Source organism: Schistocerca serialis, chromosome 5 (genome assembly GCF_023864345.2).
Source record: "Schistocerca serialis cubense isolate TAMUIC-IGC-003099 chromosome 5, iqSchSeri2.2, whole genome shotgun sequence".
Taxonomy (NCBI): Eukaryota; Metazoa; Arthropoda; class Insecta; order Orthoptera; family Acrididae; genus Schistocerca; species Schistocerca serialis.
The window spans coordinates 407,212,526-408,365,958 of NC_064642.1; the positions used below are offsets into that span (position 1 = coordinate 407,212,526).

General features: G+C 42.7%; 5 protein-coding genes and 1 pseudogene across 5 annotated transcripts; 2 read left to right on the forward strand and 4 right to left on the reverse strand.

The window, feature by feature from the left end:
• The first annotated feature begins 205,816 nt into the window (after nucleotides 1-205,816).
• Nucleotides 205,817-775,330, forward strand: LOC126481138 (bestrophin-4). The gene is made up of 12 exons (XM_050104689.1): nucleotides 205,817-205,952; nucleotides 446,771-446,881; nucleotides 496,766-496,937; nucleotides 560,998-561,127; nucleotides 642,568-642,806; nucleotides 709,322-709,441; nucleotides 711,361-711,468; nucleotides 737,069-737,296; nucleotides 740,523-740,805; nucleotides 767,976-768,181; nucleotides 772,293-772,541; nucleotides 773,634-775,330. The coding sequence occupies exons 1-12, from the start codon at nucleotides 205,882-205,884 to the stop codon at nucleotides 773,826-773,828; spliced, it is 2,112 nt and encodes a 703-aa protein (XP_049960646.1). The 5' UTR covers nucleotides 205,817-205,881; the 3' UTR covers nucleotides 773,829-775,330.
• Nucleotides 775,331-797,101: 21,771 nt separating this feature from the next.
• LOC126482437 (5S ribosomal RNA) lies at nucleotides 797,102-797,219 on the reverse strand (annotated as a pseudogene).
• A 72,290-nt stretch (nucleotides 797,220-869,509) lies between these two features.
• On the reverse strand, nucleotides 869,510-870,201 carry LOC126481970 (uncharacterized). The gene is made up of 2 exons (XM_050105935.1): nucleotides 870,140-870,201; nucleotides 869,510-870,098 (listed from the first exon to the last, which is right to left on the reverse strand). Exons 1-2 carry the CDS (start codon nucleotides 870,199-870,201, stop codon nucleotides 869,510-869,512), a joined length of 651 nt encoding a protein of 216 aa, XP_049961892.1.
• Nucleotides 870,202-921,020: 50,819 nt separating this feature from the next.
• LOC126480679 (dnaJ homolog subfamily C member 7) lies at nucleotides 921,021-1,015,768 on the reverse strand. Its single transcript, XM_050103903.1, has 11 exons — nucleotides 1,015,631-1,015,768; nucleotides 998,400-998,488; nucleotides 975,027-975,151; nucleotides 966,651-966,839; nucleotides 966,239-966,354; nucleotides 965,433-965,586; nucleotides 957,259-957,423; nucleotides 950,523-950,688; nucleotides 950,293-950,439; nucleotides 939,491-939,640; nucleotides 921,021-924,224 (listed from the first exon to the last, which is right to left on the reverse strand). Exons 1-11 carry the CDS (start codon nucleotides 1,015,705-1,015,707, stop codon nucleotides 924,136-924,138), a joined length of 1,467 nt encoding a protein of 488 aa, XP_049959860.1. The 5' UTR covers nucleotides 1,015,708-1,015,768; the 3' UTR covers nucleotides 921,021-924,135.
• An 80-nt stretch (nucleotides 1,015,769-1,015,848) lies between these two features.
• On the forward strand, nucleotides 1,015,849-1,086,325 carry LOC126480680 (cyclin-Y). Its single transcript, XM_050103904.1, has 7 exons — nucleotides 1,015,849-1,016,194; nucleotides 1,054,266-1,054,546; nucleotides 1,054,927-1,054,958; nucleotides 1,055,182-1,055,370; nucleotides 1,055,514-1,055,647; nucleotides 1,084,477-1,084,629; nucleotides 1,084,741-1,086,325. The coding sequence occupies exons 2-7, from the start codon at nucleotides 1,054,333-1,054,335 to the stop codon at nucleotides 1,085,027-1,085,029; spliced, it is 1,011 nt and encodes a 336-aa protein (XP_049959861.1). The 5' UTR covers nucleotides 1,015,849-1,016,194; nucleotides 1,054,266-1,054,332; the 3' UTR covers nucleotides 1,085,030-1,086,325.
• Nucleotides 1,086,326-1,091,743: 5,418 nt separating this feature from the next.
• On the reverse strand, nucleotides 1,091,744-1,093,483 carry LOC126481971 (uncharacterized PE-PGRS family protein PE_PGRS54-like). The gene has a single exon (XM_050105936.1). It carries the CDS (start codon nucleotides 1,093,481-1,093,483, stop codon nucleotides 1,091,744-1,091,746), a length of 1,740 nt encoding a protein of 579 aa, XP_049961893.1.
• Nucleotides 1,093,484-1,153,433: the final 59,950 nt, after the last annotated feature.

The window sequence follows — 1,153,433 nt, forward strand, 5'->3', positions numbered from 1 at the left end:
TCAGATCCTTGAAGGAAGATGTCCTTAACAACATAACCTTTCCTTTTTCCTAGTAAAATTTGATTATCAACACAATCACGTGGTTCCAGACTGAAGCGCCTAGAACCGCACGGCCACACAGGCCGGCTCGCGCTCGTGAATGCACCTCTAGTTGTTAAAGGTGTAATATGGTTGAAATAAATTGTGGTTGAGCGCCGCGCAGTTCTTCGATCGCTTCATGACTGTACTTCACCATGTATCTCACACTCCACGTTTGACAAAACGCTCTGCGTGCGCTGTTCGTCTAAGGCACACAATTCAATAACTTTTTACACAAAACTCTGCTTTGATGCTGGATTTATTCCTTACATTCCTGATTGGTTTCGTTAATGTCTTCATTTTGGCATGTAAATCCTCCGCCTGTCGTTTTTTACAGATCGTCAAACCAACTGCTCCCGCACTATCTCGAACTCCATTTTCTACAGAGCATTTCATTTATGTTCCACCATAATTCGACTGCTTGAATTTTTATGATTCTCCGTCACACAACTTAATCCGCATATTCAGCGCCCGCAACCGCATTACTATTTCAATTCGAAAATACCTCTCTGCTACAAACATTTCATGTTTTCTAAAGACAGTTCATGTTTTCGACTATCTACTTGGTATTTAGCAACGGTCTTTTCTGCTTGTTGGGCAGTTTATTATCGCGATTTTTTGCTCTGTTTCGTATGTTATTGTTTATATCTTTCTAGTGTCCTTTCCACTGCTTCGGCTGAATTCTCGCGTGACGCGATCAAAGCGCAGAACTGATACTAATTCAGTCCCGCATTCTTCGAAGCTGTTCGCATTTGCCTTGTGAGACTGGCTGTTGGGCTTCCTGATCACGCCATTTCCCAAGAAACCGGAATCTCTAGTATGCTGCCGCGTTCTCGGCCTTAACCTGCATTCCCACTCATTTAACAGCTACTGTGTTCAGACCAGTGTCAGCATTACTTGAACGAGGCTTCTAACTACACTGCTGCAGATTCGCTTCAGCTCTGCCGGATGGCATGAGGAGACTCGAACTCAGGAACTTCTGATGACCATAATAACGGTACTGTCAAAGGATCAGTTAATCCCAAATTCGAGTTCGGCAACCCTGTACGCCGGTAGCAGGACAACCCGGCTCTAGGTATAAGCGCACCTGGTGGTGTTCTTGTCCCTAACCGAACTCGTCAGTTGTATGAACGACAGCAGCTTGCCAACATCTATCCATAATCACACAGTGTTTGTTGAATAATTCATGTTGGTCATCGAAGCGAGAGATATGGCAAAAAGTCACGTTTTTAACCTGTTTTTAGTGATCGTGGTAATATACATTCAATATGCGATAGTTATAAATTGAAACCTTACAAGAAAGTTGTGGCACTAGAGAACGTGGATAGCGATGCTGCGGAAAAATTTCACTGTGTTCTGTTAAATTATTTGCAGTAGGCAGCGAAAACGTATTTTCGCATTCGGAAGGCACTCGTGAACACAACAGTTCCAGATTACTTGTTAAAAGAAGAATGTTAGCGAATTATGTTGAAATAAATGGTGAAGCTATGTGCCAAAGGCTACCAAAGTTTAACGCATATAAGTACAAAGCAATTTGTCAGCCGAATAATTTAACAAGAAAGAATGCAAGGTTCATTCGCAACAATATTACCCACACTCGTTCGAAGAGTATGCCGAAACTGACAAAATCCGATATGCAAATTCAGGTTGCCTTATTGTAGACGGAGGTAACAACTACAAAAATCGAAGCCTTGGTCGTTAATAATGGCACTGAAAATGGTCATGTTCTTTTCAAACGGTTTCCAAACAACAGTAACTATGTCAGCAGGAAACTACTCGTATACTGGTGGATGGTACTTTTCAAGATGCAGTTAAACACTTTCTCCGGTTACTTACGATCCGCAATTGATCTGGAGGTTCTTACATACCGTCAGGCTTCAGCCTTATAAAAGATAAGAAGAAGCAAAAATATTTGAAAGTTATACAGCGCGTTCGAGATGAGTGTTGGATGAAGCAACTGTGCTTTAATCCAAAACCGGTGGTATGTGACTTCGAATGGTTCATACATGAGAGTATCAAGGTTGTCTTCCTGTCAGTCAAGATTATTGATTGTCGGATTCACCTGGCTCAATCTTGGTAAGTACAATTGTAATTGCTATTCTAAGGTAACCATAATATTGTTGAGAGATAAACGGCCATAATTAGAATAGAATATTATTTCCCCTTTTTTAAACACTGTAGAAGATAGTTATTCCTAAAACTACGTATATTTGAAAGTTATACAGCGCGTTCGAGATGAGTGTTGGATGAAGCAACTGTGCTTTAATCCAAAACCGGTGGTATGTGACTTCGAATGGTTCATACATGAGAGTATCAAGGTTGTCTTCCTGTCAGTCAAGATTATTGATTGTCGGATTCACCTGGCTCAATCTTGGTAAGTACAATTGTAATTGCTATTCTAAGGTAACCATAATATTGTTGAGAGATAAACGGCCATAATTAGAATAGAATATTATTTCCCCTTTTTTAAACACTGTAGAAGATAGTTATTCCTAAAACTACGTTATTCCTAAAATTAGCTATACATTATTCATGCCACCAAGGGAGTTGTACATTGCTTAGGTCAAGGACCATACAAAACTTTTGCCTCTTAAACTACCGCACGCATTTCTGTTGTCTAAATATTTGAGGTAACGAAGAATGAAAACACTTCGTTTGGCTTAGATACACAAAGACCAGAACAGTCAAAAAGGCCAGTGGCTGCATTACATGGGATTAGTTACTTAAACCTTCAAGATGTTTTTGATGTCTTTTCTCACCTAGTCAGCATACAGCTACAAGACCAAAAACTCACCAAATTTGCCTATTATGTAACTGAAAGTTACATAGTTGACGAAGATGTGCTATTTCCTCCTCACGTTTGGCAGCAAACTGTGTTTCCTTAAAGAGAACAGCTAACGCTTGTGAAAGTTGTCATTCCTGTTTCAGTGCTTCGTGTGAATCTCCTCACTCAAACATCTTTAAGTTTGTGAAATGTCCGCAGCATGAACAAACTGATATCTACATGAGAATTAACACTGCAAGAAATGGTCACATCATCTAAAAGCACTCAAAAACCAGAAAGAGGAAAGATTTCCTACAACAAAAATTAGATTCGCAATTTTGTCATAGATAGACGTGGCCGGAGACCGTGTATATAAAATAAAATAAATTGTTGGTAGTGAACAGACTCGCTCAGAATGGGTGAAATTGGCAAATAACAAGTCTTAATGTGAGAGCAGAACATAAGCTAAAGGAAAAATAACTGTTTTCAGAAAATATTTTTGTATGAAAAATTTGTAACAAAATCTTTGTGTTTATGCATAATTTTTTCTTTCACGTCTTATTCATTGTTTCAGAGTTTACGATATTCTTTAAGAACGTTGTAAACAATGGCGGAGGGAGTGCGCTTGCTCCGTTCAGGTTTGGAAGAGTTCGCCAAGTCTGTATGTTTGGACTGCCACGGGTCGGTGGAATCGCCCAGTTCGGGCGAGCCGGGTGGTCCGCATCGACTGCGATTGTTGACGATCAGTTATAAGCCTCGTTATCCTCTAGACAGGTCCCATACTAGGTAGTTCCTTACCATCGGCCAGAAGTAATTATGTTAGGAAACTAAGATGTTGATAGAAGGAAGTCATGATTAAATTTTATCATCACAATGTATTCTGCTAATGGGGTAATCTACTGATAGAAGTGTAACATTCCCCATTGCTGCCTCTTCCAGTCACAGTTTTAGTTTAGATTTGTGTCAAATTTACCCTGGTAACAAGTATCTACTTTGTTCATAGACCAGCAGCTCACTTACAGACTTTATTTTGCTATCCAGTATATTTTTACTGAATGTACTAAAAATTTTGTACTGACGCCACTATTTTTTAGGCGTTACCATAGAATCTAGCACTCAGTTTATAGCACCTGAAATCAACCAAAAGCACTAAAGCGTCAGCAGGCCAGCTTTTTATATAGAACGAGGTAGGCTATAGTCCGGCCCGCCAGGTTACCGAGCGCGCTAATGCGCTGCTAGGTGGACTCGGGTAGGCGCGCCGGCCCCGGATCGAATCCGCCGGGCAGATTAACGACGAGGGCCGGTGTGCCGGCCAGCCTGGATGTGGTTTTTAGACGGTTTTCCACGTCCCCCTAGGTGAATACCGGGATGGTCCCCACGTTCCGCCTCAGTTACACGGCTCGCAGACATCTGAACACTTTCGCACTATTCCACGGATTACACTAGTCGCAGACAGTTGGGGTACGCTAATACCTTCCCGGGGAGTACAGGGTGGCTGCAGGAAGGTGCATCCTGCCACCCCTTCAACTAACATTGCAACATCCGATTAACCATGCTGACCCTGAGTATCCTCGAGAAAAAAGGCACAAGCAAAAGAAGAAGAAAAAAAAAAGAGGTAGGCTATAGTCCATGAGACAAATGAATGGCGTTGACACCACAGGCTGTCAGAGAGAAATGTAATCTGATACAGGGTACAGTAACTCACACCCAGTCGCTACTACTCTAGTGGCAAAAACAAAAGCCAGCAGATCATGTTTGTACATGTGGACTTATCCAGAATTTCTATGTATCATGCATGAACTGGAAAAATTGATGAGACCTATTTAATATCTAATATGCTACAATATCATAAAGTGATTTATTATACTTTGCAATATAAATAAAAACTATTTGTGCAGATCTTCAAACATTTTCATTTCTTGTTTTCATTCTCAAATATTTGCATTATCAATTAGTTATACAATAAGCAACAGAATAATGTATTAATAGCTGTAACACAATGATGTGACAAAAGTTGTTGGATAACGATATGCACATATACAGATGGCGGTAGTCTCGCATACACAAGGCATAATAGCGCAATCCAATGGCGGCGCTCTCATTTATAATGAGGTGCTCCAGGCGAAAAGATTTCCGACGTGATTATGGTCGCATGCTAGAAATTGACAGACTTTGAACGTGGAATGGTAGTTGGAGCTAGATGCATGGGACATTCCACTTCGGAAATCGTTATGGAATTCAAGATTCCGAGACCAACAGTGTCAAGATTGTGCAGAGAATAACAAATTTTAGGCATCACTTCTCACCATGGACAACACAGTGGGCGGCGGCCTTCACTTAACGACCGAAAGCAGCGAAGTTTGCGGAGAGTTGTCAGTGGTAACAGACAAGCAATACTGCATGAAATAACCGCAGAAATCAATGTGGGACATACTACGAACGTGTCCGTTAGAACAGAGCGGCAAAATTTGGCGTTAATGAGCTGTGGCAGCAGACGACCGACGCGAGTGCCTTTGCTAACAGCACGACATCGCCTGCAGCGCCTCTCCTGGGCTCGCGACCACATCGGTTGAACCACAGACGACTGGAAAAGAGTGGCCTGGTCAGACATGTCTAGATTTCAGTTGGTAAGAGCTGATGGTAAAGTTAGAGTGTGACACATACCCCACACGAAGCCATGGACCCAAGTTTTCAACAAGGCATTGTGCAAGCTGTTGATGGCTCCGTAATGGTGTGGGCTGTGGTTACACGGAATAGACTGGATCCTCTGGACAAGCTGAACAGATCACTGACTGGAAAATGTTCGGCTACTTGAAGACCATATGCAGCCATTCGTGGACTTAATGTTCCCAAACAGCGGTGGAATTTTTATGGTTAAGAATGCGCCATGCCACCGGGCCATAATCGTTTGCAAATGGTTATAAGAATATTCTGGATACCTTGAGCGAATGATTTGGCCCTCCAGATCGCCCCACGTGAATGCCATCGAACATTCATGGGACATAATCGATAGGTTAAGTCGTGGATAGAATTCTGCACTGGCAACACTTTTGTCATTATAGACAGCTATAGAGGTAACATGGCCCAATATTCTGCAGGAGACCTCCAACGACTTTTGAGTCCCTGTCACGTCAAGTTACTGCACTTCACAGGGACAGTCGTCACTATATTAGGAGTCATCCTGTGACTTTTGTAAGATCAGTGTAATCTGAACAAAGTATTCACAATGTCGTGAGAAGTCGATGGAATGTTCCCGTCTTACATTTCTGATTGTGTTGTAATTATGCTAATGACAAAACAGAACTTAAATTGCTGGCAGAAACTAATTTAAAATACGCCTGTGTTATTCCGAATTACTATACAATGTTCCTTCGGCCATGAGCATGATAGCTACCAAAGATACTCTCCCAGACAATAGGCCAAGCTCCGCAACAACGGTACTAAGAGGTAAAACGGAGATCTTGCAGGACGAGCCAAGCCGTTTCCACGCCATCTGGCCCCAAATTTGTTGCTCCGAGCACAACTGGAAACTGCGCGTCGACACTGACGGGCCGCGAATCGGTATAAATCCAGCAGCGCCTATGGGGACGAGAGAGCCACGCCCGATGACAGGGCGATATGGGATAGCATGCAACCACAAGAAATTCGGACCTCCACCAGTGCACCTTCTTCTAGTGCTCAATCGTCTTTCTTGGAGTTGGCCTTCTCCATCGGCGGGCCACCTCTTGGTCCACTCCTACAGCAGCCAGCCTCGTACCCCGCAGGACAGCGGGATGGACCAATGCGACAAAGGCTCCCGCCCTTCCGCGCTGGTGCGGGCACCTACGCGCCACATGCTGTCACTCGCATTGGTGAAATCCACCACTGGTTGGCTGCCTTCCCCTAAAAGCAATCCAGCAGTCAGTGTCGCTGGCTCAATCCGCAAGTGGCCGTGCCCCGCTAGTTGCGGCCCAAGCCACTGCGTAGGCCTCTGGAGTCAGCATTCCCGGGCGCCAGCGTTACAGCTCGGTAACCACCAGTTCGCCGCCATCACGTGCTGTCCTTGCTACGTTCGGTGAAGGGTCGTGGCCACCACCTCCACCGAGTTGCTACGTGGGTAGTCACGTAAGTTCAAAGGGTTCAAATGGCTCTGAGCACTATGGGACTTAATATGTATGGTCATCAGTCCCCTAGAACTTAGAACTACTTAAATCTAACTAACCTAAGGACATCACACAACACCCAGTCATCACGAGGCAGAGAAAATCCCTGACCCCGCGGGGAATCGAACCCGGGAACCCTGGCGCGGGAAGCGAGAACGCTACTGCACGACCACGAGCTGCGGACAGTCACGTAAGTGTTAATGAAATGTTTCGAATTTTGATACTGTTTGTCTAAGCTACCAACGGCCTGCTCTCACGCCCCACCACTCCACAGCGACCCTACCTTGCACAGAAGTGGCCCTACGCTTGCGGACCGCTTCAGTTGTCAAAAATGCTAAAGTCGAATTTAGCTGGACTTCAATGCACTTCAGAAAGTCCGACCACCCCTCATCACAACATTACAGCCGTAAGTTTCAGTCGATGTACAACGGGGTGAGTGGGTGAACTGTCGATTCTACTTGTGTGTATGGAAGAGATGGGGTCCAGACGAGAGGTATACGGGAACTTGAATGTTACGTTACTCAAATTAGCAGAACTGGCAGACGTGTTGAAGTTTCGTGGGAACCATATAGAGCACTATTTGCAACCTAGCAGGTATTATCAATTTAATCTACTAGACGATAGAAACCTTGCGCAGAATCACTGCCAGTATAATGTTTTACGTGACACTGTCATGTCCATAGTACCAGGTGGCGTACTGCACCTGGCTGGTTGATAGTAAGGCACAGGGTACTATTTGATTTTGATTCTGAGTACGTGCGAATTATTGTGCATTGATATTGTGTTGTACTTGTTGTGAATGGAAGTTAAATGTTTTGCAATGGCAGAGTCAGGGACGCAGGATTTTTCCAAGTGCTAGACTTCCAGGTGTTACTAGATAAAGTAGCACTGTAAACCACATATAAGTTACTAGGCCAAATGGCAATTAAGAACGAATAGTTAACGACAGTCCCATCGTCAGAGTAGATCCTGCAGTAGATCCAGCAGCCGTCAGTTTGGTTACTCCTTTTTCTGGTACGTCAGTTGAGAATGTACCGTCTTTCCCGAAGAAATTGTAAACGTCGACAGGGATCGGAGGTTGGTTAGACAGTCAGCAGTTGCAAATGAAGAAGTTACGGTTGGTACAAGAGATAAAAACTTTTGTTAAATGTTTGGAGGTGTTGAAAAGTTCGAAGACATTTGGGCAATTGGAACAGGGCCTCCTGAAACAGTGTAGGAATCAAAACAGTGTGAAGTTTTTTCAGGAATGATTAAGCGAAATTATGAAAAGGTACGGTGTGCGACTGGAGGATTTCGCAGATGTGATAGGTAAAATTAATGTACAAACACGTTATAATGCTGAGACGAATACGTTTCTATTTCAGGAAGCCAAGCAAAGAGTGGTTGACGCCTTCCTGAGGAGGCTTTCAACTTATTTATCGAGATAGCTTCGGACTGATGCCTTCAAAAGATCTGTGTTCTGCTGCCATACTGGCTACAGAATTTGGGGGGGATTGATATGGAACAGGAGTGTGGGGTAAACGCGACGTGTTCTCCACTAATGTGTAGATATAGGTGTGACAAATGGGGTGTATCCAGAGACAGTGTTCACAGCGTTAGTGCAGTGGAAAGGGTGGTTATCAGCAATAGAATGGTGGAAGCAATAACAGAGTTGGCTCTGAGCACTATGGGACTTAACTTCTGTGGTCATCAGTCCCCTAGAACTTAGAACTATTTAAACCTAACTAACCTAAGGACATCACACACATCCATGCCCGAAGCAGGATTCGAACCTGCGACCGTAGCGGTCACGCGGTTCCAGACTGAAGCGCCTTTAACCGCACGGCCACACCGGCCGGCTAACAGAGTTGGGCATGGGGGAAATGGACAAGCGTTAAATGCGTGAAGGAACCCCAAGTCCGCTGAGTGCCGTTCCCAGTAAAGTTTGATGCAGCGAATACATATTCAGAGGCAGAATGTGCCATAAAAGGAATTGTGAAGGTTTTGTTGCATACAGGATGCATGTTTCGGTAGCGAGTAGGGACCTCGTGGGTCGAAAGCGATTGAACTCACCACTGTGTAAGTTGTGTGGGGTGAGAGACAATGATGTGAGGCCATCAGGTTCAGTGGCGTTAAGTTTTCGTGTTGGGGCGGTTCAGTTTGAGCAGTTCGTGGAAGTAGTGACTCATGTAAGTGAAGAATACTGTATGATCCTAGGGTTGGAAACTTCCGAAAAGCCGTTGGCAGGTACGGCTCTGCGGGCTGTCGACGAATGTCTGAGCATAGGAATTAGGTTCCCTAATATGTGAGTAGCTCAAAGACTTTTTAAGTAATGGAACCCAGTGTGTTGTCCTCCACAGTAAGTTTTTATCACAGACAAGGGTATCGTCAGAATTGCCCCAGGGATGTGAGATAGGACAGTACTTATTCTCTGTATACATAAATGATCTGATGAATGCAGTACACAGTAATTTACAGCTGTTTGCTGATGACACTGTGGTGTACGGGAAGGTGTCATCGTTGAGTGACTGTAGGTGAATACAGGGTGACTTAGACAGAATTTCTAGTTGTTGTGATGAATGATAGTTTACTCTGAATGTAGATCAATGTAATTTAATGCGGATTAGCAGGAAAAACAATCCTATAACATCCGAATACCGCATTAGTAGTGTGATAATTGACTCAGTCTGTCTCGTAAACTGACATACGGCCGGGAGAGCGGTGTGCTGACCACATGCCCCTCCATATCCGCATCCAGTGATGCCTGTGGGCTGAGGTTGACACGGTGGACGGTCGGTACCGTTGGGATTTCATGGCCTGTTCAGTCGGAATATAGTTTTTTTAGTTTAGTAAGTGACTCAGTCACATTGATTAAATATCTAAGTGTAATGTTGCAAAGTAGTATGAAATGGGCTGCGCGGGATTAGCCGAGTGGTCAAGGCCTTGCAGTCATGGACTGTGCGGCTGGTCCCGGCCGAGGTTCGAGTCCTCCCTCGGGCATGGGTGTGTGTTTGTCCTTAGGATTATTTAGGTTAAGTACTGTGTAAGCTTAGGGACTGATGATCTTAGCAGTTAAGTCCCATAAGATTTCACACACACACACAGTATGAAATGGAATGAGCAAATCAGGTTGGTAGTAGGTAAGGCAAACGCTCGACTTTCCTTTTTTTGGGAGAATTTTGAGAAAGTGTAGCTCATCTATAAAGAAGACAGCAGACAGAGAGCTAGTCCGACCCACTTTTGAGTACTTCTTGAGTGTTTCGCGTCCCCATCATGCCGGATCAAAGGAAGACATCGAAGACATTCAGGGGCATGCTGGTAGATTTATTACCCGTAAGTTTGATCAACATGCATGTATTACAGATGTGCTTCATGAACTGAAATGGGAATTCATAGAGAGAAGACAACGCTCTTCTTGCGGGGTATTATTGCGTAAGTGTAGGGAACTGGCATTTGACACCGACTGCAGGTCGATTCTACTGCCGCCAGTGTACATTTACGTAAGCGCCATGAAGATACCAAGGGAGAAATTGGGGGCTTTATGGAGGCTTACAGACAGTCGTCTTTCCCTGGCTCTGTTTCGAGTGGAACAGGAGAGAAAATAACTAGTAACTATATATAGTATGCTCTGCCATGCACCATATGGTAGCTTGCGGAGTATGTATGTAGATGGAGATGTATAACCATCACGCCAAAGTTGCGCAAGCTTATATGGAACCAGCTGGAGGAAGCTGTCCTGTCTCAGGGTGCGTCTATCTAAAGGTACAAACCAGCTGAATTGCATAGAAAGACACTAAGGCTTGATTCACATGATATTGTGCGAGAGGACACCGGAAAGTTGCTTTGTGTGAGTGTAGAATCAGGGTTGCCTGTTGATATGTTGTTTCTAACAGAGCTACTAAAAGTTAACGTTTTATTGGGGGCATCAAGTTGTTTTGTAAAGAGGGGAATTGTACACATACAGGAGGAAGGTTGCCGGAAATTTGTACCTGTGAACCTGGATAACTTTGGCGCCGGTGGAGTGAGGCTAAAAAAGGGCCTTTAAGTAGTGAATTTCGACATCCTGAAGGGGAATGTTTGGGACACACCAGCTATGAACTATAGTCAGCCACAGGTCGATACTAAAACTGCATTACGTAAAAAGCTTGAGCATGTGGAATGAAAGAAAGACAGAAATGGAGAAGTTACTACTGGAGTTCAAGGGCTTGTCTTATTCTCTGGGTCCATTGCAAGTTATACCTGTGACACAACACCAAAGTCCAATCTGGAATGAAGCACCAGCACGTCATAAACAATATACCTCAGCATTTAGAGTCAATTACGGAGGATTTCATAAAGCAGTAGTTACCTGAAGAGATAATAAATGAGAGCACTATTAAATGGGGGCTCGCATTGTGGTCATGCAAAAAGATCAAAAGACGGTTCCAGGAAGTACAGGTTTTTCTGTGACTATTGCCATCTTAATAGTAAAACAGTAATCGACACATATTCCATACCCTGGACCAAGTAGGTCATTGGTAACTTGGAACAATGCCTGTAATTGTTACTACTGATTTATGGAGTGGGTAATATCAGTTATAGGTGGCTCCAGAAGACTAACCAAAAACAATGGTTTTGTTTCTTTGTAGTTATTACCGCTACCAAAGGCTGCCATTCGCATTGAAGAACGTGCTAGCAAAGTTTCAGCAGTCGCTGGACAGGACACTAAAGCTGTTAAAACCTCATTAGTTGTTTGTATACCTTGATGATATAATGATATAATTGTGCAACGATTGTGAAATGAACTTAAAAGTTTGTGGGCTGCACATCTGGTGTTGAGCATGGAAAAATGTCATTCTGCCTTGCAGAAAATGGGTTACTTGGGGCATGTAATTAGCAAAGGAGTGGTATTGAAAGACCCAAGATTGATGCGAATGGTACAGGATTTTCCAGTTCCTAGAGGGCTCTAGGCACTATGGGACTTAACATCTGAGGTCATCAGTCCCCTAGACTTAGAATTACGTAAGCCTTACTAACCTAAGGACATCACACATCCATGCCCGAGGCAGAATTCGAACCAGAGACCGCAGCAACAGCGCGGTTCCGGACTGAAGCGCCTAGAACCGCTCTGCCACAGCGGTCGACTCCAGTTCCTAAGTCAGTTAAAGAACTACAGCCATTTTTCGGGCTTTCAAGTTGTTATAGGAAATATGTGAAAGGGTTCACAGATGTGGTATCACTTCTCATGCACCTGTTAAAAGACTGCGTAAAATTTGAGTGGATATAGGAGTGTCAAGTGGCATTAGATAGATTGACGAAAGCTTTGATGTCAAACCCAGTTTTGATTTTCCTGGACTATCAGAAGGAATTTGTGCTGTAATGTGACACATCTAGTCAGATGTTAATGTATTTTGAGTCAGGTGACTAATGGTGAGGAACATACTGTGGTTTATGCTTTGTGGCAGTTGAATAAAGTGGAGAAGAACAGTTCCATCAAAGAGAAAGAAATACTCAGATTGATGTATGGAGTTAGGTATTTTTGGTGCTTATTGCATGGGAAAAGTGCTACTTACATGGAAAAAAATGTAAGGCAGTAACCGATCAAGCAGCTCCAAAATGGTTACTAGGGCTGAAGGACCTTTCTAGCAGACTGGCAAGATGGACATTAAGACTCAGTGAGCTTGATTATGAAGTGGTGTTCAGGCTAGTAAAGCAGCACAGGAACACATGGGTTGGGCAGAAAGTTAGTGGTAATACAGGCAATGGAATGTGGCCTTGTAAACCACTGACACTCACTGGAAACTATGCATAACAAAGGTACAGTTCAGTGTAGATGATGGTCTGATGTGTAAGTCAACAAGGTTATTCCCATATGTGGTATTACTCGCTAAATTCCATGGGAAAGTATTGAAGGAAGAGCATGATCACAAGTTTTCCAGACATGGGGGTTGTAGGGTAATGAGGCGGATGGTTGCAGAAAAATATTGGTGAAATTGGAGAAAGAGAGACGTGGACTAATATGTGAGAAGTTTTTTACAGTGTGCGCAACATGCAGACATGAAGCGTAAGCATGCACCACTACAAAAGTTACTAGAAGCGACAGAAGCGTTAGAAATGACCGGGGCAATTGTGTTAGATCCATACATCCAGACTCCAGTGGGAAAGCATTTTGACTTAACGATTACGGACCACTTCTCTCGTAATGTGGGAATGGCCACCTTTCCAAAGTAGTAAGCCACTGTGATGGTGCAAGCAATAGTTAACAACTGGTTGCTCATGTTTGCAGTCTCAAATCATGATCACGGTTCAAGATGCAAATGTCATGTTGGATTGATGAAACAACTGTTTCATTTGCTACAGGTCTGACAATTAAGAACTAGTCCGCTGGAGCCACTGGCCAGTGGCAGAACAAAGTGGGTACACCACACTATTGGTGGGATATTGAGTTACTATGTGAACTCTCACCACAATAACTGAGGTATGTATCTGTTATTTGATGTGAGCTTACAATTCGAAAGCCTACACTAGGAAAAGGCTATCCCCCAGTGTGGATTCAGGGCTGGAAAGAAAGCCAATGTGCCGGGGGCCCTCATCCGACATGCGGAGGCGGCACACAGTCGTGCGAAATACTTTTGAACACGTTTTCTGAGAACTGTCTTGAATAGCCCACACGCAATGGAAATATCTCAGACCTTGTCGCTACAAATAAGCCGGACCTTATCGACAATGTCAATGCAGAAACTGGGATTAACAAATGATGTCATTATAGCAATTATGATTAAGAAAGTTAATAAATCAGTCAAGAAGTCTAGGAGAGTGTTTCTGCTAGATAGAGCAGATAAGCAGTTACACTCCTGGAAATTGAAATAAGAACACCGTGAATTCATTGTCCCTGGAAGGGGAAACTTTATTGACACATTCCTGGGGTCAGATACATCACATGATCACACTGACAGAACCACAGGCACATAGACACAGGCAACAGAGCATGCACAATGTCGGCACTAGTACAGTGTATATCCACCTTTCGCAGCAATGCAGGCTGCTATTCTCCCATGGAGACGAACGTAGAGATGCTGGATGTAGTCCTGTGGAACGGCTTGCCATGCCATTTCCACCTGGCGCCTCAGTTGGACCAGCGTTCGTGCTGGACGTGCAGACCGCGTGAGACGACGCTTCATCCAGTCCCAAACATGCTCAATGGGGGACAGATCCGGAGATCTTGCTGGCCAGGGTAGTTGACTTACACCTTCTAGAGCACGTTGGGTGGCACGGGATACATGCGGACGTGCATTGTCCTGTTGGAACAGCAAGTTCCCTTGCCGGTCTAGGAATGGTAGAACGATGGGTTCGATGACGGTTTGGATGTACCGTGCACTATTCAGTGTCCCCTCGACGATCACCAGTGGTGTACGTCCAGTGTAGGAGATCGCTCCCCACACCATGATGCCGGGTGTTGGCCCTGTGTGCCTCGGTCGTATGCAGTCCTGATTGTGGCGCTCACCTGCACGGCGCCAAACACGCATACGACCATCATTGGCACCAAGGCAGAAGCGACTCTCATCGCTGAAGACGACACGTCTCCATTCGTCCCTCCATTCACGCCTGTCGCGACACCACTGGAGGCGGGCTGCACGATGTTGGGGCGTGAGCGGAAGACGGCCTAACGGTGTGCGGGACCGTAGCCCAGCTTCATGGAGACGGTTGCGAATGGTCCTCGCCGATACCCCAGGAGCAACAGTGTCCCTAATTTGCTGGGAAGTGGCGGTGCGGTCCCCTACGGCACTGCGTAGGATCCTACGGTCTTGGCGTGCATCCGTGCGTCACTGCGGTCCGGTCCCAGGTCGACGGGCACGTGCACCTTCCGCCGACCACTGGCGACAACATCGATGTACTGTGGAGACCTCACGCCCCACGTGTTGAGCAATTCGGCGGTACGTCCACCCGGCCTCCCGCATACCCACTATACGCCCTCGCTCAAAGTCCGTCAACTGCACATACGGTTCACGTCCACGCTGTCGCGGCATGCTACCAGTGTTAAAGACTGCGATGGAGCTCCGTACGCCACGGCAAACTGGCTGACACTGACGGCGGCGGTGCACAAATGCTGCGCAGCTAGCGCCATTCGACGGCCAACACCGCGGTTCCTGGTGTGTCCGCTGTGCCGTGCGTGTGATCATTGCTTGTACAGCCCTCTCGCAGTGTCCGGAGCAAGTATGGTGGGTCTGACACACCGGTGTCAATGTGTTCTTTTTTCCATTTCCAGGAGTGTATTAACATCTCATTTAGACAGTGAATCGGCATCATTTAGCTCCAGTAAGATGGATGTAGAGGAATTATGGGCAAAGCTTAATCAGATTGTAAATCACGGTCTACAGAGTTACAAGTGGATAAAGGATGGAAAAGGTCCACTATGGTTTAAGAACGAAATTCGGCGGATGCTGAGGAAGCAGAGGCTGTTGCACTCTAGGTTCAAAAAGGGACACACAAATGACGGCAAACGAAGGTTAGTAGAAATCCGTGCGTCTGTGAAAATATCTATGCGCAAAGCATACAACAACTACCGTCGTCAAACCTGAATAAAAGACCTGGCAAAGAAGCCAAGAAAATTCTGGTCGTATGTAAAATCGCTAAGCGGGTCTAAGGCTTCCATTGAGTCCCTTGTTGACCAGTCTCGTGTGTCAGTTCAAGATAGCAAAACGAAAGCCGATGTTTTAAATCACACGTTCAAGAACTCGTTCACATAGGAGAACCGTATAAACATACCGCCATTTGACAATCGGGCAGACTAACGTATGAACAAAATAGAAATAAGCGTATCTGGCGTAGAGAAACACCTAAAAGATTTGAAAACAAATAAGTCCCAATTCGATTTTACAAAGAGTATTCTACGGCATTGATCCCTTACCTAGCTTGCAATTATCGTGAATCTCTAGCCCAGCTTAAAGTCCCAAGCGACTGGAAAAAAGTGCAGGTGACTCCAGTATATAAGGAAGGTAGAAGAATGGACCCGCAAAATTACAGACCAATATCCCTAACTTACGTTTACTAGTGAACATATTCTCAGTTCGAATATAATTAACTTTCTTGAGACTTAGAAGCTTATGTTCACGAATCAGCGTGGTTTTAGAAAGCCTCGCTCGGACTAAGCTCAGATTGCCTTTTTCTCACATGATATATTGAGAACTATGGATGAAGGGCAACAGGCAGATTCTATATTTCTAGATTTCCGGAAATCATTTGACACGATGCCCCTTTGGAGGCTGTTTACGAAGGTGCGAGCGTATGGAATAAGTTCACAGATATGTGAGTGGCTCGAAGACTTCTTAATTAATACAACGCAGTATGTTGTCCTCGGCGGCGAGTGTTCATCAGAGACAAGGGTATCGTCAGGAGTGCCCCAGGGAAGTGTGATAGGACCGTTGTTGTTCTCTGTATTCATAAATGATTTGGCAGACAGGGTGGGCAGCACTATGCGGTTGTTTGCTGATGATACTGATGGTGTATGGTAAGGTATCGAAGTTGAGTGACTGTGGGAAGATACAAGACGACGTAGATAAAATTTCCAGTTGGTGTAATAAACAGCAGGTAGCCCTAAATGTGGAAAAATATATGTTAATATGGACGAGTAAGAAGAACAAACCTGTAATTTTCGGATACAGTATTACTTGTGTCCTGCTTGACGCATCAAGTCTATTAAATATCTAGACCTAACGCTTCAGAGCGATATGAGGTGGAACGAGCATGTGAAAACAGTGGTGGAGAAATCTAATGTCGACTTCTGTTTATTGGGAGAATTTTAGAAAAGAGTGTTTCACTCGTAAACGAGACCGCATATAGGACGCTGGTGCGAGCTTTTCTTGAGTACTGCTCGAGTGTTTGGGATCCATACCAAATCGGATTGAAAGAAGACATAGAAGCAATTCAGCGGGGGGCGGCTAGATTTGTTACCGGTAGGTTCGAACAACCCATAAATGTCACGGAGATGCTTCGGGAACTCAAATGGGAATCCCAGGAGGGAGGGCGACGTTCTTTTTGAGCAACACTATTGAGAAAATTTAGAAAATCGGCCATCTGTGCCTGACTGCCGAACAATTATACGGCTGCCAACATAGATCGCGCATAAGGACCACGATGATAAGATACGAGAAATTAGTGCTCATACGGGGGCGTACATACAGTCGTTTTTGCTCGCTCTATTTGCGATTGGAACAGGAGGGGAAATGACAAGCAGTAGTACAGGGTACCCACCACCACGCACCGTACGCTGGCTTGCGGAGTATCTATGTAAATCTATATGTACACCACTTGCCATGATAAACGGGTATTCATTGGACAAATATATTATACTAGCACTGACATGTGATTACATTTTCACGCAATTTTGGTGCATAGATCCTGAGAAATCAGTACCCAGAACAACCACCTTTGGCCGTAATAACGGCCTTGATACGCCTTGCCATTGAGTCAGACAGAGCTTGGATGGCGTGTACAGGTACAGCTGCCCATGCAGCTTTAACACGATACCACAGTTCATCAAGAGTAGTGGCTGGCGTATTGTGACGAGCCAGTTGCTGGGCCACCATTGACCAGACGTTTTCAGTTGGTGAGAGATCTGGAGAATGTGCTGGCCAGGGCAGCAGTCGAACATTTTCTCTATCCAGAAAGGCCCGTACAGGACCTGCAACATGCGGTCGTGCATTATCCTGTTGAAATGTAGGGTTTCGCAGGGATCGAATGAAGGGTAGAGCCACGGGTCGTAACACATCTGAAATGTAACGTCCACTGTTCAAAGTGCCGTCAATGCGAACAAGAGGTGACCGAGACGTGTAACCAATGGAACCCCACACCATCACGCCAGGTGATAGGCCAGTATGGTGATGACGAATACATGCTTCCAATGTGCGTTCACCGCGATGTCGCCAATCACGGATGCGACCATCATGATGCTGTAAAGAGAACCTGGATTCATCCGAAACAATGACGTTTTGCCATTCGTGCGCCCAGGTTCGTCGTTGAGTACACCATCGCAGGCGCTCCTGTCTGTGATGCAGCGCCAGTCTTTGCTGCTGCAAACGTCGTCGAACTGTTCGTGCAGATGGTTGTTGTCTTGCAAACGTCCCCATCTGTTGACTCAGGGATCGAGACGTGGCTCCACGAGTCGTTACAGCCATGCGGATAAGACGCCTGTCATTTCGACTGCTAGTGATGCGAGGCCGTTGGGATCCTGCACGGCGTTCCGTATTACCCTCCTGAACCCACCGATTCCATATTCTGTTAACAGTCATTGGATCTCGAGCAACGCCAGCAGCAATGTCGCGATACGATAAACCGCAATCGCGATGGGCTACAATCCGACCTTTATGAAAGTCGGAAACGTGATGGTACGCATTCTCCTCCTTACACGAGGCATCACAACAACGTTTCACCAGGCAACGCCAGTCAACTGCTGTTTGTGTATGAGATATCGGTTGGAAATTTCCTCATGTCAGCACGTTGTAGGTGTCGCCACCGGTGCCAACCTTGTGTGAATGCTCTGAAAAGGTAATCATTTGCATATCACAGCATCTTCTTCCTGTCGGTTAAATTTCGCGTCTGTAGCACGTCATCTTCGTGGTGTAGCAATTTTAATGGCCAGTAGCGTGTAATTTCTTACAAAACTTACTCTTAATGTTAGCTCGTTGTAGGAACAGGACATAATTTATTTCGTCGTAGGTTTTTTAAAAACTTCGTAGTTAAAGTACGTGAAGGCTTTACATCGTTTAATTAAAACACAGATGGCGTGACATTCTGCCAACTTTACACATAAGTGTTCTGAGCGCGACTGGAAGCAATATGTTGGCACAAAAAGTGATCCGTGAACCACTATAAGTGACCATTAATTTTAGCAGAGGAGAGAGCAGTCCAGCAGCACCTGTGGGGGATTTGGAAGAGGGTCACACTGGGCGGCCTGACGATACGGGACTGCATGCAGCCACTACAGGTCTGGGCCTCCACTGCTACACATTCAACTAGAGTCAAGTCCTGCTTCTTGGAACTGGCACTTCACCACCGGCGTGCTGCCTCCTGGACCACTCTTGCAGCAGCCAGACTCCTGCTCTGGATGGCAGTGAAAAGAGACCAGGACGACACCCTTCTGTGCTGGTGCAGGCACCTAGGAGCAATACTCTGTCGCGAACAGGGCGAGATCTACCACCAAGAGCTGGCTTCGCTGCAAGCAACCTGGCAGTCTTCAGCGCCAATGGCTCCATCCACGAGTGGACCTTTCCTACTAACTGTGGCACTCGCCAATGTGTAAACGTCTGGAGTTATTCCTGGGCGCCAACATCATGCCTCGATATCTGTCAGCCCGACATTGCCGTACACCATCCTTACCATGTCCTGTGACAAGATGTGTCCACTGCCTCCACAGATCTGCTACAAATGTAGAAGATTGATGTTCATAAAATGTTTTGACAACTGATGCAGCTTGTCTAAGCTACCAATGGTCAGCTCCCACACTCCGGCAGACTGCCATGACTGTACCGTGTACGGAACTGGTCCTACATTCTCAGGCCATTTCAGTTTGTTTTCCTGCGCTTGATCGTCGTTGGAGACTACATTACCTCACTCCCCCTTTTAACAGCACATCCATGCTACGTCTGTCTTTCCAGTGTACTCCTATCTTCACCCATACCGATATTTAGATGGCTTCTAAACGGTGTTATAAGTGTCTTCACTGTGTCCATATTCTAACATTACATAGAAGTTGTAACAAATGCTTTTCCATTAAAAACGTTGCAAGAAGGAATTCAACAAATCTTTCCACAGCAGACTCTGGATAAACTGTCCTCTCAATCATATATCCACGTGTGGGACGTTGTGGAAAGGAATTTTAGGGGAAACGCGTATATTTGAGAGATAAGACACCCATTAAACTAGTTTCATTCTTTTGTGTGATTTGGCAAAGAGCAACTACGTTAGTATTACTTTCAGTAACAGATAGTTGCAGACCTGGTGCTCATGCACTTAAGTCAGCTAGCGCTCTTTCAGCGAATGCCTACAGGTGACCCACATTATATAATATTGTTAACGAGTAAAGTCACATTGGTGGGTCAGGAGTTATTGCATCCTGATAGTCATCTTCATGATACAGTTTTAATTAATTTCATAAGCGCCAATGTCCGCATCTCGTGGTCGTGCGGTAGCGTTCTCGCTTCCCACGCCCGGGTTCCCGGGTTCGATTCCCGGCGGGGTCAGGGATTTTCTCTGCCTCGTGATGACTGGGTGTTGTGTGTTGTCTTTAGGTTAGTTAGGTTTAAGTAGTTCTAAGTTCTAGGGGACTGATGACCTCAGATGTTAAGTCCAATAGTGCTCAGAGCCATTTGAACCATAAGCGCCAATAGCCACCTTTTGCAGAGCGAGACGTGCAGGAAGAGAGTCAGTGAGGTTCTGGAAGGTACTGACAGGAATTTGGAGCCATGGTAACTGAAATGCCGTGGCCAGCTGTGCTCGGTTTCTCAGCTGGAGATCCACGACACGAGCAGCCCGATCAAGGTGGTCCCACAGATTCTCGATTAGGTTTAAATCCTGGGACTTTGGTGGCTGGGTGAGTACGATTAACTCATCCCAATGCTCTTTAAATCACTCACGCACATTGCGAGCAGCGTGACATATTATACTGTCCTGCTGGTACACACCATCACACCGGCGAAAAACAAACTGGTCCCCATGGATAGATGCATACCTATGTTCATCCATTGTTCCTTCCAGAATAATAAGATTACCCAAATAACACGAAAACATTTCCCAGACCATAACACTGCAGGCTGTTTGCTTTAAGACATTTCTGCCATACATGCCAACAGTCATCTCTCTGATGGAGCATAAGAAGTCATTCATCTGAAAAGGACAGTTGTCGCAGTAGATGTCCAGTTGCGGTATTGGCGAGCAAATTCCAGACTTCGTCGGCAATGAACAGCAGTCAGCATGGGTGTATGAACCATGCACCTGCTGTGGGGGCACATACGTAGCAACGTTCGTTGGAGGGTCGTTGACGAGGCACTGTTGGTAGCCCCTTTGTTCATCTGGTCAGCTGCTCAAGAGTTGTATCTTTATTCGCCCATACGCATCTCCACAGCCGTCGTTCACCCCTATCACCACTGTTGTCTCGGCGCCAGTTTTGAATAGCGTCATTTTGCATGTGAGGCATAGTTTAATCACAGTGGCACACCAACATTTTACGAACTTAGCCGTTTCGGATATGCTTCCACCATTTTCCTGGAAACCAATGATCGTCTGCTTCCACCCACTGTCTGTGAGTGGTTGTTGCTGCACATTGATGTCGAACACAGGCAATTGCCACATCAGTGTGGCTGGACTACATAGCTAGAACAAGCTCGATTAGTGTAAAGTACTGCTACTTTACAAGATCCTTGAAGGACGTAGGGCCTACTTGTGCTGCAGACTACTATCCACTTATGTTTTGATGACGTTATCGACTGTTTTGAAAGATCGTAAGGGGAAGATCATTCGGATAAATCAGTTGAAACTTTGGATGATTATATTAGAAATGGATTTGACCATAAAGAGTTTTAAAGAAATTACGAACGTGAACAATGACCTAATATTCACCATGCCAAGAACGACTACAAAATAGATTGCAGGAAATAACCTTAGACTCCATTATCTAAAAGACCTCGAAATTCACAGTAATGTAAATAAAGTGCAAATGTGCAAAGTCAGCATCGATCTGACCATAGTCCACAAGTCAGCTGCCCATTTCACTATCACAGCACAAAGTAATATCTCCAAAATCCGCCTCAGTTGCGAAATGTTGCTGGTCTATACCCAGGTTTCAGCTAGAGTAACCTAGTCTTCAGAAGCATAAAATAAACTAATACATGCCAGAATAAGGCATGGTCAAACATAACAACCTAAAGTACCGTGGTTCCATGTCAAGCTACGTTACTTAGCTGAGGAACAGCCCCGGCCCCACTTCATGGAAAGCGGTCGGTTAGCCACGGACGCTACGTTGGAATTGACTGTGGCACGCGGATATGTACCGAGCAAGACGGCGGATCACGCGCATGCGAGCATAGAAAGTCAAGGGTGCCTGCCATTGGCTGTCTTTATGTTATGTACTGGAAAATTACCTACAATGTTAAACAGTAATTTGTGAGAGAACAAGGCACTAAGTAGATAGAATCCCGATGAGCATAAATTGTAAACCGGGACCTTATTAACTGATAAGAAATTTACTTAGACGTTAAGTTCAGTTTGTTAGATTAAAAAAAACCACATATGATCATCGCTATGTTGTATGGTTCCGCACGATCTCGTGAGGGGGTGAACAAGGTTATATGTCCGTAACGCGAGAATTTCTCAGGGTTAGGAGAAGGTGGAAATAAAATAATTTCCATTATACATGAAGTAATGCGTCAATTTCTTAACGCGAAATTTGACTAACGTTGTTATGTTACGGCACTATATTGCTACGCATTTATGATTGATTGGGTGTGTAAAGCTTAGGGCATCATTTATGACTTTATGCACAGATGGTCAACGTTGTGTTTAGGAAACCTGAAACAACTTAACCTAACATACACCAAATATAAACATTACGTAAGACCGTCCACTATATGTAGACACAAGGGTGACATGGAACAAACTCTTAAGGCAAAAGATTAATTATTAGTTAGTAGTGGGTTCAAGACCCCTATGCACTTAAATAGGTTATGCCACCCTAACTGTCGAAATACACACTCTAGTGCATCAGATATTTCCTATCTACACTAATGTAGCTTGACATGGAACCACGGTACTTTAGCTTCTTATGTTTAACCGTGCCTTATTCTGGCATGTATTAGTTTATTTTATGCTTCTGAAGAAGACTAGATTACTCTAGCTGAAACATGGGTAAAGATCAGTAACATTTCGCAACTGAGGCGGATTTTTTACATATTAATTTATCACAGTTGCTGACAGGGCTGCAACATGTCAAAAATTCTTACAACACAAAGTGTCAATACTGCACGGCAAATGGACACTTTTAGTCGTCACAGCAGCAGGACCAGCAGCTGAGTATCCCTTTGTGTTGTGACCACGAGACTTCGATACCGAAATAAACCACCCAGCATTTTGACTGGTCGAAGCCTGACACAACTCACTCGTGCCATCGAGATATGCCTTGCAGTTCCTACTCAGAAATGTACCACGCTAGCAGACAGATAGGTAACTGCAGATCTTTGAGGCTGAGAAGTGACTGTCGTAGCACACGAGAACACGCTGAAGAAAGTAGTTTTCACCGAAGCAGACGCCTTTCTGATTCAGTACCGTATCGTTCTATCCCAAGAAGGTATTTAAGGCGCCCTACTCTTCGTCAGCGGCCCTCCTGAGATCATCCGAGAGGGTTCCTGAAAGGCCACAACCACATTTTCATATATCTAACCATGGTGAATAGGGTTCATGTCTGCAGGTACCGCAGGCCATTCCATCCGATTGAGTTCTGTCTCGGGTACTCGCTGTGCTCGTGCTTCATCGTCTTGAGAGATGAACCATCCATGAAATGTTGGATGTAGGGGTGGACAATAGGTGGAGGATCTTCCCCAGATACTGCACAGCTTCCACTTGTGTAGCGATGAGAGGTGTCCAGCGTTTGTGCATCATACTGACCCGAAACATGACGACCCACATGCCTGTAGTACGACTGGGGCTGTAATCTGAGACGTGATTTAGATCATGGCTACATCCACACTCTTTTGTGATGGCCATCAGGCATCAGATAATTATGCACACGTAGATGAATAGAAGCTAACACCCTGATCCAGGTTCCCATTCGCGATTTTTCCCTGCCCCTCGTCTTCGAGGGGCACGGTACGACGAGTGGTTCACATCGTTTGTAATAGACACGTACAAGCAAAACTGATCACGTGGAGACGGTTTTGTAGTGTCGGGTTCAGCATATGCTTCCCACTTAGCACCTAAAAGATTCTGTTGAAATATCTTCGGTGACCCACATGCCATAATTTGAAGGCAGCTGTCATCAGCTGGAGTTGTTGATCTCTGACTGTCATCGATGTGTTGTATGCCAATTCTGTGGACAATTATCTGTGCTGACTTCGTACAATAAATTGACAACGCCTGCACGGTCAATGGTTATGCTTTTGAGGCATTACGACAGACTGCACAGTGTTCATAAGCCTCTTTGTCCTATGCACAACTGGAGATAAAGCACATTCTACTAAACTTCACTGGGAACGTAAGTTTATTTTTATCTCTGACACACAGATAGCTTGTATGTTTCCTGTCAGACTTAGGAGTAGGATTCCTTGTGAAAGTAAATCCGAATATGCCCTCTCGTATACAAAAGTTTTAACCAATGAATCAAGATTAGTAACACCATCTGAGTCGAAAGAAATAGAAATTTACTCTGAGAGTGACCAAGTACATTAGGAGGGGAATTGTTTATAGTGCGCAAAACAGAAACTGAACTGAAGACGAACAATGTTATCAGTTATCTCAACTAGATGACAAAAGTCATGGGATAGCGAATGCAGGTATAAAGATGGCGGTAGTATCGTGTACACGAGGTATAAAACGACAGTTGCACTTGTGGAGCTGTGATTTGTACTCAAGTGATTCAGGCGAAAAGGTTGCCGACGTGATTGGAGCAGCACCGTGGGAATTAACAGACTTTGAACACGGAATGGTGGCTGGACCTAGACGCATGCGACATTTCATTTCGGAAATCGTTGGGGAATTGAATATTCCGAGGTCAACAGTGTCAAGAGTGTGCATTATCTCTCACCACGGACAGTGCAGTGGCCGAGGCCTTCATTTAGCGAGCGAAAGCTGCGGCTTTTGCGTAGATTTGTCAGTGTTCCTAGACTAGCGACAATGCGTGAAATAACAGCAGAAATCAATGTGGGACATATCACGAACGAATCCGTTAGCATTGTTGTTGTTGTGGTCTTCAGTCCTGAGACTGGTTTGATGCAGCTCTCCATGCTACCCTATCCTGTGCAAGCTTCTTCATCTCCCAGTACTTACTGCAACCCACATCCTTCTGAATCTGCTTAGTGTATTCATCTCTTGGTCTCCCTCTACGATTTTTAACCTCCACACTGCCCTCCAATGCTAAAGTTGTGATCCCCTGATGCCTCAGAACATGTCCTACCAACCGGTCCCTTCTTCTTGTCAAGTTGTGCCACATACTCCTCTTCTCCCCAATTCTATTCAATACTTCATCATTAGTTATGTGATCTACCCATCTAATCTTCAGCATTCTTCTGTAGCACCACATTTCGAAAGCTTCTATTCTCTTCTTGTCCAAACTATTTATCGTCCATGTTTCACTTCCATACATGGCTACATTCCATACAAACTCTTTCAGAAACGACTTCCTGACACTTAAATCTATACTCGATGTTAACAAATTTCTCTTCTTCAGAAACGCTTTTCTTGCCATTGCAGTCTACATTTTATATCTTCTCTACTTCGACCATCATCAGTTATTTTGCTCCCCAAATAGCAAAACTCCTTTACTACTTTAAGTGTCTCATTTCCTAATGTAATTCCCTCAGCATCACCCGACTTAATTCGACCACATTCCATTATCCTCGTTTTGCTTTTGTTGATGTTCATCTTATTCCTCCTTTCAAGACACTGTCCATTCCGTTCAAATGCTCTTCCAAGTCCTTTGCTGTCTCTGATAGAATTGCAATGTCATCAGCAAACCTCAAAGTTTTTATTTCTTCTCCATGGATTTTAATACCTCTTCCGAATTTTTCTTTTGTTTCCCTTACTGCTTGCTCAATATACAGATTGAATAACATCGGGGAGAGGCTACAACCCTGTCTCACTCCCTTCCAAACCACTGCCTCCCTTTCATGCCCCTCGACTCTTATAACTGCCATCTGGTTTCCGTAAAAATTGTAAATAGCCTTTCGCTCCCTGTATTTTACCCCTGCCACCTTTAGAATTTGAAAGAGAGTATTCGAGTCAACATTTTCAAAAGCTTTCTCTAAGTCTACAAATGCTAGAAACGTAGGTTTGCCTTTCCTTAAACTTTCTTCTAAGATAAGTCTTAAGGTCAGTATTGCCTCACGTGTTCCAACATTTCTACGGAATCCAAACTGATCTTTCCCGAGGTCAGCTTCCACCAGTTTTTCCATTCGTCTGTTAAGAATTCGCGTTAGTATTTTTCAGCTGTGACTTATTAAACTGATAGTTAGGTAATTTTCACATCTGTCAACACCTGCTTTCTTTGGGATTGGAATTATTATATTCTTCTTGAAGCCTGAGGATATTTCGCCTGTCTCATACATCTTGCTCACCAGATGGTAGAGTTTTGTCAGGACTGGCACTCCCAAGGCCGTCAGTAGTTCTAATGGAATGTTGTCTACTCCTGGTGCCTTGTTTCGACTCAGGTCTTTCAGTGCTCTGTCAAACTCTTCACGCAGTATCGTATCTCCCATTTCATCTTCATCTACATCCTCTTCCATTTCCATAATATTGTCCTCAAGTACATCGCCCTTGTATAGACCCTCTATATACTCTTTCCACCTTTCTGCTTTCCCTTCTTTGCTTAGAACTGGGTTTCCATCTGAGCTCTTGATATTCATAGAAGTGGTTCTCTTTTCTCCAAAGGTCTCTCTAATTTCCCTGTAGGCAGTATCTATCTTACCCCTAGTGAGATAAGCCTCTACATCCTTACATTTGTCCTCTAGCCATCCCTGCTTAGCCATTTTGCACTTCCTGTCGATCTCATTTTTGATACATCTGTATTCCTTTTTGCCTGCTTCATTTACTGCATTTTTATATTTTCTCCTTTCATCAATTAAATTCCCAAGGAGTTCTACTAGCCCTCGTCTTTTTACCTACTTCATCCTCTGCTGCCTTCACTACTTCATCCCTCAAAGCTACCCATTCTTCTTCTACTGTACTTCATTCCCTCATTCCTGTCAATTGTTCCCTTATGCTCTCCCTGAAACTCTGTACAACCTCTGGTTCTTTCAGTTTATCCAGGTCCCATCTCCTTAAATTCCCACCTTTTTGCAGTTTCTTCAGTTTCAATCTACAGTTCATAACCAATAGATTGTGGTCAGAGTCCACATCTGCTCCTGGAAATGTCTTACAATTTAAAACCTGGTTCCTAAATCTAATTATATGATCTATCTGATACCTTCTAGTATCTCCAGGATTCTTCCATGTATATAACCTTCTTTCATGATTCTTGAACCAAGTGTTAGCTATGATTGAGTTATGCTCTGTGCAAAACTCTACCAGGCGACTTCCTCTTTCATTTCTTAGCCACAATCCATATTCACCTACTATGTTTCCGTTAGCATAGTGCGGTGAAATCTGGCGTTAGTGGGTATGGCAGCATACGACTGAGGCAAGTGTCTTTGCTAACAGCACGACATCGCCTATAGCGTCTGGGCTTGTGACCATATGGGTTGGACGCTGCACGACTGGAAGACAGTAGCCTCGTCAGATGAGTCTCCATTTCAGTTGGTAAGAGCTGATGGTTGAGTTCGAGTACGGCGCAGACGACATCAAGCCATGGACGCAAGTTGTCAACAAGGCACTGTGGAAGCTGTGTTGGCGCTATAATGGTGGGGGCTGTGTTTACATGGATCTGAACCGATCATTGACTGGAAACGATTGTGTTCGGCTACTTGGAGACCATTTGCAGTCTTTCATGTATTTCATGTTGCGAGAAAAAATGGAATTTTTGTAGATGACAATGCGCCATGTCGCTGTGCCACGTTTGTTCTGGACAGTTCGACCGAATGATTTGGAGACCCCGATCGCCCGACATGAATCCCATCGATCAATTATGGGACATATCCGAGAGGTCAGTTCGTGCACAAAATCTTGCAGCGGAAACATTTTCGCAGTTATGACGGCTGTAGAGGCAGTAAGGCTCAATATTTCTTCCAGACACTTGTTTAGTCCATGCCATGTCGAGCTGCTGCACTACACCGGGTAAAAGGGGGTCCTATACGATATTGCGATGCATCCTGTGTATTTTGCCACCTCAATGTATAGCACAAAGTTTTCAAACAACGTGGCTTACAGCCTGCTGTGGTGCAATAGGAATGTGAGCACCAACCTGCTATAATAACACTCAAACACACAGCATCGAACATATACGCCTATTTGGAGAACAAAGCATAGCGTTTCTGGAGCTTGCACGAGGGTCGATATGTAAATTATCTGCTGAAAATCATGCAAACAGCGGGATGTACAATATTCAAGGATATTCATCATTTTCATTTGCAGCTCCTTGTGTTGGCCGTGTTTGCAGTTACAACTGCTGGATGTGAGGTCCGCCAGTTACACAAAACACCGTTTTTCCTCAACACCCAAACATGTTTCGGCACCACGCACAAGTGATCCAGAAAATTCATACACACCAAATGTAAAGATTAAATAAAAACGAAATTCCACTGATGAGGGCACAGTGGTGCCGAAAAATGTTTGGTTGCTGAGAAAAAACGGTGTTTTGCGTAACTGGCGGACCTCACATCCAACAATATTCCATGAGACTGAATCAGCTTTGATGTAAATCGTATTAATAAACTAGTACTATTATTACCAACTGCTGAAGGTACATGGTTCGTTTCGCATAGTGCGATTGTCTAGGGACTGGAGAGTGCAAGTTGCACCAATTATTTCAAACAGAAAAACAAGATGGAAGAAAACTTGAATGGCAAGTGAATGGTAAGGAGCGAGTAGCTAGGAGCAGAAGTTGCCAGGCCAAGAAAAACCATCATTCCCCCGGTGGAAACCAAAATTTTATTCACTCGGGACAGCACTGCAGTAATCAGATAAGAAACACTAACAGTTGCTGAAAGGCTTATAAAAAAAGAAAAAGAAATAAACACACCCACACATACACTAACGACAAGGAGACAGCAGGTACGTTTACAGCAAGATGGATACTCTATACAGCCGGAAGACGGCCCCAGCCACCAGCACTGCACTTTACGTGAACCCTGCTCGGATCCCTGATTAAGTTCCCTTAGTAACTGGCTGTACTATAACATTCAAGAAAACAGCTCATTAAAACTTAGCCATAACAACTTTACACAAATAAGCGTGGCGAAGGTTTTCATGAACTCTTAAGCCCCAGAAGAATCTAAATATTATTAAATATCAATAAACATTAATGAAACTGCCTTCTCTCTAACTAATACAATCACTAGAATGATTAATACACGGGAAACACCCAGCGGCCGGCCAGAGTGGACGAGCGGTTCTAAGCGCTTCAGTCTGGAACCGCGCGACCGCTACGGTCGCAGGTTCGAATCCTGCCTCGGCATGGATGTGTGTGATGTCCTTAGGTTAGTTAGGTTTAAGTTGTTCTAAGTTCAAGGGGAATGATGACCTCAGAAGTTAAGTCCCATAGTGCTCAGAGCCATTTGAACCAAACACCCAGAAAAATAACGAGATTACAATTCTGACTTTAGAAAAAACACAAAGTAAAATCAGTCAGTTTGCTAAGCTCGTAAACACGCAGCAAAATTAATGAGATAACAATACTAACTTCAGGAAAACACAAGATAAAGGTGAATCAGTTTGTTAAGCTCCAAAACAGTATAAAATTAACGAAATAACAGTTTTGAACCTTAGGAGCACCAAAGGCGCTCTAAAATATAGAATAGTCCTCAATTAATCCCAGTTCACAGCCCTCTACAGTGCGCGGCACCTAGTACAATACCAGAAAGAATCGTTGCAGCAATTGAAAAAGCTTGACAGCCTAAACAAAAATGGCCAGGATAAGGTACTGTCTGCGGAACGTAGAAACGTCGCAATCTAATATTCAGAAACGTGATCAACAGTTTTATGTGCCCTGGCGATGGCAGCCGGCGCTTGAGATGGAGGCAGCAGCTTAAGTCCCTCAGACTGTTCAGCCTCTGTCTGCCACTAGCCAGTGTTCTCGGAGTACCACGTATCGTTTATTTGCTGCAACGACGTCATAACTGGAAAACCATCGCTTTTCATATAGGTACGGAATGAAAATTTCCAACTACCTGCTTTCAACTACTTTTCAAGGTCACCGATTTACACACCTCTCATAGGAGTTCAGTGACCTTTAAAAGTAGTTGAAACTGGGTAGTTCAAGGCGAGGCAACCATCGCTTCGTACTTATACGAAAAATTAAGATTTCCGGGTTATGACGTCGCAACTAATGAATGATATTTTCCGAGTATATACTGATGCCATCACTTCCGCTCCCTCTTGCAAGTGTGCACAGCTCAGGCGCTCAGCAGGCACTGCCGTGTCCATCCGCTACAGTCCATACGCCGAAACAGAATAAATCGAGCCTGCACGGCGAGACCTGTAAAAACCTCGCAGGCGGACAGGTCACGCCCTCTCATGGCATGTGGCCAAGCCCATTACTGGGTAACTACCACGGATAAAAGAGTGGACGACCTCTATCGATACAAGCCGTCACGGCTCAGCAAGAACATTTGAATACTCGTATAAACTCATATAATCGACTTCAGAAAAGGAAGTAAAAAACAATAGTACGTGTACTGTTAGCGCACAAGGAGCACGTTACATGCAGAGCTCCAGTATGGGAAAAAATCAATCAAAAAAGGTTCAATATAATTCCTAAGGCATTTACAATGATTCACTGACAGAGAGAGCAATTACTTTGACTGCACTACGGTCAGGGTGAATTGACACCAAGCAGGTTCCGTGCCAAGCGCAGAAATGAACTCGCTTTAATCAAGTTTTCTCAGGCTTCCAGTCGCGACAGGTGGTTAAAATCCCACGAGCTTTCGACCGAGCTCTCCCCAGTTCCGTGAGGCGTTGCTCCACTGTGCGTGCTGTTTGGCCGACGTAGTAACAGTCGCACTGACGTGTATCTTACACACTCCAGGCGTTCTAAGCCCTAGGTCGTCCTTTACAGGCCTGATGAGCTGTCCTATTTTTGCTGGGGGCCTGAACACCGATGAGATGTTATATCTCTTCAGGAGCCGGCTAATCTTTCCCGACACTGTCCCAAAGAAAGGCAAAAACACAAGTTTCTTGCTTTCTTCTTCGGTGGTGTTCTCTTCTCTGTCTTCTCTGAGGTGCTTACGCCTATGCTATCTAGAAAAATCAGCCGTGGCAGAACACGCATTAGAAAATGGACACCGAATTCTGTTCGACAAAACATCTGAGGACGAAGGGATTTGGGGATAGCGTCATAAAAGAAGCTACTGAAATAAAAACCTCTGAAAACACCATCAGCAAGGACGGCGGTTTGCACCTCAGCACAGCCTGGGACCTGGCTATCGCGAGGTTAAAACGGGCGCGACGGACGCGGGATAAAAACATTACCATATATGGCAAGGAAGAGAGCACCAGTGACGCCACAGCCAGCAGTGCGGCTACATAACGACGCGGCCACGGCGACACAGCAGTCAGTCTTACCACTTGACAATGACGGAGGAGAGTTCGGTCGAAAGCTCGTGGGATTTTAACCACCTGACGCGGCTGGAAGCCCAAGAAAACTTTATTAATTCATATCGCCGCGAAACCATGCATTCATACATGAACTCGCTTGACAAAGGAACCGATGTCCACATGTAGCGTGCGTGTCCACCACACGAAAGCTGTAGCAACTTCGTGATGCGAACTAAAAAATTATTTAAGCAACAACCAGACATTTCTCGTTGTAACAAAATCTTGTAGCGAGTACGCTTTCCATACCCACAGCTTAACAATATCTCACCACATCACTGACTAGCGATCAACGCCCTGCGCGCTCTGTCACTAACACGTCCTTCCTCTATGCGGCAGCAGACAATATTGTTCTTATTCAAACTCGAGCCCCAGCGTTCCTAGTTCGGCGGAGAGCGAATTGATTGGCTCCCTCCCCTGGAAACAAAAAGCCTACTTCCTGTATGCTTCACAGACATCCCAAAACTAATCAAGCTAGTTAGCTATCGATACTAGTTTCAGAGCAGCGCCTTTGCACTGAGTCTGCAACGACTAGTGCACAAATAAATCAAGTGTAGTAATGGCAAACTGAAAAATGAAAGTTACAAGATAACGAGCAACTTTCAAGCTGTACGAAGCTTGTTCTTGTGGTCAAAAGAGTAGTGAGAAAGAATTCCCGAAGAAACTCAAACTAAGCGTATCATGAGATTGGTGGAAAACATTATTTGAGAAGTTTGTGAAGACATATTTTTTACTGAAAATCACAGACTTCGAAATTCTCCGTAAACACACACAGTGACACCAATGGTGGTGCAACCAAGCCAACTCAGGCGACCCGGTATTGATTACATTAGACATCATAAAAGCAGTCTCGCCACCTTGTTTATTGTGTAGTAAATCTTCGAAATTACACACAGTTTAGTACCCAAACGAGTGTTTGTCGTCCCGGTGTGCAGCGTCAAGGTCGCTGCAGATAACGCAATGTGTTGTAAGAACTCATGCTGTGAATCACCTTTTCACCCTTCCCATGGCCATGTACAGTATCCTTCCCGGTTAAACCCATGTTCGTTATGTGCATCTTGCTTGGCCTACCCCAGCGCCGACCTCAGACATTTTGAAGCCCTTGCGCGAAGAACGTATTTCGCGGATCATAATAAGTTTTTTATTCGATAAGTTGACGCATCACAAGTTAATTTAATCGGGCACAATATCGCAGAAAGTGGCGACAGAGAGCCAAAGCAGAGGACTCCGCCAGTACGTGGGACAGACTCTGACAGAAGCAGACCCACTCATCGTGTGGATTATTTAATTATAAAAAAACACAGCAAGTCAGTAATAATAACAAACATCATCATCGCAATTTTCGCATTTCAGCAACGTAGGTGAGGTTGTAGATAAGCCTCCTCCAACTTTTCCTTCTACAGCTGTTTCCGGTGCCAGTTGGCACTTCCAATTTTGTCCTTGAGAATCTGATTACCTCAGCTTTCACGAGGTCTTCCACTTGTTCTCTTCACTGAGACACTTGGTGAAAGTAAGTCCGAAGGTTCCTGCGGGATGCCATCCTTCTGCAAACGGCCGTACAATTGCAGTCCCTTCAGTTCAAAATGGTTCAAATGGCTCTGAGCACTATGGGACTCAACTTCTAAGGTCATCAGTCCCCTAGAACTTAGAACTACTTAAACCTAACTAACCTAAGGACATCACATACATCCATGCCCGAGGCAGGATTCGAACCTGCGACCGTAGCGGTTGCGCGGTTCCAAACTGTAGCGCCTAGAACCGCTCGGCCACCCCGGCCGGCAGTCCCTTCAGTTCACGGATCTCCAACCAGCTTCTTCCTAATTCTTGATATTAACACGCCCATTCCGTATTTTATCTACAGGGTGATTATAATAAAGTTTAACATTCAAAACACTGTAGAAATAACACCACTGGTCAGAATGACGTCAAACTACAACGGAATATTATCGGAGAAGGAGGAAAACGTATGGCAGAAGAAAAAAAAAGTGTGGAAATTGATCAATAGATGACGCTGTATGTGTCAGAATACGTAAATGAAAACACCTGTCATGGGCACGACCCCCTGAAGTTGATATAAACACGCCGGGTACACGACTTTTCCTCCTTTTCCGTCTGCAACGTTCGCCATGACTGTCTCAATGCAGGATCGCGCTCTGCTTGTAAAGGTGTATTACAACAATGATGACTGTGCATACGTCACTCTGCAGAAGTTCCGGAGACTGAACGGTTTGAAAAAAAAGGCGATGGTCAGCTGACTACCGTGGGTTGGCAGAAAACTATTCGGAAATTCGAAAAGTCGGGTTCTTTTGGTGTGCAACCAGGTAGATGGAGGAAACGAATTGATTCGACGTCAGTGGAAGCAGTGGCCACAGCAACACAGGAGGAGACGAATTGTGGTGTGTAGACGTGTACTGCACGGAGAATTGCCCGAACATTGGACATACCCGTGAGCACGGTGCGTAAAATCCTACGAAACATCCTTTTTTTGTATCCATTCAAAACTACCCATGTGCACGAGTTGCTTTCTGTTGACCTGCCAGCAAGAGAGACCTTTGCTTTAGATTTCTTGGTCGCATGGAAGTGGACAATGATTGGCCGTGGAATATTTTGTAAACAGACGAAGCCCATTTCCATCTGACAGGATATGTAAATACATGGCGTTGTCGAAAATGGCCAACGGAAAAGCCACACTAAATCAACCAGTACCACTTCATCCTGAAAAGGTCACTGAGTGGTGCAGGTTTATGGCATCATTTGTCATAGGTCCACAGGTGCTTCCGGTCCTGTTATCTGTACCTTCACTGGTAAGTACTTTGAGTGTATTTTGCACAAGCACGTCATTCCAACTCTCCAACAGCGTGGATCTGAGGATGGAATCATTTTTATGCAAGATGGCGCAACCCTGCACAGTGCAAATCCAGTTAAGCAGCTGCTGAAGCTCCATTTCGGAAATGCTAGAATTATCAGCCGCCATTTCCCAACAGCCTGGCCGTCCCGATCACCTAATTTTAATCCGTGTGACTTCTGGCTGAGGGGCTATCTGAAAGACGGTGTGTTCAGTGTTCCGATTACAAACTCGGCTGCACTGAAGGCACGCATTGCACAACACATTCTGATCATGACCCCGGAATCTTGTGGAACACGCTGTTTCTCTATTTCAACTTGTTGCAGGAAACGGTGGACAGCAAATTGAACATGTTTTGCGTCAGTCACACAGAAATTAATAACCCGATTTGATTTTGATTTATGCTTTCTATGCGGTTCTTGGAGTCAGGACAGTTAAAAACCGATGTGATTGGTGCTTTTTATGCGGTTTTTGGCCTCTCAGGACAATTAAAAACCGATTTTTCCCATTCGAGATGATGTGGCCTTGCCGTGGTGGACGGGCTTACGTAACTAACAGTATCAGTCTGTACACCCATGCGCACTCAGTAGTACAGTTTTTTTAACGTCAAACGTACGCCTTAGGCATTGTTGTCTGATTCATTCGCCATTTCACAATATATTTAAATGATCTAATAGAAAGCGTCGGATGCTCTTTAAGGCTATTAGATGATGATGCAGCTGTTTATACCAAAGTAGCAACGCCAGAAGATAGTAAGAATTTGCGGAACGGCCTGCAGAGAATTAATGAATGGTGCAGACTCTGGCAGTTGACCCTTAACGTAAATAAATGTAACATATTGCGCGTTCATAGGAAAAGAAATCCACTACTATACTGCTTCACTACTGATGACAAACAGTTGGAGACAGCGTCTGCCGTAAAATATCTCGGTGTAACCATCCAGAGCGACCTTAAGTGGAATGACCATATAAAATCAGACACAAGACTCAGATTCATCGGAAGAATCTCAAGGAAATGTAACTCATCCATGAAAGAAGTGGCTTATAAGGCCCTTGTTGGCACGATTCTTGAGAATTGTTCATCTATCTTGGTTCCCTATCAGGTAGGACTGATAGAGGAGATAGAGGAAATCCAACGAAGAGCGGCGCGTTTGTCACGGCATCGTTTAGCTGGCGAGAGAGCGTGACGGAGGTGCTAAGGAAACTCCACTGGCAGACGTTACAAGAGAGACGTTGTGCATCACGGAGAGATTTACTATTGAAATTTCGGAGGAGTCAAACAACATATTCCATCCCCCCACATACATCTCGCGTATTGACCACGAGAAGAAAGCTGTGCACTTTAACTGAATGTACAAACACATCGTACAAACAAAGTAGACCAATAAAAAAAATGTTTTGTCCCTTTGTAGTTACGTACAGTACAATACTGTTTAGAATTTAGCCTCTTTAAATATTCACCCCCGGCCCTCAGAATAGCTGTACAAACTCTTGGCACTCTGGAGGTATTGCAGAGAAGAGAACGTTTCTTGAACATACCTCTTGGATGTCGTTATCAGGAATTTCCTTGGACCTCGGACATCCCCATACATGCCTGCGTGGTACATGGTCACATGCTTTCTTGAGCTGTACTCTAGAAGAAATAGTTACAATACGTTAACAAAATATTAGAGTTATGGTAAACAAGAAGCAATCATAATGATGCTGATTGGCTCTCAGACACCGTGTGATCCTACAGTGGTCAGCTTCTAGTCAATGTTATTTTCAATTCGTAGCACTACTAAAAATTTATGTTCGAAATCAGAGGTTAAAATTTTGCCACGACTGCCTAAAGATAACCCAAGGTTCTTTTAGATTCCGTATTTTTGTTCGACAGGGCTTGCGAGTGTGGCAAAAATCTACATTCCTCCAACCGAGAGGACGACACGATAAGCGCAATCCACCAGCAATAATAATAAAAATAACCATATAACTCCTAATTAAGCTTCCATGAAATTAGGATTAATTATGGGAACTAAGATATACGTTAACGAAGTAGAAACAGTTTTCGGTACCTGTTTTTGGTCTACAGCACTTTTGATATGTACCTGATTTTTTTTACGTTGCATAGGAAGGACTCTTCTAGACCAGCAGGTCGGGCGCTCACTTGTCAGGCGCTCTCGTGGCCAGAAAAGGGGGTCCTTTCGTGCCGTTAGGTGAAACTGATAATAACGTAAGCTGACAGACCTAGTTCGTGGAAGTTTTCTGGACATTTCCCAACATTCGGTTCACCCCCAAGTTTGGCGACCTTCAGGATTGTTAATGTCCACAAATCATTGCCTCACATACGCTGCTTCATGACAGGGTGCATTGTCATGTTTATAGGGTCATCATCCCTCAGCTGTTGTTTACAGTACGCAATGCACAATTTTTGTCACACTGAAGAGCCAAAGAAACTGGCACACCTGCCCAATATCGAGTAGGGCTTCGCGAGCACGCAGAAGTGCCGCAGTACGACATGCCGTGGACTCGACTAATGACTAAAGTAGTGCTGGAGGGAATTGACACCATGAATCCTGCAGGGCTGTTCATAAATCCGTAAGACTACGATGGGATGGAGATATCTTCTGAATAGCACGTTACAAGGCATCCCACATATGTTCAATAATGTTCATTATCTGGGGAATTTGGTGGCCAGCAGAAGTGTTTAAACTCAAAAGAGTGTTCATAGAGCCACTCTGTAGAAATACTTGACGTGTGGGGTGTCGCATCGTCCTGCTGGAATCGTCCAAGTCCGTCGGAATGCACACTGGACATGAATGGATGCAGGTGATCAGACACGTTTCTTATGTGTGTGTCACCTGTCAGTGTCGTATGTAAACGTATCAGGGGTCCAATTATCACTCCACCTGCACACGCCCCACACCATTACAGATCCTCCACCAGCTTGAACAGTCTCCTGCTGACATACAGAGTCCATGCATTCATGAGGTTGTCTCCATACCCGTACACGTCCATCCGCTCGATACAATTGGAAACGAGACTCGTCCGACCAGGCAACGTGTTTCCAGTCATCAACAGTCAAGTGTCGGTGTTGACGGGCCCCGGAATCGTAAAGCTTTGTGTCGTGCAGTCATCAAGGGTACGCTCCGAAAGCCCATATCGATGATGTTTCGCTGAATGGTTCGCTCCCTGACATTTGTTGATGGTTTTGCATTGAAATCTGCAGTAATTTGCGGAAGGGTTGCACTTCTGTCACGTTGAACGATTATCTTCAGTCGTCGTTGGTAACGTTCTTACAGGATCTTTTTCTGGCCCTGGTGATGTAGAACGTTCGATGTTTTACCGGATTCCTGATATTCACGATTCACTCTTGAAATGGCCGTACGGGAGAGTCCTCACTTGATCGCTACCTCGGAGATGCTGTGTCGCACCGCTCGTGCGCCGACTATAATACCATATTCAGACTCGCTTACATCTCGATGAGCTACCATTGTAGCAGCAGTAACCGATCTAACAACTGCGCCAGACACGTGTTGTTTTATATAGGTAGCGCCGTATTGTGCCTGTTTACACATTTCTGTATTTGAATATGTATGCCTATACCAGTTTCTTTGGTGCTTTAGTGTATCTTACCCACAGTTACACATAATTTTTCACAGCATAGTCCACGGAGGGCAGCGACCTGATTCTATTGTTAAAAACGAACAGTTCAGATCGCAATAACCGGTTTCGGCTTATCTACAAGCAATCCTTCTCTCTATTGTATTTTTATATTTTATTTCATCCGTTAAATTAAATACCTAGTGTGTGATCCAAGTATTGGTACTGTGCGTTGTCATTTTGCCTACTCGGTTGTCTACTGCCTTCACTATTTCACCTCGCTAAGCTACGGATTCGTCTTCTATTGCATTCGTTTCCCATGTTTACTTAACGCTCCCTTTGAAACCTTTGCCAAACTCTCGTTATTTCCGTTTCCTACATTTATATAACTTTTTCAGTTTTAACCTGAAGTTCGAAAGTAATGCTGTAATTCAGTGTCAACATATGCCCATGGAAATATCTTGCAGTCCTAAAGAAATCTGTTTCTTGCCATTACACAATGCATCTAAAATCCCTCGGCGACTTCAAGTCTCTTCCATGTATACAGTCCACTCTCGAAACAAGTGTTAGAAACGGTTAAATTGCATTCATTGTAAGTTTTACAAGGTGGCTTTCCCTTCCGTTCATTTCCCTAGTGCAGTCCCTTACTACAGTTAAACTTTCGTCCACCTCCTCTGCATACTTCACTGTTGGCACTACGCAAAGTGGAAGGCAATGTTCTCCATGCATTTGCCAAACCCAACTCGTTCTATCGGACTGCCACATGACAGCGCGTGATTCGTCACTCCAAATCACTTGTTTCCAGCCATGCACTGTCCAGTGGCGTCGCTGTTTACACCACTTAGCACAGAGTACAGAAACGTGTGGCTTATGAGAAGCTGCTTGTCCGCTGTAACCCATCCCTTTTAGCTCCTAATGCACTGTCATTGGGCTAGGTGGACTGTTGGTAGTACTTTGGAACTCACGAGTGATTCCCTCCACTGATTTCATGCGGTTTTGTACAACCATCCACTCTGCTGAGTCAGTATTTATGAGCCAATGTTTGCAACTACCAAGTTCATTCGGGATGTTGGATATAATAATGCCTGTCAGAATGTGTATATATTGCTAAAATGAATGTTTATTAGTGCATATGCTTATTAGACTGTTTGGGTTGCATTCATGATATTTGTTATGAATTGCAAGTGTTATGCCAACTGTAGTTCTGTTTGAAACTTTCTGGCAGATTAAAACTGTGTACCCGACCGAGACTCGAACTCGGGACCTTTGCCTTTCGCGGGCAAGTGCTCTACCGTCTGAGCTACCCAAGCACGACTCACGCCACGTCCTCACAGCTTCACTTATGCCAGGACCTAGCCTCCTACCTTCCAAACTTTGGTAGAGCACTTGCCCGCGAAAGGCAAAAGTCACGAATTCGAGTCTCGGTCCGGCACACAGTTTTAATGTGCCAGGAAGTTTCATATCAGCGCACACTCCGCTGCAGGGTCAAAATCTCATTCTGGAAACATCCCCCAGCCTGTGGCTAAGCCATGTCTCCGCAATATCCTTTCTTTCACGAGTGCTAGTTCTGCAAGGTTCACAGGGGAGCTTCTGTAAAGTTTGGAAGGTAGGAGGCGAGGTCCTGGCAGAAGTAAAGCTGTGAGGACCGGGCGTGAGTCGTACATGGGTAGCTCAGATGGTAGAGCACTTGCCCGCGAAAGCCAAATGTCCCCAGTTCAAGTCTCGGTCCGGCACACGGTTTTAATTTACCAGGAAGTTTCATATCAGTGCACACTCCGCTGCAGAGTGAAAAATCTCATTCTGTAGTTCTGTTTCTTCCTTTAAAATGTTTTCATTTGTGTGTGACTCAATAATGTTCATTGGCATGGACGGGAAGGCAACAACACTGTTCCTCTTTGAAATAAAAAGATTATTGACGATGTGTGTTACCTTCCGAAGCTGTCTCACCGCCACGCTAATGCGTGATAAGCCGAGTATTTGTATGGATAATCTCTGATGAACCCTAAATAGAACGTGTACATTCCTAAACGCTATGAACGCGAGCAGTGGGGCTCGAAGACTTCACAATTGTCAGCAGTGTGCACATAACTCCAACGTGACGTATTCTAAAGAAGTGCCCTAGTTCTTATCAATCACACATTCCAACAGACATCACTGGAATTCAGAAATGAGTTGTTCGGCTCGTAACAGGTCGGTATAGTTCATATGAAGTGGTAACGAAGATGCTCACTATATTAAACGTAAATCTTTGGACTAAAGACGACTTTGCTCTCTCGAAAACCTGTTTGGTAAACATGAAGAACCGGCGTTTGTATAGGAATGAGCAACAATTCTGCTGCTCCCTTACATAGAGTGATTGAGAGTAACAGACGTAAGATTTGAAGGATATGCCGAGACATACAGTAGTTTTTCGCTCGCTCTAAGTTATACCTAAAAACAAAATTACTAATATTAGTGCGAAGAGTGGTTTAATGCGCATGTACATTAAGGTCGAAAACATGATTCCATAAAGCGAAGAATCTACAAGGAACGTTATCTTGTCTGAAGAGGTGCAATTAAACTGGACTGTAGTATCGAACACCACAATTGTGTGTACCGGCTCCTGAAAACCACACATTTCTATGGATGATGAAATTAATCTACTTATATTTAATACGTGACGTGGCCTGTCATCGCTCGCTTCTTTACAATTATCACAACAAGGTGTATCTTGGCACGCTCCAAACAGCGTTTTTCCTCGCCATCCGAGAGTTTTTGGAAGTTACAACCAGGTGGTCTCTGTCACAGTACCATCTATTTATGGTCTTGGATGTCATTACCTCACGATGACGGATCGAAGTGATGTTCTTCCATACACGTCGTTATTTCCAGAACAAAACCTCTCGATATGTGTGTATCTCTAAGGACGAAGTTCTTAGACCAATACTAGCTACACAAAAGAGGCTACGACAAAACATAAATTCCTCGTGTATAGCCGTCATATCTAATACTTCGACAAGCGCAGTTTATTCAGATTTCGGTGGCATTAATACAGTCCTGTGACTGGTGGTGGCCGTTTCTGGAGCCTAAAATGGCCCGACAATGAAGTAACTTCATTTTTTCACAAAACATTAAGAGAGACTACCTGTTTTCTTTATTTTGTTTTTCCTCTTTTATTTTCCCTTAAATGCTTAAGAGGGAAGGAACTATAATCCCTTACGTTTGCCCATCTCAAGAAGCTATAATGTGTTTCGGTAAATAAAATTTAACTGCTGCAAACAGGTTTTTATAGAGTCGTAAACGTTTATTTACAGTTGTTTCATATAAGCGTCTGTATTGCAATACCTGTGATTATTTGATGACTTGTTTGTCGTTATTTTGTGCTTTCAGATTGGTTATTGCCGTTAAAGACTTAGGTAATTGCACGTGATGTTACCAGAATTGTTTGACACTAAATCTATTTTAAATGATCCGCATCTCAACGTTGAGTGCTGGCTGTCGTCTGTAATCCCCTATAAGGTATAATTTTTTTTGTTCCTGACGGATATGTACACACACACACCCGGTGCCAACAACATATTTGGGCTCTGCGACGTGCGTCATAGCGGGAGGGTCACGTGATACTACAAGTCTTACGAGTTCCAGCTACCGTCTCCGACTGTGAGCAAGTTACGCCAATATTGCATACCAGTTTAATAACTCGTAAATATAACACATGACAAATTTTAGGCCATTAATGGGTTCATTACTATTCATTCATATCTCGATTTTACCAGCGTCATAAAACTTCTAATAATGTAAATTGTATTGCAGCACCTCCTCCTGCAGTTTTTCTGCAAGTGATAAAAACGAGCGAAAGCATATACTTCTGTTTCAAATTGCTTTCAGGTAGAAAACATTCCTGCATGTCATTGTACGCCGTTTGCAGCTCACTGTATATGAAATAGTTCCTGTCTGAAGCGAAGGTTACGGACAACAAACATAAAAATTAATATAAATACAGTACATGAATAAATGAGGTTACAAATGCCTCTGGTTTTCGTTTCTAACCACCGGAGTATCAGTAGAACTGGAAGCAAAGTAAAAAATTAAAGAGAAGAAGTTGAAAGAAAAAACTGTAGCCTCCAAAATCTACTAAACTCTAAGATCAATCAGTGACAAATTTTCTACGAGACATTCACTAATCACCGAAGTGAGCAAATAATAAATTCTCCACTCACAGACTGAGATAGCTTTGTGGGGATCAACAAAATTTTGTCAAACATATGCGGTCTCCTCCTTACCAAACCAACACAGAACACAAAAATCACACACACACACACACACACACACACACACACACACAGAGAGAGAGAGAGCATATTAATTTATTTGCAGTAAGAAAACAAAATAAAATCATGATCATAAACATTTCAGCAATTACATACTCATTCTTCAATCTATAGGCGAGTCCAATTTTTAAGTGCTTTTGAAGTGCTCTGATCGTCTATTCTTGCATCATTCATTATCTTCTCAAAGTTGTTGATCAGTGTCTTGCACGTAGAAAGAGAGACATCTTTCATTTTGTCCAACAGCCTGTTGCAGAGCAAACAATGGCACTTAGTATAACTAAACTTACTTTTCGTTAATCTTGTAGTGGCTAAATTGAGAAAAATAGGTAGCTGTTTGGCATATGTAATAAACAGCTGATGAGAAACGTTTAAAAGTACAGATATTGTATGCCACAAAAACCCAACAGTGAACACTACTTCCTCAGAGGCCAGAGTTAGTGTACCTCTGATCAGGTCCATAACAAAGTTATATGACAGGTCTCCTTCACTTCTTCATTTGTCTGCAGCCATAAAGTACACGTATCACACTTTCATTTTTACAGAAGTTATAGGTAGTAATCAGCGATGAAAGTATGACTAACGATTTCCATCTTACGCCACTTCCTACAAAAGTCTGCGGAACACTTGAAGACATTTCCACTGTCTCCAGACCTTGATCAAACGTACGATGAGAGTCCTTAGAATAGAAAAGCCTTGTGAAAGCATTTTGTACTGAAAAGGAAGAAATCTGTTTTGGACTTCACCGCCGATATACCTGTTTCAGTGTAACAAAACAGAGAACACTGCCTAGAGAGTACTAAATAAGCTTTCAAAAGTGGGTAATATAAAAACAATGTTAAGTAGTTTTTCGTGTAAAAATACAGCAGTATCAAACTTAGTTACATATTAGTTGAAAGAAACCTAGGACTAACGAATAAGTGGATATCCTGGCAAGGTGAGTTAAGTGAAAGTAATTTATTGTTAATGAATATGTGAATAACATCCTGAAAGGTTGAGCTAATTGAAAGAAGTTCGTAATATGTCGTGAGTAACCAAGTAAGCTGTTGCTGTTTGTTTCTACTATTGGGTCGACACAAGGCTCGCTAGATGCCTGAGCGTCAATGATTAATACAAAAAAAGGAAAAGATCCTATGGCCTGTAGACTGACCGAGAACTATCTGATATTTTAAACAAGATTTGCACCATAGAATTGTCAGTCCGTCACCCACGAGAAGTATGGCTGGTGGCCTTGGTTAACCTATATTCAAAATGGCATGGATCAATTAACTACCTAAATGCTATCAAGCAGAACTCAATTGTTACACATTTATTTTACAGTATCTACACAAATAAAGAAACTGAACATGATGAACATCTTCGTTCACAAAAATTAAGAAACACATGAAGTATTAAACGTCTCAGTTACAACTAACGCATGTATGGTCGGTCCATAAGGTACTGTGAAACACAGTGTAAAAGAGGCATTACTTCCAGAGATCGAGACTGAATTTACTTTAAATGATGTGGCAGAAGTGACTGCTTTTCTCATGATAGTAAGGAGATGTTAGACATGTGGCAGAATTAATGTTTATAATGGGTGAGTTACCTAGGAAGTCAATGGTAACTCAAGATTCACTATAACAAACACTGAGTCCCGCATCGCAAAAGAATTGAAATCAAAAGTTAAAAGTCATGCCTACTGTTCTGAAACGACTCTAACTTAATCGCAGGGTTTCTAAATTTCACACGATTCCGATCTCAGTTAAAGACTAATATTACTGCAGGGACAATACTCACCTTTCTACCTGCCATCTCATATCTAGAGCGAAAAAAACTCCTCTACACTGATCTCCAACACTGACCGTTCTCTTTCCTGTTTCTCTAACTCTGCCGTCTCAACAAATATACGAGTAATTCTGCGTCAGCGGACCAAGTCTCATGGTTACTCGTTTGACCTACCAGAATGGAGAAAATTTTACCCTTCTCTCGTTTTACCAACTTCGGATAGATCTACGTCACATAAAGCGGTACAGTGAGAGGTCCAGCCTTGGCGTTAGCCTATGTGAAATTACAAAATGCTCGTTTCTCTCCCTACCATCCTGAACATTTTTTGAAAACGTCTTACCTCTTCCCACCATATTCGTGAACACCTTTGGCGTCGGTATGTCTGCTGGGAGATAACTTCCTACTTAATCAGCTGCCTGTCAACTTTTTACTGGCGCCAGTATGTCGCCTGGGGTCATACACGATCGTCAGTTTCTGAGCCGCCTTTTCGGGGATGGGTCCATCGCCTCTGCGAGAGGCATGTGTCCACTGTTAACGATGAAGTATCCTCGCCCGTGGATACCACCTAAAACGTTCTATGACAAACCCCTAAGAGACTTGTAAAGCATATCTAATATCTAACTTGCTTGTTCCTTAACGTGTTTTGAGGAGTATCAAACTGTCTGCATAGGTTCTATTATAAGGAGCTAATTACGATAGTGACAAATTATTTCTGCTATATCCACACTGAAATGAATTGTGGAAACCGATATTAACTGACTTCTAATCAGAGCAGGCTGATGTCTCGGTCAAAATGCAAATAGTGACACACACGCTAGCATCTTCCGGTGTTCGTTTGATTAATCTACCTCTTTGTTATGTGTTGTCAGACTAGATTTTCATATTAGTTGGATTAGGAAGGAAATGAGGAGTGCGGACCCAGATTATCTTTATCACATATGCAAACATAAATAAAACAATGGCATTCTTCTTTCCGAGAGGTCGGCTATTTTCGCAAGCATTGGGAAGTGGCAAGAGCCAATGAACAGTTTATGAAGACAAAAACGTAAGAGGGATCTGATAGATCTCTCATAGCAAAGTTCTTTATTAGCCTTAAGATTTAAATTTTACAATGCAGGTAAGAGTAACATAAAAGGGGGGGGGGGGGGGGGGGGGAATGCGCTATGTGACTCCTCTGATGACATTGTAACCCTCTGTGAAAGTGAGGAAAAATTCCAGGACCTGTTGCATGGATTGAACAGCCTACTGACGACTGAACGACGATGAAAATAAACGAAAGAAAGGTTTAATTATTGAGGAGCAGCACATAAAAGGTTAAAGTAAAAACAGAAGTGGGGCCACATAGTCCAAGGATGCATTAAGCATTACCAAAGCAGTAAGGAGAAGATAAGACCGACACAGCGAGATTCCTGACAAATGAAGTCAACGGCTGTCAAACGTAGCTCTTATTTCAGGAAGAAATTTGCTACGATGTGCTTCTGGGGCACAGTATTGTACGCTCGTGAATATTCGACTGTGTAAAATCCGAAAAAGTAGGGGAACCGAACATTTGAGATCTGGCATTACAGAATGAGGCTGAAAATTAAGTGGACTGATAAGGAAACAAATAAGGAGGTTCCTGATAGACTCGATGAGAAAAGAAATTGTGCAAAAACACTAGAATGAATCATAGGATGATAGGACATGTTAAGGCATGTTAAGACATCAAGATAAAATTTCCTTGGTACTAGAGAAAACTGCAAGGAGGAAAAATTTGTAGGGAATAAAGGGATTGCAATATACTGACCAATTGATGGAATATGTTGGCTGCAAAAGTGTCACTCTAAGGGAAAGAAATTTTCACAGTAGAGGGAATCTTGCCAGAGTACGTGACATGAGTCAGGTTAGTGACTTCCTAGAAAAACTTACACGTAGGATTACGAAGGTTAAATCTTCGAAACAACCATCTGATTTTACAAGGAAAGCCTTTTTACATGCATGCAAATACGACCTTGAGATACATTTTCACAAATTCGTTTAGGATCGAAGTTTGCATTTCCCTTTCACAAACGTTCAGTGTTTCGTTCATGAAACGCACGACAAACATCTAGCAACAACCAAACTCCTTGCATATTTCTGCGAGCGTATCTGGTGTTACTGCGTTCGTTATTGTTGCTTTGCGACGTCACAGTGCACACGAAGTTATAGTGGGTGGAGTTAAGCACAAGAGACATTCCGAAGCTCGCACAGATCAGGCGAACTTCGAAACCAATGGTGTGATTTGGTGCTATCGTCGTGTGCTTCGAGTTGTAGGAGGGTCAGCGCTCTACTTAAAAAGAGAGTCGTGAGGTACAGCTGCAACCGAATTACACGCATAAACGTTTCAAGTAAGTCAGCTCTTACTGCTATCAAATATTAAAGAAAAGACGTTTGAACATCAAAGCTTCTGTTTATTTATCGGCTGACTAATTTCGGACTGTGCCCACTTTCAAGAGCCACGTATTTGTAATCAGCATATGATTAGTGTCGACACTTCCACTTACTCTCTTAAGACAAAACGAAGCGCCATGAATGGGATGAACATCGCGCATGTCATGTACATGTACACACAAACAAATGATTGCAATTTCAAAACAATTGGATGATTTATTCAAGACAAAAAGATTCACAAATTGAGCAAGTCATCTCCGGCCCTTATGCAAGTAGTTGCTTGGTTTAGCATTGGTTGATTGATTTATTTGTTGGATGTCCTCCTGAAGGACATCCTGCCAAATTATGTCCAACTGGCGCGTTATTTCGTCAAACTCCCGGTATGGTTGGAAGCTTCTGCCCATAGTGCTCCACGCGTTCTCACCTGGAGAGATATCTACAGACTTGCTGATCGTGGTAGGTTTTGGCAAGCGCGAAGACAAGCAGCAGAAACTCTGCCGTGCGCGAGTGAGCATTATCTTGCTGAAATGTAACCATAGGCTTGCCATGTAGGGCAACAAAACGGGGCGCTGAACATCGCCGGCGTACCACTGTGCTGAGAGGGGGCCGCAGATGACAGCCAAAAGGGTCCTGCTGCGAAATGAAATGGAACCCCCGATCATCAAGGCTGGTTGTATGGGCCGTTTGGTGGGCGACAGTGAGGTTGGTATCCCGCCGCAGTCCGGCCCGTCTCCAAACACGTCTTCGGCCTGGAATCTCATTGACTGGAATAGAATTGTCTTCCGTGTTAAGTACCACTTTTTATTGAGTCCCAACGACGAGCGGTACGTGGACGATATTCTTCGTTCCGTTTTGTTGCCCTTCATGCCAAGCCATCCTGTGCTTACATCTCAGCAAGCTAATGCCCGCCCGCACGCGGATAGACTTATTTACTGCTTGCTAAAGCCTGCCTTGGCCAGCAACGTCGCCGGATCTCTCTCTAATCCAGAATTTATGGAGCATTATGGGCGGGGCCCTCATACCATTTCGAGAATCTGACTATCTAATGCGCCAGTTGAACAGAATTTGGCACGATATTCCTCAGGAAGACATCCATCAACCTTATCAATCAATGTGTAGCCGAATCACTGCTTGCATAAGGGCCAGAGGTGGACCAACGCATTATTAACTTGCTCAATTTATGAAGCTTATTTTCTTGACTAAATTATCCAGTTTTTCAGAAACTATAATAATTTGTTTGTATGTACATGTACATCACATCTACCAATTTCCTTCCCACTCGTATAGTTCCTTCGATTTGCGTCTTTTTTTTCTTAGAGTGTATGTCATTACACACAACATATACAATAAATAAGCCAGCATGGCACACAGTATAGAAAATAAGAAAAATATTCTCCACTGTGTATACAATAGTGTTATCAGTGGATCACATCATGCAGGATAATGAAGATATGAGATACATTGAAGTGTGAGGACATAAACTCAACTGTCTGCATCAGCCCTAACCGAAATACAAATACGTGGCTTGCGAAAATTGGAAAAGCTTGAAACTAGTCAGCCAGTAAATAAACAGCAGCTTAGTTAGTTCATTGTGTGTTCCATTGATCAATTGCACGCAGAAGCCGTTATGACGTGGAACGTGTCAACTGCTCAAGAAATACACATATGATACAAGATTTTTAATATATATATATATATTACAGTACAGTCTTAAACATTAATATTTCTATTATTTACCCCATTCCCTTAAATGGCACAACATGCATATACTATATTAATAGATTTATTTATTCCTATTCAAGAATTCACCTATGGTATAGAAGGAAAGGTCAAGGAGATATGATTTCAATTTATTTTTGAAGCTATTACTGCTGTATGTCAGACATTTCATTTCATCTGGTAATTTGGTAAAAAATTTTATAGCTGCATATTTTACCCCTTTCTGTGACAAAGATAGATTGAGTAAAGGATAGTGTAAGTCGTTCTTTTTTCTGATATTATAATCATGAATGTCACTTGTTTTTAAACTGATCCATGTGGTTGAGAACAAATTTCATTAATGAGTAAATGTACTGTGAGGCTGTTGTAAGAACTCCTAATCTCTTAAAAAGATACCTACAAGATGTGCGACTATGAACCCCACACATTATTCTAACCACTTTCTCTTTTCCAGTGCATACTTTTTGTCTAAGTATTGAGTTACCCCAAAATATTATTCCGTATGACATCAGAGAGTGAAAATATGCAAAGTATGTTAGCTTACTTATTACAATATCCTCAAAACTGGCAATTATTCTGATTGCAAAAGTTACTAAACCTAGTGGCCTTAGAAGATCCAAAATATAAATTTTCCAATTAAGATTCTCATCTATATGTACACCCAAAAACTTAATATGCTCTACCCTGTCTACAGTTTTCTGTTGATGTGTTATATTTCTTGAAGAAACTATGCTTTCTGCAGCAGAAAATTGGATGCACAGTGTTTTTTCAAAGTTTAGAGCAAGTCCATTTGCAGAAAACCAATTAATGACTTTTCCAAAGACCTTATATGTATCATTTTCAATTGGAGTTTCTTTTAGTGGATTAATAATGATTCTTGTATCATCAGAAAACAGTGTCGGTTCAGCTTCTTGTTTCAGATAAGAAGGGAGGTCGTTCACATATATCAAGAACAGAATGGGGCCCATGATTGAACCCTGTGGCACAGCTATTGCAATTTCACCCCAGTTAGACGAAATGGCAAACTTATTTCAATCATTTGATCCAAATGAAGAAACTTTTGTTTCCTGTCCTGTAGGTATGATTTAAACCACTCATATGCTATTCCATTTATACCGTAGAACTTTAATTTCTGTAACATAATGTCATGGATCACACAGTCAAATGCTTTGGGCACGTCACGGAAAATTCCTATTGGTAACGTTTTACTATTATGTGGACAGTGAAACTGTATATTGCTGTCTCAGTGGAACAGCATTTTTGAAATCCAAACTGTGATTTACTAAGTATCCCATTACTGTTGAGATTGCTAACCACTCTTGAGTGCATTATTTTGGTGTTAAAATGGCTTTTCTTGATTTACACGTGTCGAAAGAGATGAAACAAATGCCCTTTGTTGCATTATTATTACCATACCAACTCGTATCTTGCACGAGTGAGCGAGCAAGCTGCATCCGAGAGTTTCTGTCTTCCTTTGCATTGTGAAGTCGGATGAATATTTTTGAAACATTGTGCTAATCTAGAGACCTGCAGAGTACTTGTATATATAAAAAATAAATGCTTGTAGAGCTAACTAAGCGATAAAAATGATGAAGTGATGAAAATTATAGAGAAGCAAGTTCTACTTATTAAGGAATTTAAGTGTTGATACAGAGAATTCAAAAATAATCAGAATGCTTTATGGTAACAACAGAAGTAGACAACAGTCTATTGCTGGTGCGAACAACATTCCCATTGAGTTAAAAACCTGAAAGGTCTAATGATAACGAAAGACGTTGTTGTCAGTGGGGAAAATAATTTATCGCAATGAGGTGAGTATTAGACTGCGGTGACAAAATTCATGGGATAGCGATATGAATGTATAAAGATGGCAGAAGTATCGCTTACACAACGTATAAAAGGCCAGTGCATTGGCAGGACTGTCATTTGTACCCAGGTGATTCATGTGAAAAGATTTCCAACGCGATTATGGACGCACGACGGGAACTAACAGGCTTTGAATGAGGAATGGTAGATAGTGCTAGACGCATGGGACATTCCATTTCGGAAATCGTTAGGGAATTCGAAAGTCTCAGATCCAGAGTTTCAAGATTATGCACAGATTACAAAACTTCAGGCGTTACCTGTCGCCACGGACAACGCAGTGGCCAACACCCTTCACTTAATGACCGAGAGCAGCGACGTTTGAGTAGCGGTATCAGTGCTGATAAACAGCAACACTATGTGAAATAACCGCAGAAATCAATGCCAAACCCCGTGTGACGAACGTACCAGTTACGGCAGTGTGACGACATTTGGCGTGAATGGTCTATGGCAGCATACGACAGACGCGAGTGACTCTGATAACAGTACGACATTGCCTGCAGCGCCGCTCCTGGGTTCGTGATCATATCGGTTGGACCCTAGGCGAATGGAAAACCGTGACCTGGTTAGATAAGTCCCAATTTCAGTTGGTAAGAGCTGATGATAAAGGTTTGAGTGTGGCGCAGACCCCACGAAGCCATAGACACAAATTGCAGCAAGGCACTGTGCAAGCTGGCGGTGTCTCTGTAATGGTGTGAGCAGTGTTTACATGGAATAGACTTGGTCCTCTGTTCCAACTGAACCTATCATTGACTGGAAATGGTTATGTTCGGCTACTTGAAGGCCGTTATCAGACATTCATGGACTTCATTTTTATGGATGACAGCGTGCCATATCATGGGGTCACAGTTGTTCGCAGTTAGTTTGAAGAATAGTTTGGACAATTCGAGACAATAAAATGGCCACACGGATTGCGCAACATGTATCCCATCGAACACTTATGGGACATAATCGAGAGGTCAGTTCATGCACAAACTCCTACATCGGCAACAATTTCGCAGTTATGGACAGCTATAAAGGCAGCATGGCTCAATACTTCTGCAGAGGACTGCCAGCGCCTTTTTGAGTCCATGCCACGTCGAGTTGCTGCATACGCTAGGCAAAAGGAAGTCCGACACGATATTAGCAGGTATCCCATGATTTTTCTCATCTATTCTATTCTATTCTATTCTATCGCTTGTGCCTTGTCCAGTGGTGACGCAGGGCCGGCCATGGTTACTGGATTTGGCATGTTAATTTTAAGGGGTGGCCGGATCCCCTTCCTGCCGCCACCCTGTACCCCCCAGGACCGTGTACCCCAGCTGTCTGTGTCGATTGTAAATCGTGAAATAGTGTGAATGTGTTTCAAATGTCTGTGAATCGTGTAACTGAGGCGGGACGTGGGGACCAGCCCGGTATTCACTTAGTAGGATGTGGAAAACCGCCTAAAGACCACATCCAGGCTGACCGGCACACCGGCCGTCGTCGTTAATCCGCTGGGCAGATTCGATCTGGGGCCGGTGCGCCTACCCGAGTCCAAGAAGCAGCGCCTTAGCGCTCTCGGCTATCCTGGAGGGTCCCATGATTTTCTCATCTCCCTGTATTAAATATATTCTTCACAGGTGTAGACAAGGAAGGTGTTCAAAAGAAGTTTCCCATTATCGAAAATATTCAGATGGATCACCATGGATGATAACGTACTCATCATTTCAATACTAGGCTTAAGAACGTATGAAAAATTTCTTTTTTTTTTCTTCTCGTACCCTTCCTTTTTCACAATTTCTAAGGCTCTTATTTCATTAGAGCATAGGAAGCAGCAAAAAAAGCGGGGGAACTGTATGGCAATCTTACACTGTCTTGTCTCCAAAGAAAAGGAAGAGGATCATGTAGGTAAAGGAGAAAAAAATTTGGAATGATCTAAATCATACTCGAACATGCAGCTGTTGGCTAGCAGCATCTTGTCTTAACAAGCGCAGTTAAACGGATCGGTAGCTGTTGACCCATCACAGCAAAACAAATGGTATGCGAGTCAGTGACTTAACCAGTAAACCAACTCGGTCGCAGGTACAGGTGGCGAAATGCCAAACGATGCTTAAGAACCTCATCTTTAGCAAACAGACACAGCACAGCTGGAAGCGTGCAAATCACTAGCTGACCCACACTTCTTTTCCTGTTCGGGTATTCTTCCGAAGCAGCTTCACGTGGTGGCGGATTCGCAGGACATCTCGGAGGAGCGCAGAATGAACGCGGCGCTTTAATTTCCCCCACTCGTCCTTGTACCTAATTGAAACAAAAGTGAGACTGCTGGTTTCCCAGCGTCTTGCCTTCGTGACGAGCCGCGGACGCTTTCTCGTTTTTCAGCGAGACGAGGCGACGATGAGGAAACAGCTGGCAGCAGCCGGGCAGGCTCTCTCCAAGGCCACCTCGCCGCCGCGCTGGGCGACCCTTCCTCTGGTTGTGGATACACTAAGCAGTGCCACACGCCTCTGTATCAGGCGTGTTAAGTAGCAAACCTCCCTGTAGCGTTCCATAGGGGTACTTACCATCGTAAACCTTCCATCATGTGTGAACACTACGTGGAAACATTTCAGGCATTCCGTTTCACTCTCGACATATTTTTAACGTCCCAAGCATACGCAATAACGAAACACTATACACTGAAGCGCCAAAGAAACTGGTATAGGCATGAGTATTCAAATACAGAGATACGTAAACATGCAGAATACGGCGCTGCGGTCAGCAATGCCTATATAAGGCAACAAGTTTCTGGCGCAGTTGTTAAATCGGTTACTGCTGCTACAATGGAAGGTTCTCAAGAGTTACGTGAGTCGAACGTGATGTTATAGTCGGCGCACGAGCGATGGAACACAGCATCTCCGAGATAGCGATGAAGTGAGGATTTCCCCATACGACCATTTCACGAGTGCACCGTGAATATCAGTAATCCGGTAAAACATCAAATCTCCGACATCGCTGCGGCCGGGAAAAGATCCTGAAAGAACGGAACCAACGGTGTCTGAAATCCGCAAAATCATGCAGTGCTCGGCGATCAACAAGCGTCAGCGTGTGAACCATTCAACGAAACATCGTCGGTATGGACTTTCGGAGCCGAAGGCCCACTCGTGTACCCTTGACGACTGCACGACACAAAGCTTTACGTCTCTCTTGGGCCCGTCGACACCGACATTGCACAGTTGATGACTGGAAACTTGTTGCCTGGTCGAACGAGCCTCGTTTCAAATTGTATCGAGCGGAAGGATGTGTACGGGTGTGGAGACAGCCTCATGAATCCATGGACCCTACATGTCAGCAGGAGACTGTTCAAGCTAGTGGAGGCTCTGTAATGGTGTGGGGCGTGTGCAGTTGGAGTGATGTGAGACAAATGATACATCTAGATACAACTCTGACAGGTGAAACGTACGTAAACATCCTGTCTTATTATTTTCATCCATTCATGTCCATTGTGCATTCCGACGGACTTGAGCAATTCCAGCAGGACGATACCACACCCCAGAATTGCTATAGAGTAGCTCCAAGAATACTTTTCTGAGTTTAAACACTGGCCAAACAATCTCCCCAGACATTAACATTATTAAGCATATCTGGGATGCAACGTGCTGTTCAGAAGACATCTCCAACACTTCGTACTCTTACGGACTTATGGACAGCTCTGCAGGCTTCATGGTGTCAGTTCCCTCCAGCACTACTTCAGACATTAGTTGAGTTCATGCCACGTCGTGTTGCGGCACTTCTGCTTGCTCGCGTGGTCCCTTCAAGCTATTAGGCAGTTGTACCTGTTTCTTTGGTTCTTAAGTGTGTTTCACAAGGACACATGAGGTTCACTCACGCAATACACGCTCGACACTCTTCACTGAGAAAGGGATGAGGGGACACAGTTGCGAACAGGCAGTTAGTTATTGTCCCAATTATTTGGCTACAAAATGATATCTGTTTCATTCAGATTTCATGATTAGAAACGATTAATTTTTGTATGCTGTGTGGTAACTTAGTGCCACACCCACGTTTGCTCTGTCTTGCTGAGCAGTTACTACAGTACAGGAAATATTTATGTTCCAGAGCAGCAAAAGAAGCTTAATCATTCAGAATCCAACCCAACGCATATTGTTGCTGGTTCCGATCGCGGATGGCAGAAACGTGGACAAGTATCTCTCAATGACACTGTGTCAGCAACCACTATTGATGCTGGAAAGTTTCTGGTTGTTTAAATAATTACTTAACTCTGTAACATCTGTAGCAAAAATCCCATTATGCAAAATTTGTGCAAAAAGGACTATAGTGTTTCTAGTCGAGGCATGGACGTGGCTGGTGTTTTTAACATTTTCAGAAGGTTTAAGTAGTCAAGAGGGGTCCTGTATATATACAGACTAGCTTGGAGATGGGAACAGTATCGCTTATCAGAAAATGGTAGAAAAGAAGCCATATGGATCCACAGTAAAAATTAATAAACTGGAATGTATAGGGCGTGCACAGAAAAGAATGAGATCACGAGCCGGCCGGTGTGACCGAGCGGTTCTAGGCGCCTCAGTCTGGAACCGCGCGACCGCTACGGTCGCAGGTTCGAATCCTGCCTCGGGCATGGATGTGAGTGATGTCCTTAGGTTCGTTAGGTTTAAGTAGTTCTAAGTTCTAGGGGACTGATGACCTTAGATGTTAAGTCCCATAGTGCCCAGAGCCTTTTGAACCACTTTTGAGGTCACGAATTCTGTAGATAAGTAAGGAAAAAAACTACGTGCTGTAAATGGCCTGACAGAGGATGAAACAGTAGAGGCCAGAAGCAATGAGAAGAGCTATCTGGGCTATATTCTTTCATAAGATTTCAACTTACGATAAACCACAACACCACCTTCACCCACAGGCACCCGACAGTTGGTGCAAATTCAACAACCCAACTACAGTTTCAAATTATAAGAATAAACATACAGTTGCTGTCAAACCTGTTTTCAGAACCTTACCCAGCAAGCGCTCTTAAAAATGTGTCTCCATGGTAAAACTCAGAATCAAAATGAAAGTCAAATTCAGTTATTTGGACAAGGCTACCAAAAACTAGATACGAAGGACTAAAGTTTGGTGTTCATGATGAAGTCAGTAGTAGGGAGATGGGGCTATGGGTGCAATTTTGTTATCAAATTGCTATGCAAATTAATTAACTTGATCAATTAATCACCTCCTACCCTCGACCACACCCGCATCTGACCACACCCACCCACCCCTCCCCCAAATGATAACACGTGTTTTTCTCATCCTGCATGTGGGGCCCAGCACCCTCCCCCCTTCACATACTCCCCCTCCTCCAACCTACCCTATTGGTGGGAATTTGAAATTTTGACGGGAATTTCTTTGTCCCATGGCTGTGTTGATGTCCAACCCCCACCCCCCCCACCCCTAGGAATTGGCGGCAAATTAAAATTGGCAGTATCGTTTCTGTGATTCGAATCCTGGTCCTCCTGGACAGAAAGCGCAAGTGCACCCTCCTAACACAATTAAACTACCAGAGGCACTCGGAACGGATGGGAAATTAAAAATGGTGGTGCCCTTTCTGGGACTCGAACCCTAACTCTATTGGCTGGAAAGCCCAAGTGCATCCCCCAACACATGGAAACTGTCCAGATGCAGAAGAGGAAGGTTAGGTTAATGTACTTTATTTATTTTGGTGAGGAAACTAAAGTAAAGATAGGTCCCAATTATGTATTTGATCATAAATATTGGGCCTAATTACACACCTATATGCACAGTGCTACCAAGAACGGCGTAAAATCGCAATATAGCTCAAAAACTGACGATACCATACAACTGGTGTTATCCTGCTGGGAAAAATTTCGCAATACCACTCGAAACTAAGGACAGACACACACAACTCTACCCTTCACCGGTGGTGGGAAGAAGGCAGTGGAGTAAGGTACTATCTTTATTCTTTTTGGTGGGAATTATGTTCAACTGATGAGATGCCGGTGGGACAGAGAGCAGTTTAAAAAGTGTATTACCAGTATTACAGTATCTATCGTTGTATGACGTCAGAGTTCACTGCAGATGCCTATTCAAAAACCACCCTGCAGCCCAGCAAACTGAAGCCAATACATGATACCACAACTGATGGAAACATATGCATCACAGTTCTAATTACACTTCGAAATTGTGAAAAAAAACAGCACTCGTAATGAATGAGTGATAATGCAGCACATGTACATGGGAAAATCGTCGTCCTAAAAGACTGCAATGCAGCGTAGTTGAACGTCTGTTCTCCTCAGTGTACAATCACAAACTGCCGAAAATCTAGACCCGCTCCCCTCTCCCTCCCTGCACCTCTCCAGCCACGTACAGGGAGGACACATGCCTCTTCAAGCGGCCAGCTGCTCTGCCGACCGCCTCGCGGCAAGTGTAGGCCGCTGTCTGCCCTTTGCTGTTTTTTCTGTAGCTCAACTGCCACCCCTCTATGGCTGCTAGCCTCACCAGGCACTCCACCGTCACTTGCAATACGCATGATGCCTTGAGGTGAGGTTCCTAGACAACCCAAAATGGAAATTTTGAATCACAACCCTGTCCATTCGGAGAATGCTCCAGATGGCATTTTCAAAAGTCATCAGCTTGCAAAACAGGAATCTCCTTCTGCCTAAAGCGACCGCAGCCTCACAGCACAGTGTCTTCAGTACAATGCTGTGTGGTCACGTTACAACAGAGTGCTAAGCCAACATCCCTGAGAACAAAGCCGTGATAAACGGGGATATCCCAAACATGGGTTGTTTCTCGTAAGTGACAGCTGCTGCCTGTTACGGAATTCGCATGCAGCAGCCCACCATTCAGCTCTGGAGAACAGTTGTATTTGGCATCAACGCATCTATAATCAAACATCTATTAAATAAATGAAAACACAATTGCGATGATAATGAATGTCTTCTTTCCATGAAAATAGGCACAGTCCATTTATTTTTAGTTTTATGAGCAAAATCGGTATCGCTTTTACATTCAACTGCAGGATAGAATACGCATCTCATTATTTTGCGTCATCCAGCGAAGTGTGTCGCCGCCGTTTACATATGAACAGTAGAGACGTGCCCACACTTCGTAAAGTCAAGAAAAAAACTTCGACTAATTTGCTGCGAAAACTACTGATCACCGCGGAAGATCCTCGTTATTTCGAAACCATAATCAAGATAAAGAAAAAGCAATAGTTTAAACTCTTAAGAAAAACATCTATATTAAGCAATTTCTTTCAGGTTGATCGACAAATAACACAACCTGACAATGTCTCTTGCGTTCAGTGTCTGTAAATAAACTGTCATGCACGTGTGTATTAAAAACACTTCAGACATGTGAAATAACATTAGACAATACAATCTTTCACACCAATGGCTCACATGTCGGAAAAAACACAATCATTTTACATTCGGCAACAACTATCTATAATTCAAGAGAACATAACTGTTTTGTTCACTATGACAGGTACACTTTCACCAGCCCACACAGTTAGCCATGCGGTCTAATGCACAGCTTTCCAGATTGGGAAGGAGCGCCTGGTCCCCGGCACGAATCCGCCCAGTGGACTTGTGTCGAAGTCCGGTGAGCTGGCCAGTCTGTGGATGGTTTTCAGGCGGTTTTCCATCTGCCTCAGTGAATGCGGGCTGGTTCCCCTTATTCCACCTCAGCTGTACTATGTCGTCGATAGCTGTGCAAACAAGTTCTACACGCACGGGTACACCACCATTACTCTACCACGCAGACGTAGGTGTTACACTCGTCTAGTGTGAGACGTTCCCTGGGGGGGGGGGGGGGGGGTCAACCGGGGGCCGAACCGCACAATAACCCTGAAATAGTGGTTCCGTGTGGAGCAGCAGAGGGGTGAAGTGGACTGCGGTAGTCTTCGTGGAGTTGTAGACCACTGCAGCTGCAGAGGGGACGGAGCTTCTCTGTCGTTTCTAGGCCCCTGGTTAACATACAATACAATACCCGTTCACCAACGCAATGCTGTATCATACTACAGTTTAAGAAACAAATCGTGAGGGCCGGTCTCGCCCTGTGTCGGTGGAAGGTTGAAATTTCGTTAAAATAAACCGCTGCAATGAAAAAAAAAAAAAAAAAAAAGAAATGCCTATCAAGAACCATTCCTCTTAAACCCAACAAGTGACAAGTCATTATTGCCAAACTGATAGGCTAATTAATTAAATTGATCATGAGAGTCACTTTTCGTTGCGAGTAATTCTTTTTTCAGTAGTCACATTACACTCACTAGGTAGATCAAATGGGAAAATGGGAATCCATGGAGTGAAGACAATGTTATTTCGAGGAACACTATTGAGAACTGACATTCGAAGCTGACTGCAAATGGGATTCTACTGCCCACAACATACATTTCGCCAAAAGACTGTGCTATTAAATACACGATCTTAAGGAATATGTTACCATCACCCTGCATAAAAAGCAGTCTTGAGTTTACAGACACACACGGGTCGCTGGTAGTGTTACGCTTTCTGGTAGAAATGCTGTCCATTATTCGGAATCAAGTATATCTATTCAACCACATATTTGCATTGGATCCTGTAGAGACGTCTTTTAATAATTACAACCACTCTGGAATCATATTTATGCCACTCTCATATCTTTAAACGAGTCACCTTTTGCGAACATGTCTGTTTAGGACCCCATAGAGTAAAAACTGTTTTTTAGACAGTCCCTCTGCAACTTGTAACTGCTTCTCAGTCTCTGCCCCCACTATCCCTGCAGCTTCGTCCATGTGAGCGCGGTTTCACCACTCGGTGTAAATGGGAACATGTCGTAGCTCCACCAAACATGTACAGTGTGTAACGCCAGCACCAAATGAAGCTTTCCCCCGCAAAACGAGGTAGTAGAAAAGATAATACAAGCAGCGACGGTGGTGTTTCTTGTTGGGAAAATTAGGAAGACTCTACATCATACACAGTATGAAGGAAGAACGAGGATTTTGTACTGCATTGCAACCCATCTCCAAACTACATACAGATACTGCAGTCCTAAGGAGATCTGTGTCTCTAGGGGGCATTCATGTCTGTTGTTGTGGTCTTCAGTCCTCAGACTGGTTTGATGCAGCTCTCCATGCTACTCTATCCTGTGCAAGCTTCTTCATCTCCCAGTACCTACAGCAACCTACATCCTTCTGAATCAGCTTGGTGTATTCATCTCTTGGTCTCCATCTACGATTTTTACCCACCGCGCTGCCCTCCAATACTAAATTGCTGATTCCTTGATGCCTCAGAATATGTCCTACCAACCGATCCCTTCTTCTAGTCATGTTGTGCCACAAACTCTTCTTCTCCCCAATTCTATTCAACACCTTCTCATTAGTTATGTGATCTACCTATTTGACCTCCAGCATTCTTCTGTAGCACCACATTTCGAAAGCCTCTATTCTCTTCTTGTCTAAACTATTTATCATCCATGTTTCACTTCCATACACGGCTACACTCCATACAAATTCTTTCAGAAACGACTTCCTGACACTTAAATCTATACTGGATGTTAACAAATTTCTCTTCTTTAGAAACGCTTTCCTTCCCATTGCCAGTCTACATTTTATATCCTCTCTACTTCGACCATCATCAGTTATTTTGCTTCCCAAATAGCAAAACACCTTTACTACTTTAAGTGTATCATTTCCTAATCTAATCCCCTGAGCATCACCCGACTTAATTCGACTACATTCCATTATCCTCGTTTGCTTTTGTTGATGTTCATCTTATATCCTCCTTTCAAGACACTATCCATTCCGTTCAACTGCTCTTCCAAGTCCTTTGCTGTCTCTGACAGAATTACAATGTCATCGGTGAACCTCAAAGTTTTTGTTTCTTCTCCATGAATTTTAATACCTACTCCGAATTTTTCTTTTGTTTCCTTCACTGCTTGCTCAATATACAGATTGAATAACATCGGGGAGAGGCAACAACCCTGTCTCACTCCCTTCGCAACCACTGCTTACCTTTCATGCCCCTCAACTCTTATAACTGCCATCCGGTTTCTATATAAATTGTAAATAGTCTTTCGCTCCCTATATTTTACCCCTGCCACCTTCATAATTTGAAAGAGAGTATTCCAGTCAACATTGTTAAAAGCTTTCTCTAAGTCTACAAACACTAGAAACGTAGGTTTGCCTTTCCTTAATCTAGCTTCTAAGATAAGTCGTAGGTTCAGTATTGCCTCACGTGTTCCAATATTTCTATGGAATCCAAACTGATCTTCCCCAAGGTCGGCTTCTACTAGTTTTTCCATTCGTCTGTAAAGAATTCACGTCAGTATTTTGCATCCGTGACTTATTAAACTGATAGTTCGGTAATTTTCACATCTGTCAACACCTGCTTTCTTTGGGATTGGAATTATTATATTCTTCTTGAAGTCTGAGGGTATTTCGCCTGTCTCATACATCTTGCTCACCAGATGGTAGAGGTTTGTCAGGACTGGCTCTCCCAAGGCCGTCAGTAGTTCTAATGGAATTTTGTCTACTCCCGGCGCCTTGTTTTGACTCAGGTCTTTCAGTGCTCTGTCAAACTCTCCAAGCAGTATCATATCTCCTATTTCATCTTCATCTACATCCTCTTCCATTTCTGTAACATTGTCCTCAAGTACATCGCCCTTGTATAGACGCTCTATACACTCCTTCCACCTTTCTTCTTTCCCTTCTTAGCTTAGAACTGGGTTTCCATCTGAGCTCTTGATAATCATACAAGTGGTTCTCCTTTCTCCAAAGGTCTCTTTAATTTTCCTGTAGGCAGTATCTATCTTACCCCTAGTGAGATAAGCCTCTACATCCTTACATTTGTCCTCTAGCCATCCCTGCTTAGCCATTTTGTACTTCCTGTCGAACTCATTTTTGAGACGTTGGTATTCCTTTATGCCTGCTTCATTTACTGCATTTTTATATTTTCTCCTTTCATCAATTAAATTCAATATTTCTTCTGTTACCCAAGGATTTCTACTAGCCCTCGTCTTTTTACCTACTTGATCCTCTGCTGCCTTCTTCATCCCTCAAAGCTACCCATTCTTCTTCTATTGTATTTCTTTCCTCCATTACTGCCATTTGTTCCCTTACGCTCTCCCTGAAACTCTGTACAACCTCTGGTTTAGTCAGGTTATCCAGGTCCCATCTCCTTAAATTCCCACCTTTTTGCAGTTTCTTCAGTTTTAATCTACAGTTCATAACCAATAGATTGTGGTCAGAGTCCACATCTGCCCCTGGAAATGTCTTACAATTTAAAACCTGGTTCCTAAATCTATTTGATACCTTTTAGTATCTCCAGGGTTCTTCCATGTATACAACCTTCTTTCATGATTCTTGAACCAAGTGTTAGCTGTGATTAAGTCATGCTCTGCACAAAATTCTACCAGGCGGCTTCCACTTTCATTTCTCCCCCCCAATCCATATTCACCTACTACGTTTCCTTCTCTCCCGTTTCCTACTACCGAATTCCAGTCACCCATGACTATTAAATTTTCGTCTCCCTTCACTATCTGAATAATTTCTTTTATTTCGTCATACATTTCTTCAATTTCTTCGTCATCTGCAGAGCTAGTTGGCATATAAACTTGTACTACTGTAGTAGGCGTGGGCTTCGTATCTATCTTGGCCACAATAATGCGTTCACTACGCTGTTTGTAGTAGCTTACCCGCACTCCTATTTTTTTATTCATTATTAAACCTACTCCTGCATTACCCCTATTTGACTTTGTATTTATAACCCTGTATTCGCCTGACCAAAAGTCTTGTTCCTCCTGCCACCGAACTTCACTAATTCCCACTATAACTAACTTTAACCTATCCATTTCCCTTTTTAAATTTTCTAACCTACCTGCCCGATTAAGGGATCTGACATTCCACGCTCCGTTCCGTAGAACGCCAGTTTTCTTTCTCCTGATAACGACGTCCTCTTGAGTAGTCCCCGCCCGGAGATCCAAATGGGGGACTATTTTACCTCCGGAATATTTTACTCAAGAGTACGCCATCATCATTTAATCATACAGTAAAGCTGCATGTCCTCGGGAAAAATTACAGCTGTTTTTTCTCCTTGCTTTCAACCAGATATTCTCTTCCACCTCGGTATTTTATACCATCCAACATAGAAAACCTATGAACTACAAAAACTCCAGTAACGGCATCTATTAGAGAACTCGATGAGATATTACCACATCCCTGTGTTCTGATATATCTGAAACAAATACTGCCTGCTTTCCAGCATTGGCCATATGTGGCGATCCTATTAAATATACGGGTACTGGTTCATGGGAGCAGGTGGATTGTGATCGAAGTCGCTTCCACAGAGCAGTGTAAAATTTCAATATCTGTACTGTGGGATGATCATATCCAATAGACTTTCAATCACACGAAAGGTTTCCTCTATTGTTCCTTCATAAGCAATTTAATACATTGTTTTTTCAGTTGCAACACACCCAATCATTGTACACCACCATACACTTTGTTTTTTCTACCATGACTTAGAGATCCTTGTCAGCTGATGCTAAACTGACATTAACACATTTAGATCCTCTGGCTCTCACAGAAAGCTGAACATTGCATGGCATAAACTTTACAGCTACCACAACACAGGCTGGTAGAAATAAAACACAGAGGCGATGTTTCTCATTGACAAAAATCTGGAAGACATCGCAACATATGGAAACTGGAAGAGTTTGCGGTACTGTAGAGCGTTTCCAACAGCTATTTGAAGGTGATGAACTGTACAGTAAATCTCATCTTCCCCATCAACAGGGTAGCAGATGTCTCAATGTTCCATTTCGAAAAGCATTGCTGCTTCGCTTTCCAGTCATATACATGATTACTGTTCCGGTGTTGACCATCGCCAGAAGGTGCTATTCACAACAAGCGTAGGGTAGTACACATAAAAAGATGTACTGTCAACCTCCTCCCATGAACCATGGACTTCGCTGCTGGTAGGTAGGCATGCGTGACTCAGCGATACAGATAGCCATACCATAGGTGCAACCACAATGGAGGGGTATCTTTTGAGAGGACAGACAAACATGTGGTTCCTGAAGAGGGGCAGCAGTCTTTTCAGTAGTTGCAGAGGCAACAGTCTGCATGATTGACTGCTCTGGCCTTGTAACATTAACCAAAATGGCCTTGCTGTGCTGTTACTGTGAGTGGCTGAAAGCAAGGGGAAACAACAGCCATAATTTTTCCCGAGGGCATGCATATTTACTGTATGGCATCCAATTGGGTAAAATATTACCGAGGTAAAATAGTCTCCCATTCGGATCTCCGGGCGGGAATTATTCAGAAGGATGTCGTTATCAGGAGAAAGAAAGCTGGTGATCTATAGATTGGAGTGTGGAATGTCAGATCCCTTATCCAGGCAGGTAGGTTAGAAAATTTAAAAAGGGAAATGGATAGGTTAAATCTAGATATAGTGGGAATTAGTGAAGTTCAGTGGCAGGAGGAACAAGACTTCTGATCAAGTGAATACAGGGTTATAAATACAAAATCAAATCGGGGTAATGCAGGACTAGGATTAATCATGAATAAAAAAATAGGAGCGTGGGTAAGCTACTACGAACATCATAGTGAATGCATTATTGTAGCAAAGATAGACACGAAGCCCATACCTACCACAGCAATACAAGTTTATATGCCAACTACCTCATCAGATGGTAAAGAGATTGAAGAAATGTATAACATAAAATAAATTATTCAGATAGTGAAGGGAGGCGAAAATTTAATAGACATGGGGGAGTGGAATTTGATAGTAGGAAAAGGAAGGGAAGCAAAAGTAGTAGGTGAATATGGAATGGGGGTAAAGAGTAAGAGAGATATTCTTCATAGAGCATAACTTAACCACTTCTTGGTTTGAGAATCATGAAAGAAGGTTATATACATGGAAGAGACCTCGAGACACTGGAAAGTTTCAGATAGATTATATGAGGGCTGGAACTTAAATAGTGGCATCTATTTATTCACAACCGATACAAAAGAGTTACATCTTTGCACCCGTTACTCTCCTTCAAAGTAGTCACCAGCGTTGTGTAGAACCCGTTGCCAACGATATGAAAGGCGTAGTATATCGTTAGCAGAGCCTGTTTTGTTGATGGTGCGAATGGGGCGGTCTATTGCCAGTCAAATCTCTGGAACAGTTCTGAAGCGAATGCCAGAAGTGGTTCCTTCACCTTCTAAATCAACTCAAATTCACAAGGACTTAAGTCTGGTGAGTATGGTGGAAGGTGCAGTACTTCCCAGTCCCATCGACCGAACAGAGCAGCCACAGCTTGCGCTGTATGCGCCCGTGCATTGCCGTGCAAAATGATGGGTGGGTTGCGCAGAAAGTGTCGCCGCTTCTTTCGCAAGGCTGGTCGCATGTGATGCTCCAAAAAGGATCAGTAATACTATGCTTTGACGGTCTGCCGTGGAGGAACGTAATGCGTTAGGATAACACTATCACAGTCGTACACGAGAATCACCATAACTTTCACCATACTGGGGCTCTGACGCACTTTCGACTTTCGCGGCGACGCATAGTGACGTTGGATTGGCGTTTCCGTTTTGGCTCGTTCGATGTGGCCCATGTCTCCTCCAGTGTTACGCTGTGGCTTAAGAAAGCCTCTCCTTCGCGTTCATAGCGCTCCAAGTGCGTCTGAGCAGCGTCATAACGCATACATTTCAGAATTTCGGTCAAGTCATGCGGAACCCATCGTGATGCAATTTTTCGCATGCCCAGGCGTTCCTTGAGGATGCGAAGGACAGACGTATGTGCTAATCGTGAGTGAGCTCACGAATCGTATGACGTCGATCACTGTCCACTAACGCGGTAAGAGCGTGTACTTCATCTTCAGAGACGCTAGGACGACCTGCTCGATGCATGTCATAAGTGACTGTGTTTTCCTCGATTGTGTGCACGCTGGTGACGTGGGACGGGCGAGTCCATTTGCTCGGAGGTAAGGTTGGTATGTTAACAGAGTGTGCTATCAGCGACAATAGTAGATTCCATTGCATAGTGTCTCCTCAGCAGTATTACCACTATTTAAGTTTCAGTCTACGTACAATGGCCAGACGGAGATTTAGGAACCAGGTTTTAAATTGTAAGACATTTCCAGGCGCAGATGTGGCCTCTGACCACAATGTATTGGTTATGAACTGTAGATTAAAACTGAAGAAACTGCAAAAAGGTGGGAATTTAAGGAGATTAGACCTGGATAAACTGAAAGAAGCAGACGTTTTAGAGCATTAGGGAACGATCGGCAAGAACGGGGGAAAGAAAAACAATAGAAGAAGATGGTTAACTTTGAGAGATGAAATAGTGAAGCCAGCGGAGGATCAAGTAGGTAAAAAGACGAGGGATAGTAGAAATCCTTGGGTAACAGGAGAGATATTGAATTTAATTGGTGAAAGAAAAAAATACAAAAATGCAATAAATGAAGTAGGCAAAAAGGAATACAAATCTCTCAAAACTAAAATCGACAGGAAGTGCAAAATGGCTAAGCACGGATGGCTAGAGGACAAATTTAAGGATGTAGAAGCTTATCTCACTAGGGGTAAGAAAGATACTGCCTACAGAAAAATTATAGAGAACTTTGGAGAAAAGAGAACCACTTATATATTATATAAATATCAAGAACTCAGATGGAAACCCAGTACTAAGCAAAGAATGGAAAGCAGAAAGGTGGAAGGAGAATATAGAGGGTCTATACAAGGGCGATGTACTTGAGGGCAATATTATTGAAATGGAAGCGGACGTAGATGAAGATGAGATGGGAGATACGATACTGCGTGAAGAATCTGACAGAGCACTGAAAGACCTGAGTCGAAACAAGGCCGCGGGAGTAGACAACATTCCATTAGAACTACTGACGGCCTTGGGAGAGCCAGTCCTGACAAACCTCTACCATCTGGTGAGCAAGATGTATGAGACAGGCGAAATACCCTCAGACTTCAAGAAGAATATAATAATTCCAATCCCAAAGAAAGCAGGTGCTGACAGATGTGAAAGTTACTGAACTATCAGTTTAATAAGTCACAGCTGCAAAATACTAACGCGAATTCTTTACAGACGAATGGAAAAACTGGTAGAAGCCGACCTCGGGGAAGATCAGTTTGGATACCGTAGAAATGCTGCAACACATGAGGCAATACTGAACCTACGACTTATCTTAGAAGATAGATTAAGGAAAGACAAACCTACGTTTCTAGCATCTGTAGACTTGGAGAAACATTTTGATAATGTTGACTGGAATACTGTCCCTGAAGGTGGCAGTGGTAAATTACAGCGAGCGAAAGGCTATTAACAATTTGTACAGAAACCAGATGGCAGTTATAAGAGTCGAGGGGTATGAAAGGAAAGCAGTGATTGGGAAGGGCGTAAGACAGTGTTGTAGCCTATCCCTGATGCTATTCAATCCGTATATTGAGCAAGCAGTAAAGAAAACAAAAGAAAAATTCGGAGTAGGTATTAAAATCCATGCAGAAGAAATAAAAACTTTGAAGTTCGCCGATGACATCGTAATTCTGTCAGAGACAGCAAAGGACCTGTAAGAGCAGTTGGACAGAATGGACAGTGTCTTGAAAGGAGGATATAAGATGAACATCAACAAAAGCAAAACGAGGATAACGGAATGTAGTGGAATTAAATCAGGTGATGCTGAAGGAATTAGATTAGGAAATGAGACATTTAATGTAATAGATGAGTTTTGCTGTTTGGGGGGCAAAATAACCGATGATGGTCGAAGTAGAGAGGATATACAATCTAGACGAGCAATGGCAAGGAAAGCGTTTCTGAAGAAGAGAAATTTGTTAACATCGAGTATAGATTTAAGCGTCAGGAAGTCTTTTCTGAAAGTATTTGTATGGAGTGTAGCCATGTATGGAAGTGAAACATGGACGATAAACAGTTTAGACAAGAAGACAATAAAAGCTTTCGAAATGTGGTGCTGCAGAAGAATGCTGAAGATTAGATGGGTAGATCACGTAATAATGAGGAGGCACTGAATAGAATTGGGGAGAAGAGGAATTTGTGGCACAACTTGACTAGAAGAAGGGATCTGTTGGCAGGACACGTTCTGAGGCACAAGGGATCATCAGTTTCGAATTGAAGGGAAGCACAGTGGGTAAAAATCGGCGAGGGGGTCCAAGGGATGAATACATTAAACAGATTCAGAAGGATCTAGCTTGCAGTACTTACTCGGAGATGAAGAAACTTAAACAGGATAGAGTAGCATGGAGAGCTGCATGAAACCAGTCTCTGGGCTGAAAACTACAACAACCACAACAACAACTGTCACCTTACTGGTGAAAAAAGTTTAAAAAATTAAAATAAAGACATGTGGAAAGCATTGCAGCATCTGGAAATAGGAGCAGTCTGTAGCACTGAGGAACGCTACCAAACAACTGCATGGAGGTGATGTCCTCTTCATTTAATCCCATGCTCCACAGTGGCAAGTAGCAGATATCCAGTGTTGTGCCAAGACTCCCTATCTCAAATGAGTGGTGTCAGTCAATCATTATGTGGTAATCATCAGCGTATGCAGTGGATACTTGGAATGGGAAAGACATCATTGATATGGGACGATGTACTGCAGTACACACCACAGTTGATAGGGAGATCAATTTTACCCAGCAGTTGGAGAGAGCTACATGTACCACATTCTGCAACCCGTGTAGAACAGAGTGAGCTGAGTTAATGCTATAGGGCCGAGTTTTTTGTCTACTCAGTGGAAATGGGAACATGTTTTCATAGCTCCGTCAACTGTGCATGATATGTAAGGTCAGGACCAGACGAAGCATGCTCCTGCAAAAGGAGGTAGTATAAAACACACTACAAATAGTTAAAGTGGTGTTTCTTATCGAGAAAATTAGGAAGACTGAACATAATACTGCAGTCTGAAGCAGATCCGCGTCCCTCAGAGTCCATTCACGTCTATCACCCCAATATTCTATCATCGTTATTCTGTACTATCCAATAGAGAAGAGTTACGAAGCTCTGCTAACTTCATCCAATAGATTTTTACCGTATCTCTCGCTTCTGATATATGGAAAACAAATACCGTCTGTTTGCCGGTATCCAGCATATGCGGCGATCCTATTAAATATACCGCTATTGATCCATTGGAACAGGTAGCCAGTGATCGTCATCGCTTGCACAGACTGGAGTAAAGCGTCATCGCCTGTACTCTATGAAGACCATCTCCGACAGACTATCAGTCGCAGGAGAAGGTCACTGTTCTGTTGTTTGATACACCACTTTTTCTGCTGTAACACACTTTGTACACTGCCCTACTTTTCGTTTTTTCTGCCACAACTTCGAGGTCTGTGTCAGCGTCTCAGCTTATATTAGCATCTTCTGGTCCATTGGCTCTTTCAGAAAACTAGACATTGCACAGTGTAAATCATGTTGGTGCTGCTGATCCCACAACAGCCCCACACACTGGTTGATTGAAATAAAAGACGGTCACAACATAAAGAAATTGGAAGAGTTTTGAGGCATTGTGGAGCGTTTCCAAACTTTTGTCCAAAGGTGATTGACGACCTCTACATTTAAATTCATCGTTCACAGGGATGGGATAGCTGGTGGCGCTGTGATCCGTTTGAGTGATTCGTCATATGGCTACCATGTATGCTATCACTGTTTCGAAGTTAGCCATCCCCGGAAGGTGTTGCCCCTTCCATGAAGACTCCTTCACCAAGACAAACAAGCGATGTCAGTCACTCATTACGTGGTAATCAACAGCACACCAGTGGACAGAGGGGATGGAAAAGACACCATCGAAGTACTGTAATAATAAGCATCACAGCTGATAGTGCGATCAGTTTTAACAATTTTACCATAGAACTTCATTGCAATGAAGTTTAAGACGACCGGCTGCAATCCTGAAATTTTTTTGAACAGCTGATTCGCCGGGAAAATTTCCAATTTTACAATTTTACCGTAATTTCAACACCGAACAATGACACGGAGCATGCTAGCCAATTTCTGTATCATCGCTAAACAGACCCTCCACTGCTTTGGAAGTACCTTTGCGAATGTAAATAGATGACTGTGCAGTATGTTCATTCATTGTTAATTCTCGAACATATACGCCAAAGTTTACCAGACGGGGACCTACATATCTATAGCACCTCGATCATAGTGCATAATTTACGATCTCTCTCTATGTGGATGGGGGTTATAGGGCATTCTCACATTCTTAGGATAAAATAAGAGACCGAAAGATCTCCTCGCATTGTCTTTGCCCAACGCTCCCTGCAGCACCGGCACCGATTTAATCTGCAGCTGACCGGAAGTAGACCACTACATTCCACGTTTCGTGTCGGAACAGTGCAAACCGAGACTGTAACTACTGTCGTGCACCCATCCATGTGCACAAGTTCTCCGGATCTGTGAATGTCGAGGAGGTTAGCGCCCCTTATCGGTGTATAGTAGATATGAATCTGTTGTGACGATATAACAGATGGTTAAGAAAAAGAAATGGGTGGTTTTTATGCATGATGGAGCTCCAGGTGGAAGGAGTTTGCTGCATTTTACGTAAATCTACTGCACTATCAATTATTGTTCAAAGTGTCTGGTGTCATTGACAAGAAGGTATTGGTAAGAGAGAAATAAACACATGCATTCCTAAGGCCACACGGTTCTGCACCTAAAACACGTATAATGTTAGATCGTTGCTTTTTCCGACCTATTAGTCGTATGGAATACAACGCTTTCACTATCCCAATGTAGAAATATATTTCCAATGCATGACACACATTCTCCTTGCGGGTTTCTCTATGCTGCACTAGGGTGATAAACTGAAAAATGAAAAACTACTTCCTTAAAACATCGATTCCTTGTGGTACATGTACAATATAACTTCCCAGACGTGTATAGCCCCCACAATTCGCATCCGATCACGGTTCAGAAATTATACTATGCTCGCATATGTAACATGATTGTTAGTAATGGAGAATGCCTCTTGCAAAGAAAGACACAAACGCATAGCAGCAGTGTTTGACATGCGAAATTGCACATCATGCCGCAACTACCTCCAGAAACAGGACATCTGTCAAGCAGATGTATACACGGGGATTGTAGTACCTCACAAACACCTGTCGCTAACTAAGAATCACCGTAGTTATGAAACTGAAGACTCGGTTTTATGCCCAAGATACAGCAAGGGAATGGAGTATGTCGCATAAATCTTCGTTCGCCTAGGAGAATGTGTCGAAACAAGATGGAATTCCTCTGATGACAGAGAGGTTTTAGCACACTGGACTCGCATTCGGGAGGACGACGGTTCAATCCCGTCTCCGGCCATCCTGATTTAGATTTTGCGTGATTTCCCTAAATCGTTTCAGGCAAATGCCGGGATGGTTCCTTTGAAAGGGCACGGCCGATTTCCTTCCCAATCCTTCCCTAACCCGAGCTTGCGCTCCGTCTCTAATGACCTCGTTGTCGACGGGACGTTAAACACTAACCACCACCACCACAGAGAGGTTTGCTGTTAACGATAGCAAGTAGGCAGTGCTCTAAGTCACACGCATAACACGTAGTTTTATGAGAGTCGAACGTAGGTTATGTCACATAACTGATGGATCCTGACAGAACGCTGGAAAAAAATGGTCAAATGACCTGTAGCAACATGTCCTTCTCTCTAGAACGCATTATCAGTCTACCATTAAATCCCACCTCATTACAACTCCATCTCAACCTTTCACTCCATCCACTTTCTGTCACCCTTTAATGCATCCAGGAAAGCATCAAAGAGAACAGCAGTCAACTCGCCTTTGTCTCTATTACCTCAATAACATACAGTAGAATGCTGCCACGACGAAAAATAGAAGACTGTTTCCCCGGTTCGTGGTGCTTCCATCTCAACATTTTCCCCTATTCCTCTTGATGCCGTACGTCAGGTCCCATGCACAAGAATCGTTCTGTACCATTTAAAATACGTGCAAGTACTTCCTTAATTTCCCTGCATTTCAGCGTATTTTCCCTCATTTTATACATATTTTCCATCATTTTATCGATGTTATGTCACTTCTATCCATGCGATCATGACATCACTTTTCGTTCCGTGTTCTAAAATTGCTTGTAAATGTAGTACAGCTGCCAACATCTAGTGCAAATGCACTATTTTTCTGGTCGGGCGGCGTAGTATAGCACTGCAGTTGCAGCATGTTCGCTCTGTTTTCTGTATGTCTGTATCTGTGCACTTACTTATCAAATTAATATCAGTGGCGTGCCACCTTGTGGGTAAAGGAGATGGCTAGGGCACCACAGAATGATTCTTGACAGGTGTTTCTTTTTTCTTTTTTTTTTTTTTGGGGGGGGGGGGGGCGATATCTTTTACCGAAATTTCAATCTCCCACCTACGAAGGGCGAGACAGGCTTTCACGATTTGTTTCGCAAATGTTAATATGATATAGCATCTCAATGGTAAAACGGGACCTGTCACAGTGTACAAAACAACTACGTCCCCTTGAATTATAGCTTGTTGTTGTCGAACGTAAAATGAACGTGTTTTTTCCGACATAAGAGCCAATGGCGTGAAATGTTGTCTGAAATGTTTGTAATGCACATGTGCATGACATTTATTTACAGACACTGAATGCGAGAGACGCTCTCAGGTCCTGTAATTTGTTCAACAAGCTGAAAGAAATTCCTTAATGTAGATTATTATTTTTTCCTTTGGAGTTTGAATTCTCGCTTTTTTTTTTTTTTTTTTTACTCCACTGACGATTTCGAGATAATGAGGACATTCTGAGGTGATCGGTAATTTTCGCAGCAAATGTTCCTGATTTTGCACAGCGTGGACGTATCTCTGCTGATCATTTGTGATCGGCGGCAGTGCATTGAGCTGGATGTCGCAAAATAATGAGAAGAATTGTATCCTACACTTGAACGTAAACCCATTATGCTCATAAACCTAAGACAAAATGTGTCTATTTTCATGGAAAGAGGACATTTATTATTTTCGCAATTGTGTTTGCCTTTTTAAATATTTGTTTTATTATAGGAGTCGCGTTGATGTTAGAAAGTCCAATGCTTGGAAAGTCATGGTGGCTGAGTCCCCTAAGAGGTTGCAGCTAGCCCTTTAGACAACAAACTCACTGTCCAGATAGGCCTTATTTGTCATGGTTTTGTTCTGAAGGATGCCTGCTTAACGCTCTGTTGTAACGCTGACTGTGCCTCAGCGCATTGCACTGGAGACACTGTGGACCATCTACACCGTTCTCCAGAATTTCATTGTTGGGGAGGCGTCTGGTCTCTCCGAGAAATACTTTTAACAGAGTGGAAGAAAGAGTTGTTGACATGAAATAAAACTGTTTTCCATCACAGGCCTATTGGAAGCATTGAGGGCCTGCCTAATCTGTGTCAGGTCGCCGACGCAGGTGCTCTCCTTAACCGTTAGGGGCAGCTGTGTCACTATACTTTAGATGAACAGTTGCGCTTGGGACAGCCGTTCTTTTATCTCTGATTGTTTAGTTACCTATTACCTTCTTTTGTGTCAGTGAAGGACCATCGGCTCAAGGCAGATAGTGGCCAGCATATGCTGTGACGCAGTCGGTGGAGTAGCTGGCCGTTTGAAGAAGACTATGTCTCCCTGTAGGTGGATGGAGGGAGGGGGGAGGGAGGGAATGAGGGGAGAGGGCCTCGATTTTCGGCAGTTTGTGATTGTATATCTAGGTGAACGCATATTCAACTACTGTCCCCTTTGCAGTCTTTTAGGACGACGATTTTCCCCAGTACATGTGCTGCATTATGACCCATTCATTTTGAGTTCTGGTTTTTTCACAATTTCAAAGTGTAATTACAATTGTGAAACGTATGTTTCCATCAGTTGTGGCATCATGTATTGGCTTTGGTTAGCTGGGCTGTAAGGTGGTCTTTTGAGCAGCTGTCTGTAGGAAACTCTGACATCAAACAACGATAGAAACTGTATGCTTACAGATAATATACTTCTTAAACTCCACTATGTCTAACACTAGCATCTCATCAGTTGAACCTATTTCCCATCAAAAAAAAAAAAAAAAAAATAAAGATAGTAATGAGAGCTGGTTTCTCAGGATGGGGCAGGATAAGGTTATGATTGTGGAAGCGGCCATAATCATTTACTCTTGGTTACACAACAGATACATAAACTTTATTTAAATAAATTAAAATTTTAAAACAACCTCTTAAAAAAGCACAATTGACTATATGACGGCTGAAGACGTTAAGACAGAAAAAATTCCACAATTTCAGGGCTGAAGGCCACCAACAATAACCTCAAACAACAAATGGCTGAAGGCCTGAATTAGAAGTCAGGAAAACAATTCCAAATAGCACACATCTCAACAAATACCTTGCTTTAAAAGAAGTTTGCATCAAACAAACTTACTATAACATGGCTGAAGGCCTTATTATGCAAGAAGTGAAATTATTGCTCAGCTGAAGGCCACACACAACTTCAAATAACAAACAGCTAAAGGCCTGAATTAGAAGTCAGAAGAATAATTTCAAAAAGCACATATTAAGATAAATACTTCGTTTTAAAACAAACTGTAACACAGCTGAAGACCTTATTATAAAAGAAGTGAAATTATTACTTGGCTGAAGGCCACAACAACAATAATTAGAAAATTACAAAATCCTTAAAACAAACATCACAATCTAAGGAATCAGGACAAACGGTTCTCAGCAAGTGTTCCAAGGGTCGGCCTGAGAAGGTAACTCAAACATAAGGTAAGGTGAGACAGGCAGCCAAGAATTGTACTCATGTAACAAGATGACAAGTCAAACTAGGGGCAGCTTAAGCACCGACCGACCAACTAACCAATCCGCCTAACGTCCGATCACTGGTACAATGATGGAATATTTTCAGGCAAGGGCAAAGATACAGACAGCACTACATCTTCAGAAAACACCTAACGCCGAAGGAAACACTAGAACCAAGGTAAACCTCCCAAAAAATATGCACAGTACAATACAAGAGGCTGTCGAACTACACGCCGTTTCGGACAGCATCAACATGACAAGGAAAGGTACACTGCCGGAAAAGAATGCTAAACTCCAGGACAGGTAACTGGGGAATTAGCGGCCACAGGTTAGAAAATACCGCTGGTTGCGTTTTGCTAATAAGAATAATACTAAATTCTATGATGAATAACAAATAGAGAAAGACGGCTGCAATATTTCACCACCTCAAAACACTTCATTCATTGCCGCCAAGCTCAGCGACCCTGGGAGCAACAACCCGCCAGCCAAAGGCGAGATCTCAGAATAGTCGAGGTTGCATTAGCAGTTAACTCTTCACCCAAATTAAACGTCCAGGGTTTGGTGTGCAACGAAGTCGCAACTACCCCTCCTTGATCCGGCAGTGGCAGCACGCCGCCAGTGGCCCCAGCTTGCCCTCGCGCTGCATGGACCTGCTCGCTGCTGCGCCCCAACCAAACTGATCTCCATTCGCAACCCCACTCTCTCCAGATCCAGTGCGCAGACAGCATTAAAATAACTGCTCATTCAGAACCACAAGTTACACACGGATCCGGTAAAACAATTCCACCAACAACTCACAATACTAAAACCAGTCACTATGAAACAACACGGACGAATTTTAAGTTGACACAAACACAGAGAAGCCAGAAGCGATCGGAAGACCAAATGCACGTCGTCCGCTACGACGACTGACGGAACGATCTACCAACAGTCATACCCACTCAAGTCAGGCATGGGAAAGATCCCAGTATAAATCGTCGACTGACAACTTATTGCCATGAGGTCACTTCAACGAGCTGACACACACAAATTGAAGGTTGCACTACTCGAATATCACGGTCCATTCAACTAAAACTCGCTGAACCCAATCCTTGACGTGGTCGTGCACTCTCGCGCCCACATCCTTCCCTCGGACAGTGCATGTGTGTTGCCAGTGGTCGGGCAAGTACTCACCATCTGGACCTCACTACTGCTCCGTCCCAGCTCATCTCACTCGACACACGACGACCTGGAAATACTAGACGCCGCTTCAAAGATGGTACCACAGAACACGCTATCGATAAGCGCTGCTGCTGCCATTCACGGACAGACAAGGCGAGCAAATGTAGTGGCGCCAGTGAACACACTAAGAAAACGAGACGCCACTATCGCTACTACAAGATGCCAAGGTATGAACGGCATCAACACGAGCCGCGCACGGCTCAAGTAACTTACACCACTGCCTGTTTCGCCGCGCGGGATTATCCGAGCGGTCTCAGGCGCTCCAGTCATGGACTGTGTGGCTGGTCCCGGCGGAAGTTCGAGTCCTCCCTCGGGCATGGGTGTGTGTGTTTGTCCTTAGGATAATTTAGGTTAAGTAGTGTGTAAGCTTAGGGACTGATGACCTTAGCAGTTCAGTCCCATACGATTTCACACACATTTGAACTGCCTTTTTCCCGACAGCTTATAGGCGAAGGGTAAAGTTGGAGTGTGTCTGTCATTGATTTCGAGTGGTATTGCAAAATTTTTTCCCACCGGGATAAGACCAGTTGTATAGCATCGTCAATTTTTGAGCTGTATTGCAATTTTATGCTGTCCTTACGCAGCGCTATGTGTATGGCTTTATAATTAGGCCCAATCTATATAATTAATTACATAATTAGGATAGATCTTTGAGTCAGTTTCCCAACCAAAATAAATAAAGTACACTAAACTAACCTGCCTGTCCTGCATCTGGACAGTTTCCATTTGTTGGGGGGGGGGGGGGGGGTGCACTTGGGCTTTCCATCTAGTAGAATCAGGGTTCGAGTCCCAGAAACGGCACCGCCATTTTTAATTTCCCGTCAGTTGTGTTAGGGGACTGACTTGGGCTTTTCATCCAGAATGACCAGGGCTCGGGTCCCAAAAAGGGTACTGTCAAATCTAAATTCTGGGTGGACGGGAGGGGTGCGAAGTCAGCACAGCCCTGGGACAAAGGAATTGCCCCCAAAATTAGAAATTCCCTCCAAAATTAGAAATTCCCGCCAATAGGGAAGGTTGGGGGAGGGGGAGCGAGAAGAGGGGGTAGGGGCCTGGGGCCCACAGTCAATCTGATAAAAGCAGGGATGGGCATTACCTGGGAATTAACTTGAAACGCCGCCTAAGAAAAATTTATGAATGACTGTGCTGATAAACCTCTTACGTTATTTGATTTTCAAACAGTGGAGCAAAACTGAACGTACTCAGACATTTCTCTCTTTACTTATTCTGGTCAACACTAAACTGACACACAATATTTTTAGCGCAACGCAATCTGACTTTCAATAATCCCTACAAAAGAATGGCCCTGACTAACAATAACCTATACCTTTCATAAATCACTTACCTCACAAAAATCTTCGTTACTCGAACTACTGCAATACAGCGAGCGCCAATACTGCCAGCTAAGTAACAGATTCTAACTTCTGAAGGCACTAACTACTGATAGGCATAGTTCGCAAATGAAAGATTTTAATAGAGAACAGACAATATATTTACCTTAATAGTGTTCAAAAATCACAATATATATATATATCAGTTCATGATATCCAGTCTTACAAATTTACTCTCTCTGATGGACACACGTCAATATCATCCGCTCTCAAAACTCCGCCATCTCACTCCCCACATCCACCACTGCTGGCGGCTCACCTCCAACTGCGCAACGCTACGCGCTGTTCACATCCAACTGCCCAACACTAGAATATTCCAACAATGCAAACCAGCCACAGACTGCACACAGCACAGCCAGTGATTTTCATATAGAGCGCTACGTGGCGTTACCAACATAAAAACCTAAACAGCCTACTTACAAATTGATCAATTTAATTAATTTGCATATCAATTTGATATCAAAATTACACCTGTAACCCCATCTCTTTACTATTGAACTACTACTCAAGTGACGTGCCTAAAGTTGGTGTGTCAAAGAAGACTATTGTGTTAAGGCTCTAGGGAACAAAGGATGGTATCTATACTGAAACAGGACTGAAAAGCATCGACATGGACCATATCTGCTATTTTGAAATTTCAACAGAAAATGCTACCCAGATGGCCAGGATAGCCACAACCGCAAAGAAAAGAAAATAAAGTGGATAAGGGTGAGCCAGAGTACAGTCCTGGAATGTCTTTCGATTGCGCCTGTGTGGTAAGGTACATTAGTTTCTTATTTGGAAGACTTTTCTATAGCTCTTCTCAAAACTACTTTTTTTTATGGCCAATAGCCTTGCTGCATTGTTAATACTGGTTACAGTCAGACCACCAAAGTTAAGGGCTGTTGGGCATGACTAGCACTTGGATGGGCAATCGTCCGTTCTGCCGAGCGCCATTGGCAAGCGGGGTGCAGTCAGCCATTGTGAGCCAATTGAGGAGCTACTTGATTAGGAAGTAACAATTCTGAACACGTTAAACTGACAACAGCCAGGAGTATGGTGTGCTGACCACATGCCCCTCTACCTCCACTGACGCTATGGCTTCAGGATGACACGGCGGTCGGTCAGTACTTTTGGGCCTTCAAGGCCTCTTCGAACAGAGTCCATACAATTTTTATTATTCTGATATAGTTTCCTCAAAAATTAACACAAATAAAACATGAAACTTTTGGTATTTTTTGTTAATAAAACAATGATTAATCAGATAGAAAAGAGACCTATAATGGCACCAAGAAAAAATTTACAAGCTCCAAGGCGTTTAAAAAAGTTAGATTTCTTTTCAGTTAGACCAAAAAAGGCATTACTCATATAAAATACAGTAACCTATTTTTACTTGATTTGGAAATGGTGTTATATCTATATTCTGTAAAGTTTCGGGTTTTTATCTCTACAAGTTTCTTCAGAAAGCGTACCTGAAGTTTGGTCATTTTAACACCGATTGCTTATGACAGTTCCTTCGCTACTGTGTCCCCTTATTAAAGGTGGGTCTCGGAAGCACATTAAAATAAAAATTTATGTTCTGTATATTGAGGTCATACACTATGTGATCGAAAGTATCCGGACACTTGGCTAAAAATAACTTACAAGTTCTTGGCGCCCTCCATCGGTAATGTTGGAATTCAACATGGTGTTGGCCCACCCTTGGCTAGATGAAAGCTTCCACTCTAGCAGACATATGTTCAATCAGGTGCTGGAAGGTTTATCGGGGAATGGCAGCCCATTCTTCACGGAGTGCTACACTGAGGAGAGGTATAGATATCGGTCGGTGAGGCGTCGCACGAAGTCAGCGTTCCAAAACATCCCAAAGGTGTTCTATAGGATTCAGGTCAGGACTCTGTGCAGGCCAGTCCATTACAGGGATGTTACTGGCGTGTTACCACTCTGCCACAGGCCGTGCATTGTGAACAGGTGTTCGATCGTGTTGAAAGATGCAACCACCATCCCTGAATTGCTCTTTAACAGTGGGAAGCAAGAAGGGGCTTTAAAACATCAACACGCAGAACAACAAGGGGCGCAAGCCCCCTCCATGAAATACACCACCACATCATAATGCCACCACCTCCGAATTTTACTGTTGGCACAACACATGCTGGCAGATGACATTCGCCCACTCGTCATACCCACAACTTGTCATCGGATCGCCACATTGTGTACCGTGATTCGTCTCTCCACACAACGTTTTTCCACTGTTCAATCGTCCAATGTTTATGCTCCTTGCACCAAGCGAGGCGTTGTCTGACATTTACAGGTGTGATGTTGGCTTACGAGCAGCCACTCGACCACGAAATCCAAGTTTTCTCACCTCTCGCCTAATTGTCATAGCACTTGCAGTGGATCCTGAAGGAGTCTGAAATTCCTGTGTGATGGTCTGGATAGATGTCTACCTATTACACATTACGACCCTCTTCAACTGTCGGCGGTCTCTGTCAGTCAACAGACGAGGTCGGCCTGTATGCTTTTGTCCTGTACGTGTCCCTTCACGTTTCCACTTCACTATCACATCGGAAACAGTGGACCCAGAAATGTTTAGGAGTGTGGAAATCTCGCGTACAGACATATGACAGAAGTGACACCCTATCACCTGACCACGTTCAAGGTCCGTGAGTTCCGCGGAGCGCCCCATTCTGCTCTCTCACGATGTCTAATGACTTCTGAGGTCACTGATATGGAGTGCCTGGCAGTAGGTGGCAGCACAATGCACCTAATGTGAAAAACGTATGCCTTTGGAATTGTCCGGATACTTTTGATCACATAGTGTACTTTGCCAAAACATAAAAAAAATAAAAAGATGCTATTAAATCTTCAGACACAGCAATGTATTTGGAAACCTGAAAGTTACAGTAAAAAGAAGGAAGGGTGTAACAGTTCAACATAACTTTAATTAATCTTAAGGAAAGCCACAAAGGAAATTCATCAAAACAATCTCATAAACAAATCAGGTAACATTGCTACTAAAAACATATGGCAAGCATTCACAATAAACTTGGATGAAGGAAAAATATAGCTGAAAATTGTGTTTGTGACAAGATACTTCCACTTTTTTGTCTTTCAGACATGTAATAAATACATGATTAGGCATATTCGAAGGGGATGATCAATTTACATATTTAATATCATGTAAAATCTTCTAAAATATTAATCATGGATTTAAAGCTTGGACCCGATGTAGAAGGAATGATTAGTTAAATAAGTTAAATATCTAGTATCCTACAAGAGCTAAAGTTTCCATGGATGATAAATCACCTGAATATATCTTCAGGTAGCCGAGAGGTCTAAGGCACTGCAGTCATGGACTGTGCGGCTGGTCCCGGCGGAGGTTCGAGTCCTCCCTCGGGCATGGGTGTGTGTGTTTGTCCTTAGGATGATTTAGGTTAAGTAGTGTGTAAGCTTAGGGACAGATGACCTTAGCAGTCAAGGTCAAAAGCTTCTGTTGTTCCTTTTCCTAACCTGTTTATTGTCCACATTTCGCTCCTGTAAAAGGTTCCTCCAAACAAACCTCTTATGAAAAAAAAAACTTTCTAACATTTAAATTTATATTCGATGTCAAAGAAGTTCTCTTTTCCAAAAGCAGTTTTCTTCCTATTCCTAGTCTGAATTTTATATCGCCTGTCTACCTTACCGATTGAGGAATCTAACATTCCAATAGGCAGAATGTCAGTATTCTTTTTCCTGATAGCAATATCCTACTGAGTAGTCCCGCTCGAAGATCGAATGACGCACCACTTTATTTACGGAATATTTTACGCAAGAGGATGCCATCATCGGTAAGCCGTACAATAGAGCGGTATGTTCTCGACAAATGTAATAGCTATAGTTTCTCCTTGCTTTCAAGCATTTGCAATACCAACACAGCAAGACCATGTTGGCTAATGTTACAAGAGCGGATCAGTCAATCATTCAGACTGTTTTCCATAGAACTACTGAAGGAACTTCTGGCCCTGTTCGAGAACCATATTTTACTCTGACCTTTCCACAGATACCCCTCAGTTTTCGTCGCACCTACAGTACGGCTATGTGTATCATTGAGGCATGCAAGCTACCCCACTGCTACAATGTCCATGGATCGATGCTAACTGACTGCGTAACAGTGCATGCTATCGAAGTAGTGGCTACGACAAAAATTGTCCTTTGCAACGCTTTGGACCGTGTGCTTGTAATACGACGACCCATCTATCAAGTAGACTCTGCATGGGTAATTTATTTCCATGTACTAAATAGCACAATAGGATCAACCGAAAAAATCAACATTATTTCTTTTCATATTAATAGAGATAAAAATTCAGTATTTGTGTAATATGTTTCATCAGTCTTCAATCGAAGTGTCGGCTCTACGCTTCCAACAACAGAAAATAAGCTGCGAAGAAGAAGCTCTTCTCGAACCGTTTTTTTTTTTTTCACTCTTTTCCTCCAGTTCTGCGTCAGTGACTAGTTTGATGCAGTCCGCCACGAATTCCTTTCATCTCAGAGTTGCACTTGCCACCCACATCCTCAATTATTTGTTGGGGGCATTGGAATCGATGTCTTCCTCTACAGTTTTCTACCCTCTTCAGCTCCCTTTAGTACCATAGAAGTTAGTCCCTGGTGTCTTAAGAGATGTCCCGTCTTCCTGTCCTCTCTCCTTGTAAGCATTTTCGATACATTTCTTTCCTCGCCGTTTCTGCGGTGAACCTCCTCATTCCTTACCTTATCAGTCCACATAATTTTCAACATTCGTCTGTAACACCACATCTCAAATGCTTCGATTCTCTTCAGTTCCGGTTTTCTTCAGTTAAAAATTCCAGGATGAGAGGCCATGGTCGATGTATAAAACAGTTTCATCATGTTTTGTCTCCAACTTTTATCTAGCTTCAAACCTTCTTTTCTATTAAAATTATTGTGGTATTTATGAATCTCTACTGCTTCTGTATACATGCGTGCATAATAATGCGATGTCCTTGCTAAAACGCTCCTATCTGGAGAAACATGTTCGGCTATGTCGGATTTTCCTGTATATCCCAGACGCAGTTCTTTTTGTGTTCGGCTATGCGGGTGTTGACACCTCTTCTCGTGGTTCAGATTTACACTTGCTGCAACTGCAGGGTATTTTATATGCCCCAGGCGTTGCTAGGTGGTGCCTTGCATCTTTACCCGTTCTTGAACATTCATTAATCTTCTTGGTGGTCTAAAGATTGTTACGCTCCCGTACTTGGCCAAAACTTTCCAGATGCGATCCGTAATTTTATTAGTGAACGGGAGAAAAACTTTTCCAGGTGACAGCCATTGTTGTTCACTACTTCTGGCTTCTTCTTTTATTTAATGGAGTGCTCAGTCAATCTCCTTACTAGCATATCCACTTTTCTTAAAGGCCGACCGTAAGCGATTTAATTAATCTTGGAAATAAACCGGCTCACAGATCTTTTTGGCTCTGTCCATCAACGTTTTAATAACACCTCTGTTTTGTCTAGGATGATGGTTTCATTCCTTGTGGTGGTATCGATCAATGTGTGTCCTCTTTGTATGCCTTATCACCCAGAGTCCCATTCACCCGCCTGATTAGATACATCTGGAAATTGAAATTGACCATTGCTCTCTTTGTCCATTGTAAATTGTGTCATTGGGTTAATACCATTGAGATGCAACAAGAAAAATTCCAGCCCCTCTTCACCGTGAGTCCATACTACAAAGGTATCGTCCACATAGTGGTGCCACTTAGCTGGCCTTTTACTGGCCGTGTGCAAACTGCAAGGCCCCTGTTCCAAGAACTCCAGAAATAAATTGGCAACAGCTGGACTAAGAGGGCCGCCCGTAGCTAACCCGTCGATTTGTTCGTAAAATTTATCGTTCTATTGGAAATAAGTTGTGATAAGATAGTGTCTAAATAAAGACTTTATATCAGTCGGAAAAATATCTGCTATCTATGAAATAGAGCTAACGTTAATCTCCTTCAGTTTTTCAATAAAATTTAATCTGTCAGCTCTGCAGCAAGGAGGCGAGATATCGGGACACCTCATCGGTGGGAGATCCTATGGCACTCACAGTCGGTCTCAGAGGAACATTTGGTTTACACACCGTTGATATGCCATACAGTGTCTGGTTGGATAAGATTCTGTGCTACAGAGTTGCTTTTTATCTGCCAAAGAGAAAGAAGACTGTTTTACCAGTTGATTGGCGGTTCTCGAAAGTTTCATTGTAGGATCGCTCTAAAACTTTTTATAAGTAGTGTGATCCAAAAGTTTACTAGTCTTCTTGTGGTAATCTTCGCTCTTCATCAAAACTGTAGCATTACCTTTGTCAGCTGTAAGTATAATGATGCTCTTACCCGCACAGACCTCCCTCAGCGCCTTCCTTTCCTCTTGAGACAGATTACTGTTAGGTGGATTCGCTTTGCGTGATATTCTGGCCTTTTCTGTCCTAGTTTCATCAGCGGATTGTGGTGATAACAGACGGATTCCTGCCTCCACATAATTAGGAACGGCAAAACATGCACGGCACCTCCCAGCAACAACTGTGGTAGGGTAAGTCCGCGAGAGTTGGACCACTTTCTTCATTCAGCATAAAATTTGTGTTTTTTTTTACTTTTTTTAATTATGGCAACACGTTCGTGTGGAGTGTTATATAATGTTAAGTACAATATGTTATTGTGGTATTGCCACAGAAGATACAAGAGATATGATAAAATGAAAATATACATGGGTGGTCCATCTCACCCAAAGGTGTATTGGTGAGGTGGACCAGTGTACTGAGAGAAACAGACCATATAAAAATGGCTATTCATGAACAAAAATATGTTGTAATGAGTATAGAATTACACTATTAAATATTTTGCCGAAAATAATTTTTTCAGTTTATTATAAAGCTTGAGTAAAAACTGACTTTTCTAGTGAATGGTTGGTTTTGTTCATGTAATAGCCCTGTCTTCCTCCCAGCAATGACACTTATTACCAAACGTTGAACATCACTCATGGGACCATCATGAAAAGGAAACACACCGATTCCAGCAGTCTTTTTATTAGTTTCGTAATAGGTTTAAGCACACCAACACATTCACCCGATTCATCAATGCTATTTTCGTGATCTCCTACAGTGTCTTCAATCTTATGTGACTTATGAACACAGTGAGTTATTTGCAGTATTTGTCTTTTTTATCTGCTTCAGCCTCTTTTTCTCTTCCGCAGTAATTTACGTTGATCTTTTTTGTTGCCCTTCTTTCATCACCCCTCTTTTTCTTTACGGTTTCAATCTTTGCAGCAGAGTATAGCACTTTGGATACAGTTGTTACCTTCCTTTTGATGGCCGTGCGGTTCTGGGCGCTACAGTCTGGAGCCGAGCGACTGCTAAGGTCGCAGGTTTGAATCCTGCCTCGGGCATGGATGTGTGTGATGTCCTTAGGTTGGTTAGGTTTAATTAGTTCTACGTTCTAGGCGACTGATGACCTCAGAAGTTAAGTCGCATAGTGCTCAGAGCCATTTGAACCAACTTCCTTTTAAAATTACTGCTTGTGTCAATAGACGGAAGAGGTAATAATTTCCTCCAAACGTCTTGTATGTGTTGACTTAGGCGTAGTCATTTTCAAAGCGGTAATCTCGAAAGTTTTAGGTTTAGTGGGAGTGGTGCCCGAAGTTGTGTTTGCTTTTTTGATGCTCCTGAATTCACTAGGTCTTTTCACGAAATGGTTGGTTGGCCTATGTGTGAGAGTCAGCTCCTCCATTCATTAGCACTTAAGCATCTTTCGACAAATATGCATCGCCTGCTGACATACAGTGGTATTATTCCACTTTCCCTGCAGCCATTTTCAACTTTGGCTGAGGTAACCCGCGTTGATTTGAGCAGTTTTCGGAACTAATAATGGTTAATTTTCCTGGCTCAATTATTCGTCATGAAACTTGATGTGTTGGCAAATGTGCCAACACCTTGTAGATAGAGGAGGCCGAAATGCACGCTATCTAACGCAGACGGGCGTGAATTCTGGAACAGGATAAGTAGTAAATTCTAATAAGAAAAGTATGCAGCTCCTCGAATACTTAACTTTATATAGTTCATGTGAATACAGCATTCTTGATGAGACATTTCATACGATAACTATCAAACTATGTAAGGCTAATGGCGCCTTGCTAGGTCGTAGCCATTGACTCAGCTGAAGGCTATTCTAATTGTCTCTCGGCAAATGAGAGCAAAGGCGTCGTCCGTATAGTCGCTAGCAATGTCGTCCGTACAACTGGGGCGAGTGCTCGTCCGTATCTCGAGACCTGCCTTGTGGTGGCGCTCGGTCTGCGATCACACAGTGGCGACACGCGGATCCGACATGTACTAAATGGACCGCGGCCGATTTAAGCTACCACCTAGCAAGTGTGGTGTCTGGCGGTGACACCACAAAACTGTTGCAGACGTGGTAAAAATAGCTTTTCAATTGAAAACTGAGAGTTCCAGGTTGAGCAGCTAGTGGGATGTATGTGGTGGTAGACCCATTAAAATAATACATCGTTCCTCTGTAAACTCTGTTTCCAAACAGCTTGTTTGAGACCTGTGTCCATCAACTAAAAGCAATTCTTTTCCAGATGATTTCCTGGGCGTGACTTGAGTTTCTAAGCAATACCAATACCAACTATGAAATACACATGTTACTCAGTTCTTTTACAAAATATGAATTAAACTTCCATTACCACCTACGTTAAATTTAATTGTTTTCCACCCGTCCCATATTCACATGATACATCTCTCAAATAACACTGACCCATCTCTCCCGATTGTCTAGGAGAGATGGATGACCCTGATTTCTGTCTGCAGATAGCGAACTCGATGGCCTTTTACGTTACTTTCTAGCCTACACATCTGTCAAGCTCTCAGTAAAAAATGCATGATATTGTGCAAACTAACCATTGAAATTAAAATTATACAACTACGCAATAAAACTTCCGGCTTACGAGAAAATAAAATGTAATTTTTCTCCAGAACTGACACGAAAAAAAAAAACAGCAACACTTCTGCACCATGTTCCTTCACAAAGCACTTGTAGCGGAGACTACTCACTAACGGGCGTTTGTGAAATACACCACTTGTCCCACCTCACTCAGTGATCCAGCTCTCCCGAACTTAACCTACATAAAATTACGTGCAGTTGCGGATTAGTGTGTATTGGAATCATGAAAAGAAGTGTCAACTCCCGCATCGCTGAACATAAATGGAACTTTCGTCTGAAAAGTCGGCCGTAGCAGAACACGTTTTTCGACATGGGAACCACGAAATAAAATTCAGTCACACAAGCGCTTTATCTAGGGCATCGCATTATTATCCACACATGTACAGGGAAGCAACAGAGGTATCATGAACACCTTAATAATTGTGATAGAAAGAAGGTTTGAAGTTAGAGAAAATATAGATGGCGATAGCCATACAATCGGCATCACGTGACGTAAGCTCCTCAAGCCCTAGTAGCAATAGCCGTTTTACCTCTGAAGATGTCCCCGCAGATGGAGACGATACGCCAGGAGGCAGTTATAATAATCGACCACGACCTCTCAGCCCGGAAGTTTTAATTGAAGACTAAAAATTCACTTCGAAAACTATTTCAGCAACGATTTTGATGGATTTAAATGGATTAAAAATCAATTCAGAAATGCTCCTGAACCATCACAACTAAATATGAAAGAGAAAGAACATCTTATTGGTCTGACTTGTGATACTTCACTGAAAAGTAACTTTAACGAAGTGTCTTCGTTAAAGTTTTGGATACATGTTAATAAGGAATGCTGAGCCAAAATGCAATGAAGATCCTGATTTGTTCTGCAACAGCACACTTGTGCGAGACTGGCTTTTAGGCTTTGGCAGCTAAGAAGTCTAACTACTGTTCAAAGCTAAGTGCAAGCGAAGAAATTCGAGTGGCTGTTTCTGCTGTTATGTAACACGTCTTGGGAAACTTAAAAGCAAGCTCATTCAACTCAATGAACTTTGTAAATTAAATTTTTAACGCTCTTGTAATCCATGTTTGATGAACTGTAAACATTGTTCATTTCACAGTTTATACATAAATTAAAAAGTGATAAAAGTAAAATATTTATTCCGTATCTCTGTTCCAATAATTCATGTTGTTTTGGTTTCTGGTGCGTAAAATTCTTCTAAACTGAATAGAGAATAACGCAAAGAAAATATAAAAAATGAATATTTTTGTTAATAAAATAGCCTAGAGGGGCTGATATTTTTCCTTGTGAAGGGGGCCAGAGGAAAAGAAGTTTGAGAGCCACTGTTATATACACCACAACCACTAGTAAATCACAAATGCAACAATTGTTGCCCCTAATCTCAATATTCAAAACTACAGCCATAATTTGTAAAAATCCGGAAATAATTCGACTGGTGGCCAGCATGACGTTATTCATAGTACGTAAGCTGTATGGAACGAAAGAGGCGAAAGACTAATTGAGTTCTGTAACAAGTTTCAGCTAGTAATAGCGAATACCCTGTTCAAGAATCACAAGAGGAGGAGGTATACTTGGAAAAGGCCGGGAGATACGGGAAGATTTCAATTAGATTACATCATGGTCAGACAGAGATTCCGAAATCAGATACTGGATTGTAAGGCGTACCCAGGAGCAGATATAGACTCAGATCACAATATAGTAGTCATGAAGAGTAGGCTGAAGTTCAAGACATTAGTCAGGAAGAATCAATACGCAAAGAAGTGCGATACGGAAGTACTAAGGAATGACCAGATACGTTTGAAGTTCTCTAACTCTATAGATGCAGCAATAAGGAATAGCGCAGTAGGCAGTACAGTTGAAGAGGAATGGACATCTCTAAAAAGAGCCATCACAGAAGTTGGGAAGGAAAACACAGGTTCAAAGAAGGTAGCTGCGAAGAAGCCATGGGTAACAGAAGAAATACTTTAGTTGATTGATGAAAGGAGGAAGTACAAACATGTTCCGGGAAAATCAGGAATACAGAAATACAAGTCGCTGAGGAATGAAATAAATAGGAAGTGCAGGGAAGCTAAGACGAAATGGCTGCAGGAAAAATGTGAAGACATCGAGAAAGATATGATTGTCGGAAGGATAGACTCAGCATACAGGAAAGTCAAAACAACCTTTGGTGACATTAAAAGCAACGGTGGTAACATTAAGAGTGCAACGGGAATTCCACTGTTAAATGCAGAGGAGAGAGCAGATAGGTGGAAAGAATACATTGAAAGTCTCTATGAGGGTGAAGATTTGTCTGATGTGATAGAAGAAGAAACAGGAGTCGATTTAGAAGAGATAGGGGATCCAGTATTAGAATCGGAATTTAAAAGAGCTTTGGAGGACTTACGGTCAAATAAGGCAGAAGGGATAGATAACATTCCATCAGAATTTCTAAAATCATTGGGGGAAGTGGCAACAAAACGTCTATTCACGTTGGTGTGTAGAATATATGAGTCTGGCGATATACCATCTAAGTTTCGGAAAAGCATCATCCACACAATTCCGAAGACAGCAAGAGCTGACAAGTGCGAGAATTATCGCACAATCAGCTTAACAGCTCATGCATCGAAGCTGCTTACAAGAATAATATACAGAAGAATGGAAAAGAAAATTGAGAATGCGTTAGGTGACGATCAGTTTGGCTTTAGGAAAAGTAAAGGGACGAGAGAGGCAATTCTGACTTTACGGCTAATAATGTAAGCAAGGCTAAAGAAAAATCAAGACACTTTCATAGGATTTGTCGACCTGGAAAAAGCGTTCGACAATATAAAATGGTGCAAGCTGTTCGAGATTCCGGAAAAAGTGGGGGTAAGCTATAGGGAGAGACGGGCCATATACAATATGTACAACAACCAAGAGGGAATAATAAGAGTGGACGATCAAGAACGAAGTGCTCGTATTAAGAAGGGTGTAAGACAAGGCTGTAGCCTTTCGCCCCTACTCTTCAATCTGTACATCGAGGAAGCAATGACGGAAATAAAAGAAAGGTTCAGGAGTGGAATTAAAATACAAGGTGAAAGGATATCAATGATACGATTCGCTGATGACATTGCTATCCTGAGTGAAAGTGAAGAAGAATTAAATGATCTGCTGAACGGAATGAACAGTCTAATGATTACACAGTATGGTTTGAGAGTAAATCGGAGAAAGACGAAGGTAATGAGAAGTAGTAGAAATGAGAACAGCGAGAAACTTAACATCAGGATTGATGGTCACGAAGTCAATGAAGTTAGGGAATTCTGCTACCTAGGCAGTAAAATAACCAATGACGGACGGAGCAAGGAGGACATCAAAAGCAGACTCGCTATAGCAAAGAAGGCATTTCTGGCCAAGAGAAGTCTACCAATATCAAATACCGGCCTTAATTTGAGGAAGAAATTTCTGAGGATGTACGTCTGGAGTAGAGCATTGTATGGTAGTGAAACATGGACTGTGGGAAAACCGGAACAGAAGAGAATCGAAGCATTTGAGATGTGGTGCTATAGACGAATGTTGAAAATTAGGTGGACTGATAAGGTAAGGAATGAGGAGGTTCTACGCAGAATCGGAGAGGAAAGGAATATGTGGAAAACAGTGATAAGGAGAAGTGACAGGATGATAGGACATCTGCTAATGACTTGCATGGTACTAGAGGGAGCCGTAGAGGGCAAAAACTGTAGAGGAAGACAGAGATTGGAATACGTCAAGCAAATAATTGAGGACGTAGGTTGCAAGTGCTACTCTGAGATGAAGAGGTTAGCACAGGAAAGGAATTCGTGGCGGGCCGCATCAAACCAGTCAGTAGACTGATGACCAAAAAAGAAAAAAAGCTGTATGTTTGTCTTCGTTATAATAATCATTTTTTCCTGTAATTTTTGAGATGTATTTATTAATATCAATGTCATGCAGATTTATAATATTGCTGAGTCACCCGGAAACCATTCAATTTCCAGATATGAAGTAGACCTTGAATACTTATAATACTGTAGCTTTGTTTCTATAACTGTTACACAGTTAGTGTGTGAAATTGATATTAGGATGTTCTTGATTAACACGAAACCATTTTCCGTTTCTCTTTACACTTTAAATGTTGCGAGAACATGTGAATTCAATCGCTGTTCACCAATTTTTTTTAGTTTTCCGACAATTTTGTATCTTCTAACATTTTGCACACTAATTCGTACGGCGTTAACTGCATTCACGTTTCTCTTGCTAACTGTCCGCAGAACAATTTGTATGTCACGGTTTAAAGCCTTTATACCTTTTTACATTATAAGTGGAATTCCTGGTATTCAGAATACTGAATTAACTGTGTACATGCTTTACTGTTTCAGTGCATTTCTTTACGTTTTGATAAGCATTATTATTGCGTTGCTGATTGTTGTGATAGGAGTCTACTGAAAGATTCAGAAATTTCAATATTCCTTGATTATGTCCTGTGGCGAAGATGCTCGACAGAGGAAAATCACGCACGTAAGATCCGGTATGTTACTTGGCTCGCGAAGACAGCCGTGTAATTTTGTATTGCGGTCGGTATCTTGTCCGGAACTCTTTCGGAGTAAAAAGTTAACTAGTCTCTGACTTAACTAGCTACTGCCGCATTGCCCACGTGTTGTGGTTTCCCTGGCTAATATCTGATTCAGTGAAACTTCGAGAAACTACTTACGTTTGCACAATCTCTTTATTAGTGCCAGCAAGACTGCAGTTGACGTTTTTATCATCTTGTGTACCTTTTTTTCGTTTGGAGTGTGGTTAGCGGTATTGTCGTTAGGGATGATCAACGGGTATGGTGAATCATCATTAGCAAGAATTTAGCTCGGTCCTGGCCCAAAGAAGGGGGTATACAGTCACTCATGATCACATGCTGTATGAGCAGAATTCGCATGTAAGTTTACAGCGGTTTTGTGTTGTCGTGCATCAATTTGGTTGTCATATGGTGCTATAAGAAAATCTACCCCATTCTTCACTAGTAAGTTAATTATGACCAGTTGTTAATCGTTAATCATATGTTTACTAATACAGCTCAGTTTTAAGAGTTATCTGTGTACAACGATACACGCCTACTAATAATAATTTTACAACAATTGCTTAGAAAAAAAAAATTAAATTCCTTTACAACGTAAGTTAATAAATTTACAGTAAAATTTGCTGTATTAACGCCCTAAGATGAGTGTGTCTCTAATGGTTTGTAGAGTTTGTGTTTAGCTGTATGATCTTATGTACAGGAACGACGCAAAAGCAGTAGGGTGTGGCAATTTTCAGAGGACTGACGATTGGAGCTGAATGTAAATAAAACTAATTATTGTATCTGAATAGGTGAAGAGGGTCGGTACTGTTCTATTATACTTTTGACCACATATCGCTAGAAACAGTATCAATAGTTAATTACCGGGAAGTAAGCATCTCAGGCGATCTATAGTGTAATGACTACATATAGCAAATAGCAGGAAAAGCGGCTGACAAAACACTTGTTCGACTGATTTTTATGTATTACTCATCAATCTGGAACCCTTACCAGGCTGCGTTAATGGAACGTCCAAAGGAATGGCTCTGTTGAATAACCACTTAAAACGGAAGAGACGCCGACGCTTTCCGCCGCAATAAAAACGCGATGAATAGTAGTAGTTTGTTCTGACTGCATCTAGAAATTACAAACACCTGAGAAAATACGCCTGACGACTATTACAAGGAATATGTTGCGTCTCCGATCGCTAAGGTATTGGTAGCGTTATTAGTAGATGTCCAAATTATTTTGAAGAGGTAGCTTATGAGGATTTTACATTGCGAAGAGTGTGGAAAATTTGTGCGAATGAATTTGTACTTCTTCTGCTGTCATGCCGCTGCAGCTGGCTTCCTGGGACTTGTCTTATATGAGAGCTGATCAGAAAAGACTGAGAATGACTTTTTTCCTGTAGATTCCATGATAGTTTCCTATCTGTAGCGTGTACATTTGAAAACAACGGGTATTTATGTATAATGTCAATAGGCGGCAACACACTCATATCGGTGGGTTGCTAGTAACGCACTACTTTGTAGACGCTCTTCGCATTTCGCATACCAGGCAATGGTTATGACGTGAGAGGAGGAGTATGGCGGGTAGGATTCTGTACATGAAATGTATAACGCGAACAACCATCAGATGTATAAGGGAATGACGACAATGAAAATTTGTGCCGGGCCTGGACTCGAACCAGGATGTCCCGCATTACGCGAGCGGCCGCTCTAACAGCTTTGGCTACCGATGCACGACTCACGCCCAGAGAAAAACTTCCCTATGTCGTCGTTTATGCGTCACACCCTACACTCGTATGCATTATGCAATTTCCGTAAAGGGGAAGGAGATTTGTAATTGAAATTCGCTGCCTGGTTTCGGCGGATAAATACGATATTCGCAACTGCTCGTATTCGCAACAGCGAATACATTTCGTATATTTCATAATGGCTTTAGTCTCCGCAGTGCCTGTTCTTTTGGACACGCGTGCATGTCTTCGTTTAAAATATACACCCACTGAAACTTATGAAAAGTTGCAGCAAGCGTACGGTGAATCACTGCCTCGTGCAGTAGTGTTTAGGTGGTGCAGGGACTTCAAAGAAGATCGATTTGTTTGTGTTAAGTAAAGTGGGACTGATGTTTTGGCTTGTGTTGCGACTGAAGTCAACATCAAAAGAGCTCTTGTGATTATCCGTGACGATCGACGGACCTCAGTGGAGTGTCTTTGCGATTATGCGTGATCATCTTCATATGAGCCGTGTTTGTGGCGTTGAGTGCCATTCTGTCGAATGCTGAATAAAAATAATGGTATGAATGGAGACAAGCCGTGATGTGTTGCGTCTCTTTGCTGATAGAGGGGATGCGTTTCTGGAATCTATTATAACCAGTGATGAGCCATGGCTGCGTCATTATGATCCTGAAGGAAAGCGAGCCAGCACAGTTGGGAAATCGCCAGGTTCTCCAACACCAAAAGAGGCGAAAGTTGTTCCACTTGCAGGAAAAGTGATGGTGGTGACATTTTTTAACTGTCATGGAATGATTTCCCAGCATGCAGTTCCCGCTCACACCAATGTTACAGCAGCATACTACAAGTCAGGATTGGCTAAACTGCGGAAGCACATTGCAAGGAAACGACCGGAACTTTCTCACTGTGGATGGCGACTTCATCATGACAATGCATGGCCGCACGTCACAAATCAAGTCGTGCAGTTTCTGGCTCATTTAAACATTACCTGTGTATCGCATCCGTCTTATGGGCCTGATCTTGCGCGCTGTGATTTTTTTATTCCCGTTACTAAAGGGAAAGCTTTGAGGCTTTCGATTTGCGACCTCTGAACCAGTGGTCAAGGAAAGTGAGTCAAACCTCATGAACCTGGTCTGCACTGTGTGTTCGACGCCTGGCAGAGACGCTATCAAAAGTGCATTCAATTAGCGGGGGAGTGCTTTTAAGACAATCATGTAAACATCGAAACGAAGTAATAAATATCTGTGAAAAACAATAAATCTCAGCCTTTGTATCAGACCTCGTATGGCGTGGTGTGGGGGAGGGGGAGCGGGGGCTAGGGTTTGCAGAAAGCGTAACCTCTCGTGGTAGCGCGGGCTGTGCAGAAGGCGGTGGCCTGCCTCCACCTCGAAGCACCTGTGATCAGTTTGTTTCTAACATCTGCTCCGGCGCGTTGTTGTCGGTAGCTGCGGTGCTTGTGTTCACTGTTTTTGGTAATGAAAATCATCGTAACTGATATGTTCAGTTATTATCTTACTTCTACCACTACTATTACACTTGGCGATACAGTGCAACTGAATGGAACAGAAAAAAAGAAAAAAAAATCAGTAATGATAGCTAATAACGCTGGAGTGAACTGCTTCATTTGGTGGCACTGTTCGATGTGCATGCAAGGGTACTCCATTGAGTCGTCTTTGCTTACATAAAGACGTTGCAATAACTCCTATCCTGTCCCAAAGGTTGTGGCAGTTGTTTAGACATTAAATATACGTATCACGTGCTTATAATGTTGCCTGATGTGAGCTGAAGTTTTTTAAAAAGTTCCTGCTCCGTCACTAGAAAGTGGGTAGTTGGATGACTTTGAAAAGTAGGTGAGGCTAGATATGTGAAAGCCATAGCAAACCTCGTTCCTTACCTACTTGATGTCATAATCTGAGGGTATTACGGAAAATCAGAAAAATTGTAACAAATAGCATCAAAACTATACATGAAAATGGAATAAGGCAGTCATACATATGACCACCTGTGGAAATGACATTGACAACTGTGGTACTGTCCAAAGATCGCGGTGCCACACCAAAGTGGGCAACGTGCATCAATGCTACATATATTACCAATGTCTCACTGCTATCTCCAAAGATGGATAGGAGGCGCTCCTGAAGACACGCCCTGTCTCTCAGCATCGCGGCGCCATTGCACAGAGGTCGGTTACTCGTAGTGCCGAGTATGCACCTGCTCAGCCAAGTTCGTGATCTCTGACTAAAGTCATTATCATCTTGTTGGGACATTAATGCTATTCAACTCTGAGATGGAACTGTACTTTTGTAAGTGTTGAACTTGTGCTTCAAGTGCAGAGTCTGTAATTGTGTGGATCCAGTGATGCTTTAAACTTCAAAGGCAATTGTAAATACTCGACACGCTCCTGTGGCAATGGGTTGTATAAAATGAACTAATGTTTATATGTTGCACACATCAACACCAACCATCTAGTTGTCTTTACCTCTAGTTTTCGTTTGTTGCTACTCTTGTTGTGCATAGACTGGTAGTGACCACTTCCCTTTGCTTTACGTCCATGTTTGCTCATATACGTGGTTTCTTTGTATCGTCGAGACTGTCATATGCGTGTGTGTATCATCTCCTTGTGTGTCATCCTTTTCTTGTCACCGTCGCCGTCGCCGTCGTGTCTGGCCGCCTTCCCATCGTTGCCATCGCCACTGCCACCGCCGCAGTCCACTCGCCGCCGCCGTCTCCGTCTTCAGCGCCGCCACCATCTTCATCTGCTGACATCGCATCACACGGGACTTTAGTATCGTCATACCCCACCATCCTGCCGACGCTCTGCCACTCGTAATTATCATCGACTTCTCTCATCTGCTCCCTTTGACCCACAGTGGATACTCCAACCACCAACGTCATTTGCACCACCTGCCACCAATACATGGAGAATTTCCTCTGGCCCACCAAATACACACACCCAGCCCCCAACAGTTTATTCATCACCCACAGTTACATCAGCCGCCTTACTTCTCCTACCCACAACTCCCTCACTGCCCTGCACTTCTCTTTTGCCTATTCTCCACTCCAGACCTTCCCCACATTCACCACTGCCCCTGCAACACCTGCACAAGTTACATCTCGCCACGTCACCATCGCTACACCAGGTGCCGCACCATCGACCACACCAGCAACCACACTGACTCCAGTGTCAGGGGCTGCCCAGTGCCATATCCCACTCTCTCCAATTTCTCAACCCCCACCCCATCTCATAGTCACCAAAAGACCCCAGAAGCGACCCAATGTAGCCACCACAGCCAGCATTATCACCAAAGAACCTCAAATCAACACAAACACCAACAAACACTTAGACACTACTCCTTCCTCTGCATCGTCCCTCCGGCTGTCCACGGCTTCATCCTATCTCACCCTGACCCTTAATTTATAAATGACATATCCCTTACCCTCAAATCGAAATGTATGTCCCCCACATTCCTATCACCCAAATCAACCTTTGCAAAAACTGAGTCCTCCTCAAATCAACAAATCCCAGTTTCCACACAGACCATCTCCTGAAAATCCCATGTGCTATATTTAGCACTCATACCACTCTCACTCCCTTCACCACCACCACCCCATCCAAATAACCCCAGCCTCCTCACTATCCCCCCACCCTCACTGCCATGATCACGAAGGTTGACCTCAAGATCACAGCAGAGGAGTTGTTTGCAAAACTTAATTCCAATCCTTCCATAGAAGTCCGCACCATTTGCCGTATCTACAGAGACTCTGACCCCACCTTCCCCATGCGAGTATTCACAGAGTATGCTCCCACCATCGATTGCCCCCTGAAAGACTGAGCCCTCATCTACAACTGCCATCAGAAAATCGAACCCTCCAGATCCATCTCTCCTAAGTCCACAGATGCCAGAATTGACTCCATTATAATGACTGCCTTTACTGATGATCGTAAGAATCGTCCCACCTGCTTCCACTGTAAGAACTCCCACTTCTTTAAGCAATGTTCCTTCCTAGGTTCTCCTCCCCTCCAACACCTGCAATGATGCTGACCTACTTGCTCCACTGAGTGCAAGGCTAAACCCCAACATATCAAACCTGAATTAACTATACCTGCCCATCCTCTTGAGTATCCCATCCATCTCAACAACTCCCTCCACTCACCTTCCACTGACATCATCAGTCTCCTCATCATCATCCTCCAAAATAACCACCCCTTCCAACGATCCCACACCTTCAGTAAATCTCCCTTGCTGTCTGCTCAGGATTCCACCTGTAAACCCAACCCAAATACTCTCCAAATCAGGTCCATCCACTTCATTTCACACATCATGAGATACTCGTATAAAGCACTCCACCCCTAAGCCCTGCAACCCACTTCCTAGCCTCTCATCAAGACATAATAGCACTATAACATCCTAGATAGCAAAATCCTCTCCCTACCAAGAAGCCCCCTTTAATGCATTTCTTGTTGCAACACAAAGCCGATACATTCATCCTCAATTAATCATTCCTTCAACTAACCCATACCATCTGTACCTCTCCCATGTATCCTCTACCATACTGATGACCCTCTCCACCTGGCCAGAGGTTGAGTAGCAATTGCTATCACAAGAATATCCCCACTCAGCTACAAATCTGACTCAACAATCCACCAAACACGTTATTCTCAGCCTCTTCTTCAAAACCCTCACTGTTACCTGCGCTACCACCTACATCCGACTTAACAGACCTATCCCCTACGATTTTCTCACCCATATCAACTGTACCTTTTCGACCTATAATACTGCCACTGATCTCAACATCCATAGTAGATTCCCTGCAGATTTCCGCCAGTGGCGTCATTTTACCAAATCCCTCCAAGGTGAAACTGTACTCATCCCACACCACAGCCATTCCAAAAGTAGCACCATCCCTGATGTCGTCCTAACATTTCTCAAGCTCCTTGGATGCCTCACTGCAATAGTCCTTGGTCCAATTGGAAGTGACCACCTACCTTTTCTCCTCAACATATCCTACACATGGTGCTACCCTGTCCTCAAGCACCCCATCCCAATTTCCATCTAAAAGTTGTTCACCACTACTCCCATACCACCTGGAATGCCTTCTGCCAATCCGTAGATACTCATATTTGAAGCCACCCCATTAACCTTCCAGCAACCGGATGATAACCCCAATGCCGTAGCCTTCCTACCTCGTCAGATGGTATCTCTGCCCATATCCCTTATAAAACTATGTATTCTCATTGCTTCAGTCTCCCACCACAAGCTGTACTCCTTTTCCATGAATCCCATTGCTAATATCGCTCTTTCCTCCAGACTCATGCCAGGATACACTCACATGCCACCAGCAAATACAGCGACACATTAGAAATTTACTCAGTGCCACAAAACGCCAAGACTGGGGCCAGACATGCACCTGTCTCGATGCTACACTACCACTTAATTCTTCCAAAAACTGAAAGCTACTGACTTACTGGAACCTATCCCATCTCTCACTGCCTGATCCTTCACAACAACTTTCCCTTACCTGACTACCTGAGCAAAGCCAATTATTTTTAATCCTTTCTCTCTGACATACTCTATATCGCTGATGACCCTCCGTTTTACTACTCCTAATTCTCTACTATCCATGAACACACAGAGGCCACAGTCCCACCCCTGAGTCCCAGGTTCCAGAACTTGAACAACATACCAGAAACAGAATTAAACACCCCAATCACAGCACAGCACATAAAACAAGTACACACATCAAAAAACTTTTGCATCACCTCGGTTCCGAGTGTTCTGGAACCTGTACAGAAAATTAGAATAGAGATCAACATAAACATTATTTCCGCCCTTTTTATTGCTCATGAAAACCACATATTGCATTTTGGACCACCGTACAGTGAGACCTTCAGAGGTGGTGGTCCAGATTGCTGTACACACCAGTATCTCTAATATCCAGTAGCACGTCCTCTTGCATTGATGCATGCCTGTATTCGTCTTGGTATACTACCCACAAGTTCATCAAGACATTGTTGGTCCAGTTTGCCCTACTCCTCAACAGCGATTCGCCTTAGATCCCTCAGAGTGGTTGTAGGGTCACATCGTCTATAAACAGCCCTTTTCAATCTATCCCAGGCATTTCGATAGGGTTCATGTCTGGAGAGCATGCTGGCCAATCTAGTCAAGCGATGTCGTTATCCTGAAGGAAGACATTCACAAGATGTGCACGATGGGGAGCGAATTGCAGTCCATGAGTACGAATGCCTCGCTAATATGCTGCCGATATGGTTGCACTATCGATCGGAGGATGGCATTCACGTATCAGACAGCTGTCACGACGTCTGTCATGACCACCAGCGGTGTACATCGGCCCCACATAATTCCACCCCAAAACGTCAGGGAACCTCCACCTTGCTGCACTCGCTTGACAGTGTGTCTAAGGCCTTCAGCCTGACTGGGTTGCCTCCAAACACGTCTTCGACGATTGTCTGGTTGAAGGCATATGTGACCCTCGTCAGTGAAGAGACCATAATGCCAATCCTGAGCGGTCCATTCAGCATGTTGTTGGGCCCATCTGTACTGTATTGCATGGTGTCACAGTTGCAAAGATGGACCTCACCATGGACATCAGGAGTGAAGTTGCGCATCATGCACCCTATTGCACACAGTTTGAGTCGTAACACGACGTCCTGTGGCTGCATTAAAAGCATTATTCAACATGGTGGCGTTGCTGTCAGGGTTCCTCCTAGCCATGATCTGTAGGTAGTAGTCATCCACTAGGCCTTGGCCAGCCTGAGCGATGCATGTCATCGACAGTTTCTGCCTCTCTGTATCTCCTCCATGTCTGAACAACATCGCTTTGGTACACTCCAAGATGCCTGGACACTTTCCTTTTGGGGAGCCCTTCGTAGCACAAAGCAACTGTGCGGATGTCATTGAACCATGTTATTGACCATCTAGGCATGACTGAACTATAGACAACAGGAGCTGTGCACCTCCTTCCTGGTGGAATGACGAACTGATCGGCTATCGGACCCCCTCCGTCTGATAGATGCTGCTCATGCATGGTTGTTTACCTCTTTGGTCGGGTTTAGTGACATGTCTGAACTGTCAAAGGGACTGTGTCTGTGATACAATATCCACAGTCAATGTCTACCTTTAGGAGTTGTGGGAACTGGGGTGATGCAAAACTTTTTTTGATATTTGTAGTTCACAGGAAATGCAACAAATCCTCTGGTCATGACTGTATTACCTGTCGCCATTTCAAAGAATGCTCTATTTCCTTGCAACCCTGTATACTACTATCCTCTGCACCAGCTGCTATACCAACCTGTGGAAAACTTCCAAAATCCTACTTTTCCTCAAACTACACAAGGTTCCTACCGATACCTCCTCTTACTGCCCCATCTTCCTTGCGCCAAGATTTAGCAAGGTCTTGGAATCCATTCTCTCCCGACACAACCACGCTATCTGCACCAACATGATCTGTTTCCTGTTACCCAATGTCGCTTCTGTCCCTCCTTTTCTGCTGATGATCTACTTCTGAAGCTCACCCATCTCTTATCACAACAGCACAACAACTGGAAATCCGCCACCTTCGTCTCCCTTGACCTAGAGAAAGCATACAAATGCTTATAGCATTCTGATCTTCTTATGCACTTCCAATCAACTATATTTACCTTATTGCATCCTTCCTCTTCAATCCTCCATTCTATATCAGTGTTAACAACACAAATTCCTGTACCTTCCATCCCACTGCAGGAGTGTCTCAAGGTTTCGTTCTCTCCCCTCTCCTTTCTCTCTTATACACTGCCAATATGTTCAAAGCACCTCCTGCTATCTGCCTTCTTCAGTATGTTGATCACACCAGTCCCTCGCCCTCTATCCTGCACTCCAGAAACTGCAAAAATCTCTCCAAATCCACCTCAGTCAGTTTACCTAGTGGTGTAACCAATGGCTCCTTTAGATTAACCTAATAATTATAAGGCACACCAACCACACCTTCTGCCTCTGTGACTTCTACCTCACCATTTATGACTTCCCATCCAGCTAACAAACACGCTAAAATACCTCAGACTAACCTTTGACTGGCAACTAATATTGAAACCTCACCTACTAACCCCCAACAGAAAGCCCACAATAACTAAAATTACTAACCAGTCGAACATAGGGCTACACCCCTCCACAGTCCTTCATATGTACAAATCCCTGATCCACCCCATCCTTTGCTAACGAAAAGTTGCTTGGATATCCATCCCTCCTAGATTCTATAAGTCTCTCCAGATACTCAAACACAATGGTCTGCATCTAGTTCTCTGCGTCTGCTTACCTTCACCCACAAGGATCCTTTAACAACTCATAAAATTCCCACCCCTCCTGACTCACATTGGACACCTCTGAATAACCCACAACATCTATAAACTCGCTTCTGACAATCGTACTGTGTCTCTTACGTCATCAGTCCTCATCACCACCACTCTATCTCCCTCCACATCCACCCTTCTTTTCATCCACAATCTTCTGTCCCAGGCCAGGTCCTTCTCCAAATTTGGTGAAAGTGCATGGTGCTCTGTTTACAATTGTCAGTGTATCTTCTGTTGTGTTCAGTGTTTTTCAAGTGTTTTTTAAAGTGTTTAGTGTTCTTCAAGTGTTTTAACGCTGTTGTCTGTCCACATTGTTATCACTGTTTTCAAACAATTCATGAAGCCCACATTCTGTTATTTATATTTCTCCCATTCATGTCATTTTTCAAACAATTTTAAATTCGCAGTTCATATTTCTCCCTTTTTTTGTTTTAGCATCTAAGTTAGCATTAAGTTCGACAGACTGAAGAGCGGGTTATTTGTACTGCTGCCAGCTCTCCCGCACTCTCTGTCCACATGGAGTGAAGGGGATGAAATGACAATAAAGAAAAACATAAGCCGTAGTTCCAATCAGCCATCTTCCAGAGCAATCAAAGAACAATACTCTGATGCAGATTTAAAAAAGAAAAGAAATTTCAGAAAAGGGCGAGGCACATGTCAGGTGATCATATAAGGAGAACATGAGTGAGAAGTCTATCTGATGCTTAGTCATGAACCTTCCATTCTGGTCAATAGGTTGCATGTAAAGAGACTCACACAATTGGCCTGGTATCCCTTGTGTACATAAATTGAAGGTAAATTATTATAGTTAGGTAATAAATAATGCAGATAAAAGCATTACAACATTAACTACAGTAATTGGGTGATAAATTACATAAATTACACTAACTGGAAAATAAATCGTGCTAGGTCATAAATAAAAGTGATTATGAGGCTGTGCCAAGTGGGATTATAGAGAACAATTGACCCCTTGTCTTAGGTACATGAAGGCAGGGGCGAGGGCGAGACATTAACTCCTGATCGTAGCGATAGAAACTGACCTTTGATCTTATATAATCTTGATTGTGCTCGTATACCCGTTGATTCACTAGTTCCATGACGTGATGCAGGTTTTGAGCAGGCACTCTTCTGGAAGAAAACATATCAGGACACAATTATCGACCTGGTGTAAAAAAAAAAAAAAGATCACCATCAATCCCAGTTTACAGAGTGGACAAGCTAAGTATCTCTACATTACATGACGATTCGTGGACGTCCAACACCATGTCACCTATTCGAGATTCCACCGTCTTTCAGCCACCTCCCGTAGATGCTCACGACAATAGCACGTGAATATTCATCCACGTTCACCATTTCCGAGATGCCTGTTGCCAAAAGCTGGATTATAGCAGTCTGCATTCTATTAAAACCACTTATGTCAATGGATTTCCCCATTTGCGGTTTGTATCGCCACTAAAATGATTCAAATGAATCCCTATTTCGTCTCTGCTTTTGCTGATATACACTTGCGTGCAAAACGTAAGGGTGAAAGTAACTTTCGCATGATGTGTCACTTCCAAGTAACATAGCCCAATGAAACTTGGACCACACATAGAAAGAACTGCTACAGTAGTACAGAAGGTATCTGAAAGAAACACGATATGAGACGAAATGAAATGGCACTTTCATGTGAAGACAATTATTACACTGCAATAACCGCGATTTGTAATGGTTCCCTGGGCATAACACAGGGCAGGGCATGGTTCCTAATGGTTTGTGTGATCACCACGGATGCCAATGCATGTTTTGCAGTGCGCTCCCATCCTTACCATAAGCTTGGTAAGGAATTTTTGTGGTAGGATGTTCCATCCTCCCGCCACGAGACCTCCCTGGCTGTATAGTCATTGGTGCATGTGAACTTTCTGCAATGCATCTCCCCACTGTATACCACGCATCCTCGATGGGATTTGAGCTGAGTAAGGGGGAGGCCACTGGATTCGCCAAATATCCTCTCTTTCCAAGCACTACTGCCCCTGCGCTTTTCAATCTGGTCACGCATTGTCATTCACATAAATGAAGTCACAGCCGAGTGCACTCCTGAAAAACGCTCGTGGGGAAGGAGCACAGTGACAAAATAATGGTGACCAGTGAGTGTCCCACGTTCAAAGAATTGCAGCTCAGTACGCACATGAAACATAATGCATCCTCATACAATAACACCTGGATCACCAAAATGATCATTTTCGACAGTGCTCCTGCATGCATTACATTTTCTCACCTTTCGCTGTGTGAGAGTACTCAGACTGTATGAGCTTTTATCTAACAAAAGCACCTGACCCCGCTGTCCCCACTCCTCCAATCAAGTTTCCCAATAATTATTCCATGTGTGAAGTCACCCAAGCGTTCTCTGTGTGACCCAATATTTCTTTACTGAATTGCAGAGCATGGATCTGCCACCTGATCTCTGACCTGACAAAACCTATTTGAAGTGTATAGTCTTATAAGATCCCAAAAAGATTGTATGGATGGAAAAATTCTCCATCACACAGAAACTACAACATGATACTGCATTATCCAACATGTACTCGTACTATAACTGGATAGCAACCTGTGACAGTGTACACAATTAAGCTCTTCCAATTCCCACATGTTACAACTCTCATATATTCCCAGTGGTATGATAGGGTAACAGAAACCATCCCCACTAAAGAGAAAAGAAATCTGGCACCAGTTCCATTTTGCGATCACTGATAAATCAGAGGTTTTTGTGCTAGTAGGAAGTTTTCATTTGGGACTGAACAAGAAGAAAATGAGAACTCATGAACTGAATAGCACCACACAATTGGAAAGACGAAGATTCTGAAGACAAGTTGATGATTATTCCCAAAAGCCAAGCATAACAGCTATTTCTGTCTAGCAGAGCAGAAGTAAGGTAAAGCCAGCATCAGCATATTTTGTTAGAGTGGGTCGCCTACATCAGCAGCATACATACATTCAGGGACAAACCTATTGTTCTCTTTTCATTGGCAGGTCCTTAACCTGTTGTTCTTCTAAGTGTATTATGACTATTTATTTTGTTCTTTTTAAGCTTTTCCTCATTACAGAGGCTTATCTCCAACATAATAATTTACTTGGAAATTACAATACAAACAATAAACGTTCTTAAACTATACTCTCAAAATATTTCTCCAGGTGTTTCGATCTTGCGTGTCCTCTTCCTCTGCGCCCATTCTCCTCATTGTGTGCTGTACATTTTGGAGCCAGGTGGTCACAGATCGTCCTCTTTTTCTTCTCCCCTCCGGTTCCCACTCCAGTATCAATTTTGGTATTCTGGCTTCCTCCATTCGTCGTACATGCCCGTACCACTGTAATTTCTTCCTATCCATTACGTCATATATTCTTTCTTTTATTTCCATTCTCCTTATTACTTCGGTGTTCCTTATCTTTTCTTTCCTGGATATTCTTGCCGATCTTCTCCAAAAGTCCATCTCTAGAGCTTGTAATTTTTTAATGTGCTTCATGTTAATTGTCCAGGTCTCCATTCCATACAGAACGACACTCTCTAATATGGATTTGTATATTAATTTTTTAGTTCTGCTCAGTGGTCGTGCGGTAGCGTTCTTGCTTCCCACGCCCGGGTTCCCGGGTTCGATTCCCGGCGGGGTCAGGGATTTTCTCTGCCTCGTGATGGCTGGGTGTTGTGTGCTGTCCTTAGGTTAGTTAGGTTTAAGTAGTTCTAAGTTCTAGGGGACTGATGACCATAGATGTTAAGTCCCATAGTGCTCAGAGCCATTTTTAGTTCTGCTCATTACATTCCTGCTCCATAAGACTGAGTTAAGCATCCCAATGACCCTCCGTCCGCTACTAATTCTTTTATTGATTTCTGACTCTGATTTTCCCTCGATTTCTAAAATGGATCCCAAATAACAGAAAGTGTTTAGCTTTTTGATTTTCTTTTCTTCAATGTATAGCTCATCTGAATCATTAGTCAAGTATTCTGTTTTTTGGTAATTAATCTTCAAACCCCAAGTTTTGTATGCTACTGCTAGTTGATTGTACATATAGTTAGCATCCTCCCCATCTTGTGCTACGACTACTTGATCATCAGCAAATAATAAATGATGTAGGTACACTCCATCTCTTATTTCTAATCCCATACTATTACATTTATGAGACCATGTTCTGAGGCTAATATCTATATAGATTTTAAATAATGATGGTGACATGGGACATCCCTGTAAAAGGCCTTTGCTTGTTCTAAATTTCTGTGAAAGTTTATTACCAACTTTAACTTGGCAAATGTTATCTTTATACATCTGTTGTATTATTTTAATCAAGGAAGGGTTTATGTTTGCCATATGTAGTGCTCTCCAAAGTAATTTTCTTGGAACAGTATCATACGCTTTTTCTAGATCTATGAAAATTAATCCTATATTTTTTCGATTTTTCCCTATGTTTCTCCAAAATCTGTCATAATGTGAAAATATGGTCTACACATAATCTCCCAGCCGTGAATCCACATTGTTCTTCTTGTGTTCTAAAATTTTTTTTCGGTTTGTTTTTAATTACTTTCGCAAAAATTCTCATTAATGTGTTTGTAACACAAATTCCTCGATAGTTTGAACAAATTTTGCGATCCCCTTTCTTAAATATTGTATTAATGTAACGCAGCTTCATCTCATTGGGTATTGAATCTCCATGTATCATTTTGTTGAAGAGCTGTGTTATCAGTTTCACAATTTTGTCACCACCATATTTCAGACACTCCAGACTGATATTGCCTGGTCCCGGTGATTTACCATTCTTTCCTGTTCTCAACGCCTGAAGTACTTCACTATCTAAAATCTGGATCTCATCATCTTCATGTCCTTTATCTTCCCCTGTTCCTTCTTCTAGATATTCTTCTCTGTCCTCATTTAATAATTTTTGGAAATACTCTTCCCATTCCTTTTGTGTTATCAGCTGGAGATTAGTTTTGCTTTTTGTATCCTGCCGAAGTCCTTTCAATACTGACCATGCTTCTTTTGCTCTCCCAAATCCTAATTTGCTATTCACTTTGGCACATGTTCTTTCCCATGCTTCATTTTTTGCCATCCTTATTTTTTTCATCACTTCATTCTTCTTTTCCTTGTATATTGACCTTGTTTCTTCTGATTTATCATTCAACCACTGAAGGAATGCATTTCGTTTTTCTCTATCGAGGACCTCTAGATCCTCTGACCACCACTCTGCTGCACGGTTGTGGTTGCTAACTTTTTTACCCAACACCTCTGTTGCTATGATTTTCGCGTTAGCTTTTATATAGTCATATATTTCCTCTGTACTTCCTTCAAATGATTCAACCAGTTTCCTCTCCATCCTGGCAGCAAAGAGTGTTCTGATACTTTCGTCTTGTAGGCTGTCAATATTAAAAGGTAAATTTTCATCTTTCTCAGTCTGGCTCGTTTTATTTATGTTACTTGTATCACTCCTTGCATTCTCCCATGGCCAGAAAGACTTCATTTTAACTAGATAGTGGTCTGATCCACACTGGGCTCCTCTATAAGATCTGACGTCTACTGCCTTGAAACTGCTTGTTTGCCTAATGATAATATAATCTACTATAGAACGAAGTTCTATGGTGTTCTGTTGCCAAGTATATTTATGAATGTCCTTATGTTTGAAAAATGTGTTCGTAATTTTTAGATCAAATTGTTCACAAATTGCAATCAATCGTTCCCCATTGTCATTATATTCGTCCTCTCCATATTTTCCTACTATTCTACAAGATTCTCTAATTCCTACCCTTCCATTCAGATCTCCCATGATAATCAGTTCCTTTCTTCTTGGGATTTTTTCAATAGCCTCCCTGAGGGTGTCCCAAAATGTATCTTTCTCCTTATCTTTTGTGTCGTTCATGGGTGCATATACGCCAATAATCACCACTTCCCTAGCAAATAATGTCATTTCAACAGTTTTAATACGTTGATTGATGAATGTCCAATTTGTGATTCTTTCTTTCCATGATTTCTTTATCATAATGGAGACTCCTGCTTTGGCTCTTACTGCTTTTGATACCCCACTCCAGATATGTACATAATTATCCAGTTCTTCTTCTCCTTGGCCTTTCTTCTTTGTTTCAGAGAGTACGACAACATCCATGTTGAACACGTCAAGTTCTGCAGGGAGTAAATTTATTTTAGTGGAAATACCTTGCACATTCCAGCATCCAAACATAATTTTCCGTTTCTCATTGCCAGTTCGTCGTCCAAAGTTCCAATTTTTCCGAGGCATATTATTAGGTTTTTTAGCATTTTTATGTTTTTATGTGAGTGAGGAGCTGGCCCACTTCACAACCCCCAACCCGGAGGACCAGGTAATTTTTACTCAAGGTTTTCTTCCTTTAGCCTTTGATAAGCCAATATCATACTACAAGGCAGCAGTTGCTAGTTTTGGTCCACCCCGGGTATTTTATTTCCCCGGTACCCACCATATCTGGTGAGCATTCCCCTATCCGCCACCGGTGGAGGCGCCCAATGGGAGACCAGCAAACTCCACACGGGGTATTATGACTATCTGGGAATAATCGGCTCTTCTGAGAAACCTCCCCCAACTCTCACCATCCCCTTCCTGCCCCCTCTCCCTCTAGAAACCAACAACCCTTCCGCCCCTCACCAATTCAAGCGCACTTTTGATATCACATAAACTGACTAGTTAATTAAATTCTCCTCTTCGATTCCCCCCCCCCAGCCCCTCACTGCCCCTCCCTAACCTGAAAATTGGCGAGAAAAGATTCAATTAACTATTTTGAAGGGAATCGATTGCAGTGTATAGAATATTGTTTTACATAATTTCTGGTAGACTATGCAATATATGAAATATTGTTTATTTAAACAACTTACGAGTTACCTAGCAGGGGGTGTATTGTTTATTTATAAAAATTCAGTTTGCAGGGATTGGATCTTTCTTGATTATCATTCTCTGCTGTTTGGGAAGATGCAAGCCTTGTAAAATAAATCGAAAAGAAGCAATTAGAACGATCGCCTTTTGTTTTATTCCAGTTGCACAAGGAATACCATCGACATAACTCACTACATGTAATAACATTCTTAAAAATCTTTGCACCAATCGTAGGGCACTGCAGACCCACCCCCTGCCTGCTTAACCAGGCTGCCAGCTTCATGTATCTCCATGGCTGCTGTCAACTGCCACACAGCCAACCGCCCAATACAGTGCACAGAGTGGCCTGTGCACTAATCTCCCAAACAAAAGCTTCAGATGGCGGCAAACCTTTGATATTGATACCTGAGAAATTCCTGTTAAAACACATGTTCTCTCTTTCTCTCTCTCAAGTGGCTGCATCCTATCATGCGTACATGCCATCAGTCATGGTCAGATCAAACTGCAAACAAAGCAGCGTTTACCTGGCAGACCCCAGCTGTGGATGTTAAGGAAATATTCACTCTATCAGATTGATTGATTAATTAATTAAATCAACATCCTTTGTGTGGGACAGTTTTTCCTTGCTTCCTATAGGTGGATACTAAGATTGGAATACTTGGCAGGATTCGATCCTGCAACCAACAGATTTCCAAACTCTATTGGATTTTTCCCTTGCCTCCTGTCGGTGGATACTGGCACATTTATGTCATTTGGTTTGGAGTCCATTACATCGCAGGTAGCTGAAAATTTCAAGTTTCAACTCAGTTGCATGCTATGTCCTTAAACAACCTACTAGCACACTGGACTCGCATTCAGGAGGACAATGCTTCGGCCGGCTGGTGTGGCCGTGTGGTTAAAGGCGCTTCAGTCTGGAACCGCGTTGCCGCTACGGTCGCAGGTTCGAATCCTGCCTCGGGCATGGATGTGTGTGATGTCCTTAGGTTAGTTAGGTTTAATTAGTTCTAAGTTCTAGGGGACTGATGACCACAGATGTTAAGTCTCATAGTGCTCAGAGCCATTTTGAACAATGCTTCAAACCCACATCTGGCAATCTTCATTTAGGGTTCCATGATTTCCCTAAATTGCTTCAGGCAAATGCCAGAATAGTTCCTTTGAAAGGGCACAGCCTAAATCATTCTCCACCCTTCCCTAATCTGATGGGAACAATGACCTCACTGTTTGGTCCCCTCCCCCAGGTCAACTAACGAACCAAGCAACATGCAGAGGGCTTGAACTCATGCGAGTGCTCGCAGTACCATTATCACAAATAATAAATTGATCTATCGGGAATTTGATGTTGTGATTAGATTTTTAAAGCACTATATAACCTCTAAGCTGGTTCTCTCAGCTAAACCAGGACGAAGAATGAGCAGGAGGAGTGGGAGTAAGAGGAGGAAGGCTCTACCACATGATAGAACAGTAACAACAACACATGCTACTGCAAGACAGAGAACACTGTGGTGCACTAGAAGCTCTAAACGATGATTCTAGTAGTTGCCATGGCTAGATGGCTGAGATCGCTGAAAACACTCGTATATACAGCCAACTCACCTCCCAGATGTCCACATGCAGCGCATCTGTCCGCTTGTACACCGCCAGTGCCAACACTCAGAGGCCAGTGGAAACTGCCACACTCATGGCTGCACATGAGTGCAGGAGGGCACCATCCAGCCCATGGAGGGCGCTCAAGGATGATTGGAGTGGTAGGAATTTGGATGTTATCAATATGTCCAGCGCTAACACTTGGCAGTGATCGATGTTGAATTGCTCAATTTTTCGTGGAGAATACATGCAACACACGCAATCACAGAGACACCCTTGTAGCTCCCAACAAAAACCAACTAGCCGGACAGCCAGAACTTTTCTTTTTACCCACTGTCCACGAGAGCCTTAATCCAGAAATGCCCATTTATTCTGGCCACGGGTTACATCCACAATGCACCCTGAATACCAACTGGTGTTGTCCTAAGAAAGCAGCGACAAATTTGTCACTGCAACTACAATTAAATGTTACGATTGCAACCCCAATTTGATGACATTCGGAAATGAGTGTAGTATAAGAAATACCTCCTCTTGATGGCTGTGGTTCTGGAAATACCAACATCCCTCTTATGACTGGATATAATTTTCCATGTTAAATCTTTCATCCCCCTCATGGCTATCAGTGCTCTGAAATCCCAATCTCTCATGTCGAATCTATACCTCCCTTATGACTGGACATAGTCAGTTTCTTTATACATGTCGGAACAACAACCACAGTAACTTTACACCCCAACACATACTTTATAAGTCTGCCAATCACAACGAATCTACCATACATCATCTGTTGTTGTTATTGTCTTCACTCCTGAGACTGGTTTGATGCAGCTCTCCATGCTACTCTATCCTGTGCAAGCTTCTTCATCTCACAGTACCTACTGCAACCTACATCCTTCTGAATCTGCGTAGTGTATTCATCTCTTGGTCTCCCTCTACGATTTTTACCCTCCACGCTGCCGTCCAACGCTAAATTTGTGATCCCTTGATGCCTCAGAACATGTCTTACCAACCGGTCCCTTCTTCTTGTCAAGTTGGCCACAAACTTATCTTCTCCACAATTCTATTCAATACCCCCTAATTAGTTATGTGATCTACCCACCTAATCTTCATCATTCTTCTGTAGCACCACATTTCAAAAGCTTCTATTCTCTTCTTGTCCAAACTATTTATCGTCCATATTTGACTTCCATACATGGCTACACTCCATACAAAAACTTTCAGAAACGACTTCCTGACACTTAAATCTATACTCGATCTTAACAAATTTCCCTTCTTCAGAAACGCTTTCTTTGCCATTGCCAGTCTACATTTTATATCCTCTCTACTTCGACCATCATCAGTTATTTTGCTCCCCAAATAGCAAAACTCCTTTACTACTTTAAGTGTCTCATTTCCTAATCTAATTCCCTCAGCATCACCTGATTTAATTAGACTACATTCCATTATCCTCGTTTTGCTTTTGTTGATGTTCATCTTATATCCTCCTTTCAAGACACTGTCCATTCCGTTCAACTGCTATTCTAAGTCCTTTGCTGTCCCTGACAGAATTACAATGCCATCGGCAAACCTCAATGTTTTTATTTCTTCTCCATGGACTTTAATACCTACTCCGAATTTTTCTTTTGATTCCTTTACTGCTTGCTCAATATACAGATTGAATAACATCAGGGATAGGCTACAACCCTGTGTCACTCCCTTCCCAACCGCTGCTTCCCTTTCATGCCCCTCGACTCTTATAACTGCCACCTGGTTTCTGTACAAACTGTAAATAGCCTTTCGCTCCCTGTATTTTACCCCCGCCACCTTCATAATTTGAAAGAGAGTGTTCCAGTTAACATTGTCAAAAGCTTTCTCTAAGTCTACAAATGCTAGAAATGTAGGTTTGCCATTCCTTAATCTATTTTCTAAGATAAGTCGTAGGGTCAGTATTGCCTCACGTGTTCCAACACTTCTGCGGAATCCAAACTGATCTTCGCCGAGGTCGGCTTCTACCAGTTTTTCCATTCGTCTGTAAAGAATTCGCGTTAGTATTTTGCAGCCGTGACTTATTAAACTGATAGTTCGGTAATTTTCACATCTGTGAACATCTGCTTTCTTTGGGATTGTAATTATTATATTCTTCTTGAAGTCTGAGGGTATTTCGCCTGTCTCATACATCTTGCTCACCAAATGGTAAAGTTTTGTCAGGACTGGCTCTACCAAGGCTGTCAGTAGTTCTAATGGAATGTTGTCTACTCCTGGGGCCTTGTTTCGACTCATGTCTTTCAGTGCTCTGTCAAACTCTCCACGCAGTATCATATCTCCCATTTCATCTTCATCTGCATCCTCTTCCATTTCCATAATATTGTCCTCAAGTACATCGCCCTTGTATAGACCCTTCATATACTCATTTCACCTTTCTTCTTTCTCTTCTTTGCTTAGAACTGGGTTTCCATCTGAGCTCTTGATATTCATACAAGTGGTTCTCTTTTCTCCAAAGGTCTCTTTAATTTTCCTGTAGGCAGTATCTATCTTACCCCATTAAGTATAATAATTCGACAGTACCTGAATGAGGGTGGTACCAAACAATATTGAACGAAAATCCGCATTGGATGGACATGCCTCATTTGTTTTTCTTATGAGTGCCACCAGTGCATCTTAGAAGTAGGGACGTAATCGTCTTATAAACGACCAAATGTTGAATACACGATCGCAGCGAGCATGTTACTGTCACGCCGCATAAAAGGCGGTCTTGGTTCTACAGGTACCCACAAGTATCGCTAACGCATCCCATGTTAAAAGCTATACATGCTTTATAAATCGAAGTATGTTATTGTTTACAAATGGTGTGGTCTTCCACACAAATACCACAACACTGAATATGATAGAGGGTTGTGTATTAACAGACAAAGTGCAGCTGCATGTCACCAGCGGAGTAAGCTTCTAATAAAATCACACTTATCACCAAATTTAGAAACATTGGCTTTTCAAATCTATAGTGTTACGCTTTCTGGTAGAAATGCTGTCTCTGATTTGGAATCAAGTCTCTCGATTCAACCACATACTTCCTTTGGATCCTATGGAGATGGCTTTTTATTACCACAACCACTGATGAATCATATTTGTGGCACTTTCATATCTCGAAACGAGACACCTTTTTCAAACTAATGACCCCATACAGCACAACTCCAGCGTTTCTTTTCGACAGTCCCTATGCATCTTGTAACTCTTCCTTGGTCTCTGTCCTGCCCTCCCAGCAACTTTGTCCATGTGATCAGTTCAATTTAATTCAGAACTGAGTGGAAGTAGGAGAGTGCTATATCTAAGACCTGCATCCAGCGGAGAAACATAGTGCCGGTGTTTTGAACACTCAGTGGAAACGGGAAAATGTTGTCATAGCTCTGCCAACCATCTACAATTTGTAAGGTCAGCGTCAAAAGAAGCTTTTTTCCTGAAACACGGGATCGTAGAAAAGACAATACAAGCAGTTACACTGGTGTTTCTGTCTGTAAAATTAGGAGGGCTCGACAGCATACAGGAAGTGGAAGAAAGATGAGTATTTTGCTACTGCACTGTGGTGTTTCCAAACTATATACAGGTGGTGCACTCTGAAGGAGATCTGCATCCCTCAGGGTGCATTCATATCTGACACACAAACTTTGTTTCTGTCCTCGTTATTTTTTACCATCCAACTGAGAAAAACTATGAAATATAAAAACTCCACTAACATCACCTGGTAGAGAACTGGATAAGACATTACCATGTCCCTCTCTACCAATCTGTCTAAAACAAATACCATCTTTATGCTGACATCAGGCATATGTGTCAATCCGATCAATTGTTGATCAGTTGTTGATCCATTGGAGCAAGTGGCCAGTGATCAAAGTTGCTTGTACAGACAAGCGTAAAGTTTCATGACCTTTACTGCAGGAGGACCATAGCCCACAGACTATCAATCGCAAGAGAGGGTCTCTGTGTTGCTCTTTCATAAGCAGTTTGATACATTTTTTTTTCTTTCTGCTGTAACAGATCAAGTAGTGTATCACTACAGGTTTGTACACTGCCCTACATTTTGTTTTTCCACCATGACTTCGAGGTATGTGTCAGATGCTAAACCAACATTAACATGTTTCGATCCATTGGCTGCCACAGAAAGTTGGACACTGCATGCAGTTAACTATTATGCTCCCACAACACACAGGATGAATGAAATGAAAGGCAGGGGCGGTGCTTCTTATTGACAAAAATGTGGGAAGACATTGCAATATTCTGGAAGAGTTGGCGGCATTGAGAAGCACATTCAAACAGCTGCCCAAAGGTGATAACTTTTACATTTAATCTTGGCTTTCAGAGTGATGGAGTAGCAGATTCCATTTTGAAGCGACCAAGAGTGTTGATTACTTACTTTGCATCCATGTACACGATCACTTTTTCGGTGCTGGGGATCCCTGTAAGGTGTTGTTCACACTAAGGTTCTCAAGCAAGTGGTGTCAGTCAATCATTATGTGGTAATCAACAGTGAACCAGTCGATGCATGGGCTGGAAAACACACCATCGATGTAGTGTAATAAGCATCACAGTTGATATAGCGAAACATTTTAGCAATTTTACCAGTTTTTCAGTAATTTCAGTGCTTCCCAATTTCTTTGTAATTGTTAGACCACCCCTCAACTGCTTTGTGCGTACCATATACTAGATTGCAAATGAAGATAGATGACTGTGCAGTACGTCCATTCATGGTTAATTCTCAAACATTCACACCAAAGTATACCAGACACATTGCTAGCACTTCGATCATAGTGCATAATTAACAATTATGCTTGCCTATCTTTCCCTATGTGGATGGGAGTCATAGAGTATTCTCGCATTCTTAGGATAAAGTTGGAGGTTGAAAGATCTCCCAGCACTGTCTCCGACCAACCCTCCCTACAGCATTGTCAGCGATTTAATTTGTAGCTGACCAGAAATAGGAAGGTACTATACCCAAAACTTTCCAAGTCTCGAGAAGGAACAGAGTGAGATGAATCCATAACTGCTGTTCAGTGACGACTGTTCTGCATCAGTCTTATTTACGGCACCCATCCAAATGCATAATGTATTTGGTCTTTGAGCCGCTACTTCTTATTCAAGTAGCTCCTCAGTTAACGTCATGAGGCTGAATGGAGCCCTGTACAGTCCTCCTACCAAGGCAAAAGCCCCACCAGTGTCAAGAGATGTACCTGGGTCATCCAAATAGCAGTCATCTATGCTCCCACTCATGTATACACGCGGACATGGCGTTAGTATAGAGTTCCTAAAAAGATGTGCACTTGTCGAGGAGGTTACCACTCCTTATTGATGTCTAGCAGATATGAGAGGACTGTGATGACATAACAGATGGTTAAGAAGAAACAAGTGATTTATGCATGATGGAGCTTCAGATTCATGTAGTTTCAAACATTTTACGTAAATCAGCTGCGCTATCATTTCTGAAGTATTGTTCCAGTGTTTGGTGTCCATACCAAAAAGATATTGGAAAGAGATAAATGATCGTGGAACATTAACACATTCCAAGGGCTACACAGCTCTGCAATCAAACATGCTAGAGCAATGGGGTTTCTGACCTATTAGCCATGTGGAATGTAACGCTATTAATATTCCAGTGGAACAATTATATTTCCAGCGTATGACATACATTCTCCCTGCAAGTTTCTTTATGTTAAACTATAGTGACAAACTGTAAGGTGATAAAACAAGTACCTTGCACACCAAAGAAAACATCAATTCTTTGTAACACAAACACCACATAGGTTTCTGGAGGTATATGACACCTGCTGTTTATAAAGTTCAAGCCAAATTACGGTTCATAAATCATGATATGTTCAGAATAGTCCCACAAATGATCATCGGCAGCCGAAAGTGCATACGAAAGAACAGTGACATTTTACAAGGAAATAAACACCATGATCAGTAGCCACAGGAGATATAGCAGTCTCATTGCAGTAGTTTACCACTGCCCTTGGTAACCTTCTTCTTGCACATAGAAGTCATGGCCTGATGTTAGGTTGCGTTGTTCAAGTGTGGAATAATATTGCTGTTTCGCCATGTCTCTAGAATGCCTCTTCTTTCCAGTGTTAAGGTGCGTATATGTAGCATCAGTCTACTCTCCTCCTCCAGAACATGCAATTTTATTCATTTCGTTCACAGTTCATTTCAAGGCATATTTGTCTTATGTATTCTCAGTCAATTTCTACAATTTTGCTAGGTTTTCCCTCAATTTTGATGTATTTTCTGTCATTTTTCGTGATTTTATCGACTTTATGTCACTTCTGCCCATGCAATCACAACATCACTTTTTGCAATGTATTCTAAAATTGTTGTAATTGTAGTACAGTTGTCAACACCTAGTGCAAATACAATAGTTTTCTGGTCGGATGGCATAGTAGAGCACTGTACTCGAATACATCCAAATCACCGCAAACCACATATTCTACACTTCCAGTGCATTTGCTGTTTTCTGTATGTCTGTGTCTGTGCCTGTGTCACAGATGGGTCCTATGATCCAGTCCCCCTGCTGGTGTATCCATCTTCGGACATAGAACAAACCTCCAAATGCAACACATGTCGTATCCAACTTCGAACAGCACGACATGGCCATTTGAGAGAGAGACAGACAGACAGACAGACAGACAGAGGTAGAGAGAGTGGAGGGAGAGAAGACATGTATAATTTCTCAGGTATCATTATCAAAGGGTGGCGACGACCTGCAACTTTTGTTTGGGGGATTAGTGCAACCTCTGCTGTGCATGGGGCACAAGGCAGCTGGCTGTGTGTCACTCGACAGCAGTCATGGGAATATGTGAAGCAGCCAACGTTGTGTAGCATGCAGGGCATGGGATGCAATGCCACATGATCAGTGTGAAAGATTTTTAACAGCGTAATTTTGTCTGGTGAGTTATATTGATGGTACTGGCTGAAACAAGAAAAAGTGATCAGTTTAATTATTTCTTTTCAATGTATTTTACAAGAACTGCATCTTCCCAAACAACAGATAATGAAGAGCAAGAGAGATCTAGCCCCTAAAAATTGATTCTTTTTATAAATAAACAATATCCTCTCTGCTATGTAACACATTAATTGCTTAAATAAACAATATTCCACACAAGGACCCTGTCTACCAGAAACTGTTTATACAATATTCCATAAAATTCAATCGATTCCCCACCAAATAACCAGTCAACTGAGTCTTCTCCCCCCCCCCCCAGTTTTCAGATGAGGGAGGGGACGGGGAGGGCTGGGTGGTTTCCCAGAGGGGAATTTAGTAAACTATCCCGTTGATGTGATATCATAAGTGTGCTTGTATCAGCGAGCGGCTAGGGTTGGAGGTTTCCAGAGGGGGAGGGGGATAGGGATGGGGAGGGGGTAAGGGGGAGGGGGGTTTGAGGTTTCTCAGGAGGACACATTATTCCCAGGTGGTCATAATCCACTGAGGAGAACAATAGGTTAAGGACCTGTCAGTCAAAAGAGAACAATAGGATGCCCTAAATGGATGCTTGATCTCGATGTAGGCAACCTGCATTAACCAAATGTGCTGATGCTGGCCTTACCCTACAACTCAGGGCATTTACGAGATTGTTCAATAAGTAAAGCAACACATTTTTTCTCGGCCAATTTCGATTGAAAAAGTGGAATTTGCTGTGGGACATCGTGGAATATCCCTGCTTTAGCCCCTTTAGTTTCATGACGTTTCGCAAGAGACTCTCCCGCAAGCCTCTGGGACAACATACTCTGTTTCAAAATTCACGTCGACAACCACACCAAGTGGTTTTTCACGAGCTCGGAGAAACAGCATTTTGACTGGGAAGTTGATGATGACGTCAGAAGACGCACTGGAGGGCATCTGTTCTCTTGTCTCGAAAACCGATAGGATTGGAGGAATGGTACTGTATGTCTCCGAAGGGAGGCTGTGCTGAGGGAGGATAATTATACGATTGGCGTAAAGAAGCGCTGCCGCATTTCCACTGGTACTTCTAGTTTTTCCAAGAGTACTCCACGTGGGGTGTTTTTGGAAGTGACAGTGAAGAGGCTGAGTAACATACAAATATTCGGGATTTGCCTGTGAAGCGAGTCTGATCAAAGAGTCATGCGAGAGCCTTGATTTGTGTTAGGCTGTAGATTTGGGTTTGATATGGAGACGCAGTCGCGGCTCCTGGAATGACAGAAAGAGACCGAGTCGCCCGCTAAGAGCACTTCTCTGCACGTGGTGGACTGGGGAACACCCTCTGCATAAAAGTTGTGATCCAGTCTTCATAGGCCCTGACGATATATTTTTCTCTTTCCCATGACGGAAACTATTCAAGCGGTCTCTTTGCTATTTGCAGCCAGTGGGGACTGTCCACAAACTCAGTCCCACCACTGCAAATTATTCCGTGCAATTAAATCGGCCATTGGGGGAAGGTAATGAGTCAACTTTCTTACAAAAATGAGTTATATATTGGAATAAAGTTATGAAGAGTAGCTAGATTGCCAAGTACAGGAAGGGAAGTTGTCATTCTTTAAATAGGATCGCTGTCAGAGTCTAAAAGCCTCATTCCATGTAAAAAAATCATGAGTCATTGACTCATGCCCTTTTTGTAGTGGCTATATGGAAGTGTGTTGAATTGGAAGCAAAAGAGATTGGGGGTCTGTTGTTGCTTTCACGTGTGTTTTTTTGTTTTGTTTAGTCTGATAAACTGTAAAAATCAGATTAATTGTTCACCACAAAAGGTACAAAAAATGTTACAGAAAAGTTAATGAAATTTCTGAACGTAGTGACAAGGAAATTACTCGTAATGTCTGTGGGCTGAATTTTGGTTATATGCAAGATTTACCGTTAACAAATATTCCTGTTCACGATACATTTTATTTGAAAAAGATATAGAGCAATCTTTTTGACATACGGAATGTGAAAAGTATCCACTCGTATCTTTACAGCTGCCGCGAAGGCGATGCCAAGGAAGGTGGAAATGAAATTTGCTCATTTATATACCACTACGCACAGAAACATATCCAATAAAATGTGAAGAAACTTCGCCTGTGCACTAACGTGTATGCTGGTTAGAATAAGAATAACACAATGATGCACTTGTGTCAAGTGGGACAGATAAGATGATGAGACATTACTTCGCTATAAATGGGCATAATTTCCTCCCAAATAATAGAGGTAGACCTGTAAAGAAATTGGTGAGCCATCGCAACAGAACCCCTATACTTGATCAAAATGGCAATGAGTAAATTCTCATCGGAATTGTTGACGATGCTGCTATTTTAGCATTTAAATATTGGTAGCCCATGTTTTTTTAAAAGTCTTGCCTCTCTGAATCAACCATAGTAAAATCTCCTGAGGAACATAAAATTTCTTTTTCCCCTTTTAAGTGGATGAATTTTTACTATAACGCACGTTATCTTAGGCAAGCGAAAACAAAACAGAGCAGTTCATCGATGCTGCTGTCACAGAGGTATTTCAGCTCCTTTACAGCTTCACTAAGGCTCCTGTACTTTCCAATTACTTACCATATTATGAAATGATGGTGTGCTTCAATGCGAAAAATATAAAAGATGTACTGAAAATGAAGAGATACATTGCAGTTGAGTATATAGATTTTTATGAGCAATTGTAAGAATGGCCAATTCGTAGAATAACACACGATGATGATGATCAAGAAGTTTAACTTGTTTTATTATGTTTTGCTTCGGCATTGTTATAAGAAGTGAAGCTACAGCTCAAAATGTGAATAAAATAGTGATGGTCTCGTTTGAGTTTGCATTTCATCATATTTCCTGATTCTGTAATAAAATCAACATGATATCCGGGTATAGAACTGATTTATTGTGACGAATAGTTATTCATTGCTAATTGGTGATTAGTCAGAAATTTTTAAACTTGCTTTTACGCTAAACTATAAATTACGAACACGAATGCACCAATCATTGAAGACTCAGCAACCACCGACATCGAAATAAACAATCAATTCACGCATGGTTTTTGCTGGAGAAAGTTTTTGCCTTCTCCTGTAAAATTTTACTTTTGTGACTCATGACCTTTTTGAAAATACCGATTCAATTAGATTTTGCTAAAAGCAGTCTTGATGGCATAAATATTTTATTTAAACGTGACCGATTTCAATCTATTGTAGTTAGATATCGGCCACAGTGCATTCCTAACTAGATACAAGTGCCCTAACTGCAAACGTCGGTATAATCTGAATAATTAAAGTGAGGGAAAAGTGAGCCCAAAGAACTGGCTATCTTTCAGGCCAACTACAGCAGTGATGGGATACGATGCCTCGCCTTGCTCAACGGCAATGCGCTGTAACTGTTCTGCTCGATAGTATACTTAATTTTCTCATATACTTTCCTTACTTAATAAAAACTGCTAAGGGACACGTAGATGATGTGTTCGAGTCTTTGATTGAGTTGAGTTTTTCTGGTGTGAGCTCGGATTATTAGTTTTTATCGAAGAGAAAGGTACCGAAATAGATTATTTTAGATTATGCCAGGTTTCCCACTCTGTCGCAATATTTTGAAATCCTTCGTTTTCTCCATCAACACTATGAAATTCCAGTCCCCATTACCTGTCATCAACACTTTGTAAACTTCCATACATATACACCACTGATAACTCAAAAAGAAAATTATGTCTTTAAATGTTACATTTACGATTTCGGCTGCTACGTCAGCGTTCCGTTATTGAAAAAGACTGTAATAGGACCGACAGGCGGAATGACGGATGTACGGAAGTCTATCTCTCTGAATGTTTGGTTACGTGTAGTGCAACATCCGTTGTCCGCTAACGATTCTCTGAACGACAAAGCCCAATCACATCTCAGTTGCCGAGCGATTCTAGGCGCTACAGTCTGGAACCGCGCGACCGTTGCGGTCGCAGGTTCGAATCCTGACTCGGGCATGGATGTGTGTGATGTCCTTACGTTAGTTAGGTTTAAGTATTTCTAAGTTCTAGGGGACTGATGACCTCAGAAGTTAAGTCCCATAGTGCTCAGAGCCATTTGAATCATTTTGAACATCTCAGTTGAAAGTGTGTGCTTTACAATACTCTTAAAGGAAGACATGTTTTCGGTATTGAGCTCCAGTACGGTAATCTGTTCGGTGTTCTGCTAATCATTAGCATCGTGACAGAACGTCTTTCCAGCTGGCTGAATGTTGTATTTCCTTCTTCCATTGAATTTCGGCAATACATGCATTCAACTTGGCGGAAAGTTCCATCAGAATGTAAACGATTCCTCTAAGGGAACAGTTTCAAAGCAATGTCGCAGAATTGTTGCTCACTTGATACTTGAAGCAAACGTAGAGATTGAAGGTAAGAAACCACATGACAGAAACCGCACCTGAGGCCGATGTCTTACCTCCTGACACATTGTACTGAATATAAAATACACGTTTCTCAGTAAACTTACAGCACGGCGTTGTGTCGCAAAAGAGGAGTGACTGTTAAGGTTTGCTTGTCGTTACAACTAAAATGAGGAAGAATGTTTTATGGAAGGTTTTGAAGTGATTACGTTTGTTTGGATCGAGGTGTATTAAAAACATTTTACACAATGTGCGCTATTATTCCGCCACTCGTGTTAAGTCTCTATTAAACGCGCCCTGTCTCGCTCTGAGCACTCACAACCACACTGGTTATCGATGAACGTGCCTTGAAACGCGAATCTGAACGACCCGTCCGTTCATCCAGTTTTACATCTATTTAATGACAGACGGGATTTCAATTTCTTTCTTCATCTGAGGTCGATATCGCTCAATTCGAAACTGATGGCAGCAGCACAAGTCATCTGACACACTTCTTTCTTTATGATAAGTTTCTATCGCTTCTGCAGTGTTTGTACATCCAGAATCAGGACTGCCAGCATTTTTTCTGACTGTGTGCAGAATGAATGGCTGACGGTGTAATACATACAGCACAGCTTTTATTGTGCTAACTTATAAACCGTACTGGTTCCATGACGAACAGATCGGAGAGATAGTTCCCGGATAAAAGCTTATACAATGACGTGATAAAAGTAATGGTTTACCTCGTAATATCGTGTCGGACCTCCTTTTGCCCTGCGTAGTCCAGCAACTCGGCATGGCAAGATCTCGACAACTCGTTGGAAGTCTCCTGCAGAATTATCGAGCCACGCTGCCTTTTTAGCCGTCCATAATTCCGAACGCGTTGCCGCTGCATGCTTTTGTGTACGAACTGACCTCTTCATTATGTCCCGTAAATGATCGATGGGACTCATGTCGGACGATCTGCGTGGCCAAATCATTCGCTCGAATTGTCCAGAATATTCTTCAGGCGCGAATAACTGTCGCCCAGTGACATGGCGCACTGTCACCCATAAAAATTCCCTACCATTAGCTCTTAGCAACTGAAATCGTCACTCATCTGACGAGGCCAGGGTGTTCCAGTCGTCTAGGGTCCAACCGATAGCACAGGCATTCGCGTCGGTCGTCTGCTGCCATAGCCCATGAACGCCAAATTTCGCCATGACCTCCTTCCTAATGGTTACGCTCGTCCTATGTCCCACACTGATTTCTGCGGTTGTTTCACGCAGTGTTGCTTATCTACTAGCACAGACAAATGTCTCTGAGCACTATGCGACTTAACTTCTGAGTTCATCAGTCCCCTAGAACTTAGAACTAATTAAACCTAACTAACCTAACGACATCACACGCATCCATGCCCGAGGAAGGATTCGAACCTGCGACCGTAGCGGTCGCTCGGCTCCAGACTGTAGCGCCTAGAACCGCACGGCCACTCCGGCCGGCTGGGGTTCTGTAATCTTGTTCTTAACAAGGTGGAGGATAACAATTTTCTTCCACGCTTAGTGTTTACTGACGAGGCAACATCCATTTAAATGGAAAGGTGAATCAACAACAATGAAAGAACTGAGACATTGCGTAACAGCAGCTGCGGAAACTGTAACTTAAAGACATGCTCGCTGCAGTGTGGGAACAGTTTGAAAACCGCATTGACATATCCCGTGCATCTCAAGAGGGGCATATTTGAACACCTATGAAAAGGTATGAAAAAACTTTTTTAGTTTCCTGTTCATCAAAAAACAAAATTCATTGTATATGTTTATTGGTTTGAGGAATATAGAAGTTCCAAATCGGATGATTGTATTTTAAACACCCTGTATAATCCTGGGAACCTTTCTTGTAGTTCTGGCCAATATTACCTACTGTAGGAAGATGTCACACTTTTTTTGAGCATTGTATATTTCTTAGCAGGTGGCTACACCAAATCATGCTATGAGTAACATTTCCTTGACACTCCTACTAGAAGATACCGTAGTAAGAGTATACTTACAGGCGGTCCTTGACACTCCTACTAGAAGATACCGTAGTAAGAGTATACTTACAGGCGGGAGGGTAAGCCATGAGATGGGGAGATGACATCCATTTTCTCTCCGCATGAAATTTGGCTTTCGGTGATATTACAAGATACGACTTGGACTAACAAAGGACTGGTTTAACAGTTCTTTTTTTCCTGTTTACTTGTAATGCCGAATCTGCATGAGATTACGTTTCCTGTTTGTAGCAGTGCTGCATGTAGTCTTGTCGTGTGACTAGAGCCGATGCGCTTGAAAGCGCCGAGTAATTCACGATAAACGTTTAACCTTAAAGTGTTTACAAAGCAGCCGCCCGCGTGCTTTAATTAACCTCTGCGCGCGCCAATGTCGGCTCTGTTGCTGGCGCCGGATGCCCGGCCAACACACAATGGGTTGCGACCGGACGCGCCGCGGCCATCTGCCGTGACGATCCGCGAGCCAGCCCCGCAGATCCATGGCGCCCCCGACACGAGCAACTCACAGGATCCCGGGTTCTGGTAGTCACATTACTAAGTCTCTTAACGAGAAAGATCTACAAATAGCCGAACTGCGGATGGTTTTGTAAATGTGAACACACCTGAACTGCAATATCCCCACATTCGCGAAACTACACTGTTGGCCATTAAAATTACTACACCACGAAGATGATGTGCTACAGACTAGAAATTTAACCGACAGGAAGAAGATGCTGTGATATGCAAATGATTAGCTTTTCAGAGCATTCACACAAGGTTGACGGCGGTGGCGACACCTACAGCGTGCTGACATGAGGAAAGTTTCCAACCGATTTCTCATACACAAACAGCAGTTGACCGGCGTTGCCTGCTGAAACGTTGTTGTGATGCCTCGTGTAAGGAGGAGAAATGCGTACCATCTCATTTCCGGCTTAGATAAAGGTCGGATTGTAGCCTATTGCGATTGCGGTTTATCGTATCGCGACATTGCTGCTCGCGTTGGTCGAGATCCAATGACTATTAGCAGAATGGGATCGGTGGGTTCAGGTGGGTAATACGGAACGCCGTGCTGGATCCCAACGGTCTCGTATCACTAGCAGTCGAGATGACAGGCATCTTATCCCCATGGCTGTAACGGATCGTGCAGCCACGTCTCGATCCCTGAGTCATCAGATGGGGACGTTTGCAAGACAACAACCATCTGCACGAACAGTTCGATGACGTTTGCAGCAGCATGGACTATCAGCTCGGAGACCATGGCTGCCGCTATCCTTGACGCTGCATCACAGACAGGAGCGTCTGCGATGGTGTACTCAACGATGAACCTGGGTGCACGAATGGCAAAACGTCATTTTTTCGGATGAATGCAGGTTCTGTTTACAGCATCATAATAGTCGCATCTGTGTTTGGCGACATCACGGTGAACGCACATTGGAAGCGTGTATTCGTCATCGCCATACTGCGTATCACTCGGCGTGATGGTATGGGGTACCATTGGTTACACGTCTCGGTCACCCCCTGTTCGCATTGACGGCACTTTGAACAGTGGACGTTACATTTCAGATGTGTTACGACCCGTGGCTCTACCCTTCATTCGATCCCTGCGAAACCCTACATTTAGCAGGATAATGCACGACCGCATGTTGCAGGTCTTGTACGGGCTTTTCTGGACACAGAAAATGTTCGACTGCTGTCCTGACCAGCACATTCTCCAGATCTCTCACCAACTGAAAACGTCTGGTCAATGGTGTCCGAACAACTGGCTCGTCACAATACGCCAGTTACTACTCTTGATGAACTGTGGTATCGTGCTGAAGCTGCATGGGCAGCTGTACCTGTACACTCCATCCAAACTCTGTTTGACTCAATGCTCAGGCGTATCAAGGCCGTTATTCTGGGTACTGATTTCCCGGGATCTATGCACCCAAACTGCGTGAAAATGTAATCACAGGTCAGTTCTAGTATACTATATTTGCCAATTAAATACCCGTTTATCATCTGCATTTCTTCTTGATGTAGCAGTTTTAATGGGCAGTAGTGTATTTGAGTTTCAAACGCGTGACTCATAAAATAAAACGTTACTGAGTTCACCACACAAAATATTAGTTACTCCATTAAAGAAACACACTGGTCGCTTTTGACCACTGTAGATCGCGTACAAATGGTGCCACATGGTCATACAACACTCCGCTGCTATCGCACGTCACGGCAGTGAAATGACGTTTATGTGCGAGACGGTTGTGTGTAACCAGTCCACTAGGATTGAGCGTCATTGAGACGTGGCAGAATGGCAGGAAGGATCACACATATTTGGTCATCCCCTTCACCACACTGTAAACGAAGTTGCCCGATTTGTTGGTGTGTTCATCTCTATGCCGCCGCTCTAATTACAGACGGGCCAATTGGGACCGACCGGCCACCGTGTCATCCTCGGCAAGTGGCATCATTTGCATGGGGTATGGAGGGGCATGGCGTCAGCACACATTGCTGTCCCGGCCGTTGTCGGCGAAGTAGATCTTTGAGCCGCTACTTCTCATTCAAGTAGCTCATCAGTTAACGTCATGAGGCTAAATGGAGCCCTGTACAGTCCTCCTACCAAGGCAAAAGCCCCACCAGTGTCAAGAGGTGTACCTGGGTCATCCAAATAGCAGTCATCTACGCTGCCACTCATGTATAGACGCGGACATGGCGTAAGTATAGAGTTCCTAAAAAGATCGTAACCGACAGGGCCAAAGACGATTGTCATGCCTTGTCACTTACATTCAACTGCGAAACCGACAGAAATCACTGCTGTCAGATAATGCAAGTCCATCTTCAACAGTTTAAGAGGGAACATTGCGAATGGAATTGCATGCAGTGGACATTTAGAGGGGGTAACTGATAAAAGGAAACTGTTCACAGCGACCACAGATGCAAGATGACTCTGAAACTTGACAGCAGTTGACGGCTGGCGTGAAGCGTGCACTGACGAGTAAAAATTTTGCCTCTTTAAATGATACAAGGCGTCCAGCAGGCCGGCGTCACAATGAAAAAGTTAAGCAGTAGTGTGTGGAGAGTGTGGTTTACGTGGGAGGTGGTTCTGTGATGCTTTTGGTGCATTTTTCATATTGTGGCTTGAGGCCAGTCATTCAGATCACAGCAACGTGAACCATTACGTTCATAATACCATTGGTTGGTTGGTTTGGGGAAGGAGACCAGACAGCGTGGTCATCGGTCTCATCGGATTAGGGAAGGATGGGGAAGGAAGTCGGCCGTGCCCTTTTAGAGGAACCATCCCGGCATTTGCCTGGAGTGATTTAGGGAAATCACGGAAAACCTAAATCAGGATGGCCGGACGCGGGATTGAACCGTCGTCCTCCCGAATGCGAGTCCAGTGTCTAACCACTGCGCCACCTCGCTCGGTCATAATACCATTGTCGGTGATCAAGTGTTGTCCATTGGCATCTTTTACCGCACCTAGCTCGAATGCTTTTTTCTAAAATGTTATATGGTACTTTTTGTTTTCTCATGCATACTATTGGGTGTAAAAATTATTATTAACTTCGGTCTCTTGCTTATTTTCAGTAACATACCTTATGTTGATCATGTAAAAGCCCGAAATCTGAGCACTGAAAAATAAAAAACCTTACAACCCAATCGTTATTTTCAGTCTCTACTATAATGCTCAGTTGAGGATGTTCCTGAGGCAGGATTGTTTGTAAAAATGTGTGTAACTAACAGCTGGTGAAAAGTTGTAATCAACATACACTATGTGATCAAATGAAACAGAAGTGCACTCGCCCCTGGTATAAAAAAAGGTAGGTGTTGTGTTCCGCGGGCAAACATGTCGAAGTTATGACGACCAAAGGGATGAGAAGGAAACGCCAGAATCAACTGCTGCTAAATCCAGCATCAGCACTCCCATACGACGTTGTTGTTGTTTTTTAAAAGACGCGACTGCGCCATGTCTCTATATATTAACTTCATGGAAGTTGGAAAACTGGAGGAAGTGAAGTACACTTTTTCAAAAAACGAAAGTAAAATCCATTGAAAAACGTTGTTTATTAATCATCAAACATATCAACGCAACATTTTTAAAATATTCGTAGGTAGTGTCTAAACACTACCTGCAATGTACTTAACTAAGGCAGAATTGTTTGTAAGGGGTTTGTAGGCAAGACCTGTCCCTTCCCCCCCTCCCCCTCCCTCCCCCATGAACCATGGACCTGGTCATTGCTGGGGTGGCTTGTGTGCGCCAGCGGTACAGATTGCTATACAGTAGGTGCAACCACGACAGAGGGTATCTGTTAAGAGGCCAGATAACCATGTGATTTCTCAAGAGGGGCAGCAGCCTTTTCAGTACTCTTAGTTGCAGAGTCAACAGACTAGATGATTGATTGATGTGGCCTTGTAACATCAGCCAAAACGCCTTTGCTGTGCTGGTACTACGAACAGCTGAAAGCAGGGAGAAATTACAGCCATAATTCTTCCCGGAGGGATACAGCTCTACTGTGTGGTTAAATGATGGTGGCATCGTCTGGGATACAATATTCCGAAGGTAAAATAGTCGCCCATTCAGATCTCCGATCGGGGATAACTCAGAAGGATGTCGTTATCAGGAGAAACGTAACTGGCGTTTTACGGATCGAAGCGTGGAATGTTCTCTTAATCGGGCGGGTAGGTTAGAAGATTTAAAAAGGGAAATGGAGAGCTTGAAGTTAGATATAGAGGGAATTAGTGAAGTTTGGTGGCAGGTTCAAATGGCTCTAAGCACTATGCGATTTAACTTCTGAGGTCATCAGTCTCCTAGAACTTAGAACTAATTAAACCTAACTAACCTAAGGACATCACACACATCCATGCCCGAGCCAGGATTCGAACCTGCAACCGTAGCGGTCCCTCGGTTCCAGACTGTAGCGCCTAGAATCGCACGGCCACTCCGACCGGCTTCGGTGGCAGGAAAAACAGGATGAATACAGGGCTATAAAAACAAAATAAAATAGGGGTAATGCATGGGTGTGTTTAATAAACAATAAAAAAAATACGAATGCGGGTAAGCTATTATGAAGAGCACAGTGAACGCACTATCGTAGCCAAGATAGACACGAAGCCCAAAATCACCACAGTAGTACAAGTCGATATGCCATCTAGTCCCGCAGATGATCAAGAGATTGAAGAAATGTATGATGAGATAAAACAAATGGTTCAGTTAGTTAGGTAAGACGAAAATTTGATAGTGATGGGGGACCGGAATTCGATTGCAGAAAAGCAAGATAAGGAAAAATAGTAGGTGAATATAGAATGGGGGAAAGGAATGAAAGTGGTATCCGCCTGCTAGAATTTTGCTCAGAGCATAATTTAATCATCAGAAACACTTGGTTTAAGAATAATGAAAGAACGTTGTATACATGGAAGAGACCTGGAGACATCGGAAGGTTTCAGATTGATTGTGAAACGTTAAGACGGAGGTTTTGGTAGCAGATTTTCAATTGTAACACATTTCCAATGGCAGATGTGGACTCCGACAACAATTTATTGGTTATGGACTGTGGTGTAAAACTGAAGAAATAGCAAAAAGGTACGAAATTAAGGTGAGACCTGGATAACCTGAAAGAACCAGATGTTGTTTAGAGTTTCAGAGGGAGCAGTGGGCAAAGATGGACTAGAACAGGGTTAAGGAATACAGTCGAAGATGAATGGGTAGCCTTAAGAGCTGAAATAGTGAAGACAGCAGAGAATCAAATAAGTGAAAAGACAAGGCCTAGTAGAAATCCGTGGATAACGTAAGAGATATTGAATATAATTGATGAAAGGAGATAATTTAAAAATGCGGCAAATGAAGCAGGCGCTAGAAAATACAAACGTCTAAAAATGAGATTGATAGGAAGTGAAAAATGGCTGAGCAGTGTAACGATTCATGTTGAATGTTACTTAAGTTTCTTCTGCCTGGTCCATTGATGAACGAATGCGAAATTTTCATGCTTGACAAAAGTTATTCACATTATTTGACATCCGAACTGCCCACTCGTCAGGTAAACAAAAACACGGACAGCGTTCACTGATCTCTTTGACTTCCAAAAGCAACTTATAAAAGTGACTGACCCCTCGCAGCATCGCTGCATCGCTTTATACAGAATTTTAACAATAACTTCCAAAATAAAGCATTATTAATTTTGTACAATTTTGATGTTACAATTAAAATTTACAAAACGTAAATAAACTGATGTTACAGCCGAATAAGGTATAAAATACAATATTCAATGACAATCTTTTATATTAATATCTTTAGTTTCCCATAAGAAAATTATTCTGAACTTTAATTACAATAATGTCTCTCGTATTATTTTAGTTACATAATTAATTACAGTTTGTATTTGGTGACTAATATTCAGTGGTAGTACAGAGCTCGTGCTTTATTCGATTACATATATAAAATGCACATATAAGGACTCAAATTCTGGAAATTGGAAAACTGTGAGATATAAACAACTGTAGAGTTAATTACAAATGTAATTACAAAGAATATTAATTACAGAGGGAGACATAAAAATAAATAACAAATGAAAATACATTGCTGGGTAATAACTTTTAAGTTGTTTTTCAAGATAGTGAGGTCTTCTGTTACTGGATTTTTAGATTACCGTTTTGTTAATTAGAAGCATAGATTTTTCATCATAACATCTCTGCAGTCTCTACTTATTTATTTCTAAGGACTTGTTACTTCAATTTCTTCATTAGTTATTTAATTTAGTACATGAACATAATTTTATCAATGAGAACAATCCACCGATAATTATGACAATGCACGTCCTTCCAGAACATTCCATGTGCTTTCGCAATGAATACAAAGTTTTTTATCAAATAGGACAGAACGATATACATAAAGACACACATACAAGGCCTTAGGAAGCACTGAATTGTCCGATAGATATCCGGACGCATATAAAAAAAAGGTGGTTCTGGACATTTCACATGAGTCCTGGGGGAGGCTCGTTATAGCAGTAATGGCCAGAGGACAAATGTAAGGATTTAGAAGGATACTTCACTAGGGGAAAGATACATATCCTACAGGAAAATTAGAGGCCTTTGGAGAAAAGAGAAGCAGCTGAATGAATATCAAGAGCTCAAATGGAGCTCCTAAGCAAAGCAGTGTAAGCTAAAAGTTGGAATGAGTATAGAGAACAGGGCCGGGCGCGGCATGCCAAACTTCTGGCATACAGGGTGTGCGGGCCGTGGACGGGCCGAAACCCGGCCTGCCTCGGCTTTGCTAGGTCCTTCTCGGAAGTAGCACAATTCTTTTAAGTTCGACAGAATCGTGGTGTCGGCGCTGCCTAGCCTTCTCTATTTGTTCGTGGTACGGAGGACGTTCGTAAGTCCAGTGGATGTTTGCACAAAGCGGCAGTCCAGCGATCTATCGACACAAGCCTTAAAAATTAATAGGAATAATGGAACAGAGAGATGAGAATTCTCAATATATATTATGCAGTCGTGTAAACGACAGGTACTGCAAATCTGCTATGAAACGACACTACTATACCAGGCAGAAACAATTTAAACATTTAGTTGTCAATGAGAGAACCAAAAATTATAACGATCGACAGAAGGGATGAATTACTTTCTATATCAAGAAGGACTCTGTACTAAATTTGCTGGCATGGAGCATTTAAAACTCACTATTGTTGAATTAATGAAGGAGGAAGGACCGCAGGAACGAAAATTAGAAAATCCGTAATGGACTACAGAACTACATTTTAAGTGGACTTGACTGCACACTGTCCACAGTATGACATTGCAAGCAGAGGAACAACTTGTTTCATATTTTTTGGGGATGCATTTAAACCGAAAATCGCGTTATAGGAGGGACACATTCTGATAAACACAGCCGAGTTCCCTAAGTTCATTAGCGTTAAAGAAAACGCGACATTCGAAGAACTCATTGTGGCCTTCAATGAATTACAATTTTAGTTTCCTACATGTTTTAGACCACTACCAATATTACATCTGTTTTCGAGTTGTCTTCTAGACAGTGTGCCGTTTCAGTTGAAAGCACCCCTGTGCATGTGCAGATATAACTGACTGACCTGCAATGTAATTCCCACTTTAAAGACAAATCCCGTTCACATTAACACACTGTAAGGCGCCTATATTGCATTCCTGAAGTAGAAAACCCACGTCTCCATAACGAAGCTGCAAAACTGCTAGAATATTTCGATCAACATGTATGTGTGAATGACGCTTTTTCGGTTATGAAATTAAATAAGTCATGATTACATGGTAAATTAAGAGCGAAAATCTGTGAAACTGTCTGCATGCCGCCCGTTTGATTCAGATAAAAATTATGTGACCTCAGAGCGGCAAAAATAATTAAATAACACAGAAGACAGTACTGGAACAAAGTCAACTCTGCCCCAATCTGCACTGTTGCCAGATGTATCCAAGACGGCGGCAATGACGCCATCCAAGATGGCAGCATGTAGACATGGCAACAGCACATGGCATTATCCAATATGGCGGCCATGGCGTCATTCAAGATGCCGGATTTATACGAGAAGTTTGAATTCTGGTGGGAAACTGCCACGCCCCCAACCCCTCCCCCAGAAAAACAGCGCGAAGATCAATTTCCAACAGGATAATGCATCATGCCACATTTATCTACACTAACCCAACAGAATTTTGGGAAGATAGAACAATTGAGCTACCTCCACTAACCTAAGTCACCCGACCACCACCTCTTCCTAGGAACTGGAACCTGGTTTGAATTTTGGCAGTAAAGACAGGTCACTTGGGGTCTCGCTACCAACCTAAGAAAATTGATGCAAAGAAAAGACACTTGGACTAACCTCAGTCACATGATCGCCAACTCTTCCTAGGGATTCATGGGGAATGGAATCAGCCTTCACTGGGCTGCTGGAGAGAGGAAGGAGTGTACTTTATTTATTTTAGAACAATTTATTTAGGGATGGGGTATATTTATCACAGTGATACAGAACACACACTCTGACATGCCACACAGCATACAGACCTGCAAACTACTCCTAACTAACTCATGTATAATGCTCTACACACGTGCCTGCTAATTGTAAACTGTCAAAATAACGCATTAAACAGCCTACAGGCATGCAAACCACTCGTAAATAATGCAATACATTTACATACAGAGAGCCACACAACTCCTAAATTGTCAAAATAATAACCCATCTAAAAGACTCTGCAAACATGTTTGCTGATCGTCAACTATCGAAATCATGCACCAGTCTTTATTTAAACAATTATAGACTGCACCACCATTCATTGTGTTCGCCAGGAGGTCTGGACTCCAACTGACTTAGTACACACTACCACCAGCAGAGGACTGTGTCGTCTGCGACGACATCTGACGATACGGCTGCCATTATGCAAGATGGCGGCATACATTGTGTTCACCACAAGGCCTAGTACGTACTGACACCACCAGAGAGTGCTACCATGGACTTGGAATGAATTTGCGAGAATGCCACTCATACCTGAACTTGGAAGGAAAAAGTTAAAGTCTCCACCATGATCGTCAATCATCTGCCACGTCCCATTACCAACCCATACTTTTGGGCTAATGAGTACTAACGTGTACTAAAGTGTACTAACGTGCACTAACGTGTACTAACATGCACTAATGTGTACAGTGCATGACATCATCCAATATGGTGGGTGAAATGGTGGGAAAAGACTCTGCCTATTATAGATATAAGTTTGTATATTGCAACCACCACGAGATCTAGACTAAAACTGACCTAGTACACATTACTGCCACCAGAGGGTACTGTCATCCCTCCTAGTCTGTAGGGGGAAAATGGCGCGAGAATGACTCAGGCTGCGCTGGGCTGCTGGGAAGAGGAAGGAAGGAGTGCACTCTATTTATTTTGGAACATTTTATTTAGGGATGGAATATATTTATCCCACTGACACAAAACACTCTCCCTGATGTGCTAGGGGTCACAATACATGGTCTGCAGACATGCAAACAACTCCTACTTTACCGAAATAATGTCAGTACAGACCCGCACACTGCTCCTAAATAATGCAGTACACAGATGTGAAGATACGATATCATATACTGTCCACATAACGCATAGCACAGCCTACAGACCCGCTCCCAAAATAACGCAATCAACATGCACAAGAACTGTCCGCCACCCGCTGGCCACTAGAGGACACAGGAGGCACCTGTAGCCCACCGCCAAGTGATATGGTCTTCAGCCGTCAAACCGAACACAGATGCCCGTTAAGGTCCCGCACACATGAGGCAGTGGCGCACCTTTCATACTTGGCACCTGAGGAATACCTGTCTAAATATGTGTTCACCTAGACACAGCTGCTGGCGCGATCGGCCAGGGAAGCGCGCGCAGTCACAGTCCCGAGACTCCGCAGGTGCTTGTGAAAGTTGCATCTATTTTCAGGTATACAGCCACTTTTATTCAGATGGAATAGAACTCCAACGCACAGCCCCCATATGCGAGACACCTCCAGGCAGCACGTGTCTTTACCGTTAATGACAGAGTAGCTAGAATCCTTCGCAAACGCATCTGATAATGTTCTCAATCTTATACTCATGTCCCCATGACTACATAAGAAACAAGAACTGAGTCGACCTCACGGAAATTGTATAGTGTCCCAGAAATAGTTAACGCTCGCTTTCTTGATGTCTCAGTTTGTATGCACGAAAATTCTTGCCCTAACAGAACCTGTTTACGAAAATAACGCAGTATAACATTGAATGCAGTCTTCCTCACGGACCCACTCCATCATACACGCAAATGTTCTCACCGCTATATAGAGGCTCCCATATCCCAGCAAAAAGGATGTGAATGAATCGAGCATTATGAATGGCTCTTATCGAATTTACCCGCCGAATTACTGTTGTCATCAGTTTCGAAGCACCACCCACCTGTTCTTTCTTTCTGCAGACGGCACTTTCAGAAGTAAAACTATTTGAACACATCGCCAAATTGCAATGACACTCAAACTCATTACGTTGTCTATAGATCATCAAATACATACCAGACTCACAAGGATATTGGAAGCCAGGAACATATCTATCAGTGTAACTACAATTAAATATAACGATTGCTGCCATACATTTTGTCCAATACAGAAAGACTCTCACTCAATTACACTGCTCTCCCTCTGATGACAGGAGCTTGAATACAAGAACACAAGTATTTTAGCATGGCTTAAAATAATATTATACCATTTTCGCGGTACTTCTCGATATCAATCATACAGCAGTAGCCACCCGATTGCTCACGCAGCGTAATTCAGAAGATATAGGCTGGAAATAATTTCTCTACAAACCCGAAACTTTAGCCAGGTGGAGGGCGCTCTAGACCAGTGAGTAACTAGAAACAAACAGATGAAAAATGATATTACCACTCGCGAATACCGATCTCACTGATGTAACAGGTTCCAAATCATCTCTATAACTGACAAGTCAACTAACATCTTTCCGACGTCTAGAGAAAACACACAGTCGATCTTCTCTCAACTAAATAGAAGCGCAAAATGTGCAGAAGCAGTCAACCGAATAATTTACATGAGAGAGAATAACGGTCCTCCGCGAATGCACCTCCATACACGACCTTATCAAATTTCCATTTGATCACGAAAGCCGCCCATATTACGATCGTGGTCTCAACTGAACGTCATTCGACAATGAGCGAAGTATCGGAAATGCACCCCGCTGTAGACAGTGGCTCTTCAAATATAAATATCACGACCTCTCTTATGACTCGATATACTCTTTACTTTGCTATCACAGTACGCCAAGTCAAATCCATAGCCTCCTTAAGACTGGACATAATCATTTCTTTTGCACAAACACATACTTTTATAAACCTGTTGCTCAAACGTGGACCTGTCAAGCATCCCCCACTGTTAATTAAAATACTTCTTCAATAGCTGATTGCTTTCGATATGAAATAATACTGAGACAAACTTAGGCATGGGTGGACATGTCTCGAAGTTTTTTCTTGCAAGTCCTACCACCCTGTTCTACAAAGAGAGATGTAATCGACCAGGTGTTTAAAAAACTCGATCGCAAGAAGTACTGTATGTTACTGTCCCAAGCAGTCTTCGTTCTACATGTGCACACAAGTTTCCATGTTACAAGCTATACTCTCTTTACAAATCAAGCTACAATATTACCATTGAATGAGGTGGTTTTTTCTGGACAAATACCATGACGGTGATCATAGGAATGTCTATTATGAGACCAACATGTAGCCCACGACGCAACCCCGTGATAAATTTACGGCATTTGAATGTGATTCGGCTAAGGATCGTGGTATATAACCGGTATTTGCGACTCCCTTACACTGCCTCAGCTGGATAATTCTATAGTATTTGTAGCGCGTTCTGTCTCGAGACCATATCAGAGGTGCCGGGATATACCCAGTGAGTTATAGGCGATGACTGACTGAGAAGGAACACAAACAGTAGTAGTAGATATTGTACTGATTGAGGTCGGGAGAAAATGTGTACTAGCTTCTCAGTTCTCTAGTGTTATGCTACCCACTAGTAATGATGTCTGGGATTTGGAAACAGCTTTTCTCTTCCAGCACATACCTGCGTTTGATCCTATTGACAATTCCTTTAATGATTACAGCCACTACTCAATCATATTTCTGGCACTCTCATATCTCACAATGAATTATCTTCCTTGAACCTGTGTACTACAGCAAAATAACAACCTGGTTTTAGCCAGTCCCTACACATCCTGGAGCTGCGCCCATTACTAAAGCTTCGCGCATGTGATCGTTCCAGAACTGAGCAGAAGTCAGAGAAAATGATACCCACCACCTTCTGCAACCCGCGTAGGAACAGAACGACTTGAGTTAATGTGACAGGAGCATTTTTTGACCATTCGATGGAAATGCGCGCATTGTGGTGCATTCACAAACCAGATACAAGTACTACAGATCCGCGTCCATTCAAATCTATCACCCCCAACGTGCTATCATCCTTATTGCCAACCCCCAAACAGAGAAAATTAAGAACTACAGAAGTTCTACTAACTTCATCTGATATAGAAGTCACCTACGCACCATTGCTCACACGATAACTCATAGCCGTGGTGCTGTCCACTGCGGAGAAAGAGATTTCGCAATGCTTCCCCAGAGTAGCAAAGCGTGCAGCCCTCCAAGCATTCCTAACGGAATACCCAGTCCCTCACCGAATTCACACCTCAAACTGCTGCTGCTACTACCGCCTGTGTGACACAGTCCTATTAAATATACAGGCACTACAGAGGCCACTTTGAAGTTTGATCACCTATACTGTAGGTGAATGATCGTATCCCCCAGACTATACTAAATCGCATGAGACGCTCCCTCTGGTCCTGTTTAGTTGTTTGAAACACTGTTTTCTAACACGCTTTTGTAGAATGCCAAACATTTCGTTTTTCTGCCACGACTTCGAGGCCTGTGCCAAGTTCTAAACTGACATCAAGAAGTTCTGATCCACGGCCTCTGACAGGAAACCACACGTTGCATAGTGTAAATCATGTTCTTATATTGGATAGCATAAGAAGCCATACATTGGCTAATTTTGAAGGAAAGACAATTATAACATAAGTAAACTGGAAGAGTTTTACGGCGTAGGCGTAGGTTTCCAAACTATAGTCCGAAAGTGATTCACGAGCTCTACATTTAGACTCATCTCTCACACTGATGGAATAGCTGATGGCTTTGCGTTCCCTTTCGACTGATTCCTCATATTGCACTCATGTACGCAAGCACTAATTCAGTGCTATCCACCACAGAAGGTGCTCTCCATCCACCAAAACTCTTTCCCCAACTGAAACAAGCGATATCAGGCAATCATTATGTGGTAACCAACAGCGGGCTAGTGCATAGACGGGATGTAAAAGACATCATCGATGTGCCCTAATGACTATCACAGTTGATAGTGTGAACAATTTTACCAATTTTACAGTAACTTTAACACCGGCCCATGATGAGAGAGTGTGTTTCCCCAATTTGAGTATCATAGCTAAACCACCCTTTCTCCACTTTGCGAGTATCATTGCAAACATTGATAGACGACTGTGCAGTACGTCCATTCAGTGTTAATTCTAGAACACATAAATCAGCAAAATATACCAGACAGCGTTCCACATATTTCTATCACATCGAGCATAATGTTTTAATTTACGATCTATCTCTTTGCGTATGGGATTTACTGAGCATTCTCGCTCTCTTAACGTAAAATTAGAGAGTGGAAGACCCTCCTCACACTGTCACTGAACAACCCGCCCTGTGGAACCGTTAGCGAATTAATCTGCAACTGATCAGAAATATATTGCTACACTCCATGTCTGGTAAATGAATAGAGCTTTCCAAGTCCTCACCCATCCAAGTACTCAAGATTTCTCGAGATGCGCCCATATCGAGAAGGTTAGCAATTATTATCGATGTATAATAACAAATTTCAAAGAGTCGTGATGTAATAGTGGACGGTTAAGAAGAACAAGAAACGGATGTTTTCTATATGCGATGGATCTCCAGACAGATGGAGTTCGACGCATTTTTAAATAAATCAACCAAGCTATCAACTCTAAAGTATTGTTCCAGAGTCTAGGATCGGTATCTGGAAGGTATTGGTACGAGAGCACATAAACACATGCATCCCTAAAGCTATAACGTTCTGCTCTTAAAACGGGCTATAAATTTAGATGGCTTGCATCATAAATGTGTACTAACGTAACAAACATGACAATTTTTCTAGAGAAAGAAAAACACAATCAAAAATTTAAAATTGTAAATATATATATTTATTCGGCGTTAATAGGTGTAAATTGACCGAATATACACCGATATGTGGGGCAATTGAGGAAGTACTTCCGTATCTTCTCGTTCGCGCCGAACAATTTGTACATGGGAACAAGAGGAATCGGAGGAAACGTCAGCATCGAAATGAAGGGAATGAGTGAGGCAGTCATTTTTTTTCTGTCAAGGCAGCATTATACTGTATGTCTATTGAGGTACCAGTGATACATGCGAGTTGACTACTGTATTTGATGCTTTTCAGGAGGACAGAGAACCATTCACCTCTAAACTGGCCGGCCGAAGTGGCCGTGCGGTTCTAGCCGCTGCAGTCTGGAACCGAGGGCCGCTACGGTCGCAGGTTCGAATCCTGCCTCGGGCATGGATGTGTGTGATGTCCTTAGGTTAGTTAGGTTTAACTAGTTCTAAGTTCTAGGGGACTAATGACCTCAGAAGTTGAGTCCCATAGTGCTCAGAGCCATTTGAACCAACCTCTAAACTTACTTGCATCTGCGTTAAAGGATAACAGAGAGTGGACGGGGTGATCGATTGAGATAGAGCTGTAACGAGGTACGATTTAATTATTGACTGTTGCATGCTAGAGAAGGAGAAGTTGCTGCTGGTCAATTTTTTTTCCAGTGCTCTGTGTGAATGCATCAGTCGCGTGACATAGCCTGCATTCTACTCGTATACAGCCACGTGTTCTGTATGGGGTTTAAAGCACTGTCTAACTGCGATCGTTAATGGTAAACCTGCCAGTCATCAGAGGACTTCCATCTCATGTGTGATCAAACTTGGCACATTCCTCTAAACGAACTTTGATTTATGCGATCCCCCCCCCCCCCCCCCCCCCTATCGCATCTTGGGTGTAAAATTGAGACTTCAGCGACATAACTAAGTTAACAATAGGTGCTTGTGAGGCGCTGCAATCCCAGTGTACACATTTGCCCTACATATGTGCAGTTTACAGAGTTAGTGACAGAATGACTTGTAATTTTCACATGTTGGACACTGCTGCTATGCTTTATCTGTTTTCTGGTAGAGAAACCGGGAAGAAGGACGTATGTCCTGCGCTTTAAATCTATTTCATACGTTGGAATATTAACAGAGCTACATTCCATACGACTGATAGATTGGAAATTCAAGCCATCTAACATTATAGCCCGTTTTAAGAGCAGAACATTGTAACCTTAGGTGTGGGTGTGTTTATGTTCTCTCTTACCAGTACCTTCCAGGTACCGATCTAGACTCTAGAAAATACTTTAGAGTAGATAGCTTGATTTACGTAAAAATGCGTTGAACTCCTTCTGTCTGGAGATCCATCACATATAAAAATCGTCTGTTTCTTGTTTTTCTTACCCGTCCACTATTACATCACGACACTTTGAAATCTGTTATTATACATCGATAAGGAGTGCTAGACTTATCGACAAAGGTGCATCTCAAGAAACATTGTGCACTTAGATTAGTGAGGACTTGGAAAGCTCTATTCATTCGCGAGATGTGGAGTGTAGCAATATACTTCTGATCGGTTGCAGATTAATTCGCTAACAGTGCTGCAGGGTAGGTTGTTCAGTGACAGTGTGAGGAGGGTCTTCCACTCTCTAATTTTACGTTAAGAGAGCGAGAATGCTCAGTAAATCCCATACGCAGAGAGATAGATCGTAAATTAAAACATTATGCTCGATGTGATGGAAATATGTGGAGGTAGGCAAAGTGACCCATCTTCACGTGATTTTCTTAGGATTTTTTTTAGCGAAACCAGGTAGGCCAAGTGACCTATCTGCCCGCGATTTTCTTAGCTTTGTAGCGGAACCTCAAGTGACCTTTCTTTACTGCCGAAATTCAAACTTGGTGCCAGTTACTAGGAAGAGGTGTCGGTCGGGTGACTTAGGTTAGTGGAGGTATCCCAAGTGTCCTATCTTCCTACGATTTTCTTAAGTTAATATAGATAACTGTGGTGTGATGCATTATCCTGTTGGAATTTGAGCTTTATGTCATTTTTCTGTGGGTGGGGAGGGGAGGGGGCATGGCACTTTCCCATCAAAATTCAAACTTGCCACCAAAATCCACCATCTTGAATTATGTCATTGCCGCCATATGGGATGATGTCATGCACTGTTGGCAATTCTACACGCCGCCATCTTGGATGACGCCATCGCCACCGTTTTGGATGCATCTGGTAACAATGCAGAGTGGGGTAGAATGGGCTTTGTTGTAAAACTGGAGATTTGTTTTGGTTTTTTATCTACGTTGTTGAAAGAGTAAAATATACAGACAAGTCTTACACAGAGCGACTGCATTGCTATTTAAATACGGCTCGTTTGAAGCTTCCCCCTCCTCACGCTGAGATAACGTGGTGTGGCGGTGGGAGAAAGGTGCCAGCTAGGCTGAGTTCCATGGCACTCGTGTCAGGGTACGACCCACAGACCGAATTCATAGCCACCCTCGATACAGAATGTCTATACGAAGCAGATAAACTTAAAGACAATATTATATAACTGTAAGAGAACGTAGATGATGATGAGATGGGAGATATGATACTGCGAGAGGAATTTGATAGAACACTGAAAGATCTAAGTCGAAACAAAGCCCTGGGAGTAGACGACATTCCGTCAGATCTGCTTATAGCCTTTGAGGAGCCAGCCATGACAAAACACTTCCATCTGGTGTGCAACCTACGAGACTGGCGAAATACTCTCACTGTTAAATGATAATATAATCATTCCAGTTCCAAAGAAAGCAGTTGCTGACAGGTGTAAAATTACCGAACAATCAATTTTATAAATCATAGTTGCAAAATAATAATACGAATTCTTTACAGACGAATGGAATAACTGGTAGAAGCCAACCTCGGGGAAGCTCAGTTTGGATTTGGGAGAAATATAGGAACACGCGAGACAATACTGACCCTCCGACTCATCTTAGAAGGTAGGTTAAGGCAAGGTTAAACTACGTTTCCAGCATTTGTAGCCTCAGAGAAAGATTTTAACACTGTTGACTGCAATACTCTCTGTGAAATTCTGAAGTCAGCAGGTGTAAAATACAGGAAGTGAAAGGCTATTTGCAACTTCTACAGAAACCAGACTGCAGCTATGAGAGTCGAGGCGTATGAAAGGGAAGCAGTTGTTCAAAAGGGAGAGAGACAGTGTTGTAGACTTTCCCCGATATTATTCATCTGTATATTGGGCAAGCGGTAAAGGAACCCAAAGGAGACTTCAGAATAGGAACTTAAGTTCAGGGAGAAGAGATAAAAACTTTAAGGTTTTGCCGATGACATTATAATTCTGTCAGAGGCAGCAAAGGACTTGGAAGAGCAGTTAAACGGAATAGACAATGTCTTCAAAAGAGGATGTAAGACGAACATCAACAAAAGCAAGACAAGGATAATGGAATGTAGTTGAAGTCAATTAGGTGATGCTGAGGGAATTAGACAATGAAACGAAACACTCAAAGCAGTAGATAAGTTTTGTTATTTGGGAAGCAAAATAAGTGATAAAGGCCGAAATATAGAGGATATAAAATGTAGATTGCCTATAGCAAGAAAAGCGTTTCAGAAGAAGAGAAACGTGTTAACATCTGATATAGATTTAAGTGTTAAGACGTCTCTTCCAAATGTGTTTGTATGGAGTGTAGCAGTATATGGAAGTGAAACATGAACGATAGACAAGTTAGACAAGAAGAGAACAGAAGCTTTTGAAATATGGTGTTGCAAAAGAATGCTGAGGATCATATGGGTATATCTTGTAGCTAATGAGGAGCTACTGAGTAGAACTGGGAAGGAAAGAAAAATGTGGCGCAACCTAACTAGAAGAACGAATCGGTTTATGAAACACATTCTGAGACATCACCGGTTCACCAGTTTAGTTTTGGAGGGAAATGGGGAGGGGGGGTGAGGGAGTAAAACTCGTAGATGAAGACCTAGAGATGAATGCAATAAGCAGATTTGGAAGGACATGTGTAGCAGATGAAGATAAAGAGGCTTGCACAGGATAGAGTCGTATGGAGAGCTCCATCATACCAGTCTCCGGACTGAAGACTACAACAACAACACACCTGCCAAGCTGCCAGGCAGGTAAAGCAAAGACACACGTAAATTCTTCTTACACAGCTGACTATTAAAACTGCAACACAATGAAGGCGGCATGCAACTGCTGTCAAGCTCGCATCAAACATACTACATGTTTTGATATGTGAATGATTAGCGGTTCACTGTAGCCCACAAAGTACACAGAAACAACGAAATCTCCATTCTACATCTAAAGGCTGCACAGAGGGTTTCACTTTCAGAAACCACATTTGAATGTTCGTTGTTTGTGAGAAGTACGTGTTATGTGTTCTCTGAGAAGGAGAACTGTCTGCCAAAAAGTGTCGGAAGCATTGTGACCTATCGAGACTGTGGTTTACCGTGTTTTGATACTGCTACTCGTGTCGATTTCACCACTTTAAGGTGAATATGGAATCGATGCGTTCAGGAGGGATACACTCAACGCAATACTGGATTTCAGTGGCCTCACGTAAAGAGCCCCCGAGAGGATACACATATTGACTTGACTGTGCAGCAAGATGAGTATCCATACGAACAGTGCGATGCCGTCAGGAGCACTACGGACCGTTACTACAGCGACTGTTGTTGCTTCCCTTGATCCAGCAGCGGAGAGAGGTGGTCCGACACTGGCGCGCCCAGTGGACTCAGTGGACGCAGGAGTGGCATCACGTAATCTTCTCACACAAGTAAGCGCCTTGTTGGACGTTTCGGTGTGTGGAGACTCTGGGGACAATGAATGTTGCCACATTACATTCGCCATCGCATATGGACGCAGCACCTGGTGTGATGAAATCAGTTGCCACTGGTTATATAGTACGATCTCCTGCGATTCACGTAACAGGTAATTTGGACGGCAGCTGCTACATCTCTAACGTGTTTAAGCCTATCGTATTAGTCTCTATGGTGTTATTTCAACGAAATAACGCAAGGCCGCTTGACGCCTGTGCTGTCCCGACCTACTTCCACTGAAAATATCTGATCATGGATCTTTGAGATACTGTCGTGCCAATACTCTCCGACCGCAACGATTGATCAACGCTGGCACTTAGCTGAATCAGGGTGGAATGACGTACCCGTATCTGTCAACTAAGCTCAGTTAGACTCGATAGCCACCCGACTAGAGCCACTGTTGCTGTCAACATTGGCAGCTCTGTGTACCAAACTTCTCTCCCTATACACCATAACATCACCTACAAATATTCTTCCCACGAAATTCCGTTATTTGCAGTTTTAATGTCCAGCAGTGTAATTACAACGCCATTGCTATTCAGTTGTTGACGGTAGCCTGAATTCATGTAGAAACAGGTTTGAATAACTATACTACCGATAAAGATCTGCAGTGTTGACCCGAGCTTGTTTTCTTTCAGTCATATTAGAATTCTACGGGGCCGACTTGGGTGCGGAAATACATGGTGCTTATAGCGATACAGCATTCATCGTATAGTAGACCTGAGCCATTAACAAATTTACTTGCGATGTAATGTATTTTTTTCCTATACAGAGAGTAGAAAACATAATTACAGTGCTTGGATATTGTGATTGCGGCCGGGGCTTGAGATTTTAAATTCAATCATGAGATGTAATGTAAGAATGAAATCAAACTTCTTTTGAATAATAAAATCTTAACATCAACCTTGAAACATTTATGACACGAAATTTTATTCATCTCGTTTGCTTCTATGAGAAAACAGAAAAATTACCCAAATTTCCTCTATTGCGTTGTTTAGCCAATCCTCGGCTGTATTTTAAGTTTAAGAGAGTACCATACGTTATAGCACTTGAGGGTCTACAGCACTGCCTACTTGACGTGGTGTGCATTGTTCAGGGATACGTATAGCCATGCTGAACGTCCGTCTGTATGCTTTTCGAGCTCCTCGTACAGGCAATGAAGGCCCAAAGGATGTCCACCGGTTGCCGCGTCATCCTCTGCGTTGCGGCGTCATGCGGATGCGGTATGAAGGCGCATGTGTTCGGCACACCGCTCTCCCGGCCGTTTTGCAGACTTTCCCAAGCGTGAACCCGCTACTACTCGGTCAAGCAGCACCTCCATTGGCATCACGCGGCTGAGGGCACCTTTGGCAGTACTGGGAATGGATCCTGGGTCCTCCGCATGACAGCTATCTACGCTGATCACTCAGAAATTTATCAGAACTGCGCGAAGAGGGGATCATCATCGGCTGATGGGACTAATACTTCCTGGAACGACATGTTTTGTTAACTGTTCGCTTGGGTCTGTCATGAACGTGGATTGTTTGTAGAAACTGCGTACTCCGTATGCCATTAACATACGAAGCGAGTGCCGACTACAACAGTGTAGGGAGGTTCACCGACATACTACAGTGGAGCAGTTCGTGATCCAAAACACCACACGGCAACCACTTCTGCTTACCCCAACAGTCGAGCTTTCTTCTGCGCAAAGACCTCACATTCAGTCTTCGTTAGCACAGCAAATGAATTGGGCAAGCTATTTTCCGATTTACACAGACTAATCGAATATGAAAGATGAAATCAATGCAGAGTGTGCACTGACTTCAATGGGGAAACTGTTCCACATTCCTCGAGAATCTTCTGTATTTACAGCCAAAAGAGTTGTGTTAATAGAGGCACTGGAGCTTGTCAGAACAATCCCAGTAATGAAAGTGCTCCTAATAACATACAGGATGCCTGTTGTGTAACTACTGGAAGATAGTAAGTGGTCCAGGCCAGAGAATCACTTCACAATGAAAACAGTAAAGGAGCTTATAGAATGCAGAAGCTGCAAACAATCAATAGAAGTAGTGTGGGTTTGCAGACAAGCGTATATTGGAACCACGAAAAGAAGCGTCAACAGCCACATAGCCGAACACAAAAGGAACTGTCGTCTGGGACATATCGGATACTCTGTCGCACCAAAATGTTCTTAGAAACAGGACCCACGAACTAAAATTCAGTGGCACGAGCGTTTTAGCAAGGACATCGCATTATCATTCACTCATGTGTAGAGCAGCAATCGAGATTCATAAACACCATAATACTTTTAATAGAAAATAAGAAATTGTGAAGTTAGACAAAGTATGAATGTAGACTTTGCACCAACAGAATGAGAGTCGATTATTTTTAATCGAGATCGATGACGCCATCCAGAGATAATCACACAGGTCGGCATCATGTGACGTATGGTAGCACCTTCTATGCGCTCTATAATTACGAGAGCCGCTCAAGCCTTAGCAGTCCCCATCAAAGTACACTACTGGCCATTAAAATTGCTACACCAAGAAGAAATGCAGATGATAAACGGGTATTCACTGGAAAAATATGTTATACTAGAACTGACATGTGATTTAATTTTCACGCCATTTGGGTGCATAGATCCTGAGAAATCAGTACCCGGAACAACCACCTCTGGCCGTAATAACGGCCTTGATACGCCTGGGCATTGAGTCAAACAGAGCTTGGATGGCGTGTACAGGTACAGCTGCCCATGCAGCTTCAACACGATACCACAGTTCATCAAGAGTAGTGACTGGCGTATTGTGACGAGCCAGTTGCTGGGCCACCATTGACTAGACGTTTTCAATTGGTGAGAGATCTGGAGAATTTGCTGGCCAGGGCAGCAGTCGAACATTTTCTGTATCCAGAAAGGCCCGTACAGGACCTGCAACATGAGGTCGTGCATTATCCTGCTGAAATGTAGGGTTTCGCAGGGATCGAATGAAGGGTAGAGCCACGGGTCGTAACACATCGGAAATGTAACGTCAATGTTCAAAGTACCATCAATGCGAACAAGAGGTGACCGAGACGAGTAACCAATGGCACCCCATACCATCACGCCAGGTGATACGCCAGTATGGCAATGACGAATACACGCTTCCAATGTGCGTTCACCGAGATGTCACCAAACACTGATGCGACCATTATGATGCTGTAAACAGAACCTGCATTCATCCGAAAAAATGACGTTATGCCATTCGTGCACCCATGTTCGTCGTTGGGTACACCATCGCAGGCGCTCCTGTCTGTGATGCAGCGTCAAGGGTAACCGCAGCCATGGTCTCCGAGTTGATAGTCCATACTGCTGCAAACGTCGTCGAACTGTTCGTGCAGATGGTTCTTGTCTTGCAAACGTCCCCATCTGTTGACTCGGGGATCGAGACGTGAGTGCACGATCCGTTACAGCCATGCAGATAAGATGCCTGTCAGCTCGACTGCTAGTGATACGAGGCCGTTGGGATCCAGCACGGCGTTCCGTATTACCCTCCTGAACCCACCGATTCCATATTCTGCTAACAGTCATTGGATCTCGACCAACGCGAGCAGCAATGTCGCGATACAATAAACCGCAATCGCAACAGGCTACAATCCGACCTTTATCAGAGTCGGAAACGTGATGGTACGCATTTCTTCTCCTTACACGAGGTATCACAACAATGTTTCACCAGGCCACGCCGGTCAACTTTTAACTCTGTTAAACACTGCATTCAGTCGGGAGAATCAATCGTGTGGACAATTTGTTCCTTTTACGAAAGATTGCGAATTCCAGATGTGTACGAAGCCTTTTTGGATGGTTTAACACAGACTCAGTGATTGCAGGCTCTCTTCGACACAGCTGAAACTTCCCCACTAATTACAGGGCCAACGTGATCATCAAATGATTCAGAAAAAACTCATTCGTTCATTCACTCCAGAACAAAAAGTCACAAACCTTATTTATGAAGTAAATTGTGTATTAAATCCATCTCCATTACATGTCCAGATCTCCGGTGATTCCACGTCTTAATTATTTTCCTGTTACAGTCTCTTTCTCTTCAAACAAACCGCTAGCGGCACAAATGTTAATTGGCTCGCTTTAGCGAGAAGAAATGCAGAATATGTATCTCTCAGAAACACGTCAATCCCTCAACAGATACTCCAGAAGCTGTCCTAGTTACCACTCTAACAACCATGGAGAATGCATGTATGCATCTCTGTTATTTCAAAGAATAAACGCACTAGAAAATACTTTGGCGTCGTCGAGCTGTCGCCGCATATGTTACGAGAAAATCAGATCAGATACATTTCCAAAGTGAATGAATGTGGATGGTTTGATTGACAATGATTAATTGGTGCGTGGTAGAGGGTATTTTCTGTGGGGACATTACAAACTGCTGTTTGTGTATGAGAAATCGGTTGGTAACTTTCCTCGTGTCAGCACGTTGTAGGTGTCGCCACCGGCGCCAACCTTGTGTGAATGCCCTGAAAAGCTAATCATTTGCATATCACAGCATCTTCTTCCTGTCGGCTAAATTTCGCGTCTGTACCACGTCATCTTCGTGGTGTAGCAATTTTAATGGCCAGTAGTGTAATAGAAAACTGGAAACCCACCATCCCGGAAGCAGCACTAGACCTAACACGACTCAAGAAGCGACTCCAGCGGCAGATGAGGCGGGCTGACAACCCAGACCTAAAGAGACAATGGATTATATCAAATGCTAGAATCAAAAGACTAATATCTCAACACAGACAAAAACAATGAGACGACACATGCAGCAAATTGGACTACAGGAATGGGGGCAAGTTCAAATGGCTCTGAGAACTATGGGACTTAACATCTGTGGTCATCAGTCCCATAGAACGTAGAACTACTTAAATCTAACTAACCTAAGGACATCACACACATCCATGCCCGAGGCAGGATTCGAACCTGCGACCGTAGCGGTCATGCGGCTGCAGACTGAAGCGCCTAGAACCGCACGGCCACGCCGGCCTGCTGGGGCAAGTTCTGGAACAGATTCAAAACAGTCACAGGGCAACGTCAGTCACACACTAACACCTTGATACTAAACAATGAACCTACAATAGACCCCCGTGAGCAAGCAACGGCCTTCAAAGAAACATTACAGTTAGTATACTCATTTCCAAATGACAACATATTCGACGACACATTCAGACAACACGTAGACACGCAACTAGAAACCCTGCTAAGCTCCCCAGCAATTGAAAAAGAAGAACAGCAGGCCCTCACCAAAGGCATCATGGACGCAGATATCGAAGATGCGATCTTCTCAGGACGCAACTCCACTACAGCAGCGAATGACATCAGACGCATTCACCAACAGAAGCCTCCTTCCACACCATAATCCCCATCCTATCCCTCATTTTTAACTACTGCCTACACAATGAGACAATACCAGCAAACTGGAAGACAAGCAAGACTATCATGATCCCCAAACCTGACAAACCTATGACAGACCCAAAATCATACAGATCCATATCCCTACCGGACGTGATTGGAAAGACCTATGAAAGAATAATAAGTGACCGCCAAAGAACTTACGTTGAGACGAAAGAGCTATTTCCCCTCACACAAGCAGGATTCAGACACAGCCAATCGACTAACGACCCACTCCTCAAACTGACAGGCAGTATTACCAAAGGGTTCAACCAGGGAAATTGCATACTCGCAGTGTTCCTGGACATAGAACGAGCTTTCGACAAACTATAGCACCAGGGCCTGCTGTTCAAACTAATCAGCACGGGCATCCCAAGCAAAGTAGTAAGGCTAATCAAAACATATATCTTTAACCGGACCTGCAGGGTGCATGTCGCCAACAAGGTGTCGGAAGCCTTTATTCCACAAGCTGGCGTCCCCCAAGGTGGCATCTTGTCCTCACTTCTGCACACCCTCTACACCGCCGACGTACGTACCGTAGCAGCTCCCAACGAAGCAACTGGACTAAATGCAGACGACACGGCCTACTGGTGTACATAATTACGTAAACGACACTGCAACGCAAAACGACTACATACCTCCACCGATTAGAAACTTGGATGGGAAAATGGAGAATACGATATAAACCAACAAAGACACAGACAATCCTCTTCAGACACAGACGCCTAACAAAGAAGATACAACAGAACGAACACGACGTACACTCTGGAATAGCCCCCTACAACTAAACGACACGGCCAGATACATAGGAGTATACTTACACAAACATCTCAACTGGAAGATCCACCTGACGCACCTCCTCAACAAAACCCTACTCAGACAAAACCTAATACGGCATGTGCAGGGACGCTTCCACGGCAGCAATACACAAACCGCACTGCACACACACAAAACCTTCATTCGTCCAGTTTTAGCGTACGCAGCAGCCCCGCTGGAAGGCATACACGCACCAATTGCGAAAAGACTGTTTAGCGCGGAACGCAGACTCCTACGCAGTATCGCGAGGCTACCTTATATAACACCCAGAAACGAAGTCTACGAAGCAACCAGATTGAAGTCATTACAAACCAGACTATCCAGGCTGACATCCAGATACGGAATCATATCCTAAACAAAAGACCAGATATGGAAGACACTATCATAGTTAACCACAAATAAACAGGACACCTAAATTCAAATACACGACACCCTCCCACACAATCGCACGCAACACAGCAAAGATGTACCCTGATCTGGCTCCCGCCTTGTCACCACTCACAACAAATACCACCATCCTCCCGCACCTAGACGAAAGAACATACGAATAAAACACAAACATTACGATTCACACAAGAACAAGGCCCATTAAAAGAACCGCCAACGACATACCAAATAAAATCCCGACTCCCTTCCACTTCCCGCTCCCTCGCTCTGCACCCTAATCAACAAAAATGGGGATAAAGCTGAGTGTAAACACAAACATAATGTACAACTAAATGTAACAAACAAGAAGGGAAAATGCTACTATATACGGATACCTTCCTACCAACCACCTATCACGAGTATAAAATCCTCTCACTACTATTATTGTTCCTACTATTGCGCTTATTAATTTCAATTTCCTATGTATGTTTCTACCTAGTTTCCTCTGTAAAAATTGAAATTGTAAAATACATGTATTGTAATATTAATAAATTGCTTGTATTGTAAACTAGCTACAAATATGAATTATGAATGTTAAAGAACAAACTGCATTGTAAAATTAGTTAAAAGAACAAACTGCATTGTAAAATAAGTTAAAATATCATTGCTAAAGGTTAAAGAAGCAAAGAAACTTGCACTGTATAGCAAGAAAAATGTAATAAATGAATAAAAATTGTTAAAACCGTGGCTGTAAAGGGCAAACAGCAAGCCCTCAAACAGCCAGCTCTGCCCCCTCAGGGCAGAGAATGAAAAGTGAAAAAAAAACCTTAGCTGCAGTAACCGTTTTACCTCGGAAGATGTCTCTCGCATTTGGAGACACTGAGACGCAACGTCAGGAAGCAGTTTTATACATCGACCTGTCTCTCAGCCCCAAAGTTTTAACTAAGGAAAAGCCAAAACTAAAACTTTATAACGGTTAATGAAAACGCTCGTCAGACGACGAAGGAGGTAATTTATAATGGGATATTTCTTGATAGTAAGATTTCATATACAGAATTTTGTATCTGCCTTGCATCGAGAACCAGAAACGACTGGCGAGAACAATGGAACACCTCAAAACTTGTTCGGACGAAGGCGCTACACTGAAGTAGAATATATTATCCAGATCAAGATCTGTTTTAAAAAACGTATTTTTTCACTGCGTTTAGACGCCACAATATGCAGAATGAGATTTGGACAAAAATCTTTCGTTTTTCTTGATGCAATAATTTACCAACAGCCGTATGTATTGTAGAAATTTATTTTATGAACTTCTTATGTGCTACCAGGTTCGGCATTACACTGATGCCATCTTCAGGCCCCACACGTCATAGTCATAAAATCGTTGTACACGGAAGGATCCATATAACTGGATCCATGAATCAAATCGCTATGAAACAGCTCTTGGTGGCCAGGCGATTTGATTCACGGATTCAGTTATATGACTCCTTCCGTGTATAGCGATTTTACGATTATGACGTGTGGGGCCTGAAGATGGCATCAATGTAATGCCGAAACTGGCAGCACATAAGAAGTTTATAAAATAAATTTCTACAATACATACGGCTGTTGGTAAATTATTGCATCAAGAAATACATGCCAGCCGTTGTCCCACAGTCCATAATGGATCAACAAAGATTAAAAATCTTTCGGTCCCACTTGTATAGAAACAAGTTCAAGGGAGCGCAATTTTTTGACTGTAACAATAAAACGGACAGAGATCTAAATTGCATGTTGTTCTCTTACAGCATGTATGAAGTTGCGTGGTAAAAACATATGCAGCAGTTCATCACATGTCCAGTTCCCAAAGAACATTATTTTACTTTTCAGTGAGAACACTGTGCAAATTTTTACAAAACTCGTTGAATTCATTGTGGAAAGCAATTTTACGCTTTCTACTTGAATTTCAAAGTAATTTGATTGCTATCATCATGACACTGGAAGACGTACTGTTTTAATGTGTGTTTCATATGATATGTGTTTTGACATGTACGAGTATTGAGCAGTAAGTAGTGAGTTGAGTGTTGAGCTATCTAGCAGGTTCACTGAAAGGTATTGGTTCTGCAGACTTGAGCTTAAAATACAATGGAACTCGTTTAAAATACAATAACAATAATTAATTGTGCATATGACAACGACAAAACAGCATGAATGTAAGGTCTTAGGGCGCGATGTCAATAAAATAAAATAATAAAGCCCTCCGAAGCAGACATATAGTGAGTGCAGCCGTGCCAAAGGCAGCGCATCAATGAAAAAGAGCCGAGTGCGCCCACAGTATCGAAACCCTGCTACTTGTGACTGTCGATGGGAAGCCTTCTACTGTGAGTACTGTTCCTGCTCCTGGTATCGAGGAATATCGGTGCATTCGGCGAGAAACGTCGGAAAACAAACAATAAATCAACATAGGACCTATGTAGGGAGGAGTTTCCAACATCTACATCTACATGATTCCTCTGCAGTTCACACTTTTGTGTTGGCAGAGGGTTCGTAGAACAACTTCGAGATTATTTATGCATCGTTTTAATGCCAAACAGCACTTGGAAAAATGAACACCCAAAGTTTTACAAGCAAGCTCTGATTTTTCTTATCCTATTATGATGGTCACTTCTCCCCACACAAGTGGGAGTCAACAAACTACTTTCGGATTCGGAGGAGAATTGTTAATGATTGAAATTTCGTGCCGGCCGCGGTGGTCTCGCGGTTCTAGGCGCGCAGTCCGGAACCGCGCGACTGCTCCGGTCGCAGGTTCGAATCCTGCCTCGGGCATGGATGTGTGTGATGTCCTTAGGTTAGTTAGGTTTAAGTAGTTCTAAGTTCTAGGGGACTGATGACCACAGTAGTTAAGTCCCATAGTGCTCAGAGCCATTTGAACCATTTTTTTTTTTTTTTAATTTCGTGAAAATATCTTGCCACAACGATAAACGCCTTTGTTTTAATGTTTGCCACCCCAACTCGCTTGTCATATCCGTGAGTCTCTCTTCCCCATTTTGCGATGGTACAAAAAAGGTGCCCTTATTTCTCTATTTTCAAAGTCTACCGTCAGTCCTGTATGGTAACGACTCCACAACGGGCAACAGTATCACAGAAGACGACATATAAACGTAGTATTGACTGTCATCTCAGTAGATTTGTTGCACCTTCTAAGTGTTTTGCCATGAAAACTCAGTCTTCCGTTCACCTTCCCCACAATGTTTTCTACGGGATGGCTTCACATAAAGTTGTTCGTAATTATAAAATCCATCCACTTACTTGAATCTACGACGTTAAACTTATGTTACATACCGTGTAATCGCAATTTAATGTGGTGGACCTCCACTTTTTATACTTTAATGTCTTCTGCCACTTTTCGCACCACGTGAATATCTTGTCTAATTTATTTTGCAATCCGTTTCGAGCTTCTGATGAGCTTACTCGTCAGTAAAAGTCTGCAAAAAATCTGCTCAGCTTTCTCCTAAATCGTTTACAGAGTATAAAAATAACAGAGGCTACAACACTTCGTTAACGAATCCCACATATAACTGTGGTTTCACCAGATTACTTCCCGTCAGATATTACGAACTACAAATTTTCTGACGGGAAATCACGAATCCACTCGCACAACTGAGACGATACTTCTTAGTACGTTTTGAGGAATGTTGTCAAAAGCCTTCCGGAAATGTGATATATAACATCAACGTGCGGCAGTCAGGAAGATGTTAACTACATTTCCTACCGCTCTGACAGAAAATGTCATGAAACTGCGAATCTGATGTAGCATGTGACATCTTTTGGCAGTGCTTTACCAATAAAAATGTAAAAGACATAAAAGTGTTTTAACACCTATATGATTTTATAAAAGGGGGACAAATAATAATATCGGAACAACTTTTTTTGCATTACACTTTAGTAAATGAATAGGTATGATTTCTGTTGTCAACCATTCTTCACATTAATGAATGTTGGATCATTGACTTTATTAATGTACTGGATAGTTGTATTTTTAACAGTTCAGGTTCATGCATTTAAATGTTAAAAAAATCATTCTGATGCTCGCTGTATGGGTGATTCCAAAAAGCCATTAACAAATGAGATCAGCTGTCGATAGCTCTCATTACTTTGTGTGAATAAAGATCCGCTTGCGTTTCACAAGAAGGATATAGTCTGAGTTCGTACTGATTACGTGCTGATATGTCGTTTCCCTCGAAGGTTTCTTAATACTAGAACACAGCAGTGGCGGATTTACATGTAGGCCCACTCGGCACGAGCATAGGGGCGGCACATTAATGGGGGCGGCATTTTTTGCTCTGTACTCATTTTAACCTTTTATCTTTTAAAATAACTGCGCTTTCGAACGACAAACATTTTTAATATTGTTAAACAACTCGCTAATTTAACTAAGCCTTAAGAACGAGATTCGACAGTACAAGCTTGGAAATATACAAAGTTTACCTGGTGACTGAATGGAAATTTATCATTGCGTTTCTGTCAAGTACCATCCCTATGATTGTTCAAAATACTTTGAAGTAAGCTGTCAGGACGGCAATCTACAATACAATGTTTCAAACGTTACTATTCCTAGAATGTTGTCGGCTTCTACTTAACCCCACCACATTTTCCCCGTGAAAATATCGGGACCCCTGGAAAGCTGTGATAAGCTAATCAGCAGTTTCTTAAATACTGTAACATGTGTGGACCTCAGTATGTAAAACCCGACTCTACTTAAATTTCTTGTAGAAATTATGGGGAAGTATCAAGTCAGCCCTCCATTACAGTAATTAATGTGAAAGCTCTGTGGTCTTCGATATCTGGCTTCGTTTTAATGACACCCGTTTAACAAAACATGTTTATACTGGGAATGTTTTACATTTTTAAGCACATGTTTATACGAAAAGAACATAAGCAGAATATCTAATAATGTGCGGAGTACACTTCACAACAGTTTAAAAATCTTATTTATGTATTACTTAGTTACTTTCTTTGGCAAAAAAAAGAAGAAACCAACTTTCGTTTGTCTCATTTACTATGCTGCAGCCTGCACAATATCAAAGTTCCCACTCTGTGCAATTGTATAGTACATTGCATTGCAAATTTTATATTAAACTTCTTAACTAAATTTTTTTTCTTCGAGGAAAGGTTATTTTTATTTTATGTTGGAACAAAAGGTGCATTTGCGTGTAGCCATAACAGCAGTGTTCACACAAATGACAACACACACCACATCAGCTGCCAAAAAGACTACTTTAACTTTGAAGTCTGTCTTCTCCGCCCACAGAAACCGCTAAAATGTTATAAGAATAAGTGGGATAAGAGTCGATCCAGCACACCTCACTGCAAGAAATTGCAAAAATTATTTGCTTTTCAAATTAGGAAGACAGTGTCAAGAATATTCAGAACATATTTGCCTCCCAGCCAAAATTCCAGCGACGCGGGAAACAGAAGCTAAGAAAGGGAATGTCCCGTTTTCTTTACGAGACAAATTCCAGCCGGCAGGTGAGCGTCTAGTGATCACTGACAACAGAGAAACAGGCGACAATTAAATTAAATTATTCTGCATTGTCGTTCCTTCATAGCACAGTTACGTCGAGTAATCCGAGTTGGTCAGCTCATCGCTCCGTGTTTAAATGAAAAATCTGTGTGCTGGTGTGCATGATTGAAGTAAAAAGCTTTGTGCTCGTGTACGGTGTAACATGATTGGAACTGGATGCAGTCTTTCGTTCTTTCCTTGTACTATTTTTTTTCTTTTGTTTTGACTCTTGGTTGACAATTTTGTGAGTACCTTAACATGAATGTCAATGAAAAAAGCAAACGCGCAAAATTAAGTGAGCCGGCATTTCGGAAATTATCGAAGGAAAGGCGAGAACGAGAAGCCAATGTTCTAAAAACGCTTGGCTGAGTAGATAAATTTTTCGCAAAAAAATGTTGCTGGTTCGGCTTCGAGTTCAAGTAGTACAGATGATATTTCTGGCAATGCAGCTGTCGTAAAAGAAGTAAATACAGACGAAACAAAAGTTAAAAATGAAGAAAAGTAAATTGTTCCTGATTTCGAGTTTCACGAAAAACTAAGTGTCGAGTCAGACATTACAAAAAGAATTAACTTCGTTAGTGATGATCCTGCAGAATGGTGTGCCAATGAATCAACAGTCGACATGCTCTTACAACCCGGCATTAATAAAATTGTAACGGTGATTTTTCTAATTCAAGAAGATCAATAGGCGATAAAACCACATATTTGAACAAAAATATATTTTACCGTAAACTTTTAAATGGTGAATCAACTTTGAGTGATTTTCTAGTATACTCCCATAGCACTGGTACTGTTTTTGTGCAAAAAGTCACTTGGAACAATAGATAACCATTTCGAGTCATATGCTGAGACAGAAAAAATTTACTAGCGCAGTGTTGAAAAGGATGTTTGCAGTGGTGAAGAAGCTAACAAGTCTTGGATTTACCCTACGTGAACACGTTGAAAGATTCCATTCATTACATATTGGTCAATTTATGATGTCTCTTGAACTTAATGGCGAGTTTGATCCTTTTCTCACAAAGCACATTGAACGATATGGAAATCCAGGGCAGGGACATACAAGTTATCTTTCTTCAACAATCTTCTTTCTGAACGAATAAAAAGAATTATCATAAGTGAAATAAAACAGGCCAAATAATTCACTATAATAGTACATTCTACTGCGGACATTTTATATATTGATCAGCTATCTTTCGTATTAAGATATGTGAACGAGAATGGTGAACTTGTTGAACGTTTCCTTCTGTTTTTACCAAACCCGGGACACAAGTCCGAAAACTTAGCTGAGGCCATACTAAAAGTCCTGTCTACAAATTCAGTTGATATTATTGACTGTAGAGCCCAGTCACATGACAACGCAAGCAATATTTCGGGAACTTACACTGGTTTGCAGGCACGCATTAAAGAATGAAACCCGAAAGCTCTTTATGTGCCTTGTGCAGCACATTCCTTGAATCTAGCCGGCACTAGTGCTGCAAGCTATTGTCGGGAAGCATGTTCATTTTTTAATGCAGTGCAAATCCTTTATAACTTTTTCTCTGCTTCTACACAGCTCCTTTCTTTCATGAAACCAGGAAGCAATACGGTAAAAAGTTTATCAAAAACACGTTGGTCAGCAAGAGAGGAAGTATATGTAAGTCTATATGAAAACTGGGAGGGCGCTATCAATGCCCTCACACATATTGCCAATAATACGTCTGAAAACCATTTGAGCGAAATGAGGCTTCAATTTTATTGAATCAACTCAGCACACTAGAAACAGTATTCATGACAGTTTGAAAGGACATACTCCAGAGATTTAATAGTGTAAATCTGAAATTGCAAAGTGTAAATATTGATACTAAAATAGTGCATGAATTATATGAATCACTTGTGGGATTTATTGCATCTATATGTGGCATGTTCGACTATTATGAAAATAAATCCATGGATATTGTGGCTGATGTAGATTATGAATGCACATATAAAAGATCACGAAAACACAAACTTCATGATGACGAAGAAGTGAGTTCTGAAGAAGTTTTTCTGACTGGAAGGGAAAAATTTAAAGTAGAAACATTTCTCCCAGTACTCAACAACTTGTACGCCGAATTAGTGAGGAGGAAGGAAAGCTATAGTACACTGTTGGACTCCTTCACAGATTTCAGTAACCTTGAGAACAGTTCTCCTGATGATATTGCTGAACGTGCAGCAAAACTCCAAGCGTCATATGATACAGATATAGATCCTTCCTTCCCTAGTGAATGTGTACCTTTCGCGGAACTTTTGAAATCTTCTGAGATTAGTGATACACCAGTCGAAATGAGTAAATTTTTACTAAAAGAGAGTTTACAGTCCGTGTTTCCGAATGTTGACATGACTCTCAGAATATTTCTATGTATGGCATTTACAAATAGTTCAGCAGAACGCTCGTTTTCGACTCTTGAAAGAGTGAAATCATACCTACGTTCTACGTTGTCTGAGGAGATACTGAACGCCTTGTCCATTCCTCATATCGAAGCCGACCTCCTAACTGATAAACGTCTGAACTATGAAGATACGATCAACGAGTTTTCTGCCGTCAAATCCAGACGCAAACTTTGCTGACTGGTGAGCTTGTTGATTTATTCATATTAGTTTCAAGCATTTAAGGTTATAATGTGATTTTTATGATAACTTAGAGCACATTCATTGGGTTTACAAACTACATACTATCTGTTTATTTTACAATTGCCGATGGTAGAACGCGGAAGTAAACCTCGTTTCGGTTCTAGGCGCTTCAGTCTGGAACCGCGCGACCGCTACGGTCGCAGATTCGAATCCTGCCTCGGGCGTGGATGTGTGTGATGTCCTTAGGTTAGTTAGGTTTAAGTAGTTCTAAGTTCTAGGGTACTGATGACCATAGATGTTAAGTCTCATAGTGCTCAGAGCCATTTTTGAACCAAACCTCGTTTACGTGCAGACGTGACCGAAAGTTCTCGACACTACTAAACCATATCCGAATGACCCAGGCCGCTCAGCGCTGTACAGTCCTGTCATACTGATACTGTACTATATTACAAGTGATGCGTATTCTTGGTACTGCTGAAATGTATAGTTATGGCGGAAATATACGTTACCGGAGAGTACGCTTGGATGAAAAAATTTTAGTAAATAACGTAGACCGAGCGAGGTGGCGCAGTGGCTAGCACACTGGACTCGCATTCGGGAGGACGACGGTTCAATCTCGTGTCCGGCCATCTTGATTTAGGTTTTTCGTGATTTCCCTAAATCGCTCCACTAGTCTGTAAAATTATGTAATAGCAAATCCAGTTCTGTGTTTGTTCGTCTGTATTTAGTTATTAGTTCGTGCACCAAAGTCTCTATTTCATTTTCATTTCTTACGCTTTCCTATAATTCACGTACTGACCGCGCGAGGTGGCGCAGTGGTTAGACACTGGACTCGCATTCGGAAGGACGACGGTTCAATCCCGCGTCCGGCCATCCTGATTTAGGTTTTACGTGATTTCCCTAAATCGCTCCAGGCGAATGCCGGGGTGGTTCCTTTCAAAGGGCACGGCCGACTTCCTTCCCCATCCTTCCCTAATCCGATGAGACCGATGACCTCACTGTCTGGTCTCCTTCCCCAAAACAACCCAATGCACGTATTAATACCGAACGTGTTTTTTTATCTGCTACACTTTCAAGTTATTAAATCGTGAAACGACAGTTTAATTTTAATTTTGACCGCATCTCTGTAGACGTACGTATTAATTTCTAATGTATGACGCGTTCGCTTCAATTTCTAGATCGTAACACAACTTTTTTATCTGCATTTTCAACGATTTCGTGTAAAGGAACATATTTAAAGTAAATGTATATCTAAAATACGTTGTTTCGTACACGCTCCGCTGTATTATTAGGCCATAAAAGAAAAGTTATTTTCCTTGTGTTCGTTTGTGTTGTCTATTAAAATCGTCTTGCCTTGAAGTCCGCCCTGACTTTCGAGCATCTGAAAACCATTTCCAATATTGGAAATTTTGCGCTTTTCTGTGTACCATGGGATATCTGTTGCGCCTCTTGTTAATTTACTTGGTATAAAACTCTCTGTTGCCCTCAACACTATTTCTTTGAACTTAACTTACATTTAGTCGCCTCTTACATACTAAGGAAGAAATGGGGAAGTCATGAAGTGAATTTTTACTTGACTTTTTAAATAAACACATTGAATTTTGGTGGATCTGGTTGTTACAACCTTCGACAACACTGCTACGACCTTGAGGTCATGATTACGCTCTATATTTGCTCAGGATTGTTTGTAAAGATATCTAGTAAGTTATCAAAACCATTTACAGTTCAAGTGGGCTCCTGAAATAGCTGCTCATAATAATTTTCAGAGAAAACATTAGTACAATTCCGGACGATGTTTTTTGGCAACCACTGACTTTTAACAAAGACTTTCTGCAACACATCCAGGGTAGATGGAAGTCACCACCGACTACAGTTTTATGAACTGGACTTATTCGAAATGAAACTTAGATCTCTGCTGAGTTTTACAGAAGCTTTCAGTACTGTACCAGCAGAGATCTCCTCATTATTCTGGAAATATGTCCTGTTGACGTCAGAATGAGGTATCTAGCCGCAACATATTAGTGATAGTGAGAGAACTTAGATAAAATGCGTAAAGAGATTACAAGTTTCACAGTAAACTGCGGTGCGGTCTACTGCTGAGAAGAATTTTATGCAAAATACAGCTCGTCTTCGAAACTACACACTTCACGTCGTTGCGAGCCGTGTTCACAGACCCCCATTCTGAGCATCAAAACTTCTAATGGATCATGCTAAACCCAGTAGATGCATGGTTCATTTATGACAAGAAACAGCCTTCCCCATCGTGGTGAAATGCAGTTTTTAATGAGGAATACCAAGACCTTTACGTTACTGAGTGTTGTAATAAACAACATGTATGGGATTGAACTAAACAACTGTAAGAATAGATGTTAACAACACTAACAGAAAAACAAGCCTACAACATGTCATAGAATGAGGAAGCAGCAGTGAGCAGTAGTCTGTGGGTGATAGTCTAAGCAATGATTGATAACGTAGATATCAGTGATGGATGAGATGCGAGACAGAATACATTCTTGTAGCAGTAAATTATAACCATGTTCTTAATGGCTTGTTGGTCCTTCTTATGAAAGCATAATAGTAATGATACTGCATGGCATGGATTCAAAAAGTCCTTGGTATGTTTCTGGAAGAATGTGGCAACACATTGCCTACGTGCAGATCGTTATTTATGGGCTGGTGGTTTGTGATAGTGGATTCAGCTCAGACGAGTTAGTGGCTGACACATCAACGCAGTTTTCTATCATGTTCCTCAAACCATTGTAGCGTGTTTCTGCTCTCTGATACCGATAGTTGACCTGTTGGAAGATGCTGTCACCATCCGGGTAGATATCAAGCTTGAAAGCATGCAAGTGGACCACAGTAATGTTTATATAATCTACAGGTGTCATGGTATCTTCGATTACTGTCACAAGTCTCATGGATGCCAGAATGAAAGTCCCCAACAGCGTAGTACTGCCCTACTGGTTTATGTCTTTTGCAGGGTACCTGTTTCGAGCAGCCATTCTCCAGGATGATGGTATATATGAACATGAGCATCGATCTGGTGTAACAAGAAACGAGAATCACTCGAATGCGCGACACGATTCCATTAATCCATGGTTGAATCATGATGATACCATGCCCACTGAAATCATTATTATCAATGTCACTGGGTCGACATGGGAACATGGAGGGATTTTCTGTAGTGGAGCTCCATGTTTAACAAAGTGTGCTGAAAGTGTCCTCTGAAATTGGAAATTTGTGGGAAGTGTCTATGGGACCAAACTGCTGAGGTTATCGATCCCTAGGGTTAATAACAACTTAATCTAACTTAAACTAACTTACGCTAGGGACAACACACACACACACACACACACACACACACACACACACACATGCCCGAGGGAGGACTCGAACCTGGGACAGTGGGAGCCTCTCAAACTGTGGCAAGGTGCCCTAGACCGCATGGCTACCCAGCGTGGCTGTCCTGCTAAACACTTGTGCCTCCACCAGCATTATAATCAGTCATCAGGCCTGCCACAAATCGTCATCTATCCTGCTTTACAGAGTGGTCAACCCTCTGACCACCATGTCTGTAGTCAGGTGTGGACATCCATCCAGTACACTATCATCTACTTCCACCTCCACCTTTACCAAGATGCTCATTCCCATTTTCCAGTCTGTAACAATCTGCTCTTTGTCAAAGTGATTTATATCAGTAGATTTCCCCATTTGCAGCCCATATCGTCACTAAAGAAATCCCCATTCGTTTTTCTCCTCTTATATGAAAGGGGCAATCAAAAAGTTTCCATCTGAGGGCATTGCTGCTGTATATATGCAATACAGCGTGACTTCAATGCGAGTATATAAGGACCAATGTGTAGGAAAAGGGTTAGTGTGGTCTTCAAACAGAAGCTTTCTGATCGTCCCTTATTCTTTCCTTACCATGTCATGTGCCAGCAATGCAGTGGGCAGTAACCATACTCTTTTGGCACTTCTGTATCTACTACAGACTAGTATTAGGACAATATGTTTTATCTTGATAAAATTTGCCTTGTCTCATATGAGCTGGAGAGTCAGTAATCTACATATTGGGGTGTATACAACTGCATGTTATAAGAGCATGTACTGTATTCGTGTATGCATGGAATCTCCTCGCAGATCCCTTGATTGATTTCAATCTAACATGTACACAAACAAGGAACTTCAGTAGCTTCAGGGCTGTGGGGTTTGTAGCTTAGTAGCTCCAATAGAAGTGGAGATACGGTTAAAACACATTTTTTAACCTCTGCTACATGGGCTACCCTTCAGGACAGGCTTGTAGAGTGTGAATAGTCCCGGCCTGAATTCTCAACCTGTTTTGTACGGCAACCTGTGTGTCAGGGGCAAGTAAAGGTTTTCCAGGCCCTGGCATAAAGGCTGCCCAGGATGACAGGAGTGTTGTGTTGGAGTAGTACCAGCCTGCCTTATCTCCCTGATTTACATAAAATCCTATACATCAGGGTTACAAAACGACTTTCAGCCCCCTGACATGTAGGCCGCTTTTGACAACAGGGATATTGTGGGTGTAGTATCGATCCACTTTATCAATCTGCATTGTGGGGGTTCATGTGCAGATGGGCACAGCTTGAGGTGAATACAGCATGCGATAGACAAAGATAGGGAGCTGGAGTGGATGTAAAGAGAGTAAAGGGGCAGGGGGGAGGACAAACAAAGGGAGAAGGAGGGGAGGGGCAGGAACAGCAAGAGGGGGAGGAATAGATCGATAGGGAAGGGGGTGGGCGACATGGGTGGGGTGAGTGTGTGAAGATATGGAAAGAGAATGGGGGTTAATAGTATGGACAGAGTGTGCATGGAGGAGGGGAGAAAGATGAGGAGGAGCAAATGCACAGAGATGGGGAGAGGAAGAGATGGACAGAGAAGAGAGGGTGGAAGGGTAAGAACAGAGAGAGAGCAGGGCAGAGTGGTGGAGAGAGGGGAAATGAGGAGATGGACAGAGAGATAGGGGGGATGAGATGGAGAGAGAGAGTGCTGAACAGGAGATGGACAGAGAGAGTGAGGTGGAGAGTATTGGGGAAAAAGGGAATGAGCACACTCTGCATTGTTGCCAGATGTTTCCAAGATGGCGGGGATGACATCATCCAAGATGTGTCGTGTTACTTGGCAACAGTGCATGACATCATCCAAGATGGTGGCGATGACGTCATTCAAGATGGCGGACTTTGGTGGGAAGTTTGAATTTTGGTAGCAAGATCGGTCAATTGGCCTACCTCCAGTAACCTAACCCCCTCCCCCAGAAAATGGCGCGAAGTTAAAATTCTATGAGGTAAATGCAGCCTCTACTAACCTAAAAAATGATGGGAAGATAGGTCACTTGGACTACCTCCTCTAACCTAAGTCACCAGACAGCCACCTCCTCCTATGAACTGGTGGGAAGTTTGAATATTCGCCAGAAGGTAGGTCAATTCGTCTATCTCAACTAACCTAAGAAAACAGCACGAAAGAAAGGGCACATGGACTACTTCCACTAACCTAAGTCACCTTGATCGCCACCTCGTCCTAGAAAATGGCGGGAAGAGAACTCAACCTGTGCTGGACATAAGTTTTTATTATTTTGCATGCTCCAGTCTTTATTTAAACAATTATAGGCACTACCACCATTCAGTGTAGCCGTCATGGGGTCCGGACTCCAACTGACCTAGTACACAGTACCACAGCCAAAGTGCTCTCTCATCTGTGATGTAATCCAAGATGGCAACCATGACGTCACCTGATGACACAAGTACCGTTAGCCAAGATGGCGGGAAACAGTGTGATCGCCATGAGGTCTGGAACTAGTAGACAGTACCACCACCAGAGGGCACTGGTGTCCATTCCATGTGTTATCCAAGATGATGGGGGATAATGGCGGAGCCGGCCAGAGTGGCCATGCGTTTCTAGGCACTACAGTCTGGAACTGAGCGAATGCTACAACCGCAGGTTCAAATCCTGCCTCGGGCATGGATGTGTGTGATGTCCTTAGGTTAGTTAGGTTTAATTAGTTCTAAGTTCTAGGTGACTGATGACCTCAGAAGCTAAGTCGCATAGTGCTCAGAGCCATTTGAACCATTTGATAAAGTCCAACTTACTAGCACTCAGTACTGCCACCAGAGGGTGTTGTTATCCCTCCTGTGATGTAATCCAAGATGGTGGTCTGAAGGAGGAAATGGCGTGAAAATGACTCAGCCTGCACTGGCTGCTGGAAGGAGAGAGGAAGGAATGTATTTATTTTGGAACAGTTGCCATCAGGTCTAGTGCCCAACTGACCTAGTACACAGTACTGCCACCAGAGGGTGCTGTCGTCCATTACATGATGTAACCCAAGATGGCAGTTGGTGTGGGGCAAATGGCGGGAAAAGGACTCTGCCTGTGCTGGACATAAGTCTTTATTTTGCAGGCAGTGTCTCCACGACGAGATCTCGAGTCCAACTGACCTAGTACACACAACTGCCATTAGAGAGCACTCTCAAAAAAATGGCTCTGAGCACTATTGGACTTAACATCTGAGGTCATCAGTCACCTAGAACTTAGAACTACTTAAACCTAACCAACCTAAGGACATCACACACATCCATGCCCGAGGCAGGATTCGAACCTGCGACCATAGCAGTCGCGTGGTTCCGGACTACAGCGTCTAGAACCGCATGGCCACTGCGGCCGGCTAGAGCACTCTCATCTGTGACATAACACAAGATGACTGTCTAGGGGCGGGGGGGGGGGGGGGCGGGGAACTGACTGAGCATGGGCTGGGTTGCTGGAGAGAGTAAGAAAGGAGTGTACTTTATTTATTTTGGAACAATTTATTGAGGGATGGATTTTCAAAGATAGTATATTTATCACACTGACACAAAACACTCGCCCTGATGTGCTTGGGGTCACAATACACAGTCTACACACCTGAAAACTACTTGTAAATAATGCAGCAGACATGACTGCTAATTGTAAACTGTCGAAATAATACAATTCACAGCCTACACACATGTTAACTATTACTCCGAAGTAATTTCAGTACACAGCACAAAGACCTGCAAACTGCTCCTAAATAATGCAGCACACTGATGTGTAAACAGGCTCAGTACTTGTGAACTGTCCACATAACGCATATCACAGTCTACAGACCTGTAAACTACTCGTAAATAACGTTCTGCAGATACGCAAACAACTCCCAAATTACCGAAATAGTTTCAGTACAGACCTTCAAATTGCTCCTAATTAATGCAGTACACTGATATGCAGACATGAAATCAACTCGTAAACTGTCCAAATAACACATAGCACACCCTACAGACCTGCTAGCAAAATAATGCAACCGACCTGCAATCAATGTATGCAAGACAGCTCCCACCACCCCCCGTCCAATGGACCACGCAGGAGGCTACCGGCACCCCTGCGAAGTGATGCGGCCATTAGCCGTCAAACCACGCACAAGTCCCACAAGCATGAGGCGGCGACATCCCTTTCATACTTTACAGCTGAAAAATTCCTCTCGAAATACGTTTTCACCTAGGCACTGCTACTGACACGACTGGAGACCAGTGAAGATCTAGTTGCAGAGCGTGCAGACGCCGCTGCGAGTCACCAGCAGACCCAAGCCAACTCGAGCCACTACTCTCACGTCGCTGCTACCTCCAGCGAGTAGGTGAAAGTTGCTTCTATTTTTGGGTGTACAGATAGAGTTCTCCGAGTCTTATACTGATGTCACAGTACTCCAACGCGCACTCATGCCAGCCCCATATGGGAGACACCTCCGGGCAGCACGTGCACTGCTGATGTGATTCCTGGGGATACTGGTGTCACCAAATAGCATAGGGTGCATTGTTCCTAGCGCGACATGTGAGATTGTAAGGTGTCAGGCAAACCCAACACCTTCCATGAAAAGCCTGACATGATAAGCAAATCAAGTAGTATGTCACATAGCTCCGAATAAATCGTGACATTAAATTAACCAAAGTAATACGAGTAACTAGTGAGCAAACGGAATACCACAGACTAATACAAGAATGCCTAAATGCATGTCATACCTTCCCACCGTGAGACAGACGCAGTTCCGAGGGGAGAAACGAGAACAGAAGCCGAGAGCACAACCGTGTTAAGCTAGAAAGCCCTACGATAAGGGACGGACGGACACCCACGTCGCCAGCTAACCGCTAGGACCACACCACCTGCAAGTTTTAGCGTGAGACTTTTTCGTGTCTCTGTTACGTCAGTACCACCCCCCAGCCAATGTTAAAAGCTAGAGCCCTCCAGAAGAACAGTATAGATCTTACGATAACACAAAAAGGGCTACACCACCCGCAAGTTTTAGCGTGAGACTTTTTCGCGTCTCTGTTACGTTAGGACCACCCCCCAGTCCATGTTAAAAGCTAGAGCCCTCCAGAAGAACAGTATAGATCTTACGATAACGCTAAAAGGACCACACCAGCTGCAAGTTTTAGCGTCAGACTTCTTCGCGTCTCTGTTACGTTGCAAACTTTAAAAGCATTGCCCCACCACGAAAAGTATAACGTTTCTCATTGGATAGACAGAATTTTTGTAGGCGGAGCTTAAGGTTAACATTGAGACCCTGATTGGTCAGATGAAAACGCAGCCAGATAGTATTTTTAAACCAACTTCGGTAAATTGTAGTAAGGAGAAGTTAGGAGAGAGTTGCTTCCGAGACGGTGAGGTGAGCGGAGCTGTGCTGCCCGCTGCCCCCTGACGAACACCGACAAGGTAATGAACCCACGCGATGCCGCATTCTTGAGCGCATAAGGCTTCACTCAGAACTGCAGAAGTCTCATCTGTTACATCCCCTTTTTGCGTAATACTAGTGTCGATCGTCAATTAAAGCTCATGGTGTTCACATTTGCCACTTGAAGTAAAAATCTGAAACGCGATGACTTTTCTGTTATATAGTTATTGAGAAGCCACATCAGCCACTGTAATTTACGACAAGTTAGATAAGTAATTAAAAATAATTGAAGGTCACTGTAGACCATCTTGACAGTTTTCTCTTTTGTGAAACTTAATTTAAACCTAGATTATAGATGTGATACGGCATAGGTCATCCTTCGATCCATTGTAGAACTTGGAAACCCATCCAGGGAATATTCGTTCACATTTTTGTTGAACGCAGTTGGTTTTTACCATCCTGTATTAAAACATTTTCTTTTATCAGTAGTGCAATTTATAAACAATGTTTTGTGAGTAGAATAAAATTTCCAATGGTAAACTTAACTGCTTTTTCGACGTTATTTTACCAGCTAACTAAAAATAGGAAACCCTTGAACCCCTTCCACTAAATTTGGTTAGTATTAAGATTCTTTTACAGGGAGTGCAGTGGAGCTGACGCTGAAATCATTTAGTATTTCATTATATCATCGCTAGTCTCACTGAACTCTCCTGAATTCTACATGTCATGTGTGGTCTGACGTCTCCTTACCAGCAACAGGTCCCAGGTTCAAACTAGTCAATTCCCTAAAAAACACGCTCAGAGCGTCGTTGCGCGAAAGTGGTAGGGAGACACGATATAGAACAAACAGACACCACGCAGAATGTTAGAAGATGCATCTAACCGTGCTTAACTTCCCACTGTGACTGACGCAAAGCCACAAAGTCGGAAATTGATTAGTGTCCCAGAAAATGTTAATGCTCGCTTTCTTGATTTCTCTGTTTGTATGCATGGAAATTCTTGCCCTAACTGAACCTGTTTACGAAAATAGCGCAGAATAATCTCAAATTCATTCTCTCTCGTGGTCCTAATGTAGCACCCCATCCATCACATGCTACCCTTCCTGCTTTTAACATACGAAAACGTTCTCATCCCTATTTAGAGACTCCTATATCCCAGCACAAAGGATGTCGTGTGAATGAATCGAGTATGTTTGGCTCTTATCGAAATTACCCTCCGAATTTTTGATGCCACCAGTGTGGAAGCACCGTCCGCCTTTTCTTTTTTTCTGCAGACAAGACTTGTAGTGGGAAGAAAACTATTTTACAGAGATCGCCATATTGCACCGACAATTAAACCTTGCAAAGTGACCCTACATATAGGATGATCATATCCCACGGACTACACTGTAAATTGCAGGAGATGCCCCCTGTGGCCCTGTCTCGTTGTTTGAAGCATTATATGTTTCTGCTGTAGCACACTTTGTACATCGCCATACATCTTGTTTTTCTGCCACGACTTCAAAGTCTGTGTCAGGTTCTGGACTGACATTAAGATGTTCTGATCCATGGCCTCTTGCAGAAAACTATACGTCGCACTATGTAAATCATGTTACTGCTGAGGCTGCCATAACACGCCACACACACACAAACACTGGTTGATTTTAGATAAAAGAGAATTACAACATAAGGAAATTAGGGGAGTTTTTGCAGCGTTGTTGATGGTTTCCAAACTACAGTCCGAAAGTGATTCACGAACTCTACATTTAAACTCATCTGTCTTAGTCATGGAATAGCTGATGACTCTACTTTCAATTTCGACTGATTCATCATATTGTAGTAATGTATGCGATCACTGTTTCGGTGCTATCCACCCCAGAAGGTGCTGCCATGCACCAAAACTCTTTCTCCAACTCAAACAAGCGATATCAGTCAATCTTTATGTGGTAACTAACAGTGTGCCAGTGCACAGATGGGATGGAAAAGACATCATCGATGTACTCTAATAATAAGCGTCACAATTGACAGTGGAAACAATTTTACAGTAATTTCAACACCGACCAATGATGTGACAGCATGTTTCTCAGTTTCAGTATCATAGCTGAACCACCCCTTCTCCACTTTACGACAATCATTGCGAACGTAGATAGATGACTATGCAGTAAGTCCATTCATTGTTAATTCTCGAACACGTACACCATCAAAGTATATCAGTCAGTGCTCTATATATTTCTAACACCTCGAGCATAGTGCTTAATTTACGATCTATCTCTCTTCATATGGGAGTCACAGAGCATTCTCACTGTCTTAGGGTAAAATTAGAGAGTGAAAAACCCTCCTCACACTGTCATTGACCAGCCCACCCTACAGCACCGTTACAGATTTCATCTGCAACCGACCAGAAGAAGACCGCTAGATTCCACGTCTCGTGAATGAATGGAGCTTGCCGAGTCCTCACCCATCCAAATGCACAAGATTTCTCAAGATGCGACCACGTCGAGGAGATTAGCACTCCTTGTCGATGTATAGTAATAGATTTGAAAGTGTCGTCATGAAATAGCAGACGGTTAAGAAGAACAAGAAACGTATGACTTTTATGCTTGATGGAGCTCCAGACGGACAGAGTTTGAAGCATTTTTACGTAAATCAACCAAGCTATCAATTTTAAAGTATTATTCCAGAGTCCTGGATCAGGACCTGGAAGGTATTAGTAAGAGAGAAAATAAACGCATGCAGTCCCAGGGCTACAACATTCTGCAGTTAAAACGGGCTATAATGTTAAATCGCTTGCGTTTCCGAACTATCAGCCGTATGGAATGTAGCGCTGTTAATATTCCAATGTAATTAATATATTCCAAGCGGATTACATACATCCTTCTTCCCGGTTTCTTTACGATAAACTGTGTTATTGAACAGTAAAACGAAAAAACTACTTCCGTAAAACATTTGCTCTGCGTGATACGAGCACAATATAGCTTTCTGGAGATGTATAGCGTCCATTGTTCACATCCGATCAAGGTCCATAAATTATACAATACCTGCATCATCCTATATGAAATGATTGTTACTAATTGGGGATACCTCTTACAAGGAAACGGATAAAACACATAGCAGCAGCGTCCGACATGTGAAAATTACAAGTCATTCAGCCACTAACTCTGTAAACACATCTGTCAGGCAAATGTACGCACAGGGATTGCAGTACCTCACAAGCACCTATCGTTAAATTAGTTATGAAGCTGTAGTCTCGATTTTACACCCAAGATGCGACAAGGGGACGGAGTACATCGAATAAATCAAAGTTTGTTTAGAGGAAAGTGTCACATTTCATCACACATGAGATGGAAGTCCTCTGATGACCGACAGGTTGACTGTTAACGAACGCAAGTAGAGGGTGCTTTAAATCACATACAGAAGACGTGGCTGTATACGAATCGAATGCAGGTTATGTCACGTGGCTGATGCATCCTGACAGAACAGTGAAAAATCTTACCTGTAGCATCATCAGTCTACCATTAAATAGTACCTCATTACAGCTCCATCTCAATCGATCACCCATTCCACTCTCTGTTATCCTTTAACGCAGATGCAAGTAAGTTTATAGGTGAATAGTCCTCCGTCTTCCTGAAAAGCGTCAAATACAGTAGTCAAGTCACGTGTATCACTGGCACCTCAATACACATACAGTATAATACTACCTTGAAGGAGAAAAAGTTGACTGCTTCCTGATTCGCTTCGCTTCCATGTCGACCTTTTCTTGGATTTCCATTGCTGCCGCATACTCGTCCCCATGTACAAATTGTTCTGCACGAACCAGAACATACGCAATTACTTCCTCAGTTTCTCCGTATTTCGGTGTATATTCGGTCAATTTATCCATATTCCCCTAAATTTATCGCAATTCTGTCGATTTCTTTACGTCACTGGCACACTGTTGCTTACCACATAAAGACTGACTAATATCGCTTGTTTAAGATGGAGAAACAATATGATGAATCAGTCGAAAAGGAACGTAGCTATTCCATGACTACGACAGATGAGTTTAAATGCAGAGATCGTGAATCACTTTCGGACTGTAGTTTGGAAACCAACCACAACGCTGCAAAAACTCCCCTAATTTGCTTATGTTGTAATTCTCTTTTATCTAAAATCAACCAGTGTTTGTGTGTGTGTAGCGTGTTATGGCAACCTCAGTAATAACATGATTTACATTGTGCGACGTCTAGTTTTCTGCGAGAGGCCGTGGATCAGAACGTCTTAATGATAGTTTAGAACCTGACACAGACCTCGAAGTCTAGGCAGAAAACAAAACGTATGGCGATGTACAAATTGTGCTACAGCAGAAACAAATAAAGCTTCAAACAACGAGACAGGGCCACAGAGAGCGTCTCTTGCGATTTTCAGTATAGTCCACAGTATACAATCATCCTCCTACAGTACAGGTGATAAAACCTTAAACTGGCCTCTGCAGTGGATCGAAAGCTGTATATTTAATAGGATTGTCTCACACCAAGGGCAGCAGTAGTTTGATGGGTAAATTTAGTGACAGACAGGCTGTTCCGTTAGGAATGCTAGGAGGAATGCTATTCCGGGAAGCATTGCAACATCTCTCTATCCGCACTGGACCCCCACTGCAGCTATGGTAATCGTGCCAGCATTGGTGCCTAGGTGAGTTCTATATCAGAAGAAGATATTGGAGCTTTTATTGTTCATAATTTTTCTCTGTTGGATGGTACAGAATGATGATGATAACACGTTGAGCTAATACATGTGGATAGATGCGGATCTGCTTCGGGCTGTAGTATCTGTATCTGGTTTAGAGACACACCACAGTGCATGCATTTCCACCGAATGCTCAAAACACGATTCTGTTGCACTAACTCATATCGTTCTGTTTCTACAAGTGTTGCAGGAGGTGGTCGATATGGCTATCTCCGACGTCTGCTCAGTTCTAACTTAAATTGGAACGATCACATGCGCTACGCTGTAAAAATGGGATCAATTGCAAGATGCGTGGGGTCTGACTAAAACCATGATGGAATTATACTGTAGCAGACAGGTTCGAGAAAGGTGACTCGTTTTGAGATATGAGAGTGCCAGAAATATGGATCAATAGTAGTTGTAATCATTAAAAGACTTGTCAATAGGATCCAATGCAGGCATGTGCATGGATGGAAAGACCTGATTCCAAATCATAGACTTCATTTCTAACGAATAGCGTAACACTAGAGATCTGAAAAGCTAGTGTACATTTCTTACGACCTCGATCAGCACACCATGTACTACTGTTTGTGATCCTTCTCAATCAGTCATCGCCTATAACTCAGTGGATATATCGCAGAACCTCTGACATGGTATCGAGACAGAATACATTACAAATACTATAGAAATATGTAGCAGTGTGAGGGAGCTACAGATAGTGGTTTCATACCACGTTCCTTAGCCGGATCACTTTCAAAATTCAGCGATTTTATCATGAGGTTGCATCGTGGGCTACGTATAAACAGGCCGGTGGTATGATAATATACACTCCAGCGATCACCGTCTCAGTACTTGTCTGGACAAAAAACCACCTCATTCAGAGGTAATGTCGTACCTCGATTTATGAAGCAAGTATAGCTTTTAATATGGATACTTGTGTGCACCTGTAGAACCAAGACCGCTTGTGACAGTAACATAGAGTAGTTGCTGCGATCGGGTTTTTTAACATACGAGACGATTACGGCTCCCTTTCTAAGACACAGTGGCCTCACTCATAAGAAAAACTTATGAGACATGTCCACCCATAGCTGATTTTCTCTCAGTATTATTTTGTATCGTAAACAACCACTTATTGACGAAGTATTATACTTAATAGAAGTAGGGGATGCATGATAGGTTCACCTTGAGCATCAGACTTATAAAGTATGTGTTTGTGTTCCGACAAGTGCAAAGGAGATGACTGTGGAATACTGTGAAAGCAGAGGGAAGAGTATGTCAAGTCATAAGAATGGTAGAGATATTTCTATTTCCAGCGCCACGGCATCCAGCAGGATGTATTTCTGATACCTCGCTCATTGTCAAATGTCATACAACTGAAACTGCAATCGTAACATTTAATTGTAAGTACAATGATAAAACGTTTATGTGACCGGTTTTCTAGGATGATTATGTCTATGTGTGGCCTTGACTGTAGATGAGTTAACTGTGCCATTCTCTAGACGGAAGAATAGAGAGCTAATACTTAGTGTTGGGCAGCTTTTGTGATCGCATGGAAATTTGAGAAGATTGAAAATGGAGGCGTGTTTGCGCTAAACGTTATTCCCTCCCATGTAGGTTGTTAGGTTGACTGCTTCTGTACATTTCGCGCCTTTATTTAGTTGAGGGAACATCGATTGTGGTGTGTGCATCTAGCAGGTGAAAAACACGTTTTCTGGTTCTCTAGACATGAGAAACACATTAGTTGCCTTTGTAAATTATAGGGATGATTTGAAATCTGTTACATCACAGACATCGGTATTTGTGAGAGGATATATCAGTTCCCTCTATTTGTTTCGAGTTCTCACGTAAAGGTCTTCACAGGCAGGCCAAGTTTCTAGTCACTCAGTGGTCTAGAGCACGCTCCATCTCGCTAAAGTTTTGGGTTTGTAAGGAAATAATTTCCAGTCTATATCTTCGGGATTATGTTGCTCGAGCAATCGGTAGGATGACGCCGTGTGTTTGATATCGAGAAGTACCGCGAAAAGTGTATAATAATATGGCAAACCACTCGAAAATACATGTGTTCTTGTAATACCCGAGTCTGGAGATGGGTGTAGATAAGTGAGCAAGCAAGCAGGTCCGGACCAGAAACAGTAACGCGTTTGTGCCAAGGGGAAGCGAGCCCAAATTTGTAGAACAGTTCTGAGAATGACTTTGATCCACTAAGGGTGCTCTGGTCACCTGTCAGCAGTGCATGACCGCCAATGTCACAGGAAATATGTAATGTTACGAGGGGTATATTTGATGCTGCCTGTCTTCGCGGTTTATATACGAATGATTTAAAAGAAATGATTCTGTGTGGTACAGGATAGGAATTGTATCTTTACTGCATCAACACAAAACACGGTGATATGTTGCTGGGTTGGAGATCAGTTTCATGCTCTAATATTTAAGCTCCTGTCCTCAGTGGGAGAGCGATGTAATTGAGTAAGAGTCTTTCCGAATTTGATGATACGTAGGGTCACTTTGCAGGGTTTAATTGTCAGAGCAATATGGCGATCTGAGTAAAATTGTTTTCTTCCCACTGAAAGTCTTGTCTGCAGAAAGAAAGGAAAGGCAGTCGGTGCTTCCACACTGGCGGCATCATAATTCGAAGGGTAATTTCGATAAGTGCCAATCATAATGCTCGATTCATTCACACGACATCGGTCACCCTGGGATATAGGAGTCTCTACATAGCACTGAGAATGTTTGCGTATGTTAAAAGTAGGAAGGGTAAAACGAGATGGATGGGGTGCTACGTTAGGACCATGAGGAAGAATGCATTTGAGGTTATTCTGCGCTATTTTCGTAAACAGATTCTATTAAGCAAGAATTTCCATGCATACAAGCTGAGACGTCAACAAAGCAAATGTTTGCTATTTCTGGGACACTATACAATTTCCGACTTCGTGGCATTGCGTCAGCCATGCTGGGCAGTTAAGCACAGTTAGATATGTCTCACATGTCGCACTAGGAACAATGCACCCTATGCTATTTGGTGACATCAGTATCCCTAAGTATCGATCTGCAATGGTAAAACACATGTGTTGCCTAGAAGTGTCTCGCATCTGGGGCCGGCATAAGCACGTGTTGGATTTTTGTGATGCCAGTATAACACTTGGAGAACACTATCTGTATACCCTAAAACAGAAGTAACTTTCACCTACTCGCTGCAGGTAGCAGCGGCGTGAGAGTAGTGGCTCGAACTGGCTTGTGTGTGGTGGTGGCTCATGGTGGCGTCGGCACACTCTGCAAACAGGCCTTTGCTGCTGTCCGGTCGCATCAGCAGCAGTGCCTAGATGAACACGTATTTCGAGAGGAATTTCTTATTTGTCAAGTATGAAAGGGATGTCGCTGCCTCTTGCTTGTGGGACCTGTGGGTGGTTTTACAGCTGGCAGGCATGTCATCATGCGGAAGCTACCAGTGGCCTCCAGTGTGGTCCATTGCACAGGTGATGGAGGGCGGTGTCTGCGTACTTTGATTGCGTGACTGTTGCATTATTTTGCTAGCAGGTATGTAAGGCTATGCTATGTGTTATTTGGACAGTTTACGAGTTGCTTTCAAGCCTGCACATCAGTGTACGGCATTAATTAGGAGCAGTTAGCAGTCGGTACTGAAACTATTTCGGTAATTTAGGAGTTGTTTGCATGCCTGCAGAACGTTATTTAGAAGTAGTTTACAGATCTGTAGGCTGTGATATGCGTTATGTGGACAGTTCACAAGTACTGAGCCTGTCTCCACATCAGTGTGCTGCATTATTTAGGAGCAGTTTGCAGGTCTGTGTGCTGTGTACTGAAATTGTTTCGGTATAATAGTTTGCATGTGTGTAGGCTGTAAAATGCATTACTTTGACCGCTTATAATTAGTAAGTGTGTCTGTTGCATTATTTACGTGTAGTATGCAGATGTGCAGACTATGTATTGTGACCCCAAGCACATCAGGGTGAGTGTTTCATATCAGTGTGATAAATATACTACCTCTCAAAATCTGTCCCTAAATAAATTATTCCAAAATAAATAATGTACACTCCTTCCTTACTCTCTCCAGCAGCCCAGTGAAGGCTGACTCATTTTCCCCCTAGACACTACTAGGTCAGTTGGACTCTGGACCCCATGGCAACTGTTCCAAAATAAATACACTCCGTCTTTGCTCTCTCCAGCAACCCAGAGCAGTCTGAGTCATTTTCGTGCCATTTCCTCCTCCAGGCCACCATCTTGGATTACTTCACAAGAGGGATGACAACACCCTCTGATGGCAGTATTGTGTATTAGGTCAGTTGGACTCTAGGTCTCTTGGTAGAGACACTGTCTGTGGCCATTATCCCCCATCATCTTGCATTACACCACAGATCAGACATCAGTGCTCTCTGGTGGTGGTACTGTGTACTCCGTCCAGACCTTGTGGCGAACACACCGTTTCCTGCCATCTTGGCTAATGGTACTTGCATCATCAGCTGACATCAAGGCTACCATCTTGGATTACGTAATGGATGAGAGTGCCCTCTGGCTGTGGTACTGTGTACTAGGTCAGTTGGAGCCCGGACCCCATGACAGCTACACTGAATGGTGGTAGTGCCTATAATTGTTTAAATAAAGACTGGTGCATGCAAAATAATAAAGACTTATGTCCAGCATAGGCCGAGTCCTCTTCCTGCCATTTCCTAGGACAAGGTGACGATCAGGTGACTTAGGTTAATGAAAGTTGTCCAAGTGCCCTTTCTTTCATGCCATTTTCTTAGGTTAGTAGAGATATGCTAATTGACCTATCTTCCGTCCAAAATTCAAACCTCCCACCAGTTCATAGGAGTAGGTGGCAGTCGGGTGACTTATTTTAGTGGATGTTGTCCAAGTGACCTATCGTCTCCCCATTTTCTTAGGTTAGTAGAGATACATGAATTGACCTATCTTCTGGCCAAAATTCGAATGTCTCACCAGGTCATAGGTGGAGGTGGCGGCCGAGTGATTTAGGTTAGTGGAGGTAGTCCAAGTGACCTATCTTCCCACCATTTTCTTAGGTTAGTAGAGGCTGCATTATCCTGATGGAATTTGAACTTCCCACCATTTTCTGGGGCAGGTTAGGTTAGTGGAGGTAGCCCAATTGATCGATCTTCCCACCAAAATTAAAATTTACCGCCAAAACCCGGCATCTTGAATGACGTCATCGCAGCCATCGTGGATGACATCATGTGCTGTTGCCAAGTCTAAAGGCTGCCATCATGGATGACGTTATCGCCGCCATCTTTGATACATCTGGCAACAATGCAAAGTGTACTCATACCTCCTTGCCCCAATACTGTGGAGGAGATGGACAGAACGAGGGGTAGGAGGAGATGGGAGGTGGAGAAAATGGGCAAAGAGAGGAAAAGATATGTACATTATGTGTAACATACACATATGCAAGAGTAGCTGTGAGGGTAAGGATGATAATATAACAGAAAATTTAACATTGATAACTAGTATGCGAATAGGATTATGTATAAAACATGCTTGCAGCTTTGATGGCTCGAGAGATTCGGAGACGCACACTATACGCAAGGCTATTTATACTAGAATAGTGTAAGTAGTGTAATTAGTGATAATATCCATAGAAAATGCAAATGTAGCTGTAGGTCTAGAAAATTTTCTCACTGTGCAGGCAGTGCTCGAGATGTACCGAGATACCCACAAGACCAAAGAGCATCAATAGAATTCCATATGATTTGAAAATTATTATAAGCAACTGTTAACGCACACTTTGTTTTGTTTTTCATTAATTATTTTGTTTCGTTTCAATTTACTCTTTACAAACTGTGATATCCCTTTCTACACCTTTTGTTAAGTTATAATGATAAACTAATGATTTGAGCATTACGTTATAGTCTTTTGTGGCATTCCGTAGTTCTGTTAATCTGATTTGAAGTCACCCTTGTCCCATCTTGCTGCTGACTGTCCGCGAAGATCATGTTCACCACATGTACGTGATGAACGACTTCGCTGGGTCAATAGGATTTTCCACGTAGGTAATGCACCTTGACGTCCGGCTAGGAGTAATCAAAAAGGGCTGGAAGAGTGTGATCTTGACTCGCAAGTACTTTCCTGGTCTTCAATGTATTTAATTTTAACTCTTTTGTACATCTGCAGAGCGTGCCCCTCTTCATGTCGTCTGTCCGAATCCTCCCGCATAATCCTGTAGTAGGTGTGGGATGCATTATAGAAAGCATGTCTCCTTATGTTTATCAGCTCCTGTCCGAGCTACCTCAGAATCATTTAACTGAGGCTAGTGCAGTGAATGGCGGCAGCTGTAGATACTACCTGGTAGCCATAATCAAGTAGTGTAACAGTATTTTCATGTTCAGCGATGAAAATAAACCTGACCGTATTAGAGTTTACTAACTGGAGAAGCCTTTCTTCAAGTTGCACTTCACGTTACTCCTGAAAATCTGTATCCTTGAACAGCAGATGGGTGGCAAACTTGCCAGAATTCTCAGGTACGTTACTGAAAAGGACGTTCTAGGAACTAAGCTGTAACACGGAAGTGACATTTGTAGGTAACGCTGTCTATTCATGATAAGGATCACGTAAGCCCGTCTTATGTTTGTGTAATTCGACAGAGATTTTCCTGCACATTTCACTAATAACAGACTAACACAGATGACGTTAGTAAAGTTTTTTATTCGTCTTCCAGATAACACCGTTCTTAGAAGCGACAGTTCCTGCTGACGGCATATAATATTTCAGCGTATTGTTCCTAGAGGTGTGACGTTACTCAATATCTATTTCTGTCCTTCCGTGGATGACACATCTAATCTGTTTTAGCCACATTGTATCTCCAAGGTTGTGGTGGCATTGATAGAATCACCGGTGTATCATTTGAATGAAATGCAAAGCACGCAGACATATAAGATTCCAGAACATTCTGGAAACTGATTTCTCGTACCAACGTTGTGACAGTCAAGTGCCATCGATAATGAGTTCGTGGTTCTGCGCTGGGGCTCGTTTGAAGAGCAATGGGGGTCGCATGGGAGAGCATGGTCGGGCGAACACGTAGCGCCGTCGAGGGCACCTGATAAACACATTACGTTTCGAAACGCTTTTATTATATTTTTAAAATAGTATCGGAACAGCTATGTTGACGACTAATCAAGGATGTAACTTCGTTTCGTTAAACGTTACAAACATGTACTATTTTCATCAAACAAACGTGTAGTGATACATCCTCAGATGCCATTGTTATAATAATAAGCAACCTCTCTTCATTAGACGACAGTATATTTTATGAGGGCGAGGGGAAACTAAATATTATTAGGTGAAAACGCGAAACGTGAAAACCAGCAGAGATAGACTTCCAGACAGTAAAAACAGATATGTGTGGCTAAGATACGAATGATTATTAGACTCGGTGTGAATGATTACGGATGTGATGAAATATGCAACAAAACTGGTCGAAACTGGAGGTCATTCCTTATAATTTCCTGAAATTGACGGCAATATCAAGATCTTCAGTAAGCATACATAACGCAGGTTAGTTAGCCATACACATGGAAATATTTGCTGTCATATGTGATTCGGATGTATCATCCCGCTCTTACGTCCACCTGCCCCATTTTCCAGGGCGGTCTCTCTTTTGTATTCTTACTTACTCATATTGTTGAATGAGTGTGCTTCCAAAAACTAAGACTTCGTTCACTCAGTCTATCAACCTAATCACGTATTCACCTTTGGAACCAGTCCAACAGAAGTCGTGAAACCTCAAGTCCTTCAAGTTGTAGACAGAGATTACGGCCGGCCGGAGTGACCGAGCGGTTCTAGGCGCTTCAGTCTGGAACTGCGCGACCCGTACGCTCAAAGGTTCGAATCCTGCCTCGGGCATGGATGTGTGTCATGTCCTTAGGTTAGTTAGGTTTAAGTAGTTCTACGTTATAGGGGACTGATGACCTCAGCTGTTAAGTCCCATAGTGCTCAGAGATATTTGAAGCAGAGATTACGACCATTTCTCTATAAAATTCTTCTTGCACGTTATTTAGAAGTCAGAAAACTGAAAACGAGAGTTCTAAAATGCAAATGCGATTAAAAAAACATCGAAGCTAATAAAAAGTTTACAAAGAAGTAGAAAAACTAAACTCACAAGACGGGAAACACCTACACCTGAAAAAAGTACATCATCGCAATCCAGAACACGAAAATATTCCTGGTGGACAGAAAAATGTGATCATCTTATAGAGCATGGAGAACAATTATGGCGTAATTGGTTATGTAACAAAAACCGAAACATCGTACAAGATCTCAGTGACGGTGTGAAAGTACTTATAACATCTCTAAGAGAATCCCCAAACAAAGAGAACACGAAAAATTATGCGAAATGTAAGAAGAAATAAAGAAAAGCAGTTCAATAAATTTCTACAAGACATTCTAACTGAACAAATGGTCCTCGCTGTCGCCCTAATCCGGAGACAAAGAAGGGGAAACAGGGCACTCTAGTGGCAGAAACCGTTAAATCCTTACAGAGGACTTTTTTATGTTACCGTACGGAGAAATATAACAAATGTCTCTTTCATGCCTCTTTCCATCAGAAGCGAGATTCAGAACCATCGAACATACGGAAACAAAACAAAAAAAGACCGACTCAAACAACTATCGTAAAATTAGTGAAATAGAAAGCCCTATTCAACCGACCAGAACCAAAAATAGAGTCTAACACTGGTGAATACCAGACCCAACATAAAGAGAGGTTCACCAACAAGCAGATTTAGCCATTCTTATTCCAGGTAGTTACCGCGTTAATAAAAAAATCTAGAGCAATTAAAATGTCACTAGAGCACAACACAGCCTTCTCCAGATTGCACATTATGCTAAGCTAATAGATAACGTCCTTTCTACTTCACTATCTCGTCAACCCCACGCCTCCTTCCGAACGCTCACTACCACACACGCTTCACCTAGAAGACTAATTAAGGCCTATAATGGGCACGATACCGCATGTCATTCGTATACAGGCAAAACTTTAGGTCCGGTTAGGTAAGAGCTCTCAGTGCTCCAAGGATCACAGCACCACAAGAGAACGACTTTAAGAGCACTAGTCGAGTAAAAGTTTCTCGCGTAACTTCGTTCCAAATGTTCACGCGATGCAATTCTGTTCCGAGTGAGGGTTCGGAAACGAGACAGTAAGGACCAGCATTGATCTCCTGCATCTATTACTCCCTCACAGCAAAGCGAGTTTCAACCACCAGTCGGGCCATACACTAGCGGGATGATAATTAAATCAAGACCCTAAGCTGTCGACAGGCGTAGAAATACATCAACAGGGACAGTTGAATCTTTCCGAGTCCCGTAAGAGTTTGGGCAATGCGTGTGCATCCAGCGCAGAAGAATGAGGTCAAGGGCCGGTTAGCCTTAACTATATGAAGATGGTATCTGTTCTTTCGGACACTGTCTGCCGTGAGGAATGAATGTAATGGGCAGGGGCACTACGAATGTAGTGTGTGGACATTAAGTTGGGAATGTGGGTCTCACGAGGAGCGTGCAAGGGGTAAATCCCTGCAGTCGCACTATCCTGTGTGCCCTCGGTGGCTCATATGGATGTAGCGTCTGCCATATAAGCAGGAGATCCCGGGTTCGAGTCCTGGTCGGGGCACATATTTTCAACTATCCCCGTTGAGGTATATCAACGACTGTCGACAGCTTAGGGTCTTGATTTGATTATCATTTCATTCTAAGACAGCTGCATGGACACCGATGGTATCTGTTCCTTCGGACGTGTCCGAAAGAAAAGAGACCATCTTCATATACACCAGCGGTTCTTACACCAGTATGAGCGTCTGTCAGTTGCAATAGTTGCGTGGATTCATTGCAGAACAGAAAGTTTACCACAGCCAGTAAACCGGCATAGCTCCACAGGATGGCAAAATAATTTCATGTGACTCAGTGGTCGGGTGCAAGTCCCTATTGTACGGCAATTCGGTGACCTGCGTGCCCGAAACTTACCACCGTTAACCAGTCGGGCAAAGGGGACCTATAGTTTAACGTGGAATTGGAGCCACGTGTCGTTCCTGCCGACTCCTCACTAAGATTGTTCATATTTTAAAAATATCTGGAGTCTGATATACCGATACTTAAAAAAGAACCATTATCGGCTCTCAATATATCGAAACATGTATTGACATACCGATAATCGACAGAAAAAATATCGACCTACATATCTATAAAAATATCGGCTGCCAATTGTAAATATACTGCCTGTATTAGAGGTGTCATTTTAAGTACTGGTTTATTATTAGATATTCTGCCTCTATGAACCAAGGATCTAGCCGTTGGTGGGGAGGCTTGCGTGCCTCAACGATACAGATAGCCGTACTGTAGGTGCAACCACAACGGAGGGGTATTTGTTGAGAGGCCAGACAAACGTGTGGTTCCTGAAGAAGGGCAGCAGCCTTTTCAGTAGTTACAGAGGTAAGTCTGGATGATTGACTGATCTGGCCTTCTAACACTAACCAAACCGGCCTTGCTGTGGTGGTACTGTGAACGGCTGAAAGCAAGGGGAAACTACAGCGGTAATTTTTCCCGAGGGCATGCAGCTTTACTGTATAATTAAATGACAATGGCGTCCTCTTGGGTAAAATATTCCGGAGGTAAAATAGTCCCCCATCCGGATCTCCGGGCGGGGTCTACTCAGGAGGACGTCGTTATCAGGAGAAAGAAAACTGGCGTTCTACTGATCGGAGCGTGGAATGTCAGATCCCTTAATCGGGCAGGTAGAAAATTTAAAAAGGGAAAAGGATTGGTATAAGTTAGATATAGTAGGAATTAGTGAAGTTTGGTGGCAGGAGGACTAAGACTTCTGGTCAGGTGAATACAGGGTTATAAATACAAAATCAAATAGGGGTAATGCTGGAGTAGCTTTAATAATGAATAAAAAATAGGAATGGGAGTAGGCTACTACAAACGGCATAGTGAACGCATTATTGTGGCCAAGATAGACACGAAGCCCACGCCTACCGCAGTAGTACAAGTTTATATGCCAACTAGCTCTGCAGATGACGAAAAGATAGATGAATTGTATGATAAGATAAAAGAAATAATTCAGGTAGTAAAAGAAGACTAAAATTTAATAGTCATGGGGGACTGGAATTCGATAGTAGGAAAAGGAAGAGAAGGAAAAGTAGTAGGTGAATATGGAATGGGGGTAAAAAATGAAAGAGAAAGCCGCTTGGTAGAATTCTGCACAGTAGAAATACTGGAACACGTGAGGCAATACTGATCCTACGACTTATCTTAGAACATAGATTAAGGAAAGGCAAACCCACGTTTCTAGCATTTTTAGACTTAGAGAAAGTTTTTGACAATGTTGACTGGAATACTCTCTTTCAAATTCTGAAGGTGGCAGTGGTAAAATACGGCGAGCGACAGGCTATTTACAATTTGTACAAAAACCAGATAGCAGTTATAAGAGTCGAGGGGTATGAAAAGAAAGCAGTGATTGGGAAGGGAGTGAGACAGGGTTGTAGCCTATCCCTGATGTTATTCAATCTGTAAATTGAGCAAGCAGTAAAGGAAACAAAAGAAAAATTCGGAGTAGAAATTAAAATCCATGGAGAAGAAATAAAAACTTTGAGGTTCGCCGATGACATCTTAATTCTGTCAGAGACAGCAAAGGACCTGTAAGAGCAGTTGGACAGAATGGACAGTGTCTTGAAAGGAGAATATAAGATGAACATCAACAAAAGCAAAACGAGGATAATGGAATGTAGTCGAATTAAGTCGGGTGATGCTGAAGGAATTAGATTAGGAAATGAGACACTTACAGTAGTAAAGGAGTTTTGCTATTTGAGGAGCAAAATAACTGTTGATGGTCGAAGTAGAGAGAATATAAATTGTAGACTGGCAGTGGCAAGGAAATCGTTTCTGAAGACGAGAAATTTGTTAACATCGAGTATAAATTTAAGTGTTAGGAAGTCGTTTCTGAAAGTATTTGTATGGAAGTGAAACATGGACGATAAATAGTTTAGACAAGAAGAGAATAGAAGCTTTCGAAATGTGGTGCTACAGAAGAATGCTGAAGATTAGATGGGTAGATCATATAACTAATGAGGAGGTATTGAATAGAATTGGGGAGAAGAGGAGTTTGTGGCACAACTTGAGTAGAAGAAGGGATCGGTTGGTAGGACATGTTCTGAGGCATCAAGGGATCACCAATTTAGTATTGGAGGTTAGCGTGGAGGCTAAAAATCGTAGAGGAAGACCTAGAGATGAATATACTAAGCAGATTCAGAAGGATGTAGGTTGCAGTAAGTACTGGGAGATGAAGCAGCTTGCACAGGATAGAGTAGCATAGAAAGCTGCATCAAACCAGTCTCTGGACTGAAGACCGCAACAACAACATTCTGTATAACAACAAGCTAGTAGCCTGGCTACCCCTATTAGAGCAAGAATTGAAAGGAAAGCGATGCACGTTAATACTTGATGATAACCACTTTGCCAACAATGGCAACTGCATATAAGTGGCACAAAAAAAGGTGCCCAGTGGTTCTGTCGTTCTGTTTCGTCATATATTGGATTTGTCTGGCACACTTCACGTAGACTTCATTTCTGCCAACGTCAGCGTCCTAGCAACTGTAGCGTCAAAATTGCGTGGTGAAGCTAAACATTGCAGTTTCTGTAGGTAGCACCGAGCGCAAATTACGTAACCATTTCCCCTCACACGTCTCCGCCCATTGCGTAGACCAATCCTGTCATTTAGATTTTTGTTCATCATTTTCAGCAACTGTTTTTGAAGAATTGGTTCAAATGGCTCTGAGCACTATGGAACTTCTGAGGTCATCAGTCCCCTAGATCTTAGAAATACTTAAACCTAACTAACCTAAGGACATCACACACATCCATGCCCGAGGCAGGATTCGAACCTGCGACCGTAGCGGTCGCGCGGTTCCAGACTGTAGCGCCTAGAACCGCTCGGTCACTCCGGCCGGCTTTTGAAGAAATCCGATGTTTTTTAACATAACTGGTGCGCTGTTTCTTCACATTGGAAATTATGTTATTCCATTCACACCCCCATCCCCCAATGCAATCGGACTTCTTTTTTTGCGTCACATATGCTTGCTTTACATAGTCAAAGAAAAAGTTTGGGCGTGATGAAAGCTCAAAAAGTAGCAAGACTCATTTACACAGTGAAAGTCAAATTATGCTCTACTACAATTTCAAAAGAACAACTTCAAATATTTACCGAAAATTGTGAAAAAATATAATATAAAATAAAAATATCGGCATTCGATATTGCCATTTTGATATCGATATGGCAGTGGATAAGTAATCGCCGGTACGTATCCATATTCTTTTTAAAAATATCCATATTTTATCAACAGCCCTACTCCTCACGTCTAGATCAAAGTCAGATTGAAAAATTGTGTGATCCGATGGGGGTTCCCCGGGGACTGGATGTTTGTATTGTCCTCATCATTTCATCATCATCATCATTCGTGGCAGTGGCTAGATTGGACCGTGAAAAAAATTGGACTGAGTAAAAATTTGGACTTTGTACGGGCGCTGATGACCGCGCAGTTGAGCGCCCCACAAAGCATACATCATCGTCATCATCGAACTGGGTTCAATCAGACGACCTTACGGTTTCCAGGCAGGCGCTCCACCATTAGACCACAATATCCGACCACAGGTGGTGAATGATCTTTGTTAAGAAGCACTTTCGATCGCCCCGTGACATTGGCGTTGAGACGAAGTAACAAACATTCAACGAAAAAGGCACTGCGCTACACCATCTCCGCAAAGTCCTAAGATTACCTCTTCCGTACAGCCGTGTTCCGTCCTAGCTCTTTCCGCGGCTTACGCAGCCACCGGAGTTAGCATTGGGTTGCAAAGGACAGGTGGTGATTTGGTGTCCGATGAGCGCAGATAGCGGCCTGCCAGCTGCGGCGTTAGGTGACGGCAGCGGTTCCGCTCGTGGGGCGCCCGCATGCGTGCGCACGCGCGATAAGATAGGCTCACAGCCGCCGCCGCAGCAGCAGCTCGCACGGCGTGGAGCGGCGGCTGGGATGGGCTAAACGCTCTGTTAAAGCGGAGTCACACGTGACGGAACATTACCGTCACGTCAAAAAGATTCTCCTCTGTAGTTCAAATGGTGACATTCACACATGCCGTCAACTGAACATCTTCGACACTTCACGTCACGTCAGCATCACGTCAAGATTTCTCGGGAGGAATGTTTAGACGGGCCACAGTGTAGCCTACTTGGCGAGCAACTGTTACATTAAGTACACAGTGTGAACTAATAGGAAAGAATTTGCCATTGACTGCTATTACCACAAAGGTCTTCATATGTACTGGAAGACAATACTAAGCTAAAATATTTTATTTTGTACACTGAAGGAATACATTGCGAAATAAACGATACGTACCTTGTTCAATGTGCCTTACTCGCGCTTTTTCCAGTGGAATAAGCGATAGAAAGACCGGGAGCAAAGCTGATGCGGCACACAGAATTTTAAAACAGGATTCGTAATAAATTAACTACGAATAACAGGTAGCAGAAACAGATGTAAACGTAGCTCAAGTACGCTAAAACGGCCAATCTGTACGTACCGTAGCCGAACCATCAGTTTCTTTCGACGTGGTATTTGATTCCTAAATCTTTTATTTCTCTTCGTAATTTTTATTTGCATTTTATGTAACATGTATAAAAATGTTATTTAGAAATTTTGAAATATTTATAGAATGATGACTCCTCTTCCAGCTCCTTCTAAAGAGTGTGAAACTATCCTTCACAGTCTCGATTTTTTAAACATTTTTCTAACCGAGATTCTTTTTGCTCTCTGTCCCTCATCATCATATGCAATCATTGCAAACTGCTTTAAATTAATAACAATTTGTCCATTTTATTTGGAGTGTTGAGCTCCGTGGCCGTGGATAATGATACTATACTATAAAAATACAGCGACCAGCCACATTTTAATGCGTTTTTATTTATGCCAATATGCATTTCGGGTTTGCAACCATCTTCAGCTGGTAAATTACATGTATCTTCAGTTTCTACAGTGGTAAAATATCGACAGCAGTTTGGATGCTGCAGCTGGCCTGTGCGAAAGCAACGATTCCAATCATTTACTTCAACAAGAACATCAAGTAACAGACATATCCCATAACCTATAAGTTCTCCACCTAGCCAACAAAGGAAAATGAATGAACCTCCTTGAAGAAATCGAAATTTATTCACATAAACATGCATCCCCTTCTGACATACTTAACGGCCAAACACAGTTGCCAAACCGAATATTTCTGAAAAGCTTCCACACTCTACTTATCAAACCACTTACTAAGCACAATCAAGAAATAACATAGTCTAATATAAATCCAACAAATGCATGTACTAATATACAACATAAAAATCTTAATTCTATCTTTGTTATGTTGTAAATGTATGAATTACTGCTTTGTATAAATGTGTTATGTTAGTTTATTTACCTTCAATACTGCCTAAGCACCAAAAAAAAAAATTAAATTGTATGTATCGTACTTAGAATACTTCTATCACCCAAGTCAATGTTTAGTAAACATTAGCTTAGCTAGAACCTCAAAACTTTCCTAAAATATAACTCTGTCCATAGATAAACTGCTTGTATGTGAACAAAAACTGTCAGTCTACAACATGGCGGACAACGCAGTGCGCCTGTGTAAAATACGTGACAAAAAGTGTTTGTGCTGTTGCAAAAAAGAAGAAAAGCCAAGAAAAAACAAGGAGACGAGAATGTAAGTAAAATGAACAACTGATAGTGCGTATCTTTAAACTCGCGAAATTGAAATAAATGATTGGAATCGTTGCTTTTGCACAGGCCAGCTGCAGCATCAAAACTGCTGTCGATATTGTACCACTGTAGAAATTGAAGATGCATGTAATTTGCCAACTGAAGATGGGTGCAAATCCGAAATGTATATTGGCATAAATAAACGCAATAAAAAAAGTGGCTGGTCGCTGTATTTTTATAGTAAAGTATGCTTTAAATTAAATTTCGGCGTTTTATGACGATCTACTATTAACTACGAAATAGCGCCTCTGGTGAGTATTTTATGAACCAACTGTAACGTCACGACGTTCTTTCGACTTTGACGTGACGTGTAGTGTGAATGCTCAGGAATTCCTCTGACCGTCGACGTTCAAAAACGTGACTCTTACGTGACGTTGATACTCCGGAAAGTGTGAATCCACCTTTACGGACACCAGTCACTCATCACTCATTCGTGAAAGGTGTCTACACTGCCCCTCTGGATCTATGTACTAGCGTTCAGGAGTTGATAATAATCTGACTAAGACGGAAAATGAAAGCGAAATGGTCAGCTACGGCTGTAAACGACTGCCAGGCCAACTTCTCTGCAGTTCACATTCAAGTTCCTGGCAAAAGCGTCACCGGACCACTTTCAAACCCTCTGCTCCACTCTTGAATAGCACATGAAATAAACCAACAGGTAGCTCCTCCACAGTGGCCGGCCGGTGCGGCCGAGCGGTTCTAGGCGCTTCAGTCTGGAACCGCGCGACCGGTATGGTTGCAGATTCGAATCCTGCCTCGGGCATGGATGTGTGAGATGTCCTTAGGTTAGTTAGGTTTAAGTAGTTCTAAGTTCTAGGGGACTCATGACCTCAGATGTTGAGTCCCATAGTGCTCAGAGCCATTTGAACCTCCACTGTGAGTTCCGATTTCTCTTATTTTACTCCTATAGCAGTTTCTCCTCTATTTATTTATTTTACTTTAAGTCCCCAGCATTAAAAGCAGCCTTAAATGTAACAAAAAACAAAAAAACTGCCGGCCTAATTGGCATTAATGCTGAATTAATCGAGTATAGAGGAACTACTTAATAATTTTATTCTCCATTTTTTAAATATTTGTTGGAAGAACTGTTCTGTACCTGATAAATGGAACACGGATAAATTAATTTCTATACTTAAAAAGGCGATAGGAAATTATAGAGGCATAAATTTACTAAATGCAGGATATAAAATTTAGGGGAAAATTCTTAATTAAAAGCTACAAACCATCGATTATGCAAAAATCTCAGACGAGCAATGAGGCTTCTGAAAGGACCGTTCGTATAATGATTATTTATTTAACTAAGACATATTAGCGAAAAACGTCGGGAATTTGCTTAGAAACGCATTTAGCATTTATTGATTTTGAAAAAGCCTTTGATATCGTGACCCCTTTTGTGGAAAATACTGGAAGTAAAAATGTTTTCCTAAACATCGTATTAATATCATAAAGATTCTCTATGTAAATACAAAGATAGTTATAACTTCATGTTCTAAAATGTCACACGAAATTTTAATAAATCAAGGTCTCAACAAGGATGCAGTCCATGACCCATTTTCTTTCATATATATATATATATATATATATATATATATATATATATATATATATATATATATATATATATATCGATGGCCTAGTTATGAAGTAGAAAGATGAAATATGAAATACACTGAGAAATCAGAGTAGGACGTAGCGTACCATTAAATTGTTTTTTGTATGCTGATAACCAAATAATTATACAGGAAACAAAAGATAATTTACAGTGAGCAGTATATAGACTGCACCAAAACGCAATAAATTACAGCTTAACTATATGTGAAAATAAGTCAAAGATAACAGCTTTCAAAGGAAAGAATCCACTCAGATCGAAAATAATAATAAATGAGAAAATCTTAGAACAAGTATTCCACTTCATTTGTATTGTATGTGATATTAGTTTTAACTATGACAAAGACATTGAGAAGAAAGTTAGTAAATATAAAAATATCTGCGAACAATTGGAAAAACTTTTAGAAGAAAACAGAAAAAGCAACACAAACTCTATAAAGGTATCGCTGTACCAACTCTTGTAATGGTTGCGAATCATGTATAGTAACAAACAAAGAAAAATCACGAATAGAAGCAGCAGATGAAGTTCATCAGATATGTAATAAAATGGGTAAAATAAGGAATGAAACATTAAGATCAGATTTAAAAATCCTCTCAGTTAATGACAAGATAGGAGAGAACTGAATTAAATGGAAGGATCATGTTGATAAAATGACAGTTAATAGATTGCGAAAAAAGATTATGAATTAGCGGTAGACTGGAAAGAGAGAACCAGGTAGTCATCGTAAGAGAAGGCTGAATGTCCACGACTTAGATCATCCAGGATAATAAAAATAATAGCATAATTCTACAAGGTACTGCTGATTTTCTGTTCGGTGGATCGTATTCTCCAGGATTCCGCTCTCTTGATGGTCCCATCACTTGCTTCTGTGGTGCAAAGATCGGGCAGGTTTCTGCAGAATAGAAGATGTTGTGGATCCTACGGGCCACCACATTCACAGACCATGAGGCCCCACTTCTTGAGATTCACCTTGCATCGTGATACTCCTGTCCTCAATCGGTTTAGTACTTTCCCCGCCACATACATTAGATGACAGCCCACAGCAAATTCCTTGAGGTCTGCCCAACCCCTTCGATTAATGAATTCCACCACCACTCTATTTCGTGAGTTCCGTGTGCTGATGGAATTGCTGGTGCTCTGTGCATGAAGCTCCTCCTTAACCTCGGCTTAGGTTTTTGTTGTTCACATCCAGACATTTCTTCCTTTGTAGGTGGCTGTCAACAAAATATTTTTGCGTTTGGTCAAGAATGCTGGTGATGAAAATTTCGAGAAAAGATATCGCCGCGACAAAAAACACTTTCTTTTTTCAATGTGTGTCACGCCAACTCACTTATCGTATTCCTGATCCTCTCTTTCCTTTTTCGCGATAATACGGAACGACTTGCCCTTCTATGAGCTTTTTCGATATCTTTCGTCGGTCCTGTTTAGTAAGGATTCAACAACGAGTGGTAATACAGCAGAAGAGGACGGACAAGCTTAACGTAGACAGTCTCTTTACAATATCTGTTGAATCTTCCAAGTGTTCTGCCACTCATGTGGATGACCTCACGCTTTTTATTGTTTAAATCCAATTGCCGCTTTTCTCACCATACAGATAAATCGTCTAAATCGTTTTGCAATTGGTTTTGATCTTCTGGTGGCTTTACTAGACGGTAAACGGCAACGACGTCTGCAAACAATCTAAGACGTCAGCTGAGATTGTCTCCTAAATCGTTTACATAGATCAGCAACAGCAGAGGGCATGTAACACATCCGTGAGGAACACCAGAAAGCACTTCCGTTTTACTCGATGCCTTTCCATAAATTTACACTTAGAAGGAGAGACAGCATTGGTCGTATACTTTTGTTTTATTAACCGTAAAATCGATTTTCGGTCACTTAGTGACCATCCTCAGTGCTAGAAGTTAAAAATTTTCACATAACGATTACATAAAACAGAAAATCACAGCAACATCTGCATATGAACATAACAGTTGGTAGGAACATACCTGTAACATACAATTTAAATTGGTAAGCACTGGTGTCAACAAGCTTAGAGCGATCACATAAACTGAGGCCGCTGTTTACATGCACTTGTTCAGCAGACCTCGGTGTGACAGGGCTTGGAACGCCCTCTATGTGACATGTGTAACGTGAAGACTTAATATTACTGGTTTTGCGAGATATTAACACTACATAACTCTTGTGCACTTGTGAATCATGAAGTAATTCAAATTTAAAATGTACGTAAAACACATAGCAGACGACGGGGGAAGGAAACATCTAAAATACATTGGCGTATTGTTTTTAAAAAACAAACTTATAAAACATAAAACAGATCGATAATAAGTTGTCAGAGTGCAGGACAGGCAAAAGAGAAAAAGACAATAAAAAAGAATAATATATGAATAACATGAAATGAGGTATAACACAGGTTTTTAAAAAACATAATACCCACCATCTGGCGTGGGAAGTTAGAAGTACAACGTTCGTGATTTACGTAAAATGTTACGTTAAGACTAAGGAGTCAAATATATAAAAAATAGTAATAGTGCGAAACTGCCATTACGTAATAATTAAAATGCCGTGAAACACAATGTTCATTACAAAAAAGTTTGTAGGTGTGGATAAACAATTTTGTTATCATATTTAACAGACATGCTGATGTACGTCTCGTTTGTCCCTTTGGACAAGCTAGCATTGTTATAACAGTGGTTATAGGCTTCCGCATAAGCACTGGATCAGAACCCATACATACATGACATCAAATATACACGGTTGCTTACTGTAAAATATAGCACCCACCATTTGGGGTGGGAAGTTAGAAGTATATCGTTCTTGATTTACGTAAATATTACGTTAAAACTGAGAAGTCAAATATATAAAAAATATAAAAAATAGTAATAGTACGAAAATGCCATTAAGTAACCATTCAAATGTCATTAAACAATATTCATTACAACAACAAAAAATGTTGGAGGGTGTAGAGAAACAATTTTGTTATCATATTTAACGACGTGATAATGTACATAGCATTCGTCCCATCACTGGTTGTACGCTTCCGCATAAACACTGGGTCAGAACCCATACGTACATTCACAGGTTGATAAAACAGTAATAAAATTGCCAAGCAACTGGTTTTAAATATTAATAAAATAATTTGATTTTACGTAGCTTATAGTAGCAGTGGGACCTATGTGAAATAAAAGCAGACTTAAGAAGTACCTATAATTCTAATTGTGTTATTGAAATAAATTTAAAAATATAAGGTGCGAACAAGTAGTATGCATCAAACATCGAGAAACCATCATGAGGAAGAACCGGTTATCACTTTACGTAATTATTTTTAATGTATGTTAATAATTCCTCTTCCGTTTGAACAGGTGCTGGATATCGTGCATAGCCGTTGTTTAATTTCTCTAAAGTACGATGTATATTTCTGATATAAGTTGCACTATTACTTGTCCTTGTTCGCACCTTATATTCTTAAATTTATTTCAATAACACAATTAGAATTATAGGTACTTCTTAAGTCTGCTTTCATTTCATATAGGTCCCACTGCTACTATAAGCTATGTAAAATCAAATTATTTTATTAATATTTAAAACCAGTTGCTTGGCAATTTTGTTACTGTTTTATCAACCTGTGAAAGTACGTATGGATTCTGACCCAGTGCTTATGCGGAAGCGTACAACCAGTGATGGGACGAATGCTATGTACATTATCACGTCGTTAAATATGATAACAAAATTGTTTCTCTACACCCTCAAACCTTTTTTGTTGTTGTAATGAATATTGTTTAATTGCATTTGAATGGTTACTTAATGGCATTTTCATACTATTACTATTTTTTATATATTTGACTTCTCAGTTTTAACGTAATATTTACGTAAATCAAGAACGATATACTTCTAACTTCCCACCCCAAATGGTGGGTGCTATATTTTACAGTAAGCAACCGTGTATATTTGATGTCATGTATGTATGGGTTCTGATCCAGTGCTTATGCGGAAGCCTATAACCACTGTTATAACAATGCTAGCTTGTCCAAAGGGACAAACGAGACGTACATCAGCATGTCTGTTAAATATGATAACAAAATTGTTTATCCACACCTACAAACTTTTTTGTAATGAACATTGTGTTTCACGGCATTTTAATTATTACGTAATGGCAGTTTCGCACTATTACTATTTTTTATATATTTGACTCCTTAGCCTTAACGTAACATTTTACGTAAATCACGAACGTTGTACTTCTAACTTCCCACGCCAGATGGTGGGTATTATGTTTTTTAAAAACCTGTGTTATACCTCATTTCATGTTATTCATATATTATTCTTTTTTATTGTCTTTTTCTCTTTTGCCTGTCCTGCACTCTGACAACTTATTGTCGATCTGTTTTATGTTTTATAAGTTTGTTTTTTAAAAACAATACGCCAATGTATTTTAGATGTTTCCTTCCCCCTTCGTCTGCTATGTGTTTTACATACATTTTAAATTTGAATTACTTCATGATTCACAAGTGCACAAGAGTTATGTAGTGTTAATATCTCGCAAAACCAGTAATATTAAGTCTTCACGTTACACATGTCAAATAGAGGGCGTTCCAAGCCCTGTCACACCGAGGTCTGCTGAACAAGTGCATGTAAACAGCGGCCTCAGTTTATGTGATCGCTCTAAGCTTGTTGACACCAGTGCTTACCAATTTAAATTGTATATTACAGGTATGTTCCTACCAATTGTTATGTTCATATGCAGATGTTGCTGTGATTTTCTGTTTTATACTCTCTAATCGTTATGTGAAAATTCTTAACTTCTAGCACTGAGGATGGTCACTAAGTGACCGAAAATCGATTTTGCGGTTAATAAAACAAAAATATACGACCAATGCTGTCTCTCCTTTTAAATATATCCATTATCTGGTCGTGGTGCACAGGACACTCCACGGAGTCGCCAATCAATTTCCATAAATTATTACGGACTGTGATTTTTCTGACTGTGGCTATACTTTATAGGCAAAGAATTTTATAAGAAGCCAATTGTGAGGAACAATATCAAAAGCCTTCTCGAAATCTAAAAATACAAAATCAATCTGAGACCCCTTGTCTGTAAAACTCCTTATTTCGTGTGAATAAAAAGCCACTTGCGTTTCAGAAGAACAATATTTTCAAATTCCATGCTATGTGTCAATAGATCATTTTCTTCCAAGCACTAAGCATAAAACAACACAACAACGGAAGATATTAGGATACATTGGCGTAAATTTTGCATGACTGAAAATCTGAAATCTGATCATCATCATCATCATCATCATGTCTAAACGCTTTTCCTTATCTTTTCGATCACTCTTCTCTATATTGTGCTGTGCTTTTCACGATAATTTTGACACTTTGTTATTCCCCACAAGATTCTGTTTCTTTCATTCTTGATCTCCCCTTGGTATTCTTTCCCTAAATTTTTCCTTCAAATAAGTCTGTTAAAGACATCATTTCTAAATAAGTGTCCATGAAATTTCGTTTTCCTTTGGTTTATAGCTGTTATGAGATTTCTCTGCTCATTTATCTCTATCAGATCATTTTCATTGGTTTTTCTTTCTGTCCGTCTGGTTTTCATCAGCCGTCTATAAAACCGCATTTCCATTGCTCCTGAGTGCTTTTTGTCTGTCTACGATTATTCAGCTTTCACAACCAGACACAAGTACAGTCCAAATGAATGGTCTGACGAATTTCCTTTCTTTCTTTCTTTTTTTTTGGAATGTTGCCTTCATTAAAAAGTATTTACCCATTGAAAATTTTGTTCTGATTTCCATGTTCCCAGTAGCAAAGGTTCCAAAATAACAGAAATACGTAAACTTCTTCCATCACTGCTTTCAATTTTGATGTTAAACGAGCCTCTCATTTTTTTTATTTGCATATTATCATAATTTAGGTATTTTTACACTTGTTTTAAGTTTAAATCCTTTCGTAACTGCTGCATATTTAAAAAATAAAGTCTGCATATGTTTCTTACTATCATCCGTCTGAAAATCTTGTGTAGTGAATGGTAATTCCCTTCGCTTAAACTTCAGATGTCTTTTATAGCTCTTTCGATGAAGAGGTTAAGCAGATAAGGCCATAATCAAGGTCTTTGTCTTCCGCTTTTTCTAATTTTTCCTTCAATTGTTCTCCATTGATCTCTATCCTTATACTTTAGATTTCGTATCTGTTTAATACTATTTTTCTATCTTCCTACTTTTAGTGTATTTATTTCAAAAGAGTGAAGAATTTTTTCAGTTACTCCTTTCAAATATATTTTCTAGTTCAAGATAGGCGACGTTAATATTCCATAATTGGAACCTTCTTTCAAGCAAACTCTTCAGCGCTTTTATGTCTCTCTAGTCCGTGTATTTAGCCTAAAACCAAACTGATGGTCCCCAAGTTCTAGTTATACTTCGCTTTTTACGTAATTTTTATTCACGGAAATCAGTATTGTTTCTTCATTTTAAAGTTTGTTTCATCGTTCTGTATTTGTAGCAATCTGTTGTACCACATTTTTTAATGAGGGTGTATTGTTCTACTTTCTACAAAATCATCTGCAAGAGACCCCTAGTCATAGCAACAGTTTATAATTTTGGAAGGTTCATCTTATAGTTTTCTTCTCAATTTCTCCAGCGCACACAAGGCCGTAAATCTGGACCTGTACTTAGTTTGGACTTACCTCTTTCAGCGCTGTATCAGATTCGATTTCAATTTGCTAGTATTCTTTTCTCTCGTCGATGCACCCTTCTTCGATGGTGATATATATTCGTTTGTAAGGATATTCAATACATTTCTTATGCCTGTTGGCAATTGTGTTTGCATTTAGTAATATGTTTTCATATTCAGGTCTGGAACAATAATTTTTTAATGTTTCTTGATGCTCCTCACTCGTTCCACTTTTTATGTATCTTTCCATGCCACTGCGAACATCATTCATCCACTTTTCTTTGTTGTTGTTGTGATCCATCTAGCCGTTTCCTACGCCTGGGGGCCATGATGAATGATGTTCCTCGATGGACTCATGGTCTTTGCTCTCGTCTTCAGCTCTTCCTGGGTCACTTCTACGCCTTCTTTGATATTCACTATCCACTTTTATCTTTGTTTCCCTCTACATCTTCGACCTTCTGTCCTTCCGACGATTACATCTATTTCTAGTGAGTCTTCCTAGTAAGTCTTGCTCTCATGATATGCCCAAAGTACCTTAGCCTCTGAATTTTTGTAGATACTATTCTTTGCGATTCTGCATCTTTCTTGACCTTCTATAATGTCTCTTTTTCTGTATTTATTTTATTTCTTGAATTAAGTTTGTTATATTATCTATCATCCACGGATTACGATGTTCTGTTTGTTTTTCCCCAGTATTTCGTCTACAGGTCTGTCACAATTTACTACATTTTATTCCATTACGTTAGGATACAACTACTATTAGGGTGTTTGTACTTTTGCGTGTTCTCTGCTTACAGATAGTTCCTTTAATTTTTTCAGTATTGTACCCGGAAATCGATAATGTTTGGTTTTTTGTGGTTGGTTTTTGGCATTTTTATTTCGTTCAGCTTTCCATATTTCGGTTCCGTTTTCATCCATACTTGGAAAGGGTGGTTTTGTTTCATCAACAAAATCACTTCATCGTGGTTTGTTCATTACTTTATTCTATTTGTTATTCAAAACATTTTGAGAAGAATACATCTCAAAAATCTGTGTAGTACGTCTGTTACGTGTTGTCAGTTTGCAATAATGACTTAGCTGTAGTAGTTCTGACTCTTTTGATGTACGGTATCGAAATGAACAACGCATGTGTCACGTTTATTCAGATAATAACCCTGTATTTTATAGTTTTGCCAAGGTCAAAGACATAATGTTACATTATTTAACTCACATAAATTAACATGTTAAGACACACATTTGTGAGTATATAAGCAAAAAGAATAACGTGTTGTAAGCAAAACCTGTGAAACCATTACCGTAGTACTGCGAAAAAAAAAAAACGGAAGATAAGTGTTTGATTTTCTTGTGTGGGCTGACGAATTTCCTTTCAATATTTCTCTATGATTTCTTTCACAGCTTGCTCAATGTCCAGTTTGAAATAATAGGGGTAGGCAAAAACCCTGTGTCAATCCTTTCTCAGCTACTGCTTCCCTTTCATATCCTACGGCTCTTATAACTGCAATCTGATTCCTGCAAAAATTGTTGATAACCTTCTGCTCTCTGCGTTTATCAATGCTACCTTCAGAACTTCAAACAAGATATCTCAGTCAATGTTTTCAAAAGCGCCCTCTATATCCAAAAATGGGTAGGTTTGTCTTTTTACATTCTATTCTGTTCTATAAGTCGTATGGTCAGTATTGCCTAGCGTGTTCCAACATTTATTCGGAAGTTAAACTAATCTTCCCCGGTGTCGGCTTCTACCATTTCTTCCATTTCTCTGTAAATAATCTATGTCGGTATTCCTTAACCACAATCGTTCGGCAATATTCGCACCTGTCAACATAGCGGGCGTAATCTCTCCGCCCTCCCACTCTCCTCCTCCTCAACAGACGTTTGCTGACAATCATAAGGAATTATCGCACTCACTCTTTTTGTTTTTTCAAAGAAATACAGAGGTCTGATAACCTCATCCCATCGGAGGAGGTTCAAAATGCATCAAACGGCTCTGAGCACTACGGGACTTAACTTCTAGGGTCATCAGTCCCCTAGAACTTAGAACTACTTAAACCTAACCAACCTAAGGACATCACACACATCCATTCCCGAGGCAGGATTCGAACCTGCGACCGTAGCAGTCGCGCAGTTCCTGACTGTAGCGCCTAGAACCGCTCGGCCACCGCGGCCGGCTCATCGGAGGAGGGGGAGGGAAGAGAGGGAAGCAACGAAATTCGAACAACTGATTAACAGACCCCACCTGCGTGAAGAAAGTGGTATTCGGAATACCGATATTTGATCGGGATAAGAAAATAAATTCAGGGTTGTCATTTAAACATGACAGTGAAAAACGGTTTTCAAAATTCGATTTTCATCTTCCGCAGATTCTGTCACATGTGAACATTGTTACTGAAGATGTTACTACATCGAATTTAAATTCAGAAATCGATTGCAACCAAATTAATTTTGAAAGTCTGATTAGATTAGATTAGTACTTGTTCCATAGATCATGAATACCACAATTCGTAATGATGTGGAACGTGTCAGGTTAATAAAAGGTGTCTATACATTACACAAAATATTACATGACACTAAATAATTTTGATCTTTTTTTTTTTTTTTGTGGTGCTGTGGGGAAATTTGCCAAGATCAAAGACATAATGTTACATTATTTAACTCACATAAATTAACATGTTGAGACACACATTTCTGAGTATATAAGCAAAAAGAATAACGTGTTGTAAGCAAAACCTGTGAAACCGGTTTTTTAGGTTAGATGGCCTTGGGCAAGCACTGAAAGGGCAATAGCCTCAACGGGTGCGGGGCAAAGTCAGGACATGCGGGGACCAAGCAGCAATCGGTATTGTAATTGTCAACTGTCGAAGCTGCGTTGGTAAAGTACCGGAACTTCAAGCGCTGATAGAAAGCACCGAAGCTGAAATCGTTATAGGTACAGAAAGCTGGCTTAAGCCAGAGATAAATTCTGCCGAAATTTTTACAAAGGCACAGACGGTGTTTAGAAAGGATAGATTGCATGCAACCGGTGGTGGAGTGTTCGTCGCTGTTAGTAGTAGTTTATCCTGTAGTGAAGTAGAAGTGGATAGTTCCTGTGAATTATTATGGGTGGAGATTACACTCAACAACCGAGCTAGGTTAATAATTGGCTCCTTTTACCGACCTCCCGACTCAGCAGCATTAGTGGCAGAACAACTGAGAGAAAATTTGGAATACATTTCACATAAATTTTCTCAGCATGTTATAGTCTTAGGTGGAGATTTCAATTTACCAGATATAGACTGGGACACTCAGATGTTTAGGACGGGTGGTAGGGACAGAGCATCGAGTGACATTATACTGAGTGCACTATCCGAAAATTACCTCGAGCAATTAAACAGAGAACCGACTCGTGGAGATAACATCTTGGACCTACTGATAACAAACAGACCCGAATTTTTCGACTCTGTAAGTGCAGAACAGGGAATCAGTGATCATAAGGCCGTTGCAGCATCCCTGAATATGGAAGTTAATAGGAATATAAAAAAAGGGAGGAAGGTTTATCTGTTTAGCAAGAGTAATGGGAGGCGGATTTCAGACTACCTAACAGATCAAAACGAAAATTTCTGTTCCGACACTGACAATGTTGAGTGTTTATGGAAAAAGTTCAAGGCAATCGTAAAATGCGTTTTAGACAGGTACATGCCGAGTAAAACTGTGAGGGACGGGAAAAACCCACCGTGGTACAACAACAAAGTTAGGAAACTACTGCGAAAGCAAAGAGAGCTCCACTCCAAGTTTAAACGCAGCCAAAACCTCTCAGACAAACAGAAGCTAAACGATGTCAAAGTTAGCGTAAGGAGGGCTATGCGTGAAGCGTTCAGTGAATTCGAAAGTAAAATTCTATGTACCGACTTGACAGAAAATCCTAGGAAGTTCTAGTCTTACGTTAAATCAGTAAGTGGCTCGAAACAGCATATCCAGACACTACGGGATGATGATGGCATTGAAACAGAGGATGACACGCGTAATGCTGAAATACTAAACACCTTTTTCCAAAGCTGTTTCACAGAGGAAGACCGCACTGCAGTTCCTTCTCTAAATCCTCGCAAAAACGAAAAAATGGCTGACATCGAAATAAGTGTCCAAGGAATAGAAAAGCAACTGGAATCACTCAATAGAGGAAAGTCCACTGGACCTGACGGGATACCAATTCGATTGTACACAGAGTACGCGAAAGAACTTGCCCCCCTTCTAACAGCCGTGTACCGCACGTCTCTAGAGGAACGGAGGGTTCCAAATGATTGGAAAAGAGCACAGATAGTCCCAGTCTTCAAGAAGGGTCGTCGAGCAGATGCGCAAAACTATAGACCTATATCTCTGACGTCGATCTGTTGTAGAATTTTAGAACATGTTTTTTGCTCGAGTATCATGTCGTTTTTGGAAACCCAGAATCTACTATGTAGGAATCAACATGGATTCCGAAAACAGCGATCGTGTGAGACCCAACTCGCTTTATTTGTTCATGAGACCCAGAAAATATTAGATACAGGCTCCCAGGTAGATGCTATTTTTCTTGACTTCCGGAAGGCGTTCGATACAGTTCCGCACTGTCGCCTGGTAAACAAAGTAAGAGCCTACGGAATATCAGACCAGCTGTGTGGCTGGATTGAAGAGTTTTTAGCAAACAGAACACAGCATGTTGTTATCAATGGAGAGACGTCTACAGACGTTAAAGTAACCTCTGGCGTGCCACAGGGGAGTGTTATGGGACCATTGCTTTTCACAATATATATAAATGACCTAGTAGATAGTGTCGGAAGTTCCATGCGGCTTTTCGCGGATGATGCTGTAGTATACAGAGAAGTTGCAGCATTAGAAAATTGTTGCGAAATGCAGGAAGATCTGCAGAGGATAGGCACTTGGTGCAGGGAGTGGCAACTGTCCCTTAACATAGACAAATGTAATGTATTGCGAATACATAGAAAGAAGGATCCTTTATTGTATGATTATATGATAGCGGAACAAACACTGGTAGCAGTTACTTCTGTAAAATATCTGGGAGTATGCGTGCGGAACGATTTGAAGTGGAATGATCATATAAAATTAATTGTTGGTAAGGCGGGTACCAGGTTGAGATTCATTGGGAGAGTGCTTAGAAAATGTAGTCCATCAACAAAGGAGGTGGCTTACAAAACACTCGTTCGACCTATACTTGAGTATTGCTCATCAGTGTGGGATCCGTACCAGATCGGGTTGACGGAGGAGATAGAGAAGATCCAAAGAAGAGCGGCGCGTTTCGTCACAGGGCTATTTGGTAACCGTGATAGCGTTACGGAGATGTTTAATAAACTCAAGTGGCAGACTCTGCAAGAGAGGCGCTCTGCATCGCGGTGTAGATTGCTCGCCAGGTTTCGAGAGGGTGCGTTTCTGGATGAGGTATCGAATATATTGCTTCCCCCTACTTATACCTCCCGAGGAGATCACGAATGTAAAGTTAGAGAGATTAGAGCGCGCACGGAGGCTTTCAGACAGTCGTTCTTCCCGCGAACCATACGCGACTGGAACAGGAAAGGGAGGTAATGACAGTGGCACGTAAAGTGCCCTCCGCCACACACCGTTGGGTGGCTTGTGGAGTATAAATGTAGATGTAGATGTAAATTACCCACTTACTATATCCAAAAATTCGTATAATGAGTAGAAGGAGTTGTCATTCAGAAACTCTTTTTAATTTCCTTTTAAATGCTATATGGCTATCTGTCAGACTTTTGATGTTATTAAGTAAGTGACCAAAAACTTTTGTGGCAGCATAATTGACCCCTTTCTGAGCTTTACATTTAACCTTGAGTAGTGAAGAGCATCCTTTCTTCTAGTGTTGTAGCCATGTACACTGCTAATACTCTTGACTTTGTTCGGATTGTTAATAACAAATTTCGTAAGTGAATATATAGCCGGCCGCGGTGGCCGAGCGGTTCTAGGCGCTTCAGTCCGGAACCGCGCTGCTGCTACGGTCGCAGGTTCGAATCCTGCCTCGAGCATGGATGTATGTGATGTCCTTAGGTTAGTTAGGTTTATGTAGTTCTGAGTCTAGGGGACTGATGACCTCCGATCTTAAGTCCCATAGTGCTTACAGCCATTTGAAGCATTTGAAGAATTTGAATATATATATTGTGAGGCTATAGTGAAGATCTCTATCTCTTTAAATAAGTGTCTGCAGGATGATCTTGGATGAGCTCCAGCAATTATTCTGATTACACACTTTTGTGCACTGAACACTCTTTTACTCAATGATGAGTTACCCCAGAATATGATGCTATACGAAAGCAGAGAATGAAAATAGGTGTGGTAATTTACTGAGATGTATATCGCCAAAATTTGCAATGACCCTAATAGCACAAGTAGCTAAACTCATACGTTTCATGAGATCTTCAGTGTGTTTTTTTCAGTTCAACCCCTCATCAATACATACACCTAGAAATTTGGGATATTCTATCTTAGCTACCGATTTCTGATCGAAGTCTATTAATGGTGTCATTCCATTTACTGTGTGGAACTGTATGTACTGTGTTTCGTCAAAGTTTAATGAGAGCCCATTTGCAGAGAACCACTTAATGATTTTCTGAAAAACATCATTTACAATTTCATCAGTTAATTCTTGTCTGTTTGATGTGATAGCTATACTTGTATCATCGGCAAAAAGTACCAGCTTTGCATGTACGTGAATATAGAATGGCAAGTCATTAGTACATATTAAGAACAGCAGAGGACCCAAGACCAAACCTTGCGGCACCCCATTCTTGATTGTTCCCCAGTTTGAGAAATTACCAGTTTTTTGCATATCATGTGAAATGCTTATTTCAACTTTCTGCACTCTTCCAATTAGGTATGATTTAAACCATTTGAGCGATCTCCCATTCGTACCACAGTACTCGAGTTTATCTGGAAGTTTTCCATGATTTACACAATCACAAAAAATCACAACGGGTGACTTGCAGTTACTAAGAGCATTTAATATTTCATTAGTGAAAGTATATATGGCGTTTTCCGTTGAAAAATCTTTCTGCAAACCAAACTGACATTTTGTTAAAATTTTATTTTTACAAAGGTGTCAAGCTACTGTACAATACATTACTCTGTGAAGAATTTTGGTTAAGGCAGTCAGAAGGGAGATTGGGCGGTAGTTGTTGACATCAGATGTATCCCCTTTTTTATGCAGTGGTTTAACAATGGCATACTTCAGTCTATCTGGGAAAATATCCTGCTTCAGAGAACTATTACGCATGTGGCTAAGAGTCACACTTATCTCTTGGGAACAAGCTTTTAATGTCCTGCTGGAAATTCCATCAATTCCATGTGAGCTTTTATTCTTGAGAGAGTTTATTATCTTCCTAATTTCAGAAGGAGAGGTGGGTGGAATTTAAATTGTATCAAATTGCGTGGGTAAGGCCTTTTCCATTAACTGCCTTGCTTCTTCTAATGAACATTTAGATCCTATTTTCAAAAATGGTTATTCAAAATGTTTTCGACTTCCGGCTTGTTGTTTGTCAAGTTTCCATTCGCTTTGATGGGAATGCCGTCATCCTCTACTCTTGGTTGCCCTGTCTCCCTTGCAATAATATTCCAAATTGTTTTGATTTTGTTATCAGAGGTATTAATCGCAGACATGATGCACATGCTTCTGGACTTTTTATTAACCTTTCTTAATGTAGCACAGTATTTTTATAATATTTGGCTGTTTCTGGGTCTTTACTGCTCGTTTACTGCCTCCATTACTGAAGGTATTTGTAAGTTACAGAAAGAATGAGAAGGAACGTTTTGTTGCAGTCATTTGTTTTATTTGCCAAGATGCTCGTACGCAACATTAATACAGTCTCATAAATACAGTCACAACCCTGCTGCGAAAGTTAGTTACCGTTTGACAGCTGGAGCGACACTAGCGCTCCAAGCGGTGAGAAAGAAGACAGCTACGTGCGTCGTAAGGATAACGTTTGTTTTTAATTATTTTCTACATAATTAAGTGAATAATTTACATATTTTTGTGTTCCATGTGCTAGTAAGTTACCAAGAGTCATGAATTATCGTGAAATACATATAAAGACAGACGAATCACACTGATTCAGTGACATTATTACAACTCATTCGTGAAGAAATACTTTCTAATATGTCTATATTTCCAGCTTATTCTGTTGAAAGCAAGGGAATACAGCCACATCTCATGCATGTGAAGCATATATTTCTGTTGTTATTATCATAGGCGCTTTCCTTGATATTTAAATATTTTATGGAGTCCAATGATTTGCCCATTCTTCCAGTTCACTGAATTTTCTAATGCAGGAATAATTTTGTAAATGTAAACTTTTGCTTCAAAAGAGGATGTGTTGAGTATTCTTGCCGTTTGTCGCTCAGACTTAGGAAAAATTGTGGAATTTGACTCTCTTGTGTTGGGAAATAGTTTTATTGCTTTTGGTTATTTATTATCACGTTTGTATAATTTTCTCTTAAGCTATAGTTGAGGTGGCTTATTTGATACGTTAATAATGTGGGTGTCACGTCCCATATGGCTTTCCTGCGTTCCACACTCACTGATGTGGCTGAAAGCGTAGCAGACGAAACTCTGCTTTGTTGAATAGATAAACGACATATTTTCGTAAATGTTGAGGTCTTCTGGTGTTTACTAGAAATTTTTGTATTAAATGTTTGTATGTTACAAGAGAACCTTAAATAAACTGTGCTGTAGTGCACGGTTTCGTATCTCCTATGGTCCTTAGTACACTAAGGAATCACAAATGTGGTGTAATTTTTTACTTATTGTCGTTTTTTGTGGCACTACATACACTCACTATTGTAAGACATACTTTACAAATCAATATGTACGTTAGTATTCGCACTCGTCCGATATCGTATTCAGAAGTGTCGCTTGTTGGCCGCTTGGCGCGTTGCTATCGCTGGAACTAACAAAACCGAGACGAGATGTTGCGAGAGTTGACTGTGACAGTACGCTGGCAGTGTCTTTGCATACATAATTAACATCTCTGAACCAATGATACTGAACGTACATCAGTAGCAAAAATATCAGTATTAATATTCTCTACGTTGAATAGTGAATCTCGAATTACGATGGAAACAGAATTTAATAGCATTATGGAATTTTCTGTGCTTTTAATACAGTCAGGTAAGTTTTCACCGGCACAAGAAATTCGGTTCATTCAGGTGAGCTATTACAGTCCTTATGAAGCAACGAGAAACGAGGCTTTCAGTGACAACTGAGTATTCGTAGACGAATGCAGTGTACGGCAGCAAGTCATATTGCGCTTAAATTGTAGTAGTATTAGGCGTAGTGTTAGAAGTAGCAGCTTTAGTTTCATTCCTCTGTGCATCAGTTTTTAAGGATAATAGACATACAGGCATTTAAATACTTACAGGTTTAGCTGGACAAGACTGGGATACGTAGTCCACCGTGACCTTAATGTAGGAACGATTCTAGCATTTGCCTGAAGAAATTTAAAGCAATCACGGAAAACTTAAATGAGGATTCCCAGGTAGAGAATGGAACCTTCATCCCTCCGAATACAAGGTCTGCCTGTATTAAGCTTCACAACCACATTTCTATTTACCTCTACTGTACAATACTGTTTTGCAAAGACGTTATTTAATAATATAAAAACAAGTGTTACGCTGTTCATTCGTTTCTCAGCACCTATCACCGCACACAGTACACACTACTTTCAGACATAACTTCGTAATGTAACACTAGAAGTACTATCAGCTTACCATGACGACGATATTTAGTTTACGTTTTATGTACAGCAACTTTCGATTGCTTGCCTGGAACAATGGATCAGCATCCACACACATAATGAGCGAGATTTTGAGGTCAAAAAGGGGATAAGATGTTAGTGTTACCTACTGCAGAATTCTGTATAAAAAATACGCTCAAGTGCGAATGGGACTAGCATTCTGAGGGTTCCGCGCAAGCTTAATTATGTATATAAACAGTTCATCAGTCCCGGGAACAGAGAATATGTACCTGTTGTGGACAGCGATACTGACAAGATTTCGTCTCGGGAATTCGAAGACTTTCGAGAACGTTTTAAGTTTTCAGCTTAAAGTTTTTGTGCAGTCTCGCATTTGCTATTATAGTTTTCTGAGAAAAAGGGACCGTAACAGATATACACACACAGACTCGCACAACAACTGACCTACAAATCAGTTTTAGTGTGATAACACAAAATAACAACTTCCGGATTGTTTTCTTTGCTTTTACTGTGCAGCCTTGCTGCTTGTTAAAATTCGAGACTGTACATCAACGGGAAGGGTTTGACGAGTGAATTTGCGAGTATCAAAACATGTGACATAAATGGCCGTATCTTACGACTGCAATGACTTGCAAACTAAATTTTTTGCACCACAAAAGGACAGTAGATCTTAGTATGTGACACAATTTCATCTTGATACGCCCACTCTCTCCTGAGAAAAATGGATCTTAACAGACGGAATGACAGACAATTGGATAAAAAAATGTCAAAATGTGTTTTTTACGTGTGAAATAATTACAAGCTAATGATTTTCCGATTTATTCCTTTACTTGTACTGTGGACTCATGCTTCATGATTCTAGGTAAATGTGAAGTGCCGTATAGGTTTTGATGAGTGAGTTAGCGAGAATCAAAATATCTGACATGCCATCAACCTTGCCACAGTGGTAACACCGGTTCCCATCAGATCACCGAAGTTAGGCGGTGTCGGGCTTGGCTAGCACTTGGATGGATCAACGTTCGGGTGTCCACCCCCGGTAGCTGAGTGGTCAGCCGGCACGGTAGCTCAGCGTGTTCGGTCAGAGGGTTATCTGCCCTCTGTAATAAAAAAACTGAGTTAATCGAACAACAACGAACTTAAACGGATGTCTTACGACGTCCGCCCCGAGCAGATGCAAAAAAAAAAAAAAAAAAAGTGGTCAGCGCGACAGAATGTCAATCCTAAGTGCACGGGTTCGATTCCCGGCCGGGTCGGAGATTTTCTCCGCTCAGGGACTTGGTGTTGTGTTGTCCTAATCATCATTATTTCATCCCCATCGACGCACAAGTCGCCGAAGTGGCGTCAAATCGAAAGACTTGCACCCGACGAACGGTCTACCTGACGGGAGGCCCTAATCACACGACCGTTCGGGTCTGACGAGTGCTATTGGCAAGTGGCACTTGCGAGGCCAATTGAGGGGATATCTGCAGAGAAATAGCGGCACCGGTCACGGAAACTGACAATGACCGGGAGAGCGGTGTGCTGACCACGTGCCCCTCTGTCCCCACATCCGATGACACCTCAGGGCTGAGGATGACACGGCGGCCAGTCGGTATCGTTGGGCCAAGGCCTGTTCGCACAGTGTTTGTTTTAAACTATATGACATGAATAACCGCATCTCTCGAGTGCATTGACGTAGAAGCTTAATTTTTTTACATCGCCACGGAACTATAGACGCTGGTATGTGACGTAAATACGTTTACCCCGTACTGAGAAAAAAATATTCCTAACAGTCGGATAGACAGACAGACGGACTACAAAACGATTCTCTAAGACTTCCGTTTTAGCCGACTGAGTGAAGAATCCTAGAAACCGTCTAGAACGACAGAGTGGTGCGAAATTAGAAAGAGTTTACAAAAATGGCTCTGAGCACTATGGGACTTGACATCTGTGGTCATCAGTCCCCTAGAACTTAGAACTACTTAAACCTAACTAACCTAAGGACATCACACACATCCATGCCCGAGGCAGGATTCGAACCTGCGACCGTAGCGGTCACGCGGTTCCAGACTGAAGCGCCTAGAACCGCACGGCCACACCGGCCGGCTGTTCATTATTAACATAATTAGTATCTTCTTCTTTCGCCCGACTGCATGGTTTTTTCCATGCTTCACTAGTAACAGTTTCACGCTCTTCAGCAGAATCGATATTCTTTCCACTGTTTCGTTTTTCATGAACAGATCAAATTGAAAATTATCTCACGCTTCTGACTTAGAATCATTACCCACTCTCCACTTTCGAAGACATTGTCGCAAGCAGCAAAAACAGTGCGGTTGTGAGCGAGTTCACCTGATCCGAGTTACGTACACCCCCGACTAAGGCCACTTACAGGTTTCATTCGAGCTGTACGTGCGCAATCACACGTAGTATTTTGTGGAAGAGCCACACTCAAGGGACGAAAGAACCACACGTGGCTCGCGAGCAGCTATTTGCCGACCACCAGTGTAGATTATCACAGGAGGTTTCTTTTTTTCCTTTTCTTTCACTGCTTGCTAAGGCGTTTTCATTTCTCTCTACTCTATAACGCTGCCCTATGCCCTACAGAAGCTCCTGTCTAACTTTTCCCTCAGAGAACCATGTTAATGAGTGATCGCATCTAGGTATATATGTGGACAACAATGTAGAACCATTCCATGTGAACCCATAATAGCAAACTAACCCTCTAGCAGAAGTAACAGTAGAACTCTCTGAGGTGTTCACCATATAACTGCGGACGCGTATAACTCAATCGCCCCCTAAATTTGAAGGTGCGTATGGCCGAGCATTTGCGCACGCTGTAGCAGTGACGTCTTCGCTCTGCCCGCGCCACCACCACCGCCTGCACTGTGCGTTCCCCTAGTCCCGGCGCAGGCGCACGCAAGGTCGCCGATTCGCGGTTCGGCCGCTAGATAGTGCTGGCGGCGCAGCCCCTCGCCCCACTTGGCGGGCCGGCGGAGTTGCGGCCAGTCTTACTGTGATCTGTGTTCTGTGTGCCTGCCATGACGATCTCCTACTCCGCCGAAGTCGCCAACAGTTCCAAATTCGGCTGCTTCTGGAGGATACTTTGCAAGTAAGTGCTGCCGCCGCCACTGCCAGCGCGGCGGCCCGCCGCGCTGACCCCGATACTGCGCTCTGCCCGAGCGCTTTTCTTTTTTTTTAACAATTGCCTTTAGCTGGAGACGCGTCTCTGGGGGATGCTTCCTGGCTTCGCTTCAGCACCGGACAGTGACAGCGGCGCCCAATACCGAACACAGTGCCCCGACTAAGAAGAAGAGAAAAAAGTGCATTTTGTGACTACGTTTCGACAACGGCGTGCTCGTAGCATATGCTTGTGTAACGTGCCGTATAATTAAATCACCCATTGCCAGTTACTGTACTAGCGTTAATCCAGCGTGGTATTAGTACACGAACGAAATAGTTTCACTCTCCCCTTACACTTTCTTTTTCTTTTGCCGCTGCTGAGCGAGTCTGTTATTAATATCTTTGCTGGTAGCTCGACGCGCTGCAAGGCGACTACCAGTTGCAAAAATGCCTCGTGACGTCACACAGTTCGCCTTTCACTCGAGTCGGGGCGCAACCGGCGCAGTGTTGTCTTGCTCTTTTCGCTTTCGGCATCATAACAGTCGCGCGACTTCGACAGTGAAATCATTTCAGGACCTCGGCCGAAGGAATATTAGCGCTGTGCTCTCTCGAATTGGCTCGCGCCAAACGAACTAAAAAGGTTCTTTTAAGGTGCAGCAGCAAACCTTGTTATAATATGCTGTTGCACGAGTGATGTCAGAACTTCAGACCAGACACAATCTGTGGCATTATGTGACCTTGTACGTCCTTCACGAAATTCCTAGCGCATATTATCTGTATCTAAGGGAAACGGAGATGTAAAGGCAGTGGCGGGTTCCTACGGAGGCTACAAGGAAGTCTGGGTGTACAGAACTCGCAAGGCAAGCGCTGTTGGCAGGTTTGCGGCTGGAGTCCTTGTCAGCTGAGTCGCTTTACTTTCGAGGTTGACGGCACCGGCCTACAGCTGTTACGCCGTCTTGGCTCTGCAACGATTTTGTCGTGGACCACATTTTAGTCGTTAGCTTCACGGTGGACGTGCTTTCACACTATTTTTTCTATCACTCGAAGTTTCAAAATCGTTCCAAAAGGTTCAGCATGAGCCAGTAAACACCGAAATTTTGAGATAAATCCTCGGCCGCCTTTCGTGGTGATCGCTGTGTTCACATTTTTTTATCGGAGGATAAAAAGTGGGCAATAATAGCTCCCACGGTGTATCAAATAATTTAGCAGTGAGCAACAGGTTAAAGTAACAGGCGGTTACAATTGTTTCTTTGTTTATTTTTAGTTCTTTGTTGCGAACTTTATTCACTATAGTGTCGAATACTATTCATACCGCAAAAATAATTCACCATAAACGTTTTTGCCCTTTTTTAATTATTTATTGTTCTTTATCACAGTTTGTTTACATACATCCATATTGACAAGCTGATGGAATGTATTTTGAACTTTGAAGGACTTCCCTCCTTTAATAAGAATTTAATCGAGCTCCTATTTTATTGTTGGCTTTTGTTTTGTCTACATTCTCCAAGATAAACAATCTTAACTTAGGTTCTTGTGGGTGTTTCTAGCTCTCTGCAAAAAAAGAGCGAGAAGCATTCATTATTCATATCATAATTTCGGAACCACATCAATCAGAACGTTTTACTATGAATTTATGTGGAGTATGTGCGTAGATAACTACATATAAAAATACTGTCGTGTTATTATGTTAGACTGCAAGTATTCAGACATCGAGATCACACATTAATTCACACAACTGTAGAAATTTGGAAATATGTGACGCGAAAGCGTAAACTTTCAGTAGCAAGTCTGGGAAATAAAACAACTTTTGGGAGGATATGATATAATCACCCAGCAATCGATGACTAATTTATGCACCACAATAGACAAATACGTATATTTTAGCACATGTAAATATTCGAACAATGGACAGCTACGAATGCACGTTGTTTTATTAGCTTATGCGTGTCTATGAAATGTTCGCCTGTCAACAAAGTAAACGCGTGGCACAATGAATTCTTCTATATAAAAATAAAACATAATTTTCACACACTCGTGAAGCACTTCAGTAATATTTAAATCCTGCATTCTCCGCACTTTGGTAACGAAGTAATGTTGGAATAATTTCTAAATGATTTTATGTCGCGATGTAAATTTTTAACAACAAAAATTGTTGTTTTTGATGACAATATTTCCACGAAAAAATCGGAGACACTGAAGGCGGAGTGACTCAGCCGACAATAAGTCCTGTGCATCGTAAACTATAACTGTAGATTTTCGTGGTTTGGTAACATGACAACTATGAAACAGTGATTCGCTCTGTTTCGGTTTTTCGTATTTTAGTGGTCTGTTTTCCATCTGCTTCTTATACATAATCTGCACGAGTAAGAGAGTCCACACTCAAATGCAGAACAGGTCTAGCAAAGACATTTTTCCAGAGTAAATCATTTGCTCCCGTGTAATGAAAAAGTTATGCCACGCATAAGTTTTCTTGTCTCACAGTGCTCATCAATAACTGAAGGTGACAATTTCATGTGCGCACCGAACTGCAAATTATCAATACGTATTTCCACATCTTAGTGGAGCCTTGTCCCAATGTCACCATCTTACCTTAAGTCTTTTTTTCAGTTCTAGTATGCTTTCAAGAAGAGAACAAATTCATGATGATGTGGAACTTTGCCACACATGCTATGATCAATTAATACAAATTGCATTACAGACCGTAAGTATTGTAAGTATCCAGCCAGTTTCCTCTGCGTTGGCAACAGGGTTTCATAATTTTCCGACATACGTTTGTACCCTATTTTTTCCAACGACAGACGAGCGCATTTATGTTGTGCAGCAATCAGGTATTTGTATTGTTAGATTGTTTCTGACATTTCGAAGGTGTGGAATGTAAGAGGGTTTATTATCATGTCACAGCACTGACCATCAGAGACTTACCTTACACACTTCACCACAACGCTCATCGTGGTATTGCAGTTGCATGTTAATTAAACCAGTCTCTGAAATATCAACTCGTGCAGATCGGAGGATGCGCGTCACCATAGAGTACGACGCACTACAGCTAGTTAGTTATTTGTTAATCACCATCGTAACTGATGTGAGGAACTGTTAAAAATTGCGTTGTGTAGTGGGTTTTTAATGTCATTGAAATACACATGTCAGTTTTGCTGGCGCGTAACATTCTCAGTACTGAGTTAAGTATATATGTGATCACTTGGCAGATGCATTCTCGCGATTCCACTTTCACTTATGCTACATGAAGCAATGCAAAAAGACGACTGATTTCTTCTTTCTGTGACAATCCTGTTTCTTGACATTAGTATCGGTAACCGATATGAGCCGCCAGGAACTCAAAAAGTTCGCGAAGCTCCGATTAATCTGTCGAGGTAAACAGGTCGTCGCTTACGAAATTTTCTCCGCGTGACGTCACATGGTCCTTGACCATTGACTGAAGTATTCTACGCGGAGGTCCGGGTGTCGATCTCCGGAGCCTGACGTCACTACCAAAGTCCGTGATCCTGCAATTCGCGTCATTCCTCCACATAGTGGTTACGAGCCTTAATGAGACACCTGATACTTTTGTACCGAGACGGCAAATAATGTAAATCCGCCTGCATTGACGGCAAGCTGATGGATATCACTACGCAAAGACTGTAAGGGAAAACTTGTTCGCTGTGTATCAATCTCGGGAAACAATTTCTGTTCAGCCCTTTCTTTCCTCGACGAATTTTAGTAACACGAATCTCAAAGCGAGCAGAAATGACTTTGTAAGAAAATGTAAGTGCTTTCGCTTCCTCCATGAATACGCCGAACTGAAGCAGATGATAATGTGGTCAAGATTTTGTACTTGTAATGAAGAACAGCGGGTTATAAACCCCTTTTAGTCACTTGACGTTAGTTTCTTAGTTGTTTCCATAAACCACATCAGGTAAAGCCTTCGAGAGTTCCTTTTAGAATGCACTGGTCGATTTTTCCGCTCTTCGTTGTCCAACTGAGCTAGTACTCCGTCGCTAATGACCTTGTCGTCGATATAACATTGTTCGATATTATTCCTTCCTCGTTGGTCATTGTTTTTTTAGTGTCCTTGTAAAACAGGGAAAGTTTCTGTAATTCGAGCGCTTATAATTTCGTAGGACTAATGCCAGACTTCCCTATGGTTACCTTGATATACAAGATGTTAACTGACTCAGAAATATTACCAGGAAGACAGACACCTCATCTCTGATTAGAATTAAGAATAAGTTAATATAGCAATTGTATTCGACCACATGAATGTGTAGTCCAAACTTAAGACACTTTCAGTATGATTAGAAACATGAAAAATGTATGTTTACAGATTCCAGTCAGTCAGGATTTCCCGTCATTAGAGCACATCCTGTACCATTATAAAATGGTAAAAAGAAGAAAATAGGCTACAAATTCCTTTTTTTTCTTTATTTCGTTCTTTCTTTACTTCTCTTCAGTATTTGAAATGTCCCACTTACGACGTTAACATAGTGGCGTATTAACTCAAGGTAGACGGTTAAATTTTATAAAAGATGGTTCAAATGGCTCTGAGCACTATGGGACTTAACTACTGAGGTCATCAGTACCCTAGAACTTAAAACTACTTAAACCTAACTAACCTAAGGATATCACACACATCCATGCCCGAGGCAGGATTCGAACCTGCGACCGTAGCGGTCACGCGGTTCCAAACTGACGCGCTTAGAACCGCACGGCCACATCGGCCGGCTAAATTTTATATTTAAAGTATCATTTTCAAATAGTGAACAGAACGTTTGATTGCCTCAAAAGAATTATTTAAAGTTATTCTATTAATAAAATTTGTCAATACCTATTGCTTTAAACTACGATTTAGATGGAGATTATTTAATGTGGTTAACAATAGGTGGACAGTTTCTAACTGTATCCTGCATCGGGTGGTGAATGATACGTTACCGGTGTAGCTATTGCCTCTCCACTATTTTCCCTTTATGTAATTTCAGACGCGCACAGTGAGAAGTCATAAGTGAATATCGTTCTGTGTATGCTGTACTTTTTCTTGGTTGTGATTGTATACTGCTCAGCTTCATTATACAGGCTGTTTCGCAGTTCCTATTACAAGGTTATAGAGGTTGTAGAGGGGACTTGGTAGATAAAGTTTTCATGAGGAATCCATGTCTGCGTATGTATTGTTTACGTGTAAAGTAAGCTTGAAGATCGGATGTCTGCGAAACATACCACGTCACGGAACGCACACATCGGAGACATTGAGCTCTAACCCGTGTACTCTACAGGAGCACATGACATGGTCAGTGCTTAGAATCCTCGTCATCTGGTTATCTTTTACGTGACGAAAGCTGCCCTCTCCAGAGTAGACAGTGCGACGCGTCCGTTGAGCACAACCGTCAACACGTCTATTTGCGGAAGTACCAGTTTCTGGCAGCCATTGTTGTAGTCGGACGAAAACTGTGTACGATGCCATAATTACAGAAGAAACCAAAGGCGTTGCCTCTCTTCTCAGTTTGTGTGCGTACCATGAAGCGGGAGATTTAAAGTGGTCCTATCCTCGAACTCATTTTACATCCAAACGGTACATTGGTTTCTTGATAAAAATACCTAGAAGCCTGTAATAATAAATTGTGTGAAACGCCCTCTGTATAGCCATGCTGAACCTTCATCTACATCTACATCCATACTCCGCAAGCCACCTGACGGTGTGTGGCGGAGGGTACCTTGAGTACCTCTATCGGTTCTCCCTTCTATTCCATTCTCGTATTGTTCGTGGAAAGAAGGATTGTCGGTATGCCTCTGTGTGGGCTCTAATCTCTCTGATTTTATCCTCATGGTCTCTTCGCGAGATATACGTAGGAGGGAGCAATATACTGCTTGACTCTTCGGTGAAGGTATGTTCTCGAAACTTTGACAAAAGCCCGTACCGAGCTACTGAGCGTCTCTCCTGCAGAGTCTTCCACTGGAGTTTATCTATCATCTCCGTAACGCTTTCGCGATTACTAAATGATCCTGTAACGAAGCGCGCTGCTCTCCGTTGGATCTTCTCTATATCTTCTATCAACCCTATCTGGTACGGATCCCACACTGCTGAGCAGTATTCAAGCAGTGGGCGAACAAGCGTACTGTAACCTACTTCCTTTGTTTTCGGATTGCATTTCCTTAGGATTCTTCCAATGAATCTCAATCTGGCATCTGCTTTACCGACGATCAACATTATATGATCATTCCATTTTAAATCACTCCTAATGCCTACTCCCAGATAATTTATGGTATTAACTGCTTCCAGTTGCTGACCTGCTATTTTGTAGCCAAATGATAAGGGATCTATCTTTCTATGTATTCGCAGCACATTACACTTGTCTACATTGAGATTCAATTGCCATTCCCTGCACCATGCGTCAATTCGCTGCAGATCCTCCTGCATTTCAGTACAATTTTCCGTTGTTACAACCTCTCGATACACCACAGCATCATCCGCAAAAAGCCTCAGTGAACTTCCGATGTCATCCACAAGGTCGTTTATGTATATTGTGAATAGCAACGGTCCTATGACACTCCCCTGCGGCACACCTGAAATCACTCTTACTTCGGAAGACTTCTCTCCATTGAGAATGACATGCTGCGTCCTGTTATCTAGGAACTCCTCAATCCAATCACACAATTGGTCTGATAGTCCATATGCTCTTACTTTGTTCATTAAACGACTGTGGGGAACTGTATCGAACGCCTTGCGGAAGTCAAGAAACACGGCATCTACCTGTGAACCCGCATCTATGGCCCTCTGAGTCTCGTGGACGAATAGCGCGAGCTGGGTTTCACATGACCGTCTTTTTCGAAACCCATGCTGATTCCTACAGAGTAGATTTCTAGTCTCCAGAAAAGTCATTATACTCGAACACAATACGTGTTCCAAAATTCTACAACTGATCGACGTTAGAGATATAGGTCTATAGTTCTGCACATCTGCTCGACGTCCCTTCTTGAAAACGGGGATGACCTGTGCCCTTTTCCAATCCTTTGGAACGCTACGCTCTTCTAGAGACCTACGGTACACCTTCCAGCTGCTCCGCTTAGGAAATGCTCTCCGTGTGACGTCTCATGGTCCTTGACCATTGCCTGAAGTATTCCTCATGTCCGCATCACACACAGCCGGTTAAAGATCAGATTACGTCGTTTCGTGATATACAAATTTCAATCTGTTGTGGATACTGACTCCATCGCGAATCGCTTATGTCATTAAAAGAAGTCGAGGAGCATTAGTAACGAGTGGGCTATAATCAGGCGACTGCATGATTCGCAGGCCTTCGTCAGGTTTACAGGATGGATAAGAAAGCGATAGTTAATAGTATAGTCATTTTCAGCGGAATAATTATACTTATTAGATAAGATTTATGGAAGAAGAAAATTAAATCAACTTCAGCTTGCACACTCTTCTAGACGTTTAGATCAAGTGACTACAAATAAAAGTCTAGACCACCTCTTCAGGAGTAAATATCCGAGCTGCAAACTCGTTTTAGCGTTTACTGTTTTATTATCGTCATTTTGTCGTTAATTTTGAGCATAGGATAAACATCTTGTAGTGAGGTTTCACTTTATAAGTGCAGTTGTTGCATTTCTAGACTTACTCACCGTACCTAGAAGTACTTACGAACAACGCGTCTGTGTTCAAAGTTTCCATTCTGTATTGATACTGCGCTTGGATAGGATGATAATTTATTTACTTCTATGCGAGCTGTGGTTAAGTCTCATTTTATTATTTTCTGTTCCTGGGATACTGAAACGTCTCAAAACTAATCTGTGTAGATTGTTCCCTAAAAAGTTAGGCTGTAAGAGCGTCTACTATTTAAAACATCTCAACGTTTATATGACAAACTCCCTCGACTCAAAGAAATTTGTGGACATTCCCAATGTCTATTCTTATATGCTTAATGACCCATATTCCACTATACTTCTGTACTTTTTAAAGTATAAGAGGAACAAGGGGTTTATAAGAAGTAGTTTTGATAGCTAAACTGTGGTTTCCCAACACCATGCCAGTGAATCAAAGTCCATTTCATACTACAACGCTTTGTTACCGTTTCAGACTGTTGTGTGATATTACAGACTGCGGTTGTCTTTCATGTGTAATCATAGGCTGTAAGGTCATTTAAATTTCTGTTCTCGTAGGTGAATTCATCATAAGGCGCATTAACACAAGCAAAAATGAAGTCACCTACGGTCTCTTTAAAGAAACTTTCTCAGCGTAAGGAATATACAGGTATGGTAAACGTAGGTAAGGGTAAACAGACCGGGAAATGTACAGCTTTTCTTCCTGAGACCAGTCGAGAGTCGAAGCCACCTCATGAATTCACTTGACTTTTCTGTGAGGTCGTGGTGTTCTCGTGGGCAGAGCGTTAGAATGCGGCCGTTGAGGTCCCAGGTTCAGTCCCCAGTAGGAGCGGGAAAGTTTCCTCTTTCCAGTCCCTCCAAGACGACTCCAGGTTCACCCAACCTGCTGTCAGACTACCAGGGATCTTTCCTGGGGGTAAAAAGCGGCGAGGCGATTAGCTTGCCAATGTCTCCCTCACTCTACTTGCACTCAGGCCAGAGGCCCGTTCACGGATTGAGCGCTGCGGACTTCACTTTTTCTTACTATGTACATAAAGCTGAATCCTGTCACTGCTTGCACCTCTGGCAATGTTAATATGAAAAATGCTCAGTTGCGGTGTGATGAATGTCTTGGGTTGGTCAGTTGGGAGAAAGATATGGGCACACAATCTTGAATTATACCATATCTAGTAAAGTAATGTGGTGTTCAGACGAATCTGCGCGTTGACACAGCTTTATCTTATGAAGCTCAGAAACACACAGTACAGTATTGGTACATACTGTGCCCTCACTCGTCCAGCGACTGATCAAGACGTGGTTTTTATTGTTCGGAGAAGTTATTAAGTTTCCTAGCTTGCCACCCTGATTCAGCTTTTCCGTTGCTCTAGATAAATCAACTGGGGCAAATGCTATGATAGCATCTGGAAAACATGTACTGTCGATTATTTCGCCCCGCACTTGCTCAGTGCCAGCTTATGCTGCGCCCCTTTAATGTTCTCGAGGCCGACTGTTCGCTGAACGGCCCCACACACGAGCGACGGATTGCAGCGATCCGTCGCATGCGATATAGCCTGCAATCGGTCGGTCACCTCCACACCCCCACATACCAGCAATTTGCCAAGCAACTTCAATCAGTATTACGAACTTTATTGTTTTGCTATGGAAAATGAGCTGCTGTTGTAGTTGATATCCGCATCCCCACGAATACTCACAAAACATAATTTAAAGTAAACGAAACTTATAATTTGTTAAACTTGCTTTTTAAACGCTTTTCTTGGGAACTACAGGTTACTTTACAGAATATATTACTCTTTCACTGACGCCAAATGAGTTGTGCACATCTTTCCAGTGTGCCAGTATAATTCGTTTTACATTTATTAGTCCTCAGTTACTTTTTGTTCATTAGTCTTCCAGTTTAACTGCAAGTAGTTACACAATTTACTCGATGTTTCTATATAGAGATTTTCAAGAGTAGCTCTACTGATTTTTTTAATGTAACCTTTGTCATAAACTGTATGAAAAAGACTAAGATTATATGGAATGGCAAGGGACTTGAGTATAACTGTATAATAGATTTCACTGAAAATTTAAATTAAAGTGTCCCCCTAACATCACAGTACAGCAGGTACATATGTCATTCTGTTTAGAAATTAAAGTCTTTAATAATGCGCTTAATTGTTTCATAAATAACCCAAAATCAGCAGGTGTCGCGACTATTACTGTGAATTTCCCATCAATTCTATTTCTATAGCACAAGATTAAAAATGCTAATCACTGTAAAATTAGATAGTGTATTTTGTATTACTTATTAATACTTCGCCATTTATTTCCGAATATGTGGCGATTTCCGAGTGTGTGTTTAGGTCGGAACTTAAGAGGACAGCTTAAATTGCTTCCAGTGAAAAGATGAGCAATAACATTCATATTTTTACTTTTCACAAATATTTCGCACGTTGAGCATCCACAAACATATTTCTGTGAAGAGTTCTCGTTAAAACTACGAGATTCTCCTTTCACCAACACTTCCATAAACATCAACTCGGAGCTGTAGCGATGGACAAATCGATAGCCTCGTTTCTGGTCGCCGTCACAGAGCCACTGCGTCACGATTACGTCAGTTCCTGAAAAAGAAAAAGTGTGAAACGTACTCGACCCGTGCTAACTAGCCAGGCAGGCCTATTGCGTGCATTAATCGCACGCGATCCATCAGTTTGCCTGGGATTTCCATGCGATCAGCAATCAGTAGTCGATCTCTGCGGTGCGTTCTACGAAGCGATCGCTCGAACGTGTGTGGGGCCCTTAAGCTCTGACATTCCTTCCCTTTCTAGCCGTCGTTTGGTAAATACCCCTTGACCCGAAGGATGAACCTTAGGAGCTGTTAGGGGTAGCTCTGACGGCACAAAGGAAGTTCATTAGCGACCTCCTGGCCAAACGAGCGCATCTGTCAGGGCAACCGGTACCTGGGGTTTCGCAGACACCGGTCTGGGCTGTCCACATGGACGTGGGCGGCTCACGGCCAACAGCTCCCGGTGAGGTCTGCGAACCAGCTGTTGCTACCGCTGCTGCTGCCACTGCCGCTGCTAGCGAGAGTGGTCCAGCGCCGGCGTTAACACCCAGATCCTGTGCACTATGTCATTTCACGAGTGGTACCGCCTTCCCCAATGACTTCAGTGTTCAGTTCTGGTCTGCTTTTTCCTGTAATACCCGAAAATATTCAGGCTAATTTTTTTCGTCGGTGCATTTATAGGACCCGAGCTGACAAACCTGACACTGCGTGGCTATTCATTTTCAGAATTTTCTATTAGAAACAGAAACAAAAAATTAACTGTGTTCGTAGTGTAATATCGAAAAAATTTCATTTCTATATATTTCTGAAAACACCTTCGAAATTATGAAACAGACGCACAAAGAAATATGCATGATGCACAAATGTAAAAGCACGGCTGCCTCGCGTGTCTACAATGCGATTTTGTAAACGTGTCTATGGCAACTACCGGGTGATCAAAAAGTTAGTATAAATTTAAAAACTTAATAAACCACGGAATAATGTAGATAGAGAGGTAAAAATTGACCCACATGCTTGGAATGACATGGGGTTTTATTAGAAGATTATATATATTGCTAGACGCGTGAAAGAACTCTTGCGCGCGTCGTTTGGTGATAATCGTGTGCTCAGCCCGTTATGCTTGGCCTCCCAGGTCCCCAGACCTTAGTCCGTGCGATTATTGGCTTTGGGGTTACCCGAAGTCGCAAGTGTATCGTCATCGACCGACATCTCTAGGGATGCTGAAAGACAACATCCGACGCCAGTGCCTCACCATAACTCCGGACGTGCTTTACAGTGCTGTTCACAACATTATTCCTCGACTACAGCTATTGTTGAGGAATGATGGTGGAAATATTGAGCATTTCCTGTAAAGAACATCACCTTTGCTTTGTCTTACTTTGTTATGCTAATTATTGCTATTCTGTCGGACACTTTTTGAACTTTTGTATTTTTTTGGTTCTAATAAAACCCCATGTCATTCCAAGCATGTGTGTCAATGTTTACCTCTCTATCTACATTATTCCGTGATTTATTCAGTTTTCAAATTTATACTGACTTTTTGATCACCCGGAACTTTACATAGCTATATAGAGGCTGTTGTCTTCGCGTTCAGCCGTCTGCGCTTCGCAGTTGAAAGCTGTCAAAAGTTGACTCGACTGCAGGAGTGTCTCAGTAGCAAAGAATAAATGTATTAAAACTACTGCATGATGCGGCGTTTTTTCCGCGCATCTCAGCGTTTATGACGTCATATCTCTTGGACTATGTAGAACGATGTATTTGTGTAAGTAAATTCAGCGGCATATGTGGATACTGTCTGCGAAATATGTTGCGAATAGAGTTATTAGCAAGAAGTAATAAAAGTAAACGTCATGCATGATGCAGCAGTAAATATGATTACGGTACTGATCGGTTTCGACTGCTGAGCAATCTCAGAACTCCATCATGCCTGCTGGAAGGCAACGTGTCACAACCACAGCATAACATCTACTTGACATAATCCGATTACGTGACAAAGACAATTTTAATAAAAATGCTACAAATTGGAAATTTCTTATACTTTTATGTAGCGAGCAACAATTAAAAGGGACACAAGTCTGAATGAATGTGCTACGCTGCTAATTTCTCCCGCTGTCAGTCTAACACATTCTTTGTGAAATATGGCGGTTCATATTCCAGTCTGACCACAGGTTTTCCATGTTCCTTACATCGCAACGCGTAAGGAAAATGCTGCGATGGTACCTTTGAAAGGGTGCAGCAGGTAACTTTCCCCATCCTTCACAAATACGAGCTCGTGTTCTGTCTCAAACGACTACGTCCGTTAATGTGACTCGACAACCTAACTTATCTTCCTTTCGAACATGTTCACTTTAAATCAGCGTCTTCCCCATTACCCGTAGCAGTCGGTTGGTTATAAATTTCATCTGCAAATGGCATCGTCTTCCCCGTAATCAGTGAGGAATAACCGAAAAGTAAAATTTAATTTACTGCCGAGTGGACGGCATCTCGTCATGTGATTTTTACGCCTAACATGATTGTAAACCTGCTCTAGCTCATTTTTATCCTGCAAATATTATAGCTGCATCTTAGAGCGTTTTTAAACATCACAGCACTTAAGATATTACATGTTCGCATTTTCTATCTTGAACTAACAAGCTTGAGGGAACACAAAGGGCCCCTTCATGACAATAAGAAGCAGCCACAGAGAGTGAGGTGGCGTGTTTGTACAGACACTGGACGCGTTTTAGGGACAAGCAGGACTCTAATCGACGACATTACATTAGGAATAAGAATTCCCTGGGCTCCCTAAATTACTGGGGATATTAGGTTTCGATTAATTTAAGTATTTTTTCTATTACCTAATGTCTCTTCGCAGTTATCATCCTTGCACCTGTATTTGTCAGTCCAGCTTCTGTGATTGTCCTCTTTCGAAATATTCATTCCTCTTCAACTGAACTGCATACTCTGTGGTATTCCTTATTGCAATATCTATATCCCCAGAGAACTTCAAACGTATCTTATCATTTCGCAGTACCTCAGTGTCCGTCTACTTTGCCCATCGATTCTTTCGCGAGAGTCTATTACACATCAGCTTACTCTTGACCATCACTACTTTGTGGCCTGAGTCTATACCTGCTCCTTGGTACGCCTTACAATCCAACACCTGATTTCGGAATCTGTCTGACCATGATGCAATCCATCTGGAATCTTTCAGTACGTTCAGCCAGTTTTCAAGTACACACCCTTCCTCTTGTGAATTTTGAAGAGTATTTGTTATTACTAGTTGAAATTAATTTCAGAATGTAATTAATCATTCTCCTCTACCATTCCTATTACCGAGCCCATACTCTCCCGAAACTCTTTCTTCTATTCCTTCCCAAAACACCATCTTTCCAGTGGTCCATAGTCATTAAATTATTAGCTTATTTCATATACTGAATTATCCGTTCGTTACTCTCACATAATTTCTCTAGTTTCCGGCCGCGGTGGCCGTGCGGTTCTGTCGCTGCAGTCCGGAACCGCGGGACTGCTACGATCGCAGGTTCGAATCCTGCCTCGGGCATGGGTGTGTGTGATGTCCTTAGGTTAGATAGGTTTAAGTAGTTCTAAGTTCTAGGGGACTTATGACCTAAGATGTTGAGTCCCATAGTGTTCAGAGCCATTTGAACCATTTTTTGAATTTCTCTAGTTCTTTATCGTCTTCTTGATAGTGTTGGTTTGTATCGATCTGGTGAGAAAAGCATCATCACTGAACTCTTCGCAGTAACTCACTCTGCTGACCTACTTTCCCGTTTATAACGGATCCTAATCCCGTTATTATATTTTCTGTCGCTGTTGATATTATCTTACATTCGTTTGACTAGAAATCCTTATCTTCTTTCTATTTCATTGAACTGCCCTCCACCATGTCTTAACCGAGCTTTTACATTTCACTTTCAGGATTTTTTTAGCTGCTCTACCATGTCCAAACTTCTAACATACAACTCTCTCGCTTGCAAACAAGGGATTAAGCCGGAATCTTTTGCAGCCCCCCCCCCCCTCCCGCCACACACACACACACACACACACACACACACACACACACACACACACACACACACACACGCACACGCACGCGCGCGCGCTTCGTGCCTTTAAAGTAGCGATTTCCATTGTCATCTGCATCCTCCTGCCGCGATGATCATTGCTCGTCCCTCAGAGTCGTGCGGGAAGATCTGCTCTGAAATGTCTCTTCTCCACCCCTCCCCCCCCCCCCCCCCGCCCTCTTTTACAAGGCCGTTGGCAGAATGAGGATGATCCCCTTACACTTGAGATTCAGTGCTGAGTACGTATCCGGAACGTAAGACGTTTTTATCACCAGTCAAAAAAAAATGGTTTAAATGGCTCTGAGCACTATGGGACTCAACTTCTGAGGTCATTAGTCCCCTAGAACTCAGAACTAGTTAAACCTACCTAACCTAAGGACATCACAAACATCCATGCCCGAGGCAGGATTCGAACCTGCGACCGTAGGGGTCTTGCGGTTCCAGACTGCAGCGCCTTTAACCGCACGGCCACTTCAGCCGGGATTACCAGTCAGAGGCTACGCCTAGATGACAGGCCCACCATGGATACAGACTGAATACAAACCATAGCGCACTCTTTTTTTAATCTGCCGTTACAACTGGATTTTCTGCTTTCAAACGAGAATAGCGTTAAGCCGTCCAGCTTCACCAAAACAGCAGAAACTTACGTGGTATCAGTTGCGCGATAATGTAATGGGACGTCCATTGCAGTTATAGCATTACAGTAAAATGTTAAAAATTGGAATACTGGAGAAGCTTTCAGCCACCCTGCCTATGCAGCGGCGAACAGACCGTTGCAGCTACCACTGCGGGTGTGCATGCAGTGGCGCAGAGTGGCGATGTCGCAACTTCGGGGCTGTGGAATGCGCGGACTGCGGTAGGCTCGGTCTGTGCCAGCCGTCGGCGACCGTACGGGCAAGGCAGAATGGCACTTGCCTGACAATGGCGGGGCCCTCAAACTCGTTACCACCACTTTGTGGCAGCTTCCCATTTTCACCGTCACACAATGAATCTCTTCCAACTAAAGATCTATTCACAAGGGAAGATTAGGGTTTGGCGTCGACAGCGAGGACATTAGTGACTGAGCAAAGCTTGAAATAAACAAGGAGAGTGAATGAAACCGGCCGCGTCCTTTCCAAGTGACCAATCCCGGCGTCTGCTTCGAGCCGTCTGTGGAAAGCGCGGGGAATCTTAAGCTGGCCGGATGGGAATTTTGAGACCGCTCCTCGTGAATGGCAGTCCATTACCATTGCGCTACCTCGTTCCGTAGATTTTTACCTGTAAATCGATGCACGTTATTTCAAATCAGACTTCAGAAACACATCAGAATTGAAAAGTTTTTGCAGATTTTCAGTGCGCGTGTAACCGCCTCTGTGGCGGATGCCATGCAGTGGCACTCGACTTGGAAGTAATAGATTCGGATCCTGGTGCCGGAAGACGTTTTCGTCGCAAGTATCTGACCAGTAGTGGGAGGAGATATGATGGTGTAGAGTGCGATATCACTTGAATTCGCGTCAGTGTCCTCGGTTACATTTAAGGAAATTCGAAACACACAATTGCAACAGTATTCATCACGACCGGTTTCGGTCATCGTCACGGTATCTGTGCGAACAAACAGGTGCGGGTTCGAGTCCCAGTCCGGCCCACAGTTTTCATTTTCCGGGAAGTTTCGGATCGGTGCACGCTCCGCTGCAGAGTGAAAATTCATTCTGGAAACAATCCCTCAGGCAGGGACTAAGCCATATACCGCAATGTCCTTTTTTTTCCCAGGATGCTACTCCTACAGCTTGCACCTATTCAGGCTGTTTTAGTTTTATTTCTAGACCATGCCCTCTTAGACAAATTATAGATTTAGGTATATCTTCTGAAGAAGGCTCAATTATTTGGGCTGAAATCTGGGTAAAGGTTGGTTTCATTACCGCAATCAAAGCTGATAGTTTCTTATATATTACGCAGGAGAACTTAGGCGAAATTTGAAAGGTAGGAGATGAGGTACTGGCGGAAGTAAAGCTGTGAGGCTGGGTCATGAGTCGCAGTTGAATAGCTCAGCCATAGACTACTTGCACGCGAAAGCCAAGGTCCCAGGCTCGAGTCCTGGTCAGGCACACATCGTTAATCTGCCAGGAAGTTTCAAACAAAGCACAACTTAAAAACCTATACCATAAAGTTTTTAATTTATACAAAATATTTTGTAAGTTTTAGAACAATTTTCATCGCGCTAAAAACAAAAGGAATAGAAGTGACATTACTGAAAACATGTTAAAAAAATGAAGTTATAAGACCTTCTGATAAATTAAAAGCACGATAAACCAACGTCACGTAGCTAAAAGTTGATAGCCAGAAGTGGTGTGGCCTATAATGAAATGAGTACACGCTCAGACTAGTTAAACTTGAATACGAGGCACAAACATCCGTTCTTAGTGTGTCCGTGTAAAGCAATGTTGAAGTGCCTTTTTGTAATGTTATGTTTGTTTATGCTGATTCCGTGATGGTGGTAAATGACTGAAAACGGTCATAATATAGTAAATACTCATGTAGAAGCGTGCCATGAATTTCCTTAAATAATAATCGAACAGTTGTTGGTATTCGCCTCGTCAAAATAATCTTAAACCATAGATCATATTCCAGATTTCCGATTTGGGGTGTCAGTTCACGAGTAAACCTACACTCAGAGCGACAGCAGACGCTACTGCCACCAGCAAAACGAACAAAAGACGATCGCTCCCCGAAATAGCGAAACAAAACACACGAAATGGCGAGATGACAGTGATGCTTTTCAACACGGAAACGTGAATGTATTTAGTGCAGTGAAAGTGGCGTGTGCAAAAACCCATCATATACACGTGGAAGATGAAGAAATGTGAAGTAAACGACAAAAAATCGTGAGTAATGAAAAGAATAAAAACTTTTTATATTAGTAAGGAAAGTGTGCGAACTGTACGCTTCCACAGAAAACAAAATGGTTAGAAAACCATATTATTAGAGTGACCACAGAAGATGCTTTAGAATAAAGCGGAACGCGTCTGGTCTTAATAAGCCTTATATTACAGATGCAAAGACGGTAATTAACGTACACAAGTTGTATATATGCAACTGCGGCAAGAGAGGCCGGAAAACAAAAGACAACATGCATAGTAACCATACTCGTTGATGATACGCACGTAGGTGGACGGATGAATGGATGGATGGATGAGCTGCTTCATGCACATATGATGTACGTTCAGATGTACTGTACATTGTTTCCTCATTATGTGCCTGATGATGAAGCTTTGTGGCTTAGAAGTCAATTACAGTGAAAGTGGAAAATAATGAGTTCAGATGTTCGGACGTAAGAATCTAAAAGGGAAAAGTAGTACGTATTTTCCAAAGTGAAAAAGTGTAACAACTGGCGTAACCACCTCATCCACAACACTGTAACGTTAAAGGTCTTATTTAATTCTGGGTAGAAAATTTATTCAATTAGTCAGTTGTCCTCCAAATTTACTATTTTTTGTGTGTAATGCAGCTTTTTTTAAACTAACATCACAGAGATAAAAAGAAAAAAAATAATAGCCCCACGTATTGCTGTGGTGTTGTCCACGGGATTGTGCGCTTCGTAAGTGGATAACCAGCCACAAATTAAGTTATTTCAATCGTACTTTGCGGTATAATGAGGCAAACTATGTTCTTCACCCTGTTAAGCCTGTTTAGCGAGTGGGGAAATTCAGTATTAAAATAAACTGCAGAAGTACATGCACAATCTGCAGCTCGCTGTAAATAACGGACGAACGAGCAACTAAATTCGTTGCAGCTTACTAGTCGTGGCATTTAATGGGCCCAGTAAGAACATAGGAGTCTAAGGATGATAGATGTGTTTACAGGCTACACACAGCAGCTATAGCAGTCTGCTAATGGTGTATACGTATCTCACTGCTAGATCTGTCTCGCCCATAACTGGCTGACTTCTCCCGGATGGCCGGATGGGCACCGCAGCATTAAGAGATTTTTTTTAAAAAAAGATTCGGTAGACTGCTTGTTGGAAATAAGTGCAACATCAAAATGAGATACTGTCGAGTAGTATTAAATATAGTATTTATTTAAACCAAGTAGCCTCATGGAAATGAATTCTTTCTTTGAATCTTCGACAGCATTTGGACCGTTGGTGCCAAGTGTGGTCAGTTCTTCTTCCTTCCCTTCCGCCATGTCAGCACAGTCTCCGCCTACGACTCCCTGTGCCCTGGCAACCTCATTCCAGGACCTGATAAGGACAGTGTGGGAGCCACTTAGCGCAGCCGATTACATCTCTCCAAAGCGAGGTTTTGCTTGTTTGCTCTTCGCCCTTCGCGGGATATAATAGCATTGTGCCATTCGCGTAATAGCCCTTTCGTCACCGAACACAGCGCCGTGCATTATCGAGCGAATTACGAGAAAATGGAAAACTCTGGTATACTGCGACCAAAACGTGCAAAATATCTTTCTTCGGCAAAATTCCTGCAGCAAGAGTGTAGCCGCATAGCTCGTTTGGACGTTGGTAATTTGTAACTACACGTTTTGTACAAAGGAGCAGCACCAAAATTGGAGAAAAAGAAAATAACATTAAAGAGACCGTTGGTATAGTGGTTGCCGAGCGTTTCTTTCACTGGTAGAGAAACATCTACATCCATGCGCTGTAGGTCTCCCATTGTGTAAGTTTAGGACAACATAATACACCCCACCCTTTCTATATATTGATTCCGCCGCTAGAAGAGCGACTGTTGTTAAGTCTTTGTAACTTCGAATTTCTCTGAATTAACAGATGTGCTCATTTTTGTGAAACATATATGCAAGGCGATAATCTTACTCGATTCTTTGGTAATTTATTAATTAAATTGTCTGTCATGCGTAACATTGATTTTGTGGCATCGCCTGCTTAGCTGAGTGGTAACATGCTTGCCTCCCATACAGCGGGCCCGGGTTTGATTCCCGGCCGTGTTGCAGATTTTCTCCACTCGTGGACTTGGTGTTGTGTTGTCCTCGTCATCATTTCATCCTCATTACCGGCGCACAAGTCACCCAATGTGGCGTCGACTGAAATAAGACTTGCATTTGGCGGCCGAACCCGAATGGGGCCTCCCGGCCAACAATGCCAAACGATCATTTCATTTCATTTCATTTGCAACTGGGTTTCGATACACAGATACTTCAGCAGAGTAATTCTCCAATTCTAATATACTATAAACAAGTGCATAGTTCACTGCCACTACAGAAAGCGGGGCCGTACTCTGAATAAATAGGGAGGCTGGAGCAATCGTAAAAGATGATACCGATTGATATGAGAGCATATTTTAAAACAACAAACTATTACTGTAAATATTTTAACCATAACTTTTACAGCGAAAAAACTGTTCTCACCTTTTCCTTTCAAATGTGACTTCATTCTGGTTAAAGACATAAGCCACAAATAAGCACAAGAATGTCACGCCATTCAGACCACACGCAAAAGTCCTCTGTTTTCTCTTGGAGCCTCATGGAGGTTATATTATGGCAAAGTCATTGTTTCTGCAACTGCTGGTTGTGAAGTAGGTAATTAACAGGTAATAAAGGTTTCAGAAGAAGGCCGTTCGTGGTGGAGTTTGAGCAACATGAATTACTGTAAGGTCTGACCTTTATTGCGTGATGTCGGGGCACCATTCGTTCCAGGACTGTGTTTAATTAGTGAGTTCAAGTGCAGCGATAATTGCTTATTAAAGACACACATGTATAGCTTGTGTATTCACTGCTACATTCGATACATATAATTTATTTCACTAATACCACATGACAACCTTTCCAACTCACGAGAGCACTTACGACAAAATCTCCAGTTTCCCTGCCTCGACATAGTTTACTGTGGAAGTTTCTGAGGAAGAACCTATAGCTTCCTGCAAATCTCTGAAATACGAGAATGATTTAGCGTCCAGTTAAGTGTTCATAAATATCACACGTAGCAAAATAGTTGTTGGTCTCTTAGAATATCGCGTTGAGATTATGAAATAGTGATATTATCGAATCTTCCAACCCTCCCTCCCCTTTTCTTTTGCAGGAAATGACTGAAGCCGGGTGAAGGGTGAGGGAGACATGAACATTTTTGTAGTCGACAGTTTTGTAGTGAATTTTTTACTTGAATTATGTGGTCTTCTGCATGACCTTTTCTTACTCTACTGATTTGTCAGAGAAATGAACAGGTTGTGTTGAGGAGTTGGCGCAGTCAAAACACTAGACTATTTTTCGGACGGTGACGATTAGTTTGCAGTGACAAGTTTCTATTACTCTTCGTTCTTATTGTGCTTTTCCTTATCCGTTTATTTGTCCATCACTAACAGTATGTCCTATTTTTGTTTTACACATTTGTGTCCATTGTTCCGCCGTATTCATTTAACTCATCTTTATTGTAATGTAGTGAATAACCTGTTTTTCTGTCAATATATTATTCAAGATGCAATGTTATACATCACTTATGACGAAATATTAGGACATAGGGAGAGAGTAAGGTAAAAAAATTGTCAAGCCACAGATACTTTGTAGGGGTATGTAAAATTACTCTGCGTCTTCACTTGAAATAAATTATATAGAACACAAAATGGTATTTCTCGTTCTTGAGTCACGTTGTCGTTGTAGGAGAGCAATGAAGTCGCCACTCTTGTCACTTTATTCTCTTAAGAATCTTACTGTGAAGAGAGAGTCATAATTTGAAAATAACACGAGGAAGAAAAATGGCCTCCAATATTAATAAGTATATCTTCGTCTTTCAGATAGAGATGGAAAGTCTGTGGCCACAGAAATATCTTAACAAAAACATCTGATTTTCCTCCCACACCCTGTTGTTTAGATGAATGTGCTGGCAGAAGTGGAATAGTTTCAGAAATGAATTGAAAACATTTCTATTAGACAACCCCTCCTATTTTATAAACGAATTTTTGAATAGATAATAGCTGCGTGCTGTTGGGCTACGTTTGTTATATTTTTGTGATTGGGCGTAAAGTATAAATCAAATTATATAAAAATACACTTGTCATTTATATTTTCGCACTGAAAATGTAGGTTGTTTGTTAACTTCCTGATACGTTCCACACCATAGCAATTTCACGCAAGTATGATACATGGAACACGCATGTAAGTAATGAACTAACTGATCACAGGAAAATGTTCAATCCTTTTTTTTTTTCACATCTAGGTAATTATCATACCGCTGCTTTTTCGGTGGTGTTAGTTGCAATCGTAAACATTAGCTTAAATAATTCTTACTCTTTTCATGAGTCAGTGTATACACATAACCAACAGTTTCTAGTAATATAAAGGATCCAGAAGCATTTTACTGTACGCAGTTTTGTTGTTTACCTCGGATGCTATCTAACCGACATGCAGGCGTTTGTACATGGGACCCAAACTGTCACATCAGTCGACGACTTTGGAATCTTATCCGAACGAGGAGGCGCTGTAATTAAGGTGGTGGACTCGCATTCGGGAGGGCCGAGGTTCAAATCCCAATTCGGCTACCCGTATTTGAATCTAGCGTGAGATTCCTAAATCACTGTAGGCAAATGCTGAGATTGATTCCTTGAGCAGACTTTGACCAGTTTCCTTCCCGATTTTTTTCAACTGAGTTATTGGAAATGCTGAAATGTCTATTATAATTGTATGCGGTACATGACTATAAACGCCGTTTGTAAAGAAAAATTATGGATTTCTTCACGTAGCTATGTAATCTAGAAGACAGGGGTGAAGTTCCGTGAAGGAGAAGAACGAATGCGTGCATAGGCCACGAGTGCTGGCTGCTTTCGTCGTTCGTGGCGCGGCCCACGAGAAATACGGGTCCAGCAATGAACTCGTGACGTCACACTAGTTATCTTGTACCGCCATACTCCCCGAAAGCTCGGCTCTGTGCAGGACCCACGGGAAATCAATACGTCAATGAGAAGGTACCCGCTAAAGATCTTAACTTTGTCGTGGGCTATCGAGAGCTTGCTTGCATTCAAAAGCGCATTTAAGAATTATTAAACTCGCCTGTTTAGTTACTCCCTGCCCGCCGAATACTTAGCACTCGTAAGACCTGCCTTGTCACGTGCTGTGACGTACGCGCCGCGGCCTGTCTCTCGTGGGCCTCGGTTTGCGGCTGCTGACTCCAGTGAAAGGCGAGTAGCTGTGCGAATCGTGAGCAGCAGAGCAAACCGACGGGTAGGCCTTCCCTCGGCGAAAGACAACGAGCAGAGGGAGACAGTACGCCGTGCTGCGTGGCCATCCGGAACTAACATAGCTACATTTAAGCGGGATTTCTCACAGGCCTATCTCCCTCTGCGTCCACAGTACTCTAGACACTTTATGGAGTGTTGCGGTGGGTACATATTACCCTGTTTTATTCATAGCGCAGGAAGCAGGACCGCCGGTAAAACTGTACATGGATTCGAATTTCCGATTTTAATGTCTTCGTCATTGCTCGATATATCTGTGGCAGGAAGCAATACGTTTGCCTCCTCTTGGAACGAACGCTATCGGAACTTTAGCCTTAAATTTGTCCGTAAGGATCTCTGCAGTTTACACCACCTCTCTTGTAACGTCTGCCATTTCCTTGACGCTATGGCTCTAAACAAAGTCGTGATGAATCGCGTTACTCCTCTTCTCAATCTCGTCTTAGTCCATGAGCCCGTGACAGTTTATACTGCTTGATGTTCTAATATGCTGTTATTGAAGGGTTAGCAAACAAAAGTCTGTTATCAAAAGGTCTGGATTCTGGGACAAGCGACGCCCAAGCACTTTCAAACGTGTCGTAAAATATAGTGTCCGTAAACTACCTTACATTAGCTCAAACTTTTTTATGCTTTATTAGAAATATAAATTGTTGATAGAAGTCAACAAGCTGTATACTCTTCAAATAATAGGCACTGTAACGAATGCTGTTAATAATAGCAGTATTGCATTGTAAATATTGAAAAATAAACTTAAGTTAATAATAGACGTTTATTTATTATCATAAATACTTAAAACAATAAAGCTTGAAAAAAGTACTACATAAATAAAGAAATTATAATAAAAGCAGCGAAACTTCAGCGCGTCGCGCATCACGCGCGTCCTCACTTTCAGCGATAGAAAAGTTGCAAAGACTGTAAAAAGTTAGCACTGTACATTTTTTGACACTTTGGTACTTTGCTTACAACGTTTGTGCTATTTAGGTTCTTGCTGATTTTTCTGTCAAAAACTGATGTTGCGAATAATGCATAAAAACGTTTTCGGAAATTGCATTTTACGGCACGTTTGAGAGCGCGTGAGTATCGTATGTCTCAGACTCCAAAGTTTCTGACAATAGGCTTTAGTTCGTTAAGTTGTCAGTAACAAGATATTAAAACATCACGCACTATAAAATAGTTTCACTTTCACCACGGGCTCTTAGACTACGAATCCTACCTGGTAAGGGTCCCACATTGTCGAGTAATTGGTCAAGAGAGGACCTTGTGAACTACTACATTTCGTGTTAGCTGAATACGGTCACACTTGCTTCAGATACTATCTCATCGAGTAAGGCTTAGGTTTCGAGTTTGTGAAAAAGAGCATCTACACTGTGGTTAAGATTCCACGTTGATCCGTCTTTTCTCACTTGTATTATGGTCGGCTAACTGTCACGTTGATGATAGCTTCACTTAAGCACAAAATTAAGTGTATCAACTTTTCTCACATAGAATAATAGTTTACTTTCGGCTACAATACACTAGCATGCACGTGGTGTCTACTTATCAAATACCGTTACAAACTGCATCTCTGAAAAGTATCCTTATTGGTAACATATTTTGTCACTTGTAGGTGTTGTTTTGGTGAAGAAAGCTATTCCTTTGTTTAAAGTATGTGCTAACGAAAGATGCTGGTACAAGAATTGATAACAGAGCACTGTTGCCATAAACTTTCATTATTAAACAAATAGCACTGAAAATCATTAATGTTGCCTAACATCAACCTTATATTTTTTGCCATGAACCTTTTGTAGATTTCTTTTCCGACTACTATTTTGTTCGCACACACTTATTATTGTTGTCTTTTATATTTTCCATCGTTTCTTAGTTATTTCTGTATTCTTGGATATGTGGTCCAAAGGCATTTTCTTTTGGGCCATACGCTTTTCGCTTCTTTTTATTTATGAAACACCACCAGCTGTTTGCAATACGTGTTTGTTCATGTACCTAATTGCGCCACACAATGTTTCCGGATACGTTGCTGTATTACAAGTTATTGTTATTTTTTTGTCAGATAAAAAACAACTTTTTGGAATTAAGTTTCACGAGGTTAATTTTCTGTTTAGTTCTACTCACGATTTCGTGATCTTATTAGCACATAAGTGTCGTCCTTGAGTTGTACTTAGCCTGCGTACATCAGGGTGTCCAAATTTCGGTACAAGCGTAACAAAAAACACTTGGACAAACAAAAACCACACAGCGATAAATGACAATGTTGTGTACAGTAAACACAAATAATAAACACACAGTGAAAGAGTGAAAGTGACGTGTTCAGCTGAAATGTGTTGGGATACGCTGAAAATCGGACTTCCTCGAGTACATATGCCTATTAAATTGAACTACAGGACAACACATCGAATAAAAAGATCACATAATCGTAAGTAGAACGAAAAGATAATTTAACCTTACGAGATTTGTGCTAGAAAATACTGTTTTTTTTATCTAACAAGAAAATAAGAAAATACTGTGATACAGCAACTTACCTGGAATCATTATAGAACGTAGTTATTATGTACACAAGCAAACAGGTATTATAGGCCACCGAAGATGCTTCATAAATGAAAAAAAGCGAAAGGCGTATGGTGCAAAACAGTCTTTGATTTAATTTCAGAGACGGATCCCATGTCCAAGAACATTTACTATTATTTTTGTAAGCAACATATTTTCTTCAAAGAAATTAAATGTATGTGCTTTAGATGTGAAGCGTTCCTTTCGTTCGTACCCCGGAGCTACCGTGGCATCGCGCAGTCACATCGTGCGGTCGCGGCCACAGTCTTCGCACGAGTGGCCATGTGCGGCACGCGAAACAATGTACACGACGTACTGCTCCTCAGATTTAATTGGAAACGTTTACTGGCGTACCTGTATTAAGTCTTTGCTCTGCTAAACATGTAAAATCAACGTAACTGAAGGTCGCCAGCCTCGCTTTCACTCGCGAGACGGAGTTAAGCTCCTCCCAACTCCGAAGTCGATAAAAGAAGCCCAGTAGCTACTAAGCTGCTTTCAGGATTCTGATAACCGATCTGTAGGCTGTAATATGTTCAGCGTTAACAGTTCATACTCCGCCTCCATCTGGCCACTAGCAATTCTCGCTGATAGTCACCGCAAGGACAAAACCGGAATACAGTTTCAAGTCAACAAGAATCACTGAAAATCATAATTCCCAAATTGGTATGGAAACAGATGTAATTTGATGATATGAATTAACTGTGGTCAAGTCCATCACTTCGATCCAAAGTCACCTAAAGCTTTCTGATGACTCCGTGCTCTTCTCCGAGGTCTGTCGTTCTACAAAAACAAGTCCACGCACAATAATCCGAAATACTAGCCGAAGAAAACACGTTAACGCGTACGTAGAATCCTCGACCGCACCTGGGAACGCACTTCCGATTCTCTAAGACTTCCGTACTGCGCTAAATTACTCAGTTGATAAATCCGGATCATATAATCCCTTCTGAAACACACTCCGAAACACCACCTCCGCCCCGGTGACACACCAGCTCTCTACCTACGACGCCGCCGGCCAACTCCTCGATTTCACGAGCTCCAATCCACTCCACGAAATTATGTAACATTTAGGCCGTTTAGCCAGTCCGAATCAGAAGCAGAATGTAGGTGTTTTCATTGGACATTTTCTTCTCCAGATAACAACGCTCCTGTAAGGCGATGCTTCCTGCGACGACTTTTAGAATTTTCCCTGTGTGTATTTGAAAAGACAAACCATCACAAGAATTGCTCGCCCTTGAAGTAACCCTAGTTGCCTCCGGCCACCACCCATTTAGGAGAATGGGAAAAACCGGCCCATCAACTCCAGGCTGAAGAAATACATCTTCCCCAGAAGCCGACCCTGTCGTACACAACAGCATCGGAAATTCATAAAAGTGCAGCTATGAAATGGGATGCTACAGGTGTGTTATGTCAGGATTGTCACACGCTGAGTATCAAATTTGCTTATTAGGACTGAGACTCTGTTCTCTGCAGTTATTTTTAATCATACCTTCTGTGGTGTCACCGTCAGACACCACACTTGCTAGGTGGTAGCTTAAATCGGCCGCGGTCCATTTAGTACATGTCGGACCCGCGTGTCGCCACTGTGTGATCGCAGACCTAGCGCCACCACAAGGCAGGTCTCGAGATACGATAGAGCACTCGCCCCAATTGTACGGACGACATTGCCAGCGACAATACGGACGAAGCCTTCCTCTCATTTGCCGAGAGACAGTTAGAATAGCCTTCTGCTAAGTCCATGGCTACGACCTAGCAAGGCGCCATTAGCCTTACCTAGTTTGAGAGTTATCGTATAAATGTCTCAAGAAGAACGTTGTAAACCAACAAAGAATAAAGTTAAGTATATTCCAAAGCTACGTATTTTCTTGATAGCAGTCATAACGTATCCTGTTCAAGACTTGACGCAAGTCGGCGTGTGTGTACGCGTGCCTTTCGGCTCCATTCTCAATGTGGCGTAGCTAGCTTGTTACGCCACAACACCTTCAACCATACTTTACTCTCGACTCTATTAAATAGCATATAAGATGAACATCAACAAAAGCAAAACGAGGATAATGGAATGTAGTCGAATTAAGTCGGGTGATGCTGCGGGAATTAGATTAGGAAATGAGACACTTAAAGTAGTAAAGGAATTTTGCTATTTGGGGAGCGAAATAACTGATGATGGTCGAAGTAGAGAGGATATAAAATGTAGACTGGCAATGGCAAGGAAAGCGTTTCTGAAGAAGAGAAATTTTTTAACATCGAGTATTGATTTAAGTGTCAGGAAGTCGTTTCTGAAAGTATTTGTATGGAGTGTAGCCATGTATGGAAGTGAAACATGGACGATAAATAGTTTAGACAAGAAGAGAATAGAAGCTTTCGAAATGTGGTGCTACAGAAGAATGCTGAAGATTAGATGGGTAGATCACATAACTAATGAGGAGGTGTTGAATAGAACTGGGGAGAAGAGGAGTTTGGGGCACATCTTGACTAGAAGAAGGGATCGGTTGGTAGGACATGTTCTGAGGCATCAAGGGATCACCAATTTAGTATTGGAGGGCAGCGTGGAGAGTAAAAATCGTAGAGCGAGACCAAGAGATGAATACACTAAGCAGATTCAGAAGGACGTAGGCTGCAGTAGGTACTGGGAGATGAAGGGGCTTGCGCAGGATAGAGTAGCATGGAGAGCTGCATCAAACCAGTCTCATGACTGAAGACTACAACAACAACAACAACAACAACAACATACGTAACTGACATTTATTAGGATTTCGAATAAGCTCATTTAATGTACAGATATGATCATTGCGGATTGTCAGAGGGCCAGGTTTGAGCTCAAACCACTAAAAGTTGTTCGCTTATACGGAGTTTCCTCTGTGTGCACTCAGCACGACGCTGCGAAATGCGTCATTCTGCTCAAGCTGTTATTTCCCATAGTTTGTCTAAGAAAGTCGCGGCAGAACTTTGTGCGGGACGGCTTTTGCTTTATGTAAATGAACGAGCTAACAGCCTTCACTTTAAGGTGCAGTGCGCTTACTTCTGGATGAAAAAGAAAATTTCAGTGTACTTCCAGGAATTCATCGCCCTTGGTTAGGATACTGCGCACTGAAACTACTTCTCTTTGAATGCTTTTTTTGCAAGGTCTATGGGAGCCGCAGACACGTGGAAGTAATGAAAACCTTAACCTTGAGCAGAAGCCTCTCAACCGCGAAACAGCAGTTTCACGTCTCTCATCACTGTCTGCGATTCGTGGACATAAAGTGGAAAGGACTGCCCACAGAGTACCTGTTACTGCAGTCTCCAAGGCGACGAAAGTAAACATGTCACTTCTTAACAAGTGGTTCTCTTCACGATTCCAAAGGAATGAAAGAATCAAATTCTATCTTAATACCGACACCGAGTAATTCATTTTATCAAAGAAAATTGGGTTCCAAAACAAGGCTAGTGCTTGGCGCGTACGTTTGAATGTGAAACTGCATGAGAAAGACAAAACGTTATTCACAAAATGAAGATGTGCCCAACTGTAATGCTGTAATTTACCGTCTAGTAAGGTCACCCGAAGACCAGTATCAGTTGCAAAGCGATTTAGAAAAGATTGCTGTATGGTGTGGCAGGTGGCAGTTGACGCTAAATAACGAAAAGTTTGAGGTGATCCACAGGAGTTCCAAAAGAAATCCGTTGGAATTCGATTACTCGATAAATAGTACAATTCTCAAGGCTGTCAATTCAACTAAGTACCTGGGCGTAAAAATTACGAACAGCTTCAGTTGGAAAGACCACATAGATAATATTGTGGGGAAGGCGAGCCAAAGGTTGCGTTTCATTGGCAGGACACTTAGAAGATGCAACAAGTCCACTAAAGAGACAGCTTACACTACACTCGTTCGTCCTCTGTTAGAATATTGCTGCACGGTGTGGGATCCTTACCAGGTGGGATTGACGGAGGACATCGAAAGGGTGCAAAAAAGGGCAGATCGTTTTGTATTATCACGTAATAGGGGAGAGAGTGTGCCAGATATGATACGCGAGTTGGGATGGAAGTCATTAAAGCAAAGACGTTTTTCGTCGCGGCGAGATCTATTTACGAAATTTCAGTCACCAACTTTCTCTTCCGAATGCGAAAATATTTTGTTGAGCCCAACCTACATAGGTAGGAATGATCATCAAAATAAAATAAGAGAAATCAGAGCTCGAACAGAAAGGTTTAGGTGATTGTTTTTCCCGCGCGCTGTTCGGGAGTGGAATGGTAGGGAGATAGTATGATTGTGGTTCGATGAACCCTCTGCCAAGCACTTAAATGTGAATTGCAGGGTAATCATGTAGATGTAGATGTAGATGCATGTATGTAGTGTCCACACCCCCCAACACTTCACTGTGGAAATCGCACAAGCAGAAGGGGTCCACACCCTTACATACCTACAAAAGAAGTTCTAAAGTTAGTAACAGAATATTCGACACAAAAAAGCCGTGCTGTTGTTCTCTGCAATATGAATACTGCATCGTCTAATGACACTGCTTTTGTTACTTGTCTTTCTCGCTGTTCCGTGAAACATTTCAGCCGAAGCTTCTTGGTCACGAAAGACAACACTAAATGCATAATTTACAGAATTTTTATTAAAGAAGAATCACAAAAATAGGAAATGTTCGTTAGTACGCATGTCTGAGAAATATGGTACTTTGAAGTGCTCAAATTACAACTAGCAGCTCCCGTATGTGATAAAAACATTGTGCTGCAAGGAAGCCTTTCATTTCAGATATAAAAACCAGGGTACTATCATTAACATTTTTCGGTTCTGATGGCAGTTTACCAATAAAACGACAGAATAGTGCACACCTTGCTGTAAAATGGTTAAGGAAATTTTAGTAAATGGCCATTGTTTCTATGACTAGTGTTCACGGAGGAAATACTTCATTTCTTTCGAATGCTTACATATCACTATCAACAAATGCTGTTATGGAATACACGAATAAAGTGTGACATTGTTAAGAATTTATGAACCTCTAACAACGGCGCCGCAGATCACTCTGACCGCGGTTTTTGGGCTCTGAACAAGTTTCTTCAATGCACAGACTCACTGGAATATGAACAGTAGGAAATGACCCAAGTAAGCGCGTTATCTTGTTCATGTCACTGACTGTGGCGTTTGTTTGGTCAAGCGAGTACCACTCATTTCCTACACATGATCTAGAAAATTACATTTCCAAGACAGGTTTTTATGCAGAGACTGATTTTATTGGTGGCGTATAAGAGCTGTCAGCGCATAATTGCGATGGGAGCTCGAGCTAACAACTGTAAACAACAAATGTCCATGGTTTAGTCAGTTATGAGCAGGCAATGTTAAGTAGTGGAAGTCGGATCGTAGTGTGTCAACGTTTTATCACAAATCTCATTGGAGCAACATCTCTAAATCACGTGGTCGACATTCTCCACAATGTTTTGAAGAAGACAAAAGTGTGTGCAAAGTTTGCCCCGAATACCTTGACGCCTGCCGCCAACGGCCCTGCCGCAGTGGTAACTCCGGTTCCCGTCAGACCACTGAAGTTCAGAGCTGTCGGGCTGGGTTAGCACTTGGATGGGTGACCCCCGGTCTGCCGAGCGCTGCTGGCAAGTGGGGTGCACCCAGCCCTTGTGAGGCAAATTGAGGAGCTACTTGATCGAGAAGTAGTGGCTCCTGTCTCGGAAACTGACATACGGCCGGGAGACCGGTATGCTGACCAAATGCCCCTACATACCCGCATCCGGTGACGCCGATGCAACTGAGGATGACACGGCGGCCGGTCGGTACCGTTGGGCCTTCATGGCCTCTTCGGGAGTAGTTTAATTTAGTTTAGTTTATGGACGCCTTCCGCGACTTGATTGAAATACAAAACGTAGACAATTCTACCCTGGAAAAAGTCATCACGGGTGACGAGTCTTGGCCTTATCAATATGAACCTGTGACAAATCGCAGAAATTCGCGTGAAGGTTGAAGACGTTTACAACGTAACCGATGTTTAAGCCAACGAGACGCGCAAGTTAAACAAAATCCCACAACAGGACTTTTCTAACAGTTCATCGTAGTTGTATGAACGTTCTGTGCGTTGTACTTAGTGGGGGAAGACTATTCAGAACACCTGAAACGTTAGAACCACCAATTGGAATTTTCTCTATTTTTTTTAATTAATCCAGTCTTGAAATTTTGGACGGACGGGTATATATCCAGTTCTACGAATTAAAAAAATGTTCGGTCACGGTGGTTATTTGATGGTATTCTGCGGCTCTCCGCTGTCACTTCCTCTCGATTGCCGCGCGGGATTGGCCGAGCGGTCTAGGCGCTCCAGTCATGGACTGTGTGGCTCGTCCCGGCGGAGGTTCGAGTCCTCCCTCGGGCATGGGTGTGTGTGTTTGTCCTTAGGATGATTTAGGTTAAATAGTGTGTAAACTTAGGGACTGATGACCTTAGCAGTTAAGTCCCATAAGATTTCTTGAAGTGTTTTGGGGCTCTGAAGTGGTTCACACCGACTGGTGATGGTAATGTTGGCTTCGTCTTCATCCACAGAGGACATATTGAACAGCATTCCTTGCCCGATGGGTGCAGTGTATTCATTCCAGAGCTGGTGGCCATCTCTCGTGCACTTCAGTATATCCGTTCATGTCCCGAGGAATCGTTCTTTCTGTGTATTGACTCCTTGAGCAGCCTACAAGCTATCGACCAGTGCTACCCTCGCCGTCCTTCGGTGGCGTCCATCCAGGAGAACATCCATACCCTGAATCTGTCTCGTCGTTCAGTGGTGTTTGTGTGGACCTCAGGACACGTCGGCAGCCCAGGCAACGAACTTGCCGGCAGCCTGGCCAAACAGGCTACGCGGAAACCGCTTCTGGAGATGGGCATCTCAGAATCTGACCTGCGTTCTGACTTACGCCGCAGTGTTTTCCGGCTTTGGGAGACGGAATGGCATAACAGTACGCACAACAAACTGCGTGTCATTAAGGAGACTACGAATATGTGGAACACTTCCATGCGAGGCTCTTCCAGGGAATCAGTTGTCCCCTGCCGGCTCCCCATTGGCCACACTTGGACGACCCACGGTTATCTCTTGCGCCGTGAAGACCCGCCTCAGTGTCGGTGCGGCGCCCGGTTGACAGTAGCCCATATACTGGTGCACTGTCCCACTTTGACTGCCCAGCGGCGAAATCTTGGGCTACCGGACTCGGTACCGCTCATTTTATTTGACAACGCCTCATTGGCTGATTTAGTTTTGCTTTTTTTCGTGAGCGTAGGTTTTATCATTTGATCTAAGTTTTAGCGCATTTCCTTTGTCCCTCTGTGTCCTCCATCCTAGTGCTTTTAGGGTGGAGGTTTTAATGTGTAGCAGAGTGGCTGGCTTTTCCTTTTTACTGTCGTGGTCGGCCAGCCACTGTAATCTGCTTTCTTGTTTCACTCTCTCCTGTTTTTAGCCTCTCTGTTGTTTTCTTGTTCTCTTTTTGTTCCTTTTAGTGTTCGTTGCCTTTCCTTCGTTCTTGTGGTTTTTTTCCTTTCTTTCAGTTTTGTGTTAAATGTCTCGTCTGTTTTATTCTAACACTTGTGACATTGTTTTATTAGCAACAAGGGACCGATGACCTCGTAGTTTGGTCCCTTCCCCCCTCTTTAAAACCAACCAACCAACCTCCCTTGGCCTGACTGGTGTGCGAGAAACAGGGGTTGGACAAAAATGTGGAAATACAGCTGCTATCAGATGCTAGCCACGCCTGCAGTTTGCACTGCTGTTTTTGACTACGAAGGGTACATGTACGGTGCCCTCAATACGTCGCAAGTATCAGTCGTGATCAGCACAGTGATCTGTGCAGTTGTGAGTGGACAGAGGTTAATGAGTTCGAACATGGACAAACTGTTGCCGGCCGCGGTGGCCGAGCGGTTCTAGGCGCTTCGGTCAGGAACCGCGTGACTGGTACGGTCGCAGGTTCGAATCCTGCCTCGGGCATGGATGTGTGTGATGTCTTTAGGTTAGTTAGGTTTAAGTAGTTCTAAGTTCTAGGGGACTGATGACCTCTGATGTTAAGTCCCATAGTGCTCAGAGCCATTTGAACCACTTTCGGAAACCGTACTGTGGTATTCCGTGGAATGCCTAGCAGGTTCGCGTTACTAAAAAGGACTTTGCGACCATTCTTCATGATCAGGACCACCTCTTCGTATAATATTTTATTCTTTGTGGTAATGCTGTGGTTCCAAGTCACAGGGAGCCTGTTCACACAGTTCGTACCATCCAGGACTGGTTTTGTGAGCACGAGAATGAATTTTCGCATCCCCTCTTGCCACAACAGTCACTAGATCGCAGTACAATTGAGCCTTCATGCTGTATTTTGAAGAGAAGTGTACATGATCGCTATCCACCTCCATCGTTGTCACCAGAACTTGTTAAGATTTTGCAGGAAGAATAGTGTAACGTTCCCATAAAAAACTGTAGAGGATCTGTATTCAGCCACTTGGTCTGAGGCGTTTTTCGACGGTTCACGCGGCTCCCCCAGTCGGAGGTTCGAGTCCTCCCTCGAGCATGTGTGTGTGTGTGTGTGTGTGTGTGTGTGTGTGTGTGTGTGTGTGTGTGTGTGTTGTCCTTAGCGTAGGTTAGTTTACATTAGATTAAGTAGTGTGTAAACCTCGGGACCAATGACCTCAGCAGTTTGCTCCCGTAGGAACTCACCACCACCACCACCACCACCACCTGTATTCATTCTTTCCGAGACGACTGGAAACTGTATGGAATGTCGCCGGATTTCCTACACCGTATTTAGCATGTTTATGTGTTGTGTCTTCGGTGTTTGCATTTTTTTTCCCACTTCCTCTATAAGGAAGTATTATATTGATTGACTCTTTTATGTTCGTATGCTTTCGAAATTTTTGGCAATACTGTACACAACGCGTCTCTTGTAACTGCTGCCACTTGAATTGATGACTTATAAGAACCTAGCCTCCTCTTCCCCTGCTTCCTTTCTTCGTTTTCCCCCTTAAAAAGCGCTATTAAACTTGATGTTTGGTTTTATGGTCTTTGTCCTGTAATATTTCTTAACACTTCATAAATTCACACTGTTACTTTTCCGTTTATCTGAACATTTGTTCGGCTCAGTGAATGTGTGCATCGTAATAGCATTCTAAAAGCCAGATTTGTTAGGATAGCCGTCTGTCGCTCAGGTTTACTAATTTCTTCTGACTGGTTGATTTTGGCTTTCACTGAATTCTGAGCAATCGAAGTAGGTCTTTGGGAGAGGGGGAGGGGAGGGGATGTTAGTGCTCCTTCCTGTTAAGGATGTGAATGTCAGATGATCTATCTTTCGCTCAAATCCCATTTTCGTGTGCGGGCCCATATAGTTTTCCTAAGAATTTTCTCATGTTACAGCTATGATTTCTGCCACACACAGTGTATCTAGTAAAACAACCACCTTGCGAGTACGTCGTTTCGCATTCTGTGGTTCCAAGTGAGCTCTTACACTGTTTGAAATATGGTGGCTCATAAGTGGCGCCTCTGTAGAATCCTGATGTCAGTATGACGGCTGCAATGTATATGAAGGAAGTATAGTGTCTGATCAAAAGTATCTGGGCATCAACAAAAGCAAAACGAGGTTAATGGAATGTAGTCAAATTAAGTCGGGTGATGCTGAGGGAATTACATTAGGAAATGAGACACTTAAATTAGTAAAGGAGTTTTGCTATTTGGGGAGCAAAATAACTGATGATGGTCGAAGTAGAGAGGATATAAAATGTAGACTGACAATGGCAAGGAAAGCATTTCTGAAGAAGAAAAATTTGTTAACATCCAGTATAGATGTAAATGTCAGGAAGTCATTTCTGAAAGTATTTGTATGTAGCCATGCATGGAAGTGAAACGTGGACGATAAATAGTTTGGACAAGAAGAGAATAGAAGCTTTCGAAATGTGGTGCTACAGAAGAATCCTGAAGATTAGATGGGTAGATCACATAACTAATGAGGAGGTATTGAATAGAATTGGGGAGAAGAGGAGCTTAAGGCACAACTTGACTAGAAGAAGGGATCGGTTGGTAGGACATGTTCTGAGACATCGAGGGATCACCAGTTTAGTATTGGAGGGCAGCGTGGAGGGTAAAAATCGTAAAGGGAGACCGAGAGATGAATACACTAAGCAGATTCAGAAGGATGTAGGCTGCAGTAGGTACTGGGAGATGAAGGAGCTTGCACAGGATAGAGTAGCATGGAGAGTTGCATCAAACCAGTCTCAGGACTGAAGACCACAACAACAACAACAACAACAATGGAAATTTTTTAATAACGGCTCCATGAAGTTAGTAGGCACGCACCAAGGTTGGGAAGCTGATGGTCAGCAACAAGGAGGCGAATAAGAAGGAAAACGAGAGGTAGGATACAGCGGACGTCACGCGGCGAAACTTAATTTCGTGTGCCTCAAAGGCGTGGCGCAAGTCTTTTCGTGGGACACGACTTGTGGGCCGGCTGATGTGACAGAGCGGTTCTAGGCACTTCAGTCCGGAACCGCGTTACTGCTACGGTCTCAGGTTCGAATCCTGCCTCGGGAATGGATGTGTGTGATGTCCTTAGGTTGGTTAGGTTTAAGTAGTTCTAAGTCTAGGGGACTTATGACGTTAGATGTTACGTCCCATAGTGCTTAGAGCCATTTGAACCATTTGAACGACTTGTGTGTTCTTAACCTGTCACGGTTATTCAGTCGGGGAAAGATAACCCACAGTTTAAGGTGCATTCCGAACGCATGTTGTTTCTTGCGACTCCTCACATAGTTGAGAGCTTAAAAATATGTTAAAACGACGACTGCAAAATTCGTGATCCAACCGAAATTGGATTCTGCGACGTCTCAATTGCCAGGCACGCACTTTCCCGTTTTATGGTTGTACGTATATTTACTTACTACTCATAAATTAATAAAGTTTTAAATGTTTCTGCTATATGGAATGTGCAATACTAAAACGTCTATGTAGCCTCTTGGATGCCTAATTATCCTTCATCAGGCCAGAGTTTATCTAGCAAGTTTTGAAAGTATTTCTAAATTACTTGAATTTTCACAGTCGCCGTAATCTGAAAGAGAATTGTGCCGGAACGTCGCAGCTCTCTTCTGCTCAGCGCCGCTGATGTTGCTAGACTCCGTCATTCTCTGAAACGTTCTATATTTACACATCTTCGCTGAAGAAATACGTGACTACGGGGTAGGTGCAGCAGCACATTCCGATGATCCTCGAATACAGGCGTCAGACTGGTGGAAAATTACTGATAAAATTAAAACAGTTCCGATGGGAGGAGACCTATTCCGACGGAACTGGACTGTGCACGGGCTCGAACCAGCACCCATTCATCAAGAGCGACGACTGTCTATGCACGTGCATGTTAACACTTACACATTTCAGTGAAGTTCGTGCTTTTCACCAACGATTATTTATTTAATCTTCTTGTGGCCTTTACTAACATTTAAGCTGACTTTCATAAGTCTTCGCGCTTAAATAAACTTATATCTTCAACAGATATCGCAATGGCTGCTTGTCAAGGACAGCAAAATTCCCGCATACTCCTCGACGTCTATTCTCGCCATCCGGTGAAGACAGAAAGTTGGAATCTCTGTTGCATCTCTTCTCATCCCCATAACCCCTCAGAATACTCCGCAATGCAGTTGTCAATGACACACTGACAGTTACGCTAATATTGTGATCTTGATCCATGCTCTCACCGCTTAATAGATAAATGTAAATTAATGCAGATGAATAGGAAAAAGAATCCTGTAATGTTTGAATACTCCATTAGTAGTGTAGCGCTTGCCATAGTCACGTCGATTAAATATTTGGGCGTAACATTGCAGAGCGATATGAAGTAGGACAAGCATGTAATGCAGTTGTGGGGAAGGCGGATAGTCGTCTTCGGTTCGTTGGTAGAATTTTGGGAAGATGTGGTTCATCTGTGAAGGAGACCGCTTATAAAACACTAATACGACCTATTCTTGAGTACTGCTCGAGCGTTTGGGATCCCTATCAGGTCGGATTGAGGGAGGACATAGAAGCAATTCAGAGGCGGGCTGCTAGATTTGTTACTGGTAAGTTTGATCATCACGCGAGTGTTACGGAAATGCTTCAGGAACTCGGGTGGGAGTCTCTAGAGGAAAGATTCTTTTCGTGAATCGCTACTGAGGAAATGTAGAGAACCAGCATTTGAGGCTGACTGCAGTACAATTTTCCTGCCGCCAACTTACATTCCCCAGAAAGACCACAAAGATAAGATAAGAGAGATTAGGGCTCGTACAGAGGCATATAGGTAGTCGTTTTTCCCTCATTCGGTTTGGGAGTGGAACAGGGAGAGAAGATGCTAGGCGTGGTACGAGGTACACTCCTCCACGCACCGTATGGTGGATTGCAGAGTATGTATGTAGATGAAGATGTAATTCGTTTATATACAGTTCTTACAAGAAATATTTAATGCCATTGACACAATATTTCACGACAGTTGCATTTCTAATTGTCAACATGCAGATGTGTCATTCATTACAACCGTTAGACTTCCAGGCCCGGCTTAATGCTTCACCTGAACGGATTCGATTTACAACATCGTTAGCAACGTGCGAAAATAGCGACTAGTTACATAAAGTCAGCAGGGTTATATAGTTCATGCAGCGGCAGACCACGCCGCTGCGTAATGGGGACGAGAAAATGTCGTCACTGAGGAAGCACGTGTCGCAGAGCCCTGCTCCTGCAGACTCCAGGCGGGAGACAGGCGGTGATCTCATTACGTAAGCCGGGTTGCGAAACGGAGCGGTCGTTCCGCGGCCGTCGCGCCGATGCTATCTGTCCGGTAATTGCAGCCGCCGTCCGGCGACGGGCTACGAGCCACGACCACGGGCCCCAAGTCCGATCCGATCCACACGTGGCGTCTGGGGCCACACGGCGACCGCCTGCGGCCGTTGAGATGCGACCACGGTCGTCCCTCTGTCTCTGGACGATGCCTGGTCTCGCGTCCTGCTATCACTACTGTCGGCGTCCACTATTTCTTCCGCTCTGACTTCAGCGTGCAAGTTGCCCGGTCTTTTGGTTCATTGTATGGACCGTTTATTTGAGGAGCGTAGTACAAAAGACGCTAAAGTCCATTTCTTTCGATTTTCTTATATCGGTGTTTTCGTATAGTATTTTCCGCGCTGAATTGAAAGGTACCTCACTGTCAGAAACAGGCGAAAATGCTATAAAAAAACGTTTAAAATTGTCTTTGCTTCAGAAACGGCCTAGTCCTAGGAGGTGTTTCAAAAGTGACCACTCCATCAATATCCAATCATAACGCAGGACTCGGTAGGCGGCGCCCATCTTGTTCTGTTTATTTACGTGATATATATATTACAATCTATCACAAAGCGAAAAAAGTGGTCCAACTAAAACATTCATATTTCTTTACGTACTACTCGAATATGTAATAAAAACGGGGTTTCCTATTTAAAAAAACGCAGTTGATATCCGTTTGACCTATGGCAGCGCCATCTAGCGGGCCAACTATAGCGCCATCTGTTTTTCCCCTTCAAGCTAGACAAGTTTCGACTTTGTGTCTTTTTTTTTTTTTTTTTTTTTTTTTTTTTTTTTTTTTTTTTTTTTTTTTTTTTGACGCTTATTTCATGAGATATTTGGCCCGGTCACGATCAATGGACCACCCTGTATATATATATGTGTGTGTGTATTTGCGCTGTTTATTGTTGTGTTTGTGTTTAATTTCGAGTCGTCTTTTTTTTTTTATTATGAAAATGAATGGTCCAGAAATGCCTCCAATGAGGCACGCAAAACAAAATGTAAATATGTATATGTGGTGTCTGTTGTTTCGGACATGTCCGAAAGAGTGGCTCTGAGCACCATGGGACTTAACATCTGAGGTCATCAGTCCCTTAGAACTACTTAAACCTAACTATCCTAAGGACATCACACACATCCATGCCCGAGGCAGCATTCGAACCTGCGACCGTAGCGGTCGCGCAGTTCCATACTGAAGCTCCTAGAACTGCTCGGCCACACCGTCCGGCATGTCCGAAAGAACAGACACCACATATAAATAATTATGACCAGGACAACCAATGATATCCTTAGTGCGGACGCACACCAGGCTCTAACTCTTACTGTAGTCGGCGAAATGCCGTGAGTAATGAGGCTAGTGGTCAAGGGACGCTGCATTCGTAGTGCATGGATAGTCTGAGATTCTTGGTATGACGGGAGGCGTGCTAGGGTAGTCTGTGGAGTTGATATGACCACGGTGTCCGGATGGAGCAGTGGCCAGCGCGTCTGCTTTGTAAGCAGGAGCCCCGGGTTTGAATCCCGGTCTAGCACTAATTTTCAACCTTTCCCATTGATTTAAATCAATGCTCGCTCGCAAACAACGTCTGTAATTCTTTTGCGCTGAAAACTTAAATATTTGACACCTTTCTGTTTCAAGAGCAACCAGTGGTAAAATTTATGTTAACGTAACTTATTCTTTATTTGTAGACGATTCAGTTAATAAAGATTGATCGTTCAGTGATTTTTTTTAATTCAAATATTTCCACCCTTTCTTTGTTGTATGTTTATTCTACATTAACTTCCAATAGGGTCATCCGTAAACTAACTGGATGAAGCATGGGTAGTTAAATTTAAAAAAAGCAGAAACTAATTTAAGAAGTACGAGGATTCAATATGTTTTAGTCTTAAAAGGAGACAGATCCAGACGTTAGTAGCAAAGCCGGCTAAGTCCATCTTTTGACTCATTTTTACGACTTAACTGTTGATTTTTGCCACGTCACTGAAAGTCAACTGTTTGACATGAAAGGGAGCAGACAAGAATTTCACAAGCGTGGGTATTATGGTAATACGTTTTCCAGCTGTCGAAATTATTCTTGGCTGGTTTTGATATTAGGCTCCTCATTTTCTTCACCTATTGCCTGCTGTCGTACTTATTCGACGACGCACTACTTGCACATAGCATTACCGCACAAACTTTCTCCTGAGTTACATGTATCATAGTAACGACTTCCATGTAGATACGTGTTCTTTTAGTCAGTTATTCGTATTGTTCAGCATAAGTCTCTCTAAGTATACTACGCGGAAGAAGTCATAATGAAATTAAAGTTTATTATTAACTCTGTGTTTATTACGTCTCTCGTTCGCGAAGGTCCCTACATCGATTTCACTCAGTTTACACGAACGCTAGCACTATTTTAGCCATTACTCTTCAAGATTCATTTCGATCGCCGTAACGAATAAATATACTGATTCATGCTGCACAATATTAATCATGAAAGAAATATTTCGCCCTGCTTTTGGGATCAGTGGTACCACACCCCGTCTCGTACTACTTCACTTCTTGCACCTACGCTTCCTCTCTGCAGACCCACTACGTACAAGGGAAGACCACGGCGCTGAAATCACAGATTTACTTCAAACTTTGTACGCCTTCAGTAGGCCATTGAAACAACATAACCTGCAAGTAGTAAGGTGCACTACTTTGGCAGTTCCGAGAAAATCGCAAGAAAAATTTTACATGTGACGATAGATCGCTAGACTCGGTTTTCTACGCAAAAAGCCACTGGGCTTGTAGACATGCTTCATACCACGAACAGATAGCGAAAGCTAAACAGCACTAAAACCACGATTCTTCCAAAATAAAGAGAGTTGTACCGACCGAAAAAAATTCCACAGCGCAATACACAATGAAATGTTGCGCTGTTCCGGGTATTTCTGAGAAGCACCGAGCAGACCGGGCGTTGGTCCGCACGCGGACTGCGCACCATGCAGATGTGAAGTTTGCCACACCGTGACTGGCCTTGTTTTATATCGTCTCTACTTAGGTCATTACCACTTACTTTGACGCTCAAATAGCAAAACTGAACCACTACTACTATTACTTTTGTCTCATTTCCTAATACAGTTCCCTCAGCGTTGTCTCATCAAATTCGACTATATTCCATGCACCTTGTTTTGCTTTTTTTGAAGCTCATCTTGTAAGTTCTTTTCAAGACACTATCTATTTCGTTCAACTGATATTCCACGTCCCTTGCCCTCTCTGGGAGAATTACACTACTGGCCATTAAAATTGCTACACCAAGAAGAAATGCAGATGACAAACGGGTATTCATTGGACGAATATATTATTTTAGAACTGACATGTAATTACATTTTCACGTAATTTGGATGCATAGATGCTGAGAAATCAGTACCCAGAACAACCACCTCTGGGCGTAATAACGGCCTTGATACGCCTGGGCATAAACAGAGCTTGGATGGCATGTACAGGTACAGCTGCCCGTGCAGCTTTAACACGATACCACAATTCATCAAGAGTAGTGACTGGCGTATTGTGACGAGCCAGTTGCACGGCCACCATTGACCAGGCGTGTTCAATTGCTGAGAGATCTGGAGAATGTGCTGGCCAGGGCAGCAGTCGAACATTCTCTGTATCCAAAAGGCCCGTACAGGACCTGCAACATGCGGTCGTGCATTATCCTGCTGAAATGTAGAGTTTCGCAGGGATCGAATGAAGGGTAGACCCACGGGTCGTAACACACCTGAAATGTAACGTCCATTGTTCAAAGTGCCGTCAGTGCGAACAAGAGGTGACCGAGACGTGTAACCAATGGCACCCCATACCATCACGCCGGGTGATACGCCAGTATGGCGATGACGAATACACGCTTCCAATGTGCGTTCACCGTGATGTCGCCAAACACGGAGGCGACCATCATGATGTTGTAAACAGAACCTGGATTCATCCAAAGAAATGACGTTATGCCATTCGTGCACCAGATTCGTCGTTGAGTACACTATAGCAGGCGCTCCTGTCTGTGATGCAGCGTCAAGGGTAACCGCAGCCATGGTGTCCGAGCGGTTAGTCCGTGCTGCTGCAAACGTCGTCTAACTGTTCGTCCAGATGATTGTTGTCTTGCAAACGTCCCCATCTGTTGACTCAGGGGTCGATACGTGGTTGCACGATCCATTACAGCCATGCGGATAAGATGCCTGTCATCTCGACCGCTAGTGACACGAGGCCGTTGGCATCTAGCACGACGTTCCATATTACCCTCCTGAACCCCATCGATTCCATATTCTGCTAACAGTCATTTGATCTCGACCAACGCGAGCAGCAATGTCGCGATACGATAAACCGCAATCGCGATAGGCTACAATCCGACCTATATCAAGTCGGAAACGTGATGGTACGCATTTCTCCTCCTTACACGAGGCATCAGAACAACGTTTCACCAGGCAAAGCCGGTCAACTGCTGTTTGTGTATGAGAAATCGGTTGGAATCTTTCCTCATGTCAGCACGTTGGAGGTGTCGCCACCGGCGCCAACGTTGTGTGAATGCTCTGAAAAGTTAATCATTTGCATATCAAAGTTATCTTCTTCCTGTCGGTTAAATTTCGCGTCTGTAGCACGTCATCTTCGTGGTGCAGCAATTTTAATGGCCAGTAGTGTAGAATGCAGTTGGCAAACGTTAAGGTTTTAAATTTTCATAGTGACGACGGTATAGCAAAATAATTACAAGCGCTGCACTTCCGGTCTTTGCGGTATCATTTTTACGCGCTGAAAAGGGGTTCTTACGATTTCTGGAAGCCCTATGAGCCCACAGCGTGCCCTGAGATTAGCTGCTGCAACATCTGGGAAGTGGCACCCGCGACCTTGAGCAGGCCGGCGTGTTGCTGTCCTACAAATGTCAAGGCATGCCGGCTGGCGCGGCGATCCATCCGCGCTGGTGGCCGCCCATAACTCACCTCCCGGCGCTGCCGGCAGCGGGGAAACGGAGCAGCGTACCTCTGCGACAGGTCTGATTCCACCATCGCTCAGGGCCCGCCAACTGAAACAAAATAACAGTATGCAGAATACCGTGTATCTGTGGACAGGTTTGTGTGGGTACTGCTAAGAGAGAGGCGGAAAATGAATAGATGAGCCTTAAAATAACTGTTGAAGGAGGAAAATGGTTAAATGAGCTGTAACGTATCACGATGTCCGGACGTGATTTCACAGACTCCAGCTTATAAGATTCACGTGCTGCCAGGCAACAGTAGTTAGTACGAAGCGGGTTCAATAAATAATGCAACACTTTTATTTTCTCTGCCAATTTCATTTGAGAAATGTGGAATTTCTTGTGGGACGTCGCGGAATATTCACACTTCAGGCCCTATAATTTCGTGAAGTTACCGTAGGTGGCGGCGCTGTACGTAGCCTTCAAAATGGCGTCTCCAACGGAGGTGCGTTCCGATTAGAGACTCTCGTTGAGTTTCTTTTGGTGGAAAATCAGAGCGGCGCAGATGTTCATAGACGCTTGCTGAATGTGTACGGAGACCAGGCAGTGAACAAAAGCACGGCGAGTTGTTGGGTGAGGCGTCTGTCTTCATCGCAACAAGGTCACGCTAACCTGCCCGATCTCCGATGTGCAGTCGGCGGCCACAGCTGTGAGTCCTACAATGTTAGAACGTGCGGACACTCTCACTCGAGATGATCGACGAATGCAAACGAACTTCTCCGTGAGAACGAAACGCCTCACACAAGTCTGCGCACCCGAGAGGAGCTCACAATTCATAGGGTTGTTCTTCCTCATCAGTCCTACAGACCGGATCCCGCACCTGCCGACTGTCATCTGTTTGGCCCAATGAAGGATATAGTCCACGGGAAGCAGTAATTGCACGGTGGTGAGTTTATTGATGCAGGAAGACGTTGGTTCCGACGTCGATCAGTAGAGTGGTATCATGCTGACCTAACGTGCCCTTCTAGTGAGGTGTGGTAAAGTCGTCGCATTGAGCGATGTTGAAAAACAGGGTTTTGTAGCCAAAATAGTGGGCATTATTGTGGTGTATTGGAATCCTGAATAACACTACATGCTTTCAGAGGAGGAGGAGGAGGATATTAGTGTTTAACGTCCCGTCGACAACGAGGTCATTAGAGACGGAGCGCAAGCTCTGGTGAGGGAAGGATGGGGAAGGAAATCGGCCATGCCCTTTCAAAGGAACCATCCCGGCATTTGCCTGAAGCGATTTAGGGAAATCACGGAAAACCTAAATCAGGATGGCCGGAGACGGGATTGAACCGTCGTCCTCCCGAATGCGAGTCCAGTGTGCTAACCACTGCGCCACCTCGCTCGGTATGCTTTCAGAAAAAAATGTGCTGCATTACTTATTAAGACTGTGCAATGAGGCAGTAGTGATTTCCAAACATATCATTTTCGGTAGGGAACAGGATTGCGACAAGAAGAGGAAGACTGGCACCACGCTTCCATCGTGGGACGACAAAAATTGATAAGGGTGTTCGAATTTCAAAAACATGCAGGCCTACCCCCTGGACGCTGATGTATCTCGCTACGAAATGTTGCTTCAATCAGAACTGAGCCACTGTGTGCAGCAAATGAAACTCATGATCCTGCCCTGAAGATATCATGCTTAGATGGTGACAGAACACTGGATTTATGGTGAAAATATAGGGCTTACTAGATCTGTAAACTTTTAACGATTGTAGCTCGGGAACAAGTCATAATAAAGTGAAAAATAACAATCAGCCGCAATCTTAAGAACTGGCGTTTTAATAGTTTCGACGAAAAAGTCAGAAACATTAAGCCTTTTAGAGTGTAGACTGTTGTACAGGTGTGGTAGTCTAATCGTTATTTTCAATTTTTCTTTAAAACGCTATATTTTGCAGTTAGAATTCATTGTCGCTTATGTGTGGAGTAAGATCTCCGCCATTTCCTCTCCCGAACTGTTAAAAATGAATCTGTCCCGTCTGGAGTCGTTGTCAGCCAATAGGGAAGTTGGGGAAGGAATCACGTTCGTCTAGTGACCGCCACCTAAGAACCTCATCCCAAGTCGTGAACAGTACCTTACATCGGCCTCTTGCTAGCAAGGAAGTGTCCGTTCCTAACTCCTGCGTGAACACAGGTCCTAAATGGGCAAGTTTTCATTTCTAAAGTGATCACCTCTCGGCCCTGCCAAAACTGTCTGGCGAGTATATAGTCTTTCCGGGTCGAACAGATTGTGCTCGATACAGAAACAGGCTTTTGGTGTTCTGATTAGTAATTTGTCGTCTCCTTTAACGCTTTCTGTGTATGTCCGTACCTAGTATATTAAAGCCACGCACATTCTGCACATGCAAAATTTTCTATTCACAGTACTATGCGCTTGGTGATACCCGAATGAAGTTATTGTACCTATCAGTGCACAAATATGTTGTCCGATTGAGAAGACCGCAATTTAAAAATTTTGTGCATTTGCACATTTCTGCGTATAGATTCGTCATCTGCATCTGTACAACCGCCTAGGACTATGCGGCGAAGGGCATTTCTTGTACCACTGTCACCTTCCCCTTTCCTTCTCCAGAAACGAATGTTCCAGGGAATAACGATTGTTGGTAAGCCTTTGTGTGAGCTCTAATTTTACCTTCATGGATTTTCCTCTAGATATACGTAGGAGTAAGCAATACATGGGTTGACTCTTCTAGGAACGCACTCTCACAGAAATTTAGCAGTAAACTACACCGTGATGCAGCACGCTTCTCACGCTACGTCTGCCACTGGAGAGGCAGAACATATCGGTTATGCTATCGCACTTACTAAATAAACCTGTAATGAAACGCGCTCCTCTTCTTCAGATCTTCTCTAGTTCCTCTATCAATTCCATCTCGTACAGATCGCAGACTGGCGAAGAAGATTCAGGTATACGTCAGACAAGGGTTTCGTAGACTAACTCCTTTGTGGGTGCGCTAGACTTAGTGAGGATACTCCCAGGGAATGTTTTATCTGCCTTACCTGCTATTAGTTCTATGAGGTAGTTCCACCATAAATCGATCCGTACGCATACTACTACATATTTTATGTAAGTGACGGCTTCGAGTGATGGTTCTGCAATCGTGTAATCATACTTTCAAGTGCTCCCGCCTCAGTCGATAAGTACGGAACCATTATATAATCGCTTGGTTGGCAGTCTGTCTGTCTGTCTGTCTGTCTGTCCGACTATTAGAAACCCTTTTTCTCAGAAACGGGGAGATTTCTGTAGTTGAAGTTTATCTCACATACTGCGATTTACGGTTCCTTGTCAGTGTTAAAATTTGGAGCTTCAAAGTCAATGCAATCAAAAGGTACGGGAATTTGTCACATATGTTGACACTCACTAACTCACTAATCAAAAACTATCATGTACTTCCCATTGCTCTACAATAAAAGTGAAGGAAAAAATTCGAAAATTGTTAATTTGTTATTAAATCACACGAAAAAATGCGCTTCATTTGTTATCAGACGCCAAAGTTGAAATTAAAACAATCAGCAGTTCTACATTCAGGCTGACTGGATTGCAAAGGTAGAAGTCAAACTTCAGGTTTCGGAATTTACCCAGTCATCAAATACCCAGTAACGGTTGCTGCACGTAGCTATGGCGTTTCAAGTTGTATGTGAAACATACACAGACGAGTCTCCGAATGTTTGTTTCAGGTACAACTAGACACGCCATATCTATGTGGTGTAATCGCTACTGGATAGCTAATGATTGAATAAATTCCGAAACGCTTCATATGAGCAATAAAGTCATTCCTTGCCTGACGTCTGACTTTTAGCGCTGCGATCGAGCCAGCCTGGATGGCAACCTACCGATGTTTATAATAATGGTCGCCTGCCTCCTACGTCACTTCGTAACATTTATGTTATTGGAATCAAAACATTCTCGAAAATCTGGGAATCCCTGGGATCGATACCTTGCCAATACCAATGTCAAGCCGGCCGTGGTGGCCGAGCGGTTCTAGGCGCTTCAGTCCAGAACCGCGCGACTGCTACGGTCGCAGGTTCGAATCCTGCCTCGGGCAGGGATGTGTGTGATGTCCTTAGATTAGTTAGGTTTAAGTAGTTCTAAGTTCTAGGGCACTGATGACCTCAGATGTTAAGTCTCATAGTGCTCAGAGCTATTTGAACCAATGTCGACAACAGGGAAAAATGATAGAGATTATCGATTCCTGAAATGGAAGAATTATGTTTGCACGTTACCTTCAATGCGCGAGTCCTTCTCGCACCTGACCAGTTCTTTCTTCTGGTGATTTCTCCTCAGTGTTGAGAATGACATGCTGTGTTATTTTCGCTAAAAACGTTTCCATCACACCGCTAGTCTGATATTATGTACGCTCGTATTTTGTTCATTAGGCAGCACTTCTTCCGGAAATCAAAGTACATGCCACTCACCAACCTGGTTGGCGGTATCTACTGCTTTCTGGTTCTCGTGGACGAATAGAGCGAGCTGGGTTTCACACGACCGCTGTTTTCGAAACCCACGTTGATTCCGACAGACGTAATTTTTAGTCTCCAGAAATTTCGTAATACTCAAGCATGAAACACGTTCCAAAATCTACAACAGACCGACGACAGAGACATAGGCCCGTAGTTTTGTGCTTCTGTTCGATGACTCTTCTTGATACGGAAATAACCTGCGCTTTCTTCCAAACACCAAGGAACGCTTCGCTTTCTAGCGACCTACTGCCACTGCTGCCAGAAGGTGAATCAATTCTTTCGCGAACCCTGTGTAGTATTGTATTCGTATCCCGTCAGGTCTACTGGTGCTTCCTCTGTTGAGCAGTTTTCTCTGTTGAGTCTCCCAGTAAATAGCTGGCAAGTCGCCATCTCCACGTAATAGTGTAACATGATCATTAAGTTCATAGGAAATATTCCCCTCAATTGCTCCGCCACTACTCTTGCAGAGTCAGAGGGTCTATAAAAGCATTTGAAGACCATTTTTGATCCATGTCTAACACTTATGTTCACCCAAATTATGTCTAGTTCGGAACATCTATTAACCTCACTAGATATTATATTTCCTACTGCTATAAACATGCCTCCACAACTGGCGTCCACCTATTTTAGCGATAAACATTCTAGTTAGGATCTCTCTTGTTATTAACAACGGGCTTGTCAGCTTTCCGTGCCTAGTATTGTTTGGGCAATGGTGCCACTTATTATAATTTTATTTTTCCGATCTGCCGTGATAGATGGTACACTCTTTAGTTAATTTCACTGAATGTTGGTAAGGTACGATAGTGCTTTAGTCTAAGGGATCTTGGGATCGGATACTTGCAGCAGTACTAGAGTTATAAAACTACCATAGGGTACCGTAGATTATCGTGAAAACTACAGTAGTTTTCCTAGTAGCTTTGGTCAGTTAAAGTCTTATCCACGTTGCCTTTGTGTTAGGTGTGTTGTACACCTGTCGGACGTTACCTCACAACGATCGTTTTCTGTACTTATGCGGTCAATGTAAGATTACCCCACAAACCGGAAGTGGCGTACCATCTAGAAACTGAGTGACCCGGTAACTTACGGAACGCTTTCGTTCGACGCAGTTATCCCCCTGTCTGTTAATTAAAAATACAGTATTTATTGCAAAACTGAAATCGTCGATGTTTGATTTAGGCTTTATTCGAATATTGTTGATTTGTACCGTGAAACAGAGAGATGTTGTAGTAAAAGTAAAGAAAACAATACAGATCTACGATATAGCGCTACAATACATCAATTTCCTCAAGAAAACGACAAAATTAAAAAACTCAGAACAATAATATATCCAACATCGCTTCAGTACCCGCCAGGGTAGACGAGAGCCCTAATACGCTGCTTCCTGGACTCGGGTAGGCGCGCCGGCCCCGGATCGAATCCGCCCGGCGGATTAACGACGAGGCCCGGTATGCTGGCCAGCCTGGGTGTGGTGTTTATGCGGTTTTCCACATCCCGCTAGGTGAATACCGGGCTGATCCCCACGTTCCGCCTCAGTTACACGACTTGCAGACATTTGAAAACGTTCTTACTATTCCATGGCTTACACTAGATGCAGACAGCTGAGGTACACTCTTTCCGTCCCAGGGGGTTCGTGGTGGCGACAGGAAGGACATCGGCCACCTTCTGATCCTAAAACTGCCAAATCTATACAAACAAGGCCGACCCCGCGTTGAAGCGGGACAAAGGCCCAAAGAAAATGATGATGATCCAACATTGCTTCAGTGCTTTGTCGAACTTGAGTAAAACATGTTTTCGTTATTCATAAACAACTTTTGCATTTATCAATAACAGCAAGAAAATATTACCCTTGATCATAATGAAGACCGTTCTGTTGAATACAAAATAATGACAATAATTACCAATATTTTTTTATGTTTGTGGTTGTAAACAGTACTTGCATCAGAAGTAATTGCTTTGGTTGCATAAAAGCGCAGCACTTACGCTACCATCTACTTTTCATTATGTAAAAATGCAATTTACATTCTGTAAGGATATAAAATACGCAGTGGACTGACAATGAACGACGTGCGTTTCTAATTATGTAGAAAATAAACAAACAAGTAAACAAACAAAAAAGTAAAGAGAAGTCGTCGGCTCCCAGCTTCTCTGTTACGCATTCATTTGTGTGTCTTTCCCTACCAACACTATCGGTAATCGTATTATTTACTACGTAATTTATGTTGTATAGAAGAACTATCGAACCGTAATTTAGGTAGAGACCAACTCTTAGCAAGTACACATACATGAAAGGGGCAAGTATGCTTGCTGTTAATGGCATTCTGAATTGCACTTGACAAGTCAGCCGGAACACCTAAACAGAGATTTCGAGTGACAAAGCTGCCTTTCCATTATCTACGTGACTATCCGCCTAAGTACTTATTCGTGATCACGACAGGCACGCATGACTCATTATTGTGTCACTCCGAAATCGGCGAGGGAATGACGTAAGTCTGCAGCTGCAGGTCTTTGATCGCACGCCGGTGTGCAGCGGAGGAGAGAGAAGCAAATCTCGGGACGAAGCTGGGTACGGGCCTGGCAGCATGAGCTGGCTCTCCAGTGCGTTTGCCCCTGAAGAGTGTGCAGAAGCGGAGAGCAGGTATCCGCCGTGGAAACTGCCGCCGGCTGCCCTCTGTGATCTGCTTCCGGCGGGCAATCACACGCGTGGGCGTGCCGCGCCAGGCTGTTACGCCTCGCCTATACGGCGCTCTTCCGGCGCGCGCGCTGCCTGCCGATCGCTGACGGCTCCTCTGCCCGCGTGTGTGTGTCCGCCGCCCGCTGCTACAGCAGCACGTCCCGTGTCGCAGCCAGCGAGCTGCTTGCATTACACGAGAGGACGCCACACCCTGCACCTCGCAGATTCCTATGAGCTTCAACGCAATGCTGTGGGAATACTGCGAAGTAGCGCAAGGAGATGGGTATTTCGCGAACGAACTGGTGCAAAGGACGGTTCACAAGATGAACGAAAGGACCGAGGAACGAATTCCAAGGAACGATCGGTTCATAGTTCACTTCGGCTCGGCGGTCTACTTATACACTCCTGGAAATTGAAATAAGAACACCGTGAATTCATTGTCCCAGGAAGGGGAAACTTTATTGACACATTCCTGGGGTCAGATACATCACATGATCACACTGACAGAACCACAGGCACATAGACACAGGCAACAGAGCATGCACAATGTCGGCACGAGTACAGTGTATATCCACCTTTCGCAGCAATGCAGGCTGCTATTCTCCCATGGAGACGATCGTAGAGATGCTGGAACGTCTTGCCATGCCATTTCCACCTGGCGCCTCAGTTGGACCAGCGTTCGTGCTGGACGTGCAGACCGCGTGAGACGACGCTTCACCCAGTCCCAAACATGCTCAATGGGGGACAGATCCGGAGATCTTGCTGGCCAGGGTAGTTGACTTACACCTTCTAGAGCACGTTGGGTGGCACGGGATACATGCGGACGTGCATTGTCCTGTTGGAACAGCAAGTTCCCTTGCCGGTCTAGGAATGGTAGAACGATGGGTTCGATGACGGTTTGGATGTACCGTGCACTATTCAGTGTCCCCTCGACGATCACCAGTGGTGTACGGCCAGTGTAGGAGATCGCTCCCCACACCATGATGCCGGGTGTTGGCCCTGTGTGCCTCGGTCGTATGCAGTCCTGATTGTGGCGCTCACCTGCACGGCGCCAAACACGCATACGACCATCATTGGCACCAAGGCAGAAGCGACTCTCATCGCTGAAGACGACACGTCTCCATTCGTCCCTCCATTCACGCCTGTCGCGACACCACTGGAGGCGGGCTGCACGATGTTGGGGCGTGAGCGGAAGACGGCCTAACGGTGTGCGGGACCGTAGCCCAGCTTCATGGAGACGGTCCTCGCCGATACGCCAGGAGCAACAGTGTCCCTAATTTGCTGGGAAGTGGCGGTGCGGTCCCCTACGGCACTGCGTAGGATCCTACGGTCTTGGCGTGCATCCGTGCGTCGCTGCGGTCAGGTCCCAGGTCGACGGGCACGTGCACCTTCCGCCGACCACTGGCGACAACATCGATGTACTGTGGAGACCTCACGCCCCACGTGTTGAGCAATTCGGCGGTACGTCCACCCGGCCTCCCGCATGCCCACTATACGCCCTCGCTCAAAGTCCGTCAACTGCACATACGGTTCACGTCCACGCTGTCGCGGCATGCTACCAGTGTTAAAGACTGCGATGGAGCTCCGTATGCCACGGCAAACTGGCTGACGCTGACGGCGGCGGTGCACAAATGCTGCGCAGCTAGCGCCATTCGACGGCCAACACCGCGGTTCCTGGTGTGTCCGCTGTGCCGTGCGTGTGATCATTGCTTGTACAGCCCTCTCGCAGTGTCCGGAGCAAGTATGGTGGGTCTGACACACCGGTGTCAATGTGTTCTTTTTTCCATTTCCTGGAGTGTAGTTCGCGGGAACGAGGAGAGATCGGTTCATAGTTCACTAGTTTACTTCGGTCGCGGCGCTCACTTCGGCAGTTCTCGTTCCAGCCTCGGTCGCGTGCTCGTCTCAGTCTCAGTCTCGGTCTCCCTCGGCCGCATTCGTCGTTCTTCGCATGACCACCTGTCTCAGTTCCACTGCTGACCTCTATTAGTTAGTTCAGTATCCAGTTGTTCGTTTAGTTCACTGCGCTCGCCCATTTTACATGTGTTCCAAACTTTTCTTGCAGTTGGGCCTGGCTATTCAGCGTCAACGACCGGTAATCAAAAAGTATTTTATAGTTACGTAAATTACATAAAAATTACGTTGTGTGTAATAGGTACGTCTTTTCAGGTAACAAAAGGGCATATCGGCCCACTTCATTATATCGATGTACAGCAGAAGACATACTTATAACAAGGCAAGTTCTTTTTTTTTTTTTTTTTTTTTTTTTTTTTTTTTTTTTTTTTTTTTTTTGTTATTCATGTATTTTTTGGTTTCATCGACTTTATTTAGCAAATAACTTCCAATAACTTGCTTAATTTTTAGTGTAAGAAAATTCATATAAAACGATTTTCGTGCGTCTTTCATATACAAAACATTACATTTAGGAAGGCTCTAATTATTTTTAAGTTTGGTTGTTTCCAATTTGCATGACCTGCTAGTTTGGTTTCTTTGAAAAAAAAAAAAAGTGGGTTGTGGGTCATTTGGCTCAGTAGGAAAAGCGGTGCCTCTCCATTTGAAAAGACATAGATTGACATAAAATCGTATTTACTTCTCTCAAAAACATTTGGTAAGAAGGAGCCTTCAAACCAAAAACTTTATTACTGCGAACTTCATTATTATTATTATTATTATTATTATTATTATTATTGATGCATTAACTTTAATAATGCAACATAAAAACCTAATTTTTACTGAGCGTGTGTCGCAAGTATGATGAGAAAGCCACATTTTATTTCATGCTCCCATAAAGTCTACTTCGCCTACGACCTCAGAGACAACGTGAAGTATATATAGGGTGTAAACGATTATTGTTTACAACGTAGCATAGTTATGTAGTGGAAGTCGAAACGAAGAATATTTTACAAGACACTTGTGGTCTATTAAGTTGGGAAACAGCCACCAACAGGTTTACAAGACTACATGTGCTATAGCCCATGCGCGTCGCGTGAGATTTTAATGTCCTCTTCTCCAGCTCTCTACACATCGTCATCGATTGTTTCGCCATTGTTGCTTGCATTACATGTTTCTGTTTGTTGTATCTGCTCGTAACGGGCAACACATCGTCCGTAATTGGCGAGCAGTCTGTACTCTGCGCCAGCCTATTTTATTTCCCTGCGATCAGCCACACAACGCTACAGTTGGCTAAACGAGACGTTCTGCAGAATCACAGAAATTACTTCTAAAAGTGTGTAAGAATTCTGTAATGAATAAAAACTCTATACCCCAGGGGGGAGACAAGTGCCTCCTCTTGGTGCCCCCCATACTTCAGTCACCTGCAGTACTAGTTTCCAGTTTTTCATAAGAACCATATACCAAGCACAAATGAACAGTGAACGTGTTAAAATGAACGGTTCTCAAAAAAGAACGATCAGAAGTGAACTAGTTCCCAAGTATGAACGAGTTTGCTCATCTCTACAAGGAACGCTTATGTTTCCGGAGAAAAAAAAAGTCAAAGGTCACGAGCGAAAAATTATTTTAAGTCTCTGAAGATTTTTGTTTAATTTTAGACGCCTTTGAACAGTTATCTAGACAAAAGCGTGAGCATTTCAGAAAAGACGACAAAAGTTTAATTTAAAGTTATTTCTTATGCATAAACACTGTGCAGTCACATTAATGTGACCACCATCGATATTCGACATCAACTTACAATAACCACTTGCAGACGGTAGAGCGTGGTGGCCGAGTGGCTCTAGGCGCTTCAATCTGGAACAGCACTGCTGCTACGGTCACAGGTACGAATCCTGCCTCGGGCATGGATGTGTGTGGTGTCCTTAGGTTAGTTAGGTTTAAGTAGTTCTAAGTTCTAGGGGACTGATGACCGCAGATGTTAAGTCCCATAGCGCTCAGAGCCATTTGAACCATTTTTTTGGCAGACGGCAGGTGGCCACACAAGCTGTGGAGGGTATATAAAGCGTGTCGGAGGGACACGGAAATCAGTCTTTTTTTTAGTAGAGATGGGGCCCCTCCACGCCCACACCAACGTGGTGACCAAACCAAAAGTTCTACTGTCACCTACTTGAACATGTTAGTTATCTAATAGGTGGATCACAGGATGCTGGGCTGTGATGTTATCCGTGCGTCTGGGTAAGACCACGCATTAACACGGTCCATCAGGTGATAGATAGTGGGCGAAACGCGAATGAAGGTAGCAATTTGAAGAGCAGAGGGGAAAAAAGTGCCAAGGCTCGTGCCGTGGGGGAAAAAAAACCTGCGACGGTGGGATGAGTAGTAAGAGCAGTAGTGGCTTACTAGCTCCGATAAGTCATGCAAGGTTGGGTTTGTCAGTTTGGGTATCATGCATCATTACCGTGGCAGGCGATGCCGATGTATCCGAGTTTGCTGCAGCCGCTGCATTCCTGGAACAATCAGGATCGTTATATAGTAGTGGGAGATCGGCCATAGATCATCTCACTGTGTGGGGGACGTGTGGAGCTTGTCTGCATGTAGTGTACGCTACGGCTTCCCTGCGTGGTGCCAGTTATTCGGCATTACTGGATATCCAGTAATGGTGGCTGATTAGCAGGGGCTCACCTGTACCGTTGTGTTTGCGTGAGCTTGGCCATAGATGTTAGGTCCTTACAAGCATGTCTTTTGGTCTTTTATGTTTCCATCTATGGTTGTGGTCGTAGTTCCCCAGATTCAGAATAAACGGGTTCTGCGAATGTCTGGAGTTTCTGTATAGTCTTGCGGTGAGTTTGTGGATTACCTCCGTGAGAGTCCCAAGTCGGTATTCCCGGTGAAGGTCTGCGATTCGTGTGTATCGTGGAGCATTCCTTATGATTTTGAGTACTTTGTTTTGTATGAGCTGCAGACGGCGCAGGCGTGTGGGCGCAGCGTATCCCCAGACGGGGGCTGCGTACGTCATCAGGGGTCGAATAAGTGTCATGTACATGGACCTCGACACCCTTCTGTTCAGTGTGCTACGCCTGTTGAGCATAAGGTAGAGCTACTTGAGCCGTGGAAACAGAGTGATTTATCTGAAGTTCTAAAGGGCATGATCGTTGGCTTTCGAACCGCAATTTTCACTTCACTTTTGAACTTCCTTTTAAAAATGCTTGTATTGGTTGATGCGTTCTACGTAATATGACTCATCGTATCAGAACAATGCTTCTCAATTCTCAACGTATTTAATTCATACTTCCACACTAATACTCCGCCCGAACAGGCCATGAAGGCCCAACAGTTACCGACCGACCGCCGTGTCATCCTCAGGCCACAGGCGTCACCGGATGCGGATATGGAGGGCCATGTGGTCAGCACACCACTCTTCCGGCCGTATGTCAGTTTCCGAGACCGGAATCGCTACTTCTCAGTCAAGTAGCTCCTCAGTTTGCCTCACAAGGGCAGATTGCACCACGCTTGCCAGCAGCGCTCGACAGACCGGGTCCATCCAAGTGCTACCCCAACCCGACAGCGCTTAACTTCGGTGACCTGACGGGAACCGATTCCATACTAATACCAGTATGATTAATTGCGAAAGTAACTATCTCTGTTACGTTTTCACGACTCCTACTGCTGAACCGATTCCGATGGTATTTGCTATGGAGATCACTTGAACGTTGATTAAGACCGTAGGCAACTTCAGAAAATTGTATCTTTTTGAGTATTATTAACATTTTTAACTGTGATATACGTAAGTGGCATGCAGATGATGCTGGCGTGATGGTCGGCGACACTTAGTATCTACAGATTATCCCGTGACAGAGCAAATCCAATGTGTTGTGCTTGTAATTTATGGTACTGAGTTCCTACGCAACCTGGCATAGTTGGAGCGTTTTGGAGGACATACAAAAATAAAACTGGACGGTAAGCTCGAGAACCATATTGAAAACCATCGCTATAAGCCTCGCAAGCGTAAGTCTGATCTAACGCGTTCTTCTAAGAGAGCTCAAGCTACGAAGGTTGCTCGAATCCAACAAACCACAGAGCAATCTCATGTCCGCCGGAACTTGGATGTAGAACGTCACAGAGACTTTAGAACAGTCAGAAGCCTGTCCCAGTTTAGAGGCCGATCGTCACGCGTCTCTTACTGCTTCGAAGACGCGTGAAGACTCAGAGCGACGGCGTCTTTTAAAGGCTGCACGATAAACATGTGGAACGTGGGAGGCTTTTCGTGAGGTTAACCCTTTGAACGGAACATCGGTCTGAGATACCGCCATAGTTGACATTAACAATGCTAACGGCGCTGCATTGTTCGTGAGGGTGGGGAGAAGCCCAGTAATCTTCAGTCGGGTCCCGAACCGCAGCTGGCCAACAACGTATTGTCGGCGCATGCATTGTTTTCAAGTAAGTAGAATTTTTGTTACGTATTGTCGGTCTGTGAGACCGTGTTCCGAAAAAATGCATTCCCCTCCCGGTCTGACAGACCGGGTGTTCCTAAAAGTGTCAAATTTTTGCCGGTCTCCCAGACCGGTGTTCCTAAAAGTATCACGCATTTGTCGGTCTGTATGACCGATGTTCCACTCTTTGAACTCTTCTGTTTTCTGTGTAGCAACATTTCATCTATTTGATTGAAATTTTTGCCACCACACGATGCTTAATACTTTTGTGTTCATAGAAGAACGAGAAAAAAGTGTAACAACTCGTATTTAACGTTTTAATTTTTCCTCTTTCCGTTTTTCACACACATTCTCCAATTTACCGCGCAAACTTATTACAGCGATAGAATTATCCCCATTAAATTTCGTTAAAACTCATTTTTCCCTTTTTCCTTGCAGGTTTACAATGGAAGGTCCGAAATATGTTTCAAATCGGTCGAAAAGAATTGTAGCCCTTGCACGCTCTCAAAATTACCTTGAAGAATCAGACTCGGAAGTGGATTCAGATGAATCATGCATTCCAGATGAGGACCTTACTATCCAAGATCCTCGCAATGAAACAGATAATGACGATGACTCTCCCAATGATGATGATCGCGATGATGAAACTATTCGAGAAATATTTGAAGTCGAAAATACCGCAGTTCGCGAAGAAACTGGAGAGCAACCACAGTCTGACATAACTTCTGGTGGAAGCAGACTAATCACTCCACAGAAGCCTGCTGATGTTGCTAGCTCATCTACGCGTTCTGATGACACTCTAGATGAGAGTCGTCTTCCAGTTTCTTACTACGGAAGAAACAAGTGTTTCACATGGTCATCAACTCCTGTTCGCTCTAAGACGCGAACAGCAGCATCCAATATAATAAAGGTACGGCTATCAAAGATACAAGGGCCTGCTCTTACCGTGGGGAAAAACCCACTCCCAGGTGAAGTGTGGCGCCTTTTGTTTACTGACGACATGATTGAGACGATTGTAAAGCATACTAATGAAAAGTTGGCCAAAATTCGTTCTGTTATTGAACTAAAAGAAAGTGTAGCTTACAGAGACACTACTGTGCAGGAAGTGAACGCTGTGATTGGAGTCACAGTTCTTTGCAGCATATTCAAATCTGCGAGGGAGCCTATGACCTCGCTGTTTTCCACTTCGGTCTTGGGGAGGCCAATTTTTCGATCAATAATAACAGAAAAGCGATTAGGAATATTGCTTAGGGCATTTAGATTCGATGACTCGAGCACGAGGGAACAGAGGGAAAAATATGACCCAGCTGCTGCCATTACAGACATATTTAATAAGTTTATTTGGAACTGCCAACAAATTTATAGCCCTGGAGCGCATTTGACAGTTGATGAAACTTTGGTGCCTTTCAGAGGGAGGGTTAAATTTCGTATATATATGCCGAATAAACCGGCTAAATATGGCATTAAGGTCATGGGTCTGGCAGATGCACACAATGCATATATTTACAATGCCTACATCTACTCCGGCAAAGGCTGTGATGGAGCCACACTTTCTACAGCAGAAAAGAAAAAGAGCATTCCCACGCAGTCTGTAATCCGCCTATCTAAAGGGCTGTATGGCACAAACAGAAATATTAGTTGCGACAATTGGTTTTGTTCTGTGGAACTTGCCCAGGAGCTACTAGCTCACAATTTGACATTAGTTGGGACACTAAAAAGAAACAGACCCCAGATACCAGCAGAATTTCAAGCAAGAAGCGATCGTGAAATTGGGTCCAGCCTTTATGGCTTTACGAAAGAAATGACTCTGCTTTCTTATGTCCCAAAAAGGAATAAGGCAGTCCTACTTCTTTCGTCAATGCATCATTCCAATTACACTGACGTTTCAAATGATAAACCTGAAATCATATCTTTTTATAACGCCACAAAAAGTGGAATAGACACGCTAGATATGAAGTGCAGTGTTTATTCTACTAATCGCAAAACAAGAAGGTGGCCGTTGGCTATTTTTTACCACATGGTGGCCATGGCTGGATCAAACGCAAGTATACTTTATGGACTTTTTGGAGAGAAGAAAACCGTATCACGTTTTGATTTCCTGAAAAGAGTTTCTCTATATTTGGTCTACGATTTCGTAAAATCCCGACTGGCAATCTCCAATCTGCCTCAAGAGCTACAAAGTATTATTTCATCTTTAGAAGAAGAGGCAGCAAAAGAAAAGCAAATCGTTAGCCAACGGAATAAATTTGTTGTTCGAGTTGATGAGTGTCCGACGGACACACTTGGTAAAAGAAAAACCTGTCGATTTTGTCCATATCAAAAAAAGAGGAAAACTGCCTACAAGTGTATTTCTTGCGAAGAACCAACGTGCTTGGAGTGTTCACGAAAAGTGTGCAAGACTTGTGCAATTAAAAATAAAAGTTAAATTTTTTCTTTGCATTACATTTTAGTATTCATTTTCTTTGTGTTGTAACTATAATAATGTAAAAAAAAAGTATTTCTAAAGGAGTAATGTGTAAACAACAAAACACTGCAAATTAAAGTTTTTCCTAGTAATAAACTTGAATTTACTGGTATTTTAACAAATATTATGGTTCAAAAACCTATTATTATGTTTAATTACACCTTAAAGAGAGAGAGAAGCAACGTAGAAGTGCGGAAAAGTCATAAAAATAGAGAAAAATACACTTTAAATGTCCTAGCGGTCTAGCAGACCGATGTTCCATCTTACCGCCGAGTAAAAGATGTTCCGGTTAGAGGGTTAAATTTGACTATGATAGACTAGCTGACTATGTTAATCATAAATTAGTCATAATAGTGGGATGGATCAAAAATGTAGACACCATAACGCGTTAAAATGGAAGGGAGAAACGGTTGGTATGTGTTGTTCTGGTGGCAAAGTCTCGCATCCAGTTCCAGGTAAGCCAGAGAAACCCTTTAAAACTCTACTTCCGCACGAATGTAATGAATCGAGGCATTTTTAAATATAATTAGAAACTGTATTGCATGCTTTCAGATTCGACATACGGCAAAATAATAGAAACACATTCACTAGTAACTTCATACCAGCACTGCACCATACATTTTTTTATGCTACACCACTATGTACAGACACATCTCGTTTTCAGAATAAGTCAGCTGTTTTTGTGTGCTGGTTCCTCGCTGAGATGCGACACGGACGTAGCCCTTCAGCCAAGCCAAAATAACGATCAAAGCGAAAAGAAGCAGAGAGACGTGCACCAAAAAATGCGAAGTCAGTTTCGTCAACCGACGGGATATTGTGTCCTGTGGGACGCAAAGGGGTTGTTCTTATTGATTACCTTGTAGAGAGTCAATGAGCAACTCACTAAACAAGACTAAATGGATGAAAGAAAGCAGAGCCGAAAGGTTTAGGCTGGCAAAAAAGTCATATTTCGTCGTGATAATGCATCTACCCACAAAAGTTCTTTGTCAATGGAAAAAAAACTCAAGGCTATAATGTCCGAGAAATTGGAAAATCTATTCTAAATGGCGTATTTGGAACCCTATAACATGTATCTATCCCCACGTTTAAAGACATTTGTAGCTGGAAAATCTTTTAGACTTATGAAGTGGTTATGTAGGCGCAGATGGATATTTTGCAGTCCTTTGGGAATCGCACATCAGAGGTGAAATATAGTCACTGAAAAAAGATTAAACTAAGTACATTGACATGAAATGAGGCTATGTTGGAAACTATGTGCATGTTTTACCCAGCAGGCACTGCTTCACTGCTGAGCAGAGGATATTTCTCGTTGCTTTGGTATTAATGTTTGCTCAGATTGAATAAGTTGAGTAGAGTAAAAGTGTCGCTATAAATAGTGTAGGAAAAAATTTCTGTGTTCACGTTCCTGAGAACAGTATATTGCTCATTATTTTATACACAGTCAGTTTGCTCTGTCTTCCGTAGAGCTACATTTATATTCTCTAATGGAATTATAATACGCATTTACGATAGGTAATTACATGTGTCAATCTTAATATTTACGGTAAATGTTTTGAACAATATGCTTCCCATTAGAGATGTAGCATAAAAGAAAGCAAAATATACGTTCTCAGTAGTATTAACAGTCACATTTAATCCTGAAGAAATTGTCGCCGCCAGTGTGACATTTCGCAGATAACTGTCATAAAAACGACGAACAGCAGTTAATGCACCTTACAACAATCAGAGGTAACAAGGCTACCTTAGGTACATGTTGTACGTCCGTTGTAGTAACTACAGTCCAAAACGATTGCACATTTCTTAAGTAAAATAAATAAGGGTGTCAAAATATCTAGAAATTTGAGACAGCAGTGCCAAAGCGAAGAAAATTCATCACAATTAGGCTGTTATATTTCGTGAATGCTAGCACAAAAATGTGTGCGAGAGCTCTAAATCGCCAACTTAAGAGAGGAATAGATACAACTCTTAAGTTTCTTTGTGGCAGAAGTCACATAACTTTTATTACAAGCCACAACCGTTTGCAAAAATGTGATTCGGGTGCTCGGGGGGGGGGGGGGGGGGGGGTCAAATTCCCGTTTGACTGTCCAGATTCAGATTTTTCCATAACATCCCTAAATTGTTCAAGACAAATGACGGAACGGATCCTTTGAGAGGGTACGTCCGATTTCTCTCCCCAGTCCGACATATGTTCCATTCATAATGATTTCGTCATCGACAGGACGTCAATTTCTGATCTTCCTATATTTCCACTGAAATACTCTATGCTAATGATTTTTACTCTCGAGTACTAGGAGACTGTCATGATGATGTCTGCAGTTCAGAAAAGGTTCAGGAAGCGCTTTTTTTAAGTAATTACTTTACTAATGATTGTACAAATTAATATTACAAAACGGTTTACCTTTAGATGTATCTCTTCAGTAGAAGAGATGTGTTTCACAGTAGCGAAGATGAACATGTGCTCATAGGTCTTAAGATACCCAATTTAGCGCCCATGTTTACCGGACTTTTTTTCTTATTTTGACGTAAGTCTGTCTCGCAATTTTTAAAACGTCATTCAGAAATACCCTGCGTAAAGAATAAATTATAACTGAAGAGCACAGTATCACAAAGTAACGAAAGATTTAGTTAACATGATGAAGTAAGAATGTGCTAATTTACTGCTTTCTAAATATTGGTTGATGTGTTTGTAAGTATATATTTCCTCGAGCAAATAAATGTAGATTTTAGAAAAGTTTTAACAATGCTCTTTCTGTTCTTTGGGTTCTCAGGTGTGTGAATAATCTGTCATTCAACATTTTGCTTTAGTCATCAGCAAGCTCTATTATCCTTGCTCGATCCTATATCCTGTTAATATCTCTATTTTTTCGTAAAAAAGAGTGCCTCTCATAACCAGCAATCAGTTATCACCCTGCATAGCATACAGCTTTCTTAACGCACGCAGTTTTGGCACTGCCGTTTAAGACGAAAATGACCTCACGTGACAGATGACTGACGAGGAGAACACGGAAAGTTCCCAGGAACTTCGTTCAGTGGAAGAGGAGTCAAAAAATACGAATACATTTATCAGCTTATACGTAGATACTTGACTGTTTGTGAAAAAACGACTGTAAAAGGCACATAAAGTTTCTGGAAAATACGTTTAAACCTTTGACCGTCCTTTTTTTCAGAAACAGTCGAATATATACGAGTAAGTTGAGATACACGTTTGCTCTTCTCTTGACCCCTCTTCCACTGAGCGAAGTTTGTGGGAAATCAGGTTATGGCGCTTGCCGTGTTCTCCTCCTCAGTGCAGAAATAAATCGCCAGGGTCGATGCAGAGGACTCACTTTCCGCAAGTAGTCGACTGAGACAAGAAGGTCGCTCGTGTAAAAACGGCTGTTTTGGGCAAGATGCGGAGTTCGAGTGACGAGCATGGAAAAGTTGCGGAATTCGTGTGAGCCGCCGCCTTCAACAGGGATTGGACGACAGCTCCGCTGAATACACAGAATCCCGTAGGCAGCGTCCGCCCCTGCCTCGGTTCTCGCGTCTGGCCAGGTAGCAGCAACAGTGAGTGAGTGCCCCAGGGAGGCTGAGGCCCAGGTGAAAGTGTGTGGTGGCCGCCTGGGTGGCTGGCCCGCTCCGTACCGGCCGCATTGTCTCCGACGGAGCGCATCGCTCAGCACAGCACAGCACAGCAAGCACGTCGCGTCCTCTCCCACAGCTCAGAGCAGCAGAGTCCTAGCCGCGGCGCCTAGTCCCTCCTACCTGCGTACCGTTAGCGCCAAGGCGGCGGCGGCGGCGGCTGCTCCACTTCGGGAGTTTGCTGTCGGGCGCGCCAGACTGTGGCGGCTGGCCAAGCCCTTACAGAAGTAAACACTGCCTGTACAGCCCGCAACGCCGTTTGCAGGGAAAGGTACTGAGAGCCGTTTACATGGTTTGGACAAAAATACGAAAAAACAAATACAAAATCGCTTTCCAACATACACTGAGGTGTCAAAAGTCATCAGATACCGCCTAATACCGTGTCGGAACTTCTTTTGCTCGGCGTAGTGCAGCAACTCGACGTTGCATGGACTCAACAAGTTGTTGGAAGTCCTCTGCGGAAATATTGAGCCATGCGGCCAGTATGTTGTTGTTGTGGTCTTCAGTACTGAGACTGGTTTGATGCAGCTCTCCATGCTACTCTATCCTGTGCAAGCTTCTTAATCTCCCAGTACGTACTGCAGCCTACATACTTCTGAATCTGCTTAGTGTATTCATCTCTTGGTCTACGATTTTTACCCTCCACGCTGCCCTCCAATACTAAATTGGTGATCCTTTGATGCCTCAGAATATGTCCTACCATCTGATCCCTTCTTCTAGTCAAGTTGTGCCGCAGACTCCTCTTCTCCCCAATTCTATTCAATACCTCCTCATTAGATATGTGATCTACCCATCTAATCTTCAGCATTCTTCTGTAGCTTCTATTCTCTTCTTGTCCAAACTATTTATCGTTCGTGTTTCACTTCGGTGGCTACACTTCATACATTTACTTTCAGAAACGACATCCTGACACTTAAATTTATACTCGATGTTAACAAATTTCTGCCGGCCGCGGTGGTCTAGCGGTTCAGGCGCTCAGTCCGGAACCGCCGGACTGCTACGGTCGCAGGTTCGAATCCTGCCTCGGGCATGGATGTGTGTGATGTCCTTAGGTTAGTTAGGTTTAAGTAGTTCTAAGTTATAGGGGACTGATGACCACAGATGTTAAGTCCCATAGTGCTCAGAGCCATTTCAACCATTTTGAACAAATTTCTCTTCTTCAGAAACGCTTTCCTTGCCATTGCCAGTCTACATTTTATATCCTCTCTACTTCGACCATCATCAGTTATTTTGCTCCGCAAATAACAAAACTCATTTACTATTTTAACCTTCTCATTTCTTAATCTAATTCCCTCAGCATCACCAGACTTAATTCGACTACATTCCATTATCCTCGTTTTGCTTTTGTTGATGTTCATCTTATATCCGCCTTTCAAGACACTGTCCATTCCGTTCAACTACTCTTCCAAGTCCTTTGCTGTCTCTCTGACAGAATTACAATGTCATCGGCGAACCACAAAGTTTTTATTTCTTCTCCATGGATTTTAATACCTACTCCGAATTTTTCTTTTGTTTCCTTTACTGCTTGCTCAATATACAGATTGAATAACATCGGGGAGAGGCTACAACCCTGTCTCACTCCCTTCACAACCATTGCTTCCCTTTCATACCCCTCGACTCTTATAACTGCCATCTGCTTTCTGTACAAATTGTAAATAGCCTTTCGCTCTCTGTATTTGACCCCTGCCACCTTCAGAGTTTGAATGAGAGTATTCCAGTCAACATTGTCAAAAGCTTTCTCTAAGTCTATAAATGCTGGAAACGTAGGTTTGCCTTTTCTTAATGTAGCTTCTAAGATAAGTCGTAGGGTCAGTATTGCCCCACGTGTTCCAATATTTCTTCGTAATCCAAACAGATCTTGCCCGAGGCCGGCTTCTACCAGTTTTTCCATTCGTCTGTAAAGAATTCGCGTTAGTATTTTGCAGCCGTGACTTATTAAACGCCGGCCGAGGTGGCCGTGCGGTTCTAGGCGCTACAGTCTGGAACCGCGTGACCGCTACCGTCGCAGGTTCGAATCCTGTCTCGGGCATGGATGTGTGTGATGTCCTTAGCTTAGTTATGTTTACGTAGTTCTAAGTTCTAGGGGACTGATGACCTTAGAAGTTAAGTCCCATAGTGCTCAGAGCCATTTGAACTTATTAAACTGATAGTTCGGTAATTTTCACATCTGTCAACACCTGCTTTCTTTGGAATTTGAATTATTATATTCTTCTTGAAGTCTGATGGTATTTCTCCTGTCTCATAGATTTTGCTCACCAGATGGTAGAGTTTTGTCAGTACTGGCTCTTCCAAGGTAATCAGTAGTTCTAATGGAATGTTGTTACTCTCGGGGCTTTGTTTCGACTTAGGTCTTTCAGTGTTCTCTCAAATGCTTCACGCAGTATCATGTCTCCCATTTCATCTTCATCTACATCCTCTTCCATTTCAATAATATTGCCCTCAAGTACATCGCCCTTGTATAGACCCTCTATATACTCCTTCCACCTTTCTACGTCTGTAGCCATCCATAATTGCGAAAGTGTTGCCGATGAAGGATTTTATGTATGAACTGACCTTTCGATTATGTCCCACAAATGTTCGATGGCGTTCATATCTAGCGGTCCGAGTGGCCAAATCATTCGCTCGAAATATCCAGAATGTTCTTCAAACCAATGGCGAAGAATGCTGGCAGGGTGACGTGACACATTGTCATCCATAAAAATTCCATCGTTGAGTGGTCTCAAACTAATCTAACGTAACCACATCCAGTCATAGATCGGTCCAGTTGGACCAGAAGACCCAGGTCCGTTCCGTGTAAACGCAGCCCACACCATTATGGAGCAACCACCAGCTAGGACAGTATCTTGTTGACAACTTTGCTCCATGGCTCCGTAGGGTTTGCACCACACTCGAACCCTACCATCAGCTGTTACCAAATGAAATCGAGGCTCATCTGACCGGGCCACGGTTTTCCAGTCGTATACGGTTCAACAGATATAGTCACGACCCCAGGAGAGGCGCTGCAGGCGATGTCGTGCTGTTAGCAAAGGCACTCGCGTCGTTCGTCTGCTGCCATAGCCCATTAACGCCAGATTTCGCCGGACTGTTCTAAGAGATACGTTCATCGTACGTCCCACATTGATTCCTGCGGTTATTTCAATCAGTGTCGCTTGTCTGTTACCACTGGGAACTTTACGCAAACGGTGCTGCCCTCGGTCGTTAAATGAAGGTTGTCGGTCACTGCGTTGTCCGTGGTGGGAGGCAGTGCCTGATATTTGGTATGTTCGGCACACTATTGACACTATGGAACTCGGAATACTGCATTCCCTAACTATTTCGAAATGGAATGTCCCATGCCTCCGTCTCAAACTACGATTCGGCGTTCAAAGTCTGTTAACCCTGTTAATCACGTTTTCACGTGAATAATCTGTGTACAAATGACAGCTTCGTCAATGCACTGCCCTTTTATACCTTGTGTACGCCGGACTATCGCCATCTATTTATGTCCATATCTCTATTCCATGACTTTTGTCACCTCACTGTAAACTCAGATGCTAGCCAATCCTCTCAGGCGCGCTGTTGTCTTTGACCACGAACGTCATCTGTGCAATTTCCTCAGTGCGTTGTAAGTCTGTTGCAGTCAGACTAGTGTCCTGTGTAGTTGTGTTCGCATTGTTTTGAAGCTAAGTGAATTCGAACATGAGAAAAGTGTTGGGTTTCGTGTCGTGGGTGCTTCCGTGACAAAGGTAGCGGAAGCGTTTGATGTTTCAAGAGGCACCATAACGAAGAATTTTACCGCATACAAGGAAAGCGGAAAAACGTCATCCGCTAAGTCACAACGTGGACGAAAATACGTGTTGATTGATTGAGACGGAGGGTCATTGAAGATAACTGTGACGAAAAATAGGGACGACGTCAGCTACAGTAGTCACTGCATGACTGAATGTTCCATTCGCCAACTCTGTCAGCACAAAACAGTACGAAGGCAGCTCCTTAAGCAAGAGATTTTAGGGCGAGCTGGAATTGCAAAACTACCCATTAGTGATACAAATGCCCGTAACGTGAAAACATGGTGCTGTGGCCATAAAACCTGGATTATGGAGCAATGGAAAAAGTTACTCGGTCGAATGAGTCTTTCTGCACTGTGTTTCCAACTTGTGGCCGCGTTTACGTTCCAGGTGTATTATATCACAGGTGTTCGGTGGCTATTTGTGTTTCCACATCGTTTTATTCCATGAGCCCCGTTGTTACCCCACAAGACCGCGTTGATGTCAAGTATTATATGGCCATTACGGCTGATCCGATCCCTCACATAGTACAATCATCATTCCCCAGTGGTGAAGCTGTGTTTCAAGACGACGGGGCAACGTTGTCCAGGACTGATTTTAAGAGTGCATGGATGAATTGTCTCATGTCCCTCGGCCACCGTAATCACCAGATCTCAATATTATTGAGCCTCGGGGCCCACTTTGCAGAGAGGGTGCTTGATCGCTATCCATTTCCGTCATCGTTATGTGACCTTTGCATTATTTTACAGTGTGAACGGTATAACATGCCTTGAAAACCATGCAAGACTTGTGTTTGCCCACTTAGAGACGATTGGAAACGGTTTCGAATGCCAGCGGTTTTCTTACACCATATTAGACATGTTTGTATATTTCGTTTGTGATGTTTCCATATTTTGCCCACCCCTTCTGTTTCGTAGTTTAGTTTGCAAAACCGAGCCCCCTTCAACGTATTCTCATAAAATAGAAATCGTGATTTTATTTCAGTACACGATGCATTTCGGTTCCCGGGGGCTCATGTTCAGGCCCTTGATTAGTCTACATGATCTTTCGAATTTAGATTGCTACTGGCCCTGTTAGGAGCACTTAGGTATATTACAAGGTGGCACATTTTGACTACAATTTTTACACAACTAAAAAACCAAAAAAGTTACTTATGGTTTTCAGTAGCAATTCCTTAGTTTTTAAGCACGTTGCGAGTAGACATATTCATATAAGTATACACTCTTTTTGTCTCGTAGCAGATTTGTGAACAAAATTCGAACAAATCAAAGAATATCCAAGAATAAAGATGTTAAATTTCTACATACACACAGGTGTTGTTATTTCTAAGATGAAACAGTTATGTTAAAAATTAACAACCACCACAATTCCTGCCATATTTCGTACAATCAGGTGGGACTTCATAAAAGCATCTGTGCGGTTTAGGTTACCAGCGTTTCCCAAGAGAACCTTGAGCGGTAGAAGAAAAATGGGTATTGCACTCGTTAGTGGTGTAAATTGTTATCTCTTGTTTTCTCTGAAGAGTCTCGTTGCCCGACCGCTGAAATGTAGAGTGGACGCTTAGCATTGATATTACGAGATAAAAAACCGCGAGCGTTCCAACATTTCCACATTCAGTGACAAAGTTTTTGGAGTGACAACAATTATCACAGTCCAATGTCAAAGTACGGACTTTAAACGCGTAGTGATAAACAAACACAATTTGTTAAAACAGTGTACAATTATTTCCGCCATGAAGTATATAATGTGTTCAGTACTCTGAATGGGTAATATACGTAGTAGTTCACCACAGAAAGTAGTGCCTCAATCGAGGGCATATGGCTTGCCCAGTTTGCTGTAATCCTCTCTTTACTACCAAACGATAGCATGAAATCTCTTGTAGGGTAAAGGATGGAAAGGCAGTAATTGTGAAGAAGTAGATGCTAAATAGATCTGAGGTGAAACTGCACACATCATATTCATTAAACGTGCGTCCATACACCGTTACAGTTTCCCAAGTTACAATTAATTCGCTTACGGTACTTATGTCCAGACGACAGTGAAAGCAGGCCAAATAACCCTGAACCAACACCAATCGACAGCATAGCTTAAAATATTCTATCTAGTCACGGTAATAATAACAATAATAATAATAATAACACCGTTCGTTAGCTGATACGAAGAGAAAACAGCTCCGAAGCTGACAAAGTTACCAAAAAATGCAAAAGTTCAACGATTTGTAGTTGATAAACTCGTGCACATTCGATCTTTGATTTTTTTCTAAGCTCTGTTAGCACATTAATTGCTCCCACTTGTCAGTAATTTTAGGAATGCAGACCTACTTCGGAACTTACGTGCACTTAATACGTTTTTACACGAAACAAGTATTGTCACATCGAATCAAACATCTAATACTCTTTCATTGGCAGTCTTAAATCTAGCGCAGGCTTCCATAAGGACAATTAAACAATTACCGAATCACTTTATTGTAGATGCAGGTTTTATTGGACCTGCTGTCGTATGGTTCAAAACGCTAGTCTGAGCGAGTAGGTGAGGGAGACTGTCATGGAATCCAAGTTGACTGTTTGCCTGATACGCCGGCCAGCCCTAATGTCCTTTTCAGTTAGTTTTGCACGTTTGTTTAGACAGTGCTCTGTTGATCTCAAGCCTTCACCTAAAAAATTCACGATCAGTTAAAACACGTTAACACATACAGAACAGAGATTACACGGTTCTTTCCCTTTGGTTAACTGATCAGTGTCGCGACTATAAGGGCATCCAGCCACAAAGTTAAAAAAAAAATCCAAATCATGAAAAACAGCTTACCTCGTACAGCAGAAAGAAAGAGAGAGATACAGATCTTATTGAATCATGCGCGCTGCTGTTTTCAATAATTTAATCTTACTCCGTTTAGATATTATTGCTTTCGTCACTGGATAGTGCACCATAGTTCGAAATTTCTATCGTTTCGGTAGTGCCATCCAGAGGGATAGTGCAGTAAGACAACATTCGGGAGGGATGAAGTTCAAATCCCTGTCTGTTCCTCCAGATCTAGAGTTCTTCAGTTTTCTTAAACTCATTAAAGTTAAGTTCGAGATGATTGCTTTTAACAGGACTCGACTAATTTACTTTTGATGAAAGCTTGTCCTCTTTCTTTAATGACCTCCTCATCGACGAGACATCAAACCTTAATCCCCCTTTCAAGGATACAAAATATGATGTAACGACACTTGTCTAAAAATATAAAACCAAGTTAATGGGACAAGGGAGATGGAGCAATAGCTGTGTGCAAATAAAATTGATAACAAACAGTTGGCTGTCAATCGTCAAGTATTTCACCAATCACGGTAGATATAGAGAACTCAGTCAAGTGATTTTCCTAAGTAGTTTGCTGTCCCTGATACTTTATGTCCGTGTTGGTAATGTCAGAGGTAATTACCTAAAATCAATCACGACGATAATAAATCTAGTGGTGACCTTTCTAAACGATGGAAGTAGGAACGAGTTCGTGATTCTAGGTACAGGCGAAAGTAAATGTCAGAAAGTGATTAACAGAATTCCAAAGACTTCGTGAAATGCATTCTCTATTATTATGAGCCTGTCTGAAAGGTTTATCTGGTCTGCAGGGATGTAATACAGAGCGACTCAAAATAACGTGACAGGACTCGAATGTAACAGCCAAGTCAATCGTTTCAGCAGACTGCATTGTTGGCAAGGTATTCTAAAGTATATGTAGCGCTAATCTAGGATTTCTGAGAACTGTTTCCAGCTAAAAGTATAAGAATGTCTAGATTGTCTTACTTACAATATCTGCAAAGCTCATAGTAACAGCTGTGTAAGCCTGCTCAAATCTACGTAAGTCAGATCACATTCATCAGCTTGCACAACAGTTACTATTGCTTTTCGTCCCGAGTGCTGGCCTCGACTGGGATAATAAGTGGTACACCATGTATTGTTGGGAATGTAGTGTAGTATAAAATTACATGAAGACTAGGGAAAGCCAAGCCCAGACAGGTCAATCGGGACCGACCGATAGTCGTGTCATCATTTGTCAGTGACGCTATCGGATACTGTCTGGAGGGTCATGAGATTAGTATATTGCTCTCTCGGCCGGTGTCGGAGCTAGTGTAAGGTAGTTTACGGACACTATATTTTACGACACGTTTGAAAATGCATGGGCATCGCTTGTCCAAAAATCCAGACCTTTTGATAACAAGCTTTTGTTTTGCCAAGATTCAAATAATTTCAGCTCAGGAATAAAGTGAGTTTATGGAGATTCATCTTGCCTTCCCGGCCATCTGTAATAATCTAATCGTTTGTGTTCTGGACATCAACCCCTAACCATCCTCCTTTACAGTTTTACAATGTCTTACGCCACGCTAGATGCAGTGGAAGGGTATTTACGTTTGTTGTTGCTAGGCCGTTGTCTGGCAACAGCCCCGAGCTGGGTGTCCGGTGCAGAACTGACCCGGCACTTCTGGGGGCAGCAACGAAAGGCCAGCTGTCTGCTGTCTGCTGCCGCTGCAGCGGCTATTGCGTAAGCAGGCGCTGCACAACGCCCACGCAGCCGAGTCGTCCATACTGCTGACTACAGGCACCCCGACAACTCTGGTTTGTGGTAAGGAGGGCAAATAGTGGACTCCAGTTTGTCAGAATTCTAGAAAAGTGTGGTTCATTTGTAAAGGAGACCGCGTACAGGACGCTAGTGTGAGCTATTCTTGGGTACTGCTCGAGTGTTTGGGATCCGTATTAGATCGGTTGAAGGAAGCCATCGAAGTGATTTAGAGGCGGCCTGCTGTATTTGTTACTAGTTGGTTTGAGAAAATTCAGAGAGCCGGCAATTGAAGCTGACTGCAGAGCGTTTCTGATACCTCCAGCATATACTGCGCATAAGGCGTCGAAGATAAGATAGACAAATTAGGGCTCATATGATACCATGTAGACAGTAGTTGTTCTCCTGCTCTGTTTGCACCCAGAGCACGGGGCCCCGGGTTCGATTTCCGGCGTGGTCAGGGATTTCCACCTGCGTCGAGATGACTGGGTGTTTGTGTTGTCCTCATCATTTGATCATCATTCATGAAAGTGGCGCGATTGGACTGAGCAAAGGTTGGGAATTTGTACGGGCTCTGATAACCGCGCAGTTGAGCGCCCCATGAACCAAACATCATCATCACCATCATCATCATAATCTTCATCTGTTTGCAACTGGAACAGGAAAGGAAATGATTAGTAGTGGTACGGGTACCCTCCGCCAGGAGCCATACGGTGGATTGTGGAGTATCGATTTAGATGTAGCAGGACTGCGATCCGTTTTCTGACCAAAAAAAGCTCGCACGATCTTCGCGTTATGGACTTGGGTGTTGCCATGAAGGACCGACCATGAAACTATATCTCGGTATTCGTGTCGAATTCGACGAATTCTCGCACACATACAAAAATTAACACAAAGCTCGATGTCGCCTCGCTGCTCCACCACCATTTTCCGACGAGCGTCACTCACATACTGTTATATTCGCCGTCAGGAAGCCTGCTTCAACAATGCTAGTGCTTTGACCTTTTGTACGGCTGCTGTTGAAACTTCAAGAATCGTAACGCAGCAACTCGCCGCGAGAGAGCAGTGAAGTTTGGAATTTTACACGCTCAGTCCTTACGGAACTGGGTCACATCATTTACTGTTTTAGAAAGAAGCCACCTGATTTTTTGCGTCAGTTTGTAGCTTCTTGTAGTGTTCTCTGAATCGAGGGCTGATACACCAGCTGTCTTGGCCATTATCTGTTCTATAGAGATGTGCTGTCAATTACGGCGGGTCCCGTTCCCGGTCAGACAGAAAACCACGAGGTTCCCCCGTCGATGAGGCTGTACGCCATTGTACTTTGTCTCTTGTTTACGTGATTCACTCGTTACTGGCGCACGTCAACGTTACTTTATACTCTTACCTCAAATTACGCCTTTCGCTTGTGACACTGTTCGTCTACGTGTCGACCTGGTTGCAAATACGGATTTCACTGTGTTCTTCACAGCAACTGACCCGTTGCCACAGTAGTCCAGCTTCACTACTATGTTGTGATCACCACCACATTGTGCAACGACGGCCCTACTAGATACATTTTTTTTCCTTTTCTTCTCTCCTATAAAATATAAACAGCGTGTTTCGCGCCCACCAAAATTTCGACGAGACAGGGATTTATCGCTTTACGCTAGAAGCGAAATGGCAATCATGGTAGTGGGCAGAAGGGTAGAGTCCGCAGGCATAAAGGCTAGGTGAATTTCATCCGTCAGCAGACGATGATCGGTATTTTCAGAGATGTATATAAGATTCTTCCTGGTTACTTTGCGAAAGATAAAACAACAACTCGAGAATAGAATAAAAGTTTTCTAGACCAACTAGACGAATACTTCAGCCAAGACCTGCATTACGTATTAAACATAATCTTTCATTAGGAGAATGCGTCCTACATACGAACTTCGACCATTGAAAAACTTTGAGAACTGATGTTCAGATTGTTGGAATACCCAGCACATTCCATTGATTTAGCACACTGTGACTCCCGCTTACTCCCCACACACAAAGAAATCTGTGTATGTAAAACACTTTGGGCAAAATAAAGGGAGCGTTGCAGTTGTAGACTATCTTTTTCATCATTGCTCAGAATCGCACGTGGTGACGGAGTGCAGTGTCTATAACAACACTGGGCGCTATGTATTTACCTGAGGAAAACAGTGCATCAAGAGGTAAGAGCATTTCTGTTCAAAAATGGTTCAAATGGCTCTGAGCACTATGGGACTTAACTTCTGAGGTCATCAGTCCCCTAGAACTTAGAACTACTTAAACCTAACTAACCTAAGGACATCACACACATCCATGCCCGAGGCAGGATTCGAACCTGAGACCGTAGTGGTCGCGCGGTTCCAGACTGCAGCGAGCATTTCTGTCAACATACACATAGTTCACTCTCACATTGGAAAATTATCTCCTTTCCTGGTGTAAGTTGCGATGATCGGACGTGATAAATAAAGTGAGCACTGGACTGGAAGATGAACTCCAAAATATGGCTTTGCGGGCAGTGCTCCTAACTTAGGCACAGTAACTAGTCGCCGCCGTCCGAATGTGTAAGCTAGCGCCTTGCTCCTCGCTATTCCATACTAAGCAATCTTATGTGGAAGCTACAGAGAGAGTTGAGTGAAAAACTGGACCTATGAGACGATCGCAAGGCGTGTTCAGACTACCAACAGCACTTCGCATCTGCGTGACATGGATTCAGTGAGATTATTGATGAATTCCTAAATGAGTACTGAAACGACGTGGAAAAACAGACATAACTGCAGTAACTTTTATAAACTAATATCGTAATAGATTGCTAGTGCAAGTATGCTTGCCACGGTGCTCGAGCGTTAAAAGTTGGCCATCGACTAAGCTATATATAGACAACCATTGTCCATAAAAGAGGAAAGAAGTGCAAGATCAGTACAGAGAGGCATAATATCTCGACACTACAACTCAAGAGATTTCAAAAAACATTTTAAATGACGCAAGGATCATAATGTCTGCAATGCTAATTTCCGTCCACGCCATCAGTCTTCTCGATACTGGGTTTATTCGATGTACACGCTCTCGCTGAAGTCTCGTATACTCGGATGTATGCCTGTCGGAACGTTCCACATGGCGTAGAACACTGGTCTACACATACTCGGCCATGCATCTAATGCTCCGTGGCAGAGGGCATTTTCTGTGTCACTGAGTCCTCCAATCCCATTCCACACACGAACAGCGCGTGGAAAGGAGGATTGTCAGTAAGCGTCTGTATTGGCTCTAATTCCTCGAATTTTCTCCTCGTGATCGTTACGCGAGGCGTATGGTGGGGGGGGGGGGGGGGGGAGTAATATGTTGTCCGACTCTTGCCGGAAAGCACACTCTCGAAATTTTAATAATAAATGTCTCTGTGATGCACAACGCCTCCCCTCTAACGTCTGTCAATGGAGTTTGTTGAGCATCTCCGTAACGCTCTCGTGCAGGCTAAACGATCCCACGACTAAACGCGGCGCTCTTCGTTGGATCTTCTCTCTCTCCTTTCTCAGTCCTACCAAGTAGGGATTCTAGATAGATGAACAATACTCAAGAATAGGTTGAACAAGCGCCTTATAAGCCACTTCCTGAGTCTGGCACCTGCTTTTCCACTGTTCGTTTTATGCGGTCATTCCACGTATGGTCGCTCTGGATACTTACTCCTAGATATTTGACGGTGAATACTGTTCCCAGCAGTGTTTCATCAATAGTGAAGCTGTACAGTGGTGGATTTCTTTTCCTATTTGTGCTCAATATGTTACATTTGTTTACGTACAGGGTCAGTTGCCAGAGCCTGCACCATTCATTATCTGGAGGTCATTTAGCAAATAGTTACTATCTTCTGGCGTTGCTACTTTGTTATAGACAACCTTTAAAAGCATCCTACGTTTTCTGCTAGATCATTTATATATATTATAAACTGCAACGGAACCCGAAAATTAGCTGTACACCTTTCGATTTTGTTCCGTTAAGAGCGACATGCTGAGTTCTGTCTGCAAAGAAGTCTTGAATCCAGTCGTAAATCTGCTTCGATACTCGATAAGCTCGCATTTTTTTCACTAAACAGCAGTGCGGGACAGTGTCGAAGGTCTTCCTGAAGTTAAGGAATACGGCATCAACCTTGAGCGCCGTTGTCTACGGCACTGTGGATCTCGTAGAGGAACTTACCCCACATGTATCTCCATACCGTATCTTCTGACTCTGTGGTGCGATATCGTTAGCCGGGAGTGGAGCGGAAGCGTGGGGTTGCTGGTGTTCTGTTGCTATCTGCAGGGGTCGCTGCAAACACCTGTTTCCTGCTGTTTGTCACGACGGTCCGTGAGCAAGAAGTGAAGATATCTGCTTGCAGTTGAGTATGTTCTGCTTATCGTCACTGAGCCCATCTCATTATTGTCTGCCGGCCTTAGTGGCCCAGCGGTTCTAGGCGCTACAGTCTGGAACTGCGCGACCGCTACGGTCGCAGGTCCGAATCCTGCCTCGGGCATAGATGTGTGTGATGTCCTTAGGTTAGTTAGGTTTAAGTAGTTCTAAGTTCTAGGGGACTTATGACCTCAGCAGTTGAGTCCCATAGTGCTCAGAGCCAACCATCATTATTGTCTCGTCACTGTTCCACGATAAAGCAGCTCCCGGTAAATCACATATGAAACGTTGCATGGTCTGCTTCCTTCTCAAACTGAACTACGGCTTCTTGTGATTGAATGTGTTTCATTTGTCAGTCTCATGGTGAGAATGACCTCTTTCGTCACCTTGCCGTTGTTTCCCTTGTTTCCACAAATATCCCAAACGCTACAGTCTGCACATGAATTGACGCGTTTTGAAAAAAGGACAGTCAGAGGCTGCAAAAAATGCAGACAAAAGTATTAAGTTTTCCCTACATCATTTATAATGGTAGATCGTGAACCACAACAGTTTCAATAAAACCTAACCGTACTGGCTTGAAACGAAGAAAGCGCAGCGTGTTAACTGCGTAGTGGTTCTAGCGACAAACATGTTTGTGAAGTTGGCAAGTTTCCTCCCCAGAGGTGGCGGCAGCTGTACTAGCTGTTCCGATTGGTCTTACGTGTGGAATTTTCCCCGGCATGTTTTAATGCTTATGTAAGAAGTTACTGGAGTTTTAGGGCGGAATAAGTGCTGCTTGACATGTACCAGGCCTAACAGAACTTTCTATCCGTAGTAGTGAACAGTACCGGCGGCATTCATACCGGAGCGTAAATACACGCTCCGCAATAATCTGAGCGTTAACCACATTTTACGAGTTACCTAAGAATAACATTGAAACGTTGCTTTTTCCGAAACGTTAAAAGTGACCTCGACTCTTTGCTGCACACTGCTGGACGTTTTGTAACGGTCCGCTAGCCGAATTACCGGGCGTAGACGTTTCACAATGGACCTGTAGTATACTAGCTTGCTGGTCTCCGCTTCCTCTCGCTGTATCGCCTTTGGGAAGTAAAGGGAACATTAACTACTGCTTGGCATACTAGCTCGTCTGTCATAGTTTAAGGCCCGTTTTGTGCGAGCGACTTCGTGGTCAAAATCGACTACTGTAAGTGTGTGCGCTTTCGTGCCTGAGTGTAAATCAACAGCAAACCACGTCGTAAATGTGTCTATGACGCCAATGATCTATAGATAGTGCCGACTGAGTTCTAAATTTTGGAGAATTCGGCACACCTTGGTTGCACAGAATCATAGAACTGTGCACTGCGTCGTCAAACATCGGTAGTTAACCTAATCCAGCCAAGCTCATTTCCAGTATAGATGTGTATTTGGTGCTTTCACGTCTTCTTAACCTCTATCCTGGTGTTCGAGTTTGTTTTGTTTCGAAACACATGGAAAAAGTTCCACGAGGTCCTAGTATTTTTCCTACTAGTTTTCTCCAACGAGAGAGACGAAATACCTGAAAACAAAAAGGTACTTAGGATTTACAGAGAAAAAAACCTAAACTGTGCGTACATAAGAATATAAATAAATAAATGCGTTTTTACGAAAATTATTTTAACAATGAAAATATCAGAAGTACTCGGAGAGAAATTAAAGTTTTAGATGTTATTTGGCACTTAGCAAGAAAAAATGCTACAAAGGATAAATTAAAAAGACGCTATTTACTTTCTGGATATTGTTTTATGTGTTTCCAAGTATCTATTTATTTCAGCAAAAATGTAGCTGCTTTGAAATATTTGTACGACACTTTTCCTCTTCTTTGTAGAGAAATTACCGTGCGATCTTTGACGAGAAAATACACTTTGAATTTTGCTTTGAGCATAAATAATCTCTATGATCATTGCTGTTTCCTAATATTGCTAGTGTATTTCGAATTTTTTCGAAAAAAGGATAATCCCTCATGACTTGACATTCACCGTTCAGGTGCCGAACTGCGCAGCAGAAAGCTCTCACAATACACTCAGTTTTCGCGCTGACTACAAACCATAATGACCGCACGAGACTCAGTACAGGTATGAAACGCCGGGGGAGCTATAGCAGATGCACTTGTCTCTAGTCAGTCGGGACAAGATCGATCGTGTTAAAAGGGTTGGTTGGTTTAAATGGAGGGGGGGGGGGAGGAGAGAGAGAGAGGCGGAAGGAACCAAACTGCGTGGTCATCGGTCCCTGTTGAAAGGGCTTAAGACTTAGTGATGAAAGCAGAGTACGTACGTATCATTTGCACGACTGTGCAGTGTTTATCTGATGTGCTTTAATGCGTTCACGGGTAACATTATAGATTGCTTTTATAGATAAGCAGAACATGAATAACTCTAGCCTCATGTTTCGTATGGTATGTGTTTCATATTTATTTCAGGCTGTCAACAATGCCAATACCAATGTATCTCCAAAATGCCTTCGATGTTCATAAAAATGAATCATAATGATTGGAGTTTCGATGATCGTGAGTGCTCCAACACTAATAATCCTAAGGATTCGTCCTAGGTTTGAAAGGCGCTCGATATTAAACTAAACAAGCGAGTGGTAATAAAGATACGATCGTAAAAAATATCATCTCAAATTTGTGAATGCCGGCCGGTGTGGCCGTGCGGTTCTAGGCGCTTCAGTCTGGAACCGCGTGACCGCTGCGGTCGCAGGTTTGAATCCTGCCTCCGGCATGGATGTCCTTAGGTTAGTTAGGTTTAGGTAGTTCTCAGTTCTAGGGGACTGATGACCTCAGAAGTTAAGTCCCATAGTACCCAGAGTCATTCGAACATTCTGGACATTTCGAGCGAATGATTTGGCCACCTATATCGCCCGACATGAATCCCATCGAACATTTACGGGACGTAATCTAGTGCGATTATTTCTGGAACACTGCTCCATTATTAGGAGTCGTTTCCATGTAGATGCTGAGAAAACCGAATCGTGCTGCTGAGTTAGTAATAAGGCGGAATTATCCGTACCAAAATAAAAGAGAAATGAATAAACAGCTGAAACGGGAATCAAATGGAAGAAATAGGGTGCTGTTCTCAAAAAATCGTGTTGTATAAAATTTAGTGAATCAGTATTGGAGGAAGATTGTGCTGCCTTTATAAATTCGTAATGTTGATATCGGGAGGGTAAGACTAGGGAGGTTAGGGAGTGCTTAATATGGGTATGAAATATCTTCCATCCATTACCGTGCAGTATCTTATTCTGCATATGTATAGATGTAGATGATTATGAGAGAGTTAACATGCATACTGAAAATAAAGCTTTGAATCACGTTTAAAGGGAGCCGGACTGTCCTTTCATGTTAAATTTTAGAAACATTTTCTTTTACACTGCGATTTCTATTAAGATAATTATATTATTTCGAGGAGGCGGTGGATTACATCCTCTAGAAGTTTTTGGAAAATGATTATTTGCCCATAAATGTGTTGCAGCTTTATTAAACAACTAGTTTCCGCCAGAAACGCACAAATTTCATGTATAATGTGACATCGTAGTCAGATGCATGACAAACCATAGCTATTACCAAGCGTCATGCCACGAACCAACATTTTAAAGAAGATATAACACACAGAAGGTAATGCGAGGAAGCACATAGCATGGCATGATTTTTAATATTCCGTACCTCAATAGGCAAAAGTGGATCCCTTACAGGATCACGTTGTAGTATGTCTCTCTGTCCGTCAGTTAACACTCCTTTTCTCAGGAATGGGTGGAGGTATCAAGTTGAACTTTATGCTAAATGCAAAGGTCTACGGTCTCTACGCGGTGTAAAATTTAAGCTTCTAAGTCAATGCAGTCAAGATATACGGCCCTTCATGTTACATGTTTTGATATTCGCAAACTCACTCATCAGAGCCTGTAGACGAACTATCTACATCCATAATGACATTCGTACTGGACCATCAGAGCGCGGGTATTACTCGCACTTGTTCGGTTTTTTCTGTTCTTCATTCATTTGTTTTGACATGTTTTGTAACAGCTCCAACAAAATGTGTAAGCTCATATGCTACACAAACGCTGCGTTTGTCTCCATTAGTCCACTTGGAAGCCGCCCGTACACAGTAAAAAAGCACATTTGCGTGAATTGCTGTGTGAAGTTTGAACAATAGTAAACTGAAGTCCTGGGCCTTAGCGTGAATCTGCTGAGTCACTGTACAACTCTTTATCTATGAGTCTTTTAGCAGCTTTCTCTAATTTTCGTCTCCAAATTATTCTGTTTCCTCTTAGCATTCCTCTTCTCATTGTGGATGACAAAGCACCGACTTTGTATTTTCTAGCGCACATGACACACAGTAATATTTCCTCTGTTATATGTGGCAGTAGCATCGTAAACTTTAAACTGTAGAGTATGATATAATATAATCTTGAAAGGGGCCAGACACTTGGCACAAACAGAAAAGATACCAAGGATCAGAGCATGTTTATACTCGTAAGTACAGTCTACCAAAAGCTATCCAGAGAATATAAAACCAATTTTCACGTGTATATTTGATGCTGAGTTACTGAACAAATGTGTTCATGGTCAGTCAGACAGTCAAGATGAGACTGTGAACAGTGCGGTTTGGACTAGAAGTCTGGTTCTCAGATTCATGAATGCACTTCGCACTTGATATCTCCTCACACAAAACCTCACTGTTGCTAGTAGCATTGTCTTTATCATCAGAACAAACTGTTATTGTTCCGTTGCGTATCGTCCAGTAGATTTCTTCCTCAAAAAAAAACTCCATTGCACACTCGCAATAACTAACAATACAATTTAGAAAGCAACAAGAAGGATGAGTGGTACGTTAGTTTTGAGACTTCCCATCAAGAAAGGAAACATTGTCTGTGGTATCGTGTCGACCAAATGTGAGAATATGTTCCACAAAAATGTCGGATAAATTACGGAATAACAGGTTTTTCCAGAAAACAAGTTGCGACAAACCAAGGTCAGTGAATATTTACAGAGTACCGTAAATTAAATGTAACACCAATGAAGCTAAATAAAAAACACGTACATCTTTTTAAAAGAATGTCTCCAGTATTTCAGGATACTTAAGTTGCAAAAACAAAATTTTCGTCGTATTCTGGACCAGGGTGCCTTTAAATAAGAAAAGGGTAGTGTATTGCAGCTGTTATGGAGAGTCTGCGACGCGTCCGTTTTGCCCTCTGCAGAGGTGCTGAACGCGCTACCCGTTGCTACTCGGGCGCCTTGCCCGCGCGTAGACCCAAGAGAGCTCCTCCAACACAGCCCAGATCCATGCTATGGGACCCAGAAATTCCTGCGACAAGTAGACTGCTCGCTGGCGGCTTTGTCCTCCAACGGAACGTGAACGCGGCAACGTTGCCTGGCGTTGAGCTTGGCATACATTTCCAAGACAACCTCGGATCAAGGCGAACTTTAGCATTCGACATGCGGCGGACGTACAACGCAAATTCCGCGTTCCCTTCTTTTCAGAGAGAGAGAGAGAGAGAGAGAGAGAGAGAGAGAGAGAGAGAGCAGAAATGTCAGGCTCTTACCGGTGGCGGTTGGCATTCAGTTTCTTCATGAAAACTGTGCTGCATCGACACCTAAGAAATCAGTTTAGCTGTGGACGTCACATACTGTGTAGAGAATGCATTTGAACTCTGTTGAAGACTGTGGAATATAACTATAGCGTTCGGCACGAATCTCGTTCGTCTCTCGGTCTAAAAAGGCAACTGGCTGGACAAGAGATTGTTTTACCTGAGAGTTGCGGTTAGTTGTATGATGCAAAGTAATAGAAACAAATTCCAGCTGGCAATCTGCACCCTCTCTCCCTCCTCCCCCCCCCCCCCCCCCCCCCCTCTCACACACTCTCTCTCTCTCTCTCTCTCAGCTACATCTACGCCATATTCTACATTACTATTACTTCACACATTTTTTTGTAGAATTTATATTTTACAAATCAATTAACAATCTAAACAAGGTATCAAATGCAGTAGCGTACAGGAATGATTCTGTAGCTCCTGTGACGCTGTTAAAGCAACTCCTGGCACTATACTATCGCCAGACAGCCACTTAGCTTCTACCAGGCCTATCCAAACTGCACAGAGCATATCAAAGAAGCGTCAGTATTCATGATTACCGCAGTACTTTCGTGTGATTATCGCAGTACTTTAAACAAAAATTTCAAACGGATCAAACTTGCTGTTAACGATTGCTCTGTCAGTATAGTATATGGAGAAATAACAGTTTGCAGTTGTACCAGACGTTATCATTATAATTTTAAGGCTTAAACAACGTTTCAAATCAAAGAGGATCATGACAAAGCCATCCTATCACAGGCACTGAAAACTATTTCTTTCTTTGCTAACGAGTTATAAATGCTTACAGAAGTTGTAACTGCACAAGAAACCAACAAATAATTTGCTAATATAATAACTAAATATGGCAGAAGGAAAGCGTGTGTGAAAGGTGATATTGCCACTAACAAAAAAGTCCACTGAACCGAGCCACATTTGTGGCGTGGTCTGAAGAAACTTCAGTGATTTAAGCGAAAGCCCCCATAACGGAATATTTTGCGGAGATGTATAAAACCTGTATTTTCCTGCGACATAAAAAGTTACTTTCGCTGCACCTACTGCGTAATTGTACAAGAAGAATGTATACTTACCGTACTATCTTCGTAACTGCCAGAAAGTTGCAATTTTTTTTACGTACATAGAATAAACTGATAATAACGACAGAGCATTGTTTCTTCACTGCACATGCTTCAGAAGGACCAAAGGCTAAAGCGCAACATTTATGAGAAAACACACTTGCCGCAACCAGTTACGTAAGCGTGAACTGAAGTTCAGCAACGGTGGCTGCCGGTATGTTAGCAACGTCAGTTATATCGATCGCACGATCTAACCGGTTCTGGAACCGTGCAGTGCCATCGGACCTTGAGGGGACCACATGCTCTGGTACACCTCGGTCTCCACGACCAAGGGCGACGAACCCGCCGGCTGCGGCCGAGAAGGGCTACTGTTCTACCCGTGCGTCGAAGTTTCCCAGCTCGCGAGCCCGCGCGTCGAGTGGCTTCCGGGCATGGCTCTACGACCTCGCTGAGTCACTCACAGCTGCGTGTGCTGGAAGGCCGCCAGAAGGCGACTGCCATTGTGCGGCATGCAGTCTCCAAAATAATTTACTGCTTTCTTGCTGCTTATGTGACACCTATTTCAGACATTTCCAGGATAAGGGGGTTCGCTGATGTGATTCTTGGGTTACCTCATTCGGTTTTTTATTTTTTGTTTTTTGCAGAAGTACTTACTTGTGTAGTCAGAAATGTGGGGAAGTTTCGTGGAAGAAAGTGCTTGCAGCTCGAATATATATGTGGAAATAGCGCTAGTTCTTCGTTTCTAATAGCCCAGACGTCAGTTAAATGTGAACCTGTATTACCAATCGGGAGTCACTAAAATGAACAGTGGCTCCTTTATGCCTGGGTTCTAGCACTTACTGACTGAAACTTCATAATAACCATAAGAAACATTACAAAATATGGCTCAGTGAACTTACATCAGTTGTGCGTCTAATCAACTTTATCGCATAACAAATCTTCAACGTTAGTGAGAATATTTCGGCTGTTAAAATCAAGAGAACACACAAAATACAACCAGTAGCCATTTATAATTCGTTATAATTAAATGCCCAATTTCAAACATTTTGTATTACATTTTTCCTATCATTTACACTAATAGCAGTCGCAGATTACGACTAATCCAACGGATTGTGAGTCAACTTTTCGCAAGGTCAAAACGAAACTTTTTTTCTGGAGTTTCAGCACGCTGGGTTAATGACCAGACAGCACCTTGCGTTAGTCAATTCTGATACAGAAACAGCTAGTAAATATTTGTTTGTTCTTCCACTATTCGTAGAAAAAACCGGCCGGAGTGGCCATGCGGTTCTAGGCGCTACAGTCTGGAACCGAGCGACCGCTGCGGTCGCAGGTTCGAATCCTGCCTCGGGCATGGATGTGTGTGATGTCCTTAGGTTAGTTAGGTTTAATTAGTTCTAAGTTCTAGGGGACTGATGACCTCAGAAGTTAAGTCGCATAGTGCTCAGAGCCATTTGAACTTCTTTTTGTTATTCGTAGAAAAACTTGACTTTGATGAACGTGTATGTACATTCTCGACATGGTTTGCATGAAACAATGGAAAATAGTTTCGTCTATCTGTATGATTTGAAAATGGTTTCAGGTAACCTGAAACTTGTGTTCAACTAAATAAAAAAATTGACTTCTGCAACTTTGGCTGTTTCTACACTCCTGGAAATGGAAAAAAGAACACATTGACACCGGTGTGTCAGACCCACCATACTTGCTCCGGACACTGCGAGAGGGCTGTACAAGCAATGATCACACGCACGGCACAGCGGACGCACCAGGAACCGCGGTGTTGGCCGTCGAATGGCGCTAGCTGCGCAGCATTTGTGCACCGCCGCCGTCAGTGTCAGCCAGTTTGCCGTGGCATACGGAGCTCCATCGCAGTCTTTAACACTGGTAGCATGCCGCGACAGCGTGGACGTGAACCGTATGTGCAGTTGACGGACTTTGAGCGAGGGCGTATAGTGGGCATGCGGGAGGCCGGGTGGACGTACCGCCGAATTGCTCAACACGTGGGGCGTGAGGTCTCCACAGTACATCGATGTTGTCGCCAGTGGTCGGCGGAAGGTGCACGTGCCCGTCGACCTGGGACCGGACCGCAGCGACGCACGGATGCACGCCAAGACCGTAGGATCCTACGCAGTGCCGTAGGGGACTGCACCGCCACTTCCCAGCAAATTAGGGACACTGTTGCTCCTGGGGTATCGGCGAGGACCATTCGCAACCGTCTCCATGAAGCTGGGCTACGGTCCCGCACACCGTTAGGCCGTCTTCCGCTCACGCCCCAACATCGTGCAGCCCGCCTCCAGTGGTGTCGCGACAGGCGTGAATGGAGGGATGAATGGAGACGTGTCGTCTTCAGCGATGAGAGTCGCTTCTGCCTTGGTGCCAATGATGGTCGTATGCGTGTTTGGCGCCGTGCAGGTGAGCGCCACAATCAGGACTGCATACGACCGAGGCACACAGGGCCAACACCCGGCATCATGGTGTGGGGAGCGATCTCCTACACTGGCCGTACACCACTGGTGATCGTCGAGGGGACACTGAATAGTGCACGGTACATCCAAACCGTCATCGAACCCATCGTTCTACCATTCCTAGACCGGCAAGGGAACTTGCTGTTCCAACAGGACAATGCACGTCCGCATGTATCCCGTGCCACCCAACGTGCTCTAGAAGGTGTAAGTCAACTACCCTGGCCAGCAAGATCTCCGGATCTGTCCCCCATTGAGCATGTTTGGGACTGGATGAAGCGTCATCTCACGCGGTCTGCACGTCCAGCACGAACGCTGGTCCAACTGAGGCGCCAGGTGGAAATGGCATGGCAAGCCGTTCCACAGGACTACATCCAGCATCTCTACGATCGTCTCCATGGGAGAATAGCAGCCTACATTGCTGCGAAAGGTGGATATACACTGTACTAGTGCCGACATTGTGCATGCTCTGTTGCCTGTGTCTATGTGCCTGTGGTTCTGTCAGTGTGATCATGTGATGTATCTGACCCCAGGAATGTGTCAATAAAGTTTCCCCTTCCTGGGACAATGAATTCACGGTGTTCTTATTTCAATTTCCAGGAGTGTATATCATAACTGCTTCTCGTTGAATGGCTTTAAAAAAACTTCCATATGTGGATGAAGGACAATGACACCGATGCCTACAAACTGGCGAAGTTAATTTCTGCAAATTATGCGACGTTGGTTTGTCACTTCTAAAAGTTCAGTGGAATCCACGTTGTGCTCGATAGGACTTACATGTAGTAACGTTGTGGTCAGGACGTTAAGACTGGTTGTTATCCAGTTACTCAAGCCAATACAGCAATATCGGCAATTTTCCTGTAGAGAACTCCCATGCAGAGCTAACAAATAATAGCCACACATCTCAGCGAGATCCTGTTAACAATTGCGTAATACACTGGGCTACTTTCTGCCCACAGTACACGTGTTGAACAACTATTTCATGCATATTGGTTTTTCTGGTAAGGCCATGGACCTGATGGAAGGGGTTTCATCTGGCCAGATAACGCTTTTCCACTTAAAATTCTCCCCTTATCAACTAGAGTGGTAGGATAGGATGATAGGGTTGGCATAGCAGCCGCCTGCTGCTGAGCTTCGTTTTGTCAAGCAGTTCTCTCAGAAATATTACGTTACTGTCGGGAGCAATGGTAAAAGTACCCGAGGAATCTCTGGAGATTTTGACTGGTTTTTGGGATGAGCGAAAAAATAATAGGATTTGGTTGGCAGATGAAGAAAAAAAAGGGTTAGGGAAAGTTAACAGTGCGATAGAAATACAGGTTCGAGATTGGACAGGAGGAAAACATTTGAGACATGCCGAGAGAGAAGTTAAGCTGACAGTAACAGATAGTTTTCGTCCACTCTTGAATGCTACGTGATTCTGGACCAGACACAGGTTACCAGATAATGTGGGTGAAATGAAGAGTGTAGGTAAGGGCTGTGTGCTTAACTCAGGTACAGCCCTGATCCTGGACGTCTCGGATTACTGCACTTATTGAATGATTATAGGTATGTAATATGTGAGGAGAGGTTTTGGAGACTTGATGCACAAATATTGCTTTATAAACAATGCAGAAAAAATGGCTCTGAGCACTATGGGACTTAACTGCTGTGGTCATCAGTCCCCTAGGACTTAGAACTACTTAAACCTAACTAACCTAAGGACATCACACACATCCATGCCCGAGGCAGGATTCGAACCTGCGACCGTAGCGGTCGCGCGGTTCCGGACTGTAGCGCCTAGAACCGCTCGGCCACTCCGGCCGGCAAACAATGCAGATTTCGGGTATTATAGCACCTGAATACAGGTGTCCGACGCCTTGTCTCATCTAAGCGGTTTCACCATCGTTCGTCCACTTTCTGCAGGTGACTATGACGCGATCTGCCGTGGAGCTTTGCTGTCTCCTTAACGCTTGTCAGGTACCATACAACAGCAAGATTCTCCCTGGAAAAATGATTCAAATAATTCGTTCTCCTGTTCTGTGCACATAGTATCAACCGAATAGTTCATACATACTGAATCTTTATATTTCACAAATCATGCTTAGGAAGATGCTAAATTAGTAATTTGATGCGGAAAATTTTTGTGTTAAAACAAAAAACAACTTACATTTCAGCTATTATTCTGTTTCTCGTCTATTATATAAAAGTATATAATTTAAAAACGCCTTTCAACTATAGAAAGACGTACCACAAAACATCGATCAGGGAATGTGTCGTCCGCAATTATTTCTTCCTGGAATTATTTCGGGCTGTCAGGTTTTAACACTTCCTGCATATGTGCATTTATTTTTACGTACATTAAAGAGGTATTAACTTATGGAAATACAAGATATATGAAGTAATTGAAACGAATACAACAGACAGCTAAAACAGCAATTTTTCTGGTATGATCACGATAATGACACCTTGTTATTATATGTTACGAAGTGTTTGGACATTGCAACATCCTTAGCAAAGTTAAGGTGATTGTTACATAATGAAATTACTGTCGGTAGCTTGATGGCAAAAGTCATTAAGGGCAGCTGAAAACTAGCTTCGGAACAGCATTCTTGGTCAGACAAAAATTACCTGCAGCCGTAGGCTATACATCGAGATTTGAAATCCATTTTGCGAAAGCGAGTCCCATATCTATAGCGAGAAATCTTATTGCGCCTGCAGAAAGAGAAAGCAAAATTCGGCACAAGCAAGCGCTCCAATGACCCTCCTCGCAGCTACACGAGAATAGTTCCACAGGAGAAACTGTTCTCCGTGTTTGGAAGTCAAGATAGCCATGTTGCTCGATAACATTAAGGAGGAATGCTTACAGATTACCTACAGCGGCGGCCTATCCATTCCAAAACAATTTACACAGAGATGCCTTGAACTTAAGAGTTGACGGAATTGCTTTATCTGAGATTTCATTGCGTAGTCCATTTTGTAACTAAGTAACCCTCCTTCAATATGTAAAGTGAGTTATGTTGCGATGCTTGTCGTTTCTGATGCGAAGAGCTATGCCAGTCTTATACTTGAACTTAAAATTTTTGTTTCTAGCTATGTTCCGAGCAAAATTATGTTAATGTATTACTTCTTCACAGAGGTATCCATCCTGTCATATAAAGACTGCGTTTTCTCAGTCATGCTGTTCACCATATCGTGAACGGGAGACGGGAGGGGGGAAGAGGAGAGAGAGGAGCTGAGAAGGAACTATATATTTGGCAAATTGAATAGTAGCTCGGAAAACATTTTTTTGTTAATTGTAAAACGGCTCACAACCGATTACCGACGAGTACGTGATACGGCATTACTGCTACAGTAACCCGGGTCCTCCTTACCTAGCGATGTGGCGTGCTGCTTATCTCTGAGCTCGCGCTCGGAAGGACAACGATTAAAATCCGCGTCCGACTCTCCGCGAATTCCTGAAATCGCTTAGGCAAAAGACGGGATGCTTCCTTGGTAACGGCACGGCCGATTTCCTGCTCCCTCCTTATTCAATCCGAGGTTGTGCTGCGTCTCTAATGATCTCGATGTCGCCGGGATTTTAAAGATCTTCCTTCCTTCCTTCCTTCCTTCCTGGTTCCTACCAATCAACAGTGATCGCCCTTGGTTAGTAATCACTAAGTGACGTCGTGGAGCAATAGCAACAGGATCCTTAGCAGCTGTAACTCAGCAGCAGACATTCTTTAAGCCAGCGTTACAGGGAGTAAGGTTTCCTGTTACATGACTTGACGCCTCAGGTGCCACAAGCAGACTCCGTTGACTGCTAGCCTGTTTGCCTTTTCGGACGTCTGCATATTTTCAGGAGATAGCTATGGTGTTATTTTCCTTGTCAGCTTCTTTGAATACTATGTGCAATCTCCATTCAGACTTCCTACTGCGTCTGAACTCAGAATCTGAAAAGCCGGCCACGATAGAAAGAAATGCGTTCGAACTTAGTCACTGGGCCTTTTAATTACCCCTAATGAGTCAAGACGACATTGTTGCTTTAATTCATTCATGTAAGGAAGAATTATGCTTATAGTAACCAGAAGCCGCAGTAATTTTGTTCTATGATTAACGCTCCCAACTCTCATGTTGACGTAGGTACTGAACCAAGTAAGATTTTTCAAAAATGGAATGATGTACCTTCTTTGACGGCAATAAAACCATCTCAAAAAACAGTGATGTGAGGTTTGATGTTGGTGTTGAAACTTTTCGCAACAGTATCGGTGAAATGTGCTAGGTCTGTGAGGAAATGTGCCTGGAATGAGTTACTGGGCTTTAAGTTCCGCTATGTGGATCTCTCATGCCAGGCTACGTCATTATGTGCAGCACAAAGATAAGCGTATGCTACTAAGTACCAAAAAATTATTTCTCCTTGGTCATACATTACGCGACGTAGATACAGAATTAGCTACGATTATTGTGAAGGGAAGCTTCACTGTATAAGAAGGGGATAACAAAAACTCTTTCAAATGTATCTACATGCTCGTATTTAAGTGAACATTTGCTGTAGAAAAAGTGATTGTCGAAAAATTTTGGTGTAGCTGAGCATGGGAGCCCTACTTTGCAGTGTTTCCACCGTAATATCCGATTCTGGACACCTTGATTTTCAATTTTAGCACATTCGGCGGATATGTTTGCGAAAATTTTCAACACTGACTTGTGCTCCGCCTCTAATGACCTCGATATCGACGAGACGTTAAAACCTGATCTTCCTTCCTTCCTTCCTTCCTTCCTTCCTTCCTTCCTTCCTTCAGGTTTTGATTGCTGTTAACATTCCATTTTTAAAAAATCATACTTGCGTTAATGCCTCGATTAATAGAAGAGTTGAGAGCATTACCCGTCAGCAAAATTATGTGGCTATATGCCACGATCTTTCGCTGAACACCTTGTTTCTATGTCTTGACTAGTTCACGAAACAAAAGTTATGCAAGTTTTTAGATGGTGCCCCTGAACACTCTGAAAACGCTATAAATTATTACCATAGAGCTCTATCTACTGAAGCTCTGGAAAGAGCAAAACTTGCTGCGTGTATAGTACGGGCCAAGTACGTCTCCTTCCAGCGTTTTCCCCTCTCTGTCCAAGTTCTCGAGCGATCTTTTTCTTCGCTCGTTAGACTAAATCGGGGCGTAGCTCAGTGCTGAAATAGGTAGCGATCTAAATTAAAGCCGTGCATCGGCACTTGAAGCGGGTATTTTTTCAACAAGTAATTGCCGCGGAACTTACATCGTGTGACAACTTCTGAAAGCAAGTTAGCTATCTCATCTGTCTGCTATCCAACAAGCATGCACACCGTTCAGCAAAGTTTTACAGCGAAACCTACTTTGAGGTGCCAAGAGTCATGGGATACCTCCTGCTATCGTGTCGGGCCTTCTTTTCCCCGGAGTAGTGCAGCAGCTCGACGTGGCAAGGACTCAACAAGTCTTGGTAAGCCATCTGCAGAAATATTGAGCCATGCTGTCTCTATAGTCGTCCATAATTGCAAAAGTGTTGCAAGTGCAGCATTTTGTGCACGAACTGACCTTTCGATTACGCCACATAAATCGTCGATGGGATTAATTTCGGCCGATTTGGGTAACCAAACAATTTTCTCGAATCGTTCAGAAAGTTCGTCAAACCAGTCACAAAGAATTATGGTCCTTATAAGATGGCGCATTGTATTCAATAAAAAATCTATTGTTGTTCGGGAACATGAAGTTCATGAATGGCTGCAAATGGTCTCAAAGTATCAGAACAATGATCGGTTCAGTTGGACGAGAGGACCCAGTCCATTCTGGATAAACACAGCCCACACCATCATGGAGCAACCACCAGCTTGCACAGTGCCCTGTTGACAACTCGGGTTCATGGCTTCGTGGGGTCTGCGCCACATGAGAACCATAACAGCGGCTCTTAGTCGCCGCCGCGCGGGATTAGCCGAGCAGTCTAGGGCGCTGCAGTCTTGGACTGTGCGGCTGGTCCCGGCGGAGGTTCGAGTCCTCCCTCGGGTATGGGTGTGAGTGTTTGTCCTTAGGATAATTTAGGTTACGTAGTGTGTAAGCTTGGGGACTGATGACCTTAGCAGTTTAGTCCCATAAGATTTCACACACATTTGAACATTTTTTTTGGCTCTTAGTAACTGAAATCGGGACTCATATGACCAAAACAGTTTCCCGGTCGTCTAGCATCCAACCGATATGATCACGAGCCCAACAGGCGCTGCAGACGATGTCGTCTGTTAACAAAAGCACTCGCGTCGGTCGTCTGCTGCTATGGCCCATTAACGCCAAATTTCGCCACACTGTCCTAACGGATATGTTCTTCGTACGTCCCACATTGATTTCTGTAGTTATTTCGCGCAGATCTGCTTGTCTGGTAGCATTGACTATCGGTCGTTAAGTGAAGGCCATCGGCCACTGCGTTGTCCATTGTGGTATTCTCCGTACACTCTTGATACTGTGGATCTCGGGATATTGAATTCCCTAATGATGTCGGAGATGGAATGTCCCATGTGTCTATTAATTCCCGTCGTGCGGCCATAACGACATCGGAAAACTTTTCACGTCAATGGCATTAGTATAAATGATTGCTCCGCCAAAGCACTGCCCTTTTATACCTTGTGTACGCGATACTACCGCCATCTGTATATGTGCATATCGCTGTCCCACGACCTTTATCACCTCGGTGTAACTGAAAGGACGAAATGGGCTTTTAGCATGGCAAAGAGTACAGTGTTTTGTCAATCACGCAGATCGTGAGTAGAAAGAAATCTTCCTGGAGCACAATTTTCAAACCCCCTTGTTTTCCAGCAATGTAGAACTTCCCTGGTTCCGAAAACTAGCGGCCTGTTTAAGCCTCCTGCAAAGATTTGTGAGGGGCCACGTTGCGCAGCAGCAGACCTCGCGGCCGGCAGTGTACCGTGGCGAGGCGGACCTCGGTAGGGTGGTCTGGCAGAGGGCGGAGCCGCGGCTGCATTGCCGGCCAAGGCAATGCGATTCGCCACAGGCCGCAAGTCGGCCCGCTCCGGCTGCGAAAATAGGAATAGCAGGAGTGTCTGCTCACAAAGGATCCCCCTGCAGCGGGGACGCCAACGACCGCGCAGCCCACGACCTTGCCGCTCGGCGCAGCACCGGCAACGGCCGCGGGGGGCCCGCCTGACACTCCCAGGCTCTGCACCGAGCAAGGTGGCTGCGTCAGGACGCACCCTAATTTCTCACCGCTCTTTACATGCAAATAATGCTCTCAGTTGTTACAGTGTACCTGAAACAAAAATGACACAGCTGGGTACGACTATCACTTGAGCCCAACCTTCAGTTGGGTGTATCGAACCTACTGATATCGGACGTACGAATCAAACTCTCACATAAACATGTCGCGTCCTGTCACACAATCCGTGCAAAGACAAAGATAGAAAGGAACACTGACAATATTTACACTACTGGCCACAAAATTGCTACAACACGAAGTTGACGTGCTACAGACGCGAAATTTAACCGACAGGAAGAAGATGCTGTGATATGCAAATGATTAGCTTTTCAGAGCATTCACAAAAGGTTGGCGCCGGTGGCGACACCTACAACGTGCTGGCACGAGGAAAGTTTCCAACCGATTTCTCATACACAAACAGCAGTTGACCGGCGTTGCCTCGTGAAACGTTGTTGTGATGCCTCGTGTAAGGGGGAGAAATGCGTACCATCACGTTTCCGACTTTGATAAAGGTCGGATTGGGGCGTAACGCGATTGCGGTTTATCGTATCGCGACATTGCTGCTCGCGTTGGTCGAGATCCAATGACTGTTATCAGAATATGGAATCGGTGTGTTCAGGAGGGTAATACAGAACGCCGTGCTGGATCCCAACGGCCTCGTATCACTAGCTGTCGAGATGACAGGCATCTTATCCGCATGGCTGTAACGGATCGCGCAGCCACGTCTCGATCCCTGAGTCAACAGATGGGGACGAACAGTTCGACGACGTTTGCAGCAGCATGGACTATCAGCTGGGAGACCATGGCTGCGTTTACCCTTGACACTGCATCACAGACAGGAGCGCCTGAAATGGTGTACTCAACGACGAACCTGGGTGCCCGAATGATAAAACGTCATTTTTTCGGATGAATTCAGGTTCTCTTTGCAGCATCATGATGGTCGCAACCGTGTTTGGCGACATCGCGGTGAACGCACATTGGAAGCGTGTATTCGTCATCGCCATACTGGCGTATCACCCGGCGTGATGTTATGGGGTGCCATTGATTACAGTCTCGGTCACCTCTTGTTCGCATCCACGGCACTTTGAACAGTGGACGTTACATTTCAGATGTGTTACGACCCGTGGCTCTACCCTTAATTCGATCCCTGCGAAACCCTAAATTTCAACAGGATAATGCACGACCGCATGATGCAGGTGTTGTACGCTCCTTTCTGGATACAGAAAATTTTCGACTGCTGCCCTGGCCAGCACATTCTCCGGATCTCTCACCAACTGAAAACGTCAATGGTGGCCGAGTAACTGGCTCGTCACAATACGCCAGTCGCTACTCTTGATGAATTGTAGTATAGTGCTGAAGCTGCATGGGCAACTGTACCTGTACACGCCATCCAAGCTCTGTTTGACTCAATGCCCAGGCGTATCAAGGCCGTTATTATGGCCAGACGTGGTTGTTCTATGTACTGATCGCCGGCCGAAGTGGCCGTGCGGTTAAAGGCGCTGCAGTCTAGAACCGCAAGACCGCTACGGTCGCAGGTTCGAATCCTGCCTCGGGCATGGATGTTTGTGATGTCCTTAGGTTAGTTAGGTTAAACTAGTTCTAAGTTCTAGGGGACTAATGACCTCAGCAGTTGAGTCCCATAGTGCTCAGAGCCATTTGAACCATTATGTACTGATCTCTCAGGATCTATGTACCCAAATTGCGTGAAAATGTAATCACATGTCAGTTCTAGTATAATATATTTGTCCAATGAATACCCGTTTATCATCTGCATGTCTTATTGGTGTAGCAGTTTTAATGGCCAATAGTGTATTTTGAGTGTGCACTGTTTTTTGAAACGTAGCTCGGGATGAAAATTATGAAAATTGATGGTGAAAGGGAGCGAGACAAAAGCAAAGGGAAGGAATTAATGATGTCAGCTGCATCGGAGCTTTATGCTTAAACAGCAGTGATGAGTGATAATGTGGGCCGGACTATGACTCGAACCCGGGATCTTCTGCTTACAAGGCAGTTGCGTTGACCACTACGCCATCCGTACACAATGTTCATCGCAGACTACCTCAGCACACCTCCCGGTTGATGCACTGAGCGCCACCTATCTGCAGGAGATCCTGGGTTCGAGTCCCGCAGTAGTGACTCGTCGCCGCTGATTCAGCGAGAAGTTCCGATGCGGCTGATATCGTCCCTTTCCTTTCTTTTCTACCCCCTCTAACTTCAATTTACGTAATATATATCACAGGTTCAGATTTCGCGTAGTGTCTGTTCTCTCGGACGCATTCATAGATACGGGTGAGAGTCTCATCCTTAGGGTAACCTGAAGTCTAGATTAAAAATTGAGGCGACACTTTGGTTGTGACCTAGTGAAACCAGTGAATGCGATATCATGAGACTAACTATAGTTCTTATTATCGCGTGTGTTTTGCGCATAGTGATTTACGATGTATGCTTTATTATCGCCGTTTATATAACCTCACGGGCCAAACCAGATGTGCGGTAACAACAAGTTCAGTTCTTGTTACTCTATATCTCTCACGATGACTGTATACCGAGATTTGCATTGTAAATGGAATGAAATAAGTTAAAAGTGAGGTCTGGATGCGACTAATGAGTATCAACAATATCGTGAACTAATATGGGGAATTTTTCAGCCTCTGTCACTAGAGCTAAGTGCCTCGAAAGAACCGGTCTGTCCATTATGTAATTTGTTTGTATATAGGCTAAGAAACAGCATATTTTCAGGAATCGTAGTTTACAGCGTGTACGATAACATTTTTTTTTTCTCTGAACGTATACTTTGCTGAACATCTGTTCCATGACAAAATGGTGGGAGAAAATTATGGTCATGACACAGATCAGCGGCGATCAAAAAGTTTCCGTTCGAAATCCGTACATTCCAGAATCGGTAAATCGATCAGCCAAAATCGCTGTGAGCATTGAAGCAATCATTCCACGGTCACACCAGGTTGAACATACCCGTTTGGTAGAACACCGTGTCCTGATGCATGAAGTAGTCCGTAACTGCCTGCTACACGTCCACGCCCGACAGGAATCGGCGATCCTTCAAAGCCGCTTTTAAAGGACAGAGGACACGTTAGTCGCATGAGGGGAGATCAAAGCTATAGGGCGGGTGCTCGAATGTCTCCCGCTTGACTTGGCGTAAATTCTGCATTACCACGTTTACGTTGTGGGGACGTGCGTTATCATGAAAGAGCAGAAGTAGTGCCCCATGCACATCCTTCATTCTCCGATGCATGCTTACCGGTGTTTGAGAGACAAGAAAAGAATAACAGCACGTTGGTCCTGTTTGGATGCATTTGGCAATAACGTCTCCATAGTTCGTTTCCGCGCTTACGGCACGCACGTCGGAGAGTTCGGAGTCGGGCTACATTGCATATACCCTGCAGCAACTCCCCAAATGGAATAGTTTTGATGTGGTGGCAATTTATTTGGTAGCAATTATTGTTTTAGGCCAAATTGTGAACATATTGAGTTAGACTTACTGAAAAATGAATTCCTACGGCTGTCACTGGAGAGGGTGTATTGTTCCAGAAGCAAGACTGGACTAAGACTCTTAGTCCTCTCATCAAGTAAGTAAAGTGACGTGGTGGAAGAGAGAGAGAGAGAGAGAGAGAGAGAGAGAGAGAGAGAGGGAGGGGGGGCAGGAGGAGGGAACAGCAGTCGTTAAGGTAGCCATCGAGGAGGATGGAGGTACTAGCTTGACAAGTGAAAGCAAATTTACAGCAAACGTAACCCAGGAATATCTGTTACAGTGAATGTTAAAAAAATGGCTCTGAGCACTATGGGACTCAACTGCTGAGGTCATTAGTCCCCTAGAACTTAGAACTAGTTAAACCTAACTAACCTAAGGACATCACAAACATCCATGCCCGAGGCAGGATTCGAACTTGCGACCGTAGCGGTCTTGTCGTTCCAGACTGCTGCGCCTTTAACCGCACGGCCACTTCGGTCGGCCAGTGTATGTTATCTTGTGAACAGTTGCACTACTCGCCAGTACAGGAAGCGCCTGAGATATGACAGCCAGTACAGTGTTAAGTCCGCAGAACGGTACGGCAGCTGCTGCTCTCGAGGTACCCGCTGCGGGGGATTTACTTCCGATAGGTGACATGGATCTGCCAGCAGCAGGCATGCCTGTGATGGCAGTGGCAGCGGGGGACAATGGCGGCCGTTAGCGAGCTGGGAGCACCGTTACTCGCGATGCCCCTCCCTATATTTAGATCCTCCGGCTACAGCCGGCATCTTACTGGAAAGCCCCAAGCCGACAGCGGCCAACGTTGTCAAAGAAATGTACGATGTTCACCTGTTTCTCCTGTCTGCGCCTACAAGCGTGCTCTGTAAGCTACTGGGAGGGAGACGCAATATTTTCACCGCACTTTGTATTGATATTTCCTTCTACTCCGATTGCGGTGGTGAAACGTGTCGACGGCCTCCTTTTATTGGTATTTTATGCTACCAGTTACAAGTTTGTTTCGAATTATTTTAGTATGATTGTGATTGATTTTCAAACCTGTTTTCAAACTTCCTCTTTTGGAGTCCCTCCATGATGTTTACCTGCACCGGAGGCAGACAGAGGAGGAATGTTATCAGCAAAACTAACACGGAAGTAAGTTTAGATATGTTCCTTTAACCTGTTCTCCTTCTTCGTTTTCCTAGTTCTAGGATGTCATCTAGGGCGGATACATATCGCAAATAAAATGAAGTAGAACCAGAGGATGAGTTTTCATGTTTAATCTTTTTTGAATGTTTGGGTCTACAATCGCTGTAATTTTCTTAAAAGAACTAATTTTACTGCTTAAACTGTTTTTGCACTCTTAACGTTACAGTTTATTCCATTATGTAGAAATTAGCTAATTTAGGCCCCTTGAGCATTATCAAGCCACGACCAGTGTTCAATAAGTAATTCAACACATTTTTAGTCGGCCAATTTCGATTGAAAAAAAAATGCGGTATTTGTTACGGAACACTGGAATATTCCCACTTTAGCGCCGTTAGTTTCATGAAGTTTCGATAGGTGGCGGTGGCGGCGTTATACGTAACCTTCAAAATGGCGTCTGTAGCGGAGGCCCTTTCCAAGTAGAGAGCTGTCATTGAGTTTCTTTTGGCGGAAAACAAGAGCATCGCAGATACTCATAGACGCTTGCAGAATATCTACTTGGCAGTGAATAAAAGCACGGCGTCTGTCACCACTGCAACAAGTTTGGGCAAACCTGTCAGAGTCCCCGAGTGCCAGCCATCTGCAAACAGTTGTGATTTCTGCGATGCGGGACACACTCTTTCGAGGTGATTGACGGGCACAAATAAACACCTTGCTGTTCAGTTGGTAGTGCTGACGCACTCGTCCACCAGTGGGGGTTCTGTTCTTCCTGATCCATCTTACAGCCTGGATCGCGCGCCTTACAACTTCCATCTGTTTGGCCCGACAAAGGATTCACCCTGAGGGAAGCGGTACGTGGATGATGGGGAGGTTATTGATGCAGCAATACGTAGACTCCGATGTCGACCAATAGTGTGGTATGCCTCATAGAGGCCCTCCCAGTAAGGTGGCGTAAGACCGTCGCATTGAACGGAGATTATGTTGAAAAACAGGGTTTCGTAGCTAGAAGAGTGGGGAATAATATGGTATACTGGAATCCTGAACAAAATCAGTTTGCTTTCAGCAAAAATACTTCGCGTTACTTATTGAACGCTTCTTTACATGATGGTAAAAACAACTAAATTTATCAGTAGCTTCAAATAAAACAAAGCAATACTTAAAAAAATGTAGGAAATATAAAAATTCTGTCCTCAGGTGCGTACTCATCGTGCTTGCAGCGTCTCATAGTCCAGACATCGGTGAGGGGAAAAAGCAATTATGAGATTCGCACGACCCTAATGCATGCGGGCACAATCTGTACATACTTCAACATTTAATGTAATTCACGCTAAAAAGACAGCAAATGAAATTAATATTTTTTACGGAGAACTTCTTCCGTACTGCAGAATTAGTGTTAAAAATGTATACTTCTGTTATTATATTAGTTTTTCGTGTCAGCATGCAGCTGGAGGCAAACAAGAATAGCATGGCACCTGACTCATTCTACTTCGTTGCGATACGTCGTACAAATGACTCGTGAAAAACGTAACTAACAAAGTTTGCAGCAGCGCTACGTCCGATACGCAACCTGAAAAAAAAGACTAAGATTTGACCACTCCCGAGAGCCTCAGTATCTCATCTCTGGAATGGGTGTGTCGCCGCTGTGAACCTTGTCAGGCGGAAGGACAGAGCCCACCCAAGGCCTACGTGGTATATGCCGTAGGTACGGCCGTCGCCTTCGGTGTTATGCCGAACCTACAACCTTGGACCATTACGTCATTACACTGGAACGAGCATCTCTATTAGCTGACTACTGGCGACATCTATTTGCAGTCGACTTCTATATATTGTCCAATCTATTTTACCATAGTTGTAATATTTTCAGCCAAGGATTCCTTATAACAGCGACGAAACCTTGTACAGGATTTGGTTACACCGAAAGATATGTGAAAAGCAGTAATACAACATTCCACAAGTAATTGTTTAAAAAAATAAAAAAAATTGAAAACACTTGTCGAGATTAAGTCAGTAAACTTAAAGGCTCAAAGGAGCGGTACTGTTACCAAGCAGACACCAATGGTCTTGTATTTATGAGTATTTGTTTGTGCGTAAGTAATACCAGTTCACTATACGGGAAAATTTCATCATCTCGTAAGAATACGTTGGTCTTTATATCTTAAAGTCGATGAGTGGCAAAGATTTTGAGACGGCAGAATGTTAATATCTACCTCAATATAAGAATTTTCTCTACAATCACAAGTTTCTAATATATTTTGCTTCTTACCCTGTAACTGCTTCGGTATCTATACTGGATTAAGCAAAAGCCATAAAACATAAATTTATTTTGTGCAAAAACCAGACATAGCAGATAGAAAAGGATGTAATTTCTTATTAATGCATAGTTAAAGCATTTCACATTGTTGAGGAATCGTCAAAGAACTGATATGTACCAAGCTGATATTTTCTCTTCTACTCGAGTGGAAGTAATGTAAAAATTACTGGAATCCACTGAACTGTAAATCTGCCGCTTGTAAAAAGAAACTATGAATACAATCTTCCAAACTTCTTCTTAACTTTGCACCTGACCAAATGTAAAATCGAGAATTGTCGCATTAATATTGCGAATTTCGGAGGAATTATGCTAATTGTACTACTACATCTGCAACACTAACACATTAAGTCGTTCAGTTGCTAAAATTAATGTTTGGTTTTAGCAGTAAATGAGAAAAATTGTCGGCTGCAATTCGCATAATGCGTAACAGAAATTCAGGCTCCGTAAACTTTGCCGGCGTAATAGTCGGTTGTATTCATGTCTGATCTCCAGCCGCAATATATCATCTGGACAAATGACGATATATTCCGGCTGGAGACCCGACACGAATACAACAGAAACTCGTTTTTGTGCACTCTGTCACGTGACTCACAAGGAGAACACAGCAAATGCTATAATCCGATTTCCGAGAAACTTCGCTCATTGGAAGAGGGGTCAAAATAAACGAACATCTGTCTCGGTTTTTCGATCCTCGACCGTTTCTGAGAAAACTACGGATTTAGATGCCATCTAGCGCGCTGTAATCTCATCTGAACTGGTGGTACAGTGGCTAGAGTCGCGGCCTTTTCCGCCCCGTGTTCAAAATACGAATACTGATTTCATTTTATTTTACATTTATCTACCCATGTCCGTTGAAGGTTACTACACGAATGTTCTTGTCAAGTTAGGGGAAACAGGTGTCATACTAATTGTAAAATTACAATCTCATTTCACGATATGACTTTTCTGGAGACTAGAAATCTACTCTGTAGGAATCAGCATGGGTTTATAAAAAGACGATCGTGTGAAACCCAGCTCACGCTGTTCGTCCACGAGACTCAGAGGGCCATAGACACGGGTTCCCAGGTGTCTGACGCCGTGTTTCTTGACTTCCGCAAGGCGTTCGATTCAGTTCCCCACAGTCGTTTAATGAACAAAGTAAGAGCATATGGACTATCAGACCAATTGTGTGATTGGATTGAAGAGTTCCTAGATAACAGAACGCAGCATGTCATTCTCAATGGAGAGAAGTCTTCCGAAGTAAGGGTGATTTCAGGTGTGCCGCAGGGGAGTGTCCTAGGACCGTTGCCATTCACAATATACATAAATGACCTCGTGGATAACATCGGAAGTTCACTGAGGCTTTTTGCGGATGATGCTGTGGTATATCGAGAGGTTGTAACAATGGAAAATTGTACTGAAATGCAGGAGGATCTGCAACGAATTGACGCATGGTGCAGGGAATGGCAATTGAATCTCAATGTAGACAAGTGTCATGCGCTGCGAATACCTAGAAAGAAATATCCTTTATCATTTAGCTACAATATAGCAGGTCAGCAACTGGAAGCAGTTAATTCCGTGAATTATCTGGGTGTAGGTATTAGGAGTGATTTAAAATGGAATGATCATATAAAGTTGATCGTCAGTAATGCGGTTGCCAGACTGAGATTCATTGGAAGAATCCTAAGGAAATGCAATCCGAAAACAAAGGAAGTAGGTTACAGTACACTTGTTCGCCCACTGCTTGAATATTGCTCACCAGTGTGGGATCCGTACCATATAGGGTTGTTAGAAGAGAGAGAGAAGATGCAACGGAGAGCAGCGCGCTTCGTTACAGGATCATTTGGTAATCGCGAAATCGTTACGGAGATGATAGATAAACTCCAGTGGAAGACTCTGCAGGAGAGACTCTCAGTAGCTCGGTACGGGCTTTTGTTGAAGTTTCGAGAACATACCTTCACCAAGGAGTCAAGCAGTATAAAATCAGAGAGATTAGAGCCCACACAGAGGCATACCGACAATCTTTCTTTCCACGAGCAATACGAGACTGGAATAGAAGGGAGAACCGATAGAGGTACACAAGGTACCTTCCGTCACACACCGTCAGGTGGCTTGCGGAGTATGGATGTAGATACTGTCAGACATTTATTATAAAATATATGTGTATATGTTAATTTCAGCTGTTACAATCCTTTTAAACTATCGTATTCTTATATATCATTGTTACAGAAATTTTTATATTAGTTCTTATGTTAATTTTACAGGAAGATTTTTTACATTCCGTTGTATGATACCGATCGAAGAAACCTTCTAAAATTAGAAATTGTGACAACCACAAGCATCCTGCAAAGGCAGATTTGCCACAGCTACATTTCTTCTTATGAATCTCCCTCGGGAAAGATACGTCATCAAGCGTTGACAATTTCGCGGCAAACCACGCGTAACAAATCACCAAAGAGGGGCGGTTGTACGAGTAGTTGATAATGAATCCAGAGACACTACAGAAATTTCACCGAAAACTATTTCAAATAATTTTTTCGTTCATTTGTTTTTCTTTAATTCATTCACCAAACACACCATTAGTACACCAATAAGGAAAACATTGGTGTAGTATATACATGTATAGACGAATGAAAAAATAAATAAAAATAATAATCGTGTTTCAAACACGAGGTGTAATAGTGTGAAGCCGCGACGCCAGCCACTGTGCTACTGCTTCGACTGAACTACATCCTCGCTAAAAGGCACCCAAAGTCCGTCGAAAACAATGAACGTCGTTTTCTCAAAAACGGTCGAGTATATACGGATAAGTCGAGACACGTGTTCGCTTATTTTGATCCTTCTTCCACAGAGCAAAGTTCCTCGGAGATGGGGTTATGGCACTTGGCAGAGATGCGTGCGTGCGCGATCTGTCTGGATCTGTGGTCTTACGCCTACAGCAAGCACAGTGTATAAGAGATTTGGTGCAAGCAGAACAGGTGGAGAACAGCAAGTGGTGGGGTGGGCTGAGTACGGCGACGCAATGTTTACCTGCTGGCGGTGAAGGTCGGGGCGGACTGCGGACCCCCATTAGGCCGGATAAGGACCGCCACGCGCCGCACAATGAGCCATCAGCCGCACATCCGAGCTGCGGCCGCGACCTCGCCTGCTATACGCTACGCGTCAGCAAAGCATGGACTCGCATGCACGAAACCCTTCCGCGGACCGTAACGTGAAAACCGAAGCGTAACTTCGCACTGCTGAGTGTGTGATTGTTATTGACGTTAAAAACCTCCGAAGCGACGTAGATGACGCCGAGACAAGTAATTTAATATAAGATAGTTGCCAGCTCCAACACTCGAAAACACAAACCCTTACGATTTACACAAAATGGTAATTTTTGAAGGGGGCTCACTTTTTTTTTATCGGTTTTCAATTAAAATAGTGAGTTATAAATGTCTGCCTACCGGAGTGGCCGAGCGGTTCTAGGCGCTACAGTCTGGAACCGCGCGACAGCTACGGTCGCAAGTTTCGAACCCTGCCTCGGGCATGGATGTGTGTGTGATGTCCTTAGGTTAGTTAGATTTAAGTAATCTAAGTTATAGGGGACTGATAACTTCAGATGTTAAGTCCCATAGTGCTCAGAGCCATTTGAACCACTATACAGGGTGTTACAAAAAGGTACGGCCAAACTTTCAGGAAACATTCCTCACACACAAATAAAGAAAAGATGTTGTGTGGACATGTGTCCGGAAACGCTTAATTTCCATGTTAGAGCTCATTTTAGTTTCGTCAGTATGTACTGTACTTCTTCGATTCTCCGCCAGTTGGCCCAATTGAAGGAAGGTAATGTTGACTTCGGTGCTTGTGTTGACATGCGGCTCATTGCTCTACAGTACTAGCATCAAGCACATCAGTACGTAGCATCAACAGGTTACTGTTCATCACGAACGTGGTTTTGCATTCAGTGCAATGTTTACAAATGCGGAGTTGACAGATGCCCATTTGATGTAGCGATTAGCACGGGGCAATAGCCGTGGCGCGGTACGTTTGTATCGAGACAGATTTCCAGAACGAAGGTGTCCTGACAGGAAGACGTTCGAAGCAATTGATCGGCGTCTTAAGGAGCACGGAACATTCCAGCCTATGACTCGTGACTGGGGAAGACCTAGAACGACGAGGACACCTGCAATGGACGAGGCAATTCTTCGCGCAGTTGACGATAACCCTAATGTCAGCGTCAGAGAAGTTGCTGCTGTACAAGGTAACGTTGACCACGTCACTGTATGGAGAGTGCTACGGGAGAATCAGTTGTTTCCGTACCATGTACAGCGTGTGCAGGCACTATCAGCAGCTGATTGGCCTCCACGGGTACACTTCTGCGAATGGTTCATCCAACAATGTGTCAATCCTCATTTCAGTGCAAATGTTCTGTTGCTGTGTGTTTCCATTCCATGATTATTGTGATTTGAAGAGAAGTAATAAAATGAGCTCTAACATGGAAAGTAAGCGTTTCCGGACACATGTCCACATAACATATTTTCTTTCTTTGTGTGTGAGGAATGTTACCCGAAAGTTTGGCCGTACCTTTTTGTAACACCCTGTATAAATATATCTTTACTGTTGTAAGGCTTTGTTAATCTATAGAAAAAACTGTTAAAGTAATTGGCTCGTACTGATTATTCTATAAACTGAATTCCCTTGACTAGCAGTGCCAACCACGACACAAAAGTGAAAGGTTCTTTAGGAATGCGTAGCAGCGATGGAATGTAAACGTAATGACATAAATCGTCGTGTTCCGCTCAACACCAGCAGGAGTGGTAGGCGTCTGTAAAAGAAATTACTGACATACAGTAGCAACAGTCAGTGGGGAGAAAAACCTGTCCAGAGTTTTCTGCCCAAGGACTCGTAATCTGGTAGAGCGAGAAAGTCTTACACTTTATCGATGCACGTAGTACGCTGTTAGCAAGATGTATTCAGCAGACTGGTTGCTATGTGTTTGAGGTCGTGCCTCTCAAATTAACTATATACGCACGTCCATGGTAAATACACTCGGCTTATTCTCTAACAGCATAGAATTTAAGATGTCATTCATCCCTAGGCATAATCTGTAGACCCCATCATGAAAGAAAAGAAAATTAAAGGTGGGTTATCAGAACTGTTCACTATCACAGAGATGAAAAGTAAGGTAAACTACCTGTATGCATTACATTAATAACAGTTATTAAAACGAGAAGACCTGTGTCACTTGCTAAGCGCACTTCCCATTCACAAGGCGAGGCCACGGCGTTGGATCACAGAGTTATTCAAACTTTGTACGCTTTTCGTAGGCCATTAAAACACAATAATGTGCAACTAGTAAGGTGCACAAGTTTGGCAATTCCGAGAACATTGCCAGGAGAAGTTTTACACGCCTATTTCGTAGTTTATGTATACGTGCACAGAAGCGGGACGTTTGAGTTCATGGGGGTTATGTGATTAGCGATCGAACTTAGTGTATGAGGCGACGGTTCGATTCCCACTCAGACTTAGGTGTCAATTTTTGTTCATCGCTGGTCATTTATTTAGTTTGACATTTAAGAGTAATATAACGAAAGAAACAACCACATGTATTTGCATGAAGTTTCAGTTTGTTTTCCATTGTCTGTGTGACAAATACCGTCCTCAACGCATGATGTCGAGAGCACATTCGCCGAGTGACCTTCAGCGGCATTTTCTCGGAAAACACAAGAACCTTGGCCCCAGCGAAAAGGTATCCCAGTGCAAAATTTAACTACATTACATTATCTACGAAAAGATTGTGTTCATTTTTACAGTGGGACTAAAATTTGCGTGTGGTCCGGCACTTTGTGACTTACTGCATTGCTGATTGTGAACAACACCATCCGCATCATTGTTTATCGAGGTTTTACTTGGGGTTTTCAAGCCTGTCCCTCTTCCTTGACAATTTATTACAAATAGTAATTAGTCAAATAACATATGAAATTTACTAAAAGTTCTTGAAAATACACGTGTTTTTTTCCGTTATATTACCTCTCAAATGTTATATAAATGAAATAATTTGACCAGTGATGGAAAAAATATAGGTAAAAAGCACAGTGACATTTTATAGCGCTTGCCTTCGCACAGATACATCAGTTACATAACAGACGCGCAAAACTTGTCTTTCGATTTTCTACGAGTTTACAGCGTGGCGCACCTCATTACTTGCACTGTAGAGGAAGACAGAGATTGGAATACGTCAAGCAAATAATTGAGGACGTAGGTTGCAAGTGCTACTCTGAGATGAAGAGGTTAGCACAGGAAAGGAATTCGTGGCGGGCCGCATCAAACCAGTCAGTAGACTGATGACAAAAAAATGTTGTTTTAATGGCCTACTAAAGGTGTGCAAAGTTTGAAGTAAATCCGTGATCTCAACGTCCTGGCCTCCCCTTATCAGTATTCACACTTCCGAAATTGCACATTCTCGTCTCGTGTACCCTTGATGACTGCACGACACAAAGCCTTACGCCTTACCTCGGCCCGTCAACACCGACATTGGATTGTTGATGACTGGAGATATGTTGCCTGGTCAGACGAGTCTCGTTTCGGATTGTGTCGAGCGGATGGACGTGTACGGGTATGGACACAACCTCATGAATCCATGGACCCTGCATGTCAGCAGAGGACTATTCAATCTGGTGGAGGCTCTGTAATCGTGTGGGGAGTGTGCAATTGGAATGATATGGGACCCCCTGATATGTCTAGATACGACTCTGACATGTGACACGTACGTAAGCATCCAGTCTGAACACCTGCATCCATTCATGCCCATTGTGCATTCCTACGGACTTGAGCAATTTTAGCAGGACAGTGCGACACCCCACACGTCCGGAACTGCTACAGAGTGGCTCCAGGAACACTCTTACGAGTTTAAACACTTCCGCTGGCCACCAAACTCCACAGTCGGGAACATTATTGAGCATATCTGGGATGCCTTGCAACGTGTTGTTCAGAAGGGATCTCGACCCCGCGTACTCTTACGGATTTATGGACAGCCCTGCAGGATTCTTGTTGTCAGTTCCTTCCAGCTTCTACACGTTAGAGTGCTCGCGGCCTGTTGCCTGTCAAGGCATAACCAATAGTAAAAAGGCACCTAGTGCTGCCGGGTACTGTCAGCGAATATTTTATCTGTTTTCACACAGCCTTTGAACCATGGTGCAGCTGTCTAATATTCTTCCGATACTCGTAAATGTAAATAAAAGTTCCAGTTATAAAAACGTAGCTGACCGTGTATTTTCATTTGAGACAAAGGGGAACTAAATGTAGTCAGCTGTGATTGTATAGAAGGTAGCCACAACATCTTCAAAAACTACATGCCAGATTTTCGTATTGTGTCACTTGCTACACGCAAATTTTAGTCCCACTGTAAAAATGAACACAATCTTTTCGTAGATAATGTAATGTAGTTAAATTTTGCACTGGGATACCTTTTCGCTGGGGCCACGGTTCCTGTATTTTCCGAGAAAATGCCGTTGAAGGTCACTGTCGTGTTTTTTTTCCGAATAATTCGAAAATTATGGCCACTAGGAAAAAGGTATCAGAAAACAAAATTTAACTACAAAAGAATGCTGTTCTCTTTTCTATAGGACTAATAGTTTGTGTATAGCGAGCGAGAGGATATGGAAAGGTAGCATGTGGTTTTTGAAGGTGTTGCGAGTTGCATAAAACCCACAGTTAAGGGCAGTTGAATGACCTGTACTTGTAATTAACTATGATCTTTGCAAAATGGAACTATGTGTTAAGATTCAGCACGTCAGAAGAATCTTAGAAAGACATTTTCACATACGTGTATGACATAACGTTTAACATAGGCCACATGTAACAACGGAACATCATATGGGAGCCTCACTTCTTTATTATGCAGCGGCGGATACCGAGTGAATTGCTTCTCAAATACTTGGAGCAATAATTTAAACACCTACATTAATAAGTGTTATATCACTGAATCCTTTGTTTTTCCCAGAGGAATCGAACACTATTAAGAGACTATACAGTACAATCTGCAAAAACCATATTGAGTCGGAATCTTGGTTAAAGAAACTGACAGAATAACAATGCGTGCTATCATATTCCGGAAATTTAGTTTTGATATCTTGACTCATGCAGGAAATAAGAGATTATGTGTATATATATATATATATATATATATATATATATATATAAATGTGTGTGTGTGTGTGTGTGTGTGGTTTGATTTTGAAAACAGAGGAGGAGAGAGCAATCTATACGTACTTCAGAGGAGCCAAACCTTTTACTTGAAATGAAACTTCTGAATAGGAAATCAACTCAGTGTCACTAAAATACCATTACCGTGTTGGAGCAGAACAGTTCTGGAAAACACAGAAAAATGAACATCGCCGTGGCAGCATTGTAAGTCGAATAGATCCTTTGTAGCGAAGCACCGCTCTATGCCGAACGAGCACACGAAATACCGCAGGAAATGGCGCACATCCGACGTTTTGCAACTCCCCGTTAGAGTTGTCTAGCAACTTCTGTGTGCTAAGTCGAAGTGGAGAGTAAAACTTCACAGCCTTGACTTATTGCTGGCCGCCGTTTTCCTTATTTTATGTTCCATGTTACAGCCACCAGCGTCAGCTGCAACTCGCCGCCTCTGATTTATGTGAGCTGCCGGGCTACCGTCGGTGAACAGGGCAAAGTGTGAAGATGAAACACCAAAAATTTCCAATCTGAATACCACAAGAGATTCGTCAACCAAAAGTACCCTACACTATTATCTGAAGCTGCCGAAAGTGAACAACCAGAACTGTTACATCCAAAGTTTGTCTCCATAATCAGCATCACAACAAGGAAACAACGAAAAAGTTACAACCCTCTTTTCATTAAGATGCATATTGCTTCATGCTTCCTTGTTGAGTTCAGCGAGTGATGGGTGACTGTTAACAGGAATGTCACAAAGTCACAGAGATTTTAACGATTTGCAGAAATAGACTGACTCGTGAAATCATGACTTTGCCGAATGAATATTAATAATATACTTTAAATTAGCACACCAATAGAAATCATATCATATCTTTGTTTGAACATACGCTGTACAGTGCAGTTTATATAAACAACAGGCTGTACAGCGCAATCACTCACAATTTTACGTGTTAGTATTCTATGATGACAGTAGGTATTTCTTAATATTTCATCTTCAGTTACATAAGCTTGTGATCCGTCTGAATGCCTTGTCGAAACGCCTTACGATCACGACCAGCCGTCGATCATTTCTGATGACGCAAATGACCAACACCGGAAGATGTGGTATTAGGGGTTGGAAATTCGTTTTGCGGTATTAGTTGTTAGTTATTCAAATGCACTACAAACATCTTAGGTCATTCTTTTGTCGAAGAGCTTACTTACAAATAAGGAATCTTGCCAAGTTAAGATTCTGTACGTCCTATCAAATCCACACTACTAAGTCTACATACAATTATTATACGTTATTCGGCGCTTAATTTGAAGCATTGTAATAAAACAACAGGTAGCAATATTTCTTTATTCGGTTGTTTTATTTCTACTGAAACAAAATATGGATGAAAATATTTCTAGCTACGTTTGTCAACGACTGCATATATGTTAATTTACTTGCAACAAAAGGTAAATAAATTTGCAATAAGAATTCAAAATTTTGCATGTTTTTGGTGTCTTCCTTGTTTTGTGTCCTATCGATTTCTACCTAGTTACTGTGCTACTGTTCTATTTGCAGTGGCTTTTATGTCCAGTATTGCATACGGTCTTTATTTTATGTTTACCGTTCCGCTCTTTCTGACACAAATGTTGCATGTATACAACCTTTTTTGTAGTGTGAGAGTTCACTATGTACAAAAATTTCGGAGGCCCATTTGACACTACGCGATAATCTGCTGTGGGCATTTAGTGGTAAATAATAGTTAAGAACATGAATATCATATAACATAAACACCACCGGAATACGCACAGAAATATATTAGGGTAGTCAAATGGAAATGAGAGATTTGGAAAGCAAGTAAGTAAATTGTTTATTATTTCCAAACTAATCACCATAACAGTTAATACATTTATTCCACTGCGGTCAATGCCTTCATGGAAAAATGTTTAGTGTTGCTTACGGAACCGTGACGGTATACAGGCAAGCACTCCTTCTGAAGCAAATCGACGGCCAGGAATGTCTCTCTTCAGGGATCCATGTGGGTGGCCCAACATGTTGCCAAGGTTGTTCTGAGTACACTGCAGAAGTTTCGCTGGGAAGTTCCGACACATGATCCAAATAGTCGCAATCACTCCCCATGCGATTTCCATATTTTTGGAGCCTTGAAAAAAAAAGACATTCGTGGCCGCCGATTTGTCTCGGTAGAAGAGATGCACGCCTGCGTAGAATCTTGGTTCAGTAGCCAAACGCAAATATTTTTGCATGACTGTTGACCATATTATCCCACAGTGGAATAGTTGTATTAACAGTTATGGCGATTAGTTTTAAAATATAGATAGTTTACTTACTTTTTCCCCATCAGTCTCGTATTTTACTGCCACTTGTACATAGCGACAGGTTAAAGTTTAAATAACTGATCATCGCTACCGGGCTACTTCGAGAATGTTTCCCTCTGAAGCTCTAATGTTAACCATTATGTCTCGTAACGTTACTGTTTGTACTGTGTCGTTTATAAATACGTTGAAGAACGATTTTCTCTAAGAGTAACGTTAAATTTGTTCGTTAGTCTCTCTTTCAGTCCCCCTCCAAACAGATGTTTATTTTTTTTGACAACTTCCTGTGAACATACGATGCTATCTCTCGTATGAATTCTTTAGATCAAAGAGCAGACGAAGTAATTTCCTTTTACAGATGGTAAGCTCATTAAATGTTAAAAAAAACGAATGCACTTGCATAAATTGTGATGCCACGTGCTTCATCTCCCAGGCCGAGATCGCTACTTAACTCTCTTACAGTGTTACGTTTTCCGTAACAACATATTTTCTACAAAGTTATATGTAGGTTGCACCGTACCTGTCTATAGTGTTTTCTTATTTTATGTGAAGAACATACCATAATGAAATTTTCGCCTGCAGCGGAGTGTGCGCTGATACGAAACTACCTGGCATATTAAAACTGTATTCCGGACGGACACGAACTCGGGACCTTTGCCTTTCGCGGACAAGTTCTCTACCGACTGAGCTACCCAAGCACGACTCAAGACCCGCCTCACAGCTCCAATTCCGCCGGTACCTCGCCTCTGCCTTCCAAAGTTCGAGTTTTGGTCCGGCACACAGTTTCACCCTGCCAGGAAGCTTCAGGAACATACCAATTTCTGGTTTGAGTAAATAAAGCCAAGACTGTCGAAACCGAAAACCTAGTTGGTTCAATCACAGTGACAGGGCACGTGTTGACCGCTAGATACCGAAGATGACCGCTCTCTCCACTCCTGTATTGCTTCATAAGCTCCCGTTCCAACCAAGAGAACTGTAAAAACATGTTTTAAGCGAAAAACTGAAGATCTTCGATTAATGGAAGTTGAATGCAGTGTTTTAGTGCGTATATGTTGCATCCGAATTTTCAGTAAGTTCAGTATTTCCTACCAGAAGCACTTATAATTGCGGGAACGCACGCCCTACTGTTGTAAACTTTGCATACCGAATTTTATTAGTAGAGACTGGTTTCATGTAGATCAACAGTATCATCCGCTGGCAGCAAGCAGCGCGCTGTTCCTCTAAACTGCGTGTAATGCTGGGTAATAATCGAATCACGGAGCCGAAATGACCGTGAACAACAGCTTCTCGTACGGACGGCGGAAGGCACTTTCTCCTCTCGAGGTGAGCCAGTGTGACGTTCGTTTGACACTAAGTTTGCTTCCGGTATATGTAACTGTTTGTGGCATCACTGCCCTTACTTCATAGGTGCCTTTTGTGACTAAGAGTGTGTCATAAGCCGTTGGTTGCATCTGCATACCTGTATCCTCATTTCCACCACCAAATGCTTGGAAAAACGTTTACGCTATCATTGGGCGCATCTATAGTGAGATCTCAAAATTCTGAGAACTTGAAATGTTACCTGTGTAGCTGCTGAGTCACAAATAAGTGAAAAAATTCTGTCAATTTATATTTTAGGATTATGTCACCTAAATAAGGATTAACAATGTATGTGAGCGCTATAGGCGATTGTGGCGTAGCAGATCGTAAATTAAGTTCAATTACACAATTTTTTGTAGTTTACGTAATCCATGTATTAGTCATCTCTATATCAGTCCAGTAAATGTAATTACTGTATTTTATGCGAAATAATGAATATCACGAATATCGCAATTCTAAGTAACTGCAATGTTAACGAAGGTATCATTTAACCTACTGTATTGCGTATTTTCACTCAGGACACTTGCGAATAACACAGGCTAGATTGAATATGAATCTGCCTACGATAGACGATAATCTGCCTTAGCGCAAAGCCGTTAGATGTCTAAATAATTTAACTACTCACGAGAAGGAATTGTTCTACCTTGCATCTATAATAGAGCTTAGCTGTCTGTCAGCTTTTGAAATATTTCAGAAACTGTTCCGTCATAAAAGCAAACTAGCGTACAATGAAGGCTGCTCAAACAGCACAGCTTAGACGATACCCATCTTAGTAGACACTAAACACTTTGAAGTGTTGCGCAGTTTAGTTTCCCTAGTGTTTGTTTTGTTATTTGCAAGGAACTCGTGTCTCTGCAGGCAATGTTTTCATTTGCTTTTTCCTTCACGCCACGTCTATAGTCGGGCGAAGTGGACAGGGTGCCTGGCGATGAAAGGTACCACGAGGTGGTTTTGCAGGTTGGAGCAAAACATGAAGCTTGTCCTGTGATCCCACGATAAAATGTAACAGTAAAAATAACCTCTTACTGTCAGCATATCTCTTCTCTTCGGATGCATACTACAATAGTTTTCTTTCTTATTTTGGTAACTTTTCAGAGAAAGCTACAAGAGCAGATATTATGAACTTGTCAGATTCGTCAAGAACTGACCTTCTGGATCACAACTTTCATTGATAACCACTTTGAATTGCAGACTGGGATCATCTTGAGATCGCACACAGTTTTAACATAGACTTGAAAAATCCGTGAACTGGCAAATGAATACGGAAGTGCGGCCATATTCTCTCAAAAATAATTGTGAAACCTGAACAGAAATTAGATAGGGATGCCAATTTGACGTTCACTGTTACCTGCAGGAATGTATCGTACACAGCTGAACCATCCACTCTTACTCTACATGATGTGAAAAATTTTCACAGTTTTATAGTAGTGTAACATATCCACAATGGCTTTCGTCGAGAGTCCAGGCAGACTACCGAAGTGGTAAGAAGCATAACTATTCATTGTGTTCAGCACGAAACCGACTGGTTAATATGCAATCCTGCAGATTTTCTCCAGTTTCATTACCTTTTTTTCTCTAAATAAAAGGAAATACATGGCTGGTACAAAATATTTGTCAGACACTAATTATTGTTGTCGTAACTAATTTTTAACGTCATTATGTCGGTGATATGTTGGAAATAAAAATAGGCGCTAAAAATATAAATTTCCGCGACACTCAGTAATGGAACTCCGTTAAAGAAAACGTAAGTTCAGCGGTGATTGGTATCAACCGGCGTTGCGAAGAGGCAGCATGGCGGGATTACGTAAGCTGGTGTGCTGAGGATGAGGCATGAAACGCACGTCGGGTTAGCCCGCCAGCGGGTCAATGCTGCCATGAAGGCTGATTCTCCCTGTGAGGACATAAGGCACGCTCGAGGCACCTGCCTGCAGCTGGTTACTGAGATTACCTCGCACATTCCCTCATTCTCAGCTCACATTTTCCTACAGTTCAGTCTCCTTTCCCTCCAGCCCCACTTGCTTCCTTTATCTCCATCATTTCATCGTTTCATAACCACCCAGTTCTTACTTTCGGCAGAGGTCTGCGCGGATAAGAGAAAACAGATCCGAATCAGCAAAGGCCTTATCCGCGTCAGCAAATCTTTTATTCACATCTCCTGATGTTAACATTTTTTAATTCACTATAACGGGTTCGGTGAGATTGAGATCTGGCTGTAGGTTTGCCACAGGACTAAATTTTCTTCTTCTGAAGTCGGACCGTATAATATACTGGGTGATCAGAAAGTCAGTATAAACTTGAAAACTTAATAAACAACGGAATAATGTAGATAGAGAGGTAAAAATTGACCCACATGCTTGGAATGACATGAGGTTTTATTAGAAGATTATATATATATTGCTAGACGCGTGAAAGAACTCTTACGCGCGTCGTTTGGTGATGATCGTGTGCTCAACCGCCACTTTCGTCATGCTTGGCCTCCCAGGTCCCCAGACCTCAGTCCGTGCGATTATTGGCTTTATGGTTACCTGAAGTCGCAAGTGTATCGTGATCGACTGACATCTCTAGGGATGCTGAAAGACAACATCCGACGCCAATGCCTCACCATAACTCCGGACATGCTTTACAGTGCTGTTCACTACATTATTCCTCGACTGCAGCTATTGTTGAGGAATTATGGTGGACATATTTAGCATATACTGTAAAGAACAGCATCTTTGCTTTGTCTTACTTTTTTATGCTAATTATTGCTATTCTGATCAGATGAAGCGCCATCTGTCGGACATTTTTTGAACTTTTGTATTTTTTTGGTTCTAATAAAACCCCATGTCATTCCAAGCACGTGTGCCAATTTGTACCCCTCTATCTACATTATTCCGTGATTTATTCAGTTTTCAAATTTATACTGACTTTTGGAACACTCGGTACATCAAGTGGACTAAGAACTTAGGGACTGATTATGAACTCGTTTTAATAGGACATTTTTTAATAGGCTGTTTAATTAACAATATTAATTTAAACATTCCTTGAGGCAAATGAAAGAAGAAACGTTTTGTAAACGTTATGCAGCAGCTAAACACGCCTACAATTCGATCTAAACCCTTGCAAGCACAGCACGTTCGTAGTAAGAAAGCCAGACAAACAAAACGATTTAATTGTTAATTTTGTGCTGTTAAAATCAACAAAATTGTGAAGTAATATTTACAAAAACGTCAGTTTTACAATTTGTAAGTGAGCGACCAAGCCAGCGGCTTAATAGCGCAGTCAATGAAGACCAGAAAATGTGGAATATGGGAAGCAATTAGTGTAGGGCCAAATTTTTATACAGTGGTAGGAGGGAGTGCCATGCAAAAGTACAAAAAATCCTGACTGCTAGCGGGTGTTCAGTAGTGGGCGTGCATTTGAAGGTCACTTCTGTATGTTTCTATTTATTAACAGCAAAATCACGACGTCTAGGGACACGGATCCCGGCATAAAATTAACCTACATTAAATTTTCTAGAAAGACGGTCTACCAACAGTTTGCGCGAAGCGAGGGAGAGACTAATGAAATTTTCGCGCATGCGCTGCAGCGGAAGCGGCTTTTGTAGACCAATTTCAGATGGTTTCCCCACTTACCAAACCACAAATATCCGGTATTAAATTGCTCATGTCGACTTCTTTTACGCCACTGTAGAATGTTGTAAACAGTTAATCGTTTACACCTGTATACACAGGCTGTCTCTCCTAAGAGTCTTCAGCCGCATTTTCTATGGTGTTTCGGTATATGTCTGCAGTTTCTTTTTCGGAACGTGTAATTGGAGTCAGCCCAAACAAATATTGCTCATCAGCTCTTTCATGCTACACGTAGCGTCGATGGGAAGCGACGGTTTGTTTCAAGTTACAAATAAAATTATTTTGAAAGTGGAATTTTCATCCCAATTCCACAGAATGTCCAAATTCCTTTTACCGATGCGTATTAACGGAGACAGTAAAACGCGAAGAATAATAATCAGTGGCGCAGCAGCGACAGCACCTCGCTGTCCAGCACTGAATGCCACTGCCATGCAGAAACGCTGCTGTGTTGATGCTAGAGTCCTGATTATTCATGGTGTTTTACTGTTCCACTCAATACAATCCGATAAATTAGAATAATTTGGGACCTATCAAATCGGCTGGTAAAATTGTACTTAAAATATAATTTTGTTTGTGTTGGGCGTCGTATGAAAGACATCATGAACGGGATTTGCTTGGGCTGGCTCCAGCTACACGCTTCAAAAGCGGAACTCCAAATTTCCAAATATCTGCCGACTCATGAGAAAGAGACCCGTTGCAGAGTATACAAGACACCAAATCTGCACACTGTGGAAGCAATAAAGGTATCTTGAGGAAAACTTTGAAAACGAGAGAAGAAATAAAATCTTTGAGGCTGGCCAACGACGTCGTAGAGGCAGAAAACGACTTGGAAGATCATCAGAACGGACGTGACAGTCTTCAAAAGAGGTTAAAAGATGAATATCAACAACAGTAAAACAAAGTCAATGGAATAGTTAAGGCGATTCCGCAGTAATTAGATTAGGTTCAAATGGTTCAAATGACTCTGAGAACTATGGGACTTAACTTCTAAGGTCATCAGTCCCCTAGAACTTAGAACTATTTAAACCTAACTAACCTAAGGACAGCAGACACATCCATGCCCGAGGCGGGATTCGAACCTGCGACCGTAGCGGTCTCGCGGTTCCAGACTGTAGCGCCTACAACCGCTCGGCCACCTCGGCCGGCTATTAGATTAGGAAATGAGACACTAAAATTAGTAATGTGTCTTGTTGTTTGGGCAGAAAAATAACTGATGGGAGTAGATGAGAGAATGTAAAATCCAGACTGCCAATAGTAAGAAAAGCCTTTCTGAAAAAGAGTAGTTTGTTGACGTCGGTTATAAATTTAAATGTTAGTAGCCTTTTGCTTTGCGGTGAAGCGCAACGTTGTACGAAAGTGAAACGTGCACAATAAACAATTGAGAAACCATGGGAATAGACATTTTTGAAATGTAGTGCTGCAGGGGAATACGGAAGATAGAATAACTAATGACGACGTTCTGAATCGAATTGAGAAGAAAAATTTATGGCATAATTTGACCAGAAAAAGGGTAGCTTGACGTGAAACACTCTGAGTCAAGAAGCAATATTCAGCTTGGTAATGGAGGTAAATGTGGGGAGTAACAATTGTAGAGGGAGTTCAAGGCATGACAACAGTAAACACCTTGAAACGGTTGTAGGTTGCTGTATTTATAGAGATATGAAGAGACTTGCACAGGACAGACTAACGCGGAGAGCTGCACCAACCCAGTCTTGGGATTGAAAATCACCATCAGCACAATGACAACAACAATAACAATAATATTTTTTTGTATTTATATCATCTCGATCTTGAACCGTAAACTCCACGTTTAAATTCCAGAACCATAGCTGTGCCCGAGAAGGGCCTCGAACTCGTGACGAGTTATCAGTGCATCACCGACGCAGAGTCCAGTAGTCAGGAAGTTGGGAGTAGTTTGCACGCTGCGACGAAGCAGCAAGCACACTGTTATGAGATGAGCTGACGCTCCCTAGGAGACTATAGAGGAATGGGGCAATACGACGCGCAGTGAATCTGTTGCAATTCTTGTGCAAAAGCGGCAGCGGCTGCGGCCACGTGATGGGTTAACGGTCAACGCGTGACGATGGAGTTCTGTGCAACGGCGCCTGGACTACACTCTACCTGCTCGTTTATTCCAGCCCAAACGATGTGACCCACTTCCATGGCCGTCGGTGGGTATATTGAATTACTAGAGGAGAGCCTCACCCAACTTCTCAGGATGTGACGTCTCACTCGTCCATTCTGTAATGTGATGCAACGTATTTAAGTAGGCTTGTTTAACGTCCTGGCATAATGGTAACCCCCGGCTTGGCTGTAGATCTGACGATAATCTTAGCCGACTAGAGCAACACTGTAACACCCATTTACAAGTATGTTATGCGTAGAGCTTTCAGTGGTTGGCTCGCATCCCTCCCCCCATGTACGCCATCTGATCAAAACTGTTCGGACATTTATTAGGTGTGTGTCCGCCCTTCGCCATCGACTAACCTCTGCTGGGGACACTTTCAATAAGGTAGGACATGTCCTCAAAAGTGGAAACCGAAGAAGAGGACGCACCCTAACCATGAAAAATAACCCTATACCGTAACAGCACCTCCTCTTAACAGTTACAATGGGTATTTACTATTAAAAACAGGCTTGATCACAATTTATTTATTACGGTGGCCGGTATTTAACAGTAAATATTTGTAACACATTGATCACTGTCACTCCCATAATGTATTCAAAAGTAAGTTATAAGGGGGCCAAATTACGCTACTTATAGCGCTCTAGATTTACTGGAGAGCATTTACTTGCGGATCCAGATTAACCGCCGGCCGGAGTGGCCGTGCGGTTCTAGGTGCTACAGTCTGGAACCGAGCGACCGCTACGGTCGCAGGTTCGAATCCTGTGTCAGGCATGGATGTGTGTGATGTCCTTAGGTTAGTTAGGTTTAATTAGTTCTAAGTTCTAGGCGACTGATGATCTCAGAAGTTAAGTCGCATAGTGCTCAGAGCCATTTGAACCAGATTAACCCTCCGCACTGCTACGATATTAAGTCAATCCAAACAAGGGTCGCCAGTCTTCCTTTGAGCCGCGAGACAGGGTTAAAATTCCAGAATAAGATTTTCACTCTGCAGCGGAGTGTGCGCTGATATGAAACTTCCTGGCAGATTAAAACTATGTGCCGGACCGAGACTCGAACTCGGGACCTTTGCCTTGCGTGGGCAAGTGCTCTACCAACTGAGCTACCCAAGCACGACTCACGCCCTGTCCTCACAGCTTTACTTCTGCCAGTACCTCGCCTCCTACCTTCCAAACTTTAAAGAAGCTCTCCTGCGAACCTTGCAGAACTAGCACTCCTGAAAGAAAGGATATTGAGGAGACATGGCTTAGCCACAGCCTGGGGGATGTTTCCAGAAAGGCAAAGGTCCCGAATTCGAGTCTCGGTCCGGCACACAGTTTTAGTCTGCCAGGAAGTTTCATATCAGCGCACACTCCGCTGCAGAGTGAAAATCTCATTCTGGAAACATCCCTCAGGCTGTGGCTAAGCCATGTCTCCGCAGTATCCTTTCTTTCAGGAGTGCTAGTTCTGCAAGGTTCGCAGGAGAGCTTCTGTAAAGTTTGGAAGGTAGGGGGCGAGGTACCGGCAGAGGTAAAGCTGTGAGGACGGGGCGTGAGTCGTGCTTGGGTAGCTCAGTTGATAGAGCACTTGCCCGCGAGAGGCAAAGGTCCCGAGTTCGAGTCTCGGTCCGACACACAGTTTTAATCTGCCAGGAAGTTTCAGAGTTAAAATTGTTACAACTCATTTGTCACTAATTAATGCCTCGGACCAATCGAATTACCTTCAAAGGGCTGACAGATCCGACCACTTGGGAAAAGACTGCCGCTACAGTGCCTTATACTGGTTGTAGCAACTCCCGCCGATGATGTCCTACATTAATAAAACACGGGACAAGAGTTAGAAGTCAAAGAGTAGCAGAAACAAATAGGAACATCATATTTCGTGTTTCCATGAGAATTGCAGCCTCCTTGTACCTTGCTCGTGCACTCTCACTAAACTGCAACACGAGCATAAACAACCGGTAAAGTTAATAAGATTCCACATCCGCACGTAGGAACGCACTAGTGATCTCTTTGACTTTCTGCACTAGCAGGACAACGTAAGTGATTATCGAGGAACATCCAGTCGCGACTTGATCTAAATCTGCATCTGCATTAATACACTACAAACCACATGACGGTGTGTGGCCTGGGGTACTTCCGATACCACTCCTTTATCCGCCCTTCCAAGTTCCATTCGCGAATGGCGCGTGGGAAAGAATGACTGTCAGTAAGCGCCTGTATTAGCTCTAATTTCTCGAATTTTCTTGTTGTGAGGAAGTAATATGTTGCCTGACTCTTTCCTGGATGTGCTCCCTCGACATTTCAATAATGAACCTCTCCGTGATGCACAGTGCCTCTCTTCATACGCCCAACGCCCTTAAAACGGTAAGCGTTGACCCACAGGGCCCACGACTCGCCTACTATCCTCGTGAGGGCTCGAACAGACTCCTCGATTTCATGAGCTCCTTGCAACTCCACGAAATTATTTTGACATTTACACCTTTCAACCAATCAGCCTCACGGACAGAATTCTGACATTCCATAGGTCACTTCTTGTTCATGTCAACAGCACTCTTCAACGAAGAGCCCTTTCCTTTCAGACCTTTTCAAATGTTTTTCCGACGAGAAAACAGCTGTCTTCATAATAAATTCTGTAGCCTCCAAGCCAGCATTTTAGACCCAAAGCACAACCCATGAAAGACCTACCTGTCATCTCCAGGTTGGACCGAAGGGGGTTGGAACACTTGGACAGAGAGACGTTTCTTCAGAGCCTAAGATTCCTGCTGGGATAAGCGGCTTTTATGCCTATGTTAGCTTGGAAGGTAACAGCTTTAAATTGGTGAAACCAACGAATGTAAATGCAAAACACATGGTTGTGGTGGCAGTGATCTGCAGCTTAGCTCGAGGCCTAGTTTAGGTTGGGTTGTGACACTTCGTTGAGAATTGGCGTAGCCAACGAAAGTGGAAAAAAAATTACTTTGTGTGTTGGGTTCCAGATAAATGTCAACACATTCCATATCTTCACAGGTGTCATTCTGCTTAACTGCCAGAAACTTGGACAGAAGCACCCACCACCCAGATACCAGAAACGACCATGGCGCCCACAATATCCTCAGGCGCAGCGCACCTGCGCGGCCTTGAGTGGTGTGTTACAACTAGCTCTCTTTTCTCCAACAATAGAGGATTTCCCGAAAAAACTGTTCACACAGTACACTTTTAGATTATGGGATCGGTCCTGTTGTAGAAATGGCCTGTCAACTGTAGTTTGTGGATGTTGCAAACACGAAACAGTTTCTGCCTTATCATAAGCAACACAGTAGAGTGGTGGAGCCGACTGACTTTGAACCCAGAGTAACTTGTGTCTGTAGGTCCAACAAGAATGAGCTGGAAATGAAATTGGAAAGCTGCAGAAATACTTTGGAAAACAAATGAAAATCAATAACAAGAAAACTGAGTTCATGTGCCTTTGGGACAAGGGAATAAACAGTCCAATTGCATGGACAAAACTTGGCGGACGCTGTTTTAAACTACTTAGGATCAACAGTGTATAGTGACGGCAACTCAAATATGGCAGTAGCTTCTAGAATGCAGATAGGCTGGATGAACTGGAGAAAATACTCCAGGTGTATTATGCGATACAGGTCACGAAAACTGACAACGGCCGGGTGAGCAGTGTGCTGACCACATGCCCCTCCGTATCCGCATCCGATGACGCCTAAGGGCTGAGGATGACACGGCGGCCGGTACCGTTTGGCCTTGAAGGTCTGTTCGAACTGCGTTTTTTTTGTCTGTATTAAGCAACAGATGAATAAATGAATGGTGTATGTCAGAAGTGAGATCCACAATGCTGTATGGAGCAGACACATAGGTACGAACTTGTAGGGAAACGGATGTGACTGAAGTGAGACTCTTGATAAGAACGTGTGACGTCACAAGAGCGAATAGCAGCCGAAACGAGAGAAAAAGAGGCAACGTTGAAGTGCCTGAGATATCAAAGAAGGTTGAAGAGAGAAGACTGCATGGCATGGACACGTCATGGGTTGAGAAGACATCTGTGTTTGCAAGAGATTGGTAGACATGGCAGTATGACAGGGAAAGAGAATGACCAAGACGAAAGAAGTGGACTGTGTAGGTGAGGACTAATTGAGAAACATGTAAGGGAAAGGCAAGTATAGGACCGAGATAAATGGAAAAGACTTGACAAGAACGTCAACCCCACATGAAAAGAAGAAGGTTCTGTCAACGGACGATGTTGTAATGGGTAGCTTGAGGCTGGCCGTAGTCATTTATTGAGCTGTTGCTATGGACCGAAGTTGTTGCTGAAGGTGTAGTTCAAGTTGATAAAAACACACAATATTTCCTCCGACCATTAGCTCGTTATCTGTTCAAATGGCTCTGAGCACTATGGGACTCAACATCTTAGGTCATAAGTCCCCTAGAACTTAGAACTACTTAAACCTAACTAACCTAAGGACATCACACACACCCATGCCCGAGGCAGGATTCGAACCTGCGACCGTAGCAGTCCCGCGGTTCCGGACTGCAGCGCCAGAACCGCTAGACCACCGCGGCCGGCCGTTATCTGTTTATGGTCCTCTAATTTACGTATAATTTTGATCCTAATGGTTAGGGAAATCGTGTAGTTCACACGCTACTTACAGGACAGACACAGTGGACATGCCAAGAGCATAGTTGGGCGTCAGTGCGTGTCACAGAGCCGGGGGCTGTGGGCGCGACGCCAGTGCGGCGACGCCCTGCGCTCGTAATGACGCACGCGAGGACGGCGATGCGCCGTTGCGTCAGCCGGTGCTTCCAGGCGCCTGTTGGCGGTCTTGCCAGGATTTCGCTATCCCTTCCTTTCCAACACTCGAGGAACCCCCCGACATCCACTTGCCAGAAACAGTCACGCCGACGACCTTGCAAATTTGATTCGGAAGCTCCGCGAGGCCTTTTTGTCTCACCTAGGTGAAGCGGTGGCCTTGCATACAATACCTGCTGCAGCGTCTGTCTTTTCTGGAGCCTATTGTTAAACTTGTCAAGGTGATTGGTACCTGTCACAAGATTCGTGGCGGATTCGCGCTTTTCTTTGGCAAATAGCCGGGACACGAGCCTTTTCTCAGGGTTACAACATGTGCCAGAAAGAAAGGCAAGATTTCAAATTTTTATTTATTGCATGAGGGCAAGTTTAAAAAATCTCGGGGTTTGATACCAACCAATAATACACTGGTGAGCCACAACATTATTACCACCTGCTTAATGTCTTGTTTGTTGATTTTTAGAACGAAAACATCGCGTATCAGGGAGCCGATAGTTCGTTCGTAGGTTTACCGAGCGAGGTGGCGCAGTGGCTAGCACACTGGACTCGCACTCGGGAGGACGACGGTTCAATCCCGCGTCCGGGCATCCTGATTTAGGTTTTCCGTGATTTCCCTAAGTCAATCCAGGTAAATGCCGGGATGGTTCCTTTGAAAGGGCACGGCCGACTTTCTTCCCCGTCCTTCCATAATGCGACGAGACCAATGACCTCGCTGTCTGGTTTCCTCCCCCCAAAACAACCAACCAACCATCGTTCGTAGGTTTGTAAAGGTATATGACATTAAATTTCCACGCACAGGTCATGTAATTCGAGTAAATAACGGGCAGGTGATTTGCGTACGTGGTGATCCAGATGTGTTCCATCGGATTCGCGTCAGGCAAATTTGGTGACCAAGACATCACCGTGATTTCTCTATTACGCTCTTCAAACCACTGTAGCACGATTCTGGCTTCGAGACACGGGCAGTTATACTGCTGAGAGGCATCAAGCATAAAGGGATGCATGTGGTCCGCAAGTGGCATATTCTCTTCGAATACTAAGACAGGTCCCATGAAAGCGCAAGGGAATGTCTATCATAACATATAATACTTTTCCTACCAGTCTGCGTTCGTGGCATGATGCACCTTTCGAGCTGCCGTTCTCGTGGATGATGGCGTTTGTGGAGACGACCATCGACCTGGTGTAGACAGAAACGTGATTCATCCGCCCAGGTGAGGCGTTTCATATTGGTCCGAGGTCCAATCCTGCTGATCCTGTTTCCACTGCAACAGTAACTGACGATGTTGTTGGCTCAACATAGTAATACACAGGGGTCGTCTGCTGCAGAGCTCAATGTTCAACGATGTGCGCTGAATGGTGTGTTCAGAAGCACTTGTATTTGCACCAGCACTGTGCTCTTTCGCCAGAGGTGCCACAGATCGCCATCTATCCTATTTTACCGAGCAGACAAGCCTCCGAAACCAACGTTCTGTGAAGAGTCGTCGAGGTCCAACCATTTAACGCCTTCTACTTCTTCCCGTAGATACTCACGACTGTAGCACGTCGATCGACTTCATTTTCGAGATACTCGTTAACTGCGTAATAATAATCTGTCCTTTGTCAGAGTCGCTTATGCCAGGAGATTTCCTCATTTGCGGCCCGTATCATCGCTAGGATAATACGTCGTCCGTGTCTGCTCCGCTTGAATAATTTTGCTATCGCGTCACGTACCAGCAACGCTACTACGCCGCATCCAACCTCACGTGGTCCGCCCCGGTAGCAGAATGGCAATCCTAAGGGCCCGGGTTCGATTCCCGGCTGGGTCGGAGATTTTCTCCGCTTAGGGACTGGGTGTTGTGTTGTCCTAATCATCATCATCACCATCATCATCACCATTTCATCCCCATCGACGCGCAAGACGCCGGAGTGGAGTAACTCGAAATACCTGCACCCGGCGAACGGTTTACCCGATGGGAGGCCCTAGCCACACATTTATTACCTCACGTGGGCAGTGGTCGTAATGTTTTGGCTCATCAGTGTACACATTTTCCTTTTCAGGTCGGTTCATGCTGCGCAATACGTTAATGCCCAATTGATTTATGTAGCTGTTTAAAATAGTTGTACAAGTTTTCATATGTACAGATGAACAAAATCCCGAGTTTTTTGACGGTTTGTCTCCAATAAACGTTCATCCAAAATTGATGTCCGTCGATACGAAGTTTGCTCCTTTATTTTTAACGTGTGGGGAGTGGGCGCCGAAGCGAAAATCTTGAAAATAACCTTGTAAATAATATCCAAAAAGTGCAGTCAGAGATGATTACCACAAAAAACGCAACTGAAATATGTTGTGGCCCAATGGCCTAGTGAAAGCCGTTCAGCTGGATGCCACTTCGGCGTCTTTCGTGTCCCTAACCTACCGGGGAAAGGAGAGCCACCCTCTAGCGTGGAACCAGAACCATGTGTCGTTACTGGCGAATCTTCACTTGAATTACAGGTGAAGGCTAAGTTAAAGGCAGACTGAAAAATTCCATGTTGCGAGCAGGATTCGCGAATTTTTGCTTTCCGAGCACGTGCCTTATTGCTAGACCACCAGAAACGACATCGCTTCTAGTAATTCTACAATATGGAATTCGACCATAGGCAGTTCTTGCTGTAGGGAACGGCAGACGCCACATTCGCAGCAGAGGATACACTACAGTACATTTTAAATGCAAAATTAGCTATGATAAAGCTTTGTGCTAGATTTCGTGCTTCTAAAAGAAATTTTGAACACCAGTTTGCCTGTTATGTCTGAGCTGCTTTAAAAGGAATCTAATTTGTTGGCCGGTCCGATATTCTGGAAGAGACGAGGATGTAAAATGCAACTCACAGTAAAGGTGAGGTCGATGTCATCTGCCGGAGGAGCTACGCACAACATGGACAGAGCTTTCGTAGGAAAAGATGTACCTGTAACTGGAAACTATTATTCTGTTCTTCTGCACCAGCTCGCTGGAAAAAATTCCTGATCTGAGGTCAGGATTGCGAAAGAAAATCATTTAATCCATTGAACCTATCCATAAAACTTGATTGGAAATGGGACGTAGTAAAGGGGTGTTTTAAGAGGAAACGTGAGGAAAGCTGTGGGTGATACAGCATTACGACGACTTCACTAACGATATGCAAATGCTTTTAGAAAATAGCGTAAAAAATTCCACATTCATTCTACTGGCATTTCATTTTAAACTGCAATATGACAGTAGATAAAACACAACTCCTACACCGAGCAAGGTGGCGCAGTGGTTAGCACACTGGACTTGCATTCGGGAGGACGATGGTTCAATCCCGCGCCCGGCCATCCTGATTTAGGTTTTCCGTGATTTCCCTAAATCGCCCCAGGCAAATGCCGGGATGGTTCCTTTGAAAGGGCACGGCCCCCTCCTTCCCCATCCTTCCCTAATTCGATGAGAACGATGACTTCGGTTGTTTGTTTGGTCTCTTCCCCCAAACAAACCAACTCAACAACACCTACGTATTCGTAGGGAATGCATGATCCTTTCTACCACCTCACTACGTTTGCACTTTTGTTTCCGACAGGTAGTACGAGCAAACTTCAATATGAGAAGAAACTAACCATCTCTGCGTACAGCTTAATTCTGCAAAAAGTCGCTAACGCTAGTCTTAATTTTATACGATAAACTGTGATCACTTCTTTGGATCTGGTAAAAATCATTCTTAGACCACCACTGGGCATACAGTACTTCTGAGAATAGAAATAACTTTTAATCGGAAGAATCATCTCACTGGGTTTCAGAACACTGGGAGCTCGTATAGTCGAGGTGGCACAATACGATCCGATGGAAGGAATATTAGGGGAGACCCCGTCGAAGACAAGGTCATTAGTGCCGGAGCGCAAGCTCGGATTGAGTAGAGGACGGAACTTTCCTTAAAATTCCGTCATTTATGGCTTCTCGTTATTTCTTATGAAGAACACTACCCAGCATTTAACTGTGATACTAACCTTTTTTAAAAAAGTTTGAAAGTCCTTCTTCTGGATTACAAATTTCCAGATTCGTTGAATGTTTAGTTTTTTCCCTTACAATTTTTAATGAATATTGGATTTCGCAAAAAAAAAATATATAAAAGTTTATCTCTCCCCTATTCTCCTTTCAGTAGTTGAAAACTTAGTCTCTAACCATAATTATAAATTGTTACACATTTTTTTCACATAGTATACACTTTGAAACAAAACTCTTTGCATATGTCGATTTTGCACTCGCTGCTAGTATGATGGGTCTCATACTGCATTCTTTCCTGTTTACCTATAACAAACAAAACATGTGTTTTATGATTTAGGAAATGAAGAAACATCAGAAAAGAAAATAAACAATTGTTTCGGCAGACGTTTAAGGAAGTCAAAACGAGGTATACTAGCTTGATGTTTGATGTAATTTTTATTGCACAAAGACTGCATCATCATACGAATCGTCGGTATCATCATCCTCACAAAATCTTGTCCCAAATGACGTAAAATTTGGTCGTCCGTAAAAAAAAAAAAAAAAAAAGATGAGGAACCATATGTTCCGTTTCTTTACATAGTGAACGAACAGCAGCCGCCCTCCATCAGCTTAGTCTTAGTTGGCAGTCAGTGTTAACACCACTAGAACTATAGAACTCAGTCTTTTTACAGTGTCCACGCTGTGCAGCTGCCTTCATAGCGGCATAAGGCGCCGTGAAGAACTCTCAAGGTGGGCGTCGACGTTTCAAGCTCAGAAGCATTGCGACTCGCTACGTAAGGTGTTAAGGCGCCGGTGTGACACTGGGTGTGCGACGCCCTGCACACAGCTCTACACGACTTTTCTCGCTTTTCCAGGAAGCGCTGCGTGGTGACAGGTGTCACCGGGGTCGTATGTGGGAGCAGCCGTAACAGTCCCGCGGTTTCCTCCACCCACTCGTCGCGACTCGCTCGTTACCAGCTTCCTTGTGAGCTCGCCGCAGTGGGCCTGTAGCGTGAAGACTCCTGCCCAAGAAAACGTGCAAGGCTCTCAGCAGAAACGGCAGCATATGAAGCTTCTCTGCTCCGTACTACTTTACACTGTCACAAGTTGCAAGGGAACTCTGCTTGCTATGATCGCTATTTAAAAAAAAAATGGTTCAAATGGCTCTGAGGACTATGGGACTTAATTTCTGAGGTCATCAGTTCCCTAGACCTACTTAAACCTAACTAACCTAAGAACACCACACACATCCATGCCCGAGGCAGGATTCGAACCTGCGACCGTAGCTGTCGCACGGTTCCGACTGTAGCGCCTAGAACCGCTCGGCCACTCCGGCCGGCTGATCTTTATTCGCTTTGAATTAAATAGTGTAGATGCATTGCAAAAATTAAGTTTGTTTTCCAACATTGAGAGAACTAGGCATCCCATATTGAAAATATCACCAGAGAAAACACCTGTAAGAAAAAAAAGGACGCACCACGAAGGGATTATCCAATCGGAGCGGAAATCGATAGACGTGATATATATGTACAGACAAAACAAATGATTACAATTTCAGAAAAATGGATGATTTATTCTAGAGAAAGAGTGTCGCAAAATGAGCAAGTCAGTAACGCATTGGTCTACCTCTATTCGGTTTGACATTGATTGACAGTTGTTAGATGTCCTCCTGAGGTATATCGTTCCAAATTCTGCCCAACTGGCGCGTTAGATTGTCAAAATCCCGAGATAGCTGGAGGTCCCTGTAGATAATGCTCCAAACCTTTTCAACAGAGGAGAAATCCGGTGACCTTGCTGGCCACAGTAGGGTTAAGCAAGCACGAAGACAACAATAGAAACTCTTACCGTGTGCGGGTGGACATCATCTCGCTGAAATCCAAGCCCAGGATGGCTCGACATCAAGGGCAGCAAAACGGGGCGCAGAATATCGTCGACGTTCCATTGTGCTGTAAGAATACCACGGATGACAACCAGAGGGGTAATGGTGTGAAGTGGAATAGAACCCCAGACCAACGCTACTTGTCGGGTGACAGTTGGGTTGGTGACCCACTGCTGTTCGGGGCTTCTCCAGTCAAGTCTTCACTGGTATTCGGGGCTGAATTCGAAGCAGACTCATCAGTGAGGACAATTCTACTCCAGTCAATGAGATTCCATGCCCAGTGTGCCAGACACCATTGCAAACGGGCTTGTTGGTGTACAGAGGTCAATGGTAGTTGGCACAAGGCATGCTGTGAGCTCAGATCCCTCTCTGTGATCCACTCCATTATTCCTTTCTAGTGACTTAATCGCCACATTAGAAGAAACCCGCTGTACGCTTTAGAGTGCTGTAGATGGAGTAGAGCTGGTACTAGGCGGTCACGTGATCTACGGCAGTGAAGTGGGGTGTTCGCGTTTCAGTCGGTTGTGTGGAATCGGTGCAGTAAGTGGGTCGACGTGACAGAATGGAGCTATCGTGTTTGGACGTGCCCATAACCACGCAGTGAATGAAGTGTCCGGTTTTGTTGGTGTATCTTAGTGTGTACATGGGATGGTGTACCACTCGCAGCCATGTAACACAGCGAAAGAACAATTGTAAAAAGGTTTAATATTTGGAATGGGCTTCGTTGCTAAAGGTCATGGCTCACAGCAGCATATAATGCTGCGCGTCTTCAGTGGACCAAACAACATAGAAACTGGACAGTAGTTGACTGGAGACGCGGTTGGATGAGTCTCGATTTTGCCTCTTGCCAGATGATGCCAGACGTCGGATGCACCGAAACCTGCCGAAGATGGTTATCTGCTGTTCTAGTGCTGTTTTTAATGCCATGGAACTGTCTTTCACGAGAGTGAACATTCCAATCTTAGAACATAACAGGCGTCGTCACAGTGCTTCATACGTACGTTCCTTGTCTGACGAACATTCAGGCACCCTGACGCTCTTCGATTCAACTGGCCTGCTACATCTGCCGATCTTTAAGTCCATGGGAAAAATCTAAAAATCTTTAGAATAGTAGGTGCATTGTAGTCATAAGCATCCTCACAAATTGATAGCTCTGCAGGATCTAATCATCAATGAACAGCTTAAGCTGGATATAGCATAGCCGAAGTAATTTCGTGGCTCTCTTCCTCATAGGTAAGGTGATTTTTCAAGAGTAGAGGCGGTGCCCAACTCGGTATTAACGCTGACGTATCCTTGGGGTGATGGTTTAGTCCAGTGTGCTTGTAGTCCTCAAATAGATGTCGGACACGAACAGAAATTTCCCGTTTTTGTTTTGTCACGTATGCGATGATTTTTTTAGAAACTGAGCACAAGATCACTTCAACATGGCGGAAGAGATGAGCCAATTGTAGGAGAAACCACTCCAGTTTTTCCATCAAGCGCTTTACAAAATCTTTGAGAAACCCAAGTCATATGCCTCGAAACTGCACGAACATAGCTTCTCTAGATGTGTGTACAGAGGGAACAGCAAAACAGAAAAGCTACAAAGAGCCCATAGGCGAGTTTATGAGAAGCTGCTTTGTTCTGTATGTAAAATCATCGATTTTTTAGTGACAGAATTTCAAGATGTGTAACGTAAATTTCCGCCACAAAAGTCTGTCTTGTGATCGTTCTGTAGTGATTGGAGATTGTTCTTCAGTGTGGACTCTGTACTGAAATTTTTTCCTATCTTCAAATTTCTTTAGGCTAAAATTTGACTGGTGCGTATCTTCCAAATGGCAGCGGTTTAGTAGCTGGCATACTCGCATAATGCTGTAGTTCGCAGATTAGAAATTCCAGATTTCTTGCCCCTCTGGGGAGGGGGAGATTTCCAGTTTATACACAACATTAAAACTGGAAAAATTGCACCGTCTCTACTACTTCTGTACCGTTTTTCGCGAGTGGCTTCTCAGGAAAGGTCACATCACGAGTGGATGTTCATAGTCCTTATTCTTCCAAAGAGGAATTTTTAGTTTTCTCCAGACATTTGCTTTGTTAAATTTCCACATGGGTGCCATGTATAGCATCAACAATCGTCTCAATGACACATTGTTTCTATCATGCGTAGCTTATATCTACTGGTTAAAATCAAGGCACTTCCTGGGGTAAACAATGTTCATTATATTATGCAAAAAAAAATAAATCAAGGATATGATCTGGAGTCAGCTACGCCGGAGACTCTCCTTACGCAATGTCACTGGTAAAACACTTCCATCAACACGTTTCGGATTGCCAGGTGAATGAAAGGATAGAGCTTAACCTCCTTTCGACAACGAGGTCGTTAGCGCAAGACTGAGAAGAAAGAGGAGGAAGGACAGGTGGAATAGGTCGTGCACTACTGAGGGAACCACCCTTGTAGTTTCTTCAGGTGGTGTAAACAAACTATGGAAAACCTAGTTCACAATGGCCTGGAGAGGATTTGGATTGGTTTCCACTCTGATACATTGGGCGATGTGGCGGAGTGGTTAAAACACTGGATGTACAGTCGACAGGGATAGTGTCCAAATTCACACTTAGGTTTCCATGGTTTGCTTAAAATGTTTGAGACGAATTTCAGCGTGGTTCCTTCGAAAAGGAAGTGGCAGATTTCCTTCGCTGCCGCCGCCGTCTTTCTAAAAACTGTGTTCCATCTCTAATGACCACGACGTCGACGGAATATCAACCCTAACATTACTTTCTTCTTTTCCACCCGGATATCAACTGATATGATTGTCGAGACGTATACTTATTTCTGCTGCGTTGTGGGCTGTAAGAGAACTTGCGTTAAATAATATGCTCCTCAAATTTAGAGTCCCTCTAGGAATAATGCCAGATGACTCCCCTATTTGGAAGAATGAATGTGTTCAGCTGGCGTTGAGTTTGTGCCCGAGGCTGCCAATCGCAGAGGGTGTAAATAAAGCATAGCGGAATCGAAGTTGTCCAGCCAGCAGTAGGCGCACAAACCGGAAAGTGCGGCAATTAGTTCAAGGCGACTGCAGCCAGACAGCGCTAACGGTGCCCAGCCAACTGATCTGCCCCGTGTGGAGACGGCTTGCCCGCCATTTGTACTGATCCGGGGTACGATAGGAGCACCAGCGTCTCTCTAAATTCACACCAGGTAGAATCGCTCAGCTTGTGACGACGCTCGTCAATACACGTGATTTAACCAAAACTGATCTGTGATCCGTCTAAGGCATTGTCTGTGCAAATCACATCGTTCGTCTGGAGAACCTCCAAGTTCCTTGAAGTGTGATGAGTAAGTGATTCATTTCATATTTAACAGGTAAGAAACAAAGGATGATACTAGATAGCTCATGCAACACACACGATACATCCTCTTCTCAATGGGAGTAGATTACTACTGCCGTTCCACAGGATGAATTCTGAGACAGATCGTGCTCTTGCTACATGGAAACGATCTTCCATAATGCACTTAAAAAGCAAAACGATTGCTCTTCGGTGATGATGAAAGCTTCAAAGTCAAGCCCAACAGAGTTTCAACAGCAGAACGAGCAATAAATGAAATATTCAAAAGCTTTATTGTTTATTTTTCGATAATAGTCTGTCACTCGACGTACAAAAAAAACCACAGTTCACTCAATTCTCTACAAGGCAAGATACCTTCGTAAATAACCTCCATTATCTAAAACTTAAGCTTTCTCTTGCCCGGAAAGGAGCAAAATATAAAGCCATAAAAATATTTGACGTCACCCTGGTGAATTAATGGTACTGACAGATAATAAAAGTTTTCAAAAGGAATTGAAACATTTTCTACACCGCAGCTTCTTCGAATCCATAAATAAATTTGGGCTGCATTTTTCAAACTTTCTATAGACTAAGATTGAAACAAAAAAGTCTAGTTATATAAATGGTGAACATGTGGCTATGTTTTCACACAGAAAATTTATAATATTTGTGAACCTACTAACACGTTTCACGTTGTGGCGAGCTGTTGCGTCTGTGATCTGCGGAACACGTAAGAAACTAAACCAACTAAACTCTAGTTCTGTCATGAACTAAATGCACACATTTTTTTTTAAAAAAATAACAATTTAACAACGATATAAACTGTTAACAATTTACTAGGCATAGGGAGGGGGGGGGGGGGGGGGGGGACGTGACATTTGTGCTGACAACCGAGTCATGCCATTGAAGAAAACAAAAAGATCAAATCGTTCCTTGTTTCAAATTCGGCCACTTTGAGGTAATCGATTTCCAACGTTCTCGAAGACTATCGGACATTGACTAACACCTTCTGAATATAGCAATACGTTATAAACAGTCATTCATTCACAAAAGTAAGACATCATGCATTATGACCAGTCGACCATTGTCATATATTTCTTTCGACCGGGAAGGTTCAGAAATCAGACGTGTGAGAACCACGCGCTTAAATTGGAAATGGCAGTAATCCTGGGGAAGCAATTTGCCCTGTACACTATAATTTTTCAGATGAATATCTCCGGCGATCGCTAATGAATGTTTCTGCCAAAAAATACAGAATCTTTGCGCATATAACAGACGCAATTATAACATGATACGTACAAATGACAACCCGAGACCAGTTATTCGGATGCATGGTTGATGTGATTTTATACTCTTCAGTCTATAGATATTATGCTTTCGTGAATCACGTGTAGTTCTCAGATCAATTGTTAAAATAATCCTTTCGATAGCTTTGATAATTTGCCAACTTCGCTTGACGACAAACTTTAAACTGGCTGATCTCTTTAAGTGTTTGATGAAGAAATCTTATTTTGGGAAAAGTAATAAATAATATACAATCACTTTTGATATATTAATTTCTGGATATATAAAATTACGGTTATTTTCAGGTATAATTAAAAGTTAAAGGCCAAAATCTTGTACTTCAAAACAATATACGTGACCGTTGACTCTGAACCGACCACAAGAGGAAATAAAGTTTACTTTCGTCACTGGAGACCATAATAGCTTAGCAAATGTGCTGGAAACAAACATTTCTATCAAACACTTTTTAGTCTGCTTGAGAATGAGAGTGTATCATTCACCAACAAAAAATAGGAATTAAATGCCTGTTGTTGTTGTTGTTGTTGTTGTGGTCTTCAGTCCTGAGACTGGTTTGATGCAGCTCTCCATGTTACTCTATCCTGTGCGAGCTCCTTCATCTCCCAGTACCTACTGCAACCTACATCCTTCTGAATCTGCTTAGTGTATCCATCTTTTGGTCTCCCTCTACGATTTTTACCCTCCACGCTGCCCTCCAATGCTAAATTTGTGATCGCTTGATGCCTCAGAACATGTCCTACCAACCGATCCCTTCTTCTAGTCAAGTTGTGCCACAAACTTCTCTTCTCCCCAATCCTATTCAGTACCTCCTCATTAGTTACGTGATCTACCCACCTAATCTTCAACATTCTTCTGTAGCACCACATTTCGAAAGCTTCTGTTCTCTTCTTGTCCAAACTATTTATCGTCCACGTTTCACTTCCATGCATGGCTACACTCCATACAAATACTTTCAGAAACGACTTCCTGACACTTAAATCTATACTCGATGTTAACAAATTTCTCTTCTTCAGAAACGCTTTCCTTGCCATCGTCAGTCTACAGTTTATATCCTCTCTACTTCGACCATCATCAGTTATTTTACTCCCCAAATAGCAAAACTCCTTTGCTACTTTAAGTGTCTCATTTCCTAATCTAATTCCCTCAGCATCACCCGACTTAATTCGAGTACATTCCATTATCCTCGTTTTGCTTTTGTTGATGTTCATCTTATATCCTCCTTTCAAGACACTGCCCATTCCGTTCAACTGCTCTTCCAAGTCCTTTGCCGTCTCTGACAGAATTACAATGTCATCGGCGAACCTCAAAGTTTTTATTTCTTCTCCCTGGATTTTAATACCTACTCCAAATTTTTCTTTTGTTTCCTTTACTGCTTGCTCAATATTCAGATTGAATAACATCGGGGAGAGGCTACAACCCTGTCTCACTCCCTTCCCAACCACTGCTTCCCTTTCATGCCCCTCGACTCTTATAACTGCCATCTGGTTCCTGTACAAATTGTATATAGCCTTTCGCTCCCTGTATTTTTCACCTGCCACCTTTAAAATTTGAAAGAGAGTGTTCCAGTCAAATGCCTAATAAACTAAATAAATAATTCATTGCCTTTAATTCCAATCGCGAGAAATAAATTACAGCGACAAGACACGTAGTGGGGATAGTATCAACAGACGGCGCTAGATAGTGGGACAAGCGAAAGTTATGAGGATTACAATGAATAGTGACTGTGATCTTTATCAGTTACTAGTGATGAAACCCCGTGTTGTTTATAGCTGTGCGTCCACTCCCGTACCACGCAGTGTCTGGCGTTGCGCTTAATATTTATGACGTCATATCTCCTGAAGTATGTGTCGTACAATGATATAATTCTGTAGGTATTTACAGCGGAATATGTGGATGCTTACTGCAAAAAGCGTTGCGAATGGAGTTCGTAGTAGCGAAGTAATAAATTTAAATGTCATGCACGATGCTGCAGTTTTTCGCGCACCTCACTGTCTATGACGTCATATCACCTAAAATATGTGTCATACAATGATATAGTTTTGCAGCTATATTCAGTGATACATGTGCATACTGTCTGTAAAATGTCGCGAATACAGTTAGTAGTAAAGAAGCAATAAATTATAACTTCGTGCTTCGTGTGATACTTTTGCTGCGTGAACAGTCGAAAAGTAATAAACGATAAACATTTCCCCTTTCATCATTTTTTAGGGACTATCAGCGACAAAAAATCCTAGAGGTTTGAAAAAATAAGATTTGTTGCAAGTCGCTAAGTCTATCATTCTCAAATACTGGACGAGTAAAGTCTGGGAATCCACGCGTCTTGGGCTACGCTTCTTTTCCACACATCCCCATCCCACCCCTTCGATAGGTAGGTGGTTCTTACCCCCACAGCGACGACCACCTGATAGTAGGTAGGTGTGTATGAGGTCTGGTTGAAATTGAAAATTAGTCCAGTGGTTTAGGAGGAGATAGGGAACGAAACACACACACACACACACACACACACACACACACACACACACACACACACGTACATTATTATTAGGTTTCATCGACCATCAATAAAACTTTCTTCCGTTCTTACTGTCTTATATACTTACTTACCCATTTAAACTGTCTTGACTGTTTAGGGCGGAAACAACCGTAATGACGAAAAAAATCATTGAAGCAGCAAGACACGTGTGGATAGTACCAACAGTATTCTCTAGACGCGAAGCCAACAAGAGCTTAAGCAGACCTTGAGATTTCCTGAGTTGAGCTGTGACGTGAACTAATCAAGCTGCTGGAGTAATTGTCAAGCACACTTCTACGGGACAGTAAACAGAACAAAATTACATGTCGTCAGACTGAGACATTTAAACTATGCATCTGTGGATAATTCCACAGGAAACATTTACCAGTAGCGTTTTGATCTTTAGATATTTATTTGTGCATTAGCTAGCTTTCTAGCTTCGCCCCGCGGGATTAGCCGAGCGATTTAAGGCGAAGCAGTCATCGACTGTGCGGCTGATCCCGGCGGAGGTTCGAGTCCTCCCTCGGACATGGGTGCGTGTGTTTGTCCTTAGGATAATTTTGGTTAAGTAGTGTGTAAGCTTAGGGACTGATGTCCTTAGCAGTTAAATCCCATAAGATTTCACACAAATTTGAATTTTTTTTTCTAGCTTCAGTAGGCTCGTCGTCAGGTGGAGAAATTCACATTCACCGTGTAATCCTAGCAGAAATTGTAGTACTGACGAAAACAGATATCTCCATTTCGTATCTGTTACTACATTGAAGCAGGAAAACTAGAATCAGAATAGTCATTATTTCTTAAGCGTCGTAGAAGAGAGGCGAGTACGGTAAAATAATTAACAACTGACAATATTCGGTTATTTGTGCTGTATAGTGCTTTTGATATAAACCAGTTAGCAGGCTACTGCAGCGGAATGTTCCTTGATACGAAACTTCCTGGTAGATTAAAACACTACGGCCGGCCAGGTCTCGAACCCGGGACCTTTGACTTTGACGGGAAAGTGTTCTAACCAAATGAGCTACCCGTCCTCACAGCTTTACTTCCGGTAGTACCTCAGCACTTGCACGCGAAAAGCTAAGGCCCAGGGTTTGGTTCCCATACACTTTTAATGTACCAGGAAGTTGTGTAATATGATTTCTGGCTTCATTTAGGTGCATTTCCTGCTGGTTCCAGCTTCTCCTGATACCGTGGAGCAACTAAGGTTTAGTTGTCAAGTAGCTTTATGCGTCAAACATTGAACATGAATAGTGTGTGAGAAGGTGGGGGGGGGGGGGGGGGGGGAGAGGGAATATGTTGTGCAAGTCTGCTACTGTAGTAAAATCCAATCTGCAGAACGACAACAAACATTGCCTCCGTAGCTGTCCTCGATTGCTGCATAAAGTTTGCAAATGACCCTCCCGTAGGTCGACTTAACCCTGGAATGATGCCAACGGTGCTGTTCCACTGCAGCTGCAACAGTAACAAAAACAACAACAGTTGCGGGTACAGCCTGAACAAACGTGAGGTGCTAAGGGCAGCAATGTGCTGCGTTGTATTTCGGGGGTGGGGATGGGAGCAAGGGAGGGAGATGGAAGAAGACGGAGAGAGAGGGAGAGCGACGTTGAGGACATACTAGACTTCAAGCAGTAAATTATACTTCAATTTCCGAGTCACACGTTTCCTAGGTTAGACTAAACCTAGAACTAATGCCAGAGTGGTGTCTTAAATGGGCGACGACGCACTGGTTCCCCATCATTGTCTTATCTGAGCTTGTGTTCCGTCTTTCACGAGCTCATCATCTGCAGGGCGTCTTTCTTCAAACATTGCTTTCCAGTTGCGACAGGAATTCCTCTCTGTCGTCAACATCAGTTGAAACTTACACGAATTTATGTACTTGTGTATGTGCGACTGTAGGTTTGCTTGTGATTGTCGATCTGGAGACAACTTTAGCAGTTTAGAGGGTAAGAGGAAGGAGCTACTATCAACTGACGATTGATAAGTATCGCTGTCGAAATTACTGTATCAGAAAAAAATTTCCCTGGGCGGTAGGGAATACTGAGGAAAAAAATCTTATCAGTCGTAAAGTCAAAGGTGAACCTAATAAATGTATTAGACTTGATTCTGTTGCCGTGAAATGTGACACAGCTGAATGAGGAAAGAAGCTTCAACACAGAAGTTATTCTAACTTTTCGTAGGGAGATACAATTACGTTCATTACGGCTGATGAGTCATACTGAATTTGCCTCCCAATAGTGCAGATCATCCTGCTGTGTACAGTACGTCGCTAAATAAAGTAACTCTGTGTGTTGAAGCTAACAGTATCTTCAACGTCTCTCTATCCCTCATGTATAGGCAAATGAAGTCCTGAGATGACGGGAAAAGTTTTCTCTGAAGAAGCACTTAGATGTTTGAGCTGTTCTTCCGCGAACCCGTACTGGCGTTATGCAAACACCAACCTGAAGTAAAGACATCTGGCCAGCGAGTGGACTTTCCCATTGCTTCAGTCAAGTTACACGGCTGAAGAAGTGTGACAGATTCACGTGAAAGATATATAGCTAATTTAGGCGTATTGTGTTCGTTGGGTTTATCCCAGTCGTCCTCTTTTGCAAAGGACATGCAACTGAAAATTTAAATTAAATCCCATAAAACGTAAAATCTTAATTTATTGATGTCTGAAAAAATAAGATTTATTATGAAAAATACATCAATGGAAAATAAGGCTCACAGTGACAATTTATCAGTTCTACCCTTTTCCTTGATTACGAGTTTGCCATTTTTGAAACATTAAATTTTGTGAAGGTAACTGGAAAGTTAACAAAGTCACATTTCTTTAATTTATTTCGGGTGTGTGAACAATACTTCGACGCACCACTATGTGAGTATTTGTAGTTTGTCAGATGTGGAACCAAGGGGGAGGGGCACCCAGAAAGCAAAACCGCTGTATTAAGCAGCGATGAAAACAAGTTATTCTGATTATATTGAATCATTTTACATATTTTGTAGTCGTCGTTAAAACGCTGGGCTTTTGTGACACATGAAATGTGGAGGTGACGACAAATTATGTACAAATAATTTTTTGGGAGGGTAAAGGGGAAGCACAGTGAAAAAGTAACACCACCCCTCACTCCCTCCTCCTCCTCCCACCCAGAACTGAATCCTGTATCGTACCTGATGTGTATCGTTGTCCTTATCATGCATACACTCGTGTCTTCTTGATTGAGGCTCAATAGCACGGCACACGTTACTTCTAGCATCACACCCACAAATAGCATATCTCCTATACTACTTTTTGCTGCATCGTTTACCAATTTAATTTCCTCAGCGTCTTCTGATTTAATTCGGCTACATCCAATTACCTTTGTTTTACTTTGTTGATTTTCATCTTATCATCTCTTTTGGACACATTATACTCTCTGTACAACTACTCTTCGTAGTCCTTTGCTGTCTCTGACAGCACTACGTCAGTGGCAAAATCAGTTTTTTTTTCCCTGAATTGTTGTGCCTTTTCCCTTGTTTCCTTTTGTTGTTTCTCAGTGTACAAATTGAATAACGTAGAGGATAAGCTACAACCCCCTCCCATACTCTTCTCGACCACTTCTTCTCTTTCAGGTCCGTCGACTTTTATAGATGCAGTTCGGTTTCTGTAGAAGTTGTAAATAGCTTTTCGCTCTCTTTATTTTGTCGCTGCAACCTTCGAAATCTGAAGGAGTGTATTCCAATCAACATTGCCATAAGTTTTCTTGAAACCCACAAATGTCGTAAAAGCAAATTTGCCCGTCTGTAATCCATCTTTCAAGAGAAGCCGTACCGTCAGTATTGCCTCAGGTGTTTCTACATTTCTCTGGAATCCAAACTGATCTTCCCCGACGTCGGCTTCTACCAGTTTTTCCATCTTTCTGTAAATAATTCGTTTTAGTATTTTGTAACCATGACTAATTAAAGTGATAGTTCGGTAACATTCAAACCTGTCAGTACCTGCTTCTATTTTTTTTGGAATTTGGATTATTACATTCTTCTTGAAGCTGAGGGTATTTCGCCTGTCTCATTTATCTTGATTACCGTATGGAAGAATTCTGTCATGGCTGGATCTCCCAAGGATATCAATAGTTTTGACGAAATGTCGTCTACTCCAGGGGCCTTGTTTCGAATGAGGTCCCTCAATGCTCTGTTGAATTATTTTCGCAGTATCATGTCTCCCTTCATTACGTCCTCTTCCATTTTTGTAATACTGCCTTAAATTTCATTTCCCTTGTGTAGCCCCTGTATATATTTCCTCCAGCTTCTCATCTTTGAGGAGTATTGGTTTTCCATCTGAGCTTTAGATATTCATACAGATATTTTACTATAAAAGTGCAGCGACCAGCATGCATATTGGCATAAATAAAACGCATTAAAAAAAGTGGCTGCTCGCTGTATTTTTATAGTAAAATATCATTATCCACGGCCACAGAGCTCAACAGTACAAATAAAATGTACAAATCGTTATATTCATACAGCTGCTTTTCTGTTCTCTGAAGGTCTCTTCAATTTTTCTGTAGGCGGTATCTATCTTACCCCTAGTTACACATGCTTCTAGAGACTTATATTTGTCATCTAGCCATTCCTGCTTAGTCATTGTGCGCTTTCCTTCAACCTCATTTTTATGCGTCTCTATTCCCTTTCACCTGCTCCGTTTTCTGTATTTTTATATTTTCTCATTTTCTCAGTTAAATTCAGTGTCTCCTTTGATATCCGAAGGTTTCTCTTTCATCTCTCAAAGCTACCCACTCGTCTTCTATTCTTTTTCCCTGTTTCAGTCGATGGCTGCCCGACGCTCCATTCGAAACCCTCAACCATCTGTTTCTTTCCATTTATCCATGTCTCCTTAGTATTCCTACCTTTTTGCATTTTTTTCAGGTTTTAATCTTACGCGCATAACTCCGCTAATGGGCTAAGCAGAGTACATTTGCGCAGTGTAACTTCTTCATTTAGAACATGCTTTCCTTCTGCTATTGTCCTCTGCATGTGGCCGCTTTCTTCTGTGGTGCACTCAGTGGGTGCTCCTGAGGTGCTAACGTGACACCGTCTGGCGCGGGCGCCCCCTGGAGGCCGTTGTCCGGCGCGCCGCAAGCGGCCTTGACCCTCCCCTCCCCCCCCCCCCCCCCTCCCGCCCTCCTTCACCCAGTGGGCGCCTATGCCGCGCCGTGCTGCGTTGCCTGGTAACAGGCGCTCACCTGTTCCTTCTGATGCACGCACTGCACCCGCTCGTGACAAATGACTAGCGTAGAAATCATACAGCCGTGAAAGCAGTAAAGGAAACAAAAGAAAAATTTGGAGTAGGAATTAAAATTCAAGAAATAAAAACTTTGAGATTTGCTGACGACATTGTAGTTCTGTCAGGGACATAGAGGATCTGGAGCGGCAGTTGAACGGAATGGACTGTGTCTTGAAAGGAGGATATAAGATGAACATCAACAAAATCAAAAGGATGATAATGGAACGTTGTCGAATTAAGTCGGGTGATGCTGAGGGAATTAGATTAGGAAATGAGAGACTTAAAGTAGTAGATAAGCTTTGCTATGACGGAAGTAAAATAACTGATGATGGTCGAAGTAGAGAGGATATAAAATGTAGACTGGCAATGGCAAGGAAAGCGTTTCTTAAGAAGAGAAATTTGTTAACATCGAGCATAGATTTAAATGTCAGGAAGTCTTTTGTGAAAGTATTTGTATGAAATGTAGCAATGTATGGAAGTGAAACATGGACGATAAATAGTTTAGACAAGAAGAAAATAGAAGCTTTTGGTTCAAATGGCTCTGAGCACTATGGGACTTAACATCTGAGTTCATCAGTCCCCTAGAGCTTAGAACTACTTAAACCTAACTAACCTAAGGACATCACAAACATCCATGCCCGAGGCAGGATTTGAACCTGCGACCGTAGCGGTCGCGCGGTTCCAGATTCAAGCGCCTAGAACCGCTCGGCCACACCGGCCGGATAGAAGCTTTTGAAAAAATGTTAAAATGTGTGTGAAATCTTATGGGACTTAACTGCTAAGGTCATCAGTCCCTAAGCTTACACACTACGTAACCTAAATTATCCTAAGGACAAACATACACGCCCATGCCCGAGGGTGGACTCGAACCTCCGCCTACCAGCCGCACAGTCCATGACTGCAGCGCTCAGACCGCTCGGCTAATCCCGCGCGGCTGGGAGCTTTTGAAATGTGGTGCTACAGAAGAATGCTGCAGATTAGATGGGTAGATTACGTAGCTAATGAGGAGGTACTGAATAGAATTGGGGAGGAGAGGAATTTGTGGCACAACTTGACTAGAAGAAGAAATCGGTTGGGAGGACACGTTTTGAGGCATCAAGGGATAATCAGCTTAGTTCTGGAGGAAGCGTGGAGGGTAGAAATCGTAGAGGGAGACCAGGGCATGAATACACTAAACAGATTCAGAAGGATGTAAGTGGCAGTACTTACTGGGAGATGAAGAAGCTTGCACAGGATAGAGTAGCATGGAGAACTGTATCAAACCAGTCTCTGGACTGAAGACCACAACAACAACAACAACAACAACAACAACAACAACAACTAAACCCTCACCTCTCGTGTATAAAATTCATATCTCTCGAACCATGTACTAGTATGTTACAATGGTATAATTCTGCACGTATATTCAATGGTATATGTGGTTACCGTCTGCAAAGTGAATTGAGAGTAGAGTTGGTAGTTGTAATGGTTTTTACAAAAACATAAAAAGTTCTTGCAGTTTTAATCAAAATTTATGCACTTTCTAGCGTATAAATATGCCAATGTAGTACAGTTAGAAGTCAGACAAAGACTATTTGGTTCTCAAGTTCTTTCATAATTGAAAACTATTCCTCAATTTTTTTTCACATGTGATACCACATCTGCCTGATCGAAAAAGTAAAACACATCATAGGGGTTATTACACAGAAGAGAGCATCAGCGCAGCACCTTTCAGAAAAGAAGACATACTAGTAGCGCTCAAAGACAATAGAGCCAAATATGAACTGCTGACAGATTGGCTCCCAACTCCCGACTGACTGCGACGCTCGTTCGGCGGAAATTTCAGTGCTGTTTATTACGTTTGCGACCCTTAGCAGATAGGATCAATAAAAGACGCAGAGAAGATCCAAAGGAGAGCAGTGCGTTTTGTTATATGTTCGCTTAGTGATTGCGAAAGCATCATAAAAATGACGTTGCAACACAAGCATTGTACATCACTGTATGAATTAGTGTTACAGTCCCGAGATAGGACGTTCCTAGGAGAGGGTATTCCTACAAATAGCCCACGAAAAGGAGATGAAGGTAAAATCTGAGAAATAATAGCTCATAGGGAGACTTTCTTGTTCATACTGTGCATCCTTCGGGACTGGAACAGAGAATGGGGTATGTAACAGTGATACGTCAGCTGCCACCCAGAGGGTGGGTCGTGGGTAGCGGGAAGAGACACACTGTGTTGTGGATTACGAAGTATAGATGTTCGGTTAGAATCGGCGATACCTGGATTATTTGCAACTGTATAAGAGTGCAGGCGGTACATACATGCATACCGATTGATGAAATTATGTGAAATTGTAGAGCACAAAATGCGAAGCTAGTAACGTACTCTTACCGAAACCGGTTATCGAAGTAAATGCTTTACTATCGATCTTGGTTTTTCCTCAGCTTTCCTTCTGAGTTTATTACACCGCAGGCGGCCCCCCGTTCTTGCATAGCATCATACATTATCAGAGACGCAAATACGATGGTTAGATATATTACAGTTTATCTCAAAGTCTTCGCATCAGACGTCTAGGGGAAAGGCTTTTGTTAACGGCAAAATGTTCGCTGACTTTTTCCGAAGACAATTGGAGTCCTGAGAGACGGCAGGTTATAGGAACTTTCATGCAGCCTGTTACCTATAATCCAGTCATCCGCTCCGTGTGAAAACGAATAGGCTGAGCAAAATTGAAGTTCCTGACTCGCTTCCAAATTATCTTCCACCGCTCGAAGACACTTACCCTTAAGGTGTTCTTGTTGAAAATCGCTCTGTGAATTAATGCGGTAGATGGTATGCAGATGGTGCATACCTGGTTGGTAGACTCTGCTAGTTCGGTAAAATCTCGTCGTCCCAATGCCGGTTAATTAAATAAAAATACCTCTAGTGCCGCCAGGAGATTCAGCGAATATTTTGTCTCCAACAAAAGCTGTTCCTCATGACGTGACCCGTCACCCCAAGACATTTGATGCAAAGGCTTTGAAACAACCTGTATATGTAGGTTGTAATGGGTATAAGTGGAAATATTTTTATATGTAGTACCTTAATATGTATACACATCAGTGTGTTCGTTGTTTTTTCTCTGCGTCGAACAATCTTCCCACAAACACGTCCCAAGCTTCACGGCCTGACGTTTTCTGCACGGTCGTACTGCACCACTAAGTGGACTACACCTTTCAGTATAGACTAACCGTTTTGCGTCCACAGTTCAATACCAGAACTGCTCCGCAGGGGAAAATAAGCATTAATGGCTTGCTCTTGCCACATGTACAGGGTGGCGCACTTAATATGTTACCAATTGTTTCTTTCACAATTTACGACGCACATTAGATATCCCGCTGGGATCTCTACAGCAGTACCAGCAGAGCTTGGAAAAACAAATGAGTTACGAAATGACGTGTAATTCACGATACTGCCGCTAGGAGACTCGTAAGCAGCAATGGCTGACAATGGAAGACTGACGACACAGCAACGATCGGCAATTGTGTTACTTTTTCATGAAACGAAAAGCCTTGTTGTGACTCGGAGGCGTTTTCGGCAACAGTTTAACACACGATGGGTCCCTTGCAAGAAGACCATCCACAGGTTGTACGATAAATTTGTACAGGAAGGAGCAGTATTGGAAGCGAAGCGACCTCGGCCTAAGCCTGTTTGTTCGCTGGAGAATATTGAAGCGGTACGAGTTGCTGTACAGAGAAGTCCCAGGAAATCGTGTGGAAACGCAGCAGTGCAACTGGGAATATCCAGACGCTCCGTTCAACGCATTCTTAAAAGTGACCTCCATATGTACCCATACAAGATGACCCGTGCACAGAAGCTCACTGAAGAACACAAGCAGCAAAGACTACTGTTTGCTCAGTGGGCGGAGGAGAGGGAAGAAACTCTCAACAACGTTTGGTTTTCAGACGAGGCGCATTTTCATTTAGACAGTGTGGTTAACAAACAGAATGTACGCTTTTGGGCCACTGAAAACCCACAAGTTCTGCATGAACGACAACATTATGCTCCGAGGATTACAGCGTGGGCAGAAATTTCCAGTCACGGACTTATTGGACCCTTTTTCTTTGAAGAAACTGTGAACAGCTAGCGTTATTTGAACATGCTTCACGATAGCTCCATTCCACAGCTTCTTGCTACTGCCTTGCCTTTCAACATGCAGTGGTTCATGCAAGATGGAGCAAGGTCACATACTGCAAACACTGTGTTGAAGTTTTTACACTCAGGTTTCCAGGTCGCTTCAATGACGGACAAAATTGGCCCACCAATAGTCCAAACCTCGATCTATGTGACTTTTTTCTTTGGGGGTACCTAAAGGAAAAAATTTTCCCGAAACGTCCACGTGGTTTAATGGAGCTCAGAAGACTTATTCTTCAAGCTTGCAGTGAAATTACGGAAGACATGTGCCGTAGGGTAATCACTAACTTCAGTGCTCGTTTGAAGGAAGTTAGGAAACGAAATGGTGGACGTATTGAGCATGTGCTGAGTTAGAACAAATCTCCATGGATTGCTCTTCATTGTAGTATATGATCCTTTCAGCTTGTATTGACAATAAAGTTTATATTCAAAAACAAAATGGTAACACATTTGTGTGCGCCACCCTGTACTTGGAGGTACTAACCGACCTAAAAGCATACGGCTTGTAACTGCCACAATTATTAGTCTGGAAATGGCGTAAATAGTGATGTGCCTCAAGACGTGATGTGTTCCGCCCTAAACGTTTGACGCAAAGACTTTAACACACACACACACACACACACACACACACACACACACACACTCTCTCTCTCTCTCTCTCTCTCTCTCTCTCTCTCTCTCTCTCTGAAGCACAATGCTGCGAACTATAATTTAGTTAGTAGCTTTTGTTATGTTAACTATGATGTGGCTAGAGTGCAGATAGGGACGGAGTGACGCTGCACTAGCCCAGTTAACAATTTTCCCTAGCCTGCCAGGCGAGCTTGTATCGTGCCGACGCATAGTGCAGACTGGAGCCACAGCCGCGGGGCCGATCCGGTGCAGGAGAAACGCCAGGTACATCGCATGCGGCGGGTTTCCCCATGCCGCTTGGCGCCGCTGACGTCAGAGGCGACGCTCCAGTGTCCCTCGCACGCCGGAAGGAGCGTCGCTCGTGGGATGGTGCGCTCGGCTGCTGCACAGTAGGCGGGGGCTTTGCTGGCTGGCTGGCATACGCGTTATCGAAAAAAAATTCTGTCTTCTAGCTGCCTGTTCTTGACTGGCCTAGCCTCAACGATGGAATGAGCTTGATCATCCAGTCCTGCCTGGCAAGACCTGTCAGTATTACCGGGTCTCCCGTTTAGTACACTTTGTTTGTTTCCATATTCTCTTACCCTGTGTGACTCATTGGTTATGTGCCAAACTACGAATCTTTCGATCCGTGATGAGTCCAGGGATCTCTGTCTTCCGCTTATCACTTCTTTTACTTCTAGTAATGTCTGTTAATGGATCGTGGTTTGGTGTCTACGTTAAATGCCTGGGTAATACAGTTCAAAGATAGGAGTGAAGGCGAGGGCACACGATATCCGGTATGGCCGACCGCTGTGGACTAGCGGTTCTAGGCGCTTCAGTCTGGCACCGCGCTGCTGCTACGGTCGCAGGTTCGAATCCTGCCGCGGGAACTGATGTGTGTCATGTCCTTAGGTTAGTTAGGTTTAAGTAGTTCTAAGTCTACGGCTCTGATGACCTCAGATGTTAAGTACCATAGTGCTTAGAGCCATCTGAACCATTTGAACGTCCGGTAGGTCCGCGCCCAGTAAAGCGCTGTGGTGTTCCACCTAGCGTTCGGGAAGACAGCAGCTTTGCCTCTTTTATCGTATCCTAAGGAAAGCTTACAGAGCCTTAACGTCGGAGATTATTTTTTACAAACCATTTTGGCACACTGGACTCGCATTCGGGAGGACGACGGTTCAATCCCGTCTCCGGCCATCCTGATTTAGGTTTTCCGTGATTTCCCTAAATCGCTTCAGGCAAATGCCGGGATGGTTTCTTTGAAAGGGCACTGCTGATTTCCTTCCCCACCCTTCCCTCACCCGAGCTTGCCCTCCGTCTGTAATGACCTCGTTGTCGACGGGACGTTAAACACTAATCTCCTCCTCCTTTACAAACCATTTCAGTTTGTTTGTTTGGTTGGTTGGTTGGTTGATTTGGGGGAAGGGGACGAAACAGCGAGGTTATCGGTCCCATTGGAATAGGGCAGGATGGGGAAGGTAGTCGGCAGTGCCCTTTCAAAGGAACCATCCCAGCATCTGCCTGAAGCGATTTAGGGAAATCACGAAAAACCTAAATCAGAAAGGTCGGACGCGCGTTTGAACCGTCGTCCTCCCGAATTCGAGTCCAGTGTGCTAACCACTGCGCCACCTCGCTCGGTCACTTCAGTTTTAATTCAGTAGCTGTGACGCTATGCATCAGCATTATACAGGTTGGTTCAGGAGGAATGGTCGATATTCAGGGACATAACAGTAAAGATCGTTTGAAGCAAACAAAGCTAATAAACATGGGCTCTAAAATGCATATCTTAAGAGGTACGAGCCCTTGCTCATCTTCGCTTCTGCGGAACCCGTATACTGAACAAGTACTCACAGCTCTTCAGCCTTTTTGAAGCCCATGTTTACTCTAGTTTTCTGCTTCGAATGATCGTTCCTGTCATGTCCTTGAATGCTGAGAATTCCTCCTGGGACACTATGTGTGCGGCCACAGAAAGATGACTGCCCATAACTCAGAAGCCTCTTACCGCTTCCGAGCGTGTTCTGATATCATACTTCAGTCAGTGAAAGAGTTAAACGAAATTTCCCCAATCAAGGTACCACGCGCAGAGGTTAGAGACAAGATGGGTTTAAAGCCCCTGAGGACATCAAAAAACTAGCTATCATCTGGAGTCACAGAGCTGTTCTGACTGTTCCATACTCCTATTAGTGCTTCTCTAGTGACAACACAGTCCTCCCAGCGTCCTTTTACACTGTTGGGACCGCCTTGCGTAACATGCGGTGATGAATTGTGCATTAAGTAGGGGTGTTGGGATACTTGTCGTCAGATAGCGTATGCAGTTTTTTGTGTTCTACGCTTTGACGAACGGCGTCACAGGCTAATAGTTCTTGCACCATCTCTGGCTCCTTCCTTCTCGCGTTGCCTCTCCAGCGGCGCACGCTCTCGCCGAGCCCAGTCCTCCCCGGACACCGTGGTTCAGCGCCATCAGAGCGCGGCCTGCCTCGTGCCTAGTGCGTGGTGCGTGCCCAGTGCCCACGTAACGGGCCGCGGTGCGTCGCTGGCGCGCTATCGCGGCCACTGGGTCGGACGTGTACGTGCGGCCGCGCCGAGCCCTGCCGCAATTCCTCACTCCTCCCATTGTTGTTACACATGGCTTTTCATTACCCTGATGATTCGCCTTCACCGTGTTACTGGCGCGCCACATACTTCCCGAGTCTGGGAACACGCAACTGTCACTATGTCAGTGTCCGGGGACCTGGATCTAACAGTCGGTTTTAATACGGCCTCCTTGGGTCGGTTCTTCGTCTACGCAGGCCCACTTTACGGGGTTCGTTCAAATGGCTCTGAGCACTATGGGACTTAACATCTGAGGTCATCAGTCCCCTGGAACTACTTAAACCTAACTAACTTAAGGACATCACACACATCCATACCCGAGGTAGGATTCGAACCTGCGACTGTAGCGGTCACGCGGCTCCAGACTGCAGCGCCTACAACCGCAAGGCCACTCCGGCCGGCGACCTGTATGAGAACATGTTACCATTCTTCTGGTCGACATCGGAGCCTACGTCTTGCTGCCTCAATAATCTCCCCATCATCCCGCGGAGTGAATCCTTCGCAGGGCTAAACTGATGGAAGACGGCAGGTGCGAGATCCAGGCTGTGGGTTGCATGAGATAGAACAGCACCCCATGTGGTGGACGAGGGTGTCAGCACTACCAATAGAGTCGTCTAGTTAAGCAGCAAGGTGTTCCATTATGAACTGTCAGTCACCTCGAAAGAGTGGTCCGCACATTCCAGCATCGCAAAAATCACAGCTGTTTGTGGGCGACTGGCAAGCGTGAGCTTTGACAGCTTTGCGTGAACTTGGTGCAGTGACGACAGACGCCTCGTCCACCGACTCACCGTGCTTTTGTTCACTGCCAGGTCGCCGTAGACATTCTGCAAGCGCCTATGAATATCTGCGATGCTTTGGTTTTCCGCCAAAAGAATCTCAGTAACACTAACTACTCTGCTCGGAAAGCACCACCGTTACAGTCGCCATTTTGAGGGCTATGTATAGCGCCGCCACCTATCGGAATCTCGTGAAACTATACGGGATGAAGTGGGAATATTGCACGATGTCCTACAAGAAATTCAGCATTTTTTCAACCGAATTTGACCGAGAAAAAATGTTTGCATTTCTTATTGAGCGCCCCTCGTAGAAGAAATGAAGAAATGGCCACACTTGGCCACCGAGAATGTTGAATGAGTATTACAGTTCACAATCACTGTAACCGAATGAGTGCATCCAAGAAACGTACGGAGAACACACCCAAAACATTACTGAACCATCTCCGGCGTGAACTATACCTTACACGCATTGCGAATTGAACGCTTCCTTGGGTCGACGATTCACTGAACCTTTACATCATTTGAAACAATTCAAAACTACACGTCGAACCACACTACACGTCTCCAGTCAGGTACTATCTACATCTACATGGATACTCTGCAAATCACATTTAAGTGCCTGGCAGAGGGTTCATCGAACCACCTTCACAATTCTCTGTTATTCCAATCTCGTATAGCGCGCGGAAAGAATGAACACCTATATCTTTCCGTATGAGATCTGATTTCCCTTATTTTATAGTGGTTACCGTTCCTCCCTATGTAGGTCGGTGTCAACAAATTATTTTCGCATTCGGAGGAGAAAGTTCGTGATTGAAACTTTGTGAGAAGATTCCGTCGCAACGAAAAACCCTTTCTTTTAATGATGTCCAGCCCAAATCCTGTATCATTTCTGTGACACTCTTTCCCATATTTCGAGAAAATACAAAACGTGCTGCCTTTCTTTGAACTTTTTCGATGTACTCTGTCAGTCCTATCTCGTAAGGATCCCACACCGCACAGCAGTATTCTAAAAGAGGACGGACAAGTGTAGTGTACGCAGTAGGCCTGTTACATTTTCCAAGTGTCCGTCGCTAAAAACAATGGCTTTTTGCCATATACCTGACTCCAAATGTTCATTGTATGCAGTTACCTTTGCTCGTAAACTAGACCTGCATTCACTGACACCAATTCCCGTAGGACTTGAAACTGTCATTTAAAAGGAGTGGTACTTGTCTGCAGTCCGTCTTGACTGGGATATTTATAGATCCACTTTTCTTACACCATTCCATGCAGATCCGTTAGAAAGTCCACACTGATACACCAACAAGTCGGACAGCTTACATCACGGTGTGCCCATGGGCACGCCCAACACTATAGTTCCTTTCTAGCATTCTAACACGTATCCACACTAGACTCATTTTACTGCTCTGATTCCATACAACCGATTGGTATACACTCACCCCACTACTCTGTCTTTACTTACGACAGCGTTGGAGTATTACATGACTGCCTGGTACCAGTTCTGCACCACCTACAGCAATGCAGAGCTAGACGTGATGTCTTGCGAAGGCTAATGTTTTGCCTGGTGAGCTTATGAAGCTGCAGCTTGATCTTTGGCGGGGCTGTGGTGGTGTGATGTACACAGAATGCCGCATTTCAACCTGTGAAACGTGATACTACAGTTTGCGTGCATCGATCTGCTGGCTTGCCACTCTGAAGTGGAATCGTATGGTGATGATCTGCGCATTTGCTTTGATCATAATACACTACTAGCCATTAAAATTGCTACACCAAGAAGAAATGCAGATGATAAACGGATATTCGTTGCACAAATATATTATACTCATTGGACAAGTATATTATACTAGAACTGACATGTGATTACATTTTCACGCAAATTGGGTGCTTAGATCCTGAGAAATCAGTACCCAGAACAACAACCTCTGGCCGTAATAACGGCCCTGATACACCTGGGCATTGAGCCTGGCTGGCGTGTACAGGTACAGCTGCCCATGCAGCTTCAGCACGATACCGCAGTTCATCAAGAGTAGTGACCGGCGTATTGCGACGAGCCAGTTGCTCGGCCACCATTGACCAGACGTTTTCAGTTGGTGAGAGATCTGGAGAATGTGCTGGCCAGAGCAACAGTCGAATATTTTCTGTATCCGGAAAGGCCCGTACAGAACCTGCAACAAACGGTCGTGCATTGTCCTGCTGAAATGTAGGGTTTCGCAGGGATCGAATGAAGGGTAGAGCCACGGGTCGTAACACATCTGAAATGTAACGTCCACTGTTCAAAGTGCCGTCAATGCGAACAAGAGGTGACGGAGACGTGCAACCAATGGCACCCCATACCATCACGCCGGGTGATACTCCAGTATGGCAATGACGAATACACACTTCCAATGTGCGTTCACCGTGATGTCGCCAAAGACGGATGCGACCATCATGATGCAGTAAACGTAACCTGGATTCATCCGAAAAAATGATGTTTTGCCATTCGTGCACCCAGGTTCGTCGTAGAGTACACCATCGCAGGTGCTCCTGTTTGTGATGCAACGTCAAGGATAACCGCAGCTGATAGCCCATGCTGCTGCAAACGTCGTCGAACTGTTCGTGCAGATGCTTGTTGTCTTGCAAACGTCCCCATCTGTTGAATCGGGGATCGAGACGTGGCTGCACGATCCGTTACAGCCATGCGGATAAGATGCCTGTCATCTCGACTGCTAGTGATTCGAGGCTGTTGGGATGCAGCACGGCGTTCCGTAGTGTACAATATGATTCTTCCCATTCAAATGAGTCATCGTACGCACTGTCCACTCACATTAACGTGACCACCTGTCAAAAGCTTGAATAAGCATCTTTTGTAGCGCGGACGCTACGACACGTGCAGGAAGGGAGTCAGTGAGATTCTGGAAGGTATCGACAGAGATGTGGAACCATGCTGACTCCAGTGCTGTGACCAGCTGCGCTGGCTTTCTCGGTTGAGGATCCATGGCACAAAGAGCCGGCTCGAGGAGGACCCGCAGGTTCTCGACTGGGTTTAAATCCGGGGAATTTGGTGGCCAAGGTACTACAGTAAACGTATCCTGTTACTCTTCTAACTATCTACGTACACAGCGTGCTGTGTGACACTGTTATTTTTCCTGGTGATAGAAGCCATCTTGCCGAGGAAAAAAAACTGTGTGTGTGGGTGGTCGTGGTCCCGAGAACAGATGCACAATTGCGTCGATCCATTTTGCCTTCCAGAATGACAAGATCACCCAGGGAATAAATACTTCCTCCTCCGGGCGGACCCTGCCGACCACTGTTGCAGGGTGTTCTTTCTGGCGTTTCGCGCCGTACACACCAACCTCCATGGTTCCGACGAAGCATAAAACGTGATTCATCTGGAAAGACCACCTGTCGCCGCTCAGTGGACGTGCAGTTGTGGTATTGGCGTGCCAGTTCGAGGCTGCTGCGAACAGATGCACAATTGCGTCGATCCATTTTGCCTTCCAGAATGACAAGATCACCCAGGGAATAAATACTTCCTCCTCCGGGCGGACCCTGCCGACCACTGTTGCAGGGTGTTCTTTCTGGCGTTTCGCGCCGTACACACCAACCTCCATGGTTCCGACGAAGCATAAAACGTGATTCATCTGGAAGGACCACCTGTCGCCGCTCAGTGGACGTGCAGTTGTGGTATTGGCGTGCCAGTTCGAGGCTGCTGCGAAGGCCCATACATAGCAACTTTTGCTGAACAGTCTATGAGAAGATAATTTTGGTAGCCTCTTGGTTCATCTGGGCGGTCACTTCCTCAGTAGCTGCACATCTATGCGCCCGTACACATCACCGCAGCCGTCGCTCATCCCTGTTATACATGGCCCGCAGTGCACCACACTTGTCTCGGCACCGGTTTTGGATAGCGCTGTTGTGTCATGGAGGTATACTTTGTCCATGTCGGCAAGCGAACTGTTTACAAACTTAGCCATTTCGGAAATGCCGCTCCTCTTGGCCAAAAGCCAGCGATAATACACTTCTGGACAACAGATAAATCGCTCCAGTTCCGCATTACAACGACTGCACTGATTTTTTAAACCCTTTCTCGTGGAGGAAACAGCGGTCTGGCTAAAATACTTCTAAAATAGTATCATCGCGAAATAGGGGAGAGAGTGCCATGAATATGATACACGAATTTGGATGGCAGTCATTAAAAAAATACGTTTTCCGCTGCGGCAGAACGTTCTCATGAAATTTCAATCACCAACTTTCTCCTCAGTTTGTTGTTGGCGTCCACCTACGTAGAGAGAAATGATGATCATAATAAAATTAGAAAAATCAGAGCTCACACGGGAGGATTGAAGTGTTCGTTTCTCCTGCGCGCTTGTCGCGAGTGGAACGGTAGCGAAGTAACCTAAAGGTGATACGATGAACGCTCTACCAGGCACTGAATTACAGAGTTATGATGTAGATGTAGATCGCAATAAAAATGTTCAAATGTGTGTGAAATATTATGGGACTTAACTGATAAGGTCATCAGTCCCCAAGCTTACACACTACGTAACCTAAATTATCCTAAGGACAAACACACACACACACACACACACACACACACACACACACACACACACACACCCATGCCCGAGGGAGGACTCGAACCTCCGCCGAGACCAGCCGCACAGTCTATGACTGCAGAGCCCTAGACCGCTCGGCTAATCACGCGCGGCAGATCGCAATAAAATATTTATTTCCTGTGGTTACAAGTTCCTGTCTGAATGTGACCAACTTCACACCATATATACCTTGACGGTAGGCGGCGGCTGTGAACAGTGTGTTGAGAATTCACGAGCAGTTGACGTTCGTGGAGTCCAGACACCTGTTCGATTCACCGCCACCACCTATCATCAAGGTACGAATGATCTTTAAGTTGGTCACATTCTCAGGAACCCGGTAAACACTGTAAATAAATATTTTATTGCGATCAGGACTGTTTTTAATCCATATTTAAAACGACTGCACTGTTTTCGTATCCCTCGGACACGCTTTATATACCCACCACTGCCAGTACTGTCACATGTTGTCAGTGAGTGGTTATTGGACGTTGTCTTCGAATGTAGGCGGTAATCACGTTAATGTGACTGGACCGTGTAGTGTTGTTACAACCCTTGTTCACTCAAGTACGAGCAGCCCTTAGCGGCTCGCCATCTTATTTACAACTATTCATGACGTCGCCTTTCCTGCTTAGATTTTTTAAAATGTGACTTGTAAGTACTGCATCTCTTTCCAGTCAGTACAAACTTTAATTTTATTAATGTATTATATACCTAATTTGTTTTAGAACAGTTAGTTTAACTCTAAAGACGACGCTCATAGTGGCGTCGAAACCTGGTCAATTTTGACCTAATATTTGTGACCGAGGGCTTATTTGTTCTAATATATTACTGTCATTATTAATATACAGAATAACAGGAAGTATTTCAGAATAAAAACACTGTTTGTTGCGAAATTAAATATGAATGACGCGTTCATCCTTTTGGGTCATCATTAGACTGTGTAGAAACCCAATTTGATGATGCCCCAAAAGGAAGAAACGCGTCATTGATATTAAATAATATCGCAACCAAACTTTTTATTCTGAAATAATTCGAAACTGGTTGCTATAGCACCCTGCCGCTATGGAATGGAATAATTTTTAAATAACAGGATGCACCATCAGTTGCACAGCTCGACCTTCACTGTTGAAATACCACACACACAGTGGTCAGCGCCACCATGTGTGTTGGGAGGGAAACTCGGTCACGCTAGGTGGCGTAACCTTGTCGATGCATATTTAATGAGCGCCATATTGTTTCATGACTAATATTACATTGATTAAAAAAAACTGCCGAAAGCGCAGTTTAGTAATTTGTCTTTATTCTATCGTAAAGTCAAGTGAACTAGAGCTTTTAGAATGAAGAGTTAACGTTACAAGATCTTTCGATAACAAAATTCGTTTGAGGGTACGACACCTGCAAACGGTGACGTTTTGCGACGTCCGGGTACAGCGAACGCGCGCGTGCTTGGTCGCGCGACCCCAGTTCGACCTCGGCGGTTCGCTTTCGCTAAATCGGAACACACACATGCGCTGGGACAGGTTGTATCGACTGCAAGGCCGTGCCCTGCTGCTCTCCAGTCCATACCGGAAAGGAAGGAGGCGACTTTCCAATTATAGTGTCCTGTCAGCACCCGCTGGTCATTCAGTAACAGATGCCAGCTGGGTGCACTTGCTTCAGCCGGTCGAGGGTTCGGCTTGCCACATGAGAAGACATTGCCACTGAATCCAGAAATGGAGTGATGGAAGATTGTGATCTCGCTTGGTATGCAACAGACTGAACCGTAATGTCAGTTGTGATTCTCTTTCTTGATTTCTCCCTTAAACTACAAAGACACAATATATTCATTACAGCAAGCATCGTTAGCTAAAATTGGGACAAGATAAGAGGACGCTGGAGTTTTTGCTCCGCCGATGTCGAAGTCATTAGAGAGAGCACTGCTTCAGTCGGACACCGACGGAGGACAACATTGGTGTGGCCATGATGGGCGGATCCGCTCAACATTCCCCCCGATGTACCTTAGCGAAACTATAGGAAACGTACATCAAGATGTAAATGTAAATGTCGTGTGACTAGGGCCTCCCATCGGGTAGACCGTTCGCCGGGTGCAAGTCTTTCGATTGATATGATGGTAATCTAAGCTACACTTCTAAATATTGTTCTCGTGTTTGAACTACCGCCTCCATCTCACCCGGTATATTAATATGGATCTCTCTTGCCTTTCAGCAGGAACCTTGCACACTGCCGAACGGTGACTACGTTAGCTTTTGGTTTTACATTAAATGTTTGAGGTGCTATAGCGAATGTTTTGAAATATCTTACATGAAATAAGTAGAATACGAAAAATAAATACTGAGAACGCAGTTGCCCAGCTATAAGTAGGTTTTCATTTTAACGTCACGACAACACCAGAGTTCGAAAACTGCAGTTTTGGCGCCCTTTTATCAGTGGCGAACGCTGTGAGCGCAATACTTTCACTATGATAAGGCGAGCACTGAAGCTAACTTACTGACTGCCCTCAGTTTCAGCCGACGACACCTAAGCAGCGAACCTAGTTTTACTCTTCTCCTGATAGTCTTCACCTGAAAGTCAGACAATATGGTCTTTCAGGCCTCTGGATGGAGTTGCCTGATCCCTTCGCAGTCATCGACACGGAGGGCCTCTGGCTGCTCACGGCTCGTGGGTTGGTCTGAACCCCTCTTCTAGTTAATTTGTCTGCTACACCCATCATCATTTTGCGCCAAGGGGTTTACCTTATTTACTGCTTCCATCTTACTGACCTGGCTATCTCAACAGTCATTTTATAATAATTAGCGACCTGTCTGTCGCTCATGGGAGGTATGCCACTTGACATGCCCCGTAGGGCCTTTCTTTCCTTCCCTTTTGCTTTCTTCCTCCTCCAAAACTATATGCTACTGGTCGTTTTGGCTGTCCATCTTGTTCCTTTCAGGTTTTTTTTTCCCACTGCCAGGATGGAGGGACCAGAGACCTAATAGTTTGGTCCCTTAACTCCATCAATCGCATCAAATCTAAGTCGAAACACACAAAAGTCCATCTCAATTGGAGAAGGGTGCCAGAAGTAAACGGCCATCGTGTCTGTAAAGAAATTTCCACGCGTTCGCTGAACTTAAAAGACCGAAAACTGAGTACAACACCTGTAGTATTAACCACTGCGTCTCTCCGCACGAGGTAATACACAGGACAGTTATTCCGTCATGCATAGAAGGAAGATGACATTTGTCATTAATATAAACAAAACATTTGAAAAACATGAAGGTGATTACTGTCGATTTGTTTCGATCTTTTCCATAAAAGAAGCAGCCTCAAACTTAGCATTGCACAAAAATAAAATCGCTGTTATTCAATGTGCTGATTAATCGTAAGCAGTCAAACATCGCCAAACACCAGAAAAGACTGAGGCAATACACGCTTCTCCGTTTCAGGTTGACGTAAGTCATCCGTGAATAAAACGTACCAATCCACCTACCTGCAGAGGTGAAGCGAGCGTTAAATAATTTCATGTTCCTTCGACGAAATGCTGGTCTAAAAAATTTGAACGCTGTCCTTATGATACTTAAAACCAAATGTGTCCATTAAACCAGTCGTTTCGGAACACGAGTTGTCTGCGCTCGCTTCAGAGATGGTTGTGGCGAGGTAGCTGGTTTCAGAAGAAAATCGCAGAGCCAAATCAAAGTAGTACCTGGCTGCGTGGGTTCTTACCTAACCTGGAGTAAAAACTAAAACATTAACCTTTAGTCCTTTATAGTCTGTGAAAAGCCTAATTACGAAGGCCTACATACGAATAGGTTTACACTGACTTCCCTTTTAATTGATGAACTGTAGTTACAAGAGTTTACTCCGTGTTATGCTTAAGGGATGCAAAGCTATAGTCACTACTTACTGCACAGCTTGCTCGTTTCCAGAACATCTGGAGCACAGGCTTATGCAGTAGTACGTAACGTATCCGTAGGGTCCTGTCGAATAACCAATTTAAAAAACATTAACAAAGTTAGAAGAGATGCTTCGCACATAGGGAAAAAATCTTGTCGTCAGTTTCTGAACACACTACAGCATATAAAGTTCCTAGCGAATTATTTTTGCTGATAGACATAATTTTATTTCTTCTTATACGACTGATTCTTTTTATTCCACTTGGTGGAATATGAAAACTGCGGATTTTAAGAAAAGTAATTTTGACTGTGTAACTTATTGAGTCAGTGTAGATGCAACTTTGGTTGTTTCACCTAAAATACAGACGAATATTAGCCTCAGAATTTTAACCACAAGTGATATCTGCTGCGGTAAAGTAGTGGCTTTTAGTACCATAGGCCTGGATTTTGTGGTACTTAGAAACTTGAGTGCACTGTAGCTGGATGTATAGTGAGATATTACCGCCCCGAATCACCCAACATACACTTAAAACATTTAAATTAACATTTTCTCGTCTTTATGACTTGTTTGGTCTTCAGTTTAGTTGATAAACATATCCCCAATGAATTATTCTCTTTTAAATTGCTGTTGGTGTTTCATAGCATAGAGAGAGAACAAATACATTAATATCATACAGAACTGAATGTAGTGGTTACACCTCCCGTCAGAACTGATATAGCATTATCTAAAAGGAGAAAATTATGAAACTGCATGATATTGTCCCAATCCCTCTCTGCCTCCGCGTGCTCCGTATGAACAGGGGAGATTATAAACTAATCAGTGAGTCGTTCTTTATTATTTCCCCTCCCTCCCTTCCTCATGTTTGTTTCCCACGTCCCGAAAGAGGACAGATATTTCAGAATGTGTCAGTAATATCGTTAGGGAAAGTCGTAGAGCCTTACCTAGTTGTTACTGTGACGGATAGGCCATGATATTCCATTAATCTTTTATCCAGTTGATTACAAACACTGAAGGCTTTATTTCTTGTTACGTCACAGATGTTTAGGTACTACCTGCTAATAGCACTTTTTCTAGCCTCTAATGAAGTGGCATGTTGTTGAATATACAAAGATTTCTAAATATTTTCTGTCACACGTGGATGGACTGTGCTACCACTAAACCGATCTTAGACAACTAATAGTTGTAGCGTACTAGTGATTTTTGTCCATATGAGACAAAGGTTCAGCCTATCACGTATTCATCATCTAATCTAAGTCTATACTCCTCACGCCGATTTAAGCTGTATGGCAGAATATACTCCCACTGCGACTCACACTGCTCTGTCGCAAATGGTGCGTGGGAAGAGCACATGCAAATAAGCCTCCGTTTGAGTACTAACGTCTCTCGTTTCCTCGTCGTGATATTTTCGCGAAATCCATGTGGGAGGAATTTACAATGTTGTCTCACTTTTGAAACGCACACTCTCGGAATGTTAAGTCTGTTTTATTCTTAACGTATGGTCACAGCTATAAAGTTTAGCTCCTATTTCTGCTTAGTCCAGACAATGTACCTCTGCTCCCCTTTGCGAACAACGCTCCTATAGTCATTTTGTTAATGTGTTTCCTAATGGAGTGACACCGTCTGTTCTCAAGTTGTCGTTATGAATCCCTGCAGAAAAAAATGAATCGTACAGGTAACCCTAAACAGATTACTGCAGCAAGAAAGTCAAACGGTCAGACTGCCTTTCTCAGACTTTACGTGACTGACTTTTCTCCAGGTCTTGCGCAGACTTTCATTAGCAGTCGCGTTTTCTGCCAGTGCTAATGGGTAGTCTTTGATCACTTCGGAGGGGCTTTCAACGATCCATACATGGAGGTGTAGCTTTCGCCCTGCTTCCGGAATGCGTTCCTGCTGTTTCCGCGAAACCCGCAAATCTTCGTCGCGGGTAAGTACGTGCTGCCACCTCGGAACTAGGCGGAAGTGCGAAAGTCTGCTTAACTAAAATTTTAGTTGGTGAAACGGCTATATCTGTCACTGCTATTTGAGATCTTGGTATCTACGAATCATATTTCCCCTAACTGGCAGCCAGATTCATTTCGTGTGTATTCCGCACACGGTAAGCAATTATTCTATAGCCTGAAGGGGTGACTAACAGATCAATCGATTGACTTAAGTGCCAAAGTGGATATTTGTAACAACATTGAGGAGACTTCCATGATTTACAAATTCAAATATTTGTAACTCACTAATATCACATTGTAATTGTTCCTCAGTGCTTTGATGACAAACATACACACCAATATGATCTACGCCTGAAATTTCTTAGCACACTGGAAGAAAAAGACGGGCTACGGTTTGAAGTACTGTTTACGTGTGTGTCATTAGACATGGAACAATGACGGGGAAGGAAATAGGCAATGTCCTCTTCAAAGGATTCGTTTCAGCATTTACATTAAACTGTTTAAGAGGTCAATAGGAAACCTAAATAACGGCGGTCGCACAGGGACTTGACCACACTGCGCCTGAATGTCAATCTAGTGTCTTCACCAATGAGTCAATTTTCTCCGTTCGCATCGCGAGTAAAGGTCCCGTCTCCTGATTCAAACTGATTTCAGCTGATACAGAGTTTAAGGATATTCGCTCACAGACCAGCCGCGGATCCAGAGCCACTAGGATTTTGATTTATAGAAATAAAAATGTAAATGTTCGTTTGTTCAAAACAGTGTATCTTCGAAAGTTCTTGCTCGATTACTTTGAAATATTGTGTTCAAATGTGTGTGAAATCTTATGGACTTAACTGCTAAGGTCATCAGTCCCTAAGCTTACACACTACTTAACCTAAATTATCCTAAGGCCAAACACACACACCCATGCCCGAGGGAGGACTCGAACCTCCGCCGGGATCAGCCGCACAGTCCATGACTGCAGCGCCTTACATTTGAAATATTGACACAATCTTGTATTGTAATACCTATTCTGGTACCTAGGTACCTTTTTCTGTAATATATGTATATTTTAATGCATATAATTTATAAATACTGTATTATGTATAGTAAATGTTTAAATAGCAAACATCAATAGGAAAAAGCTCAAAACGCACCTTTCCCATTTGCCTCAAATTTTTATATGGTACTGTAATAAACGTTTGTTTGTGAAAAGTTGTTAGCAAACAGGAAAGTTGTATTTACGGCTTAGTGGCTCATGATTAGGATGCTACTACAGACTCTGAATTCGCAATAACAGTAAACAAGGAGACACGGAAAGCGGGAAGGAGGAGACGGGCAGAGAAAGTAGCAGGAGGAGATGACGAGAGACGGAGATGGAGATGAGGAGCAGAAGATGGGCACAGAATGGGGGGAGGACGTGATGGACAGAAAATGGGGGAATGAGGAGGAGATGGACAAAGGAAGGGGAAAGGAAAGATGGACAGAGACAAGGGGGAGGAGGATATTAGGATGTACATCTAATTCCCATACATATTTGAAACGTATGCTTCCTCTTTTCTTGCTTTTCAGTTTAAACGGAGTGAGCCACAGCAAAGCATGGCCGGGTACAGTTAGTAAACTATACGAAGTGTTCCTGGAGAAATAGTCACTATCCAAGGACATAACAGGAACAATCATTCGAAGCAAAAGACCTTACTAAACATGGGCTCTGGAACGCATACCGTAAGAGCTATGAGCACTTGTTCAGTAGAAGAGATGCGTTCCGCAGTAGCGAGAATGAAAAAGTGCTCACAACTCTTAAGGTATGCGCTTCAAAGCCCACGTTTATGGACATATTTTCCTTGTTTTTGTCCAATTTGAGAAATCTCAAAATGTGGGAGCAAAGAGCTTGCAGAAGAAATTTGTTTCACAGTATCGAAGATGACCGACTTAGCTCTTAACATACACATTTTATAGCCAATATTTACTAGACGTTTTTGCTTCGAATGGTCGTTCCTGTCATATCTCTGAATATTGGCCATCGCTCCTGGGACATCATGTGTACAACGTAATAACAAATAATAATAATAATAATTTAATGACTATAATAATTTGTTTATATCAGTTCTTGGTATTGAAAGACATTTTCGAGACTTTTGGTTTTTATGTCACTTTGGTCTCATGAAGTTAGCTGAGAAACTTTTGAAATTTGCACAAGTAAAAGTATAAATGCTAATTTTGTCTCTCTCTCTCTCTCTCTCTCTCTCTCTCTCTCTCTCTCTCCCCCTCTCCCTCTCCCTCTCTGCTTTCGTCCCTCCAAATTTAACTACTCACACGAATACTTTTATTTCTATTTCCAGTGGTTATTTTTTGCTTGTCCGCTTTCCTCGACTGTTGATGGGCGAAGTATGACCTTGTTTGGATCAGACTAGACTAAAGCAGCACAGCACATAATGTGCAATCGAATACCGTGAAACTGTTGAGTCATTGTCTCTTGTTCGGCTCCCGTGAACCCGTACTTTCTATATTGACCTTGATAACAGTTCTCTGATTTTGTTACTTAACCGTTTCTAAGAAGAAACGCTCTTGGAAAACCCATTTTCAGTGTTCTATTCCTGATTCGCGGTGTCGGCACATCTGAAGTATAATGGTGTGGGCATTGTCTACATCGTCACGCTTCTTCAGTCACCTCAACAATCACAACGTGTGCTACATAAGCTCACCGACATTCTGTTGTAGGGATCAGTTTGTGTGAGTGAGTGTGTGTGTGTGTGTGTGTGTGTGTGTGTGTGTGTGTGTGTGTGTGTCATATCTCCTCCTAAACCACTGGACCGATTTCAGCCAAACTCGGTACAAACATACCCTACCGTCAGGTGACAATCGCTGTGGTGGTAAGAACCACCTATTTATCAATGGAACGTAACCCACGACGCGTGAATTACCAGACTTTATTAATCTATTATTTGAGAATGAGAGAACTTAGCGACTCGCAACAAACTTCGCACACAATTTCAAACCTCAACGAAATTTTTTTCTTGACGAGAACCCCTACAAAATAATGAAAGAAAAGAGGTTACCGCTTACTACTTTTCCGCTTTTCATGCAGTAAAAACACCACATGAGGCATGACGTTATATTTCATGACTTCTGTACTACTTACTGTATTCGCGACACGTTTTACAGACAGTATGCATATATAACACTGAAAGTAAATGCTAAATCATATCATCGTACGACACACAGTTCAGGATATATGACTTCATAAACAGTGACGTGCTTGAAAAATTGCTGCATCGTGCACGACGTTTAAATTTATTACTTCGTTGCTTCTAACTCCATTCGCAACACATTTTGCAGACAGTAGCCGTATATGTCGCTGAAAGTACCTACAAAATTATATCATACTACGACAAACAGTTTAGGAAATAAGACGTCATAAACATTAAGCGTATTGCCGGCTAATACATTTCGTGTGTATGTGTGTCCACACATTTCTATTCTTAGCTACGCTTCCTTTTCAAGAACGCAAACTGTCTGCTATTGACAAGCTGAGCCCGCGACGCTGGGATCACGAATTTACTTTAAAATTTGTACACCTTTAGTAGGCCATTAAAACATCAGAATATGCAAGTAGTAACGTGCACTTCTCTGGCAATTTCGAGATAAACGCAAGAGAAGTTTCACGCGTTCGTTACATAACTGTGCGAAGGTGCTGGCTGTAAGCAGTCGTTGTGGTCAAGTGTGTGCGCACTGCAAGAAGCTTGAGGAAGAGACGACGTTTCGAATCCCGCTAACAATTATTTTTTTAAACTATATATTTTTTTCATTACTGCACACATTATTTAGTTTATATGACATTTGAGAGACCACATAACAAAAAAACAAGAACCACGTGCGTTTTCATCCAGTTGTAGTGAATTTCATATGTTATTTGACTAATAACTATTTGTAATGAAATTTTCAAGGACCAGAAATAGGCTTGGAAAGCCGAAGTCAAACATCGATAAATAGTGATGCGAATGAAGTTATTCACGATCAGTAATACAGTAAGTGACAATGTGCCAGACCACAAGAGTATTGTACAATTACTCGTTGGATGTGCTGTCGACATCACACGTTGCAGGATGATATTTGTCATGCAGACATGGGAAACATAAATTGAAACTTCATGCAAATATATGTGTTTCTTTTTAAGTATGTTACTTCTCAAATGTCATATAAATTGAATAATACGACCAGTGATGGAAGAATAAATTAATAATTAAGTTTGAGCGGGAGTCGCACCGTCGCCTCACAGACTTCCGTCATACGAAGCTCGAACGCCAATCATTTGACCATCATGAACTCTAACGTCCGGAACCTACGCAGATGGAGTGGCCGAGCGGTTCTAGGCGCTTCAGCCTGGAACCGCGCGACCGCTACGGTCGCAGGTTCGAATCCTGCCTCGGGCATGGTTGTGTGTGATGTCCTTAGGTTAGTTAGGTTTAATTAGTTCTAAGTTCTAGGGGACTGATGACCTTCGCTGGTAAGTCCCATAGTGCTCAGAGCCATTTGAACCTACGCAGATACAGAAGCAACATAATATGCGCGTAAAACTTCTCTTGCGATTTTCTCGGAAATGCCAGAGGATCGCACCTTACTACTTATACATTATGTTGCCTTAATGGCCTACTAAATGCGACCTTCAAGTCTTGGCCTCTCCATGTGAGTATGTCGTGATTTCTAAACTTTTTCCCCCTCGAGACACTCTTTTGCACAATATCGGCGGCTTTTTACGTCTATAATATTATACCATAAACTAAAGATTCTCAGTCTGCCTTTTGCATCGTTTCAAGCTAAAAATAGTAGCTGACGTCTGAGAAAATTAAACCACCTTAATTGCTTTTCTGCATTTAACATATATTCTTTGATCCGAGCGAGTAGCCGAGCGTGATTAACGCACCGCCTGTGCGATTTAGGAAGCGAGCCTGACCCGGATCGGTTCCGATTAACTACGAGCCCTGGTGAGCCAACCCTTCTGGATGTGGTTTTTAGGGGGTTTCGCAGATTCAGCTAGGCAAATATATGGCTGGTGCGTACGTCTCACCTCAGACAGACGTTACGCAAACATTTGTAAAACTTTCTCACTTTTGAACATGAGACTGTCTACACGCAGACAGCCGAGTGGAAGGAGTGGCGTCAGGGAGGACATCCGGTCACTGTCACTAACATTGTAAAAAACCCAAGTAACAATACCAGCTCATAAAGAAATGGGAAAAGGCATGGATTATTATTATTATTATTATTATTATTATTATTATTATTATCAGTAGTAGTAGTAGTAGTAGTAGTAGTAGTATTGGACATATTTTAAAAAATGGTTCAAATGGCTCTGAGCACTATGGGACTTAACATCTGAGGTCATCAGTCACCTAGAACTTAGAACTAAGTAAACCTAACTAAGGACACCACACACATCCATGCCTGAAGCAGGATTCGAACCTGCGACCGTAGCGGTCGTGCGGTTCCAGACTGTAGCGCCTAGAACCGCTCGGCCACTCCGGTCGGCTGACATATTTACTACTAATTAAATTAACAAAACATGTCTGAAACATTTTGCTTCATATTGCCTCAGTCTCTGGAAGCATATAGATCATTGGCAAATGAAGCAACAAGTATTACTGTTTATCGCAGTAGACGTTGCTGTGGTCCTGCAACGAGATAAACTTGCGAATATGTTTCATTTCAATAACTGTGCCTAAGTGCCTGAAGATGAAATCATAAAAGGGGACGAAACTGGTTGCAGCTAAAGTAAATAATAAACACTGAGTCAGTAGAAAATAAGAATGAAAATGGCCTTTGTGCTCCAAAATTAATTAATTTGCAGTTGACCGATATCCAGCGTGAGGAACGCAACAAAATCAGCACGAAGTAGACATCTGAGTTAATCTCCTGAGATCCGGGAGGCGGCCAATGGCTCACCGTGCAGCTGTCGGGCGGGCCAGAACAGCTCATCAAGCGGATCGCATCGCACCGCTTTGCGGAGGCCTCGGCTGCGGCACCGGCGCATGAAAGGCAATTTCTAGTGAACGGCGACCTTCGATTCGGGAAACTTCCGCGAGACAAATGGCGCTGCAGCCCCTTTCTGTCTGCCACATCAGCTCCGACCTCAAGGTATTGAGATCTCCAGGCAGCACCACTCTGACGCCGGCAGTCAGCGTAATCTCTCTCTCTCTCTCTCTCTCTCTCTCTCTCTGTCACAAACACACACACACACACACACACACACACACACACACGCACGCACACGCACTGGACGAATCGCGCTGGCTACCTGGCTAGCGACTCTCTCTCCTTTTCTTACGCGCCGTCACATGGCGACTTCCCGGACGCTCGTAATGGAACGACCAAAATGGACCGAAGAGGCTTCTATACAACGCCGGCGCCGTGTCGAATGAAACTTATCGCCGCTTTCACAGTGTCTCGGCGTTCCAGTTATAATTCGTTAGTCTATTCCGGGATCTGGGGCCCCAATGAAATCTGCAAGTTGTACCGCAGACCGGTTAACAGGCGACCGGTACACCCTTCTATCGGGAGGGAGTGAAACCATTACACAGTCATTTATTACCTTTTATCTGTTGCAATGGCAGAATCCTGAAGAGCTTCGAAAAGCGGGATTTCAGAGAACAATAGGTAGACAGTCATTCAAATACACTACTGGCCATTAAAATTGCTCCACCAAGAAGAAATGCAGATGATAAGCGAGTATTCATTGGACAAATATATTATACGAGAACTGACATGTGATAACATTTTCACGCAATTTGGGTGCATAGATCCTGAGAAATCAGTACCCAGAACAACCATCTCTGGCCGTAATAACGGCCTTCATACGCCTGGGCATTGAGTCAAACAGAGCTTGGATGGCGTGTACAGGTACAGCTGCCCATGCAGCTTCAACACGATATGACAGTTCATAAAGAGTAGTGACTGGCGTATTGTGATGAGCCAGTTGCTCAGTCACCATTGACCAGGCGTGTTCAATTGGCGAGAGATCTGGAGAATGTGCTGGCCAGGGCAACAGGCGAACATTTTTTGTATCCAGAAAGGCCCGTACAGGACCTGCAACATGAGGTCGTGCATTATCCTCCTGAAATGTAGGGTTTCGAAAGGATCGATTGAAGGGTAGAGCCACGGGTCGTAACACGTCTGAAATGTAACGTCCACTGTTCAAAGTGCCGTCAATGCGAACAAGACGTGACCTAGATGTGTAACCGGTGGCACCCCATACCATCACCCCGGGTGATACGCCAGTATGGCGATGACGAATACATACTTCCAATGTGAATTCACCGCGATGTCGCCAAACACGGATGTGACAATCATGATGCTGTAATAAGGACCTGGATTCATCAAAAAAAAAAATAGACGGTTTGCCATTCTTGCACCCAGGTTCTTCGTTGAGTACACCATCGCAGGCGCTCCTGTCTGTGATGCAGCGTCAAGGGTAACCGCAGCCATGGTCTCCGAGCTGATGGTCCATGCTGCTGCAAACGTCATCGAACTGTTCGTGCAGATGGTTGTTGTCTTGCAAACGTCCCCATCTGATGACTCAGGGATCGAGACGTGGCTGCACGATCCGTTACAGCCATGCGGATAAGATGCCTGTCATCTCGCCTGCTAGTGATACGAGGCCGTTGGGATCCAGCACGGCGTTCCGTATTACCCTTCTGAACCCACCGATTCCATATTCTGCTAACAGTCATTGGATCTCGACCAAAGCGAGCAGCAATGTCGCGATACGATAAACCGCAATCGCGTTAGGCCCCAATCCGACCTTTATCAAAGTCGGAAACGTGATGGTACGCATTTCTCCTCCTTACACGAGGCATCACAATAACGTTTCACCAGGCAACGCCGGTTAACTGCTGTTTGTGTATGAGAAATCGGTTGGAAACTTTCCTCATGTCAGCACGTTGTAGGTGTCGCCACCGGCCCCAACCTTGTGTGAATGCCCTGAAAAGCTAATCATTTGCATATCACAGCATCTTCTTCCTGTCGGTTAAATTTCGCGTCTGTAGCACGTCATCTTCGTGGTGTAGCAATTTTAATGGCCAGTAGTGTACTATAGAGAAGAGGATTTTGGATCGGAATGAAAGAAGAACAGAATTCCAGTAAGATGACGCATCAAAAACAATTAATGCTAAAGTCTGTGGTGCAAAACCTGACTGCAGGTGGAGTGCAGAGTTTCGTGCGCCGTGGCACTAGGAGGGGGAGGTGGCGAGCTCACCCCCGTTCCGCCTGCAACCCCCTGGCACTCAATTTGGTAGCAGGTTGAATGGACCTGGAGCCATCCTGGAGGGACTGGAACGGGGAAAATAGCCCACTTCTACCCTTTATTGAACCCGGGACTCCATGGCCGGAGTCTATCGCTGTACCCAGTATGGCTACTTGTCACCTTACGTTTTATTCAACCAGGAGATTTCATAATAGATACATAAAAGTGCGGGTAGCGTTGATTGCGCACATGTGTTCATCACGCACACTTTACTTTACAAGACTGTCAAACTGAACTCTAATAACTTGTCTGTATAGTCTAAGATTTGCAAATCCCTACGCAATCTAAAAGTGCCTTAGAAACTCCCATCTCATAATTTCTGTACGTAAGAGTTACCTAACATAAAAATTAACTAACGTTGTTTTTGTCCGCGTTGGCAACTACACCACTTTTCTCCAGAATAACGTGTAGGGATAGCAGCAAGAGTAAACCTTGCTATTCGAATGGGTAATGAAACTAGGCTCCTCCACATTTTGTTTAGCCACCCTCTGTTTTCATTGGCATTCTTTTAGTAAGAAAGAATGTGGGTAGCGGTGGTCAGATCAGAATATGCCTTGGACAGCTCTATAAACGTGTTATTATTCTGATCGAATGTGGATCATAATATTTATTATAAAGCTGGAAAAATAAATGATTTCTGTGAGATATCAAAGTAAATGCTTCCGATTCCGGTCTGGAAGTGGAGCGCGATCAATTATAATCTTACGCGAATGAGTATTTCTTCTATGGGGTCCGTACACAACAGTAAATATTAAACACAAGTACGAACTGTAGCAAACAAGTAGAGAACATAGTTTGTAGAGAATATTTTAGTATTTATGTCGGTATTTAGAATGACACCTATACGTAGGATATCGTGGTGTGGTCGGGAAGGCGAACATCACAAATTTGTCGCACGTGAGCTGTCGGTACAGTGTGAACTCTTATAGGTAACTGGAAGCACAAGGGCCTGAACGAGAATCTTTCAGATCCAGACAGAAGTTTTTTTTTTTTTTTGTTGTGCTTGGAGAAACGGCAACGTCGTCTTAAAGGTTCGAGCGGTAGTCGTTTAATATGTGCAAGTTCTTCGCTGCCGAATAAAATGTTACTGTGTACCGTTTAGCAGAGAATCAGTATGCGAGGGCAGTAGTAGTTGTGTATTGGCAACTTTTCACAACTTAACACGTGTCAGGTAAACTATCGATCGTAGGAGTTTCTTTATTCAAGAAATGTCTTTCCAGTGACGTTATGGTATAGGTATATATTTTATCCCGATAGGAACAGTTTACTGTTTGTTTCAGTCAGAAACATGAGAGTTTGAGGAAAAAGTTCTCGTATATTGTGCGTAAGCACACTTCCAGATGCTTATCGTCGGTAGCGACACATCAAAGATTCTGAACAGCTGCAATCTACAAATATCAAGTCATAGTTGGTCATCTTCCAGTAATATGTAAGGAAGGAAAGAAGAAAATGTAGAATTTCATTTAGCGAACTATCTTTAGCTCAGCGTGATAAGGATATGAGAGTAAGCCACCACGGACGCTTGAAGGAACCACCACGGCACTACCCTCAAATTAACTTGGGATACCGTGGAAAAGAAGAATTAGGATGGCTGGACGGAGAGCTTTATTCCTCCCGAGTATACTTGCAGTGTCTTACCGCTGCATCATCTCGGCGAGCTATCGAATATACATAATACGTAACTAAGTATAGTTTCATTTTATTCGGCTGTTAAGGAAAACACTATCATGTCATACTAAAAATAACATTTTTTGCTGCTAAAGATGACTGAGCCTAAAAGAGTACACTAGCCTACGAGCTGAAAGATAAGAGATAATTTGAGCGTGTAAGTGTTATTCCGTATACCACACCGGTTAGCCGTGCAGTCTAACGTACTCCCTTCCGGGCGGGATGGCGTGCCGTTCCTCGGCACGAATCCGCCTGGCGGATTAGTGTCGAGACCCGGTTTGCCGGCCAGTCTGTGGGTGGTTTTTAAGGCGGTTTTCCATCTGCCTCGGCGAATGCGGTCTGGTTCCCCTTATTCCGCCTCAGTTACACTATGTCGGCGACTGCTGCGCAAACAGTCTCCACGTACGCGTACGCGTACACCATAATTACTCTACCACGCAAACATTGAGGTTACACTCGCCTGGTGTGAGATGTTCCCGGAGGGGAGGAGGGGATCCACTGGGGGCCGAACCGCACAATAACCCTCGGTTCGGTGTGGGGCGGCGGTGGGGTGAGTGGACTGCTGTAGCCTGTAGTGGGGTTGTGAACCACTGAGGGCTACGGCGGGGACGAAGCCTCTCCGTCGTTTCTAGATCCCCAGTTCCATAAAACACCACACCGTAAAACATTATACAAAATTTCTCTCCATTCTTGACAAACAGTGTTAATATGATCCTGTAGAATTTTTCGATAACAGGGTGGTCGGAGAGAATCTGACGACTACAAAACTATATATATACAATAAGTGATCAAAAGTATCCGGACATCCCCAAAAACATACGTTCCATATTCCTATACATCCCTAGATCCACTGTTTAAGATGTGACAGTAAAGCGGAAACGTTAAACGACGCGTACAGCACAAAAGGGTACAGGCCGACCTCGTCCACTGACACAGAGCTCGCCGACAGTTGAAGAGGGTCGTAATGTGTAAAAGGCAGACATCTATCCAGACCATCGCACAGGAATTCCAAACTTAATCAGAATCCGCCGACAGGAGGGAGGGAGGTGAGAAAATCTGTATTTCATGGTCGAGCGGCTGCTCGTATGCCATCCACCACGCCGGTAAATGCCAAACGACGCCTCGCTTGGAGTAAGGAGTGTAAACATTGGACGATTGAACAGTGGAAAAACGTTGTGTGGAGTGACGAATCACGGTACACAATGTGGCGATCCGATGGCAGGGTGTGGGTATGGCGAATGGATGGTGAACGTCATCTGCCAGCGTGTAGTGCCAACAGTAAAATTCGGAGGCGATGGTGTTATGGTGTGGTCGTGTTTTTCATGGAGGGAGCTTACACCCCTTGCTGTTTTGCATGTCACTATCACAGCACAGGCCTACATTGATGTTTTAAGCGCCTTCTTGCTTCCCACTGTTTAAGAGCAATTCGGGGTTGGCGATTGCATCTTTCAGCACGATCGAGCGTGTGTTCATAATGCACGGCCTGTGGCGGAGTGGTTACACGACAATAACATCCCTGTAATGGACTGGCTTGCACAGAGTCCTGACCTGAATCCTATACAACACTTTCGGGACGTTTTGGAACGCCGACTTCGTGCCAGGCCTCGCCGACCGACATCGACACCTCTCCTCAGTGCAGCGCTCCGTTCAGAATGTGTTTCCATTCCCCAAGAAACGTTCCACCACCTGATTGAACATATGCCTGCGAGAGTGGAGGCTGTCATCAAGGCTAAGGGTGAGCCAACATTGACTTCCAGCATTACCGATGGACGAACTTGTAAGTCATTTTCAGCCAAGTGGCCGGATACTTTTGATCATTCATATAATCACAGAACACAGATGTTTCGGAAAAACTGGCACCTCTTAACTCTCACGAAACTGAGTACTAAGTGTAACTCTCATGACACTGAGTACTAAGTGAGAGCAGGGTGACAATTTTCACCTTTTCCACTGTTCGTTTGAAGATTTATGTCTACAAGAGGTGAAGATTACATCTTGTTTACATCATAGGCTGGAGTTGACAGCATGGCTATTTTTGTGTACACATTCCAGTTTGGTGGTCATGACGTGGAAGGTGCCACCTGCTTCCTATTAATAGTTCCTGACATCATTCCCACGCAGCACTGATGCAAACATCCCATAATTTCCAGCCGATGACACGTTTTTACTTCTAAGAAAGAAACTACTGAATAAAATAAAAAGTATGATTCCTAACAGCGACCTTTCGTTTTCCTTTTCCTTTTAGGTAATGTTTGCATCCTCTCGATCAAATTTCCATACGGACATTGCTGAATTATTTACGTAATTACCAGTTATATGCTCTTCCTGTACCATAACCACGAATGTTAGTTGCCGTAACGAACCCAAAGCTAGAAACCGTCTCTGCCATTGTGTGGAGTCCTGGAGTGTATGGACTAGGCCAGTGAGGACGGCAAAGCGCAACTCTCAGCGGCTGAGTTTCATAATTGTGAGCTGCTTTACGTAAGTGACTTTACGAGGTGTGTCGCTGTGGTTTCACGCCTCAGATGCTACCGACTGTGACTCTGTACCTGCCCACACTGTGAGAAATCGCGAATGGCGTACTACGGCACGCAATTAAACACCGCACCTGATACTAAATGAAGACTAACCGTAATGCCTGCAGTAAGCGCTATGTCAAATTAGACAGGAATATCACCAAAGATAATTAAAAATTGCCATTTTACTATAACATTGTACAATAACAGAGCCACATTAGGACCAAGGCGTTAGAATGTCGGTGCTTCGTGTACGAATAATTCATAGTCCTTCAGAGCCGTCAAATCTATTCACAACCAGCTGATTCGGCAGACATTATCCTTCTCCAAATTGCAATAAATTGGTTCTGATCGTTTTGTGAATTTGTAAAAAGCAACTGGAAATTTTTACGCAAAGTAAAAATGGGAATTAACCACATTTTGAGGGTTTATTATGTATATCAAGACGTTGACTGTGGATATTCAGTTTGAGGATTAGTACATTCAGAAGGATGCATATGGGAAATTTTAGATGAGAGACGAATTCTATCCGTATTACAGCGATGTAACACCGCAGATGTGTGATATGCCTGGAATGCGATCCACCTGGAACCATGCGGTTTTGTTCCAGAATATAATTCCCAGTTGAATAAAATCACATTTCTATTTCGCTTGCAAGGTCGATGTTAAAGTAAACACTCAAAACAAAGAAATGCCGTGTTTGAATTGTTTTGCTGTGACATAATCAAATGGTTCAAATGGCTCTGAGCACTATGGGACTTAACATCTATGGTCATCAGTCCCCTAGAACTTAGAACTACTTAAATCTAACTAACCTAAGGACAGCACACAACACCCAGCCATCACGAGGTAGAGAAAATCCCTGACCCCGCCGGGAATCGAACCCGGGAACCCGGGCGTGGGAAGCGAGAACGCTACCGCACGACTGTGACATAATCATATAGCTCCTTGCAATGCTTAATGATACACGACTTTTTTGTTTTGTTGTCGGGCTCGTAAACAGAGCTGATTGGTTACCGACGCAGAAAAGGGCAACATATAATTTACCATGCGAGAAGCATAGATTTTCGAGGTTAATGCCATAAAAACTCAAGGACCGCCATGGCGATTTGTTTAGTGTCGTCGTGCACACAAGCCGCACCGGAAATGCAAACGTTTTAAGGCAAATGGAATGTCAGTGGAATAACTGGGATGCGTGGTATCAAACTGTTTTACCCTTTACACTTTCCTTTAAGAATTTTGTTGCTTTGATGACGTCCCTCATCTGTTTCTTCACTGCAAGCCGGGTGCCATATTAAAGACACTGTTGGTTGATACTTCCCAACGTTATGATTACTGATCCAATTTTCAATTGGAGACTGTGAAACGGCAATCCGGACAATTCCAGTGAGTTAAAAATAACGATTCAACAGAAAATAAACACCTGAATCGGTTTTTCGTCGTCTAACCGACTGGCTTGATTCATATTTTGACAATCGGCTGTCAAACGACAGTTGCATGCGTAGTAGCGAAATAAATTGGAATAGAAATAAATTAACTCCATTTGTTGGACGATCGCGAAACAATAGAAAAGTAAAAAAAAAATAAAACATTGTTTTAAATTAAGCTGGTATCTCCAGATCTTCCAGATTTTTTAAACTGAAAACATTCAATAAAGTTATTTCCATCCCGGGAGGAAAGAAGAAAACAAAATAAGAATCAACCAAATACGTCGTTTCTATCGTCATTCGTGATCGAGAGTGCATGATTTTTGTGATTTGTCCGAATTTCTTTTGTCATTGTCCTGAATTTTTTCCTGAAAACTTTTCAGTAGCATAGTTAAGAAAACAAAAAAGAATTACGCATATCCATTGCTTAAATCGTGAATTCACACAAAAAACCTATAGAAAAAAATCACTTTCAGGTTTTCCCCAAATTTAGAATTTTCTGAGCAACTTTTCCGATTTTTCTTTCCCTAAAAACCCTATTCGGACTGTCGCGAACATTTCTTTATAAGAATTAGCCAAATCTGTCCAGCCGTTCTCAATTGGTACGATTACTACGAACAGCATTTAATTTTTATTTATGTACATATGTTTTCGAGGCTCTGAAATTCCTTGTTAGACGTCTTCCTTTATCATACTTCATTAGATGGGAGTTACGTTAATAAAGGACGCAAAGAAGATTAAAACTGCTTCATTAAAATAAGTGTCGCGGTCTTACGACTGTCACAGTTTCCCCTTATCAGGAATCACTCGTGCCCAAATTTGTTTATTTTTAATGTGTTGTTTCCTTGAACTTGGGCGTCAATGACATCATGTTTTATAAGAATGTTTTTGTGAACCACAGAGTGAGGTTTGAGGCGAGGGTACCCTAAACTGTATAACATTCATCCTTGTTTGTTTATTTATTTATTTATTTCGACATAATGACACAAATTTTGTATCTCAAATGAATTTGGACGGTAAATTTCCTTCTCTTGGAAGACAAATCCTTCTTCATACATTCTTAAATAATGAATTGTGCGTGTGAGCACTGGTTTCATTTATTGCTTAACGTTTCACTTAATGACAGAAATTAGGTTATAACTAATACCGAAGTTCTATGTCTAAGAACAAAATTAAGAAATAAATCATAGAAAACGAAACTAGAACAAAAAGTAACAGAGAGTAGCAGACACCTTCAGCAATAAACTCAACTACTGCCTCGTCTTTAACCGCCGGTTTAGTGTGGCCTCGATATGATGGTATGTTCTTACGACGACCTGTCTGCTTTCATCTATTCCTAAACTACTCTATGCTGAAATCAGCTACTACACATGAGTACTACCCATCTAATAATGAAGTGTAACAAATGTAAACTGTCCAAATATATTAAACGAAACTCGGCTGCCCAAAAATTTGGACTTAGGTTCTTAAAAGTACCTAGTCTCCTGAGCGTGCGTCTTCTAGGGGTCTTGTGTAGCCCTCTTGCGTGACGTCGTTCACCCCTCCGTGTGACGTTGAGGATGATCGGCTAGGTAGTAACCACAGCACTTCCACTGTGACAGTTACTTGTACTTACCGTATCACTGGGAAAAAAACTATGCAGAGGGAGGAAACGAGGGAGGGTTTTACTAAGCATGTGGACTAACTCCGCATATAGCTGTTTCCAGACATTGTGAGCCAGTTTGGTCTAATCTAATGGACAATCTAGGACCACCGAAAGTTTCGTAAACTGATGTGAAGAGCTAAACTGTGTGCCAGGTCTGTCAGAGTCGTGTTGTGTACTGTGAATTACTGCACAGCCAGGAGACCCCGTTGCATCACATTCACAGGTTCTTCTGTTTCTTTGTGTTCTAAGGAAACACTCTAAAGATAGCCGTCGTATCTCATTAATGCATGTTAAGCGATCCATGCCTCAGCTGCGATTCACATGATTCACTTTTAATCTTTCCTGATAGCCAGCAATAATGAGTAAGCTCTTAGCATTTACAATTTATAGCTTGTATTCTACTCCCTGTGCCACACAAGCGTCCCTCACATATACTTCACGTTGTTATCGTAGTTGTTATAGGTCCACCTTGCGTAACCAGTACCGTGGAGTGCACTCTCCGATAGTTATGTCGAATAGTTAAGACTTTATGTGCTCGTACAGTGGCCTGAAAGCCTGTGATTGCGCTGCGGTATACCCGAACTGTTGGTGCGAGTAGCCTGTACGTCGACGTATCAGCGCTAGACGTTTTTATCTGGAATTTCCATTTGAGTACTGAGCGACGGAGAAATGATTGACTATACGCCCTTGAATGCGCCGTAATCTCTTTTACCTCACTCTTGTTTAGACATAAACTGTACGGTGCACGACGGACGGTGCTTTGTTCCAATATTAATGATTTTGAGTCCTATTCCATGCGCGTAATGAGCAAGGGAAATGAGGCTATCGCCACGATAATACTCGAACCACTCCATCACACACGTGGCCTTGTGACACGGCGCATTATCTTGCTGAAAAATGACATTCCCATCGGGAAAAAGGTGAATGTTCCCCAGAGCATAACGGAGCCGCCGCCAGGTTGTCTCCGTCCCACAGTACAGGTGTCAGGAAGCTGTTCCCCTGGAAGACGACGGATTCACGCCGTACCATCGGCATGATCAAGAAGGTATCGGGATTCGTCAGATCGTGTAACGCTCTGCCACTGCACCAACGTCCAGCGCCGATGGTCACGTTCTCATTTCAGTAGTAGTTGCCGATGTCGTGGGGTTAACATTTGCACCTGCATGGGCCGTCGGCTGCGGAGGCCCATCATTGCGAGTGTTCGTTGCGCTATGTATTAAGACACACTTGTACTCTGATTTTAGTTTCGCCACAGTTCCCAGTCTGTCCTGTTTTAGCAGTCTGACCAGCCTACGACGTCCGATATATGTAATGATGGATGGCTGCCTAACCCCACGACTCTGGACGTGGTTTCATCTTGGTTTTGTCACGTATTGATGGCACCACAGCATTCCTCGAACACCCGACAAATCGTACAGTTTCCGAAATGTTCGTTCCGAGCCTCCAGGCCATCACAATCTGCCCTCGGCCAAATTCGATAGATCGCGCACCTTCTCGATTCTACATACAGACAACATGCTCACCGATACTGCATGCACCATGCGTGTGTCTGACTAGCAGTCATTCCTCGGCAGGTAACGCTGCTATCGCCTGGACGAGCTTATATCGACAGTAGATCGGTGGTCATAATGTTCTGGCTCGTCAGTGTATACGACCATGCCAATATAGAATTATTCCACAGTCTTCCTCCATAGGCAGCACTCTACATTTATCCAGTATGGTTTCAGGAGAGCGACGTTGTCTTTCTTCCAAAGTATTCCATCCAAAACTTCCTGGCAGATTAAAACTGTGTGCCCGACCGAGACTCGAACTCGGGACCTTTGCCTTTCGCGGGCAAGTGCTCTACCATCTGAGCTACCGAAGCACGACTCACGCCCGGTACTCACAGCTTTACTTCTGCCAGTATCTCGTCTCCTACGTTCCAAACTTTACAGAAGCTCTCCTGCGAACCTTGCAGAACTAGCACTCCTGAAAGAAAGGATATTGCGGAGACATGGCTTAGCCACAGCCTGGGGGATGTTTCCAGAAAGGCAAAGGTCCCGAGTTCGAGTCTCGGTCCGGCACACAGTTTTAATCTGCCAGGAAGTTTCATATCAGCGCACACTCCGCTGCAGAGTGAAAATCTCATTCTGGAAACATCCCCCAGGCCGTGGCTAAGCCATGTCTTCGCAGTATCCTTTCTTTCAGGAGTGCTAGTTCTGCAAGGTTCGCAGGAGAGCTTCTGTAAAGTTTGGAAGGTAGGAGACGAGGTACTGGCAGAAGTAAAGCTGTGAGTACCGGGCGTGAGTCGTGCTTCGGTAGCTCAGATGGTAGAGCACTTGCCCGCGAAAGGCAAAGGTCCCGAGTTCGAGTCTCGGTCGGGCACACAGTTTTAATCTGCCAGGAAGTTTCATATCAGTGCACACTCTGCTGCAGAGTGAAAATCTCATTCTGTATTCCATCCAAGTTTGTCAAGCATCCCCGTAATACTTTAGTATGAACTATACCGAACTTTTAACAATCGTAGCTGCTCTTCTGGAAATTCCTTCGTCTGCTGTCATGCCTGTTTTATAGAGACTTCAAGCGCTGCGGCCACAATTAGTTGCACTATTTCATTTCACTTACAAATGCACTAAATATTCCCAGAATCTCTCCAACCGTCCGCAGCTCGTGGTCGTGCGGTAGCGTTCTCGCTTCCCGCGCCCGGGTTCCCGGGTTCGATTCCCGGCGGGGTCAGGGATTTTCTCTGCCTCGTGATGACTGGGTGTTGTGTGATGTCCTTAGGTTAGTTAGGTTTAAGTAGTTCTAAGTTATAGGGGATTGCTGACCATAGATGTTAAGTCCCATAGTGCTCAGAGCCATTTGAACCAATCTCTCCAACAAGCTAAAGTCTTCCATATTTCTTCCCTGCTACTGATTCTGTGTTCTTTCCATTTCACATCAATTCTCAGTTGCACCCATAGACGTTTAAACGATGTAGCATGCTCCAGATTTCAACATTAATCCTGTAATAAGATACTCTGGAGTCCTTTCTCTATGCAATGTTCACTATTTTACATTTATCCAGATTTAAAGAGAAATGCCGTTCATTACAACAAGAGGAAAATTTTGTCCAAACTTCTGTATTTTCTTACGGTGACCAAGGATTATACTGTAGACGACAGCATCATCATCGAACAGTCAGAACGTGCAGTTGACGTTATCTGATAAATCATTTGTGTGTATTGGGGATTTTAGTGGCCATGTTACACTTGTTCGGAACACACGAGGTAGCTTCGGATCTACTGTAACATACAGTGAAAACGTCGCCTATAAAATCAACTATTTGCGAAGACACTGCTTACGATCGCATCTTCGTTGCTAGGTGATTTGTGATTGTGTTGAAGACCTTTCGTCATTCCAGGAAAACTCGATCTACCTTCCCATATGGATATCGCGTTTGCATAAAGTAAGTTTTGCTTCCCTTAAGTGTGTTTTCCTGAACTACAGATAGCTCTTTTCCTTCAGAAATTTAATAACGTTAGAACTTAAAATGTACTCTTGGGTTCTACAATAGAGCGACTTAAACCATTTCAATCTGGAATTCTGTACATCTATTCTTTTATCGCATTGTGCAGGCAGGTGTGACAGCTATTCCTTTCCAGCCACACGGAGACTATTCACAGAGGGAGAGATTCTCACTCTCAGCATCAGTTAGGGCTGGAGCTTATTCCACAGCGTACGCAAAGTAAAATCTGATGGGACGTCCTTTTGGATATTGTCTGTTGCACTCTTACAGTTCCATAAAGAGGGATGATATTTCAGTATCTCTCATTTGTCTACTTTGCAAAACAATGTTCAGCGCATGGCAGAGGGTGCTTCTTATTGTACTAGTTATTGGGGCTTCTTTTCGTTCCACTCTCGTACGAATGGAGGGATGAATGATTAATTAAAGCGCACACAGAGACATTTAAACAGTTTAATCTCACTTTCGCTGTCCCTTCGAAAGCGATACATATGGGGCCGTAGTGTATTCCTGTTTTTGCTTACTTAATACTCTTTCTTTAAACTCTGTAAGTAGCGTTTCGCACGAAAGTTGGCATCTCCCTTCAAGCGTCTGTTCAGATTTTTCAGCATATCCGCGACGCTCTCCCATGGGACCAACAAACCTGCATTTAGACGTTGTGCTCTTCTCTGTATACGTTCCATATCCTCTTTAGTCGTACTTGGTATGGATCGCACACACTTGATGCGTATTATAGAATGCGTCGCTCTTGTGTTTTGTAAGAGATCTTCTTTGTAAATTGAAAGTGCTTGCCCAGTATACTATCAATGCACTGAAGTCTGTCACCTGTTTTACCTCCTACTGAATAGATGTGATTCCTTTTATATCCTTAAAAACTATTACACTAGGGTATTTGTGTGAACCTACTGATTCTAAGAGACTGTGACACTCTGATGTAGTCGTCTGTCGACGATTATCCGTCGAAGATAATACACTGCGTCCTTCCTACTCAAGATTCCTAATCCAATAAATTTCGCTTGATGTCGCATTCTGTCGCAATTTTAAATAGAAATTTCTCTTATTACAACAGGAAACCTGGGGTAAAATTGACTTGTTTTTTTTTTCATTTTGTTGGAAATATAAATCAATGAATTTCGTATTTTTTTGATTTTACTTTTTATTTTTGTTTAAATATTCGACGTTGTGATAACTAACAAACCTGAAAATAGCGAAAATTTATAATAAATGAAGGCTATACACTCCTGTTGACAGGGGAAACTAAGTGTAACACGTTGTGATACTTGCAATACTCGACACCACAGTCGACATCATAAGAGTGATGTTTCCATGGCGTTATTACTGTTTCAAACACGTTTGAGAGTGCGCACAATTTAAAGATAGCAGCAGTAATACTGCCATAAGTGAATGCATCTGTACATGCGAAATTTGGCAGTCGGGTGGTCAGGTTCACATAACGAACGAAGGTTCAGCTGGATGTCACAAATTTTTGATTAGCAGCATTTAAGTCACTGGTCGTTTTTTCAAACCACTTGAGGCGAGGGTCGGGAACCTTCTTACGCGTAAGTCGCAGCCAACTGCAAAAGACAATCTTCACCTTAGACGAAGCATTTGGTTGGGCGTGGACAGGACGTTAAACAGTAAGCTTCATAATGTTCTCTTCTAAAGTCAAGCACTGATTACCACATGCGACATGTCTACAAACGCCATTCAGAAAGTCAGTCAGGTACAGAGGACGTCGCTGCTACCGCAGTGGGACAGGAGCGTCGGCCGGCGACTGGCTGTGAGGGCGCAGTGCAGCACCTTGGTTCGCGCCGCCACGGTACGCTTTCGCGCTTATGTCACGTGCGGCCGCAGCATCGGTTCGCCGCTAGAAAACGACTCTTACAAAACGGCGAGAGCGGCTGGCCTTAGCCTCCCACACCGGCAGACTGCCCTGGCGGGCCGTTAGGAATTCAACAACGGAAACTTCTTTAACCTCGAAAACGACTTTTGCTTATTGACTTGTGTTTGATTTTTTTCTCACCACTCACGGCTCGTGCAACTTGTAACCAGCGTGCTTCAATGTGGTGGCCTATAGTCTTTTGACTTAAAAGGGCAGTAATCGTAACTAAATTGAATATTTTAATTTTACGTATGGAAACTGAATTGTTCAAATCAATTTAAATTTTATTATTAATCGTTTAACATTGCAAGGAATAAAATAAAATGAAAAAAAAAGGATGGCAGTAGTAGTATTGACCCCGACTCAAGAAAATTATCAGTCTCCCCTTACTCTATGCTCAGAGAACTGAACCGCTGTTGGCGTGCTTATGCGTCCTGTTTCGTAGACCCTCTCACTGTTCCTTTCTGTTACTTCCGTATCTCGGCGAATAAAACAGTTTCGAGTATTTACCGTAAAATATAGGTGCCTCTTTACGTGATATCATTTGTAAAAATACTTCGTTTCGATATCTTGAACTGTTTACGAAATATGAATATTATTATTACCACTTCATTTCCGATGCGCAGGGACAGAAATGGGCGCATCGCGCGCGATAGTCTGACGTGTACAGAAACTAATATCTCGAGAACGAAATGTGATATCGTTCTGCTCTCAGTTCTAAATAAAATTTCGAAGTCTTGTCTACATTTCACACATAGCAATGAGTGGCCAAAAGTAACCATGTGCAATGTTCACGCAATGTGATTTTACATTTGCAAACTACTTGGAAAAATTCTGTGCTCTGCTTCACTTAGTTTCATGCACAACATTAAGTATGACGAATAACGAAAAAGTGATTCAGTTCTTTATCGAATGAAGATATCACATTATAAGATGAGCATGAATAAATTTCTCCCAGCAGAGGTAGCAGCATTAGGCGAGCATTACAGCGACAACAAAGCTGCTCTGAGCACGGAATCTAGGAAGCATGTCTGTAGAAAGAGGGTTAAATTTTATAATTAATAGTCTAACTTTGTGAGGAATAAAGCAAAATGAAAAAAAAAAAAATTGATGGCAGTGGGATCCGAAACCGAGCTGCCGAATTACCAGCCTGTAAGCTAAACCACTGTAATAAAAAACTGAGTAAAGGAATCAACGATCAACTTGAACGGATGTCTTGTGACGTCCACCAGGACCAAACGCAACGAACAATACCGAACAAAATGGAAAAAAAAACCACTCGGACACAACACCATTATGACAAGTTCTGCTATAAAATCGCTCAAACTCTACGACTGCACAATATTTTACACGCAGTGCTTAAAGATAAGCCTGGAGCTGTGAGCAACGCAGCACCATCAGTGCCAGCAGAGATGACGTCACATCAGAGCATGCTCAGTCGGAAACAGACAGCTGCATTCCTTCTCTGAATTATCGTAGTGCGGCTGACTGTGGAGAGAGTGCTACAAAACGTGTTTCTGTTCGTTCTGTTTGCACACCAGCACACGTTCCAAGACAGCTAGCGTAGTTTTAGTGGGTTTTCCGGCTCGAATTCGAAGAGAGATGTAATTTTAGTGCGATTTCTGGCTTGCATTCAAAGCGAACTGGCGTAATTACACTGTCCTGTAGCACATCAACACATGATCACCAGCGGCCACGGCTTTTCATCTCCTTCTGCCAGTTTGTTTGAAACTACTGTTAATTTTATATTGACTTCTGAGACTTGTAATTGAAACTAAATCCTAGTTTTATCTAATAAGGCAGATAAGTTCAGTACAATGAGGCATAATTTCGTCGACGGTGTGTTGTCAGCATTTTTCGCTGTATCACGTGAGGGGATCTGTAACCACAGCGTTCGAAACAGTGAAGGCAATACAGTTTTAGTCCAGGTACACTGAATACTAACCGTGATTTTCTTTGTATGTGCCAAATGCTGACTTCTACGTTGATTAAATGACTGATCAAGATGGCTAAATGGTTACCACGGTGCATTCATAATTGGAAGGAGAGTGGGTTCCAGATCTTCGTGTTATCTTCCTGATAAACCATTGTTTCCCCAAGTCACTTCAGATCATTGGCAAGGCGATGCCTTCAGAGAAAGAGCGGCCCATTTTCGGTGTTTTCCTTATCCATATAATGTTGAACTCCCCTCAAATGACCTCGATGTTAACTTTGGCCTTCGGCTACTCCTGTAGAAATAGGCTCTGCAGAAAACGATCCATGAAAGGATAAAGTGCAAGAAAGGTCATAGGACATATGGCCGGAAATGCGTTCCAAGGGAGGTACAATCATCACTATGATCCAAGTATCAGCACAAGGTGGGCGGAGCACCAGCATGGGTAAGCCAGACGGCCGTGTGTAACATCCTCCACGACTTGCTGCCGCTATCCGTATCACTCACGACAAGACGTGCTGGCCTTATTATCTTCGGAGTCGGCTACGTGGTGATTTGTCACTGATACGTCGCTCAGGCCGCTAGGATTACTTTGTCATCCATCCTAGTCACAGATGAGTCTACCTTTACGAGGGGTGGTATTGTTAACCTTCACAACACGCTACTCTGGGCTACGGAGAATCTCTATGGTGTGGTGGCAGTAAACTGCCAGCACTGGTTCATCCTCAGTGGGTGGTTGGGGACCTTTGGAGACTGCTTCGTGGCACCTGTCGTCCTCCCACAATGTCTCACAGCGATGCTTTTTCGCACTTGCTGCGGGCGACCCTGAGTCCTCTGCTGGAATAGTGCCTTTGATGGTATGGAGGGTAATGGGGCTACTAAACTATCTTGCTCCAGCTCGCTGCCCTCTTGAGCAAGGAGCTAGAATACTAATACTTACCTTTTGTGTTCTCATGTGTGCATTCAGTCATTCAACCCAGCACTGTCGAAAAATATTTTATCTCCACTTTTAAGTGGGTGTAGACCCCAAAATGTTATTCCTTCCGGTTCCTATCTTGTAGGGAGTGCGGAAAAAATGCTGTGTAAACGCCTCTGTATGTGTGTGCCGAAGTACTGTCACCGACGGGCACACCGTGATCCTACCAGTCATGAATGGTGCTCCATTCTATCGGATTTCAGTTCCGCTCAGTGGTTAGACTGCAACATTAATCCTGATTATACGTCTTGCCCACTGTCCAGTTTCCACAGCTTGGTCACAAGTGGAGCCACGTATAGAAGTAATTAGTAATAACATAAATAATGTGTCGATAGTAAACTTTTTTTGTTGGTCTAATGTTTGAGAGGAGTAAAACCAAGATTCCCTGTAAATTATACAATGCGTTTTCATCCAAATTTTTACAGCCAAACGAATGATGATAAATGGACAAATCTGGTATCAAATTACAAAATAAATAACTAAAAATAATTGCTAGAAAGTGATCAAGGCACTTAAGAAAAACTTAGTCAGGTGGGGGAAAATATTGTAGAAATGCGAGGGTTGGAACTTCAATAGTGGCAAATATTTATTTACAGCTCGTACCAAATAGATACGAGTTTCAAAATTTAACTGACCGTGAAAATTAGTTACCAGCATTGTATATACCCCGTTGCCAGCGATGTGGAAGTCGTAGGCCATTTGTATTGACAGTTCGAGCGGCGCGATCTATTGCCTGACGAATTTGTAGCAGTTCTGTGGTGAATGCCGTGAAGTGTTTCCTTCAGTTTAGAAATCGAGCTGAACTTACGAGGGCTTAAGTCAGGGGAGTGCAGTAGGTGGTATAGCCCCATCGATCAAACAAATCAGTAACAGCTTACACTGCACGTGCTTGAGCACTGTACGTGCTTGAGCATTGTCCTGCAAAATGATGGTCATGTCCTGCAGAGAGTGTCATCACTTCTGTGTCTATGCTGTTCATTTTTGGAACAGAACCTAAGACTGTTCGTCGAAATGGGCATAAGGCTTAGCGACTTCCGCTGGTACAGCACTCTCGGACTGCCGTTAGCATGAGCTACTGTTGTGGGATTGCAGAATACAGGGTGTTACAAAAAGGTAAGGCCAAGCTTTCAGGAAACATTCCTCACACACAAAGAAAGAAAATATGTTATGTGGACATGTGTCCGGAAACGCTTACTTTCCATGTGTTAGCTCATTTTATTACTTTTCTTCAAATCACATTAATCATGGAATGGAAACACACAGCAACAGAACGTACCAGCGTGACTTCAAACACTTTGTTACAGGAAATGTTCAAAATGTCCTCCGTTAGCGAGGATACATGCATCCACCCTCCGTCGCATGGAATCCCTGATGCGCTGATGCAGCCCTGGAGAATGGCGTATTGTATCACAACCGTCCAAAATACGAGCACGAAGAGTCTCTACATTTGGTACCGGGGTTGCGTACACAAGAGCTTTCAAATGTCCCCATAGATGAAAGTAAAGAGGGTTGAGGTCAGGAGAGCGTGGAGGCCATGGAATTGGTCCGCCCCTACCAATCCATCGGTCACCGAATCTGTTGTTGAGGAGCGTACGAACACTTCGACTGAAATGTGCAGGAGCTCCATCGTGCATGAACCACATGTTGTGTCGTACTTGTAAAGGCACATGTTCTAGCAGCACAGGTAGAGTATCCCGTATGAAATCATGGCGGTGAATTGAGGAAGTACAGTGCATACTGACAAACTAAAATGAGCTCTAACATGGAGATTAAGCGTTTCCGGACACATGTCCACATAACATCTTTCCTTTATTTGTGTGTGAGGAATGTTTCCTGAAAGTTTGGCCGTACCTTTTTGTAACACCCTGTATAGTCACTGATATAGCAGGAAGCAGCTACCTTGCATCATGCAATATGTTTAAGAAATGGAATAATAAGGGAAGAAAACGGAGTTAGTATCCGGCGTTAGTGGTCTAGCGGTTCAGGCGCTCATTCCGGAACCGCGCGACTGCTACGGTCGCAGGTTCGAATCCTGCCTCGGGCATGGATGTGTGTGATGTCCTTAGGTTAGTTAGGTTTAAGTAGTTCTAAGTTCTAGGGGACTGATGACCACAGATGTTAAGTCCCATAGTGCTCAGAGCCATTATCCGGCGTTACGAGATACGAAGCAGTCTTTCAGTCAGACTACGTGTACAGTACCTTATTGGTCACACCGTAGCAGAAGAACACCACTGGCATTAACATGTTGGCCAAAACCCTAATATACGGGGATTTGAGCGTACGGCCTCCGAATAACGCGATGTCTTGTTACGTTCCCTCATCTGCATCGGAGCTAATGGAATATAAGATCTTCGATAATGTTCTTTTGTACGTCTGCAATATCCATTTATTCTATGCAGGTCATGGTTGCAGCGTTAGCATCCTGTACGTTGAGGTGCAACAACTAGGTAATTAATTCGATAATTACCGGAATCACGTCAGTAAAACGATATTTACTGTATATTAGTGATATATAACCATCTTCATTGTCACCGTCATCATCATAACGGTATCCATTTGAGTTAGCCGTGGCAGTAGATGGGACAGGCGGTGCTGCGTGATGAATGGGTGGGTGGAGGCAGGCAGTACGGTGCCAGGCGGCCTGGTGGTACGGCCACGGGCAGGGAGGGGTACGGCTCCGCATGCTGGAGTGGCAAGGCCGCGACACTCGATCGCAAAAGGAGCCGCCGCAGCGCCAGCCGCCGGCCGGCCTTCAGTGCTGACGTTACGCTCGCACGGTCGTGGCGCTAGCAGCTGTGGCCGAGGAAGCCTTCCCTTCTGTCATCAACCAGCTGATTACTCCGCCCGTATTTACATTTCCCCTTCTCCCTACCCCTCCAGTACTCATAAAAATGCGAATATGCGTTTATAGGAGTTGTCAAAACACACTTGTTACAATGATTTGTTGCACTTTACTTCGTCCCATAAGTTATTGCAAATTCCGAGAATGGTTATACAGACCTCTCTTCGTCGTCTTAGAATATACTAAGAGTTAAGTCTCCTTTAGAAATATCACAAACAGAACAGACTACCAACAAGCTTTCCGGGCAGGAAGGAGCGCCTGGTCCCCGGCACGAATCCGCCCGGGGGATTTGTGTCGAGGTCCGGTGAACCGGCCAGTCCGTGGATGGTTTTTAGGCGGTTTTCCACCTGCCTTGGCGAATGTGGGCTGGTTCCCCTTATTCCGCCTCAGTTACAATATGTCGGCGATTGCTGCGCAAACAGGTTCTCCACGTACGCGTACACCACCATTATTCTACCACGCAAACATAGGGGTGAGTGTAACCCTTGTGTGACACGTTCCCTGGGGGGTTCACCGGGGGCCAAATCGCACAATAACCCAGGGTTCGGTGTGGGGCGGCGGAGGGGTGAAGTGGACTGCGGTAGTCGTGGGGTTGTGGACCACTGCGGCTGCGGCGGGGACGGAGCCTCTCCGTCGTTTCTAGGCCCCCGCTTAACATACAGTACAATACAATACCAACAAGCTATCATTCAAGACTATTTTTACATATTTACCTGCTTTCCTTCCACTCTCCCCTTCCCCATCCCCATCCGTCACCCCACCCAAGCATACCTTAGAGGTGCTAGGTGTGTTTTACCGCCACAATAGTTTCAGCCGATTGGTAAGCCACCAGTAACCCTCCCTTCCTCCCCCCCCCCCCCTCTCCCTCATCCCCCAACCCACACCACGATTCTTTACAGAATCGAACTCCAACGTGTAAAACTGCATGGATAGTGAAACAAGGGATAAAGTTACGAGCGACGTACAGTAAGTAATGCAACACATCTTTTTCTGAAAACAGGTTGGTCTTGTTCAGGATTGCAGTACACAATATCAATCCCCACTTTTTTGGTTACGAAACCCAATTTTTCAACCTAATCTCCGTTCAATGCGACGACCTGACGCCACCTTACTGGGTGGGCTTGTATGTTCGCATGAGTACCACTCTGCTGGTTGACGTCGGAGCCAGTGTCTTGCTGCGTTAATAACCTCCCCCATTTTCAACGTACTGCTTTCCGCGGAGTGCACCACTCATTGGACCAGACAGATGGAAGTCGTAAGCTGAGAGATGTAGGCTGTAGTGTGTATGAGGAAGAAAAGTCCAATGACGTCTTGTGAGGTACTCTCTTGTGTGCAGACTTCAGTCAGGCATTGGGTTGTCATAGAGATGTAGGAAGATAGCACAATACAGTTCAGAGTTCAAATGGTTCAAATGGCTCTGAGCACTATGGGACTTAACATCTATGGTCATCAGTCCCCTAGAACTTAGAACTACTTAAACCTGACTAACCTAAGGACATCACACAACACCCAGTCATCACGAGGCAGAGAAAAAGTTCAGAGTTGATCGTTGCATCATGAGGGAGGACATCAAACGAAATGACCCGTTCAGTGTCCCAGGAGACCACAGCCGTTATTTTACCGGCTGAGGGTTCGGGTTTGAACATTTTTTTCGGAAGAGAGGCGTTGTACTGCCTTTTTGTTTACGGTTCGAACGGCTAAACCCATGTTTCGTCACATGTGACGATGCTGGATCCAAAAGTGTCTCAGTCAACCTCGTAACGCGCAAGCAATTCCGTGCAGACGGTATGCTGTTAGGTGGGGAGGAACCCACTGCGCACACACCTCCGAGTACCCCAACTGGTGGATGAGTGTGTCAGCACTGCCAGGGGAGACGTACAGTTGTGCAGCGATGTGTCTGACTGTGGTCCATCGAAGTCCTCGATTGAGTGTGTCCGCACGTTCCAACATTGCAGAAGTCACAGCTGCGTGCTACCGGCCGGCACGCGGATATCGGGCAAGTTTGCGCGACCTTGTTGCCATGGTGACAGACGCTTCGCCCAACTAGTCACCGTGCTTTTGTTCACTGCCAGGTCTCAGTAGACATTCTGCAAGCGCCTATGAATATCTACGATGCTCTGGTTTTCCGCCTACAGTAAGTCAAAGACACCTCTGTGCTTGAAACGCACCTCCGTTACAGTCGCCATTTTGAAGGCTAACAAGGGAAACTCTTCATCCTCCCCCCTCCCTCCTCCTCTGATTTAGTATTAAAATGGTCCAGTGAATAGCCTGCCAAAAACTGAACACAGATCAAGCTTGAAAACAGGAAGAAGGTGTACTAAACTGTGAAAAAAAAAGAAGCAGTGAACGGTCCAAGCTGAAGACGTGCTACATCGAGCGAATGTAAAGAAGACTGGCGTCGTAGTTGAGTGGTCACGGTGTTGGACTACAAAGCGGCGGTTCCATGTTCAAATCTCCGTCGTGCCTCATCATTATTTTTTTTTCCTTTAGAAAATTATGAACTTCCCGTCCGATCTTTCACGTTGTGTTCTCCTTCTGTAGTCTTTGTAATTGTCACACTATACACTGGTTATAGAATATGTGTCGCGTGAAAAGTATGTATTACCGTCGCAAGTAAATATGATGAATTTTGAGAGCAGGCGAGGTGCAGCATAGACCTCTCACAGCTGGGTAATTTGACCATTGTCTTTTATGGTGCCTCAAGATACGTAATTTCCAATTGAAGTACATGTGTTAAAACTCTAACGAAAGATTATACCTCCTACTGAGTAGATAATGACAGAGTTTTAAATTTCGAAATTCGGCCAGCAATATATGAAACGCAGAAAACCAAAATTTTATTTTCGATGGAAGGCTTGAAATGCACAACCTGCAGTTCGGATCGGGTGATTTCAGCCATTTAGTAATTCTGATATTGAAACAGTAAGTAGGCTGCTGTCGCAAACGTATCTACAGAACGATTGTATGTGTAAACATTACAACACGTACATGATATTTTCTACTTGTAACAGGACCACGAAATTTAGGATATAAAACTGGATTGAGTTATCGCTGTCTCTGAAAAGCGTTCTGAATGCACGTCTAAATTTAGATACGAGTGTGTTAGCATTTTCTTTTTATCGAAAACTCGCATATCTCCAGCCTTAAGTTTACCGCTTATACATTTTCGCTGTTGACGCTGTAATATTTAGGCATGCGGCGAGACATAGACTCATACGTAAAGTAATCAGACGTTTTAAGCTATTTGATACATAGGAGTTACATTGGGGGTGGGAGGGGGGTGGCGGAGGGGATACTAGGAACAGTGAAATCAGCTACAGCTGGTGGAATTTTAAAAGTGATGTCTTACGGAAGGCGTTTACTGCCTCATTCACGTTCCCCGACGGTCTGGCTTTGGTGAGCTTTCAGAGATAGATGCTCTGAACATTCACACATTCGGCCCTATGAAGGCTAAGTCTAGCGCGGCCAATTGTAGCAGTCTGGAACCGTCGCGTGGGCCTGTTATTCTCGATCGGTTATTCTCGATCTGAATTATCTCGATAATCGATACCTCGATTATTCTCGGCGTATGTTGCTTTTCTGCGAAACACATGAACTCGTCAATAAAATTCTTCTGGGTTTGAGGCCTCATTGTCAACTATAAAATTCCGGCGCTTCGGCGACTGTTGCAAGACTCCTTCCTCAGGGTGCACTGCTAACTGTTAGCAGAAGAATTTTATTGACTGTGACACTGGCCGCGGAAGCCTACGTTTACACTTGAACTCGTAGTCATACGGTCGTCACTTAACTGCCATCATTTCTGCATCTTGGCTCGTAAACGCACAACAGCATTCCGTGACAGGACGTTGGTTGGACATTCGAGAAGGCTGACATCGGAGGTCGGCTGATGCAATTACAGAAGGCGCTCTCAAGGTTTAAAGGCCCCTGACGGCTAAACACGGGCGCTACTAGTGTACAGAGCTCCGCATTAGCAAGGTTCACGGCTGAGTAGCTACTTAATGGTCGTTTGTTTCATTAACTCACTCGCTAATTAAATCTTTCACTCTCACTGTACAGTAGTGTGCTTCAATGTCTGAAACAACAATCTCTCTTACAACAAGGTAAAGTAGTGACATGGTGTTAGCAGCAAGTGGTTTACGAGTTTTCTAGTAGCCTACAATCTTTATCTCCGTATGCTTCTCTTTGCTACTGCAGTACTAAATAATAATAATTGTATTCGTCGACTTCAAGAAGACCTGCGACTCCATAGATACAGAAACACTCTTCAACACTCTGGAAGAAATGCAGGTAGACAACAAAACCAGAAAGCTAATCCAAGAAACAGTAACAAATGTAACACTTAAGTGAAGTTTATGGGAGAGATCTCGAAACCATTCGAAACCAAGACAGGGTTGAGGGAGTAAGATGGCCTGTCACCCATTCTATTTAACTCGGTTCTGGAGAAAATAATCAGAACATGGGACAAAGGAATCAGAGGGGTTAAACCGGGGAGACACAAGGATAGAACCGTTAACATAAAATCTCTAGTCTTTGCCGATTATATAACCATTATCAAAAAATAATTGAAAAGAAGCCAAGGAAGATCTAGACACACTACACGAAATCTCAGTCAAAAGAGAACTACAATCTCAGATGAAAAAACGCAATACATGGACACACAATCCACAGAGAGACACCCACTGGCAAGAAAGTATGCAAAGATAACAGAAGTAGAAATTATATAGAGATTATACAGAAAACAGGACTAAACGCGATATGCAGTGAAGAAAGAGTAATAAAACTACAAGAAGCATAAAACTTGCAACCACTGCAACAAAAGTAGTAGCTCAATCAATCATTACAGTACGGTAGTCTTACCAGAGGCCTTGTTGCCTCAGAAACAACAGCAATCGAGTGAAGAATGAAAATCAAAGAGATGGAAAAACAAGAGAGGAAAATAGTGAAAAAGGTCTATGGGCCAGTTCAGAAAGAGAGGATATGGACAAAGGGGCCGACAAACGTACTGTGCGAACAGTACGAAGAAAAGAAGGACAAAGTTCTATGGTTGCATACATAAGGTGAACGAAAATAGATTGACCAAGAAAATTCTTAAAATAGTGACAACTAATACGTGAAAAGGAATTGGGTAAAGGAAACCATGAAAGACCTCAAGAAACAGAACACCTCCACAGAAGACATAGGAGAAAGGGAAAAATCCAGAGAAAAAAAAAACATAAAACAGAAATTTAAGCAAACGCCCGAAGAGACTATAACAGGGAAGAAGTGGACAGAACACACAGAAGAAACACAGTGAATATATGAGAGGTTTTCGGGAAAAAAAGGAAACAGAAAAAAAGCCTTGGGAGCTGTGTTTCAACGCTCTCCTTAACGGAGAATTAATGTTATTATTAATAATAGTAATTACTACGCTAATAAAGAACAGAATATGAAGATATTACTTGCAATTAGGACACACACTAATAGAAAGCTCGTAAACCACAGTTCGCTCATACTATTCCTCAACTTTACCGTGTTCATCACATTCTGCAGACACTCATCTTACTCTGTTAACAACCCATCCATACGGGGTATAGCTGTAACAGTGAATAACTGACAGTTATTAAATTGTAGAAAATAATGCAGACTTGCATCAAGTCATATCACAGCTTAGTTGAAAGCTGTATTTTTTTTTTCTCCATTTCTTCGGACAATATCTACTCAGTCAGCCTGCAATACATGATTTGTTACAGTTTTAAAGATACATGATGCGTTCAAATGCCAAAAAGTGATGTACAGGGTCTCTCCTAAGAGTCGTCAGGTGCATTTTCTGTAGTGTTTCGGCAGATATCTGCAATTTTGTTTTTGCAACGTGTAGCTGGAGTCAGCCCAAACAAATGCTGCTCATTGTTCACAACGTCTTTTACGCGACGCCCAGAGTCGACGGGAAGCGTCGGTGTGTTTCTCGTGACAAACAAAATGATTTCTACTTCGAAATTTTTCTTCCCCATTTGACAGAGCGATCCCAAATTAATCTAGTGCGACATTCATTCCATCGATACGTGTAAACGGAGATAGTAAATCACGAACAGTAACGAGTATTCCAGCAGCGATAGCACAGCCCTGATCCGCGCTGACTGCTATCGTCGCATGACACCAGCTACAAGTTGCAAAAACGAAATTGCAGATATCTGCCGAGACACCAAAGTAAATGCGTCAAACGACTCTTAAAAGAGACGTTCTGTATGTGTCTGTAAAGTGACACGTCACACGCTGAGAGTAGGACTTCACACTAGTAGGAAGCTATTGTCCACTAAGCAGTGCAGCAATTCAGTTGTCGAATGCGATGGCAGTGGGCAGCCGAAATGATGTCGATGTCCCATGCAATGCACTCACATAGGGGCGAATTAACGAGTTGTAGCCTATAGCGGTGGAGTCGGAATCGTTCATAGTTAAAGTGGAGGCAGGAGATGGTAACCAGAAACTTATGTGTGGTACCTGTCATGGAAGTACTACAATTGAGTATTTGTCCTGTGGTGAATGGCACTCTTAACGAGAGCGTCTACAGTTTCTTGCCCCTGATACCACGATGCCCCTTTATCCACAGCTTGATTTTTTTCTTGTTAAGACACTGTAGTGCTGTAATACATTCAATGCTCTGGTACAGCAAGTGATTGCCTGTATTGTTGACAACATTGCCTGTATTGTTGACAATATGATTCCGTATGAGCAGCAGTGCTAATCGCGAGTCCGTCAGAATAATGACTGTCTCTGTACCTACGCTTTCAGCATATTTAAGACCCTCTAGTATTGCGGTGAACTCCGCTGCAAGTTCCGCGACTTTCGGAGGGAGCTGGAACTAAGTACTGTGATGGGTCATAATCTGCGCTGGCACCGCCATCTGCAGTAAGCAAACCAACTGTGTAGAAGCGTTGCGCATGTCCCCAACCACTTCAACCGTCATTAAACACCTGCGGGCTCATATTAGGTTGTATAAGTGATGCATCCGTTCGAATGTCTAAATTTGTTATCGTGTTCCTGTAATACATCATGAAACATGGATGGTGCAGAACCGTTGCAATTCGTTCATACAGTAATGAAATATCATGAGATCATCCTGATCTTGGTAAAAAATAATGCTCTTGCCCAAATTGTGCAGGTTTGAATATATACTTAGATGTATGTCTGAATGAACAGTTATTAATAACGACTGACAGCCACGAAATTAATTTAAAATAAATTCACAGGATGCGAATATCTTGGCATCAGCTGTTTTACGTATATACTACCTAATAGTGACATGGAAAAATTTGTGCCGGACCAGGACTGAAACCTGGATATCCCGCTTATCATGCCGTATAGCCTTAACCACTTCGGCTAGCCGTGCACACCTCCTGCACCAACGCAAACTTCCGTATGATGCGCTGTCTACTCACGTACCACACTCCCCTACTCGCACCTTCACTCTGTACTCCCGCATCAATGAGAAAGAGATTGAGGAATCGAGACCGCTGATATTATGGTCTTGTGCCCGCCTCGCCATGTAACATTTACTTGTATGTCTGGGCGAACAGAAATTAATGACGATTGGCAGTTGTGAGCATTAAGTGATGAATGGAGGGATAGTATGGGATGCAGACAGTGTGACGGATGGAAGTCTGAGTCGGACCAGGAGGCGTGCACGAGTAGCCAATGTGCTTAAGGCGACCGCTCGTGAAATCCTGGTTCGAGTCCTGGTAAAGCACAAATTTTCACACGTCATTAACAGGCAGTATATCAATACCAAACACAGCCAGTGTCAAGATATTCACATTCAACAAATTTATTTCGAATGGATATTTCGAACTAATAAGTTCGAGTGGGTGCTCATTAGCTTCGACAAAAGGAACATTCGCAGGGTTTGACCACAGAGCGTACCAGTAGTATGTGATGGCTTTATACTGGCACCTCTCAGCATATGTAGAGCAGAATCAGCGGCCGAAACATATCAAAAGCAACGGTAGTCCATATATGACCGGATTAGGTACAATATAGTCATACATACGCTTAGGTCAGTTCCACAACTACTTCCCTTAATTAAATATGTAATATAAATTGCCTTTTCCCTTTCGTTGTAGGATGTACTCCTCATGCGTGAACCAAGTAAGCTTCCAGTCGATATACGGACCAAGGTATTTGACAGTTTGTTCAACTGGTATGCGAAAATGATCGAGTAACACCTTTCTTGGTGCTTGGCATCTGTATTGGCTGTAAATTCAAGGCACAGATTTGGCTGGGTTATATTCCCAAGGAACTCGGACATCGAAATTTTTCCGCAGCGAGAGACGTCTGATACCGACCTTACATAAGGCTAACGCTTCTAGTGCAGAACCACTCCAGTTCTCTCGACATACTTAGTGTGAGAGCGCCCGAATGTATGGGCCAGGAATGCGAGCACTTTCAGTGGATCTGGGGTGGACGGGATAGGAGGTGCCTGGAGAAGAGTGGCCAATTTTATTTCAGTGGGTCAGTGAAAGAAAAGGGGGACGTAAATATCGTCAATATCGTCTAACTGCGCTACTCCTGCTGTACCTTAGATGCATTAACTCCAAAAAGTAAAACTGTCCCACTTGAAGTGCAGACCAGCACTGACAGTCCCTTCATTCCCATACTCATCACAGTTTGTGATTTCTGGCCCACTTCCAGCCGGAGGCTTAGTCGCGCCAAGGCGCTGCTAGACAGCTGGAGATTTCGTATGGCATGCAACAGGTTCGTCAAACGTTGAACACTGATTTCTCGAAAAGGCTTGAGAAGAGCATCGTTCCAGAGCAGCATTTGTTACATCTAAATACATGTTGAAGCCATTCGAAATACTGGACAATCGGCAACAGGATGGGTGTATCCTTCCCTTGTGAAGAGAGAGTGTCTCGTCGAGGTGGTTGATGGAAGTAGATGAACCCAAAAAGTCAAATGATGTCGTCCAGTGTTGACTGATTTCCAGTCACTGTCTAGCAGAAACCACACGCAGTTACCCCCCCCCCCCAAATTGTACGTGTGTAGCGGTGTAGTGTGTGTGTGTGTGTGGGGGGGGGGGGGGGGTTGAGAATTTTATTTATAGTCACGTTAGGCAAGGTGCCCACCGGCATGGCGTGAAAAGTGACGTGTCAGATACACGGTATGTACGTGACTCGACAACAATAGACGTGATTTGGCGTTATTAAAGTGGCATAATGCCTTCTTTGAATGACGAAGATGTCTGGAATTAGCCGACATAATTAATGTTAAAAAGTCTAAAACACAGTGCTGGGTACATCGTCACTGGCACCCTAATGTGAATTAAGTTGGTGCTTTTAAGCTGTTTAAAGAGTTGAATATGGGCTCTGAAAGATTTCAGACACTTTACAGAACGGGAAGGGAAACTTCTGATTTGTTTTGTAGGCCATCAGTTTTTAAATAGGATCCCAATTTCTCTGCCTCTGTGAATGCACAGAAGCAGCCGTTGGTAACTTTAAGATAAGCTAGAATTAATGAAACTTGATTTCAAGAATATTTTCAGTTTCACTTAGAGTTATAATTTCTGGAGGGTGAACAACATTGTTATTCCATCAAAATCCGGATTTCTGACTGGTTTCACGCGGCCCGCCACGAGTTCCTCTCCTTCCAACCTCTTCGTCTTAGAGTGGCATTTGCAACCTCATTTACTGGGTGTATTCCAATCTCTGTCTTTCTTTACAGTTTTTACCCTCTACAGCTCCCTCCAGTACCATGGAAGTTATTTCCTGATGTCTTAACAGATGTTCTATCATCTTGCCCCCTTCTTTTTGTCAAAGTATTCCTTTCCTAGCCAATTCTGCGGAAATCTTTCTCATTTATTACCTTACCCCCCAATTTTCAGCATTCTTCTGTAGAACCACATCTCAAATGCTTAGGTTCTCTTCGCTTCAGTTTCTATGCAGAATTAACTGAAAAAATGGTTTCCACACAATGGCCGCTGTGTTGTAACCGTAATTTTAACAGTAATGCGCACATTAACGTTATTAGTTTTCATTATCTAATTTCTGGGTATGCACTGTGTTTCTGAATATGGATTACTTCCGGTATTCCAGCGGTAGTAGGAGTAACAGGAAAGTGTACTCGGTATTTAATGGACATTTACAACAATTTAAGTCCTCGCAGTACAGTATTACCGCTACTTACAAAAACTCTTTTAGCGCGCCAACACTTTTTGTCTGTAACAATACAGAACTGATTGCCACGCCTTGTGCACTTAAGATGAATTTTTCTAGTTGGCAGCGAAGTTTATATTGGTTCAAATGGCTCTGAGCACTATGCGACTTAACTTCTGAGGTCATCAGTCGCCTAGAACTTAGAACTAATTAAACCTAACTAACCTAAGGACATCACACACATCCATGCCCGAGGCAGGACTCGAACCTGCGACCGGACCGGTCGCTCGGCTCCACACTGTTGCGCCTAGAACCGCACGGCCACTCCGGCCGGCGAAGTTTATATTACTGCGTTCGTAGACATGTGGGTATTTCTCCTTAAGACAAATAAAATGAATGCTGAACTAATGATCATCTGATATTTTACTGCAAAAAGATACAAATAACACAACGAAACAGAAACTGTCAGTCCGTAGCACAAATGCGGCGCGTGGCAAAAGTTGGAGAACGCCCCCAATCATCTGGTAGTGGCGCGGAATGGCATAAGAGTCGGTTCGGTAGGCGCTTGTATACAAGACTGCATTTCTTCCATTTGAAGATGTCAGGCCTTGTGCCCCGCGACGCCATACCATGTGCTGTACCTCTTCAGTGGAAGCCCTGCATTAGACACGTTAGAGATGGAGTTGTTTGCTAGTTAAACTTGGTAGCAATCAAATGCGGTAACCACATTTCGATTTCTATCTACTGATATACTCCCATCAGTCACCTCGCCGGGAGGCCTCCTAGAGTGAGCCTATAGTACGGTGGGGCTACAGAGGCGAGCAGTTACACAACGCAGCCGGCCGCAGAGTATACGAGTAATTGCGGCGGCTGGCAGCGCCCCGCGGTGGCCTCGCGTGCTATACATCTGCCGCATTAAAACAAAAGCGCAGTAAAAACGGAGCTAAGGCCGGCGGCTAGGACGGCCGCAGTCGCAAGGTGAGCGCCGCTTAATAGGAATGAACCCCCCGTGACCGATGTGGATCAAGAGCGCCGACGGGGAAGCGAGCCTCTGCGCTAAGGACGCGCACGTACTTACTTAACCTTAAACTGCGCTGCGTCCTCCGGAAAGTAGTCTCTTGGTAGTACTGCTTCTGGCACGGCTGCCACGCGAGTATTTGTGCCAAACTAAGATTCACTCTAACAGTCCTCAAGAGCTCAAGTCCACACGCAAGGGAAGTAGCGTACAAAACCCTCGTTCGACCAATACTCAAATGTTGCCCGTGAGTCTGGGATCCGTACCACATAGGAATGATCAGATCCAAAGAAGAGTAGCGCGTTTCGTTTCAGGTTCATGTTATAAGTGCGAAAGCGTCACGGAGATGTTTAGCCAACTCCACTGGCATACACTGTGTAGGAGACGTTCTACATCAAGGCGTTGTTTATCGCTAAAATTCCGAGAGCGTACGACCCTAGAAGAGTCAACCAATACATTTCTTAGGCCTTTCTAAATGTTGAGAAAAGGCTATGAAAGTAACATTAGCGAGATTTCTCCTCGCAGGGGCCCTCGTTCTTCCCGTGGACCATTCACCAATGAAACAGAAAAGAGGGAGAATGACTGTGGAACCCAATTACTCTCTACCACCCACCATAAAGTGGCTTGTGGGATATATATATATATATATATATATATATATATATATATATATATATATATATATATATATATATATATATATATATATAGATGTCAATGTGGCTATTCTTTCTTTCTTTCTTTCTCGTGTTAGTTGAAACAACTTACTTCCAGAAAATTTCTGTCGAAATGGCCTCGTCGTTAAACTTTGAATTGCATGAAGGTTACCCTGGATCGCAAGCGTATCTCAACGTGTTGAAGTCTGTGAATTTGGTGATTGACATAATGTGTTGGTGCACATGCGTAGGTGGTGTAGTATCTTCCAGATATCACGGTGCCACACCAAGTCGGTAACGCACATCGATACCACAGACGATCGTGAGGTCTCGCTCCAATCCGCAACGACGAATGGCAGAGCCTAAAGAAGACACGCCCTCTCTCTCTCTCTCTCTCTCTCTCTCTCTCTCTCTCTTTCTCTTCACAGTAGCGTCCTCACACAGAGGTCAGTGTGGAACTGAGCATGGAAGTGCTCTGCCCCAGTTCATGACCTCAGCTGAAGCAGTTAACATCGTCGAGTAGGAATAAAGAGTTATTAAGATCTCAGATGGAAATGTGCTTTTGTAAAGATTAGTGGATCATGTGATGCTTTAACAGTCAATGACATTTTTACATTAACAAAAACTCCTGTGACACAGGATTGTATCAAGTTAAGTAAATCTTCTTTATCATTCTTATAAGCAGATAGAGTTAATCTGATCTACTGGTGTTCGCTCCAAGCGTCCGATCGCAGCCCGCACTGACTCGTTTACTGTGACGTCCAACATCTCTTCCCACGTGGAGTATGCTCCCCACAGGAGCATCGTACTCGCCCCCCCCCCCCCCCCCCCCCCGCCCCCACCCCCCACACACACACACAGAGACAGACACAGACGCAGACAGAGAGAGAGAGAGAGAGAGAGAGAGAGAGAGAGAGAGAGGGGGGGGGGAGAGGGAGAGAGAGTCATAACTGACATCGGCAACGGTCGTGGAGAGGTAATCCGCCTCAGCATTTATGTTTTGCACAGGACATACACGGTTTGTATCTAATTAAGAACTGGTTAAAGTTGTGCCAGAACTGAATATAATTGGAAAGGATGCAAAGACAAGGACCCTACATATACATAAAACGATTTGTCAGATACGTTCATGACCACTATCATATTGTTCCCCGATGATATCGCCGATGTTGGAAGATCGAAAGCAAAAAGTCTGAGACAAAAGTACCACTTGGTGTAATGAATAGCAGCTCTGTTTAAATGCGTGCAAATGGAAAATAATACGCATAATAAGCAGAAAGAATCCGGTAGTATCCGATTACAAGGTTAGTGTTGATCATCTAAAGTACGTTACATCGTTTAAATATTTACGGATAATACTAAGAAGCGATACGAAATTGAACAAACACGCATCAACAGTACGAAGGAAGGCGATTAATACTTCGATTTTCCTGGTTGTATTCTGGCAACGTGAAGTGAATATGTAATGGGAGATGCTAGTGCGACCATTTATAAAGCACTGCAGCTGCGTTTGGAGTTTTAATCGATTAAGCACGGAAAGGGACGTCGAACGAATTCATAGACGCGCTGCTAGGGTCGTGACTATTCGTATAGCCCCTGCGAAAGTGTAACACAGTTGCTTCAGAAACTTAAAGTGACATATATATGATAGAAACGCTACTGGATAAATTTGGGGAAGCAGCATTCCAGGAGGACTTTGAAAATTTTTTTTCTGCAATCATAATATACAAGGTGTTTCAAAGTTTTATTACAAGCTTTTAATGGGCGTAGTGGGAACTTTGATAAGGAAACCAGGTCCATGGACGTAAAATAAGTTTGAAGATCGAATGACTTTCAAATCCCCCGCTTCCCGCTACGGAGGTCTGCCCTGTGTGCTCTGCAGATGATTCACGTGGTGACCCTGTTCCGTGCACAACGTCCGTCTGCGACACGTACTTTCACACACGGTGCTCGTCAGTGAAGCACCGCAGTCAACCCTGCTGGTTGCTAACATATCAGTTCCTTACACCCTTCGTTGTGGACTGAGGAAGTTTGGTAAACGATCTCCGTGCATGCGAGGCGCAACTCTCGACTGAGAAGCGGGAGATTTGCAAATGATCGGTCTTCAACTGATGTTGTATCCAAACGGTACATACCAGGACATGCGTTGTTTATCAGAACTTCTCTACGAAGTCTCTTCTACAACCCCTAGAAGCCTGTGAAATACCCTGTACCTACCATGGCGTTTATGAGAAAAACACAAACTTAGGGCGTGTACAAAGGCGTGTAGACAGTATAACTAACGTCTCTCTCTCTCTCTCTCTCTCTCTCTCTCTCTCTCTCTCTCTCTCTTCAGGTTCCTTTCAACCTAATAGCAGTCTCTGATGATGGCAGTGGCCGAAACGATGTAATAAATGAAGAAATTTTAACAAGCGGTCAACACTGTTTTATTCACAAATTGTTCACAAGCGTTACGGATTTATTTCTTACCGTTTTCAGAGCCAGCCTCTGAGGAACACCATAATCTGAGAGAACGCACCCTAATCGTTATGAGGAGATGACAAACGGAAGTACTGTAAAACCAAATCAACAACTTAGAACAGTTTTTAGTCTCTCTTACTCCAAATTTACCAAATTAAACACATACTGTGGTTATTGGAAATGCTTTTTAATAATACTAAAACATCTTCCGTTGATCTAAGGACTATCTTCAGTTGCTATAGGTGTCAAACGAGGATGTTAACTTTTAAATCTAAGACTACAGAGAAGGTCACAAAGTCTAAAACGAATAATATTGATATTTGTTGTGCTGAACTTCACTATTTTATTACTTAACTGCGTCCATTGCAAAGGTTTAACACTTCTTGTAACGTGGTGCAAATTCTGTGTAGCCTTGTCATAGAAATTGACAGAATCTAAAAATACCTAGTCAGCTGATTCATATTTATTTCGGAACGTTGTCCAGCAAGCGTTGTTGAGAGATGCTGAATGCTCCATCGTTTCTCAGACGGCAGCTGCCAGTTTTGACGGTTGTCCTCTACGCTGCTCACCGTGAACATTTTCAAATTTTGAAGTGAACATTCGCTTTCACATACGGGCCACTGATATATTCATTGCCTCGTATCCCTAAAATTCACAGGCATCACAGTGACCGTCTATCGCCCTTCTGCATAGCGCACTCAAATGAACAATTTTCTGTGCTAATCTCTTATGCTAAATCTACGTATTAGTCCACAAGCCAGGGTTTGGTGCCTGGCGGAGGGTACTTAGTTCTAGTATTAACAGCTTTGTATCCTGAGTATTCCATTCGCAAGTGGAACGAGGGAAAAATTACTGTCTACTTATTATTAATAAAGAAAATGAATTTCCTGTATGGGCCCGCGATCATAGTGAATGTTTTGCCCTCGCTTTTCTCCTTCCTGTGACCCCTGACTAACGTAGATCGTTTTAGAGAGATCTACACGTTGCCAGAGATAATGCAAAGACTTTAATGAGATAAAAAGACCGAGCGCCGTAACTTCTTGGATTTTTGGATTTATATTTATGTGCACTGTTGTGTTATTTAGCTGCATTAAATTAGAAATTACGTTCAGCAACCCGAAAACGGCTTGGGTAGTTTTCTTATGACTTAATTTCGTTTATTGTTGTGAAATAGCTTAATGCGTGTTTCCACAATACTTACTAGTTTTGTAATTGTCTTAACTGCGAGTTCTTAAACTGCGCTGTCGCCGAGCGCCGGAACGTCTCGTGCGCGAATCTCGTAGCTTACGAGGATAGGATAGGAAAGAGATATAGCGGGGAAGTTCACTCTCCTCTGTAATTTATTAACGCCTCCTGACATGAACTGTTAGCAAGTATATTGCGTGTATGGCAGATTTAGAGCGATCCAGTGAGGGCAGTTGGAGGGGGGGGAGGTAGGACATACTGCTTGCATACAAGCAGAGATAAGAGCCAACGCGAGGGATACCTTTTACGATGATACCGTTAAGAGTAGGTTAGGGACCGGTCAACGATACCGAGCGTTGGAACAAACTGGCTGCAGTGGTGATGTTATTAATCCAAATTTTCTGCATGCCAGGATGTGGAACGTCAGAATTAACGTCTCCATTCTGTTACCTTCTTCATACGCTTAAAATTATATTCGGATTCTTTGCCGGCTAGAAGTATCAACATCCATAATCGTACATCGCAAGTCACCTTATGGCGGGTGGTATAGGTTCTTTTGTGTATCACTGTCACTTCCTCCCTTTCTTGTTCCAGTACTGGAGGAAGATTGCTGGTAAGCCTCCGTGAGCTTTAACTACTCTAATATAACCTTCATGGTCTTTTTCACCAATTATACGTAGGCTCTTCTAGGTACTTATGCTAGGTACCACGCCGCTAGGCGCAACCCCTCTCTCGTAGCGTTTGCCACCGGAGTTGGTTGAGCGCCTACGTGAAGCTTTCGTGGTTACTGTGACGAAACGCGCTGCTCGTCTTTGGATCTTCTCTTCCTGCACTTTGCTAAAATTTTCTAGCGTTGCGACTTCTTATATATATGAGGCAATGAAAAATTTTCCGTTTGAGATGTTGCTGCATCGTACATGCAACGTGACGAGAGTCGGATGCAGTTTCATAAATACTGACACACGGGCAAGGGGATTATTGTTGCATTCGTGTTTTTCCGTTAACTGCGGCCACGTCGTTTGCTTCAAAACAGGTCCTACGTGCTATTTATTCTTTTCTTCGCTGCCGAAGAACAAACACCTGTAGGCATCCATCGGAGAATGAAGAACGTTAGGGGGCGGCGTGTCGCAAACCACCTTTGTGGAATTGTGCGCTAAGTTTATTGAAACGAACGTCCCTATATCACAAATCCTTATATGTCCATCTTTTTGGCGATGGTTGCGGGACTCGGCTGTTCGATAGAGAATGTCAAATTAAACGCCTTTCAGCCGTCAATTTTCAACCTTATTTTATTGGGCAACCAGTTTTATGGTTTTACTACACCATCTTCAGGCCCCTGACAGACGTTTAGCAATAATTTACCTCGCTTGTGATCAAAACAGGGGCCAGCAATACTGGTATTAGAAGATATTTATTGCAGTGACCACTTCAGTCACCACCTGCCGATACGCTGAAACTGGTTGCCCAATAAAATAAGGTTGAAAACTGGTGGCTCAAACGCGTTTAATTTGACATCCTCCATGTCGCAAAAGTGGTAACGTTGAAGTTACGCTAACTGAAGTGGGAACCACGCCAGCACCTTCCCTATAGTTCTGTTCTCTCCCCGTGCGATTATCACCCATTCGGTTCCCAAAAAAAGTCCCTGAAGAGTCGACGATTCCTTTCGGACAATGATGTGCAGCAGGCAATTACGGATTTCTTCACACAGCCGGACACGTTTTGGAACGATTAGAACATACAGTTTTCAGCCACCCTTCGTTTCTCGTAATATATTTGAAAACAAATTCACATTTTTCCTCGACAGAACCCTACATCTCGAAACTTCTGTGAACTCAAAATGCCTCAGACCTATCATGGTTCTAAAAACAAGCAAAAATTGGCCTACAATTTAATAAATTTTGTATCAAAACTACATACAGCCCCAGTGGTTTCATTTCGAAATCACTCCTACAAGCAGTACTACAAACTCAAAGCTGCGTTACAGTAACATTAAATATATTTACTTTCTCTGTCAGTAACTCCCCAATATGTCCACTACAAAAAAGCACGTGTCATTTTCTCCTAAAATTCATAGCACAAAATCCGCACTGACTTTGCTTTGAATACTACAAGTGATGGCTACAGTCCTCTACATTCGTCGAACTCATTTAAGTTGTTATTTTGCTTGCTGGTATTTTGGCTGCTATCGGTTTATTTATCGATTGTCATTTATTTGTAGTTCATTGTTGATATTTGAATTTACATATTGTCATTTGGAGATAGTGAGTGGAACTGTTGACGCTATAAAATAGAGGTCCAAGTGGAGAAATCGGAACATTTCCGACAACTTCTTCTGTTTGAATTCAGCAGATGGATGACAGCAGGGGAGGCAGCCAGAAACATACACACCGTGTATGGGGATAATGCCACTGGACAGAGCACGGTAAGAAAATGGTTTTCGCTGCTGATCATTTAAAAGCATTCATCCACAAGGATCCACATCATTTTTCTCGAGAAGTGGCAGATGTGATGAGCTGTGATCATTCCACCATCGTGCACATTTGCGTGCAACTGGGAAGGTTCAAAAATCTGATGTAAGGGTACCTCATGAAGCCAAAATCACAAAAATCAGCGGGTGGCCATGTGTGCGTCTCTGCTTACTCGTCATGAATTGGCTCGTGAACAACACCGACCATTCCTACCCTGTATCGTTACTGGTGACGTAAAATAGTGTCTTTATCCTAAAATAACGAAAAGACAAGATCGGTGAGCCAAAACAAAGCATGAACTCCCCGTACAAACATCTGCGCGCTTGCGCGAAGGATAATGTTACGCATCTGGTGGAGCTGCGAATTTCTCTTCCGAGGTGTAAGCATCACTCCTGATTTATTGTCAGCACCTGAGACGCCTTGCAGACGCATTCCGAGAACAACGACCAGGAAGACCGTAAAGAGATGTTACTTCACTATAACGCCTGCCTGCACTCTGCTGTGCACAAAAACACTATACAGGAGTTGGGTTGGGAAATTATTCCGCACCCACTTTACTCACCTGATATTGCGCCCTCGGGGTTTTCACGTTTTCCGATCTCTGTCGAATAATCTTCAATCCTTCCTGGATGAAAACGCGCTCCGAACATATGAGCCTCGTAATTTCTACAGTCGCGGGATCGAAAAGTTACCCCGGAGTTGGCAGACTGTTGTAAACAGTGAAGGAGAATATATTATTGACGACCAGAATCTCTGTTACGTGTATTTTTGTGTTTATTACACTTACGGATAATCGCTACGAACTTACGCACCAAGCCAGTACATCAGTCTGTCACCCGAAGTCTCTGCTTGCAGCAGCATCAGTGGTGTAATGATAAAGGCGCTGTTACTTAAAAAATTAATGATATTGTGATTTCAGGTAGAGGTTACTGGTACGCAGAGGGTTCAGAACAACGGCTGGTGCGCCTGAGTATGATGTTTAAACGGTTTCCTACTTTTAGGCAAATTCTAGGCTTATCCGAAAATCGTGCCTTAGAAAATACGAAATAAAGGTGGCGCCCGCACACGCGACTCCCAATCGTTAGGTAATTAACGACTGATGCCACAGAAAGGGCTGCAGGGTTAAACAGAAATAGCTTTGCCATATCGTGAGTACAACAGACGCCGTAATAGATGGCATTAGCGTTAAGTAAATATCGTCTGCTTTCTCTGGTATCTTTCATTCCAGTGACTCCTCGCAAAATGTCTTAGCAGATGGACTTAGCTGTTCGGTTCTCGTCCTGCGTGTTAAGTGCGTTGCAGAATCAAGGGTGAGAGCGAGATCATAAGATTATTGGTGGAAATATTGTTCTTGTTTATTTCTATTGGTTAACATAGGCAATAAAGTGAGAGCTGCCGCAATGACTTAGTGATGCCAACAAATTCTTCGGCTGTAAAATATAAAGCCTTCTTTCCTCCAAATGTGTTTCCCACTAAAAGACGTGACGGGGCAACTCCGTAAGCGCAGTCAGCATTTTATCCAACAACCAAAAGGGCAACCCAATCAGCTGTTTGCATCGATTGCCAGTTTTGCTACCTCGATAGCTTCTCTGATCTTCCCCTCTGTGATAATGCGTCTACCCGACTGTAACGCGTGTTGGTATAAACCTTCGTTTCTCTACCTTTTTTCGTTTGGGGCACTCCAGGCTACGTTCCAAACTTTTGCGACACCTCTATGTGGTGTATAAATTATAGTAATGCGTGGTGTCTGTTCTCTGGAACGTCTTCGAAAGAACAGACACCACGCATTCATCTAACCGATACTCCTCGATGGGCAATGAATCCATCAGTGCATATGCATATTTTCGTTCAACCTCCAGCGTGAAACTAAAATTAGGAAGCATGTAGAACGCGAACGGGGACTGCAGATATGTGGCGCTTGATGGGAGTGTGGGTTGGCCAAGAAGCGTGGCGAGGTGGTCGGGTTGCTCAGCGTGTTGTGTCAGGGGGTTAGTTGCCCTCTGTAATAAAAATACTGAGTGAATGGATCAACGATGAACTTGAACAAGCATCACGGTACGTCCACCTCGAACAAATACAACGACCAATAAAGAACAAAATGAGATTTTAAAAAATGAGCAAGATATCCCACGTCCGAATCCCGTGTCTGGCACAAACTTTTTACTCGTCGCCACTGATTCCGCATTAAGTCCCGAGGTAGCCGATGCCTTCGGTTCTTCCCTTCCCTTTCCTTTCCTTTGCTTTAGTTTCCTTTTCTTTCCTCCTCCCCCCCCCCTTCCCCGCCTCCCCACCACCTTTAATTTACATAGCCCCTATATGTGATTATTTTCCTAGGTGCAAAATAGCAAACACGTGAAGTGCATAAAATACGATTTTTTAAAATATGGAACGACTATGAGACAGTTTTTACAAATTTATTACGTAGGACTCTTGAGTAGGAACATATGGACACCAACGTAAGGCATGCAATGAATGAAACTTACTACTCCTAAGCAGAAACATAAAAAATCTCGCGACACTTCTGACATGTATTCTCGACACGGTAGTTGAGAAACGCTGTATGGAGCGGACTCACCGGTCTTTATTTTTATGATCACCGATTTGTTGTGTCGACGAAGCAGTATTTCACGCTCGGATTATGCGAAACGCGTGTGTATGGTGGGTCCCTTCTGATCAATGAAGACGAGCCTCAGCTGTGCACGTTGACTTCTGACGTTTAAAAATAAGCAGCTGCATTCTTGGCGGAACCTTGCCCCTTGTCGCACGCTTTGAACGTATGGCGGTCTGCGGTTGTTCGTATTTGTTGGGTTTGACCTCGTTTCATTTTTGTCATGTATGTTTCGGCTGTTTCCTCGTTGCATCGATTTCCCCTGATAGTGGTCTTACGCTCCGCACTTACAGCCTTAAGATTTTCTGCACCACTGTTGTCTGCGTTTTTGTGTTTGGTTCAAATGGCTCTGAGCACTATGGGACTCAACTTCTGAGGTCATTAGTCCCCTAGAACTTAGAACTACTTAAACCTAACTAACCTAAGGACATCACACACACCCATGCCCGAGGCAGGATTCGAACCTGCGACCGTAGCGGTTCCAGACTGCAGCGCCTAGAACCGCACGGCCATTTCGGCCGGCGTTTTTGTGTTTAACGTATATCTTTTGGTATGGATTGTGTTACTGTATTACGTGCCCGTGCCGGTAGACCTGCTGAATACTCAGTTATGTGCTCTGTACATTGTAACATCGAGGAAAGGCTGCACACATTGTTCTATTTCAGCCGTGAATTCTATTTTGATATACATCGTCAACACTGCGAATGCGGAAACTTACATGAACAAAGAAACACACAGGTATCCTCGACCGAAAGTTTGGTTTGAACACCATGCTGCTTTCTTAGGCAAGGTCCTGTTAACAATGGTCTTGTCTTTCTCCAATTTTGGACTGGACTACCGCAGTTAGTTACGGGAAGGCTGTGGGCAAGGGCCTACAGCTTAATTCGGACTCTTAATCAACATGCAGTTTTCATTTTTACGTACATACAAGTTATTGAGTAATGAGAGACAGAGAAGGTTTAGAACACACTAGGAATTGAACCTCAGTTCCTTGGGTTTGTAGTCTGATACCCACGTATGACCGAGTAATATCTCTACTGTTGTCTGCAACGTCCGGTCATCTTGTGTGTCTGTTCATGTAAAGCCACAAAAAACCAACATCAAGTATGAGTGACGTGCCGTGTAACAGCCTAATAACAACCTTGACGTTGTGGCGTTACTGTCAATCGGTCTGAGTATGCTGAACACGGCGCAATATGACGTCGGGTTTAGGGAGCTCAACAGCGATTTCACCTGTCAAGAACTCAGATGTGACGTAAAGCCAGAGTTAAAGAACATGGAAGCAGGCACGAATTAAGAGTTCGAGACACGCTATCATCAAACCACCAAAAGCTTATGTGTCAATTATACTACCGGGTCATTAAAAAGTCAGTATAAATTTGAAAACTGAATAAATCACGGAATAATGTAGATAGAGAGGTAAAAATTGACTCACATGCTTGGAATGACATGGGGTTTTATTAGAACCAAAAAAATACAAAAGTTCAAAAAATGTATGACAAATGGTGGTTCATCTGATCAGAATAGCAATAATTAGCATAACAAAGTAAGACAAAACAAAGATGATGATCTTTACAGGAAATGCTCAATATGTCCACCATCATTTCTCAACAATAGCTGTAGTCGAGGAATAATGTTGTTAACAGCACTGTAAAGCATGTCCGGAGTTACGGCGAGGCATTGGCGTCGGATGTTGTCTTTCAGCATCCCTAGAGATGTCGGTCGATCACGATACACTTGCGACTTCAGGTAACCCCAAAGCCAATAATCGGACGGACTGGGGACCTGGGAGGCCAAACATGACGAAAGTGGCGGCTGAGCAGACGATCATCACCAAACGACGCGCGCAAGAGATCTGTAGGACATTTTGTGAACTGTTTTTTGTTCTAATAAAACCCCATGTCATTCCAAGCGTGTGTGTCAGTTTTTACCTCTCTATCTACATTATTCTGTGGTTTATTAAGTTTTCAAATTTATACTGACTTTTTGATCACCCGGTACTTACTGACAAATCGTTGCATTCAACACATCTTCCTTTGGCCGAAACGTCATAATTGCAGCAGTTACTTATCGATCTAGTTCCTTGGTATCAAACACAAACAAATTAGATAAGTTTTCATGACAATGGGCATAGTGGGTGTTGCATCGTGTGAAGAGTCAACAAGGATTCGTGGAAAAGCCTATATAATTCCGTAAGATCAGCTAATAGGAGGGTCGTACTATATCCAGGAGAGATTATACACCGTGCTTTACCGACTGGATCACCTGACATGTGTCTATACCGAACTTTAGATAGAATGCGACTCTTTGTAGCATTGAAATTTTGGGTTAGAATCTCTTTCAGGTTGTAAACAAGTTTTGGCAAACACATTACATGGCTTGTTAAGGCATATTAAGTTCATTACAATTTGTTGTCACGTTTGTACCGTTCTGAATCAGTTTGTATATTGAATGTACACATCGCTAAGTTTCTAGAGTCCCTATCACACACTTTTCACTGTTCACTATTTCGATATATATGTTTTAACCTGTCTCAGGACTGAAGGCCACAACAACAACATGTATTCTTACTTTCTATATGCCATTGGGGATCTCAAGGAATCCATGTACCCAACTGACTTTCTCTCTTGGAGCTCTGGCTTGAAAATCTACTGTGCAGCTCTCATTTTGTTTGTTATATGGATACGCAAGTAAGTATGAGGGGTAAAATGGAAAAGCGGATTGAGACTGACACAGGATGGAGGCTGTAAAGATGGTACTTAAGGGAAAAGAAAGGGTGAGTGGTGTTGGCCGCAGCGTGAGGCAGGTACGTGGGTGGACGAGGAGTAGCTCCCTGGGGGTCCCAGGTGGCCGGGGCACGCATTCACAGCTGCATGCCGGCACGCAGGGCTGTCCAAAAGGCACCTCGCCGCACTTCAGGCTTCATTCCGATACACACACGATCTGCGCTCGTCATGGACTACTGTTGGGAGTCGTGGAAAAAGGCGATTGGTGGTAGATTCACAGTGTGTACCATACTCAGGCAATAAATTCTCCCAAGATGCTGTGCTATAATTTATTACCATGTAGTTCTATACTTGTCTTCGACTATTAGAGATCTTTAGCTATCGAGTGACGTGTTGTTATGGTTTAGACATTGGACTATCCTTGGATGAAGTGGACCTCGACTTCGACCTTAGCTGCCCCAACATAGTTTTCATATCGTCTGTCTACACTGACTAAAAATGGAAGGTGTTCACCATGAAGCAACAGTCCAATATTTATCAAACTTTGTGGAGATCATCACATCAGGAACGTTGAATGATCAAATTTTCATTCTATGCAGAAGTGAGCCCACCCTGAACATCAGTATCAGGTGTGGTCTCAGGCTCGAATACATCCCTGTAGACCATGTGGCTCGGAAGCAAATAATCCCTGATCACCTTGAAGAATTTCTTGCCTTGCCTGAAACACGTGCTTTGACAGTGGACGAACATTGTCGGGTGGAGGCTGATACGGAAGCATACGTCTTCCCATCGCATCTTAGACATTCTCTGTAGCTAACAAATCACGTGTGGGCCAGTCAAGGATTCGTACATTCCTCAAGGCTTTTGTGGTGTGAAATGTAGTGTGGGCCTTGCGTTATCCTGTAGTAGTATGCAACTTGGTACCCTGGTCATGAAGAGTTTGACACCAGGGCTTATCATTCTTGTCTCTTATTGACTGTATTCAGCCTCGCTTCAACACTTACCAGATAAGTCCTTTTGTCAAATCCGACAACTCCCCACTTCATGATTCGAAGAGTTGGAGAGTATGCGTCTCGAGAATCGCCGATTCCTGTGACTTTACACGAGGTCATCCACGGACGTTTTACAATCGATCTGCCGTCACAGGCTCATCGCTGAGCACAGAACGCCACTGTATGCCCCAGTTGGCTTTGACTGTAAACGGTGCAATTCTCTGCTGTCTGTGGTATGGTTTCAGGGGTAAATGACACATGACAAATCCACATCTCAACACAGCTTCCAGCATGAAATGATAATTAAATCAAGACACTAAACTGTCGACAGGCGTTGATATACATCAACGGGGACAGTTGAAAATGTGTGCCCCGACCGGGACTCGAACCTGGGATCACCTGATTACGTGGCAGACGCTCTATCCATCTGAGCCTCCGAAGGCACAGAGGACAGTGCGACTGTAGGGACTTAACCCTTGCACGCTCCCAGTGAGACCCACATTCCCAACTTAATGTCCACACACTACATTCGTAGTGCCCCTGCCCATTACACTCATTACTCGCGGCAAAAAATCTCACAGAGTCCCGTAAGAGTTCGGGCAATGCGTGTGCATCCATCACAGGAGGAGGAGGTCACTGGCTGGTTAGCATAAACTATATGAAAATGGTATCTATTCTTTCGGACATGTCCGAAAGAAAAGATACCATCTTCATACAGCTTCCAGCAGTTTAATCCCGACCGTTCGAGGTGACCTTTGCCCTAATTTCAGCTAGCGTCATCCGTCTATTGACCAGAGCCAGTCGAACAATCCTACAATTTTCTTGGCGTATTCCTTCTGAGAAGACGTATTCCTACTTTTTGTCACAATGTCGTTCTGTGTTCACCTCGCCGTCATTCGTTGGTTGGTTGGTTGATTCAGAGGAGGGGGACCAAACAGCGAGGTCATCGGTCCCGTCAAGATGGGGAAGGGTGCCCTTTCTAAGAAACTATCGCGGCATCGTCATTCATCCTGAAGTTACTGCGTTACAGCCTACCTTCTATGCAGTCTGTCGGTATAATGCTCTCCTGTCCCTCAAGGCAACGGCTCGACCCTTTTCAAACTCTGGAAGTTTGCGATAAGCTACACGTGCTTATCGTTTGGGCTGTCTGTGGTGCAATCTCCACCAGAAAAGACCCGGCTACGCTATAAACAGCAAGTAGCCATCGTATACTCAATCATTCTTCACCTGTAAAAATAGCCATTTTTCTTTGCTGAAGACATAATCACATAAGAATGAAAATTTAATTAATTCATCCACCATTCATGAAAATACTGGAGCATCAGTTCTGAAGCATTCGGTCATGATGCTCCTGGTCTGACACTCCCCATTCCCGTCAGTGTACGTCACAGTTTTTTTGAAACCCACCATCACATGATTTCACGTTCTTTTTCAAGAAAGGTGCTGACAAATAGCGTTAGCCTTGTCGTAAGGATAGTTCTTGTCAGTGCCATGGCTTTAATGGCATCCCTTTTCCTCATCGTTAGGTATGCGCGAAACAGACGTAGGAAAAACTCCACTCTTTCAACGGCACATCCGCGTGTTGTAACAGACTTGGGCTGGAGGGATTCTCGCCCTCTTCGATATTACTTGGTGTCTCTCTGCCTCTTATGTAGCCACATTAACGCCATCTTTCGTAACCCAAACGTACTAGGTACTGCAGCTCACATTTTTCTTTCTTTCTCGAGAATGACTTATGGTTTCCTCATGTCTTAAATGTAGCGTTAACGAGGTGCAGTGCACGGCCTATGAGCGACTGAAGCTGTTTGGAAAGTGTTGACCACGGGCTGTCCTAAACCTCCCTGGCGCCAAGCTCTGTAACGAGGATCCTTCAACGCAGTTATGAAAACAGGTAGCGCGGTAAACGTCGCGGTGATGAAACAGCTTGGAGCTGCAGGGCGGGAAATGCAAATAAATGTTTCGTCGTTCATATTTCAGAGTCCGTGAAACTAGTGTCCGATAGAACAGCTGTCACTTCAGAGATCATTTACTGTAATCTAAATCCTAGAACATATACACGATTTTCTATTTTGTCATGTTTTGCAAGTATTGATGGTACTGATTACCTCGACGTGTTGTTCATTTTCGTGAATTGGTACTTGATTGAGAGGTCGTTGACTGATCACTAAGGGCGCTGCTCGACATAGCGGCTGATGTGCGGACGTCATTAATTTCATTAAGTGATGGCTTCCCTTATTCTCCCCAGCGGAAATCGTAAAGCTTTCAAATCAACAAATTCCCTTGATAAACTCTAATTATTTCCCAGGGATACTGATTCCCCTTAGTTCAGTGGACTGGTGCAACATAAATCCCTCCGTATATGCGTTTGACATTTTGAGCCCAGACAAAATGTTTCTTTTTGCATGCTGTTCAGCTCTCAGTATTTCACTGCAATTGAAATCAGTTATCAATAACATGAATCCACTTTAGCCACTTAAGTAAACTTTCAGTGTCAAAGATATTTAAGATATTACGTATATAAATCGCAGAATCTTTGTATCTTATCCCTTGCCCAAAGAAAAAAGCGGACACCATCATTTGCAGTCAAATATACATTTTGTGGAAATATTAGTGGTACCTAGCATATTTGTGGAGACATATGTCACCTGTTTGTCACAGAGATCATCGGCAGCTGTTGATAAACTAGTCTGTGCAATTCTATAACAGTGTGGGGGACGGGAAAGAGAGAAGGTTTGATATCAGTTACAACGAATTGAATTTGTACTCTTTATTACGACGGTGTAGTATTCTGGCCATGCTGTAGTTGAAGATAGGTTATGGTTTTCTACTTTCGGTTGGATGACTGCCTGATTGGTCCCCATATCAGACGTTTTACAGAGTTTTCACACAAATCAACGGATATTCTGTAGAGAATGGGCCAAACGTCATTGCTCCACGCAAAATATGCAGTGGTATATTCTTTGTTTCGAAATGCCTTTTCGGCCAGATACATTTTCTTCTTTTTCGTTAGCGTTTGTCCCGCCTGGTAGCAGAGTCCACTGAGTGGGTTCGCGGTTTCCATTTCATTCGGTCATGGGCATGTCTGGATGAAGATTCAAAGCCTTCAGATCGTTAAGCAGAGTGTCGGTCCACCACTGTGTAGGTTGTCCCTTGGGTCTCTTTCCCATAATGTCAACTGTGTATGCTGTTTTGCAGTGGTTTCTTCCTCTACGCTTAGCCCATGTCCAAGCCATCGTAGACGGTTTTCTTGTATTTTCTACTGGATCGGTGCGACCCTGAAACGTTGGCTAATAGTACCGTTCGAAACGACATCCTGTCGAGTGATGCCACCTGTCCATCTAAGCATCTTTTGTGACTGGCCAACACTCGGTGACGTAGAGAGCAACAGGACTGATGACAGTCCTGTAGATCTTTCACTTCAGACGACCCGTAATCCAGCGATCGCAGATGAAGCCTGTTGTCTTTCGCCATTTCATCCAGGCTGGCAGCGTGCTTGCGTTGACCTCGTCTGTAAGATGGCCACCGCTAGAGATTGTAAAACCGAGATACTTACATTTTTCTACTCTTGGTAGATCTCCTCTATCAACCTTGATGTTGCCAGCATCTCGTGGATCTGACATCGTGTACTTACTTTTCTTTCTGTTCAGCCGAAGGCCATATCGCGCGAGTCGGTTGTTCCACTCTTTTATTTGGTGCTGGAGATCAAACTTGTTCTAGATAGCCAACATGATATCATCAACACTGAACAGCGTCCATGGTAGTGACATGCGCAGGTCCGATGTGACCGTATCCAACACAATAATAGATAGTAGTGGTGATAAGGCCAAACCTTGGTGAACGCCTACTGTGATCCGAAAGTCATTTGACGCTGCTCCAGCCGCTTGGACATAGCTCCTCGGTTCTACATACAGAGACCGTACCCAGTTAACAAGGTACTCCAGAATGCCATGGTCTCGAAGCGCTGACCAGATTAGGTCATTTGGTACCCAAACGAAAGCCTTTTCGAGGTCTAGAAAGGCAAGGTCCGGTGATTTGTTCTTTTCACGGTATTTTTCAACTAGCAGCAGCACAGCATGGACTGCACTCGTTGGGCCACAATTTTTCACAAATTCGGCTTGGTTCCTTGTGATGGGCCGTTCAAGGATCTTCACTGTGTGGCTCAGTAACTGGAACACTCTGCAGGACTTCCTTTGTTTTTGAAGATTGCTACAGAGATGCTCCGCTGCCGACCAGTTGGTATTCTACGTTCTCTGATGTGGTCAAAAAGATCTGTTAGTCAACCTGACACATTCCACTGTTGAGAATACCGTAACTCTGCTAGGAGTCATTGGGGCCAGTGGCTTTCCCTCTCTTCACCTTCTTCAGAGCAGCCTCGACTTCGGCAATGTTGATTTCCTTGGCTGGTCCTTCAAAAGCTTGCGTAGTTAGTATTGGCGAATGGTGAAATTCCTCGGTCGAAATTATCTCAAAGTAGACAAACTGCCTGTTGGCTTCTATCTCGGGTTCTTAGGCCGACGTTCATCTTATGATTTCACTGACGTTTCGCCAGCACGACTGGCTGGCATTGTGAAAGCTTCACCCTCCATTGCCGGTGGTGAACTGGGGCCGAGCTCGCGGCCGCCGACTGTATGTTATCTGTCGCGGTAACGTCCGAGGGCTTCTCCTCGGACATTTCCGGTGCGGTTCTCCTCTTGCTACCTGCGACGGTCTTTCGCTGCAGCACGGGAAGCCAGGATCCGTTTAGCTTTCCTCTACTGCTTCTCTGAACAAGCGCGTGTGATAGTGCTTCTTTACGGCCCGAAATTCCGTATCTCAAAGTAGCTACGCCAGCGTTCCCTAGCTTCCTTCCTGTCGACCAGCAGCTCTTCCGGTTCGTCACTGATGCCGTAAGCGTGTTGTATGTCTTCTGTTTTCCGATGTTGTGGTTTGACTAGTCCGATGAATGTCACCCTATCCTTCGTGTGTGTCTAGTTTCGTGTCGAGACCTGAATAGTTGTCTGCTTTTGTTACTGCAGTGATCTTCTTAGCCTCTCTATGCGCCGGCCGGAGTGTCCGAGTGGTTCTAGGCGCTACAGTCTGGAACCGCGCGACCGCTACGGTCACAGGTTCGAATCCTGCCTCGGGCATGGATGTGTGTGGTGTCCTTAGGTTAGTGAGGTTTAAGTAGTTCTAAGTTCTAGGGGACTGATGACCTCAGAAGTTAAGTCCCATAGTGCTCAGAGCCATTTGAACCTCTCTATGCGCCTGTTTGTAGGCATTGCAAAGGGATAGTGTTTTGTCTGCAAGGAACTCGTGGTACAATTTTTTCAATTACATCAAAAAATGTTTCAAACGGCTCTAAGCACTATGGGACATCTGGGGTCATCAGTCCCCTAGACTTAGAACTACTTAAACCTAACTAACCTATGGACATCACACACATCCATGCCCGAGGCAGGATTCGAACCTGCGACCGTAGCAGCAGCACGGTTCCAGACCGAAGCGCCTAGAACCACTCGGCCACAGCGGCCGGCTCAACTGCATCATACGTTACATTTAATCGAGTAACACTTGGTACTGTCTTCAGTACTTTCTCCGAGTTTTCATCAGTGGTAACTGTTTCGGGACGTCCTTGAATTACACCATTTTCAAGAGGAAAAAAAATCATTTTTTAGTCAAACTTCTTGTACTTAACTGTTGAAAATAAGGAAACAGAATAGTCATAAATCGTTCTTCCTTTGTTAGGAAGCCAGAATGATACCCAAATTCGTTTTTATGGCGGTACGAACTCCTAGTTCATCCATCTGAATTACATACACCCTTATAAGAGTTTCTTGGACAAAACTATTCCGTAAAAATAGAGCTGACACTTGGCGTATGTTATTGTGCAACGTCTGCCTACACGACCGTTTTTTATATCAGCGCCAACACTGTGTCAAGCAGAGACATTTTCTACATGCCCTCGAATAGGTCGCATGTCTCGTTACATATTGAGTGCAAAGTCATATTGGGGAAGCCTTATTGCCGTCTCCATTTCTTACTGCGTAACCAAGCGACAGATCAAGTACGACTGGAATGGCCTTGGCCAGATCGTGCAACTATGTGACGTTCCTATGCGAACGGCTGGGAGGACGTTGCGCGAGTATCGTAGCGCCAGGACGGCTTCCGAGGAATGCCCAAGGAATCGGGAGAAGGACCCGTAATACCGCGCACCATGTCAACAGCTAGCCGTCCAAGCTGGTCAAGGGCGCCGAGGATGAAGCCGTGAATTTAGTCGCGCCGTGGGTTTCGCGGGAATGGACGCCCGAGTGGCAAGGCCAACTAGGAAAGTTCCACAGGCCTCTGTGAACCGGCCGCTCCACCTCAGTGCTGCGGCGGAACAAATAACACCTCCGTGTCACCTGCGCTCCAGAGATGCTCTTCTAGAATTAGTTCGATGATAAGGCAACTGCGCGCGCGAATTCTCTGTATTAAAATATTATTGCCTCCTGTGAGGTTCAAACTAAAGACCCCTGGTTTACGAGACCAGTGCTCTGCCACTTTTTTAAAATATAAAAACATTTATTAAAAAAACAATGTTACACATTCCAAATACATACTAAGATCTCGCGAAGAGACCATGAGGATAAAATCAGAGGGATTAGAGCCCACACAGAGGCATACCGACAATCCTTCTTCCCACGAACAATACGAGACTGGAATAGAAGGGAGAACCGATAGAGGTACTCAAGGTACCCACCGCCACACACCGTCAGGTGGCTTGCGGAGTATGGATGTAGATGTACTAACCACGGACACATGTTATACATGAAGTTACTTAAACAAAAACAGTTTGATCATTTTAATTATGCTGATGTTAAAGAAAGACAACAGAAGATTGTGTTACTCACTAAATTACCAGAAAGAATTAAGTTAAACATCAAGAAAAGTTTTTTAATGACATTCAAACTTCAACATGAAGAAATAAAATCTGCACGCTATCGGGCGGACTGAACGGGTGGTGTACTAGCGGGAGTAAACCACTGGGGAAATAAAATCTCTATCGAATAGTTCTTCATCAGATATTCTGCCCTTAACGGCTTGGAGAAAATGTTATTTACATTACTGAGATCACAAGAGTGCTATGAATTAAACTTTCTTTGGAGACGGAATGAAAATGAGTAACGAGAGGGGAAAATGACGACTGGGAAGAGACAGTTTGTACTAGTAAACCCCGAATCTTTAAAGAACCTAAGTCCCATATGTAAAACAGCTCCCTACTTAAGTTTACGTTACAAACGAGTGTGTTACGTGTTAGACGCTGTGTAAAAGAGAGAGAAGTTTCGTACAGGTTTGAAATTATGTGTAAAATTTTTAGTCAGTCAGTAAGATCTCGCGTTTTCTACTACTGGATGAATATTGTCGAAGTATTTGCGTGCTGTGAGTTAGGCTGCCTATAACCATCATACTCGTCGTACCGTATTAACCCTTCAGTATAACGTTTTACCTCTCAGTGAGATTATGACAGCATTTCACATTTTTACTTTCATACAATATTGAAAATCAAATTTTTGTTGCCCCTGGAAGACTGGAGACAAACTGCAACTGGTACCGGATCCATGATCCGGTTTAGCCATTTAGTAGCACGGATTGTTATCTGAGGGGAATGTCGGAAAGTATTTGTCTTGCAGCAGCTTAGAATCTGAAGCGTTTGATTAATGATGAAAAGGGGAAATGGTGAGAGGAACAATATGAAAGCTGAAAAACAGTTGTATGTAAGACAGGCTGTGGTGGTTTGGTTTCAGGAACAAGAAACGCTGTAAGACACGAATTAGAAAAATAGTTATTAACAAGTAAGTTGCTGAAATTGTGAGACTATGTTTACATCATCAGACAATAAATCGTAAAACTGCCGTTATAGTCTCTTAGTTACACTGGACGTTACTGTACTATTCATGTTGACAATGACAGTTACCTTGCGCGCAGTTTTTATTAGTATTGCTGAGAAAAGAAATTGGAACCAAATTAGGACTGAACGCTCGCTGTCTGTCGGAGAACGCGTGACGTAAGTGCGCATAACATGCTTAACTCGACCGCCATCGTTCGTGACTTCGAATATAATGTTTTTAAAGATTACTGGCGCTAATAAAACACACACCAAATTCTACCAGGTAAGACTCCAGCACGCTATGAGCTCTCTGGAGCTGTTGTGGCACGTATCTTGTTCCATGTTCGCTCTTTCAGTCGGCACATAGTTGGACGGGAAAAAGCTTTTCGATGGTGCCTCAGGGAAAACTTCCCAGCAAGTGCCGGCGCGGGTATCTCCAGCTTGTTGCATTGTCTTGCTTTTCTCCCACAGCGAAACTTAACGCGCTGCAGCTCTTCTCTTTGTGAAGTAGCTTTACTATCCTTGGAACGACCCTCGGAATCGGTTTCGACACTTAATAATAATTTAAATGTTACTGCTTCCAATAACACGGATGCTCTCACTTTGGCAATGGTGCTCATGTTCAGATGTTGCAAGGTTCATTAAGTTGCTGACAGAGAATAATGTAAAATGCTGTTGCCCTTAATGATACAATTAAGGTCGTGGAGAACTGTTCAGCAAGTAATTTAATACATTAAGGCCAGTGTTGCAAAATTGTAAGTGGCGAGGCTATTTGTCGAGAGAGCTTACACATCACAGAAGGCAGCACGTTAGACAGTCGCTCTTCAAAGAAACTCATTCTTATTCGAAGTCATCTAGCGCTGTGGACTTCGGTCATCCTTCTGTCAACGAACGAGAGACTGGTTTGAGACAGCTCTCCACCCCATCCTGTCCTGTGAAAGCCTCTTCATCGCTGCATAACTATGCAGCCATGACAAAAGTCATGGAATGGCGGTATTACCGCCTACACAAGGTGGACGAAGCTGTCTTTTGTACTCAGGTGATTCATGTGAAAAGGTTTCCGACGTGACTGTGGGCGCCCGATGGGAATTAACAGACTTTGTACGCGGGCCCAATAGTAGTTGGAGGTAGACGCAGGAGATATTCCACATCGGAAATCGTAAGGGAATTCAATATTCCGTGTTCCACAGAGTCAAAAGCGTGTCGAGAATACCAAATTTCTGGCATTACCTCTCAGTACGGACAAAGCAGTGGCCGACGGCCTTGTCTTTACGACCGAGAGCAGCGGCGTTTGCGTGGAGCTGTCATGACTAAAAGACGAGCTACTCTAGCTGAAATAACCGCAGAAAACAAAGTGGAACGTACGACGAACATATGTTAGAACAGTGCGGCGAAATTTGGCCTTAACAGGCCATGGCAGCAGTCGACCGACGCAAGTGTCTTTGCTAACAGCACGACATCGCCTGCAGCGCCTCTCCTGGACTCTTCGCCATATCGATTGGACCCTAGATAGCAGAAAACCGTGCCCTGATCGGATGAGTCCCGATTCAGTTGATAAGAGTAGATGGTGGGGTTAGAATGTGGCGCAGACCCCACGTAACCATGGACCCGAGTTATCAACAAGGCACTGTGCAAGCTGGTCATGTCTCCGTAGTGATGTGTCCCGTGTTTACATGGAATGGACTGAGTCCTCTGGTCCAAGTGAACCAATCACCGACTGAAAACAGTTCTGATTGGTTACTGTGAGACCATTTCATTGACTTCATTTTCCCAAACAACTTTGCAATTATCGCGGGGCCACAATTGTTCGCGATATGTCTGACGAAAATTCTGGACAATTCGCGCGAATGATTTGGCCACCCTGGTCGCCCGAACTAAATCTCATTGATTATTTATGGGACATAATCGAGAGGTCAGTTCGTGCACAAAATCCTGTATCGACAACACTTTCGCAATTACGGACGGCCACTGAGACAGCATGGTTCAACATTTCTGCATGGGACTTCCATCGACTTGTCGTGTCCATACCACGTCGAGTTACTTCACTACGCCCGGCAAAAGGAGATCCGACACAGTATTAGGAGGTAATCCAAGACTTTTGTTATTTCAGTGTACATCCATTAGGACTGGCTTACTGTAATCAATCCTTGGTTTTCCTCTACCATCCCCCGCCCGCCACGCTTCCCACCATTTCCAATCTGACAATTCCTTGATACACTACTGGCCATTAAAATTGCTGCACAACGAAGATGACGTGCTACAGACGCGAAATTTAACCGACAGGAAGAAGATGCTGTGTCGTGCAAATGATTACCTTTTCAGAGCAATCACACAAGGTTAGCGCCGGTGGCGACACCTACAACGTGCTGACATGAGGAAAGTTTCCAACCGATTTCTCATACACAAACAGCAGTTGACCGGCGTTCCCTGGTGGAACGTTGTTGTGATGTCTCGTGTAAGGAGGAGAAATGCGTACCATCACGTTTCCGACTTTGTAAAGGTCGGATTGTAGCCTATCGCGATTGCGGTTTATCGTATCGCGACATTGCTGCTCACGTTGGTCGAGATCAATAATTGTTAGCAGAATATGAAATCGGTGGGTTCAGGAGGGTAATACGGAACTCCGTGCTGGATCCCAACGGCCTCGTATCACTAGAAGTAGAGATGACAAGCATCTTATCCGCATGGCTGTAACGGATCGTGCAGCTACGTCTCGTTCCCTGATTCAACAGATGGGGACGTTTACGAGACAACAACCATCTGCACGAACAGTTCAACGACGTTTGCAGCAGCATGGACTATCAGCTCGGAGGCCATGGCTGCGGTTACCCTTGACATTGCATCACAGACAGGAACGCCTGCGATGGTGTACTCAACGACGAATCTGGGTGCACGAATGGCAAAACGTCATTTTTTTGGATGAATCCAGGTTCTGTTTACAGCATCATGACTGTCGCATCCGTGTTTGGCGACTTCGCGGTGAACGCATATTGGAAGCGTGTATTCGTCATCGCCATACTGGCGTATCACCCGGGGTGATGGTATGGGGTGCCATTGGACATGTCTCGGTCACCTCTTGTTCGCATTGACGGCACTTTGAACAGTGGACGTTACATTTCAGATTTGTTACGACCCTTGGCTCTACCCTTCATTCGATCCCTGCGAAACCCTACATTTCAGCAGGATAATACACGACCGCATGTTGCAGGTCCTGTACGGGCCTTTCTGGATACAGAAAATGTTCGACTGCTGCCCTGGCCACCACATTCTCCAGATCTCTCACTAATTGAAAACGTCTGGTCAATGGTAGCCGAGCAACTCTCTCGTCGCAATACGCCAGTCACTACCCTTGATGACCTGTGGTATCGTGTTGAAGCTGCATGGGCAGCTGTACCGGTACACGCCATCCAAGCTCTGTTTGACTCAATGCCCAGGCGTATCAAGGCTGTTATTATGGTCAGAGTTCGTTGTTCTGGGTACTGATTTCTCAGGATCTATGCACCCAAATTGCGTGAAAATGTAATCACATGTCAGTTCTAGTATATTTGTCCAATGAATACCCGTTTATCATCTTCATTTCTTCTTGATGTAGCAATTTTAATGGCCAGTAGTTTACCTTTCTCTCAATCAAGTTCTGTCATGAATTTTTTTTCTCCCAAATTCCATTCAATACCTACTCATTAGTTATCTAACCTTCAGCATTCCTCTGTACTCTCCCGTTTCAAAAATTTCCCTTCTAATGCTTTCGTAACTGTTTATCGCCTATTTTTCACTTACGTGCAAGACTGCTCTAGACAAATACCCTCACATGCCTATTTTAACTCCGCGAAGAAAAGTCTTACTAGATATACACCTGCTAAACTGTCTGCAGGAAGAGAAAAATTCAATGTTTCTTGTGTCGTCCATGAAGAACTATTTCAGCTACGTGCATTCTCTAAGACGTCGTTCTTTGATATCTGTGTCTGCTGATTTGAATTCGTAACAGCATAACGTGTCATTTATTTTTATGCCACCTGTAGACGTAGAACAGTATGGCCTATGCTAGAAATACATTTTTGACCTTGCAGCTGCCGGACACCATATGCGTCCTAGCATAAACTGCGTTTGAGGCTCCCAATCATTCTTAAGCACAGTATTTGTTCTGTATCAGTAGTTGCAATATAAACTGCCGGAAAAAATCGCAACACCAAAAATTTTCTAATTTAGAATGATGAAATTTCGGGAATACGTTTGTCTAATAAGAGGTTTAAGTTATTAACATAGTAAGATCGGGGTTAATGTAAGCGCGAGATAAGCCATTGCAAATGTGAAATGTTGATACATTAATGCCCGGTGTAGCCGCCAGAATGTTGAATGCAAGCATGCAGACGTGAACACATTGTCTCCAGAGGTGCAGAATGTCAGTTTGTGGGATGGAAATACTTGCCTGTTGCAGTTGGTCGGTCAATACAGGGACGGTTACTACTGTTACTGGATGACGCTGGAGTTTTCGTCTGATAATGTCCCATATGTGCTCGACTGGAGACATATCTGGTGATCGGGCAGGCCAAGGCAACATTTCGATACTCGATAGAGCATGTTGGGTTCCAACAGCGGTATGTGCACAAGCGTTATCCTGTTGGAAAACACTCCATGGCACGAATGGCAGCACAACGGGTCGAATCAACAGACTGACGTACATATTTGCAGTCAGGGCGTGTGGGATAACCACGAGAGTGCTTCTGCTGTCATACGAAATCGCACCTCGGACCATAACTCCTGGTGTAGATCCAGTGTATCTAGCACGTTGTCAGGTTGGTTGCAGACCCTCAAGTAGTCTCCTCTTAACCAACACACGTCCATCACTGGTACCGAGGAACGACCAGCTTTCATCAGAAAACACAACAGACCTCCACCTTGCCGTCAAATGAGCTCTCGCTTGACACCAGTGAAGTCGCAAATGGCGGTGGTTTGGGGTCAGTGGAATGCACGTTACGGGGCGTCTGGCTCGAAGCTGTCCTTAAAGCAACCTATTAGTAACAAATTTTTGTGTCACGGTGGCACCAACTGCTGCAGTTGCAGTGCGATGCGCCAGAGCCAATAACGCGAATACAATGGTCTTTCGTCTCGGCAGTGCCACGTGTCCGTCCGGAGATCGGTCTTCTTGCGACGCTATATTCGCGTGAGCACCGCTGCCAGCAACCATGTACAGTGGCGACATTCCTGCCAAGTCTTTGTGCTATATCACAGAAAGAATATGCAGCTTCTGGTAGCCCTAGTGTACGACATCGTTCAGTCTCAGTGGTGTTGATGATGGCGTTTTTGTCGCCTTAAAGGCATTCTTGACTAACATCAGTGCACCATTTCCAATCCCAAAGGTAACTAACGTTCACGACCGTTACAGTGTGTATTTAAACCAAACCTGATTTGCATCCTCGTAGCGGCGCTATTAGCGCGGCTCTTATACGACTGGTTCGAAATATGAGTGGACGTCATCTTTCAGATGTAGAAACAGGCGCTTCAAATTTCGTTGATGGCTCATGAGTCCTTGGTGTAGTGATTTTTTTCAGTCAGGTACTTTTTTTGACGCTGCAACTGCCAGACATCATATGCGTCCTGGCATAAGCTGCATCTGAGATTGCCAAAGTTTCTTAAGGAGTATCTGTTCTGTACCAGTTACTGCAATATAGCGTAATACATTGGGTAGTGGACGCAGTACATTGACGAGATTGCTGACGTAGTTCTAATATTTGGTTTCATGAATTGTTCTTTTTCTGATTTTTTTTTTTTTCTCGAATCCGATTTCTGGATATTTCTGTCAGTAATGTCACCACATGTTCTTTATGTCATCAATACAAATACTCGCTAATCCTACTGCCCTGGTGATTTCATTTTCCACAACACATTATCTCCTGATACATAGTATTGACGATCGACAGATTATTTAATACGACGAGTATAGTGTAAGTTGTACGAAAGAATTGTCTTCCAGTGTAGTGGCTCATTCCACACGTCCACCTGTGAGGAGTGTTCTCTAAAAGTTTCTGTCGCTGCGTTGGAAGATTTTCTTGCAGCCACCCTCAAGTTCGGTTGTGTTTTCGTTTCACTCGATGTTCCAATTCGCGCAATACTTAGCGATTAACCCAACTTACGTTCATCATCTGTGATTCAAACTATTACGATAAACTAACAGTTCCACTGTAAATTGAGCAAAGAGGTAGTGCTCTCCCCTGACGAATGAAAATGGTTGGTTAGCATAACACTGCTTCATTTTTTTTAGGAAATTCACTCTCTTCGTTGCTGTCAACCGACACATCCCTAGAGTAGTTGTAAATTCATATTGTCAAAGTATGGCAATTTTAGACAAGGTAACGAAAACGTGCTAATTATGAAGTCCCGCATAATAGAAAACAAATTTAGGCAAGCGGCCGCGTTCTTGGTACTGTGAAGAATATTACGTCTGCAATTATCGCACCAGATCTGCTCCACAGGGCAATTATGTAGATACCCAGAACTGACACAGTTACCGTTCGACAGTGCGCGAAATCTGGAAGATCCGTAGGCTGCAGGCTGAGGCTTGTTGCTGGCCCTGTAAGCTGCGTCGCATTGGCCCATTTAGCCTGTTATTCTAGCAGTTATATTGTATGCTAATAGGGCCTCCATAATTTCTTCTCAGAAGGCGCAGTGTAAGCACAAATAAAACAGTGACCTCTCCTCTTGTGTTACTATGGCACCATTTCTCTCAGGGTACCTCACCATATGTTAAAAGCAAATACGCTACGTAGTCAGTTCCATGAGGACACGCACCTCATACTTTACTTACACTGCTAGTGTGTTCAGATAAAATTAAGAGACTTGTTTAAATATGAAGCCATTAGAGACTGAGCACAAGGTCGAACTGGGGAGCATTTGGGCCGGGAGTCTGTCGTACCCTTTCAGAGGAGCTACCTCTTCAATTAGCTGTAGGAAAATCGTCGAACCCTAAATATGGATGGCCGCACAGGATTTTAAAGCAGCGCTCTCCCGAATACGAATTGAGTATCTTACCATCGCGACACCTCATTCGGGTGGTTTCAAAAAGTGCCCAGGGTCATACCTTTGACTTTGTTAAACTAATCATTATATCGTAATGCATATGTTGAGGAGTAGGAAACCACTCTTCGCGCGGACTGCAGTAAGATCTGGTACCGACCAAATGTAAAAAAAATTAAAGAAATGTTCAAATGTGTGTGAAATCTTATGGGGCTTAACTGCTAAGGTCATCAATCCCTAAGCTTACACACTACTTAACCTAAATTATCCTAAGGACAAACACACACACACACCCATGCCCGAGGGAGGACTCGAACCTCCTCCGGGACCAGCCGCACTGTCCATGACTTCAGCGCCTTGGCCGCTCGGCTAATCCCGCACGGCGACCAAATGTCAATCACCAAACATAAATACTTGTTCAAATGGCTCTAAGCACTATGGGACTTAACATCTGAGGTCATCAGTCCCCTAGACTTACAACTACTTAAACCTAAACATCCGAAGGACATCACACACATCCATGCCGGAGACAGGATTCGAACCTGCGACCGCAGTAGTAGTGCGGTTCCAGACTGAAGCGCCTAGAACCGCTCGGCCAGAACGGCCGGCTTTTGTCCAGTCCGTACTTCAGCTGGAATCAGTCTAACGCTTCGTCGGTGACTGGACGATAAAATTTATTGTATAACCCGAGATTACATTGTCTCTCCGAAATCTTGGAAATGAAACACTATGTCAGTTGCTTAGGGGTCGAGGAAGCAGCTGTCCTTGTCCAGAGAACCATCTCTGCATTTGTCTGAAGTGATTTTCGAGAACTACGGACTGTCTAAACCAAGATGATCTAGCACTGAATCGAACCCCTCCGGTATGTCAGTCCAGCTTAGTCATTGCTAGAATCCGTGATGGTACCGATCACAACTTGGAAACTTACTCACCTCCACCATGAGCAGATCTGTGATTCATTAGCTCACGGAACACCTCTCCGCTGTTCCTCGGTCCTGCTGAAGAGGTCCAGTCGCACTACACTGACAAATTTTAAACTTTTTTTTATTTCTGGTGCTCTTAATATTTCAGAATTATTCCACAGCTTCCATAGTTAAAACAGTGCTGTGCTTAACGCGGTTGAAGTTGTTAAGTTAGCTTAAATTTTATTAAATTTAAATTCGCAAAATTTATTTACCAGATTTGTCACTATCGTGATCTCGGAATGAACCTGGTTTATTACCTGTTCACTACTTGTTTCGTACCGAGCGAGTTGGCGCACTGATTAGCACACTAGACTCACATTCGGAAAGACAACGGTTCAAACCCGCGTCCGGCCATCCTGATTTAGGTTTTCCGTGATTTCCCTGAATCGCTTCAGGCAAATGCCGGAGTGGTTCCTTTGACTTCCTTCCACATCTTTCCCTAGTCCAATGGGACCGATGACCTTGCTGTTTGGTCGCCTCCCCCAAATCAACTAACCAAACAACTTGTTCCGTGATAACCTCCAGAACACTATGGCACGTATCTTCCAGTGGAATATAAACATCAGCTCGTCCTCTCTGAATCCGTTACTATTGCAGAATGTGTCTAATATTGGAAAATTACGCGGTACGTAGATTGGGAACCGTTGGAGTAACGTATAACTAGGAAGGAGCTTCTCACTTTCGAATTCTTTGCTTTAAGTATTGTGCTCGGAATACGGATGAAGTAAGAAAAGCTACAAATTTAGTGTAAAATAGGCTGTCAAATCGACAGTTTGCTATTGATACAGTGGAAGGTTGCAGCATTCAGTAGCTTTTACCACTGTATAATCAGAAACAGAGTTGTCACATTGCTCACAGAACCGTATTAAGCCACAAGAGGAACTATAGTAAAATGGCGGAGCACATTTCCAATTTATCACTGAGCTCCACTTTTTCTGCCTCCTCTAGTGGTATGCTTCGGTACTACAGTGCAGGGATTTCAGTGCGTATAGCTCTACCATGTACCAAATCGCATTCTTGTCAATTCTGGAAAAGCGGCTGCCTCAGCTGATCTGCATTCAGCGTTCTCGTTGCCCATCTCTTTACCACATAACGTGGTACCACACTCTTCGTGCACCGTATATGCAGGAAAAGTTTTTCATAATGAGATACATCTGATTATATACAGTGTCATTAAATTTCTAAATGAAAATTGAAGTTAGGAAGCAAAAATCTAATTTAAAACTATGCCTGACAAGGTTTAGGAACCATTATCTATTCCAGTCCCACAGTAAAGAGAACGGAAAAGGAGTGGGGAAACATAACTTCAAGTATTTCACAAAGCTTCGCCCCTTCACAAAGATGTGGAAGGAGCAGGAAGGAACCGATAAACCATTTTCAGATGACACGTGTTCTGTATCTTACACTGTCACCATATTAAGATTGTCTACTATGTTAAATGTTAACGCCTTTTTTTAATATACCATTTCCTCCGTTTCAGTAGTCGAATTGCACGTTCCCTATAGTTTGCTGGCCGTTCAGAATGGAAGCCCCACCACTAGCGATGTCCGCTATACTACTGTGCCGTCTGCGCACGCAGAGACAAAGTTATATTGTACGCGCTCTACCAGGACTAAACACATTAACCTTCAAACAGACAACAAATAAACCACGTAACTTTATTTTTTAGAGATGGTGATTAAAATTTTGTCTAAATCCACAGTTGGCAGCAATCACCAGTGTTATTTTACACACACACACTCACACACACTGCAGCATAAAACAGAGAAGTTAACTACAGGATAAGGTAGCGGAATTTCTGCTGCATCAAGTAGAATGACTGCTGCGATTAGGGTTGTCAAATTCCCGGCTTTTTACGAACATGTCCAGCCAAATGTATAGGCCTATAAGTTCGGCTTGTCCGGCCTGGTTAGGGTTTCCAGCGATAAAGTAGAGAACGCATAGCTAAGGCAAGTTTGAAGCTAAGTACATAAGCGCGAGGAATAAGTACAAGGAGGAATATAGAGATATACCGTTAGGATAACGTAGGTATGTCTGTGCGATATGTTTTTCTCCGTAGAAACTATGGGGTTTCTTGTCCTGAAACAAAAACACTTTAGGTTGGATGTCAGTGAATTCTTTGATCAGCGACAAAGTTTCCCCAAATTCACGCTACAAATGCTTTTGGGACAACCAAAAAATAAAAAAAAAAATAAAAAAAGGTTTCAAATGGCTCTAAGCACTATGGGACTTAACATCTGAGGTCATTAGTCCCCTAGACTTAGACCTACTCCTAACTAACCTAAGGACATCACACACATCCATGTCCGAGGCAGGATTCGAACCTGCAACCGTAGCAGCAGGGCAGTTCCGGACTGCAGCGCCTAGAACCGCTCGTACACAGCGGCCGGCGCACATCAAAAGGGACAGCTTATTTCCAATCACAACATAACGAAGATTTTATTCAGAATTATTGAAGCTGACAAAATATTACTTTCCAGTTGCAGGCCATAAAGCCACTGTCGGAAGAGTGTTCTCTTTCATAAATGCCTACTGGAGAAAGGAAAGACTGCAAACCGACGCATTTACAATGATGATGATCATATTGTTGTTGTGTAATATAAAATCATCGTAGCGAGAGCTACACGAAATGATTTCCAAGAAAAAAAAACTTTCTTGATAAAGTGGTATCAAATGAGAAATATTAGTATTTTAACATGTTGTTGTTGTTTCTTTGTAAGTCTAATTGGAAATAAAACTTTCATCCAGTTTGGATTTGGATCACTGAGACTGTCTTGTTAAAGGTTTCAGGAATTACTGCAACAAATCGCCGTTTTTTCTTCAATTTTTATTTTTTCATGATCGATTTCGAATCGCCTGACGATTCATCATCATATGATAAAATTTAGTTTGGAGTATTGTGGGGGACGTGCAGTGCCTGCCACAAGAATAAAAACTATGCACGACCCCCACAATACTTCAAACTAAATTGTATCATATGATGAATCGCCAGGCGATTCGAAACCGGCCATGAATAAATAGAAATTGAAGAAAAAACGGCGACTGGTTGCAGTAATTCCTGAAATCTCTAACTGGAAATGACCAAAGTTGTTTCGATATATTTCCGTTTCCCTACGGAGTAGAATATGTAACTATTTTATTCAACATTTAGTTAATTTTGACATTCAGTTTATCTTAGGCAGAAGTCACAGCAATTAAGACGACTTAGCTCTTAGTTGCTATCTTAATTGCCTTGTTATAACGATGTTTATGATTATTTTTTAAGTCGTTTAAGGTTGACCTCGCAGTGGGTTATTAATACATTGCCTCGTGTGGCCGTGCGGTTCTAGGCGCTTCAGTCTGGAACCGCGTCACCGCTACGGTCGCAGGTTCGAATCCTGCCTCGGGCATGGATGTGTGTGATGTCCTTAGGTTAGTTAGGTTTAAGGGGCTCCGGAACGCCCTATACTTGCAATGTTAAAATAACGCTTATAAGTTACATCTTTCCTCAAAAAGTATTTGAGGTAGGAAGTTGAACTTTTTACAGATTATTTATTGGAATATGGGCTACAACTTAACACAGGGATTTTACAAAATTTTAGTTTAGTTATTGAAGATGATTTTTTTCAATTGTAATGAAAATTCACAACATTTTTTTGCAATTTTCTATTTATATATTCAAAACTATACAGTTTTTTGGAAAAAGGCTGTGTTAAATTATGCAGAAGGTACTGTGTAACATTTACTGAAAGCTTGAAACAAATATGCTTGGAAGATCCTTAGAAAACATGTAATTAGTATGAGAAAATAAAAGTTTTGGGAATCGAGCGACAAAGATTGGATTAACTTTTTAATGCATTCCAGGTCCATAGGATGGATTATCTTCATCCTCTGCAAACTCCTCCTCCAGCTTCCTCTTGTTCCTCCTCCTGTTTACTCTTGCTTGTATTTCTAGACTCTTTACAGCCCTGTCTGCAGCCCGAAGGCGTTCCTTGTCTAAAGCAAGCATCGCTCGTACCATGTTAGAACCTATCTTCATTCCCATTTTCTTCAGTTGCAGTTACTGCAACACTGTTCCCAAAGGTGGTCATGTATGAACACTTATCACATTTCAGTTGTATTTCAGTAGCAAGTCCTACGTGCTTTATTATGGAGAGCTCCAGACCAACTTTACTACAATGAATACATCTCACACAGTTTGAAAAAATTCCTTTGAGAACCGACATATCAAATATTTCATTCACATCCGATTCGCCCATAGAACATTCATAGTTTTCACTCATTGAACCAAGCTTCTTCTGTGAAGTATTTTCTTTCCCACTTTGACTGCTATGGGCAGGTGTACTTGAGAGGTTAGGTTCACTCACTTGGTTATCGTCTTTATTGTTTACAGTAATAACACATACCTTTGGCTTTCCAACATTTCTCCTTTTCTTAAAAGCCTTCAGAGGATTTCTAATAACTTTACTTTTACTCATTATTATACTTCAACAAAACAGACTCTCAAGAAACAGAATTAATTACGAATATTTTCGAGATAACGACAGAGTAAATAAACATGAAACAATCGACAATCACACCAGCGTTGTATATTGAACCATCACAGGATAGCCACAACACATACTTTATCTCACATCACTAAAATGTACCTGATGAACACGGACGTTAATAATAACACCATTTGACAGCAGTTTAACAGCGCCACAGTGGGTCACGCCCATGTAGAACACATTTCAAAAAAAATTTTAAAAATAGTTGTAGTCTTCGGAATTGAATAAATTATATATCTATTAAAAGGTAATAGTCTGCAGATTCAGAAAACGCAAAAAAGTAAAAATTGAACTTTTCATGATTTTGAGCCTTTCCGGAGCCCCTTAAGTAGTTCTAAGTTCTAGGGGACTGATGACCACAGATGTTAAGTCCCATAGTGCTCAGAGCCATTTGAACCATTTGGATACACTGCTGGTAATTCCCAACTGACTCTGTTTCTGTTAACAATAGGTAGGCTTTTAGAACAGAATTTCCAGCTAAATGTGACGCCTAGTCTGGCTTTCCTATTCTTGGATCTGGCAATCCTAGCTGCGACAGATTAACGCGCGGTGTAGAGATCTGGCTGATGTCCATACAGGTAGAGAATATGATATAGAAGTGAGAGATAAGAGCATTAATGAAGTCTGGGTATGGGCGCAATTAATCACAACAAGACCTTACGCAAGACGGCCACGCTTGTCGGAGCGGGACCACCGCTCTACGCCGGCCTTCGGCCGAGACCCTGGAGCCGGAGGAGGCGGGGCGGGGCGCTGCTGACGTAGGGACGGACGCCTCGGCTCTCGGGGGTCCGCGCCGTTCTCGTAACGCGCTGACGGACGGCCGGACGTCTCACTGCTGCCCGCGCAGAGTGCGGTCTCATCCGCTGTTTTTTGCGCCGCTCCGCGGATCCGCCGGCTGTTTGTTAGCTGCCTATGAGCGGTGGCAATCACAACAGCAGCCAAGGCCGTGACTAGAAGATTACCTCTGGAAAATTGGCTGCCTCTTCCCCTGCTGTAGGAGGGGTCGGAGGCTGGAGCTGCTTCTGCGCAGTTGATTCACGCGCCGTAGGACGTAAAAGCGATATCATCTACCCAAACGATTCGGCCCCACTCTAGCAGCAAATAACAGAGTTTACAAGCGTCTTCTAACCAAACTGCGCGCCTACGGAGTATCGCCTCAGTTGCGCGACTGGATTCGTGATGTCTTGTCAGAAAGGTCACAGTTCGTAGTAATAGACGGAAAGTCATCGAGTAAAACAGAAGTAATATCCGGCGTTCCCCAAGGAAGTGTTATACGCCCTCTATTGTTCCTGATGTATATTAACGACATTGGAGACAATCTGAGTACCCGTCTTAGATTGTTTGCAGATGATGCTGTCATTTACCTTCTTGTAAAGTCATCAGATGATCAAAATGACTTGCAAAATGATTTAGATAAGATATCTGTATGGTGTGAAAAGTGGCAGTTGACCCTGAATAAGGAAATGTGTGAAGTTGTTCACATGAGTACAAGAAGAAATCAGCTAAATTTTGATTACACGATAGGTCACACAAATCTGAAGGCTGTAAATTCAGCGAAATACTTAGGCATTAAAATTACAAATAACCTAAACTGGAACAATCACATAGATAACATTGTGGGTAGAGAAAACCAAAGACTGCCATTCATTGGCAGAACACTTAGAAGGTGCAACAGTTCTACTAAAGACACTGCTTACACTACGCTTGTCCGCCCTATTATGGAGTATTGCTGTGCGGTGTGGGATCCGCGACAGGTGGGACTGACGGGTGACATCGAAAAAGATACATAAAAAAAATGGTTCAAATGGCTCTGGGCACTATGGGACTTAACTTCTTTGGTCATCAGTCCCCTAGAACTTAGAACTACTTAAACCTAACTAACCTAAGGACATCACACACATCCATGCACGAGGCAGGATTCGAACCTGCGACCGTAGCGGTCGCGCGGTTCCAGACTGTAGCGCCTAGAACCGCTCGGCCACTCCGGCCGGCGATATATAGAAGAGCAGCTCGATTTGTATTATAGCGAAATAGGGGAGATAGTGTCACATACATAGTACGTGAATTGGAGTGGCAAACATTAAAACAAAGGCGTGTCTCGTTGCGATGGGATCTTCTCATGAAATGTCAGTCACCAGTTTTCTCCTCCGATTGCGAAAACATTGTTGGCACCCACCTACATACGTAGAAATGATCATCACGATAAAATAACAGAAATCAGGGCTCGCACAGAAAAACTTTAAGTGCCGTTCGAGCTTGAAGGTGGTTCATTGAACCCTCTGCCAGGCACTTTATTGTGAATAGCAGAGTAATCACGTAGATATAGAAAGTCACGGGATAGCGATATGCACGTATACAGATGGCGGTAGTATCGCGTACACAAGGTATAAACAGACAGTGCAGTGGCGGAGCCGTATTTGATCCTTGTGAAAAGGTTTTCGACTTGATTGTGGTCTCACGACTGGAATTAAAACTTTGAGCAGAGAATGGTAGTTGGACTTAGGTGCATAGGACTTTCCATCCGGGAAATCGTTAGAGAATTCAATATGCCGAGATCCACAGAGTGAAGAGTGAGTCGAAAATACCAATTTTCAGGCATTACCTATCAACACGGACGACGCTGTGGCCGACGGCCTTCACTTAACTATCGAGAGCAGTGGCGCTTGTGCAGGGTTTCCAGTGCCAACAGACAAACAACACTGGGAGAAATAACCGCAGAAATCAGTGTGGGATGTTCGGCGAACGTATCTGTCATGACAGTGCGGCGAAATTTGGTCTTAACGGGCTATGGCAGCAGCCGACTGACTCGAGTGTTTTTGCTAACAGTACGACATCGCCTGCAGCGCCTGTCTTGGACTCGTGACCATACCTTGGCTCTAGACGACTAGAAAACCGTGGCCAGAAGACTTTAAAACCGATTACTGTTGGTAAGAGCCGTTGGTGGGATTAGTGTGTGGTGCAGACCCCTCGAAGCCATGAACACAAGTTGTTGTCAGTTCATTCTGAAAGCTGGTGGTGGCTCCAAAATGGTGTGGCCTGTGTTTACATATAACTGACTGGGTCCTCTGGTCCAAGTGAACAGATCGTGGACTGAAAATGATGATATTCGGCTACTTGGAGGCCATTTGCAGCTATTCATTGACTTCGTTCCCAAACACTGTTGCAATTGTCACCGGGCTACAGTTGTTCACGATTTGTTTGAAGAACATTCTGGACAATTCGAGCGAATGATTCGGCCACCCAGATCGCTCGACATCCGTCGAACAATTACGGGACATAGCCTAGAGGTTAGTTCTTACGCTCTAGGTGTCATTTCTCTAATGAACAGATGGACAATTATTTATAGCATATATAAGAAGAAGAACAGCCTATTACTGGAACGACAGCCGGTGGAAGAAGGAATGGAGAATAGCATTAAATTCCTTTGGACTAGAATGAATGACAGTGCGTTGTAGTGATTGTGGACAAATAGGACATTATGTCGATATTGTTGCCCAGACTTTTCACAAGTTCTGCACTGACTGCCTACGTTTATAACCTAATAGACTGAAACAATAATCTATACAGTAAACTATCTCGTTATTTGTGGTAATTAAATCAAAATCGTATTGGTTACTGATTAAGAAAAACGGGAAAAATTGTTGAGCAAAGACAAGATTGTGCCTGCGGGTCATTCCTTGCATAGAATCCATACATGTTATAAAAACGAATGTTTGTATGTTCCTTACCCCCTCCTAAACCGCTGGGTCGATTTCGACCAAACTTGATACACACGTCCTTTCTGTCATACCTATCGTTGTCCAGGAGATATGACGTCATAAACACTGAGATGTGTAAAAAAAAAATGCCGCATTGTGCATGAAGCTTTAATACATTTACTGTTAACTACGAAGACACTCCTACAGTCGAGTCATTTTAAGGAAATGTCTGACACTTGGGGGCGCTTTTAACAGCTTTCAACTGCGAAGCGCAACCGGCTGTAGGCAAAAACAATAGCAGTCTATAGAACCACGAAGAGGCGTTGCCATCAAGACGATTACTAAATCGCGTTGTAGACGCATGAAGTAGCAGCGTTAAGCGTTCAGAAACAGCCCGGGATCTTTGTACGACTCTTTCACAAAGTGAGACGTATTTTCACGAATACATGGAAACAAATTTTTTTGGATATTACACTACAATCACAGTTCATTTTTTTGTTTCGTTTCTAATAGAGAATTGGCAAAATGAATACCCGGGCAATCCTGGTTTTTGTCAGCTATGTTACAATAGACTTCGACGCATCTGCACTAAATAGGACGATTATTTCAGTATCATATTCAATACTATATTCCAACGAAAGTGAGCAAAGGATGCTGAAATTAGTAATTTTATTTTTCCATTTTATGTAAGTAAGGAAGATGTAAACAGGCGAAACGTATTTAGAAAAACACTAAGAGTTACCGGCGACAAACATAATTAATTTTTTCAAGACATTGTTCGGCTCCTGGCTGTCATGTGGAGGAATTATGTTCGATCCCCGATACTGCCAACAATTCTTCTTGGTGAAGGAACTGGGACTGGGTCTGCTTAGTCCCCCGTAGCCAACTGAGCAATTCTTACGTAATGTTTTTTTTCTTTTTTTGTAAGTATGTGTTCTTCGCTTCGCTAATATATATATATATATATATATATATATATATATATATATATATATATATATATATATATAGGTAGCGTTTATCGCATTATATATACATATATATATATTTTAGAGTTACGGAAACCAGTACTAAAGGCTGAGAGTACAGGTTGCTGGTCTCATGTCCCTCCAGTCTCTACAGTAATGTAATCTGGTGGAACTTGAGAGAGAGCACGAACCACCGATAGGTCGACCGGTTAATGTCTAATGTCCTTAAAAGATCACAGCGTCTCGGTCTTCATTGAAGTTCAAAAATGAACGAGAGATCCCACGTCAAGCATTCATTTGACCACGGGGCTTTAAGTGTGTGTGTGTGTGTGTGTGTGTGTGTGTGTGTGTGTGTGTGTGTGTGCGCGCTATGATGCTGCTTTATTAATTAGTCTGCCTAGTATCAGTGAGGGGATCATTCTCATCCTGACAGGCTTGTGTTGTAGTGTTTTGCAGTTTGTTATACCTTGTTTTAAAATCTCTCGATCAGACAGGTTACTGCTGCCGGCGCCATTAACGCTCAAGCACATGATACTTTCTAGCGCTTCATCAGCAGCAGCATCACAATGGACGGCGGGAATTCTCACGTCATTAAGCGCCCGGCGAGGTTACTTCTCACCGCACATACTACCAGCTGACTTTCACAGTCCGCTTTACGAGTCGCTGGGATCGCGACTTTCGATCGCTGCAAGCCCTCTCGCCTCACCTTCGCGGTGCTCATCGCTGTTTATTGCTAGACACTCAATGTAATCCGACTTTCACTTCAGAATTCCTCAGATATGAAGAATAGTCACTGGTTAGTTGATCCATGAGGCCGACTTTCGCAAAAGAGTATTGCCATTGATATGCTCGTCACGAAATTCTTACCCCAGTCTGACTTGTAGTTTTAACTTTAAGTCTGCGGCCCAAGCCCGTCACCGGGGTATTTGGTCTGACAGGTGGAATGCAGCCTTTCTCCACCGCAGCATTAGGAGGGAGAGGGTGCATGGTCCAACGTCCGGCCGCCTTTTACCTCTAGAAAGATACACGGGATCGTCCTGAGCGTAGTGGAATGACGAAAATCCTCCCTCCCGCAGTCTCTCAGTAACTAAACCCAGAACTACAGGACCGAGGTCTAGTGTCCTACCCGTAGACCACGACGACTACAAAGTTCTAATTTCTCACATAATCAAATTTTAGTAAATTCTGAGATGCTCGGAAACTACGTAAATTACGATTCGCAAATCGAAGAAACAGGATTTGACGCCTAGTTTCTTCCAGGTTTGTCTTACTATTGTATTGTACTGTATGTTAGCCGGGGAGCTAGAAACGATGGAGAGGCTCCATCCCCGCCGCAGCCGCAGTGGTCCACAACCCCACGACGACTACCGCAGTCCACTTCACCCCTCCGCCGCCCCACACCGAACCCAGGGTTATTGTGCGGTTTGGCCCCCGGTGGACCCCCCCAGGGAACGTGTCACACAAGGGTTACACTCACCCCTATGTTTGCGTGGTAGAGTAATGGTGGTGTACGTGTACGTGGAGAACTTGTTTGCGCAGCAATCGCCGACATAGTGTAGCTGAGGCGGAATAAGGGGAACCAGCCCGCATTCGCCGAGGCAGATGGAAAACCGCCTTAGAACCATCCACAGACTGGCCGGCTCACCGTACCTCGACACAAATCCGCCGGGCGGATTCGTGCAGGGGACCTGGCGCTCCTTCCCGCCCGGAAAAGTATACTATAAGACAACACAAAAACGATGCACCACGAAGGAATCCGTAGATGTGATTTACATCTACAGACAAAGAACTGACCACAATTTCAGAAAAAATGGATGGTTTATTGAAGAGGCTTCTAAGTACTACGAAACTGCTACGTGTGCCTCCCCCAAAAACTTTGATCGACGTTATGAAGAACCTCGTAAATTCAAAAAGTTGGTAGAGCCATTTTTTATACTAATGGAGGAGGACAAATTAAACAGTGAAGAATTTAATTTTTTGTTATTGAAACGTTTGCATCAACTATCATTTCACAATTTTAATGAAACATTGGTATCCTACAGCTGCCTAGGGCGCCTACGAGGCCAGATGACCAGCGAAGACGTATCTGGAGGCGCCCTGGACATCGGTGGGATGCTAACTCGAATGTTGTCCTCCATACTGCTCGACAGCCAGGAATGAAGGTCTGGGGTGCTATTCCTTTTCATGGCAGGACCCCTTTGGTTCTGCTGGCCGGGGTGGCCGAGCGGTTCTAGGCGCTACAGTCGGGAACCACGCGACCGCTACGGTCGCACGGTTCCAATCCTGCTGTAATGTCTCTTGCAGCGGTCTCTCCGCGATATTTTCAGAAGTTTTTATAAATTATATAACTCAGTACATGTCTCGAAATATCTCTTCTTATATTACCGATTCCTAAAGTTTAATATACGATGATTATCAATGCAGAGTAGTTTCAAGCCCTATTATTCCTTGGAGCGTGCATTTACTCCATGGAACAGCTTCTCTGCTATCTATGTTTTCTCTTACGAAAAGAATGACTGAGATCTTGCGGATAAGCAGTGAAAGAAGGAAGATGTATATGTATGTATTGTTGAGGTAGTCGCCATCTTCATGAGTTTCTGTAAGGAATTTAATACATGAACTAAACTAAAGTAAGTGTGTTCACGTATTATTTAACTGGTTATTATTGACAGTGTCTGCTTACTACGCTGTGTTGCACGGGATCAGTGGGGAACTTCTGATTTACACTGGACGAACCTGCCGTTTTGTATGCTCAAGATATCCAGTTTATTACTTCCAATAAATAGGCTAACACGGTCTTACCAGCAGATCTCAGGTGTTCCCCATGTGATCACTGAAAGTTAATAATTATTACAGATCTTTTCAGGAGATCGACTGACAATTTTCGTCGCATCGAGACTTCGAAATTGCTTCACTGCCTTATGGAATTTAAGTTAAGCTCAATTTAATCAGGATAGAACACTATTGAACTGTTTGAATATGATAATACTGCTTTGTGAATGAAAATTCCCTTAATATACGCATGTTTTTTACTATCCTGATCAGTGAAGCTAAATCAGGCCGGTGTGAGAGAGGTTTTTAAATTTTAGATCCCACAAAAAATATTAAACTGCCTCGGGCATGGATGTGTGTGATGTCCTTAGGTTAGTCAGGTTTAAGTAGTTGTAAGTTCTAGGGGACTGATGACCTCAGAAGTTAAGTCCCATAGTGCTCAGAGCCATTTTAGGCCTTTGGTTCTCATCCGTGGCACTGTTACAGCACAGCGGTACGTCGACGATATTCTACACATCCATCTTGTGCTAGTATTTCAGCACGATAATGGCCGCCCGGACACTGCGAGAGCTTCTACTGCTTGTCTTCGTGCTTGCCAAACCCCACCTCGCCCAGCAAGGTCGTCGGATCTTTGCCCAGCTGATACAGTTTGGAGCATTATGGGGCAGGGCCCTCCAACACTCTCGGAATTTTGATGAATATTCTTTCTTCCAGCGTACCAATTGCGGAAACATTTTATGCTTACGCACCAAGTACCCTTCGCCACGTAGCGACGGCAAGCTGCGGAGTTCAGATGTAACCAAGCGCAGTTGAAATGCTGATGCAGCAGCTTCCAGCACGTTAAAAAATATCAACGCCGCACTAAGGAACTGCACATACCTGCGTGGCAGAGGATCTTTTGTTAGGGGCAGCTGACAGAAGAGAGAGAACTGAAGCCATATACCGACAAATTCTGAAAGGCTACATCATGTAGCCACTTGAAGAAATCCTAGTGGCAGTTTGTCAGCATTATTCACTTGTTCTAAGAGCGCTCCGAGGGCGGAGTGGCCGGTCGGAAAATGCGGAGGACTTTCTGATTCCGGGACGCTGCCGGCATCGACTCGGGCACGCAGAATGGCCGCGGCGGCTGGACCCGCCCGCCGGATGTCCTGTCCCGTCGGCCGCGATGGTCGCCTGAATGACAAAAAAACGCGCCGTCCGTGGCGTGACGCGCGCCCGTCTGATGAATACCCCGCGAGTCGCCTGCCGCTTACGTAATCTACATCTCCGTACCTGTCGCTCCTCCACACACTTGGCAAAATCTGTCTCTTTCGTGTGGTCTGGTTCGATTTCTCCTTACCACCAGTAGCTTATCCACGTGTCCACTACTCGACATCCTATGTCCTTCATACCCCCCCCCCCACCCCCACCCCCCACCCCCCACTCCTTGGGTATGGCATTAGGTGAGTTCAGAGATATACAGTGCCGACTAGAAAAAAACGATTAATTCCGGTTAATCGATTAATTATAATTATTACAATAATTGATTATGGATATACTGATGCTTTCTTCACGTCGATTAATTTTACAACATCTGTAAACTTTCTATGTAATTTACCTGTACACAAAATACTTAACGTTCTTTTTCAAAAACCTTCTACTCGTATAATGTCTCGTTAAGGGGAGACTACACAAGTAATAGGGATTCTTTGAATAATTTTGCATAGCATACAAACCATACTTACAAGTGTCCGAAACTCTAGAATCCATTTAATTTATGAAAAAATGAATGAGCTGTTACTTTTTAAACTTTGTTTAGAAAAAAAATCAAATTTTGTAGTTAATTATCTCAATTTTTACCACAGTTTTTAATAGATTTGGAAAATTCTAGAGTTTCATACACCTGTAAGTATGGTTTGTATGCTGTGCAAAATTCATCGAAGAATCTCTCGTACTTATGAAGAAAAATGTACCTATAGCAACAAATGCAGCCAATAGTAAGTGAAAAAAGATGAAATTTCATATCTAAAAAAAATTTTCTTATGTTTTTGAACTTCCGCTGCTACGAGTGTGAATCCTGAATCCTTCCTGGTCATGCTGACAAAGTTTTATGAATTCACTTGTAAAAGTATAGACAGTGGAAATTAAAATGTCCTAAGGTGCCTCTCCTGCTCCAAGTCGGCCCGTTTGACGTCCTACCCCTCTTAAGGTAACTTATTCAACAGCTGAACAATGCTGACCCTTGGTTGTTTCTGTATTGCGTTTGTGAACTCTGCCTTGATACAAAACGTTAATCTTAGCGAAGTGCAGAGATCGAAATAATGAAAATGAATCAAATCAAACCCCAAAAGAAATTAATTGTGTGCTCATTGAAAACTATGTAACTGAAACTCAGTACTGAAGTGCGTTATGAAAGTTAGGTTACATGAAGTGCACTGTTTGAATTGAAATATCCACTAAATAAAATGCTGCTGAACTCTGAAGAAAATAACTTCACTGTTCAGTGCCAATTAATCTGCTTGCTTAGCAGAACACCTGACAATTCTGACTACATACTATTTGCCCACAAAAATGCAAAGTGAGACCTACCCTGCATGAAAACTAACTTAGCTCTTGCTCAACACGTTGTTTTGTGTGTGGTGTACTGACGTTCTCGGAAGCACATTGAAATCAGCGAATTCAGCAGCTAAAGAAAAGTAATCTTCTCACTACTAAATTGTTCTTCGACTGTCAAAAAAAATGGTTCAAATGGCTCTGAGCACTATGGGACTCAACTGCTGAGGTCATTAGTCCCCTAGAACTTAGAACTAGTTAAACCTAACTAACCTAAGGACATCACAAACATCCATGCCTCAAGCAGGATTCGAACCTGCGACCGTAGCGGTCTTGCGGTTCCAGACTGCAGCGCCTTTAACCGCACGGCCACTTCGGCCGGCCCTTCGACTGTCAGAATCAATCTGTGGCTACCTGTGGCGTAATGTACAGTGTACATACGACAAAATATTTGAAACTTTACTAAGCGTGATTGACGAGGATTTTACTTTAAAAAAAGCGTTCTCGAAAAATTAAACTTTGATTATTGTCAAAAAGACTGTACAAAATGACTCTAAGAATTACGGAATTCCCTCATTGCAAAACTTAGAAATTTAAAACAATTGCGTTATTTGTGACATAATGAAAACAGAGATCAAATTGACACTAATCACGAATGTTTTTAATTATCTAAGGGGCAAAGATTTCCTTCAATTAATAGTTCTGACAAACAAACATTTCATTCTTGCCTGTGCATTGGTTACCTTGAAACATTCCTCCAAAAACCTTCTACATCCATACAGTCAAGAAAATATCTTTACAAACAAGTTGTCATCCCATGATAAAGTACTCTATTTCTCCAAGATTCACAAATATCAGCTCTCCTTCTTTAAAACTCATCTGCTCCCTGCTATGCCTCTAACAAGAATGTTCCAGCGCTGCACAACAGACTGGCGACAGAGCGCACCACAGATGATGACATTAAGCACAGAGTCAAGGGCAGTCCCCTCATGCAACTTTGTCGCAGTACAGTAAAGGTGGAATGTTTACAATGGTGGTTCAAATGGCTCTGAGCACTATGGGACTTAACTGCTGTGGTCATCAGTCACCTAGAACTTAGAACTACTTAAACCTAACTAACCTACGGACATCACACATATCCATGCCCGAGGCAGGATTCGAACCTGCGACCGTAGCAGTCGCGCGGTTCCGGACTGCGCGCCTAGAGCCGCTAGACCACCGCGGCCGGCTTACAGTGGTGGAAAACATACGAAAATCTCATAAATCGATTAGGCATACGATTCATTAGTTCAGTGTACGTAATACCATTCGTTCATTTGTTGCCAAGAAAGTTAATAGACACAAATACTTCGACTCTAGAATGTAAATGCCTCGGAGAGAATGAGCATGAACAGTACCAAAGAAGCTTTCTGAACGAACAGAAGTCCAAATTGTTGGCATTCTGCACGATTAAAACGGCTCCATTTTGAAGATCTGTTGGCAGTAACTGCTTCCGTTGCTCGTTGATATCAAATGTCATTGTTCAGAAGAAGCCGAAGCAGAAACAGATATTAAGCCCAATCGAAGAATAACCAGTACAGTAGCGACTACTATATATGATGATTTTTGGAGCATTTATGAGGTATTAACATCTGTTGAGCGGGAGGAGAGCTCTATCACAGTAAGAGCAAACGACCAGGACTTTGTAGCTGAAACAGAGTGAGGTGGCGCAGTGGTTAGCACACTGGACTCGCATTCGGGCGGACGACTGTTCAAACCCGCGGGCGGCCATCCCGATTCACGTGATTTCCCAAAATCGCTCCAGGCAAATGCCGGGATGGTTCCTTTGGAAGGACACCGCCGATTCCTTCCCCATCCTTGACCGATCCGAGCTTGTGGTCCGGCTCTAATTATATCGATGTCGACGTGGCGTTAACCCCAATCGTGCTTCCTTTTTTTTAGTCGCTGAAATTAGACTCTGCTGAGTGTGGCTCGTAAATATCTGGGAATAGCTCAATGACCGTTTCGTCAGGTGGAGTACACAGCAACAGCTTGCCGTTCGGGACTCTGTGGAAAAAGATCACATACATTGGCGTTCGACATTTCACTTCCTGAAATAGTTTGGTGCTTGTAGGAATATTCACTGCAGCATCTATCCTGAAAACAACTAAATTAATTGTCTTTTCTTGTAAATGTTAAATAGGAATATATTGCTGCTAAAAATAAAAAAAGAGAATTACATATTTCATGAAACTAAAGGAACTACTGTTAGTTATAAAAAGTGAAATAAGAGTATTATAACATAGCTTTATCATAAACAATAATTTTAAGGGACTGCTTTATAAACCTAAAAATAAAGACGTAACAGATCAGTTACACAATAATAGAATCATTTAAGTAATCGAAAAGAACACTTGGAGGTGCAAACGAATTTTAATGTCACATTCAAGTGTTTGTGTTTGTAATCTTATTTAGTAAATTACTGTTCCAAGATTCAGCTGAAGAATACACTAACGTGCTTTATTCTGTTTTGTTCACAGATGGAGAGGAAGCGTGTACAAATTAATATGGCGGGATTTAGCTGTGTACCTGTTACTTTACTACGCTTTAAACGTCGTTTACCGATTCGCGTTAAATGACCAACAGAAAACGTAAGTATCACATTACGTATAGCAAAATTTTAAAATATTGTCAGATTTTTTTAAATGGTTGTGTTTCGCTTTCAACAATTAATTTTTAACTCGTTTTCGTATTGTTGCACAATTTAGACATTGGGCCATTCTCAAGTGCCTGGAAACATTTGTCAGCTATCTGATAGTGGTACGAAAATAAACCAAAAATTAATAGTTGCAGGCGACATGGAATCGTGCAAAAAATTGTTAAATTAGCAATTGTGCATCTGTGGTGTCACAGCCAGACACCACACTTGCTAGATGGTAGCCTTTAAATCGGCCGCGGTCCGTTAGTATACGTCGGACCCGCGTGTCGCCACTATCAGCGATTGCAGACCGAGCGCCGCCATACGGCAGGTCTAGTCTAGAGAGACTCCCTAGCACTCGCCCCAGTTGTACAGCCGACTTTGCTAGCGATGGTTCACTGTCTACATACGCTCTCATTTGCAGAGACGACAGTTTAGCATAGCCTTCAGCTACGTCATTTGCTACGACCTAGCAAGGCGCCATCTTCTTCAAGAATGTATTCTGAACAGATAATATTGTGAGTCATGTACCGTCAAGAGCGACGTTAATCATTAATGGATTAAAGTTAAATATCAAACTAATTACGTCCGCTTTCTGAATTCTAATTCCTTGTCATGTTCCAGACCTCACGTCAGTATAGTTCTGCCCTCCTCACGCCAGCCTGCGTGAGCTAAAACGCGTGCATTTCGGCATCCCCTAGTAACACGGTGTTGGCTCTCCTGCCAACACAACAGCATCCAGTTTTAAAGGAAATGTGTCAGATACGGAAATAGAGATGTATTAAATAGTTTAAACGCAGCCAACATACAATCTTACTCGTGGTTATAAATCTCAAGAGTATTTCCTCCTAGCAGTGTCATAGAAAAATGGTCTCTTTTGAAGATTATTAAGGATTTTTAAAAGCAAAGATTCCTCATTTGTAGTTAAATATCATCAAATATCCTTTGTATTTCTTATGTAAGCGAGTGTAACCACACCCTGGTATTTTTGCAAAAGAATAATACATCTAGATAACTGCTCAGAATCTGAGAGTATCAGCATTTGTGAATTCTCTGAACTGGAAACCGAGGAAAGTCTCATCAAACATTCTGAAATTACGAGCAAGAAATAAAGTTCTGGAAGGGACCTGAGTTCAGATGTATACTGACGACAAAAAAAAAAGAAAAAAAAAAAGATCGTAACACCAAGAAGATAAAAGAAAGTTGGTAGGCATGTTTCTACATCTGAAAGATGATGTCTATTCAGATTTCGCGCCACTGACATAAGAATGGCGCCCCCATGAGGATGGAAATCAGATTTGGTTTAAATACGCGCTGTAAATGCTGCGTTCGTTAGTTATCTTTGAAACTGCACGTTGTGAGTTGATGTTTGTCAAGAATGCCTTTAAGGCGACAAAGATGGCATTATCAACACTTCACTGATTTTGAACGAGTCCTGTAGTAAGGCCTTGGCAGGAATTAGCCACTATACACGATTGCTGGCAGCGGTACTCACGAAATGCAAGGTCGCAAGACGACCAGGCTCCGGACTGCCACGTGGCAGTACGGGGAGGGAAGACTATCGATTCGGGGTATGACTCTGGCGCGTATTGCTTGTGCAGCAGCAATTTGAGCGTCAGTTGGAACCACAGTGACGTAACGCACCGTTACAAATCTGGTACTTCAAGGACAGCCCCGAGCCAGACGGACTGTAGCTTGTTTTCCACTGACCCCAAATCACCACCATGTGCGACATCAGTGGTGTCAAGCGAGAGCTCATTGTGTTTCCTGATGAAAGCTGGTTCTACCTCAGTTCCAGTGATGATCGTGTTCTGGTTAGGAGGTGGCCAGTCGAGGACCTGCAAACAATCTGTGTGCGTGCTACACACACTGGACCTACACCTGGAGTTATGGTCTGGGGTGCTATTTCGTATGACAGCAGGCGCACTCGCGCAGTTACCCCGTGCCTCCTGACTGCAAATTGGTACACCGGTCTGGTGATTCGACCTGTTGTGCTGCCATTTATGAACAGCTTTACAGTGGAGCAGCGCCTCTGAGGAAGTCCAGCGCAGTCCTGGACGAAACGTAAGGAGCAGAAAAGTTCTTGGACCACGACCTCACGTCCCGGAAAGTATATCTACAGCCTTTACAGTGTACGTTTTCAAACAGGATAACGTTCGCCCATAAACTGCTGTTGTAACCCAACATCCTCTATATACAGTAGACAAGTTGCCTTGGCGTGTTCGACCACCAGATCTGTCTCCAGTTGAGCACATACGGGACGTCACCTGACGACAACTCTAACGTTATGCACAGACAGCATTAACCGTCCACTATTGGCCGACCAACTGCAACAGGCATGGATCTCCATTCTATGAAATGACACCCGGCACATGTACGACACAATGCATGCACCTTTGCATTTTTGCATTCGACATTCTGTCGGTTACACTGGTCATTAATGTACCAGAATTTCACATTCGCAATGCTTACATGAATATGTGTTAATCACTTAAATACGGTACCTAAAGAAATGTATTCCAGATGTCTCATTACTTTACGTTAATTATTTTTTGGTGTTGAGATTTTTTTTCGGTCACTGTATTTGTGAACAAGAGAAACCAGTAACAAGTTCTTCGAAATAATGTAAGTCTTCCAGAGACACTAAGCTAAGATAAATACATACCTAAGATGTCAGTTAAAATTAATGAATGTAACGAAGTATCCGAAAACAGGACGTGAAAAATTCTTAAATGGGGAAATTTAGCATTTTAAACACTCATGCTGTACTACATTGTCATTTACCATGTGAAAGCATAAATAATTTCTGATTTAAATGTGAAAATATAAAATTCTATATTTACTAGTGTTTTCGTGATGGGTACAGCTGAAACATGAGTATGTGGGGAAAAAAACCCTTTTTGCTAATTCTTTTACTAACTGTTTTCAAATTCGTACTTTTTGCGAACTTCTTAGTCCATCACCTAGAATAACTGACGAAGCCATCCTGCATAACAGCACAAACATAAACAGCTAAGAATTTACAATCATCAAAGGAAATTGCTAAGAATAAATGTACAAAATAATCAGTTTTAGTGTCCCGTAATCGTAAATTTTTATCAGTTATTCTAGACAATAGAGTAATAACCGAAACCTGGGTCACAAGAGAGAAAAAGTGCGTCTTTTTCATGTGATACCCGTGCCTTTCGCTATCGAAAGATGCAATATCCAAAATAATTTGTTGGCAGTACAGATATAACGAGGTTCAATAACTCGTCCTGAAATTGCAATATAGTGGCATTCTTAAGTTCCTTCTGCGTGCTCCAGTTACGCACACGTCCACATACAGTGATCTATTGCTGAAGAGGTTGATATCCATCTATTTTCTGCAGCGTATTTGGATCACACGAATTACACTAAAAGACCAAAGTAATGCATTCTTCATTGGTGAAATATTAATACGGTTCGTTAGAAAACTTCAGCATATATTAACGTGCATTCTTGAATAGCACATTGCAGTGTACTGTGTCTGTTGGACAACACTCAAAAAGAGAAATAACTAACTATTGAAAATGTTTACTGCAGAGTGTATATGCATATTTGACGATCTCATTATCAGTGCTGTTGTGGCACTATATACTATAAATATAGTGGCACTATATACTATAAATTCAAAAGCTCGGGGATTGATCCAACGTTGTCAGTTGCTACGATTTTCAGTATTTTCACTGTTGTCAATGTATTTACTAAAAATCCATAGTTTAACTTTGATTGGAATTACACGTTGAGATGATGTCCCCCATTGTTGAAAGTTAACTATCATTCAAGTGTTAAAAAGGCAAAGGTTTCACCAGTAATAAGTCCAGGCCTTATAACGCACGGTATCGGTTTGATTGTTTTATTGGATGATCCATTGTGACACTGGATGTCAGGGTGCTATATAGAACTCAAAATAACGCCCGCAAATTACTTGTGCTATTAGTAAAAACAACTCGGTGAGCAAAACTGCACAGACTTCTTGAACTATAGCTACACTTTTCATTGGTCCGTCACGTACGTTCCAAAGTTCTATAGTTGCACTGAGCTTCATGCACTCTGTCATGCACCATGTCATGTCCACGATATATATCACTGACAGCGAGTTGCGTTAGTTAAGTGTCTGGTCCAGTAACGAAGTTCTCAAAGACTGTTTATTGAAGTTTTGCGGACAACCTACATAATTCCGCAAACATTTTCTGAGAAGACGGTGCTATTGAAGTAATGACGACACAGTATCATACATCTTCTTTGGAATGTCGTTTTGTCATTCTTAACTGAAACTACTTTTTCATACTGCCCATAGACAATTCGTTATAGAAAACTAGAATCACCTGTACCTTTCGCGAAATTTCTTCGGAACGAATGACTATAGGCCAGCTTAATTTCGGGTGGCTCTGAGCTGGAAAGAGGAAAAAAACGAATCAGAAATTGTGTAAAACGCCACATTGTGTTAAAACATATGCATTTTATAGTTTTTTTTTAATGGGCGTAGTCAGGTGGCTTATGAAGCAGCAAAGAGTAATGTGAATAAGTGAATTATAATAACCGGTCGATATGTGTATTTATTTGTAATTAAGTCGTTCAAGGGAATTAGCATTATCATCTTTTTCGCAGTACCCTGTCGTAAATTTTTATTGACTACTTGCCTGGTATTTTGTCAGTCATTATTACACATTTCGTCATTGGTTGCGCCTTGGAATACTGCAATATGTAAACTTAACCATTTTCTGCATAATGACGTAACTAGAATGTATTTTGAGATGCCCCATGTCGCAGTTGTGTAGCAGTTTTCTGTTGTTATTACAAAAAAGTAAAGGAAGAAGTCTATTTCCTGCTGCTCTTTCTGATGGTGTTTTGCTGGGAGCACTTGCTGCTAACCCTGGTAGAAGTAGATTGTATTTGACGGCAGTCATTATGTTAAGAATGAAAGACTCTTACATCGTGGCGTTGCTTGTTTTTACTGCCAAGAGATGTAGAACATATCGTCGTTCCTTAAATCGAAAGAAAGAATTCATCAGAAAAGCCATAGAACGACTCTTCTTTTAATCACACTTACGGAGGCACGTTATATGTTGGTAAAGAATTAAGAGTAGAGAAATCCAAATACACACCATGCAAGTACTACTACTCGTATGTGTCTGCCTGATTGTGGTGGAAACTTTGTTTAACGGTTTCCTCGTTTGAGCAAGAAGTGAGTTTATAGACTCATTAGTTGCGTATCAGAAAACTGTAGCTCCTATGAAATGATAGTAACGAAATCATTGCCGGACGTATCCTAGAGTTGCGATGATGTGCGTTCAGGATATTGATGTAGATTATTGACTGTATGAAAGACATCTTCGGGCGCAGTCTACAGCTTTGTAGTGAGATGCGAAATGCTAAGTAATTCGAATTAATAGGCATTTGAAGAAAGATATAAATTATTTGACGCCGATAATCTTCACAACAACAAAACAGGAATAAAATTTAGACAGTTGATCGAACACATTCGAGCACCACACTTCACGTTTCCACAGAAACAAACGGAATTTATTGGGTTCAGTTTTTGTTCATTTGTTGCCACCTCCACATTGTTACTGGACGTGCGATCTGAAGCATGGTCTCTGCCCGTAAGCCCACAGAGCATGTGCAGGCTCGTATAGCCGTAACACCCACCCACGAAAAGATTAGATGGAATTCTGGTCTCACATACAGGAAACGAAGTTCCAACTCTCTTAAGCTTTCCATCTCGAAAATCAAAGTTGCTTGATCATCAAAAATCGCTGACTGCCAACTTCCGAAAAATACTTCCAAACATCTGCTTCACAAGAGAGCACAAAAGACGACGTCCTTCAACATCAAGGACAGTCATACGAATTTTCTTTTCGTGAGCTCAAAAATCGCTTTAAGAACCTCCTACAACATTTGGGACTTTCTGGCTATCATAACCAGGAGGCCCCAACAAAGTTGCCATTTTCTGCTTCCGCTACTACCAATGCTCTTCGGTGTGCTGCTTCACGCCAGAAATCAGTTGTTTTTTTCCAACGGGACTTGAAAACACTTGTCATCACAAGCCGTTAGGCGAGTCTAGAAGGACCAGACCAAATGGTATTTAGGATTACGCAACGACAAGCCCATCATATTGAGGCTAGACAAAAGCCTACTTTCCCGGATACCAGCATCTGGTTGTGGCGGACACAATAGCCGAGATCGTAGCACAAACCTGCAGGCAGGAATAGTATTTTACAAGATATTTGTACGTAAGATGTTATAATGCAAATTTTTTTGTAACACAACCTCAAAGTGTCAAATGTGGTCATTAAGTTCAGTAAAATATGGAGCAATTGTCCATGAGCAAGAGAGCGTGTTAGGGAAAATTAACATGAGTCCACTTCCACCCGACTGAAACGTTCGTTTCGTCCGTCCTTCGGAGCTTCCGTGGCTTCGTGCGGAGTCACACCTGCGGGCGTCTGAATCAATGCATTCTTGGCTTTGCGTGGTGTGCGAAAGAAATAGCGCTACGAACTGCTCCGTGGATTTAATGGAAACGTTTATTATCAATCCCTGATTAATTTATTACACTTCCACAAAGGTAAAATAGATCTAAGTAACTGCCGCCAACATTGCTTTGGCCTGCGAATCGCGGTTAAAACTGCTTACTAGTTCAAAGTCACTAACGAAAAGTCCTGTAGCAGTCTAACCACTTTTAGGCGAACGTCATCTGGACCTATAAATTAAAAAAAAAAGCTGTCGTCTAGGACCTATTCGTTGAAGAAAAATAGTTGGGAGAAAATACTCAGAATTTTCGGAGAACCGCCAAGAAATTCAAAAATGGTAAAGAATTTAATATTGACAGAATGACTGCAGAGATGGAACTCATCAGGCACAGGAAGGATAACGTTTCAATTGGTTCTGATGTAATTGAAAGGCAGAAGATGACTAGTCCAACAAATTTCCAGACTAGGGCCGTCTCCTACACATGAAAATAGATTTGGTAAAGGGATAACGACCAGCTGTGAGTGTGACGAAGTCGGCACACCAGATCGTGTCTTATGGGAAATCCCCCAGATGTAGTAATTACTAATACACAGGCATTAAGAGATGAGACTGGTTTATTACATAATTAGCTGGAAAGAGGACTTTGATACTTTAAAGTCCTGTCTTAGAAAAAGCAAGGCGTAATTACAGTCGACAGACGAGTAAGGCCTATATGCAATTGTAGGGAACGTGAACGAAGCCGGATAGCTCTACGACCACAGGGACCTGTACTGGAATGAGTGAAGGTGTGCGGCGACAAGGTTGCCCAAGAAGACTGGCAGGGATCAGTGATGATCAAGTGATACGCCCTGATGCCTCCCCATGCAGTCTGGAGGCAGCAAGATATTGCTGCAACTGATGGGGTGGCTGATCTGGTACGGAACGTCGAGACAAACTATGGTAGATAAATTTCGGTTGTTGTTGTTGTGTGGTCTTCAGTCCTGAGACTGGTTTGATGCAGCTCTCCATGCTACTCTATCCTGTGCAAGCTTCTTCATCTCCCAGTACCTACTGCAACCTACATCCTTCTGAATCTGCTTAGTGTATTCATCTCTTGGTCTCCCTCTACGATTTTTACCCTCCACGCTGCCCTCCAATGCTAAATTTGTGATCCCTTGATGCCTCAAAACATGTCCTACCAACCGATCCCTTCTTCTAGTCAAGTTGTGCCACAAACTTCTCTTCTCCCCAATCCTATTCAATACCTCCTCATTAGTTACGTGATCTACCCACCTTATCTTCAGCATTCTTCTGTAGCACCACATTTCGAAAGCTTCTATTCTCTTCTTGTCCAAACTAGTTATCGTCCATGTTTCACTTCCATACATGGCTACACTCCATACAAATACTTTCAGAAACAACTTCCTGACACTTAAATCTATACTCGATGTTAACAAATTTCTCTTCTTCAGAAACGATTTCCTTGCCATTGCCAGTCTAGATTTTATATCCTCTCTACTTCGACCATCATCAGTTATTTTACTCCCTAAATAGCAAAACTCCTTTACTACTTTAAGTGTCTCATTTCCTAATCTAATCCCCTCAGCATCACCCGATTTAATTTGACTACATTCCATTATCCTCGTTTTGCTTTTGTTGATGTTCATCTTATATCCTCCTTTCAAGACACTGTCCATTCCGTTCAACTGCTCTTCCAAGTCCTTTGCTGTCTCTGACAGAATTACAATGTCATCGGCGAACCTCAAAGTTTTTACTTCTTCTCCATGAATTTTAATACCTACCCCGAATTTTTCTTTTGTTTCCTTTACTGCTTGCTCAATATACAGATTTCGGTAGTACTAACATTATATGTATGGATGTGTGTCCATCTCAGACCACGATAAAAACAAATAGCGATCATATTAGCAGAAATATCGGAATATGAGTATTAGTGTTAGTAACAGCAACATATATTTCAGAAGTAGAAGCATTTGCAGAAGACGACCCGACTGAAGGTGAATTGAGGTGCCACAGGAAAACGATAGGTAGGCACCCAAATGTTAGAGTGATGGCAGTACAAAAATTAAAAACAAGGAGAAATAGCATTATAGACAATGTACATTTAATTCATGTTCAGAAGTGGGAAAAAGGGATGGAAAGCAGAATATTCCCAAGCAGAATTCAAAGTCCGCGCACGGGAAGGCACTTTCGAATACTGTGTAAGCTTTCATCACCGGAAAACTAACCTCGCTGGTCACAAAGGATTACTAACTCCAAACTTTCGAAATGATCACCAGTTAAAAATACGAACTTCGTGCCCAGAGGACCTACGCACGACTTTCTATCTCAACTCCACGAGGAGTGTATGCCGACTCTCGCTTTCGTGAGCTCCAGACCGCTCCACGAAATTATTTAACGTACAGGCTGTTCAGTCAATCAGAGACAGGAGCCGAATGTAGGCGTTCTCTTAACCATTTCTTGTCCATGCTCACAGTGCTTCTGTAAAGTGTTCCCTTCTGATAGGATTTTAAGGTCTCTTTTTTTACAGCGGATTTTGGAAACAGCACACGTCATGAGGATATTAATCTCCCTGTAATCCTACCATGTAGGCTACGGCCACAACTTATTTAGGAGAATTTTGGAAAAACCGGCCCATCAGCTCCAACCTGGAAAAAAATCGTTTCCCGCAGCAGTCGCATACTGGCCCAGGCAGCTACAAGCAAACGACCCCTGGCACCTGTGGGCAGCCAAGAACAGACATGTTACGTCAGCAGCAGAATATCCGTACCGAGCAAATTGAGGTAGTAATCAGCACACAGCATTCGTGAGGGTTGTGTGTCAAACCACCCTGCGGCTGTCCCGACTAAGATTTTCTGTGCATTCCCTAACCTACTTAATGTAAATTGCTTCTTTCAGAAGGACATTTTCACATTCCTCCCCCGTTATTTCAGCCTTGTGCTCCATGTCTCATGATCTCGTAGTCGATGGGACGTAAAGTCCTAACCCTTTCAGAACATTTCTCGTGGATTGTTGTGTAAGGGGCTATGAAAATAAAAAAAGAGACAGATGGAAGAAAACGTTAGTAAATTGTCTATTATTTCAAAAGTAATCGCCACAACTTTAATACATATATCCCATCGTGAGACCAGGATTCAGCACCTTCATGGAAAAATGTGTGCCGTTGGCTACGGAAGTATGATTATACCCAAGCTTGTATCTTTTCGTCCGACCCAAATCGACGATCATGAATGTCTTTCTTCAGGGCTCCAACTAATTGGAAGAGAGACCGGGGCTATCTAGAGGATGTGTAAGGGCTTCAACGAAACCTCTGCACCGTAGTCGAAAGAACATTGGTAGCATGTGACCGGCCCTTATCTTGCAACAGAACGATGCCTTCCTTCAACATTCGTGTCATTTGGACCACGTTGCAGAGGTTTCGCTGGGAAGCCGTTGCAGATCTTTCACAGAGTCGCGATCTCCCCCCATGCGATTTCCATATCTTTAGAGTCCTAAAGAAAGACATTTGTGGCCGTCAGTTTGCTTCCGACGAAGTAGTGCACGCCTGGATTCAGTGATGGTTCCATAGCCATGTGCGAACATTTTTCTATGAAGCCACTGACAGTTTTCTCTCACAGTGAGATAAATGTATGAATGTTACCGTGATTACTTTTGAAATAATGAACGGGTTACTTAGTTTTTTCCCCGTCTGTCTCGTTTTCATTTGACTACTCCTTATACTTCATCTAGGCATTTTTTTCATTTGACTACTCCTTATACACTTTTTGTAACCTGTAGTCTGTGCACAAACACTACTCAAGACGAGCAAAGCTCGAGGCGCGTCGCAATGCGTTGAAATAAAACACATCAACAACGAAATGATCGTCGAGGAAGTAGTAATATTGTTGCTCGAGATAGACAGCACAACTGGCAATGAATGGAAGTTCAATGTCACGGCGGCACGCGAGTGGACTCACACGAGCACGCAATTCGCAATGACATCACTGCGCCGCTTAAGGACGTTGTGACTTAACGCCGTGAGCTGTGCAACAGGACAGATTTAACAGCCGTTTCTCCTCATCGGCTAATCGGGGCGGTCGTAAAGCGAAGCAGTGAAAGGGCGCACGCCAACCCGCTCTGAATGGCAGATTTTGAGCTGGCAACCACAGCCGCCGCCGCCGCCGCCGCCGCCGCCACTCGGCGACCACCGTCGCTGGGCGCCGGAGAAACTCGGCCTCGCTCGTCTGCTCTCGGGGCACCGCCCGAAAAGTATACAGGATGTCCATTTTAACTGAAGACATTGAAATATCTCGAAACTTACTCTTCGGATCAAAGAAAGCTATAATGCCAATATGTTGGTCTCGGAGGGTGACGTCCAATGACATCCCATTCAACACCCACCCCACCCCACCCCATCTCAGGGTGGCAGGGGACAACTTTGAAATCTTCAGTGGCAACCCCAGTTCATTGCAGGTTACGACTCTACGGCAAAAATCTGCATATGCTTTGTCTGAAGCGTTTTTTGTTTCACCACAGATGGCGCTGTAATCGCAGGAATGGAAATGGGTACTAATCGTAATTTACAACATACTACTCAATGGTTCTATCCAATATCCAATGGCACGTGGGTCCCCACGTCCATGCTACGAGAGTAGGACAGACCAGTAGTTCGTAACTTCTAATAGCGAAGCCCACTCCCAAAGTTGTATTTCACCTACATATCGAACAGGGGACTACTCGACGCGCAACTGTGGCCGTGGCCGTGGCCGTGGCCGTGGCTTGAGGCGAACGTTACTCTACTTTTCCAATTACAGTTAATGTTCAAACGTTCTACCGCAAACTCCAATACGCTTAGTGATCTGTTTTTCAAATGACAGTGCTCAGGACGTAAGCATATCTGCGGGAATGTCAGCACAGGCATTTCTAATACGGTCGGCCTGTTAGCACTTGCTGGTACACCTTACCTTCTAAATACTCCCACAGAGAGAAATCCAGCGACCTAACGGACCAATTAATAAGGCCTCCACTGCCGATCCACCGTCCAGTGTAATGCGTTGGGTACCGTCATGCTGAAACCACATACGTCCTCGAACGTTCAGGGTAACATTCTGCAGTAGTACCGGTAGTTCTTATTCCAAAAACTTTAGATATTTGTGTCCGTTCAACGTGCTGTCGATAAAATGACCGATGAATTTGATCCCCATGATGCCACACCATACGTTAACCGGCCAACGACGTGAAGGTCAAGTTGACGTAACCAGTGGGTATTGTCTACAGTCCAGTGATGAATGTTACGCTGGGTAATGCTACCATGGTTTGTGAATGTAGACTCATTGGAAAATAGTACTTCGGCAGAGAACCTATAGATCGTTTGCATTTGTTGATGTACCCATTCACAAGACACTACCCAGTTATGGAAATCAGAGCCATGAAGTTCTTGATGCAGTTACACGTGGTGTTGCTGGCACTTATGACGATGTGGTGTTGCGACAATACTGTCTACGGACGTATGGAATTCCGGTGGTCCGCAGCTCGTGGTCGTGCGGTAGCGTTCTCGCTTCCCGCGACCGGGTTCGATTCCCGGCGGGGTCAGGGATTTTCTCTGCCTCGTGATGACTGGGTGTTGTGTGATGTCCTTAGGTTAGTTAGGTTTAAGTAGTTCTAAGTTCTAGGGGACTGATGACCATAGATGTTAAGTCCCATAGTGCTCAGAGCCATTTGAACCATTTTTTTGAATTCGGGTGTTATTGCCGGGCGCTTACTCGTGGGCTATGGTGCATTGCCGCTAGTACAGATATTTCATTAGCGTCTGCTGTAACACGTTTGCTTCGTTTCCTTTTCCAGTCTGTAAGTTGCCATCAGACGTCAAGGCGTTCAGAACCTTGTAAAAGAAAGATTGGGAGCAAGCTTTCTCTGAAAAACGCTCGGCATACAAGGTAACAGTAGCCTCAACATGACTTCATTCTCCATAAATCAGAATCATTTCAGTTTTTTCTTCTGTGGTTGTGACATTCTTCGTCCACTTGCACATCTGTTCTCCAGATGATAGGTAGGTGTGCAGGCAATAAAGACTGCCCAAGTAATGAAATGTTTAGAGCTGCTGTCTGTTCTACATCTGCACCGTACGTGTGCTCCGGTCGCAGTGTATTGCCTGTTAGTATACGTCGTAGTTCGCTACATGGCCACGGTGGCGCGTCGCGTAGTCCCCTGTTCGATATGTCGGAGGAATGGAACGTTGCGAATGGGGTTTCCAATTAGAAGTTACAAAATACTGGCCTGTGCTAACGTCGCAGAATGGAGGTGGGGTCTCACGTGCCGTTGGATATTCAAGGCCATTGAGGAATCGATTTCTATTCCTCCGACTACAGCGCCATCTGTGGCGAAATGAAGAAAATGATTCAGACAAAATACATGTAGATTTTGCGTAGAATCGGAATCTGCAATAGAAAACGGAGTTCCCATTGAAGATTTCAAAGTTCCCCCGCCACCCACCCACGCACGGGTTGTTGTTGGGGAGGTCGAGTGTGCTATCTTTGGATGCTCCCTCCGAGACAAACAAAATGGAATTATAACTTTTTTTAATCCTACGTGTAGTTTTCGAGATATTTCAATGTCTTCAGTTAAAATGAACACCCTGTATACAGGGTGTAAATTTTAAGTTGACAAACCAGAATATACGGATAAAATAAGCTTAGCACGAAAAAAATGTGTAGAATCCAAAGTTGATTATTTTCGAGGGGGACATATGCTGGTGCTAAAATTAGAATGCCACCCCAGCCCCCTGCGGGTGGGGCGGGAGGCAACTTTAAAATTTCAAACGGGAACCCCCATTTTTTATTGCAGAATCAGATTCTACATAAAAAACTACGTACATTTTGTCTTAAACATTTGTTTTGATTCTTGGTAGTTGGCGCCGTAATTCAAGAAAATCTGCGAAAAAAATTAATACTTGGGTGAACATTTGCAAAACTCTAATTTCTCTCTCTCAAACCCCACCCTATGGGGAGAGAGGGAGAGTTTTAGTTTCAGCGAATCAAAATTTACGAAGTAAATAAGTATTTTTTATTCATCCATAACCATTTTCCACGCAAAAATGAGATCCGCTGCAGAGTGAAAATCTCATTCTGAAAAATGAAATTGTTTACAAATCTCTCGTACGACTCATCCTAGAATGCTGCTCAAGTTTGGGAGCCGTATCAAATAGGACTGGCAGGGGAAATTGAACATATACAGAGGAGGGCAGCACGAATGGTTACGAGTTTGTTTGCCCGGTGAGAGTATGTCACTGGGGTGGTGATACAACTGAGCTGGCAGACTCTCGGACATAGACGGAAACTATCCCAAGAAAGCTTAACAACAAGGTTTCCAAAACCGGTATTAAATATAATGTGACATGCTACATATCGCTGTCATAGTGACCGTGACGATAAGATTACATCAATTACAGCACCCACAGAGTCATTTAAAAAAAAAAAACGTTTTCCTAGCGTTCCATGTGTGAATGGAATGGGGGAAAACCCTAATAGCCGCTACAGTGGGACGTACCCACTACCATGCACTTCACAATGCTTTGCAGAATATAGATGTATATGTACATCTCGAAGTTGGGGCCTAGTCACCCGCCGTAACACGTCAGAAACGTAACAGCTGAGAGAACCAAAGATCATTGTCTTTACCTGATGGTAACCCGTACAGTCACATCAAATGCTGCACCCACCTAATGTTCACGAATGCAGAACGGGGGCGTTAGTTCTCCTCGGAGCCTCAACGCACGGCTACGTCCATCGTGATGCTGAACGCTGATTCGGGACTCTTCTCAGACGACGACATATGGTCACTCCTGCGTCCAGGATTCTCGTTGGACGCACCTTTGTCGGCACGCCTTTCTCTAGCGCCGCGTCAAGAGAAGTCTTTTGTCTTACTGCGAATAAGCTCATTTCCTCGTTGATCCTGATCAACGCCAGCAGCGGTATCGCTGAACGATAAACTGCAGTCTCTATAGCTCACCATCCAGCCGTTGTCGAATTCAAACACGTGCTGGTATACGTTTCTTCTTCTTACTAGAGAGATAACTCGACCTTCTGACAAACAGCCAACATTCAAATGCGATTTCTGAGTGAGACACCCGCTGCGTAATCTTTAGCTATACCTGGTGGTTATAATTAAAGAGCAGCTACCCACGGAGGTTCAAGGTGGGCTGTAATTTTCATATGGCCGCGAAACGTGGTGGATGTTCCAATCTGTTAATGTAGGACCACTTTACACTGGAAAAAAAATTAGTTCCACCTTTGCCCAACAGGTGCAAATCAGGCGCTGTAAATACGAGAAAGACTTATACGAATGAAACTTCCTGGCAGATTAAAACTGTGTGCCCGACCGAGACTCGAACTCGGGACCTTTGCCTGCCAGGAAGTTTCATATCAGCGCACACTCCGCTGCAGAGTGAAAATCTCATTCTGGAAACATCCCCCAGGCTGTGGCTAAGCCATGTCTCCGCAATATCCTTTCTTTCAGGAGTGCTAGTTCTGCAAGGTTCGCAGGAGAGCTTCTGTAAAGTTTGGAAGGTAGGAGACGAGGTACTGGCAGAAGTAAAGCTGTGAGTACCGGGCGTGAGTCGTGCTTCGGTAGCTCAGTTGGTAGAGCACTTGCCCGCGAAAGGCAAAGGTCCCGAGTTCGAGTCTCGGTCGGGCACACAGTTTTAATCTGCCAGGAAGTTTCATATCCGCGCACACTCCGCTGTAGAGTGAAAATCTCATTCTGGACGTATACGAATGTTTCCTTATGTGACGGATCAGGAGCAGGACGTGTGCAGAAAACCTAAAACCAGTGAGAAAGGCAGAATGTTGATTTTTTTATTAACCGCCACTTACACTGTTCAGTATGATCACCAGAGCCGTCAACGAGATGCTGTACAGCGCCAAATATGCACCTGGTGGCCAAACTTGGAAATTTTTTTTTCCATCGTACTCGTAAATTGGTCCTACATTAACGCTTTAGAATATTTATCAAGTTTCGCTGTCATACGATAATTACAGCCCACACTGGACCTCTGTGAGTAGTTGCACTTAAATTATAATCACCAGTTATATGGAATGTAGGTGGCGTTACTCGCATCTATCTTCGTGCGGTTGCGCTAAAGTGCTAATCATTTGCATGTTCAAACATGTACTACACTTCGTGCTGATTTGTGGTTCATGGTATCGCGTCTTCGTGGTGTAATTATAATGACGATCACTAAACTCTGGTTCAGCAAAGCAAAACTAGTAAATAAAGAGCACAATGTTATTCTTAATAGGGTACCTAGCCTCAGAAGCAAATAGAGGTACTGAAGGAAACAATTCTTCTTGCTGCCTTGCTTCAAGTTGTTAAGTATTTAGGTGAAATCATTAATTCATTGCGGAATACGAGTTGCCTACCTTTCGTCATCAAAGACATAAAAAGGAAGAAAGAGAAAAAAATTCGAGCGGTAATCGTGTAGTGATAGCTGACAATTAATGTGCGTACTACGGCAAGGTCGGTCTCTCCACATACCACGCTCGCTCTCGTAACCTTTTGTTGAGCTAGTAAAGTGAATTTTCATAAGAAAGTACTACTTAAATACATATTCAACGACAGCAATCAACACGGTTACTACATATTATAATAATGTTGTGTGTTTATCGCTGTTTTTCACCAAATCACTCACCGGTTTTTCCATTAATTATGGCGAGTTTCACAATCCTTTCGAAGCGAAATATTTGGTATGTAACTTTCGTTGCTGTATTTATTTCCAAAAAGTCGGTATGGTTAGGTTACGTTAGGTTAGAAATAGCACTGCTCTGGCCAACTTTAAATCATGTATGAACGCTTTGTTTAAACACCAATGACTCGAGGTACGTGTCAAAATTAAGGACAGAACATGTGTAAACAGCGCTTGGCAAACTTGTTTTTCACGCACGCTTAGTTTCATTCACTGGTATGCTGGGGAAGGTAACCTCCATATAGTCATCAGTTCACTGTCGTTTGCCTTCGCAAGAGTGCGGGTTAAAAATTTGTGTAGTATCAAAATATCCAGTTGCCATAATGGCACCAGTGACTAGATTTTTGAACGCAAGAGCCCACGATGCTGTGAAATTCACAGTTAATCATGCGAAACATACGGGCGTACCTCAACAGTAGAGGAAGACGTGAGACAATGACTTCGTAAGTTAAGCGAAGGGGGATTTAATGTTCACGAGGAGCAGAAAATTGGTACGTCCAATGTGCAGACAGACGAGTTGTTGAAATAACTGACACGTTACAAAGAATCGTTACACCGTTTAAAAACCGAATCACTGACCGAATTTAAATGACTTTGTTGTCGGGATTTGTTGTTGTTCGTCTTAACACGGTGTTGTGAAGATAGACGACAATAAACCTATATTAGCACAGAACAAATTCCAGAAGGGCCAGTTCACGCTGCTACGCAGGTACGAATCAGTCAATATTGATAAAAACTTTTTGTGAGCCGTTACTACTTCTGCAACGCGACACTCAAGATGTACTTCAGGGTTTCGTCTCCTCCTCTTAAGGTATGGAAATGCCGTGTGGCTAGGACCGAATATAGTTTTTGTCTTACGTTCATTACAGCTATAAAGTGTGAGTAAGGGAAATCTTTTAGCTACGTATCATTACTGTTAGATGATGGACTTCGGGAACAGACATGTGTAATCAAGCAAAAATCTTTTCGAATACACTTTGGTTCGATATTAGTAAGGCATCAACCAAAGGAATTTAATTAATAACAAGAAAACTGGCGGAATCATTAACATTCTGGTCTCGTATTCTGGAGTAATGGCCTTAACTCTTCATAGGGTCAGTCATATTTTTGGGGTTCTCAAAACGGATTTTGTCGAATGTCGTATGGTTATATAAATAGAAGGGAACCGTCATTGGTCATTTCCATCCCCCATCTTCGTCACAGCCTACAACTGACTAGTACTTCGGTTTTAATGATCACGACGCTGATGAGACATTCACTGTAGTCTTCTTTATGTAATCCACCTGACTTCGAAGAAAATATCACTTGTAAAATAATCACTATAAATGACTGTAAACAGTGTGTGTGATTGTTCATTTATTGATAACTGTTCCGAATGTACAAGTATTGCAGCAACAGTATTGTTATAATTGCTTTTCCTGTTCTGAAACAAACGTTGGTATCGATTACATGTAACAGTCTAAAAATTTTGTGAATGCAAACCAAAATCAATAAAGCTTGGCAGACAGACTCTGGATTCTCAACAACGATATCCACATTCCTTCGGCAGTACTGAGCGACGTTATCCTGCAGTCACAATAGCTTTTGTTTGGCGTGGTTTCTCGAGAACGCACGTAGATTCGTTGCACCACTCATGTCACAACTGAAGTGACACCCCGTCATACTATATTCCATAAAATACTAATGCGTATCATACTGCAACAGGTCTCATCGACGACACATTCTCATCAGATTAAGAGGAGGACATCACCCCCTAAAATGTTTTATTTGCTCTGTATGTTAGTGCCGCGTGAAAGCTGGCCGTGTGTAGGAGAACCGTCTGGAACGACACTCTCCTTGTAGTAGAAAGCTGCCAGCAGAAATCATGCAGGTGGTGTGGGAATATCAACCACCGACCATGAAGTAAATTAACTAGTAAACTAGAGCCAGCAATACGGTTCTTTGGCAGCATACATTGTGGAAAAAGTGTACACTATAACTTGAAAATGTTCGCGCTGATTGCTTTCCACTGTCCGCCGAAATACGGTCTGTAGAGTATCGAACCTGGTTGCTACTGCAGACTTGTCTGGTCTATAATTTCAACGTCATATACTGGTAGCTTGTTACTTTCTGATAATATGTAATCGTTCGGATGTCTGCCTCGTTTTGTGCCGATACGTTTAAATTCAACTGAAAATTTAACAGGAGCTACGGAGTGACACGTTGTGTAAGCACGAATCAGTTACTTTTAAGTAAGGTGACGTAAGATACCGTTAGCGGAGAGAGACAGTGTGCTGAGTCCCATGAAGTTGCTGTTTAGAGAAAGGTAGCTCCCAGAATAGTGGCTACATCCCTCACAGGAATTAAGGATGACGCCCCACTTGTTCCAAGGCCCAGCATGTTCTTATATTTAGAAATCGAGATCCTCTATTTGTCTAGGTTTCCGTCTTGTCGAAGAACGCATTGTACATCTACATGAACAGCAGCGCTGACGTTTTAGGATCGTATTTGAAATCAACCTGATCTGAAGGACGTTTTGTTCTTCCCTATCCCCCTCCCCCCCTCCACCACCACTATTTTTTCCAAAACCAGTTTTGTAATTTGCACATTAAAGCCATTTTCACGCATAATTTGATTTATCAGGAACCGGAATCACTATCTGTTGTTACCAGCCGGCCGGTGTGGCCGTGCGGTTCTAAGCGCGTCAGTTTGGAACCGCGTGACCGCTACGGTCGCAGGTTCGAATCCTGCCTCGGGCATGGATGTGTGTGATGTCCTTAGGTTAGTTAGGTTTAAGTAGTTCTAAGTTCTAGGGGACTGATGACCTCACGAGTTAAGTCCCTTGTTGTTACTACAGAAAGTTCTTACAACCAGTGTGCTCATCTGATGTCTTAAATGTACACGTTGAAGCAGTATTTGAAGAAATGTGACGCTAATAGAGCTCGGACGAGATTTACAAAGATTCTTCGCAATTCATTAAGAACTCTTACTGCTGGCTCTTTTTATGACCTTCGACAGATTCCATGGAATGCGTATCAGGCACTAATGTGACAATTAAAGATTCTAACACAATGTTTTTTATTGGCATTTGATGCAGTTACACACGGTTCACAGTGTATGTTATAATTCCCTGACCGCATAGAAACTTGCTTAACTAGCATAGTGCCGCTTTCATGAACTGTAAACACTGTCTTATTTTTAGCGATCCACCTCGATTGCTTCCTTCATAAGAATACTTCAGACATTAAGATAATGAGCTGGAATTACTAAAATGGGGAGAATTTGACTACTGGTAGTAACGACGCAGACGAGTTGCGGGGACCTTTTATTCAGCTGAATTTCTTGCTAGTGCATATAAACACATTTATGTCTTACATCCATGTAAATACTGCTCTTTAACTCGCCCTCACACATTTGAAATGCGCGAAGGTAGTGAATCTCGAATGTAGACTATTGTTGTAATTCAAGGCTATTAAAATTTATTTATTATAAAATTGCGATATTTCATGTATTCGTAGTTGTAAATTGCATCCTGAAGTGGCGTCTAGGGCGCACTGACTAACAAACATTGTCAGCTATACGTAAAGTGTAGCGCTAGAAAGCTTGGTGAAACCTGAAATTTCTCTCCTGGCGCCCAGCTGTATTCTTTCCTTAATTAGAACTTGTTTTATTTGTGATTGTCAGTGCTACACAAGTTTTATGCTGTCGCTAAATCATCATCATCATTTAAGACTGATTATGCCTTTCAGCGTTCAGTCTGGAGCATTGCCCCCTTATAAAATTCCTCCATGATCTCCTATTCAGTGCTAACATTGGTGCCTCTTCTGATGTTAAGCCTATTACTTCAAAATCACTCTTAACCGAATCCAGGTACCTTCTCCTTGGTCTGCCCCGACTCCTCCTACCCTCTACTGCTGAACCCATGAGTCTCTTGGGTAACCTTGCTTCTCCCATGCGTGTAACAAGACCCCACCATCTAAGCCTGTTCGCCCTGGCTGCTACATCTATACAGTTCATACCCAGTTTTTCTTTGATTTCCTCATTGTGGACACCCTCCTGCCACTGTTCCCATCTACTAGTACCTGCAGTCATCATAGCTACTTTCATATCCTTAACCTCAACTTTGTTGATAAGGTAACCTGAATCCACCCAGCTTTCCCTCCCTTACAACAAAGTTGGTCGAAAGATTGAATGGTGCACAGATAACTTGGTCTTAGTACTGACTTCCTTCTTGCAGAAGAGAGTAGATCGTAGCTGAGCGCTCACTGCATTAGCTTTGCTACACCTCGCTTCAAGTTTTTTCACTATGTTGCCATCCTGTGAGAATATGCATCCTAAGTACTTGAAACCGTCCACCTGTTCTAACTTTGTTCCTCCTATTTGGCACTCAATCCGTTTATATTTCTTTCCCACCGACATTACTTTCGTTTTGGAGATGCTAATCTTCATACCATAGTCCTTACATTTCTGATCTAGCTCTGAAATATTACTTTGCAAACTTTCAGTCGAATCTGCCATCACAACTAAGTCATCCGCATATGCAAGACTGCTTATTTTGTGCTCACATATCTTGATCTCACCCAGCCAGTCTATTGTTTTCAACATATGATCCATAAATAATATGAACAACAGTGGAGACAGGTTGCAGTCTTGTCTTACCCCTGAAACTACTCTGAACCATGAACTCAATTTACCGTCAACTCTAACTTCTGCCTGACTATCAATTTAAAGACCTTTAATTGCTTGCAAAAGTTTGCCCCCTATTCCATAATCTCGTAGAACAGACAATAACTTCCTCCTAGGAACCCGGTCATTTGCCTTTTCTAGATCTATAAAGCATAGATACAATTCCCTGTTCCACTCATAACACTTCTCCATTATTTGCCGTAAGCTAAAGATCTGGTCCTGACAACATCTGAGAGGCCTAAACCCACACTGATTTTCATCCAATTGGTCCTCAACTAATACTCGCACTTTCCTTTCAACAATACCTGAGAAGATTTTACCCACAACGCTGATTAAAGAGATACCTATGTAGTTGTTACAATCTTTTCTGTTTCCATGTTTAAAGATTGGTGTGATTACTGCTTTTGTCCAGTCTGATGGAACCTGTCCCGACTCCCAGGCTGTCGCTAAATAACATACCTAATTATAGGCCACTATTTACCTAGTTGGAAGTTCTTACATTTACACATACAGTTGTGTGATGGTGTCCGTAGAAGAGAAGACAACGTTCCAGGATTGAGTAACACTTTCGAATTCACTAGTTGCTACGTTCTTGGGAATGGAAACCGCTGAACAGCTTCAAATATATCGGCGTTGCATGTGTTAGCTTAGTTAAATTAACACGATTAATGGAGTACACAGTTCAGTGAAGCACAACTTGTGATTTGGCGAGATGCGTACTACTGGTAAAAAGTGGAAATTATCGTATGGCGTCAGCGGCCGGGATTTCCCAGGCGGGAAGTTCAGCCGCCAAGTGCAAGTCTTATTGAGTGCGTCGTCACATTGGGCGACTTGCGCGTCGACAATGGGGATGAAATGATTTTGATGACAGCACAACACCCAGTCCCTGAGGGGAGGAAATCTCCCACCCCAGCCGGGAATCGAACACGGGCCACCGTACGTGGAATTCCAACGCGCTGACCGTTCAGCTAATGGGGCGGACAGAGCTACTGGTAAAGACGTGGAAATGATTTAAAACCTGCAGCACCGGTTTGCAGAAAAATAGAAACGTGCTGCAACTAGGATTCGACTGTGGCATCACGTCTCTTCCGAACATGCGTTAGTGATTGTACTGGGCAGCTATAAAGATGTTTTATTTCTGGATGACACAAAAATGACTGTTACATACACCAGTCAGGAATTGTGTAGTAAAGCAAATAATGACGTGAAAGAATTTGTAATTTATGGTTGAGTAGTTGTCTTCCAGTAAAAATGGAGCTCCATGCATTCTGATAGGTGTGACTTTCTACTTTAAAGTTGCAGCATAAACGGTAAACTTGGGACACAACACTTTTGACGCAGCTAATGGATGCAGAGCACTCATAAGGGCATTTACTGTGTTCAAGACTTACTCCAGCAATAGCTGCCTTTTGCGGTCAGAATATTGTCTACTATCAGTGTCTATAGAGTACTAATGTTGTCTTTTCTGAAACCTGCAGGACCATTGAGGGGTCAGCATCTCATTTTAAATATCCTTGCAATGGATAGGATTACGCACCATACAAAGTATTCATTTCCCTTTTTCAGGAGAATTTGTTTAGTACATTTAATATGACTACACGAATTCCTGCATTGTCGACTATTCTATTGTTCTATTGCTTGCGCCCTTATCCCGCGGTTCGCAGGGTCGGTATTGTTACGTACGGATTTGGCAAGGTTAATGCTAAGGGGTGGCTGGGTGCCCTTCCTGCTGCTGCTATCCCGGACCCCAAGGGCAGAATTAGTGTACCCCTTGCTGTCTGCATCTAGTGTAATGCATGGAAAAGTGCGAATGTGTTCAGATTTCTGCGAGCCGTGTAACTGAGGCGGAACGTGGGGACCAGCCCAGTATTCACCTATGGGGATGTGGAAAACCGCCTGAATACCACATCAAGGCTGGCCGGCACACCAGCGCTCGTCGTTAATCCGCCGGGCGGATTCGATCCGGGGCCGGCGCGCCATCCTAGTCCAGGAAGCAGCGCATTAGCGCTCACAGCTAACCTGGCGGGTTATGCGTTGTCTCTTTATGTGTAGCGAATACATCCCAAGGGATAATTCGTACCATAACGTTAATGCATTCATCTAATTCTTCAAGTTGTGTGTGTGTGTGTGTGTGTGTGTGTGTGTGTGTGTGTGTGTGTAGAAAGGGGTGGCATGCCATTATGTCGGGACATCCGTCAGACAATTCGTGTAGTTGTTGCCACCCCAGACAAAGACAAAAGTTGTTGTCCAGCCACTCACAAACATTAATGACTAACCAGGACCTGTGCCAGCCAGTCGTAAAATGACTTTTACAACATTGTCAAATGGGAGAAGCAGTCTTCATATACCGTTATGCAAAATTTTCAAGTACATTTCAACATCCATGATATCTTGTAAGAGCACGGGGTCAGTGGCATGGTCCATCTTCATGCCACATTGTTTTCAGCTTAGACTGGCCTTGCCTTTTTTTTAGTTTGTTGCTTCTGGTCGTGTGATACGTCCATTAATGACAGTTGTTGATTTGTAAAACCATCAACCTACTAACGTTAGGAGACAGATACGGCGAGCCATTGTGGCAATCAAGCACTGTTTTTTTATATTCTAAGTGCCTGCCACAGTCTTCAAAGTCTGGTGATTTGGCGGGTCAGTCGGTGTGGGACATGACGCCGAAGTGTTCGTCAGACCACGGCTATTGCCGTCCTGAAAGACGGTAGCATCCTAGCGTAATCTTCGTGTAGATGTAGAAGAAAGGACAACGATTGGTCACCGAGAACGCGGGAATAAATATCAATGTTCATTTTCATGATAACATAAATTATTGGATCAAGCCATGCAACGAAAAACACCTCCAAAACATCACGGAAACACCTCCGACCTGAACCTTTACACATTGCATTTTAAACGCGTCGTTAGGACGTTGGTGCTCTCAATGGCTTACATCATTTGAAAAGAGACTAAATCGTCTCCAGTCTGGTACTGTCCAGTTTCTGCGTTGTTGACCCATTGAAAGAGTGCAGCATTGAGCTGCGGTGAGAAATGATCCTCTTGAGATACCCGACTCAAAAAGTCGATTCACATTGTTCCCTTCGCAACGTCCGTACGGAAACTCATTGAGATGGACCTGCACTCTTTGACAGCAGTAATTTCTGTCGAGTTTGAATCAGATTGTCATTCACAAGAAGTGAAAATTGTTTTCGGTCAAGGTCACTTATGATCTCAAAAAATGGTTCAAATGGCTCTGAGCACTATGGGACTCAACTTTGGAGGTCATTAGTCCCCTAGAACTTAGAACTAGTTAAACCTAACTAACCTAAGGACATCACAAACATCCATGCCCGAGGCAGGATTCGAACCTGCGACCGTAGCAGTCTTGCGGTTCCAGACTGCAGCGCCTTTAACCGCACGGCCACTTCGGCCGGCTATGATCTCCATATGTCCACTGCCCTCAGGCCGTGTTACACGGGTGCGAGTGGTACACTAGTCCTTGTAGACATTTTGGACCGCATTGATACACCAACAGATCGGGGAAATTCGTTCACGGAGTGGCAGCGTGCACGTCCAAAAAAGACGGCCCCGTTTCGGCATTCTCTCACGTCTCCCATGTCGAACCATCCTGTTGCGCTGATTTCATGCACCCCAGTAGCACGTATACCAGCATAGTGCTAAGATATATCGGTGTTGGAAGGTCACATGACTACCTGATACCAGTTTCACACCACCTACAGCGCCCCAGAGCGACAAGTGTGTTCTTTTAAATGGGTGACAAATATATTGTCCGATGAGTTCATTAATCTGAGCCAGAAAGGCGGTAGTAGATGAAACGCGCCCCTGCCGTTAGTACAGCGTTGCCTCGCTTGGCATCTCCTTGGCCGGCGCTGCTCAGCCTCGGGTGCTATCGCCGCATCGACTTGGCAGCGGCACGTCGCCTAATTGTCACTGTCCAGAGACTCAAGTGCACCTCGTTAAGCATTCTGCATTCGCCATCCTGGCTATTGCCAGCTGCGTTCCCTTGCATCTACCGCTGAGTCGTGATGGCGAAGCACAAGGACCGGCACCTCTGCGGCGCATCGGGTGTGGCGACACAGTGTCGGACGAGTACTTCGAAGGGTCACGGGGTGGCGACTGAAAAGAATAAAGTCTCCGTACGGCCTCTTTATGATGAATTCTGATGAGGCGGTTGCAAGGATCATCACTTTTAGAGTTGGAGGGAGGGAGATGTGTGTAATTTCTGGTCATGTTTTAACTTTAGAAACACGGACAATTTCACAGCTCACAAAAGCGAAGTGTTAGGCTGTCTAGAAAAGATTAGAAAGGAGGAATCTCGCCATTGCTATTCGGGGCCGATCCTGTGACCCTTTAGTAAGGTGCCACACGTCCTGCCACTTGATATACCCAGAGCTTTTGATGGACCTTTTACTAGCTTCAGCAAACAGAAGAGGTGAGCGCGATCGTATACCGGCGTGTGTCATAATGAATTTCACGAACAGACCGCAGTCTTTTCTTGTCTCCTTTAGGTTGTCGAGAGTGCTGTAGGTACCGTGAACCTTCTTTCCACAGCAAGCCAGGAGATTAACTCCAGTACGAGCACTCACAGTCACATATATGCAGTCCAGATTCACATCGCCATACTGAATTTCAAAAAAAATGTTGAAATGTGTTTGAAATCTTCTGGGACTTAACTGCTAAGGTAATCAGTCCCTAAGCTTACACACTACTTAACCTAAATTATGCTAAGGAGAAACACACACACCCATGCCCGAGGGAGGACTCGAACGTCCGCCGGGATCAGCCGCACATTCCATGACTGCAGGGCCCCAGGCTGCTCGGCTAATACCGCGCGGCACTGAATTTCCTCTTGTGCTTCTTCTTCTTTAGTGTGTCCATCTCCACTGGAATTCTCCTAGCTGTTGGTAACCAGCTGGTGGCTCTCCGTGGTGTTATGTTCTGAACATTTTCTTTCACCTACTTGTATGTTCGTCCATTTCCAATGTTGTCCATCATTTCAATTATATTCCTACCTCTTTCTCTTCCTCCTTTCATTTTTCCCCTCCATAATTATTTGTCGCAGACAGTTCACACGCTGTGTATATCCAAGGCAAATTTTTTCCCTTTTCTGATCAGTTTTCGTTTTTCCTGACTTACTCTCTTCATTGCATCATTTTTCAGCCTACTTCATGTTAATCATTCTTCCCCAACCACATTTCAAAACTGTCTAAATATACTTCTTCTTTCTCTGTATAGTACAACACTGCAGACATAACGTTAAGAAAATCATTTCGTTACCTCCATTGGAGTTCTTTTAACTGTTAGAAACTGCTTCACCTTTCCAAATGCTCACTTTCCCATCGATATCCTCCCAGTTTCTTCTTAGACAGGATAAATCCATCCGTTGCATAACATCTAATTACTTCTGTTCATGGTAACAAATCTGCTGCTGCTCCTGCTGATATTGCCATCGTCAGTATTTTTAATCTGTGTTGTTCAGCAGTGGAGTTGTTTACAAATTGAGATCATCTTGACGTAAGCAGTTCATCTCATCCCACGGGGATTCTATTGATATTTCATCAGATGAACCACAGGTACTCGATTCTGGACCTCCATTGTAGGTAAGGGCAACTTGATGTGTTATGATAAGGTAGTAGTCATCTCTTACCCTAAATTGTGATTATAAGTGATAAGTAGAGACCGGATTATGTGCATTTGTATATTGCCTATGCATTTGCATATTTGGCTCCTTTTCACCGGTTATTGCATATTTTAACTAAAAACTAGTGACGATGCATATTTTCGCACTGTGTTAACCATATTTTAAAAATTTAGAAGGGCGGTCTCTAGCTCGATCTAGTTTTAATGTCTCACAGATTGACAGCAATCTAGAACTGCGTGTAATCGCTAACCGAGAGGTCACTGCCTAGCGAAATCATTACAGAAGAGAAACAGGAACAGGCAGACAGAGTCAATGCTCCTGCGCCCTCCGCTGTCATACCGTACGCGTCGGTAACAATTAAACTACGCTAGTTTTTAGTCAAAAGGCCAGTTTCAGTTTAGCTTTCACTTGTACACAGTTGAACGTGTCTACGACGTGTAGTGTATAACGTGTTGTGCACAATGCCGTCAGAAAAAAAGAAACGTCGTTTCGTGGATAGTAGACCATCCTGGTACATTTATATATGACGGAATTGTTCTATATTGTCGAGTTTGCGAGGAAAAGCTTTCGTGCAAAAAGAAAAAAAAAGAGTCAAATAGACCAGCATGTCACGACGAGTCTTCATATCGCAGGAATGCAGAAGAAAGAACCACGGCAACAACTTCTGACAGCAGCAAGTTGCAGTAGCAGGGATTTGTCCAGAGGTAGCCAAAAAAGTCCGTTTGACATGGATCTGTGTGAAGCATTCATTGCAGCAATCTTCTTCTTCACAAATTTACAAACACTACCCTCAAAGGCTTCCTGCGCAAATATTGCTTAAATCAAAACATACTAGATGAATCAACATTGCATAAAAATTACATACCGACAATATACGTGAATGTTCTGGAAGAAATACGCAGTGAGCTCAAGGACAGCATTACCTGGATTTCAACTGCGAAGCTACAGACACTTGTGGCCGTTACATTGCAAATTTAACTGCTGGCGGTTAGAAGAGCCTCCTTCTTCCTTTTCAGCGGCCTGCAAAGAGCTTGAAAAATTAAATCATTCTACGACCGCCATATTTGTGAATGAGAGTATTAGAAAAATACTTCCAGAATTTTCTGCAGATGAAAGGGTGTTTGTGTTTATTTCAGATGATTCAAATGGCTCTGAGCACTATGGCGTTTAACATCTGAGGTCATCAGTCCCCTAGAACTTAGAACTACTTAAACCTAACTAACCTAGGGACATCACACACATCCATGCCCGAGGCAGGATTCGAACCTGCTACCGTAGCGGTCGTGCGGTTCCAGACTGAAGCGCCTAGAACCGCTCGGTCACAGCGACCGGCCTATTTCAGTTGCGGCTCCCTATATGATCAAAGCAGGAAAACCCCTCGAGTATTTTATCCCAATTTGATTCACGTGACGTGATTTGCTCATGGAATACATCGCCTTGCTGAGGAAGTACGTTCCACGTTTGCGAATGCAAATAAACTGATTTCATCCACAAAGAAAGTGTTTCTGAAGACTCCTGCTCGCATTTAGACCTACAAAGAAAAACTACCAAACGTGCCTTTACCTCCCGACCAGTGGTAACTCCTTGGGGTACACGGGTCGAAGCTGTGTTGTTTTACAATGAACATTTCGAGGCCATTAGCGGGGTAGTAAACGACTTCGACAGTGCAGAGGCTTTGGCAGCTTGCCACTGAAAGGAAGCTTTTAATGATTCCGGTATTAAAAAAGACATTGCTGTGATTAGCACTCATTTTTACCACATACCTGTAAGTACTAAAAAGACTTGAAACTCAAGATTTGGCGTTGAATGAGTCTATTCAGTAAAAAAATAAAATTATTCTAGTGAACTCCTCATTGCCGGAGGTATTCCCAAGAGCACTTAAAGAAAAGTTTGAAAACATTTTAAACGATAACCCAGGCTTTGGACCCATGTGCCAAATTGATAGTTCTATTAATGGGTCGGGTGAACTTTTGGCGGAAACAATAAGCACTGACATAGCACCCAGATTCAAATACTGCCATTTCCCTCAGTTGATGTAGAACGGCCCTTTTCTGCTTATAAAAATGTTTAGAGTGAACGAAGACACTATCTTACTACCGAGCGTTTGGAACAGGTTCAAATGGTGCTGAGCACTATGCGACTTAACTGCTCAGGTCATCAGTCCCCTAGAACTCAGAACCACTTAAACCTAACTAACCTAAGGACATCACACACATCCATGTCCGAGGCAGGATTCGAACCTGCGACCGTAGCGGTCGCGCGCTTCCGGACTGTAGCGCCTAGAACCGCTTGGCCACTCCGGCCGGCGTTTGGAACAGGACTTGGTCGTTTATGTTTAAAGTAGTAGCAAAATGTAAAATAAGTTGTAAACGACGCTTTCGTCCAATAGTATGAATTAAAAGTTAATGCTGTTCAAAAAATTCATGATTGTATGTTTTTTTAAATAAAATATAACGGAGTTTTTTAGCGTGCCCCTCTGAGTGCGATATATCTCGAAGTTGGTCCTGTACATATCGATTGTTTCGCTGCGACTCACTCGCATCGCATCCTCTTGTTAACGACAGTAATAGCAAAGAAGGAACAATTCTTGAAACACGGTAAGCGTCCCCATTTTGCAAATTTTTATAAAATAATTCCAGAAACGTCCCCTTCCTTGCCTCTACCAGAAAGTATTCAGCAAATGATATCAGTGTTCTAAATGTACCGATTTTTCGCGTGGCCGGCACTCTTCCTCGTAACTGATATGCAAAGGTTCGACTTTGAGATATAATGCACGCATTAACTACTATGTTTTTTATTATTTGATCTTCTACGTTGTCATGCATTTTAAGAGTATTTTAAGCGTTATTTGTCATGCGCTGGTAATGCACACCGAGTGAGGTGGCGCAGTGGTTAGTACGCTGTACTCGTATTTGGGTAGATTACAGTCGAAATCCCCGTCCGGCCATCCGTGGTTATGTTTTACATAATTTCCCTAAACAGCTCCAGGCAAATGCTAAGATGGTTCCTTTGAAAGGGCACGGCCAGTTTCCTTCCCCATCATTCACTAATCTGGGCTTGCGCTTTGTCTCTCAAGACCTCGTTGTCGACAGGGCGTTAAGCACTAATCTTGCTCGTTTCCTTTCCGTAGTATGTTAAAAGCGAAGCTCCATGCTGATCATATATGAAATGTGTCAACAGGGTGGCTGGCTCGCCCAAGTTTTTTGTAAGTGGTGAGCCAGTCACATTTCCCTGTGCTGATGTTTTAGCTCTTCTGTGTTTGCCGGCCGGAGTGACCGAGCAGTTCTGGACGCTTCAGTCTGGAACCACGCGACCGCTACGGTCGCAGGTTCGAATCCTGCATCGGGCATGGATGTGTGTGATGTCCTTAGGTTAGTTAGGTTTAAGTAGTTCTAAGTTTTAGGGGACTGATGACCACAGTAGTTAAGTCCCATAGTGCTCAGAGCCATTTGAACCATTTTGATAACCTCGCCGTTGGGCGCCCGTAAGATCGCGAAACACACACACACAACTTTACATGCAGTGAAATACATCGTTTATGACTGTGTAGAGGTGTCACATACCTTAGCTAAGGTTCATAATTCGTGGAAGTATTTTGCGTGCTACTTTGATATTCGTCCTTGTTGTGAAACTGGGCGTCCTGTACAAGTGACGCACGTGAAAGTTTGAATGGTCTACCTAGAACTTGGGGAAACGGCTGTCACCGGGAACCGGTTAGCCCACGGCGGACGGAACTGTACCTGTTTGTTTACCAAATTCCGCAGCTCCACCTCGACCCTTCTGAACAGGTTTGGAGAATCTGCCTGCCACACTTAAACACGTCAGCGGTGTTCGCTGTCGTCATGGCAGTTCATCTAAGGAAAGTACCATGAAATACTAGGTTCTTATAGGCCTTTTAGTTAATGATAATTTTACTCAGAAGACTACAGCAGCGGATTATAATATCCAGCAATTGTCTACATTTTTGTACGAGAGATGCCCAAATAGTCGATGGAGTTCCAGACAAAAATTGTTATTCTCATCTCAAGATATTATACAATCTTTCTTCAGTAATACACTTGTGCTTTATCAGTCACGTACAGGCTCTACTCTTAAGGTTGTCGATATTCTGATGTGACCATAGTTACCTTCAAGGTCGCTTTACCATCAGACGGCGTCTAGTCTGTATCTGGGATATTTATTCCCGGAACTGAGAAATCCATTTACAACGATCTGTTTGATACTGCGCCACACACTCCAAGAAAAACACAAATAAATAGCAAAAACGTTAAGCAGCTGACACGAGAGGAGAACCTCGCAACGATCTTGATTGGATTTGGGCTATTGGAAATACAGTACTTTGAATTGTTGCTGAAACAATATTGTCCTGAGTAAAAATATGTAAGTCTGATGTGCGTTCGTGTAGTTGTTTGACACATACCGAACGTAGAGTCGATGGCAAGTTTTACACGAACTCAAGCGTACCTGTTTTTGTGTGTCCTTGCGAAGCCGACAACTACGTGTTTAAGAACAGGACGGCAGGCAGCTACGTCGGATTACGTGAAAGTATAATCTACGCACAGTACTGCGATGGGCAGATCAAACTTCAAACGGTTGTGTGTTCTTCGTCATTAATAGATTGCAGTGATAAGTTCTAACAGGTTCGGCATTTCGGAGATTCAGCCAAGAATGTCAAACGGCTACGACACTTACTGACGACCTGTCTTCGCTGTTATGCGCTGGAAGAAATGGGATCCATATCGAGCAGCAACTGCCCTAGCTGCATCCACTGAAAGGATAGCACCGTCCTGTGGTGTGCCCATTAAGATTCCCAAAAGTGTACGTCAACGAGACGACCAACATGATGTTGCGGTTGGGGTCTCCTGAACGTACTGATCCCGTACGTCGGCTTTCACCTGTGGCGTGTGACGTCGTAAGTGTGCAATGGATGGAGCAGAACACTTGTATTCATTTTTATTCTTTTTTTTTTTTTTTCAATGTAAGTTGCGGTGACAAACGTCTGCAGCGTAGCTCGAGATCTAATTTAGATTGGAAGATGAGAATTTGGCTGTGAGATGGCGAAGCAAAAAATTTTGACTCGGAAATCTTAGTTGCGGTGACATACTGCCATATAGTGGAGCCCCAGCTCCCGGCTTGGTGGAAAGGTGAAAGTTTACCAGTCAGCTGGCGGAGCTAACGAATGATATGCCACGAGGATAACTGTGATTCATATTAAGGCCAGTTTCTTTCACACATTTTTCGATTTTGCTTAATAGTTATCTGCCATCTTTATGATGTCACAGTTGAAATCAGAGTGGTGGTAGTGACATATTTATTATTTCTAGAGTATCCACTGGGAATGCTGTGTACACTGGATTTCGTCCCAACTGAGAACGGAATATGAGTTCTGGGTTAACTTGGGCAGCAGGCTTGTTTCTATTTGGTGAAAAGGCAGAAACCGCTATATCAGTGAACCGGAAACATCTGTGAAAGGGCGAGACCAAGTTTCTGAGATTTTTATTATTAGCTGAACTCTTACACACGCATTTTTTTTTTCACATGGAATTATGACGCTCTGAGTCACTAGAAATGACAGACTCGACATTTCTGACATCCTTACGTCGGGGTGTAATGGCTGGTAACTTCACCCATTCTGCGAGATGAGCTAATACTGTAGACGAATATTTGTAACAGCAAACAATTCGTCGGATAGAGGGACGACCTCCATCTCCATACACGAATCCCATGAACAGATTTTCCTAGGACACATGATGCTATTCACGGTTATTTCGCTATCTACTGACTCTGTCGACACTACAGAAATATGAACCAACAATTCTTTATATTTGAAATATGTCCTAAGAATATAAATTTTTTTTAATGAAAATGCTTCACGTTTTATTAGACATTTTCATGTATTCTACACTTCAGCTCATTCAGCACACAAAAATTTTAGTTATCATCATGTATGTGAATTTTCCTTGATGCACGAAGTCACCTTATTGCTGATAACCTTATTGTAAATAATATTTTTTGTTGTTTATATCAACTGATTGTTGTTGGCTTAGTTTTCCGTTTCCTGTTTTATCAAGAGATATGTTAGCGTTTAAAAAAAAAATGGTTCAAATGGCTCTGAGCACTATGGGACTCAACTGCTGAGGTCATTAGTCCCCTAGAATTTAGAACTAGTTAAACCTAACTAACCTAAGGACATCACAAACATCCATGCCCGAGGCAGGATTCGAACCTGCGACCGTAGCGGTCTTGCGGTTCCAGACTGCAGCGCCTTTAACCGCACGGCCACTTCAGCCGGCTGTTAGCGTTTATTTTAGTTCTTTATTTTTAGATTGTTTATCAAGATTCTCTTTCCATTTAACAACAACAGCGGTTTTGTTTTAAAAATAAATGAATAAATAAAAGTAAGGAAATAGTATTGCACACTTCGTAACTGTAGATTAGTCTGCCGGTTTTTACAGAAAGGTATGATATGATATGACATGATGTGGTAAGCCAAGAGGGAGTTTTGGCGTTCGGCCAGTCAGTGTTTTCAACATTCTTAGATCTATTATAAATGTACACTAATGTTTATTGACTGTTGTGATAGAAGCGTAAAGAAACTTATAATATCGTTGTTTGGAATTTGTGATTTTTCAACCTCTTCATATCGTCGAGTGTTTTACGATGTTCGTTTCATAGCCAAAATCGTAAACTGCCGAGATAACAACTTTGTCTTCCCTGCTCTGCCTTATTTCCCCTTTATAACTCTGCGCACAGTTTATTTTCTTATAGTCTGCTGGAATTTGGCCTGTTTTCTTTCCTACCTTCCACAGAGGCGAAAATATCTGTAGAAAAAAACATGGGCACACATTTACCGTCTCTTTATTGCTATTCGGTGAGATTCGTAATACGTTTGCATTCTGCGAAATTCTGCCTTGTCTTTCATTGCCTTCCACTTGATACACAGCGTCCCTGTCAATCGTTTCCATACAGGGACGAGTAAGTTGGGACTGCAAGAGGACCTCATTTTACATGTGTATCTACCTCCAGCGTATTAAGTTCGTTGGCGACTGAATTAAATCTTGTTGCAGACAGTATCTTTCATAACGAAAATCGAAAAACTTCATATTTAAACGTAGTCCGCATTATTAATAACAGAGGATAGGTATGTTTCTCCGGCGTTGGCTTCCAGCCGTAATTTCCCCGGCGTATTTTTCACGGCGGTGGAGTTGACATAAACGTAATTAGAAACACTTCTCATATTTCATCATAAATGTAAACTGAAAATCTCTTTCTTTCCTGCATTATTTTTCATTTTGTTTCCTATTTCTTGTGTCTATTTGTGTACAGTGTCTGTTCAATCCTGGCACTGCCCTTAGTCTATCACTTATGGAGAGCCGGTTTAAGCTTCTTGCTGTTCTTTCGCCTCCTACTTAATATGCCATCACTATACTTCAGTGCTTCCTTCCGTCATAAAATTCTCACACAAGGCTGACTGCTGGTGCGTTCCTGGTAACGAGAAATAGTTGCATATCACATGGAATGATATAAAGGCGCTTAACATAAGTACTGTTTCTTGTAATCTCACCTTTTTTATTGTTTTTAAGATCTCGTGTATGAAGAAAACAAGGACTGTGTCACACGAGTGTTTTTTTTCTGATTTTGTACTATTTCTTCGAGAGAAGTTTGTTTTCCTTCAGGAATGTCATACTTTTTAAGCTTAGAATATTCTCGGGGAATTCTACAGCGGAGGGACGTCAGCGGTATTGGTCCATATTCTGTGCATCCGATGTATTACCCTCTTCGTAAACAGGAATGATCGGCGGTGGTTTCCAGTCACACGAAGCAGTTCGCTGCACAAGCGAGTCTCGATAAATATGAGGTACGATGTGGGCTAATAGCGCGGGGTGTCCCACGTAAAATGTAACTGGACTTCAGTCAGGATCTGCCGCCTTCTTCTCGTTTAGTAGTCGCACAACAGTACTGGGAGTGATAGTAACGATATCGCTCATCTGCAGGTTTGTTATTCTCAGCTCGAACATAGAGAGTCTTCTTGAGATCGAGGAGCTTATATCCACGAATCAGCACTGTTTTTGAAACCGTCGCTCGAGCGAAACTTAGCTTGTCCTTTACTCAAGTGATTTACTGCGAACTATTGATGGAGGGCAAGAGACAGATTTCATATTTCTCGAGTTCCGGAAAGCTTTTGAAACATGGCTAAACTGCAGACTGTTAACGAAAGTACAATCACATTATGGAATAAGTTTCCAGGTATATGAGTGGCTGGAAGACTTCTTAAGCAGTAGAACCCACTATTTTGGCGTTGACGGCAACTGCTCATCAGAGACAAGGATATCGGCCGAGGGAGGTGAGAAAGGACCGATGTTATCATTCGTGTTGTTGTTGTTGTTGTTGTTGTTGTTGTTGTCTTCAGTCCAGAGACTGGTTTGATGCAGCCCTCCATGGTATTCTATCCTTCGCAAGCTGCTTCATCTCCAAGTAACTTCCGCAACCTACATCCTTCTGAATATGCTCAGTGCATTCATCTCTTGGTCTCCCTCTACGATTTTTACCCTACACGCTGCCCTCTAGTACTAAACTGGTGATGATGCCTCGGAGCATGTCCTACTAACCGATTCCTTCTTCTAGTCAAACTGCCACAAAATCGTCTTCTTCCCACTTCTATTCAGTACCTCCTCAATAGTTAGGTGATCTATCCATCTAACCTTCAGCATTCTTCTGTAACACCACATTTCGAAAGCTTCTATTCTCTTCTTGTCCAAACTATTTATCGCCCATGTTTCACTGCCATACATGGCTACACTCCATACAAATACTTTCAGTAAAGACTTTCTGACGCTTACACCTATACTTGATGTCAACAAATTTCACTTCTTCAGAAACGCTTTCCTTGCCATTGCCAGTCTACATTTTATATCCTCTCTACTTCGACCATCATCAGTTATTTTGCCCCCCAAGTAGCAAAACTCATCTACTACTTTAAGTGCCTCATTTCCTAATTTTATTCCCTCAGCATCACCTGATTTAATTCGACTACATTCCGTTAGCCTCGTTTTTCTTTTCTTGATTTTCATCTGGCATCCTTCTTTCAAGACACTGCCCATCCCTTTCAACTCCTTTTCCAGGTCCTTTGCTGTCTATGACAGAATTACAATGTCGTCGGCAAGTCCTCAAAGTTCTTACATCTTCTCCATGGATTTTAATTCCTACTCCGAACATTTCTTTTGTTTCCTTTATTGCTTGCTCAATATACAGATTGAATAACATCAGGGGTAGGCTACAACCCTGTATCACTCGCTTCCCAACCACTGCTTCCCTTTCATGCCCATCGACTCTTATAACTGCCATCTGGTTTCTGTACAAATTGTATATAGCCTTTCACTCCCTGCATTTTATCCCTGTCACCTTCAGAATTTCAAAGAGAGTATTCCAGTTAACATTGTCAAAAGCTTTCTCTAAGTCTACAAATGCTAGAAATGTAGGTTTGCCTTCCCTTAATCTCATAGGCTCAGTATTGCCTCACGTGTTCCAACATTTCGACGGAATCCAAACATTATTTCACCTCCAGAATGAGATTTTCACTCTGCAGCGGAGTGTGCGCTGATATGAAACTTCCTGGCAGATTAAAACTGTGTGCCCGACCGAGACTCGAACTCGGGACCTTTGCCTTTCGCGGGCAAGTGCTCTACCAACTGAGCTACCGAAGCACGACTCACGCCCGGTACTCAAAGCTTTACTTCTGCCAGTACCTCGTCTCCTACCTTCCAAACTTTACAGAAGCTCTCCTGCGAACCTTGCAGAACTAGCACTCCTGAAAGAAAGGATATTTCGGAGACATGGCCTAGCCACAGCCTAGGGGAGGTTTCCAGAATGAGATTTTCACTCTGCAGCGGAGTGTGCGCTGATATGAAACTTCCTGGCAGATTAAAACTGTGTGCCCGACCGAGACTCGAACTCGAGACCTTTGCATTTCGCGGGCAAGTGCTCTACCAACTGAGCTACCGAAGCACGACTCACGCCCGGTACTCAAAGCTTTACTTCTGCCAGTACCTCGTCTCCTACCTTCCAAACTTTACAGAAGCTCTCCTGCGGTTCGCAAGAGAGCTTCTGTAAAGTTTGGAAGGTAGGAGACGAGGTACTGGCAGAAGTAAAGCTTAGAGTACCGGGCGTGAGTCGTGCTTCGGTAGCTCAGTTGGTAGAGCACTTGCCCGCGAAAGGCAAAGGTCCCGAGTTCGAGTCTCGGTCGGGCACACAGTTTTAATCTGCTAGGAAGTTTCATTATTTCACATGTCTCATACATCTTGCTCAGCAGATGGTAGAGTTTTGTCAGGGCTATCAGCAGCTCCAATGGAACGCTGTCTACTCCCGGGGCCTTGTTTCGACTTAGGTCTTTCAGTGCTCTGTCAAATTCTTCACACAGTATCATATCTCCCATTTCATCTTCACCTACGTCCTCTTCCATTTCCATAATATTGCCCTCGAGTACATCGCCCTTGTATAGACCCTCTGTATACTTCTTCCACCTTTATGCTTTCCCTTGTCCGCTTAGAACTGGTTTTCCATCTGAGCTCTTGATATGCATGCAAGTGGTTCTCTTTTCTCCAAAGGTCTCTTTAATTTTCCTGTAGGCAGTATCTATCTTGCCCCCTAGTGATATATGCCCTTACAGCCTTACATTTTTCCTTTAGCCAACCCTTCTTAGCCATTATGCACTTACTGTCGATCTCATTTTTGAGACGTTTGTGTTCATTTCCGCCTACGTCATTTGCTGCATTTTTATATTTTCTTCTTTCGTCAGTTAAGTTCAATATCTCTTCTGTTACCCAAAGATTTCTACTAGCTCTCATCTTTTTACCTAATTGATCCTCTACTGTCTTTACAATTTCATCTCTCAAAGCTATCCATTCTTCTTCTGCTGTATTTCTTTCCCCCTTTCTGGTCAGTCGTTCCCTAACGCTCTCTGTCTGAAACTCTATACAACCTCTGGTTCTTTCAGTTTATCCAGATCACGTCTCCTTAAATTCCCATCTTTTCGCAAGTTTCTTCAGTTTTAATCTACAGTTCATAACCAATAGATTGTGATCAGAGTCCACATCTGCCACTGGAAATGTCTTACAGTTTAAAACTTAGTTCCTAAATCTCTGTCTACCATTATATAATGTGTGTGAAACCTTCCAGTGTCTGCATACATAAATCATCTGGCGGACAGTGTGGGCAGCAATCTGTAGTTGTCTGTTGATGGTGCTATGGTATACGGGAAGGTGTCGAAGCTGATTGAATGTAGGGTGGTACAGAATGACTTACACTAATTTTCTAGTTGGTGTGATGAGTGACAGCTAACTCTAAAGGCAGAAAATTGTAATTTAATGCAGATGAGCAGGAAAAATAATCCCGTAATGTTCGAATACAGTGTTAGTAGTGTGCAGCTTGAGACAATCACATCGATTAAATATCTAGGCCTAACAGAGAGAAGCGATATGAAATGGAACAGACATGTGAGGATTGTGGTAGGGAAGGCGAATGGTCGACTTCGATTTTTTGGGAGAATTCTGGGAAAGCGTGGTTCATCTATAGAGAGGCACATATAGGACGCTTGTGAGACCTATTATTGAGCACTGTTAGAGTGTGTGGTATCCGTACCAGGTCGGATTAAAGGGAGGTATAGAAGCAAGGCAGAGGCAGGCTGCTAGATTTGTTACCAGTAGATTCGAGCAACACTCAAGTATTATGGAGGTGCCTCAGGAACACACATGTGAATCTATGGAGGGAAGACGACGTTATTATAGAGGAAAACTACTGCGAAAACTTTGAGAATCAACATTTGAAGCTGCCTGCAGAACCATTCTGCTTCCGCCAACATACACATTGCGTAAGGGCCACGAGGATAAGATACGAAAAATTAGGACTCATACGGAGGCGTTTAGACAGTCGTTTTGCCCTGACTCTTTTTGTGGCGTTCCCCAAGGTAGTGTTATAGGCCCTTTGCTGTTCCTTATCTATATAAACGATTTGGGAGACAATTTGTAGATGACTCCGTCGTTTATAGACTAATAAAGTCGTCAGAAGATCACATCAAACTGCAAAACGATTTATAAGAAATATCGGAATGGTGCGAAAAGTGGCAGTTGACCTTAAATAACGGAAAGTGAGAGGTCATCCACATGAGAGCTAAAAGGAACTCGTTAAACTTCGGTTACACGATAAATCAGTCAAATCTAAAAGCCGTAAATTCAACTAAATACCTAGGTATTACAATTATGAACAATTTAAATTGGAAGGAACACACAGAAAATGTTGTGGGGAAGGCTAACCAAAGACTGCGTTTCATTGGCAGGACACTTAGAAAATGTAACAGGTCTACTAAGGAGGCTGCCTACACGACACTTTTCCGTCCTCTTTTAGAATACTGTTGCGTGGTGTGGGATACTTACCAGATAGGACTGACTGAGTACATCGAAAAAGTTCAAAGAAAAGCAGCACGTTTTGTATTATCGCGAAATATGGGAGAGAGTGTCACTGAAATGATATAGAATTTGGGCTGAAAATCATTAAAAGAAAGGCGTTTTTCGTTACGACGAGATCTTCTCACGAAATTCCAATCACCAACTTTCTCCTCCTAATGCGAAAATATTTTGTTGACACCTACTTACATAGGGAGGAGCCATCACAAAGATAAAATAAGGGAAATCAGAGCTCGTACGGAAACATATAGGTGTGCATTCTTTCCGCGCGCTATACTAGATTGGAATAATAAATAATTGTGAAGGTGGTTCGATGAACCGTCTGCCAGGCACCTAAATGTGATTTGCAGAGTAGCCATGTAGATGTAGAATGAAAAAGGAAAGGAAATGACTAGTAGTGATACAGGGTACCCCCCGCCACGCACCGAAGGGTGGCTTGCGGAGTATGTATACAGATGTAGATTTGTGGCAGTCAAATATTGGTACGGTAGTATCTTCTAGCGCGATTTCTTTCTTAAATGTGGAATTCATAATTTCTTCTTTCTGTCTTATGATCATTAGTTTCGATGCCAGAAGGAGCTTCGAAAGAGTGAACCAAGGTTTCATTAGCTTTACGTGTGACCAGAACATCCTAGGATTTTCTGATACATATTGCGCTATGGTCTGACTGTAAAAACACACTTTAGGGTTACGCGTGAGCCTTCTTGCAGGTGGACGAGTTGCTATTAACGCTTCTGCATCAGTATCTCCGCAATCTCTTTTGTGGCGAAAGTGTAGTAATTCGTGGTTTCGCAACATTCTACGAATGAGGCGATTAAACCGTCTTCGTTTACTTTACGTGGAACCTACTAACCCACACTGCGGTTTATAGCGTGTCTCAACTTTTAACGACAATTATTGTTGTGTGTTTGCGAGATATGAACTAAATATTCTCTGTTCGTCTTTTAAATAAGTTTAGAATGACTCTCTGAGTAAAAGACTTTTCCGTAATCTTGAATCACAACTAAAATTGCAATCCCCACATTTTCCTTCTAGAATAAAATTATAAAGATACTTCCTTCATGTTGGAGAAAAGATACTCTCCCTTCAGTACGTTGGAAGTAGTACGAGGGTGAGTCAAGTGAAAACCTTAAATATTTTTTTAAAAATATTATTTATTGTGCAGAAGTGGTACAAAGCTGTATCACTTTTCAACTTAATCTCCCCCACGCTCAATGCAAGTCCTCCAGTTCTTAGAAAAAAAATTCTTTTGGTAGTCCGCGCAACCACTCATGCACCGCGCGGCGTACCTTTTCATCAAAACGGAACTCCTTTCCTCCCATTGAGTCTTTGAGTGGTCCAAACATATGGAAATCACTTGGGGCAAGGTCTGGTGAGTATGGTGGGTGAGGAAGACTCTCAAAATGCAGGTCTGTGATTGCTGCAACTTTTGTACGGACAGTGTGGGGCCTTGCATTGTCATGTTGCAAAAGGACACTTGCTGACAACAATCCTCGTCGCTTTATTTGATTGCAGGCCGCAGATGATTTTTTGGGAGATCTGTGCATGATGCGCTGGTGACACTGGTCCCTCTAGGCATGTAATGCTCCAAAATGACGCCTTTTTCGTCCCAAAAGAGAGTCAGCGTAATCTTCCCTGCTGATACTTCTGTTCCAAACTTCTTCGGTTTTGGTGATGAGGAATGGTGCCATTCCTTGCTCGCTCTTTTCGTTTCCGGTTGGTGGAAATGAACCCAGGTTTCTTTTCCCAGTAACGATTCTTGCAAGGAAGCCATCACCTTCTCGTTCGAAGTGCCGAAGAAGTTCTTCACAAGCATGAACACGTCGTTCTCTCATTTCAGGAGTCAGCTGCCGTGGCACCCATCTTTCACACACTTTATGAAACTGGAGCGCATCATGCACAATGTGGTGTGCTGACCCATGACTAATCTGTAAACATGCTGCAGTGTCATTCAGTGGTTTTCCTTCACCATGGCTTCAACTGCTGCAATGTCCTGTGGAGTCACAACTCGTTGTGCCTGACCTGGACTAGGAGCATCTTCCACTGAAGTCACACCATTTGCGAACTTCCTACTCCATTCGTAGACTTGCTGCTGTGACAAACATGCATCACCGTACTGAACCTTCATTCGTCGATGAATTTCAATAGGTTTCACACCTTCACTACGCAAAAACCGAATAACAGAACGTTGTTCTTCCTTGGTGCAAGTCGCAAGTGGGGCGGCCATTTTTATACTGATACTGCGACGGCATGTGCGCATCTGAACTATGCTGCCACCTACAGGCTATTCTGCACGCTGTTTGTAGCACGCTTACCAACTTACAGGGTAACGGAGCGAAATTTCGCTTTGTTATTACAAATTTAAGATTTTCATTTGACTCACCCTCGTAATAATCTGTAAGGAAGTTACTAACTAACGATAAGTAGCAGTAATTGTTTATCGATTTCTTGTATCAAAACGTACGCAAGCCACACGTTAAAGTAGCATCCGTTGAGGAATATTGTTTAATGAAATTAGAGAAGTTAGTGCGCCTTGAGTATTTCTGCATGTATTAGAGACGCAGTAGGACGGTGTCACTCTGCTAGAAACAACCGACAGGAAGTGTAAGAGTGACTCACGTTGTTTCACGGGAAGTGACCATCACTCAGAAACGAAGTCTCAAAGAAGCGCGACGTTATCTGGAAGTGCCACGTCGGCCACGTCTCCGCTACGTTCCAGGAGGTTAAATCGGTCGGCGTCGCAGGATGTACTGGTAGCGTTGCAGATAAGAAGTTCGGATGTCTGTCCTACAACAGTACGTGGAAACACTGGCTTAGACATGAATTCTTGTGTTAGAGAAGAGTAACGGGAAACCTACACAGAAATACGTATACATGCCTTCCAGGGAGACTGGAAGCACGGCATTTATAATTTCATAACAAAAGCGAAGAGGCGGTTGAAACCCTGCATTCTTGTTTCTAACGAGGTTTCTTGAAATGTCTCTCCGGTGATCCGGATTTAGGTTGTCCTGCGCTTTTCTTGTGCTTCCTTGTCTTTGCACATTTGAGTTAAAATGGTGCTATTACAACACATTCAGGTAACAAAACTCGGTTCCAGAATGAACCTTTCATCGGCAGTGGTGCACTATCACAAAACTTCCTGGCAAATTTTACTGCGTACCAGAGCGAGACTCGAACCCGGAGCTTTTGCTTTTGCGGAAAGTGTTCTTACCGACTGAGCTATCCAAGCACATCTCACGAGCCGCCCACCGTATCTCTGCCCTACATTCCGAACGTCACACTTGTTCGGCATAACAAGTAGGACTAACACTTTTGGAAGAAAGGATATACTGCGGAGAAATGACTTAGCCGCAAGTTAGGAGAATGGATCTTTCGTTTTCCAAGGGAATTTGCGCTGTTATATTTCCTGGCAGATTTAAACCCTGCAATTTCTTCTCTCCCAGGAGTGCTAGTCCCACAAGACGCGCCGGAGAACTCTGTGAAGTTCGGGCGATAGGAAATGAGGTACTGTCGGTGGGCAGGTCCTGAGTTGTACCTGAATAGTTCAGTCGGTAAGAGCATTCTCCTCAAAGCCAAGATACTGGTTTCGAGTCCTGGTCCGGCACAAAATTTTAATCTGCTAGGAGTTTCGAAAACTTTTATTGTTTGCAGAAATTGTCCTGCAAGTAACTTTACCAGCTTAATGTTCTAGTCTGGCTTGTAATTTGTATCTTCTCTATTTGCAAAATTCTTATGAAAAGTGAACATTTCAGAGCATTGAGCCCCTTTTCTGTGTGAGTTGTAAGAAGATGGAATAAATTTCTTCACTCTGCTGTGTGTGGAGCTAAAGACTTTGTCTTACAGTTCTGTCCTATATCTGTTAAATATGTAAAATACGAGTATATTCTAACATTGATTGCTTCGTAAGAAAATGAAGTGTAGCCTTACTGAATTATATTTTCTGCAGCTAAGAACTATATACAGCCTAGAAAAGTTGGTTAACTCATTACGGGTGCGCTCTACAGGCAATTACTATCTGGCGATTACGTTTCTCAGATTCTACTTCAAACACGTAACTTACGATACATGATAATGGAACATTATAGGAGATATCATTTGAGAACGACTAAAAGCTGTAACTTCGTTTAGAAGCACAAATAGTATGATTGATTTAAAACAGGCGTCATCCACGTTACGTTTGAAAGCAAGAACATGGTTTCTCTCTGTCTCGCATATCGATGATAAGTTTGTAGGACAGCGTGTTTTATCTGAGTGGGTCTAGGACAAATATTTTACGCTCGAGTGAAAGTCTTACAACTTGTCTCCGAGAACGTAATACCTTTACCTATTTACCTCTTTCCGATGCCATGCTCTGTGGGTGTTTGTAGCGTAAGTTAGATTTGCAACATAAAGCGCTACAATAAATGATGTCGCGTCGTAAGTTGGAGTAAGACTCTCGAAGCCAGTTGCATACAATTACGAGTGACTTGCGCAATAGCAAGGAGAGTTACCCACGTGGATGTTTACTTATCTCTCCCTTTCATTTTTGTACCAACAATCTTCTGACTGGATTGATTCGACCCGCCACTAATTCCTCTCCTGTGCCAACTTATTGATCTGAGAGTAGCAGTTGTTCCCTTCGTCCTTAATTATTTTTGGGTGTATTCCAATCTCTGTCACTGTCTACAGTTTTTAACTTCTAGACTCCCTTTAGTACCATGAAGTCGTTTCCTGATCTCTTTAACACATGTGCTATTACCCTACCCGTAGTTCTTGTCATCGTTTTCCACATGTTCCTTTCTTCGCCGATTCCGCAAAGACCTCCTTCAATCTGTATCTTATCAGTCTATTTAATTGTAAACATCCCTGTGTATCACCACATCTCAAACATTCCGATTCTATTCTTCTCCAGTTTTCCCACAGTTCATGATTCACTACCGTGCTATGCTGTGCTACAAACACATATTCTCAGAAATTGTTTCCTCAAATTAAGGCCGATGTTCGATATTAGCAGTCTTCCCTCGGTCAGGAATGTTCTCTTTGTGTGTGCTAGTTTGCGTTTTGTGTCGTCTTTGCTTCTTTTGTTGTGTTACCGTTCTTCCAAAGTAGCAAAATTCCTTTGTCTAATTATTTGTAGTTCGTTTCTATCTCTTGAATTTGCCCATTTTAGGTAGTTCCCATTGTACTGCGTTGTTAAAATGGTTCAAATAGCTCAGAGCACTAGGGGACTTAACTCAGAGCACTATGGGACTTAACTTCTGAGGTCATCAGCCCCTAGAATTTAGACCTACACACATCCATGCCCGAGGCAGGATTCGAACCTGCGACCGTAGCAGTCGCGCAGTTCCAGACTGTAGCGCCTAGAACCGCTCGGCCACTGCGGCCGGCTATTGCTTTTTTACTGGCTCCACGTCTCACACACATTAACAACTTGGCACACGTAATCAGTGTGATTGTTATTAAAACTGTTCAAATATTAATACTGAATTAAAAAGTGACGGCCTTCTTGCAAGAACACAATAATTGGAACACTGCTTAAAATTCCAATATGATATGTTCAAACATGCTGAAAGAAATTGTTTCTGGAATAGATTTTGACGGGCAGTCAAAAATGTGATAATCGTCTTGCATCAGAGATTCACGATGCTAAACCTCTAAGGTAAATTAACCGCGCTCGTTCTTCCAATATGCTTATAGAGTCAACTATTTGCCGATCGTCCAGTTTCATATTGCGTATTTTCTCAGTATTCTCGTCTGATTTTGTTGTTTTCAAATGTCCGTTAGATGGATTATCTTAAAGAAAACTACGGGCTTATATGAATGCAGCCGCTAGTCTCTTAACTGTAGAAAATTAAAGGAATCCGAATAAATATTCAGCAACTTTCAGTGGATCATAAATCAACCAAGTAGACGGATTTTTCGACGAACTAATAATTCAGTTTACTCCTTTCTAATGAAATAATTCTACCAGTTAAATAAAATGTGAAAAAACATTGTTCTGATGATAAATTAGAGACTGATTTATGTGTAATATTTGTAATAATAATAATAATTAAAAATAACAACAACAATACGTACGTTTATGGATGGGATCCGCCTTTGGCAAAACACAATTTTGTTTTCTGTCACAAACATGTTCCACTGCAGTTGCAGCATCATCAGTGGATCTTTTATTTTATGGCTTTTTACCACATGGTGTGGTTTTCCTGTTTTTTTTTTTCAGTGCCTGTTTTCTTGTACAGTTTGTCGTGTTTTCTTTTTTCCTCGTCTACTTCACTGAGGAGTTCTGTGTATTGAGGTGTCATTGTTTCACTGTCACACTATTTACCAGCTATTGAACAGTGAAACAGTGACAGTGACAGCTCAATACACAGAGCTCCACAGCGAAGATGAGGAAAAAAAACCATGACAAACTGTAAAAAAGACACACTGTAAAAACATAATACACACTGTAAAAACAGGAGAACCACACCATGTGGTAAAGAGCCATAAAATAAAAAATCCACTGATGATACTGCAACTGCAGTGAAACATGTTTGGGATAGAAAACAAAATTGTGTTTTGCTAAAGGCGGATCCCATCCAAAAACATGTGTATTGTTAAAGCACACACAGTCAAAAGAACTTCACCATAATAATAATAATAATAATAATAATAATTATTATTATTATTATTATTATTATTATTATTATTATTATTATTATTATTATTATTATTATTATTATTATTATTACTATTATTATTTCGTGTGGCTCAACGGTCTCGCGCAAGTCTTTCAATTGGTCGCTCCTTCGGCGGCTTTCGTGGCCTTAACCTACCTCAGTTATCCAACCGGGGAAAGTGGACCTACAGTTTGACGTGGAACCAGAACCACGTGTAGTTCCTGGCGAATCCTCACATGGTTGAGAGGTAAAGTCCAGGCAAAGGCAGGCTAAAGAAATTCGTGGACCGACCGGTATTCGATCCCGCGACATTTCTGTTTCCAGGCACACAGTTTACGTAAGGCGACAAGACGTGACTCATTTGCGTTGTTGCACATATACCAACGTAAAAAGGTCATAGATATCAGCCCTCGTCACAGTGCATTGTCGACAAATTTTGTCGTTCCATCTTAGTGGATTCTGTGCCTAGGCATTCATGGTTTGCAAAGTTGGAGTAGAAGATAAGAGCCGTAGAACATATTATCGAAGAAAGTGCGGTGTTAGGGATAAGGAGATTGGCATTGTCCAGAAATGCGTGATATCTGACGCCAAGATCGCGTGTTGTGAAACAGTTTATTTCATGACCAGTTTCGACAGTAACTAGCTCTGTCTCGTCAACTTACTAAGAACATGCTTCGATTATAATAATGCAGCTCCACCCTAGTTTCTCGAATATATAAAACATGCTAAATAACATAGCCATAGCACAACAAGGAATACAGGAGAAAAAACCTGTAAAGATTACCTATTACCTGGGTTTGTTCGTATGCTCCTTATTGGAGCTATAGATATTTTATTTAGCATGTTTTATATATTTGACGAATTAGTGTGTAGCTGTATTCTTATAATTAGAGCATGTTCTCTGTATGTCGACGATACTGGTATGAAGTTATATTTCTGGGAGATCTAAACTCTGAGGAGGACAGCTAGTTACTGTCGAAATTTGTCATGAAATAAATTGTTTCACAGCAAGTGATCTTGTCTTCCAATATTATATATTACAACATTGGATTCCCGCTACAGTATATGTACATTATATAGACAGAAGAAAGAGGGCTCAAACAAGTTGAAAATTTGAATGGTATATACACTAAAGAGCTAAAGAAACTGGTACACCTGCCTAATGTCGTGTAGGTCCCCCGCGAGCACGCAGAAGTGTTTTAACACGACGTAGCATGGACTCGATTAATGTCTGAAGTAGTGCTGGTGGGAACTGACACCATAAATCCTGCGGGGATCTTTTCTGAACAGCATGTTGCAAGGAATCCCAGATATGCTCAATAATGATCATGTATGGAGAGTTTGGTGGCCAGCGGAAGTGTTTAACTCACAAGATTGTTCCTGGAGCCACTCTGTAGCAATTCTGAACGTTTGGGGTATCGCATTGTCCTGCTAGAATTGCCCAAGTCCGCCGGAATGCACAATGGACATGAATGGATGCAGGTGATCAGACAAGATTCTTACGCACGTGTCACCTGTCAGAGTTGTATCTAGACATTTCAGGGGTCTCATATCAGTCCAACTGCATACACTCCACACCATTACACGGCCTTTACTATCTTCAACAGTCCCCTGCTGATATTCAGTATCCATGGATTCATGACATTGCCGCCATACCTGTACACGTCCATCTGCGCGATACAATTTGAAACTAGACTAGTCCAACCAGGCAGCATGTATCCAGTCACCAGCAATCCAATGTCGCTGTTGACAGGCGTAAAGCTTTGTGTCGTGTAGTCATCAAGGTTGCACGAATGGGCCTTAGGCTCCGAAAGGTCATATTGATGATGTTTCATTGAATGGTTCGCTCGCTGACACTTGTTGATGGCCCAACATCGAAATCTTCAGCAACATGCTGAAGTGTTGCACTTTTGTCAAGCTGAACGTTTCTCTCCGGTCGTCGTTGGTCCCGTTCTTGCGGGATATTTTTCCTAATATTCACAGTACACTCGTGAAATGGTCGTACGGGAAAATCCCCGCTTCATCGCTACCTCGGAGATGCTGTGTACCGCCGGCCGCGGTGGTCTAGCATTTCTAGGCGCGCAGTCGGGAACCGCGCGACTGCTACGGTTGCAGGTTCGAATCCTGCCTCGGGCATGGATGTGTGTGATGTCCTTAGGTTAGTTAGGTTTAAGTAGTTCCAAGTTCTAGGGGACTGATGACCACAGTAGTTAAGTCCCATAGTGCTCAGAGCCATTTGAACCATTGCTGTGTCCCATCGCTCGTGCGCTGACTTTAACACCACGTTCAAACCCTCTTAAATCTTGATAACCTGCCATTGTAGCAGCAGTAACAGTTGTCTTATTTTGTTTTCTACATCTGCATGATTGCTCTCCAATTCACATTTATGTGCTTGGCAGAGGGTTCATCGAACCACAATCATACTATCTCTCTACCATTCCACTCCCGAACAGCGCGCGAGAAAAACGAACACCTAAACCTTTCTGTTCGAGCTCCGATTTCTCTTATTTTATTTTGATGATCATTCCTACCTATGTAGGTTGGGCTCAACAAAACATAGATCTCGCCGCGACGAAAAACGTCTTTGCTTTAATGACTTCCATCCCAACTCGCGTATCATATCTGTCACACTCTCCCCCCTATTACGTGATAATACAAAACGAGCTGCCCTTTTTCGCACCCTTTCGATATCCTCCGTCAATCCCACCTGGTAAGGATCCCACACCGCGCAGCAATATTCTAACAGAGGACGAACGAGTGTAGTGTAAGCTGTCTCTTTAGTGGACTTGTTGCATCTTCTAAGTGTCCTGCCAATGAAACGCAACCTTTGGCTCGCCTGCCCCACAATATTATCTATGTGGCCTTTCCAACTGAAGTTGTTCGTAATTTTAACACCCAGGTACTTAGTTGAATTGACAGCCTTGAGAATTGTACTATTTATCGAGTAATCGAATTCTAACGGATTTCTTTTGGAACTCATGTGGATCACCTCACACTTTTCGTTACTTAGCGTCAACTGCCACCCGCCACACCATACAGCAATCTTTTCTAAATCGCTTTGCAACTGATACTGGTCTTCGGATGACCTTACTAGACGGTAAATTACAGCATCAGCTGCGAACAACCTAAGAGAACTGCTCAGATTGTCACCCAAGTCATTTACATAGATCAGGAACAGCAGAGGTCCCAGGACGCTTCCCTGGGGAACACCTGATATCTCTTCAGTTTTACTCGATGATTTGCCGTCTATTACTACGAACTGCGACCTTCCTGACAGGAAATCACGAATCCAGTCGCACAACTGAGACGATACCCCACAGGCCCGTAGCTTGATTAGAAGTCGCTTGTGAGGAACGGTGTCAAAAGCTTTCCGGATATCTAGAAATACGGAATCAACTTGAAATCCCCTGTCGATAGCGGCCATTACTTCGTGCGAATAAAGAACTAGCTGCGTGGCACAAGAACGATATTTTCTGAAACCATGCTGATTGCGTTCCCTTCGAGGTGATTCATAATGTTTGAATACAGTTTATGCTCCAAAACCCGACTGCAAACCGACGTCAATGATACAGGTCTGTAGTTCGATGGATTACTCCTACTACCCTTCTTAAACACTGGTGTAACCTGCGCAACTTTTCAATCTGTAGGTACAGATCTATCGGTGAGCGAGCGGTTGTATCTGGTTGCTAAGTAGGGAGCTATTGTACCAGCGTAATCTGAAAGGAACCTAATCGATATACAATCTGGACGTGAAGACTTGCCCGTATCAAGCGATTTGAGTTGCTTCGCAACCACTAAGGTATCTACTTCTAAGAAACTCATGCTAGCAGCTGTTCGTGTTTCAAATTCTGGAATATTCGCCTTCCCTGGTGACGGAATTTCGGAAAACTGCGTTCAATAACTCCGCTTTAGCGGCACAGTCGTCGGTAACAGTACCATCGGCACTGCGCAGCGAAGGTATTGACTGCGTCTTGCCGCTTGTGTAGGTGTTATCGACCGCAGCGCCGTATTCTGCCTGTTTACATATCACTGTATTTGATTACGCATGCCAGTACCAGTTTCTAAGCAAACACTAATTGCATAGTACCCCTAAGTTGTCGTTGCCCTGAGCATTAGCCATGCAGAAATAAAACTGGGCACTGTGGAGAATATTTCGTTGTGTTGCTGGTTATGGATGTTCCGTTCCGGCGCTGATATGGTTGTTTTGTATGTGCAGGACGTTCGAGAAGGTGCGGAACTACTTCGCGCAGCAAAGCGAGAGCATTCCGATGTCGTTCGTGCTCGGCTTCTACGTGAGCATGATCGTGAAGCGCTGGTGGGAGCAGTACCGCCTCCTGCCCTGGCCAGACTCCCTGGCGCTCTTCGTCAGCGCCGCCATCCCAGGCGTCGTAAGTACCATCTGTCCCAGCTGCACGTGCCTTCCGCTGCGGGCGGCACTAGTGTTGTGCCGCGAGCGGTGTAGACAGAGCATCACGCCTCCGGCAGTAGACAGGAGAGCGGCAGGGTAGCCTTGCTTGTCGTCCGCCGCGCGCGCTGTTAAACGTAGAACACCGCTTGAGTCAAGGTGGCCCCATTTCAAATGGCTATATCTCATGGGCATATCTGTATGCATGCGACAACATGCGTACCTAATATGTTCCAAAACGCCGGGCATAAAAACGGATTTTCCAGTACTCAAATAATCGGGTTCTGTCGGTGATTGATAGGTAGGGTCAAATGTTTTTGGATAGCCCTTGAGCTAGGGACTATTTGTTTACCCAGCAGAAGAATCGCCTTAGTGCCACTATTATTGATATATTTACTAAGATGGTATCTGTTATTTCGGACATCTCCGAAAGAACACATACCATCTTATTAAATATATAGTTAAGGCTCACCGGCCACTTGACCATCTTCTTCTGTGCGAATGCACAAACAGTGCCCGGGAAACGGTAACGCGCCGCGAGTAATGAGTATAATGGGCGGGGGCACTGCGAATGCAGTGCGGGACAATACGTTGAGAATGTGGGTTTCGCGGGAGGCGTGCCAGAGATAAATCCCTGCAGTCGCGCTATCCTCTGTGTCCTCGGTGGCTCAGATGGATGCCGGCACGGTAGCTCAGCGTGTTCGGTCAGAGGGTTAGCTGCCCTCTGTAATAAAAAAAACTGAGCTAATCGATCAACGAAGAACTTAAACGGGCGTCTTACGACGTCCGCCCCGAGCAGATGAAACGAACGAAAGCAAACAAAATGATATTAAAAAAAAAAAAGAAAGAAAGAAAGAAAATGGATAGAGCGTCTGCCGTGTAAGCAGGAGATCCCGGGTTCGAGTCCCGGTCGGCGTACACATTTTCATCTGTCCCCGTTGACGTATGTCAACGCCTGTAAGCAGCTAAGGGTGTTCATTTCATTGTAATTCCACTATTATTGAATTTATGATGGAGAAGGGGGTACAGAAACGAAAATTAGTACATCTGGAATGGATTGCAGGCGTCGCATTTTAATTGAACTTAACTGCACACCGTCCACAGTAAGACATTGCAAGGTAACTTCTTTCCGATTTGGCATAGATGCATTTAAAAAGAAAATAGCCTTCTAGAAGAACGTATTCTGACAAAGACAGTCAATAAGCTCACTGCCCTTAAAGAAAGCGCGAGGTGTGAAGAATTCATTGTGGCCTTGCAAGAATTACGACGATAGTTTTATAAAGGTTTTGAGGACACTGTCAAGCTTACATCTGTTTTCGAGACCGTTTGCCATTTCAGTCGAAAGCGCCCCTATACATGCGCAAATGTAACTGATTGACCTGCAAGTTAATTCTAGTTTTAATTACAAATCTTTCCAAGTTAAAACTGTCCAGAACGTCTGCAGTGCTTTTCCCACGTGTATTCTTCAAGTCTCCATAATGAGGCTACAAACGTGCTAGAATACATTGATCGACATATTTGTGTGAAAGTGCTTTTCCGGATATGTAACTAAATAAGTGACAGTTACATGGTACCTAGAGTGCGAAACTCTCTGAAATTGTCTGCGTTTGTCCGTATGCCGACTGGTTGTGCCAGATAAAAATTATGTCTTAATAATTAATTTTATACTGAATAATTAATAATTAATTAATACTGCAAACTTGTTTTGTTTGTTATCTATGTTATTGAGAAATGTGAAAATAAAACCAGATCGTATGCAGTACGACTGTACTGCCATTTAAATGCGGCACGTTCGCTGTTTTCCTCTCTTCCCCCTCCTCTCGCTCAGACAGCGCGGTGTGGCGGTGGGGGAAATGTGAAGTGAGTCTGAGCGCTTTGGCACTCTGGCCCGGGCATGGCCCGTGACCCGAAATCTTGGCCACCCCTTCTTTAGAGCCTTAGGATTTGGGACGAGCTGTAAACTATAGTCCGATTAAAATAACTTGATAATTGACACTTAACGCGTTGTAGCTGGTTTCCACCAATCAAAGCGCTAAACGTCACACCAAAACCACTTGCTGTTGCCAAACAGCCATAACAATTAGTCAGTTCACTTCTAACTCCTTGTCCACCTTTTTCCTTGATGTGATTGGTTCCCGAATTCGGGGAACCCTTGTGTTTAATATCTCATCACATATGATAACCACACGATAAAACACACACACACACACACACACACACACACACACACACACCGATCCTAAGAAATACACAGCACTAATTAAACAGTACTGGATCCATCTGCACGAGACGCGATTCAGCACCTCACGTTCAGTTATTGTAATCAAAGAGGTCGGCTTGCACGACACTGCTTGAAGCCTAAATTTTGAAGGCTGCAATCAGTCCTTACAACTGCGTCACCAGAGTCATAAATACAACAATCTTCTCTAGAGAAATGACATTACTTAATGCTCAGTGTATAAACCTGACGTGGAGGGAGGTCGTAAGTTCGAATCTCGTCAAATGCAGTGAATTTTTTTATTTTTCTAAATCTAATCAAAAGACTTTTGTCATCATTTTTACCTAATTAATCGGTTTAAATGTAATTTTTTGTTTCTTATACTTTGCCGCGTCATTTTCATCATCGTATTGACTTTTTTCATTTGCTCTTATTTTTCTTCCTATGATCCTTTTTCCCTTTGGAATATGCTTATATCGCGTACACTCTACAACCTAGTGCCAATCAGGACTCTCCGTCAGTTGGTAACACGGTATCCCGTGTAACCAGTGTGAGGATATTTCAGGTAACCAATGGCAGCGAGAAATTACAGTTTGCTTTTAGCGCTGAAACTGAAATTTTGCTGCGGAAAATGGCTACGCAGAGAAACATATTACGAAACTTGTTGGCGTTTTAGAGGATAAAGTGCACATCACGAAGCTGTGGTTAGCCTAGGAGACGAGTTTAAATTCAGGGACACAAAACGCGTCGTCTGCCGCAGTTCAGTCACTGGTCACTTAAAATCAGCAGCCGACAGAGCATCTCCCATTTCCGTCATACATTACTGGCCAAACAAATTGCTACACCACGAAGATGACGTGCTACAGACGCGATATTTAACCGACAGGAAGAAGATGCTGTGATATGCAAATGATTAGCTCTTCAGAGCATTCACACAAGGTTGGCGCCGGTGGCGACACCTACAACGTGCTGACATGAGGAAAGTTACCAACCGATTTATCATTCATATACCGCAGTTGACCGGCGTTCCCTGGTGAAACGTTGTTGTGATGCCTCGTGTAAGGAGGAGAAATGCGTATCATCACGTTTCCGACTTTGATAAAGGTTGGACTGCAGCCTACGCGATTGCGGTTTATCGTATCGCGACATTGCTACTCGCGTTGGTCGAGACCCAATGACTGTTAGCAGAATATGGTATCGTTGGGTTCAGGACGGTAATACGGAACGCCGTGCTGGATCCCAACGGCCTCGTATCACTAGCAGTCGAGATGACAGGCATCTTATCCGCAATAGCTGTAACGGATCATGCAGTCACGTCTTGATCCCTGAGTCAACAGATGGGGACGTTTGCAAGACAACAACCATCTGCACGAACAGTTCGACGACGTTTACAGCAGCATGGACTACCAGCTCGGAGACCATGACTGCTGTTACCCTTGACGCTGCATCACAGACAGGAATGCCTGCGATGGTGTACTCAACGACGAACCTGGATGCACGAATGGCAAAACGTCATTTTTTCGGATGAATCCAGGTTCTGTTTACAGCATCATGATGGTCGCATCCGTGTTTGGCGACATCGCGGTGAACGCACATTGGAAGCGCGTGTTCGTCATCGCTATACTGGCGTATTACCCGGCATGATGGTATGGGGTGCCATTGGTTACACGTCTCAGTCATCTCTTATTCGCACTGATGGCACTTTGAACAGTGGACGTTACATTTCAGATGTGTTACGACCCGTGGCTCTACCCTTAATTCGATCGCTGCGAAACCCTAGTTTTCAGCAGGATAATGCACGACTGCATGTTGCAGGTCCTGTACGGGTCTTTCTGGATACAGAAAATGTTCGACTGCTGCCCTGGCCAGCACATTCTCCAGATCTCTCACCAATTGAAAACGTCTGGCCAATGGTGGCCGAGCAACTGACTCGTCACAATACGCCAGTCACTACTCTTGATGAACTGTGGTATCGTGTTGAAGCTGCATGGGCAGCTGTACCTGTGCACGCCATCCAAGCTCTGTTTGACTCAATGCCCAGGCGTATTAAATGGGTTCAAATGGCTCTGAGCACTATGCGACTTAACTTCTGAGGTCATCAGTTGCCTAGAACATAGAACTAATTAAACCTAAATAACCTAAGGACATCACACACATCCATGCCCGATGCAGGATTCGAACCTGCGACCGTAGCGGTCGCTCGGCTCCAGACTGTAGCGCCTAGAACCGCACGGCCACTCCCGCCGGCCAGGCGTATCAAAGCCGTTATTACGGCCAGAGGTGGTTATTCCGGGTGCTGATTTCTCAGGACCTATGCACCCAAATTGCGTGAAAATGTAATCACATGTCAGTTCTAGTATAATATATTTGTCCAATGACTACCCGTTTATCATCTGCATTTCTTCTTGGTGTAGCATTTTTAATGGCCAGTAGTGTACCTCGCGGCGGCTGCTTCCAGCACTGATCCACGTTACACATTTAACAACGTTTGTGAAGCGATACGCCTTGTATGTCTGTCGCCTGTAACCGAGCGGTAGCCGGTAGCGGATGTGGCAGCACTGAAACACAAGTGACAGACTATCAAGTAATTTTAATCGGACTACAGTCTGATTTATCTAACAATACTTTTAGGCCTGGGAACAAAGACACGAGACCGTGCCAAAGTTTGGCGGTAGGTGACTGGTTGTACGGTGAGACCACACTGGTGAAAGGCCTGCCGTCGTGAATGGGACCGCAGCCGGAAAGAACTTTGGACTCTAGAGGTTGTCTGCTGGCTTATTCTCGCGGGCCTTGAAGCCACGGAGGGGTGACCTCGCGAAAGAGGTTGGTGCAGGTCACGCCGAACCGTGGTACAGAGTACATTCACATCACTGTGACGACTGCCTAAGTTCGACATCAGCGTAGATAACAATTCAGACAGCAGGTGGCAGCACTAGCAGTGTAGGGTATATTACACTTGTATGTATGTGTGTCTGAGGGGGTGGGTCGTGGTGGAGGGGGAGCGGGGGTGGGGATGATGCAGAATACAGTGCAGTTGTCGTCGTAATGCGGAAACGGAGTGATTTATCTGACGTCCAGAAGGGTATGATCATAGGCTTTCAGTCCCAGTGGGGAATCATTTTCGTAACGACCAAGTTTTTAAACTGTTTGCGTGCCGCCTTGTTTAAACTATACCAGGCATGACAAAATGGCACTATCCAAAACTGGCGTCGAGATAACTGTGGGTCGTAGATGACAGGGGGGAACGACGGCTGCGGATACGTGTACTGGCAAATAGATGTGCAACTGTCGAGCGGCTGACAGCCCAGATGAATCAAGGGGCTACCAACAGTGTCTCTTGAACGACCGTTCAGCGAATTTTGCTGCGTGTGTGCCCTCCACAGCAGGCTCTGAATTTGTACGCCTATACCGCGTATGTTTACTCAGTGGTGAGGGGCTAGCCTTTTCAGACCACAGATGGCCATTGGCGTGCTCGGCGTGAAACTTGTGAAAGCAAACACCCTGCAACAATTGTCGGGAGGGTCCTGGTCGGAGGAAGGACCGTTGTGGTTTGGTGAATGTTTTCGTGGCATTCCCTGAGTGATGTCGTCATTCTGGTAGGCAGAGTGGATCAACACAAGTATGCATCTCTCCATGGGGACCATGTCCACCTCTACATGCAGGTTGTTCTTCCTCAGCACGATATCATATACGCATCGTGTCAGACAGCTCACAGTGTACGAGGTTGGTTCGAGAAGCACCGGAAGGCGTCTACTGTACTCACATGACCACCAAACTTCCCGAATTTAAACCCAGCTGAGAATCTGAGAGACCACCTCGATCGGGCTGATCGCGCTATGGAACCTCAACCGAGAAACATAGCGGATCTGTCCCCGGCACTGGAGTCAGTATGCTTCCAAATCGTTGTCGGTACCTTCCAGAACCTTATTAACAGTTTTCCTGTACCTTTTTCACCGAACCGCGCTGCAAAAGGTGGTTATTTCGGCCTTAGACAGGTGGTCACGTCAATGTGATTGGACAGTGTAGATCGCCCATCCGAATATTCCAGACGTGCACCGCGGCCACGTCTCACTGCGAGCATAGGAAACAGACAAGGACAGCGAATAATTTCAGATTTATAGTTGACATTCGGAAACAAAAGAAAAATTCGGTGTAGGAATTAAAATCCATGGAGAAGAAATAAAACTTTGAGGTTCGCCGATCTCATTGTAACTCTGTCAGAGACAGCAAGGACCTGGAAGAGCAGTTGAACGGAATGGACAATGTCTTGAAAGAAGGATATAAGATGAACATCAACAAAAGCAAAACGAGTCGAATTAAATCGGGTGATGCTGAGGGAATTAGATTGAAATTGAGAGGCTTAAAGTAGTAAATGAGTTTTGCTATTTGGGGAGCAAAATAACTGTTGATGGTCGAAGTAAAGAGGATATAAAATGTAGACTGGCAATTGCAAGGAAAGCGTTTCTGAAGAAGAGAAATTTGTTAACATCGATTATAGATTTAGACGTCAGGAAGTCGTTTCTGAAAGTATTTGTATGGAGTGTAGCCATGTACGGAAGTGAAACGTGGACGATAAATAGTTTAAACAAGAAGAGAATAGAAGCTTTCGAAATGTGTCGGTACAGAAGAATGCTGAAGATTAGATGGGTAGATCACGTAACTAATGAGGAGGTATTGAATAGGATTGGGGAGAAGAGAAGTTTGTGGCAGAACTTGATTAGAAGAAGGGATGGGTTGGTAGGACTATTCTGAGGCATCAAGGGATCACCAATTTAGTATTGGAGGGCAGCGTGGTGGGTAAAAATCGTAGAGGGAGACCAAGAGATGAATACACTAAACAGATTCAGAAGGGTTTAGGTTGCAGTAGGTACTGGGAGATGATGAAGCTTGCACAGCATATAGTAGCATGGAGAGCTGCATCAAACCAGTCTCTGGACTGAAGACCACAACAACAAACAATTGACATTCCTGGCTCTGTGAGACATTGTATTCACTCCCAAGCCTCACATAGTAATTTAGTATGTAATTTTTAGCTGATGTAAGACGTGTTTATTAAATTTTTTAAATATTTATGTTCTGATTTGATTAACATTTAATACAGTGATCCTCAGTAGTAAGACGTCATACAAAATTGAGATCATTTTCATTAACTCTATTCTTTAATAGCTTTAATACTGTATAACGCAAACGAAGCGCCTTCTGCGCTCCAATAGTGTAAACCGAGCGAAGTGTTTCGGGCTGACTATAGTAGTAACAGCCCTGGACGGGGTCGAGTGGGCGCGCGCAGTTAGAGGGGCTAGTTGCAACGGTGGTAGGCGGGAGGACGCACATTTAGCCACTTACCTGCGCGTCGTCTATGTAAATATTTAAATGTATCGCTTCTCTGAGAGCAATGCAGAATTGAATGTGTAAATAGGAAGTTTAAATTGTTTTGAGTGTTTTACGTAAAGTCTTTCGAACAAGCACCTTCTGCCAGGCACTTCAGTGTGATTTGCAGAATATCCATTTGGATGTAGATTTATTAAATGTTAGCAGTACATGGATTTGTCTACTATGTCTTTTCATTTAACAAAATCCGTTGCCGTCCTTCTTTGGAAATTGATCTCTTCACCCAGTAAAATTCAGAGATTTAGCCCACTCGCAAGTAAGTTTGTTAAGGCCTCACATCAAGAAACAGAAACCAATGAGCTGAATACTTTTTCCTGGCAAGGACATCTGTATAAGACGCAATGTGGGTGAAAGTACAAATCTGGACAGGCGTGTGCAATGTGCAGTAATACAGAGAAAGGAATACGCAGGACGCTAGTCGCAACGAACATTGACTCTTGTGTCCAACCGATATAAAAATTAATTGATCAGTTTCGGAACAGTTGACGCTCCCTCCTGTCTCCGTATTATTCCACCGATAATACAGGAAGATGAAAGGAATCTTATGGCTTACGTCCCATCGATGACAAGGTCTTTACATATCCAATACCAATTCAGATCTGACAACGACGGGAAATACGTTAGGCCGGGTCCTCTACCAAAGGGACGCTATGCATTCCTATCATATTTCCTCTCCCTTAACTTGATTTCTATTTCCAAATGTCTCCTTGGCTTTCTTTACTGTCTGCTCACTGTACAGGTTGAACACCACCGGGGAGAGGCTACAACCCGGTCTCACTCCCTTTTCAATCACTGCATCCCTTTTACCTGCTTCGACTCTTTTAACCACATTCTGGTTTTTGCCAAATCTTTAAATAACCTCTCCCTTCCTGTATTTTACGCTGTTACCTGAAGAATTTCACCTTATGTATTCCATTTAATAATGTCACAAGCCGGCCGGAGTGGTCGTGCGGTTCTAGGCCCTACAGTCTGGAGCCGAGCGACCGTTACGGTCGCAGGCTCGAATCCTGCCTCGGGCATGGATGTGTGTGATGTCCTTAGGTTAGTTAGGTTGAATTAGTTCTAAGTTCTAGGCGACTGGTGACCTCAGAAGTTAAGTCGCATAGTGCTCAGAGCCATTTGAACCATTTTGTCTAAAGCTTTGTCTAAATTTACAAGTGTTATAAATGTGAGTTTGCATATCTCAACATATCTTTTAAGACAAGCCGTATATTCAGTACTGCTGCGGGTGTTCCTACAGTTCTCCAGAAGGCAAACTGATGTTCCCCAAGGTCGGCTTCTACCAGCTTTTCCCTTCTTCTGGAAATAACCATAACGTAAAATTGATGTTTTGGAAATATTCACACCTCTCAGCACCTGCAACTTTTTAAGCCTGATGATATTTCACCGTTCTCAAATATCTTGCTCGCCTTGTGGAATAGTTCTGTCATGGCTGGCCCACCAACCAGTGAGTCTAAGTAGCGCACAACCAATGTTTTGTGTCTTACAATAAGGGTTGATTCTTCGAATAACATCGCTGTGGTTTGTCATTCGGCGGGTAGCTTCCAGTGGTGACACACTTTTCCTCGTAAATTGGTAATATGCACTGGTTGCTGTCTCCTGCCCCTTAATTCCTACTTTCAACGTGCCACAAATGCCCAGAATTTTAATACTTGTAATAAAATGTATAAAAATATTTTAATATGAACAACAATAATTTGTTCAGGTCGTAGCTTACTACGTCGCTTAACTGTAACTTCTTAGAAACTGCAGTTGAGAGAAATACAGCATTTGAAAGGAATTCGTCCAAAAATAAGTAAAAGAAGTAAGTGGCTCATGGCACCGATTTAAGAAGTATAACAACTTTGGCAGTGTTAATATTTACACGATACGAAATCTGAGTGCTTCCACAATTTCCAGTATTTCACGTAGCCCTACGACTGAAAACATAACTTTACAGGTAACGGCAATATGAGCATGGATGTAAGGGGAACGTTCTTTCATTTATTCCTTTTCACCTATTTTCGGACAGTCTATCTTTCTGTCAGTCATTTCTTAATGAAGGTTCTTCATCTTTCTGTGTTCCTCACTGAATTCCTGTAGTGTGCCCATCCTCGTTGTCGACACTCGAACCATTTCTGGTTGTTGTTGGCAGCAAGAGCTGTGAGGTCGTGAGTGGTAGGCCGCACTCAAGAAATTGAGAAGTACTGTGCTTGTACCACAGTGCGTAATTTCTAGGCTTCCTTGTCATTTTCGAGGGCCTTCGTTGTTTTGCTTATTTATTCTCCGGAAGTTAAAAATGGTTCACATGGCTCTGAGCACTATGGGACGTAACTTCTAAGGTCATCAGTACCCTAGAACTTAGAACTAATTAAACCTAACTAACCTAAGGACATCACACACATCCATGCGACCGTAGTGGTCGCGCAGTTCCAGACTGTAGCGCCTAGAACCGATCGGCCACCCCGACCGGCTCACCGGAAGTTAGCCCAGAAATTTAGAGATCGATGTATGTAAAATATAAACGGTTTTACCAAAAAGTTCTTTTCGGGTGCGGTGTTATGATATCCGCCATTGGATCAGCTGCGGAGCCTATGGCTGTTACTGTGATAGCGGATTTTCGCAGCTATGTATAGGTACACTAACGATTAGTTTCCTTTCTCGCTATGTAGCACAGCATGCTGTGGTGTACGCATGTTAGTAAGAATTAGTTTCGATACACGTTGAAAAAACTGCAACCGGTCGCGTTTTTATGATAATTTTGCCTTCACAAGTCAAGCTGATTTGTCCGTCTTCAGACGAGATCTAGGTTAGGGTGATACGTGACAGTTTGGTTGTGAGTTCGCAAAGCCAACGAATATGAAAGCAAAGAACTACTCTAAGTGTCTTGGGCTCCGCAGAAATGTCATTACATTCCGTCTCTGCGGAAGCTTCATCAACCAATGCCTGCGGGTTACGCGCGCACGGCCAAAACTGGAATCGATTCCTAGAGCCGTATTGACGAACTAAAGAGTATACACAAGACGGGTGATCCAGTTTACGACGCGTCTGTGCCTCATTATACTGAATTGCACGGACAAAGCAGGTTTACCTGTACCATCAAAACACAGGTGGTTCTACATAGCGATTTCTTATGGTCCAGAGGATATTGAGAAAGAGGTTTCTGATCTTAAAAAGAGAGAGAGAGAGAGAGAGAGAGAGAGAGAGAGAGAGAGAGAGAGAGAGAGAGAGAGAGAGAGAATAAATATAAAACACAAGCTACACGCTGGACTCAATAGATGTAGTTGAAAAACAGATTATTAGAGAAGTAATGGGTGCAATATACAGGGCGATTCAAAAAGAATACCACAACTTTAAAAATGTGTATTTAATGAAAGAAACATAATATAACCTTCTGTTACACATCATTACAAAGAGCATTTAAAAAGGTTTTTTTTCACTCAAAAACAAGTTCAGAGATATTCAATATGGCCCCCTCCAGACACTCGAGCAATATCAACCCGATACTCCAACTCGTTCCACACTCTCTGTAGCATATCAGGCGTAACAGTTTGGATAGCTGCTGTTATTCCTCGTTTCAAATCATCAATGGTGGCTGGGAGAGGTGGCCGAAACACCATATACTTAACATACCCCCATAAGAAAAAATCGCAGGGGGTAAGATCAGGGCTTCTTGGAGGCCAGTGATGAAGTGCTCTGTCACGGGCTGCCTGGCGGCCGATCCATCGCCTCGGGTAGTTGACGTTCAGGTAGTTACGGACAGATAAGTGCCAATGTGGTGGCGCTCCATCCTGCTGAAATATGAATTGTTGTGCTTCTTGTTCGAGCTGAGGGAACAGCCAATTCTCTAACATCTCCAGTTACAGTAGCACCTTCGAAGAAAAAGGGACCAAAAACTTTATTGGCTGAAATGGCACAGAAAACGTTCACCTTAGGCAAGTCACGTTCATACTGAGTTGTTTCCCGCGGATTCTCAGTGCCCCATATACAGACATTGTGACGGTTGACTTTCCCGTTAGTGTGGAAAGTTCACTTCTGCCGTACTCAATAACACACAAAAAGTTTTCTGTTGAGAGGTCGCCATCTTAGCATCAACTGACGCGCCTCAAGCGAACAAATGTACAACTAAATGAAACTTTATAGCTCCCTTAATTCGCCGACAGATAGTGCTTAGCTCTGCCTTTTTTCGTTGCAGAGTTTTAAATTCCTAAAGTTGTGGTATTCTTTTTGAATCACCCTGTACAGTATCGGTTGTTGGAAGCTCTACGAAGATTTTTCTTTGTATACCCTTATCGAAGGAATTGGAACAAGGAAACAGATATTCCCGTCTTTCTGGAGAAAGAAGTCGACAATAGCATGGATTACATTAATAAGAAAAGAACTCGAAAGAAATGTCAAGTAATCCAAAGTAATAGAAAGAAAAATTTTGAAGAATAAAATACCGGGTGATTCAAATAGAAAAAATTGTTTATTGCAGACAAACTATAAAAGATAAAAAACATTGCGCATGTCACTGGATGGAGGAAGGTTCAAAGTTTTGACAAAGCTGCGTGGTTGTTTGAAGTAACACCACAAGAGAAATCGTTTTCTGTGTTGAAATTTGCGCGAAGAAAATCCATTGTTAAAGTGCAACATGCATTCCGCCGTCGATTCAGCAAGATACCGCCTTGCACAAGGATATTTATGACTGGGATTCAAAATTCTTAGAAGTTGGGGTGCAAAACGAAGAGCACTCGTCGCCCACGCACACACGTTTGATGAAAATGTGGAGCGTATCTGAGTTGCGTTCTTAAAGAACCCTCGGAAGTCCACTAGACGGACAGACGAGGAACTTCAAATTCGTCGAACAATCAAACAACAGAGTGGCGTGTTCTGGAACGAGGCATGCATATGAAACCTCACTTTCACCCTGAGGTGTGGTGTTCCCTAACACCACCATCCCATAACATGTATTGGAAGAGGTGGACAAGATCCTGCAAGAATGGGACCGACGACTGAAGGGATTCGTTCAACGTGACAGAAGTGCACCTCTTCCGCAAATTGCTGCAGATTTCAGAAATAGGCCATCAACAAGTGTCAGCGTGCTAACCATTTAACAAAACATTATTGATATGGGATTTGGGAGCCGAAGGCCCACTCGTGTACCCTCGATGATTGCACGATACAAAGCTTTACGCTTCGTCTGGGCCCGTCAACACCGACGTTGGACTGTTGATGGCTAATAACATGTTGCCTGGCCGGACAGTTCTTGTTTCAAATTGTGTCAAGCGGATGGACGTGTACAGGTATGGAGACAACCTCATGAATCCATGGTCCCTGCATGTCAACAAGGGACTGTTAAAGCTGGTGGAGGCTCTGTAACGGTGTGTGTGTGTGTGTGTGTGTGTGTGTGTGTGTGTGTGTGTGTGTGTGTGTGTGTGAGTGGGGGGGGGGGGTGCAGTTGGAGTGATAAGGGGCCCCTAACACGTCTAGATACGACTCTGACAGGCGACACGTACGTAAGCATCCTTTCTGATCACCTGCATCCAGTCATGTCCATTGTGCATTCCGTTGGACTTGGGTAATTCCAGCAAAACAGTGTGCGACACCCCATACGTCTAGAATTGCTACAGAGTGGCTCTAGGAACACAATTCTGAGTTTAAACACTTCCGCTGGCCACCTAACTCCCCACACATGAACATTAACGAGCACATACGGAAGGTCTTTCAACATGCTGTTTAGAAGAGATCTCCATCCCCTCGTACTCTTACGAATTTATGGACAACGCTTTAGGATTCACGATGTCAATTCCCTCCAGTACTACTTCAGACATTAGTAGAGTTCATGCCACGTCTTGTTGCGGCGCTTCTGCGTCCTCGCGGGGCACTAAACGATAATAGGTAGGTGTACCAGTTTCTTTGCCTCTTCAGTGTAGAAGAAAGTAGTAAGACAACATGCGAAGATCATCTTTGGTCAGTAGGAAGATAGAAGAATAAAAATCACGAACAATTGCAAATAACGCGGGTGTGACTAAACTTCACTGAGCAGTTTATCTGATCTGTTTCTTCTACAGCTCACAAGATTATGTCACACCGCCGCCTCGTGGCTGCTGTTTCCAACCGCAGACGAGTGGCGGCCGCAATGGCGTACGGTCCAGGGTAGTCGAGTAAGGTGCGCATGCGCACGGAAGCACGCAGGTGTGGCGTGTCGCCGCGCTGCCGCGGAGAAAGTGGGCTCGTCCTTTCTCTTGGCAGGCGGGCGGCCGGCTGCCGGCCGGCCGGCTATTTCGGCCGCGTGTGGCCCGTGTGCTGGAGTGCGGGACCGCGGCGCCTCGTCAGCCAGTCATCCCGGCGGGCCACGCCCACGCTGCGCGGCGCCAGCAGCCAGGCGCCTGCGCAGGGCGGAGCGGAGCGGCACGTGAAGGAACGCGCTCCAGCTTGATTGCTTTCTACCCATACGGATTTCACCTCACTTCAACGTGCATGCCGTCATGTCCTCCATTTTTTGCAACACTTCACAACCACTCCAAGTTTATCAAAAACTACACTATCTGATAAAAAGAACCCGGACACCTGTTATTGGATATCATTAGATTGGCGTAGAGATTTTGTTTGGCATGTTGCTATTCCGGTAGCGATGGGTTAGTTTATCGATTGTCATTTTTTACACTACTGGCCATTAAAATTTCTACACAACTATGACGTGCTACAGACGCGAAACTTAACCGACAGGAAGAAGATGCTGTGATATGCAAATGATTAGCTTTTCAGAGCATTCACACAAGGTTGGCGCCGGTGGCGACACCTACAACGTCCTGACATGAGGAAAGATTCCAACCGATTTCTCATACACAAACAGCAGTTGACCGGCGTTGCCTGGTGAAACGTTGCCCTGATGCCTCGTGTAAGGAGCAGAAATGCGTACCATCACGTTTGCGGCTTTGATAAAGGTCGGATTGTAGTCTATCGCGATTTCGTTTATCGTATCGCGACATTGCTGCTCGCATGAGTCGAGATCCAATGACTGTTAGCAGAATATGGAATCGGTGGGTGCAGGAGGGTAATACGGAACGCCGTGCTGGATCCCAACGGCCTCGTATAACTAGCGGTCGAGATGACAGGCATCATATCCGCATGGCTGTAACGGATCGTGCAGCCACGTCTCGATCCCTGAGTCAACAGATGGGGACGTTTGCAAGACAACAACCATCTGCACGAACAGTTCGACGACGTTTGCAGCAGCATGGAGTATCAGCTCGGAGATCGTGGCTGCGGTTACCCTTGACGTTGCATCACAGACAGGAGCACCTGCGATGGTGTACTCAACGACGAACCTGGGTGCACAAATGGCGAAACGTCATTTTTTCGGATGAATCCAGGTTCTGTTTATGATGGTCGCATCCGTGTTTGGCGACATCGCGGTGAAAGCACATTGGAAGCGTGTATTCGTCATCGCCATACTGGCGTATCACTCGGCGTGATGGTATGGGGTGCCACTGGTTACACGTCTCGGTCACCTCTTGTTCGCATCCACGGCACATCGAACAGTGGACGTTACATTTAAGATGTGTTACGACCCGTGGCTCTACCCTTCCTGCGAAACCCTACATTTCAGCAGGATAATGCACGACCGCGTGTTGCAGGTCCTGTACGGGCCTTTCTGGATACGGAAAATGTTCGACTGCTACCCTGGCCAGCACATTCTCCTGATCTCTCACCAATTGAAAACGTCTGGTCAATGGTGGCCGAGCAACTGGCTCGTCACGATACGCCAGTCACTACTCTTGATGAACTGTGGTATCGTGTCGAAGCTGCATGGGCAGCTGTACCTGTACACGCTATCCAAGCTCTGATCACTCAATGCCCAGGCTAAACAAGGCCGTTATTACGGCCAGAGGTGGTTGTTCTGGGTACTGATTTCTCAGGATCTATGCACCCAATTTGCGTGAAAATGTAATCACATATCATTTCTAGGATAATATATTTGTCCAATGAATACTCATTTATCATCTGCATTTCTTCTTGGTGTAGCAATTTTAATGGCCAGTAGTGTAATTGTAGTTCACTGATGCTATCTGGGTTTAACTATTGTCAATTGGAGATAGTAAGTAGAGTCGTGGACGCTAGAAAATTGAGTGCCAAGTGGAGAAACAGCAACATTTCCGACAATTTCCGCTGTTTGACTTCAGCAGAATGATCACAGCACCGTAGGCAGCCAGAAACATTTGCACCGGGTATGGCGATAATCCCACTGGTCAGAGAACAGAAAGGAAATGATTATCTCCTTTGAAGGAGGATCGTTCTGACGTAAGCGATTCTCCACGTTCAGGAAAACCTTCAATGTTTGATGATGATCATTTAAACGCATTAATCCACAATGATCCACGTCAGTGTGCTCGAGAACTGGCAAATGCGATGAACTGTGATGATTCCACCATCGTACGGCATTTCCAAGCAGCGGAGAAGGTTCAAAAATCGGCTGTATGATTACCGCATGCTCTTAGCTAAAGTCACAAAAATGAGTGGGTGGACAGACCTACATCTCTGCTTGCTCGTCATCAATTGGCTCGCTAACCACACCGACCATTCCTGTCCTGTATCGTTATTGGTGACGAAAGATGCTGTGTTTATGCTAAAATAAGGAAACGAAAAGACTGGTTGCGCTCAAACAAAGTAGCAACTCCTGTACAAACACTTGAGTGCGTCTACAAGAGATAAGGTTACGCATCTGGTGGAACAGAGACGGTGTGGTGTACTATGGAATGCTCCCCTGAGGTGTACTCATCACTGATGACATTTATTGTCAACAATTGAGACGTCATGCAGACGGAATGCAAGAACAACGACCAGGAAGACTGCGTGAAGTGATGCTACTCCACGATAATGCACGCCCGTATTTTGCTAGACTGACGAAAAAAAACCTTGTACTGGAATTGAGTGGGTAGGTCATTCCGCACCTGACCTTATTCATCTTGTGCACTTAGATTTTTTACTTTTCCGGCTCTCTGCCGAACAACCTTCTAAGACCTTCCTTTCTGAAAGAAATTGCGCTCCTAACACAGCTCGACGAATTCTTAGCCTCAAAATCAAGTGACTTCTATAGTAGCGGAAACGAAAAGTGCGTTGGCAGACAGTTGTAAATAGTGAAGGAGAATATACTATTGATGACTAAAGTTTCTATGATGTGTGTCTGTTCTGTTTATTAAGCTTATGGAAAAACTCTACGAACTTATGCACAAACCCAGTAGTGAGGGGTGTGTCCACCTATCGCCTTTGGCACGTCGACTCTGTTGGGGACACTTTCAGTGATGTGGCTGAATATCTGTGGGGGTATGGTAACCCGTTCTTATCCAAGAACCAAAACAGAAGAAGATATATTCGTTGGACACTGGGGTATGGAGCGAAATTGAAGTTGTAATTCATCCCAAAGATGTTCCATTGAGTTGGGAATTTGACCAGGCCAGTCCATTTCACGATTGTTACTGCCCACAAACCATGGTATTTGGAAATTTGTGGGAAGGTGTTAAAATGGGACCAAACTGCTGAGGTCATCGGTCCATAAGCCTACACACTACTTAAACTAACTTACACTAACTTACGCTATGGACAACACACACACGCACACGCCAGAGGTAAGACTCGAACCTCCGTCGGGGGGAGCCGCACGGACCGTGACAAGGGCCCTAGACCGCGCGGCCACAAACCATGGTCACACATATCTTAATTTATGACAGGGTGCAGTGTCATGCTGACACAGTCATTGTCTCTGAGCTGTTCCTCTACTGTACGCAGTAGACAGTGCTATAAAATGTGTTTATACTCTACCGTATTTAGCGTTTTCGTAAACACAGCAAGGGGACCACACCCGAACCAAATACCTTAACACTGCCTCCTCTGAACGTCGCTGTTGGCACCACACATGTGGACAGGTAACTTTCTCCAGGGATTCGCCAAATACATATCCTTTCATAGGATTGCCACAGATTATAGCGTGATTCATCAGAATAAACCACTCGTTTACAGTCTGGTGTCGCTCTTTACACAAGTTCAAGCGTCAGTTAGCACTGACTACTGAAATGTGTGGGTTATGACGAGCTGCTCCACCATTCTTTTGAACTCCCTGCGCACAGTCATTGTGCTAGGCGGACGGCTAGTGGTACTCTGGAACTCAGGAGTGATTGACTCCGCTGGTTTCATACTATTTTTAACAACCACTCTACGCAATGCTGGGCGTTCCCTGTCCCTCAGTACATGATATCTGCCTGGTATTGAGTTACCTGTAGTTGTTCCTTCGCGTTTCCACGTCAGTCACGTCACCAACAATCGACATCGGCAGTTTTACAACGGCTGAAATGTCGCTGGTGGATTTATTGTTCAGGTGACATCCAATGACTAGTCCACATTCCAAGCTCTGCTCGCCGACCCATTCTGCTGTTACTGCCACTCCACTAACAACACAGTACCCTACATCTACATCTACGTGATTACTCTGCTATTCACAATTGTCTGGCAGAGGGTTCAATGAACCACCTTCAAGGTGTCTCTACCGTTCCACTCTCGAACGGCACGCAGAAGAAACGAGCACTTAAATTTTTATGTGCGAGCCCTGATTCCACTTATTTTATCGTGATGATAATTTCTCCCTATGTAGGTAGGACCCAACGATATGTTTTCGTAATCATAGGTGATTGAAATTTTATGAGAGGATCCCATCGCAACGAAAAATGCCTTTGTTTTAATGATTGCCACTCCAATTCACGTATCATGTCTGTGGCACTATCTCACCTATTTCGCGATAGTACAAAACGAGTCGCCCTTCTTTGAACATTTTTTCGATGTCATCCATCAGTCCCACCTGATGCTGATGCCACACCGCACAGCAGTACTCCAGAATAGGGCAGACAAGCGTGGTGAGACTCTTCGTCTCCTTCTACGGTATTCTGTAGGATCCGTCTCTCCTGATGTCTCCTGATAAATTTTGAATTGCGTATGACTGTCAGCGCACTTTCGATCGGATACTATAAATACGGTTGAGTAAAATACACAAACTGATGAGATACTCTTAAATCATTACGATATTTTCCGTTGTAACGAAAGGTGTTCTAATTATATTCACCATCTCAAATATCTCCTTGTGCAGAAGCAAAATGAGAAAAATGAGTCAAGCAGATGTTGTCTGGCTGCAATAGGCGGTCTAACCACCATAACTGCATTTCTTGTGATTTTGTTCGTTACGAAAATATGAAAGCAATATTTCTTTCTTAAAATAGTGCCCTATATTTTTTATCAGTATTTCACTACTTCTCCACAAGACCGATCCAAAAACGAATCACAGTGTACCATTCAAGAAAACGTGACGTTAAGACGTAACCCAAGATCGACTTTGACTCTCGTGTACTAACGCGAAATGCAGGGGTAACGTGACTCGTCGACTCGCGGACGTTCAAATGGCTCTGAGCACTACGCGACTTAACTTCTGAGGTCATCAGTCGCCTAGAACTTAGAACTAATTAAACCTAACTAATCTAAGGACATCACACACATCCATGCCCCAGGCAGGATTCGAACCTGCGACCGTAGCGGTCGCCCGGTTCCAGACTGCAGCGCCTAGAACCGTACGGCCACTCCGGCCGGCCTCGCGGACGTGCTGGGGTTGCTAGTCGACAAATAGGAACAAGAGTTAAATGTACAGCAGTCATTCAGTCAACCATCCTCAATTGAAGACTTATGAGAGTACAGTGTCCAACATCGAAGAGAAGGTAGGAATGCAATTATCTCTGGAGAATGTAAGTTAGCAGAACAGTAATTGCAGTAATGTTTGCTTTGTTTACTGTTAACTCTAGCTTGTTATGAGTTAGTGGTAGTACAAGAGGATCAAAGTAATTTTTGTGTTACGTTTATTAAAACGTCATGTTTACTTGATCGATAACCTACAATAGGTTTTTGAACAGGTCTTGAGGAGAAGTGCATTACCAGAAGTACATAGTCTGCTACCTAAAAAAGACGTACTGCTGGCCAAATATTCCTGGCATAAAAACTTATAAGAAAGGCAATTGTAGGTATTTTGATTTGAGAGATCCTTGGTCTCCGGTGATTCGTTACATGCTGATTCCACTCCGTCTGATACATCATCCCAATTTACCTAAATTGAACTGAAAATACCAGCACAGGAGTCCAAATGTCAACGATATTCCCAGGGTGTCTTGTTCGGTAACAACCATGTTCCATTCACTCCTGGTACTTAGTGTGACAACAATAATGCCCACTTTAACCTTTACTCTCAACCTTGCATTCAGTAATGCTCCATTCTGTCCTGTGTTTGTTCTTCAGGCAGCGTCAGTTGACGCCAACAACAACAACAACAACGATGCACAGCAATATGGATAGGTCTCCAGATGAAGGATTGACCGTTATGGACGGCGGGCCGTTTTTCACTGAATGCAGTGGAAGAGTGGTTCGGCGAAGCTATGTTTAGCGACGGCAACCGCATCAAAATATTTTCGTATTCTTCTGAGATTCGTTGCATTATTCTCTGTTTTGTTGTTGTACGTTTTTGTAGTTGCATGTTAGAGCCTTTTTCAATGTTTTCAAGGTATTTTCATGGAAATGAAGGTAACTAGGATAACAGACGGAATTAATGGTAACTGCATTATTACCCTGTAACGAACCGCCAGATACCACGGGATTCTGATATCAAAATACTAAGAAAATGTCTCCGACCAACCTCAAAAATGTTGTTTGTGGAGTTACCCGTTAATACACGTTACTATTCTGCGTCTGGCTGGCTGTGAACGTTTTAGATTGTGAATGTCAGCCAAGAAGTAACTACATAGTTCCTACGTGAAAACCCGTCTTCTTGAAGTTAGGTTGACTTTGTCCTACAATATTAGTAAAATGAATACTAGGCATGAAAGCCACGAACGTAGGTTTGTTATTCATGTTAACTGATATGGGAAACTGTCTAAAGCAACGCCCAGGTCGGGCTGATTGTTATAAACCATTATTTGGCGTCACCTAATGCCAAAAACTGCATTCGTCATCGTCGTAGTCGTCGTCGACGTCATCATATCATTATAATTAGCAGCAACACCGGCAGCAACAGTGGTAGCAGAAGTAATTTCACAGCACCAGTGTCTGGCTCATCCAGTCGCCTGGCTAAACATCTACCCTGAAGCACGTCTGTAAACCTTCTTTTCGAAAAATGGCTTCTGTACTTAATTTCACAGGAAAATATCCACTTGTGCTGCGTGGACTATTGTTAAACTGTTTCTTTAACCCACAATGAACAAGTGTTGCTATGGAAGTACACTCATTTTGGCTTCTGAAGAATAATGGAACTAGATTCGAACCGTAGTCCAAACGTCTAGACTTAGGTTTTTTACGATTTCTTGAAATCTCTACAAACAAATGACAGACTGGCACTTTTAAAGAGGCCACAGTCGGTTTCCTACTTTCATCTTAGTGAAACGGAGTTAGTGGTTATAGCGATCTTTATATTAAGGGGACGTTAAATACCTTCGTTCCCTCTTTCTCCATAAATAAAAGACTTTTTTCCTTCTTTTTTCTTTTCTTTCGTCGCTCTCGGTAACGGTCCTTAACTGGCAAAATCTCGGGGGGAGGAATTGTATTTCACCATGCAGAATGTATTGTGTCTAATTTCAGCTACATTCGTGTAGACAAACCGTAGATAAGTACCACTTTAATTACGTTTCCATGTCACTGTCTTTAGATGCAAAGTTACCGGTAGCATACGAGACATAGTCGCAGCAGTTACCAATAATTTATATTGAACCGAGTTAGCTTAAGTATTGTGTCGAAATACCAAATAAGCGAACAAAAATGAGTGCATATTTTTCGTCGACCATTTCATACTGAGATAATGATTCTCCTCCGATCCTCATAACAAGTGCATGGTTAGCCGGCCGCGGTGGCCGTGCGGTTCTGGCGCTGCAGTCCGGAACCGCGGGACTGCTACGGTCGCAGGTTCGAATCCTGCCTCGGGCATGGGTGTGTGTGATGTCCTTAGGTTAGTTAGGATTAAGTAGTTCTAAGTTCTAGGGGACTTATGACCTAAGATGTTGAGTCCCATAGTGCTCAGAGCCATTTAGCCAAGTGCATGGTTAGCTTCCATTCTTGATCCTTACCTAAGATTCAGTATAAGATGTACAATATCGCGTGTTTCTGTACTTTATCAACTCCTCATATTAATCTTACATTGTGATTGCTCATTTCATCATCCATTTCAGCATAAAATGAAATCCTTCCAGCGCTTTACCAAACGCTTTGGGAACATTAAAAATGACTTCGTTCGATGAAAATAAGTATACAACCGTAGAATTCTGCGAAGCACTATTGCTTGTGGTAACAAGGTACCCCCAAGCACAAGCTACCGCAACAACAGAACTTCAGATCCTTTTCCAAGAATCTCTTCAGATTACAAACCCTCGGTTACGTCTTTTGCGGTCATGTGAATCCCAGAGCTATTACTTAAGGAATTCTTGTAATCGAACAGAACAAGCAAATGTGTTAGGACAGCGTGCCATCCCTCAAGCGACTCGTCAATACTTCAGTCTTCAGTGGGTGTAGTAGCAGCAGATCGGATGACATTGTATTCGACTTCCAGAGAAGTCTGGCGAAAGAACTGGCAGTCTTTTTTACTTTGTTCAAACTATTGCAAGAAACTTATAGTTCTACAGCATGAAGTGTTAATTAGAATAGCCTGATCTGAATTTGAAGGCCAGTTTTACAGTCACCGCACCACGTTTTATCAACTGCTAGTGTACATAATGCCATTGCGAAGCTTGCCGTTAGTATAGCCGAATTGTGATACTATCACTTACAGGGAAAATGTGTCATACGTACTGTAGGTATCCGGAAGATTCCATTAAAGAGGGAGGACTGAGACGAATCGAGATATATGTATTCGAAGATAATGTTGTAGAATGCTTAGGCCATTAAACTTGCGTGCACTCCATTAGTAAATACAATCGTTTAGAATGTCCCATATTGTCCTGTAATACGTGATTACCTACTTTGTTGAAATTAATAGCATTTGTTGTATGAATATAATATTTTTTGTTCTGAGTGCCGGTGTTCATTTAAATTATTATTGTTTAAGGACAAATAAATGTATTCCTCTAATTTTCCGTTTGCTCGAGATTACTAGTAAATAAGTAGGAAAAAAATAGGATCGGACTGTCATATGAAATAATATCATCTTTATAGTAATAGATTTGCTACAAAATAACCCCTTCGACTATGTCACGTTTTTATTTCTATTTATTTCATGCACGACGCGTTTCGGGAAATAATTCCCATTTTTATGTGCGTTTTCGTGTATTGTGCTATTTTATGTGTGTGGTTTTGTAGGTGCTGCATTGTTCTTTCGGCTTTAGTGATATATTGCCACGAGCTAAGGTGAGGTGCCGCAGTGTAGCCCAGTGATTAGCGTTGGTGGCTGGTGTGCTGTGGGCAGCCAGTTAAAACCCAACCACCGGCAGTTACTCGTTTTTTAGTATTTATCATTTCTGGCAGACTGTTGAAATACCTTATGTTTTTAATATTTTTAATTCTGGAATATTCGATGTGTACGTAAATAACAGCATTCTGGAATAATCGATGTCGGTATAAGTAGTAGGAGTTGAGTTCTGTTCTCGATTACTGTACGTTCGTGTTCTAAGTGTTGTGCTTCTTTAACAACCCTACTTTCAGGTTTGTCTTGATTGTGATTATGACGTGACGATACATAAACACACGCAATTGTTTTAGTTAATGATCAGCCTTTATATACTGTTACTTGCAAAAAACTTTTACTTACTGTTTTCTAGTACGCCATTTACGCTGAAGCTTTCACGTACCAAACAGCACTCACACAGATTCCAATTAACAGTACACGTTGAAGACAGCAAACCTACGAAAACAAAAAAAGAAAATCACTAATATTTTTACATGCAGTCAGCGAAGATAACGCTGTAGATCGTTTATACAGGGTGTTACAAAAAGGTACGACCAAACTTTCAGGAAACATTCCTCACACACAAAGAAAGAAAATATGTTATGTGGACATGTGTCCGGAAACGCTTACTTTCCTCGTTAGAGCTCATTTTATTACTACTCTTCAAATCACATTAATCATGGAATGGAAACACACAGGAACAGAAAGTACCAGCGTGACTTCAAACACTTTGTTACAGGAAATGTTCAAAATGTCCTCCGTTAGCGAGGATACATGCATCCACCCTCCGTCGCATGGAATCCCTGATGCGCTGATGCAGCCCTGGAGAATGGCGTATTGTATCACAGGCGTCCACAATACGAGCACGAAGAGTCTCTACATTAGGTACTGGGGGTGCGTAGACAAGAGCTTTCAGATGCCCCCATGAATGAAAGTCAAGACGGTTGAGGTCAGGAGAGCGTGGAGGCCGTGGAATTGGTCCGCCTCTACCAATCCATCGGTCACCGAACCTGTTGTTGAGAAGCGTACGAACACTTCGACTGAAATGTGCAGGAGCTCCATCGCGCATGAACCACATGTTGTGTCGTACTTGTAAAGGCACATGTTCTAGCAGCACAGGTAGAGTATCCCGAATGAAATCACGATAACGTGCTCCATTGAGCGTAGGTGGACGAAATTAAAATGAGCTCTAACATGGAAATTAAGCGTTTCCGGACACATGTCCACATAACATATTCTCTTTATTTGTGTGTGAGGAATGTTTCCTGAAAGTTTGGCCGTACCTTTTTGTATCACCCTGTAGTACAGTATGCTATTCTTCCGTGCCTAAGCTATTTTTCTTGTGTAATCTTTGTCATTATTTGTTTCTAAATTATTTACAAAGATACTTATTTCTGCGTAACACTATCCGCTTATTTAACGATATCTTCGAAGCATTTGAAGATATTCACCGATTCAGTTCCAAGTTTTTCGTTTAATATTTTCTATTCACATTTTTTATGATGTGAATATATCTCCAGTTCTTCCAACAGATCCATTTTACGATCTCTCTGTAGTCGACGGAGTACTTTCAAATTTTGCTATGCATTTACAAGTTGATTCCTGCGTTTTGTATGTATGTATGTATGTGGTTATAGCTGATGCTGCGTGTTTAGGTTCTTATTTCCTTTTTGTACCTGGTGTGGAAATCTCGGGCTGTTTGCCCTAAGAGTATTTCTGTGGTCTTATTTTGTATATTCCAGGAGATGAATATGGGTCATGGTTGCATTTCATGTTACGTATTACTTCATCTTACAGTTTATTAGAACTAGAGTAACCAATTTTTATCTTGTGCTTTCTTGAAGATTTTGCAATCTTTCCTGATGTATTGTCAATTTTGGAATGCTAGATATACATTTGATTTTTCTTCTTCTTGTGTGGTTTGGACCTTTCATTCCTTCACCAAATACTGAGTCAGCCGTGAACGGAAGTCCAGGTAAATAATACTGTTGTCTCGTTCGTGTTCCACTGTAAGTTTAACTCTTTATGTAGACTATTGAGGCAGTTTAAAAAGTCTGTTATGTCTTTGACATCCACTTTTAGTACCAGTATCGAGTTATTTTTACATCCTATAAAATACAATTTGCTTTAGGCAGCGTTTTGGCTATTAGTTTTTTGCAGCACACATAAAATGGTATAATACACGAATAACGCACTTGAAAATAGGAAATTTCCGAAAAAGCCTCGTCATGTAATGAGTAAAAGATAATCTTAACTGGCAGCGGAGAGTTATTTTTTAATGAAACCCAGTGTTTTTACAGTCGCAGGCCTTCGCCAACCATTTACAATCTACAAAATAAAAAAAAAACAACTTTTTAGTAAAATGCAAATTATAGAGTTCAAAATCGTGACATTTTCGTAAACCGTTTGTACAAATAGCTCTATAACACAAATGAGTGTCTCATTTACTGTTTATATGGCAGGTTATGAAGATGTTATGACGTAGGTATCGTAGGAGCATCAAATTAATACCTACATAACCACAGGGATTATTCATGCTTACTGAGAGTCAAAAGCACATGGTGTGAATACTTTGCTAAAATCTTTTCTTTGAATTTTTCGGCTAGTGGGCAACAGTTTGTAACTTCGCTTAAAGAAATGTTTTGGCATTGGTGAATGGGTACTATGGTACTGTGGTTCTCAGGAATCAGTGTCAACTTTCGTCTGGAACGATTTAAAAAGACAGCAGGAATGTTGGTTGAAGATGCTTCAACAGGATTCGAAACACTTTCTTCTAGATTGCAAGTCCACAACTTAATCACTAAGGCACTGGAAAGGTCTAGCTTTGAGTACATCCAAAAACTCGTTTGAAGTAAAGCACATAAACAGTGAAACCTGAATCAAAATATTTCAAGTGTAATGTCATTGACGACGACAATGACGGCACATTTCCTTTTTTTGTGTCACATATAAACGCGAATTGCATGTAACACGTCTCTCATTTACTACATTCCGAGAACTGGAACCATTTCATTGAAAGAGCTGATCATTTCTTAGGACCCTAACATGAGAGCGGCATATAAAGCACACTGAACATTCATAAACTTGTTATTAGCGTGTATTACCAGTGAGCCGCATCGCGCATAAATACAGGAAGAACATTGCGAACATAGAAATCAGGTTTCGCCACTTGCTTATTTCCTTTTCCTTCGGCGCTTTCATTTCCGCAGCGTTTCTCCAATATGACATTAGAGCTATTGCCACACATTATACAACACGCTCAATCAAGAGTAACTGCTGCTTGCAAAATAATTGCCAGGAATGTTCGGAGCTCCCACGAAACCTATATGGTGGAGAAGAGAGGGGCTACTCTTTATGTGGTTGCTTTCATGAGCGATGGCGTCACATAAACATAAACAAACAGTTCATGGGGAAGCACAGACACGCATATATGTTCTACACATCAGCAGACGAGTGAGTTTCCTTGCTTGTAGGAATTCAGCGCCATCCATTACGTCGTAATTGGTGTACTCGCATGTATAGCTGTATACTACAGATGACTGTTTTTATCACTGATGGACGTAGTATCCTGCAGGAGAGATACAAACTGATGCAAGCTCGCAGCTTCCTACAGGTGATGCATCACTGGACAAGGCCCAGGCGTAGCGTCCAATACAACAGGCATATTATTATTGATGGTCAGTCATTCCCTGAGACAACGAAGGATGTGAATTGGAAACCTACGTCGTCATGCCAGTGCAACTAGATAGTACTGCTGAGAGCGCATATTTTCTATAATGCGTGTGTGATGTCCCAACGTAGAGCAATGAACAACAACAAATTGTGCTAACTGTACTTTAAAATATGTCAAATTTTTGTTGAAAAGTGCGTAAAGTCAGATACAAGCAGTGGAAATAATTTGTGTAACTCTGTGTACGAAATCTAATTCGTTCTTCAAACCGTCCTTTCTCTTCTTTTACTTGGACCACAATCATGTAGTGGTCTTACCTTATTTCTTCGATGTGTATGTACTGCAGCGTTAAAAGATTGTGAATCCACAGCGCATTTGTCGTTGTCATTTAAATTCTCTGTGTCACTAAACCGTTTGTTCGTGTTGGCATCCTTAACGTACGTTGCCACACCCATCACCAACTTTGTTACGCAAGTTGTGTGTGTAAACCAAGTTGCTCCAAGTAAATTTCGATTCTTAGGACAGTGCTACGTGTTTTATGATATCGGTGTCTAATCTTTCTTGATTCCCTTATTTCCCTTAGACAAATATTTCTTAAGCAACATTTTAGAAATCTGAAGCACTGTTATTTTTATTCTCTCCGATTTTGTTAAGAGGCTAAAATCCTAATTTCGCTACGTATTTGATCTTGTTAACAATCGACCATTCAGAGTTCCTCAGTTTACTTCGCAGAAGTCCGCATAAAGTACGGTAGTATGACAAACAAAGTTGTACAGAAATCTCTGGCTGTACGAGGCGGCCAGAGTGGCCGAGTGGTTCTATGCGCTTCAGTCTGGAGCCGCGATACCGCTACGGTCGCAGATTCGAATCGTGCCTCGGGCATGGATGTGTGTGATGTCCTTAGGGTAGTTAGGTTCTAAGTTCTAGGGGACTGATGACGTCAGATGTTAAGTCCCATAGTGCTCAGAGCCATCTGAACCATTTTCTGACCGAGCGAGGTGGCGCAGTGGTTAGCACACTGGACTCGCATTCGGGAGGACGACGGTTCAATTCCGTCTCCAGCCATCCTGATTTAGGTTTTCCGTGATTTCCCTAAATCGTTTCAGGCAAATGCCGGGATGGTTCCTTTGAAAGGGCACGGCCGATTTCCTTCCCAATCCTTCCCTAACCCGAGCTTGCGCTCCGTCTCAAATGACCTCGTTGTCGACGGGACGTTAAACACTACCCACCACCACCACCATTTTCTGGTTGTACGATAGAAAACAAGTACCCCTTTTGGCTGATAATCTCGAATGTTTATTCGGCAAATACGACACTACACTGAAGCGCTAAATAAACTCGTATAGACACGCGTATTCAGATAAAGAGATGTATAAACAGGCAAAATACGGTACAACGGCCGGTAACGCCCGTGTAAGACGACAAGTGTCTGGCGCAGTTGTTACATCGGTTACTGCTGCTACAATGGCTGGTTATCAACGTGGTGTTATAGTCGGCGCACGAGCGATGGGACACAGCGACTCCGAGGTAGCGATGAACTGGGGATTTTCCCGTACGACCATTTCACAAGTGTACCGTGAATGTCAGGAATCCGGTAAAACATTGATACTCTGACATCGCTGTGGCCGGGAAAAAATCCTGCAAGAATGGGACCAACGATGACTGAAGAGTATCGTTCAACATGACAGAAGTGAAACCGTTCAGAAAATTGCTGCAGATTTCACTGCTGGGCCAACAACAAGTTCAGCTTGCGAACAGTTCAACGAAACATCATGGGTATGGGCTTTCGGAGCCGAATGCCCACTCTAATATCCTTGATGACTGCACGATGCAAAGCTTTACGCCTCGCCTGGGCCCGTCAACTTCGACAATGGAATGCTGGTGACTGGAAACATGCTGCCTGCTTGGACGAGTCTAGTTTCAAATTGTATCGAGCAGAAGGGCGTGTACAGGTATGAAGGCAATGTCATAAATCCATTGATCCTGAATGTCAGCAGTGGACTGTTCAAGCTAGTGAAGGCTGTGTAATGGTATGGAGTGCATGCAGTTGGACTGATAAGAGACCCCTGAAACGTCTAGATATGACTGACAGGTGGCACGTGCGTAAGAATCCTGTCTGATCACCTGCATCCATTCATGTCCATTGTGCATTCCGACGGACTTGGGCAATTCGAGCAGGACAATGCGACACCCCACACGTTCAGAATTGCTACAGAGTGGCTCCAGGAACAATCTTGTGAGTTACACTTCCGCTGGCCACCAAACTCTCCATACATGATAATTATTGAGCATATCTGGGATGCCTTGCAACATGCTGTTCAGAAGAGATTTCGATCCCCTCGTACTGTTACGGATTTATGAACAGCCCTTGCAGGATTCATGGTGTGAATACCGTCCAGCACTACTTCAGGCATTAGTCGAGTCCATGCCACGTCTTGTTGCGGCGCTTGTGTGTGCTCGTGGGGCCCTACACGATATTAGACAGGTGTAACAGTTTCCTTTGCTCTTCATTGCATAACACTCCCAAAAAGAATATTATTTGGGAGTGTTATAGGACCATTGTTTTCTACAATAATTGCAAATTGCCTAATGGATAAATTTGGAACTTCCACGCGCCTTTTTTCGGATAATGGAATTTTGTACAGGGAAGTCACAGCGCTAGCAAAATTGTTGCGAAATGCAGGAAGACCTACAGAGGATCGACGCTTGGCGCTGGGAGTGGCAGTTGACCCTTCACATAAACAAATTCAACGTATATTAAAAAAACTAGAAACCCGCCTCGATTGCGAAAAAAGCACCTAGTGTTAACCCAGGTTTCGGCGTAGGTAACTACACCTTCTTCAGAACAATAAAACCCACAAGTGCCTAAGAAGACCTTTGTCAATGATTAAAAGGTCTAGTTTTTTACTATATTAACCAACGATCGCTGACGCGCTGCGATGTTGAAGGTTCTTAAATTCAACGTAATGCGCGTTCATGGACAAAAGACCCATTGCTGTATGATTACATGAGTGGAAGGACCACACAAAATTTACCTCAGGTAAGGCAGATCCCAGATGGAGATATTGGAAGAATTATCAGCAAATGAGTCCATTCACAAAAGAGCTTACAAATCTCTCGTTGAGCTAGTACTTCAATATTGCTCGGTAGTCTAGGATACGAATCAGATCAGATAAGATTAGTAGAGGAAGTACAGAAAATGTAAAGTAAAGAGCGTCTTGTTACAGGTTCATTTCGTAAGCACAAAAGTGTCACGGATATGTGCAACCAACTCCAGTGGCAGATACTGCACGTGAGGCGGCGGAATCACTGTGTGCATTACCGTTGAAATTCCTTGACTGAACGTTCCTAAAACAGTCAACCAACATATTGAACCCTCCTACGTACATCTCGTGAGAAGACCATGAAGGTAAGGGACACCCGAGCTCACACGGAGGATTACCACCAATTGTTCTCATTTTTAAATTTTCGCAGCACCTCTTCACGATACACAACGGCTCTCTTGCAGCGTCTGGAGTAGACTAAGCACCTACGTGAAGCTGTTGCGCTAACTAGTCGATCCCGTCTCGACACGTGTTGCTCCAACTTGTCTACTGACGCAATTTGCTTAGGTTCCCATATTAAAGGAATAAAAAAGAAACCAGTCAAACGAGTGTTTCATAAGCTGCCTCTTTCACGGATGAAATACAATTAATGACGATTCATCCAATAAATCATTATGGTATCTGCTTTTCCTATAGTTAGCAAACAAAGGCCAAGTTCAGTGATAAACGTAATATTTATTTAATGCTTGACGTCAGTCAGTTGTCGAGTTACCCACGGTAGCAATTCCACATTGTGTTCTGTAGTTATAAAAAGGTCTCGTTAATATAATCTCGATTTGCTTGAAAATTACGGACAATCGCAGAAATCTGCTAGACTGTTACGCCGAGAGAACAACTCTACAACATACGTATTTGAAATTGTCGAATCACTGTTTTATCAGTTACACTCTAAAACCTCGGGCTGGAGTAAGACGGTAGGTAAGCTGACGCCGACTCGTGGCTGCTTTACGACAACGTTCCGCGTCGTCAGGGTGATAGGCTTTTATGGTTACTGTCGTGAACTATGAAGAACTCGCTTTCATACTTTGAAATGCGACGCCTGCAGTAGTAATAAAGTTTCACAGCTCCAGATAAAAAAAAGCGGGCGAGGAAGGGATGGGGGCTTCTTGCTGCAACCTTAGGGCTTTAGAAACCTGCGATACGAAGTTCTCAGTTACTGGATATTTTTGTCTACCCAAAGAGAGCTGTTCCGCGATCACCATCACTAAGCATTGCGATGGTGAGTGACTTTATGTGGATGGCTTGTTGGCCATGGTGGAGTAGGGAGATCAGAAGAAACACGCAATCTAGCCGTGTCTATTCTAAATCTGCTCTTCACGGAGCCGGCCGGAGTGGCCGAGCGGTTCTAGGCGCTACAGTCTGGAGCCGCGATACCGCTACGGTCGCAGGTTCGAGTCCTGCCTCGGGCGTGGATGTGTGTGATGTCCTTATGTTAGTTAGGTTTATGTAGTTCTAAGTTCTAGGGGACTGATGACCTCAGCAGTTAAGTCCCATAGTGTTCAGAGCCATTTTGCTCCTCACTTAATATTCATTTATTTTCTTGCCCAACAACTGCAGTTTTAAAGAACCACATTGCGTATGTCGGACGTACATCTTTTAAATCAGCGATCCAGTTGTAGTGAAACAATAGCGAATTTCCTTCGTAGATTACAGGCGATAGAACGCGATCTGTTAGTAGTCTACTGGTACATGCTTGAAACAGAGTAACATGTGTAATGATTTCTTCGAGGTCGTCTGACCCATGTCTTTAGTTTTGAAAATACTGGGCTAGTTTTTCTGGTTCTGGTTCGGCCGGTAGAGACAGTATTGTGCAGTAAACAGTGCGAAAAGCAGTTTCGGGCGCTCACGGAACCATCTGTATCTTGATTGACGGTTGCTGTGAAACCGCCAGGATTGAAAGTGTCATTATATCTCGAATGATCGCAGTATATGGGCTAGTTTGATATCGCTGCGTCAATTTTACACACACACACACACACACACACACACACACACACACACATACATACATATGTATGGCGGGTGACTACGGCACCTTATACGAGTGACTATGGTACTTTGTCCAGTGTACTCGCTCTCACGTTTGCATGCAGTCCAGTATCACACGCGAATGCCCCACAAATCTGGATATACACTATCGATCAGAAAGCCAAATGGAGACCCACATTGAGAACCCTTTCAGACTGTCAAGCGCTACTAAAGCTATCTCACACGATTAAGTGGCATGTCTACGTCCTTCGCAGTAATTATGCAACCCAACATCTGTCGTTGTTCACGCCCCCTTACGTACGCTACCAGCCGTGGTAACAGTACTAAACACAAACAACACTATGCATTTTGGTGACCGTTGTGTCTGTCACAAACAGTTGCATCTCTGATCACTTCCATGCTCGCTGACGTTGCTGTAGTTGCATTCGCGTCCGACCATGTCTTCTAGATGCTTCACTTTTTTTTTTTTTGTGGTCAGGTAGTGTGTATTGTATTCTTCACAGGAAGACATTCGCTGCACGTAACCCTTAAAATCCTTGGCACCGCAGTCTTCTAAACTTTCGCAAAAATGGGCGAATGTGCGTGAAAGCGACGGAAGAGTGTGCCAAACAGCACGCATTTCGGCTTGTAGACGTATAACACGTAGCCGGAAGCATACATTAGACGGCTGCGTCGTCAGAGTTACGCAAGGAGAGCACAGTACGAAGCCACAGGTGTGAGGTCGTTTCTCGATTGGAACGTGAAATGAAACGAGATAACTCTCTCGAGTTTCACAGCAGTTGTTTGTATGCCCATATGAAATGCGGTAGTGGAAATATAGGGGAAAGTTTATTTGCAGAATTTCTTCCTGTATCAAAGCGATTCTCTAAGTAAGTACCAAAGGTTCCAATAGGCAAACAAATACGCAGATACTGTTGTACCGCTCTGATTCAGTGTCCCACCAGTATTCAATACTTTTTCCACGTGAGCAAATCTTTCATGCCATCGCATCTTTACTGTATCGTAGCTGCATAGAGGAAATTTGAATCAAGCCCCTGCAGCACACGATGTGAGTGTGCTGAACGTTGGTATCAGCTTTGAAAAAGAAGTGTCCTCCAGTATTTCAAGGAATTCATACGTTGGTAACAAACTCGAGTTTATAGGGAGAGTGGTCCATTATGCTGCACACGACACTGTCCAACAAATCACCTACATATAAATTCTGCGAATCACTAAAAAATATATTGCAGAGTGTGCTTCTTATTATATCATCCATTATGGTTCCTTTCAGTTTCATTCGCGGATACAGTTCCCCACAGTCGTTTAATGAACAAGGTAAGAGCGTATGGACTATCAGACCAATTGTGTGATTGGATTGAAGAGTTCCTAGATAACAGAACGCAGCATGTCATTCTCAATGGAGAGAAGTCTTCCGAAGTGAGAGTGATTTCAGGTGTGCCGCAGGGGAGTGTCGTAGGACCATTGCTATTCATAATATACATAAATGACCTTGTGGATAACATCCGAAGTTCACTGAGGCTTTTTGCGGATGATGCTGTGGTATATCGAGAGGTTGTAACAATGGAAAATTGTACTGAAATGGAGGAGGATCTGCAGCGAATTGACGCATGGTGCAGGGAATGACAATTGAATCTCAATGTACACAAGTGTAATGTGCTGCGAATACATAAGAAGAAAGATCCCTTATCATTTAGCTACAATATAGCAGGTCAGCAACTGGAAGCAGTTAATTCTATAAATTATCTGGGAGTAGGCATTAGGAGCGATTTAAAATGGAATGATCATATAAAGCTGATCGTCGGTAAAGCAGGTGCCAGACTGAGATTCATTGGAAGAATCCTAAGGAAATGCAATCCGAAAACAAAGGAAGTAGGTTACAGTACACTTGTGCGCCCACTGCTTGAATATTGCTTACCAGTGTGGGATCCGTACCAGATAGGGTTGACAGAAGAGAGAGAGAGAGAAGATCCAACGGAGAGCAGTGCGTTTCGTTACAGGATCATTTAGTAATCGCGAAAGCGTTACGGAGATGATGGATAAACTCCAGTGGAAGACTCTGCACGAGGGACGCTCAGTAGCTCGGTACGGGCTTTTGTTGAAGTTTCGGGGACATACCTTCACCAAGGAGTCAAGCAGTATATTGCTCCCTCCTACGTATATCTCGCGAAGAGACCATGAGGATAAAATCAGAGAGATTAGAGTCCACACAGAGGCATACCGACAATCGTTCTTTCCTCGAACAATACGAGACTGGAATAGAAGGGAGAACCGATAGAGGTACTCAAGGTACCCTCCGCCACACACCGTCAGGTGGTTTGCGGAGTATGGATGTATATGTAGATGTAGCCTGAGAAAAAATGATTGCTTGTTCGCCTCTCTGGACTCTGCTATTTGTCCTGTTTTATCTGCACGATGTCTAGCATCGGTATTTAGGAGGCTGAAGATGATTCGCTGTCTTCGCCGGGACCACCTTCTAGTGTCTGCCAGCTACAATTTTTCAGCATTTCTGTTGCACTCTCTCGCCAGGTAAACAACGCCATTACCATTCGCACCACGACTTTCTTACGTATTCAACAATTCACTTTCCACGATGGATGTTCCCTGTTAGCGGCCGTTCGAGTACCACTTTAACACAAGGCGATTCACACCAGATACCGGCTTTTAGCACGGTGTCATAATACTTTAAGTGGCTGCTTGCCACCTTTCTCTGTGAAGACAGCTGATCGGGAAGTGTTCTGATGGAACAACTGCCGGCACAAATAAGTGGTGCTGTTCAAAAGTAAGGAACACCAGTGAGACGTACCATTACAATTGCCTTGGAGTAAAGTTTCTACATCAGAGCTCTTGGGACCATATCCATAGTTACGAGTTGATTTTCTACGGTACATAAGAAATAAAAGAGACTGCAAAAACTGAGATGCAACACTTGTCTGGTTTGAAAACTAGGGTTGTGTGTGGCATTAAGTAACTGGACAGAACTGATGAGATGCATGCTACGTACTGTGTATAATTCTGTACAGGCAGTAGCTTTACAGGACGACGAAATCTGGAGGTACAGGGTCGTAACAGAAACAATTGTTGCCCACGTATTCCTGAAGGATCTATCTAAAAAAACTCCTATAAATGGTAGAGTCCAAATCGGGCTAACTTGAGACCAGATCATTCTTTGGAACTGCCTGGGATGCATTCCAACGAAATTGTATTATGCTTGTCCTACATTATCGTGATGTAATTTCCCACCGCTTACATGTATGTAAACTGTTGGCAGGGATGCATATGATCTCCACGCAGTACTCCGCAGAGTTTTAACGCATACCATAAGGGACCTATGAGTGGTGCAGTAAGTTGCTGGAAACCAAGATTTGCGATCTAATACTTTCCGCGCGACTGTGGATCAGTGTCAGGTGCTGAACAAACGGTATCGCGATTCGTCTATCAACACAACAGTGAGTCACGTCGCTGTTCGAAGCAGAACCTTTCCTGTGCTGCGGCAAGCATACCCAACTGTCACTTAACCTGCTCCCGTTTCACAAGGAAGATAATGGGTGCTCCATTGTCATGCATGCTACCTGCGGCAAACACTTTTCGTTGCGTTGATAAGTGTGGTTTCTCAAGCTGATGTTTACAATTAGTATTAGAATTGGTGATGACTGTTATGAAATTGGTATTATCGACGCTAATCAACAGAGACTGGTGGTTAGACATCCATTGCGCTATTGATCACATGTCTTCAACATCCTCGAGAAGGCCCCGCGCGTTTTCGTCCGTCTCACCCCCCCCCCCCCCACCACCACCACCACCACCGCCCCCCCTGCGGGTCCGGGGATTAGAATAGGCCCGCGGTATTCCTGCCTGTCGTAAGAGGCGACTAAATGGAGTCTCACATGTTTTGGCCTTAATGTGATGGTCCCCCTTGGGGTTTGACCTCCATTTTTCAAAATTTTACAGAAGTACGAGCCTTTTGGGGAAGGACACCTTACATGGTGTACCACTGGTCCTAAGTGCACTAAGACCTTGGCACTCAGCATTGCACCGGCGTTGTCACCATACCCATTATTCCTCAAATTGGGCCTAAACGCCTGATGGGTTGTCCACGTTACGCCCATAGTGCCTCTCCATCTGCACCAGCGATCATGATGGACTTTCCATGGCACCAGAAATCCAGCACGGTAGCCAGCCCGTTGTGGTGGGGTCGTCATGTACCCTCTAGGTTGTAGCCCCCTGACAACACAGGGATCGTACTGCCGATACCTGAGCTGCACCCTCCCCACGTTGGCCAAGGAGTAGATGCCCGTCTCCTTGGGGCATCAGGACTCCCGGCAATGGTCATCCTGCCAGGTGGCCCTTGCTGCGGCTGGGTGGCGCCCGTGGGGAGAGCCCCTGGTCGGAGTGGGTGGTATCGGGGCGGACGTTTCGCACATGAAACGTCAGCATGTATCAGGTCGCTCTGCGGCCGAGTCTTCCAAACGAAAAGGTACGGTTTCTAGTTCTGGTTCTCCTGCCCTTTCCCCCTTGGCCACTCCATGGGAGGAGGGACAGGCCCGCCGGCTTGGGGCGAAGTACTTCCCCCGCTATTTGGTCTGTTCTCGAACAGATGGGGGGACGTTCGCCACCTCCAAGCCCATGTTCTTTGTTCAACACATTGAGGACGTCTTCGGGGAAATCGAGGCTCTCAGCAAGATGAGATCGGGGTCCGTTCTTATCAAGACCACCTCTGCCACACAATCGGCGGCACTCCAGGCGTGCGACCGCCTAGGGGACATCCCAGTCTCCATTGTCCCACATCTGGCACTCAATAGGACGCAGGGGGTCATTTTTCATCGTGACCTCCTGCTACAATCTGATGAGGAGCTCAGGGCCAACCTGGAGCGCCGCGGCGTGCATTTCGTCCGGCGAGTCCAGCGCGGCCCCAAGGACCGTCGCATCGACACCGGGGCCTTTATCCTCGCCTTCGAGGGGGACGTTCTCCCGGAGAAGGTAAAGGTGATGTGCTACCGGTGCGACGTGCGACCTTACGTCCCGCCTCCTATGCGCTGTTTTAGGTGTTTGCGCTTTGGGCACATGTCGTCCCGGTGTGAGGCTGAGCCCCTTTGTGGCGACTGTGGACGTCCTCTTCGTGAGGAACATACTTGCACCCCACCACCTCGGTGCCCTAATTGTCCTGGCGTCCACTCGCCTAGGTCCCCGGACTGCCCCGCCTATCAGAAGGAGAAAAAGATACAGGAACTCAAAACTTTGGATCGGCTCTCTTATTCTGAGGCCAGGAAGAAGTATGACCGCCTTCATCCCGTGTCACTGGCCACTTCGTTTGCCTCCGTTGTGTCCACTCCTTCCGCTGTATCCTCACCTCTATCCTGTCCCCCCTCCGCCTCCTCTGCCCGTCAGGGGGCTCTGCCTCCGCCTCCCAAATCCCTCCCTTCCAAATCCTCCTCCCCCGTGGCCCCCACCCCCCCTGCCCCAGGGGCCACCCTTCCTCCTCCTCCTCCCCCCACGCCACCTGAGAAGCGATCCTCTTCTCAGGCGTCCATCGGGGAAACGTTCCGGACCCCGGCTTCCGAGGTCCGGCGTTCCAAAACGGACCCCGCGCGTGAGGACCTTCTTCGGGTCCAGCCCACCATCCCTGTACCTCCTCGGCCTTCCAAGAAGGCCTCCAAGAAGAAATCTCTATCCCCCTCTCCACCCCGGCGCGTTTCATCTGACGCTTCATCCGTGAGTCGCTGCTCCCGGCCGTCCTCAGTTTCGCCGGGACGCTCTGCTGCCAGGCGTTCTGCCGGCCTTTTGTCGGCAAATGATGCGGCCCCTCCTACACAATCAGGGACAGCGGCCGCAGCTGGCGACGAGTCGATGGAACCGGATCCGCCTGCCGTCAGTTGTAGCGTTGTTGCCTCGCAACCTGGCCCTCCGCGGCCATCGAGGTGACCAGCTCTTCCCTGTCTCGTTCCCCCAACTTTTTGACTAGCAATGGCGTTGTTTCATTGGAACATAAGGGGTATTCGATCTAATCGGGAGGAATTACAACTGCTCCTCCGCCTGCACTGTCCGCTCGTCCTTGGTCTCCAGGAAACCAAGTTGCGCCCGACTGACCGTATTGCCTTTTCCCACTATACCTCGGAGCGGTATGACCTCGCCCCTGTGGACGGTATCCCAGCTCATGGTGGGGTCATGTTGCTCGTTCGGGACGATGTATATTACCATCCCATCCCATTGACCACCCCACTCCAAGCAATAGCTATCCGCATTACTCTTTCTGCTTTTACTTTTTCCGTTTGTACCGTCTACACTCCACCGTCATCTGCTGTTAGTCGGGCTGACCTGATGCACCTGATCGATCAGCTTCCCCCGCCGTTCTTATTGTTTGGCGACTTCAATGCCCATCATCCCCTTTGGGGCTCTCCTGCATCCTGTCAAAGAGGCTCACTCTTGGCGGATGTCTTCAACCATCTCAATCTTGTCTGCCTCAATACCGGCGCCCCGACTTTCCTCTCAGACTCTACTCATACCTACTCCCACTTGGACCTCTCGATCTGTTCTACCACTCTTGCCCGTCGCTTCGAGTGGTATGTCCTTTCTGACACCTATTCGAGCGACCACTTCCCCTGTGTCGTTCGTCTCCTGCACCACACCCCATCCCCACGTCCTTCGCGCTGGAACATACTGAAAGCTGACTGGGGACTTTACTCCTCCCTGGCGACCTTTCCGGACCGCGATTTTTCCAGTTGTGACAGTCAGGTCGAATACCTCACGGCTGTTATCATCAATGCTGCCGAACGTTCCATACCTCGTACTACTTCTTCTTCCCGTCGCGTTTCCGTCCCCTGGTGGAACGAGGCTTGTAGGGACGCTATCCGTGCTCGACGACGTGCTTTACGCACCTTTCGCCGCCATCCTACGTTGGCGAATTGTATTGAATACAAACGACTCCGAGCGCAATGCCGTAGAGTCATCAAAGACAGCAAAAAAGCGTGCTGGGCCTCTTTCACGAGCTCCTTTACCAGTTTTACTCCCTCTTCCGTAGTTTGGGGTAGCCTGCGCCGGCTGTCGGGCATTAAGGCCCACTCCTCAGTACCTGGCCTGACCTCAGGTAATGAGGTCCTTGTTGATCCTGTGGCTGTCTCCAACGCCTTTGGCCGCTTTTTCGCGGAGGTTTCAAGCTCCGCCCATTACCATCCTGCCTTCCTTCCCAGGAAAGAGGCAGACGAGGCTCGGCGACCTTCCTTCCACTCGCTGAATCTGGAGACTTACAATGCCCCCTTTACCATGCGGGAACTCGAACGTGCGCTTGCACTGTCCCGGTCCTCTGCTCCGGGGCCAGATGCCATTCACGTTCAGATGCTGGCCCACCTTTCTCCGGCGGGCAAAAGCTTCCTTCTTCGTACCTACAATCGCGTCTGGACCGAAGGTCAGGTCCCCATGCGTTGGCGTGACGCCGTTGTTGTTCCTATACCCAAACCCGGGAAGGATAGACACCTTCCTTCTAGTTACCGCCCCATTTCTCTTACAAGCTGTGTCTGTAAGGTGATGGAGCGCATGGTTAATGCTCGGTTAGTTTGGATTCTTGAATCTCGACGACTACTTACTAATGTCCAATGCGGCTTTCGTCGCCGCCGCTCCGCTGTTGACCACCTTGTGACCTTGTCGACATTCATCATGAACAACTTTTTGCGAAGGCGCCAAACGGTCGCCGTGTTCTTCGACTTGGAGAAGGCTTATGATACCTGTTGGAGAGGAGGTATCCTCCGCACTATGCACAAGTGGGGCCTACGCGGTCGTCTGCCCCTTTTTATTGATTCCTTTTTAACGGATCGAAAGTTTAGGGTACGTGTGGGTTCCGTATTGTCCGACGTCTTCCTCCAGGAGAACGGAGTGCCTCAGGGCTCCGTCTTGAGCGTAGCCCTTTTTGCCATCGCGATCAATCCAATTATGGATTGCATTCCACCTAATGTCTCAGGCTCTCTCTTTGTCGATGACTTCGCGATCTACTGCAGTGCCCAGAGAACATGCCTCCTGGAGCGCTGCCTCCAGCGTTGTCTAGACAGCCTCTACTCATGGAGCGTGGCAAATGGCTTTCGGTTCTCTGAAGAGAAGACGGTTTGTATCAACTTTTGGCGATATAAAGCGTTCCTTCCGCCATCCTTACATCTTGGTCCCGTTGTTCTCCCATTCGTGGACACAACTAAGTTTCTAGGGCTCACGTTGGACCGGAAACTGTGTTGGTCTCCACATGTCTCTTATTTGGCGGCCCGTTGTACACGTTCCCTTAATGTCCTCAGAGTTCTTAGCGGTTCATCTTGGGGAGCGGATCGCACTGTCCTGCTTCGCTTGTATCGGTCCATAGTCCGATCGAAGCTGGATTATGGGAGCTTCGTCTACTCGTCCGCTCGGCCATCCCTCTTACGCCGGCTCAACTCCATCCACCATCGGGGGATACGTCTTGCGACCGGAGCCTTCTACACTAGTCCTGTCGAGAGTCTTTACGCTGAAGCTGCCGAGTTACCGTTGACCTACCGGCGCGACATACTGCTGTGTCGGTATGCCTGCCGGCTGTTGTCTATGCCCGACCACCCCTCTTACAAGTCCTTCTTCGCTGATTCTCTCGACCGTCAGTACGGGTTATATGTGTCTGCCCTGCTGCCCCCCGGAGTCCGCTTCCGTCGCCTGCTTCGACAATTGGATTTTGCCCTCCCTACCACCTTCAGAGAGGGTGAGAGCCCGACACCACCTTGGCTCCAGGCTCCGGTTCGTATTTATCTCGACCTCAGCTCACTCCCGAAGGAGGGTACTCCGGCTGCTGTGTATTGCTCACGGTTTGTCGAACTTCGTGCTCGACTTGCTGGTCACACCTTTATTTACACCGATGGCTCCAAAACTGACGATGGTGTCGGCTGTGCCTTTGTCGTCGGGACCGCCACCTTTAAATACCGGCTCCTTGACCAATGTTCCAGCTTTACGGCCGAGCTTTTTGCTCTCCATCAGGCCATTCAGTATGCCCGCCGCCACCGCCATTCATCGTATGTCCTCTGCACTGACTCACTCAGTGCTCTTCAGAGCCTTGGGGCTCCCTATCCGGTCCATCCCTTGATTCACCGAATACAGCAGTCCCTCCATTGTTTCGCTGATAATGGCGGTTCTGTCAGCCTTCTGTGGGTCCCCGGACATGTAGGAGTGCCTGGGAATGAGGCTGCGGATGCTGCAGCCAAGGCTGCAGTCCTCCAGCCTCGCCCAGCCTCCCATTGTGTCCCGTCATCTGACGTTTGTGGGGATGTCTGTAAGAGGCTTGTGTCCTTGTGGTGGGATGCTTGGTCATCCCTCCAAGGAAACAAGCTCCGGGCAGTAAAACCGCTCCCAACTGCTTGGACAACTTCCTCCCGACCATCTCGGCGCGAGGAGGTCCTTCTGACCAGATTGCGGATTGGGCATTGCCGGTTTAGCCACCGCTACCTGCTCTCTGGTGACCCAGCCCCACAGTGCCCTTGTGGTCAGGCATTAACGGTGCGCCATGTTTTATTGTCGTGTCCCCGTTTTAGTCAATTTCGTGTTGTCCTGTCCCTGCCATCTACCTTACCGGATGTTTTAGCTGATGACGCTCGAGCAGCTGCTCGTCTTCTGCGTTTTATAACTTTAACTGGCTTGACCAAAGACATTTAACCTTTTACTTATTTCATCTGCATCTTTGTCCGGTCCTTTTGATGTCCCCCCATCCCCTTGAGTTTTAGCAGGTTCCTTGTGCTCTGACACCAGTGACTGGGCGCTAATGACCTCAGCAGTTGAGCGCCCTTAAACCCTACCAAAAAAAAAAAAAAAAAAAAAAAACCACCACCGCCAAGCACTGTTCAGGCTCAGGCTGTTCACACCGTCTTCCGATAAAGAACAAAGCGGTCATCACTGCACTTGAAAGCATTAACGGCAATGTGCTATTTTTTCTGCAAGATGTTGACTGAATCGTACTGGCGATTTACGGTGATTTTCATCTTGTCAGTATACAGCGTCATCCTTTTCACTTCTCCAACCAGGGACAAAACCGTACAAGATTCAGTTCAAATCGACTTGTCGTTACCTTAAGTATATAGTAGTCGTGTTCTGCCCCACGTAATGCTTGCGTCTCTGCAACTTTTTGTCGGCATAGTGAAATTTCCCGACAATTTAATAGCGAGTCCAGAGCGGAATTCTCATTTTTTTCAGTGCAATCATGTTTACGTATTTTATTTGCTGTCAGTTTTTCACAGTTTCGCTGTTCAGTTTTCAACAATTTCTCCGGAGTCTATCCTGATTTCACCACAGTTCGGCTGCGCTGTTCTATTTGTATCCTTACGGGTACAACAGTAAGTATGTGGTTGGTGTCTTCGTCACAGAGCGACAAAAACTCGATGTTGCTTGCTCTTATCTATTTGTAGAAAAACAAAACCTGCAGGAATGTAAAATGTACGTTCTGGAATTCCTTGCATTGCCTGTAGGTGTTACGATCTCATCGTTTTTGTTCCCATAACCTTGTGGCTTGATGAACTTGACCGCAATAAAAAGGGTCGTATGCGGTTGGTAATACTACAAATAATTCTCAGTAATGATCATAGCAGCTGATGTGAAGACTTAATATCGAAGGAGGGGGGGGGGGGGGGGAGAGAGAATAAACCAGATTTCATTTACACAGATTGTTTATAACGTACAGCATCAACCATGTACAATTCGGTTTTGATATATTTATTGTAAAACGGCTTGCAAGCTTTTACCTGGCTCGTGAACCTACGTACCAGGTGTCTAGGTAAAAGCATGCAAGTCTTACGATGTATATAGCAATTAAAACCGGTAACAACGCTTTTTCAGTAAAGTAAATTGAAACCATATTGTAGGTGGTTGATGCTGGATGCTATAAACTTTGTGTCACTTTCGGAAGGAAGGAAGGTCAGGGTTTAACGTCCCGTCGACATCGATGTCATTAGGGATGTAGCGCAAGCGTGGAAATTTCAAGGACGATGAAGAAACACGGTCATGCTCTTTCGAAGAAGCCATCCCGGTATTTGCCAGGAGCGATTTAAAAATGGATGCCCGAACGCTGCTTTGAATCGTCCTCCCGAATGCGAGTCTAACGTGCTAACCATTGCGCAACCTCGCAGGGTTATCACGTAAGAGCCACAGTTTTCCAATCATACTTTTCCAATAATTCATTATTTCACAAAACAGTGTTTTATTTAAACACAAAGACAAGTAGGCAGGAAAACGTTCTCCTTTTGTGAAATTCATTTCTTGTGATGTATGAGGAAACTGTCAAGATGAACATCTTCAACTTTTGTAGTCCTGTCTTCCTCAGTTGCGTGTAGTATTACGGTATATCGATAATTTTTACTTTATGGACCGTTTGACAGCAACTGAATGAAACACAATTTTAGTGCCATACACGTTTCGACTTTATTTTCTGGAAGGCATCTTCAGTGGCCTGGAATATGTAGATATGTTTGCTATTTCATTTACATTTTGGTCACTATACCTACAGGCTATAAACAGTTCTGGTGGTTGATATTTTCTATTAATCAGTAATATTTTGAACTGTTCTTACATGTTGCGTGGACGATTTCCTACATATTACGCCCCTATTGCATTTTGTGTTGTTCTACTTCTCTCTACTACACTTAATAAAATAAATGATAAGATAAAAAAATCGTCCCTCTCACACAACCAGGAAAAAAACTCTCCCCCCCCCCCTTTCGCCATCTGGACACACACACACACACACACACACACACACACACACACACACACAAATGCGTGCACAAACAGAACACAGATTTCTTCAGTAATTGTTCTCGAAAGTACGGCAATAACATTCGATCTTTGACAGTAACATGTGACACTCGGCAACACAAACCAAAACATTGCATCGAAACAAGTGTTCAGTTCATAGTGCTGTGAAATGTGGGAAAAAACCGCAAATTGGCATTTAGAAGAAGAACAACAACAACACCAAAGATGCAACAGGGGCGTAATATGTAGGAAATCGTCCACGCAACATGTAAGAACAGTTCAAAATATTACTACTTAATAGAAAATATCAACCACCAGAACTGTTTATAGCTTGTAGGTACAGTGACCAAAATGTAAATTAAATAGCAAACATATCTACGTATTCCAGGCCACTGAAGATGCCTTGTAGAAAATAAAGGCGAAACGCGTATGGCACTAAAATTGTGTTTCATTCAGTTGCTGTCAGACGGTCCATAAAGTAAAAATTATTGATATACCGTAATGTCAAGATGAAGACTTGCTTGGTGATGGCGCTTGTTGGGAGAAACCAGGAAATGAGTTTCACCTCCTGTGCTGTCAACGAACAAAATTAGACTGCTGTACAAAAATAGACATCCCATATAGATAAGAATCCTTTTAATGGCGACCAGTGTAAGAGAACTTAGGGCGGAGCTTTTTAAGATGCCACTCTCTTTTATGGCCGCGCCCTGTTTTTTCCTACTATTATGTGTCTGTATCTAGAGTATATGAGGTGGATGACTTGAGAAATTCTTTTCGTCCGCACCAAACAGCACTTTCTCTCCCTGGTTGCCCCCAGCGGCGGAAGGAAATGGGCTACAGTAGTCCCGCGGCTACGCGGGCTCAATCACCACCACGCGACGAGATCGTGGCGTGCGCGCCGTGGCACACGGGTCGGTGTGAAACACTGTCGCGTTATTCAGCTTCTTTAGTCCAGAACAATGTCACCGAAAAGTCTTCTAAGTTAGATTCATCTTCCTTCAACTGCTGCTATCCTTTACGTGAATTTCCTAATTATTGCTCTCTACTAACTTTCCGTTTTGTCATTAACCTAGAGTATCACAAATTTAGCATTGGAGGGCAGTTTGGAGGGTAAAAATCGTAGAGGGAGACCAAGAGATGAATACGCTAACCAGATTATGAAGGATGTAGGTTGCAGTAAGTACTGGGAGATGAAGAAGCTTGCGCAGGTTAGAGTAGCATGGAGAGCTGCATCAAAACAGTCTCAGGACTGAGGACCACAACAACAACATTTCGCCTAGTGAACCCAGTCGTCTTCCGTATGTGTTTAAATTATGAAAAGGTTTTGATAGACTTGCTTCGTTACTGTAGCTGTAAGGGCCAGCCGTAGGAATGTTGATTTTAAAAGTTCTTTAACAAATGGCTTTTGACAAGTATTTCCTCGCACTTCCTCTCTTGCTCAGCAGCTGTTTCCGTCCATTGGTGTTCCTATAAAAGAGCCCTGTTCTGTACCTTTTGATACTCTTTTTCTTGTCTGTTTTGCTGAAGGGCTCCAGTATCCGATGAAAATGATGGTATGTGTCGCGTCCAATTAACTTATGTAGTAGAGTCAAGCAGATGTCTTCCGTTGGCGCCCGAATGAAGAAAAGCTAGTAACCATAGAGTAAATATTTAAATAACCGATCCTAATTTAGAATATCCGTTTCTGTTCGTTCTAAAACATTCTAGATGCTGGACATGGCAACGGGAAATATTCTTGGATAAAAACATATAACACTTGTTGCAAAGAAGCTTGATCAGCTAATTACTCAATGACCGCTACGTACATTATAGAAAAGCAAAACTAAATGTAGCTGTAACTGCATAACCGGTAGTAAAGACTTATCTCAAAGTATCTAGACTTTACGGTTTTTGTACAGGGCAGAGAGACGATGTCTGCACTAACTGCTGGTGCTAGAACTGTGGGACGTCTATCTTGTTAACGAAGAAGAAAAGGATTTGGATTGTTTGGGGGAGGAGACCAGACAGCGAGGTCATCGGTCTCATCAAATTAGGGAAGGACGGGGAAGGAAGTCGGCCGTGCCCTTTCAAAGGAACCATCCCGGCATTTGCCTGGAGCGAATTAGGGAAATCACGGAAAACCGAAATCAGGATGACCGGACGCGGGATTGAACCGTCGTCCTCCCGAAAGCGAGAAGAAGATAAGGTTGCAGGCTAAAAAGCTTCCACTATGCCACAGGTAGACAATTTGTCTGATCCCTACTGATGTTAGTGTTGACTAGCCCCTTCTTCCTCTTTTATTCGGAATGATGGCATAATAGATGTGATAGTGAAGGCTTGACTACAGTAAGCAAGTCCAGATGGATATAGGTTGCAATAATTATGCAGGTATGAAGTTGTTTGCTTAAGGAGCTGAATCGAACCAGTATTCGGACTGAAGACTATAACTACTACTATTACTACTACTGCTACTACTACTCTTGAAAGCACACTAACAACGTAATGCGCACCGATACTAATTAAATGAATACAATGGCATCCTTTGAACATGCTTTCAACGGCGTGATCAGTGCAACGCTCTAGTAAGGTATCGGTCGCAGGTTCGAATCCTGTTTCGGGCATGGATGTGTGTGATGTCCTTACGTTAGTTAGATGTAAGTAGCTCTAAGTTCTAGGGACTGATGACCTCAGATGTTAAGTCCCATAGTGCTCAGTGCCATTAGAACCATTAGAAAGAGTATGGTCGCGCCTGACTGTTAGGGGCATCTTGGAATCCTGACGATGGAGAAATTTTCATATTCGGGATTTTGCTGTCAAGAGGAAGAGGAACGGTGATATACAGTTCATAATCACTAGGCGATTTGCGAGTGTTTTAAATTAAATGTCAACATCTCTACTCACCCATGAAATAAGAGATGTGATGCAATGTTAAACTAGGCGAGCAGAGGAAGAGACTTTGTACCTGCACAGTTTTTCACCATTATCTACCGCACAAATAAAGCACCATTCATGTCGCCTATGTGTCAGTGAGACATTGTGCAGTCTCGCTTGGTGCCTGTCGGTCCTTTAGGCTCCTTAGTCCAGGAACTATAGACGCCTCTGACTGCAATGGTCTATTAAACCTAGTTTCCAGAGTGTAATGTGCCAGCACTGGGGTGAGTCCTGCTTCTGCCTATGTTACAGTGATGGCGACTTACATGTTAGACAGCCGTCGAGACAGTAGCTTGGGAGCCTGAATTGCTTGTCATTGTAACTGACAAACATCAAGGATAATGCTGTGCGTGAGCGATTGGATGGTACTCATTGACTCAACTTCTGAGTATTTAAGGGGGTAGGACGTCAAACGGGCCGACCTGGAGCAGGAGAGGCACCACAGGACATATTTCCAGTGCCTATACGTTTACAACTAAATTCATAAAACTTTGCCAGAATGACCAGGAAGGATTCAGGATTCACACTCGTAGCAGTGGAAGTTCAAAAAAATAACAATTTTTTTTTACATGTGAAATTTCATCATTTTTTTCACTTAAAATTGGCTGCATTTGTTGCTATAGGTAAGTAAGAGAAATTCTTTGATGAATTTTGCACAGCATACAGACCATACTTAACAGGTGTATGAAACTCAAGAATTTTCCAAGTCTATTAAAAACTATGGTAAAAATTGAGATAATTAACTACAAAATTTTATGTTTTTCTAAACATAAAGCTTAAAACGTAAGAGCTCATTCAGTTTTTCATAAACTAAATAGATTCTAGAGTTTCAGACACCTGTAAGTATGGTTTATATGTTGTGCAAAATTCATCGAACAGTCTCTCTTACTTATGAAGAAAAGTGTACCTATAGCAACAAATGCAGCCAATAGTAAGTAAATGATATTTCACACGTAAAAAATTTTATTTTGTTATGTTTTTGAACTTCCGCTGTTATTAGTGTGAATCCTGAATCCTTTCTGGTCATGCTGACAAAGTTTTAGGAATTTATTTGTAAAAGAATAGACAGTGGAAATTAAAATGTCCTGTGGTGCCTCTCCTGCTCAAGTCGGCCCGTCTGACGTCCTACCCCCCCCCCCCCCCCCCCTTAATGACAGCCACAGCATCAGGAAATTTCGATACTATTACTGCATCAAACAATTCTAGGTGCTACATTCCGACAGAACAAGTCCCAATCACATGCGACGAGAAATGTGCAACATTTTTTCGACGAGCGACGCCTGTGGGACGAACTTTCCCTGCACTGCGGTATGTGTGGTCAGCAACTTTTTCATCGTCTACTGAATGGACGATCACTTTGCAACGGGGTGTGCGCTGACTGGGATATTCCTGGCTAATCAAAACTGTGTGCGCGACCGGGACTCGAATACGGAATCTATGAGTTTCGCGGATAAGTGCTCCACCAGCTGAGCTATCTAGGCACGACTAACGCCCTCCCTCATTACTACTATCTGTATCTGTGTCCCGCCGGCCGGCCGAAGTGGCCGTGCGGTTAAAGGCGCTGCAGTCTGGAACCGCAAGACAGCTACGGTCGCAGGTTCGAATCCTGCCTCGGGCATGGATGTTTGTGATGTCCTTAGGTTAGTTAGGTTTAACTAGTTCTAAGTTCTAGGGGACTAATGACCTCAGCAGTTGAGTCCCATAGTGCTCAGAGCCATTTGAACCATTTGTGTCCTGCCTTCCAGCATTTTTCCGCGAAGGCACAGCTTTTGGGTTAGAGCTGTACACAGTTTTAATCTGCCAATAAGTTTCAGATCAGTGCACACTACCATATAAAATGAAAATTTGTTCTCAAAACAGTCCTCTAGTGTTCAACTAAGTCATTTCTCTGCAATATCACTTCTTCCAGGAGAGATAGCCCCACAAGGCACGCAGGAGAGCTTCTACGAAAGATGGAAAGTAGGATAGAGGTACTGACGGTAGAGAAGCCGTGTGGGGCAGGTCTCGAGAGCTACGTGGGTAGCTTTTCGCCATAGTCTGCCAGCAAAAGACGCTCTGTAGACAAGCACACACAAGAAAAAATTCTGTATGAGTAGGGTTACCCAGTTGTATCAAAAATTTTCAAAGGCTGCCATTCATGCCTTTTCAAAATCATTTCAACACGAACTCACTAACAGAACTTTTACAGAGTAAAAATAGAAAACTGTGAAATAGATAATTAGGAGAACGAGATTTTCACACTGCAGCAGAGTGTGTGCTGATATGAAACATCCTGGCAGATTAAAACTGCGTGCTGTCCATCGTCTCGTACCTTCCAAACTACTCGGAAGCTCTTCTGCGAACTCTGCAGAACTAGCACTCCTGGAAGAAAGGATATTTCGGAGATATAGCTTAGCCACATCCTGGGGGATGTTTACAGAAGAGTACTTGTCCGCGAAAGGCAAAGGTCCGGTGCGGTACGCAGTTTTAATCTGTGAGCAAGTTTCAGATAGTTAGCACATTATGTTTGTTACTACTCTGATTTCTTTTGAGTTTGTATGTCTCATCTGAAGTAGCAAAAAGATTGAGAAACAAGGTCTCAAAACAGACGGACTGTAGATATGATTGTTAATGTATTCAATGTATAACAATTCCCAGTAACGCAAATTATCTCCTCCTACGCATTATCTCAGTAAACATATAACGGTAAATGAAAACAATGGCATCTTCTGGTGGGCTACAAAGTATGTTACTAGCGCATTAAATACTGACTTAATTTACACTTGCAGGCAAAGAAATGTAGATTATTTGACATTGATTTACATCTTCATTATCTGATAAAAAGTATCCGGATACCTATTAGTGGTCCTTGGTCGCCCTTCACCCTACACCTTCGACGGCTCGAACTCTGCCCTGTACACTTTCATTGAGCCCTCTGAATGTCTGTGGAGAAATAGCAGCCTATACTTCTCAAGAAGCGAAATTGGAGGATGCAGCGACGTTGGACACTGGGCTCGGGAGCGAAATCGACGTTCTAACTCATCACTAAAGGTGTTCCATTGGATTCACGTTGGGACTCTGAGCTGGCCAGTCCATTTCAGTAATGTTTCTATCCACAAACCATACCGAGCGAGGTGGCGCAGTGGTTAGCACACTGGACTCGCATTCGGGAGGACGACGGTTCAATCCCGTCTCCGGCCATCCTGATTTAGGTTTTCCGTGATTTCCCTAAATCGTTTCAGGCGAATGCCGAAATGGTTCCTTTGAAAGGGCACGGCCGATTTCCTTCCCAATCCTTCCCTAACCCGAGCTTGCGCTCCGTCTCTAATGACCTCGTTGTCGACGGGACGTTAAACACTAACCACCACCACCACCACCACCACCACAAACCATTGCCTCAGATGCTGGTTTGTAACAGGATGCACTGCCATGCTGATCCAAACTGCCATCGTCGCCAAATTGTTCCTCTACCGTATTCAGCACATAATTCTCTAAAAATGTGTTCATGCCCTTCCGCATTTAGCGTTTTCTTAAGTGCAGTAACTTGACCGCACTTTTCTCCACGAAAGACACGCCCATACCGTAACACCACCACCTCCATACTCCACTGTTGCCGCTACACTTGCCGGCCGCTGTGGCCGAGCGGATCTAGGCGTTTCAGCCGTGAACCGTTTGAACCACTACACGCCATATCAAGTAGTGTTCTCCAAGCATTCACCAAACGAAAACCTTTCTGTCGAGTTGTCACAAGGTATAGTGTGATTCTTCGCTCCAAATCATTTGTTTGCAGTCATAGACTGTCCAGTGAGGCCGCTGTTCACACCACGACAAGCGTCGCTTAACAGTGACTACAGGAGTGTGAGACACATGAGGAGCTGCCCGACCACTGTACCCCATCCATTCTTCTTTACACCCTAAGCACAGTATTGTGCTGGCTGGACTGCTGGTTCCATTTTGGAACTAGGGAGTGATTCCTTCTCTTTATTTCCTCAGTGTTCGACGTTCCCCGTCTGTCAGTACATGGGGCTCTGCCTGGTCTTGGTTTAGCTGTGGCTGTTCCTTTACGTTCATTTCACAATCAGAACACCAACAGTCGACTTCAGAAGCTTTATAAGATTTGAAATGTCCCTGATGGACTTGTTACTCAAGTGACATCGCATCATTATCCCATATTGGAAGTCACTGAGTTCTGTTGTTACTGCTTCTCTACTGACAACACAGTACTCGCCACCTCCTTTTATACCGGTAGGTCCGCCTCTCGTGACACCTTGTCGTCAATTCCGCATTGCATAGGGGTATCCGAATAATGTCAATAGTGGCAACACTGCAGTGGAGACACTATGCAATGGGATCTACTATTGTCGCTGATAGCACAAGTTGTTGACATACCTACCATGCCTCCGAGCAAATGTACTCGCTCGTCCCACGTCACCGGCGTGCGCACAATCGAGGGAAACGCAGTCACTTGTGAGCGAGAAGTCTAACGTAGCGGTGGCACTATCTTTTCGAAGCAGGAACAACGGAGATCGATCAAGATTGAATGTGCCAGAGGTCGTACAGCACGACAGTGTCATCAAGGTCTTCAAGAGCTGTGCGGGGAATCGGCATTGCCGTACTGAACAGTGGCACGTTGGGTAAAAGCCTTCAGAGAAGGTTGGCAAACTGTGGCAGATATGCATCGGGCAGGTCGTCCTAGCGTCTCTGAAGAAGTAGTGCATGCTGTTGCCGCGTTAGTGGACAGTGATCGACGTCAAAAGATTCGTGAGCTCGCCCACGAAACCGGATTAGCGCATACGACTGTGTTTCCCATCCTGAAGGAACGCCTGGGCATGCGAAAAATTGCATCACGATGGGATCAAGATGACTCGACGGAAATGCAGAAATGGTTGCGTTACGACGCTGCTCAGACGCACTTGGAGCGCCATGAGCGCGAAGGAGAGGCTTTCTTACGCCGTGTCGTAACACTGGAGGAAAAATGGGCCACATCGTACGAGCCAAAACTGAAACGCCAATCCAGCGAATGGCGTTATTATGGGTCGTCGTGAAAGTCGAAAGTGCGTCAGAGCCCCAGTATGGTGAAAGTTATGGTGATACTCGTGTACGACTGTGATGGTGTTATCCTAACGCATTACGTTCCTCCACGGCAGACCGTCAATGCAGAGTATTACTGTTCGTTTTTGGAGCATCACCTGCGACCAGCTTTGCGAAAGAAGCGGCGACACTTTTTGCGCAACCCACCCATCATTTTGCACGACAATGCGCGAGCGCATACAGCGCAAGCTGTGGCTGCTCTGTCCGGTCGATGGGACTGGGAAGTAGTGTACCATCCACCATACTCCCCGGACTTAAGTCCTTGTGACTTTGATTTGATTCCGAGGATGAAGGAACTACTTCGTGGCACTCGCTTCAGAACTGTCCCAGAGATTCGACAGGCAGTAGACCGCTCCATTCGCACCATCAACGGAACAGGCTCTGCTGACGGTATAATACACTTCACACATCGCTGGCAACGGGATCTACACAACGCTGTAGACTACTTTGAAGGACAGTGACAGGTGTAAACATGTGACTCTTTCGTATCGGTTGTGAATAAATAGTCGCCACTATTTCAAGTTCCAACCCTCGTACGTTTACGTAGAGAAACAATAATAATCACCCAGTCTGACTGCGGTCGAACGCCGTCCACCTACAGATAATGCAACAGTTAGCTTCACATCTTCAAAATGGATACTTCATGATCTAGACTAGTTATATGTTTTACGAATTTCTTAATTACAGGAAAAGTGCAACGAATACCTGGGTTATCATCTGGATATAAGTAGGTGTGTGTCTTGGTAGGACATGGCTGATAGTCGGGCTCACGTGTAACAACAGTTACGAGACGATCGACGGCTAGAAATCAAATTCTTGTCTTACGTGGCAGTGGTATGCTGTTTATCCGAAGTCTGTGAGGGTGTGGCGCAGGGAAGACGGGGCATAACCGTGTCGACACCGTCACCGCCCGCCCTCACAGAAAGCGCCTTCTAGGAAGCCGCGTGGCTATAGGTCGAGCTGCCCGCACACCGCACATGCGCCGACTGTCAAGCGGCCCCTGATTTACAGGACACCCAGGCTAGGCCGGTGACGCCACGGAGCAGCACTTCGGACCCCTACCAAATGGTGTTTTAGGCGATCTCATAAAGTTGCATCAGTGCGCTACACGAGCTCGAAATCGCTGCTTCTCCTGCCTAAACTAAAAATTCTGTTTAAATAAAATCTTCTCGGGATTCTAGCGGTTTGCAATAGCTACAGTTCCACGGGCGTTGTCTCCAACCCTCAGGCTACTGTCTGATAATAACTGCAAGAGCTCACCAGACAAAATATTAGTGACTTTGTTCAAATAGAACTCTGGTCGCTTTAGTGAGTTGTAATTGGTGTAACATTGGTTCTAGGCTGTGGTGTGAGGAGAGTTGTCGGAAGAATTTCGTAACCGACAGGGACCGACGATAGGAGTGACGCCTTGCCAATCACAATCGGTTTAAAACACGACAAGGATCTCTGTCACCAGTCAATGAAGGTCCACCTCAGTCGGGTTCCGAGCGAACATAGAGAAGGGAGCAGCGTGCAGTGCACATTTGGAATCGGACACCTTGTAAAATATCGTTTACAGCAACAGCACATTTTCAATTGGCTAAACCAGTGGTCGCCAATCTCGCTAGTCAAAAGCGCCATTTATCAACAGAGCAACGATGGAAATTCCTTTTGAGAGCCAGATTTATTACACTTAAAGTGTATCTACAAGTAATTTTATTTGTTACTGCACAGGCTTATATTTGTCCCTATCAACGTCTGTTTCACTTATTTCCGGCTCATAGTTGTTACGAAGTCGCTCTCCAAACAAATTTTCGTCTTTCGGCCGATCGCAAGTTTTTTGCTACACTTCACGAGAAACAGTTTCACACCCTTCAGCTGAATAGATATTCTTTCCACTGCTTTGTTTACATGAACTTTGGCACGTTAAGAATTATCTCACACTGACTTAGAAGCATTATTCCACCCCCCCCCCCCTTCCCCTGTCCCACGAGTAGAGGAAGTGGCGCAGGCAGCACCATGTGGAAGTGGACTGAGTGGTCTATACCCTCATAAACGCCACTTCTTCCACATAGACTCGCCCAAGCTGCATGCATATTTCTATGCAAAGGCCATGAAGTTTCATTAACACTGTACATGCTCGCCCGCACACGGTATTTGTGGAAGGGCCACACTCAAGGGGCCAAAGAGCTGCATGTGGCTCGTGAGCCGGAGCCAAAGAGCTGCATATTGCTTATGAGCTGCAGTTTATGGACTACTGGGCTAAACAACACAGAAACTGGACGGCAGTTTACTGGAGGCGATTAGTGTTATCGTTAAAGTCACGAGTTTGCCTATTCAAATGACGAGAGCTGTCAAGTGCACTGACGGACCAATGAGGTATTCACGTCGTAGTGCATGGAGGGTGTAGGCCACACCAGACGTAGTTCTGTGATATTTTGGTGGTGTCTTTCATGTAATGGCAATAGTTGAGTTATTCAGGTTATTGTGAACAAGAACCACGATGTTTATTTCAACATTCTCGGTGATGTTGCCCTTCATTCTAAATTGCCGTGATGAGTTTGCTATGGACAGTCTCATCGTCCAAGATGCGTTCCTACTTTAATGAACACTCAGGCAAACTATCGTACTTCGAACGACCCGCCAATCAGTTTATCCTAATGCCATGGAAAATGTCTGGCGTTATTTGGAACAGCGTGTGAAATGTAGCAATCAAGTGGTTGTTCTGCAGTATGTAATACTCAATGAGTGGCCTCAACTTCATAAGGCACACTGAAGACACTTGTTAGCTGTGTCCATTATCGAGGGTAGAGGCGTTGTTCCACGGTATTATTGCGGTGTCCTTGGGGTGGGCCGGCCAGAGTGGCCGTGCGGTTCTAGGCGCTATAGTCTGGAACCGCGTGACCGCTATGGTCGCAGGTTCGAATCCTGTCTCGGGCATGGATGTGTGTGACGTTCTTAGGTTAGTTAGGTTTAAGTAGTTCTAAGTTCTAGGTGACTGATGACCACAGCAGTTAAGTCCCATAGTGCTCAGAGCCATTTGAACCATTTATTGTGTGTTTCCTTATTAAATCGCTCTACAAGTCTTTGCATTCATACAATGCCTGTTGTAGTCTTCATTTTTGCTGTCTGTTGTCGATGCCATTTTTGGCTGGAACACCGAACAGACATACTTAAAAGTTCGAAGTGGCTCCATCTCCCGATTCACATGCAACGTTTTCCATGCTTCATTCGACCATAGATCTTACTGCAAATTACTGGTAACATATATCTATGCGCTGCACACCAAGGAAAACTGTGTGGTAGTAAACACACTGCAAGACGAATAAAAAGGCGCACCATGAAGCAATGATCCGAATGGGACTGAAATTGGTAGAAGTAATGTACATGTACAGACAAGCAAATGTTTATAACTTCAAAAAAATTGAATGTTTTATTCAGGAGAATGTCTGCAGCTGGTGGTCTAGCGGTAGCGTTCTCGCTTCTCGAGCACAGGGTCCCGGGTTCGATTCCCGGCGGGGTCAGGGATTTTCACCTGCTTCGAGATGACTGGGTGCTGTTCTGTCGTCTTCATTATCATCCCCATTACGTTCGGAGGAAGGCAATGGCAAACCACCTCTGCTAGGACCTTGCCTAGTACAGCGGTGCGCGTCTCCCGCATCGTCCCCTACGCTCTGTCAAGGAGTAGGGGACTTCATCATCATCATCATTCAGGAGAAAGAGTGCCACAAATTGAGCAAGTTAATAACGCTTTGGTCCTCCTTTGGCCCTTATGCAGGCAGTTTTTCGGTTTGGCATTGATTGATAGAGTTGTTGGTTGACTTTCTGAGGAACTTCGTGCCACATTCTGTACAACTGGCGCGTTAGATCGTCAAAATCCCGAGCTGGTTGTAGAGCTCCAAACGTTCTCGATTGGGGAGAGATCCAACGACCTTGCTGGCCAAGGTGAGGTTTGGCAAGCATGAAGACAAGAAGTGGAAACTCTCGCCGTGTGCGGGCGGGCATTGTCTTGCTGAAATGTAAGCCTAGGATGGCTTGCCATGAACGGCAGCAAAACGGGGTATAGAATACCGTCGACACGCAGCTGTGCTTTAAGGGTACCACGGACGACAACCAAATGGGTCTTGCTATGAAATGCAATGGAACCGCAGACCTTCACTACTGATTGTCAGACAATATGACTACGACAGTCACGTTGGTGTCCCAACGCTGTCTGGGACGTCTCCAGACACGTCTTCGCTGGTTATGGGGGCTCATCTCGAAGTGGAACTCATCATTGAAGACAATTCTGCGCCATTCAATGAGATTCCAGGCCGAACGTGCCCGATACCGCAGAAAATGGGCTTGTGGGTGTACAGCGGTCAGTGATATTCGGCTCAAGGGGCGCCCTTTCTGTGAGCAGCCTATTAAAGGTCTTTGTGGTCACTGAAGCACCAGTTGCACGTTGGATCGATGAAAATGGTGAATCTGGGTCTCTGAGTGCCTCTCCGACGATTGCTCGGTCTTCAGTTTCTGTCGTCACTGTAGGTCTACCACTTCCTGCTTGACGCTGTGTTCGCCCATGATTCAACCATTCCGGCAAACATCGTTGTACAGTGGCTTCGCTCCTACTTATATGTCGAGCGATTCGCCAATTACTTCACCTGCTTCTTTGAGAGAAACTTCTCGTCCTTTCTCAAAAGCTCACATCTGGGAATATTATTCAGTCGCCTGTCTGCGAGGCATAGTTTCTGTCCAACTGAGTACAAGGAATGAAACTGGCAAATACTTCATACGCTGGTATCAGCATGTCCTCTGTTGACCATCCTTACTAAGTGCGCGGTGAAATTGCGCAGCAGTGTCATACACACATACATCCATCGTCCGCCAAAGTTGAAATTTTTTCGGATGATATCTCTATGCATATAGATTTTTATTTTATATATTTTTTTGTCTTAGTTTATTAGCGGTTGCTCTGCTTAAGATTCCGACAGCTGGTAAAGCCGTAGTAACTTTGAAGATTACTTCCACGCAAGACACTTGGTACAAGCAACGTGCTGTAATTGGATTGTTGGTCGCGGGAAAAGAAACTTCGATGAACATCCTAAAACGTTTAATGTGCAGAGTATGGTATTGATGCAGTTCGTAGGAGTACTGTTTGGCGGTGAGTAGAGGTGTCTGAAGCATCAAGTGCTTGCGGACGTCCTGTCACACTCGAAGCTCCAGACATGGTGAATCCCATGATGGCGTTATTAGAGCAGACCGATGCGTCACACATTGAGCCATAAACAAGAAAACAGCCACTGGAGTGGCAACTTCCCTAATCATCAAAGAAGATGCATTTCAAGGGCGCTTCCTCTGCTGGAAAAGTCTTGATGACAATTTTTGCCAAAGGGCCAACGATTTATTCAGAAGCATAGGTGAATACTAAGAACAAACTCAAGACTAGTATCCTATGTGTATGGTCCCAGAAGAATCTTGTTCTAACACGACAATGCATGCCCACAAGCAAGTATCGGAACCCGAGGACACATCACCAAATTGAGTTGGGCATCGCTGCCTCATCCGCCCTACAACCCAGACCTGGCTTCCTCGGACTTCCATCTGTTTGGTTCACTTCAGGATTCTCTACGTGTGACACACTTTGAAGATGATGACGACGAAATTCATGCAGTGAAAACATGGCTAAGAGTACAGGATTAATGTTCGGAGAGAAAAATTGTAGCCCATTAATCCTGAATAACACTCGATCATTGTATTGCCATCTGTAGCCTGAAACATACATCACTAGATGGCATAGACGTTTAGCGCCCATTCTAAACCCCAATAACCTCTGTGTTTTCTAAGTAGGCAATAATAATTGGAATATTGGCCGCTCATTCCGCTTGAAGTTGGTAGTTTTCATGACTCACTGCCTGGCGATTGCTGTCATTTACCGCAGCTTATTCGGTTATGTACTTTCATCTTAACATTCCTGTTTAGGAGCTACAACAATAGTTATTGATTTAGTTAAACTTGCAGAACTGATTAAAAAACGATCTGTACGAGCAGGGTTCTCGTTTGAACGCGCTCACTTTCGTACACGCACTGTACCACTTTTCACTTAAGAATAAAAGGTTCTCGTTCTACACTGATACCTAAGTTCATAAAGTTTTTACCAAGTGTTGAACGTCACGGAGACATAAAGATACTTTGAGGTGAATAAATTTTAAAATGAGAATTCGACGGTTAATTTTCATTTTGTACTACTTCTGCTGAGTATCATAGTTTAATTTTGATTCTGTTTACAATTCAGCTTTTTCCGCGTAAAATGGTTACAAATTGTACAGGGAAAAGTAAAAGGGAACAAAGCAGTTACGTATGTGCTTGAATGTTTCATAGTTTATGAAAGACAGACAGAACTGCTCAGCAAGTTCCATGTAGTGCTAATGTTTCTCTCAGCACTTAGTTATTTTTGTTGCATGCATTTACTGCCTCTTCTGTGGGATCTGGTTACTCGTCTCATAGTGCAAACTGCAGCACATCGTAATTCCGCCGTAGCATTACAAATGATGCAACGTGTCTAGGGAATGCCTTACAGATGAAAAGTTACAGGGCATTAGCATTACTAATGAAATGATCATAATTTACGATAATAAAACAGCAGTTCATCACCTTTTATCCTTCCCACATCAGTAAGCTAACTGTTTAAAAGATGACCATATCGTTTACAGTTCGTATATGCGGCGACCTTGGCATTAATTATGCCATACACTTGTTAACAGACGCTTGGTTACGATCTTTTGTACATAAAGCCTACTCTCTTGATGTGTTTTTTAAAAATCGGTTGTGATTGGTCATTTTTAATAAATTGTTTCTACAACAGGCTGTATACACTGGAGACTGAATTTCGTTATTTGATCTTCTTCTCGGTTTAGTGCGTCTAAATATGCACACAGAGGGAAGAGACTGAAGTTTCCTGGCGCGATTAATAAACGCTAGGCTTTGAAAGTTTCTTACCGAATTATCGGTTCTATTATTGTCCACAATTTATAGGCACTGCCTTGAGCGTTTACCAACACTGCGAGCGGCGGTCGTACGTGTTTTTGTTTGTTGCCCAGACTCGAATCGATCTAAGTTCACCCGACGAAATATTGGGCACTCCACTTGTGAGGTATGGCTATAAAATTACTGGACTATGTTGTAAAACATGTTTTTTCAAAGACATTCAAATTTAGTTATACTCACACTCAATACACTCCCCTCCTCTATCCCTACAACACTCTATGTGAATTTTTCATCGATGAAAACACCTTCGGAAGGTTTTCTCTGAGTTTCTTGATGACATGTGCCACTTTGCTTTCACTGCTTCAACAAACGGAAATCTTGTTCCTTTTAATGTAGGTTTGACCTTGGGGTACGGGTAAGTCACAGTGTGCTAGGTCAGGCGAATAAGGCGGTTGGTCTAACACTGGGATGGTGTACTTTGCTTGAAATCTCTTAGCAGACAATGCGGTATGAGCCGGTGCGTTGTCTTGATGCTGAACCCATGACTTCATCCACAATTCGGGTCGTTTTTTGTCGCACTATCTCACGGAAGTGAGCAAGAATCTGGAGGTAGTAATGTAATAGTTTGGCGTTAAGGAACCCAGTAACGATACACAATTCCATGAGCATCAAAAGAAACAATTATCATCGCTTTGAATCTTGTTTTGCTCATTCGAACTTTTTTCGCTCTCTGTGAAGTTGGGGCCTTCCAATGGCGCTTAGTTTCTGGATCATAAGTGACAAACCATGTTACCACTCTTTCTTAGAAATTTAGATCATTTTCAGTTTATTCAGGGTCTCAGCACGAACATTTTCACGAGCTTCTTTTTGATCCACCGTGAGAATTTTTGGCGCCAGTTTCGCACACACTTTTCTCATGTTAAATTGGTTATGTAAAATTTGTCTTACGCGCTCTTTGGCACTTCCTACAGTTTCAGCAATCGATCGAATTCTCAACCGACGGTCAGATCGAATCATATTGTTTACGTTTTCGATATTTTCATCTCCTTTTGATGTTGAAGGACGTCCCGGGCGTGAGTCATCTTCAGCGTCTTCTCGGCCCTCTTGGAAACGCTCGAACCACTCGAAAACTCGCGTACTTGATAGACAGTCTTCTTTAGTACAAGACAGTTTTCAGTGGCAGTTTTTTCAAGTTCCATATGAAACGTAACAAGTCGTTGCTGTATTATTAGCTTTCCGATTTTTCCGGCAAAACAAAAAGCTGTTACACAAACTTCACGGCACAGTGACTTGTCTACAGACACCATAGATGTCGTTTTCGACCGAGAAGGCTTCACATTTCACAGTTACTGGTCGTTCATGGGTTCTTACATTGTAACAGGATCAGTTCCGTTATTTTATAGCCACACCTCTTTCGGAGCGCACTAAATGGTTTAGGATTGGCAGCGGGCTGTCATGAGGCCCTCCACTGCTCACGTAGGTCATGGCAGCGAAGTGGTGTGCACGTGTCAGTCGGCTGTGTAGAATCAACGCTGTAAGATGGGGCAGACGCATAAACGTGGCTGAAAGGATGTGTGTGGAGTGCCCAGTGAATGAAGCTGCTTGTTTGTTGGTACATCAAGGTTGACAGTGCAAAGTGTAGACAAGGACTGTATACCAACCACAGTCATGTAACACTGGGTAAGAATTGTGGTCAGAGAAAGTGGAGGCGAGTGTCACGTCTCGTCAATAACAATAGGTTACAAAAACAAGGACTATTTTGCTAGACAATGCAGGTCCGTCTCAACCGGTTTCCAAGAGAACTGCGTGCAACAAAATTTTGAAGTCGGATACCTCGTAAAAAATCATTATTAACAGCGGCATTTAAAGTTACACGTTTTGAATGACCCAGACAACATATAAACTGGACACTGCTTACTGTCGTTCTACGAATCACGAGTTTCCCTTTTTTTTCAAAGGAGCGAGGCGTCGAGCGCAATGGCGGCGCAATGAAGCTCTTAACATGCAGTGTATGGAAGATGTATTTCAGGTCTATAGTGGTTCTGTGATGTTTTGGTGCGGCTTTTTGTACCACGCCTTGGGCCCATTCATTCAGATTGTCGTGAACATGAAGTTTATTCCAAAGTTATTGGCGCCATGATTCCTGCAGTGCTGTCCATAAATCCGCAAGAGTACGAGGGGGTGGAGATCTCTTCTGAACAGCGCTTTGCAAGGCATCCCAGATATGGTCAACAATGTTCATGTGTGGGGCGTTTGGTGGTCATCGGAAGTGTTTAAACTCAGAAGAAAGTTCCTAAAGCCACTGTGTAGCAATTCTGGACGTTTAGGGGGTCGCATTGTACTGCTGCAATTGCCGAAGTCCGTCGGAATGCACAGTGATCATCAATGGATGCAGGTGATCATACAGGATGCTTACGTACGTGTCACCTGTCTGAGTCGTATCTAGACGTATCAGAGGTCACGTATCACTCAACTGCACATGCCCTACACCAATACACAGCCTCCACCAGCTTTAACAGGCCCTGCTGACATTCAGGGTCCATGGATTCTTGAGGTTGTCTCCATACCTGAACACGTCCATCCGCTCGATACAATTTCAAACGAGACTCGTCCGACCAGGCAACATACTTCCAGTCACAAACACCCCAGTATCAGTGTTGAGAGGCCCAGGCATGGCGTCAAGCTTTGTGCTGTGCAGTCATCAAGGGTACACGAGTGGGCCTTCGGCTCCGAAAGCCCATATCGACGATGTTTCATTGAACGTTCGCACGCTGACTCTTGTTGATGGCCCAGCATTGAAATCTGCAGCAATTTTCGGAAGGGTTGCACTTCTGTCACGTTGAACGATTCTCTTCAGTCGTCTGTGGTCTCTTTCTTGCAGTAGCTTTTTCCGGCCGCAGCGATTTCCGAGATTTTATGTTTTGCCGGATTCCTGATATACACGGTACACAAATGGTCGTACGGAAAAATCCGCAGTTCATCGCTACCTCGGAAGCGCTGTGTGCCATCGTTCGTGCGCCGACTGTAACACCACGTTCAATCTGATTTAAATCTTGATAACCTGCCATTATAGCAGCAGTAACCGAGCTAACAATTGTGCCAGACACTTGTTGTCTTGTATAGGGGTTGCTGACCGCAGCTTCGTATGCTGCCTCTTTACATATATCTGTATTTCAATACGTATGCATATAACAGTTTTTTTTTTTTTTTCGCGCTTCGGTGTATATTCAAAGTGCTGCCCGCATACGTTCATGCTTTGGCGAACACTCAGGCAGCTCAATGACCTGCTAAATCAATCGATCGTAATCTATACAAAATGTGAGGTACTATTTGCTGCAGCAATCAGCATACCCGCAGTTTAGTGGTCTACGGAGTATAACCATGACTTGGTGGCTTCAACTAGATAAGTACTACCTTAAGAATTTTTTGCACTGAGACCATTATCAACGTTAGATGTAAAGTGAAACAACGTTAGTTTTGTGTTTCCGGGTTGTCTAGTGTGCTTTGGACGGTGTCTTCTCCCGTAATGTGAAATTTTTTGCTCTTTATTTCTTCTAAACTTGATAACGAACACGGTGGTGTCACGTGTAGAGCGGATTTTTCTATAGCCACGGTGCTGATTGGCTAAGGAGCCTAAATGACCGTAGCAAATTACGAAAGTTGCCCTGAACTCAAAAAAATATGCGAGTAAGTTGAGAGTTCTTGACACTGATGTGGTGGGATGCAGATAGGACCAACATGGCATGCCAGCGGAATTTTACGGGCATTTACGAGCTTCGTAGACGATCACTTTAGGATATTTCCCCGTGATTTTACGTCAGCTTCGCTTTAGTAACTGCTAATTGACACTAAGATTTTCAGTTGAGATTCTACATCTGATAGCTACAAATTGAGGTCATAGCGGCCGTTGTGAATTACAACTGACGGTCTGTTTGATTTTGCGACTGAGAACCAAACCAGTGCTTTCGCTGATAACAGAGAGATATTCTTCTTCAGAGAAGAGTTCTTTTTTCCTCTAGAGGTTATAAGACCATAAAATTTTAGGTAACCTTCTACTTGATTTAGAGGTACTTTACGTGGTTTGGAACTAGATGATAGGGTGTAAAATTTGGAGGAAGACGGATTAGGTGTTTGCCGTATGTCTAAGGGAATTCCCCGTCGCGTCATTGTTATGCGTCTGAAACTGCCGCAGTTGTGAAGGCGAGAGAAGAGAAACTGTCGCGGACCGTGCTCCACAGCGCAACATAACGCGATGCGGCCGGCGTGACAAGCAGTAGCTGTGTGGTATCTATTGGGCAACGTGTGCCGTTACACTCGTCTCAGTGCGGTGACTGTGTGATCGCTTAGTTCTGAAGGGAAACGCAAGAGGACGCATTGGGTGCATCGTCGGGTGGTGTGACTACGAGGAGGAAAGTTAAAGCCGCAGGGAGTTCGTCGTAAAAAAATGTTCGCACAGAAAAATTTCAGACAACAGTATTGGAACATGTGGGGAAAGAATCCGCCAGAAACACGCGCAAAGTTTCCCGTGAAAAGCTCACTTCGAAGAATACATGTGCAGAGTACAGACCTAGTTGCAATTAACCCCTCTGTTATGAACGTTCTTTCTTAACTTTCCGTGTCCACTGAGCACTAAATCTTTCCTCTCTAGTAGTAAGTTAGTTTCTGAGCATTGCCCTTTCGTTAAACTGAGTCTTGCAAATTTACTGCTTCTTCCAAGACTGTGCAGAGAAGTAGGTGATATGGGATATCCTACACACAACCCCGTATCTTCAGGGAGTTAGCCGATTGAGTGTTCTCCACGTGGAGTATGATTCAAAATGGTTCAGATGGCTCTGAGCACTATGGGACTTGTCATCTGAGGTCATCAGCCCCTAGAACTTATAACTAGTTATACCTAACTAACCTAAGGACATCACACACAACCATGTCCGAGGCAGGATTCGAACCTGCGACCGTAAGGACATCACACACAACCATGCCCGAGGCAGGATTCGAACCTGCGGTCGCGTGGTTCCAGACATTTGCTGCCTCATTGAAGGCAACATTTACTTGCTTTCAAAGAGCGGACGCTTCCCATACCAGTGATGCATACTCTCCTGCTGTGAAACCTAGAGGCATGCCAGTGGTCCTTAATACCTCTGTATGAACACTCTCTCTCTCTCTCTCTCTCTCTCTCTCTCTCTCTCTCTCTCTCTTTTCCCCTCTCCATCTTCAGTTCTCTATCACCCTAATGTTTTGAGAATCCTTGCATAAGCAATTCCACTACATTCTGACCCTGCTTTTATGTACAAAATTTGTTCAGCCTTATATCTGGTAATTTCTGCCGGGCATAACAAACCAGGATTTTAAACGCCTGGCAGCCACCAGTCGCATCGCAGTAAGGCATGTACTCGGTCATTCAAAGGAAAGATCTTTAAATAGTCGTTATTGTACATCCAACGTGGTTACGTGGATATTATCTAGCCGGCAGTCAACACGTACGCAAACAAGCAAAGAAGCTGACAGCCGACATGTGGGGGTGAGGTAAGAGATACGCAGCAGATAGGTGACGGCAGGTCACGTTTTCCCGGACAAACACAGCAGCTGATGGCTCACGTGTTGCAGGACGAGCGAGGCCGGCTGATGCGCAGGAATATCGTGCGGTACGCCGTGCTGTCGTACGTCATCACTCTACAGAGGGTCAGCTTCCGCGTCAAGAAGCGATTCCCCACCTGGCAGCACATGGTCGACGCTGGTAAGTGCTCAACTGCGCTCTTGTTGTTGAAGTTGTTGTTGTTGTTTAGACTGTCACTGCAAGAAATACCAGGTGGTTTTAATCCAAGGGCAGCTACTCACAGAGGTCCTGTGTGGGCAGATATTCTGATGCGTTAATGTGGAACCGATTTACGCTGGAGAAAGGTTAATTCCAATTTTGCCCACCAGGTGCAAATCTGGTGTTGTGAATGCAAGAAAGACGTATAGAAATGTTCCATATGTAATGGATTAGAAGCGGGGCGTGGTCAGAAAAGGTCAAACAAGTGAGAAAAGCATAGTGTTATTACCAACCGCTGCTTACATAGTTTGTCCAATATGAGCACTAGAGACGTCGACGAGATGCTGTACAACACCAGATCTACATCTGGTGTCCAAAACTGGAACTAATTTTTGCCAGTGTAAATCAGTTCCGCATTAAAGCGTTAGATTATCTATCAAGTTTCACTACCTTACGAGAATTATAGCCCCCATTGGACATCCGTGAGTAGCTGCACTTTAATCATAATCACCCTGTCCTATATCCTAATGTCGTGCTGTTATACTCATGTCTCTATTCTAAGTATTTGTAATCTCCATCACCTACTATTGTGAATGTAGTAACTCAATGTTGCTATTAATTCAGCCCAAACATCCACGGTATCACAAAACTGTTTCCCTGCTACGGTTCCTTAATGGTCGCTGATTTGAACACTTGCAAATAAACAATCGTCCAATAGGGCGGCATTATAACAAACACGTGGGGAGACAGTAACAAATAACATTTATTAACAGTATGTTACAAAATAGTACTTTGGTACAGTTAAATCTGTGTCACTTCATGACCAAAACCTGACATGATATGTAACTAACTTCGCTGTCTCTTTGCAATCTGTGATATTGCATCACTGAGAGTAATGTCGTAGTTCCCCGAAGAAACTAATTCTTAGTGGGAAAATAGTCTTCAGAGTTCTATACTGAGCTATCTGCACGCTTTAAAGTGAACTGTCTGACTGTTGATTGGAAACTCTCTGTGTGCTTGCGGTACATTGCATTTTGTGCCTGTCGGCGGAATTATTTCCTTGTCCGCCTGTACGAGGTGGAAGCAAACCAGTCTGTAGTTGACAGCGTTCCCCATTGGCTGTCCACACCATCGGTGGACGTACGCACAGCATGCTGTAGGAAAGTGACACGGAAGCAGAAAGATGTCCTTACTCGTGGGCGCCGTCTGGAGGATGCAGCATGGAACTGAGAAACGCGAGGCGAGTGGTTGTGCCTGCGTTGTTGACGGCCTCTCATTGTATGTATTCTTTCTCTCTTGCCTGGCACACAACACCAAACTATTGCATTGAGACATCAGTTAATTGTGCTTGAGACATCAGTTAATTGTGCTTGAGACATCAAACTTACAAATGTTGTTTTGGACAGTGGAATTATACCAGACGTAATTTCGATAGCTTTATAGTTCTTTAATTAGGCATTCCGTTTTAAGAGAAGTTGTTGCTTGATATTTTGCACGAACTGTTACAGGAAACCATATGACTCACATATGCCTTCTATCCAACAGCTGAGATCTGTTTCTTCTCGAATCTAATACCTTATATTTATTCTCTTGGAACTACAATAGATACAGAACGCAAAATTATAGAATTAAACAGAACAAGGTTTCCGCTAGATACTTTCAACTTTCCACATAGTCACCATCATTCGTAATTCACTATTGCCAGCTGTAAACAAGAGCCCGAATGCCGCGCTCGTAATAACGTTAACTGGCTGATACAACCCACCGTCTTACAGCCTTGATGGCACATTTAAGTACGAAGAATATCGTCATTTAGCCCATCCTTCATAGGCACAAAGAGATAGGAGTCTGCAGTTGCTAAATCAGGAGTGTGCGGTGGATCCGGTAGGACGGTCTAGCCAATTTTGGAAATGAGTTCCACCATCCTAAAACTGTTATGGGGGCTGGGGTTATCGTGTTAGAAGTGAGAAGGTTCAAATATCACTACTGTTGTAAGATAATCTGGGTCAGATTACCGGGAGGAGAGACTTTCCTGGAAGAGACACTATCGAATTTACGTAAGCCACTAAATTGAGCGGACAAAAAAAAAAGTTCTATCTGCAGGTACAGAATTACAAAATGACTTTATTATTTATGTCATAATTATTCGCGAAGCACAAACAGTTCTTCGTAAACAGTTTAAACACCTACCCTCGTGACGCATGTTCCGTCCACAGTCACACGTGCCCTCCCACCCCCACTCTCCCTCTTCACTCTAACCACACAGTTTCCAATTCCATAATCCACATCAAATGTTTGGAGCTGCTTACGTTGTTAAGTGAAGCAAGCAATGTTATGAGGCGATTTGAGATGGAGCAATATTTCGGACCGAACAACTACATTGCACATATACTGCCACGTCGTTTGTGAGATAACCAGCACTAGCATGAAAGATTAAGGAGTACCCCATAAAACCGCAATGACGAGACGACAACTGGAATTTCCCATCTGTCAAATACGAATTCATGAATTACTTTTTACTATTTTCTTCTACCAGTCACTTTTATTTGTTTTATGTTCAATTTAAGATATTGTAAGCGTTTCGAGCATGTTCTGCTCATCTTCAGGCGTTTATACAAACAGAAAACTGTTACTTACAAATAAAATGTCATAAACTAAATTAACGTAGAAATTTTTGTTTATTTTTCGCTGCTGGTGTGGCTGTTGGTGTATTCGGAGGGAGGTGGTTGGCCAGAAATTGATGTCCACTGCTGGTGTGGAGCTGTATTTAGTTGTCCATTGTAACTGAATTACAGTGACTATTGTCTAAACCAATGAAAGTGTTCCCGATGGATCGCGGCACACTGGAAGCAATACCAAGAGCTCTTAGTGGGCACTTCAAAACCAATGACATTGATTAAATAAAAAATGGTTCAAATGGGTCTGAGCACTATGGGAGTAAACTTCTGAGGTCATCAGTCTCCTAGAACTTAGAACTACTTAAACCTAACTAACCTAAGGACATCACACACATCCATGCAGAATTCGAACCTGCGACCGTAGAGGTCGCGCGGTTCGAGACTGTAGCGCCTAGAACCGCTCTGTCACCCCGGCCGGCTTGATGAAATACCCACGTGCTTGGATGAAGGGCAGCTGGCAGGTACCACATTTAGATTTCCAGAAAGCGTTTGACACAGTGCCTCAATGCAGAATGTTAACAAAAGGTCCGAGCAAACGGAATATCTTCGCAGGTGAGTGAGTGGTGGGAAGTCTTTTTTTCCATAGAATCCAATACGTTACCCTCGACAACAAGTGTTCATCGCAGTCAAAGATATTGTCGTGAGTACCCCAGAGAGGTCTGACAGGATCGCTTTTGTTTTCTGTATACATAAACACACTAATGGATAGCGTAAGCAGTACTCTGTTACTGTTTGCTGAGCTCACTGTGGTGTACGGGGCAATGTCCTCTTTAAGTGACCGCTGGAGGATACAGGATGACTTGGACAGAATTTCTGTTTGGTATTATGAATGACAGCTTGCTCTATATGTAGGACGATGTAAGATAATGCAGAAGAGGAGGAAAAACAATCATGGAGTGTTCGAACAAAGCATTAGTGATGTGCTGCCTGACACAGTCAGCAAAGCGATACGAAATGAAACGAGCACGTAATACTGACGGTAGTAGGGAAGACGAAGGGTCAACTTTGGTTTATTGGGAGCATTTTAGGAAAGTGTAGCTCAGCTGTAGAAGAGACCACATACTGGACATTTATACGACCTGTTACTGCGTATTGAGTGTTTGGGATCCCCACCAGGTCGGATTAAAAGAACGCCGCTCGGGATTAGCCGAGCGGTCTCGGGCGCTGCAGTCAGGGGCTGTGGGCTGGTCCCGGCGGAGGTTCGAGTCCTCCCTCGGGCGTGAGTGTGTGTGTTTGTCTTTAGGATAATTTAGGTTAAGTAGTGTGTAAGCTTAGGGACTGATGATCTTAGCAGTTGAGTCCCATAAGATCTCACACGCATTTGAACATTTTTTTTTTATTAAAAGAACAAAAGTGAAACGATTCAGAGGCGCGCTGCTAGATCCCTTACTGATACGGTCGATCAACAAGAGGATATTACTGAATGCTACGGTAACTCAAAGAGGAATCCGTGGAGGGCAGAAAACTTTCTTTTCGTGAAACACTATTGATACAGTGCAGAGAACGTTCGTTTGCGGCAGACTGCACAACGGTCCTACTGCCGCCAACGTAACTTTCGCGTAAAAACCACCAAGACAAGACAATTGAGTCCTGGTATGGAAGCATATAGATGGTCGTTTTTCTCTCTTGCATTTGTGAGAGGAATAGGAAAGGGAATGTCAAGCAGCAGTACACGTTACTATCCAGGAGGCACCGTACGATGGCTTGCAGACTAAGTGAGTAGATGTAGATGTAAACTTACCCACCGATATTTCACCCAACACAAAACGCTTGTAAAATGTGTGCCTAGCAATAAAAAACGAAATACAACATAGTGTCGTCATTTACTATGTTTGCGGTTATAATAACAACAACAACAATAATAATAATAATAATAATAATAATAATAATATACAAGTAGCATTCCTTCTTCGTGACTGACACCCATGCGGAAAAACCAAATTTCTATTTTATAATAATAATTATATACGAGCAGAATTCCTTCTTTGTGACTGACACTCATGCGGAGAACCAAATTTCTATCCACGGCACCGTCGAGAAGTTTTCTTTAGTGACAGTTCCTCTCAATCTCGAGAAAACAAATCAGAAAGTATCAGTTCCAGTTTTCGAAGCTGACATTAACAACCTGCATAGCCGTGTACCGTCTACGTGCCCCTCCAATATTGTCGTCCAGTGATTCACAGAATGAGTCAGCAGTAGATTGGAAGGTCAATATCATATAAGAATATAGCGCCATTGAGTTCATTCACTTTGGTAAAAGTTGCAGAATTTACTTTCTCATCTGTATCTGCTAACATTTTGACAGTCATTGACAAAATATTACTGACTAATAGTTAAAAGGCACTGTCTTTACCGGTGGTTCAAACTGCTATGTCTATGCAGGTTTCGAGTCTTAATGTTCATTGGTATGAGTATTTTCAGTCTTTCTGCCTGTAGCTGCAGTAAAACGTGGACTGAAATATCACATTTAATGAGACTGTAGTCTGTATCATTGATCCGTTAATTCCTGAAGTGTTGTGAAACTGTGACGGCCCAACTCAACCAGTGATCACCTCGGCTGGAACAGAGACACAACTCAAAACGCAATACTTGAGAAAACTCGACTTAAAGAATTAATTCTACAAACATTTTATTGAAAAAGTATAAGCTTCTTTTAATTTTCGAGTAAGCATTGTTGGCAGCAAATTCCATTACATTTTTCGAACATATTGGGCACTTCACACACATTTTTCAGCGACTTCAACTAAAGATGCCGTTTTATCACTTGTCACTTTCTTGCTGGCGTACCACATGGATCTTGCGCTGCTGTAGAATCAATTCATACATACTGCTGTTTCATAAAAACATCCAGCCAGCCGTACGCTCGTTCCGCGGCTGTAAATACTGCACGCGCGGGTTGATCCTTGCAACGTGCACTCTCTCACACGTTCCCTCGTAGTCTTCAGTTTCACAACTGCGTAACTGCGTTTGCCCACAGCCAAATGTCAACAAGCGTTTCGCGCATCGCTTGGCCGTGGTGCTGTCGGGAAGCGGTTCCATACTTGACTCTCCGGAATGAAGTCACACAAAGGAACCGTAGTCTTTTTTCACGCTAAATTGGATGTGATGTACTGGGAAGGGGCTACAGACACCTAAGAAAACGCGAAGCGCACACTATTGTCCCCTTTTGGGACTAAACGATAAGTTCAACGTTGAAATTTTACGAGAAGATTTTCGTGGCGTCGGGCGCATGAAGCTGCAGGCGTGCCTGGTATTTGAAATTTAGTATGCAGTCTAACCTATAGCGTCTGTATTGCACAAATCACATAAAGAAACTGACGGTAACTGTCGATTTTGTAGACTTTCTCAATTGCCTACGAGCTGCTGCGAATGGAAGAGGCTGCGAATAAGAGAAAAATAGTTCGATTACATATCATGCTTATAACATTTAGTGGTGGTCTTGAACTGTCAAAATAGTATGATTAATATCCACAGATAACATTTTTTTAATTATTTTAGTGCACGAGAAAAAACCAACAGTATCTGTTGTTAACCTACGGAATGCGGTAGTGGTGATGTCGATCGTCTTAAAGATTTTATAGATAGATAAGACAGAGCTGAAATGCAGTGTGTGCTGCAAATATCAGATCGATTAGAGCAGGCTGCTTTTTCACACTATCACTCGAGGAACCCGTGTTTTGATTCCTACTGAAGAGCTGCACAGCCTCAGAAACTCAAAGATGTGAACGATATGACGTGTGGTGTTCTTGTGCGGGGTTACTCAGAATTCTGCCAATACATTTAAATTGTTCACCTGCACTCCCTATACTTGCGGTTTGTATCGCGTCACGACACTACACGTAGAATATAAAATACGTGTAGAAACCCCTATGAAATCTAGTAAAAAAAAAAGGTGATATTAAGGTATATCTGGAAATATCTACTTTACCAGCTACATTTTCATACCTACCTAAACAACAATGCCATAAATGTTACACTGTACATTCAAAATAGTGTTAGATGTGTCGAATTATAGTGGTAAACCCCCCTGTCTTAAGGGATCCTCAGATAGGTTTGATTAGGAGCTGCTGAAAATCGCAAACAGCTTGGAAACGAAGTCGGAAGCGACGCGTTCATGGAAGACATTTTGACACATAGTAAATTCTGCAGACAATTCTTACATACTACTGCCTGCGTCGTCAACTGCCTGCTGCCTTATTGAACGCCCCCTCGTGTTAGTTCGTATGGCATCCCACTCTGCAGCCGAGTTCGCTTGTGTACTCTTGCGTGGTGGCTCTCGCCTTGCATGTAACCGGTTAGAATCCTGGCGGTCTAAGAACTTTTCATTACCAAATTTTGTTCCATTTGCGACAATTTTTGACATCAGCTGTATTAGGTGTGGAAGTAATACCTATTGGTGACACTTTAAAATTTGGCGGATTGGAACTCGTACCCGGTTTTCCTGCATATCGTGAGCGGTAGCCTTAACCACATGCATATCCGTGGACACTTCCAGTACCGATCCAAACATGCATATGCCACAGTGTTTACGCTCCCTAGTGTTCGGTGCTTATCTGGAGTCCTGCAACAGGGTTAATGAGACAAACGTGTGCAATGTTAGTATTATGGTCGATATGCCCGTCGAGGCTGTATTACGTATGTATAGAAAATGTCAGAATAAGAAATTTTCATTGCCCGGCTCGAAGGGGACGAGAGTTGGTGGACGGGTTATTACTACGAATACTTACGCCTACGTATATTCTTCCTGACAGTATCTAATGGAGCGCGGACTTATGACTCAAGATAGTAATCCCTCTGTCGGATGGGAATCTAAGTCCGTTTATCGTACTTCAGAGGAGTTGACTGTACCTCATCAATGACTTTCAGCCTCGACGTTGTTTTCATCGACGGTAGCAAAGTTACAGCACTACACTTCACCGGCACTCATCCACACGATGTAGACACAAACAGTACGAGGAAAGACAACAGCATGCTACCTTGACTGGACCTTGCGTAAGACGGCAACATGTTATTCAGATATCTGCTCACGAGCGTTCGTGTTTTGAATATTGGACCTGAGTTTCAAGTTTTGCTGTTGTGTGGGAGCATGCAGACAGGTTGTCATAAGTTGTTTGGCTGACGCATTTTCTTGGTTGTTCACGACATTAATTGTAACTCCAACCGAAATACTGGTCTATTCATTCGATGCAAGCATAAAGTGAATACTCTCGTCAGCACACATAATGATTCCGTTGTCCTTGGTCAATCTGTAAACGAGCCATTTCCTGACATTTTAATATTTCTTAATTGTCTGTGTATGATCAGTCTAGCCTCAGAGCGTACCACACACATCATTAATACTATGAGGTGTGGCGTGCACTAGACAAATTGCCTGACTTACTGATAGGCTGATTTCATCGGAAACTTTTACAAGCGGACACCGATTACTTTTCTACACGGCTACACTTGCACTGCTAGTCTGAATACGGGTCGCCAGCCTGACTTTGACCCGCGAGATAGTGTCAAGAGTGGACAACTCACAAGTAATTAATTAAAGCCCTGTAGCTACCCAACTAGCTACCCAACTACCCTGACGAATACTCAGGGATCCGACCTCTTTGCTGAATTTTTACACCACCATCACTTCATATATCAACTCTGCTGACTACTACTTAGGCCAGTAATCTCCAATATGACAAAACAGGAATACAGTTCAATGTCAGTGCGTCAAAAGATACGCAAAAAGAGCATGAAAACAAACTTAATTTCCAATACAAATGTATTTCCGTCAGTGAGAGGTCGTCAAGTCCATAAAATCTCACCTCTAGCCAGCTAATGACTGCAGAATTTGATACCGTCATCTACATCTATACTCCGCAAGCCACATTATGGTTTGTAGCTAGGGGAACTTTATGTACCACTATCACTTCTTTCTTTCATATACTTATATATGGATATGGTGTCTGTTCTTTCGGACATGTCCGAAAGAACAGAAATCATTAATGACCTACAGCCGTCTAGAACGAAATTAGACTACATATTAATACCTTCAGCTGCTGACGGGCGTTGATATATATCAACGGGGACAGGTGAAATTGTGTGCCCCGACCGGGACACGAACCTGGGATCTCCTGCTTACATGGCAGATGCTCTATCCATCTGAGCCACCGAGGACACAGACTACTGGGACTATATCGCGCACGCCTCCAGAGAGACCCACATTCCACACACTACATTCGTAGTGTCCCTACCCAATACTCGTGGAAGACATGCGGGTGCACACACATTACCCGAACTCTTACGAGACTTGGTAAGAATGTCTTCCACGAGTAATGAGTGTGTTTGGTAGGGACACTACGAATGTAGTGTGTGGACATATAAGGTGAGAATGTGGGTCTCGCATGAGGCGTGCGCGAGATAGTCCCTGCAGTCGCACTATCCTCTGTGCCCTCAGTGGCTCAGATGGCTAGAGCGTCTGCCATGTAAGCAGGAGATCCCAGGTTCGGGTCCCGGTCAGGGCACACATTTTCATCTGTCCTCGTTGATATATATCATCGCCCGTCAGCAGCTGAAGGTATTAGTATGCAATTCTAATTTCTTTCTTTCATGTTCCAGTTGCGAGAGGTCCGCAGGGGGAAAAAAGGAAATGCTGCTAAGCCTCTGTGGGAGCTCGAATCTCTCTGCTTTTACTTTACTGATCTTTTAGTAAGATTTAAGGTGCAGTCAACAATATATTGGTTGACTCTTCCAAGAACGAACGCATTCAGAGTTCTGACAGTACCCCGTAACTTGATATACACTGAAGTGGCAAAAGTCATAGGATATCGACTGTTACCTTGTCGGACCTTGCTTTGCCCGGCACAGTGCAGCAAATCGGCATGGCAAGGACTCAACAAGTCGTTCGAAGTACCCTGCGGAAATATTGACCCATGTTGCCTCTATAGCCGGCCATAACTGCAATTGTGTTGCTGGTATAGGATTTTGTGTATGGACAAACCTCCCGATTGCATCTCATAAATTGAAATGGGTGACCAAATCATTCTCCCAAATTGCCCAGAATGTTCGTCAGACCAATAGCGAACAATTGTGGCCCGGTGACATGACACATTTTCATTCATAAAAACTACATCGTTGTTTGGAAACATGGAGTCCATCAATCGTTGCAAATGGTCTCCAAGTAATCAGTCATTTCCAGTCAATAATAGGTTTTGTTTGATCACAGGACCCAGTTCATTCCATGTAAACACAGCCCACACCATTATGAAGCCACCACCAGCTTGCAAAGCGCTTTGTTGACAACTTGAGTCCATGGTTTCGTGTGCTCTGCACCACACTCGAACGCTACCATCAGCTCTTACCAATTGAAATCTGGACTCATCTAATGAGGCCACTGGTTTACAGCCGTCTAGGGTGCAACCGATATGGTCACGAGCCCGCGGAGAGGTCCTGCAGGCGAAGTCGTGCTGTTAGCAAAGGCACTCACGTCGGTCGTCTGCTGCCATGACCCACTAACACCAAATTTCGCCGCACTGTTCCTACGCATACGTTCCTCGTACATTCCACATTTATATCTGCGGTTATTTTACGCAGTGTTGGTCGTCTGCTAGCACTTTTAACTCTTCGCAGACACCGCTGCTCTCGGTCGATAAGTGAAGGCCGTCAGCCACTGCGTTGTCTGTGGTGAGGAGTGATGGGTTAAATTTGGTATTCGCGGCACACTCTTGACACTGTGGACCTCGGAGTATTGAACTACCTAACGGTTTCCTATGTGGAAAGTCCCATACGTCTTTCTCCAAGTACCATACAGAGTTCATAATCTGTGTTAATCCCGTCGTGTGGGCATAATCACATCGGAAACCTTTTCATATGAATCACCTGGGTACAAATGACAACTCCGCCAATGCACTACCCCTTTTTACCTTGTGTACGCAAGACAACCAAAAATGGTTCAAATGGCTCTGAGCCCTATGGGACTTAAAAGCTGAATTAATCAATCCCTTAGAACTTAGAACTACTTAAACCTAGCTAACCTAAGGACAGCACACACATCCATGCCCGAGGCAGGATTCGAACCTGCGACTGTAGCGGTCGCGCGGTTCCAGACTGAAGCGCCTAGAACCGCTCGGCCACAACGGTGGCCGCAGGACACCTGCCATCTCTGTATGTGCATACCGCTGTCCCATGAGCACGTCTTTCATTTGAGGTGGCTGAGCTTCTGCGTGACGCCTTCGCACTGACTAAATGGACCCGCAACAAAACGCGCTGCTCTTCTTTGAATCTTCTCTATTTCCTCTATCAATCGTATCTCGTACGGATTCGAAACTGAGGACCTTCAACCATTGGTCGAAAAATGGTTACCTAACCTACTTCCTTTTCGGGTGAACTACATCTTCTGATGATTGTTCCAATGAATCTGTCTGGCATTGGCCTTTCCTGCAATTAATTTTAAGTGACCGTTCCATTTCAAATCGCTCCGTATGCATACTCCCAGATATTTCATGGATGTGAGTGCTTGCTATGATTGTTCTCCAATCCTGTAGTCTTAATGAGTCCTTCTACCTTTTTTTTATGCAATGCGTTACGTTCGTTTATGCTGAATGTCAAGTGTCAATCCCTGCACCAAGCGTTGATGTAGGTCCTCTTGCATTTCGCTACAATTTCCTAACATTTCGACTTCTATGTGTACAACAGCATCATTCACGGAAATCCCTATGGCCTATCCGATCTCATTCGTAAGGATACTCACATACAGTCTAAGACATAAAAAAACGACGCACTGCGAAGAATTTATATGAATGGAACAGAAATCTGTAGGTTTCTTGTACATGTACAGATAAAAAATAATTAGCATTTCAGAAAAATTGGATGATTTATTTAAGACAAAAGTGCTTCACAAATTGGGGGTCTGGCCCTTATGCAAGCAGTTATTCGGCTTGACATTAATTGACAGAGTTGTTGTATATCTTCTTGACGGATATCGTGCCAAAATCTGTGAAACTGCCTCATTATAGCGTCATAATTGCGAGCTGTTCGAGGCCACTGCTCATAACGCTGGCCAAGATAGGGTTTGGAAAGCACGAAGACAGACAGTGGAAACTCTCGCCGTTTGCGGGCGGGCATTATTTAGCTGAAATGTAAGCCCAGGATGGCTTGCCATGAAGGCCAACAAAACACGGCGTAGAATGTCATCGACGCGCTGCTGTGCTGTTACGGTGCCGCGAATGACAACCAAAGGGGTCCTGCAGTGAAATGAAATGGCACACCAGGTTGTCGGGTCGTATGACGGGTGACATGTTTCTACGCCTTCGCCGTACGGGACGTCTCCAGGACACGTCTTCGCAGGTCACGGGGGCTCGGTTCGAAGTCGGACTCATCAGTGAAGACAATTCTATTCCAGTCAATGAGATTCCATGCCGACGACATGTCTGGAGCAGTGGGATAACAACCAGACTGTCGCTTGCCATAAGGCCCGACAAACAGGAACGATGGTCTGTGGTGCCATTTCTTTCCTTAGCAGGATTCCTTTGGTTGCCATCCGCGGCACCCTTACAGCACAATGGTACGTTGACGATATTCTACGCCCCGTTTTGTTGCCATTCGTGGCAAGCCATCTTGGACTTACATTTCAGGTGGATAATGCCCGCCCGCAAACAGCGAGAGTCTCTACTCCTTGTCTTCATGTTTCCCAAACCCTACCTCTGGCAGGAAGGTCGCCGGATCTCTCCCCAGTTAAGAAAATTTGGAACATTACAAACTGGACCCTCCAATCAGCTCGAGATTTTGACGATCAGACCACCTATTGGGCAGGTATCCCACAGGAAGACATACAACAACTCTATCAGTCAGTGGCAAGGAGAATAACTGCTTGTATGAGGACCAGAGGCGAACCAATGCGTTACTGGCTCTGAGCACTATGGGACTCAACTGCTGTGGTCATAAGTCCCCTAGAACTTAAAACAACTTAAACCTAACTAACCTAAGGACATCACACACATCCATGCCCGAGGCAGGATTCGAACCTGCGACCGTAGTGGTCGTGCGGTTCCAGACTGTAGCGCCTTTAACCGCTCGGCCATGCGTTACTGACTTGCTCAGTTTTTGAAGCCCTTTCTTCTTGAATAAATCATCCAATTTTCCTGAAATTGTAATCATTTGTTTGTCTGTACATATTCACCACATTTACCGATTTCCGTCCCATTTGGATAATTCCTTCGTGGTGCGTCGCCTTTTTGTGTTTAGTGTCCTTTCACAAGCCCAAGGAGTACGCCCGAAGTTACTTTTACATGTGTAGATTTCTCTATGTTAAGAATAACATGCTACGTTCTGTTGGCTACCAACTATATGCGTACACCCTAAACCCCACCATTGCTGACGCAAACTGTAGAATTACTCACGCATTCACACTCGAGCGCAGGATAATGCACTTACCAATTCTTTCAGTTTTCTGTAATCTGAACAAATAGTTCGCATATCACACTGGATCACTTAATGTCGGAACTCAGAAATGAGTAATACTTTCGAATCAGCACCTCCGCCCCAGAGACCAAATGACTCCAACACCCAGGAGAGCTGCTGCTCGTCATGCGTTTAAGCGAACTCCAAAACCACTCCACATATTAACATGTACTTAACATTCAGACCTACCAGCCAGACAGAGGAGCAGACTGTAGACCTATTGACTGCTATTTCGTGCTCCCATTGATTCCTCTCTTCTGCAAAGTGCCTCTCTCTGCACTGGACTCGCATTCGGGAGGACGACGGTTCAGTCCCGCGTCCGGCCATCCAGATTTAGGTTTTCCGTGATTTCCCTAAATCGCTCCAGGGAAATGCCGTGATGGTTCCTTTCAAACGGCACGGTCGAATTCCTTCCCCGTCCTTCCCTAGTCCGATGAGACCGATGACCTCGATGTCTGGTCTCCTTCCCCAAACAACCCAACCCAACCCTCTCTCTGCCCGGATGTTTCAAGTTCCTTTCCAACTGATGGTGAGCGACACCTGCCACCACAAGAAAATCTCAGCCCCTAGACCAGCCTTTACCACAATCCATTTAAAAGGAGTGTCGAAATGTCAGTCCATGATCTTCAGGCTCGAAAAAAGAAAACAAGGAGACCGGAAACCGGCCCTGGTATCCAACGGCGTCCAGGACAAATTGACGGGTGGGGCCAAGAAGTAATGTCACACCCTCTCCGTCGGAGACTGACTCCCGTTGGCGGCAGGTACTGCCTTCGTTCAGTCACGTCTCCTTATACGTTGCCTGGTCACAAGTATACGGAACCGCTGTGTAATGTGGAATTCACCACTAGATATCACAACAAGTGAAGCACAAGTATAAAAGTAGACAGTGAGTGTTGTGTTGTCAGTAGAGAAGCAGTAACAGTAGAATGGATCGGTGAGGAAACTTCAGTGGCTTCGAACGTGAACTAGTCATTGTACACTACTGGCCATTAAAATTGCTACACCACGAAGATGACGTGTTACAGACGCGAAATTTAACCGACAGGAAGAAGATGCTGTGATATGCAAATGATTAGCTTTTCAGAGTATTCACACAAAGGTGGCGCCGGTGGCGACACCTACAACGTGCTGACATGAGAAAAGTTTCCAACCGATTTCTCATTCACAAACAGCAGTTGACCGGCGTTGCCTGGTGAAACGTTGTTGTGATGCCTCGTGTAAGGAGGAGAAATGCGTACCGTCACGTTTCCGACTTTGGTACAAGTCGGATTGTAGCCTATCGCGATTGCGGTTTATCGTATCGCGACATTGCTGCTCGCGTTGGTCGAGATCCAATGACTGTTAGCAGAATATGGTATCGTTGGGGTCAGGACGAAAATACGGAACGCCGTGCTGGATCTCAACGGCCTCGTATCACTAGCAGTCGAGATGACAGGCATCTTATCCGCTTGGCTGTCACGGATTGTGCAGCCATGTCTCGATCCCTGAGTCAACAGATGCGGACGTTTGCAAGACAACAACCATCTGCACGAACTGTTCGACGACGTTTGCAGCAGCATGGACTATCAGCTCGGAGACCATGGCTGCGGTTACCCTTGACACTGCATCACAGACAGGAGCGCCTGCGATGGTGTACTCAACGATGAACCTGGGTGCACGAATGGCAAAACGTCATTTTTTCGGATGAATCCAGGTTCTGTTTACAGCATCATGATGGTCGATCCGTGTTTGGCGACATCGCGGTGAACTCACATTGGAAGCGTGTATTCGTCGTCGCCATACTGGCGTATCACCCGGCGTGATGGTATGGGCTGCCATTGGTTACACGTCTCGGTCACCTCTTGTTCTCATTGACGGTATTTTGAACAGTGCACGTAACATTTCAGATGTGTTACGACCCGTGGCTCTACCCTTCATTCGATCCCTGCGAACCCCTACGTTTCAGCAGGATAATGCACGACCGCATGTTGCAGGTCCTGTACGGGCCTTTCTGGATACAGAAAATGTTCGACTGCTGCCCTGGCCAGCACATTCTCCAGATCTCTCACCAATTGAAAACGTCTGGTCAAAGGTGGCCGAGCAACTGGCTCGTCACAATACGCCAGTCACTACACTCGATGAACTGTGGTATCGTGTTGAAGCTGCATGGGCAGCTGTACCTGTACAAGCCATCCAAGCTCTGTTCGACTCAATGCCCAGGCGTATCAAGGTCGTTATTACGGTCAGAGGTGGTTGTTCTGGGTACTGATTTCTCAGGATCTATGCACCCAAATTGCGTGAAAATGTAATCACACGTCAGTTCTAGAATAATGTATTTGTCCAATGAATACCTGTTTATCATCTGCATTTCTTCTTGGTGTAGCAATTTTAATGGCCGGTAGTGTACATACGCTGTGTGTGTTCTGTCGGATTCGTCTAAAAGAACAAACATTACATGCTAATCGTGTTGTGTGTACAGTAGAGGAACGGTTCGGAGATGATCATTGTTTGTATCACCATAGCGATGCACCCTGTCGTAATATTTGTGAGGCAATAGTGTGTGGGCAATGACATTCCAGAAATGGACTCCTGTGTCCAGCGTCTGTCTACCTGAATCCAATGGAACATCTTCGGGATGAGTCAGAACGTTGAGTTCACTCCAGACCCCAGCGCGCAACATCACTGTCTTTTCTGTTGCCAGCTCTTGAAGAGGGCTGCCATTCCTCGGCAGACATTGACACCTCATTCAAAGTATCCCCAACAGGGTTCAAGCCATCCTAAAAGTAAAGGGTGGACGGATCCACTGGTAGGTGTCCGCATAGCTTCGTCACGTTCAAGGAGCAGTAATCTTTTTTTTTTTTTTTAAAAAAAAGTCTTTATTCTTCAATATATATGATACATAAACAACCCGCCACCTTAAACAATTAGTGGGTCGTAATTGATACAATTCAAGTGTTATTACTACAGCTTTTTCTATGGTTAGTTCTTCTACTCACACTATGGGCACTACTATTGCGTCTAGATTCTGTTAGCCTGTTTCTTCTTATGCTAATCTACTTTACCTGCAGCGTTACAGGTGTGCCAGCATTTGTATAAACCTGCGTTGTTGGCCGTGTTCATCGAGCTAACCCCGGTTCAAATGGTTCAAATGGCTCTGAGCACTATGGGACTTTATGGTCATCAGTCCCCTAGAACTTAGGACTACTTAAACCTAACTAACCTAAGGACATCACACAACACCCAGCCATCACGAGGCAGAGAAAATCCCTGACCCCGCCGGGAAAAGCCCGGTGAACATGCCCCTGGCACCGGGCTGGCCCGGAGTGGTTGATCGCTGCAGTACTATACTAGTGTTGCTATCCTAGCTTATCCTACATCTAACCTAATATTTAACCTAATGTCGAATTCGGTGAGTGTCTAAATCGGTAAGAAAGGCGTACCCTTCCCCTAATCCCAGACGTGGCGGATTCCAGCCGTGGAGCGGCTGGCCATGTCCACGCCGCGGCGGTACGGGACGAGTGCACTGAGTCAAGTCAGTAGCAAAGTGAGATCTTAATAGTTGTTCCTTAGGAATTCCTTTATGACTTTGTGTGGGATTCCGTTTGCCAATTTGTTCAAGATTGAGAAGTGGTCCTCATGCCTGAACAGGTGGTACGTGTCATGGTTGGGTAACTGGTGACGTAATTGTGCCGCTACGTCGTCGAAGAGGTGGCACTCATACAGCACATATTCTGGGGTGCCTGGTGTGGCCCCACAGTCACACGCTGGTGTAGCCCGTTTCCCAAACCGGTATAGGTATGTCGGGTAGGGTCCATGACCCGTAAGAAAGTGCTGCAGTCCTCTTGAAAGTTTGAAATATTTTAAATGCAGTCGCTCCCTGATATTGGGCAGTAATTCGTGTGTTCTGCGACCGGTTTCTTCATTGTCCCACTGTTCTTGCCAAAGCTCTTCCCCCCTGCGTCTGATTTCCATTTTGCTTCCCACGTGATTCCCCATTAGTTCGATTATCTTATCCCTGTTTCCCTTTTTGACCCAGTACCATATCGCTTGTTCTCTGATCTTTATATCGAGCGGACAGAGCCCCCTTAGTACATAGCGCTCCCCCCGTAGTTGTTCTGTATGCCCCTAGTGATCTCAGGAGCATATTTCGCTGCACTCTCCTTACAGCCGTGGCAGGCATGACCCTCGTGAGCACTATTCTTGGTGGAGGACTGAGATGCTGCAGAGTGCGGCGTGCTCGCGATGCGTGTCCCGGGGCAGGGAGAGACTGCCGGCCAAGGTGACCTCGCGGTGCGGTAATTTGCGGCCGCAGCCGTCCGTCAGACTGCACAGAGGAGGACGCGTCACGTGACGAGGGCTCCTCGCAGCTTGTGTTTGCGCAGCCGCACGCACGTTGCTTCTGCCTGTGTTTACAGCCGACTGGCTCACGCGCTCACGTACACGTGCGCGACACAGGCCTGGCAGGAGAGTCTGCGGCAGCTCCTCCTGGCGTCTGCACGGCTACTGTAAGGCTTGCAAGCTGACACGTTCGTTAATATTGTAAAGCCAAAGCGATCTCTATGTCGATCGGCAACAAACTTTCTGGCACATTAAAGCACTCTCCCGCACCAGTGATTCAACCTGGAGCTTTGTCCTTCGCGGTCTAGTGCATGTTTCTAACATGCCAGGAATACAGTAGTAAAACTACCGTAGGCTATCAAAGTAAGCGTAGACTACGGTAGTTTTTCTAGTAGCTTTGGTCAGTTAAGATCATACCCGAAACTTCCTAGCAGATTAAAACAGCCCCAGGCTGTGGCTAAGCCATGTCTCCGCGATATCCTTTCTTTGAGGAGTGCTAGTTCTGCAAGGTTCGCAGGAGAGCTTCTGTGCAGTTTGGAAGGTAGGAGACGAGGTACTGGCAGAAGTAAAGCTGTGAGGAGGGGGCGCGAGTCGTGCTTGGGTAGCTCAGATGGTAGAGCACTTGCCCGCGAAAGGCGAAGGTCCCGAGTTCGAGTCTCGGTCCGGCACACAGTTTTAATCTGCTAGGAAATTTCATATCAGCGCACACTCCGCTGCGGAGTGAAAATATCATTCTGCAAGATCATCCCCGCGTTACCTATAGGTTAGGCATTTTGCATACCTACTTGGTGTCACCTCGTAACGATCCCTTTCTTTATCAATGCGGTCATTATCTTAGTAGATTCCCTTAAAAACGGAAACTGTCTAAATACTGTGCGGGAGTCTCTAAAGGGCTGGGTAGGCTAAGAAACTTTTTTGTTTTACATAGTTATCCACCTGCCTGTTAATTAAAAATAAACAGTATTTATAGCAAAATTGAAAATGTCAATATTTAATGCAGGTTTTATTCGAAAATTATTGACTGTAACGAGAAACATAGGGATGGTGTAGTAAAAACAAAGAAAACGACACAAATTTATTATACATTGCTAGAAAACACAATTTCCTCAGCAAAAAGGTAAAATTAAAAAAAGCAAAACAAAACTATATAAAATATTCCTTCAATACTTCGTCGAACTTAGATAAACCTGTTTGTGTTATTCATAAACAGCTTTGGCTTTTATAAATAACAACAGTTAACTCTTGTCTTTGATCATGATGAGGAACGTTGTATTGAGTGAAAAACAACAACACCAATTATATGTTTTTTATGTTCGTGCATGTAAACTGTATATGCATTAAAAGTAATTGCTTTGGCTACATAAAAGCGCAGAAGTTACTCAATCAACTAATTTTTGTTACTTATAAAATGCAATTTATATTTTGTAAGAATATGAAATACACAGTAGAAAAACACTGAATGATGTGAGGTTCTATCTATGTGCCAAGTTATGGGCTCCCATTTTCTCTCTTACGCATTCATTTGTTTCTTTCCGCACCAGTGCTACCAATACTACCGGTAGTCTTCCCATTTACTACGTCATTCATGTAGCGTACCAAAACTACAGAACCCTTTTTCTGGTAGAGAGCATCTCTTGTCAGGAACGTTCATTGTGCTCTCCTGTTGTTACTTAAACATAGTTTGCCTTTTTAAAACTTTCTATGGTAAGGCATATGGTCTGTTTTGCCTCTAGTGTTTCTACATTCCTCTGGAACCCAAATTATTCTCCTACGGTTTCAATCACTTGTTAATCCTAATCAAGAAAATAATGGAACCATGTTGAGGAACCAACCCGCTACACTGCCTTCAAGAGCATCTCTCCAGCAGACGCGCTTGACACGGTCCGCAGTAGAGTTTGTCTGCCCGTTTGGTTACAGTTCAGTTACAAATTCCATTGAGGCTGTACGATAATCTGCATTTGTCAGATTGCTCTGCGCCTTGTTTTGGCGGCGGCTGATAGTAACTCGTAAGCTAGCCCGCTTGCTTTTGGGGTTTTTCATTGTTCTTGAATTTCTTACGGGGATCGGTAGTATTCTATGAATGTTTAGTAAATTTCCTTGAACTCTTGCAGCTCGAGAATACCGCAGAAAGCGAAAGTTGTGTTATGATACAGTGCCCGAATACATCAGCGCCAGAAATGTCATCGTCAGTTCACTAATTATTCGTTTTAACGCATAGGGAAGGAAACTCTAAGCTAGAACAAGTCCATTAAGTTCTCGTGGGGCCATGGACGCTTTTTTATCTTAGAAATACTTTATCCTCGCTATCTTTCCTGTGTATGTGACACAAAATATGATACACAGCTATGCGTTACCATGGCAGATGGCGCAGTACTTAAGACATTCGACTGGATTCAAATCCTCAATTTGCTTAAGTGATCTAGATTTTCTGAAGTTTATTTCAAATTGCTCTAGGTGAACGACGGGATTGTTCCTTAGATTATACCACTACCGCCTGCTTTCCACATTTTTCTCTAACTGAGGTAATCTTCTTTCTTTGCTGACTTGGTCGTCAATAAAACGTTCTAGGCTAGTCTTACTTCGTCCCTTCATCTGTGTGTTTGTTTCAGCAGGGAGCAGGATCCCATCATCTACTGTAACGTCATAAGATACAGTTTCTATCCGGTCTCACAATTTTAATATTATCGTAGACATGATTCTAGAGTAAGCTCTCAGAAACTATAAAAGATTTAAACGTTTGTTTTTCCTGAGCGCCGTTCAAGAGTGAAACAGTAGAGAAATAGCTTGAAGGTTGTTCGATGAACCCTCTGCCAGACACTTTATTGTGAACTGCAAAGTAGTCATGTAGATTTAGATCATCATGCAGTAAGGTGTGGCAATGGTCAGACATCAAGTTCATATTGAGGAATGACACTAATATTCCAGTGTACCTCTGTCAATTTAGAGATCCCGTTTCACTTGAGAAAGCGTTAAGACATACCAGTTAGATTTGTTTATAAGGACACTGCTGATAATGCTGGTGTTTTTACTAGTAAGGCGGTGTCGGGAAAACAAAACTCCACTATTTGCACGTAACGAATAATATTATGGATGTTTTTGTACACATGAGTGAACATGTCCCTCGATCTCGACATCGATTGCAGAATTTTCTCCATTTAGAAAGATGCTGACTAGTCAAAACAAATCGAGCGCTGTTGTCGCAAATGACTATTCTTTAGAATCGGTCTAGTGTTTGTCGTATTTATAACCTCGAGCCACGTGTTACTTGTTTCTCTTAACGCTGCTGTCGGTTTTAAATGATAGATTTTATATTCACCACAGAAGAAACATCTTGGTGAATCGCATGCATGAGATCATCAGATCGCTTGGTATTTTCTCGTGTTTCCATTGCCCTTGAATCGCGGATATACCGATGCCATCTGCCTCCCATTTACTTGTTTTCTTCGTTCATTGTGAGTTGCTACTGAACATCTCAGAATGTCACGCAGCCGTTGCTTAAATGGAAAACACGTTCTGTCCAACTGCGTTTTAATGAATCTCAAAGCGAATTAAAAGCCAGTTTAAGTATTGATACGTTTTTCCAGTTGTTTATTTCTATTTTATATTTGCAGGACAGCAAAATCTGGTGCAGCATGCTTAGAAAATTATGTCTCATACCTTTCAGTGTAACGTATGTTGAGGCAGCATCCGTGCTTGTCTCTATTAGGAGTACTGTTTGTTACATTATGCCTACTGCGAAATACCTTTTTATTGCTTGCAAAAAAAATGAGTGCAAAGAGAGACTTTTGAGCCTGTTTTACACTGATCAGTCAGAACATTATGACAGCCGACCTAATAGTCGGTATGTCCACCTTTGACACGGATAACAGCAGCGACGGTCGTGGTATCCTGGCAATGAGGCCTGGAGGCACCTGGCACCACAATCGTATACACAAGTCACCTAACTCCCGTAAATTCCGGGAGGGGGCGATGAGCTCTGACACAACGTCCAGTAATATACCAGGTGAAACTTCCTGGCAGATTAAAACTGTGTGCCAGACTGAGACTCGAACTCGGGACCTTTGCCTTTCTCGGGCAAGTGCTCTACCAACTGAGCTACCCAAGCACGACTCACTCCCCGTCGTCACAGCTTTACTTCTGCCAGTACCTTGTCTCCTACCTTCCAAACTTTACAGAAGCTCTCCTGCGAACCTTGCAGAACTAGCACTCCTGAAAGAAAGGATATTGCGGAGACATGGCTTAGCCACAGCCTGTGGGGGATGTTTCCAGAATGAGATTTTCACTCTGCAGCGGAGTGTGCGCTGATATAGGAGGACGGGGCGTGAGTCGTGCTTGGGTAGCTCAGTTGGTAGAGCAATTGCCCGCGAAAGGCAAAAGTCCCGGGCTTAGAGCCTCGGCCCGGCACACAGTTTTAATCTGCCAGGAAGTTTCATATCAGCGCACACTCCGCTGCAGAGTGAAAATCTCATTCTGGAAACATACCAGATGTTTCTGATCGGGTTCAGATCAGGCGAGTTGAGGGGCGGCACATCAATTGGAACTCGACACTAGAACTACTCCATCACAGCCGGCCGCGGTGGTCTCGCGGATCTAGGCGCGCAGTCTGGAACCGTGAGACTGCTACGGTCGCAGGTTCGAATCCTGCCTCGGGCATGGATGTGTGTGATGTCCTTAGGTTAGTTAGGTTTAAGTAGTTCTAAGTTCTAGGGGACTGATGACCACAGTAGTTGAGTCCCATAGTGCTCAGAGCCATTTTTTTACTCCATCACACTGGCTGACATCGAAATAAGTGTCCAAGGAATAGAAAAGCAACTGGAATCACTCAATAGAGGAAAGTCCACTGGACCTGACGGGATACCAATTCGATTCTACACAGAGTACGCGAAAGAACTTGCCCCCCTTCTATCAGCCGTGTACCGCAAGTCTCTAGAGGAACGGAAGGTTCCAAATGATTGGAAAAGAGCACAGATAGTCCCAGTCTTCAAGAAGGGTCGTCGAGCAGATGCGCAAAACTATAGACCTATATCTCTTACGTCGATCTCTTGTAGAATTTTAGAACATGTTTTTTGCTCGCGTATCATGTCATTTCTGGAAACCCAGAATCTACTATGTAGGAATCAACATGGATTCCGGAAACAGCGATCGTGTGAGACCCAACTCGCCTTATTTGTTCATGAGACCCAGAAAATATTAGATACAGGCTCCCAGGTAGATGCTATTTTTCTTGACTTCCGGAAGGCGTTCGATACAGTTCCGCACTGTCGCCTGATAAGCAAAGTAAGAGCCTACGGAATATCAGACCAGCTGTGTGGCTGGATTGAGGAGTTTTTGGCAAACAGAACACAGCATGTTGTTATCAATGGAGAGACGTCTACAGACGTTAAAGTAACCTCTGGCGTGCCACAGGGGAATGTTATGGGACCATTGCTTTTCACAATATATATAAATGACTTAGTAGATAGTGTCGGAAGTTCCATGCGGCTTTTCGCGGATGATGCTGTAGTATACAGAGAAGTTGCTGCATTAGAAAATTGTAGCGAAATACAGGAAGATCTGCAGCGGATAGGCACTTGGTGCAGGGAGTGGCAACTGACCCTTAACATAGGCAAATGTAATGTATTGCGAATACATAGAAAGAAGGATCCTTTATTGTATGATTATATGATAGCGGAACAAACACTGGTAGCAGTTACTTCTGTAAAATATCTGGGAGTATGCGTACGGAACGATTTGAAGTGGAATGATCATATAAAACTAATTGTTGGTAAGGCGGGTACCAGGTTGAGATTCATTGGGAGAGTGCTTAGAAAATGTAGTCCATCAACAAAGGAGGTGGCTTACAAAACACTCGTTCGACCTATACTTGAGTATTGCTCATCAGTGTGGGATCCGTACCAGGTCGGGTTGACGGAGGAGATAGAGAAGATCCAAAGAAGAGCGGCGCGTTTCGTCACTGGGTTATTTGGTAACCGTGATAGCGTTACGGAGATGTTTAAAAAACTCAAGTGGCAGACTCTGCAAGAGAGGCGCTCTGCATCGCGGTGTAGCTTGCTCGCCAGGTTTCGAGAGGGTGCGTTTCTGGATGAGGTATCGAATATATTGCTTCCCCCTACTTATACTTCCCGAGGAGATCACGAATGTAAAATTAGAGAGATTAGAGCGCGCACGGAAGCTTTCAGACAGTCGTTCTTCCCGCGAACCATACGCGACTGGAACAGGAAAGGGAGGTAATGACAGTGGCACGTAAAGTGCCCTCCGCCACACACCGTTGGGTGGCTTGCGGAGTATCAATGTAGATGTAGAGGTAGATGCTGGCCTTGTGATATGGCGCATTATCTTGTTGAAAAATGCCACTGCTGTAGGAAACGTATAGTCATGAAGGGGTATACGTGGTCTGCAACCAGTGTACGATATTGCTTGGCCGTCGTGGTGCCTTGCGCGAGCTCTACTGAACCCATGGATGCCTACTAGAATGTTCCCCAGAGCATAATGGAGCCACCGCCAGCATGTCTCCGTCCCATAGTACAGATGTCAAGGAGCAGTTCCCCTGGATCCACACACTCCTATCGGCATGATGAAGAAGGTATCGGAATTCATCAGACCATGCAACGCTCTACCACTGCGCCGACGTCCTGTCCTGTTTTACCAGTCTGCACAGCCTACGACGTCTGACATCTTTAATGAGGGGCGGCCGCCCAACCCCAAACGTCTGGATGTGGTTTCACTTTGGTTTCGCCACGTGTTGAAGACACACCCACATAACTCCTCGAACACTCGAGTAGATTCCGAATTTCTCGTGCCGAGCCTTCGGGCCATCACAATCTGCCTTCGGTCAAACTCAGATAGGTCTCGCGCCTTCCCCATTCTACACAGGGATAGCACGCTCACCGATACTGTGTACAACGTGCGTGTGTCTGACTAGCGGTCATTCCTCGCCAGGTGACGCTGCTATCGCTGGACGGGTTTATGTCGATAGGTCGGTGGTCATGCTGTTCTGATTGACCAGTGTGCGTAAACTACGCCTACTCAGAGATAAGGTCATTACGCAAAAAGGGTCAACAGTTGCCTAGTAATTACCCCTTCCTTACACAATAACTTCGAGTCTACAACGGGTGTTCCTAGTAGTGAAAATTAGACATCCACGATTTGACAATTACTTTTACTTTAATTCTGTTCAAAGGGTTCAAATGGCTCTGAGCACTATGGGACTTAACTTCTGAAGTCATCAGTCCCCTTACTTAAACCTAACTAACCTAAGGACATCATACACATCCATGCCCGAGGCAGGATTCGAACCTGCGACCGTAGCGGTCGCGCGCTTCCAAACTGTAGTACCTAGAACCGCTCGGCCACCCCGGCCGGCTTTAAATCTGTGACCTGATGCTGTTCCTGTCGCGAAATTTCTCACTTGCTCTAAAGGATAATACTAATGTGTGTTATCTGTCTCGAATCGTGTAAACTCCTTCTGTGTCTGCTCGTGTGATAATGTTGATGCTCGTGAAGTCGAGATTAGGGAAGGAGAGCCGCATCTGCCTGGACAAGTATGGAAAACTGCCTAAAACATTTCGACTGGACGGTGTAAAACACTGACGGACGCTAATTTGGCTCACGAATTCCATTTGGGTCTCGTTCGTCCCACTGTCTTGCAAACTAGCGCTCCTATTACAGTGAATCGTTGTAGTAAAGATAAATTTAAAAGATTAAAAGAAATAGCGGTGCAGACTGAAAGTAAATTTAAAGAAATATTGCCTTTGAAGGAAGTGCAACGTTCTTCGCTGGTGTAGCGTATGTTTTATGTAAACGACACCCATTGGTGCCACTCCTTTAATATTCTAATGTTGTCGACCCCCTATCATTAGACAGTAGTCTTGACCTTTTCGTATCCTGTACTGCTGTTAGTCATTTCCTTTCCTGTTCGATTCACAAATAGAGCGAGGGAAAAACAACTGTCTGTACCTCCGTATAAGCCCTAATTTCTCTTATCTTCGTGGTTCTTACGTGCAATGTATGTTGGTGGCAGTAGAATCGTTTGGCTGTCAGATTCAGGTGTCGGTTCTATAAACTTTTTCGGTAGTATTTCTTGAAAAGAACGTCGCCTCCCCTAAAGGGATTCCCATTTGAGGTAATACTTACGTGTTGTTCAAATCTACTGGTTACAAATCTAGCAGCCCGCCTCTGAACTGCTCCAATGTCTTCCTTCAGTCCGACGTGGTACGGAATTCAGCAAAGAACCCCCTGCTCCCTCTACAGCCGTCCATAATTATGAAAGTATTGCCGGAGCAGGATTTTGCGCACGAACTCGCCTCTCGATTGTATCCCATAAATTTTCGATAGGATTCATGTTGAGCGATCTGGGTGACCAAGTCATTCGCTCGAATTGTCCTGATGTTCTTCAAACCAGTCCACGAAGAATTGTGGTCCAGTGGCATGTCACGTCGTTGTTTGGGAACATGAAGTCCATGAATGGCTGCAAATGCTCTCCAGGTAACCGAAAATAACCATTTACAGTCAATGTCTGTTCATCTGGACCAGAGGACCCAGTCCATTTCATGTAAACGCAGCCACCAACATTATGGAGCCACGACCAACTTGCACAGTGTCTTGTTGACAACTTAGCTCCATAGCTTCGTGGGGTCTACACCACACTCAGACCCTACCGTCAGCTCTTATCTACTAAAATGGGGACTCATCTGACCAGGCCATGATTTTCCAGTCGTCTAGGGTCTAACTAATACGTTCACGATCTCAGGAGAGGTGCTGCAGGAGATGTGCGATTCGCAAAGGGACTCGCGTGGGTCCCTTGCTGCTGCAGCCCATTAACGACAAATATTGGTGCACTGGCTTCACGAATAGTTCGTCGCAATCTCACAATGATTTCTGCCGTTATTTCACGCATTGCTGCTTGTCTGTTAGCCCTGACAACTCTATGCAAATGCTGCTCCTCTCGGTCGTTAAGTGAAGACCGTCGACCAATGAGTTGTCAATGGTGAGAGGTAATACCTAAAATTTTGTATTCTCGGGACACTCTTGACACTGTGGGGCTCGGAATACCAATTCCCTGACGATTTCCGAAATGGAATGTTCAATGCGTCTAGCTCCAACTATCATTCCGCATTCATTGTCTTTTAGTAACAGTGGTGCTGCCATAATGACGTCGGAAACCTTTTCACACGAGTTACCTGAGGACAAATGACAGCTCCGTCAATGTACTGCCCTTTTATACGTTGTGTATGCGATACTACCGCCATCTGTATATGTGCATGTCATTATCACATGACTTTCGTCACTTCAGTGTATCTCCCTCTGGTATCTGCAGCGAGGCCAGATTTTGGGGATGCGGCCAGGATCCTGTTCCTCAGAGTGCATACAAGCAAATATTGGTACCCGTCGTAGGTCTTCTCCCTCCTGAATCTGAATCTTCTGAATGCTATAGTATATCAACAACAGGAAGCCCAGTACTTAATCACCTTGCTACAACTGTCTCCATTCGACATGAAAATGGTTCAAATGGCTCTGAGCACTATGGCACTTAACATCTGAGGTCACCAGTCCCATAGACTTGGAACTACTTAAACCTGACTAACCTGAGGACATCACACACATCCATACCCCAGGCAGGATTCGAACCTGCGACCGTAGCAGCACCGCGGTTCGGGACTGAAGCGCCTAGAAATAGCTCGGCCACAACGGCCGGCCATTCGACATGACTCCACTGTTCATCCAGTAAATGACACCTCCACTACCTTCGACTGTAGACGTCCATCTGCAAACAAACAAATAATTACATTATTTACTTTTTTCGAGGTGATAATTAAAACTTTATGACTACTATATGATAGTTGAGTCTCTAAGATACACTTCTGCCGCATACAGATGGCGCTTGTGAGATTTCAGTGCCTTTTTTGTGTATGGTAGTAACAACCGACTCAACTTTCAGTTTAATTGCTATGTTTACCAGGCAGCTGCTTTTATTACTATTTTTCTATTCGTGATTTATGGAAATAAATGTCCTGCGCGTAAGACGTAGCGTAAATAGCAATTCTGATGTGAAAGGGGGTGACGGAAGGGGAGGGGGATTGAAATTGTAGAGCACAAAGTCATATCACTGGTCTGTATTGAAATACAAAGTCTTATCATAACGTTTGAAGTCTGTCTTCCTCACGACTGCCTGTCGCGATAGTTTAAACCTCACCCCAGTTACAGTCGTCTCCTGCCTCAGTGACAGAGTCGTTTCGTCGAGTATTGCCTGCATGAGGCTTCTTAGTGGTACACACGCGAAGTGACGTTGAATCGCTTAACGCTCATCGCAGAGGAACATTTGCATATTCTAATGAACTGTCTAGAAATACCTCGCACAGTAAATGTCACTCTGACTGGATCACAATCATTAAGGTCTGTTCACATCTGTATGTTACTGAGTGAGGTCTGACGGTCTAGCGGTAAAGCTCGTGCCTGTTATACTGAGATGTCGGGGTATCGGATCCCGGCCGGAACTCGGACAGTTTCGGTCGGTCTTTAATCTAGGCTTTACCTCTCAGCTACGTGAAGCATCGCCACGAACAACACTTGGGTTAGATTCGACGTTAAGACTTGGGTCACCTTTCCCCGGTTGGATAACTGGGGTAGAGTAGGGAAACGCAAGTCGCCGAAATGGCGTCCAATTAAAAGACTAGCACTCTTCCATTGATTCACACGAAATTATTGTTAGTAATATTGCTGTATGAGTTTGAAATTCTAATTGTTTATTTATATCAGTATCTGTGAAATAAATTTCATGATTTTCTGCTTCATTGTATTTCAGTCGTGTCGTCCAATAACGTGAGTGTGTGGTGGTTTAGTAACATTCCTAATTTCTCTTATTCTTCCTCACTGTTGCAAACAAAGCACACGACAAGCTTTATGAAATTATTACAGTGGTTAGTTTTGTTCAGCCAGCTTTATCACAAAGTTTAGCCCACGGACAAATTCGTTGCAGTTTGCGAGTGGTGGAGAGTTGCGGTACAGCCTTTTGCTGTGTTACACGATCGTTTCACGTATAGGTCGTCTGCACAGAGTGAGTGTGCTTTGAAAGTTGTAGTGTTCTCTCCTGTATTTGGAGAAGAGTAGAACTTGTTTTTTTATGAACTGGGAGTTAATGGAACGTTAAGCATTCTCTCTTTTTACAAAGCTCAAAGTCGACCTGGTGATATTGCACCTGAAATAGTTCGAGAAAGCACCGTTGACATTGCTGGTGCGTGTACTTGGTCGACTTGCAGCTCGTGCCTCGTTCGTAATAAACATTGCGCAAAAGCTTACGTTGAAGAAATTAACTGATGCGAAAGACGAATTACGTTGCAGTTCAAAGGTATTTAAAACAGCGGGTAGAACAAGGTTACTCCAACATAAATATAACGTTGTTGAGCCGATCAGAGTACCACTGATTGCCTGAAGTGCATTGTTATAGAACTGGTGATGTGTGATGTTGATTTAAGACAATCAAAACAGCTGTGAGAGTTAGCAGGGAGGCCTAGTATTGAAGCAGTGAGACAGTGTCTTATCTTTACCACAGTGAGTATGTGTTTTGTTTAGTAGAGTGCAATAAGTGACTGTGAAACAGTGTTTACATTATTCTGGATGATAATGGAAATGAAAATGAGACGGAGATAAGGTGAAACGTGGTAGGATCCTGAAATCTAGCCATTTCGAGTAGAACCCACGTGGCCACTGAGCTTAACATCCCTTATCTGACACACTTTGGAGTAATTTGAAATGTGATTGAGAGCAAACTATGTTCTTTTGATTGTGTTCCGCAGCGTTGATAAATGGCACCGTGTAACACCTTACGCTGGAGTAAAAGAACGATTCCGGTCAAACACAATTTTCCAACGTAGCTTAGACTAACAGTAAGAAATAAGAAAGCATATTTACTCCCTGTACCATTTCTATTTTTGTCACTGCGCTCCTTCTTTGAAATAGCTGTATTCCAACGAACTTCCGCTTTTAATCCAAGCCGTGCTGAAACAGGACATTTAACCGAAACCGGTGGCTTATTAAAAAACACTTTTTAACATCAACTTAAGATGCTACATGATGTCATTTCTAAACTTAACTGAGGACACCGATGCGCGGTCTAGGGGTGAGGAACACGAAAATCTCTCCTGCCTTAGATGACCGAAAACAACATGAGTAGAAACGACTGCTTCCGGGTCGAGCCCCGTCACATTTAAGTGCGTAATCAACCTCGAAAGCTGAGTCGCGTTGATGATTTACTGTGACGGGCAGTTGGAAAGCTGCTAGCGCAGCAGAGAGGGCGGAGTTGTCAAACTATCCAGTGGCATCTTTCGGCAGTCTTGGACTGCGTTAGAAGTTTCGGTTCGCACAAGTGCCATTCAGGTTGGCAGTAAGAACCGGGTGTATGTAACATTTGCCAACAATAAATGAATCTAGAATGAGATTTTCACTCTGCAGCGGAGTGTGCGCTGATACGAAACTTGCCTTTCGAGGCAAGTGCTCTATCATCTGAGCTACCCAAGCACGACTCACGCCCCGTCCTCACAGCTTTACTTCTGCTAGTATCTCTCGTCTCCTACCTTCCAAACTTCACAGAAGCTCTTCAGCGAATCTTGCAGAACTAGCACTCCTGAAAGAAAGGATATAGCGGAGACATGGCTTAGTCACAGCCTGGAGGATGTTTCCAGAATGAGATTTTACTCCGCAGCGGAGTGTGCGCTGATATGAAACTTCCTGGCAAATTAAAACTGTGTGCCGGACCGAGACTTGAACTCAGGACCTTTGCCGAAAGGCAGATGAAAATAAACATACAAACAGAACTACTATCACCATCGCACTGCCTAGGTTTGAGGGTTATATTCCTATAAAAACATATTTCTCCGGCGTTTGGTTGTGTCTTGTTTCTTACATTTACACATTATTATTATTATTATTATTATTATTATTATTATTATTATTATTATTAATCATATTGTTTATAACAATAAACGCCGCATATTTGTTCACTATTCTGCATTTCGCATTTTATCCCTAATCGGACATCTTACAAGTGCCTGGGACTGCGTGACATTTGGTGTAAAGTAGCTTTTGTAGTCGTCGGATGGACATTTTATCAATACCAGAGATTTTAAAGGACCCACTAAGAACTGTCGGCACCGCCCCCGGCGAGCTCAGAACCACCGGGAGCACTTCCACCGGTTTTTCAAGTCCTCGTACCTGGCAAGTTTTTCAAGTTTTTTTCTCGTCGCTCCTGCTGTCTCTCGTGAATGATCCACACTTTCTTTTTCTTCACTACTGTGATATCTGGTGTACTGTGTTCTAGCACTCGACGTATCTGAATTCGGACGTCCCACAGTAATTTTGCATGTTTGTTTTCGACAACTTTATCTGGCTTGTGGCTCCTCAAGTTCCTGGCCACTGGTTGATGGTAATTTTGGTGTAAGATTCAGTGGATCATGCGTGTCACACCATTGTGCATCTGCTTGTAATTAGTCTGAGTAATCTTTGTGCAACATCTCGAGATATGATTAGCTGTTTCGTCGGCTTCTTTACTAGCTTTGATGGTGTGAGTTCTGGTAACTTCTTCTTATGACCCAGCAGTCAGTCCTTAAGTTTACTTTTTAAGCGTTCCGTTCGTCAGCGAAGACCAGGTCTTTATCACTTTTGCTTTCAGTCTTCGAAAGAAGAAGAAAAAGAAAAAAAAAGCCCATGCAATATTTTATTGTGCACACTGCCAGTCTGGCACTGGAGTATAGATTCCCGAAATTGATTCTTGGTTTGCTGTACCTTGAGAAGCTTAGAATTTAATACGTCTTTTTCGTGCAAGTGGGGTGAACCGTTCAGGCATTTATTATTATTATTATTATTATTATTATTATTATTATTATTTATTTAACATGCTCCATTACAGGGCTGTATTACATTTTGTACGTAAATTACAATGTTATCTATAGAAGAGTAGATTAACAAAGATACCACGGATCGGGGGCTCCATCAGGCACCGTCCATTCTTAATAGAAAAATAATATGTATTAAGACTTGACAGTTCACTTAAGTGTCATCTGTATATGAACATATAGAGATCATTGTCCTCTTGCTACTAAAATTAAATTCACCATCGAAATTTCGATATATGTAATTTTCTTATGTGGAACAATCTAATAACTGTGTCAATGACTGTATAAGTAATGGTTACGAATCTGTTAACCTTATTGCGTCCATTCAGGTTCGTCAACGTAAGCATGAAGTTAGTTAAAACCAAAGTATTGTCATATAATTGCAAAGCTTAATGAATTACAGAAATTGTAAAAGCTGTTATGAATTTATGAACTACATCTGACTTATAAATGGGCCGTCTTCCCCATTTTTCAGTTATTTGCTTTTTGAGAATGTCCCTCTCTTTCGATAAATTACTGCCGGCTAATAGCAGGTCGTCGATAGTTTGGTCTTCTCCATTACACGTAGACAGTGCGTCTTGAGTTATTTTGAAGGATTTATAATAGGTTTTCAGTTTTACGTGGTCTTTTAACATGGTTGTGAAGTACGTTGGCTGTGGTAGATTAATCGTCAAACGTTGGCGGATCGTAAGTAAAAACGGCATGGGGGTTTCCCCCGCTTTTAGTTCGTTGCCATTCAACCTCTCATTTGCTTCTGAACTCTTAGTTTTTTTTCTTTATTGCATTTCCAGATATTTTACTATAGATTACAGTTTGCTGTGATCGGCCAGGTTTCAAAGCTAAATTATCAGCAAGCTCATTGTCCCACAGCCCCGTACGAGCTTTGATCAATCCGAAATCTACCTGGCAGTGGTGGACTTGCAATCTTCTGATTCTGCATCGTATTTCTTCAAACACTGAATTATCTTTGTTTTGTACTCCGATTTGCGTTTCTTCATTAAATCACGACAGACCGTGTGCTGCAGCGCCGTAACCACGGCGTTGGTGCAGGAAGTCACGAGAGGTTCTCAAGATGCGCAATTAATGGTCACGTGTCTGGAAAATGCGCCGCTCTTGTCGCCGACAATGGAACACAGATTACGACGTCTTCCTGACAAGCATTCCAGGAAGGCTTTGCAGACTTCTCGGTCTGTTTGCAACGCGATTGATGCCGGCTGCTACGAGAGTGGTGTGCAGTACGTGCATCTCGGTCTCTCTACCTACAGAAGTGTCACTGGACGGAACGTCACAAAACTACTTAACACGTGATAGTCATATCTGAGAGTGACTTTTTCAGCGACAAACTGTCCCGAGAATCCTCCAGGGGGAAAGAAAACTGGAATGTGGAAAGTGATTACAGCTCCCTGTTATCGTTAAGAGTGCCTCCGGGAAGTGTAGGACCACTCCTATTCTCTGCACTGTATACATAAATGATCTACGGATGACGCTGAGATGTACGGGAAGGCGTCCTAGTTGAATGACTGGAGGAGGACAGTAGATTACTTAGACAAAATTTCTAGTTAGTGTGATGAATGGCAGCTAATTCTAATTCTAGAAGAATGGGAGTTAATGCAGATGAGCAGGACAATCTCGCAACTTTCGAATACATCGTTAAGAGTGTGCTTCTTGACACAGTCACGTCGTTTCATCTACATGCGTACTCCGAAGGCCAGCGTATGGTGCGTGGCGGAGGGTGCCCTGTCCAGTTCCACTTGCAAATTGAGTGAGGGGAAAAACGACAATCTGTATGCTATCTCTCAGATCTTCATTGCCCTTCTGCGAAATGTATTTTGGCGGCAGTAGAATCGTTCTGTAGCCAGCCTCAAACGCCGGTAATCTAAATTTTGTTAATGGTGCTCCTCGAAATGATTTGTTTCCGGCAGGTTCTATCAACATGCGAATATTACAGAGATTCTACGTGAAATCAAATGGGAACCCGTGGAGAGAAGACGGCGTTCTTTTCACGATACACTATTGAGAAGATTTAGAGGACCAGCATTTGAAGCTGACTGCAGAACGAGTCTACGGCCAACAGCAAGCGTTTCGCGTATGAAGAATGACGATAAGATAAAGGAAATTCGGGCTCGTACGGATGCATACAGAGTGTCGTTTTCCCGTCACTCGATTTGCAAGTGGAACAGCAGAGGAAATAACTAGCAGAGATACTAGTTTCCCTCCACCACTCACCATATTGTAGTTTGCGGAGTGTTTATGTAGGCATAGATTAAGGGAGGGTAACCGGAAGGAGTAGGACTCAAAGTCGTCCTGATTCCTGTATCGTACATTTTCCCCGAAGTCACTTCTGACTACTGCCAAAATATTTGCTCCAACAAGATGACGGAAAATTTCTTTCCCCTCCTTGTCCAACAAAGATAGCGCTCTGTTTCTGACGACCTCGATAATCAAAAGGCATCAAATTCGGAACTGGCTACCTTCATTACCGCCAAATCATCGCTCTGGTGTTAGAAGACGTCAGAAATGATATGCAATACATCGTTATTGTTTTCTTATATTTGTCAGTAGCTTTAAACTCATTTTGCTGTGGTCGATTATAGATTGTTACCAATTATAGGTTATTGGTAGTTTTTCTCTCCAGCTCGTCATTCGTTTTAAGACCCACACCAGTGTAATTCCCAAGCTGTAACTCCTGCAAACCTTTAATGCAGATATAGTCAGGCAATTGGAAGAAAGTATATTCATTCACTACGACTTGTCTCGGAGTAGAATGGTCGTAAAATAATTACATCTGAACGTGCACCTCTTATTTGAGAAGGGCCCCAGACTGACGGCCATGTTCTTGAATGACACTCGAGTCTCGGTCGAACGAGGATTTTATATAAGCTGCCTCCTTTGTGGGTAGACTACATACACTACGTGGGTCAAAGAGAGTGTACCTACCGTTATTCACAGTGATATTACAAGCCTGAGAGTTCACAAAATTAATCAGGGTCCGCCAACAAAATTTCCGGTGTAATTGCTGTCATCTTCCTTTCGTAAGAGTAGTTTTGATTGATGGTTCCACTTTAAATCGCAAAAGTTCGACGAATGTTCTTCACAATGGGATTTGAGAAGAGTTACGCGATGAACTCATCTTCGTAGATCTTTTATGGATGTGACTGCTTTCAGTGGCTGTTCTCTAATCGTGTAATCATACATTAACGAGTTTTCTGCCTATGTATGGGCAATATGCTAAGTTGGTTTATGGTGAAGGGCAACTTCCAGTCCCTGCATCAAGTGTCCGTCCGCATTTCGTTAAAATTTTATAGCACTTCGTCTTTCTATATACAACAGCCTCTTATTCTAAATAGCAGTGGTTTCCATAACACTCCCTTACGGTAGGCCCAAAATTACTTACATGTCTGAAGACTTCTGTCCATTAATAATGAATTAATGACATGCTTCATGGACTGTGCGGCTGGTCCCGGCAGAGGTTCGAGTCCTCCCTCGGGCATGAGTGTGTGTGTTAGCCCTTAGGATAATTTAAGTTAAGTAGTGTGTAAGCTTAGGGACTGATGATCTTAGCAGTTAAGTCCCATAAGATTTCACACACATTAAAAAAAATGACATGCTGTCTTCTGTTTCCGAAGAACGGGATGAGTTCCAATCTTGGTTCTGCCTTCTGCCAAGAATTCTTCCTTGGTAGGAGGACTGGAATTGCGTCCATTTAGCCGCGTGGTGTCCTTGGAGGAGCTGGTTGAATGAGGAGTTTCAACACGGCACGACAAAGGCCGGGAAAGCGGTGTGCTGACCCCACGCAACCCATACCGCATCTATATGGCGCCATTGGCTCAGGATGACATGGTGATCGGACGGACACGATTGGTCCATCTGTGGCCGTAGCTGCGACGCTTTCTTTTTTCTTCGCTCCTCTATCTAATCACACACCTGGTCTGATATTCTGGAAGCTTATATTTTGTCCATAAAGAGGCACCGCAGCATTGTTTCGGTCAACTACGTAGCCACCAAATCAAACACCAGCGTTGTGAACTGACAGATGACATTTTGTATCAGGGCCAGGGTCCGAACGTGGATTTCCTGCTTTCCCTGAGCACTCTTCTTTCATTTCTGAGGGTATTTTCATTCTGTCGTTGCAACTACAAGAATTTCCCCCCCCCCCCCCCCCAACATACGCGTTTCACTTTATTGGCGTAAAGCATCGTCACTGGTCTGTAATTAAGGATATTCACAATTTGATTTGTTTTTAAAGTCGAAAAACAGTTCGTTAACAATACATTGGTCTTTACTGGCGGTGGTTTCTGCTTGGTATGTCGCCTACATCGAGAAATGCCTTTTTTTTACAGGCGTTTCTTGTAGTTGCAACGACAGAACGAAAATAACCGCACGAATTGTGAAGCAATTACCTACAATATGGCCACACAAATAAAGAATACTCTTCTTTCAGTTTGGCTGTCCAAGCCAGCAGGTTTGCTTCAGAAGCTTAATGACAGAGAGACTGCTTGCGGAATCAGAAAACTAAGATTCGTAACGTGGTCCTGCCATAAATTTTTAACTGTCACTTGAGAGTCATGTTTAAAGTTTCCCATCGTAATCGTGTCAGAGGTGAACGAAAACTCAGAGAGGCGAGGAGCCACTTCGTCCTCTTCGTAAGGAGTTACTCTTGTATTTCCACCGCGTTGTCTGGGACGCATTGTCACGGTTCGTGCGATTCCCCGCGTCGGAGGTTAGTGTCCTCCCACGCGCGCGCGCGCGCGTGCGTGTGTGTGTGTGTGTGTGTGTGTGTGTGTGTTGTTCTTAGCGTAAGTTAGTTTAAGTTGGAAAAAATAGTTCAAATGGCTGTGAGCACTATGGGACTTAACATCTGTGGTCATCATTCCCCTAGAACTCAGAACTACTTAAATCTAACTAACCTAAGGACACCACACACATCCATGCCCCAGACAGGATTCGAACCTGCGACCGTAGCGGTCGCGCGGTTCCAGACTGAAGCGCCTAGAACCGCCTCGGCCACACCGGCCGCCTAGTTTAAGTTAGATTAAGTAGTGTTTAAGCTTAAGGACCGATCACCTTAGCAGTTTTCTCCCATAGGCTCTTACCACAAATTTTCCAAAATTTCTTGTGTTTCCGGCACCGGAACAATGCTGTACTCGAATGTGTCTCGTTAGAGACGAGGCCCCATTCCGAGTGCAGGCTGCAGGTGAGGGAGCCCCCGCACAGGCGCCGGCCATTGTCTGCCGTGGCGCGTCGCCCACGCGACCCAGCCGAGCCTCCCACAACGCCGTCCGCCTGTGGGTGGCTGCGACCAGGTGGGACTTCCATCTTCAGCTGGGCAGGTCTGCCTCGTCAGCATTACGTCAGGCAGGCGGGAAGTAGCGAGGGCGGCGTGACGAGGGCGGCGTGACGACAGTACACCATCTGTTCCGCGACCAGTGACGTCTGTTCCTCTATTGTCCTGTATGCAGTGCTTTCGCGTGCGAATGTAAGGCGTTAATGCTTTTAATTTCCGAAAGTTACTTCTGGCATTGTGCCTACTCATTTTAACAGAACACAGCCGGAGTGAATAAGAAAGAGCACGCCTTCATTGCCCATCTAAAACTATCAGTGATACTCTTCTCATCGCACATTCTCTCTCTCTCTCTCTCTCTCTCTCTCTCTCTCTCTCTCTCAGGGACGGACAGACAGACAGACAGACAGACAGAGAGAGAGAGAGAGAGAGAGAGAGAGAGAGAGACTAATCTGCTTTCAAATGCAATCAGTAGACCCTTTTGCTAGCTATTCTACAAAGTATGTAAGAAAAGTGTCTCATATTCTTACAGACCTTAGTGTTGGTCAGAACAAGAAAAAAAGAGAGTCCTGTAAAAATGTGTCTGAAAACAATTACCTGCGTATCTATGAACTAAATTATTTAGGTGCAGACTACTTAGTAACATGGTGTAATTTTTTTTTTTTCTTTTCGTTTAATACGCTTTCGCCCATTCAGCCACGTGAAGAGTGAAATATCAATTATGACGATACGAACTTAAACACAACAAGACACCCAGTGCTCCAGCTGAGAAAATCTCCAACCCGGCCGGGAATCGAACCCACACCCCTTCGCTTAGCAATCCACCGCTCTGACCGCGCCGTTACCGAGGCGGACTACAGTGGTGTAGGTTGTCTTCCTATTCGAATTTGTGCCTCATTTCATGTTGCTTATCTCTAATTGTTTATTTATTCCACTGAACGTGGTGCTAAGTTACAGTTACCGATCACAAGAGTTCAAATATTCTCAATTATGTGCCATTCCTTGCGCACGCTACTGAACACTGGAGATGCGCTGACCATAGCTTGCGTTTTATCTGCGAATTAGAAGAGATTCATACAGAGAATAATAATAATAATAATAATAATAATAATAATAAAATACCAAAATGAATTGTGGGCATATGCAAAACCCCTAACGATCCTGAAAGCAAAACGTAAGTTGGTTTTAGTGCCCATGTAACAGACTTCTTGCGTCGTGCGCTATGCTGGACGCTATAGCAGATGCTGTTTATCAACACTTTGTGCGGAACAAATTACTCAGGCTATTGGGGAGCGTTACCCTCGCAGAAAGGTAATGGTTGTGGCTTACGTACGACAGGGTGCCAAAACAGTTTCTGCGTTCTTTACGATAGTACTTGACCAAACAGTAAGAGCAATGGACAGATCGACATTCAGACCTTCTCTGTTTACGTACAGAATGCATCCAATCTCCGAATATGGGACGTTTAAAAGCATTGGTGTAGGGCACATCCAACGACAACGTGTTCACGCTAAAAAGGCTGTGTGTGTGGCGTGCAGGTGACCGGATCCGACGGCAGTCGCTTGTGACTGCATGAGTTGTATGCTTTGAGAAGGATGTATCAGATTGTAACCCACATGGAACACCTCTCGCGGTGTCAACAGGTAGATGCCAATATCCGAATTTTTTTGTTCCTGTTTACGTGGCTCTGAGCACTATGGTACTTAACTTCTGAGGTCATCAATCCCCTAGAACTTACAACTACTTAAACTTAACTAACTTAAGGACTTCACACACGTCCATGCCCGAGGCAGGATTCGAACCTGCGACCGTAGCGGTCGCGCGGTTCCAGACTGTAGCGCCTAGAACCGCTCGGCCACTCAGGCCGGCCCTGTTTACGTGTTATGTCCATTGGTATGTCCTGTAAGGAAATGGGAGATCTATTTTTAAACACGCTGTATAACGGGGTTCTTCGCTGTACTTCAGACTTTCTCTGTCAATGTAGAATTTGTATTGATATACTAAGACAAATCGCACTCTTTTATAATGAGCAGTCTGATAATAATGTACAGAGTAATTCATTTTGTAATCGATATAATTTTAATCTCCGCAAATTCGTCTGCCGATAGATCATGGGGACGACGGTTGTTAGTGTATCTTCATGTAACAGGGATGGCAGCTTCACCTGTGTTTGTAGATCTTATGTTACTTGTAAACGATTTCGGCACTGCATTACGTCATTTTCAAACTCCCATATGACATCAGGTGATCATGTGGATGGTACAAAAACATATGTTGTTTGTGCCGAACCTTCTTTCCTGCTTGTGGTGTGAACGGTGGCAACAATTGTTCTTGCAGGCATAGAGCTACTTCAGGTAGCATAAGCTTTCTTTGCAGGCACGTTGCAACCTCTATGTTCTGAACTGTGCGCTCGTCTGAGTGAGCCACACTAACACATACCACGAACCGACTCGAAGCTAACTTGGCCCTAGTTCTGGTCTGGCACATAACTTAAAGTTGCTGTAAATGATCACTTTCGTACAATAAGATAGATACTAAATGGTACTCTGTTCCCAACTTGCAATTAATTCTGAGGTGAATCATTACATGTCCCTCCACGAAAGTGGCAGAAACCCGGAAAACCTTTGCAACGATCATTCGGGTTAAGGAAAGAAGTGTATAACCTTAGTTGGTTGGTATTAGTCACCTAGAGACAAGCGGGGAAGCCAAATGAGCGTATTCCACACGCACTGTGGTCGCTGACGCACCCAGCCCGGTAACAAGGAAAGTGAAAATCCCCGACCGATAACGGAAGCTCTGAGTACATAACCAGGGGAAAAGCTATCAGAAGCATGCACGGAAGTAGCCTCAAGTTTGTTATGTCGTCAATGATCTGTGGAATGCGTTCCGGTGCTTATTTGTCAGCGCCTCAAACTTCCGATTTTTCCTAAAGGACACAGTTGCTACAATGTTGTTGCAGTTCAAATTTAATCTCCCATGGCTCTCGTGGCTTATATGCCAGATACTGCGTTCCTGTCCAAACTTTTTCTCAATAGTATTTTATATGCTGCTGTCATTAAACTCGCCAGAGACTAGTTTGATTGCAGAAGAAAGGAGGAAGCAAATGCCTTCGGCGTAGACTAATGAGTAGTCAGCTATTCACTTTTTATAATTTAGTGAACTATGAAGATAGCTACGACCGTTACAGGGACTACGTTTGAACTCTGTTGTTAAGTTCTGAAGTTCATTCACTTTTTTCGCTGTACTTTCAAACTACACATAAACAAAACCTGCAAAGTACTTTACAAAAGCGTATAACAATAATCTGAGACGCAAATTCGAGAGAAATGTGCGTTAAGAAGAATGATAGACTTTACTGTTCTGTTCTGTTCTGTTATTGTTGCCAATAAGGAGAGGTCACTTTTCTTAATTTTACAAATCTTCTTGTAAGAATAGCTCGTAAATAACGAAGATAGATAAGAACTCATTATGCTTTTACGCACTGCACCTTTAATTGGCCAGAAGTATATCGTTAAAACACACATTCGAATCCTTGATTAGTAACAAATTTCCGGGAAAATATTGCTCAACTGACACAAAAGTCTGCTCTGCTCTCTCTCTCTCTCTCTCTCTCTCTCTCTCTCTCTCTCTCTCTCTCTCTCTCTCTCTAAACTAATGTTGATGTCCAGCAGCACATGAGGAAGGCGTATTTGAACTGCCAATACTCCATCTAGACATGGTAGGAACAGAGCGTGAAAAAAATATGTATTTATCTCAATGTCCTTACTTAGTTGAATTTCATTTTAATAATTAATTATACTTTTTAATTAAATCAGTGATTTCACACGTCAACTAAAGATGTGGCGATGGAAATTAAAAGATCAGTAGAACAAATGAAATATAGCGATGCCAGACGAAGTAATAAGTACGAAATGAAACTGGATAAAAAACGAGCGCACAGAAAGAGTAAATTATTGTTGAACAGTATTTTACGACTGGGTACAATAACTATTCAATGAATAAGTTACACAGAAATTACCATCCGAATCAGCATAAAGTCTGTTAAGTAGAGGCGGCAATCTGCACGTAAGCATACAGCAAAATATATAGCAAATATTTGTAGCTGTAAAATAATAAATCCCTTTTTGCAAAAATGATGAAGGAACGTTAAGCAGCACATAGTCTACTTAGAACCTAACTTTCTAATGTAAAAAAAAATCAATGTTCAAATGGTACAGCTGATACAACATGTGACTTTAAGTTAAGGACGTAGATTAGGAAGACGAGCAATGCCAAAAGGTGGCGCAGGGGTAAAACAGTAGACTCGTACTCGGTTAAAATCCCCGTCTGGTAATCCACATGTTGGTTTACCGTGGCTATCCTTGACCACAAAAGGCAAGTGTAGGGAAGGTTCCTTCGAAAAAGACACGTCCAATTTCCTTTTCCATCTATCCACAGTCTAAAAATCTGAATGTAACTCCATCTTCTGGTGGAGTGTGGGACTACGGCTGTTCAGTGTTCAATAAAACCAACACCAATCGCCGCTATATAGGTTTATTTCTAGGCAACCAGTTTCGACGTTACACTATGTCATCTTCAGGCCAAAACTGCTCCAGTCCAGTAATCTTCGTGTTGCACATATAGCAGTGCCTTTAACTGGTCTCTTAATAGCTATTACGAGACCAGTTATAGGCACTACTATATTTGCAACACGAAGGTTATTGGATTGGAGCAGTTTTGGCCTGAAGATGACATAGTGTAACGTCGAAACTGGTTGCCTAGAAATAAACCTATATAACGGCGATTGGTATTGTTTTTATTGAACATCCAAAAATCTAGTCGTAAAAGTGGTACTAACCCCTAATTTTCTTTCCATCCGTTCGGGTAAAAGAAGCTGTATATTTTGGTTCAGCGACAGGAACTGAGGAAAGTTAAAGTTGCATACGAGATGGCTCAAATGGCTCTAAGCACTGTGGGACTTAACATCTGAGGTCATCAGTACCCTAGACTTGGAACTACTTGAACCTTACTAACCTAAGGACAGCACACACATCCATGACCGAGGCAGGATTCGAACCTGCGACCGTAGCAGCCGCTTGGTTCCGGACTGAAGCGCCTAGAACCGCTCAGCCACCTCGCCGCCTGCATACGAGCGATGCAAGATTGAAACGAGGGGCATTCAATAAGTAATACAGCACATTTTTTTCTGAGAGCAGGTTGGTTTTATTCAGGATTACAATACACCTTATTATTCCTCACTTTTTTGGTTACAAAACCCTATTTTTCAACTTAATGTCCGTTCAATGTGACGGCCTTAGGCTACTTTACTGGGAAGGTCTGTGTGCCCGCATGGTACCACTCTTCTTAGCGACGTCGGAGCCAACATCTTGCTTTATCAATAACCTAACCATCATCCACGAACTGCTTTCCACGGATTGCACGCTTCAATGAGCCGGCCGGTGTGGCCGAGCGGTTCTAGGCTTCAGTCTGGAACCGCGAGACCGCTACGGTCGCAGGTTCGAATCCTGCCTCGGGCATGGATGTGTGTGATGTCCTTAGGTTAGTTAGGTTTAAGTAGTTCTAAGTTCTAGGGGACTGATGACCTCAGATGTTAAGTCCCATAGTGCTCAGAGCCATTTAAACCCTTCATCGTCCCATTCGTCATCGATTTTCTGTTGGGCGGCGTGGAGCCCAGTACCCTAGCTGGGCGACGAGTGTGTGAGCACTATCGACAACGTCCACTTGAGCAGCAAGCTGTTTGATTGTGATCCATCGAGCACCTAAAATGAGTGTATCCGCACATTCCAACATTGCAGGGGTCAGAGCTCTCTGCGGCCGGGCGACACGCGGAAGATCCGTCAGATTTCCGCGACCTCATTGTGATAATTACAGATGCCTCGCCCAACGGCTCTCCATGCTTTCGTTCAGTGCCGGGTCTCCGTTTCTAGAAGCGCCTATCAATGTCTGCAATGCTAAGCTTTTTCGCCAACAGAACCTCAATGAGAACACTCTGCTTGTAAGGTACCTCCTTTACAGACGAAGGCTACATAGAGCGGCACCACCTACCGGTTCATCATGAAACTAGTGTGGCTAAAGTGGCAGTATTTCACAATACCCCACATCAAATTCTGCATTTTTTCAAACGAAATTGGCCGAGAAAAAATATATGTTGCATTACTTATTGAAGGCCCCTCGTACTTCAGTACTATTTAGGTAGTAGCATGAGTATCTAAAAACCAAAAACTGTCTAAAAATGCACTGAGTACGTAACCAGCGTCGTGGGAAGAAAGGTACAGGAGAAATGGGCAACGTGTGAAATTGACAGACGCTCAGAGAAATTACTGTATTTTGTCTTGACAAAGTTGGGACAAAGGTGCCCACATAGACTCTCTCTATATCTTTCCGAAAAAGACGAGTATGGAGAAGAAAATAACAAAAAATCCCAAACACAGACGTCTTTAGCAGCACTGGGTGAAAGGAAGTTCAAGGAATCGCTGCACAGAGATCCCTTGTATTGCAAGAGAGAGAGCTTAAGCGGTACGAAGCGAGTCCGGTAACGGTACAGCTGCAGGCGCGAGACACTTGCTTGTGTGGCGAGGCAGCTGTCTGACTAGCGAGTCACTGGCGGAGCGCCTACGCGACAGGCTGAGGCAGGGCACTACGACCAGCGACCGGCGTCCCGGTCGCCCACCCTCAAAGACGCTCGCTAGTATCCTAAAGTGTGCTGCTCTCGCTGTCTCTCCCACACAAAAGTGACTACGACCACCGCCTGTGTTCATGGCTCCGAGGAAACAGTTTTCATGCTATCAGTTACATGGGATGGTCAATCTTGCTGCATTTCCAATGGAGCGTTCGTGATGCACAGCGGAGGTGTAACGGTACGATATTTGCTTACTTCTCCACGTGCTGCGGAACATTTACAAGTCCAAGCAAAACGATTGGAGATCTATCTCTGATAAAGACGCTTCTATGCTAGTACCTTTGCACGGTTGCAAGACTAATTGCAGCTATAGTAAGCTGTACGCAAAACTGAAATTCCTTGGAAACAACAATCTGTCCAATGGGTATGATTATAATGATATAAAGTGTACAGTATATACGATCGGACATCAAAAATAAGTTATACATGTCGTCTTATGATACATCATTGCGCAACAAGAACGGCGCATTGTCAGGATTGTTGAGACAATAATGTATCTGTTGCCGTGTGGCATCGCCTATTAGCCGATGCTTGTAGCCCATGCAGGGTTCGATTCCCGGCGGAGTCAGGGATTTTCTCTGCCTCGTGATGACTGGGTGTTGTGTGCTGTCCTTAGGTTACTTCGGTTTAAGTAGTTCTAAGTTCTAAGGGACTGATGACCATAGATGTTAAGTCCCATAGTGCTCAGAGCCATTTCAACCATTTGTAGCCCATGCAAATGGACAATTTAATACGAAAAATGAAGTTCTTGCATCTTACTTTGCACCCTTTAGCACTGAGTACCCGTAACGACCAAAAAGTTCAAATGGCTCTGAGCTCTATGGGACTTAACATCTGAGGTCATCAGTCCCGTAGAAGTTAGAACTACTTAAGCCTAACTAACATAAGGACATGACACACATCCATGCCCGAGGCAGGATTCGAACCTGCGACAGTAGCGGTCGCGCGGTTCCAGACTGAAGCGCCTAGAACCGCTCGGTCACACCGGCCGGCGACCAAAAAGTGGTGAGATTATTCATTTCAACGTGATTTTTGAACAGAGTTTCAAAAAATAGTATAATCTGGTTCTTTTTTGTGGTGTTCAAGCCCTCAGCGCTTTTCGAGAAAAGCAGCGAACGGTGGACGGCCTAAGTTTTCTTTTATTTATCTATTTCAGTTGATAGTTCGATACAGAAGTTGAGGCAGTCTTAAAATTTGTCAGTCTGTATTCGGTGTCTACGTTTGTTAGGCTGGCCAGTGTGGCCGCGCGGTTCTAGGCACTTCAGCCTGGAACTGCACGACCGCTACGGTCGCAGGCTCGAATCCTGCCTCGGGCTTGGATGTGTGTGATGTCCTTAGGTTAGTTAGGTTTAAGTAGTTCTAAGTTCTAGGGGACTGATGACCTCAGATGTTAAGTCCCATAGTGCTCAGAGCCATTTGAACAATTTTTTGTTACGTTTGTTACTTAAAATAACAATGAAAAATAGAAAATCGGCTATTTCAGAAACGGAACTTTTGTGCGGGTTTAACCGTCAGGCTAAGCCGGAGATGAATAAACGGGTGTAAACGAAAACCGGGTGTTTCCGCAATAAACCGCCATCCATAAGTGGCATTTCTGCTGTGGTACGGGTAAGTAGTGTTTCCCAGTGTGGGAGTAAAATGGTGCGGCAGCCGGAACATAATTCAAAGTTGAAATACGCCAGACAGTTCGAGTCTTATGAGCATAACGACCAAATTACACACAGATTCAACGTGAAATGCCGGAGGCGTATGGACCAAATCCAATGTCGCACCCACCCTAATGAAATGGTACCAACAATTTGACCGTGGACGCACAAACGTGAGTGATGCTGATCGAGAGGACAGGCCATCAGCATCGACGATATCGTGGTGCCCGATTTGTTAAGAAGAATGATGCAATATTCCATCAAACATGTATGGATGTCCGAAGGAACAGGAATTGCGTCGACTACAGCCGTTTATGAAGTACGTGAAATGTATGAGTAGTTGCGAATACGGACTACCTCTAGCCGTACAAGGGTATGACGACTGTGAAAATTTGAGCCCGACCGGGACTCGAACCCGGATTTCCTGCTTTACGCTAGCGGTCGCCGTAACCGTTTTGGCCATCCGTGCATGACTCAAGGCCACACACAAACTTCCATATCTCGTCGTTCTTGTGTCACAGCCTCTACTAGTACACATTTTATGTAACTCCCTTACACGGGAGGACATTTTAGTTAGAAGTCGCTGCATGGTATCGGGGGATAAATATGATACTGCAGTGCCCTTGTTGTGAAGAAGAACGATGCAGTGTCCGAAAGAAATGAACGATTGCAATAACGTTCCGACTGTTGTTTGCAGTTGGTGGCTATGTTGAAAAGTGATGTCGTGTACCTGTGTCCCTTTGAAGTATAGTCAGCATTCAGTAAAAGTTACTTAGTCTGCCATAACAGTGTGTAACTTATTCTTTGAAAAAATAAAACTTTTTACATTCGTGTGCAAATATTAGCTCAGGATGAGCTGTTCCTCTGCCTTTGACAAACATTGAAAGATATCCTTGCTTATTTAAGAATTAAAAATTTTGTTCCATCTTTTGTTGTTCTCTGAGATCCTGAGAATACATAAAATAGGTGATGATTCCCGGTGAAATCAATATGAAATAATAGGCACTGTAACAATGAGTGTACATATGATCAAAGCACGAGTTTACGTTTGTCCTTAATAATGGAACTGCCCAAATCTTACCCCTTTCAGAGCAGCGCAGAACGGCTACCGGAATGCCGGAGTGCTTCCTACTTCACCGTCGGCGGCACTGTTTTGCGCGAAGACTTGCAGCGGAGGTAGCGTCCTCGCAGGCAAGAGTCCGCCGTTCGAATCCGAGACATGGTTTTGTTGCACGCCGGCAGCAGCCGGCCTGCGGTCGTTTACCCGCGCAGCCATCACGCTGTGTGTGCAAGGCTACGTCCAGTTGCCAAGCAGAAGGGATAGGCGCCATATAGTTGACTTACCAGCTGCGAAACAACTAGTAGAAGAAGATATGCAATCAACTCAATTCTGGAACTTTCTCGTCTGTATTGTTAAACACCAGCGTATATTTGAAGTGTGTTGCATCTATTGACTTCAGCATCTTTCGCGGCTCAGTTACTACTTTTTTATTGCCTACAAAGTCTTTGGGTCTTCGGTATAGTGTATTTCTTAGCTAGCCGTATAAATTACCCATGTTAAGGCAACGCACCTTAGCAGTACACAGGCTAAGATCCTAAACCCTTTATAATTATTTCGGCTTTCCGTAGTTTCCAAAGCCTGATCATGTGTAATTCCATTAACAAGGCAGATTCTCGCAGCGTTTCTTGTACAACTGAACCACGTTACACCGTTTCATGATATGCTTTCGTAAGAACACATTTGCAGCTGAAAACCTCTAAACACCCCTCTTTTTTTTTCCTTCTTCCCCTGTGTGCGAAGAACTTTGTAGAGACTGGTCGAAACAATGAAAAAACTGGAGCAAGAATTTTTAGTGCATAATTATTGTACATGCTGTAGCTTTTGCGAACATCAGTCGTTGACAAGCAAGGCACATAAAAATTCGCGTAGCACTGTAACAAAATTCGTAAGATCTATTCGATTGGAAACGCTTGTTGGCTCGACGTGGAAGAAATGGTTCAAATGGCTCTGAGCACTATGGGACTTAACATCTATGGTCATCAGTCCCCTAGAACTTAGAACTACTTAAACCTAACTAACCTAAGGACAGCACACAACACCCAGCCATCACGAGGCAGAGAAAATCCCTGACCCCGCCGGGAATCGAACCCGGGCGTGGGAAGCGAGAACGCTACCGCACGACCACGAGATGCGGGCGACGTGGAAGAAGTAATGTTTGTGAAAGACAGTGGCATCGTGCAGACTAGATGCTACATGAACGATACACTACTCCAAAACCAGACTCCTTAAATCTGCAGGGCAGATATTCTTTTGCACACATTTGAATGCAAGAGTTAACGTCACATGATACATATGTTCGCAGTTAAGCGTTCATTGGACTGGCAGACCGCAGGAAATGCAAATGAATTAGGACGCCTATCAGAGACATTAAAAAAAAAAAGAAAAACAAAAAGAACATATCACTGGACTTGTATTCGGGAGACGACGATTCAAAACCGCGTTCGGGCACCCTGGTTTAGGGTTCCGATGATTTCTTTAAATCGCTTCAGGCAAATGTCGGGATGGTTCCTGTGAAAAGGACAGGCCGACTTCCTTCCCCATCCTTCCCAAATCCGATGGGGCGGATGAACTTGCTGTTTGGTCCCCTCCTCCAATTCAGCCAAAAAGAAAATGTACGATCTATATACTGTGTGAAAAATTTAAGGATGAACGTAAATTTGACCCGATGTGTCACTGCGAAGTAACACAGCTCGATGACACTTGAACCATACACAGTTAGAACTGCAGCGGTGTAGTACAGAAGAAGTGGGCAATGAGGCGAACAGAAATGACACTTTTATTAGAAGATAGTAATTGTACTGGAGTCACCACGAGTCATGATGGTCCCCTTGATATTACCAAAGGCGGGACGTGATTTGCAATACGGCGTGTGACCAACACGGACGGCAATGTAACTATGCTCTGCAGCGGGATCCCACGCTTACCGCAAGGCCGGTTAGGAGTTTTTGTGTTGGGACGTTCCATTCCTCAACAAGCAAGACAACTGCAATGGTCGTTGGTGCATGTAGATGTGCCGCAGTACGTCTTCTCAACGCATCCCACACGAGCTCGATGGTATTTAAGTCAGGGAAACGGGCACGCCGGTCCATTCACCCGAAAATCCAGTCATGACAAGAGCTCCTCTATCTGCACAATTCGATGCGGTGGTGCATTGTCATCCAGAAAACTGAAGTCTGGGCCGAATGTATCTCCGAAAAGAAGTACACGGACAATGAGTACGATGTCACAATTACGTTGACCGATGAGTGTACTGTTTTGAAAGATTTGGTGGTCAGTACGCCTATGCAACATTATGTCTCCCCACCCCGTAACACCTGAACTACCAAACGATCATGTTCCACGAAGTTACTATGTGCGTTACCTGTTCCCATCTCTCGCCATTTGAGGGTACGTGCAGCATATTATGGGATATATTCAGTATTTCTCGACTGTAATAAGTCTTCCTTAAATCAGATGCGTTTCGCTTCATTTCAAACCGTCTTCAGTGGTCAACTTTATTCTTTTCGTCCTCCTACTTCATTTCCTAACTTACTTCTAGAGGCAAGTGTTTCATTTTCACACTGACGTAGAATACGTTTTTATTTTCTTGTCTCGTAAATCCACATTCACCTTGCTTTAAAATGAAGCGAACACGCGTCTAGTCTGAAGAAGACAGTCGAGAAAGGCTGAATACATCACACGTCACATGCAAAACTGCGACTGCGGAACACAAGCCAAAAAATCGAAAAAGGTAACATGTAGAAACAGTCTTGTTAGTTAAATGCCGTCCGGGACTTCACTGACTGACAAAGGCAAAACCCAGGTTTATTCTCGATGGAACATTGCCGAAACTAATCACCATTCGACCACCATGACTTACATTTTTAGTTCTTTGCTTAAATAACTTGAGGAGAATGTCGGAATGACTCTTAAACGAAACAGGGACTGATTTCATTTCCATCGTTCTGCAGCTCCGCCTACTGATTTTTCTCCAGTGTCTCCGTGGTCCACGAGATATTAGAGCTAGCTTTCTTTTTTAATTTCAATCATGTGCTTAAGCTCAGAATTTTTGTTTTTTTGTTTACTGATATATGCGTTACAATGTTGAAACGACCAAGCAGGCGCTCTACGTAAAATTACAAAATTCCTGTAGGCAATTCACAATGATGTAACGATATACCTGTTGACCGGGAGACATTTCGTACCAGTCATTTCCCTCGCTGTATGCCCTGTCGCACGGTCCTTTTCAAAACATCTTGGTCACTCGTTCTGTTCAAATGCTACCGACGAGAACGCTCTTACTATATTGCAATAACATATTCCGTCCACCATTACTGACTTTCTAGCCGCTTTCTCAAACGAAGTACGATATAATCTAAAACCCACACGAAAAAGTAGTGGTTCAAAACTTACTCGTGTGCTTTTTGAGTGTCCAATGCAGCATGTCTGCGTGCTGCAAAAACCGCTGAAAAGAAAATTGATCTCAATAATGAAGATTATTTCAGACAGTCTACGCACTTTAAATGATCTGACAAGTAACGCATTGAGTACGAGATCGCAAAAGGGCGATGACGTTTACGGAATTCCATGCAGCCACGATGTTGGCTGCTCATGGCAAGTGGGGGCCGGACTTAGGGTATTCAATGGTGAGCATAGCCTGAGGCTACCCAGTGTGCTTGGACTTCATAATCGACGACTAATACTCCAGCGCTACAATGCTAGTGGAACTGATACAAAGCAGAGCAATGGCAACAATAAACACAGCAAACATTGTATTATATCTACAACAACAGTTGCGGAAGTTGAAATTTCGTCAGAAAGGCAACAAAGGAATTTCACAGAGTCGAACATTAGCGTTTCTACAAGATGAATCAGTGGAATGTGTGGTGTTTTATACGCTCGTCTGTGTGGACAATGTACATGAGTAATACAACGAAGACGACACCTGCTCAACAAGTGAAAGCGATATTGAAAAAGGTGTCGAGCCATGTAGTTCATCATCCTAGTCGCACAGAGAGCTCCAAGTCCCCTCTCCAGTGAAAAGTAGTGAAGGACAACCGTTGTCCAAGCAGTAGGTATTAAACATAATTACTTTCCTGGAGTATTATCCGCAGCGTAGTAAAAAAAATAAATTATGAAGAGATTTCGAATACGTCCGCTTGAAATATGACCGTGCAGTTCACAAGAAAAACTACGGATATTCAAGGGAGGACAAGGCGCGATTGTTACAAAAACTGGTTTTTGCGTGTTTCAAGGATGCTCGATAGTGATCTACTAAGTTATGCGTATCATATTGCTCGCGACATAGATTACAGGGATTTCAAGGGAAGCAAAGGATCGTTGTTTAACTCCAAACAGTGCCTCAGAAATGGAAGACGAAAGAACGAAATTTCAAACAAAGCGTCACGTGACAATTCACGAGAAGTTGCGGAACTGGACCGAAAGTTTGTAGATGAGATAAAAAAAAATTTCCAGTCGCCGAGTAAGGAATTTGTTTCCAACTCCGAGCAACCAGGACTTGAAGAGGAAATGCATATGACAGGAACCCGGCAAATTAGGAGTACAAAGAGAGTTGTATCAAGATCAACTAACATCAATGCCTCAACGAATTCGTATACAATTATGTCGACTGTTAAACCGGTTGGTAAATTGGCTGGAAAGTTATTTATTGTACAGCGAGAAGTTGGAGGTACTCTGCTCCTGCGATTCTTTGTAGTGTGCGTGATCTTGCAAGGACAGTGGGGAATAGCCGGCCGGAGTGGCCGTGCGGTTCTAGTCGCTACAGTCTGGAGCCGCGTGACCGCTACGGTCGCAGGTTCGAATCCTGCCTCGGGCATGGATGTGTGTGTTGTCCTTAGGTTAGTTAGGTTTAAGTAGTTTTAAGTTCTAGGGGACTGATGACCTCAGCAGTTAAGTCCCATAGTGCTCAGAGCCATTTGAACCATTTTGAACAGTGGGGAATATTTACGTCACAGCAAGCAGGAGTGGGGAAGATGGGAGTAAGAGAACCACGACTATTATACGAGCACTGCTTTTGGCCAATAGCTGGTTAAAATAGCTTGCTTTTGCTTGATTCCTGATCTGCGTAAAAAAATCATAGTCCTTTAGAGCAAACTGTCCCTCCTGAAAAGTGTGTGACATTGCAATTCGTACAACCTGAAACCAATGGACAAATTTAGCCTCTGGATGTTTGTTTTATCCGTGCCTATAAAACATATTGTCAAACTATTTGCAGCTACGCCTTAAAGGATAAACAGTTTACGGTAAGCTCCACGACAGACTGTTTCGCCTTCAGTAGCATGTCATAACATTTCACCAGTTATCATCACCCATTTACATGTATTCTTTAAGATTGGATACCTATCTGAGCGTCCTGCACGGTTTGTAACTCCCAAGGATTTGTTCTTCGATCTTGATGGTTCGAATCTTTCTGATCACTGTGGCGCCCGATTTTTCATTTGATGTTCATGGTGCAAGTTAATGGTTTGTTTTAAACATTTTTTGAATGTCGATGATGACCGTTTTGTGAAGTGTAATAGATACATCCTTTAGAAGCTTGACTTCTTCACCTCCCGGACACTCAGTTTCTGTCGCCCTCTTGATGCACATGGTGAGTCACTAGCAGCTAATATTTTTCCTGTCTTAAATGTTAACACAACACTTTGAAATGGACCTTACTAAAGATTGAACTTGGACCTCGCACTCAATGAGTTCCTTTCGAGACCCAATGAAACCATTGGGTTCCTGCTGCGAATTTCATTTTGGTGATCCGCACCCACACGACTAGGCACCGATGACTTTTCCTCGTATGACGCACGAATACGGTCGCGCGCTCACCTCGAGCCCGTCGTATCACGGAATGCGCTGAGTAGCCGGCGTAAGCACAAAATATTTCTCTAGACGGCCACGGGTCGTCTTCCTGCCGCTCGCCGCTCATATACAGAGCTTTAATCGCTACTAAACATGAGGCCGTCCTTGGCGCGCCTTCTTCAGCCTACAGCGTCGTAACCCTTTGAAGTCCCCTGCTAGGAATAACGCACACAGCATTGCTAGAGTGTTTCTTTTGTGGACGATCGCTTGGCGGCCTTCATTGTAATGGTAAAAGGAGGATGGTAGGTTAGGGTTTAACGTCCCATCACCTTCAAGGTCCTCAGACGCGGAGCAGTAGCACAGCAGGCAGAAGAACTGACTGAAAATCGTCCCCGCCCTTCTTAAACGGATAAGCGCTCCAGGTAAACCAGAAAAACTTAGTCAAGACTACTGGACAAAGATTTAAATTCCTTTGTTGCCAAATACGAATGAAGTGTCTGAACTACACAGTTACAAGTCACCATTTATTGTTTATAGGATATTTTAGCCGATGTGACACAGACACTGTTTTGTCGAAGAAAGACATTTTTGTGAAGCCTTTTTGTAATGAAATATATTACAATTCTAGCTAAACCTAATTTATCCATAGCAGCAACCAGTCAGAGAGAATCTTTAAATATTTTCAGTTCTTGCTGTTTTCCGTCTTAACAATCCCGTAGGTACACGATTATTTCAATTTCCATCTATGTTCGTCTGCATTCAGCCATATCCTATTCATTCTCTTTATGACAGCATTATTTTCTTGACAGGCTAGACTTAATTTTCCGTTGAGCTCCAGTGTTTGACAGTATTTATATCCGGTGCATCTTGTTCTGTTACCCCTGTCAGATTAAGGCCTTCAACCGCACCTTTGTACGATCTACTCCTAAGTTCGCTTTTCAGCTCACAAACTTGTCAAGAGAATTCTTATCAGTTTATTGGTACTCATGCACAATACCTAGCTGAAGAACTTGACTCTTCTTTTTTACTTTTTATCTTTCCCCATGATGTTATGTACTTAATCAGTGTTCCTGAATTTTCATTCTTCTGCTTCTTCACAGGCCATAAATGCTTTCCCCTGATTCTGCGTTCGATGGTCCAAGATTTTTTAGAAATCCTTTTACCCAATTTCAGTGTTGTTGCTATAAATAGAACATGTAGTCTTACAAGAGTGTGGTAATGTCGTATCTTGGTTGCTCATTATAGTTCATTCTCATTACAGTTATGAAGGGCCCTAATGTAAAGTACTTTCTCAATCCTCACTTTCAGCTATTCTCCTTTCTAACTTCACGTATCTTCAAACATCACCTTACTGTCTTTTTACCTCGGTCTGTCCTTAACTTCGTGTTTTTAGTTCTCATTTTAATTCTATTTTACCTGTTTGATTGTATGGTTGTTCCGGTGGTCCGAAAAGGTTAGGTAATATGTGTCCGCTCTGATTTTGGGCCCTCTGAGTCCACATTTTTTCCAATTTTTCCGTTTCCTGATAACCTATTCTAAGGCAAGTTTGATTAGAACATGTAATAAATCATTCCCTTGCTAGATTCTCGTATTGTACAGGCCACACAATAAACAAGAAAGGAAAGCGAAATATTCCACTAAATTATAGACTCAACTCAATAACAACAGTCTGTAGTAGGATTCTGGAACATCTACTGTGTTGCACCGTTATGGAATACCTCGAAGAAAACGATCTATTGACGCATAACCATAACGGATTCAGAAAATATCATTCATGTGGCGCACAACTGGCTCTTTACTCACACATAGTAAAGAGTACTATCGACAGGGAATCTGAAATTGATTCCATATTTATAGATTTACAGAAGGCTTTAGAAACCATTCGTCACAAGCGGCTTCTAATCAGATTGCATGCTTATTGAGTATCGTTCCAGTTGTACCACTGAAATCGTCATTTCTGTCAGTAAGCCCACAGTCTGTGGTAACTCACAGGAAGTCATCTAGTGAAATCCAACATATATCTGGGGTTTCCCAAGGAAGTTTTATAGGCCTTGTGATGTTTTTAATCTACATAAATGATTTCGGAGACAATTTTTGCAGCCCTATTAGCTTATTAACATAAGATGCTGTCGTTTATCGTCTAGTAAAATCATCGGAAGTCGAAAATGAATTGTAAAATAAGTTAGAAAAGATATCTGCATCGTGCGAAAAGTGGCAATTGACCTGGAACATTAAACACTGCGAGGTACTCCACATGAGGACTAAAAAATAAAATTAAATTTCGGTTAAATGAAAAATCACAAAAATTCAAAAGTTGTCAATTCAGCTGAATACTTAAGGATTAGAATAACGAACAACTTAAACTGGAATGTGGAAAATGTTGTGGGGAAGGCGAACCAAAGACTGCGTTGTATTGGCAGGACACTAAGAAGATGGAACAAATCTACTATAAAGACCGTCTGTATTACGTTTGTCCGTCCTCTTCTGAAGTGCTGCTGCGTGGTATAGTATCCTTAGCAGATAGGATTGACAGGGGACTGAAAAGACTCAAAGAAAGACCGTTAGTTTTGTATTATCGCGAAATAGGGGAGAATTTGTCACGGATTTCATAAGCGAGTCTGAGTGGCCATCATTAAAACAAAGGCGTCTTCAGTTGTGAGATATGTTGACGAAATTTCAATCACCAACTTTCTCCTGCGAATACTAAAATATTTTCACTCGCATAACCATCGTAATAAATTAAAATAAATCCGAGCTCGCACCGAAAGATTGGCGTGGTCGTTTTTTCCACATGCTATTCGACAGTGCAACGGTCGAAAAATAGTTTGAAAGTGATTTAATGAACCCTCTTCCAAACACGTGTCGAATGCAGAGCACTCGTGTAAATGTAGAAAATGGTGAAACGCACGTTCGTGGAAAATAACATATTGTTTGCTTTCTAGTGGTTAAGGAATACAAAGTTCTAGCTGAATGGTGTGCCTCTGATACAACACTTGCTCACAGATTAAGCTTTGTTAACATTGCTTGATTCGCTGCAGGTATTATACACTGAAGCGCCAAAGAAACTGGTACAGACGTGTGTATTCAAATACAGGATATGTAAACACGCAGAATACGGCGCTGCATTCGGCAACGATTATATAAGACGACAAGTGTCTGGCGTAGTTGTTAGATCGGTTACTGCTGCTACAATGGCAGTTTATCAAGAATTAAGTGACTTTGATCGTGGTGTTATAGTCGACGCAGGAGCAATAGGACCCAGCATCTCCCAGGTAGCGAAGTGGGGGATTTTCCCATACGAACATTTCACGAGTATACTGTGAATAACAGGAATCCGGCAAAACATCAAATCTCCGACATCGATGTGGCCGGAAAAAAGATCCTGCAAGAACGGGACCTACGACGACTGAAGAGAATCGTTCAACGTGACAGAAGTGCAACCCTTCCACAAATTTGTGCAGATTTCAATGCTGGGCCATCAACAAGTGTCAGCGTATGACATATTTAAGGATACGTCGATATGGGCTTTCGGAGCACAAGCCCCAATCGTGTACCCATGCTGAGCGCATGACACAAAGCTTTACGCCTCGCCTGAGACCATCAACACCAACAGTGTGATGTTGATGTCTGGAAATATGTTGCCTGGTCGGATGAGTCTCGTTTCAAATTGAATCTAGCGGATGGACGTGTACGGGTATGGAGACAACCTCATGAATCCATGGAAACAGCATGTCAGCAGGGGACTGTTCAAGTTGGTGGAGGCTCTGTGGGACGAGTGCAACTTGTGTGATATGGGACCTCAGATACGTCTAGATACGGCTCTGACAGGTGACACGTACCTAAGCAACCTGTCTGATCACTTGCATCCATTCACGTCCATTGTGCATTCCGACGGACTTAGGCAATTCCAGTAGGTTAATGCACACGTCCAGAATTGCTACAGAGTTGCTCCAGGAACAGTCTTCTGAATTTAAACACTACCGCTGGCCACCGAACTCCCCAGACATGAACATTATTGAGCATCTCTGGGATGCCTTGCAACGCGCTGTTCAGAATAGATCTCGACCTCCTCGTACTCTTAACGAATTTGTGCAAGACCTTCAGTTTTCATGGTGTCAATACCCTCCAGCACTACTTCAGATTTTAGTCGAATGTTGCCGCACTTCTGCGTGCTTGTGGGGACCCGATACGACATTAGGCAGGTGTACCAGTTTCTTTGGCTCTTCATTCTACATTCATGTGGCATAGCCATATTAGAGAGGTTCATTGAAATGTTTGCAGCGTTCTTAACACGACACAATGGAAGGAACACACGAAGAGGTAAGGCTATTGAAATTGGCAGTACTTAGCCGAAAGCGCCGAGGCAGTTTGGTATTGACTCTCCAGGCTTGCTACATCCTCTTGCGTTTGTGACACCCCGCTGCCGAACCGAAGCAGGTGGTAATAAACACGTTAGGCATTAGCTGGAAAATCGAGTCGGCCGACGTGTGTGTTTTTCCCGGAGGTCGGTCCGCTGCCCTGCCGTGCCGCGGCGCGCCTCCGACAGCAAGCAGCTTGGCCGTGGCCTGGACCGATATCTCGGGCACAGTTGATTAACAGGCGCTTCGCCCTTCTGGTACAGCTGAGCGTCGCCTGTGAACGTAGCAGGAGGCGCCCTGCTCGGCTGAACGGTGCTTCCCCTTCCGTCCTCGGTTGGACTGCAACGGTTCTGTGTCGTAACGCGATAGTCGTCAGGAAGCTCCATCTATTTACCCGGGAAACACTTGTCTCGCAACTGCCTTTCATTACTTTCAGACAAGAATGACCACTGCTAGCAAAACTATTCGTTGCAGGTATACACAAAATGAATGTCGCAATCGTGTTGTAACTACAGGGTGATTCAAAATGTTGCACGGAAATCGAAGTAATCAGTAGTGTGATCAAAATGCAGGTACCCTATACGCACTCGTCCAGGACGAAACTCTACGCCGATGAACGTCTGGAGTGACACCTGACTCTGTTAATTCTACTTTTTTTTCTTTTTTTGGGATGGGCGAACTGAGGTCCCTGAATCAGTTACACTTCCTTATTCGGTGTCCTTTTCCTTTCTTCCAGTCCTCTTTCATGTGTTCATTATATTTTTTTCTTCCTGTCTGAACACCATTCAGACTACTTTTTTTAAGTCTCCTATCTTGCTGTCCTTCCATATTTGATGATTTTTTTTCGCTAAATACTTCTGTCATTGTTTCTTCAGCCTTTATATATATATTTTTTTTTTCTTCGTGGATCAGACTTGTTGACTTCTTATCCCACATACATATGAAGTTCTCCCTGGTTAATCTACTGTGTTACATTCAATATAGACGTCCAAGAAATAAGTCTCTTTTTCTCTCATAACTTCTGATATATTTTCTGTATTTCGATAAATTTCATCAGTACTACGTAATTTCCAGTCTTCCACAGTTTTCGTGGGTCTAACATTTTCTTAATGATTCGTCTTTCTAATGTTTCTAATTTATCTGAATTATAGTTTAATGGTAGACAGTTGCTTACATAGAGATATTCTGGCTTAGCTACTGTGTTGTAATGCCTTGTTTTTGCGTTGTTAGATACACACTTTTTATTTATTGTAAAGATCTTTAGTTATACAATATGCCCTTACCGCTTTAGAAGTGGAATTCGACACTAGACGACTCCTATTTCTGATTACAGAGCAGTCCACAGAACACGCCTCAAAATTCCTGTATTAAGATGCAGTCGTATTCGTTAAATGAATCTGTAGTAATTTTTGTCTGATGATGTCATACCTCGAAACTTGTAACAGTATTAAAATAATCTGAGAAAGAAAACAAAGTTGTGACCTCTATAAAACCCATTTATAAATTTTAACAAGAAAGCACGGTTGAACAACAGCCAGTATGACCATTAGTAGTCCTCTGTTCGCGTCTCATTGTTTCTAACTACCCCGCAAAATCAGTCCACCATGATCGTCTCTTCTATTGCTCGAGACTAGAGAAATTTCAGTTACAGTGCTGTGTTTATAGCTATCTTTTTTTTTTTTTTCAGCTCGCTTTCGGGCTTTGCCTATACAGGTATCTCAACATTGTAAATGTTATACTTAGCTACTTAGCTTGTTTTTTACAATACAAAATATACATTAGTTTAATTCGTACCCTGGTACGGTGTTACATTGGCTTAACAAAGGACAGATTCCGACACACAATAGATTTTCACATACACTGTGCACTGAAGTGAGGAAACAAGACGAAAATTTAACACAAGATAGAGAGAGTTCTTATGCTATAGGAATCCTATTGGTGGCTTGATTGGTTAGAGTCTCAATAAAAGGCACACCAATTTGTTCTGCGCCTTTTTCTACGTTTGGTATTCTTTTTTGGAGCAATTTTATCACTTGTAGTTCAGAAAATTTTTCGCTTACATCATGAGAATTCTCTGTGATTTCAAGCAGCCCAGAAAGTTTTTTCCGAGAACTGCGTGTACACTGAAAGCCCCCAGGACCATCTCTACGCGACGTTAAGGACCCATTATCTGGGAATATGCTGACGAAAGGGAGCACCCCTGTGTGCGCACTAACGGGTGCACGTTGCATGGGCGTATACGGAAATAAACTTCTCGTTTGCCAAGCAACAACATTGTTCGCACCGCGTTAGTGTCTGTAAAATTTCCCCTCAAACTAAAATCCGTGTTGGGTATTTGCTACTGCGAAAGTCTGTACCTAAGGGCTGGAATCAACTATGTTGCACAGTGTAGCAAACGAGAAATAAAAGTATGATTCATTAAATTAATGTAGGTATACACTAATTAATGCAATCATTGTTTCAGGATACTGATTTATCACATAAATAAATACAATTAAATTTATTTGCCTAAATTCCCCGGCGCAATTTACGGTTTCCTTGATGATTGACTTGTCCGGGTTTTTACTATCATGCCCGGTCAAATATATATAAGTCTGGCCTGTTCCTTTTTTGTTAAGCTTCTCAGCGGTGAAGTAGAGTACACAGACTTAAGGCCCGTTCCGAGCTAATGACGTAAATGCCAGGAGTAAGTATGAGGCGGAATAAGGAGATATAACGTAACGACATATAGATACACTAACAAATTCTATTGTAGAAAAATATAAATTAGGGTAACAGTAAATTATTTGGTCATTCATAAAATCTCACGAAATTCATGGAAGAGAGAGACGACTCTACTTTTAAAAAACTTTTTCCGATTGAAAAGTAGTCAGCTTATTTCATATCACATCATAATCAAGAATTTTATTCGGAATTGTTGAAATTGGCCGTATATTACTTTGCAATTCCAGGTCACAATGCGAACGCCGAAATATTGTTGTCTTTCATTAACGCCCAATGGGCAAAGAAACACACAAAGTTGCTTACAGACACTATCACAAAGATGATGAGGTTTAATTGAGAATTATCGTATCACGAGTTCCACAAAATGATTTCCAAGAAAAATAGCTTTCTTGATAAAGTAGGTTCAAATGATAAATATTAGCATTTAACGATAGATTATTGTTATTTGTATATACATATAATTGAATAGACCTAAGTTAGTGAACACCTTTTCATTTTCCGCCCCAGAAGAATAGATAATTGTTTATTTTGTTTAATGAAGGATTTTTAGTTGTCATATTACAAGGCTATCTATTGAAATTTTTAGAATAACCTAATTTAAGGTTGATGTCGCAAAAAATTGAGCGTAACTGATTATTAGTAAACGACTGAAAATTCCCAACTGATTCTCTTTAAAATAGGTAGTCCGACTATATATATCATACCGAGTCCGGCTTTTCTAGCTTGAGGCCTGGCAACCCTGCCGACTACCAGCTGTTCTGATCTTTCCAAAACCTATGGAATTATCCCGTATGTTGAGACTGACCCCATTCATCCAGTTTCGACATGAGAACTAACGTATCGCCGCCTCCTCCTCCTCCTCCTCCTCCTCTTCCTCCTCCTCCTCCTCCCATATCCTTGAATATTGACCATTCCTCCTGGGGCACCCTGCATACAATATAAAACCTTCCAAGCAAACATCTAGAGCATTTATGTAATCTGTCGACTTTGGAGTAGTCAGCAGGAAGTCTTTCGCTCTACCAACGTACGATTTTGTGGGGCATTGTTATGTGATGTTTCTGATGGTGTGCGGTTGTTCGCAATCAGAAAGTGGGAATGATTGCTGTTCTCCATTTGTTCTAATTATCTTTAGCAATGGCCCTATTTTGCGTGACAAGTCGAGTCTCGATGATTTTTGGTTGGCAAGTGTGATGTTATTAAATTGCCGGCAGGGGTGGCCGAGCGGTCCTAGGCGCTACAGCCTGGATTCGCGCGACCGCTACGGTGGCAGGTTCGAATCCTGCCTCGGGCATGGATGTGTGTGATGTCCTTAGGTTAGTTAGGTTTAATTAGTTCTAAGTTCTAGGGGACTGATGACCTTAGAAGTTAAGACCCCCTTAGTGCTCGGAGCCATTTGAACCATTTGTTATTAAATTGGGTGTCTACTTCATGCTTAATTCCGTGCTCTGGTGAGGATGAACTCATCTTCCACAGTGATCTTCTTTGTTGCTAGTCGTCTAAACGGAGTCGTTTATGATCTGTATCATCGATATCTTGATGAATTGGTAAATTTTTACTATATACAATACTGATGTGGTGGAAAATGGCTTAGTACTGGTAGCCATTCTGTAGGTGTTGATTCTATAACACCAGAAATCATTATAACGCTACTGTTTAACTGGGCATCTATTTTTTGTGCATGTTAGCCAAGCTGCGGTACAATATTTACCGTCTGAGAAGACAAGAACCAGAGCATAGGAACGTAGGTTTCAAGCCGATACTCCGCAGTTTGTACCACATAGCTTTTGGATGATGGTGTTTCTTGTTTTCAGTTTTAGGCTGATTTTGTTTGGTGCTCTCTGAAACATATGGTTCTATCAGGGAGTAATTCGACAAAATAGGACATAGGAGTTGGACTATGAACACCTGTCTCTCCCACGCACCGCTCACCAGCTGAACGGGAAAAGCAATGATGCTGTGATTACTAAGTACCGCCCACCAGACACTGGATAATCAGTGTGGCATACTGATGCGGCTGTAGACAACGGCGCGGGCGCATGTTTTATTCAAAAGTGACTAACGTTCACATTTCAAGTCGCATACTAACTCACAGTCGTCATCTATTACCAGAAAGTGCTTATGCATGTAGTATTCGTAAAGTTGGGAAGTTGAATCACACAAGAAAGATATTCATAGAAGGATGTACTATGTCCATACTGTCTTTCGGCCAATGATTGAGCAAGCTCCTATTCCTGATAGTTAGATTATGTCCTCAAAGCTACACTGTCTGATTAAAAGTGTATGGACACCACTATATACTGCGGAATTTACTACTAGATGTCACGAGAAGCGGACATGCCGATATAAAAGCAGGCGGGGGGTGGGTGTCAGTGCCGGCCGCTGTGACCGAGTAATTCTAGGCGCCTCAGTTCGGAATCGCGCTGCTGCTACAGTCGCAGGTTTGAATCCTGCCTCGAGCATGGCTGTGTGTGATGTTCTTAGGTTAGTTAGGTTTAAGTAGTTTTAAGTCTAGGGGACTGATGACCTCATATATTAAGTCCCACAGTGCTTAGAACCATTTGAACCATTTTGTTGTTGTTGTTGTTGTTGTTGTCATCAGTAGAGAAGCGGTAACAGTATTATGGGTCGGTCAGGAGAAATTGGTGACTTCGAATGTGGACTACTCGGTGGATCTCATTTCGGTAACAAATCAATCAGGCTCATTTTAGTCCTTGTAAATCTGCCCTAGTCGCCTGTATATGTATTATGAAGCGGATAAGATAAGGAAAAATTATAGCTAATGGCTCTGAGCACTATGGGACTCACCATCTCAGGTCATAAGTCCCCTAGAACTTAGAACTACTTAAACCTAACTAACCTAAGGACATCACACACACCCATGCCCGAGGCAGGATTCGAACCTGCGACCGTAGCAGTCCCGCGGTTCCGGACTGCAGCGCCAGAACCGCTAGACCACCGCGGCCGGCATAGCTAATCAAAGATCAAACCGACATCACGTACTGACGGACATGGGCCGTCGAACATAACGGTGGGGTGATTGTTAAAAGTCGCACTAAATCAGCGGAAGGAATCAGTCTGGAGTTCCAAAGTGCTACCAGCAGTCCAGCTAACAAATTACTGTGCGTAGGGAGTTAACAAGTATGGGGTGGAGTGGTTGAGCTATTCCTCATAAGCCACATGTACACGAAGAGCCAAAGAAACTGGTAAAGCCGGCCGAAGTGGCCGTGCGGTTAAAGGCGCTGCAGTCTGAAACCGCAAGACCGCTACGGTCGCAGGTTCGAATCCTGCCTCGGGCATGGATGTTTGTGATGTCCTTAGGTTAGTTAGGTTTAATTAGTTCTAAGTTCTAGGGGACTAATGACCTCAGAAGTTGAGTCCCATAGTGCTCAGAGCCATTTGAACCATTTGAAACTGGTAAACCTGCATCATATCGTGTAGGGTCCCAGCGAGTGCGCAGAAATGCCGCAGCACGACGTGGCATGGACTCGACTAATGTCTGAAATAGTGCTGGAGGGAAATGGCACGATGAATCTTGCAGGGCTGTCCATAAATCCGTAGAAGTACGAGCGGGTGGAGATTTCTTCTAAACAGCATGTTGCAAGGCATCTCAGATATGTTCAATAAGCTTCATGTCTGGGGGGATTGGTGACCAGCAGGAGTGTTTAAATTCAAAAGAGTGTTCCAGGAGCCACTCTGTAGCAATTCAGGCCTGTGCGTTGTCGCAGTGTCCTGCTGGAATTGCCCAAGTCCGTCGGAATGCACAATGGTTATGAATGGATGCAAATGATCAGACATGATGCTTACGTATGTGTCACCTGTCACGGTCGTACCTAAACGTATCAGGAGTCCCATATCACTCCAACTGCACACACCCCATTCCAGAGCCTTCACCAGCTTGAACAGTCCTCTGCTGACATGCAGGGTCCATGGATCCATGAAGTTGTCTCCCCTACCCGTACACGTCCCTCCGCTCGATATTTGAAACGAGACTCGTCCGACCACGGAATATGTCTCCAGTCATCAACAGTCGGTGTTGACGGGCTCAAGCGAGGCGTAAAACTTTGTGTTGTGCAGTCATCAAGGGTACACGAGTGGGCCTTCGGCTCCGCAAGGCAGTATCGATGATATTTTGTTGAATGGTTCGAACGTTGACGGTTGTTGATGGCCCAGCACTGAAATCTGCAACAATTTACGGAAGGGTTGCACTTCTGTCACGTTGAACGATTCTCTTGAGTCGTCATTGGTTCCGTTCTTGCAGGATCTTTATCCGGTCGCAGTGATGTTGGAGATTTGATATTTTACCCGATTCCTGATATTCACGGTACACTCATGAAATGGTCGTACTGGAAAATCCCCACTTCATCGCTGCCCCTTAGATGCAGTGTCACATCGCTCGTGGCTCGTGCGCCGACTATAACACCACGTTCAAACTTACTAAAATCTTGATAACCTGCCATTGTAGCAGCAGTAACAGATCTAACATTGCGCCAGACACTTGTCTTATATAGGTGTTGCCGACCGCAGCGTCGTATTCTGCCTGTTTACATATCTCTGTATTTGAAAACGCATGCCTGTACCACTTCGTAAGGCGCTTAGTTTATATGTAGTTAGTGTTAAGCGACGTTTGAGGGGGTGTAATGAACGACGCTGGTGGACCAATGGAAACGAATCATTTAAAGTGGTGAATGGCGCTTTACGCTGTCGACTGCCGGCGGAAGGATTTGGCTTTAGCGAATGGCTGGAGGTCATTACCTGCCGTCCAGCGTAGTGCCAACAGTGAAGTACGAAGGGGGTTGCGTTACGGGGTGGGGGATTTTCCCGTGGTGACGCTGTGATATTCCTGTTTAGCTTAAGAAAACTCTAATTGCGGATGGATGTGATCATATTTTACAGCCTCAGACGTAGAGTAGAGAAACAGTTTGGATATGATTGTTTATATCACCATGAAAATGCACCTTGTCATGAAGCAAGATCTGCGAGGCAGGAGTCTGTGTACAATAATATTCCTGAAATAGACTGTCTGCCCAGACTCCCGACCTGAACCCAATGGAACACAGCTGGAACGAGTTAAGACGTCGACTTCGCAGCAGCATGACCAGGAGGGCAGCCTCGATTGAGTCTATTGTAGTTCATTGCAAGAACTGCGTTTAATCAACCCATTCGGCTAATTGTATTTCAGTCCTGCATTGTATGTGTACTTCCATGTTCTACTTATCTGCTTTAATTCATTGTGCTCCTCGCGACGAACTTGTCTTCGTTTATCGATATCGCATTCGTCTTTGGAGCCGACAGAAAATATTTGCAGACCGGGTTATCCAGAAACGACACCCAACCAGCCCACACAGTTCCATTTCTAATAGCACTTCTTCCCTATGACAGAAGTGAATCTGTGAGGGCGAGTCATTCAAATGGCTCTGAGCACTATGGGACTCAACTGCTGAGGTCATTAGTCCCCTAGAACTTAGAACTAGTTAAACCTAACTAACCTAAGGACATCACAAACATCCATGCCCGAGGCAGGATTCGAACCTGCGACCGTAGCGGTCTTGCGGCTCCAGACTGCAGCGCCTTTAACCGCACGGCCACTTCGGCCGGCGAGGGCGAGTCATAGATTGCTCACTGTGTAAGAGCAGTGTTCGTGAAAGGCGAGGTTCCGGGTTCATTTCCGGGGCCGGCACCCAGTTGTAATTTTCTAGAAAGTTACCAAACAGCGCACTCATTGCTTCAAAGTGAAAGATTCATCCTGGAAAGTCTGACATCTCTTGACGAGTTTCAGATGTGAGTTGTATGGCCATCTACAGCACAGTCACGGTTAGCTCCCAGTGATTACCACCTGTTTTTCAAGACGATGGTAAAAAAAAGTACTTTCGTTACCGCATTTCGCACGCGATGGGTATCTTTGCGAGGCCGCCGAATAATGGTTAATGGCTGCACAGTTCTTCAGCTAGGACGTGTAGAGACTAGCCCACCGCTCCTAAAAGTACCTTAGTATCACAAAAAAATTAGTTTGAGAAGCAGCTTGAGATAGTAACTTAAATATATTTACCACAGAAATCGTACATTACCGTCAGTCATTTTAATAATCAAATGAACAGTGTCTCCTCCTACATACATTACTTGAATGTAAACTGAAACTATATGAATAACGGAGATGCATCTTGCAGCTTAGCGTAATATTCAATGAATAACGTGCCCTGAATACTGCTTAACAAACAGTTCGTGGCTGCCAAGGATCCGCATTTTCTGAGACGAAAGACTTATGCATATTCACTCTGCAGGCGCTCCTGTCCACGATGCGAAAATCAGCCAGAGTAGGTACGTCCAGATATGTCTCAGCACCTCTGTATCAACACCTTTGGTACAGGGCACCAAGATTCTAAGTATGTTAACAGTAAAAGTTGTTAGCATGGTTTTTCTTTTTCATTTATCAATTTTTTTGTGTATAAATTTATGTGAAAACCTCATTTCAGTTGGGAAGCTCGTTACCTGCAAAACAGTTTACCGGAAAGTGGGCGAAAATTAACAAAAGCACCTTTGTAATGCAGAATTGATCACTACATGGCGCGAGAGACGGACCCGCGAATAGAAAAGGAGGGGAGGTATTATTATGCTGTCAGTAGAGCAGATTAGGTCAGTCGGGAGAGTTTAATGACTTCCAACATGCAATGGTCATTGGGTGTCACCTCTACAACTACGTGATTACTCTGCTATTCATAATAAAGTGCCTGGCAGAGGGTTCAGTGAACCACCTTCAAGCTATCTCTCTACCGCTCCACTCTTGAACGGCGCGCGGGAAGAATGAGCACATAAATTAAGTAACAAATCCGTCTTTCACTTTCAACCGTTCTACAGCTGCCCAAGTCGACTACTGATGATGTGATGGTGAAGTGGAAAAGGGAAGGAACAAACATAGATACATCAAAACTATGTACTGACGGACAGGAAGTGTCAAGCATTTCGATGCTTGATTGTAATAAGTCGTATGAAATCAGCGGAATGAATCACTCCTGAGTTCCAGAGTACTACTAGCTGTCCACCTAGCACAATGACTCTGCGCAGGGAGTGAAAAGAATGGTGTATAATGATAGAGCAGCTCCTCGTAAGCTACTTTTTCCTGTAGTCAGTACTAAGCGACTCTCGAGGCGGTGTAAAGAGCGATACCAATTAACAATGAATGAGCGGAGACGCGTGATCTGAAGTAATGAATCGGTCTGTACCTTGTGGCAATCCGATGGGAGGGTTTCGGTTTGGCGAATGCCTGGGGAACGTTACCTGTCATGATGTGTATTGCCAGTAGTGAAGTACGGAGGGAGTGGTGTTTCAGTATGGGGTGTTTTTCGTGACGGTGTACCCTTATTGCGCTTAATGAAACGCTTAATGCGGATAGGTGTGTACATTTCTTTTAGCATTGTGTTGTGCATACAGTAGAGTAACTCTTCGGAGACGATGATTGTTTGTGTAACCATGACATTGCATGCTACCATAAAGCCGCATCTGTGACTCAGGGTTGTGGGAAACAGCTTTCGTGAAAGGGACTGACCTGCCCAGAGCCCGCACGTGAACCGTATGGAAAACGTCTGGGGTATTAGAACATAGACAAGTCCAACATCACTACCTTCTCTGGTGTCGCCTCTTGAGGAAGAATGGGCTGTCATTCCTCCACAGACATGTAGACACCTTTTGAAAGTGTTCCCGGCAGAGTTCAAACCGTCTTAAAGCGAAGGCACACCATATTAATGTCCATTAATAGGTCTCCGGGTACTTTACATCAGATAGTGCATTTTTGTTAGTGCTTTCGACTTTATTTGATGCTATTGTCTTCATAGTAAACAGAGAAGATATTTTAGTCTGCTAAAGTAGTAGAAATCCATTTCCTATACTATTGCTTATTTATTCATTTCAGGGTTGCAATACATCTTTCCACCAGCGTCCACAATGGGCAGTACTAACCCACTATTGTAATATTAAACATAACTCAATCGATATGTACTGATATCTGTGCAGTAAAAACAATTATGTTTACTGTTCTTTAGATACAAGTATACGTCTTCGTTTATAGTCATTTAACTTAGTCCAGATACGTTTACTATCCCAACTAGATGGAGATGCTGATTTGAGACCAGTTATCGCGATTACAGCTTAGAAATCACGTCGACAACACACAGCTCATGTTTTGATTACAGAACTGAACATCCGTATGGCTCTTAAGTTTGTACGAAATATTTTTTTTAGTCTTTTGAAACAAACACTGTGATCTGTTATGCAAAATGATGTACACATACTACATCTAACCCGCACTGACATAAAATCCTCCTGACAAAGGTTGTCTGCCTCACCGAAACGCATAGTGGAAAGACAGCATGAATGTGACTGGTTACAGCAGTTTTTATTTTTATTTGTCATTATAACGATTACTGTCACTAAATGAAATTATATGATACCAGAGGCCTTTTCAAGTCTCAAACACCTATGACGTATATACGCAGACCGAAGCGAAGAATGAAAATTTTTACCAAGGCCAGGATTCAAAGCTGTGTCTCCTGCTCAGTAGGCAGATCCGGAAACCACTACACCACCCTGGCACAGTACCTTCGCACGGCTGCACGGACTACCCCAACACGCTCCGTCCTCAATCCAAATTCACATTCACGCCTCGGCTCACTTGACATTCCCCCTAAACTCGAACACCATTGCAGAGGCTCTCAAACTGTGTTGGAATAGCACGTCAGCATCAAACGAAATGGGGTTTCTGCGTGGAACCCAGTCGTAGGTGATTTAAGCAAATGAAATATATGGTTCCAGAGACGTTTTCAAGTCTGCATATATACATCATAGACGTTTGATACTTAAAATGGTCTCTGGAATCATGTGCAGTATCCCAAGTGGGCTGACGTGTGAATGGGAATTTGTATTAAGGAGAGAGGTGTGTTAGGATAGTCCGCCCAGTTGTGCAAAGCGTAGTGGTTAGCGCGTCTGCCTAGTGACCGGGAGACCCGGGTTCGAATCTCAGGTTTGGTGAATATTTTCATTAGTCGCTTTAGTGTTCATATGTAAATCAAAGATTACTGTCATGCTTGACCCAAGTTATTAAGAGTTACACAAATTGTTTTGAGGGACACTTGTTTAAGTATAAAAAGAGTACTTCTTGAAGAAAAAAAAACGCTTCCACTACGTAAACTTTGCGGCTCTTACGTGCACTTCTGCATCGTGGAAACAGGATAACAGTAAGAGTGCCGTTCGCGAAATATTTGCGATTATAGATGTAAAAGACGGGGCCTACAGAATACCTGAATAAATTCTCATAAAATGCACACTCGAGCGTCGCCAAGGGAATTACAACGTCAGTTAAAGCCGTAGCTGACCGCTGGAAGCCCAGTGGCGGTGGCGCGGGCTGCATACCTCTCTGGCGATCACACCGCACGGCTGGCCACTTACTTTCGCGACTGAGTCACTAGTTTACGGGAGAAATCGCCGCCGCGTAACTCCGTAATAAGATCCGACGAGGTGATAAACGAGCGGCCGTTATGGGCTTTCGCCGCTGCCCGCTAAGGACCGGCCGGCTGGGAAGTAGCGGCCAACAGCTGTGCGCAGTGTTGACACGGCAGTTAGCAACTGGGATCCACTCCGAAGCGGTTTGGCTGGGTCAGCACTCGGCACCTGGCCACCCACAGACCTTATTGTCTCACCGGCGCGCTTGCGCCTGTACTCAGTGCCGTGCCACACAGCGCACGATTTTCACGACGACTCGCTAGATTGATTCGCTCAGGAATTTTGACAGCTACTTGCAAATTTCATACCTTTAGTTGGAAAATGGTACTAATGAAAATGAAATACTTGTGCTATGCAAGTGTGCCATACAATAGTTTTTTCCTACTTTAATTTCCAAACTACGACGGGTTATCATTGTGTTTTAATTATCACCTCGAAAAAATATAGTTACGACTTTTTTTTTAACTTCTCGGCAGATTGAAACTGTATGCCGGACCGACACTCGAACTCGAGACCTTCGCCTGTTTGGGACAAGTGCTCTACCGACTGAGCTACTCAAGCACGACGCGCCGATTATTACCGCCAGTACCTCATCTCCTACACAGAAGCAGGAGCATGCCTACACTCTTGGTACACAGTGAAATCTCAGCCCCACAGCACCGTAACACGCCGCTAGAGGAATGGAGTAAGGCTACACCATTTGGTTGGGTTGGGTTGTTTTGGTGGAAAAGACCAAAAGCGAGGTCATCGGTCTCATCGGATGAGGAAAGGATGGGGAAGGAAGTCGGCCGTGCCATTTCAAAGGAACCATCCCGGCATTTGCCTGGAGCGATTTAGGGAAATCACGGGAAACCTAAATCAGGATGGCTGGCATCGGGATTGAACCGTCGTCCTCCCGAATGCGAGTGTCCATTGCGCCACATCGCTCGGTCACACCATTTGGTTTTGACTTCTCTGGCTGCGTGTTACGGTTCTGTGGCGCGAACATTTTAATGTGTACCACAAGTGCAAACATATACATGGAATCAAAAAAAAATTAATTACGTAACTTTATATTTTCGAGGTTAACATTAAATAGTCGTGTCTACCCGTAGTAGACACAATTAGCGCGAGTGTTGTTCGAAGTCGTGAGTTTTGGCTTCCCTTTGCTCTACTTTTACGCATTCGAGTATTATACACACGTCTGTTGCTGGGACATTCTTTTCTTAGCATAGGGACAGGGAACATATTTCCTAACGACTGCCTCCTTCGACGTCTGTCTTTAACTGGTGTAGTGCTCAGGCTCCAAAGAATATGACGTCTTTCGCAGGTGCAAGTAAATTTCTTTCGTATTTTGTAGGAGCAATAGCGACACCTCGATGGTATCGGAGGAAATTTACTATCTCCAAAGATTAGTCCTCAGTAACACCGACAAAATGATAGGTTTCTGCAATAACATGTGCGGCCTCTCAGATCAGAATATGTAAAGAACATTCTGACTGATCAATGTACTTTCTACCTATGTAATGCACAATATATCCTTGCTTAGTATTAAGAATTATTTACAGAATTATCAGATTCCGTGGGATCACGCGGGTCAAAGCTAGTTAATGATGGAAAGAGTCAGCACGTGGTTTACAAAATGCTGATTAAAATATTAAAAAATTAATTAAGCAATAAAACGTGAAAACATTGAGAATATTCTAATAAACACCACATTGTAAGGAAATTTTTCAAGTGCAGTAATCAATTCCTGCAGAGATGTGGAGCACTGTTCACAAAGAAGCTTTTGAACTTAGATTTGAAGAGTTGGGGTTTATCCAGTCACTCTTTCAATTCACCTGGTGGAAGCCTGTTGAAAATGAAATCTTGTGCGTAGTGCACGCCTTTCTGTACAATGCATAAGGAAGTGTTATTCCAGTGCTAATTGGTTTTTCGGCAAGTGTTCAGTGAATGAATGTTGTAGTCTCTTCTGTATGAATCAGCATTACTAACAAAAAAATCTTTTGATGGAGTGTATGTAAAGGGGTGGCAAATTTAAAACTTCGAAAAACTTGTAGAACATGACACTCGCAAACTCACACAGTAGATTTGCACGACTGTCTTTTTCAGTGCTAAGAATATTCTTCGTACACTCAAATGGTTCCAGTTATGATATCACAGGAGGTAATAGAGTGAAAGGAAGCAAAGTAAACGAACTTCGGTATTTCATTGTCATAGAGTGTCAAGATTATTCTTGTAGAGAAGAAAGCAGCAATTAGTTTCTGTACAAGGTCTTGGATCTAGTACCTCCACGCAATGATTAGCACATTCGACAATCGTTCGGGAGGATGACGGTTCAAACCCGTGTCTGGACATCCTGGTTCAGGTTTTCTGTGTTTTCCCTAATTCACTCCAGGCAAATGTCGAGGTGGTTCTTTCGAAAGGGTGCATCAGATCCCCATCCCCATCCTTCACACACTTCGAGCTTGTGCTGCGTCGCTATGGTTCTTTGGAAAGGGTGCATCAGATTCCCTTCCCCATCCTTCACACACTCCGAGCTTGTGCTCCGTCGCTAATGACCTCGATATCGACTGGACGTTAAACCCAGTCTTCCTTCCTTCATGCAGATCTCCAAAAAAAGCTCTTCACCTACCCTGAACGTATCATTTACGACGGATTATTTATCTTTCGTGTTTTCAGATCTATAGTCATCTGCGTTTTTTTTTAAATGGAACTCGTCACATTCCCGGACAACGTACTTGTCGGGTTATTGCACAAGACGCTGCCATGCAGAAGGGAGTACGGACAGGTAGGCAAAAAGCGCGTGTCTCGCCTTGCCGTCCTTGGGCCAGCGAGGCTACGCACATAGTAGGCCGATTCAGCTGAGCTATGCTTCCGCCCGATACGAATCCTCGTGGGTGGCCACGTGACATATTCGATTCTTCAACATGCAAAATGGCTGACAGCTCCACTCTCGTATTTTTCTTGACTTCTTCAGTGTTGTCAAATCGGTGTCCTTTCATACCCCTTTTCATGCGTGATGAGAAAAAGCCGCACAGAGTCACGTCAGACGAGCAAGGTGCATGGGGCAGCGGAACCATGCCATTTTTCATTTTTAGCTAAGAGCTGTCTAACAGAGATGGCTGTGTGTGTGCAGCTGCGTTGTCGTGGTGAAAGAACCAGTCGTACTATCTCCCACAAGTCGGGTCATTTGTGACGAACACTGTTGCACAATCTTCTTAAAACTTCCAAATAAAAGCTTTGAGCACAAGCTCTCGTATTCTTTCAATATTTTCGTCGATTCGTGCAGTTGATGTACTCTCAGAAAGCGGTTTGTGATCAATCGACATGTCGCCATTTTTAAACAGAGCAAACCACTCGTACAAGTGATTTTTTCCCAAGGCGTCATCTTGGTAAGCTGTTTTCAACATTAAAACAGTTTCAGCATCATTTTTACCGAGCAGAAAACAAAATTTTACAGCTACACGTTGTTCACTTGGTGTAACTAGGTAAATCAGTTCAACGGTCGGAGGAAGGCTCTTCCAGTACAACTGCGGTGTTCAAACTAGCTTTCAGGTTGAGGGTAGCTTTATGGCTTACCATGTTTACTAGTGAAACAAGAAACAATTAACTTCAGTGCTAAATCACAGCTCAAACGCAATATCGACTTGAATGCGTGACTATAAAGAGGTAGCTGAAAAAGTTACTTTACCACAGAACACAGAACTGCACAATGTAAAGTATACTTAGTGGCATATGCCAAAACATAAGGAGGCGGTGGAGGGTGGGGTGGGGGTGGGGTGGGGGGGGGGGAACAAGGAACCTGAAAACGTCCAAAAAGTTTGAAACATGTCATAACTACATAAAATGAAAGCAAATATCTGACTTCTGTGTAAAGACTTTATACATCCAGTTCACTTCTGGATACGGATCAGCTCACAGATGAAACGTTTTATTATACTGGCATGCTGCCGATTGTGGCGCTTTCAACGTATCCTGCTGCAACAACATACACAACTTGTTTCATGCAAAAAGAATCAAAGTGTCCGTTACGTAATAGGGAGGGATTCCCAGTCTCCGAGATACATCCAGTTCTTGGAACTTCATCCTTCGGCCCGACTGGTACAACTATTCTTGGAATTGCGACAGCGAGATACACTCATATTCCACCAGGTTGCGGTTTCGCTGGAGGTTGGGAATCCCGCCTAAGCTGCGACTCGTTCTGCTTTTCCACAGAACTGTGGTGGAGTAATATGAAATCATTGCACTTAATCGACACAGCACCTCTCTCTCTCTCTCTCTCTCTCTCTCTCTCTCTCTCTCTCTCTCTCTCTGCCTCTGCTGCATCACCTACTTTAAACGCAATCGAACGGACCGTGCTTTTTACGCAAAAAGTGCGCCCTGTGACCTGTAGCAGAGGTTGATACATTGGATTCGTACTCTGAGGAACTCAGTCGAAAACCCGGCGTGCCTGTTCAGATATAGGCATCCTTCAAGAAGGCCACAGAGGGGTCCTTCCAACATCCTAGTCCGAACAAGTTATTTTCCGCGTACTCGACTCCGATGCCGACTGGGTGTTAAACTCCTCCCGACGTTCCACCCTACAGTAACTGACTCAGTATACCATCTGTTAGTGTCAGATAAATGTCACACCGTAGAGAAATGTGAGGCGAGAACTGCCATAATGCAAATGTCTTTCTTCAGAAAAACTCCCTTAAGGGATTACCTGTGAATGCACGAGTATCCGGAACTGAACATCTGCGAATACCCTTTTTCTGTAATTTTCATTGTGAGGGACGATTCCTCACAATACTAAGAAGCTGTGTCTGAAGTTTCTGACAGCTTAAGTTCTTAAACACATGCAGCTTTTATTAGTCATTAAAAATGTCGCTCCGATCCGTACCTGCTCACAGGAAATCCTGTGGGAACAACGAATGCACAGACAACCGTTAGGCTTCCACTCTGACGGTATTTATTTACTTGAAACCTGTTACAAACGCATACTCCCGGGTACGGTAAAAAATAGAACACCCTTTACCAAGCAGTAAAAGAGTAAAGTACCGGCATGCCCGAAGGAAGAATTTTCTCCTTGTCTAGAATAATTCATGGATGCAGATTGAAGCAACCAATGGAAATTTGAATCAAGGCTGCGATTCGAATCCAGGTCTTCGGTCTCCTGCTCGCTAGACGAAGTCGCTTTAACTCCCCCCCCCCCCTTCCCCCCTCCCCCCCCCCCCCCCCCCCCACACACACATATATACGAGATTACTGTGTAATTCACAATAAAGTGCCTAGCAGAGGCATCAATGAATCACCTTCAAGCTGTATCTCTACCATTCCACTCTCGAACGGCGCACGGGGAAAACGAACACTTACATTTTTCTGTGCGAGCCCTGACTTCTCTTATTTTACCGTAATGATCATTTCTCCCCATGCAGGTGGGTGCCAACAGAATGTTTTCGCAATCGGAAGAGAAAACTGGTGATTGAAATTTTATAAGAAGATTCCGTCGCAACGAAACACGCCTTTGTTTTAATGATTGCCACTCCAATTCACGTATCATGTCTGTGGCACTATCTCCCCTATTTCGCGATAATACAAAACGAGCTGCCCTTCTTTGTTCTTTTTCGCTGTCACCTGATGCGGATCCCAGGGCGGACAAGCGTGGTGTAAGCAGTCTCAGATCATAGATCATTGAGACTTAAAAACGTCTCTGGAACTATTTCGTTTAGTTTAATTCTCCTCTATTTGTAACATTATTTATATCATAAATTATAAAAATTACTTACAGTTGGAGTTGAATTATTTATTTCTCAATTCGTGTACATTCTAAACGAATGTCTTAGATATTCTTTAAGAATTGATCTTCAGCATTTTCTTCTTCTTCGCCATGCAGCCCGCAGCATGCTATGTAGTATTGTAGAAATCTCTAAAGCATTTCTATTATGAGTGAAGAATCTTAATAGATCTCAACCCAGTACTGTAAAATAGTACGCCGAGAGCATAGAGGGTTAAATATTTTAGGGATCGATATTTACAGTAATTTCATTTTGACTGATTTTCTACATCATTTGAGAATAATAACCATGTCGCTGGGACTGTTCATGGATTAAACAAGTACGTCTGGCAAGAGTTTCTGTTTTGGCAAAGGAAGCTGGTGAAAGCTCGTGTTAGGTTTGTCACCGAAACGTCTCTTGAGTGGCAACCGCTACACTACCTCAAGAACTGGGAGCGATTTCAAGAGAAACTCGTGATTTACATTTTATGTCGCATAGTAATCTATTTAATTATCACGCAGAAGACAACAGAGGGAGATCAGTTGTGGAACGTAATTTGTGTGGGTTACATTAAATTACAGTGGAAATTAATTTAAGCCGCGCTGCTGTTCCGTTTGTCGTCGGTAATTTTGCTGTGGTAGATCGTGTGAAATAAAACGCTTGTTATCGCTCCCTATCCTACAGCTATGCGCCGCTTACTGCTCGCGTGTAGAATAGGGCAGGCAATTTCTCTTTTACAAGTCTTCTGGAGCTCTCAACTGACAGCACATAAGTGTCGCAATTACCCGTTATATAACGGTGAACTGATACACTGACGAGCGGCAATAAAATTTCCATATCCCGTTTGCCAGTCTCGTACAAGTTCAGAGTCTGAAGTAGAGCATTTTCCTTTCTCGCTGATAGAAACACTCTTCGTTTGTCTTTAGCAAATGAGTATTTTGTTTGTCTAAATTTCATAAAAATTATTTTTAGTTGTCCAGAAAGAAAATGAAAGTATTCTTAGTCTGACACTTATTACACGTGTCTCTGTAGGAACCCGAAATTAGACATGTTTCTTCTAAAATACCACTCACTTTTTTGTGTCTTACCTCACTTTAATTACAGGGGCCACAGGTCAACCGTCTCTCAATGTGCATCTGACCTTTGTCCGGCTGGATGCATGATGTTATAACGTCATCTTAAAGTTATGTAGGGTGATATGGCGTAGTCCACCAAATCGCCTTCAGGTTTTCCACTGATTTCCTGTAACACATTAGACAAACGCCAGGATGATTCCTTCAGCAAGATGACATCGAATTTCCTGTACGACCCTTATCCAGGTGGTCCTGCGTGCAGTTTATAACGATCAACATCGACTGTACTTTAAGTTCTAAAACCCCTCTCCTTATTCGCAGAATGAAGTACAATTACTATGTTGGTAGGCTCGCCAGTCATGTCCGTATTTCGATTACGACGTTATTGAGTAGAATGATTGGAACCCTGTTTGGTAGTGAGGAAACTTTTATGACTGCACGCAGTTAAAACTCGCATTGGTCCGAAACAGTGCAGAAAATGATATGAAAGATAATACAGCTGAAAAATAGTATTTGGAATTATCTGATAACATCCTGCCAAGCTACTTCTGTCGAAAAGTTTTGAATATTTTGTTGTTTTCATAGTAATATGAAAAGAACTAGATGATTTCAAATGCCAAAAACTTTTCTTAGCAATAACGAAGTGAATCATATTGTAAATCTCTAAAGATAAAAAAAAAATTGGCCACTTTACGGTAGGTTTATTTTTAATTTCCCTTCGGAAATCACACTTGGCTGGCCCTGTGGCTGAGCGGTTCTAGGCGCTTCAGTCCGGAACCGCGGAGCTGCTACGGTCACAGGTTCGAATCCTGCCTCGGGCATGGATGTGTGTGATGTCCTTAGGTTAGTTAGGTTTAAGTAGTTCTAAGCCTAGGGGATTGATGACCTCAGATGTCGCATAGTGCTGAGAGCCATTTGAACCATTTGAAATCACACTTGGGTAATTCTCAAGAGGATCTTGTCTTGTGTCCTATTTCTTTCAGTCTTCCTGTATAGGACTCTTTCTGACTGCTGTGTACTTACATATAAATCCTTTAGCAATAGAGTAGGCAGCGCTTTTGTGTCCATTCCTAAGTCTTGAAATCATTATTTCAAGTTCAACTTCTGTAATACTGGTGGTGGTGGTGGTGGTGGTGGTGGTGGTGGTGGTGACGATGACCAAGATATATTTCCTTGGGTGCACGACAGCTAGGTCTCTGACACGCGCATGTCGTGAGCACTTCTTCATTTCTAACCCTGATCGACTGTTGATATAACAGCTGACAAACCCGGCATTCATTTTGCCAATTTTCTATTAGAAACGAGACCTCATGTGTATTCCTGCAGTAGACTCGGTGTCAGATTATCCCGGACAGTTTATGTACGCTGGGCGCAGTTGCTTTGCGTGTCTACATCGCAATTTTGTACTCTGTGGCAACGCCTCTTCTAGTTCTATAGACGGTTGCTGTTTTCGCTTACAACCGTTTGCGCTTCGCAGCTGAAAGCTGTCGTAAGTGCTGACAGGTGTCAGAGATTTTCTTAAGTTGACTCAACTGTAGAAGTGTCTCAGTAGTAAAGAATACAGTAGTAAAACTTCATGTATGATGTGGAATTTTTTCACGCGTCTCAGCGCTCATGACGCCATGGTTCAGATGGCTCTGAGCACTATGGGACTTCACGTCTGAGGTCATCAGTCACCTAGAACTTAGAACTGCTTAAACCTAACTAACCTAAGGACATCACACACACCCATGCCCGAGGCAGGATTCGTACCTGCGAGCGTAGCGGTCGCGCAGCTCCAGACTGTAGCGCCTAGAACCGCTCGGCCACTCCAGCCGGCATGACGTCATACCTCCTGATCTATGTATCAGACAACGATAATTTTGTAGGTTCATTCAGCGGCACATGTAGATGCTGTCTGCAAAATGTGTGGCGAATAGAATTCGTAGTAAAAAAGTAAAATTTAAACGTCGTGTGTAATGAGTCAATTTTTCACGAATCTCAGTGTTTGTAACGTTATATGTCGTGAACTATTTTGATACGATGATATAACTTCGTAGGTTTATTTATCGGCATGTGTGGATACTGTCTGCGAAATTTATTGCGACGAGAGTTAGGTTCACATAAGTGATAAATTTAAATGTTATGTTAAGATGCGGCAGTTTTTTCACCGCATCTTATTGTTGAAGATGTCATATCTCCTGAGCTATGGCAGATAAGTGGTTCTTACCACCCCATCGATGGTTGCGTGACAGTGAGGGATATGTGTACCAAGTTTGATTGAAATTGGTCCAGTGGTTTAGCAGGAGACGTGGAAAACACACAAATATCTGTTTTTATTATATGTATGGATTCGACTGGGACAGTCTTCCTCCTTCCGAAGTATTGCCAACTTAATTGCCAATACCATTGGGTTTATTGGCATTCTCCCTAATAGCCAAGTGTTATGTCTTTCTGCAGACGTTATTTTTTCTGACGGCGACCTCGGTACGCGCTTAAATTGTTGCGTAAAGCTGTCGTCTTTGCTGGAAACTGACTATCTCATGTTCTTAACATTATCTACAAGACCCAAAAATTGGTTTTATTTTTGTGGGAGAAAACAGTCAGACATCAGCAAAATAACGATGAATCTCAGCGACCAATAGAGATTCCAATCTTCGAAAATCTGGCACATAAATAGACATTATCCAACTTTTTATGCCTGAAACTTATTTTTAAAAACAGCCGGAAGACGTAAAAATAAATCGTTTTAACATTCAATTCATTAAAGGTGAATTTTGATGTCACTGTTGCGGTTATTAGGGTGTGTTCACTTAGTTATTTAGGAGTCTACTTTTAAAGATGGTACACCATAAATTGAAAAGCTTGTAAATGAACAACGACATGTAGGCTCGTAGATTAAGAGACGCTGGCAGGAAACGCGTGCGTGGGCCTCCGTGGTGGACCTATTCCAGCTTCTTCCATTCGTTTTCCATCTCGCTGCTTATCCAGCTTTATAGTACCACATTCTGTTATGTCTGGCTAGAAACGTGCGAAACCATTCTTCATATGTATTTATACGTTCTTGATTCCGTCGTATATGTCAGGGTCATAACTGTCTCGCATATAATCATGTAGTCGTAGACTTACTGCATCTATGTGTCGTGTTCTCTTTTTCTCTCGTTATTTCTTAATAATTCCCTAGATACAACTTCAGCTGTTTCTCTTTTACCTTGAGACAGATACATTTACGTGTCCAGGAGCAAGTAGTTTGTCTCACCGTTAATATTTAGCGCGTATCAAATGATACAGTAACTATGATAGGTCTTGTGTATGTTTCCTTTTTTTTTTTTTTTTTTTTTTTTTTTCCAGTCCATTCCACAGTTTGTGCTGGTCCTTCTCTCAATACGATAATGAGATAGATTATTGTACCCAGAAATATATTCCTTACTTCGGAAGGACTCTTTGTTTATTAACCTTTCGACAAATACTTCGACATTTTAGTAAGTCAGATGGTGTTAGACCTCATTATTCTGGTTGTAGATCAACGGTTCGAAATATTTTTTTGTATAAATAACAACAAATAAATACGTGTCCTTAATAAATCTTTCTTGTTTTTGTATATTGGCTATGTACTTGTCCGCGTAATTCATCTAGTTTCCCCATTTCTTTCGATCTCTTTTCACCTAAGTGATAAGTAATCTGTTGTTTATCGGTTAGCTATGAATTTCATGTTTTCACTCATCCCCTACTTTCATAAATACTGTCTTCTATTGCATATTCCCAGCCTCTTACAGTCCCTGAAACGATATGTAAATGATTTTTCTGAAGAGCGTCGTCATAATGTTAGCATGTTCAAGTGCTTTTGGTCAGCACGTCATTTTCTGCGGTCTCGTCCTACTACAATGCCGTTACTAAGCCGAAAAATTACGATAAGTGATTCAAGGGAAACAATCTTCCTCTAGACTTCATTCGTATAGCGACATCTACCTGTATGTATGCAGCGTGATTGAAAAGATCGAAAATCATTTTGTAGACCGCACGTGACACTACGACCGTTGCATTGCCCTTGTCGGCTGGCAGAACTACAGTTTGCTTGTCCTCCCACAGACTTCTCAGCGCTAGTCGTCTTTCGGAGATGTTTGATCCTAGCATTGACGCTTTGGTGAGTGTTCCACAGGTTTCGCTCCGAACCTCTTCTGCTGCTTCCGGTGGTAGAGAAACCACAACAAACTCTATGGAGCATATTAGTGTAGGTTGCGAGACGAAACTCTGCGTAGATTTCTCACTGCTATCCAAAAACGAGGTGAACGATGAAAACTCGCTTGTCTATTGGCGTATCCTATCCTATTCAAAGTTTAATATGGTCCAGCGTCGAATGTATTATTTGCTTAATGAGTACCTCTCAGAAATAGTGTTGTTTTATTCTAATCTTCTATTAGCCCATTTCCTCTTTCTCCTTCCGTCTGTCTGTCTATGTCTCTACACATCTCTCTCTCTCTGTCCGTCTCCTCATATGTCCTCTCTCTGTTCATCTCCCCTTCTTCCCTTTCTCTATCAGTTTTCTCCTTCCACTCTGTTTATCTCCTCCTCCCCCATTTCTCTGCCTGTCTCTTCCAACACCTGTCTCTGTCAATCTCCCCCCATTCTCCATCCTCTGTCCGTCTCTCCCCTCTCTCCTTCCTCTGTCCATCTCTCCCCTCTCTCCTTCCTCTGTCCATCTCTCCCCTCTCTCCTTCCTCTGTCCATCTCCCCCTCCCCCATCTGCCCTGTCTGTCCATTTCCCCCTCTCTCTTTTCTCTCTCCTTCTCCCCTTCCTCTCTTTTCTCTCTCCATCTCCCTTTCCTCTCCTTTCTCTCTCTCTCTCTCTCTCTCTCTCTCTCTCTCTCTCTCTCTCTCTCTCCCTCCATCTCCCCCTCTTTCTCCTTTCTCTGTCGATTTCCCCCTCCTCCTATCTATGCCTATCTCCTGCTTTCTCCTTGCTATCTGTTCATCTGCTCACCCTCCCTTCTCTCTCCACGTTATCACACTCACCGCAATAGGAGGCTGGTGGTTCTTAACCTACAGTATTGCTTTCCAGATTGTAACAAATATGTGCACCAAATTTGATTGAAATCGTTTCTGGGGTTTCGAATGAGCTTTTTACCCATGGCTTTGCTCGCATACACAAATGTCAAATATATTTCACATGTAATTAACATATTTCACACGTATATGTACGCATATTGCACCTATATGTCTAGCGAATTTCGCAATGCAGTTTCATTTTCACGGAACTCAATGTTAATGACGTCGTAATCCTTGAACTATGATCTGTAAAATGATGCAATTTTGGAGGTAAATCCAGTGGCATATGTGCCTACTATCTGTGAAATGTGTTCTGAGGAGAGTTAATAGTAAAGGAGAAACAAATCGAAACGTCGTGCATGATGCGGCAGTGTCTCACGCATCTGAGTGTTCATGACGTCATAGCTCATGGACTCTGTGCCATACAGTTATATATTTATATATTTACATTCAGCGGCGTATGTGGATACCGTTTGTGAAAAGTGTTGCGAACGGAGCTAATAGCAACGAAGTAATAAATGTAAACGACTTGTCTCACACGGTAGTTTTTCGCGCATTCAGTGTTTGACGTCATATCTCCTGAACTTAGTGTCGTGCAGTGATGTAATATTTCTGATACCTTCAGTGTTGTATGTGAATACTGTCTGCAAAATGTTTCAGGAATGGTAGTAAAGAATTAATAAATAAAAATCTCATGTTTCAAGTGGCAGTTTCACTGCGTGAACAGTGAAACTGTAGAAAGCGATAAACTTTTTTTTCATTTCATCATTTTGTGGGGGTCGTCAGCTAGACAAATTTTTTTAAAGGTTTGAAATTATGTGTAAATTCAGTTGCGAGTCTCCAAGTGCTCTCATACTCAAATAGTGGATGACTAAAGTATAGGTATTCTTGCGATATGGGCTACACTGCTTTTTCACCCCCACCCTTTGAGAGATGGATGAGTCTTTTCCCCATTGCGATTCTTTCCAAACAGTAAGTGATATATGTACCAAGTTTGGGTGAAATCGGTCCAGTGGTTTAAGAGGAGATGTGAAATATACATACATACATACATACATACATACACATCCATTTATGTAATTTGTATGGATTTACATTAAATATCTGCCGTCCGTTTTGGAGTTTTGAACCAGGCTAAAACTTACAAGGGAAGGGTGATAAGCGTACACTGACAGACGCACACGAATCTTGGAACCGTAGCTAAGACAGTTGTGCTGATGGAGAACGTGTGTTGTGTGTTGCAGGCCTGATGATGGACAGCGAGAAGAAGATCTTCGAGATGATGGACGAGAAGTCGGACATGTCCAAGTACTGGATGCCGCTCATCTGGGCGACCAATATCATCAACCGGGCGCGGCGCGAGGCGCTCGTCACCAGCGACCACGTCGTCCAGTCCATGCTGGTCGAGCTCTCCGACATCCGGCGCCGGCTCGGCTCGCTCATCGGATACGACACCGTCTGCGTGCCGCTCGTCTACACGCAGGTCCACTCTCTCTCTCTCTCTCTCTCTCTCTCTCTCTCTCTCTGTATCCTATGAATAACGTGCTCATTTACTGCTTTCTAACGCTTGTTCACTCTTACAATAGAACTGAGCAACCAGCATTGCCCAGATATGTATTTATTCCCATTCCATCAGCCCATCTCCTCCTTACCTCTCGTCTCTGTCCACCTTCTTCTCCCGCTCTCTCTGTCCATCTCCTTCTCTCGCTCTCTCTTTCCACCTTCTTCTCCCGCTCTCTCTGTCCACAGACCCCCCCCCCCCCCCGACCCCAAATCTCAGTCCATCTCATTCTATCGCTTTCTCTGTCACTCTGCTACTCCCCCCTCTGTCTGTATATCTTCACCACCCCACTCTGTCCATCTGCTCCAGCCTCCTCTGTCCATCTCCTCCCTCCCCCTTCCCAAGTCCTTCTCCTCCTCTTTCCTTCTTCTCCTCTTTCCTTCATCTGTCTGTCTGCTTCTCTGCCTCCTCTATCTTCTCCTCTTCCCTTTGTCTATTTCCTCCTCCACCTCACTGTGTCCATCTCTTTCTCCCTCATATCTGTGTCCATGTCCTCCTTCCCCCTCTCTGTCTGTCCATATCTTCTTCCCCCTTCTGTCTCTGCATTGTCACCCCACTCATTAGAGTAGTGGTTGCTGGTTGCTGGTACTGGTCCCCACAGCATTTCTTTCCACATAGTAACATGTGTACCACGTTTACTAGAAATCGTTGCAAGGTTTAGAAGGAGCTTTTTAACCGCAACTTTGCCGGAGTACACACATACCACATACATTTTTACATATTTCACACTTATTTCACATGTATTTGTAGCGAATTTTGCCCTGCAGCTGAATCTCCAGGACGTCATATCTCCTGAACAATGAGCCGTACAATGCTGTAAATTTCCGGATATACCGGGCGATCAAAAAGTCAGCATAAATTTGAAAACTTAATAAACCACAGAATAATGTAGATAGAGAGGTAAAAATTGACACACATGCTTGGAATGACATGGGGTTTTATTAGAACCAAGGAAAAAAAAGTAAGTATTGCTAGACGCGTGAAAGATCTCTTGCGCGCGTCGTTTGGTGATGATCGTGTGCTCAGCCGCCACTTTCGTCATGCTTGGCCTCCCAGGTCCCCAGACCTCAGTCCGTGCGATTATTGGCTTTGGGGTTACCTGAAGTTGCAAGTGTATCGTGATCGACCGACATCTCTAGGGATGCTGAAAGACAACATCCGACGCCAATGCCTCACCATAACTCCGGACATGCTTTACGGTGCTGTTCACAACATTATTCCTCGACTACAGCTATTGTTGAGGAATGATGATGGACATATTGAGCGTTTCCTGTAAAGAACATCATCTTTGCTTTGTCTTACTTCGTTATGCTAATTATTGCTATGCTGATCAGATGAAGCGCCATCTGTCGGACATTTTTTGAACGTTTGTTTTTTTTTGGTTCTAATAAAACCCCATGTCATTCCAAGCATGTGTGTCAATTTGTACCTCTCTGTCTACATTATTCCGTTATTTATTCAGTTTTCAAATTTATACTGACTTTTTGATCACCCGGTATATTTTTATACTGTTGCGAAATGTGTTGGGAATGAAATTAGTAGTAAAGACGTAATAAATTAAAACGCCATGCGTGATACGGCAGTTTTTTATGCACCTCAGTGTTTATGACCTCATATTTCCTGAACTATGTGTCGTACACAGTAAAATTATGCAGGCAAATTTAGTAGTATATGTAAATACTGTCTGCAAAATGTGTCGTGAAAGCAGGTAGTAATAAAGAAGTAATAAATCAAAATGTTGTACTGCATGAACAGCAAAAATGTAGTAAGCGATAAGCGTCTTCCCGTTAATCATTTTGTGAGGCTTCTTAACCAAAAAAGTTTACTAAAGGTTTGAAAATATGTGCGAAGTTTGTTGCACGTCAATAAGTACTCTCATTCTCAAACAACGAGTGAGTAAAATTTGCAAATTCGCGCGTCAGGATCCACATTACCTATCCGCCCCCATCCCCGCCATTTTCACAAGCAGGTGGTTGTTACCCCCGCATTGTTTGTCTTAAGATAGTAGGTGTACAGATTTTAGTTGAAATAGGTCCAGTGGTTTAGGAGGAGATGTGATACATACATACAGGGCGCAGTCTGACGACATATGGTTTCTTGCTCCAGCGAGAACACCCTCCAGTGTCTTTGCTGTCTGTGTTTTGTATTCCGACAAGAGGGCAGCGGCTAATTAACATTCAGCCCTTCCCTCTGTTTCAGCTGAAACTGAAGATGAGGAGAGTGCAGTACAACTTAACATTCTGTCAAACGTGCGACGTGCTGCGTAAAATATTATGGAGGAATTTTTAATGTGTAATGAGGGTGACTGATTCATGCATGTTGTCTGTAAGTGATCAACCAGCCGCATACCCCTGCATCATTATTTTAGGACATTCGCTTCTAGCCATTTTGGTTTACCTGGCCATGAATGGTAAATCTGGCTTCATCCCTAAACAAGATACGTGATACATCTGGAGTATCCTGTCTTAATGCCAATGTACAGAAGTTAACACGATTCTCATAGTCGTTTCCATGCAGCTTTTGATGGAAAGAGATGCGATAGGGATGGAACCTATGTCGATAGAGAATACTCGTGCAACTTCCTCGTGCGATTTCGCAGGAGCTAACGTGCGGATCAACATTACTTTCCCCCTCTTCTGTCGTCACTTGTTTCCTTCTGTTACCGTCTAGGTGGTACACTACCACTTTCACGTAAGTGACCGAAGAGGCTGATAAATAACTGCCGAGATGGTTGACGTCTATTGTGGTATCTTGCCGCATACACCGTACAAAAACGAACTGCATTCTTCCTACACTCTCCATGCACCATAAGCATGTCGTCCTTTTGTGTATTGGTAACTCGCATCGTTCACTCACGGCCTTCTGCTTGGACTGCCACGCTCTGACTAGCAAGGTCGCAGTGCCCTCTAGGAACACAGAAGCACACTGCAAGGGAACGTAACATGATCGTACCTAGCAATTACGCAGGTTGATGGCACAAACAAGTATCAGTGTGAAAACTGTTGAAAATACGATGTCTCGTAAATCCTGAAAGAAACACCACTGACATCCTAATTTACTCTACTCTTAGTTTGTTAATGTCAGTAGTCAGTGATCAATTTAAAGTGTGTGTTTGCACAAAACATATACTTGCTAAGTATTATTACGATCTGTTTAGTGGATAACAATACGAAAGGTCTGACTACTAATCCATTTTGTGAAAACCGCACCAACACCACCTCCATTAGCGCAATATATGCGGTGCAAGTCTTAGATAATTCAGATGTATACTCTAAAGCCACATTGTTGTGTTCAGCTACTAGTAACGTGACTAAACTCCATTTGCGGCATAAACAGCTGAGATATTGAGATGTTAATGGCACTATCAGGCACTAGATAGAATTCTTCCGGTTTACTTTCTAATTTAGGACTCAATGATCATTCAAGCCTTCGCTGACCATGTCCACCGTCGTTGTCAGTAGTTGCCTTTAGTGTCTGATGCTACCGTGATATATTATCATGTCGCCTGGTGTAACCACGCAAAGGCCAAGAAATTTACTACTAGGAATTACGTCGATGTCTGCGGTGCAGTAACGCAGCCGCTATGCAAGGAGTGCCTGCACCCAGCGAGCTGGTGTAATAGTAAGGCACCGACTTCCTGTCCGGGAGATCCCCATCCAGTCTTGCAGACTGTGGTTTTCCGTAATTCCCCGAAACTCCTTAACTCAAATGTAGAGGTGGTGACCTTGAAAGGACTTGGCCGATTTTATTCCCCGATGTTGAGCTATTTCCTCTATAATCTCGTCATCGACGGGACCTTGGCAGCCTGCTGCCCCTTCCTTTGAATACCCGTTTCAATGCACCATTAATGCTTGAAGTTACTGTTGTTGAACAATCTAACCTTCCAGTAGATCACTGCTTGAAACAAGAATTTTGTCTCAACAAGCATAAAGGGGGAGAAATAAAAAAAGAAGCACCGCGAGAAATACTTTCGTTAAACATAATGCTGATGCTCGCGAAGACTGCAGGCTGTGCTATTGCATTTGAACATGAACGACACATGCAATGTCCTTAATACGTTGCAAGTGTCAGTCATGGTCAGAACAGTGTTCTTTATACACTGAAGAGCCAAAGAAACTGGTACATCTGCCTAATACCGTGTAGGGCCCCCGCGAGCGCGGAGAAGTGCCGCAACATGACGTGGCATGGACTCGACTAATGTCCGAAATAGTGCTGGAGGGAACTGACGTCATGAGTCCTGTAGGGTTGTCCATAAATCCGTAAGAGCATGAGGGGGACGAGATCTCTTCGGAATAATAGATTGCAAGGTATTCCAGATATGCTCAGTTCATGTCTGGGGCGTTTGGTGGCCAGCGGAAGTGTTTAATCTTAGAAGAGTGTTTCCTGGGGCCACTCTGTAGCAATTCTGGACGTGTGGGATGTCGCATTATCCTGCTGGAATTCCCCAAGCCCCTCGAAATGCACAATGGACATGAATGGATGCAGGTGATCAGGCAGCATGCTTACATACGTGTCACCTGTCAGAGTCGCATATAGACGTATCACGGGTCCCATATCACCCCAACTGCACATGGTCCACCATTACAGAACCTCCACCAGCTTGAAAGGTCCCCTTCTGACATGCAGGGTTCACGGATTCATGAGTTTGACTCCATATCTGTACACATCCATCCGCTCAATACAATTTGAAACGAGACTCGTCCGATCAGGCAGCCTGTTTCCAGTTATCAATAGTCCAATGGCGTTTTTGAAGGGCCCAGGCGAGGCGTAAGGCTTTGTGTCGTGCAGTCATCAAGGATACACGAATGGGGCTTCGGCTCCAAAAGACCATATCGATGATGTTTCGTTAAATGTTTCGCACGCTGACACTTGTCGATGGCCCAGCATTGAAATCTGCAGCTATTTGCGGAAGGGTTGCGCATCTGTCACGTTGAACGATTCTGTTCATCTGCCGTCGGTTCAGTTCTTGCAGGATCTTTTTCCCGACGCAGCGATGTCGGAGATTTGACGATTTACGGGATTCCTGATATTCACGCTACACTCGTGAAATGGTCGTACGGGAAAATCCCCACTTCATCGCTACCTCGGAGATGCTGTGTTTCATCGCTCGTGCGCCGACAATAACATCACGTTCAAACTCACTTAGATCTTGGTAACCTGCCATTGTAGCAGCAGTAATCGGTCTAAAAAACAACTGCGGCACGCACTTGTCTTATATAGACGTTGTCGACCGCAGCGCCGTATCCTGGCTGTTTTCATATCTCTGAATTTGAATACGCATGCCTAGACCAGTTTATTTGGCGCTTCAGTGTAATTGTAAGAGCATTATGTCGGAACTAAGTGAATTCGAACGTGGGAAAAGTGTTGCTTCTCGCATGGTGGGTGCTTCCGTACTTGGATAGCCGAAGTATTTCGTGTCTCAAGAGGCATCGTATGGATGGTTTTTTACCGCATACAGCGAAAGCGGAAAAACATCATCTGCTAAGTCACAACGCGGATGAAACGAGTGTAATGCGATCGTGACGGACGGAAGAGTGTTGTCACGTAACGTAAGTGGACGACAGCTGCATAAGACACAGCAGAACTGAATGTTTCAATCGCGAACCTTGTCACCATCAAAACAACACAAAGGGAGCTCCAGAAGCCCGTAACAGATAACCGTGATGCCTAAGCCGTAACATATGGACCATGGAGCAATTGTAAGAAGTGATTCGATGGGATGAGTCTTGTGTCACACTGTTTCCAGCTTGTGTCCGAGTTCACGTTCCAAGAGTGAAACTTGGCAGTGATCCCGTGATAATTTGGACAGTCTTATCGTGGTATTCCGTGGACGCCTTGGTTACTCTGCAAAGTAGCATTACTGACAAGTATTATGTGAAGTACCTCCCCCGGTTGCCATAGGCAACAGGTCTCAATACTATTGAGCTTTTGTGGTCCACTTAGGAGAGAATGGTGCCTGATCTCAAACCATCTTCATCATCGTTACCTGAACTTGTCACAACTTTCCAGGAAGAATTGTATAAGAGTCCTTTGAAAACCATTAAGGAGCTATATTTATCCATTCGTAGGCGACTGGAAGCTGTTTCCTACACCTTATTAGACATGATAATATCTTGCGTTTTTAGTGATTCCATATTTGTGTCCATTCCTGTAACTCTGTTAGTTTGTGACGCGATCGCTGATTTACAAAAATATCGGTGTCAATGTGGTGTCGCGTATCTGCACAACGTTCCAACACTGTACACATAAGGAATGACAAAGGTAACAGAAGCACCGCTCCGCTCACATGAACAGTTAGTTACTAATCTCAGGAACTCTGACACCCAGAATGGTAATCACGTTTTTCTTCTTAGATGATCAGAATATAGGTTGAATGCTTTCCTGTCCAGAAACTTAGATGTAGCCCCGAAGCAACGAAGGGGTTCTAGGAGGCTAATTTTACGATAGTTGACCGTTAGCACTTCACCGTTTCTTATAGAGAGCAAACTTCGTACTTCACCAAACAAGGTAGGACAATGATTTGCGTACTGGACGCTGTGGGTTCTCTGAATTGTTCAAGGTACATACCGGGATAGTTCCTTTGAAAGAACAAGACCTATGTCCTACTTCCGTAGTCTCTGATCAGCCCGTTGTCGATGGGACTTAAAACCACAATCATCTTTCTCGTTTTCATTACGAGCCCAACGTCTCACCGCTGCACCAGTTAATTATTTCGGAATACAAAGCACTAAACAAAATGTATGTGCAGGAAGTAGTTAAATAACAAAGTTATCAACGATCCGTGGCTTCAGAATTAAGAACAGCGCTGAGACTTGTGGAATGACGAGAACCACAACAAATACATGTCGTTGAGATAAGGCCAGGAACAAAGGCGTCGTAAACGGCTGTATGTGAACATACAGTGAAAGATGGAACATATGTTTTGGAGTTTCTTTTTACGACAGTACTTTCGGTTTAAAGAAAATGTGTGTTAAGCGTTGACAGTCTCGCGTGTGCACGTGCACAACGCGTTCGAATTTTCTGAGGTTTTTCGGCGTCCCGTATTCAGTTCTGTCGTAATTTACATGTCTACTATTGTTTGAGAGAATTGTCTCTGGAGATCCCTGATTATCATGACTGATTTGAAGCTGAGAAAAATTTGGTTTCTGGTACCTCCTTGGTACTTTTTCTTCTACCCCTTAAAACTGTATAAGCGCTTGAATAAAGTAATAGTTTAGCTAAAATGGCGTCAAATCTCTTCTTCGTCGACTTATTCTGTTTCCTTTTCAATATCAGGAATACTGCTCGTTCATGAGTTCTTCGTTGCACCTAATTTTTGAGGTACTACTGCAGGCTTTTTTTTTTACCACGTTATCGTATGGAAGTAATAGTTCGATTATCCGTAGCTGTTATACGTTGCATAGAAGACATTATAGTTTAAGTCGAAGATGCAACCGTTTTTTTTTTCCTTTACTTCAATACTAGTTTTTACTTGTGCTGATTACCACCTGGTAAATCGTATTTAAGTCGTTAAAATGCGCACAGAGTCGTGGTTGCTAAATTAGGATTTTGGTTAAACAGATTTCCACGTCTTAAAGACGATGTACAATTTATAATGATCACTGCTCGAAGCCAGTAGTGAAAATAGACACATAACATTGCAGCTTTGTTGGTACTACGTCTTACATGAATGAGGTCTTTTCTTATTCTGAACCGGCCTTTGTGATTGCCTGGAAATAAGTAAACGAACGGCACACTTCATCCATAAAATATGTTACTCAGAAGTTCATTTACTCTTTAGTGACGTACGGCGTGAGATTATCGGCCTGTAGCACCCTGTCTCCCTTTCCCATTCCCACGTCGAATTGAGAACATATATCTCTAATAACTACGACTTTGATGAAATATTACATTTAAACATTCCTTACAACTATGAGGAGAGACTGATTCCTTAAAAATTACTTATCGGTTGTATGTTTATAATATTGTACTTGTAAATAATGTAATAGAACTAGAATCCCGTGCAACAACAGGTAGAGATTTTTTGTTCTTTTCCTAAATCGATGTAATCGATCAGCAGACTTTAGCAAGATCTTTCTTGCCCAGTCAAGTTTGTATTCCATTTCTGAAGACATCATTGCTTGGTTCACGTGTTAATAAGCAATTCATCGCTTCCTTAGTGTTTAAAATATTCAGTTGTCTTTCGGGAATCATCAACTACGTCTCTTTTAAAACCACAATAAATTTCAGAGGCGTCGCTCATGGCGTAGGCTTCCGCAAGGGGCGAAAGTCTGGGCACTTTCCCGCTCCCGGAATCTGGCGATAGAGAGTTTTGTTTAGTTGTAAAGTCTCACTCATTTACGGCACTGACTGTGTGCAATCACTGAACTACAGATGACACGTCGCAGAGTTCGAGGGGAAATACTGTGAGTTTGCAGTCACTTTTTTTCGCCAGAGGTAATGTTGTTGTGCAGTCAAGATAAATAACAGAACAGTGACGAGGTACTGTCCATAGTCGTCTTCCCCGTACAGCCCATATCAAAGAGGGGGAGTATACACAGAGAGGCTGTGACACTTTCCAGCGCCCCCTGCGGTGCCACACTCAACTATTATCCGCCCTACTTTCGGAAGTCTCTGTGTTCGAGTGACTAAAATGAGGAAGTACTGTCGTGTTCAACTGGCTTCGGAAATCGGTCACGTGGCGCCATTGCACTTGCTGTGTGGTGCGATCTTTCTCTTGACCGCTAGATTTACCAAAGCGTTGTTAAGGATTCCATGATATCTATATATTTGTGACAAGTAAGATCATATTTATGACTGCTTCTCGTTTAATTTGCATCAATTCAAGCTGTGTTCAAAGCTTCTTTCTATTCACACTCTCGGAAATCCCACCATATTCGGAAATAAACAGCCAAGTATTTGTGACATGAAGGAATATAAATTTAATTGCTGCTCATTTCTCTCGCAACAGTTAGATTAGATTCCTGTACAACAACCACCTTTAAAATCGCGAAATATTCTGAGAAAACGGCCAAATGTTTGTGACAAGAATGAATGTGTCATTGTTGCACTCGCAGCAGCGGCACCCTTCGTTTTTTAATCAGTGTCGAGTCACAAAATCGAAGAAACTTATTCCTTATATGCTGACAACATCGATCGTGGCAGTTTATGGTTCAAATGGCTCTGAGCACTATGGGACTTAACTGCTGAGGTCAGCAGTCCCCTAGAACTTAGAACTACTTAAGCCTAACTAACCTAAGGACATCACACACATCCATGCCCGAGGCAGGATTCGAACCTGCGACCGTAGCAGTCCCGCGGTTCCGGACTGAGCGCCTAGAACCGCTAGACCACCGCGGCCGGCACTGGCAGTTTATGACACTGTTACATGAATAAGGAAGTCTCAGAGTGTGTTACAAACGCGAAGATAAAAAAAAGCGTGTACCAGGATGCTAACATACTTTCTTCGACTCCCCTATCGCATATCACGGGGTCCCGAGTTCGATTCCCGGCCGTGTTGGAGATTTTCTCTGCCCGGGGGCTGGGTGTTTGTGTAGTCATCATTTCATCTCATCATTCGTGACAGTGGCTATATTGGACGGTGTAAAAAAAATTGGATTGTGTAAAAATTGGGCCCCACAAACCAATCATCACCACCCTATCGTACATCTCTAACGCATAATCAATGCGATCGGTGACAGTTCCGAAAATTATTATCGTTCGTTTTAGAACCTCCAAGGACTTTTGCAGTTCACGTATCCTTAACTGACATGTAGTTATAACAAATCGTATCCAAACGTGTTTGGGACAAATCATCGATGCGACATTGCTCTGAAACAGCGTACTGTCATAACACGCAAGTTATAATACGGAAACAACGAAATACCATGACTCTTCTCAAAATTAACGAGCGTGGAATGTCAAGAGAGTGATTATCGACGAATACCAGTGAAAGCAGTTGTGGGTTCCTCATTTTAATCACTCGCCATTCTGTGATTATTTTAAAAGCGAAATAGTACGTGTGCGAGCTTGTGAGATATTCTGTTTCCGAATTTCTTTTCGAGATCACGCCTAAAGTTTGTGCAGTTTATAGCCGGCCGATGTGGCCGAGTGGTTCTAGGCGCTACAGTCTGGAACCGCGCGACCGCTACGGTCGCAGGTTCGAATCCTGCCTCGGGCATGGATGTGTGTGATGTCCTTAGGTTAGTTAGGTTTAAGTAGTTCTAAGTTCTAGGGACTGCTGACCTCAGATGTTAAGTCCCATAGTGCTCAGAGCCATTTGAACCATTTTTGTGCAGTTTATAACCGAGCGCGCAGAAGCAGTGAAGCTAAGAATATACCTCACTTTGCGTGCGTATTGTTTAAAAGTGTTATCTATTGTTGGTTTTGTTCGTTGCTGTTATACACCACCACAGAAATAACTGTCATGTGTGTAACTTTGCGTGAATATGTGAATTTATTACTTTCGGCTAGGTTTCGCAATTTCTTTACACACTATCACGTACACTATGTGATAAAAGTATCCGGGCATCCCCAAAAACAAACGTTTTTCGTATTAGGTGCATTGCGCTGCCACCTACAGCCAGGTACTCCACATCAGCCACCTCAGTAGTCATTAGAGATCGTGAGAAAGCAGAACGGGGATCTCCGCGGAACGCACGGACTTCGAATGTGGTCAGGTGATTGGTTGTCATTTGTGTCATACGTCTGTACGCGAGATTTCCACACTCCTAAACATCCATAGGTCCACTGTTTCCGATGTGATACTGAAGTGGAAACGTGAAGGGACACGCACAGCACAAAAGCTTACAGGCCGACCTCGTCTGTTGACTGACAGAGACCGCCGATAGTTGAAAAGGGTCGTAATGTGTAATAGGCATACATCTATCTAGACCATGTCACAGGAATTCCAAAATGCATCAGGAACCACTGCAAGTACTAGGACAGTTAGGCGGTAGGTGTGAGAACTTGGATATCATAGTCGAGCGGCTGCTCATAAGCCACAAATCACGCCGATAAATGCCAAACGACGCCTCGCTTGGCGTAGCGTGCTTAAACATTTGACGGTTGAACAGTGGAAAAACGTTAGGTGGAGTGACGAATCATGGTACAAAATGTGGCGATTCGATGGTAGGGCCGGCCGAAGTGGCCGTGCGGTTAAAGGCGCTGCAGTCTGGAACCGCAAGCCCGCTACGGTCGCAGGTTCGAATCCTGCCTCGGGCATGGATGTTTGTGATGTCTTTAGGTTAGTTAGGTTTAACTAGTTCTAAGTTCTAGGGGACTAATGACCTCAGCAGTTGAGTCCCATAGTGCTCAGAGCCATTTGAACCATTTGATTTTTTTCGATGGTAGGGTTGGGTATGGCGAAGGCCCGGAGAACGTCATCTACCAGCGTGTGTAGTGCCATCAGGAAAATTCGGAGGCGATGGTGTTATGGTGTGGTCGTGCTTTTCGTGGAGGGGGCTTGCATCCCTTGTTGTTTTGCGTGGCACTGTCACAGCACAGGCCTAAATTGATGTTTTAAGTACCTTGCTTCCCACTGCTGAAGAGCAATTCGGGGATGGCGATTGCATCTTTCAACACAATCGAGCACCTGTTCATAATGCATGGCCTGCGGCGGAGGATGGGCCAACACCATATTGAATTCCAGCATTACCGATGGAGAGCGCCACGAACTTGCAAGTCATTTTCAGCCAGGTGTCCGGGTACTTTTGAGGAAATAGTGTACCATGCCCCTTTGTTCTGACTTCCAAAAACATTGCGGAGGATTGTTCAGTTTGCTTCACTGTAATCGCGGTGTTGCCTATCTGTGGTATTCTCTTTGGCCCTTATCGAGCTGTCCAGAGAGGATAGATCCAACACCCTGGGGTGCGTATTCCCTTCCAGATCCAAAAGTGACAGCAGTATACCTTCACGAGCGATCACCCGTCCGCAAACCACACAAGGGCTCCCCCTGACTTCGCTTCATAACGGAACGTTTGTATGTGGCCGATGACACGTGATGGCTTGCTGATTATGTATTGCTTTACACAGTAGAGCAATTGTATAAGGATCTATCAAATGAAAACAAGACAAATGAGAAAAAAAAGTAAGTTTATTACTTCAAAAATATTCGCCATAACTGTGTGACGTGTAACTGCTCCAGCAAAACTTCTGCAGCGTAGTCGAAACAACAGGCAGCCAGCTCTGGGAAAATCATGATAACCTTTTCCTTTGCCTGCACGGACCACCTGCTCATTGACTTTCTGAAACACGGCGCCACAATTAACGCACAGCGGTACGTGGACGCTTTGCAAAAATTGGAGCGCGCCATAAATTCCGGACACCCAGGAATGTTGACGATCGGCATCGTTCTGTTGGAGGATAATGCCCGCCCACATGTCGCCAAGATTTTACAAGACTTTCAGTCGTGTAACTTTTTTCTTCTGACATATTTTTAATATTCAGTTTCAAGCTAATGTTAATGTAATATGAATAAAGATCTTTTGTGAATATTTTCTAGCTTTCCAACTTTATTTCACAATTCGTTAAATATTCTGGAATTAATCATATGATAATGTAATTTCTCAACGTTAAATTAAAAAAAAATCGACACTTACATTAACAACATAAAAAGCCGTACTTAACCTACACTCTAAGTTTGATCAATGTTAAGTTGTCAAGGTAATCTACCATAAAAATTCTAAGGTTATTTCTATCAGTCGTTTGACATACAGTACGTTTTGTGTGCTTATTGTGAAAAGTAATTTGTGGAGCTCGAAACGTTCGTCAGTTATATCGAGAGTGACTGTTTTAGAAACTTCTGTGGATAAATTTCTGCGGATGCCCTATCTTAGATCAAACATCATACAACTTAATGATTGGACGCAGATGGATTCTTGTATTGCAGTGACTTTGTCAGGTCATTCAGTCCGCATTTGTTGAAGAAATATCATGTCGCGCAACTAGAAAGTTTTATAACGAATAATGGAAAAATTTGATATGTTTGATGATGTGTTTGTTTTACAGTGTGGACAAGGCGAATAACTTGAAACTAGCTTACGCAAAGAAAGAAAGAGTATTGTACACGATGTGTAAATAATATCCTATTTGGACAGAAAACGCCTTAGGGAAAGAAAAGACAGCTACTGGATACATGGTGTAAGTGCCTACTATGATCAGCCGTTTCCTGCTGAGATTTGGGTTGCTTTTTAACCACAGATATCGAAATCAAACAGCAAATAAGAAAAATGAAATTGTGTAATATTAAGAAAAAATCACGTCTGCTATAGCACTTGAGTCATGTTCGTGAGAAGCATAGTTCGAACTTACGTTTAGATATCCTTAGATTTTATGTCCTACGCAAAGTCACTCAAGGCAAGTAACGGATTGGTTACTCAAGTAAGTTCATTCTTCTCCTACTTACCTATCGTTACGTGTCTGATAGCCACTACGCAGACGGCGTAATAAACTCTAAACTTTATTTCCTTACGCATAGTGCTCATATCTCTGCATCGATAAGACCCTCCATTGCACTTCAGCGGGACAATGCGAACAGTTTGTAAGGCGCTCTACAGCCGTTCTTAGCCAGACACGTTAAAACTGTGACTAAAAAGTCGATTTGTTCAAAGTAGCTGTTGCCGTGCAACTTAGCATTTTTCAAGCGATCCAGCAACTAATTTCCCATTGGCTTCCCGCTCTCCTTAAAATAATACACAATTGAAAGCCATTTCATTATCTTGACTGTCGTGAGGGTAGTCCTGGTTCCAGCATAGCTACCAGGACCTAATTCCAAAAATCTCTCCCGCCATAAATGTCCGATACCCCTGCAGTGAAAATGCAGCATCATTCAGAAATTTTGAATCACACGTTTCTCTTTTAAATACGTAAATACGAAAAAAATTAACGTAAGTAATGCTACATGTATACTTCGTAGCCATCTACCTACCTACTTGCTACCCACCTATCCACCCTTCCTCTTCTCTCCCTCCCCCCCTCTCTCTCTCTCTCTCTCTCTCTCTCTCTCTCTCTCTCTCTCTCTCTCTCTCTCTCTCTCTCGCTCTCTCTCTTCCTGTCTTTCTCCTTTTCTTTCTCTCTCTTTCTCTTTTTCTTTCTCTCTCTTTCTCTTTTTCTTTTTCTCTCTCTTTCTCTTTTTCTTTTTCTCTCTCTTTCTCTTTTTCTTTTTCTCTCTCTGTTAATCATACTTGACTTGGTAAGGATCCCAAGAAGACAAACAGTACTCAAGAAATCATCGAACGAGCGTTTTGTAATTGACCTTCTACGTGGCTAATTTAAAGTGGCTGTCAAAGCTTAAAAGCTCAGCGGGCAGATACTCCCAGATACCTGGCGTCCGTGGCTGATTCCGGCAATTAGTATCTGATCGTGTAAGCTCCTTGCACGGCCCTTTTATGTGTTGCGTCTGCTACCAGATTTTGTAGCAAATGCTGAACATCGGCATAACTTCCTGCATTTCGTAACAGCATCTAATGACATCACCTCACTGTTTACCAACTGCGTCGTCTGCGAATTGCCTCATAGCGTTGCAAACTTTTCTGGCAGTTTATTTATATTTTTGCGTCCTCTGCATCGTCCGCTGTGGTATGGCACTTACAGTGTCTAGCTGGCTTCGTGTGAGGTTCGATAACCACCACCTGCAATTGTTTTGAGTAACGTCCTGATTCTAGTCAGTGGTTCTTACTATGATGGCTGAAATGGATCCCTCTTCCTGGTGGTGTCACGTCCTCATAGTCAAAATAATTGCAAGTAATGAGAATCGAACTGGGGACCCGCATGTCGAGAGACATGCGGCTTGTAGCAACGTACGTTGTCGGTAGTAAACCCCCGTTCAATGAATCTTGAACTTTATCGTCATTATGTGAATAAACTAGTGGCTTACACCCGATGTGTTATTATGTAATTACTGTGTCCAGTCACGGTAATTTGACCACGTGTTAAAAGGCTGAATAACCAACATTTGTAACGCAGATCGCTGCGAGACATCCTGGAAGAGAGTCAGTGAGATTCTGGAAGATACCAGCATAACCGTGTCAAGACCAGCTGCGCTAGGTTTCTCTGTTGAGGATTCATGACGCTAACAGCTCTATCGTGATAATCCCACAGATTCTCGACTGGGTTTAAATCCGCGGAGTTTGGAGGCCAGGGTAGTACAGTAACCTCATCCTGGTGCCCGAATCACGCACGTCACTGCGAGCCCTGTGATACGTTGCATTGTCCTGCTGGCAGCTGCCATCGTGCCAACGAAAAACAAACCGCATTTAGGTGTGGACATGTACCACAAGGATAGATGCACTCCTGTGTTGACCCAGTGTGTCTTCCAGATTGACGTGATCATCCAGGGAATGCCACGAAAACATTCCCCAGACCATAAAACTAGCGGCTGTAGCCTGGACCCTTCCGACCATTGTTGCAGGATGTTGCTTTAAGACTTTTCACGCCGATGGAGTTTAAAACGTGATCCATCTGAAAATTCCATCTGTCGGCACTCAGTGCAGGTCCAGTTGCGGTATTGGCGATCAAATTCCAGCCTTCGTCGCTGATGGGCAGCAGTCGGCATGGGTACATGAAACAGGCGCCTGCCACGGAAGCTCATACGCAGCAACATTCGCTGTATGGTCGTTGAGGAGAGACTGTTGGTAGCCCCTTGGTTCATCAGGGCATCATTTACCCAACAGTCCGTACATATTTCCGCAGCCGTCGTTCACTCCTTTCACCTGTGGCCCGTGAAGCACTGCAGTTAACTCGGCGCTGCTTTTGGAGAGCGCCATTTTGCCATGCACAGTATAATTTAACCATGGTGGCACGCGAACAGTTTACAAGCTTAGCCGTTTCCGAAACGGTTCCACTCTTGGCTCGAAAGCCAATGGTCATACCCGTTTGGAGGTCAGACAAATCACCCCCCCCCCCCCCCCCCCTCCGACACGCCTTATATTCCCTCCGCTGCTGCTGCTGCCGCCGCCGTCACCTGCCATCTGTGAGTGGTTATTGCACATTGAGTCGAACATGAGCGGTGGTCACTTTTATGTGACTAGGCCGTGTAACATAATATGGCGAGTTTGTTTTGGTAACCTGGTGCGATCCACGCTATTAGAAACAACAGGCATTACACACTGACCGGCACGAAAAACGCAACACTTACTAAATCATGTGTAATTATTGGGTAGTTATTTAATCAAAGTGAAGCACTTCAACCAATTTTTTAGATGAAGTATATTATTGGCACTGCTTTGCGAAAAAGCAATGAAGTGTTGATTGTTTATTGCACTAACCTCAACTGATGTTTCCCGCGCCACCTATAAAACACATCAATGAATGTGAACGAATAATGTCTTCCCCCCCCCTGGTAGCGCTTATTGTTCCACCCTGAATTGTTCCCCCTTCAGTCACACGTGTTTGCAGGAGTTTTCTGTGATGGTCGTAGTCAGCTTTCTGGAGTAAACATGCCGTTAAGAAAAGGTGCAAAAGCTTGTGATTTGGTGGAAGATGGCCGCAGCATGTATTACATTGCAGAAATGTTGAGGACTACATCTCCCACGATTTCTGGAAATGTACGAAGGTACAGGGAAACTGGAGGCTTTGCAAGGAGACCAGGCCTGAAAAGAGAACATCGGACAGAGATGACCGCTTCTTACAACTTCAAGTTCTCCAAAACCATCACACCATCCCATATGAAGCATGAAATAGACTCCACCAGATTCGAGTGGTCGGTGTTAGCGAGAGAAACGTTTGGAGAAGACTGGCAGAAGCTAATCTTCAATTCAGAACACCTGTTACAGGTCCGGAACTCACCAGAGAGCACTGTACAGCTTGACAACGTTTCGCAGGGAAACATCTTGGCTGGACAGTGCAACAATGGAATGAAGTGTTACTCACCGATGAGCCGCGATTTGGCCTCAGATCACCTGACCGAGTACAGAGGTTCTGGAGAAGGCCAGGGGACAAGTATTCGGCTTGCACATTCTCATCCAGGTCGCCTTTTCAGGACGGTTTTGTGATGGCGTGGACAGGAATCAATACGGCTTCCAGCGCGGATTCGGTCTTCGTGGAGCATGAGAGCCTTACAGCACATCGCTATGTGGAGGAAATCCTTCTGGAGCATGTTATTCCTTTTGATCCATTTACTGGTGATGATTTTACACTAATTCACTACAATGCAGGGCCACATGTTGCGAGAATTGTGCAAGAGTTCTTGGATGAGCAGGGATTCATGCTACGGATTGGCCTGCTCGAAGCCCTGAATTGAATCCTATTGAGCACGTTTGGGACTGGCTGGGAAGAAGAGCCTGTCAGCACCATCTAGACCCTACAGAATCTACGGAACGTCCTCCTCGAATAATGGGATGTGATTCACCAACACGGCATTACCACATTAATCAAGAGCATGCCTGATCGGTTGAATGCCGTCATTTCTGCAAGAGGTGGCAATACACGCTTTTGAAGGTGCGAACAAGGGTCTACTCAATCGTTTCCGAGGTCTGTGAAGTATAGTGTGAAGTGTATTAACATCCTTTATGAGCTTACTCAAAATGTCCTTGACGCGTGCATCTCTGACTTAATTTGTTAAATTCTTTTATAATAGTCTTTTTTTTATTCATTGTTGAACACTTAGATGGGACCTTACCTCAATATCCAATCATAAGATAGTGAATTAGTGTCATAAAAGTGTCACAAATTTAAAATAAATTTCAGTTTTTCTAAGCAATTGAAGTGTTGCGATTTTTTGTGCCGGTCAGTGTACCTTGATTGACCGTCGCAACTGCTACGGAACGACGGATAGCCGCGAACACGTCCCCTTTAATTGCCCTGTCTCCTCAGCTCGGATGTCGTCAGGGCGAGGTCTAGTTCCTGGATGGCCCACTGTGGGAAACCTCAGTTTCCCACGTGCGGAAACGGCGCCTCACGGAACCGGAGACAAAACACAGATGAGCTCACCATTCCTGGAGCGAGTTAACACCTTATCTGTTACAACCAAAACCTCAACACATCCGCGTCCTGCACGCCAGAGCTATTTTTACGCGCCGCTAGCCAGGGAAACAAACAAAAGCGTACCAGTGACATATCTTTTTCTCGGAACAGCTAACAGCATTGCTCCTGCATTCCCGAGTAAATGGAATTATTAAAATTCTCGTTGTACCAAGGTATTTGAAACAGTCGTTGTTTTCTTTATTCTTTTTTTGTCGTGTTGTTATTGCCTGACACCAAGAGGTCCGCGGCAGGCAATGACTTGAGTACAGCCACACGATAATATGAGATATCGCTTGATTAAAAGGACGGTGTTCAGTCACTGAGGGAGCTAACGCAGTGGTTAGCACACTGGACTTCTGGTGCAAATGGCTCTGAGCACTATGGGACTCAACATCTTAGGTCATAAGTCCCCTAGAACTTAGAACTACTTAAACCTAACTAACCTAAGGACATCACACACACCGATGCCCGAGGCAGGGTTCGAACCTGCGACCGTAGCAGTCCCGCGGTTTCGGACTGTAGCGCCAGAACCGCACAGCCACCGCGGCCGGCCACTGGACTTCTGGACTTGCATTCGAATGGACGACGGTTCAAATCGTCGTCCGGCCAACGAGATTTAGATTTTTCTGTGATTTCCTGAAATCGCTTAAGTGCTAAGTGCTATACCACCTACTGTACTCCCCTGACTTAAGCCCTCGTGAGTTCAACTCGATATCTAAACTGAAGGAAACACTTCACGACATTCGCATCAGAACTGCTACAAATTCATCAGGCAATAGACCGCGCCGCTCTAACTGTCAACACATCTGGCACTGCTAAGAGTATCCTACGACTTTCACATCGCTGGCACCGGATTATACACAATACTGGTGATTACTTTGTAGGTCAGTAAAACTTTGAAACACGTATCTATTTTGCTAGAGCTGTAAATAAATAGTTGCCACTATTAAAGTTCCAACCCTCATATGTTAGCTTGATAACGTGGCAGAGGTTGGCGAAGCGGAAAGATTATAGAACAGTAATGCAACGTCATGGGATCGAGTCCCAACGACGGACTTCTTTGTATTTTCAATTTTTACGTTACTTATAAATCAAACAAACAGAAATAATTCTCGATATATTGTATTTGTTAATATTTTTGTAAAACACATTTGAAGGAAAGGCAAAGGAAAATTTAGGATTTCAAATAAATACCTGATGAGGCATTGTAAAGCTTACACGAAATTTCGCATATAAAAATTATACACTTTTGTTTATTTTACAGTTGATGATATACACGTATTGGGGTAATACTCATCCTAAAACTAGACAAACTAGTAATTCTGTCGGCGTCTTACTCATATTATAAACGTCGCATTTTTCAATTACACGTTGTTTTAAAGCTGCTGTACAAGAAAAAATTTGGTGTCCGTTGATAAAAGGTTCTCTCTCGCCGCACAGTTTTGCAGCAAACCACACGTAACGCGTCATTCCGCCAACCATTGGCGACGATAGCAGCTGATGTGCAACCGAACGTATTTGGATTCAGTCTTCTCGGGATGTGAGTTCTTTTTCTCTCTCGATGAGATAAGAGCATTTTTGAAGATTTCTGGCCAAATTCCCTAGCTGAGGGTAAAAGTTGATGTCGTAGAGTTGCACTAGTGGAGTGCATTTGTGCGGGGGGAGAGATCACTTTAATACTGCACTAAGGGAACCTTCATTATTCTTGGAAAATGTCGCCGTATAATTGTGGGATTATCTGTCCTTTCAAGGAGTGAATTAATAAAAGAAATTGGTTTTTGTGCACATACGGTTTCATCACATCAAATACGATATATTGAACATTATCTCGATTTATTTGCAGCGTACGTAACGTAAAAATTGAAAATAAAAAGTGATACTTCCACATACATACTCGATCGACGACCTTCGGATAACTGTTCTTGTATTCAGAATGAAATGTTCACTCTGCAGCGGAGTGTGCGTTGATATGAGACATCCTGACTGATTAAAAATGAGTGCCGGAGCGAGACTCGAACTCGGGACCTTTGCCTTTCGCGGGCAAGTGCTCTACCATCTGAGCTACCTAAGTACGACTCACGTTCCGTCCTCACGGCTTTAATTCCGCCAGTACCGCGAAAGGCAAAGGTCCTGAGTTCGTGTCTTTGTCCGGCACAAAGTTTTAATCTGCCAGGATGTCTCATATCAGCGCACACTCCGCTGCAGAGTGAAAATTTCATTCTGTATACAATAACAGTTTCATATCAGCGTACACTCCGCTGGTTCTTGTATTCTTTCCGTTGCGCCGTCCGCTGCCTGATTTTGTAACAGTGTCATATTATTGATCTGGTAGCTGTTAAATATTTCTGCGTATTTATTTCTAGCGCGGATGATTTGTTTGTATAATTTTTTTTAAATAGATGTTCTTGAGAAACAAAGGTGGTTCACTGAACCCTCTACCAGGCACTTTGTTGTGAATAGCAGAGTAATCACGTAGACGTAGAGAACTTTTGTTGAAATTTTCGTTTTCCTGTAAATGTGACAGTTGTGCTTCTGTCAAGCAAAGATGTATAGCAGACGAAAATTTCAAAGAAAATCACTCAGCAGCAGCATCTTAGTATAAATAAAAGCAACTCAATCTGTGCTACAAATATAATACGCAGAAATATTTGACAGCTACAACATCAACGATGAGATATGGAAATAAGTACACGAGACAATGTTACACAACCAGTCATAAATAAAACGTAAATATTGTATATACTAACAACGCTTTATAACTGCAGATACCTTGAAAATGGGATTGCAGCGGAAATAAGCTTGTCCCCAAACTGTACAACTCTTGAATAAAGCTTAAAAAACTAGCAGCGTCCTGGTATAATACACATACAGTAAACTTGATAATTTGCTCTCCGTTTTAAGCAAAAGCTAGTTTTTCATTCATCTCAGTGGTTAGGTTTATCTCCTGAACTGTGCGTTGTACAAGGACAGAATTTTACAGGTACATTACGTGATATACGTAGATACTGTAAGCTAAGTTTGTTGTGAACAGAGTTAGTAATAAAGGAGTAATAAATTAAAACGTCGTACCTGACACTGAAGTTGGTCTGCATGAACATCGAAATTATTGCAGTAAGCGTTAAACAGTTTCCATTTTTATCATTTTTCCGGGTGCGGCAGCGAGAAAAAGTTTCATGACAGTTTTAAATTATGAGTAATTTCAGTTGGAAGTCAATTCTGCGGCAGATGGCCATGCAAACAAACATTTTCGTTGGAAATTGTTAAATGCTGTCTTTCTCAAATACTGGTTGAATGATGTCCGTGTATTTGTGCGTCGTTATTCACTCTGCCTCAGGACAAACTCAAAGTCTTTAACCGTAATACTTGTCTCACTGTGTTAAATTCTTTTAGCGGAAAACCAGAGCATTGCAGATATTCATACGCACTTCCAGAACTGGTAGTGGCCAAAAGCACGGTGAGTGGTTGGGCGAGGCGTCTGTCATTATCGCAACAAGGTTTCGCAAAACTGCCCGACCTCCTGCGTGCCGGCCGGCCGCACACAGCTGTAATTCCTGCAAAGTTGGAACGTGCGGACACTCTCATTCGAGGTGAGCGATGGATCACAAACACATCGCTGCACAACTGGACGTCTCTGTTGGTAATGCCGACAATCATCTGTCAGTTGTTCTTTCTCATCCACCCTACATCCCAGCCCTCACACCTTCCGAATTCCACCTGTTTGGCCCAATAAAAGAAGCACTCAGCGGGAGCAGTACGTAGATGATGGGAGGTCATTGATGCAGCAGTACTTTGCCTCCCTCGTCGACTCGTAGAATGGTATCAAGTGGGCATATAGGCCCGCCCAGTAAGGTAGTGTAAGGCCATCGCACTGAACTTAGATTATGTTGAAGGAAAAAAAAAAAGAGAGAAGAGAGAGAGAGAGAGAGAGAGAGAGAGAGAGAGAGAGAGAGAGAGAGAGAGATGGTGGTGCCAAAAGAGTAGGGAATAATATGGTGTATTGGAATCCTGGGTAATATCAGCCTTAAACCTGCTTTGAGAAAAAAAAATGTGTTGCGTTACATATTGAACGTCCCTCGTAGTTTACACGACAGAGCAAGTGATTGTCGAGTAGTGTCTCTTTCGTTTAGCCGCACGTACTGCAGAGTCAACGCAGACGTTTCGGAATGGAATAACAAGTGTTCACATCTCCTGAGACGATTATGGGCTTAGGCCGCATTGAAGTGGTGTCGTTGTCTGCTGTAGGGTATGCTCTCCACCTGCGCCAGCCACCCTCCGGCACACAAAGTGGGCAGACCTGTATCTTTTTTGGAGCCATAAATCGGGAGATAAGCCATGGGGGGGCAGGAGACAAGGCGACAGCGGCAGCGGCAGCCTGTCCTTGGGCGTCTGTCTTTGTCGCAGGTGGAGCGCGTGGGCGGCGGAGGCGGCGGACAGCTACTCCGTGGCTCGGCCCGGCAGACTTTAACTGGCCGTATATCTACCAGGACAGCTGTGCCACCACTGCTCCTGCCGTCAGCCCACGGGATTATCTCTCGTCACGAAAGACAGTACACGGCATAACCGCTTGCTGGATAACTTCAGAACATACGTTGCCAACACCAAGGCCAAACAGAGACTCATTCAGTCTCGGCTTTTCATTACTCGGCTTCATTGTTACCTTAGGTCGTATTGTCAGCAGAAGACTTCGTTAACAGTGCAGCTATCGCTAACGTTGCTACGAAAATATGGAACTGTACATCGGTGCCATTCTAAATTAATTCAATGATTTCATAAATGCTCATAGGGTCAGAATACCTTATTTTCAGCTACTTACTGTATGTTCAAGAAACAATAGTTTCCAGAATAAAATTTTCACTCTGCGGCGGAGAATGAGCTGATATGAAACTTCCTGACAGATGCCGCCCTATCTACTGAGCTACCTAAGCACGATTGACGACCAGGAAGTCTCAACAACTGCCAGTTTGGCGTTTATCCCTTACCACCTTCAAAAATTTATCAAGAATTTTGGCGTGCGAAGACATACCCATTTTTTTATCCTGAGGGAGAACAACACAGTGACAGTGTAAAAGAGAAGGAAAAGTAATGAACAGTGGAAGAGAGCAGACAGTGGTTGTGGTACAGAAAGAGCGGAGACAATGGTGGTGTGAGAAAAAGAGAGGGACACAGTGGCAGTGGAACGTTTGAGACAGGGACAGAACGGTGCTAGAAAAAGAGCGAAGGGGACAGTGCCATTAGGAGAGGAATAAAGAGAGGGAGAAAGTGGAAGTGGGTTAAAGCCAGTGATAATGAGATACAGAGTCTGTGACAATGACAACGATGGGGAGAGAGAGAGAGAGAGAGAGAGAGAGAGAGAGAGAGAAGAGACAACAGCAGTGGAAGTGAATGAATGAGGCAGTAGCACTGAGGAGAGCAAAGGAGGAGGAGGAGGAGGAGGAGGAGGAGAGAACGAAAAAGATTGGCTGTGAGATGGGAGACAGTGACGGATAGACACAAAGAGATAATGACAGTGACATGGGCTCAATGTATGAATGAATGAGAATGGACGAGTCGCAATGGATGGGTATGAGCGACTTAAAGCGATTGACTACTGGAAGTGAGCGAGTTACAGTTAGGGTAGCTTGTCGGAGTAATATGTGAGTTGCACGTTAAAAAGAGTTCGAATGTGTTCGCATGCCAAAATTTTTAATGGAGGAGGCAGCTGATACCCCACTTTTCTGTCAGTCTTTTAAACAGAAGCATTGTTGCCTTTTTGTGCTCCGATAGGAACATTTTTCGGCTGGTCACTTCATTATTCTGATCCAGGCATAGAGTGTAACGTTCCACGAAAGACAAAGTCTTCAGGGACCGAACAAAAATCTATATGGGACGCGGACGGGGCAAGAATTTGGATGCGGTCGTTTTGAATGATCCATTTCGATATTCGACTTAAGCTGGGGAAACCATGGAAAATCTAAATCCGGACGAGAGCTCTGTTCGAGCGCGAGTTGCGTTGAACATCCATCACTGTCTCTTAGCCGAAAAGAAAAGAAAAAAACACTATCCGCCGTAAGGACTGTAAACAGCCAACTACCTCGTGCTCGCTCGTCGGTAAACCATCGCAATTTGATGACCTCTGCCTCGCAGCAAAAAGAAAGAAACAAGTAAATAACACAGTATATGACAGGCATTCTATGACACTCGAGGATACGTGCGCGGATAGCAGATCCCTTTCTGCGGGTGGTGCGTTTGATCTTGGGGATCTTGCACTTGCGAAACAGCGTGGCGCCACGATCCGTACCAGCGGCGCCCCAGAAACAAAATGAAGAAAAACGAGTTAGAAGCAAATAGTAGCCTCCGGCGTGCCCATAAAGGTTAACGGCCGCGTCTACACCAGCCGCCATTAGCTCCCGCGTCCTGCTAGCTAACCTACATTGCGCTGTGTTGCTACACGTGAAATTCCTGCTGAGGTAATCACCACCGCAGAAAAAAAGCCCTTGGCTGATAGCTGCAGTTCTCCCGGATTTCGCTACTCCGTGTCCTTGGTACACTATGAGCGCCCTGGGGCGGGGGAGGGGCAGTTCAGCTGGAATCGACTTACCGATATGCCTCATAGCAATTATCTGTACCTGTATCTAGTAACCGCTTTATACAGGGTGAAGAAAAACTCGCGCACTCTGACTTCGCAGCGTGATTTCTCACATACTGGCAACACAAAAATATGTCTCGCAAATTTCGTCCTGTTTGTCTTTCGGGCTGTAAATGGACGTTAAAAATTGGCAGTCTGGAAACACTATAGTCACATGTACGTTAACTACCTCTGTCAGCAGATAGAGCAATGCTGTGCAGCGTTTTGGGTTGGCATACAGGAAGGGTCGAGTCATATTTGGTTTTATTTGCTAAAAGTAGTCTGCGTCGTACAGTATCTGGCGTCTTAATCGTCATACAGAGATTGCAGTTGGTCTTCTCCAAAACATTAGCAGTTACATACTACTGTACAAACACAGATATGGAAGTACAACTGCTTTCGTAGGTGAGCTTTTAAAGTGGCCTTTTGCACGTCATGGACGCGAATTGTATCGCGCCACTGCCACTACTAGATTCCAAACCTGTTTACTGTGTCGAAATTATTTGCAAAGCACGTTGATAGTCCTACTGGTGACGTAATGCCCTAACGGATTGTAATGGACCTGAACGTGGCATGAATAATGGTTGATTTTAATTGATGGGACCATTGGGGGGAAGGTATACACAAAACGTGTTTGGAATCTAGTAGATGCAGTGGTGCGAAATAATTCGTGTCCACGACATGCAAAAGGTTTCCTTAAAAGCTGACCCATGAAAGAGACTGCATTTCAATTTGTGTTTACAATACGTAACTGCACATGTTCTGTAGAAGATCCACTGTAATCGCTATATGACCATTAAGACTCCAGATACCGTACCAAGCAAACTACTTTTAGCAAATAGAAACAAATAATCCTCAACCCAGAATCGAACCCTTGACTTTCTGCATGCTAACCCAAAACGCTGTCTATTGCACCAACTGCACAGCGTTATTAGTGTACGCTGACAGAGGTAGTTACCGTACACGTGATTACAGTGTTGCCAGATTGGCGATCTTTAACGTCCATTTACTGCCCGAAATTTTGTCAGAGGCATTTTTGTACTGCCAGTATGTGAGGAACCGCGCTGCGAAGCCCCAGTGCGTGAATTTTTCTTCACTATGTGTACACAAACAACGCAGTTCATACTTCTGTGCCGCTTGAATGTGTCACTGATATTAACTGCTTTCTTTCCTCAAAGACGGGTAAAGCAGCAATGCAGTTTGAACACCTGGAGCTGGAGGTTTCTGCTTTGGAAAAAAAGGGACAGTGATATTTTTCCTACCCATCCTGAACTTGTACCCTGTCAAATGGGACGTTAGGAGTCTTCTAACCTGAGAACCAGGTCTAGGACCTACTTTACAGTGCAGCGTAGACGCCAGTATATTTTTAATACATTCACATACCATTCCCTGTGGTGAAAATCATACTCACTCAGAGAAGAAACTCCAGAGACATTTCATAACGTCTGCTAAAGATATCCACGTCACATCAAAATAAAAAGATAACGCTCTCTCTTGCTACTAACCTTTGCACTAAACCATTACTAGCGAAGTTTGTCTATTCTCTCATTTTTATATTTCCTGTAATAGTCAGTAAACATGCAGTGTAACATCACGATTCTGCAAACTGTGGGTCACGCAGGAGAAGAGATACAGTATAATGCCCGTATTCTCAGTGCTTTTACTGCCAGAGTCTTGACGTCATAGTCGTGGGGAAGGCAACCTCTCCGTTGCGTCTTTCTTCCCGGGAGTTCCAGACTTACAGCGTCGGTAGCGAGGCTCACAAGAGCTTGGAAAAGAATGGAGAACGAAGGTACATAAAAAAGTTCCCAGCCTGGCATTAAGACACTGCTTTCCCGTAAAAAAAATGATTTTCAGCATGTTCTTCTTTCAGGTCAATGACAAGGCTCTGCGATTGCCAGGGGGTACATAAAAATTCTGGAGTGTCATTTTAAAAAAGCTGCAGAACAGCCGTCCGCTCCCGTCATCGTCTATTCGTTGGACTGAAATCCTTTTTCAGCCAAAATTGTGTTTTTAATTAAGGAGTGGAGGGGAGGACGGGGAGGGGGGGGGGGGCGGAAGTCAGAATGTGCCAAATCTGGTGAATACTGTGGATGTTCGTACTTCACATATGCCTTTCCATTGCCAAAACACCATTAAGGCATGTGCATTGTTCTGAAGAAATTGGTTCTTTTCCTTTCCATTTACATTTCAAATCACATCTCGATAGAATGAAATTTTCACTCTACAGCGGACTGTACGCTGATATGAAACTTCCTGGCAGATTAAAACTGTGTGCCGGACCGAGACTCGAACTCGGGACCTTTGCCTTTCGCGGGCAAGTGCTCTACCGACTGAGCTACCCAAGCACGACTCACACCCCGTCCTCACAGCTCTAATTCTGCCAGTACCTCGTCTCCTACCTTCCAAACTTCACAGAAACTCTCCTCGCAGGAGAGTCATGCTTGGGTAGCCCAGTCGGTAGAGCACTTTCCCGCGAAATGCAAAGGTTCCGAGTTCGAGTCTCGGTCCGGCACACAGTTTTAACCTGCCAGGAAGTTTCACATCTCGATAGTTTTTCAACCCGTATCCCCCGAAAAAAGTGTTTTATTCACGAGCAATATTAGTAGTGGTAGTAGTAGTAGTTGTTGTTGTTGTTTCGTTTATGAACGCTGAGCACCGCAGTTATCATCGTCAGATGGATAGTTTTCGTGTTCATATAACATCTTACGCCTTAACATGTTTGTAAAAGTTGTTTCTTTGAATCTCCGTTTCGTATTGATCTTCGGTCAGCATTCATCAAATGTGGCACCCATCTTGCGCAAAGTTTTCGCATGGTTTATACTTCACGTAAAATATAACATACTCTTTTTTTTCTGGTATGAGTATGATAGGTAGCAGCTTTTTCACACTTCTGTAATCGTTGGTCCTTCAGTACAATTGTCTCACTATCTCAATCTTTTCGTTTGTTGTTGAGATAGTCAGGTGCTATTAACGCGGATCATCCTAAAGAGAAGTACGGTCACGTTAAATTCAGCCATTTCGCTTAAATTCAGCCACGCAATTCGTAATTGTTGAACATTAAGGAACGAGCTTATTATAACCCTTCATAAGCACTGTATTAATCTAAGCGCACTACAAGTAATCAAAAACAAATGCTTTTATGAAAGAACTGTATTCCAACTGGAACGAAAGACGAGTTAACGTACAGTGGTTCAAATGGCTCTTAGCACTATGGGACTTAACATCTGAGGTCATCAGTCCCCTAGAACTTAGAACTACTTAAACTTAACTAACCTAAGGACATCACACACATCCATGCCCGAGGCAGGATTCGAACCTGCGACTGTAGCAGTTGCGTGGTTCCAGACTGAAGCGCCTAGAACCGCTCGGCCACCGCGGCGGGCTTAACGTACAGTATTCTAAATACAACTTCTTCTCAGTTCGAGATGATATTTGATATACGCTATTCCACAAATATGTATCAGGGTATAGCTCCATCTATGTTCCAAGCTGATGATTTTCTGTCAGAGAAGTCACAATTCGTAGTAATTGATCAAAAGTCATCGAGTAAAACCGAAGTGACTTCTTGCGTTCCTCAAGGTAGGGTTCTAAGTTCTCTGGTGTTCCTTACCTATACAAACGATTTAGGAGACAATCTCAGCAACCGTCTTAGGTTACTTGCATATGATGCTGTCGTTTATAGTCTAGTAAAGTCATCAGAAGATCAAAGAAATTGCAAAGCCGTTTAGAAAAGGTATCTGTATCGTGCGAAAATTGGCAATTGACTCTAACTAACGGAAAGTGTGAGGTCAATCACATGAGTGCAATAAGGAAGCCGTTAAACTTCGGTTACGCGATAAATCTGTCAAATCTAAAGGTCGTAAATTCAACTAAATACCTAGGAATAACAAGTACGAACAACTTCAGTTGGAAAGAACACATAGAAAATGTTGCGTGGAAAGCGAAACAAACGCTGCGTTTTATTGGCATAACAGTTAGAAAATGTAACAGATCTACTAAAGAGACTCCTTCACTACCCTTACCCGTCCTCTTCTGCAGTACTGCTGCGCGGCCTAGGATATTTACCAGATATGATTAAAGGACTACATCGAAAGTTCAAAGAAGAGCAGCACGTTTTATATTATTGCGAATTAGAGGAGAGAATATTACTGACACTATACTCGATTTGGGATGGACACCAATAAAAGAAAGGAATTTTTCGTTGCGGCGGAATCTTCTCAAGAAATTCCAATCGCCAACTTTCTCCTCCGAATGCGAAAATATTTTGTTGATGCCGACCTACATAGAGAGAAATGATCATCATAATAAAATGAAATCGGAGCTCGCACGGAAAGGTATAAGTGTTCGTTTTTTCCGCACTCTGTTCGAGATTGGAATAATTGAGAATTATTGTGAAGAGAGTTCGATTAACCTTCTGCCAGGCAGTTAAGTGTGATTTGCGGAGTATCCATCTAGATGTACTGCATAATACTGGGTACAGCGATATCGAACAGGCCAGTAGTCATCAACAGTTTTTGCTCAAGAGCCGCTGCTAACATTATGGGACGGCACCTCGGGCAGTATATGTACCGATCTTATAATAAGTTAGAATGTTGAAAAAAACCAACAGACTAGCTACAGTAAGGGACCAAGACGTTGGCGAACGGCCCCCAGGTACTGACCGTTGAAAGTCGGCACTATTTGGAACGCGGGAACACATCTTCTCGATTGTTCTGTTTCAGATTGCTGCTGCCCTTAGCTGCTCGAATGTTGTGATACTGTAATTGTCAGACGACGTATTGTGTTTTCTGTCTGAGCGGATGATAGATTGATTAATAACAGTAATTGTACACTGCTGTCCACCGTAAATGCAACACCAAGAAAGACAAGAGGTAGCACAACAAAATTTATTTGGTAGATAACATGTTGACCAAGTATCAAATGATTAAGTTTACAGACGTCTGTGACATGTGGTTCCTGCCAGAATCAGTAGCCAGAGTAGCCGCCATTGTTGGAGATCACCGCTGCCACACGTCTCGGCATTGAGTCAAAGAGACGTTGGATGTGTTCCTGGGGTACAGCAGCCCAAGCAGCTTCCACACGTTGCCAAAGATCATCTGGTGTGGCAGCTGGGGATGTAATCTGGGTCACTCGTTGAGCAACCATGGACCACATGTTTTCTATAGGCGAAAGATCCGGAGAGAGAGCCGGCCAGGGAAGCAATTCAATCTGGTTACTGACGAAGAACCTTTGGACAATGCGTGCCACGTGTGGTCGCGCATTATCCTGTTGAAATATGGCTGTGGCCGAGCCCTGAAGGTAAGGAAGGACAACTGGCTCCAGCACCTCGGATATGTAGCGCCGGCTATTTAAAGTACCGGCAATGCGTACTAGAGGCGTGCGAGAGTAATATCCAATACCGCCCAATACCATAATACCCGGTGCAAGACCAGTGTGGCGGTGCATATTGCAGCTGTCCAGCATCCTCTCTCCACGGTGTCTCCACACTCGAATCCGACAGACAGACAGACAGAAGCGTGCCTCGTCAGTAAAGACAACGTCATTCCATTCTGCCGTCCACATCCGTCTGTCATCACACCATTGGCGACGGAGATGTCTGTGGTTCTGCGTCAATGGTAGACGAAGCAATGGACGTCTTGCGGACGGACCACTCTGCTGTAAACGGCGTCGAATGGTACGCGCAGACACTGGATGATGCGTTACAGACGCAATGTGCTGTGCTATGGTTCGGGATGTCACTGAGCGATCCGTCACTGCCATGCGCACAATTTGCCTATCAGCACGTGCAGTGGTGCACCGAGGTGAATGCGATCGACCACGTCGGTCCGTCGTACCCTCCTGCATCCAACGGTCACATATCCGTATTACAGTTGTTTGGTTTCGTCCAACACGACTAGCGATTTCTCTGTATGATAATCCACAATCTCGGTAAGCCACTATCCTTCCTCTGTCGAACTCGGATACTTGATCAAACGATGTTCGCTGTTGTCTACGAGGCATAACTGATCGTCTTGTGAAACAACCACAAGGTAAACACACGTGCCGAACGTACACTCGTCGAAATCGCCAAGCCTTAAATGGCGCTATGAGGTGGCGCCACAGGCGCGCGTGATGTGCGTCTGCGCTGAAATTCTAATCAGTTGCATATCTCATCGTTGCAAACCCATGGTGTAAATTTCACTTGATTCGGATGCTTCCTTCAGGGTGTTGCATTTACGGTGGCCAGCAGTGCACTTAATTGTTCACCGAGCGCCGCGCGGGATTAGCCGGTCTAAGGCGCTGCAGTCATGGACTGTGCGGCTGGTCCCGGCGGAGGTTCGAGTCCTCCCTTAGGCATGGGTGTGTGTGTTTGTCCTTAGGATAATTTAGCTTAAGTAGTGTGTAAGCTTAGGGACTGGTGACCTTAGCAGTTAAGTCCCATAAGATTTCACACACATTTTTTGTACACCGACAGAGGTGGGGCAGTGGTTAGCACACTGGACTTGCATTCAGGAGGACGCCGGTTCAAACCCGCGTCCGGCCATCCTCATTTAGGTCTTCTGTGACTTACCTAAATCGTTTCTGGCAAAAGCCGGGATGGTTCGTTCTCTAATCCCATGGGATCGATGACCTCGCTGTTTGGTCCCTCCCCCAAATCAGCCAACCAACCAACATACACATTCAAGAGCCAAAGAAACTGGTACATCTGCTTAATATCGTGTAAGGTCCCGCGAGCATGCGTAAGTGCCGCATCACCATGTGACACGGACTCGACAAATGTCTGAAGTGATGCTGGAAGGAATTGACATAATGAATCCTGCAGGGCTGTCCATAAATCCGTAAGAGTACGAGGGGGTGGAGATCTCGTCTGAACAGCACCTTGCAAAGCATCCCAGATACGCTCAATAATGTTTATGTCTAGGGAGTTTGGTGGCCAGCGGAAGTGTTTAAACTCAGAAGAGTGGAGCCATTCTGTAGCAATTCTGGACGCGTGGGGTGTCGCATTCTCCTGCTGGAATTACCCAAATCCGTCGGAATGCACAATGGACACGAATGGATGCAGGTGGTCAGACAGGATGCTTACTTACGTGTCACCTATCAGAGTCGTATCTAGACGTATCAGGGGTCCCACATCACTCCAACTGCACAAGTCCCACACCATTACAGAGCCTCCACCAACTTGAACAGTCCCATGCAGACATCCAGGGTCCGTGGGTTCATGAAGTTTTCACCATACCCGCACACGTCCGTCCACTCGATAAAATTTGAACAGAGACTCGTCCGACCAGGCAACATATTTTCAGTCATCAGTGGCGGTGTTGACGGGTCCAAGCGAGGCGTAAAGCTCCGTGTCGTGCAGTCATCAAGGGCACACGAGAGGGCCTTCGACTCCGAAAGCCCATACCGATTACGTTTCGTTGAATGGTTCGCACGCTGACACCTGTTGATGGCCCAGCATTGAAATATGCAGCAATTTGTGGAAGTGTTGCACTTCTGTCACGTTGAACGATTCTCTTCAGTCGTTGCCCCGTCTTTGCAGGATCTTTTTCCGGCCGCGGTGATGTCGGAGATTTGATATTCACGGTACACTCGTGAAATAATCGCACGGGAAAATCCCCACTTCATCGTTAACTCAGAGATGCTGTGTCCCATCGCTCGTGCGCCGACCACGTTTAAACTCACTTATATCTTGATAACCTGCCGTTGTAGCAGCAGTAACCGATCTAACAACTGCGCCAGACACTTGTTGCCTAATATAGGAGTTGCCGATTGCAACGCCGTATTCTGTTTACATATCTCTGTATTTGAATACGCCTGCCTGTACCAGTTTTTTGGGCGCTTCAGTATACTTAAGTGCATAATGCAACATGTCATATGATCAAAAAATTGTAACTAATCTCAACTTTCTTCTATTCAATCCTTTGTATTACAGCAGCCTCAATTAAATTCCATATTCCTTGTTAGAAATTTGTAGTGCATTTGAAAATGATCGTCTCTGTAATGAGAGTTCACGCATCGCCGGCCGTTGTGGCCGAGCGGTTTTAGGCTCTTCAGTCCGGCACCGCGCCCCTGCTACGGTCGCAAGTTGGAATCCTGCCCTCGGGCATGGATGTGTGTGATGTCTTCAGGTTAGTTAGGTTTAAGTAGTTCTAAGTCTAGGGGACTAATGATCTCCGATGTTAAGTCGGATAGTGCTCAGAGCCATTTGAATCATTTTTTGTTCACGCATCCACGTTAGTTCCGCGTCAAAATATGTACCGTATCAGCTAGATACGAATCGCCCACTGGGATGTGAGTACTGGAAGACAAACAATAAAATATTCAGGCCTCTCACATCCTCTAACCTCGCAGCGGTTGCGATACCCACCGCTCTGCCTGTATGCGGCCAACTTTACTTATCCCACGGCCGAATTCACCATCGTCACTTAAAATTAAGCATATTTTAAAATATTACTGTCCCCGTAAAAAATATTTTTCTTACTGGGCAGGAAAATTAGTCTCATTAAAAGCTCCTAACAAAGGTGACGTTCTGGGATTCGGCTATGACGCACATTGTTATGAAATGCGACCTAGAACCGTGGGCCGCACGAATGCAGGCGACTAGCGAGCCGCAGTTTGACGACTACTGTTGTAACCTCTTCATTGACAAAGGAGAAAATATAGTCTAGGCCGAATGACTAACGTGCCTTGTACCTATTTAAAAACGGAATAGCTCATATACCCTTTTGTTTGGCATATGAACCGAAGTTTCAGTTTAAGCTTCAGGAAGCGCCTTCTCTCTCAAAACGAAAGATATCGTTTACTACCGTATGTCTTTCCATTCTCTGACTCTGCAAGTAGTTTCAAAAGGGGATGGGTCTTCTGCAGAATGCATTAAGAGTCCGCATTAACATTTTTAGAGGTGCTTAAGTAAAGTTTGTAACCAGCTGCTGGCCTTACGTCAGCGCATATTGTGGGGAGAGATTTTACTGAAGCTTAATGTCTGAGCCAGGTGTTAGAGGCAGTGTGAAGGTTGCGGAGCCATCACTCAGAACGAGCGTGGCGTTCATCTGCGGACCAGAGCGGAGCTTGTGTGCCTCTTGCTAGCAGCGCGCGCCACACTGTGTTCCGTAGCGTTCTCTTTTTTCCTATCACTACGACTCTTCCGACCCTTCTACGACATGGACGATGTGTAAGGCCACCTCACTTACACCGCCTCACTAGCGATTCACTGCCGATATGTAAAAAAAAAAAAAAAAAAAAAAAAAAAAAAAAAAAAAAAAAAAAATCTTACTCGCTACTTCCGCTTCCTGCAAAATTTTATGTAACAAAATACAGCGTGTTCCAAAAAGAATGACCTAATTTTAACTTGTAATAATATTGAGACAAATGTCACTAGGTTACCGAAACATCGCTAGATCTAATCGTCATGGTCTAGAGATTCAGAAAAAATCCGCTAGATGTCGCTACGAGCGCTTACCTGGAGCGTGCAGCCAGTCTCGCGCAATATGGCGTCCGCGCAACAGAAGGCGTATTGCGTTATTGAGTTTAGTTGACTCAATCAGTGACCGCAGATCAGCGGGCGTTTCGTATTCGATTTCGTGCTACACCACCATCACCAAAGAACATTCGACGGCGGTATAAACAGTCTGAAGAAACAGGGTGCCTCTGTAAAGGCAAAAGTCCTTTCCGGCCACGCGTTGCTGAACAAACAGTGGAACAAATTTGACGAGCATTTGAACGGAGCCCCCACAAGTCTACGCGTCGTGTGGCTCTGACAATTTCATCTATCTGCACCACCGCGCTGGCACAACAACGTGCGCAGTTTCCTCAATGCCAACGTGCCTCAACGTTCAATAGGGCGTACAGGACAGCGAGAACAGGCTTTACAATCTTGGCCTCCTAGGTCCCCTGAATTTAACACCATGTGATTTCTTCCCGTGGGGACACGTTAAACAATGTGTTTACCTTCCTCCCTTACCTAGTGACATTGATGAACTAAAAACCAGAATATCAGCCGCTGTAGCTTCACTGACAGAAGACACCTTACGTTCAGTTTTGGATGACTTCGGCTATCGGCTAGATGTCGTCTGTGCAGCCGATGGAGGACATATATGGACATTTATGAAGGATTTTTATAAACTTCTGTCTTTTCTGAGTAATTAAGTATGCAATTTGTTGGTGTTAGGCCCTTCTTCCTAATAATAATTCTAATTAAAATCGGGTCATTCTGTTTACCGTCACCCTGTATACTATCGTGTTCAGCGATACAGAAACTAATAAGGTCAGCAATAGCATTCGGTGTTGTGTGCTATTCTTCTCGAATTCTGTTCCTCCCGGTAATACTTCAGCTTCAGAGTTCAGAAGCTACTAAAAGTGTGAAGCATCACAGTCAAGTCTCTCATATTTAATTCGACAGCAGTAAAACACGTGGAGCGTGCAGAAATAAAAACAACAATAGTCCACTAGCCCGAACTCAGCATTTCTGCTTTGCCGACTGTGTGCTTACTAAACGATTAGTCGTGCCTACACATCTACACTGAGGTGACAAAACTCATGGTACAGCGATATGCGTTAGTATCGCGCACACAAGGTATAAAAGATCAGTGCATTGACGGAGCTGTCATTTGTACACGCGCGATTCATGCGGAACCGATTCCGATGTGATTATGTCCGTATGACGGAAATTAACAGACTTAGGGAATTCAATATTCCGAGATACACAACCTCAAGAGTGTGCAGATTATACATTACTTCTCACCACGGACAACGCAGTGGCCAACTCCCTTCGCTTAACGACCGAGAACACCGACTTTTGCGTACAGTCAGTGGTAACAGGCAACCAACACTGCGTGAAACAACCGTAGAAATCAGTGTGGGACGTACGACAGTGCGGCGTTATTGGGCTACGGCAGCAGACGACCGACGCGCGTGCCTCTGTTACCAGCATGACATCGCCTACGGCGCCTTTCCTGGGCTCGTGATCATATCGGTTGGACCGTAGACGACTTGAAAACCGTGGCCTGATCAAATGAGTCACGATTTCAGCTGGTAAGAGCTGATGGTAGGGTTCAAGTGTGGCGCATACCGTATGAAACCATGGACCCAACTTGTCAACACGGCACTGAGGAAGCTGGTGGTAGCTCCATAATGGAGTGGACTGTGTTTACTTGGAATGGACTGGGTCATCTGGTCCAACTGAACCGGCCATTGACTGGAAATGTTTATTTTACGCCACCTAGAACCAAAATGGTTCAAATGGCTCTGAGCACTATGGGACTCGACATCTGAGGTCATGAGTCACCCTAGAACTTAGGACTACTTTAACCTAACTAACCTAAGGACATCACACACATCCATGCCAGAGGCAGGATTCGAACCTGCGACCGTAGCAGTCGCGCGGTTCCGGACAGAAGCGCCTAGAACCGCTCGGTCACCGCGGCCGGCACTTAGAACCAATTGCAGTAATTCGTGGACTGACAATGTGCCACGTCACCGGGCCACAATTTGCAAACTTTCTAGACAATTTGAGCGAATTGTTTGGCCACCCAAACAGCCAGTATGAATCCTATCGAACATTTATGGGAATTAATCGAGAGATCAGTTCGTGCACAAAATCCTGCACCGCAACACTGCCGCAATTATGGACGGCTATAGAAGGTAGCATTGCTCAGTATTTCTGCAGGGGACTTCCACGACGTGCTGAGTCCATGCCACATAGAGTTTCTCACTACGCCGAGCGAAAGGAGGTAGAACACAATATTAGATGATGGCCATGACTTCTGTCATTTCGTTGCATTTCACCAACAGATACAAATAATGACACGACAATTTTTTAAAAATTTCGTAAATGAGAAATCTGCAGTTTATTAGCTTTTTCAGTTGCAAATATTTTCGCTATATAGCCATTTTTGAGCAACTGTAACAGTTATCTGATCAAAATGCAGTGAATGTGTCTTTCGTAAGAAAGTGGTGGGCCATAGTCAATGAAGCAATAACAACACAACCAAGATCTTGTTGTGTTTTGGCGTTAAAGATACACAACAAATACCACAAGAGGCCGCCACCACACGGGCACAATCACTCGCTGGATATCTCTCAGTTCTGTTCAGAAACGTCCAGATGGCGCTCATAAACCCGGTCTTCTTTCTCCGCCTGCGCCTTCAGCGCGTCGTATAGTCGTCCAATAGCGTGGACACCCACCTAACAGAACGCTGCCAACCGTGGACTACATTACTTCCACCTCGTACTTGCGGACATGAAAATTCATCTGCCAACGGGACACAAGACACGACACGCCGTGAACACCCGCACAGTTCTGAAACAGCAGTTTGACAATTCAGTTCAGTGACTGCAGCCAGCTCACTATAGTTCCCGCAAGACTAAATTCCGACTTATCACTCGCTATTTACGGAGTATTAGGACAATAAAGACTGTCTGCATCATTAGTGTTAGTTACAAGGACAACATCATATACTGCCAAGAGACAGCAAGGTTATATAGATTCCATTGTATTAGGTTTAGGAAACAAGTGCCACTCATCACACTGCCCGACATTTAATTACTATTTTGTAACATGCTCTTAATAAACGTTGTGATCTGTTGTGTTACCACATTTCTGTTACTCTGCCGTCTTGTCAAGCAAGTGTTTAATTGGTAAGCGTGCAATCTACCAGCTTTAAAGAACTATAGCAGTAAATTGCTTCTCTGCTACCGTGGATTTTTGGGCTGAATTAATAGAAGCATTCAGTTACAGCATTCATAACAAACTCAAAGTATTCTAAACCTCACTTCGACCATCACTCGTAAAACTGACTAGAAGGACAATTTCGACCAAGGAAAAGAAAAAGGGGGGGGGGGGGGGGTTGGCGTTCAACCCTGGACTCGCTGTACCTCAGGAATTTCAGTTATGAACTGCCCAAAACTATTTTTAACTCGCACAGTTTTTTTTTCGGCAATCTTTGAGCTGACCACTGGAAATAGCTACCTGTGTAATGCCAGCAAAAATTAGCACATCAGTAGAACGTGCTGTTTCCAGTTGTGAAAGACCCCTGCACGTTTGACCTCATTGTCTCTATTTGTCAACATGCGTCGAAGGATTATTCCAAGCTTAGACCATGCGCTCATTATTTTTAGACATGGTGGGTTGTAAGGACGAGAAGTTACGAAACTAACATACATCACCGTGGCGTGATTCCACGTTTCAACTGCTATCGTGAACCACAAACCATTGCACATCTGTTTCATAGTTTCGGCCGTAGTCAACAAAGCTAGCCGGAGACCATGAGCGCTAGCAAGTGTCACGAGAAGTATGTAACAGGACTGCGCGCTGCAATATTGGAGGCAACTAGGAGGTTCTGTCGACGCAGGTAGCACGCAACACTCCCAACGCGATCAGTTTGGTAATTATACAATTTACGTGCCCCCCCCTCCCCCCTCCCCCCCCCCCAAATATGATGCGCGAAGATCCCCAAATACGGTGCGTGAAGAAGACCGGAAAGGGAAGAGGTGAATGGAAACTAGGTCAACGACATCAGTTTGTCTTCACTGGCGAATCCAGGATTTTTCAGTTGCCTGATGATCATCGTAGAAAAGTGACCTTTTGGGCAGCATTCCAAGGAGGATACAACGACGTTACGAGACGGTATGGAGCAACACTGTTTTGTGTGTTCAGTACCCTGAAAACGAATAAACAACTTGTCATACTTCCCTAGTTTGTCAAACTACTTGACGTCCGCAGCGGACGTGGACGCGATACGCACTGTGTAACAGCTGCTTCAAAAGTGCGGTTAACAAGGCCCACTACTTCTGAAGAAGATATTTTTACAAATATTGATTACTGGGCCGGCGTGTGTGGCCGAGCGGTTCTAGGCGCTTCCGTCCGGAACCGCGCTGCTGCTACGGTCGCAGGTTTGAATTCTGCCTCGGGCATGGATGTGTGTGATGTCCTTAGGTTAGTTAGGTTTAAGTAGTTCTAAGTTCTAGGGGACTGATGACCTCAAATGTGCTCAGAGCCATTTGAACCATTTTTTTTAATCACTAGGTCAAGGGCTTTATTTGCAACTGGTTGGCTGATTTTTCAGTCTCTTCAGGTTTCTACAGCTTCTCTTTCGCAGCCATATTTAAGATGTTGACTAGAGCCTCTACCTGTGGGCATTTACTAGTGAGCACTCATTCTGAATGTCGATATCTGTAATCTGGTTGCTACTTAAAGCCATGGCTTGGGATGATTCTTGTTTTGTCAATTTTGTATATGACAAGAGCCGCTCGGCTTTATCTAATCTAATTTACCATCATGTGATGTAACAAGGCCCACAACTTCTGAAGAAGATATTTTTACAAATATCGAAATCTAGGTGAAGGGCTAAAAAACCAATATTTGCAACTGGTTGGCTGATTTTTCAACCTCTTCAGATTTAGACAGTTGCTGTTTCGCACCCACGTCTAAGATTTTGATTCAGTTTCGTCGTATTTTCTTTTAGTGAACGTGTGTGGCTGGTTTTAAGGTACCAGAATCCGTTAAAAAGCATAGTTTGAAAAAAAATTGCATGTGTTGAGTTGTGTTAAGACAGTCGTGAATTATTCTTTGCTGCCTACTGTACATACTGTAAAAATTAGTACCGACCACTTGCGATTCGGAGTTTCCGCGTCTCGCACAGGGCCGTCCGCTGCCCCGCAATGGGAACGTTCTCAGTGCTGGCGAGGCCGCCTCCGGGCCAGTCCACTTGCGTCGATAACCGGGTCCGGCGGATGGGCTCGCCCGAGCGCAGCTCCCTGGGAAGCGGCGTCTACATCTTTATGTGGACAGCGCTAATTTATACGGTATAACGGCGCCGCGGAGGCTGTCGGCTGGCCGACCGTTAAGGGTAGCGCCGCGCTGGACCACAATTGACTCCGCCGATGGCGCCGTCGCCCGGCGCCGTCGACGCTAGCCACTCGTCCCTCCGGCGCAGCTAAGTCGGTAACCGGTGGCCGACCGGGTTTCGCAACCTCGGCTCTAGAGGCCGCTCGGGACAGACTTGGAAAGCAGAAGGCTAGCACACTATCATTCGCAAGTGACCGTATCGGTAAGTTCTGGTTTCGAGATACGTAAAACAAGCGTCCCTGAATGTTTTCCCTGATTTAAAACATTTACAATGCCACATTGAAGAGCCAAAGAAACTGGTTTAGGCATGCGTATTCAAACACAGGGATATGTAAACAGGCACAATACGCGGCTGCGGTTGGTAATGCCTATCAAGTGTTTGGCGCATTCGTTATATCCGTTACTGCTGCTACAATTATAAGATTTAAGCGAGTTTGAACGTGGTGTTATAGTCGGCGTGAGACTGATGGGACACAGCATCTCAGAGGTAGCGATGAAGTGGGGATTTTCCCTTACGACCATTTCACGTGTGTACCGTGAGTATCAGGAATCCGGTAAAACGTCAAATCTCCGACATCTGAAAAGATCCTGCAAAGAACGGGAACGATGACGACTGAAAAAAACAGTTCAACGTGAGAGAATGCTGCAGATTTCAATGCTGGGCCTTCAACAGGTGTCGGCGTGCGAACCATTCAGCGAAACATCATCGATATGAGCTTTAGGAGTCGAAGGCCCACTCGTGTATCCTTGATGACTGCACGACACTAAGCTTCTCACCTCGCCTGGGCCAGTCAACACTGACATCGGACGGGTGATGACTGATAACATGTTGCCTGGTCGAACGAGTCTCGTTTCAGATTGTATGTAGCGGATGGAAGTGTACGGGTATGCAGACAACCTCATGAAAACGTGGACTCTGCATGTCAGCAGGGGACTGTTCAAGCTAGAGGAGGCTCTGTAAAGGTGTGAGGCGTGTGTAGTTGGACTGAAATGGGGCCCCTGATACGTCTAGATACGACTGTGACAGGTGAAACGTACGTAAGCATCCTGTCTGATCACCTGCATCCATTCATGTCCATTGTGCATTCCGCATGGCTTGGCACTTCCAGCAGGACAATGTGACACTCCACACGTCCAGAATTGCTTCAGAGTGGCTCCAGGAACACTCTTGTGAATTCAAACATTTCCGCTGGCCACCAAACTCTCCAGGTATGAACATTATTGAGCATACCTGGGATGCCTTGCAACGTGCTGTTCAGAAGAGATCTCTACCCCCTCGTACTCTGACGGATTTATGGACAGTTCTGCAGGTTTCATTTTGTCAATTCCCTCGAGTACGGCGCTACACGATATTGGGAAGGTGTATAATCAACGCCCCCACAGACGAACTACGCTGGCGGAAAAAAATCGCAACACCAATAAATAATTAATGTGTAGCAATGAACTTTGGAGAATATATTTGTCTAGGTAACTTATTTAAGTGATTAACATTGCAAGATCAGGTGAGAGATAAGCCAATTAAGATGTGAAATACTGGTACATTAATTACCGGTGTAAACGCCAGTATTTTTAGTGCAAGCATGGAAACGCGCATGCATTGTGTTGCAGAGGTGTCGAGTGTCAGTTTGTGGGCTGGAGTTCCATGCCTGTTGGTCGGTCAATTCAGAGACGGTTAACGCTGTTTGTGGATGACACTGTAGTTGTCCGATAATGTACTATATGTGCTCAGTTGGAGACTGAGCTGGTGACCGAGAGGGCCAGCGCAACATGTCGCTGGGTTACAACAGCGGTAGGTGGGCGAGCGTTATCCTATTGGAAAACACCCCCGTGGAATGCTGTACACGAATGGCAGCGAAAAAGGTCGAACCACTAGTCTGACATACAAGTTCGCATTCAGGGTGCGTAGAATAACCACGAAAGTATTTCTGCTGTCATACGAAATCGCACTTCAGACCATAACCCCAGGTGTAGGCCCAGTGTCTTTAGCATGCAGACAGATTGGTTGCAGGCTCTCAACTCGCCTCCTCCAAGCTGACGCACGACCTAAACTGGCATCGAGGCAGAAGCAGGTTTCATCAGAAAACACAGCAAACCTCCACCCAGCCGTTCAATGAGCTCCCGCCTGACACCGCTGAAGTAACAATTGGCGGTGATGTGTAGTCAGTGGAATGCACACTACAGGGCATATGCTTTAGAGCTGTCCTTGAACGAACCGATTTGTTACAGTTCGTTGTATCACTGTGGTACCAACTACTGCTCAGAGTGCTGCTACAGACTCAGTACGATCTGCCAGAGCCATACGCCGAACACGATGGTCGTCCCTGTCGGTAGTACCACGAGGCTGTCCACAGGCCGGTATTTTTGCCACCGTACATTCTCGTGACCACCGCTCCCAGTAATACAGTGGCTACATTACTACCAAGTCTTTCTGCAGTATCGCAGAAGGAACATACAGCTTGTCTTAGGCCTATTACACATGATCGTTCAAACTCAGTGAGGTGTTGATAATGGCATCTGTGTCGCCTTAAGGGCATTCTAGGCTAACATCGCCGGCCAGGGTGGCCGAGCGGTTCTAGGCGCTACAGTTTGGAACCGCGTGACCGCTAGGGTCGCAGATTCGAATCTTCCCTCGGGCATGGATGTGTGTGATGTCCTTAGGTTAGTTAGGTTTAAGTAGATCTAAGTTCTAGGGGACTGATGACCTCAGAAGTTAAGTCCCATAGTGCTCAGAGCCATTTTTTTTTAGGCTAACATCGGCTCACCACGTCCAATCTCAAAGTTAACTAACCCTCACGACCGCTACAGCGTGTATTTACATCAAACTTGATTTGAATCATCATAGTGAAGCTACTAGCGCCCTCTTATGCGACAGGCGCGAAATCTGAATAGACAACATCTTTCAGATGTAGAAACACGCCTGCCAACTTTCGTTTATGTCGCACAACTCCTTGCTGGTGATACGATTTTTTCTGTCAGTGTATGTCACACGTACATACGCACAATCGCATTTTTTTTTTTTTTTCAGTTTTGTGTAACTTCATTCACTGCATTCAACGTGAGCACTGCTGATAGCACATAGAACATATAACGCTACTGTATCTTACACATTTTGTAACAAGTGAGGGGTGACACTTTCAACAGCTTGAATGAAGTATGACGCAATGTACGCATGTCCGGCACAGGGGGTCTGGCGATCTTGGTGCCTGTGGGATTAGGTCATCCCTTCCAGTCCACCGTTACGGAAATTTGTCATCCAAAAACTCTCATATTTCGCAATGAGGTGGTACTCCTTCCAGTTGAAATATTGCATGGGACTAAATCTCCTGGAATTTGAGCCTTCAAAATTCTGAACCATATCCAAGCACATAGTACCAGTGGTAAATACATATACGAGCCGGAGATAAAGCGACAGTCAATGGCATGGTGTTCATCGACTCCCCTGCCGACAAGTCGGCTGACAAAATCCAAGATTAAGACAATTTAGATGGTCTTCTTCGATAAAAAAGGACTTCATGAATTTCTACCCGACGGAAGTGGGGAGGACGATGAACACCATTGCTTGCTACTTGGTCTCCAGATTGTATTTATAGCATCAGGGTTCACCTTCTTAATGATGCGGTTATCCAACGACGCGTGACCATGGTGCTTCGGGTGATTCCCAAAGAAGGGTTTGCTAACAGTTTCCAGCAACTTAACAACCGATGTCAGAAATGTCTTGTAGGTAATGGTGAGTACTTTGAAGGCCGGTGAAGATATTTTACTTGTAAACCTTGTTTCCTCTATTTTCTGAGACCATTCACCAAACTATTCAGACCTATGTTGTGTAGGACACATGCGTAGGTGGAAGAAACCGCGGGCAGCAACCTGGTCTTTTTTTTATAAAATAATGTTCGTGATGGAAGTGCAGTATGAAGTCTACAGTCCATAGTGCTCTAGCTTACTAGTGGGAGTTTTTAGGTTCAGATAAAATAGCGAGACCCAGATTACGTTTCGCAAACTACATCCCTCCTAAGAATCGTCAGGCAGATTTTCTCTGGTGTTTCGGCAGATTTTTGCAATTTCGTTTGTACATTATGTAGCTGGAGTCAGCCCCAAAAATCACTGTTCATCAGGTCTTTCATGCGGCGCTCAGTGTCGATGGGATAAGTCTGTTCGTTTCCTGTTACAAAATGATTTTGAAAGCGGAGTTTTACTTTCCCATTCGATAGAGCAGTCCCAAATTGGTCTATCGCGATATTCGTTTTATCGATATATATTAGGTTTGTGCATAAGTTCGTAAGGTTTTTGTTTTGCATGTTGGTATATCGATTGCTATGAGTTTGCTTATTGATTGTCATGTTTTATTTGTAGTTTATGTTGCTGTTTGAGTTTACATATTGTCATTTTTTTCATTTGGATATAGTGAGTGGAGCTGTGGACGGTAGAAAATGGAGTGCCAGGTGGAAAGTCGGAACATTCCCGACATATTCTACTGTTACAGTTCAATAGAGGCGTGGCAGCAGCTGAGGCAGCCAGAAACATTTGCGGAGTTTATGCGGATAATGCCATTGGACAGAAAACGGCAAGAAAATGGCTTTCTCGTTTTAAGGACGATCGTTTTGACAGTAGTGACTCTCCCCCTTCAGCAAGACCTTGGGGGTTTGATGAAGATCGTTTAAACGCATTAATCCTCAATGATACACGTCATTTTACTCGAGCACTGGCCAATTTGATGAAATGTGGCAATTCCACCATCAAGCGACACTTCGATGCAATGGGGAAGGTTCAAAAATCGGGTGCATGGGCACGGCGTACTGTAATCCATAAACAAAAATCAGCGGGTGGTCATAGGTGCATATCTACTCAGTCGTCATCAGTTGGCTCGTGAACAACACCGACGATTCCTATCCTGTGGCGCATCGTTACTGGTGACGACAAATGGTGTCTTTATGTTAAAATAAGGAGCAGAAAGGAATGGTTGAGCTCAAACAAAGCAGCAATTCCCCGTGGATCCACAAAAGACAATGTTATGCATCTGGGGGAACAGCGACAGTACTACGAATTGCTTCCCCGAGTTTTACAAATCAGTGCTGACATTTGTTGTTAACAGCTGAGACGACTTGCAGAGGAAGTCGAAGAAAAACGACCAGGAAGACTGCTTGAAGTGATGCTACTTCACGATAACGCACGACCGCATTCTGCTAGACTGACGGAAAAGGCTATGCTGGAGTTGGTTTTTGAAGTCAGTTCGCGTCCACCATATTCACTTGATCTTGTGCTCTTAGATTTCACCTTTTCCGCTCTCTATCGAACGGCGTTCAAAGTACTTCCTTTCCGAATAAAAATGTGCTCCTAACATGGCTCGACGAGTTCTTAGCCTCAAAACCAACTAATTTCTACCGTCGCGGAATCGAAAAGTTGGCACACTTTTGTAAAATGTGAAGGAGAATAAACGAGGTGAATCAAAAAGAGTCATGTCCGATATAGCACATTTATATTTCTGATACTAATAAAAATACACAATGAATTTTGTTTTTTGATGAACGGGAAACCCAAAAAGTCTTTTTCATACCTTTTCATAGGCGTTCAATGCGCCCCCCGTGAGATGCAGGCATATCTCAATGCAGTATGCAAATTGTTCCAACACTGTAGCTTCCACAGCTGCTGTTATCCAATGTGTCAGTTCATTCATAGTTGTTGGTAACGGAGGCACATAAACAGTCTATAAACCCCCACAAGAGATAATCACATACAGTCGGGTCCGGTGACCGTGGAGGCCACTAATGTAAAGTTGAATCATTTGGTCCAGTGCGACCATCCACCACTCAGTAATCCTTTGACTTAAAAATTTCCGCAGTTCCAGATACCAGTGTGGCATAAAAAACCTAAGCACGTAAAACTCGAGAGTTTGCTCTTTCCGCCGGCCGGTGTGACCGTGCTGTTCTAGGCGCTTCAGTCTGGAACCGCGTGACCGCTACGGTCGCAGGTTCGGATCCTGCCTCGGGCATGGATGTGTGTGATGTCCTTAGGTTAGTTAGGTTTAATTAGTTCTAAGTTCTAGGCGACTGATGACCTCAGAAGTTGCATAGTGCTCAGAGCCATTTAAACCATTTTTTTTTCTCTTTCCAACAGTACGTTGTTCACGCACATGTCTCAAATAACATAATAGTTACGATTTTTTAAAATCGGACGATTCCTTTTGATACTCCCTGTATTTTTGTTGATTTAAGTCTCTGTTACGTGAATGTGTTGTGTTTATTAAACTTACGGAAAACGCTAAGCACTTATACACCAACCTAATATGAACACAGTAAAACACGAAGTACGAGGGCAGTTCAATAAGTAATGCAACACATTTTTTTTCTCGGCCAATTTTGGTTGAAAAAACCGGAAATTTCTTGTGGAATATTTTCAAACATTCCCGCTTCGTCTCGTATAGTTTCATTGACTTCTGACAGGTGGCAGCGCTGTACGGAGCTGTTAAAATGGCGTCTGTAACGGATGTGCGTTGCAAACAACGGGCAGTGATCGAGTTTCTTTTGGCGGAAAACCAGGGCATCTCAGATATTCATAGGCGCTTGCAGAATGTCTACGGTGATCTGGCAGTGGACAAAAGCACGGTGAGTCGTTGGGCAAAGCGTGTGTCATCATCGTCGCGAGGTCAAGCAAGATGTCTGATCTCCCGCGTGCGGGCCGGCCGTGCACAGCTGTGACTCCTGCAATGGCGGAGCGTGCGAACACACTCGTTCGAGATGATCGACGGATCACCATCAAACAACTCAGTGCTCAACTTGACATCTCTGTTGGTAGTGCTGTCACAATTGTTCACCAGTTGGGATATTCAAAGGTTTGTTCCCGCTGGGTCCCTCGTTGTCTAACCGAACACCATAAAGAGCAAAGGAGAACCATCTGTGCAGAATTGCTTGCTCGTCATGTGGCTGAGGGTGACAATTTCTTGTCAAAGATTGTTACAGGCGATGAAACATGGGTTCATCACTTCGAACCTGAAACAAAACGGCAATCAATGGAGTGGCGCCACACCCACTCCCCTACCAAGAAAAAGTTTAAAGCCATACCCTCAGCCGGTAAAGTCATGGTTACAGTCTTCTGGGACGCTGAAGGGGTTATTCTGTTCGATGTCCTTCCCCATGGTCAAACGATCAACTCTGAAGTGTATTGTGCTACTCTTCAGCGTGTTCGTAGGCACAAAAATCTGAACGAACTTCTCCTTCTTCATGACAATGCAAGACCTCACACAAGTCTTCGCACCCTAGAGGAGCTCACAAAACTTCAGTGGACTGTTCTTCCTCATGCACCCTACAGCCCCGATCTCGCACCGTCTGATTTCCATATGTTTGGCCCAATGAAGGACGCAATCCGTGGGAGGCACTACGCGGATGATGGAAGTTATTGATGCAGTACGACGTTGGCTCCGACATCGACCAGTGGAATGGTACCGTGCAGGCATGCAGGCCCTCATTTCAAGGTGGCGTAAGGCCGTAGCATTGAATGGAGATTACGTTGAAAAATAGTGTTGTGTAGCTAAAAGATTGGGGAATAACCTGGTGTATTTCAATGCTGAATAAAACAACCCCTGTTTCAGAAAAAAAGTGTTGCATTACTTATTGAACTACCCTCGTATAACCGGTGCTAATGTAGTGACTGAATAGCGCTGCTACATGGCGATGGCAGTTAACGCAGGCCAGCTCGTTGTTGTCGCTGCTGCAGTACTGCATATTCTTTGTGTTTTACTGTCCTTGTTAATACGTACCGATGAAATTAACATGACACTGTAATTTGAGACCCCTCTGCCGAATGGGGTCCTAAAACAACACTTTAAAGATAATTTTGTTTGTGACGGGGAACAATCCGACGCTTTCCGTCCACAGTGGGCGTCACATGAAAGACGCGATGAGCAGTATTTTTTTGTGCTGACTCCCGCTACACACACCAGAGCGAAATTGCAAATGTGTGCCGAAACACCAGAGAAATTGCGCCTGACGGCTGTTTAGGAGGGCCAGCGTGTTATGTCCTGCCGCTATTAGAGAGAAGCACCTCCGTCCGGAATGAGGTTAGCGCACGTGAAGGCAATGCACTCCCGTACGCGGGTCATACCGCCACTGGAGCGTAACTAACGCCGCAGGAAAAAAAGACAGAATGCTCCCGTTACAGGCGGCGCCAGCGACAGACCAGGCGACAAGGTCCATTGTCTTCCCAGAAGTTGGACACAAGAAGCCAGTCGGGCACTGCGCCGCCTTTCCTAGAAGCTGTCAGCCGAAAATGCGCGCAGGGATGTCTTAACGGGCCGGTAATCGAGGCACGCATGACCGCGGCCGATCTTAAAAGCGGATTTCTGGAACCACTCGCTCCGACGTCAGCGCCGAAGCGACGATGGCAGGCGTGCTGCGGCGTTCGTTCCGAGACACTGCACCTCGTTGACGCCGCTTTAATTGTAGCTGAGTCTGCTAAGGGGCGCCTTCAAGTCAGAGCGGTTAACGGGAGACGGGATGGAAACCCAATAAAGCCCTCTTTAGCTTTTAATGCTGCGGGTGGAGAGAGAGAGAGAGAGATAATCTCCCATCATGTGTGTAAAAAGTATAAAAACTGTCGATAGGGTGATACGCACTGGAACATTCAATTCTGCTTTTGAGATTGTAAACCCACACACTGGTGTACACATTAGAACTTCACGGTCTGTTCTGGTGGTAGGGTAGATCTCTTGCTACATCTGCATGCATCCGAAGGATTTTGATCTAAGTTGATAAACGCTTCCAGTGTCAATATACAGACGTAGGTTGGCCACTCACAGTGTTTGTTTGACGACAAAGGCTAATTTCACTTTCGTCATTCATTTCTAAATCATCTTTAGGTGGTTCTTCTTTATCAAAACTTCTTGATTGTTTCAGTGTTTTGTTTGTTAAACGACAAAATGTTTTGAAAATGCTGCCTTGTGCAGAACATTAGGTTTTATTTTATTTTATTTTTCTCTAGCGACACACATTTCGTTGATGTCACGGTAGGGCAACCAGACGACAAGTATTTCACGGGATCGTCCCTTATTTAGCTTAATTGTAATAATTATAAAAAATCCGCCTCGATTGCACAAACTACCTGGTGTTTACCTAGGTTTCAGCGTGGGTAACCACGCCTTCTTCAGAACAAATATAAAACAGTTGGCCTAAATAGGCATAGTCAAAGGCAAGACCCCATAATTTTTTTTTTACAAATGCACGGTACATATGTACCAAGTCAATAATATTACTTATGTCAACCCTGTGTTTGCTGCCTCGCCCCAGCCACCGTACGATGGTGACAGGCTCACATGCGCGGCTATCGAAATCACTGCGCATGCGCGCGGCCAGGAAACGCTCTTGGTAGTTTGTGCAATCGAGGCGGATTTTTTATAATTATTTCGATACTTAACGATTGCTGACGCGCTGCAATGCTGAAAGTTCTTAGCTTATTAGCTTAATTGTCCCGTCAAAATACACCCTGTGCATTGTCTCGTTTTCTATTAACAATCCCATTTATTTTGAAACAGCTTGCTTTTAAGTAACATGTAGCATAACCAAATGAACAAATAGGAGCATACCCAAAGACTAAAGAAAATGTACCTTTGTAGGTAAGCAGTGTATCTTCTAGAACAGAACATTTGTTCCAGAAAATACACTGACGCAATACTCATTGTTTGACTGAATCAAGCTGATCGAGGTCTATCATTTTCAACTTCCTTGCATCTCAAAATACCTGCTGCAAGAATTTGCAACTCCTTACTTGATTTTTGCTAGCTGTACCTGACACTAATGCTGCTACACAAAGTGTGTCCTCTATTACAAATGCTTTATGGACTGATGAAAAGAGTACTTTATAGACATGGTCTACTGTATAGATACAGTATTACAGTATTAACGGAAGGTTCCACAAAATTCATTTTAACTTCTAATTTGGATCCCATATTTTGAGTTCGGAAGTCTGGTCGCCCTGTGTTTACCATCGCCTTCAGATCAACTCCGTAGCCAAACTGCAAGCGTCGCTGCCTACGGTGTGGAGGGACCTGAGATAGATTTATCGTACCCGTTTGAGTTTTTTGGAGCCTAGATGGTGTGGAACGGGGTCCACTCAGTCTCGTGAGGTCAAATGAGGAGCTGCTTGACTAAGAAGCAGCGGCAACTTCTGAATTCATCTACTAGCAATAACGGCTCACGGAGTGGCGACATGCCGATGATAGGTCTGAAAACCATAAGTCGCTCGCTCCTCATACTACCTTGTAGGCAGTGGTCAGTCAACAGGAACATTCGTAATCAGTTAGTGGTGTTACAGCAACATTAGTGCACTTCTCTTTATTTTACTGTACAACGATAAGTATATGGTAGACGCGAATATAGATAACTTGAAATTGAGATATATACTTCTGCTGAAAATTTTGCAGTACAATGACAACCCCAAAATATCTACTTTCTCATCTAACACAATATATAAAACTAGCGGAGTACCCGGCTATTCTCATGTATTTATTTATTCCAACCTTCTTTTAGTCCATCGCTTCTCCCCCTATCTCTTTCCGTCTCATCCTCCACCTATCTTTGCCCATTTTCCTCGTCCTCCTCCTCCTGTCTCTCTCTCTCTCTCTCTCTCTCTCTCTCTCTCTCTCTCTCTCTCTCTCTCTCTTTCTCAGCCATGGCCATCCACACACATATCCCCTGACATCCCCCGAAACATACATTTTTCATATTAGGTGCATTGTGCTGCCACCTACTGCCAGGTATTCCACATCAGCGACCTCAGTAGTCACTAGACATCGTGAGAGAGCAGAATGTGGGGCATTCCGCGGAACTCACTGACTTTGAACGTGGTCAGGTGATTGAGTATCGCTTGTGTCATACGTCTGTGCGCGAGATTTCCACCCTCCTAAATATTCCTAGGTCCACTGTTTCCGATGCGATAGCGAAGTGGAAACGTGAAGGGACACGTACAGCACAAAAGCGTACAGGCCGACCTCGTCTGTTGACTAACAGAGACGACGATAGTTGAAGAGGGTCGTAATGTTTAATAGATAGACATCTATCCAGACCATGTCACAGGAATTCCAAAATGCATCAGGATCCACTGCAAGTACTATGACGGTTAGGCGGGAGGTGAGAAAACTTGGATTTCATGGCCGAGCGGCTGCACATAAGCAACAAATCACGCTGCTAAATGCGAAACGACGCCTCGCTTGGTGTAAGGGGCGTAAACATTGGATGATTGAACTGTGGAAAAACGTTGTGTGGAGTGACGAATCACGGTAGACAATGTGGCGATCCGATGGCAGAATGCACTACTTGACCCCGGATGGTTTATACTGTAGTTTCTCGCTGTCTGCGCAGAACATCCGTTGTATTGCAGAATGGCATCAGCCCTAGTCTGAAAATGGTTTTACGAAGTAACGTAGAAGTACAGCACTTTATTTTCTTTAAAAAATTAAAGACTTGTTTGCTATTTCTACGAAATAATAAAAGAGGAAGGAAATTACGGAAACAGTAATAAATTGTGTCTACGTAATGTGCCTATGACTGTAGCCCTTGAAAATGGACAAATTAACACAAAAACAGTTGTTCAACCTTAGTTCTCACCCTCTAGCACTGACGATTTGTAATGCCCAAACTGTGGTATGATCCCTGATTACAACTTCAGTTTTGAGCAAATCTTCAGAAAACTGGAATAAGTAGGAAAATTTTGGTGGACAGGTTAACAAGGAGAGGTCACGACCATAAGGTCACACCTTCAGTAGGCGATTAAAACAACAAATATGGAAGTAGTAAGGTGCACTACTCTGGCGATTCCGAGAAAATCGCAAGAGAAATTTTACGCGTCTGTTATGTAGCGAATGTTCCTGTTCGTAGGTGCTGGATGTTAGAATTCATGTAGGCGAAGTGGTTGCCGGCACAGTAGCTCAGCGTGTTCGGTTAGAGGGCTGGGTTCTCCCTGTAATAAAATAGAGTGAAGGGATCAACCATGAACTTGAACGGTTGTCATGTGGCGCCCGCCCACTACCAAATTCAACGAAAAAAAAAAAAAAAGTGTTTAGCGGTCGAGCTTCGCAAGACGAACGTGAATGAGACGACGGTTAGACTCTCGCTGAAATTTAATTTTAATCTTTAATTTTTTTCATTACTGGTCATGAAATTCGAGAGGTGATATAATTTAAAAAAGCACGTGTATTTGCATAAAGTTTTAGTGAATTTAATGTTATTTGACTACTCACTATTTTTAATTAAAATTAATTTTTAGAACTAACATATTTATAGCAGTCGACATTAAATGAAGAAACGTCTAGTTTCCCTGAAGATGTATGCCTGTCGCGATTTACGAAATCCCTTTTACATGGGCCGACCGGGGTGGCCGAGCGGTTCTAGGCGCTACAGTCTGGAACCACGCGACCGCTACGGTCGCAGGTTCGACTCCTGCCTCGGGCATATATGTGTGTGATGTCCTTAGGTTAGTTAGGTTTAAGTAGTTCTAAGTTCTAGGGGACTGATGACCTCAGAAGTTAAGTCCCATAGTGCTCCGAGCCATTTGAACCTTTTACATGTAATCTGGTAAGGGACCCGGAATTACTTTGCACCTCAACGCATCGAGCTGCAGACAAAGCAGCAGGCCCCATTAGGCAGTTAATCTGCCTAGCAGCGAGACGTTGCTGACGTAGCAAGAACGAATTGTGTAGGTGCAAAGTTTTTGAATATCGCGGAATTGACACTTGCACTACCAAAATGAAGGTTTAAGCGGGAGTCGAACGTTGCCTCATACATGTTCTCTTACGAAGCTCGAATGCTGACCACTTTTTCTTTATTTTGTTCGGTGTTGTTCGTTGCGTTTGTTCTGGGCGGACGTCACATGACATCCGTTCAATTTGATCTTTGATTCCTTTGCTCAGTTTTTTTTTTATTACAGAGGGCCACCGCCTCTCTGACCGAACATGCTGAGCCACCGTGCCGGCTTACATCAGTCACATAATAAGCACGTAAGACTTCTCTTAAAATTTTCTCGGAATTGCCAGAGTAGTGCACCTTACTGCTTGCACATTTTTTTTGTTTTAATGGACTACTGAAGATGTACAAAGTTTGTACTAAATCCGTGATCCCAACGTCGTGCCCTCCCCTTGTAAGTTTTCTTTTATTGTCTGTTTAATATTCTTGGTTCTATGTATTTTGAAACTGAGAGAGTCAAAAATTTCCAACGTTTGTTCGATTTCTGCGTTTATTACAGGGAATAATAAGAATAAAAAACCGAAAGTGGGTTATTTCAGAAGCTGGATACTTTAAGCGCTTTTGACAGTCATGTTAAACTGTCGAGGGAAAAAAACGATATAATCAAAAGCCGGTTGTTTCGGTGATAATCGCCATTCCTACGTCCTTCCCCGCGGTCTCACCGCCGGCTTGATAGAGCTATCAGAAGCAGTGCGCGGCTGTGTGCAACGCTCGGACTCGGACGGCGGGCGGCGCTGACGGCGCATAGGCCAGGCTTACATAGGGCGAGCGCCGCTGCCGTCGCGACGTCGAGGTGGCCGGCTTTACGCACTCCGATAACAAAGGGCTGTAAAGCTGGCTGTTTAAAACGTCCTACACGTTTTATTGGTCGCGCCGGCTATAACTCGTCCAGTTACGGCGCATATGCGCGTCGCGAATCTCGACGGTTTTACGTCTCCCAAGAGTACAAGTCTCTGCCGTTCTAAGAGCAAGATCAGCTCGCGCGGCAACTAAGGGAATCGCGGCTTTAGTGCTAAAAATACTAGCAACTTACGCAGATGCTCCGGTCTTCTACTTTCGATGACGACCACACCCAGCTGACGTTTGTATGGTCGCGTTACGATCGAGCAGCCAGTTCCAAACACAGCTGGACTACGTACGCAGAACCTCACGCGAATGACCTGCTCATGTTTTCTCTGTTGTCATTGCTAACATTTGTCTTGTAAGAACATCTGAGCGAATCAGCATGTAACATAGCGACATCAATATTCCAAAAGAAGTTTCCAATTAATTAATGCAATACTGCAAAGACTTCACCAATATTCGTCCCTAAAATACATTAGATGCATGTAGATCTTATGCTCATCAGAGTCAGTAATGTAGCTAAACAGGTTGGTCCATTGATAGTGACCGGGCCAAATATCTCACGAAATAAGCAGCGAACGAATAAACTACAAAGAACGAAACTTGTCTGGCTTGAAGGGGGAAACCAGATGGGGCTATGTTCGGGCCGCTAGATGACGCTGCCATAGGTCAAACGGATATCAATTGCGTTTTTTTTTAAAATAGGAACCTCCATTTATACTACATATTCGTCTAGTACGGAAAGAAATATGAATGTTTTAGTTGGACCACTTTTTTCGCTTTGTGATATATGGCGCTGTAATAGTCACAAACGTATAAGTACGTGGTATCACGTAACATTCCGCCAGTGCGGACGTTATTTGCTTCGTCATACATTACCCGTGTTAAAATGGACCGTTTACCAATTGCAGAAAAGGTCTATATCGTGTTGATGTATGGCTATTGTGATCAAAATGACCTACGGGCGTATGCTATGTATGCTGCTCGGTATCCTGGACGACATCATCCTAGTGTCCTGACCATTCGCCGGAGAGTTACGTTATTTAAGGAAACAGGAGTGTTCAGCCACATGTGAAACGTCAACCACGACCTGCAACAAATGATGATGACCAAGCAGGTGTTTTGGCTGCTGTCGCGGCTAATCCGCATATCAGTAGCAGACAAATTGCGCGAGAGTCGGTGTTGAGAATGCTACATCAACATCGATTGCACCCGTACCATATTTCTATGCACCAGGAATTGCATGGCGACGACTTTGAACGTCGTGAACAGTTCTGCCACTGGGCACAAGAGAAATCACGGGACGATGACAGATCTTCTGCGCGCGTTCTATTTAGCGACGAAGCGTCATTCACCAACAGCGGTAACGTAAACCGGCATAATATGCACTATTGGGCAATGGAAAACATCGATGGCTGCGACAAGTGGAACATCAGCGACCTTGGCGTGGGTTACTCTATGGTGCGGCATTATCGGAGGAAGGATAATTGGCCCCCATTTTATCGATAGCAATCTAAATGGTGCAATGTATGCTGATTTCCTACGTAATGTTCTACTGATGTTACTACAAGATGTTTCACTGCATGACAGAATGGCGATGTATTTCCAACATGGTGGCTGTCCGGCACATAGCTCGCGTGCGGTTGAAGCGGTATTGAATAGCATATTTCATGACAGCTGGATTGGTCGTCGACGCACCATACCATGGCCCGCACGTTCACCGGATCTGACGTCCCCGGATTTCATTCTGTGGGGAAAGTTGAAGGATATTTGATATCGTGATCCACCGACAACGCCTGACAACATGCGTCAACGCATTGTCAATGCATGTGCGAACATTACGGAAGGCGAACTACTCGCTGTTGAGAGGAATGTCGTTACACGTATTGCCAAATGCATTGAGGTTGACGGACATCATTTTGAGCATTTATTGTATTAATGTGGTATTTACAGGTAATCACGCTGTAACAGCATGCGTTCTCAGAAATGATAATTTCACAAAGGTACATGTATCACATTGGAACAACCGGAATAAAATGTTCAAACGTACCTACGCTCTGTATTTTAATTTAAAAAACCTACCTGTTACCAACTGTTCGTCTAAAATTGTGAGCCATATGTTTGTGACGATTACAGCGCCATCTATCACAAAGCGAAAAAAGTGATCCAACTGAAACATTCATATTTCTTTACGTACTACACAAATTTGTAATAAAAAATTGGGGTTCCTATTTTTAAAAAAAAAACGCAGTTGATATCCGTTTGACCTATGGCAGCGCCATCTAGCGGCCCAACTATAGCGCTATCTGGTTTCCCCCTTCAAGCTAGACAAATTTCGTTCTTTGTAGTTTTTTTGTTTGACCTTTCTTTCGTGAGATATTTGGCCCGGTCACGATCAATGGACCACCCTGTATAGTCACCACAGGTATCCCTTTCATCGATCACTAAGTGCAACAAGTAAGTAATTTCACGTCACCTCTTGTGCGGTAGATAAAGAAGTTGTCTTTCGTACAGGCATGTATTGGTACTGACGTATCATCATCAGTGAGTTATTTTATTTATTTCCTTGTTGGGTTTCAACTCTCATCTTACCTGGACTTGGCTTGATGAATCAGATTAGGTCTTTCTCTGTGCAGTACGCCAATATCACTTTAATGTTAAGCAAATGCAGACACACAATAGTGTGAAACACTTTCTGTTTAGTCTCGTTTCACATACTTTATTAGAACAGTACGACCTACAGTTCGAGTTATAAGCCCATTTTTCAGTACAAAACTAATCCCATATATGTGAACCAAGCAAAGATAAACATGTCAGCACCATAATCTTTCGATTCTTCACTCAAACTATAAAAGTTCTTACTTTTGACACAGTCAAATATGGATTTACAAAATTCATTAGGACAGCGATTATAATACTTATGACTAAACATACATTGGAGTAGAGCTGTGGACAGGAAAGGGAATTTATTTTATTATTTTGATGTAGTTTGCGTTTCCTAAGTACAACTTCAATTAGGACAAGCATCATTTTAAAGGCAAAGGGTTTCTCTGTGATGATGTTCTAAGTCCCATGGATATTAGGTAGAGGTTCTTCAGTTCAACGGTAAGCAACCAGGGATCATGAAAACTGGGACTTATAAATTCATCTGCCAAGAATGTTGTCCTTGCTACAGTGGACAGGCTGGGGGGCCAATCTGTGCTAGGCTCAAGGAACATCATAGAAGCTGGAGATTGATGAAGCCAGATTCATCCTCTGCCAAACATTGCTTAAACGTAAACCACAAATACATAACAGACGTAGACGTCGCACACAGAGAGGGAGAGGGTGTAAATCTCATTCGTTTAGAAGCGTTAGAAATTAAGGGACAGATTAGTATATCCCCACTTTTATTACTGAATGAGCTAACTCAGTTCAATTATTCACCCCTTTTGGACAATGTTACAACCTCTACATGGGAGAAGATCCTTAGTGTTTTCATAGATAACTAGATAATGACAAAAAACTCCAAATGCTGTGTTTAGCTCTAGTCCAATGTATGTTAAGTCATAATTACTGTAAACGCTGTCCTAATACACTTTGTAAATCCATATGTAGCTGTGTCAAAATTGTCAGTAGAGAAACTTTTACAATTTAAGTCAAGAATCAATAGATTAAGAAATTGACATATTTATCTTTTCATGGTTCTCATCTTTGGGATTAGTGGTGTGCAAGAAAATGGGTTTATAACCCGAAACCTAGGACATACAGTAACGAGTTTTCAACTGTTTCTACCCTATGGGAGGAAAAAAATGAGCACTGCCACCATTAGAAAGGTTGGATTAAGGGACCATTAGTTATTTTTCCAAAGGAATCACCGTGGTATTCGCCTAAAGGTTTTTGGCAAACCAAATGGGACTTAAATCTCTGTTACAGAACGGTATTTAAACTACCCTCGATAAGTGCCCAATGCGTATTTACTGCGCCACTTCGCTACAATTTCGCGTAAACTAGGCAGAATTTCCTAAGCAGACGACTATACTCTTGTAAAAGTAGCCGCTTTGTTCTGATTTTGATCCTAGCCTGCTCTCCTTATCACCACCAACCCGACCTTCAATTCACTCTCCTCCCTAATTCCTCTCTCCATCACTTTGGCTCCTATCGATGCCGTACGTGCTGGTGAAGATTTCCTCCCGTTCTCAAAGAAATCTTCACCACCGATGTGCAGAAAGTATAGTTGCATTGAAAGCCCCCATTCGCACCCCTACCACTTTATGATTTCACCTTCATATAATAATCCTGATTCATATTTGGAGTGATGATACTTAGGGCTATCTTCACTATATTTGCTAACATGAAAGCTACTAGTTAAGGAAGTTCCATCCGCCATGTAAATTTGTTACTGCATTCAAAATCTTTGTGGTCGTTTACCATGGCTCATTGTTGTTCATTCAAACGTATTTACATTTTATGCATCCGCAAGAAATATGATGCTTACACGTGCATCTCACAGAAGTAACGCTAAAATTTTGACGATTTTCATTTATAATTTGGAAAGTGTTCTTATCTCCAGGGAACAGCAGTAACTGAAAAACACTCTCACGTACCGTACGAAATTTTATAGAAACATGAATATAATGTAGGAAAATACTTGCAACCTACACAGATTTTCATGAGTTTAGGAAGAAAACAAAAACGTAGAGAGGAAGCAGACGGGAACAGAGGGTTCCTCTCCCGAAGGAGTCATGTGCTCAACGCACATAGCCCCTCCCACCAAGTGCCCGCAAATTTTCTTAAACTTCCGTCTTCTGTGTGGACGCTTTCGCGTAATATGTGGCCTTGGAGTTCCATTCTAAATTCCTGTTCCGTGAACGGTAAGAAGACCAAACACTAACCTCGCTACGTGCCTCGACTCTAAACTGTCGAAGCCTGTCCTCGCTAAATGTAACAGCGCGTCACTAGCGTGAAAGGCCCCGTCATGAACTTACGTAATCTTCGCCAAAATATGTATCTCAGTATTACATTCCTCTGTGATCTTTCTTTTTGAGCTTCAACAGACTGCTGCTGAAATGAGAACTTTATCTATTAGTAGTTATTAGCGTCGACTTGGCCTTCATTTTGTTTATTTCTGCTGTTACAGCACTGGGTTCGAGTTGGGAGAAGTGTAGTTAAAAATCGATATTTTATATTCATGATTTCTCTACCCAACTTCGTATACCAAATTTCTATTATATTAATTTCTACATTTAACAGTCAAAACTTTGAAAGTAGTCTTACGCCAACAGTTCGCTCAGTTTTATACCATACATAAGTAGCTTACACTGATCATCTAAAACATTGTGACTATTGTGAGATTAGATTCTGCGTGCCATGGACTCGTCAAGTCCATGATAGGTTTCAGGAGAGTGGCGCCAGATGTCTACGCCCAAGTCACGCAAGTTTCGTAAATTAGAGGTCAGTCGTTCGTGGGTGCTGCATTGGCGCCCTTTAGCGTATCAGATGTATTCCATCTCAGACACGATCATGAGTCCACTATCACGTTCGTCAAACAAGTGTGGTACGATTCTGGCCTTGTGACACGAAAAGGAATCAAGTTGGAAGTTGCCATCACCGTTAGGGAAAACATCAAACATGAAGGGATGTGAATGGTCTGCAAAAATTTTTACGTAGTCCACAGCTGTCACTGTGGCTTCGAAGATCCGCAGAAGCCCATCTGAGTGTACGCCGTAGAATAATACTGCACCCATCGATTTGCGTCCATTGCAAACTGTTTCGGGCAGCCGTTCTCCTTGCTGACGGCGTATCTGGACCCGACCATCGACCTGGTGTATCTAGAAACGTGATTATCCGACGAGGCGACAGGTTTCCATTGACCCACGGTCCAATCTCGATAGTCACATGCCCTCTGCAATCGTACTGGACGATGCTGTTGGGTCAACGCGGGAACATCTAAGGGTTACCGTGGCGGACTTCCTTTTGCTCTGCGTAGTGCAGCAACTCGACTTGGCATGGACTCAACAAGTCGTTGGAAATGCCCTGTAGGAATATTGAGCCATGTTGCCTCAATAGATGCCCATAATTGCGAAAGTGTTTCCAGTGTAGGATTTTGTGCACGACCTAATACCCCGATTATGTCCGATAAATGTTCTATGGGATTGACATCGGGCGATCTGATTGGCCAAACCCTTCGCTCTGGCTGTCCACAGTCTTCAAAGCAATAGCGAACATTTTCATCCATAAAAGTCCCATCGTCGTTCGGGAACATGAAGCCCGTGACTGGCTGCAGATAGTCTTCCAAGTAGCCGAACATAACAATTTCTAGTCAATGATAGGTTCAGTTGGACTAGAGGACTCAATCCGTTCCATGTAAGCACACCCTACACTATTATGGAGCCACCAGCTTGCTCAGTGCCATGTTGACAACTTGGGTCCATGGCTTCGTGGGGTCTGTGCCACAGTCGAACTCACCTTCAACTCTTACCATCTATAATTGGGACTCATCTGATCAGACTACGGTTTTCAAGTCGTCTAGGGTCCAGCTGATACGGTCACGTTCCCAAGAGAGGTGCTACACGCGATTTCGTGCTGTTAGCAAAGGCAATCGCGTCGTTCGTCTGCTGCAATAGCCCATTAACACCAAAAAATGTTCAAATGTGTGTGAAATCTTATGGGACATAACTGCTAAGGTCATCAGTCCCTAAGCTTACACACTACTTAACCTAAATTATCCTAAGGACAAACACACACACCCCTGCCCGAGGGAGGACTCGAACCTCCGCCGGGATCAGCCGCACAGTCCACGACTGCAGCCCCTTAGACGGCTCGGCTAATCCCGCGCGGCATTAACACCAAATTTCGTCGCACTATCCTAACAGATACGTTCGTCGTACGTCCCACGTTGATTTCTGCGGTTACTTTACGCTGTGTTTCTTGTCTGTTAGCACTGACAACTACGCAACCGCCGCTACTGTCGGTCGTTAAATGAAGGCCGTCGGCTACTGCCTTGTCTGTGGTAAGAGAGAATGCCTGAAATTTGGGTTGCTCGGCACACTCTTGACACTGTAGATCTCGGAGTATTGAATTCCTTAATGATTTCCGATACTGAATGTCCCAAGCGTTTAGATACAATAACTATTCCGCGTTGAAAGTCTGTTAATTCCCGTCATCGGCCATAATTGCGTCGGCAACGGGTTCAGAGGAATAGAGTTGAGTCCAAATGAGAGCTCCACCAACGCACCACCCCCCCCCCCCCTTTTTATATCTTGTGTACGCGATACTACTGCCATCTTTGTATGTGCTTATCGCTACCCAATGGCTGTTTTTACCTCAGTAGATGTGCATCGAACCTTCTGATGTGGAACCTTTGTGTTTGCACCAGCAGTGTACTCTGCCGTCAGATCTGCCACGGATCGCCGCCTATCCTGTTTTACAGAGGGGCAGATCTCGGACATCCACGAGGTCCAGTATCCTGTCGCCTATTCGTGGTTTCGCCATTTTCGAACACCTTCTAAAGACCGTCAAAACAGTGGCGTTCGAACAGCAGACCAGACCAGCTTCGCCGTTTCCGAACACCTCGTATCCAGACGCCGGACCATGGCCCATACCAGGCTGACCCATGGTTTTCTTTTGCGTGATGAGCCACCGCCACTTTGTGGTTGTGGAGCCTTCCAGTCAGTAGCCCACATTTTGGTTGAATGCCCCCTTCTTTTGGCTCTGCGTGCTAAGTACAGAATCCCCCGCACTTTACCTTTGATTTTGGCTGACGATTCCCGGATGGTCGACCTGGTTCTCGGTTTCCTCCGGGAAAGTGGTTTTTATTCTCAGTTTTAAGGTTTTTACTCTCACTGTGGTGTTGGGGCAGGGCGGTGAGCGTTGAGGTATCTCCCACTGTAAGCTGTGTTTGGAGATTCCCGATGCCCCTCCCTGGCCGCGATCCTCTTTTCTTCCCCCTTTTACTCTGTTTTTATCACTTTTTAGGATTGGTTAGTCTCCTTTTCCCATATGCACTTCTACATTCTAGCGGTTGCACGCTTTTAAGTCGCAGCTGGTCTTGCCTCTACTGCTTCAGAGGTGGGATATTTCCTGCCTCTAGCATAGCGTTGGGGTCGCTCTCTTGCTGACTTACCTCATTTTGTTTTTACCATTGACGACATGACTGCACTTTTACGTTTTTTAGCCTTTTCTCTTTTATCGTTCTGACTTCTCTGAGATGTCTCACTATCTGAATGGGCCACATCTGGAACAATGGACTGATGACCTTGCTGTTTGGTCTCTTTAACCCCAATCAATCAACCAACCAACCAACCAACCAACCAACCGGACCATGGCAGCCTGCCCTTTTCCGAAGTCGCATATGTCACTGGGTTCCCCCGTTTGCGGCCATTATCGTCGCTAGAATGATTTCCCATTCGTCTCTGCTTGGTTTATATGCTTTTCTTATCGCATCACGTGTCCGTGTTCACAGCGCCACCAGGCGACATTCCATCTCGTGATGGGCAGAGGTCACATTTTTTTGAGTCATCAGTGTAAGCTAGAATGAAACGATTTCTCTGACAAGTCACTTGAAACTGATTAATCACTATCCAACATTTTATGTCTGCTGGCAGCTATTTAATACAGGGGAAAATATTCGGTAGCGTGGGGTGTACGGAGGTTTTGCTTTGTGTACCCCGCGCTAAACATCGCCCTTTCATTAGGATTTTACGACGCATTCGTGAACAGAAGACATGGGGCTTCAGAGTCAGCACAGCACAACATCGTAGACTTTAACTGTTACAGACGTTTCCGCGCTCAGTTTCGTACACCGCTGGGCTTTCAGGAGGAAGAGCATGAAAACTGTCACACCCTGCCGAAAACTGGAGTAAACAAAAAGTTGATCTGCAGACAATGCAGGACCTCCTACTGTGCTTCGCTTCAGGTTTCTGACCCTGCATCACACGCGCATAATTGTGTTTATGATTACATATAAGGGACAGTCAAATGCAAGAGAGACAGATGGAAAAAAGTAAATAAACTGTTTATTATTTCAAAGAAATCACCAAAACTGTTCATTCACTTATCGCACTGTGAGAAAAGACGGTCAACGCCTGCATGGAAAAATGTTTGTACTTGCCTGCTGAAACATGATTGTGCCCAACGCGTGCATCTCTTCGTTCGAAAAAAAATCGACGGCCACGAATGTATTTCTTCCTTCAGGGACCTAAAAATTTAGAAATCGTGGGGAGACAGTTCGGAACTGTTTGGAGGACGTGTAAGGGCTTCCCAGTGAAACTTCTGGATCGTTCTCGAAACAACCGTGCTACCATGTGCGTCGGCTATTTATCATAAAAGTATTAACAGCTGAGCCGATTACTTCTGAAATAAAAGGCGGTGGTTTACTTACTTTTCTCCATTTGACTCGTTTTTATTTGACTGCGTGTATTATCGGTCCGAGGGGAGGAAAGAAAGCATGGAAGAAGCGGAGAAATAATGCTTACATTTTAACGTTCCGTTTATCTCATTAGAGGTTGGTGAAATTTGTAGAAGACGAGACAGGAATTAGTTAGTTAAAGAAGCATCCCTGCATTCGTGTAAGAGACTAAGGAAATCGGTCATCTCGAATTAGACGTTAGTGCCTTAGCCAGAATCTGTGATTGTCCTTTCACGTGACGACCCCTGAACTTTAGACGATACATGTATAGTTTAGTCACTTATCGAACTTCTCTTCCTGAACCTTCCTGACAGATCAAATCTGTGTCCAGGATCGGCACGACCCGTCCTCCACCTTGTACGGATGTCCATACTTGGAGTCCAAGGCACATCTTTATTTTTCTTTACCGGAATTGGTGGTAATTGTTCCTACAGCATCGTGAGACTTCTGGAACCCGTATTTAAATGAACAGCTAGAGTCACAGTATAAAAATTTGCCATGACTTTCTTTTCTACTCACCCGCGATTAAAAAACTTTACTCAATGGTAGACATGAGGACATCTAACAATGAAAAGTACAATTTGTTTTCTAAGGAACCGACGACAGATCCGGTCGTAATATCACCTACTTCAGACAGGTTCATTGGGGCTCTTCCCTTCTTTACAATCTATTGTCCAACGTTTTTCTGCATGTTCTTTTCTACAAAAGTGCATTCGTTTCTTCCGTCCTTGTGCATAAACCATCTGTTAGTGCAGTAGTTGATGGGATGCTGAAATAGGACTCAGCCTTCACGATGTCCTGTGCATCGTATCCGTACATTACAGTAACCTACTAACAGTGATTTCCATGTAGTTCCCGCAGCCGAAGGATACAGCTGCATTGTTTGCGGAGGTTCTCCGTCGAGCCTCTCACAATGGCATATCCTTGCACATATTTGCCTTATGCAGATTTCGCCCTCACTCCGTCTTCAAGCGTATAATAGTAATTTGCCGACAATGTCTAGCCTAAGAGAACAAATCTGAATTACTCAAACGAAAGTTTGTGAAGGAAAAGAGAAAAGAACGCGACAGGTACTCAGGAGAAGTACAAGAGCACTATTTAACTGTTCTCTAGTTCTTGTGTGAACGTTTATTCATTTGTTCATGAGTAGATACGGCTACGTTATCCTGCGACGAGCACTGCTAACGATACATTATACAGTGTCGAGGTCTTTCATGAACTGTTTCCAGTTCAACGAATGTTTTATGCGATTACTGTTGTGCAGAATGATATTAGTCTTCACAGTAACGAAAATGGTCAGTGGTACTTTTACCTGACAAATAATTGGCAACTAATTTTCTGTTATGTCATTATGAAACTCTTTGTACCTAGTAGCTCGGAAAACATGGATGGATATCACAGGTAACCTTATTAAGGGCAACCCTCTGACATTTGCATAGAGTACGAAGCTGCAGAAATGATATTCACTAAGAATATTGCACTGTTACAACAAGAATTTAATTATCAACAAGCTGACGGAATTTGAAAAAATAACGATCTTCATAATTCCCGAGTGGATAGAACACCACCACTCTATTCGACGAGTCGTTCTGAATGCCAGTGGAGAGCACAAAACGCCCCCCTCCCTCCCCCCACCCTCTTCACCGACTCGTTCGACCCCTTTCCTTTGTTTCACGTTAGCCTATCCACATCACGCAGCTGTTTTATTTTCAGTTTTCAATAGTGGTGTGTGTGTGTGTGTGTGTGTGTGTGTGTGTGTGTTGACAGACGTGAGCTAAATGTCCGGTTTATCAAAAAACTACATTCGACAAATGACTAGAGGTCTGTACGGATAAAGCTGATGCTATCCTCACTTGCAACAAATCCACAAGTGGATTACGTGCCTCCTAAGGTCCTTGATCTGGATTTGCATTTGGAAGTATCAGAATATTGTAAACCATTTTCGCTTGCTCACTGTGACGAAGCTCCAACGGCAGGCTTGCACTTGCTCTAATTTTTTTCGTCTACTTAAATGAGATTCCGAAATTTATTATTTGCTGATTAAGAAACAAGAGACAGTTCATGACTGCGTTGTAATACAGCATAGTCTGTGATATTGTTGATACGTTTATTAAGCTACAAGAAGACTGAACACCTGTTAGATGATCATTTTGACTTTAGGAAAGCTAAAGGCACTGGAGAGGATGTTCTGACATAGTGTTGTTAACGGTAAGAAGACGTAAGAGAAATCAAGACTCGTTCATAGGATTTGTCGACTTAGGAAAAGTGTTAGGCAGTGTGAAATGGTGCAAGGCTTTCGAAATTCTCAGAAAAATGGGAGTAAGCTACAGGGAAAGACGGGTAATATACAAATATGTACAAGTACCAAGAAGGAAAAACAAGAATGGCAGACCAAGAACGAAATTCTCGAAATAGAATGGGTATAAGACAGAAATCTAATCTTTCGTCCGCAACTGTTGAACCAATACAGCAAAAATGCAATGACGGAAATAAAAGAGAGATTCAGGAGTGGGTTTAAAATTCAGCGTGAAAGGAAATCTATGAAAAGATTCACTGATGACATTGCTGTATTCATGAAAGTGGGGAACTATTACAGGACCTTTTAATGGAATGAACAGTCTAATGAGCGCAAACTTTAGATTGATAATAAAACAAAGAAAAGCACTGAGGAATACCAGAAATTACATTAGATCAAGTTAACATCAAAATTGGGGACCACGAAGTGAAGGAAGTCTACTGCTACCTCGGAAGAAAGATAACACATGACGGATGAAACAAGAACAACATAAAACGCGTACTAGTACAGGAAAGAGGGCATCCAGGGGCAAAAGATATCTACTAGTACCATATATTGGGCTTACTCGTAATTTGAGGACGGTGCTTCTGAGCATGTGTGTATGGAGCACAGCATTGTATGGAATTGTGTCGTGGATGGTGGGAAACCGGAAAAGAAGACACTCGAAGCATTTACTATGTGGAGCTATACAAGGACATTGAATATTAAGTGAACTGATAAGACAATACATGAGTCCTCCGCAGAATCGGCGAGAAGTGGAACATCTGGAAAACGTCGACAAGAAGAAGGGTCAGTATGACAGGACGTGTCTTAGGGCTTCAAGGAATAATCTCCGTGGTAGTTAAGGAAGCTGTCAGGGTAAAAAGTGCAGGGTGAGACAGAGACTGGAATACATCCAACAAGCGATTGACGTCGGATGCAAGTGCAATTCTGAGATGAAGGTGTTGGCACAGGAAAGAACTTTCGCGGTGCACCACATCAAAGCAGTAAGAAGACTGAGGATCCAAGAAAAAAGTTAAGACTTCCTCACGTAATTTGTAAGATTTCCGCAGCACTGAGAAACCAAACGCAGTAGTGTTAAAAACTGTCTTCATTCCTTGCTTGCTGTTCATTGTTGGTAATGCAGTTCGTTTATCAAACGTACTTTAATTTATCATAATGTAAAATTATTGTAACATTCTATACTGTTTAATGTAATAAATGTTGCAATGAGCACTTGCAAATATAAAGTATGTACAAAAGAATAATAGATTTACAAACACTGTTTATGTATTTGACATACAAATAGGCGAAAATCGCAAGATTGAAGTGTCCTTAAATTTTTAACATCAAATTAGTGTTGCAGATACCCGCATACACACATGGATATCAACATGGCCACAGGCTTTTTCCGCAAAGCAACTATTACTGCGGATTTCCCCAGTTATTGTATCCACATACACATCTAACCAAATATGATACCTCGAGAAACTTTGGTGATTGTAACCTTTCTGAGTGTGCGTGCCCACAGTTTGATGAGGATGGAATGATGATGCAGTAGTGACATTGATGGTGAGGGGGTCACGGTGATGAAGATGGTGGTACTGATGAGGACAAAGATGTGATGATGATTCATATGATGATGATTTGGGTGATGACTCAGATGATGATGATGATGGTGGTGGTGGTGGTGGTGGTGGTGGTGGTTGGTGGTGGTGGTGGTGGTGGTGGTAGTGAAGATGGTGATGGTGAAGATTTTAATGATGGTTGTGATTTGTATGATGGTCATGGTCATTTGTCTTGAGTTTATTATTGTTATTATTATTATGTTGCAGGTGGTGACATTGTCGGTGTACACGTACTTCATGTCAGCGCTGATGGGGCGGCAGTTCGTGGGCAATGAGGAATCGGCGAGCGGGCTCGACATGTACGTCCCTTTCTTCACTGTGCTCCAGGTGAGCGGTCCCTCCCACGAGTGTGGAGATTCTGATGCTCGTGGTTCGTGCGTACGTACCGCCATCGTCGAAAAATCTAACAATCACTTCTATGTCGCAGTCAGAATGGAAGACTAGTGCCTAGATGGATCATAAATGCTCAGATTACTCCAAATAAGAACTGGTTTAACACCGTAGCCGTTCCAGTACTGGCTACTTTAAACAGTATATACATTCAGTACGTAAATGCTATTTGTTTTGTCACTTATTTAGTGGGGAGCGCCAGATCAGTCCGGTTGACAAGGTTGTCAATTGTACAGCCTTGTCAAGATTTACGACATGATCCGGAAGTGTGTAAAAAAATTCGTCCAAGGACTATCTTAACAAGAAATTGAACACTGCATCAGCACATTACAAGTTTCAATTTACGTATACAGTTGTACCTATTAAAGAAGGTGTTACACGAGTCGTCATTGCATTTGAATGCAATATGCACTCACCATTTTAGAGGTGATTCAAACATCCACACGCCGCACTGTGTACATTCCCTAATGCTCGCACGTTACGTGATTCCTGCGACAGGGTAAGAAGAAGGCTTTTATCGTCGTTTTTGCTCGTCGATGCTTGTAATACTTATATAAATAAACAAATTTGTGCTTCTGTTACCGTATGCTTTCGCCCATGTCAGTTTTCGGTATTAATTAGGATACAAAATTTATGTATAATGTCATGCTTGGACGTACCTGATATATTCATGGAATCGACTCAGTCGAAGTAAACTCCCCATGTAAGACCCACTCTCGCTACATTTTTGTGAGCTCTTACTCCATGTTGTAGCTTATCAGTCAACTAGATAGTAGCATCAAATGTAGTCACAGACATTAACTGGTTTCACTTTGTCACCAACTGCACATGACAAATATTGCGTTCGATTGAAATAGTTTTCTTGATCACATTACGATACTTCATTAATACGTCACGACACGTAACAGAATTTTGACAGTGGAAAATCTATTACAGTATTTACTGACTTATGCCGACAAAAACACGTTAACCAATCGGGATACACAGAGTTCCCTTCGAGCAAAATTTGTGTATACCTGTCGAGAAAGATTATTTGTTTGTTATAAGTCACAGAAAGGTACCACTTATCAGCTCTGTGCTTTCGTTACCTCAACGTTGAGCACTGTCTCTTAGGATCTCCTTACCGAATGAATATCATTGCATTAACTGCATTATGTTCACGGAAAAGCCGTAAACTGCGGGCATTCATGGAACATTTTTGAAGAAAGGTGCGTTTTTATGTATACCGTTTATAAATTTTCAAAATCGCAACAATTTCGTTTGGTAGAGAATAAAGCAAACAGATTAAATAAACTGCTAGTAATAAAGTATAAGCTCCAAAGACATAGCCACAGTGGAAACATTCGCACAGTGGCTGCTTATGTTTTCTTTCTTGTTAAGGAAAAATTGGGTTAGTTAAAGTCACACTTTGCATAAAATACGGTGCTGTTTAAGCCAATTCCTCTGCAGTTGTAACGGCAATGGGGCTGAAACTAGCTCGAAATAACTTAACCGTTGTTATAACTGTTTCAGTTTTATAAAAATGCTAATAGTTTTAAGGAAGTAACTGCGGAAAGGCTTTTAAATAAGCTTACAGTTTACAACTTGACTCCATTGAATACTGAGGATGGTAAGAAAATCTAAAGAAACCTATTAGAAATTAGAATAAAGATGAAAAAATGCACAGTGTTAAATTCAGTCATTCTACAGAAAATCGCGGTGAGGTACAAGAGGAAATCGAACAGATTGGTTTGAGGAAAACCAAACCTCCTGGGAATGTTATTTCTGTGCAGCCCTGTTTTGCATTACCCTTCGCTTATCAAAGACAAATATTCGACAGAATAGACCCACATTTGAACACTGACCTTCGCTTGCAGTTCTGCTTCTACATCGGATGGCTGAAGGTCGCGGAGGTGCTCATCAATCCGTTCGGTGAGGACGACGACGACATCGAGCTTAATTGGCTCATCGACAGGCACATCAAGGTGAGTCAGCTCCACGTTTAGTGTGTACTTCATCTTCAACATAGTTTTGAAGGCGCCACGGGTTGGCTGACCCTCCCGATTCCTTTCCTCTGGTTTGACATTATTTTCCTTCTGTGTTGTCTTTTGGAATGGAGATCGTCTTGACAGACTGATCTGTAGCGTAGCCAGAGTTCTGGGTGAGGTTGAAAGGTGACAATTTAGTTGTGGGATGGAGAGGCCAACACAGGTGGTGTAATGACAATTGCTATAATAAGTGTTTTACTGTATCCAAACTAGATTTTGATGAGTAGTTTATGTTCACTCGTTTGACGACGTAAGGATCGAAACATTAGGTTGGTGCTTAAGTTAATAGTGTTTTCGATTTGCATGTTGTTATTCCGGTTGATATGGGTTTATTTATCGAGTCTCATTTTTTTATTTCTAGTTCACTGTTGCTATTTGAGTTTCCGTATTGTCATTTCGTCATTTGGAGTACTCAATGGAGCTGAGGACGCTAGAAAATGGAGAGCCAATTTGAGAAATCGAAACATTTCCGACATATTCTTCTGTTTGAGTGCAACATAGGGTCGACAGCACCAGAGGCAGGCAGAAACAATTGCGCAATGTATGCGGATAATACTGTTGGATAGAGCACGGTAAGAAATTGGGTTTCCCGTTTTAAGGAGCATCGTTTCGATATTAGTGACTCATCACTTTCAAGAAGACCTTCGTGGTTTGATGAAGATTGCTTAAAAGCATTAATCCACAATGATCCACCTCAGTGTACTCGAGAACTGACAAATGTGATGAATTGTGATCACCCCACTACCGCGCGACATTTGCATGCAATGGGGAAGGTTAAAAAATCGGATGTAAGGGTACTGCATACTCTAAGCCAAATTCACAAAAATCAGGGGATGGCCATATGTACATCTCTGCTTGCTCGTCGTCAAAAATGGTTCAAATGGCTCTGAGCACTATGGAACTTAACATCTGAGGTCATCAGTCCCCTAGAACTTGGAACTACTTAAACCTAACTAACCCAAGGACACCACACATAATCCATGCCCGAGGCAGGATTAGAACCTGCGACCGTAGCGGTCGCGCGGTTCCAGACTGAAGCGCCTAGAACCGCACGGCTACACAGGCCGGCCGTCATCAATTGTCTCGTGACCAACACCGACCATTCCTACCCTGTATCGTTATTGGTGACGAAATATGGTGTCTCCGTGCTAAAAAAAGAAAGGAATGGTTTAGTGCAAGCAGATCAGCAACTCGGCGTACAAAGACCTGCGCGCATCCACAAAAGATTTTATGGAACTGGTGGAACAGTGACGGCTTGGTACCTAAGAATTGCTTCCCCGACGTGCAACCATCACTGTTGACATTTATTGTCAATAACTGAGACGTCTTGCAGACGCAATCCAGGAACAACGACCAGGAAGACTGCGTGAAGTTATGCACGCTCGTATTCTGCTAGACTGACAAAAAAACACCATACAGGAGCTGTGTTTGGAAGTCAGTCCGTGCCCACCTTATTCACCTGATCTTGCGACCGCTGATTTCAACATTTTCCGCTCTCTGTCGAACAACCTTTAAGGAACTTCCTTTCCGGATGAAAATGCGCTCCGAACGTGGCTCGACGAGTTTTTTGCCTCAAAACTACGCGATTTCTACAATCACGGAATCGGAAAATTACGATAGCGTTGGCAGACTGTTGTAAATAGTGAAGGGGAGTATGTTATTGATGACTGAAGTATCTGTTACGTGTGCCTGTTGCGTATATTAACCTTACGGAAAAACGCTACGAATTTATGCACCAATCCGATAAATATGTGGTATCGGCAGGTTCAGTTGTCCGAGGCTGCTTTAGTGGCACAAATCTGCGACTCTCATTGCGCATGTCTTTTGTGCAAACACACACTACTGGTTGATGTTACTCGCCTTAAACAGTTACAGGAGTCACAAAAGATATTTCTGCAGCAACCGTAACAGCTTCTACTGCAAAAAGAAATTAAGTGGCTGTTTTGGATTGCATACGCTACGGGCTCATGACTCTACAAACTGGAAACCTCTTTGCCGGCCGGTTTGGCCGAGCGGTTCTAGGCGCTACAGTCTGGAACCGCACGACTGCTACGGTCGCAGGTTCGAATCCTCCTTTGGCGTGGATGTGTGGATGTCCTTAGGTTAGTTAGGTTTAAGTAGTTCTAAGTTCTAGGGGACTGATGACCTCAGAAGTTAAGTCCCATAGTGCTCAGAGCCATTTGAACCATTTGGAAACCTCTTTTGTCGTTCACTTCTCTGTATACCAATTGTAGTTCTTTACAGTTACCGACTTTGTCGAGTGCTTGTAGGGTAAAGTTCCGTGTTCGTTTTTGATGTGTATAATATTTTGTTTCCTAACAAAATAAGGTCCAGCAGAGACACTAGGAATTTCACTCGATACACACATACATAGGCACACAGGTGACTGACGAGGAACTGTATGTACGGTTGTTAGTATGTGCGACACATGAAATATGCTGCCAGCTCCTGAAGATGTGCTATTTTTGAGCCATTATAGTACCATTAGGAGCTTTAATCTAGAGATTGAATTATGTACGAAATGTACTGTAACACCTAGTTTTGCTGAAAACTACTGCAAATCCACATAAAACTGTACTCCTAGAAGTGTAAAAGGCCGAAAATCTATAAACTTTTAATAATGCCACACTGAGGACTGGTAAGCGATGAAGGCAGATTAAGACATTAAAATGGATTAAAGGTTTGTAAAATTTTAAAATTGTGTGATGAAGAGAAGACAGACCCAGTAACTGCCTTTCCACGCGACGCCCTTAAGAGTCAGTGAGTCGCACATAGATAGCTCAAGTTTGATTCACACATTAAATCATCTCACCGCATACACGGCTAAAGATGAACTACATTTAATCTTATTCAGATAAATTACTCCACAGACATGTATTATATCTCCTCAAAATCTTTTCTTACATAACTTAAAACATAAATTACATCTCCCATTGAAAAGTGCAGTAGTGGTGCTTTTCCTTTTTTTTAAACATTTAGTATTGAAAGTTTAATTACACCAGAGAAAACGTAAATGGGCTGAATTGGGTGTATCGATGATTTGGTATCTTCATTTGCAGATTTATTTAGCGAGAGTATACGATTAAGTTGTGAAATCCACTAGAAATGTTGCAAGCTTCAGCAAACTTCTTCCTTCTTTAGTCGCTATGAAACACGTTCGCTTCTGACCCCTTGCATAGTTTCTGCTCTCCCTGCGTGACGTACGTAATGTGCAACTTCTCGTCAAAAAGCAGCCTTTTTTATTCCTTTTTTTATTAATTAGTGCGTTACACCATACAGCCAGCTTATTCTTATATAAGGCACAAAGGTATTATATCATTACTGTTAGGAAATTAGCTCACACACACACACACACACACACACACACACACACACACACACGCACGTTCTAAGACAGAAATCTTATAGTTACAGACAGAGCAATAGAGTATAATCATTGTGAATTCAAGTGTTATACAACACTTTTGTATAGTCCCTTGACCGTAATGTTCTGGTGTTAGATGCGGTCAACTGCGGCAACAGTGAACATGTATTTCGCTTAGAAAACTCTGTGATCATTTCCGTAACAACGCCGTCAAGCAAGTTGGCAACGGATGACCTATCTTCAAGTTCTTGTAAAAGGATTGTAGTACTTCTTTGTAATCTGGGGCACCCAGAAAAAAGTGATCAGCGTCCTCGATTTCCCCAGAAGACCAGAGAGGCGTGTCTGCGATGTGGAGCTGTGGATATGTTTACGGAAATATCAATGGGTGTGAAATCTTTTGGGACTTAACTGCTAAGGTCATCAGTCCCTAATCTTACACACTACTTAACCTAAATTATCCTAAGGACAAAGACACACACACCCATGCCCGAGGGAGAACTCGAACCTCCGCCGGGACCAGCCGCACAGTCCGTGACTGCAACACCTCAGACCGCTCGGATAATCCCGCGCGGCGGAAATAATCAATGGTTAAATGAGAGTAGTGTTAATGTAGCATTAGACATTGATTCGAAAGAATAGTTGTGCTTTTGCCTTGGCTTACAGTGCGCAGACTAACGGACATTTAACTGCAGATCTTTTTCTCACAAAACGTGCTGGCCGGCATAGAGCTTCCTGCGCTGTATATTGGATCTGGAGGCAGATGATGGCAGGCAATGAGCGCTCGCAATGGTCTGTGTTGGGCGTGGGCACCTGTCGCGAATCTGTGTCAAGGTCACGGGCTGCGGCGTGCGACCTTCACCTCGAGGGGCCCACTAGCAGCTCCAGCGTCTGAATCGGCACCGCGCTTCCTCGCTTGACTGAACAACCGGAGAGTTTACCCGATGTTCAGTGGCGAAGGAATAGTGGCCAAAGATGTGGACTCTTCAGCGTATGCAACAGACACGTAAAAAACAGTAGATACCGGCGCGCAGGTTGATGCCTAGTTCCTTGACACGTTCGATGATGTTCCACGCTGTCGCACAGTTAAAAAAAAAAACGAGCATATGGAATTTCAGACGAGCCGTGTAATTGGGTTGGTAATTTCCTAGTAATTAGAACACACGATGTCATTTCTAACGATGAGAAATCTTCAGCCGTTAACTCTAGCAGTACAAAACCATTTTCCATAATGCACATTACCGTGGGAGGGTGGAGGGAGGAGGGGGGATACCTCATGCCCATCTTTAAAAAAATTGAAAAACAAAGCAAAATTCGTTATTTGTTGTCGACTTATATAAAAAACATTATTTTTAAAGACGTACTGATGTATAAGCAGGGTCCAGAACCGAAAATATTGTTCAGCACAGCCGGCCGCGTTGGCCGAGCGGTTCTAGGCACTATAGTCTGGAACCGCGCGACCGCTACGGTCGCAGGTTCGAATCCTGCCTCGCGCATGGATGTCTGTGATATCCTTAGGTTAGTTAGGTTTAAGTAATTCTAAGTTCTAGGGGACTGATGACCTCAGAAGTTAAGTGCCATAGTGCTCAGAGCTATTTGAACCATTTTTGTTCAGCACACACTTAGGAACATCGAAATTTGAGTTAAGTTTATTTCCATCGGGCAGGGGGCTGTGGGTACTTTACATCCACTGTAAAAAAATTAAAAATGTAACTTTCTTTAATTGTTGTTTTTTATTCACAAAATACTATTTGCAGAGATACAGATGCCTAAGTAGATTCCTGAACCTGAAAATACTGAATATGACATTCACAAGGAAAGTGACCTTTACTTCTAAGACTTAAAATTTTTGGGTTAAATTTAACTGAAACGTATAAAACATTATAGAATCCCATAGAAGAATTCATTAAAAACAATAAATATTCTAGAAATATTTAAATTATAAAGTAACTGCGTAGATTACAGAGTTTTCAGAAAGTGGGCATAAAGTACCTCCCCCCCCTCCCCCACGGTGTTGGGGGGGTTAAAGTAACTCCTGTGTACTCCGCGTGTGTGTTATAGTACCATTACTCTTTGCAGTTTATATAAATAAACTTAGTGGATAACGTCGGAAGTTTCATTAAAGTTTTTGTGGAAGATGTTGTTGTTTAGAGAGAATTCGCAACGCTAGAAAGTTATAGCGAAATGCTGCAAAACCTACAGAAGATCGACGCATGGTGCGCCGCATTGGTAGTTAACTCTCAACATAAACAAACGTAACGCATTGCGTATAAATATGCAGATAGAATTATTATTGTCACATAACATGACTGCACTTCAGCCAAATCGCTAAAATATCTAGGAATATGTGTACAGACTGATTTAAAGTGGAACGGCCACATAAAACTAATTGCAGGAAAGGAAGATGCCAGACTGAGATTCACTGGAAGGATCGTAAAGAAGTGTACCTCACCCACAGAGAAGATAGCTTACAAAACCGTCGTTCAAGCAATACCTGAATGTTTTTCGTCAGTCTGGGATTCGTACCATGTGGACTGATAGAAGCGGTAGATAATATTCGTATAACAACAACACATTTCGCAAAGAGTTCATTTACTAACAAGGGAACTCCCCATCGCATCCCCCTCAGATTTAGTTATAAGTTGGCACAGTGGATAGGCCTTGATAAACCGAACACAGATCAGTTGAGAAAACAGGAAGAAGTTGTGTGGAACTGTGAAAGAATAAGCAAAAAATACAAACTGAGTAATCCACGGGTCGCATAGGCAACATCATGGACAAAGTGAGCTCAGGAGCGTCGTGGTCCCGTGGTAGCGTGAGCAGCTGCTCAACGAGAGGTCCTTGGTTCAAGTCTTCCCTCGAGTGAAAATTTTATTTTCTTTATTTTTGCATAGTTATTATCTGTCCGTTCGTTCATTGACGTCTTTGTTCACTGTAATAAGTTTAGTGTCTGTGTTTTGCGACCGCATCGCAAAACCGTGCGATTAGTAGACGAAAGGACATGCCTCTCCAATGGGAATCGAAAACATTTGATCGCAAGGTCATAGGTCAACCGATTCCTCCACAGGAAAACACATCTGATACATTCTATATGACACTGGTGACGGCATGTGCGTCACATGACAGGAATATGTTGTCGACCCACCTAACTTGTACACTTGGCGAAGGGGTAAAAAGATTCTTCTACCTTGCCCGATTTAGGTGAAAACATAAGAGTTTGTCACATAAACTGAAAATAAAAAATTAAACTTTTCACTCGATGGAAGATTTGAACCAAGGACCTTTCGTTCCGCAGCTGCTCACGTTGCCACGAGACTACGGCTCTCTTGTGTTCCCAATGTCCTTGACGTTGCCTATCTTCCCATGAACTACTCAGTTTGTGTATTTTGCTTATTTTTTCACAGTTCCACACAACTTCTTCTTGTTTTCTCAATTGATCTGTTTTCAGTTTTTCAAGGCCTATCCACTGTGCCAACTTGTAGCTAAACCTGAGGGGGGTGCGATGGGGAGGTTCCCTTGTAAGCGTGAAAGCGCCACGGACAAATCTGCCAACCCCAGTTGCAGACGTTATTAGAGAGACGTTCTGCATCGTGGTGTGGCTTACTCTCACAATTTCGAAAGCGTGCATTCTCAGAAGAGTTAACTAACACACTACTGGCCATTAAAATTGCTATACCACGAAGATGAAGTGCTACAGACGCGAAATTTAACCGACAGGAAGAAGATGCTGTGATATGCAAATGATTAGCTTTCCAGAGCAATTATACAAGGTTGGCGCCGGTGGCGACACCTACAACGTGCTGACATGAGGAAAGTTTCCAACCGATTTCCCATACAGAAACAGCAGTTCACCGGCTTTGCCTGGTTAAATGTTGTTGTGATGCCTCATGTAAGGAGGAGAAATGCGTTACCATCACGTTTCCGACTTTGATAAAGGTCGGATTGTAGCCTGTCGCGACTGCGGTTTATCGTATCGCGACATTGCTGCTCGCGTTGGTCGAGATCCAATGACTGTTAGGAGAATATGGAATCGGTGGGTTCAGGAGGGTAATACGGAACGCCGCGCTTGATCCCAACGGCCTCGTATCAACTAGCAGTCGACATGACAGGCATCTTATCCGCATGGCTGTAACGGATCGTGCAGCCACGTCTCGATCCCTGAGTCAACAGATGGGGACGTTTTCAAGACAACCACCATCTACAGGAACAGTTCGACGGCGTTTGCAGCAGCATGGACTATCAGCTCGGAGACCATGGCTGCGGTTACCCTTGACATGAGCGTCTGCGATGGTGTACTCGACGACGAACCTGGGTGCACGAAAGGCAAAACGTCATTTTTGCGGATGAATCCAGGTTCTTTTTACAGCATCATGATGGTCGCATCCGAGTTTGGCGACATCGCGGTGAACGCACATTGGAAGCGTGTATTCGTCATCGCCATAATGGCGTATCACCCGGCGTGATGGTATGGGGTGCCATTGGTTATACGTCTCCGTCACCTCTTGTTCGCATTGACGGCACTTTGAACAGTGGACGTTACATTTCAGATGTGTTACGACCCGTGGCTCTACCCTTCATTCGATCCATGCGAAACCCTACATTTCAGCAGGATAATGCACGACCGCATGTTGCAGGTCCTGTACGGGCCTTTCTCTATACACAAAATATTCGACTGCTGCCCTGGCCAGCACATTCTCCGGATCTCTCACCAATTGCATACGTCTGGTCAATGGTGGCCGAACAACTGGCTCGTCACAATACGCCAGTCACTACTCTTGATGAACGGTTGTATCGTGTTGAAGCTGCATGGGCAGCTGTACCTGTACACGCCATCCAAGCTCTGTTTGACTCAACGCCCAGGGGTATCAAGGCTATTATTACGGCCAGAGGTGGTTGTTCTGGGTACTGATCTCTCAGGATCTATGCACTCAAATTGCGTGAAAATGTAATCATATGTCAATTCTAGCATAATATAGTTGGCCTCTGAATACCCTGTTATCGTATGCATTTCTTCTTGGTGTAGCAATTTTAATGGCCAACGGTGTATATTGCTCGCGCCTGCTTATATATTACGAAAAGACCATTAAGCTAAAATTAGGGAGATTCGAACTCTCACAGCGGCTTACCACCAATCGTTGTTCCTGTGGACTGCTATGACTAGAACCGAGAAAAGCGGAAGTGACAATGACGCACAAAGTACCCTCCGCCAAACACCATAATGTGACTCGAACATTGTAAGTAATCTGTTTATGAGTTTAACCCTCCAGCGCAGTGTCAGGCCACTCCACAAATCAAAGAATCGCTTTGACAGTGTGTGGAAGTGAGGTGCACAGACATAAGTTATCACTTGTGAAGAGCGTATTAAATAGACAACTGCAGTGTGACCTCCCGGCATCATACAAATCGCAGGGCAGCCACTTTAATCAAGAAAAGGTGGGTCGTTTGTCGCCTTTCCCTGAATGTGAATGTTCTTCATGTCCCTCTCAATTCCGCTGTTGACCAGGACGCGTCAGGTCACTAAGGGGAATCGAAGTTTCTGTATAGGTTTGCACGGGTAAGAGAAATGCATCCGCAACTGCATCCGTAAGCCTCCTCTCCGACCGCCGTTGCATTCCGTACAACAGCCAGGCATGTACTAAGTTCTTTAAGTACCCGCAACAAAGAGGAGTGGAGGGCAGACAGCAAAAACGAGTATTGTCACGAGGAATAGCTGAGGATATTCCGAGGAGCTGACCTTAACCAATGGGCTGTTGAAATAAGCCAGGTGCTGTACGCTATACAAGGGCGCAACCGTGGAGAGGTAATTCATTCGGTTTACCGCAGGTCTGTCAACATGCTTCAACCTGACCTGAATTATCGTCTGCTACTATGGATTAAAAATTGGACATATTTCAGTGCTAATAAAATCAAATTTTAGCTCATTTCGCTCTGCATCTAAAAGTGGTACAAAATATTTTTGTTCCTTACTTAGGTTTAAACCTTTCGCTGAGAAGAAACTTCGTATGTATTTCTTTAACATGGGGCAAATGGATCTCTTAATTTACGTTTCGTAAAATAAGAACGTAGAGGCCTGTCATGGCTGCACTTTAATAAAACATTGTGTGGTGTGCTGGTTGGTTGGTTCGTGGGATTAAAGGTACCAGACTGCCACAGTCATCGGTCCCTGTGTGGTGTGCTGCTTTTTGTTGTTGTTGTTGTTGGTGGTGGTGGTGGTGGTGGTGGTGGTGGTGGATTTCAGTCCGGAAACCGAGTACGCCTGCCCCCCCCCCCCCTTCCACACACACACACACACACACACACACACACTGCACTCCTTGATGTCACAGGATGTATCGTGTCACTCGATCCCTTCTTTTAGTCCAGTTGTGCCATATTTTTTTCCCCCAGTTCAGTACAGACCCTCCTCATTAGTTACTCGATTTATCCAATCAGTCTTCAGAATTACGCTGTAGCACGATATTTCAATAGCTTCAGTTCTCTTCCTGTCTGCACTGTCTGCAGCTCGTTGTGTAGCGGCTAGCGTTGCTGCCTCTGGATCACAGGGTCCTAGGTTCGATTCCCGGCCGGGTTGGGGATTTTCTCTGCCCAGAGACTGGGTGTTAGTGTTGTCCTCATCATTTCATCATCATAATTTCATCATCATCATTCATGACAGTGGCTAGAATGGACTGCGTGAAACTTGGACTGCGTGAAACTTGGACTGCGTGAAACTTGGACTGCGTGAAACTTGGACTGCGTGAAACTTGGACTGCGTGAAACTTGGACTGCGTGAAACTTGGACTGCGTGAAACTTGGACTGCGTGAAACTTGGACTGCGTGAAACTTGGACTGCGTAAAACTTGGACTGCGTAAAACTTGGACTGCGTAAAACTTGGGACTTTGGGCAAGCGCTTCTGACCACGCAGTTGAGCGCCCCACAAACCAAACATCACCTGTCTGCAGTCCTTTCGTCACTGTTTCACTGCTGTACAAAACTACACGTCAGACAGGTACCTTCAGACAAAGACACAAATGGCTGTTTCAAATGGCTCTGAGCACTATGGGACTCAACTTCTGAGATCATTAGTCCCCTAGAACTTAGAACTAGTTAAACCTAACTAACCTAAGGACATCACACACATCCACGCCCGAGGCAGGATTCGAACCTGCGACCGTAGCGGTCTCGCGGTTCCAGACTGCAGCGCCTAGAATCGCACGGCCGCTTCGGCCGGTACAAAGACACATTTACAAGTTGTATATGCCAATTGCCGTCTTTAGCAACTGTAATAAAGGTCTTAAGAACAGACGCCTTTCGCTTTATTTTAAAGCATCTTCAGTGGTCACTGTAACAATATGGTTTTTTCTCTTACAATTTTGTTTGTTATGATCATTACTTAAATTCGTTGTTAACAAACGCCTTTTTTTCAGAAATGGTTTTTCTTACTATAATGAGCCTGCACTTTATATTCTCTTTATTTCAGCCACCATCATTTATTTTTCTATAGTAAAACTCATCTACTGCATTTAGTGCCTCATTTTCTAATCTAATTTCTTCAGCATCGCCTGATTTAATTAGACTACAGTCCATTACACTTGTTTTATTTTTGGTGATGTTCATCTTATAACCTCTTTTCAAGACACTGTCCATTCCGTACAACTGCTCATCCAAGTCTTTTGTCGTGTCTGACAAAAACACATTATTATTGGCAAATCTCTAAGTTTTTGAAACTTTGACGTGATATCATGTGGAAATAAATCAAGGATAACTGAGTTACGAATATTATTCTAATATTTTGATTGCTGTTTTTATTTTTTGCCATGGAACTTTACCCTCTTTCCAAATTTCCCTTTGGTTCTTTTACTGCTTACTCAATGTACAGATTGAATAACATCGGAGATGAAACCTCTGCTTCCTTTTCATGTTCTTCAGCTCTTATAACTTGCAGATACATTACAGAAATTATAGCATTATATCCTAGTTACTGAATCAGATTTAGTGAAATTTTGTGTCGTACATTTCCGCAACACTGGGAACTCAAATGAAGTTGTAGTACAATGCGTTACACATAGGATTTTGTTAAATGTTAGTAACATAGTTCGTTTGTCACATGTACGTCAATTCACCATGATAGTAAATCACGTCGTATTCATTGATACCAAGTAACACGAAAATCATATAATAACTTTGACGACATATGTTGATATACCAGCGAATATCTGTCTGTATCCACACAAGTTTCTCTCCGTAAAATAACTTAGTGTTATTGCAGATATCTGCATATCTGAATATCTGACCATCCCTACACTGCGGTTTCGTACGGCGACTGCCACAAAATTAAAAGACCTTACAGCAGCCTCTGGAGCTGCAACGTCCAACAGTAGTAGGAAACAGCTTGCAAGAAATAAGTTTCTGGCCCACGAATTCTGTGCCTCACGTAAGAAAGTAGCACTAGACATCTCTCCTTCATCTGTTCGTACGTCAACAGCAGTTACTAAGCTGAAGGTCTGTTTCGTTCGAAGACGAGTCAAAATTCCTTTTCACGAAAGATAATGGGCGTATAAATGGCTCTGAGCACTATGGGACTTAACATCGGAGGTCATCAGTCCCCTAGACTTGGAACTACTTAAATCTAACTAACCTAAGAACATCACACACATCCATGCGCAAGGCAGGATTCGAATCTGCCTCGGGCATGGATGTGTGTGATGTCCTTAGGTTAGTTAGGTTTAAGTAGTTCTAAGTCTAGGGGACTGATGACCTCAGATGTTAAGTCCCATAGTGCTTAGAGCCATTTGAACCATTTTTTGAGCCATAGTCACCATGTCTCCCAACGAGAGACCAGTTTGTTCATAACGTCACTGTCGAATGCTTGACGGAGCCACAATCCCACCTCTGCTTACACCGCCTGATCACTATCGGAGTGATGTCATCCAAGGTTTTCTTTAAGTATCGGAAACAGATGAGTATCAGATGGGGCCAAGTCGGTACTGTATGGAGACTGATCGATTACAGCGAACCAGCGACGTAGGGTTCTTGCAGATGTTGCGCCACTCGTGTGTGGTCGGGCATTGTTATGCTGAAGGAGACGGCGCCAAAAGATTACATTATGCATCTGGTGAAACATCGACGGTGTACTGCACTACGAATTGCTTCCCCGAGGTTAAACCATCAGTGCTGACATTTATTGTCAACATCTGAGATGTCTTGCAGACGCAGTCCATTAACCAGGAAGACTGCGTGAAGTGATGCTACTCCATGATAACGCCCGCCCGCATTCTGCTCGACTGACAAAAATACACTATACAGGAGTTGAGTTGGGGAGTCATTCCGCATCCATCTTCTTAGTCTCATCTTGCACCCTCCGATTTTCACCTTTTCCGCTCTCTGTCGAAGAGCTTTCAACGCACTTCCTTTCCAGATAAAAATACTCTCTAAACATTTCTCTCAAAACCATCTGATTTCTACAGTCTCGGAATCGAAAAGTTACCTCATCGCTGGCAAACCGTTGTAAATAGTGAATGTAAATATACTGCTGATGAATAAAGTCTCTCCTGTGTGAACCTGACGAACCTCTGCACCACACCAACACATTCTGAATACAACGAAAGAATACACAGCTGGTTTCCCTTTCAGTACTCGCATTTAGTTATTGTTTGCTGATAAGATCACATTGTGCCTTATATAACTTCTACATGCGTGTGCCGGAAATAGACAATGGCAGGGTAGTTGACGTATCGTCCCGCGATATTGCTGCTCCCGTTGTTCGGGATCCTATGACTGGGATCCTATGACTGTCACGTGAATGTGGAATTTATGGGTTTAGGAGAGCCATACTAAACTCCTTGCAGGACCTCAACGGCTCGACGATTCTAGCGCCCGACAGTACAGACGTTGCTCGCTCGGCCGTACAGGATAACAAAGCCACGTCACGTACCTTGAAACAAAAGATGGCCTTGTTTACAACAATACAAGTATCCACTCGGGCAACACGCACTGTCAACACGGTGATCTCTGTTGCAGTTTCCCATGACGCGGCAGCAGAAAGAGTCGCGTCTGTAGCGGAGTGTCCATCGACAACACTCGACGCTACAGTGTCACCAGATATTCATTTGTGACTAGTCCCGATACATTACTGTACTGCATCCCTGTGTGGTGACTCACTGCAGAACAAACGTTGCCAATTGCATCCACCGTCGTCATACAGCCCTTGCACCTGGCTTAATGGTATGGTGTGCCACTGGATACATAACACACATCCGGTAAATGGTGCAGGAGGCGCTATATTCATAATTTATTATGGCTAGAGACAGTACCTATCTTCAAGGTTTCAACACGATATCGCAGGACCGCGTGTTCAGTGTGCTGCCATGACATACCTCGATGCAGAAGGTGCTATGCTATCGCCGTGGCTAGTACGTTCTTCTCATCTCGTACCTACTGTTCAGATGCAAGAATTAACCAGTGTACAGGCATAACTTTTTTTTGTTGTATGCTTACTTGTGGCGTCCTGGCGACCAACTCGCCCTCTGTATTCGAGTTGATATGATTATTGTTTTACACGTACTGAATTTGAGGCGTGACAGGATTTTCTTGTTGCATGAGATGAATGCGACCTTTCGTCTTGTAAGATTGCACTGATTTACTCGAGTGGATTCTGCATCGTTTCGCCAATAGGTCGGAGTGTGAGAGGTCACAAATAGCTGATTCGTGGTTTAGACGATTGACTCTTCATAATTTAATAGCCATGCCCTTAGTTCGTAAGCTGCATTTAACTGCATTTCTTCACTCTCAAGTTAAACCAATTGAAGTGTAACTTCACTTTGTTGAATCATCACAGTTTCAGTGGGCAGCATGAAGCAGTCAGCAAAGAGCACTGCCTACGTATGACATGTTCCCATTATTTAAAAAAATAAGAAATAAATTCAGTTAAGGGTGGCAAAGCAGACTTCTATTATTGTCCTACTTGACTGACGAAAACTCGGTTAGTGCCTGTTGCACTATGTAAGTATCTTGCGGTATTACTGTTAAGCTTCAGGATCTGGTGCACATATTTTCGTAGTATATCGCATGCTTTTATCAGATACCATACTAGTTCACGAAAAACTGCATAGAACGCGTTCTCTATGTCCGGAAGAGACAACTCTATTGTCATATCCTCCTCTCAGTCCTATTCCAGTAACAGGTGCAAGTTCAAATGGTTCTGAGCACTATGGGACTTAACATCTGAGATCATCAGTCCCCTAGAACTTAGAGCTACTTAAACCTAACTAACCTAAGGACATCACAAACATCCATGCCCGAGGCAGGATTCGAACCTGCGACCGTAGCAGTCGCGCGGTTCCGGACTGAAGCGCCTAGAACCGCTCGGCCACACCGGCCGGCTAACAGGTGTTAGTAACTCTGACCGCTTGCAAACCTATAAGATTTGTATACAATGCGTGTCTCAATTAGTACCGAAAGTGAGAAGGGTGAAAGTGTACGCGGAGAAGAGGGTGGAGTGGGAGGGGAGGGGGCATCGAATGATGAGCCATTTGTATGTTCTCGAACCAGCCCTGCTGCCAGTACTATTTGGACTTCGGTGCGACATGATGGGCGTGGGCAGTCCACGGTGCTAACAGCCTTCAAATCAGGCACGCCAGTAGTCAAACACATCACTTGACCTTCGATGTAGCTTTTCGTTTTCGTCCTTGATGATAATGACACTGGGCGAGGTGGCGCCTTGGCTAAGACTCTGAGCTCATATTCGGGAGCTGTGGGGCTCGAAATCTCGTCTCGCTAACATGATATACACATTCCCGTAAACAGCATTATGTGAACAACATAACTTTACCTTTAACAGTGCCACTGTCGTGCTACACCTGTCCTTGTTTAGTGACATTTAGTACTCCGTCTCTAATGGCCGTGATGTCGATGAGATGTTGAACTGCAACATGTATTTATGAGTATGTTGCATTAAAGTGCCCTGTCATTAATACTACAGTGATACCCCTTACCAGAGTCTCAAATGCTGCATCCCGGGTTCGATTTCCGGCGGGGTCAGGGATTTTCTCTGCCTCGTGATGACTGGGTGTTGTGTGCTGTCCTTAGGTTAGTTAGGTTTAAGTAGTTCTAGGGGACTGATGACCATAGATGTTGTCCCATAGTGCTCAGAGCCATTTGAACCATCAAATGCTGCAAGTCCACCATACTGCCGAATATATCTGTTCTGCTACAGTGGCATGGTTTACCGTTGCTTTTTGATGATGTCCACAACTACGTTGGCTTTGGTGGTTTTCCTGTTTCTATAGCTATTCTCTCTTCCCATTCTTATGATTTTCACTTACCCCTATCGCTACTTTAATGTATTTATGAGTGTTCTGGAGGTCTCATCATGACAGTAATACTTTAAGAATGGAAGGAGTTAAATGTAATAAATAATATATACAGTCGACTATTAGAAACTAAGTCTGTCAACAGTGTTAAGAGCGAAATACCTTTAAACTGTTACATATTATTTGTGTCTACAGGGGTTAAATTTAACGTAGTAGAATTAGCAGGAAAAGTTGCTACTAAAAATGCTGTAGGCAAAAAGTTAAGTTTTTATCTACGTCTTACGTTTTGCAAATATTTTCCAATGTTCTGCCTGTAAATGCTCCTTTGCACTGGGATCGATACATTCGTTATAATTCCGTCATGCAAGATCTAAACCTAACAACTCAAAGTATCCAGAATCAATATTTCACTCAGCAGCGGAGTGTGTACTGTTTTGAACCTTCTCGTCAGATTAAAACTCTTTGTTGGACAGGGACTCGAATCCGGCACATTGATTTCCGTGGGCAGAACTCTTACTGCCTGGGAAATCTACGCACAACTCATGACCTCATAGCTTTCCGACGGCCAGTACCTCTAAGTGTCTTCGATCAGTGTCATTGGTTTCACCCATTGCATAAAAAATGAATATCTCTATTTTGAATACTATGTTGGTTGTTTCACCTCTTCACAAGTGATACTGTAATACATGCAACAATGATCCGTGACATAATTTGTGTTACACCAGTCTGAAGGTAACCCAGATGAAGAAAGGAAGCCGACACATGAACTTACCATATCAGAGAAACACAACCTAGAAGAAACACAATAATTTACATTCTCTTAAACAAACGTTATTTTTAATAACTATCAGAAACTGAAAACGACTATCCCATTGAAGAATATGTAGGAAAAGATTGTGAAAATTTGGTTTGTACATTTATGACAATCGCTGCCTAAAGATAGTTATAAATCAATCTTTCTTTGTCATACATCTCACAGAACCAGACTTTATCACAAAGACAATAGTACAAGGTCAATTGACACAATGGCAATTACAAAAGGGGTATGCTACATAGAACTCTACGAAAACGAAGCTGAAGTAAAAACAAGAGAAAGCAGCTAAACAGAAACTAAACCACTGACATGCACGATATGTAATCAGAGGATCTAGCAGAGAGCAAGCATACAGGTCTCAGAAGAAAACACATAGAACAAAATACAGAAGGACAACACAAACAAGAAGACCGCTTGTGCCTTCACTATTTCCGGTCATAGCACCGTTCTGCCCTTCACCCTTGTCCACACTCTACTCTTTCGATTCCTCCACTCCTTCTTTTCCAGTTGAACTCCTCTTCCTCCTCGACTCTGGCCCCTACTGACTCTCTTTTTCCCCCAGTCCCTTCCGTGCTCTCCACTCTCTTATTGCCCCAGTTCCTTCTCTGTTCTCCTTTCTCCTCCCTCTCTCCTTCCCCATCACTGCTCCTCCCTCCTGCTTCACCACTTTCGCATTTACTTTTCTGCCCTTTTCCTTCACCATTCTCCCCTTCCCTTTCACAGCTTCCCCCTTCTTCCCTACACCTTGTCCCTATCTCCCTTCAACCCTTCACTCTGTCTCTACTCTCTATCCACCCATTTGCCTTGTTGCCCACCTTCACCTCTCGCCTCTTCCCCCTCGACTCAGGCCACTACTGACCTCTCCTTTTCCCCCAGTCCCTTTGTTCCCCCCTCTCTCCCCTGTCCCATTCACCATGTCGCCTTCTCCTCTCTCCTATTCACTTTATCTCTCTCTATCTATTTCTTCCACCTCCCCTGTGCCTTTGGCAATATCCCTCTCCCTTCACGTTATCCTCCCCTCTGCCCTTGTCCTCCCCTCTCCCCTCTGCCCTTGTCCTCCCCTCTCCCCTCTGCCCTTGTCCTCCCCTCTCCCCTCTGCACTTGTCCACCCCTCTCCCCTCTGCCCTTGTCCTCCCCTCTCCCCTCTGCCCTTGTCCTCCCCTCTCCCCTCTGCCCTTGTCCTCCCCTCTCCCCTCTCCCCTCTGCCCTTGTCCTCCCCTCTCCCCTCTCCCCTCTGCCCTTGTCCTCCCCTCTCCCCTCTGCCCTTGTCCTCCCCTCTCCCCTCTGCCCTTGTCCTCCACTCTCCCCTCTGCCCTTGTCCTCCACTCTCCCCTCTGCCCTTGTCCTCCACTCTCCCCTCTGCCCTTGTCCTCCCCTCTCCCCTCAGCCCTTGTCCACCCCTCTCCCCTCTGCACTTCCTTGTCCTCCCCGCTCCCCTTTACATTGTCCTCCCCTCGCCCCTCTGCCCTTCTCCTAGTCCTCCCCTCTGCCCTCCGTCGTCCCTTCTCCCCTCTGCCCTTGTTCTCCCCTCTCCCCTCTGACCTTGTCCTCCCCTCTCCCCTCCTCCCCTCTGCACTTCCTTGTCCTCCCCTCTCCCCTCTGCCCTTCACCATGCCCTCCCCTCTGCCCTTTGCATTGTCCTCCCCTCTGCCCTTTACATTGTCCTCCCCTCTGCCCTTTACATTGTCCTCCCCTCTGCCCTTTACATTGTCCTCCCCTCTCCCCTCTGCCCTTTACATTGTCCTCCCCTCTCCCCTCTGCCCTTTACATTGTCCTCCCCTCTGCCCTTTACATTGTCCTCCCCTCTGCCCTCTGCCCTTTACATTGTCCTCCCCTCTGCCCTTCACCTTGTCCTCCCCTCTGCCCTTTACATTGTCCTTCCCTCTCCCCTCTGCCCTTCTCCTTGTCCTCCCCTCTGCCCTCTGTCGTCCCCTCTCACTTCTCCCCTTTACCTTGTTGTCCCCTCTAACCTCTGCCCTTTGCCTTGTCCTCCCCTCTCCCCTTTACCTTGTCGTCCCCTCTCACCTCTGCCCTTCGCCTTGTCGTCGCCTCTCACCTCTGCCATTGCTTTGTCCTCCCCTCTCCCCTTTACCTTGTCCTCCCATCTGTTCTTCACTTTCTCTGCCGTAACATCCTTAACTCTTAAGCAGAAAAATACAACTAAATATTTTTTATTTGCTAGCAATTCGCGAAATCTTCCCTCTTCTCTACACCTACTTACAAAGGGAGATAAACATTTTTCTGCCCTGCTATAGTATCCTAACCACCTTGTCACAGTCTCTGAAATCGTTAGGAAGCTGTCATTTGAGCTGATGCCCAACAGTTGGAAATATCTGTTGTTACTCAACATGACATACATTAACTTTCAGATTGGCAACGAAGTGCACCAAGCTCGGGCGTCACAAGTTAATGATGCTTAGAAAGTGAGATGAATTGTTAACAGTTGTTTTTGGGGAACAAAGTATGTTATTCAAGTGGAAGCCTATCATTCTTCTAAATGAAAAAAATGCACATTTCCCAATCTTTATATTGCCCTGGCGGTGACACGAGACCGTTAGGCATCGGCACACTTGTAGAGAAGGTGGAGACGCGTCCTCGTCGACAAACTGCCGCCGCCGCTCCTCCTCAAGGCAGCCCGGCGGCCGACGTGCCGCGAGGGGAAATCTGGTGACAGCTGGGCGGGCATCCAGCGGCTCACGGCCGTGTTTACAGCTGGCGAAGCGGCGCGTGAGCCTTTTCGCTGATGCCAGCCGTTGGGGGCGTGCGAGGCTGCGACAGCGGCTGCTGCTGCCGCCCGTCTTGTGAAACGCGAACCGCTCATAACTGGGCATTGTCTGGCAGCCGACGCCGTGCCCCGCATGCGTCGGACGTCCGATCAGCCGCGGCTTCCCTGACCCACATGCGGCGGCACTTCACAGTACTGTGTGTGCCCTGCGTCGCATCATCCGAACCGGTGTCGTCATCTCTGTTCTGTTTCCGCTGTTGTAATAGGATGGGTATTTTCTTTAATTTACTGGCTTTCAGGAAGTTTCCAGACAACCATCTCAACAGTGGAATGTCCATCATGACGATACGAACATAAAAACAACACAACAGCCAATCCTCGAGCGGAGAAATCTTCGACCCGGCCGGGAATCTTACCAAGGCCCCTTCGGTGAGCAATTCAGCGCGCTGACCGCGCAGCTACCGAAGGGGGCCACGAGGAGTATTCGTATTGTTTCAACTATCACCACGAAAAAACAATGCTGCGATCATGAAACTGGTTGATGATGTTAGTCCTTGTCTACATATTCACCCTTCCATGCCACAAATTTTTACCAACGATAGAGAATGGCAGAGACCCCGCTTTTAGAAGTCTGCATTATAGCTGATCACGAAAATTTCGACCTCGAAAATAGTGCCGTTGTCAGTATGGAAATGTTCAGCATGCACCGGCTTCTTCATACGAGGAAACAGGAATTAGTCACATGGTGGTCAAGGGAATATGGGGTGGAAGTAAAGTTTGAGAGCCGAAAAAAGTGATATGTCTCACTTTCTCTCATTCAGAATTAGGTGAGTCATTGTCGTGGAACAAAAGTTCATCCTTGGACAGCTTCCTGTGATCTCATCAGGAGATTTCGGTAATACGCTACTAACAAGATTTGCGCTTACGAGCATAATCTTGTTTACACCTCACATTGGCAGTCACAAAAAATAGCCATTCAGCATCAAATTCCCCGATAGTGATAGAGTAGGCCTATATTCAGCTTCTTCGGCGGTAGTGAATTCACATGTATCCCATTGCTTACATTGTTCTTTCATTTGAGGGTAATACCGATATTCCCAGCACTCGTCCACGGTGATTAGATGCCTGAAGAGGTAATCTGTTTTGGCTTGCCACAGCTGCAAGATTTCCAAATTATTTGCTGAACGTGAATTTCGTGACATGAGCTGCAATGGATTTGGATGTATTATCCAGCTGTGACACTAAAATTTTTCGCGGACCGGGACTCGATCTCGGTTTTCCGCTTATCGCGAGCAGTTTTACCTTGACCACTTTTTCATTTTTTTTTCCTAAGGTGAAAAATTTCGGATGAATTGGGATGCGAACCCGCATCCGATTTGTTTTTTTAATTTTTTAAGCGGTCGCCTTACTATTATTTTTTATTTTCATTTTTTAATCCGAGTCTGGCTTGCCTCCCAGTCTAGGAAGCGTGCAAGCTGCCGGTTTGTTAAAAATTAGTTTTACTGCAATTAAATTTCATAGACCGGTTTTCAGGATTACAGAATGCAATACCTCAGTTAGGTGTGCTGATAACAAAACAAATTTATATATATGGTCATAATAATCATAGTTCTTACTCTAAAATTGAAGTTTATGCATTAACTAGAAATTACAGGATACAAGTAAATAAGGAAACAGTTTTGTGTGGGTCTCTTTTAGTTGTACAGTGTAAAAAGAATAATAGAAAACTCCTTTAATTAACATAGGACGCAGTGACAAAAATAATTCAAAGATACTTCTGATGTACGGAAACGTACCTGCAACCACTCGTTTTGAAGAAGCCGTTTCGTGACTTGCTTCGTAAAGCTATCGCCGAGCCTATGATTTGGTCATGACAAAATAACTTCACCTGTCTAACCCACTCACTGGGGAGGTTCCAACTGCAGGGCGGGTTGGAGGAAATGCCGTCTTGATATTTAGCAAAAGTAAACTGGTATTTATTGTCTTTTCTCATTATGTGGTGCCATGTTAGCAAAAATGTCCAAAAATTCGGTCTCGTTCTTGGGCCCATTTCTGGAAAGATAAAGAACGGCCGTACCCTTTATCCAGGTGACGGGATCCATCTTTGATGGGGAAAAATAAATCTCGTCCGGACACAAGATCATAATGGGGGCGATCATGTGCGTTGCCGCCCGGAGATAAAGGGCAGTACCTGTTGGAGAAGGAATCATACGTCCGCCACCGAAGACGGTGTTCGTCCGTGTCGTCTACATTATACCCAAGCAGATGGGTTCTCCAACAGGGCGATGACATGGACTTTGTGTCGCGTCTGGTATTTACCGGTAACAGCGATGTACCAGGTAGCGCTCGTTTCCGTGGTGTGGTGTGGTGTGGTTGATGAACTGCGAGCCACACCACCGCCCACCTATGCCTGTGGATGACGCTCTTCGATAGCATTCGTGAGATGAGTCCGCATTAAGAGATGATAAATACCTCGCGTAGTGGGAGCCCTAGTGCGAGGAGAGTCTGAGTGGACATGTATTCCAGAAGAAAAAAGTTTGATACGTGACAGCGCTGGTGCAATGTGGGCCAGGGCGATCGGCGGCTGACATGATGCAGGTGCGAGTTCGTCGACCAAAAGTCCAGTGAGACTGTTGAGGCTGTGATCCCATAACCTCAACATCGTACTTACGTAAAGAATTGTTGCGCGCACATGGACAATGACCAGGGCGAGACCCCCTCTTCGTTTGCGGAGTGAGACGCTGTCGTACTTGACCTTGAGTATGTGACCAGTACTGACAAAGTAACCGAGGGCCGCTTGGATACGACGCCCCATCACTATAGAGACAGGTAAAATTTGTGCGATATGTGTTATACGGAATGCAGTATAAATGTTAATAAACAGCACGTTTTAACGTGTCCACTGCTCGTAATAACTGGCGTCGAACGCACGTCCTGTTGTTTTGAATAAGACGCAGGGAGTTGATTCCCGTGGTACGATGGATGTCTCGAGTAAAAAAGATTCCTAGACGCATAGCGTCTCTATCGTCCTGAACGGAGCCATACTTTCATCAGGGAGTTCCCTTCCAGTGGTCATCGCGCAGGATTTGGCGAAGTTCGTATATCTGCCCGCACTGCTTCCGTATTGTTCGATCCACCGTGTTGCCTCTTGAACCACCTCGTTGATACGTACGATGAAGACGTCATCTCCATAGGCGCGACATTTGAATGTGCGTTCTCCCTAGGTGAGCTCTGATAAACCTCAATGCAGGTCGCAGAGAAGCGTACATGATCGTGGAAAGGGAGCAACCTGACCTTGCGATCGATATTGATGTTGTCATCCGTCCATTGACCATCACCCTCGACGAAGCGTCACGAAGTAGACGCATAATTAAGAGGACGAAGGCAGATGGGAAAGCCATTTGTTCCATCACCTTCGCAAGGAAGATGTGTTTCACGTGATCGAATGCCTGATCGAAATCTACGGAAATCATGGCTCCCTGCAGTCTATAGACAGTTGCAATGGCGATGACGTCTCTGTAATGACATGGCGTTGATTGTATGTTAGTATCTACGCCCAAGGATGTCTGTGCAGGAGATAGGACCACCACTTCGGCTGTCCCTGCGTGCTTCCCGGTCCGAGTCAAATCTCCATATGTCACAGTCCACGTCCTTATATCGTAGTCTTACGTACGTCTTCCTTTAAGGTCGCGACATTACTTGATTCCCGCTTAGGAAGAATGACGCCATCACACACATTCAGGACCCTTTTTATCGTGGTATGCCCCGTCTCGGGTTATGAAACTTACATTTGATTTGTATACTTCTTTACTGTATGTTCTAAAATTCGTCTGACACGTGCCTGAAGAAGTTAGTCCTTCAACAACATTGCTTCTGATGCCTTTTCTTGTCAATTTCCAACTAACTAACTTGGTGTCCCACCTCTGGTTACGTAAATGTTGACGGGATGTGTTACTCTAAGTTTTCCTTCTCCTCCGCAATACGAAATTTATCTAAAAGCAACAAACTGTTTACATAAGTGTGTTCTTCGTCTCGTTGCTTATATACCTAAATTTCAAATAAACGAGTAGTAGCGCCTAGTAGACAGACCGCACGCAACACGATTTCAAATCACCGACTGTATTTACTGACGACAGGGCAACTTGTTATGCAAAGACAACTCCGTTTATAGCTTGAATTGATACCAGACGTTTCCTTGACACTCGGGCGCAGCAGATGCCTCGTACGAGTATCATAAAAATCCGTATAAACAGGAGCTATGAATTTAATAGAATGGCAGCATTGTGACGCAGGCAAAGTAAGCGATTTTGTTTATTATCTTACGAAAAAAGGATCAAAATTACATTGTTATTCAACTGTTATTACCGGTTTCGGCCAAATAAGATCATATTGAGATTTAAAACTAGAATAAAGATAATAAAAAATTAGTTAGTTCCTATCACCTCAGCTATTTATATATACAAATAAGAAAAGGTTACCTAAAATATAGGAGGACTGTTACTACCTGTGGTGTTTGCTGTTTATTACTTAAGCTAAAATACCAATAAAAAATTAGAATATAACAATTTAAAAATACGCAGGACTCAATGATAATTATGTCTCAAGCTTCTACATTTTATGTAGCTTCGTTTTGTTTTTTATTGTGTGACTACATTTTATGTAGCTTCGTTTTGTTTTTTATTGTGTGACAAATATAATGGAGAAACTTTTTAAAATATTATACTATCGCAATAATGAAACTATAGCAGAACAGTAGCTCTATTTCATAATTTTTTAGTTGCTAAATTTTAATATATTTTATAGATATTTTAACCTTGGTAATAAATGTACCAGCAACACAACAGCACACATCAATAGGTATATAATTTGTTGCTGGTACTCTGTCGTAACAATAACGCCAAGTTTGACATATATAATCAATGAGCTTTTTGTCTTCTCAGTTATAACGACGGCATACCCGCTGTTTGAGGTAGCAATCGCCCTGTATTTCACGTAATCCGGTATACGTATTTCTCTTTATTCTAGTTTCAAATCTGAAGAAGGCTTAATTCGGCCGAAACGGGTAATTACAGTTTAAAAAAACGCGATGTACACTGTTGGGTTCGTAAAATAGTTTAATTTAAAATAAAGTTGACATAATACAATTTACGTATGTAGTATGGTGGGTCCATTACAGTCGTTTACAACCAAAGTGAATGAACTGTGGCAACCACGTCGGCTACATATTGAGAGAGAAAGACACACAAACAAACACATAATAATTAAAAATATTACATAAAATTAACATTATTATTTTTATATGTTATTTGTTCTTATCTCCTAATAGAGTTCGTGACAGTTGAGCGGAGTTGAGCGGAGTTGTGCGGAAGTGGAGTGTGTGGACATTGCTACAGAGCCCAAGACACTTCAGGAAGTCTTCTGCTTTCACATTCGTTGGCTTCGGCAACTAACAAACAGTGTAACACATTCCAGTCTAACATGGACCTCGTCTGAGGATGGGCAAACCAGCCTGAAACCATTGAATGTGTATTAAAAGTAACTAGTAATACATATCGCGCCCGCCCGGTTGGCCATGCGGTCTAACGCACGCCTTTCCTGGCGGGAAGGAGCGCCTGGTTCCCGGCACGAATCCGCTCGGCGCAAATGTGTCCAGGTCCGGTGAACCGGCCAGTCTGTGGATGGTTTTTAGGCGATTTTCCATCTGCCACGGCGAATGCGGGCTTGTTCCCCTTATTCCGCCTCAGTTACACTATGTCGGCCATTGCTGCGCAAAAAAGTTCTCCGCGTACGCGTACACCACCATTACTCTACGACGCAAACATAGGGGCTACACTCGTCTACTGTGAGACATTCCCTGTGGGGTCCACCGGAGGCCACATTCACCCTGGGTTCGGTGTGGGGCGGCCGAGGGGTGAAGTGGACTGCGGTAGTCGTCGTGGGTTGTGGACAACTGCGGCTGCGGCGGGGACGGAGCCTCTCCGTCGTTTCTAGGTCCCCAGTTAACATGCAATACAATACAATACATATCGCAGACTACAACACACAATACTACACAGCCAGGCAGGAACTAAATTCTTAGTGCGGCTGTGTGCTACCTGGAAAACGCTGTCTATCCTAGCAAGAGCTCCAGGCTGCATGTAAAGGTATTACTGTTCGCCTATGCAATCTGAACATCCACGTAACTTTGTACTGAAATGTTTTTTTGTATTTTTTCTTTGTTTTGTACTGCTGCCAGATGAATCCTAGTGATGGTTGTGGTACAATCCTCCGAAACGTCTAGTGTGAACGGTTGCATTCTGAATTGAAGCGGCAAGGCGACTGACGCGTGGTGTGCTCATGTCCACAGGCGGCCTACATGATCGTCGACGAGATGCACGAGGAGCACCCCGAGCTGCTCAAGGACCAGTACTGGGAGGAGGTGGTCCCCACGGAGCTGCCCTACACGCTCGCCTCCGGACACTTCCGCCGCTCGGAGCCCAAGGGCTCGGCCGAGACGTTCGTCGTCAAGGAAGCCGACTCCATGTACGCCAACGTGCCGCGCTCCAAAGTGCCCGTCGAAGACTACGCGGATTACGTGAGTAGCTGCCGCCGGAACTGCACCGCTTCCAGGACCTTACATACACCTTCCTTTCCCACGATTTCCTTGTGTCGATATGTTGCAGATTATGACACAGACCAAAGTACGGTATTTCCTTTCATTGTACATTACGTTAACGTCGTTTAGCGACCGTCTTGAGTGTTACGATCAACAAAAACATCGTTGGCTTTAATACATAATGTGTTTCAAAAGATCCATCTGATTTCACAAGACATTGCACTATCTGATCAAAAGAATCCGGACACCTATTATATCGGGGAGAAGATGGTACCAGGTTCAATGAACATACAGTTTTAGGGAAAGCGAATGAAGAGGGGGGGGGGGGGGGGACATAAGGTCCATAGATATAAATCTGGAAAGATATTGCAAATTAAGGACGAAATCACGTACGTAATTCTGTGACACTATTCAAATGTTTGGGGTTATTATAGGAGTAGATAAATTGTGAGCAGTCAGTTTGCACCGAAAGAGTGTCACAAATGCTCTGTGATCTCAAGGCAGTCGTTGAGAGCGAGCGAGCGACGTGTTCGAGACAGTGTTCGCATAAATTCGAGACAATATGATTGAGGTGCTGTTCAAAAGGAACTGTGCTTTATGTGTCTTATCTCTTAGGATAAGTATGTGGAGGACAAGATAAGAAATAAGAACGTGCCTGGAGGTTCTCATAATACACATCAGCTCGCGCCCTTCATGAATGGGACAGGAAACACACTAGTCAATGCTTGTGCCAAACACGATCCCTCACACACTGCTTGTGGAATGTGCACTTCTGCAGATTTGAGTCAGGCTTGTAAAGTTAAAGCATGACAAGTACTGTATCTGCAGTTCAGTATTTCAAAGAACAGCCTTATATAAGATGTGCAATGCAGAAACTTTTCATCCGAGTTGCTCTCTGGCACCAAGTGCAGTCAAGGCTAATGTCGACGTTACCATAAGGTCACGTGACCCGCTACCATTGACGTAAGTTATGTCAGAGACGTGGGTGTATCAGGCTGGCACAGTGAAGTGGGTAAAATTGGAGACATAACAAAATGGTAAAAGGGGCTATTGTGTTTAGATGTGCCTTTGATCACACGACGAATGAAGTTGCCTGGTTTTTAGTACATCAAAGTGGACTGTCCAACGTGTCTGCAAGAATGGTGTACCGCCCTTCAGCTAAGTAACATGGCGTAAGAATAGTGGTCGTAAGAAGGTTCTGTCAGGGAGTGGAGAGAAGCATCACACCTTATCGGCGATTATCGGCTTCAAACACGACGTGAATTGTTTTCAGTGAATGCAGGTCCTTCTTAGACGAGTCTCTAGGTGCACGATGCGAAGGCAACTGCTTACAATGGACATTTAGAGTCTAATACCTCGCAATACGCCCTTGCGCACAAGGCACATAAAACTGCATGTCTTCACCAACTCAAAAGCTGGACAGCAGGTGACTGGAAGCGCGTAGCGTCGTCCATCGAGTGAAATTTTCTTCCTTTAAAATGACGCAAGGTGTCGAGTGCACCAACGCCCAAGGAGGCGTTTATTGTGTATCGTGTAGAGGATGTAGATCGGGCTGGAGACAGTTCTGTGATATTTTCGTGGTGGTGTCATGACTTGGGTCCATTCGTTCAGATAACATAAATATGAACGAACATGTTTTTGCCACATTCTCGGTGACCAAGTGTCGCCCGTTCTTCTGCATCTTTAGGATGAGTATTCTGTGGACAATCCAGTCTTCCAACATGACAACAGCTGTGTTCACACGGTTTCTTGCATACTTTCCCAGTTTGGCGAATACTCAGGTACCATATCGCATGGCCCGCTAAATAACCCGATCTTAATCCCATATAGTATGTCTGGGAACAGCGGGCGAAACGTAGAAATCAAAATCCCTGAAATATGGTGGCTTTACAGAAGGGGCGGATAAGATTTCAACACTATCTCCAAGCTCAATCGTTCCATTTGCTAAGTCCTAAACTGCGGAGATGCTCACTCTTTCTCAGGCAAACTGAGCAAAGAACGCCACGTCCGCACTCTAGGCAAGCTGGGAACGGAAGACCTCTACCGAGACTTCTCACAGTCTACTCTTAGCCTCGGTTTCCCCTCCAGCAAAATCACTTACGCCAATTGCAGCGCAAGTCGCGTTAATTATGCGTCGCATCCCAGCGCCGACCAATGGCTGCTCTGGGAAGTGAACAAATTCCCACAAAATTTCCCTTTCTCTCAACTTCTGCTATTTCGCTCCTCCCAGGCCACCCATCAAGGTTAGCGTCTTTACAAACACCAATGTTTCCGGAATTCAGAGTCCCAGGAGAGTACTTCAAATTCCTCGGTCCTACGTTCCCATCGGAGGCCGGCGTATTTCATTCTGTCGCTCTTCTTCACCTGGTTTGCTTCAGACTCTGTGGACCGTGAATTCAATGTGAAGTTGCTATAGTCACGAACACGCATATTTTGACCTCTGTTGACAGCTCCACTGTAGCTTTGCACGGCTTTCTTGCATGTTTCACAGAAAACGGGACGACAGACATTTATCAACAGGCGTACAAATTCTCCATTTGCTTCCTGGTACACCAGCATGGGGTCAACCAACCACCCACCCACTCACTGTCACTCATCTTAAGGCGGCTGGAGGCCGTGCTCCGTTACCGCTTTCTCAGAGCTTGAGCCGCCCTAAGCTGCCTATTGTCGCTTCCCTTAGCCGCTCCCCCAGTGGCCACGGTCAATTCTGAGTTTCCACAAAGTTTTCATGTCGTGTGAGTTACTTTAAAACCATCACCCGACATTAATTATTCCAATACGTCCATACTATACCCTCTACAAGATGCATTGTGTCTTGTCAGTCATTTTTGTTCAGCCCTACTGTTCGCTCAACGTGAGTTAGGTGATCTTTAATGACTTCATGTAAGGGGCATAGTTCTTGCCATCTTCCAAGGCAATCACATAATGTTACAAGTGTTGGCCCACCCGTGGCCTGCACAGTCGGCACGCCACGGCCGGCCTTGCTTTATGGAACCTCCTCACCATTGAGTGGCTTAAGTTGGGTACGGCATGCCCAAGAGAAGTTTTAGACTCACCTCCTCGCGTAATTGAGGCCATTACCGAGTCTAAAACGCGGTGTTAGACGGTTTTTAGCACGATATCTCCTGGTGGCGGGGTGTAATCTTTTGTGCGGTGTGCCTGTGACTGGCTCTGACAGTGCGACTGCCGCGTCGCGTGCACACAGGAGAGCGTGGACACGCCGCTGGTGGAGCGGCGCGGCAACTGGTTCCGGCGGCAGCTGCAGCGCATGGGCTCGGGCCGGTCGTCGGGCACGACGTACGCGACGGCGCCGTTCGGGCGCACGCGCCACAACTCCGTCTACTCCAGCCCCGAGTGCGGCGGCATCGGCGTCGGCGTGGTCAACGGCGGGGGCGGCCAGCCGGCCAACGGCGCGCACCACCCGCACAAGATGTCGCTCTACGACCGCCTCGTCGGCCGCAAGTCGGGCCGCCGCGTCAGCAGGTCAGGTGAGTTCGCCAGCGCCGCTCCGCAGTCCTGCGTCTGCGTCTGCTTCTGCACACGTTCTGTACGCTGCGGGCCACTGTGCGGTGCGTGGCCGCGGGTGCTTCGTACCAGTATTATCCAGTTTCTCCTATACAGCGAAGGAAAAATAACTGTCGCCTTTTCGCTACTGGCAATTTGAACTTTCTATCCTGTTCCCTGGAGGTTAAAGGCTCAAGTTCAAAAGGAAATAGATCGCATGTTGAAATGGGGTTTGATCGAACCCTCTACAAGCCCATACTGCTTCCCATTGTTAGTCGTGCCAAAAGCAAATGGGACTGTTAGACTGGTACTCGGCGCCAGAGAAATAAAATCATAATTCCAGTGACAACACATCCGGAAAACATAGACGAACTTGTACAACGGTTCCAGGATGTCAAATATTTGACGAGAATTGATTTGCGGAGCTCTTATTGGCAAGTCAAGCTGAATGAGTCATCAAGAAAGTCTACGGCTTTCATTTATTCCGGAAGAAGTTACCAATTCACCGTAGTTCCTTTCGGACTCAACATTAGTGCTGGAATCTTTATAGCAGCTCTAGATTATGCACTAGGCCCAGAACTCAGAAGCAGGATAACAGTGTTTGTTGATGATTTCAAAAATGGTTCAAATGGCTCTGAGCACTATGGGACTCAACTGCTGAGGTCATTAGTCCCCTAGAACTTAGAACTAGTTAAACCTAACTAACCTAAGGACATCACAAACATCCATGCCCGAGGCAGGATTCGAACCTGCGACCGTAGCGGTCTTGCGGTTCCAGACTGCAGCGCCTTTAACCGCACGGCCACTTCGGCCGGCTGTTGATGATTTGCTTATTGCATCGAAAACTTGGGAGGAGCATATTACCTTACTGAACCGAGTGTTGGACGTGTTCAAAACCACGGGAATAACTGCTAACCTACAGGCTCATATCCTGGTGTCAAAACTTAAAGCACTACATACATACATACATACATACATTAATCCTTGTTCCATAGATCATGAATACGACATTTCGTAATGATGTGGAACGTGTACACTTAAACTAGTAAATTAGTTTTGCTATTTGGGGAGCAAAATAACTGATGAGGGTCGAAGTAGAGAGGATATAAAATGTAGACTGGCAATGGCAAGGAAAGTGTTTCTGAAGAAGAGAAATTTGTTAACATCGAGTATTGATTTAAGCGTCAGGAAGTCGTTTCTGAAAGTATATGTATGGAGTGTAGCCATGTATGGAAGTGAAACATGAGCGATAAATAGTTTGGACAAGAAGAGAATAGAAGCTTTCGAAATGTGGTGCTACAGAAGAATGCTGAAGATTAGATGGGTAGATCACATAACTAATGAGGAGGTATTGAATAGGATTGGGGAGGAGTTTGTGGCACAACTTGACTAGAAGAAGGGATCGGTTGGTAGGACATGTTCTGAGGCATCAAGGGATCACCAATTTAGTATTGGAGGGCAGCGTGGAGGGTAAAAATCGTAGAGGGAGACCAAGAGATGACTACACTAAGCAGATTCAGAAGGATGTAGGTTGCAGTAGGTACTGGGAGATGAAGTAGCTTGCACAGGATAGAGTAGCATGGAGAGCTGCATCAAACCAGTCTCAGGACTGAAGACCACAACAACAACGTGGAACCTGTCACTTTTACATAAGTTTTCTTTACACAAAATAATTAATTTTTTTACAGTTACTACTTCATATCTAAAAATTCATCTATTGATTGGAAGGAGTTGTCATTCAGAAATTCTTTTAATTTGCTTTTAAATGTTGGTTGCTTATCTGTCAGACTTTTAATACGATTTGGCAAATGACCAAAGATTTTGTGGCAGCACAATTCACCCCTTTCTGTGCCAAAGGGAGATTTAATTCAGAATAGTGAATATCATCCTTTCCTCTGGTGTTGTAGCTATGCACTTCGCTGTTATTTTTGAATTGGGATGGATTATTAATCACAAATTTCGTAAGTGAATATATGTATTGCGAAGGTACTGTGAATATCCCGAGTTCCTTAAATAAATGTCTGCAGGGTGATCTTGGGTGGACTACAGCTATTATTCTAATTACACGCTTTTGTGCAATGAATACTTTCTCCCTTAATGACGAATTGCCCCAAAATATGTCATACGAAAGCAGTGAATGCAAATAGACATAGTAGGCTAATTTACTGGTATGTTTATCACCAAAATTTGCAATAACCCTAATAGCATAAGTACCTGAACCTAACAGTTTCAGCAGATCATCGAACTCTTTCTTCCAAGTCAATTTCTCATCAATGCACACACCCAGAAAATTTGAGTATTCTATCTTGGGAACAGACTTCCATAAACCGCTGTTTCTCCGTCCTGTGTCTGATTCACGATATAAACATACAAATTGTCAACAGACGTCCGTACGTTAGTGTTCTGGACGGAAGATGGCATTTCGGTCTATATGTGGAAAAATGTAAGTTAATGCCGATGAGCAGGAGGAACAAACTGTAATGTTCGGTTACAGTATTACTAGTGTCCTGCTTGACACAGTCAAGTCGTTTGAATGCCTGGGCGTAACGTTGCAAAGTGATATAAAATACAACGAGCATGTGAGAACTGTGGTAGGGAAGGCGAAAGGTCGACTTAGGTTTATTGGGAGAATTTTAAGAAAGAGTGGTTTACCGGTAAAGGAGATCGCATATAGGACATTGGTGCAATCTGCACGAATCTTTTGGATCCGTTGAAGGAAGACGCAGTTGCAATTCAGAGGCGCGCTGCTAGATTTGTTGCCGGTAGGTTCGAAGAACACGTGTCAAATGGTTCAAATGGCTCTGAGCACTATGGGACTCAACTGCTGAGGTTATTAGTCCCCTAGAACTTAGAACTAGTTAAACCTAACTAACCTAAGGACATCACAAACATCCATGCCCGAGGCAGGATTCGAACCTGCGACCGTAGCTGTCTTGCGGTTCCAGACTGCAGCGCCTTTAACACGTGTCAAGGACATGCTTCGGGAGCTCAAATGGGTATCCTTTTCGAGAAACACTATTGCAGAAATTTAGAGAACCGGCATTTGAAGCTGACCGTCGAACGATTCCACTGCCGCCAACACACTCTGCTCGTAAGGACGAGGAAGATAAGATTCGAGAAATAAGAGTTCATACGGTGACATGTAGATAATCTTTTTCTTTTCCTCCATTTGAGATTGGAACAGGAAAGGAATGGCACAGGGTGCCCTCCGGCTTGCACCGTATGGTGGCTTGCGGAGCATCTATGTAGATTGTATTGTATGTTAACCGCGGACCTAGAAACGACGGAGAGGCTCCGTCCCCGCCGCAGCCGCAGTAGTCCACAACCCCACGACGACTACCACAGTCCACTTCACCCCTCCGCCGCCCCATACCGAACCCAGGGTTATTGTGCGGTTCGACCCCCGGTTGCCCCCCCACGGAACGTCTCACACCAGACGAATGTAATCCCAGTGTTGGCGTGGTAGAGTAACGGTGGTGTATGCGTACGTGGAGAAGTTGTTTGCGCAGCAATCGCCGACATAGTGTAATTGAGACGGAATAAGGAGAACCAGCCCGCATTCGCCGAGGCAGATGGAAAACCGCCTAAAAACCATCCACAGACTGGCCGGTTCACCGGACCTCGACACAGATCCGTCGGGCGGATTCGTGCCGGGGACCAGGCGCTCCTTCCCGCCCGGAAAGCCATACGTTAGACCGCATGCCAACCAGGCGGGCCATCTATGTACATACGTGAATAGTCCTACTGGGGCACTAAATTTGCTATCTGACACCGAATCCTCACCTACTTTCTACAGTAATCGAAGTTCCACATCTCTGCCAGTAAAAAACTGCAGACAGTAATCCATCAACAGCAAACAATAATCAATATTCCCTACACACGAAATATTCATGTAGTTAAAAAAAAAACCTGCGTAGCACCCTAGGCAGAAATAAAAGCTTCACACACTCGCTCAAATTCTCTCATCACTCAAAAAAAAGTGAAGTACTGAAACTAATCCTTCACATTTATTCTGGAAACGCATGTGGCCTACAACTATTGCGCTTCATTATATCTATCTGTTTATCTATCTACCTACGTACCTACCTTTAACTGAAATTCAATTTATATCAATGTATATTAGCTTGGCCTGGCGTATATAAGAAGTTTCATCATTAGTGAATGGATACATGACAAAGACTGCTGCTTCACAGTTTATTTCAAATGGCCCTTTTTCTCAGTAAGAGCATGTGCATGTTCTGCGCTGCCTGGCGCATTACTGTGTTGCAATTACCACTCACGCCTCCTCCGTCCAGGTACTCCACACCCTGGGCTCAGTAGCTATTACTCGTCGAGAATATGAAAGCTGTTTTGCAAAATAGGTAACAACATGATTATTCCCCACTTATAGCCCTTTTACATTGCTCCGCAAACGTTTTTACCACGTTGTTCTAGCACTGCTACTTTACAGGCAGAAATAAATAAGTGCGTGTATGGTAGTGTATTTGGACCGTTGCAATGTGCAGCAAGGTTACACACACACACACACACACACACACACACACACACACACACACACACACACACACACACACCCAATGTAAGTGCCCGTCTTCACTGACAAATTTGAAGTAAATAAGATGCGAAAAGTACAGTGACACAAATAGCCATTTGACTAGTTGCATTCACAATTGTTACTATGAACAAAGTGTTAATATCAATCAGTATGCACTATGAACTGCCCTTTTCTCAATATACTAAGTGCATGCGAACAACGAAACACGACATAGCAAGTCTGATGATGAAGTCTACTAGTTGGGCGTTATTTTCAGGATGGCTACTACGGCCGACTCTGTGCTGTAATGGAAGGGAAGACTGCTAAAGGAAGGGCTGTTTCCTGCACCCCGCCTCATCGCTCGCCGGCTTTCTTTTAACGTGTCCACTCTGTGTACCTCTCTTGAGAGCGGGCTGAGACAGCGCCGTAGCCAATCCCTAAAGGTCTGTGCGGATGTGGATCTCTGCGAATACATACAGACTGATATTTACTTTTTTCAGACAGAAGCCTGCACCGATGCAGACATTCTCGGTTGTATATGCTGATGTGCGGAAGAATAATTACTCTGTGAAAATTATTTTCTATAAACTGTGCTGAATAACTTCAATCATCAAAATTTGCTTTGCTGTGTGTTTATTTGGAAAACCACTTTTGGATACCATCATTCCAGGTTGATGCAACGTATTCTGACACATCAAGCAATCATCCATTTGGTAATGGGATGGAAGTATGTGTGTGTAGGAGGTGGGGGGTGGGGGTTGAAATAATAGAGGGGTACCAATGCTTAAGCACTGTAACCAGGTTCAAATGGATGTAGGATGTAGTAGCTCTGTAGAGATGAAAAGTTTTGCAAAGGATAGGGTAACATGGAAAGCTGCATCGAATCAGTCTTTGAACCGAAGATCAGAACAAAATATGCGTCTGTACCTACTCTAATCCTCTGTTTTCATGATGCCTAAGTGAGATACAAGAGGGTGATAACAAAGCTGTAGCAATGTCTTGTTGGGATACAAGCTATATACACAAATTTAACATCACCTTTCTCCCAAAGATTTCTATTTATTCTGATGGAATTAAATTTTACTGGGGACATGAGTCTTAACTTTATCTTTGATAGGGATAGAAGCTGAAGTAATGAATTAAAATTTATGCCGTGACCAAGACCTGGACCCGGGACTCCTGCTTACTAGGCAGATGTGCTAATCACTACTCCACCGTGGCATTTTTGTTACTACTGCTGCACAGACTACCGTAATCCAGTGCCCTCCCTAACACAAACTTCAATTCACACCTTCAGCCCATTTTCCCCTTCATAAGTCGTCAGTATTGCCAAGGCTATCCGATAACTAGGGTGCTATTCCAATACCGGAGAGCCTCGGCAGTACTGACGATTTAAGATGAGGAAAACGGGCTGAAGGTGTGAATTGAAGTTTGTGTTCAGGAGGACTTTGGAGTAGGGTAGTCCATTGCACCTGTGGCAACCACAAGGCCACGATTGTGTAGTTGTTATCGCATCTGCCTAATAAGCAGGTGACGCAGGTTCAAGTTCCTTCCTTGGCGCAAATTTTAATTCATTATTTCACTTCTATCCATACTGCCATTTAAGCTCACTGGGCATCTGTGGTTATCCTATCATATGGGCTGTATCGATTGTTACGGGCCTAGCAGCATGTCTCTAAATTCATTTGATGTCTGTTGTCATGCATACCCCATAAGGATTCCAAAAGGTGGAACAATGCTCTAGAATTGCTCACATCAGCGATTTGTTTTACAAACGAACTGCACTTCCCCAGAATCCTTCTAACAAGCCTAAGTCTTCCATTCACCTTCCCTAATAATGATTGTGTGAGTTCACCCCATTTCATATCGCCTCTTAGTCTTATCCTCGAATACTTGCACGATGTTACATGCTCAAGATGTTCACCACTAATCTTGTAATCTGTACGATCGTGTTGTTTCTCTTTATTATCTTACATTCATCAACACTTAAAGAAAGGTGTCATTCATCACATCAGCTGAAAGTTTTGTCCAAGTCTTTCTGCATTTCCTTAAATCGTCCAACAACGATACCTTCCTGTAGACAACAGCGTCGTAGCAAACAGCCTGATAATGTTGCTGACGCTAGCTGACAGATCGTTTATGTATGTTGGTAACATTACAGGTCCTTATCTTAAAGATTACTCGTTCATTAAGCTCTGACGTATTTTTCGACCATGATGCAAGTAACACGATATGTTTGAAAGAGATCTCATAAATTATGCAACACAATTAACTCTGAAAGTGAGTTGGTTTTATTCCAATACACCATATTATTCCCCACTCTTTTGCTACAAAACCGTATTTTTCAACATAATCTCTGTTCAATGGGCCAGTCTAACACCTCGCTATTGGAGGGTCTGTATGTTCGCATGGTACCACTCTACTTTTTGACATCGGAGCCAACATTTTGCTGCATTAATAACCTCCCCATCATCCACTTACTGCATCCCGCGATTTGCATCCTTCATTGGGCCAAACAGACGGAAATCGGAGTGCGCGATAAACGGGCTGTAGTGGGGATGAGGAACAACAGTCCAACAAAGTTTTGTTGACGAGTGTATCATCAATACCAACAGAGACGTCAAATTCAGAAGCGAGGTGTCACCTCGAATAAGTGTGTCCGCACGTTTCAACATGGCATGCGGTTGGCCGGCATGCGAGAGTGTGGACAGGTTTGCGCGACCTTGTTGCGATGACGACAGAATCCCCCAGCGATTCACCATTCACTTCGTCTCCGTAGATATTCTGCAAGCGTCTATGATTATCTGCGACGCTCTGGTTTTCTACCAAACTCAGCGACAGCTCTCTGCTTGGAACGCACCTCCGTTACAGACGCCATTTTGAAGACTACGTATAGGGGCGCTACCTATCGGAATTTCGTGAAACTATGGGGCTGGAACGGGAATATTCCACAATGTTCCACAACAAAATCCGTATTTTTTCAGCCGAAAGTGGCCGACAAAATAAATGTGTTGCAATACTTATTGAACGCCATCCGTACATTAGTGACTGTATGGACCAGTATATAGGATGAAACGTTCCTTCCTTGTCCTTCGCAACGTCGGTGCGTAGCGCGAAATCAAGCACAACCCATGGTCGTAATCCATCCGGTCATTTCAACCTGCAAGCGTCCTTCTATTTCGCGCTGGTTCTTCCATGATGCTACAATGCCTTCCAGAGAAGGGATAGAGTAGTGTTGATGTGTGAAGCGATTTCGGATCGCGCTGCTGGAAAAGCGTCTACCGGAGGGACAAGCAGCTATAGTCCAATAGATGAGGTATTTTCCTTTGTCTTATTTGGGATTGAATATATCACCGACACAGAGTGATTTCTTCATTTTAGAAACAGTAGTATATGGTGTTCGGACTGTTTAAAAAAGACACGAGATCTGCGAGCACTTTTTAATTCCATTGCTTCCAGTGAACGATTTTTTTTTATTATTATTCTTAGCCTATTAAGTTTCTAGCAACGCGAGGAAATCGTTGGGATGCTTGCTAAAAATTATTAGAGAAACTGTAAAAACCCTAAGTTAGTATTTCCAACTTCGATTTAAGCACTGCTTCTCCAGAATAAGCGTTCAATGGTTTAACCACTGCGCAATTTTCCTCGGTTCCAATTCGGAATCAAAGCGCATTCGGCGCACTCGAATAGCGCTTAGGACACCTGTAAGAAAATAAGGTAATTATTCTTAATAGCGAGAACGTGGTGTCTATGTTAAAGTACACGTTTACACCGAAACGAATTTGATATTAGTCGTAGATTACAGAGCTGCAGAACTGTGATTCTAAGCTTACTGCCGTCTACCTCAACTACTAATTTCTGCTCGAGAGCCAATACGTGTGGCAAGGGTAAACGGTGTCCTGCATCTAAGGGATCTTTAGCAAGTAATGCACTGATCCTACATCTAAGAAACGTCCTTGCAAGTATGGAATAGTAATTATTATGCGACACTCCAAACGAAATGTAAATTTCCGCGCCAGCCAGTGTGGCCGAGCGGTTCTAGGCGCTTCAGTCTGGAACCGCGCGACCGCTACGGTCGCAGGTTCGAATCCTGCCTCGGGCATGGATGTGTGTGATGTCCTTAGGTTAGTTAGGTTTAAGTAGTTCTAAGTTATAGGGGACTTATGACCACAGCAGTTGAGTCCCATAGTGCTCAGAGCCATTTGAACCATAAATTTCCTCGGCACTATTTCGGGTTCAGGGAGTTAGAAAAATCCATTATCTTGAAAGATCAGTTGTCCTTTTTACAGTACTTTCTTCCATCGAAGATCACTCAAGGAAATTAACCATCGTCATTACTCTTCGTACATCCATATTTAAATATGTGGAGCACGTATTGGTCTCACCGCGGACTTCTAGTACTCAGCCACACGCAATTGATATCATCAAATTGTACGGGCCTGAAGATAGCGTTGACGCAACGTCGAAACTAGTAGCCAAATAAATATGAAGTCTTAAGTACAGCTGGAGGTGTTCCATTTTTAACAAAAATCGTCATTACTTGTCAGCGAAAATATACTGTTGTCCAAGAATTTCATACACAGGTCATATCAGGAGAACTTGTAAATTTGTAAGCGGTTGCTAGACTGCAAATGTAGAAAAGAAAAGTTCATATTTGTTATGTCTTCGTAAAGCAACTAAAGAATGGCAAGCGAATTTCTGTCGCTAAGGACTTAGTTGCAGAGCAAGTAATCGTCATTTGATGTCAGAGCTTTTAAAGATATTACTGAAGGCCTTGTTGTTTTAGTGTAACGGCAGCTACATATTTGACTCTTAAGTCTATTCGAACAAAAGGCTTCTGTATTATCGAGGATTCATTTTTGTGTACTGCATAAAGAATCGGACATTCATATTGAAAAACGTAGCGATCCAGCAGAAGTATATGCTGTTTGGGAAGCGGGAGAAAGGTACGGATGCAACTGAATTGTTAAGGTGGTTCGCGAGTCGTGCCTCGATACCTCAGTCAGTAAGATCGCTGTCTGAGAAAGATAAGAATACTGGTCCGAAACCCGATTTTAATCAATCAGGAATTTTCATGACAGCGGAAATTCCACTGCGCAGTGATTGTCTCATAGCGACATCTACACAGCACACAGTATACTGCTCCAGTAACAACTGTCGGGACCTTGGCCACATACAGTTACCGTTACGGTTTAAGTTTCGCATTTGTGCACTTTGGATGTATGCACCGCCGAAATGCAATTTGTTTTTACTTTAGATTTCACAGTAAACAAAAATTTAACCATGTGGTGTGCAATTTGCAGGTGCATCACGTGATAACTTCTTACCATAAAAGAAAATATTCGGGTGGTCGAACAAATGTGGCTATCGGCATTGTTCACCACATTCACATACATGTTTGATCGGCTGCTATGCAGCATACAATTTCTCCATAGGTGGTGTTGTCATGTCCGCACTCACTTTCGCAAATATTATTGGCTCTTTTGGACGTGAATGATTACTTGCCACTTAAAAAATCAGATACTGGTGTGTTCTTCACTCCGAAGACTGGTTTGATGCAGCTCTCCATGTTAATCTATCCTAACTACTAACTACTGCAGATCACATCCATGTGAACTTGCTTACAGTATTAACGCTTAGATCTACCTCTACAATTTTTATGTCCTACACTTCCCTACAATACTAATTCTTTGATGTCTCAGAATGTGTCCTACCAACCGAAATCTTCTTTTAATCAAGTTGTGCCAAATTTCTTTTCTTCCCATTTGTGCTCAGTACCCCCCCCCCAATTAGTTACGCGATCTACCCATCTACTGTTCAGGATTCTTCTGTAGCCCCACACTTCAAAATCTTTTGTTCTCTTTTTGTCTGAACTGCTTATCGTCCACGTGTCACTTCAGCACAAGGCTACACTCAAGACAAATTCCTTCAGAAGAGACTTCCTAACACTTAAATTTGTATTCAGTTTTAAGAAATTCCTCTTTTTAAGAAATTCTTTGCATGCTATCGCCTCCCTGTATTCATATTCTTTCTACTTTGTCCATAATCATTTATTTTGTAGCTTAAATAGCGAAAGTCATCTACTACCATTAGTGTCTCATTTCGTAATCTAATTCCCTCAGCATCACCGATTTAATTTAACTGCATTCCATTACCCTTGTATTTCTTTTGTTGTGTCCATCATCTTATACGCACCTTCTAAGACACTACGCATTCCATTGTACTGCTGTTTCAAGTCAATATCATCGGCAAGCCCCAAAGTTTTTATTTCTGCTGCTTGAACTTTAATTCCTTTAAAACTTTTTGTTCTTTGCTGTTTGCTCAATCTACAGACTGAGTAGCATTGAGGATGGGCTACATCCCTGTCTACCTCCCTTCTCAACTACTGCTTCCCTTTCATGTTCTAACACTGCCGTCTGGTTTCTGTACAAGCTGTAAATAATCTTTTGCTCCCTGTATTTTACCCACGCTACGTTCAGAATTTCAAAAAGTGTACTCCAATCAAAATTATCAAAAGTTTTCTCAGTCCCTACAAATGCTACAAACGCAAGTCTACCCTTCTTTAAACTATCTTTTAAGATAAGTTGTAAGGTCAGCACGAGCTCGCGTATTTCTGCATTTCTCCGGAACTCAAACTGATCTTCCCCGAGGTCGGTTTCCACCAGTTTTTCCATTCTCCTGGAAATAATTCGTGCCAGTATTTTGCAGCTATGACTTACTAGACTAATAGTTCGGTAATATTCACGCCTGTTAGCATCTGCTTCCTTTCGAATTGGATTACACCGGTATGTTGTCTGTATCGCTTATAATACTTAATAATGCGCACCGAGCGAGGTGGCGCAGTGGTTAGACACTGGACTCGCATTCGGGAGGACGACGGTTCAATCCCGCGTCCGGCCATCGTGATTTAGGTTTTCCGTGATTTCCCTAAATCACTCCAGGCAAATGCCGGGATGGTTCCTCTGAAAGGGCACGGCCGACTTCCTTCCCCATCCTTCCCTAATCCGATGAGACCGATGACCACGCTGTCTGGTCTCCTTCCCCAAACAAACAACCAACCAACTTAATAATGCGCTGTTCTTTCGTTCAATATGGCTACTTTTCCAGGCAAACCCCAAAATTATAGGCTGATTATTAAGGAGGCGTGGTAACAGTTTGGCGTATCAAGTCCGTACTTGGCTCAGTGATGTTTACTGTTGAGCATTTTGGACATTCCGGCACGGTGGAGCTGCCGAGTTCCAGCAGCTGCGTGCCTCGGCCTACCATTATTAGACTCGTAAGCAGGCGAAGTAGCGGCGGTTTTTGCTCGGCTCAGCTGCGGTTTGGAAACCTGCGGCGCTCGGCCATCCTCTCCTCGTTACTCGCAATTGCGAGCTACCCTCAAGGACGCGGCTATAAATGAACGGAGAAAACTCGCCTCACTCCCTTTACAGCGATTGCCTATTTGCTGTTTTTTCCCTTAGGACATCGACCTCGTTTCACATTTTCTCCGTTGTGCCTGAAAGCTACACCTGGAGAACATACGTACCGAATCAGTAATACAGTTGAGAGCGGTCCACAATACTATTACATCGTGTTAGGTTCTCCAGGCAGCGACGATATGCAGATGAGATAGCCACCTTAAAATAAGATTCCAACAGCTCTAGGATGCCTGACTGCGAGTGGTCCCTTGCCGTAGAGAAATTATGGCCACCATGTTTCGATCTAGGTTACGTGTGTGTGTGGGTTGGGAGGGGGGGGGGGGCGGGGGGAAGAGATATTTTCAGAAATCTGAAATTCACATTAACATATCCAGCGACCCACCGGTACAGCCGTGAGCATTAACGCACCGCTTCCACGTGCGTACCCCAGATAGAATCCGCCTCCAGAACTAATAACGAGGGCTGGTGAGCCAGCGAAACTGTACATGGTGTTCAGGCGGTTTCCTGTATCAAATGGTTCAAATGGCTCTGAGCACTATGGGACTTAACATCTATGGTCATCAGTCCCCTAGACTTAGAACTACTTAAACCTAACGAACCTAAGGACATCACACAACACCCAATCATCACGAGGCAGAGAAAATCCCTGACCCCGCCTGGAATCGAACCCGGGAACCCGGGCGGTTTCCTGTATCCAACTAGGTAAATACAGGATGGTACCCTGACATAGACGCTCCGCAAACTTTTAGAAAATGTTCTTCCATATAAAAACATGTGATTTACTAGAGACCAGTGATAGTCAAACTGCGGCCTGCGGTTCCCATGCGGCCCAATCAAGTACTCCTGCGGCCTGCTGTTCTCAGCCGTATTTTATAATAATATGCTTCTAACAACTAACACCAGCGGCAAAAAAAAAAATTCAACTAACGCCAAGGACTTTTCAGGAGTGTGGTTTTCCTACTAAAAAAAAAGAAAATAAGGAGATTGTAACATAGTAAGATGCGCTTAATTTTAATTGCCGTTGGTGAATTCAGCTGTGAGCTGAGTAAAGTTAGCCGCTTAGACTACCGCTGAGTTAGAGGTGTAAGTACGGCGGCCATTCCGGGGCTACACTGTGAGAGTGGTAAAGTTTTATTGTCTTCCAACAAAGCAAACCTAAATCTGGACAGCAGAACGGGGATTTGAACCGTTGACCTCCAGAATGCGAGTACAGTGTGCAAATCTCTGCACCATCACTCTCGGTGAACTTAAATTAAGACCATTCTAATACAGCGCAATGAATAAACGAAAACTGACATTCAAAACATTTAGTAAATATTTGTGATCGTGTCTCACATTGCATAATGCTTTCAAATAGAAGTAAAATTACTGTCATTAGTCAATGAATCATCCGCTCACAACAACACTTCGTCAGGCAATTTCATTGTCACAACTCTGGGGTCTCTGATGATGGCAGCAATCTTAAACAGACAACGGTTGACACGAAGTGTTTGGAATGGTGCCGACATTGAACGATCAGCAGTTTAGGACCATCGGCCAATTTATCGCGCCCTTACTATAGATAGCCCATTGGTGATTCGTAACATACATATCTATGTAGCTTCCCAATTAATAATAAGATAGCTATGAATGTGGCCCGAATGCCGCCTCACAAGGTAAGCAAGATAGCTATGAATGTGGCCCGAATGCCACCTCATAAGGTAAGCATTGGCACCTGACCAAAAACGTTTGAAGACCGCTGCTCTGGACGTAGGCAGGTGAGGTAGATAGTCTCCGGCCCTGGGCGGAATATGGAGACGCCAACTGTCTGCGAATGGCGTTATTCGTGTGAAAATGAGCAAATGTTTTCTAAATGTATGCGCATCGTGTAAGTGACGTGGGACGTGTGTGTCAGCCCGATATTCACCTATTGAGATGAGATAAACCGCCTAAAAGTCACAGAGAGAATTGGCTGGCAGACCGGCTCTCGTCGTCGTTTGTCTGCCGGGCTGTTTAGATTCGGCGCCAGTGCACCTCCCCGTCCTGGAAGCAACTCTTTAACGCGTACAGCTATTCGGGCGGATTATTTCAGTTTTATTTAGTGTACCACATTTTTAAGACGATATACGGAAATGTCTGAATGTAGACAATCCCGGCGTATTCTGTTGACGAAAAGCTCTTGATTTTCCATCCGGGTGGCGATGTTTAGACACCGCGACATGTTGAAGAGTGTCACATTCATTATCTTCTGCCGAAGAGTCAAACCGATGAGTATATCACTCTCTGAAACTTCCTGTTATTTTAACACAGCTACCCGGCTGGAAACCCAGACGTTTTCGTAGATGTAAGGCAAGTTTACGAAAATGCATTTGCTGGCAACGTTACAGAGCTTTTGACATGGAGAAATTCTTTTGTTAGTGAATTTGGTGAACATATTACGCAAACAAAATCTTGTTGTTGTTGTGGTCTTCAGTCCTGAGACTGGTTTGATGCAGCTCTCCATGCTACTCTATCCTGTGCAAGCTTCTTCATCTCCCAGGACCTACTGCAACCTACATCCTTCTGAATCTGCTTAGTGTATTCATCTCTTGGTCTCCCTCTACGATTTTTACCCTCCACGCTGCCCTCCAGTACTAAATTGGTGATCCCTTGATGCCTCAGAACATGTCCTACCAACCGATCCCTTCTTCTGGTCAAGTTGTGCCACAAACTTCTCTTCTCCCCAATCCTATTCAATACTTCCTCATTAGTTATGTGATCTACCCATCTAATCTTCAGCATTCTTCTGTAGCACCACATTTCGAAAGCTTCTATTCTCTTCTTGTCCAAACTATTTATCGTCCATGTTTCACTTCCATACATGGCTACACTCCATACGAATACTTTCAGAAATGACTTCCTGACACTTATATCAATACTGGATGTTAACAAATTTCTCTTCTTCAGAAACGCTTTCCTTGCCATTGCCAGTCTACATTTTATATCCTCTCTACTTCGACCATCATCAGTTATTTTGCTTCCCAAATAGCAAAACTCCTTTACTACCTTAAGTGTCCCATTTCCTAATCTAATTCCCTCAGCATCACCCGACTTAATTCGACTACATTCCATTATCCTCGTTTTGCTTTTGTTGATGTTAATCTTATATCCTCCTTTCACGACGCTATCCATTCCATTCAACTGCTCTTCCAAGTCCTCTGCTGTCTCTGACAGAATTACAATGTCATCGGCGAACCTCAAAGTTTTTATTTCTTCTACGTGGATTTTAATACCTACTCCGAATTTTTCTTTTGTTTCCTTTACTGCTTGCTCAATATACAGATTGAATAACGACGGGGAGAGGCTACAACCCTGTCTCACTCCCTTCCCAACCACTGCTTCCCTTTCATGCCCCTCGACTCTTATAACTGCCATCTGGTTTCTGTACAAATTGTACATAGCCCTTCGCTCCCTGTATTTTGCCCCTGCCACCTTTAGAATTTGGAAGAGAGTATTCCAGTCAACATTGTCAAAAGCTTAAGAATACGTATTATTTTCGTTTGCTCCAAACTGGAACTCTGTCGGGGATCTCTAACACGAAATAATTTGAGTATATCGTTCGTGGGCACCGCAGTTACTGTTATGTAAAGTTAATCGTGGGATAACAGACAGCTTTTAACAATCGATTAGCCAGCAAATTGTTTTTTCGTTCAGTCGGCTTTTTCAGTCAAATGAAGCAACAGAATAACTATAAGGAGGTACTCAAATGAAAATCGAATACCGCCACAACGGGACCATGAAACGATTCCATTCAAATGTAATCACCACGCGCATTAGGACATTTATCCCTCTGAGAGAAGAGACGATCCGTTCCAGTCTCATAGAACGTGGTCAGGCGCTGAAGGATCCACAACCGTTCTCACTCTTGCACTTCCTCGTCCAGCCGAAACCGTCGTCCATGCATATCTTTCTTCGGATCGCCAAATATGCGAAAATCACGCATTGAAGGATCCGGGCTGCGCGGGGCAAGCTGCAGTGTTTTTCCCAGCCAAATCGCTGAAGAGTAACCTTTGTCCGATTGTCAGTGTGGGGACGGGCGTTATCATGCAATAGGATGATTCCGTCCAAAAGCACTCCTGGATGTTTTGACTTTATGGCACGTCACAATTTCTGCAAAGTATCTTCATAGAGCTGTGTAATGATTGTGGTTTATCTCTCGAGTAACTCAACGCGTAGAGGGCCCCTGCAGTCGAAGGAGGAGGCCGTCATGACCTTACCGGAACTTGTGTGAACAGCATTCGATTTCTTTGGCATGGGTGATATGGATGTTTCCACTGTTAGCTTCGCCGTTTGCCCTCGGGTTGTTGGAATGATGTCGGACGGAGATATCCTGTTGCACAATAATGCGCACCCCAACACTGCCAATCCGATGACGGTTATTCCTCATCGATTTCATTGGAAAACACCTCCTCCGTACAGCCCGCATCTTTCACCGCGTGATTTTCACATCTTTAGCGATCTGAAAAAAGACGTGCGTGGACGTCGGCTTCAGTCGGGCAAGGAAGTACAAGAGTGGGTGTGGTTGCGGATCTGTCAGCGGCCGACCGCGTTCTACAAAACTGGAATCGCCTCATCTCCCAGTGGAACATGTCTTAACGCCTGCTGTGATTACTTTTGAATGGAACTATTCCATGGTCCCGTTGTGACAGATGTTTGGCTGTCATTTGACTTCTCATAGTCTCTGTGGCCACCTCAGGTATACGAATGTTTTTCTCACTCACTCTTAGTGTTTCGGTATTTTCACTTGCACATTGGTCAGAATCTTCAGTTATACATGAGCCATGACTACGGTTGCCAACTTTTTGAGAGACGAATAAAGTAACTATTTCAAGCAGAAGTAAATAAAATGTCTCTTTTGAAAAATGAAGTATTTTCAAAACTGATATTTTTATTTAATTAAATGCGAATTTTTCGTATATTTAGTATTAACTATCAATTTTTGGTTGGTTTGAAATGTTTAATAACCAGTGAGCCATTGTAAATTTATGTGTAAACAAATGAACAACTATTTTTTAATTTAAATTTATTGAAACACACACACACACACACACACACACACACACACACACACACACACATATATATATATATATATATATATATATATATATATATATATATATATATATATATGTAAAATCTATTTCCGCCGGTTTCCACCTATCACCGATAATTCTCTTTCGATAAGTGCTGATGTGACGTGTGCAGAAAGCGTATAGGATTTCTTCCTCCTTAGCGTTTGTCATGCACCTGTGTGGTCCACTGTTATTGCTCTTCTTCGCCATTTTATCCGTTACTGTGCCTCATCACGGTGCAGGTCTGAATCTTCAAATTTTCGTGCAGGGTATCAAGCCACCGAGGGCCATGTCTTCCTACTGGCTGTTTACCATTTACTCCAAAACTAAAAGCAGTCTTCAGAACTATTGTTGCGCTTGCTCTAAAAAATACCCATACCACAGCAGACAGCTTCTCTCACCTTATCTTCTACTGACACTACTCGATGTAACTTATGAATTTCATCATTTGTGAGATCATCGTGCAGTGTTAATCCAGATATCCACCCGAGCATATTTGATTCCATCACAGCAAGTCGTAGTTCCATCTTTTTTGTTGAAGACCAGCATTCAGCACCGTACAATGCAGCTGTAAGGGTCACAGATCGGTATAGTTTCGACTTCAGCCAATTTGGAATCAGTACACAGAATCTCTTTTGAGCCACGTTCTGCTCTGGCGGTTAGAGATATCTGGACTGAGATTTCCGTCAGCTGCAGTTATACAGCTTAGATACTTAGAAATCGTAATTGTTTGGAGATCAATACCATTTATTCTATTGGTACCCGAACCATTTCGATCTGTGGTGAGCTACTACATTTTCTTATGTTGAGACGTAGACCTACTTTCCTGCAAGGCAGTCGTTCAAAGGCTTCGACTTGACATTGCAGGTCAAACTTCGTATCACCAGCCTAAAGTAATGTCCAAGGTGCGGTTTTATGGAGATCTTGCATGAAAATATTTGTCATTATTCGTTAATATTCTGTGGATGGTTAACAGTCCAACATTCGCCTGGACCAGTGTAGAAACTCTGCGTAAAAACCATACTCAGAGTGTCCGGCAGAACCGACTGTAAAGCTAGAAACTGATTTTACTTGAAAACGAAGAATGAATAATTCAGTCAGTATGAAAAAACTACAACGGACTGTTTCGGCTGTTTTTACTGTGTTGCTCTCACAGGTTGGTCTCACTCGAAAGGAGTGAATGAGAAATTATTCAACCGATACGTTACTATTACCGACTGAATCTATTGTTTTAATTGCTGCCATATTTTATGGCCATATTTTAAACCCATGGACTGTTATGCATCGAACAGCTGGTTGTATTACCATCATTGCTCCAGTAGAGCAATGTTTGTATGTCCTTTGCGATTATTTTCATATTTGGAGCTGTCTAATATGGTTCCATCCACTACGGGGAGACAGACTTACTAAAACTTACCTTCAAGTAAATTATGGAACTTGGCTTTTGAGGTTCTACGCGCAATTGTGTTCACTGAAGATAGCAGTTCAGGGTTCCTTAAAGTGATTCAGACTTCCTTAATAGGCACTCTCCCTAAAACATTATGTACTTATCGTCAGTGGAAATACTGATATTACTTGTCAGTAACCGTAACGTTTTTTGGACTGGTAGCAAGGTGGACGAGGTGTGTACGAGGATCCACGCGGATTCCCACGCGATATGGAATCTCTGCTAGAATAAAAATAGATACCGTCTGCAAAAAAGCTTTTCTATCAGTATCTGGTGGACCGTAGTAATCAATAATGCCGTTCATGGTTAGATAACACTTTGCATGAGCCTTAAAAATGGAAAAAGGAATGACAAAAAATTAAGGTTCTGTTAAGTAGAACATTTCAAATTATTCGGAGACGTTCGGATTCGAAATCTCCCGAGGCGTGGCGCCACTCACAACAGCGGGCTTCCAAGGCGTGACTGGACGGTGTCCAGTCCATTCGGACGCGGCCTGCCAGGGAGATGAAACGGAACGAGGAAGCGCGCCCACTTTCTACGGAACAGCTCTGGACGCAGCCGGCGGTTGCCAAGGCGACGGTTATCGGCCGGCTCTGGGAACAGCTGAGCGCCGAGTGCCGGCAGTTTCCTGCCGCCGCGCCGGAAGTGCGAGGCTGCGCGGGGCGCGCCAGCCGCGGGGGGAAAGCGGCGTTTACACCGGCGCGCCGAGGACGATGCGACGCGAGGGTGCCCGAACGCCAGTAGCGCCTTTAGAGCGGTTATCTCAACCTGCTGTGACTTCCGTCATGTGACGACGGCTCGATCTGAGCGAGATTTGCATACTGTCATCCACACAAAGAACGTTTTACATTCCGTGATTTAATCATCGTGCCAAGGAAGTCACTATACGTTTACGAACCTAAACATGAAATATTCGAAGCTTGGAAATGGTAGAGTACGCCATGTAACTCTAGAATACCGTATGTACAGGGTTTTCGGAAATTCCTGTTAAAAACTTCCATGACTTGTAGAGAATAATGAAGGTTCCCTTAGTGCTGTATTAAAGTGATCTCTCCGAATGCACTCCACTAGTGTAACTCTACGACATCAACTTTTACCCTCCGCTAGAGAATTTGGCCAGAACGCTTCAAAACTGCTCTTATCTCGGCGAGAGAGAAAAAGAACTCACATCCCGAGAAGACTGAATCAATGAGCGTTCGGTTGCACATCACCTGCTATCGTCGCCAATGCTTGGCGGAATGACGCGTTAGATGTGGTTTGCTGCGAAACTGTGCGAGGCGAGAGAACCTTTTATCAACGTACACCAAATTTGTTTTTGTACAGCAACTTTAAAACAACGTGTAATTGAAAAATTCGGCGTTTATAATGTAAGATGCCGAGAGAATTACTGTTTTGTCTAATTTTAGGATGAGTATTACCCCCAAAACGTACACTGCTGGCCACCGTAAATGCAACACCCTGAAGGAAGCATCCGAATCAAGTGAAATTTACACCATGGGTTTGCAGCGATTAGATATGCAACTGATTAGAATTTCAGCGCAGACGCACATCACGCGCGCCTGTGGCGCCACCTCATAGCGCCATTTAAGGCTTGGCGATTTCGACGAGTGTACGTTCGGCACGTGTGTTTACCTTGTGGTTGTTTCACAAGACGATCAGTTATGCCTCGTAGACAACAGCGAACATCGTTTGATCAAGTATCCGAGTTCGACAGAGGAAGGATAGTGGCTTACCGAGATTGTGGATTATCATACAGAGAAATCGCTAGTCGTGTTGGACGAAACCAAACAACTGTAATGCGGATATGTGACCGTTGGATGCAGGAGGGTACGACTGACCGACGTGGTCGATCGCATTCACCTCGGTGCACCACTGCACGTGCTGATAGGCAAATTGTGCGCATGGCAGTGACGGATCGCTCAGTGACATCCCGAATCATAGCACAGCACATTGCGTCTGTAACGCATCATCCAGTGTCTGCGCCTACCATTCGACGCCGTTTACAGCAGAGTGGTCTTTCCGCAAGAAGTCCATTGCTTCGTCTACCATTGACGCAGAACCACAGACGTCTCCGTCGCCAATGGTGTGATGACAGACGGATGTGGACGGCAGAATGGAATGACGTTGTCTTTACTGACGAGGCACGCTTCTGTCTGTAGCACCACGATGGTCGGATTCGAGTATGGAGACACCGTGGAGAGAGGATGCTGGACAGCTGCATTATGCACCGCCACACTGGTCTTGCACCGGGTATTATGGTATTGGGCGGTATTGGATATTACTCTCGCACGCCTCTAGTACGCATTGCCGGTACTTTAAATAGCCGGCGCTACATATCCGAGGTGCTGGAGCCAGTTGTCCTTCCTTACCTTCAGGGCTCGGCCACAGCCATATTTCAACAGGATAATGCGCGACCACACGTGGCACGCATTGTCCAAAGGTTCTTCGTCAATAACCAGATTGAAGTGCTTCCCTGGCCGGCTCGCTCTCCGGATCTTTCGGCGATAGAAAACATGTGGTCCATGGTTGCTCAACGAGTGACCCCGATTACATCCACAGCTGCCACACCAGATGATCTTTGGTAACGTGTGGAAGCTGCTTGGGCTGCTGTACCCCAGGAACACATCCAACGTCTCTTTGACTCAATGCCGAAACATGTGGCAGCGGTGATCTCCAACAATGGCGGCTACTCTGGCTACTGATTCTGGCAGGAACCACATGTCACAGACGTCTGTAAACGTAATCATTTGATACTTGGTCAACATGTTATCTACAAAATAAATTTTGTTGTGCTACCTCTTGTCTTTCTTGGTGTTGCATTTACGGTGGCCAGCAGTGTATATACCATCAACTGGAAAAAAAGTGTATAATTTTTATTTGCGAAATTGCATGTAAGCCTTACAATCCCTCACTGGGTATTTATTTGAAATCCTAAATTTTCTTTTGCCTTTCCTTCAAATGTATTTTACGAAAATATTAAATACAATACATCGAGAGTGATTTCTGTTTATTTGATTTATAAGTAACATAAAAACTGAAAATAAAAAGAAGTCCCTCGTAGGGACTCGATGCCATGACGTTGGATTTCTGTTCTATAATCTTTCCACTTCGCCAACCTCTGCCTCGATATCAAGCTAACATGCGAGGGTTGGAACTTTAATAGTGGCAACTATTTATTTACAGCTCGTGCATAATAGATACGTGTTTCGAAGTTTTACTGACCTTAAAAGTAATCACCAGAATTGTGTATAACCCGTTGCCAGCGATGTGAAAGTCGTAGGATAGTCTTAGCAGTGCCAATTGTGTTGACAGTTCGAGCGGCGCGGTCTATTGCCTGACGAATTTGTAGCAGTTCTGAAGCGAATGCCATGAAGTGTTTCCTTCAGTTTGGAAATCGAGTTGAAGTTACGAGGGCTTAAGTCAGGGGAGGCATTTCTTCTTGGAGAAATAGTGCGTACTGAAGTGTCTGTAAACTAGTAAAATAATTAGCCGTAATAGTAGTGAATGACAAGGTGTAGGTACAATAGTACTTCCTATGGCTTTAGGCGGCTTCGTTTACGTGATCAGGATTTATATGTCCCTGCTCTGTGTGAAAAGAGCAAACTAATTTACGAACCTGTCACACGAAGAGTAGAAACTGTCCGCATAAAGCTGTCATCGTAGCGGACATCCGGAATAGTTATGAAAGCAGTCACGCAGAAAACATTCCTTATGTAAGCAACTCGGGTACCCGGAAACGGCTTAGAGAGATATATTGATGAAGAGTTGCGCCTTTTTATACAACGAAGTGCGGAACTCTCGTCTTGTTGGAAATGTTGAAACTGGCCTGGCGCTTAGGTTAGCGTAACGCCGACTTCAGTGTGGCAGTCATTCTACGTTATAAAAAATACCAAATTAACCATCGATCCATCCGCAGATTTTCCGTTTAGACAAAGATTTTTCAGTTTAGACATAAAGATGCAAAACACTCCGCACACTTACCTAGTTTAAATGAGGTCTGTGTTGTGACCAAGGTCCTCTAAATCAGCGACAACGAAGAATTTTTAAAAACTATGAAGGGTGAAGAGAACAGCGATTCGTAGACCTACTCCCAAAAGAGCAAAAGTTGCTGAAATTTCGCACAGTTACGAATACACACTCAGAAAACATTGTTCACGATGGCATGTTCCCATTATCGGTGGTGAAAACTTAAATGGACTAACTGGAACAACAGTCTGTTGCAGAAATCTATGATAGTCTGTGGATAATACTAAGACGTCGTAGTGGCGCTAAAATAGACTTCCGTTGTTGCGAAAACATAAGTTGCGCCACAGCTTCGATCCATTGTTAAACTCTGCAGTGCTCCAGATTTAAGTGGATGCGCTGTGTCAGCTCAGAGGAAGGTAGGGCTATACCTCTTTCTTGAATAGTAAAGCATGGCAGAATTGAAACCAATCTTACAGATAATCGCTTTGCGTGCGACCACTGAAAACTAAAAATCTTAATTAGAAGTCCTGTCACAAGCACACAGTTATTGCTAGTTTGTTTCATCGCCTTCGATTATGTTACTAATAGGACACAGAAACACCTAAGAACCTCCGAAAGTGTCCGTAATAGCCAACAGCTTCAGTGTTTCATCTATTTATTTCGATGTCAACATGGTGGTGCCGAAGATGCTACAGTAGTTTGCTTCTACATTGATAGGATTCCCCCTGTGTAACACCCTCAGTACGAACTGATCGAAAAAATTAGACGCTATTTAAATTCAGATGAGCGTCATATAAATTAAAACTTAGTTTATACAAAGTACTAGTTCTGTTTGTAATACTTTAAAAGTGTCGCACTTGGAGAATTCGGAAACAAGGTTTCCATCATTTTACATTAGAAGAAAAAAGAAAAACGTATTGAAGGAAATATATGGATCAATTAAGGAACCAGCTACTGCGCGATTAAGAGCCTTTTTTTACGACAAAGCGTACATTCCTAGTATAAGTAACTATACATAGTATCATTAGTTGTCGGACCACAAAACTAAGTGTACTTTGCGTTAAGTATTTGACAGAGGAAGCTAGCAGTAATCAAGTGATGTATCAGGAGTGTTGCTAATGATAGAAAGTCTCAATTGCTAACGATTGCGCATTCCCACTACTTTCAAAGAGAAACGTGTTATTTTAATTTAAAAATTATATCCCAGACACAAGCACAAATATACAGAAATTCTTATTTAACTGGAGCAACATTTATTCCCCTACGCGGGTTCTACAAGACAGTCACGTTGGCTTAAGATTCACATGTACACATTGGCTGTTTGAAGAACGGGAACCATAGTAAGCGCCTGTGTAGTGACAGGCTTCAGTCACACAGCTGTCAACAAATCTAGTTTTACTCGACTGAGTGCGCTTCCAGTACATCATTGGATTATACGTTAAAAACCAGTTACTGCGTCACCTGCCGATCACGCAGACTTGTAAGACACGAGAAATAAGATTCCGCATCAATACATTCTCTCTTCGGTGACCAAAACGCTGCCTCCTCCATTTCTCTCCACCCCACCTCTCCCTTGATGTTTTCCGAACAAAAACTCTAAACTAAGTCGTCTTATAACTTGTTACACACGAGTTGGTTCATTTCATATTAAGTAGAGCACTTCACGTCCTTCAGGCCCAACACATCTCTGAAACAGATAGTTGAAGTCTTGTAAGTTCCTGTGTATGGTAGAAGGCCCAAGACACCATTCAACTCTACCCGAACATTATCTTAAACATTTGGAAAATCACGCAGAATCGATGTCACCATATTAATCACCAATGGACGTGAAACACGCTGTAGTCTACTTACAGTGAGGCAAATAGCCCGGTTATGAGCTTGGGCCTCAGACCACAGTACTTTTCCGTAATATCTCGTTAACGAATGAAGTTAGGTATAAATGGTTTTCCCCATCTTCACAAGCTCAAGAATCCGCGGCCGGCGACAGCAATTAAGAAGTCTTATATCTTGGCTTGAATGAAACTGAGAACAGGAGATACCGGCTTCCCGTGAAATGGAAGCCGCATCGAACAGCCAGTATCCCACTAACAATTCCTTTAAAAGTCTTGGCGGTGATGCCTACTGAACTACCATGTGCCTGACCGGGCGTCAATGGCAATTTGAAGCGGGAGTGCGCGGTGGTTGAGAGGTGAATGCCTTGCCAGGCAAGTCCATACAGAACAATTGCATCTACATTTTTTTTACGGTTGTAAGAGGGTCCCTACACGACTGTACAAAGGCAAAAACTTCTGTTTACGAGGGACGTTCAGTAAAGCCTGGCACTAATGCTCATACAACAGATTATTGTAAAAATGACTGATACACAATTTTGCCCCTCTCAAAATACTCCCCCTCCCCCTCAATGCAATGCACGTGTCCCTGCTGCTTTGCATTCCTGGAAGATGTGTAGGAAGCCATTCCTTGACATCCTCTTCAGGGTCGCTACTAATGCTTTCACCGGCTGTTTAAGAAAAAAGTCACACATAACCAGGGCGGGACTATAAAGTGGGTGGGGTACAGCAGAGATACGTTTTTGTACCAGAAACTCGATAACAGCATTAGCAATATGTGGCCTGGCATTATCGTCCAATGAGGTTCCTTCGTTTTTTGGGAGTGTGATACTTTACAAATTGCTCTAGGATGTTCTTACAGTAACCTGCTGCGACGTTAGTGTGTATTAGAACTCTGAGTGTGTACACTAGATTGTGTTAAAAAAGAAAAAGAAAAATGCTGACCATAGCTTTACTGGCTGACTTTTGCGATCGAGCCTTTGTGTTGGTGATTGACCATTTTGCACACATCCTGTGCTGCTCCGCTTCATCTCTGGGTCATAACAGTACACTCATGTTTCATCAGCAGTGATGACATTTTGCCACCAAGCATCGCCCTCGCCCCAAAACATCGTTTCCAGTAGCGGCACACATTGACGCGAGCCTTGATTTGCTGTGGAATATACACACAATGGGGGCAATTAGCTCTGATCTGTGCGCTCTACAGAAGCTGTTCCACAGCATGAACACTCTGTTCATTACTCAAGGTGTATCTGCAAAGCTTGCTTCGGTATGCACGGTCCACAAGCCCTGATACATGCTGAATAATTTCTGCTCTGCCAGAACTCATGTAGTCTCATACACAAAACTCTTCATTAAAAGGCCGAGAAGAGTTAACCTTGTTGACCGCAGAGTTGGACCACCTTGATCTATCCACCTTTCACCGTATCTTAGGTTGAAATGTTCGTGCACACCATTTGCAAAAGGCGCGTGCGCACCACCGTGTCAGAACCACATTTGTTGACAGAGTGACAGTTGTAAATCTTCCAATAACGTCGCGAATTTCTCTTGCTGTCTTCTCAGTTTGTGTGAGTACTGTGAAGTGGGAGATCTGAAAGTGATCTGATCTTCAATCTTATTTTACACACAAATTGTATGTTTATGGACATGGTTTCCTTATCAAAACATTATCCATTAATTCCCCTCTACAATTTCCAGAAGCCTTAAATAGTGATGGGGAAACATCCTCTACATATGATAACGTGTTCTAAATGTTTTTCTGGATTGTGTAACTGAGATGTGACATGGTCATCAGCCCAGTATTCGCCCAGTGAGATGTGGGAAACCACCTAAAAACTATGTCCATACTGGCAGGCACCCAGCCCTCATCATTAGTTGGCTGGGTGAATTCAACCTGTGGCTTCCTAGAGTCTACGAAGTAGCAGGCAAATGTGTGTGGTTATCTGGACATGTTATTTAATGTTTTAATATATTCTTCTTTTGCTTGTGCCTTTGTCCAGCATTTTTGATGGGTCAGCATGGCTATAGTCGGATTAGGCATGGTTAATTTAAGGGGTGGCCAGATGCCCTTCCTGTTGCCACCCTGTTGGATGAGATGATGACAACACAGCACCCAGTCCCTGAGTGCAGAAAACCTCCGACCCAGTCGGGAATCGAACCTGGACCCCATTGCATGGCATTCCATCATGCTGACCACTCAGCTATCGAGGCATACTTGTAATGTTTTAATATAACAAGAATAATTTGTTTACATCAACGGACAGAACATCACTTTAACATAACATCTAATAAATTGCGAATCAGAGAAATACATTTGAAAGGGTACATCTGAAAGATTGTGCTGTTCAGTTAAGAATTATATTAGCACAGGAAAAAGCTGTCACAGCTTTGACAATCCCATAATTTACACAATGTGAAAACCAAGTGTGCAGTCATCATTAAAACAACACAGGGAAAGTGAACACAGGTCTGCAAATTATGGCTGTGCGAGATTGTAAACAAGGGGACTATTTTTCATTGCCCTCACTTGGATCCATGCCATGTTACAAGGCCTTGCACGTCATTTACATGTAGGGGAGATCACATTGGGCCACAGCAGGAGCCATGCAGGGCATCATGGCCGTCACACTTCTCAGTTTGCATGTATTGCTACGTGATTTCCTTCCACCTTTCAAGCAGGTATACACCCTTTTCTCCAATGTGTAATATGTTATATTTGAGCCAGATCTTGTTGGTGGAGGGGGCACTAGACAGTTTGATCACAATGCCCAATATAAGAAAACCGAGACTGAGTTTGTGGAGAGCAGTCAGCAGCGAGAGAAATGGCTGCCAAAATTGAGGAAGCAATGCTCTTCTGTTTGCAGGCACCGGTAAGATGAATGGAGCAGCCGTGCCAGTGACACTGAAGAACCGGCCACGCATTCCGACGCCAGATGTGACAAAGGAGGTGGTGGACCGCGAGCACCGGCTGGCCAGCCTTGGAGGCGGTGGCGCTGGAGGCAGCGGGGGTGGCGGGGGCCCGGGTCAGGCACTGCAGTCTGGCTACCAGTCAGAGCTGCCCGTGCTCCAGGTACACATTGGCATTATTGTGCCCTAAACGGTTGCTTCTCTTTGCTGCTGGGGCGGTAGCCCTGCATGATGTTTTTCCTTCTTCTTTTTCGTCTGCTTCTTTCTTGAATCTCTCTGCGTATGCAGGTAACACAAAGCCTCTTCCAATCTTCTCTTTTCTCCCACAGATAATCGTTCATCATTTCTTTTTGTTGTAGTCCTCTTCAATCCACATCACCCTTCGTCTGGTCTTTCCATTTTGTTCAAGGTTTCTCTGTTAGTTTTCTTCCAGATTCTGTCCATTCTAGACATCTTCCTGGTAGAGTTTCTTTCCTAATTTCAACCTGTTTTTCTCCTTAGTTTCTTTTAGGGAACTAACCTGAAGTTTGTTTTGTATTGTTTCATTTCTTATCCAGTCCATTCTTGTCCTTAGTAGAAAGCACATCTCTCTCACTTACATTCTACTTGGGTCTTTCTTTATCCAGATTGAATTTCATGATCCTTAAGTTAAAACTGGTAGATAATGTGATTAATGCTTCATGATCTTTGCTGTGGCAGGTATGTTCCAGCTCATGATTAGGATGTCTGATACACAATAATAATATTCTGAGCAATTTTCTGTCCTCTGAAATTTCTTCCTCAGTGTATCTTTTTGTGGTTAACATACTTCCAAGATATTTGAAAGCATCTCCTTCTTTAATATTTTTTTCCATTACAACTTACTTCCTTCATTTTTTCCATTTTCCTTCCTGATTTTCACTACCTCACTTTTTGCGATGCTTATTTCAGTGCCTGATTCATAAATTACTTTCTGCCAGGTATTTAGCCATTCTTCCAATTTCTGAGTGTTGTCTTCTCATATCATCATTACATTATCTGCATAAGCTATGATTTTCATCCCCTTGGTGGACTTTCCTTGTCGTGTTCTCCTTGATTATACTGAAGAGTGCTGGTGGCACCACACTTCACTGTCAAACCCTTCTATTTGTTCTAAAACATTTTGTATTTTTGCCATCTATAGAAAATGCATGTGAGGCAGTGGCCTTCTAGTGCACAACTAAATATTTATGCAAAGATCTACAAAAGGCCCGCCGGCCACTGTGGTCGAGCGGTTCTAGGCGCTTCAGTCCGGAACTGCGCTGCTGCTATGGTCACAGGTTCGAATCCTGCCTCGGGCATGGATGTGTGTGATGTCCTTAAGTTAGTTAGGTTTAAGTAGTTCTAAGCCTAGGGGACTGATGATGTCAGGTGTTAAGTCCCATAGTGCCCAGAGCCATTTGAATTTGAAGTATTAATCGCCTTCCTTCATATGTTGATGCGTGTTTGATTTCGTACCACTTCTTAGAATTATGAAAGGCCCAGTAAGCCAGTGGCAGCATCACCATTGCTTTGAACAAAGAAATGAGACCTAAACGTACTTATTTCTGGGCCTGATATACAGTTGTCATAGATACCAATGAAATATTGTTTTGTTAAATTGCTAGCTGTTGTGCAAAAAACTTAAGTCAGTGCTCAGATTGATTTACATGATAGTTTTGTCTGTGTAGCATGTGTTTCATTCAGATGGATAAATTGGAATATTTTATGATCATATAATTATTTCCCCAGACAGTTAACTTCTGACAGAAATGGACACAAAAAATTCATGTAGGTTTAAGAATTGGTTCCTTTGACTTGAGAAAGGTACAAAGGTGCAACTGGATTCAAACATGATGCACTTTTCTGAAGGATGTTCCACATTCCTAAACTGACATTTCAGATGAAAGATTAAGAAATTGCACAATTTGGTATTGCTTAATCAACCACTGAATGTGTGTGAAATAGTTGATACTGTGTGCTTATAGGAGAAAAAGAGTGGTTCATTGTGCATCAAGAATTAACAATCAGAAAGCATGGTGAAAGGTGAGTGGTGAATTTTTAGAATGTTCTACAAAGACAAATGCTAAAACATATTTCCTTCCAATGTCAGAACCACATTAAAAGAAAGCAAACTCATTTCATGTGCTCATGTGTTATTAGGCGTGAGGTGTGGGAGCACCACTTCATGAGGGGAATAAAACAGTCATCCAAGCAGTGGGCAGATAACGGCTGTCCTGCACAAAAGAAAGCCGAAGTCGATTTCTTCAATCAGTGTCTTCCGGATACAGGAGATATCATTCTTATTGGTTGCTTTGCAAAGGATAGAACTTCTACGTGATATGCAATGTGCAAGTCTCCTGTTCTAACTGGATGAAAATAAAGGAACCATACACACAATACCTGGATTGGGAAGAGAAAAAAAGACAACAAAGTCGAAACAGAGACACTTGGAGTGCAGATCACTGAAATATCCTCTATTCATCAGATTTTTCACCTTCTGACTTGCATCCATTCCCACATCCTATAAAATTATTGAATACTGCATCACAGTCAGACAGTACAGGGTTTACTGCAAAACCAGCAACAGGATTGGATTACATGCGAAGTAATGGAAAAATGTGCTCTTGACAAATGAAACCCTCTTCAGCTTCCTGAATGTCCTATGGAACATGTAATTACCTAAGTAGCTATTTTTGCTTTGTTCTGTGACCTTTCAGGCAATAGCTTTCGTTTCTGGGAGTGCCATGTCGACATAGAGAATACACCACCATTTCAATACACTCAACTTGGCCTCTAAAACAATTAAGAACACCAGCACCAATGTATGCGAAGAAGTTGTGCAAGCGATCATCTGGAATAGAACCTGGACCAAAGGTGTTAGGTTCCTTTCCCTGGAAGGTGGGGATTTGTCCAATAGCTGATCTTCATGGAAGAGTATGGAGATGACCAGGCATGCAATTACAGGCATTTGTCAGGAAGATGTGTCAGTCAAGTTTCAGGTTGATATTATGTAGACATATCGCACATCTCTCATGGCTATCGAGGTTAATTTGAGGGCTGTGCAGTATCAGTCCAGAGTCCTCTTAACTTATTGTCTGATCGTACTTCAGCATTTCAACAATAGGTTCATTTTTTGAGATAATGCAAGAACATACTGTGCCCACATCACGAACACCATCCTCCAAGAGGCAAGACTACCTGCAGTATCTGCTGACATGAATTCAGCTGAATGTGCTTGGAAGCAGTTGAAAGTTGTAGTGCACCACTGTGTGAATCAGAATTCTTCTTGCACAATATATGAACTCGGGAGAACTGCAACTGAAGAGTGGGGCAACCACCTTTTGCTCAAGAACGATGCAAGTGTTTTGCAACACATAGGGTCAAACCACATGGTACTGAATGTTGCCCAGGAGCAGAGTTTCACTGCAAAGATGTGTACTTTCAAACATACTGCCTTAATTTTTGGCATTGTTTTTCATTTCACAACTAGCTGTACCAGGCTAGGCTTTGCCATAGCCCAGTCTGCTGAAATGCAAAAGGAAGAAAAAAGAAAGCACACATTTCTAATGTGTATGGCAATTGGATGCACATCCTAATCTCCTTCTCTCTGTCCATCTTCCATCTCCCTTTCTTTGCCCATTTCCTTGTCCTCCCCCCCCCCCCCTCTTTCTGTGTGTGTGTGTGTGTGTGTGTCCGTCCATCACCTCCTCCCCATCTCTCTGTCCATCTCCACTTCCCCCCCTCTCTCTGACCCTCAGCTTCATTTATTGTTATTGCAAATTCACATTCTGCAGTAGTATTCTAATCATAAACCAATATGCCATAAATACTTTCCTATTTTCTAAAAAATGTTTCACTATGTGTCTGAAGGTTTACTACATTTAACATCTAAAAATCTGAAATAAATCAGAAAGGAAAATTTTGAGATTTAAGAGAATTTTTGGAGATTTGAGACTTTGAAGAAATGAATATCTATGTTTGTACTTATTCGTGTACAGAAAATGTAGATTTTCTTAATTGCAATTCTCTGATAGTTTTTTACCAATTGCTTTTAAATCCCTCCTCCTCTTGAATAAGCGTATGCATTTTGCAGTTATGTATGTAATGCAAAACAGTTTTGAGCAGTTCATGCATGCACAGCCTGTAAAGTTATTCATTTTACAGCATTTTTCTATAAACTTTCCAGCTCTAGCATTCTTTTCTAGCTTCTGCTTAAGTTTCGGACATAGTTGTGGAAGTGCTATTGTTAATGTTAGCTGTGGCTCTTTCTGTAGGTGGTACTGTCACCTATCAAGGAGCTGGGTGGAGAGGGTGGGGTGGTGGGCACACCTAGTTCAGTGCCACCATCAGCACTGCCCTCATCTGTAACAGCGAGCGGAGCTGGGGGTTCATCTACATCCACAGCAGCGCTGGCGCAGGCTGTGCTCTCCCCTGCACTCACATCGGCTGGACTCAGCCCTGTGCCTGTCCCGGTATCTGTACCAGTTGCTGCTGCTGCGGCTGCTGCTGTCAACGGGCGCAAGGTCAGTCTGGCTTTTATGTTAGCTCATTGTCTTTGATATTCCATTGTCACTTGTGCAGAATGAGTGTCATTAGTTGAAAAACCGCCTCATGGTATGAACCAGTAGTGGCACAATGTTCATACTAAAATTATATAAAGAAGGGATTTGATTAAGGAAATTTGCCCTTGTTCCTTGTGATATAGTTTTGAAGACTGTGTCCTGTCAGTAGACACAGAAACTGGTTTCCTTCATTTGAAGACAAAGACTAAAGCATTAATGCTGCAAGAAAAATTTCAGAATTTCTCAGCTAAAGCCATATTTGAGCTCTGTTGTAAGTGGCCTACATCTGCCTCCACCTACGTCTCCCACCACAGCTTAATGACATCTGCTACATGTACATAGTCTCTGCTCAAAATATCTCTGGAGATAAACTAAAAGGTCTTCTAGCTGCAATACTCTTGTTCACAGATATAGTGGTTTGTTGTTTGACTGCATATAACCTTCTGCAGTGAATGTTGTCAATTTAGACTACTGTTACAGAACAACGTGTTTAGACTCTATTATGGCGAACAATATTTCCTGCAGTGCCTGATCCAGTACTACATCAGATGATCACCTGGCTGGGTACTCAAAGGTGCCACGGGGTGCTGTAAAAAGTTGCTATGACCCTTTATTCTACATCTAAATATATACTCTGAAAGCCACATTACAGTGGTACCACTATAATTTTTCCCTCCACTACTCCATTCATGTATGCTACATAGAAAAAATGACTGTCTAGAAACTTCTCTCTGATTTTCTTGTCATAGCAATTTTGCAATGCTTTGTGTTTGGATGCAGTGTGTTGCCTCTTTAAATATTGTTTTCTCTCCGTCACTACCAGTTGTGTGTTGGCAAAATTATAATCATTTTTGATTTCCATCTAGCTGTTGTAATTTTCATAAACAATAGGTTACGTAGAATTGCCTGCCTTGTTAAAAAAATAAAATCTTTACATGTGTCCTCAGCACTACGTCCTCCAGTGTATATAACAGGAACGATCTTCAAAAAATGAGAAGAGAGAGTCTGTACAATGTATTTTAATAAATAATAACTCCTTTTTTTTAATTTTAGGTGTTGACTACAATGACAATAACACCAGTGACGATGAGTGGAGCACCACCTTCACCAGCACTGGCATTACAACCCATTACACTGACGGATGTAACATCAGGGTCAGAGGATGACAGTGGGGTTGCTAGTGATCGCAGCAGGAAAACAAGTGTTGCTTCTCAATCACAGACTAAGCGTGGTGAAGTGTATGTTTAGCAGCTGATGTCGCCACCTATCCATCACTCGGCTTCCTCCACACTCGAGAAGAGGAAGACACGATTTGTGACAAAGCAGTAACACTGCTAAGTGATGCATGTGCTTCCATTCTATTTTTTCAAAGACTGAAGTTATGTGGTTGCACAAGATTAATTACATATAATATTGACAGTCAGGAGAAACCAATGAATGTGTTTGTGAGTGAGTTGTCACTTTTGTTCAGCTTCTATGAAATGGACTAAAATATATTGGGAGTAGTATCTCCTGAGGACACAATGAACATTAGTATTTTTGACACTGTGCCTTTTGTAGTTTTATGTATATTTACAGTTGTTTTATGGCAAAGATATGAATTGTACTTAGAGGTTTAGACTGGGAAAATCTGCAGGTGAACATATCATAAAGTCTAGCATTGATTACACATACTTGTTGATATCCAAAGTTAGAATAAAGCTAGTATTGTTTTGTTTTTGGATACAAACACAATGGTACACATACATTGTGGAAGATCTGTGATAATGCAGTAACAAATAGTCTTCAGTAAGTGCCTGTAAGTGTAAAAAGAGTGTTTGTAGTAATTGTTTGAATTTGTGAAAATATTGTATATTTATCTGATTTTTTTGTTTCCAGAGCAGGTACATTCAGTGTTGCCAAGTGTTAAAATAAAACTACATAATGTATAGACCTATTTATCAGCTAAATGCAGTACAATGGTTAAAAGATTGCAGACACATAGGACACAGATCTAACATCATGCAGTCATTCACAGGACTAAAGTGCTATCTGTCACGCAGCCACTGACATTTGGAACAGTATAATTCCAGCTTGTGTTACTGTAATTGGAGGTGAGACTCAAAAGAAGCTGCAACAGCACAAAATAGGACATGGCTTTGAATGGCAAGAAACATTATGTGATGATATGCTGGTTTCAGCTTATTGCTAACCTTCTATTTCCTCACATAAGTGCAGAACAAGACTTTCCTATTCATGTCTATAAAACTACAGCCACTGAAAATATCAGTATGGCAACAAAACCTAATGAAGCAGCAAATGTAATGGAATTTCGTGAAGGAGTGTTAGATTATTTTGTGATGAGTATTACTGAGAGGTAATGTGATAATGGTTGTCTGTGGCAAGCAATGTTCTTGTTTGATTTTATCTGGATGCACAGAAACCCAAAAAAACAGTACAATACAGTAAAATTTTTATGGTGATTTTCAAATGTTTTCTAATGAAGCTGTATTGTCCAGCAGAAATGGGGAAAATACTGTAATGTCTTGATGTTTTTCATATCCCTTGGGTCCAGTTCTTGCTCAAATGGAAAATGTTAATGACAAAATATGTGAGTAATTGGCTTTATTGAAAGGATGCTCTGCATGCATGACCATGCAAAGCATTTACAACAGATGCTATAATCCCATCAGGACCAGAATTAAAATTTTTATAAATTGTATTTTTCTCTAAAATATGTAATTTGAAATAAAAGTGAATTTGGGAAAGTATTTTATGCTTTCTGTAATTTTACTGATCCATTAAATGATTTGAGATATTTTCAAAGGAAAATTGTGTTGTTGTATCAAACTTCCTGCACAAGTACTAGAATGAATTTAAAGTATGAAGCTAGAGATATTGCCTTCAAAAGAAATCTGAGTACCATAACAATTTTCTATAAAAGTAAATGATACTCACTCTGCACTCCTTTCAGTGTATACAGTTCCACTCACACTGGCAAAGTGAATATGCCATTTATCAAAGATACTCTGTATGTTGCTGTGTTAATTATTGTTAAGTTGTGCTACTAATTATTTTTCTTTCAGCTCAACTTTAGCTATCTGTGTGAGGAAAATTTACTAAGAAAAGTATGAAAGTGCAAGAAGACAGAATGGCTGGTCATTATGTACTTTCTTCTGTCAATGCAGGATTGGGCCTTATGTCCTGTTCTGTCACACCATGTCTTCCATGTTCTTCCTATACTCCTCCTTCCAATGGAATTGTGTTCCATTGCTTATCAAGAACTTCCCTGAGATGACATACACTATATGTGCTTTTCCAGTCCTGCTTTAGTAGACTGCTTTTTCAGTCAATGGCCGTACCCCCAGTTCTTTCCTTATTTCTTCATTTCTTATTTTGTCTTCTCATGTGCACTCTTTCACAAATCTACGGAACTTCATTTTTGGTTTTTCAAATTTTCTTATGTCTGTTGATCTTAATATCCACCTTTCTGCCCCTAATAATACTTTGTGTAGTGTCATTACTTTGAAAAACTTAATTTGGGTTTCTCTTCTTGTTTCGCCCTTTAATGTTCTTATCATGCCATAAACATGTTGCAGCACTAATATTCTTGTTTATGTCCTCCTCTTCTTCAGAAGTTATGTCACATTCTAGACGTTGGATATGGGGCACCTGTTATATTATTATGTTATTAAAGATTGCTTTAATGCTCACAGGGTATTTTCCTAAAAAGGCCGTTGTTTTTTGTTGTTGACATCTTCACATTATAATTTTAGGTCATGTTGCTTAATTTATGTTTTACAATATCATTTACAATATTGTGGACTAAAAACTCACATTTTCATGAGATTCCATTAAATAAACATTATTATCCCTGCTGAAGGACAGATAATTGCCGAGCAGTACTTATCATCAGGAGGTAAAATTCTGAGCACAGTCTTGGAGGAGGTTAGAATGGAAGGGAAGGTCATTTGGAAGAGGGCCCTTCCACTGTGGCACAAGGGTGAGTGGGTCTTGGCTGACCTGACTCTTCTTTCTAACCTTCTGCAACCTAACCCTCTTTCCTCCCTACCTAAGGAAGGTATTAAAAACTTTAAAAGCTGGAAGAGTAATTTCTCCTTTTATGTGTGTCTGTCCACATTATTTAGAATTTTTTTCCAGTAGGTAGTATTGGTCAGCCATTTTCTGTCCTTCAGGAAGGAGATTAATATTTATGTAATGAAATCTCATGGAAGTGTATGGATGTTTAGTCGACCATATTCTGACATAGTGAGTGAGTGAATCACACATATTGTAATGCTATGATTACACAGTCATACTTTATTTTTCACGCAAAATAAGTGTTCTTATTTTTCTGTAGATAGCTGATAGAGATAACCCTACAGCGCATTCGTACAGAAGCAAAAGGAATCTGCTTAATCAACTCATGTGATGTCTTTTAAAGAAGATCCTGTTTTCAGCTTGTATAAAATTGGCAATCTTAATTATTGTAGATCTAAAACAAAAAAAGAAAATATTAGCTGTAAGGAATATTATTCAGAAAATCAGCAGTCTGTGATGCAAAGATCAAACATTTTTTAAAGCCAATAGACACTATCCTTCAATGAGAGAATCTTCATTATGGAGAAAACCTTGTTATAGCTGACAAAAAAAGAAATCTTCTTCTTCTTCCTCTGTAGTGTTACAGCCCTTGGTGAGTCTTGGCTTCTAAAACTAGTTTCTTCTGTGCTTCTCAGTTTTATACATCTTTTTTTCCTCCCATGGACTTTCATACTGGTGAGACCTTCTGTTACTTCAACAAATCACATTCTGTCTAATAACATAAATCACACCTTACACCATTGTTTCACATTCTTATCCTCTGCCATTCTCCCCATGTATCCTAGCCAACATAGCCATTGTAATATGTAAATTTTACTGTATCTCTTCTTGTATTAATGCTTGTAGCTCAGTGATGTGTATCTTCCAGACTACTTCCTCCCTTTATTGGACCATAAATTTTACACAGTATTTTTGCTCGAAAGTTCTTAAAGCATTTTTGTCATCTTCTGCCAGTGTACATACTTCTAACCTACATGTGACAACCAGGCAAACTAGGGAGTTGTACACTAAGAGTTTCTTTCTTCTTGTAACAAGTTTATTCCCTGCTTGTATTCTTTCCCTTATAGCACTTACAATGCCGTTATAATTTGATATTAAGGCTCACGAGTAACTAAAAGAGGGCACTTCTTTAAAACATTTCCCATTTATATTTAGATCTTTAGGATTTATTCTAGCCTCAGAGTGTGACATTACCATAAATTTTGTTTTATTTTCATTTACAATGAAGCAGATTTTTAATGCACCTGTTTCCATTGCCAGGTATGTTTCTTCAAGTGTGTTGATATTTCTTCATACTATTCCAGCATCATCAGCATATGCATTTATCTCCTACTTTATATAAATATAACACTCATTTCATTGATTTTATTTGTTATATTGAGCTACACTGATAATATAGTGGATATACTATCACACTGTTTCACTCCTTTATTAAAGACAAAGCTTTCACTTGTCCTGTTGAATATCTTTGCTTTTACTCTCGTGTTTATCATTCTCATTCTGATTAGACTTACTGGTTTAGCACATATGCCTACTTCTTTTAGCATTCTGTACAGTCTTTGCTGATTTATGCTGTCAAAGACATGTTTGAAATCAATGTATAGGAAGTACAGATCAATATTATGGTCACAGAACTTTTCAGTCATTCGTATGATCACAAATTTTTGGTCATTTGTTCCTCTATGTGGTCAAAAACAACACTGATAATCTCCAAGTATGTGTTGTGTGAACTTTTGTATCCTTTCATTTAATATAATTGTGTGAAGATCTTATTTAGTTATGCTTCATAGTGTTATACCTCTGTAGTTTTCACATGCTGTTGTATCTCTTTCCTTGTAAATGGGGATTACGATTCCAGTTTTCCAGTTATCCAGCATGGTTTCAGTTTCCCATATGCCCAGTATTAGGGTGAGCAGTTATTTTATTGCAGCACCTCCACCACTTACACTTTGCCATCTTCACCAGGTGCTTGACTGTTTCCCATCTTGAGGACAACCAGAGAAACCTCATGCAGTGCTGGCTTCCTTGCCTCATTGCCTGCCACCAACTCCAATATTTCTTTCTGTGAGATTATTTGTTGTTCTTCCAGGCTGTCATTTTGCATGTCTTTGATGTTTTATGCCCATTTTACCATTGTCTATTCTTCCTTTCTTAGATTTTACCATCTTTACTTGAGCTTGCCTTTATTTTTGGCTGGAATCTGCTCCTTATTTTGCATGCAGCATGGTAGAATTTTCTTATTTCATTCTGTTTCATTAGCTCTTCTTAGGCCATTCTCTTTTCTTCCTCTTGCACAATCTGTTGGCTCTTCTTCTTAAATCTCTACATTGTTCCATATTATCTCTGGTTTCTCTTTGTAATGATGTCATTCTTCCCCTATTCTTTTCCTTTACTGCTAACCTGCAATGTTCATCAAATCATTCCTGGTTTCTTCTGCTCCTTCTCACACCTGTTATTTCTTCTGGAACATCATTTATGAAATAATGCATGCACACTCAAATGCACGTGCAATAGTAGTGTGCTATCATCTGCGAGAGTGTGCTGTGAAAGAGCAATACTGTGAACTTCCAATAGAGCCAGCCATGGGCGGGTGCCTATTTAAACCCTGCCACACTACGCTCATGCTCAGTTAGCATGTTATTACTGCTTACATACACTGCCTTGTGGCCAGTGCATGTTAAGGTGATTGGCGTACATGCCACAGTCTAATAAAGTCGAGTACAAGTTACAACAGTTAATGGCTTTGTCAATCCCGATCCACCTTTCGCCTGTTCCTGCTGGTGGCTCTTCATTACTCAACTTCCTATTTAGCGTTAGTATTTTTTTAAATTTGATCTGCAATTTTAAGTTTGTCTTCATTCTAGTTCATGCTCTGTTCTCTTCTATTGCTATTTTACTGAATGCTGATAAACCAATAATGTCAATATATCCCTAGGACCAAAGGTACAGTTGTAACAAACACTCTGCTTGCAGCAGCCACCGGAAAGATCGCAGGAGGCACACATCGGCACGGCGCGTCCAAACCGACACCTCGATAAAGAGTTTGCGTGCTGATGCGTCAGGAGCCTGGCCCGATGAAACTTCCTGAATGTCAACGTCTATGTCCTCTGTACCTGCTTCCTTCGATTCTTTTGAGGCTGAGTGGCAAACTTTAGCAATGTGTCCTTTTTTATTACATTTGCGACAAATGGCCCAACACTGGGGGCACTCTGACCGATCATGATGTATATAGCACGACGCACAGGACGGTAACAGGGGCCGTCGGCCGGAACTCTGTTTACGCACCGTGCGGGAGCAGTCATAACAGCCGGATTGTACCGCTTGCACGTCGTCCACCCCGGACACAGTGGTCGTGGCCGCGCCGCCCTGAACTGCCGCAACGTCACACCATGCTTCCAACTGTTGATCTGCAGTGTGAGAGACTTCATACGATTGAGCAATGGACAGGACTTCCTCAAGGGAAGGGTCTACCAACTGCAGGGCCTGTTGCCGGACCTCCCTATCAGGGGCCGAACGAACAATGACGTCTCACACCATAACGTGGGCATACGACTCTCACAACTGCTCTGTGACAAAATGACACTTGCGACTAAGACTGTGCAGGGTAGCGGCCCATGCCCGATAAGACTGATGGGGCTGTTTCTTGCATCCATTGAACTCGACCCTAGCCACCACAACATGCATGCGGCGGCGATAATAGGAACACAGCAATGAACACGATGCGTCAAAAGACAAGGACGAGGGTTCCTGCAACGGCGCTAGCTGCCGCAAAACTTGATACAGCGAGGGAGATATCCAAGACAAGAAAAGAGTACAACATACCTCCGCATCGGCAACATGAAATGCCTGGAAATGCTGCCGAAGGCGATGTTCATATCCTCTGCCGACTCGTCACATGGGGGAAAGGGAGGAAGGAACGGCGCTGGAGCAGACTGCAAGGAGAGCAACGCTGGAAGCGCTTGTTGCATGGTTGCCATGAGCTCTGTCTGCTGGTCAACTAAAACCCGCACTAAATCCTCCATGCCATGGATAAGCTGCGAAACCAGAACAACGACGCAACACGCGAAAGAACGACCCTACTCATCGCCAATTGTGTAGTAACACGATTCACATTGTCCGTCACACTTCACATAGAGTAGACTGGGAACTGTCTGCTAGGTATGTCCGATATAAAACTGACTGAGCACGGCCCGTGCTGCCTGAGTTGTTGTTGTTGTTGTTGTTGTTGTTCCGCCGACAGAGGGTGCGGCCGAATTCTTGCATGCCCTCTGGTGGATGGGACTTTACTTGCGGCAACTACTGTCCGTGACGCACCGTGCCGATGTGCGCTTCCCGCGATCTTTCCGGTGGCTACTGCACTGCTTCTATAAAAGCTACTGATGTGAGTGTGGTTGACAATGACGTTGAGCTCACAAATATGTTTAAGTAGTCATAAAATGAAAGATACAAAGAATAGGCACATATGAGGGGATATTGCACCAAAATACTGGTATGCCAGGGACTTGATTTGAACTGAAAAGTTAATCAAACCAATGTAAGAGAACTGTGGACTAAGAATGACATGGGAATGAAAACTACAAAAGAGAGATACCAATTAAAAGGGATCTTTTTTCTTTATATGTCTTTTGTGTGATAACATTAATTAATAAGAAATGAAAGAAGATTTCACACTAAGTTGGTTGCAGTATTTTGCAACACTTTTAGGGCAAACTGTGAGAATATTTAAACCTTAATACATTTCTTAAAGTTGGCAAAAACTTCATACAGACAATGCAGCTTTGTCCAGTATACAAAGTCAATTAACCATTTTTGCTGCCAAGTTAATTATGCCTGCAGATGGCAAAACTTTCAGCACCAGCCATAAAAGCATCAACGGTTGGAAGAAGCCACTGCAAGCTACGTCTGTAAAGTATACTTGCAAACTGTTACAAATACTGCTAATCTACTCAAAATTATAGGAATTAATTCTACATTAATATATTTTTTTAATGTTAGTCAAAAAGTAGGTACTTTTGAAAAAGCCAATAATCCTAGTCTTGCATTATTCAGCTGCTGCTTTTGTATATTACTTGATTTCTGTTAAAACACCTTCACAACACTTGAACAGCTTGTAATATGCAATCACCCAGCCATGCACAAGAAAATGCAGAGTAATGAAACATTTAAAGAGTCACAAAACAGCTGTTTGGCTTGCAGTTAGTGTTTGCACAATGCAATGGTTTGATTTGCCAATTGTGTGTGACACATTCTCTTCCAGACTGAGTGTTCTGTTGTACCTAAGTATCATCTATTCTAATGTGGAAGGATCTGGTTTTTCATAGGCATCTATGTACAGATGCATAAGTATTGTGATGTGGTTGCTGTCACTATGGGAACAGCTCAACATAATGTTGTTGTGCCACTCTTTCATTGCTTAGAGTGAGCCCATACATAAGATGCATAATGGACAAGTCTTCTTCAGCAACCCTATACATGATGCTGTGTGTCTCTGTTAACACACAATGAACACTGCTGGAAAAACAAACCTAAACAGTATTGAATGCAAGCTTGAAGATGAAGAGTAAAGTGGACATTAATGTTGTCAATGCCGGCCACTGTGGCCGAGCGGTTTTAGGTGCTTCAGTCTGGAACTGCGCGACCGCTATGGTCGCAGGTTCGAATACTGCCTCGGGCATGGATGTGTGTGATGTCCTTAGGTTAGTTAGGTTTAAGTAGTTCTCAGTTTAGGGGGCTGATGACCTCAGATGTTAAGTCCCATAGTGCTCAGAGCCCATGTTGTCAACAGTAAGTCCCATAAGGAAATGGAACAATTTCACAATTTTTTTCCAAACCAGATGCACAGCATGGACTGTCAACATTTGCACATTTGTTCTGATAAAGTGCAATATAGACACAAAGATTAAGGGGTGGGATGGGCAGTGGGTAAGAAAACAAACTAAATGCAATTTCCCAGTATTGAGCCACCAGAGATCATGGGTCCATTACACCAAAATATTCACAAGATATCCCTGAACAACCATTGCTTTTTTTATCAGTGGAGTTTGGTTTCCACCCCCACCTTCCCAATAGCCTCACTCACTTTTCTCACACACAAATAAACTTTTGCACCACCTGCATATCTGCAGTGTGCAGCCATAGATTCAAGGGGAGTCAGAAATGAGAGAGTGATCTCATGAAACTATAATAAAAAGAACTTCACTGTGAAATATAAACAAAACAATAATAAAAATAAGGGCTGTTTGCTTAGATGAGCATGTCTGTGAAATCAAAATCTGCTGCTTCGTATATTCATGACCATGTTCTTCCATCCTGTGAATTATAAAATGCTTTGATCCTCCTCAGCATGATCTCAACAAGGTCACCAAGCTATTGCTGCTCAAATGAGACTCACTCTTTGATGGTGAACATCCTAAATTGATCTAATGTGTGAGGAGGGTTCTGTGATGACATGCTGCAGGTTTCAACTGAACATACAAATTCTCAATTTGGCGCATACCAGCAGATACCACAGACTATTCCATTTGGTTGATTCCTGCCTGCTGAAGGAAGGTGTTCATTAGATGGATGCTGTATGCTTGTGTACAGATGAATGTCTTACCAAAATGTTGACTGTGGTATTGGACAATATCTAGGAGGATTGTGTCTGGATATCACATAGCCCTTAAGCAACCTTGATAGTGCTGAGAGGCATCCATCATCCATACCTAACAGCATCCCCCAAAATGTGACAGATCTACCTCCCTACTGAACCTGTCAAATTGCGTACCTGAACTGGGAAATTATAGCTGGATACTCTACAGTCTTCTATGATGGTGCGCAGGAGGGGAGGATGGGGGGGGGGGAGGGAGGGAGGGAGTGTGAGAGAGAGAGAGAGAGAGAGAGAGAGAGAGAGAGAGAGAGAGGGGGGGGGGGGGGCGTGTGTGCATGTGGGCTTTTTTTTCACTCTGAAATTAATAGCAAACAGTGAAAAGCAATAAACACAGTTGGTTGGACATAAAATAATAATGAAATTGGAATAAATAGTTTTTATTCTCTATAATAAGAAGATAATGTAAACTGTTTCTGTCAAGGAAACATTTTTTGCATTTGCCCCCAAAACAAACAAGTCTGTCAGGTGAGTGAATATATAAAACTGTCAAGTGGAGGCTGCCAAACTTCCAAGTATTTTTTTGGGGTGATGATGGTCTAGCAGTGTTACGTCAGGGGCCTGGGATGTTAGACTGAGGGTTTTCAATTGAAAATAAATATTTACACATGGATATATCTGGATGAATGGTGTGAATCAAGAAAAGTTTATTGTAAAAATGACATTAGTGTTTATGTGCATAGATGTTCAGTTACTTAACAAATGATAATTCAACAAGGAAGCAAAATAAATGAAATCAAAATGAATAATGTGATATGTCCCATACTTCAGTTACGTCACATGAAACGTTCACCAAGTATACCATTGAACAGTTTTATTTGCAACACAAGAAATGACATCACAAATTTGGTATTAACACGATAACGAAGAAAAGGAAACATACAAAAACTTCCACGACTGAGTGAATGTTCAAATAACTTAGCTCCAAATGTAACAGTCACAGGCTGAATCCTTTAGCGTCTGTATGAATGAAGTTTGTTATAATGGCACTAAGTCCAACACTTTCGATGTGTGGGAGATGTAGTAAAAACAGAATAGTAAGTCCTCTCCACTTGGTGGTGTCCAATTGGCAGAGTCACACCTCATGTTGATGGCAAAGAGTAGAGGAATTAATCAGGGTAGTGCATCATCGAGGCGAGTTTTTCCTGATGCAGCTGGCTGCACTGGAACTGCTGGTTGCCATCATGATATAGGCCTAAATAGTCGTCTCACAGAGTGACACTTCTGTTTGATTGGCTCAAACTTAGTTTCAGCAAAAGTAGGAAATGGTTTTGTCTGCATGCACTGACAGGGGCTGCGTGTGTACCTTTGAGCTGCTGCTGGCCTGGGCACTTATTGCCATAGCATAACGTTAATTAACAAAAAATAACTGTGTATACCCACCTGCTGGGTACAGACATAGTCAATATTTAAGAATTTCATGGGATTGTAAATGACATACTCATCTTCAGAAAAAAGAAACTGTATTAATTTTTTTATGAGGATTACATGGCGAAGATTGCTGGTAATGGGGATGGGGGGTTAAGGGCAGACAGGGAGGTGGCGGGCATGAGAGAAAGTAACTGCAGTATTCCCAGGCCCATCTTGGGGGAGAACAGTAGTGGAAAGATAAAGACTAAGCATTTAGCATACGCTCTGAAAGTGACTTGAAAAATGAGAGCTCTATTTTTTGGTCACAGCTCTGAGAGCTGATCATCTCACAAGTCAGCTGAACCTGTGATATGATTAGATTGACATAGTGACTTTCCTGATGATGATTCACCCTCTTCCAATGAGAACAGTTGTCACATCAGTGGAAAGGCATAGGCAAAAAAGGAGGTCATTTTGTAAAATTTAAGTAATAACTACTGCTCACATTTGAAGCCTGGGGGGGGGGGGGGGGGGCATATCGTGGATGTATGTAACAGGAGGAGGGGGCAGGGGGAGATAAGAGGGTCTGGATACAAAAGTCTGATAGTAAGGAGTAAACAGTCATCATGATCTTCTTCTTCTTCTTCTTTTAAATAAAAATTATGGTTCAGAATCAAATAAGTCTTTAAGTCTTTTTCACAATGGTAAATAAGAGACTTATAATTCTTTGTTTCATCCTCAGTTTTTGGATAGGCCCAATGCTACTTCTTATTCATGGTGGGATACCACAGCATGCAGAGCCATGACTGTGTCTTTCTGCCAAATAGCCACATTTTGAAATGCCATGCCACAAAAAGGTAGTAGTCATGCAACATGGAGATACAATGAAACAAATGATAGCTGTGCCCTGAAGTAGTGTCCCACTTCTTCCCAACATCACTATGCACACAATGGATCTGAGCTAGCCTAGGCTGTAATTCACTGTCAAGCAAGCAGTAAATTTTGTATAGTTTGTGGAAGGCAAAGCACTTGATGTTACAGAATCTACCAATGTGGAAAATAGTAAAATTGCTCAAAAAAAGAAGAAGGAGAAGATTAAAAGCTTTTCTGGAAACAATTCTTCTGTGCAAAAGACAGAAAATTGCCATAAGAGGATGCCATGATTCTGCAGATGTTGGAATAAATGAAACCACAAATAAATTAAGGTAATTTTGTTGCACTACTTTGTTTCCATGCTCAGTCAGGCAATGCAGCAATAGAATAGCACTTACTTAGACAAAACCTTCACAAATCCAGAATGATGATATTGAACTGTGTGTTAATGCTGGCTGACAAAGCAGAAGACATATCGAGGTGAGAACAACAAGTGTTATGTTTATGATGTGCAGACTATTCATCTGGTGATGCGGAAAATTGATTATCAGGGAAGATTTTCTGGAATTTATCTACGTGGAAGATGTTTTCACACAAGCATCAACAATGAAGATCATAAGATATGCATTATCTTATTACTTGGATACGGATAGATTGCCTGGGAGGGCTCTGACAGTGCTGCAGTGACGAGTGGTTGATCATAAGGCATGAGAACAGTAATTACCAAACAATACCCACAAGCACAGTTCATAAATTGTGTGGTGTACATTCTCAATTTGGTTCTATCATATCTGAGTCTGATGAATGCTAGAACTAGTTCATACACCCACTGTGACAGGTATTCAAGTTGTCTTTTCTCATCATAAAAACACGATGAACCGGCTATAGTGGTTAATTCACTAAAATGCAGTCTGAATATAACACTGGAAATGCAATCAAATAGTGCTTACAACACAGACAGGTAAATCCTTAAGCATGGCTGAGTGAAACCCATGGCAAGTGATGATGCAATCAGTACTAAATGAGGAGGTGACATGTATGGTACACTGCAGTGATCATTTTGGATACTAACTGTTCCTGTAAAACAACAAGTGTAGTTTACCATGACACATGATTAAGTGCTACTGATTGCCTCTTTCATAAACTTATAAGCTAATACTGGAAATTTTGCAGGGTCAAACAAACACAAAAACCAAATAGAGATAAATGTCGGTGCTTTCATTACATGTAGTATATGAAACTCTCAATAACTACAGACATAAGGAAATGAAACCTTGTCACTGGGAAATAAAATAAATGCATAGGAAGCTGACAAGGCACTTAGGTAACATGCAGGGAGTTAGAGAAATTAATTAGTAGCATCATCTTTCCCTGCACAAACAATCAAGGTTTTTTTTTTTTTTTTTCAATGAAGCTGTAGTACTGGCATAATGACAACAAAGAACAAAGAAAAAATAGATGATACAACAAGTCTTAGAATCAAAGTAGTGCAAGAAAATTTCACAACAGGGAGAGAAAAGTAGAACTGATGGACATAGAAGGATGTGAGAGATTATCAGGAAGTTAATGTTACAAATAGCATGTGTGGAAGTCAGTGAAACTTGTACAAAATTTCTGTACTTACACAGTCTCCATATCACCTTTCATGATCCATGTCAAAAACTTCCTTTAGGTAAGGCAGTAACTTCCATCACGAGAACTGTACTCAAGGGGAGGTGATACATTGTGTATTGTCAACTGAACAAAACATAGAGCATGGGTCTGTGTGATCGAACATGTGGAAGCATGCGTGTTTCAATTATTGTAGATAGGTAGATAATGAGCCATACAAGCAAGATTATTTATAAACTCAAGGCTAATCACCTCTTGAAGGAAAAAAATACATTTGAGAAACACATCTGAAATGGAAAATGGTAAACTTTTGCACCTCAGGACAATTAGTGTAGCTACATAAACTCAGACTGAAAAGGGCACTATACTATCTGTAACAAGGAAAGTACCTGAAAAGAGAAACTCTCACCAACAGTCACTGCAAAACTTCTTAGTTGGAAGCAGAAATGGAGTCTAAATAAGATGATGGATTGCTTGCAAGTGTTTATTTGGAGACTGGACCTTTGCTGTGGTGCTATGTTGCACTGATTCAGCAATGGTTGAACAATAGGCATTTCAATCCATTAAGGACAGGGCATATTTACGTAGATTCCTTCAAAAACAGTGTGGCAGCTTTCTCTACATTGGTGACTTTAGTTCTGCACTTTCCTAGTGCAAGTTTTCATAACTTCATAAACTTTGAACATAACTTTGCCATGCCATGCAATGGTCAAAAATATTTGACAACAAAGCCACCAAACAGCAAAATAGTGCAAAAATATGACATAGCCATTCAGTAGTAGTAGTAGTAGAGATGGATATTAAAACATAAATAAACAATTAAAAGGTTGAAATGAGGCTGAGAAGGGCATACCAGTTAATTCTGGGTAGTGGTGGAAATTAGTGGGTTGCCGTGTAACAGTTTTACTGCGCATATGTTTTTGTACCAAACAATTATTTATCTGTTTTGCTTGATCCATAATGCCTCGTTAAGTTACGAAAATGAATTATATAGTCTTCTGATCTGGGAGCTGTAATTCAACATGGACAGGTGATGAGAAACAGAATTGTCTGTCCCAGGGGCATGTATAAATTCCTTAGCTCAGCCTGGTATCACAGCAGTTTGTCATAACACCACATAGCTTTCTATTTAGAAGAAAGGCATCCAAGCACTCTTTCATATACAGATCTGTTTCCTTCCACGTTGCAGATAAATTGTTCTGCTGAACTCTCTTCAAAAATATTTTAATCTTTTAGCCAGGTGCTTCACTTTGTCGAAATTCGTGCTAGGTAGCAGTTTCTCAAACTCAAAAGGGGAACATGTTTTGGGGCCATAAATGATCTCATAGAGAGTTAAACATGTTTCTTCATTTAGCCTGGCATTGTACCATAAAATCACACACTGTTATAGATGATCCCAGGCCAAGCCATTCATGTAATACGAAACATTTTTACTACCATTTTATTTATTGTTCAACGTTTCCATTACTCTTAGGGTGAAATGGCATAATGGTCTTTTCCTTTACTTGAAGTACTTGACATATCTGTACCATAAGGTTGAACATAAGGCTTTTCCGTTGATCTGATATAAAGATACTATTAAATGAGTTATGAATGCATTCATAACTGTCTTCAGTTGTTATTATGATAAGATAGTGAGAGAAATGATCAATGGTAGATAAAACATATCTATAATTCTGAAATGTTATAGGGAACGGCCACAAGACACCAAGTGCTATGATTTCAAAAAGTCCTGCTGCCTCAGATAAAGTTTGATGAAATATATTTGGTCTTCATTCTTGCACTCTCTTAGTGCAAAGGAGACAATTTTGAATGTAATCATCCGCATCTTTCTTTTGCTGTGGCCATCAGTAATGGTCTGCAACCCACTCATACATGGTGCATTTCCATTCTGACACACCTCTATGCTATTACGCCACAGTTGTAGTATGCACTTGCAGATAGTCTTTGAAACCATTATCCAATGAGAATTTTCTGATATAAAATGTCATCTCTCGTAATAAAGTATGGCAAGGTACCAATTTCCTGAATTCGGCATCGGATTCCTATGCCTTTTTAAATTCCTCAACAAGCATGTCTTCTACTTGTAGGATCTTAATTTTCTCACTCAAGGCATCTGCATTCCGATTTATTTTGGCCAGCTTGTGTTTCTGCATTCATTGCCACTCACTGGAGACACCCAGGTCACAAGCCACCTGCATGCTACACAGATTAAAAATGTGCGCTGGTCTGGGACTCAAACGTGAGACATTTACTTTTCACAGAGAAGTGTTCTACCAACTAAGCTATCCTAGTATCACTCATGACCTGCCTTCCATCAGTACCTCATCTTTGGCATTGTGTGAGCTATGCTCGATAGCTAAGTCACTAGAGAAATTGCCTCCAAAAGGCTGAGGCCCATGTTCAAGTCCTAGCTTGGCACACAGTTTTAATATGTCAGGATGTTGCAAATCAGCACACACTCCTCTGCAGTGTATAAATTCAGTCTGGATATTTAGTCATATTTACTGAGTTTTAAAGCCCACGTAACAACTCTTTTAAACTTAATGTCCAGATAGGTGTCCAGTGTCATGATCTTATTGGCAGCTCTCATGTCTATGCCGATGTGATAAGCCATTTACTGGTTTTCTTTGGGATTATCACTATTGGTGTATCCCAGGGACTGAAGGATGGCTGAATTACTCCTGATTCCTGTACTTCTGAAGTATTTTTTTCTACTGTAGGCTACAAATGATAAGTTATGTGACATGGTTTTCTGCCTACAGGCCTACCATAACCCACAGGAATGTCATGGAACATTGAGGAGGTTGCCTCTGTTTTTCAGACACGTTAGCAAATTTAGCTAGAACAGGGTACTACACACTCATACCTGCCTTACATGTGTGTTTAAGTTTCTTCTTAATTTCTGCTTTTATAGGTGAAGTGTGGTGGAATTTATGTAAAATTTCATTTCAGGCTGTTTTTATTGATGTGCTGTTATCTCATCAGCATTTACTTCATGCACTCCAAGTATGGCACCATGGGCAATTTTAATGTCTCTGCTTCTAAAATTATCTATGTCCTCTGGCATAAGCATACCCCATCTGAAACAGTCTCTCAAGTTAAACCATTCTTCCTCATGCACCTGCTTACAATCTAAAAAATTAATTTCTTGTCAGTGGATCCACTAAGAAAATATCTCCTCTTAAAAAATCTTTCTTCACCTCTATCTGAATGATACTACCTGAACTGCCTGATATTATCTTGACTATGTTTAATTTCGACAGTAAGTGGTTTAGTGGATTGTCAGAATGTGTCCATTCATTCTGGAATCTTTTATATTCATCTACTGGGAACATTAACAAAGGGTGTAATTCCCGCCTCTATCCAATCTCCAAATTTAGACTTCCTGTGTTCAGAAGCTAAATATTACTTGAAAATAGCACAGGAAATCATTACCTATGATGGCACCAAAGTCATGGTCACACTACCACATCATTTTGGATGTAAACTGGTATTATTCGCATTTCCACATTTTGTGAACCTATTGAGTAAATTACCTCTTTTCCAATCTACTCAGTCAACAATTCAGTGGTTTTTGTTCTTGACCCAAGTGGATTTAAATACTTATTTGTGCACCTGCATCAATGGTACAGGCAGAATGTTTACCATCAGTTTTATGTTGCAAGGTTATGTTTGCCACCTGAGCAATTCTTATCAGTTTGCTGGACTTTTGCAGAAGAGGAGTGAGGGGCAATGGCAGACTCTCTCCTGTTTGCGTTTCCCGTACTCACAGTCCAACACACATTTCCTCAGGCACCTTGGTAACCTATATGTTAGCAGAGTGATGCCAGAAAGTAAAAAAAATTTGCTCTCTCGTATTTGGTTTCTCTAAGTAGCCACATGCTAGTTCCAAACACTCAGGTCTCTTGTGGCCTGAGTGTTTCCAGTGAGTGCAGCACACTTTGGCAATGAATGCATGGGCAAATTACTAAGCCACTTTGTGTAAAAACATGACTCACAAGGCATCCTACAGTGTATTCAGCAATGCACACTTCACCTCAGCATCTACAGGTTTGTGTGGCTCACAAATGAACATATCCACACAGTGTATTTTTGCTTAACTGAGTAGCACCTTGTTCCTTTCCTTACTTTTCCTAGGTACAAATGTTCAGCATTATACAATTCTTTTTCAATCAGCAAAGTGCTCTAAATCCTCTCCAGAATTTTGGCATAGGGTGGGAAGCTTGTCTCTGCAGTAGCTAACATCTACATCTACGTCTATACCTATATTCTGCAAACCACCATGAAGTGCATCGCAGATGGTATGCCCCATTGAACAAGTTATTAGGGTTTTTTCCTATTTCATTCGCGTTTGGAGTGCAGGAAGAATGATTGTTTGAATACCTCTGTGCATGCAATAATTATTCTACTCTTATCCTCACAACCCCTATGTGAGCGATATGCAGGGAATTGTTGTATATTCCTAATGTAATCATTTAAAACCAGTTCTTGAAATATTGGTAATAAACTTTCTCATGATAGTTTACACCTATCTTCCAGTTCAGTTCCTTCAGTATCTCTGTGACACTCTCCCACAGATTAAACAAACCTGTGACCATTCATGCTGTCCTTCTCTGTGTACAACCAATATCCCCTGTTAGTTCTATCTGGTATGGATCTCACACACTTCAGCAGTATTCTAGGACTGGTTGCATGAGTGATTTATAAGCAATCTTCTTTGTAGATTGTTTGCACTTCCCCAGTATCCTACTGATACACTGAAGTATCCCACTTGCTTTACCTACGACTCAACCTATATGATCACTCCATTTCATATCTCTACAAAGTGTTACACACAGGTATTTGTATGAGTTGGTCGATTCCAACAGTGACTCATTCATATTATAATCACAGGATACTATGTTTGTTGATTTAACGAAGTGCAAAATTTTATGTTCAGGAAGTTTTAAAGCAAGTTTCCAATCTCTGCACCACTTTGAAATCTTATCAAGCTCTGAATGAATATTTATGCAGCTTCTTTCAAATAATATTTCATTACAGGTAACTGCATCATCTGCAAAAATCCTGGTTTTACTATTGCTATTGTCTGTAATATCATTAATATACAACATGAACAGCAAAGATCTCAACACACTTCCCTGGGGCACATCCGAAGCTAGTTCTACATCTCACGATGACTTCCCATCCGAGATATATGCTGCATCTTCCCTACCAAAAAGTCCTAAACCTAGTCACAAATTTCACAATACCCCATATGATCATACTTTTGACAATAATTGTAAATGCGGTACCGAGTCAAATGCTTTTAGGAAATCAAGAAATTCAGTATCTACCTGACTGCCTTGATCCAAAGCTTTCAGTATGTCATGTGAGAAAAGTGCAAGTTGGCTTTCACATGATCAATGTATCTGAAAACCATGTTGGTTGGCATTGAGGACATTCTGTTCAAGATACCCAATTATGTTGAGCTCAGAATACGTTCTAAGAGTCTATAACAAATTGATTTCAAGGATATTAGCCAGTAGTTTTGTGGATAGCTTCTGCTCCTCTTCTTTGTACATCGGTGTGACCTGTGCTTTTTCGCAAAAACTGAGCGAAGTTTTTTTGTTTGTGTTATCTATGATGGACTGTAGTCAGAAGAGGGTCTAACTCAGTGCAAATTCAGTATAGAATCTGACAGAAATTCCATCGGGCCCTGAAGCTTTTTTCAATCTTAAAGATATCAGCTGCTGCTCAATACCTCTGACACTAATAGTTATTTCATTCATCTTTTCAGTGGTACAAGGATTAAAATTGGGGCATTTCTCCTGGGTTTTTCTTTGTAAAGGAACATTTGAAAGAGGAGTCAAGAATTTCAACTTTTGCTTTGCTACCCTTAATTTCAGCTTCTATCTCATTCACTAGGGACTGGACCCTAACTTTGGCACCACTAACAGCCTTTACATATGACCTGAATTTATTTGGGTTCTGTGAAGGATCACGTGATAATATTCTGCTACGGTTGTTATTAAAGCCTCACACATTGCTCTCTTAACAGCCAAATGCACTTCATTCAGCATCTCTCCACCTATACCCTACACTTTGTTTTACACCGATGGTAGAATCCTGCCCACTCGCCTAATATAGGGTGCCTAGAAAGCTGTTTTCTCAGATCGCTAGACAACAATTCAAGCAAATCATATTAATGGAGTTTATTACAGTAAGTAAAATTGACAATACTGAACTTTGTGTGTTCACAAAGGTGGATCGCAAGCAAATGGCAACAGGCAAATAATCAATGTTCTTCGGTATATACAATATCAATGCATGAAACAAAACCGTTCATAAGTCACTGTGTGGAGTTTGTATGATGGCTCGTCATCCACTCTGCTGCAGCCAGGCGGCATGGCACTTATATTCTCCTCATATAGATGCTGCTCCTGTTGTGGTGTCATCCTAGTCAGAGTACTGTTGGCTGACATCATCTCACAGCCTTCTCTGCCATTCCGTTCTTCATCGTCCGTTCTTCATTGTCCATTCTTCATCGTCATGCTGGCACTTGTCGTTACGCCAGAGCACGTATTATTCAGTAATCTCTGTTTCTTTAGAAATTTCTTCACAGTGACTGTGTACCATGAAGGTTCCCTCCCATTATAAATTGTTCTACTGGATACACATCTGTCCAGTGCATGGTCAAATATTCTTTTAAACTTGAGCTAGAGTTCCTCTACGTACACCCAACCAGTGCTGAAAGTTTCAAGTTCCTCATTGAGATATGACACTAATGCTTTTTATCTAGTGTACTGAACATATATATTTTTCTGCTTGTTACCATAGTCCTTCGTACTTTGGTGATCATTGTTGCGACAACTGCATCCTGGTCACTACCAATTTCGATGTGGATATCCTCAAAGATGTCAGGCCTGTTTGTTGCCATTAGATCCAATATATTTACATTGTGAGTGGGGTTCCTAACTGTCTGATCTAGGTAGTTTTCAGAGAAGTTTCATAAGATGTCTTATCACAACCACCACTAACAAAGCTGTAATTTTCCCAGTTAACTGTTGGACGATTAAAGTCTCCACTGATGATTATAGTAAAGTGAACTGAGGTTTTCTCTAAAGTTGGCAGTTACATTAGGAGATGAGTCTGGTGGGCAACAGAAGGACTCAATTATCATTTTATGCCCACCCCCTGTTACTGAGTCTTGCCCAAAAAATCTCACAGGCAGCTTCAATTCCTACCTTGATGGATTTAAGTTTCTTGTCTACTGAAACCAATACACCACCTCCATTTCCCATTCACCTATCATTTTAATATACACTTAAATCTTCTGCAAAAACCACAATTTGCTTTTAATCTCAGGTTTCAACCAGCTTTCTGTACCGAGTATTATGTGAACTTCACTGCTTCTCATATGTATTCCAACTTTGGCACTTTGTTGCGAATGCTTTGGCATTAGGATTTTAATACTTTCACATGTGGGAGCACTTCTTTCAATCTTACTCGATCTTACACTGATACTTGTGTGTTTCCTACAGCTAAAAAAAGAATGAACTCGGAGCCCCAATGACAGGCATAATTTGTTCCAACATGTGCCACAATCTGCAGTCGGTTGCATTCTGCCAGAATAGCCTCTCCAACATGCTGAATGAGGTGCCCTGGCATACACACTGAGTACATCTTGTGTCCTTTCCTGTCCCTTGCTGCCATTTAGCCTAAGAGGTACCACCATTCACCATACATTTGAACTGCCAACAATTAATAGACCACTACCCTATGCTATGCTTATCTCCATATCAGTCCACTAGTCCTTTTTCTAAGGATGCTAAATGGCTTGGTATTTTTCAGCCCATCCACAGAATTTACATAAGTGCGAGCCTCTCTTTGCAATTTAACATTGGCAACTCCTACCAACACTTTGTCACTCCACACAGACATTTTTTCTACACATGTTAAAATTTGTATGAAAATGTGGACATTTTCACTTGGTTTACCAGTGAAGGTGAGAATCAGCAAACCCAATGCAACATCAGTTCCAGGTCAGTATAGAAAAGTCTGTGGGAACTCTGGAAATGGGGAAATGAGGCTAGGTACAGGCAGAGCGCTACTTTACAATTTAACATTCAATAATGTCTCATTCAGGCATCTTTGCAGATCTTTATTCTCCACCCAAATTTGCTCCATCCTCACTTGCAATTCTGGATCCATCTCCAGTTTTCCTTGTGACCTGCTTGTGGGCATCCCTTTGAACTATACACATCAAAATAAAGAAAAAGTGTCAGCTCTCAATGATGTCTGTGGTGCCATCAGCTATACTGGAATCTTCTCCCAAAAGAAAAGGTTGCCATTTACATTTTCTGGCTGATGATTGATGTAGCAGTGTCATGTAGTGACAGAGCACCAGTATCCAGCAACATGGTGGTGCTGGGTCATTGTATTCGTGATATGGCCTTGTGCAGGGATGGTGGGTGAGGCTGGACACCCTCACACAGCTGCAGCAGCAGCTGTACCCCGGACTGACTGTACTAAGCACTTATCCACTGCACCTCAGTGTGGAGCCAGGTGGCCTCGCATGATGGTTTAATTCATCTGACCATGGCTTAGTAAATTTTTATGTGGTGCCTCATAGACAAGAACAGAGTGAATCAGGCATCCCACTTCTGACACTAGTTTGTCGACTTGGTGGGTAGGGATGTAGTCAGGATTTAGAAGTGATGTGGTCTTAGAACTCATTTACAGACAAAGGAAACTATAATGGTTTAATTTTTTTATGGAGATTACATGGTAAGGACAGCTAGTGGGGTCAGAGAAGGTAACACCAGCAGATGCAGACACATCTCCAAGGAAAAGGAAAGTAAAAAGATAAAGAAGACAAATCAATTTAAAGTTTATTCTGGTGGTGACTCGTAACAGAAGAGAGCTCTGTTTTGTGGCCAGAAATCTGTGAGCTCCCTATCTCACAAGTCAGATGATCATTTAGCATGACATGAGTGGCAAGGGACTTTGCTGATTATGTTTTAACCTGCTTCACCATGAACCAGCCAACATTGCATCAGTGAAAAGGGTAAGGATGAAAATGGTGGCTAGTTTGTAAATTTCAATAGTAAAAATTTCTCACATTTGGAACCTGGTTGCACATTGCACAACTGAGAGTGAAACCACTTGGCATACAATCAAGGTATTGAATGAGGGACACACATGTGAACAAAAACTTGAACAAAACAGCTCAACTTATAAACTTTAAATCACACACTCATATATTATACCGCCACTGTAGTCTGACAGTGAACTAAAGAAAATACATTTATACATGGTATCTTGTAGGATTTGTAACTAAATGGTGAAGAGTCATTCACAGATATGGAAGTATTTCTGAAACCTAAGCCCCATAAAACAAGTGTGGGGTGCTCTAAAAATATGCATTGCACCAAAAACTGCACTGAGGGGGAAATGAGTCACAATACTTAGCAAAGTCTACATGAAAATTATTTTTCCATCTTTTATTCTCATTGTGCACAGTTTCACTGAAACCAATCTTTATTATGATCAATAAAACCTCATTAAGGAGTATATGTGCTAGGATAGGGTGACCAGATAACCTGTATTTCACGGGAACATCCCATATTTAGCTTAAGTGTCTCATTGTCCTATAAAAACACATGTGTCACATATATTGTCACATTTCACATTAACTGTTCTGTACATTTTGAATTAACTTGTTTTTAAGTAACATGTAGCATAACTGAATGAAGAAGAAATGTGAGCATACCCAAAGGATAAAGAAAATACACTGTTGTAGCACTCCACTGTAAGGCCACGAGTGGCTTACCGGGACCATCTGACCGCCATGTCATCCTCGGTGGAGGATGTGGATAGGAGGAGCGCGGGGTCAGCACACTGCTCTCCCGGTCGTAAAATGGTATTCAATCGAGTAGCTCCTCAATTGGCATCACGAGGCTGAGTGCACCTCGAAAAATGGCAACAGCGCATGGCGGCCAGGATGGTCACCCTTCCAAGTGCCGACCACGCCCGACAGTGCTTAACTTCGGTGATCTCACGGGAACCGGTATATCCACTGCAGCAAGGCCGTTGCCACACTGTTGTAGGTCAGCAATATATGTTCTGAGCAGAACACTCTGTTCCAGAACATACACTACTATGCTACTCACTGTTTGATTAAACCGAGCTGAACAAGGTCTATCACTCTCAACCGTTTGTGCTAAATCCCCCTGGCACTAATGCTGCTGCACAAAGTGTATTCTCTATTACAAAAGTTTTGTGGAGTGATGGGAGAAAATATAAAAATACAGTAAATGAAGTGGGCAAAAAGGAATACAAATGTCTCAAAAACGAGATCATCAGGAAATGTAAAATGGCTAAGCAGGGATGGCTAGAGGACAAATGTAAGGATGTAACGGTATATATCACTGGGGGTAAGATAGATATTTCCTTCAGGAAAATTAAAGAGACCTTTGGAGAAAAGAGAACCACTTGCATGAATATCACGAGCTCAGAAGGAAAACCGGTTCTAAGCAAAGAAGGCAAAGCGAAAGGTGGAAGGAATATATAGAGGGTCTATACAAGGACGATGTACTTGAGGGCAATATTACGGAAATGGAAGAAGAAGTAGATGAAGATGATATGGGAGAAATGATACTGTGTGAAGAATTTTACAGGGCACTGAAAGACCTACATTGAAACAAGGCCCCGGGAGTAGACAACATTCCATTAGAACTACTGATAGCATTGGGAGAGCCAGCCTTGACAAAACTCTACCATCTGGTGAGCAAGATATATGAGAAAGGCGAAATACTCTCAGATTTCAAGAAGAATATAATAATTCCTATCCCAAAGAAAGCAGGTACTGACAGGTGTGAAAATTACCAAACTATCAGTTTAATAAGTCATGGCTGCAAAATACTTTACAAGCGAATGGAAAAACTGGTAGAAGCCGACCTCGGGGGAGATCAGTTTGGATTCCGTAGAAATGTAGGAACACGTGATGCAATACTGACCCTGCAAATTATCTTAAAAGATAGGTTAAGGAAAGGCCAACCTACATATCTAGCATTTGTAGACTTACAGAAAGCTTTTGACAATGTTGACTGGAATAACATCTTTCAAATTCTGAAGGTGGCAGGGGTAAAATACAGGGAGCTAAAGGCTATCTACAATTTGTACGGAAACTAGATGGCAGTTATAAGAGTCAAGGGGCATGAAAAGGAAGCAGTGGTTGGGAAGGGAGTGAGACAGGGTTGCAGCCTATCCCCAATGTTATTCAATCTGTATAATGAACAAGCAGTAAAGGAAACAAAAGAAAAACTTGGAGTAGGAATTAAAATCCATGGAGAAGAAATAAAAATATTGAGGTTTGCTGATGACATTGTAATTTTGTCAGAGACGGCAAAGTACCTGGAAGAGCAGTTGAATGGAATGGCCAGTGTCTTGAAAGGAGGGTATAAGATAAATATCAACAAAGAAAAAATGAGGATACTGCAATGTAGTTGAATTAAATCAGGTTATGCTGAGGGAATTAGATTACGAAATGAGACACTTAAAGTAGTAAATGAGTTTTGCTATTTGGGAAGCAAAATAACTGATGATGGTTGAGGTAGAGAGGATGTAAAAACTAGACTGGCTATAGCAAGGATAGTGTTTCGAAGAAGAGAAATTTGTTAACACTGAGTATATATTTAACTGTTAGGAAGTACTTTCCTGAAAGTATTATGGAGTGTAGCCATGTATGGAACTGAAACATGGATGATAAATAGTTTAGACAAGAAGAGAATAGAAGCTTTCAGACTGTGGTTCTATGAAAGAATTCTGAAGATTAAATAGGTAGATCACATAACTAATGAGGAGGTACTGAATAGAACTGGGGAGAAGAGGAGTTTGTGGCACAAAAGACTAGAAGAAGGGATCGGTTGGTAGGACATGTTCTGAGACATGAAGGGATCACCAATTTAGTATTGGAGGGCAGTGTGGAGGGTAAAAATCGTAGAGGGAGACCAAGAGATGAATAGACGAGGCAGATTTAGAAGGATGTAGGCTGCAGTAGTTACTTGTAGATGAAGAAGCTTGCACAGGATAGAGTAGCATGGAGAGCTGCATCAAATCGATCTCTGGACTGAAGATCACAACAACAACAACAACAACAACAGCAGCAACAATGAACTGATGAAAAGATTAAGTTTAGTGCAGAAATTGTTAAGGAAATAATTATAACTAATACTAATTACGATACTTCATGAGCTGATTTTTGTAAAATTCTGTTTGAAAATATGAAAGTCATGAGTGACATATTCTTCTGCAAAATATAGCAAAAAAAAATCTTTCAGAGTCTACCCATGACAGCACTTCCAGGCTAATTGAGAGTGAAAAATAAGTAACCTGTGTAAATAATAACCATTTTCTGCCATAATTAAAGACCTCATTACATTAAACTGACATATTGTGTCTGCTTTTGACAAATATAAAATATTTATTCTGTTGGTAGTGCAAATCATTTTGATGTTCTTTTGTGTGTGTGTGTGTGTGTGTGTGTGTGTGTGTGTGTGTGTGTGTGTATTGTGAGTTTTAACTAAGAGGTATGAGCCATTCAGGCTACAGTGAACTGTGGATATTGTAGAAATTTGGCCAGTTCTGCAGAAAGTCCAAACACTTCAATAGTGACTCTTACATTTAAAAAAGTCTCCAAATTTTGAACTCTTTCACATAGCCCAATGGGAATAACTGTCTTTCGTCTCTAATTGATCTCTGTGCATTCAACTCTGGTCAACTTTTTTTGGATCCCATCACAGCTTTAAAGAAATTATTTTTACAAATGGTTCAAATGGCTCTGAGCACTATGGGACTTAACAGCTATGGTCATCAGTCGCCTTTATTTTTACAGCCCACTGGGTTAGACACATTGATATTAGCTCTTGAACTTGGATTTGTTGTGTTACACTGAGAACATCATCTGCTACACTTTTTTTTGCATATTCCAGAATTGTGTTTGAGACATCAGTCACAGTTACCAAGGCCTTGTACAATGGACCACAGCTTCTTGAAAATTATGAGTACTAAATCTAAACACTGATCTCTTTGATGAATGTAACTGCCCTTTAGTTGGTTGTGAAGAAGGATTTCTTCTCTCCTTTGTCCCATCCTAACATATGAACTGCACCATCGAAACAATAGGGCCAGAAACTCCATTCCAAGCGAGTCTCAGCAGGATGTCTCTAATGATAGTTGCAAGTATCTGTGTCCCAGAGTACAGTGGATGTCCTAGAGTCTAGTGGACTATATAAATGCAGAGAAAATTCATCCAAGCAACAATTTTGCCAATTAGAACTTATCAGCCAGTTTACTGCATATTTAAGATACATAAAAAGGACAGATAACATAGTTGCCAATTGTTTTTCAAAGCTGAACAAAATTTCACATGCCACTGATTTTGATATATTGCGGTGCAATGCCTCTAGGCAGCCTCCTAGCCTCCACAAGTAAGTGCACAACCTCACACATCCCACAGCTTAACAGCAGAATTAAGCTCACCAAAGACAGGTACATTTGAAAAGATTGTTGCTAGCAGCATGAAAAAAGATTGTCACTAGCAGACTAAATTGTGTGTAGCATGCCAGGCACCCAAAACAGCCCACCATGTTTACAAACCAACAAGCCAATTCACAGAAATGACACACTGTTTCTCATATGTCCACACTGATTTGGTGGTCCTGCTGCCTCTGTCTGAGGGATTCACATATATTTTCATGGAGATGAAGCTAACCCAATCATGAACATTTCTGCAGATACAACAACTACAACATTCTTTATTACATGGATTACCCAGTTCAGCTACACAGTACATGTCACAACAGATCAACAGTGTCTGTCTGACTCTACCGTATGTCTTGAACTCACTAAATTATGTGGGTTCCAACACCATCTCATCACTAGTTATCACCAAGCCAGCAACAGGATGGCAGAGGACTGTCATGACACGAACTGTCTCTATCCTGCCATAAATCAAGAAATCAGTGCATTAACAGCTGCCCGTTCACACTACAATCCCTTACTCTGGCCCTTACCAGGTTTTGGAGCACAACAAAAATACTATGCAACTCTTATGCAATGATAACACTACGACAGTGTCACTCAAAAGAGTAAATCCAGCTTACATGTTAAATACTGATGACCTGCCAGCTTAGTGCCCATGCCCTTCATCACCAGATGAGATGAGCAAGATCTACAAACCACCCGTTTTAGCAATGCCTACACCACCGCCACACCAGCAGCCCCCAGCATAACCTGGTAAAGAACTCTGCTGACAGTTTATATGAGGGCCAGAAGATGATTTCAGCATCAGTCCCTCTACATTCCCTGATCTCCATTCTGTTATGAGGGGGAAGGAATCGAGTGCTGTGTGGCAGTAGAAGTTCAACTAGTGCTTTGAGTGTAGTGTGTTGCCTTTGAATGATACAGTGAATCACTACTCAGTTAGTCTTTGGCACTACTTGTGATCACTCATGTTCTGTAGGTGCATCAGTGAATCTGTTAAAAACTACCGTATCTGTTCACCTCTCAGTAGAAATTAATATTAGATGTATTCATCCTCCCTGTTTATAACAGCTTGAACTGTCTGAAGTGTATGAATGTCTAAAGAAATGGCAGTCCATTCCTTCTCAAGAGCTGGAACCAGAAAAGAAAGTGATGCTGGATGCTGGGCTCTGGAGCAAAGTCAACATTCTGACTCACCCCAAAGGTGCTCCACTGGGTTCAGGTTGGAACTCTGAGCTGGCCAGTCCATTTCAGTAATATTATTGTCTACAAACTGTTGTCTCACAGATGAGAGGGTTCTTTGTACTGCTGATACAATCACAGTCTCCAAACCATTCTCCTACAGTACACACTACATGATGCTGTAAAATATCTTTATATTCTTCCAAATTCTGCATTTTCTTAAGTGGAATAAGGTACACACATCCTAAATATGATAAACACCACCATTCTGCAATACCACCTCCTCTGGACTTCACTGATGGCACTAAACATGTGGGCACATAACGTTCTCCAGACATTCGCCAAAACTAAACCCTTCCATCGGATTGCCACAGGATACAGAATGATTCATCACTTCAAATCACTTGATTCCAGTCATCCACTGCCCAGTGGTGGGTACTCTTTACATCACATCAAGGATTGCTTACATTAGTATTGACTACAGAAATCTGTGGAGCTGCTTGACCATTGTGTTCCATTCTTTTTAACTTTACACACCCAGTCACTGCGCTAGCGGATCTCATAAGTGATTGCTTCTACTGAATTAATGAAAGGGATTAAATGTTCCTGATGGACCTGTTACATGGGTGAGATGAGAAAATTTGAGATATTAGAGCTAATACAAAGTCTTAACTGACAACAATTCTTCTTGTGTCATTTGTATGTGGAACAGGGATAGGGGGATCAGATAGTGATACAAGAAGTACCCCCATCACACACCATTAGATGGCTTGCAGAACATTCAATGACAAGTCACTGACCTCTCCTGACTGACCTATTCTGCTGTTACTGCTCTTCTACTGACAGCACAAAACTCCCTGCCTCCTTTTACATTTGTGGAGCCACCTCTTGTGACACCTGTTGGTCAGTTCCACATAACACAGGGGTGTCTCAATACTTTGATTACATGGTGTATTTACTTATCTGTAAGTTGTAAATTAATTGTGTTCTTACTCTTTCAATTTGTATTATTTATTGTGGTTAATGTACCTGCATACTGTTAATAATGTCTGAGGAGCAAATAAAATCTGTACTTTATTATACAGAGTGGAGAGAAATTGTGTCACAAAATTTTAACCATGGGCAGCTGATGCCAGTAAGAACCAAAATTACTAATGTTGTTTAGGTCAACAATGCACAATTTTTAAACTACAGAAACTTGGCACCACGCACTCCAATTGGCCGTGGGATTGTCCTGTTGCCAGATGCTCTGGACAACGTACAACCGCGAATGCTTTGCCTGCCAGAGATAGCGATGTATCCAAGGTGGCCCGCATGCTCAGTGCTAGAGCACCGGACTTCCACTCTGGGGGTGAATCTGCTGGGGAACTGACAAATCCATTGTAGTTTCATGATAAGACTTACTGGGAACAAATCCATCAACAGCAGTTAGTTCGTGTATAGAAAGCCTTTTACAAATTGTGTCGGCCCTGAAAAGGGCCTTTTTTGCAGCTAGGACATTATTTACTTAAAGCAGGTTCTCGAACTGGTGATCCTCTGATGTGACACAAGCTTGGTAATGTCAAACGGTATTTTGCCAAACTCTTTCAAAGATTCCTGGCATTGCCCTGATGTGACTGGTGGCATGTTGAATGCGATCCATTAATTCCTCTTCATTTCTAGGTGGTTCACGTCCAGCTGGGTGAACTAGAACCTTGAAGAATCCCCACAGGAAAAAGTCCAGTGGTGTGAGGTCTGGTGATCATGGGGGCCATGTCGTACAAGCACCTCTGCCAATTACCTGGCCATCAAAGAGTTCATTTAGATATCCGCGCACAGCACGACTGTTATGTGCAGGCGCCCCATCGTGCTGCAACCGCGTGCATAGCTGTATGTCCAGGGGAACATCTTCCGGCAGGCCGGGTGGAGTTTCTTGCAAAAAGTGAAGGTAATTTGCTGGGTAAGTCGAGGAGGTAGACAGACTGGCCCAATCAGATGGTCACCCACAGAGCCTACCCAGATGTTGAGAGAAAATCATTCCTGGTAGCCATGAAAGTACACAATGTGAGAATTTCCCCTTGCCTAGTAATGAACATTTTGAGTTTTGTAAAGGCTGTCCTGATGGAAGGTGCACTCATCGGTAAACAACACAATTGTGGGGAAGTCAGGATCTGGTGCAACACGTCACAGGAACCACTGGCAAAACCCTAGCCTGTGTTCATAGTCTGCCACAGGATTTAGGTCCTGGACAGGGTGGAAACTAAATGGATGCTGCCCATCATCCCTCAAAACATCCCAGACTAAACAATGACTGACCCACATGTCATTTCCAACTGCTCGAGTACTTGTCGTAGCTGCTTCCTCAAAGCACTCAAGAACAGTCTCTTCAAATGCAGCATCCTGTCGTGTCTTCCAGCATCACCATGATATCCCACTAATGAGCCTGTTTTGTCAAGTTGCCAGTGAATTGCCGTAAACATTTGTGGATGTGGGTGACGTCTTGCTGGGTACCATTCCTCATGCAACCATCAAGCTTCATGAGCATTACCGTCAGCTAATCCATAAACAAAAACTATATCTCGTAGTTCTTAAAACGAATGCTTGTGCTGCCATGCCTACTGTATGACTACATCGCAGGTGATGTGTGTGTGCTCCGAAGTGAAGCTTACCTGTTAATGGCTCTGACATGAGGTGGAGACAAACAAAACCTTTCGACAAATATGCGTATCATGTTGGGATAGTGATGGGGCAAGGGTCGTTTGTATCTGTGAACCAACAACCATAGCGCTGCTTGTCAACCAACGAACACCAACAGGGCAATCTCACAGTCAATCGGAGTGTGTGGTGCCAAGTTTCTGTAGTTTAAAAATGGTGCAGTGTCGTCCTACACAACATTAGTAATTTTGGTTCCTACTGGCATCAGATACCCAAGGTTAAAATTTCGTGACACAATTTTTCTCCACCCTGTATGTCATACTAAAACTAATTTAGGCCTACAGTAGCTGATGTAAACAATAATGTCAAGATTTTGTCTTAATTTATTTTTTTAGAAAGTTTATTATTTATTTTTCTTATTAAGTTTATACAGTTTATAATTTACTGACATTACTGTGAAGAACTGTACTCATACATTGCCTTTAGTGGAAACATGTTCAAGCAGTATTCGAGGACTCTCCAAAACTTTTGTTTCTCGCCTCATTTTAACAGTGAATGTAGAAATTATTCTAATATCAAGGTCTCATTAGGAAAAGGATGACTGTAGAGCCTAAGAATGTAGACAGCAAATTTTAGATGATGTAGAATATATTTCCCGTGGTAAATAGGTAATAACAATTGAAGCATTGCGTCGAATACAACGAATTTTCAAGTAGGCGCAATCATTAATTTTTTGTGTGCAAAAATAACCGTATTGGACCATGTGCTTTTTTAACTTTTTTCTGCCTGCTCTCTATCTTCTTTTTAATGTTACACGTAGAAAAATTCTTATTTTAGCAATGAATCGAATTATCCATGATCTTATAACAAGTGTTCAGACACCAAGTATTTTAACATTCTACGAAGTTCGTGGCTGAAATGCTGTGGCACCATCAACATGAAGAGGGCACTGTAAATTCGAGGTGATGCGACATTTATATCATCTGACACAGAAGACTGTAGTAGAGCGTACATTATATAAAACTGTCGTAATCAATTTTCTGTCGTTCGTTTTTGCAGCTGTTTAATAATTAGTTCTACTAATTTCAATCGGCTATTTACGGCATGTCTATCGCAACGGCGATCCCGTTTTGACGCACTCGCTGATGAAATCATGGTTTGTATCCTTAGAGATATCTCTGTGGTGAGTGACACTACAGTATTTTCTAAGGCACCTATAAGTGTTTTTAGGAGCTCTAACATTTTCGTTGCCCATATTACCTACCAGGTCACTTGACTTCGGTACAGGATTATTACAAACGTGTTGTCTTCTCTATGACAACATTACAACAAACGAGAAGGTACCTGTGTCTGAAGATAAAATTTACGTCGAATTGTATGAAATGTATCACGTGTCGTTAGGAGTAACACGGTATTTTTTGTTGTAAAAAGATATCTTTTCCTATTTCCGAATTATTTATTTACTGCAGACGAAGCTGTCTATAAATTAGAAAGTTTCGTGAATATGGTTGAAAATCAGTTTTGAAAGGTGTAGTGTTTATAGGCAGGCAAAAGAACCGAAACTAAGAATGCTCACCCTAGAAGATGAAAGTGTACACATCTTAATAAAACGAAAGAACTGAAAGAGAAATACGAACTGAGTCAACACGATCAGCCATACCTGCACAAACTGAATGACAAGCTGTGGGTTAAAGCGATCAATGCCTTTACGCTAAATCACTCTTAAAACAGAGAGAAAGTCCTAACACTTAAAAGTTCAACAGTTTACATCCTGTAGCTACACCTATAAATCATGCAACAACGGCAGATACAAAAGTTTTGAACGATGGACACAGACGCACCGTGTTGATCTAGCGTCCCTGACGTAAAACTTCCTTTCTGCAGTATTTTCCTGCATAAATTTAGCTATCGTACTTTCACAAATTTTTATGTAGGTTTAATAAATGGAGCTTTATCGAAAAATTCCTAAATGAACTATGTTGATGGAAAAATACTGCAACCAACATAACGTTTTAAATGTACCATTGCACGATACAATTATCTGGCAGCCTGGGGCATAAAATTACGCACTCAAAAGACCATATTGTATTGCAAGCAAAGTATCCAGTCTTTAGAGAGCCAATGATGAAAGAATAAATAATATTTAGTTATGGACTCTGCATCGAAAGAAAATAGTGGAAGGAGGCAAATAAATGCTTGGAAAGAGTGTAAACTCTCAGACGGAATTTCGGAGCTAGTCAAGTTCCCGCGATTCGGAGGGAAGCTTTTCCCCCTCTTTTGACCGCAGAATGATTCTAGTGTCCGAAATTCTTGGGAGAGAGAGCTAACTTGAAGTACGGTCTCGTTATACATACCAGTTCCGAAATCTGATGAAAGCATTTCGTAAATGAAAGATGGGTAAGTAGGCTTCAAGACAACATGTGTTATGATTAATATAAAAATAAACTTCTAATTATGTCATTCATGTTTCTTCCGATAATATGTGGCAACATCTTTTATTTACGCAGACGTTTATCAAGAATAACACTCTGTGGACATGTAAGTCTGTTGCCCAGTACGAACCTAGATATTTGTTATACAGGGTCGTTGGCAGGGTCAAACTGTTTAAGTTATTTCTTAGTGGAGATTTGTATTGGGAGTGCGACCAGCCTGTGTATGCCAGTATAAATCGCGCCCTGTTTTAATTGTAGTCGCAGTGTTCAGGATATGGGATAACTAAGATAAAAATTATTTCTTATTCTAATTTCAAGAACATAAAAAAAATAGATTGTGGCGATAAACTAATTTGTAGTACGTAGTGTGAAGTAAATAGGTTGGAAGGTGACAAATTGCTTGTGAAATATCGAAGCAAACGTACTTAAAAATAAATAAATAAATCACATGAATACAGAAGAAAGGTTTGCCCATAACCATAATCAATATTTTTTGATACTATGACCCAGTGGCGGATACAGAAAAACTTCAAGCAGGAGGCGCTAAAGATATCTTGAGCTACCTTTACTTTTTCATTCTTAATATTTCTGCTCTGAATGTAAACTATGTAGGTTGGAACTTAAATAGTGGCAACACTGCTGTGGAGGCACTATGCAATGGAATCTACTATCGCCGCTGATAGCACACATTGTTGACATACTTACCTTACCTACGAGCAAATGGACTCGCCCGTCCCACGTCACCGGTGTGCGCACAGCCGAGGGAAAAACAGTCACTTGTGAGCAAGTGGTCTATCGTAACTGTGTCACTGTGTTTACAAAACAGGAACAATGGAGTTGGATCAAGATTGAATGTGCCAGAGGCAGTACAGCACGACAGTGTCATCAAGGTCTTCAAGAGGCATGTGGAGGATCGTCATTGATGTACAGAACAGTGGCGCGTTGGGTAAAAGGTCGACAAACTGTTGCAGACATGCATCGGGCAGGTCGTCTTAGTGTCTCTGAAGAAGAAATGCATGCTGTTGCCACATTAGTGGACAGTGATCAATGCCATACGATTCGTGAACTCGCCCACGAAACCAGATTAGCACATACGACTGTGCTTTGCATCCTGAAGGAATGGCTGGGCATGTGAAAAATTGCATCGCGATGGGTTCTGCATGACTTGATGCAAATGCAGAAATGGATGTGTTACGATGCTGCTCAGATGCACTTGGAGCACTATGACCATGAAGGAGAGGCTCTCTTACGCCATATTGTAACAGTGGATGAGACATGGGCCACATCGTATGAGCCAAAACTGAAACGCAAATCCAACTAATAGTGTCATTATGGGTCACAGCGAAAGTTAAAAGTGCATCAGAGCCCCAGTATGGTGAAGGTGTGGTGATTCTCATGTACGACTGTGATGGTGTTATCCTAACACATTACGTTCCCCCACGGCAGACCGTTGGTGCACAGTTATTACTGTTCATTTTTTTAGCATCACCTGCGACCAGTTTTGCAAAAGAAGCGGCAACGCAACTCTCCCATCATTTTGCACGACAATGCATGGGCACATACAGTGCAAACTGTGGCTTCTCTGTTTGGTCGATGGGTCTGGGAAGTACTGTACCATCCACCATACTCCCCAGACTTAAGCCCTTATGACTTTGATTTGATTCCAAAGATGAAGGAACCACTTTGTGGCATTCGCTTCAGAACTGTTCCAGGGATTCGACCGTCAGTAGACTGCTCCATTCGCACCATCAACAGAACAGGCTCTGCTAATGATATACTATGCCTTCCACCTCGCTGGCAATGGGTTCTACACAACGCTGGTCACTACTTTGAAGGACAGTAACAGGTGCAAACATGTAACTCCTTTGTATTGGTTGTGAATAAATAGTTGCCACTATTTAAGTTCCATCCCTCGTAGCTTCCTATTCAGCAAATAGCCCATATTTATAACGCTACATATCGAAGCTTCTCTGTACAAGAAAACAGTAGAATATTCACAACTTTTCTCGGACAAATACCAGACAGAATAGTGTATCGAGATCACTAGAATGGCTGCTACTTTTCTCGTAGGTACTGTTAGCTATCAATGTGCCAGACAGAAGCGTATAAAATACGATGATGCAGATGCGTTTGTTACATAGGAAAGTACAACTACTCAATAACTTGATTCAGTTGAGTCGTCTGATGAAAGAAACAAACGAATAGTGTGCGGGCTGACTGGTGGGGGCGGCGCGGGTGGCAATGCAGGCGGCCCCGCATATGTATCCGTCATTGCTACGACCACATGTGAATCCCGCTCTGTGACTGGTTTATCCAATTCCAATTTAGGAAAGAGTTCATCATTCCCAACATATGTTCCATGTTTAAGGAAAACCTGCTCATAGAATACCATGTTACAAGCATTGTGAAATCTAGTGACATGCTTAGCCAGGTGTCAGAGAACATAGGGGCCTTGTGTAGAGATTTTGATGATGAGGATAAGGTTCTTTTTGTAGGAGGAGCTGGAAACAGTCTGGTTAATAATGTGGGATAATGCATTAAACACAACCTGGGGAAAATGGGAGCAGCAACAGCCCACAGTTGTGTGGAGTTTGTCAGAGTGTTGTTGCAACATGACCAGCCCTGAGTTAACACAGCTGTTAGCCATGTCAACAAAGAGGGGAGCAGGTTGCTTTTGACTGAAAGAAAGTCTTATATCTCTACCCTGTGCTTGTTGGGGTGAATGAGAGATGTGAATATCCTAATCATGGCCTGCACCTAAGTAGTAGGTTGAAGGAAAGATTAGCTGAGCACCTTGCAGAAAGTTAAGGGACACCACAAGCACACAAGACAAAATCCCTGTGATTACTGGAGTCAAAGTAGCACATTTTTTAGGTTACAATCAGGCTATGGATAGAGAGTATTGAAAGAAGTTAGAGTGGTACAAGACCATCATACATGTAACAGTTTCTAGAAAAATAAAATTAATTTCTTTTATCACAACATTAGAAGGTTGAAAAACAAGATACATGAGCTTATTGCATGTCTAGAAGATGACGAAAATTCTGAAGGGATAGATGTTGTGCCTCTGTGAACACCAAGTAACCACAGGGATAGAGAAGTTAAATATCAGGGATTATAGACTTTCATTATTTTCATGTAGAGTTAACTTGGAAAAAGAAGGAGATGCAACGTATGTAAAAGTTGAACACAAAGTCAAAAATATTGAAATAAATAGATTTTGTGTTCATCAGAACTTAGAAGCATCTGCTTATGAGTTGTTACTGCAGAATACTTCTTTGATAATTGTTAACAGTCTACAGATCCTTTCTAAGAAACTTCCAGCTATTTATGAGAAATCTAGATGCATTATTTAACTACATGTCAGACAAGATGAAACAGTTAGTAGTTTGTGATATTTCAATCTAGAATTCTTAAAAGATACAGATGGGAAAAATGAACTAAAATTATTATTTGGGTATATCGGTTTAATTTCAGAAGTCAGTTTTCCAGCTCGTGTACAGCAGAGTAGTAGGACACAGACTAATAATATTTTTATAGACAATGCTCAGGCTGAAACAATTACAGTGTATCCAGTTGCTAATGGAGTATCTGATCATGATGCACAATTAATGGAAATAAACAGTATGGCATCTTACAACCCAGAGGTAGGTTCATAAATAGCTGAGGCTTGTTAATGAGAACAGGGTAGAGTGTTTTAAGGGTAAGCTAAAAGGGGTGGTATGGGATGAGGTGTGTGTAGAAAGAGATTCTAATGTCAAATTTAACTTATTCCATAGTAAATTTGTGTCAGTATTTGAAAGTTGATTTCCTAAAAAATTACCCAAGAGCTCCATTAAAATTTCACACGTCACATACTCAAAATTTGCCCATGGATCATACATATCTGAATAAGAAATAAACCTAAACATCTTGTCAATCAGAATCAGTTCAGAATCTGAAATGGTAATAACACAAATGAGGCAGTTTTCTCATTAAAATATGTGGGTAGCAGCAGTCAATGTTTGTGTTATAGATTACAAGAATGCCTTTAAAAGTGTCAAGGGTGAAAAATTATTTGATTCTTTGATAAACTAGTGTTGATCACAATGGTGATCACTAACCTATACTGGGATCAGATAGCAGATGTCAAACTGCTCAAGGACTTCAACAACGATCTCAGTCATGAAAGGTGTTCATCAAAGCTGTATCTCCTATTCTGTTTAATGTTTGTTCTGTGGCAGTTTTCAAGAGAACATTGGCAGGAGATTCTAGAGGGGTCTCAATAAATAGGAAAGTTATTAACATCATCATATGTGTGGATGAAACTGTCATCATTGCTATCTGCCCTTCAGTGCATGATAAACAGCCTATTTCAGTGCAGTGGAGAGCCTGGCCTAAATATTAACCTTGCAAAAATAAAAATAAAAAAACTGGTATTCACTAAAAGATAAATCCAAACTAATCTCACAAGGTAATTAGCTGAATAAGAGCCCTGAGTCACAGACAGGCACAACTAAAATACTGTCAGAAAGTGAGCTCTCGACCACCAAGATCATAGAAACAGACAAAACACACACACACACACACACACACACACACACACACACACACACACACACACACAGGCGTGTGCACGCATGTGAAAATGCAATGCACACACATGACCACAGCCTGTGGCTGCTGAGGCCAGACTGTGAGCAGCAGCACATGTTGGGAGAAGCAACTGCGTGGTTAGGTAAGAAGGAGGCTGGGGTGGGAAGGGGGAGGGATAGCAGGGTAGGAGTGGGGGACAGTAAAGTGCTGCTTGTGGGAGCATACATGGATGAAGTGGAGACAGGGTAGGGCAGTTGGGAGGTCAGACCGAGGGTGCGGAGGAAAGGGGGGTAGCAGAAAAGGAGAGAAGTAAAAAACTAAGGGCATTGGTGTTACAGAGGGCTGCGTAGTGCTGGATTTGGAACAGTGAAGGGGCTAGATGGGTAAGGACAATGACTAATGTAGGTTGTGGCCAGGAGGGTTGTGGGAAAGTAGGATATATTGCTGGGAAACTTATCACCTGCACAGTTCAGAAAAGCTGAAAGCTGGTGCTGGTGGGAAGGATCCAGATGGCACTTGTTGTGAAGCTGGCATTGAAATAAAGAACATCATATTGAGTGGTGTGCTCAGAACTGGGGTAGTCGAACTCTTTCTTGGCCACAGTCTGTCTGTGGCCACTCATGGAGACAGACAGCCTGTTGGTTGTCATGCCCACATGGAATGCAGCACAATGGTTGCAGCTTTGCTTGTAGATCACATGACTGATTTCACAGGTATTCCTGCCTTTGATGGGATAGGTGATGCCTGTGACTGGCCTGGAGTAGGTGGTGATAGGAAGATGTATGGGGTGGGTTTTACATCTAGATCTATTACAGGGATATGAGCCATGAGGCAAGGGGTTTGAAGCAGGGGTTGTGTAGGGATAGATTCGGTAGGCAGTGGAATACCAATGGGAGAAGGGTGGAAGGGATAGTGAGTAGGGTATTCCTCATTTCAGGACAAGTGAATCCCTGGTGAAATGTGATTCGGTTGTGCCAGTCCTGGATGATACTGACCAAATGGTGGGACTTTGGGGAATGATGATGACTAGTGAGACAAGACACAGGAGATCTGATTTTGTACAAGGTTGGAAGGGCAATTGTGATTTGAGAAGGCCACAGTGAGACCTTCTTATATTTCGAGAGGTTTCACTTGTCACTACAGATGCAACAGCAACAGGCTAGGCTGTACGGTGTGGAATAGATAGCAGCTGTCAAAGTGGAGGTATTGCTGGTTGTTGGTAGGATTGATTTGGACAGCGGTACTGATGTAGCCATCGCTGAGGTGGAGGTCAAAATCGAGGAAGGTGGCTTTTTGGGTTGAGTAGGACCAGGTGAAGTGAATGGGGGAGAAGTTGTTGAGGTTCTAAAGGAATGTGGAAAGGGTGTTCTCACATTTGATCCAGATCATGAAGATGTCATCAATGAGTCTGTGTGTTTAGGAAGGATTCCTCTAGATGGCCCATGAATAGGTTGGCATAGGCTGGTGCCATGTAGGAGCCCATAGCTGTACCCTGGATTTGTTTGTAGGTAATGCCTTTCAAAGGAGAAGTAATTGTGGGTGAGGATATAGTTAGTCATAGTGACTAGGAAGGAGGTTGTAGGTTTGGAATCCTTCGGGCATTGGTAAAGGTAATGTTCAAGAGCAATAAGGTCATTCGCATTAGGGGTGTTAGTATAAAGAGAGGTGGGATAAATAATAATGAGCAGGGCACCATGTGATTGAGGAACAGGGGCTGTGGAGAGTCAGTGATGGAAATGGTATCTTTTATATGGCAGGGCAGGTTGCTGGTAATAGGGTGAAGATGTTGGTATATGAGAGCAGAGATTCTCTCAATCACGGCACAGTTACCAGCCACAATGAGGTGTCCTGGGTGGTTTGGTTTATGGACTTTAGGAGGCAAGTATAAGATAGAAGTGCTGGGATTGGTAGGGGTGAGGAGAGAGATGGACTCCGGGGAGAGGTTCTAGGATGGGCCTAAGGATTTGAGGACAGACTGGAGATTGCTGGATTTCTGGAATGGGGTCATTGTGTCAGGGTTTGCAGGTGGATGAGTCTGACAGCTGGCAGTGTCCTTCTGCCAGGTAGTCCTTGCAGTTCAAAATAACATTAGTGGAACCTTTCTCAGCAGGTAGGATTATAAGGTCAGGATCATTTTATAGGTGGTGGGTTGCAGTTCTTTTAGCAGATGTAAGGTTAGTTTGCATGTTGAGAGATTTGGGGAATGATGGTGAGGCAAGATCAGAGGTTAAGAGATATGGGAAAATTAACAGGGGTGGTGTTGGTGCAGTGGGAGTGGATCATAGTTGGATGAAGGAGTGAACTGAGTCAGGTAGGGTTCAGTGTTAGTCTTTGGTTGAGTCTGATTGGTAGGGTTGATGGTGAAAAGCCGTTTCAACTGTAGGGACTGGGAGGAGGAGAGAAGTTCTTTAATGAGTCCTGCATGATTGAATTTGGGAGTAGAGCTAAAGGTGATGCCTTTATAAAGGACTGATACTTCTGCAGGGCTAAGGTTCTTGCAGGAAAGTTTCATGACTGTTTTTTGGGGTTTGTTTAGGTACTGGATTCTGCATGGAGGTGGGAGGGAGTTTTTGAGGGTGGGGTAAATGTAGTAGGTCTGTAAGTAAGGGTTTATCAGCTAAGAGGGGATTTTTTTTGGGGGGGGGGGGGGGCAGGTTGAAGTCAAAGTGGGAGTTCTAAGTGAACATGGTGGAGTGTTTTTTGAGGTGGTGTTGCATGTGTTGCTCTAGTTCTTGAAGGACAAGAGTTTCAGGGATCCAGGAATTTGGGACTGCATAGCAGGAGAATTTTACAGATGGGTAGGAGGTATTGCAGGAAGGTTTGCGTGTGATTGATATGGTTTTGCGGGACTTTGTTGGTGGGGGTTAAGGACTGGTGAAATCTTAACAAATGGAGGTCATTGTGAAAGGAAGGGTGGCAGCCAGAGATGTGTAATTTGATGGTAAGGTCATTTGGGGGGATTGCATGAGCCAAGCAGCAATGAAGGAACAGTTTGTGGGACAGGGTTCTGGCTAGGGATAAGGAAAATTTTCTGTATTGACACAGATGGAAAGAGCAAGGATTCATGGTGGAGGATAAAAACATGTAAAAACATATGAATAACATAGAAATACATCAGAAAAAATTTCCAAAAATACACCCAGACAGATGGGAAAAATCACAAAAAAGGGAAAGAAAATGAAATCTGAGTGAGCAGGTCAATAGTGAAAGGCAAAAGCCAACTGATTGGTGTGGAGACACAATGAGATCAAAGAAAAAATAGCATGCAAAAATACGTGAGAGTGACACAGGAAGAGTGATCAGTTTGAAGGTCTAGGATTAATGATATCAAAGGGAGTAATGTGGGTCATTAGATGCTGCACCAGCAATCAGCGCGATTTTGTAGCCAGCTGTTGTTCATGGCCAAGATGGTTTAGACAGAGTGGCTCATAAGTAGAGCGTGCAGTGCAGTTTGTAAGGTGACAAGAGAATCACAGGAGAGAACAGAAAAATGGATGGACACTGAGTATAGTAATGCATAGAAAATAGTAACAAAAGAAAAAAACATTAAGTTATGGGATGGAAGAAAAGCTGGAAAATCCTGGGTAGAATGTAAAAATATTATGGAAAGGATGGTTGCTACTCACCATATAGTGAAGATGTTGAGTCACAGATAGGCACAACAAAAAGACAGTCAGAAAGTGATCTATCCCTCCCCCTCCTTGCCCCACCCTCCTCCTTACCCGCACCACCCTGTTCTCCCATCATGCACTGCTGCTCACAGTGTTGCCTCAGTATCCAGAGACTGTGGTCATGTGTATATGAGTTGCGTTTGCGTGAGTGTGTGTGGTATTTGCCTATTTCTGACAAAGGCCTTGTTGGCCGAAAGCTCACCTATTGCACATTGAAACTATTTCCCTTTAGGAATTAGAGCAACATGCATTAGAGCAACCTCAAAAAACACTCCACCCTACTCACTTCCCACTCCCACCTTGGACTACCACTATCCACCACCCCTACAACAATCTCTAAACCACCCCCACATCCCCTCATAGCTGACAAACCATCACTTGCAGACCTATTACATTTTACGTTTAACCCACACTTAAAAACTTCCTCCCACCATCATACAGAATTCAGCACCTAAACACCTCTCTTTACACTAACATCCCTAATGCCCATGGCCTTGCAGCTCTTGAACACTATCTTTCCCATTGCCTGACAGATTCCAAACCTACAGCCTCCTTCCTATTCACCATGGCTAACTATATCCTCATGCACAATTACTTCCCCTTTGGAGGTATTATCTACAAACAAATCTGGGGTAAGGCTATGGGCACCTGCACGGCACCATCCTAGGCCAGTCTATACGTGGGCCATCTAGAGGAATCCTTCCTAAATACCCAGAACCCTAAACTCCTCACTTGCTTCAGACTCATTGATGACATCTTTGTAACCTGGATCGAAGGTGAGGACACCCATTCCACATTCCTGTAGAACCTCAACACCTTCTCTCCCATTCGCTTGACCTGGTCCTACTCAAACCACAAAACTATCTTCCTCAATGTTGACCTCCACCTCAAACATAGCTACATCAGTTCCACTGCTCATATCAATCCTACCAATATGTCCACTTCAACAGCTGTCAACCATTCCTTACCATGAAGTGCCTTCTGTTCAGCCTAGCCACCCATGACTGTTGCATCTGTAGTGATGAGTAGTCTGTCTCACTGAGGCCTTCACAGACCGACCATAATTACCTTCCCAACCTTGTATAAAAGCAGATCTCCCATGCCTTGTCGCTCCAGTCACCCACCACCTCCAAAAGTCCCACCATTTGGACACGGAGGAGCATTCCCCTCATGACTCAGTACTACCCAGGATTGGAGCAACTGTGTCACATTTTCCACCAGTGTTTCGACCACATCTCATTGTGCCCTGAAATTTCCTATCCACTATTCTTCCCACCCTTCCCACAGCAGTATTCTGCTGTCCACTGAATCTACACAATATAATCACCCATCCTTACATAACCCCTGCTCCCAATCCCTTGCCTCATGGCTCATTTCCCTGTAATAGACCTAGATGCAAGATCTGTCCCATACACCCTCCCACCACCACCTACTCCAGTCTGGTCACTAACATCACCTATCCTATCAATGGCAGGGCTACCTGTGAAACCAATCATGTGGTCTGCAAGCTAAGCTGCAACCACAGTGCTGCATTCTATGTGGATATGATAACCAACAAGCTGACTGTCCGCATGAATGGCCACCGTCAAACTGTGGTCAAGAAACAGTTGGTCAACCCAGTTGCTGAGCATGCCACCCAACATGATGTTTTTTATTTCAATCACTGCTTCACAACCTGTGTCATCTGGATTCTTCCCACCAACATGAGCTTTTCTGAGTTGTGCAGATGGGAACACTCCCTGCGATATATCCTACCTTCCCATAATCCTCCGAGCCTCGACCTTAGTTAGTCATTGTCCTTACCCATGTAGCCCCTTCACTGTTCCAAATCCAGCATTACACAGCCCTCTATAACACCAATGCCCTTAGTTTTTTACTTCTCTTTTTTTCTGCTACCCCCCTTTCCTCTGCACCCTCGGTCTGACCTCCCAACTGCACCCAGCTGCCCTACCCTGTCTCCACTTCATCCATGTATGCTCCCACAAGCAGCACTTTACTGTCACCCACCCCCCGTAGCAGCCACAGACTGGCCGTGTGTGAGTTGCATTTGTGTGTGTGTGTGTGTGTGTGTGTGTGTGTTTGTGTGTGTGTGTGTGTGGGTATGGGTGTGTATTTTCTGTTTCGACCAAATCCTTCTTGGTCAAAAGTTCGTTTACTAACAGTCATTTTGTTAATCTTATCTGTGACTCAGCATTTCCACTATATGGTGAGTAGCAACGATTCTTTTTATAATATTGTTACATTCCATCCTGGATTTTCCGTTGCTTGAGTAAGAGTCTTCATTCTCCTTAGGCATTGTTTTAGGCCAACAATGCAACTCCAAGTGAGTGATAAAATCTCAAATTGAACAGGTCAGGAAATAATTCATCATCATTAGAACATTCTTTATGACATCAGATCTCAGTTTCCAACTGAAAATCAGTACGGTTTGGTGCCATGTTTTCTCTATTTTCCTTTATGGCTGTGAAAATTGGACCTTGGGTATGAGCATGTTCCACAAAAATACAAATTTATGGCTTTGAAATGTATTTGTATGATTGTCTCATCTGAATACCCTGTATATTGAAAATAATAAATATCAAGGTCCATCATTAGGTGAAAAAATACATAACCCATCAATGATAAAATCCACAGACATATTAGATCTCAAAAACGACAGAACATATGAGAAAGATGGCTTCATCCCAGAATTACTGAAACACACAGGGACAAATGTACTCCAGGAACTTACACAAAGCATCACTGATAGTTGGAAAACTGTAAAACTGTCAGAAATTAAAAGTGTGTACTTATATACCTATTCCACAAGAAAAGTTACAGGACAGGCATAAATAACTATAGAGGGATCTGGCTTCTTCAGGTTATGTGTAAGTTGTTTTCAGCTCATTTGCTTTTAAGAATGCAAGCACAGTTTGAAGATGAGATGGGCTTTCAGACAAGGCACTTATGTGCAGAACAGTCCTTCAACCTAAAAAGAAGAGGATAGAAGACAGGCTGAGACAGTCCAATCATCTGTACCACTGTTGATTTCAAGAAGGCACCTGACTGCCTTCATTTACAGACACAAAGACCAAATATCAGAGCCCTTTGCAATTAAAGCTGGTGTCACCAAGGAAGTGGACTGTTACTACTCCTCTTCAATATCAGACTAGATAAAGTTGTTATGGTATGGGAAGAGAATTAAAAACCTAAATTCTCCAGAAGCCCACTCAACATGGATGAACAGAAGATGACATTAAGATCTATCGCTTAGTTTTCATAGACAGTTTAGCAATGCTAGCAGGCTGTGAAATCACAGGAGCTAAACAGAAAGAGGTCCTCGGAGAATACACTGAAAAAGCTTGTCTACAAATCTCTTTTGTAAGAAATAGTTTATCCGTAATAAATTTATCATTCAGAAATCAAACATGAAATATGTACAAATCAAAAAGGCCTGGCACTTCAGGCATATCAGTGAGGTAACAACACCAGTAGGACTAGAAAAGGAGCCACAGAGATTTTGCTTACAGATAATCAAGAGAGCATTTGGAGGAATGCATGACATGTACAACAGAATTATGTAGATTTATACATTCAAAGGTTAGACACCACAACACAGTGATAAAAACTGAAGCTCGGTACATGAACAAAACTTTGATTCATAACAGAAAACGAAGTCCAGAAAGCATCATGAAAAAAGAGTGAAGGATTATGAGGCAAATTCTTGTACCAGAAAAAGTGGAGGACAGTTAAAAGACCAAATTTTCATAAAAATGCAGAAATTATCATGTTTCAGCAGAAATTAAAAAACAAAAACTAAAATTTTTTAGTTGTGTTCAAAAACTATGAACAATGAGGCTAACACACATAATTATGACAAATACCAGTAAGGGAAAATTAAGGAACACACCATGTATCCAACAATTTAAGAAGGCCTTCAAGAAAGCCCAGATATGAGTAGAAGCAGTGGAAGTAGAAGACTGGAATCTGTTCAGTCAAAAGGTAAACTGTTGGGTGGCACAGCCAGCAAATGAGCTTAAAAAAAGGAATGAAGTGGACTAAAAAACAAAAAGGAAAAAGAAAACCCCACAGAAAGAGAATGAAAGCCTTATGGAAGAAATCTAAACCCGTTGGATTATCCAACAGGGTCTACGCGCTGAGGTGACAAAAGTCATGGATTAATGATATGTACATCAACAGATGGCAGTAGTATCATGTACAAAAGGTATAAAAGGGCAATTCATTGGCGGAAGTGTCACTTGTACTCAGGTGATCCATGTGAAAAGGTATCCAAGTGATTATGTCTGCACGATGGGAATCAACAGACTTTTAACACTAAACGGTAGTAGGAGCTAGATGCACGAGACATTATATTTTGGAAACTGTTAGGAAATTCAATATTCTGAGATCCACAGAGTCAAGAGTGCCCTAAGAATACCAAATTTCAGGCGCTACCTCTCACCATGGACAACACAGTGGCTGACAGCTGGCACTTAATGACAAAGAGCAGCACCGAGATTTGACATATGGCAAATGTATCTACTATGACAGTGTATCAAAATTTGATGTTAATGGGCTAGGGCAGTAGATGATCAATGCAAGTTCCTTTGCTAACAGCACATCACCTGCAGCACTTCTCCTGAGGTCATGACAGTATCAGATGGACCCTAGATGACAGGAAAACCGTGGCCTGGTCAGATGAGTCCTGGTTTCAGCTGGTAAGAGCAGATGGTGGGGTAAAAGTGTGGCGGCAGACCCTATGAAGCCATGGATGCAAGTTGTCAACAAGGCACTGTGCAAGTTGGTGGTGGCTCCATAACTGTGTGGGCTGTGTTTATGTGGAATGGACAGGGTCCTCCGTCCAACTGAATCCATCATTGACTGGATAAGTTTATGCCCAGCTACTTGGAGACCATTCGCAACCAATAATTGACTTCATGTTCCCAAACAATGATGGGATTTTTATGGATAACAGTGCATCATGTCATAGGGGCACAGTTGTTTAGGATTGTTTTGAAGAACATTCTGAACAATTCAAGCAAATGATTTGGCTACCCATATCGCCCAATACTAATCCCATGGAATATTTGTGGGACATAATTGAGAGGTCAGTTCATGTACAAAATCCTGCATTGGCAACTCTTTCGCGATTATGGATTGCTGTAGAGGCAGCATGGCTCAGTATTTCTGCAGGGGACTTCCAACTACCTGTTGAGTTCATGCATGTTGAGTTGCCAGAATATGCTGGGCAAAAGGAAGTCCAACATGATATTAGGAGATATCCCATTACTTTCGTTACCTCAGTGTATATGTCACTTGTTACATTACTACCTATTGTTAAAGAAAAGATACATTGAATTCTAAGATGAAAATGCTCTACATCAGAATAATCTTTTGATTCTGCATAATCAAGAGCCGAGCTAGCTATGTCAATCAACAGTCTTCTATTGTAACCATCACTTCAGGACCAACAGCATTTATTGAACCCAAATAAACTTTCCGTAAAAGCAAATTTAAATTGTCTGTTTATCCACAAACCAAACAATAACAGTCTTGATTGAAATAATATAAGTTGTAGTCCCCACTAGAAATTTATACTGCTTTGTTATGCTCATGTGTGGAAATTATGATTTTAAGCAAAACTCCACTTAACCTTGGGATAATAGCAACTAAGAGTGAGCCAGCCTCTGTGCTGCAGCCTTATATTTCTCTGCTAGGGATGTTCATGTAACAAGCCTGTGATATAGGTGACTTTGGTGCCACAAGTGCCCTGGCTGGATATGAGCAATGTTACCTCTATTGGTATCTCCATATCTTCCATTTGCACATTTGGTGAGGTTATTAAATTTACTCATAGGACCAGTACCTGTCTCACTGGTGTGGCAGAGGACAACATGGTGTAAGTGGTTGCGATCTGGGCAATGCCATGATCAAAGTCTCCTGAGAAATACTGGTAGCAGTTGTTCTGGAACCGGAGTGTCTTGCATTGGCAAAGAGATTTTGAGCCGTCTGACTGATGTCATGAACATGTCTTTCAGTTCACAGGAAGGGTGAACCAGGCTGTCACCCTCTATGGCCCAGGTATGGAGAGAGCTACTATTTTTTTGTGATTGGAGGTGACTGAGGACTGACCAGGGTGCTGCAACCAGAGTAAATGCATCTGATACATGTTCCAGAAGTGGAAGAAGGAGTTTCCGAAGCATCATGTTGGGTAGCAGTGAGGGAGTTCCAATAGGCTTTCACCATTGATGGACATGGACTTTTAAGAAGCTAGGCAAGTGATTAGAGCAGAAGCTGATGTAACAACCCTGAAGGCTTTTAACATTTGAACTTTGAATGTACATACAAACAATTTTGTCAGCTCGTTTGAGGATGGCTGCAAAGAGGCTGTGGTGAGATGTTTAATTCCACTGTGGGAGCAAACATTTTTGAAATTGGTCAAAGAACCAGCATGTGGGGTGCACCCTCTATTGTAAAGACCCACTCCAAGGCTCCCACCATGTCCACCATTGTTATCTACTGGAGGCGGAAGACATATGGGAAGTGAGAGACAGGGGACAAAACTTGTTGTTGTTCAAGTTATTACTGCAACCTGCTGCACTGTATCACTATGGCCTTGGGCCACACATGAGATATAAAATTCCATTGAAAAAGTTTAATCAAACAATTGAAAATCCAGGTTGGAATGTAACAGTATTATGAAAAGGAAAGTTGCCACTCATCATATAGCAGAGATGCTGAGGCACAGATAAGCCCAAGAAATGACTGTCACAAATAAGCTTTTAGCCAGCAAGGCCTTCGTCAAAAATAGACAAAACACACACACACACACACACACACACACACACACACACACACACACACACACACACAATTCACACACACATGACTGCTGTCTCTGGAAACTGAAGACACCACACTGCGAGCAGCAGCACCAGGGCCTGATGGGAGTGTCGACTGGGTGGGTGTAAGGAGGAGGCTGGGGTGGGGAGGGGGAGGGATAGTAGGGTACAGGTGGGAAACAGTGAAGAAATTCTGGAAAAGTTAATAGGGGATGATTTTTTGGGGGGGAGGGGGGGGGGGAAGTGGGATGGATCACCCCCACTGCCCCCATATCACCCCCCATCAACTTTCCAGAATTTCTTAGCCTTGAACTTGCCTCACCATCATTCCCCAAATCCCTCAACATGCAAACTAAACTTACCGCAAAAAGAACCCTAGTCCACCATCTAAAAACTGATCTCAAACTTATAATGTTACCTGCGGACAAAGGCACCACCAGTGTTGTTTTGAACCACAAGGATTACCTGGCAGAAGGACTCTGCCAGCTGTCAGATACATCTACTTACAAACCTTGCCATGTTGATCCCATTCCAGAAACCCAGCAGGATCTCCAGTCACTCCTCAAATCCTTATGCCCACCCCAGAACCTTTCCCCGGAGTCCATCTCCCTGCTCACCCCTACCATTCCCTGCACTCCTATCTCCTACATGCTTCCTACAGTCCATACACACAACCACCCAGGATGCCCTATTGTGGCCAGTTACTGTGCCCCCACTGAGAGAATCTCTTCTCTCACAGACCAACATCTTCAACCTATTACCCAGAACCTACCATCCTGTATAAAAGATACCAACCATTTTCTCCACTGACTCTCCACAGTTCCTGTCCCTTTACCACATGATGCCCTGCTTGTCACTATCGATACCACCTCTTTTCACACTAACATCCCTAATACCTGTGGCATTACCACTATTGAACACTACCTTTCCCAACACTCCACAGATTCCATACCAAAAACTTCCCTCCTAGTCGCCATGGCCAACTATATCCTAACCCACAATTACTTCTTCTTTGAAGGCATTATCTACAAACAAATTTGGGGTATGGCTGTCGGCACCCTCATGGCACCATCTTATGCCAACCTATTCATGGGCCATCTAGAGGAATCCTTCCTAACACCCAGAATCCTAAACCCCTCATTTGGTTCAGATTCATTGATGACATCTTTGTGATCTGGATCGAGGGTGAGGACACCCTATCCACATACCTCCAGAACCTCAACAGCTTCTCCCCTATTTGCTTCACCTGGTCCTACTCAACCCAACAAGTTACCTTTCTAGATATTGACCTCCACCTCAAATTTGGCTGCATTAGTACTTCTGCCCATGTCAAACCTACTAACCACCAACAATAATTCCACTTCGACAGATGCCAAAAGTCTCTCTGTCCAGCAGCAATAGAGGGGCATTCCCCTTGTAACTCAATACCACCCAGGACTGGAGCAACTGAATTAACTTTCTCCGTCAGGCTTTTGACTACCGTTTGTTTTGTCTTGAAATGAGAAATGTCCTGCCCACTATCCTTCCCACATCTCTCACGCTGGTATTCCATCATCCACCGAACTTTCACAATATACTTGTCCACCCCTACACAACACCTGCTTCCAATTGCTTTCCTCATGGCTCATATCCCTGTAATAAACCTAGATGCAAGATCTGTCCCATACATCCCCCCATCACCACCTACTCCAATCTGCCCACTAACATCACCTATCCCATCAAAGGCAGGGCTACCTGTGAAACCAGTCATGTGATCTACAAGCTAAGCTGCAACCACTGTGCTGCAGTTTGTGTAGGCATGACAACCAACAAGCTATCTGTCCGCACGAATGGCCGCCGACAAATTGTGGGCAAGAAACAAATGGACCACCCTGTTGCTGAGAACGCCACCCAACATGATGTTTTTTATTTCAATGACTGCTTCACAGCCTGTGCCATATGGATCCTGCCCACTAACACCAACTTTTCTAAACTGCACAGGTGAAAACTTTCCCTGCAAAATATCCTATGTTCCCCTAACCCTCCTTGCCTCAACCTTTATTACTCATTGTCCCACCCATCCAGCCCCTTTGCTGTTCCCATTCCAGCACTACACAGCCCTCATTCCACAATCGCATCCAGACTTTTTACTTCTCACCTTTTTTGCTAACCCCCCTTCCCCCACATCTCCCCTGCCATCTGTCTGACCTCCCAACTGCACATAGTTGCCCTATCCACTCTCCACTGCCCCAATCCCTACCATACTATTCCTGCCCCTCCATGCCCCAGCCTCCTTCTTACTTCCCTTACCCCAATCTAGTCGCCACTCTCATCATGCACTGGTGCTGCTGCTTGCAGTGTGACTTCTGTTGCCTGAGAATGTGGTCATGTGTGTGTGTGAGATGTGTTTGTGTAAGTGTGTGTGTGTTTGTCATCTACACTCCTGGAAATGGAAAAAAGAACACATTTACACCGGTGTGTCAGACCCACCATACTTGCTCCGGACACTGCGAGAGGGCTGTACAAGCAATGATCACACGCACGGCACAGCGGACACACCAGGAACCGCGGTGTTGGCCATCGAATGGCGCTAGCTGCGCAACATTTGTGCACCGCCGCCGTCAGTGTCAGCCAGTTTGCCGTGGCATACGGAGCTCCATCGCAGTCTTTAACACTGGTAGCATGCCGCGACAGCGTGGACGTGAACCGTATGTGCAGTTGACGGACTTTGAGCGAGGGTGTATAGTGGGCATGCGGGAGGCCGGGTGGACGTACCGCCGAATTGCTCAACACGTGGGGCGTGAGGTCTCCACAGTACATCGATGTTGTCGCCAGTGGTCGGCGGAAGGTGCACGTGCCCGTCGACCTGGGACCGGACCGCAGCGACGCACGGATCCACGCCAAGACCGTAGGATCCTACGCAGTGCCGTAGGGGACCGCACCGCCACTCCCCAGCAAATTAGGGACACTGTTGCTCCTGGGGTATCGGCGAGGACCATTCGCAACCGTCTCCATGAAGCTGGGCTACGGTCCCGCACACCGTTAGGCCGTCTTCCGCTCACGCCCCAACATCGTGCAGCCCGCCTCCAGTGGTGTCGCGACAGGCGTGAATGGAGGGACGAATGGAGACGTGTCGTCTTCAGCGATGAGAGTCGCTTCTGCCTTGGTGCCAATGATGGTTGTATGCGTGTTTGGCGCCGTGCAGGTGAGCGCCACAATCAGGACTGCATACGACCGAGGCACACTGGGCCAACACCCGGCATCATGGTGTGGGGAGCGATCTCCTACACTGGCCGTACACCACTGGTGATCGTCGAGGGGACACTGAATAGTGCACAGTACATCCAAACCCTCATCAAACCCATCGTTCTACCATTCCTAGACTGGCAAGGGAACTTGCTGTTCCAACAGGACAATGCACGTCCGCATGTATCCCGTGCCACCCAACGTGCTCTAGAAGGTGTAAGTCAACTACCCTGGCCAGCAAGATCTCCGGATCTGTCCCCCATTGAGCATGTTTGGGACTGGATGAAGCGTCGTCTCACACGGTCTGCACGTCCAGCACGAACGCTGGTCCAACTGAGGCGCCAGGTGGAAATGGCATGGCAAGCCGTTCCACAGGACTACATCCAGCATCTCTACGATCGTCTCCATGGGAGAATAGCAGCCTGCATTGCTGCGAAAGGTGGATATACAATGTACTAGTGCCGACATTGTGCATGCTCTGTTGCCTGTGTCTATGTGCCTGTGGTTCTGTCAGTGTGATCATGTGATGTATCTGACCCCAGGAATGTGTCAATAAAGTTTCCCCTTCCTGGGACAATGAATTCACGGTGTTCTTATTTCAATTTCCAGGAGTGTATTTTTGATGAAGCCCTTGTTCTCCGAAAGCTTATTTGTGATAGTCTTTTTGTTGTGCATCTGGTGTCAGAAGGTGCAGAAGTTGAATGAGCTCCAGAGGGTATGGACCTGGATACCCACTAGGGTTCTCTGCGCTCTGGCAAGCGCCTGCACTGCGAGCGTTGCTGTGCGAGTGCACCACTCTCTGTACCATATGAAGTCCATGGCCAATCGCATTTTCCATGGTCATGTATTTAGTTGGCTGTGCTGTGCAGTCTTGTACTCACCGTAGTTTGCGTGTGCATCTCAACCGTACTGCTTTCCAGTTCTGTGTGTTGAGATACATACTATTGTTGTTTGGAGTTTTCCTGCATTGTTGTTGTCTCACTGTGTTTATCATCTCAGTTCTTACAGTTCTTTCTTGCTTGCCTCGTGTTGTATACTGGTTGCTCGTAGTGTCTGTCATCCCCTACTTGGACCAGGTGCTAATGACTGTAGCAGTTTTGGGCCATAAAAAAGAATCGCCTACTTGTTCGTCTGTCCTGTCTGTTCATTGTTAGTGATACCTCCAGTGGCTCCCCCACCTGTTGGCTTCACGTCTCCATGCTTTACTATGCACCGCTCGCTGGTCGTTCGTGGCTATCTGCGACTCAGCATCTCTGCTGTATGGTGAGTGGCAACTTTCCTTTTCATAATATTGTTACTGAAAAGTTTTTTTGTGCAGCTTGCAATGCACACACAATTTGTTATATTTCATCCAGGGAGGGGTCAAACTGGCCTTAAGGCCTGTGTGTGGAGCTCCTTATCCAGAGCTAAATGAATTACTACAGCATGTATTGAGCTTTTGCATATGATTGACAACACGCAGACAGATATATGAATTTACATTGTCTACTCAACCCCTGCAGATCTGCAATCCAAGAGCATCTGACATGCAGTGTTGTAAGAATTCTAGCCTCACCACTACCACTTCCTTTTTATTTGAAAAGTGGTCACATAATAAAGGGAATGTGTCAGACAATGGTAACACAATGGATCAGATAACAGAGTTGACCTGTGAACCAAGTAATATAAGTGTGCATTTGTAGACAGCAAAAATGCCCTTTTATGATCCAGGCATTTGATATCACTTGCCTGAAGGTGCAGCTGAAGGAGTTTTCTTGGGCATTATTGCATAGATAAATGCCTTGATGGCTGGCAGTGCCTGCGACTACAGCAGTATAGAAATATAATGGAAGGAAACATTCCATGTGGGAAAAATTATATATAAAAACAAAGAAGAGGTGACTTACCGAACAAAAGCGCTGGCAGGTCGATAGACACACAAACAAACACAAACATACACACAAAATTCAAGCTTTCGCAACAAACTGTTGCCTCATCAGGAAAGAGGGAAGGAGAGGGGAAGACGAAAGGAAGTGGGTTTTAAGGGAGAGGGTAAGGAGTCATTCCAATCCCGGGAGCGGAAAGACTTACCTTAGGGGGAAAAAAGGACAGGTATACACTCGCACACACGCACATATCCATCCACACATACAGACACAAGCAGACATATTTAAAGACAAAGAGTTTGGGCAGAGATGTCAGTCGAGGCAGAAGTGTAGAGGCAAAGAAGTTGTTGAAAGACAGGTGAGGTATGAGTGGCAGCAACTTGAAATTAGCGGAGATTGAGGCCTGGCGGATGACGAGAAGAGAGGATATACTGAAGGGCAAGTTCCCATCTCCGGAGTTCGGATAGGTTGGTGTTGGTGGGAAGTATCCAGATAACCCGGACGGTGTAACACTGTGCCAAGATGTGCTGGCTGTGCACCAAGGCATGTTTAGCCACAGGGTGATCCTCATTACCAACAAACACTGTCTGCCTGTGTCCATTCATGCGAATGGACAAGTGTAGAGGCACAGGCAGACAGTGTTTGTTGGTAATGAGGATCACCCTGTGGCTAAACATGCCTTGGTGCACAGCCAGCACATCTTGGCACAGTGTTACACCGTCCGGGTTATCTGGATACTTCCCACCAACACCAACCTATCCGAACTCCGGAGATGGGAACTTGCCCTTCAGTATATCCTCTCTTCTCGTCATCCGCCAGGCCTCAATCTCCGCTAATTTCAAGTTGCTGCCACTCATACCTCACCTGTCTTTCAACAACTTCTTTGCCTCTACACTTCTGCCTCGACTGACATCTCTGCCCAAACTCTTTGTCTTTAAATATGTCTGCTTGTGTCTGTATGTGTGGATGGATATGTGCGTGTGTGCGAGTGTATACCTGTCCTTTTTTCCCCCTAAGGTAAGTCTTTCCGCTCCCGGGATTGGAATGACTCCTTACCCTCTCCCTTAAAACCCACTTCCTTTCGTCTTCCCCTCTCCTTCCCTCTTTCCTGATGAGGCAACAGTTTGTTGCGAAAGCTTGAATTTTGTGTGTATGTTTGTGTTTGTTTGTGTGTCTATCGACCTGCCAGCGCTTTTGTTCGGTAAGTCACCTCTTCTTTGTTTTTATATATAGCAGTATAGAAATAGTTAGATGCCTGACCAATTCCTAGTGCTGGTTCAGCTTTTACTGCCAAAGCTCAAGAAATTTAGCATCCATGGTGACAACTAAAACTGGGACATCCTCAGCACCAGTACTATAATACCCAGTTTCAGAGCAACATCATTTATTTAACACAAATGGATTTAAATTGTCTTTTAATCCTCAATGCAAACAGTAATATTTCTGGATAGAAATGACTTTACAGGCGCCAAGCTTCTGATAGGAATAAGATGAGAAAGTGTTCATAACAGAAAATTATATAAGTTCAAGCACTATTATTTTATTATGCATTTATATGAAAATATAATATTAAGAGAAGTTCCACTTAAGCATGGTGGTGCTGGAAACCACACACTCGTCAGTCAAGGCATTGTATAACTCAAGTCTAAATCGGTCCAGGTAACCAGTAATGACAGCTGTAGTTCACTGGTAGAGATGAAGGCAGGTAATAGCAACTGAGAGCAATCCAGCTACTTGGTGGCCTCATATTTACTCACAATGGAAGTTTATGTGACCGGCCTGCAATATCAGTGGCTCTCTTGCTGTAAGTGCGCTCACTAGACGTGGGTGTGTTACAGTGTTACACATGTTGATAAGTCCATACATCCTAGAAGAAGAAGGAGAATAAGAAGAAGAAGAAGAAGAAGAAGAAGAGTTTTCTGTATAATTTAGTAAAACATTCCAGAAATTCATTCTGATTTTAGATATTTATATAGCAGAGCAGAAGAATATTAAAGGGAAACAGTAGTTGAGAAGGGATTGAGACAGAGTTGTAGATTAACCCAGACATCTTCCAGCCTGTGCATTGAAAGCTGGGAAAGAAACCAAGGAGAAATTTGGAAAGGGATTAAAGTTTAGGGAAAGGAAATTAAACTTTAATGCTTCGATTATAATTATGTCAGAGATAGTGAAGAATTTGGAAGAGTAGTTGAATGGAATCAATAGTGTCTTGTAAAGTGGTGATACTGTGAACATCAATAAAAGTAAAAGAAGGATGTAGCTGAATTAAATTGAGTGATGCTGGGGGAATTATACTGGGAAGTGAGTCACCATAAGTAGTGGATGAGTTTTGTTGTTTGAGCAGCAAAATAGATGATAGTGGTTGATGATGGTGTGACATGGAAACTGATAAAAACAAGAAAAATATTTCTGAGAAAGATAAATTTATTAACACAAAATATAAATTTTAGAGTTGGAAAATCTTCTCTGAAGTTTTTTTTTTATGTAGTCTCATATGGAAGCAAAACATATATTATAAACTGGTATACAGTTTAGATAAAAAGAGAATTAAAGAAATGTCATGCTACAGGATGATGATAATTAGGTGAGCAGATTGCATAACTAATTATGAGACACTGAACTGAATTGGGGAGGAAATAAATTTATGGCACAACTTCACTAAAAGTGGGATCAGATGGTGGGACATATACTGAGGCATCAAGGAACCATCAATTTGGTAATAGAGGAAAGCATTGGGGGTAAAAATTGTAGAGGGAGACCAAGGCTTGACTGTAGTAAGCAGCTTCAGATGGATGTAGGTTATGGTAGCTATGCAGGGATGAAGAGGCTTGCCTGGATAGACCAGTGTGATGAGCTGCATCAAACCAGCCTTCATAATGAAGACTACAAAACAACAACAAGATAGATAAAAGTGTGTTAAACTTGGTTTAGCTGATCCAAGTTCAGGGGGAGACAAAGATAAACCATCTGTCTCTCCCGTCATCCTCACAACAAGCAGGTCCCTTTCATCCTGGCATCTGAGTGACCTACCCTTCCTTTATGGGTCAACTATAGTGTGTGATTTCACTTCTCAGCTTTGAGCCATTATATCACGTGAGACCCCACGAGTTTATGTTGTGAAGGATGTAAGGAGCTGGTTATTAAATGTTATCTGTGTCATCTTGCTGTATATTCTTTGCAGTATAAGGTGTGTTTGATCAGTTGGTTGTGATTTTGATTGAGCTTTGTGTCTGTATTTGTAATGGCTAAAACTAGTTGTATATTGTGGGATAAGATGCAGGCTCTGGAATCTGCAGTGAAATTTCTACAAAAGTTGGGTGTTATTGTGGAATATTGCAAATACTACTTATGTGGCAATGACATGAGATTGACCAAGGTTCCCTGCTCATGATTTCCCGACAGCTATATGTGGCAGGGCTGAAACGGTAATTTGTGGCACTAGATTAGATGTGGATTGTGGTTTGAGAAACCAAGACTCAGTTCATATATGATTGTTGCACTACTTGTGTTATCAATTGTCTGTGAAGTATCATGTGTATGGAATGAGAGTTTGTGGAACTCCTGTAATTGACTGTTTTTCATTTTGTGGAGAGATGTGTGCAGAGTTTATTAAGTATAGGACATCATAGAGGGCTGGGGTCATAGTGGACGTATGTGTATCAGTCCGGATACCCCACTGATTTTGAATTTTCTGTCTAGTGAGTCTGAGTTTTTTGAATGAATGTAGTTTTTTTATGTGTAGGTTACTGTTTTTCTGTTTGGATGTCGGTGTCTTAAATTGTGTTATATACCTGAACTCATTTTAAATATTGATACTGCATTCTTTTAAGTTTCCTTGATTCTTCGATAGATGTGTAGAAGTATTTTTTTTTTTTTTTTTTATTAGTATGTCAAGTTGAGCCTTATAGGTCAACTTAGGTGATCAATACGGTTTTATTTTAGTTTTGGTAATTTTTCTCTTTGTGTGTAGAGCTGTTTTTCTGTAGGCCTATTGGAATCAGTCGTTAGAGGTGAGCTGTATAGCTCAACTCAACATATCAATACTGCATGTTGTCAGTTGTTTGTGGTTTTTTGCTGTATTTTGTTTCTTTCATTTTTCCATTTTGTATTTTTCTGTTAATGTGATTTTGCGATTGTTATGTTAGATGTTAGTTTCTCCCAACCCAAAAGCACCATTATTCCACAGTTGTCCCAGAAGTGTCTATATTTATTAGTTTCTCCCCACCCAAGACTCTCTTATCTCAACAGTTATCCTGTTAGTTTCTGTAACGATAAATAATAATTTTCACAATTTTATAGTTCATGGTTATATTTGGGTGGAAACAATTACCATTTTGGTTGCCATCTTGAAATCTTGTGTGTGTGTTGCATCTTGGGTTGTGGTGTGACATCATTGCTCAAAGCTGATGGGTGATATCATATGCTTGGTTTATCCTCCTCCTCAACCTTCCTCAACCTGTGCCTGTATCCTCCATGAGGAAGGGAATAATAATTCTGAAAGTTACGGTAATTTTTTGTACTTTTATATGTGTCTTTTGACAGGAGTGAAAATTTCACATCCTAAATATAAGCTAGTGTTCAGCTATTCTCTCTTAATTTTTTGGTGTATGTTATCTGCAGTACAAATTTTTAGTGGGCCTTCTTGTAGTTGCAATCTGTCATAATGATTTTGGAAGTGGCGATATGAGTCTACATGTACAGAGTCTGACAGAATGATTAGTAGGATATAAAAAGGACAGAGTCTGGAAACAAACTGACCAGTTTGTTTAAACATACATTGAAACAAAGAAAAATCTATGTCATTAAATGCTACATGCATCCTTTACTTTGATTTCAATATAACACCATACAGATGGTAGGCCCACTTTCTGTGCATTCCTCCAGGTGGTGAATGGAAGCTTCCATCAACTGCTTCAGCATTATAAATGAGACCTTCTACACAGCTGTATGTATTCTTTCTTGGAGTTCACCCGTAGTATGAGAATGTGTAGCGTACAGTTGACTGTTAAAGAATTCCAATAACAGAATATCAGGGAGATGTCAAGAAACGTACAGTGAAGGTTCATCGCACAACTCTCATAAGTGGAAATCAGGGAGAAGTCAGAAAGCTTAGGGTGGAGGTTTGTTGCTCAACTTTATCCTGTTTGTTTAGTTTCTGTATGACCTGCATTTTGTATGGGTGGATTTTGGTTATCAATGGATGTTGCACTGCAGCACCATGGCCTCTCTGGCAACAGAATGGTGAGGACTTTGATTGAGTGCTTGATACACCTTCTCCACTGACTCTGTGGTCCACTGCATCCTTCTTCACCCAGGACTTTTCTTCGTTGCACAAATGTGGTAATCCTGAATAGCTGCATCCATTGTACAATCATCTGACAGTCTGTGACTATCATGCTGTTTCAGCTTGAAATGGAGACAAAAGAGTTGCTTAATTGTGATGAGGGACTAGTAATTTTTTAAGTATGCCTCAACAGTGAATGCTGTATACTACGAACCACAGTGTTGGAAATATAAATGGCAGTCTCTCCTTAATGCAGCACACTCAGAAATAATTCTCAAAAGTACAAGAGCAGTGCCATACTACGTGATTCAAAATCTGCTATTCATTCTTTTGAGAAGCTTCATCGTATTGTCATGCTGGACTCACAGTAACATTCACAGATGCTGTTTTCAATGCTGAAGCCAAAGATATTATGAAAGTTGGAAATTGCAAGGAAATATTCAACGGTTGCCTGTTTAAGTTATATTAAAAAGAAACCATTTTAATGGTACAAATAATTTAACTGTTTCCAGAAAACATTGAGCTCTAAAATGTATACATTTGCATGTGTTTCAACCAATTTTGGAAACATTTTTTGCTCTCTGATGTTGGTTCCCCAAAAACAAATGATTCAACAAGTTCTTCAAGTGATGAAAATCACTGTCTGTGGCAAACAGATTGTTGTATACCAGTCAGTATTGCCTGCTTTTTGATCTTGTAAAGCCACTGTCATTGCATGTCCAGTGTAACCAGAAAAACAAGCAGTCATTCTCTTGGAACTGTTTTCATGAACAAGTCACTTCTATGGGTTTTGGCTCATCTATAGATGTCCAAACAGTGGACTGCTATCTGGTTTGCAGCTCATATAAATATATTCAAGTTGCATATTTAGTTACATGTTATGTACAGAGTTTTCACTCTCTCACTCAGATTTCCTTACACGAGCCTGTGTTTGAGTGTTGGCCAAATTGTGTGGGATCCTTCAATCAGTTGTGCACAGCGTCAATGTTTTTTGGAACATCAGCCAATTTTGGTTGATCTTCGTGAAATTCATCTGTGATATAAGTATGATCATTATGAAATTCTGCAAACTAATTGCAAGCAGCCTTTTTTTGAAGGTGACTGAATACCAAAAGTGGAATTAAGCTATTTGATGCAATGTGAGTGAGTTAAACTTTACAAAAAATGTAAGGATCATCCAATGATAACTGTCATGTGAATTTTCCATTCCTTCTCAAGTTCCTTTATACACTCACTGTAAACAAACTGCTTGGCCTGTTTCTGAGTTGTCATTGTTTTAACAATAACAAATGACAAATTTTGAAAACTTAGAAAACTCAGAAAACTCTTACATTTCAGTCATCTCAGAGTATGTTACCCTTTTAATACTTTCAGATTCTGAATATGAAACATGTAACTGGTGTAAGAACGAATAGTAACAAGCTGTTCATAGTTTATTGTCAGTATAGTGACAGATTAAGTTTGTACAAGTTACTTTTCTTTTGTTAATTTATGTCTTAACTTGTACCACATCCCTGAAGGTTGTCCTTGATATACAGAAAACAAAAAGTGAATGAAGCTGAACATGTTTGCTAAGCTCTTGAACCTGGTTGTTCATCCTTGCACACACGCATGCACCACTTTTTGAAAAATTCACATTGTCTGCAGATGAGAGAGTAGCACATTGTTTTCCTGAGGACTCATTCTTTATTTTAGTCAATGATACAAAAAGTGTAAGAGTTTTTTAAAATTCTGAGTCAACTCACAAGTCAGACCGCTATAGAAGACTGTGCAACTTTCTCCAAACAAATGATTCTAGTCATCGATAACAAGAAATATTTAGAACCTTAGATCATATTTTTTAATATTTTCATACCCTTCATTAGTACACTGCCCACTGTATAGAATTTCCTATTTTGGTACTCACAAATTTGTTGTGTGTCTTTTAGCCTCAGTGCACTTGCTTCCATTTGGGTAGAGACTCCACTTCTGTGTCATGGAAGTATACATACTGCTGACTGTTTTGAACACTTAAACATCACCAAGGACTGTGTGGACCACACCACAAGCATGACTGATCATGTTCAGAGTCATCTGTTAAACTAATTTAGAAAATAATCTGTCCACTATTGGAGTATGACTTTTTGCTTCTACCAGGGACTGGCAGAAATTCAAATGCTGGCCAGCTGCTGAGAACTGCGAGCTCTGTAATCTATGGTCCGCACTGTCTGCTCAATTTCATATTGTCCATATTCTCATGTTACCTTAAATAAACCATTTGTGTTTACATTATCCCTCTCAGGCCTTAAGAGTTGCTATTTTTATGGTGCAGGCATGCAGATTAATTTAATGCTGGGTGTCTTGAGGAGTGACACAATGTTGGGTGTCTTGAGACACCAGCTAATCTTTCTGGAGGTTAAATCACAAATGCAATAAATGCATGTTTCTTAGTCTAATCTTCAGTTGTTACCTACACTACTGGCCATTAAAATGGCTACTCCAAGAAGAAATGCAGATGATAAACGGTTGTTCATTGGACAAATATATTACACTAGAACTGACATGTGATTACATTTTCATGCAATTTGGGTGCATAGATACTGAGAAATCAGTACCCAGAACAACCACCTCTGGTCGTAATAATGACCTTGATACGCCTGGGCACTGAGTCAAACAGAGCTTGGATGGCATGTACAGGTACAGCTGCCCATTCAGCTTCAACACGATACCACAGTTCATCAAGAGTAGTGACTGGCGTATTGTGACGAGCCAGTTGCTCAGGCACCATTGACCAGACGTTTAAAATTGGTGAGAGATCTGGAGAATGTTCTGGCCAGGGCAGCAGTCAAACATTTTCTGCATCCAGAAAGGCCCGTACAGGACCTGCAACATGCGGTCGTGCATTATCCTGCTGAAATGTAGGGTTTTGGAGGGATCGAATGAAGGATAGAGGCACGGGTCATAACACATCTGAAATGTAACATCCACTGTTGAAAGTGCCGTCAATGTGAACAAGAGGTGACTGAGACGTGTAACCAATGGCACCCCATACCGTCATGCCGGGTGATACGCCAGTATGGTGATGACGAATACAGGCTTCCAATGTGCGTTCACCGTGATGTCACCAAACACAGATGCGACCATCATGATGCTGTAAACAGAACCTGGATTCATCCGAAAAAATGATGTTTTGCCATTCATGCACCCAGGTTCGTTGTTGAGTACACCATCGCAGGCGCTCCTGTCTGTGATGCAGCGTCAAGGGTAACCGCAGCCATGGTCTCCGAGCTGATAGTCCATGCATCTGCAAACATTGTCAAACTGTTCGTGCAGATGGTTGTTCTCTTGCAACATCCCCATCTGTTGATTCAGGGATCGAGATGGGGTTGGATGATCCGTTACAGCCATGCAGATAAGATGCCTGTCATCTCGACTACTAGTGATACGAGGCCATTGGGATCCATCATGGCATTCCATATTACCCTCCTGAACCCACCGATTTCATATTCTGCTAACAGTCATTGGATCTCAACCAACGCAAGCAGCAATGTCGCAATACAATAAACTGCAATCACAATAGGCTACAATCCGACCTTTATCAAAGTCGGAAACGTGATGGTACACATTTCTCCTTCTTACATGAGGCATCACAACAACGTTTCACCAGGCAACGCCAGTCAACTGCTGTTTGTGTATGAGAAATCAGTTGGAAACTTTCCTCATGTCAGCACGTTGTAGGTGTCACCACCAGCACGAACCTTGTGTGAATGCTCTGAAAAGCTAATCATTTGCATATCACAGCATCTTCTTCGTGTCGGTTAAATTTCACGTCTCTAGCATGTCATCTTCGTGATGCAGCAATTTTAATGGCCAGTAGTGTACTTATGACACCTCCTGTCACCCTTTCTTGTACTGGCTGTAATTTCGTTGTTGTGTGGTCTTCAGTCCTGAGACTGGTTGATGCAGCTCTCCATGCTACTCTATCCTGTGCAAGCTTCTTCATCTCCCAGTACCTACTGCAACCTAAATCCTGTTGAATCTGCCTAGTGTATTCATCTCTTGGTCTTCCTCTACGATTTTTACCCTCCACACTGCCCTCAAATATTAAATTGGTGATCCCTTGATGCCTCAGAACATGTCCAACCAACTGATTCCACCTTCTAGTCAAGTTGTGCCACAAACTCCTCTTCTCCCCAATTCTATTCAATACCTCCTCATTAGTTATGTGATCTACCCATCTAATCTTCAGCATTCTTCTGTAGCACCACATTTCGAAAGCTTCTATTCTCTTCTTGTCCAAACTATTTATCGTCCAAGTTTCACTTCCATACATGGCTACACTCCATACAAATACTTTCAGAAACACTGGCTGTAATAGTCTAACTGTAATAGCCCGCAGTGTATGTATGTGATTATAACCATTGATACAGAAGACCCTTAATGAACAGCTCAGTCCTTGTGGTAGGTTTACAGTGTCTGAGACAACTCATACTCAGAGCATTAGATTTCTCAGGACAGTGTGTTTCTCTGGTGGATGATGGTACCCAGATATTGGCCTTTAAGAGAGTTTCCTACAAACACTGTGAGTGTGACAAATCGTGAGTCTTTTCCTGGATAGGACATCAAGGAAAGGAAAGGCACTTTTATCTTTACCTCCATCATGGACTTCATCTCATCATGAATTCGTGTTGGGGTGTAACTATAAATCTCCAAGTCATGATGCTGCTGGTACACATACCTATAAAAGAATGTAGGCATCGTGAAAACTGTGTCCGAGGTGATGACCCCAAAATTCTTCATGGAGAGCTTTGCTATGGATGGAGTTAATGGACTCCCAATCTCAACACTATCCATTGGCCATAACACAGGGTTTCTCACAAAATATGCCTGGGAGAGGTCTGCGGGTTGCATGGTGTATTTGCTGGCTGTTGCCGCTGTGATATGTGTCTGCCAGTTGTTGCTATGTGTAGTTCTCGGACACCAATACTTTGATCATGCCCCTTACACTGTGTGACTGAGTGTACCAGTGTTTTCTTTTCAGTCTTTTTGGCAAGTTTAATCACTTAAAATATTGTTGCTAGATGTCATTATTGCAACTGTGCTTTGCCGGCCCGTTGTCACTGGGCCCAGTTCTCAGGCAGAAACACCATGCGTGTCTCTTCTTTACTGTGCAACTGAGTGTTTGAATGTTTGAGTTTCCATTTGGTATGGTATACACAAAGGATCAACAAGTGTTTCTTGTGTTGAACTATGCAAAAACAGAATCATATGTGGAATGTCGGCTTGAATTCATACAAAAATTCCCCAGTGTGCATGTTGCCAATGATTCGACAATATGCAAATTAGTGAAGAAATTTCAAGATACTGGAACTGTGCTACACAAATGGAGGCCTAAAGAATCTAGTGTTTTAACCAAAAATAAATTAGATGAGATAGGGGAGGCCTTGGAAAGAAGTCCAAGAAAATCTCAGTGCCATGAGACTCTTCAGACTGGTGTGTAAAGAGCATCTCATGTACTATTGCTTGACGTCGTTACTGCAACTGGCTGTTACATCCTGTGTATAATGGTGAAGTTGATCATGAGATGCTTTTGTTTTTCTCTGGACAGTTATGGTTCCATTTGTCAGTGTATGTAAATTCTCAGAACAATCGATGCTGGAGCTCCAAAAATCCTCATGAATTACATCAGAGCTCCGAAAATCCTCATGAATTACGTCAACAACCTCTGTTTGATGTGAAAACAGGAGTGTGGTGTGCAATTAGTGCAAGATGGACCAATCTTTCTCCACAAAACAATACACTCTCACAGGTATGTGAACAATATACTGCATGCTTTTTTTTTTTTTCGAGAACCAACACCTAACGAAAATATGTATGGTTATTTCAAATGCAAGACCACTCATCATCAATGCTTCTATGACAGCACTCATCATCAATGCTTCTATGGCAGCAATACAAAACGTTTTTGATATAGAATAGTTGACTGGCCTCCTCAATCTCCAGATCTCAGACCATAGTGGAGTATGATATTTACCAGAACTGCTATGAGACTTAAGTTCAAAAATAACCAACAAGACAGACAGACAAAATAATTATAATGATTTACCAAAAAACCAGTCATATCAGTTAAAATAATAAAGAACACATGGAAACTTTTCAAGCAGTTGCTTCTAGAAGCACACACCTAAAGAATCTCTGCATCTACATACATACTCTGCAAACCACTGTGAAGTGCATGACAGAGGGTACTTAGCATGGGGCCACATATTAGGATTTCTTACTGTTCCAATCATTTGTGGACTGTAGGAAGAATGACTGCTTAAATGTGTCTGTACATTCTGTAATTAGTCTAATCTTGTTCTCACATAGGGGACTGAAGAGTGTATCTAGATTATTCACTCATTACTGGTTCATGAAGTTTTGTATGTAGGCTTTCAAACAATAATGTATGTTCAGGGATAATATGCTGTCCCACACATACCAAGAAATCTTCCACCCAGCCACAAATTTTGTTTTATATCTCAAACAATAATGTTTTTGCGATAAATGTTGGTGTGCTCCCCAGTCAAATGCTGTTTGGAAGTCTGCATGCAGCTGATTTGCTTGAACCATGGCTCTCATGAGAGAGAAGTGCAAGTCGGCTTTCACATGACTGATATTTTTGAAGTCCATGATGGTTAGCATGGAGGAGGTCATTCTGTTTGAGTTGTAGGATTCTTCACCTGTTGGACATCAATGAGATTGGATGGCACTTTTGCAAATTACTTCTGTTTCCCTTTTTGTAGGCAAGTGTGACCTGGACTTTTTTTACAATCACTGATCACAGTTTTTGTTCAAAAGATCTGCAGTATACTTTGATTAAAATGTTAGTTAACTCAGCTGCAGATTCTGTGCATAATCTAACAAGATCCCACTGTGCCCTTAAACCTTGTTTAACTTTAGCTGTTTCTTACAACTAATATTTCTTTCACACACACACACACACACACACACACACACACACACACACACACACACACACATATGTGTATGTGCCCCTGTATGGCACAATGCAGGAGTGCTGTTTGGCAGGTGGACTAGGTTGGGGTGAAGGGAAAGTGTCAGGTTGAGTGGGGAGTGTGTTGGGTGAGGTGTGTAGAGGGAGAGAGAGGTGGGAGGCAGGAATAGGGGTTATGGGGAGGGGTAGCAAATGGCTTGGAGGAAGACATACAGTTTACTGGTTGGGAATATGGGAGGGAGGTGTGGCAGGTGCATGCATTAGGTATGTGATGCATGGGTGTCAGAGCCAGTGGGAAACAGTGCTTGATGAATGTGACATGGAGAGGTGAATTGGGAAGGGGTGACAGGACAGAAGAAATGAAAGATGTTGAATGGAGATACAGTTGCTTTGAGAAGATGCAGTTCCATGAGCAAAGGATATATTGCAAAAATAGCTCCCATCTTTGTAGTTCAGAAAAGCTGGTGTTGGGAGAAGGATCTAGATGGCTCAGATTATGAAGCAGTATTTGAAATCGAGCATGTTGTGCCCAGCTGCATGTTGTGCCATTGAGTGATCAATTTTGTTCTTGGACACAGCTTGGCAGGGCCTTCATACTGGTGGACAGCTGGTTGGTTGTCTTATTGACATAAAGAACAGTGCAGTGATTGCAGTAGAGTTGGTATGTGACATGGCGGCTTTACCAAGTGGCCCAACTTCTGATGAGGAAGGATAAGCCTGCAAAAGGAGTGGAGTAAGTGATGCTGGGTGAGAGGGTTAGCCAGGTCTTACATCTGGATCTTCCACAGGGATGTGATCCCTGTGACAAGGGGTTGGAAGTTAGCAAGGCATAGGGATGGACTAAGTGTGGTGTGTGTACTGTAAGACCTTTGGTACACACACCATCAGATTATTTGACTTGTCGCTCTAACGAAGTAGGCGAGTGTCAGCAATATGTCTCGTGGTCTTATCGTGGCGTGTTTATCTTCTGCCGTTAGGTCAGATGATAGAAATGCCACTTGCACGCTTAGAGTAGCAGATTGACGGTGACCAACTTTAAACAGAACTTGATTAATTTTCACACACATTTATTAAAATAATAACAAGCATAAAAATAACTTAACTTGGTTCTGGATGCTGTTTACAATTGACAATCTGAAGTTCCTTTGGTCTTGGTATGTTAATCTTATTCTCACATATCTCTGATACTTGACAAAGTGTCTATTCATTTATCTTCATGGCTATGTAGAGGAATACGATAATCTTATTAGGCACAGACTGAAACTTGACTATAGACTGGTACAGACTAATGCAGACTAAGGCAGACTGACTAATTGGAGGTCTGTACACTCGTTATAATACCTCGCGCGATCAGGTATCACTGCGCGAGTGTGATCCGCAAGGAGAAAAGGTTCTATGTTAGCAGCAATCTCATTGGCTGCGTTACATATTAATATGCGGATTGGCGGAAGCAGAATTTGGCCCGTTTCTAGGACAGCACCATCTCGTAGTGCGGAGACGGACGAGCACTGCGCCTGCGCTGTTGTGCTTAGCAGGGCGCGCTCTATTGGGAAAGTTGTGTACGCGCCGACTACACGGAACTATGTACACAACACTAAGTTCTTGTGAAAGTTGAATGGGTGACAAAGCGGCACTTTAGCAGAAGTGGGAAGGATGTCTGGTAGGTTATCCCTCATTTCAAGGCATGATGATAGATAATCAAAGCTCGGGTGGTATTGTGTGACGAGGGGGCACTCTTTTGTAGCTGATTCTTGGGGTGGTGGGAGGTTTAGTGTTGTATGAGGATATGGCACAGGAAATCTGTTTGCAAACTATGTTTGGAGGGTAGTGCCTGTCTGTGAAGGATCTCGTGAGATCTTCTGCATACTAGACAAAAGGGGTTCTCAACACTGCAGATATGGCATACACAGGTGGCCAGGCAGCATGCGAGGGACTTTTTGCTGAGGAAGGGATGACAGCAGTTGAAATGCAAGGACTGTCAGTGGTTAGTGGGTTTAACATAGACAAAGGTTGGATGGAGTGATCAGAAAGGTGGAGGTCAACATACAGGTAGGTGGCTCATTGGATTGAGGAAGACCAGGTGGAGCAGATGGGAGAGAAGGTCTTTATGTTGTGAAGGAATGAGGATAAGATATATTGGCCCTAAACCCAGATGATGAAGATACCATCAGTGATCCTTAACCTGATAAGGGGTTTGGGATTTTGGGAAGCTAGGAAGATTTCCTCTGGATGACCCATAAAAATGTTGGCATAGGAAGGTGCCGTGTGGGTGCCCATGGCTGTGTCACAGATTTGTTTGAATATGTTCTTCTCAAAGGAGTAATTTCATCTCAGGATACAGTTGATAAAGTGCATGAGGAATGAGATAGTGGGTCTGGAGCCTTAAGGATGTTGGGAGAGGTAGTGTGTGATAGTGGCAAGGCCATGGGCACAGGGTGAAGTTGGTGTATAGGAAGGTGGTATCAACAATGACAAGTTGAGAGATGGGAGGTAAAGGGATTGGGATCATGGAGAGTTGAAGGTGGTCATCAGTGTCATTGATGTGAGAGGTTTTGTTTTGAGCAGTTGATTGGAGGTGTAGGTCAATAAGAGAAGAAATTCTTTAGTAAGAGCACAATAATGTGCTGCAATGGGGCACCCAGGATTGCTGGGTTTATGTATTTTGCAAAGCGTGTAAAAGGTGGATGTCATTGGGTAGTGAGGGAGGTGGACTCTGGGGAGAGATCTGGGAGGGCCTGTGGATTTCAGTAGGTGTTGGAGGTTACATTGCACTTCTGGGATGGAATCACTATGGCAAAACTTGTATGTGAAGGAGTCAGACAGTTTGTGGAGGCCTTCTGTCAAGTAGTGACTGCAGTTCATGATGACAGTGGTGGAGACTTTGTCTGCAGAGAGGATGACTGTTTTGATGTTTGTACGGCTGTCCTTTCTTCTGGTGAAAGGTTAGTGTTTTTAGGAAGGGATCAGGGGAAGGATGGTAAGGTCAAGTTGGAGGCAAGAAATACAGCCTGGAAGTTTACTAGGAGATGATTAGGTGGGTGGTGGTGGGAGGGGGTCATGGTCCGATGGCAGTATGAACTGAGATAGGCAAGGTTCAGTGTTGAGATTAGGTTGGCTATAGTTGGAAGGATTAGTGGCAAAGATGTGTTTCCATCGTGGGAGAAGGAGAGTAAGCTTTTGACAAGTCCAACATGATTATACTTGGATGTAGATCTGAATGTGAAGTCTTTGGATAGAATGGAGACTTCTGTCGGATTGAGGATTTTGGTTGGAAGGTTAAAAACAGTGTTTTGGGTTCTGGATTTTGTGGAGTGTTGAGAGGGAGTTTGGTAGGACTTGGCCAATTTGAAAATGTCAGCTAGGCAGGGTCTGGGTGCTAGGTAGTGGTCCCATCCCAGAAGTCCAACATAATCTCCAATCCCTATTGAAGTCCATAGGCCCATCACAGAACCTCCCCCCAACATGTACATTTCCCTCTCTGCCCCAACAACGTCCCGCACACCCACATTCTACATGCTCCCCAAAATCCATAAATCCAGCAATCCTGGATGGCCATTTATAGCTGTTTATTGTGCTCCTAGTGAAAGAATTTCTACTCTGGTTAACAAACACCTCTAACCAACTGCTCAAAACCTAGTTTCTCACATCAAAGACACTAATGACTTCCTTCACCAACTCTCCACTGTCCCCACCTATTTACCTCTTTAATCCATACTTGTCACTGATGAAGCCAGCTCCCTATATACCAACCACCCCTGTAAGTGCATATATGTGTGTATGTGTGTGTGTGTGTGTGTGTGTGTGTGTGTGTGTGTGTGTGTGTGTGTGTGTGAGTGTGTGTGTGTGTGTGTGTGGTCAGTTTATCTTTGTACTCTAGCTCGAGAAAGGATGTAGTCCAAAAGCTAGCAAATTTTCTGTCTTTTTTTTGCGTGTGCCTGTTGATGACCCAATCCTTCTGCTTTTCAGTGAATGGTTTCCCTTACCCCTAAAGTATTTTTATTCTACCTGAACTTCCATTCTATAATTCTAACTTACAATTCATTGCTGCTAAATGAGCTGAAGAATTCTTGTGAATGAAGGAAAAAATCATAAGGAGGAATGAGGTCTGGCAATCGTATTTGATTTGGACTATCAAACATTTTAACATTTAGTGAAAGAATTCATTATCTACTATTCTACATGGAGACATGAATTCTTCATTAACAGTGCCACTGCTATAAAAAAGGGGATCTACATCATTTTTCACCCTGCAATTTTGAAGGTGCAGTGTTTTATCTTGGCGATATTCAATGTTCCATTTGGAAGTTATGTTGTTTTGTTTCAATATCACAGGAAAAAAAAGTCTCGTTACCAATAATAATCATGTCTAAAATATCTCATCACAGTCAGCTCAGGATAAGAAGACTTGACAAGCTTCAACATGACAACCATTTGCACCTGTGTTGGAGCATATGACATTGATCTAATTGCACTACTATGGTCACAGTGATCCACACTCAATCTAAGGGTGAAAATGATTCTGTGAATTGCGTATGGATGACAGAGTTCAGAGTCACTGCTTCCTGTTGTAATATATCCTCTCCCTTGCCAGAGCAAAGCCAAGGCCATACAATTGTCTGATTTGTAAGGTGTGACATCATCTGCAACAGGTGCACAAAAATGGTCAGTGGTTAAAAAAAGGGGCATTAGTTGGTGCTTTGAATTGTTTTCTACATAATTCTTCTGTGCTTCATAATTGCCTCTGAATGTTACACTACTTTTAACATTTGAATGGTAATATTTAGAACAGTTAAAAATCTTGTGTTGCTGGCAGTGTCAGTAGTTATGATGAGAACAACAAAGTTCACATTTTCAAATTGTCAGCCAATGAAGAAGTGCATTTGAAGTGGATATCAATTTTCAAGAGGAATAATTTCCATTTCTGCTGAGGATTGTGTGGTAAGTAGATTCATTTTTAACAAAAGTATGTGACAGTTAACATTTGATTCCCGGTGCAAGTTTTAGAAGTGAAAGTACAGGGTGGTTTTTCATTTCAGAGGTTTAATATTTTCATTTTTCCCCCTAAAATACTGTGATGTGCCATGTGCGGTAGGGCTGACAACGAATTGCACCTATAAACAAGCAACAATTTGGAAAAACTGCTGTACCCTACAAATTTCCTAGTTGTTCTTCATATTTCTTCATAGAAAAGGCAATTATCAGATGCTGACCAGCATGTAAATCAACTATAGATTGAATTATGGGCAATGAAGAGCTTCTGATAGAATCCTGTTAAAATCACTAGTAGAATAGTGGAAACTCATTGTGAGGCACATTTTGCTTAATAGCTACTATAAAATGCAAAATGATGAAATGCAGAGGTTATTATACAAGACAAATCTGAAAACTGTTTTAGTACAACACATTTTAAACAGAAAAAACTAAATAGAGCTGTGCATACATTTAGTTATTAGTTTGCTTCTTCCTACATAGAGTTAATGCATTTCTTTGGTTACATATGGGTCTTCACAGCAAACAGCATATACTGTTTACTCAACTTATTACCAGAATTGTAAGAGGTTCAATGACATAGTGATGAGTGTTTCACTGCCAAGCCAGGCCAGACCATGGAATCAAGTGTGATGATTTGACTGTGGCCACCAGCAGGCACACAACTTCAGGCATATGGCTCTACTGTGGCCAGTGCTGGCAACATGATAGTTAACATGCTATTTGGTAGATAGTTGATGTCTGAGCTTTAATGCAAATTTTTAAGCTGTGTTAATACCTCATACTCTCACTATACATCCTACTTTGTCTCTATATTATTCTCGTATGTTAAAAGTGTATTTTGTTTGGCTTCATTTCCACTGTTTTTGTGTGTTTACTGTGCTGACGGTGTATACATATAATTTCTTTGGTCATTAGTTTTAGGAGGTGACTTGTTCTCCTTTACCGACTTAATAATGAGACCCTGCTGTTTATATTTCAGGGATTTGTGTGCAAAAAACCTGACTGGGTATCAATATAAATTTAAAACTGCGCTGCTAATTATTCTTTCCAACCAAACATCATTTGTTGAAAGGTGGCCAATATACAGTATATCTGTGAAAAAACCATTATTGATTGAAATACATACCCAGTTGAGACTTCATTCATTTTGAAGTTGGGTTCTTGTTCTTATTGTTAGTAAATTATTGTTTGTAAAATCATAATACTGGAAGAGTGCTTCAGCAGTTTTCTTTATAAAGAGCAAGGAATGCCCAAATGTTCATAGATTTTTTGGTTGTACTTATAGGTTTCATGACTGGTTTATTGGTATTGGTACTATTTTATCATGCACCAGCATGTATTGCACTACAAATTTGTTTTGTAAAGCTGTTATCACCATAGTTGTATACTGCTCAAAGTTTTCAGTTGAATTTTTATAATTACTTAAAAGTACAAAACGTAGCTATTGTAATTTTAGTTACCCAGGCAATGTTGTGTAAAAATGATGATGATAAAATGAAATCAGTCCAAATAAAACAATGGTAAGCTCACTATTTTATGTCTGATATGATATATTTAAAAAAATGATGAACATATTTTTAATTGAAAAATGTAATTCTCATTAATTTCATTTACATCACTTGTCATAGCAACATTTAGCAACTGGTATTTATCACTTGACAAAGCAGTGTTAGTCCAACGGTTTCATTGGAGATTTTCATGGCACAGCCTCAAGCTCGTAATGTGATTCCGTGGCTGTAGGGATTTGCTCTCTTGGCTTCATTGGTTAAGCTGCCATGGTAAACAATTCCTCTGGCCCCAGTTGCGCCAGTATGATGGCATAATGCAGAAAATCTTGTCTCATTATGCCAACATACCAGGAAGGCTACATAAATTAAAAGATGTGTTTTATTATTTTGCAGCTTCACCGCATGTTTAATGCTGTGCCATGTTTCCTCCATAAAGAGATACAGAGGTTGGGCAAAAATTTGGAAACATCAAAAACACGTACCATACCTAATACCATGTACAAAACCAGTTTGCATTCAAAACAGCTTCAAGTCATCTCATAATGGACAAATAAGGGTCCTTTGTGGTTTTCAAGTGACCATTACACTGTTCTTGCTGCAAAATAGTGGCAAGGTCGGTAACAATGATGGAGGTGTTAGTGATCATGCACCCCTTTTTTGCAAAGTCAACCACAAAGGCTCAATAATATTGAGATCTGGTAAATGTGGTGGCAAGGGAAAACATGAAAATTCATCCTCGTATTCACAAAACCAGTATTAGATTATGCAAATTTTGTAAACATGGGCCCTGTTCTCATGGAACACAGCATCACTATTGGGGAACAAACATTGTTCTGTGAGATGGACCTGATCAGCCAAAATGGTCACGTAATCACTGACAATAGTGTGACTTCACAGGGTAACCATGGGGCCCATGGAACACCACAGTATGACTGCCCAGATCTTCACTGGACCACCACTGTATTTCACTTCTGGGAAGTGAACTCATTCGAAGTTGGAAACAGTGTGAAACAAGACTCATCCAACCAAATGACATTCTTTCATCATGCCATACTTCAGGTTTTATGGCTTTGGCACCACATTTTCCTGTTACAGGCATTTGTGTTGCTGATGAGTGGTTTTGGAATTCCAGGTCACCCTCCAGTTCCCTGCTTATGTGGATATCTTCATGTTGGTTTTGTGCTGACAGGTTTTGGGGGTCTGACATTCAGTTCTGCAGTGAGTTTTGCAACCGCCATTTTCCTATTTCTTGTCATAATCCTCTTCAGTAACCATCTATTACAATCACTTAGTGCACACTTTCGTTCGCATTGTGACTTGGTGGATAATGCTTTTCTGCTTTCCTTGTCTGTGGTATGAGTCCTTAATATGGTGCCTCTTGAAACACAAAGCACCCATCATATAAGCATCAATAATTTGCTCACATTTGAATTCACTTAGCTCTGACATGATGCACTAACAACTACATGGGGTACTGTTCTGGCTATGACTAACACTTACACTGCATCAAGGACATTGTACAGATGCCATTCGTATTCAAATACGAACAGTGCAACCTGCAGGCTCAGCTAGCATCTGCATTTATGTTTAGATATGCTTTTCTTACAGTGTTTTCATACTTTTGACCAACCCCTGCTCATTATGTATGAATCCACAATCTCTCGATAATATGAATTAAAATTTTCTTGATCTCCAAGAATTTCAAGTGGTTACATATTAACACAAACTTTTGCCCAATTATTGCCCAGTGTTTGTCTTTAAGTGGTACTTGACAGCCATGTGATTGATAGTCTAATCCTAATATAGCCACATTTCAGCTATGTTGTCAATGTACTAAGTGTATTGTCATAAAATCCAATGTTTTCACTTTGGATCTGCCATGCTGTTTTCAAAGTTATAACAGCCTGTTTCTAAGCTTTACAAATCTTTAACCAGCCACCTACATTGAGATGGTTTTGAGATATTCTGATCTGTCACTTACTTTATTATTTCATTAATTAATATCATCAAGAGACCAGGCATTCATAGATGATCATTGGTGGTATTAGGAATTTATGTAAATAGAAACGTTTGTCATCTTGAGACAGAGTACAACCTCAGACTGGGGAAGGGTAGGAAAGGGAAATGGCCATTTTCTTTCATAGGAACCATTCCAGCATGAGCTTTAAGTGATCACTGCTGAGATCAATGTTTCATCAAATTTTGAGCAACACAACTATATTGTGGAATACATCAACAGATCTGAGTACTAGAATTCCCTTGCTGCATTCCCAGGGAGTGTCTCAAGCTTCTCGTCCAAGATTGTCACCATCAATAAAAAAAAAAAAAAATAAATAAATAAATAAAATTTATTTATTTATTTATTTTTTTTTTATTGATGGTGACAATCTTGGACGAGAAGCTTGAGACACTCCCTGGGAATGCAGCAAGGGAATTCTAGTACTCAGATCTGTTGATGTATTCCACAATATAGTTGTGTTTTTTTAGGAATTTATGTAAATAGAAACGTTTGTCATCTTGAGACAGAGTACAACCTCAGACTGGGGAAGGGTAGGAAAGGGAAATGGCCATTTTCTTTCATAGGAACCATTCCAGCATGAGCTTTAAGTGATCACTGCTGAGATCAATGTTTCATCAAATTTTGAGCAACACAACTATATTGTGGAATACATCAACAGATCTGAGTACTAGAATTCCCTTGCTGCATTCCCAGGGAGTGTCTCAAGCTTCTCGTCCAAGATTGTCACCATCAATAAAAAAAAATAAATAAATAAATAAAAAAAAATTATATATATATATATATATATATATATATATATATATATATATATATATATATATATAAAAAAAACAAAGATGAGGTGACTTACCGAACAAAAGCGCTGGCAGGTCGATAGACACACAAACAAACACAAACACACACACACAAAATTCAAGTTTTCGCAACAAACTGTTGCCTCATCAGGAAAGAGGGAAGGAGAGGGGAAGACAAAAGGAAGTGGGTTTTAAGGGAGAGGGTAAGGAGTCATTCCAATCCCGGGAGCGGAAAGACTTACCTTAGGGGGAAAAAAGGACAGGTATACACTCGCACACACGCACATATCCATCCACACATACAGACACAAGCAGACATATATGTCTGCTTGTGTCTGTATGTGTGGATGGATATGTGCGTGTGTGCGAGTGTATACCTGTCCTTTTTTCCCCCTAAGGTAAGTCTTTCCGCTCCCGGGATTGGAATGACTCCTTACCCTCTCCCTTAAAACCCACTTCCTTTTGTCTTCCCCTCTCCTTCCCTCTTTCCTGATGAGGCAACAGTTTGTTGCGAAAACTTGAATTTTGTGTGTGTGTGTTTGTGTTTGTTTGTGTGTCTATCGACCTGCCAGCGCTTTTGTTCGGTAAGTCACCTCATCTTTGTTTTTATATATAATTTTTCCCACGTGGAATGTTTCCTTCCATTTTATATATATATATATATATATATATATATATATATATATAAAAAAAACAAAGATGAGGTGACTTACCGAACAAAAGCGCTGGCAGGTCGATAGACACACAGCGCTTTTGTTCGGTAAGTCACCTCATCTTTGTTTTTTATAATAATTTTTCCCACGTGGAATGTTTCCTTCCATTATATTTATATATATATATATATATAATTTAACCTATTTATATTAGTGAACCAGATGAAAAACATATTCAGAGTATACAAGATTTCCTCTCATATTTACAAAGGCACATTTAGGCATTGTCAGTTTACTGGGTACCAGGGTACATGAACCTTCCAGGAAATAATTCAGCTGATAGGCATTTTTTATAGAATGCACATCCTATCAAAATGGATAGTATTCTTGTGTGGGATCAGCATGCTATTGGATCACAGGACTGCTTCAGTGGAAGGAAGAATATTTGAAAGTGAATGATACCAATAATTGGCCAGAGAAACCAGCAACCTAGCAATGGCATCCCTCAAAAAATCACTGAGATAATGTGAAGCATTCTCAGTACACTGATTCATTCTTCATTCAGAAAACCTGCCAGAATGCCGAAGTTTTAATGTACATTTACCTGTGTGCCTTATTTTGGAAGAATGTATTTTGTTTTCTGAAATGAGGCCGGGAACTTGCTATCTATATTGTACATGGTGATTCAAAAAGAAAGGACAGATTTCAGTTGTTTATTACAGACAAACTGTAGAAGATAGAAACACATGATGCATGTCACTGGATAGACGGAAGGTTCAAAGTTTTGACACGGTTGTGCTGTTGTTTGTTTGTAGTAACATGGCAATTACACCACAAGAGAAATCATTTTGTACAAAGTCAATCCGTTGTTCAAGTGCAACATGCATTTTGCTGTCGATTCTGCTGTGGCCACCCACTTCAGACATCATAGCACCTACTGCATTGGCATCCCACTTCACGTCTAACCAACGTGGGATGCCTGCATCACAGGATATATATTCACCAGAAAAACCTATGTCGTCTGTGTTGTCAACACAAATATTTACCAGCAGCCACAATACAACACGACACCATGTCACCACCAATGGCCGCCAGGGACTGCTACCCATTCACGGAAAATGCAAAACAGCGTCACCAGAGATCACAGCTAGCCCAGCAACTTCCTTGCTATGCCAGGCACGTGATCACAAATAGTTACAGCAGATACATCTGCGAAACAGGCTTTATAGGGCGGCGCACTGCCAGCAAAGAGCAGTTTGACACACCGCTTGGAAGTATGCAGAGCTGCCATCCCAGCAGCCACCACCAGACGCCTCTTCTAGCTGGCCAATCTCTTGCCCATAGACTTAGTACAATCAATGAACACCTTGACATTGTATAATTGTTTGATTGTGATCCCTCCCCATGAAGTGTTGGGTCTTTTTTATTATTATTTGTTATTGTATATTGGTGATGATATGCAGTTGGGATTGAGTCTGTTGTTCGTTTGGAAATTGTATTATTGTTTGGTTTTGGTGAGTCCAATTAATTGTTTTTGGACTTGTATTTTCTGCATTTCTATTCTGCTAGTGCAGTAATTCAGATTCAGCAAGAAGTCGTCACCTCACAAGCAGATTTATGACTGGTATAACACAAAATTCTTGTAAGTTGGTTGCATATTCAAAGGAAAGACAACTGATTGGCAATGCAAGTCTGATGAAAGTGTCTAGCATATCTGAGATGTGTTCATAAAGAGCCCTCAGAAGTCCACAAACAGGCAGGCCAGGAACTTCAACTTCCTCAGACAATGGTGTGGCCTGTGGTCTGTTCTGAAATGATACCTGCATATGGAGCCTTACAACATGCAGCTATTGCAGCAGTTGCATCCCAGTAACCACAATAGAAGGTATGAATTTTACATTTCAGTTCTCCAATATATGACAGAGGACTCTTTTTTTCTGAATGTTTCATCTTTTCAGATGATTTGACATTTCATCTATTGGGTAAAGTAAACCGCCATTATGTAAGAACTTGCGGGTCACAAAATCCTGGTGTCATCGAACATGAAACTCACCGAAACTGAATGTGTTTTGTACTGTTTCTGTTCACAAAGTTTATGGACCTTCATTCTTGCAGAGGAAACTGTGACAGGCATGTCATACTTGGACATGCTACAAAATTGGTTGTTTCCTCAACTTCAGCACTCTGCCTCACTTTCATCTTGATGCATGGCAGTGTCTCAACAATACCATCCCACAATATTGGATTGGAAGAGATGGACAACAAGATCTTGTTCATTGCTTTTGACCTCCCAGATCATTTTTTGTTGTGGAGGTACATAAAAGACACAGTCTTTGTCCCACCTATAGCATTTAATCTTCAAGAGAAGAGAAATCATATTGTTGAAGCTGTCAATTAAATAAACAGGACCTGTTGATTCATGTAGGGAATGAAGTGGACTACCATTTTGAAGTTTCCTGAGCAATGCTTGGTGCTCATGTTGAGTATATAGTATAGTGCCTGTCTGTGCAAACATAAAACTTCAAGCATTTCTCTATTCAGTGACATGTGCAATGTGTTTCTATCTTTTATAGTTTGTCAGTAATAAACAATTGAAATCTGTTGTTTCTTTTTGAATCACTCAATATAGTAAAAGTGTTAAATGCCTTCCAATTTTTAGTGTGAAATTGCATTTTATGCCTAAATTGTTAGGAAGTAAAACTTAAGGTTTTCTGCAGATAGTTGATTTTGACCACATAGTAATAAATCAAATTACAAAATAATATAAGCAAAACAAGAAATGGTAATGGAAAATGAAATACTATATACACAAATGAATAAAGGACTTCTTATTTTGAAGTCCTTTATTCATTTGTGTGTACAATATTTCATCTGCTTTTACTATTTTCTGTTTCACTTATACTATTTTGTCAGTTGAGTTACTTGCTTCTTCATTGTCTGTGTTCTGCATGGATGTTAACAGCTATATTCTTCCAACTGTCATCATAATGTCTCATATATCATCAGTACTTATTTTTAATACAATTTTTAATTAGTATGGTATATTATTTTTATTTTCAGCAGGCACACAGGCAAAAACGGGTGAAAGAGCTTCAAAGGTGAAATGGGAGCCAGCAAAACCTTTAAGGAGACCAGACTTCATTCAGTCCTCTGAATTTGGTCACCGAAAGCACTTCTATCCAACATATGAGCAGGTAATTAGTGTGGAAATTCAGTTCATGGCTTTTATCAGTATTCTTTTTAGCCTAGTAAGCAACAAAAGCTACTATCCACAGTATGGTAGCTCTCATTTCTTTGATTTTGTATCTCTTGCCTGGCTGTGTTATCACAGAAAATAACAATATTTTTTAATTGTTGCATCTACTTACACAACAAGTATCTCAGTGGGGTTTCTATACACAGGCAGAAACAGCTCCTTAAGTAATAGAAACACAATGAACATGTGTTGGTAAAACAAGTGCAAAACATTTTGAATTCAGAAATACATCTATCCACAAATATAAAAAAGGGATTGAAAACCACTGACAACACAACTGAGATAAGATTCATGCATATCAGAAGACTTTTTACTCCTATATTTGCTCGTAATAATTTTTTTTCCTTACATAGGTCATTCCTTCTCATTAGATCATATGAAAATAACCTGTGGAAAATATATACCAGGTGATTCAAAAAGAAAGAACAGGTTTCAGTTGTTTATTACAGACAAACTATAAAAGACAGAAACATATTGCATATGTCACTGGATAGAAGAAGGTTCAAAGTTTTGTTCCATGTATGACAACTACTCTCCAAGAGCTGAAAAATCGAACTGCTGAAGCTGTCGATTAAGTAAACAGGGGACTGTTGATTTGTGTGTGGAATGAAATGGACTACTGTTTCATTGTTTATTGAGCAATGCATGGTGCTCATGTTGAGTCTCTGGTATAGTGGCTTTGTGAGCATAAAACTTTGAACCTTTCTCTATCCAGTGACATGTGTAATGCATTTCTTTCTTTCTTGCCTATAATACAGGGTGTTTCAAAATGAACATACTGGTTTTAAGGCATTGTAGCATCTATTAAGTTCAACTTACAGTTGTAAATAATATGCCAAATGAAAGAGCAACTCAAACAGTTTCATTTGTATACCTATACGCAATGGGAAGAGTATAGAATGACAAAGAGTGACTGAAAAAGTGATGAACGAGTGCGTGTCTTTCACTCTTAGCCCCAAGAAATTTCCCCATGGAAAGTTTATGGGCCTTTCTTTTTAAGTGAATCAAATGCAACTGATGTTTCTTATCTTGATGTGCTGCAACTATGGCCAGTGCCTCAATGGGAAGAAGCTGAACAACATATCATTGTTTGGGAGCAAGATGGTGTGCCGCCTCACTAGCATAACTCAGTACACAACTGGTTAAACGACGTTGTATCCGACCGGTGGATTGGGCGCAAGGGGCCGGTTAACACAGCATTTTATGTATTACCTCCACGTACACACACGATCTGACACGATCATGTGTATGTGCCTCCAATACCAGCTGACCTATCCGACTTTAGAAACAGTGTTACTGCAACAGTTACTCCTGAAGCACTGATCTAGGTTTCAGAACAACTTGTCTAGTGACTCGATATGTGATCGGTGTCCACACTGAATAATTGTAAGAAAGACTGTTTGTTTTTCTCTTTCATTGTTTATAATTGTAAGGTGAATGTCACGTGTTCTACAAAGCCTTAAAACCCGTATATTCATTTTGAAATGCCCTGCAAATTAAATCGGTTTTTGAATCAATCTGTACATCAGTAAATGAGACTATAATATAGTAAAGGAACTGTAGGCTCAAATGGCATTGGCTGTGATAGATCTTCCTTTTAACAATATCATTAAATCTATAGCACTTTTACTTCAGGGCCAAAATTGCCTCAGTAATTCATGTGTTGTGTTCATAGATCTGAGCATTTGAGAGAACCATTAGGGATGTGGATCAAGTCGAGATGTGCTTTATAACTGAAATGTAATTGTAATAAACTGTGTTTGCTTGTTGAACCAGAACACCACTGACAAAATTTCATAGGTTGTCCAGGGACATTTTTCTGACTCTTTTGGTGTTAAATCTTTGGTAATGTAATTGATTTATTTGGTTTGTTACCCCAGTTACCTTTTTCTGTGAATTTACCTTCACAATAGTGAAAATTCTGTAATATACACTCACCAAAACATAATTTCACTCAATTCCCTCAGCATTACTTTTGACTTAATTCAATTAACTCCATTACACTTTTTTTCATGGTCATTTTATAACCTCTTTTCAAGACACCATCCATTCCGTTTAGCTGCTCTTCCAAGATCTTTGCCACATCTGACAGGATTACAGTGCAGTGTCACCAACAAACTATAAAATTGTTTATTTCTTCTTCCTCAACTTCAGATCCCTTTCCAACTCTCTCTTTTGTTTTCTTTACTGCTTGCTCAGTGTACTGATAGAATAACATGGGAGATAAGCTATAACCATCCCTTACTCCTTTCACAGTCATTCCCTGTCCTTTCATGTTGTTTGGTATGGGAGTGGTTATTGTACATGTTGTACATAACTTTTCAGTCCCTGCTACCTTCAGAATCTTAAAGTGTGTATTCCAGTCAACATTATAAAAGGCTTTTTCTAAATCTCTAATTTATGAGGAATTTATCTGATAAGATATTCTATTTATCTGTCTTCAAGTACTAATTAATCCACTGTCACTCACCAAAGCAACTAATCCCCAACAATAGCTAATGCTTTCAGCTAGAATAAAACACTGTAATACTAGAAGCAATTATATTAAAGAAGAGAGCAACAGATACCAAGTATTGTTTTCTGTTTAGTAGTGTTACAGCTAATGCTTATGTCCTTCTATAGGTTGCACACAAAAATAGTCTTTAGCTGGAAAATTCTGTTTTTTCAAGAACAGTCATATAGTTTCCTCATCCATTCAGTCATTTGTTTTTGTGTAAAGTACATGATAAGGAATTGTGCACCTTCTAGTGCCAAACAAAAATAACATGAAACAGTAATATACAAATTGTACACTGCATTTGATCATGTTCGCAATGTGATACACCCTAAGGAATATTGTCATGAAAAACTATTTTAGTATGTTGTATAAAGTGCTCACATCAGTGGAGAAAAAGTTTGGTGATTGGACTGACACAGAAAGCTAATAATATATTGGAGAGTATATTGGACAATTTGAGAAAATACATGCTTTGCTTGTTATTTTGGAAGAGTGCATTTCCAGAGTACTATAGGAACAGCAAGAGAATATACTGTAAGATATTCTGGATGTATCCTCCTCTGTTCAATGCTTTCAGCATACAGCAGAAATGTATGGTCAGTGTAAGCTGTAGCTCCACACTTTATCTCACTATCTTTTATCTGCAAATATAAAATATGTGCACAGCCAGTCAGAAAAGCCAAAAGAATTTCTAAAATTTTCTCTTATGTGACAGGATCCAGTTGATATGTTTTATCTTATTGGTATGGAATATCAACGAATATGGGCTAGAGAAAGGACTGCATGGGAAGAGCAATACTATCCCATACCCACAGAACGTAAAGTATTAAAAATCAGAGCAGTAAAGAAACCAAAGACTGCAGCAAAGAAAGCTCAGCCTGCCCCATTTAAGATGAAGAAGTAAGTACTTATGACATACAGTAGCATAAAAACTGTGAAATATATAGTGGTAGTAGACACGAGTCTGATCTTTTCTTTTACCAACCAAATTTGACTACTACTTTCACTGATGATAAAAGAAATGTACATTGAAACCCTGGTCTTTTCTATTTCTGTTCACAGGTTTCAGAATATACCTGCAAGGACAGATCACCAAAGACCTCCAAAGATTGCACAGGCAGAGCAGAGAGGAGATGCACTGAAACCTTGTACTTGTGACCCAGATAAACACAAGCAGGGTGACCAGAATGCAGTTTCTAAAGCACTTACACCCAAACTTACTGCAAGAGAAAAAGATGATGAAACACAAACAGATACAGAAAATGAAAAAAAGTTGGAATCTGCTAGTTGTCATTCAGATCTTCAGAAGCCACATGACCACAGTTCAGATTGCAAGTCACATAAATCTCACAATTCTAAAGATGAATGTTCACATACACACATGAAAGGAGAAGAAGCAAAGGATTCTGTTTGTTGTTGTGACATGCAGAACCAAGATGCTCAGGAACCAGTTGGTAATTGACAGGAAATGCCACAAGTAAAAGTATAAAAGTGACTAAGATTGTACTGTAAAAGTATGAAAATAATTACAAATTCTGTTGAAAAAGAAATTAAAAATCAGGAAATTTTTGCGTGTTACAGAGTATGATGTGTACATATTTCAGTATCTTTTTCTTTCAGCTGTAAACAGCATTTGTAAACTTCTAAGGTCTATATTATGCTGTGCTCGGATGCCACATTTAGACCTTTAATCATACTACTACAAGTTTCATGTGACTTTGTGTTTGATTGGCGGCATAACATGTATCTATCAAGGCAGAATATAAACTTCAAGAGCATGCAAACTAGGACCAAGTTCTTAAATTTAATAAGAATTTTTCAGAAATCTCAATAAATTAAACATTTAGGATTAATGAAGACAGTGCATCAGCTCATACAGTAGACGAAAATACATAACAGCAATTTGATTTTACCACTGTGGGTGAAAACCAGAGATGTCCTAAGAGTTGTTTACATCAGCCTCTGTTTAAATTGTCCGAATAGCCATTTAAGCTTCATCTACATCCAGTCCCTGGAAGAATTAATAATACATTACAAAGCTAAACAAGGACATATTTCTGTTTAGATAATTTTTAGTGCAGTTTTTCAACGTCCACATTGCTACTTTCAACAGAAACACAATATAGACATGCAAAAATTATCAGATTTTTTTTACATACTTTAATTAGACTTTTGTACTTATATGTCAAACAGAGCACACTTGCAGCAAAACATTGTATTTCTTTAGTGTATTAAAGTTACACCATCAGCGGCCACAACCATCATGTGGCTTAAAGGTGAACAACCTGCAATTCCTCAGACTACCAAAACTACAGCTGAGCTGCATTCACTATAATTTAAAACACCAAATTAATGTGAGAAATATGCATTTAAATTTAATTGTATCAAATTTCTCCACTGTAAATTAAAAGATGAAACCATTAATTGTCTATGTATCATTTACACTTCCTGCCCAGAGCCACATAACTACTATAGGGACTGTACTCTGTTCACTTCTTAATGGAGAGAAATTACGTGATTAATATTTTCCTGCAGTTGAATGTCAATCTGTGTGAAATACAGAGCTGGTGCAGTGTGAACACAAGTTTTAAATGATGTATGCAGTTGCATTGGTATGTTGCTCCCAGTCTATGCTATTATTTTCATTTATGCCATTTATTGTTGTATGGTCAGACTTATTCAGAAAACAAGCAGGAATACAGTGGACCAGCACAGCCAGAAACAGAAAGGAGTGGAAAAAATGAGAACTAAATTAAGTGATCATGTGTAATTCAATGTGTAGTGTGCATTAAGTGTGGTACCCTCTTATGCAGACTAGCTCACCATGTGAGTCTTTAACAGCAGCTACCCCTACTTGTAGGAGGCTGCTTTCATTCATTCATTCATTCATTGTTGTATGAGTGCATAGTGATATGGCCTATATTTTTAGTTGTATGTAATTTTAGTGGCATTCATATAAGCTGTATAGCTTTGGCATTAGTGATATTAGAAAACATTATGTTTTCTATGACAATCTTTGTAACAGTTGGTACAATGATGGCTAGTTTACAGACAGTGATGTGCAGCATCTATGATAGGTCCACCTTAATTGACATCTTGTGACTTGTCAGGAGCGGAGGTAAGCAAATGTTATTAACCTAACTCTTACAATATTTATCAAAATATTTGGACTCAGGAGTGTAATTCCAACAAATGCTAATCTTCATATTAAACAGATTTTAAGTTATCCAATAGATCAACAGCTGGTAGCATTCTTTGAAATCATTAAAAATACATAAACGTTTGGTACGAAGTAGTAGATAAAAACAGCAGCTGAGTAGCATACGGGGAGCTTATTTCAAAGTAGCTGCTTTCCCACTAATGTACATAATATTCTGACTTATAAACCTTAAAAATAAGAAAGTAATTCCTGTAATTAATAATGTGAGTAGATTAGCATTATATTAATTGGTTGTTAGTGTATAGTACATAAGTAGTTTGAAATGGCTGCTTTTACCTGCTCCTGTAGATCTTTACTCATTCTACATCCCTGAATACTCTCCTTCATTATGTGGTCTATAGAATGTGCCATGTGAATGAATGAATGAATGAAGAGTAGAATTATGTTTGACAGGATTTATAAAATAAATGACACCTGATATTGCTACTAGTATATAACTTCCAGTAGTATCAACTGTTTCAAAAGGACATGTAGAATTACTATTCACAAAATTTACAAAAGGATCAAGAATAATCATGGCTGAATAATGGAATATGACAGATACAAGAGAAAAGATAATTTCCACATCCATTAATGCTTACTGGAGAGATTAATTCCTGTGTGAATGGCACATGTATTGCCAGCTCCAGTTCATGAGCTTATTAAGCATGAAACTGCAAACTGCAGTTATGGTTCTGCATCAGCTGTAGAATATTTCAGAACAGATGAAAATTTGTTCTAGATTGGGACTCGAATATTGATTTCCCACTTGTCGCAAGCAGTTGCCTCAACCATTTCAGCTCTTTGAGCATGCCTCCAGGACTGGCCCAAATGTCCATTTGTCCTGGTGTCTTCATTCCTTTGTGATCACACTGTATTACCACGAATCTCGCACAGGGTGAGAAACTGTTTCCTCTCGTCACTGCCTTGCTATGGCATGAAATACTGCAGTGCAGTGTGAGACTGCACTGATGATCATCAGTTGTATTCGGTTAAGAATGAACTCTCAGATTGCAATTATGGTGCTGCATCAGCTGTAGAATATTTCAGAACTAATGAAAATTTGTGCTGGACTGGGACTGGAACCTGGATTTCCCACTTGTGATCAGGTAGTCTAAGTGGCTGAGGTGACCACTCATGACAAGTAGGAAATCCAAGTATGAGTCCCGGTCCAGCATAAATTTTCATTTGTTCTGAAATATTATACAGCTGATGAAGAGCCATAATTGCAGTTTACAAGTTCCTTCTTAACTGAATACAGCTGTTGATTGTCAACACAGTGTCTCACACTGCAATACAGTTATTTCATGCCATAGCAAGGCAACAGTGAAAAAAAGCATATGTCTCACCCTGTGATAGTCTGAGCACAAATGGAGATTTTGGCCACCCCTGAAAGTATTTTTGGAGAGCCTAAGTAGTTAAGCCAACCATTCATGACAAGTAGGTAATCTGGGTTATAATGTACAGCTGATGTGGAACCATAACCACAATTAGCAAGTTCATTCTTAATTGAATATGACTGTTGATTGTCAATGCATTGTCTCACACTGCACTACAGTATGAGATTGTTGCCATTATCTATAGAAATTAATGAATGAATTCCATGAGGACATATACATATATGGGTAAAACTGGTAGCATTCGTTGTGTTGTAAAGGCAAACCCACCTATGGTAAATTTGTGTATAGCCAGCCTGTGATACAAAATTACCATACTCTGCTCCATTTAAGTGCACTAACTCTCATAATATCATGTTGCGTGAAACACAGCATGTACTGTGTGTTTAGAGGAAAGGAAAATTCAAGAACGTATGATGACCAGAAAAAATCCTTATGGAGGATATGAAAAAGTTTTCAAGGCAATGATATCTCCATGTTTTATGGCACAATGTACTTCTACCAAGTTGGAATTGATACCTAAAGCTAATGCTGCAACACAGATGTAGCAAATCGGAATAAGCACTTATATTTGTTGTTTTAGTTGTGTTGGAATACGTACTACTGCCCTTTTGTAACTGCAAAGAGTACAGAAAGTTGATTTTGGGGTTGCAAGTGGATGAAGGTTGGGCTTGATGGTCTAGTGGTAAAGTGCAAGCAAGTAGACCACAAATTTGTAGAATTAAATAGTGGTGAGACAGTGAAATTTTTCAGTCTGCCTTTATGCTAGCTTTCACCTCTCAGTAATGTGTGGGATCCTTACCACGTGGGATTGACGGAGGACATCGAAAGGGTGCAAAAAAGGGCAGCTCGTTTTGTATTATCACGTAATAGGGGAGAGAGTGTGGCAGATGTGATACGCGAGTTGGGATGGGAGTCATTAAAGCAAAGATGTTTTTCGTCGCAGCGTGATCTATTTACGAAATTTCAGTCACCAACTTTCTCTTCCGAATGCAAAAATATTTTGTTGAGCCCAACCTACATAGGTAGGAATGCTCATCAAAATAAAATAAGAGAAATCAGAGCTCGAACAGAAAGGTTTACGTGTTCGTTTTTCCCGTGTGCTGTTCGGGAGTGGAATGGTAGGGAGATAGTATGATTGTGGCTCGATGAACCCTCTGCCAAGCACTTAAATGTGAATTGCAGAGTAATCATGTAGATGTAGATGTAGATGTAGATGTAGATCAAAAGTAGCTGGACACCTGGCTGAAAATGACTTACAAGTTTGTGGCACCCTCCATCAGTAATGCTGTAATTCGAAATAGTGTTGGCCCACCCTTAGCCTTGATGACAGCTTCCACCTCTTGTAGGCATAGGTTTCTTGGGGAATGGCAGCTGATTCCTGATGGAGTGCTGCACTGAGGAGAAGTACCAGTGTCGGTCAGTGAGGCCTGGCACAAAGTTGGCTTTCCAAAAGATCCCAGAGGTGTTCTATAGGATTCAGGTCAGGCCTCTGTGCAGGCCAGTCCATTACAGAGTTGTTATTATCATGTAACCACTCCGCCACCGGCTGTACGTTATGAACAGGTGCTCGATCGTGTTGAAAGATGCAATTGCCATCCCCAAATTGCTCTTCAACAGTGGGGAGCAAGAAAGTGCTTAAAACAGTAATGTAGACCTGTGCTGTGATAGTGCCACACAAAACAACAAGAGGTGCAAGCCCCCTCCATGAAAAACATGACCACACCATAACACCATCGCCTCCAAATTTTACTGTTGGCACTACACATGCAGGCCGATGAAGTTCACCGGGCATTCGCCATATCCACACCCTGCCATCAGATCACCACATTGTGTACCATGATTCGTCTCTCCACACATTGTTCCGCTGTTCAATCATTCAACCTTGCTTAACTAAGAGAAGTATTGTTTGGATTTACCGGTGTGATGTGTGGCTTAAGAGCAGCCACTTGACTAGAAATCCTCCCGTCTAACTGTCATAATATTCCTGATGCAGTTTGGAATTCCTGTATGATGGTCTGGATAGATGTCTGCCTATTACACATTATGACCCTCATCAACTGTCGGTGGTCTCTATCAATCAACAAAGAGATCGGCCTGTACACTTTTGTGCTGTACACGTCCCTTCACATTTCCACTTCACTATCACATTGGAAACAGTGGACCTAGTGATGTTTAGGAATGTGGAAATCTCATGTACAGACATATGACACAAGTGACACTCAATCATCTGACCACATTCGAAGTCTGTGAGTTCCGTGGAGTGTCCCATTTTGCTCTCTCACCATGTCTAATGACTACTGAGGTTGTTGATATAGAGTACCTGGCAGTAGGTGGCAGCACAATGCACTTAATATGATAAACGTATGCTTTGGGGGTGTCAGGATACTTTTGATCACATAGTGTATACCAGGAACAACATGTGGTCTAGATTCGACATTAAACTGTAGGTCCTCTTTTCCTCGATAGGAAAACTGGTGTAGCCCAAGGATGCACAAGTCACCAAGAGGCACACAATTGAAAGACCATTCACACAGGTGACTAAACATGCCTCTTCAAGGACTCTCAGCCAATCATGCAATACAAATTTACTTGAAGTTGATGATGTTGACTTCTTGTCTCAACATTTTACTTGCTACAGGCAGCCATCTTTGGGTCAAATTTACTACTGAAGCCTACTAATCCGTGCATATAAACCTTGAGTGAAAGACTGCTGTTTGTCAGATTAGTGCCCACTGTGGAATTATGCAGCATTTGAGGCATTCTGGTGCATGGGTAATGGTGTTACTGCATGCTGTGTACCAAGCAAGAGGCCACGACCATACAGATGCAACTGCTCAATTGGTGCCTCTCACCTCTGTGCAGCAGACTCCAAATGGTGTTTTCACGAACATGGACCTTTTCCTGCTTCTGCGCCGCTTGCTTAGGCATGTCGTGTATGCCCACTGGTAGTGCAGACAGCCAACAGGCAGTGCTGTCAACCATGGCCCATTTTGCGTCTACCTTGTACAGGCAGACATGGATATTCTTCCATCAACAGGCTCAAATATAATAGACCATGGACGCTGACACAGTTCCATCCCAGCAGTCAGACAGTTGACTTCAGAGCCTGCAGTTAGTTCAGTTTAATACTCTGAAGGCTACCTTCCAACAGAGTCACTATTTATCGAACATTATGATCAGTAACAGAGTATCTGCTCAGTTACAATCTGTTGTGCAAGAACAATATCATAGAGTGCCAAGAGACAGCAAAGTTAGTTAGATATCATTGTATTAGGATTAGGACATCAAGTGCCACATGTAAAATAGTACCAAAGTTAAGTACAAATTTGTAACATACCCTTAATAAATGTTATTTGTTATTTCTTGATGTATTGTCACATCTTTGTTATAGTGCCACCCTGTCACAGCAAGTGTTTACCCAATAATCATAGCATGCCATGACCATCAATAAGGAAGTGTTTTCTACTGTTGTGCATGTATGGGCTAAGTGAAGAGTAGCGTTTAGCTACTTCATTCACAATGTATTTGGGGACGGGACCAAAGCACTCAGATTGTTAGTAACAACTCTCACCAGTACAGTGAGAAAACCAGTCCAAAGTTGCAAATTTCACTTTTTTTTATTCACTCGATGACTAGTTTTGGGCCAGGACCCATTTTCAAACCATTGTAACATAGTCAAAAATGCTATTTCCGAAAATGCAAATGAACAGTTACAACACATGCAGTTATCTCTTTGCACTCTAACTGTTAGTTTGCACATTTGTGACATGTTTTTTACATTTTCAGAAATAACGTTTTTTACTACGTTATAATGATTTGAAAATGGGTACTGGCCCAAAACTAGTTATCGAGTGAAAAAGAAAATTGAAAAATGCAACTTTGGATGTTTTCATTGTACTGATTAACAGAAGTTGCTGACCCATCAGCTATTCCAGCGTGCTGGAAGTTTGTAAATCCTCACCAGTCTAAATATTTGGTGATGAGGTAAGAAGTAGTGACAGCAATTTTCATTAGTCAATATTTTGCAACATGAAAAAAAAAAGACAGAATGGAGCAAAAGAGAACAAGCTACAATTACTAAGTAGGAAAATTTTTATTTTGAGTGCATTATCATTTCACTGATATTTGTGGCAACACTGCCCAACTTTATTCTATGTTTGTTACATTTTAGGATTACTAATAAGTTTTCTTTTCAGGAAGATTTTTGTGAATTTTATAAGCTGTTCTAAGCATATTTTTCAGACATGATACAACTGGAATTTGACCTACAACCAGTCTTAAACTAATTGCAACTACAGTGAGTCAGGAGTTCTTGGTGGTATGCTTGACTCAACTTTAAGAACACAAAGACAATGACCAACAAAAACAACGACTGCAAATAAAAATGTCACTTCCACCCTTTCTGGCATTCGGTCGGAAAGTTGTGTCCTGGAACAATTATATCCTGTGACTTTAACGGCATTCTTCTGCGCATGAGATATCAGGTTATGTGGTCTGAAAATCATTTTTATTTGCATATACAGGCCCCATTGTATTTCAACTTTTTCAAAAATTGCTTCCTGAGAAACAATGACTCTCTCATATAGTGACATTAAAAAAAGGCTTGTGATTGTTTCAGCTCACAAGTTATTGCTGCCAGATGCAGATTTTCTCAATGTTTCAAGAAATCAAATCAAAGCTATAAACAGTGGATTACTCAATTACAGGACCTGACTTGAGAATGTAACTTTCATTGTGAAATGTTCACTGTAAGAAATATTATGCAGACTTGCTAATTTGCAACAGGCTTATCAAGCACTCCCCTGACAAATTAAAGAATGACCTGCTTAGGCTAACAAACTCATCTTCCAAAATTGTGTGCTATTGATTCGGACATATGAACAAACACATGTATCTGCTGAAGCAATAAAGTGTGAGGACGCGACTACGCATCAACAGCCCGCACGACCTAACAACGAGGCCCAAACTGGAAATCACAGGGGTATGCATGCTTATTGACTGAAACAATCAGTAAATAAGTACAGAACTTCTGAATTATGATCTTGTTCATAATTCTCTCAGGCATAATTCTACAGGAACTCTTACAAAATTTGGAATCTGTTTCCAAAATTCTTCAAGTGGCAAATTTGAAATGTTGCAACTATAAGTACACCTTCTGTCAACATGATGTGCAATCCAATTTAAACCATAAGACATAATTGTTTCTACTGCAACATACATTGTAATTACTGTGAAAAGAGTATACATGGGGTTGAAGTGTGCAAAACAAAGCACAACCAACAAAAATAGCAGACACTCAAGTGTTTGACAATTATTAATAGTAAAAATACACATACCATTTATAACCATTAAGTGCAAATTAAAAACTTTCATGGCCAAAATGTCATGTGAATGCCATCTTTGGTGGAGATAACAAATCATCAACTGTAACTCTTGGAGTTAACAAAAGGCCAGTCAGTTTTCAAATTTATATGGGCTAATTAATTTCAACTGTTAACCTGCAGCCATACCAAAAGTTACAAATGTCTTAGTTATCAAACTCCAAATGTTCACCATTCAGTTACAGCAATCAGAAGATTACAGTGAAAGGCCAATTTTCAACAAAAGCTATGTATAAGCAGTTTATGAAACAGGCTACATTCGTTGTTGCAAAATCAAACAAAGCAATGAATTTACTTAGATTGTATCTCCTCAGTACTTCGAGCTTCACAATTTTAAGAGGGAGAAAATCAAATTTAAACTGACATTTTGAATGGTAAGTTAACAGCTGTTGAACACCAATGTAGTTGTACAGAAACTGACTGACTAACTTCACAGCTGCAGAGAATTCAAAACAACAATTGGTTCTTAATCTGTTATTGATTCAATCCTATTTCCAAGTGAACAATTGATTTCAAAACTAGCTGGTGGTGTGTACTTTGCAAAGTTGGATCTTGAAGAAGCATATCTGCAAATTCCAAGGTACCAAGTGTAATCATATAGCAGATTTTACAGAATCAGAAGACCTAAATGCAACCAGCTGTCAGAGGGAATTCCGATGCAGCTGGTAGGGATGGGCTATGATCGTGCTCAAGAAACACGCGGTGCGAAGGCAATTTCTCGAGAATGTCTCGGTTACGCTCGAGAAGTTGACAGTGCTGTGCTCTCTGAGAAATTGCGCAAACCTTCAGTACACGAAGCACTGAGCCACAGCAGTCGTACTCGTCGTATGTACATGCACGGAAAACTTTGAAATTCTATGATCTACCGTTATTAATGTGTACTGAAGTATTAGTATATGTCTCGTCAGACAAAAATCATAGAAGTGTTGTTTAAAATAAAGCACAGAATTCGCATGAAACAGGAGCTTTATTCTTAAAAATAAATTACCTTGTACGTTCTGCACGTATGCTTAAATGTAAAAGAGTAGTGCTATAGGTTTTTATATACAGAAACTGCGTACATGCGTTTACTTACTGAAGGAAGAAAGGAAACAAAAGTTGTTCAGCAGAAGGCATTTTTACATCCCAATGCTGCACTGCCATCGATCTTTGTTTAGAAATATGATTTTATTAACCAATTGGCCTTTTAGTCTGCTTCTTTGTTTGTTTATAAGTAGTCCTGTTTTCGAAAATATTCTTTCACTGGGAACAGAAGTTGCAGCAGGTATTGCAAGATATTTTTTTGCCACGACAGTTAGGCCAGGGTAACTGTTTTCATTTTTTCCGGTAGTGTAAAGGATTATCCGTGCGTTGTAGGTACGATTCTTCCAAATATCGTTGTACCTCCAGGTCTATGCTATCACAACCGCTTTTCATTAGATTTTTATTGGAAATCTCTTCATCGAAAGAAGCCCATAAGGAACTACTGGCGTTTTGTACGAAATGGTACTCATGGTTAGTGTCATTAGCAGCTGAATGAGTAGATCGTACGGTCTCTATCACCTTTGTGCATTCTGGAATTAGGCTTGCAACGGGATGTTCTGAATGAATGAGATTCGTAAATGGTAACGTTTTGAATCTTGGGTCGAGAACTGTGGCAACGGCATGTACTTTGTTTGTTTCTATTAATCCTAGCCGCACTATTAGCGAATTGTGAAGATGTTGCTGTAGCTCTTCCACTGTTGTGGTAGCCCACTTCCCATTGCATATGGTTAGGATTAGCTATCTGATTATTGGAATAGCTTTTGAAAGAGAGGTATGGTTTTCAGTTGATATTTCACTTGTTACCACTTCACATGGCTCCAGTAACATAAACATTCGCTCAAAATTCGCCACTCGTCAGCTGTGAGGTTCTCTACACCTGAATACAAAGATGATAACCAGGCTGCAATGCATTCCTTTTGCTCCACTAGACGTTGTAGCATATAAAACGTACTGTTCCACCGGGTTTCGGTTTCCTGACTCAATTTATGAACAGGTTTTTTCATTAGATCTTGAATCTCATAGAGTTTTTCATTAGCACTGCAACTTGTTTTAAAATGATGTGATTCTTGAGTTTCTCCCGGCGTATTTGATAGTCAAAATATCCATGGGTATGCTGCCGGTCTATAGTGTCCAACGGGCACAATATTTCGGCGATCATACATGTCGCCATCATCAGGTGAACTGACGGACTGAGCTCCTGTGAACGTCCCGGCACGGAGATCCGTACACTATGGCTGCTCAGAGGGAACTGGGTTCGGTCGCGGCGGCGGCCGATTTAAATACCCTCCGCCCGCAGCGCGCTCCCTCCGCCGTCCGCGCCCCGCGCCACAGTCGCACGGTGGAACAGATTGCGACGGCGTCTGAGATGACGTCGGTGTGATGGCTCTGTCCGCCGTGGTCGTCACAACTATGCATTTGCTCGATTTACTCTTGATTAACCCAATCGCTGGTTCCCAAGCCTTGCTAAGATTATAGCCACAGTCACGGTTTATGAGGTCGTCATTGGTGCGAATTTCGATGGCCTCTCTAACAACGCTGTCCCAGTATCTCGACGTCTGTACCAGAATCCTCGTGCGGTCATACACCATGGCATGATTTTCCAACAAACAATGTTCAGCGACCGCCGACTTGCTCGGATACATCAGTCGAGTGTGCCTCTGGTGTTCACGGCATCGATCCTCGACGGTACGCATCGTCTGACCAATATACGACTTGCCACATTGACACGGAATCTGGTACACGCCGGCCTTCCTCAAACCCAGGTCATCTTTGGCGCTCCCCACCAGTGCACGAGTTTTATTTGGAGGACAAAACACAGTTCCGACCCGGTGTTTCTTCAGAATGCGGGCGATTTTCCCCGAGAGTGCGCCTGTGTATGGAATAAATGCAGTGCCTACCTCCTGCCTCGTGACTTCATCCATTTCAACAGGTTGTGCTGCAGTGGTTGGCCGGAGAGCACGTTGAATCTGCCACTCCGAGTATCCATTTTTTCGAAATACAGTTCTCACATGTTCCAATTCCTGGGGTAGACTCTCTGCGTCAGAGATAGTGCGTGCCCTATTTACTAAAGTTTTAAGTACCCCATTCCTCTGTGAAGGGTGGTGGCAGCTGTCTGCGTGTAAATTGGAACAGGAATTGGAACATCTGAACACTGTATTTCGAAAAAATGGGTACTCAGAGTGGCAGATTCAACGTGCTCTCCGCCCAACCACTGCAGCACAACCTGTTAAGATGGATGAAGTCACGAGGGAGGAGGTAGGCACTGCATTTATTCCATACACAGGCGCACTCTCGGGGAAAATCGCCCGCATTCTGAAGAAACACCGGCTCGGAACTGTGTTTTGTCCTCCAAATAAAACTCGTGCACTGGTGGGGAGCGCCAAAGATGACCTGGGTTTGAGGAAGGCTGGCGTGTACCAGATTCCGTGTCAATGTGGCAAGTCGTATATTGGTCATACGATGCGTACCGTCGAGGATCGATGCCGTGAACACCAGAGGCACACTCGACTGATGTATCCGAGCAAGTCGGTGGTCGCTGAACATTGTTTGTCGGAAAATCACGCCATGGTATATGACCGCACGAGGATTCTGGTACAGACGTCGAGATACTGGGACAGCATTGTTAGAGAGGCCATCGAAATTCACACCAATGACGACCTCATAAACCGTGACTGTGGCTATAATCTTAGCAAGGCTTGGGAACCACCGATCGGGTTAATCAAGAGTAAATCGAGCAAACGCATAGTTGTGACGACCACGGCGGACAGTCACAGTCGCAGTCGTCTAAATCACGGACGTCATCTGTCCGGAGATGGTGGAGGCTAAGCAGCAGTGCTGCTATTCCTCCTTTGCCAGCTCTGTTGTCATCAGTGTGGCCTCTCGTTGGAATGGGCCTCTGGCTACCTCGCTGAGTTTAGTCTAGCGAAATAGTCGATTGCTGCTTGGTCTTCTGGGGCAGGCTGACGCCTGCTGGAGCGCCACTCTTCCTTCACGCACTTCTCTGTGACCTCATAGATGTGGTCCCAGTCCGAAGGGGTGAAGATGGGGCGGCTGTTCAGCAATATGAGCTCCTTCCTCGTCACCGCCTCGCGCAACATGCCACGCGTGTGGTGGAGGTCGCACGGCACGTGAGGGAGTGGCGGTTTCACGTGCACCGGCGTGAAAGGGTACGGGTTGTCCCCGTGAGGGTACGTCCCATCCTTCAGCGACGCCGCAATCTTCTTCAGGAAGGGCTGCACACTCCGCTCCTCTGGGAGCGGAAGGGGCAGCCCTTCATCGGTGTCCATTTCTTCATCGTGCGAAGAAGCGGACGGCAACTATTCCTTGGTTGGTTCTTCTTCTGCATCTGTCTCCAGGTGAGAAGACGGTGCAGGCGTCCCGACGTCAACTTCCATGCGAGACGCCGCCTCCATTGCTGCAGGAGGCGAGTCGGTGGACGTCTGGGTGGCGGCATCTACCCCAATGGCTGCCTCACAGGGGCGGGGGGAGCTGGCACAGGCGGCGCCTTCTTGAGAAGCCACAGCTCCTCCCGCAGCTGTTGAAGCTGTTGGTGGACAGCCACTAGTTCGTCCCTGGTTGCGGCCCTTTCGGCCGCGATGGCTGCTTGCAGGTCGGCCAGCGCTTGGTCGGTTGCCGCTTCGACGCGGCACGAAGCGCGCCCCTCGCCGGAGCGGGGAGGCAGTGCGGCCGACTTGGCGGCAGGCACCTCAGAACTTGCTGTGGTGTGCTGCCGACGGTAGCTGCAGCTACGCGAGTTGGCGGCGTGAGGTCCGCCACAGTTCGCGCATCTGCTGGGTGCTCCGCGTGGTTTGGGGCAGTTACGGGTGTCGTGTGCCGCCGCGCATTTTAAACACGCGACTGCGTTCCGGCAGACACCCGCCACATGCCCCAACTGCTGGCACTTGTAGCACTGCACGTGTTGCAGTGATCGATGCTTGTGCTTCGGCTTCTGTTGTCTCGCCTGCGGCTGCGGGAGCTCCCCAAGGCAGTGATGAGGTGATCCAGCGCGGCTGCTAGCTTGTTGCCTCTGCGTCCTGCCATAACTTGTGGTTGGAACAAAGGCGAGCGCAAGCGACGGTGTAACGGTGCGAGCCGCAGCGAGTCGAGCAGCGGAGTCATGCGTGTGTGCAGGGCGGGCAGAGCCATCACACCGACGTCATCTCAGACGCCGTCGCAATCTGTTCCACCACGCGACCGTGGCGCAGGGCGCGGACGGCGGAGGGAGCGCGCCGCGGGCGGAAGGTATTTCAATCGGCCGCCGCCGCGACCGAACCCAGTTCCCTCTGAGCAGCCACAGCGTACGGATCTCCGTGCCGGCACGTTCACAGGAGCTCAGTCCGTCAGTTCACCTGATGATGGTGACGTGTATGATCGCCGAAATATTGTGCCCGTTGGACACTATAGACCGGCAGCATACCCGTGGATATTTTGATTGTTTTAAAATAGCTAACATTTTTTCTGGCCTTTTCCCGCATTATGCAGAGCTGACTGTTGCTGTTCAAAGAACTTTTCACAACTAAATTGATGGTGTGTGCTAAACAAGGCACATGTTGCATATCTATGTTACCACTGTGAATAAGTTGTACGCCTGCCGTTACGTTACTGGCATTGTCAGTTGTGATGCTTACAACTTTGTTTTCAATGTTCCATTTTGAAATCACGTTATCTAACACCTCACTAATATTTAACGCTGTATGTTTTTCTGGGAAATGGGATGTTTTGAGAGCTAAAGCTTTCAGGCACCAATTAGTGTTAATGAAATGACCAGTTACAGCAATATATGCCTCACTATTGAATGAGGTCCAAATATTGGCCGTTAAAGAAACTCAAGTAGAGTCTTCCACAGCCAAGTTTACAGCCTCTTTCTGTTTATGGTAATAGTCCTCAATCATGAGGCACAACTTTTTTGGATTTGGTATCGAGTATTGTAGGTCCGACAGTGAAACAAAACGTCGAAAACCAGTGTCCTCAACAATTGAAAGCGGTTGAAAATCGTCTGTTATCATGACCACTAGTGCTTCCTCTAGCTGTTGTTGCCGTTTACTTCCCTCTATGAAGAGAAACGTAAGATTTAGATCAGTGCTCCTGCAAGGGGATACGTTATGCTCGACAACTAGTCCAATAAAATTACATATCGTATCGTGCAAAAGCTAGGATAGTATAGGTTTGATTTTGGGGTATGTAGTATGTTATCAGAGTACGATTAAAAACTCAATTTTTTTTTAAGTTTGGCGGACCGCTTTGGACACTATCCGAACTTTTGCATGGAATTCACCATTTGTACCATACGTACCTTGATATTTTGTTTGCCTCGCACTATTGGAAGAGTGAGCCTCTGCATCCACGGACGTCACTGTTGTATTACTCAATAAATTGTGCAGTTTAAGATGTCTAATCATGCCCATTGTATTTTTTGATACATTACGGAGATTTTTACAACAAATGTTGCAAGTAACGTTATCTCCATCCTCCGTAAAGTGTTGCCAGCACCATGATGTTCGTTTTCGAGTGTCCATATAGATTTGAATAACAACTTTACTTGAATGAAATCTGAGACATACTAGTTACGAGCACAGCGAGCAGTGAGCGTGTTTGTCTAGCGGCGGCATTCAATTCATAGAACAGCGGCGCGGCGTGTGTTATCGCAGCCAGCTGGCGCGCAGCAGCACATGCCGCCGAGCCGTTTCTCGTGAGCTTCTCGAGAATTGCTTGAGAGCTAGAGGCTTGAGGAATTCTCCATGCGCTTGAGTCGCCGCACCTCTCCATCCTATTACTGGCAGTTGGTAGCCACCCCGACAGCGCCTCCAGTGGTGAACCCCAGCCTGCGACGATCCAATGGAAGGACTGGACATCATGTCACCCACCTCAGTCCAGCTTACAGACATTGAAATGACAAATGCTTGATCAGACACTCCCCACTGTGATACTGTGTGGGTTTCCAGTGCTGCTGCTGCAGGTGAATGCCAGGAGTAGCAATGTATGAGTTCCTACCAAATATGCACACAGGCAAGCAAGGAAGGAAGCAGGATGCTGATGAAGTCATCTGGCTTCATCAGGGTCCCCTAGGGAGGGATTTTATGAACCAAGCAAAAGGTTCACAACAAATTGTGCAAGGGGCACCACCACACAGGCACAACCACTCTCCTGGCATCTCTCAGCTCCATGCAGGATTCTCCAGGTAGCACTCACATACATGGGCCTCTTTCCGCCTCCACGCCACTTCCTTACACATGTCATGTATGCCCATTGATAGCAGTTTTTGTTGTGGTCGTCAGTCCAGAGGCTAGTTTGATTCAGCTCTCCATACTACTCTATCCTGTGCTGGCCTCTTCATTTCCAAGTAACTACTGCAACCTACATCCTTCTGAATCTGCTTACTGTATTCATCTCTTGGTCTCTCTCTTCGAGTTTTACCCTCCACACTTCCCCCCAAGACTAACTTGGTGATCCCTTGATGCCGCAGAACATGTCCTACCAACCATCTACATCTACATCTACCTTTATACTCTGCAAGCCACCCAACGGTGTGTGGCGGAGGGCACTTTACATGCCACTGCCATTACCTCCCTTTCCTGTTCCAGTCGCGTATGGTTCGCGGGAAGAATGACTGTCTGAAAGCCTCCGTGCGCGCTCTAATCTCTCTAATTTTACATTCGTGATCTCCTCGGGAGGTATAAGTAGGGGGAAGCAATATATTCGATACCTCATCCAGAAACGCACCCTCTTGAAACCTGGCGAGCAAGCTACACCGCGATGCAGAGCGCCTCTCTTGCAGAGTCTGCCACTTGAGTTTATTAAACATCTCCGTAACGCTATCACGGTTACCAAATAACCCTGTGACGAAACGCGCCGCTCTTCTTTGGATCTTCTCTATCTCCTCCATCAAACCGATCTGGTACGGATCCCACACTGATGAGCAATACTCAAGTATAGGTCGAACGAGTGTTTTGTAAGCCACCGCCTTTGTTGATGGACTACATTTTCTAAGCACTCACCCAATGAATCTCAACCTGGTACCCGCCTTACCAACAATTTATTTTATATGATCATTCCACTTCAAATCGTTCCGCACGCATACTCCCAGATATTTACAGAAGTAACTGCTACCAGTGTTTGTATAATCATACAATAAAGGATCCTTCTTTCTATGTATTCACAATACATTACATTTGTCTATGTTAAGGGACAGTTGCCACTCCCTGCACCAAGTGCCTATCCGCTGCAGATCTTCCTGCATTTCGCTACAATTTTCTAATGCTGCAACTTCTCTGTATACTACAGCATCATCCGTGAAAAGCCGCATGGAACTTCCGACACTATCTACTAGGTCATTTATATATATTGTGAAAAGCAATGGTCCCATAACACTCCCCTGTGGCACGCCAGAGGTTACTTTAACGTCTGGAGACGTCTCTCCATTGATAACAACATGCTGTGTTCCGTTTGCTAAAAACTCTTCAATCCAGCCACACAGCTGGTCTGATATTCCGTAGGCTCTTACTTTGTTTATCAGGCGACAGTGCGGAACTGTATCGAACGCCTTCCGGAAGTCAAGAAAAATAGCATCTACCTGGGAGCCTGTATCTAATATTTTCTGGGTCTCATGAACAAATAAAGCGAGTTGGGTCTCAGACGATCGCTGTTTCCGGAATCCATGTTGATTCCTACGTAGTAGATTCTGGGTTTCCAAAAACGACATGATACTCGAGCAAAAAACATGTTCTAAAATTCTACAGCAGATCGACGTCAGAGATATAGGTCTATAGTTTTGCGCATCTGCTCGACGACCCTTCTTGAAGTCTGGGACTACCTGTGCTCTTTTCCAATCATTTGGAACCCTCCGTTCCTCTAGAGACTTGCGGTACACGGCTGTTAGAAGGGGGGCAAGTTCTTTCGCGTACTCTGGGTAGAATCGAATTGGTATCCCGTCAGGTCCAGTGGACTTTCCTCTATTGAGTGATTCCAGTTGCTTTTCTATTCCTTGGACACTTATTTCGATGTCAGCCATTTTTTCGTTTGTGCAAGGATTTAGAGAAGGAACTGCAGTGCGGTCTTCCTCTGTGAAACAGCTTAGGAAAAAGGTGTTTAGTATTTCAGCTTTACGCGTGTCATCCTCTGTTTCAATGCCATCATCATCCCGTAGTGTCTGGATATGCTGTTTCGAGCCACTTACTGATTTAACGTAAGACCAGAACTTCCTAGCATTTTCTGCCAAGTCGGTACACAGAATTTTACTTTCGAATTCACTGAACGCTTCACGCATAGCCCTCCTTACGCTAACTTTGACATCGTTTAGCTTCTGTTTGTCTGAGAGGTTTTGGCTGCGTTTAAACTTGGAGTGGAGCTCTCTTTGCTTTCGCAGTAGTTTCCTAACTTTGTTGTTGTACCACGGTGGGTTTTTCCCGTCCCTCACAGTTTTACTCGGCACGTACTTGTCTAAAACGCATTTTACGATTGCCTTGAACTTTTTCCATAAACACTCAACATTGTCAGTGTCGGAACAGAAATTTTCGTTTTGATCTGTTAGGTAGTCTGAAATCTGCCTTCTATTACTCTTGCTAAACAGATAAACCTTCCTCCCGTTTTTTATATTCCTATTAACTTCCATATTCAGGGATGCTGCAACGGGCTTATGATCACTGATTCCCTGTTCTGTACATACAGAGTCGAAAAGTTCGGGTCTGTTTGTTATCAGTAGGTCCAAGATGTTATCTCCATGAGTCGGTTCTCTGTTTAATTGCTCGAGGTAATTTTCGGATAGTGCACCCAGTATAATGTCACTCGATGCTCTGTCCCTACCACCCGTCCTAAACATCTGAGTGTCCCAGTCTATATCTGGTAAATTGAAATCTCCACCTAAGACTATAACATGCTGAGAAAATTTATGTGAAATGTATTCCAAATTTTCTCTCAGTTGTTCTGCCACTAATGCTGCTGAGTCGGGAGGTCGGTAAAAGGAGCCAATTATTAACCTAGTTCGGTTGTTGAGTGTAACCTCCACCCATTATAATTCACAGGAACTATCCACTTCTACTTCACTACAGGATAAACTACTACTAACAGCGATGAACACTCCACCACCGGTTGCATGCAATCTATCCTTTCTAAACACCGTCTGTACCTTTGTAAAAATTTCGGCAGAATTTATCTCTGGCTTAAGCCAGCTTCCTGTGCCTATAACGATTTCAGCTTCGGTGCTTTCTATCAGCGCTTGAAGTTCTGGTACTTTACCAACGCAGCTTCGACAGTTGACAATTACAATACCGATTGCTGCTTGGTCCCCGCATGTCCTGACTTTGCCCCGCACCCGTTGAGGCTGTTGCCCTTTCTGTACTTGCCCAAGGCCATCTAACCTAAAAAACCGCCCAGCCCACACCACACAACCCCCGCTACCCGTGTAGCCGCTTGTTGCGTGTAGTGGACTCCTGACCTATCCAGCGGAACCTGAAACCCCACCACCCTATGGCGCAAGTCGAGGAATCTGCAGCCCACACGGTCGCAGAACCGTCTCAGCCTCTGATTCAGACCCTCCACTCGGCTCTGTACCAAAGGTCCGCAGTCAGTCCTGTCGACGATGCTGCAGATGGTGAGCTCTGCTTTCATCCCGCTAGCGAGACTGGCAGTCTTCACCAAATCAGATAGCCGCCGGAAGCCAGAGAGGATTTCCTCCGATCCATAGCGACACACATCATTGGTGGCGACATGAGCGACCACCTGCAGATGGGTGCACCCTGTACCCTTCATTGCATCCGGAAGGACCCTTTCCACATCTGGAATGACTCCCCCCGGTATGCACACGGAGTGCACATTGGTTTTCTTCCCCTCTCTTGCTGCCATTTCCCTAAGGGGCCCCATTACGTGCCTGACGTTGGAGCTCCCAACTACCAGTAAGCCCACCCTCTGCGACTGCCCGGATCTTGCAGGCTGAGGGGCAACCTCTGGAACAGGACAAGCAGCCATGTCAGGCCGAAGATCAATATCAGCCTGAGACAGAGCCTGAAACCGGTTCGTCAGACAAACTGGAGAGGCTTTCCGTTCAGCCCTCCGGAATGTCTTTCGCCCCCTGCCACACCTTGAGACGACCCCCCACTCTACCACAGGTGAGGGATCAGCCTCAATGCGGGCAGTATCCCGGGCAACCACAGTCGTAGTCCGATCAGGGGATGCGTGGGACGAGCTGGCCGTCCCCGACAAACCCCCATCCGGACCCCCACAGTGATGCCCATTGGTAACAGCCTCAAGCTGTGTGACCGAAGCCAACACTGCCTGAAGCTGGGAGCGAAGGGATGCCAACTCAGCCTGCATCCGAACACAGCGGTTGCAGTCCCTATCCATGCTAAAAACTGTTTTGCAAAGAACGTCTGAACTAATCTACAGAGAGCGCAAACAAATCAACAAAATTTAAACGGTTATTAAAATACAAGATTGCCTAGTAAATGCAGTAATGCTGCTACTTGCGCACTGCTGACACTGCTCGGCGGCGGAAGGAGACTACGCGAATTTACACTATTCAGGTACTAAAAACGCGATGCTACACTCTCAAATACTATAATACGCCCGAAATTTATGAATTAAACAATGCAAGTACCAAAAACACGCAAAGAAATTCAGAATTAAACTATGTAACAAATGAGTGAGCTAGGAGTATACGACTTGCTGCTCAGCTGCTTATCCAATGGCGGCAGGGAGCACACTGACTGTGACCAACCGACACTGGCCGTTCAAAACAAAAACAGAAGACTAACGACTACGCAAATTTACACTATTCAGGTACTAAAACGCGATGCTACAACTCTCAAATACTATAATACGCCCGAAATTTATGAATTAAACAATGCAAGTACCAAAAACACGCAAAGAAATTCAGAATTAAACTATGTAACAAATGAGTGAGCTAGGAGTATACGACTTGCTGCTCAGCTGCTTATCCAACGGCGGCAGATGTCTCTATAGGCCCCCTGGCTCAGCAGCTGTTGTGGCTGAGCACCTGAAAGATAATTTGGAAAATATTTTGAGTAGATTTCCCCACCATCTTATAGTTCTGGGTGGAGATTTTAATTTGCCGGATATAGACTGGGAGAGTTCATAACGGGTGGAAGGGGCAAAGAATCCAGTGAAATTTTTTAAAGTGCTTTATCTCAAAACTACCTTGAGCAGTTAAACAGAGAACCGACTTGTGGCGATAACATATTAGACCTTCTGGTGACAAACAGACCCTAACTATTCGGAACAGTTTACGCAGAACAGGGAATCAGCGATCATAAAGCGGTTACTGCATCGATGATTTCAGCCGTAAATAGAAATATTAAAAAAGGTAGGAAGATTTTTGTTTAACAAAAGTGACAAAACGCAGATTTCAGAGTACCTGCTGGCTCAACACAAAAGTTTTGTCTCAAGTACAGATAGTGTTGAGGATCAGTGGACAAAGTTCAAAACCATCGTGCAATATGCGTTAGATGAGTATGTGCCAAGCAAGATCGTAAGAGATGGAAAAGAGCCACCGTGGTACAACAACAGAGTTAGAAAACTGCTGCGGAAGCAAAGGGAACTTCACAGCAAATATAAACATAGCCAAAGCCTTGCAGACAAACAAAAATTATGTGAAGTGAAACATAGTGTGAGGAGGGCTATGCGAGAGGTGTTCAATGAATTTGAAAGTAAAGTTCTATGTACTGACTTGGCAGAAAATCGTAAGAAATTTTGGTCTTATGTCAAAGCGGTAGGTGGATCAAAACAGAATGTCCAGACACTCTATGACCAAAATGGTACTGAAACAGAGGATGACAGACTAAAGGCCGAAATACTAAATGTCTTTTTCCAAAGCTGTTTCACACAGGAAGACTGCACTGTAGTTCCTTCTCTAGATTGTCGTACAGATGACAAAATGGTAGATATCGAAATAGATGACAGAGGGATAGAGAAACAATTAAAATTGTTGGTGCAGGGAATGGCAATTGAATCTCAATGTAGACAAGTGTAATGTGCTGCGAATACATAGAAAGAAAGATCCCTTATCATTTAGCTACAATATAGCAGGTCAGCAGCTGGAAGCAGTTAATTCCATAAATTATCTGGGAGTATGCATTAGGAGTGATTTAAAATGGAATGATCATATAATGTTGATCGTCAGTAAAGCAGATGCCAGACTGAGATTCATTGGAAGAATCCTAAGGAAATGCAATCTGAAAACAAAGGAAGTAGGTTACAGTACGCTTGTTCGCCCACTGCTTGAATACTGCTCAGCGGTGTGGGATACGTACCAAGTAGGGTTGATAGAAGAGATAGAGAAGATCCAACAGAGAGCAGCGCTCTTCGTTACAGGATCATTTAGTAATTGCAAAAGCGTTACGGAGATGATAGATAAACTCCAGTGGAAGACTCTGCAGGAGAGATGCTCAGTAGCTCGGTACGGGATTTTGTTGAAGTTTCGAGAACATACCTTCACTGAGGAGTCAAGCAGTATATTGCTCCCTCCTACGTATATCTCGCAAAGAGACCATGAGGATAAAATCAGAAAGATTAGAGCCCACACAGAGGCATACCAACAATTCTTCTTTCCACGAACAATACGAGACTGGAATAGAAGGGAGAACCGATAGAGGTACTAAAGGTACCCTCCGCCACACACCGTCAGTTGGCTTGCGGAGTATGGATGTAGATCTAGATATAGATGTACCCTCTATACAAGATGTTACAAAAAAGGTATGGCCCAACTTTCAGGAAACATTCCTCACACACAAATAAACAAAAGATGTTATGTGGACATGTGTCCAGAAACGCTTAATTTCCATGTTAGAGCTCATTTTAGTTTCGTCAGTATGTACTGTACTTCCTCGATTCTGATGATCAAATTGTAAATTTTCACAATGAACATGTGTGGGCTGACGAGAATCCACATGCAATTGTGCAATCATGTCATCATCACAGATTTTCTGTGAACATTTGGGCAGGCATTGTTGGTGATGTCTTGATTGGGCCCCATGTTCTTCCACATACGCTCAATGGAGCACGTTATCATGATTTCATACGGGATACTCTACCTGTGCTGCTAGAACATGTGCCTTTACAAATACGACACAACATGTGGTTCATGCACGATGGAGCTCCTGCACATTTCAGTCGAAGTGTTTGTACGCTTCTCAACAACAGATTCGATGACCGATGGATTGGTAGAGGCGGACCAATTCCATGGCCTCCACGCTCTCCTGATTTCAACCCTCTTGACTTTCATTTATGGGGGCATTTTGAAAGCTCTTGTCTATGCAACCCCGGTACCAAATGTAGAGACTCTTCGTGCTCGTATTGTGGACGGCTGTGATACAATACGCCATTCTCCAGGGCTGCATCAGCGCATCAGGGATTCCATGCGACGGAGAGTGGATGCATGTATCCTCGCTAACGGAGGACATTTTGAACATTTCCTGTAACAAAGTGTTTGAAGTCACACTGGTACGTTCTATTGCTGTGTGTTTACATTCCGTGATTAATGTGATTTGAAGAGAAGTAATAAAATGGGCTCTAACATGGAAAGTAAGCGTTTCTGGACACATGTCCACATAACATATTTTCTTTCTTTGTGTGTGAGGAATGTTTCCTGAAAGTTTGGCCATACCTTTTTGTAACACCCTGTATACTCCTTCCACCTTTAAGCTTTCCCTTCTCCTTCTTTGCTTAGTACTGGTTTTCCATCTGCGCTCATAGCCATTTCTGTTTTCCCCAAAGGCCTCTTTAATTTTCCTAAAGGCGGTATCTGTCTTTCCCCTAGTGAAATATGCTTCTGAATCCTTACACCTGTGCACTAGCAGTTCCTGCATAGCTATTCTGCACTTCCTGTATATTTCATTTTTTAGACATTTGTATTCCCTTTTGCCTGCTTCATTTTGATGTTTTCTCCTTTCATCAGTTAAATTCAGTATCTCCAGAGTTATCTAAGAATTTCTATTAGACCTTGTCTTTCTACCTATTTGAGCCTGTGCTGCCTTCACTATTTCACCTCTCAACACTACCCTTCATCTTCTGTTTCAACTATAATTGTTGGCTAATGGTGTTCCTCAAACTCCCAACAACATCCAGTTCTTTCAACTTATCCAGGCCCCATCTCCTTAATATTCTGCCTTTTTGCAGTTTTAATCTACGCTTCATAACCAATAAATTGTGGTCAGAGTCCATATCTGCCCCTGGAAATGTCTTGCAATTTAAAATCTGCTTCTGAAATCTTTGTCTTAGCATTACATAACCAATCTGAAACCTTCTGGTGTCTCTAGGTCTCTTCCAGATATACAATATGTGAAAGTAGCCAGGCATCTGGCTGAAAATGACTTACAAGTTTGTGGCACCCTCCATCAGTAATGCTGGAATTCAGTTTGGTGTTGGCCCACCCTTTGCTCGATGAAAGCTTCCACTCTCGCAGGCATATGTTCGATCAGGTGCTGGAAGGTTTCTTGGGGAATGGCATTCTTCACAGAGCGCTGCACTCAGGAGAGGTATCGATGTTGGTTGGTGAGACCTGACATGGAGTCGGCCTTCCAGAGCATCCCAAAGGTGTTCTATAGGATTCATGTCAGGACTCTGTGCAAGCCAGTCCATTACAGGGATGTTATTGTCATGTAACCACTCCGCCACAGGCTGTGCATTATGAACAGGTGCTGGATCATGTTGAAAGATGCAATTGCCATCCCCGAATTGCTCTTCAACAGTGGGAAGCAAGAAGATGCTTAAAACATCAATGGAGACCTGTGTTGTGATGGTGCCACACAAAACAATAAGATGTACTAGCCTCCTATATGAAAAACACAACCACACCATAACACCACCACCTCCAAATTTTACTGTTGGCACTACACACGCTGGCAGATGTTGATCACCAGGAATTTGCCATACTCACACCCTGCCATTGGATCGTACCATGATTCGTCACTCCACACAATGTTTTTCCGCTGTTTAATTGTCAAATGTTTATGCTCCTTACACCAGGCAATGCGTCATTTGGCATTTGCCAGCATGATGTGTGGCTTACGAACAGCCACTCAACCATGAAATCCAAGTTTTCTCACCTCCTGCCTAACTGTCGTAGTATCTGCAGTGGATCCTGATGCAGTTTGGAATTCCTATGTGATGGTCTGGATAGATGTCTGCCTATTACACATTATGACCCTCTCAACTGTCGGCGGTCTCTGTCAATCAACAGATCAGGTTGGCCTCTACGCTTTTGTGCTGTATGTGTTCCTTTACATTTCCACTTCAGTATCACATCGGAAACAGTTGACCTGGGGATGTTTTAAGAGTGTAGAAATCTCGCGTACAGACGTTTGACACAGTGACACCCAATCACGTGACCATGTTCGAAATCCATGAGTTCCGCGGAGCTTCCCATACTGCTCTCTCACAATATCTAATGACTATTGAGGTCGCTGATATGGAGTACACGGCAGTAGGTGGCAGAACAATGCACCTAATATGAAAGCATATGGTTTTGGAGGTGTCTGTATACTTTTGATCTCATAGTGTACATCCTTCTTTCATGATTCTGAAACCAGACATTAGCAATGATTAAATTATGTTTCCATGCAAAATTCCACCATATGGCTTCCTCTTTCATTCCTTTCCCCTAATCCATGTTAACCTACTATTTTTACTTCATTTCCTTTTCCTACTATTGAATTTCAGTCGCTCATCACAATTACATTTTGTACCCTTAACTATCTGAACAATTTCTCGTATCTCATCATACGTTTCCTCCATCTCTCATCACGTAAGAAGCTAGTTGGCATATAAACCTGTAATACTGCATTTGGTGTTGGCTTTGTGTGTGTCTTGGCTACAATAATGCATTCGCTATGCTGTACACAGTAGCCTATCTGCATTCCTATTTTGTTATTAAACCCACTCTTGCATTACCCCTGTATTACTTTGTATTTATAACCCTGTGCTCACCTGACCAGAAGTCTTCTTTCTCCTACAACTGAACTCCACTAATTCCCTTTATATCTAACTTCAACCTATCCAGGTCCCTTTTTAAATTACCTAACATGCCTGCCCGATTAAGGTATCTAACATTCCACACTTTGATCCATTGATCGCCAGTTTTGTTTCTCCTGATAACAACATTCTCTTGAGCAGTCCCTTACCAGAGATCCAAATGGAAGACTGTTTTACCTCTGAAATATTTTACCCAGTAGGATGCCATCATCTTTTAACCATGCAGTAGAGCTACATGCCCTTGTGTAAAATTAAAGCTGTAGTTTCCCCTTACTTTCAGCCATTTGCAGTACCAGCACAGAAAAGCTCTATTGGTCAGTGTTACAAGGGCAGATCGGTCAATCATCCAGACTTTTGCCCCTGCAAGTACTGAAAAGGTTGCTGCCCCTCTTGAGGAGCCACATGTTTGTCCAGTCTCTCAACAAATAATCCTGTGATGGGTTGCACCTATGGTGTGGGTATCTATATTGCTAAGGCACAAAAGCCACCTCTTCCTGCCTGCAAGGTCCGTGTTTCATGAATAGAGTAATTACAGGAAGTTTCTCTTCTCATTTGTTGTCTTTTTTTTTTTTTGTATCTTGTGGGCAATTTGAAAAGTGGCTCATAAAACTCTCTGTCGTGCAGGAGTATTTGTCCAAGTTTTTTCAGGTTCTTCACTTTTCAGTCGTTTTTTGGAACACTACCACCAATGTTCGTATTCTCATGAGGCAGACTTCGAGGGATATTGTAGCATTTAAAAGAAAGTGTGTGCTCAGCAAGTCCATCATCATACTCAAAAGTGACAGTCTTCCCTGTCAAAACTGATTTATAATCAATATACAACTGAAGTGTTGAGAACTATAAGGGCCTAAAACACACTATTGTCAGTTTTGATATTGTAGCTGTTATGAATGTTCCTGATGTCTGTTGATCTTATGATGAACCAGCTATCTCCACTGTAGGCCTACACTGTATTTGTTTCACTTTTATGAAAAGCTGTCTCACCAATTTCTCTGATATTAACTTCTATAAGGGCCCAAAGCACATTGTGCTGCTCAATTGTTATCTAGGGTTTTCATCATAATTTAGTGTCTACACCACACATGTAGTAGTAATTTGTCATTGAAGGTAGATTAGTGATACTGTTTCTTTTGGATAGCTGTTGTAGATGGAGGTTATAGTTTATAATGATGAAATGGTGCAAAATAAAGGTAAAAAATGTGTAAAGAATGAAAATCAGTGGAAGGGCATGTCAGACAGTAGAAAAGAAACCGTGATGAAGAGTATGTGAATTCTGTAAAAACGGGGTGATCCCACAGAAAGAGCACATAACTGAATGCCTATGTTACCAGCCAGACAAATTTGAGGTTAAACTACTCTGGTAAGTTTTGAAATTTTTGGACAAAGGAAAGACAACTTACTTTGCTGAATTTTACAAACTCATGAATTTTAATTTACAGAATGCATTGCTGGCAATGAAGTGAAGTATACAAGTGAGTATATTAAGAATTAAAAATTACAATCAGAAAGTTTCTAAGTGGGTAGTGAGCTATGAATATTACTAACCAAGTAATGGTGGGAAATTGCATGTCTGTCAAAATGCTCGGTTGAACATGTTAGCCATCTCATATGAACACCCTTGTGTAAAAAGACAACAGACCAAGAAAGGAAGTTCAGGTATGTGTAGGCCTTGTATTTGGTTCTTATCTTGTTAAATTTGCTACAGACAAAATGTTGCAGTTTGTTGTTGTGTAGTTAGTTAATGAGCACTTTCACATTGTTTTATGTCTTGGTAGAGATGACAGTGATGATGTGGATTGTGAGGAAGGTATACTGGATTGGACAATAGTAGATACATTTCCAAAAGACAGACACATTTTCATGTTGCAGAAGGAAAATTAATGAAGGATTGATTTTGTTGTGCAACACAGTAATTCTGTACCAAAATAACAGAGCCACTACTCAAGATCAAGAAATTCCAACAAAAAAATATATCTCTGGCCTTACTGGTGGTATTACTGAGTTGTACAGACTATACTTAAAAACATGTGAAGTTAATGTTGTTGTATCAGTGAAAATGGAGCTATACCAATCTATTTTTAATACAGAGTTCAATATTGGATTAAAATTGCCACAAAATGAAACATGCAAAGTTTGTGACTGTGTTCAAGATAAGAATGTAGGTAATATACCATAAGTGCATAACTGCACCAAGCTAAGGCAACCAGTATGTTGCAACAGGATACCATACTAAGTAAAAAGGCAGACAATAGCATTTGTGTGACAGCGGTTGATCTGCAGAAGGTTATGCCTTGTGCCTTGCCAAACACAGAGACTGCATTTTACCTTAGAAAATCGTGGCTGTGTAATTTATATATTCTTAGATGCTCAGTGTTGCCTACATGTGTGTCAAAAGTGAGAACATGACAGTGTGAGGAAGTGGCAAAATAGCATCTTGTTTATTGAAAGAAATGCAAAAATAAATAAATAAATAAAATAAATAAATCATTACTGCTTTGTTCTTCTTTGGATTAGTTCACAATGGACAATTTGAGGAGATGATTCATAAATCTTTAGTTCCCGGCCACACTTTTCTGCCATATGATACTGACTCTGATCAGATCGAAAAAATGAAGAGGAAAAACCATGTCAGTTTTTTCACCTGATGCTTGGTTTCAAACTATACAGAAGTCAAGGCACACTAAAAGTTTTATTGTGTGTAAAAGAGATGCTGAGGATTTCAAAAGCTTTAAGAGTGTTACCAACCTCACTACCAAACCAAAAGTTGATGTACATGATAACAATGTACATTTCAGAAATTTTACAATGGTGGAGTTTTCAACAAGTTGTTGGGAACTGTTCTTTAAAGTAACATATTCTTCATTAGAGTCTTGGGAGAGTATCATTTTTTAGCAATTCACATCAAGGGAGACACACATCTTAGCATTTCTCTATAGTCTGTAGAAGCTTTGCAAAATCTTATGCCCAATACGTAGGAGGAAGACAAATAACAAACAAAGCCTCAACAAAACAACTAGATTTCATCCTGGAAGTGGACAGACAGTCTTATCTGAACCTCAAGCCACAGAATTTGCTTAAAGAAAATGATGATAACACATACTATGTAGTGCTGGAAAGGTTCATAATTCTGAGAGCAATGCATCTTGTATCTGTTCTTTAGGTTCTCATTCTAGTTTCACTTTAATTACAAACTTAATAGCTGTCAAAAATTCACTATTGTCACAAGCCTTTATACAAAAGTTTATGAATTGACATTAATAATAACAATAATAATAATAATAATCGTCATCATCCTAAGTATTAATTAAAATTCCATAACATTAAATGGGTTCATAGTCTCTCATAGAAAATGTAGGATATTGAGACTTTGTTAACCCTTCGACAACCAATTTTATTTCAAAACAATGTGTAGGTAATGTAATTAATGTTTCAGTCAGCAATAACAATATGGAAAGAATATTTCCTGCCATTTCATTTTCAAAGGGTTTGGAGGGTGACGGCTAGGACACACAGGATTATTCATATGTACCTCTCGGATTTCAGAAGATGACTGCACAAAAGCAGACACACATCAATAGACAAAGCCTCTCACCAAGTTTGTAACTCACACTACATGTGCTCAATATGGTCTCTTGTTTTCATGGGTGCAAGTCAAGGAAAGCACTTAGGCAACCTGTTTTGCTAATATAGTAACTAGATTGCCTATAAGCAGGTGTGAACTAATTCCGTGTGACAGTATGAGGATAGGGGATAACAATGGAACTTGAGCACAGCACAACCAACAGGTCCAATGTGTAATTATAAGAATCATGCTAACCACTAGTAGGCTCCACTTTACCAGTGGGACTCTGATACATAACAGTAACATGCAACAAATTACAATTGCTTCTCTGATAACCTATTGTGGGATACACATGTCCTGTGGTTAGTCATAGGGCTAAAAGAAAAGTCAAACCTAAGATACTGGTGGTTTATCTACAGACTCGATTTTCACAGACATCTGTTTTTCTCAAAACTTTAGGTCTTACCATTCTCAGTGCCTCAACTGAAAAGTAATTTTATTTTCATTATGAATACTTCTTCCAGTTGTCTCATCTAGTGCCTGGGCCATCATTCCTTGAGAGCTAGAATATCGTCTGACTTCACAGCTTAAAGGAGTAACTCACTCCTTGTGGTTCTCCACAACCAACTCTTCCCAGCCTCATGAAATTATAAGCAGTGAGCCTGCTATGAAGTTGAACTACAAATGCAGAACAAACATATTTACTTTGTGGAAATGAAACAATTGTGCTAGATATGTCCCTTCTGCATCTTTCATGACAATCAACAGCCAGGGAAATTATGTTCCAGTGTGACCCTTCTGCACAGTACTCCAGCTACAGGTGGGTGCAAAAAAAAAAACAAAAATTTCAAATTTTGTTACATATGCCCTTTCTGCATCATGTAGGTCAGTTAGGTATCATAGTATTATATTTAGGACATCAAGTACCCTGCTTCAAATTGTACCAAAGTTAAGTGTCATCTTGTAACATACTCTTAATAAATGTTATTTGTTTTAATGTGTTGCCACATCTTTGTTATACACTGAGGTAACAGAAATCATGGGATACCTCCTAATATTGTGTTAGACCTCCTTTTGCTGGCGTATTGCAGCAACTTAACGTGGTATGGACTCAACAAGTTGTTGTTGTTAGTTACTTTCATGTTCCATGGATCAGTTTGCATGATGCGGAACAAGTCATTACTCTAATCACCACCATATAATTATTATTATCCCCCCACCCACGAAATGAAAACAAGATACACAGATTGACTTAACAATTCCTACCCACCACCATTTATACATTACAAACATAGAAGTTCCTCTACAGAATAGAAGGAGTTGTCAGGGAGAAACTTTTTCAGTTTATTTTCAAATTTTACCTTGCTGTCTGTTAGACATTTTACATCACTGGGTAAGTGGTCAAAAATTTTTGTTGCAGCGTTGTGCACCCCTTTCTGTGCTAAAGACAGCCTTAATGTTGAGTATGAATGTCATTTTTTCTTCTAGTATTGTAATTATGTACCTCATTGTTCTGTTTGAACTGTAGTGGATTATACTGTGAAGCAGTAGTCAGAATGCCCAACTCCATAAACACATGTCTATAAGATGATCGCGGGTGAGCACTACATATTATTCTTACAGCACGTTTTTGTGCAATGAGGACCTTTCTTAAAGGTGAGTTACCCCAGGACATTATTTCATATGGCATTACTGAATGAAAATAAACAAAATATGTCAACTTACTGATTTCTCTCTCCCCAAAATTTGCTATGATTCTAATTGCAAATGTTGCTGAACTAAGTGGTTTTAGGAGTTCGAAAATGTGTTTTTTTAATTTAAATTCTCATCAATATAGACACCCAAGAATTTTGAAATTTTCACCCTATGTATTGTTTCGTCACCATACATTACACTTATCATTGGTGCAGTACCCCTAGAGGTGCAGAACCGAATATGATGTGTCTTTGTGAAATTTAGGGTGAGACCATTCGCAGAGAACCAGTCAATGATACTTTTGAGAACTTGGTTCACCATTTCTTTCATTTCTGTATGTATACTGGGAGTGATTACAATACTGGTGTCACCTGCAAAAAGAACTAATTCTGCTTGTTGTCCATTAGATGGTAGATCATTTACATATATGAGAAACAGTAGTGGACCTAAGATTGAGCCTTGGGGAACCCCATATGTGATTTCTCCCCAGTCTGATTTATGTCCCTGGATTTTGTTGGCTGAATTATTACTACGTACAACTTTCTGCATTCTTTTGGTTAGTTATGAGATGATCCATTGGTTGGCTACACCATCAATCCCATAAAACTTCAATTTATCTAGGAGTAGATAGGTTGCAGAAAATACCTACTGCTGCTATTTTGTTATTTAATGCTTGTAATATCTAGTGTGTGAACATGTAAATGGCATTTTCAGTAGAGCAACCCTTCTGAAACCCAAACTGTGATTTGCTGAGGATATTATTGTTGCCAAGGTGAGATACTATTATAGAATACGTCACCTTCTCAAAAAGTTTGGAAAATGATGTCAGCAGTGAAACAGCGGCAGTTACTCTGACATCTCCCTTATTACCTTTCTTAAAGAGAGGTTTAACAACAGAATGTTTTAGTCTCTCTGGAAAAATGCCTTGAGTTAGTGATGTGTTACATATTTCGGACTATACCAGACTTACTACATGGGAACAAATTTTTAGTGCTCTATTGGAAACACCATCAAAACCAGAAGAGCTTTTATTCTTGACAGATTTTATGACCCTAATAATTTCAGAAGCATAAGTTGGTGGTACATTCATATGATGCAATTTTATGAGACTTACTTCTTCAACTTATTGCTGTGATCTTTCTCTTGAACTGGTGGTCCCTATGCTTTCTACTATGTTTAAGAAATGATTATTAAATACATTTGCTACCTGTGACTTGTCATTTATAACCCTTCCATTCAATTCAGTAGTAATGTTATCCTCTTCTGTGGTTGGTTGTCCTGACTCTTGCTTCACTATATTCGGTATTGCCTTAACTCTGTTGTCAGACGTACTGATTTCTGACATTATGTGCACGTTTCTTGATTTTTTTTAATAACCTTTCTTAGTAAGTTTGAGTATTTCTTGTAATGTGCAACTATTGCAGGTCTCTACTTGTTCTTGCCAATATATATATATATATTCCCTTTTCCTTTCCCAAGATACTTTAATCCCCTTAATGATCCATGGTTTTTTACATGGCTGTTTAATGTCCCTTCTAATGGGGTTACATGGAAAGCTATTTTCAAATACTGGTATAAATTTTTCATGGAATAGATTAAATTTTATATTGGCATTTGGTTCTTTATAAATTTCATCACAGGTTGTTTCTTGTAAACTACTCTTAAAAACATTTGCCCTGTTGTCATTAATGATTCTGACTGACTTCCACTGAGATGCATCCACACTGTAAGGCACTATGTCATTTATCCTGCAGAAATACTGAGTCATGCTGCTTCTATAGCTGTCCATAGTTGCAGAAGCGTTGCAGATGTAGGATTTGGTGCACAAACTGACCTCTTGATTATGTCCAATAAATGTTTGCTGGGTTTCATGCCAGGTGACCTATGTGGCAAAATTATCTGCTTGAATTGTCCAGAATATTCTTCAAACCAATCACAAACACCTGTGGCCCAGTGACAGGGTGCATTGCCATTTATGAAAACTCCATTGTTGTTTTGAAACATGAAGTCCATGTATGGCTGCAGATGGTCTCAAAGCAGCCGAACATAACAATTTCCAATCAATGATTGGTTAAGTTGGACCAGGGGACCCAATCCATTCCATGTAAACACAGCCCAGACTATTATGGAGCCTTCACCAGCTTGCACAGTACCTTGCCGACAGCTTGGGCTTCATGGGGTTCGCACCACACTCTAACCCTACCATCAGCTCTTACCAGCTGAAATCAGGATTCATCTGATCAGGTCACAGTTTTCCAGTCATTTAGGGTCCAACCGACGTGATCATCAATCCAGGAGAGTCACTGCAGGTGATTATGTGCTGTTAACAAAGGCACCATGTCGGCCGTCTGCTGCCGTAGACCATTAAAGCTAAATTGTGCCACACTGTCTAATGGATACATTTATTGTACATCCCATATTGATTTCTGTGGTTATTTCATGCAGTGTTGCTTGTCTGTTAGCACTGACAGCTCTATGCGAATGACACTGCTCTTGGTCATTAAATGAGGGCTGTCAGCCATTGCGGCATTGTCCATGGTGAGAGGTAACGCCTGATATTTGGTATTCTTGGCACACTATTGACACTGGGGATTTCAGAGTACTGAATTCCCTGACAATTTACAAAATGGAATGTCCCATGCACCTGGCTTCAACTACCATTCCTCATTTAAAGTATGTTAATTTTCTCCATATGGCCATAATTACATTGGAAACCTTTTCACATGAATAACCTGAGTACAAATGACAGCTCCACCAACGCTCTGCCCTTTTACACCTTGTGTAAATGATACTACCACCATCTGTATATGTGCATATCACTATTTCTTGGCTTTTGTCAACTCAGTGTGGTGTCTTCCTGTCACAGTGAGTGTCTGCTTCATAATCACAGTGTGTTACAACAACCATAAAGAAATTTTAGCACGAAAAAATTTTTCAATTACTGTACTTGTTTGGACAGAATTAAGAGCAGCATTCGGTTACTACATTCACAACTTTCTCCATCTAATTGCACTCATATCCGATTCATCACTGTGTTTGAAACTCTCTAGGAACATTGGACAGTTACTTCAAATGTCATAACCACCAAGGGCAATCTTTCACTAACAAGGGGGGGTTCCCTGTGGTGCGATCAACTCTTCAAAACAATCTACACGGGGATATACACTATGTGATGAACAGTATCTGGACACCCCCAAAAACATATATTTTTCGTATTAGGTGCATCGTGCTGCCACCTACTGCCAGGTTCCTCAGTAGTCATTAGACATTGTGAGAGAGCAGACTGGGATGCTCCGTGGAACTCACGGAATTCGAAAGTGGTAGTTAATTGGATGTCAATTGTGTCATATGTCTGTACACAAGATTTCCATACTCCTAAACATCCCTAGGACCACTGTTTCTGATGTGATAGTGAAGTGGAAATTTGAAGGGACACATACAGCACAAAAGCATACAGGCTGACCTCATCTGTTGACTGACAGAGATAGCCGACAGTTGAGGAGGGTCATAATTTGTAATAGGCAGACATCTACACAGACCAACACACAGGAATTCCAAACTGCATTAGGATCCACTGCAAGTACTATGACAGTTAGGCGGGAGGTTAGAAAACTTGGATTTCATGGTTGAATGGCTACTCATAAGCCACACATCACCCGGGTAAATGCCAAACGACACAAAGCTTGGTGTAAGGAGTGTAAACATTCGACTATTGAATGGAAAAACATTGTGTGGAGTGACAAATCACAGGCCCATATTAATGTTTTAAGCACCTTCTTGTTTCTCACTGTTGAAGATTAATTCAAGAATGGTGAGCATCTTTCAATACAATCAAGCACCTGTTCATAATGCACGGCCTGTGGCGGAGTGGTTACACAACAATAACATACCTGTAATGGACTGGCCTCCACAGAATCCTGACCTGAATCCTATAGAACACCTTTGGGATGTTTTGAAACACTGACTTTGTGCCAGGCCTCACCGACTGACATCGATACCACTTCTCATTGCAGCACTCTGTGAAGAATGGGCTGCCATTCCCCAAGAAATCTTCCAGCACCTCATTGAATGCATGCCTGCGAGAGTGGAAGCTGACATCAAGGTTATAGTGGTGGGCCAACACCGTACTAAATTCCAGTGTTATCAATGGATGGTGCCACCACAAACTTGTAGGTCATTTTCAGCCAGGTGTCCGGGTACTTTCGATCACATGGTGTAGTTTAAGATCCAAGGAATCTCACCCTGGTGGGCCCTGGTTTACAAATAATCGATGAAAACCAATTTTGGAATTCCGCGTCAGGCTCTGTAGGTTTTTTTTTTTTTTTTTTTTTAAAAAAAACAATTTAAGGTCTGTTTGTACAGCATAATGGTGAAGGTACTGATCACACACGCAAATGGTTGTGGGTTCGAGCCTTGTCGGATGATTTAAAGTCTATTTTTAAATCATATTAAAATGACATTGATAATTTTTTATTCAATTAATTAGTTTAAATGTATTTTTTTCTATTCCTTTGTCATGCCATATTAGTCACAACATGAAATCATGATTTGCTTTCAGTTTTCTGCCTATCAGTCTTTTTTCACTTGGAATCCTCCTCCTGCAATTTTTATTATTGTTGATACATTAACTTCAGTTTAATTGCTTCCATTTTATTGTCTTGCATTTTCATCAGTTTTATTTCATTCATTATTTCTGTGTGTCATTTTGCTTGAAAAGGGTTTTACTTACAATCCCTGCTTTTGTGTAAATCGTCATCCACATTATTTTGTCCTTAGTGGAATAAGAACCTGTGTTTTAAATGTTTGTATGACAATTGCCATCCAAAAAGATGTACACCTCCTAACGAAAAATACATTCTTAACACCACTGCACTGTCAGTATAAATAGATAATTTCATCTCGTGTTTTTTACCAACAGATAGGCATTTTCAAATGTTTAAACATTGTGATAGATGAATAAAAATAATTAAATATGTCTGCTTGTGTCTGTATGTGTGGATGGATATGTGCGTGTGTGCGAGTGTATACCTGTCCTTTTTTCCCCCTAAGGTAAGTCTTTCCGCTCCCGGGATTGGAATGACTCCTTACCCTCTCCCTTAAAACCCACTTCCTTTCGTCTTCCCCTCTCCTTCCCTCTTTCCTGATGAGGCAACAGTTTGTTGCGAAAGCTTGAATTTTGTGTGTATGTTTGTGTTTGTTTGTGTGTCTATCGACCTGCCAGCGCTTTCGTTCAGTAAGTCACCTCATCTTTGATTTTATATATAATAAAAATAATTAAATTCACATGCAAAGAGATTCGAGTAGAGAAAGAATGATAAGAAGAAAAAATAAAAGCAATCGAAGAAGTTAAAATATTGATTAAAATGATGTACCTAAGGAATAAAAATAAAATAAATTGAGTGTAAACCAATTAATTGAATAAAAATAGTGATCAAAGTCATTTCGATAAAGATATGAAAGAAAAAAAATTTGTGTTCCGACAATCTTCTGGATGTTAACCATTATGCTATGTAAGCAGTCCCTAGATTGTTACTTTTTTAAACCTTTGTACGGGTCTATGGATTGCGCGCAGCCGTACGGTACGTAACACATGCTCACCAGCCAACCTGTCTGGAATGCTTACAATTTGCTTGGTCAGTAGACGCGCGTCCGCCCGCACTGCGACGCAGAGTATGCCACTGGCCGCTGTCTGCAGCACGCAGTATTAACTAGCGTGGCCTCGGGCGCGAATATGTCTCTTTTTCTTAGCTCACCATGGAGCCTTTTGATACGACCGTAATTAGGATGTCAGATACAGTGATGATTGGTGTACGTAGTGTGTGTGTTTTATAATCAGCCTTTGTTAATAAAACTGTTTAAACTTACTTCTCGATGTTCGCGTATTTCCATACCTCAAGGACCCACCGCTTACAAATCCTGACAAAATATTCATGTAATCATCATCTGGGGCAATAACACAAACTAACCCCTTATAGAAGTGGTATCAGCATGGGGATAATTATGGAAAATCTACAATCCTGAAGAGGTGCAGCACAACGTGAACATTGAACAGCAGCATGACACCTTCCGATAACGCGGGGACATCCAACGCTGGAATTCAGGTTGATCTATTCCAGTTTGGCTAGAATATGAAAGGCAGTGATGGATTTTTATTTTACATTTGAGTGATTCATTGGCGTTAAATTAGACAAAATGTCGCAATCCAGTCAGAGTTGTCGATCTACAAACTGTTATTAATGAACGGCAAGAAGAGGTTCGGCAGTTGAAAGCAGAAAGAAGCAAGTGTAACATTCCAAAAGACTTGTCAAATGTTAGTTCATGCAGTACAGATACAACTACAATAAAGAATTTTTCATTATTGCTATCATTACCAGCGTTTAGTGGGAAACTCGAAGATGATGTGAAGGTCTTTTTTTGTAAACTTGAAGGTGTCGCCCTGTTAGGATCCTCGACAGATTCCAATAAGCTAGTGGGTGCCAAATTAAGAATTCAAGGAGCAGCACAAGATTTCATTGGCGTGGAGCCTACTTGTGTGAGAACAGAAGATTACAATGAGTTTAGAACGATTGTTGTTCAGAGATTTAAACGTAAAAACGCGATCAAATTTTACAGAGAGCAGCTTCACAGTTTGTGAATGTGATGAGACGAATCTGTCGAGCAGTTTACTGACAGAATTTGAAACATCAATGCTCAAATGTATGAGTTAGTAGAAGATGAAAAGAAAATTGCATTCAGTTGTTCAAATCCGACCAGAGAGCCTTGGACACATTCAATCATGGGTTGCAAGGAGAGGAAGTAAGCAAAGCTGTTGGATTGGCACAATGTAAAATGTTTCAGGAAGCAATAGAATCAGATGTTGGTTTCGTTGAAGCGCTAAGATGACTGAATGAGATACAGAAACAAGAACACAGAGTTTTCAACATAACAGTACAATGCTACAGATGCAATAAACTGGGTTACAAGCATAAGGATTGTACAGAGAATCAAATCTGCTATCATTGCGGGAGATTGTCGCAACAAGAAGAAAGGTAATGCGAACAACAGACAATTTGCCAGATCTTTAAATGATTACGGGGATGTACGGGCCATCACTCCGTCTGCCCCTTGCCAGAGACAGCGATACCTGTTAGTTCCAGCGAAAATCAGGTCAAAAATGACTCCGTGATAGGTGCTGTATATCGCAGGAGAAACATCAAACTACTTATTGACACATGAGCACAGACCTCATTAATGTGGTGTTGCATAGATAAACGGGATAAATTGAAACTGCCGCTACTAAAAGTGCGGGGATTAAACAAAGGAAAACTACATAGCTATGGAGAAGTTGGCGCAGAATTAATTCTTGTCCCAGGCCAAGATGAAGGTGAAAATAAAGATAAAGATAAATACACAGCAAGGGTGCAAGTAGTTTCAAATAAGGAAACACATTACGACAGTGTACTTGGATTTGATTTCTTCATCTACATGATTACTCTGCAATCCACATTTAAGTGCTTGGCAGAGGGCTCATCGAACCACAATCATACTATCTCTCTACCATTCCACTCCCGAACAGCGGGAAAAACGAAAACCTAAACCTTTCTGTTCGAGCTCTGATTTCTCTTATTTTATTTTGACGATCATTCCTACTTATGTAGGTTGGGCTCAACAAAATATTTTCGCATTCGGAAGAGAAAGTTGGTGACTGAAATTTAGTAAATAGATCTTGCCGCGATGAAAAATGTCTTTGCTTTAATGACTTCCATCCCAACTCGCGTATCATATCTGCCACACTCTCTCCCCTATTACATGATAATACAAAACGAGCTGCCCTTTTTTGCACCCTTTCGATGTCCTCAGTCAATCCCACCTGGTAAGGATCCCACACCGCACAGCAATATTCTAACAGAAGACGAACGAGTGTAGTGTAAGCTGTCTCTTTAGTGGACTTGTTGCATCTTCTAAGTGTCCTGCCAATGAAACACAACCTTTGGCTTGCCTTCCCCACAATATTATCTACACTCCTGGAAATTGAAATAAGAACACCGTGAATTCATTGTCCCAGGAAGGGGAAACTTTATTGACACATTCCTGGGGTCAGATACATCACATGATCACACTGACAGAACCACAGGCTCATAGACACAGGCAACAGAGCATGCACAATGTCGGCACTAGTACAGTGTATATCCACCTTTCGCAGCAATGCAGGCTGCTATTCTCCCATGGAGACGATCGTAGAGATGCTGGATGTAGTCCTGTGGAACGGCTTGCCATGCCATTTCCACCTGGCGCCTCAGTTGGACCAGCGTTCGTGCTGGACGTGCAGACCGCGTGAGACGACGCTTCATCCAGTCCCAAACATGCTCAATGGGGGACAGATCCGGAGATCTTGCTGGCCAGGGTAGTTGACTTACACCATCTAGAGCACGTTGGGTGGCATGGGATACATGCGGACGTGCATTGTCCTGTTGGAACAGCAAGTTCCCTTGCCGGTCTAGGAATGGTAGAACGATGGGTTCGATGACGGTTTGGATGTACCGTGCACTATTCAGTGTCCCCTCGACGATCACCAGTGGTGTACGGCCAGTGTAGGAGATCGCTCCCCACACCATGATGCCGGGTGTTGGCCCTGTGTGCCTCGGTCGTATGCAGTCCTGATTGTGGCGCTCACCTGTACGGCGCCAAACACGCATACGACCATCATTGGCACCAAGGCAGAAGCGACTCTCATCGCTGAAGACGACACGTCTCCATTCGTCCCACCATTCACGCCTGTCGCGACACCACTGGAGGCGGGCTGCACGATGTTGGGGCGTGAGCGGAAGACGGCCTAACGGTGTGCGGGACCGTAGCCCAGCTTCATGGAGACGGTTGCGAATGGTCCTCGCCGATACCCCAGGAGCAACAGCGTCCCTAATTTGCTGGGAAGTGGCGGTGCGGTCCCCTACGGCACTGCGTAGGATCCTACGGTCTTGGCGTGCATCCGTGCGTCGCTGCGGTCCGGTCCCAGGTCGACGGGCACGTGCACCTTCCGCCGACCACTGGCGACAACATCGAGGTACTGTGGAGACCTCACGCCCCACGTGTTGAGCAATTCGGCGGTACGTCCACCCGGCCTCCCGCATGCCCACTATACGCCCTCGCTCAAAGTCCGTCAACTGCACATACGGTTCACGTCCACGCTGTTGCGGCATGCTACCAGTGTTAAAGACTGCGATGGAGCTCCGTATGCCACGGCAAACTGGCTGACACTGACAGTGGCGGTGCACAAATGCTGCGCAGCTAGCGCCATTCGACGGCCAACCGCGGTTCCTGGTGTGTCCGCTGTGCCGTGCGTGTGATCATTGCTTGTACAGCCCTCTCGCAGTGTCCGGAGCAAGTATGGTGGGTCTGACACACCGGTGTCAATGTGTTCTTTTTTCCATTTCCAGGAGTGTATGTGGTCTTTCCAAGTGAAGTTGTTCGTAATTTTAACACCCAGGTATTTAGTTGAATTGACAGCCTTGAGAATTGTACTAATTATCGAGTAATCGAATCCCAACGGATTTCTTTTGAAACTCATGTGGATCACCTCACACTTTTCGTTATTTAGCGTCAACTGCCACCTGCCACACCATACAGCAATCTTTTCTAAATCACTTTGCAACTGATACTGGTCTTCGGATGACCTTACTAGATGGTAAATTACAGCATCATCTGCGAACAACCTAAGAGAACTGCTCAGATTGTCACTCAGGTCATTTATATAGATCAGGAACAGCAGAGGTCCCAGGACGCTTCCCTGGGGAACACCTGATATCACTTCAGTTTTACTCGATGATTTGCCATCTATTACTATGAACTGCGACCTTCCTGACAGGAAATCACGAATCCAGTCGCACAACTGAGACGATACCCCATACGCCCGCAGCTTGATTAGAAGTTGCTTGTGAGGAACGGTGTCAAAAGCTTTCCAGAAATCTAGAAATACGGAATCAACTTGAGATCCCCTGTCGATAGCAGCCATTACTTCGTGCGAATAAAGAGCTAGCTGCATTGCACAAGAACGATGTTTTCTGAAACCATGCTGATTGCGTATCAATAGATCGTTCCCTTCGAGGTGATTCATAATGTTTGAATACAGTATATGCTCCAAAACCCTACTGCATACCGACGTCAATGATATAGGTCTGTAGTTCGATGGATTACTCCTACTACCCTTCTTAAACACTGGTGCGACCTGCGAAATTTTCCAATCTGCAGGTACAGATCTATCAGTGAGTGAGCGGTTGTATATGATTGCTAACTAGGGAGCTATTGTATCAGCGTAATCTGAAAGGAACCTAATCGGTATACAATCTGGACCTGAAGACTTGCCTGTATCAAGCGATTTGAGTTGCTTCGTAACCCCTAAGGTATTTACTTCTAGGAAACTCATGCTAGCAGCTGTTCGTGTTTCAAATTCTGGAATATTCCATTCGTCTTCCCTGGTGAAGGAATTTCAGAAAACTGCGTTCAATAACTCCACTTTAGTGGTACAGTTGTCGGTAACAGTACCATCGGCACTGCGCAGTGAAGGTATTGACTGCGTCTTGCCGCATGTGTACTTTACATACGACCAGAATTTCTTCGGATTTTCTACCAAATTTTGAGACAATGTTTCATTGTGGAACCTATTAAAGGCATCTCGCATTGAAGTCCGTGCCAAATTTCGCGCGTCTGTAAATTTTACCCAATCTTCGGGATTTCACATTCTTCTGAACTTCGCATGCTTTTTTCGTTGCCTCTGCAACAGCGTTCAGACCTGTTTTGTGTACCATGGGGGATCAGTTCCATCTCTTACCAATTTATGAGGTATGAATCTTTCAATTGCTGTTGCTACTATATCTTTGAATTTGAGCCACATCTCGTCTACATTTGCATAGTCAGTTCAGAAGGAATGGAGATTGTCTCTTAGGAAGGCTTCTAGTGACACTTTATCCGCTTTTTTTAAATAAAATTATTTTGCGTTTGTTTCTGGTGGATTTGGAAGAAATGGTATTGAGCCTAGCTACAACGACCTTGTGATCACTAATCCCTGTATCAGTCGTGATGCTGTCTATTAGCTCTGGATTGTTTGTGGCTAAGAGGTCAAGTGTGTTTTCGCAACCATTTACAATTCGCTTGGGTTCGTGGACTAACTGCTCGAAATAATTTTTGGAGAAAGCATTTAGGACAATCTCGGAAGATGTTTTCTGCCTATCACCGGTTTTGCCAACATATCGAGGGAAGGTTGAAGTCCCCACCAACTATAACCATATGAGTTGTTACGAGGCTCAAATTTTCTCTGAACTGTTCAGCAACTATATCATCGGAATCTGGGGGTCAGTAGAAGGAGCCAATTATTAACTTAGTTCAGCTGTTAAGTATAACCTCCAACCATACCAATTCGCACGGAGTATCTACTTTGACTTCACTACAAGATAAACCACTACTGACAGACACAAACACTCCACCACCAATTCTGCGTAATCTATCTTTCCTGAACACCATCTGAGACTTCATAAAATTTTCTGCAGGACTTATTTCAGGCTTTAGCCAGCTTTCTGTACCTATAACAATTTCAGCTTCTGTGCTTTCTATTAGCGCTTGAAGCTCAGGAACTTACCCAGCACAACTACAATAATTTACAACTACAATCCCAACTGTTCCTTGATCCAAGCACGTCCTGTATTTGCCATGCACCCTTCGAGATTGCAGCCCACTCCGTACTTTCCCGAGGCCTTCTAACCTAAAAAACCGCCCAGTCCACGCCACACAGCCTCCGCTACCTGTGTAGCCGCCAGCTAACGAGGCAGAGATATTTGTCACAGAAAGAAAGATCAGACTAGGCCGTAGCAACTACAACCTAGGAAATCGTTCTTCAGATCGTACTCAAAGGAGCAGCAATACTGAATGGGAATGGACCACTCAAACGATGCATCAATTCAGACCGTCCGAGTCGATGTGCAAATTGATGAGCATCAGCAAATTCCAAAGGGAGCAGGAAAGACAATCTACGTTGAAGTTAAGTCACCCCGATGCAAGGAAGGAACTTTTTTATTAATTGAGCAATCCGAGAAATAAGTGTTACTGGGTACAATGCATTGTTATTGTAGTGTTGGCAGAAGAGCCAACACTGTGTTGCTAGAGGAGGCTGAAATGCACGCTTTTATTTTAAGCTCACGCAGATTGGCGTGAGGTCTGGAACAGTTAAAGGAATTAATAGTAGCAAATAAAGTACGTAGTTCTTGGAATACTTAACTTTAATCCACAATTGGTGTACATCGCTCTTGACGGTACATAATGTCCATTTCAATATAAACTGATAATGGTGCCAGGTCGTAGCAAATGAAGTAGCTGAAGGCTATGCTAACTATCGTCTCGGCAAATGAGAGCGTCAGTGATCCATCTCTGGCAAAGTCGGCTGTACAACTGGGGCGAGTGCTAGTACGTCTCTCTAGACCTGCCGTGTGGTGGCGCTCGGTCTGCAATCACTGACAGTGGCGACACGCGGATCCTACGTATACTACCGGACCACGGCCGATTTAAAGGCTACCACCTAGCAAGTGTGGTGTCTGGCGGTGACACCACAGTTATGTTGCTAGAAGTGCAGGTGTCGCTACAATGGTGAGACAAAATGTCGCAAAAGTCCTGGTTACAATAACGAATATGAGCAATGAGGATGTTGTTTTGCCATGAGGAACAAAAGTTGCTGAAGTGTTGAGCATAAGTAAAAGTGACGTAGTACAGATTCCAGATGAGGTAACAAATGTTGCAGTTATAAACACAGATTTTCCTAACAATACTGCAAAATTACGAGGGACGAAATTAATAATGAACTGAAGCTCAAGATTTGGAAAAAGATAGAACTTTTAATAGCTAATAAACAGAAGATTTTAGTGCCTGTTTTTGTTGGAGTATGCAGATTTATTCCGAGAACGTGCAAATTTACCTGCCACTCATTTAGTTCAGCATTGTATTCATAAAGGATATGCAGCCCCAATCACACAGAAACCTTACAGAATACCATTCAGTCAAAGAGTGTTAGTAGAAGACATGTTTAAAGAACAATTAGAAGCCGGAATTATAAAACCAAGAGATCCTTCAGACCCACTGTGGTGTTCGCCTGTTGTTAATTGTAAAGAAGAAATTAATTTCTGGAGAACCACACCCGACATTTACCCTTACCAAATTTAGTGGAAACCTTGGATTACTTGGGCAGATATCGTATTTTTTCAGTATGTGATTTAACATGTGGTTATCACCAGTTAACAGTGCATCCAGATGATCAGACTTCATTTGTAACGGCAACAGGAGTATACAAGTATCTTCGTATGCCGTTTGGACTTCATAATGCTCCAGCTACATGTCAATGCCTGATGGATTCAGTTTTACGAGGGCTCACCCCAACACAAGCACTTGTTTACCTTGATGATGTAATAACTTTTGGTGAAAACATGAAGCAGCATACTGAGAGACTACAAGCTGTTTTTGAGAGTATAAGAAGCGCAAACCTGTCTTTATCAATAGATAAATGTCATTTTGCACAAAGTAAAGTTAACTATCTTGGTCACGTTATAACCAGTGAAGGTGTTTGACCTGATTCAAAATTAATTGAAGATGTAAAGAATTTTCCTGAACCACAGAATTTGAAAGAACTACAATCATTCTTGGGTTTGTCAAATTTCTACAGACGATTTATAGCCGGTCATGCGAATATAGCACGTCCATTGACACAGCTACTGAAGAAAGAAGCCAAATTTAATTGGTCAACAGAGTGCAAAAAGGCAATGGAAGAACTTAAAACTGGTCTAACCACAGCCTCAGCCTATCTGGATTTCAGTAAACCTTTTATTCTTTCAACAGATGCATCCAATTTTGCCATAGGTGCAATCTTGTCTCAAGAAGTTGATGGTCATGAACATCCAATCTCATTTACTTCCAGACAATTAAACAAAGCAGAATGTAATTACATTACTACTGACAAGGAGCTTTGTGCTTTGGTTTTTGGTACAACACATAACAGATGTTTCTTAACAGGAAGAGAGTTTACAGTTATTACAGATCATGCCACACTTAAATGGTTATTGAACTTAAAGAATCCAAGTTCCAGATTAACAATATGGGCATTAAGACTGAGTGAGTACCAATTTAAGGTTTTTCACTGACCTGGTAAACATCATGTGAACACTGATGCAATGAGTTGAAAAGTCAATGTGTGTGTTACGGTAAGTCGAGAAAAAGAGTTAAATGCAGCTCAAGAAGAAGATCCACAATGCAAATTATGGAAAAATGATCAAGATTTTGTTGAAATAGGTGGATTATTGTACAAATTCACTAATAAAGAAAACATGAAAGAGCAAATCATGAGAGAACGACACGATTCTTTATTATCAGGACTCTGAGGTAAAAAATCAACAAACATTAAAACACCTCAAATGTTTTGGTGGCCGAGCTGAAAAGCTGATGTTTTCGAGTTTGTTTCATAATGTGATTCCTGTAACAGACAGAATAATGTAGGAAAAAGTAGAGCACCTTTGCAAGAACTGCCAGAGACAAGTGAACCATATGAATGAGTAGGACTAGATGTTGTAGGACCGTTGCCTAAGACTAAAGATGGAAACAAATACATATTGACACTGTTAGATCATTTCTCTAGGTACCTTCTCATGATACCAATACCTGATCAGAGCACTGAGACTATAGCTAAAGTTTTTGTAAAAGAATAGATTCTTAAGTTTGGATCACTTTTATGTATAATTAGAGATCAAGGAACAAATTTTATGAGTGAATTACTTAAACAGACTTGTAAGCTCATGCAAATAACTCAGTTAAGGACTACACCAGCACACACTGAAGGAAATGGAAGAGTTGAGCAAGTCCACAGAACAATTATTAAAATGGTTAGCCATTATGTGAGTGGCAAACACGACAATTGGGATGTCTGTTTACCATACTTGGTAAGTTGTTACAGTGCCCAAATGCACAGCTCAACTGGCCTAAGTCCATATGAGATCATCTACGGAAGAAAAATGCATTCACCTTTGGACTTTGCACGATCGACTGCCAGAATCAGCAATGAACACGTAATGCAAGCTAAAGGAAGCATGGAGGGAAGTGAAACACCGAAACCATCAATCCTTTCTTCAGCACGCAAGAGAACATGACCGCCAAGCAGCAGTGCCACAGTATCGAGTTGGAGATCTTGTCTATCTGAGCGATGTGGTGTTAAAGAAGAGTCAAGTCAAAAAGTTTCAGAAGTTTTGGAAAGGACCATATCCAACTTTCGAGGTATTGTCGCCAGTCATTCTTAAGCTCCAACTGCCCTTTCTTTTGATTGTTGTTCATTTCAATCATGAAAGGCCATTTCTGGGTAGATTTCCTGGAGTATCGCAAGACAATAAGGACCGATCAAGAGGCAGACATGCTGTTCTCAAACCCAGGAAGCGAGAATCGCGAGCTCACAGTCCAGACTTCGAGGCTGAGGCATCATCACATTCCGAGCGATCCTGTTCCAGACACCCCTACAATCTGCGTAAACGTGTGTGGTGTGTGAGAGTGCAATGCGTGTGTTTATCCCAGCCATGTGCTTATGTGAATGTGTTGTGAAAATTTAGTATTGAAGCTATTGCACAAGTGCACAAGTGAAACTAAACGTTTTATTCCACAGGTTACCACAAGAAACTCATTTATTTTATGTTCATTGTTAACTCTAGTATTTAGAGCTAATTAACCATGTTCATTTTTATTCTAATGTTTGATATGATAGCGTATTCTACTAATGCTGTGGTAATAGTATCACAGAGTACAGGTGTTTTGTTTGAACTATGATCAGACATGGTAGTTTCAACAAGTAATACAAACCTTCTCCTCAAGTACAATCTGAGTGAAATCCAGCAACAGTTAAATTCTGTAAAGAAGAAAATTGATCTAATTTGTTTCGTTAAGGGTAATGATACAATTTGGAAATGGGTACATCTTGGTATAATAACTAGAGCACAGCCAAAATGCAGGTAGATTCTACATTTGCTAGTTATGAACAAGAGATTTACTGTTTGTTAAAGCTTTTGCCACACAAAACTTTTATTAGGCATAAACGTGCTGGCTTTGATTTTGGAGGGCATATCCTTTGCACTATATTTTGTACTTTAACTAGTCGAGATCTACTGGAACTACAGTCCAGTACAGATTCAACTAACCTCTCTAATGAAATTATCGTATTAAAGAATATGCAAAGAACCATTACTAACCACACAGTTTTCATTGAACAGATTGTAAAGCAATTTATCTCATATTTACACATAATTTGTAATAAGATGAACGCAAATATCCAAGAACTATTCCAAGGATTAAATGCTGTGAGCACACACACAGATTTTGACACTCTTTAGTTAAGGTTCAAATGGCTCTGAGCACTATGGGACTTAACATCTGAGGTTATCAGCCCCTAGAACGTAGAACTACTTAAACCTAACTAACCTAAGGACATCACACACATCCATGCCCGAGGCAGGATTCGAACCTGTGACCGTAGCGGTCGCGTGGGCCCAGACTGTAGTGCCTAGAACCGCTCGGCCTCTCCGGCCGGCTTTTGTTAAGGATTATTGATAGTTTATCAAATGCTAGAATTGTTGCTCTTAACTGAAGAACAGCCTTAGAAAGTAGTTCAAACGATTGTTGGAGCAGTGTACTACTACATCCAGAACAATTTTTACAGATCCTACTATCAATTGAACAAAAGCTAGTGCAACATATACTATGATTTACGCTGTTAACTCTTACAATTTTATGCTTACTACAAGTTAACCACCACACACTCTTTAATGATTGATGATGAATTAACTGTTATTGTTTCTATACCCATTGCTAGATCAAAGCATAATTTTGAAATGCATAAGATTTACACATACCCTGTGAAACAGAGACAGGCTAGTATTCATGTAAAGTACGTACTGAATGACTAGCTACTGATAAGCAAAGATCAAAGATATTTTGTGTCCCTAAATGAAAATGATTTGCATATGTGTAAATGTAGTCATAAGTTAATCTGCCCTGAATCTTCAGTATTCTTAGATAGTAGAGTGTACAGCTGTGAGAAAGAATTTTTTATGAATCATCCCCCAAGAGATGATTGCCCTAGAATTTTAACACATCTTTATCATACATTTCTTAAACGATGTTCTGAAGGTATAATTTTCTCATTTAACTCCACCCTTGATGTCACATTTACATGTAAAAATTATGACACACCTGAGCTACCCTTTACACTCAAATTGAATAATAGTGGATTAATCTTGAATGCTACACATTGTGATTTATCATGTGATCTATTTGCCTAGTGTATTGCCAACTACATTTCATGCAACTGGACATTTGCCATTAATGAGAATGTTATCTGTTTATTACAATGATTCATACACATTAACATTTGGAAAGCATTCCTTATCATGTTTTTCTGAAGACAATAATTTAATTAAGGACATCCACGAAAATGTAATCTCTTCCAATAATGAGTTAAACTTCATTGAAGCAGCAAATAATATTAAGTCCTTCGATTCATCCAGTAATGTTAATGCATACTTGATTGCCAGTATTGTGTTTTTATTGCTTTTATTGATTTGTATTTTGTCAACAGCATTTGCCATGTATGAAATTGTCATCCTGAAGTCACATTTCTCTGTACCGAACATTACTGTGTCAGCAAATGAAATACATGTTGCAATGCCTTCTGATGCCACAAATGGCGAAATAGATTCGTAGCACCCAGGAGGTCGTTTTGAGCTACCTATGGTTGCTCTTTTTCTCTGGAGAGAGTGATGTAAGGGTCTACGGACTGCATGCAGCCGTACACGCACTCGCCAGCCGACCTGTCTGGAAAGCTGACAATTTGCTTGGTCAGTAGAAGCACGTCCGGCCTCACTGCGACGCAGAGTACGCCACTGGCCGCTGTCCACAGCTCACGGTATAAACTAGCACAAGCCTTGGGTGTGAATATGTCTCTTTTCTTAGCTCACCATGGAGCTTTTTGATAAGACCGTACTTAGGATGTCAGACAGTGATGATGGGTGCGCTATGCATGCGTGTTTTATAATCAGCCTTTGTTAATATAACTCTTTTTAAACTTACTTCTTGTGTTCGCGTATTGCTGTACCTGCAGGCCCCACCGCTTACAGATCCTGACAAAATATTGGTGTAATCATCATTTGGGGCAACAACACAAACTACCCCCTTGTACCCATTACATAAAAATCCAATTTTTTTTTTTTCATCGATTACTCGCAAATGAGGGTCCACCAAGGTGAGTGGCAAAGTCAATCCCATTGCTGGGGATCTCTCCTAGTTAGCTGAATGTTTAACAGTTGACAACAGGTATGAGCAACAGTCTACACATAAACAATCATAGTCTGCAAACTACTGTGAAAAGCAAGGCAGAGGGCACTTCCTGTAGTTCAAAAAGTAGGGTTTCCTCCCATTCCATTTTTGTATAGAGTTCAGGAAGAATGACTGGCTCTTTGCGCACTGCAGTTACTCTTGTCTGTGGTCCCTATGGGACTGATACACAAGGGGCTGTAATATATTATTGGATTTATCACTTAATTTTGCCTCTCGAAAGTTTGTGCGCAGGCCTTTCGGGATGTTGGCATGTATCTTCAAGTCCATTCTGGTTTTTCAGCACACCAGTGATGCTCTCCTGTGGGTCTAGCAAACCTGTAATGATTCTAGCTTTCCGTCTTTGTATAGATTCAATATCTGCTCTTAGGTCCCTCTCGCATAGGTCCCACACAGTTTATCAGTATTCTAGGATGGATCACATGAGTGTTTTGTGAGCAATCTCTTCTGTAGACTCATTGCATTTTCCCCAGTATTCCACCAACTGTAGTCTACCAACCTTTTGCTGAGCCTATGTGATTATTTCATTTCATAAATGTACAAATCTCCCCCCCCCCCCTCCCCCCATGAACCATCGACCTTGCCACTGGTGGGAGGCTTTGCATGCCTCAGCAATACAGAGAGCTGTACTGTAGGGGCAACTACAATGGAAGGGTATCTTTTGAGAGGCCACACAAATGTGTGGTTTCTGAAGAGGGGCAGCAGCCTTTTCAGTAGTTGCAGGGGTAACAGTCTGGATAATTGACTGATCTGGCCTTGTGACATTAAACAAAGCAGCCTTACTGTGCTGGTACTGTGAATGGCTGAAAGCAAGAGGAAACTAAACCCGTAATTTTTCCCGAGGGCATGCAGCTTTACTGTATGGTTAAATTATGATGGCATCATCTTGGGTAAAATATTACAGAGGTGAAATAGTCCCCTATTTGGTCACTGGATGGGAACTACTCAGGAAGATGTCATTATCAAGAGAAACAAAACTGGCATTCTATGGATCGGAGCATCGAATGTCAGATCCCAGAAATTATTCAGAGTGTTAAGGGAGACGAAAATTTAATAGTCATGGGAGACTGGCATTCAACAGTAGGAAAAGAGAAGGAAAAGTAGTAGGTGAATATGGAATGGAGGTAAGGAATGAAAGAGGAAGCTGTCTGGTACAATTTTGCGCAGAGCATAACTTAATCATAGCTAACACTTGGCCTAAGAATCATTTAAGAAGGTTGTATACATGGAAGAGGCCTGGAGACACTGGAAGGTTTCAGACAGATTATATAATGGTAAGACAGAGATTTAGGAACCAGATTTTAAATTGTAAGACATTTCCAGGGACAGATGTGGACTCTGACCACAATCTATTGGTTATGAACTGTAGATTGAAACTGAAGAAACTGCAAAAAGGTGGGAATTTAAGGAGATGGGACCTGGATAAACTGAAAGAACTAAAGGTCACAGAGAGTTTCAGAGAGAGAAATTAGAAAACGATTGACAAGAACAGGGGAAAGAAATACAGTAGAAAAGGAATGGGTAGTTTTGAGAGATGAAATAGCGAAGGCAGCAGAGGATCAAGTAGGTAAAAAGACGAGGGCTAGGAGAAATCCTTGCGTAACAGAAGAGAGGTTGAATTTACCTGATGAAAGGAGGCAGTTCAGAAAATTTAAAAAGGGAAATGGATAGGTTAAAGTTAGATATAGTGGGAATTAGTGAAGTTCGGTGGCAGGAGGTCAGGTGAATACAGGGTTATAAATACAAAAGCAAATAGGGGTAATGCAGGAGTAGGTTTAATAATGAATAAAACAATAGGAGTGCGGGTGAGCTACAACAAACAGCATAGTGAATGCATTATTGTGACCAAGATAGACACGAAGCCCATGACTACTACAGTAGTACAAGTTTATACGCCAACTAGCTCTGCAGATGATGAAGAAATTGACTAAATGTATGATGAGATAAAAGAAATTATTCAGACAGTGAAGGGAGATGAAAATTTAATAGTCATGGGTAACTAGAATTCGACAGTAGGAAAAGGAAGAGAAGGAAACGTAGTAGGTGAATATGGATTGGGGGTAAGAAATGAAAGAGGAAGCCTCCTGGCAGAATTTTGCACACAGCATAACTTAATCATAGTTAACATTTGGTTCAAGAATCATGAAAGAAGGTTGTATACATGTAAGAAGCCTGGAGATGCTGGAAGGTCTCAGATAGATTATATAATGGTAAGAGAGAGATTTAGGAACCAGGCTTCAAATTGTAAGACATTTCCAGGGGCAAATGTGGACTCTGACCACTATCTATTGGCTACGAACTGTAGACAAAAACTGAAGAAACTGCAAAAAGGTGGGAATTTGAGGAGATGGGACCTGGATAAACTGAAAGAACCAGAGGTTGTAGAGAGTTTCAGGGAGAGCATTAGGGAACGATTGACAAGAATGGGGGAAAGAAATACAATAGAAGAAGAATGGGTAGTTTTGAGAGATGAAACAGTGAAGGCAGCAGAGCATCAAGTAGGAAAAAGACGAGGCCTTGTAGAAATCCTTGGGTAACAGAAGATATACTGAATTTAATTGATGAAAGGAGAAAATACAAAAATTCAGTAAATGAAGCAGGCAAAAATTATATCGACAGGAAGTGCAAAATGGCTAAGCAGGGATGGCTAGAGGACAAATGTAAGGATGTAGAGGTGCATATCACTAGGGGTAAGATAGATACTCTCTACAGGAAAATTAAAGAGATCTTTGGAGAAAAGAGAACCACTTGCATAAATATCAAGAGCTCAGATGGAAACCTAGTTCTAAGCAAAGAAGGGAAAGCAGAAAGGTGGAGGGAGTATATAGAGGGTCTATGCAAGGGCAATGTACTTGAGGACAATATTATGGAAATGGAAGAGGATGTAGATGAAGATGAAATGGGAGATATGATACTGCGTGAAGAGTTTGACAGAGCGCTGAAAGACCCGAGTTGAAACGAGGCCCCGGGAGTAGACAACATTCCATTAGAACTACTGACAGCCTTGCGAGAGCCAGTCCTGACAAAACTCTACCACCTGGTGAGCAAGATGTATGAGACAGGCGAAATACCCTCAGACTTCAAGAAGAATATAATAATTCCAATCCCAAAGAAAGCATGTGTTGACAGATGTGAAAATTATCTAACTATCAGTTTAATAAGCCATGGCTGCAAAATACTAACACGAATTCTTTACAGACGAATGGAAAAATTGGTAGAAGCTGACCTCGGAGGAGATCAGTTTGGATTCCGTAGAAATGTTGGAACATGTGAGGCAATACTGACCCTACGACTTATCTTAGAAAATAGATTAAGGAAAGGCAAACCTACGTTTCTAACATTTGTAGACTTACAGAAAGTTTATGACAATGTTGACTGGAATACTCTCTTTCAAATTCTGAAGGTGTCAGGGGTAAAATAGAGGGAGCGAAAGGCTATTTACAATTTGTACAAAAGCCAGATGGCAGTTATAAGAGTTGAGGGGTATGAAAGGGAAGCAGTGGTTGGGTAGGGAGTGAGACAGGGCTGTAGCCTATCCCTGAATTTATTCAATCTGTATATTTAGAATCAATCTGTATATTGAGAAAGCAGTAAAAGAAACAAAAGAAAAATTCAGAGTAGGAATTAAAATCCATGGAGAAGAAATAAAAACTTTGAGGTTCGCCGATGACATTGTAATTCTGTCAGAGACAGCAAAGGACCTGGAAGAGCAGCTGAACGCAATGGACAGTGTCTTGAAAGGAGGATATAAGATGAACATCAACAAAAGCAAAACGAGGATAACGGAATGTATTCGAATTAAATCGGGTGATGCTGCGGGAATTAGATTAGGAAATGAGACGCTTAAAGTAGCAAATGAGTTTTGCTATTTGGGAAGCCAAATAACTGATGATGCTCAAAGTAGAGAGGATATAAAATGTAGACCGGCAATCACAAGGAAAGCGTTTCTGAAGAAGAGAAATTTGTTAACATCGAGTATGGATTTAAGTGCCAGAAAGTTGTTTCTGAAAGTATTTGTATGGAGTGTAGCCACCTATGGCAGTGAAAAGTGGACAATAAATAGTTTAGACAAGAAGAAAAAGAAAATAGAAGCTTTTGAAATGTGGTGCTACAGAAGAATGCTGAAGATTAGATGGTTAGATCACGTAACTAATAAGGAGGTATTAAATAGAAAATGAGAGAAGAGAAATTTGTGGCACAACTTGACTAGAAGAAGGGATTGGTTGGTGGAACATGTTCTGAGGCATCAAGGAATCACCAATTTAGTATTGGAGGGCAGTGTGGAGGGTAAAAATCATAGAGGGAGGCCAAGAGATGAATACACTAAACAGATTCAGAAGGATGTAGGCTGCAGTAGGTACTGGGAGATGAAGCAGCTTGCACAGGTTAGAGTGGCATGGAGAGCTGCATCAAAGCAGTCTCTGGACTGAAGACCACAAAAACAACACCAACATGGAATTTTAATAGAAGTAAAGATAGAATTTCTAATAGGAAGATATAAACCAAAGACTTTACTGTTACTAGACTTTTATGCTATGCACTCAGCCACCTGCAACTACGTTTACAGGCTCAAAATTGGTTATACTTGACAGTGCATAAAAATCTTCTAATCTCGAATGGAGGATTATTTTTTTTTTTTTTTTTTTTTTTTTTTTTTTTTGAGAGTTGTATCTTACTGCTTTTAAAAACATGTCCAGACATTGGCCTTCAAACTCTATGAGCATGAAGAAAATCTAAGAGGGCCAGTCCCTAATATTCTCCAGCAAGTAAAGATTGCTAATCTTATCACAATAATATCAACATTATGAGGTAACAGGAAATTCTATGCTGACTCATAGAAAAAGTACAGCAGATAGAGGGACTAGAGAACCAATTTACATCAAGAAAGTGTACTCTCATGAGTATTGTTTAATGCACATACTACTGACACATCCAATCGTCACAACAGCAAGTCTTTTCTACTCTTGCTCTGGCTGCACAACACTACAATTTTGAGGATGCAGAGAGGACTCTTGACTCTGCAACTACAAGCCTTCATGAACACTAAAATCATAATCAGCTGACCCTCAGTCCATTAAAAAGATAAAAGTATTTGCAACCCACCTGTGAAGGTTGGAGAAACCTAAGCATCACTTCAAATAGATCCACACTGCCGAACACAGTCTTACCAAGGCCCTTGATAGGCCCTTTATCTTCAAGAAACACTGAGAAATTTAAGCAGAAGGTTCAGAGAAGAAATAACTTACTTTGCAAACTTGTCAATTCATCATGGGGAGCAAGGCCCATATCATTTAGACTTCCTTGCTCTGCATTATCCTGCAACTGAGTACGCTTGACATTTGCAGGCACACTCAGACCTTGCAAAGAAAACTGGCGTTGCACTAAACACCATATGCTGGCTGTCTTGTTAAACTTTACTTCACAATGTAAATTACTTCTCCAGTCATCGCAAGAAAAGTCAAGTCTATACTGACATGTAATTTACAATGAAACTAAAAACCACAAATGACACGGGGGAAAATAGTGACGACTACAACAACTTGTCACATAGTACGGAAATTTTTTTTATTATTGTTATGGAACATGCTAGACGTTCCATTTCAGAACAGATATGTAGCATTTTGTACTTTCTTTGCTACATAAAATTAATGAGTTAGAACATTAGAATCAACAGAAATATATATGTGTAACTTAGCCACAGATGCCCAATGTTTGGGTCCACAAAAAGGATTAGAAGTATATACTTTATTTGATCATTTCTAGTCCCATGACGTTATTTCCATCTACAGTGGAGCTCACTCGCCAAAACTCATGCAGCATGAGGTCACATTGTGGGCTATGGCTAGAATTTAAATGTTAACAGATTGAGGACTGGAGTGGGCATATCCAGAGACAGTCTGGTTAAAAGGAGTACACTACTAAGACCTTTATCGGTGTCACATATTTTAACCCTTTAACGTAGAACTCTCGTGTAATCTCATCGTCATATGTAAATTGAAGGAAATATTGATGTTAGCTGCACTGGGACTTTATGCGGAATCAGCAGCAAAGAGGGAAAAAGTGTGCAGGACTGCAATTTGAATTCAAGTTCCCCTGCTTACTAGACTGTTGGATTAACCGCTGCTCCATCTGGACACAGTGTGTATTGTGATTCTGCTATCTTGGCATGTTGGCACACCTCCTGGCTGAACCACATTCCCTCTTAGCCACCTATCCTTAGTTCTAGCTCGTGTCCTCCATGTTCGCTACTTGGAGGTGGTCGAACATAATTGTGCATCGGCACTGTAGGTGGTGGATTCATTGTCCATCAAAGCAAATCAATTATATGACTGCATTGCATGTGTTCTTTGAGAGATGGCCAATAGAACAGACAGCACATGGAATCTGCAGCTGTGATGGGCAATGAATCCACCACCTTCAGTGCAGAAGCACTTACATTCAACCTCCCAGAGGAATCTCCAAGTAGGAGATGGACCATGACTGTGGATAGGTGGCGCTAGGTGAGAATGTGGGTCAGCCGAGATGGTCCTCACAACTGCACTAAACTGTCCGCATGGTGCAGTGGTTAACATAACTGCCTAATAAGCAGATGCTGAGTTCGAAACCCAGTCTGGCATACATTTTCACTCATCACTGCTGATTCCAGCTAAAGTCTTGATGCAGCTGACATCAATAGTTCCTTCATTTTCCTTTCTTTTCTCCCCCTTCTCCCTTCAGTCCACTTGATATGTATCACAGCCACAGATTCCAGGTGTTGTCTGTCTTTCAAACATGACCAAAAGAACAAACACGTCGCATTCCCTTAATTCTCATTTTTATCATTTTGACAGGAAATCCCGAGTATTCTTGAGTAACTTAAAAATGAATCTTCAAAAAAATAAAAGCCTGCTTATACACATTTCTTCACTGATAGTTAACTGTTTGGTCAACTACGGAGACTTTCCTGGTGTATTAATAGATCAAATTCTTGTTGGGTCTTCAACCAGATCAAACTTTCCTTTGCGCACAATGTTTCCATGGTCCACCTGGGTGCCAACATCAGGTGACAAAAGCTAAGCCACCCTCATTGATGACTGATTCTAACTGTTCATGGTAGAACCTTTATATGCAGCAAAAATATGAAAGCACGTGCGCTAAGATGATGCCCAAGAACTTAATCATTGCTGCTGCCCCGCTGGCGCAAGGAGAGTTGCGTTGGCTACAGAGGTTAATACTGCTGAAAAATGATATATCGTTAAAAATTCTTGCTAATAGCTGGCTGATTCAAATGCCGTTGTTTCTTCATATCTGATAAAACAGGATTCCAAGTTTTACTTAGTGGGTATCCATTACGGAGGTTAATGATACTGTTTGTTAGTCTGATTTTGACAGATTCTTTTAAAACACAATCCCAGGTAATGCGAGGCATTTGCAGCCACTTGTGTCTCATTGTATAGCTCCTATGTCCCTCTGTACGGCAGTGCTCAGCCATAACAGGTTTGTCAAGTTGTAATAATAGCACATTGTGATAATGTACAACTCATCTGTTATTGATAGTATGAATAGTTTTTACAATGTATATTTTACTGCACTCTCATGGTATTTTTTAAACACCAGGCTTCCTCAAACCTAAATTGTCCTTAACAGAACCAAGAAATGCTCTAACCTTAGCTGGTAGATGGAACACACATATGATTTCGTGATTCTTCAAAACCCAACCTCTCTTGGTACACACATTCCTAGCATATGGAAGGAAAGCACAAACCTGAAAGTATCTTCAGCTGGTTTAGGCAGTGGTCCAAACTTAAAAGCACATTGAATCTGTCTGTCCATACAGCCATTACGATTCAACATATCCTTCAAATGTTGCAGCTCTTGCTAAACTCTCAGCATTCACAGCTAATGCTCCTTTGATCAACGTCAGTAGGATTCCTGTATATTGAAACAGTGGTTGGTAGGTAGTAGCACGTAAATACCTATCAGTGTGTGCCGGTTTCCTATAAACTCTGTGTCTAAGAGTTCTGTCATCTTTCTTATAAACAGTCCATCCAAAAAGGGTAGCTTCCCCTCCTTTTCAATTGCCATCATGAATTTGATGTTAGGATGAAGACAATTAAAATGGTCCAATAACTGGTGCAATCAATCTATTCCATGTGGCCAAACATTGCCAACATACTTGAAAAAACATGTAGACTTCAAAAAAGATGTTTCCAGGGCCACATCCTCCATGAAAAGATTAGTGACTATGGGGGATAAAGGACTCCCCATAGCAACATTGACAGTGTGTTCAGAATATTTGTCATTGAATAAAAAATAGGTGGATGCCAATACATGATGGCAGAGCTTCGTCATTTCCATATCTAGTTTATCATTAATTACAACCAGGGACTCTTCTTGAAGAAACTGAGTAAAAAAAAGAGACACCACATCTAAACTGACAAGTAAATCAGAGGGACCAAGATGATGAAATTTTAAACGCCGAATAAAATCCATGGAATTAGAAATATGGTGTTCACGTTGATCCACATGAGGGCTGAGGACTGACACTAAATATTTTGCCAAATTGTAACGGCACATCCAAAGTACTAACAACTGGGCATAAATGCATCCCATCTTTATGGACCTTCAGCAGTCTGTATAATATAGGTGGAAAGGCTGCATCAGGATGAAGTTTTTGAATAATGTCCTCAAGTAATAAGCTCTTCTTCAGAAGTGAAGATGTCTTCCATTTTATGCGAGTAATGGGATCCTTCTGCAATATACAACGGATCCTTAAGTAAATCATACATCTCATTCACATAATCTGCCTTTGAGATTGAAACAGTAGTGTTGCCTGTGTCTGCTGGTAAAATAAATAATTCAGGGTCCTCCCTAATAGACCAAATAGCTGCCTGTTAATCTGAGGAGATGTTACTCTGTGGAGACCATGCCTGACGCAAAAGATGAGAAATATTCTGTCTGATCTCTTCCGCCCAATTAAGCGCTTGCGCATTAGCTTAGCATGTGCACTTTCATATTTTCACAGCATATAAAGGTTCTGCCATTCACAGTTTGAATCAGTTATTGGTGACAGGAGCTTATCTTTTCTCACCTGACTATAGTGGCCAGATGGGCCATGTAAATAACGTGTACAAGTGACAGTTTAATCTGGCTGAAGACCCGACAAGAATTCAATCTGTTAATAGGCGAGGAAAGCCTACATAGTCACATAAAGTGCCTTAACAGTGAGGATATGGTTCAACACATCAGTAAGTTTGATAAACTTCATAAGAAGAATGGGAAGCTGCTGCATGCCCCCGCCTTTTTACTGAGATGTTGGAACAAAGGTATTATACCAAAATTTGCCAGATTTGTCCATTACATTAATACAAGAATGGCCAAAAATATTAAGAGTCGAGCTAGTTTTGCCTTAGAGAATGCATCCATTTTACTTCTAGACAATTTGATATTATATCCAAAGAATTATTTTATCCTCATTTGGAGATTTCTTCACTGCTGTCTGCAATATTCTGGAAGTGGGTCAATTTTTCTTCCTGGCCATTATCAGACTTGGTGCCTAGCATTGCTGCTAGGAGGCAATTCTCTAAATTTCAGCGTCTTTGTTGTCACCCTTGATACTGGGAAGTGAAACTTGTTGATGGACTGTGATAAATCTTTCAAGTAAAGAACTGGATGTCACAGTTTCAATATTGGAAAAAAGGTTTAAACCTTGCATTGCTGCCTTGGAGAATTCCCATCATGGAATTAATTTCTTCTGTTAAGCAAGCACCAACATGTCTTCTGCAAGAACGGGTGGAACAGATCAGACAGGAGATTTCTCACCTTTTGCATTAGGCTTGGCCTTCACAGAGATACATTTCCTTGGCTGAACGGGCAGCTATTCGGTCAAATAGATTTACCAGCAGACATAGGCAACACTACTTTTAATCTCCAAGGCTGATTATGTGAATAAGATGTACGATTTACTTAAGGATCCGCCGTATATTACAGAAGGATCCCACAAATGACATAAAATGCATGACTTCACTCCTTAAGAAGAGCTTATTAACTGAGGACATGATAAAAAACTTTGTCCTGGTGTGACCATTCCACCTAGCTTACATGGAGTGCTGAAGGTCCATAAAGATGGGATCCATTAGGCTCAACTGTTAGTAATTTGGCTGCTCTGACTTATAACTTGGCAAAATATTTATCATTGGCCCTCAGCCCTCACCTAGGTAAATATGAACACAATGTTTCCAATTCCATGGATTTTACTCAGTCATTAAAGTCACTTCATCTTGCTCCCTCTGACTTACTCGTCTCTTTTTACTCACATCCCTCATGAAGAGTCATTGATTTTAACTAATGAGAAACTAGATATGGAAATGATGGAGCTCTGCTGTCATGTACTGTCATCCACCTATTTTTTATTTGATGACAAATATTTTGAACAGACTAATCTTTTTGTGGAGGACATGGAGGATATGGCCCTGCCATCTTTTTTGAAACCTACTTTTAGGTATGTTGATGATGTTTCTTGTTTGGCCACATGGAACAGATTCTTTGCATCAGTTATTGGACCATCTTTATTGTCTTCATCCCATGATCAAATTCATGATGGAAATTGAAAAGTAGGTGAAGTTACCCTTTTTGGATGTACTTTTCATAAAAAGATGACAGAACTCTTGGACTCAGAGTTAATAGGAAACCTACATATACTGATAGGTATTTACACGCTACCAGCTGTCATCCACCGACATACAGGGGCATGTGCTATCTCGGATGCCGAGAAATCTATGTTATGGGTTAACCTCCCTCGGAATTCACTGAACGGCGACATGCTAGCTAGGTCTACTGCTAGTTATTAACAATGCAGTAACACTGGCAGAAGGTACTGTAAATAATGTTTCTATATTTGTGAGTGTAAAATTTTGTGTTTTGTTAAATTAAGTACAACTGTTTCTTAGATTTTCATAAACTATATATTGCTACTGCTTGCAATGGATACAGCACGAACACTAGCAGTATAACATAGTATAAAAATTTAAGCTGCTGTTGAAAAATTTCTTAATGGCCGAATGTAAATGTTAATGGTCTGTTAGATTAAGCATACCTGTTTCCAGGATTATATAAAGTGTACTGCTTCTGACATAAAATAAATACATTATTCCCTATTGCCTCTTGACTGAAGCTGGCACCAGTGATTTGTACACTATCTTGATGAACAGTAGTCTGCAAGCATAGAATGTCCAAATGTCTAAAAATTTCTGTCATCTCCGACGCTGTACTAAAGCAAAACGTTTGATCAAGTTGTATGTGATAGTGATGATAAGTAAGGTATCTTTACTTATTTTAGATTATATACCTTAAGGAGTTTAATAAATAGAAAATTATTAAATCAGCCCAATTTTGCAATACTTCTTTAAATAACTCCACATAATCAGAATAATCCCTTCCTTCACATAAGTTGCAAATTTTACTGTCATACCAATCATGGTTTCATTATTGCAAATGGGAACAACTAACTCATTAATTTAAAACTGAAAGCACGTTTACAATAGATAGCCTGCATGAAATTTACAGACATTTACAACACTATTCTCAAAATGCATTAGCTGTCACTATATGCAGTGATCTCAGTTGTGAAAACAGACCACATGTAACACCAAAACATGCATATTACCTTCCTGAAAATAGTCTTCAAAGCCCAAATCAAACAGTGGAAAATTCAGGATGGAATGTAACAGTATTATGAAAAGGTAATTTGCTACTCACCATATAGCAGAGTTGCTGAGTCGCAGATAGGACAACAAAAAGACTGTCACAATATAAGCTTTCAGCCATCAAGGTCTTTGTCGAAAACAGATGACAGGCACATGTGCCCTCCTCACATACAAATGCAATTCACACACATGAATACACAGGGGGCCTTCAGCTGCGGTCGTGTGTGTATATACAGGGTGTTACAAAAAGGTACGGCCAAACTTTCAGGAAACACTCCTCACACACAAAGAAAGAAAATATGTTATGTGGACATGTGTCCGGAAATGCTTACTTTCCATGTTAGATCTCATTTTATTACTTCTCTTCAAATCACATTAATCATGGAATGGAAACACACAGCAACAGAACGTACCAGCGTGACTTCAAACACTTTGTTACAAGAAATGTTCAAAATGTCCTCCGTTAGCGAGGATACATGCATCCACCCTCCGTCGCATGGAATCCCTGATGCGCTGATGCAGCCCTGGAGAATGGCGTATTGCATCACAGCCGTCCACAATACGAGCACGAAGAGTCTCTACATTTGGTACCGGGGTTGCGTAGACAAGAGCTTTCAAATGCCCCCATAAATGAAAGTCAAGAGGGTTGAAGTCAGGAGGGCATGGAGGCCATGGAATTGGTCCGCCTCTACCAATCCATCGGTCACCGAATCTGTTGTTGAGAAACGTAGGAACACTTCGACTGAAATGTGCAGGAGCTCCATCGTGCATGAACCACATGTTGTGTCGTACTTGTAAAGGCACATGTTCTAGCAGCACAGGTAGAGTATCCCGTATGAAATCATGATAATGTGCTCCATTGAGCATAGGTGGAAGAACATGGGGCCCAATCAAGACATCACCAACAATGCCTGCCCAAAACATTCACAGAAAATCTGTGTTGATGACATGATTGCACAATTGCGTGCGGATTCTCGTCAGCCCACAGATGTTGATTGTGAAAATTTACAATTTGATCATGTTGGAATGACGAAACTAAAATAAGCTCTAACATGGAAATTAAGCGTTTCCGGACACATGTCCACATAACACCTTTTGTTTAATTGTGTGTGAGGAATGTTTCCTGAAAGTTTGGCTGTACCTTTTTATAACACCCTGTATATATACATACAGGCCCAATTGAAGGAAGGTAATGTTGACTTCGGTGCATGTGTTGACATGCGACTCATTGCTCTGAAGTACTAGCATCAAGCTCATCAGTACGTAGCATCAAAAGGTTAGTGTTCATCACGAACGTGGTTTTGCAGTCAATGCAATGTTTACAAATGCGGAGTTGGCAGATGCTCATTTGATGTATGGATTAGCACGGGGCAATATCTGTGGCACGGTACGTTTGTATCAAGACAGATTTCCAGAACGAGGATGTTCCGACAGGAAGACGTTCGGAGCAATTGATCGGTGTCTTAGGGAGCACGGAATGTTCCCGCCTACGGCTCGTGACTGGGGAAGACCTAGAACGATGAGGACACCTGCAATGGATGAGGCAATTCTCCGTGCAGTTGACGTTAATCCTAATGTCAGCGTCAGAGAAGTTGCTGCTGTACAAGGTAATGTTGACCACGTCACTGTATGGAGAGTGCTACGGGAGAACCAGTTGTTTCCGTACCGTGTACAGCGTGTGCAGGCACTATCAGCAGCTGCTTGGCCTCCACGGGTACTCTTCTGCGAATGGTTCATCCAACAATGTGTCAACCCTCATTTCAGTGCAAATTTTCTCTTTACGGATGAGGCTTCATTCCAACGTGATCAAATTGTAAATTTTCACAATCAACATCTGTGGGCTGACGAGAATCCGCACGCAATTGTGCAATCATGTCATCAACACAGATTTTCTGTGAACATTTGGGCAGGCATTGTTGGTGATGTCTTGATTGGGCCCCATGTTCTTCCACCTATGCTCAATGGAGCACATTATCATGATTTCATATGGGATACTCTACCTGTGCTGCTAGAACATGTGCCCTTACAAGTACGACACAACATGTGGTTCATGCATGATGCGAGCTCCTGCACATTTCAGTCTAAGTGTTCGCACGCTTCTCAACAACAGATTCGGTGACCGACGGATTGGTAGAGGCGGACCAATTCCATGGCCTCCACGCTCTTCCGACCTCAACCCTCTTGACTTTCATTTATGGGGGCATTTGAAAGCTTTTGTCTACGCAACCCCGGTACCAAATGTAGAGACTCTTCGTGCTCGTATTGTGGATGGCTGTGATACAATACGCCATTCTCCAGGGCTGCATCAGCGCATCAGGGATTCTATGTGACGGAGGGTGGATGCATGTATCCTCACTAACGGAGGAAATTTTGAACATTTCCTGTAACAAAGTGTTTGAAGTCACGCTGGTATGTTCTGTTGCTGTGTGTTTCCATTCCACGATTAATGTGATTTGAAGAGAAGTAATAAAATGAGCTCTAACATGGAAAGTAAGCATTTTCGGACACATGTCCACATAACATATTTTCTTTCTTTGTGTGTGAGGAATGTTTCCTGAAAGTTTGGCTGTACCTTTTTGTAATGCCTTTTGGCTAAAAGCGTACTTGTTTAACAGTGTTTTTGTTGTGCCTCTCTGCAACTATATTTCCACTATATGGTGAGTAGCAATCTACTCTTTTCATAATACTGTCATTATTCCATTGTCTAAGTCCTGTTGGAAAGTATGTGTGTCTACGAGACTGAGCGGCAACATGAAAGATTGGAGGGAATGTGCGAATGCAGTTACCCCATATGTATAAAACATTTCAATTTGCATTGAGAAATAGATGCCCTTGCTCATGTTAACTTAAGTTTCTACTTAAGAAGCACTTATATAATTCATTCGTAATTATCACCAGAAATGGAACGTCTGAGCAGATGCCAAATTTGGTCAACAGGCACCTGTATTGTTTGTGACACTTGATTTTATGAAGTACACATATTAGAGTACTCAGTTTTAAAAGGATACAGAATGTTTGCCCAGTACTTACCTCAAGGAAGTAAAAAGTCTAATTACTCCATACCTTCAGGAGGCAAAAACTGAGTACTGCCATTAAACACATACAGGACCCATTTAAGTCCCAAGTGACATGAGCCAGCACTTGGGATGCCAAGCTAAGTGGAGTGCCACAATAGGACTCTAGTGCAAGATGTGTGCACAGTGCACAACACAATTTGTAATGACAACTGACATAGGCGAAAGTTGAAAGTTTACAAGAGAAAAGGAGGGTGGTGGTGGTGGTGGTGGAGTGAGTGTGCCAAATGATTAACACTTTGGTGAAAAAATGTTCTCTAACTGGGACAGAACACTAGTAAAAAAAAAAAAAATTTCTTTTTGAGAAATGTTAATTCCATTCGCTGACAGGAAAGTTTACAGAAGAGGTTAAGTAATTCAAGCTGGCAGTATGAAAAGAACCCTTTATTCGTATCTCCAAGTGATTTCCTCCTCCTTTGTAACCTTGTCCAACATAACCATCTAGGCTAGCTAGGAGTCACACTTGGCTGTGGATTATCCCAGCAAGTTATGTTGCTTGACACAGGTTTAACAGTTCTCATGGGTTTGTATTTATTAAAGTTCTTAGAGATTTATATTGAATTTTTAAAAATCAATTATTTATTAAAAGAATAAATACAGTTTTAGAAAAAGAGATACATGTTTAATGTAAAGTAAAATTAAATTTAACTACAATAATGCTGTACATTTGTGTGCTTAAGTAGGGTCATAGTGGCATAATTTTATTGGAGTGAACACAAGTGGAGCTTTCTTCACCTTACTATGAAACATTACATGTACCGCACCACACAATATGTCAAATGCTGCTGACTAAAGGTGTCTAACAACATATTATTGCAATATCACTTCACTAGCTGTTAATATTTGTATATGCTTGCTTCCTGCACTGATCATTGTGTGACTCATGAGATAGTCATATTGACTACGAATGCTCTGACATTAAACTTATCCCAACCTGTTCATTTTACAATTTCCTATCAATGTTTACCATTGCCAATTTTTGCAGCATGCTGTCACTGGAGGAATGTGGACAAATATGAACAATACTTGGATCAGAAATAACAAAGTGATTAACAGCTAGTTGTTTATGGGACAGCTACCACAGCAACAACCAAATGGAGAAGACAGTTCATGGCAACTCCCAATCTTTTCACTGTTATCATATTGCTCTGCTACCTAAGGTATCAATTACCATGATTGGTTGTGGACTATACTGCCAACATGCACAGGAAAGTTATAAGGCTATTAAGATTTTCTACAGCAAATTCAATACTGCACAGTAACTGAGAATGTGTGAAATGTACCCAGTACAAAACTGCACAGCTCTTGATGACCTGGCCACACTGCACAGACTAGGTAAAGGTGAACCAACACCCCTCCCCTTTCTATGTGGCTGTCAATCACTTTCTTATTTTGATTCAGGCATCGCAAAAACATTACATGTATGTCTACATTATCTGAAATAATCAGAGGGTTTAAAACATTGGTTAAGGAAGTGTAATAGAATTTACAATTTTGTAAACTCACAACCTCGTTAATTCAGCCAGCCTTAGAAACAGTTATATTCACAGCTAACTAAAGATAAAAAAAGGAAATGTGTGTTTTCAAGCAACAATTTTTATCAATGTAATGTATAAAACTGACTAACACTACAATGTTCACAGATTTTTGTTCTAACTGAACAGGTTCCAGACAGTATATTATTTACATGATGAATATGAGTTGTCAAATACACACTCTAAATGCCACATCAAACTATATTCAGCTTCATAAGAATACTATTTTCATGTCAACACTCGACAGAATATATTAATATTTAGTTTACAGTATTTATTTGTCAGTTGGCTTTGACACATTAGGCCAGTATCAGCAACTGCATAAATTCCAATTTTAAATGTACAACATATAACATTATATGGGAGGTTTATAACATTAGTTGTTTGTATACTTATTTGAACTGCAAAAATAATCCAGTTCTTTAAACCATAAATTTGGTTTCCACATAAGCAAAATAACTCTCATGAAATAAGAAATTTAGTTTTTAATCTGTAGTGATAAATTTAAATCATCACAAATATATAACAAATTACATACTACTCTCATCCACAGCCAGCTTTCAAGAATTTTTAGAAAGTAGAACAGAACATTAAATATGGACATACACAAGACCCTCATGGAACTACCACTGCTTCTAAGCAGTTACTGTCAACAGCAATATAAATGAATCTTCTACAATTGTGCTGCCCATCTTATTGTATAGAATAGTATTTACATTAGAAACTGGAACCAGAGAAGCTGACACGAATAAGTGGAGTGTGTATCTACCTTCTTTAAGTGGGGTGACCAAGTACACGTATCTTTTTTTCAGCCGATAACAGTAGTACCAATACTGGGTGCAGCATTACAACTATTCTCTGCCATAAGATAACATTGTTAGGATCAAGACTACAAACATAGAAACAGCACCTTCGAGTAACAAACGAAGAAAAATTAATGTCACATTTAGTTGGCTTTGTATCACAAAATTTTGGAATCATTTTTAACATTTATGGCAGTTGCCAGAGTCATTCATCCCAAATTTGAACATGTGATGTATTCTGGATACTTTCAAAGACAAAATTTTATACCAGAATGGTTTCTTCACAGCAATTATAATACAATGGAAGTTCAGTACAAATACACTACTTCTGAAAATGTAATTTATGATAGCAAGAAAATGAAGCAAAGGTGTTAAAAAGTTTAAAGAAATTGTTAAACAGCACAGCAGCACATGGCACATGCATATCTTCAGAAACTACATCTCATACACTTATTTCCTTCACTCCCGCACACAATTACAAAATAAAGGGATTCTACAGCAGCCATACAGCTTACTGTTATTGACACAAGTATTTCAAATGTGCAACTGACTTGTTGAATGTGCTAACATAAAGCAAAAATAGTTTAACAGTAACACTGAGTTCAGTTTGTCTAAATAAGACAATTTCTGGCACAAAGGTGACCATGCTTGACATACAAAAAAACATTTTATACTGGTAAGGATTTTTTTTAAAGTTTGATGAATCATTGCAGACAGTATTCTGGATCTACATGGATTATGACAAATACCACCATGTATTATGCTGTTATTTTATTATATGTAGTTATCTATGATACAAAGACTGTTCTTAAAGTTCTCAAGACCACTGACCCAGTGAGAAATTGAACTTACCTCTTTTTAAGACTTGTTATGACTTTAACAGACAACTGATCACAAAATGTTAATGGTACAGTCTGCAGACACACATATACTGCACACAATAATGGCTGGGATCGGTTAGTAGGTTTATAAAATCTAGTACTGTACTAATCAAAATGTAATGCAGTTTACATTACTTACATCTCTAATTATTGCAGTGGTACTGAGATCACACAGTCAGTAGTCTTTTATTTTTGGCATCAACATCCATTTTAAACCACAATTAAGCAAGTAAGAAAGGCCACCAATACTTAGTAAAGATAACAGATGATCACTACTAATAATATTTTAATTCAGTTAGCAATGCTGAATATATTTAGTGAATATTAAGTTTTTAAACTTAATATTGTTGTCAAAGAAAAATGATTTTTTTTTCTAACGAACACAGGAAACATTTATTGGTATGTAACTTTTAAAGTCAAAGAAATAAAATTTGGAAGAAGAGGAGTGAAACTGTGGGTGGAATGTTGCAAGTATAATTGTAACACAAAATCCAACTCAACCAAACTGGAACGTAAATCCTCCATTTCCAAAGCTGTACTGATCGCCAAAGAAGGCTTGGAACACAGTTGAGGGATCCACCTCACCTGAAAAAAGTTACATTTTTAGATTTTATTAAATATGATATTCATACACCTTGATAATTATAAACAATGTTCGCAGAATTGCACAAATAATACGACAGAAAACATTTTCAAAATAAAAGTCCACTTTCCATTTAAGCATAGCTCAATGTGCTTAAAAAATCCAGCACTATATACAATTTTGCAGACATTGTGCATAATGGCAAAATCCATATTGATTCTGAACTGCAACATGTTACAAAACTTAACCAATGATTTGTTGGCTCTTATTATAACGACCACTTCAGGCAACAGAATCTAAACTCTAAAAGCCTAACATACTGGAACTGCTCAAGAATTTACTGGTGCATAAACAATTGCATACTATTGGGTTATGCCAATTAGGTCTCAGCCCTGTGGAGGAGGACGGGGTGGGGGTGCATAGATTGCTGGCACACAGAAGGTGACAAAGTTATTTTCTGCCAATGACTGATGACTTTTGGTGACTCAGGCTACAACTCCAGTATTATGCATACTACCACCTGCATATTAGCAGCACTTTCCACCTTGCTGCCTCATGCTGGTGTGTGTAGGTCTGGTCATTACTGCCAGAAGAAACGCAGATTACAGCCTGCTCTGTTTACACTACTAGGTAACAAATTTCTGTAGCCTCTCAAATTTTCTGCTTGTACAGTGTCAGCTTGTTTGATGCTATGCATACTTCAAAGTTTGTTCGTTACATCCTTTTATGTCCCATTAGAATGGTCTTATGAACCATATGTATTTATTAGATTCTGTTTCTCTTGTATGTAATGTTGAGGTCCAATTTTTCGACAAAGAATTCATTACAGCCACGGCTTAGATTATACATGGCATCCTTTATGGAACTCAGGTCTTTTTTAATCTTTTGCAATTGTAATACATCCTTTGATGCCTATTTGTGATGGTATTTTACCTATCTGTTTAGCCCCTCTTCAGAATATGTCATACGATAGCTTATGAAATTAAATCCACAATTTAAGAAATGCTGCAGTTGCTGTAATAGTCCTGTTACTTAAAAGCTGTGCAAAATGGGCACAGTTGTTCACACACAACTGGTTGCTAAACCAATCTCTGCAGTAAGCCAACTGGATTGATATAGAGCAATAATATTACTGACTACCAGACGTAGATGACTGGTTCTTGTGGATCTTGGAAACCCTGAAAATTCTTAGTGGGTCAGTTGATGTTTGTACTACTTGGCTACAGGCACATTTATTCTATACTCTAATATTTGGGTCCTCCTGAGTGCTTTTGTCATGTCTTGTAGACTGGACTGTTTAACTGATTATCTCTATTTAATTCACAGTGTTCATCACAACAGTAACTTTCCCTTTCTCTGCAAACATGACAACAGTGGCATCATGCCTGGTCCAGCACACATACTCACACTTAAAATGATAATAGTCTTAACATAAAACACTAGTTCATATAATGAAGACTAGTACAATAAAAAGCACAACTTTCTTTACACATGTGGCTGGCTGTCCAACAACATAACAGAAGGAGCCAGACAGTCAACTGCCGAAATCTGCTCCCCAACAACATCAGGATGAGTCCAGATACCTCACAAAATTTAAAACCTAAACTATACTCTTCCAATCATCACTCAAAACATAGGTTGTGGCTTACAAACAACATATATTCAAAATGCAAGAAACTGTTGTAGTGACACCACTTGTGTTACATTCATAAAAACTTTTTGTGATTCGCCTGCCATTCTCTTTCCCACAACTGTCCTCCTCACCAGTGACATCAATGCTCATAGAGGAACCTCAAATGGCACCACTGAATTCTCCTCACAAGCTTGCTTGGCTGCCATGTCTGTTATTCATTAACATGACTGGCACCCAACACAATGACTGATTCTGTGGTATCCTGAATGTTCTGTACAAGATTCTGGATGCTTGCAGGGCACTGAGGCTGAGCAGATGAAGAATGTCTTCATATGGGCTCATCTCATCTGAGAGCCACAAGGATTGCACAAGACACAGCACCAAAAACACTTAATTCTGCTCGTAGATTGTCTGGGAGAACAATGGAACTTCTAACTAAGTCCCTTGCTTGGAGCTATCTTTGTAAACCAACGAGTGATTACAATGCTTATATAAAATACGGAGTGATGAATCCTGGTAGATAAATCTAACAATGAAAATAATCAGTTTTTGACAATATAATGTAGGTTTTCAAATTTCATCTTGTGCAGTCCCCAACAATCAGTCTTTCCTTCTCATCCTGTTGGATAAGTCTCCCATGACCTGGGGACTTTTCCAAACACTACCCCCTTTTCCCAAACCTCTGCAGTCCTTTTCCTTCAGCCCCTTGACACAGATGCTAGGGTAAAGCTCATTTTGTAAATCCATCTTACCAATCTGATGCTCACATGGTGCATCTTTAAGTATTAAGAGGCTGAACCATAAACGGTACACCTGTAGTCTAGACGGGTTGGACAAATACTTTTTAAAATTTTAGTAGACTAGATGTGTCTGGAACACAACTGTTTCCACTGAGACACTTAAAACAATTTTTAACATCACTGTAGAAAACAGCTACCACAAGTCCAATTTTAATAAAAAACAGGTGATTTGGACAGCTTACTTTTTTAGTAGTACTTAACTGTCCCTAACCCCTACACTGCTATCCCTCCCCTCTCCACACAGTCTCCACCTCATCCCCCCCACCTTTTTGCTTCTCCCATCATGCACTGCTGCTCACAGTCTGGCCTCATCAGCCAGAGACTGTGTCGTGTGTGTGTGTGTGTGTGTGTGTGTGTGTGTGTGTGTGTGTGTGTGTGTGGTGTGTGTGGTGTGTGTGTAGGGGGTTGGGGGCTATGTCGGACAAAAGCCTTGTTGGCAGAATGCTTAGTTTCTGACAGTTTTTTTGGTGTCACTATCTGTGACTCAGCATCTTCCCTACATGGTGAGTAGCAACTATGCTTTTCATAATATTGTTGCAGTCTATCCTGGGTTTTTCATTGTTTGATTTTGTTCATTAATCTGGTTCACAAGATTTTTTAAAAAACTGTTCAGTACAAGTGAATCCTATTTTGGATTTAATGAAGTGGACACTAATAATATGAGACATCTAGTGCGGATTTTTTTTTTTTTTTTTGCAATGTTTTGTTATTTATTTACATTTAAAAGCAACGAAACAAGTTTATTTTCAGTACCTATATTTTTAAGTGGCTGCCATTTTTGAAATGCTTTTCAGGATGTTTCATTTTTGAGGTTCAAACCATTGAGACTAAGTCTGATAATGGAGGTAAGTTTAATTTTGATTGCAGACCTATACTTCACCTTCAATCATGCAAACCATTTAGCTATTTGATGTGACTTCTGAAATTTTCCCGGCGTATTTCTTCTTCTAATAATTTCTGGGTATGCAGCCGGATCCCATTGACACTGTGGCAGAACGTCGACGGGACCCGGCTGCATACCCGGAAATTGTTAGAACATTTAGCTATTTGCCATACATGATAAAATATGAAAATGTCATCCGACAGTATCTTCATATCTTATCTACTTCTAAATCACGAAGTGTAACTAGAAATTTTTTTTATTAAAAATGATTGTCAAAACCTTTTCATAGTAAATGTGCTACTAAGGTATTTAGGAGGATTGAATTATACAAATGTGTATCAGTTAATAGGCTGCTGTGTGCCAATTCAATGGCCATATGTGTATGATGAGGTTCTTATGTCGAATGATATTTTATTATTTTATAGTTTTTGGCAAATCAATTTTAGAGACTCCCATTTTGTCGAATGGACTGTGAGGGAGTACAATATGTATGTTCCATGTATTTTCTTGATTTTCATTTATCAAACTGCCGAGTTACACCCTTATTCCCTCCTTTTTCCTCCATGTGCATTTTAATAAGATTTCCTTGTACAGAGATACTGTGCACGGAATACAAAATTGTTTAACTTATTTGATAACAAAAAAACTGTGCATGTTCACAAGACTTTTTACATTGTTCCATTACTTTTCTGTGAGCCATTTTATCCATCCATTGTTTTATTTATGCGCAAAAAATTTGAAATATCAAACAGTTATATGCTGTACAGTGGCTTGGGATTCCTGATGTGGCATGTATGTTACTATATCTTTCTAGACTAACATCTATTTTAGCAAACTGATATTTATGGTGGTTGTATGGATGATGCGTGGCAATGGTGCTGTGGTGTCCAATAACATTTTTGTTCCATTTTACTGTTGTGCCTGTGGTTTATGGCGAGCTACCCGCTGGTGTGTGTGCTGTGTGGGCACACTGTCTACATTTGATAATGTTTTCACTAATGAGCTATAATTAAATTGTTCCAATTGTGTAAAGACAATATGTAACCTTGTAACACAGGCATTTGTTTTAATAAAGCAGCTTTTCCATTATCTATATTATGTGTAAGCAAAAGAATTTCTGTTTTATCTTCTACATTTCCTTTTATAAAATGTGGGCTAAATTTTTATGTACCCGAGTATAAGGAATGTATTTCTTTGAAATCATGTAAACTGGCGCACAGGGGTGACATCTAGTGGGCTTGAATGGAGAGACATTTTTTGCCACTCCGTGGAAGTACTACAGATTATCTCTTCACGTACAGTATGTACACTTCAATGGTGCTCTGTACATAACAATTTTATTTGTTTGATGAAGCTGAAATGGCTAATGATATTGACTGCACCATCACATGTAATGTTTGTAATGTGACAGGTTTCTACTCAAGTATGTTTATGTTGTACAGCTGTCGTACAGTGTTTTCTGCTTTAGATTCGTATAGTTAGGAGTGTGTTTGTAAGTTAGGCTACCTCTGTGTGATTATATTTCTGTAGGTCAGAAGATGGCCATTATCAACTAAAATTAATAACCTGATTACAAATCAACATTGTGATTCCACTCTATAATGACAGTTCAAAAGACACATTAACTACACCACCATAGGGGAACAGATAGAGCTGTTAAAGGAAAAGTGTTTACATGTCACACAGGTGGCGTGTGGTGCCTTAAAAGACAAATGAAAACCTTATCAGAAGCTCTCTCATAAAACCCAAAGAAATTCTGGACATTCGTAAAGGCTGTTAGTGGCACCAAAGTTCTAGCCCAGACACTCATGAGTGACACAGCAACTGAAACTGATGGTACCAAAGGAAAATTAAGAAGCACTGTCTCAGATTAATTCTTGCACTAATGCAAGGCTATCTGATATCGAAATCTGTGTTGAGAAACAACAAACTGGACAAAGCTCCAGAGTTGTAATGTTACTCTTATCAGGTTGTATATAGAATGTGTTGAAGCAGGCTTTATTTAAACCGTAATGTATTTACATTCCTCAAACAAAAATCTTTTCCCAGTAAATGGATCAAACTCAGGTCAAACTATCTATAAGATTTATATCTAAAAACAAAGATGATGTCACTTACCAAACGAAAGCGCTGGCACGTCGATAGACACACAAACACAAACATACACACGAAATTCAAGCTTTCGCAACAAACTGTTGCCTCATCAGGAAAGAGGGAAGGAGAGGGAAAGACGAAAGGATGTGGGTTTTAAGGGAGAGGGTAAGGAGTCATTCCAATCCCGGGAGCTGAAAGACTTACCTTAGGGGGAAAAAAGGACAGGTATACACTCGCGCACACGCGCGCGCGCGCACACACACACACACACACACACACACACACACACACACACACGTATACACAAAGATGTGACTTACCAAATGGAAGTGCTGGCAGGTCGACAGACACACAAACACACACACAAAATTCAAGCTTTCGCAACAAACTGTTGCCTCATCAGGAAAGAGGGACGGAGAGGGAAAGACGAAAGGATGTGGGTTGTAAGGGAGAGGGTAAGGAGTCATTCCAATCCCGGGAGCGGAAAGACTTACCTTAGGGGGAAAAAAGGACGGGTATACACTCGCACACACACACATATCCATCCACACATATACAGACACAAGCAGACATTAAATATGTCTGCTTGTATCAATGTGTGGATGGATACGTGTGTGTGTGTGCGCGCGAGTGTATACCCGCGCACACACACGCATATCCATCCACACATATACAGACACAAGCAGACATATTGGTCTTCAAATATGTCTGCTTGTGTCCGTATATGTGTGGATGGATATGTGTGTGTGTACGAGTGTATACCCGTCCTTTTTTCCCCCTAGGGTAAGTCTTTCCGCTCCCGGGATTGGAACGACTCCTTACCCTCTCCCTTAAAACCCATTTCCTTTCGTCTTTCCCTCTCCTTCCCTCTTTCCTGATGAGGCAACAGTTTGTTGCGAAAGCTTGAATTTTGTGTGTATGTTTGTGTTTGTTTGTATGTCTATCGACGTGCCAGCGCTTTCGTTTGGTAAGTCACATCATCTTTGTTTTTAGATATATTTTCCCATGTGGAATGTTTCCCTCTATTAATTCATATCTATAAGATTTGTCAGAAGTGATCCACAGAATTAACATTTATTATCTTTAACAGCCATCTGTTGTAGAATCATAGCTCATTTTCTGAGTCCAAACATAATTACAGTGGAACTTCGATTTTATGTTGTCCAATTTTACATTTTTATGCCATAAATTCGTAGCACCTGTGAGAAACCCTTAAGATCAATCGCAAAAAGTCGCAGGTTTTACATTTCTTGCCAGTAGGATTTCTAGTTATTACTTGATGTTTAACAAGATTGTCCTGTTTTCTTCCTATTAACATTTGATGTGACTGAACAACTTTTAAGTGGCCCAAAAGACAGATGGTTTGCACTGTGAGTGGTGGTGGAATGCAGTGAATATTTTAGGCTGTTGCGGAGAGGGGAGATGTGAGAGAGGAAATGCTGATGAATCCACAATCGGCATTGCCAACACAACTTGCAACATTTACCTTCAGCACACAATTATGATAGAATTACTACTACAATAGAAAAATATGATGGTTGACACAAAGTGTTCTGGAATGAGTCAATACATGACAAAGGGACCCAGCTGCCAACCTTTCTAGTGCCACTTATAATGTAGTCTCATCCTTTGTGAGTATTGCTGATGTACTCTATTCAGCAACAAGATCCATCTTCAACCTTTTAAATTTAAACACTGATTCTTGAAGAATACGTTCGGTCAGAATCAAGGAAACGTCAGCCACTTACAGTTAGTGAGCTCTTATTGGCTGGTGACACTCCAACAGCCAGGGCAGCCACATCACACTACATTAACACGTAAAATGAGATCACCATTTTGTTTAGGCCACTACGTATTAAGTTCACATACCTCAGCCTATGAAACATTCAAAATTCCTAAAGTACTGGACTATAAAGTATCAACACACACAGAAGCTATATATCACAGTTGGTGCAAGAATTTCAGTCTTCTCCTCCTAGGTGGCAATTTTAGCAACACTCATTGTCACTGAACATAACCAAATCACAACTCCAATAAACAAATAAGAAATAAATGTCAAAATTTTAAATCATATAATAAATCTATTAGGAAACAAGTGAGTTTTGCCACTACTAATAGTGCAGGGTTTGTAACTGAAAAGACTATAATTTTTTCTAATGATGTACAACGTAATTTAGCCATTTCCCAGCACACTATTATCACAAATTATACCTTAAAAGATATAATTTTGAGGGTTCTTTCATTTCATGTTCACCTCGAAAATAGTAAAAATTTATGGCTTATATAGCGAAATAAACTGAAAACTGCAGGATTAAAACATCTCAGATGTCTGTTTTCCACCTGCAGTGTAGCATAGCGACATCATGTTAATGTAGTGGCTTCTAGCATAGAGTGAGAAACAGCAAGCTTACTTGTTGCCTTGTTCCGAAGTATGGCTGATATGATCAGTGTACAGCAAATTGGGTAAGCGTGGCTTCCACTTCAATTTAATTTATATAGTTATACCCCATATGCCCTTCGCTACCATGCATTGGTTTTACTTATAGTAGTTCTGCTCAGAGCACGTTGACAGAATCCAGAATGTACCATGCATCTAAGGTAGCACCCAACATAGGATACTTCATTTGCTATGTGTGGCACCACAATTAACAGGATGTAGTTGTGCGATGGCTTGTTCATCTTTGTTGCAGTCCACGGTGGTGTTTAATGTGTAGTGATGACAGACAGATTGTTATAAGTGTGACGGATTGTTGGGAGAGAGAAACGGTGAAATCACACAGGCTTGACTTTATTTCACAATCATTGGTATAAATAAGTACCTACTGTGAAGGAAAACTTGTGTGTATACACGTGCTTTCATAAAATCTGCTGTGGTTACACTACAGCAAGTGCTGAGTTTGAAGAGCCAAAGGTGTGCGTTGGCAATACTGCAGAATGCTCCACTTCAACCACTCAGAAAAATGCACAAGGAAAAGTTTACAAGCAATACACTACAGGTCACCGGGTTTGCGTCACCAGAGTATGCTGTGCTTTCATTGACTACAGAAGGAAACCACCTCACCTCCCCAAACACGTTACATTCTGATGACTACCATAGTTCACACTTTTTGGTTTAATTCCACCATGTTCATCAATGTTTGACTTTTTCTAGGTGAGCACAATGGAAAGATCTCTCAGAAACATGTGTTTTGATGCATAATTTGTGGTCGTAGCCCATCAGAAAATAGCTCTATTATCTTGCACCCAGACACCAATTTCAGTTTTTTGACATTTTTACTTGCTGTTATATATCTGATTTTTTAAAAACTGATGAAATTCATTATCACAAATTATTGTATAAATATTGTATTGTATATTTAATTTCCTTCACTTGTATAGATTTTATAAGATGTAATGGAGACGATTAGGATTTTTAATTACATATGTTTTGGCTCATATTCTGAGGGTTTTAATGTTTTACTCTATTTTGGATTTCACAATTTTGAATTTTTTAAGTCTGGACCACACAAAAACATAAAATAGGGGTTTCACTGTATGTATATGGAACTGAACAACTATCTCCTTAACAAATAGCATGAATTTCAAAAACGTTCGTATTGTGATTCCCAATATATACTTTTCTCACATATCATCCCGAAAAACATGGATCAAAGTAGTCAGGTGAATGCCGTATTTCCTGAGTTATGAAAAACGTAAGACTTGTTATCACATAAACCTTTATTAACAAAAAATACAATTATCTGGGGCATTAAACAAAATTTGTGACTGAAGTGGGGATATCTTGGTATGGAAGATGCAACATATATTCTGGAATGCTGAATGACCAACAGAAGAAATAACTACAGGTGTGCACCAGGTAAGTGTGTTGCAACCCTTACTGTTAATACTGTACATTAACTAGCAACTCCTAATGCTGAACAATTTGCCTGGTGTAGTGACAATAAATTATATCCATGCAAACTTTTCTCTTGACTCAGTCTATCTAGTAGTGATAATTGAACTAAAATATCCAGTAGTTCCTGAGATTAGCCTTTACAGATAGAGAAAAAACACAGCTGTGGACTTCAATGTATAGTACAGGTACATGTAGAGGACTTGCCGGACAACATTAATAGTAACCTCAGAAATTTTGTAGAATATGCAGTTATCTATGATGAACTAATATCTCAGGAAACCAAAGATGTATCAAGTCAGAGCTCAATATGATTCCAATCTGGCACAATGATTGGCAACTTGCTTCAAATATTCAGAAATGTAAATATTGACACTTCACAAAATGCAGCAAAGTAGCATCCTATAAACACAACATCAATGAGTCACAACTAGAGTTACTTAAGTCACAAATACTTCGATGCAACAATTTATAGGGATATGAAACTGATTCATCACAGACTCAGTCACAGCTAAAACAGGTGGCACACTTTGGTACACTGGTACGATAGTGGGTAAGTGCATTCAGTCCACAAAGGATATTGCCAACAAAACAATAGTGTGACCTACACTGAGCTGTTGGTCAAGTTGTGTGGAACCCATATCAAATAGGGCTAACAGGGGATATTAAAGGAGTACAGAATGGAGCAGCACAAATTGTCACAAGTTGGTTTGTGCAACAGGAGAGAATCACTCAAATGCAGAGAAACCTGAAATGGCAAATGCTGGAAGACAGGCTCAACTGTCTCTTGAAAGTATACCGATACAACTTCAAGAAACATTACAAAGTGGGCAATGCAGAAATGTACTGTAACCCCCTACATATAACTGCTGCACAGACAGAGATTAGACTTTAGTGTACACAATTACATTTAAGCAGTCTTTCTCCCCAGACACATTACATGAATGGAACGGAAAGAAATCTTAAAATGTTGTACACTCTGCCACACATTTCACAGTGGACACACAAACAGGGTGTACATAAAGTCCAGGAACACTCAATCATTTATTGTACAAGAACTAAACGTTGTACAGATGTCATGCATATTGCATTCTGAAGAGAAACTACGATTTTTTTTTTTTAACGAACATTCGATATGCGAAGCACGAGTGACCCAGCAGACGTCAATACGGTAATTGAATTCTTGCCACACCTGTCCCAGCACAGCATTGTCAACTGTGACAGTCTCTTTCCGTATTCTCTCCCAGAGCTCTGCTATATCAAGTTTGTCATCATCATTGAGTTTCTGCACTAGCTCCAATTTGAATGGTTTCACTGACAGCTTCTGTCACAGGACTTTCCACACCATCAATGGAGCCATTTCGAGTTCACGGGATGCACGATGCACAGATTTCTTTGGACTCCTTATGAATGTCTCTCATACGTGTTCCACATTCACTTCACTCACACTTGGGTGTCCACATCTCTTTGTCGGGGGCAAGCAACCCGTCGTAACAAATTTGTTGTGCCAGTGGTAAATGGCCTTCCTTAATTGGTGGCTTCTTACTGTACTTGGTTCTAAACATCCATCAAGAAGAGCTGTAGACCACCTCTTTTTGTCGAACTCCAACACACAGAAAGCTTGCTCCGCACCTGAACTCGCCATGTTTGCTACTAGTGCTATCGGCAAACTACCAAACTACGTTGTGGAGGTATGTAAAAACTTTCAGGGTTTCTCTTCAAAATGACATATGTATGATATCTGTACCATGTTTGGTTCTTGTGCAATATATAATAGAAAGTGTTCCCAGACTTTATGTACACACACGGGAATAGACAATGATCAGTGCTGGGCTTTTTCTTGATTTTAGCTGAGAGATGCTGCTTTGTATCAAGATTACTACTAATATGCTGAGTTTATGAATGCTTATATACTCTATTAATCAAAACTGAAATTGCTTTATAAAGTAAAAGATGAACAGCAATAGTGTATTTTTTATAAAACAATTCACAATTATACAATGGCTCAAGAATGGAGATTTGGCTGCTATTCACAGCAGATTTTCAAACATTTCCAGATGGCAGCCATTATGAAATGTTTGAAAGCTATGGGCACCCACATGACCCTCCACCTGGTTCGGATTCATTGATGACACCATCATCTGGTTCGAGGGTGAAGACACACAATCCATGTTCTTCCAGAATCTCAACGCCTTCCCCCCATTTGCATCACCTGGTCCTACTCAACCCAATAAGCCATCTTCCTCAATGTTGACCACCACAAAAAGATGGCAACATCAGCACCTCTGTCCATACCAAACCTACAAACCACCAGCAATACCTCCACTTTGACAGCTGCCTCTCATTCCATACACAGAAGTCCCTTCCATACAGACTAGCTGCCTGTGGCCGTCTCATCTGAAGTGATGAGTGATCACCGTCAAAATATACTAAAGGTCTCATGGAGTCCTTTACAGATCATAATTACCCTCTCAACCCTTACTTATCTTTCCAGACATCCATTATCTCCCAAAGCCCCACCATTTGGCCACAGAGGAGCATTCCCCTTATGACTCAGTACCACCAAGGACTGGACCAATTGACTAGCATTCTCTGACAGGATTTCAACTACCTATCGTCATGCCCTGAAATGAGAAATGTCCTACCAAAGTGGTATTCTGCAGCCCATCAAACCTACACAATATTTTCTTCAATACCTACACAACCCCTGCTCCCATGTCTCATATCCCTGTGGTAGATCTAGATGCAAGACCTGTTCCATACATCATTCCACCACCTACTCCAGTCCAGTCATGATCATCTATCCCATTAAAGGCACGGCTACCTGTGAAACCCGTCATGTTCTACAAGCTAAGCTGCAACCACTGTGCTGCATTCTATGCAGGCATGACAACCAACAAGCTGTCTTTCCACATGAATGGCCACTGATGAACTGTGACCAAGAAACAACTGGACCACCCTGTTGCTGAGCATGCTGCCGAACAAGATACTCTTCATTTCAATTATAGCTTCACAGCTTGTGCCACCTGGATGCTTCCTATTAACACCAGGTTTTCTGAATTACGCATGTGGGAACTCTCCCTGCAATATATCCTACATTCCCGTAACCCTCTTGGACTCCACTTTCGTTACTCATTGTGCTTACCCATCTAGCCCCTTCTGTGTTCCCATTTCAGCACACTACATCCCTCATTCCACCGATACTCCCAGTCTTTTTACTTCTCTCGTTTCCCGCTACCCTCCCCACCCTCCGTCTAACCTACCGACTGCACCTAGCGGCCCTACTCTCCACCAGGTCTGTGCACACTACCACTAGCAGTACTTTACTGTCCCCCACCCCTACCCTGCTATCCCTCCTACTCCCCACCACAGCCTCCTCCTCACCCCCACATGGTTGCCTCTCCCACCAAGTACTGCTGCTCGCAGTCTGGTTCCAGGTGTCAGAGACTGTGGTCATGTGCATGTACATTGCGTTTGCGTGAGCGTATGCATTCTACGTTCGACAATGGCCTTGTTGGCCGAAAGCTTACTTTCCGACAATCTTTTTGTTGTGCCTACCTGCTACCAAGCATCGTCGTTATGTGGTGAGTAGCCACTATCCTTTTCTTAATATTGTAACAATGTATTTCGTATTTTTGTATCTATGTGTCCATGGGTTTTCTTGTACACTTGTCTGCTTTTGGTGTTGGACTGTGTGACTGAGCATTTTGTTCCAGGAACTACAACAATTTTGTCTAGGCAGGAAGATGGTTTTCCTCTAATTTTCAGGTGTCCACACAGTTCCTGAATTCTTTGAACAAATAGATGGTGTCGCCATGGGGAGCCCCTTGTCCCCTGTGATGACTAATCTTCTTGTGAAGGACTTTCAGGAGTTTGCTGTTTTAAAGCCCATAGTTTTTTGGTGTTGTATAGATGAGACTTTTGTTGTATGGCCTCAAGGCAGACAAGAACTGGAGAAATTCCTTTGTCAAGAACTCATTGCATGAGAACTTCAAGTTTACGATGGAAATTGAGAAAGATGGTCTGTACTAGACAGGCTAGTATGCCAGAAGAATGATCTGTCATTGGGTCATTCTGTGAACAGAAAACCCACAAACACAGACCTGTACCAACAAGAGTCTAGCTGCCATCACCCCGCACAAAAAACCTGAGCTTAGTACCTTATACACTGGATGCTTGTAATATTGGACGATGCAGAATTAGAGAACTTGGATAAGCTACACTTCACACCAAATGATAAGGAAAGCCATGCACAACTGTAATAAGAAGTAACACACTCAGAACAACCATAAATCAACCATGTTCCTTTCATATGCCAGGAATGTTTCTTCTAAAATAGGCAGATAACTTAGGAAAAATAAAATCAAGGTTATCTTCCATCCACCAGCTAAAAGGTCCTGGTTTGAGCTGTTAAAGATGACTTACGACTGAGAAACGTGGGTGTTTACAAAATTCCCTGTAAGTGTGGTGCTGCATAAACAGACCAAATGATATGGATCATCCAGGAGCATTGTACAAAACATGAAAGGTACACCTGTCTTTGCAAACCATTAAAATCAGCAGTAGAAAACATTACTTCCATGGGAGACTAAATGGAATACAGTACAACAAAGTTTTAGCTCTAGTTTCTAGTTTCTGGGATTCACTAATCATAGAATCAGTGGAAATGTATCTTGCTCATAATTTATAAACTGTGATAATGGGTTTCAACTGTATAAAAACTGAAATCCTACAATTAAAATTATATAGTGACAGTGAAATCAACAGGGTCATTTGATATTTAATGATTATATCATCCCTCACTTCCACGACTGAAGGCAGCATACACAACTCTGTTGTCCCATGCACATCATCACCTGATGCATGCGCTGAAAGATGCCACCACATGTCGCATTCGCGCAATTTGGAATAAATACCATGACTGCACCTGTACTCTTCAGTAGTTGTCTGCTCACACTGAAGATGGCCAGATAGCTCTGGGCAGAAATCTCATGGCAGAATGTTGATGGAAATCAGCTGCACAACCGAAAATTATTAGATAAAGAAATACACTGGGAAAATTTCAGATGGTTTTCCATTTTCAACTTATGAGGACAATTACAACTACATTATTAAAGAATCTATGTATTAAAAAAAAATATACTGGTTTTAAGGATCTCCACACCAGAGAAAATATGTTATAAGTCCAGAAACCTTTATGAAACTTGTTTAGAGGCATGAGAAGAGGAGTGTAGAATTGCAAATTGTTGTAATACAGTGTGGTGTGTTGGTCTCTCTGAATGACCCATTCAGCAGCAATACTGCCACTTCAAAACTAAAGTGGATCACACTCAAACAACCATGCAGAAAAGCCTCCTAACATGGCCCAAAGAAATGTGTGCTTGGCTTGACGATAGCATATTTTTAACCAAATGTTGGTTACCAGCCAGTACAGTCTATTGTGTTCAACAATCAGAATTGCTTGCATATAACACAAGGTGTGAAGCAACAATAAAGAAACCAATACGGCACTGCCTTCATTGTTTTTGGTGAAACCGGTATTTAGACTGTTGTAAAATTATATTCCTTCTTCACAAGGAAAACAATACAGACTATTCCATTATGCAATTATCTACCCCCCCCCCCCCCCAACTCACAATGAATCACAACACTGTTCAGTGTTTCTGGAAACCGGAGCTAAAACTTTGTTAGTGTTTAGGCACACAATCTCATTTAACCAAGCTGTAGCAATCTTAAAGTTTTCAGATATATATATGCACAGAGGAACAACAAATTTTGTGCCTACCTATATACATGATAAGGCATGCAATTTTTACTGTAAACAGCACTGTCAATTTTTACTCTGATCAGATCATTTCACAACAATTCAGCACTTCAGCAGCAATAAAGTTGCAGTTTCTTCATGTTTTGCGATCATAATAGTAAAACAATTATGTCTTCACTGTCCACATGCTACTTTTACTTACTCCCCATTCCTTCAAGGTCTTCTAAATCTTGGCCATTGTCGTATCTTGCTCTCTTTTTTGGGTCTGAGAGTATTCCATATGCTTCTCCAACTTCCTTGAATTTCTTTTCTTGTTCTTTTTTCTCATCACTTGAAGCACTTGCATGACGATCTGGTGCAGCACACATGAGGAAATAAAAAAAATATTTCAACCCCATTCTGCTGCAGCAAGCAGCAAAAATTATCAAAGTCAAGAAACATACAGACTACAAAGAACATCACTAACGATACTATGCTAATATTATCAAAAATATTAGTAAACAATAGATGAGAAACTCTCAAAATGATAACCCCGATTTTAATATATACTATTGTCAGTTATATTTATCACCACTTGGTCTGAGCTAAGTTGTGTGTAACTTTTAGCATATAACTAAATGAAAGTAATAGTGTTACACAACATATACTTTAAAACTGATTTTGCTAAAATGTTCCATATAACAACAAATACTTGAAACAGTTTAAGAAACAGAAAAAGTTTCAAGAATATGTAATACCCAAAAGTGTGGGCAGTTTGTTAAATGGTTAGCAGCAACACAACTAATGCAATATTTTTTATGAATGGATAATATACCACTACTTATGCAGTCTTCATGACCTCTTGAAAATAGTAATACAGATGTCATACTTACACTCACACTAAACCATTTAGTAATAATAAGCAAGTAATGTAAGGAATAAGGTTGACAGTTCTGTACAGTTTCACTTCCATTACCAAAAAGGCATCATAACATGGCCAAAATCTTGAGGTACTATCTGCCTCAGACTTTTCACCTAATACTATTTTCATCTGACACAACAACAAAACACTGTTTAAAAAGGGAAGAAGAAGAAGAAGAAGAAGAAGAAGAAGAAGAAGAAGAGGAGGAGGAGGAGGAGGAGGAGAGTTTAACATCCCATCCCGTGTCGTGGTCATTAGAGACAGAGTTTAAACCTAGATTATGAAACGATGTGGAAGGAAATCGGCCCTGCCCTTTTCAAAGGGACCATCCTAGCTAACCACTGTGCCACTTCACTTGGTAATGATGACAGACAGTTCTGACATACAATGTACATACGGCCTACATGGGCAGTGTAGTCCAACAGTTAATATTCTGAATCATTTTGTGACTGTGTCAAATGAAAAAAGTAGTAATTTTATCACTCATGTTCTACAATGAGAAAATGCCTTTATTTCCAAAATTATACATCTATTCTTGGTCATTTGTGAGAAACGTTCCACTTCAAACACAAACAGGCTTATATAAAAGAATATTTAAAAGCATTCAAATACTGTTAAGAATTATACAACATTTCTATTTAAAGTCACAGCTGGTTACTATGATTAGTAGATCAATTTATGACTGTTGGACATGCTGCAACATTCTTATTCAAAATTTTGTTTCAATATTTAACTGTTTCTCTCATTTGATGGACCTACAATTTTGTGATTTTGTGCCATTCCCATCCAGAGATTCAAATGTGAGGTTAATTTAACTCTGCAACATTTTACTTTACTGTTTCACATTTTGGCTCAAAAGTGAGAAGCATAATAAGGCAACTCATAGTAGAAAGCTTTAGATATCAGATGTAAAACAAAGGTCAGTGACATAATGGAAAGAATGAATGCAGGAGTTCAAGTCTCGGTCTAGCAAGCAGTTTTAATATGCCAGGAATTTCATATCACTGCACATGCCAAACTTGATTCTACTAAAGGATCGACAAGTCTTAAGACTAAGAAGCTTGTTGCAAACAGGAATCTGGAGGCTGTTTACGACCTGTTTATACAAAAAAGATCACAAGGCAAACCGATTTATGATCCCAGTATATGTGAAAATCCAATTCAATTTAAAGAAATCTTGATGGGCTGTTGAATTTTAAAGCAAGGATAATCTGGTTAAAATGCATTAAATCAAGACAACATTTTTGAGCTTCAAATACAAGGAGAAAAACTGCTGATTCTTTCAAAATCAAACTAAGAGACGTATTGAGAAGACAAGCAGTTACAATGCTGATGACAATGGGCTTAATTGGAAAGCTTTTTTAAGAGAAACTCCTGCTTCAAACTGGAATTAGGAGCACCTGGTACTAAATTAAGCAAGGATTGTATTACTGCTTTGGGCTGTGCTAATGCTAATGGTGACCGCTGACTGCATATGCTCGTCATAGGTAAAAATAAGAAACCGCATTGTTTCAAACACATTAATATGTCTACGACACTCGTTTACACCTAACAAAAAGGCATCTGGATGTATAGCATGATTTTCACTGTATGGTTTATGGAAGTTTTTGTACCCTCTGTAATTGCTTTGCAAATTTAAAAATGTTTCCACTTTAATCTTTGCCTCCATATTTGAAAGAAGGAAAGAGTGAAAGATATGACTGAAGAAATGAAGGAAGGAAGCTGTGGCTGTGTCCTTGTCAAAGCAGACTACTTCAGCATTTAGCTTAACTGATTTATGAAACCACAGAAATCTTAAATCTGGGGCATTAAGACAGGGACACTCAGAAGAGAAGTTGGACCAGTGTGAATGGGTTGTGAAAATTGTTATCAGCTGTCACACACAGCTAATATGAACAGAAAATACAATATGTGCATTCCTGCTGTTAGTCCTTTTATGTAGTCCATGGAAGATTCTGGACCATTAGGTGTCACACCAGCGTTCTAAGGTAACCACACACCAGCACAGATACTATATGCTCTCTGATCATATCAAGCTAATAGACGACATTTACTGACTAGCTGCATGCCATGTTATTTGAAATAAGAATGAAGGAGTTGAAAAGCTAATCACAAAAAGCTTAACCAGTCATTTTCAAGGATAAAATTATCACAGTTAAGAATTATTAACTGAAGTAACATTTTCATATACAGTGAATTACAAACGTAAACACAAATGTAACATTTTCAATCAAATGCCTAGCAGTTTTTCAGTCTTCTACGAACTGATGTTCTGGCTTTATAAAGGATGCATACAGATACCATCTTTGTGTGTTGCAAACAATTCATTAAAGAAATAATAATAGTGTCAAATCTATATCTACATACATACTCCCCAAGCCATTGTATGGTGCATGGCACAGGGGACTTTGTACCACTACTAGTAATTTTTTGTCCTGTTCCACTTGCAAATACAGTAAGAGAAAATCAACTGTCTTTATGTCAATGTATAAGCCTTAATTTCTCTTATCTTTGTGGTTCTTACGCAAGAAGTATGTTTGTGGCAGTAGAATCATTCTGCAGTGTCAGATTCAAATGGTGGTACATTAAATTTTCTCAATAATGTTCCATGAAAATAATGTCTTCCCTCCAGGGATTCTCATCTGAGTTCATGAAATATCCATAATACTTGTGTGTTGATCTAACCTACTAGTCACAAATCTAGCAGCACATCTCTGCATTGCTTTGGTGTCTTCATTTAATCCAACCTGGTGGGGATCCTAAACACACTAGCAATACTCAACAACTGATCGCACTAGTGTTTCCTATGCGGTCTGCTTTATAGGTGAGGTACACTTCCCTAAAATACTCCCAATAATTCGAAGTCATTAATTCACTTCCTTACAACTGTCCTATGTGCTCACTCCATTTCAATCACTTTGCAATATTTTGCCTACACATTTTTAACTGATGTGACAATGTCAAGCAGCACACTACTAATGCTGTATTTGAATATTAAAGGAGTGTTTTTTCTAGTGGTCCACATTAATTTACATTCTTCTAAACTTACTGCAAGGTGCCACTAAGCACAGAAACTACAAATCTTGTCTATGTCACTTTGTATCATCGCACAGTCATTCAACAGTGATACCTTCTCTTACCCCCCCCAAAGAACCATGGATCTTGCCATTGGTGGGGAGGCTTGTGTGCCTCAGCAATACAGATAGCCGTACACTAGGTGCAACCACAACGGAGGGGTATCTGTTGAGAGGCCAGACAAACGTGTGGTTCCTGAAGAGGAGCAGCAGCCTTTTCAGTAGTTTCAGGGGCAACAGTCTGGATAATTGACGGATCTGGCCTTGTAACACTAACCAAAATGGCCTTGCTGTGCTGGTACAGCGAACGGCTGAAAGCAAGGGGAAACTACGGCCATAATTTTTCCCGAGGGCATGCAGCTTTACTGTATGGTTAAATGATGATGGAGTCCTCATGGGTAAAATATCCCGAAGGTAAAATAGTCCCCTCTTCGGATCTCCGGGCGGGGACTACTCAGGAGGACGTCGTTATCAGGAGAAAGAAAACTGGCATTCTACGGATCGAAGCGTGGAATGTCAGATCCCTTAATCGAGCAGGTAGGTTAGAAAATTTAAAAAGGGAAATTGATAGGTTAAAGTTAGATATAGTAGGAATTAGTGAAGTTCGCTGGCAGGAGGAACAAGACTTTTGGTCAGGCGAATACAGGGTTATAAATACAAAAGCAAATAGGGGTAATGCAGGAGTCAATTTAATAATGAATAAAAAAAAATTGAAGTGTGGGAAGCTACTACAAACAGCATAATGAACGCATTATTGTGGCCAAGATAGACACGAAGCCCACGCCTACTACAGTAGTACGAGTTTATATGCCAACTAGCTCTGCAGATGACGAAGATATTGAAGAAATGTATGATGAAATAAAAGAAATTATTCAGGTAGTGAAGGGAGACGAAAATTTAATAGTCATGGGTGACTGGAATTCGGTAGTAGGAGAAGGGAGAGAAGGAAAGGTAGTAGGTGAATATGGATTGGGCCTAAGACATGGAAGAGGAAGCCACCTGATAGAATTTTGCACAGAGCACAACTTAATCATAGCTAACACTTGGTTCAAGAATCATAAAAGAAGGTTGTATACATGGAAGAAGCCTGGAGATACTGACAGGTTTCAGATAGATTACATAATGGTAAGACAGAGCTTTAGGAACCAGGTTTTAAAATGTAAGACATTTCCAGGGGCAAATGTGGACTCTGATCACAATCTATTGGACAGAGTTTCAGGGAGACCATAAGGGAACAATTGACAGGAATGGGGGAAAGAAATACAGTAGAAGAAGAATGGGTAGCTTTGAGAGATAAAGTAGTGAAGGCAGCACAGGACATAATAGGTAAAAAGACGAGGGCTAGTAGAAATCCTTGGGTAACAGAAGAAATATTGAATTTAATTGATGAAAGGAGAAAATATAAAAATGCAGTAAATGAAGCAGGCAAAAAGGAATACAAACGCCTCAAAAATGAGATCGATAGGAAGTGCAAAATGGCTAAGCAGGGATGGCTAGAGGACAAATGTAAGGATGTAGAGGTGCATATCACTAGGGGTAAGATAGATACTCTCTACAGGAAAATTAAAGAGATCTTTGGAGAAAAGGGACCACTTGCATAAATATCAAGAGCTCAGATGGAAACCCAGTTCTAAGCAAAGAAGGGAAAGCAGAAAGGTGGAGGGAGTATATAGAGGGTCTATGCAAGGGCAATGTACTTGAGGACAATATTATGGAAATGGAAGAGGATGTAGATGAAGATGAAATGGGAGATATGATACTGCGTGAAGAGCTTGACAGAGCGCTGAAAGACCCGAGTTGAAACGAGGCCCCGAGAGTAGACAACATTCCATTAGAACTACTGACAGCCTTGCGAGAGCCAGTCATGACAAAACTCTACCATCTGGTGAGCAAGATGTATAAGACAGGCGAAATACCCTCAGACTTCAAGAAGAATATAATAATTCCAATCCCAAAGAAAGCAGGTGCTGACAGTAATAAGTCACGGATGCAAAATACTAACATGTATTCTCTACAGACGAATGGAAAAACTTGTAGAAGCTGACCTCGGGGAAGATCAGTTTGAATTCCGTAGAAATACTGGAACACGTGAGGCAACACTGACCTTACGACTTATCTTAGAAGCTAGATTAAGGAAATGCAAACCTACGTTTCTAGCATTTGTAGACTTAGAGAAAGCTTTTGACAATGTTGACTGGAATACTCTCTTTCAAATTCTGAAGGTGGCAGGGGTAAGATACAGGGAGCGAAAGGCTATTTACAATTTGTACAGAAACCAGATGGCAGTTATAAGAGTTGAGGGACATGAAAGGGAAGCAGCGGTTGGGAAGGGAGTGAGACAGGATTGTAGCCTATCCCCAATGTTATTCAATCTGTATATTGAGCAAGCAGTGAAGGAAACAAAAGAAAAATTCAGAGTAGGTATTAAAATCCGTGGAGAAGAAATAAAAACTTTGAGGTTCGCTTATGACATTGTAATTCTGTCAGAGACAGCAAAGGACTTGGAAGAGCAGTTGAATGGAATGGACAGTGTCATGAAAGGAGGGTATAAGATGAACATCAACAAAAGCAAAACTAGGATAATGGAATGTAGTCTAATTAAGCAAAACTAGGATAATGGAATGTAGTCTAATTAAGTCATGTGATGCTCAGGGAATTAGATTAGGAAATGAGACACAAAGTAGTAAAGGAGTTTTGCTATTTGGGGAGCAAAATAACTGATGATGGTCGAAGTAGCGAGGATATAAAACGTAGACTGGCAATGGCAAGGAAAGCGTTTCTGAAGAAGAGAACTTTGTTAACATCGAGTATAGATTTAAGTGTCAGGATGTCGTTTCTGAAACTATTTGTATGGAGCGTAGCCATGTATGGAAGTGAAACATGGACGATAAATAGTTTGGACAAGAAGAGAATAGGAGCTTTTGAAATGCGGTGCTACAGAAGAATGCTGAAGATTAGATGGGTAGATCACATAACTAATGAGGAGGTATTGAATAGGATTGGGGAGAAGATGAGTTTGTGGCACAACTTGACTAGAAGAAGGGATCAGATGGTAGGACATGTTCTGAGGCATCAAGGGATCACCAATTTAGTATTGGAGGGCAGTGTGGAGGGAGACCAAGAGATGAATACACTAAACAGATTCAGAAGGATGTAGGTTGCAGTAGGTACTGGGAGATGAAGTAGCTTGCACAGGATAGAGTACCGCCGAGAGCTGCATCAAACCAGTCTCAGAACTGAAGACCACAAGAACAACAACAACAACAACCTTCTCCTACACCACAGCTGTATAAGAAATCAGCCACAGACTGCTGCTTACCTGCTCCATCAGATCATTTATGTATATAGAGAATAAGAGCAGTCCTATCACACTTCCCTGGGGCACCACCGATGATACTTTGTATCTCATGAACACACACCCCAGAGGACAACAGATGGGTTCTATTACTTCAGATGTCTTTTGAGCCAATCACATATCTCGGAACTTAATCTGTATGGTAGGACTTTAACAGCCTGCAGTGGGGCACTGTATCTAATGCTTTCCAGAAATCTAGGAATATGGAATCTGCCTGTTGCCCTCCATCCACAATTCACAAGATACACAAGAGAAATGTGCCTATTGAGTTTCGAACGAGCAAAACTTTGTAAATAGATGCTGATTTGTGGACAAACTTTTCAGTTTCAAGGAAAATTATTATTTTCAAATTCAAAATATAGTGACAAATTCTGCAATAAACCAATGTTGAAGATATTGGTCTGTTAACTTGGAGGTCCTATTCATTTACCCTTCCTGTGCACAGAAGTCACATGTACTTTTTTCCAGACCCTTGGGACTTTGCTGTGGATGAGAGATTTGTGATAAATGCAACTAAATAAGGGGCCAATGCCCTATGACACCCACTGCAAAACACTATTGGGATTCCATCTGACCTGGTGGCTTACTTGTTTTCAGCTCCTTCAATTTCTTCTCTACACCAAAAAGACCTATTACTGTATGCTCCGTATGGGAGTCCGGGCGATGGTCAAACAACAGAATGATCTTCCTGCCTGAATCATTTCTTAAATGCAAAATTTAGGACTTCAGCTTTCCTCCTGCTGTCTACTGCCACACCAGACTGGTCAACAAGGTATGACCGGATAGAAGCCTTAGGACCACTTTGTGATTTGACACAGGACTAGAATTTTCTCTGCTCTGGTTATCAGCGAGATCTTTTGCTAAGGTATGACAGTGGTAGGCGCACCTTTCATACATCCATCTTTTTACAGACACTTGAATTTATACTAATGTTTGCCTGTCATTATTTGCATGTTTTGTTTGGAAGCAAGAGTGTAATAGTGTTTCCTTCCTCACCATTTACAAATGTCCATCACATTGGAACTAAATGATTTGCGCTTGCTGTCTTAGTGGGATGTTAACAACTGATTATCTGATCTTTCTAGCAAAAATACTCTCCCAGTCGTCTTGATGGATTTGTTAACTTTAGTAACCACCTTCACTAAGTGACACGATCACTATGTCTACACAGACACTTTCAATAAGGTCAGGCCTGTTTGTAGCTACAACGTCTAAAATATTTCCAGTGTGCATGGGCTGTCAAACCAGTTGCTCATGACAGTTTTGGAAAACATGTTCCAACCTAATTCACAAGACTGTGTCTGTACTACCTGCAATGAGTCTGTAGATGATCGAGTCTACAGTCTTGAACCAATGTTGCATGATATGGTTATTTCCGCACTAGAAGAGCATAGACCTACTTTGAATGATTCTGAAAGTTTCACAGTGGAATCAGGTGGCCAATAAAAATTCTCCAACAATTAACTTGAATTCACTTACGCCTCTCACTTGTGTCCAGGTAAGTTCACAGGCTGACAATTTCAACATCTATAGGCACAATATTTTTATTGATTTCAATGAACACTCTCCAATTTGGCACTGCACTGAATCACATTGAGAGAACAAGATAAATTTGTCTTTTCTGATGACATTGGCAATTAGTTGTTCACTGCAGCTAAGTGAAAACATGTTAGATCCTTATTTCCTAATGCTAGGAGAGATATATAGCTTTTTAGGAGGTTATTCATTGGTCAGTACTTGAGTTACTATCAATTAGGAGGCTGTACACCATACACAATTGTGTATTTTGTCTCCTCTAATCTGTACATTCCATGCCTAGCTAAATATTTCAAAAAACTTTCTACTTCTGGTTTCAGCCAGCTCTCAGTTCCAAGAATAATTTGAGTGCAACAACCTCTATGGAGGGCAGTTAATTGAGAAACTTTGTTACAAATACACTGACAGTTTACTGTTAAAATTTTGACAGCCACACGTCTTTACTTTGAACTGGTCTGATTTTGCTCTCTGCATATGAACTTGCAAGTGTTCAGAGGACCTCAAACTATCATCACTAGCCCAAGAAACCCCAAGTGCACTCCACAACCACACTGCTACTAGAGTAGCTGCTTCCTGTATGTTGTCCAATTCTGATTTATCAAGATAAGTCCCACAATTCTCCACCCCAAAATGCAGGTCCTGAAATTTGTAGTCAACACTGTCACAGAATCGATGGAGCCTTTAGTTGAGATCCTGCACTCATCTCCAAACCAAAGGATCCTGATCAACACTGGGTATGATGCAATGAACTGTGAGCTCTGCCTGCACTGCTCTACTAAAACGAAGCATTGAATAGGTATGACAACGTTAAGCCCTGCCTTATTCCCTCCATCCCCATTTTAAATTCGGACACAATGAAGTTCTAAGTTATAGGTCAGTAGTTTTTTATTATCACTAACAGTTTCAGTTAATAACCATCAACAGAATATGAAGGTTCACATAGTATTTATATATCATCTCATATCAATATGGTAATGTTAAATACAAGCGTATCAGAACTGCTGAGTATGAAAAGAACAAACTAGTGCCCATACTCTGGGTACTTTCTGAGAGCAGTTACCAATTTGTTCTTTTGATATTCAGCAGTTATGACGGGGCTGCATTAATAACATTCCCATACTGATGTGACACGACATGCTGCACATATAATATATAACCAGAACTGGTAGTGGTAGTAAAGGACATACAGACAGCTATGTGTCGCGTTTTATAAAGTACTGAACAATGAACTCAAAATTGGAATATTAAATACCACAATTTAAAACGTATTCACACACGAATGCACTATCACATCAATGTTTAACCACTGTTCTCGTTCAGAAATTTGTGATATTGCAAGTAGCCCTGTGCTGTAGAGACTGTAGCAGGCCAGTGTAGCCCATATGAAAATGTTACAGAGATGCTTAGGGTTTTCGACAGAAAGGCTATGTTCTCATGAGGTCCTGTTGCACAAATTCTGAGAACAAATATTTGAGAAGCACTGTCTAACAATTCTCCTGCTCCACGATTTATCTTGCACAGGAATCATGATAATCCAAATATGAAATATCAGAATGTGTGTTCCAAAATATAGAATTTTCCCCTGTACTCAATATTTCTGCATAATTAATACAAATATGGAGTAAATACAAAGCCACTAATATTAGAAAGAAGTACCCTCTACCATGCAGTTGCAGTGGAGCAAAGTATATTATGAGTTGACGTACGAACGTCATCACTAAACACAGAAACGTCCTAAAATTTTTGCCTCCAGGTTAGTTCAGACTGATAACTGCCACCTCACTAACACCATGCGATGTACTGCACTGAATCACATTGAGAGTACACAATGAATTTGTCTTTTCTGATGACACTGGCAATTAGTTGTTCACTGCAGCTTAGTGAAAACGGGTTAGATTCTTATTTCCTAAAGCAAGGAGAGATATACAGCTTTTTCAGAAATTATTCATTGGCTAGTCCTTGAGTTACTAGTGATTAGGAGGCTGTACACTGTACGCAATTGTGTATTTTGTCTCCCAGCTTTAAACCTTAATGCTTTGACTAAAGCATAAACTACAACACAATAGTTATTCATAACAATAATACTTCAGGAAACAGTCTTTAGCTCTTTCATATGTATCTAAAGGCTTACTACTAACCTGGATGATGAACCAAAGCTCTTTTGCGATAAGCTTTCTTTATTTCATCTGTGGATGCGTTCTTGTCAATGCCCAGTATTTTGTAGTAGTCTTTACGTTTGGATTTTTTAAGAGCTAATTTGGCTTCTTGTAATAGTCTTCTGTTCTCTGAAGATAAAGCAAAATGTACAAATATACTCTTTACTTATCACAACATATCTACGAAATCTGAATAAAATGTGTGTACTAACCTCTGCTTTTATCCATTTTGCAAACATTTTCATAATCACGTACTGCATCTTCATATTCACCTAGTTCCATATAGTTCTTCGCTCTTCGTAGCAGAGCCTTTAAGTAATTAGGATCCAATGACAGTGCTGCTGTGCAATCTGCTACAGACTCATTTAACCTCCCAAGCTGAAAGTTTTGAGGAGGCAGATTATATTTTCAGCCATATATAAGGCTCCTGAGACACTTCTACTAACAATCATAAAGAATGAAGAGGGAACTATAAACAGAACATGAACACCAATTATTAGCCATTAAATAGAGCAACAATGAAAATTTTAATTCATGACCCACCCGTGTGTCCTTACTGTTCTGCTGCTCCTTTCATCACATGTCACAAATTCTTCAGTGAATGGAGCTACTAATTTCTCACTCATGTATTTGCTATGCTATTTATCCACAAAAAATCTATGATCTACAGTTGGAAAACACAACCTCTGCAATATGCTTAATATTTTTACTTACCTGCTTTTAAATGCTAGTAATCCCAAAAATGTTTCCTTGGCTATAATGCCATTTCTGATGCCTGAACTTTTAAATGGTTTTTGGCATTGTTTTACGAGCAAGTATTTGTGAACTTAGACATGTACTGGAATTATTTCTTAAACTAATTGCTACCCAGCAAGTTACATTGATGATATATGGACTAAGTCTTGCATGTAACATACATTATCTTCTGTAATTGGATAGATAAAAAAAATTGCTAGCAAGCGGTGGCAGGAGAAAACACATATGAAAGGTATTAGAGTTTGTAAGTTTTTGTACAAAGTGGCTCTTTCTTCTGGCGGAAGGGTTGAAGGGGAAGAAAGACGGGTGACTTAAAACGACTGGGAGGTTAAGAAAAGGGATGGAGTTTGGAAAAGTCACCCACAACTTCAGGTCAGGAGACACACATCAAATGGGATGAGAAGGAAAGACCGACTGTTGAGGACTGATCTGTATGAGATTTGAAAAGCTGAGAGCTTAAAGGTGGAAGATACTGTAGTATTTGAAAAGCTGAGAGCTTAAAGGTGGAAGATACTGTAGTATGAAAGACAGATTACTGCTAAAACATCATGGACAGGTTAATATGAGCAGAAAGCTAAGTGAATTTTAGAGGCGGGAGAAGGATGGCTAAAAATAGACAGGTCAGAAAATGAAAGATGTAGAAAACTAAAAGGTAGTGAAGAAAGGAATATAAATGCTGAGAGTGAAGAAATTAACATAGATTAAGACCAGGTGGGCAGGGAGACCCAAGGACGTGTTGTAGCGCCAGTTCCCACTTGCGGACTTCTGAGAAACTGGTGTCTGGGGGAAGAATCCAGATGACACTTGAGGTCACAACTGTCATGTTTTAGAGTATGCCCTGCAACAGAATGTGTGTGTTGCCAGTATACACTCCCTGTCCATTCATCCTAAATGATAATCTGGTGATAGTCATGCTGATGTAAAAGGCTGAATAGTGTTTACACAAGAGTTGGTACATGGTAAGTGTCGTTCCACTGGTGGCTCTCCCTTTGAGAGCATGTTTTGCCAGTTACAGGGCTGGTGTAGGTAGTGGTAGGAGGGCGCTTAGGCAAGTCTTGCAGTGGGGACGGTCACTGGGGTACGAGCCATAGGGTAGGGAGATGAGTGCAGATAGAGCAAAGGGTCTGACAAGGATACTGTGAACATTGGGAGGGCGACAAATAGCTGGTCTATGTGTGGTGGGTAAAATCTGACAGAAAGGACTTCTTTTCAGAGCATGATTTTTGAAAGTCGTAGCCTTGTCAAAGTAACTGGTTAATACATTCAAGACCAGGATAATATTTAGTGACAATTGATGTACTCCTAAGCTGTTTTTTGGAGGGCTCAGCAATACCAGGATTGGATATGATGGCCTGGGAAATCTGCTTTTTAAATAGGCTGGAAGAGTAATTACATCCAGTGAAGGCTGAGGTGAGAATGGTGGTCTACTGCTGTATAGAGTCTGTATCTGAACGAATATGTTTGCCTCAAATGCCAAGGCTGTATGGGAAGAAATGTTTGACATGGAAAGGATTGCAACTGTCAAAATATGAGTACTATTGTTTGTTAGTAGATTTAATATGAACAGACGTGTATAGCTGATCATTGGTGAGGATCAGATCAATATCAAGAAAGTAGCATGGGAGTCTGAAGAGGACCATGTGAAATTTAATTGCGAGAATGTATTAGGAGATTCCAGGAATTTTAGTCGGTCACCTATCATGAATCCATATGGCAAAAACATCATCAATGTATCTAAACCAAACCAGAGACTGAAGGCTTATAGGTATCAGGAAAGGCCCCCTCCAAGTCACCCATGAAAAGGTTGGCATAGGAAGGAGTCACCCTGGTTCCCATGGCTGTACCCCTGATCTGTCTGTACACCTGCCCCTCAAAGGTGAAATAGTAGTTGGTAAGTGTAAGATCAACTAAGGTGAGCAGGAAGGATATCATTGGTTTGGAAACAAATGGGCACTGACTGAGCAAATGGTCAGCAGCAGACAGATCATGTACATGGGGGTGGTTGATATAGAGGGAGGTGGCATCAATGGCGACAAGCAAGGTGTGTGGTGAGAGTGAAATGGGCACCGATTTCAGATGATATAGGAATGGCTGGTGTCTTTCACATGAGAGGGAAGTCTCTTCTTTACTATGGATTGCAGGTGTTGATCAAGTAAGGCAGATATACATTCAGTGGGTGCCTTGTACCCAGCAACTTGGGACAGATAGACTGATTGGGTTTGTGCATCTTAGGAAAAAAGGTAGAAGGTGAGGGTGCATGATTTGGGTAGGGTAAGAAGTTCTATGGACAAAGGTGTTAGTCCTTGTGACGGGCCCGAAGTTTCAAGGAGGAACTGCACATTAGTCTCAACCACATGGATGGTATCTTGATGGCAGATGCTGTATGTAGGGATGCCGGACAGCTGGCGTAAATCTTCACTGATATACTACCCTCGGTCAATACGAGTGGTAAGTACCTCGCCCACTGGGAGGATAATGATGGAATCCTCAGCTTTTACGGAACAAAGAGCATGCAGTTCTGCAGAGAACAGGTTAGGATCATGTTTTAGGAACCTGAAAAAGGGTTGTGAAGCAATGCTGGATGTTAGAAATTCTTGGAAGCCATGTAAGGGATGATTTTGAGGTAGTGGTTGTGGATCAGTTGGGATCGTGATTGGAACTGTTCAGGGCAGGCTTCAATATCAGGTTTTCTGCTGGAATGGTTTTGGAATTGGGTTGCAAAGTGACATTTCCAGTTGACATTGTGTGAAGGAAAGTAAGTCCTTCACCAAAGCAGCTTGATTAAAGGCAGGGTTAGGGCTGAAAGTGAGACCCTTGGATAATACAGGTAATTAAGGAGGGAAGAGTGCTTTAGACAAATGGTTGAGACTATTTCACTGTTGTGACTGTTTCTTGTGACATGTTATTACTGGTCTGGGAAGCAGTGGTGAGGCCGGGTGATGTTACTGAGGTTGGCCAAGCTTGGTTTTTAGGGGAGGAGTGCTGGTTGATGGTGTAGCTGTTGAAGGAGCTGTAGAGCAACAGGAAGGAATACACCACTCTTGAGGCAGTTCAGGAGAAAGTGGGACAGCTTTCTGAGGTGTAGTCTAACAAGCTGTCACAGTCTGAAGTTTGCTTGGTGGATGATACCATACAAGGAAACATGAGGGGCAGATAACAGCAGGATTTTCTAGGAGAGAAGTCTGGTGGAGTGAAAATTGGCAGATGAGGCATATAGGTCACAGATTATTAGGGTAAGTGCGAGAGATTGTTGTATTTGAAACAGTGAAAGAGGCTGGTATGGAGAAGGATTACATCCATATACAGGGACTTTCAATTTTAGGCCTTTGGGACTAACTCCAAGGGACAATCAGGTTTCAAGAAACAAATCTTGTCCGGTGCAGTCCCCAACATAAAGGTCTCTCCTTTTCATCCCATCTACTAAGTCTCCCCTGACCTGGGATTCTGGGTGACTTATCCGAATCTACTTCTTTTCCTAGGCCTCACCTGGCCTTTTCCATCACCCCTCTTCTTCCCCCTTAATCCTTCTGCCAGAAGGAGGAGCCACCAGTTCTGAAAGCCTGCAAACTTTAATACCTTTTATACATGTATTCTCCTGCCACCACTTGGTGAGTAGATTTCCTATCCATACAGTTACATTATATTTTCAAAAATCGATTATTTTCATTGATATACAATATCTTCTGGAATTTTGAAAACTGAGAGGTTTAAATTGTTAGACAGGGCATCTTATTATGTAAGCTTCTCTTAGAGTATCAACTAATATCTTACTGTATTTAAGCACATCTAATGCACACTTCTTTCCACCATGTGCAGTATACAAAATTAAGGTTTGCATAAGATTTGATGGTGCAATTCATTCAAGTACAAATTTGAATCTATCACTCACTGGCATTATTATTGAAATTTAGGTGTTGTACCTTACCACATAATGAATTGTTGTGATTCTCACTTTCCTTACATAACATTTGGCCTATTACTGAGTAATGTGTTTCCAGCAGGTAGTCACAAAAGAGAAGGCAAGCAGAGAAGAACATTGTATGACACTGCTTTCAAGTGTAAAGTAAATCTTTATGCTGAAAAATATGGTAACAGGAGCGCAAGACGAGAGTTCAATGTAGCTGAGAATACCTACACCTGTGTCATACTCCATAAGCCACTTAATGGTGTGTGGTAGAGATGCTTCCATTACCATTAACTGATCCTCCTCCCTTAATCCATTTGTGAATGGTACATGGGAAGAATGCTTGTCAATAAGCCTCTGTATTGGCTCTAATGTATCGAATTTTCTGATTCTAGTCATTACATGAGATATGCATGTGAGGAAGTAATACGAAATACTTGCTTATGGAAAAAATGGAAATTAGCATTGTTTGCAACTACTACTACTACTACTACTACTACTATTACTACTATAAAGAAATTCATTGCCCCACACAAAGGAAGACATCCTGATGTTGAAGCAAACATTTTGGAATTTGAAACTTTCCTGGCAGATTAAAACTGTGTGCCGGACCAAGACTTGAACTCGGGACCTTTGCCTTTCGCGAGCAAGTGCTCTACCAACTGAGCCACCCAATCACAACTCATGCCCCATCCTCACAACTTTACTTCTGCCAGTACCTCGTATCCTACCTTCGAAACTTTACAGAAGCTCTCCTGCAAACCTTCCAGAACTAGCACTCGGGGCGTGATTCGTGCTTGGGTAGCTCAGTTGGTAGAGCACTTGCCCGCGAAAGGCAGAGATCCCGAGTTCGCGTCTCGGTCCGGTACACAGTTTTAATCTGCACACTCCACTGCAGAGTGAAAATCTCATTCTGGGATTTTGGAATTTGTCGGTGAAAGGAGGGTGAATGAATAACCAGTCACTAGGACACCATAAGAAACAAAACAAAAGAGGAACCTACGATTCTTAATATACTGTGGCAAGAGTTCAAGGCTCTCCACCGAGAGGTTAATCACTGTATGAAACATGCGGGCTTATATCTACGAAGCTGTACAACAGTATGCCAAGTGCTTCCATAGGATTTTGAGAAGAAATTTCAAGAATTTCACCTTTATGTCATCACCCTTCAGAAAGAGAAGAATTTTTAGATGGGCCAAATAGACAATGCTGATGGGATGCCAATTTGGTTTGATATGCCATGTAATTACATGAGTGATGAGAAGGGGACAAACAAAATTGCTGTCAAAACATCATGGTGTGAAAAAACAGCATTTAACTGTAATGTTGGCAATCACAGCAGGTGGGCACATACTTCCTTTTTCTTAATCTTCAAAGGGAAAACAAACCCCAGGCCTCCTAAAAATGAAAAGCTGTTCCTTGATGATGTCATTCTTTGAAATCAAGAGAAGGGATAGATGACAAACTTTAATGGTTGATTGGCCCCGAAATATATGGAAACACTGTCCTAGCGGGCTTTCCAAACTATTGTCAAAGCTTTGTCTCAGTGCATTTTGCATTTATTTAACTGATGATGTAAAGAAGAAAAACCACAGCCAAGCCAGTGACCTTCATATCATTCCTGGAGGAATGACTTCCATGTTACAACAGCTGGATGTTAACATAAATAAACCTTTTAAAAGTTCTTTAAGAATAATACAAATAATGGTTTTTTAAATTAAGCCATGAACTGAATCTGACAGGAAAAATTAAGCATGCTGCACCCCACATATTGCAAACTGAGTTTTGGCTGCCTGGTAAAGAACTGAAGCACCAACAGTCATAAAATCATTCAAGAAATCATGTATTTCAAAGACTCTGGATGGCAGTGAAGATGGTGTGATATGGAACAGCACCAAGGATCATGGGGAAAGAGGAAATGAATCTGCTTCTGACGCAGACACCTCCAAGGATACTAGTAGTGATGACTGATTAATGATTATTAACACCTGTAATTTATGGTATGTTTGTTAGCATGCCTTGTAGGTAATCAAGTTAGACATTTTTTCTTAATAATGACTGTGTCAATTAAAAATTATTGTTTTGATAGTTCATGTATACATCCATTGTTGAGTGAAATAAATTTAACCCCTCAGTGATTTGCTAAGAGCTCCTTTTATGATTTTTATTTTTAAAACTGGGGTGTGTGTTACATTCAGTGGCACATCAGATTTGCACAAATATGGTATTTCATCACCAGGTTAATTTAGATCAACAAATGTACCACTCAATAAAAATAAAAATCTTACCTTTGAACACACTGTTGCACGGTTAAAATACAATTTTGCATTTGTAGAGTTATTGTATGGGTCAATTTTCAGTGCTTCTGTGTACAACGCATAAGCTTCTGCTAGTTTATTTGATTTGAATGCTTCATTACCTTCCTCTTTTTTCTGTTTTAGCAACTTGGCTTTCTGAAAACACAACAAAATTTATCTAGGAAAAAAAAAGTGTACTCAAAGTTTCAAAGGCTTATTATGTGTCTACATAACAAGAAAATTATCATGAAGATTTAATTTCAGAACACATTTAATGTAACATAAAACAAAATAGGTCAGAAACAGGCAACAAAGATAATGTGTCACTTTCAAGCAGGAAGAACGTCAAATATCAGACAAAAGGCCTAGTGTCTTGTGAATTTATTCTTCAACAATTATTCCAAATACTACACATTGCAGAAGTCTATTTTTGCTAGATCTGTGCTCTGACCCTCACAACCAAAAGGCTTTTCTCCTACAGCTCATACAGCATTTTTCAACCCTTTTATGGTATGACCACACTTACAAAAAAGGTATCCTAAATCGTCCCAAATCTCACATTACTTATTTTCTTGTAAAAGTGAAATAAATGGAAGAGAAGTGAGAATTGAAATAAATTGTGCAATTAAGAACTAGGAGGAAAGTGGAAAGGGAACTGGGAAAAACCAAAACATGGAGGGGGAGAGGGGAAGAGGGAGGGAGGAGGGTTTAGGGGGAGGGAGGGAGGGAGGGAGGGGGAGGGAGGGAGGGGGAGGGAGGGGGAGGGAGGGAGGGGGAGGGAGGGGGGATGCATCCTCTTTGGTTTGAAGCTGGCACAGTACTTACAGTAGAATATCTTTGGCTTCCCTCTGACAACCATGCCTCCATCCTTGCTACCCTCCCTGTTTACCTTTCCCTGCTGCTTCATAACCTGGGTTGTGAGTAACTGAATCCACTTTCCCTTCTTCCCTTTTTTCCCCTCTCTCCTCCCTGATGAAGGAACAAAGTTCCGAAAGCTAGGAATGTAAATTTTCAGTTCTGTTTTATGTGTATCTATCGGCTGTACTGAGCTGAGGTAAGTACTGGCGAGCCCCTCTATCTCTTTGTAAGTGTTTCACTATCTTTTTAAGGTGCACTGCCTTTTATGTTGTTTTATCAAAAAGAAAACTCATTATGAGCAAAGGTTTCGCCTTTAAACCCAATTTGCATTCATACTGCTCTACGAGTACATTACCCTTAGTTTAATTAGTACTTGATACTATAACTTTCTAGAGACTGCATGATAGAATATGTTCTAGATTACTATCCCATTTCTCTTGGGTGCTTTTGACTAACAACAGACTAACACTATTATTTTCACACTCATTCTGATTAATTGGGAAGGTAACAATGTTTCACAATTACATTGAGAACGTGTGACAGTTTATACCTGGTTACATTTTACCAGTGACTGAGTTAAGTTACAGCACTTATGAATTACTAAGGAATTCCCAAGACACAACTACCACTGTTTTTATTGTAACAATGTAGCAGTTAACATCATCATAATTAAAGTGCTTTGCAACAAACCCATCTTTAACCATCTACATTTTTTACCAAACCTCAAGTGCAACAAATGAAAATGTACCACTGCACTAATTACATAGGTATCACCAAATTCTATAGTTAGAGGATCAAACAATGGAAACTCCAGGTAGGAATATCAGTAATGTAGGAAAAAAACAGATTGCTACTTACTCTAAAGATGACAAGTCAAGTTGCAGACAGGCACAATTAAAAGACACACACATAGCTTTCAGTCACAGCCTCTGTCAGTAGAAAACGCACACGCGCGCATCACGCACACTAACTTCAGCTCTTGGGCTGACCCGAGATGCTGGAGTTGGCGGTTGTGTGTATGTGCACATGCGTATGCGTATTCTTCTGACGAAGGCTGTGGCTGAAAACTGTGTGTGTGTGTGTGTGTGTGTGTGTGTGTGTGTGTGTGTGTGTGTGTGTGTGTCTCAATTGTGCCTGTTTGCAATTTCACGTATCTTCTTTACAGTCAGTAGCAATCTGTCTTTTCCACATTGTTTACGATTAGAGGATAATACATATGAGAACATTCTTGATTTATCAGGCTCTAAGTGTATCACACAATAGCAGAAGTATGTATACATGTTCATCATTAACTACAAAAAGATGATATCTTTTAGGAAGATAAGGAACTATTTAGGGTTCATATACATGGATAACTGATAATATTACACAAAATGCCTTTAAGATTTACATATTAGCATTTATTGACTAGACTGCAGTAAAAATCCCTATTTTACAGTTGACAGGGACTTATAAAAACTCTGTAAACTACAGGAAGATGTAAATGGTGGAAAATTACTTTTTAAGCACATAGTTTATAAACCTCAATTTTCAATTTCATTATTTGTACCTTTAATTTGAAACCCTTGTTCTTACCTAAGTTTTACTTTTCATGAACGTATTTGTATCCCGGGACAGTGAAACATGTCACTTGACAGCTCGCATGTAGTTAGCTATATTGTGATTGCAAGGTTGCAATAGCTGCCACCGCGCACATCCAAAGCTCCGAACTATGTTTTGTAAATGTAATCTACAATCAACCTTTATACGTAAGTACAACAAAGTATGTTTTTCTAACACTGGAGAGGACGACGACGCCAACGGCGATGACTGAGACTAGGCATTTGATAGTGTATGAAACTGGGAAACTAAAACAGCTGAAGTTAATGACAACATCAACGAAAAGTGGTTCCAAATTGTTACCGCAACAGCTGCACGTAAAATGTTGTATAACAATGTAAACCTAAGCATTCCAAAGAACACGTCATCCCCACACATAGAAGGAAATAAAGCAAAACATGCACAGCCTACTCGATTGCAGAGAGAAAGAATTAATTCTGTATATATTTACACTCACCAATTTACGATGTCAATGGCGCAATTCCACCCAGTTCTCCTTCACTATCTTAGGAATCAGTGCCAAAATCATCATCATCATCAAGAAAAATCATTAATTGTTAGTTTTCATTATAATTCCATCTATAGTCTGTGCTTCTCTTATGAGTTTAGCGACATGGTCTTTCTTCCCACATGAGGAAGCGTGTACAGTACTAAGACCTTCATGTGGCAGTCTTTCCACTTATGTTATAGTAAAAGTCTTCTTGTTACTCCTAATGTACACCTTGACATCACTCCAAACCAACTGAGTTGGATTTATATAGCAGTGATTAGACAGTAGCCTAATTACCAAGTGACTGTTCTCTTGCAATTTCGCCTACAATGAATTTGGGTGTCATAGGCTTAGTTTGTTTTACGAGTGAATATAAAAAAGGGTTTGTCAAGCTCACGTCCACAGCAATGTCTCACGCCTGCAACCACTGCATCATAGTTTCTTTGCGGTCACTAGTGGTGGTAGTTTTGTCAAACCACAGAATAGTAGGGTGCATTGTCCATCACCAACACTGTCGGAACACTAAACTGGAGCAACAGATTTTTAAATCACTGTAGAAACTGTGGGTGGTCCATACCCTCATGATAGTCACCGGTTTTTCTCAATCAAAAAACTAAAAATCCTTCAGGCACAAAGCTGTTTGAAGATCCTGCATGGGCCACAATTAATCTGGATCCTCTTCCTGTTGGCTGATGACTGCTGATATTTGGAGTATCATCTGTCCAGCATTTATGAACTGATTCTCCAGCATTGACCCAGGTTTCATCTGCCCATATGACTGAGTGTATACAATTTTGTACAATTCTGTGTAAGAAAACGCTACAAGCTGCAATGACATGAGATTTTTCAAGTACAGTTTTCATCCCTCCAACTTTTTAAAATGGAAGCCCATGCTTTTTAAAACCCCCCAAGTGACATTTTTACCCGCCTGAGAGAAGTTCACTTTCTTTTAAAGAAATTAGGAACTTCACTATTCTGGGGTATTCTTTCCTTCTGCAATATTCGTATAAGTGCTGACGGACTGCATGGGGAAATCAATATCTGTAACTGGACGAGGCTACCTTTTTTCTTTCCAGGAGTACTTAAAAACACACTTTTTCCCACAGGGGCTTTGTTCCACACTGTTTACTTCAGTAACTTACAAGTCTTGAAGTAACACTTTTTGCAGGACCTGACCATTATTTTGCAGGACAATGCTCAGGCACGTACAGTGCAAGCTGTTACTGATTTGTTTGACTGATGGGGCCGCTAAGTGCTATACCTCCCACTGTACTCCCCTGACGTAATCCCTCGTGAGTTGAACTCTATCTATAAACTGAAGGAAACACTTCGGGGCATTCGCTTCAGAACTGCTACAAATTCATCGGGCAATAGACCGCACCGCTCGAACTGTTAACACAACTAGCACTGCTAAGAGTATCCTACGACTTCCACATTGCTGGCAACGGGTTATACACGATTCTAGTGACTACTTTGAAAGTTAGTAAAACTTTGAAACATGTCTCTATTTTGTATGAGCTGCAAATAATTGTTGCTACTAGTAAATTTCCAATCCTCGTATATTGTTCCATCACTGATATTAGCTGTACATTGTGTCCATTTAACCTCATAGACTTTTTTGAGGCTAGATAGACATAATGTTACGTATTTAGAGTTAATATCAATGATAGAACAATGTATATCTGATTGTTGTTATTCCATCACACAAATGAGTAATAGAAATGGTTTTTGGACAAAAAGATGGTCTGATCATAGACCGAAATCGATCGTTGACTGGGTCCTAAAGTTTGTGAGGTATGCTCTAAAACTTTATCGGCAGGAATCTACGCATGCCCATAAACAGAAACATTATTTTTCTTGCTGATAAAACTCACGTGTCCTCTTTAGCCTGACTATTTAATGCCACTCCACAGCACAACGAATTGTCACTTGGTGAATGACGTCGTTTTGGTGACACTGTTTAACCCTTTATGGCCTGAATTTATTTTTTGACTGAAATTTTGAAATTTTTCTGTGGTGTTCTAGTTCTTAGGAAATAAAGAAAAAATAAATCAAATAATATTATGCAAATTTTATTAATTTTTTCCAAAAAGGGACTTGAGAGTCGTGTCAGGTGACAGTGGCACAGACAGTAACAAATATTACTTTATGAAAAGTGGTACTCATAAAAAAAGGCTTTTCTTTCATTGACACAGAAAAATACTTTACAATGAGAACATTTAGAATGAGGTCTTGATTTTATATTATGAACAGCACAGTTTTCACATCAACCACGATCTGCAACAAAATTTGAGCAATAAGCTCCGAGATTTTGGGTTCTAATTTCATTTGAAGTGGAAAAGTATTATGATGGTCAGATTCTCACAGGAAATGCATGGAATAAAAACTGAAGGATCAACCTGTAACTGCATAAAACCAAATACCATGAGGATTGCACGCGCTGAAATTGAAATTGCTTTAGCATCACAGATAACACATCCATGAAAGAACTGTGATACATTAACAGTGTACAAAAGCAAGAATAAGTGGCGTGCTACGTTTCTGTGACAACTCAAATGACGAATGTTTTACACTCATTTTTATAACATGGGTCTTTGAAGTCCTGTCAGACCACAAAGGGCTAATAAACAGAAACTGTAGTCAAGGCAGTAACACAACACAAAAAAGCAGGTGGTCGCAGACTAACCTAAAATGTTTACACGGAAGCCAGCAATGTGGTAGAGTCGACGCGGGGACCGGCTTTTGTGGCTGTGCTGTTATTGGTTCAGAAGATGCACCACCTCGCATTCCTCATTTGTTTGTTACTCATATTGAGAACTTTGCGGCACTTGGGGAGCGACCTGGAAGCGGCATGTTTCAGCGACCCGGTTATAGTCCATACATTTCTTTGTTTGTAAAAAAAGGGAATTATAGTTTGTTTCAACTTCTTCAGGTGGATTTTTCCCTACCTGTTTTTCTAGGTCAAAGATATATTTGAGAGTTTGGGGTCTACATCAAAAATTTACCAGAAGCCAGAAAGTGATCACACAGCCTGGACCTGGGCATATATAAATGTGTTACATACCTATTATGACCACAAACTTCAGAAACACAGTACATCCAACTTCCAAATTATGAAAGTATATACATCACCATTACAAATGATTTTTTAATGAAAAATATGGGATATCAGTTGGCAACCAGTGATGGCCAATTACTTAAGATAGTGGACTCAATGGGGAGAACTGTGTTCAACAAATACCACAATGTTACTTGTATGTAGATACGTGGTGGCAGAACAAGATATACAGTGGACTGTAAAGTTGAAGGTCAGCTGACCCATCACGTCCTAACTTAATCAACTCCTCAGAAATCAGGACATATTTGAAATTTGCCAAGTGTTTGATATATATGATTATATTTAAATACTGTTGTGCTCATTTCACTCACTGCTATTGAAGCTCTACTATTTGGTGTCAAAATAACCACCACCTTAGAAATTGCTAAACATTCTGACAAGTGGGGGGAACAACATGTGTCACACACTAAACAAAATTCAGTTCCTGTTAGGAGGCCCAGCACCTTTTAACTACCTCGTCAAACACAAGCGGTATAAATTGTTCCAACTTTTAGTGACTTTTACCATATCAGAATTAGAAACTCTATGGCTGAAGAAGTTCACTGCAAAAATTTGTAAACACTAATTGAAAATTAGCATCTTGCCAATGTCACTTTATAACAAGTACACTGTTTTGTTTGCTTCTCTCCATGAAGCATAAATGACATGAAATTTATAATTGTGACAATGCAAAACTGGATGAGAATTAATATTATGGACACAGAAAATTTAAGGGAATGATGAAAGAAGTCAAACAGTGGGAAAACATTAATTCAAGGAACATGAAAGTAGTGTTTCACTGTATACTCAAAAATTTATTCATTCTGTTTAAAATCGAAGTTGTAATGGTACAGTTCCCACTGGCAGAGCACAACTAGGAATCAAAGACTAATGACAACCTCAAACTATAGTCCTATTTGTAAGAGCAATACTAGGTAAATACTACATGGTGAATAATTAAGAACACACCAATATAAAAGATACAGTTTATTATTGTGATGTGTCAGATGTGTCTAGTAACAAACTGGCAAAACACTAACACCTGGAGCAAATCTGGAAGACAAATGGCAGAGGAAAAAAATGAGGCTTGAGTTTTCTGAAATTTAAAAACAGAAAGCACAAATAAGTAATGGGACAGGATCAGCAACAACAGGATGCCATGAATGAGAGTAAAGCTGCTGAGCAACTGATATTCTACTGTCATACAGTGTAGTACTGCTGCTAGCAAAAGAATGACAATTAGGTTTTAATGCTCAAATGATAAAAAAGTATTTAAGTAACAGCTCAAGCTCTGTGAACAGATGGGTAAGGAAATCCTACAACCCTTTTTCATAGAAACCATTTTGGCTTTTGTCTCAAATTTAGGAAAATCATGGAAAACCTAAATATGGATGAGTGAATAAGGATTTGAACCTCAGTCCTCCCAAATGCAAGTCCAGTATCTTACCACTAAGCTGCTACTAATAAAACTGTCCACATGAAAATGCTACAGTAACACTAGTCAATGAGCAATAGAGAATGGCAGTTTTTTCTGTATAATATAGCAAAGGTAAAGGCAATTGCATATGAGCATCAAAATAGGGCAAGGAAGTAAAATAAATTTTACAAAAAGTTGACTAAGTTCCAATGTGACACATGATGGATGAATCAAGAAAAACAATGAGCATATTAGCTTAAGTCAAGAAATATTTTCCAATTGAATGGAGTACAAATATCAGTGATCTACAAATGAGACAGATGTCTGTGAAAAGAAGACTGGGTCAAAGTAGTACACGGAAGTAAAATGTAGACATAGGAAACCTCAAAAAGGAGAAACCAAGTGTTCTAAAAGAAATATCAAAGAATATTACTGACAAAAAGAGAGACCAAAATAAGAACAAAATATAAAAAATAGACAAAAAATTATCTGAAAGAGGAGAATGTTGATGGGACTTATGATAAGCCACCCAGAAATTAGCAGATTAGAACCTGAGAAATTAGATAAGGGGACACCAAAAGTTATGTATAAACAAAATGCATGAAAAAAATATATTGAGGAATTGAAAATTCTATTTATTTGAGTATTTTTTCAATACTCATACCAATTTTGTATCAAGATTTCAGTACTGAAATATTACAAACCTTATAAATATCCATTGCTTTTGTGTGGTCTGGTGCCAGTTTAAGAACATGCTGAAAATGGCTGAATGCTTTCTCCACATTATCCTGGTAGTACAAACACATTCCTCTAACATATATTGCGTCTGCATTCTGTTTATCAAAATGCAGTATGTCACTGAAATGGTCAAATGACAAATTATCGTACACTACTCTGACTGGAGAGAGAATAATTATCAGACACTGACTGGAGAGAGAATAGATAATTTACAAAACAATAACATCAAATTACACACACAATGCTATGAAATGCTATTACAATGAGTAAAAAGAGAATAAAAAGAAACAAAAAATTAATGATGAAATTCCTTATTTGTTACTGAACAAACATGTATTTTAAGATAGACAAACAGAATGGAAAAAATAATTACTCACCAGCTAGGCTATCAGTAAGGCAGAGCACAGCTTGAAGCCAAGTATTTGTTTAAAAATAGTGCAGTGATGAGATGAACACTTTCTTATCTAACCTCTTTGAATGATGGTAAATCAATTCGCTCCTCTCGTACTATGTTAAATCTGATTTTTTTAAAAAAAAGCTTTTCACTAATGGGTGCATACTGATAGAAGGCACAAAATGATGTTTGAAATTATGGGAAATATTAAAAGTAGAAGAGTGAGTTACAAGGATGTGTCTAATGTCATACAGGAATAGCTGAACTGACAATGCAGCAGGAAACAGAGCAGAAAATTTGATGATGAGGACAAGAATTAGAATGTGTACTTTGAAAATGGAGAGTAGACTAATCAGAGATTGCTCTTCCACAACTTACTTTGCGACTTCTTGAGCTTCCTGATATCTTCCTATCAGGGCAAGACACTCAGCTCTCTGCAATTTGTACAGACTGCAAGGCACTTGCTCCAGCATACGGTCCATGCAGTACACAACCTATGTGTAACATGTTTCAAATTGACAAATTATTCTCACTTAGCAAAAAACACATACACTACTACTCAGACTCTTACACCTAAAAAAGACCAATGTTGTCAATTTTTTAAACAACACTGAGTTAGAACATATACTTACTGAATTTCTCTTTTGTAATATCAACAGGACAAGCATGATACAAGATCATCAAATACACATCTTAAAATAAATTTCCACATTTGAATTTTTAAAACAGTTTGCATATTAATTAACACTTCAAAACAACAATGTTTAAATTTCTGAAATGCTATAAATACCTTTCTGTAGTCATTTTTCAAATAAGCTTTCTTTGCTTCTTCTTCAAATCTTCGAACAACTTCAATTTTTTTTATCTCAGGTAATATTGCAGTGTTAGCAGGCTCCAGCTCTTTAACAAATGAAATGGCATTTTCTGCAGCAGTAATGTCTCCAAGGGCAAGGCTGCACTTTGCAATTCGTATATAGCCCTTAAATAAATTCGCTAATGTAATTATTCACACAAAAAATTAAAAGAAAAAATTGACCTTAACTTCTTTCATACATTCTTTAATATCAGTTAAAAAGTAAAAAAAAAGAAAACCACAATGAACTACATTTACTCCTTTAGGACACAAAACACTTATAACAATTATGAAACTAAACCTCTCGAATAACAAGACTTATCAGATAAACAATGGATTTAATTAAATTTTACTGACAATTCAGATTAAAGCAGGACACAAACAGTGTTATCCATCCATCATATTCTATAGACCTGACAAAGGAGCAGAGTATTCACGGATGTAGAGTAAGTCAAAGCATATATTAACAGGAGATAAGCAAACCATGTATCTTGAACTGTCGATGCGTTAACAGAAAACTATCACTGTGCAGTTTGTAATGCAATGACTGTCACAAACAAGAAGCACTTGGTTAGGTCACAGCATCTGTCCACAACAGTCCTCACCACAAAGGAACTTCAAATAAAATTCTGAATAAACTGATACTCAGACCATTCAGTTGATTAACAATTCATCAAACCTGATTACTGAACTGATACTACTAAATTACTTTTCCCAAGTCCACTGACACCACCAAGGTATTGTCCACATGGACGACAATTGGTTGGAAGGGATAGGGCGGAGAGAACAAATTTGACATTCCCCATTTAATTAATATCGAAAATACCAAGATAGTGAAATCTGGCTTTATTTTCTGACTGTTTTATTGAATCATCCTTAAAGCCATGCAGTGGCAGATGCATAAACAGTTCTCCTGCATTCTGAGAATTTGCACCAATTCAAATCGCCCAACTTGGGGGTTGAAACTCTGCCACTCCATGTGGCCAGGATGCCAGGAATGGTTCCACCTCTCACCCCTGTTACATGGGCTACAAGGACCTTTTCACATACTACAGAGGTGCACTATAACTCATCGACAGAGTCAATAAATAAACTGGGGAGCAGCTCTCCAGCCCACTGAACTGCAGTTTCTAGAGGTGTCAACATCATGAGGTACAGCATTTACCACCATTTAGTAGCTACCACTTATCCATTATCTCAGGAACAGCCTAGGTTATACATCCACGACCCACTCATGATGTTTAGGGTTACTACGCACATCACAATTTTAATGGCTGTGACTGTAATATTGCTTTGCCTGTGCCACAAGATAATGAAACTGCAGATCAACATGTAGCGCGATATGCTGTTTTGGCTGACCCCTGTTGCCATCATCATATGCATGATCCGGGGTTAGTTTCTTTTGTCAAAAGTGATATCCATTATTTAATTTTTATGCTCGCTCTGGAAACTGGTCTTTATCTGAAGAGGGTTTTGCTGTGTGAACTCTTGTTACTTTCAACTTGTTCTACAGCAAGTCTATTGCTCTATTATGCGAGTGATAATTTATGGAACCTTGTGACAGAGGATATTCTCATTTGTGTGTTTGTTTTTTAAAATATTTCTCCTCCAGATTATCCAGAGTTTTATTGTCTGTAGCTTCCCTACTGTACCCTTTGTAAATCAATTCCTTATCAGGCAATGAAACACCAAATAAGAAACAAAGTATGATGCCTAGGATAGAAGATCCACAGGGGAATGATCGGCTAGGGTACAATGATAGCTGGTGCTTCTTTCGTAATCTGCTACAGTTACATCCATGAATACCGAAACGCTACGATTTCAGTATTATCCATGCTCATCCCAGTAAAATTTAAATTCAGAAAGAAAGTCACTACTCTGGAAAAAAAAGCTGTTGCTCTCTTACTTATAACAAACAGCTGCTCTTTATCTCTTAGAGGTAAATTAAGATTCAGTTGATATATAGGTATGTTCCACAGAAAATAATTACCTACAGCTATCAATACAGAGCTGCATTTACAGTACACTAATATTTGTCAATCAGTTTTATAAGAAAACTTATTTATACTGCACCTAAAATTTTTTAAGACCTCTGATCTAGATATTCAGGTTACTCATAAAAAGATTGATATACGTTTTTCATTTTCTATTTAGGTGGTAGGGATTCTCAATTCCTTCCTTTATGTTAAATGGGACCACCTTTAACATCATTGCACAGGAGTATTCAACTCTGCTCTCAACCTTAAAATGGCAAAAGTCTATGCAAAAATTGTGTTTGTTTCTTATTAAAATTGTCTACGTGACAGTTTAGCTAAAACTGATTTTTACAGCCCGCAACAAAAATCGTCGTTGACGTGAGTGAAGTGAGAATTCTCAGATCTATTATGGGACCTCTGCAAGTTTTGCAGTTATCTACTGTACATAATATTATTACACCTTGCTTCTGCAGAATGAATACTCTACTTTGTGTGAACTGTCTCAGAAGATAGTTCTGTACAATAAAGGAGTGAAAATATGCAAATAAGCCACAACTTATTAGTCGATGCATAGAGATACTTTTAATGTAGCTTTTTAAATTCTGTTTTTACCAGCCAGCAGCAGATTGATACATATTAACAACAGATGACAACCTAAGCTTCACAAGCAGCATGTCTTCATTCGGCATGTAAGAGAAGGCATGGACGTAATGGAACTATTCAAGACTTGGACAAGTTATTTGGGAGGAAAGGTCAGGAGAGAGATAGCAGGATAAGATCACAGTGGAATCAGCAGTGGGATGTCAATCGACATACAATAACTCCCATCTACATAGTTCAGAGAAGCTGGTGTTGGTCATCAAGCTTCTACACAGATGGGACTTTTCCTTTAAGCACATTCTTCATTCCCATAAAACTCCTGGGCTCAATTTCCACACGCTCCCTCCCCATACCCTTCTCCAACCAGCCCCAGGACCCTAATTTCACTTATCCTCCACCCAAGCCATCTTCCCTGCAGTCTCCTCTTCCTCTGTTGTCACCACTTCCCAATGCACTCCTCCAAGTAATTTTCATTGTGCACTGCACAAACTTACCAGCGTCCATGTAATTCCTATCCCATGCACCTGATGCCTTTCCCTCCAGCAATCCTATCTGCATTCCCATCCCATTCCCCTGCTGCCTCCCTCTGAGCCATCAGTCATCTTTCCACAACCATCATCCACTCTCCCCCTCCTATCTCCTCTCTCCCTCTCCACCCAACAATCCACCACTCTAGTCAAGCTGCAGAACTGCAGTCTTGTTATTACAAAGGAGGAGGGGGAAGAAAAACAAATGTGACTGTGTGTTTTCAGGATAAAAAGAAGGGTTTACGGGTGAAAAGATTAGTATTTTAACAGAATCACATAACTGCCGGCAATGTGGGAAGGCAGGTTTTTTAACAAATGGTAGCCAAGTGATACAACTTTCAGTAAACTGACCTCTGAACAGTCCCCAAACAATTTCTCTTTCCACCCCAAGAAAGGAACTAATTTTTTCAGAAGGACAGACAGTTTCTTGTGCTTTTGTGTGTATTTACCAATAGTAGTGAATTTCAACTCCCGAAGGTAATATCTAGCCAGAATTCTAATAATAATGTTTTACATATATATGTACAACTCATTCTTCCTAAATTGTTCAAATGTTCTCTATTATCTCCACAGCTGGATTTATAGAAAACAATGTATCTTTTTTTGGTTGGCAGCACGAATCGAGCACATGATGTAATACTAATTCTGGTGCTGGAGGACCAATCTGTGTCATCCATACGGTGATGCACACACAAAGGTCTTTACTACAGGACTGCACAGCCAATTCAGTTACAGAATATGGTGTGTAACTTATAAGTAGGTCAGAGTCAGTGTTCTAGCAGTAAGGAGTGTGTCTGAAAACCAGAAGGTCATGGGGTTGAATTCTAGTTGTATCATGGATTTTTTCAGTGGCCTTTAACATAGCATCCACCTCTCAATAATATAAAGATTAACCAGAAAGGACACGTGGATTAGATTTCATATTAAACTAGAGGTCCTTGTTCCCTAGGGTGTGTTAGGCTATGTAAGTTGCTGAAGTTCTATCCAATTTAAACATTTGGACCACACCAAATTATTATCGTTACTTACAAATTTTACCAGTTGCCATTCCTACTTAAAGACAGCTTAAGACTGTCACACAAATATAGAAATCTAGACGATTGTAGCACTTCTGATAAGCAAAATTGTGTGTCTTAATTAACTCTTTCACTGGCAAACCGAGTCTGATCACTGATTGGGCCAGCATGCATGTTTAGAGAAGGGTACAAAACTCTACATGACCCAAGACCTTGCCACTGATGGGGTGGCTTGAGTATCTCAGCAATACAGGTTGCCATACTGTAGGTGCAACCACATTAGAGGAGTATCTGTTGAAGGCCACACAAATGTGTGGTTCCCAAAGAGGGGCAGCAGGAAGAGGGCAGCGGCCTTTTCAGTAGTTGCAGGGGCAACAGTTTGGATGACTGACTGATCTGGCCTTTTAACATCAACAAAAATGGCCTTGCTGTGCTGGTACTGCAAATGGCTGGAAGCAAAGGCGAACTATAGCCGTAATTTTTCCTGAAGGGCATAGAGCTATACTGTATGGTTAATTAATAATGGCATACTCTTCAATAAAATAATCCTGAGATAAAATAATCCCCTTTTGGATCTCCAGGTGGGGTATACTCAGGAAAATGTTATTAGGAGAAACGAAACAGACTTTCTACGGATCGGAGCATGGAATGTTAGTTCCCGCAATCAGAAGGTAGGTTACAAAATTTTTAAGATCAATGGCAGGAAGAACAAGAAACCTAGTCAGGTGAATACACAGTTGTAAGTACAAAATCAAAGAGAAGTAACGCAGGAGTATGTTTAATAATGAATAAAATATAGGAATGTGGGTAAGCTACTATTAACAGGATAGTGAAAAGATTATCGCAGCCGAGGTAGACAAAGCCCACAACCACCACAGTAGTATAAGTTTATATGCCAACTAGCTCCACAGATAGTTAAGAGAGTGAGAAAATGTATGATGAGAGAAAAGAAATTATTCAAATAATTAAGGGAGATGAAATTTTAATTGTGATGGGGAAATGGAATTTGATACTAGGAAAAAGAAGAGAAGGAAAAATAGTAGGTGAAAATATAGACTGGGGGTAAAGAATGAAAGAGAAAACTGCCTGATAGGATTTTGCACAGAACATAATTTAATCATCGGCAACACTTGCTTTATGAATTATGATTGAAAACTGCATACATGGAGGAGACATGGAGACATTGGAAAGTTTCAGACTGATTATATAATGGTTAGACAGATTTAGGAAATTGTAAGACATTTCCAGGTGCAGATGTAGACTGCAAACAATTTATTAGTTATGAACCTTAGATTAAAACTAAAGAAACTGCAAAAAGACAGGAAATTAAGGAGTTAGGAGCGATATAATTTGAAAGAACCAGAGTTTGTAGAGTGTTTCTGAGGAAGCATTAGAAAATGGTTAACTAGAACGGGGGGGGGGGGGGGGGGGACGGAATACAGTAAAAGACAGAAAGGTAGCTTCTAGAGACGGAAAAGTGAAGGCAGCTGAGGATCAAATAGGTAAAAAGACTAGGCCTAGTAGAAATACTCGGGTGACACAGGAGACAATGAAATTGACGAAAGGAGAAAATACAAAAATTCATCAGGCAAAAGGGAATACAAACATCTAAAAGCAGACTGACAGGAAATGCAAAACAGCTAAGCAGGAATAGCTAGAGGACAAATTTAAGGAATTAGAAACATGTATCACTAGCAGGAAGATAAATATTGTTTACTGAAAAATTAGAGGCCTTTGAGAGAAGAGAAGCAGCAATATAAATACAAAGATCTCTGACATAAGGCCAGTCCTCAGCAAAGAAGGGAAAGCTGAAAGGTGGAAGGAGTATGTAGAGGGTGTATACAACGGGGATGAACTTGCAGGAAATATTAGAGAAATGAAAGAGGACCGAGATGAAGATGAAATTGGAAACATGCTACTGTGAGAAGAATTTTACAGAGCACTTAAAGACCTCAGTCAAAACAAGGGCCCAGGAGTGGACCACATGCTGTCAGACCTATTGATAGAATTGAGAGAGCCAGCTATGACAAAATCCTTCGATTTGGTGTACAAGACATACGAGACAGGCAAAATACCCACAGTCTTCATGAAAAATGTAATAATTCCATTTCCACAGAAAGCTGGTGCTGACAGGTGTGAATATTACCAAACTATCAGTTTAATAAGTAATGGTTGCAAAATACTAACACACATTCTTTACACAAGAGTGAAAAAACTGGTAGAAGCCGACCTGGGAGAAGATCAGTTTGGATTCCAGAGAAATGTGGGCATATGCGAGACAATACTGATGCTATGACTTATCTTAGAACACTGGTCAAGGAAAGGAAAGGCAAACCTATGTTTATAGCATTTTTAGACTTAGAGAAAGCTTGACAATGTTGACTGCAACACACTCTTTGAAATCATGAAGGTAGCAGCAGTAACACACTGGGAGCAAAAGGCTATTTACAACTTGTACAGAAATTAGACGGCAGTTGTAAGAGTTGAGGGGCATGAAGAGGAAGCAGTTATTGACAAGGGAGTGAGACAGGTTTGTAGCCTACCCCTGATCTTGTTCAATCTATACATTGAACAAGCAGTAAAGGAAACCAAGGAAAAATTTGGAATAGGAATTAAAGTTAAGGGAAACAAATAAAAACTTTGAGATTTGCTGATGACATTGTAATTCTGTCAGAGACAGCAAAGGACTTGGAAGAACAGTTGAACACAATGGGTAGTGTCTTGAAAGAAGGATATATGATGAACATCAACAAAAGCAGAACAAGGATAATGGAATGTAGTCCAATTATATCAGGTGATGCTAAGGGAATTAGATTAGGAAATAAGACACTTTAAGTAGTAGATGCGTTTTGCTATTTTGGCATCAAAATAACTGATGGCCAAAGTAGAGGGGATATAAAATTTAGATTAGCAATACCAAGAAAAGTGTTTCTGAAAAAGAGAAATTTATTAACACAGAATATAGATTTAGGTGTTAGGAAATCTTTTCCAGAAATATTTGTATGGAGCACGGAAATATATGAAAGAGAAACACAGACAAACAGTTTAGATATGAAGAGAACATAAGCTTTTTTGAAATGTGGTGCTACAGAATAATGCTGAAGATTATATGGGTAGACCACATGACTAATGTGGAGGTACCGAACAAATTGGGGAGAAGTGATATCTTTGGCACAACATATAGGACACATTCTAGGACATCAAGGGATCACCAACTTAGTATTGGGGGGGGGGGGGGGCGGGTACAGGGGTAAACATTGTAGAGGGAGACAGAGATGAATACAGTATGCAGATTCAGAAGGCTGTTAAGTTGCAGTACTTATCTGATGATGATGAGACTTACACAGAGAGCTGCATCACACCAGTCTTTGGACTGGATACCACCACCACCACCACCACCACCACCACCACCACAACAACAAAAAGTTTACACTAGTAGTATAGATACTGCAAGGAAAGCCATATTTTTAATGAAATAAATGTCATACTTCAGAACGTATTTTTGCTGTAGCTGGTAAAAAATGGTGTTCACAGAGCAAGGAAATTTTATTTGTTATGTAAATATAAAATAATTGCAGCACATCCTTAATTTGGCACAACATTTTTGATTGAGTAATACATAAGCTCTGTAAAAAAAAAAATTATATGATGAAATAGCCCCCGTAGATCACCACACACAAAAACAACAGACTGTCATACTTGCAGAGTTAGTATATTAATACGATGAAACAGTTTCACACGTTATCTAGCTGTATGTAGTGCCCTAATAAAAAAGACATCTGGGGACTACAAAGTTCTTTCAGCTGATTTCCTGATACTTCCTATATGGTGAAACACATACAAATCCCGTATGAGAATTCAGGCATTCTCGGCGAATCTCGACGATAAAATCTTCTCGGGTTGACAGCAGAGTCAATGTGTTTTTTTCCCCGGCAACATTTCAGCAAGTTTCTTACTTGCCATCTTCACTTTGCCTGAAGATGTCAAGTACGAAAGATATCAAGTACGAAACTTGCTGAAACGTTGCTGGGAAACAACACATTGACTCAGCTGTCAACCCGAGAAGATTTTATCACATACAAATTCTTTCAAACTTTCACATATTCAGGAAGAAAATCCAGTTTTGACAATATTCAGTAACTTACTCTTTCACACAAATGAATTATCGTAAAGTAAATATTACAGTATACTTACTTTAACAAATCTTGGATCCAGAAGAACTGATTTCCTGGCATCTTCTAGAGCCTCCTTATACTGATGCAGCATCATGTAACAAGCAGAGCGATTCCCATAGTATGATGGCGAATCAGGACACAGCTCTATGCGAAATTAATGAAAAGTATTAGAAGTGAAAACTGGGAAACAGTTAAGCATTAGTCAATAAATTATGAAGATACTAGCCGTGTATGTTACATTGAAATTCTGATCATGTTGTAGAAGAACAGTAACAAGTGACATCTGTAAAATTTATGGGACCAGTTTACTAACGGCTTCCCACACATTTACCACAAAGCATAGGCCTTACATTATTAGGTTGGTGCAAAAGTTCATAGCGTTTTTCCATATGTTTAATAAACATGACAAATACACATAATAGTTACTTTAGTCATCAATAATATATTCTCCTTCACTGTTTGTAACAGTCTGCCAATCCTGGGGTAACTCTTGATTTCACGACTGTAGAAATCACGTGGTTTCGAGACTAAGAACTCATCGAGCCATGTTCGGAGTGCATTTTCAGCTGCGAAGGAAGTTCTTTGAAGGTTGTTCGATAGAAAATGGAAAATCTGTGGGTGCGAATAAGGTGAAGGTGAGTGCGGAATGAGTTCCTGACAGCTCCTATAAAGTGTTTCTTGTTACTCTAGCAGAATGTGGGCAGGTATTATGGAGTAGCCTCACTTCAGGCCATCTCGAAATGACAAAATATAAACTCAAATACCAACCATGAACTACAAATAAAATATGACAGTCAATAAATAAACTCACAGCAACTGGAACACCAACATTGGGGAGGGGGGGGAAGGGAACCATGCTATGAACTTATGCACTAACCTAATAGCCTAACAGTAACAGATACTGTGAGCAATTATGAATAGTAAAGACGACGCAGCAGGTTATTCTCAGTAGTCAATAACATAATGACAATGTAAAACAATCAAATTACATTCAATTTTCATTCCATAGACCCAAAAATGAAATGATTCTTGTAAGTATGAAACATGTCAGAAAATATAACATAGAAGACATAGAACATTTGGATATAATGCTCACTTCCCAAATCATTTGTCAGGAGGTTGTCAAAAATGGCAATATATTAAAGTAAACTGGAACTTTTAATATTTACAGAATACACTACCAGAATGAAACATAGATATAACTTTTATTATCATACACCAAATACCTAATCTTGACTGTTGTGACTAAGCGCTGTCAAAATTGAAACCTAACAGACATTTTTACTTAAGCTGGTCTAATAATTGCCATTAAGATCTTCATCTATAGAATAGAAGAAGTTGTGTACCAAAAAGTCTTTCAAACTCTGTATAAACTGTTTTTTATCTGAAACAAAGTTTTTAATGGTTGCTGGCAATTTATTGAAATGTGTCTTCCTGAATACTGGATCTCTTTTTGGACCAAGGTAAGTGATTTTAGGTGTTTATGTAGATTGTTATTGTTACCAGTATTGATATGTATTGAGCTATTGCTTGGAAAGAGAGAGATTATTTGCAACAAATTTCAGTAAGGAATAAATATACTGAGAAACAGTGGGTAGACTAAGCAGTTCTGAACAGGTTTTTCATGACTTATGCCACAGCATGATCCCATATGACATAATAGAATTAAAGTAAGCAAAGCATGCTTTTTTTAAATATTTGTATCTCCTACATCTAACATCATTCACATTGCAAATACAGGCTTGGTTAGGTGCTTCAGCAATTCTGTGGTATTCCCTTGCCAACTGAATTTATTATCGACTTGTAATCCCACAAATTTAACACTGCCAACCTCTTCTATCTGCATATCTTTGTATGTTATATACATGTTTGTTTATTGGTCCAGTAAATCTTATATACATATAATGTATTATAGGTGTTGGGCACATTTTACAGTACAATAGTATTAGGCAACTGTTCTACTTTGTTACTCATATAATCTGAGAAACTGTAAAAAACAATTCTTTAATAAAAAAGTTTTCACAACTTTTTTGAATGCATTTATATGTTTGATATTCTTAAAAATTTATGGAAGCTTATTGTAGATTGTTACACCAGGGCAATAAGCACCCTTCTGAGATACATGTTTGCTGGAATAACTCACATGGATATTTCCCTTAAACTAGTATGGTGCTTGTGCACAGCAGTGTTTTGTATAAAGAGATTTCTACCACCCTGTACACAAGAAAGCTGTCCTTAACACGTTGGTTCATAGAGCCAAGATTATCTCTGACGACGACCACCTACAGTCTGAATTGCAGAACTTAAAACGTGTTTTCGGGGAAAATGGATATAGCAAAATAAGACATCGCAAACGCTTTCAAGGGCCGCAGACGAAAGACAGCTGGTGAATCAGAAGAAGAGGCCCAACAGACTGTATTCCTGCCATACTGTGGAGCAATTAGCAGTAAGTTAGGACGTCTGCTGCAGAAACATGGGTTAAAACCAGTGTTCCGGCCCGCCCCCAAAATACGGGATATGCTGCGCCCTGTTAAGGACGACATTGCTCTCCGAGTGTACGGTGTGTATGGTCTACCTTGTGAATGTGGCAGCATGTACATTGGACAGACAATTCACACGGTTGCGGGAGCGGCAGTTTCAAACGTGGCGTCTCCCCCTGGCGCCACCTGACGTCACCGGTGCTGCCACAAGCTGCCCGGGTCGACTTACACGCGCACGCCAGATTGGATCGATCTGATTGGCTGCTGATGATGTCATCATGCCTATATAAGCGAGAGACCGTAACAGCCCCGGCAGTCAGTGAACTCCTGACGATGATGGCGGGGATGGCCATCGAAAGCTCGAGCATTTTATTTGAATTGACGCGGCTGGAAAACCGAGAACATTTTATTCATGTATGCCATTGCGAAAGATTCCAAGGACACAAAGAGATTCTCTTTCTTCATCAAACTTTTTTACAATGTGCACAATTTCTAGGATATAAATGCAGGGAAGAGAGTGAATATTTAAATCTTTAAAAAACTGCTTAGAGAAACTTCTATTGTTTTCAATTTTTATAATTCAGATTATTTTCTTCTGCTTCCTCACCATTGTTATGGCAGGAGGAGAATTTTCCCAAAAGATAATGCAATGTCTTAACAGAGTGTCAAGTTTTACAGTTTCAAGAGTTGCATTGCCGGATGATATTCTAATTACATATGTTAGTTTAGAGTGTTAGAAGTTTACAGATGTTTTGTGAGAGTTCCATTTCAGATTTCTGGCAGGCAAAGGGGAGAAATTTTGTCACAGTGACATTCTGAATTATTTCATGGTTGTTCATGTGAATTGCTGACTTTACAGTATATTTATTTTGGTGGCGCTGAAAGTCTAGAGTAACTGTACTGTTTTTATGTGGGCTTAAGACAAACCTGTTCCTATAAAGCCATTGCACAGCTTTATCTGTGATGACACCTGCAGCAGTGGTAAGATAATTATTTTTCACCTCAATAAGCAGACTGGTATCATCTGCAAGTAGTACTACTTTTGCATTATTTACAAGAGGGTAGATAATTAATGTAGACTAGAAAAAGAAATGCTCTTATGAAAGAGCCCGGAGGTACATTGTGTGTAAGTGAGGGCAGAAGTGGGAGGTAGTTCTGGGTCGTGTTAATGTGTCTGTGTTGGACTTCTGTAACCTGAGACTGATTACTTAAGCAGGATTTCAGCCTTTCATTTGGCACCCCTCCCACACTGTAACAATCAAGCTTTTTTTTAAAGATAACTTAATGATCTATAACATCAAAAGCCTTTGTCACGTCCAAAAAAGTACCTGAAATTTGTAAGTGATTGACTATTGCACTTAAGGCGTGGCTGACAAGATGAAAGGTAGAAGTCTCAGTGGAACGTTGTCCTCTGAAACCATGCTGGCAAACTGACAGTATATTACTCTGACTAAAAATTTCGCTAGCTGAGGTAGGAAGATTTGTTCTATACTCTTTGAAAAATCCAGATTGGAGTGCTACATGTCTATAATTTGACATTTTCAAAGAGTCGCCTTCCTTATAGTGAAATGTATAACTTTAGCAGTTTTTAGCACACGTAGAAAAATGCCCTTTGACAGTGAAGAATTGCAAATGTCTAGTAATGGTGTGATGACAAAGTTTGTTGGCAGTTTTATTATATGATCAGGGGTCTGCTATTGCGGTTTTATAATGAACTTATGATTTTTCGTAGCTTACCTTGACTAGCAGGAGCAAGGAACATGGTGTTTTTGTTGATACTGAGGTTTGTAAGTGAAGTGCCCAGACATCCTTCACAGCTAATTTACCAATTTTTTTGGGCACTAAATCTTTGCAATTGTAGGTAGCAAAGTTCAAATTAAACAGGTGTGCAATTAACTTTGGGTTGGTAATAAAGCTGTCATTATGGAATAGAGCAACACTCTTATCAGTTTCAATTTTCCATTAAGTTTCTGCACAGCTTTCCATAATGCCTTAGTCTTGTTTGACAATTCCCTGGTATATTGGTTACTTTCTCTTAATTTAGCTTCTTTACAACCTACTTCAGAACTGATTTGTATTTTTTTAAATAGCTTAGAAATTCTAGATCCCTGTTTTTTAAAATTAGAATAAAGCTCTCGTGTTGTTACAGGAGACTAATTCCTGCTGTAACCCTGTTTTTGTTTGTTTGTGCATTTTAATTTCTTTTTGAATGTATTCACTGAATTTCATTATGAAATAGCAGAACTTGCCATTAGTATTAGATTTACAAAGAGTTTTATCCCACAATTCATTAGATAGCAAATGCAGAAAATGTTCTATATTTCACTTCTCTTATATACAAGAGGGTCCTCCACACATGGAGAGCAGCTGAGGGGCACAGTATGTAGCTGTGCCCAATGATCACTATATCCCGTGTTGAATGTCTGAGCTGATTATATATCTTCATTTACTCAAACTTGGTCAGGCAGAGTGGCACTAGTTTTTGTAATATGGTTTGGGGAGTTTATTGTTACATGCAGGTTGTGACTTTTGATGGCATTAAGAAAGCTCTCTCTTTCTGTACTGCTGCTTATGAAATTTCTGTTAAGACCACCACATAGTACACCAGTTCTTTCATAATTTTTGAGTTTACTTACAAAAAGATCAAGATACTTTAAAAAATCTGATGATCTATAAATCCATAAAATTATTACCTTCACTATGGTTAATTATGGCTGTATCCTCAAACACCTCCTCTTTTGCAATTTTACACACAGAGTCTAATATCTTGTAATCTGAGTTCTGTTTGCCATATATACAATTTCCTCCATGTTTTGATACAGTTTTGCAAAGGGAGCCTGTAAGTTTAAAGTTCTCAATTTTTAGGTTTTGTAAATAGTCATTGTGCACCCAATGTTCGTACATGCCTAAAACTGAAACATCTCTCCAGTCACAAATTGACTTTTCGGGTTTACCACTGAACCTCATCGTGTAAATCCCACAATATTTCAGCAATGTGCTGCATCTAGTCATGAATCTGATGTTCTTTTTCCCTGGCTTGATTGAATGGCAGCCAGTGCTGGATTCCAGATGGCATGTAATTGAAAACCTGCATTCATGTTAAGATTGACCACTGTACACTTATGTATAGCCTCCTTAACAACACAGTCCCAGGAAGAGGATGCTAGGGATAAAATTTCCATATTTTCGTAAAACGTGATCCCCATGTCCAGGCAAAGTTAACCACCACTGATTTACTGGGTTGCCTCAGGTGTGGCATTGATGGTGTACCATGAAACGTTCTTGCACAATTCAGCATGTCTGCCTAATATAAGATTTTACACATTGGCATAGGATGTTATATGCACCACATTTGCTAAGGCCAAGGTCACCTTTGATCAAGCACAATAAATTCCTCAATTTTGCTGGTGGCCAAAAAACACACTTGATGTCATGCCTTTTGAGGATTCTTTCCATTCTTGAAGACAAGGCACGAAAATAGGGCAATAATGCCATTGCAATGGTTGCCTCCGCATCTTCATTTACATCCCTGCTTTGAATTTGCTTAGAACAGAATGCATGGTGTATCTGTCTATTGGAATAGCCATTCTGTTGGAATACCTTTTTTAGGAGTTGCGGCTCACCAGGGTAGACTGTTGGCATCTGAGACCACGTGTGGTCTATGCACCAAAGAGTGTAGGACACTACAACATTGTGCAGGGCGATGACAACTTGTGGCCTGCAAATGTAGTTCCGTCTGAGTTTGTTTATGATACACACTTTGTACCAATGTACCATTGGCTTTTCTTCTGACCATGACATCCAAGAATGGTAAAATGCCATCTTTTTCCACTTCCACTGTGAACTGTATACTTGGGTGAAGTGAGTTGAATGCTGGAAAAACACAGGTCTGTATTCTGTGGGACCACGCCAAAAATGTACCATCTACATACCACCAAAAACAGGAAGATTTAAGATTTCCCGACTGCAGTGCTGTTTCCTCAGAGTCTTCCATAAAATAGTTGGCCACCATGGGAGACACCACCCATTTGTTCAAAATACTGGTCAGCGAATAAGAAATAAGTTGAGGTAATCACATATTAAACAATGTCACAATGTCTTTCTGACATTGGCTGCTGATAAGCTCTAATGAGTCCTGCAGAGGCACTTTTGTAAATAAAGATATAACGTCAAAGCTAACCAAAAGATCTGACTGTTGCAGCTTGTCTTCAGGCAGCTGATGAAGTCCTCTGAATTTTGGATATGGTGGCCATACTTGCCTGTGAGAGGTTCCAACAGCATACTAAGAGGTTTGACCAGAAAAATCTGATGATGCCATGGTGTACGGTAAGGTGTCAAAGTTGAGTGACTGTAGGTACATACAAGACTACTTGGGCAAAAATTTCCAGTTTGTGTGATGAATGGCAGCTAGCCCTAAATATGGAAAAACTTAACTTAATGTGGGTGAGCAGGAGGATTAAACCTTTAATGTTCGGATACAGTATTACTAGTGTCCTGCTTGTCACAGGCAAGTCATTTAAATATCTGGGCATAGCATTGTAGACCAAAATGAGGTGGAACGAGCATGTGAGAACTGTGGTAGGAAAGGTGAATGGTTGACTTCGGTTTATTGGGAGACTTTTAGGAAAGAGTGCTTCACCTGCAAATGAGACCGCTTATAAAGACACTGGTGCGACCTATCGTCAAGTACTGCTTGAGTGTTCGGTATTCGTACCAGGTCGGATTGAAGGAAGACACTGAAGCAATTCAGAAGGGGGGGGGGGGTAGATTTGTTACAGGTAGATTCAAACAACACGTATGTGTTATGGAGATACTTTGGGAACTCAAAAGGGAATCCATGAAGAGAAGATGACATTCTTTTCAAGAAACACTATTGAGAAAATTTAGAGAACCCGCGTTCGAAGCTGACTGCCAAACGATTCTACTGCCACCAACAAAAATTTCGCATAAGGCAATGAAGATAAGAGAAATTAGGGCTCGTATGAAGGCATATAGACACTAGTTTCTCCCTCGCTTTATTTGAGAGTGGAACAGGAAAGGAAATGACAAGTAGTGGTACAAGGTACCCTGTGGCATACACCATACGGTGGCTTGCGGGGTATCTATGTAGATGTACATGTGGCTGAAAATAGGTAGGAGCTCCAATGTTGCTCACTTCGCCCAATAGCGGTCAGTCTTATCAATAGGGAAGCAGATTTTCAATGAAATACCACCTGGAATCCAGCACTGGCTGCCATTAAATTAAAACATAGAAAACAAGAACTTTTAATTCATGTCTTGACACAATGCACTGCTGAGATTTAATTTAGCTTTCAACCAAAGGAGTGTTAGGCAGCACAGTCGTTGCCTACAGCACACAAATGCCTTTCTGCAGCTCCCAGCAGGGAGCACTAGGAGCACCACTTTCCTCCAACTGCGACTGTCTTCTCTCACATGCATATTGGCTGCTTCCGATCTGATAAATTTTGCTGCCACCACGCAATAATCAGCCACGTCTTGCAGCTGTGACAGCAGCATCTATCACCACTTGACATTGAGCAGCTGCCTCAATGAAATATGAGAATTACACAATATGATCTGACAGAAAACCCAAGAAGCTTATTTGCAACAGATCTGTCAGGGAAGCCTGAAAAGTCACATCTATGCAGTCATCAATAAGGAGAACACTGAGCTCATTAAGTTTGTTTGGCAGTGACTGAACATTGTGATGAGCTAATTTTAGAACATAATTGTTCTTTGTTTTATTTCATCACCTGTGGATGATCATTATTCAAAACTAGCTATTTTGTTTCCTAAACCTTGTACAGAACAGTGCAAAAATGGTAGACTGTTCTCATGTGTGTTTAAACTTGTGTGAGGTAGAGGCCTATTTGGATCACTCGCACTGTCACTGAGTGGTGTAACATTGTTGGAGAGATTTATTAACATAAAAAAAAAACATTACTCTTGTCTTGCTGATGCACTGTTTCACTGACTTGGCATTTTGTTGTTATTTTTCCCGAGAACCCGTGATTTTTGTCATTGGGGGGTATATCCTCTGTAGCACAGTATTGCACATTCAATTTGCTGCTTACTATTTCTTTGACCTGCATACTACAAAGTTCTTCCCTAATTTGTTGATGTGGGGACCCAGGGATGTGGAATTTTCTTCCTAAACGGCATATGTTGACAAACATTACATATCTTGGATCTTTTTATTTGTACTACGCACTACTTTATTTATACATGACCAACTGGTAAGTCGTGATCGTGTGGGACAGAAAAGAATCACATTTGAGCTTCTCGGCTAATTGAGTCTTCTTTTGAGTGGGGTCAAAAGATCTTTAGCTTCATTTCTTGCAACATCAATTGTTCCTGCCAAGAACACAAAGTCGGTCTGTTGAACCTGTTGCCTTATCATGATTCATAGAAGTCACTGCCTGAAATTTAGCATCTGGTTTCACTATGCTGGTTATACTATGCCTGGTTCTAGATTTCAGTTCAGCTGCTAAATTCTGCCTTCCCTGCCTATTCTAGGTGGCTGGTAGTTACTTGAATTTTCTTCCAAGTTTCGTTCTCTCATTTGCCACAAGTTTATTTTCTATCACTTTGCTGATTTTCACATCTTTGTCAGTTATTCGTACTTCAGGAATTTTCTTTGCTATGGTACATAGATGATGTTTCCGCTCTACAACAATTTTCTCGACACTTCTGATGTGATTTCTTTCTTCAGAAACATATATCACTTTTTAGAACATCTATATCACTTAACAACACTTTTATAATTTCATCTTTCACCTGCACTGCCAATACTAAATATGCATTTTCTTCTTCTCAACAGTCTGAACATGGCTACTGAAAATCATCACTGATAAATTTTAGACATACTTTGGTCCACTTTTCATGCTACCAAAAGCTGCATTTAACACATTGAATTCCTTTGACTACCCAAACTGTTTAATTTATTCCTTTTTGGAGTGATGTGACTCTAGATCTACACCCAGTGTCATCTTGTACAATATTGGAAGGATATCTCCTACAGGTTCTGAACAGCATATAATGGGACCTTTAGAAGTTTAATGACAGTGAATTAGCTTTAAACCATTTATTAATGTTCATAAAAATTTGATTAACAGCCATTTCTAAATCTGTACATGACTTGCTATTTACTGCAATGTTTGTATCACCTGCAAGCAAAATAAACTTAGCATCTGGGAATGTAACAGATGAGAGGTCATTAACAAAAAAAACAAAACAAAAAAATGGACCAAAGATGGAATCTGCACATAATTACTTCCCAATGAGATGAAGATGATTGCTTACTCCACAGGTATAGGTAAGATTTGATCCATTTTGCAGCACTACCATTGACACCATATTATTCTAATTTACTGAAGAGAATGCTATGTTTCACACAGTCAAAGGCTTTTGACAGGTCACAGAATATTTTTGAAAACGCCAGCAAAAGTGAAACTTGTTGATAGCTGGCAATATCTCCTCATCCCCCATTCTTGTAAAAAGGCTTAATTTCAGTATATTTTAACCGGTCTGGGAACGTTCTTCTGATAAGAGACTGATTACAAAAATTACTTAAGACATAACGCAACGCTCATAAATGCTCTTTGATTAACTTTGATTAACTTCATTGATATGTTATCATACCCACTAGAATACTTTGATTTTAGGGATTTTATGATGGATGCTACTTCTTTGGGAGAAGTGGGTGTTATTCCCATTTTACTTTAGTTATTTGTAGATATTGGTCTCAGCTATTCCATTGCACTCTTTACTGTACCTGATAACCCCAAGTTGTTAGTAACATAGAAAGTAATTGTTTAAGAGGTTTGCAACACTACAGCATTTGTTACCAATGTCTTATTTATTTTTAGAGCTATATGTTCCTCTTCCTTCCTGGCCCCATGTCACTGAGTTCACTACTTCCCATGCAGTTTTTATTTTGTTGCCAGATGTAATGTCTTTTTCTCATAACAAAGCTGCTTAGATTTGGGTGATTTCATCTCAAATCATACAGCTCATGTCAACATGTGGTCTGAATTTCTGTGGAAAAAACATATATTAGACCTCTGTATCGTAACTGTTATGAAAAAATGTTTTCGTTTTACCTGAATTTTAGTATTGCTATGACCCTTTGAAAAATGTATACTTTGTGAATAACTCTTAAAAAAGCTAATAAATCAAAAGTAATGGAGACCTGGAGGATGTTTTGCATTAGAGCTCCCTCTTAGTGTGTTGAAATTTAGTTGACACCACCACACTTATGGGCTTCCTTCAACTCTCAAATTTAAGACAAAAATTCAAAATTTAAGTTAATTTTTTCACTATTTTTTTTTTTTTAATTTGGAGTCATAGCATGCTATCTTTTCTGTCATATTACCAGATACTACTCATGTCATTATGAACAGTATCTTCTCTGCTCCAGCTCTCTGTATTATGTAAATATATATTACTAAAAATGTAAAAATTAGCATTTTTACACAATCTAACAAATTATTTACTCGAAAACCTCCATCCGAAACCTTTTGAGGTTATTGTCTGTTTAATACGTTAGTAGTCAGTGCAACCACAGTTGGCAATATTTTTCTGTGTAAAATTTTTTTCAATATTCTGCATATTTCACATCACTGAATTTCTAGTGTAAAATATGCATGTTGGCAACAATGTTTCCAGCACTCTTCTGTTTATAACAAGCAAGTGAGAACTTGCACATAAACCATTCAGCACTGAGTTTTGTGTTTGGTTTGAACTTTTTGTTAGATACAATGTCAGTGATGAAATATCAGAGGCCACCCCTACCACTACCCGCACTCCTACCTTCTACATGCTTCCTAAAATCTATAAACCTAAACACCCAGGACACCCCATTGTGGCCCTTTACTGTGTCCCCACTGAAAGAATCTTTGATCTTGTAGATGAACAACTGCAACCTATTACCCGGAACATATCCTCCTATATAAAAGATACCAACCATTTCCTCCACAGACTCTCCATAGTTCCTGCCCCTTTACCACAGTGTCCTGCTCGTCACTATTGATGCCACATCCCTGTACACTTACATTACTAATGCCCATGGCCTTACTGCTATTTAACACTACCTTTCCCAACACCCCATGGATTTCAAACCAAGAACCTCCTTCCTAGTTGCCAATACCAACTATATCCTCACCCACAATTACTTCTCCTTTGAAGGCATTACCAACAAACAAATCTGGGGTACAGCTATGGGCACTCGCATGTCACCATCCTATGCCAACGCATTCATGGGCCATCTAAAAGAATCCTTCCTAAAAACCCAGAATCCCAATCCCCTCACCTGATTCAGATTCACTGATGACATCTCTGCTATCTGGATTGAAGGTGAGGACACCCTATCCACATTCCTCCAGGACCTAAAAAACTCCTCCCTCATTTGCTTCACAAGGTCCTATTCAACCTAACAAGCCATGTTCCTCAAAGTTGACCTCCACCTCAAAGATGGTTACATCAGTACCTCTGTCCATATCAAACCTACTAACCACCAGCAATACCTCCATTTCAACAGCTGCCACCGTTCCACACCAAGATGTCCCTTCTGCACAGCGTAGCCACCTGTGGTCATTTCATCTGCAGTGATGAGTAGTCCCTCTCGAAATATACCGAGGGTCTCACTGAAGCCTCCACAGACTAATTATCCTTCCAACCTTGTACAAAACCAAATCTCCCTTGCCCTATCCTTCTAGCCTCCCACCACCTCCCGAAGTCCAACTGTCTGGCCACAGATAAGCATTCCCCTCATAATTCAGTACCACCCAGGACTAGAGCAACTGAATTGCATTCTCTGCCAGGGTTTCGATTACCTCTCATCATGCCCTACAATGAGAAATGTCCTCCCCACTATCCTTCCCACCCTTCCCACAGTGGTATTCTGCCATCCACCAACCCTACACAATATAGTCGTCCATCCTTTCACAACCAATGCTTTCAATCCCTTGCCTCATGGCTCATATCCCTGTGATAGACCTAGACGCAAGATCTATCCCAGACATCCCCCCCCCCCCCCATGACCATCTGGTCACTAATACATCTATCCCATCAAAGGCAGGGCTACATGTAAAACCAGTCATGTGATTTACAAGATAAGCTGCAGCCACTGTTCTGCATTCTATGTAGGCATGACAACCAACAAGCTGTCTGTCTGCATGAACGGCCACTGACAAACTGTGGCCAAGAAACAAGTGTACCACACTGTTGCTGAACACACTTCCAAACATGATATCCTTCATTTCAACGACTACTTCACAGCGTGTGCCATATGTATCCTTCCCACCAATACCAGCTTTTCTGAATTGCACAGGTGGGAACTTTCCCTGCAATACATGCTACGTTCCCGTAACCCTCCTGGCCTTAACCTTCATTAGTCACTGCCCTCACTCATCCAGCCCCTTCCCCGTACCATTCCAACACTATACAGCTTTCATTCCACCACGACACCCAGTCTTTATTTTTCTCCTTTGCCACACTGCCCCCCCCCCCCTCCTCCTCCTCACATTTCCCCCACCTTCCATCTAACTTGCAGCACTTCACTGTCCGCCACCCCCACCCCCCATCCCTGCCCCAGCCTCCTCCTCACCCCCACCCAGTCACCACTCCTATCATGCACTGGTGCCGCTGCTTGCTGCCTGAGACTGCAGTCGTGTGTGCGAGTTGTGTTGGCGTGAGTGTGTGAGAGTGTACGTGTGAGTGTGTTTATTATTGACGAAGGCCTTAAAAGCCGGAAACTTTAATTGTGAGAGTGTTTTTGTTGTGCCTATTTGCGACTCAGCGTCTCCGCTATAAGGTGCTTATCAACTTTCCTTTTCATAATATTGTTATTGAAAATAAATTCAGATCTCTATCACTTTTGGTTTCTTTATTACAATTTTTCAATTCTCAGCAAATTTGAAATAGTGGTGGGACACATTTGCTCTTGACTTATACGATTTGAAATGAAATCGCCAGTTTCTGGATACATTGCTTCAGTATCTTGCAGTATTCTTTGTAATGCATTAAAATGCTAACATCATAGCTGTTCCTACATAACAGATACAGGTTACTTTTTGTCCCACATGATACCTTCATTCCTTGTGTAATCCATAGTTTGTTTTAGACTTAGGTTTGAATTGAGTTACCTTTAGGGCAAAGCAATTTTAAGAGGAAGTAACTTTATTAATGGATACTTTATTTTCCACTTGAGCCTGAACTATTATAAACACTTATCCTGTTCATGTCCTTGAGCAATCTCCTACAATTCTCCATTTCTGACTGATTTATTACCCTCCTGTACTCAGATTTAATATATTTTAAATCCTGACAAGTTTCAATGTTTAACATAAGATACTGCAAGGGATCAAATAACCCATTTACTATAGGTTTTGAGAGAGAATTTTTTTCTCCTAGATTTGTCTACAATGATTTTATCAATAGCAGTCTCAGAACATTTATATACCCTTAACTGTGTTACTGATTGAAATAATTGTACACTGACAGAGCTTTTCAAGACATCCACTTTACAATTACCCGAGCAAGCTCTATTTCCTTTTTTTTTTTGTGGGGGGGGGGGGGGGGGGAGATGGGACAACAGAGCTTCCAGATACTTTGTTGTTGTGGTCTTCAGTCCTGAGACTGGCTTGATGCAGCTCTCCACGCTACTGTATCCTGTGCAAGCTTCTTCATCTCCATCTCCCAGTACGTACTGCAGCCTACATCCTTCTGAATCTGCGTAGTGTTTTTTTTTGTTTGGGGTTTAAGGGCGCTCAACTACTGAGGTCATTAGCGCCCAGTCACAATTGTTAGAGCACATAGAATCTAGTAAAAACTCAAGGGGGGGTGGGGGCACCAGAAAGTTCTTACAAAGATGCAGATAAACAAGTGAAGGAGTTAGATGTCTTCAGACAAGCCAGTCAAAGTAATGAAACGAAGAACACGAGCAGCTGCTCGAGCATCATCAGCTAAAATATCCTGTAAAGTAGATGGCAGAGACAGGACAACACGAGATTGACTAAAACGGGGACACGACAATAAAACATGGCACACTGTTAATGCATGACCACAAGGGCACTGCGGGGCTGGGTCACCGGAGAGCAGGTAGCGGTGGCTAAACCGGCAATGCCCAATCCGCAACCTGGTCAGAAGGACCTCTTCTCACCGAGATGGTCGGGAGGAGGTTGTCCAAGCAGTTGGGAACGGTTTTACTGCCCGGAGCTTGTTTCCTTGAAGTGATGACCAAGTATCCCACCACAAAGACACAAGCCTCTTACAAACAACCCCACTAATGTCAGAGGACGGGACACAATGGGAGGCCGGCCGAGGCAGGAGGACTGCAGCCTTGGCTGCAGCATCAGCAGCCTCATTCCCAGGCACTCCTACATGGCCAGGAACCCACAGAAAGTTGACAGGAGAGCCATCAGCAGCAGAAGAATGGAGGGACTGCTGGATCCGTTGCACCAAGGGATGGACCGGATATGGAGCTCCAAGGCTCTGAAGAGCACTGAGTGAATGGCGGTGGCGGCGGGCATACTGAACGGCCAGATGGAGAGCAAAAAGCTCAGCCATAAAGCTGGAACACTGGTCGAGGAGCCGGTATTTAAAGGTGCTCTAAAGGAACTCTGAGGACACTAAGGGAACGTGTACAACGGGCAGCCAAATAAGAGACGTGCGGAGACCAACAAAGTGTCCTGTCCAGTGTGAGTCCTAAAAACTTAGTTGTTTCCACGAATGGGAGAACAACGGGACCGATGTAAGGATGGCGGAAGGAACGCTTTATATCACCAAAAGTTGATGCAAACTGTCTTCTCTTCAGAGAACCGGAAGCCATTTGCCACACTCCATGAGTAGGGGCTGTCTAGACAATGCTGAAGGCAGCACTCCAGGAGGCATGTTCTCTGGGCACTGCAGTAGATTGCGAAGTCATCGACAAAAAGAGAGCCTGAGACATTAGGTGGAATGCAATCCATAATTGGATTGATCGCTATGGCAAAAAGGGCTACGCTCAAGACGGAGCCCTGAGGCACTCCGTTCTCCTGGAGGAAGATGTTGGACAATACGGAACCCACACATACCCTAAACTTTCGATCTGTTAAAAAGGAATCAACAAAAGGGGGCAGGCGACCGCGTAGACCCCACCTGTGCATAGTGCGGAGGATACCTCCTCTCCAACAGATATCATAAGCCTTCTCCAAATCGAAGAACACAGCTACCGTTTGGCGCTTTCGCAAAAAGTTGTTCGTGATGAATGTCCACAAGGTGGTCAACAGCGGAGCGGTGGCGACGAAAGCCGCATTGAACATTGGTAAGTAGCCGTCGAGATTCAAGAATCCAAACTAACCGAGCGTTAACCATGCGCTCCATCACCTTACAGACACAGCTTGTAAGAGAAATGGGGCGGTAACTAGAAGGAAGGTGTCTATCCTTCCCGGGTTTGGGTATAGGAACAACGACGGCGTCACGCCAGCACATGGGGACCTGACCTTCGGTCCAGACGCGATTGTAGGTACGAAGAAGGAAGCTTTTGCCCGCCGGAGAAAGGTGTGCCAGCATCTGAACGTGAATGGCATCTGGCCCCGGAGCAGAGGACTGGGACAGTGCAAGCGCACGTTCGAGTTCCCGCATAGTAAAGAGGGCATTATAAGTTTCCAGATTCAGCGAGTGGAAGGAAGGTCGCCGAGCCTCTTCTGCCTTTTTCCTGGGAAGGAAGGCAGGGTGGTAATGGGCGGAGCTTGAAACCTCCGCGAAAAAGTGGCCGAAGGCGTTGGAGACATCCACAGGATCAACAAGGACCTCATGACCTGAAGTCAGGCCAGGTACCGAGGAGTGGGCCTTAATGCCCGACAGCCAGTGCAGGCCACCCCAGACGACAGAAGAGGGAGTAAAACTGTTAAAGGAGCTGGTGAAAGAGGCCCAACAAGCTTTTTTGCTGTCTTTGATGACTCTACAGCATTGCGCTCGGAGTCGTTTGTATCCAACACAATTCGCCAACGTAGGATGGCGGCGAAAGGTGCGTAAAGCGTGCCGTCGAGCATGGATAGCGTCTCTACAAGCCTAATTCCACCAGGGGATGGAAACGCGACGTGAAGAAGAGGTAGTACGAGGAATGGAACGTTCGGCAGCATTGATGATAACAGCCGTGAGGTATTTGACCTGACTGTCACAACTGAGAAAATCGTGGTCCGGAAAGGTCGCCAGGGAGGAGTAAAGTCCCCAGTCAGCTTTCGGTATGTTCCAGCTCAAAGGACGTGGGGATGGGGTGTGGTGCAGGAGACGAACGACACAGGGGAAGTGGTCGCTCGAATAGGTATCAGAAAGGACATACCACTCGAACCGATGGGCAAGAGTGATAGAACAGATCAAGAGGTCCAAGTGGGAGTAGGTATGGGTAGAGTCCAAGAGCAAAGTATTGAGGCAGTCAAGATTGAGATGGTTGAAGACATCCGCCAAGAGGGAGCCTCTCTGACAGGATGCAGGAGAGCCCCAAAGGGGATGATGGGCATTGAAGTCTCCAAACAATAAAAACAGCGGAGGAAGCTGAACAATTAGGTGCATCATGTCAGCCCAACTAACTGCGGATGACGGCGTGTAGACGGTACAAACGGAAAAAGTAAAGGCAGAAAGAGTAATACGGAGAGCTATTGCTTGGAGTGGGGTGGTCAATGGGATGGGATGGTAATAGACATCGTCCCGAACGAGCAACATGACCCCACCATGAGCCGGAATACCGTCCACAGGGGTGAGGTCAGACCGCTCCGAGGTATAGTGGGTAAAAGCAATACGGTCAGTTGGGCGCAACTTGGTTTCCTGGAAACCAAGGACGAGCGGACAGTGCAGGCGGAGGAGCAGTTGTAATTCCTCCCGATTAGATCGAATACCTCTGATGTTCCAATGTAGCAAAGCCATCGCTAGTCAGAAAAAAGGGGGAACGAAACGGGTGAAGAGCTGGTCACCTCGACGGCCGTGGAGTGCCAGGTTTCGAGGGAACAATGCTACAACCGGCGGGAGGCGGATCCTGTTCCATTGAGTTGTTGCCAGCTGCAGCCGCTTTCCCGTGTTGCGTAGGAGGGGCAGCATCATTCGCCGACGAGAGGTCAGCTGAGCGCCTAGCAGCAGAGCGTCCCGGCGAAACTGAGGACGGCCGGGAGCAGCGACTCACGGATGGAGCGTCAGACGAAACGCGCCGGGGTGGAGAGGGGGATAAAGACTACTTCTTGGAGGCCTTCTGGGAAGTCTGATGAGGCACGGGGATGGTGGGCTGGACCCGAAGAAGGTCCTCATGCGCGGGGTCCGTTTTGGAACGCTGGACCTCGGAAGCCGGGGTCCGGAACGTTTCCCCGATGGACGCCTGAGAAGAGGATCGCTTCTCAGGTGGCGGAGGGGGAGGAGGAGGAAGGGTGGCCCCTGGGGCAGAGGGGGCAGGGGCCACGAGGGAGGAGGATTTGGAAGGGAGGGATTTGGGAGGCGGAGGCATAGACCCCGGATGGGGTGAGGAGGTGGAGGGGGGACAGGATAGGGGTGAATACACTGTGGAAGGAGTGGACACAACTGAGGCAAATGAAGTTGTCAACGTCACGGGATGGAGGCGGTCATACTTCTTCCTGGCCTCAGAATAAGAGAGGCAATCCAAAGTTTTTAATTCTTGAATCTTCTTCTCCATCTGATACGCAGGGCAGTCTAAAGATCTAGGCGAGTGGATGCCAGGACAATTGACGCACCGAGGTGGTGGGGTGCATGTATGTTCCTCACGAAGAGGACGTCCACAATCGCCACAAAGGGGCTCAGCCTCACACCGTGATGACATGTGCCCAAAGCGCAAACACCGAAAGCAGCGCATAGGAGGCGGGACGTCGCACTAAGGTCGCACGTCGCACCGGTAGCACATCACCTTTACCTTCTACGGGAGAACGTCCACTTCGAAGGTGAGGATAAAGGCCCCGGTGTCGATGCGACGGTCTTTGGGGCCGCGCTGGACTCGCCGGACGAAATGCACGCCTCGGCGCTCCAGGTTGGTCCTGAGCTCCTCCTCAGATTGCAGCAGGAGGTCCCGATGAAAAATAGCCCCCTGCGTCCTATTCAGTGCCAGATGCGGGACAATGGACACTGGGATGTCCCCTAGTCGGTCGCACGCCTGGAGCGCCGCCGACTGAGTGGCGGAGGTAGTCTTTATAAGAACGGACCCCGAGCGCATTTTACTGAGAGCCTCGATTTCCCCGAAGATGTCCTCGATGTGCTGGACAAAGAACATGGGCTTGGAGGTGGCGAACGTCCCCCCATCGGTCTGAGAACAGACTAAATAGCGGGGGAAGTACTTCGCCCCAAGCCGGCGGGCCTGTCCTTCCTCCGAGGTAGTGGCCAAGGGGGAAAGGGCAGGAGAACCAGAACCAGAAACAGTAACTTTCTTTTTAAAAGACTCGGCTGCAGAGCGACCCGATACATGTTGACGTTTCATCTGCGAAACGTCCGCCCCGATACCACCCACTCCGACCAGGGGCTCTCCCCACGGACGCCACCCAACCTCAGCAAGGGCCACCTGGCAGGATGACCGTTGCCGGGAGTCCTGATGCCCCAAGGAGACGGGCATCTACTCCTTGGCCGACATGGGGAGGGTGCAGCTCAGGTATCGGCAGTACGATCCCTGTGTTGTCAGGGGGCTACAACCTAGAGGGTACATGACGACCCCACCACAACGGGCTGGCTACCGTGCTGGATTTCGAGTGCCATGGAAAGTCCATCATAATCGTAGGTGCAGATGGGGATGCACTATGGGCGTAACTTGTGCAACCCATCAGGCGTTTAGGCCCAATTTGAGGAATAGTGGGTGTGGTTACAACGCTGTTACAATGCTGAGTGCCAAGGTCTTAGTGCACTGAGGACCAGTGAGACACCACGTAAGGCGTCCTTCCCCAAAAGGCTCGTACTTCTGTAGAATTTTGAAAAATGGAGGTCAAACCCCAAGGGGGACCATCACATGAAAGGCCGAAACGGTTGAAACTCCTTTTAGTCGCCTCTTACGACAGGCAGGAATACCTCGGGCCTATTCTTACCCTGGACCCGCAGGGGGGAATCTGCTTAGTGTATTCATCTCTTGGTCTCCCTCTACAATTTTTACCCCCCACACTACCCTCCAATACTAAATTGGTGATCCCTTGATGCCTCACAACTTGTCCTACCAACCGATCCCTTCTTCTAGTCAAGTTGTGCCACAAACTCATCTTCTCCCCAATCCTATTCAATGCCTCCTCATTAGTTATGTGATCTACCCATCTAATCTTCAGCATTCTTCTGTAGCACCACATTTCGAAAGCTTCTACTCTTCTTGTCCAAACTATTTATCGTTCATGTTTCACTTCCATACATGGCTACACTCCATACAAATACTTTCAGAAACAACTTCCTGACACTTAAATCTATACTCGATGTTAACAAATTTCTCTTCTTCAGAAACGCTTTCCTTGCCATTGCCAGTCTACATTTTATATCCTCTCTACTTCGACCATCATCAGTTATTTTGCTCCCCAAATAGCAAATCTCCTTTACTGCTTTAAGTGTCTCATTTCCTAATCAAATTCCCTCAGCATCACCCGATTTAATTTGGCTACATTCCATTATCCTCGTTTTGCTTTTGTTGATGTTCATCTTATATCCTCCTTTCAAGACACTGTCCATTGCGTTCAGCTGCTCTTCCAGGTCCTTTGCTGTCTGACAGAATTACAATTTCATCCGCGAACCTCAAAGCTTTTATTTCTTCTCCATGGATTTTAATACCTACTCCGAATTTTTCTTTTGTTTCCTTTACTGCTTGCTCAATATACAGATTGAATAACACCAGGGAGAGGCTACAACCCTGTCTCACTCCCTTCCCAACCACTGCTTCCCTTTCATGTCCCTCAACTCTTATAACTGCCATCTGGTTTCTGTACAAATTGTAAATAGCCTTTCGCTCCCTGTATTTCACCCCTGCCACCCTCAGAATTTGAAAGAGAGTATCCCAGTCAACATTGTCTAAAGCTTTCTCCAAGTCTACAAATGCTACAAATGAAGGTTTGCCTTTTCTTAATCTAGCTTCTAAAATAAGTCGTAGGGTCAATATTGCCTCATGTGTTCCCATATTTCTACGGAATCCAAACTGATCTTCCCCGAGGTCAGCTTCTACCAGTTTTTCCATTCCTCTGTAAAGAGTTCGCGTTAGTATTTTGCAGCCGTGACTACTTAAACTGATAGTTTGGTAATTTTCACATCTGTCAACACCTGCTTTCTTTGGGATTGGAATTATTATCTTCTTGAAGTCTGAGGGTATTTCCCCCGTCTCATACATCTACATCCTTACATTCGTCCTCTAGCCATGTCTGCTTAGCCATTTTGCACTTCCTGTCAATCTCATTTTTTAGACATTTGTATTCCTTTTTGCCTGCTTCATTTACTGCATTTTTATATTTTCTCCTTTCATCAATCCAGATATTTTATGAAGGGGTTAAAGTGTCCTGCTCTGTATACACTTACTATCAAGGGAACAAATAAATATAAATTTGTGATGTAAAAGCAGTACCAGTCAATTTGAAGAAATAATGGGTCTGGGTAACACACTGGTTCCCAATGGCAAGGACTATTACCTTCTAAACCAACAGAGATCATGCACAACGCTACAGTTAAATTTGTCACCACAATGAAGATTTAGTAGTAAGACATAATAAGTACTACAGAACAAAAATCAGTACCAAAAATGTCTATGTAAGACATAGTGAAGGAAATGTGGACCACACAATATGAGCAATTCAGATGTTCTGCTCTACAGACATTATCTAGTTAAGAGTTTGCCATTGGTTAACTCAATTAGACAAGACAAATTGCCAATACCTATAATACGCAGGGCTGTACTGACAGCATGGCAAATAGGCTCAAAGCAACAATGCACACACAAAGGGAGGGTGGGGGGAGCACAAAATCTGACTAGAGAGAAAACCAAGAAAGAAAGACAATTTAAAAGTGCACCAGGAGATATATAGAAGTTCTCCCACCCCTGATGTTCTTTTGCCTTCAAGAAGCAGCCTTCACCGTGGCCTGTGACTGTAAATGCACGCTCTTGCCACAGTGTAATTTCTCGAGCATCTTTTGTCCAAGTAACTTCATGTATAAACGAGTACTACCACACACAAATCTGTCAATAACATGGTTTATAAGGCAGCAGTGAGATTGTTTTGCATATCTGCCATCATTTGACTTGTTGCTTCTACTTCACTACTGTAGCAAATGTTATCAAGTGGGTGTTTAAGCAAACACACAGTTTGATCAAAGGCTCCCAATTATTAACAATTACTGCTGACTGAGGACTCTAGCACAATATAACTGTGGAAAAGGCAATGAAAAATGGCGAAGGACTTTCGTTGCTACCAAGTAATGGTTGTACAATCTGCAATGTAACAAAAATTTTCCACAGACAAGCTTTCTGACACTGATTACTAATATTAATATTAAGGGCACTGTTAGTCACTGAGCCTACAGAAAGCTATACTCTGCTTAACTGGCAATAAGCTGAACCATTGTGTAAACAAACTACTGTGCCATTACTAACGCATCTGGTGTCTTAAAACCGCTGGAAGTAGGCCTCCCTTATGTACGAGAGGTTTTTTGTTACTCTAGTGCGAAGAAACTGACACATGCTAAAGCACTGAAAGTTAAATTTTTTTGCTAATCACTGTGCTAAACATTTAACCCATGTAACAAATCACACAACAGAAATTTTCATTGTGACTACCCATACAGATGTATCATTCTGATGCATACAGGCCTACCCAGCTGTACAAAAAACTGTAGAACAGTAGTTTTGCGTTGGATACACACAGATTTGGCAGTTCCGACAGGGGTGCAAGGTCACCTCAGTATGGCTCTGACCCTATAATGCACCGAACTGCAGTGCATAGTACAGCCCTTGGAAACTTTAACGGAATGCATCATTTTATTTTACATTGTTCGGAATGAGGAAAAAGCAATGGAAGAAAATAAGCCCACTTACAATGAAGCTAATCACATAATCTCTTTAGACAAATATAAAAAATAATGTTGTCTCTTTTTTGTAAAGTTGCAAGATCACTTTCACACCTACCGAAATTTTAATCATTAATGACATGCAATTTCTGGAGAAAATGAGTTTTTATGAATATAACTTTGGTTGTCTGTCCAAGAACCATTTTGCAATGCTGTAGGATTTTTCAGCTAAATATAAGGGAAAAAATGTCACATAGAAAGACAGATGAATACAAACAATGTGTGTTTAAAGAGGACACTCCAGTATTTGCCTGAAGTGATCTCAGAAGAAGTACGGAATACCAAGATCACCTTCCAGAATCCAAGGCCAGTGTCGTAACAAGTGCGTAACCTCATTTGGTTAATGAGAAATTGATCATAAGTGGGAGGGGGTGCAAAGAGCTGACAAAGGAAAAAGTTGGAAGATACATTTGTGTACAGTTCAAATTACACCACCTTTTTCCTACTTCCTTTTCACTTGTCCCTCTGCTTCCACTTACTTTTCACGGTCTCTCTCTCTCTTTTAATAAAAGTTAAAAGTTTGAGGTACTCTCTCACGTCTGCATAATACTGACAAATGGTTCAAATGGCTCTGAGCACTGTGGGACTTAACATCCCAGGTCATCAGTCCCCTAAAACTTAGAAGTACTTAAACCTAACTAACCTAAGGACATCACACACATCCATGCCTGAGGCAGGATTCGAACCTGCAACCGTAGCGGTCACGCGGTTCCAGACTGAAGCGCCTAGAACCGCTCGGCCACCAGCAGCCAGCCTGTCAAATGGTTTTCCCCTTCTAGTGAAAGAGGTTTTTTTTTAACTCATGTGTATAATTTGTAACTTTCTTATATAGTTTCCCTTCCAGAAATAAATGATAAATTTGGACTCACCTATTGCTTCTGTATAGTACGGAATGGCTTGTATGTACTTTTTTGTTTTGTATAATTGATTGCCTGTTTCCTTTTTGATCTCTGCCAACCTGGAAAAGAATAATGTGGAGCATAAAAATTTTACAATATGTGTAGATAAAATTTATAGTTGAAAATTGTTACAGGCTAATCTAACCATATTCTGAAGTGGTGTGGTACAAGAAATTTGCATATCAAGACACTGCAAGGTCTACAAAAGGGGGGTTAGGCATATTCTTTGAATGCCCTCAATAAAATGTTGTATGCCTGAATCTACAGAATAAAATATACTGATGACACTATGGGTCTATAAAACTATTGTGTTGGTGGGAAACTACAATGCATTATTAAATATGGATGTACATGGCCATACCACAGGAAAAAGAATAACTATATATGTTAACTATGAACCTAAGGAACCTTTAAATGCCAATTTAACACCAATTATGGTGTGGTCTTTTCGTGTGAAGATCATAAAAGAAGTACATGAACATAAATAAATTAATATTTCAACTTTTCCACATTGTATTAGATAACATTTGGTGAATTAATATGAAATCTGCATACTGAAAGAAATATACTACATATGGAAATGCATTCTGTACTGGACTTACTACAAGCTTCAATGGAAGAATGTAACTGCTGCTGTTCTGTTTCAAGAACCAGTGGACATACGAAAGCATAAAGTACACCAGAGAAGTGAAGTGAAGTGAACTGTTGAGTGAACTGATTGTGTGCAGTTTCATACAGAACTTGCCACGGGGAGCAAAAAAGACAAGATAAATCCAAATTTATACTCCGTAAGTAACTTTATGGGTATGGTGGAATGTACTTAATGTTGCATTCTTACTTCTGCCTTTTCCTGTTCCAGTTGAAAGAGGCAGCAGGGAAACATGGTTGAAAAGCCCAAATAAGAGCTCAAATATCTCTAATATTACCTTCATGATCATTTGAGGAGATATATGTAAGAGAAAATACGTTTTATGATTTTTCTAGGCATGTACACATCTAACAGTGCCTCACAGTGCGGTGCACAACAATCCTCTTGGACTTGAATGAATATCTTCGTGACCCTTACACACTTGCTAAATGAACCCATTACAGTTTGTTGCTCCTCTTCTTTTCCTCTATCAATTGTATCTGATATAAATCATAGACTTAGGTGCAAAACAATATGGAAGTTTGTACAAAGTCAGTGATCACAGTTGGCAAGGCTGTGTCCCATGCAATAAGAACTCTTTTATATGTATTTCACACATGCATTTTTAAAAATGGCATTTATTATCTACACACTAAGCTGGTTGTGATCTCCTGCACAAGTATTAGACGCCTATTTGTTACATCATTACACAGTTTATGTCCATCATTTACTGTTGCTTTCTTTTGGGTTGTAGTTCAGTATTTTCTCGGGTAGTATTTTGTCTTCCAGTTTATTCACACATTACTTCTGCTGTTCCCTATACTCAGTTACTTCCTCATTAACGGCAAATAAATTCCACTCATACTAAGCATCTGCATTCTCCATTACATCTCTCACTATCCTCAAGCATCTCCTCTCTGTTGCTTATATTTTCCTGTCATTTTTTCTTTCTATTTTTCCCAGTCACCCTAGTCTCCTAACTTTTCAAGTATTGTAATTAAGTTCTCTGTTTATTGTTCCACATATCACTTGAAATTCATACAGCTTTTCATCTATATCAGTATAATTAATCATAAATCATGTCACAGTCCAGATATTTATAATGAGACATTCTTTCAAATGGCTTTAAGCACTATGGGACTTAACATCTTAGGTCATCAGTCCCCTAGAACTACTTAAACCTAACTAACCTAAGGACATCACACACATCCATGCCCAAGGCAGGATTCGAACCTGCGACCATAGCAGCAGCGCAGTTCCGGACTGATGCACCAAGAACCGCTCGGCCACAGTGGCTGGCTGACATTCTTTCCATTAATCTGTTGGTACTTAGAATTTTTGACAACACTGGCTATTTATCTCGAAACACTATAATTTATGTAATGAAATTTTAAGAGTGCATTCTGTACATACTTGGTTTAGCCAATTTATGCTGACGAAGTTTTTTCACTTTTTGGTATTATTACTTGATTGTCTGCAAATAGCAAATCACTTAGATTAGTGTGTTTATCTAAATCAATACCTGGATATTTTCGGATTTCCAAAATTCCTGGATATTTTCTGATTTCCAACTGAAAGGACACTGTCAATACAAATGTTAAAAAGACTGGTTGAAAGTGAACACCCATCTCAGTCTGATTAATTTTTTATCTCATTTGTTCTTTTCTCTCCTGTATTTTATTATCTCTCTTGTCTTACAATGTAAACTTTCTGATTGTCCTTTTGTGGCATAGTGGGTAGCCACTATCATTCACTATTCCCGTAATTTGGTTGGATCAATTCAATTGAGATGTTTTCAAAATTAATAAAAACAATGTTGGTTTTGAGTTTAAATTCTTTTTGTTGTTCTATGAGCAATTTTATTGTAAAAATGTTGTCACCACATGAATGAAATTTCCTAAATGCACTTCAGTGATCTTTGAGAAGTGTCTCAGCTTGAACTGTTATTCTATTGTTCAACTCTGAGTAGATTTTGAACACAGTATTCAACAGACTAATGCCTATGTAGTTCCAAAATCTGCTTCTATTGCCCTTTTTGAATAGATGTAACTCACCTGTATTCCACAGGCTTGGTATTTTGCACAACTGCCAGCAAATATTGATAAGATGTAATAATCTGAGATGAAAGGAAGTTCCCATGAATTTGATTAATTTTGTATTTATTCAATCTGTTTTTGCAGCTTTCCTCCTCCTCTTGCGTGTATTTTGTGGTTCATCCACTTTCTTCACAGAAACACAAAATTCACAATGTCTACACCATAACTCTTGTTACCATCTAATCCATTGATCTTTAATTACATCAAGTTTTGCTCTCTCTGCTTCTGACTGGTATTCAAACTATTATAGAGTTATTGACTATCACTGCAATATTAACTGTTCTCTTTCATATTTCTGAACCCCCACCCCCCTCAAAATCTCAAATGTGCAGTGTGATGATAGAAAAGTCATACCTCTCATGGGCAGGAAGTGTGTTACCTGGAGACTTAAATGTGAGATCTGCTGTCAGTGAAGCTACACCTCTCCACGACAAATGTGAAATTTTATTAATGCAAGTGAACACCCCAAATGTTAACAATTCACAGAAGACACAGCAGTTGTGGAACAACAAACACCAGAAACAAGTGAAACAGCAGCAGCATCATTATCATCAGAAGCAGCAACAGCAGCAGCAGCAGCAGTAGTAGCAGAACCAACAACAACTGGAGCAGCAACACAGCAATACTTATGGAGGAGCCAAAGGAAAATTACATCTGTGTCATTCAGTGATAATTTTTTATGGTTTCAAGCAAAGAAGAAAAAATGTGAAAAACCAGCCTGCTAACTCACAGATAAGTCACGGCAATCATGGTCTTGAAAGTAAAGTTGAAATTCTGGAGGACTCATTGCCACAGAATAAGTATTCTTTCTTATGTCTATCTGAACATTGGCTTAAACCAGAACAAATACAATACTATGTACCAGAAGGTTATAAACATGGAAACAGTTTTTGCAGATCTCAGTACCATAATGTTGGTACTGTTATCTATGTTTTAAATGAAATAGAGTGTAGTAGAACACTAGATTTAGTTGGGCATGTGTAGATAAACACTCTGAAATTACCGGGATCATATGTGATATAACGAAACTTATCACAGTATGTATCTACCATTTCCCTGACTCAGATGATAAAACTTTTTTAGATGATTTAGACAGTGTACTCTGCTACATAATGAAGTAGAAACAATATGTAACTGTAGTTGGGGGAGACTTTAATTCAAGTTTTGATGTAACATGTAACAAACCCAGTGTAAATAAGTTACTGAATATGTTAAGGCAGCACAACTTCCATCATGTAAATTCAGAACCAATAAGACTAAAACTGTGCTTGGATAATGCTTTTGTCAACTGTGCTCATGATACGTATTCCACCAAGGTAAGGGAATTTGTTTTCTCAGACCACTCCATATTAAAGTAGGGTTAAGACATTTTATAAAAGGGGATGAGAGCAAGACTGCACAAAAGTTAACAAAATCCAATACCTTAATATCAACAAAACACAATCTCAGAAAACTAACACCAACTGAGCATAACAAATTGGGACAGATTATTTCAAAACTGTGATTCCAGAGCCCAAACAGTTTATGAAACATTCCACAATTACTTAAAAGGTACTTTAAAAGCCCATCTTGTTCAAAAGAAATATCATAAAACAAGAAGGGATAAACTGTGGTACACCAAAGAACTGGAGAATCTAAAAAAATAAGCTGCTGCTGTTGAAGCACCTTGGCAAAGTAAATAATTCTAATGAAATTAAGGATCTCGAAAAAACCACTAAGAAACTATATAAGAAAGAGTTACAATTGGTGAAACAAAGATGCAACACAAATCTCATAAAAGAAATAGTAAAAACCAATGCAAAACAGCCTGGTCAGTAATTAATACTGTTAAAGGTGAAGTCAGAAACTTTGACTAGACAGTCCCAATACTAGCAGATACATTCAACAAATATTTTGTAAGCTGTGCTGATGATATCAAAAAGTTGATCAGTAAACCCAATGTAACATACACTCCTGGAAATGGAAAAAAGAACACATTGACACTGGTGTGTCAGACCCACCATACTTGCTCCGGACACTGCGAGGGGGCTGTACAAGCAATGATCACACGCACGGCACAGCGGACACACCAGGAACCGCGGTGTTGGCCGTCGAATGGCGCTAGCTGCGCAGCATTTGTGCACCGTCGCCGTCAGTGTCAGCCAGTTTGCCGTGGCATACGGAGCTCCATCGCAGTCTTCAACACTGGTAGCATGCCGCGACAGCGTGGACGTGAACCGTATGTGCAGTTGACGGACTTTGAGCGAGGGCGTATAGTGGGCATGCGGGAGGCCGGGTGGACGTACCGCCAAATTGCTCAACACATGGGGCGTGAGGTCTCCACAGTACATCGATGTTGTCACCAGTAGTCGGCGGAGGGTGCACGTGCCCGTCGACCTGGGACCGGACCGCAGCGACGCACGGATGCACGCCAAGACCGTAGGATCCTACGCAGTGCCGTAGGGGACCGCACCGCCACTTCCCAGCAAATTAGGGACACTGTTGCTCCTGGGGTATCGGCGAGGACCATTCGCAACCGTCTCCATGAAGCTGGGCTACGGTCCCGCACACCGTTAGGCCGTCTTCCACTCACGCCCCAACATCGTGCAGCCCGCCTCCAGTGGTGTCGCGACAGGCGTGAATGGTGGGACGAATGGAGACGTGTCATCTTCAGCGATGAGAGTCGCTTCTGCCTTGGTGCCAATGATGGTCGTATGCGTGTTTGGCGCCGTGCAGGTGAGCGTCACAATCAGGACTGCATACAACCGAGGCACACAGGGCCAACACCCGGCATCATGGTGTGGGGAGCGATCTCCTACACTGGCCGTACACCACTGGTGATCATCGAGGGGACACTGAACAGTGCACGGTACATCCAAACCGTCATCGAACCCATCGTTCTACCATTCCTAGACCGGCAAGGGAACTTGCTGTTCCAACAGGACAATGCACGTACGCATGTATCCCGTGCCACCCAACGTGCTCTAGAAGGTGTAAGTCAACTACCCTGGCCAGCAAGATCTCCGGATCTGTCCCCCATTGAGCATGTTTGGGACTGGATGAAGCGTCGTCTCACGCGGTCTGCACGTCCAGCACGAACGCTGGTCCAACTGAGGCGCCAGGTGGAAATGGCATGGCAAGCCGTTCCACAGGACTACATCCAGCATCTCTACGATCGTCTCCATGGGAGAATAGCAGCCTGCATTGCTGCGAAAGGTGGATATACACTACACTAGTGCCGACATTGTGCATGCTCTGTTGCCTGTGTCTATGTGCCTGTGGTTCTGTCAGTGTGATCATGTGATGTATCTGACCCCAGGAATGTGTCAAAGTTTCCCCTTCCTGGGACAATGAATTCACGGTGTTCTTATTTCAATTTCCAGGAGTGTATATTGATTATCTTAAGAGTGCAAACCTAAATCATAACATGGCCAGATCATCACTGAAACACTTTAAAGAGGTACACCAACAAGAAGTTCTTAAAATAGTCAAAGAAATAAATTCATACAGTACAGATATTTTTAATATGTCAAACAATCTATTGAAAGAAATCATACATTACATTGCAGCACCATTAACATATTCTATAAACCTGCATCTCATAGAAGGGGTTTTTCCTGATCCTCTCAAACTATCCAAGGTGACTCCAGTCTTTAAGAAGGGTATCAAACCAGATCCTGCAAACTACAGACCAATTTCACTAATTCCAGTACTAGGAAAAGTCTTTGAAGGCATAATATATCAGCAGATGTATGAGTACCTAGGACTAAATGATATGTTAAGTGCATCACAGTTTGGTTACAGAAAAGGAAGGTCAGCTATACTTGCCATAGAGTTCTTAGAGACATTTTAGCAGCATTCGAGGACCTTATATGATCTGAGCAAAGCCTTTGACTGTGTTGACTACTCACTTTTGCTCTCTAAACTTGAGTACTACAGAATATGTGATAAAAGTTTAAAACTCATCAAATCATACCTCAATAAAAGGAAGCAGGTGGTGAGTTCAGGAAGTCATCTGTCAAACACACTTGAGGTTCAACACAGAGTGCCGAAGGGATCTAAATTGGGACCACTTCTCTTCCTTGAACACATAAATGACTTACCAGGAAATAGAGATGTAAAGATGTATATGTCTGCAGATGATACAACTTTTCTATCTGCAAACCATAAGTATTTGATAATCTTGTAAGTGGTATGAAATTGGCAAAAGAAAATGCAACATCATGGTATAATGCAAATGGTCTACTATTAAATGAGGAAAAGACTCAGAATATGTGGTTCAGTCTATCAAAGACTACAAAAATAGAAAAACAAAAGGCAAAGTTTTTAGGTATCATACTCGACAACACGGAACTCGCATGTTGATCACATAGTGGTTAGGTTGTCAAGAGTTATATATTTGTTGAAGAGACTTGTGTGTGTTGTGACGTTTGAGTATGTAATGACAGCGTACTTTGCCTTTTTTCAATCTGTTTTAATGTATGGGTTAATACTATGGGGAAACAGCAGAAAAATAAATGAAATTATGGTGATCCAGCAGAAAGCAATCAGAGTAATGGCTAAGGTAGATAATAGGACACATTGTAAACCATTGTTCATTAAATATATAATTTTAACAGTTATTAACTTACACATTCTTTACAGCATTAACTACATACTTGCTGAACTACCTAATTTAAGTGTAACAAATCAACTATACAAGAACCTGTACTTCTCTGCTGTTGCCACAAAAAGATTAGCTAAAACTAACAATAGTCATAAGTATATGGCCATTAAAATATATAACAAATTGTCTAAGAATGCATCAATCAAGCCTGACAAATTATTTAAAGAAAATGTACATAACTTCTTTATCCATTCTATTCCTTAGTAGAATTTTTAGAAATGTCCAATATCAACTTAAATATGAAAAAAATTATTTTGTAAAATTAATAGGTAAAGTGAACTGACGAAGTCTATTGCATGTAATAATGCTGAATGACCAATAAAGAATCTGAATGTTCCCTCTATCTCCATCCCAAAAAACGCAATTTCACTGTTTCGCTTTCAAACACTTTCTTTTTATTTAGTCTGTTAGTAGCATTAAAAAAAGGCTTTTATAAGAGCAATTATGGATAAATAAATGACACCTCAAAATGTTAATGAAAAACTGACAAAATCTAGCTGAATCAGCAATGAATTATAAGGGTTTCACTGGATGTGACCCCCTACAAGAGTTCAGGATGGCCAAGTGGCGAGTCAGTGGTGACGACCTGTTTCATGCCCAAAGTGTCAATGAGACAACATCCAATTAACATCCATTTATTGACAAGAGTTTTACAGCTATTCAGTCTACTCTTCAACATGGTTTGGTAGCAGTCTTGCCACATCCACATTGCAGGAAAGTGCCGATTGGCACATCAGTGCCTACCACGGAATCTGCAGTCTAGACCAGGGGGCTGTCCCATGGTACAACTGGTAAGATGGTGCCTACACAAGCACTGCCATGGAGCGGTGGCACTATGCGCCCTACACCCAAATCAAACAGCTTGCAGTCAGTCAGATCCATTCTTCGTTCACAGGAGATCTGATCTGTACTCTCTTCAGTCAGTCACCACTATGACTGGCAGGAATGGGAGCTCACAGAGTTGCAGCCCCCCCCCCCCCCCCCCACACACACACACACTTTTCAGATTCACTTAAAACACTTCACAAAGGATAGGCACCAAGCACTTTGGGGTCTCCCAGCCAATAATGCCACATGACTATTTTTGAAACAATAAAGGTTGAATGCATGCGAAGTGTAGCACAACTGCATGCTATTTTTTAATGCTGAAGTTCTAGAGCTGCTACATAATTACTCTTATTCAGCAAAAGTAAATAGCGGCAACTTAATAACAGATGGGTTAGTTGAAGAAACAAATTATAATATCCTTAAAATTAACAACAGGATCAATGAATAAACTATCACCAATTGGATGTTGGTTGGGGATACAGTCAAATTCCAATTATTTACTGTTTAAAACTCAGCAAAAGATTACTTTACAGTGTTTGACTGATAGGAATTTGTGGTTAACTTGCAATTCATGAGAAAAAAAGGAGATTGAAAATGAGTTAATTTTTATATTTTGAGACAGGGAGGGAATCAAGAATTACATCACTCTACAAGTTGTTTAACATGGCAAGAAATCAGGATATGGCTTTCCGGTGATGAATGACTGTCATCAGAGATGAATAGAAGTTGAGTTGGGTGTTTGATGTAATGGAACATTTGCAAGCTGATGGCTACAATGTACATACAAAGAAACTCCAGCAATGATGTGCACACCTGATGAACAAGCTGACAGGCTAAATTTTAAATTTGGCCAAGAAATTCTGGAAGAGAAGGATAAATTTTGTTATCTCTGAAGTAGACTACATACAGGAAGAAGCAAGGTGTGTGCAAAGTAAAAGGAATTTCTTTGAAAAAATATCTGCTAGCATCCAATAATATAGACCTTGAGGCCAGGAAAGAATTCGTGAAAAGTTAGGCTGAGAGCTCTGTATGGGAGAAGACATGGGCAATGAGAAAGACAAAAATGAAATAGTTATTATTAAATTAAACTGCAATAAAGCTTTTACACTTCCGTGGCAACATACATTTTCAGTTACATGGATTACGCTTTCACTAAAGGAATGCCCTGCTTTCAGGCTGACACACACACACACACACACACACACACACACACACACACACACACACACACACACACACTTTGATTGTCCTTGCACTGCAGCTCTATAGGCATAAAGGGTTAAGTACGGAGGAAAGGGTGAGGAGAGAAAGGAGGCAGAGCATGAGCTGCAGCATTCATTTCAATATGCTTAATTTTATTCATGGAAATTTTATTGTAAATTCTCTTCATTCTGAAATTATCTGAAATTATATATACAGGGGGTCCATAAAGCCCCTTTACAACTTCAAAATTTTATTATAGCGGCAGTTGTTGAAATATTTTAACAAAATTTTTTTTATTGTAATTACTGTTTACTAAAGTTTTTATATATACTAAAATTTTGTTTCAGATACTCTGTTGATGGAAGGAACTGAATCTCTATAAAATGGCAACTCCTCAAGAGAAGACACAATGTGTGTCCTGGTTTATTGAGACAAAATCGGACGTTCAGACTCAACAAAACTTCAGAATGAAGTACGGAAGAGATCCACCATCGCACCCTGCGGTCCGTGCATGGCACAAAAAATTTATGGAGACAGGGACAGTATTGGATAAGAGAAGGAGCGGGCGACCAAAAACATTCGAGGAAAACATTGATCGCGTTTTAAATGTCTTCGCTCATTCACCTACGAAGCCCATCCACACTGCTGCCAGACAGTTGCAACTACCACATTGAACTGTGCATACGGTCCTCCACAAGAACTTACAGTTGTATGCTTACAAAGCGCAACTGTTCCAGACACTTGAGCCAAATGACAAGCCAAAACGGACAGAGTCTCCACTCAACATGCTGGAAAGCCTTTTGGAGGATGAAGCACTCCTCAAGTGAGTTTGTTTCAGTGACAAGGCCACTTTTCATGTTTCTGGGATATTAAACAGACACAGTGTGAGAATCTGGGAATCTGAACACCCCCACATTAGTAGGGAGCTTCACTGGGATAGTCCAAAAGTGAGTGTGTGGTGTGGAATCATGTGCAACCGAATAATTGGTCCATTTTTCTTCAATGAATCAACAATTACTGTAGATGTTTACCTTGACATTCTGACTGTGTAGCACCACAATTGATTGACTTACAACCAACTATCATTTTCTAGCAAGACGGTGCAACACCACATTGGGGACTGCATGTTCACTGGTTCCTCAATGAAACATTTCCAGGCAGATGGATTGGGAGGAATGGGCCAATTCCTTGGCCACTGCATTCACCAGATATCACTCCGTTGGATTTTTTTTTTTATGGAGGTATGTAAAAGATGTCATGTAGCAGACACAGATACGGACATTGCTGACTTGAAGCAGCAAAGGACTCATAATGCCATTGCCACCACTGATAACACTACACTACAGCGAACTTGGCAAGAAATCGAGTACAGTCTTTATGTGCTTCGTGCAACTAAAGGTGCCCATATAGAGGTCTATTAAACAGTATCAAAAAAACTTTTTATAAACACTGATTGCAATAAAAGAAATGTTGTTAAAATATTTCAACAACTGCCATTGTAATAAAATTTTGAAGTTGTAAATGGACTTTATGGACACCCTGTTTATATCTGTAATTAGCATAATGAGTTATGACAACAAAGATATGTTGCTGCAGCCAATCCATGTCCAACTGCTTGTTTTAAAATGTATTATTCAGTTATCAGTCATCTGGATGACCTAGATAAGTGTGTTTTGAATACTGGCCACAACTACTGAAACTGCTGTTGTATTTCATTGAATATCAGACATGCTGATTCAGTACTTTAGCTTCCAAACACATTTAGACTGCAATGTCAAATTATGACAATGAAACAAAGGTAAAAGATGAATCTGGTTGCAAGGGCAATGAGCCAGTGGAAGCATCCAATTTGAACAATCTGTTTTGACCCATGACACAATGGTGTTGTGGTATGTAATGCCACTACGGTATGTAGTTTTTGAGTTAGTTGTGTTTGTAGACATTGTGTAGTTGTATCTGAAGATGTCTTCTGGTGGTGGATGTGGACGTGTTGAGTTCAATGGGTGGTATTGGGTTCATCTGAGTTCTGGTTGTCATCACGCAAAGTGGTTTTGAGTTTAGGTACTTGGTGCGATAACAAGGGTTCTCGAAGCGTTTTCAATGAGTTAAGAGTTTTTGTTTGTTTGTATATTTGGCATTTTTGTTAGGTATGATTAGTCTGGTGCTTGTTGTGCAGAAAGAAGTCTAAATTTTTGTTATTGCTTATTTATTAGGAATGGATATGACAGTGAAGTTCATGAGTGTATTACTACATTCTGAGATAGGTGGTGATACGATGTCTGTCATACAGTTGCTGTAGATGTTCGGTCTTATTGCTGAAAATGGTATGCTGGTTGTGTTTTAACTGATGTAGTGAGTATGGGGTATTTGAATTTCTGAGTTGTTGGGGGTTTTGGATGCATTTTTCATAGTTATATAGTTTATTGGTATCAACAGCTGCAGTTAAGCTATGTAAGTTAAGGGATATGGTTTAATCATTAAAATCCCAGATGATAATAGGTGGACAGCACATCTGCAGTGATGTGCAATCCCTTTTTTCAGTGTGCTGAAGCTCATACTACAGCCTTCACAGACAGGTACTATCCCTAAAACCTCATCTCTCCCCCATTCCTCTACATTTAACTTTATTTTAACACTAGTCCATGCATTGCAACAGCCATAAATGAGGCTATCAGTACTATAGTGGCCTAACCCACAGCACGCTGGTTTGTGGGAATGGCCATTGGAAGATACTGACATTTGCAGAATTGATATGTACGGTAGTGATTGAGGCGTATAGCAATGATTGTGGTATACATAACGTGCTATGGTGCCCAGTAATTGGCTATACATGGAGTGAACTGTAACAGTGTTTTTAGACCTTTTTTTGTGTGGGTTAGGCCACTATAGTTTCGGCACACTTGGCCATAATACACGAAACGTGTGGGATAGGCCACTATTGCTTTACACACTGTAGTCAAACATTGGGCAAGATACACATGAGGTGTTAATGTTCATCTTTCGTTTCATCATTTACAGGAATGGTGTCACTACACGGGTGTGCAGATGTCTTCAAGTTACAGTAATAACCATGGTACACCAGGGGTACGAATTGCGGCAAGGTCATTAAATCATTCTTTTTCAATCCACTAATAGCATTTCCATTGGGATATAGTATGTCCAGAGGCTCAATTACTTTCGACCCTCGTTTAGCAAAACTGACATCAGCAAACAGGACATCTGGCTCATTGGAGTACTTATAAAACATGGTATGGGGGAGGATGCTTTATACTGAAGCCACTGAATATGGAGCCATTGCACCCTGGTATTGTGTGTCGACATTTTACGGTTACGAATGTTTCTCTCTAAACGTACTGTGGATATGAAATCATTCCTTGTCATTGGTATAGTGGCGAAGGGTGGTTGTTTTCGTGAAGTGATGATGACATTCATCCAGTCAGAGGGTGTGTACATGTTTGGGTGAAATTTCCTGTTCTTCGTGATGATACCGAATTCCTGGTCACATGGTAGGTATGAATTCCGACTCATTAGGAATTTATGGTGGATTACTTTCGGTGTGAAGTCTGCATGCAGAACCATGAATTGACACAGTAAGGCCATTTTTATATTCTGATTTTGTCCGCCACATTGATCTGAGCAGATAATCAGTCATTTTGTTTGGATGTTATATTTAATGTAATGCATGAGAGACAATCCAATTTCTTGTGGTCCTCGGGATGCTTTGCCCTCACTCCATACATACATGGTAGCTTTCTTAGTACATAGATCGTGTATTCCAAGGCAGTATGTCCACAATTGCCGCTTGTAGTAACAGATACCTGTCACTAAGTACCGGTGTCGGTATAGTCCTCATCAAATCAAAGGCAATCGTGGTCGCATCACTGTCTTGATGCCTCCCTTCTGCTGGATCGCAATGCATTCCCGTCCGCATGCTCTCGGCCTTTTGTTGATGTAACTCTCTTTCACGTTCCCATTTCCCCTTCTCTTCCACAGTATCGGCTGCAGCATGTTTGATGTTACAGAGGTCACATTTATGGCAGGAATCACTTACAGGAGAATGAAAGAAGAGATTAAATCTTGTATTAAATACCTGACCAAACATGTAGTATGAGATTGGATCATCATGCTCATCTTTATATAAATGGTATAACTTCCCTATGCTCAGGTCTGGTGACAAATTCTTCCGATCCACTGTTTCATTCATTCGTGCATTATGGCTCTGTTATTCTGGAAACCATTTTATGAAGTTCTCTACCGCAACAGTCTTCGCTATTGGTGTTTTGTTTTTAGCAAGGCATGCGCCTCGCTTATCAATGGGTGGGGTCTGGTGCTGCACTTTGTGCAAAAGAACCCTTGTAATCCTACCATCTGATACCTGCAAAATGTTCTTAAAGAACATTTTACACACCTTCACATCCACTCCCTCTTCATTCTGGAAATGGTATAGGCATGTTGTTACTCATCGCAACTCTGTAATATCAGAGGAATATGTGTGTGCCGTAGGGACTACCTTCACCATAGCAAAAGTGTGTGCCGACTGCAATTTGAAACTACTTAATGCATAGAATGAGTCAAACAGATGTTGCTGGTGTTCAGGTGAAAAATATTGACCACATTCCCTCTGACATGTGCATGCTCCGAGGGTGGGGCAATTCTTTGGCACTTCATTTCCCTTCACGCTAATGTATTCTTCCCCTTTTGATCACTTTCCTCTTTGACTGTACCGCACGCACAGGGAAATATGGAAGCGTCCGATCCCGCCCGTCTGCTTTGACCAATGATGTTACAAATATGGTGGAAACGACCGTAAACCACGATTCCAATATGGCGCATACAAAGTCGGTACGTACACATTATGAGAACGAAAATAAATCAAAAAACAAACAAACACACACACACACACACACACACACACACACACACACACACACACTTTCCACAAAAAGCCTAATGACACTAATGGGACAAGCGCGGGAAATGGGGTGTTTTTGGGTGGGGACAAACTAAATATAAACAAATTTATACACCCACCCCCATACAAACCACACAAGACGACGAAAAAAAACCACCATCACAAAACTCCACAAATACCACTAAACACAATATCATCTGGAATCGGACACTTCCCTTGACCTATATAGCTCAACAGCAGCTCCCGATCCCATAAGTTAGGATCAAACACTTCCCTTGGCCTATATAGCTCAAAAACATCTCTCGATACCAATATCAACATACACAGCCACACATTGGGATCGAACACTTCCCTTGACCTGCGCACTGTTAATTTTCTCCATCATATCCATTCGTGAACATAAATAACAACAGATTAATTTTACTAAAATTACCACACGATGTACAGCGAACAACACTAAATTAACCTTCACACAAAATCGTTAACTCACTGAAATGAATTACACTACAAACACAGCCGACACTCGAACAATTCTGGATAATGAGCAAAAGCAAACTGAGCCCATTGCACCACACAAACGAAAACCCTGAACATACCACCAGAGAGCACAACAAACCACAACACGACGACATCTACAAACACGCCACACTCACAAACCTAACTCCGTGCCGTCATGACGTCACACACGACAACACCCTTATGTCGCAAGTCAAAGCAGACGTGTGGGATCGGACGCTTCTGTCGACCCACGCACAGGTGTGCATCCCAGACTCATTTTCTTCCTCACTGCAGTGTAATTATGGTACCAGTGCTACGATCCCCTCCGATACATCCTCGATTGACATAGTGGGTGTGGTATCCTTCCATGCATTGGGCAGATTGGGCTCTGCTAAGATGACACGTAACTCATCCGCTGTACCACTTACATGCTGGCTGAATCGGCTAGGTGCACATTCCACATCTAAGGCATCGGTCGTAGTGTCCAATTCAAATAGGTCTGAAATGGAAATGTTCCTTATCCGCACCGGTGTCCATATAAAATCGTACGAGTCCAACAAGGGAATATAACACTATCCCTATGTTGCAATGTGGCTTTGACATTGTCACCGGGGCTACTGCACATGTTGTTCCTTAGTACACACACACTAATGACCGTTCAGCGGTATAAGTCACTATTGCACTGCGTTTCGTATGGCACTGCGTGGTGCATAAACAACATCTGACACTACCACATTGTCCATGATGTCCAAATACACGTCTGGTGTAATGGTAGAGAGTTAAGTGATGTTCTGTGTGAATATCTCATTTTTTCCAAAAATGTGGGTTAGGCCACTATTGCATTGATAGCCTGAAATATGGTTTCTAATCTGTGATTATAACTCTTTGAAGCATGTTGTTAAAGGGTACTGACAAAGAACAGATGGATTAATCAATTGAGAAATGAAGGCCTGGAGTCAATAATTAATGCCTAATAAAGACTATAATGAGAAAGAGACCAAATGAGGCAAAAAAAAGTATCAAATGAGTGAAGTGCTGAAAGAAAGCATAAGCATTCCTCAAATACAGTTAACAGCTGCAGCTCTAACACTTCTTCTGGTTAAGTTTCATGCTGTCTCTTTATATCGAAGTGTGTGTGTGTGTGTGTGTGTGTGTGTGTGTGTGTGTGTGTGTGTGCGACACAAACTATAGGTAATTTACTAATTGTGACATTTTCACAACACTTAGAAGCTGGTAAAACATGTCTTGGATAAAGTGCGAAGGTGAGGATTATGGAACGGGCATTAACAACTAGTGAGTAAGGTGAGAAACTATTTAGGTGCAGTAAGTTAAAAACAGGTGTGAAAACTGTTTTATGAAACCTATTTTGTTAGAAAACTAAATGTTTCAGATAACTCTTGAGTATTCTTAATGCAATGTCAATGTATTTTGCCAACATTTGAAACTGTTCAGGCTATCCATAATACTTACAACCATACTGATGACAGCATTGCGGGGGGGGGGGGGGGGGGGGGATGGAAGGGAACAAAACTGACAACTATTCCCTCATTTTTATAATTGGTGAGTACACTGTTAATAAATCAGACTCAATTTTATGAGAAGTGCTGAACACTCACAAATATTCTTTCATACCGCCCACATCCGCCCTATGGAACGAACACCTGATCAAATAACACGCTTATACATCACACCACAGCAATGTTTTTTCTTCCAATAGTATTTCTTTGTCTATCATCATGCAAGGTACAGAATTTAAAAAAAAAAAAAAAAATTTGCCTAACTAGGCCTACTTCTATACATTTTACACAGGCTTATGATTAATTATCGGCGAATGCAGTTTTTGTGGCGTGGGAAAAAAAAAAAAAGGTTACTGGACAGTGAGTACATTTACGTCTGTTCTACATAACGTGAAATTCAACTTTAGCTAAACTACGTGTAAATTCTGTTTTCTTGAGGGATTTTGTTACTGCCGAAGGACCGTGATTACCAAAAAAGGCTGCCAATATCTACAGTACACCCCCAGGATTTCTGATTTTGAGTAATAACCAAATTTTAAAACGGAGTTACTATTACAACATTACAGCATACAACTACGTAACTCTACATTGATCCTCGACACTCGTCTCTCAGCTGGTAACAGCATTACAACGAAACAACATCGACTGAGCAATAGACAGTACTTTTTCCAGACAGTTTTAGTAAGCTGACTTTTCTCCTGAACGATTCACAAATTAGAGAGCGGTCGGGAAAACTGAAAGATTACTTCAACGTTGCACAATTCGGTGCGTTGTTTTGTGCCATATACGCCTAGTCTCTGAATAACTGTAATATATTTTATGCACTTAACATTCTCATAACGCGAGTCAGACTAATATCACAAATTCCACTTACTCCTCTTCATTATGATCTACAATTTCCGGTGCACTTTCTGTTGGTGCCATCTCCAAATCAATCAATGTATCAGCCATGTTGCCCACTAGAACGCCAAGCTAGCAGAACACAATCCACTGGCAGTTCACGAATAGTATCTCTGGCAAGAACGGCCAAAGAAGTAGGTTTATATAATATTTCACACAATGGCCAATCAAAATCATGCAGTGGTATGTACAACTGTGGCTGGGTGGCAATGGCTGCCAAAGAAAGTTGTCGGTGGGGAAATACACAGTAAAGTAGTAGTAGGTGCGCTATGAGTGATGTCGGAGTGTTACAGGTTGTTTACACCAACACAGTAGTTATTTACAGTGTTTAATATTCAAGCGGTCAGTAACAATTTAGATATAAGAATGACGTTTGAGACCATGCCGGCAACCTAATTTTAGTGAGTAGGCGTAGTCCAGGTTTATGGCTCTGGATGCAGGTGTACAGGGACATAAACGGGTGGTATCGGGGTCTGTGTTGCAAGTGTCAGTTTTGATAAAGATGGTTTCATCAAATCACAGATATGAGAACGCAAAGGTAAGTGAACAGTTACTAGGACACTTGTTATTTTTTGATTATGGAAGCCACCAAAAGCAAAGTAGTGGTTTGATATATTATCTTCATCTTCGTTTTATCCACTTTGTAAGTTCGCTACTTTAATATGTGTCACATCCTCCACTAAGGAATGTTATGACTGCGAATTCAGTGTCTCATAGGTGCATAGACATCCATATCAGTCTACATAATAAGGCTGCATCACACCATGTTTGTTATTTCTTTTTAATGTACACTCTCATCCTGAATGAGACACTTGTTTGTAAAGGTGTTCTATGAGTCAATATTTGCAATTTCATCCTATGTTACATGTACAGTTGGCCCCTATCATTTTGTTACTTAGTTGGTAATCGTGGAATCATAAGTTTTTGCATCAGTAGTACACAGTATTCCAACACAGTTCAGTAGTCTACTTAGTAGTACACATCGTGCATTACAATTTTCTTTATTGCCATACATCCATCTTAACAGCCTGGGTTGGGTGGAATGATACTGAATATTTAAATTTTTTAGGGTAGGCTACCAAGCAAGTAAGAGATGACAAGCCTAATTATTTTAGTCCACATTAAATAGGACAGTTACATTATGTTATGCTAGGTACTGACAGACTTATGACCTACTTTCAAAGCCTAAGAGAAAAGAATATTATTTAACGTCATTGCCTTGGATGTGAAAAAAGTATTGGTCTCATGACTCACATTTGCAGTTTGAACAATGATGATGTCTGTCCAAGAAGCTAGTGTGGCAGTTTCTTTCCACAATACCAATGTGTCAGAAAATGTAGACATAACGTCATTGACACCCACATTTCACACTAGCCTAAATGTATATAGCCTAACCCATATATGGCTTTCTTAGATAGTGAGATGTGCATCACTCCATATTGGACTTTTCTCTCCCCCCTGCAATGAATTTATAGGTTTACATGTTCCGTAGTTAGGTTTCCTTGCAGAAATGTCCCAAATCGCAACACTGTAAGTTAGATCTAAAGTAAGTATTGATGAAAAGAGCTTCAAAATTGGTTCTTATGTGTTAGACTTGCAATTCTTAAAATGCTCATGAAAATCCAGATCGTGATATTTTTCGTGCAACCAACAAGAATGCTTGTCTTTTTGAGTTTCGGCTTTGACATTTGTTTGTTGCGGAGGTACTAATTTAGGAGCAGTTGGTAGTAATTGTATCTCCCTCATTTCCCCTTTCCCTCCAACAGGCAATTGAATAGATGGTGATACATACAGTGCCACATGACAACCACTTTACAGAATAGAGTTGTATAAAATCTGTAGTGTGCTGTAATAGGTAGACTAAAATAACTTTTTAACTGTAGGTTAAATTGGTAGGGAGGGGGATGGACAGTTGCCAGTAAGCTGTCAGGATGCACTTGATAAGGCTCTGCACATACCTACAAAACAGGCAGCACATGGTTCTCAAGAAAGGACTAAGCTAAACTGATGGGTGGTCTCTTTGTGTCTGCTGGCTGAAACGTTAACTACAAACAGCTGTCAAATTTTCAACAATTTGTTTTCTTGGATATCTACATTTGTAATTGGTGAACTACAGGTGTTTGTCAGACTTAGTTAGGCAGTTTTTGAGTATAATTTAATTTTATCGTTGAATGCTAGTAAGGGCTAGAAGAGTCGTATAACACACAAATGCCAGTAATTGTTATGACACACTAATAGATTTTCCACAGAAATGTTTTCACATGCCTTTTTCCACCACCAGAACATTCTTGAACTCCCGAAAATTTGCGTCATGCAAATGCTACTCAATGGTAGTGGGATAGTGTACATCTCATCTGTAATGTAACTGCTAAGAAAAAAGGCCAGTGAGACAAAGTTAGGTGATAGGGCTGGCCATGCCACAGGTACTCAATGACCAATCCACTGCTGAGGAAGCACTTCATGCAAGAACTCCCAAACAGTGTTGGCGAAGTGTGGTGGAGCACCATCTTGCTGCCATCTCAGTTCATGAATGCCTGATCTAGTCTGAAGTTCTTGGATGACAGGCACCCGTATTTAACTCAAGGCAGGTTCCTCCGTGATGCAACCTTCCAGGAACAATGGGTCAATCGGTACTTTGTATGTAGCGCTGCCCTGCATTATTACTCCCAGGGACAGGAAATGAAATAATTGTATGGCATTATTGGCTGGGAGACGCTATATGGTATTGTTCATCTGCCTAGTACAAGTTTTTGTATTTGCTGCCACTTTGGCAACTACTGCGTCGATGGTGATTCTCTAACCCGTCTGGGAATTGAACCTGGACCTTCAACATAGCAATCAGGCACATTGACCGAGCAGCTACAAAGGCAGAAATTATATTCACTGATGACACTGGGGTTCTTTCTTTGTCAAAATTCACAATTGTATCTGTTCACCGATCCTGGTGATGGAATGTGCTCTAATTAGTCCAGACTGTAAACTGCATGAGGTAAGGGTCCTCCAGAAACTTGGGAAGCATTATCTCAGCAGACTAAAGCCTCCTGTTGAAGTTGTCCTTGTTAAGTGCAGAATAAGCCTTTGATGGTATGATGTCAGCTTCAAGTCTCACAAAATTCTTTGCAGATTTGTCTTTGATATGTTCAGCAGGACTCACAAATGGTTGGTAGACCTCAATTTCTCAGGACAGGTTGCTGTTCTCTACTGGCTGGTGTGTTTGGGATTCACAGCACTAGCACTTTCATCAAACTGCTTGTTTATTTGAGTGATTGTGTCCCAGTGGGCTGCAGGTGGTCCAAATTCTTCTGACATTCACCATTGGATTTAGGATAAATTGTTTGTAACTAAGAAAAGGCGCACACATTTTACATGCTGCTCAATAGACAACCTTCTTCATGCCATTATGTGTGCTAACTGAGAAGAACGGCATCCTCAATGGTGCTATCTATCGACAACTTGAAGGACTTGCTACTTTCCTTTGTGGGTGGTTATATGATTGTTTAATTAAGTTTGGTGTACTCTGTACTGTACAGTGTGTGGCAAAGGGTTAATAATGTTTCTGCATCATTATACTACTACTTTATTCTGTTGAAAGCTGGGAGAATGTTTAGTTTTACGCATACACTATAATGTGGCATTTTTTGTGAGAGTTGCTTGATGTGGAGAAGTCTTTAGAAGTCAGCTGGTATTGACTTGTTGCGATAAGTTCCTATCTTCCTTAGCAAAATGTCTTGTGTGTTGAAGTATTTCATGTTAGTATTTAGTAATTTTAGCAATGATATTTCACTACTGTCTGGTCAAAACTTACAGAGGTCGCTACTTCCCTCCATCACTTCTGATTATGGAAAAAGTACAGAATACCAATACATGTTGTTTTCTGATATATATTGAATTTTCCATGCCTCTTCTGTTTCTCGAGCTTGGTGAGGATCTACGACTGATGAATAGTTGCTATGTATAGGTTCACCAAGCATTTGTGACATGCTTCCTTTATGGATTCCAGTACTGTGGTATTATCCAGTTTATCCCTGGCCGCCCAACAGCTGAATGTCATCATATTCCATGTAATTTGCTAATTTTATTCAAATTCATTCCAGTTTTAATAAAGTCAGTATCAAACATCATCATTGGTGGATAGGTTATAGCTGCAGTATGAAAACTTAATAATTTTATTTACTTGAAAGAAACCCTTGAATTAATATAGTCGCTGCATGTGGATTCTGTTGTATACTTCAGTTCTGACAAACTGGTGATTGATCAACGGTGGTGTATGAAACAGTATAGTGGCTCTTTGTGTAATTAAATCAGTTACATTTCATTTAGCTATAATAAGGATATAGAACAGTGGAATAGCAGCTGAGAAAATAACAGTATGGTTTCAGACTAGGAAAGTCCACAGTATATGTCATATTTGAAGTGAGACAATTGCTGGAACACCACACTGAGTATGGGAGAGTTAGTCAATAGTCTTCTTGAAATTGGTGGAAGTGTACGACACAGTTTGGAAGGATGAAGAAAAAGGGGTAGAATAGCTGATTTTACTGATGATGAAATGGTTCTATCAGGGAAGTTTAATTTGTTTGAGAATTTGAGGGGACAGAACAGGATCGCAAAAACAGCATCTTATAAGGAAGGGTATCTCCATTGCATTCCGCAGTGCTATCTGTTAAATTGCACAAGTGGCTAGATACGAGGGTTGACTGAAAAGTAATGTCTCCACCCTTGTAACTCTTCAATAGTTGGCAGCATCAGTATGCGGCAGGTACTGGCTTGTTCTGTAGCCTTTTCTTTACAGCTCCATTTGATGGGAAGCCTTAGCATTGAACAGTTGTTGTTACAGAGTAAAGCATGGAACCCTGCTCAGATGGTTGGTCAACGTGATTCAGGCAACATGCAGTCATTGAATACATGACAACAGAAGGTGTCAGCCTAAAGGAGATACGTCAGAGAATGAAAGCAGTTTATGGTGATTGTGTTGATGTTGAGTACTGTGCGTTGTTTGGCAAGTAAGTTTCAAGATGTAGAGGCGGGAACATCTGACCTGCATGACAGACAAAAGAGTTAGACGTCCTGTGACAGCAACCACCAAGTTTCACAAGCAAAATGTTGACAGACTGATTCAGGACGATCGTCGTATCACTCAGAGAGAAATTGCAAGCACAGTGGTATTTTGCAAAAACGTGTGGGTAACATTATTGCTTTGCTCGGCTATCGGAAGATCTGTGCATGATGGGTACCCCAGATGCTGATTCCTGAAATGAAAGTGCACAGACTCGAAATTTGCCAGGAACTCCTCTCATGTTACAAGAATTAAAGTGATGCCTTTCTCCATTCAGTTGTGACAGGAGACGAAACTTGGGTACACCATTATGACGCGGAGACAAAATGTCAGTCTATGGAATATCGACACAAAGACTTGCCCCAGAAAAAGAAATTCAAGATGCAACCGTCAGCTGGAAAAATCATGGCCACAGTGTTGTGGGACACAGATGGCGTTATCCATGTCGATTCCCTTGATTTTGGAACAACAATAAATTTAGTGTGTTACATCACAACGCTGCGAACTCTGAAACGATGGCTAACAAGGGTCCGAAAGGAAAAGGGAAATGTTTTCATGCAGCATGACAATGCCAAACCACACACTTCACTTGTCAGCACAGCAGAACTTCAGAGACTGAATCTCGCCACCGTACGGCATCCTCCGTACAGTCCAGATTTAGCGCCTTCTGACTTCCATCTGTTCCCAATAATGAAAGATGATCTGCGAGGACATCATTATGCTTCAGATGAAGACGTTGAGAGAACTGTGAAACTGTGGTTGCGGAAACACAGTGTCGACTTCTTCGATGGTGGCTTCAGAAGACTTGTTCATTGTTGGCAGGAATGTATCCAATTGACTGGTGATTATGTGGAAAAATGAATATTGGCAATTAAAGATCACACTCTAAGGATTATTTCTGCATTTGATTTGTTAAAATATTCCCATCCAAACCCAATTAACACAGGTGGAGGCATTATTTTTTATTCAACCCTCGTATTTAGGAAGCAGGGTGATAGCAAGGTTGTTTGCTTGTAATTTGATGTTATTGTGTAACAACAAGGAGGAAGTGCTGGAGCAAATACATATTTCTGAAGAAGTTGTACAAGATGTTTATACTAAAATTCAATGTAAAATAATGTGGGCTGATCGTCAGAACAAGAGGAAAAGGCTAGACCTTTGGCAAGAAGAGTCACTCAGAGTTGAAGAACAGGTGAAAATTGTGGAAACTTTCAAGAACCTGAGGAATGCAGCAGAGGAAAGTGGAAGAAATGACAATGATATAAAATCCACAGATAACTTTATGGGGGGTATGAGAGGAATCATATATGGAACAAAGAAATTTCCCAAAGAAGTAAGGTATCCCCAAAACATGTTGTTGTGGTCTTCAGTCCTGAGACTGGTTTGATGCAGCTCTCCATGCTACTCTATTCTGTGCAAGCTCCTTCATCTCCCAGTACCTACTGCAACCTACATCCTTCTGAATCTGTTTAGTGTATTCATCTCTCGGTCTCCCTCTACAATTTTTACCCTCCACGCTGCCCTCCAATACTAAATTGGTGATCCCTTGATGCCTCAGAACATGTCCTACCAACCGATCCCTTCTTCTAGTCAAGTAGTGCCACAAACTTCTCTTCTCCCCAATCCTATTCAATACCTCCTCATTAGTTACGTGATCTACCCACCTTATCTTCAGCATTCTTCTGTAGCACCACATTTCGAAAGCTTCTATTCTCTTCTTGTCCAAACTAGTTATCGTCCATGTTTCACTTCCATACATGGCTGCACTCCATACAAATACTTTCAGAAACGGCTTCCTGACACTTAAATCTATACTCTATGTTAACAAATTTCTCTTCTTCAGAAACGCTTTCCTTGCCATTGCCAGTCTACATTTTATATCCTCTCTACTTCGACCATCATCAGTTATTTTACTCCCTAAATAGCAAAACTCCTTTACTACTTTAAGTGTCTCATTTCCTAATCTAATTCCCTCAGCATCACCCGATTTAATTTGACTACATTCCATTATCCTCGTTTTGCTTTTGTTGATGTTCATCTTATATCCTCCTTTCAAGACACTGTCCATTCCGTTCAACTGCTCTTCCAAGTCCTTTGCTGTCTCTGACAGAATTACAATGTCATCGGCGAACCTCAAAGATTTTACTTCTTCTCCATGAATTTTAACACCTACTCCGAATTTTTCATTTGTTTCCTTTACTGCTTGCTCAATATACAGATTGAATAACATCGGGGAGAGGCTACAACCCTGTCTAACTCCTTTCCCAACCACTGCTTCCCTTTCATGCCCCTCGACTCTTATAACTGCCATCTGGTTTCTGTACAAATTGTAAATAGCCTTTCGCTCCCTGTATTTTATACCTGCCACCTTCAGAATTTGAAAGGGAGTATTCAAGTTAACATTGTCAAAAGCGTTCTCTAAGTCTACAAATGCTAGAAACTTAGGTTTGCCTTTCTTTAATCTTTCTTCTAAGATAAGTCGTAAGGTCAATATTGCCTCAGGTGTTCCAACATTTCTATGGAATCCAAACTGATCTTCCCCGTGGTCGCCTTCTACCAGTTTTTCCATTTGTCTGTAAAGAATTCGCGTTACTATTTTGCAGCTGTGACTTATTAAACTGATAGTTTGGTAATTTTCACATCTGTCAACACCTGCTTTCTTTGGGATTGGAATTATTATATTCTTCCCCAAAACATATTATATACTAATTCTGTTGTTTGTTGCTGAAACCTGGGCCAAGAGAACAAGGGAAAAAAGTAATGGGCAAGCAAGTGAAATGAAGTTTTTGAGATGTCAGTTAGATGTAACAAAAATGGGAAACAAGAATGAAAGTATTAAATAAGGAACCCGTAATAGAGAAAATTGGAAGAAAAAGTTTAAATCATATGGGCTTGCGAAGAGAATGAATGATGATGTCTAGGAAGAAGTGCAAGATAAAGATGGAAGGCAAGAGACAAAGGGGTAAAAAAATTGAAGAAAGGATTTAGGAGAGAGAATAAGATTGGCCCACAGTGGCAACAGAGAAGTTGTGGGAAGAACAGAGAAGATATAAAGGCTTTTTTTCCGAGCAAACGCTTCCAGCAGTGGGAAACGATACAAGGTGATGGTGGCTGTCGTGGTGGTGGTGGTGGTGCCGGTGCTGGTTTGGTGGTTGGTTGCTTGAGAGATTAATTTGTAGATTGTGCGGCGAGCACATGTTGCTGTACTTTGTACTAATCAGTCATCATCTGCAGATATTCCTGCGTTATTTAAATAATCTTCAAACAATGCCATTTCTCTGTCCTCAGCTTCATTATCAGTGAATAGCCTCTGAAAACTGCAGACCTTGTCCAGCAGGTCTTTTATACTTATTGTGATTGTTAACAGTACTGTCCCGTTTCCCCCTTTCTTGTTATTTTTGGTTCTAGGTAGACAAATTCTCTTACATATTATTTTACCCATGATAATACAGTTAACTGTTGTTCCTGTGAATTAAATGACCTGTAGCCCAATCAATGAAGACCAAAGGATATTTAAAGGTCACTTTTTAAAATTTTTTGAGAATGACTTGAAAACTGCACTTTCAAGAAAAATATTTCCTAGCTCAAAATTAAACTACATTAAATTCCCTGTAAAAAGGTCCTATTCATTTTTTCTCTGGGACTAATAGTGGCTGTATTGCAAGGGATGAAGAATCACAGATTATTTAAATACTGTTTTAAAAGTACAAAATTAATGTTTAATATTAAAAGAATTGAGTTGTGGACAAATATTAAATGTGCAGTAGTATCTTATTAAGGGATTCATTGTGTTCAGGGGGTGTAACAGGGTGGGAAAGAGGGGGGAGGGGGGGTAGGAAAGAAGTGTGAGAGAAGTTGGGTAGCCAGATGGTGATCATGCACTTCTCTCCTTTGTATATCTGTGAATGGAAGTGCGAGCTTCTGTCGCCCCACTCTTTCTACCCCACTACAGCACAAAAAACCACTGCAGATTATTTCACAAATTTATACTGCCCCTTCCATCACTCGGCTTTTGGATCACTGATACAATGTGCAGACACTCCGGGCGAGTGTGTTAATATTGGATTGAATACAGACAGGAATTAGTTATAATACAAATCTGAGAAAAGCATATGAACACATTCTGTGTAAATCTCTGCACACTCTTCTTAACTGCTAGGAGGGAAATTGATTCTTAGTCATAGTGTATGGCAGTTGTAGTGTTCTTCTGGGAAAGATAACTTCCTCCACCATGAGTGCTGTTTGGTTTTTAGTTTACAGTCAGACTATACTTCCCCAGAATTCCTGTCTAGCTCTGTTATGTAAGTGGACAAAATAACTTTCCTGAGCTCATGCTTATATAGTGGAGTTATTTTCAATTTATAAATGAGTATCTATTTGCAGTTGTTAAGGAAGATTTTATGTAAAAGATGTCCCTATAAAAAAATGGCTGAAAGTGCTTAATTTGTGTGATGTCGACACTGACCTATATATTGTTATTGGGAAAGGGCTGGATTGGTAAATATGGCATCTTATGGCTGCCTGTCATTGACAGCATGTTGCAGATCCATGTAATCTTGTTATACTCCCTTGTTGGTGAATTAATGAATGACCAAAAGTTTAAAGCAGTAATCTGTTGTAATGCGTTATGTTGAAATATCTGATGTTCCGTAATGCCTAGGTGACCTCCTCCTATTATAGAGTGGTACAATTCGAGCCTCTGAACTTCTTCAGGTGTTGGGAGAGCTGAGGCTGGAGTGATGTGTTTGATGCACCTCATGCTGCAAAGAGTTCTAGCCATTGACAGTGGACACAAATGAAATAAGCGTAGTCGAATACATACAGGCAGCATGTTTCACTTGCAGCAGTCTCTTCAGTGAGGTAAACAGTTGACAGCTACAGCTGTGGAAATTTTTTATGTAATAGCTTGCTTAAAAACTGCAAACAAGTAATCACTTAATAAACTAAAAGTAACTCCACTGGATAAACACAAGCTCAATGAAGTTGTTTTGTTTATTCACATGACAGAACTGAATTGGAAATGCTGGGGAGGTATAGTGTGTAAACTGGAAATTGTACAGCAATTGTGTGCTTAAAGAGGGGTAGTTGCCTTTCCAAGAAGAATGCTGCAGCTGTTGTGTAGGGTGACTGAGAATCAGTTTACCTCTAGCAGTGTAGAACAGTATGCAGCGATTTACATACATTCTGTCGTAAGCATTTCTTGTGTTATGTTATTAGTAACTCAAATCTGTATTCTTTGTAGTGTTACCATGTCTTGTGGAAAATAAACATCTCTCGGCACATCTGCACAAAGCTTCTCCAGTGATTGATTTGTAAGACGAGCTGCAGAAGGGCCTGGACAACTTTGTAAAATGCCCTGTAGTTGCTCTTTGTGATGTAGTGTGGTGGAGAGAGTGGGGAATCACTTGCTTGCTCTTCAGTTTGCAGACATACAAAGGAGGGAAATGCATGACCACAATCTCGTGACCTATCCTCCATCACACTTCTACCTTCCACCTTGCTCTTCCACCCTGTTACACCCCCAGAACACAAATCACTTAATATGGTTCTATTGCACTTAGATGTGGTATACAGATTTAATAATAAACATTAATTTTATACCTTTAAAACACTATTTTTAATAATCTGCTATTTTTCTATCCAATTCCACGTGGAAATCATTAGTCCTAAGGAAAAAAAAAGACCTTCTGTAGGGAATTTAATGTTGTATAATTTTGTACTGTGAAATATCCTTGCTTGAAGCTACACTTTAGAGTTATTCAAGAAAAACTTTAAAAAGTAACCTTTAAAAGTCCCCTATCTCCCATGCTTACACCCAACAGTCAGGATTTTTAGTATGTTGTTATGTTGTTTATGACACTTCCTCCTATCACTGTGCAAAAATTTATGGCTACGCAAATTTTTCCTCAAATTTTCCTTCATTGACTGGAATATTGAGGAAATACAGCAACTCCTTGATTGATTGCAGTGACTGATCACCCGATACGTTGTAAGACAATGTTAGATATTTTCGTGCATTACAATATAATTATTCATATTGGTGATCAGCTGCCAGTAACTATACCAAATGCTTAATATCAAAAAAGTCTTCATGCGTTTGTTAATAATTTTCTGGTAGTTTCTCAGAATACCATTGCATCATATGCAAAGAAGAGAGCAGAAAATGTTGTGTACCCTTCTGTTTAGATACATCATGAACAGTAACAGTCCTATCATACATTCTTGATGTAGTCTGGATGCTGCTTTTTCTTCTGACTGCTTCTTACAATTCAGGGTAACATACTGATTTCTGATAACTAGTTAACTTCCGTTCCAAATTCATACCCATATCACTACTTCATAAAAACAAATATTGTTTACTAGGTCATCTTCATTTTCCTCATAGAACTAAATGTTTGCTGTTGATTGCTAAGGTAGTTTCTGATAATTTTGTTGTTCCTGTTAACATCTTAAATTATTGTTTAATTTTAATAGACTACGATGCTTCAAACATCTCTCTCCTTGTAAATAGCTAACATATTGAAATCTCGTGACATCGCTGTGGCACGATCAAAGAATTTACACACAATATTTTTCCAAGCTTGCTTTCCCATAATTTTGGTACTTGATGTGGATGACTAAGATAAACACTTGACTAATAATTTTTGCCCATCTTTGACACCTTCAAATTCATTTATATTCATCTTGTTAGACATACTTGAGTTCTTTGCCACATTTAATATGCCACCTTCATTAGTGTTCAGCATATCTTTTTGATATGTATTCCATTAAGAATTTAAAGATGTGCTGCTATTTATTTGTTTACAGCCACTTTTCTAATCAGAATATTTTTGTATTCTGTTAAACTGATCTTCCATATCCTTTGCTGTCTGTCACAGGATTACAATGTCAAACCTTAAATTTATGTTTTGTCTCTCTGAATTTTAATTCTTTTTTCAAATTTCTCCTTAATTCCCGTTACTACTCATTGCTAATAGAGCTGGAACATCAGGGATAGGCTACAATCCCTTCTTACCTACTGCTTTCTTTTCATGTCTTTAAACTATTAACAAGCAGTCTGCTTTCTGTACAAGCTAAAGATAACTTTTCATTACCTATATTTTATCCCTGATAACTTCAGAATTTCCAATCACATTATCAAAAGATTTTTCTAAATCAACAAATGCCATAAAAGTAGTTTTGTCCTGACAACTTGATGTGTCAGGAATTCTGCCTAATATCAGTGTCATTCTTGTATGATATTTCGACAGCATGACTTGTTGTCTTCATCAGGTGCTGTCTGAAACTGCTTGTTGAGTGGAATGGGTCAAATATTTGTACCTACAGATTTCCTCCATGGTTCATTCCAGATGTTCCGTCTGTCATCTGCTCCTGCTAGCAATGTTCGTAGGAACTGCTTCTTTGGCCCAGAGTGCATGTCTGTGTGCTGGCATTCTGTTTCCAGTCTGATGCCATTCCAGGTGTTCCCTCAGTGGTCCGCTCCCACTAAAAATGTTCTTAGGTGTTCCCTCTTCAGTATGGTGCACTGGGCTGAGTGCTGGTATTTTATCTTTGATGCAATGCACCCGCCTGCACTCTGGCATTCAGTTTTTGGGCCACTGAAAGCATCCTGCCCTCTTTGATCTTCAGTCTGATGCACCTGATGTTTGTTTCCCATGTCCACACACTCACTTCTTCTTTTGTTGCGTTATGCTGCTGCTTCCATTGCATTTTCAGCAACTTAAGTGCAGGTTCCAAGGCTCTACTAAGTTGGTATCGAGTGTCATCATACATGAGATTTTCATCAGCTCTATCTCTATAGACTCTCTTATAACACTATCTGAAGGTTTGTTTTAGAACCCTTATTTAATCATAGTTCAAGGAATGATTAAGTTTCAGACAGTGCTCATCAATGGCTAATTTATTTGCTTATTGTAGTAAGTATGTTCTTTGCATCTTATGGCCACTGTCCTAGTTGTCTGGCTAGGGTACGGCATGCCATGTTGGCAAGGTATATGATAAATTCCTAGTTATCGTAGTTCTGGGTCATCTTTCACATTTGCAAGTAGTTCTCTTATTTTGGTAAGTGGACAGAACACACACTTGATGTTGTGCTTCCTGAGAATCCTGGTGAATTTGGCAGAAATAAATCCTGCATGGATCTGGTATGTCATAGTCTTTGACTCACCTTTCTCTTTCTGTAGACCATGTGGCGAAGTGGGTGGTTGATGGACCTTTGACATCTGTTTTGCCATATACTCATTCTTGCGGAACACTGACTATCGGTGTTGTGTTTCTGCTGCCAAACTGTCTTCATCTGACAAGTTGTGCGTCCTGTGGATGTGTCTTCAGAACTCCATTCATTTGTGTTGTGTGGTGACAACTGCTGGCTAGCAGAAACAGCAGCTGTCCATCCATTTCCAGTTCCATGGTGAACTTAATATTTAGGTGGCATGAGTTAAGATGTTCCAAAAACTCATTGAGCCCATCCCTACCATGAGACCAGTTCACAAAGATGTCATTAACATATCTGAAGAAGCATGTGCATTTGTGTCTAGCCATCTTCAAATCTCTAGATGATAAACACATTGGCAACCACAGGAGACAGATGACTGCCCACAACTATGTCTAGTGTCTGCTCATAATATTATCCCCCCATACAAAAATAAGTTGATCAATATATGCCTGAACAGGTGTTAACAGAGCATCATCAATTTTTTCTCCAATTTGTTCCAGCGAGTCTTTTAGTGGCACCCTAGTGAACAGGGTACTGCATCAGAACTGACAATTGTCGGAGTCTTTGTACTGGATTGAGGCGTTGCAAGAAGTCTTTTGCGTTATGAGTCTGGTGAACACACTTCCCCACTTATGGAAACAGCAGTTTCTTCACATACTTGGCTGTTAAGTACAATGTTGTTGACAGTTGGTGGGCGCAGTGGCACGCTCTCTTTGTGTGCTTTCGGCAGCCCATATAATGTAGGTGGAACTGGTACTCTTGATCGTAGTTGTTTCATGACCTTTTCAGATTTATCATTCTCCTTCAAGAGAATCCTGACGACCACCTTGTCCAATTTGTCAGTCGGGTCATGTTCCAAAGGTCTGTATGCAGAGTACTCCAAAAGTTGATGCACTTTCTCATAATAAGCTGCAAATGAAAAACAACTGTGGATTCCCTTTGTCTGCTGGTGACGCCATGATGCTGCTGCTTACGTGGACCCTCTTGAATGCAAGCCTCTCATCACTTGAGATGTTCGATTTTTGGAGACCTTATCTTGGTGTATGCCTCGCAGGCCTCTAGCCGAATTTCTCTTCTGCATTTGGTGGAAGTGTGTTCACTACTTGCTCCTCTGCACTGAAGAAAGCTGAACTGGGCACGTTTCTAGAAGTTGTTGTGTTGTTGAGACCCAGCTCAATAACTTCAACATGGCCTCATCAAGCTGCTTGCCACTTCAGTTAATTACGGTGTGAATGTCCTTTGTCTCCTGTGCTGTCTTACTCATGTGGTCAAACTTTGCAGACTGGCCATGCTGAGGCATTCATTGCACATCCTGTCCCGATCTTCAGCTGCAAAGGAGGTTGCCATGTACAGGTGAAAGGGTGAAAGCTCCCTGGTTACAGCATTTAGCATCTAATGCATATCTTGAATCCTCTCCCTCACAAGTGCCACGCTTGCTCTACATTTCATATTGTTTACCGGTCTGGAGTTGACATGATGATTAATCGTGGCAAAAATTGGTACCGTGTCTCCATGCCAGCAGAAAACTGAAAGAACTCATTATCCTTCCTTTCCTCTCGTAGAGCTTGTCTAGCTTCTTGATATTTTGGTATATCTCCACCCCACATAGTCTGTTACTGTAATTCTTCAGACTTTCCCAGCGATCTGTTGAAATCTTGAGATGTCGTATATTTTGCTGGATTCAGCATTGTTCTTGTACGATATTGGACTTGTTATTGTGTTTCTTCAGCATAATTTCCAAGATAAATCAATGGATAAGTATTGCCTCAAACGTTTCTATTGTTCTCTGGAACCCAAACTGATCTTCTCTGCAGGCGACTCCTACCAGTTCCCCATTCTTCTATAAATAATTTCCGCCTGTATTTTGCAACAGTGACATATTAAACTGATGATTTGGTAAAACTCACATCTGTCAACAAATACTATTGTTCATTGTGGAATTGTTACATTCTTCAAGTCTGAGGGTATTTCACATCTCATATATTATACATGCCAAATGGAACAGTTTTATCATAATAATACTGTCAAATTATTCTTGCAACACCACATCGCCCAATTCATCTACATTCACTTCGTTTTACTTATCTGTAATACCAAGCAAAGTGGTATAGTTGTTTGTGCACTGGACTCACATTCAGGATGACAACAGTTCAAATTCCTCCTATCCAACCATCCAGAGTAAGGTTTTCCATGATTTCCCTAAATGGCTTAAGGCAAGTACCTGGATGGTTTCTCTGAAAATGGCATGGCCGATTTCCTTCCCCATTGTTCCCTGATCTGAACTTCTGCTCCACTTCTAGTGACCTCATTGTTGATGGGTGTTAAACAGTAAACTTACTTCTTATTCTTAGCCTAATATTGTTATCAAATTTCATTCCCTTTTTATAGCCCTTCTGTATACCGATAAGCCAAACATTATGACCACTGCCCACTGTGATGTTGAATGCCACTTAGTGCCATTGTAGCCTTGTGACATGGTAACAAAAGTATGTAAGTGGAGCAGACATGTATAGGGGATCACTGTAGCGAAAATACGGGCTGCAGATGTGGAAATACATTGAGATAAGCGACTTTGACAAAGGGTAGAATATTATTATGCAGAGCCTGTCAACAAATATCTCAAAAATGGCAAAACAAGTCAAATGTTCTTGTGTTACTGTTGTGAGCATCTGTGGAAGAGGTAGGAGGACAATGAAACCACTGAAGCTTTCTGGCAGATTAAAACTGTGTGCTGGACTGAGACTCGAAAACAGGACCTTTGTATTCCGCGGACAAGTGATCTACCATCTGAGCTAGCCAAGCACGAGTCACAACCCATCCTCGCAGCTTCAATTCTGGAAACATTCCCTAGGCTGTGGCTAAGCCATGTCTCCACTAGATGCTTTCTTTGAGGAGTGTTAGTTCTGCAAAGTTCGCAGAAGAGCTTCTGTGAAGTTTGGAAGGTAGGAGACGAGGTACTGGCAGAATTGAAGCTGTGAGGACAGGTTGTGCTTTGGCTACTCTGATGGTAGAGCACTTGTCCGCAAAAGGCAATGGTCCTGAGTCTGAGTCTCGGTCCGGCACACAGTTGTAATCTGCCAGGAAGTTTCAAATCAGCACACACTCTGCTGCAGATTGCAAATCTCATTCTGAATTGAAACTACTACTAGGCGCTAAATGTGTCTGTGACTCTTCACAGAACATGGGGTGCATAAGTTTGTCTGCTCTGTAAAGCAGGATGGATGGTGATCTGTGGCATCTCTGCTGAAACAACAGAGTGCTTGTGCAGGCACAAGTGTTTTGGAGCGTACAGTTCATTGTACATTGTTGAACGTGGAACTCCGCATCAGACCTCTCTTAAATGTTCATGTGTTGACTCTGTGACATCATCAGTTACAATTGCAGTGGGCACAGCACCATCAGGATTCACACGTCGATCAGTCGAAGTGTGTCGGCTCTTCAGATGTATCACATTTTTGCTACATTAGGTCGAAGATCGTCTCCACAAATCCCATCATTGAGGTCAACAGCAGCCAGAAAAGTGCAGCACTCCATGGATGCATGCTAGTGGGAGCAGTATTATGCTATGGGAGACATTCTCCTGTGCTGGCATGGGGCTGTGTTATTAATTGAAAATGCCATGTTAGATGTGGACCACCTGCATCCCTTCGTGCTTGATGTCTTCCCCAATGGCGATGTCAACTTTCAACAGTATAATTGTCTGTGTGTCGCAGACAGAATTGTGTGACAGTGGTTTGAGGAGCATTACAGTGAACTCACGATGATGTCTCAGCATCCAAATTTACCTGATGGAACTCATCTAGGTCATTATTGGGCACTATTGGACCCCTCACTGTGTATGCAAATCAGCAGCTTGTTATTTATGTGAATTATGTGACATGTGTGTAGACATCTAATGCCATGTACCTCTACAAACCTACCAGCGAACTTTCAGATCCCTGATAAGCAGAATCAGTTATGTGTTTCATTCCAAAGATGGACGAACAAGCTATTGAGCAGGTGGCTATAATGTTTTGGCTTATCAGTGTCTATTCCTTCCTTCTTTCAGACTTTACATATTTGCTCAGTACTGGCCATCTGAGCTCTTGGTGTTTGTATGGCTGTTTTTCTTTATCTCCAAATGTTTCTTTAATTTCCCGATAAGGTTTGGGTGCAGCCTTCTTTACTATAGTCGTGCTTGCTTCTATTACTCAGATATCTCAATTAACAGTTACTGCTTTGATAACTTATGCTTTCTGTAAGAGCTTTTTTTGTGGCTGTATTCATCTGCTGGCTTCGTTTGCTGCATTTTTATTTTTCTCTTTTCAGTGGTTAAATTTAATGTATGGGATGTTATCCATCGATATCTGCTGGGCGTTGTCTTTTCACCTCATTGTTCGTTGCCTTCACTGCATCTTCTCTCAAAGCTACCTAGTCTGCATTTCATTATGAATAAATTATGGTTGGACTCAGCATTTGCATCTGGACACATTTTGTTGCTAAAACCTGGTATCTGATTTGTCTTTTCTTTATATAATCTCGCTGAAACTTTCCTTTGTCTCCTGGTCATTTCCATGGTACAGTTTTCTTTTGTGATTCATTAACCAAATATTTGTGATAAATAAATTTTGCTCTGTTTCTTTCATGATTTTTTAACCAAATGTTTGTGATTATTAATTTTTGCTCTTTGGAAACTTCTGTGATGGTTGCCCTTTTAGCTTTGTTGAATTTTGTAGCTACTGTCATTGTAAAATTTACTTGTTATTGTTAAAACATTTGCTGCTCAGAAATTTGCTAAGCAGTTGGTTTACAGTGAGTGTTTAACGAAATGGAGTTTTGAAAAAACTGAATTTCTTGTGAATTATTTAATAATTTTTTACAATTTTCATAATGGGCTAACTCTGCAACAACACCTCAAATCACTTTGTTCAACTTTAGGTAATCATTCACCCTTAAAAAAAATCCTTTCACAATTGGTTACCAAAATTTTCTAATTGTGTTTCCATCAGCAATTAATTTCATGAAGATTGGCTAACATTGGTTGTTTTTCCAAAAAAAATTGATGCTATGTTCAACTTGATTGAAGAGGGTCAGAAGAAGCAGGAAAGAAATAATTATTACATGTCTTGTTGGCATCACAGTCATTAAAGATGGAGCACAAGCTTAGATTAGAGAAGGATGGAAAAAGAAATCGGCCACGGCCTTTTGGAGGGACCATGCCATTGTAGGAAAATATAAATCTGGGGAAGCCGGATGGTGATTTGAACCATTTCCTACCAATTTGAGTCCAGTGTGCTAACCACAGTGCCACCTCACTTAGTAATAGAATCGGCATGTGATTTAATGCGAGATAGACATCCTTAGACATACCAAGAACAATTGTCTGCTTGAATTTGCATTAAAATTTAGCTGTGAAAGAGATCTGTTCCTGATAAATGATAGTCTACTAAAGGTGAACAACAGACTGCTGTTTAAAAAACAGTCTGGTGTTAATTGGCACAATGATATTCTCAAAAAATTTGGAGGAGGAAATGTAAAATCTGTATAGAATATAATAACAGGCGATGAAATGTGGATATATTGTATGAGCTGGAAACAGTGTGTGTATCAACTGTTTGGATGTACATGATTAAACAAAACTGACGAGAGTGGTTTACTTCTTTCTAAAGCCCTTCCCTGAAAATGGTTATATACTTCTTTGTTTATAATGGACATACCACAACCATAGCATTATAGAATTTTTTTGATACAAGTCATTGACAAAATGAGGAAAAATGATCCAAAAATGTCACATCATTCTCTGTCATAACAGTGCCAGATGTCTCACAACAGATCAAATAATTAATTGCTTAGTGGAGAAAATGATCAGGTTAATGTATCATTGCCCATATTACTTGATTTATCACTTAATGTAAGTTCTTATTTTTACACCGCCAACAATGAAATATTGACAACGATTTTCATATTCTCAAGTAGCTGTTGGGTCCCTTCAAAATCATGTCTTTGTGTTACCAGTAAAGGAAATTCATGGGTGGAGCAATACGTTAAATAAGGAAGAGGCAACCACTTACTTATAACAGATCGATGCTTGGGCACAGTAACACACAACAGAATACAGCATTTCCACTAGCTTTCGAGTACTAGCTCTCTTTCTAGCAAAAGTACACACAGACACCGAAATGCACACTCCTGTGGCCATGGCAAGACTTGCAAGTCATGCAAAGGTGTATAAATTTTGAAGGCCAGTATTTTGAGAAACAGTTGGATGATTTGAACTAAAAAGTTTTTCTTTCATTGTTTCTGTAAAAAACTAAGTCAGCCCTTGTTCTAGGCAATTTCCCTTTTTGTATCAATTCCCCAGTCCATGTTCTCCTACTGTTCTTTGTTTTCCCATTATTGAATTCTGGTCCCCCTTACCTTACAATCCTCAACTCCTCTGACTTATTGAATACTTTCTCTTATCTCATAATACATTTTTCACTTTATTCATCTGCAAAATTGGTGGGCATGCATACTTGTACTAAAATGGTGAGACATTTAATCTCTTGGGTATGATAATCCATTGATCATGTTGTTCATAGTAGTTCGCCTGCAGTCCCTATTTCTTGTTCATTGTTAGACCAATTGCTGTATTACCCATATTTGATTTTGTGCTGATAATCATGTGCTCATTTAGCCAGAAATCCTGTTTATCCTGTCATTAACCCCCCCCCCCCCCCCCCCCCCGACACACACACACACACACACACACACACACACACACACATAAGCGCACGCACGCATGGGCCTCACCCTAAATGTCTAATTTTAACCTATCTATTTTTGTTTTGAAATTCTCTAACGTACTGACATGATTAAAGGCTCTAACATTTGACACTTGAACCCATAGGGTGTTAAACAGTGTAATTTGGCTTGTGGATATGGATGTTCCAGTACCAGATTCGATACGGTACTCTGTATCCAAACTAAATCTGAAATTGTATTGGTACCGTGATAATCTCAGAACAAAAGTATGGATACCAACAGTATTGCAAGGTGCTGATTGCTTTTATCCTGACACACCAAATATTTCTACAGAATATAAGACTAAATATGGAAATTATACGTGTTCACATGGACCAACATGAGTATGAAATGGGATACAAATATAAGCCATAAAGGAGAAATATTCTCTCTCTCTCTCTCTCTCTCTCTCTCTCTCTCTCTCTCTCTCTCTCTCTATTCGTTTAGTCGGTTCCGACTCTTCGTGACCCCATGAACCAAATCACGCCACTTTTTCCTGTCTTGCACTTTCTCCCGTAGACCTTCCAGGTTGGAACACATTGCTTCTGTGATGCCATCGATCCATCTCATCCTCTGACGTCCTCTTCTTCTAGTTCCTTCAATCTTCCCCATCATTAATGTTTTTTCCAGCGAGGCATGCCTTCGCATTGTGTGTCCAAAGTAGGTCAGCTTTTGTTTTAAGATTAGACCTTCCAGGGAGAAATCTGGTTTAATTTGCTCCAATATTGATCTGTTGGTTCTCTTTGCAGTCCATGGAACTCAAAGAAGTTTCCTCCAACACCACAATTCGAAGGAGTCAATTCTTCGCCATTCAGCCTTTCTAATGGTCCAGGTCTCACATCCATACATCACAACTGGAAAGACCATACCCCCCACAATACGGATCTTTGTTGCTAGTGTTATATCTCTGGACCTTATAACCTTGTCAAGGTTTGACATCGCCTGTCTACCGAGCAACAGGCGTCTCCAGATTTCATGGCTGCAGTCACCGTCAGTAGAGATCTGGGAACCGAGATAACTGAGTGTGGTCACTACCTCCATGGTTTCTCCTGCTATATCCCACGAATTGGTAGGTGTAGTTGCCATAATTTTCGTTTTCTTCACATTCAGCATAAGACCAGCCTTTTCACTTCCGTCTTTCACCTTCAGTAAGAGTGTTCTCAATTTTTCTTCACTTTCTGCCAACAGGATCGTATCATCCGCGTACCTGAGGTTGTCTACATTTATTTCAGCTATTTTAATTCCTGTTTCTCCTTCATCTAGCCTCGCATTCCTCATGACATGTTCTGCATACAGATTGAATAAGTACGGTGACAGTATGCAGCCTTGCCGGACCCCTTTCTGAATCTTTATCCATTTCGTTGTTCCATACATAGTTCTCACCGTGGCTTCTTGGTCAAGGTATAAACTCCATATCAGATGAATGAGGTGATCTGGTACACCCATGTTTTTCAGTACGTTCCATAATTTGTTGTGATCGACGCAGTCAAAGGCTTTGGCGTAGTCAATAAAACAGAGGTACACATCTTTCTGGAATTCTCTTGCTTTTTCCATAATCCACCGAATGTTGACAATTTGATCTCTAGTTCCTCTTCCTTTCCTAAATCCAGCTTGTTCTTCTGGCAGCTCTCGATCTAGATATTGGCGAAGTCTATTTTGTAAGATTTTCAACATAACTTTGCTAGCATGTGAAATAAGTGCGATTGTTCGGTAATCTGAGCATTCTTTAGAACTTTTCTTCTTTGGAATGGGGATGAATACTGATCTTTTCCAGTCTTCTGGCCACTGCTGCGTGATCCATATTTTTTGACATATTGAGTGCAGCACTTTCACTGCATCCTTTCCAGTGACTTTAAACAATTCTGCTGGTATTTCATCATGTCCACTAGTTTTGTTATCAGCCATATTTTCAAGGGCCCACTGGATTTCGCTCTCCAAAATATCTGGCTCTAGTTCTAAATTAACATTAACATCAGCAGTAGGAGCCCTGTCATGATGTTCTTTCTTGTATAGATCTTCTACATATTCTGCCCATCTTTCCTTAACATCCTCTGCTTCACTCAGATCTTTCCCGTTTCTATCTTTTATCTTTCCAATTTTTGCCTGGAATTTTCCTTTAATTTCTCTAATTTTCTTATAAAGATCTCTTGTCTTCCCCATTACATTACTATCTTCAATTTCCTTGCACTGTTGATTAAATAATATATTTTTATCTCTTCTAGCTAATTTCTGAAAATCTTTATTTAATTCAAACATAGCTGATCTATCTCCCTTGATTTTTGCTTTCCTTCATTCTTCTGCAACTTGCAGTGCATCAACTGATAGCCATCTAGCCTCCTTACTGTTCCTTTTCTTGGGAATATGTTTCTCTGGGGCCTCCTTGACAGTATTAGCTACTTCTGTCCACATCTCTTGCGAGCTTTTGTCCTCCAGCTGTAATACATTAAATCTGTTTTGTACCTCTACAGCATAGTCGGAGGGTATAGAGTTAAGGTCGTATCTGCAAGTTGGGATACTTTTTGCTACATTCTGAAGTTTGAGCCGAAATTTTGCAATCAGGAGCTCATGATCTGATCCGCAGTCAGCCCCAGGTCTTGTTGTAGCTGACTGAACCGCGCTCTTCCACCTCTGATTACAAAGTATGTAATCAATTTGGTTCCGGTGTTGGCCATCTGGCGAAGTCCAGGTATATAGGCGTCGTTTTGGTAGTTGAAACAGTGTATTAGTAATTATCAATGAATTTTCTTGGCAGAATTGTAGGAGTCTCTGTCCAGCTTCATTTGTTGTACCAAGACCATATTTCCCTGTTATACCTTCTACAGCTTCCTTTCCCACTTTTGCATTCCAATCTCCAACTATGAAGACGATATCCTTTTTTGGTGTTGACAGTAGTAATTCTTGTAAATCTCCATAGAACTGGTCAATAATTTCCTTTTCAGCATCGGCTGTTGGTGCATAAACTTGAATTACTGTGATGTTGAGGGGCTGACCTTGAAGTCTGATGGACATCATTCTATCGTTTTTATATTTGCATCCCATCACAGCTTTTCTCACTTTATCACTAACTGTGAAGGCTACTCCATTACTTCTGTTGTTATCGTGCCCAGAATAATACACCATATGGCCATCCGAAGCAAATTCTCCCATGCCAGTCCACCTCATTTCACTTATTCCCAATATGTCGATGTTAATTTCTCTCCATTTCTCTTTTCACTATGTCTAGTTTTCCTTGATACATGGATCTTACATTCCATGTTCCTATGCAGTGCTTCTGTTTGCACCATCTTACTCTTCGTGAAGCTCCTCTCAACCTGGTTCCCCCCAGAGATCCGATCGGGGAACTTGAAACTCCGGAACATTTTGAGCTGAGCGAAGCCATGGGGTTTTCTTGGGATAGTTCAGTGGTGGTTTCCCATTGCCTTCCGCTGTCCTCCAACTCCTATCTGCTCACCGACTCAGTTTCCCGCTGGGGTTGGTTACCCAACCTTCCGCTGAGTTGCTCGGCTTAACAGGGGCACCACGTGTAGGTAGGAAGTTGGAGAATTGAGGTGACAGAGGCTGTGAGAACTCTCTTGCTGAGTTCTTGTAATCGCGTATCACCCCATTTTAAGCCAGAGTCTCATGATGTCTGCAGAGACCCCCCCAGGTCATTTCCTGGGCCCATAAAGGAGAAATATTACTGAACATTATTTCAAGTTTTTTTTTAGAACTAAAGCTCTCGGTTACAATACAAGGCGAAATATGGGACTCACGCTATGTTTGCATGAATCGCCTGGAGTATATCATCGAAGACATATGTAAGCATTAAAGAATTAATAGTCCAAAAACTCACTAAATACGGTGAACAGAACCAAATTTACTAATGCTCCTTCCCATCTGCGTTGCCTGCCCAGAGCTTGGGAGCACTGCAAAATGCTGACACCTTTAGCACAGTTGCTGTGTGACTGCTTGTGAAGAAGGGATTTTCCTGCAGCTGCTAAACATAGGAAGGTGGTTCCCAGATTTCCACTACTTCAGTAACTCAGAGCAATGAAAAATTCTTCAAAAACTAATATTCTATATGCGTTCCTGTACCTGTAATTACCTCACACTGAATACTTGAATCATTTTTAAAAAAGTACTGTTAACATTTATTTATTTATCTAGAGAAAATCTCAAACTGATACATGATTTGTCACCATAATACAATGAAAATAAATACCTCCAATATAAATACATATGGAATATATGTTTTATGAGGACAGGAAAGTTGTTCAGCTGTGGCGTTATTGAAGGAATCATCCTGATGTTTACCTGAAGCAAACACCATCTTCCTGAAAACAAAGGTATAGCTACAGATTTGTCAGTTATTTCAAAAGGATCTTGAAACCTGTATAGCACAAATATAGATTTTGTTCCCTTGTATGTTGGCAAGAGCAACGCAAACTAACAGCTTTTCCCAGGTTGGTATCTGTAAGCGTTTTTGCATAACAAAGGCAAAGGTTAATACGATATGACATCTAGGATGGCGAAGCCAGAGTGCCAAGCAGCTAGTCCAAGTGCCGTTGTTGTGAGACTCTAGGAACACAGAGGAACACAGCATATTGAGGCGGCACAGTATTGCCTAGCATGGGCGTGGCTGGTGCGTGGTGTGACATTGTAGCAAAGGCTTAGCAGGGGCCTTGTGTGGGCTACGGCATAGGCTTGGTAGGATCCCACTGGGAGCCTGCTACGTGGGCTTCATAGGAGCCAGCAGTGTTGCAGTGTAGCTTTGAATGGATCCCAATTAGAGTGCTGGCAGGGGCATGGTGGGATGCGGAAGCAGCAGCACCAGTTCAAAAGGAGACTGGCTAGAAGTCTCGTGGGAGTGTCAGTGTCAGTGAATCTGTCGAGGCGTCAGCAGCTGATGAGAGGTAGTGCTCAGCCAAAGGTGGTCATCCAGCATGCGATGGTACAGACAGACAGGACAGCTGTGCAATGTGATGGTGCAGCAAAGATGGTGACCCAGCAGCTATGACAGCAGAGGTTGGAAGCCAATAGGAGATGAAGCTTGACCAAAGGCAGCTGACAGAACTTTGCCAAGAGGCTGGTGAAGCTTGCAGTGTGACTCTTATTGATGGGCTGAAGGATGCGGCTGGCATTAAGCCCAGAGCAGAGCCTGTCTGCCTGTTGTTAATCATGCTGCGACCTTCATGGCCTTGCAGACGGATATCAACATGTGAAACATGAACTTCAGATGAAGAATAACTGTGTGATCACAGTGCCACAAATGGAAATGTGCACACAGCTGGTAGAGGAGCTACTGTCTCTGGTGGCAAAATTCCTACAGCTCGTGCAGGTAGGTGGCCCACAGGTTGCAGATATAGTGCCAGTGGATGTAGTAGTGAGGCATGGCGGGCTGTTATTTACCTCCCCTTTGAGAAGATGCCAGAGCCATCTCGGCAATGGCCAGATGTAAAAACAACAAGAACAGCAAAGAATATGCGCAGAGGGTGGAAATGGGTCCCTGGGTGGAGGGCATGCTGGGGTATCAAAAAATGTATGATGAGGAAAGATGTGCTGGAAGGGCTTTTGTGGCCAATACGAGGCATGGCATGGCTTGGCTAATGGCAGCTGCCAGAAACCTGATGGCTATCTGGGAAGCATGGCATGTGTGTGAGTGCATGAATAAGAAAAAGAGAGGCTGGAAGGGAGATCCGAATCAGTGTAAAAGACATCGCCAGAAGTGTAGTGTGTGCTGGAGCACAGCAAGTGGAAAGGACTAGGATATACACTGTGGAAACTTAATAAAGGGAACAGCATGTTGTCCAAGTGTCCAGAAGAACTAATAAGGCAGGAACACTCAAACAGTGCGTTTGGGACACTGCAGCTCCGTAAGTGGCACAGAAGAACATTAGGAGGATTGCTGGAGATCCTGCAGGACTGGGAACATTGTAGGGCAGGATGTTTGTGACTGATGGAATGCAGGGACCCAAACAATGGCAGCCACCCTAGACACTGTGGTGTTGGAAGTACATCTGCAGCCAATAGGAGGTGTCGGCTTGACTAATGACTATCACAGATGATGTGAAGGTGCTGGCAGGGTGTCGGCCCAGAAGCAATGGGACATTGGCACCAGGGTGGTGAAAGGCTCAGCCAGAAGCAGATTGGCTGGTGGGACATTGTTGAGGTGTCCGCAGCTGATGGGAGGCAGAGGCTCGATCAGTGGTAACCAACTGTTACGCAAGGCAGGGGGCTCAACCAAAGGCAACCATACAAGACACAGCATTACCAGAAGTGTATGTGCACCTAATAGGTGGCATGGGCTCAACTAATGATGGCCACTGGAGATGTGAAAGTGCCACCAGGGCATCAGCCCAGAAACAACCCATGCATTGAGGCAATGACAACCCAACTTGATGCCAACAGGCGGGTGGAACATCTGCCAGTGTGCCGATGGGCTTGACCAGATGCAAATCAGCCATTGGCATTGATGGCTGATGGGAGGCAGTGGCTTGACCTGTGGTGGCTGCCAGTGATGTGTTGATGCCAATGGGTGAGTGGGATGTTGGTGGACTGCCAGTGGCCTTGACCAGATGCAAATGGGCGATGGCCAGACGCAGGTCAGCCGTGTCTGAGTATGATGATGCCAGAGGATGATGATGGAAGTGTGGATGGAAAAGTCTCCTTGCTGACTTTTGTGTCCTTGTGTAGTGCAAGGACAATGCAAAATAAGAGCCCTTCTCGGATAGGTATCTGCAATCTTTACGGCACAACCAAGGCAAATGTTAACATGACATCTGGTAAATACAACTGAGAATGCTACTCCAGATGTGATAGGCAGGCTACTAACAGACCAGTCCTAATGGCCTTGGTGTGAGCCTGCAGGAACGCAGCATGTTGCTGCGGTATGGATTCGGTAGGAGCCTAGTTTGGGCTGCGGTGTCGGCTCGGCAGGAATTCGGAGAGATGTTGCTGCATGGGCGTGGCAGTAGCCCAACGATGCTACAGTGTTGGCTCAACTGTAGTCTGATGTGGAGTGGCAACAGGAGCACAGCGGGATGCCGAAGCAGCAGCATCAGTTCAGTAAGAGCCTGACATGGGCTGCAATGTTGACATGGTGGGAGCTGATGGGAGCAGCAGCGTTGGTGAAGCAGTGAGCTGGTATCAGCAGCCGATGGTAGGTGGTACTCGACCATTGGCTGCTGTCCAGGAAGCAATGATGCCACAGGCCCAAGGAGGCCTTTGGTGTGGCTCTGATTGATGGGCTATGGGATGTGTCTGGCTTTGAGCTGAGAGCAGGACCCATCTGCCTGCTGGTGGTCACACGTGGCATATATGGATAGATGGACAGATATGTGCACATGAGAGTATGTGAATACAGATGGAGAATAGTTCTGTGATTGCAGCACTACTGTTGACAGTACATGTGCAACTAGCAGAGAAGCTGGCACCTCCGGTGAGGAGTTGCCTATAGCCCATGTAGCTAGATTATGTGCAGCACACAGGTGTTGATAGTGGTTGTGGTGACAAAGTGTGGCCAGATATAATAGTAGACATAGATGATGTGCTTCTGTCCTTTATTCAGCTTCCAGCTGTAGCTATTTTAGTTCCTTGCCATGATTCTCTTGTGCTACTGCCAAATCTTTCACATTTTTCTTAATGTTTGTATTAACCATGGTACACAAAGACATTCAAACACATGAGTCTAGTTTTCTTCATGTGAAGGACATCATATTTGCCAATTACTGTAAAAATTATTTATTTCACAGTTGCATTTTTGGCCTGAAGACAATTATGAAGTGGCACAACAGAAGATTTTTCATCATCACATCTCAAACGTGATAATCCTCCTACTTATATACAAGTCATCATCAGAACTGGGCCTCTTCACTGTAGGGATACAGCAGCGTTGAACGAGGGCAAAGCTCTGTGCATTACAAAATGATGTAAATTACATGTAAACATTGGTTTATTTTGATTTGTGTTAAGGATATTTACACTGAGAATAGTTTGTGTAATGTAACTGTATTCCTACAGTGAAAACTCAGTTCAAAGGATTTCAAAATTTTACATGTGTTGAAGTGAAATCTTTTGCAGCATCAGTTGATATTAGACTCAAGGCTGAAATTGCAGTTGTGTAATAATTAATCTGTGCAGTCAATGGTGAATAGGGCACTCTTTAAAAAATTCTACACGACTGGTAACACCAACCATATGAAGTTAATGTAGTTTCCATTTGGTGGTTTCTTCTGTGATAGCATTAATTTGCACATACTTTGTCTGTAGTTTTTGGACATTTCAAACTATTGTTACAGGTGCCTCATATAACATTTTAACTCCATAAGCATTTTTTATAGAAATGTACAATCATTTGTAGTATACATTTTTCATAGACTTGGAGCTTATACATATGCTTAGATTCCTGTACCTGGGGCTAGATGGAAGCTAGGTCTTACTCTCCTATAAATGTTTTGTGTTGCGTGCGTGACGCCCCCCCCCCCCCCCCCCCCCCACCTGTTCAAGTACACTTTGACCTATTAGCCAGGCAGACCTGATGAGTGTAAAGGGAGAAGAGAGAATTGGAGAATTGAGGCAACTGAGAGTAGGTGAGATGTGTATAGTAAGGAAAAGAAGAAGACATATAGATCTCTGCAGGAATGGTAAAATGAGGATTATCTTTACTACTATTTAAAGACAAGATATTGCTACCAAAAATCTCAAAAGTTATCAACCAATTTACTTTAAATACTTGTGTAATGCTCTAATAAATGTTCAAATGGCCATAGATTGTATATTTTTTATATACACGTGACACATAAATAAATATAGCAATGAAAACAATCAATTATTAATAAATTTATTTAATTGGATAGGTAAAAAAGTACTCGACAAGCATCAGCAGAACACACACATAAGACTGTTGTGATTGGCAAGCTTTTTGGAGCCAGTGGGCCCTTCTTCAGGCAGAAGGGTTGAAGGGGAAGGAAGAAGGGTGAAGGAAAAGGAATGGAGAGGTCTAGGAAAAGGGGAAGATTTTGAAAATCGCCCAGAACTGCGGGTCAGGGGAGACTTACCGTACGGGATGAGAAGGAAAGACGGATTGTTGGAGACTCCATCGAACAAGATTTTTAAAACCTGAGAGCTTAAAGTTGGAAGACGGGTTAAGATGCAAGACAGAGATTACTACTAAAACATCGTGCATGAGTTAATAAGAGTGAGAAGCTAAGTGCATTGTATGTAACAGAGGTGGGAGGGGGTGGCGAAAAATAGAAGGGAAAGACAATGAAAGATGTTGAAAACTAAAACGAAGTGAAGCAAAGAGTAGTTACAGTGAGGAAAAGCTGAGACAGAAGAAATTAATGTAAATTAAGGCTAGGTGGGTGGTGAGAACCAAGGACATGTTGTAGTGCTAGTTCCCATCTGCGGAGCTCCGAGAAATTGGTGTCTGGGGGAAGAATCCAGATGGCACGTGTGGTGAAGCGGGTGCCGAGGCCATGAATGTCATGTTGTAGAGCATGCCCTGAAACAGGATATTGTGAGTTGTCACTATATACCCACTGCCTATGTCCATTCATCCTAATTGATAATTTGGTGGTAGTCATGCTGATGTAGAAGGCTGAACAGTGTTAATATAAGAGGTGGTATATGACAGGTGTCATTTCTTAGGTGGCTCTCCCTTTGATATTATATGTTCTGCCAGTTACAGGGCTACTATGGGTGGTGGTAGGAAGGTGCATAGGGCAAGTCTTTCAGTGGGGATGGTCACAGGGGTTGGAGCCATAGGGTAGGGAGATGGGTGCAGAAGGAGCATAGGGTTTGACAAGAATACTGCAGAGATTGGGAGGGCAACGGAGAGCTACTCTAGGTGTGGTGGGCAAAATTTTAGACAAAATGGATCTCATTTCAGAGCATCATTTTAGGAAGTCATGGCCCAGTCGAAGTAACTGATCACACATTCCATACCATGATAATACTTAGTTACCAATGGTGTGCTGCGAAGCTGTTTTGTGGAGGGATCAGCAGTACCAGGATTAGATACGATTGCCCGGGAGATCTGCTTTTTAACTAGGCTGGTGGGGTAATGACGTGCAGTGAAGGCTGAGGTGAGATTGGTGGTGTTTTGCTGTAAAGAGTCTACATCTGAACAAATACATTTGTCTCGGATGCCAAGGCTGTATGGGAGGGAACATGGAAAGGATGGCTACTGGCAAACTGTAAGTACTGTTGTTTGTTGGTAGGTTTAATGTGGACGGAAGTGTGTAGCTGGCCTTCGGTGAGGATGAGATCAGCATCAAGGAAAGTGGCATAGGAGTATGCTGTCTGCTGTTGAACATTTCCTCAGTGAGCACCTACCTGATTCCAAACCTATGGCGTCCTTCCTGCTCACCTTAATCAACTTCATACTTACCAACAACTTCTTCACCTTTGAGGGGCAGACATACCAACAGATCAGGGGTACAGCCATGGGAAACAGGATGGCTCTTTCCTATGCCAGCCTTTTTATGGTACACTTGGAAGGGGCTTTCCTGGGATCCATAAGTCTTCATATCCTGGTTTGGTTTAGATACATTGATGATATCTGTACCATGTGGACTCGTGGTGAGGCTGACCTGCTAAAATTCCTGGACTCTCTGAGTACCTTCTCCCAATTAAATATCACATGGTCCTATTCCGAATCCCATGCCACTTTCTTTGATGTTGGTCTTGTCCTCACTGAAGGCCAGCTACACACTTCTGTCCACATTAAACCTACCAACAAACAACAGTACTTGCATTTTGACAGTTTCCATCCTTTCAATGTCAAACGTTCTCTCCCATACAGCCTTGGCATCCGAGGCAAACATATTTGTTTGGATGCAGACTCTTCACAGCAATACACCACGAATCTCACCTCAGTTTTTACTGTACATAATTACTCGACCAGCCTAGTTAAAAAGCAGATCTTCTGGGCCGTCACATCCAATCCTGGTACTGCTGATCCCTCCACAAAACAGCTTCACAGTATGCCACTGATGACTCAGTATTATCCTGGTCTGGCATGTGTTAATCAGCTACTTCGACAGGGCCATGACTTCCGAAAATCGTGCTCTGAAATGAGATCCATTCTGTCTTAAAATTTTGCCCACCAAACCTAGAATAGCTTTCCGTCGCCCTCCCAATCTCCGCAATATTCTTGTCAGACCCTGTGCCCCTTCTGCACCTACATCCCTACCTTATGGCTCTTACCCCTGTAACAGTCCCTACCACCACCTGTAATAGCCCTGTAGCTGGCGGAAAGTGTACTATCAAAGTGAGAGCCACCTGTAAAATGACATGTCATATACCACCTATTATGCAAACACTGTTAAGCCACCTACAACAGCATGACTGCCACCAAACTATCAATTAGGATGAATGGGCATAGGCAGAGAGTACCGGGTGATCAAAAACTCAGTATAAATTTGAAAACTGAATAAATCACGGACTAATGTCACAGATAGAGGGGTACAAATTGACACACATGCTTGGAGTGACATGGGGTTTTGTTAGAATCAAAAAAATACAAAAGTTAAAAAAATGTCCGACGCATGGCGCTTCATCCGATCAGAATAGCAATAATTAGCATAACAAAGTAAGACAAAGCAAAGATAATGTTCTTTACAGGAAATGCTCAATATGTCCACCATCATTCCTCAAAAATAGCTGTAGTCGAGGAATAATGTTGTGAACAGCACTGTAAAGCATGTCCAGAGTTATGGTGAGGCACTGGCATCGGATGTTGTCTTTCAGCATCCCTAGAGATGTCGGTCGATCACGATACACTTAAGACTTCAGGTAACCCCAAAGCCAATAATTGCACGGACTGAGGTCTGGGGACCTGGGAGGCGAAGTATGACGAAAGTGGCGGTTGAGTACACGATCATCACCAGACAATGCACGCAAGAGATCTTTCACGTGTCTGTCGGACATTTTGTTATCTTTGTTTTTCTTTTTGGTTCTAATAAAACCCCATGTCATTCCAAGCATCTGTGTCAATTTTTACCTCTCTATCTACACTGCTGGCCACCGTAAATGCAACACCCTGAAGGAAGCATCCGAATCAAGTGAAATTTACACCATGGGTTTGCAGCGATGAGATATGCAACTGATTAGAATTTCAGCGCAGACGCACATCATGCGTGCCTGTGGCGCCACCTCATAGCGCCATTTAAGGCTTGGCGATTTCGACGAATGTACGTTCGGCACGTGTGTTTACCTTGTGGTTGTTTCACAAGACGATCAGTTATGCCTCGTAGACAACAGCGAACGTCTTTTGATCAAGTATCCGAGTTCGACAGAGGAAGGATAGTGGCTTACCGAGATTGTGGATTATCATACAGAGAAATCGCTAGTCGTGTTGGACGAAACCAAACAACTGTAATGCAGATATGTGACCGTTGGATGCAGGAGGGTACGACGGACCGACGTGGTCGATCGCATTCACCTCGGTGCACCACTGCACGTGGTGATAGGCAAATTGTGCGCATGACAGTGACGGATCGCTCAGTGACATCCCGAACCATAGCACAGCACATTGCGTCTGTAACGCATCATCCAGTGTCTGCGCGTACCATTCGACGCCGTTTACAGCAGAGTGGTCTGTCCGCAATACGTCCATTGCTTCGTCTACCATTGACGCAGAACCACAGACGTCTCCGTCTCCAATGGTGTGATGACAGACGGATGTGGACGGCAGAATGGAATGACGTTGTCTTTACTGACGAGGCACGCTTCTGTCTGCAGCACCACGATGGTCAGATTTGAGTGTGGAGGCACCGTGGGGAGAGGATGCACCGCCACACTGGTCTTGCACCGGGTATTATGGTATGGGGCGGTATTGGATATTACTCTCGCACGCCTCTAGTATGCATTACCGGTACTTTAAATAGCCGGCGCTACATATCCGAGGTGCTGGAGCCAGTTGCCCTTCCTCACCTTTAGGGCTCGGCCACAGCCATATTTCAACAGGATAATGCGCGACCACACGTGGCACGCATTGTCCAAAGGTTCTTCGTCAATAACCAGATTGAATTGCTTCCCTGGCCAGCTCGCTCTCCGGATCTTTCGCCGATAGAAAACATGTGGTCCATGGTTGCTCAACGAGTGACCCAGATTACATCCCCAGCTGCCACACCAGATGATCTTTGGCAACATGTGGAAGCTGCTTGGGCTGCTGTACCCCAGGAACACATCCAACGTCTCTTTGACTCAATGCCGAGACGTGTGGCAGCGGTGATCTCCAACAATGGCGGCTACTCTGGCTACTGATTCTGGCAGGAACCACATGTCACAGACGTCTGTAAATGTAATCATTTGATACTTGGTCAACATGTTATCTACAAAATAAATCTTGTTGTGCTAACTCTTGTCTTTCTTGGTGTTGCATTTACGGTGGCCAGCAGTGTACATTATTCTGTGGTTTATAAAGTTTTCAAATTTATACTGACTTTTTGATCACCCATTATATACTGGCAACTCGCAATATCCTGTTGCAGGGCATGCTCTACAACATGACACTCATGACCTTGGCACCTGTTTCACCACATGCACCAACTACTCTTTGCTTCACTCCGTTTTAGTTTTCTACATGTTTCATTCTCTTGCCCGTCTATTTTTTGCCACCCCCTCCCACCTCTGTTACATACAATGCACTTAGCCTCTCATTCTTATTAACTCATGCATGATGTTTTACTAGTAATCTCTGTCTTGCATCTTACCCTGTCTTCCAACTTTAAGCTCTCAGGTTTTCAAATCTCGTTCGATGGAGTCCCCAACAATCAGTCTTTCCTTCTCATCCCGTACTGTAAGTCTCCCCTGACCTGTGGTTCTGAGTGATTTTTCCAAAATCTCCCCCTTTTCGTAGACCTCTCCATTCCTTTTCCTTCATCCTCCTTCCTGCCCCTTCATCCTCCTTCCTTCCCCTTCAACCCTTCTGCCTGAAGGAGGAGCCACTGACTCTGAAAGCTTGCCAATCACAACAGTCTTTTATCTGTTTTTTCTCCTGCCACTTGGTGAGTAAATTTTTTTATCTATCCAGTTAAATAATATAAATACATACATAATATGTAAGAGGGGAAGTTGTTAGCAAAAATATAGAAAAGTTCTTGACTAATTTACTTCAGATTTTTACACGATACTCTAATAAATGATGTAGGCTGCAGTAGGTACTGGGAGATGAAGAAGCTTGTACAGGATAGAGTAGCATGAAGAGCTGCATCAAACCAGTCTCAGGACTGAAGACGACAACAACAACAACAACAACAACTCTAATAAACATTTAGATGGATGTAGGCTATACATATTTTTTAAACAACAATGTACAGGTTTTCTGTTAAAACCAACTGTGAGAAAGAAAATGCTGTGCTGTGAAATTATGTGTTTTTTTTTTTCTCTGAGTCAATTTTAGCTATGATAGCTTGACATTTAAACCATTAAGACAGAGTGTTTCCCCACACATAGATATTCTTTCTTCTTATGCATAATTTCAAACAAAAATTGTATGTACAGTGACATGCTGCATTTGCTTTGTACTCCACAGTAGATTTTTAACAGAAAATAGGAAAGTTGTATCTATGGCTTTTTGGTCTTATAGTTAGAATTATACTGCAGAATCTGAATCACCTGAAACTTTGTAATGCTATCCATTCACAGATTAGAACTGCAAAATATTTTCATTGAAGTTCCTATCCTCACAGATCCGGTAGCTGGAGAGTCTCCCTTATACCCCGTATACCAATGATCTCAATCAGTTTGCCCATTCATTTCAAGCAACTTCAATTGCCAATCGAGGTTTTTGTTTGCAGTGCCAGTAAACAAGGGTCATTGTCATGGAGAGGGGGAAAGAGGATATGGGCAGAGGAAAGGGAGGATGGAAATAGTGGGGAGGTGCAGTTGGACATGGGGGGGAGAGGGGGGGGGGGGGAGAGAGAGAGAGAGAGAGAGAGAGAGAGAGAGAGAGAGAGAGAGAGAGAGAGAGAGAGACACCACGAAGGGGAATTATCTGACTGGGATGGACACCAGTAGATATGATGTACATGAACAAACAAATTATTACAGTTTCAGAAAAACTGGATGATTTATTTAAGTGAAAGAACTTCACAAACAATACACTGGCCCACCTCTGGCCCGTATTATGAAAGCAGTTACTTGGCTTGGCACTGATTAATATAACTTTTACGTGTCCTCTTGATGGATATCATGCCAAATTCTATCCAATTGGAATGCTAGATCATCAAAATCCTGAGCTGGTAGGAGGACCTTGACCACAATCCTCCAAACGTTCTCAGTTGGAGAGAGATCTGGCAATCTTGTTGGTCAAGGTAGGGTTTGGCAGGTACGAAGACAAACAGTAGAAACTATTGCTGGGGGGGGGGGGGGGGGGCGGCATTATTTTTGCTGAAATGTAAGCCGATGATGGTTTGCCATGAAGGGCAACAGAATGGGGCATAGAATATTGTTGTCAGACTGCTGTGCTGTAGGTGTGCCATGGTTGACAACCCAAGTGGTCCTGCTGTGAAATGGAATGGTAACCCAGACCATCACTCCTGGCTGTCAGGCCACATGGCAGGTGACGGTCAGGTTGGTATCCCACCGCTATCTGGGGCATCTCCAGACTGTTCATCTTGACTCAGTTTGAAGCAAGACTCATTGCTGAAGACAATTCTACTCGTCAATGAGATTCCAGGCTGAAGACATGTCTGGAGGTGCCCCGGATAGGTATGGGATACCAACCTGATTGTCACCTGTCATACAGCCTGTAAACCAGGAATGATAGTCTGTGGTGCTATTTGTTTTCATAGCAGAATCCCTGTGGTTGTGATCCATGGCACTCTTACAGTACTGAGGTATGTTGATGATATTGTGTGCCCTGTTTTGTTGTCCTTAATCGCAAGCAATCATGGGCTTACATTTCTCCAAGGTAATGCCAATTTGCGCATGGTGAGGATTTCTACTGGTTGTCTTCTTTCTTCCCAAATCCTACCTTGGCCAGCAACATCACCAGATCTCTCCCAATTGGGAACGTTTGAAGCATTATGGTCAGGGTCCTACAACCAACTTGGGATTTTGACAATCTAAAGCACCAATTGGACAGAATTTGGCATGAGTCTCTCGGGAGGGCATCCAACAACTCTGTACATAGTGGTTGCACAACATGTTATTAACTTGCTGAATTTGTGAGAAGTCATTTGTTTGTACATGTACAGCATATCTACCCTTTTCTGTCCCATTCGAAGTTTTATATATATAGCAATTTCAAAGCCTTTCCGAACCAAAAAGTGGTGTGTGTGTGTGTGTGTGTGTGTGTGTGTGTGTGTGTTCTCCACTGAAGCAGCATACAGAACACTGCACACTAATTACAGCTTATAGATGAGATGGTTGCTGAAATGTCTCCCCATGATTGCATAGCATATGTTTGCACCATACTGTGGTAGGAGACAGTGGATGAGTATATGGAACAGGTCGCTCACAGGATCATCCCCAGAGGACTGACCAGTAAGGTACCAGATTTGGAGTAGGAGTGGTATAGGAATGGACTACGATACATTGATTGTGGGAAGGGGGGAGGGGTGGCAATACAATACTGTTATCCCATATCAGTACCAAAAAAATGAAGATATATTTACAAATATCCTGCACCAGCAGATCAGCAGATGCCTTTTTTTGTGTCACCCCAACAGACAAATTCTGAGGAAAGTTCACAATCTTAAAAATGAATTATTGTTTTACGTACCACCCATTTCAGAATCGTGTCTAAAGAAGCAGAGAAAATAAATATTCTTATGCATGGATTGATTATTTAGATGTATGGATAAGTGTGTAAAATGGTAGGAATAAGATTTTCAACATTAAATAGTTCTTTATACTTCTAACCATTTTAAAAAAGTGTTTGCTTTCCCTTCAGTATTTTCCAATCACAGTGACTCATTTAAATCAGAATTTCGTTAGTAGGTATCAGGAGTTTTGTCTATTTTGAAACTTTTTGCTATAACACAATTCAAAGGATGTGTGTTGTCACTGCAAAAACAATAAAAAACTAGCATCTTCTGTAGTGTCATGGTCAGCAGATATCTTCCAACAGTAAAAATTGCCCTCTGTTGATGAATAGAAAGGCAACAGTTTTTTAATTCTACAACAGCTACATTTATATCCACAATGAATTTTCTCTCTGCAGTGGAGTCTGCACTGATTTAAAACTTCCTGGCAGATTAAATCTGTGTGCCAGATTGGGACTTGAACCTGGCACCTTCGCTTTTCATGGGCAAATGCTCTACCGACTGAGCAGTCCAAACACTAGTCACGATCTGCCCACACAGCTTTTCATTCTGGAAACAATCCCCAGGTTGTGGCTGAATCAGGTCTGCCCAATATCCACATTTCCAGGAATACTGCTTGTTCAGAAAGGTTGCAGGAGACCTTCAGTGAAGTTTGGAAGGTGGGAGGTGAGGTCAGGTTGTGAGTTGTGCTGGGGTAGCTCAGTTGGTAGAGCACTTACCCTCAAAAGGCAAAGGTCTGAATTCTAGTCCCAATTCAGCACACAAGTTTAATCCACCAGGAAGTTAGATTTTTATCTTTATCTGTTTAACAGATAGGATCAATTCATAGCATATTAAAATTGATAACAGTAAGATGAAACTTACTTCTGAACCCTGTACTTTATATCTTTATATGTAAATGTTAAAACCATTGAAGCCGTACTTAAAACATTTTTCCACTGTTTAATAGACATGTCTCTTAACACAAAGTTCTTCTTGAACATATTAGTATTACCATTTGCTATATACTGCTTTGTGGGCTGTACATTAGTGACAAGTTAGTATGAATTCTGTTTAAATTTTTTTACTTGTAGGACATCGTGAAACACCAAAGGATTTTTAAGCCCTTAGCTGTTCCTCATTAATGATCCTAATGACACAATTTCAAGTGTGTGACTTCATATTCATGAACACTGTAAAGAAGGATTTCTATGTGAGCATTTGTGCAACTGGGGGAAGACTGGAGTTTCGACTAGGTCATTGTTATTTCTGTTGCACATAGTACTTTTATATGGAATTCTCCCTTCCAGATTTTCATATTTGAGTCATAAAAAGGGACATATTTTAAGGTGCCTCTGTAATTTCAATTTATTTCATGGTTAGCATTTACTCTATCCCAAACTCGGAACCTTTGCCTTTCACAGGAATATGCTCTGTCGACCGACCTATCCAAGCATGACTCGTGTCCTGTCCACACATCCTTAATTCTGCCAGTGCCTTGTCTTCTCCCTTCCAAACTTTCTTCCTTTGGAAGTTGCAAGACTCAGTCATTAAAGCACTTGCTTGCAAAAGGCAAAGATCCTTAGTTTTGTAGTTCAGTCCAGCACACAGTTTTCATCTGCCAGGAAGTTTTACATCCGCACACACTGCTGCAGAGTGAAAATTTCATTCTGACTCCCCGTCCCAATTTGCATGATTATTTTTTTTCCGCCAGCTGCCTCATGTTTCCTCTACTTCCAAGGGATAACTGTATGATAGTAAAAACTAATTTACAGGTTGTGTAATACTTGTTTGCAAGGCAACTTTCATTGTTGAAAGTAAATTTCTTCTTATCATATTACAGGTGATGTGATCCTCCTTTACACATTCTTAAGCAACCACACAGACTGTAACATAAATACTAGTCTGGAATGGGCAATAAAAATAGTTGTTGTCCTTACTCCAGCCCCAATGCTGGAGGTAAAGATGATGAAAGGATTGAAGAATATCTGCCAGAAGGAGAAGAAAGTGTGGGTAATCTTCAGCATATAAGTGAACGTGAGCCAGAGGACTGGGACACAGATCCATCACTTCATCCGAAGGCAGGAACAATATTCATGGAAAGATCAAAAGCATCAATTGAGAGTATGTTTATTCATCGTGTCTCTTAGCTCTAGATTCCCTTTGTTTAAAAAAAAAATATTAGTACATTGTTGCATAATTTGTTTGGAAGCTAGTGAATGATTATTAGGTGTGGTAGCCTGTTTTGTAATAGGTGGCAAGATTTTGGCATCTGATATATTACACCCTAGACCGTCCTCCAGAGAAAAAATTAAGAATTTAAGCTGAATTTTTAGATTTGGGTTATTACCCTCTTTCTATTCACTGAAGTTTTAGTATTAAAACACATTCAGTTTTGTCTATAGGAATGTGGAAGAATATTTATATTCCTATTTTGTATGTATTTGTAGTTTTTGTATACCTATAAATACTTCCTATCCCTAATCTGTTTGTATATTTTGCAGATGGCTTGGTGAGAAAGAGAAGCCAGAATCATGTATGTAAATCAAACTAATTTAATCAGTTTTATCTGGTACTTCCCAAAAACTACATTATAAAAGAAATTACTATTAATCAGTAAAAGTACTTATAGACCAGTTGTTGCAAAATTTTATTTGTTGTTTTAGATAAATATGATATTCACTTGCTTTTCTGGTTTTACGAATTGTTAATTTTAATGTAAATTGTGGTGTGTGTATAAAATATGCTTTGTGTTGCAGCTAGTTGACTCAAGACCATTAAAGAAGAGCAGCTCATGTTCCACAATATATCTTGATGACAGTACAGTTTCTCAACCAAATTTAAAAAATACTGTGAAATGTGTAGCTTTAGCAATATATTATCACATCAAGAACCGAACATCGCATAGACAGTTAGAAATTTTTGATGAGAAACTTCATCCTCTGTCTGTAAGTACATTTTAGCACAGGTGTAGTACATTTCAGAACATTTGTTTCTACTTGCGAAATTGAGTAAACATGTACCACCATGCAAAAATATAATAAATTTATCACTGTGATGTTTTCTCATTACCACTATGTTTTCTTTACAGAGAGATGCGGTGCCCGACGATTATGATAGACATAATCCAGAACATAGACAGATTTACAAATTTGTGAGAACCCTGTTTAATGCTGCACAACTCACAGCAGAATGTGCAATAATCACTCTTGTCTACTTGGAGAGGTATTTTGTATTAATATTTTCAAAAGGAAATTTTAATGTATTTAATTTTCTAATAGATTAGAAAATGATGATAGGATATTTAAAACAGTTTCAATTTGATATAAATAATGCAGCCTGTATTAATGATGATTCAGGATATTCTGTTTGTTGAGATTATGTGTAAAATAGTTATGTATTTAAATGGACAGAATCAAATTTATTTATTTAGTTAGTTTCACATTCTATGGATCATTTCCGTGATAAATTGTAATGATGTGGAACAAGTCATTTTACACACACATCACAGTTTAATTTTTAAATATGGCTACATGCTGAACTTTTATGAAATGGATAGTGGGCTTACAAAAAAAGATATCTGCAGATGTGAGTTAGTAATTCATACCCACTACCTTTTACAAAATACAGTAATTGAAATTATTATACAGAATAGGAGGAGTTGTTAATTAGAAGTGTTTTTAGTTCATTTTCAAATTTTGTTTTGCTATCTGTCAGACATTATATTTCTTTCGTACTGCAGTGATTATTTACAAAAAAATTGATGGGGCAATACTTACTGTGAAGATGAAGATGACACATTGAGTTGCCTCCGGCAGCTTGGACCAGCTCTGATCCAAGCTACCAAGTTGGCGGTTGCGCACACACGCACGTGTGTGTGTGTGTGTGTGTGTGTGTGTGTGTGTGTGTGTGTGGGCGCGCGCGCGTGCACATGTGCGTGTGAAAGTGTGTGTTTCTCTTTCTTTTTCTGACGAAGGTTGTGTCCAAAAGCTTAATGTGCCAACTTTACAGTACGTAGCATTCTGTTCCTACATTTCTGACATTCCAACCTGGAGTTTCCAGTGTTTCATGAGGGAATAAATATACTGTGGTGCTGTAGTCAGAATGCTCAACTTGTCAAACAGTTGTCTAAAAGATAATTGTGGGAGTGTACCACATATTGCTCTTACAGCATGTTTTTGACAATGAAGACTTTTTCTGAAAGAAGAGTTATCTCAGAACATTATTGAATGGAAATACCGGCACGTGAAATATGTCAACTCATTAATTTGTCTCTCCCCAAAATTTGCAATGATTGTAAGTGCAAATGTGGCTGAACAAAGTTGTAGGAGTTTCAGAACGTGCTTTTTCTAGTTTAAATCCTCATCAATATGAAAACCTAAGAATTCTGAAGGCTCCACACCATTCATTATTTCCTCACTGTGTGTTACTCTTTTCATTGGTGTAGCACCACTAGAGATGCAGAACTGAACAAGTTGTGTCTTTTTTTAAAACTGAGGGTGAAACCATTCACAGAAAATCAGTCAGTTATATTTGTTGTAAGAACATTGTTTACTACTTCTTCTGTTTCTGTGTGTATACTTGGATTGATTATAATACTAGTGTCACTTGAAAAAAGAACTAAATCTGCTCATTGTATGTTAGATGGAAGATCATTTACAAAGATAAGGAACAATAGTGGACCTAAGATTGAGCCTTGGGGTACCCCATACGTGTTCGGTCCCTAGTCAGAATAATGTCCTCGAACTACACTGTTTGAATTACTAAGTACACCTTTCTACATCCTTTTGGTTAGATGTGACATTATCATTTTCCTTTTGTGTACAAAATTATGACATACACACATTTGTAAGTTTTTAGGAGGGCAATCAATATACTAAATGTGGTCATAAATTCCGAATAATCTGCAGAGGTTGAAAGTAAGCCACAGTTCTAGCTTTCCTGTCTAGTTCCAAACGTGTGGACCAACTAAACTAGAAACTTATATCACACTCCAGGGGGCTCAAGGTTCTTTCGTGAGTTTGTGCGTGGTGCATGCGGGGCCCTGAGCTATTGCAGCCCATTCTTCATTCCCTGGCTGCATTTCCTTCACCCTGTCCCCTCCCTCCCTATCCTCACTGCTTCCCCCTTGCCACCTCCTTCCCCTCTCTCTGTTCTGATTTATGTTGACCTGGCTATCCACCTGGTTTCCTGTATTGGTTGCAGTTTTGTTCCTTTTTACCTGTTCTTTCATCCTTTTCAGCATTTAGGTCCCCACTTGAGGTTTTACCTCCACTTCAAAACTGTGAGCCATATGGGGAAGAACTCCCTCCCTAACATCTATGGTGTGGATTCGTCTTCCCCCTTCCTTCCCCTCTCCCATCCACAGTGTAGCCTTCCTACGTGCTAGGTTGCAAGCATGTGTAGCCAGTCCGTGTGGTGGGGCTGTTACCTACCCATATGGCTGAGCCCCCTGACAACACAGGGATCGTACTACTGATAACTGAGCTGTTCCCTCCCCATATATGTCAAGGAGTGGTTGCTTATCTTCTTGAAGCATCAGAACTCCCAGCCATACAGCCCTTGCTGTGGCTGGGTGGCGCCCATGGGCAGAGAGAGCCCCTGGTCGGAGTGGGTGGTATTGGGGGGATGCTTGGCACATGGAGCATATCAAGCTGCAAAAATCTGCCCATTCTCAAGTGGCCGTTGCTTCGAATGGTGAAGGATCCTTGAATGCTGCTTTGTATGACCCGGCAACCTTCCCTTCCCTGGCTACGCATGGGAGGAGGGCCAGGCTTGCCGTGTTGGGATGAAACCCTTTCCCCATTACCTCGTCTGTACTACGACGGATGGGGAAACATTCACTGCCACAAAGCCATTGTTTTTCGTGGGAAATATTGAGGACTAGTTTGCTGAAGCGGAGTCTTTTAGTAAGATGCAGTCGGGCTCCCTGTTGATCAAATCTGCTTCTGTCACCCAGTCTGCAGCTCTTTGTGCCTATGATCATCTTGGCAATGTCCCAGTGTCTATCACTCCTCACCAATCTCTGAATATGGTCCAGGGAGTAATTTTTCATAGGGCCCTCATCCTGAAAACTGATGAGGAACTTCGGGCTAATCTGGAGCAGTGTGGCATTCATTTTGTTCGATGTGTGTAGAAGGGTCGCAAAGATAACTGCACTGATACTGGTGCGTTCATTCTGGTTTTCGAGGGGATACCCTCCCAGAGAAGGTCAAGGTTATGTGCTACAGATGTGACGTGAAGCCGTACATCTCTCCATCAGTGCAGTGCTTTCAGTGCTTAGGTTTTAGGCATATGTCTTCCCGCTGTACAGTGGACCTTTCGTGTGGTGGCTGGCCACCCATTCCATGAGGGAAGCCCATGTGTTTCTCCACCTGTGTGTGTCAATTGTGCTGACTGCCACTCTCCTCGCTCGCCGGATTGCCCGGCTTACAGGAGAGAAAAAAAGATCCAAGAATAGAAGTTCCTGGATCGCCTGTCTTATGCTGAGGCTTACCAAATGTATGACAGACTCCATCCAGGGTCACTATCTTCAACTTTTGCATCTGTTACTTCATTTCCTCCTCCTCCTCCCTTGTCCTTACCCCAGCCCCGTCCCTCTCTTCCCTCCCATGACCTCCCATCAAGGAGCCGCTCCCTCTTCCCAGCCGAAGAAGTGCCCCCTTCTTTGGCATCTGCCAGTTATCAGGCTCCCTCCTGGAACCCCTCTCCCCAGCGCCTCTCAGGCCAGAAGACTCTTACCACCACAAGGTGCACCATCTGTGTACCCCAAAGTTGCCCGCTCTCTTTCGGTTTCAGATGTTGCAGAACCCTGTACTCCCCCTGTGCCCTACCTTCCTCCACCTCAGAGAGAGAAGAAGAAGAAATCCCAAGACAAGGTGCCCCTGGTGCCCCCGGAGGTGCCATCTCTCCTGTCTCAATTTTAGTTTGACATCTTATTTATGGATGTCACCCCATCCTTGTCGGTGATGACTACTGACCAAGTGACCTGACCTCCACCTTGGCTGCTTCAAGTCTTCCTTGGACTCTCGCCACACAATCTGTGGTGTCACCGCCAGACACCACACTTGCTAGGTGGTAGCCTTTAAATCGGCCGCAGTCCGTGTCGCCACTGTCAGTGATTGCAGACCGAGCGCCGCCACACAGCAGGTCTAGAGAGACTTACTAGCACTCGCCCCAGTTGTACAGCCGACGTTCATAGCAATGGTTCACTTACAAATTACGCTCTCATTTGCCGAGACGATAGTTAGCATAGCCTTCAGCTACGTCATTTGCTACGACCTAGCAAGGCGCCATTACCAGTGTATATTGAAATGGAAATTATGTACAGTCAAGAGAGATGTTCTCCAATTATGGATTAAAGTTAAGTATTCTAAGATCTTCGTACTTTATTTGCAATTCTCAAGACATTGTCCTGTTCCAGACCTCACGCCAATCTACGTGAGCTTAAAAGCGTGCATTTCGGCCTCCTCTAGCAACACGGTGTTGGCTCTTCTGCCAACACTTCACAATCATCCAGTGGAATTGCAACGGATACTATCATCGCCTACTGGAAATGCGATATCTCGTCTCTTCCTATTCTGCGTTCTGTCTTGTTCTTCAAGAAATGGATTTCTGTGATGACTTACTTCCAACTTTTCGTGGTTATTGGGTGTTCTGTTAGAACGATGCTGGCCCAGGGGTAGCATCTGGTGGGGTCTGCACTTTGGTTCGCTCTGATGTCATTAGTGACTGGATCCCCATACATACCAACTTCGAAGAAAAGTGGTTAGAGTGCAAACGACTCCAGCAATCATCATTTGCAATGTATACCTCCCTCCAGGTAGGCCACTTGCTTATGTTACACTATCTGCCTTAATCCAGCAACTCCTGCCCCCTTTTCTCCTCCTTGGGGACTTCAGTGCCCACCATCCACTGTTGGGGAGTGTCACTTCAACGGGTAGGGGTATCCTAATTGACTAACGTATCACAGACCTCGATTTGTGTCTCCTCAATGATGATTCCCTTACCCACTTCAGTGCTTCTCATGGCACCTTCTCTGCTATCAATGTCATGATCTCCGGTCTCCTCCCCTGCCGTCGTGACTTCCTACATTGGTCATCCCATGATGACCTTTGTGACATGACCACTTTCCAGCATTTATATCATTCTCCTGCTGCTGCCAGGCAGACAGGCCCCCACGTTGGGCATTCCAAAGGGCCAATTGGCCTTTCTATATGTCTGCTGTCCACTCTGACACCTCCCTCTCAAATTCCATTGATGTAGTTATGCAAGGCATCTCTGCCACTATTCTTTATGCTGCTGGTACTGCTGTCCTCCTATCCACAAGTCCCCCTCATCGTCGACCAGTACCATGGTGGACCAAGGATGTCACAGTCGCTGTCCAGGACCATCAACGGGCGCTGCAGCAATTTAAGCAACACTCTTCACAGATCAACCTAATCACTTTAAAGTGTCTCCGTGCTAGAGCTCGTTATCTTACTAAGCAGTGTAAAAGGGAATTCTGGGAGCGCTATTTTTCCTTCCTGGGGATGTATGCCTCTTCATCACAGGTTTGATCCAAGCTCCGTAGGTTTCTGGGCTGCCAGCAATGGTAAACTCTCCAGGGTCTGAACTTTCGAGGTGATCTGTGCACAGATCCATTGGTTCTCGCGGAACACCTCATGACACACTTTGCGATGGTGGTCTTTTGTCCTCTTCATACCCTGTTGTCTTTCTCCAGCAGAAACACAGAGTTGAAAACACCCACCTCTTTTTCGTCCCACACCACATTGAGCCCTGAAATCTGGTTTTGCAGGACAGAGCAGATCAGGTTGTGGAAAGGGGCTAAGGTCAATTACTGTTAGTTATACAAGAACACACACACAACGTCATTGCTCAAACCAATGCACAGTTTTCTCTTTAAAACAACAAAGATAAAGTCAAGGCTGAGGGCCCAAGTAACTTCTCCAGAATAAGTTTGAATGATTGCTTTTAAAACACCAGGATTTAGAGTAATGACTGAAGGCCTTGCTTAAGCAAAATTACAATATCTTCTTGGCTAAAGGCCAAAATAATATTTCAGATCAGCTAAGGAAATTCTTTAAAAGCCAAGCACTTACAAATTCCAGCTAAAGGCCATATTAAGGAAAATTCAGGTAATTCTTTGGCTGAAAGCCCAATTAAAAATTTTTTCTGTACATAATAAAAGAGAGACTTTAAAGATAAACCTTTACATAGTACAACAGAAAAACATCTTAAGAAAATTTGAAGTATCTTGTCGGCTGAAGTCCCAAACAATTACTCAAGAATAATTAAAGACGACCTTAAGATAAACATTTACAGAACACGGCTGAAGGCCGTTTCAAGAATTCAAGATAATTAAAGAGAAACCTTAAAGAGAAGGATTTACATATTAAAGCCACAGATTCTGAAACAAACATGGCTGAAGGCCTAAATGCAGAGCAACAAGAATTTTAAATGAAACATGGCTGAAGGCCTAATCTTAAAGTTGTTATGAAGTTCGGCAGAAGGCCATATATTAAACATAAAACAGACAATATTAATACACGGCTGAAGGCCTGGCACAGTACCTGCGACCAAATAAAGTGACAATTACAAATGACAAACAGTGGTGCTCAGAAGTCTTCCAAGCGTCAGCCTGGGGAGAAAACTCTAACCACAGTTTAGGTGAGACAGACAGCCACGCGTAACTTTAAACAATCGGGTTGCAGCACGACCTACAGATGGCTGACAAACCAAACATCCGCCTAACCAATTCCCTTACATCCGGCCAACAGCACGACAACCAAAGGTATCAACGAAGACGAAGATCGCAGCAGCATTACATCTTGATAATTGTCATCTAAACACAGTCAAGGCACACTCTCTTGCAACTGACCGACTGGCTACTCCAGTACGCAGACAGCATTCATCTGCTCAGTGGAAATCACAGAAGCTACACACAATTCCACATAAACACTTGCACCAAGAACTCCAACAATCCTAAAACCAATAACCGTGGAATAACAAGGAGAAATGACAAGGCACACATATGCAGAGTTTCCATAAGTTGTCGGTGACCAAATACACGTCATCCGATGAGATGACTGACCGAACGACCAACCAAGGTCGTCCCCACTCAAGTTATGAGTGTCGGGAATGGTTGGGCGAGTCTTGGGAGTCCGGAGCTCACTGCAGCTCCAACCCGACTCAACTCAATGTCTGTTGGAAACTCGGAGACACGGCAACCCAGTCACACTGGCTCGGACCCAACCATGCAGAGGGAACACTTGCCCATTGGTCACCCGACATCTCTTCACCAGGAAGGAACCGACCCACGTCCAGCAAGATGACCAATTGATGAGGCCCAGAAACAGTCAAAAGACCAATACACGTCGCCCGATGAGACGACTGACCGAACGACCAACCAGCAGTTGTTCCTGCTCCAGTCTCCTTCTGTCAGACAGTACATATGTGTCGCCAGTGCTCGGCGAGTTCTAGCTGCCTGCACCTCACTGGTGCTGCATCCGAACTGCTGCTCCATGCCTGACTGACTTCCAGACACGTGACGACCTGGAAATACTATCAGTTGCTCCAGAGATAGTACGACAGAGCACTTATCGATAAGTGCTGCTGCTGCCACTCATGGGCAGGTAAGGCAGGAAGTTAGTGACACCAGTAAATGGAATAAGGAAGCAAGGCGGCAGTACAGTAAGAGAAGATGACAAACAATAAATGGAATGAACACAAGCTACGCATGGTTCAAGCCCTATAATGCACCCTTCACTGAATGGGAATTGATGCAGAGTCGTAGCTCTTCACAAGCACAGCTCCAGGCCCGAATTCCCTCCACAACCAGATGATCCAACACTTGGATGTTTCCCAGAGGTGACAGCTTCTCAGGGTCTACAACCACATTTGGCTCACGCGTGCTTTTCCGGTACAATGGTGAGACAGTATAGTTATCCCCATCCTTAAGCCCAGGAAAAACACAACATTTCTCGACAGCTACTACCCAATTTAGCATGTCAAATTTTGTAAACTGCTCAAAAGGAGGGTCAGCTTCAGATTATGTTGGGTACTCGAATCTCAAACCTTTTGTCCCCGTATCAGTGTGGCTTCCGGGCAGGGCGATCTCCAACTGATCATTTACTCCGATTGGAATCAGCCGTCCGACAGGCTATCGCTCATCGCCGGCACCTTGTTGCAGTCTTCTTTGACATACGTGAGGCGTATGACATGGCTTGGTGCCATCACATTTTAGTTACACTCCATGACTGGGGCTTCCGTGGTCCCCTTCAGATTTTTATCTGCAAGTTTTTATCTCACTGCCTCTTCTGGGTTTGAGTTGGCACTTCACTCAGCACCCTTCAGATTCATGAGAAAGTTATCCCACAGGGTTCTGTCAGGTTTATGGCTCAGGAGCTCCTTCCACTTTGAAACTCCTTGATCCTGCCCATTATTGTGGGGTGCATCTGGCTATTGGTGCCTTTCGCACTAGTCCTGTTGATAGTCTCCTCACAGAAGCGAAGATTCTCCCTGTACACGTCTGACAGAGCCAACTCCCAATCGCCATTTGCCAATTCCCTGACCATCCTGTGTACCCTGTGCTCTTCGCCAATGAGGGATGTATCCCTCCGAAGTCCCCTACGAGTGGGATTGCCAGGTGGCATGTGCCTCACTTCTCTCTGTCGGTATCTCCATCTCCACTCACTGCACTGTACTCCACTCTGTGTCTTTCCTCCCATACCCCCCTTGGATGGTCCCTAGACCAACTAAGGTTTTCTGGCGTCTTATCTGTGCCATCCTTGCTGAGTTCCAGGGTGCCACCATCTTTTACACTGATTAGGTGGGGTACACTTTCACATATCTTACTGGCTTCAAACACCATTTATTGCCGGGATCATGTAGTGTGTTCACAGAAGAGCTTCTAGCCATTCACAGGGTCCTCCTTTTTGTTTCCCAGGCCTTCCTACACAGTGTTTTAATTTGTTCAGACGCCATGAGCAGTCTGCAGGCTATTGATCGATGCTACTCTTGTCACCCTTTGGTGTCTGCTATCCATGACCTCTCTGCCCTTGAGCGTGCTGCCTGTTCAGTCGTCTTTCTCTGGGTCCCAAGTCATGTGGGCATCCCAAGGAATGAATTGGCTGACCGTTTGGCTAGAGAAGCAGATACTTACCCCCATTTCTTTTATGATCCCAGCTGTGGATATGCACATCTACGTCAAATCTCTCTTTGCCCAGAAGTGGAATGCCATCTGGAGTGCTACTGCTCATAGTAATAAACTCTGCACAGTCAAGGAGTCTACTGCAGTTTGGTGCTCTTCCTTCCACTCCTCTCAGTAGTAGTCCACTGTTATATGCCATTTATGCATAGGTCGTACCCAGCACACCCATTATTTCCTCCTACCTAATAACCCACCCCCACAATGTGGTTGTGGAGCCAGACTGATGATATCTCACATATTGGTGGAATGTCCCCTTCTTTTGTCCCTTCATGTTATGTATAGTCTTCCCGATTCTATAAATTTAATATTAGCAGATGCTCCACAGATGGGTGAACTGGTCCTTGGTTTCCTCCGTGAAACTGGCTTTTATTTTCAGATATAAGGTTCTGCTATAGTCTTGGTGCAGGAGCAGGCTGATTGTGGTTGGGACTTCTTTTACTGCCCCCCCCCCCCTTTTCTTTTTCTCCAGTTTTTAGATTTGGTCTCACCTTTTATGCCTTTACTGCTTGTGTTTAATGTTAATTATTTTTAATTTGACTCCCCTGACTGGATCCGTCCACTTTTAGCAGACCCTCTTTCTTCTATGACTCACTTTGGAATTGCAGGACTCATGATCTTGCCGTTTGGTGCCATAACTCCTCTCAATCAAGAAGGAGCTTAAATCAGGTTTGCATTTCTTCTGTGTGGTTTTTACAACATGCAGAATGGAGATCCACAAATCAGATTCAGCTGTGCTCACTTTTCTTTGTATTTCCAAACATGTCACGCCTGTGTCACTGGATAAAATGTCTTTTGATCCATGACAAAAACTATCTCACAATCCAGGTGACTTGTATAGTACAATTTGGTGTGGTCTCTATGTGCAGGCTTGTAAGGCATTGAAATGCCGGCAGTTAGTTTCACATAATTGTTGTGATGAGTGTAATAATATAAGCTCTGGTAGACGTGTGATTTTCTGGATGATCTTTAAAAGGTGCAATTTTTAACTGTTCTGTACTTATGGAGGTACTTAATTTGAATTTGTTGGCAGCAATTACATTCTAAATTTGCTTTCAATGAGGAGATAATTTTTAGTTTCTGAAGTTCACAATACTGCCTTTTGCGTTAATATGTTGCTTCTGTTGTCATTATATGTTGGCAAAAATAACATTAAAATTATTGACATTGGTGAATGTGCTATCCTTATCTATGATTGATAGTGTTTCAGTTCTCAAAAAAAAAATCTCTCTCTCTCTCTCTCTCTCTCTCTCTTTCTCACACACACACACACACACACACACACACGCTAACTAACTAACTAACTCTCTTTGTTTACTTCACTGGTGTATCTTGTGCTTTATTAAAGATATCGGACTTGTGCTTTTGTTATTGTCGGACTAATGGCACTTCATATAAACCAACACACAACTAAAGAATAACTCCACTTTGAGAAAACAGCACCATTGAGCAATGGCAATGACATGTGTAATGAAGTCGTATAAAAGCCGTACGCAGTAATATTAAGACTTGCTTACATTCTCAGCCAGCTAGCAAAATGAGTCAGTTGTAAAATGCAAAATGCTGTAGTTCTGATTGTATATAGTGTGACCCAAACCTCAAGGGACAAAATTGTACAGACAGTAGAGGATACTATTTCGAGGTCAGGACACCTCAGGGGCTCAGCATTCATTTGCTGAGTATGGACTTGGCAATTCCAGCGTTCCTGGGCTGGAGACTGGTGAGTCCTGCCAGCCCTCTGTTTCTGTAAGCTCTGGGCGTGCTTCAGTGACAACCGTGCAGCTCAGCAGTGGAATGTTGTGTGTTTTGGAGAATGAGTGTCTTGGCTTCAGCATCTGGACTGCGAGGAAGATACTTACCTTTATATTTGAACCCAACAATTGCGTTTGTTATTGTCGCTGTTGCATTTCGAAATCTTTCCTGTCATCTTATTTTCTCTTTATTAGGTCTTTAAATATGTCTGCTTGTGTCTGTATATGTATGTGTGTGTGTGTGTGTGTGTGTGTGTGTGTGTGTGTGTGTGTGTGTGTGTGTGTGTTCGAGTGTATACCCGTCCTTTTTTCCCCCTAGGGTAAGTCTTTCTGCTCCCGGGATTGGAATGACTCCATGACTCCTTACCCTCTCCCTTAAAACCCACATCCTTTCGTCTTTCCCTCTCCTTCCCTCTTTCCTGATGAGGCAACAGTTTGTTGCGAAAGCTTGAATTTTGTGTGTATGTTTGTGTTTGTTTGTGTGTCTGTCGACCTCCCAGCACTTTCATTTGGTAAGTCACATCATCTTTGTGTATATATATATATATATATATATATATATATATATATATATATATATAGGGAAACATTCCACGTAGGAAAAATCAGGATGAGGCAACAGTTTGTTGCGAAAGCTTATACCCCTCACCTCAAGGTATGCTACATGCTGATGAGCTGTGAATGGCTGTTGAAGTATAACAGTCTCCAGCGGGCAACCTGTGGGGCATGTGCTACCCCCAGTTGTACAAGGCTTGCACAGGTATACAGGGCTCTACCTGGGTCGACAGTTCTTTCCCTAGCATCTCGTGGGGTCCCTACGGAACAGTCTCATCAAACTATTACTCCTGACGGGATGGGTGTACCATTAGATAGTACCTACACCCATTCCTCAAATAGAGCTCGGTTGGTCAGTCCTCCCAAAAAGAAGTCTTAGAATCATAACAACCGGGTATTAATGTGCCATAACACTTTCATTGTAATTAAGTGAACATGGGAAACCTTCGAGAAGGTCTCCCCTTCTATACTCACAAGGTATTGGGAGGTGTTGCTGGGTCTCTAAGAAGTGTCAAATGACCTCGTAATGGAACATTTCCAGTTGAAACTGCTAATTCAAACCAAATATCTAAGCTTCTGGGATGTAAGACCTTAGTTGAGTACCCAATCGAGGCTGAGTTGCATAACACCCCTAACTTTAGTGAGGGCATAGTTACCTGTAGTTACCTGCTCCAATATAATGGAGGTGAACCCACGGAGTTATGTCAAGAATGGAAATTATGGGCATCACGGAAGTGCGTAACTATAAGAGGAGAGTCAGTGGCAAATTGGAAAAATCCGCAACATTTATTCTGATGTTTAGTACACAAGAATTACCTGAACATATGCTTGCAGGCTACATCCGTCTTCAGGTTTGCCGGTTTGTTACTAACCAAATTCGATGCTACAAATGTCACAAATTTGGCCTTACCACTATGGGATGTAATGGGAAGGCTACAAGTGGCAATTGTGGGGGCTCAGCTCACAAATCAGGTAATTATTGTAAACGTCCTCCGAAATGTGTAAACTACTCCGGAGATCACCCAGTGTAGAGCAGAAAGTGAGAGGTTTACAACAAGAAAAAGAAAATTCAGGAGTTGAAAGTCCAGAGACGCATACTCTATACCCTAAGGTGACACTAAAAAAGCTTTCATATTTAAGCAACTGCTGGGTTTTGCTACTTCTTTTGCATCAACCCTTAAGAAGCCAATCACTAAGTGTGATGCCTCCACACCAACTCATACCACAGATTCAAGTACGAGGACATGCACTTGTCAATATACCTGTGAGGTACTTGAAAGTGAAGTCGTTCGGATGCCATCAGCAATGTGCTTACCACCTAAGCCACATACTACTACCCAACATCAGAAGCCAACTAAGCCATCCCCGCAACTCAGGCAACCACCTCCTCCCATCAGTAAAGAAAAACGTCCTTCGAAAAGTAGTTCCAAGTTCAAGGAATTGGTAGTTAAACCTTCGGATTGGCGAGCGCTCTCCCTTTCTGATGGGGACTATGCTCTTGAGGATATAGACTTCCAATCAGAGGAATCGGAGTGCAAGGAACTGGCTAACATTCTTCCCTGACCTCAACAGTAAATCACCTCCTCTGAGGGAGAAAGACCAGGACAACCATCACTAAACAATGGCTTCCACAGGGATCTGTGGTGCAGTGAAATTTGAGTGGACATTGCTCACATTTGAAAGAATTGCAGCTCCTGGTCTAGGAGGAACCGTTCTGCATCTGCTTACAAGAAACGCATCTTAAAGTCACCGACACACCTGCATTATGGGGCTACCACACATATAGGAAGGACGATACTCTTGGAGACAGGACTAAAGGTGGAGTGACTACTTCCATTGATGACAGATGCCACTCCTCTTCTGTCCCTCTTACCATGACCATACAAGCAATTGCCATGAATGCTCTGCCACCCTTTAATATCACAGTGTATTCTTTGTAGCTTCCCCCTAATGATGCTTTGGATGCAGATGCACTGGCAGAACTTTCCCGGGCACTCTCGCACCCATTCCTCCTTGCGGGGAACTTCAAGGCACATAATGTGCTGTGGGGCTTGGCTACCATTTGCTCCAAGTGTTGGATGATCGAGTGACTCGTCCATTCTGAGAATATCTGCCTTCTCAATGTGGGTCAAATGACACATTTTTTCACAGTTAGGGGGTCTTTTTCAGCCATTGACCTTTGTTTTTGTTCCCCAGCTATTGTAGACTCAGTTCAGTGGGAAGTGGCTCCAGATTTACATTCTAGTGTCCACTTCCCAGTGTGGATCCATCTGCAACTAGGATGGTGGCTGATAGGAGACTATGCAGATGGGTGATACAAAGGGCAAATTGGTTGCAGTACAGTTGACAGGCTCTTTTTGAACAAAAGGATTATGTACAGGAGACACTTGTAAGATCCAATGTAGTAACCACCTCAGATAATGGCCTGTATGTTGGTGGAATGATGACTGTTGATTGGCAATCAGAGCCAGATGAACAGCTCTGCGGAACTTCAAACACTGTCCAACTACAGACATATCTTTGAGAGCATATGCGAAGTGAGTGATAAAAGAACGGAAGAGGACTTCCTGGAGGGAATTCATGACTTCTATTAATTGGTCCACTTCCACTGCGCAAGTTTGGGAATCAGTAAAGCGGATTTCAGGCAAGGGTAGTACACATCCTGTTACAGACTTGTCAAGTAATGAGGTCTTGGTGGACACACCAGAAGACACGGCTCAGGTTTTAGCTGAACACTTTATTGTTACTACATCATCCAGACAAGCTCCTGCTTTTCAGGTGTTCTGCAAGACTGCAGAGATGAGGAAGCTCAATTTCTTCTCGCATAATGAGGAAGCCTATAACCTTCCATTCTTCGTGTGAGAACTGGAATCAGCTTTGTCTGCAGCCAGAGACACTGCTCCACGACCTGTTGAGATCCATAATGCCATGCTTAGTCATCTGTTACCTGAAGTGAAAGGACAGCTCCTCTCTTGTTTCAATCAGATCTGGTTTGATGGACAGTACCCTACAAATTGGAAGGAGGCAATATTAATTCCATTCTGGAATACAGGCAGGGACCATAGCACCCCTAACAGTTATTGGAGTTTAGTCCTTACCAGGTGTATGGGTAAGACTCTCGGATGCATGGTCAACTGCCACCTTGTCTGGCTGCTCGAATCCCGAGGTCACCTGAGCCCCTCCCAGTGCAGTTTCAGGCACTGCCTTTCAACCCTTGACAATTTAATTCTACTGGACAGCAATACAGGTGTCCTCCTCACGTCGAAACCATTGGTTTGAGTGTTGTTTTTTTCACCTTGGAAAAACATATGACACTACATGGAGGTACAACATCCTTCACCAACTTCATGAATGAGGATTACATGGACGCCTGCCCTTGTTATCCATGCCTTTTCGATATCGTGTGGGTGTTGCAATGTCTGACTGCTATGTTCAGGAGAATGGGGTCCCCCAGAGCAGTGTTGTCAGTGTCACATCATTTGCTATCGCTATCAATGGCATTTCCTTTCCTCCACAGTCAGGAGCCCTGTCAAAGACTCGTTGTTTGTGGATGACTTTGCAATCTTGTACTCTTCCTCTGACATTATATCGATGATGAGGTAGCTACAGCTGACCATTCGGAGGCTGGAAACCTGGGGTAGGGCAACAGGTTTTTGGTTCTTATCTGCGAAGACAACATGTGTCAATTTTAACCATGCTTGTCGAAGTTTTAACCAATCAGTGCTCGCAATGGGGGGGCAATATTGTACATTTTCAAGACACTGTGCAATTTTTGGGTTTATTATTTGACTCGAAATTATCCGAGCTCCTACACCTGAAAGACCTACAAAGGGCTTCCAGTCATTGAATATTTTGAACTGCCTTAGCGGAAAAACATGGGGAGCTGACAGATCCCGCCTCATGCAGTTTTATAGGGCTTTTGTTCAATCACATTTAGATTATAGCAGTGTGGTCTACAGATCGGCCCGTCCTTTCTACCTCAAGATATTAGATGGTGTCCACCATGAGGGCATTCGGATATCGACTGGAACCTTTGGGACCAGCCCAGTTCAGAGTCTGTGTGCAGAGGCTGCTGAACCATCACTCTGGGTTTGCCGACATATCCTTTTGGCTCAGTAGGCACTGAAAATCTCAATATCCCCTCAGTCATTGACATTTAGTTCAGTGGTCCAACTCACATTTGAACGGCTGTTCAGGAATCGGACCCATGCGGCCAAGCCATTTGGGATATGTCCTACAGACTGTCTCAAGGATCTGGATCTCTCAGCTATCAAAATACACAGCCTGGGATGGAATGCATTGCCGCCTTGGCGTCTTCAGAGGCCCAGAGTGATTTTAAGCTTGGCACAGTACAAGAAAACTTGTACTCCAGATTATGTTTTTAGAACTTTGTTGTTTTTATACCACAGTTTTATCGTTGTTTATACAGATGGATCCCAGCAAGAGAATGCTCTCAGTTGTTCTGCTGTTTTCCCTGATAGGATCTTTAAAGTGCGTCTTCTGGAACAATTTACAAATTATGATGCGGTATTATATAGTATTCTGATGGCATTGGGAAGGGCCCACAGACATCACTGTACAAGGTTTCTTGTCTGTTCCGACACTCTTAGTGCACTGCAAGCACTTCACCAAAAGTATCCAGTAAACCCGCTGATTCAGCTCATCCATGACTCCTTACAGTGGCTCCAACACTGTGGCAATGAGGTGATCCTTTGCTAAGTACGTGGCCACATTGGGATAAAGGGCAACATGGCTGACAAAGCCACCAAGGAATCATGTTGGGATGGTGCTATCCATCAATGTCCCATCCCGTTGCATACCATCATCTAATTTTGTGACAGATGCATCATACGTCAGTGGGAGACTGAATGGTTGTAGGTGACAGACAACAAACTGTGGTCGCTCAAATCGACCACAGAGGCTTGGTGAACTTCGTGTCAGCCTCACCGCTGGTAGGAGGTTGTGCTTACCAGACGGCTCATTGGATATAGCCCTTTAACACATGACTTCCTCCTCCGGCAGGAGGATCCACCCTCTTGTGAAGTTTGTGGTGTACCACTTTCAGTTCAGCATATTGTGGTTATGTGTGTATTATATACTGATAGTAGGGCAGCTCTCAGTATTGATGGGATTGCCCACAATCCTTGCATATACTGATTCTAGTGTTACAAGGGAGGTGAAATTTTGTGGACTGTCATGCCTCATCCTTAAATTGGTGGGGAAGGGCAGCAGACTTTAATACATTGTAAACCACTCCACATGTGGGGACAGCTTTCGTCCTCACCCATGAGATTAGCATGCTGACATTTCATCAGGGCACTGATGACCATGATGTCGAGTGCCCCTCAACCCAAATCATCGTCGCTGTCGAGGTCAGGACCAAATGGTTGGAAATTAGTATTTCAGAGGGGTACAAGATTGTGAATGAGGGATATGTATGAAGCATGTGTTTGTAAACTGCTTATGTTTCATAACAAACAGCTGCCTGCAATGTCTGTGTTGTTGACATTACCTTTAAAAACTATACACAACTGCCTGTGACGTTACCATGGTGGAGCTTTGCTGCTGTTTACTGTTCATGACTGCTTGTTGAACAAGCAGCATTAGTTGACGCAGGAACTTGCTGACCTAAGTGTAATGTATAATACAGCTTGGAAAGCCAAACAACTGTACAGAGAATAGCTTTATAGCAGGGATCATACCAATTTTAAGAAATTGAGACTGATATATATATATATATATATATATATATATATATAGAGAGAGAGAGAGAGAGAGAGAGAGAGAGAGAGAGAGAGAGGGGGGGGGGGGGGACAAAAAAAAAAAAAAAAAAAAAAAAAAAAGGCCACAGATAGCTGTTAGTTTCTTGCCAAGAATGGTGCTTACACAAGAATGTGAGGAGATGTTTTTGGATCCTTTGGAAGAAAATCCCACAGTAAGAACCTGTCACTTTATTCACGAAATGCACACTTCATACAATACACTGTTGTGAGTTCTCATGGAGCAGCAATTACACCCTCATCGTAGACAAAGTGTGCAGTCAATAGATCCAAATGATTTTGAATTAAGAATTCAGTTCTGTTTGTGGCTTATCCATTGATGTTGTGTTGTATTCAGATGGGTAGTTGTCATTTTTAACAGTTAGTATGATCTGAAGCTGGTGTTACAAGGTGTAAGTTGTTCAAGTCACCAAGCCGGCCGGAGTGGCCGAGCGGTTCTAGGCACTACAGTCTGGAGCCACACGACCGCTGCGGTCGCAGGTTCGAATCCTGTCTCTGGCATGGATGTATGTGATGTCCTTAGGTTAGTTAGGTTTAAGTAGTTCTAAGTTCTAGGGGACTGGTGACCTCAGAAGTTAAGTTCCATAATACTCAGAGCCATTTGTTCAAGTCACTAGAAAAATTAGGTATTTTTTTCCAATCATTTGTTACTTATCTCAAAATACTCATTTTAAGATATTCTATCACATGTATAATTTTCATCCTATAGGTTTGGGACGACATGTAGGTAGTTACCACAGTTTTATTGAATCATACCTATGTCGATAACGTGAGAATACTTTGTATTCACTACAGTAGCAAAGTATGAGTACTTACTGTACATATCTAAATCAAACAATGTGCCTGCAAGGTGTAAAATCATTATGATCATCAAGAAGGGTAGAAACTTCATGAATATTAACAAATATGTATTTACATAACCAAACAATGGAAAATCCAGGATGGAATGTAACAATATTATGAGAAGGAAAGTTGCTACTCACCATGTAGCAGAGATGCTGAGTAGTAGATAGGCACAACAAAAAGACTTTCACACTTAAAGCTTTCGTCCATTGGCCTGTCAACAATACACACACACACACACACGACTGCACCCTCAGGCAACTGAAACCACACCGCAAGCAGCAGCACCAGTGCATGATGGGAGTGGCGACTGGGTGGGGATAAGGAGGAGTCTTTTTATTTTTCTCCTTTTCCCCTCTGCCCTCCCCCCTCCCCCCTTCCCACATCACCCCTGCCCTCTGTCTAACCTGCAGCACTTCACTCTCCACCATACAATCCCTCCCCCTCCCTGCCCCAGCCTCCTCCTTATCCCCACCAAGTCGCCCCTCTCCTCATGCACTGGTGCTGCTGCTTGCAGTGTGGTTTCAGTTGCCTGAGACTGCAGTTTGTGTGTGTGTGTGTGTGTGTGTGTGTGTGTGTGTGTTGTTGTTGTTGTTGTTATTGTTGTTGACAAATTCTAATGGCCAAAAGCTTTAAGTGTGAAAGTCTTTTTGTTGTGCCTATCTGCGATTCAGCATCTTTGCTATATGGTGAGTAGCCACTTTCCTTCTCATAATATTGTTATATGCAATATGCGTGCATATACGATTACAATAGGATGCATTACCTTGTGGTAAATACATAATGTCTTGTCTTTATGGTAAACAGATTGTCATTTGTTCATGTTCTAAAATACTAAATTATGAGAATGACCTCTCTTGAAAATACACGTAAATTCCATCACCGGATAATTTTTTCTATCAGTTGTATGTGATGCGCAATGTCACATGTCTCACTACATTTATGAGTTGTATAGGACACTGTCACAGTAAGAAAAACATGGAAATGCAAGTCATGGCAAAGTGTCTCACAGTGTAGGTATATTGTTTCTTCTAAGATATGCCTAGATGGATCTGTGGCATGCACTTATTCTGTGCATTGAACTCCCCATAACAGTATAAAAGGAAACAATGTATATAGAGACAAAAAGTGATGCCATTTTTGTGAACAACACACTGAGCAAGTTGAAAATAAATGTAATGGGTCTAACAAGGAGAGGTCGTCAGTGATGGGATTGACTTTTTAGATAAACAATCTATATGGTGATGTTGGGTTAAGGTTTCAAGTATCACACTTTATAACCATTCATCCTGTTGAGGCCTCGTTTTTGAGTAATAGACAGAAAAAATTTTGGGGTTTCGCATTATGCGCTACAGCTTTCAAAATGAATGTTATAAAGACTAGTTACGTAGCATAATTGACAAAGTACAGTCCTTACATGCAAAAAGTTGTGGATTTGAATCTTATCATGTGCTGTGAAATGTTATATATTTTCAAATCATTATTAAAATCACTTTTGTCAAAAATTTTATTCAATTAATTGTTTAAGTGTAATGTTTTTATTTCTGTTCCTTTGACATATCATTTTAATAACCATATTAACTTTTTCAGTTGCTCTCATTTTTTCTTGTTGTCGTTCTTTTTCCACGTGGAATCTGTGCGTGTCTGAATTTAATTATTTGTATTCACTTACCATAATATTTAGACATTTGAGAATATCTGTCTGTTGCTTAAAGAGCAATAGATGAAATAATCTATTTATGTTGACTGTGCAGTGGTGTTAAAATGTAGTTTTTGTTACAAGATGTACATTTTTTGAACAGTAATGGTCAGACAAACATTTAAAACAAACAATGGAAAATCCAGGATGGAATAATGACAATATTATGAAAAGCTTAGATTGTTACTCACATATAGAGGAGATGCTGAGTTGCAGACATGCACAACAAAAAGATTGCTATACATTTGAGGTTTCAGCCAAAATGCCTCCTTGTAAAGTAGAAAGTGCACACAATTCATGCAAGCACAGATCACACAGCCATGACCTCTGTCTCTGATCACAGAGGCCAAAAGCTGAAATGTATAGTAGTCTTCTTGTTGTGCCTGTCTAAGACTCAACAACTCCTCTGTATGGTGAGTACCAATCTCTCATTTAAACGTTTAAAGCATCAATTCTTATTGCACTATGGACAGAATAATGCAGATGAAGATTTAATAAATGCAATAACAAGATGAAAATATAGCATTAAATCACCTGAACAAAGATTACAAATGCAAAAAGATTGATACAAAGAAAAGTGAGAGCACCCGAAATGTTAATATGATGATTAAAATGACATGATAGTGGTATAGGAATGAGGAAACTCCACTTAAGACAATTAGTAACTGAATAAAAGTATGATCAAAGTCATTTTGATAAAGATTTAAAAATAAAAAATAAAAATTCAAAGCACCTGATGAGATTCAAACCCACAACCTTCTGCATGTGAAGACTGTTCCTTAACTGTTACGCTACACAACCAGTCAACATTCCTTTTTTAAAGATGCAGAGCATCATGTGAAATTCCAAAATTTTTCATTGATTGCCTGCAAACAAGAGCCCACCTAAATCACTGTATAGGTGGCTTCAAAAAGTTGATCCTGCCACTTGAGGCCTCTCTTTGAAAGGAGATACTAACATATCTTGTCAGTGTTTAGTCAATTTATATACAGGAAGACAGAAAACTGCAACCTGAAATTCTGTATATAAATTTATGGATTATACATCTTATTGCATAAATCTGTGTATTCACTGAGGACATTGTCTGTGTGTTTGGTCATGCTAGGGTATACCTCTATTTCTTCAAAGATAATCAATACTCTAACTTTCTCTGCCCTGTGGGAATGGTCATGTTCTTAGTGAAATCATTAACAGAATGCTTGTGCTCTCTTACGTAAGCACTAAATGCTGATGGGTTGGACTCACTAAAATCAACATGATCTCTAAACCTTGTTTTTAAGTTACTGCTGGTTTGTCCAACATGAGCCTTACCACCGTCATCAACACTATTTTGAAGATTCAAAACTTGATATATTTTGCAGGTAATTTTTCAGAGAAAATGATTCTGATTAGTATATTGCTTTGTATAAGACGAAGGTGAAGAATTGGAGATAACTATTTTATCTTTAATGGCCACATACGGTAACAAAAGACAGGCTGGATCTGCGGAACTGCCTATCAACACTATGGCAAAATGTAATTTTAGGTTATGTTGAAAACAAGTGCTTTGAACTCTGTGATTACTTGACTAGTTGTCATTTGAAGCCAGTTCTTGAGACTTTGCTAGAAGACTTTCTTGTGATAGTTTACGCCTATCTCCAAGAGTCTGCAGTTCAGTTTCTTCAGCATCTCTGTGACACTGTCCCATGGGTCAAACAAACCTGACCATTCATGCTGCCCTTTTCTGTATATGTGCAGTATCCCCTGCTAATCATATTTTGCACATGTCCCACAAAATTTAGCAGTATTTTAGAAAGGCCACATTAGTGATTTGTAAGCCATCTCCTTTGTAGACTGTGTTACTGCTGGTTTGTCCAACATGAGCCTTACCACCGTCACTGCATGTCATTTAGCATACTATAGATGTTAAATGTCTGGTGCACATTGAATATATTTTGGATGGAAAGTTAATTATGCAGTCAGATGTATCGGGATTTCAGAATACATTGAACAGGTGGGCATCCCATCCCTATGTCCTCAGATCCAAAAAATTAATACTGCCATTGTCCTCTGTGGTGAAGGAAATATTGCTATGTAGCATATCAGACAGTTGAAATTAAACAGTGGGAACTCCAGGGCAGAATATCAAGAATGTAAGAAAAAGATAGATTGCTACATAGTAGACTGACTGCACTTCCCCTATTTTTACCAGTAAACTGAAGTCTAGCACCTGCTTTACCCATGACTGAGCCTAAATGATCATTTCATTTCATATCCCTACAAAGCGTTACACCCAGGTATTTGTATGAGTTGGCCAATTCCAGCTATGACTCATGGTTCAAAAGACAACACACAAATTATGACAGGCAAAGATTAGTAGAGATTCATGTGTCTGTGTAAAGATCTATGCGCGAAGTGTACAATAGCTATCACTGTCATACCTTGGGTAAAGAGATGGCGAAGAATCTGAAAAAAGTTCTGGTCCTATGTAAAATTGCTAAGTATGTCTAAGGCTTCTAGTCACTCACTTGTTGACCAGTCTGGTTTGGAAGTAAAGAATAGCAAAAGGTAGGCTGAAGCTTTGAATTCCCTGTTTAAGAAATCATTCATGCAGGAGAATCGTACAAACTTACCATCATTTGACCGTTGCACAGAGTCCCATATGGACAACAAGTAATAGAGTGTCCCTAGCATAGAGAAACAACTAAAAGAGTTGAAAACAAATAAGTCACCAGGTCCGGATGGAATCCCCATTGGCCCCTTACTTAGTTTGCATTTATCGCAAATCTGTCAACCATTGCAAAGTGCCAATCAAGTGGAAAAAAGTGCAGGTGACTCCTGTATTTAAAGAAGAGTAAAAGAAACGACCCCCAAAATTACAGACCCATATGCTTAACATTGGTTTGCTGCAGAACTCTAGACCATACTCTTGAGTTCAAATATAATAAATTTCCTAAAAACTGAAAAGTTGATGTCCATGAATCAGCATGGCTTTAGCAAGCATTGCTCATATGAAACCCAGCTCGCTCTATTCTTACAGGATATACTGCGAACTATGGATGAAGTGCAACAGGCTGATTCCATATTTCTAGATTTCCAAAAACCATTCAACACAGTGCCAAACTGCAGACTGTTAACGAAGGTACACGTGTATAACAGGTTCCCAGATATGTGACTGGCTCGAACTTCTTAAGTAACAGAACATAGTGTGTTGTCCTCGACGGTGAGTATTCGTCGGAGACAGGGGTAACATCAGGAGAGCCGCGGGGAAGTGTGATAGGACTGTTACTATTTTTCAGATATAGATAAATGATCTGGCAGGCAGAATGGGCAGCAATCTGCAGTTGTTAACTGATGGTGCTGGTGTTTACAGCAAGGTGTTGAAGATAAATAACTGTAGGTTGATACAAGGTGATATAGACAAGATTTCTAGTTGGTGTGATGAATGGCATATGGAAAAAGGTAAGTTACTGCGGATGATTGGGAAAAGCAAACCTGTAATGTCTGGATATGGCATTAGTAGTGTCCTGCTTGACACAGTCACATTGTTTGCATATCTGGGCATAATGGTGTGAAGCGATATGAAATGGAATGAGCATCTGAGGATAGTGGTAGGGAAGGCGAATGGTTAACTTCGGTTTGTTGAGGGAATTTGAGGAAGGTGTGGTTCATCTGTAAAGGAGACTGCATATAGGATGCTGTGCAACCTATTCTTGAGTATGCTCAAGTGCTTGGGATCTGCACCAGGTCAGATAGAAAGAACACATCAAGCAATTCATAGGTGAGCTGCTAGATTTGTTACCAGTAGGGCCAATCAGCATGCAAAGTGTTACGGATATGCTTCGGAGCTCATGTGGGAATCTCTGGAGGTAAGAATACATTCATTTTGAAGAATCTGAAAAAAGTTCTGGTCCTATGTAAAATTGCTAAGTATGTCTAAGGCTTCTAGTCACTCACTTGTTGACCAGTCTGGTTTGGAAGTAAAGAATAGCAAAAGGTAGGCTGAAGCTTTGAATTCCCTGTTTAAGAAATCATTCATGCAGGAGAATCGTACAAACTTACCATCATTTGACCGTTGCACAGAGTCCCATATGGACAACAAGTAATAGAGTGTCCCTAGCATAGAGAAACAACTAAAAGAGTTGAAAACAAATAAGTCACCAGGTCCGGATGGAATCCCCATTGGCCCCTTACTTAGTTTGCATTTATCGCAAATCTGTCAACCATTGCAAAGTGCCAATCAAGTGGAAAAAAGTGCAGGTGACTCCTGTATTTTGAAGAACACTACTGAGAAGTTTAGAGACCTGGCATTTGAAGCTGGCTATAGAACGATCCAGTTGCTGCTGCCAACATACACTCACATAGTGACAACATAGAAAAGATATGAGAAATTAAAGATCCTATGGAGGCTTATAGACAGTTGTTTCATCCTTGCTCTCCCTATCTAAGAGTGGAGCAGGAAATGAAACAGCTAGTTGTGGTATAGGGTACCCTCAACCATGCACCTTATGGTGGCTTGCAGAATATGTATGTAGATGTAGAGTGATATATTCTAATCATAAGATACTATATTTTTTTGTTTGTGAAGTGAATGGTTGTATAGTTATCCAAATTTAAAGCAAGGTGCCAATCTTTGCACCACTTCGAAATCTTAAGAAGGTATGACCGAATATTTATGCAGCTTCTTTCAGGTAATACTTCATTATAGATAACTGCATCATGTGCGAAATGTCTTGGGGTTACTATTAATATTGTCTGCAAGATCATTAATATACTATGTTAGCAGCAAGGGTCCCAATATATTTTCTTGGAGTGAACCTGAAGTTAGTTTTACTTCTGTTGATGACACACTATCCTAAGTAACGTCCCATGTCCTCCCTACCAACAGACCTCAGTTGAAGTCATAAATTTCAGTAGATGCATAACATGACCATATTTTCAATAATAAGCCTAGGTGTGGTACTGAGTCAAATGCTTTTTGCAAATCAAGAAATAGTGCATCTACCCAATCAACTTGATTCATGGACTTCAGGTAGTCGTGAGAAAAGTGAGTTGGGTTTCTCAAGATTGGTGTTTGCGGCCAGTTCACGTGAAAGAGGTCATTCTGTTATTTGCAGTGGTACAAGAAATGAATTTGGGCAGTAATCCAGTATTTTCCTTTGTAAAAGAACATTTGAAAACTGAGTTCAGGATTCCTGCTTTTGCTGTGCTACCCTCAGCTTCAATTTCTGTTAAATAAATGAATGTTTGGACACTAACTTTGGTACCAATAACAGCCTTCACATATGACTAGAATTTCTTTGAGATGTGTGAGAGATATTTCTACAAATAGTCTGCTACAGTAGTTATGAAGGTTTCACAAATTGTTCTCATGACAGCCAAGCACATTCCATGAGCTTCTCTTTATCTTCAGCTTCTCCTTATCTTCAGCCCCTATGCTTTGTTTTATGAATGTTATGCAGCACTCTCTGTTTAATTTAAACATTGTAGTAGATATATATCTAGTGTATGGTCAACTATGCTCCTAAACCTGATCACGTTTCTTTTACGTGCAGATCTTCAGAGCTAAATGTTTAAAGTTCCTTATTGAGGTTCGATACTTCTGTCTCTTTATTAGTTTTCTGAACATGTAAATCCTGCTATTGTTTTTTTTTTTCCACATGTAGTGTGGTAATCATTGTTGCTACAAGTACCTCATGGTCACTGACACTAGTTTCAATGTGAACATCCTAAAAGAGGTCAAATCTGCTTGTTGCTATTAGACGTGGTATATTTCTATCAGGAGTGAGCTCCCGAACAATCTGTTGTAGGTACTTCTCAGAAAAGGCCTTTAGCAGTGTTTTGCAAGATATATTGTCACACTCACCACTAGTGAAACTGTAATTTCCCCAGTTGATTGCTGGATGATTAAAGTCTCCTCCAATGACAACAGTGAGATTTGGGGAACTTATGCATCAGTGAACTTAGGGTTTGCTCTAAAATGTTCAGTTGAATCTGGACGTGAGTCTGGTGATTGATAGAAGGATCTGAATAAAAGTTTATGCCTACCCTTGATCCTGAGTCTTGCCCAGATGATCCTTGCATGCAGCTTCAATTTCCAACTTGGTGGATTTGAGTTTCATGTCCACTGAAACTGATATACCACCTCCATTTACCATTAGCCTATCTTTTTAATATACACTTGAATCCCCCCCACCCCCTCCACCCCACACCACCAAATCTCACTGTTATAAATTTCAGGTTTTAACCAGCTTTCTGTACCTAACATTATGTGAGCTCCAGTGCTTTGCAGGAAATCTGTAATTTCATTGTGGATGCTTTGGCAGTCAATTGCTTGTAGGGAGCATTTCTTTGGCTCTTATACTAACACTTCTGTTCCCGTACAGATATCATTATGTGTGTAGAGTAGCCTAATTTGTATTAAAAAACTACTTGTGTGCAACTCACAGTCAGGTAACTTGGGTGCAGCTTGTGATTTACAGTGCAGACCTGACCCAATTGGGGGATCCTACAATTCCCAACACTATGGTGCAAGTCCAGGAAATTGAAGTCTCGCATGTCACAGAACCATCAAAATCTCTTGTTCAATCCTTCCATGCAACTCAGAACCAGGGGAGGTGATCAGTTTTGGGGACAATACTGGAAATTGGGAAATTTGTTGAAAACTATGTGACCAAGGCCTCTTCTCATCCTTCTCTACCAGTTGCCAGAATGATCCAAGTAGGCATGAGGCCTCCAGCACATGGTTTGCTTCCCATCACTTTCTGCAATTTCCATAAGCATTACAATTATTTGCCATATGACAATTAATAGACAATTAATAGACCCCACTGTTTTTGCATTTGCTTCCTCTTGAAACAGGGCACAGTAGGTTTCACACCAGGTGAAGTGAGTTTCACTTACTGAAGTTTGGTTTCAGAGTAAGACAGTATGTCGAACTTTTTGCTTAGGGGAATAGTATGACACTCACACTTTTCACTGGTCGCTGTTTCCCCTGTTGGGCACACAGCCGCACCACTGACAAGCCCCTAGAAGTCGTGCACAAGTAGTTCGGATCTGTGGAGGAGTCAGGATCCACAGAAGAGGATAGTATTTGAGGTGCCTTGATATTTCCCAACTCTCAGGAGCACTCCTGACACACCCATCTGCAGCAGCTTCAGATTGTTTGACAGTAGTCATAGCAGTTTCCAGCTGCTTTCGTATGTCAACTAACTCGTCCCTTGTTTGAGAATTGCAATCACAGTGTGGCTGGTGCTATGTTTTACACAAAAGTAAACAAATAGCTGTAGTGTAAACATGTTGATTCTAGAGCTGTTAATCTAAAAGTAAATTTAATTCCCTGTAAGAATTTCAAGTAGTTAATAAACAAAATGAGATTTCTATTAAAGCAACAGAAAAATGTAGAATAAAAGTTAGTAATTTTCTTAAACATTTTTGATGTTGTAGGTGCCAACAATCTTGAAAGTAGCCTTCAGTTTTGATTAATACAGGCAGTATATACACCTGTTGAAAACATAGGGTGACAATTTTTGAACTATATGAAAAAACATATGAATTTGTTACAAACTATGGCGTGCACTCACTCATTCAACATGTAAATGTCACTACAGGTAATTGAATTTAGATTATGACACGTTCGATATGCCTGCCATCATTGGTGATGAGGTGACGCAGATGAATAGCGAAATATTGCATCACCCACTGAAGTGTCAGAGTGTAGATGCTGTCAATGACTCCTGAATTGCTGTTTTCTGCTCAGCAATGGTTTTGGGGTTTTTGCTGTACTCCTTGTCTTTAATATAGCCCCACAAAAAGGAGTCACTATTCAGATCTGAAGAATATGGCAGCCAATCGAGGCCCATGCCAGTGTCCTCTGGGTACCCCAGAGCCAGAATGCAGTCCCCAAAGTGCTCCTCCAGGATATCAAACATACTCCTGCTTCGATGGAGTTGAGTTTTGTCTTGCATGAACCACATCTTGTCAAAATTAGGTTCACTTTGGATGGTGGGATGAAATCATCTTTCACACTTTCATCCACAGTTTGGTAGTCACTGTGCCATCAAGGAATATCGGACCAATTATTGCATGACTGGATGTTGCACACCACACAGTCATCCATTAGGGGTGAAGAGACTTCTTAATCATGAAATGCAGATTCTCTGTCACTCAAATGCGCCAATTTCACTTATTGACGAACCTGTCCAAATGACAGTGGACTTCGTCGTTAAACCAAACCATACATGAGCATACTAATTCCCATCCTGCCCCCCTCCCCCTGGCCACCCGTGCAGTTGGAACATCCTAACAAAAACTGTGCAGATTTTATTTCATATAGTTCAATAATTGTTACCCCGTATGTGCTACAATAATTAAATACAAATGCTGTTTGCTATGAAATGTGTTGTGCACAATAGTTATAACTTCCAAAAATTCTTAAAAATGTATGTTTATTCGTGTTGATATACACTGAAATTTGGGGTGATTGACTCTTTGGATGAGGATGGTACTACTCACATTATATAAACCACAAAAGAAATTTTTTTACATCACTCATCATACTAAAGTTGACAGTATATCACAACAGACAGAAGTAGTATTTGATACATTCGACACGAAAAGCACATTTAAATTATACATCAAGTTTTTGGACCTTAGTTTTTGAGGTGATGTTTTATTTTATTCATACACAAAGGAAATACCAGAAGTTGGCTTATACATATAAATATAAGTTAGTAAACATGTGAATTGCACAGATTTTGTCCTTAGCTTGTTTCATAACACATTTTACATTAGTGCCAAAGATGAACATTGTAGCGTCAGTACATTACACAAAACTGACATAAAATGTGGAGTGCAAGAATGGACATCTTCCACTTGTGGTAGCTAACAATACATAATGAACAAAAATTAAGAACAGGACACACACACACACACACACACACACACACACACACACACACACACTCACACACACACACACACACACACACACAACCCCGCGCGCTATCGCGCGTGCACGTGCGGCACGATCAATCCCAGAGCTAAAGGAAAAACATTATATGTCTAGGATTTAAGCTGAATACATATGTTGACAGAATTAGTATGAAATAAAAGTAAATTGTAACTGCCTATAAAATTCACTTGTGCAGCTACCTCTATAAACACCTTCTTATATATCTTACATATCTTAACATCATTCAAGAAATGCTTTCTTACATTTAGCGTTACCTTTGTATTAGACTGCTGACGTATGCTGAGGTCGATATAACCCCTGCCAATTGGAAAAGAATCGTTCTTGGAGCAATCTTATTAGCATCAAAAGTATGGGATGATCAGGCTGTGTGGAATGTTGATTACTGTCAAATACTGAAGGACATCACTGTAGAAGACATGTGAGTAGCAAGCAGTTTAACTCATAGTTACTTAATTAGCAGATATTCTACTAGTTTCACTTTTTTTTCATGTAATGCTTGTGTAATGTTGTGAAAAATAACTTATTTCAGGAATGAACTTGAGCGACAGTTTCTGGAAATGTTACAATTCAACATTAATGTTCCCTCCAGTGTTTATGCAAAGTATTACTTCGATCTCCGAACTCTAGCAGAGGCAAACGATCTTTCATTTCCTGCTGAGCCACTCAGCAAAGAAAGAGCTCAAAAGCTAGAGGCTATGTCACGTGTCTGTGAGGACAAAATAACGGCAGAGGCATTACGTAATGGACACAAAAAATGGTCAAGCATGGATAATGTGAGTACTGGAGGACCTAGACGCAGTGTAGCAATTCTTTCGTAACACAGTGAGTTTTGTCTGTTGAGTTGCACACTGCTTGAAGTTTGATCACCATGTGTTAATGAAATGAGACCACTGAAAAAAAGGACTGATGTATACGTCCAGTCTTATTTTTCTTGCCGATGACTTTCATCATGAGATGTATTATGAAACTGTCAGACAAGCAGTGTATGAAACACCTACATTTTAAACACTTTGTACTGGTGGTGATGCAACGAAGTTATGTATGAATGACTGAAAATTTTTAATAAGTTTTATTTGTCAATTGTATGTATACAAATTACCAAAGGATGTTTCTGCAATACATGTGCTGTGTTGCTGTTAAGAGGAGGATAAAATTTCACATTATATTTCTTTTTTATGTAAAGATTGTTTCTTCCAAATCCTGTCTTTTTTTCCAGAAATTATTGGGAAGTATCCAACATAGTTTTTATCTTTTGTATTGCCTTGTACAGTAAACAAAGTAATTTAAAGGTTTGAAATTTTAATATGACTGTGTAGTCATGCAGTGATGTAATGGCTGTAACTTCCTAACAGTAATATGTTGTCAGTTGTAGGCAGCTGAAATTGTATTGAAAGTCAGTACATATATGTAGCACAACATCAGCCATCTTTTCTGTGATTAAATTTTGTTATTTTAAATACCAAAATATTTTACTGGTAATTGTTAGCAAAAATTTTATGCGTCTTTGCTTATTAAGAAATTTATTGTATTTGCTATATTTTTGATTGCTGTAACTTTCAAAAAATATGTAATTATTTAATTTTCCCTAGGGAAGGCATTTATAGTGTTTCCACAAATACTTGTATATTTTTGTAGAACTTATATGAAGATTTTTTTTAATGTGTTGACAAGTCTGTTTCATTCCTTTGCTCTTATATATATATAAAAAATAATGCACCAGGGCGATAATTTTGTTTGCCCATTACAATATTATTTTGTTAAAGTGATGTGTCACTTCTTCCACTATTCCTTCAGAAATATGTCTTGAAAATTTCATAGTGCAGAATATATAAAAAGAAATAGCACCTTTTTCTATGAAGTTCAGTTCATAAAATGTAAATCATCAAATCTAATTATTTGACATGATTTGTCAAGAATTTAAGTTCATTGTTTCTTTGATTCTCTTGAGTTTACAGAACAGCAGTTTGGACCTCAGAAATGGATACAGATTGCTATTCTCCTAAGAGAATTATTTGCTTTAAAGTAATTGTTGTGTATGTGACCTGTGCCAGACTTTTGTAATGAAACGCCTTTACAGAAATTTCATATTGAAATATATTTTTAAATTGCTTGAAGTTTAGTTGTAGTTCATTCTGTGTGCCAGTTATTCATTGTGAAAAAGTGATGTTACTTTTTTGCTTCAATAGACACACTTCTCACAAGCAGTGAGAAGTGCGCTCTGGGGGCAAAGTAATGATTTTGCTCCAGAATTACTTTAGTTGCTCAAGAGTTTCTATCACTAGTGTATTGTTATTGATGGTGCACTGAGAGATTTTTTTTCTCAGTATTCAAGCCTTCCAAAAAAAAAGGTCTGTGTTTCCTGACATAGAACAAAAACGAACAGCATTTAAAAGATGAAGATTTAGAAATGCTTCTTCATAAGCTGCCAGCAGAGGTTGGTGGCTAACAAAGTTGAAAGCCTAAGAAACAACTGCACAAAATGGAATTGTGCCAATAACTTCATGTACAAAGCTTTATAAATCAGTGGTTAGTGGTCTCCTTTGGCCTTAATAGTTTGTATGAGCAGCTCTGCTGATTTTGTTGGAAATGTGTGCAAATCACCTTATACTATCAGTGCATAAAGGAACACATGTAGGTACTTACCAATAGCAAACATTTTGTCGAATCGTAATTAAATACATATTTCTGTTTCCAACAGTGATGTAGATGTCAGTGTTTTGGCATTTCTGTTCATGTTACATTTGCAGATAGTAAAATAACAAGGGATACCTTGCAAATTAAAAGCATGTAAATACATTGTATTCATGATGATACCTTAGAGACAGTGGAAATAGAAAAAGATTTTGTTGCTTTCATATAAGAAAAGAAAAAGTAGAAAGATAGCTAGCTGCCCTTGCACATTATCCAATACGTGTATAATGCATTACATGAATGAATGTCAAAGCAAGCTATTTTGTATAACTACCAGGTGATCACAAAGTCAGTATAAATTTGAAAACTTTATAAACCATGTAATAATGTAGATAGAGAGGTAAAAATTGACACACATGCTTGGAATGACATGGGGTTTTATTAGAGCAAAAAAAAAGAAAAGGTGTTGCTAGACGTGTGAAAGATATCTTGTGCGCGTCGTTTGGTGATGATCGTGTGCTCAGCTGCCACTTTCGTCACGCTTGGCCTCCCAGGTCCCCAGACCTCAGTCCGTGCAATTATTGGCTTTGGGGTTACCTGAAGTCGCAAGTGTATCGTGATCGACCGACATCTCTAGGGATGCTGAAAGACAACATCCGATGCCAATGGCTCACCATAACTCCGGACATGTTGTACAGTGCTGTTCACAACATTATTCCTCAACTACAGCTATTTTTTAGGAATTATGGTGGACATATTGAGCATTTCCTGTAAAGAACATTATCTTTGCTTTGTCTTACTTTATGCTAATTATTGCTATTCTGATCAGATGAAGCACCATGCGTCAGACATTTTTTTAACTTTTGTATTTTTTTGATTCTAACAAAATCCCATGCCATTCCAAGCATGTGTGTCAATTTGTACCCCTCTATCTGTGACATTATTCCGTGATTTATTCAGTTTTCAAATTTATACTGACTTTTTGATCACCCGGTATTTTGAAGTTGTGCACCTCAGTAATTTTGAGATTGTATGTTGCTTGCAGCTCATAATGAGATTGGCAGAGGACCAACAATAAAACAACATTGTAGTACATTATCACACATTATCTGTGTCTTCCAGTGAACAGACAAGCTAAAGACAGAGACTGTAATAGATAGCAATAGTGATATTTGTGGAGGCTCTTGTGGTAGTGTTAAAAATTCTTAAAAAAGAAAGTAATTCCATTTCATTTTTTGAAACTGAAAGTAAATGTTTCTGCACTTGGTATTGTGACAGCTACGCCAGCTCTTCTGAAACATGGAACAGAGAAAGGTGGGGGGGTTACACCCGAAACAATGCCTACACATTATGGTAAGAGTCTGAAAGAATGAACACAACAACCCACATAAAATATGCCATTTGAGGTGCAATGAAAAGCGTAACAAAAATGATTAAATGTTACGCAGCTGGAGGTGTAGTTTTTTATGGATGCTAAGATTTTGTTGGCTGATAGTGGCAAACAAGATGTTCACTATATCGTCTTCCAGTACTGCAATCTCAAGGAAGACACTAACAAGCCTAAACATTAAGTTAAGGGCAGTAGGTATTTTGTTTGGTTTAACAACAGCATTTGACTGTGTGGACCATGAAGTATTTTTGCACAAGTTGGAACATTACAGGATTGTGGAGAAAGCTTACCAAAGCTCACTTCATATCTGGAAAGTAGAAAGCAGATGTTGCCCTTCAGTCTCAAAATCTCATTAAGATTGAGATCATGTGAAGTGTGGGTTGCCATATGTTTATGTTCTGAGGTTATTGCGCTTCTTGGTGTATATCGATGAACTGTGACTGAACATAACAGGTTGACTCAAAAAATTTTCCCTTTGCAGGTGCACAAGTGTTGAGAAAGTCACAAAAGGGAAAGTAAATGATCGAGCTAATAGGGTAGTTGATTATATCACATGGGGCTTTCAGAAGCCAAATTAAAGCTTAACTGCAACAAAACACAGTGGATATAATTTGTCATGGAACTATTCTAAGAGTGAAATTTTACTATCTTGATGTGGTCAAACAATCTGTGAAACTGACCATTTTAAATTCTTAGTTCTGCTGAGGTAGATGAAAAACTTTCTTGGAAGTATCACATTCAGTATCTTGTGCAGAATTTGAATGCTCTTATCTTCTTCTTCGTAAGAATAATCTCTGTTGACTGTCACACTGAAACATTAAGGCTTGTTTATTTATTTTCACCATTAACTCCTGTGGTACATATTTTGGGGTAGCTCTGTGCACACACTGAGAATATTATTTGACTTACTTTCCATGCTGAGAAAAAATTTAAATTTAAATGAGAATTGTCCAAAATAAACTGACAAACATAAAGACCTATTCACTACGCTGATATAGACTGTGCATTCTGGACAATGCACAAATGAAAGGAAGAAACATTTAGTAGTAATTCATTATTGTGGTACACTCTTTTTTTCTGCAACAGTGTCTGCTGATGTCACTCTTAAACTATGTGGTTGCCTTTTATAAACAGCTAACTCGATCTTGGTATGAAAATTACATAATATTTTATATCTGGCATGAGGCTGAAGGAGCTAAAAGGTGGAAATCAGAATGGCAATATATATTTTCAGATACACTGACTGATCTCTGTCTCTACCTACAGATGTGGTGGACAGACAGAAACTACAGCATTCAGGAAAATAAAAATTTTATATTACTGATTATAAATTACATCACCTGCACATATGTTGACTATGGCGTGACAAACAGAAAAATAAGATACAATTACCAGTGTTTGTACAAATAGTTCCATTGCTAACTAATAATTCTAGTCATGAAGTACAATATTTTCTTTTAATATTTATTTTCTAAGAAAAATAATGAAATGTTTTTGTTGTAATATTCCACTACTGTGTAGTACACAGCTAACCGATTGTTACTACCAGCATCCTGCCTCCAAATTCCATGTTTGTTAATCCAAGGTTTGGAATGACAATTTCTTCCCTTCATCAACTGTGCAATGTATTTTTCTGTTTCTTATATGTCAAGTTGATTGATGAAATAACTGCTCACAAGTCGCAGAAGCTAAAAATTGAACTACAGTTTAATGTTGTGTATTTTTCAATTTCTCGGGTACAGCAAGAGGTAAATAGACATTCCCTCGCTCTTGTACAGCAGTATTATTGTTCTTGGGTTTCTATTTTGAATTAGATAAAACTTTAAAAATGTATGAAACTCCCGGAACTCTTTCTACAATGTTGTTCACTACTTGTTAGTGATACTTCAACCTTTATTCCTGCATGCAATGACAGGAAAAGGTGTCAATATATAAAAGCTGACTGCCACTGTGTACAACTATCTACAGAATATAAAGCTTTGTGGCCTGACGGAGTTAGTTTAAACAAACAGAAATGAAAATCAACCATGGCTGTAAATACTAATGACCGGTGAAACATCCAGTGAACATTCATTCTTAGGCTTATACTTTTGCATTTCTAAAAACTAATGTTGGAAAGTAATGGGACACTACGGCTGTTATATTTTCTGAGAACATGGTGCTGTACTGTATGGCTTAAGGGTGATGTCACCCTCCTGGGTAAAATAATTACCTATTTGGATATCCCAGCACGGAATACATAGCAGAATTTTATCATCAGAAGAAACAGAACTGGTATTCTTTTGGTCAGTGTGTGGCTTTGAGGTGGGTTAGAGAATTGAAAAAGAGAAATTAATAACTATAATGGAAATGCCTGGGTGGAATAATAAATAAGATAAGAGAAAGGCTCAGATATACTGGACCAATGCGTAGCACATAGAAACACTAACAGAAAACAATATTTACACTAGTTTTCAAGCTTTTGAACTATTTCTAGCAAAAGTGTTTACACACACACACACACACACACACACACACACACACACACACACAAGAGAGGCACACCCATACTCGTGTCATTGCAGTGAGACTGAGTACTGAGAGCAGTTGCTTGGATGGATGGAAATGGGGAGGAGAAAGGGAAGGATGCTCAAGGCAAGTGGGTGTAGTCGAACGGGATAGTGTGAGCTAGGTCTTTCATCAGATGACTCAGCGACTGCACAACAAGGACGAGGAATTCAGGAGGAGGAGGAGCACATAGGGGATGGAGAAAGGGACATAGTAGGGCAGGAAAGGAGGGGAAGGTGCAAATGAGGAGGGAGAGGCATGGAAAATGTGGAGGAGATAGTCTGCATGGAGGGTAGGGAGGTGGAGGCCTAGTGGGGAGGAAGTGGGCGGGGGGGGGGCAAGGGGGGGGGGGGTTAGTGTTGGGAGAAAGCAGAGCACGATTTGCAGCAGATACTTCACTATGTGAGTTTCTTGGATACTCCCTTCTAGCACTAGTTTCTCTGAAGTATGCACGTGGGAATACTCTCTCCATCATTACCTGGACTCCTGTAATTCATGTGACCTAAACCTTTGCTAACCTGTCGCCTTCTGGCCTCACGTTATATTTTCTCTTCTGTTTTTTACACACCACTCTTTCCATTCCAGTAGGTTGTGCACTGTCTTCTCCTTACATTCTCCCCCTCTCCTGCCAATCCCCCACCCACTCAGGTTTCCCTCCCCCTCCCCCTCACCAGCCATGCAGGCTTCCCTCCTCCCAACCACCACCACCCACGCAGGCTTCCCTTCCCCTCACCCCCACCACCACCAAGGCTTTCAACACCCTCACCCCCACCACAACGGAGCGTTCCCACGACCTCACCCCCACCACAGCGGAGGCTTCCCACACCCTCACCCCCACCACCCACAGAGGCTTCCCACGCCCTCACCCCCACCACCCACAGAGGCTTCCCACGCCCTCACCCCCACCACCCACAGAGGCTACCCTCCCCCTCACCCGCACCACCCACAGAGGCTTCCCACCCCCTCACCCGCACCACCCACAGAGGCTTCCCACCCCCTCGCCTGCACCACCCTTGGTGGCTTTCCTCCTCCTCGCCCGCACCACCCATGGTGGCTTTCCTCCCCCTCGCCCGCACCACCCACGGTGGCTTTCCTCTCCCTCGCCTGCACCACCCACGATGGCTTTCCTCCCCCTCGCCCGCACCATCCACGGTGGCTTTCCTCCCCCTCGCCCGCACCATCCACGGTGGCTTTCCTCCCCCTCGCCCGCACCACCCACGGTGGCTTTCCTCCCCCTCACCCCACCATCCACGGTGGCTTTCCTCCCCCTCGCCCCCTCCACTGCCGGTGGCTTTCCTCCCCCTCGCCCCCTCCACTGCCGGTGGCTTTCCTCCCCCTCGCCCCCTCCACTGCCGGTGGCTTTCCTCCCCCTCGCCCCCTCCTCCCACGGAGGCTTTCCTCCCCCTCGCCCCCTCCTCCCACGGAGGCTTCCCTCCCCCCCCACGGAGGCTTCCCTCCCCCACGCCCACACCACCCACGCAGGCTTCCCTGCCTCTCGCCTCCACCACCCACGGAGGCTTCCCTCCCTCTCGCCCCCACCACCCACGGAGGCTTCCCTCCCTCTCGCCCCCACCACCCACGGAGGCTTCCCTCCCTCTCGCCCCCAGCACCCACGGAGGCTTCCCTCCCTCTCGCCCCCAGCACCCACGGAGGCTTCCCTCCCTCTCGCCCCCAGCACCCACGGAGGCTTCCCTCCCTCTCGCCCCCAGCACCCACGGAGGCTTCCCTCCCTCTCGCCCCCAGCACCCACGGAGGCTTCCCTCCCTCTCGCCCCCAGCACCCACGGAGGCTTCCCTCCCTCTCGCCCCCAGCACCCACGGAGGCTTCCCTCCCTCTCGCCCCCAGCACCCACGGAGGCTTCCCTCCCTCTCGCCCCCAGGACCCACGGAGGCTTCCCTCCCTCTCGCCCCCACCACCCACGGTGGCTTTCCTCCCCCTCGCCCCCTCCACTGCCGGTAGCTTTCCTCCCCCTCTCCCCCTCCTCCCACGGAGGCTTCCCTCCCCCCCACGGAGGCTTCCCTCCCTCTCGCCCCCACCACCCACGGTGGCTTCCCTCCCTCTCGCCCCCACCACCCACGGAGGCTTCCCTCCCTCTCGCCCCCACCACCCACGGAGGCTTCCCTCCCTCTCGCCCCCACCACCCACGGAGGCTTCCCTCCCTCTCGCCCCCACCACCCACGGAGGCTTCCCTCCCTCTCGCCCCCACCACCCACGGAGGCTTCCCTCCCTCTCGCCCCCACCACCCACGGAGGCTTCCCTCCCTCTCGCCCCCACCACCCACGGAGGCTTCCCTCCCTCTCGCCCCCACCACCCACGGAGGCTTCCCTCCCTCTCGCCCCCACCACCCACGGAGGCTTCCCTCCCTCTCGCCCCCCACCACCCACGGAGGCTTCCCTCCCTCTCGCCCCCACCACCCACGGAGGCTTCCCTCCCTCTCGCCCCCAGCACCCACGGAGGCTTCCCTCCCTCTCGCCCCCAGCACCCACGGAGGCTTCCCTCCCTCTCGCCCCCACCACCCACGGAGGCTTCCCTCCCTCTCGCCCCCAGGACCCACGGAGGCTTCCCTCCCTCTCACCCCCAGCACGCACGGACGCTTCCCTCCCCCTCGCCCCCACCACCCACGGACGCTTCCCACCCCCACCGCCTCACCCTCACCACCTATGGAGGCTTCACTCCCCCTCCCCCTCAACCCCACCACCCACATAAATTTCCTTCCCCCTCACCCCCCAGCACCTATTTTCCAACCCTCGCACTCTCCCCCTTCTCTCAGCACCTCCTCCCTCACTACCCACCTCTCACCCCCTTCTCCCCCATTAACCCCTTCCCCCCGCCTCCTGCCCCCCCGCCTCCTCCCACCCCCTGCCTCCTCCCACCCCCCGCCTCCTCCCACCCCCCACCTCCTCCCACCCCCCGCCTCCTCCCACCACCCGCCTCCTCCCACCCCCCGCCTCCTCCCACCCCCCGCCTCCTCCTACATATTTCTATGCAAAATGCATCAGTCAGATATAGGCGAGTGGTCGCCTTCTTCTTACTTTATGTAAAAAGAAAAATGAAATGGATATGCATAAGGTACTATGAGCAGCATGATGAACACAATATTGTAGCCAAGATACATATAAACTGAAATGTACGCTAGTAGTAAATGTTTAAATGCTGACTAGTTCTGCAAATGGGCAGATTGTAAAGAATATGTGATGAGATAGTTATTCACATGGTTAAAGGAAATGGAAAAATTTAACTGTAAAGGGGCACTAATTCAGTAGCAGCAAAATAAAGAGAAGAAAAATAGCAGAAGAAGGTAGACTGGGGGATAGGAATAAAATCTGGTAAAATTTTGCGCAGAGCCCAAGTTAATCATTTTTAATAATTGGTTTAAGCATCACAAAAATTGTACATATGGAAGAGACATGTAGATACCAGAAGGTGTCTATAGATAATGTAATGCTAGTACAAATTTTGAAACCCAATTTTAAATTGCATAATAATTCCAGAGCATTTTCGTTTGTTACCATTATTTATTGGCTGTGAATGCAGATTAAAAGACGAAATTGCAGAAAGATCGTATATTAAGGAGATGAGACTTGGATAAGTTAAAAGAACTGTAGAGGTTTTCACGAGTTTCAAAGGGTTCATGAAGCAACAGTGGACTGTAGTTGGGGGGGGGGGGGGGGGGAGGGAGGGATGAGGGATAAAGAAACAGATGATGAATGGTTAGCTTTGACAGATAAAATACTGAAGGCAGCAGAGGATGATGTGGGAAAATATGCAAAGCCCATTAGAAATTTTGGACAACACAGGATATGCTAAATTTAACTGATGCAAAAAATGAAGCAATCAACAGGCTACAGGTGTCAAAAGATTTACACAGCACAAAATAGCAAAGCAGGAATGGCTAGAGGAGAAATACAAAGCTGTAGAAGCATGTCTGAGTGCAGGAAAGATAGTGGCAAGATAGAAGCCACTTGTAGAAAAAATTACTCTCCTTTGCTGAAAAAGGAAGTAACTTGAAAGACGGAAGGAATATAGTAGTGGAAAAACTATATGAAAACCTAGAGACAGTCAAATTCCTCTGATCCTGTAATCTTGTTGCTTCCATGTCACTGGCTAATGGGGACCACATCTGCAAATTATTTTCTTTTGGGGTGCAACTATACAGTCTTACTGTATTTACTACATCAAAGGGTTCTGTGGTCCAGCAGCAAGATATACTTGTGAGTGTGTTTCATATCAATAATTGTGCCAAAGTGTATGAAGATGAAACAGTAAAAGGATTTTTCAGTGTATGAAGATGAAACAGTAAAAGGATTTTTCGTAATCAGTCGCAACTAAAGTAAACAACAAATACCATTGAATGGAAAATCTGTGTGAAAATATCTTGTACGTTCTAGAACAAAACTGATCCCACAAGGTCAGGGAAACAACAGAAGAATGAATATAATAGGAGCCACGAACTGGCCTCAGGACATGCAGCATTTTTCATTTGTATGATCATGGTAAATACAAGGAGCTGCAAATCCAAATGACGAATATTATGTAATTTCTGTACAGGAGAGGACATTTTAATTGAATGTTGCCGCCTGGTTAAGGCAGGTGAATACGTTATTGCAGTGTCTCTCTTGTTAAGAAGACAAAGCAATGTTTTCTACCGCATGTTGCTTTTCATCTGTTTACCATGTAGGACATAACGATTACCTGCCTGAGTGAGCTAAAGCTTTCCTTCACTCTGCTGCATAGGTTACGATTAATTTGCAGATGTCATTATTCACAGAAGAAGGCGTCAGACTGATTTCGCAGTCTCTTCCGTATTATGAGCGGTGTTTTTCCTTCATTGGGTACTACGAGTACTGCTCGTACATACAGTTGCTGTCGCCATAAACTCTTCTTTGGCTTTTGTCGTGGCACGTGCGCACACACATTAGCGATTGTTTAAGTCGTCCCTATATAAAATGCGAGCACGAACATCGACATCAAGTATGACGAATTTTGCGACATCATAACGTCTGAAACATTTGCTAGCTTAGACCGTTGATAAATAGACTGCACAAGGCATCATTGCACTGAAAGTAACATCACGATCAGCTGCAGGGTGGATACCGGCTGCAGGCGGATTATGGACCTGATGTTAATTTTTCCTTATTATACTCTGGTGTTTTCAAACATTTTATTATAATGGTGAAGTCTCGTGCAGCATTTGGTTACACGAAAAAATGTGTCAAACACAGGAGGTGTAAGACACCCTATAACAGCTGCCTTCGGATGATGGGATTCTGGGTTAGATTCACAGCCAGGTTGGTAACTTTCTTTGCCCGGGAACTGTGTTGTACTCACCTTTTCGTCGCCATCATCATCATCATCATCATCATCATCATCATCATCATTCGTGGCAGTGGCTAGATTGGACTGTGTAAAAATTGGGCCTCTGTACAGTGTAACTCCGCTTCCTTTGGTCGATAAATGAAGAATATAAAAATAGTACCCGAAAGGGATCGGTTGGTAGGACATGTTCTGAGACATCGAGGATCACCAATTTAGTATTGGAGGTCAGCGTGGAGGGTAAAAATCGTAGAGGGAGACCAAGAGATGAATACACTAAGCAGATTCAGAAGCTTGGAGAGCTGCATCAAACCAGTCTCAGGACTGAAGACCACAACAACAACAACAACAACAACAACAACACCCGAAAGTCCCCAAAAATCGTTCCAAATTTCATAAAAAAAAGAAAAAAAACAAAGTCCCTTTTGGAATAATGTTGCTTGAGTAGTAGCACGTAGATAGAAAAGAAATTCAGTACCAAGTAGCTTACTTAGTGTTTTGAAAAAGAAAGAAATAAAAAAGATAGAATCCGATTAGTTTCAAAATAAAATCATAGTAGATCGCAAAGTACCATAATTAGAAATCACGGAGTAGGACGAACGATCTCAAAGAATACTCCTTATGAGTACTCTTTGAGAATCATGTGTAATACCTAAGAAAGAGCCTTGCACTGTTCCTGTGTTACGAGAGTTTGCCGGAGCAAGTCGTACCTCAGCGTGTGCTCGTACACGTGGGCGCGACGAGGTTGTTTTTTGAACGCTAAAGATTTGCGATCTACTGCGACGCACTAAACTCATAAGAAGTAAATCAGTAACTTCAAATAGGATATCACGTAGAATCCAGATAGTGAAAGATTCGAAATTGTCTTAAATTGAGTATTTTCAATAAAAGACTGGACATTACCCAAAGTTAGAAACTATTGATGATGGACCGATGTAGAGACTAAACTTTGAAACCGAATTGTGAGAAAAGAATTAACTTTCGTAAAATCAGTTAATGGAGTCTGGAACTTACATAATATTACGTCATTAACGGCAATGTTAGGATGTGAAAATAATGTAATAAACCAGCATTCAGTGTTATTACTGCGTTAATAACTTCTTTCAATCCATTCAATATTGTGCACTCAGTAAATAATCATCTGTGCGATGACATTGATTGTCCAAGGAACGCGGCGTGCATAAGTACTCTTTTTGCCACATTAGCAAATTATCGCTCTGTTACGAACTATTAGGCTCTAGTACACTGATAAACTTCAGTGGAGATATTGGTGTTGTGTATGTACTGAAGCTATGATTAATACCGGAATAGGAACTGATATATCCCTACGTGTACCTGTGTTTAAATACGCCGGGGAGCACGTAAATCCTTGACCTGATAGAGACAAATAATACACACTCTGTGGGATTTCAGCGCAGCCCAAATAGATTTTTTATGTAACGTCAATATATACAGCTCTGCCGGCCGGTGTGGCTGAGCAGTTCTAGGCGCTTCAGTCTGGAACCGCGCGACCGCTACGGTCGCAGGTTCGAATCCTACCTCGGGCATGGATGTGTGTGATGTCCGTAGGTTAGTTTGGTTTAAGTAGTGAGTTCTAGGGGACTGATGACCTCAGATGTTAAGTCCCGTAGTGCTCAGAGCCATTTGAACCAATTTTATACAGCTCTACCGATAGTTAGCCAGACTGCGACGTTATGATGGGCGCTGATGACCGCGCAGTTGAGTGCCCCACAAAACCAGACATCGTCATCACTGTGTATACAGTACTACCCTTCATGTCCTTCACGTTGTTTCCGTTATCGTAAGACTGTCCCTGGCAATCTGCAAGTGGTATGCCAATGTTATGTACCTTCTGAAGTAACAATTCTGACATACCTTTTCCAGTTGTCATTCACTCGGAAAAAAAAATCTTCTTTTGCAGCTGGTTTGGAAAATGCATCAATCACTCTTAAAACCACGCTTAGTTGCTCCTTGACCCTTAAATCTGGTGTACAGTCCAATACTATCGAATAATATTTGAGTATGGTATTCTTCATGATAGATATGATATCATCAGAAATTATGTTACTGATTTCATTTTGTATGCCCTTACTTGAGTAAGTAACAAGTCTTCCAGGTCTAGACACACGGTTATTATGATCTGTGGCAGTGATATTTTTCATGTCTGGTGCAAAGTGATATCAAAAGTGCGCGAGAGTTTTTTTTATGCTCATGTGTTGTTTTTTTTATCTTTGCCGTAAGACTATAGAGCCTTCTAGTTTTTGTTCCTTCTCGGTCTTTTTTTTTTTTTGAAAGGTCTTCTCATTGTGAGTTTTTGCGAATAAATATTTTTTCGTTAACACATTATACCGGGCGGCTATGCAATTATTTGTTGTAGGCAAGTCGCCTACATAATTGGTGACCTCCGATTAAGGAACTTTAAACCTTTCGTTATCTACTTTGAACATTAACTGCAAAAGCAATGAAGGACGACGGCAAACGATACGGTTCGATAACGGAAGAAATTCATAGGCTTCGGAATGAGATAGAAACTTTACAGTTGCGTATTTCGAAAGATATGAACTTCAAGCATATACCGGACCAAAGGAACGACGTTGGTTACACAACCATGGCACACACCAGCAAGGCAACATCATCGGAAACTGGGTCTACTGCAGCAGAACCACAGCAAGTAACAGCAATGGAACTACCCGCTGGTTTCAACGCTTCACCAACTCAACGGTTGCAATCACGAGCCTTCTCAGCCACACACATGGTTCGCGGTAATGGAAAATATATTTCTACAACAAAGAATAGTCAGTGATCACGAGAAGCTCACCTTGACGATAAGTAATTTGGACCATCAGACCTCGGCTTTGATATCTGACATTATAGTGAACCCACCTACAGAAGGAGCATACTGTAGACTGAAAGAAGAATTAATTTCTCGGTGTGTGAAGTCAGTCGACATCAGAGTCAAACAAGTACTGTACCAAGAGAAACGGGGAGATAGGACCCCGTCAGAATACTGGCGTCATTTACGCAGCCTGGTAGATAGTTCGACAATCTCTGATAGACTGTTACTCCACGTATGGCAACATCAGCTACCAACGCAAGTAAGAACTACACTAGCTATATACGACGAAAGATCAGTTGACAAACTGCTGCTCGCTGCAGACAGAATCTACGAGACGCACGAGCCTACTGCAATAGTCGCAACGACGTCGACAGATGCCACGTACGATAACTACCATTACCAGCAAGACCAAACTGACGATATAACAGCAAACAGCGCCGCGGTCGCAACGCGACAAACAACAAAAAGTTCAAACGAAATTAGAGATTTAAAAACTGCAATAGAGGATTTGCGAACGCAGCTACACACGCGACAGCGACCACAAGTTATCTTTAAGTGCAAGAGAGACCGGGCTGGGCGTGAAACACGAAGTCAACAAGAGGACGAGCGTAAGGTGTGTTGGTACCATAAACTTTTTGGGAGAGATGCTACAAGATGTACATCATCGTGCGCCTACTCAGACAACCAAGGTATGTACAGAAACAGTGCAGTGTTTTCATGTCCGCGATAGCAATCGTCAATACATATACCTCCTGTTTCGAAAAGATTGTATGTATCAGACGTACTTACGGGTACAAGGTTTTTGGTGGATACCGGGTCAGACATTAGTTCACTTCCTGTCAGCCATGCGCCACACAACGAGAAAGACATACAGCCGCGTTTGAAGGCAGTGAATAACTCGGTGATTAACACGTACGGATGTTAAATGTGCAAGATTGATGTGGGTTTTTCCAAACAGTTTACCTGGTCTTTTGTGATAGCTGGTATATCGGAACCTATTTTGGGCGCTGATTTTCTGGCACATTTTGAGTTGGCGGTCGACTTACAAGGAAAACGTTTGTTAAATCTGACAGACAACAGTGCAATATCAAGCACTAAAGGACATACAACTTGTGAGAAGCGACAGGCGATTGGCCACTCTGTAGCAGAAAAGCTACATGACGAAGAGAAGAATCGGAGATGTTCTGACAGACAGACAAAAGAAGTTAAACATAGTACGGTTCACTATATTCGTACCACGCCAGGACAACCAGTTTCACGACGGGCATGTAGAATCGTACCAGAGAGATTGACAGATACAAAGGCGATATTCGAGGAAATGTTACAGTCGGGAATAATTCGCCGGTCAGACAGTCCGTGGTCTTCACCCCTACACTTAGTACGTAAGAAAGATGGATCATGGAGACCGTGTGGGGATTCCTGAGCATTAAACTCAAGAACCGTTCCAGATAGATACCCAGTACCTAATATACAGGATTTCACATGTGCTTTGGCCGGCGCGAAAATTTTTAGCGTCCTCGATTGCAGGAAAGCATACAACCAGATAGCGGTGGCTCCAAGAGATGTTCAGAAGACAGCAGTGATTACACCATTTGGATTATTCGAGTTTTTATTTATGCCTTTTGGCCTTAAGAACACAGCACAGACTTGGCAGCGTTTTATCGACGAAGTGATAAAGGGATTAACATTTTGCTTTGCTTATCTTGATGACATCTTGGTTTTGTCTCCGTATAGTCAAACACACGAACAGCATCCGTGTCAACTTCGCAGGCGTCTATCTGACTACGGAGTCGTTTTAAACGAAAATAAATGCGTCATGCACAAGAGCCAAGTCACTTTCCTCGGCCATACTGTGCCATCGGAAGGTATATTGCCTCTGCTAGAGAAGATCGCGGCGATACAGGCCCTTCCGAAACCGACAAACTACCAAGAGCTACGACGATACCTGGGAGTAATAAATTTTTATAGACGTCATCTGCCAGCAACGGCTACGGTGCAAGCACCACTCACTGATGCACTCAAGGGGCGCGACGCCAAAGGTCGACGAATAATTAAGTGGACACAAGAAATGGACAAAGCATTTAATGATCTTCAAGCAAGCCTCAGCAAAGCAGTGTTGCTCGCTCACCCAGTTCACTAGGCACAGCTAGCTATTGTTGTAGACGCGAGCCAGTCAGCAATAGGGGCGGCGCTGCACCAGCGTGTAGAAGGGCAATGGCAACCACTACGGTTTTTCTCTAAAAAGTTACAGACTGCATAACAGAAGTGGAGCGTGTATGACAGAGAATTGTTCGCGATCTACGAAGCAATTCGATACTTCCGCCCAGAAATAGAGGCTAGACCAGTGACTGTGTTTACAGACCACAAACTCATAACATCGGCTTTTAAAAACACCAGTGATAAGTGCTCACCAAGACAGTTCCGTTATATTGAGTTCATAAGTCAGTTCACGAAAGATATACGCCATTTACGAGGCGCAGAAAATTTAGTGGCTGACTATTTTTCACGTATTTGCGGGATTTCAGAAATTATAGACTATAATAAACTTGCAGTGGAACAGACCAAGGATACAGAGCTGCGACAGCTGTTAAACGACCCGTCTACAGGTCTGAAGTTCGAGCAAATTCTGGTGCCTAACTCCAAGCTGAAGCTGTGGTGCGACTTTTCTCAAGGCAGACCAAGGCCATTCATTTCAGAAATATTGCGCAAGTGTCCACACACTATCGCAACCAGGAGCCAACGCTACAATCAAGCTGCTGAGAGACCACTATGTGTCGCCTTCTATGAAAAGAGACGCGCGCCTTTGGGTACGTTCCTGCATTCCTTGTCAACAAAGTGAAGTAGGACGACATGTGCGTGCTGATATTGGAGATTTTCAAGGTACCTCTGCTAGATTCGCACACGTTCACGTGGACCTGGTTGGACCTCTCCCACAGTCAGAGGGTTACAGATATGTGTTTACGGCCATAGATAGGTGCACAAGATGGGCAGAAGCAACTCCAATGGTCGATATTTCAGTCGAAACTACTGCGAAGACGTTTCTGTGTACGTGGGTTGCCCGTTTTGGATGCCCCCTTCATGTCACAACTGGCCAAGGACGTCAGTTCGAAGCTATCCAAAATGTGCGGTTTTCAATGCCACCACACGACTACCTATCACCCTGCCAGTAATGGCATGGTATGGTCGAACGCTGGCACAGAACACTCAAAGCAGCATTGATGTGTCATCAAGAGAGATGGACGGAAGCATTACCATTAGCGTTGTTAGGCCTGCGGACAGCTCACAAACGCGATATTGGTGCATCAGTTGCCGAGATGGTTTACGGCGAGCCGCTACGGATTCCTACAGATTATTTAGTACCGACCTCACTACCTGGATCAGAGGGCCTCATACACTGGGTGCAGCAGCTAAAACGTCACTGCACAAATATACGTTGCCCGCCACCTTCTCGCCATGGCAACCGTAAAGTGTTTGTACACAAAGACTTATACGATTGCTCTCACGTAATGTTGAGAACAGACTCAGTCAAATAGCCTTTACAACCACCATATACAGGCCCATTTCAGGTGCTGAGTAGAAATAAGCATACCGTGGACATAATGTACTATGGTGTTCCGACAAAGGTATCGATTGAACGTGTCAAGCCAGCATGGGTTTTACCCTCTCCGACCTCTGACACCACGCCTGTGCATCAACACATGATGGACGCAGAGCATATCGAAACACCGCTCAGTACATCGTCCGAGACAGGTGAATCACCACCACAAACAACAACGTCACCGCCCCCGAGACACCCGACGCACACCAGAGCTGGACGTCGTATAAAATTCAAGTATCAAGATATCCCTGGGGCTCCGCACTTTAAGGAGGGGGGGGGGGGGGGGGCGGCGACTGTGTGGCAGTGATATTTTTTTTCATGTCTGGTGCAAAGTGATATCAAAAGTGCGCGAGAGTTTTTTTCTGGTAATGTGTTGTTTTTTGTCTTTGCCGTAGGACTACAGAATCTCCTAGTTTTTGTTCCTTCTCTGCTGTTTTTTTTTAGTTTCTTCTCATTGTGAGTTTTTGCGAATAAATATTTTTTCGTTAACACATGCAATTATTTGTTGTAGGCAAGTCGCCTACAGATCATTTAATATGGGATCGAACTTTGCCCATTGATTCTACTTGCCCTAAAAAGTTTCCCTTACTCAGATTTTCCAACATTTCATGGCAGCTCTTAATCGAAGATTTCTTTTGGCAAGGGAACATACCATGTATAACAACCGTAACAAAACCAATGTTCACCTCTTTTCTTCCTGATCAGTTTGAAGTTGAGTTGATTGATACATTAATTTTAACTTTCTGCAAAATCTCTTTCCACTTGCACATTTCAATAATGTGGTTCCGGTACAGTTCGTAGAGAATTTTTGACAAGTATTGCTAGTCTCTCACACCATTTCATGTGAGAAAGTCAGCACTCGAACTGAACAAGTTTCAATAAAAGCAACGCAGACCACCTTTTGTTCTAGAATATAAAAAGAAGCACGTTCGCTTACATTTTTCATCATTTGAGAGATGATGGAAGCAATGAAAAACTGTAAAACCCCTTCTTGTCTTGCTATGCACAGGAAATTTTAAATTTTTTAACTGATGTCTTGAAGACCTTTCTGAATTGCTCTTATCCTAAAATTATCATTTTTAATATCTAGCCGGGTTCCTGGATCGCTAAGATCACTGGCGGCTTGAAAGCTGTTACCATTCTTAGGCGATTTTTTCCTTCTTGGTGATGTTGGCCTGCTCCAGTTTCTTCTACGGTAACACTATCCGAAGTTATTTTGCTAGTGGAATAGTTTTATCAACCATGAGTTCTTCCTTGCACAAAAGATACGATTCTTCAGCCTTATGAACTGATGAAGCTTTAGGCCGTCCTCAGAATGAGTGACTGAAAATCAACATAACCGGCAGGTGATCTAAATCGGCAACTGGTTGGTGACTGGTTGGCAACGCATTTCCGCGCATGGGACAACTCAGAAATGAGGAACTGTAGTTGCCGTATGCGAGTGTGGAGGAGAGGAATCATTGATTGTCGAACATATTTAGGTTACACTTGGTGTATTGAGCACAGATTCAAGTTCAGAGGAAGATGTGGCTCTCTGTTATTATTATTATTATTATTACTATTATTACACTTGAATAAGAAAATGAAGAAAATCACGGATTCTTCCTTACACCCAAAGAAATATAAGCTACAGGTCTTACGTAGCAGCCAAGGAGCTGTAACAGATGTATTCGAAATTCATAGCTTTTTATAGAACTACTGAACAGTGCTACAGTGATCTGTCACAGTTGATTTCTTCCACAATAACGCTTTGTTACTTTTATTTGGAAAACCTAAATAGCCCGAGAGCTATGTACATGGAAATGTCAATGGGGTTGTGCTCATTAAATCATTTGTATGTGAACACCATTGTATTTACAAGTACCGGAGATTTGTAGCTTTCCACTGTTCGATTACACTTGTCAATGTAATTTCACAGAACAACAAAGGCTGCTAATCACAGAAAATTATTTACAACTTTTTGTACATTTGCTTCCATTGATGTACCGGTAATTTTATTTTAACAATAGATGTACAATACTTTTCCTGGCCAATATAAGTCTATTTAGGCTTTAATTTGAGGAAGACATTTTTTGAGAATGTGCATTTGGAGTACAGCTTTGTATGGTAGTGGATTGTAGGAAAACTGGAACAGAAGAATCGAAGCATCTACGATTGGGTGATACAGACGAATGTTGAAAATTAGGTGGACTGATAAGGTAAGGAATGAGGAGGTTCTCTGTAGAGTCGGCGAGGAAACGAATATAAGCAGAACATTGACAAGAGAAAAAGGACGTGATGATATGACATCTGTTAAGACATTAGGGATTAACTTCCATGATCCTATGGGGAGCTATAGAGGGTGAAAACTTTAGTGGAAGACAGAGATTGGAATGCATCCAGCAAATAATGAGGACATATGTTGCAGTTGTTACTCTGAGATGAAAAGGTTGGCACAGGAGATGAATTCGTTGTGCGCTGCATCAAACCAGTCAGAAGACACGTCATATGAAATTCTTTACCCTCTTCACACCCTGTTTTTTTTTTGGTCAAATCTATCCTGCAGTATCCTGGGAGCTTGTAGTTGTTTTAAGTGGGACGTTTTTCGACTTCCGGAGCAAAGCTAACATTCACAACCTGTTCGTTCGTCTTCAAATTAAATCAATACAGAGGTGTGTTCAACGACACATCACTTGCAATACGTGCGTCGAGTCACTGGCAACTGGCTGGAAACGTGTTGCAAGTGACTGACTGGTGAGTTGCTCTGCTGTCGCATTATCTGCGAAATTGTGTTTAACTATACACGAAGTGATTTGCTGCTGACTCGTTACCGACTCACGTCGGCAACGCGTTGCTTATGAGTCGCTCCGTGTGTGGAGGGCCTGAGTAACGGGACATTCTTTCAGATCGCACTGTACATTCACAGGAACTCTGTCAGTTTGGTTTAAAAATTTAGTTAATGAAACCTTTTGCTGGAACTGCTCTCTTAGAATGTCACATATAGTTTTTTTTTTGCATTTGACAAATACTCGCGATCCATTTGACACTCCTGCATAAAACAAATCACAGGATCCGACATCACCACCGTGGCGGTCAGCGACGTGAAAAGTTTCTGGTATCTCTGCATACGCAGGCGGCCATCTGGTAAAGAAATGAAAGTGAATATTGTTGTTGGTTCATGTGGAGAACGACTGCCATGGCATTCATCTAAGCTGCCCAGATTAAGGAAAAGTAGTATCAACAATTAAATTGCTCTGCAGATGAAAACAGCGGAGTTGACACTTCTGACTCCAATTTACAGAGGGACCTAGCGGATGAAGCCTCTGCACAAAGTCAGGAATCATCTGGAAGTGCTCGTGGCACTAATAAAACATGATTATTCAGTGAACCGTTTGTTTTGACAACTTTTACAAAGGGTAGTGCACGGTTGGCCAAGGCTGCCACCTGCCCTGGTCATGTACAGACTCTCGGTGTTCGACGCTGCAACAGTCCTTGCGCTTGCGTCCTTGCATCGATACGGATGCGTAGCCCAGCCTGGTACAGCATGGATAGCTGCTGTCGGTTGAGGGAGTGTACTCGATCCAACTCTGTGCCTGTTCTTCCCTGGACCACCCCGTACACAGGGTGGTGTAGGTGGCAAGCATTGAACCCAGAACTGCCAACCTGGTAGGCCATGCACCCGGATGCACTTAGGCATACCAGACCGTGGACCGCCAGAAACCCTGGTTGTTGTCGTCTGTCCCACACTCAGAGAGTACAGCACCTGGTACTGCACTGCTGCTGGTAGTCCATCAGCTCTCCCATCAATAGTGGTTGATGTGTGACAGCATGAAGTTCGTCAGTGGAGTTCAGCTCTGCAGCACTCCACGGCTGGCTGGTACTGCGCCTTGTTGATCTGAGACAGACTTACTAAAACAACATGGTTGTGGAATGGAATGTCGTCGACAAGGACTCCATCGTTCCCATTGGCCTGAACTGTTCTCCCCTACTTGGAGCTGGGGCTCCGGTATTTAAAGAGTTCTCTGTAGTTCTGTGACATGCGGTTTACTAGCGATGACTGCCTGTGGCCTCTTTGTTCTGCTACTCTTGCTTTAATTCTCTCTTAGCAGTTCCTTAAATTGGTCTCTGAGTGTTCACCCTAGCCGTGTCTATCGCTTCTTGCGGCGTCCCGTCGCGCGAACGAGCATACATTTTATTTTGCTTAGTCACTGTCCTTTTCTGTTTTGCTGCTGGTGTGCTTTCTCTCACTCAGCTACTGCAGAGTTGCAGACTCTGCTGCCCGTCTGTCTTGTATCACCGTGCTTGCTGGTCCGCCGGCAATCGTGACGTAACCAGCCTATCTTACGTCAAGGTGGTTGAACTGCATTAAAAATTTTATAACTAGGAACCTGTAGTACTCTGTGCCAGACATATCCTTCCGCTTTGTTAAAATTCGTCCCGAATTTTCGGCTTCACTTGTTCTTACTTAGCCGATACATTCTTAAACACTAGTTTACATTTCTCTTTGTGCTAAACTACAATGGAATATTGAATCTTAGTTCATTCTACTATGTTTATCTAATTACAGTGTTGTGTTTTATGCTTCCATCTTATGACTAGGTTGTATCTATTTTACTGGCATTTGGTGGTTTGCTGTTTCACTTGAGTGTACCATCTTACATTTCAGGCAGAAGTACATTGCACAAATAAATATCAGAACCAAGATTACGCTCATGGTTGACAAACTGCAAATAATTGTCTTCTCCTATGCTTTTCATGATACCCCTGCACATTCTGTAGTACTTGGTTTACTGAGATTTGTTGGTTTTCGGAATTTATCAAGTTGTCTATCAACTGTAACAAAGTTGAATCCAACGAGTTGTTGACGAAAGTTAGGTTTTGTTGGGAAAGAATGTGTGGGGGTTTCTCTGGACACGTTAATTAGTGTTGTACCCGTAATGGTAGCTGAAAGGTGAAACTGTCTTTCTGATATCTCGCATCTAGTCCCATTTATTATCAATCCGTTACCTTGTAAATCTAATAGCATAATTCCTACAGGTTTTCCATTTTCGTAACAAGTAATGATTACTGTTTCTGACGTAAATATAGAATTGTCTGCAGTTCAGTTTGTGGCGCTAAAACTTTTTTCTCACACTCTGCCGCTTCTAGCTTCCCTAAAAAAATCGGATTTCACATGACTTTTGATTGGTATGTATCACTCTTGCTGCACAAATAATAATTCTTTCCGGAACGCAATCGTTCAGATACGTTACGGACATAATAACATCATCTCTTTTCTTGTTGTTGTTGTTGTTGTTGTTGTGGTCTTCAGTCCTGAGACTGGTTTGATGCAGGTCTCCATGCTACTCTATCCTGTGCAAGCTTCTTCATCTCCCAATACTTCCTGCAACCTACATCCTTCTGAATCTGTTTAGTGTATTCATCTCTTGGTTTCCCTCTACGATTTTTACCCTCCACACTGCCCTCCAATGCCAAATTTATTATCCCTTGATGACTCAGAACATGTCCTACCAACCAGTCCCTTCTTCTTGCCAAGTTGTGCCACAAACTCCTCTTCTCCCCAATTCTATTCAATACCTCCTCATTAGTTATCTGATCTACCCATCTAATCTTCAGCATTCTTCTGTGGCACCACATTTCGAAAACTTCTATTCTCTTCTTATCTAAACTATTTATCGTCCATGTTTCACTTCCATACATGGCTACACTCCATACAAATATTTTCAGAAACGACTTCGTGACACTTAAAGCTATACTCGATGTTTACAAATTTCTCTTCTTCAGAAACGCTTTCCTTGCCATTGCCAGTCTACATTTTATATCCTCTCTACTTCGACCATCATCAGTTATTTTGCTCCCCAAATAGCAAAACTCCTTTACTACTTTAAGTGTCTCATTTCCTAATCAAATTCCCTCAGCATCACCCGATTTAATTCGGCTACATTCCATTATCCTCGTTTTGCTTTTGTTGATGTTCATCTTATATCCTCCTTTCAAGACACTGTCCATTCCGTTCAACTGCTCTTCCAAGTCCTTTGCTGTCTCTGACAGAATTACAATGTCATCGGCGAACCTCAAAGTTTTTATTTCTTCTCCGTGGATTTTAATACCTACTCGGAATTTTTCTTTTGTTTCCTTTACTGCTTGCTCAATATACAGATTGAATAACATCGGGGAGAGGCTACAACACTGTCTCATTCCCTTCCCAACCACTGCTTCCCTTTCGTGCCCCTCGACTCTTTTAACTTCCATCTGGTTTCTGTACAAATCGTAAATAGCCTTTCGCTCCCTGTATTTTACCCCTGCCACCTTTAGAATTTGAAAGAGAGTATTCCAGCCAACATTGTCAAAAGTTTTCTCTAAGTCTACAAATGCTAGAAACGTTGGTTTGCCTTTCCTTAATCTTTCTTCTAAGATAAGTCGTAGGGTCAGTACTGCCTCACGTGTCCCAACATTTCTACAGAATCCAAACTGATCTTCCCCGAGGTCGGCTTCTACCAGTTTTCCATTCGTCTGTAAAGAATTCGCGTTAGTATTTTGCAGGTGTGACTTATTAAACTGATAGTTCGGTAATTTTCACATCTGTAAACACCTGCTTTCTTTGGAATTGGAATTATTATATTCTTCTTGAAGTCTGTGGGTATTTCACCTGTCTCATACATCTTGCTCACCTGATGGTAGAGTTTTGTCAGGACTGGCTCTCCCAAGGCCGTCAGTAGTTCTAATGGAATGTTGTCTACTCCCAGGGTCTTGTTTCGATTTAGGTTTTTCAGTGCTGTGTCAAACTCTTCACGCAGTGTCGTATCTCCCATTTCATCTTCATCTACATCCTCTTCCATTTCCATAATATTGTCCTCAAGTACACCGCCTTTGTATAGACCCTCTATATACTCCTTCCACCTTTCTGTTTTCCTTTCTTTGCTTAGAACTGAGATTCCATCTGAGCGCTTGATATTCATACAAGTGGCCCTCTTTTCTCCAAAGGTCTCTTTAATTTTCCTGTAGGCAGTATCTATCTATCCCCTAGTGAGATGAGCCTCTACATCCTTACATTTGTCCTCTAGCCATCCCTGCTTAGCCATTTTGCACTTCCTGTCTACCTCATTTTTGAGACGTTTCTATTCCTTTTTGCCTGCTTCATTTACTGCATTTTTATATTTTCTCCTTTCATCAATTCAATATTTCTTCTGTTACCCAAGTATTTCTACTAGACATCGTCTTTTTACCTACTTGATCCTCTGCTGCCTTCACTACTTCATCCCTCGGAGCTACCCATTCTTCTTCTACTGTATTTCTGTCCCACATTCCTGTCAATTGTTCCCGTATGCTCTCCCTGAAACTCTGTACAACCTCTGCTTTAGTCAGTTTATCCAGTTCCCATCTCCTTAAATTCTCACCTTTTTGCAGTTTCTTCAGTTTTAATCTACAGTTCATGACCAATAGATTGGTTACCCCTATTTCATTTTGTATTTATAGCTCTGTATTCACCTGACCAGAAATCTTGTTCCTCCAGCCACCGAACTTCACTAATTACCACTATATCTAATTTAACCTATCCATTTCCCTTTTTAAATTTTCTAACCTACCTGCCCGATTAATGGATCTGACATTCCACGCTCTGATCCGTAGAACGCCAGTTTTCTTTCTCCTGATAACGACGTCGGGAAAAATTACAGCCGTAGTTTCCCTTTTGCTTTCAGGCGTTCGCAGTACGACCACATCAAGGCCGTTTTGGTTAGTGTTACAAGGCCAGATCAGTCAATCATCCAGACTGTTGCCCCTGCAACTACTGAAAAGGCTGCTGCCCCTCTTCAGGAACCACACGTTTGTCTGGCCTCTCAACAGATACCCCTCCGTTGTGGTTGCACCTACGGTACGGCCATCTGTATCACTGAGGCACGCAAGCCTCCCCACCAATGGCAAGGTCCATGGTTCATGAGGGGTCTCTTTTCTTAGAAACTAATAATATTTCTCGTGTTTGTAACTGCACCCATTTCTGAATTGTACTCCATTTTATTGGATATGGATGTACCGTGTAACATTGGTATTGTGCATTCATTCCTACTACTGGAAATTTAATGCTAACATCTATCTTAGCTTGATCAGTGGTTACTTCTACAATAAATATACGATAAAATAAAGCTATACTCCTACTTGTTATTGGCACTATATGCTGCATCCACTCGGGAAGTCTCTTTGTGCTTGTTGTAATGCTACGAGAAATTGCTGTGGACTTACTAATGTCTAACTCAACTGCCCGTGAGTAACATGGAGTATTGCCTCATGTAGTGTATCTGCCTCTACTCTTGCGTCGCCTAATGTGTTCGCTAGAGTAGGTAATGATGCAGCTACTAGCATTTTATCATCTAAGCTACTCAAATGAACTTGAATCTTCTCTAAATCACTATTCAAAATATTTATGGTTCCATGTGTATACTGCTCTAATTCAACTGTTAAATTTCTTACTGTTCTAGTCACATTGATTATTCCATGCTCCATATTCCCTATTTGTGTCATGTGCTATTCCACTTTTGTTCTAGTATCTTCCTCTAATTCTTGTATACTCTAAATCTTACTGTAGAAATTCTCAATACCCTCATTATCTGCTGCCATAATTACCATTTTAATAGCTTTTCTCCTGCATCTAATCAACCTCGCTACCTTCGTACTGATGCTTGCGGTACAATTTCAGACACCTGTTGCAACCGAGTCGTCAGTTCTTTGTATGAGAGTTTCAACTCCTGGTACTCACTTTTCATATCCTCCAACAGTCCTCCTCTATCCACCTCTTTCCGTAATACTACAAACCTGTCTTGTGGTGTTCTTACTTAATTTCTCACTTCCCAAACGTCAAATGCAAACTCAGTTATCCAATTGTGGCTTGTTAGTAGGACATCTGCATTTTTAACGATCAGGATACCATTGCGCAGTGGCTGATTGTGCATTACATCTCCTCTGCAACAATGTAGCAGTGTTACGTGTTACGAACAGAAGATGATACTTGGATTACACTGGATAACCCTATTTTACTTACTCCTAGATCTAAGTGAATTAGGTGTTTCCTTCCCACGTAGTTGCTTCTTTTGTCCTTCAGATCTTTCAGGATTGGTTGAAGAGATTTGTGGTAAAGTGTCAACTATGCCCTTAAATGGTTTGCCTCGACTGACATGCGCTATCGAAGTCCTTGTTGGTAACTGCAACTTCACGTTGACTGGTGAAGTCATTTCAACAACTTGGTAAAGTCCTTGATACTTAGTCAAAAATTTCTTAGTTTTGCCTATCGGAGTATAAGGGTTCGTTAACAATACCCATTGTCCTCTTCTATACTGTGGTAGTTTACTTGCTCTTTGCCCAATACACTCTTGTTTTTCTAACGCTTTTGTACTGGCGCATTTCACCATTTTCCGAATTTCTTTTAACTTTTTTGCAAATTATTTCACTGGTTCACCTTGTAGACCCTGTTTAAGTTGGAGCACATCGAAATATTTTCTTACCATGTACAACTTCGTATGGCGAGAGACCAGTTCCAGAATGAACTTCTGCATTGTAGGCACAGATGACTAGGTTCAAATAGAGTCCCAATTTAGATGATGTGAGTCAATGTAGTGGCTCAACATCTTAGTGAAAGTATGGTGAACTCGTTCATTCGCTCGTTTGTATGAGGATGAAATGGCTTATACGTATCTTCTTACCGAGCGAGGTGGTGCAGTGGTTAGACACTGGACTCGCATTCGGGAGGACGACGGTTCAATCCCGCGTCCGGCTATCCTGATTTAGGTTTTCCGTGATTTCCCTAAATCACTCCAGGCAAATGCCGGGATGGTTCCTCCGAAAGGGCACGGCCGACTTCCTTCCCCATCCTTCCCTAATCCGATGAGACCGATGGCCACGCTGTCTGGTCTCCTTCCCCAAACCAACCAACCAACCAACGTATCTTCTTAATTTGTAATAACAGACGCAGTTGTTTCAGTAGTTCAGAAACAAATTTTTTCCCTAGTCTGTAATAATAGCTTCAGGTATATGGTATTTCAATAGCCAGTTGTTCACCATTGCTTTTGCTACTGCACTAGCCTTCTGATCAGGAATAGCTACCAGAACCAAATAATGTAAAAATGGTCCAAAATTGTTAAAACATATTTGTTCCCAGCAGGTGTTCTGTTAAGAGGTTCCAGAATGTCTAATCCTAAAAACAAAATGGCCTATCTGCTTCAGGTAGTCGTTGTAGCTCTATCTTTTGATTACTTGAATCTGATCGTTGCATGTCTTCCATCATAATCTTTCAATTACTCGTCGATCTGTTGTACATTTACCTCTATGACCAGATAAAGCATGGTCATGAGCTTGACGTAACATTTCCTGCCTCAGCGCTGCAGGAAAAACAACGTGTGGTCTGCACATTTTAGTTCTGCATAGGAAGCCTTCTTGTATTTCAAACTGTGGCTGCGAAACAATGCACACTCTCTGACAGCTCGTTGTGCCTTTATCTAGTCCGTCTGATCAAAACCTATTACCTGTCAACAACGAAAGTGTGAAACTCCATATATGACAGATAGCATTTCCTTCTCTGTTGTGGAATAATTCGTTTCTGCTTTATTTAACTGCCTGGAAGCCTACGCCACTGGATATTCATTTCCATCTCTATTTTGACTTAATACACAACCCAATATGATATTAGATGTGTCACATGTCAATATGAATTCACGTTCAAAATCAGGACACACTAACACAGGATCGAACACTAAAATTTTCTTAAGTTTCTCGAAAATCTCTTGACACTGAGGTGACCATTGGAAACCAACTCCTTTCTTAAGCAATCTGGTTAATGGCCATGCAACTTCAGCAAAACCCTTTACAAATTTACGGTAGTAATTACACAAACGAAGATAAGATTACAACTGCTTAGTAGTCTTTGGCGCTGGAAAATCACATATGGCTGATGTAAGTCTAGGATCTGTTTTGACCCAATCTCTTGTAATAATATGACCTAGATACGTTACTTGTGCTTGCGTAAAATGACATTTCTCTACACGTAAGGTAAGATGTGCTGCTCATAACTTACTAAACACTTCATTTAAACTTTTAATGTGTTTCCATTATTTTTGAATGTACTATTACATCACCCAGGTAGACCAAACAAATTTTGGGTTTTAAACCACGAAGGAGACCATCCAGTAACCTTTGAAAAGTAGCAGGAGCATGCTTCAAAACAAACGGCACTCTCCGATCTCCAATACTGGTAATATCCAGAATTGGGTTTGAATACGGTCTTACGCCTATCATCAGGAAACACTTCTACTCGGTGGTGACTGCTTCAAAGGTCTAGCGTTGAAAAATACTTACAATTCCTAGGTTCTCTAACGTATCCGTAATATTAGGGATTGGATATGGATCCGTTGTAATTCATGCATTTAAAAATCTATATTTTTTTGGAACCATCTACTGATTTTTTGGGGACCACGACTATAATGCTGGACAAGTACTATCACTATGTCCTATGATACCTACACACAGCTGCTGGTAAATGAACTCTCTGCTAGTGGTTGTAGATACTTTGCAATCCTATATGGCTTCTTATACACTGTCGAATTATCCCCTGTCGGTGTATGATGCTGTGTGATCGGTGTTGCTGGTAGTGGACCATTCGAATCAAATAAATCTATATACTGCCTTAATAAAGCTTCCATGCCTTCCCATTCTCCATCCTACAAGTGACTAACCTTGTTGTGAAGTACATCTGCATTAATGGATTGTTTGATACCATGATCGCCGTGTGATCCGTCGATATCTTCTTTGTCAAGTACCTCTAACCTTGCTACAAGTAAACTTTTCGGGAGATCCACTTCATCTGCCCTGAACATATTCATGCTAACCGGAATCATCAGTCCCCCATTAACATCTGATAAACATGCAATACTCCTCCTTATATAGCATATCATTTCATCCAATGTCTCATTGTTCTGCAATGGCTCAACCACACATAATCTTTCCTGTGCAACATCGGCGTCCACCGATACCCAAACTAAGTTCCCTGTATCAGCAGGTACTCCGTCATGAGTAACTATCCTTAAGGCACGCGTATGCAGTTTCTTTGGTAACACCTTACTAACGGTGCACATTGCGACGTTGTAACATTTACAGCTACCGTACCCATTGGAAATAAGTTTCCACCAAGTTCTACTGTGCGCTGCGAAAGATTAATTCTAGCATGATGCCTGTCCAGGAAGTCAAGCCCAAGAATCACAGAATAACCTCGTCCCACAGACAGCAATACTTCCATTTGCTCACAGAATTCTGCATTTCTAACACGAAAGATGAGTCGTTCCTAATGACACCACATCATTGTTTCCTACCCCACGTAAATTACACCTTTGAGTCGCCAATCTTCTCCTACCCACGAGGTCTAGATTAACCACAGAAATATTTGAGCCTGTATCGACCAAAAACTCATACTACTTAGTATTTATAATGCTCATCAAACAACACTCCGTCTCTGCGTTAAATTCTGCAGTATTTTGATTTACTGGGAACGCTTTCCGACGGACGAAACATTCCTCGTGCGGTTTAACGCGTCCTGCCGTTTGCTTCCGCCATTCCGCTTTCTACTCCTACATTCATTCGCTTTATGGCCAAAATGCTTACACCCTTGTTTCCACAACGATAGCATGTTTTCTCCGTAACAAACAACCTTTTCTCTGTGCGCCCTCGCGTCGCCCTGTCCACTTCCTGCAAATGCGCCGTAATACGTAATGCTGCAGCTAAATCATCCGGATCTCCTATCCTAACTCGCCGTGAAAATTCCACAGGAGTACCCCCTAAAAACACATCTAAAGCCCTGTTCTCAGCTTCCTGCAGGATAACACGATTGGCGTCTGGATTTCTCGCTAATTCGTGTGTCTGAGCGTTCACCCTACGTATTCGGTCCGAAAAATTTTCTACTGTTTCAGTTGCTTCCTGATTTAACCCACTCAATTGTTCTCTAAGAAACCCAGCACTATACTGTTTACGGTACCTCTGCCACGAACCTTCAGCTAATTGCTTAAATGAAGTTGCTTTACCAAGTGTTTCTTGATATATGACGTACGTCTTCGCTTCACTCACAAGGCATAAATTAGCCATTCATAACATAACCTCATCTGACCAATTACAAATTCTGGTTGTAGTCAAGATATCACTAATAAATACAGAGAAAGGTGTAATCAAGTGAGCTACAGAAGATCTATTACAAAGTTTGTTTCAGCCAAACCTGGCTGTGAATTCTGTGCACTTCGCAAAGCCCCTAATTGTGCCATTAATTCCTCATGACGCACTCTCTGCTGTGCATTCTCTTCCAGCAAATGTGATACTTGATCTGTTAATTTGGCTATTGCCTCGCTGGTAGAAACCGACCTTGTGTCTGGCCTTCCTGTGCAACTTATTACTATCTTCTAAACCACAATACGTAACTGATATGTGTGACACTACACCAGAACAGACAGAAAACTTAATACTATTATACGTAAACGTCAATGAATTACGGTCCACTCGGCCCTTTAACCACCATAAATCAAAAACTCCTTGCACACCTTAACGCCAACAGTTACTCGTGACCCAGTCACTGACACAACTCATCTACATCTACTTCTACATCTACATTTATACTCCGCAAGCCACCCAACGGTGTGTGGCGGAGGACACTTTACGTGCCACTGTCATTACCTCCCTTTTCTGTTCCAGTCGCGTATGGTTCGCGGGAAGAACGACTGCCGGAAAGCCTCCGTGCGCGCTCGAATCTCTCTAATTTTACATTCGTGATCTCCTCGGGAGGTATAAGTAGGGGGAAGCAATATATTCGATACCTCATCCAGAAACGCACCCCCTCGATGCCTGGACAGCAAGCTACACCGCGATGCAGAGCGCCTCTCTCGCAGAGTCTGCCACTTGAGTTTGCTAAACATTTCCGTAACGCTATCACGCTTACCAAATAAGCCTGTGACGAAACGCGCCGCTCTTCTTTGGATCTTCTCTATCTCCTCCGTCAACCCGATCTGGTACGGATCTCACACTAATGAGCAATACTCCAGTATAGGTCGAACGAGTGTTTTGTAAGACACCTCCTTTGTTGATGGACTACATTTTCTAAGGACTCTCCCAATGAATCTCAACCTGGTACCCGCCTTACTAACAATTAATTTTATATGATCATTCCACTTCAAATCGTTCCGCACGCATACTCCCAGATATCTCACAGAAGTAACTGCTACCAGTGTTTGTTCCGCTATCATATTATCATAGAATAAAGGATCCTTCTTCTATGTATTCGCAATACATTACATTTGTCTATGTTAAGGGTCAGTTGCCACTCCCTGCACAAGTGCATATCCGCTGCAGATCTTCCTGCATTTCACTGCAATTTTCTAATGCTGCAACTTCTCTGTATACTACAGCATCATCCGCGAAAAGCCGCATGGAACTTCCATTTATATATATTGTGAAAAGCAATGGTCCCATAACACTCTCCTGTGGCATGCCAGAGGTTACTTTAACGTCTGTAGACGTCTCTCCATTGAGAACAACATGCTGTGTTCTGTTTGCTAAAAACTCTTCAGTCCAGCCACACAGCTGGTTTGATATTCCGTAGGCTCTTACTTTGTTTATCAGGCGACAGTGCGGAACTGTATCGAACGCCTTCCGGAAGTCAAGGAAAATAGCATCTACCTGGGAGCCTGTATCTAATATTTTCTGGGTCTCATGAACAAATAAAGCGAGTTGGGTCGCACACGCTCGCTGTTTCCGGAAGCCATGTTGATTCCTACAGAGTAGATTCTAGGTTTCCAGAAACGACATGATACGCGAGCAAAAAACATGTTCTAAAATTCTACAACAGATCGACCTCAGAGATATAGGTCTATAGTTTTGCGCATCTGCTCGTCGACCCTTCTTGTAGACTGGGACTACCTGTGCTCTTTTCCAATCATTTGGAACCTTCCGTTCCTCTCTACTTGCGGTAAACGACTGTTAAAAGGGGGGCAAGTTCTTTCGCGTACTCTGTGTAGAATCGAATTGGTATCCCGTCAGGCCCGGTGGACTTTCCTCTGTTGAGTGATTGCGGTTGCTTTTCTATTCCTTGGACAGTTATTTCGATGTCAGCCATTTTTTCGTTTGTGCGAGGATTTAGAGAAGGAACTGCAGTGCGGTCTTCCTCTGTGAAACAGCTTTGGAAAAAGGTGTTTAGTATTTCAGTTTTTCGCGTGTCATCCTCTGTTTCAATGCCATCATCATCCCGGAGTGTCTGGATATGCTGTTTCGAGCCACTTACTGATTTAACGTAAGACCAGAACTTCCTAGGATTTTCTGTCTGGTACATAGAATTTTACTTTCGAATTCACTGAACGCTTCACGCATAGCCGTCCTTACGCTAACTTTGACATCGTTTAGCTTCTGTTTGTCTGAGAGGTTTTGGCTGCGTTTAAATTTGCAGTGAAGGTCTCTTTGCTTTCGCAGTAGTTTCCTAACTTTGTTGTTGAACCACGGTGGGGTTTTCCCGTCCCTCATAGTTTTTCTCGGCTTAAACTAGCTTGTCACTGGCTAATGAACACAACTTATAAATACTATTACGCAGAATTACTGATTCCTCCATCCTATATCCACATATTACTAAAGTACTGACGACAAAATATGCCTTCTACAAATTCAACCCGTGACATAGCCACCAGAACAGGAAAAATGTTTTTATGATGCTCACCACGTTACAGTTGCTGTTACAAAGTCTGGATTCTCGCTATAGTAATCTTCCGCAACTGTTGAGACGGAGCACCTCCGATGCCCAACCTGCAGATGAAAACAGCGGAGTTGACACTTCTGACGCCAATTTACAGAGGTACCTAACGGATGACGCCTCTGCACAATGTCAGGAATCGTCTGGAAGCGCTCGTCGCGCTAAGAAAACACGATTATTCAGTGAATCGTTTATTTTAACAACCTTGAGAAAGGATGGTGCACTGCTGCCCGTAGTTCCCTCCTGCCCTGGTCATGGACAGACTCTCGGTGTTGTTCTTGCACCTGCGTCCTACCGACACGTCGTTCCTCTTGCGTCGATACAGATGTTTAGCTCATCCTGATACTGCAAGTATAGCTGCTCCCAGTTGAGGGAGTGTACTCGATCCCACTCCGTGCCTCTCCCTTCCTGGACCAACCCATCCGCAGTGCGGTGTAGGCGGCAGGTGCTGAACTCAGTAATGCTGGCCCGGTAGGCCCCGCTTAGGAGTGCTGGATGGTGGTCTGCCCGGAACCCTGGTTGTCGTCTTCCGTCCCGCACTCAGAGAGTACAGCAACTGGCAGTGCGCCTCTGCTGGTAGTTCATCAGCTCTCCACTCAGTAGCGGTTGGTGTGACACAGCATGAAGTTCGTCAGTGGAGTTCAGCTCTGCAGCACTCCACGGCTGGCTGGTACTGCGCTGGTTGATCTGAGACAGACTTATTAAAACAACATGGTCATGGAATGGAATGTCATCAACACGGACTCCTTCGTTCCCATTGGCCTGAACCGTTCTCCCTACTTGGAGGTGGGGCTCTGGTATTTAAAGAGGTCTCTGTAGATCTGTGACGTGCGGTTTATTAGCGATGATCGCATGTGACCTCATTATTCTGCCGCCCTTGCTATAATTCTCTCTTAGCAGCTAGTTAAATTGGTCTATGAGTGTTTTCCCTGGCCGTGTCTTTTTCTTCTTGCAGCATCCCGCCGCGCGAACGAGCATGCGTGTTATTTTGCTTAGGCCGGTATTACACTATCAAATTTCTTTGTCAAAGATTTGATCAAAGATGTGATCAAATATTCCGTCAAATATATTTGACAAAGATCTTTGATGTAGCGCTAGAAGGGGTGTTACACTGTCATCAAATTTTTCGTCAAAGTTCAAGATGACTGACAACAACAAGCTGTTATTAACCGCAGCAGTTGCACGTACCGCAATTGCATTGTGTGCACATGCGGAAGAGAAGTGGGGGAAAAAAGGAACCATACATACGAAGTTGACAGTCTTAAATTCCTGGGTTACAACTTGATAATAAATTCAATTGGGAGGAGCACACCACAGAACTGCAGAAACGCCTTAACAAATCTGTATTTGCAATTCGAGTGTTAGCAGACATAGGCGACCTAAAAATGAAAAAGCTTGCATACTTTGCCTACTTTCATTCCATAATGTCATATGGTATAATATTTTGGGGTAAATCTTCAAGTCAAACAAAAGTTTTCAGAGTCCAAAAGCGTGTAATACGTATTATTTGTGGAGTAAATTCACGGACGTCCTGCAGAAACCTCTTCAAAGAACTGGGTATACTGACTACTGCCCCTCAGTATATTTACTGCTTAATGAAATTTGTCCTAAATAATACATCTCTTTTTCCAACAAACAATTCAGTTCATACATACTATACCAGGAACAAAAATGATCTGCACAAGGACTTAAAAGCACTTACTTTAGTTCAAAAAGAGGTCCACTACTCACGAACACTCATCTTCAATAATTTGCCAACAAACATAAAAAATGTAGTTACAAATAAAGATCAGTTTAGGAGGAGCCTGAAAGACTTACTAGTGGCCAACTCCTTCTACTCCACTGACGAAATTTTTAATAGAAACAAATGATGTATTGTATATATTCATACTATTAGTATTGTTATTTCCGCTTAAAAAAATTGACATGTTCCACATCCACGAGGATCTCCTCAGCACGGATCTATGGAACGAAAAAATAGTCTAATCTGGATGAAGCCGTGAGTTTTACGACGATACGATAAAAGCATTCAACAAAACTTGTTACGTGAGCTTATAGTGGAAGATGTCAAGTCATACATCAATTACTTAAGAATGGATGAGCATACATTTCTGTATGTGCTCAGTGAAGTGTATCCTCATATCACAAAGCACAATACTCACTTAAGAACTGCTACATCTTCATAAGACAGGCTCACTGTAACACCCCGATTTCTTGCAACAGGCGAGGGCTATTAGCCCTTTATTCGGCAGTGTTGCTCTCAAGCAACATCAAATTTACGTTGGCCATACGGGACAACATACACTTCCCAATGCCTTTTACTGGCATTGTTGTCTCCAGGCAACGTTCCTTTACACACTGCGAATGCCAGTTGTTGTAATAGTTCAAGGTGTTCCATACGAGATGGCAGTTTGTTCAGTGATGTTACAGAGATTTCCTCGTGTGAGCAACAGGGATGTCTTATTTTGGTTCTCAAAGAGTGAATTTCAATAAATTGGCAGTAATCTTAGCAGATTTTCTTCAAGAAATACCCAGAGGTAAGTTTACAGCAGAAATATTTCAATCTAATATTGTTTTGAATTACGTAAATAGTATAAAACTTTTATGTTGCTTGTGATCAACATTGCCCATAGTTGGGACATGTGCCATTAGTATAGTACATATTCTTACGGCGGATATTCAAAACAATAAAATCGTGACACTTGCAAGCTCAATTTGTGGTGTCCAACCACTCTCAACAGTAAAATGATGAGACAGCAATGAAAAAAGAGGAATTGATGTGCCCTGCCCCAGTATTGTACGTCAGTACAACAAGCATATGGGGGTAGTTGATCTTGCTGGTATGCTGATAGAGCTCTACAGAGTACCAATGAAAACTAGGTGTTGGTACATGAGATTGTTTGGATTTATGCTAGATCTGAGAGTTGTAAATGCCTGGCTGGTATTTCGAAGAGAATCTCTGGACAAGAAGACGTCACTGAAGTCATTCAGGGCAGATATTGCCAATGGTTTGAGTTTTCAGGGAAAAGGAAAGTAGGAAGGCCCTCAATAGACATAACACCACCACAAAAGAAGAGGAGGAAGCCAACAGCTCTGACTGTTACACAAGATGTTCGATTTGATAATATGGAGCATTGGCCTGTATATGGTCCCAAAGGTCGTTGTCGTTATTGTCCATCTGGATTTTCTACAGTCATGTGTTCAAAATGCAATCCAGTATTGCGCTTCGTTCCAAAGAGGAACTGTTTCCAAAAATTCCATTGCAAGAAGAACTAGAAGGGAAAATGAAAGTTATATTACACAGCACGAATGCATAAATGTGTTTGTAAATTAAATTATTCATGTACAGGAAACCTTTTGCTTGAGGTTACTGGCAAACACTGTTTTCCTATAGTATGTGTAGATGTGGTCTACTGCTGGCAATGTTGTTTGTAAGCAACATTTAATAATTTTTGTCAAAAATTTCTAAAACTGACTGAATTGTATTTCTTTAAGCATAATAAATAAATATAAGCACTGAAAATTTTTTTTTGTTTTTATTTTCACCATTTGCCAAATAAAGGGTTAGGTTAGGTTAGGTCAGGTCAGGTCAGGTCTCGAATCTTCTTAATCTATTTTTGTATTTAGGGTGCCTCATGTTGTAAAGCGCCTCATCAGTTTCATACATCTCTATTAATTTTGTAGTTGTTGGCACACACCAATTGTATTTATCGGCAATGTTTAGAAAAACACTACAGACGACAGAATGCTGCAGCGATGCAGTGGCGACCTTAGGACTCTGATACGCAGAGCATATGCCATTTCTGATGTGGACAGTTTAATCCAAGAACTTGTGAATTTGATGGCTGTTTTTAAGGAAAATAGATACTCTGTGAACAGAAGACAAGCGACTTCTTTGATCAAATCTACAGCGAGGCCATAGATTTGATCAAATATTGGACGACATTTGACAAAGTTCCCTACTACACCATCAAATATCTTTGACAAAGATTTTTGACAAAGATATTTGACAAAGAAATTTGATAGTGTAATACCGGCCTTAGTCGCTGTCCTTTTCTGTTATCCACTGCGTGTGCTCTCTCTCACTCAGCTGCTGCAGAGTTGCAGACTGTGCTGCCCATCTGGCCATCTGTCTTGCATCACAACTATTCCTGGTCCGCCGCTAATCCTGGCGTAACCAGCCTATCTTACATCAAGGTGGTTGAACTCAATCAAAAATTTTATAACTTGGGACCCATATTACTCTGCGCTGTAACAACACAATCGTGAGTCAAGCAGCCGGCAACGACATTCTCCACCCCAGAAATGTGATGAATGTTCATGGTGAACTTCAACACGTACAAGAGCTGTTGAGTTGGTGTCGTGAACAGTTCATGCCATTGCTCTGAAACACATTTATTGGCTAGTGGTCAGTGAAAACGATGAAATGGCGGGCTGCTATGAATAAACGGAAGTATTCCACTGCCTGGTACATTGCAAGCGATGTACCAGGCATCCCACAAGCATTGCCACACCCATAACTTCTATGAAAAGAAACCGAGAGGCTACCAGCTGCCACCAATATGCTGTTGGAGTCCTGCACCCAAAGCAGTCTGGCTGACGTCCACAACTGTGGCTAACTCGACGTTGTGTATTGGTGTGGGCTAGCAATGTCGCTTCTTCAAGGCTTCATTTGAACTTGCAATGCTTTGTTTCATTTCATCAGTCTAACTAACAAGGGCCCTCCCTTTGTCAGTGGAGCTGTGTAGGAACGCAGTCATGTGTTCCAGCATTGTGGCAGTGTTATGCAGATAGCGCTGGTAAAAGTTCGTCATACTGAGGTACTGTGACTTTATAGGCTTTCCTGGCGTAATAAGTATTGAAAGTCTCTTTGGGTTTCCTGCCGAATCCTAAAATCAACCTGATTCAGTATTTCGGCGATCCAACTATTCGCCATCTTCAGGAGAGCTCTGCTTCTGCTGACGAGTTCCACTGAGGACTTCGAGGATATGGCGCTGAGGGCTTCGGCTTTGCAACCAACGTGATTCTGATACCTTTTTTGTCTGGACACATGAACGTGATGTTCTCAACACATTTTTGGACCACTTCTACTGTCTTCATCCCAGCATTAAATTTACTATGGAGGTTGAAAATGATGAGATGCTTCCATTCTAGGAGTTATAGTTTACAAAAAATCGGATGGTACTCTGAAACATAGTGTTTACCGAAAGCCGAGGCACATAGAGTGGTATCTGCATTCTAAGTTTTGTCATCCACCATACCAATGCAGTGGCGACCTTAGGACTCTGATACGCAGAGCATATGCCATTTCTGATGTGGACAGTTTAATCCAAGAACTTGTGAATTTGATGGCTGTTTTTAAGGAAAATAGATACTCTGAGAAGCAGATCCGTTGGGCTAAGGAGTTTGGACGATCACTGGAGGTGCATGAAGAGGAGTGTAGATTGGTGGCCTTTATTCCTTATGCAAGGGGCATATCGTTTAAGATTGGAAGTATTTTAAGGAGTTTTAACATTAAGAGTGTGTTCTGTCCACCTTCCAAGATTAGGGCACTATTCGGCTCTGTGAAAGATGATTTGAAGGTTAGGAAGCCTGGTACACACAAAATTCCGTGTCAATGTGGGAAAGCTTACATCTTCCCTTCGATTCACACAGTTCATGACAGGTGCGTGGAAAATCACCATCATACTAGGCTACAATAGCCGGAAAAATCGGCGCTAGGAGAACATTGCCTTAATGAGGGACCCAGTATGAAATGAGATGAAACAGAGATAGTTGCCAACAAGTCCAGTTTTTGGAGCGGTGTCTATAAAGAGGCAGTTGAAATTAGGTTGGCAGATAATTTCATTAATACACTCCTGGAAATGGAAAAAAGAACACATTGACACCGGTGTGTCAGACCCACCATACTTGCTCCGGACACTGCGAGAGGGCTGTACAAGCAATGATCACACGCACGGCACAGCGGACACACCAGGAACCGCGGTGTTGGCCGTCGAATGGCGCTAGCTGCGCAGCATTTGTGCACCGCCGCCGTCAGTGTCAGCCAGTTTGCCGTGGCATACGGAGCTCCATCGCAGTCTTTAACACTGGTAGCATGCCGCGACAGCGTGGACGTGAAGCGTATGTGCAGTTGACGGACTTTGAGCGAGGGCGTATAGTGGGCATGCGGGAGGCCGGGTGGACGTACCGCCGAATTGCTCAACACGTGGGGCGTGAGGTCTCCACAGTACATCGATGTTGTCGCCAGTGGTCGGCGGAAGGTGCACGTGCCCGTCGACCTGGGACCGGACCGCAGCGACGCACGGATGCACGCCAAGACCGTAGGATCCTACGCAGTGCCGTAGGGGACCGCACCGCCACTTCCCAGCAAATTAGGGACACTGTTGCTCCTGGGGTATCGGCGAGGACCATTCGCAACCGTCTCCATGAAGCTGGGCTACGGTCCCGCACACCGTTAGGCCGTCTTCCGCTCACGCCCCAACATCGTGCAGCCCGCCTCCAGTGGTGTCGCGACAGGCGTGAATGGAGGGACGAATGGAGACGTGTCGTCTTCAGCGATGAGAGTCGCTTCTGCCTTGGTGCCAATGATGGTCGTATGCGTGTTTGGCGCCGTGCAGGTGAGCGCCACAATCAGGACTGCATACGACCGAGGCACACAGGGCCAACACCCGGCATCATGGTGTGGGGAGCGATCTCCTACACTCGCCGTACACCACTGGTGATCGTCTAGGGGACACTGAATAGTGCACGGTACATCCAAACCGTCATCGAACCCATCGTTCTACCATTCCTAGACCGGCAAGGGAACTTGCTGTTCCAACAGGACAATGCACGTCCGCATGTATCCCGTGCCACCCAACGTGCTCTAGAAGGTGTAAGTCAACTACCCTGGCCAGCAAGATCTCCGGATCTGTCCCCCATTGAGCATGTTTGGGACTGGATGAAGCGTCGTCTCACGCGGTCTGCACGTCCAGCACGAACGCTGGTCCAACTGAGGCGCCAGGTGGAAATGGCATGGCAAGCCGTTCCACAGGACTACATCCAGCATCTCTACGATCGTCTCCATGGGAGAATAGCAGCCTGCATTGCTGCGAAAGGTGGATATAAACTGTACTAGTGCCGACATTGTGCATGCTCTGTTGCCTGTGTCTATGTGCCTGTGGTTCTGTCAGTGTGATCATGTGATGTATCTGACCCCGGGAATGTGTCAATAAAGTTTCCCCTTCCTGGGACAATGAATTCACGGTGTTCTTATTTCAATTTCCAGGAGTGTAGAACAATGGGTTCTCTGAAACTTTCTGGCAGATTAAAACTGTGTGCCGGACCGAGACTCGAACTCGGGACCTTTGCCTTTCGCGGGCAAGTGCTCTACCATCTGAGGTTCCCAAGCACGACTCACGCCCCGTCCTCACAGCTTCACTTCTGCCAGTACCTCGTCCCTACATTCCAAACTTTACAGAAGCTCTCCTGGGGTCGCAGGAGAGGTCTCTCGTCACTGCATTCCTCTTTGTGCAGCAGTTGGTGCACCTGTTGCTCTTAGGACAACAAAAATCCATCGGATTAGTTCCTCCTTCATCTGTTTATGAGGACTGTGTTGGCAGGGCAGTGATTATGTTACACACTTCTGCAACGTAGTTTTAACCGAGCTGGCTCACTATGTGTCCAAATTTGGCGAGCTTGCAAGTAATGTCACTTTGAAACACTACCTCTGCTTGACTAAACCACATCGATGGGTCATGGGGCCACAAGGGGGCCAGCCCAGCCAACACACTTCCTGCACTAGTCGTCATCCCACTTGCGATGGTTGTCGTTGTTATAGGAACGTGTTGTGCATGCAAATCTCGTGAACTGGCTCTAGGCGTGGTGCGTCTGTGCATACAGGCCGTGTTTATAGCTCACCCTCCAGGAGCCAATTGCATGCCAACAGCTCCTCTATTGCCTTTTCGAGTTCCTTCGTAGTCGTCATACTGCAATAGCTAAATTCTCATGCACAGGGGAAAACACACACAAGGAAAAAAGTACACACAAAAAGAATAAATGTTCAAGGTCCACCACGTGTGTGCACGGCTGTGGCCAACACGCAACCATTTGTCCGGAAGTCCATTAGTGGCTCTGCGACACTTCCGAATATCAAGTCTATCACCACATGTTTGACTCCAGAACACGTCAGTGTCACCGCTGAAGCGAGGAGGGTGTTGTTTTCATCTGTCGCGCCTATGCGCTAAGCTCAGGGTGTAGGTTCAGGTGACAAGAATTTATCAACCAAGTAATTACGTAATAATACATTTATTGGCAAAGTTTGATAAACCAACAAACTTTAAAAAGTATTGTCTGAAATGTGCACGCGCCGCGGTCGCGTGACTGCGTTCAATAGTTTGACCACTGATCATGGAGGGTGCACATTCCTCGGCAATCGAGTATGTAGTATGATCTCGTGGTCGTGAAGAGACAAAGGACCCGTGTCCGGGCGAACGCGCAAATTACCTCTCGTCTCGCGGGGCGTCGTTTAATTCGCGCACGCGACGGGACGGAGCGAACGATGAGCGCCTTTTCAAGCTCGCGAAAGTTTCGGTGGGGAGCGTGCATTGTTCTCGACCCACGTGGTCTGCGGCTGATAGAATCTACGATCGGCTTAAACGTCCACACGGTACGGAGGTCCAGCTTGCACTGGCTTTCTCTTTATCTCTACCGCGCCTGTGGACACTGTGGCGTTGCCAAAAGCTGGGCTAACGAAAAATCGGCACTCGCAGGCGTATACTGGCGCACCGCCGTACGCGCGAGTCTGTCGTATGGCTGCCACGTCGTGAGAGCTGCTGACAACCACGACTTGGCCCAGGGCAGGATGTGTGACTGGACGCCATCTCCAAATATAGCAACCAAATTTTATCGTTATTTTACAGAAGGTTTGACAGGATAACGAAATTCGGGGAATATTGGACTAATACAAAAAATACTCATTAGGATGAAATATAGAAGAAATACACTACTGGCTATTAAAATTGCTACACCAAGAAGAAATGCAGGTGATAAACGGGTATTCATTGGACAAATATATTATACTAGAACTGACATGTGATTACATTTTCACGCAAGTTGGGTGCATAGATCCTGAGAAATCAGTACCCAGAACAACCACCTCTGGCCGTAATACCGGCCTTGATACCGGCCGGGGTGGCCGAGCAGTTCTAGGTGCTACAGTCTGGAACCGCGCGACTGCTACGGTCGCAGGTTCGAATCCTGCCTCGGGCATGGATGTGTGTGATGTCATTAGGTTAGTTAGGTTTAAGTAGTTCTAAGTTCTAGGGGACTGATGATCTCATGTGTTAAGTCCCATAGTGCTCAGAGCTATTTTTTAAACGGCCTTGATACGGCTGGGCATTGAGTCCAACAGAGCTTGGATGGCGTGTACAGGTACAGCTGCCTATGCAGCTTCAACACGATACCATAGTTCATCAAGAGTAGTGACTGGCGTATTGTGACGAGCCAGTTGCTCGCCCACCATTGACCAGACGTTTCCAGTTGGTGAGAAATCTAGAGAATGTGCTGGCCGGGGCAGCAGTCGAACATTTTCTGTATTCAGAAAGGCCCGTACAGGACCTGCAACATGAGGTCGTGCATTATCCTGCTGAAATGTAGGGTTTCGCTGGGATCGAATGAAGGGTAGAGCCACGGGTCGTAACACATCTGAAATATAACGTCCACTGTTCAAAGTGCCGTCAATGCGAGCTAGAGGTGACCGAGACGTGTAACCAATGGTACCCCATACCATCACGCCGGGTGATACGACAGTATGGCGATGACGAATACACGCTTCCAATGTGCGTTCACCGCGATGTCACCAAACACGGATGCGACCATCATGATGCTGTAAACAGAACCTGGATTAATCCGAAAAAAATGACGTTTTGCCATTCGTGCACCCAGGTTCGTCGTTGAGTACACCATCGCAGGCGCTCCTGTCTGTGATGCAGTGTTAAGGGTAACCGCAGCCATGGTCTCCGAGCTGATAGTCCATGCTGCTACAAACGTCGTCGAACTGTTCGTGCAGATGGTTGTTGTCTTGCAAACGTCCCCATCTGTTGATTCAGGGATCGAGACGTGGCTGCACGACCCGTTACAGCCATGCTGAAAAGATGCCTGTCATCTCGACTGCTAGTGATACGAGGCCGTTGGGACCCAGCACAGCGTTCCGTATTACCCCCCTGAACCCAGCGATTCCATATTCTGCTAACAGTCACTGGATCTCGACCAACGCGAGCAGCAATGTCGCGATACGATAAACGGCAATCGCGATAGGCTACAATCCGACCTTTATCAAAGTCGGAAACGTGATGGTACGCATTTCTCCTCCTTACACGACGCATCACAACAAAGTTCCACCAGGCAACGCCGGTCAACTGCTGTTTGTGTATGAGAAATCGGTTAGAAACTTTCCTCATGTCAGCACGTTGTAGGTGTCGCCACCGGCGCCAACCTTGTGTGAATGCTCTGAAAAGCTAATCATTTGCATATCACAGCATCTTCTTCCTGTCGGTTAAATTTCGGGTCTGTAGCACGTCATCTTCGCGGTGTAGCAATTTTAATAGCCAGTAGTGTATATTTCTTGTTAAACACTAAACATATGTTCACTAATGCAGTTTATACTGTGGGAGTATAAGTTACACAAGACATCTTCATGAGAATTCGAGCGAACTAACAGTTACTTGTGGCGTGATAGATAGAAACAGAGAGCACATATTTATGCAAACAAGTATTATTGAGCTACTATTAATAGCACTACGTTCGGTTGCATGTTAGATACAGAGTTATCTTGTAATACAGAGTTTGTAAACATTCAAGGAAACTATACAGACTGTGAAATACCATTGCATATTTAGATAACAGATGGCCAGAGAAATCATGCAGTGTTAATACGCAGGTGTACCAGAGTAGTTGTTTCAAAATTTTACGATGTAGAGGACATGGACATAATACTACAATGTCTGTAAATGCTTAAGAATTAGAAAAGACTGCAGTAGGTACAAATTTAAATAATATTTATAAATAAATTTGCAATGTTCATTATATTTAATTACGATAATTTTGTGGAAAGAAAATGGTTTGTAGCGCACTTGCGTGAGTGATATTGCTAAGATCATACACTAAATTTCACTCTCGTTTTGCAATGAAGTCCTTCCAGCTATTTTATTATAACGTGCAATGTTAGCGACTCATTAGCGGGTATCGTTTTGTTAAGAAAAACGAACTTCACGCCCTGCAATATTCCATAAAACTAGGAATGCTGTAGCTATTATGATACACCATGTACAGAGGCGGCCAGAAAGAAAGTATACACTCTTTGTCAGGCTCTGATCAAGGTATCGATATTGTCGCTCGATTTCAGTTATGAGTGTGTTGTGGTATGATGTTTGGCTCAACAGATGTTAGTACTTTCATCTCTCTATTGAGAAAATAAGATGGCTTGAGCACACTTAACATTCGGGCAACGAAAATGTATTGTGAAGTGGTTTTTCAAGTTTGATAATGCCGTTGAAGGGCAACGTCAGTGGAGGCGGGAGTTTGAAACAGAACCGTCAACCCGCCTAACAATTAAACGCATCATTGACAAGTTTGAATTGCATGGAACGATTTCTGATATTCTCAAAGGAAGTTTAGGAAGACAGCGTACAGCTACAAGTCCTGCTTCGTCGGCTCTCGTGTTGGAAACGTTTGTTAATTCACCACAGAAGTCTGCTACGCAATGTGTACGTGAAGTGGGGTTAGCAGTACAACTGCACGAAGAATTCTGAAAGCTGCAAAGTGGAAAGTTTACATTCCATGATTATTGCACGCGATTAATGAGGATGATCATGATCGCCGAATGCAATTTTACGAATGGTATCAGCAGATGGTGACTGAAGACGAACAATTTGTGACAGATAATGTAATTATATCCTCAGATGTTACAGATTAAAACTGCGAAATAAAATGTATCGCCGAAAACCTTCTCTGTACCACTGTAGTTCAAAAGATTTCTTAAAAGAATGTTCCAAATACAAAAGGTAATCACTCAAATGCGTGTCCTGTAGCGCTAAACAAGCTTCGTACTGTAAGATAATTTCTGTCATCGCTTAATGGTAAAAATGTACCAAGTGTCGTAGTTATCGTCGTTCATAAGCAACGTTCTCCAGAAGTCAATGTACTTACCCTGTCATTTACAAACGTAAAGTGCTATGCGTAAAAATGTAGTTATTGCGTTCATTGCCGTGACCCTGAGAGTACCATACAGTGACGTATTGTTGTGTTACGAAAATAACTGTCTCATTGTAGCTATGCCACAAAAGTCATTACCAAAACATATTTTACTTTCCAGGAGAATGTAGAAAAACTGTGCAGACATAAACAGACACAGGGCAAAAGCAATAATGAAGATTGTGTCACTCCTAAGTAGCGTCATACTGTAATAGCATAGCTGTCAAATAAACCAAATACTCTGTCATCTGTGACCTCTGAGAAAGTACTTTAAATAAAAAAATGTCTTAATTGCAATAACAATGAATTATTGTCTGAAACATGTTCCGTTGTGTCTTTCGTCAGTGCGTTTGTACCGGCAACGTTCATACTTTGAAATGCAGAAAATGTGTTTTGACTTAATTGAGGAAAATGTGATGACACAAAACCTGAATCTATGGTATTTGCAAAATTTAGTTCTGTTATTCCGCATTCCTGAGGTGAAGAGATACTGATCCATCGATCGACAATAGTTCTCTGTTCACTGATTGTTTCCATTTCTACACCGTTATTTACTGCACTGTCCATGTCCCTATGTACAACTATCAAATTAATGTCTTGCATATTTACCACTTCGTTGCAAGGTACGCTACTCTCATCTTCACTGTAATTCCTCAATTTGCTTTCAGCCTAGCATTACATTTTTCACATGCCATGATTGTCACATGATTGGCTTTTGCACAATTACACACATAAAACACAATTTGAAAAACAAAAATTGGAAGACACACTAAAATAACACTGAAAATAATAAATATCCAGTTAGTTGCAAATGCGACTGAGAAATACTTGGTTCAAAATCCACATGCATGCACAACTGCTTTGCTCATTACAATACAGTACAACAATAAGAAAGTGCAGCTACAAAGGAAATTCTTCAAACAGTTAAGTGCTAGCAGTAAACAATAACTGATTTCTAATCATGCACTAATTATTCAAACTACAAGACCGTCAGAAGATTCCAGTGAGGTATCCTTGGCTAAGGATCGACAGGTGAAACTTCTTTACTATGAATTTACTTGAACTGCAGAGTGAAACCGAATGCAAGTGAACCTGCTTAAACTGCTGAGTGAAACAGAATGTACTCTCACTTTGCCTGTCTTTATCATTTCATTTCTGACCTACAGAATTTGCTTTGACAAATACAACTCAAACGCAATCTGACTGCTCAAAAATGATAACCTGACTTCAAATAATTAATACAAACGAATGGCCCTGAAATATAAGAAATCCTAACAATAACCCATACATATCGTAAGTCACTTACCTCACAGAAAATCTTCATTACACGAACTACAGCAATGCAGCGCCAATACTGCCAGCTAAATAAGATATTCTAACTACTGAAGGCTCTAACAACTAAAAGGCATGTCGTTAGCAAAGGAAAGATTTTGTTGCAGAGCAAACAATGTACTCATATTTAGCAGATTTTACCTTAATCAAGTGACAAACAGTTCAAAAAATTATATAATCTTCAGTAATATATCACCATGACTGAGGCACATTTAGAGCGTCCACTTCTGCTAATACTGCAAACTTCCAACACTGCTAATTATTAACTTCTAACCTCCATCACTGCTGACTACTCACTCCCAACTTCCATCACTGCTGGCTGTTCACCTCCAACTGCTAGTCGGACCAGTCACAGAGTCTCTTACGGAGTGCGCACAGCGGTGTCAGAGTTATTAATGCAGAGCGCTACGTAGTACTGCCAACATACGGACACATAAACAGCCTACTTACGAAATAAACCCATAAGTAATACTTTTAGTTCCTTAAAGCATGTATACATTTTTCTGGCAGACTCTGTATAATGTTCTGTTGCGATTCAAATAATTTGTAATGTAGTAAAACAAAACATAGTGGTAAACCATGACTCCAGTTCCCCACTGCGTCTTTCTGCTTCAGCTACAGTCACTGGAGAGAAGACAAGGCCACTTGTACCGTTAGACAAAACTAGGCGGCCACTTAGGGCCGCAAAATTTTAGGGACGACAAAGGGGAGAAAAATTAATTTCAAATCACACAGCGAAAAAAATTGAAAAAATGAAGAGAAAAAACGAAAAATAGGAAAAGTCAAAACGCCAAATTATTTTAAAAGCGTACAGAACAGTTATTTAATAAGTATGTACTTAGATGAAATTAAACACATTGCCTGTGCCTACTTCAAAACTGAAGGAGCTGCTACTGAGTACAAAATTAAAACAAACATGACCTTGTGTTGCTTGAGGCTTTCCCGACGGACATGTTGTATATATGGTTCTCGGGCGAGACGTCGGATGTCATAGTGAAAACTCCACAATATTTCGTCAGCGCAACTGGCCGACATCTTCAGGTGCGACGAATACACTGCTAAGGCAGGTTTCTTTTTTCTTTTCCTTTATTGATTTTCAATTCCCCCCGAAGGGGGCAGGCTGGCAGCAGCTTAGTACGCTGCTCTACAGCCTACAGACTTTTATTTTAAAAAACAGAAGAAGAAAAGAAACAAGAAAAACAGGCGATAAAACGGTGACATCAAGTGTAAAATGGCGGAAAAATGCGGAAAGTTAAAACAGAAAGCAAAAGGGGTTGGCAACGTTAATAAAAGACACAGGAATCAGACAAGTAACATAGTACACACACAATTAAAAATCACGGCGACAGTCTGGTTTCTGTTCGCAAGAGATAAAAGGCACACCCAGCGACAGTATGACGGCCGTTCGCAACACTTCCCAAAAAAACACAACACGGAACACTCACTGTAAAACGCTCACTGTAGAACACTCAATGTCGAACACTGCACGAAAGTGGCGTCACAAAGATGACACTCCCGAGCCAAAGGCAGATGGGTGGGGGGGGGGGGGACCTGGAGGAGGAGGAAGAACAAGGAGGGAAGAAGGAAAAAAACGAAAAAGAGGGGGGGACCATGGAGGGAGAGGACTAATAAAGGGGGAGAAGGGCAGACGCAAGGGAGAATGAGAGGAGGCAGAGGAGGGAAATGGTAAAAGGACTCGGGGGGAAGAAGGGGACAAAGAGAGGCGAGGTGTGGAAGAAAGAGGATGGAAGGGGGGGAGAGGAAGCCCGGGAAAAGGACAGAGGAAAGGAGGGGGAGTGAGGATCAGAGTTGATAGGAGGGATAAATGGAGGGAGGGAGGGCATCATCCGGGAGGGGAAGTTGATGGAAGCCACCTTGGGAAAGGAGATGTAAGGTGTAGAGATGGAGGATAGGGGGGACACAACAGTGAAGACATGGCAGGGGGCAGGGATGGGAGAGGAGAGGAGCAACCGGGGGTGAGGGGGTTCAAGGCGGCGGGAGTGTAGAGGATGCGGATATGTTCAAGGAATAGGAGCAGATGGGGGAAAGGAATGAGATCATAGAGGATCCGTGTGAGGGACGGGAGGCGTATACGGAAGGCGAGGCAGAGTGCGTGACGCTCAAGGATCTGGATGGACTTATAGAATTTGGGGGGGGGGCAGATATCCAGGCAGGACTGGCATAACAGAGGATGGGACGGATTAAGGATTTGTAGGTGTGGAGGATGGTAGAGGGTTGCAACCCCCATGTCCGGCCAGAGAGGAGTTTGAGGAGTCAGAGGCAGTTGTGGGCTTTGGATTGGATGGAGCAGAGATGAGGGATCCCAGGTGAGGTGATGGTCAATGGTGAGGCCAAGGTAGGTGAGGGTGGGGGTGAGGCGGACAGGACAGGCGCAGACAGTAAGGGAGAAATCCAGGAGCTGGAAGGAGCGAGTGGTACGACCTACGATGATTGCCTGGGTCTTGGAAAGATTGATTTTCAGGAGCCACTGGTTACACCATGCAGCAAAAAGATCAAGGTGATTCCGGAGAAGGCGTTGGGACCGTTGGAGGGTAGGAGCAAGGGCGAGGAATGAGGTGTCATCAGCATATTGCAAGAGGTGTACTGGAGGGGGGGGGGTTGGGGCATATCTGCCGTGTACAGGAGGTAGAGGAGAGGGGAGAGGACAGAGCCCTGGGGCACACCTGCAGAGGGGTAGAAGGTGTGGGAATTGGCATTATGGATGGTAACATAGGAGGGGCGGTGGGAGAGGAAGGAGGCCATCAGAAGGATATAGCTGATAGGAAGGGCGTAGGTTTGGAGTTTAAACAGGAGACCGGGATGCCAGACATGGTCATAGGCCTTTTCGAGGTCAAGGGAGACAAAAATGGCGGAGCGACGGGAGTTAAGCTGGAGGGAGAGGAGATGAGTGAGGCAGAGGAGTTGGTAATCAGCAGAGAAGGAAGGTCGAAAGCCACATTGGGTGTTGGGGAGGAGGTGGTTTTGGCGGAGGTGGTGATGGATGCGCTGGGAAAGGATGGATTCCAAGAGCTTGCTGAACACCGATGTGAGACAGATAGGACGATAGGAAGAGGCATCAGATGGAGGTTTGTTGGGTTTGGAGAACATCAGGATACGGGAGGTTTTCCACAGGTTGGGATAGAAGCCAGTGGCAAGGATGACATTGTAGAGGGTGGCAAGGATTGAAAGGAAGGAGGGAGGGCAGTGTTTGAGGTGGCGGTAGGTAATGCAGCCGTGGCCGGGAGCAGTGTTGCGTTTAGTGCGGAGTGTGAGGCTGATGTCCTGTGTAGTGATGGGAGTGTTAAGTTCAGATGGTGGTGTGTGGCCCAAGTACTGGAAGCTAGGAGCAAGCTAAGGCAGGTTTTTTTTCCTTTATTGTAATTTTAATCACCTATACAGGCAGGCTGGCAGCAGCACATTACACTGCTCTTCAGCCTTAAGTGGAACAATAACATGACATAGAGGTGATACAGACAATACAAAAAACGGCGGGCAAAAAATGGAGATACAAAAAAAACAATAAACATGAAGCCGTTCACGTTGGACGATAAAAACACTAACACTTGTGGACATGGCGCACAAAACACGGAGAACGGCGATGGCACATGTGAACAGTGGAGTCGTAACTGCACGAAACACAAAACGAAGCACACACACGAGATACTGATGTCGATGATCTCCGGCGCGCGAATGTTCACTATGCGTGTGCGAGTCTGGGGACCTGCCAAGAGAGGAGGAGGAGGAAGGGGAGTGGGAGAGCGAGAGGGGAGAGCAGAGATGCCACGGGCAGGGGAGAAAGGGGGGAGGGAGGAAGGGGGAGGGGAAACCCTGGGGAAGAGGGGTGGAGGGAGGGGACGTGGGAAAAGGAAAGAGAAGGGAAGGGAAGAGAAGGGAGGGAGGGTGCCCAAAGGAAAGGACACCGGAAGTGGGGGGTGGGGCAGGGTCAAAGTTGATAGGAGGGGTAGATGGAGGGGGAGCTGGCGGAAGCCACCTGCTAAGGCAGGACCAGAGCCCCCTATTTATGCCAGTTTTAGGCAGGAAGTGCGCATGCGTGGAGGAACCAGATTCGATGGCCAATAGCTACGATATCAACTGATAGCTGGAAGGACAGTAACGCCACCTACAGGATGAAGAACCAAATACTTCGGCGCACGCGCGGAGGCTGCCGCCACTGCTCTGCGCTGCCATCGGCCGCCCCAGCGACCTCTGTCGGAAGCCGCAAGCAAAAATGCGCGTCCACGTAGGCGCCTTGATTATCCTCCCGTTGTCAACAGAATATTTATGTTGGTGGCGAATCGTCGTCCGTCTTATGACCAACAGTACTCCTATCTGCTCGAAGCGACTTCAATATGGCCAGTGCTGGATCCCAAGCTATACTAAGCTGAAAGCCCGTGTCTCTGTTTACGAGATTTGTCGAGCTACGTATTTCCACTGCTTCCTTAATAACACTGTCCCAGTACGAACTCGTCGATGCGAGAATTTTTGTATGTTGATAATTCATAGAATGGCCTGTACTGAGACAATGCTCGGCCACTGCCGACTTTTCTGGTTGCTCCAGACGAGTGTAGCGTCGGTGTTCAGTGCATCTCTCTTCTACAGTGCGACAAGTTTGTCCGATGTACGACATGCCGCAGCTGCAAGGAATCTCGTAAACACCGGGACTTCTTAGGCCAAGGCTGTCCTTAGGTGAGCCCAAGAGAGCTCTGAGTTTTTCCGGCAGACGAAAAACACATTTAACTTTATGCCTCCTCAATAATCTTCCTATTTTTGAAGAGACACCGCCGATGTATGGCAAGATGACCATTCCCCTTTGTTCTTCGCCTTCTTCCACTTCCTCACGTTGGGTAACCCGCTTCGGTTGTAAGGCACGGCGAATCTCCCGTTCGGAGTATCCATTTTGTTGGAAAGTGGTACGCAGATGGAGTAGCTCATTGGATAAGCTGTTTGAATCTGGTATGGCTCGTGCTCTGTGGACCAACGTCCTCAGTACGCCATTTCGTTGCGAAGGATGGTGACAGCTGGTGGCCTGTAAGTATAAGTCCGTGTGCGTTAGTTTACGGTACACCGCATGACCTAATGTGCCATCTTCTTTTCTCCGTACCAACACGTCCAGGAATGGAAGTTCGCCGTTTTTCTCCATCTCCATCGTGAACTTGATGTTGGGATGAAACGAGTTAAGATGCTCAAGAAAAACATTCAGCGATGCAATGCCGTGAGGCCAGATAACAAAGGTGTCGTCCACATATCGCCAAAAACACGTAGGTTTCAAATCCGACGTCTGGAGTGCTCTCTCCTCGAAGTCTTCCATGAAAAGATTAGCCACAATGGGTGACAGGGGACTACCCATTGCGACGCCGTCAGTCTGTTCAAAGTATTGTCCATTAAATAAAAAGTATGTCGAGGTGAGCACATGTCGGAATAAGTCTAAAAGTTCCCCCTCCAGCTTCTCGCTAATGAGCAACAACGATTCCTGCAATGGTACTCGCGTAAAAAGTGAGACTACGTCAAAATTCACGAGTATATCTGATGGTGCGAGTCGTAAGTTCTTGAGCCGGAGAATAAAGTCTTGTGAATTACGGATATGATGCTCACATTTGCCTACTAAAGGGCTCAGGTGCGCTACCAGATGTTTCGCGAGATTATACGTTGGTGCCCCGATATTACTCTTAGCAACCACATCGGAGATCGTGCTGTTTTTGAGGAGCTCCAAAGTTTTTCGCTGAATTTTTGCTGTGGGGTCCTTATTTAGTGTGCGATATGCAGAGTCGTCCAGAAGCTGGTGCATCTTGCTCAGATACATTGACGTGGAGAGGATAACAGTCGCATTTCCCTTATCCGCCGATAAAATCACAATATCAGGATCTTCTCGTAGGGATCGAACAATTGACCTCTCTGCAGCTGTTATATTGTTCTGACGAAATATTGTGGAGTTTTCACTATGACATCCGACGTCTCGCCCGAGAACCATATATACAAACATGACCTTGATTCGTCACAGAGTGTGCTGGAATGGATCTCATGCGCTGGCTTGCAAAAATATTGCGACTTGATACCTACCTCCCTCAACCCCTCTTCTTGTTTTTGTCTCTGCAGATCGTTATTCATGCGTGAGCTGAATTGGAGACTGTCCCCAGACATCTGGTCGTCTTAGATGAATGATTAAAAGTATAATAGTATAATAGGAGATTTGCGTTGTTGTGCCATTGTTTGTTGTGACGTTGAGGGGGATAGGGTTTATGGGAGACCGATGGTAGCAAATAAGGGGGGCATCATTTTTCACTTCATGTCTAGAGTGGCAAAACACCTAGTAACAGCCCTGGGGATGCACATAGGTACATGTACATTCGGAAATAAGCTTAAAGTTTGAAGCATGTGCATCTTATGCAAAAGATCTAATGACTCCAGTGTAATATATTCAAAGTTTGAAGTATGAATTATTTTCAAGTATTTAATTTCTTCAGGTTACTTTCCATTCAGAACGCTGTTGCATGCAGCGACTGTCGTATTGACTTGTAAATAATTGATTCCAGCTATCAGTCGTCCTTTTTAAATTTTGTTGGCAGATCTAGATTTCAGCTAGAAACTAACGATTCTCAATGCACTATCATTTTTGCTCAATGCATGTAATGCCTGTTGGTCGGGCTTCATCCACAATTCATTGAATTCAATTGTATTCAATGAACTGTATTCAATTGTATTCAATGAACTGTGGATGAAGCCTGACCAACAGGCATTACATGCATTGATCAAAAATGATAGTGCATTGAGAATGGCTAGTTTCTAGCTGAAATCTAGATCTGCCAATAAAATTTAAAAAGGACGACTGATAGCTGAAATCTATTATTTACTAGTCTATTTAATTTCTTCTTCTAAATCTGTTTCGGTTTCATTATTTTATTCATTGATAAATAACTTGCATGCCTCAGCGACCTGACCATTTTAATATTTCCATAAAAACCGAAGTTGTTCATCTAAAATCTCCACTGATTTGTATCAGGTTTCCAAGCTAGGCACTGGCCTCAATCTGTGCTTGTCACTGTCTTTCACCGACCTGTCCTCTTCCCTGTTCCCGTTCCAGCACTGCACAGCCTTCAATTCCAGCAATGAACTCACAGTCTTTCTACTTCTCTCCTTTTCTGACGCCCTCTCCCATTCCTGCCCTCCATCTAACCTCCTGTCTCTGTCTAGCTGCCCTGCCCTCTCGCCACCACAGCCCCGTATGCTCCTATAAGCAGCACTTCACTGTCCCTCACCTGTAACCTGATATCCCTCCCCCTCCCTGCCTAGTGTCCTCATTATCCCTAGCAGCCAGACTGCTTCTCCCATCATGCACTGTTGCTCACAGTCTGGTCTCAACAGCCAGTGATAGTGGTCATGGTTGTCTGAGTTGTGTTTACATGAATTTGTGTGTGTTTTGTCTATTTCAGAGGAGGTCCTTTGGCTGAAAGCTTTTTAGCAATCTCGTTCGTGTGCCTGACCGCGACGCAGCATCTCCACTATAATGTGAGCAGCAACCTATCCTTTTCATAATATTGTCATTAATACATCCTGAATTTTGCATTGTTTGATTATAAAACTAAGAAATAAAAGTCAGTACGCTTAGATGAAGTACTAACGTGTGTACTGAAACAATGCACTGAGAGTATACCAGTTCCAGTAACAAATATAATCAACGAATCCTTCGCATCTGGAAAATATCCAGAATATGCAAAACAGGCAAGAGTTCTATCTCTGCTAAAGAAAGGTAATGCAGTAGACATAGAAAACTACCAGCCCATTTCCCTACTGTCACCATTCTCAAAAATGCTAGAATCAATTATGAAATCGATAAGTATAGAATAAGTCATAGTAGACTGAAGAAAAGTGGTACATGATGCTCTTGATAGGATGAATGTGTTACAGGGCATTATTTTAGACCTTTCTAAGCCTTTGGATACTGTTGACCATAAGATTCTGCTAATTAGGAACAAGAAAGTAGCTAATGACTGGTTCCAGTCATACCGAGCAGATAGGATACAAAGAGTAGAGGTAACACATACCTCAGGTAAATCTAAGCTTTCAGTAAAACCCTTACTGGAATCAAAACACGTTAATATCGGAGTTCCTCAGGGTAGCATGCTAGGACGAATACTATTCCTGATATACATCAATGACTTTCCAGGACTGCCAGTTATGGGGAAAAAATTCTCTTTGCTGATGACAGAAAACGGGAGCTCTCCTTGCGGAGAAAGCAATAAAACCATCATAGAAGTTTAAAATAAGTTTATAAGCAATGAAGTGACTCTGAACACAAATAAAATTAATGCCATGAATTTAAATTTGAAAAGGGAAAAAGATGCTGTTAAATTAAATGTAGGTGGCACCTCTATACACTGAGTAACAAAGGCAAATTTGGTAGGAATGAATTTGATTCTCAGCTGAAGTGGTGTGAACACACAAAGATACTTGCAAACAGAATGTAAACAGCATGTTATGCCTTTGGAGTCCTGCCACCAGTGTGAAACAGCGAGTGTCTTTTAGTTACATACTGTTCATATATACCCTGAATTCTTAGTTAAGGCATTCTTCTCTGGGGCACAAATGCAAAAAGTATGAACACCTTTTTTCAAACTGCAGGAAAGAGTCATAAGAATAATAACCAAAAATAACAATTGAGCTTATTGTAAAGCTCTGTTCAAAACACAGGCGATTTTAAGTGCATCATGTGAGTACATTTACCAATCAGTTGTACATATAAAAAATAACATTTGTAATTATTGAACAATAAGCTCTGTCCATAAGCAGGGAACAAAATCTAGATTGAACTTACATTTACCAAGAAAGAATAAACTTAAATTCAAAACGGCATTTCCTACGAAAGAATAAAACTATACAATAACTTTCCAAAAGAGATTAACGAAACTGCTAAAACAAACTTATTTAAAATGCAGCTGAAAAGTATCTTTCAACAGTTAATCCTATACATTTAACGATCACTTACATAAGGAGGAGTGGGGATTTGGTAAACAATGTAACACAAATAAATTGTGCGACATAATACTTTCATACTTCGTTTTTTCTCTCTTTCTCTTTTCTGTAAAAGCTTACTCCTAAAGCCATGCAATGTATAATACTAACACGTTATCCTCTTTCTGAGCTGAACACCTCACTCATTATATAGGGATTCTGACTTAGTTCTTCAGGCTGGCAAATGGGAAGTTGTGGTACACAAAATGGGCCTGTTATCAGCTGATAATACGTGTGTATTGTTAGAAACAATGTGTTTATAGGGCATCTGTAGTGTGTGCACTGAGTGGGAGTGAGAAATGAATGACCAGTATACCATTAGTCTTTCAACTATTAAGTAACTTATTTGTAAAACAGTGTTGTTCACTAGGTATAAACAGGAGGGCATAATCTTCATCCAGCCATCCTGATTTAGGTTTTCCTAGGTTTCCCTAAATTACCTCAGGCAAAAGCTAGAATGGTTCCTGCTACAACACCACAGCTGACTCACTGTCATACTAGACTTATAAGAACGTAAACGTCTGTATTTTTCAGTTGTTTTATTTTTGTTATTCTTAAATTGCAGTACCATGAAATGTCCATTATCCCTTAGAAGAGATGTATGGATTACTACTATTGCTACTGCTATTATTACTAAATTGGCCCACAACTTCAGTGTCAACGTTACTGCGACCCCTCAGTTGTTTGGCAAATGGTCAAAGTATCAGTGACCGCAGCACCTGGTATATAAGCAATTTGATGATCGTTGATGGGGTTCCTATATTCAATTTCTTTTGGAACTTGACAGGAGTTGTATTGATGAACACATCCAAAGGAAAATATACAGATCATAGTGGCCAACACAGCCTGAACTTGGAGCACATCTCGATCTTACCCAGAACGTTGGCCTTGGTATCAAAGTATGTGTGCTGTCTACGTTCATTTTGGCATGGGAGTTGCATAATTCTGCCCTGTGACCCGGCTTTCTATTAAATTTACATTTTGCTTTCCAAAAATGGAATTGCTGCCTTTCATGGATAATGAAACAATTAATACATGAACATGGCCTTCCAAAACCTCTTGAGAGTGGGTGGTTGTGTCTTGGAGTAATGTGTTTAATTTACTTGTCGTCAAGGGCAGGCCTTGTTCTGGCGTGGCTGACCAGTGGAAAACACCTGAGATGCCTTCTGTAGGACAGCCGAGGATTTCATCGTTTCTTCGAATGCCTGAATGAGCGAAAGATATGATGGCAGTGAGGGATAATTCAGTTTCAGTAAATCGTTCCTAAGTATCTTGTCCGGTGAATGCGCAAGGAACATGTGACACATGTGTGTATTAGACTGTTTACACTTCGAATTGGCATACTAAACTGACATTCTAGAGAAAACTTTGTAATTGCGCTGTCCATTCGCGATATATTTGGTCATTGTTTTTGTGACTTATGGCAGGGCGTGGTCACGTGGTTCAGGGAACGAAAATAATCTCCTCATTTAGTGTTCAGTTGTTCATACGCTAAGTCATGGCTTTGACCTTGGGATTTAACTGTTGAAGCAGTCTATAAACCTCGGCACTAGAATAGGCTAATAATATGGCTCATTGTGGGTATCACGTGTGATTATGTGAATGATGAAATATTGTTCAGGGCCCTTAGTGTAGTTCGCCCAAGGTTCTGCCTTCTTGACAAAAGTAGGAATGACAGTGGCGTTGGCCTTGGAGTAGATCCATGACAGGCAACTAGACACCCAAGGTGACATGGTGACTCCAGCCATCTCCTCCAACAGCAATTCCTGGACTTTCTGCATGTTTTGCAATGACAAAAGAACTTGGGTGGTCACATCTGCATTGGCCATGGACATACTGAAATGGGAACGTAATATTACCACGCTGGCTGAGTGGTGTGAACAATTTTGGAAAAGTGTCCCACTGGCACTTACTGTACCGGGTACTATCATAAATTCAGAGGCTGTTGCATTTAAAACCTTGTCACCATTAACTTCGGTGAGCTTACCCAGGTTCACATCACCAGGCAAGACTCCCACGTGGGGATAAAACCATAAATACTTTATTTTGATAAGAATAAAATTAATGATTCGCAACTGATGCTCACAGTTGTAGCAAATTAACAATATTTGCTGAACACAAATTAAAGACCCTCTTGACTGACAATTGACACTGAATGATTGTCTCCAATAGTTCGTGTCCCATACACCAACACCTGAAGTAAACATGTCCAGGCCAGACTTCAACCAATGTTGATTGTTTAATACTACAAGTCCAGATAGACCAAATCTTGGATGGTAGTCCTCGAAGATAATCACAAAAGTCAGTATCAAGAACCAGATACGATTTGCTGATGTCCAGAGTACTTGGGAGGCCACTGACAGAGAGGCAGAGGCTCAGACACAATGGACATAGTGGCTGCAGAGGCGTAAGTTCCAGATTCGTATGGCTGCTGAAACTGTTGGCTCCGTGGCTAAACCGCTGCCTCAATACCACTCTGGCGGATGGATATGGTTTGGACTACTTGCTGGTACATGGCGAGGTAGAAGCAAATAGTGCCTTGTTCACAGCACTTCTAGTAGCCATACGGGCATCATCTGTAGGCGAATTGGGTGCCGCTCGTCTTTGTGGTGTCTGCTGGGGTTGTGCACGAAAACAAACTGGTTTTGATGTTGTCAGCCTGAAATGCTTATGTGTGGTTTCTAAAGCACCATTGCCTGCAGAACTGGTGCTCTTGCAACCCGCTGGACATTCCTGCGTTGTTGCTGGATCTAATGTTCTGATAAACTAGTTATAACAAGTGTCTTGCGTAGACGCCATTTTGATGGTTCACTATGGCTCTGTCATGTGTTGGAATTGTTAGAAACATCGCACACATGCAGTAGGAATATTGAAACTGAAGTACCGAGAAAGCATTTTTCTATACATATTAATGGCTGTGAAAAATTTAGAGCATTTTTAACTACACGTACCTCACAGATTAGACTCGCTAGACTAAATACCTATAGCGACAAGCAGAATCATTGGGTCTAGGGAGATTCAGCATGAATCTAATTCCGAACGAATATGGACAAGAGTAACTGGGTGTGCCGTCGCCAGTGAAAGTATTGGAAAAAACTCGAAAGCAAATATTGAAAACAATTAATATGGGCGAGAGCTTTTGTCTCGATGCTAAATATTATATTGAGTGCGATACTGGCTGCTCAGGCGGCAGATAATTTGTATCATTTGTATTATTATTATATAAAATGTTGACATCAACTTTCGAGTGCAAAGAGTAATAATTATGCACCACACCAACAATGAAAATTAATGTAAAGAAGAACTGTGTTCAATTTTCTTCTTTTTATCAGTTCATTCTCTCTCTTGTTTGCCGTGTTAGATGTCGGACATATTGGTTCACTGCTAATGAATGTAAGTACATTTGTAATATTAATTTGACAATATATTAGTTTAATGATATTGATCACTTTTATTTGTATAAGGTGAGCCCTGTGTCATGTCCGTTTCCTTTAAATGTTAATATTCTGAGTAATCAGCGCAACAACTGCAGCCGCAGCCATTAAGTGGCAATCTTAATTCATGAAATTCGCGGAAGCGAAGAAATCGCCCGCTTATAATATAATAAATATTTTTTTTCGACGCAGTGGACGAAGACGTAGTTTTTAAGATTTTCATTTTCAGTTATTGACCGAGATCCAGAGCCACGACTCCGACTACAATTAAAGGCTAAATGTCGTAAGAACAACTCTCTCGCGTGTGTGGACAATTACAAATGATAGTCAAAGATCTCATTCTTGTTAACAATTTTAGCCGAGGCAAAATACAAAAATATTATTTAAAAAAAATGGCTCTGAGCACTATGGGACTTAACATCTGAGGTCATCACTCCCCTAGAACTTAGAACTACTTAAATCTAACTAACCTAAGGACATCACACACATCCATGTCCGAGGCAGGATTCGAACCTGCGACCGTAGCGGTATCGCAGCTCCAGACTGAAGCGCCTAGAACCGCTCGGCCACACCGGCAAGCAATATTATTTCAGTTCTTAACTGAAATGCAATGTGTTTCAAGATTGGCTCGCATTACAGCAACTAACATGAACAAAAAGTTTGCTCATGATTAATCGTTATTGACCAACTAGTTGCAAAAAGCATAAAAATCAAATTAAAAAAATAATTTAAATCCAAACCAAAACCAAATATCAACCGTTTTAAAGAGCTCATCACACACCATTTAATTATTATTTTATTAATGTACGTACTATATATAATTACGCGAGACTGGCGCCGCAACCCGGGGCTCGAACTATGTACCATTATGACTAATGTAATTATGTATATACATAACCGTTGTAATGTATTAATGTTTGTGTAAATTTTCCTACATGTGCACCAAACCATATCCTGAGGCTAACCTGAGAAGACAAAGACTATAAAGGAAAACGAAATTGATCGAAAGAAAAAGAAAAAGGTAAGACCTATTGTGCAAGCGTTCTAAAGAATTCTGTGCGAAATTTTCAAGCCATATGCACATGAGATGCCTTTGGTCGAGAACAGTAAGTAGTGAAAAGTGAAGTGAGTGTATTTTTTGTTGGTATTTATATGTTTATTTTGGAAGGAATATCTGTTCAGTTGTGTTAGAGTTAGAACTGGTAACTGTGTTGAATTGAGTCCACTATGGGTAAAGCAGGGCAAGCTAAAGCACCTGTAACGGACGAGCGAAATTTATTCGATATGGAAAGTGAGAATCATATTCAGAATGTAAACGAATCCCATGCCACCGCATCGGAAAACATAACTTCCGAAGCGGGGGGCAAAGATTTGTCGACGTCAAATGATGCTCCACGGCAGTTGCCCGGGGGGCCAACCAAGTGTTAGACTAGGTGGGGCACCTGTGTGCTGGTCTATCGCAGATCCTTTCGCAGAATTTTTGCGGAAGCTTGAGGAAAGAGATAGGGAAAGGCGCCAAAAATTAGCTCAAATGCTTCATGCTTAGTTTAATGATATTGTTCACTTTTATTTGTAGAAGGTGAGCCCTGTGTCATGTCCGTTTCCTTTAAATGTTAATATTCTGAGTAATCAACGCAACAACTGCAGCCGCAGCCATTAAGTGGCAATCTTAATTCATGAAATCCTAAGGAAATGCAATCCGAAAACAAAGGAAGTAGGTTACAGTATGCTTGTTCGCCCACTGCTTGAATACTGCTCAGCAGTGTGGGATCCGTACCAGATAGGGTTGATAGAAGATATAGAGAAGATCCAACGGAGAGCAGCGCGCTTCGTTACAGGATCATTTAGTAATCGCGAAAGCGTTACGGAGATGATAGATAAACTCCAGTGGAAGACTCTGCAGGAGAGACGCTCAGTAGCTCGGTACGGGCTTTTGTCAAAGTTTTGAGAACATACCTTCACCGAAGAGTCAAGCAGTATATTGCTCCCTCCTACGTATATCTCGCGAAGAGACCATGAGGATAAAATCAGAGAGATTAGAGCCCACACAGAGGCATACCGACAATCCTTCTTTCCACGAACAATACGAGACTGGAATAGAAGGGAGAACCGATAGAGGTACTCAAGGTACCCTCCGCCACACACCGTCAGGTGGCTTGTGGAGTATGGATGTAGATGTAGATGAACAGAAAGAGAGAGAAAGAGACCAAAAATTATCTCAAATGCTCAGTGAGCGAGAACAACGCAGTGAAGTAAAACTAAGTGGTATACAAAATGATCTTGTCGAGATGCGGGATGTGTCTAGGGAGATTCCCGATTCTGTACAAAGTTTGTCTAGTGAGATGCAGAAATTACAAATATGTCATACTAGTCTCAAAGACGATGTTCTGAACCTAAGAAATCGTGTAGGCAATGTGGAGCTTGAGACGCGTAAAAACATTGATGGGTATTTAGAAGCCCAAGCACACAAAGTTGAGAGGGAACTTGAAAAATCGCGAAATCTCATCAAAGGTAGAGAGCGATGTAAAGTCAGCTGTGGAACAGCTGACATCGGCTATGAGCGTATATACTGACGCCAGTCCTGCCGCAATACAAGCCGAACTAGCGCAGATAAATTCACGTGTGGTGATAGAGTTACCAATTTGGCAACGAGATGTCGCACGAAGGCTATCTGAGTTAGAGAGTCAGGTAAACAGTGGAGGAGTGACAGTTAATCAGACTCAGTGTACAGACCGTTACGACAACACAAATAGCGTGCAAGGTGTTTACGTGCAGACACAACCAGCTGTTAATAACAGACAGGAACAACATACAATACCGTGTAGTTCACAACATGATTTAAGAAACGAAACGGACAGTAGCAGTCCACTGTACCGGAAGGAGGATAATTTGATCAAAACATCGAACATTTCAACCTTTCAATAGTAAAAAGCGTAATGTCCACCCAGTAGTGTTTATTAAGAGCTTTCGTAATGTTTCTCCCAGGAGTTGGACGGAAGGTCAACGCATGTAGTTCGTAGTCTCCTTTATACAAGGTGACGAGGCACTGTGGGCGACAGGTGTATCTGAAAAATGCCTCGCTATGCATCAATTTGAGTGTGCATTTTTGCAAAAATTTTTTTCAGACAGCGTACAAGAAAGACTGCGTAAAGAACTGCACAGCCCTGAAATGTATAATCCGAGATTAGGAAATTTGCGCAAGTACTCTGAAAACTGCATAAATAATACTAGATATTGGGACGAATCCCCAGCGATATTAAGAAATATTATCAACGTACCCGAGTATGACATTGAACAGTCCATGGAGATAGTTGACTCTGTAGATCCGTTAATCGAGGACATGAAAAGCGAAAATAAATGGAATCATGCAGGTTGTAACCAACAGAAAGCTAATTACAACTGTGGTAATAATGATCCAGTATCAAATGGTAATGGGAACAGACAAGAATATAGGCAACCGAATCGGTGGCCAAACAGTAGTAATAGTTATAATAATCAAAACCGAAAAAGACGCCAAGACGGGTGCATGAGTAATCGGTACAATGGTAACGGTAATCCGCAGTGGCGGAATAACCAGAACCAGTGGCGCGGATATAGCGAACCACCAACACAGTGGCAACAAAATACAGCGCCACAATGGAACAAATTCAGGTCCACAACAAAACATGGCTGGGGGCTAAAACCGACCGCCACAGAACCAGAACAATGCGACGTATCAAAACGCACCATCGAGGAGGCGGGACAGCTAACCCAATCACAGTAACAACAACCAAAATCATAGTGTGAGGATAGTGGAGGTGGCAGGTAACTGTCAACCCAATGTCACTCACCCGTCAAACTAAAGACAGCCGCATTCCGCTCTCCGTTGTTGGCTGCGAGATGGTGTAGTGATGGTACATTCAATAATGACAATAACAAGCTCTGTGTGCTGAGGTATAATGACGGGGTGGAAGTAGAGGAGGAATTAGTAAATGTACCGCCAGAATGTAAACAAACGAATGAAGATGTTGTGCAAGCAGTATTACACGCCGAGCACTGATCCAAATAATAGTAGACACAGATGTATCAACTAATGTCATGAGTTTAGAACTTTACAAGTACTTGAGTCAGCCGGCCGGAGTGACCGAGCGGTTCTAGGCGTTACAGTCTGGAACCGCGCGACCGCTACGGTCGCAGGTTCGAATCCTGCCTCGGGCATGGGTGTGTGTGATGTCCTTAGATTAGTTAGGTTTAAGTAGTTCTAAATGGTTCAAATGGCTCTGAGCACTATGGGACTCAACTGCTGAGGTCATTAGTCCCCTAGAACTTAGAACTAGTTAAACCTAACTAACCTAAGGACATCACAAACATCCATGCCCGAGGCAGGATTCGAACCTGCGACCGTAGCGGTCTCGCGGTTCCAGACTGCAGCGCCTTTAACCGCACGGCCACTTCGGCCGGCCAAGTAGTTCTAAGTTCTAGGGGACTGATGACCTCAGAAGTTAAGTCCCATAGTGCTCAGAGCCATTTGAACCAACTTGAGTCAAAACAATAACATACCTGTATTGCCAGTAAAGAAGTGTCGAGTGACAGATGCAATTGGTGCACAATCCCAAATCATAAAGCACCAGGTGCAAGTCGAATTTGTGATAGGAAATGAAGCAATAAAAATCTCAGTCCTTGTTGTTAAAGGATTTGGGGTCGCTTGCATTCTGGGAACAGAATTTTTACGCCAGAGGGACGCAAAAATCGACCTCTTGTGCGGTGAATTGAGCATTAGGAACAAGGGTAAACGTGTGACATTGCCAATGTTACGAACACGGGAAATACATGGGAAATATTGGCACAGCTTTCAAGTTAGGTTTGAGAGCCTACGGGTTATGAACTTGTACTCTGACTTACGTGGAAGAAATGAGTCTTATAATGAATCGATTACCGAAGACAGTGAAGAGAAAAGGAATCTGATAAACATGAAGGTCATGGTTCAAATGGCTCTGAGCACTATGGGACTCAACTGCTGTGGTCATAAGTCCCCTAGAACTTAGAACTACTTAAACCTAACTAACCTAAGGACAGCACACAACACCCAGCCATCAGGAGGCAGAGAAAATCCCTGACCCCGCCGGGAATCGAACCCGGGAACCCGGGCGTGGGAAGCGAGAACGCTACCGCACGACCACGAGATGCGGGCTATGAAGGTCATGGAATCAGAATATTTGTCAGTGGCACAACACAATGAATTATCTCAGCTGCTCATAAATTATGAGAATGTGTTCTCAGAGAAACCAGGTGCTATCAAAAGCTACACTTACAACATTGAGGTAGTGCCTCATGATATAGGTCTGTGGACTTTGTTTCGTAATAGGGTGTTGCCAGCGACCATCAGCTTCAGATACGGCATTTGCCCAGAAAGTATGCAACGCACTTGTTTACTCAGCCGAAAACAATGCTACGAATGCGAAACGTTAGCGTATGTGTTATCTGAAGTCTCCTGAGTGAGCGCGCCCAGTTTCCGTCACTTCCGACATATAGCGTGGCTGCAGGAGAATTTCAAAATGGCGTCTATAGGTGATGTAAGTTACGCAACGTGCCGTCATTGAATTTCTCATTGCAGAGAAAGAAACTGTAGGGAATATTCACAAACGTTTGAGCAAACTCTATGGAGCATCTGCTGTTGACCGAAGTGCAGTTATAGTCGCTGGGCACAGAGAGTGAGGTCATATGAAGGCGGTTCGACGGAGCTCCACCATTTGCAGCTGTGGGGGACACCATCCATGGCTGTCACACCTGGCTCCTTGCAGCGAGCTGATGTCATTCGCGAGGACAGACGTATTACGACGCGGCAGTTGGCGCTGCATCTGCCAATCAGCAGAAGAAGTGTGGATGCAAGTATCCGCACTCTTGGATGTTTAAAAGTGTGTGCAAGATGGGTCCAGCGGTGTCTAATGGTGGATCATAAATCGCACAGAAAAAACACTTGCCTTGATTTGTTGCAACGTTTTGAAGCTGATGGGAAGGCCATCTTTCCTGGATTGTGATAGTTGAGTAAGCCGGGGTTCACCATTTTGAGCTGGAAACAAATCGACAATCGGCGCCATTCCCACTCCCCACAGAAGAAAAAATTCGAAGCAACTGCTTCCGCCGGTAAGTTAATGATCAGCGTGTTACAGGACTTTGAAGATGTGTTTCTCATTGATGTGATGCCAAGAGGCGGTACGATTAATGCAGAAGCATATGTCAACAGACTAATAAAATTCAAAAAGCGCTTCCACCAGCTTCAGCACCACAGTAACCCAGGAAACGTTCTGCTGCAAGACGATACCACTCGGCCCCACAGAAGTCTGAGGACTGCTGAACACATCCCTCTACAGCCCTGACCTAGCCTCCTCGAACTTCCATTAAAGGATGTCATTCATGGAAGACATTCTGAGGACGATGAGGAGGTGATTCACACAGTGAAACACTAGCTCCGCCTCCAGGACAAAGATTGATACCGACAAGGCATACACGCCCTTGTTTCGCGCTGGAGGAAGGCCACGGAACGGGATGGATATTACGTGGAAAAGTGGGGTGCATATAAGATACACCATTCTTTCGTGTGTATAATTCTCATTATGTTCAATACAGAATTATTGAAGAAAAAAAAAGTGATGCATTACTTTCTGGGCAACCCTCGTATATTGCTCATAGAGTCATTCAAAGATAGTCTATAGTCAATAGCTTGAAAGAACCCAGAACATCTTCTAGTAGTAGGTGGTGACTTAAGCCTTCCCTGTATCGACAGGGAAATGTACGTGACCATTTTTAGCCGTAAGAAAAAAAAGTCCTGTGAAGAAATACTGAAAACTTTGTGTGACAGCTATCTTGAACAACTAGTCGACAACCCACAACCAAAAGAAACGTCCGCAGCTCGTGGTCGCGCGGTAGCGTTCTTGCTTCCCGCGCCCGGGTTGCCGGGTTCGATTCCCGGCGGGGTCAGGGATTTTCTCTGCCTCGTGATGACTGGGTGTTGTGTCATGTCCTTAGGTTAGTTAGGTTTAAGTAGTTCTAAGTTCTAGGGGACTGATGACCATAGGTGTTAAGTCCCATAGCGCTCAGAGCTCCTTTTACCGACCTCCCGACTCAGCAGCATTAGTGGCAGAACAACTGAGAGAAAATTTGGAATACATTTCACATAAATTTTCTCAGCATGTTATAGTCTTAGGTGGAGATTTCAATTTACCAGATATAGACTGGGACACTCAGATGTTTAGGACGGGTGGTAGGGACAGAGCATCGAGTGACATTATACTGAGTGCACTATCCGAAAATTACCTCGAGCAATTAAACAGAGAACCGACTCGTGGAGATAACATATTGGACCTACTGATAACAAACAGACCCGAACTTTTCGAATCTGTATGTACAGAACAGGGAATCAGTGATCATAAGGCCGTTGCAGCATCCCTGAATATGGAAGTTAATAGGAATATAAAAAAAGGGAGGAAGGTTTATCTGTTTAACAAGAGTAATAGAAGGCAGATTTCAGACTACCTAACAGATCAAAACGAAAATTTCTGTTCCGACACTGACAATGTTGAGTGTTTATGGAAAAAGTTCAAGGCAATCGTAAAATGCGTTTTAGACAGGTACGTGCCGAGTAAAACTGTGAGGGACGGGAAAAACCCACCGTGGTACAACAACAAAGTTAGGAAACTACTGCGAAAGCAAAGAGAGCTCCACTCCAAGTTTAAACGCAGCCAAAACCTCTCAGACAAACAGAAGCTAAACGATGTCAAAGTTAGCGTAAGGAGGGCTATGCGTGAAGCGTTCATTGAATTCGAAAGTAAAATTCTATGTACCGACTTGACAGAAAATCCTAGGAAGTTCTGGTCTTACGTTAAATCAGTAAGTGGCTCGAAACAGCATATCCAGACACTACGGGATGATGATGGCATTGAAACAGAGGATGACACGCGTAAAGCTGAAATACTAAACACCTTTTTCCAAAGCTGTTTCACAGAGGAAGACCGCACTGCAGTTCCTTCTCTAAATCCTCGCACAAACGAAAAAATGGCTGACATCGAAATAAGTGTCCAAGGAATAGAAAAGCAACTGGAATCACTCAATAGAGGAAAGTCCACTGGACCTGACGGGATACCAATTCGATTCTACACAGAGTACGCGAAAGAACTTGCCCCCCTTCTAACAGCCGTGTACCGCAAGTCTCTAGAGGAACGGAGGGTTCCAAGTGATTGGAAAAGAGCACAGATAGTCCCAGTCTTCAAGAAGGGTCGTCAAGCAGATGCGCAAAACTATAGACCTATATCTCTTACGTCGATCTCTTGTAGAATTTTAGAACATGTTTTTTGCTCGCGTATCATGTCATTTCTGGAAACCCAGAATCTACTATGTAGGAATCAACATGGATTCCGGAAACAGCGATCGTGTGAGACCCAACTCGCCTTATTTGTTCATGAGACCCAGAAAATATTAGATACAGGCTCCCAGGTAGATGCTATTTTTCTTGACTTCCGGAAGGCGTTCGATACAGTTCCGCACTGTCGCCTGATAAACAAAGTAAGAGCCTACGGAATATCAGACCAGCTGTGTGGCTGGATTGAAGAGTTTTTAGCAAACAGAACACAGCATGTTGTTATCAATGGAGAGACGTCTACAGACGTTAAAGTAACCTCTGGCGTGCCACAGGGGAGTGTTATGGGTCCATTGCTTTTCACAATATATATAAATGACTTAGTAGATAGTGTCGGAAGTTCCATGCGGCTTTTCGCGGATGATGCTGTAGTATACAGAGAAGTTGCTGCATTAGAAAATTGTAGCGAAATACAGGAAGATCTGCAGCGGATAGGCACTTGGTGCAGGGAGTGGCAACTGACCCTTAACATAGACAAATGTAATGTATTGCGAATACATAGAAAGAAGGATCCTTTATTGTATGATTATATGATAGCGGAACAAACACTGGTAGCAGTTACTTCTGTAAAATATCTGGGAGTATGCGTACGGAGCGATTTGAAGTGGAATGATCATATAAAACTAATTGTTGGTAAGGCGGGTACCAGGTTGAGATTCATTGGGAGAGTGCTTAGAAAATGTAGTCCATCAACAAAGGAGGTGGCTTACAAAACACTCGTTCGACCTATACTTGAGTATTGCTCATCAGTGTGGGATCCGTACCAGGTCGGGTTG

What these genes read in the sequence shown, in the direction of transcription:
- LOC126481138 (XM_050104689.1), top strand. Translation starts at nt 205,882, where the DNA reads ATGACGATCTCCTACTCCGCCGAAGTCGCCAACAGTTCCAAATTCGGC. An exon ending in TTAAATGACCAACAGAAAAC is followed by an intron (nt 446,882 to 496,765) that starts GTAAGTATCACA and finishes TTGTATGTGCAG; the next exon opens with GACGTTCGAGAAGGTGCGGA. An exon ending in CCGCCGCGTCAGCAGGTCAG is followed by an intron (nt 740,806 to 767,975) that starts GTGAGTTCGCCA and finishes TTCTGTTTGCAG; the next exon opens with GCACCGGTAAGATGAATGGA.
- LOC126481970 (XM_050105935.1), bottom strand. Translation starts at nt 870,201, where the DNA reads ATGGCTCTGCCCGCCCTGCACACACGCATGACTCCGCTGCTCGACTCG. An exon ending in GACTCGCTGCGGCTCGCACC is followed by an intron (nt 870,099 to 870,139) that starts GTTACACCGTCG and finishes TCCAACCACAAG; the next exon opens with TTATGGCAGGACGCAGAGGC.
- LOC126480679 (XM_050103903.1), bottom strand. Translation starts at nt 1,015,707, where the DNA reads ATGGCTGATACATTGATTGATTTGGAGATGGCACCAACAGAAAGTGCA. An exon ending in GAAGCTCAAGAAGTCGCAAA is followed by an intron (nt 965,587 to 966,238) that starts GTAAGTTGTGGA and finishes TGACCATTTCAG; the next exon opens with TGACATACTGCATTTTGATA. An exon ending in AGCTTTGGTTCATCATCCAG is followed by an intron (nt 939,641 to 950,292) that starts GTTAGTAGTAAG and finishes GTGCTGCACCAG; the next exon opens with ATCGTCATGCAAGTGCTTCA.
- LOC126480680 (XM_050103904.1), top strand. Translation starts at nt 1,054,333, where the DNA reads ATGGGCAATAAAAATAGTTGTTGTCCTTACTCCAGCCCCAATGCTGGA. An exon ending in AGAAACTTCATCCTCTGTCT is followed by an intron (nt 1,055,371 to 1,055,513) that starts GTAAGTACATTT and finishes TTTTCTTTACAG; the next exon opens with AGAGATGCGGTGCCCGACGA. An exon ending in GACATCACTGTAGAAGACAT is followed by an intron (nt 1,084,630 to 1,084,740) that starts GTGAGTAGCAAG and finishes AACTTATTTCAG; the next exon opens with GAATGAACTTGAGCGACAGT.
- LOC126481971 (XM_050105936.1), bottom strand. Translation starts at nt 1,093,483, where the DNA reads ATGTGGGTGGTGGGGTTGAGGGGGAGGGGGAGTGAAGCCTCCATAGGT.